The sequence below is a fragment of the Pelobates fuscus genome, chromosome 4 (genome assembly GCF_036172605.1).
Source record: "Pelobates fuscus isolate aPelFus1 chromosome 4, aPelFus1.pri, whole genome shotgun sequence".
Lineage (NCBI taxonomy): Eukaryota > Metazoa > Chordata > Amphibia > Anura > Pelobatidae > Pelobates > Pelobates fuscus.
The window spans coordinates 336864459-338011985 of NC_086320.1; the positions used below are offsets into that span (position 1 = coordinate 336864459).

Consider the following 1147527-nt stretch of genomic DNA (forward strand, 5'->3'; position numbering starts at 1 on the left):
GCAATGTTTTACATTGCAGGGCTATTAGGGACATTGCACCTAGAGCACTTCAATGACATATATCATTTCTATCTCTATTTCATATAATTAATCAAAAATATCCCTTATTCACAGATGACAATGTTTCTTACAGTATCATTCAATGCAAATGTGTGCCTAGGGATACTGAGAAGAATTTGAGTAGGATACCTTGCACTGAGAGAACTGAGAGTAATCAGCTGATAATTGAGGGGAAGATAGGAATAGTTGAGAGGACTATTCTAAGGGCCAAAGAATAAGAGACACAGAGACTTAGAAGATCAATGCCAAGTTACATGGACTACGGGGACAATGTGAAAGAGGACTTAGAGTCCTTTGAACTTTGAATATAGACATTAGCATTGAGGGTAAAGGATCATGTGACTGGGGGTAAGTAACTAGTAGACTAAAACTACAACTAGGGGCATGTGGGAGTCCCCCCATCCTTAAAAATTAGGTTAGAAAAGCAATTTATATTCATCTTCATTAGAAATTTGTGGTGTGGCTAATGAGTGCCATAAGTTGACAGTGATCATTAGTTTTACAGGGTTACATTTGAGCTAACATTGAATTCCTACAGGCTATCTTTTCAAATTTTAGACAAGAGCATGCATGGTCCAGACAGGGCCGGCGCTACCATTAAGGCGGACTAGGCAGCCGCCTAGGGCGCCCCTTGGGAAGGGGCGCCGCCAGGAGCGCCGGCCCCCCTAATGCTGCAGCCGCCCGAGCGCTCTGTAGAGCGCCTCAGGCGGCTGCAGCTTCGCCCGGGCTGGTGCGTCCATGAGGGCGCACCGCCCGGGCGCAGCATGAAGAGAGGAGCTGACAGGAGGGAAGCGCTCAGCGCTCCCTCCTGTCACTCCTTCACTGTAGCGTGGCCGAGCTCTGTACTGTCCGCCGGTACAGGGAGCATTTGTCTCCTGTACCCGGACGGACTAACAGGAAGTGAACACTGAGTGTTCACTTCCTGTTAGTCCGGCCGGGTACAGGAAACAAAAGCTCCCTGTACCCGCGGACAGTACAGAGCCCGGCCACGCTACAACATAGGTAGGGGAGGGTGGGGGGAATGAAGGGAGTGGGGGGGGGAGAAATAAATGGAGAGGGAGGGGGAGGAGAAATAAATGGAGAGGGAGGGAGGGGGAGAAATAAATGTAGAGGGAGGGAGGGAGGGGGGAGAAATAAATGGAGAGGAAGGGAGGGGAGGGCAGGAGAAATAAATGGAGAGGGGGGGAAATAAATGGAGAGGGAGGAGAAATAAATGGAGAGAGGGGGGAGGAGAAATAAATGGAGAGGGGGGAGAAATAAATGGACAGGGAGGGGGGGAATAAATGGACAGGGAGAATAAATGGACGGGGGGGAATAAATGGACAGGGAGGGGGGGGAATAAATGGACAGGGAGGGGGGGAATAAGTGGACAGGGGGGATAAATGGACAGGGAGGGTGGGGGAATAAATTGAAAGGGGGGGGAATAAATTGACAAGGTGGGGGGGAAGTAATTGACAGGGAGTGGAATTGACGGGGTTAGGAGGGGGAATGAGAGTGGGGAGGGGAGAAGAGAGTGACAAGGGAGGGGGAGAAGAGAGGGACACGCAGGGGAGAAGAGAGTGACAAGGGAGGGGGGAGAAGAGAGAGACAAGAGGGGGGAGAAGAGAGGGACAAGGGGGGAGAAGAGAGGGACAAGGGGGGAGAGAAGAGAGTGACGAGGGGGGGAGAGAAGAGAGTGACGAGGGGGGGGAGAGAAGAGAGTGACGAGGGGGGAGAGGGGGAGAAGAGAGTGACAAGGGAGGAGGGAGAGATTGACATCCATCACACACACACACTGCACCCCTTGCACACAGAAAAACACACAATGCATTACACACACAGACACACACACACAAGCAATTCAACCCTTACATACAATGCATCCCTTACACACACAGAAACACACAATGCATTCCTTACACACACTCAATGCACCCCTTACAGACGCACACACTGCATCCCGTACATACACAGAAACACACATTGCAGCCCTTACACATACAAACACAGATTCACACAATGCAGGAACAAACTACTCCTGTGAACAAACTAATTGGTGGAACATGAAGGTGGACCCTGGGGCCCAGACCATGAGCTGTGTAAAGGGCCTTTAAAAAAATGGAGCTGCTTTCCGTTCTCCCAGAACACAAACAGCCTCCAGAGAGCCTGTTCTACACCAGACAAGTGGAGCCAGACTGCAGCTAGAGCCCATCACCATCCTCATCTGATTGTAAGTAGGCATTAATTTACCTCACATTAAAGGGACACTTTAGTCCCCAGAAGCACTGCAGCTTAATGTAGTGGTTCTGGTGTCTATAGCCTGTCCCTGCAGGACTTTTAATGTAAACACGGCGGCACTGCAGCACTTGCGTTAGTTAACATGGGGCATTGTGATGTCATATGGGGGGGGCGGCAAACTTTACTTTTGCCTAGGGCGGCAAAAATCCTTGCACCGGCCCTGGGTCCAGAACCAATCTGAATGAATAGATAAAAATGGGTTTCAGAATTCATAAAGTCAGACAGAAATACTTCCTATTCTACTATCTTTTTAGAGCTTCTACGGCGGAAGCCGTTTGCAGATCTTCCTCTGCGAAGTTGCTGAAGAGAAAATACCAATCCAGAAGTGAGTATGTCAGATTCCTTTATTGAAAAAGGAAAATGTTAGGAGCTTACTGATTTTACATTGGGTATATGCAAAGATTTCTTGGAAAAAAAGGGTTCAAGAAAGGTTGGGAACTACAGTAAATCCAGGCCACCATGGCTGTTTGCTCAAGGGCGTGCAACATTATAAGACATGGGGTTATGCTATAGACATGTATCTAGGACATGTAACAAAAAAAAAAAACATTAAATAGAATTTGAAATAAATATTAGCACTCCCCTTTCTGGAGTTATGAATCTTATACTTGATAGAGTTTTAAGACTGCATTTGATTTGGGGAGATAAAACATATGTATTCTGATGTGCAGAGAAGCTGATTGTAATCCATCTGTTGGAGACAGTGTTCCACGTTCTTTCGTGGAAGAATTCTACAGTAATTACTCTGCTGCAATTTTACATCCTGTCCTGAACTTCAGTTCTGTTGTTCATCAACTAACCAGCTGGATGTGAAACTGAAATACTAAATACTCGTCGTACCTGTACTTGCATGATTATTGAACATAACAATTCAAAGAAAATATAGATAAAGACGCTGACCTACAAATTGGATCAGAGCTGTATTTGTCATCATTATTGTTACATGTACATATTTAGAACATTTGCATCAAAACTGCGTACTCTATTCAGTGCCAAAAGAATACATGGCAAAGCATAGCAGTCGCCCAATAAGTTAATTCACCTATTTCTAAATAGCAATGGAGGGAGAAAAAAAGAAAACTATTATACTATAGAAAATCAGATCTGTAACAAATTAAGCCCCATATGCAGTTTGTCATAATTTATTAGTTATGTTTAGTACACGTTTTTTCCGTGGTAAAGAACATATAAATTGTATGTTTATATGATTGAATGGCAAAAGTAAAATAAATTGAAAGTAAAAATTACCTTCTGGGACTGTGGACCGGAACCCAATAAAGAGTTCTATTTCTCGCCCTTTGCTTGCCCAAAATTAGGCTGAAAGCAAGACACCTCTTAGTAATTTCTACCGACATTGGTGGTCTAGCGTGATTTTGTTTAAGACGATTTCCAGTGCTTCAAATTTTCTGTGACTTTTAACACACTGAGAGTTAACGCCTATTGTCAATCAGAAAATGTGTATTTCAAAAGTCAATCTTTGCTTTTCTAGAAAGACCACCTGCAGTAAAAAAAATAAAAATGACAATTAAACATATGCTCTCTTTTATTCATACATCATAATGTAGATTATGTGAATGGGTGAAAACTGTATGATGGTGTAATGCTTGGGTGGTGAATTCTAAGACTCAAGTACGGCTGATCGTAAGGTTTTAGGACATCCCAATGTAATCACAAATCAATCAATTAAAATGACTATATGATTATCGCACATGGCCATAATGAGGTATATACTTAGGGGTTTCTTCACAATTCACTAGACACATTTCAGGAATTCAACTGGGAGGAAACTCATTAAACCTGAGATCATAGTTTGAAATCAGAGCATCATGGAATCACGAAGAGACATTAGCCACGATAGGCAGCAAAAAGTTTAATCTTAGTCATGAAATACATGGAGTCATGAAAAACAACAAAAGTGGTTGCTTATACATTTTACTCACCTAGATATGACAGTTATTCCAGGACTGAGATCCTAGCTGATGAATTTACAACTGATAATATCAAAGCCTACACTGTTTTGTTTGCTATCGTGATGGGATCTTTCTCCTGTGATGATTTCAACAGATGATGCAAACCCATCCCGAGACTTTTACCTTACAAATATATTGCGGTGGAAGCTGGTGCATATGTCATGGTTTGGAAGGATAGCTACTGTTAACATGCCGGTGCTGCCTGTAATCTTGTACTTCTTTAAAACTCCCCATCACGTGTTTAAACTAATTTTAGCTTCTATACAATGGGTTATAAACAAGGTTGTTGATTATAGGCGACTGAGATAGATATTGAGACACTGCATATATCTACCCAGAGCCAAAGGCTGCCCACCTATCTGAATATTACACAGACCCAAGATTATGTCATTGTATGCTGTTCTTTGTCCTGAAGCAGGTATCTCACTGTCGAGAGTTGGTGGTCTTCTGAAGATGTCTAGCAGAGATCACTTACAGCTCCTTCTTAGCTCCAAAGACGTCATTGCTCCCTAGGACATCTTAGCTTAACACTCTCCCTATGTCTAAGGGGGAGAGTTTGACCTCCACAGAGTATTTACAGTGGTAGAATGGTCACATGTATTCAACCTCTTTCATGGTCTTACTCACTGTATGAACAAGTTACAAGCTAATTAAAAAAATCCCCACCTGTTATTCCACATACTCTCCATCTACCCAAAGCACATGCTGGAGAGAATGTGGTTCTATGGTCACACTACTATACACTATATTCTGGTCCTGCATCATTCTCCAAAAGGTGTGGGAAAAAATCCCACCTCATTCAGTAAGTCATTATTACACAATAATGTATTATCGCTACTACATTACTAACCTACTAACTAACTAACAATAGCTCTCGTTCATAAGGGTTCAAAACTAAAAGTTAATGTGCCACATATCCCTGGCTGTTAAACTGTCCATTGCTTGTTTTTGTAAATCCCCACTCACCATACAACCATCAAAACCCAAGATAATATAAACATACCTTGAGAATCGCTGTCCTTCTTGTCTACATTCTTTTTAAAAGTGGTGGAACACCCCAAACCAACTTACCCATGGGAAAAAAAAAACATTATGGTAGTCGTGAAAATGACAAATCTTAGAATTCTGGAGAAAATACTCATGAACTCTTTGGGGATGGTCACCATCTTATTTTACACACATGTGAATTAAAGCTATTTTATTTGCTGTAGGATGACCCCTTACTTCCACTTAACCACAATTACACTATAGTTCCACCACGTAATATGTATTTTCTTCCCTTTCCTCTATTTTTGTGTATTTCGCACACATTCCCTTTCTTTGTCCCTATTCTTGGGTTTTTTCATAACCATCAACGTCAATGTTTCTTATACATTACATTTGCATATGTTACGCACTTGCCACAACTTGTCTACTACTTATATCGGTAAAAAATAAATGGTAAACATGTAGTTGGGTGCTATTGACAAATGATGTGGCTGAAAAATATAATTACAATACACCTACAGTCGTAATAACAAGCTTATAAAAACTAAAAAATATATATATAAACCGGGCATAACAAACTATATGAGCCATTCTCTTTATAAACCTGTATATATAGAATGTTTTCTATCTACTTTATATTTTGTGATTTAATAAATGTTTTGTTAAACCTGTGAATATCGTTTAACAGTTTGTTTTTGTATCAGGGTGTCACTTCCTAAAATAATAAGTATGGTAGTTAGCTAATCTTCACCTCCTCCACTACCCTTTTAGGTATCAAACATTGCATTAAATCCATATGTACCATGGGAGATTTTATCAATACATATATGCCTCTTAATATTTGCTACTCAGGATTTTTCAGTACTGGATGACAAGGCAAACCATTAACGTGGTGTATCTATGGATAAACTACTCCTTTCAATACAGGTTAAATTAAACAACTTGACCCACTTGCAACTATCATATTTCAAAACACTACTGTTGACCACGGACCCTAGCAATATGAGGGTCTTTGATAAACATAGTACCCATGTTTTTATATTTTTAATATTAAGCTAATTTAACAAATTACATAGTTAATAAGGCTCAGACATTACAGCATAGTTAACGTACTACTCCAAGCACCATAACTACTATTTGCCATAGTGATTTTAGCGTAGAGACCCAGACACTGCACTTTCCCGTTATAAAACTTTTCCATTTTTTTCATAACATTGGCATAAAATAAACCTTTTCTGCAAGATCCAAAGACTATAAAGGGCTCAGCTTTTCTTTTTACAGTTAATGTGCCAAAACCCAATTTGTCAGGCAGGTTTGTCTCGCTGAGAATCATAAGAATTACAGTTCACAACACCATGAAGACAGTTACCCTCTAACCATATGTTCTCCCTAACCCAAATATCTCTAACCCTAACAGTCTGTAACATTAAGTACCCATAACACCAAGACCCACTAACATTACCCCAACTTTTAAACTCAATTCTCCGATCTTAATCCTCCTTCCCACTGTATCTTTTTCTGATGCTGTTAATGATGCTGCAATGATATGATTGTGTCTCCCTATTTAATAGATTGATTTAACTGTGTTTAAAGGACCCCAACTCCCCTTTAACTATATATTTTACCCAGCATACCTATTTTCTAAAACTAGTGGATTTAATAAGTACTATTAGGAGATGATAGTTTGAGAGTAGTGATGCCGCGAACATAGAATTTTCGGATCGCGAACGGCGAACGCGAACTGCCGCAAACGTTTGCGAACCGGCATAGACTTCAATGGGCAGGCAAATTTTAAAACCCACAGGGACTCTTTCTGGCCACAATAGTGATGGGAAAGTTGTTTCAAGGGGACTAACACCTGGACTGTGGCATGCCGGAGGGGGATCCATGGCAAAACTCCCATGGAAAATTACACAGTTGATGCAGAGTCTGGTTTTAATCTATAAAGGGCATAAATCACCTAACATTCCTAAATCACAATGGATAAGGATTGACACCTGACATATGACATATTGACACCTTGACATATGGATTGACACCTTTACATATGGATTGACACCTGTCCTCAGAGACCCTGATACACACTGACACAGAGCAGAATAGGGACTGTTCCCCCTACATAGGGTCACTTGGCAGATATGGATAGACACCTGTCCTCAGGGACCCTGATACACACTGACACAGAGAAGAATAGGGACTTTTCCCCCTACATAGGGTCACTTGGCAGATATGGATTGACACCTGTCCTCAGGGACCCTGGTACACACTGACACAGAGCAGAATAGGGACTGTTCCCCTTACATAGGGTCACTTGGCAGATATGGATTGACACCTGTCCTCAGAGACCCTGGTACACACTGACACAGAGCAGAATAGGGACTGTTCCTCCTACATAGGGTCACCATTTTTAGCCCAAGGCAGCTCATCTCATCAGGCCTTTTTTAGTCGAATGTATCGCCCACTGTCAGTCCCTTTGGGATCCATCCCTCATTCATCTTAATAAAAGTGAGGTAATCTAGACTTTTTTGACCTAAGCGACTTCTCTTCTCAGTAACAATACCTCCTGCTGCACTGAAGGTCCTTTCTGACAGGACACTTGAAGCGGGGCAGGCCAGAAGTTCTATCGCAAATTGGGATAGCTCAGGCCACAGGTCAGGCCTGCACACCCAGTAGTGAAGGGGTTCATCGCTCCTCAGAGTGTCGATATCTGCAGTTAAGGCAAGGTAGTCTGCTACCTGTCGGTCGAGTCGTTCTCTGAGGGTGGATCCCGAAGGGCTGTGGCGATGCGTAGGACTTAAAAAGCTCCGCATGTCCTCCATCAAAATTACGTCTTTAAAGCGTCCTGTCCTTGCCGGCGTGGTCGTGGGAGGATGAGGATTACTTTCACCTCTTCCCCTGTTAGATTCCCGTTGTGCTGTGACATCACCCTTATACGCTGTGTAAAGCATACTTTTTAATTTATTTTGCAAATGCTGCATCCTTTCCGACTTGTTGTAATTTGGTAACATTTCAGCCACTTTCTGCTTATACCGGGGGTCTAGTAGCGTGGACACCCAATACAGGTCGTTCTCCTTCAGCCTTTTTATACGAGGGTCCCTCAACAGGCACGACAGCATGAAAGACCCCATTTGCACAAGGCTGGATGCCGAGCTACTCATTTCCCGTTCCTCCTCCTCAGTGATCTCAATGAAGCTATGTTCTTCCCCCCAGTCACGTACAACACCACGGGTACCAGATAGGTGACAACGAGCACCCTGGGATGCCTGTTGCATTCCTCCTCTGACTCCTCTTCCTCACAATCCTCTTCCAACATTGCCGCAGGTCCAGCAAGCGATGCTGATAAGGCTGTTTCTGGTGGTGATGGTGACCACAACTCTTCCTCTTCCTCTTCACGCTCATCTACGGCCTGATCCAGCACTCTTCGCAGGGCACGCTCCAGGAAGAAAACAAATGGTATGATGTCGCTGATGGTGCCTTCGGTGTGACTGACTAGGTTTGTCACCTCCTCAAAAGGACGCATGAGCCTACAGGCATTGCGCATGAGCGTCCAGTAACGTGGCAAAAAAATTCCCAGCTCCCCAGAGGCTGTCCTAGCACCCCGGTCACACAAATATTCATTAACGGCTTTTTCTTGTTGGAGCAGGCGGTCGAACATTAGGAGTGTTGAATTCCAACGTGTCGGGCTGTCGCAAATCAAGCGTCTCACTGGCATGTTGTTTCGCCGCTGGATATCTGCAAAGTGCACCATGGCCATGTAGGAACGCCTGAAATGGCCACAGACCTTCCTGGCCTGCTTCAGGACGTCCTGTAAGCCTGTGTACTTATGCACAAAGCGTTGTACGATCAGATTACACACATGTGCCATGCACGGCACATGTGTCAACTTGCCCAACTTCAATGCCGCCAACAAATTTGTTCCGTTGTCACAAACCACTTTGCTGATATCCAGTTGCTGTGGAGTCAGTACTTTTCCACCTGTGCGTTCAGGGCGGACAGGAGTGCTTGTCCGGTGTGACTCTCTGCAGTGTCACCAACTCCTCTTCAGAGCCACGCATTGCGCAGTGTAGGTGATATACCTGCCCTGACCATGCTTTGCAGACCAGGTATCAGTTGTCAGATGGACCCTTGCCCCAACACTGTGTGCCAGACATGCCATTACTTACCTTTTGCACAATCGAGTACAGGTTGGTGATTGCCTTTTGTGAAAAGAAATTTCGTCCGGGTACCTTCCACTGCGGTGTCCCAATAGCTACAAATTTTTTGAATGCCTCAGACTCCACCCGCTTGTATGGTAAAAGCTGGCAGGCTAATAGTTCAGACAAGCCAGCTGTCAGACGCTGGGCAAGGGGGTGACTTTCTGACATTGGCTTCTTACGCTCAAACATGTCCTTGACAGACACCTGACTGTGGGCAGATGAGCGAGAACTGCTCAAGGCGAGAGACGGAGTGGCGGATGGTTGAGAGGGGGCAAGGAGGACAGCAGTGGTTGATGTGGCTGAAGATGCTGGACCAGGAGGAGGATGGCGGCTTTGAGTTTGTGTGCTGCTTGTACTCATGTGTTGATCCCATAGGTGTTTGTGATGTGCGATCATGTGCCTACGCAAAGCAGTTGTACCTAGGTGGGTGTTGGACTTCCCACGACTCAGTTTCTTTTGGCACAGGTTGCAAATGGCATCGCTATTGTCAGAGGCAGACACACAAAAAAAATGTCACACTGCTGAGCTCTGTAATGACGGCATTCTGGTGGTGGACACAGCATGCGTTGATTGGGGTGCTGTCGGGCTGACCCCGGGTGCCGATGCATGCTGTCTGACTGTGCCACTGGCTCCTTGCGATGACCTCCCCCTGCTTCCAACTCGTCTCTATCTCCCCATCTGAACTTTCGCCCTGTTCTTCTTCTTGCCGAGCGGGCACCCACGTGACATCCATGGACGCATCGTCATCATCAACCGCTTCACTTGTATCTGACAACTCAGCAAAGGAAGCAGCAGCGGGTACAACATCATCATCATCACACCGTTTGTCCATGTGTGTAATGCTGCCTGACTGAGACATATCCCTGTTATCTACATCCTCTGGCAATAATGGTTGCGCATCACTCATTTATTCAAACGGATGTGTAAATAACTCCTCTGACAGATAAAGTGAAGTGGCTGTGGTGCTAGTGGTGGTGGTGGCGGCAGGCGGGTGAGTGGTATCTTGAGAGGTGCCCGAAGCTAAGCTGGAGAAGGATGGTGCGTCAAGGTTCCGAGCGGAAGCTGTAGAAGATTGGGTGTCCTGTGTTAGCCAGTCAACTATGTCCTCAGAACTTTTCAAGTTCAGGGTACGTGGCTTCTGAAAATTGGGCATTATTCTAGGGCAAAAGGGAATCACAGCACCACGACGGCCCCTGCGGGGTGACCTGCCTCTGCCTGTCATTTTGTTTTGGATTAGTGGTACTATGCGTGCAAGCTACTGTGAGACCAGATATGGCAGTGGCACTGTGCAGTAGCAGAGGTTGGCAGAGTACACGCTGTAGGCCTGACACACCCGCTTGAAGACAACTAACTGCTATTCAATCTACAACAGTGAAAAAAGTTTTTGGGTTTTAAATGCACGCTATTGTGACACCAGATATGAGTGGCAATATGCACTGGAAGAGGTTGGCAGAGTACACGCTGTAGTCCTGACACACCCGCTTGAAGACAAGTAACTGCTATTCAATCTATAACAGTGAAAAAAGTTTTTGGGTTTTAAATGCACGCTATTGTGACACCAGATATGAGTGGCAATGTGCACTGGCAGAGGTTGGCAGAGTACACGCTGTAGGCCTGACACCCGCTTGCAGACAACTAACTGGTATTCAATCTACAACAGTGAAAAACGTTTTTTGGTTTTTAAATGCAATCTATTGCGACACCAGATAAGAGTGGCAATGTGCACTGGCAGAGGTTGGTAGAGTACACGCTGTTGGCCTGACACACAGACGCTTGCAGACAACTAACTGCTATTCAATCTATTACAGTGAAAAAAGTTTTTGGGTTTTAAATGCACGCTATTGTGACACCAGATATGAGTGGCAATGTGCACTGGCAGAGGTTGGCAGAGTACACGCTGTAGGCCTGACACCCGCTTGAAGACAACTAACTGCTATTCAATCTATAACAGTGAAAAAAAATTTGGGGTTTTAAATGCACGCTATTGTGACACCAGATATGAGTGGCAATGTGCACTGGCAGAGTTTGGCAGAGTACACGCTGTAGGCCTGACACCCGCTTGCAGACAACTAACTGCTATTCAATCTATAACAGTGAAAAACGTTTTTTGGTTTTTAAATGCAATCTATTGCGACACCAGATAAGAGTGGCAATGTGCACTGGCAGAGGTTGGCAGAGTACACGCTGTAAACCTGACACACCCACTTGGAGACAAGTAACTGCTATTCAATCTATAACAGTGAAAACAGTTTTTTGGTTTTAAATGCACGCTATTGTGACACCAGATATGAGTGGCAATGTGCACTGGCAGAGGTTGGCAGAGTACACGCTGTAGGCCTGACACACCCGCTTGAAGACAACTAACTGCTATTCAATCTATAACAGCGAAAAAAAAATTTGGGTTTTAAATGCACGCTATTGTGACACCAGATTTGAGTGGCAATGTGTACTGGCAGAGGTTGGTAGAGTACACGCTGTTGGCCTGACACACAGACGCTTGCAGACAACTAACTGCTATTCAATCTATAACAGTGAAAAACATTTTTTTGCTTTTAAATGCACGCTATTGTGACACCAGATATGAGTGGCACTGTGCACTGGCAGAGGTTGGCAGAGTACACGCTGTAGGCCTGACACACAGACGCTTGCAGACAACTAACTGCTATTCAATCTATTACAGTGAAAAAAGTTTTTGGGTTTTAAATGCACGCTATTGTGACACCAGATATGAGTGGCAATGTGCACTGGCAGAGGTTGGCAGAGTACACGCTGTAGGCCTGACACCCGCTTGAAGACAACTAACTTCTATTCAATCTATAACAGTGAAAACAGTTTTTTTGTTTTAAATGCACGCTATTGTGACACCAGATATGAGTGGCAATGTGCACTGGCAGAGGTTGGCAGAGTACACGCTGTAGGCCTGACACCCGCTTGAAGACAACTAACTGCTATTCAATCTATAACAGTGAAAAAAAATGTTTGGTTTTAAATGCACGCTATTGTGACACCAGATATGAGTGGTGGCACTGGGCAAGTGGGCACAGTATCCACTGTGAGCCTGACACAGAAGCTGGCAGGCAGGCAACTGCAATTAGATTACACAGGAAAAAAAAGCAGACTGATGTTCTAGCCCTAAAAAGGGCTTTTTGGGGTGCTGTCCTTACAGCAGAGATCAGATGAGTCCTTCAGGACTGTAGTGGACACTGAATACACTAGCCTAGCTATACATTTCCCTATCAAATGAGCAGCAGCTACACTTTCCCTCCTCTATCTAAGAATGCAGCTTCAGAATGAATCTAAAATGGATGCTGTACAGGAGGTGGGAGGGTCTGGAAGGGAGGGTCTGCTGCTGATTGGCTGGAATGTGTCTGCTGACTGTGAGGCACAGGGTCAAAGTTTACTTAATGATGACGAATAGGGGGCGGATCGAACCGCGCATGTGTTCGCCCGCCGTGGCGAACGCGAACACGCTATGTTCACCCAGAACTATTCGCCAGCGAACAGTTCAGTACATCACTATTCGAGAGTTGTATGTAATGTATTTTATAAATGGAGGTGCACGCTTAGGTCTGGTAACAGACGTGCTAACGTGAAATCTATATTTGCCTTTTGCGCTTAGAAATCCAGGATTCTGCCATCACCTCATGGAAACCTCACCTTGTGCGGTTCAGATTTCACTCAGCAGAAAGTGTTTATTACTTTCCTGCTCACAAAACATCTCTAGATTCTACGCGCTTTGTCCTTTACTCTACCTAGCAGGGCCGCCATCAGGGGGTGACAACCATAACGGTTGTCACGGGCCCGGCGGCCCTGGGGGTCCCGGCCGCCCGGGCCCCACGTGTAGCGCATGCTAATGGGGCCCATCGGGTGCCCCACTCACTTAGGGCCACACGATGGGCCCTGTATATTCAGGGGCCCGGTCAGCGCTGCGGCCGTGCAATAGCGCGACCGGGCCCCTTTAAAAAAATCTCAGCCGCAAAGTACTTCTGGGAGGAAGTGCCCGTCACTTCCTCCCAGCTCCCTCCCCTCCCCTCCCCTCAGCGCCACGCGGGAGGGAAGAAAAACAACCGCTGCTGGAGCCACGCCAACTCCCATCAGCCACAGCCGTCCACCTGCAAAAAAAGGTAAGAGAAATTTGCTGTATTTGTGTATGTCAGTATGTCTGTGTTTATGTCAGTATGTCTGTGTGTATGTCAGTATGTCTGTGTGTATGTCAGAATGTATTTGCGTATGTCAGAATGTCTGTGTGTATGTCAGTATGTCTGTGTGTATGTCAGTATGTCTGTATGTATGTCAGAATGTCTGTGTGTATGTCAGTATGTCTGTATGTATGTCAGTATGTCTGTGTGTATGTCAGTATGTCTGTGTTTATGTCAGTATTTCTGTATGTATGTCAGAATGTCTGTATGTATGTCAGAATGTCTGTGTGTATGTCAGAATGTCTGTGTGTATGTCAGTATGTCTGTGTTTATGTCAGTATGTCTGTGTGTATGTCAGTATGTCTGTATGTATGTCAGTATGTCTGTATGAATGTCAGAATGTCTGTGTGTATGTCAGTATGTCTGTATGTATGTCAATATGTCTGTATGTATGTCAGAATGTCTGTGTGTATGTCAGAATGTCTGTGTGTATGTCAGTATGTCTGTGTTTATGTCAATATGTCTGTGTGTATGTCAGTATGTCTGTATGTATGTCAGAATGTCTATGTGTATGTCAGTATGTCTGTGTTTATGTCAGTATGTCTGTGTGTATGTCAGTATGTCTGTGTGTATGTCAGAATGTATTTGCGTATGTCAGAATGTCTGTGTGTATGTCAGTATGTCTGTGTGTATGTCAGTATGTCTGTATGTATGTCAGAATGTCTGTGTGTATGTCAGTATGTCTGTATGTATGTCAGTATGTCTGTGTGTATGTCAGTATGTCTGTGTTTATGTCAGTATTTCTGTATGTATGTCAGAATGTCTGTATGTATGTCAGAATGTCTGTGTGTATGTCAGAATGTCTGTGTGTATGTCAGTATGTCTGTGTTTATGTCAGTATGTCTGTGTGTATGTCAGTATGTCTGTATGAATGTCAGAATGTCTGTGTGTATGTCAGTATGTCTGTATGTATGTCAGTATGTCTGTATGTATGTCAGAATGTCTGTGTGTATGTCAGTATGTCTGTGTGTATGTCAGTATGTCTGTATGCCTGTATGTATGTCAGTATGTCTGTGTGTATGTCAGAATGTCTGTATGAATGTCAGAATGTCTGTGTGTATGTCAGTATGTCTGTATGTATGTCAGTATGTCTGTATGTATGTCAGAATGTCTGTGTGTATGTCAGTATGTCTGTGTGTATGTCAGTATGTCTGTATGCCTGTATGTATGTCAGTATGTCTGTGTGTATGTCAGAATGTCTGTGTGTATGTCAGTATGTCTGTGTGTATGTCAGAATGTCTGTGTGTATGTCAGTATGTCTGTGTTTATGTCAGTATATCTGTGTGTATGTCAGTATGTCTGTATGTATGTCAGTATGTCTGTATGTATGTCAGTATGTCTGTGTGTATGTCAGAATGTCTGTGTGTATGTCAGAATGTCTGTGTGTATGTCAGTATGTCTGTGTGTATGTCAGTATGTCTGTGTGTATGTCAGAATGTCTGTGTGTATGTCAGAATGTCTGTGTGTATGTCAGTATGTCTGTGTGTATGTCAGAATGTCTGTGTGTATGTCTGTATGTCTGTGTGTATGTCAGTATGTCTGTATGTATGTCAGTATGTCTGTGTGTATGTCAGAATGTCTGTGTGTATGTCAGTATGTCTGTGTGTATGTCAGTATGTCTGTATGTATGTCAGTATGTCTGTGTGTATGTCAGTATGTCTGTGTTTATGTCAGTATGTCTGTGTGTATGTCAGTATGTCTGTATGTATGTCAGTATGTCTGTATGAATGTCAGAATGTCTGTGTGTATGTCAGTATGTCTGTATGTATGTCAGTATGTCTGTATGTATGTCAGAATGTCTGTGTGTATGTCAGAATGTCTGTGTGTATGTCAGTATGTCTGTGTTTATGTCAGTATGTCTGTGTGTATGTCAGTATGTCTGTATGTATGTCAGTATGTCTGTATGAATGTCAGAATGTCTGTGTGTATGTCAGTATGTCTGTATGTATGTCAGAAAGTCTGTATGTATGTCAGAATGTCTGTGTGTATGTCAGTATGTCTGTGTGTATGTCAGTATGTCTGTATGCCTTTATGTATGTCAGTATGTCTGTGTGTATGTCAGAATGTCTGTGTGTATGTCAGAATGTCTGTGTGTATGTCAGTATGTCTGTGTTTATGTCAGTATGTCTGTGTGTATGTCAGTATGTCTGTATGTATGTCAGTATGTCTGTATGAATGTCAGAATGTCTGTGTGTATGTCAGTATGTCTGTATGTATGTCAATATGTCTGTATGTATGTCAGAATGTCTGTGTGTATGTCAGAATGTCTGTGTGTATGTCAGTATGTCTGTGTTTATGTCAGTATGTCTTTGTGTATGTCAGTATGTCTGTATGTATGTCAGTATGTCTGTATGAATGTCAGAATGTCTGTGTGTATGTCAGTATGTCTGTATGTATGTCAGTATGTCTGTATGTATGTCAGAATGTCTGTGTGTATGTCAGTATGTCTGTGTGTATGTCAGTATGTCTGTATGCCTGTATGTATGTCAGTATGTCTGTGTGTATGTCAGAATGTCTGTGTGTATGTCAGTATGTCTGTGTGTATGTCAGAATGTCTGTGTGTATGTCAGTATGTCTGTGTTTATGTCAGTATATCTGTGTGTATGTCAGTATGTCTGTATGTATGTCAGTATGTCTGTATGTATGTCTGTATGTCTGTGTGTATGTCAGTATGTCTGTATGTATGTCAGTATGTCTGTGTGTATGTCAGAATGTCTGTGTGTATGTCAGAATGTCTGTGTGTATGTCAGTATGTCTGTGTGTATGTCAGTATGTCTGTATGTATGTCAGTATGTCTGTGTGTATGTCAGTATGTCTGTGTTTATGTCAGTATGTCTGTGTGTATGTCAGTATGTCTGTATGTATGTCAGTATGTCTGTATGAATGTCAGAATGTCTGTGTGTATGTCAGTATGTCTGTATGTATGTCAGTATGTCTGTATGTATGTCAGAATGTCTGTGTGTATGTCAGAATGTCTGTGTGTATGTCAGTATGTCTGTGTTTATGTCAGTATGTCTGTGTGTATGTCAGTATGTCTGTATGTATGTCAGTATGTCTGTATGAATGTCAGAATGTCTGTGTGTATGTCAGTATGTCTGTATGTATGTCAGAAAGTCTGTATGTATGTCAGAATGTCTGTGTGTATGTCAGTATGTCTGTGTGTATGTCAGTATGTCTGTATGCCTTTATGTATGTCAGTATGTCTGTGTGTATGTCAGAATGTCTGTGTGTATGTCAGAATGTCTGTATGTATGTCAGTATGTCTGTGTGTATGTCAGAATGTCTGTGTGTATGTCAGTATGTCTGTGTGTATGTCAGAATGTCTGTGTGTATGTCAGTATGTCTGTGTTTATGTCAGTATATCTGTGTGTATGTCAGTATGTCTGTATGTATGTCAGTATGTCTGTATGTATGTCTGTATGTCTGTGTGTATGTCAGTATGTCTGTATGTATGTCAGTATGTCTGTCTGTATGTCAGAATGTCTGTGTGTATGTCAGAATGTCTGTGTGTATGTCAGTATGTATGAATGTATGTCTGCGTGTATGTATGTAATGTCGGTGTGTGTATGTATGTGTAAGTTCTCATGCATGTGTGTCTGCATGTATGTTAGTATGTGTCTATCTGTCACTATGTATGCCTGTGTGTCTGTATATGTGTGTATGTCTCAGTATGTGTGTGTCAGTACGTATGCCTATATGCGTATATTTCTGTTTCAGTATGTGTGTCTGTTAGTATGTATCTTTGTGTGTGTCTGTGTCCTTTTGTATCAGTGTGTGTTTTTGTGTCTGTGTGTGTATTCCTGTGGGCGGGATTTGGAGGCGGACCCTGTGGGTGGGATTGAAGGCGGGCCCCAGGGGGCCGAGACCCTGAGCTGAGTTAGGGGCCCCAAAATTTCTGGTGGTGGCCCTGCTACCTAGTCACCATTTGGTTGTCACACATCTCGGTCTATTGTGGTATTTCCTCATGAATGCATGCAGAAAGGGTTAGAATAATAAATGGTCTAATACGGAAAACATAATTCCAATTATACAGCAGTCAGATCTATACAATTTAGTTACAGAACGGGAATATTGCTGAAGGATGCATAATTTGTTTTCAAAGAATGATATCACTGGGAGATCACCTGCTGAGTAAAACAAGGCATCCCTATGGTGGGGACATGAATAATTAATAAGATCCCGAGCATGCCAAATGCTTCATTTGAAACAGGTAAACCCATGTTAGCTGGCACCAGAAAAGGAATGCTTAATACTGATACAAACCTCCTGCCGGAGGCTTCCATTAAACCGTCTGCTCTTAGTGTTTGTAATGAAAACACTCATCCAGCCTAGTTACCATTGATCTTGGTACAAACAAAATCGTCAGGGCCTCTTCCTGGCTGCTCTTAGAACTTTACCTAGTAAATATTCACCTACTTGTCTTACTGGTATCCCAAGAACATTCATTAAAGGATCGTTAAAAAAGGAAGTTATCTATATACGCAGGTGAATGTCCCACTACATATGAACAGAGGACACCAGAAATTTTACAAGGTTAGACCATTAAATTTACTTTGAAAGAGCACATATAGTTTATTTGTTCATACTGCCCATTTGCCAACTAGAATACCAGAATTTAGATCATAAATAAATCCTACATTAGCTTTATTTACACTCACATTCTTTCTTTACACTCGCTTTCCACCCTGCAAAGAAATTAACTCTAGGCTATAGTCAGTTCCAATATCATGTGAAGAAGAAGAAGTACAATGTGCAGGTGCCTGTATGGCTCAAACTGCACAGTGCTGTTCTAAAGCACTGTGACAGAGGAAGAGTTGTAGAAGGCTTTTGAACTTACATGAAGGCATATTTGATGACTGTAAAACGAGTCTGCAAAAGAGCTTTGAAATGCAGGTGCCTAGTTTTAATCAGGCAACTGTATTTACTATATGTAGCCATTACACATCCCTAAAAGGATTATTGATGTTTAGATCTATCAGTTGGTAAAAACATTTGTGAGCTTTCACTTCACTGGAATATTAATTTAACCACACTCTGACATTTATTAATTACCTTTCTGAATTATGGGAAAATCATGAGAGCAATATTTGCAGCTTGTAAAATTAACTTAAGTTATTTGGCCTCATGCTATCACATGATGCAGTGACTTAATGAGTCCGTCGAGATGACTGTCCTCATTTCCAACAATCTCCCACCATGTCTATCGGATGGCAAAAGACATCGTGAGTTGAACATTTCCTTTGTTCGTCTCTATACGCAACCTTACATACATGTAGAAAATAAGGTAAATAATGGTTCATTAGACTATATCACTTTTTTCTGTTGGCTTACGGTCATATGCTGCTTGCACCAGGTACTGCATGTTTGTGGTTTAGAATTTGATACACAAGATTTAAGGATGACTGCTTTGCCATATTGCAATGCATTTCTATTTGAATGGTGGATATTTTACATATAAAGTCCTCTGACCATTAATCTCCTGGTCATTATATGTTAATAGGAAAATAGATTATTAATTTAAAAAATAGCATCAACTTTGCCTTTGCAAGGCCTTAGGTGAGACAAATTTATATGGTCACTCATTGTCCTTGTAGGATCCCAAACTTGCCACCACGGTGCACATATGCTGACTCTTGCACACAGACACATGCAAAGATAAGACCCTATCCAAGACGTTATTAACCATTGCCACCTTTTGCAAAATGGGTGCATATTGGGTGGTGGATGGGTAGGGAGCAAATCCTAGCTTTCTCTTGGTTAGAGGATCCTACAAATGCTTATTCCAACTTATGTATTCAATACTGATTCGCTTAAAGTGAACTCATCATCCACAAATTATGTGGATGAAAAGTTCACATTTAGTTAATTTAGGGTATAATCTATGGCCAGGGCAGCATCATGAAAGTCACACCATTTCCAAAAGATGCATGTGTCACTCTACGCAGGTGCATGTGAAATCTATGAAACGTCACCGCACCATTATGTGAATGGCCAGGCCTAGTAGCAAAGCGTATGAGGGACAAATACATGTACAGTGAAATAACTTTTCATATATGCATTTGTTTATAGAGTACATTTTCTGTTGTATAAAGGGACACAGGCCACCCTGATAATAACAGGTGAACTCTACTTTTTTACACTGTGCTTGCTGATAAAACAATAGATTCTTGCTATAGACTCATTTCGGTATACTGAAGAATGTTAATGTTAATTGTGTACACCGTATGGATTAATGACAAGGAAATGTATGCATATACAATCAAGATCTTTTAATCCCTCCTTCATAATTAACAAGCTCCTAATGATTGCCTTTTCTTTTTAAAAAATACTTTGTAACGAATTACAGCCTTCCAGTAATTCTAAGTTACTTTGTCCAAATCGATTTTTGGGTCTTCTTAACCCTTTAAACCAGTGGAATGAGATAATCAAAGTACTGGCACTCAGAGGATTAATGTAGATTTCTTATTTCGATTATATATCTTGCTAAACTCACGAATTATGGCAACGTTTTCAGTGTCAGTTAGAGTATGATCTAATAATGTAACAATTACAGCACAATCAGACAACATAATACAAAGCATGTTATAACCCAGGCCAATGCAATCATTCAGCGTAAACCTTGCACAACATCTGGAAACGGATCATTATATATGTCATTATGATGAATAGATTCGGGCTCTCCCCAGACAGGTAGAGGAAAGAGGATATTTTTTTACTTTATGTATGCCTTCGATAAGACAAAATTACTGAATGGTTTCATTCTAAAGGGGAGATTGGAGTTTATTATTATGTTATTGACTTCAGCTAATATGATTAAAGTAATAACTTCCATTTTAAAAACAGAATCTTACAAGAATTGCGTAAACCTATTCAGTACGGACCATCCATAATTTGTGTTGCAGTAGAATGTATGAGTGCACAACTAAGACAGTTGCTAATGGCAATAAAAGTGTAAGAACAACAAATTAAAATTAGGTACATTTTCCAAAACATTTTCTTTGTATTTATTCTTTAATTCCGTGCAGAAATATTAGAGAGGTAAAAATAAGAACTGATTATAGAGTATCCCCTGCAACTGAATATTTAGATCGGGAATTCTAGCTACATGTACACATATTTTACAAACAGTGCTGGCCATCTTTTAGCCCCTTAAGGACCGGACTGTTTTTGCGATGTTGTACATTTGCGACCAGGCATCTTTTTACACTTTTGTGGTGTTTGTGTTTAGCTGTAATTTTCCGCTCTCTCATTTACTGTTCCCATACAAATTATATATTGTTTTTTTCAGGACAAAAGGGGCTTTCTTTACATACCATTATTTATATAATCTCATGTAATTAAATTTTTTAAAAAATGAAAAAATATGATGAAAAATTGAAAAAAATACATGTTTTTTGACTTTTATGTGAAAAATCTTTTACTCATCTACAAAAGCGAATGAAAAAAACTGCTAAATAGATTCAAAATTTTGTCCTGAGTTTAAAAATACCCAGTGTTTACATGCTTTTTGCTATTTTTTTGCATGTTATAGGGCTATAAGTACAAGTAGGATATTGCGGTTTCAAAACATACATTTTTAAAATGTATCAATAGTGACATTGTAACACTATTATCTGTCATAAATCGCTGAATAACACCCCACATGTACATATTTTTTTTAAAGTAGACAACCCAGGGTATTCAATATGGGGTATGTCCAGACTTTTTTAGTAGCCACTTAGTCGCAAACACTGGCCAAAGTTAGCGTTCATATTTGTTTGTGTGTGAAAAAAGTAAAAAACTAAATTGAACGCTAATTTTGGCCAGTGTTTGTGACTAAGTGGCTACTAAAAAAGACTGGACATACCCCATTTGCAATACCTTGGGTTGTCTTCTTTCGCAAATGGTATGCCATCATGGGGGTAATTCTCATTCCTGGGCTACCATACGCTCTCAAAGGCAACGTAACCAACCTGGCCATTTTCAATGTAAAAATATTTGACCCATATATTTGACCCTGTAACTTTCAAAAACGCTATAAAACCTGTACATGGGGGGTACTGTTATACTCAGGAGACTTTGCTGAACACAAATATTAGTGTTTCAAAACTGGAAAATGTATCACAACAATTATATCATCAGTAAACGTGCTGTTTGTGTGTGAAAAATGCAAAAAAAGTCACTTTCACTGACAATATCATCGCTGTGATATGTTTTACTGTTTTGAATATTTGTGTTCAGCGAAGTCTCCCGAGTAAAACAGTACCCCCCATGTACAGGTTTTAGGGTGTCGTAGAACGTTACAGGGTAAAATACAGTGCTAGCAAATTAAATTCTCTGGACTTTTGGCCTGGGTTGGCAGGCAGGTCCCTTAAATTGCAATCAATAAAATAACTTAATTATGTAAAAATATTACATAAATACGCACGTAGAATTTAAATATATATGCATATTTATATATTTGAAGTCTACGTGTATATTTATATAATTATTTATGTAATTTTGTATATGGACATATGAATAGTTCGTATTCTTTTTATTTATTTATATATACATAGATATATATACAATTTCATTCTAAGTGTATTTTGATATAAATATATATATATTAATATCAAAATACAGTTAGAATAAAATTTCGTATAGATATATACCGTATATACTCGAGTATAAGCCGAGTTTTTCAGCACATTTTTTGTGCTGAAAAACCCCAACTCGGCTTATACTCGAGTCACTGTCTGTATTATGGCAATTTGCTTTGCCATAATACAGACAGGGGGGCTGTGGGGGCTGCAGAGAGTTTACTTACCTCTCCTGCAGCTCCTGTCAGCTCTCTTCTCCTCCGCGCCGTCCGTTCAGCACCTCGGTCAGCTCCCAGTGTAAGTCTCGCGAGAGCCGGCTCTCGCGAGACTTACAGTGTGAGCTGACAGAAGAGCTGAATGGACGGCGCGGAGGAGAAGAGAGCTGACAGGAGCTGCAGGAGAGGTAAGTAAACTCTCTGCAGCCCCCACAGCCCCCCCACTGAACTACCAATCCCACTGGACCACCAGGGAAGGAGAGCCCCCCTCCCTGCCATGTATCAAGCAGGGAGGGGGGACGAAAAAAAATAAATCGAAATAATAAAATATTAATAAGTAAAAAAAATAATAATATTACAAATAAAATAATAAAAAATAACAATAAAAAATATTAAAATAATAAAATATAATAATAATTAAATAAAATAAAATAATAAAATATTAAAATAATTAAAAATAATAATAATAAAATTGCCCACCGCCCACAAAGGCTCTGCACACATACACACAAACGCTGCACTCATACACACACGCTGCACTCATACACACACGCTGCACTCATACACACACGCTGCACTCATACACAAACGCTGCACTCATACACAAACGCTGCACTCATACACAAACGCTGCACTCATACACAAACGCTGCATTCATACACACACTGCATTCATACACACACTGCACTCATATACACACGCTGCACTCATACACACACACTGCATTCATTATATACACACACTGTAAATAAATATTCAATTAATATAATTTTTTTAGGATCTAATTTTATTTAGAAATTTACCAGTAGCTGCTGCATTTCCCACCCTAGTCTTATACTCGAGTCAATAAGTTTTCCCAGTTTTTTTGGGTAAAATTAGGGGCCTCGGCTTATATTCGGGTCGGCTTATACTCGAGTATATACGGTAATTTTTTTTTTAATTTTTATTATTATTTTACATGTTTAATTTAATTTAAATTACTTATTATTTGTATTTTATAATAATATATATATACAATAGATATAGTTATTATATATATTATATATATACGTGTGTAATTTAATTATAAGTGTATTTTTATATTAATATATGTACATATTAATATAAAAATACACTTAGCATGACATTATATATATGATATATAGACATATATTATATAGGTATAATATATGTCTATATATCATATATATATACACATATATAATAATATTTTTTTTAATTAACATTAACTTTATTTTATTTTTAGGATTTTACAGTTGCAGGGAGACTGCCTGTCAGCACAGACAGTCCCCCTGCAGGCAGACACATGGACACCTATTGTGACATGTGGTCGCCCTGTTGGGCGATCACATGGCCACAGGGGTCCTAATCCGCCATGTGGAGACTATCAGGGCTGCAGGCAGTCTCCCCACAACGGGAGCACCGCCGATCGCCGCAGGGGGAACGACGGCGATCGGGTAAGTACATTTTAAATTTAGGACGGTTCAGGACTGTCGTCGGTCGGCAAGGGAAAAATGCCGATGACGGTCCTGAACCGTCTAGCGTCCTCAAGGGGTTAATATGTGCCCGTAGTTTAAAATAGATTTTTTTTTTTTAAATATCCATCATAGTCCTTGATCTTTTGTGTCGATTTGTTAGCCATAATTATATTCTGCCCAATTGTCAGATCCACAGATGTTATAGAACTACAGCTCCCATGATGCTCTGTCATCCTAAAGTCATTCTAAAGGTATGCAAAGCATCATGAGAGTTGTAGTTCTACCACATCTAGGGATCTACCTATTGGTGGTCGCAGGGGTCACAGCTGCGACAGGGCCCGTCATTCCAGGAACCCAGTCGCCCTGTCGACCCCTTGGACAGCGGTGCCCGCCAGTATTTTGGTGCGGCCCCCAGCACGAGGAAAAAACGCCTGGGCTGCATTGAAGGAGCCCTTCGGGTGGCCCATGCTCTTGGGGCCACCTGATGGCAATGGATTTCCTGGGGCCCAGTCAGCGCTGTGGTGCTTTAAGAGTGCGACCGGGCCCCAGTGATGATGTCAGAGCTGGGAGGAAGCCGTCACTACCTCCCAGCCAACCGAGTGCCGCACGGGAGGAGAGAAGGGAGTCAGAGTGGGAGCTCTGACTCCCATCAGCATGAGGCAGCCACTGGATCCCAGGTAAGTCACTACATCTTTACTACAGTTTGTGTGTGTGTGTGTGATAGAGAATGTCTGTATCAGTATATCTGTGTGTCTGTGTGTGTGTATGTGTGTGTTTCTATGTCTGTATGTATGTGTCTCTGTGTGTATGTGTGTGTCTGTATGTATGTGTGTGTGTTTGTATGTCTATATGTATGTGTCTGTGTGTGTGTCTGTATGTATGTGTGTGTCTACATGTCTGTGTGTATGTGTATGTTTAGTGTCTGTGTGTGTGTGTCTGTATGTATGGGTCTCTGTGTGTATGTGTGTGTGTTTGGATGTATGCAAAATTCTCTCATCAGCTGTTCCCACCTCCTATAACCTCCGATCCAGTACCAGCACTTTATTTAGTCTACCTCAATACAAAAAGAAAGCGACCCGATCCTCCTTCTCCTACAGAGCGCACAATTTAAAATCTTTCACAAGCCTTAAGTCCTTTAAGATATCACTCTCTACTTACCTCAAAACAGAATGCATGTGTCATGGTTGATTATATATTTCCTACCTGTTCTATGTTAAATTTTGTATATATTGTATATTTAATATTGCTTTTGTATTTTATTATACCATAATGTATCAATGCAATGTTCTGTGGACCCAGGACATACTTGAAAACGAGAGAAATCTCAATGTATCTTTCCATGTAAAATATTTTATAAATAAATAAATGTGTCTGTATGTGTGCGTGTATGTGTGTCTGTGTGTGTTTACATATATGTGTGTCTGTGTGTGTGTCTGCGTGTGTATCTGTTTGCATGTGTGGGGGGGGCGGGGATGTATGGGGTGGGGGGTAGATGTTTGGAGGTGGGAATGTATGCGGAGAGGGCTAGAGGGGGGTCCCAGGGCAATTTTTGCACAGGGACCCCGTGGTTTCTAGTTACGCCTCTGTTCTAGAGGTTATATAAATGTATCATTTGCAAATTATTCTAAACAGATTATATAGCAGCAATACATGTAAAACATGTCTGCATGTGACTCAACCTTACCCCTACCCACCACAACCCCTTACACATCTATTGGCCTCTCAGTGCCCAAACTTCCACCACAACCACTTACACGTCTGTAGGGCTCCCAGTGCCAGGATTGCCACCACAACCACTCACACATCTATAGGGCTCCCAGTGCCAGGAATTAGCTTATTGGTCAAGATTCCTGTCATCATTCACGTACTTTTCCCTCCCTCTCTTATTTTGCCACTTTTCAAAAATCTGAAGCACTACGGCTCTTCTGAAATTCGGCACTTCGGCAATTGGGAACTTCCCCAATTCAGTTGGGACCTTCGGAAATTCGGACTTTGGAAATTCGTCACTTCGGACATTCAGAAGCATCAGAATGTCCGAACTGACCGAAATTCGTCCGAATTTACATTCGGAAGAAAACAAATTGCACATGTCTAATAAATATTGCATATTCAATATTTAATATAAGCCCTTTTTTATATTCATAAAACTGTGTATATCCTAAAAAATCATTATCACTAACAGCTTACAATGTAATTTAAAATAAGAGCCAATAACTCTCCCAACATAAATTACTATCTGTAGCTATTTTGTAACTTTTATTTGGCCCATCTGTTCTGCCTATTTGTTATCGCAATTTGCAGGATTGATTCTTCTTTCTTTTTTCCTGCTCAGAACATGTATGTGCCTATAACATGTATTTTTCCAACATCCATGCATATGTTATACCTTGCTCTAGTACATATTGGTTATATCCCTCCCTTAACCTATGGCTCTTTACCTTCGTTTCCAGTCATTTAAATGCTTTTGGAAGCATATAAACAAAGTAATAATTCCTGCCCATTTAGTACCCTACCTTCTGCCTCTTCTCTCTCTCTATATATGTGTGTGTGTGTATATATATATATATATATATATATATATATATATATATATATACAATACACAAGATCCAGTGCACTCACCTATCCACGAAACAGCAACTTCAATGTTGAAAGATTTAATTTGTTTTGTTTTTTTTTAAAACACCTCATACATTGCATAAGCCTGCCACAACGTCAATGTACCCCATCTTTGGCAGGTCCTACACTAACAGCCTAATGTCTGCTCTCATGAGATTAACCCACTTACTTGGGTAAAAATGTTTTTTTTACTATTTTATCAATGGGACACTATTGTCACAAAAACATCTTAATTGATGCAGTTTTGGTGTATAGATCATGACCCTGCAGTCTCACTGTGAATTCACTGCCATTTAAAAGTTAAATCACTTTGTTTATAGAGCCCTAGTTCTGCCTCTCTGCATGTGACTTACACAGCCTTTCTAAACACTTCCTGTAAAGAGTCATCTAATGTTTACATGTCCTTCATTGTAAATGATGTTCAATTTAGAATTTCGTACCTCCTGCTCTGTTAATAGCTTGCTAGAACCTGAGTAGCCTCCTGTATGCAATTAAGGATCAATTTACTGAGCAGGAGATACAAACTTTTAAAGTAAGTTACATCTGATTGAAAATTAAACCGTTTTGTTTTCATTCAGACTGTGTGAGTTACAGCTAAGGGAGGTGTGACTGGGGATGCATAAACAGAAACAGAAACAAAAGTGATTTAACTCCTAAATGGCAGAGAACTGAGCAGTGAGGCTTCACAGGCATGATTTCTAAACCAAAACTGCTTAATTAAGCTAAAGTTGTTTTATCCACTATAGAGTCCCTTTAATAATCAGGACGCCATTATTAGAATTTTCTACGATCAGAGATATTATTTTTAAGGAGAATTTAGACAGGCTGCCCTTTTATGTTATCAAACACCCTGGGTTATCTAAACATGAGGAAAAGTTTTGCAAAACAGGTTGTTTTGTTTTTGAGCATTTTTCCTTTGATTCTACAAATGTCTCTGGTAGAAATACATCTCACTATGTTTTGCTTTACTAATGATTTTTAGCAAATCTGTACATACATTGCACATTGCTGATATTTAATCTGAAACCCAGGCTTTGTGGCAGATAGTAGTTAATCTGTTTTTTTTTAATTCTGATTTCGAAAATAGTCATAAAGCAAATTATTTTATGTCATTGGTAAAAAATAGTATTCAATACTTTGCAAAAAAGTTGGATCTTAGAACTACTGCCCTAATAACTACATAAAAAGTCACAAAATAAGATCAGCTCTCCATAAAATTTGCAGCAAAAGATCTTTGACTTTTCCTCTTAGTAACCAATTTGATATAAATTGCTAATAATCTGTAGTGTTTAGGAGAGAAGGGGCTGTTAGGGACCGAACATATTGGCATGATGAGTGTAACTCACACCTATTCTTCAAGGTGTTCCATTCTATCCATTTACATACATGAAGAACTCATAATTAGTACTCAACAGTCCACCCCACTCTCTACTGTCATGCAACTCTACCACACAGTCACGTGTTGCTCTTATTTCCTATATTGCTCTTTCTCCTTTTATACCAGTCCTAAAGATGCAAACTAGCCATTTTGCCAGCTAGTCACACTGCGCATGCGCCACCCATACATACAATACACACTGCGCATGCGCCTCCCATGCCCTCTGATACCATTACGCGCATGCGCCGCAACCCCATCACCGCGCAGTCATGGCTTAGCTACGTTCTGCGCATGCGCTCCATACGCAGTATGGTTTGTCGGTGCTAAAGCACTGAGAACCATTTCCGCTTCCGGTCACCGTCCATCACTGTGCTGTTGTTCGGGATTAATAAGCTGCCTGTTACCCGTTTACCTGCACTCCGTGTTAGGATGACCTCCGACAAGAAGCCACCGGTAGATCTGGGGCTGCTGGAGGAAGATGACGAGTTTGAGGAGTTCCCAGCTGAGGGTGAGTGTGAGTGGGCACTGTGGCAGCCATGACTCAGGGAATCCATACCGGCAGCATGGGCTGTGCTGGGCTCCTATAGCCTCACACTCCCACAGGGTCATATCTGCCTAGCCACAGGCTGGGCTCCTATAGCCTCACACTCCCACAGGGTCATATCTGCCTAGCCACAGGCTGGGCTCCTATAGCCTCACACTCCCACAGGGTCATATCTGCCTAGCCACAGGCTGGGCTCCTATAGCCTCACACTCCCACAGGGTCATATCTGCCTAGCCACAGACTGGGCTCCTATAGCCTCACACTCCCACAGGGTCATATCTGCCTAGCCACAGGCTGGGCTCCTATAGCCTCCCACTCCCACAGGGTCATATCTGCCTAGCCACAGGCTGGGCTCCTATAGCCTCACACTCCCACAGGGTCATATCTGCCTAGCCACAGACTGGGCTCCTATAGCCTCACACTCCCACAGGGTCATATCTGCCTAGCCACAGGCTGGGCTCCTATAGCCTCACACTCCCACAGGGTCATATCTGCCTAGCCACAGGCTGGGCACCTATAGCTTCACACACAGGCTGGGCACCTATAGCTTCACACACCCACAGGGTCATATCTGCCTAGCCACAGACTGGGCTCCTATAGCCTCACACTCCCACAGGGTCATATCTGCCTAGCCACAGACTGGGCTCCTATAGCCTCACACTCCCACAGGGTCATATCTGCCTAGCCACAGGCTGGGCTCCTATAGCCTCACACTCCCACAGGGTCATATCTGCCTAGCCACAGGCTGGGCTCCTATAGCCTCACACTCCCACAGGGTCATATCTGCCTAGCCACAGGCTGGGCACCTATAGCTTCACACACAGGCTGGGCACCTATAGCTTCACACACCCACAGGGTCATATCTGCCTAGCCACAGACTGGGCTCTCACACTCCAGCTGATCTGGATCAAGACTCACATCATTCTGCACCTACCTACAGGAGTGACTGTGTGTGATGATAGTTTTTGAGTATTGGGTGTTACGGCATGATGTGGGTTGTGGTTCTCCAGGACGTTAAGCCATCACTGTATAGTGTGCTAATAAGCTTGTATAGTGGACCAAGCCCTTTAGCCATCCAGGCAGTTATCTGCTTATTGAGCCTCTGTTATAAGCAGTACGTTACGACCCAATAAATGGACAGTTGTTTTCATCTTCTGATCTTGCTTAAAGGACCACTATAGCGCCAGGAAAACAAACTCATTTTACTGGCCCTCTAGGGTCTTTAGGTCCCCCTCACCCTCAGGGTCCCACTCCTGCCGGGCTCTAGGGGAAGAAAGGGGTTAAACGCGTAAATTTCTTCAGCGCCGGGCTCCCTCGACGCTGGGGACTCTCCTCCCTCTTCCGACATCGTCCATTTAAGGTGCATGCATTCAATCAGTCCATAGGAAAGCATTTCTCAATGCTTTCCTTTGGACGTCAGCGTCTTCTCACTGTGATTTTCACGGAAGCGCCTCTAGCGGCTGTCAATGAGACCGCCACTAGAGACTGGATTAACCGTAACGTAAACACTGCTATGTTTACAGCTGCAGGGTTAACCCTAGATGGACCTGGCACCCAGACCACTTCATTGAGCTGAAGTGGTCTGGGTGCCTATAGTGGTCCTTTAATCTCTAATACTGAGGATTCATTGAAGTTATGATTACAAGAGGCATAATGAGGGTCCATGGTACACCATTTGTCATATATTAGTTTAAAGGGACACTGTTGGCACATTTTAATGGTTTTGAAATGATTAATGACACCAGGCCTCCAATTATGGAATGGCAGGGGAAAGCTATGCTTCCATTGTTCACCATACAAGTTCATTTTAAGATTTGGGACAGTGGTTTCCTGAGAGTGCTCCGCTGATGCAATCAGCTGATCTCTGTCTGCTGCTACTACTGTATGGCATGAAGATGAGCCTAGCTTCACCATACAGTTATAGGCTGCTGGAGCGGAGGATCTATGCTAGATGCTGAATAAACGGTTCCAAGTAATCCGGCACCAGTGCACTCCAAGCAGCATAACCAGAAATTTGTGAAAAAAAAATCCTCCTAATTTTAGTTTTACTCAAATACGCCGTGTAGCCTCCTCCAAATCCCTGAAGTCGGATGCAAAAGATTCTTCCATACAAGCAGGGAAATTCTTGGAGCCCCTGATACAATGTTTAGTGATGGATTGAAATAACCACATCACTTTCATGTATTTACCCTAAAAGACCAGTTTTTAGCTAAATGACAGTTATGTGGTTAGCATGATGAGTGGTTGTTTTTTTGTGAATCTTTTACTCTTAAAAGACAAAATCTATCTTTAATATTTTTTCTAATATGTATTGACATAGATTTGCACACATTTTGTATTGTCATTTATTTGATAACTTGATTGTGCTTCTATTTTTATATTACAGATTGGACTGGTTCAGAAGAGGATGAGGATGCACACATTTGGGAAGATAATTGGGATGACGACAATGTAGAAGATGATTTTTCTAATCAGTTAAGGTACTTTCTTGAAAGAATTTGTCAATGTTTGCCACTTGTATAATTTCTGGTCTGGAATCTCAAACATGTGTGGTGTGAGTACATGTACACCCCAACCTTCTGAGGCACCATTAAGGAGGTGTGCAAAGGTTAGTAAATTACAAAAGAGATGCAGATAACTCTGTCTGTATTATGTGCTAGCTGTTTGTCAAATGACAAACCAAAGCTTGTGGAAAGAAAACTTGGTTTTCATTGTTTCAACATGACAATGTTATTTAGATTTTTGCGCCCCCCTCCTCTTTTTCACTATTTGAAATTGGTCTTTAACATAATTAAATATAACTAAGTTAACTGGACACTATACACATCCAGGCCACTTTATCTCATTGAAGTGGTCTGGGTTCAGCGTCCCTGTCTAACACTGCAATGTAAAATATTGCAGTTTTTGAGAACCTGCAACAGTTACATTGCATGGTTAACTCCACTTCTAGTGGCTTCCTAGTCTTCCTTTTATTCGTTGTATGGTGAGGGAAGGACCTATTAAGTTAGACACTTTAGCTGCTGTTTGAGAGTCATGTTCACAGCATGGTTTGTGGAACATGGTTACTCACTATACTCAGATTGTTATGGATATTGTATCCCAATGGGAATATTGAGGCACAAATATCTGATCCTGAAAAATTCTACAGTTTTGCCATTTGGATTTAATTTGCAAAAATGTAGAGTTTATGGAAAAATCCTGCAAACATCTCATACTTCTCTACAGATAATGATAGGTATTCTAGCCCAGCAACAGCTGAAGGACCAGACTTTAAAACTTTTGTTAACATGATGTCATTAATACTTGAAGCTCATAAAGCTTAGGTAAGAAAGTAAAACATAATAATAAATTAGCACTGCTACCCATAAATGTTAATCTCAGAGTATAACACTGACAAGCTGTTCATATACATACACATATACAAAATAGATTAACCTCTTGCACTCCAACTGAAAAAATATTATTAAATACCTGGTGCCAAGTCACAGAAATACAGAAAAATCTAAATAATACCGGCACTCTAGGTTTTCTTCATCCGATTTATTGTGTGAATCCAAATATGTCAACGCTTCAGCTCCCAGTCTGAGCTTTCATCGGGACACATGTGTGACATGGTCATGGTGCCTGGAGTCTGTATGTGCAGTGTTTTGCCACACATATTTAACACCTTTGCTGCTGGAGGTGTAAATCTACTTTAGGCAGAGTACTTGGGACTTCCTTAGCCAGCCCAAAATAGGTCTGAGCTGGTTAATGTCAATTCTGTGCAAATCTTAATGCATAGAGTTTCATTTATTGGCTGAGACTGGTCAGTTGTTGCATGAATAGCCAAAGGGATTGATATCTGTTTTCGGCATGCATAGGGTTTGTCCCACTGCCAGAAAATGTGACAGGGGTTCTCCTGGCCTCATAATCAGTACAGTGAGATGTAGTGGTTATGAAGTGTTGAGTAACACTCTAATACATATAGCAAAATGTTTTCTTAAAGGAACTATTTAGTGTTAGGAATGCAAAGGTGTATTCCTAACACTAAAGTTTCCCTCTGCACCTGTCACCCCAAATCCATGAAAGGGTTAAAAAAAAATACATTTCAGTAAGTCGCCTAACTCCTCAGTCACGCTCCTACTCCACCAATGTCAGACTACGAGGGGGAAACCTAATGCGCATTAGTCCTTCCCCATTGGAAAGCAGTGTATCCATGCTTTCCTGTGGGGTTTTAAAACCACTGGACATCTTACATGCAGTCTTGGCACTGCAATGTAAACATTATTGTTATAAATTGCAGGACTAAGGAAGACATGGACAATCCACCTAGACCTCTTCAGTGAGATAAATGTGATCTGGGTGCCGATAGTGTCCCTTTCCAAAGTTCCAATCTATGCACTAGTGATGTCCCGAACGGTTCGCTGGCGAATAGTTCCTGGCGAACATAGCATGTTCGCGTTCGCCACTGCGGGCGAACACATGCGATGTTCGGTTCGCCCCCTATTCTTTATAATTGAGTAAACTTTGACCCTGTACCTCACAGTCAGCAGACACATTCCAGCCAATCAGCAGCACAGCCTCCCTAGCAGACCATCCCACCTACTGGACAGCATCCCTTTTAGATTCATTCAGAAGCTGCAACCATTTTTTTTGTGTGTGCATATTAATGTTACAAGCAGATATCCCCCCCCCCCCCAGACACTCTGTGTTACTGCAGATGCTCCCTCCAGACACTCTGTGTTACTGCAGATGCTCCCTCCAGACACTCTGTGTTACTGCAGATGCTCCCTCCAGACACTCTGTGTTACTGCAGATGCTCCCTCCAGACACTCTGTGTTACTGCAGATGCTCCCTCCAGACACTCTGTGTTACTGCAGATGCTCCCTCCAGACACTCTGTGTTACTGCAGATGCTCCCTCCAGACACTCTGTGTTACTGCAGATGCTCCCTCCAGACACTCTGTGTTACTGCAGATGCTCCCTCCAGACACTCTGTGTTACTGCAGATGCTCCCTCCAGACACTCTGTGTTACTGCAGATGCTCCCTCCAGACACTCTGTGTTACTGCAGATGCTCCCTCCAGACACTCTGTGTTACTGCAGATGCTCCCTCCAGACACTCTGTGTTACTGCAGATGCTCCCTCCAGACACTCTGTGTTACTGCAGATGCTCCCTCCAGACACTGACACAGAGCAGAATAGGGACTGTTCCCCCTACATAGGGTCACTTGGCAGATATGGATTGACATAGAATAGGGACCCTGATACACACTAGGAAGGGGGGGGGGGGCACCTACTGTCCTCCCCCAGCCCTGCGCGGTGGGTGGGGGCCATAAAAATAATGAGGGGGGGGACCTACTGTCCCCCCCCCCAGCCCCCACCCCTGAGTGGTGGGTGGGGGCCCTGAATAAAAATCCCCTCTCCCCCCCCCCCCCCCCCCCCCAAAATCAAAGGTGACTAGGGGTCCCCAAGCCCCTAATCACCCAACCCCCCACCCCAAAAGAAGTTACCCCCTACCTACCCCCCTCACCCTAAAAAATAGTGAGGGGGGAATAAAATAACTAACCTCTTTTTTTCTAAAATCTTTTTTCAGTCCCAAAAAATGGCAAATAAAAAGCCATAAGAACCGACGCAATTTAAAAAAAAAAAAAAAACGAGCGCAAAAAAAAAATCCATCTTCACCAAAAAATGACACAGAGCACTCTGGTTAGATTCCAAGCCCACCAATCAGAGTGCTCTGTGTCATTTTACACAGCGTGGGAAAGTTCTTTGGAATTTTCCCACGCTGTGTAAAATGACAAAGAGCACTCTGATTGGCTTAAACCAGCCAATCAGAGTGTTCTTAGCCTAATTGCAGGGCGTGGCAAGGCTTTATAAGCCTTCCCCCGCCCTGCAGAGCTCAGTCTGCGCGGAGCCCTCCATGGGTAAAGATGGATTATTTTTTTTTTATTATTGCGTCGGTTCTTATGGCTTTTTATTTGGCCTTTTTGGGGCTGAAAAAAGAAGACGTCAAATGGTAAGTTGAATTTTTCTTTACAGGTTAGTTATTTTATTCCCCCTTCACTATTTTTTAGGGTGAGGGGGGTAGGTAGGGGGTAACTTTTTTGGGGGACCCCTAGTCGCCTTTGATTGGGAGGGGGGGGGGGAGATTTATTTAGGGCCTGGGGGAGGACAGTAGGTCGTCGTCCCCCAGTGTGTATCAGGGTCCTCGAGGACAGGTGTCAATCTATATCTGCCAAGTGACCCAATGTAGGGGGAACAGTCCCTATTCTGCTCTGTCAGTGTGTATCAGGGATCCTTAGGATAGGTGTCAATCCATATCTGCCAAGTGACCCTATGTAGGGGGAACAGTCCCTATTATGCTCTGTGTCAGTGTGTATCAGGGTCTCTGAGGACAGGTGTCGATCCATATGTTAAGGTGTCAATATGTCATGTGTCAGGTGTCAATCCATATACATTGTGATTTAGGAATGTTAGGTGATTTATGCCCTTTATGGATTAAAACCAGACTCTGCATCAACTATGTAATTTTCCATGGGAGTTTTGCCAGGGATCCCCCTCCGGCATGCCACAGTCCAGGTGTTAGTCCCCTTAAGACAACTTTTCCATCACTATTGTGGCCAGAAAGAGTCCCTGTGGGTTTTAAAATTTGCCTGCCCATTGAAGTCGATGGCGGTTCGCCCGGTTCGCGAACATTTGTGGAAGTTCGCGTTCGCCATTCGCGAACCGCAAATTTTGTGTTCGCGACATCACTACTATGCACCTACACCTGTCGGTGCTATGTGCCTGATCGTATTTATTTTTATGTATAAAATTAGTTTGCTTCATGAGCCCAACTTTTAAAGTATCTCTTGTGTCTCTAAACGCACTGCTGTAATAACTTTAGATTCTGCTACAGTAGAATCTTTAAGGCACCGCTTAAATGGTTACTTCAAGCACCATGACCACTTCAGTGATTTGAACTGATCCTGTTGTATAGAGTCTATATGTGTGAAAGGTTGCACATACCGAATTTAAACCCCATGTTGCCAGAGGTATAATTCCACCTGTGACAGCATCATTGAGGCATCATTAGCAAGCCTGTGACAAGAGTTCCAGGCAGTGGCTGAGTTAACATAAAGAGGGCTCTGATGCAATATTTTGTTTTGTGTCCTCCTTTAGCTAAGTAACAATAAGGTGTTTCCAAAATAATTAATATTTTTATAAGGGTATCACTGACTAATTCATATATTGCTAAGTGTACCCCCACTAAAAGTCTCCAGAGATGTACCATACATTATTATTCAAGTTCTCAACGGTGGCCAAAAAGGAATTCCTCAACTATCTTCCAAGTTCCTCAATACTTTGCCAGTTAGGGACCTATCTTTTTCCCTCCCATGCATGGTTGTATTTGTGAGCAGTGATTGTGTCTTGATATTTTTTTATGTAATGTAGTGTAGAGTTTGTGTGACTGTGGGAGTGTATTTGTATGTACTGTTGCCATTTGAATGCAGTGGTGTTTGTGTGCAGTATTGCCATTCAAATGCAGGTGTGCATATGTGTAAAATGTTTGTGTTTTGTGTTTGCATTTGAATGTAGGGCTGTGTTTGTGTGTAGTGTTTTCAGGGGTGTGTTTGAATGCTTGGATGTATGAAGATATAGACATACAATGCAGCAAACACACACTCTGACACAGGTATACATATATACTGACACACGCATATGTCATAATTTACATACTTTAGGTCGTCACTCCCCCCCCCCCCCCCCCATTTTCCATAACATTTGTATGCGGGATGTGGCCTTTTCACGCTTTGTCTGCTCCATACTCCTCTGCGTGGTACTGTGTAAGCAGTGACGAAGTGACCTTATCTTGTTTCCTCCCAACATTGATGATGTGACAATGGCCTGGTCGCACTGTTAAAGGGCTGCTGAAGCGCCCAAGTGAGCCCTTGATCGGAGACCCCCATCAAGTAAATGACACCTGATGGGTCCTCTAAGTGAGCGGCTCACTGCAGCCTCACCAGCAGCACAGCTGGTGGCTTGGCTAATGTCAATTATGTGCATTTTTTTTCAAGCACCGTGTATCATTCATTGGCTGGGAGACATCAGCTGACACTCTCAGCCAATAAATAGAATAGCTCAGTAGAAGCGTGTCACTGTTGCTAAAAGTAGCCTCGGACCCAGGTAAGAGGACAAACCATTGCTAAACAGTTTGCCCTAATACCTGGGAAACAGGCCAAGATACTGTTGGCATCATAATCAGCCCAGAATAAGAACAGTAATGCTACAGAACCTTTTAGCAAGTCGAGTCACTTCCTAATTTGGTGAGAACTTGTTGAAAAGCTGCCCATCCTGGGCATTTGCAGCAAATGTAGGATCTTTGAACTGAAAGGGATTTTTTTATGTTTTTGAGTGTTGTCTGTTCAATGCAATTAATAAATTAATTAATAGGCAAGCTCTACAAGACAGATAATTTGCTTAATTTATTTTCGTTCTGCCAAACTATTAATGTTTAAATATCTTATTTCTTTGATTCATAAAAAAACAAAAACCTCTCTCTATTGATTGCATAATTTTAAAGGTATAACTACAGATTGAAATTAGATATGCATAGTTTGTTTTGTGTGTGTGTGTGTGTGTGTTTTTTTTTTTTTTTTTCCTCAATCATTTATTTGTAATTTTGTCTTTCAGAGCTGAGCTTGAAAAACACGGATGCAAAATGGAGACCTCGTAGTTCAACATTATATGGGAAATAATTAATAATGCTTCTCGTTGACTTTTTTTTTCTTTTTTAAAAGATTCTGTACATTGATGCTTTTCATCTGTTGTAGCTATAATAAATTCCTTTATTAAAATGACTAATTTTGTGACTCCACACTTGATTGACTTAATGTTGCATCTGTTGCTGTGTACCCATCTTAAATAATTGACCATTCATTCTTTCTTATTATTTATTTATTACTGGTATTTCTAAAGCGCCAACAGATTTCGCAGCACTGTACAATACAGACAAATACAAGAGGTAGAGAGCCCTGCCCTAAAGCTGATATATATAGCCATTGGAGCTCTTTATACAAAGTGCTTAGCTAGATGGCCCGTGCTAAAGGATTCAATGGGGATTACATCTATAATTTAGCGAAAATAAATACCATGATAAGGGGTCAGAATGTCTCAAGCTCTACGATAGTAGCCAGGCTTAGACATTCAGTGATGAAACATGACCACTCGCAAAGGCAGGGCGGCATCTTCCTCAGCCAACCTTGTGCAAAATAGCTTGTGCAATATCTAACTTTTAATTGTGTGGTCATTGGTATGATACACTACTGCTTTCATACAGCTCTGAGGCAGAATTTCCACTTGCCAGAGTTTATACATGTCATTAGATAGTGGGCAAGTGGACTTCTTGAGCCCTGCTACTACCACTAATGTTGTAGGAAGTAGCTAAGATTGCTTCCTGGCCTCCTACAGCTAACAAAGTGTAAAATGTAATGTATCTGCAAAATATACACGGTTTCCCCCAATAAATTTTGTAGTATAAATCCCTTTTCTTCTTTTTAACTGGGGAATCTTAAAATTGAAAGAAAAATCTTCCCATTGGGAACCCTGTTATTGGCTGTGGAATAATTTTGTTTGTTTCTTTTTCTACTCCAGTGTGTAATTAAACGATCAGTCTAAGCACAAGCTGGATCAGTAATCCTCCAGATTCTATACATTGATTAGACAGACCTTCAAACTCACCACTGTCCTGTATTTTGGTCTCTGAGATTAATATCTTCAATTCTCAACACTGGCCAGTCACTGTGTAGATGGTCGTTGCTGTGAAGGTGCCAGACTTCCAGATGTTGCTGAATTATAACTCCCATGGTTATCTGGCCACCTATTGCATTAAAGGAATTCTGGAAGTTATAAGCCATCAATAAATGGGTGGCAAAGTTTGAGATCCCTGGTGTAACTGGAACAGCTTTGCAAAATATACTGTTTGTAACTGTAAGTCCATCTGTAAAGATTTCAGAAACTACATTGTCAATACTTGTATTGATATTCTTGAAAAAAATTGAACTTGTTATAATGGTAGTTGATAGTCTCCAAATTACTTGATGGTGATTGTCAAAACAATCTTCAGTGGCATACATTTGGAGTTGTCACCTGTAGGTGGACTTAGCATTGGACGTCTCTACTGTATGTTCATCAACCTCATATGGGCCTTCCTTGTCAATTTGTGGTATCCTTCAGAATATGTCATAAAAAGGCTCTCTGCCCAGTGTCAATGATCAGGATCATTCTAAACAACTTGAACTATTTTATTCTACCTTGTGGTTATTAATGGAGATTTTTTTTTTTACCTCTACATTGAAACAGAGGACAATGTCCTTTACAGACACTCCCAAAATAGTATACTTATTTTACAGAGAAGTTCTATATTTTGTTAAAGGAATAGCCTAGTTATAAAATGATCCCTTATTCTTTTAAATTTCTTTTATTGACTATGCTTTAAAAATTTGCCGAAAAAGTTACTTTGAGCCAGTGGGTCTACTTTCTGTTCCAATCAGGGGTATCTTATTGTGATGTATAGGGACTGGCCTTTTTCTATAACCCTCTGTTCAGCAGTTCATTGAATAAGTTATGCAATCCCGCAGTTCCAGTTATCACATAGAATGTTTGAAACTATATGCCGTGTCTGGTATCGATTTATAAACGCAGCTCATGCGAACGTGGCACTCCTCACCTTATTTTCCTATACATCCAACTTGCCCTATTGCAAATTATTGATCCACCTATTGTATAGCTCTGTGGTTGGTACTTAATAAATAATAAAAGTCAGCCCTGTTCAATATTCAGTAAGCTGGGCTGTGCTTTGCTGCAGTATGTGCCTGTGCAATCTGCAGCCTGGCTGTCTCCAAAGAGCTTTCCTCTATTATGAGTGCAATGTGTGCACAATATTCAAAAAACTTGTATAAGGCAACCAGGAATTAAGTTTTCCAGCTGTGTTATATGTCAGCGTAATATTTACAAATTACTACCACTTTAAACCACTCTCAGAAATAACAGTGGGCTCAGGGTGCTCTAAGCGCCATGCAATTTGCAGTAATGCAAAGTACTTATGGTGCTTAAACCGACTTTCATTTTCTAAACAAGGTTTGATTATTTTGTTTTAGCACTCGTTCCATTATATAGTGAATATGCCTTTTTCTAAAAGTAATAGCCTTGCTTTCTATAATAAAGGTTTTTGTTTTTTTTCAAGAAAGCAGTGTCATTCCATTCTTAATATACTTTTACATTTCTGTTTGCGTTAATATATAAAACTAAAGACCATAATGTATTACCAATGCATAAAAAAGGCTTTTATTAAATGTCCTGAGGGAGGCGGGCAGGAGATTGTAAAAGGTAAACCCTAAAATGGTGTGTCAGTTTTAAAATAGAAGTATCACAGTTCTGGAAGGAACAGGTTAAAGGGACACTATAGTCACCAGAACTACAACTTATTGAATTTGTTCTGGTGAGTAGAATCATTACCTTCAGGCTTTTTGCTGTAAACACTGTCTTTTCAGAGAAAATGCAGTGTTTACATTACAGCCTAGTGATAACTTCACTGGCTACTCCTTAGATGGCTGTTAGAGGTCCTTCCTGTGTCATGGCTGCCTAAAATGCATCCAAACATTCAGTGTCTCCTCCCTCTGCATGCAGACACTGAACTTTCCTCATAGAGATTCATTGATTCAATTCATCTCTACGAGGAGATGCTGATTGGCCAGAGCTGTGTTTGAATCATGCTGGCTCTGTTCCTGATCTGCCTCTTTGTCAGTCTCAGCAAATCCTATGGGAAGCACTGTTATTGGATCAGGCTACCACTTCTGATGATGTCAGCAGACTGCTTGGTTTTCTGAGTCTAACAGCATGCAGATCTACAGCTTCAGGCTTGAATACAGTAAGATTTTGCTATATTTATGGAGGCATGAGGGGCCCAGGGGGGCTAGATGGTGGTGTTAACACTACAGGGTCAGGAATACATGTTTGTGTTCCTGACCCTTTAGTGATCCTTGAAGTGTTTCAATATTAAATTGACAAGGAGTGCTAATTTTGAGAGCAGGTAAAGTGTGTATGTTATAATATGTTGGAGATGTAATATTGTTCAAGTTGAAGATCATTTGCCTACTATCTTATGCAGGTTGCCAGATTATCTTTAATTGGAATCCCTGTTTACATACTACTATACAAGGTTTTTAGAATGCTCTGTAGTACCCCTGTCATGGCCGCAAGTCTTCAGATTTGTATTGGCAAGCTATCTGAAGTATGCTCGCTGTAATGAAATTCAAAAAACATGATAAAAATTATTTGTTTTCTATTATAAATAAGCTATCAAGGTGAGTTTACTGACCTTCTCTCCTTTGCAGCAACAGTCTCCTTGGTGAGATCCTCAAGATCAATGATATCGGACAATCCAATGCTTTCCCATAGGAAAGCATTGGCAGGCGAGTGTGCATGGTGGCAAAATACAGCTCTGCACCTGATTGAAATAGTGGATTTTTACTCCACTATTTTGTGGAAGCACTTTCAGTGGCTATCGTACTGGCGGTATTTTCAACTGCAGGGTTAAAACGGGAGTCATGGCACACAGACATTTGCAAATAATTACTAAATGCTTTGTGGTTCTGGTATTTATGCATTTATTGGAGACATTATATCATGGTGATTAGCACCTGACAGTGGTGAATTGTGTTATAACGTCGTTAGAATGGGTCTGGTCCTTGTGCTGCATTTTAACTGCAAGGTAGATCCTTCTATAGTACTGACTGATTTACACCTTTCTGTTTTGTTTATTTTTTTTTTTCCCCTCTCAGAAAATTTTTCAGTATCTCAGTTAGAGCCATTGTATCGATGTGTCGGTATATAATGCAAGCAAAATGCGAAAAATACCATCTACCTACTTAAGAAGAGATATTTGGATGTACGCTTTGAGTATTCACAGATTTTGTGGATTGCTTTTAGCTTTTTACAGCACTACAGAAAGAGATTTGCGAAAAGACACAATCTAACTCGAGCTACGTGTGTTGTTTGATAAGATCACAGCAACAATTGTTACTTGGCGTAGCATGCCGGGAAGCTGAGTGCAACCTGGGGAGAAATGGATGGGTTGACATTTTGCAATGAAATTATCTCTGGTGTACCTTTGGACACATACCCATATCTGCACTTCAATTACCCTAGTCTATAACCTCCATTAAAAAAAATGAAGGATGTGAGGAAGCTCTCAATGTGGTCTTTTTGCAGGCCTCGTGCTAAATTCCTGACAGGTTGAGCTAGTACTGCATAAGCTCTGTATTCAACTCTTGTGGTCATGCTCACTGATTGCTCTTTGTGATTCCTGAAGAGCGATCGGTGAAACTGGCTAACGTTAATGAAAGCTGAATTGGTGCCACTGCAGTTTAGCTCAGCAGGATTAAAGTTGGAAAAAAAATATCTAATTTATTTGAGGATTGGTGGGGGGATTCTCGCTGCAAAGAATTAGATGAAAAAGACTCAAGGAAAATAGAAAGAAAGGCTTAGGAACAGAAAAGAACAGTTTGTGTTTGAATTTCTATTGCAAAATTACAGAAAACCATGCCACTGCTCTTTCATTTTCTGTATTTTCAAGTGTTATAATATTTATTTTTCAGTTAAACCTGCTTTTTTCCTTCTAAGGGAGGACGAGTGAAGACTAGTGTTTTTTTTCTACATAAAATAAAAATCTTTTTAATGTTGACTTGAGTAAATTTTATTTATTAACTTATGTGAAAGTGTGGTTTGGAAGCTCCTCCTAATGCATAGCTAAAGGGACAAACCAAGCACCGTAACTACTACAGCATGGTGCAGGGCTTAGCTCATTGGCTGAGAGCAATCAGCTGACACTCTCAGTGCATGAGCTCAGGGGAGCTAACAGAAGATCCATGCAAGGGCTCCCAGCTGTCCTTGAAGGTAACCACCCATGGATCCCAGGTAAGAAGTTTAACAGATAACAAATGGCTTCATTGCTAACATTCACAGACACCCTGCCTCCAAAACCAATACTGCGGGCTGTAGTATTTATGGTGCTCAGAGTGTTTCTTCAAAGGAATACCCCAAGCACCATAACCACTACAGCACATTGTAGTAGTTAAGGGCCAAAGTGACCTTGGGTGCTGTTTGCTTAGTTTTGAGCAGTTTGAAAAAAATATGGCTATCCTAGTCCTTAAAGGAATTTAAAGTAAACTGTAGAGAAGTAGACTCTAGATGTTGTGTACTGCTCCCAAATTGCTCTTACTGACGTTAAGCTGGCAAAGCATCAAGAGAAAGGTAGTCCACAACATCTGGAGTCCTGAAGATTGTCCACCCCTGATATAGAGAAGCCGCTGAATAGCTTCCATAGAGGAAGAAGGAATCAAGCACTCCTTGCCCCTGCATCCAGCAAACTGGACTATGTATTGTATCTTCTGCAAAACAGTGTCCAACAGAATGTGACTTCCTACTGCAGAGCAGTTTCCCTCTGCCTGGCAGTACTACTATTATCTGTGACAAAGTAATTAAATAGAAATTCTATATTCCCACATTATGGGAATGAATGAAGGAAAACGAATGCAAAAATGATGATCAGGCACATGCAAGTATTAAAAATATTTGTTTACATCTGAGCATACATCGAGTCTCCAACTCACCGACAGCTCAGCCCCAACCACCAAAGGTGACCTTAAACTGCTCCTCACAGACTTACACAAGAGGATGGAGGCAGACTGGGCGCTACTCAGAACAGAGATTCAAGCCAACACCATCCGCATACAAGCGACGGAAGAAGGACTCAAGTCCACCCAAGCCACGGTGACCTCCCTGAGCAGCTTGGTAGAACAATTCCAAGCTCAGCAGTTTCACCTATCTCAGAGGGTGACTACCCTAGAGGACCAACAACGCCGCAACAACATAAGGTTCGGGGCATACCGGCAGACACAACGGCAGAGGAACTACCTCATTACACCCGGAGGTTGCTGGCGTCTATCATGTCACCCGCGGTGGCTAAGAAAATCGCCTTAGCAGGCATATTTCACCTCACTAACACAACTAACTCCTCTTCCACTACGCCAAGGTATGTCATTATACGCTGCTCCTCTACCTCAGACAAAGCTCACATCATGGCGGCTTTACGAGGCAAAACGCCCCCTGCAGTTCGAAGGCACACACCTGAACTTTTTCCAAGACCTCTCCAAAACGACCCTGCAGTGGCGCAGATCCTTGGGGTCGTTAACAGCCCACCTTCGGTCCTTGGGGATACCTAGTGGTGAACCATAATGGAGCTACGCATACACTCCACTCAATGGGCAACTTGCAGACATTCCTAGCAGCTTAGGGACTAACCCAACCAAGGGACTTGACTACCCAGACCACAACCAGGACTCTTGCCGACACACCGGTCTCGAGAACTGGGAACTGTGCCAAAATTGGCGACTCAAATGTTGTTTCACTCTTTTATGTTCAGTTACCCGTTTGTCATTATGGTTTTGCACCCACACCGAGAGCACTAGACACAGTACCGCAGACGAAGTCTGACAGATTGAAAACATACACCTCTATGCCAGCTCAAGTGAGATCTACACCACCCTTCCCCCCCGCCCCCTGACACCCGCTTGGTAAGGGGTAAACTACTCAGCAGAGAAAGGGGCCATAAGACAGCCTGACAAAACACACACAACATGGCACCCTAATCGCAGAGAAAGCCTGACCAAACCTGCACTTTCACAACTGTGCGAAACAATCCCACTCACACTGCTACACCACAGCCTGCACAATCATACCCTAATCCGGGTCCCTCGGAACACTGCTCACTCACACGGATACCTAAATTTAGCAAGCTACACCCCAAACAACCTGGAGAGATAAACCCTCGAAAAAACATGCATAAAATGGTGCGGACAAGCTGACTTACACCACACATACTGTTGTTTAACAGCCTTGTATGATTCTGATGTTTAATGCAGACAACTGTTCATGTCAATTCGGCATGCACTGCAAAAATAAAGAATTAAAAATATATATATATTTGGTTACCTATGTCTCCTATCAAACAGATCAGATACTGCTATGCTGCCACCAGCTTTCATTTAAATTAATATTAAAATCACTCTTTTAGGTGTTTGGGAGGCCTTGCTGGCTTCCATTGACTTGGATGAGTGGTCTTAATTCATATTTTAAATCAATGAGATAAGTTCATTGGAGAATCATGCATGTGCTAATATAATGGCTTCCTATGAGAGATTGATGGTCCTGTGATATCATACACACATAGGTTCTTAATCCTGCCAATGGGCAGAGACCATGGGGGAGATTTATCAAAGTGATCTAAATAGTATATTTATGTTTGGTTTTTATTCTTTTACATTTCTCTACAATGTCTGGTTTTATGCCATCTTTCACAGCAAATATTCTTAAGATCATTGTTATTTTTCTTATGATCTATTCATTTTTTATAGTAATTTGATGTACTTATTTACTTTAATCATGGATGTATCATGACAGATACACTTTATGTACAGCTAGTTACAACTTTTATATCCCTAGCCTTTAACAATACATGAGGAAATAAAATGTCATTGATATGGACTTCTCTTCGTTAAAGCTAGGGGTTATTGAACGCTCAGATAGTCCATGGGCTTCGCCGGTAGTCCTCGTACCCAAGAAAGATGGAACCGCCTGGTTCTGTGTGGACTACCGTTGACTGAACGACCGGACTGTAACAGACGCCTACCCGATGCCCCGGGTAGATGAACTCTTACCATAGATCTCTGCAAAGAAAACTGGCAGATTCCCCTGGCCGAGGAGGCTATCCCCAAGTTGGCCTTCATCACCCTGTTTGGCCTATACCAGTTTAATGTTATGCCATTCAAGATGAAGAACGCCCCGGCCACCTTTCAGCACTTGGTGGGTAGGCTCCTTGATGGCTTCCAGGATTTCGCATGTGTGTACCTGGATGACATTGCGATCTACATTGAGTCCTGGGAGGAACACTTAGTTCATGTAGGGACAGTACTGGATCAGATTCAGGCTGCCAGCCTGACTGTGAAGCCAGACAAATGCCACCTTGGTATGGCAGAAGTACAGTATTTGGGACACCAGGTGGGGTGTGGGAAACAGTGACCAGAACTGGCTAAGATTGAAGCGGTCACTAACTGGTCCAAACCCTGCACCAAGACCCAAGTATTGGCCTTCCTGAGGACCACCGGGAATTTTATAAGTTCGTGCCTAACTACAGTGCTATCGCCAAAACCCTGACGGACTTGACAAGGAAAAGTTTACCTAGGCAGGTCCTGTGGTCTCCCACATGTGAAGCTGCGTTTCAGTCCTTAAAGAAAGCATTAATTCATGCCCCTGTCTTGGCTGCCCCAGTCCCTAACAAATGTTTTATTGTCCACACAGACGCTTCCATGTTTTGGATGGGGGCAGTTTTAAGCCAAGTCAGAGAGATAGAGGAGAGCACCCTGTCGCATATCTCAGTAGGAAGTTATTACCCCAGGAAGTGAGCTACGCGGCAGTAGAGCGGGAGTGTCTAGCCTTGATATGGGCCTTGAAGAAACGTACCCCTTACCTATAAGGATGGGAATTTACGCGGATCACTGACTACAACCCGCTGGTGTGGCTTAACCTTGTCGCAGGCGACAATGGCCGATTGTTGCGGTGGAGTTTGACACTTCAGCCCTACAATTTCACCATCCACTGCCGGCCCGGTAAGCAGAATGGCAATGCCGATGGGTTGTTTCAACAAACAGAGCTCAGCCCTTAGCAGAAGTCCAGACATCCTCAAGTTGACCCGAAAAGGTCAAGCCGGGTCTGCCGGAGTGTTCCACATGGGGGGAGCACTGTGACAGACCCTGTCCCTGAATTATTGTTTTATATTCAATGGTCCGGTATATGAACATCACCGAACAGATTGCCCCATTTGGTTTGTATACCGAACAAAGTACCGAACAGGCAGACCACCCAGAACAGTTGTGTGCCGCTCATTGACGTACGCATGAAGTTATCTTCGTTATTTTAATATGTTTTAAACTCCCGAAAGAGACCGACCATTCCGCTTGAATTCACGGAACTATTTTGGGCAGGTACCTCATGTGTGGTCAGTCTAAACTATACCCCGGTGGCGTTTCGACTACGTTCATGAGATCTAAGCGCTTCTCAGATATGTTGGGTGCTTAGATCCATGCTATCCGGGGGATATAGGACTTGAGGGGGTACCTGATTGTTAAGCGTATATTTTGGGGTGTTTTTGTTATGTATGTCCTGGACCTGAGAGTTAATGAAATTATGTGTGTTATTTTACTGTAGTCCCCTCTTAGGTCCAGTGGGGAATGCCCCTGGAATATGTAATGAGAAACCCCTTGCATGGGGACTTGCATATAAGGCCAGTTGTGGCTGCCATGAAAACTGTTCAACTTTACCCTCAACACAGAGCCTCGTCTCGTGATTGTAGGGAACAGCTATACCTGCTTTATTATCGCTTGGATTACTGCTTGGGAATACTACAGCAATACTCGTACTAGGGGGAAAGGACATCTCTGGTGGCGGAAACCCCACTTCTCTTGGGGTAGCTGCTACACTCACTATTGTTGCCAACGGTTTAGACATTAACGGTTTAGACATTAATTAATTAAGGGGACAGCAAATGTACACTGTTATACAGGCTGTACACCTACTACTTTACATTGTAGCAGAATGTTATTTCTTCAGTGTTGTCACATGAAAAGATATAATAAAATATTTACAAAAATGTGAGGTGTATACTCACGTTTGTGAGTTACTGTTTATATAAATGAAATAATATAAAATAAATAATATACATGTATATTAATATAAAACAAAACAAATACATATGGTTTGGAGACTTGGAGCATGACTACCCTCAATCTAATCTTAAATAATATAGGTTATTTTCAATTACCGTATATACTCGAGTATAAGCCGAGTTTTTCAGCACATTTTTTGTGCTGAAAAACCCCAACTCGGCTTATACTTGAGTCAATTGTCTGTATTATGGCAATTTATATTGCCATAATACAGACTGGGGGCTGGCAGCGAGCGCTTACCTCTCTTGCAGCTCCTGTCAGCTCCCTCCTCCTCCACGCCGGTCCGTTCAGCACCTCTGTCAGCTCCCAGTGTAAGTCTCTCGAGAGCCGTGGGTCATAGTGCGGCTCTCGCGAGACTTACAGTGTGAGCTGGCAGAGGTGCTGCACGGACCGGCGCGGAGGAGAAGGGAGCTGACAGGAGCTGCAAGAGAGCTAAGCGCTCTCTGCCCGCCCCCCCCCTACTGAACTGCCAATGCCACTGGACCACCAGGGAGTGAGAGCCCCCCTCCCTGCCATGTATCAAGCAGGGAGGGGGGACGAAAAAAAATAAAATAAAATATTAAAAATAATATAATAATATTAAAAAAATAATAATAATAAAAAAAATTAATATAACAAAAAAAATTATAATAATTAAAAAAAAAATAATAAAATGCCCACCCCCCACCAAGGCTCTGCATCACACTCTGCATCAAACACACTGCACTCATATACACACACTCACACACTGCACTCCAACACACACACACACTGCACTCCAACACACTGCACACACACACTGCATTCATTATATACACACACTGTAAATAAATATTCAAGTAACATAATTTTTTTAGGATCTAATTTTATTTAGAAATTTACCAGTAGCTGCTGCATTTCCCACCCTTGTCTTATACTCGAGTCAATAAGTTTTCCCAGGTTTTTGGGGTAAAATTAAGGGCCTTGGCTTATATTCGGGTCGGCTTATACTCGAGTATATACGGTACTTAAATACAGCCAAGTATTGGAACTTCTACATCTGAGGGTGAGCATCATTTTAAGTTTGGCAAGTGCTGCATTGTGAGGATTGCATATGGTGAAGAGAGAGCGTAAGAGGTTTGGTGCCTCGTGTACAACATTAATTATTATCACCCTTCAATGTATGTTAAATCTACTTCAGAATTATATCCTTTTGTCTGTTTTTGTCTATTTAAATAGTTGATACATGTGTAAGCTCTGCTTCTAATTAAAGGGACCCTATAGGCACCAAGAGCACTTCATGACAATGAATTGGTATTAGTTCCATGTTCCTCTCATTTGAATCCTGCAGCTAAAATGTTTTGCCATTAATGACATTTCTGTTTGTATTATGCTTGCAGCACTGACATTCAGCGTTTCCACACTTTGCATGGAGGTGAACATCCATGCAGTTATTACCCATAATGGCAAGGTATAAAGCTCAGTTTGCCACTAACACTTTGGGAGCCCTAAATTATTATTATTATTGCCATTAATATAGCGCCAACAGATTCTGTAGCGCTTTACAATATTATAAAGAGGGGGGGGGGGGGAGGAGGGAAGGCTAAACTATAAATAGGACAATTACAAGAAAACTTACAGGAACGATAGGTTGAAGAGGACCCTGCTCAAACGAGCTTACAGTCTATAGGAGGTAGGGTATAAAACACATTAGGACAGGAAATAGCAATTAAATAAGGTGGAGTGAAGCAGACGTGGAGGAGAGAGTAGAGTGCTGCCCTATAGGAGAGAGCAAGAGACAGGTATGTGAGGTAGAGGTTACTCTGGGAGGCCATAAGCTTTCCTAAAGAGATGGGTTTTAAGGCACTTCTTAAATGGTTGAAGACTAGGAGAGAGTTTGATGGTTCTTGCCAGTACCTAGATATACATGTCCAGCATGATAATTAGTGGGAGTTACACCATTAGTGGTATCTCTCCTGAACTGAATTAATAGCTGCTCTACCCCTATACCACCCTAATAGTACACCTAACATGCTGACACACTAACCCTATCTCCAATCCTAACACACTAATCCTAACACTGCTGAGTTGCAACATGTTCAGAAGGCACCAAGGGAGGTGGGAAACGCGTCCAGGGATTTCACGCTCTTTTTCAGGGGGAAATCTGGGTGGTCTCTCCCCAGTCTGGCAGTTGCAGGTAAGAGAGCAAATTGATATTTTCCAAACATTTGTTGTTTTTTTCTCTTTTGCTGGGAAATCTGTGTCATCTACAATGTTTTGGTGATATGCCTTTACTACCTTTAGCATATATGAGGGCTGCAGTGACAGCATGATACCATGACTTTTTGATATGCATATTTTTTTTTTATCAATAAATGTGCACTCTTTTCGTATACATCATTTTTCTGTGGATTATTTGGGATTATCTATGTGTGCGGACCTACATGCACCTACTGTGACACATCACACATATATACAGGGGCGTATTAGCCGCGAGGCAAACAAGGCATTTGCCTTGGGCGGCATTTTCCAGGGGGCGGCAAAAAACGCCGCCCCCAAATGCCCAAGGCAAATGTCTTGTTAGCCTTGCGGCTAACAGACATGCTGGGCTGGTTGCTGGTTGCTGGGCGGCCGGCGAGGGAGCTCTTCCCCTGAGCTCTCTGCTCAGCTCCCTCGCGCGCCGCCCGCAGAGTGAGACTGGGAGCCGGAAGATGACGTCATGTTCCGGCTCCCAGTCTCACTCTGCGGGCGGCGCGCGAGGGAGCTGAGCAGAGAGCTCAGGGGAAGAGCTCCCTCGCCGGCCGCCCAGCCTGCCCGCCAGTGCCGTCCTGCAGCCACTGGACCACCAGGGAATAGGAGAACCCCCCCACCCCCAGCATTCCCAAAGGTAGGGAGGCGGGGGGGGGGGGGAGTAAATAAAAAAAAATAAAAAAATGTGTTAATGTGAGTGTGTGTGTGTGTCTCTGACTGTGTGTGTCTGATAGTGTGTGTGTGTGTGTGTGTGTGTGTCTGTTAGTGTGTGTCTGTGACTGTGTGTGTTAGTGTGTCTGTTAGTGTGTGTGTGTCTGTTAGTGTGTGTGTCTGACTGTGTGTCCGACAGTGTGTGTCTGTTAGTGTGTGTGTGTGTGTCTGTTAGTGTGTGTGTGTGTCCAACTGTGTGTGTTTGTTAGTGTGTGTGTCTCACTGTGTGTGTCTGTTAGTGTGTGTGTGTCCGACTGTGTGTGTTTGTTAGTGTGTGTGTGTCAGACTGTGTGTGTTTGTTAGTGTGTGTGTCTCACTGTGTGTGTCTGTTAGTGTGTGTGTGTCCGACTGTGTGTGTTTGTTAGTGTGTGTGTCAGACTGTGTGTGTTTGTTAGTGTGTGTGTCTCACTGTGTGTGTCTGTTAGTGTGTGTGTGTCCGACTGTGTGTGTCTGACTGTGTGTGTTTGTTAGTGTGTGTGTCCGACTGTGTGTGTTTGTTAGTGTGTGTGTTTGTTAGTGTGTGTCTCACTGTGTGTGTCTGTTAGTGTGTGTCCGACTGTGTGTGTTTGTTAGTGTGTGTGTCCGACTGTGTGTGTTTGTTAGTGTGTGTGTGTGTCCGACTGTGTGTGTCTGACTGTGTGTGTCTGTTAGCTAGTGTATGCGTATCTGTCAGTGAATGTGTGTGTATTTAGAAGGCGGGGCAGGGGGGAAGGGTTGGGTGGGGGTGGCGCGCGCGCGGGGGAGGGGGGTGTCTGAGTTTTGTCCTGCCTAGGGCAGCACAAAACCAAGATACACCACTGCATATATATTCCATTAGCTGCATAATGTATATACACTCACAGGTCTTTATGCAAAAAACATATCAAAAAACTTTAATCCGTTATTTAATTATATTACAAACAGTTAAAGGGACACTATAGTCACCTGAACAACTACAGCTTAATGTATTTGTTCAGGTGAGATCTATAGCTCCCTGCAGGCAATCGATTTCACTCAGACGGCCACCAGAGGGACTTCCTATCATGTAGGGCCCTAAAAAGGCCTTGTACACGTCAGACGTATTAAAATACGTCTGACGTGTGCAGGATAGAGAAGGCACTGAGTGCGCGCCTTCTCTCTCCAGCCTAACAGCAGAGGAGAGGGGGCGGGTAAAGACCGCAAACTGAGCTGTCAGTCAGCTCAGCTCGGGGCCACGCATGCGCACAAGGGAGCGATGACGCTTCCAAATGAAAGCGTCTGATTGCTCCCTGCTCGCGCCCGCCTATTTCGTCATTTTGACGGAATAGGGGGCGCGGCTTCACGAGGCTCCCGGCGCTAGAACCAGGTGAGTAAACTACTCTGTCTGGAGAGTCCCTTTAAGAAATTATATTTTTGTTATTTTTTTTTACATACAAACTCGTGAGTGCCCATACTTTTTGCAGTTAATGGAATATATGTTGCTATCTAATACACACATAGAACCACTTTCTACAGTGTGTGTCATGGCATCCTTTATTATATATGCTATCATATATATTATATTTGTGCACAAAATGTTTCTTGCCAATCCTTTGCCCTACCCTCTAGCCTGGACTTCCTTCAGAGCTGGATTTAATTTATACGCCACTCATTGTGTTTAGGGTTTCTTGTATTGGACATGTTTTTATACCTACAAATTAAAAGCAGGAATTGGCAAGGAGTGAGTTTCTGTGCACTCATTTATACGACGAGAAAATTAGGGTGTATTGCCTGGGCTATTTTTCCAGGTGCAATGTGCTAATCCTGACATGTGTAAAATGTAAGGACACGTATGGAACACCGGCTGTGACATGACCCATATCCAGGCCTAGAAAAAAAAAGCACCATTTATTCAATTAGAAGTGTCGTTCTAGAAATAAACCAAGAGCAGCTTAATATCATGTAGTGAATAAACAAAATAAACAGGTTTATATTATTGTTTAGAGGATTGGCGTGAATTTTACTGTCCGGGGCAAAGAAAAAAACGTGAAATTGTTCTATAAATGTAGCATAAATAAATAATGGCACATTTTCTCATATACGCTCAGTGAGTAGAAAAAGAAAACTACAGAAATCACTTATCGTTTTAAATTGGTTTGGGATGGCTCTCCCACAATGCCCCATTTGTCTATATCAATCCTGCAGTTAAAAACTAATTCAGAACTGTTAGGGTTTTTTTTTTTTTTTTTTTGACAGGCACTGCTGTGCCTGCCTCGTAGCCGGTGATATAGCAAAATAACGCATCAGAATTTCACGCTACTAAAACATGTGAAACGACTGAGTTCGACAGTGATCAATTTATATTATTTAGCAAAAAAAAAAAAATCATGTTTAAAGCAATGCTTCTCAAAAGCGTTTTATTTTTTATTTTATTTTTACTGACGGCTATTTGCTAGAGCAGCTGCGGGGGGTTAGGACTTACTCAAGCTGTGTCGCCATCTTCACGGCTGTATTATAAATGAAGCTGCACTATTCATAGTGACAAAACAATGAGGTCAGCTCGTAGAAGGTTTACAGAAAAGAGCTAATCAGTAAATCTGAGATTATTATCAGGGTGCCAGAAGCTAATCTATAAGACTGGTGGCATGTGTCAATTTTGACTTTACTAAAACCGGGCCTACCAAGCTGGGGATTTTATTGTTATTATTATTTATTTATTTATTTATTTTTTTTTAACATGAGAATGCAAAGCAAATAGCACCTGGCATCACTTTAACTCGTACTTAACCTTACCTCCTAGTATTATGAGATCATTAAATTCATTCATTCCTATGGGGCTGAGTTAAGTATTAACCTCTTATATACGTTACACTTTTCATTAAAGGTTGTGGTGGGGGTGAGGGGGCAATAATAGTGTCTCATAGCTTGTAAATGCTGTTCTCATTTGCACAGATTTGTATAAATATGTAGAGGTGAAACCTCTGCATTATCTCAGGGGCAGCACTGCAGAGGGTCTTTATAAGAATATGACATAAAACGGGGCTAGGCTGTTATTTCAGTACAACAAGACTTGTGATCAGCGAAAACACATTCCGGCTTTCTATAACTTTTAGTACATTTCAACAGCACCTCAGTTAAAATGCGCATTTCCAGTATGTTGTTTTTCTGCTTTGTTTGTTTGTGTATGTGAAGATTTTGCAAAGTTTTGTGTTAAGTATTACACACTCCCATTTCCATGTTCTATTATGTGTCCAAGAGACACAAATCCCAGGTGTGTCACTATTTCAAACACTTTGAAAGTACATATGGTGAATTAATGCACTTTAGATTAGGACCCAACACATTAATGTTTTGTGACATTGCGGTATGTTTTGCATGATATTAAACTCACCAGTTAGCTTGGATTTGGTGAGAAAGTCCTATCGCGTTCTTTTCTTGTTCCATGCACCTCTGGCATTGGCTGTCCCGCCCTGCCCCCAACTTGTCCTGCAATGCAGTAACTTTAGAAAGGTGTGAGTTGGATGTGGCCAGGGGCGGGCTGCTCTGACAAATTTTATATGAATTTCGAACAAGAACAATGTATCTTATTTACACAGACTGATTTCTAAACACGTTTATAATAGTTTACAGACACATTACTGTTAGTGTTATTGCTGTGGAGCTCGGTTATACACTCAGACAAACCAACAATATGGAGCTCCTAGAAAAGAGGGACGTTAGAATAGAAAAGAGGGACAGAGGGATTTGGGCCCAAAATATGGACTGTCCCTGGTTGGGATGTATGATATTGAACATCTTAAATAAAATGTGTTTTTTAAAATGTAACTTGTACATTGTTATTTGTACTTTTTGTTGTGATAATGCATCTATACAACATAGCTATAAAAAGTAAAAGCACGTATGGAGTTTGTGTGACTCTGGTTGTGGTGTATTCCAACGGCTGTGGTAAGTGGAGTAACGAAAGTTCATGAAATATGTCTGACTAAACAGTAATGAACTATTTGCAAAGTCATCAACTTACATCATCTCTGCAAATCTCTGGTATATATCCAGATGTTTTTGTATTGTGTTACGCCGTCCCTGATTTTGCATTTTGCTTTTATCGTTTTTAATCCCACATTTACCATCTGTCACTGCAACCGAATTGACGGAACTGAACTACATGAGGCTAATGATACATTTTCTACCTCTTCACTAAAAAAACTAAACAAATATCACATTGGGGATCATGTATATTTGAAGGTATTTGTTATCCATCAAATATTGAAAATTAAAGGAATCTAACATTTCGTCACTGGTTTACTAAACTTGTTAATACATTTTATTTGTACCAGAAGGTGATATCTTATTTTTACTCTTTCTGGAGCATTTCTAAGGCCATCCCTTCAAGCACATTGTAGGATTGTGGTGCAAAGAGTATGTGGGTTTGCTCAACCATTGGCTTCTCCCAGTGCTTTCTGCTTGACTAATGTAGCAGTCTACCTCTGTATTAGCCGTCCAACTTTGCATGACAATGACTGGATGAGAATACTTGAGGTGAGTTGGCCCATGGATCTATTTTTCTGTCTGTCTGCTTGCTTGCCACTCAGTCTGTCTGTAGATTAGTTTGTCCATCTACCTATGAATACATACAATATTTAAATAGGACAGGACCTGATAAAATAAATAGTTTTTAAGATAATACTGTATTTAAAAGAGAGTGGGAAAAGAAGGGAATAGGCTATTTGAAGAAGCCTATGGGGAAGGCCATTTATTCCTTTTTTTTTTTTTTACAATATGAAATGCTATTTCTGGTGTACTTGCGCATAAAGTTGTAGAGCTGTAGCCTCTTTACCAACATTTGGGCTATATCTATTTTTTGCCTTCTTTAGTTGCTTTATCCTGATGTGTATTAGCTTGGTCTAACCATTTTTCCCGAAACCGACAATTTTTATTGGACACCCAAATTTCAGCAGAATGATAATTTTGCTTAAGCAGAATTTTGGTACAAATCCTGATTTGAAAACCGAACCAGACAAACCAAAATGGTGAGAATAATGCAGTATTATGTGTATATTCCGCAGAACACTAATAGAAGCGTTTTACAGTCATTTATCTCACAGATCAAATATGAAAAAGTAAATAATAGAGGAAAAAAATAGGCAGAGCAGTAAAACTATATATTTATATATTATGTATTTCTAAATTTATAATATATAAATATACTTTTTTAGTGGTCCTCCTTTTTCTTTCTATTGCTCACTTCTCATTAATATGTGAATAAAATCAATATTGATATTAATCAATAGTGACTGTCCCCTAGCCATCAATCATCTTTTTTCCCATCAGTAAACGCACATGGTCGGCTTTTGCGTCTTTTGGTTGGTTTATTATTCAGGTACATTTTGGCTCTGAGTTCAGGAATTCGACCAATCACCAAATGGCCTAATTTTTGACAAATTGCAGTTCGGACCGAAGGAAATCTCCAAGTTTAATGTGTGCTGCTCTTGGGGGGAAATATATCTGCGGAATATGGTAAATATACACTTTCCTGTTGGTTTTGTGATCTGCTATGTTCGAGTGCTTTTAGTGAGTATCCTCCATAATAATTTGTGAACCTGAAAAGCGAGTGAACTCTTCTTTTCCTGTAATGATTCTTGTTGCAAAGTTTTACATGACTTACAGGTGAAAGAAAAGGTTGTCAGACTTATTTACTCTCACTAGGCTAGAGTATTCCAAATCCATTATAGCTGAATTGAATCTTGAATACAATCTACTACTTTGGCCTAGATTTTTCAGCTTGCTGGTAAAGTTCAAAGAATTATCTGCTGTAGTGTTATGATGTGAGTAGTACCTTGAACCCATTTCCTGGTAATGGGCAAAACTGTTTTGCTGGGAGCCTGGTCTGCTGTTCTGCAGAGTTCAGAGATTGATTCCAATCCTTTCTGGCCATTCATTGGCTTACAGCTTTAGCAGGACGCTCTCAGGAAATGATTGCAATTCTGTTCACAGAAATATGCACAGAATTGACATTAGCCATCCAGGACATCTAGTTCTGGACTGGCTGATGACACCCCAATAACATTGCCGTAAGTTGAGTTACACCTCCAGCAACAGAAGGGTTAATCTCCGTATGTGCCGCTTTTCATAGTGAAATGTTGTACATACAGAGTTGGGGTACCATAACCACTTAAAATCACTGAAGTGGTCATGGTGCTTGGAGTAACCCTTTAATTCTATATCTGTTACTTTGTTAGCTTCTGTTGACCATTACCATTCATTTTGCTCTTTTAATCTACATTTGTGAATATTCTCGAGTATTAGAATGATAGTGGCTAGATGTTTTTATGGTTCCTTGCTATTCTGGCAGTGCCGTAAATAAGTCCAAGGAGGGCAAAAACATCCTTGCCATAAAAAACCCCAAAGCAATTGGGGGGAAAATAACAAAAACTCTATTTGGATCCTTAAAGAAGCAGTTATTTTAAGAAAGCTGGAAATGAACCCTCACTAGAGAGCCTGGAAAAAAAAGAGTCTAAGTTTCAGCAGAGCTATTGCTTGGGATCTCATCCTGTACATGTGAACAGACAGGGTCCCATCAAGGCCGGTGCGATCCGGCAGGAGGGAAGTGCTCCCTCCTGCCTGTCACTTAGTGTACCCGGCCGAACTGACAGGAAGTGCTCACTGAAAGAGCACTTCCTATCAGTCCTGCAGGGTACAGGAAACTGGAACTACTGTACTGTAGTGCGCTCCGCTCGGTCACGCTACAAGAGAGTTAGGAGGCATGCAAGGGAGGGAGGGGAGCGGGACACTAAGGGGGAGAGAGAGAAACACTAATAGACATGGGAGGGATGGGAAAAGGAACTCTAAGGACCCTCTGGACTGGTGGGGGTTATCCCGGTCTAGGAGACATACCTGCCGAGACGGGGCTTCACTGCACTGTGGCCTAATTGGGCAGGAGGTACACGGAGACCAATCCAAGATGGGGGACACCATGGCCCGCATATGTCCATGCTGGACAGTATCTTTGCGGACTTTTGGGTTAAGTTACACCGCCGACTGCAACCACCTTCCTTGTCGAAGCCACTCTGTTACCCACCTCATGAGCTGCGTCTCAGCACTCTACCCCCTTTAAGCTCCAGGCTGAATGCCTCCACACAGCCACCCACCTGTCAAACATATCCAAAGAGACTCTGCTGGTTCACAGGCACTCCAGCACACACAGCACCCCTGCCTCGCAGCCATGGAAAGCAGTTAACCGACGCCGAACAAGGGAACACACTGCTGCAGAATGCTCCCCCCTCGGCTCTCGACATGACGACAGCACATTACCGCAGCACAGAGCTTACTCTGAGGAATCCCCAACGCACAGCGTCTTAGACCTCTGCCTGGTGTCGACCCTGATGAACTCACACACACAGTACTTGAGGCTCTACAGAATTGGCATCGGCTGAAACTGGGCCTGAAGGGGGGCTGACCCACTGTATGCCTTATAGTCTATGAGGATGGCTCCTATAATCTCTATTCCTGTTTTCTGCCAAGCTACTTGTCTTATTACTCACTCCTCTCTTTTAGTTGAATTTACTCGGTCTCTTTTTCACTAAAGTGCAGCTTGCCTAACACTGTTATTTTTGTGCTAAATTACAGAAATGTGTTGTTTCCTCTATATACCTTATGCGATGGAAATGTCTAATCTTGTGATAACTTATATCTGCGGATGACATTATCCCTGTTGTAACCAAGCACATCCGAAAAGAAAGAATTAAAAAAAAGTATATGTATATTTATATAAGCAACAAGTTTCAGCTGAAGAATTCGTCACCATAAAAACCAATATCACTTCAATCATTGGTGTCTGCAGCAAATGCCCCTACCCCTCCAAAAAAAATAATTTGTATGATTTAAATGATGCCTATGAATGGCAGTGCCTACATGGTTAAGCTCCATGTCTGCAAATATCCCTGCTTGTGTTGATATTAAGTTTCATTGTGTAAAAATAAATTACCACATAACAATAGTTGAATGTAACATTTGTAATTCAGTGTTATGAAAGAAATGGACAGGGGTCTAGTTACCTTTAAAGGGCTACATGTGAGCTAATCTTGGCCTGCCCTTCCCACCACGAAGGTGTGCTACAATGGCTGAATAGTTATCAGTTTGCTAGAGACCAGCAAAGGTAAAGGTACGGGGCCTTGACATAGCTAGGGGGCCGGCAATAATATTATGATGCTTGGTAATCGGTTATAGGTTCAGTTCTTATTAGGCACATGTAAATAATAAACATTTTAGATCAAAGGGGTCATTTTAATTAATCCTTACTTACCTGTTGGTTGTCCTACGCTCACTCCCTCCCTAATTTGGTGGGGGGATTAATTTCTTGACTGCTGTCTAGATGACTGTACCACCCACCCGGTGCCCCCCTTTCCCAATGACACACAGAGACCGTATAAAGTTGGGTAAGGGCATCGGCCACAGCTTTATTTAATTTTTCCATGCCAGCAACATAAATACTGTCAGCTGTTGGGGTGATTGCCCAACAGACAGGTCTATCCCCACAAACCATGAGTCCATGAGCAGCCTGCCTCCGCCATCAGCTCCCAACAGGCTGCGACTCCCCAAGCCTCCTCGGCAACTCCATCAGTTCTGCCTGCGCTGGCCAGGACTCCCGCGTGCTGTGACAAAACAAGAAAAGACAACCAACAACAAGCACCAGAAACAAAACCCACATTCCTTCAATAACCAAATGTCCTAAGGGCGGGAGGGCGGGAAAGTCAGGATCCCTGCACTTCCAAGAGCTGACTGGTAAGTCCCCTCCCCTCACTGTCCTTATAACTGTCTTCCATCTTAGCAACTATGTATCCATATATCCCCCTCCCATCTCCTCTTCCTTTAAGACTCCTTATCCTAGCCGCAGTCATGTCCCCCCTTCCTTGTCAGTCCAGGGAGGTGTCTTGACTGCTGTCTAGATGACTGTACCACCCACCCGGTGCCCCCCTTTCCCAATGACACACAGAGACCGTATAAAGTTGGGTAAGGGCATCGGCCACAGCTTTATTTAATTTTTCCATGCCAGCAACATAAATACTGTCAGCTGTTGGGGTGATTGCCCAACAGACAGGTCTATCCCCACAAACCATGAGTCCATGAGCAGCCTGCCTCCGCCATCAGCTCCCAACAGGCTGCGACTCCCCAAGTCTCCTCGGCAACTCCATCAGTTCTGCCTGCGCTGGCCAGGACTCCCGCCACCGCGATGACAACTTCCCCTCACGCCTCCTGCCGTCATCGCGCCCCCCGCAGACAGCGCAGCCTCAATCCCACTCTGCAAACCCGTGTTCAGGATGTCCAACCCTATCTCATTTAAGTGGACCCCATCCCTCCTCATTAAGTTCTGGTTCTCTCCTTCCAGCTCCACGTGTCGGACGACCACCCCACCTAGCCGCCGGACAAATTTCCCCACTGCAATATTCAGCTTGCGCCGGCTCTTCTCCAAACCGCGCGAGTGCGGCAGCGCGCGCCAGCACGGCCTGAAAACCACCTCCGACCAAACCAAGGTCATGTCCGGAAACAGCGCCATGCACCTCGCCAAGTCGTGCCGAATCGCGTGGAGAAGGTCCACAGTCCTGGATACCCCCAAGTCATTCCCGCCCGCATGGACCACCACCACCACCGGCCCTGACACAAACTTACGGAGCTCCACGAACTCAGGATATACTTGCTGCCATCGGAGGCCCCTAATGCCCTTCCACCTGACTCGGGCCAAGTCCACTGAGAACCCCAAATTTCGTCCGTAGGCCCGGTCTTCAGCTCGCCTAGCTGCCCAGTACACATAGGAATGCCCTAGTATCCACACGTACCGGGGCCGCCCACCTACAACGAGAAGAGGGTTACAGCATATGAGGTCGGACATAAGACTTAAAACGCCCCGACTCCCATCTTCCAATGCGTTGAATGCCCGCAGCCGAGTAACCCAAAACACTTGCCTGGGTAGCTGCCCCAATCCAAAAGGAATGGGCCGAAAACCCTTGACTTTCCATACCACCCGCGGCCAATGCTCTCTTCAGCATTGCCGAGAACTGATAGCGTGTTAGGGGAGACCCATCCGCGTGAGCCAACAAAGGGCCTCCCCGCTCCGGGTGAACCTCCAGAAAATCGTGAAAAGCCCCGACAGGACAGACGACATCCCTCGTGGCCCCTAAACGAACCCAGGCACCCCGGGCCGCCTGGTCCGTCTTAGAGCGCCGCACAAAAATGTCAACGGAGGAAGTAGACCACCGCACATCCGACAATGCCAAAGGCGAGGCCTTCCCCTTGCTCGGGGCTACCAACTCGCCGATGCGAAAGGCTCCAAAAAAGCAGACCGAGAAGGCTACGCGAAACAACTTCGATACATAATCCGAGCCACAGACCCGCGGCAAGACTAAAAGAATCCGCCGCAACATCTCCACCGAAATCGGTGACCGAAAGACCTACCTCTCCTGACCAAGTCATCCAGCAACACAAGAGTCGCCTCCGTACGTCCCGTTTCCGTGGATACATCCCCGTCCCGTGCTGCCGACAGCCACTGTTTCCACACTGCCCGGTATGCCTTCCAGGAAGCCTCCGCCAAGGAGTCCGATACCAAGCCCATCAGGCCTCGAAATCGAGCTTCCATAAGGAGTCCGGACACTGCAGACCGGTCCGCCGCGCCTCCGGCGCTGCCTCGCGAGACCGCTCCCACTGCAAGCGAGACAATGCATCAGCCACCACATTTTGCACACCCGGGACATGTTGCGCCCGCACCCAAACATTAAACTGAAGACTAAGGAGCACGAGGTGACGGAGAAGAGCCAAAACTGGTGGGGACGAGGAGGACGATCGGGCAATCACATGAACCACACTCATGTTGTCTGTGTGAAAGACCACCGTGTGATTTCTCAGCTCCTCACCCCACAGTTCCAGCGCGACCACTATCGGAAACAGTTCCAAAAAGGTCAAATTCCTTCGAAATGGGGAAGACTGCCATTCCTCCGGCCACTACCCCGCGCACCACTGACCCCGAAAATACGCTCCAAAGCCAACGGACCCCGAGGCATCGGTAAAAAGATCCAATGCAGCATTGGTGGTGGCCTCCCTCAACCAGCAAGAGTGCCCGTTGTAACGTCTGAGGAAGGAGCTCCACACTGCCAGATCCGCCCGAAGGCGCCTCGTGATCCGAATGTAATGGAAAGGTTCCCTCACCCCCACCGTGGACAAGGACAATCTACGACAAAATGCCCGACCCATCGGTAACACCCGACATGCAAAAACCAAGTGCCCCAAAAGGCCCTGCATCTGTCGCAACTGAACCTTCTTGGAACCTTTGACCAAGTCCACCAGCCGAAGCAAACCCTCCAACTTCTCTTCCGGAAGCCGGAAAACCATACTCTCGGTATCAATTTCGATACCCAAGAATGAAAGGACCAACACCGGGCCAACCGTTTTTTGTTCGGACACAGGAACTCCGAACTCTGACGCCACCCACCGGAATGCCTGAAGCAACGCTGTACAATCCTGGGAACCCGACGGACCAACAAACAAAAAATCATCCAGGTAATGTGTCAACGAACACAAACCCGCAACTCTGGACGTGACCCACTCCAAAAAAGAAGAAAACAGTTCGAAATGATAACAAGAGATAGCGCAGCCCATGGGCATACACATATCATAATAGAAGCAACCGTTAGCGAAACACCCCAACAAGTGAAAGCAATCCGGATGAACCGGCAACAAACGAAAGGCCGATTCAATGTCCGATTTTGCTAATAACGCCCCACGACCGGCCCGCCGCAGGAGGAGCAATGCCGAGTCGAAGGACGCATAACGTACCCTGCACGCATCCCTGTCGATGTCATCATTGACCGACGCCCCCGAAGGGTAAGAGAGATGGTGAATCAATCGAAAAGCTCCCGGATCCTTTTTGGGTACCAGACCCAGCGGAGACACCCTCAGGTTGTGGAATGGGGGGGAATCAAAGGGGCCGGCCATGCGGCCCCGTTGAATCTCCGCCTCCAACTTTTCCTGTAACAAACCCTCTTTTCCCCGCGTGGACCGAAGATTGTCCGCGAACTGGCCCTCGTCCGACAGCACAAAGGGAATCCAGAAACCCGTTGTGAAACCGTCGAACAAAAGGCTAGCAACGTCCCTCTTAGGATACTGGACGAGCCATGGACGCATCTTTTCCACGCTCACTGGAGTCCTCTCTGCGAGGAACGTCGTCCCTACCAGAGCCCTTGGAGGCAGATGGTCTGCCCTTCTTGAAACAATGGAGAGCCGGGTGGGCTCCCCCACAGGTGGCACACTCGTGCCGGAATCTGCAGGAGCTAAACCACTTACAGTGGCTCTCGTTGAAGAGCCAACAGACTCCCTTCCTCTGACCTGCCGACGTACCCGTGGGGACGCCGGCCGCCCCCGAAAAGGGAGAGGGTCTACACGGGGTCATAAGTAGCAGCCACAGGCTGCCGTCCTGCACCCCAAAACCCATACCCGGGCACGCCGCCATCTTCTGGCGGAATTGCTGGTCGTATTTGAACCAGCATTGCCCTCCATAAACCTTGTAGGCGCCCCAAATTAAGTCCAAATAACCAAATAAAGAGGGGGCCCTCTCAGGGAAACGGCGCACTAGCACGCTGGCAAAGATATTAAATCCTTGCAGCCAATTACCGAACGTACGCGGGATAGCCTTACCCTTTTCTCCCTCCAATTGTTCGCCACGTCGCGGTCTGTCCACGGACTCCTTGTCTGGCGGAACGAGAGAAAGGAGATCCACATACTCACCACGGATAATCTTCTCTTGCACCTCCGCTGGCACATGTAAACCTAGGGGAGCCAGTTCACACCCTGGGAGAAAGGAACCAACCCCAACCCCATGACCCCTCAAACTATCCGCACTACCTGGATCCTGAGCCCCTAGACCAGTACCCCTGGCTTGCCCCTCCACTAACATCCTCAGCAGGCGCAACACCTCGCTATCCTGACCTGAACCCCCTGCAGCACCCCAGGCGCCTGCGCATGCTGACTCACCCAATGAGGGGAGGCGCAGGGGCCGTCCTCCATCGCCTTCTCGCTCCTCCTCAGACTCCTCCTCCTCACCGGAATCCTCCTGGAGCCTCCCAGCTCCCAGAGGGGCTGCAGCCGACACGGCCTCCCGACCGCCGGCATCCTGGCAGTACTGCAACCTTGGGGCTGCCGCCTGATCCGCGGCACCCCATGAACCGGCCGGTCCTGGGGACTCCCATCTCCTTGGGGCTGCTGTCCGGCTCACAGCACCCCTATTGCTGCCTTCTTCCGCCGGCACTTGTGGTCTCCGGGAGCCCGGCATCCTATTTCCGGCGCGGGCACCCACTTCCGGGTTTTGCCCGTCGCCGGCTGCTGTCGTCATATCCGGCGCGCCGGGCCGTGCGCGACCGGCGTCGTGACGTCACTTCCGGCCGCGCCGGAAGAGAAGGTGGAGGGCTCCTGGATCTTCCCGCCGAATCGCCATCTTGGAAATGGCTGCCGGACGCAGCCGCAGCCCTCACCTGGGACCGGATCGCTCGGGGGGACGACACCAGGCTCGGCTCCACGTTCCCAGCCACTCCAGCTCGCCGGCTTCTTCGGCCTTCACGACCTCCTCTCACCGGGCTGGGAGACAGTCGCGACGGCGGCCTTGAACGCCTGGCCCGCCGCCCACCTTCCACTGGTCGTGCCTCTTCACCGGGGACGCCATCCATGCCGGCCAACACCTCTGCTAACGAGCCTGCACCATGTGCAGCTCGGTAAGCCTGCAACAGGGCCACCAACGATTCCTGGGAAACGTCAATCACTCTCGAAATTCAGGAACAGGTAAGTATAAAATTCAGAAGAATAATATCTATATATTTTTTTTTTTTTTAAAGGGGTCAGCAAAGAAAGACAGATGAAAATCTGAAAATCTGAAAGTCAGGATCCCTGCACTTCCAAGAGCTGACTGGTAAGTCCCCTCCCCTCACTGTCCTTATAACTGTCTTCCATCTTAGCAACTATGTATCCATATATCCCCCTCCCATCTCCTCTTCCTTTAAGACTCCTTATCCTAGCCGCAGTCATGTCCCCCCTTCCTTGTCAGTCCAGGGAGGTGTCTTTCTCCCATTTTGTCACGGTGGCAGGGACTGGGAAGGTAAATTGGGGGAGGTAGGCAGAATGGTTCAAGTCAGTACGACTAGTTACCTGGTTGAAATTGGTTTTGGTAGATTGAAACTCGTTGGTGGCTTACAACCTTGGGGTAAAGGACTATCTTGGTATATCCTTACAATGTTAAATAAGTTGGTTGCGGAGGCCTATTGTGGCCGTGTTATGTGTTTATGTCATTATTGTTTTGTTATATTTTATAATTATTGAATGCTATTATATATTGTTTGGGTCATTGTCAGTGGGTATAGTGCTGTTAAGGGGTTGGAAGAATTTACGTGGCAATGTTAATCGTATGTTTGACAATGGCCTTTCTTGCTTTATAAATATTTAATTAAAGATGTGAAATGATTTTCCCAAGTAATATTTGGTGTCCGTGTCTTTATGGGTTATTTCAGGGAGGTTTTTGATATGTGCCAAAAAGGAAGAATATGCCCATGTCATGGTTCTGGAGATGTTATTTGTACAGGGGGGAAATATGCAGTGCCCCATTTTTAAAGTGTTTACATCACTGGCTATTTTATATCCTGAGGGCTGTTCCCCATTGTAAGAAGAGATGTGGAACGTGAAACTTTGTCATGCTTGGCTTTGTTTGTTTTGCTCCGAAATAGGTGACTTCTTCAGTCCACCAAAAAAGATGAAAGCATGCATTTGACACTTGTAGGTTCACATGTTTAACATTTTTCCTATGGGGAAGGTTAAATGTGGTCAAAACAGTGATGCAGCTATCAAACAGGACAATGAAAGAAATATTTGAACTTGCATGAACCCTTCTAGTATGCTTTTTACCTTTTTCTGGAAGACTAACAATACTTGTGTGATCTGTGGTGTTTCAGAGAATATATATTTATTTTTGGTCTCTCTCTCTCTCTCTCTCTCTCTCTCTCTCTCTCTCTCTCTCTATGCAAAAATCAAAAAGGTTATGGTGGGGAATAATTGTGGTTGAAAACCCCTTCCACTTGAAGTCTGTGGATAGTTAATAAAATGTTAAACAAAAATCTGCACACCAGTCAAGCCATCATATATATATATTTTCATAAGCATCATGTGGATATATTTTCTTCATTGGTTTAAACAGTCTCTCACAGTGCACAGTGCAGAGACATTGCACTGACACACATGCAGATACACAAACACACACAGACACACATGCAGATACACAATCACACATGTGCAAATGCACAGATACAAACACTGACACAGTGATAAAGACACACATGCAGATGCACAGACACACAGATACAAATACCGACATCCATACAGATAGGAAATAAAATCACACAAAAAGACACAGATAATAACACTGACACAATAAAAAAGGACTGATACACATGCAGATGCACAGGCACACCGATACAAACACAAACACAAATACAGTTGCACAGACACAAACAGATACACACTGACACATGCAGATACACAGATACAAACACTGACACATAAAGATACACAGATACAAAACCGGACACATAAAGATACAGACACACTGATGCACATAGTGACACATTCTTGTACAGACAGACAGACTCAAACTGTAATGATATTAATGTTATACAGGGTTTGGAGCCCAGCAACCAGTTCTGCCAGAAGTAGCCACTTGTTAACCAGGTGGTTCAGCCCTACTCCTTGAGTGGCAGTCTGGTCTTAAGCAGAGATGAGAGACTGGGACAGAAAGATGGTAACATAGTAAGGTAAGCCGAGGTCAGTGGGTCGGAGAAGCAGCAAAGTCAGATGGTCCAAATTCAGCAACAGAAACAGGAACAAGCTTGATTAGAGAGTCACAGGAGCCACAATAATCTGTCAAAAATACAGCATTGTTTTGAACCTGTAGTAAAATAATTGGTATGACTGCATGAGGACAAGTTTCTGATGAATGCTTCTGCTAAAGTCCATTGATATTATACATTGAACTTAGTAATGCCCAAATTTCTAAGGGATTTGTCTATTTTTAGCTAGAGTGCTACATTGAGTTCATATGGTGATGATGATGCTTGGGTCTTCAGCAGACAGTAATTTTATATCAATGGTACGTGTGCCATCGTATTCCTTAGTTATGAAATCTGCTATTAATTGCAGCTCAATTTGACTTTATCACTTGTATACAGAACAGTTTTTCCAAGCTACAAAATATATTGTATGTTTAAAACGAGGCAGTGAAATTCACAAACAGACTTGCGATAATGTTTTTATGTGAAAGATTGGGAACTCTAAAAATCGTCTACTGGACCAGTGTTATATCCAAGGACAGACAATTTATGGAACTTTACCTGCTAAAGAAGGACTAATGTTCTCATTGTGGTCATCAAGTCATTTAACCTTGAGTGATCTCCCAGCACCTCTAATGGCAAAAGTCTCTAAACTCTACATTTCAGCCATTCCTTGGCCATATTTCCCATTGCCTATAGTTGGCGCAGAATTTGTGGAATTGCATGAAAACAACAGCTACGTAAAATGAATGGATGCCTCTTGCTTTTTGGCTAAAGTGTTAGTACACTTTCACGTTGTATTTAAGACATGTGTTTAGTATCAGTGATGTGATGGAGAGCTGCATCTTAGCAGAATATGATTTTAAAAGACATAATCGAGTAAGTCTACGCTTTGCCTTTAAAATCCAAAACGAGTTACTTTTTTTGATAATATATTGTTCAGCTGTTTGGTATTTGTAGTTTTAAGAGTGTTTGTACCGCTTTTATGTACCCTTTCCTGATAAGCAAGTAGCTGAACCTGCTCGGCCAAGCAAGGTAATTTCCCAGCAGCATTTCAAGGTCCATAATGTAAAATGATCCTTGTTTTTCTTTCATCTACTTTGACCTGTGACCTTTCTTCTGCTCTCCTCAGTAAGGACTCTGCACTTATCAGGACCCAGTTACCATAACATACAAAAGCATTTATTCAATAACATGGTGTATACTAACTTATTATGGTGTTTATTCAGCATTAATTAAAAAATACATAAAACTAAGTTAATTCCTATATTACACAGGTAGGGTTATTCAATTATATTCAGAATTGTGTTACCAGAAATGTCTTTAATAAAATTGGGGGTCTAATCACATATAGGTTAGGGTGTAAATACGTGAAATACTTTTATTAAAAGACCAAACAAAGCTATTTAAGTACTATACATAGGCAGGCATTGGAGGGTCTCATGCTAAAGGATTGTTTATTGAAATGTTGTGGGTTCAGCTTTAAAAGGGCAAATGATACAGGCTATTGGATGGACTTTCCATAAAATGGCTGAGGAGTAGAGATGTCCCGAATAGTTCGCCGGGAAATATTCGCCGGCGAACATAGCTTGTTCGCGGTCGCCGCGGCGGGCGAACATATGCGATGTTCGGTCTGCCCCCTATTCGTCATGTAGGTGGGAGGGTCTGGGAGGGAGGGTCTGCTGCTGATTGGCTGGAATGTGTCTGCTGACTGTGAGGTACAGGGTCAACGTTTACTCAATGATGACGAATAGGGGGCGGACCGAACATCGCATATGTTCGCCCGCCGCGGCGACCGCGAACAAGCTATGTTCGCTGGCGAATAGTTCCCGGCGAACTATTCGGGACATCTCTACTGAGGAGTATGATTTATGGGAAGCTCACTGAAGATCTAAATATATAATGATGTACCACTGTTTGGGGATTCATGCCCTGCTTTAGGTACTTATAATTAGGCATCAGACAGTGTATTGCTGTATTTATCTGCTATAGAGTGCAAGCTCCTATGATCACAGCTATCCTCTCTTTTTCAGCACTTACTTGGAACATGGAACAGCCGTTATACTCATGTTGTTTCCGTTCATTATCCAGTGCTGCAGAACATGTTTTTAAATCATCAATAATCGAGTAATAGTGTGTCTCTCACGCTGAGCCTGTAATACATTTTATGTACTCTATTAAATGTTGAATAAAGTAGAGCTTTATAAAAAAAAAAGGTGACCAAAATATTAATAATGCGGAAATTGATTTATAAAAAGCAAAAAATATATATATGTTATTAAAAAAAACTTCTAGAAAAAACGGGGCTCATTTTGGATTTTAATCCGAATCCATGCATCCTTGATATTCCCAGTATAAAAAATGGTTCTGATACTAAGTCCACTAAATCAGGCTTTGTGATACGTTAACAAATGAATTTAAATATGTGGCGGTCAGTTATTTTTGGCTAAATGTAAAAAAAAACAAACTTTTTTTTCAATTTACTATTTCCTAAAAAAACAACTAAGCACACTCCGCAGATGTTGATGGACTACAACAACCATCATTTTCTGATAGCTACAGGTGTGAGGAGAATCGTGGAAGTTGTAGTTCAACACTAGCTGTGAGATTGGTGTGCACATACTGATCCGATGTGAGACATGTGCAAGTAACCTGAAAGTTTTGTTTTTACAATTTGGAACACATCATATTCTGTATAACAGATACAACGACAATTGTTTTTCGACTTATTTCTGTGACTAATTCTGTGTTGCGTAATGGATGAATCTTCCTAAATTTAAAAAAAAAAAGTGGAGACACATGTTCATGATGCACAGACACACCTGCTGCTTACTGCGCTATCCAAAATTCAGAGTGAAAGCAATTTCACCCCCTCCCAGACCAAAGCTTTGGGGAGAAACAAAAAAAAAATCTTGATCCATCATTTTGAGGACTGAAAAATCCTTTCATCATTATTGCTTGAGTCAGCCCTGGAGGTTAAAGCATCTCTTTCAGTCCTGATTATCACAGATGTTGCCACACATGAGTAAAGCTTCTCGTTCCACCAAGAAATGTATTCAATTTCTGCCTTAAAGATCTGTTTCACTTAAATATATCATTATGTTGGAGATGATTATAAAAAATATTATGAATTTTTTTTTGTCTGTCTCATGCATGTATTGAAGTGACATGTGCATATCCAGCCCAGTGAACAACAAATCTAGTATAAAATAAGGTCACTAAATGCAAGGTGCCTCGGATAGAAAAATTATATTTTCACAGAAAAAAAAAACTATACCTTGAGAAGATTTGTTATACAGTTCACACATAATCATATTCTTTATAGTGCCTTACAAATTAAGTAAAATACATACAAGGTTATTTACTAAAGAGGGTAATTTCAGGAAGAAAGTGAATTCAAAATTCATTTTTAATTCGACGGCCAAAATAGCTGAACGAATTGTTTTAGTTTGTTAGTGTTTTTCCATCCTGTGTTTATTGTGGTTTTGAGAAATATAATTTTAATTATAAACGATGTAAAAAATAAATAAAATAAAATCTCTTGTATTAATGCCAAATCCCTCCTATTTTATTCGGGATAATAATTCATGGGGACACTGTCTACCTGTGAAGTGATGTGTTCATGAAAGTGGTCTCTTTTATAAATGTATTAGTTTGCACTCTTTCTGCTAGGAGAGTGCTCTTACTCGTTTGCTCTGAGACCCCTGATCTCTCAGGTACTGGGCAAAGCTCTAGCGAAGAGACCTTCTCATTGCTGAATTAGAGGTAAGTAATCTCTTTATTTTACAGGAAATAGGGAATCCTGTGATCTAAATACACTTTACAACACAAATGGGCCCTGTACTAACCATGCCTCAAATAAATAAATACAAATAATACTGTGAGCTCATATATAAGAGAGAGAGGTAGTTGCACTTTTCAGTAACCTTCCTTTAACCCCTTAAGGACACATGACGTGTGTGACACGTCATGATTCCCTTTTATTCCAGAAGTTTGGTCCTTAAGGGGTTAAAGTATGTAGAATAAACAGATCCTGGAAACTGTCACCATTTAACACTCTTTGACAGCAGCGGACACTAACCAATGAAAATGACAGGAGCTGTTTCATTGCTTGTATAGAATAAAACACTCTTTTTCCTTGTTGCCATCATAGCAAGTGGCAGAAACACAAACAAATATGCCTCGGTTGTCACTAATTTAACTGCTCGTTTTTTAAGATGTAAAGGTCCTTGTTTTGCATTAGTACTAATTAACAAAAAAAACAAAAAACGCTACTGGTACAGACATGTAAAGTAAGCTCTCAGGTGGATAAATGCAATCAAATGTTCTCTACATAGACGGCAAAGAAGATGGGGTAAAGTTTTTTTTTTCCTAAACAGTTCAACAGTAAGGTTGAACATGCTGGTTTTGCCCAAAGGATGCTGGTCCTGTTAGCCTTTCAGGACACGTGACATGGCAGAAATTTTTTTATATTAACCAGAATTACTTGAATCTGCTACTGAAAAGATAATTAATTTCAGTAATATCGTATTGTCATTGACACGTCTCCCAACTGTCCTGAGTCTGACAGAACAGTCATGATGTTGGGGGCCATGTATCCTACGTAGTCCTCTGTCAGTGGTAGTCCTAGCAGGGTTCCGAATTTCTGCACGCCACGGGCTAGTTAAATTATGTCCCTGGCAAGTAGAAATTTCCCCCGTGGTGGGAATGCTATAGTTTGCAGTGGCAAGTAACTTTTAAGGCTTGGCTTGTAGAAGAGGGCCTTTTTGAAACAAAGTGGCTAGTGATGCAATTTGCAGCCATATAATCTAATATTGGTAAGGAGAAAAGTACAAGCAGGAGAAGAGAGTAAGAATAACATTGAAGAAAAGAGGAATGTTAGAGAGATAATAGGGCTTCATCTTTAAGACCTGTTTTAGGGATTTATTCGCTAATCAGAGAATTTTGTGAATTACAGATTATAAATCACAGTATTTAAACTGGAAAATGTGGGAATTTGTTTTTAATCACCATTTTGGTCTAAGCTTTGGGTTTCCTTCTCCAACTATTTTACATTATTATTGGTTTAGTAAATAAACCCCTAAATAAGGTCTCTATTATTGCAATTCCCTATATAGGACTTTAAGGATTTTCCATCAACCCAAACCAGGATGAATTTTTCTTAAGGCATTAGAAGCAAGATCAACTATTAAAATCATTTAGCTGCTGTAAAACTAAAGTCTAATTTGTCTAGAATTGGAGGTTAATGAGACTTTTATTCCCACAAAGCACTGGCCAATAGTGATGTCCCGAACGGTTCGCTGGCGAATAGTTCCTGGCGAACATAGCGTGTTCGGACCGCCCCAATAGGGGGGGACCTATTGTCCTCCCCCCGGCCCCCACCCCTGAGCGGCGGGTGGGGGCCCTAAATACCAATAGGGGGGGACCTATTGTCCTCTCCCCGGCCCCACCTCTGAGCGGCAAGTGGGGGCCCTAAATACCAATGGGGAGGACCTATTGTCCTCCCCCCGGCCCCCACCCCTGAGCGGCGGATGGGGGCCCTAAATACCAATAGGGGGGGACCTATTGTCCTCCCCCCTGGCCCCCACCCCTGAGCGGTGGGTGGGGGCCCTAAAAATAACAATAAGGGGGGAACCTACTGTTCCCCCCCGGCCCCCACCCCTGAGCGGTGGGTGGGGGCCCTAAAAATAACAATAAGGGGGGGAACTACTGTCCCCCCCAGCCCCCACCCCTGAGCCATGGGTGGGGGCCCTAAAAGTAACAATAAGGGGGGGACCTACTGTCCCCCCCCGGCCCCCACCCCTGAGCGGTGGGTGGGGGCCTTACAAGGGGTTGTTAATAACAATAAGTAGGTACCCCCCCCTCATTATCATTATGGCCCCCACCCGCCGCCCAGGGGTGGGGGCCGGAGAAGGGGAGTACAGTAGGACCCCCTCATTATCTTTATGGCCCCCACCTGCCGCCCAGGGGTGGGGGCCAGGGGGGGAAGAACAGTAGTTCCCCTAGCCTCATTATCATTATGGCCCCCACCCGCCACCCAGGGGTGGGGGCCGGAGAGGGGGGGACAGTAGGTCCCCCCTCATTATCTTTATGGCCCCCACCCGCCGCCCAGGGGTGGGGGCCGGGAGGGGGAGGACAGTAGGTCCCCCCCTCATTATCTTTATGGCCCCCACCCGCCGCCAGGGGGCATGGGGGGGAAGGAGAGTAGGTCTCCCCCCCCCCCTTCAATCACTATTGTGGCCAGAAAGAGTTCCTGTGGGTTTTAAAATTCGCCTGCCTATTGAAGTCTATGGCGGTTCGCCCGGTTCGCGAACATTTGCGGAAGTTCGCGTTCGCGGTTCGCAAACCGAAAATTTTATGTTCGCGACATCACTACTGGCCAAGTCTTATGTAGACATTGGTAAAATATACTATGTGGTATACTGAGCACCCTAGACTTAAGCATGCTAAACTTAAGATAATGCCAGGAACTAATTAAAAGTATTTTGAAATATTGGGCAGACTAGATGGGCCGAAGGGTTCTTATCTGCCGTCACATTCTATGTTTCTATGTGTCTAGTAGCTATACTCCCTTTTCACCCCCATGTTTAACGTCTTCCTCAGATAAAACAAGGATTTATTACATATATCTAAATGTAGGGGATTGAAATTTTATTTGCAAACTTCAAGGAAAAGTGCTGATTTGGAAGCATTTTTCAACTCATCTATAGTCACGGGTTAGTTATTTTAACCTAATTGTGTAGTTAATTTTCGAATTCACTAAAATTCCATGTTTATTGAATAAACTCCGGAGTGATTAACGGTGGGGCAGTGTACGAAGGGAACTCATGCTATGATTATTAACAGGAAATTGTAACTTTGACTCAACTGCTTTTCTCTTTGTAGAATTAGAGCAATCCAAAGGCCGGGTCCTGTACTTGTTTGAAAAACCCAATAAGTCTGATTATACAGAACTTTAATTATAAAGAGAATTGTTCCACACCCTATGAAGCATGAAGATGCATGGACCACCCCATCAATGTATAATATGCTCTGTTTTAGAAGATGATTAAATCTGGGATGGTGGCAGTCGAAATAGTATGTTTACATGAACTTTAGTAACACCTCAAATTCCCACACATATTAATGCAAGCGGATGCTTCTGTTGGCTGAGACATCAATGAGAATACTTTCAGAGACTGCCCTTAATTGGCATAATTTAAAGAAGAAGCGATGTAAATTGTCGATGAGTGTTTTTGTATCATTTCACTAAACAATGAGTTTTACCCCACTCAATATACTTTGCAAAGTGCAATCATAGTAAATTCGGCAATGTGTAACAGAGGTAAAATAGCAGTAGATTAGCTCATGCAGTGATGAAAGTTTTTTTACATTGTTCCTATCCAGTCAATTATTGATAAGTAACCTATTATACGTTAACCCATTCACAGTATCCCATAATGTATACAGGTAATGAATACTATATTTTTTGTTTTCCACACAGTCTATAATGACATGTGATTCATGTCAATATGTCTTTTCTTTTTTAACATATCCTTCCTGTGCAAGCAGACACTAATCCTCTTTAATATTACCCACCCAAAAAACAAGTCATCGGATGTTATGGGGAATGGCAGGCTTCTCAAGTAAGTCCAATGACAATGCATTAATCTATTCGCAAAGACAATGTTTCATCGTAAGATTATATAATACTCTAGAACTTCCGACCAGTAGCCTTTTCATGAACATTTTATGGACTTGTTTCAGTGTTTTATTAGTGACCAAAAAAAAAAAAATACCATGATTTTATATTTATCTTTTTTTGTATTTTCCCTACAAATATTTAGTATAGAAAGCATAATTAGATTGCACTCAAAAATAGAAGTTATCATTCAGAAAATGATATAATTATTTTCTTTCTAAAGAAAGCATGTACACATTTGTTCCTGTTTTGAGTTAATAAAAAATATAATATTGTAATAAATATAAAGATTTAGTTTTTTTTGTTGTTTTTTTTACGTACATGTTTATGTACATTAATCTCATTGGTAAGCCAAGTGCCTCTGGCAAGGTTAGACAACCTTCGGCAGTCCAGATGTTGCGGACTATGTTTCCCTTGATGCTTTGCAGCATTTTGGCTGTGAGAGAATTATGGGAGATGTAGTCCACAAGATCTGGAGTGCTGAATGTTGCCTACCCCATGTCTAAAGTAAACTCAGCGTGGCTTGTTTCTGTTCCATTAGTTGTGGCTTATATGGTTCCTTTCATATCATACAATTTTATAGAATTATCATGTATATTACAGAAACTGAAGTTATTTTGCGCTGGGTGAACTGGCAACCTAGACAATAGGATACAGATTACAGATCAGAAACTAGGTTTTGGGAGTGGACATTCATATATCACCCTAGATATCAAATTAACTCTAAAGAAGAGATCTTTATACTAATGATAAGGCTTTGTTTTTCCTAATTTTACATGACAGCAATCACCACTTAGCATTTACCATTTTGCAGATTGGATCATGATAAAGATGCTTTTTACTGGTCATTGCAATAGTAATTCTGGAACATTAGCAAAGGTTCGCTCAGCAGTTGACTGAATTACCCTTAGAGTTTCCATACACCGTACTTGCTACATTTCACAGGTATTGAGTCACATCTGCACACAGCATGCTTATAGACATACTTTAGTGCTTAAATGGACTTAAACATAGTATAAATATAGTATTCAGTATATATTTCGAACATAAAATATTTTGAGAGTTTGCACTTCTTAACTTGTCTTTTCTTTACATCTGGATGAGACAGGTGTAATTTTTAGTCAGATAGAAATAGGCAGTGATTCTTGTCATCAAACATGGAAACCAGGCGCTACTTAGTGCTTAGCGTCCCCTTGTAATCTCTATAGAAGGTATTGTGTATTTCGGCAATCGCAAATGACCAGTTGTTAATGTTTCATTTTTGTAGGATGGAAACTGACATCTTTCTCAAAAGACAGCAACAGCTTTTTTAACCATTGCTGATTTCACGCTAAATGATTGTAAGACATTCATGAATACAAGACATACATCATGTTGGGATTGATTGTTTACCAATAGTATTTGGTTGTAATATATACATATATGTACCAAATGGCATTGTTAAACACTGTAGTAGAGATTTCTAGCGTTAAAAAACATAACCATTACAGTTTACCAAAGTGATTATGGTGCAAATAATCGTTTGGTCTGTTTCTTTCATTTTTCTTTAAAAAAAAAAAAAATAATAAAAAAAAAAATTGGGGCACTTTAAACAGTTCGCTTTCATGTAATCTGTGTAAATTCCTCCAAATTTGTACTAAGGATGTGAGCACTTCGTCCGGCTCTGACAAATATAGATAGGATACTGCTGTAGCATCATTCAAAACTATTTGACAAGAACCAGAGGGACTGCACCCAATGACTCTATGCAGCTTGACTACAGAGTAAGCCACAGTGGTTATGGTGCTTAGAGCATTATTTTCTAGCATATTCAAGGGACAGTCAAACTCTAAGGCAGGGGTGCCCAAAATGTAGATCCCCAGATGGTTTTAAACTACAGCTTCCATGATTCTTTGTCATTTTAATGCATTCTAAAGGCATGCAAAGCATCATGGGAGTTCTAAAACATCTGGAGATCTACCTTTTTGAGCACCCCTGCCCTAAGGATTGTTATCTATTGGTCAGAGTAGATAACTGCTGAAAAGAAATGTTAAGAAAGAAAGAACATATCAATCAACTCTAGCATTACAGAACCCATTTGCTCTCAGTGCATCAAGATATTTAATTGGAGAAATTGGTACTTTCTTCTCAAGTCAGTGTACACTCATGTGGTACTCCATCTATCCACAGGTCCATGGGGTATGTATGTCCACTGGCAGGTAGAGGTCTTCTTGTTGGCCATCACATGGTCCCTTCATTTTGACAATTCAGTGGCAGCTAAGCTTGGAACACTGATCCTTATTACATAATTTGGAAGAAAATGGCTGCTATATAGCTTTCTCCGTTTTTCTGTGCTAGCTGGTACTAGCACTATATGCCTTAAGGTCTGCCTTAAGCAAAGCATGACAGGTTAATGTGGCTGTTGTTGGATTAGCAAACGAGCATCATACCATAAACAGGGATTAACTCAGTGATTATCCTGAATCACAAAACTTTAATCCAGCCTTATCCGTGGACGGTGACTTAATTCACAGCAAAGTAGGTACTGGGTCGCTGTCTCAGAATTTTACATAGGTTAGTACTAATAATTGGTTAAAAGATATATTTAATCCATTTAGCTTTGAGATGAGCATTGCAATAATGCTTATGGAAACTCTTAAAATCATTTATCAGGTATTAGATAAATACATTGCTTCCAAGTGATCAGAAGAGTTCACAGGGAGACATTTTTGTTTATTATTTATTTCAGTGACAAAGGTGGGCCCACTGCATTGCTTTACAGTCTGATATGCAGTCTTCCCGATCTTGTCTCATAACCTGAACCCATTGCATTCGTAGGCAATTCACAAACACTTACATTTTTTATACAACAATGGCAGTGGACACTTAATGTCTGTATTTATATTTCACAATAACAAAGCTTTTCATTTTAACTTGGATTTTTAAAAAAATCTTAAACTATGCATTTGGGGGTGGATGGGCCTTTGGCCGCACTTTTGCTGGTAGGGAACACCTCTTTTCATACTACATGAAGCCAATGGTGTAATAGGGGCACTGGTGACCTATATAAGCCCCTTTGCAAATGTTTTACATTTCCCCTGTCTCTTAGCTCCCCACGACTTTTGAAGATCAAGCTGTACCAGGACTCTTCGATGGTGGAACCTAAGCAGCACACATTGAACATTGGATAAAGCAGAGCTATGTGTTCTTGGACATTAATCAGCATAAATACTAAACTGAGAATTCAAAGTGAATTTTAAATTTAAGGGCAGAGTAGCAGACTGGAAAGCATAGCTGACTAAGAATTTTATCTTTAAATTTGAACTTCACTTTCAATATCCACGTTAGCAAATAACCTTGCATTGGATAACAAAGTTAAAATAAAAGTGGGAGTCACAGTAAGGTAGTTGTTAGATCATAATCCACTAGTAGAATGAATTTCATTTCCTATGGAAAAAGACAAACAACTTTTTTTGTGTGAAATGTTATGTTATGTTTTTAACAAAATTATCAGAACATGCCTAAGTATGCAAAACAATTAAAAAATAAACCTGTCCTCGTTAAAGCGGTTCAGTAGATTTGTAGTAACAATTAACACACATATTACAATATTTTTTTTACAATCTTTATATAATATATGTATATATATATATATATATATGTTTTTTTTTTATATTTTATTTTTGCAGTGCATGTGGTCACAATCATGCTCACATTACCACAACAGCAATATGAAGCACTTTAAAAGCACACAGTGTCATGACATAAAGAAAAATTTTACAATTTTCTAAAAGTAATTTAGGATATTACAATATTTTTAACTAGCAATCTACATAATTACTAATTTTCCTGCTCCTAGTTAGGGATAAATTATCATGCCTCTTGTTTGAACATACCCTGAACATTTCTTAAAAATTTATACTAAAGAGAAATGTTAAGGAGAGCAATTAAAACAGGACATAACATGAGCTCTCTGTATCTCCAAGAACATTACAGGCTTCCATGGGACATCCCATGACAGCCAAATAAACACAGAAACTCCTTCATGTCCGTATATTCCCAACATAAAGCCAGGAGGACATGTCTAAACTGAAAAAAGTACAACATGGTCTCATGCTCACACAAAAACTTAGATATTAATAAAAAATGATAAATATGAAAATATGACGATGAGCACAAGAACAAGTACTACCAGACCAGTATCACCAGAAGTTTGTCCCGGCAAAGGATCCTTTGTTAGATATATCTGCCAACACAAAAAAACTGAAGGTGCCTGGGAGGGTATAAGCACTAAAATCTAAAATAAATTCAAACAAACAAACAAACAAACTCTTAGATGATACTCATTGTCAAGGAGATCTCTGTTGAACTGGAAAAATTAGTGAGGATACAATAAACACCTTACTGTAAGTAGTTGTATGGGATACAGTTATATGGGATCAGGATAAACGTGACATGACTGTTCCTATCAATGGGGACTCACTCAAATAGTAAAGGACCCATTTATGGGTTTAAGCCAAGTTATGAGCCACTGATATAGAAGATTTGTCATTGAGTATATTGTTACACATTGCTTTGCATGCTAAACTTTGTATTTTATGTGTACCGTAAGCGTAGCAAATATGGATATTTAACATAAAAATACACCACGAATGCTTGATCCCAAGAAAAAAAAAAAATCAGAAATAAAAATATTACCACTGGAAAATAAAATGCAAACTTTTTTATTTATAATTTGCTGTATGTGCTTGGTTATTTATCGATGATTTATTAAAGACAGTTAATGAAGGCAACTTTAAGCCAACAATCAGAAATTAAAAAGTATGTTAAAAAGTATAAAACATTAGAGGTTTCAGTGGAATAAGTACACACAAGATCTCATATTCCTGACCTTATTATTAGTCTTTTAAGTGCCACTTCACCAAAAAAAGGTTTCCCTCCGTTACAAATATCAGAGCGAGGTCGATTAGTGGTAGGTTGCCACATTTGCTATGACATGATGAAGACCATTTTAAGCATTAAATTCCTATATTGCGGTAGCTTTTATTAACTGGAAGGCTAGTCCAGTTGTTCACTATAACGGAACTGAGATGTATAATGAAATAACAATGCATACATTCTTCATAGAAATTTACATTTATACAATGAGAATTATTGTACAATTCATATTATCATTAGATAATTGACCAGATTAAAAACTACCATGCCTTTAATCTGAGTTTACTTGTTAAAATTGAGATAAGTAGTTTAGCAATGATTTAGTATTTTAATAACAGTACATAGGTGCACACTGATGAACAAAAACAAGATCTCTATGTTTTTTTTTTTGTTTTTTTTAAGTTCTTTATTTTGGTGTGCATTTTGCAGATGACATTGTAGCGGTTATGCATACAGGATTTTTCAACATAGGAATAGCATAAAATGCCAGGAGAACATTGCACTTTTTTTTTTAATAAAGTAACAAGCTAAGTTCAGTCGTGTCCTCTATCTAGTTGGCAGGAGGGAACATGGATGATTGCTACAAAATTAATAAAAGGAATGGAACATTTTAGTTATAAAGAAAGGTTAACACATTTAAATCTGTTTTAGTTTAGAAAAGCGTTGTAAAAAGGTGATTTTAAATACACTTTCTCTATCGCTGCGCTAGTTTTGCACTTTTGGACGCACTTCCATGGCTGAGATCATCAATCTTGAAGCGGAATTGTGCCAATTAGCATCTCCTCACAGAGATTCAATGAATCGATGCATCTCTATGGGGAGCATTCAGCATCTCCATGCAGAGCGTGAAGAAGGTGAACGCAGGTGCCATAAACTGTGCATCACTGAGATAGGAAGCACCTCTAGTGGCCATCTGAGTGATTGCCACTAGACGTGTTACTAGGCAGCAATGTAAAGATTGCCTTTTGTCTAAAAAACCCGCAGGAACAGGCTATGGGCACCAGGACCACTACATTAGGCTGTAGTCATTCTTTTGACTATAGTATCCTTTTAAAGTGTGAATTGTAAGTGAAAACTGAAAATATTTTCCAATATAGTTATTTCGACCTAAACTGGAATTTTACTTTGCATTCCTAGCAATTCCCACTTTAGAAAATAACTGTTTATCACTGGTTGTGTTTGTATGCAGACACGTGGCTGACCTCTACCACCAGTGGTCTATAATTCCTATTTTATTCTTGCCTGCTTTACATAAAATAAATTATTCACTAACTATTCATAAAAACAGGATAGCTATCTCAAGTGTAATCTTCTAGAAAATGAAAATATGTCCCAGCACCTGACTTCCTGAGATTCCTTATTGTATAAGAAACATTCAGCTGAGTTCTCCATACCTCCATTCTAATCTACAATGAAACTGATATCCACCAGCAGCGCAAACCCATACTTAGCTACAAGAATCCAACGCACAATGGAAGGGCATATCTGCTATTAGAAATATTTAATGAACTAATAATTATTTGAAAACAACATTTTAAAAGTATGTACATTTTTAAAAAGGATGTAAAAGGATGTAAAAGGACACTATCAAAAGCTCAAGAGCTTTTTGTCTTACACTAAAATACATTGTCTTGCATCTTCCCTGGCATTGTATTTGCGCTGTAAACCATACCTCGGAACAATGTGGAATTATAAATTTGGCCATGTTAATTCTACATTTTTTATATCCAGTTTTCCAGTGATGGTGAAATCCAAATAGAATGTTAAAGATATACCTAGAAGCAGGTTAAGGCAGAGGCATTACCTTTGAAGCTAAACATCTGATCGAAGTTTCAGTCTTCCTGTCTCTCTCCAATGTCCCCTCTGGCAAATCGCTATATCTTTCCACAGCTCAGAAATGAATTGTTGTGCTCGTATCAGATTCAATGGGTGAGACAGCACACATTGTTTGCAGGTTTGTTGTAGTGTTTTTCAAATTTTTTTAATTAAGCATAAGCTTTGATGCCAGTGATCTCTTTCTTTTAGTGCCAATTTGTTAATTTCCAATAGTTTTTCTACATTCTAAATAAAAGTAAAACCATTATCATATAGTTTAAAGCACTAGTATATAAATAAATTAGTGAGGATTAAGACTTAAGTATTGCCCGTTTCTCTTTATTATGAAGATTTTCAAAGGAACACTCTTAAGTACCATAACAACTATAGCCCACGGTAGTGGTTATGGTGTCAGGAGTGCCTTGGCGCCCTGACAGTTTAAGAATGGTTTGATAACTTGCCTCGGGTTTGCCAGGCACTAGTCACCACATACTCTAGAGCCTATAGTGCCTACAAGGAGGTAGCCTTGCAGGGACAGCTCATTGACTGACAAGGTATAATACTCTCTCACCACAGTGCTTACAGTGCCAGGATTAGCTCAAGCAGAGAGCTTCCAGCTCTCTGAGAGAAAGAGTGATGCTCAGTAGACCCCGGGTAAGAAGTCAAACTGTTCTAAAACTTTTTACAACTAACACTGGGGAGACTCCAGTACACTCCAAGCAACATAACCATTACAGTGAGCTGTAGTGATTATGGTAAATGGAGTGTTCATTTAAAACTTATTCTCTGTTGGTAATCACCTTGCGCTAAAAACTTTATATCTCTAACACATATTCTGTTAACTGACTGTATATGGGTGGCATAAGGGGTGTTCTATAAGTCACAGGTATCTTCAGTGATGTCACATGTCTTTATGATGTCATGTGCTAAGCTTATAAAATATCCAACACAACTCAGGTCTCAGGCTAGTCTCTACTTGAGCACACAAACGTACAAACAGACATCAGATTGATTGGAGACTAAATTGAACAGTGAAATATCCACTAAATGTAAACTGCGGAAAAGTGACAAGAAACTTGAATTGTTTTTTCAAAAGTAGATAAGGTAAAAAAAATTATATAAAAGGCGATAATCAGGTGCCAAATGTTATAGTGCTATTATTCTTATAATTATAATATTACCAAATAGTTGTCTTTGGGCATACCGTCTTATTGTACAATAAACATACCCCACGGTGAGGTAACACACAACGAAAAAGCTCACACATTCCATAGGACATATCCCACTCTCAGGGGACAATAGACATCTCTCTTATTCCGCACACCTTTCTTACTTTCTTCTATCCTCCCTTTCTACTTATGTGCATTTGGTTCATTCTACGTTTTCTAATAAAACAAAAAAAGTATTGGATGGCATGTGCTTCTATAAGGGCCTTAAGGCACAATTAATGTAATAACCGACATCTATAATGTATCTGCAAGGACATGCTGTAATATCTTATGCTGCATCTACATGATACTAGATAGTTAGCAATATCAAATCATATCATATGCCGTCAATACAAAAATAAAGAGTTTAAAAAAAAAATTAAAAAAAGTGCAAATGTACAATATTAATAGTGCAAAAACAAGGCATAACATGCAATAATTTATTTGTGAGCAAGCATCCAATTATCAGCATCACAGTAATTCACATTACAATTTCCCAAAAATATGGTACACAAAAACTTTTTTTTTGTATATACTTATCATCATTGCAGCATCAATGAAATCATAAAAAGAGGACATCATTTTCACAATTTTTTATGAAGGGAGGTAGAGTCTAGTTAACAGGCACCTGAGTAACATTAAGGCGTTCTAAACCATTGATCTACTGTCAATAAGTGGAATAATATGCGGTTTGTTAATTGAACCAAGTATTGTGGAGAATTTATAAGAATATTAAATGTTTTTTTGGGGGGAAGACTTGCAATTCTGTTTTCGCATGAGTAATGCTGCTTCAAGATTATTCTATAAGTCAGTGGAAATACTTTTTACAGTAACGCAAGTTGTAATATGCTTTCCAGGCACTCCAACGCTTTGCATGTTTTACACTCATTTTAAATTTTAACAAAGTGACTTCAGCGATTGGCTGAAATATTCACACATTTTCCTGTTCCTGTGAAAGACCACAAAATCATGTGTAACTGTTTATTTTTTTTTTTTCAATTATTAATTAATTTACTTTTTGTATATTTGTTTAATGCATTATGTGCCTCGTTCCTGGCACAAGATCCCTCATGCAAAATAATTAGGATGAGACGTTCAAGAAGCAGGAATAGCTATATTCTATAAAAATAAAACATAGTCATAAATGTTTTTTGTTAAGCTGGTACTGTGTTACATGTAAAAAAAATTACTGCAGATATAATTTTTAAACGTAAAGCCGAAATAATTCCCCGAAATACAGACAAACAAGGCAAATTATGAAGCTGGTATAGTAGATTAAAGTCGCACAACAGTGGGAAACAATACTTCCAATTTAAAATAAAATGTTTCTCATGAGTCACTGTGTTCAAGCGAGAAGATGAATTTAATGAGTGTTTCATAAACTAAACTGCATGGATATTACCTTCTTAGTAGGATTTATTTGAGATTTTTGAGCTTTTTTATTTGAGATTTTTGAGATTTCTATTTGCTTGGCTTTGTTGTACTTTTCTTCAGTACACAAGTGTGTATTTTTTAATCCTTTGTGGCACCTGTCAAACAATTTCAGTTGACAACGCGCTTATAGAGCCCCCTTTATTGGTCCCTCCCTCTCATTTTCTGACTTTAATAGTTCCCCCACTCAAAAACCCTTCCCATGTTACCTCCCTTAGGCATCCATTATTCTTCTACATCAAAACATGCATTTTCGCAACATAAATAGATGACAACAGAGTCACTCATTTGACTGGAGACAATGGCCTTGACAAAGGCACCACAGTGCCAAAATATTGCAAGCTCTGCTCACTTGGATGTTTTTCTGCTGATACATACTGTCACTGAACAGTTGGTGCAGATTTTCTTCAACTTGTATATTTTCCTTACTATCTAGTGTCCTTTTGTTACTCATTTGATATAGATACAGTTATTTATTTTACGGCTAACACTTGATTTAAAGCAGCACTGTCATATTTTTATTTCTTTTTTTTTTAAATGTTTAATTTTTATTGTAAGGTGCATATATGACACATTTACATAAGTACAGCTGTTAGTAGCAGTTGGTAAACATAGAATCACATATAATACTGGCATTGGTCAACAGTTAACGTCTAATCATACATTAATACCGATTGTGTGTCATAGGTTAGAGGGCATACGTTTCGTCATATGTGAGCTGTGCACTCTTTTGAGATTCGAGGCCCTGGGGTGAGGGCCCCAGGGGTGCTCCCTCGTTGGTTGGCTAGAAACAGTGTGGGCATCTGGGGGTCCAGGGGACCTCTTGTATCTTTGGATGTATTACATGTATCACGTTAGCAAGGGGTAGGACTCTATGAGGTTCGGCAGTCTTTTGAACGTGCACAGTGTATTTGCATCCTTACAGGATTTTCTAGCTAGTCTTGGGGTATGTTGACTAGATGTGGTAACAACTAGATTCTAATCGCTTGGTGCTGAACTTAAGATAATTTGGGGGGTTAACGGGGGGAATGAGACTCTAGCACTGCCAGTATCATTTTTGTAGCGCATTGTGCAGGCTAAGTGCTTGTAACCTCTGTTTCAGTTTCAGGTGGGTCCAGGAGGACGTCGACCGGGACTCCTGGCAAGGGAACAAATATGGACTGACTTCTGACGGGCATTTGGGGTAATATGTTCGGGCTGTTTGGCCACTTGGACCAAATGCATTCAAATCTCTCAGGGGAACCGGCTATTCTATGTGAGACTTGTTCGTATTGCTGAGTCCGGTTCAGCTTTTCAATTACTACAGCTATTTCTGTTTTTTTGGTCGATTCCCACAGGGTGGCAATGCAGTTTTTTGCTGCGAGTGTGATGTGGATGGCTAGTGCCGCTTTTTGTTTCGTAAGTGTGTTTGGTAGGAGATGGAGTAGGTAACTCTCCAGTTGTAGTGGTAGGGGTTCACCAATGTTCTTTTCTATCAGCTGTTGGATCTATTACCAGAAGGCGGTAAGCTCCGGGCAGTGCCAGAAAATATGGCTTAGGGTACCTATCTGTTGGCAGCATCGCCATCACATTTGTTGTGCTCCGGGGTATATGTGGACTAGTCTCTGGCGTGTAAGATACCACCTCATCCACAGCTTGCAAGCTGCTTCTACGTGATCTAAGCAGTGTGTGGCTCTCTTCACATGTTGCATTGCAGCTATCCATCTGCCTGGTTCAATGTGGCTCCCAAGTTCCTTTTCCAATTAGACCATATATCCCAGTTTTACAGACTTATTCATCTCTAATAGTCATCTGTAGCTGAGGGAGAGTGGTTTATTAAGAGCATATTTTTTTATTTCTTCTGTTTATTTTTTATGCCCCTTGTATCCCATGAGTGTACCCCGCCTTACTATTTGCCTTTCATTAATATTTACAGAGTTTTTCCCTAAAATGAGAATTTAAGGTGAATTTACAATTTAAGATCAAAATAATAATAATTGGAAACATTCTCTCAGTCAGCTATGCTTTTCATTCAGCTACTTTGACCTTAAATTTGAAATTAACTTGAATTAACTTCATATTCTCACTTTAATAATTAACCCTGCTAATATCTGTTATTTCTTCTGCCGGATCTCAATATCCGGTAGCAGCCATTTTGGTCTCCTCTGCCCATGATGACTGCTGTTTGCCAGTCTGTGGGATTGATTCTACTGATGGATTGTGGATAACTTTGATTGACAACTGAAACAGAACCTTTCTTAGGCTCCACCCATTATCAAGTTTTGTCAACTTGACTTCAATACATAAGGAAAAGTAGAGCACTCAGGAAAAAAAATAGAAATTCAGACATAGGGAGTTATATAGACGCAGCTTAAATAAGTGGGCGGAAAAAAAAAATGCTAGGCCAAAACTGATGCTTCTATAGCTACCTGTAGGAGTGTTGTGCATATATTATAAATAATCTATACAACCCACACAAGAAATTGTTGTAATTGCCTTAAAGAGACTCTCCAGTGCCAGGAAAACAAACCCATTTTACTGGCACTGCAGGGCATCACCCCCTTGCCAATTTTGGCCATTGGCTAAAAATTGGCCATTCTGATGATGTCACCAAGGGAAGGGTTTTAATTCCTTTTAAGGGGGCTAAGGGGGTGGGCAAGTCACCTAATGGTGGGTTTTGCACTATAAGGTCAGGAATACATGGTTGTGTTCCTAACCCTATAGTGATCCTTTAATATGTAATGTGTTGAATAGCAACATTTAGGCTATAATCAGGGGCGTATTATCCGCAAGGCAAACAAGGCATTTACCTTGGGCGGCATTTTCCAGGGGGCGGCAAAAAACGCCGCCCCCAAATGCCCAGGGCAAATGTCTTGTTAGCCTTGCGGCTAACAGACATGCTGGGCTGGTGGCTGGGCGGGCGGGCGGGCGGGCAGGCTGGGTGGCCGGCGAGGGAGCTCTTCCCCTGAGCTCTCTGCTCAGCTCCCTCGCGCGCCGCCCGCAGAGTGAGACTGGGAGCCGGAATATGACATCATATTCCGGCTCCGCCTCCCAGCCTCACTCTGCGGGCAGCGCGCGAGGGAGCTGAGCAGAGAGCTCAGGGGAAGAGCTCCCTCGCCGGCCACCCAGCCTGCCCTCCAGTGCCGCCCTGCAGCCACTGGACCACCAGGGAATGGGAGAACCCCCCACCCCCAGCATTCCCAAAGGTAAGGAGACTGGGGGGGGGAAGTAAATAAATAAAAAAAAGGGTTAATGTGTGTGTGTGTGTGTCTGACTGTGTGTGTCTGATAATGTGTGTGTCTGTTAGTGTGTGTGTGTGTGTGTGTGTGTGTCAGTGTGTGTGTCTGTTAGTGTGTGTGTCTGACTGTGTGTGTCTGTTAGTGTGTGTCTGACTGTGTGTCCGACTGTGTGTGTCTGTTAGTGTGTGTGTGTGTGTGTCTGACTGTGTGTTTGTGTGTGTGTGTGTGTCTGTTAGTGTGTGTGTGTCTGACTGTGTGTGTCTGTTAGTGTGTGTCTGACTGTTTTTCTGACTGTGTGTGTCTGTTAGTGTGTGTGTGTGTGTGTGTCTGACTGTGTGTTTGTGTGTGTCTGTTACTGTGTGTGTTACTGTGTGTGTGTGTGTGTCTGTTAGTGTGTGTCTGACTGTGTGTCTGACTGTGTGTGTCTGTTAGTGTGTGTGTGTGTGTGTGTGTGTGTCTGACTGTGTGTTTGTGTGTGTCTGTTACTGTGTGTGTTAGTGTGTGTGTGTGTGTGTGTCTGACTGTGTGTGTCTGTTAGTGTGTGTCTGACTGTGTGTCCGACAGTGTGTGTCTGTTAGTGTGTGTGTGTCTCACTGTGTGTGTCTGTTAGTGTGTGTCTGACTGTGTGTGTTTGTTAGTGTGTGTGTCCGACTGTGTGTGTTTGTTAGTGTGTGTGTGTGTGTGTGTGTCCGACTGTGTGTGTCTGACTGTGTGTGTCTGTTAGCTAGTGTATGCGTATCTGTCAGTGAATGTGTGTGTATTTAGAAGGCGGGGGAAGGGTTGGGTGGGGGTGGGGGTGGCGCGCGCGCGCGCGCGGGGGGGGGGTGTCTGAGGTTTGTCCTGCCTAGGGCAGCACAAAACCAAGATACACCACTGGCTATAATAACCATGTTTTGACTTTACATGAATGGGATAATGTTTCCAAATCAGAACTGTATATTTAAATCCACATTTGGTAATTTTGGTCTTCAATACACTACAATACTATGTTTAGAAAAAAATCCAAAGAGGCAGATTTCCAGTTAGGAAGAGAGTAGCGACTGTAATAGTAGGGGCATAACCTGAGGCGGACACAGAGAGGCAGACACAATGTTAAAATGAAACTATAGAAAAAGTCCAGTAAAAAGCATCAAGGTAAAATCTTAAATAAATTATTCATGTGACACCCACAAGATGTGTATACCAGAAAGGCCAGGGGACTCATAAAGCGCCCATAAAGCACTTCAGCTTGCTGAATAGAATGCCATTAAAAGACACTTTTATCATTAAATGATGAACCCAGTTAACATAATTTTTGGTTTACAAATGAAAATCCATTGAAAATAAGGCCTCGGTTTACAATTTTTTTTCGCAATAAAAAGCAAGTTTCCCCAGGATGCATGCTGTAGTCTGTGGGTAGCACGTGGCGTCAAATATGGAGGTGTTGGAGTGGTTTTTGCATCGAGTTTTGGAGCCATTCTGGAATTTTTTTGCAGTGGTTTTGGGACTTTTTGGAACTTTTTTGGTGCATTTCTCAAGCGGTGGAAAGGTAGGGTGCTCAGCTCTGTCTTTTGCATGCCTTTTACTGTGTGTTCTGCATTGTGGGTTGGTTTTGGTTTTGACTTTTTTCTGACCTCCAGAACGGATTAATTGGTTTTCAATGCATTCCTATGAGAAAGCGTGTTTCGGTTTACAAATTTTTCGTAATAAGAAACGTCCCGGAGAACGCGTTAAATTCATAAACCGAGGAGCCACTGTATGTGTGTGTGCTCTGCAAAATTCAAGTATACACTAACTAAGACCTGAGCTGTGCTGAGTATTTGCAGGCTTTGTCTATGACATCACAAAGATAATATGACATCACTGAACTTATGCGTGACCAGTAGAAAACCACTGATGTCATCCAGACACATAACATATAACATGTTAAGGAAAGAGGGTTATTTTTTAGAGCAAGGTGATTCATTAGGGAAAATTAACTTTCGATTTTATACTGCACAATCAAACTTTAAGAAAATGCATCTATGAAAAGTGATTGTCCTAGATGTTTTAAGATTTATTTGCTAAACTGTACATTGTAATCATCTGAAAGTAGAATATCAGCATTAAGGCTAAAATATCCAAGTTTTAACTAAACCTGAATTGGACAGTGTTTCCAAATGATCACTTCTGACCTGAATTTGGTAACATGGGTCTTCAACACAGTGTCATGATAAAGCAACGCCAAAAACAACAGACTCGCAGTTAGAAAGAGACTGATTCCTCTCTTGCAACTGTCACTAGTCTAATACTATCCTTACCTTTTGTGTCACTTTACCCCACTCCCTCTAGCATGTAAGCTCATTGAGCAGGGCCCTCAACCCCTCTGTTCCTGTGTGTTCAACTTGTCTGGTTACAACTACATGTTTGTTCGTCCATCCACTGTAAAGTGCAGTGGAATTTGTTGGCGCTATATAAATAGTAACATAATAATAATGAAAGAAATACACATAAAGGCTGACACAATGAAGGTTACGTATAAAAAGAGTTGCACTTACTTTTTTGTCTGGTTTTCTGGCACGTTTCCTATTTGCACCCGTTTATTTCCTCATTTATGCCAAATACTTCTTACTGCACCTCTTTCATAATTTTATTTTTCTCTTCCGTTCTGGTTCTATTTATGGTTCACAAATTTGTTGCTTCCAATGTTTAAAAATGAAGTGCAATAAAGATGGGGACATCTGCCAACACTCTCATCTCCTATGCTACATACTGAGGGCATGTCTCCCAACAGTCCTGCTTTCGGTGGGACAGTCACGATTTTGGGATCCTGTCCCATCGTCCCGCTTCAGTTTCCTGACATCCTGCATCTGGGTACACCAAGGACTGTCTCTGGGCAGTACAGCAGGCACTAGGATCATGCAGGGAAAACTTCAGCAGCTCTCCCTGCATGCAGGGCCAGATTAAGAGCCCAGTGGGCCCGGTGCTGACAATTATGATGGGGCCTAATTACAGAATCTTATCGACCAAAAACACTAAAACAGTCATACCTCTCAAGCGTCATGTATCTGATGGAGATGGTGTTGGAGGGAAACTCAAAGGATGCAGCTATAAGAAAACACATACTCTATGCTAATCTCTTTATCTAATTTCTGGTTTCATCTTTCAAGTAAATCCATACCCCCTAATAGCAGTGTCCAGTGAAGCAGGAAGCAAATGGGAGGGGTAAAAGAGTAGGCCACTGATGCGAATCACGTGACCAGAACTGCCAAAAGGGGCGAACAGGCCCAAAAAGGGGGTATGTCTGTCCAAAGAATTGGAAGGCCAGCCTGGCATCAGTGTCCCTATGTATCAAAGTGTCACTGCACCCATATCGCCTAATCCCCTAGTCTCCCAGTGTCTGTGTCCCCATTTCTCCCAGTGTCCCCATGTCTCAGTGTGTCCCGTGTCACTAGGATACTAGGGGACACTGAGAGACATCCAGACACAGTGAGACATGGGGATACTGAGACATTTGGGGACACTGGGAGACATGGGGACACTGAGACATGCGGACACAGACACTGGGAGACATGGGGACACTGAGACACTAGGTACACTGGTTGGGAGACATAGGGACACTGGGAGACATGCAGGGCCGTCTTTAATATCGATTGGACCCTGGGCAAAGCATTTGCTTGGGCCCCCTGGACCCTGTACCCCTACCCAGGCGTGCAAACACGTTATCACCCTTAACGCAGTGGCTACCTAAAGTAGAGAGGTGCAAGAATATTTTTTGGGCCTCCCTATTGCAAGGATGTTTAAAAGGTAGATCCCCATCTGTCGTGCGACTCCAGCAATGCCTTGACAGCTGGGGCTCTACCATTTACCCATGTTTGCAGGTTTTTATTCAGCCCTAAGCAGTTTTTGTGTGTATCAATGTAAACAGGTTTTTGTATGGAATATGTTTGTATGTGGTGTTGGCGTTTGAATGTAAGCATGCATTTATGTGTAGTGTTGGTTTTTGAATGCAGGGGTGTGTATACATATAATGTTGGTGTTTAACACAGACGTGTATTTGTATGTTGTGCTGAAGCTTGAATGCAGGGGTGTATTTGTGTATAGTGTTAGGGTGTGAATGTTGAGATGTATGCACAAATACAAACACAAACACACACGTAGATATGCACACAACCTGACACACAAATACACAACCTGACACACATACTGAGAACATACAGATACACTGAAACACACAAAGACAACATACAGCTACACACTGACACACATACAGACACACATCCTGACATACACAAATATACAAACACTGACACACATGCAGTTACACAGACACACATATACACACACACACTTCATACAGATACACACATATATATATATATATACACACTGACACACACACAGATATACAGACACATAGACAGACAAACTGACACACAAACATACACTGATAGACATACTTACACAGACACATAAACTGACAGACACACTGACAGACATGCTGACACATTCACCAACACACACACCAACATACTGACACAAAGAGCCATACTGATACAGACATGCACACACTGACATACATATGGACACACAGTGACACATACACTAACAGACATGCTGACACACATATACTGACAGACATACTGACACATTCACAGATACACACACAAAATTTACACAATTAAACCCACCATTCCTACCTTGGAGGGTGGCTTTCCCACTTGTGGCTGAAGGTGCTGGGTGTTGAGGTCTGGCTAGCTCGGCTAAAGACCCCCACCGCTCTGCCTCTTCCCCCTCCCGCGCGCTCCTCTCATTATTGGAGGAAGTGACTGCCACAGGCGTCACTTCCTCCCAGCCGGCTGCCGAAAAGCAAGAGGGCCCGGTCGCGCTCTTAAAGCGCCAGAGCGCAGAACCGGGCCCCTGCTGACAGAAGCCCACCGGGTGGCCCTTAGTGCATGGGCCACCCAGTGGGCCTCCTTAGTGCGCAGCTGCACCGGCGGTGGGAGAAATGCTTGAGGCCAGCGGGGCCCACGGTGCAGCTGCTTCTGGACCCCCAGGAGTAACTGGGCCCGGGGCAGCTGCCCCGTTTGCCCCGCGGTAAAGACGGCCCTGGAGACATGGGGACACTGAGACACTGGCTGGGAGACATGTGGACACTGGAAGACATGCGGACACAGACATTTGGGGACACTGGGAGACATGGGGACACTGGGAGACATGGGGACACAGACATTTGGGGACACTGGGAGACATGGGGACACTGGGAGACATGGGGAAACAGACACTGGGAGACTAAGGGACACTGGGAGACTAGGGGACACTGGGAGCCATGGGGACACTGAGACACTAGGGACACTGGCTGGGAGACATATGGATACTGGGTGTCTACCTATGTCTCACAGTGTCCCCATGTGTCTCAGCGTCCCCATGTGTCTCAGCGTCCCCATGTGTCTCAGTGTCCCCATGTCTCACAGTGTCCCCATGTGTCTCAGCGTCCCCATGTGTCTCAGTGTCCCCATGTCTCACAGTGTCCCCTAGTGTCTCATTGTCCCCATCTGTCTCAGTGTCCCCACGTCTCACAGTGTACCCTAGTGTCTCAGTGTCACATGTGTCCCCTAGTGTCTCAGTGTCCCCATGTCTCCCTGCTGCCTTTCCCCTCATCCCTCATTTCCCTGAGCTGTAGTCTGTCTCTGCAGGCTGGGAACTGCAGTCTGAACTCTCTGTGCGGTGTAGCTGCTCCCCTGTGTATCAGTGAGTAGAGAGAGGCAGGGAGGGATATGCTGTAACTTCCTATCCCTGCCTCTCTCCATACACAGTGACACCTACTGGCTGGTGCTGGTATTGCAGAGTAATCTCCGTTTATACTGAGAAAAATATCTGCATTTGTATTACCGGTATTACTGCAATACCATCATGGCCAGGCAGCCTCAAATATTGCCTGTGCCTTAAAATACTAGTCAGGTGGCAAAACTAAGAGTAGTGTTTAAAAAAAAAATGAAAAAAAAAAATCCTTTTTTTTTTTTATTTTTTTTTATTTTTTAAATGGGCCTATTCCATGGGCCTGGGCCTGGAGCTGAAGCTCCATCAGCTTCTATGTTAATCCGGCCCTGCCTGCATGGTCCTGAAGTCTGTGCGGGCCTGCCATTCAGCCTCGACCTCTTTCCCAGTAGCCCCTTTTACACACATGCCCTCCCTTAAAGGACGTTGGTCATGTAACCAACCCTTCAGTGCCCCGTCAACCCGATCACTGTTCCATACTCATTGTTGGAAGTTATGTGAGGGGCATGTCTCTAGCACTTATATCAACCATCATATGTGCCCTGATAGTGATAGTGCACTTCTGTTTTGTGAAAAGTGCCATTGTTTTCAATTGTATTATAATGTTTCCATATGTAGGTTTAGTTCTGCATTGTCTCAGAATTTTCCATCTGATTGCTTGTCCTCTGCCTGGTTAAACAGTCATTCGTTTAGTCATATCTCCTGCTGTTTTGATGCGGATGATTGTAGACTTAAATTCTGCTCATCCTTTGAAATTGTATGTGCAGATACAAAATGTAATAAAATCCGATTTACAAAAAAATAAAAAAATAAAATGAAGTGCAATACTGCACCATTTTTAAGACAAAGGCTTCCACCACTATCAGAGTTGCTATATTCTGAAACAGTAATCAGCTTTCCTGACTTCCTTTTTAGAAGTCATCTTTTTTTTCCCCTAATAATATTTCTCGTTTAACTTTGTGCATGCAATCATCAGAGGAAAAAAGAAGAGCACAATATCCAAAAGCAGAATATAAAGTGGCAAAAGATGGATTATTTTTCACACATTACAGAAACTGTAGAAATTCAGTTACCAATGAATGGCGGAGTAATAGTTTTATACGTAAAAAAAAATAAAATATATTCACATACATAAAATAGATGCAAACGTGAAAGAAAATTAAAGAATTTTATACAACTTCTAACGTTAGAGAGAAATCATAGGAAAGGTCTAGTAACAAATCATCAATATGAACACATTTTAAAACATCCAAAAGAAAGCACTGGTTGAATTAACCAGGAAATTTTACATTTTTGGCCAAAACAGATATATAGGAAAAATTCTCCTAATTTGTAATTTTGTACTTACTGTTTGGAGAATGATTTTAAATTCCCATGTCACCTTTCCAAAGCCCCACTTTAGGTGAATATTCACTTATAGCAGTTTAATCCCCAATCACACTGAATTCTGTGGTTATGTGCTCTGTAAATATAAAGCATAAACAGGCTAAGAACTGAGCCGTGCTGGATATTTATAGGCTTGATCCATGACATCATACAGATAGCATGACATCACTGAAGATATGTGTGGGTAGACTGATATCATATAGACATAGACAGTTAATATATATTTTTAGAGCGTGAAGATGGTTCACAGGAATAAACTTTCCTCTTTATACTGCACAATCAAATTTTAAGCATATATATATCCATTAAAAGTAACATTTTGGGCTTTGTTCATAACATAATGTATTAGAACAGTTAGGCTAATATAGCCATGCTTTGACTACAGATACATTTTAGAATGCTGCTAAATCAGCACTTTTTAACCTACATTTTGCAATTTGGGTTCAAAAATAGATCATGATGCTTTGTTTGTGAAAAAAAACAAAGATACAGGCTCACAGTTAGGAAGAGAATGTGACATTCTAGCAAGGGCATAATCTGAACCACAGACGCAGACGGGGCGAGATAATATTACAAAAACCTATAGAACAGGTCCACTAACACAGCATCAACGGGAACATATTATACAACATTAAAAAACAATGCATCTCATATCACTCACATGGTGAGTAGCTCATAAAATAAATGGGATGAATTGGGCCTCAATTTAATATCTTTCGATAAGGTTTTCAAATTATTACTATTATTATTATTATTATTATTATTATTGGTATTTTATATAGTGCCAACGTATTCCACAGGGCTTTAAATATTATAAAGGGAATTTTTTTACAATAAATGAGACAATTACAAAATGTTTCAGGAACAATAGGTGGGTGAGGACCATGCTCAAAAAAAACTTACAATCTATGTAGGTGGGGTATAAAAAAATAGGAAGGGCATCTAGGGGGACAGCTACTAAGTGACAAGGTGGAAAAGAAGCAGAACTGGATGGTGAGATGGTACCTACGACTATGTTTTGAATTGACACCTATATTATTATTATTTATATAGCGCCAGCAAATTCCACAGCGCTTTACAATGGGTGGTCTAACGAACATGTAATAGTGACCGGACAAGTTGGACGCACAGGAACAGAGAGGTCGAGGGCCCTGCTCAATGAGCTTACATGCTAGAGGGAGTGTGGTAAAGTGACACAAAAGTAAGCATAGTATTACAGAAGTAGATTGGTAGAATAGTATTCACTGAAGACTTAGTGTGTGTGTGTGTGTTTTTTTTTTTTAAATGACAGTTGCAGTAGAGGAATCAGTTGGGATCTATTTAAATATTAACAGTTTAATTGATACACTTTTGTGAAGAAGTGAGTTTTTAATGATTTTTTTGAAGGAGTGGAGACTGGATGAGAGTCTAACGTAGAAGGGAAGGGAGTTTTACAGTAACAGTGCAGCCTAGATAAGTCTTGAAGGAGACCATGAGAGGTGGGAGTACGAACAGAGGATAGACCTAGGTCTTCAGCAGACCGTAGGGGCCTACACGGGACATACTTGTGTATTAGGGAGTATAGATAGGTGGGAGCAGCATTATGTAGAGATTTAAAAGCAAGAACCAGAATCTTAAATTGAGCTCTATATCTTACAGGAGGTCAATGCAGGGACTGACAGAGGGGTGATGCGTGGGATGTGCAGGCGGACAGGAAGATGAGACTTGCCGCCGCATTCATATGATACAGGACGCCTTGCGGCAACATGCATTACAAATTTTGCAGTACAGTTTCTGGGGAAACCAATTAGAACAGAAATTGCTAGAGCATGAACAATCTCCATAGCAACATCTTGCTTAAGAAATGGGAGGATCCGGGCAATGTTTTTAAGATGGAATCGACAGGATTTGGAATGCGTAAAGGTGAGGCCAAAATCAAAGATAACATCAAGACAGCAAACTTACAAGGGCGGGCTGTTACGGCTACTATCAACTTGCAGAGAAAGTGAAACAGGATAATTAGTATTATGAGGAGGAAAGAGAATAAGCTCAGTTTTAGAGAGATTGAGTTTCAGAAAGCAGGAGGACATCCAATCAGAGATGGAAGAAAGTCAAGCAGTGACAGATTCTAGGACAGTGTGGGAGAGATAAGGGGAGGAGAGATATATCTGGGTGTCATTGGCATACAGGTGGTAGCGGAGTCCAAATGTATTAATATGTTTGCCAAGAGAGGCAGTATAAAGAGAAAATAAAAGGGGACTGAGAGCAGAGCCTTGGGGGACTTCAACCGAGACAGGACAATGGGAGGTAGTGTTAGAAAATGAGACACATTAGGAGAAATAGGAGAGAACCCACGAGAGGACATAGTTACAGAGACCAGGGGATTGAAGAGATTGAAGATGGAGGACACGATACACAGTGTGAAAGGCAGCAGAGAGGTCAAGAAGAATAAGTATAGAGTAATGGCCTTTGAATTCATCTGCAATTACATCATTAGTTACTTTAATCAGTGCGGCCAATCCTTCAATCACTCTGAGTTCTGTGTGTATGTTTGTAAAAGTCAAGTATAAACTGAGCTGTGCTATGTATAGGCTTCCTCTATAACATCATAAAGACAGCGTGACATCATGAAGCTATGTGTGACTAGGGGGGCAGCACAGAAATCACCCAGACACCACCAGGTAACATATAGTTGTTAAAGAGATAGTGAAGCAAAGGGATGCTTTACAAAGATCAAATATTACAATTTTACAATGAAAATGCACAATCACATTTTTCTGCAAATGTATTCGTGAAAAGTAATTGCACCAGACATCTTAGTGTTTATTTAAAAAAAAAAAAAAAAGTGCATTGAAGTGATCTGAAATCCGAATAGCTATTTAGTCTAAAAAAAAAAAAAGTCTGTAAAGGAATGGATTTCTCTGTCACAAGTCACTGATATAATGTGTGTAATGTGTGTAGATCAGAAATGTCATATTTTAGGCCTAAACAGTGATATCTGAAAAATCATCATAATTCTATGTTTCTTACCTCATCTACTGTGGATAAGCATCATATTTCTATGTTGCCTTATCAAAGTTCCTTATTTGGGGAATATTTAATATTTACGATGAATGAATATTTACGATGAATTCTGTGTGTATTCTGTGTGTGCTCTCTAAAAGTCAAATAGAGAACTCGTTAAGCTTGATATTTAAATGCTTGTCCCATGATACCATAAATATTTGGAAACATCACTGAAGATATCTATGGTTTATTGAAACGTATTGTGAAAAGTGATTGCACTAAACATTTTAGGCTTTATTCACAAAACAGTGCATTGTAGTGATCGAATATCTAAATACCAGCAACATTTAGGTTAAAATACCCAAGCTTTGACTTTAAGTGAATTGGAGAATGATTCCGAATGAGAACTTTTTAAATGCATTTTGTAAATTTTGTAGTTTTGGTCATACTATGCTACTTTTAGTGAAAAACCCCCAAGAGACAGATTCACAGTTAGAAAGAGACTCTGACCATCTTGAAAAAGCATTAACTGGAAAAAAAGTGCATTAGAGAAATAAATTGCCACCAATGTATAAATGTGGAGTGATCATTTTATGCAAAAAAATTGTGCTGGTCCACACAAGTACAAACGTGAAAGTAATTGCACCATTTTATTGACATGGTTTCTCTTACCCGGTATCTGGCTTAATTTTGCTTTTTTTTGAACAATTGAATATGTTATTTCAGAAAACCCAGCCTATAAGTTATTTCAGGAAACCAAGCCCCCGTTAGCTTTATTTGTGAAAAACTATGAATTAGGTCACTAGGGCAACATAATCTATGCCTTTGATTCCATTGCCATATATATGGCTTCATAATTTTATTCACAAATGACTTAACCTTTGCTGCACTTGGATGGATGTAAGACACGTCATTTAATTAAAATTAAAATTAAAAATAGAAATATTGCATTGTTGCCCAAAATGCCCATTTAGCAACCGAGTACAGTTTATTGTTTTCTGGGGAGAGGGGGTTGTGGGGTTAAACTATCATATCTAAATGTGTTTGAATTTAAAACCCTCTCTAGAGTATAATTTCTTGAAACTATTTTAAGAGAGACTGGGAGGTAATGGCATTAACGGCTGACTAAATTAGCATTCTACTGGGGTGAGTAAATGAGAACTCGAGGTGGTGGTTTTAAATCCATCAATCTTCTTCAGAATAAAGGAACAGGATGGAGTAGAGGGCCTCTTGTAAAGTGAAGAATTTTAGCAACTGATCATGTTTTTTTTAAATGCAGTACCACGCAGCGAATGTGAGAACGGCCATTGAGTAACTTCACCTCTACACTCGAACTGAGTGACATTAGCATTCTTACACATTATAGACTCAGAACTGTTTCTCTCTGAGAATTCTATCTTCCGCTTGGCCAACTTACCATATTTAATGATCTGTTGATAGCATTTGAAATATTATTGATCATTCACTTCTCTCTATTACAATGAATGGAAGCACACAATACACTCTCTGTGTGCATTTATTGTCTGTCAACACCGTAGAACGTTCACTCTGAACACTTACTGTATAACAGTAGGGAGTATTTATAGAATTGGTTTATTTTATCTTGTTACATGTAACATTTTACATTTAATTACAATTCTTTGGCAGTCTCTATTATACATTAATGCTACAATGTCCAATTATTTTCCATTAAAACAGAACTGTCACATTTAAAAAAAAAAATCCTGACAGTTCTATTTATTAATTCTAGATAAAACGTTTGCAGTAATTGCTTGCTGAAACGACCCACTCAACAGAGGTAAGTAAAAGTCTACTTTTCCTACCATGTAAACCACAGTTGTAGGTTCTGCCGTCTTGAAATATAATGGTTCCATGATTTCTTGTGTACACATTCCTTACTGGACTCAATTCCCGGAGAATGGTGCTAACACACACAGCAGAAGGAGTCAGAGTGAGCATTATTTGCCTAAAATTCCTTCTGCTTCTGTATGTAAAGGCAGATGATAGCATTGTCCACTGGGAGAATTCTAAGCAGAGGGAAATAGAACTCTAGTTACGCCTGCTGTATTCTAGATACTGAAGTGGTCATGGTGTTTGGAGTATCCTTTAATCTCTGAAAATACTGCAGCGTGATTTACTAGTTAGAATTGATAAGGAACCATCTAAAAAAATAAATGATGATTCCTCTTTTATATCTAATTGTTGCGCTGGTCTCTGGGTTTAAATGACTGGAACAAAGAACAGAAAATATTTTAGTTCTAACTTTCTCCTTTTTATTTTCCATTTAAACTCATTTCTGACTCTCGTGGTCCGTGGAACATTATTAGTTCTTGTAATGATGGTATTGCAGAACCCAAACTTCAGGTGCAAAACAATGCATGTGTCTTCTCATGTAATCCTCCCACAAAATTCTGAAAGCCTCGTATGATTGCTACCAATGTTATTTTAAAAGGTCTACTTACAGTTCTCTGAGATTGGATTGGGATAAAGCTTACATTATCTCCCTGAAACTTATTATCAAACAGTCTGGGGAAGTCAGAATTTCCAATAATCAGTCGTTTATCAGATTTCACCTGTTACACCGGGAGAGCTGCATTGAAAGAATTCTTCAAGTCAGTCATATTTTTAATTTGTCTATTTTCAGAAATTCAAGTGAGTTTAAAATTTAATTGAAATTAGTCAAACTTAATTTTTTTTTCCAAGTCAGCAATGCTTCTAGCTCATCCACCTTGGTCTTGAAGGGACAGTATAGTCACAAGAACAACTACAGCTTAATGTAGTTGATCTGGTGAGTATAGTTAATCCCTGCATAATTTTTGCTGTAAACACTGCCTTTTCAGCAAAAAAAGGCAGTGTTTACATACAGCCTAGAAACACCTCTAGTGGCTGCTCCTCAGACAGCCACTAGAGTTGCTACATGGGTCAGTGCTGCACAGTGTACATCACTGACATTCAGCATCTCCACGCTGGACTTTTCCCATAAAAATGCAATGATTCAATGCATCTCTACTAGGAGATGCTGATTGGCCAGGGCGGTGTTTGACTCTGTACTGGCATGACTCCTTAGTATGAGATCATTAAAATTGACGATCTCAGTCAATCCAATGCTTTTCCATGGGATGATGAGATGATCAATTCTGATTATGCCAGACAAGGAGGTGAATCGGTAGTCCAGTGCGGCGCTGGATATAAGGTCATTTTTCTAGTTATTTAAGGGGGCAAGGGCTGCCAGCATGTTTTTTAACACTACAGGGTCAGGAATACACATTTCTGTTCCTGACCCTATAGTGTTACTTTAAATTTGAAATTCATTTTGAATTCCTTGCAATTCTAACTTTAGTGAATAATTCTGACTAAAAGAAACACTATCAGCCCAGACCACTTCATCTCATTAAAGTGGTCTGGGTGCCATGCATGCACATTAGGTTCTCCCAGGTAAGTGTTTAAAGTATTTTTTTTTTTAAATTGTATTGCTGCAGGCAGAAGGGGAGGAGGCAGTGGGGCACTATAGTGTTAGGAATACAGCTTTGTATATAGTGTTCCTTTAAGGATGTGAGAGACCTCAGCGAATGTCCTGCATCACAGAGGCAGTGTTAGACTATAGTAGATGTTATAGAAGTTGATATTTCTTTAAATAGCATAAAATTGGACTTATTCTCAGGCAAACTCTGCCCCCAGTAATAATTCAGTAAATGTCTTTCTAAAACATTGTTTGTCATGTTGAAATGTCAGTCAGATGCGTTTACTATTATAATTGCAATGCACTATTCAAAAGACCTGCTGAGGACTCGTCTCCTGTGATTCTCCCCCCCCCCCCCCCTAATTTGTCTACTTTGTCCTACAGTGTGACATTCCACTGTCAGTCATCAAAAATTCCTGTTTTAGTGACTAAAGGTGACTTAGAGCTTTAAGAATGTTATCTTGGTCTAAATGTTGCAATATGTTTTGTTTTTTTTAATTCTTTGCCATTTATAATTTAGTGAGTAAACTCTACTATGTTTAAAAAATAAGCCCTATGCATTACCCATACAGTTTCTACCCTAAATTATGAATTGGAAACAAACTTGCGAGTTTAAAACCCAAAATGTAAAATTCAGCTATTGTCTGTCCATCTTGCTACACAAAGACTAAAACAGCAGAGTTGGGGAGGGGGGGAAGAAACTCTCCAGCCTCAATGTTACCTCGCCTCACGACAGTTTGTCGTTTGATAAATAGGCTACTCAAAGGTGAAAATGAAAGAATTCCAAAAATAGCCAATGTCTTTATATTGAAAGAGTTCACATACAAATGTCAATGTGCCAAGTTTTAATTTAAAGGAGTCATCACCTCTTTTTTTTTATTTTTATTGGAATGCGTGCTGTATAAACTAACTCTTAATACGGCGCATTAATGTGGCACTGCAACATATTATGTCATTGGAGGTGTTTTTCTCTCTCAATATTACACTAAGGGGTAAACATGTAAAAGTTTCAAAAGCAAACGTTTTCTATATTACCTATTACGACTTCCTACTCTGTAATTGTATTTATTTATTTTATAATGTAAAATTTAAAAAGACCACCTGATGACTAACTTTACACAATAGGTATTAGAGTACTAACTTATTACTCAGCACACGTGACAGTCTCACCCTGTTACTAAAAAAACCCAGGTTTCTGTTCATCATGGTGAGCACTAAAGTGAAGAGAAATATAACTATTACAAAATGGAAATTAAACTATTTCACTTAATATACAGTGACTATGCTGTCCCTTTAAATAGAGGGAGATTATTAAACTTGCATCTTGTAATATTTGTAATATAACCATGCAGGGTGCTGAACTAAACATGTAGTTTGATCACATTATTAAATCTAATTTTGCGTATAATACTATACTTTTTGTGAAATTATTTAACTAGAGAAAAAAAGAAGAATATCGTAACTAGCAAACGTATCTTTTTGCATATTATTTAATGTGATCAAGTCAGTCTTGTCAGTAACTCACAGGAGATTTCTTCCATGGCTTCTGATTGGGTATAATTACCTGTAACGTTTTATTGACTTTGCGTAAGGCTAGTGCTTTCTTTATTTCCATTCATCTTGGCACCTACAGACATACAAACACATTAGGGATGTTGTGATTTCTTGTTCTATGCAGTTTAAATACTATGGGGAATAAATGAAAAAAACAGGAAATTGTAAAGAAATATTAATGCAGCACTTACAGGGTTATTAACTAAAGTGAGGATTTCAAGTGAATTCATAGTGAATTCCAAAATTTAAATGGCACCTATAGTGCCCAAAACAACTTTAGCTCTTTAAAATGAGCATTCCATTCCATTTATACATTGTGCCAGCAGTTTTGCTAGTACATGTATAGATTGGGAGAAAACCTATTGAAAAATCGCCTTTTCTCCCTTACCGATCAAACAATTCCTCTAAAGACACTGAATGACAAAGAATTTATTGATAAAGGAGAGCAGAAGAGAACTTCTACAGGATTATCACTTTAGTAGATAACCCTGATGATATAAACATAACGTAAAGTAAAGGGTCACTTGCAACACCAAAACATCTTTGCATTTTTGCATAAGAAGTGAGATAAATGATTGGATAGACCTCCACCACAACAATGTACCACTTGAGAGATTTGCGTAAAAGGTAAGTTCCATATTCTCAAAAGTGCAAGGAGAGGTCCCCTTGAGGGCAACTTGGACTGTAACTTTGTCTCTGCTTTTTGTAACTGCACCACCAGGTCTCTAGGTACAACATCTGGAGCCCTCGTAGTTTGAGGATACGGCATATACTATCAAATTGGATGTTCTTGGCCTGTCTTGGTGACAGTAAGGCTGCCATCAGTTGCCTCAGAAAATGTGGAAGCTCTGCTGCTCATATGTCCTTTGATATGCCCCTAATCTTAATATTAATATGACGCCTCACATCCCCTCAGTGGCGGATCCAGAGCCTGATCTCGGGAGGGGCACTTGTAGATTATTTAAAAAAAATAATCCTAGCACAATAACCACTACAGCTCAGTGTAGTAGTTATGGTGCCAGTAGTGCCAGGATCCCACCCCGGAGTAAGTAGTCATACCGTTTAAGAACAGTTTGACAACTTACCTGGGGTCTGCTGGGATATAGGGCATAGGAGAAGTGGTGTGTGTTAGGGGTGAAGTGTGTGTGAAAGGTGCAGTGTGTGTGTGAGCGGTGAAGTGAATGTGAGTGCGTAAGGGTGGCAGTGTGTGTGTTAGGGGGCAGTGTGTGTATGGGGGCACTGTATGTCTGTGTGGGGCAGTGTGTGTATGGGGGGGCAGTGTGTGTATGGGGGGCACTGTGTGTATGGGGGGGTCGTGTGTGTGTGTTTGGGGCAATGTGTGTATGGGGGGCAGCAGGGTGTGTAGGGCACTGTGTGTGTATAGGTGTGCAGTGTGTGCGGGGCAGTATGTGTATGGGGCAGTGTTTGTGGGGCAGTGTGTATGGGGACAGTGTTTGTGGGACAGTGTTGTATGGGGACAGTGTTTGTGGGGCAGTGTGTGTATGGAGGCAGTGTTTGTGGGGACAGTGTGTGTATGGGGTCAGTGTGTGTAGTGTTTGTATGTGGGGCAGTGTTTGTGGGTCAGTGTGTGTAAGGGGGAAGTGTGTGTATGGGGCAGTGTTTGTAGGGCAGTGTTTGTGTGTATGGGGCAGTGTTTGTAGGGCAGTGTTTGTGTGTATGGGGCAGTGTTTGTAGGGCAGTGTTTGTGTGTATGGGGGCAGTGTGTGTGTGTATGGGGTCAGTGTGTGTAGTGTGTGTATGGGGTCAGTGTGTGTAGTGTGTGTATGGGGTCAGTGTGTGTAGTGTATGTATGGGGACAGTGTTTATATGGGGACAGTGTGTGTATGGGGACAGTGTGTATATGGGGACAGTGTGTGTATGGGGACAGTGTGTGTAGTGTGTGTATGGGGTCAGTGTGTGTAGTGTGTGTATGGGGTCAGTGTGTGTATGGGGTCAGTGTGTGTAGTGTGTGTATGGGGTCAGTGTGTGTATTCGGTCAGTGTGTGTAGTGTGTGCATGGGGTCAGTGTGTGCATGGGGTCAGTGTGTGTATGGGGTCAGTGTGTGTAGTGTGTGTATGGGGTCAGTGTGTGTATGGGGTCAGTGTATGTTGGGCAGTGTGTATGGGGTCAGTGTGTGTATGGGGGCAGTGTATGTTGGGCAGTGTGTATGGGGGAGGGGAGGAGGGAAGGGAGGCTTTTTAATAAAAAAAAAAAAAAAAATGTATTTAATAAAATATATTATGTCCCCCCTCCCTTCTTACCTTTATTGAGGAGGAGGGGGGACATTTCTGGATCCCTGGTGGTCCCAGTGGGGAATCCCTGGTGGTCCAGTGGTTCCAGTGCACTCTAGCCCGCGCTCCAGGGCTAGAGTTCACTCTCGCGAGATTTGGAGCGTTGCCGTGGTAACCGCGGCAACGCTCCAAATCTCGCGAGAGGAGGACCCGGAGGAGCTGCAGGTAACAGCTCCCGGGTCCTCTCTCCCTCCCCTGCCGGTCGGCTGTCAGCAATGTGCCTGCGGACCGGGGAGGGAGATCACTGATCTCCCTCCCGGTCTGCAGGCACAATGCAGGGCTGGCACTTGGGCATTGTCAGCCCTGCACTAGCCGGCAGGGGAGAATCTCGGGTGGGGCAATTGCCCCGTTGCCCCCCCCCCTGGATCCGCCAATGCATCCCCTAGGGTTGAAGACTGTTGCCTAAATGTTTTCTGTTGCTGCTGCAGGTCTTGAACGGTATTTTCAAGTGAAACAAATTTCTGGATTTAATCATCAGACATGGCCCCCAAAAATCCCAGTTGTCTAAGAAGGCCTGTGAGATTGTTGCAGAGGACAAAAACATATCAACCTGAATATTTTTCTGTAGGTCTACTAACAGCTCCTTCAAGGCTGCCATCATCACTGGCATGGAGTCTGAGCTCCATGGGACCGGATGGCAGGGTAAGTTATCAGGTAGGTCCACGTTCTCCACACCAAAGGACAATTCCTCTGAGGAGTCATCTTGATAAGGGGTCATCTGCGGCCCAGACGTACCGTGTGCATGTCGGAGAACATCTATGATGTTCACTCCCACTCTTGGTATGTCAGACTTCTTCTTCTTAGTCTTCCAACCCATATTGGCTAATATTGCTGCAATACAAAAATCAGGGCTTTAAAATGCTGTAGAATTGTGTACAAAAGCAAATAACTTTGGAGCTCATAGACAGTGCGTCTGTCCGCATTAGTCTCTAGGCTCCGCCCCCGGAATGCATCTGTTTAACTGTAACTAAAGATTCAATATAACTAATATGATACAGGCTTACATCAATGTACTATGCGCATAAGGTTCAATAAAAAAAAAGGGAATTTTCATTTCTTTTAAAAGTAGATATGTGATTATGATTTTTTTTCTTGAAGATAACATTGCACTAATGGATAAAACTAAATTATACTAAAGTATTTTGTAAGTAAATGAATAATACATATCCAATAAATCTTGGATTGCACCACAGTATTTGACTTTTTTGTTCATTATTTATTTCTTAAAATGATAAAGATACCAATATACACAGCCAAATAATTTAAAACAATACTGGAAAAATGCACTTTACAGATGAAATAACAGGTTTTAGATAAATAGAAGAATTGATGCCTGCAGAAAAAAAGAAAAAGGAGATGTAGGGAATGTGCTTTGAATGTAATTTTAAGACAGGAGGTTGTGCCAGCAGATCTTCAACATGCCAATCAGCGAAAGTGGCACACGATGGCTGATGTTCTATTTTGTTGGTATTGAAAGAGAAGGAGCAAGGTGCTTGGCATTAGTCAACATGGGACACATTGAAGACAGGTTGAAAAGTAAAGAATGAGACAGGTGTATTTTCAGCTTGTTAATAACAGAAAGAGATGAGTGTGCCACCGTCGGGGTTCTTTGCAAATTCTGTCTGATCGGATTTATTGTCCCAGCACATCCAACAAATGCTTAATCGGACTGAAATCTGAGGAATTTGGAGGCCAGGACAACGCCGTGAACTGTTTTTCATGTTCCTCAAACCATCCCTGAACAATGTTTGCAGTGTGGCAGAGTGCATTGTCCTGCTGAAAGAGGAACACCATTGACATGAAGGAGTGTACGTGGTCTGCAACAATCTCTAGGTAGGTGGTACATATCAAAGCAACATCCACATGAATGCCAGGACCCAAGGTTTCCAAGCGGAACATAACACTGCCTTTGTGGGCCTACCCTCTTTCCATAGTGCATCCTGCTCCATCTCTTCCCTAGGTAAACTATGCACAAGCACCCGGTCATCCAGTTATTGCTCATGTCCTCATTGAAGGTGCTTTCAGCTGTGGACAACAGTCATCATGGGCACTCTGACCAGTCTGCGCATACGCAGTATCACACACAGCAAACAAGTGATGCACTATGTGTTCTGTCACCTTGCTATCATGGCCAGCATTAAGTTTTTTTCATTAATTTGAGCTACATCTGTGTGATCAGACTAGGCAGGCCTTTATTCTCCATGTGTATCAGTAAGCCTTGGGTGCCCATAACTCTGACATCGGTTTACCAGTTGTCCTTCCTTGCACCACTTTTGGTAGGTACTAACCACTGCGTCCTGGGAACACCCCACAAGACTTGCCATTTTGAAGATGCTCTGACTCAGTCGTCTAGCCATCACTATTTGGCCCTTGCCAAATTCACTCAGATATTTTCGCTTGTCAATTTTTGCTGCTTCCAACAAATGAAATTCATGGACTGACCGTTCACTTGCTGCCTAATACTGTATATCCAACCCATTGGCACAATATGATCAATGTTATTCAATTCACCTGTCTGTGGTTTTAAGGTTGTGGCTGATCAGTGTACTGTATACGCATAGTTGCTTTGCCCTAAGCTGTCATTTTGTTCTAAGTTTATGTGCTATTCATACCGACTTTCAAATAATTGTTGCAGTGTTTTCATCCAGATCTCAGTACGAAGGGATTAAGATCTTGTCTCTCATAATTAGGCACTTGTTCTAATCACTAATGCCCAGGGCTGAATGCTATGACCAGAGACAAGTTTATCTCTGCTAACTGAATAGTGATTTTTGCAATGACGCCAAGATGACGTTGCTGTTCAATGATAAGAGTTAAGGTCCCAGTATTGGTTCACCATCAGCACTACAGTGGACTGTAGTGATTATGTGCCTGGATTTCCTGGTGCTCCCATGTAACTTGTCAAACCATTTTCAAATGGTTTTGCACTAAAATGGGAATCCAGGTGCCCTTTGGCTGGCCTTGATTTGCTAAATTTAAAGCGGAGATTTGCCTTCCCTAATAGATAATAGGACAAAAATCATTGACAGAGAGTGTCAGCTGAACTCAAGCAGATTTAATGGAACTTTGTAAATGTCATAAATCCATTGTAGAGACCCAGGTAAGTGCCAAATCTTTTGAAAATTGACTACTTACCATCCGATGACGCCAGGGCACTTTTGGCAACACAACCACTAGAACGGACTATATTGATTAGGGTTAACAAGGTATAGGGGTTTAGAAAAATACCCCTATTTGTCTCATTAGGGATATTCCTTTTTAAGCTAAAAAAAAGCAAGGTAAATTGTAAGTGTAAGACTCACCTGAGAGGTTTGCTTTGACGTGGCAGGTGAGCTTACACTTTAATGGCCATTGGAGTAATACTAAAAACATCCAGTTATTTAAATGTGCATAGGGATTTGGGATATTGCAAAGGTAATTAAAAAAAATATATATATATATTTTACGTATTGGAACTGATAAATACTATAGTCATTGTTGCCAACTAGGAGTAGTGGGAGTTTAAGCGCAGAGCTTAATTTTGTATGTTTGTATTGATTACTATGCCTGTCATATAATTCAGCCATTAAAATTTTATAATAGGATATTTTTAATTAAATGCCAAGGTTAATAGTTTTGCTCTTATTACTGAAAACACAGCTGTAAATAGTTAAAAGTGCTTTTAAAAATGTGTTAGAACTGGATGCCCTGACACAACAACTTAACATCATATCCTTTTTAACAGCTGCTGCTGAATATTGTAAATAATGCACAATTTAGCTCCACCGTGCTAAAGTCGCCAAAAACATGCTAATATTTCACCTTTTGGTTCCAGATGATAGAACCTATGAGTATTTAATCACTCAAAATGAACCCACTAACTGGACACAACGGATGCTTACTTCATTCCTCTTACAATTACTCACATCTTCCTAACCTGAAAAAAATTGGAGTTTTGAACACAAAATACATTTTCCGATTAACACTTATTTTTGTTGTAGAATTATTTAAAAAATTAATGTCCAGAAGTCATGCCCCATCATTCTAGTGATCGGAAAATGGCCGCCAAAATAAACAACAACTTGCTGCCACCTATAATTCACAAAAACAACAGACAGAAGAAAAGCAAATCATAAACAGTATGTACGACATAAAATAAAAAACACGATTCCCTGACAAACCTATGGTTTGCATTCTTATGCTTACTTTGTTGTGTTCGATAAAATATATGTTTCGACTGTAACCAGTGTTAAATCATAATATTATGAAGCCTGGTGTTAAGTTATTAGGATCCTGAGTCCTGCCGGTGTGATATCACATTTTTCTTTCCAAGTTGACGTCTGCTACTGGCACCAATACTGACAGAGTATGGAATTATTTCTGTTAGGTTTTCAGTTTAAGTAAAAGAACCTCTATGTGGCCATCAGACATATGTTTTTGGAACTCACAAATCGACATTTCTGTCCTGCAGACTGAGTTTGCAATTTTGTTAAATTGCATAAAGTACAAAAACCAGTATGCTTACATTTGATATTCAGAGCAGTTTATTTTACGTCTGATGGCTATGTAATAAAATGTGAAGCAAGAAAATGAAAAATGACTGAAATGTTTTCTTAGAGCTAATGTTTCGAAACACAACATAACTCTCATTTATAACACCTTATATCTACACTTGATCTATCTATCACAAACCCAACAAAGCAGCCCACTCCCTCAATGTACTTTCTTATAGCAGCAGTCTTCTGGAAGAAAATGTCTGCTTTCGGCCATTTTAACACATGAGTACATTAACATTTTTAGCGCAGTCATGTGATAGTCGAATGACAACCAAATACAGGACTACTGCATTCGTTGGTCCCTCAATGCCCTGTTGTGGTTCATTGTCCAACTATACATTAACACAGTTCATTTGCTCCTTGTGCTACCCACTGGTCAATTCTCATTATTCTTGTTTTCTGTATGTCTAAGCTACCTTAGCTCTCCATTCCAATCTTGCTGATAACTTTTATCGGCAGTTTATCTTCTCCCAATAAACCTTATATCTGTACTAATGAATTTCATTGCTCTAAATGGTATCGATTTTGAAAATCAATATTATACTGAACATTGCAATTGTCAAATTTGGTGAGCGAAAGCTATTTATCAAGGACATAAACCTAAAAAAAGTGACCTTGAAAATATTGACAGCAAAAAGCTATCAATAAATGATTTTTTTGGCTATTATAAGCCAACCAATTAGAACGCTCTGACTGAAATCAATATTACACTTAGCAATGAAGGATCGACATATTCCTCGGTAAATGGCCTTGAAAGTATTGACAGTAAAAAGCTATCAAATACATTTTTGGACTTATTAGCCAACCAATCAGAACGCTCTGACTAAAATTGCATAGCTGGAGCAAATCCTTATAAAGCAAGCTCATGATGGGTCAGCATGGCTTTTTTTCTAAAATCACAATGAACATAGTATTTGACGAGAGAGGATAATGGCATGTCTATCCCCCTTTCATATTTAATTAATGCTCCCACATGACTGGCGTGGGTGGGAGCTTGGGGGGTACTCTTGATTCTAATTATAGCCCCTACCCACTGACCACAGATGGAGGCAGGGAGGGTAGTAAGTCCTGTAACAGACTCATTCCCTCTCTGTTCAATTGTCCGTACCTCCCTTGTTCATTTCCTGAATGGATGATGTGTGGTTCCCCTTTTATACCTCCTCGAGCACTGACCATCCCTGGCTGTTAACCGCATACAAGCAATGAACGTAAGTGCTTTCCCTCGGTGGCCCCATTCGTATAATCAAACGCACGTACTCTAGTGAATTGCGGCCATTTTGTCTCCTGAACACAGGCAGTGCTACATGGTCGTTGAACGCGTGGAACTCCTTTAGGCTACGCGGTCTCGCGAACCCGGGGAAAAGCTGTACCTGCCCGTTCCACTTCCCGACCAGCTAGGAGAGCGACGTTTGAGAGATAGGAACTACTGACTAGGAGCCAGTGGGAGCATTTGTTGGTTTTCGCACAGAAACTCCAGAAAGTGGACTGGCCATGGCCCCTTTTCCTCTGAAACTATTTTGGGCTATCACCCCGTGGCCGACTGGTCAGAACTTTACCTGAATGGCGATTCTGTTCTATCAAATGGATCCGAGCACTATTTGGACAACTTAAGTGCTCAGATCCGGGCCTTTCAGGAATATAAGATTTGTGGGGTTCCTGTGGATTCTGACTATGTTTTTGGGGTGTTATATGTATTTCTTATGTGGTTTCCTGTAACTGAGAGATAATTAAGTTACTAGGTTTTGACTCAATTATCTCCCAGACACAGGGACACCTGGGAGGGGTTTGTGTTGGTTTGAATGGAAACTCCATTCTCGGGGTCTGTGCATAAAAGGCTGAGTTTTGCTGTACTCCCAGAACTATGTGTCATCCGGCTACAGGTGAGGAATAGAGCTATTCACTTCACAGTGCCTTGTTCCAAGAGTTCATGCATCACGGATCCAGCGGAGAAAAGTCCTTATCAGGACTAGAGCTTCGCTGCAAGTCCTCCTGCTTAATTTATTGTCCTTCACACTATTCACACTTAATAGATTGGAAAGTGTAATGTGTACAATGTAATGAGTTAATTAATAAGTCAACTGCACAGATCAGGTAAAGTAAGTCCCAGTATATAAATATATCATTCCAATGCCTCCCTCATACTACTTATGCCAGAGTAATTTTGTAGTAACCAACTAACAGTGCTTCTTTAGTTGCACACTGCCATATAAGGCACTCATATAAGGGTGAGACATCATTCAATTTTCGAACTCCCTAGTACTTGAGAGTACCTGCCCTTTCCCACAGAGACCTCAGACCAACTCCACCAGACCGCAGAGCAGACCTGTGCACATGCACAAGCCGGCAGCGTGCACGTGGTCACCAATCAAGACGCTTCTAATTGAGAAGCCACTGATTGGTTATCTCCCTGTGAAGAGACTGCAAGTCTCTAACGGTAGAAAAGGGGCGGGCATTCATGTATTCGTTGGGGGAATATCTACTAATCAGTCATTCTATTTTTTATTTTTTGCCCATTTGGGCTGTGAAGTGTTCCTTTAAATATGGTATAAGAAAAGGGGAGGACATATTTTTTTAAATGTCATTCAGTCCTATTTACTGTTGTTAACATATATTCATATACAAAGCAAGCTTTGCATTTTGGAGTATTTACTTTCAATTATTAGCATTATTATTGTATTTTACTGCTAATTAAACAGAATAATGCCAAATGAAAGGCTCTAAATCCAGTGTACAGGGTCCCATCTATCAATCAATAATAGTTATATGTCTTTATAGAGGGGAACTGTCATATTCCAGGATTTTTACTAGTATGTTTATGTATACCCTCTTTTAACTAATATGCATTTGTGAGATGTGAAACGTAAAATTAAATGTAGCTATCCACACTGCTCTATCCTGGAGCTGAGTGCCTCCATCTTGGCTTGCTGTCAATCATTGTTATAAGCTGTGCAATTTGCACCTGGCAGTCGTCAGAGACATAGAATAGTGTCTCTGTTATTTCTGCTCTGATGCAATGTGTGCTCTCGCTGTGCCTGAACTGAACCGGATTGTGATGTAAATTGCTCGATCTTCAAAATACATTTAAATGAAAACAGAAAATCATTTGTAAAAAAAAAAAAAAAAAAAGGTTAACACAAGGTTTTAGGCGATTTTCAATGTTTTATTCAATTGTGTTCATTCCAGACAACGACAATTCCCCTTTAATGTCAATCAAACCAGTTTATGTAAAGAAAAACATTTCATTAATGATGTATGGCCAATAAGCAATGTTTTTGCAAGATAAGTCTTCCTTATGTGCAAATCGTGTACTGCTAAGGACTGTAAATAAATCTATTAATTTATGAAATATGTGCAGAGTATATTTAATTAATTATTATTATTATTAGTGTTTATATAGCGTCAACTTATTCCACAGCGCTTTACAATATTATGAAAGGAGGGAAATTTAACAATAAATGAGACAATTACAAAATGTTACAGAAACAATAGGTAGATGAGGACCCTGCCCAAATTAACTTACAGTCTAGAGGAGGTGGGGTATAAAAACACAATAGGTAGCAATGGAGGCAGCAACCAAACAAGGTGAGAAAGTATCAGAACTGGAGGTGAGAGTGTAGCGTGGCTCTTTAGGAGAGAGCCAGAGACAGATATGTGATATAAAACTTACTCTGGGATACCATAAGCATTTCTGAACAGATAGATTTTGAGGGATTTGTTAAACGATTGCCATTAAGAATGTTTTAAATAGTATGTGCGTTAATACGTACTCTGTTTCATAGTTTTGAGATTGTATGATTTAATTTGCTGAATTGTTATACAACCATTTAATATTATTAATCAATAAAGAGAGGGAATGTTCTAATAAATCATCCCAGGTTCCAATATATCTAGAAATAATCCCACCACCACCACTACCACTGCTGATGTATTTTATGCGTTATTGATGAAATCTATCAGAGCAAAAAAAATAAAAAACACACAAGCATTTCTGGAGCAAAGTGCTAAATATGGAGCTATCACCATAGAAACTAAATGAATATCTTAAGCATTTAGCACTTTGCATCCAGAATAGCATTTGTTTTGCTCTGGTAAATCTCCCACTCGATCAGCAAAAACGTGAACCTCATTTTATAGTCCTAGTTCCCATATTGAAACATAAAAATGAAAAAAAAAAATCCAAATTAATAATATTCCTAAAAAAAACTCTATTGTATTTATTCGTCCCAATTTTTACTCATTATAACATATTAAAGTTTATGAAAAAATATATTTCAGTATGCTATTGGCAATAAATTATTTTGCTGATATTATATTGATCCCCGGATAGGCAAGGATGTGTCTCTGAAAATAAGCAATAAATGGAAATTGTTCTTTAGCGCCTTCCTAAAAAAAAAAATTCTAGCGTGGAAAGTAAAAGTGAACTGTGACTCCAAGAGGCCTCACTAAATCGAACTGATTACTGGTTGAAATATCTGTTCTGGAAGTAATTACAGACATGGATTGCGCACAGGAGTTGCATCTGAAAGACAGACAATTGCAAGTCAGCGGGGAAGCAGTTGTAAGAATGAGAATGTATAAAAGTCATATGGAAACTGCTAATTAAACTATGATGATGCAGATTTGGGACAATTGAACAGTAACTACCATTTAATTACACGGGCTAAAAATACATATTTAGACCCAAGGGCTCTAAGATTGAAGTTAAGAGCTCACAATCACTTCTTCATTTTACAGAAATGATAGTAGGTACTCAGAATCCGTGCTTTATAGATAGAACTCTTCCCTTTTTTTAAATTCAATAGTTTTCTCCCGTACTCAAGTAAATAATAACAATGCAAACGATTTCAGAGGATATTTTGGAGAAACGTCCGTGAGATTTCTGGTCATCAATTTGTAATTTTGACAAAGCTTAAATAAGCTTTGATATTCAGACATATATAGTTAATACGTATGGATGAGAAGATATGCTTCTGGAAGGTTAAAAAAAATTCTATCCATGTATGATGGTAGTAAAATATCTAAATTAAAAGATTAACTCTCATGAACATCTCTGTGCCTCTTTCAAAATTGGCGCATCTGTGGATGAAATAATTATAGTATAATACAAATTTCTTAGAACTTAAAGGGTCACTCTAAGCAACCAAACCCCTTTAGCGCAATGAAGCAGTTTTGGCATATAAACCATGTCCTTAAAGTTTCACTGCTCAGTTCTCTGCCATTTTAGAGTTAAAAGGGACACTACTCACCAGAACAACTACAGCTTAATGTATTGGTTCTGGTGTCTATAGCCTGTCCCTGTAGGCTTTTCAATGTAAACACTGCCTTTTCAGAGAAAAGTTAATGTTTGCATTGGTGCCTAGTAACCCTTAAACAGCCACTAGAGGTGCTTCCTGGGTCAGTGCTGCACAGTGTACAGCACTGGCGTTCAGCATCTCCACGTTCTGGATAGAGGCGCTGAACGTTCCCAATAGAAATGCATAGATTCAATGCATCTCTCTGAGAAGATGCTGATTGGCGCAGAGCAGCGTTTTGCCGATCACATGACATGCACATAGTGGTCTTTTGGCATATGCCATAAATATACCTGAACTTACCCCCCAGAAAGACACGGATACCAAACTAAAGTGGGTAAATGTCACGGCTATAATAAATTATAAATATAAATAACAAAAGGGGAATTGTCAGACATAAACTTTGAACAAAACCAAGTAAATACACCCAAACCTCCAAAACCACTATACCCACTGACAATGACCCATGACATAAATTAACAGACATAATCAATATAACAGTATTACAAAGGACATGACAAAAAACACAGCCACAACATTTAACTTAATCCAACAGATTTTTAACATTGTAGGGGTATACCGAGATACTCCCAGGTTGAAAGCCACCAATGGACTCCAACCTACCAAATACTAAATTCAACCAAGTGAATATTGGTACTGAACTTCCAAGATTCCAGCTACCAATCCTACCTACCCCCAATATTTTATCCATCGCCCACCGCCGTGACTATATGGGATAAGGAAGTAACAAAAATCTCAAGACCAACTAAAAAGGGAAAGGATGGTGAAACAACAACAAGTAAGTCAGGATTAATTAAAATGGTCCCTAAACTAAAATGTCCGTTATTTAAATAATCCTCTAGGCCCCGCCCACTGACAATTACAAAACCAATAAAAATCCTTTACAGCGATATGCCTGCCTCCTAGCTATGTCAAGGCCCATTCCCTTAGCTGTGTTTGTCCCATGGGCTACAAGATCCTCCCAATACTTTCCATGGAGGCTGAGCTGCATCATCAGAATGCATAGGAATCTTGTTTCACAATGTCAGCAATAATCTATAGTAATATGGAGATACCAACATACACCTGCCATTGCCAAGCTTTCATCCTGTTACTTTGCCAAACTCATAGCAACTTTCTTCTGCAACACTGAGTCCACTGCACTAGATACACCAGAAGCCTGGCCCTTTGCCCCCTTACTTTGTGGTCTCTGGGCGAAGATCACTTAAGAGTTCCTTTTTCTCTTCTGCATCTATTATTGATTCACAGTGCCACAGCCTGCACTCCCTGGACCTTGAGGGAGTTCTTAAAGTGATCGGCACCTAGTATGAGAACAGACCACAAAATTCTGCCACCGGGCCAAGCTGGATCCTGCTCACCTTCCACCGGACCACCAGTGATCAAGCTCCACAGCTCACCTTACACAGGACCACCAGGGATTACACTCCCTCCTGCCAAAAGATAGACAGGAAGGGGGGTGTCAAAAGAAAACATTCCCACAGTAAAACTCAAACACTTCACACACAACATTTAGGCACACTCTGACTCCATTACACACAGTACACTTAGACTCCTTCACACACACACAATACAGCCATCACACAACACTCAACCAGCACAAACAGGCACATTTAGCTCCCCCCACATAGAGTTCTCAGCCTTTTCCACACACACAACTCTCAGCTACTACACACACAAAACTCAGTTTCCCCCACAAACATACAATACTCAGCACACACACACACACAACACCCACAGTACATGATTGAGGGCTACAGGAAGGGGCCACAGTCTGGTATCTAGCCTTGGGGAGCCTTAATCCAGCTCTGGTTTTGAGAGTTGCATTTCTGTGTAAATACTCTTGTTATGATACAGATATTATGCATAGTTATTAAGTATAGCACAGTAGTCCAATACTATTTTCAACTTCCAATCATCAGGTAGACGCTACGTACAGAATGCAGTCCTACACACTAAAAAAATTTTTTTTTCAAAGGCTTTAGCAAAACCCATAGTACATGTCACACAATCAAATAATATGCAGCAACAGCAAGCTATTTTTTAAAAAATTTATTTGGTTTATTGATAGTTACATCAACTATAATACTGCAAAGTAAATATTTTTCATATTGATTTAAAAAATCTCAATAATCCTTAAAAAATATATAGATATTTTTATTTATTTTTTAAATAGTTGTTTTAGCTGCCCTTTGAGATTTATAGTGCATGATTTCTATAAAACTCTCCACTGGGCAGTAATATATAACACACAATTACGTTTTCCTAAATGCTAAAAACCTTAATTATTGTTTTGTTTTCATACATTTCATCGCCTACATAGTAAACTTTGATATATGATATATCATGAACATATTTCAATGAAGGGAAAGCAATGACATTGACAAATGACAGATACTTTCAACACTCCCAGTCTTGACATCAATTCAAAAAGATCTGACCCATTAACTATCGTGTTGACCTGTACAGCAGACTCTTGGCAGGGTAAGGTACAGCAGTGACCTGTAATTTTAAGAAATTATTCCCAGTAAGGAAAACAGGTAGGTTATGTGCTAATCTGAAAAAAAACTTGATGTCCACACTGTCCAGACATGGTTAAGATCAGACATTACTTTGTGCTCACTGTGCAGCTGTTCAAATAAGCTGTTGCCCCAAGGAAATGTATCTACAAATGCATATTTAATGCACTTCCAGTATGTAACGAGGCACAAGCCCAGATGCAAAATCTTAAAAGGATAACAAGTAGATGCCTTGTGATGCACCCTTATAATTTCTGGGGAAAGTGATTGGCTGTGGTAGATGGGGGGAAATATAAAACTTTACAAAGCTGTTTGTTTATATCAAACACATCATCTTGCTCCTGTGATACTTCAGTTCTTTATTTAAAGGTCGTAAAACAAATGGCAGATGTTACCCCTTCTTTAAAGAAATACTCCAAATACATATAGCCACTCTATTGCTTTGTAGTGGTTATGGTACCAGGAGTGCCCTCATTGTTAAAAGTCGAACCATTTTAAAATACCTGAGGTCTTTCAGGCCCTGCTCCCTGCCTTCACTACAACTATTAGAGAGCTAGAAGTTGCTTAGAAACTACCACAAGCTTTCCTGAGCTAAGCATTGCAGCGCAGCTATCTCATTGGTTGTAAGCATCAACTGATCACCAATGAGATAAGCCCTGCACTGCAAAGCTTCGCTCAGACAGACAGCTGTAGAGAGCTGTAGTGGAAGAGGGTAGCAATGCCTAGAGGCCCAGTCTTGACATTCAATTAAAAAAGATTTGACCCACCGACAAGCAGGGCTGGATCATGCTCATGTAATTTACATTTTTTCCCTTCAAACTGTGTCAGTCTGTGTCAGTCCGAAGGGAGTAAAGAGGGAGGAGCTGGTGGCTGGTGCGGCCACAATTAGGCTGCCTGCAGGCGGAGGGAGACCTGTTAGTCTCCCTTCAAAATTTACAGCGATTTTGGCCGCATCGCCCGCACGTAAGCCCTGCCTCCTGAATGGAAACCCCACCTCCCACATGTAAACTCCGCCCACATGCACAATGCTGACCTCGCTGGAAAAAAGGACCACAAAATGGCAAATTCACCTACCAGTGCCAGGTAAGCTTCAGCCATGACAGTAATTGTGTGTGTGTGCCTGCTAGTGAGTGAGCTTGTGTGTGTGTGTACCTGCTAGTGAGTGAGCTTGTGTGCGTGTGTGCCTGCCAGTGAGTAAAGTTGTGTATACCTGCCTGCCTGCTAGTGAGGGAGCTTGTGTGTGTATGTGCCTGCTAGTGAGTGAGCTTGTATGTGTGTGTCAGCTAGTGAGTAAGCTTCTCTGTGTGTGTGCCTGCTAGTGAGTGAACTTGTGTGTGTGTGTGTGTGTGTGTGCCTGCTAGTGAGTGAGCTTGTGTATGTGTGTGTGTGTGCCTGCTAGTGAGTGAGCTTGTGTGTGTTTGCCTCCTAGTGAGTGAGCTTGTGTGTGTGTGTGTGTGCCTGCTAGTGAGTGAGCTTGTGTTTGTGTGCGCCTCTGCTATTGAGTTATTGAGTTAGCGAGTGAACTTGTGTGTGTGCGTGTGTGCCTGCTAGTGAGTGAGCTTGTGTATGTGTGTGTGTGTGCCTGCTAGTGAGTGAGCTTGTGTGTGTGTGCCTGCTAGTGAGTAAGCTTGTGTGTGTGTGCCTGCTAGTGAGTGAGCGTGTGTGTGCCTGCTAGTGAGTGAGTGAGCTTGTGTTTGTGTGTGCCTGCTAGTGAGTGAGCTTGTATGTGTGTGTGGCTGCTAGTGAGTGAGCTTGTATGTGTGTGTCAGTAAGCTTGTCTGTTGGAAGCATATGTGTGTGTCAGTGAGCTTGTCTGTTGGAAGCATGTGTGTGTCAGTGAGCTTGTCTGTGGTAAACGTGTTTGTTGGTGACCTTGTAGTGAACATGTGTAGTGAACATGTGTGTGTCAGTGTGCTTTTATGTAGTGCACATGTGTATATCAGTGAGCTTGTCTGTAGAGAGCATGTTTATGTGTCAGTGTGCTTGTGTGTAGTGAGCATGTGTGTGTCAGTGGGCTTGTCTGTAGTGAGCGTGTGTCAGTAAGCTTGTTTATAGTGAGCATGTGTGCATCAGTGAGCTTGTCTGTATTGTGCATGTGTGTTTTAGTGAGCTTTTCTGTAGGGAGTGTGTGTCAGTGAACTTGTCTGTGGTGAGCATGTGTGTGACAGTGAGCTTGTCTTTACTGAGTTTGTGTGTGTCAGTGAGCTTGTCTGTAGTGAACGTGTGTCAGTAAGCTTGTTTATAGTGAGCATGTGTGCATCAGTGAGCTTGTCTGTATTGTGCATGTGTGTTTTAGTGAGCTTTTCTGTAGGGAGTGTGTGTGTCAGTGAACTTGTCTGTGGTGAGCATGTGTGGGACAGTGAACTTGTCTTTACTGAGTTTGTGTGTGTCAGTGAGCTTGTCTGTAGTGAGCATGTATGTGTGTGTGTCAGTGAACTTGTCTGTATTGAGCATGTGTGTGTCAGTGAGTTTTTTGTATGGAGCATGTTTGAATGAGCTTGTCTGTAGTGAGCATGTGTGTGTCAGTGAACATGTTTGTGTGTGTGACAGTGAGCTTGTCTGTAGTAAGCTTGTCAGTGTCAGAGTTTGTCTGTACTACGTTTGTGTGTGTATATCAATAAGCATGTCTGTGTGTGTCAGTGAGGTTGTCTGTCAATGAACCTATTTGTGTGCATTCATGAGCTTGTGTTTTTATGTCAATGAGCTTATGTATATCAGTGAGATTGTTTGTCTATGAGGTTGTGTATCAATGAGCTTGTGTGTGTCAGTGAGATTGTCTGTGTCTGCATGTGAGTATGCTTAGTGTATAATTAAATGTTTTACTCTGAAAGGGCCAATATTATATATTCATTATGTTTATATATTATTAAGTATATATTGTGTGTTTATATGTTACTCAAACATCTGGGGTGGCAACACATAGCCTTACATATTACATGTGATAATACATGGTACAATGACTTATGGGGCTGGCATAGATTATTTTTCAGGGCCCTGCCGACAAGGGGGCGCACCAGGGCACCATAACCAATATAGTGTGCTGTAGTGGTTATGGTGTCTGAAGTGTTCTTTTAATGGTTTCCTGGAAAACTGATGGAATTAATTTGGAATTCACCATATTGATTATGGAATGGAAGGTTTTTAACTCAACCAGATTAAATTTAAGCAATGGACACACAAAACCAAAATTCTACCATTTTATGAAGTGGTTCAAGAATCTCTTAAAGGGGCACTATAGTCACCATAACAACTACAGGTTAATGTAGTTTTTTGGTGTCCACTCCCTGTCTCTGCAGACATTTTTATGTAAACACTGCCTTTTCATAGAAATTTTAGTATTTATATTACTGCCTAGAAACATCTCTAGTGGCAGTCACTCAGATGGCCACAAGAGCTGTTTCCTGTGACAGTGCTGTACATTTAGCCTCTCCACACAATATTCTTATTTTAAAAATAATATGACATTCTAGCAAAGGAGATCTATCAAGAAGGTGAAAACATATTTATAAAGTTTCTGAAATTCCTGTCCATTCAAAATCAAAGAACAGCAAAGCACAGGTTAGCAAGAAACACAGGCTATATGTTTGTAATGTCAATGAAAGACAAACAGTTGGAGCAATCTCTGTTGCGTGTCTTTGGGACCTGTGGTACAAACCCATGCAATATGCATAGTGTCTGAGAATGATGCAGGAGCACAATCTACCATATGCATGTGTAGTAAATTGCGTGTGACCTTGCCTGCATTGCATAGCCTCTTCTCTTAACCTTTTTTGGGAAACCGGACTTTGATATTGCTGCAGGCTTTAACCTCTATTTGTTGAATAGGCTTTACTATTATGACACCTCTAAAGCTATTTATGGCACATCACCCCAGGCCAAAACCTGAAGTCAACATCCAAAATACTGGAGAGGTCCTCTACCGCCTCAATTTTGATAAATTATGTTTCTGAGATCCTTTGAAGTGCATGACACACATGAGTAGGGACATTCACCTCTTAATGAAATGGTTATCAGATTCTATTCATTGAAGTGAACACATTCTTTCGTGAACTAAAAATTGATTTGAGACAAATTAATAACTGTAAAACGTATACATACGTATACAAACAACAACACTTGTGACTTGCCAATTTTTTTCAAAATCACTATTGTGGCCCTTGTTTTGCACGAAGTTTTTCAGCTAACCTCGGATCATTATTTAGTGGATTGACCCACAAAAATACAGAGACATCATGCTGGCGCAAAAAAGCATGGCATCATTCATCTTGTATACTGCAAGTCTATATCAAGGCATGCAGTACTGTTTGTAAATACCTGCAGAATGGCTTAAACGCAAAACCACTTTGACAAAACATAGACATCTCTGCACCATTACATATTTACTAAATGCAGTAACAGCTTTACAGGCATAAATGCTGTGCTAAATGGGACTAGGTATAGGTTCTCACTAGATGTGCAACACCGGTCATCGTACGTAGCGTAGTGGGACTGAGAATGTGCACCTTTTTTAATTTACCTTTTTTTAATGCCACGGTGCCTCTCTCTATTTTGTGTTGCTAAAAGGGAAATGGATACATGTCTGAGTTCCATGAAGCCAAAGCATAAAGACAGAGATATTCATCTATCGTCCTTCTATTAATTAAGAACAAGTGTGGGGTCTTTTCAATGCTATTATTTAGCCCGGGTAGGTTCACGAAATGGTTTCCATACATCCCTTGACCCTAGAATGTAATGCGAAAGTTAACCCGTAAGGGTGTTTAAAGTGCACCAGTACATGACCATTGATCCTTGGGTGGTGGATGGAGAGGGTGACCATGTATGTTTGATAGGACTTCATGAAGCCCACTACCCCTAGAATAAGAGATCGAGTAGATTCCCATTCCTCTAGTCCTAATAGCTATAGGGTCAGAAGGCCCATCACTAATACCCCTTCTAATATTTATCACTGTATAATCTTGGAATTGTATGGGTATATAAAAGGAAACAGACCCCAAAGGATTTCTCTAGGTATCTGGAGAAATTATATGAATTCAGGACAATTCATTATAATATAACTTCTCAGGAATTTACCAGGAAATTGCAAATTTAAGACCAAAATAGCAAAGTATGATATATAATTGACTTGAAGATTTCTTTTTTTTTTAATTTTATTATTTTGATATTTTGGTCTACAATTGGCAACAGGTAAACTCACACATGTCAAAGGGAAGAAAAAGAAAGAACTCCAATGCCCTGAAGATACTATGCACTGTAGAATTGTATCTGTACTAAAATGTAAAAGCCAAATCTGTCGAAATTGTTTTCTGTATTGTTTAGCTACCTGGGATAAAATGTGTAAACCATTAAGGATAGATAATTGCAGCATTCTCCTGATGTCTTTCAAGAGTCTGCACTCAAACTTTTACTCTAATCTAAATCTTTATTAGTGTCTGGCTTTTTTCCTAATGATAGCTGTCTGTCTTTTCCTCCTGTCTCCAACATACGTGCAACTACAGTCATTGCATCAAAACTCCTCCTCTGCAGGATTCGTAAGAATTACAACAATGTAAATTAACCGGCTTGCTGTTAAATATAAAAAAATATATAGTTTTATATATCATACAAAATACAGCACACAAAACTTCTAAATGATTTTGAAAGCCTATAAAACATTTCAAATCACATGACGTGATTAATGTAAAATAATGAGGATTCAGATAAAATATATGATCATGCATTGCATAAGCCACTGTCAATGTGTCCTATTTATGGGAGATCCTAACCTAATCTTTACCCTTATTAGGTTTACCCGTAACATGGAGCATCCATTTATCTTGTCTCTCTGCAGTCCACGGTTTAAAAGAACTGTGTAATGAGGCATATATGAAAGACAGTGAAAAATCAGCACTTTGGTCAGTAGTGTCAAATAATATATAGAGCAGATCATGTATGCATTCTAAAATGATGCAGGGACCAGTTAATCCAATATACAAAAAAAAAAAGAACCAAAAAGCCCCTGCCTTCAAACTAGCTTTAAAGTCTGTAACTTTTTAGAAACCCTTTAGATGAGTCGAGCTGTGCGTAGTGTATTTGACACGATACACTAAAATATTTTTTTTACATTAGATAAAGGGAACAAATATCAAAATGTAGAACCAAAAGGAGAAGAAGAAAAAAAAAATGGAGAGGGGTTGAATGGAAAGAAGAAATGTGATACTAGGTCTTCACGGAGCCACAAATATTCCGATGACAGCGCTGACCACATGTAATGTTTTACCTCTATTTTAAAAATACTCAACAGAATGGAGAAATATAACCTAGAAGTTCACGGTTTCCATTAAAGGATTTGCTGTTTGTTTCAATTTGTTGATTCTCTACAATCTGACTACGCCTGGCAGCAGTGGCAGCTCATCCATAGATGCTCTTGGGTCAGTGAATCGCCAGTTTTTTATGTTGGTTAAAAAAAAATACTTGCATTAGTTTAGAAACACTTTTTTCACGAGATATAAGCCAAAAAAAAAAAGAAGAAAAAAAGTGTTTATTTAATAGGTTTCAGTTCTGCGGGGCCCCACACCCCTCATTGGTAGCTGTTTTGGAAACTTACATGAAAACATCTAGGCATGTAAAAAAATGGGGCAGGTTTAAAATCTGCCCTGTTTCAGCAGGTTTTGCACATGCCTAGTCTCCTGTAAGAAGGAATTTCAATTGGGTTGCCATTCAGGCAGCAGAGCCAGCTGCCCATCAGTGGGGGCATGCTCTTTAGCCTCTGTGTTTAGGGGTCATCATTGGCTCATAGCACCAGGAGGTGGGGTTACATTGCCCATAGGAGAGAGCAGCAAGAAGCCATCTTGGAAGCAGCACAGAGAGAGCACAGCAGCAGCAGCAGCTCCTGACCCGTGCCAAAAGTGTATAATATTATCATTTTCTCTCCCCCAATAGCCTCAGTGACTGCCTGAAGGCTGATTAAGAGAATTTACTCAAATACATAATTTATATATAAAACCAGGGAAGCCCAAGGGTGACATGAAAAGATGGACATTTCTGACACAGAGCACTGCTGCTTGTCACTAATAGTTTTAATAACTCCTACTGCACATATCCACCATCTTTTTTAAAGTGCTAAGTCACGCTACAGCTGAGAATCGATACATTCTTGCTGTGGCTAATTGAAAAGTTGTGAAGCTTCAATCTGCAGGACTGGGGCTGTGACTCTGAGGACTGATCTGATTCTGATTTAAATATTTTTACAACTGTAATGATTGTTGCTTCTGTTAACCATTTCAGCTACTTCTAGGCTCCATATTGCCACTGCAAATTACTTATATTGCCAGCTGCAAAGGTAATTAGGAGTCTGCCCGTATCCTGCTGCTTTAACCCTGTGTACACTGTGTGCAGAGACCTAATTGGGAGTCAGGAGTAGCTGACATGTTTGGAGTCTATCTGTATGTTGATTATTTAACCATGTTCACACTGTATGCTGAGTAGCTGACATGTTTCATAACAGCAGCAGTATTTAAAAGAAAACTAAAGTCATCATAACAGGGGCACTAGTGAAGATGAGATCATGTAAGAGCTAAGAGAGGGCTAGGAAGATAGACAGAGACATGTACTGCGCAGAGATCTCTGTATTACAGCTCTGTGTAATCCATCACAGAGATCCTGGGTGGAATAGTTATGGGTATCTCGTTATTGTGCCCAGCTCTGTGTGTTATTTCTCTATATTTTACTCAGTTCTGTAGTATACCCAGCTCTATATTTTTGTCCAATTTGAAAATTTTCCATTTACAACTACTCTCGGCACTCTTTCTTTAAGCCAGTATTCTATCCAAGAACACAATCTTTTGTCTAAACCAACTGATTTCAGTTTTGATAGTAACCTTTTGTGTGAAACTTTATCAAATGCTTTAGCAAAATCCAAGTAGACCACATCTACTGGATCACCCTGATCTATATTTCTACTGACATATTCATATAATGGAATTAAGTTAGTTTGGCATGACCTGTCTTTTATTAATTCTATTTATTTTCTGTAACCCCTTAAGACCGCAGGACGTTCTATGCCGTCCCCATTTTAGTGGGTCTACAATCCGCAGGACGGCATAGAACGTCCTGCGATCTTATGTACTTACCCGGTCGCCGGCGATCCCACGCCGGCGATCGCGGTATGGGGGACTTACCTGGGAACCCAGGGAGTCCCCCTCCGTCCTCTTCGGCCGCCCAGAGCCATGTGATCGCGAGGTCCTTGCGAGGACCCAGCGATCACATGGACGGCATAGCCGTCCAAGGCAGTGCCAGCAGGGGGAGTGCCTGTAATGACAGGTACTCCCCCTGCTGTCTGAAAATAAAATAAAATCAGTTAAAACAGTGTAAAAATAAGATTATATATACTTAGATCATATATATATTTATTATATATATGATCTAAGTATATATATACATATACACACATACATATAAATATACATACACTGTCTATGTGTATTTTAATATTAATATATACATAATTATATATATATTAATATCAAAATACACGTACAATGATATTTATTAAATATATATATAATTTTCATTATATATATATATATATATTTATATATAATAAAAAATAAATAAATATATAAATACATTAAAAAATAAAATAAAAAAATAATAAAAAAATAATAAAAAAATAAATGGATAAAAAATATATAAACATGCGTAATTTCGTTCTAACTGTATTTTAAAATTAATATATATATTGATATCAAAATACATGTAGAACAAAATAATATATATATCTATATACATAAGTATATACATATATATCACTATATATATACCTATATATAAATAAAAATAATTAAAAAAAATTATATACATATATATACACACATATATATATATATAATAATTCTACGCATATATTTATGTAATAATTTTACATAATTAGGTCATTTTATTAATTACAATTTACAGGACCTGCCTGACAACCCAGGCCGAAAGTTCAGGGAATTACATTTTCTAGCACTATATTTAACCCTGTAACTTTCCAAGACACCATAAAACCTGTACATGGGGGGTACTGTTTTACTCGGAAGACTTCGCTGAACACAAATATTAGTGTTTCAAAACAGTAAAATATATTACAACGACGATATCGTCAGTGACAGTGACATTTTTTGCATTTTTCACACACAAATGGCACTTACACTGACGATATAATTGTTGTGATACGTTTTACTGTTTTGAAACACTAATATTTGTGTTCAGCGAAGTCTCCTGAGTATAACAGTACCCCTCATGTACAGGTTTTATGGTGTTTTCAAAAGTTACAGAGTCAAATATAAGGTTTGCGTTTCAGTTTTTTCACATTAAAATTCGCCAGGTTGTATGGTAGCCCAGGAATGAAAATTATCCCCATGATGGCATACCATTTGCAATAGTAGACAACCCAGGGTATTGCAAATAGGGTATGTTCAGTTTTTTTAGTAGCCACTTAGTCACAAACACTGGCCAAAATTTGCGTTCAAATTAGTTTTTTGCATTTTCAAATATTAACACTAACTTTGGCCAGTGTTTGTGACCAAGTGGCTACTAAAAAAGACTGGACATACTCCATTTGCAATACCTTAGGTTGTCTACTTTTGCAAATGGTATGCCATCATGGGGGTAATTCTTATTTCTGGGCTACCATATGGACTCAAAGGCAACGTAACCAATCTGGTGAATTTCAATGTGAAAAAAATGAAATATGTAACATGCTATATTTGACCCTGTAACTTCCCAAAACACCATAAAACCTGTACATAGGGGGTACTGTTTTACACGTGAGACATCGCTGAATACAAATATGTGTATTGTATTGCAGTAAAAGCAAACAGTATTTTGACATTCACAGTTAGAATGTCACGTTGAACTAAAAAAATGTAAAAAATTCTTATTTTCTCCCATTTTTTAAATATTTTTTTCATATTAAATTATGTTCCATACCTAAATATTTGATGTTAAACGAAAACCCTGTTTCCCCTGAATAAAATTATATATAATAAGTGTGGGTGCATTTAATATGAAAGAGGTGAATTATGGTTGGACAGACATATAGCGCAAATGCCAGGTTTTGTTTACGTTTTTTTTGGATCACAACTTGTACATTTGGCTGCGGTCTTAAGGGGTTAAAACCATGTTGAGTCCTGCTAATTATATTTTTGTTCAAAATGAATTCTTGAGTATTATCTCTTAACAGCCCTTCAAATAATTTCCCAACCATAGATGTTAAGTTCACAGTTCTGTAATTTATACGTTTAGCGTTTTAACCATTTTTAAATATAGGCATCACATCTGTTTACAGGGAGTGCAGAATTATTAGGCAAATTAGTATTTTGACCACATCATCCTCTTTATGTATGTTGTCTTACTCCAAGCTGTATAGGCTCGAAAGCCTACTACCAATTAAGCATATTAGGTGATGTGCATCTCTGTAATGAGAAGGGGTGTGGTCTAATGACATCAACACCCTATATCAGGTGTGCATAATTATTAGGCAACTTCCTTTCCTTTGGCAAAATGGGCCAAAAGAAGGACTTGACAGGCTCAGAAAAGTCAAAAATAGTGAGATATCTTGCAGAGGGATGCAGCACTCTTAAAATTGCAAAGCTTCTGAAGTGTGATCATCGAACAATCAAGCGTTTCATTCAAAATAGTCAACAGGGTCGCAAGAAGCGTGTGGAGAAACCAAGGCGCAAAATAACTGCCCATGAACTGAGAAAAGTCAAGCGTGCAGCTGCCAAGATGCCACTTGCCACCAGTTTGGCCATATTTCAGAGCTGCAACATCACTGGAGTGCCCAAAAGCCCAAGGTGTGCAATACTCAGAGACATGGCTAAGGTAAGAAAGGCTGAAAGACGACCACCACTGAACAAGACACACAAGCTGAAACGTCAAGACTGGGCCAAGAAATATCTCAAGACTGATTTTTCTAAGGTTTTATGGACTGATTAAATGAGAGTGAGTCTTGATGGGCCAGATGGATGGGCCCGTGGCTGGATTGGTAAAGGGCAGAGAGCTCCAGTCCGACTCAGACGCCAGCAAGGTGGAGGTGGAGTACTGGTTTGGGCTGGTATCATCAAAGATGAGCTTGTGGGGCCTTTTTGGGTTGAGGATGGAGTCAATAAATTAAATAAATCTTGTATTAACCAATCACATATTTGCTGTGATGGTTTTGTAGGAGGGATTTGTAGATCTACAGCCATAGATTATGCTTCCCTAAATTAAGAAGAAAATAATATATTTGAATGTCTGCCTTGTCCTGATCCTCCTTAATTAACTCACTTATTTAATTTTCCAACACTTTCACTCTTAACCTTTTTGGCATTAACATACTTAAAAAACTTTTTGGGGTTAGTCTTCCTCTTTTTGGCTATAAGCTTTTAATTTTTAAGTTTAGCCCATCTAATCATCCTTCTGCAAGCCCTATTGATTATATTTGCTATATGATGCAATCGACCCCTCTAATTGAAATGTTTTTAATGCCTTTTTCTAATCTTTTATATCAGTTTTCTTCAGTTTTTAAAGTTGCAATTGGTTTTGCTCTTTCTGATTCTGGCTTCCACCTATTCCACCTATTCTTTTACTTATTTATTTTTTTCCTAAAGGTTTAATATATCAAGGCACCCCTTTTTTTTACCATAATAACCTATAAAAATAATGTAAAACTTATTTGAACAACAGCACCGATTGCTGCGATCCCTGATCATTTCCATATCTTCCTACGTGTCAATTCCACGTCATCTTCTTGCTGCTTGTGGTCCAATCAAATACTTCTTAAAGAGAAGCATTTATTGACCTCTGGCACGAATCAGATGGGATGGAGGAAGGACTGGCTGGAGAGTGTAGAAGGAGGTTGTACAAGGGGAGGGGACAAAGCGGTGGACTTATTAAAGTTTTTATGAGTAGGGAGGCAGGAGCTCTTTAAAGGCTGGCACTAGAGAGGGAGATGAATTGAGGCACCATTAGGGCTTCTACTTGCAGGCACACTCATAAGCTAAGTACAGCTTTCCCCTGTTAGTGGCATGCAGAGTGTGCTGGCGACAAACTTAATTTTTGAAGAGAATTAAGATTAGGCAGTCTGGAACAGAGTTCTGGACTACCTAAGTCACGTGTGCCGGGGGTTTAACTAGCCCTGTATAGGCAGCATTTCAAGCGGAATTGCGGCACATACAGAATGCTTACCCCATGACCACTTCTAAAAGCAGAGGTGGTCATGGAGTTTAGAGTACCCCTTTAAGTGTCCATCATGGAGAATTGCATGGTATTGAAAGTACCTTTCTTCCCATGCGTTAAATACACATGAATCTCATTTGCGTAAAGCCCCTTTTAAAAATTGTGAAGCGCTATGGAATAAGTTGGTGTTGTATAAATGTCAATAATAATAATAATGTTGATATATCCCCTATACCATTAATAAAGACATGTAGGTATTAACACATGTAATGGCACTTATCTGCTCAATTTCACCCAATATTTTAGCCTGAATAAACTGTTGTTATAGGGTAATTCATAGGGTAAGAGTATGGATGCAGGGAAAATTGTAAAATTAGTTAACCTCGGGCTGCCTGCTGCATATTATAGTAATACTTCTTACTCCAAGATATTCTAAAGCATTCCAAGTCTGCAGATCATTATCTGCTCAATGCATTTGAGACATCTTAAATAGCTTTCTTTGACAACATTTCCTTACTTTTCATCTTTACAGCTCCATTGAAGATTTAATAAACTCCACGGTGATGAATATTATTCCAATTTGGACTGGATTTGTGACGTAATCAATACTAGTATAAATATTCCTAATCACCGGGATCTGTAAACTCTGTTAGACAGCGCTGTAAGAAAAGCTATTGCCCAAGTTAAGAAATATTGCTGGGTTATTAAACGGTACATATTTTAGGACAATAGCCTTCTTAACCCGCAAATGATTGAACACAGTGTAGTAAAATTAACATAAATGGTCACGTCAACTAATCAGTGATTAATTCATATCATAACGAGAAAGAATTAGCCTGCATTAACAAAAGTATTTTTTTTTCTAGGTTCTTCTTGTGCGACGTGAGGAAAATTAATCAAAGTCTCTTCTTTTAAATTTCCATTCTGTTTAAATTACGTTGTTCTGCCCCCTCCTTGGTTGTTCTTTATCTCCAGGCTAATTACATACAGCTTATTCCTTCCATCTTCTTTGGAAGGTATTTAACACGGAGACAGTTTAAAGATCCTACATGGAGACTTTCTCCTGTGAAGGATTGTGTGTGTCGCCAACTGCCCTCACAATCTCTGAAGCCATATCCTGTGTTCTGACTCATCTAGATAGACCTGCTGCACCACTGTTTTAAGTAGAATAGGCTGGACAATCTACTTAAAGTATGACTTGGATAATATTAAAGATTTTTTTTTAAATGTTCTACAAATATCAGAGATAATATTGGTACCTATAATTGTACCTGTCATCCCAATTATTCTTACTATTGGGATTTGAAAAGCTTTAATAGCAGAGCTTTACAATTCTCTCTGTCTCTCCGTCTGTCCGTCGGTCCGTCTATCTTATTGTTAACATTTAAAAGTTGTATTGTAAAAAAATTGAATGTAATATGAAGCACTCAGTATTCACAGTATAATCCTACCAAAGAAAAATATCCATAGAAAAAGGCTTAATACAGGGCTCGAGTCCTGCAGGAACGCGTGGGAACGGCGTTCCTGCACTTTTTTTTAGTGCAGGAACGCCGTTCCCGTTTATGGTCCTGCAGGCACTCAGGGGGCGGTAAAAAATGCCGCCCCCAAATGTCCCCGTGTTCCCCCTGTCATGGGGGGCCCAAGAGGTGGCCTAATGGCCACCTGAAGGACCCCCCCGGCCGGCTCTTGTCTCTCTCTGTCAGCCGCGGCGAGGGAGCTGTGTTCTCTCTGCTCCCTCTCGCCGTGCGCCGTTTGCTGATGCTGGGAGCCTGAATATGACGTAATTTCCGGCTCCCGGCATCAGCAGACAGCCTGCGCGGCGAGAGGGAGCAGAGAGAACACAGCTCCCTTGCCGCGGCTGACAGAGAGAGACAAGAGCCGGCCGCACTGAAGCCCCATTGGACCCCAGGGACAGGTCCACGCCAGCTCTCCAGGTAGGGAGGCTGGGTGGACATTTTTAAATTTAAAAAAAATATACAAATCATTTTTGTGTGTGTGTGTGTCTGTGAGTGTGTGTATGTGTCTGTGAGTGTATGTGTGTGTGTCTGTGAGTGTATGTGTGTGTCTCTGGGAGTGTGTGTGTGTGTATGTCTCTGGGAGTGTGTGTGTGTCTGTGAGTGTATGTGTGTGTGTCTGTGTATGTGTCTGGGAGTGTGTCTGTGTGTGTGTCTGGGAGTGTGTGTGTATGTGTCTGTGAGTGTATGTGTGTATGTCTGTGAGTGTATGTGTGTATGTCTGTGAGTGTGTGTATGTGAGTGTATGTGTGTGTGTCTGGGAGTGTGTGTGTGTATGTGTCTGGGAGTGTGTGTGTGTGTCTGTGAGTGTATGTGTGTGTGTCTGTGTATGTGTCTGTGTGTGTGTCTGGGAGTGTGTGTGTATGTGTCTGTGAGTGTATGTGTGTGTGAGTGTGTGTCTGTGTGTGTGTGTGTCTGTGAGTGGATGTGTGAGTGGATGTGTGTATGTGTGTATGTGTCTGGGAGTGTGTGTGTGTCTGTGAGTGTGTATGTGTCTTTGAGTGTATTTGTGTGTGTCTGTGTATGTGTCTGGGAGTGTGTGGGTGTGTGTGTCTGTGAGTGTGTGTGTGTCTGAGTATGTATGTATGTGTGTGTGTGTGTACGTGTGTGTCTGTGAGTATGTGTGTCTGTCTGTGAGTCTGTGTGTGTGTCTGTGAGTGTGTGTGTGTCTGTGAGTGTATGTGTGCACCTGAGTGTGTGTGTACATGTTTATATATGCATGCAAGTTTTGTTTTTTTCTGGTGGTGGGGTCAGGGTGGAACTCGAGTGAGTTCCCACACTTTATTCCCCAGGACTTGACCCCTGGCTTAATATCTTTTTACATTCCTTTCACCTTTGTCAAATCCATATTATTAATACAATTATATTAAAGCAACACTGCACTCATGCTGTGGTGGTTATAGTGCCAGATTTGCCCTGCTTCCCCCCCCCCCAAAAAAAAAGCTGTTAAACAATTTGGTAACCGTTTGGTAACCGTTAGAAAAAATGGCACAGTATAGACAGCACATTCGGTTTCAAACTAGATTTAAGCTTCAAACCTAGTATATATAGTTTAAAGCTAGTATTTACTAATATATAAAAGTTTGCCCCAATACTACCAAGGATTATGGACCCTGGACTACACAAGGTGGTGTGTACCAGCCGTTAGTCTCTATGGTCTTGGAGGTGTGCCGGGAGTGAACCAAGGAAGACCATAGAGTCTAACTGTCGGTTTTCAAGCACTGTCTTACGGAAGGTATATGTACCATATATACTTGAGTATGTCGAGTTTTTCAGCACATTTTTTGTGCTGAAAAACCCCCACTCGACTTATACGCGAGTCAATGTCTGTATTATGGCACCAGGACCGCCGGGTTCATTACAAGCCCGGCGGTCCATTTGGGTGCTGGCAGCGAGCTGTAATTTACCTTTCCTTCAACTCCGTTCCGGTCAGCTCCCCTGTCAGCTCCACTGTAGATCTCGCGAGAGCCACAGGGTCAGAGCGTTCCCACGGCTTACCGTAGCAACGCTCCGCGCGGCAGTCACACCGCGAGACTTACAGTGGAGGAGAAGGGAGCTGACAGGAGCTGCAGGAAAGGTAAGTTACAGCTCTCTGCCAGCCCCCCTCCTACACAGCCCATCCACTGGACCACCAGAGAATGAGAGCCCCCTCCCTGGCCAGCAAACAAGCAGGGAGGGGGGGACGAAAAAAAATATTAATACAAAATTAAATAATATTAAAATTCAAAAAATAATAATATAAATAAAATAATAATAATAATAATTAAAAATAATAATAGAAATGCCCACCCCCCACCAAGGCTCTGCATCACATACACACACTGCATTTATACACACACACACACTGCATTCATACACACACACACACACACACACACTGCATTCACACACACACACACACACACACACACACTGCATTCACACACACAAACACACACACTGCATTCCCACACACACACACACTGCATTCATACACACAAACACACACACTGCATTCACACACACACACACTGCATTCACACACACACACACACTGCATTCATACACACACACTGCATTCATACACACACACTGCACTCATACACACACACACACACTGCATTCATACACATACACACACACACTGCATTCATACACACACTGCACTCATACACACACACACACACTGCATTCACACACACACACACATACTGCATTCATACTCATACACACACACACACTGCATTCATACACACACACACACACACACACACTGCATTCATACACACACACACACACACACACTGCACTCATACACACACACTGCATTCATACACACACACACACACTGCATTCATACAAACACACTGCATTATATATACACACACACTGCATTCATTATATACACACACTGTAAATAAATATTCAATTTTTTGGGGATCTAATTTTATTTAGAAATTTACCAGTAGCTGCTGCATTTCCCACCCTAGTCTTATACTCGAGTCAATAAGTTTTCCCAGTTTTTTGGGGTAAAATTAGGGGTCTCGACTTATGTTCGGGTCGACTTATACTCGAGTATATACAGTATATAGCTGAAGGACACTATCATATAATAACGGTAGGGATGAGAATTTTTTTTTCTTTATAGGCACTTCATTAAAAAAATCAATTTCCTTTCAAAACTTGTTAAAGCTATTACTATATAAATAAATATTTTAAGATATGGTAAAGCATTCCCATTAGAAGAAAACACATTCAGCACCAATTATCTGCTTTAGATTGTATCACATATGTGCACTAAGTCTAAGTTTATATATACAAACAATAGCTCTAGGCCTTGTGTGGTTACCATGGAAGGCATCGAATGGCTAGCTCTACAATAGATTATAGGACTTTCACAATAAAACCTTAAACACTCTAAACAACAAAAGCACTGCAGCTTAACATACTGGTCTTGGTGCCTAGATGTTGTCCCTGCAGACGGACACTGATTTTGAGAAATAACAATGTTTACAATGTTTACATTTGTCTGTGTGTGTGCCTCTAGTCCAGTGGTAGGCAACCTTTGGCACTCCAGATGTTGTGGACTACATCTCCCATAATGCTCTTACACCCATAATGCTGGAAAATCTTTAGTGGAGATGAAGTCCACAACATCTGGAGTGCCGAAGGTTGCCCGCCCCGCTCTGGTCACTGTCAATCAGACAGCCCCTAGAGGCCCTTCCTAGTGAAGATGGAAAAAAATATATAGTTTGCAGTTTCCCCATAGAGAAGCATTGTAATTCTCATTTTGGTCCGACATGATGATTGCTTGCACTTCTCTGTGAAGAAGCATTTGATGACCCAAGATGATCTTAGCAAGATGTGGAGCGGTGGCCACTGGAAGATTAATATTATTTTAATGTATACGGTGGGAGAGCGGAGACCCAGTAATCAAAATGGAACCAGGGACACACTAATATTTTCAATGCAGATATTCAAACATTCTGTTAGCCAGGACAGATAATTTAAAGGACCACTCTAGGCACCCAGACCACTTCAGCTTAATGAAGTGGTCTGGGTGCCAGGTCCAGCTAGGGTTAACTAATTGTTTTATAAACATAGCAGTTTCAGAGAAACTGCTATGTTTATCAATTAGTTAAGCCTTCCCCTATTTCCTCTAGTGGCTGTCTCACTGACAGCCGCTAGAGGCGCTTGCGTGATTCTCACTGTGAAAATCACAGTGAGAGCACGCAAGCGTCCATAGGAAAGCATTATGAATGCTTTCCTATGTGACCGGCTGAATGCGCGCGCAGCTCTTGCCGCGCGTGCGCATTCAGCCGACGGGGAGGAACGGAGGCGGAGAGGAGGAGGAGAGCTCCCCGCCCAGCGCTGGAAAAAGGTAAGTTTTTACCCCTTTCCCCTTTCCAGAGCCGGGCGGGAGTGGGTCCCTGAGGGTGGGGGCACCCTCAGGGCACTCTAGTGCCAGGAAAATGAGTATGCTTTCCTGGCACTAGAGTGGTCCTTTAATTAATTGCTGACAGAATCGAACTTTATGCCCCATGGGAAGAGGTTTAGGAAATATGCTCAGCTCCCATTTATAATAGTGGATAGAACCTTGACTGGCTGAGCCACTTTCTGTTCTGGTCAGAGATCATTGTGAAGCTTCCGAAGTCTAAGGGTATGCAGCCAACATATGAACGCAGGTGATTATCATTTTGTTTAATATTTTTTTTAGCATCATTTTCTAATACCCTATATAAATAATGCAGAAAAATGGTGGTCCCCCCCAGCCAGCGGTGTCTCTTTAACAATTGCACTGTGTATTACTGCTTACAAAAAATAAAATGCGTTTAGTGTGAACAGTGGTTACTCAAGGTGTTCTTTAAGGGAAAAAGTGGTTATGGAAAATGTACTATAGAACGGCATCTAAATTAATACCAACTTTTAGGGTGTCATTTGTGTCTCTCCTTAAAAAGAAAATGGTCCCCTAAGTATTTTTCAAATATAATTCCTCATAACAGCTGCAGATTTATAAGTTTTAAAGTTTGAAAAAAATTTGTTTAAGAATTATTCTCTTGGCGATCATGGCAGCCTTATGTTTATCCACATCTGGACTTTCTGGCAGATCTGAAGGGTACCTACGCTTGGCAGGGCATGTGGGTCTTTGGAGGCTGTTACGGCAGACAACTTGGAATTGTATAGTGTTTATAAATACACCGTAATGGTTACACTTGTCTGACATACTCTTCTGAATTATGGTTACTTGTGGTTTATAAAGGGAAGTAGTGACCAAACCCTCCTTTTAAAATGTTTAAATGGCTTTAGTTTACTAGGTGTGTGAATTGGACTTGGTGGAGTTGTGTCAAGTTTAGTACTACCGCTCTATCCAATTTATCCCCCGCTCTATCCATTTTTTAATCCTCCTACATCTTTTTCTTGATAAACAGTTTACAGGGAGTTTTTAGTTTTTTTTTTTTACCTAAACCTCAATTTAAATAATTAAACATTTATAAATATACCCTCTTGTGTGCATTTGTGTGTAGTGTTGGCATTTGAATGCAGCTGTACATGTGTTTATAGTGTTGGTGCTTGAATACTGTTGTACATTTGCGTGTAGTGTGAGCGTTTCAATGAAGGAATGTGTTGTGTATGCAGTGTTGGCATTTAAATGTAGGTGTGCATTTGTGTGTAGTGTTGCTGTTTGAATGCAGGGGTGTATTTGTGTAGAGCAGTGGTTCCCAAACCAATCCTCATAGCCCACCAACAGTCCAGGATTTATGTATTTCCCTGTTTTATTCCAATGGAGATACTAACAAAACCTGGACTGTTGGTGGGTCTTGAGGACTGGTTTGGGAAATGCTGGTGTAGAGTGTTGGCATTTAAATGTTGAGATATATGGACATATACACATACACTGCCACACACACATACTGACACAGATACACACATATACACACACTGACACAAACATGCACAAGACATTATTTATATATTTTTAGCCACCCCCCTGCTTCCATAACTTTTCATTGCAAGAAAGTGGCTTTCCTGGGATCTTGACCTGGCTGCCGGCTGAGACTGATGAGAGTCTGGCCTCGGTTCTCTCTTCTCTCCTACCTGTGCCTCTCCCTTGCCGTTTCCACTTGGTGCTCTGTAAGCTTGTGGACCCCGGTGCAGCCTTTGACAGAATACAAAAAGATCCAACGTGTGAATTGTTTGAATAGCAGAGTCAATTCAAAGTGAAATTCACACTCTAACCAATATAGCCAAACTGAAGAAAATTGTTGACTTTTCCTAATTCGACTATTTTGCACCAAAATTTTTGTACATATTAAACTGACTTTGAATTCCTGATAATTTAGACTTTAGTGAACAACCCGGCGATGATATCCTTTTAATAATGATCTCAAGACATCTAACTTGAAGGGTGGGATTCATGGTGTTCGCAATGACCACACAAGGAGAAAATAGATGTTACAAGAAGTTGATGAATATTCCGTTGGAGGCAGAAGAGAGAATTAGTGATGTGATTTAGACACAAAGATAGAGATCAATGAATAAATGTTTAATGGAGTATTGTCTCATCTAGTGTATCAAAATATCTATATCTATTTCTCACTCTATATATATATATATATATATATATATATATATCTCCATATATATCTACTAAGAGTTACAGATGTATAAAATAGCTAATATTCGTAAAACATCCCCATTGCCAATCTAGAGTTTTATTTTTGCCAAGTATTTTTTTTAACTATCCAAATAATCATTCCTTTCATGTTTATTAAATGACACACTGGTGATTTTTATTTTTAGTTTTGTCAATATATTCCAAAACCTACAAGGTATACAAAGAAATGTGTAACAGAAGCTGATATGTGATTCCTGCCAAAAAACAACCACGTTGCATTGAAGCTTAAATATCAAAACCAGAAATGATAGGTTTCAGCTTAACAGATCACATCACATGAATCCTTGCAGTTTGTGTTGCTGTTTTGGGCTGTGTTTAAAGAATATATGTTCTGTTAATATGTGAATACTGCCAATTTTTCCTTATGTAAAGTTTTAACTAAAAATATATTGAGCTACCATGAGCTAACTTACTCAAACTCATGAAATATTTGGTGGACTAAAATATGACACATTAGTAACTTTAGTAAAAAAAATAAATAAATAAAAAACTTTTTTCTCTCTTTCTCCCTCTCCATCATCAACGAGGTTTAGATAAGCTAGGAAATAGGTCTCCTTCATTATTGGGCATGGTTGGTACGGTGATACTCTTTGGAGTGACAACTGTTAATATCAGTGGCTAAAGCAATGGAGATGGAGATGGAGAACATAAGGGTTAGCTAAAAAAGTATCTTTTGAATGTGTGTAGTAGTTATCATTGTAATTTACTTTATATATAATTTAAGATACACAAACTATATAAGATAAGTCATGTCTTGGAAATTTAGGCTTTATAAAGTGATGAACTATATGTTATAATATTGAAGATATGTATAGAGATAAGTGATCTCGTTTGGTTGCCCCCCCCCCCCCCCTTTTTCTTTTTCTGTATACTTTATTATTTAAAAAAAAAAAAAAAAACTGAAGTCACCCTTCACTGTTATATTACATTATAATATTTTTAGGTTAGGGTCAGTGTGTTTAAATGTAGTGTATAGGGTTAATGGCTAGTGTAAGGTACTGTAGAGTTAATGTTAAATGAGCTATAGTGTAGTATAGGGTTTAATGTTTAATGTAATTAAGTATAGTGTGTAAGAATAATGTTTGACGCTTAATATGCAGTGTATTGTGTCGGGGCATGGTAGGCGATTAATGTGTGTTATAGTGCAGGGGTTAAGTGAAGGATGTTAAGGGCAGCTCTGGGACATACACATCTCACTATTGACTGAGATAAATAAGAGTTAAATTCTCAAGTGACTGGTACTCATCCATTAAATGTACTAATCTCTAGCAGGCCAAAAAAGGTATACAATATAGAGCACACTCACTCATTCACTAAACAGTAATGTAATATTTTTTAAACACCTAACCTAGACAAAACAAAGGGGCTTTAGTTACAGTATATGATGCATACGCCTGCCACAATGCCAATATACCCCATTCTTGGCAAGTTATATATATAGAGATGCAAGATTCTAAAACATGTTGTGTATGTGTGTGCGTACATATTTAATTATTTCTTTATTTTAGAGCACAGAATATAATATTGAACACGTTCCTTTTAAAATCAAATATATATATATATATATATATATATATATATATTAATCTAATTCAATCTAGCAGAGTTTTATAAAGGTACACACAATGGGGAAATAAAGAATTCTTTACATTTAATTAGTGAATGTTCATGGTGAAACTTCTAAACTCAGAACAAGTCTGCATTCACGCACGTTTATTAGGTCTCAGCTGAGGGCAACTGTCTTTGACAGCATTAGGATGGATCGGATCACAGGTAAAAAAGATTTTGGTCATTTAGAGATGCCTTGAGCTAAAAAGGGTGGTGTCTCTTCTTTTATCTTTAACCACGAGTAGTACAGCCCTTGTCCTAGTTTATTAAAGAAATTAAACAGACACCCATCTGTGGAATTCCAAGGAATATCACCATCCCTGTAATTTCGCTTGGCTCAGTCATCCTCTATTCTGAAATTTCAAGTGCTGAAAAAGTCTTTAATCCCATTTGTATACCTCCTTGTCAGCACTTCTTTATTACAATGCTTTAAAGGCTCACCGTGTTTTGATTTACAATAAGCACTAAAAAAACGACAGGTGCCTTGTTAATAGCAAGGTTAACTCATCTGAGATAAATTCTTGTACCAAAACAAAAGAAGCTCTCAAGGAGGAAACACAATTAATACAGAAGTTTGCCCAAGATTTATCAAGGGGTAGTTGCCTTTTGTTTTGTTTTTTTGTTGTTGTATTTTATTTAATTTATTTTTTATTTTTTCATTATTATTTTTGTATGAACATATCCCTGAAAGCTTCCCCTCTCCCCTCTTTTTAAATACATTTTTAGTATTTTTAATTATTTTAATTTTTTTTGCTATAGCAGATAGTGCAAAGCGGAGCGGTTTCAGAATAACTCAGTACTTAAAAAGTAATTTGTTACCATTTACAGATTCCCAGTGTTTATACATAAGTAAAATTACAATCCTATTGCTCTTTTTACTTACAGTATTTAACGGCTGCATTAGCTGAATTAGGAAAAGCCATTCGAATCACATAATCGCAGAATATTTTGGTATAATTTGCAGTTTAATGATTACATTATGATAGGCAAGAGAATAGTAATGCAACTTAATTATGCAAAATGCTTATATAATTTGATAAGGAATATGTGCCTCGTTTCTTCTTTGTAATTGGAAGTTGAAAGTGTTCTTAAATATGCAAGTAAGAGATCTGATTAAAGATCTAAGCAGGGTACTGCGGTGTTTAGTTTAGAAGCTGCATTATTAATCACAGCCATCTTGAGTATCTTAATAATTCTCTCATACTCTTGAGAGGAATGAAACTTGTAAACGAATTAGAAGAGTCATTGAATTTATCTAAAAAATAGTCCATTGATGATGTTATTAATTATTCTTACATATATGTGTAGTAAAAGAAAAGGAAACTCTAGGCACCATAATCACTTCATCTTGTTGAAATGGTTATGGTACTGTAAATCAGTGTTTTCAAACAGATTAAAGCTGATAGAGGGTCCGCAGTGACTCATTGTCCATCCCGCACTGGAGGTTTGGCCATACCTACACATACTAGAGATGGCAGGTGTGATAAGCTGGGAGGAGTCAGATGATTGTGTTTGAGGTTAGGGCTCCAAGATTGCATTGTACATTCATTATGGGAGAATGGAATTCTAATATATAATCATCATACATTGCATAAGCCTGCCATAACTCTAATGTGCCCCATTTTTGGTAGGTCCTATTCTAGCAACCTAATGCCTGTTCTTATTAGATTTATCCACTTACTTGGGACCTTTCATTGTAGAGAGCTCCGGAAGGAAGAATTTAGTAAGGTGTCAAAACACACAGTTTGCTGCGTATGGGGCTGCGTAGTCGCAGATCGGCCAGAGTGCCCATGATGACCCTTGCTACCAGCAAAACGCCTTCAATGGGACATGCTTGTTATGATAGATTATGTTTCTTGTTAGGATAGGTGGATGGCTTGGTGCTTGTGTGTTGTTTACCTGGCGAAGAGATTGTACAGAATGCATTATAGGAAGTAGGTAGGGTGGTAGAGGAAGTGTTATGCCCTGGGCAATGTTCTGCTGGGAAACCTTAGATTTGATACGTACAACCTACTTAGAGATTGTTGCAGACCACGTACACCCTTTCAAGGCAATGGTGCTCCCTGATGGCAGCGGCTTGTTTCAGCAGGATAATTCATCCTGCCACACTGCAAAAATTGCTCAGGAATGGTTTGAAGAACACGACAGACAATTTAAGGTGTTGCCTTGGCCTCTAAATTCCCTGGATCTCAATCCGATTGACCATCAGTGGGATGTGCTGGAACAACAAATGCGATCCATGGGAGCCCTAACTCGCAACTTGCCAAACTTAAAGGATCTGCTGCTAATGTCTTGGGGCTAGATAGCACAGGACATGTTCAAAGGTCTCATGCAGTCCATGTTTCAACACATAAGAGCTGCTTTGGCAGCATGAGGGGGGCCTACACGACATTAGGCAGGTGGTTTTAATGTTGTGGCTCTTCAGTATATATATATAATTTAATCTAGTTTTGCTACTTTCTCTAAAACACACAATCAACCTATTAAACTATTATTTCATATGTCAACTAAATAAATACATGGCTACATCCCATTCCTTTCTCTAAACTGCAAGAATATGGCAAGGCAGGCACAATACTAGTGATGTGTTCATATTTTTTTACCTACAGAGTCTGCCTCCTCCTGGTTTGACAAGATAACAAGTCTGCATGCTCAATTAAATCTGCATTTTTTTCTAAAGCACTTCAGACCATTCCAAATTATGCAATCATATTCTGATGCACTTCGCCTGGATTTGAAGTACAGCACTGAGTGCTTGCTAAAACCAACTTTGGAAGCAATACTCTTAACATATAAATAAAAGAGTGCTCCCTGCACTTATAACCTTAACAAAGTCAACAGCAACAACTTCCAAAAAATAAGAAAGCACTTGAAAGTGGTTTCAAAGGTTTCTTTGCTAGCGTAATTAACAAGTATAATTGACATGTACTATGCCAGTTCTTAGCAAACGCTTACATTATTTCAGTTCAGCTTGCATAAAATGAAAACATCATAAATGAGAGATAAATATTCACAGTATTTTATGTTTTCAAATTGCATTATTTTATTATGCTGTACTGGATATTCTTTTAATATTATTTCCCCCTTTTTTTTTTTTAGAGCAACAATATTAAAAATAAAAATATAAAATGATATTGTAAAAAATAGAAAAGACTAAACGACATTGTATAGGAGATGGTGCATTTCCTAATTTATAATCTTTTTTTTTTTTCCTGGACCTATCTCGCTTTAATATGCTGATGTGTAGATCATAAAAAGTGCTGCCTTAGGGAATGTACAGTTCATATCCCACAGGAGTTAAATCAATACACAAGTCATGGCAGGGTCTCAAAGGAATTGCTTATTTAGTTGATTTACCTCCTGAAGCATACAAATGCTATATACTGTATATCAGCGCTTTCTAAGTATTGCATACCAGTGTCCAGGAAAATGCAGCAGATCTGTCAACGCAGATTCTCTCTTATTGCTCTCCTTTGTTACAGTCAGCATTTGTTCCATTGCATTCGGAGTCAATCACCCATTCAGTATGATCAGGGTAACTTTGTTAACTAGCTGTTAGTACATCTACATGCTATACTTAATAATGCTTTCATCCATGAGAGCAACTAGACATTCTATTTACATTAAAGGGACATTGTAGGCACCCAGACCACCTTAGCTAATTGAAGTGGTCTGGGTGCTGTGTCCCTATTGCACTTAGTGATGCAATGTAAAACATTGCAGTTCCAGAGAACTGCAATTTTTACATTGCAGCTCTAAGTCTGCCCACAGTGGGTCCGGTTCCAGAATTAAAACGGATCAGATTTCAGATTTTCCCCATAGGAAAGCATTGTATAATGCTTTCCTATGGGGAGGTCTAATACGCACACGGCCATTGCCACACATGCACATTAGGTCTCCCCTGCTGGTTGACGTTGGCGAGGGAGGAGCTTGGGCTGAGCCTGATCCAGCGCTGAGTGACATCGGCGCTGGATTCAGGTAAGTGGAGAAGGGAGGGAGTGAGGGAGGGGGGGACCTATTAAACCTATAGTGCCAAGAAAACGGTTTGGTTTTCCTGGCACAATAGGATCCCTTTAAGTAAAGACTTAAAAGAACAATATAGTGTTAGGAATATAAAAGTGTACTCCTAATGCCATAGTGCACCCTCACCTGCAGGGAGTTAAAATGGTATTTTACTTACCTTTCCTCCGTCATGCCTGTCTCCGCATAGAAGCTCCACCTCCTTGGCTGAGATCATCGAGATAGAAAAACATTGGGAGACTAGAGCATAGGTGCAGCAAAACTCTCTGAGACCATGTGAGAGAAATAGCAGAGTTTTACTTTGTGATTTCATTACAAACACCTGAAATGGCTGTCTGAGTAACAGCCAGTAGAGGCATTAAAACCCTGCAATGAAAACATTGCATTTCCTGCAGAATGGCAATGTTTCAGCTGCAGGAATAAAATGGGGGGTGAACATGACACCTAGACCACTTCATCTTCTGAACAGAGGAAAATAGGTATGCTTAATGAAAATCTGGTCCAGAGCTCTCAGGATCCCAATCTGGGCCAAAGGTTCACCTTCCAACAGGACAATGGCAGTAAACACACAACCAAAACAGTGCAAGAGCGAGTTATGAACAACTCTGTGAAAGTCTTTGAGTGTCCCAGTCAGAGTCTAGACTTGAACCCACTCGAACATCTCTGGGGAAACCTAAAAATGACTGTCCACCACCAACGATTCCCATCCAACCTGACGGAGGTTTAGAGGATCTATGAAAATAAATGGCAAAAAACTACCCATATATATATATTATATTATTATATTTTTATATATATATATATATATATATTTTTTAACCTGGTTTTGTGCTTTGTATGTTTTTGGGGGTAGTGAATGTAGGTTGATGTGAAAAAAATAATTAAAACAATTGCAGAAAAAGGCTGCAACATAAAAAAAAAAAAAAAAAAGATACACAAATGTACACCACAGCTCCACATCGAGGTGGCTTGTTGGAGTGCTTATAGCCTGAGTAGTCTCTCTACCTGCTCTGCGTTTGTAAGTGGTTAAAATTATTTATATACCACTTGTATATTTAATTAACAGTATCACACTATATGTATTTTTTCCTTTTTTCTCTTTCATATCAACTGAATGGATTCACCATATTGTGAGTGTTTAATATACACAATACACTTTGGGTTAATATGTGATTTGCACAATTGTTAGGAAGTACTTTATTGAAGTATATTGATTACACAGTGAACTTTGACTATAAAGCACTATATTTACATTTTTTTATTTATTGTGGTTGTCACAAACGCCAAACTTTGTTTTAAAGACACAGCGCAACCTTCTTATGACATTTATTTTGAGTGTTTTTTGGGGGCTATTGCACTTTATATGGTGCTGCTAATTACAACTTTTTAAAAGTTGTTATAGGATGCAGTTATGTTTTAGAAATTGTTCACGTGTATTTTGGGTACTTCTATTTATTTTTTTGAAAAGTGAAAAAAAATGGAGGGATCTGAATACTTTCTGAACGCACTGTAATTATATCTTAATTATATTTTTATATGAGTTACATTATACAGCCCGTGCTTGTAACGATATTTCAAGATGGCTTTCTCAAAGAAAATTAATTATCTAAACATTGGCCAATTGAACTGTTTCCTAAGGATGTTTTTCCTAACTGTTCAAAGCACATGCTTAAGAAAATAGTATGTATAACATGATATGCCTTAATTTAATCAAAGAGAACCCATTGCTAACTATAGGTATGTGACTTCCATTTCCACCAATATATTTCATTACACTTAAATGTAATCAAATAACATTAAATAATACTTAGTTAACCCAATATGCAGCTGTGTTGGAAAGATACAAATCATTATGGGGGGAAAAAAATGATTTTGTTTGCTCGTTTGGTCTTTTTCGTTTCTCATTACAGGAACACTATACTAAATGAGAAATACAAATATGTATTCCTGACACTATAGTGCTGGAATGCAGGATTAGGTCCCAGGCCCCCTCTTGAGATTAAAGGTAGTTTTACTCACCTTTTCTCCCACGCCACACTGGTCTTGCAGTGACTGGCCCTGCCTGACTCCACCTCCGTGGCTGAGATCATCAGTCTTGATGATCTCAACCAATCCAATGCTTTCCCTTAGGAAAGCATTGGGAGACTATTGTGCATGTACGACAATCAGCATCTTCACCCACACCTCCTGACCAGGTGTAAACAGGTGTAAACAGGAAGGTGCTATTGATATACTTCTTTCCGCTCACTGTCCCTTACAAGGCATTGCCCCGTCCCCTCTGTCATATTTACTTCATTTAAAAGTTACTCTAAATAATTTTTTTCTATTCTCTTAGCTGCCATCAACTGTTCTGCTGGTGCAATTTCTCAGTTTGTGAACTGATATTGAGACTTTAACATACTAATTCACAATCCAATAAAAATAAACAAAGAGTGTGTCAGCTATCTAGTATGTCCTACGATGATTATCTTAATGAATTTCCACTCTATCAACTATCAGTTCTAGTCTCTCCATTGACTCCTCATCAGTCCCAAAATTAATAACAGTTATACATACAGAGCTTAAACTAACACCACATCCCCTATATTTATGCTTCTCTCTCTGAACACTCCTATCTCTTAATTCTTGATTATACATGTCTTTTCCGGTTACATCTTCTCACTCCCCTATCTAGAAATTCTCCAGGACAGGATTCCTCAATGCTCTACACCTTTTGTCAAATTCTCTCTCACATTCTGCAGCTTTGAAATCTCTCTGAAAACTCACATATTCAAAGAAGTAGGGATGTGCATGGGCAGAAAATTTGGTTTGGTTCGGCACTTTCGAAATTTGGCACTTCGGCACTTCGGTTCGGCACTTACGAAATTCGGGACTTCGGCAATTCGAGACTACGGCAATTCCATAACACTACCCCTAACCCTACCCCATAACCCTAATCCTACCCTTACCCCTAACCCTACCCCTAACCTACCCCTACCCCTAACCCAAACCCTACCTCTATCAATACCTCTACCACTACCTCTACCCCTAACCCTTACCCTACCCCTAACCCTACCCCTACCGCTACCCCTAACCCCAACCACACCCCTAACCCTATCCCTAACCATAACCCTGCCTCTAACCCTAACCCTACCTATAACTCTAACCCTTAACCTACCCCTAACCCTACCTCTAACCCTACCCCTAACCCTAGCCCTACCCCTAACCTTACCTCTACCCCAAACCCTAGGGGTAGGATTAGGGGTAGTTTTAGGGGTAGGGTTAGTGGTAGGGTTAGGGGTAGTTTTAGGGGTAGGGTTAGTGGTAGGGTTAGGGGTAGGGGTAGGGTTAGAGTTATCGGAAGGGTGGGGTAAGGGTTAGGGTTAGGTGTAGGGGAAGGGTTAGGATTAGGGTAGGGTTAGGATTAGGGTTAGAGGAAGGGTGGGGTAAGGGTTAGGGATAGGGTTAGGTGTAGGTGTAGGGGTAGGGTTAGGTGTAGGGGTAGGGTTAGGGCTAGGGTTAGGGGTAGGTCTAGGGTTAGGGTTAGGGTTAGATTCCTGACATCATTCCCTTAATTTTACCTCCCTCTTCTGTGTTGCCACTTTTCAGAAATCCAAAGTACTTCGCACTTCTGAAATCCGACTAAAACAGATTGCACATGTCTACAAAGAAGTTTATCATGGTTACATTATTATTTCCCATGTAGATGCCTATATTATAAAGTCCATCATTTGTCCTCTCAATTTACCTTCACATCCTGCTCTGAATTCTACATCACAATCCAAATGTAATCTTACACCCCCCTCACCTTATGTGTCTCTCCTTCCCATTTCTTGGTAGAGTGTGAGCTTGTAAAACCATGCCCTTTAAACATTTTATTGTATGTAATAATAGTATTTTATTTTTTACTTTACGTAATGTTGAAGTTGTGTATAACGAAAACAAACAGTGTTACATATTTGCTTGTTTTGTTTTCTGTGTCTCTTTAACATTCTGTCTTTGCTATTTCCCACCCAGGCCATCTTTTGTATTCTTTATTTGGAATAATGAATGTTTGCTACAATATATTTCATGGGTTGTGAATAAAGCAAAATATTCTTTTAGACCCATAACAGGGCATATTTCAGATTCATCTAACATTGCAGAAAATAGCTGGTATGTGTGTTAAGCAGATAAAAACACCCCTATTATTTTAATCAACTATAATTATATTGCATTATATTGGGGAATCGCTAACTACAAATCCTTAAAAGTCTCATATCTAAATCATTTAATATATTATTCTTTCATCTTCCGCTGGCTTTTTCACAATACATAGTCACACCTACACAAATATCATGTTTTTTTGCAGATTATACGTCCTTCAAGATGATTACAACTTTGTTTGTAACATAAAAATACTATTTCTGCCTTATTACACAAAAAGAAAGTTGCTCAAAAGGCGGAATGAAATAAACAGATGTAGAGGCATATATTTTCCATTATCTATTAAATCGGAGAAGATTGTATCCCATCATACAAGGGGAAATAAGACGTAGAAATAACAGTCATTATTATAAAGATATGCTCAAGAACAGTGGTTAAAAGGCATAGGAATGATAGATCAGTTGGTTAATGATCCAGTTTTAGAATCGGATTAGAAGTGACAGAAGTGTTACATTCTCTATTCCAAGAAGGGTCTTCTAAACTTTTTACCCTTCCCAAGTAAAGACAGTAAGTACCATTGAGTTGGGTAATAATCATATTTGAAAATAAAATAAAATTTGTTGGGACCTATTCATGATCAAACAAATGTTTTTTATTGGAATAGTTGAGATATAAGGCACTGATAAGCATTTCCCACTTTTTTCTTGAATAACTGAGTATGTTTGTGGGTATCTCATAGGCTGGAAAGTTCCCGGTGTCAATGTTAGAATTCAGAAACCAAACATACACATGTAACAGCATATTTAGTTTAATCTTATGAAGTTTCTATAGAAACATTTTTTTTCAAAACTCTAAGGACGACATTTTTCAAAGCATATATATATTAACATATATATGTATATATCAACTGAGAAGTTTCTATAGAAACATTTTTTTTCAAAACTCTAAGGACGACATTTTTCAAAGCAAAATAGATGCTAAGTGCTAAATGTTCAGAGACAGTTTATTGGTTGTCACTACTTTTATTATTTTTTATTATTAAAGTACTTTTTTATTGGACTGTTTTCTACTGCTGCTGAATTTCAGAGCTATATCCTTGGTGGGGATAAAACCACCCAAGCGCATTGGATTGAGCAAACCATACTTTGCTCTTAAGCATGTGAGTAGGTCTAATTTTTTGTGCTTCTCACCTTATATTACGGTGTACACTATTGTGGTGTTATTTTTGTCTCCATATATATATATATGTATATATCAACTGAGAACTACCATCTACACCTGTATCCTTGAGTGGGGATCCTACCACTTTACATGCTTTCATAGTTACATAGATATATAGTTACAAAGCTGAAAAGAGACTTGCGTCCATCAAGTTCAGCCTTCCTCACATTTGTTTTTTTGCTGTTGATCCAAAAGAAGGCAAAAAAACAACAGTTTGAAGCACTTCCAATTTTGTGACAAACTAGGAAAAAAAATCCTTCTTGACCCCAGAATGGCAGTCAGATTTATCCTTGAATCAAGCAGTTATTACCCTACATTGAAAAATTATACCCTTGAATATTCTGTTTTTGCAAGTATGCATCTAGTAGCTGTTTGAACATCTGTACGGACTCTGATAAAACCACTTCTTCAGGCAGAGAATTCCACACCCGTATTGTTCTTACAGTAAAAAAAAACCTTTTCTTTGCCTTAGACAAAATCTCTTTCTTCCAGTCTAAATGCATGACCTTGTATCCTATGTAAAGTCCGGTTTGTGAATAGATTTCCAAACAATGTTTTCTATTGGCCCTGAATATATTTGTATGTATGTTATCATATCCCCTCTCAGGCGACGTTTTCCTAAGAGGTTTAAATTTGTTAACCTTTCTTCTTAGCTGATATGTTCCATTTCTTTTATTTATTTTGTAGCCCGTCTCTGCACTTTTTCTAGTGCCATAATATCCTTCTTTAGAACAGGTGCCCAAAATTGCACAGCATATTCAATAAGTGGTCTTACCAGTGATTTATAAAGAGGCAAAATTATATTCTCATCCCGAGAATGAATACCCTTTTTCATGCATGACAATACCTTAATGGCCTTAGCCACTGCTGATTGACATTGCATTGTTGCATAATTTGTTGTTTATAACAATTCACAAGTCCTTTTCATGTGTTGTTATACCTAATTTGCTTCCATTAAGGGTATACGTTGCTTGTGCATTCTTTACGCTGAAGTGCATAACTTTGCATTTTTCAACATTAAATTTCATGTCATTTGAGTGCCCAGTCTAAATCCCTCTGCAGCAAAGTAATATCTTGCTCACGTTGTATTACTTTACAGAGTTTTGTATCATCTTTCCTTGGAGCCATATCTACATCTCCATCACATGTGATTGCATATTTTCAATCTACACCTACCCTTGCTCCATAGCTCTACATACTTTACCATATACAATTTTTATTTCTTTTTTTTTAACGAGGATACCTTTCACTGCCACAAGCATACAAAGAATTCAACTCGAACTTGATCCTTAGGCGGGGATTATTCCACCCATGCGCATAAATTGGAGCTGTATTAAAGCTCCTAAAAAGTGTGAGTGTACATTTTTTATTTGATTGACATCATTCCTAGTTTTATATACTACATTATTGTGTTCCTTTGTTTTTTCTTTCTTTATTACATATACTAAACTGAGGATTATCTAGGCGCTGCACCTCCCCCTGTTTTGTATCCAGCTTTTTCCTCTATCTACCTAGTCATGCATGTTGAGATAAGTGGACACCCTCTTGGTTATAAACTGGCCTAACAGGAATAGTGAGAAATTTCATCAGAACCTTTAATGGTATGGAATACAGAACTTTGCCCCAGGTTGTTGTTATGCCTTTTTTCTTTTATGTTGATGACCTATGCACTGAATTCCAGTTGGCTCCAAACATGAGTCTTAAATCTTGGTATTCTCTTGAGAACTCTCAACTTTCCCCCATAAATACCATTACTAACACATTTGATGTATCTGGCTACCAAGGTATAAAAAGTCTACCTAGGTTTTTTTATATGTTCCAAAGCTTCTGCTTTGAGAGAGCACAACTTGTTCCAAAAGAACGTTCATAACGTACATATACACTTTGTAGCACGTTGGTAAGCATTCAACTTACCATTTACAGATTTTTTTTTTTCAAATGTGTGCCATTGTCCTTAACCTGGACTCCTTGTCCACGAAAGACTACAAAACATGTTTATTTGTTGTTTAATTTCCCATTCGTCTCTGATGTGTCAATGTGTAGAGAATGGTTTAAAGTGCATTTATCCATGCAAATTCAGAATGTTGATATTCGGGTCCACTCAGATGAACACCCATTAAAAATACCTTGTGCAAAAAAGAAGCTGAAATAAGAGCAGATTGCCTAAGCAGTGATTGTGTGCTCAGGGCATGTTTTTTATGGGAGGAAAGGGTCTAACAGGGGCAAGGTCAAGCAATCCAAAGGTTATACAGGCAGAAAGGTTAACCAACAGGAAGATAAAAAAACAAGTTTAGCAAGTCAGAAATCAGGTAACAGAAAGCAGACTCTGCAACAAGAATTACAACAAGTTTACCGTATTTTTCAGACCATAAGGCGCACTTAAAATCCTTTAATTTTCTCAAAAATCGACAGTGCGCCTTATAATGCGGTGCGCCTAATGTATGATTGTGCTTTCTGTCCTAGAACCGATTTTATGTGGTACACGGCGCTCAAAAATCTGTCAACATGTTTTAGCACGGCCTTCGTAAGCTACGGACTGGCCCACCAGGATACCGGGAAATTTCCCAGTGGGCCGCATTAAGCTGGGGCCGGGCTGACAGCCCTAATGATTATTATAATAAATCCTCCCCTCGGACGGTGCCAGCCTGTCAGTCTGAGGGGAGGGAGGAGCTGGGGGCTGGTGTGGCTGCCAGCAGCTGCAGGGAGACCTGTCAGTCTCCCTGCACAGTCTCCAATCATTTTGTTTTGTTTCATTTAATGCGTGCGCCTTATAACCCGGTGCGCCTTATGTATGAAAATAAACCCGTTAGCAGTCGATCAATGATATTGCGCCTTATGGTCCGAAAAATACGGGTATGTAATGTAGTTTTTTACTCACTCATTTTTTTTTGTAGTTATATGTGTTAAGTAAACTAAAATTCTGTTCAATTCCTGGCTTACCCATATTCCATTTAAGTGGCCATGTTTAAGTCCTCTTTACTTTACTTCAGAAATCCCCATGAGAAGGTAGAAAACTGATTGTGTTCTGTTTTAGCCATTGAAGTAATGTATGGTCTTTGGTCTTTGATAAGTAATGGTGCTCCCAGCCAAAGAGAACAAAGATATTCTACTGCACTCCAAGAACCAAAACCACTACAGCACACTGCAGTGCCTTGGCACACACTCAATGTAAGAAGTCAAAAACAGAATCAGATGACCTATTAGGCAGTATAGGTTGCCACCTAGTGACCGGGCTCAGACAGGAGCTCAGTGGCACTCAGCCACACTCAGACTGCCCTCCACACACACACACACACATCAGTCAGATTCCTCCACACACAAAATCCTGCCACACACTGTGACACACAACACTCAACGAGCACACACACTGCCCCAAATACTGCTACCAGCTTTCTCCACACGCACAACACTCAGACTTCTCCAAACACAAAATCCTGCCACCACACACACTACACTCAACAAGCACACACATGCACACTCAACCTCCACTCCACATACAGCTCTCTGCTACCTCCACACACAGCACTTAGCTACCAGACACACAAAACTCAAAGAAACAGGGTTCTATGAGGAGGCTCAAATCTGGCAACCTGGCTAAAATCCTGGGCAATCTTTATCTTGCTTTGGTCAAACAGTATCTTACCTGAGGTCCATCCAGCACTGGTCAATTCTGCTCTGGCAGCTAAAACCTCTGTGCTGTGATCTAAGTCTAACAGTGCAGGGCTTAGCTCATTGGCTAAGAGCAATAAGATGACACTTCCAACTAATTAAACAGTGTAGTGCCTAACTGAGGAGAGCAAACAGAAGCAGTGACAGGTGCCAGGGAGACACTAGGTAAGAAGTCAAACCATTAGCATAAGGTTTGACTTCATACATGGGGTGGGCACAAGGGCACGCCTGGATCTATGACCACTACAGCAGACTAAGAGCTATTTATTGCTATGCATACAAAAATAATGTACAAAAATTGTCATATTCCAGTAGTAACAAGCTTTCAAATGTATATATATATATATTTCCTTTAAATCTTTAGAGAGTTTAGATGCACACACAAGTGGCATTAGAATTTTTTTTTTTTAGAAGTTTTTTTTTTCTTTTGTTTCTGCCATGGCAGGCCAGCCTAGGCACGAAGATTTGAGAATATAATTACTGCAAAACTTTTACTAATGGAGCTAAAGACTAAAGACTAGATAGATGACATATATTCTTAGTTTAACATGCTTGTTGTATTAAATATACAAAGAAATTAGGAGAACGGTACTGTCCCTGTATGGTATTAGCAAAAGTCTCAGAGATAGTAAAAGGAAAGGGTCTTTTATTAATAAAGTACTAAACACACGCACTGAAAGTGACACAATCAGTGGTCATCGCTACCTCAGTGCTGGATAACTGAGGCAGAAACAGATGACTAAACCTTAACAATACTAAAGTGAGGAATATATACAGACGGGGAGTGAGGAAAAAACAGGGTATATGTACAAAAGACAAACAACTAGGGCACCAATCACCGAATAACGGTGAAGTGGATAAGTCCCTAAACCGGTAAGCAAGGTGTACTGAGTCGGTAAGTGTAAGCCTGGAGGTAATAGAGTAGCTAATAGTCAGATATTCGTATTATAATGCTCCAAACCTCTAGGTCTGAATGAGAGTAGTACACCTAGTAATATAGAAAGCTCAGATTCTCACTAGAGTAGCTAGTGTATATACAGAGTATCTAAAGTTACTGGTTTAGTCAGTGGCACAGCAGAGCGTCAGGACGGTGATCTGTATAATTTATAATGATCACTGCAGTGTCTGGATAGGTCCTTACGCAGAGGTGCTGTGTGCACAGTATACTGTGTATGGACCAGGAATAACACAGTAGCATTCAATCGTCAGTTAGCCTGTGTCAGTCACACGTTTAAATATCTTAGGTCCTGTGTATGGACCGGGAATAACACAGTAACTAGACGTCAGTTAGCTTGTGTTAGTCAACGTTTTAAATGCCTTGGTCCGGTACACTGTGGACAGGATCCACTAGTAGCCAACAAATAAATGGCATTTACAAAGAGGGGGTAGCGCTGTTACTTATCGTCAGTTAACCATGTAAGTACTAATTTAGGTAACAGAGAGAGTAGACAGAAGTGCGTGCCCCTTGTCAATAGGTTAAAATCATTGCGCAGTATGTTCAAAGCCAGGTAGAGTCACCCTATTCGAGGTGAGGTGTCTCAATAGCACCGTGAAGGAGGCAGTGAGGTCGTGCCCCTTGTATGGCACCCAGTGAGATAGTGAGAGAACCTTGCACTGTGCCTTCAAGGGCACCTATGTCTAAAGAGAAATCTCAAATAACTATCTGTTAGTGGAACAACAAATGCCCTAATCTGTGCCTTCGAGGGCACCTGTCTGTAGTGCTAACGGTGCTAGGCTAAGCGAGAACAAAGTGGCAGTAGGAGTCTTAGACGGCTGTAGTCTATCGAACCAACTCCAATACAGTAGGAAGAAGGAACGTAAGAGTAGTGAAGGTGGCTAGGTATATAGTAGCACACCAAGTGTCAACAGATCACACCAAGTCGGATCAGTGTCAGTACTAAAGCAGAAAATTAAAGTAGTAGATAACATTGATTAAACCTTTTCTTATTAACAGAAATTATATTTTGGAATTTCTTTTGCGTTTTACGATTCTAACTCAGATTTATTACTTTGGAAAGAAGCAGAACATAAATGATAAAAAAAAAAAAAAAAAAGCCTAAACCCTTTAACCCCTTAAGGACCAAACTTCTGGAATAAAATGGAATCATGACATGTCACACACGTCATGTGTCCTTAAGGGGTTAAAAAGCATTTAAATGAAAAAGCATGCCAAATTGAAATGGGGATCTTAAGAACTAAGTTTTTCTTATGACATCAAGTAAAATCTTGGTGAGCCTTTTGCTTTGCATATTACTTAAATGGTCACAGTCACTCAACTTACATCACTGATTGGTAGGATTAAAGTATTTCATCAGGTAGATAAAAATCTGTGTTGTCATTAGTTTGTTTTGAACAAAGATGGAACAACCGGCTTCTCTCAGAAGATTAACTTTTTGTTGTTTTTCCAAACAGTAAGCATGACGTCAAATGTTGTAATACAGAAAATGGTCAGTATCGTGGATTGGAACGGGTTGTGAAATAAGCAGGACAGCTACACATCAGCAATTGTTGGACCCTAGGTTTTTGTGGCCAGTGTATAGAATAATTACAAGTCCAAAAATGTGGTACCCAGTAGTAACATTTGAAAACTTAATTGGGATATCCGAGATCAGACCACACTTCTCTTATGGAAGGTCTTCGAGTGCAACACAAGCTCAATAAGCAAGTTTGCAGAACAATCCGGATGTAAAAAAAAAATCAAGGTTTAGGGGGGCAGGGCCTGACTGCCATGGAGGGAAGACGTGCCTAACTGAAGCTCCTGACTAAGCTGCGAAAAAAAAGCTAAAAAGGCACCTCCAAACCTCATGAAACAGCACACACCGACCTTGAGCGACGACCTGGTACTTAGTCCACACGGTGAACCGGTGATGCGGACCGTGAACGGACAACAGGCAACAGGCTTTACCCGCGGAGGCATGCGGCCGGGAGCGCAATGGCGGGGAGCGGCGGCCGAGTTCCCAGTCTGGAGCGGCCCGAGAGCTGAGCGCCACAAGCGAGTACCCCGCCACTCCCCCCCACCCCCCCATGGACCGGTGGGAGGGATCCCGGTCCACTACTGGGAGTCCTCCCAGCCATGGCAGGCACAAAGAAACCCATCGGAGGGCCAAGAAACTTGCCAAAGATGGCGGCGACCATGCGGTTTGTCAGCAGCCAAGTGGAACAACAAGCCCCTGTGTCCAGCTTGAAGCAAATATTCACAAATTTCTGGCAGAAGCTGGAAGGCAGACTGCAACAGGGAATCCAGCAGCCATCAAACTTAAGCTCCCCACCATGCCATTCACCGCCCGACCCACAACGAAAATCGGCACACCCGAAGAGACCCAAAACGGCAAGAAGGCGGCAGAGAAACAGGCAGGCACCTTACTCAAGCAGGGTAACAAAGAGAAGAACACCGCAGAACCTAAACACCCTAAAGCCAGCAACGCTATCAGGGGAAGAAGCTCTACTTAGGTTGCGGACCATACACAGTGCCCCTTCCAAGCCTAGGAATAAGCAGCAGCAAGAACCCGCAATGAAGGACCCAGCTTGGAGGGCACGCAAACAGCAAAGGCCTCTGAAACCTTCTGCAGCACGGAGGTGGGCACCAACCAAGAGCAAACTGCAGCCCTGCATCGAGCCCAACAAGACAAGGAGAGCCTTGATTCGGGACACTGAAACGCATGGCCCCTTCCTGGTCACTCAAAACCTGGCACACACCGGCAGCAACAGGGACTATGCTATGCTGAAGCGAGGCATAGGGTAAATGGGGGCTATGGAACGGCAGCAACAGAGAGCCCTGCTGACTGTACTTCACCTGCAAACTGACTCTCTTACTAAACTAACACAACCAGCAGTTTACATGTCTCAAGCAACTCACCCACGAACTCACTGCAATGTTTTGCCTGCAGCTAAGTCTGACCCACAAAGTTGGTAACCTAATGCTATTGTATTGTATACCCCTCAGTCTGTGTCTCTCCTCTGACTCGTCTCACCTGTCAGGCTCAACTTGATTGTCTTTTATTATAGCGAGAATCTAAGCAGATATAAATATAGCATAAGCATAAATGTTGGAACCTCACAGAAAAGCAATGCCATGTATTTAAATAAAAAATGTGAGACGAGTATCATATACACAGTAAGCGCTCAGCGGTTCTGTTTGCCGGCGCCATGATCTGACCCTCTTTGTCACCACTCGTATGCCAAAGTACACAGCCGGGCTCCCACCATGTCTCTCATACAGACGCGAAAGTTTAAGCATTCACCACGCTGCAATACCCTGCAGCATCGTAACTATAAACCTATGTATAGATTAGCCTCATAGTAGCACCTCATAAGTTATGTTCAGCCTGTTATTATTGAAAGTGTTAATATCGAAATTGTGCCTGTACCTCAAGCAATGCAAAACTAGCATGTTACATTAGCACTATCAGCGCAACGTTTCCATACTGCATCACTCTAATTGCATTTTACACCTGTAACTTAGCCATAATGTGTGTGGCTGCCTCAAATGTATATTAATCTTACTATAAAATGTGCCGACTCAGCGAAATGAAACACGGCAATTGCTTTAAATGTTCAAACTTTCATGTAACATGTTTCATTGTGGATTATGCAAGTTCCTGCTTATGTTATTGTGACAAGGCAGGACGATCTGTTAAATTGTGCACAATAAAAATAAAGAAAAAAAATAAAAAAAATAAAAAATCAAGGTTTAGATTTAATATTTTTAGATAAACTTAAAACATATTTTTTTCAAAAAATAAAAATATCAAAAATTATATTATATATAAAACAATATATCAACATATTAAAATATTACCATAGCATTAAATAATTTTAAAAGAATATCCAAAAATATGAAATCATTTAAAAAGCTTATCCAAAAATATTAAATTGGGGCGCAAGTTAGAAATTATGCAAAAGTAACTTTATTTCCCAGAAAATAATGTATATGTTAAGTACATGTAAACGTACTGATGGAGCGACACAGGACACTCGTACACAAGTCAAGTCACTTGAACATGAGCCAGAGAATTACTAAGCTATCTGATTTGAATGAGGCAAATTTACATTGTTGAAAGAATATAATAAACCTGCTGCAGTATTTGGGAAATAGTCAGTTGTTAAAAAAGCCAACACTAAAATATTATTATAGGCTGAATAACAATACTTTCATGGCGGTAGTTGTCCATGCAGAACAGATTGAACCATAGGCCAGGAATCCATGTCAATTTTAGATTGAATTGGAATCCAGAGTATTATTAATATATACTAATGAAGCAGGACTACTCTAGTTCAAGACCACCGAGAACTGCTAAGCACAGAATTGTACCAAAGATAAAAGCATCCATTAATGTAAATGTGATAGATATTGCAATTTATAACTAGATTGATTTTTCTGAATCCTACCAAAAAAACAAGCAAAAAAATAAAATTGATTCATTGTGGAGATGCAGCGCCAAAGCACAGCTAAATATATCGGTCATCACTCTATGCACAGATGTCACCGTTGTGGTGTCACCAAATGCTCGGTCTAGATAAGCAGAGTAAACCAATATTTAAATCTGTGTGTGTTCTTTACCTCGACCTGATAGTTACAAAATTAAACCAGTGGTTAGGCTTTATTTAAAATAACTAAAATTTACTACAATGGACCAAAATCATATCATCATATAATAATATCAGCAAAGCTAAAATGTATCTCCTTGATTGGAAACAATTCTTTTCATACATGTGACACCATGTGACCTTGGAGTGTATGCTAAGTCTAAGTCCCATCCAGGTCAATATTACGAAATGAGTTCAAAACATTACAGGGCGGTCTACAAAAGTAATTTGTCATTTTTATTGGGATAAATATTTTGCTCAAATGCATATTTAGAATACACCTAGGAATATTATACATGTGCACGAAATGCATTAGATTTGATTAATTATTTGTTTCTTAGGCCCCCTTCCCTGACCGAGAAATTTAAATTTAAAGTGACACTATAGGCATCCAGACCACCTTCCTATCAATGAAGTGGTTGGGGTATCTTGTCCCCCTTGCATTGTAAACCATTCATTTTCTGGAGGGCTTAAATGCCTTTTGTGGCTATTTCAGTCAGATCTGGTCTTGCACACGCATGTGCACTAACGTTGGATTGGCTGAGATCATCATTCTCCAGTACAACAGGGGCTAAAAGGTATGTAAAACTCACCATTCAAGCACTCACACAGCAAGGGGGGGATCATTAATACACTTAAATAAAAACTATAACATTGGGAAAACATGTTTGTATTCCTAACGCTATTGGGTCCCTTTAACATCTGCAATAAAAGATATGTTTTAAATGAAGTTGGATTAAAATGTTGCTATTGTACAGACTAAAAAGACAAGAACTGAAAAGAAAAACAAAAACAAACATAGAAATCTAAAAGGTTTCTTCGGGCTGATCCAGAAACAGGTCCAAAAATATTTAAGGGGCTAATTCAGTAAGTTGTAAAGATTTACTTCCTAAACCCTATTCCAAAGTTCCAACAGCTACAAGAGAAAAAAAGGACCATAATACAGTAGTTTTAAGATTTAAGAACCAATCATTAGAAAATCCCCAAAAACATGGGTGATGGGCGATGGGCGATGGGCGATGAGCGATGGGCGATAGGATGATGGGCGATGTGCGATGAGATTGAAACGTACGTTTAATGACTAAATAGTTTGAGGCTTAATGACATGCTGGTAGACATTATTTACGTCTAGCACTCGGACCATTTGCACTTCTAGCACCGCCTCCCACCTCAAACTCACACCTTGGCTGAACTATTTTGTTTGTGTGATCACCTGGTGCTAATAGATTTTTTAAAGATATATAGGAACCTGAATGGTGTGTGGCTTGTACACTTTGTTATTTTAGTTGTGGCACCATCATTGTTTTGAGCAGACATGTTCCTTTTTGGTTTTATGTCTTGCTTGTCATTTATGCTCTAAACGTTTGAATTTAATTGTGTTTGTGAAATTCTACATAAACAATAAAAAAAAAAAAGTTTGAGGCTAACAATAAAATATAAGACAGAGACTTTGCTCTTGGGATTGTAATATTAATAATCTTGCTAGTTTATCCCATCCCCCCAGCCCCCTTCCCCATTTTTAGAATGACGTGATTAATAAGAATACAATGATAACCATTGCACTGACTCAGAAGATCCAATGTTGGAGAGTTTAATGACATACAGGTCAGTGTCAGACCAAGCTTGATGACCTATTTTAAAATATATTTTTCCAATAGACTTTGGGCAGCAGTAAATGTTCCTTGTCAACTTGTTTAACACTCTGCATTTAGTAAACTAATGAACTAACTTCTGTGTTTTGGGATTTTACTTCAAGGCAGCAAAACTGTAGAGATGACAAGAGACAGAGTGTTATAGTTAATAAAGCACATTCCACAAGGAATTAAAGATTATCAATGGAATGCCTCTAGGGCCGGTTCTGGGATCTATCCTACGTCATATGTACATTAACAGCAGAAATGTTTTCAATGAAGGCTATCCCTTTTTGCAGACGATACTCCAGTAACAATGCTGACATTTCGGTATGCCTATTCTGCAGAAACCTATAGGCACCCACGAGACAAATTGGAAAGAATAGGGAGAAATATAGTTATGTAATTAGGATGAAAAAAGGAAAACGGTCCATCTTTCCAAGTACCCGTGAGTATTTTTAAAACTCCTACACTATTTCCTTTCAGTGCAGGGTGCCATAATAAAATGCCTTTCTACAAAGGCACAAAAAGGCATTTTAAGCAAATGCAGACTATGCCATGCGCATGCATGCACAACTTTTACAGGAATTTAATCAGAATTGGGAAGGATTCATGGAGGTGAACATTGCAAACCAGAATTTAGCCACTACATGCACCAAACTGGGAAGGAAAAGACTAAAAGTATAGAAATAGCACAATGTATCAACACTGTGCTGAATAGCCCAACATGTTTAAAACGGATGTTTGTGGCTTTGTATTGGTTCATTGGCACGAAAAGGTACTGTGAGTGTTTAAAACAGTAGATTATTGAAGTAGAAGTCTACAGAAATTGTAAATAGAATTTGGTAAAGTTGATAAATCTATCTGTGCTTATTTGCATATTTCAAGTAGCATAGCTGTGGTGTCTATATGTGCTTTTTGTTCAGAATTTCTTCATGATATATAATTAATGTACAGCAGTATACGTGAATTTATTATTTTATTATAACAAGTGATATTTTATAATTAATTACGTTAAACTGAAATTTAAATTAAATTGTTATAGTGTCCGAGGGGTCCTTTTAAAGTCCTATCCTCACATTTTATTATTCATTTAAATATCGTTTATCTAAAGTGCAGGCACAGACTTACCATTTGGGCAAATCAGGCAAAAGGTTAGTGTGGTGTGATGGCCACGTGCCAAGAATAATAGGAGAGGTAAAAAAAATCACCCCAGCCATCCTCTACTGGGCGAGTGCTACTCAAGCACCAGCGCAGAGAGGAGACTCCACAGCCAGCCTGGCTACCCTAAGGCCAGGGTGAGAGCAGGGAGTCAGTGAACACACACTACAGCTCCTCCGCCCCCTATATCCTTCCACACAGATACACTACAGTCATTATCTACACACACTATACTACAAACATCCCTGTCAACAGATACACTACTCTGCAAACAGCACCATTCACAGACACACAACCCATCAAGTAGCCTCCTCCCCACTGGCAACCCCACAAGTAGCCCCCTCCCCACATGCAACTTCACACATTCAAACCTACAAGCGGAATCCTGACACCCTCCAAAAAAAGTAGTCTTCCCCCACATGCAACCCTACAACACAAGTACACAACCTAACAAGTAAATCACCACACATGCAATCTTACAAGCAGCCTACTTACACACACCACAGGTAGTCTACCCCACACATGCAACCTCACAAGCAGTCTCCTCCCCTCCGCACACAACACCACATGTAGTCTACCCCACGCAACATCACAACACCACAAGCAACCTCCATCCACATACGCAGTCTCTAAACACATACAAAACTAGAGGCAATCCTTTCCCACACACACAACAACCTCTCCCAACCTTGTCCTGCTTATTTTGTCCATTTAATCAACTTATGGGGACACCAGAGACAAATCTCCAGCAACACAGAACAAGCATTTCACTATAGTCCCTGGCACTGCGCTAAACAATCACAGGGCAGTTTCCCTATGCTAGAGCTCTTCAGCTGGGCTCTGTACATGGACTGCCCTAAATAGTCATTAAGCAACACAATGCCCCCTCACTGGCCCCCAACCTTCATGTTGAAATGCTTTGCCTTTAAATGCCCAGGCCTAATATAAGGCCAACGAATAATACTATTAAAGTAAACATCATTAATTCAAATGCAGAAATCACTTACACATTTATACATTTAAATGATAACAGAAATTCTACATCTTGATCTTTGCTATTACCCAATCATTCACCTGTTAATAATCTAAAATAAAAAGGTCACTGATCATCTATCAAATCAAATTACACAGCAGCATATTTACAATATCTGGCAATTCAACATTTTATGTTACATTATACATATAACATTATATGTTGTTATATGTTGTAGTAAAAAGAAAATCGAAATCTGTTCTTCAAGTAATGCTATGTTCCTCTCTACAGGGCGGAATCCCTGCTTCCATTGTCCTATAAGCCATGCGATGATACCAAGACACAAATACAATTATCACTACATCAGATTGTTTAAAGAGTGGTCTAGGAACAAACATAGCAGGATACAAAATTCAAGCATAATAATACCTCAAATCACGGATTTATAGAGTATTTGCATTTAATGCTGATGATTGACAAGTCTATTATTTTCGCTACCCCTTCTGTTTCCATCACTACATAATGGAGAGAGTTGTTTCATAAAGCAATATACTGCTAATTATCCATTGTGAACAAGAACCTTAAGCAATTTCCCAGTAAATTGTCTTTTTGCTCTAGATTAATGAACCATACCCTTACATGTTTTTAAACTGGGTATAATTCTACTGACTGCACGAAATGCTAAAACTGCTTTTTATTTGTACGACATTATGTCGTCTCTGTGTTAATGTCTCAATTCATTCAAATCATTTAAATTGTTTTTAGTGAAGTCTTTTTTTATTTGTATTGAACATTTTTGTGAATGAAAGAATTCACTGATTAAATACTATCTAAAAATGAAATACTATCCACCAACTGAAAATGATGAGGTGGGATATGTTTCAACCACATCAAAGCAACAGAATGACACAGACCAATTATATGCCACTGAAAGAGATTAGTAAAATACATTGGATGAAGCTCACAACTTCTCATCACACTATATAATGGTGGAATCCTTAAAAGGACACTATAGGCACCCAGACCACTTCATACAATAAAAACAGGGTGTTGGAAAAAGTGAAAATCTGGTGCTGCTATCACCTATGTGCACCACTCAACACATATACAAATAAAACAAAGTGAAATATAAACAGGTGAGAGCACTCTAAAATATTTAAAAGGTTTTTACCAATACTTCATAGGACTTATTCCTGAAAATGAGATAAAAAGACCATAGGGTAATACAGTAAAACACTAATATTAAAACACCTCTTATTGGTCAAACTCACATTTGTCTGAGTCACTTAAAAGCTGACTCAGACTAAACAGCAGAGAAGAGCATCTGTATTGGTGGATATCTGTTCAGAATTCGGGATACTTCCTTTAGTGCCACACGGAAACCACTCCAAAAGACCCAGGATGCAGGATCGCTTTAAGGTTACTTTATTGCACATAAATAACAAATTCTCTAAAAACAAGATGAGTCCACCAAAAATATCGCCACCTGACGCGTTTCGGCGTTACAGCCTTCTTCAGAAGCGGTGATTCTGCTCTTCTCCATTCCGTTGTTTTTAAATCTAAAGTTTTGGCGCCGTTTTTCCCTCCGGTAAAGTACTTCCGCATTCGTCATTGGTACTCGACAGACCTGTTCGGCGCATTTGTTTGGCATCCTTGCGCCATGACGTCGGGTCGTGATAGTAATCCCAGGGGTTGCCGGCGGCCATCTTTAAAAGTCCGTTTGCAATACTGTTTGCCAGGACTATTCATTCTAAAGTTCTTTTGGCATTAAAATTCAATACTGTGACATATCTTTCCACCAATATTCACATAAACACTAGATTAAATAGGAGACTTCCCTCTATACAAATAAATAAGATAGTTAAATTACACAAATAAAACTCATCTATAATACAAATTCAGCTTATAATGGATATACCCCAATCCTCCTAACAGGGACAAAAAAAGGGGAGGGAGAGGGGGGGGAGGAAAAATTCAGAAAAAAGAGAGACATATTAAATGAAATAACATTAATATATTTAAAAAATTAAAAAATATATTAATTACAAACATTAAATACACGAGTTAATTTCAAAGTCGGCATTTAAGCCATTGGGTATCAGGGTATCTACATTAAAAATCCACCTCATCTCGCTTTTACTGAGGAGTTTTTCTATATCACCTCCTCTCCAGTGGGTTTTAACTCCTTCTATTCCTATAAATTCTATTCCACTGGCATTGCCACCATGGGCTTCCAAAAAATGTTTGGATACACTGTGTTGAAGAAATTTTCGATTAATATTATAAATGTGTTCCCTAATACGGATTTTCAAAGCTCTTGACGTTTTTCCAATATATTGGTATCCGCAGGGACACGTAACCATATATATAATATTTTTGGAATTGCATGTTAAAAATGATTTTATCTTATATTCTTGTTTATTAGTGAATGAGGTGAATTTCATAATGTTCTTATTTTTATTTGTTCTTAAAGTGCACCCTCTACATGACATGCAATAATAAAAACCATTTTCTCTTTTAAAAAACATTGACATTGGGTTATTATTACTATTTTCTTTGTCTAAAAAACTCGTAGTTAAAACCTGTTTAAAGTTTTACTCGTAGTTAAAACCTGTTTAAAGTTTTTACTCGTAGTTAAAACCTGTTTAAAGTTTTTACTCGTAGTTAAAACCTGTTTAAAGCTCATTGAAGTGGTCTGGATGCACTGTCCCTATTGCACTTAATGCTGCAATGTAAAATGTTGAGGGCCTAATGCGCGTGTGGCACTAGCCGCACATGCACATCAGCGCCACCTTGTCGACCGATGTCAGAGGAGGGGGAGCCATTACCCAGCGCCGAGGGACATCAGCGCTGGGATCAGGTATGTAAATAAAGATGTTTTAACCCTTTATTCACCGATGCGGGGGCGGGGGGGAGGAGGCGAGTTAGGGGGAAGGCAGAGAAAGCTATAGTGTTCCTGGCACACAGCTTTGTATTCCTGGCGCTATAATATCCCTTTAAAGGAATACACTTGCATTCCTAACACTTTAATGTCCCTGTCTGTAAGAGGTTTAAGTCCCACTCCTCTTTTGTCATAAATATTAGAGAAAATAACAATTTTACAGGCCTTGTCTACTTCGGTGTCGCTCACCTATCCATCTCCTACGACATCATGAGTATTGGGAGTCTGATGCGAATGGGCGGTGAGTGCCACGTGCATCTCCAAGCCTCCCAGTAGGAAACCATTGAGTCAAAGCCCACCTATGGGGGCTTCCATGTCACATGAATAAGTTTTACTAGGTCAGTGCCGTGGAGGCGTCTTTAGTGGCTGTCAGGAAGACAGCCACTAGAGGTGTGTTTAACTCTGCAATGTAACATTGCAGTATCTAAAAAAAACTACAATGTTTTACATTGTTGGGTTAAAAGGACAGGGACAATCTATTGAAATGACGTGGACTGGGTAACTTGAGTGGTCCTTTAAAGTCATACAGATAAGTACAGCCTACTTTCCACTTTTCATTTACTGTGCAAATGCTCCTGGTCTGTGAGAAACATGTACAAATAATGTTTTGTTTTATATGGGGAACACTAATGCCCTGTTTCCACTGAGCGGTACGGTTCGGGTTGGTACAGTCTGGTACGCTATTTTTAGTGTTTCCATTATACAAGTGGCCCATACAACTGAACCAAACCGCACCATTTCTGGGCTTCTTCATATGTAGGTCCATAGGAATTGGTACGGTATGGTTAGGGTGGAGCTACTGGCATCACACTATACAATCCATTGATTGGCGGACAGGAAAACGTCAATGCTCACGACAAATGACACACTAGGCATTTGGTCTAAACCCAGCATGCCCCCTGGCGGTCCAACTTGTAGTGGAAACGCTCACCTGAATAGGCTGGACCATTCTAACCTAAGATGCAGCAGCGGCACGAAAAGGATCGGAGTTTCATTCATTCAAATGAAATTCCGATAGAAACAAAGTCCCGAAATGCATCCTAACATGAATGAACAAACTGTTCTCATTCTGTTAGGAAGTAATTTGGTAGTTTCGCCGGCGTTCTGTCTAAGTAACAGGACGTTTGGGAAAAGTGAAAGGAAGCATCGCGGGAACACAGAGGATAGGTGAGAGTTGTGGGAAAATTTCTCTGACCACCGGAAATGAAGCACACTTTCTTCCTCGCTGGTCAGAGATGGTCAGGCGTAGGAAACCTCCATAAGATAATTAGTCCCTACTTTGTCTTATGTTTTAAAGAAAACTAGAGCAGACAGGAAGAAATGAAGAACAGATCCTGACAGAGGGAGGGAATAGGAATCGATTAAAGAAAGGTAAGTTCTGCATTACAGTGCCACGTTAACTGTCTGAGATCTTTTTTTTTATTTTTTACTCTTGCAGGTAAGTCATCTCTAGGAAAAGGTTTTTAATTGTACCAGGTTTGATTTCCTGTTGGTAATTGATAAGGCATCTGATTTGATTAGTTAGGTGTTTGCTAATTTTATAACATGACAGGAGGCTTCCTATTTTGCATTAACTCTCTTTACTAAACTCCACAGCAGTAAAGAAAAACGTGAAGAGTAATATTAAATCACTGAGCAGCATAGTATATATAAGGGTCATGCTGCCTGTACACTTCCTCTTTCTTTACTGCTCCATCGCAGACAGGTCAGACTATTTGGCTCCTCCAGAGCCCCCTTTTCCATTCATTGTTATTAGTCTGTTTAGTTTACTTCTACCATTACATATACCTTTAAGTTTATCCATGTATTGTTTTTAATTGTATTCTAGTACATATATTTATATTTCTCTGGGCTGTGGGAAAGGGTTAGCCTTTGGGTTCTTTACTCCCCTTCCCTGCCCCTCTACCGGCCCTGGGGTTCCCTGGGCTCCCCCCTTGGGCTCCCCTCGGGCTTTCCCCAGGTTTTTCTACCTTGGGGCGCCCTCCTGGGCTCCCTCCTCACGACCGGAATCGATCGCGATCATTTTCGTGCCGGCCTGTTCTCGCCCGCGGCCGGCCTCAAATTTAGTACCCGGCTTGCGGCCTACACTCACGGACGCCATTTTGGATCGCGGATACCGCAAGATTCACACGGCCATCTTGTTTTACCGCGTGGATCTCCCTAGAGACTCAGTGCTTGCAGTCTTAGCTGCCTACCACCTGCTTTGTGCTGGATTTAAGCCCTGGTGTGAATATCATCTGCTGTGAGTGACAGGATTACCTACACTGCAAACCTATACTCTGTGGCTGGGTCAGTCAGGTCAGTGCTGCTGCCTGTTTAATATTGTGACCTGCACTTAAGGGTCCCAACCCTGTGCAACAGGGGTGAGCCCCCATAATAAGTACTTTAGTACCACGCTGCTTATTGGGACACTAGCTGTTGCAGTTCTCTCTAACTGGGTGAGCCCCAGTTTTATAAGTTCACCAACTATACCCTGCTGGGGTTTATGCTGGGGGTGTTGTTACCCACCACAAATACCACATCAACTGACCCTACGCCTCTATATTTAAGACCTGGGTGCCCCCATTTATACTGTGCCTATTTGTGACGTATATCAGCCTAACCTTATCATGGAAGACTCCCAGAATGTCCCTGTGGACTTCCAAGCAATGATCAATGCAGCTGTCGCTGCTTCTGTGGAGAAGGCACTCTCCAAGGCACGCACTACAGATGTACCCAAGCCTACCCGCAGGTGACCACGCCACGAGTCGGATTCGGATATGTCCGACTATCAGACCAGGGATGATTCCCGCCCTAAGAAACGCCCCGAGAAAGGCGAAGGTCAGGCACCCAAGCCACTCAAGGGTAAGGCACCTGCCAAATGCAAATCTGCCAAAGCAACTACCCCGGCCCCGCGTCAGGATTACTCTTCGGACGAAGAGCAAGGTCCTTCCCATTCCATGTCAGTGCTAGACGAATGGCAAGCTGACGTTTCTGACTCAGACTACGACGCTTGGGGTTCGGACGAGAAATCTGTCTCCGCTCTCATGCGGGAGACTCTCCTGGGTGCGGCCCAGACAGGGGGTACTGAGGACACTGCAGACGCAGAGCATCCTCTTGATTCGGACACCATTTTAGACCCTTCGGGTCAGGCGATGTTTGATCCCCGCAACATACACCACCCCAGATCGGGAGACTGGTCTCCCCCAGAACACCTCTCCAGGTTCATGCACCTCTGGCTCCGCAAGCCCCTGGAGAAAGAGGTCCGCAACCGGCTCAGATCAGAATGCCCACGCCCTTTCCTGCCGGATAAAGTGGCTCACACTCCCGAGTTTGACAAGGTTATGACAACCTTCATGATGCGCAGTGGGAGAGACCCTCGACGAGGGGTAGAGAAAGGTCTGTTTGGGCTCAGGATAACCTGCTGGACTCCATTGGCCCCCTGGCCCGTATTATGTACCTGGCAGATGACACCCTTGCCAGAGCCGATTCCTTCTCTGCCGAAGACATCAGAGAATGGGCACACGATGTGCGCGAGTGGGCACAACTGTGTTTTTGTTTCATTGGAAACACTAATATTACGCTCTATTCTGAGAGACGGAAAGCAGCGTTATACCGTATTAACGGTAAATTGGCAGAGCTTGGCACAAAGGAAATTGGGCCCCAGGCACAAGGGAAATTGTTTGGTGAACCGTTCCTCAAGTAACTTAACAAACGTGTTCACTTCACTTAATAAGTCGCAGTCCTCTATGCGCAGAGTCTTCCGGAGCAACCCCACCAGAGGAGTATTCGGAAGGGCTGGCCGGCAACGGGGCCGTGCCGCCAGCCGATTCTGGCCTTCAGGCCCCCGCACTTAACCGACTCCATTCTACCAATACGAGATTACAGGCAACAGACTTTCTCCAGAGGCTCGGACAGAGGACGTGGACCCCGTTCCCGCTTTGCTACAGGTAAGCACCCGTATTCCTCCATTGTTACCTTGCACCCGCCCCGCGGGCCGTATTTCCCATTCTTTCCAGAATTGGGCCGCTCTGTCCTCAGACAAGTGGATCCTACAAACGGTACAGGGATATGTCATAGAACTAGTAGGGACCCCCATTCAGACACAACCTCCTCGCCCCATCCACATGTCATCTTCCGACCAATACCTCGTCAACACGGAACTACGCAAACTTCGGGACAAAGGGGCTATCCAGCCGACCCACGACTGGGGAGGTTACTTCAACAATATTTTCCTGGTCCGGAAGAAGATGGGAGAATACCATCCGGTCATCAACCTACGCGGCCTCAACGCGTATGTGGTGTACCGCCACTTCAACATGGAGGGCATCCACCTTCTGCGAGACCTCCTTTGAAGCAACGACTGGTTCACCAGACTCGATCTAAAAGATGCATACCTGTCGGTCCCAGTGCATCCGGACTGCCGAATCCTCCTACATTTCCTCTGGCACGACCGTCCTTGGCAATTCACCTGCCTCCCTTTCGGGCTCAGCTCGGCCCCTTGGTGTTTCACCAAACTCCTGAAACTGGTGGTGGCCCACCTGAGATCCAGGGGCATCCGATGCATCATCTACCTGGACGACCTGCTTCTCTTTTGCTCTGACGAACGCAGACTGCGTCAACACACTCATCTCGCAGTGACACTGCTGGAATCTCTGGGCTTCGTGGTGAACCAACAGAAATCGGAATTTACCCCGTCCCAGATGATACAATTCCTGGGCATCGAGATCGACTCGACAACATGCACTCTGAAGCTTCCAGCCTCAAAGATTTTGTCTATTCGCAAGGAGATTCGCAGAGTACTCCATTGCGACTCCATCCCTCTCCGCAACCTGGCCAGGATCGTAGGACTCCTCTCCGCCTCCATTCAAGCCATATTTCCGGGTCCCCTCCACTACAGAGCCATGCAACGCCTCAAGGCGAGATACCTACGCCACAGACCCACGTACAATCAATCCGTCCCGGTGATGATGGAAGTTCGCGAGGAACTATCATGGTGGCAGGGCCATATTCGGAGATACCCCAGACTTGATACTGGAGTCAGACGCCAGCTTGTGGGGCTGGGGCGCCACCAACGAGACCATCTCCACAGGAGGAACATGGAAAGCACAGGAGCTCTCCATGCACATAAACTGCCTGGAACTCCTGGGAGGGTCTTTCGCTATCGGCAGCCTGGCCCGAGACAGATCCAACTGCTGCATCTTCCTACGCATGGACAATGTCTCCGCAGTCCGGTATATCAATCGCCTGGGGGGCGCACGCTCACGCCTGCTGTAGGACATCACGAGAGACATTTTCGACTATTGCCTACCCCACAACATCGCTCTTCAGGCCGAATACCTACCTGGAGAAGTCAACCTCACGGCCGACTGGTTCTCTCGCCACTGGAGGGACGTCAGCAACTGGAGACTGAACAAGAGGATCCTCAGAGCCCTGGCGACCCACCTGGACCTTTTGCATCCCGCCTGGACCTTTTTGCATCCCGCAACAATCATCAGACCCCGAGTTCTTCAGCTGGCTCCCGGACCCGGAGAGCAAGGCGACAGACGCATTTCTACATCAATGGCCATCAACCGGAGCCTACGCATTTCCCCCATTCGCCATGATTGCGAGAACATTACACCAGATACGGACGCAACAGGTCACACTCGTCCTCATACCGCCCTTGTGGCAGAGCCAACCATGGTTCCCGGACCTCCTGGCCACCTCTTGCAAGGACCCTCTACTCCTGCCATCCTTTCCGGAACTGCTCACGGATAGTCAGCGGACTATCGCAGGCTACTAGTGACCTCTTATGGGATTCTTGGGCCCCAGGAACTAGACGCTGCTACCTTTCAGCTTGGGCCTCCTGGTCTACTTGGTGCGTGGAACGGGACTCCGATCCATTTACAGCACCTATTCCCTTGATTCTCAATTTCCTTTCATCCTTGTTTTCGTCGGGTCGCTCCTACCATTCAGTTAATGTTGTTCGCTCCGCGATTTCGGCAGCCCAACCCCCCCGTCGGGGACCTCCTCGTCTGCCACCTGCTCCGTGGTATGCGGCTCCGCTGCCCTCCGGCCCCCAGGTACTCTCACCTATGGGATGTTGGGCTGGTTCTCCATTTTTTCAGGGATTGGCTCGCTAACGACCGTCTCTGCGTCGTGTCCACCCTTCGCAGATAAGTTTCGGTTACCTCCTCTCTCCGGAACTCGGCGTCGGGCCAACTCCTAGTCTCCTATGTTCGCCCCCACGCACCGGTCTCGGTCACCACCCTGGCCTGATGGATTCGCTGGATCCTCTCGCTCGCCGGTATAGACCCTGCTTTCGGCTCTCACTCCGTTCGCGGGGCGGCGGCTTCCTCAGCCTTCCTAGCGGGTGCGTCCCTGTCAGACATCCTCCGAGCAGCGGATTGGTCTCGGGAATCCACTTTCCGTACCTTTTATTTTCGCACTCCCCCTTCTGCTGGGATATCTCTCCTTCAGCGTTAAAATTGCAAAATAGGAAGCCTCCTGTCATGTTATAAAATTGAAGATTATGCTAGCTTTAGTGTACTAATAATCTTAATTTTTTTTTTTTTTTTTATTCTTTATTTTTCTTGTGCAAGTGATACAAACGAGCTTGATTTGCCACAACAGCAGTCACAAGCGAAAAAGATTCTTTCAGTGTCAAACATGGCAAAAAGATAATATGCACAATTTTATATTATTAGTAAACAAGCATGTCAATCAGCAGTGGCCAAGGCCAGTAAGGTATTGTCATGCATGAAAAAGGGCATTCATTCTCGGGACGAGAATATCATTTTGCCTCTCTATAAATCACTGGTAAGACCACATATTGAATATGCTGTGCAATTTTGGGCACCTGTTCTAAAGAAGGATATCATGGCACTAGAAAAAGTGCAGAGGCGGGCTACAAAATTAATAAAAGGAATGGAACATATCAGCTATGAAGAAAGGTTAACAAATTTAAACCTATTTAGTTTAGAAAAACGTCGCCTGAGAGGGGATATGATAACATTATACAAATATATTCGGGGCCAATACAAACCATTGTGTGGAAATCTATTCACAAACCGGACTTTACATAGGACACGAGGCCATGCGTTTAGACTGTAAGAAAGAAGATTTCGTCTAAGGCAAAGGAAAGGTTTTTTTACTGTAAGAACAATCAGGATGTGGAATTCTCTGCCTGAAGAAGTGGTTTTATCAGAGTCCATACAGATGTTCAAACAGCTACTAGATGCATACTTGCAAAGACAGAATATTCAAGGATATAATCTTTCAATGTAGGGTAATAACTGCTTGATTCAAGGATAAATCTGACTGCCATTCTGGGATCAAGAAGGAATTTTTTGTCCTAGCTTGTTGCAAAATTGTGCTTCAAACTGGGGTTTTTTTTTTTGGTTTTTTTTTGCCTTTTGGATCAACAGCAAAAAACAGGTGTGAGGAAGGCTGAACTTGATGGACGCAAGTCTCTTTTCAGCTATCTAACTATGTAACTATATAATTACTCTGATTAGGTAACAATAATAGATTAAATGACAGTAACTGAAATAGCATACGAGCAGGCCTAGAGGTGAAAGCATTAATTTTCAGGCTTAGAGTTCTAACATTGCATGGGTGAGTAGTCAATATAGTACGTTATCACATTAAATAAGTATTTAAAAATGCATATCTGCATCGATATTTCAGGCACCTTTCCCTGCTCTGTTTATCAGGACAGGTGGGGTATACAATTAGACAGAGCAATGTGCCATGAAACAACAGTTGGTCTGTGTTATTAGCTATGGTCGTGATGCGTCATTACGATTATACGGAGGCTCATGCATACAATTGTTTGCTAAGTAAACAAAAAGCAATACACAACTTATGATACAACGAGGTTAAGTAACAGGCTTATAAATTTATAGCAGGAAAACAGGATTATAGAACGCGTAAGATATATTGCAGGTTGCCACTGTAGGACATTTCCTATATATTGCTAGTTGTCTACCCGGCACATATAAAGGGTGTCACCGGAGATGCTATTAGAGACATAAGAGTTACTTGGTTGCCAACACGATACATATGCGGAGATGTCCTGAGAAAAAGGGGCTCCAAAGCAAGTGAGGAGAAGTGTACATTGGTGTGAGTAAGGTGGCCTCGACCAGAGAGTCCAGTCCCTTACATGGGGCTACGTGTGTGGTCTGGGTGAGTCTGCCTATCCGATGCCCCTACGTGAGGCTGAGTCCAGCGGGTCCGTTGATGGTGCCGTAGGGAACTGCTTCCCGGCTTCCTGAGGATGCCGCTTGCGGGAGGCCCTTGCAGGCGATTGTGTGCAGGCATGGAGCGTCTGTGAAACTGTCCCTGTGATGGGTAAGTGGTTCAGCTGCGGCATAATAGTGGCATCTGCCGGTGCAGACTTAACAGTCCGCCATCTTCTCCTTCTGTCTGGCTGGGCTTTACCGTGCTTGGGTCTGCGTTGGGTTGGTGCTCTCCAGCGGGGCTGCCTGCAACGCTGTACCACAAGAATCCTCTTGGGTGTGCGAGCTTTATGTTGGCTGTGTCCGGTGGCAGTATTGCGTCGTTTGGGCGTTGTTGGGTTGGACCCTTTCTTGTGAGTGTTCATGGTAAAAATGGGGTTTGTCCCGCTTGTCGCCTTGCTCTTGCGCTTCCGACCCTGCAGCACATCGCTGGGTGAAGCTCCGACTTGTGGGGGCATCAGTAGAGCCTCTAATTTCTCCCAGAGTGCCTGGAATATGCGGTCGTACCTGAGCTTCGTTTCCCTCTGGATCATGAGCTCAACATTGGAGCACTGGCTGCCCGCCATTTTGTGGGCTCCGCCCGCCGTCACTGGACTTTGTGAGTTTGTTGCTTGGGCCTTGCGTGGCTGGTTAGTCTCATGTAGTAGGACCGGGATATCCCCCGCCGGTCTAGAGGGGGGGAACGGGGGTTCCGTGCCTGTGTTCCCTTCGTTCTCGGCGGCGGGAGGTCGGCAGGCTCTCCCACGCCTGCCATGCCAGTAGGCCTCACTGGCTCGTGGGGTGTATGTCGGGTCGGTCGTCGCTTGGAAGGTACCATATTGTATGTCCCGGTTTCCCCTCACGCTTGGTGGCCCTAATCTGGCTCTTAGGTGCCGTTTCTGTATAGTTTTCACGCTTTTTCTGGCGTTTGTTGCAGGAGCTGATATGAATTGCTGCCGTTCAGCTCTGCGGCTCGGCCCCGCCCCCTAATAATCTTAATTTTAATAAGGACAGGAGGCGAGTATTTTCCCTCCCTAGTTCTGGAATGCAATATGGGATAGAAACGGCATACACCCCAAAGAAAGGAGAAACCACTAACAAGCAAAACAAAACATCCGTCACCTTGAGATCCACTCCCCCGAGGAGTCAGGGTAGGGAACAAAAGGCAGGGAAAATACTCGCCTCCTGTCCTTATTAAAATTAAGATTATTAGTACACTAAAGCTAGCATAATCTTCAATTGCTATTCATTGCTTGTTAGCAAGCTATTGTTTGTTAAGAAACATAGGCCCATTTATGTGTTAAACATTCCTAGGGGGTGGTGCTTTTAGGAGTTATATAATGGTTGTAGAAATTAACTTGGCTAACCTAGCTTGGTTGCTGCTACTAAGTGCTGTTACAAAGTCTTTGATACTTTCAGTGACATCACACTTTATTGAAGAATACAAACGGTGCAAGGCGAGAGTTGAGGTTGATTGTCAGAGAATTGAGAAATTTCTCAACTCTTAAAATAAAATAAAATGTGATATAATAATAATAATAATAATGATAAAGTATTTAACCAGGAAATGTGATATAATAATAATAACAAAGTATTTAACCAGGTACCAAGTAATTTAACATTCAGAACACTCTGGTTTCCAAGTACATCCTGGGGATGTTACTTTTGCCCAACATCCAGGGGATGTTACTATTACCCAATTTAATGGTACTGTATGCTACTTAAAGTATCAAAGACTTTCAATGGTACAGCACTTTTTGAATGCACATTTAACAGTTTATGGTTTCAGATCTCCAGCCTTCATATTTACCAAATATGATGTATGCATCATGCACTATACTGCAGCAATGATGAATAGCTTCGATGAAATGCTAAATAATTGCAGTAAAACCCGAGCTGCAATCAGCCTTCTTAGATTGCCACATCAACCAGGAAGTGCCTGAGGTATCTCAGCCAATGCCAAGCCTCGCATTAAAACCAAAGAAAAAAGCACTGCAGGCGCAAGATCATCTAGAATTGATTTCTAAGGTATGCACAAAGAAATTAATGTTATAAATGGTGGGATGGTGAGAAGAGAGTAGCAAAAACCAATATATATATATATATATATATATATATATATATATATATAAAACATTTATCCCAATCAAAAAAATACACACAAATATAATGCCTGGGTGTGATACTGCATAAGATATATATCAGAAAAACAACTGTACCACCCACAGGTCTGTTTGTCGTGGTTTCATTCTGATAAACGCCTGAAGTGGCCGAAGCGTTGATCATCTGTAAAGACCATTTTATCTTGTGATTCACCAAATAAAACCACGACAAACAGACCTTTGAGTGCTACAAAATTGTTTCTGATAAATATTTCCTACTAGTTGCAAACTTATGAGCAAGCAAGAACATTCTTTAATGTCTATACCAGGATTGTTATATGTTTTTTATTGCAGTATTGTGCATGCTAACACATTTATGCGTGCATTTTTTGTGGACTTGCTGTTTGAATTAATCAGTACTAAACATACGTAAGCTAAAAAATAGTTAAACAAGCGCAGGAACCAAACCGTAGCTCCTAACCTATGAAACTATCCAGTCCACCGTGTGTTTGTTTCCGTGTTTGAAGTTTTATCCTAAAATTGTCTCTTTTCATCAGGGTTATATTCCCCTGTCATGTGGCAATCATTGCCGAGCTGTCCCTGGGAACACAGCTGTGCAGCAGACGTACAAAATCTCGCTGAACATACTCTTCTCACACACACACATGTAGGACAGGAAATGGACTTCCTAGACACAACAGACAGAATTAAAGCACCAATTGAAAAACAATCAGCAAATTTCGTCTGAAGCAAACCTTAATCTTCCACTGAAAGAAAACAATTCAAAACAAAATGAAAGTGGTAAATAGAATGGCCAAACTATTTCTATGTCTTTAACCAGAACAATAACACATTTGCAATAAATTGTTGAAGTAATCCCATGCAAATCGATATTGGTTTTAACTGTGTGAGTGCAGCAGTGGTGGGGTGAACTATTTGAAGAAACATATTTAACTAGCTTTTGAATGCCATTAAAAATATGATTTGTATATCTAAAAGCATGGGCTATTGCATTGGCAGCTTTTATTTTCAATATATGAACATTAGCAAATGCAAGAGAGAGAGAGAGAGAGAGTGTGTGTGTGTGTGTGTGTGTGTGTGTGTGTGTGTGTGTGTGTGTGTGTGTGTGTGTGTGTGTGTGTGTGTGTGTGTGTGTGTGTGTGTGTGTGTGTGTGTGTGTGAATATATATATATATATTTATTTATTTTGGTCTGGCTCCAATTTGCATTACCCTTATAGTCTATGGCAATTACTTCTATAATATTTAAGCTTTGCACTTTTCACTTCAGGTTATGAGACATCACACTTCAGCCCACTCAAGTTGTTCTTGTATGGCACCTTCAAATAAATTGACCACGTACATTTTTGCAATTTTTTTTTTTGTGCTGAATAACTTTTCGTTTTCTTATTTTTTTTTATTGTTCTTTTGTTGCATTTGACAAGCCTTGTGAAGCATGCTTCTATCCACATCATGAGCTTTGACTTTCGAACACTATTCTCTGCAGACACCGTTTGTGCATGCCTGGCATGTGCTGTAATTGATTTTAACATGGTTTTCCTTGATATATTAATAACTTTGTAGTTTTCAGAATCAGGGAGCCTGGTAACAACTTTGTATTCAGATTCTAACCAGCTAATGCATCCATCCCTTCTCTGCGCCTCTAGAACCTACGGCAGCGACCTGGTACCTTAGTGGAACCCAATATTCCCAATATTCTTCAGTGGTACCTCCCAACCATCACCCAGCCACTAAATAGCTTTCCCAATCTCATACACAAACACTAGACAAGATTGAGTGTAGGCACAAGACAACTGGTTTATTGAACAACTGAAAGGATATTTATACATGACAAGGTGTGAATAAACAAGTACAATAGACAATTACAACAGACCAGTGTTTTCCAAACCAGTCCAGGTTTTGTCAGTATCTCCATTGGAATGAATAAAACAGGGAAATACATAAATCCTGGATTGTTAGTGGGCCATGAGGACTGGTTTTGGAACCACTGGAATAGACATTAGAAAAGACAGTATTAGACACAATGGAAACCAGTTAGAGAGCTGGGCACGTACTTACTCCCAGTGCCAGGGAAGCTTGGCTATGCTGAACAAAATGCTTTGCAGGTCCGTACAAGCACTTCTACACTTCTAGTCAACTAGCCCAATCCTTAGCTAAACGATGAATAAAAATAAAAAGCATTAACTACGCCAAAAATGTATTCAAGTTAAAAGTGTATACAGAAAATGTTATTTGGCAAAACAGCTTAACATGTTTCATGCCCACCGCCGAAACTCCGAGTGCCGCAATCCCCTCCAGCATTCCGTCCGTGAAGCATGTATAAGTATGCGCCCAAATAAACTACCGAATTCGACGTTTGCCAAACCGAACACGCAATCTGGTAGACCGAATTTGTCCCATAAAAATTACGTCAGAGGTCAGAATAGGAAGGTCAAGTACCTTCCACGAATAGTGGTCAATTACAAGTGGAATTGGACCAATCAGAAGTAAGTGATGCCTATTTATACTTACCTCTTCCATTCCTTGTTGCCCTGTTTTTTGGTAGCCCAATAGCGCATTCCTCTTGTGATATCTGGTTAAATTATCTGGCTCTTGTCATAAGTTTATTCCTGTCTTCTGTACTCCTTTGACCTTGGCTTGCTTAATCGTTTTCCCTGTCTTCTCTACTCCTTTTGACCTCGGCTTGTTGCTGACTCTGTGTATTTGTTAACCCGACCATTCTAAGGACCAGTATTTGGAGAGGACTTTTGACATGCCAGGCAGAGTCAGTTATGCAGGTAAATCCTTGATGAGGATTAAACAATAACGTCTGATCCAAAAGGCAACACCGTTTGCCAATGAGGCCATAGACAGCAGACCTTTAAACGAGCCACTTGTCACGCATGAAACACAAGAAATGTGCATGTCTGTGGGTGTCTTGCATAAAGAACAGATTATATAAAAGGTTTTTCTTGTTTTAAGGTTTACCTGGTTGGTAAAGCACAACCCTGTTATCGATTGGGAGAGGTTTGAAATATTATCTTGGGGACAGAAATGTCATATAAACTGTCTAACACATGTACATCCTGTATTCCCTGTATACACTCCTTTTTCTAGTTCCATACCCCTGCAATATGCAGACCTTTTTACCAAACTAGATCTACCAAAGAGGAGCCTGTAATCTTGTCAGGATAAAAAAAGGTGATGAATGGAAGACAGCATTCAACACCCGCAGTGAGCGTTACAAATATTTTGTGATGCCTTTTGGTCTATGTAATGCCCCTGCTGTCTTCCAATATCTAATAAATTATGTTTTGTGTGATATTCTACCTTTGTGTGCTGTTGTGTACTTGGAGGACATCATAATCCATTCCCCTGATCTTCAAACACATCATCAGCATGTTAGGGTGGCATTAACCAGATTGCTCCAAAATGGATTGTACTGTAAGTTGGAAAAATTTATTTTCGATCAAACTACAGTACAATTTTGAGGTTATGTCATCACTGAAATAGGTTCTAGTATGGATCCTACCAAACTAGAAGCTATCATGTCCTGGCCGCTTCCCTAAGGACTTAAGGCCATTCAACAATTCATTGGGTTTTCTAATTATTTTAGGAAATTTATTTAAAAAAATGTCTCTTCTGTAATAAGTCCTATTACTCACATGACTAAAAAAAGGTGCTAATCCATGTGAGTGGAGACCAGAAGCTCTTAAAGCCTTCCAATTTTTGAAAGAAGCATTTTCCAAAGCTCCTGTGTTAATATATCCATTGTTACCTTTTATACTAGAGGTAGATGCTTCTGAATCCAATGTAGAAAGAAACACTCATAAAGATCCCCTGCACCAATGTTGTTTCTTTTCAAAGAAATTATCACACTCTGAAAAGAACTACGATATAGGTAATAGGGAACTTCTAGCTATAGAGTTAGCATTTAAGTAATGGAGACTCTTACTAGTAGGTTCCAAATATTCTATTCTGTTGATAATGGTTCACAGGCTAAACGTTTGTCTTCCAGACAAGAAAGATGGTCCCTGTTTTTGTCACCCTTTCAATACTCGGTTACATACAGACCTGGCTATCATAATGTTAAAGCAGATGCTATCTCAAGACAATTTGAACCACTGGAAATAACACCCACTGAACCTAAGACCATTGTACCCCCTTCCAACATCATTGCAGTCACTCGCCTTACTGTTTCTTCCCTTTTACTAGACCGCATTAATTCGTACCAGAATCAGGTACCTCCCAGTAAACCTGCAGATTTACTATATGTCAAAGAAATGAACAGACAGGAAGTATTGTCTTTATTTCAAGATTCCAAGATAGCCATTCATCCTGGCATACGGAAGGCATTTAAAGGTATAACACAAAAGTTTTGGTGGCCTTCTTCTCTGAAAGAAATAAAGGAGTATGTATAGACATGCAAAGTCTGTACAAAATCTAAATCTGTGTTTCATAAACCAGCTGGTCTTCTTTTGCCCAAGCTGCCATGGACACATCTTTCTATTAATTTTATTGTAGATCTTCCTTCCTCTGAAAGTCATACAGTCATTCTTATGGTCACAGGCAGGTTTTCCAAGATGGCCCACTTTATTCCCTTGAAAAACCTCCCTTCTGCTGCTCACCTGGCCAATATATTTGCTAAGGAAATATTCTGATTACACGGTATACCGGTTGACATAGTCTCTGACAGGGGTCCTCAGTTTATCTTCAAATTATGGAAGGGTTTCTGTGCAGAGGTGGAAGTTACACTTTCCTTCTCTTCAGTCTATCACCCTTCATCTAATGGTGCTGCTGAAAGGGCGAATCAATCTCTGAAAATGTACTTATGCTGCATTGCTAATGAACTCCAAGATAATGCGTCTGGTCTACTACCAAGGGCTGAGTTTGCTAGGAACTCAGTTAGTCATGCCTCTACAGGACTTAGTCCTTTCATGGTGGCTTATGGTGTTCAACCCAGCGTCCTTCCTGACGTGTTTTTAGATAAGGGAATACCCGCTTCGGATGTGCACCTTGCTACTTTAAAAGAGATGTGAGAGCAGGTCCAGCGTGCCTTTTCTCATGCAGCCATGTCCCAGAAACGATTCGTTGATCACTTCAGGGCTGCAGCTTCTAGCTATGTTCTGGGTGATAGGGTTTGGGTATCTACAAGGAATCTACGTCTACATGTTCCTTCAATGAAACTGGCACCCAAATGTATTGGTTTTGCATAGGATCATAGGCGTGCGCAGCCTATTGCATTAGGGTGTGCACCCTCAAGCACAAGCACACGCGGCGTGTATATATATATATATATATATATATATGTATATATATACACATATATACACACACACACAAAGCTGTGTGTGTGCTGTGTGAGGGTGCTGTTAGTGTGATGTGTGTGTGCTGGTAGTGTACTATGTGGGTGAGGGTGTTTGTGTGTGCGTGCTTGTGAGGGTGCTGTGAATGTACTGTGTGTCAGGGTGCTGTTTGTGTGTGTGTGTGTGTGTGTGCACTTGTGAGGGTGCTGTAAATGTACTGTGTGTCAGGGTGCTGTTTGTGTGTGAGGGTACTGGTAGTGTTTTGTGTGTGTGTGTGTTTGTTAGGGTCCTGTTTGTGTTTGTGAGGGTGCTGTGTGTGTGGGTGCTGTATGTGTGTGTGGGTGCTGTATGTGTGTGGGTGCTGTATGTGTGTGGGTGCTGTGTGTCTGTGGGTGCTGTATGTGTGTAGGTGCTGTATGTCTGTGGGTGCTGTGTATGTCTGTGGGTGCTGTGTATGTCTGTGGGTGCTGTGTATGTCTGTGGGTGTGCTGTGTATGTGTGTGGGTGCTGTGTATGTGTGTGGGTGCTGTGTATGTGTGTGGGTGCTGTGTGTGGGTGCTGTGTATGTCTGTGGGTGCTGTGTATGTCTGTGGGTGCTGTGTATGTCTGTGGGTGTGCTGTGTATGTGTGTGTGTGTGTGCTGTGTATGTGTGTGTGTGTGTGTGGGTGATTGTGGGGGGTGGAGGTGGGGGTACATTACTTAATATCCCCCCTCCCTTCTTACTTTATGTGGGGAGGGGGGATTCTTGTTCCTTGTCCCTGGTGGTCCAGTGGAGGTGGGGGCAGATCAGTTACCCCCCCTCCCTTCTTACCTTATGCCTGGGAGGGGGGATCCTGCTGCTCCTGCCATCCATCCCTGGTGGTCCAGAGGAGAGTGAACTCTAGCCCCGCAGGGCTAGAGTTCACTCACGCGAGACCTGAGCGTTGCCGCGGCAACGCTCAGATCTCGCGAGAGGAACCCGGCGGAGCTGCTGGCAATAGCTCCCCGGGTCCTCTCCTGCCTCCCTCACTGCCTGTGAGCTGGTGAGGGGAGGCTGAGAGCAGAGCCGGCGCTCGGATAGCGCCGGCTCTGCATGAGCCGGCAGGGGAGATCCTGAGATCTCCCCTGCCGGTGTCAATGCATAGGCGTGCCGCGGGGATTAGGGTGTGCCCAGTCACACCCCGTGCACACGCCTATGCATAGGATCAATCCTGTCTCCTATTCCTTTGAATTCCCTTCCTCCCTAACACCTTTCATATGTCTTTTCTCAAACCCTTGCTGTGCAATAGGTTCACCAAGCCTATAATTAATCTTGGCCCCATCTGTGCTGCCTCCAGTGAGGAATACGAGGTACATTCTCTTGTTGACTCTAGATTTTCTCATGGTGCCTTGTAGTATCTGGTCCACTGTAAGGGTTATGGTCCTGAGGAAAGCTTCTGGGTCTCTTCTTCTGATGTGCATGAGCCTCGTTTGGTACGTGCTTTTCATGCTTGGTTTCCTCTGAAGCCTCCTGGTGGCCCTTGAGGTGGGGGCTATTTCAGGCTTCCAGCCTGCTTATTTCCCACCAAAGCTCTGAGTGCAGTGATCCCCTCTGGCATTCCATCCGAGCAGTGTGTATAAGTATGCACCCAAATAAACTACCGAATTCCTTGTCCGCTGAACCGAACGCAGAATTTAGTAAACCGAATTCGGCACATGAAAATTATGTCAGAGATCAGATTAGAAAGGTCAAGTACCTTCCACAAATAGTTGTCTTCTCCAAGCAGAATTGGACCAGTCAGAAGTAAGTGATGCCTCTTTATACTTACCTCTCCCATTCCTTGTTTTTGGAAGCTCAATAGCGTGTTCCTCTTGTGATATCTGGTTAAATTATCTGGCTCTTGTCATATATTTATTCCTGTCTTCTGCACTCCTTTGACCTCAGCTTGCTGAATTGTTTTTCCTGTCTTCTCTACTCCTTTTGACTTGTTAATGACTGTAATGTAATCATTAACCCGACCATTCTAAGGACCAGTATACGGATTTTCGTTTAGTGATTCTTTCTGTGTGTTCAGGTTCCAGTATTCCTGACAACTAGGAACAGGTATGAGGGATTAGGCTCCCACAGCATTCTTACAATATCATACATGAACAATAAAAATACATTAGTTTAAGGCAATTTTAAGACATTAAGACATTTTTTTTCAACTGTCCATTTTTTAACTTTCAACTGCACACAATTTGTTTGTCATAATGGCACATCCTCAACACAATAGAGATCCCATTCAAAAAGCAAACAGTGTAATTAAGATGACCTTTTTGCAGAATTCCTATAATTCTGTATTATATTACAATTCATGACTGGGTCACTTACTTAATTTTACAATGGATAAATCATTTGGTAATTGAATGCCATGCACATAATTTGTGTCGATCCATTTACATGTTCTCAACCCCTTATTCGGGTATAATTTAATTGAAAATACTTTTTGTTATTATTATTATTTTTTTTATTATTATTGTATTATCCCCATGCTTCTTCACTGAACCACTCCAGACCTACCATAATTGTAGATGGGGCACAGTAATTTTGGTAGTCATATATACTGATAGCATATAAAACAGAGATGTGAGTTGTGTGTAAGTTAATAAACATGTCCTGGGGATGTGTATTGAGGTTAACAATCTGTTATGTGTTAGTGACATTGGAGTCATTTTGAAGTGCAGGTATTCGTTGATGAAAATGAGTCCCGTGCTGGAGGTGGTATTCGTCCCTGCTGCCACTGATTATGTCTCAGACGGCCCCTGTCACGTTTACATGCTACTGTTCTATGTCATTGCTTCAAAACAGCATGTGGTTCGTCATAAATCCAACAGGCTGTTTGTTGTGGGTTTACGGTCATATGCTTGCCGATGCTATATCACCACATTAAAAATAAGTTGGGGTTCCACATGGTTCTTGTTTCACATACCTGAGCTGCCATTTGGTATGTGATGACAGATGAGAAAAAGTCAAGACTACATCAAGGACATTGGAAAAGTCATGTAGCTCCAGGTGTGGGAGCATGTGTCACTGCATAAATACATATAGGAATTAAAACAACTTAACACTTTCCCTGAGTAGCTGATCTCACTGGCAGAAAATGGATAAAAATAAACATTCCGTATTGGCTGCACACGGTGACATAGTTACAATCAAGGGAGCTTTAAGGCAATTAAGTCCTTTATTTCTATGGACTGTTACTTGCAGGAAACATTTAAAGTTGGCCGAGTATTCTGTCAAAAGTCGATCAGTATTGCCAGTAGGATCAATCCTGTCTCTTATTCCAGTAGAATAGTGTAGATCCCGGAGAAGGTTAGAGATTGTTTCTAAAAATGATGATATGGTATTTGACATGCTCAGCATTCTATAGAACTCCGGCATCATTCATGTACAGTTCAGGGTATTTCTGACAGCGTGCACTGTTTTCATGAATATATATGGATTTCCTGTGTCAACTATGCCACCAATTACTTTACTTGCGGCAGTTCTGAGCCCACGCCACCGTACTATTTTATTCTTTCCAGTACTTGCGTCATTTGGGTGACACTGTGATGCCAGCGTGAGCTTTATTTCGATGTACATGCGTACTGGAGATGCAAGAGTGACATCATTTTAAATCCCATTTGGCTTTACTGTGACCTTTTGTAGTTCCTTCTAAGCCCTATATTGTGTTGCTTGATACTTTCTGATTTTCTGATTTTGACTTGGTTTGCCCTTGCATTCGTGTTTCTAGTCTTCTGGTTTTCTTGGCCAAGCTTGGCTAACTGCATTTGTAAGTTTCTGGTTCCCTTTGTCTGAGGGTTTGTCATTGCCTTTCCTCTCACCTCCACAGAAGTTCTGTACATCACACTCAATGATTTTAAGGCTCAGTGATACTCCTCTATCTTTGTCAATCTTCTAGTATTGATCCTTACATGTGTGTAGAATTTCTAGGAAATCATGAAATTTACTTGTAGGGCGGCTGATAGCTATTATGCTCGGGATATTGGCAATCCATGACAATTTGCTAAAAGGGCCTCTTACTATTATGTTTACAGCAATGGACATCTCTTGGCACTTTAACTGAGATGAGGTGGCACATGAAGGAGGTTCTGGGGCATCCATTTATATTAACACATGCACACTAGTGATGGTATTGGGAAACAATTTGTTTTCGACTGAATTAATTCAATAAAATTATCTTTAGTTATCCAAATTTATGGGTGTTGACTTTCTGAATTGTTTTATATATATATATATTCTATAACAAAGATTTTGTTTCAACTTATGCATACACATTCAGGTTTGCTTTAAAATTGCACTGTGTCTTTTAGGACAACTGATCAGACATAACTTGTTTAAATCGTAGGTGGAGGTAAATAAGGTAAAATGTTATATTCCAATATTAAATTTCTGCTTAGTTTTTCTATTTTTCCTATAATAACATTATAAAATGCCATATATTAGAAATCATTTTCCAATATTCTCACATAACACAATGACATGTCTGTGGGAAAGAAGCATTATATCAATTATTTTTTTTTATCTTTGTTTATCATCAGTTGCCTATTTAACACCGAATTACTTGGTATGGTTAGTCTGCTTCTTTTTTTTTTTTCTCATGACAATTGTGCCATTTAAGTCCAAATGGTCCCTATATTTAACCTTGCTTTGCTATTGAAAGTCAAACTGACATGTGATAGGAATTACTACATTTCCTGTGACCACGACAGCATGATGCAAAGACCCCTTCACGTCTAATTGCATGACTATTTTTAGATTTGCTAGACTAGTATTTTGTTCAGTAATGGACTATGTATTAATTACACATAGATCCATTCTCTCAAGTGACATGACACTAACCCTGGCTTAGCATTAACCTTTTTATAAATGAGGTTCTCTATTTATACAATGAAAGAAAATTACATCTGTGCACGTAAATCCTCTTTGTTAGCAACCATTTATGGAAAAGATCTCTGATGCAGTACGATATATACTTTTTATATTGATGTGTCCTGTGTAACTTGTTTTGGTCATGTGAGTCATTATCTGTGTTATATACAAAAAATTCAAATGTGTTAAAATCTGTAGAATTTATTCTTAAGTTTTAAAATCATACTTTGTCTCTTTTCAATTTCCCAAAGTACTTCATCTCCTGAGCACATTGTCCTTTTGAGTCCCTGTGCCCCATAGGCCTCGATTTAATGTAGTTGGATAAGCTTTTCTAATGATTTAAAAGAAAAAAAAAAGAAAATAACATATCAATAGCTGCCCAGTCACTAGGTTTAACATATTAGAAGACATGGCTCCCTGTTGGAGACAAGTAAGGGGAACAGGGAGGTAAAATACCTCCATTATAGTAATATGGGGCTTTTATTGACAACCATAGGATTTTTTTTTTAGGAAATTATAATTTTTTATTACTTTCTAATGTGGTGGCTGGCTAGTAATAAATAAAATTTTTAATAATTAACCCTTGTGCCATCAAGGTTTTTAAACTGCTAGTGCTGCCAAATAGTTCTTCAAATGATCAATTCACTTGCAAAAAGCTAGTGAATGATAGTGTGCGAATGTGCATTCTGGATGATGCATTCGGTTTATATTCGGTTGCCATTGAGTCGTTGATAAATGCCCAATTCTTATGCTTTATATTGGTTCGTATGGAGATATTACTGATTTTCCAAACACTTGTGAACAAATGACACAAAAACGGTTGGACCGACCAAATCCTGACCACATTTGGCTTTTGTAAATCTATGTATTGCCAATGCAGTCAAAATTTGATTATCTTCACTTGATTTTGTCCATTGTGTATGTGTGGTGCTGCTTGTAGTATTGCATGTGACAGGCTGCCTGTGTGGTTTGTGTGCGTGTATGTGGATTGTCAGTAGTGTTGTGTTTTTGGGGACTATGTGTGTGTCTGTGTGGGGGCTGTTTGTATTATTTGTATGAGGGGGGCTTATTCTTCAGCTCTGTGTATATCTAGCAATGTGGGTGGCTTTCCAGGAGTCCACTGAGGACTGGGCTGGCCTGGTACAGGCCAAGGGCAGGAGCTGTGATAGCTGCTGCAGACTGTTCTACTTCAATTATCGTTCACAATTTAGGAGGAAGTGATCTGAAATCACTTCCTCTAAGTGCTGCAATGCATACGTTGATGATTGTCCCTCACCACCTTTTTGCACTAGCACTAGCAAATATCTGATGATTGTCCCTCACCACCTTTTTCCACTAGCACCTGCAAATATCTGAAGCTTCACTGGGACTCCTGATAGGCCAGAGCCTGTTTGTCTCTGGCAGTCTTGAGTGCCATGCAAAGGCACCTCGACTGCCATGCATGGTACACATGCTTGGGTTGCCGACCCCTGCTATAAAACATTGATTAAACATTTGTTAAATAAAGTTAGTTGTTTGGTTCTGCAGTAAAAAAGAACTACGTATGTCGAAAGTAGCATAAAGAGGCAAGAACCACAACAAACCTATTGCCAATCCTATTCTGTTCCAATATACATAGATAAAAAAGGAGATGTACATTTGTACTGGAGTCCCTTCAGGCTACAAAAGCCAATGCAGACAGTCAGTATTTGTCAGATTTGTCATATGTCTATATCCTATGATGTGTTCCCATCATATAGTCTGATTAACATTATTAGAACTTGAATTGTCACAGGACTGTGTTAATGAAACTATCATACAGAAAATCTGAATTGTTCACTTACCTGGTAATTGACTTAACAACACTAGGGAATAGAAGATTTTAGCGAAAGGTAGCGGAACTGGAAAAATTAGTTATGTTCCAGTTAATCTATTTTGATCTAATATGTAAGTTCCCTAGTGAATTCCCAACAATTGCTAGTTTAGGGAATTACTCTGAGTGTATAAAATCTGACATTATTAAACAATAACTTGGAAGGCCAATGCCCTTCAATACTAAATAAAGTATAAATTGCACATAGATTAACATTAATTATTAATTGATGCAATTCATTTAATTCAATTTCATTTACAGATCATGTATCAACAATCATCTGCCAACTAATTCTGTGAGACAGTCACATTTATTTTTGTGTGTGTGTGTGTGTGTTGTTTTCTTAATATATTACATGTACCATTTGGTATTTTTTATGATATCCAACATTTTTTTAATATTATTAATTATTATGGATTTACTCATAAAAAAAATCAAGTGGTTAGTATAGCAGAATTGGAGATTTCATTTATTTTGGCATGATTTTTACCATCGTGACAATTTCCAGTTAAGTAATTAAACCTGATTATTTATAATATTATTTTTGTGTTACTACATGCCAAAACATTATTTTTACATATTGCCCATAGAATACATGTTTAGAAAATTGCATTAAACATGCTTTACTTTTGCAATACACTGTAATTTGATGTTGACAGAACATTATAAGCACTCAGTGCCCTAAACAACAGCACTCTCCTATTTTATGTAGACACAGAACATACATAATTATTCACTGCCTTTCAGATGTGGACCAGTTTTTAAATATTTGCAGCCATTTTTATTTCCCACACAAGTACAATCCAGATGACGCAATTATTTAAGTAGTTATCCACTAGAAAGCAGCCAGATCTTAAAAAAGAAAGAAATCAAATTATCGGATCCACAATAAGCTCTGGTGCATCTCTTGGTAAAATGTCTTTAAAGCCGAGAGTGCAGCTGCCTCTATAATGGGATTAATTGCATACTGCAGCATGTAACAAAGTACTAGTAACTAGCAAACGAGAAAAGACATTATTGGACACTGTTCAACAGTCTACACCTGCATCTTCTGAATGGTCATTTTCTAACAAGGGATAATTGCAAGGGGAGTATGCAGCAGAGCAAATGGAATAAGCAAGTAATTTAGAGAGAAATTACTACATCTCTCACTAGTGGATGGACAGAGCATCAGACAAAACAGTGGCTTTATCCTTTCACTCTCATTTTCACCTCTTTAGCCTTTTTTTTCTTCATCGTCATTACCAACACAGATTTAGATGTGCCCCTGCAGCTCGGTCCATCTTTTAAATCCTCGCTCCTTTCCGCTTCTGAAATTTTGACCTTTAACTCGTCCTATCCACCGTAACACATGTAATTGCTATTTTATATTTAGACAATTTTTTTAAAATTATTTTATTTCGTTTTGCACACTTTTTATTTCTAATATCCTGGTCTCCATTCTATTTTCTTTCTTTTTTTTTTTTTGTATCTTCTGATTCCATAATCTCTGTTTTATTTCGCAAACTTTTGGCTAAAATAAATTTGGAGAATAGCTGCTTTGGAGAATTTGTTTAGATTTTTTTCTTATGATTTATTTTAATGGTAAATTGACTTTTATGTGATGTTTGTCACCTTATCTACTACTTTATTTCCTATTCCTGTCAATACGTGATGGAGTCTTTTCTTCTACCCCAGCCTATCATGTATATTAAGGGACTCAACACTCTAGAATTCTTCCCACCTAAAAATAACAAAGCATTTGCAATAACTACGCCAGTCTTCTCTTCCTCATTCAAACCATCCCACCTTATTAACATAATCTTTGTTAGAGATGAACAAAACACTCTTGATTTAAATCACTAGCTTATCTGCCAAAACAAGGATAAATATGAGTTTCATTGATTTAGTTTGATGGCTCAGATTCCAAAATACGGCAACTTGCTATTTTATAGAACTTAACCAAATGCATTAACTTAAGTGGATTAAAAGTATAAACTAAAAATGCACTGACAATGTATACTGAGGGTAGTAAGAATAAAAAGGGAGAAATAATTTTATTTTTCTACATTCATTATTTTGCATTCGACCTCTATTTTATGCATTATATCATATATGTATGTGTGTAGATATATAATATTACAAATACATAGTATCATATTGTTTGAAAGGTGAAGAAAGCCTCTTCTGAAAGCAATACATTGGTTAAAAATATTAATAAAGACCAATTTTTGTAATCTCTGATATCTAGCTCATTCATTTACTAACCAATTCAATTGTTTTGTTTTACTGTTGATTTTTTGTTTGTTTGTTGTTGTTTTTTGTTTTGTTAATGGTCTCAATATGATGTTCACATTCTTGCAAATTGTTCTTTAACACTTTCATATTGTTAACCCAATCTCCTACTAGTATAAAGATAACATATTCTCCCATTCTAATTTTGCTGGGGGTTTTTTTTGGTCATTTTGATTTGACAGTCCGGTGCCCAATGGACACTCCTGTCCTCTAAAGCACTTCCGTTTGCTGAAGTGCTTTAAGGTTTATCTGTTTGTCACCTTCTGCTTGACTATCTGCTTGACTATCTGCCTTACAAATTTTGAGCTATTGAAGAGAGTATTTCTCTGTGAGAAGACTTGCTTTCAATGTATTGGTTTTGGTTCTGAAATTCTGGGTATACTCAGGTTGACAAAAAGTTCTAGATACTTGATTGTTTTAGTTATCTTGCAATATTTCAGAAGAGATTTGAATTCTGGAAACAGAAATACTATTTTGACAAAAAAACAACAACAACTAAACATCAAAATGCTAAAAAAATACTATGGTTACGGTAGTTTGCAAAGAGCATAGGCGTGCGCACGGGGTGTGCCGGGTGTGCCTGGGCACACCCTAATCACACCTCCGTGCTGCACTGCCTCTGGGCAGACTGACATGTCGGGTCTTCGGTCTATGACCGAGGACCCGACACAGGAGGGGTCCCGGCGGCTTGCCCACAATGCCGCCGGGTGCGAGGCCCCTCCTGTCCGTCTGCCCTGATCCTCAGTCTGCAGCTCCGCCGGGAGTGAGCTGCAGACTGAGGTGTCTCGCGATCTCCAGCCTGTCAGAGCGTTGCCGCGGCAACGCTCTGACTGGAGATCGCGAGACTCACCATGTGGTCTGCAGCTCACTCCCGGCGGAGCTGCAGACTGAAGAGAGAGGGCACCCACTGGACCACCAGGGCAGGTATTTAACCCCCCCTCTGTCCCCTGTCACTCACTGCCCCCCCACCCTGCCTCTGCCCCATACCCTCCCCAACCCCTGTCCCTAGCCCTCTAACCCCTGTCACTACCCCTCTACCCCCCTAACCCCTGTCACTACCCCTCTAACCCCTGTCACTAACCCCCTAACCCCTGTCACTAACCCCCTAACCGCTGTCACTAACCCCCTTACCCCTGTCACTAACCGCCTAACCCCTGTCACTACCCCCCTAACCCCTGTCACTACCCCCCTAACCCCTGTCACTAACCCCCTAACCCCTGTCACTAACCCCTGTCACTACCCCTCAACCCCTGTCACTACCCCTCTAACCCCTGTCACTACCCCTCTAACCCCTGTCACTACCCCCCTAACCCCTGTCACTACCCCCCTAACCCCTGTCACTACCCCTCTAACCCCTGTCACTACCCCTCTAACCCCTGTCACTACCCCTCTAACCCCTGTCACTACCCCCTAACCCCTGTCACTACCCCCCTAACCCCTGTCACTACCCCTCTAACCCCCTAACCCCTGTCACTACCCCCCTAACCCCTGTCACTACCCCTCAACCCCCCTAACCCCTCTCACTGCCCCTCTACCCCCTAACCCATGTCACTGCCTCTCCACCCCCCAACCCCTGTCACTGCCTCTCCACTCCCCCCCACCCCCTGTCACTACCCCCCTAACCCCTGTCACTACCCCTCTATCCCCTGTCACTACCCCTCTTCCCCTAACACCTGTCACTGCCCCTCTACCTCCCTAACCCATGTCACTGCCTCTCCACCCCCTTAACCCCTGTTACTACCCCTCTATCCCCTGTCACTACCCCTCTACCCCTAACACCTGTCACTGCCCCTCTACCTCCCTAACCCATGTCACTGCCTCTCCACCCCCTTAACCCCTGTTACTGCCCTTCCACTCCCCCACCCCCTGTCACTACCCCTCTATCCCCCTAACCCCTGTCACTACTCCTCTATCCCCCTAACCCGTTACTCCCCCTCTACCCCCTAACCCCTGTCACTAACCGTCTACTCCCACTACCTCCTGTCACTGCCCCTCCACCCCCGTCTTTGCCCCTCCACCCTCCTAACCCCTGTCGCCCACACAGTGCACCCCTCACAATCATACACACTGTACCCCACACACACTGAATCCCTCACAATTACACAAACTGTACCCCTTACAATTACATACACTGTACCCCTCACAATCACACACTGCACCCTTCACAATTATACCACACTGTACTCCTCGCAATCACACACAGTGCACCCCTTACACGCTGCACCGCTCACAATCACACACTGCACCTATGTATATTTGTATATATATATATGTGTGTGTGTGTGTATGTATGTATGTATGTATGTGTGTGTGTATGTGTATATAAAAATACATATACACGCGGCGTGTGTGTTTGTGCTTTAGGGTGCACACCCTAATGCAACAGGCTGCGCACGCCTATGGCAAAGAGATTGACATTTCTGAGAATACAGCTATGCTATGCAGCTTGTCTCTATATGGACACACATGTCTCTATATGGACACACAAAGCCCACATAACGTAAGTTTAATTACACCAAACATTTGCAGAATACAAGGCATTTCACGTAACTAGTGTAGTCTGCAATCAACATTTATAGTGTGAGCAGTGTCCCAAAAGCCCTCACTTTCCTCTCTCCCATCTCCATCAATAGTTGCCCCTGGTAAGGTAGCAACTTACCCAACAGTTGGATATTTTTCCCAGAGAGATTCCAAGACGACAAGGATAAAACTTTTAAAGGAACGCTATAGTGTTTGGAACAAAACTGTATTCCTAACATTGTAGTATCCGTCTGCAGCTCACCCTCATTCCGTGGCAAATTAATAACTTATTTTCACTCAAATGATTTCAGCACCAATGTCCCTCGGCGCTGGATCAGGCTCCTCCACCGACATCATGGTGATTCAAAAACCTAATGCACATGGCTGGTGAGCACCTTGCGTGCACGTGGGGTTTTTCGAGGTGCTGGGTGCCCTCATGCAATGCGTGAGGATTTTCAGCATTGTTTCATGCAGTAAAACTCCATGAAACAACAGGCAGCGCCTCTAGAAACTGCAATAGTTAACATTACAGGGTTGAGGGGAACAAAGGCACAAGCTCCAGTATTTACATATACCGCTTGCACTCAAAATTTCTTACTAAATATAATAAGTGGTGCAGAGAATATCCAAGCATATTATTGCTGTCTTTACTGGGGAGAAATAAATATCAGGCCTTCTTTGGCCAAAGTTCTGGACTTCAGGGATGCCTAATTACTTGAAAATCATGTTTGCTATCTATAAGAAATATGTCTGCTCCAAAGGAATTCCACAGAGATAATCCTAGTTAATGTAACAGAGTTACAAGACACAGTAATACAGGCCAAGGACGGGAAAGTAAAAGGAAACAAAATTAGAAGACAAGTCAAAGGTCAACCACAGGAATCAATCAGAAACTTTTATACTTCATCCAAACAGACAGAATGAGAGAGCTGAGGAGAGGCAGAAGGAAGTTGGTGGATTAAATAGGTAACTACCTGATTGGTCACAGGTGTAATCACAAGGAAACTATACTGAATCTGCATGAGTATATTTGAATCTTGACTTTGTCTAACAAGAGCAAAATGTTACAAAGCCGATGTTTCATTTTTCTGCAAAAGTAACCTACATAATCCCAAGCCTACTGCGATTTGGAAAGACTTGGAATTTACCAAACTCAAGGATGGTTGATGCATTTTAAAAGTTATCTGTAGAGCTTAGAAAGTGTCAATGTTTTCTTTTCTTTTGGGTTCATCATTAAAAACATCAGTCGACGTTACAGCGACACTGTCATGCCGAACGTATCTTTTTCCAATCTCTTCCTCTTCTCTTCCTCTTTCTGAACTTTATTCCTGGTCTAGTTTTCTTTAAAACATAAGACAAAGTAGGGACTAGTTTGTCATATGTATTTTTCCTACGCTTGACTTTCTTTGACTCAAGGAGGAGCTTAAGTCAACTCCATTTCCTGGGTCAAAGAACATTTTCCTCCGTCTTTCAGCCAACTTTACTAATACCAAGAAAACATTACTTAATATTAGTAAATAAGGGAGTTTAAAATCTCCCTCTTACCCCTACTTGAGTAGGTTATATTAAACAGTAAGCAGCCAATTGTTAAAATAGACATCCCCCACCAATCCAAGTTGTAAGCAAAATAAAAAATCCCCCCCCCCCCATTTCAATGAAGGGGGACCTGGCATAAAAATAACTACCCCGCAAGTGACTAGGGGTTTTCAAGCTCCTAGTCCCCCCCACCCCCCTCCCAGTGACTAGTGGTCCCCAAGCTCCTAGTCACTCGCCAATAAATAAAAACCCTACCTACCTGCTCATCCTAATAATAGTGGGGGAGGAGGGGCAATAAACAAAATACCTGAAAAATAAAAAAAGGAATACTTACCATTAGATGTCTTGTTTTTTCAGCTCCAAAAAAGGCAGAATAAAGGTCTATAAAGTCCATTGAACTAAGAAAATAAAAAAAGACCCAATTGCCCAAAAAACACGCATAAACACGCAACCAAGCAGAGGGCTGTGAGTCAAATTGCAATTTATTACTTCGACAGACTATAAGGATTTTTATTCTGCCTTTTTAGGGGCTGAAAAAAAATATTTTTGAAAAAAAAAAGACATTCTTTTGTATCACACAGCCATGTTAGTAGGGATGTGCATTGGCAAAAAAATAGTTTTGGTTCATAAATTTGGGTAAGAAAATAAATTCTACACTTCGGCAATTCGGCACTTTGGAAATTCCGTTCGGTTCGGCACTTTTTCAGTGAAAATTCAGGACTTTGGCAATTCGGACCTTCGGCAATTCGGGACTTTGGCAATTTGGGACTTTGGAATTTGGAACACCTGTAGGGCTCCCTACCCCTAACCCTACCCCCAAGCCTAACCCTACCCCTAACACTAACTCTAACCCTACCCCTGTCATAATTCACGTACTTTTGCCTACCTCCCTTGTTTTGCCACTTTTCAGAAATCCAAAGCACTTAGGCACTTCCGAAATTCGGCACTTCGGCAATTCAGTTCAGTTCGGCACTTCCAAAATACGGCACTACCGAAATTTTCCAATTCGGCACTTCGGACATTCGGTAGCATCCGAACATCCGTATTGCCCGAAATTTGGCCGAATTCACATTCCCATGGTGGGAGCTGGGGGAGCAACAGGTTCACCCCCTTATCACTTAGGGCTAAGTAATGGGGGATAGGGGTACCCCCATTGTTAATTAGGACCAAAACCCACAGCTAATGGGTGGGGGCTGGGAGGGACAATAGGTCTCCCTATCATTTAGAGTCTCCACCCACCGCCAATGGGTGGGGGCTGGAAGGAGACAATACGTTTCCCCCTTATCACTTAGGGCCCCAAGCCACTAATGGGTGGTGACTAGGGGGGAGACATTTCCAATTCGGTTTTCACTAGTTCTTTGTCATTTCTATCGTTCATTCATCTTTCTAACGAATTCCGGACAAAAGCGAATGCCCAAGTGTGGGCAGATGCAGCCCATGTGGTACAGGTCATTGAGGACCTAGAGGTATTTGGGGATGACTAGGGGGACAATAAAATGCAGTGGAGTCGGGATAAATAAAAATAACCAGTTGTGGCTATGATACTGCCACTTTAAAGCTGTTTTTAGGGAAACAACTTTTTAAAAGGGCAAGTACAATCCTGTATTGGTACTGTAGTGATTGGATGTAGAATTACAGTTCTGGTAAATGTCACTCTGCATTCCTTTTAATTGTGATGATTAAAGTATATATATATAGGTTAGCATTATTGTTTTCTTGTTATTTATTTTATTCCTTGCACGCTATAATAAAGAAAAGGTTGCCATCCATTAAGGCACTGAGGTGACTATCTTGTGCCTTACGATAAGGCCCTAAACGTTATGAGTACCCAATTATATACTTCATGTTGCATTAGTTCACATTGAAAGTATGCTGCACATTTTTGTTTTTTGTATGTTTTGCGTATGACGTTTTGTGATTATACAAAAGGAGAGCCAAATATAACTATATACAGTATTCAGTTTTAAAAGCACTGCTCCACTTTGGTTACACAATACAATGCTAATTAAATTAGTTTAGGACAATAAGTCCTTATTAGTTCCTTTATCTGAGGAGAGTATTAAAAAAAAGTAAGTATTTATCTCTGAACAAAGTGCCATCTAGATTTGCCTCCCTCTTTACTATACAATATCAGTAGACAATCCAAGTCACCTAAAAACGTGATTTAAAAAGATTTTAGACAGTTCTAGAGAGGGAAGGATCTTAGGCAGATGATCAAAATGCATCCCTTTGAGGATTCCATCAACAACCAAGAGGACATATCTAGGATACATTTATCCACAAATCCGTGGAAATGGGCAGCAACTGCAAAATGTGGCGTAAAAATCAAAGAGGTATTTCCATACTGGCACAATGGAGATATGCTACTAAAGATTGTATAATATGCCAGATATTTTTATTCTGTTAATTTTGCTGACTATCAATTTTAGTCAGATTTTAGTCAACTAACATTTTTGAGATTTAGTCGACTAAAATAAGACTAAAACTAAAACAATTCAGACGACTAAAATGCAACTAAAACTAAAATGGCTGTTTAGTCAAAAGACTATGACTAAAACTAAATTGAAATTTGCCGCCAAAATTAACACTGTACAGAGGGGCTGTGGAAGGGGCAAAAGAGACAGACCAGGACTTGGGAGAGAGAAACCGAGAGGAGCTGGGAGGACACAAAGAGACACAGAGAGCTTTGGAAGGGGAAACATAGACAGATATAGGCTTTAACTAAACCCATTAGATTTTAGTTGTGTCAACTGGAGATTTAGTCGACTAAAACAAGACTAAAACTAAAACAATTCAGATGACTAAAATAAGACTAAAACTAAAAGAGCTTTCAAGTGAAAATACTTTTGCTAAAACTAAATTGAAATTTGCTGCCAAAATGAGCACTGCAGTGATGGTTCAGTTACAAGTGCCAATGCCTTTCCCGGAGGTTAGAGAAGTTGGAACCCTACCCTGCGACTTCAAGATATACACAATCAAAGCAGAACCTATAATGGCCTTAATGAAGAACGTTCACTTGTTGTTGGATATAATGGACACGTGTATTTCTTTCTCAAATTCCTCACGTTGTCTGTATTAGTCTTTATCCCTAACTTAAATAAGATGATACAATTAAACTGGAACTGGAATAGGTTCACCGTGCCTGCCTTAACTTGTGTAAACTGTTTCGCTTCACAAAGACATAAGATATTTTTATGGACCATTATTATGTTAATAAGGAAGGCAAGTCCACCAGATGATGCTGACTGTTTCGGAGCCTTACAATTCATGCCATAAATGCACTTAGTATCAGTGTGTTTCTCAGAAGAAGGGTGTAATCAATGTGTCAGTGGTGTGTCAGGATGGTTGATGTAAAGAACTTACCTCTCAATTAAACTGAGAAAAAAAATGCCATTTCAAGTTGCAATGTGTGTCATTCCCCGGGAAGTGTGGGCTTGACCATTTGGCCTGTTGATATTTCTCTTATCTGGTCTCAGCTAGGATGGATTCATTTTAAGATAACCTTCCATTTACACAAAGCCTATGCATGCAGACACCCATATAAAAGATCTTTCACACTCCAACCCTGGTTAGATTTCTCTTTGTGTGACCATCGGTGGTTCCATGGTTTATGAATGGGATTTTGATTGCTCTTATTACAGCTTTTGCCTCTGATTTTGCTTGTGTATTCTGATTTTCAGTGATTAGACCTTTAATACTGCTTGTATTCCCTAAATCCTTGAAACCCCCAAACCCTTGAGGATGCATGTTATGTATCCAGGATTGGCTCATTATTTAAAAGAGAACAACTAGGCAAAACGTAATCAACATCTACTTCTGCAAAGGCTGGACTACCAATTACCTGATATTCAAATACTACATCACACAAGCAACAGAGACAGAGGTACTTATCTGCACGTGCCTTAAGTGGCTTAATGTCTATATCAAGGGTTGTTTATTGTAGAATTGTTTATTATGGATGCACCTTATCTCTGTATCATGTTAAGTTTCGAGATTTACTAATTCAGGTCTTACTATTACACTGTTTGAGTGAGTCCATGTGTACTCATTTCCATTCTACAGTTTTCAGGATCCCATGGTAAGTAGCTATTGGCGTATTCTAAAATTGTACTGGTTACCCTTAAAGGGGAGCTGTAGCTTCTCAGGATTTGTAATATTTTGTTTACCCATTCCTTAGATTTAACAAATATCTATTTGTGAAGTGTTAACAATAAAATGACATGTATAAATCCACATATCTTTATCCTAAAACTGGAAGCATCCATCGTACTACCCTGTCAATCATTGTTTTAAGCTCAGTCCTTAGTACCTGGCAGTCAGCATAGAGAAAGCTTAGAGAGTAGAGAAAAAAATTGAACACTGTTTCTATTCTCCTATTCATTTGAGATGTTTGCCCTGATGCCCTGGCTTAGCTTTATCTGGACTGATTTAAATGTAATTTGCTAAAGTTTTTATATAAATATATAAGAAAACAGAGGATCTAATGAAAAAGCACAAGTTATGTGTTTTTCAATGTGTTGTTCAATGGTGTAAATTCTAGAGAAGTTACAAAACCCTAACTCTTTCTTTATACACATTTGTAAAACTCCTGAATCACAGCATCGCAAATTATATATAGAGAGAGAGTCACACTTACTTCCAAGTATCTAACTCTGGTGTAAAGAAACAAGTTATACCAGGGTGGGCAAAGACATTAGCTGAGCAGAAAGCAACTTTGAGGGGATTTAAAACTTAAAGGGACACTATAGTCACCAGAAAAACTGCAGCTTAATGTTGCTGTTCTGGTGAGTATAATCATTAAATGCAGACATTTTCATGCAAACACTGCCTTTTTATGGAAAAGGCAGTGTTTACATTGCCCCTAGGGACACCTCCTCAGATGGCCACTGGAGGTGCTTCCTGGCTCAGTGCTGCACAGTAGGCAGCACTGCCGTTCAGCGTTTTCATGTTCTGCATGGGGACACTGAATTTTCCTCATAGAGATGCATTCATTTTAGCCAAAGCAAAGCATTGGATTAGCATAAAAATCAGCAATTCTGATGATGTCACCAAGGTGGGTGGGCCAGTGTTGGAGAACCCGCGTGTCGCTGGAAAAAAGGTGAGTTTTTCATGCTTTTAAGAGGGGTAAGGGTGGGGGAAAGCCACCTTAATGGTGGGTTTTGCACTATAGGGTCAGGAATACATGTTTGTGTTTCTGACCCTATAGTCTTCCTTTAAGTAGTATCAAAGCCTTAAAGCAAAAAAACAAATCATTATTTTATACTCTCTACTATCTGACTTTTATACTCTCTACTACATCACTCCATTAGCTCCTTATTCTAACTGGTTAGGCAATGCCTAAGTCTGCAAACTGTAATGAACCTGGTATTCATATCTTTAGTGGTTAATACAACATAGAAACATAGAAACATAGAATGTGACGGCAGATAAGAACCATTCGGCCCATCTAGTCTGCCCAATTTTCTAAATACTTTCATTAGCCTCTGGCCTTATCTTATAGTTAGGATAGCCTTATGCCTACCCCACGCATGCTTAAACTCCTTTACTGTGTTAACCTCTACCACTTCAGCTGGAAGGCTATTCCATGCATCCACTACCCTCTCAGTAAAGTAATACTTCCTAATATTATTTTTAAACCTTTGTCCCTCTAATTTAAGACTATGTCCTCTTGTTGTGGTAGTTTTTCTTCTTTTAAATATAGTCTCCTCCTTTACTGTGTTGATTCCCTTTATGTATTAAGATGTTTCTATCATATCCCCCCTGTCTCGTCTTTCCTCCAAGCTATACATGTTAAGATCCTTTAACCTTTCCTGGTAAGTATAGAAACAACAACAATTCGACCTAGTTACAAACGCAGAATTTGTAATTCTATGGGAGAAAACGATTAACCAATTATTTCTTATCTGCTGTCACGATTCAGATTTCTGCAATATTTCCCACTTGGTTGAAAATCAGAATATCTTATGAAGGATTAAATAGTCATTTAGACTGCTTTCTCTAAATAGGCATGCACAAAATAATTGAAAAAATACACTGTTATTTGTCATTTAACACTTGAGAAATATGTCTTTGACTAAATGACTATGACTTCGCCAGTTGTTGTCAGATGTTGAAATGCAAATTATAAATCAGAACATTTGCCAAAAGCCTCATTGTCAAAAAATCTATATTTTAAATATTCCATAAATACAGGGTTCTTCCTCACAATTATTTCTTATTTTTCAGTTTCACGTTGTGTGGTTCTCCCAAGGGTAAATATAAAACCATTTGTGTCCAATTTTCTTTCGCTGCTAAATAAATCTGGCAACTGCTATTACTTACAATGGAAAATTGCCATATCCCAAAAATATTTTAAAACATTTTGCTTTGCACCCATTTGAACATGTTTTAACGAGATGCACTATGAACATGGAAGAGCTGGCAAATGCCCTCAGGACCACTGCCATGGGCAAAGGGATTGTGGGTTGCAGCCTCAAAAGATTCTTCTGAACATTCCAATAATAGGAAGTGTGTTGGGATGTCACCTTGCACATTTATATATGGTACATATACAGGGGTAATAAACAGGATAACTGAGGCATCTTCACAGGCCTAATACATGGGGTGACTGGGCTGTATGCACTGGGGTAATAAGCAGGGAAACTTGATATACATACAGGGGTAACAACAGGGCAACAACTAACTGGGGTATATGTAAAAGGGATAATAAACAGAGTAATGGGGGTATATACACAGTGGTAATAAAACAGGTCATCAGCGTAACTGGGATATACGCAGGGGGATATTAAACATGATAACTGGGGTAAACTCACAGGTCACTTCAGGCCTGTACAGTGAGAGAGGAAACCCTCTCAAGAGTCCCAGCTGTCAGAGTGTTGCTGTCGGTTACCACGGCAATGCTCAGATTCTGCACTTTGCCGGGGCTTGCCAGTCTGGGTACCCATCAGAGAACCAAGCAGGAGAGTGTGCAGTGCCACCAGACCACCAGAGAATGTAATGTACCCCATTGCCGGCGACAGGTAAGAGGCAGGGAGGAGGGGATAATATTAAATAAAGCCCCCCCCAAAATTATTATAAAGTTATCCCCTACAACACAGCCCCTATCTCAGCCCACAAATTCACACACACTGCATTCACTATATATACACACAGAGCATCTACTAAACGCACACTGCATACACTATATACACACTATATAAACTATACACACACACACTGCAATTACTATATATACACACATATCATCTACTAAACACACACTGCATACACTATACACACACTATATAAACTGTACACACACTAAATTGACTATATACAGTGGGGGGGGGGGGAGTGAGGGAGCATTTGATCCCCTGCTGATTTTGAATGTTTGCCCACTGACAAAAATGTTTTCACAAATGGAAGAAACACAAAATAACTGTCAGTCTCCCTCGGTCTAGTGCTCCATGCAAGATCTCACCTCGTGGAGTTTCAATAATCATGAGAATGGTGAGCAATCAGCCAAGAACTACACGGGAGAATCTTGCTAATGATCTCAAGGCAGCTGGGACCACAGTCACCAAGAAAACAATTGGTAGCACACTAAGCCGTGAAGGACTGAAACTGCAGCGCCCGCAAGGTCCCCCTGTTTAAGAAAGTACATGTACAGGCCAGTCTGAAGTTTGCCAATGAACATCTGAATGATACAGAGGAGAACTGGGTGAAAGTGTTGTGGTCAGATGAGACCAAAATCGAGTTCTTTGGCATCCCTATAGCTCCCAAAATCGAGTTCTTTGGCTCCCTATAAATCCAAGAACACCATCCCCACCATCAAACATGGAGGTGGAAACATTATGCTTTGGGGGTGTTTTTCTGCTAAGGGGCAGGACAACTGCACTGCATCAAAGGGACAATGGATGGAGCCACGGACCGTCAAATCTTGGTTGAGAACCTCCTTCCCTCAGCCAGGGCATTGGGTCATGGATGGGTACTCCAGCATGACAATGACCCAAAACACACAGCCAAGGCAACAAAGGAGTGGTTTACGAAGAAGCACAAAAAGGTCCTGGAGTGGCCTAGCCAGTCTCCACACCTTAATCCCATAGAAAATCTGTGGAGGGAGCTGAAGGTTCGAGTTTCCAAACATCAGCCTCAAAACCTTAATGACAAAATCCCTCCCTAGATGTGTGCAAACCTGGTGGCCAACTACAAGAAAGGTGTGACCTCTGTGATTGACAACAAGGGTTTTGCCACCAAGTACTAAGTCGGAGGAGTCAAATACTTATTTCAGTCATTGACCTGCAATTCAATTCATAACTTTTTTGACATGCGTTTTTCAGGATTTTTTTTTATTCTGTATCTAACTGTGAAATTACACCTACCATTAAAATTATAGACTTTTGTAAACGTTCAAAATCAGCAGGGGATCAAATACTTTATTCCCTCACTGTATACACACAGAGCATCTATTACACACACTACATACACTATACACACACTATATAAACTATACACACATGCACGCACACTGCATCCATCACAGACACGTACATACAAACTAGATTATTTATATACACACACACTGCATACATACAAACTACATTCCCTAAACACACACATTACATCCCCAGGTAAAAAGAATGCCAGCTGTTCCCTGACTATGAACAATGCATGTGTTCGGGATAACAATCCATAAATAAAAACATTTTGAAAAATCTGTTTCAAAATGTTTCAAAATGTTATGTTATGTAGCTGTCACTAGAAGATTACCAACATGACTACTTAATCTTGACATTGGCCATAGCAAAACAATGATTTTGTGGCCTAAAATGTTTAATTCACCTTTAATTTACTTTGAATTTCTGACAGTTCACATTTCATCATTATGCAGATTCACCTTCCAAATCAGCTGGAATTGAAAAGAACAAGGGAATAATTAGGAAGTGAGCTACTTACATAGGGATGAGAAACCAGCACTGTATTTAGTGCAAGCAGAGGTGGAACTATCGCGGTCGCAGGGATCGCAGCTTCGACCGGGCCTGTCACTTCAGGGGGCCTGGTGCTCTACGGACCCCTGCGACCGCGGGTCCCGCCAGCTGAGTAATGCGGCCCTGGCCTGCAAGGTGTTACCGCGGGGGACGCATTGAAGGGGCCCATTGGGTGGTCCATTGCTGTTAGGGCCACCAAATGCTATGTAATTCAAGGGGGCCCAGTCAGAGCTTTAACAGCGTGACCGGGCCCCCTCTGATGATGTTAGAGGCTGGGATGAAATGACTGCCCCGGTCACTTCCTTCCAGCAACAACTGGGAGTCGCGCAGGAGGAAGGAGAGGGAGTCAGAGTTGGAACTCTGACTGCCATCAGCCTGAGCCACCACTGGACGCCAGGGAAAGGTATGTGTGTCTGTATGTGAGTGTATGTCTGTCTGTGTGTCTGTATGTGTGTGTGTGTATGTATGTCTGCATGTGTTGCTGTGTGTATGTCTCTGTGTGTGTGTGTGTGTGTGTGTGTGTGTGTTTGTATGCCTGTCTGTGTGTGTATGTCTGTCTGTATGTCTGTGTGTGTCTGTATGTGAGTGTGTGTATGTCTGTCTGTGTGTCTGTATGTGTGTGTATGTATGTCTGTCTTTATGTCTGTGTGTGTCTGTATGTGTGTGTATGTTTGTCTGTGTGTCTGTATGTGAGTGTGTGTGTGTGTGTCTGTCTGTCTGTGTGTGTGTCTGTATGTGTGTGTATGCCTGTCTGTATGTCTTTCTATGTGTCTTGCTGTGTGTGTATGTGTGTGTCTGTATGTCTATCTGTGTGTGTATATCTGTCTGTATGTCTGTATGTCTGTGTATGTCTGTGTGTGTCTGTATGTCTGTCTGTGTGTATGTATGTATGTGTGTGTCTGTATGCGCGTGTGTGTATGCCTGTCTGTGTGTCTCTATATGTCTGTATGTATGTGTCTCTGTGTGTGTATATGTGTGTATGTGTGTGTGTGTGCCTGTATGTGTGTGTGTGTCTACATGTGTATCTGTATGTGTGAGGAGAGGGGGTAACGTTTGGGAGGGGGACGATAGACGTATGGGAGGAGGGTTGACGTACGGGGGGGGGGCAGGGCCATTTTCACACTCGGGCCCTGTGGTTTCTAGTTATGCCTCTGAGTGCAAGCTTGACAAGGCATTTGTCTTGCACAGCACTTTCTAGGGGCAAAAAACGCTGCCCCCCCTGAATGCCCCAGCAGATGACTTCTCAGCCTTTTTGTCATGGGGGCCCACCAGCCAGTCCAGCAGCCAGCCCAACAACCAGTCCAGCAGCCAGTAATTTAAAAAAATAATTTGTGAGTGTGTGAGAAAATGTGTGTCAGTATCAATGTGTCTGTGGGTGGGTGTGTGTGTGTCAGTAAGTGTGTGGGTGTGTCTGTCAGTTTGTGTGTCTGTCAGTGAATGTGTGTGTGTGTGTTTGTGTCTGTCAGTGAGTGTGTGTATGTGTCTGTCAGTAAGTGTGTGTCTGTGTCAGTGAATGTGTGCGTGTGCCTGTCAGTGAATGTGTGTCTGTCAGTTTGTTTGTCTGTCTGTTAGCGAATGTGTGTGTATGTGTGTGTGTGTGTGTGTCTGTCAGTGAGTGTGTGTGTGTGTGTGAGTGAATGTGTGTGTATGTCTGTCAGAGTTTGTAAAATCAGTGAGGATGTTCGTGTATGAGTGTGTCAAATCAGTGAGGGCATGTGTAAGTCACTGTGCATCTGTCAGTGAGTGTATGTCAGTGTATGTGTATCTGAGAGTGTGTGCCTGTTAGTAAGCGGGTGTGTCAGTGTGTGTGTCTGTCAGTGAAAGTGTTTGTTGACCAAACAGTCTGTGTGTCAATTACTGTGTGTCTGTCAGTGCATGCATCAGTGAGGGCGTTTGTCTGTCAATTACAGTGCGTTATGGTCTTAAATAGGAAGAAGTGCGGCCTTGACAGGAAGGGGTGGGGCATATTTAGATTAGGGTTTAGACATGCCTAAGGCAGCACAAAACCAAAATACACCACTGTGTACAATCCCTGCCTTATAGCATCAAAGCCTATGGGATTAAATGGAACAGACTGGGCATTCCTTTGCAACTTATACTGAATAATGGGAAGCTGGAAACTCTGTTTAATTCATTAAAAATAAATAAATAAATAAAAACGTGTGTGTTTTAAAAAACAGTTTTACTTGCTTCCTACGCAGTATACTATATGACATGCAATTTGACACAACTTTGAAAATTGCATCAGACTTTATTCAAACAATATTTGAGCTGCCCACTTTAGTAATTATTTGTGTGATATTAAATGCCATTAATGATTAATTCCGATAGAATCCAATTTATTTCTGGCAGAATATGATGGGAGTCGTATGCAATGGAACGTGATGTTTAATGCAACCTAATAATCTTTCAAAAATTACCTGCACTGCAAGATTAACAGTCAATACTCCAACCAAAGTCAATATTACTTTTAAAATTAAATATAAAATATATTTTTAGGTGAAATAAGTCATTAACATAAAACGAGATAAAATGCAATATATGATCATCATAAAACAAGGATCACCTTAAAAATGATACGTTTAGTTCATGAATGATCCCTCTACACTCTGACTTATAGTATAAATGTGTCAAACTATCAACACTTTCAGTTTGACTTAAATGAAGACATATTGCATGTTTGATATGCGGATTTGCTTTATTGCACTTAATCAGTGCACATGTTAGTCATTAATATTTTCCAGGACTTTATTCATGTGAAAATCTGGAAACATTTGAAAAGAATATTTTTCGTGGGTTTATTTGAATGTACATGTGGAAGTAGCCAGTTCTTTTGGTTTTTGGATGGTGTTCAGAATGTAACATTAGCAGTCTCAAGTTGGCTATGTGCTGAGGTTAGGACCTAGCATTAGCCAGTATTAACAAGAAAACCTTTATTCCTGCATTAAATTCACACCCTAGGGATGAATATTTCCTGGCGAAATGGCAATATCTTTCCAAAAATGCTGTTGCTTTTTTTTTCTACTGTACTTATATTAACTCGTACATTACTAACATAGAGAGAGTGAGTCTCAAAGGAAATCTAGGTTGTTACTGAGGAATACAGTAACCCCCCCCCCCTTCCCCCCACTGACCCCGTCCAAAAAAAAAGTGGCACAAAATAATACTATTACAAAATATTACATGTTATAATTATCCCTAGATTAATTTATCTCCCTAAAATGTGTTATCAAGTTTAATTCTAGTTGTTTACATAACCTCTCGGAGTAAACAGCTGAGCGAGCCCTGCTGGGAATAGAACCTGGGACTTTGGGGTTTGAACACTTATTACTGTTGAAGATTTAATGGACAGATAGCTAATGTTGTAATGACAAGACATTTAGCCATGCTACAACAAAATTACAATAATCCACAGATCTTTCTGATTTACATTGCTTTCTTCAATATCATGTTTGAATAAAACATTTTAATACAATAATTGTTTTTTCTTCTGTGCAGATAATCCATATAGCACTCTAAATGCAAATGGGGAGATCTTTTACCAAGAGTGAGTGCAACCAAATAAAACTCAGGTGGGTGGTGGTAAACATTCTGATTTAATATACATTAAAACTTTATATTATTACTCACACTGTGCTCATTGGTGTGCTTTTCTCAGTCATTTACAGAAAAAACGGTTATGATTAAAATGTATTTGGTAAAGTTAACAGCGTCAGGTTCTTTCCAGGAGGCGACACTTAACTGTTAACAAATGGTAACAGGCAGCTGCTATAAAATGTTAACATCTCCCATAGAGAATAATAGGACACAATAAACCACCCATGTTAAATGGTAATGTTAAATGGTACTGCCAGGTTAAGGGCATTTACTAAGTTGCTGCTTCAGTTCGGTGTAAAGAGGAAAAGAAAAGTCAGCAATTGCAAACTACCAATACATCCTACACAGGGAAAGACATTTTGCAGAATATCAGAACTACCGGTGGTACATCAGTGAGACCACACCAGGGTCCTATAGGGTTCAGAGGCCCTCTCGAGTCCTTCTGCTGTTTGGGGAGAGACAATAGGGCACTGCTGAAATGCCCTCCTAGTCACGTTGACACAGCCGGTAGTTCCTGCCACACTGCACCACAGCCCACGTTGAGGTTTTGAAGATGAAGAGGCAGAGAGGCAGGATGAGGAGCGGTCACAGGGCAGAGTATGTTGTCCGTATGTGCTGTGTGGGGGACTGTCATCTGGTTGGCTGTTACTACGGGTCATAGGTGAGGAGGGTGACTATTTGACAGAGCCAGACAACTGCCAGGTACCAGTATTCTACTGCTCTCTCAGACTCTTATCAGCCACATCTAGGACCTACTGCAACCAGATCCCACTGGACCCCAGGGAAGCCAAAGTCCTGTTCCTAGAAGGTATGGAAATAGGAAGGTGGCTAAAAATATGTAAATAATGACCTGTATATATGTGTGTATCTTTGTGGGCATCAGTGCACGTATTAGCCGCGAGGCAAACAAGGCATTTGCCTTGGGCGGCATTTTCCAGGCGGCGGCAAAAAAAGCCGCCCACAAATGCCCAGGCAAATACCTTGTTAGCCTTGCAGCTAACTAAAAATCTGGTCATTTGGGCGGGTGGCACTGGCGAGGGAGCACGCCTCAGAGTGAGGCCGGGAGCCGGAATATGATGTCAGGGGCTGCTGGGTGGTCTGGCGGGGGGCGGGCGGTGCTGGCGAGGGAGCACTGATTAGTGAGCTCTCTGCTCAGCTTCCAGTGCGACACGCCCGCCCGCCCAGCAGCCCCACTCGACCCCAGGGAAAGGGAGAATCCCCCCCGCATTCCCAAAGGTAAGGAGGCTTAGGGATTGAATTTAAAAAAAAAAAAAAAAAAGTGAGTGTGTTAATATGAGTGAGTGAGTGGGGGGGCGGAGCCAAGCCGTTGAACTGACTGGCCGCATGTGGGAATAGCTCGGCACCAACAAGCCACAAAACCGTGGTAACCGGGCCAAAAACCCTCAAATACGAACCCAAAACAAAACGTCAGCAAGGCAAAGACATAATGGGTCGCAAGACCAAGAAATCTAAGCCAGACAACCCCAGCATGAGCAAAAATATAGGGGACCTCTGGCGTCAGGCCCAGAGAGCAGAAGAAGCCAAAATGGCCGCTACCGTGGACTTCGCCTCCGACATGTCAGAAGACTACTCGGACGAGGCAGCGGAGGAACAAGCGCTACCACTACAGGCCTCTAGGCCGCCACCTGCACCGCCAGACTCGGCCCCAGACACAACGGCGATCCTGAAAGATCTGCTTGCGGGCCTACAACACACACTACAGGCCGACGTGGCCCAAATCCGGCAAGACCTGAGAGGCCTGACAGGCCGTATGGCCACATTGGAACAAAACACCAGCCTAAATGCGAAACACATAGCACAGCTGCAACAAACAGTGGGTGAGCTGACCCAACAACAAGCAAAAATGGAGCAGAGACTCTCGGTGACTGAGGATCACAGGAGAAGCCTAAACCTTAAAGTCGGGGGATCACCGAAAATACTGCAGAAGCAGAAATGCCCCACCTGGTATGCCAACTGCTCCACGCGCTCCTACCACCCAAACAAGCGAAAGCGGTGGAGATCGAAGGGATGTTCCGCATACCTAAACCGGTCAAGGCCCCGGCGGATGCACCGCGAGACCTGATCATCCGGTTCCAGAAGAACAGAGATAAAACCGCAGTCCTCACAGCAGTGCGCAACCACTCTCCATACTCCTTCGAGAGCATGGCGCTGTCCTTCTACGCAGATCTATCGGGGAACACGCTTGCATGGCGCCGCTCTCTCCACCCTTTCACGGCCCTCCTGAGGGCAAACAACATCCCGTATAGATGGAGAGCACCACGCACACTGCAGGTACAATATGGCGATGCCGCACACCCAGTACATGACATACAGGGAGCAAGGGGACTACTGCCGGTGTTGGGACTCTCAGGGGTCTCAATGACTAACGGAGGATCGTGCGCTACCACCCACACCTGGAACCCAGCTACTACCCGTCCATTTGTTCCTCGGGAGCCAGGGGGGGAACCCCAGACGCCGAACACCACCTGAGACAACTCGGAAAGCTGGCAGAGACGCCCTGCCCTTCCCAACCTTTTTCTAACCAGCCGGTTACTATTGCCATGAACTACCTATTCGACAAGTAAACTTCGCAATTGACTTAACCTACCCTTTCCGCCCCTGCCTGCTTTTACCTGAAGAAAACGAAGCAGCCGATGCCAGACACGGAAAATGGGTCTGAAGACTCACATCACACAGCTTCATAGGGCTGTACATATCGACAGGACAGTCCCGACTGGACTGAGTTATAGAATATTACTTTGCTTATTTTAAGTTTCCTCTCACTCTGTTTCCTCTCTAAACGCCCATTATAATACAAAGGGAAACCCCCACTTGGACATCCCACACTAAACGACGCCGACAGGCCAATAAATACACAACCCTTCATACTCCCCCCACACACACACTCAGGAGAACACGAGAGTATAATATATTTACCCACATAACGCCTGAGGCTCACAAGACAGTCCCGAGAGTTTGAGACACGCATACTTTCCTTGGCAGACCACACATGTTCTATGTTTTTTTTTTTTTTAAATAAAGACAAGACAAAGTTCAGCATATATTAGGTAGATACACCTGCGCTCCACCATAGATCAACCTACGTCAAAGCAGGTGCATCTAACACCTATCCACCGACAGCATCCTCCAGACACAATCTAGATATCTTACCACCTTATTGCTGGCATGAATGGCACAAACGTTCATTCCCTGCACATACCCTATTTGTTGAATGTTATGTCTACAAGGCAGGGCTCCTAAATATCCTAACGCTTAACTGAGAATTATATGTCTCTATACTAAAATGTGCATCTATCACACGATGATATTGTTGAAATGATTTTGACTATGTGGACCTGCTCTGTTGTCGTGAAAAGGCTGTCAATTCTGTAAATCCCAGCACAATAAAATACAGAGTGGACAGCTAAATCCTGCAACACTGAGCTAATAAGCCCATATCTGTTAAAGTTGAAACTCCTCTTCAAAATTTAGCCTGTATATATAAACCAAAAATGCACCACTGTTAAATGCCACTGTTTCATTTGTTTACTATACACATATACGCTGTTGTGGCGTGTGTCGTTGCTAATGTACTCACTTGTGCAACAAAAATAAAGAATTAAAAAAAAAAAATATGAGTGAGTGAGTGTGTGTGTCTGTTAGTGTGTGTGTTAGTGTGTGTGTGTGTGTGTGTCTGTTAGTGAGTGTGTGTCTGTTAGTGAGTGAGTGTGTGTGTCTGTTAGTGTGTGTGTGTCTGTTAGTGTGTGTGTGTGTGTCTGTTAGTGTGTGTGTTAGTGTGTGTGTATGTGTGTGTGTCTGTTAGTGAGTTAGTGTGTGTGTCTGTTAGTTAGTGAGTGTGTGTCTGTTAGTGTGTGTGTGTGTGTGTGTGTGTGTGTGTCTGTTAGTGAGTGTGTGTCTATTAGTGTGTGTGTGTGTGTGTTAGTGAGTGAGTGTGTGTGTCTGTTAGTGTGTGTGTCTGTTAGTGAGTGAGTGTGTGTGTCTGTTAGTGAGTGTGAGTGTGTCTGTTAGTGAGTGTGTGTATGTCAGGGAGTGTGTCTGTTAGGGAGTGTGTTACTATGTGTGTGTCTGTTAGTGAGAGTGTATGCGTGTCTGTTAGTGAATGTGTGTGTCTGCTAGTGACTGTATGTGTCTGTTAGTGAGTGTGTATGTCTGTTAGCTAGTGTATGCGTGTCTGTCAGTGAATGTGTGTGTGTGTATTTAGAAGGCGGGGCAGATGGGGAAGGGTGGTGCGCCTGAGTTTTGTCATGCCTAGGGCAGCTGCATCAGTGTCTGTATTGTATATGTGTGTGTCATTATGTTTGTGTGTATATGTGCATTCATCCCAGCAGTCAAACATTAACAATACACACAGTTACACCTGGCATTAAAATGCCACCACTACACCCAAATACACCCCTACATTCAAACACCAGCATTATATATTAATACATCCCAGCATTCAACACAAACGCTATACACACACACATAGCTATATTAAAATGCCAACACTACACGCAAATACATTCTTGACTTCATATGCTAACACATCACACAGACATCTGTATTCAAATGCCACCACTACACACCAATACACTCCTGCATGCAAATGCCAATACTACACTACTATACTCAATAAGTATAATTATAGTCTATCTATAAGATATTACATATCTAGAAACATTATTTTGTTTAATATAACAAAGTGTCTAATCTTCCTTGATTAATTGATTTCCACATCTTGCAGAAACTTACCTTGGTAACATGCCCCCTCAATTCAATTTTAGAAACTGAAAAGTCGATCGTCAGGTCTTGTGAATTGTGTTGCTTAAATAAATAGTAACTTTAATTTCCTTATAAATCCCATGAGTGCTCTCATCTTTGTAATCCCACATTAGCTGGTGATTGACATTCGTGTTGACACACTGTTGGAAACGTCAAGTGCGAGACATCAACACAAGGCACTAAATACACGTACAACAAGGTAAATCAGGTGTTAGGTGTATGAAAACACTAGGGGCAACATATGTTCATAGAAGCAAAGAACACACACATCTAAAATAGCAATGGAAACACATGTTAATCTAAAGGCCAGAGACACGTAATTCTAATAATAAATCTGTCTTCATTAAACTCAGATTAATTCTGTCCTCACCCCTGTGTTCTAACTTATTGCTTCCAGTGAACAAATTATTATTTACCCCCTGATATCAGAAGTGTCATCGAAGGACTTTTTGGAGTACAAAAAATGAGCGTAAACCATTCTGGTGTAGTGTTCCAATAGGCATCATATTTCTTTTGGGCTGTTGCTGTCTTCATATGAAAATGTAAATTATAATGAACTGTTTAAAATAACTAAATTCTAAAAATAATAGTAATAATAATAATTATAATAATAAACAAGTAAATAATAATTCTTACCTATTAACATACATAAGCGTTTATAAAACAATCCTATTCAATTTTGGGTGCTATTTCTGATTTGGTGGGCCCAAATGAACCCGTACAAATTATTTACTGTTCTGGAATTGCCTCATCCCTGGTTTACAAGCTTTAAAAATTATTACCATAAATTAATCCATATATTTTCTGAAATGATTGTCCCTATCTCAGATATCACAAAGACACCAAAGCTAGAATCTGATACCTACTCGCAGGCTTTGGGTGAGAGTTGTTTTTTTTCAAACCTGTCTTGCCCAAATCTAAATTTTCTTGCCCATACACATTGAAAGTGCATGCTTCTGTAGTTTGTAGGGGACTGTTTGTCTGACAGTTTGTCTGCTCTCTGCTAAGGGACTGTTTGTCTGACGTTTGTCTGCTCTCTGCTAAGGGACTGTTTGTCTGACAGTTTGTCTGCTCTCTGCTAAGGGACTGTTTGTCTGACGTTTGTCTGCTCTCTGCTAAGGGACTGTTTGTCTGATGTTTGTCGGCTCTCTGCTAAGGGACTGTTTGTCTGACAGTTTGTTTGCTCTCACAAACCTGCTTCACACCCTTGTTACTTCTTTTTTGATAAACTATATGTGTTTTAAACCAGTTTGGACCTTTTTTATGACTAGCAAGAGATCACATAAAATGAACTTGTCCCAGACCTTTTCTCTAAATAGACATAAAGGTTTGTGAAACCAGAGTCCTGTTTTTGTCTACTTACATGTCTACTTAAAGGCGCTGTCCCACCCTTAGTTATCCTGCCAGATGTACCCTAACTCAGTAAAATTAAGAGCTAGTTACTCCAAAACACACAATACCTGTTTCTGTATTAATGTTTAATGCAATGTTGTTACATCCCTACTACAAAAATACCAAGGAAGATACCCACACCTGGTAATTTCAATGCCATGAAAAGGAGGAATCCAACCCATTGGCTATAATGTTTCGTACCTATAGATCACATAAATCCTACCCTGTTCTCTGAAATAAATTGTCATGCATTGACAGCCCAGAATTATGTCCTTTCTATGCTACTGTAAAGAAAGGCATTCATGCCTGCAACCAATCATCTAGCACATTTATGACCTTCATATTGATGGCACTTAGACACAGAATCCTAATTTTAGTTACTTCCTGGTTAAAGGAACACTCCAAGCATCATAACCTCTATAGTTCCTCAAATCTCTCTCATTGTAGGGAGTAAAACATTTTTTGAACAGTTTGACCTCTTACATAGGGTCCACCAGGTGATGCTCATTACCTCCACTACTAAAATTAGAGAGCAAGAAGTTCCTGAGCAGTGTAGGACTTAGAAAATTGGCTGAGAGTGTCAGGGCACTCAGGACACCATAGCGCACTGTAGTGATTATGGTATGTGAAATGTTCATTAAACGGAGCTGCCTTCATCAAGTATAGCAGCATACTGTTGACTCACTCCCACAATGTACATAGTAGTGAGATCTCCTTCTCATGGTACTCCATGGATAAGATGGGAGCAAGGTGACTGGCTCTCTCTCATGTCAGGGCCCTCTCTGGATGCCTGTATGGCATCATCCATACCCCTCCTAGGTGTCCTCCTTCCTAAAACCAAGCCTAACCATGCCAGGTCTCAATTGATGATGCCAGGTAGTGGTAGGAAGCCCAGGGGAGGGCCTGGAGTGTCTGTGGTGGTGTAGGGTGAAACCGACACCCAAGGAGGTGGCACCATGTTCTCTACTCCATGCTCAGTTGTTAATTGAGCTCCAGTGCTTAAAGTGTGTTAAAGTTTATTAGCCATTCACTGATTTTCCCTGAACTGACGCTTTGATTACCTTCTGAATGTGAACTTATGCGGCCTGAACTAACCTTTTCTTGCTGGACCTTGATTTTGGATTTTCCTATTTGTTTTGACACATGAAATAAATAAATATACTCTTTAACAGCTAACACCCCTTTTTCACCATCTCCTGCTTATTGAGACCTTTGACCCCAAACCGTGACACACCTAGACATTTTAAAAGACTGCTAACCTCTCACTGCATATGTTTGGATATCACACGTCCCATGATGCTCAGTCAACCTTTGAGAAATATTTTCCATAAACATAGGCATTGGCCTTCACTGTTCTACAACGTCATTTGAGGGCAATGGAGATAAGCAACCAAATTCTTCACAATGCGTTACTTACTGAACAAACATTTTCTTTTGTAGAAAAACTGAATCATCAAATTAGATTGTCCACAAGGCTGTACCAGCAAACTTTCCTTCACGTTTCACCAGCATGCATTTTTCATAAACAAACAACTATCTAAGTAAACATAAGTGTAGCTTTTCACCTGCAAAACAGGCATAGAGGGGTCTCCTTCAAAACGTTAACAATTTAAGAAAACTTATTTACATATCCCAATCTTTATTTCTGTCATAACAGTTTATGAAATAATCAACGTTAAAAGTACAGTGACACCGCAAATTAAAACACAATCTAATTACATTGAGCTGCACTTCTTCAATAATATATGTTTTACACAGTGGGAATGATTACAGAGATTATATCTTTTCTTTTTTTTCGGTATCAAAAGTTTGTTTTACCTGGTACGTTAATCTAAAAATAAATGAAAACAGATGAAATAGCAAAACAAAAAATATGGGAAGTATTCTTAGCTTCTCAATGAAACGAGTGTCTGCATCAAACCAAACACACAATAAGCTGGTGTGTGTTTCATATCCAGGGTCTGCACAACATCAGGAGAGTTTAAAAAAATGAGGGATGACACCGGACCCCAGGGCGTACGCTGAGGAGAATTTACTAGAAAGTCTATGCAGAAATGAAATAGTGCCTTGCTTGCACACTATTTGTTAAACTGCAAAAAGCTTTCTAAAATGAAATGTATATTCAAATTGTATTTTTAATTCATAGTTTTATTTTTTAATATTTTTAAAGTGTGTTTTTGTTTTTTTACATAAAAAGACACCATAAAAGGAAAAATGCCTAAAACATTATCCAGACGTTGGCATTTCCGCTGTATCTGAATGTTTGTTAGGCTAAATAAGACATTCCGAAATAAGAATTGTTTAATTTTGTTTTCTTGTACGATGATTAGTGGTTTCTATCCGGTCTTTGTGGAGATGTCGTTTTCCAGGCTGGAGACATTATGAGAAATAAAGTTTTTTGGTTTTTTTTGTAAAGATAAAAATTAGCGTTTTAACTGATACGCATATGTGATAGCAAAAACTGTCATTGTATTACATCGGTAATAATCCCAAGGGACTGCATTATACAGAGATCCTTGCAGAACCCATAGAAGTGCCCTCATTCCTATGACTCCAGAAAAGCGTTTCACATCCTTTGGGTCTGAGAATAAATGAACAAAGAGTTTAAATGTTTCCTTTTAAGTTCTGCTTCTCAGATCCATTATCAGCACATATTTACCATTGTGCAGCATTAGATGTATGCTCTAAATTGGGCGAAAAATGTGATTTTATCTTGAAAAAATCTTAACCAACGTCATCAAAGAGGCAGCGTGCGGCCAACTGAGATTTGCCTGTTGGTATATCTACAAAAGGATATTATCCATTAAAAGACTATTTCATGAATCAAAAGGGTATAACATAAACCTGTTCGATTCTAAGTATGGTAGATATTTAAGATTCACAACATTGTGGTTATTATAGCTTATACAGGTCACTATTGGTGAAACCGGAAAAAAGAGAGAACCCACTCTCTACTTTGCTTTAAAATGGCAGAATTTGAACCAGAGGTTTATGTACACTTGGTCCGATGTGTGATTTACACAGTTAGAAATGTTTTGAGAATTTACTACACATCAACCAATTTTAAGTATTGCAGAGTTTAAGAATTCTGAACTAATAGACAACTTGCTAGAGTTGGGTTGATGATATTACATTGTACCTTGTTCTAAACTTACAGGGTTCACTATAAGTGTTTTTAAAGGACCACTCTAGTGCCAGGAAAACATACTCGTTTTCCTGGCACTAGAGTACCCTGAGGGTGCCCCCACCCTCAGGGACCCCCTCCCGCAGGGCTCTGGAGAGAGGAAGGGGTTAAACGTACCTCTTTTTCCAGCGCCGGGCGGGGAGCTTTCCTCCTCCTCTCCATCTTGATCGCGACGTCATCGGCTGAATGCGCATGCACGGCAGGAGCCGCGCTCGCATTCAGCCGGTCGCATAGGAAAGCATTTACAATGCTTTCCAATGGACGCTTGCGTGCTCTCACTGTGATTTTCACAGTGAGAAGCACGCAAGCGCCTCTAGCGGCTGTCAATGAGACAGCCACTAGAGGATTTGGAGGCTGGATTAACCCTCATTATAAACATAGCAGTTTCTCTGAAACTGCTATGTTTATAAAAAAAAAGGGTTAATCCTAGAGGTACCTGGCACCCAGACCACTTCATTAAGCTGAAGTCGTCTGGGTGCCTAGAGTGGTCCTTTAATCGTTAAATCAGGAACTGTTGTTGGGAATTAACTTTGACCCTTTTTGTATTTGGCCTGACTTTTAAATTCCATTGTAAATTCTCAACAATTTCTTCTTTAGTGAATAATCCTGGCTGTGTTAATTTTTTTGGAAATTCTACAATGTGAGATTTCTAAAACATTTTAAACTTAGGCCATTTAAGATCTTTCATTAAACATATCCCACAGAGTTTTTATGCTCTCCACAACTAAGACATTGATTATAATTATGATAATCCTGCTTTCTCTCATATCAGTAAATGCTATTTAAGTATAGCAGTTTAGTAGCCAAAGTCGGATTAAGGTTGCCCAGAACACTAGACAGATTGCCAGATTGGGGCTCTAGAGCACATGGCTCAGCTCTGTGAATGTTGTGTGTGTGTGGTGGCTCAGTGGTGCATGTGTGTTATTTGTGAAAGTGTGGTGTTGTTGTTGTTGTTGTGTGTGTATTGTCCAACTTTAGTAGGAGCACACATTTCCCTCTGTAGCTTTGTGTACCAAAATCGACATAACACAATGATTTATTCACTAAACTGGGTTACTGGGGGAAACCGGAAAGGGATTGAACTATTTAGGCCGACATTACAGAGAGATTTTTCTAGTCAGCTATTATTGTCTAAAATTTGCAATTTCCTTGTTAATTCACCATATGTCATCATTAAAGAATGGACCCCATAGTAACACGCCAGCCCTATTTCATTTGAAGTTCATCAAACTCATCTTACATTATATTACAAAGTTTAAATCCAACAATTATTTCCAGGAATGCAATCACCTAGTGAATGTTCTATATAATTCTATATGAATTCTATATAACTACAAATATACTACACAAATCATTGTACAAATCAAATATCTACCATTGCCGATGGCCTCTATCTCAAATATTTTTTCATGTAGTTACAGGACCACTATAGTGTGAGGAAAACAAACTAGTTTTCCTGGCACTATATAATCCTTAGGTCCCCCCTCCCGCTGTGCTGAAGCCACTTACCTTTATCCAGCGCCGGCTTCCTCGGCGCTGGTGACCTCTCCAGCGCCGACGTTAGCTCACTGAGTGGAGCCGAATGCGCATGCACGGCCAGAGCCATGCGCGCATTAAAAACGCACATAGGAAAGCATTTTTCAATGCTTTCCTATGGTCGTTCTGCGTGCTCAATGCGATTTTCGCATTGAGTGTCGGGGAAGCGCCTCTAGCGGCTGCCAGGAAGACAGCCACTAGAGGCTGGATTAACACTGCAATATAAACAAAGCAGTTTCTCTGAAACTGGTATGTTTACATCTGAAGGGTAAAACCTGGAGGACCTGGCACCCAGACCACTTCAGTGAGCTGTAGTGGTCTGGGTGCCTATAGTGGTCCTTTAAGTGTACACGCTTTCTGAGTAAGGTTGTCATTTTTTATGAATTGACTATTTTTCATACTGGATCCTCTTTCTTGCGCCCGTTTATTGGCAAGGTTCTATTAAAAGAAATAAGCTTATGTCTGGTAAGTATATTCAGTAAATGAGTAAATATTAGGTATTTAGTGAGGTGTAATAACTTATAGCAGTAGGTTTATTTATTAATTCCTTCTATACACCAAGGTGTAACCACTAAAGTGAGTTTGGCTTTGGCTTTGGAGTCACTCAGTATATCTTAGTTTGCAACCAATTTGCCCAATTTTAGGTGAAATACCGATCACATGGAAAAATCTAGTAAACTATGCACTAAATATAAATCATTTGCAAAATCATTTGGTGTCACCCGTTGTAACAGAATTCCTTTGGCAAAATTCAATGATGACAATTCTATAAAAAATAGATATCGTTCTGTTTTTTAGCATTTAAGTATTGCAAATATTCTATTTAGTAAACATCAACCTGAATCCAGTTTATCTAAGCAAACCACTGGATGCTGCTGAAAAGAAACTGTTCATAGAGCAAGAATCTACCTACATACCATAAAATATACCATGCCAAAATAGTAAATTACCCACATTCACTGGGCTGTGGGCTGTTTGGGTGATCATTTGGTTTCCTGAACACTGATTTAAAATTTAGACGAGTCACAAATCAAATTCAAACGTGCAATGGAAGAGCATGCTTGTTATGATTTGTGATTTTGAATTCTGCCTGTGGAACCAAAAAAGAGATAATCGATGGGAAAAAGATGATAGATGGTTAGGGTACAGACACTAAAAGTTGATTTTATTCACAGATCAAGAAGAAGGGCAGGAAGAAAAAACTATATTTATATGGTATATATTTAAAAAAAAAAAAATATATATATATATATATAGACAGATATATATATATATATATAGAGAGAGAGAGAGAGAGAGAGAGAGAGAGAGAGAGATTCTTACTGTTCCTCCTCTTTATTTATATCAGTACACTGATTGGCCTATTTTTTTTTTGGCTTTTGGTTGTCTGCTTCGTTTGCCTTATCTTTTTTCGTTAATGAAATTCATCTGAGCCAAACGTTTATGTGGCTGAAATTCGGCCATCAAGAATTTTTTTATTTTTTTTTTAAACAAAGTAGTTTGCCGAAAACAGCAAGTTTAATAGGGAGTAAATTGAAAAAGTACTTTGCAGAATGGGTAATAGACACATAGATCAACCATACCTTTAAGGCCCTAAAGGGTATCACAGTTCAAACATTCTAGAATACTTTGGATATACGTAAGGCTATCCCAGAGAACAAATAAGCAAAATCAGTTTCTAATTTCATAATGTAAGAGTTACCTTGCTGCTCCCCCGATCGAGGGGAGTTCTGATCTGGAGGACCGCCATTTTTCCAGCTCCTGTCAGCTCCTCAAGCAACACTGAGGCCCGTCCACTGTGCACACGGCCCTTTTTATGGCTCCCCACATGCACTGGCGTCACCACATTGCGAATGACACATGGAGGCAAAATCACCGCTCTTATGTGCTGGGGGTGTGGTTATAGGAGTTACGGCCCCAGCCTATAAAACATCACAGTTTCTCGTGCACGGTGCACAGTTGTGGTTTCTTGACCCAATAGCACATTTATACCGTTTATAATTACTGTTACCGATCCAACTATCCACTTGACCATTCTGTATTCTGGTATCCCTGACCTCCCTTTGTCTTATTGTCTATTTGATTTCTGGTTTCCCTTGACTCTGGCTAGTTCTGTCTGTCTGTCTGTTTTATGTGAAGTACGGCCCCTGTAAGGCCCGGTAACATGCTTAACTACCAACGTTATACTCTGGGGTATTATACTAGTCCTTGACACATAATGAGGCGAATAGATGCACCAACTAGGTCTAATCTGCCATCACACTTGCTATATTCTTCCAATGCCTCTTAATTTGCCCCAAAGTTAGCATTTCCTATTATTACATTTCATATGATCACCATATCTCTTGAAATGTTACTAGCTGGTAAGATGGGTCAGTAGGTTGACGTACCTGGTGTGAAGATTTGTGTTTACCTGTAGATTACAGATATGAATCACAGCAGTATGATTTGGTGATTGTACTGAAAAGTGTTGTTGTTTTTTTTGGGGGATAATTGTACTGTTATAAACTCACATTAAGAAGAATATGAGCAGAAGTCACGCCTTTCCAAGCAACATATTACAAAACGTTAGCTAATATCTTCACATAATAGCTTCACATCAGCTAGTATCTTGTTCGATTCTACAATTTCCAAAAATATGCAGGAGGCAGGAGCCATGAAAAAAAAAATCTCACAGAAAAAATCAACTGAAAAAACAAAATACTGACTCCAGTTACTTAGTGCTTTTTAATCTTTGTCCTTTCCCAAACTGCTCAAAAAAGGGAATACTTTCATTAATTCCACCAAAAAACACTACAGAAACGTCCTTGATCTCATGTTAGAGCTTGAAAAAAAATGTTAAGCCTTTGACGCTCGTTGATTAATTATCACATCCTGTAATACAGATATTATCCAACCAAAGTATTTTAAAGCAAAGACTTGCATGTGCTTCATCTTTCAGTTGTTACTAAGGGAAGCTTTGTGATCCTTCTGCCTAAGGGGAAATATTCGGTAGGAAGTAACTCATTAGGATCTGTGATCATTTAAAGTCCTCAAAAAAACATGATATTAATTATTAAATAACATTACAACTTGACAGCACTATCCTTGTGTAAGAAAAAGTCAAAGTCTGTTCTTCGTAGAATTTGATGAGTCTTAGTAAAAAAAATGCTTAGGACTCTTATCTTCCACGATTGGGCCTCATTACAATATGACCAGGGCCCTCGTCAACTCCCTTTTATCGTTACCATACATCCGGAAAGAATTAAAAAAAAAAAGACGTTTTATTAGGTAGCACAAATATATCTGTTTGTACATTGAGTTTTTTTTACAAAGTTTTTTTTTTTTTAAATTATCTTCTTATTAGCTTTTTTTTTGCTATTTTTTATGCATTCATAGATATTGACTCTATATTATTACAAGAAAAATGTCCCAGCCTGGCCAAGATTTCTCGGAGTTACACACATGAGTTCTTGAGACATTTTTAAACCACTCAATTTTGCGCTTCACAGTCGATTATCATTCTTCAGAACACTGTAAGGGCATTATTTTTTTCATGATATACAGTCAATGTTATGAAGCTATAGATGTATTTTTTTCAATTTCTTCTAGTCCATCTCGATAAATAGAGCAGTCTAATCATCATTTTATAGTATTCTGTAGAAATACTACTACTGCGTGAATATTGAATTCTAGTGCAAAATGTAAGGATAATTATGGGCCAAAATATAAAAAATAATATTTTGTGAAAATTACAGAAATTAATCATGTAATTAATATTACAATATTAATTATTAATATTATGAATATGAATATGTATATATTAATTATTATAAAACCACACATACAATTTTGTTCAAAGAGACACAAGGGTAAATAATTGTAATAGATTTTTGTCGCTAATGACCAGACATTTGGACGGACAGCTATCTCAGCACAGTTATGGATCAAAAGAAAAAAAAAAGCTCTATATTTATTTATTTATTTTATTTATAAAATATTTTACCAGGATGGATACATTGAGATTTCTCTCATTTTTAAGTATGTCCTGGGTCCACAAATCATTGCATTGTTACATTAGGGTACAATAAAATACAAAAACAATATTAATACTATATTAACTGTTAACTGTTACCATACTTCTGGTCTTAAATAGAAATCAGGTAAATTTACTATATTATGTCATTAAGTCTTATTACAAATTCGGCAAGTTGCAATGAAAACTCATGAGTTAGGATGCATCTTTTTAATCAAAGAAAGTTATTGCGTTATGTGAATAAAAAAATAAATAAAAAAACAAAACGCGATAAAAAAAAAAACCTCTACAAAATGCATTACATTAGAAAACTTTAAGGGCATTCCTCTTTTTTGCACTAAGTGGCCTAAATAATCTGTGGAGTTTAAAATAACTAGAAGGGAGAACAGGATAACTCCCAAGAAATGAACAGCATTTTTCACTTAAGTGGGGATTCTCAGGGATTCAAAGTGAATTTATAATGAATTTAAAATTTTGTAAACAAAGTTGACTTTTAGAAATTTTTATTCTTCAGATACAATTAAAAATTTGAAATTCACATTGAATTCCCAACAATCTACACTTTAACGAATAGATTTGTAAGGATTCAATGTAAATATGTGATCCTGACATTTCTCTTCTCTCTTTCTCTCTTTCTCTCTTTCTTTCGTTCTTTCATTTTTTTCTTTCTTTGTAGTATTTTTGCAAAGCACAAGTCACAGGTGCACATGTGGCAATGGTATGTAAAAATTTGTTTGTTTTTCTATAATTTTTCTCCATTAAATTTCTTGGTCGTGAACTTGCAATAACTTCGACTGCATTGTTTTTTGTTAAAGAAAAGGAAAAAAAAAAAGGATATTTATAAATTAGAGAGGATATTGTCATTTGTGGACTATATATTAAATAATAAATAATTGTTAGCCTACACTGTATTGCAGCAAATTGTGAAACCACCTGCTTAACACAAGCTCCCCTCCCCCCAAATTTTATAATTACAATTCATATGTATCTCTAAAATAGGTATAGCTTACATTAGTTGCAATCTGTTGGCAGATTGAGGGGATCCGATAAACAGATTTTTCCTTCATTCAGGAACCTCAGAACATCTTACAAGTGTTAATTAATTATTTTACAAATTAATGTCACTACTGTGTTTTTGTGAAATATTTAATAATGGGTGAAATGGCTTCTTTTTTTTAGTAAACGTTCATATTAGCTAGAGGTTCTGTTCTTTGGATAAACAGTCTGATTTCTACAGTCTTGCAGCTGGGTCCCAATTTCACCCAAACTCTTCTGCAATTATCCAGTGGAGTTGGTCATGAATCAAAAGGTAGACATAAACACTCACGTCCAGTCCATCAATGGTAATTTGACCTGGAAGAAACGTATTCTGGTTCATGACGTCATGACTGATTTATGAAGAGTCAAGCGTATACTCTAGGAGAAAATCTTGTGGTACTTTGTTAAGTAAAAACAGATCCAACTCTCAAATTTGGTAGCCTGTGATTAAATACTTTTCAAATATCCTGTAACTTTTCCTGTTCCAGAGAAGATCTACATAAAGCTCAGTAGGGGAAATACGATATAAAATTATTTACGATGTCACAAGAAAAGTTGTAAACAATATTCACCATCTTTTGTCTCCGAAAACGTGATCATCACTTTCCTGTGTTGTTCCTTTCTTGGGTATATTTGGGTTAATTAAAAGGGAACAATAATTTTCTATGCTTTTTAATATTATGTTTTATTGATCCTCTATCCTTAGCAAATATGTGTTTGTGACATCTGAAAACTAAAATTAAATGTTGAAATTCACTCTGTGTAATTACCTCTATCCTGGGAATGAGTGCCTCCATTATGACTTGCTTTCAATAATTTTTTAGAATCTCTGCCCTTTTATGGCATTTAACAAAGTAAGGAAAGAATGATAAGCCAAAACAATATTTCTGGTTCGTCTCCAATGGAATGTGTGCCTTGCATGTGCCTGAACTTAGATGGATAGTAATTTATATTGCTAAATGTTTAATATACAGTTTGAAAGAAAATTAAAGATTCCATGAAAAAGGTTTACACTAGTAATAGGGGATTCTTAGTGCTATAATCAATGGTGTAATTGTCAGAGAAGTGACAGCTTTGTTTAGTTTGTGCTGCTATCTTTTATTACATGTCGCTGTTCTGGATCTTTTATTTCAAGCCAGTTAATAAAGACGGAGTAGAATTTATATATGGCATGCAGTTTTAATACCGCAAAGTTGAGTTCTCATTCAGTCAATGATGATTCATGGGTAGCATGGAGATACTTGTCCAATAGTGAATTCATCCTTGTCTTAAGGACAACAAAGCATTCGTTGTCTCGGATTCTGCAAGTTGCCCAAGCAGTCCAATATTTCAGCAAAGATAAAATCTAGAGCTTAGTGAATAATCTCCAGTTAGTGTCTGCTCTCACTGTTACGACAAAGTGATAGTTTTAACCATTGCACCACAAGGGGTGTCTGATCAACCTGGTTTGCTGTATGAACCACTTGCCCACTGATTGCAAATTGTTGGTGATGTCATTCCTTACTATGTTCTGCCATTATTACCTAACTAACCATCTATTCGATTGAGCATATTTTATGTACTTTAACTATTACAGAGCTGAGTTTTCATTCAAACAACAAAGTTTGAATGATAGTTTTAAGTATTTATTGTCCATTTAGCTAATAATATTTTGGGTGACAGAATTTGGTTGGTAAAATTTTTAAATTGTATGCAGCAAATAAATGCTTTACCTACCCCTCCCCTCCAGAGCCTGATTTACAGAATTCCAAGGAGCCCTTGTCTCCCATCCTCCCTCCCCCAAAAAGAAACTGCAGATCAAGTGAGTTCTGAAGAATGTATTAACTGAACGCTGCAGGCATAAAATCAATAAAATCATAAAATCAATATTTAGTGTTTAGTGCATGCGTGAGAGTTCAACTGTGATGTTGGCTGCTTCAGGGGACCCACAAGCTGAAAATGGCAGCACCAGCAAGGGACAGGTTCAAGTAAGTAAATATTACCTTTACCTGCCCTCCCCCCTCAGCCACTGGACCCACATCAACGATGTCACCACCCAGGCCATTGCGGATGTAAACAGAGGTCATGGGCGCTGGATAGCGTTCCACGACTTCAGATATATGCGTTCCAAATAACGAAACAGCCTTATGGCTTGGCAAGCTAGGAATAATCTTAGAATAATAACATGATCAGAAACTTGGTTTCATTTTACAAAAAGCTGAAATAATGAAAAAGCTGTAAAGCTGTAATATGAAAGCAAGTTTCTGATCATGTTATTATTCTAAGATTATTCCTAGCTTGCCAAGCCATAAGGCTGTTTCGTTATTTGGAACGCATATATCTGAAGTCGTGGAACGCTATCCTGCGCCCATGACCTCTGTTTACATCCGCAACTGGAAATACGCGTTTGGAACGCATATTAATGGAACGCAAACGGACCGATATGCATTGAATTTTACCGCAATTTTAAAATTCTACCATGACGATCAGCTGGAAGGAAAGCTCCCTTATTGAAAAGAGAGGAGGGATTGAAGAGGTTTCGGGCGTTTCTATGAGAGAATTCTCCAATCAACACACGGACTGGTTCTATTTAAAGGGACTTTGTTGGGGGTGGGAATTATGCATGCTTTTTTTTTTTATTGCATTACTGCTTATACTGTATTACTATCTCTGAGGAAGTCCACTATATGTGGATGAAACGCGTTAGATTGCAGTAATTTCTATTTACTTTTATCTAATTTTTTACTAAGGCTTTGTACTGCCTCAATAATAATTTTTATACATTTAAATTGGCGTATTCCCACTTCATTGGAAGACAGAAGTCCCCATCCATGGAAGGTGAACGCTTCTCTAGCCCCAGTGTGGGCTTAAAGGCTCATTACTATACACTATTTTGTGAGTGCAATCATTGGGTGTTAAATCCAATTATAATTACTGTACTTCACTATGTGTTATGTATTTTCTTGTTTTTTAGTCATTCAGCTGTATCCCATTTTTGTCTATTCGCATATTTGTACTTGAGGTCCATCTGGGGGAACCTCTTGGGAAGCTGTATCCATTTCATACTACTTTTGTACTTTTGCCAATTTCTACCATTTGGTGGGTTAGGTGCATTTGTATTTTTGCTGTGTTTTTTCTTTTCCATTCTACATAGAATTCTGTGTTGGCATGTTTCATTTGTGGCAAAGAATTCTGGGAAATCCAGTAGCTGGCTGTAATATAAAGAATACATGTTTTTTTTTTTTTAAATGTAGGTATGTTTTGTATACTTCACATTTCTATGTAAAAGTTGAAAAAAAAACAGTGTTTTCCATTCACATCACACACATAAGAGGGGGCAGTTATTTATTTGAAGAGCTCAAACAAGATAAAGGTGTGTGGTTATTTAAATATACAAGGCACTTCTTGCCTAAAAAAAAAAAATATTCGCCTCTCCAAGATTGCTTCTCCCAAGGGCTGGTGCTATGTTGTTGTGCAACTATTTGCAGTAGGTGCTCTGAGCCTTTAAATTTACTCACAGAAGATCGTGTTTCCAACAAGATCGTCTCAGGTGGCAGAACATAGGGGAAGTAGATCATTGGGGTAAAATATAAAGGTAAGTAATTTAATAGCACTGCTACTCTGAGAGTTGGAAATAGAATTATCATGAGTATAAAATAATACACGGGAACATATTTGGTTTTCATTTTGAATGCATTATTGCACATGTTAACTTAATTAGTCATCATTTTTAAATGATTTCTGATAAAATGGCCGTGCAACAACATCATACTAGGCAATACACATGGTTTAAGCATCTATGATAAAAGAAATTATACAATTATAGATTTTTTTCAGGAAAAGTAATATCTGTGACAAAAATGCCTTGAGTGTATGAAGTTTTGTCTAAAAACATTGTTACCTAGCATTAAGAACATTTTTTTTTTAACTATGAATAAAGTTGAACATTTTTGAAAGGAAGTATATATTTTTGTCATTTTTTCTATGAGTTGATAAAGATTAAATGCAGGATTTCTTCAACTTAAGAAATATATTTGAAACGTTTTGTTTAATAGCATGTCCAAGTTAGCATTTGCCCATGTCTAGCAAAAGTTAATTTAAGGATGTATTGTCATCATCAAGAGAGTTTTTGTTTTATTATATACAAATAGAATTCATTTATTTATTTATATAATTGCTGGAGTAGTGCAGTGTACAGGATTAGGGTCAGATTCAATTACATCTGATCCTGGTGTGTACTTGCAATCAATGGAAAATAATTAAAAAAAGGAAAAAGAAAAAAAATAGTTTTTAGTTAGCTATCAGAATGTGCCATTACCTCCAAATTAACAATGGGATGACTTTTTTTGTATACAGGATGACACTCTTTTTCAATATTTCAATTTCCAGACTTCAATTTCCTAGCCAACAAAGATAAGTGGAGGTATCTCTTACTACACAAAAAAGAGAGATATGGGTAAATTATACTGGAAACCTTTAACAAAATGTGTCTCATTCCAATTCCCCGAAGGTTAGAAGAAATATATTCATTCTACTCGTTCCTTTTGTGTGAAATCTTGACACATTCCTGAAAATTTGCCAGAAAGGGCCAGTAGTTGAAAGAATGTGCATGTATACTAAGAAGTTTCTATAAAATAAGTAAAATTCCTATACAGTATCCCAAGTGTTTTTTTGGCAGTTCTGTTTTCAACAAATAAAATAACACTGCAACTTTTATTTTAACTCAAGAATACCGAGTGCATCTTGGACTACTGTACATGTTGAAATAAAAAGTTAAAATCGTTAGTACAAAGACTGTTATGAACGCACATAGGATTATTCTCGGAAGTGTATGTTGTTGGTAATTCAAAGTGAATTAAAAGTAAATTCAAATTTTTTTACCAAAATGGCTGTGCTGAAAACATCTGACTTCCGTATGTTTTTCATATCTGGGCACTTTGGCCTAGAATTTGAAATTAGTTTTGATTTCTCTGCAATTCCCACTTTAATGATTAATGTCTAATGTCCAACAACAAAAAATGAATGAAGTTGGAACCTCATATATAAAAGTGGGGGAAACACAGCTTCACCAAACTACGACTGATTAGAAAATCATTCTTAAATAGCAGCAAATTCTATACAATTTTATTAATAATAACAAAAAAGCAAACAAAGTGCGGTAAGTGCTGTAAACTACCAAGTGAAAAAATAGTTAGAAGAATGAGGAGGAAGGGTCTTTAATAATCAGATCCTAGTAAGCTTGATTATGTATTTTTATCCATCTAAAAGAGCATGCTATGTTGTCCCGTATCCATATGTTGTAACACTGTAGCAGAGTACATTATATATATTTTAAAGAGGGATACATGTAACAAATTAGATAGGGAGCTTAGAAAGATAGATACTATACAAACAGATTATTAAAGGCTAATAATAGGAACTGCATTCTAGTACATATAGATGACAGAAACCAGATCCTTGTAGAGTGTGGGAGTATTGACAAAGTCCCTAGTATCTTTCGGCACAAATTTACAAACACACACTACAATATTGGAATGGAATACCATCAATCACACTTCAATCGCTTATTACGCAAAATATGGGAGAAACTTCCCAATGTATAGTTTTTACATGACAAAATCAGGGACAGGAATGAAAATAGCCTGTAGCAAAAGATAACAAAAACTTGGCCACTATTAAAGCTCATCCCAATATGGTCTAGGTCTAGATATGGTTTAGATCTAAACAATTAGAAGTAGATTAAACCAGGAGAAAACTGGTATAATTAGCTCAGAATAGGTATTGTTCTATCTCACAGCCTCATATAGATTACAAGAGTAATAGGTTAGAAATGTCCAAACGTGACCAAGAGAATTCCTATTTGCACATATCTGTAATTTACCAGACTAAATAATTTAACTATTAGTAACAAAGTACCGCGGTCGCAGGGGTCGCAACTGCAACCGGGCCCGTCACTCAAGGGGGCCCGGCCGCCCTGCGACCGGGTACCCGCCGTCAACTTTTGCAGCCACAGCCCGCACGGAAAACCACCGGGGCCACTCAGGGCCACCCGATGGCGATGGATTGTCAGGGGGCCCAGTCGGTGCTCGGGGCTTTAACAGCGCGACCGGGCCCCCTGTGATTACATCAAACGCTAGGAGGAAGTGACTGCCCATCACTCCTCCCAGCATACACAGAGCCCGCGCGGGAGGAAGCAGAGGGAGTCAGAGTAGGAACTCTGACTCCCATCAAGACGAGCCACCACTGGACCCCAGGGAAAGTCACCCTCCTGCACCTAAAAGGTAGGAAACAGGAGGGTGACTTAAACATTGTGTTTGTTTGTGTGTGTGTGTGTGTGTGTGTCTGTTTGCCTGTATGTATGTGTGTGTGTGTGCCTGTCTGTTTGTATGTATGTATGTGTCTTTGTATGTATGTGTGTGTATGTATGTGTGCCTGTCTGTATGTATGTGTCTTTGTATGTGTGTGTGCCTGTCTGTGTCTGTGTGTGTCGGTCTGTATGTGTCTGTGTGTGTGTGTGTGTGTGTATCTGTATTGTGTGTATGTATGTATGTGTGTCTTGTGTGTGTGTCTCTGTGTGTGTGTGTGTGTGTCCCTATCTGTTTGTATGTATGTGTCTGCCTGTCTGTGTGTGTGTCGGTCTGTATGTGTGCCTGTCTGTTTATATGTATGTGTGTCGTGTGTGTATGTATGTGTGTGTCTCTTTGTATGTATGTGTGTCTGTATGTATGTATGTGTGTGTGTGTCTGTCAGGGGGAGGAACTGGTGGGAAAAGAGGGGAGCCACTGATCAGTTTCACAGCGGGGCCCCATGGATTGTGTGTACGCCAGGATGATCTTATGGTACTTATGGGAAGCAGATTTAAGATCCGGCTTCAATATGCACACACACACCCAAGGGATATCTCCTGGTCGGAGCTGGAAAAAAGCCAGCCAGCTTGAAGGCCCTTTACTATGGTCCACCTCAGAGTTCTGTTCTCAGCAAGTGCCCTTATTGCCCACTCCATGTAAAGGTATCAGCCAATATCCAGAAGGGTATAGCGGAGGCCAAGCTGGGCACACTGGGCACTTGTATGAGGGCCCCACCAAAATAGGGGCCATGTATGCTTACCTACTGTTCAGTATATTATTCCATTTATTCAGAACCTTCAAACCCTCTTTATTAAAACGTTTAGATGGACTAATAACCTCAGTGACAGCTATTTTCTGCAAATAAATTTTGCAAATGTTTGTGTTAAACACTTGAGTAATAATAAATAATTCCTAGTAATTTCGTACTGTGTCATCTGTGTCTGTATGATTTACCAACTGAGTACCACTTTTATGTTGAATTTCTTGGTTTTCAACTTCAAGGCTCATTTTATATTGTCCAGACGTTGTGTTGATTAATCTCTTCTGTACAGCATGTTTTTTAATGTTTAAACACTGTTTTTTTTTTTTTTTTGGAGGTACCAATAAATATACGTTTAATTTTATTGATAATTTACATTTTTATTCCTGAGTGATTGTGTAGGCAGGGCCCCAGTGCACTGGTGTAACACTATTAAAACGGTCCAGAGTAGAGGCAGATTTATTCCTAAATAATTTGCTCCTTTAACTGTATTTTGTTTATATTTTGGTCTTTACGGCAGCACCTCTACTTAGAAATGCATGTTCTGGGGGCCGCAGCCTAGCACTGATGCGGACAAGATGCCATTTCAATCAGCTCCCACAGATTTTCTGTCAAACTTTTGATTCTGGGGTGTTACAAACCCCTAATCGGCAAGCAACAAACTGCCAACAGCCTGCTGAACATTGGACTCACACCTGAAGCTGTTCCTTTTCGATCCGGCAATTAAAAGCAGCAACGAAGCTCTGGGGCCTACCTCACCTCCAAACTCAGAGGTACTATGTAGATCCATTCCCAGTGGATCCCTGTAAGTCCTGTAATTTTAGATTCAGCTCCACTATACTACTAAAATCGCTCCTAATTAGGGTCCATCCAATGAAGTACCTTTGTCAGGTCCACCAAACAGGGAAAATGTGCCTGCCCCTCTAAGTGCCACAGCAGTGACAACTCCTCCCACAAAGCAAGACATACAAAATCTACTTATGGATATACAGAAATTGTTCCAGGCAGACATGGGGATAATGAAAGCAGACATGCAGGGGGTGAAAGACAGGCTGAATGCTACAGAGAAAGACATTATTGACCTACACCAAGGCATGTCCTCAGTCAAAGAGGCAATACAGCAATTACAGTCTACATAGAAACCAGTAGAAGGCAGAGTATCAAACTTAGGGGGATCCATAAAAATGTTGCAGTGGAAGAACTCCCTCACTACATGAAAGGCCTCATAGCCAATATCCTCCTTTACATTCTAAGACCCCTTATGTCTTTGAAGACGGCAACCTTACCTTCTATCATGACCTGCAATGATAGACCCTTCAGTGGAGGAGATCTTTGGGTGATGTTACAAAGCAACTGCATGAAGCAAAATAGACTACCACTGGACTACTCCCCAGTCATTATCAGTGTCCAATGCTGGGACTGTTCACTCAATCACAACCCCTGAGGAGGCTCATGTCTTCTTCACAGCTATAGGTTTACTTGTAACAATTACCCGCCCTGGATGGCTAGACACGAAAACTCTAAGGGACTTGAGCAAACCTTTTGTTCCACGTTCGGGTGACGATTCCGGTTCAGCAACCTGATATGGGTCTCCTGCATGTTTTTTTTCTCCCTTATATGTCTGGTTCAATTTTATGCCTTAAATGTTTTTTCCTACAAACAAGGCTGGGAATTGATATAGGGTCTCCCTATATGACTCTCTTGCTCATGTAAGTGCTAGGTATCTTCATTTAATACCATCAGGTTTTTTTTCTCTTGGGAAAAAAACAAAAATACAAAACACCATCTTATCGAGTCCACAACCCTTCGCCTGTTGCCCCCTTAGTTAGGGGTATTGTCCACATGCTACACCCCTATTATAATCGGGTAGGACTGTTTAATGTAGACAGCCAGTAGAGGTGGAGTTAACCCTCAAAGGTAATTATTGCAGTTTCTTAAAAACTGCAATAATTACCTTTACAGGGTTAAGTGACCGACGACTGTGCAGCTAGACCACTTCAATGAGCTAAGGTGCCTATAGTTTTCTTTTAAAGTACGGTAATATTGATGACAGGTTGCTGTTAAAACCTGTTTTTTTTTTTTTGTTTTGTTTTTTAATTCCTATTACAGTAATACTAGGGAAATATAATCTTTATATACTATATATGATATCCCTTATCTTGCTATATTTCAGAAACTGTAGAAATATTAGCATACATACAGAAATTGCATTTTGTTAACTACATTAGGTTTGGCAGAAATAGATAAAATTTGTAAAATGTCCTGCCTTTTTATATTGTTAAAGATTTGTAGCAACGCAGCTTCAAAATGCCAATATAATATAAAAATAATGTTAGTAACTGCAAATGCATATAATGCATACAGTAATGCAGCTGAACAAAACTATTGTACTATGCGGGGTTTTGAAAGCTGCAATAACACCATACAAATAATACATTTTCAGAAGCGATTGACTTTGAATTATCTTTCTCTCTCTCTTTCCTTATTGTTAGGATGCAGATATAGATTTTTGTAAATCAAATTTGTTTGCTTTGCAAATGCTTCCTGCTGGATTGTGCCTATCCCTCCCCGGCACCCACTACAGCCCCTATTCACTCACCCACCAAGCCCCTATCTCTCCCGTGCACTCACTACAACTACAATCCCCTCTACACCCACTTAATCCCCTATTACCACCTGCACCCTCTACAGCCTCTATTACCACCTGCGATAAGTCAAACAGAGGGGATAAAGGTAGCACCAGAAATTATAAAAACAGAGGTGTGTTTTAATATATATATATATATATTATATCTGAACTTTATTTTGCTTTTTATTTGTTTGTCCTCATATATATATATATATGTTATAACACACCTCTGTCTTTATAATTTCTGGTGCTTCCTTTATCCCCCCTGTTTGACTTAGCCCTGTTGTTTATAAGGCATAGAGGGAGCTTTATGTTTTAAGGTGTGTCACCTACTGTAATTTTTATATATATCTTTTAGTTTGGTGTATTAGCGCTGATACTTTTTTATCGTTTTGTCTGTTACCACCTGCACCTACTATAGCCCTTTTCTCCCTGTACCCACTGCAATGCCTTTCCCCTATAGCTATTACAACCCTTGTACCCACTACAGTCCCTATTCCTCCTCTGCACCCACTACACACCCTTTTACCCACTGCACCCGCTACAGACTCTTTACCAACTACAGACCCTAATATCCCCTGCACTCACTAAAGCCCTTACCCCTTCCTACACCCACTACAGCCTCTATTCCCCCTGGGATCACTACTAATATCACCCCCCAGTTTTGACTGTGATATCTTTTGTGCCTTCACCCCCTGTGTACTGTTCCTAGACTTGCCACTGATGGTAGGAAATAAGTAGTAGTAGTAGAAGCTTGCAAGTTAACATCCCCTTGCAGTCATGTTTAGAAAAAGAATGCATTATGACTATAAATGTGTTTTCACTACACTATGAATAAGAATTCTAGATCAAAAAGTAAGGAATGGTAAACTGAATAGGCTCTATTGTGTCTTGCATTGCATACCACACTATATTTAGTGATTTAAAATTAATACATTTGAAATTGGATTTTACATTGATATGCATTTTGGAAGCAAAACTCACAAGTACCAATCACTCTATGGTCGAAAAGGTATTTACTTTGTGATAATCCTTCCTCTGTCTCTTTTTATATATTTATGAAAAATACATATTGTAAAGTGGTTTAGCTCCCATTATCAAATTGGGACTTTATATTATTGAGAACTCCAGAATCCTCCTCAAATCACATAAGGACAATATAACTTTCCTAAGAAAAATATAACGTATATAACGCAGTTGTGATATTATTTTACGTATGTTGATTTGTTTTTCATGATACTCTTGGTTCTTTTTCTCACACACCTCTTGTATAGAATGGGATCCTCTTATTATAATGTAGTGCTCATGTACTTCATTGCTGTTAATTTTAGTCACTCATTCCATTTCCCCTCTTTGTGGGGTGGTAATTAAAGGGATTCTATAGTGTAAGGAATACAAATCTGTATTCCTAACACTATAGTGCCCTCTGGTCCCCCCACCTTGTCCCATTCCCCATAACCCCCATTGGCACATTCAGGGTTAAAAGAAAACTTTAGTCACTTACCCGAATCCAGTGCCGATGGCTCTCCGCCACCTCCAACGTCATCCGATGGGGGGACCTAATGTGAATGTGCTCTGAGCTCATTAGGCCCTCCACATAGCAAGCATTGCCACAAATCTCTGTTATGAGGATTTCTCTGATACTGGATCTCCTCATGCAGAGCGTGAGGACGTTCAGCATCATTTAACGCAGTCAGATTCCGTTCAATCCAGGAAGTGCGTCTAGTGGCTGATAGACAGGCACTAGAGGTAGACTTAGTATGGCAAAGTAATTATTGCAGTTTCTCAAAAAAACAAGCTACTAACAGGGCAGGAGATAAAAATGAAAAAATTTAACAGAATTTACAATAAAGGAAGTGTAAACATTAGATGACTCTTTACAGGAAGTGTTTAGGAAGGCTGTGTAAGTCGCATGCAGGGAGGTGTGCCTAGGGCTGGATAAACAAAGTGATTTAACTCCTAAATAGCAGAGAATTGAGCAGTGAGACTGCATGATCAATACACCAAAACTGATTTACTAGGCTAACATTGTTTTGGTGACAATAGTGTCTCTCTAAGTGACTTCTGGTTGCAGAAGAATGTCATCTTTTTGACACTAGGAAACAGCACCTTTATTGGTTAATAGTTTAATCACACTTATTATAGTCACCATAAATATTTGCACCGCATGTTGTAACTTTTAACTTCGCAAAAGAAGTATTTTTTTTTTAAAATTACGAAGACTTGTGACTTATGAAGATTATGTGTGTGTGTGTGTGTGCGCTCGACAAACAAATCAGCAATCTTTGAAAATCAAGGTCTTTGCCAAGAACTGAAAACAGAATCTCTATTTTGCTGAAGGAAAGTGTTGCATCTATCTCTGATGCATTGGAGACATTTCCCAAAAGGAAATGGCCAAATGCCCAAATGGGAGTGATCTCAGGTTAAGAAACACAGGCATCTTGAAGGCAACTGAATTTTCAGACCAAGACGACAGCAAACATAGAGCCCTAGGGCAATTTTCCAAGATGTCTACTCTCTGTGTGCCAGCCATCTGTGTTCATTTAAAGTCTGTGCCTGTGTGTTAAGGTGGAAGGGGGGCACTCAACACATGTTCTCGAGTTGCAAGCCATAGTGTGGGCTGTATTGTACAGTAAAACCTTTAGCCTGGACCTTCTCAAACAAGGCATAATAATTTGCTGGTCCCCAAAGACAAGCAATTTTACCAACACCAGCTGCAGGAGGGATGTTCAATGTATTTTTTATTCAAATTGAAAGATGTTACAAAGAAAATTTCAGGAGCGCACTTGTTCACAGAACGAAAAAAAACAAAAAACAATGGTACAATAAAGTTTAAAAAGATAGAGGAGAAAAAAAAATATTTTATTTGCTTCAGTTTCATGTTGTTGACAATTATTTGGCAAAAACTTGGACACTATCAATTTCAATTAAAGGAACAGTAAACTAAATAAAATGGATGGTGGAGTTGTGATTTGTGTCCTGAATTAACCCATATAGTATCACTTTAAAAAAATACACAGAGCACATAAATACAGAGTATAAATGTAAATTAGGAATATTAGTAATAATTCAGTTGTAAATTCTACATAGCACTGACATATCAGAGAATCTTTTTGCTATGTACATTATGTATTTATTTAAGTTATTTATTTTATTATTTAGCACTAGTAATGCAACTATACAACATTGTTATCAAAAAGCATTAGTATGATTATATGCTGAGAGCTGACATCTATTTAACACTGAATTTAATAATGAACCACAGTATTTAAAAGCATTTTCTGAATGTTGCAGTTCTTTAACAGTTTACATATTTTGGTTTCTATTACCATAAAACACTCCAATGAATATCAGAACTGATTCATTGTAAAAAAAATAAAAAAAATGGAGTTTACCAAATATTAGCAATTTAGCGTATTGTGTTTATTTTAGAAAGGGCTCTAACTTCCTTCATATTAGGAAGAAAACAACTCCACATTGTTTGAGGACCTTTTAAATGTAACAATTTGGAAAGTAAAGAGTTTATTTACATCTTAACTAGAGATGTCCCGAATAGTTCGCTGGTGAATAGTTCCTGGCGAACATAGCTTGTTCGCGTTCGCCACGGACGGCGAACATATGCGATGTTCGGTCCGCCCCCTATTCGTCATAATTGAGTACTTTGACCCTGTACCTCACAGTCGGCAGACACATTCCAGCCAATCAGCAGCAGACCCTCCCACCTCCTGGACAGCATCCATTTTAGATTCATTCGGAAGCTGCATTTTTTTTTTTTATTATTTTTTATCTTTTTTATTTTTTTTTTTTTTTTAGACAGAAGTGTGTTATATTTGAGCATGCTAGGCTGAACGTGCGTATATCATGGCTAGTTGCACTGAGGGTATGAGTATATAGCAGTACATTGTTATGAAAGATGGCTGTCATGTTTAGGGTGTAGCTTGCACGTTATCAACTGTGTATTTATATCAGCAGCTCCACCACTAGTTATAAATCAAGTGTGAGTCGCCCCATGAGATGAGACTAGTGAATAACATAATACATGAACGGTTAAGGTAAAGGCATGTAAGGAACTACGACAATAAACTCTTTAGGAGGTGAAATAATGACACGTTTAAACGCTTGCTACTTTACGATTAGTTAATGTGCAGAGAGCAGTTCATGTGATCAAAGGCATGGTGTGGAGGATCGGCTATAGTGTGACATGTTTGGCTGGCTGCTGTTTACTGCTTGTGCTCATCCGATCCCTTCTGGGCGCCAGGTGCAGACCCTGGGAGTCCGTGATACCTGGAATAACAAAGGCAAGCCTCTGGCTGAGTGCCGGGTTTGCGGCTTGAGGTGGTGGAAGCTTGTTTTGTCGGGTGGTCGGATCTGTCCCGGTGGTGCTTCACGTCCGGTGCGGGATTGTGGTGGCTTAAGGTGGAGGCGAGTGCTTGACGTGGGGCAGGCTCTGCATTTCTGTTTGTGCCTCCGGTCCCATCTTCGACGCCTTTTGCGTTGGTGGATTTTAATGGGGACTGCTTCGCTTAGCTGTGGTGGAGCTTGTTGGGGCTGTGGTGGAGCTTGTTGGGGCTGTGGTGGAGCTTGTTGGGGCTTCCTGTTTGTTATTTGCTTCCAAAATTGATTAAAGAGTCTGTCCAGCTTAGACTCAATATCATGCCATGCTTTGCTGGTACCAGGAGGACACGCGGCTGCCGCCATATTAAGAGAGTCGCAGATGAGCATGTCAGCCTTGGCGGCTGTGCTCTGTGCGTCCATTAGCTCCAGACAGCCCTCAGGGGTGGACCGGGATAACCCCCACTGGTCCGAGGGGGGGGTAACGGAGCTCCTGCCGGGAAGTAGCTGCTCTTGGGCATCCCAGGATCGGGAGATCGGCCGCCTCTCCCGCCCGGTGAGCACCAGGCCACACTTGCCATGCGGAGGTAAGTAAGACTCTGTCGAGTTGCTGACCGCTATTAAGCATCTTGGGTCGGTCAGGTAGGAGCAACATTGCTGGGTCATCCCCTTCTGGGGTGAAATTCGCTTGTTGATAGCTGCTTAAAGTGAGATATTGAGGGAGCTCACAAGAAGTGCGTCTTTCCTCCATGACAGCTAGGCCCCGCTCCCCGGAAGCTGCATTCTTAGTGAGAGGAGGGACAGTGTAGCTGCTGCTGATTTAATAGGGAAATCAATAGCTAGGCTAGTGTATTCAGTGTCCACTACAGTCCTGAAGGACTCATCTGATCTCTGCTGTAAGGACAGCACCCCAAAAAGCCCTTTTTAGGGCTAGAACATCAGTCTGCTTTTTTTTTCCCTGTGTAATCTAATTGCAGTTGCCTGCCTGCCAGGGTGTGTGTGTGTGTTGCCTGCTTGCTCACAGTGTATACTGTGCCCACTTGCCCAGTGCCACCACTAATATCTGGTGTCACAATAGCTTGCATTTAAAAAAAAAAAAAAAAACTTTTTTGACTGTAATATAATAGCAGTCAGTTTCCTTCACACTTGTGCGTTTCAGGGCCTGCCAGGGCACAGTGTCACACCAGTGCAACTTATATCTGGTGTAACAGTAGTGTACATTAAAAAAAAAAAAAAACTTTTTTGACTGTGAAATAATAGCAGTCAGTTTCCTTCACACGTGTGCGTTTCAGGGCCTGCCAGGGCACAGTATCACACCAGTGCAACTCATATCTGGTGTAACAGTAGTGTACATTAAAAAAAAAAAATAGAAATTTGACTGTGAAATAATAGCAGTCAGTTTCCTTCACACGTGTGCGTTTCAGGGCCTGCCAGGGCACAGTGTCACACCAGTGCAACTCATATCTGGTGTAACAGTAGTGTACATTTAAAAAAAATAAAAATAATTTTGACTGTAATAGATTGAATAGCAGTTAGTTGTCTGCAAGCGTGTGTGTCAGGCCTACAGCGTCTACTCTGCCAACTTCTGCCAGTGCACAGTGCCACTCATATCTGTTGTCACAGTAGCTTGCACGCATAGTACCACTAATCGAAAAAATAATGACAGGCAGAGGCAGGCCACCCCGCAGGGGCCATCATGGTTGTGGTGCTGTGATTCCTTTTGGCCCTAGAATAATGCCCAGTGTTCAGAGGCCACGTACCCTGAACTCGAAAAGTTCTCAGGACATAGTTGACTGGCAAACACAGGACACCCAATCTTCTACAGCTTCCGCTCGGAACCTTGACGCACCATCCTCCTCCAGCTTAGCTTTGGGCACCTCTCAAGTTACCACTCGCCCGCCTGCAGCCACCACCAACACTAGCACCACAGCCGCTTCACTTCATCTGTCAGAGGAGTTATTTACACATCAGTTGGAAGAAATGAGTGATGTGCAACCTTTAGTGCCAGAGGATGTAGATAACAGGGATATGTCTCAGTCAGGCAGCATTACACACATGGACGTACGGTGTGATGATGATGATGTTGTACCCGTTGCTGCTTCCTTTGCTGAGTTGTCAGATACAAGTGAAGCGGTTGATGATGACAATGCGTCCATGGATGTCACATGGGGGCCCGCTAGAAGAGAAGAAGAACAGGGGGAAAGTTCAGATGGGGAGACAGAGAGGAGGAGGAGACGAGTTGGAAGCAGGGGGAGGTCGTCGCAAGGAGCTAGTGGCACAGTCAGACAGCATGCATCGGCACCCGGGGTCAACCAGACAGCACGCCAATCAACGCATGCTGTTTCCACCACCAGAATGCCGTCATTGCAGAGCTCCGCAGTGTGGCATTTTTTGGTGTGTCTGCCTCTGACAACAGCGATGCCATTTGCAACCTGTGCCAAAAGAAACTGAGTCATGAGAAGTCCAACACCAACCTAGGTACAACTGCTTTGCGAAGGCACATGATCGCACATCACAAACACCTATGGGATCAACACATGAGTACAAGCAGCACACAAACTCAAAGCCGCCATCCTCCTTCTGGTCCAGCATCTTCAGCCACTTCAACCACTACTGTCCTCCTTGCCCCCTCTCAACCATCCGCCACTCCGTCTCTCACCTTGAGCAGTTCCTGCTCATCTGCCCACAGTCAGGTGTCAAGGACATGTTTGAGCATAAGAAGCCAATGTCACAAAGTTACCCCCTTGCCCGGCATCTGACAGCTGGCTTGTCTGAACTCTTAGCCCGCCAGCTTTTACCATACAAGCTCGTGGAGTCTGAGGTGTTCCAAAAATTTTTAGCTATTGGACACCGCAGTGGAAGGTACCCGGACGAAATTTCTTTGCATAAAAGGCAATCCCCAACCTGTACTCGATTGTGCAAAAGGAAGTAATGGCATGTCTGGCACACAGTGTTGGGGCAAGGGTCCATCTGACCACTGATACCTGGTCTGCAAAGCCTTCAATGACATCAGTGAGGACAAGGAACGGGACATGGCTAGCTTGGTATCCAACCTTGTGCAAATGGGGAGTTTGCGGTTGTGCAAATGGACTGTTTGCGGTTGTTTGCGGTGCGTTAAACAGGGAGTTTGGTCTGTCACTGTGAAGCGGGCATAACCCTTACACTACCTGATCAATACAACATCATACTTGATGTATTAAAGCACGTTATTCCAAACAATTTAGGAATGTTAGGTGATTTATGCCCTTAATGGATTAAAACCAGACTCTGCATCAACTATGTAATTTTCCATGGGAGTTTTGCCATGGATCCTCCTCCGGCATGCCACAGTCCAGGTGTTAGTCCCCTTGAAACAACTTTTCCATCACTATTGTGGCCAGAAAGAGTCCCTGTGGGTTTTAAAATTCGCCTGCCTATTGAAGTCTATGGCGGTTCGCCCGTTCGCAAACATTTGCGGAAATTCGCGTTCGCCAATCGCGAACGGAAAATTTTATGTTTGCGACATCTCTAATCTTAACCTGTTTTAAGAATAAAATTCGGTAAATAAAAGCAAAGTTGTCTATTAACTGTCTCCTAATGACGCCAACTTTTGTTTTATTTAATTTTTTATTTTGGAAATGTATGCTGGATTTTTTGTGGATTCTATTATACATTGTGAAGTCCTGCAGGACATGCTTACATCCATAATGATGAAAATAGTAATTGAATTCTGGGTCATATCAGTGGGGATGCTGGGTTTGATGCACAGAACCCAGGTCCATTAAATAAGCTGCAGCAAGAACGTTGGAGTCTAAAAAAAAAAAAATATCTAATTATCCTCTTAAGATAATTCTAGAAAATCAGAAATTTAATGTAGGCAAAAAATAAATAAAAATGAAATAAATAAAATCTATAATAGAAAAAAATGAAATGTGTAATTTCATGGTGCTTAGTGAAACACAAGAATAATCATATATCCTGCTTCAGCTAGATTTAAAGATAATTAAGATTAAGTTCTAAAACATGATTGTAGGTTGCATCGGCCTGACATTAAGAGATAAAACATCCCACAAATTAGCCAGAAAATTGAAGTTGGAAAAACTAATTTATTTTTATAAATTTGCATATATTATACCATTTGGATGTTAATCTACCAGAATTTAGTGTTTACAAAATAAACCCCAAAGTGTGTGTTAGAACCATCCAGGAGTGCATGTCTTTGTTTAATGTTATTCTAAATTGTGGGAAAAAACAAGATCTACAGGCCATCTGTTAAAATGCTGGTGTCTGAATGTATAATAATATGTTCATGTTACACGAGGGGATAAACTCACATATTTACAACACCTGACAAACATCGTTTATGATGTTTTGATATTGACTTGTTTTTGCATTTTCTGATAAAATAGTTCAGGAAGACAAGCATTGAAAAAAATACTTTAAAATCTTTTCACCTGCAATCAGTAGCTTGATATATTAATATGAGCTTGGGGTTCTGTGATTTTTAATTAACAAGCATTGTTATATTGCTGAAATGAAAATTGATTCATTTTATTTGATAAGCTATAATTTGTCCATGGGTATATGACCGAAACATCTGACACTATGTTTCAGAGTTTTTTGATTTATTGATGACACTCTTTTTTATATATAAAACCGATATGCAATGGAGGCTTGCTTTAGTCCAACCCGAATTTGGGCTGATCCGGTGATTGGTCGCATTCCCAATCTCTAAGGCACAATATACCAGAATCACAATGGCCGAACATGTTCATTTTGATTCACGATTTGGAATTGTGACTATTGGACCAAAAAGAAGATGATTGGTGTGAAAAAAATAAGATTTTTCTATTTTTGGGGAAAATGGTTCGGGCCAACCCGAACTTTCTCGCTGTGCATAATTCCAAAATGAAATTTAGTGACATATCATGTTTACATGGCGTAGGACAAAAAGGACTCAATGTATATGTTCACACCACTTTGTAGTTCCCATTTAAGAAATTACAGTTGGTATTGATATTAATGAATTAATGTTTTTTTTTTTCCTTCCATCATTTCATTCTTTCTCTCAAATATCTTTGCCTGTTCTTAACCCAGCAAGTATCTAATAATGGCCAATCAGTTATGGATGTATTTAGCAGATTCCTCTGGATGTAAATAGTTGTTTACACTATTATTTCTTGCATGACATTTTTTATGTTGCTTATTATTGGTTACAGAAAATAAATTGTACTTACCGGTAATTTCTTATACACAGGATATTTTTGATATAAATATGTATTTTTTTTCTGCGTCTTCTTTGGCCCTCATTCTGCAACGTTTTATTTGACTTTTACCAAAGGTGACTTGAACTTGAATAAAATACAGATTAAGGAGCAGCGCACACATAAATATAGACTTACATAATACAAGGCTACTTAAAATCACCTATCTCAGCAAACAAATATGGGGATTCAGTTCCACCATATGGCCGTATTGTGTATTGTATTGTATATATTGTATAAATTGTGTATTTTAACTCCAGCATCAGTGCTGAGCAATGCATGTTCCAGGGGTGCCCCCAATTCCCCTTTTCTCTATTTATGTTTGTAGTCCAGACCAGATTCCTTTTGGGTTGAACGACAGACATGTATTTTATCTAATTTGGCCTTCATTTATTTGTTTTTGATAAGCTTTTCAAATGATCACAAACTTTTAGAAAAACCTTTCAAGTGATGTATTCTACAGAAGTCGCCATTTAAAGGCTATTTTGAAATTTTGTAGATGATTGATTTTTTTGTTTTTTTTAACAGATTATGATTATTTCCCAAGTTTATCCAAAATAATTCAATCAAGGCAATAGATAGATAGACAGATAGAAGGATGGACAAACATGTGATCAGACGGACACGTAGATAGATAGGGAGACAGATAGGTAGATAGACCGTCAGATAGCTAGATTATGTGTATCTTTGTAGTTTGGAGAACCTAACCTTGCCATGAAATGGTTCCTGTTGCACCAGTGCAGTTCTTTTAAATACTCCAAGTTTAAGGATATTTTGTCCCAAATGCAGTCTGGGTGGAAGGAAACACGCAAGCCAATGTAAAATGCTGGAGACAATTCAATAGAGTACAATGCTTGAATTGTGCTAAAAAATAAATAACAGCTCAACATATGGCCATTGTTTTCAATCTATCCTTGGAAAATTTGAAGGTGACGTTACATACTGATATTTTCACAGATTATGGATTCTCATTTCAGTAATAGTTTGCATACCACTCATGAGTCATAGGCACATGCACTTATTCAATAAACCAGGGATTGTCTGAAATTGATGAGGGAATTGTAAATGGTAGACTGTATCAGTTGAATTACTAAAACTCCCACACTTTATCAATATCTCCAGTTTGGCCATTACTGACCTCCAGTTTAAATTTACCATGTTAATTCTCCCTGATTAATTTCTTAGTGAATAAACCCAAATATCTGCTTAGTGTTATTATTACTTTATTGTATATAGCGCCAGCAAATTCCGTAGCGCTGTACAATGGGTGGACTAACAGACACGTAATTGTAACCAGACAAATGGACGCACAGGAACAGAGGGGATGAGGGCCCTGCTCAATGAGCTTACATGTTAAAGGGAGTGGGGTAATGTGACACAAAGGGTATGAGTAGGGGTAATGAAATAGGTTGCTAGAAAAGTATTCACCGAGAACTTAGTTATGAAGACACATTAAAACAAACTCTCACAAACCTTTGCTTTACAACACAAACTTGTGATTAATATTAGGGTTGTTTTTTTAAATTAATTAATTTATTTATTTATTTATTTTTCATAAAATGTAGTGAATGCATTGAATATGCTAGTTTATCCCTTTCAATTCTAAGTGCTTTTATTTGTATTTATTTTTTTTAAATACATGAATTTAAAGCTTGTGTTGCTAGCTAAATGTAGGCTAAAACAGCAATTCTCTTGTATGGATTGCTAACTTAAAGGGTTAGTCCAACCAATTTTTTTACTATCTGCCATTATTCTTCAATTAAACCCCCCTCCTCCCCCCCCCCCCCCCCTTAACTCTAACACTGCACTGTAAGAATAAGCAAAAACGTGCCTGAAATCTTTCCACTCCCCTTCTGATGACATGGGGGCTGTGCGAAGTCCAATTAAATGCATCTCATAAAGAAGCATTTGATTGGACCATTTCACCAACTCAGAGTACATGTACGAGCTCTGAGCGGCTATGGCGAAGAAAGGAAAGAGGATATGGGAAAGGCGGGACAGGGAGAACTTTATTAAAGGAGGGAGGGGAGATGCACACTCTGTATGTCTGTCGCCAGTGCGCTAAAAACAGAAGTAGTCATGGTGGTTGGAGTAACCTTTTAATTTTACATGTATTTATTCATCCTTCACATCAATTTTGGTTGTATAAGTGTGCCGTTAGAGTGTAAACATACTAATTTTGTATTGCATAATGCCAATGTCACCAAAGGAATGTGCCTGCTGATCCCACTGGTTTCCATGGCGATTGCCCACTTTTTAATACTTTAGACTAGGTTTTTAGAACAGAACTGTGAAATATATTCCCCCTATTGTTTTTGTGTGGCAAATGTATAGTTTATCTAACCATTAGACTTGGAGATTTGTTTCGGTAAAAATTTGGACAATTTGTCTGACTGGTCAAATTCTCAAACTCCGAACTAAAATGTACCAAAATCGTGAACCAAATGATCAAAATTCCTAGGGGGGGGGGGGGGGGGATGATTTATACATCATATAATTATAGATTGTAGTATAGTGAAAAATCAATATTTATATTTATTTATTTTTTACTGTCCCTCCTCTTTTAACTTTTAATAGTTACTTTTTCTCACTTGATCTCTGAAACAAATCACAGGAAACTGCTCCTTTGAGTATTATATACATAATATGATATGATTGATATATTTTGCATATATGGGTTGTCCCAACTTTTTTTTTGGGGGGGGGGGGGGAATAATTCAGCAGAACTAAATTTTGGGAGTTTTAGTGATTTTATTGTGGCCAATACTTCCATTAATTGTGACCCACCTTTCTCTGGTCACTATAATACATCCACGAAGTTACATCTGGAAACACTGTGACACAGCATTGGAGGACATTTGGGAGGATGTTATAAGCTGTCTCTTTGTACCTCAAAAAGGTAGAAGAATCCCAGTAAAGAAATTTGCTTCCGAGCAACGTGAAAACCAGCAATGGAGTAAGTAAGGTAAGTCGGGCACCCGAGGGCAAATTGTTTCCATTAGCTTTGTATTGCAGGATGAAAGTTACCAAGGTCATGCATGTTTCTGGGAGTAAGGGAGTTAAAGCACAATACGCAAGCAAAGGCATCGGAAAAAAAACTGATCATTTCAAACTAAATCAGGTCCTTCTCTGAAGAAGACATAATTGATTTTAGATTGTGGTCATCTTGGTTTAACATTATCCATTTTAGATTTCTGTAATACTGCCATAGCAATTTATGCTCTATAACAAAAACAAACAAAATAAAATATTTACTTTATTGAATCCGTGAGAAAAAAAAAATATGTTCTAATTAATTTCTGATCTGAAATACAAACCTGGCTTGCTTTCAGAGATGTCAGAAAATAAAGATGGGTCTTTTATCTCTCTAAAGAGTAACATGACAATCTGTTTGGCAGTATCTGATCTATCAATGCTAAAATATTATTCTATTCAATGTGAAATGGCACGGATAGTCTTTCATCTGTACACTTTTGGAAATCCATCTGTTTAAGAAATTCCTGCCATCTGAAAGTAATTATTGGACTATGTCCGCACTACAAGCGCAATGCCTTTCTACAAAAAGACCATCAGCATTGTTGGCGTTTTGGCTTGTAATTCTTAGTAGACAAAATTACGAGCTACGTAAAAACAAATATAATTCATATTGACACTTTTAGAAGTTGCGGACAGTCAAGCAAAAAAAGATATTCTCAATTACAGAATAATTCTACTTTCACAAAAATGTACAAGAAAGACCGGCAGGGTTATTCTCTAAACACCGGATTTTGTCCGGATGAAAATGGCTGGATTCCGATTGCAATCGCAATTCTCAAATTCTCATTCTGATACTGTGCAGCAATCACTTGGAAGCACTCAGCATTCGGATTTAAATCAGTGCTTCGCATCCGAACCCCATACAAACTGTAGGATTCGAGAAACTTACTAAGCAACAATTGGAACCAAAATCGGAACCGGATGAATGTTCCCTTGTTTTTTGCATCCTAGCAGCACTAACACTCAGAGGATAAATTGTTAAATAACTAGCAGCCTGCCACCACATTAAAAAAGTGAATAAATATATACAGGCCTGTATAATAATGCAGTCAGGAGGTGCATATCTACGAAATGTATAAAACTAGAAAGGCTCCATCCCACCTGTTAACATAAGGTGGGAGACTTGAAATATAACAATGGGGGGAACGGGGTGGACAGATCAGTGTCAACCCCTCTGCCCCCACCAGTGGATACTAATTTTATGCAAGGGAGAGACCTAATATCCCCAGCCCCCACAAATTGGTGGCGGGTTGGGACTCTAATAATAATATTCTGGGGGTGTGGATAACAATATATATAATATATCCTATATATGGTGGGTATGTCCACTGAATAATTTTACAATGGCGAGTGGACATGCTCCCAATAGCAAAAAAAAAAAAGAACATTTTTAAAAATAAATCCATCTTTGCCCAGTGAGAGCTCCATGCCAAATGGGGCTGCAAGGCTGGAAAAGCCTTTATAAAGTTCTCAATAGAGTACTTTGGTTGGTTTGTATGCACTCTGACACATTTCTCTTGAGACTTATTATTATTATTATTATTATTATTATTATTATTATTATTATTAAAGTACCAGTTTTACATTTATGGAACATTTCAGGCTCCTTTTCCTCTAACTCTATTTTACCAACTCACAAGGGAAATTATTTATTATTTGTACGATATCAAACATGAGATAAATCTAATTTGATGTAGTACTATAGACACTTTAGTAATTTAGTTTAAGGATGTAGGTGTGTATGTAATATATATATATATAGTCATATTCCAAAAAAGCCAGCACTCAAGGACTTGTACATATATTCCAATTTAATTCTACAATAAATCCGTAGTAAGTCAACATTTCAGTTTTGTGTCCTGATGAAAGTTCGGATCCTGAACTGAAACATTGACTTACTAAGGCTTTATTGGAGAATTCAATTTGAACATATTTACAAGTCCTTGAGTGCTGGCTTTTTTTTTTAATAGGACTGCTTACTGTGTGTGTAAAATATATACACATATATGTGTGTGTGTGTGTGTGTGTGTGTGTGTGTGTGTGTAAAATAACAGATTAAATTAGTATCTTTGTGATACCTTTTTTACTGGACTAACAGAATGTCAGTTCAATAAAAAGGTATTGCAAGATATTAATTGTATCTGTTATTTTTGTCATATGTATATATATACACACACATTTACAAATTGTTTGTGTTGACTCTATCTGCTATTTAAATAGACACAGCATTCAAGTGCATATATATATACCTAAATAGAGCTAAGCAGAACAATTAGGTTGTCAGCATTTAAATCAAGAAGTCCCGGTGGAAAATGAGGACTGGATGAATCCTATCATGGTAGCTATTGACCTTTCAGACCCCTACACTTTTGTCATTGATGTCTAAGGGCGACGCACTTAGTCTGTCAGGCTAATAGCACGGATAATGAACTAGTCAAGGGGGCAAGTCTAACTATTTTGTTGTTTTCATACTAATTTTAGAAAGTTAAAAATAGATTATTAGACCTATTTGGATTACTCTAAAATTAGTCAAGATATTTTGCCCCGGGCAAAAAAAAAAGACCTTTCTTACCAAGAAAACTGCTCCAATCTTCATCACGATCAGAGCTAACCAAACAGCTCTTCTGGATGCTGATTAGTATTTTGATAAATTGCGCAGCTAAACAATCTGTCAGTTTGATTGAGAACTGGGCAATGACTTTGTTGTTTCATCTATTTGTCAATTGTACCTAGCTGAACTTTATTGCTAATGATAAACATATTATAAACATTGAAATTGAACATGGTGATTATCTCTGCCTCCCCCAAGCACCTGCGAGGCTCGTTTTGCTATATTTTCACATGAGCTCTGATTACAGCGTGTCTTCATACGTGCCTGTCTCGCAAGCCAGAATTATTTGACAACGGTAGTTTATAAAACAAACAAGATACACTCATAACAGTAGTTATCAGGACAAAATAGGTGATATTCTGGGAAAATGTTAGAGAGGCATTCTATTTGTTTCTATGGTGATTGCTCATTATGTAACACTTTGCCCAGAATCTTCTTTTGCCTTGATCCAGTGTAGTAAGCGTATGTAGTAAGCATGGGCACAAAGGGACCACAACCAGGGTAGCCCCTCCGCCCCCCCCCCCAAGAATTTTAACAAAAGATAATTCCATTTGTTAGATCTTTGTTAGATCAGGTTAGACCAACTATTTTTTCATTAGATTAACTCTAAAATATGCCATATTAACAATCTTTGGTAGCCCAGGGCTAACAGTGGGATCATAGATAGATTTATGCAACTGTGCCTAGAGGGGTATCAGCTATACGTCACTGACGAGGCCCAATGAAGGCCGAAACGATTGGTTTGGGGTTGCTGTATCTCTCGTGCAGTTCTGATCTGGACTGCCCGTATGGGTGGGACCAGTCTGATATGCTTCAGATATGTTCTCTCTGTAATGGCACAAGTGATCAAAAATAATTTTGAGACCTGAGTGTAGATTTACCGAAGGTCAAGCTACTGAGTTTCTCTAAGCTATTGTCCATTCTCAGAGTTCTCACGTTCTTTGTTTTTGCTTCTGTGAAAGGAATTGCCATGCCCCTGCAGAACAGTTAGTCCTATCAAACTTTGTGGGATTCTAATTGCATGGTCAAGGCAACCATTTGCTAAACAGCTTAAATCCTGGAATGTGACTCAAATCCCTTTTATCCAGTTGGCTTAGCCTGATGAAAACAAACTCTGTATAGCAAGAGAGAAACATAACACATGGACATTACACATATGTATAGAAAGTGCTACATAATAATGTTTATTAAAAAATATTAATCCCTTAAGGACAGAGGCAATTGTCCAAGTTGTAAACCAAAACAAAACCTGGAAATTGAGCTAAAAGTCTGTTCAGCCTCAATTTACCAAATTCCTTTTCATATTAAGTGCACCCACACTTATTATATATAATTTTGTTCAGGAAAAATAGGGCTTTCATTTCACATCAAATATGGAAAACAATTTAATATAAATAAAATTAAAAAAAAATCAGAAATTAGGAATTGTTCTTAGTTTCCAAGTTCTGCATGGCATTGTAACTGTGAATGATATAACACTGTTGGCTTTTACTAACAAAAAGCACACATATTTTTATGTTGTGATGTCTCACAAGTAGAATGATGCCACGGAAAGATATAGGGTCAAATAAAGAGCTTGCCCCTTTTAGTTTTACTCATTGAAATTTGCCAGGTTGGTTTGCTGGGCCCATGTTAGCAGGAATGATAATTACCCCCATCATGGCAAAAGTAGACAACCCATATTATTCAAAATGGGGTATGTCCAGTCTTTTTTAGTATCCACTTAGTCACAAATCCTAGCCAAAGTTCGTGTTCATAATAGTTATTTTTTTGCATTTTTCACAAAAAAAAAACGCCCTATCACTGATGATATCACATCATATGTTTTACTGACCTGAAACACTCCTTTGTGTTCAGCAATGTCTCACAAGTACAACAGTACCCCCCATGTACAGGTTTTATGGGGTTTTGGAAAGACACAAGGTAAGAAATAGGGCTTGCAAATCATATTCTATGAAATATACACACACACACACGTATAAAGAAATAATTTATCACATGATAAAAGTCATGATCACATGACTCGGATCAGCGGGATTGGCTGCAGGGAGACTGCAGGGAGAGTGGAGGGTAAGTACTTGGCCTGTGGGGGAGGGCCTAATTGTTAGAGTGTTCTATGCCGACCTAACAGCATTAAAGCTCTCCTTTTGTAGATGGCATAGCACGCCCTAATGTCTGGAAAGTGTTGTAGCATTTAGTGAGAAATACACAAATACAAGGCATATAGTTCACTATACAAATAGTCTAAAGTAGTTAAAGGAACATGATAGTGTTAGGAATACAAACATATATTTTTAACACAATAGTGTTGGACATGGGCTGAGGGCCTGAGGCTTTTGGGGGACCACCTATGGTGCAGTAAAGTAATGGTTCAGCTGGGGAGTTCAACAAGCTCTCCAGCCAGCCTCCAAACAATAAGGGGCAAGCATGGCCTTCTATGGGCCCCTGTTGCTATAGCCCGTTTTTCCTTTGCTTGGCTGCGCTACAGTAGCTGGCTGCAAAGGCAACCTCTGCACTGCACACTGAGGGACAGCACAGGCAGTGCGCCTGTCTCCAGGGCAGCATGCAGCATGAAGCTTGTGCCTGAAATAAATCGGCAGAGGTTCCAGGAGGAGAGCATCTGCCGGGGAAATGAATGCAGCCGCAAAACTGTAACGCTGATTAGGACCGCTCTATGCGGCTTTTTATGTAGGAAGTGACATAATGAGACAAAGTGCAGCGATCACTGCTACAAGCAGGGCCGGCGCGTCCTATAGGCGACTTAGGCAGTCGCCAAGGGTGCAAGATTCAAGTGACCCAGCAGGAGGGAAGCGCACATCGCTCCCTCCTGCCAGTCATCCAGTGTAGCATGGTAGGGAGGCGAGGACCGCAGTAAAGAAGCATCTGATTCCTGTACTCGGCCCAACTGAAAGGAAATGCTCTCTCAGTGAGCACTTCCTGTCAGTCTGGCCGGGTACAGGAAACAGAAGCTCCTGTACTGTGGTCCGAGCTGCCTGGCCACGCTACAAAGAGGTAGGAGGCACAACAGGGAAGAGAGGGGAGAAGGCACTAAGGGACACTGGGAGGAGAGGCCACTAAGGGACAAATGGGGGTTGGAGGAGAGACCACTGAGGGGGTGGAGGAGAGACCACTAAGGGACATATGGGGGTGAGAAGAGACCAGTAAGGGACAGATGGGGGGGGAGACCACTAAGGGAAAGATGGGGGAGGGGGAGAACTCTAAGGGACAGGGGGCAGGGGCGAGCACAAAGGGACAAGAGGGGAGATCACTAAGGGACAGGGGGCAGTGGAGAGCACAAAGGGACAAGAGAGGAGATCACTAAGGGACAGGAGGGCAAAGGAGAACACTAAGGGACAGGGGGCAGGGGAGAGCACTAAGGTGCAGGGGAGATCACTAAGGGACAGATGGGGAGGGGAGATCATTAAGGGATGGGAGAACACTAAGGGAGATGAGGGGAGAGCACTAAGGGACAGGAGTGAAAGGGACAACACTAAGCAAGAGGAGGGGAGGGGAGAACACTAAGGTACAGTAGGGGAGGGGAGAGTTCTAAGGGACAGGAGGGGAGACCTCTAAGGGACAGGTGGAGAAGTGGAGATGAAACCACTAAGGGACGGGGGAGGTGAAAGAGATCATTAAAGGACGGGGAGTGTAAGACACACAGAGAGACTGAGGAAGGGGTGAAAGAGAAGCACAGAAGGGCTGGTAGGGGAGACAGAGATACACAGGGAGGCACAATAGAGACACACATAGTCGCTTGTAAGGGAGACCCACAGAGGGGCCTGGGGGGAAAAGAGACACACCAAGAAGCTGGGAAGACACAAAGGGGCTTGGGGGAGTAAGACATGCAAAGGGGTTGGGAGGATGTAGGAGACATACAAAGTGGGGGTAAGAGACACACAAGGAGCTTGCAAGAGATACACTGAAGGGGGGTGTAAGACACAAAACTTAAAGAAAAAATATTTTTAAAAAAGTATATTAACAAAATACCGTATATACTCGAGTATAAGCCGACCCGAATATAAGCCGAGGCCCCTAATTTTACCCCAAAAAACTGGGAAAACTTATTGACTCGAGTATAAGACTAGGGTGAGAAATGCAGCAGCTACTGGTAAATTTCTAAATAAAATTAGATCCTAAAAAAAATATATTAATTGAATATTTATTTACAGTGTGTGTATAATGAATGCAGTGTGTGTGTATGAATGCAGTGTGTGTGTATGAATGCAGTGTGAGTGTATGAGTGCAGCGTGTGTATGAATGCAGTGTGTGTATGAGTGCAGTGTGTGTATGAGTGCAGTGTGTGTATGAATGCAGTGTGTGTGTATAAATGCAGTGTGTGTATGAGTGCAGTGTGTGTATGAGTGCAGTGTGTGTATGAATGCAGTGTGTGTATGAGTGCAGTGTGAGTGTATGAGTGCAGTGTGAGTGTATGAGTGCAGTGTGAGTGTATGAGTGCAGCGTGTGGGTATGAGTGCAGCGTGTGGGTATGAGTGCAGTGTGTGTGTATGAGTGCAGTGTGTGTGTATGAATGCAGTGTGAGTGTATGAATGTGTCATGCCTTAACTATAATATCCCCTTACTTCCTGGTTCCACGGAGCTTAGCCACACCCCTTCATGACCCGGTCTCCCTATTTAATCTGACCGCACCAGCTGATCGAGGCTGGATTAATGAACTACGTTCTGTACTCACGAACCGGCTGCAACTTAGTTGTGAAAACCTGCTGTTACCGGACCGGAATAGAAGACTTCAAGTTCCCTTCGCCTCTCCTCATCCACGGCTAAAGCTGAACTCTATCCATGCAGGATAATCTGCCTCTGAGGAATCTCGGGAACCAGTGTTCTATAAGCCGGAAGCTAAGTAAAACTTCTCTGATAAACGTTGCATCTAAAGCTGTTATTTCCTGTCTCCAAAGTCCTTCGTTAAAGCCAACCGTTACAGCTAACTTCAACACATACTTGTCTCAGTTAGCTGCATCTATCTTTCTTCAGTTAAAGTCTATGGAACAGCTATTGTAACTTCTTATCATCTAATTAATTAATACTACTAAAGGACTCTTGCTGCTTCAGTTCCGTTTACTCCTTAAAGCTACAGTGCATATAACTGTGGACTTCATTTATCGTTTAATACTTAATGCTACAGTACCTGTATATTGGAATTAAAGTCAATACCAATTACTCCTAATAAATATTCGAACTATAAGAAATCTGCAGTTGTGTTCCTTCATATGAAATGTTTAAACGTGACAGAATGCAGTGTGAGTGTATGAATGCAGTGTGTGTGTATGAATGCAGTGTGTGTGTATGAATGCAGTGTGTGTATGAGTGCAGTGTGAGTGTATGAATGCAGTGTGAGTGTATGAATGCAGCGTGAGTGTATGAGTGCAGCGTGTGTATGAGTGCAGCGTGTGTATGAGTGCAGCGTGTGGGTATGAGTGCAGCGTGTGTATGAATGCAGTGTGTGTGTATGAGTGCAGTGTGTGTGTATGAGTGGTGTGTGTGTGTGTGTGTTGCAGAGCCTTGGTGGGGGGTGGGAATTTTTTATTTTTTTTATTATTATTTTAATTATTTTTTATTATTATTTATTATTATTTGTATTTATTTAATTTAATTATTATTATTTTTGTATTCTTATTTATTATTTAATTATTATTATTTTTTTATTATTACTAATTTTTTTTTTCGGCCCCCCTCCCTGCTTGATATATGGCAGGGAGGGGGGCTCTCCTTCCCTGGTGGTCCAGTGGCATTGGCAGTTCAGTGGGGGGAAGGGGGGCTGGCAGAGCTGTAACTTACCTTTCCTGCAGCTCCTGTCAGCTCTCTCCTCCTCCGCGCGGTCTGTGCAGCTCCCTCTGTCAGCTCCCAGTGTAAGTCTTGCGAGAGCCGCGGCTCTCGTGAGATTTACACTGGGAGCTGACCGAGGTGCTGAAAGGACGGCGCGGAGGAGAGAGAGCTGACAGGATCTGCAAGACAGGTAAGTTACAGCTCTGCCAGCCCCCACAGCCCCTGTCTGTATTATGGCAATGCAAATTGCCATAATACAGACTATTGACTCGAGTATAAGCCGAGTTGGGGTTTTTTAGCACAAAAAATGTGCTAAAAAACTCGGCTTATACTCGAGTATATACGGTAAATATAATACTATAAATAAAGAGCTGCTCCCTTCTCAGCCGCTATCCTACCCCACAAACCCTCTCTTTCCCACTACACACATACACAATGCATCCTTACACATACACAGAAACACACAATGCATCCCTACACACGCATAATGCATCCCTACACATGCATTCCTACTCACACACAGACACACCGAAACATACAATGCATCCTACATTCACACAGAAACACACCATGCTTCCCTTACATACACAGAAACACACAATGCATCTATTACACACACACACACACACACACAATGCATCCCTTACACACACACAAGCATACCTTTAAACACACACACACACAATGCAGCCCTTGCACATATACACAGAAGCACACAATGCATTCCTTACAAACACACACACACACACACTGCTTATCTGAATGCATCTCTTACACACACACTCAATGCACCCCTTACAGACACACATACTGTATTACATTACATATACAGAAATACACCTTCCTTACACATACAAACACAGATTCTCACAAAGCATCCCTTACACACACACACACAATGCATGCCTTACACACAAACACACACAGCACACACAGCATCCCCTATACACACACACACTACATCGCTTACAAAAACTGGTATCCCTATACACTACATACCATAAGAACACACACACATTACATCCTCTATAATAACAAATAACACATCCCCTACACACATACACTCCACTCCCTGTGAGTGAACTCATTGGTGGACCCACTGGCGTACATACCACGGTTGCAGGGGTCGCAGCTGCAACCGGGCCCGTCACTCCAGGGGGCTCGGCCGCCCTGCGGAACCCCTGCAGACCTCTGCGACCGGGTACCCGCCACCATGTTTTGCGGCCCCGGCCAGGATTGGTAAGGGGGGGCACAGATCGGAGGTGGGGCCCACAGATCAGTTTCGCACCGGGGCCCCATGGATTGTGTGTATGCCACTGGGCACTGGTTGGACCTTGTAGGCATAAGGATTATCGGCGGGCCTTGTAGGCATAGTCACGGTCAGACCCTGGGGCCCAGACCTTGAGGTGTGTAAGGTGCTCAAAAAAAATGGAGCTGCTTCCTGTTAGTTGATTTTTGTAAGCACTGCCTCCAGAGAGCCTGTTTTAACACCAGACCAGTGAAGCCAGACTACAGCCTGAGCCCACCATCATCCTCTTGTCCTCATCTGGTGGTAAGTAGGCTATCCAGTATATTATTAGTGGCACTAACCTCTAATTTACCTCACATTAAAGGGACACTGTAGTCACCAGAACCACTACAGCTTAATGTACTGGTTCTAGTGTCTGTAGCCTGTCCCTGCAGGGTTTTTTTAATGTAAACACACTGCCTTTTTTAGAAAAAGGACACTGTGTGCAGCACTGGCGTTGGCTCATATGGCAGATCATATGGGTGGGGCATTGTGATGTCACATGGTGGGCAGAACATATCGGGGGGCGGTAAAAAAAATTTTTGTCTAGGTCGGCAAAAATCCTTCCACCGGCCCTGGCTACAAGCAATATGTCCTAATATGTTCCCAAACAGTACAAAGAAGGTAAGGAGGAAGCCTCTTTATTAATACTTAATGGCAGCGATAGGGCTGGAGGAGAGAAAGGAAAAGTTAAGGTCTAAGCGGTGTGAGAAAAGAACAGGCTAAATATATTGGGGAGGGTAAAGGTAGATTATGTACTTTCTATTGGGGTAAAGGAGATGGATGGAGTACTATTTATGGGGGAAAATTGGGTATTATATATAGGGGAGGATGGACTACAATTATGGAGGGAGAGGAGGACGAGAAGCTATTAACTTTGAGGGACTATTAGTTACATAGGGCAGAGATTAGGTTACTATCTATATGTAGCATAGGAGGAGAATGGACTACTATCTATTGAAGCTTGTAATAGGCTACAGACAATGTGAGGTACAAGTGCAGCACTTTATTCAAACAGACAGATCCACTCCATTCAAAACAACCCTGCATTCACACACACCTACTCCCTTGAATTCAAGCACATTCACTATCCGGTCATATAATCGCTTGCACTGACCGTCCACACACATGATCCTACATTCATACTCGTATGCCCCTATGTTCACGCACACTGACACCACACATGCAAACCTGCGTTAAAACACACAAACTACATGCAAACATGGTCCTGCATTTACACACACATACATACTCTATACACAAATATGCCCCTGCATATTATCATGGACATACTTGAATGAATGAAAAAAAACCTGTGGTGGTTTATAACTTTTAACACATGGTTAGTACCTTAAGACACATAATCTTGAGCCCTGAAAACCTCATACAAACACATCACCACAGTTCACAAATACCCTCTTACACATACTGTACATACTGCCCTGCTATAAAAACACACAGAAAATATAAAATAACTAATTTAAAAAAAAAAAAACATGTACTTAAACATACTCTAATTCCACACATCTTGACACTACACCTTAATACTTTTTACATATATTCACTTACACGACGGCTCACAGTGACTATGCACAAAGAAACATGCATTCACTTTACATGCACATACAATCATACGGTACATGTACACCAGCCTAGACTATCCTTTTTATTTCACCTAAACATATCAAAACAAAGGGTCACTTATCACACTTGTAATATGAATATAATAACCCATCAACCGAGTTTAACCATAATCAGTTTAACCCTCCTCAGACTAAAAAAAGTCTGAAGAGAAAGCCATGCAAGGAGAAATGATGGATTAATAAGACACACCATGATAATCGGTTAGCTTGTATCATTACCTGCAAGATCCCACCTATGCCACCTACACATAATGTGTATGAGAAAGCATATTAACCTGCTTACAGCTGCAATTACAAAAAAAATGCTCAATTAAAGACATACAAAGAAAGAATGTGTGAGTAAAAAAACATGATGAAAATTCCACCCAGACTTAAATATGGAGTCATTACATGACGCGGTTCAAAAAGACATGGTCAATTTTGATTTTTTTTCATGAGACTGGCAGTCATGAAGATTAAGTATCACAATGCCAGCAATTGAATAGTGAAAGTTATAAAATCATGTAAACTTCACTGATGTTACTACTTATCTCCAGCTAAGATAATATAGCATGCCAAGTCCCATATGCCTTCTCACCCACTCCAGTGCAACTCTTCGAACAAACTGGACCCTTTGGAACTCTGCAAGAGCTTCTGTGGCTCAAAGTACATTAGCTGCAGTCTGGCAGCCAGTGAGGAGGAAAGGAGGGCTCTTTGGCAGTAATTCCAACCCATTCATTGTGGAAGTGCCAAGATTTGGGCATTTTCTAATTTTATTCCATTGGAAATACTGTCAAAATCTGTGTCTTAAAGATCGGGTTGGAAACCATTGTTCTAGGGAAAACTACAGAGGAGCTTTTAGGTAGATATTTACCCAGGTAACTGTATTTTGTATATATGTCATACACATATTATTTTAAAATGCTTATATCATTTCAGGGAATCTGCATTTCTTAAAATACCTATAGGAAGGTATTAGGCCATTTTTGTGTATCTATTTTTGTCACTTGTACTGTTTATGAGAAGAATTGCATTTATGCGACTAAGCTAATATTCCAGACCATTAATATCTCTGAACAGTGAGCTGGCAAATTAAATGCGCCAGTTAATAATCCAATCTTTCATATAAATGTACACTATTTTAAAATAACTAATACCAGGATTTTTATTTGTTTTATTATGTATTTGTATATCATTATTTACTAATATATAGCCAACAGGTAAGAACAGGATGTCACTCAATTCCTTAGGCTTTACCTAAATATATTAACAATATTTTTAATTGGTGAAAACACTTACAAAAAATTGTGTGCTTTATTGTAAAAAAGGTTTATTACACCATATAGGTTTCATGGTATTTAATATTTTCTTATGTTTTTAATAGGTCCTAGGGTTGACATAATTTGTCAGTATTCGATTAATGTGGCTTTTGGAGCCAGTAGGGTAATGGTAATACTCCCACAATGGAAGGAGCGAATTAGGTTCTGTCTTCAGGAATATTTCTTACCAAGAGGGCCAGTGCAAGGATTTCTGACACCCTAGACCAAGATCTATTTTGTCACTTCCTTCAACAATTAAAGGGACACATCAAGCACTATCATAATTAACTTGTGTTCTTTGCATAGGTTACAGTGCAATGAGGTCCCATCTTTGTCTACCTCAGCTTAGATGATTACAGCTGAAGCAATTTGTATAAATCACTGAAATGATCAACTTAACTGCTTGTATAGAGTCAAAGACATAAACACAAACACACACAAACACACACACACAAAAACCCTCATATTGGTCTTATCCTAAAGTAATAGAAGCTGCGTTACTACAGACTACTGGATCATGTATCTTACATGGATATAGAATATGTGTTACACAAATCAAAGCATGTATACATATTATGGACAAAGGAATTAACATATATGCATACATACACGCACTCCAGATCCCTAAAGCATCAACTTTATGTGTGAAGAGTGTGTGCTCTTTTTTCATTGTGCAAAAAGTACAGATTTCATTAGAAATGGCCATTTTTATAAATAACCCTTGTTGCACCCTCTAAATGTCAGACAACCAGTCCTGTTACTTCTTGCTTGTTTAGCTTAGTGGAGCTAAACTCAAGAGACAGCTATTGTCCAGAACACCTGCCTTGCAAAGACCTCTCATTGAGCTGCATTGGGAAGTCTGTAATTGGACAGCCACAGAAAGTCTGGGCTGAGTTAGAAGGGAAAATGAAAGGGTTGTAAAGGCTGCAGAACAGAGATCGGATCTGCAGCTTTTGCAAGCAGTTTTAAATATACCTCCAGTGAAAAAATACATAATTAAATACACATGTTTTCACATGCATGCATGTGAACACAACACAAACGCAAAGAATTCAACAAATATACACAGGGAGAGGGTGAAAGCCTTCTGATCTGACTGTCTGTAGTCTGATAGCCTCCAGCCTACTCCTGCACACTGTCAGTAACCCTGTTAGGGAGGCAGTGTGCAGAAACGTTTCACCGAGCACCCGAAGCTGCTCTGCATGGCCGCCGTTCTGGATGCTGGTCTGTGCTCTGACTCTTATACCACCTCATTCATTCTGTTTACTGCTGAATTCACCAAGCAGCAGGAAACAGCAGTGAGAGAGGCCCCTGCGGTGCAAGTTGGGATGGGGCAGTGCATCGGATCTTCACTGGCAGCAGACATTGCTGAGAGGGATCTTCTCTTCCCACACACACAGCCTTGAATTGCGCACCCCAGAGGCTGGTGCCCTAGGCAAGAGACTGTCTTGCTTTATGGTAACATCGACCTGATTACCAAATCTCTGCCAGATCTCTGCCCCCTCTCCTGTCGAATCCCAACATCAATCAATGGGTAATATAATCTGCACATGTGCTATTCTAGGAGTTTTATCTCACATGAAACATCTGATGTCAAGATGGACTATATGGAAGAATAGCAGAGAAAAAAGGATGGTGTGGAAGAGGTACAATAGTCTAGAGAATAATGTTCAGTATTGTCAGAACAGTCACCAGTGTACTAAGCATGTTTGAGAACGTGAACAGTAAATAATATGTGTATGCAATTACTCAAATAGAGATATAAAGTGCACTTTCGAAAGTGTGGGCCAAAGCCCTTTTGTTGTAGAGCTTCACAGATACCTCTAGAGTGTCTACAGATAGAAGGAGGACTAAGGTCTCAGGTAGATTAGCTCTGTGAATAATGTTCGGGGTCCTTATGGTGTTAAACTGAGCCTGCTGACCTGACCTATCACTCGCTCTTTCTTCTCAAATCCTTCTTAATATATAAAACCCAAACATTAAAAACAAGTTGATCTGATCTGGCAATCAGTGTCTTAGATAATGATATACAGTTATAGATTCCCATGCAAGAGGACTAAAAGAAGATTCCCATTCTGGACATCATCATGTTGGAGAGATTTTATCTGATTGGCTCAGAACTAACCTTAATTTATTGGTGACTCAAGGTTATTAAGCTATACTGTACCTGGCCCAGAGCAAACACCAAGGATCCATGCTTGTTCGTTGATGGTGAAAGCCCCCTTGCCAACTTACATGTGAGGTTTCACAGTCTTACTACTAGTTAGTGTGAACAAAGAGAATACTTTCTTTCCTTGGACATCCTGTGGATAAGATAGATAGATGCCATCTTAACAACCTTTGCACTCTTGCTGTACTTCTTTATAAGTTACCTTAGACACACAACCTCTGATTTTTTTTGTATGAAATGATTATTCTGTAAACCATTTACACATATAGGTAATGCATAAATATGATAAGACTGAAAAAATTTAATTATGAAAAAAAATACAATTAAAAAAGACTTAATGCCACTTACAGATTTTGGCATATGTCTCCTGGACCATTATTAAATATGCCTTCTCTTCACCCTGCACTGTGTATCCTGTGGCTCTATACTTTTGGATTTATATTGGGGGCCTAGCGGATCTCCCCCACAGAGCTCCAATGCATCTAGATCCTAGTGGGCAGTACTGGGTAGCTTCATTTTTATTAGGTTGTGGATGAATCATTTTGGCCTCGATCAAACCTAAAATGAGTGGCAGACTTTGCACCTTTTTATCTATTTTATCTCACGCAGTGCACTTGCGCAAGATTGACGCAGTTAGTGATGCAAGAGCCTGGTCAGAATTAAACTCCTGTCACCTTAAGACCATGGTTTCAGAGCCCTTAAGCACGTCATTTTGGTGGTTTGGCTTTTCTGCTTCTGATCCGACTTATTTTGACTCTGTATTATGGTTTATGATTTCCCTTGACCCGGCTACATTCTTGACCCTGAGTTTTGATCACTCCTAGCATTATTTTGCTAATTTTTCTGCAATTGTTTCAAACATTACATTACATGTTTACGCTATAATCGTCTTTTGTAATGTAGGTAAACATAATGGTTTAAAATTAATCCAGTTAAAAAGTGTCTGTAATTAATATTTTTAGTATGTAAGCGAAGGAGCCGGTCATTCAATCGACCCAAAATAGCATATTTATTGGAGCAACATCTGAAACGTTTAATCTCAGAAAGAGATTTAATCGAGCCTAACAAACAAAATTCAATGTTCTTAGCGACCACCTGATATTCTGGTGAACATGTACTCAGAACCTTGTAAATACATATCATACAAATGTATTTTTTATACTACATATAGCCTTTGTGGTTTTTTTTTAAAGCACTGGGGTGTTTTGATGCCAAGGTATAGCAGAAATAATTCCAGCTATTTTATGTTTTCTGTAAACACAGGCTGTAAAGCCCGACTGCAGGGACATAATATAAATAAAAAAAATTACAATCAGACCGCAAACACTACATAAAAATAAAACAGAGAAATGTCAAACAAATGTGCATTTCTTTAAGCATTCCATGTGGATTTAGTACTTTGCCGGCATTAACCCCTTGGGCGTTAGTGGGGAAAATACAGGAGATGCCCTCCCCGGCATTCAAAGGGTTATGAAAGAGTTTTATTTTGATTATTGCTGCCAATTATCCTAAGCCCTAGTATAACCGAGGTACAGGAGATTAGACATGGCTTTCATGTCTTCCCAAAGTCTCATAACAGTAACTATGTTTAAAGAGATCAATGGAAATTGCCGATGACCCTCAAACTATTCAAACATAATTTGCTCGTCCTGTAGTCCTGAAGAGTTTGAAGCTGAAAGTCCAGGATCTTAGCATTACTGTCTTCAATATTCTCCTGCTTCAAATGTATCTGTCTGGAGATCAAAGAGAACTCTTTGTCTGTATTGTCAGAAAGACTGACAAGTAAGCAATGTGTAATTCCATAGATGAACCTTCAATACGAAAATAATAATAGCTCTTCTCCTGTTGGATCGGTGAAATCAAAGTAATAGTTTGAAACAACTTAATTTCATCCTTTAGGGAAAAGACCTGCTTCAACCTACCGTAACTTAAGAGGATTTGCTTTCATAATTGCATCCTGTTTAACCATTTAATGTTTCTTTTTTGAGTGCTCTTCCAATTCTTTTTTGTTAATTTATAAAAATATGTAAATAAGACAATAAAAAAAAACACAAATGGATAACGAGTTATATATAATTTTTTTTTTATAATTAATCGTTATTTGGTCACTATGCAGCACCTCTAAAGTAGTAGAGCTACAATATAGTCATATTCGTTTTAGCTTACTTCCCCCCAATCCTTATGCATGCTTAATAAATTCTCACTTAAATGGTAACCTTCATATTTGTCCACTTTTTCCACTCTCTTGATAATTCTCTGCATGACTCATAGGGGCTATAGTCATCCCTTATCTATCACTGTACAGGAGCCTATATGTATCAGAAGGTACGGTGCAGGATAATTGGAAAGAGGAAGTGTTCAGGCTGTAGCTTCCTGTAGTACCATATATACTACAAATGCCTAGTTTCTGTCACTGCACTTAATATATACGGGTATTAAATCATGTCAAAATGCTTATATACTGCTTACAAAATCTCCGATATTGTCTCTGACACCCTGTCCGAAAGATTGCAAGGCAGGTGTTACTGTACTTACATATCTTACATATAAAAAAAAAATGCCTCCCATCTTAAAAAATAATTGTAGCTTAAAATTCAATATTTAGGGATTTTCAGGGATACTGAAAAAGAAAATATGAAATGTAAGTATAAAAAATATAAAAAAGTAACTGTACATGCTGATATTTTGATGCCTCATATAAAAGGTAATTTAACCATGTTGTATATTTGAAATTTACAGCAATTTTGAGTGAAGTTGATAATATATAGCACTAGAACTAGATGAAACTTTATTATTTGCCACTTCATGCTTTGCAAAAGTGAAATCTTCTCCTTAATCTGTTTGTTCATTGTGCTAGCGAAATTGCTAGCCAACGTATAGCTTTTGTGATTAACTGCCATTAAAATTACGTGCCCTCCACTCCCCCAACACATCAGCTAGAGTATTGGAGAAACTCTATGCCAATGTCCAGGCCTGGCTTTGATCAGACAGGCTGAGCCAGGTGCTGAGAAGTGTTTCTATGCTTCTCAACAAGGACAACTCCGGAGAGGCGAGCAATGTGCATAGAAAGTAAGTAAAAAAAAAAAAGACATCTTATTCGTATATTGTAAAAGGAACTAGGCAGGATTAACTTAACTTAAAATACGCACTACCGATTTGTTTTAAAATGTAATGCAGGTAGGTCAAAATTGGGCCTTTATGGTGGTTATGGAACAACCATCACTGAGTTCAGTTCGATACACTGTGAACTCTTGTTCTAAAGTAGGAATTACAACTGCTACCTTTTCTTGTTTGACCAAATATTTAAAGGTTCCGCTAGTAAGGACACATGAAGAAACCTAAGGCTGTGTAGATTGAGGGATCCAGCCATACTTGGGCCAAAAGGCTAAAAATGACGACAGTCACAAGACATTAATCAAAACCTTTCTGCAGAACCTGAGGTTCTTTGTAAATATATTATTAGTAATAAGATTTATACAAATAAAAAATACGTTTTGCACTTTTACAAAAGGATTTTGTGTATGTTTACATACTCTTAAACTATCAAGACAGATTATCAATGGTGCTGCAAGAAGGGTGCAAATCCACTATTTAACAAGCTACTCAGTGGGCACACAACTCATAATAAAAAGATCACAAGAGAAAACTCAAGAAAAACAAGTTGATAGCAAGTACCCCCAATGTTATAGTTTGGGGGAGGGTTAACACAAGTAACTTTGAATGTACATGGTCCCCTGTAACATGGAACTTCAAGTTTTGCTGCTATGTCCTGCTTCCAAAGACATGTCTCTGATTATGTATGATAGATGTTATTGGAAATCTAACATATCATTGATATACAAGGTCATCGTGACCATTGGTGGAAAACTGCTCTGAATTACATTTTCTATAAGTCCTATTCATAGACCCTGCCCCCTCAGGTCTCTAGCCCCTGCCAGCCCCCTCCCCACCACCCATTACCCCCACTGGTCATAATGTGTCTGTTCTATAGAAACTAAACTGGTCCTTACTGTCAATGTTCTAAAATGGGACAAGGTAACACCATTTCCCCCTATTTCTAAGATTACCTTAACCTATAGTAAGCATCCAACAATCCATAATACTTCCATCAAGAACTATAATACTAATCTATATAATAAATACTATATCCCCCATTCTCTGACTATAGTCCCATGAATCAGTATATTTTATTAGAGGATTGTTTGGGAAATGTTGGCGAAATTTGATGACCAATTTTTGAGCTATTCGGGGATTCTCTGGCATTCGGGGTTGATGAAATTAATTTTTATTACCTACAGCTAATTGTTCATTCTGTCCCATTCAGAGGTAACTGTGCACAATTCCCAGTAGAGTGACTTTAGTATATATCCTCAGCATTTCTACTATCAACATATTGTGATGTTTTTTCCCCCAAAGGTTTTGTATGTTGATTATCCTCTGTGTTTGATACAAAGGATGTTATTTATATTTAGCAGAAATAGTGAATATGATTATAGGCAGTTAAGCTCAAAACACATTATTGTCAGTGTTATTCATCCATTATAATTTTTTTTTATTCGTCCATTGTATCTGCTTTTTAAACAATGGAATAAAATATTGCATTTTTATACACTTTTATGGTGGACCCCTTACTGTGAACCAGGATTTATTTTAAGTGTAGCAGGATTTTACAGTTTCACAATATCAGATTAATTCCATAGGAGGACTCCTAAACATACCATGCACAGGATAATTCTGTTTCTTTAGTTCCAAGTCATTCTGTTAATGTTTATGTTCGTTTTTTTTTGTTTTGTTTTTTTCAATATTGAATTCATAGTATAATATTTGGGGCTTGTAAAACAAATTATTTACAGCAGCTAGTTCATACTGTCCTTTATTATGTAGACACCTTAATGAACTATAAATTTATTAAAACTCTAGAGTGCTAAAAAGAGCTGAAAAGAGCTGAAAAGAGATTACAGTCTTAGAATGATAGAGAGGTGTATTAAAGCAAACCATGAGCTATCACATGCCACGTGGTATAAATTGAAGAAAACCTGTCAGCGATTTAGATATTTTTCATTTTCTTTCAAGAAGTTTATATGACTTATTCTAAGCTGATTTTATTGTTTAATTATGTATATTAATTTTAACTGATAAATCTGTTTGTAACGGACCGTTTCACTTACAAGAGGATAAAACCCAGTTTAGGCGATAATCCCCCTTTTCTAGAGACAGGCACAGCTACTGCAGAACACCAAACTCCCGAGCTGGATACGAAATAACACTCCGAACTGGAACAGCTGAACAAGAAAAGCATACAATCGGCTTACACTCTTGGCAGTCAGCTTACAATCCAATCCCCCCCAAGAACGAGACGACACTTCATTTTGAGGGTTAAGCAGGAACACAAGACTGGGGCACCCAGTCTGGCTTTTATTACCAACAAGTACATACAGGACACTCCCAGGGGGAGGATGAAATTAACCAATCACATAGATGTACCTCCCACACATTTCCTCCCCTTAGATTAACACTTAACACAATTATACTGTACACCTTTTTCCCCAATTCCTGGATGTACCCCAAATACATATGCTACACCTCCAACACAGGTATCCCCTGATAGCCCTTATTCAGGGGGACAACATATGCAAGAATCAGCCCATTCGGATAAATGGTTCAGGAGTTATGGAACTTTAAAGTATTGACCGACCGCATGGGTAAAGTATCCGAAATCAGTTCCATGCATTTTGGCCATGCGGTCGGTCACAAACAAGGGAATGAAAACAGACGAATTGCCTGTGTTATAGAGCCTGGAGAGGGTTTGAATGAATTCCCTTGTTTGTGGGGTTCTTTCTACCGAACGCGGGGTCATTCGGTAGTTTCCATACGAATTTCTGGAAGTATGGAGGTCTCAGCGGTGTTTGCCTAGTCAAGTGTCCGATTTCAGTTCCAGACACTCGACGGCAAAACACCGCTGTTCGGTAGTTAAAGATGGCCGCCGCCACGTGTTGGTTTCCTGAATGGCGGCCACCCAGAGGACAAAGACCACACTGCACTGATTGCCAATTACCCATTTGCAACATTGTTGCAAACGGTAATTGGAGGCACACTTAGTCCTGGGTGGTCTGGTTGTTCGGTAGTTTCCTCAATACAAGGAATGGAGGGATTCTACCGAACAATCAGATGAAGGCTGCATATATATATAACCCAGGTTAACTGCCTACATAAATACATATACAATATACAGGCAGTACAATAGGATAGGCTTCACAGTCTTAAAGGGACAGTAGTCCCAAAATGTCCATTGCTGATTTTAAAGGGCCAGTAGCAGCAATATAAATTAGTACATGCCCAAATATAGTCTTTAGAGTGCAATATGTCCAGGGGCCATAGTCCGCGGGCAGGAGGCTAGCAGCCAGGCTTCTCCAGCCCACAGTGGCGAAGTTGGTTTCGCCACAATTCTCCCCTTTACCAATTAGACTAACAGGGTATCTGACCTCCTGCCGGTCAGTGCCCTGGTTAGTCCAGCAACCCACCCACAGAACAGAAGTAGTAGAGCAGCCCACCCATAATAAACAGTTACCACACCTGGGTGAGGGAGAATTTTGTCCAAGTTCAGGTGCCTCCCCACGGCTGGGTGAGAGACTGATAGGCTGCCTTGGTGGGTTGCTGAGGGGGCAGAGACCAGCGGTACTCTGTCCTGTTGCCAGCACTACCACGGGAGTAGTCTGGTGGGAGCCTGGCTGCTGGAGACCGACTGTCTCCCCTTTAGATATATCGCTCTGTGGCTGGGGGACAGGACCGACCGTCCCTATCCCTTGTGCTGTAAGTGCAGAGACTACGGTCCCATCTGCACAGATGTGGGGCTTAACATCTCCCCTTGGTGGGTTAGGCTGCCGCTGGAGAGAGGGTGTAACAAGCTCCTCTCTCTGGACGGTAAACTGCCGCTGGGGAGGGGGGTTAGCAGGCTCCTCTCCCTGCCACTCTCTCTGCTGGTGGAAAGGGGGACCAGCTGTCTCCCCTTTCATTCTCTTGTCCGGCTGCTGGGGTGCGAGACTGACTGTCTCTGCTTCCTGCAGGACACACTGCCGCTGGGGAGGATGGACGACACCATCAGCTCCCTGGGACACACACTGCCGCTGGGGAGGGAGGACGCTGCTCTCCTCTCCCTTCGCTTCACACTGCCGTCTTGGCATCTCACTTTGCTGCTGGGGGGCAGGAACAACAACCTCTGCCCCCTGTAACTCAGCCTGCCGCTGGGGAGGAAGGACTGCACCTTCGGCTCCCTTGGACACACACGGCTGCTGGGGAGGATGGACGACACCATCAACTCCCTGGGGCACACATTGCCGCTGGGGAGGGAGGACGCTGCTCTCCTCTCCCTTCCCTTCACACTGCCTTCTTGGCATATCACTTTGCTGCTGGGGGGCAGGAACAACAACCTCTGCCCCCTGTAACTCAGCCTGCCGCTGGGGAGGAAGGACTGCACCTTCGGCTCCTTTGGACACACACGGCTGCTGGGGAGGATGGACGACACCATCAGCTCCCTGGGGCACACATTGCCGCTGGGGAGGGAGGACGCTGCTCTCCTCTCCCTTCACTTCACACTGCCTTCTTGGCATCTCACTTTGCTGCTGGGGGGCAGGAACAACAACCTCTGCCCCCTGTAACTCAGCCTGCCGCTGGGGAGGAAGGACTGCACCTTCGGCTCCCTTGGACACACACGGCTGCTGGGGAGGATGGACGACACCATCAGCTCCCTGGGCCACACATTGCCGCTGGGGAGGGAGGTCTGCAAACCCCCTGGCCCGCTCTGATTCCCACGGCAAGTACTCTCGCACTGCTTGCTTCACACGCTGCACTCTATATTCTGAGGGGTTGGGTCCGCATAAAGCCAGTATCTTGGTGACCTCTCTGTCATACGCCTCTTGAGTGTAGCTGGGTGCCATGCTTGCTCTGCTGCAGTTGGTTCCTTGTAGATAGGGGCGCTGTACGGGTACTGGCGTTGCCCTCACTTTTTAATCCAGGAATGGTGTTGTCTGTAGCTGTCCCTCTGGTTGTAGGAACGATCCCGCCGCTTGCCACCAATTGTAACGGACCGTTTCACTTACAAGAGGATAAAACCCAGTTTAGGCGATAATCCCCCTTTTCTAGAGACAGGCACAGCTACTGCAGAACACCAAACTCCCGAGCTGGATACGAAATAACACTCCGAACTGGAACAGCTGAACAAGAAAAGCATACAATCGGCTTACACTCTTGGCAGTCAGCTTACAATCCAATCCCCCCCAAGAACGAGACGACACTTCATTTTGAGGGTTAAGCAGGAACACAAGACTGGGGCACCCAGTCTGGCTTTTATTACCAACAAGTACATACAGGACACTCCCAGGGGGAGGATGAAATTAACCAATCACATAGATGTACCTCCCACACATTTCCTCCCCTTAGATTAACACTTAACACAATTATACTGTACACCTTTTTCCCCAATTCCTGGATGTACCCCAAATACATATGCTACACCTCCAACACAGGTATCCCCTGATAGCCCTTATTCAGGGGGACAACATATGCAAGAATCAGCCCATTCGGATAAATGGTTCAGGAGTTATGGAACTTTAAAGTATTGACCGACCGCATGGGTAAAGTATCCGAAATCAGTTCCATGCATTTTGGCCATGCGGTCGGTCACAAACAAGGGAATGAAAACAGACGAATTGCCTGTGTTATAGAGCCTGGAGAGGGTTTGAATGAATTCCCTTGTTTGTGGGGTTCTTTCTACCGAACGCGGGGTCATTCGGTAGTTTCCATACGAATTTCTGGAAGTATGGAGGTCTCAGCGGTGTTTGCCTAGTCAAGTGTCCGATTTCAGTTCCAGACACTCGACGGCAAAACACCGCTGTTCGGTAGTTAAAGATGGCCGCCGCCACGTGTTGGTTTCCTGAATGGCGGCCACCCAGAGGACAAAGACCACACTGCACTGATTGCCAATTACCCATTTGCAACATTGTTGCAAACGGTAATTGGAGGCACACTTAGTCCTGGGTGGTCTGGTTGTTCGGTAGTTTCCTCAATACAAGGAATGGAGGGATTCTACCGAACAATCAGATGAAGGCTGCATATATATATAACCCAGGTTAACTGCCTACATAAATACATATACAATATACAGGCAGTACAATAGGATAGGCTTCACAGTCTTAAAGGGACAGTAGTCCCAAAATGTCCATTGCTGATTTTAAAGGGCCAGTAGCAGCAATATAAATTAGTACATGCCCAAATATAGTCTTTAGAGTGCAATATGTCCAGGGGCCATAGTCCGCGGGCAGGAGGCTAGCAGCCAGGCTTCTCCAGCCCACAGTGGCGAAGTTGGTTTCGCCACAATTCTCCCCTTTACCAATTAGACTAACAGGGTATCTGACCTCCTGCCGGTCAGTGCCCTGGTTAGTCCAGCAACCCACCCACAGAACAGAAGTAGTAGAGCAGCCCACCCATAATAAACAGTTACCACACCTGGGTGAGGGAGAATTTTGTCCAAGTTCAGGTGCCTCCCCACGGCTGGGTGAGAGACTGATAGGCTGCCTTGGTGGGTTGCTGAGGGGGCAGAGACCAGCGGTACTCTGTCCTGTTGCCAGCACTACCACGGGAGTAGTCTGGTGGGAGCCTGGCTGCTAGAGACCGACTGTCTCCCCTTTAGATATATCGCTCTGTGGCTGGGGGACAGGACCGACCGTCCCTATCCCTTGTGCTGTAAGTGCAGAGACTACGGTCCCATCTGCACAGATGTGGGGCTTAACATCTCCCCTTGGTGGGTTAGGCTGCCGCTGGAGAGAGGGTGTAACAAGCTCCTCTCTCTGGACGGTAAACTGCCGCTGGGGAGGGGGGTTAGCAGGCTCCTCTCCCTGCCACTCTCTCTGCTGGTGGAAAGGGGGACCAGCTGTCTCCCCTTTCATTCTCTTGTCCGGCTGCTGGGGTGCGAGACTGACTGTCTCTGCTTCCTGCAGGACACACTGCCGCTGGGGAGGATGGACGACACCATCAGCTCCCTGGGACACACACTGCCGCTGGGGAGGGAGGACGCTGCTCTCCTCTCCCTTCGCTTCACACTGCCGTCTTGGCATCTCACTTTGCTGCTGGGGGGCAGGAACAACAACCTCTGCCCCCTGTAACTCAGCCTGCCGCTGGGGAGGAAGGACTGCACCTTCGGCTCCCTTGGACACACACGGCTGCTGGGGAGGATGGACGACACCATCAACTCCCTGGGGCACACATTGCCGCTGGGGAGGGAGGACGCTGCTCTCCTCTCCCTTCCCTTCACACTGCCTTCTTGGCATATCACTTTGCTGCTGGGGGGCAGGAACAACAACCTCTGCCCCCTGTAACTCAGCCTGCCGCTGGGGAGGAAGGACTGCACCTTCGGCTCCTTTGGACACACACGGCTGCTGGGGAGGATGGACGACACCATCAGCTCCCTGGGGCACACATTGCCGCTGGGGAGGGAGGACGCTGCTCTCCTCTCCCTTCACTTCACACTGCCTTCTTGGCATCTCACTTTGCTGCTGGGGGGCAGGAACAACAACCTCTGCCCCCTGTAACTCAGCCTGCCGCTGGGGAGGAAGGACTGCACCTTCGGCTCCCTTGGACACACACGGCTGCTGGGGAGGATGGACGACACCATCAGCTCCCTGGGCCACACATTGCCGCTGGGGAGGGAGGTCTGCAAACCCCCTGGCCCGCTCTGATTCCCACGGCAAGTACTCTCGCACTGCTTGCTTCACACGCTGCACTCTATATTCTGAGGGGTTGGGTCCGCATAAAGCCAGTATCTTGGTGACCTCTCTGTCATACGCCTCTTGAGTGTAGCTGGGTGCCATGCTTGCTCTGCTGCAGTTGGTTCCTTGTAGATAGGGGCGCTGTACGGGTACTGGCGTTGCCCTCACTTTTTAATCCAGGAATGGTGTTGTCTGTAGCTGTCCCTCTGGTTGTAGGAACGATCCCGCCGCTTGCCACCAATTGTAACGGACCGTTTCACTTACAAGAGGATAAAACCCAGTTTAGGCGATAATCCCCCTTTTCTAGAGACAGGCACAGCTACTGCAGAACACCAAACTCCCGAGCTGGATACGAAATAACACTCCGAACTGGAACAGCTGAACAAGAAAAGCATACAATCGGCTTACACTCTTGGCAGTCAGCTTACAATCCAATCCCCCCCAAGAACGAGACGACACTTCATTTTGAGGGTTAAGCAGGAACACAAGACTGGGGCACCCAGTCTGGCTTTTATTACCAACAAGTACATACAGGACACTCCCAGGGGGAGGATGAAATTAACCAATCACATAGATGTACCTCCCACACATTTCCTCCCCTTAGATTAACACTTAACACAATTATACTGTACACCTTTTTCCCCAATTCCTGGATGTACCCCAAATACATATGCTACACCTCCAACACAGGTATCCCCTGATAGCCCTTATTCAGGGGGACAACATATGCAAGAATCAGCCCATTCGGATAAATGGTTCAGGAGTTATGGAACTTTAAAGTATTGACCGACCGCATGGGTAAAGTATCCGAAATCAGTTCCATGCATTTTGGCCATGCGGTCGGTCACAAACAAGGGAATGAAAACAGACGAATTGCCTGTGTTATAGAGCCTGGAGAGGGTTTGAATGAATTCCCTTGTTTGTGGGGTTCTTTCTACCGAACGCGGGGTCATTCGGTAGTTTCCATACGAATTTCTGGAAGTATGGAGGTCTCAGCGGTGTTTGCCTAGTCAAGTGTCCGATTTCAGTTCCAGACACTCGACGGCAAAACACCGCTGTTCGGTAGTTAAAGATGGCCGCCGCCACGTGTTGGTTTCCTGAATGGCGGCCACCCAGAGGACAAAGACCACACTGCACTGATTGCCAATTACCCATTTGCAACATTGTTGCAAACGGTAATTGGAGGCACACTTAGTCCTGGGTGGTCTGGTTGTTCGGTAGTTTCCTCAATACAAGGAATGGAGGGATTCTACCGAACAATCAGATGAAGGCTGCATATATATATAACCCAGGTTAACTGCCTACATAAATACATATACAATATACAGGCAGTACAATAGGATAGGCTTCACAGTCTTAAAGGGACAGTAGTCCCAAAATGTCCATTGCTGATTTTAAAGGGCCAGTAGCAGCAATATAAATTAGTACATGCCCAAATATAGTCTTTAGAGTGCAATATGTCCAGGGGCCATAGTCCGCGGGCAGGAGGCTAGCAGCCAGGCTTCTCCAGCCCACAGTGGCGAAGTTGGTTTCGCCACAATTCTCCCCTTTACCAATTAGACTAACAGGGTATCTGACCTCCTGCCGGTCAGTGCCCTGGTTAGTCCAGCAACCCACCCACAGAACAGAAGTAGTAGAGCAGCCCACCCATAATAAACAGTTACCACACCTGGGTGAGGGAGAATTTTGTCCAAGTTCAGGTGCCTCCCCACGGCTGGGTGAGAGACTGATAGGCTGCCTTGGTGGGTTGCTGAGGGGGCAGAGACCAGCGGTACTCTGTCCTGTTGCCAGCACTACCACGGGAGTAGTCTGGTGGGAGCCTGGCTGCTGGAGACCGACTGTCTCCCCTTTAGATATATCGCTCTGTGGCTGGGGGACAGGACCGACCGTCCCTATCCCTTGTGCTGTAAGTGCAGAGACTACGGTCCCATCTGCACAGATGTGGGGCTTAACATCTCCCCTTGGTGGGTTAGGCTGCCGCTGGAGAGAGGGTGTAACAAGCTCCTCTCTCTGGACGGTAAACTGCCGCTGGGGAGGGGGGTTAGCAGGCTCCTCTCCCTGCCACTCTCTCTGCTGGTGGAAAGGGGGACCAGCTGTCTCCCCTTTCATTCTCTTGTCCGGCTGCTGGGGTGCGAGACTGACTGTCTCTGCTTCCTGCAGGACACACTGCCGCTGGGGAGGATGGACGACACCATCAGCTCCCTGGGACACACACTGCCGCTGGGGAGGGAGGACGCTGCTCTCCTCTCCCTTCGCTTCACACTGCCGTCTTGGCATCTCACTTTGCTGCTGGGGGGCAGGAACAACAACCTCTGCCCCCTGTAACTCAGCCTGCCGCTGGGGAGGAAGGACTGCACCTTCGGCTCCCTTGGACACACACGGCTGCTGGGGAGGATGGACGACACCATCAACTCCCTGGGGCACACATTGCCGCTGGGGAGGGAGGACGCTGCTCTCCTCTCCCTTCCCTTCACACTGCCTTCTTGGCATATCACTTTGCTGCTGGGGGGCAGGAACAACAACCTCTGCCCCCTGTAACTCAGCCTGCCGCTGGGGAGGAAGGACTGCACCTTCGGCTCCTTTGGACACACACGGCTGCTGGGGAGGATGGACGACACCATCAGCTCCCTGGGGCACACATTGCCGCTGGGGAGGGAGGACGCTGCTCTCCTCTCCCTTCACTTCACACTGCCTTCTTGGCATCTCACTTTGCTGCTGGGGGGCAGGAACAACAACCTCTGCCCCCTGTAACTCAGCCTGCCGCTGGGGAGGAAGGACTGCACCTTCGGCTCCCTTGGACACACACGGCTGCTGGGGAGGATGGACGACACCATCAGCTCCCTGGGCCACACATTGCCGCTGGGGAGGGAGGTCTGCAAACCCCCTGGCCCGCTCTGATTCCCACGGCAAGTACTCTCGCACTGCTTGCTTCACACGCTGCACTCTATATTCTGAGGGGTTGGGTCCGCATAAAGCCAGTATCTTGGTGACCTCTCTGTCATACGCCTCTTGAGTGTAGCTGGGTGCCATGCTTGCTCTGCTGCAGTTGGTTCCTTGTAGATAGGGGCGCTGTACGGGTACTGGCGTTGCCCTCACTTTTTAATCCAGGAATGGTGTTGTCTGTAGCTGTCCCTCTGGTTGTAGGAACGATCCCGCCGCTTGCCACCAATTGTAACGGACCGTTTCACTTACAAGAGGATAAAACCCAGTTTAGGCGATAATCCCCCTTTTCTAGAGACAGGCACAGCTACTGCAGAACACCAAACTCCCGAGCTGGATACGAAATAACACTCCGAACTGGAACAGCTGAACAAGAAAAGCATACAATCGGCTTACACTCTTGGCAGTCAGCTTACAATCCAATCCCCCCCAAGAACGAGACGACACTTCATTTTGAGGGTTAAGCAGGAACACAAGACTGGGGCACCCAGTCTGGCTTTTATTACCAACAAGTACATACAGGACACTCCCAGGGGGAGGATGAAATTAACCAATCACATAGATGTACCTCCCACACATTTCCTCCCCTTAGATTAACACTTAACACAATTATACTGTACACCTTTTTCCCCAATTCCTGGATGTACCCCAAATACATATGCTACACCTCCAACACAGGTATCCCCTGATAGCCCTTATTCAGGGGGACAACATATGCAAGAATCAGCCCATTCGGATAAATGGTTCAGGAGTTATGGAACTTTAAAGTATTGACCGACCGCATGGGTAAAGTATCCGAAATCAGTTCCATGCATTTTGGCCATGCGGTCGGTCACAAACAAGGGAATGAAAACAGACGAATTGCCTGTGTTATAGAGCCTGGAGAGGGTTTGAATGAATTCCCTTGTTTGTGGGGTTCTTTCTACCGAACGCGGGGTCATTCGGTAGTTTCCATACGAATTTCTGGAAGTATGGAGGTCTCAGCGGTGTTTGCCTAGTCAAGTGTCCGATTTCAGTTCCAGACACTCGACGGCAAAACACCGCTGTTCGGTAGTTAAAGATGGCCGCCGCCACGTGTTGGTTTCCTGAATGGCGGCCACCCAGAGGACAAAGACCACACTGCACTGATTGCCAATTACCCATTTGCAACATTGTTGCAAACGGTAATTGGAGGCACACTTAGTCCTGGGTGGTCTGGTTGTTCGGTAGTTTCCTCAATACAAGGAATGGAGGGATTCTACCGAACAATCAGATGAAGGCTGCATATATATATAACCCAGGTTAACTGCCTACATAAATACATATACAATATACAGGCAGTACAATAGGATAGGCTTCACAGTCTTAAAGGGACAGTAGTCCCAAAATGTCCATTGCTGATTTTAAAGGGCCAGTAGCAGCAATATAAATTAGTACATGCCCAAATATAGTCTTTAGAGTGCAATATGTCCAGGGGCCATAGTCCGCGGGCAGGAGGCTAGCAGCCAGGCTTCTCCAGCCCACAGTGGCGAAGTTGGTTTCGCCACACTGTTCTAACACTTTCCCCTTCTCCCCTGCCTGAGTGATTTTAAGTGATCTTGGGATGTAATTAGCCATTATCCTACGCAAGATCACTCCCAGCAGAGCTCAGCTAGGCAGAAAGTGTCTATACTTCTCCTCCTAGATGAGTGGCTTGTATTACATATTGCTGATCTATCAGTGCATATCTTTCTATCTGTTTGGATTCCTTAATTCTCTATTACTTTGCCATAAACCATGAACTTTGACAAAGACCCAATTTTGGGTCGAAACGTCGCAGTGTTCTTTTAGGTCTAATAAATATGCCTGAAGCTATTGGAGTGCCATGACCTCTTTTCTATTATCTCCATTTCTGTTTGTTGGGATTGTGCTGGCCCATTGTCTGGTTTAGCACCCTTAGCCTATGTGGATTGAGTAGGGTTCGTATTTGGCATATTGCAAAAAAAAACTCAGGACCACTATACCAATGATAGGCAACCTTTGGCACTGCAAATGTTGTAAACTACATCCCCCTTGATGCTTTGCCAGTATTACGGCTAACAGAGTATCATGGGAGATGCAGTCCACAACATCTGAAGTGCCGAAGGTTGCCTACCGTGCAGTACACTATTTATCAGTCAGCTTTATACCCACTTATTGTCAGCAAGGAGTCTCTTTAAAGATGTATAGTTTAAGGATTCATTTTTAAAGGAGTAGAATCCAAAAACCAGGGGAGATAAGACTCATGTAGAATTTGCATTCATCACTAAGTATAATACACACGCCAAGAAAATAGAAAAAATTCTTAAAAAACACTGGGCTATTCTAAAAAGGGATGAAGTCTTGGGTAATATTATCTAGAAAAAAGGAAAAGTACCAGCGCTAATATGTGAAAATAGAAAATATATAATAAACCAATATGTGAAGAATTCCCACTTAGATTCAGCTGCTATCTCAACCCGATCTTATCTTTTTATGGAAATTGTCGTAAAACCAGAATATGGGTGAAGCGCTATATGAGTGGGTAACCAAAGTGAATATCTAGTGATGGAGACCAAAAGTACAGAAATGATACCTTAGTATCTAAATTCACACTTAATTATTTATGGATTTCCTTAGTGTGTAAATTCACAAAAATTTCTTTAAGGGTTTGCTAGGAGTATAAACAGAAAAACCCAAACATAGTGCAAACTGTAATACAGAAATGAGTAAAATAGGAAGTTGTAGAGTTCCCACTAACACTTTCAGGAGCTATAGGGATATAGCTCAATATAAGCGTTTTCAGAGTCCGTAAAGGCGACTCTTATCCCTTCTTTCAATATCTTCCTCTCTTGATTTCTGGAATGTATAAGGGAAATACGTCTGTTGCAATAACGTAAGTATATTATTTAGTGAAGAGTAAAGAAAATAGGGTACTTACAAACCCAGAGCCTTCCACATCGGCTCTGATCAAATCGCATATGTGGATAAAGGACCACACTCCTTCTTTGCAAATAGCAGGAAAATGCCAATAGTGTATTTAAAAATATATATAAACTTTATTATACTATATATAATACGAATATAAATATAAAACTATATATCAATACAATAAAATAAAATACACTATTTAGGCATAAAAAAGTCCAGTGTTCCAAAAGTCTTTTCTGCTCACAATGTTCCCAGAACGCGTTTCGCCTTGATGGCTTCCTCAGCTGGATGTGAAAAAAGTCTTTCTGTTTCTCCTTGCACTGGTTCCTGCTATTTGTACCCCTTTCAGGGGTAAATTGGTTAATTTTTGGCTCTTATTTTCGCGGGCTATCACCATGCCAACGGTGACGCCCTGCGTGTCAAGCCTCTTTTGTTCTTTATTTCTGGGTATTACTTCGATTCGTCACTTCCGGTTTTGCGGATATAAGCCGACACGTCATATCCGTGCGTTCCAGCTTGCGTTCCAGCTTGCGATTGGTGGTTAAACTTCCCCATCGCATAAGCGAACTGGCATGGACATAGAGGAAAAACGGGGGGGAGACAGGATCATTCTCTGTACCAAAAACTCCACGTATAGTTCTTATGTTTACACAAGTATTCTGGACTTAGATAATTACTCCATAGATAGTATCTACAATTTCTGGTAAATCCTTGTATATAAAGTGTGATAAATAATAAAACACTGTTTATAACTACCATAAGACATTATTTATTCATTCAAGTATGATTAAGTCTTCTCCCGTACAGTTGCTTATATGAAGAGAACAAAATGCATATAAAAAAACCTTCATTGTGCTTATTTATAGGGATATAATTATTTTACTCTCTCCCATGCACTAACTTATATGGCATAAGGAAGTATATGCATATGATAAAAAATACATAAAAAATACAAAATATATATATAAAACCTTCATTGTACATGCAGACAATAGAAAAGGTGTACCCATAATCACATAAAATGATAAAAAGTGAGTAGTGTAAAATGAGATAAATATAAACCAATTTAGTAATAAAAGAGGATAAAATGGATAGAAGAGAGGTAAAATAAAGAAAGAAATTGATCTTATTTTAAAAAATGGCACATTTCAAAATCTGCATTGAGTCCATTAGGTATCAAAGTGTCTAATTTAAAAATCCATTCCATTTTGCATTTGCTAATTTTTACATCAAAGTTCCCTCCTCTCCAATCTTTTTCCACTTTTTTATACCTAAAAACATAGTGTCTTTGGTTTCACAATTGTGGTAATTTTTATAATGTAAGGAAACACTATGTTTCTCAAAGCCCTTCATAATATTACGTGCATGCTCCTCTATTCTTGTATGGAGTTGTCTTGTAGTTTTCCCTATGTATTTTAAACCACACGGACATATTATTAAATAAATTAAGTTTTTAGAATAACATGTAAGGAAATCTTTGATTTAGTACTCTGTACCCTCTTTATCCGTATACTTTTTAATATGTCTTTTCCTGTTGGTGGTTCTCTTGCACGCCAAACATTGACCACAACCATAGAATCCTTTGTCTGTATTGAAAGGGTTAACTTTTTTCTTTTCTTTAATAAAGCTAGTCGTAAGTGTAGTGCGGAGGTTGTTAAGCCCCCTATGTATAAAATTAGGTTTCTCTGGGAGAAGGGTCTTAGCTACTGGGTCCTGTAAAAGGATAGGCCAACATTTAGAAATTATTTTCCTCACTTTGTAATTTTCCATGCTAAAATTACATATAAAAGGGATTACTTTAAAGTCTTTCTCTTTTTTCTCTTTGTATTTTAAAAGACTGTTTCTTTCCATTTCTTTAACTTCTTTTCTGGCTTTTTCTAATTTGTGTTCCTCATAACCTTTCTCTATGAAATCTTGTTTGATTTTATCTGATTGTTTTTCAAAAACAGTGACGTCTGTACAATTACGGCGTATCCTAAGGAATTGGCCTCTGGGGGCGTTCTCCAACCATGGGGAGAAGTGGCAGCTTTCTCTTTCAATATAACTATTGGCCTCTACTGGCTTGAAATAATTTTTCCTTTGTATTGTATTTCCTTCTATATATATAAGTAAATCTAAGAAAACCACTTCTATTTTACTCCAGTTACTAGTCAGTTTAATCCCCCATGAGTTTGTGTTTAGATGGTTTAGAAATTCCTTCAAGTCTTCCTCTTCTCCCTCCCAAATAAAGAAGATGTCATCTATATAGCGCCCATAGGTGACTAAGTTTTTCCCCCAGCTATGTGGGCCATAGATGTAAGAATTTACCCAGTGGGCCATAAATAAATTTGCCTAGCTGGGGGCAAACTTAGTCCCCATGGCCGTCCCATTTACTTGGAGGTAGAATTCTTCATCGTACCAAAAATAATTATTCCTAAGAATTAGTTCTATAGCCTCCAAAATATACTCTGTTTTCGTGCTAGTAAAATTGGAAAAATTATTTAAAAAATATTTCGCTGCATTGCATCCATAATCATGCGGAATATTACTATACAGGGCTGAAACGTCACTAGTGACTAAAAAACGATTAAGATTCCAAGTACAATTCTTTAAAAGATTTAAGACCATTATTGTATCCTTAATATATGAGGTAGTGTTTTTAACCAATGATTGTAAATGGATATCTACATAGTGTGAAAGTCTACTGGATATCGAGTCTATACCAGCTACTATCGGTCTCCCTGGGGGCTTCTCTGTATCTTTATGGACCTTAGGAAGAAAATCAAAAACGGGTATTTTAGGATATTTAATGTTTAAAAAATTATATTCTTTATCGTTCAATATTTCCAGATCCAAACCTTTATTTAGAAAATGTAAAAACACTTTATTCATATCATTTCCAGGGTTAAAATTACGTTTTTTATATGTCTGTTCATCCATTAAAATCCTTTCTGCCTCTTTGCAGTAAAACTCTTTAGACATTACAACTATCCTCCCCCCCCCCTCCCTTTGTCAGCTGGTTTAATGACTATGCTAGTATCTGTTTTCAGATCTTTAAGTGCTTTCTTTTCTTGTATTGATAGATTATGATTGAAATTACCTTTCTTTTCTAGTTTTTTGATTTCAGTCATTACCATCGTCTCAAAGGTTATCATTTTTTCTGAGATCATTTGTTTTGGATAGAATGAAGATTTTTCTTTTAATTTGGTATGTTTTAGTTCTTCCTCTTGATTTAGTTGAAGTTCTATGGGATTTTTTGCAAAATATTTCTTTAAGCAAAGGTTTCTTTTAAATTTATTAAGGTCTATGTAAAAATCAAATTGATTTAGGGGTTTATTGGGAGCGCATTTTAGGCCTTTAGTTAATACTTTTTTGTGATGTTCAGTTAAATCTTTTTGGCTTAAATTATAGATCCCTTTCATAGATATTATACTCTCTGTATTCTCTCCCGTCTTTCTTTTTTTAACATGTTTTCCTCCTCTTGTTCCTCTATACTCAAATTTCTTTGTCTTTTGTGAGGTGTCATAATGTCTAAAATTTCTTCTCTTTTGTGTCTCTCCTTTCCTCTGCTCCTCCAAAAATCCTGATCTTCAAACTGGTCCAGCACTTGGAACCTATTCCTAATTTCTAATGGTTCATCATTTTTGCGGTATGTGGGTCTATGATATGTGGGTCTTTCTTTTGTTTCTGTTCTATAGTTTTTTTCTTATTGGTCGTTCCTCTCTATGGTAGGTGGATCTATGTGTGGTGTTTTCTGTTCTATAATTGATTCTTTCTTTGGATCTATCCTTTTCATATATAGGTTTCCTTTCATATCTTTCTCTCTCCCAATTGTTCCTATATCTGTCCTTATTGGGTGGGAATTTAGCTCTAGTTTTAAAATTGTCCCAATTCCTCTGGGGGTGTTGTTCATAGTTATTTCTATATCTATAATTGTACGGTTTATGGTTCTCATATCTTGAGTGCATCTTTTCTCTTAGATTGTCTTTATTTCTTTATGGGGTTTTTCTCCAATTGGGTGGCTCCTCTGGGTCCTCTCTACTCTCTGAATTATTTTCTTGGTGTTTATATTTTGAGAAGGTTCTAACCTGTTTATTTTTGTAATCTTTGGTGTCTCTTAAATATTTAATTTTCTTCACCTCTATCACCTCTTTTTCTAGGTTATCTAAATTGTCTTTTATCTCTAGGGTGGTACAATCAAACTCTTCCTGATTTAGACTATTAAGAATTTCATTTTGACCTTTATTGATTTCTAAGTCTAATACCTTTAGGTTCTCTTTTCTTCTTTTTATTATGAGGTTCATGGTTGTTATGGAGAAATTTTCCAACATGGAATTCCACTCTTCCATAAAATCCATGGCCTCTTTATCAAAAGTTGGTAATTTAAAATATCTTAAGCCTCTTGGGGTGATGCCTTCTTTTAAATACTTTTCTAGTGTGGCTATCTCCCATTTTATCTTAAGTTTTTTTGTAGCAATCTTTCCAAATGCTCCCCACCCTTATTTTGTCCCATTCTTTTTGTACTATTGTTGGATTGTTGGTCTGTCCAATTCGCTATTTCTGTCTCCATATCCATATATGTATTGTTTCTTTTATCGAATAATGACATATTTAAACCTTAAGCAGCTGGGTAATATTATACCTGAAAAAACGAGGATTATCTATAGAAAAGCAGATAATCTTAAGAATAAACTAGCACCTAGCCTCTTACCTATACAGATTAAGAATTCTAATAACAATAGTAATTTTTTACTTTCCCCAGGATTCCATAAATGCGGGGCCTGCTCTACATGTACATACCAAAAAAGAAAAACCATATCCTTCACAGGTACATATACTAATAAGACGTACACTATTAAAACATTTATACATTGTACATCCACATATGTAATTTATTTATTGCAGTGTGGATGCGGAGCACAGTATATAGGCAGAACCATCAGGCCATTACATACTAGATGCCGAGAACACTTTAATAATATTAGAACTAATAAAGCGGAACATAGTGTTCCTAAACACTGCAACATATGTACACTTTTTAATTGGTCTACTTTTATTGTTATAGGTATAGATTCCATTTATAGGCATTGGCGAGGAGGCAACAAAATGCATGAGTTGGTTAAAAAAGAGGCACAATGGATATATAATCTAAAAACTTTAAAGACTGGTCTAAATCAAGACATTGATCTAACAGGACTCCTTTGAATTTCTTTCACTGTCTATATAGATGGTTTCTGGGTACCACTTGTTATTGTTTCTGGTTTTTTTATTTCTGCTGGTTTGGGTTCTTTGGATTATCCTTTTGAGTAACATATGTACATATATATTTTGTACTAATTTGATTTTTCTTTTTTGTAGATTTTGAACCAGTTCTATGTTCTATGTATATAGATATTGGTTGTGTCATGCTCTATATTTTGGGGTTTTCATGATTGCATTGTACATATATGTGGACTCACATGATACCTAATGTAAATCTTTGGTAAATATATTTATATTCATTTTTATTCTTTACCCAATGTTATATTTTTTATATATTATTATATTTTTTATATATTTTTTCAGATTTATTTATTTTCTATTAATTTGTTTTTATTATTATTTTTATTTATTTTTATTTTTATTTTCCTATTTATTTATATTCTAATATTTTTATTTTTATTTTTATTTTTTATTATTTTGTTATTCATTTTTATTTTATTTAATTTTTTCATATATTTTGTTCATTTTCTTTTTTCTTTTTACTTTAATGAATAATATTTTCGTTTTTTTGGGTCTTTTGTGAGTCCATATGTATATATGTATATAGCCTCTTTTGTATATATGTTTCCTTGAAGAATGTGTGTGGATTTAAGATGAGAGTGGGTTATATGTTTTTCGTACCCACTCTCACCTTGTTCCACGTATAGGTTCCTGCATTGGATGAATGTCCCGTTGTTGGACATCGTAGTTAATATCGCACAACAGTTCCGGCATGCGTTCCATGCTGGAACGCGGAAGTTATAGACGCGGCTGCACGTCAAATGACGCTACTATGGATTTGACCAATGAGATACGACTGACGCCGAACCCCGGAAGTGCAAAACACTGATTGTTTGATGAGCAACACCGATATCTGAGGATACATAAAGAAGTAGTTTTTGGACTGCACTCATATCCCTGAGGAAGTCAGCATTGACGAAACACGTTGGATTTAGAATTCTAAAGACTTTTTGTTCTTATTTTATGATTGTATTTGTTATTTTAATTTTTACACTTAGTGGTTTGCGACCAGCTGTTGTTCCATCTTCTGCACAGATGCATTTATCATCTTGTTCCACTTGCCAGTGGAATGTGCTTGCTGATTGCTACCTGAATGTAAGTGCAATCAGTGCAATAAATTTGTTTTACATTTTAACAGTACTACTCTATGTATATATTTTTTATCCTTTTGAGGATTTCCACTTGAAGAGTTTCCTGTTCCTACATACAGATACCCCTAAGGGGAGATGAGTGCAGACCATCAGTACTTCTTGTAAGTTCTCTACCTCGTGGGTGCTGTTTTCACTTGTCATTACATACTTCACTATATATTATTTATTATCTTTTTGATTTGTTCAAGATCTTGTCCTGTTATACAGGTTGTAATCTTGTTTGCACTTGTTATACTGTATGTGCTATCCCACCTTTTAGCTCCTATAGCCTTTTGTAGCTATAGCAGCCAATCTGTTGTTTCTGAATCCATAAGTGGCACAAGGGGTGTAACAGGTGTGGCCAGGCAAGCCCTGATGATGAGACATTTTGTCCTGCACGCCTGCCCATTTCGTTCTTTGGTTACCCATTATCTTGTTTCAAATAAAAAAAAAATGAACAGTCACTATTTCTTTAAAAAGTCTTGATTATCATTGAGCATAAAGTTGAAATTTTTCTTTCATTCTTTCCACTTGTAATATGTAGCTGGTAAATTCGAAATAAGCCATTCTGTATTAAGTTGCTCTGTGAATGAAATCAAAAGCTCTCTGTGAATGAGTAATAGTAACCTTAAAAAATAAAACAGGTGCACACCCTAATGAACTATGCTGTGCACGCTTTCGTTCATAGAATATTTCCCTAGTAGTGTCATAAACTTGTTTTCTTCCATTCTGTTTTCTGGCTAGAATTATACAGCAGGTAATGACCTCAAAACACAGCTCAACGATCAGTGCAAACATGCAGCTCAGCATTTTACATTGAAATGGAATTTGGAAGGAAGGAATGGAAGGAAAAAACAGACAGGCTACATATTTCTCAAATTTTGAGACTGCAGAGGCATGATTTATACACTAAAACGGCTTCATTACGCCAAAGTTGTTTTGGTGCCTACAGTGTCCCTGTAACTATTTACATATTGTACCCCTAATGGTGCAAAGAATTTTTATGTGCAATTACCCCTACCTTTGGGCTAATCTACCACCTAATGCCTGGCCCTCGGATGCCAATATGATAATTCATTCATTTTTTTTCACTCCTGCATCATCCATATGTATATTTTTCTATCCTGTTTTGGGCAACAATGTAATGCTGTAAGTACAGGGTAACTTATCTGCCTATCATTGCCATTCAAGGCTGAATGCATTGGGATGGATAATCTGAGGGGAAGCATTAGTATAAAGGTGGCTGATGGGTGTTGTGTTCTAAGTTTTTCAAACTATACCGCAATATAATAAAAAAAACAAGGAGTCAGCAACCAGAAAACACTTTGCACCATAACCACTTTACTAAACTGAAGCAATTATGGTGATTAGCATGTCTCTTCAATTTTTCCTGACCACTGTTAATGGGTTAAGTAAATACAGACTGCATGTAAAGCTTTGATAACATCTACACTGCAGGCAGTACATGCAACATTCACCATTTATAAATGTACAAATAAAAAGTAGGAGCCGTGTAATATGAAAAGACTGGCTCATTTTGCACTCTCACTGGAGCTGAATGGAGCAAATTATTGGAACTGCTAAAACCGAACCTATAGGATGCTCAATGTAAGATGAAACAGATGTGCAAATAACCAGAACTAATTTTTACAAATGCATATTCAAGTTCAGATCCAGATAAGTTCAAAACTTAAAAAAGCAACATTATTTCTGTGTAAAAACAGGGGTATTTAGGAATATGCCATTGTAACGTGAATAAATATTTAGGTGATCCTCGCTCTGTCTGTTAGGTACATACCCCATTGATCTGTGTTTTTAGTGGCGTATTAGTGGACAATTCCATTTTAAACCAATGCCCTTGACCTGTAGCAGAGAACGTAGGATGGGAGATGGGAGGAACGTGGTTTGTGCTTCCAATATAAGCCACTAGGGGGAGGGATGCAGAATCCAAGAACCCCAGAATCTCAGTCTCAACTGCACCCCAGCCATCTATAATGGTAAAGCAATGCAACCTCTGGCACTATAGCAGCTATAGTCTGTTTGGTTTACTGAGCATCCTGGCAGTAATACATACCCAAGTCACTGTAATCCATTTGAAGGTATAGTCTTTGAAGTTATGATAGAATTTTCCCTGACATTTAAATGACAGACAGACAGACAGACATATAGATAGAGAGAGAGAGAGATAGAGAAAGATAGATAGATAGATAGATAGATATATAGATAGATAGAGAGATAGATACCACACACAATTAAATAATTTAGCTTCACACTAGGAGCAGACTAGCCCGTTGGGCACTCGGTCATAGACTGAGGACCGGTCACCGGGAGTGGGCCTGGTGGCTTGCCTAGTGTGCTGCAGGGTGCAGGATCCCTCCGCACAGACTGCCCAGCAATGACATGAAGATAGCTGTTGCCGCCAGAACAGTGACCATTTTTTACATAGGCACGCAAGTTAGATCTGCACATGATGGTGGGCACCTTTAGGCATTTAGATATGCATGCAGCTGTCCCCAGAGAAAGCACGAGGAGGATGCCACACAGGGGCTTAGTGGAGGGAAGGAAGAGTGGAGTACCTGCCTTCTCAGCTTCCCCACCACTAGACACTAGGGACTGTGACCATTGTGGCCTTCCTTCCTACCACCCAGTGCTCATCACAGTAAGCAGGGGCGGCTTTGTATGTGCCTGTTATTGTATATGGTTGTTTGTATGTGATTTTTTACTTTGTGTATGTGAATGTTACTGAGTGTGACTGTGTATGTGACTTTTACTGTGTGTTAGTGTATGTGGCTTTTACTGTGTGTATATGTGACTGACTTCATATGACTGGATGTGTATATGACTGTGTGTCTACGTATGCATGTGACTGTGTGTGTCATTATTTGATTATGTTTATTTCTTGAATTATTAGTGGCATTTATTAAGCGCCAACACCTTCCGCACCATTCAGTGTCTGGTGCACCTAGAGGTATTAATTACTGCATACAAGAAGGAGCAGTCAATGGAAGTGATAACCGCCTGTTCAATGGGTAGAGAACAAGATCTTACCCTAATGAATCGTGGTGATATGCCCTGCTTCCAGCAAATAAGGGACAGACGATGTAGTGGGACAACAATGGATCCAAAGGACAAATTATAACATGTTCCTGTTACAATCTCAAATTGAATGGGGAGTCTGTGAGTTGTCAGTCCATACCTGCTTCACACTAGCTTTAACCAGGGCCGGTGCAAGGATTTTTGCCGCCCTAGGCAAAAGTAAAGTTTGCCCCCCCCCACCCCCGTGACATCACAATGCCCCACCCATATGACCTGCCATGTTAACTAACGCTAGTGCTGCAGTACTGCAGTGCCGCCGTGTTTACATTAAAAGGCCTGCAGGGACAGGCTATAGACACCAGAACCACTACATTAAGCTGCAGTGGTTCTGGGGACTATAGTGTTTCTTTAATGTGAGGTAAATTAGAGATTAGTGCCATGAATAATATACTAGATTGCCTACTTACAACCAGATGAGGATGATGATGGGCTCTAGCTGCAGTCTGGCTCCACTGGTCTGATGTAGAACAGGATCTCTGGAGGCTGTTTGTAACTGTGGTCACAAAAATCAATGTTCTGGGAGAACGGGAAGCAGCTCCATTTTTTTGGGGCCCTTTACACAGCACAAGGTCTGGGTCCCAGGGTCCACCTTCATGTTCCACCAATGAGTTTGTTCACAGGGGGTGGAGTGTGTTGTGGATGTCCTCATTTGTGTGTAAGGAATGCATTGTGTGTGTTCTCTGTGTGTAAGGGATGCATTGTGTGTAAGGGTTGCATTGTGTGTGTAATGCATTGTGTGTTTTTCTGTGTGCAAGGGGTTCATTGTCTTTGTGTGTAAGGGGTGCATTGTGTGTGATTTTGTGTGTGTGTGTGTGTATGTGTGTGTGTGATGGATGTCAATCTCTCCCCCCTCCCTTGTCACTCTCTTCTATCCCCCTCCCTTGTTACTCTCATTCCCCCTCCCCTGTCACTCCCCCTTCCCTCCCCTGTCACTCCTCCCTCCCTGTCAATTTCTCTCTCCCTGTCAATTCCCCTCCCTGTCAAAGTCTTCCCCCCCTCCCTGTCAATTTCTTTCTCCCCCCTGTTAGTTCCCCCCCGTTAGTTTCTTTCCCCCACCTCCCTGTTAGTTTCTTTCCCCCACCTCCCTGTTAGTTTCTTTCCCCCCACCTCCCTGTTAGTTTCTCCCCCCGTTAGTTTCTTCCCCCACGTTAGTTTCTTTCCCCTCTCCCTGTTAGTTTCTTTCTCCCACCTCCCTGTTAGTTTCTTTCTCCCACCTCCCTGTTAGTTTCTTTCTCCCCCTCCCTCCCTCCCCCTGTCAGTTTCTTTCTTCCCCCTCCCTCCCTCCCTGTTTCTTTCTTTCCCCTCCCTCCCTGTTTCTTTCTTCTCCCTCCCTCCCTCCCTGTTTCTTTCTTTCCCCTCCCTCCCTGTTTCTTTCTTAACCCTCCCTGTTTCTTTCTTTCCCCTCCCTCTCTGTTTCTTTCTTCCCCCTCCCTCCCTGTTTCTTTCTTCCCCCTCCCTCCCTCCCTGTTTCTTTCTTCCCCCTCCCTCCCTCCCTGTTTCTTTCTTCCCCCTCCCTCCCTCCCTGTTTCTTTCTTCCCCCTCCCTCCCTGTTTCTTTCTCCCCCCTCCCTCCCTCCCTCCCTCCCTGTTTCTTTCTTCCTCCCCCCTCCCTTACCTCTGTTGTAGCGTGGCCGAGCTCTGTATGGTCCGGCCGGGTACAGGGAGCTTTTGTTTCCTGTACCCGGCCGGACTAACAGGAAGTGCACACTCAGTGTTCACTTCCTGTTAGTCCGGCAGGGTACAGGAGACAGATGCTCCCTGTACCCGGCCGGACCATACAGGGCTCGGCCATGCTACAGTGAGCGAGTGACAGGAGGGAGCGCTGAGCGCTTCCCTCCTGTCCGCCCCTCTCCTCTGGCTGCGCCTCATGCCCTCATGGACGCACCAGCTCGGGCAAAGCTGCAGCCGCCTGAGGCTCTCTGCAGAGCGCTCGGGCGGCTGCAGCATGAGGGGGCTGGCGCTGGCCTTACAGGTAGCGCCGGCCCTGGCTTTAACGCCCATAAAAAAATAGATTTTAGTAAAATAATGGGTGTTTAGTTATTATCATTCTTTGCATAAGCTTGCCACAACCATCAATGTACCTGTTTCTGAAGGTCCAAGTCTATCCTAACTTGATGACAGCTGTTATGTAATGAACCTACTTGTATGGGACATTAATTTTCCTGGGCTATCTGCAGTGTAATTTTATTAGTATCTTATAATATAATGTGCCAGGGAAGGGTGCAAAACAGGGGATTTTGGTCAATACTCAGATACAATGCAGAGAAAAGAAAGGCTGCACTCAAGCTGAGCTGTGGGGACTGATGTTTGACCGATGACTGATGTATGACTGATATATATATATATATATATATATATATATGTTTCACTGAAAGCAGAAAGATATGTGATGCATTGTCCCATAAATAGATACATTGGAATGAAGAAAACCTATATGGGAAGGACACGTATCATATTGCGCAGTCACTTGCGTGATTAATAAGCTAAGACGTGTATCTTGATTCCAGACTGAGTCATCACTACTCCAGAGCTGAATGGAATATTCCTCAGGATACTTTTGCATCAAAATAATGTAGTAAGATGTGCTAGATATTCCATAATGATGACTCATGAAGGAGTTAAAACTAAAGACTCCACCCAAATTCATCTTTGGGATGTACACCCGTCATCAAAAACGAGGTCGTTACCAAGCATTAACTGCTGACACGCAGACTTGAAAGGAGTTAGGTTTCATTGTTGTCAATGCATAATCAGTAAACAAAATTCACTTATTGCAAACATTGGTTTATTTGGGTAACTGTAGCAACATATGGTGGTAATGCAACATTCTATGAGGTAATATTACAATATATAGGACAAATGTATATCGGCTAAATGTATATGGGCTATATGGGACATGTTGCAATACGGAATGGTACGTTGCTAAATATTTGCTTTTGGACAGAAGTAGTTTTTATGAGATGATTGTGACATATCTGAAAGCATGAGTCTCATAGAAAAAACTGTTGCAAAAGAAACACATAAACAATATCGAGTTTGTAAATGTAAAATACTGTTTTCCGATTTTTGGTGCCATTCATATGATCTGTTTCATTTTTTTAGACTTACATATGTATCTTTTTCATTAAAATGTGCTTTAAAAATAGATTATGGCAGGATTTTGTTTTTGCAGATTCTTTGGATGTGTGTTTGTTAATGTGCCTTCACTGTAGCCAGAGATTGTGATGCCTGATTTGTGTCTTTCAAAGGGACGCCTTTCATCTGACCATCATCTGAACCATCAACATTATAAATATTCTAATATATCAATGTAAATATCAACATACATTATTTTGTGTGTACACTGTGTGTGTGTGTATGCAGTGTGTGTTTTCATGTATGCATTATTTTATAATATAGCTACATATTTACATAACTGAAAAGAGACGTGTCCATCAAGTTCTCACATCTGTTTTTGTTGTTGATCCAAAAGAAGACAAAAAACCCAGTCTGAAGCTCTTCCAATTTTGCAACAAACTAGGAAAAAATATCATTTTGACCCCAGAATGGCAGTCAGATATCTCCTTGGATATTACTAATTAAAATATATCACATTGGACACCAATAATTAAAATGTTATTCATGTATATTACATTTTTGCAAGTATTCCTTAAGTTGTTGTTTGACAAATCTGTACTGACTCTGATAAAATCACCTCTTCAGGCAGAGAATTCCACATCCTAATTGTTCTTCCTGTAAAAAAAACTATCCTTTGCCTTTAGACTATACAGGGAGTGCAGAATTATTAGGCAAGTTGTATTTTTGAGGATTAATTTTATTATTGAACAACAACCATGTTCTCAATGAACCCAAAAAACTCATTAATATCAAAGCTGAATATTTTTGGAAGTAGTTTTTAGTTTGTTTTTAGTTATAGCTATTTTAGGGGGATATCTGTGTGTGCAGGTGACTATTACTGTGCATAATTATTAGGCAACTTAACAAAAAACAAATATATACCCATTTCAATTATTTATTTTTACCAGTGAAACCAATATAACATCTCAACATTCACAAATATACATTTCTGACATTCAAAAACATAACAAAAACAAATCAGTGACCAATATAGCCACCTTTCTTTGCAAGGACACTCAAAAGCCTGCCATCCATGGATTATGTCAGTGTTTTGATCTGTTCACCATCAACATTGCGTGCAGCAGCAACCACAGCCTCCCAGACACTGTTCAGAGAGGTGTACTGTTTTCCCTCCTTGTAAATCTCACATTTGATGATGGACCACAGGTTCTCAATGGGGTTCAGATCAGGTGAACAAGGAGGCCATGTCATTAGATTTACTTCTTTTATACCCTTTCTTGCCAGCCACGCTGTGGAGTACTTGGACGCATGTGATGGAGCATTGTCCTGCATGAAAATCATGTTTTTCTTGAAGGATGCAGACTTCTTCCTGTACTACTGCTTGAAGAAGGTGTCTTCCAGAAACTGGGAGTTGAGCTTGACTCCATCCTCAATCCGAAAAGGCCCCACAAGCTCATCTTTGATGATACCAGCCCAAACCAGTACTCCACCTCCACCTTGCTGGCGTCTGAGTCGGACTGGAGCACTCTGCCCTTTACCAATCCATCCATCTGGCCCATCAAGACTCACTCTCATTTCATCAGTCCATAAAACCTTAGAAAAATCAGTCTTGAGATATTTCTTGGCCCAGTCTTGACGTTTCAGCTTGTGTGTCTTGTTCAGTGGTGGTCGTCTTTCAGCCTTTCTTACCTTGGCCATGTCTCTGAGTATTGCACACCTTGTGCTTTCGGGCACTCCAGTGATGTTGCAGCTCTGAAATATGGCCAAACTGGTGGCAAGTGGCATCTTGGCAGCTGCACGCTTGACTTTTCTCAGTTCATGGGCAGTTATTTTGCGCCTTGGTTTCTCCACACGCTTCTTGCGACCCTGTTGACTATTTTGAATGAAACGCTTGATTGTTCGATGATCACGCTTCAGAAGCTTTGCAATTTTAAGAGTGCTGCATCCCTCTGCAAGATATCTCACTATTTTTAACTTTTCTGAGCCTGTCAAGTCCTTCTTTTGACCCATTTTGCCAAAGGAAAGGAGGTTGCCTAATAATTATGCACACCTGATATAGGGTGTTGATGTCATTAGACCACACCCCTTCTCATTACAGAGATGCACATCACCTAATATGCTTAATTGGTAGTAGGCTTTCGAGCCTATACAGCTTGGAGTAAGACAACATGCATAAAGAGGATGATGTGGTCAAAATACTCATTTGCCTAATAATTCTGCACGCAGTGTAATGCTGTCTTATCCTCTCTGAGGCCATTGGTTTTCCCAAACTAAAGCGATTTAAATTTGCTAAGCTTAGAGCAAAGAATACCAGAATTCTGTGGACAAAAGTTCAGGGGAACTCAGAAGCTCGCCCTTTGTTAAATCTCCGTTACGGTCTCAAAATAGTTTTTGCTCACTTGTGCCATTACAGAGAGAACATATTCCAAGGCATGGTGTCCATTAGACACTATATTGATGTCTATACAAAGTGCCAGTGCAGTTTTATATCAGGAGAATATCCATACTCTTAAAGTGCCCATAAAATATTTTAAAGTGACTACGTTATGAACATTAAAGTAAATATGTGAAATAACAATAACTTTGACCGCGTGCGTTCAGATGACTCGGTCAATGTATTTCACATTTTTTTAATTTATTGGGCAATTAAATCAAAACAAATTCAACATTTCAGTCCATTATCAGGGGTTTTATCAAGATCATAGTAACGGGCTGAAGCATTGACCTGTGTTTAGAATTATCAATAAACAAAAAGAATTCCGAAGAATTCCGAAGACATATACTGAGTCCTCAGAGTGTGTGCTATCAAGGTTTCCGTGCACTGGCTGTGGTTTGGCACCTAAACAATAAGACTAGGGAGAGGACCTTTTTTTTACATAGTTTTGAGTATTCGCGAAATAATAAACAGTTCTGATCGTACATTGAAGGAATATTGCTATAGTATACCTGCACAGGATTAACAATCAGTCTCGTGAATCTAAATTGCACTTATGTGTATTGCTGATGTATATTCAGAACATGTAAATATTTATAAAGGGTAAGTAAGAAACTTCCCGTAGTAATAACAAATTATTTCAACTCAATTTACTAGAGCTTAACCCCTTAAGGACTAAACTTCAAGAATAAAAGGGAATCACGACATGTTACACATGTCATGTGTAATTAAGGGGTTAACATGATGAAAATTCAAGTTGCATCAAAGTTATGCCAACATTTACTAACTGGCGTAACTTTGCCTCAACGCCAAATGGTGAAAGTTTTCGTTTGTAGCAAGTAACACCGTAGGAAAGCATATAAATGACAAAAGTTTAATATTTACTGTTACTATTTACTAAATGGAGTTGCAGTTTAATAGAAAACAAAACAGAAGATCTGTTGCTACTTTTATCATTGAGTCTATTTTTCCCATCCAGATTTCATTGAAGTTATCTGGCCCGCAGTGTCCCTGTCATTTGAATCCTGCAATCTAAAACATTGTGGATTTATAGAAGCTGACATGTTTACATTACAGTGCTACGACTGTCTCTAGTGGCTGTCTACCAGACAGCTACTGGTAGGAGATTCCTGGCCTTTTCACTGAGTTTAACTCCATGAAACGACCATAGACGTCCTCACACTTTGTATTTATGGTCTTGAAAAACCACATAGGAAATGACTGAATCAATTTTTTTTCTATGGGGAAGATATCTAATAGCAGATTTTATGTTAGAGGTGTCTTACTTGGCTTCCAGCCCAATTCTGTAGGGTTGCATATTTAGTGACTGCCGTCCATTAGTTTTTTGTTTCTTTTGAGGAAAGTCTAAGGCGCTCCTGGTCCCCCTGGCGCATGCCAATTAAGTTCCCCCCCATTGCTGACGACAGAGGAGGTGGAAACAACTCGGCGCTGAAAAGTGGTAAGCGTTAAAACAGTAATCTTTTTGTATTCCTGAGGCTATGGTGTTCCATTAAAAGTCAAGATGTTTGATGGCTGCATGGCTTATGATGCTCACATAGATGTTAAAGCAGTTCTGTCACCATAAATAAACTTTATCTAATCTGCATCTATTTAGCTACCTGGTCTGAATTTATTTTTTATTTTATTTCCTGAGCAATCTAGTTTTCATAAAATGCATGAGAAAGAGTAGAGACTAATTATGTACAGCAGTCGCCTTGACAACATTTGATAATGGGCAGAGCGAGCTGTAGTGCTTGTAGCAACATTCTGTTTCAGGTGCCAATCAAATTTACTCACAACTCATCAGTAAATGAATCCAACAGACATCACGGGCAAAGAAGAGCAAATCTAACCCAGGTATTGAGACCCAACACAAGGTAAAAAGACAATAAATATAAATAGACGCAAGTAACAAGGGGGTGTAGAACCATAAATATACAGAGGGCAAACGGAATAAAAATATGACAGAACCACTTTAAGCTAGGTTGGCATTATGAGATATGCTGCCCACAAACTTCTGCAGTGCAAAGGCTAGTCATTATTTGTGCCCTGTGTGAGAGTCTGTTAGGGTATCAGAATTTGTAAGTGTCTGTAAGAGCGTGTCTGAGTGCTTGTGTAAATGTCTGTGAGAGTCTTGTAACAATGTTTGAGTATATCACAGAGAATAAAAAGAGAACTTAAAAAGTGTCTAAGTATATCTTCGAGTGGTGTCATTCATGCAGATATTATTAAGTAACATTTAATATTAACATTTTTATTCATCAATATTTTGTATTTATTATAAATGTTAAAGGAATCCTCTAAAGATCATAACTGTTACAGGAGTCCCCCGTGGTGACCAAGTGGTAAACTGTTAAACTATTTAAGAGCCAGTGGGCCTTTCAAACTAGTGCATGGTCATGTGACAGGTGACAATTTGAGTTTCACAGTCACACTGCATAATGATTTTTTTTTTCCTTATGTAACTTTATTTTACAAAGTGAAACATTGAACTAGATCAAGGATATCAAGGATTAATATTGCAATTTAAATTACAAACTGTGTAGATTACAATGTCACCTTTGTGCGTACAATTAATCTGTGCTTCTCCAAAATGGATGCCTGCTGTGGGCAGGGTGGCTGCTCGTGCATAAAACACGCAGCGGCACACTATGAAAAGTGAGATGCAATGCATCACTTGGAGGCGGAATATTCAAATATCCTGTGCCATTAGCTCTATAGTGATAAAGGCTAAGGAGGTAAAATAAAAAATAAAAAAATGGAATACATATAATTGTTAAGTACAAAGTATCAATGTACTTTTTTTTGTTTATGACAGGTACCCTTTAATTGTACCAACATCAAACTAGTGGCATACCTCTTTGGTTAGTACTTGTGTTACAGGAGCTCTGATAACCGTTCAGACCTCAGGATGAAAGGTTTGTTTCCTGGCAGAGTCAACTCAGTCTTTTATCATTTCCGTAAAATGCATATCTTAAGACTGAGTCATAAAACCATCTATACCCCATGACACACTTGAAAGCTATAAAAATATAAATGGATTCTTCCTTTTTAAATAAATTCATATTGATAACTCAGTAGATGCCTTGATATCACTTTTTGGGGTAAAGGATGAAGAATTTTCTCTCCCGGATAATATTTGACTATAATAACTTTATACATAATAGTTTATAGATTACATTTTCTATACTAACTTCTATTCTTGTTTTCACGCACTTCTGCTCGATTAGTTCTTGACATCTGTGATTGTAAATTATAGTTTTAAAGTTTATTGCAAAATTAAACAACTTCGTTATGTCATTACACAAACATACATATGTAAATGTATCAATGCCTTAAAGGCTTCACATAAAATATAATGGATTAAACTGACTATTCTCTGTTCATATTTAAAAAAAATATATTTAGTATTTTAAAGAAAAATATTAGGTGCACAGAAATGAAGAACAGAACTTCAGCCAATTTATGAGAACCACTGCTCAAAGCGACCATAGCTTTTGTTTGCCTGGCTAAGCAAGCAATAATATATATATATATTTTTTTTTATCTTTTACCCTTTGCATGCCAGAAAAATGGGATGCACTGCAAATTGCTTTGCAGGGTGCAGGACACAGCACGGTTTGGCAGTCAATGGGGTTAAAATGTGATCCTCAAGACTGAATTTAGAAAATGAAGGCTCAAATCTGTAAATTAAATAGTGGATTACAAACATGTTTATGACCTTTAACATTCATTAAAATGTATTGGAAGAACAGTAAATCTTTGGGAGAATGTCAGACTGAGCTCTTTTGCTCCTAATTTTAAAAGCCGTGTTTGAAAGATCTAAAGACCAAAAAAATCTTGTGAATGTCCCTTTAACAAGAGTTTCTAGTTCCTTTTGTGCAGTAAAACGGTGTTTATGACTACTTGAGCTGTGTTCGAAAGAAAAGGATGTATATGTAAAGGAAGATTATGTAAAATCGACACATTGTAAAACCTAAAATGCCTTCGTAATTAACATTTAACCCTTCAAGTTGCCACTCCAATTTAGTAAAGTGTCTAGAAGCCAACTCATCACTATCATCTATAAACCTAGGATATAAAAAGATTATAGAAAGGGCTCACCCTTTTTGTGGCTACTTGTGGTTATCACAGCTCTGGAGACTTTGTACAGGAAGTACAGCAATATATACTGTATGTATATCATCTAATTTAGACCCCAATTTTAGGGAATACCCTTCCACAAGCAGATTCAGAACATGTAAAAAGATAGAATTAGAACATTAAAAAGTGGAAGAATAATAAGACTCTCAATAAAAAATATATAGGGAAACATCAAGCACCATAACAACTTATTGTCAGGTGAACCATAGAACCTAAAATCTAGAGTCCTTACTTTAGAGCAGTGATGGCTACCGTTGACACCATAAATTGTTTCTGGACTACATTTCCCATGATGCTCAGCTAGCTTTCAGAGTCTAAAAGCTAGCTGAGCATCATGGGAAATGTAGTGCAGAAACAATTTATGGTGTCAAGGTTAGCCATCACTGCTCTAGAGTCTACGATGATTGAGATTAATGATTATAACACCTCCAGGAAGGTCAGACAAGAATAATGGGGGCAGACCAAGGTCAGCATACCAAAGACAGACAGAATGATATAACAGACCCAAGGTCAGGAGCAGATGGAGAGCAAACAAGTTAAAGAGAAAAGCCAAGTCAGGAGAATGGAGAACAGTAAAACTTTAAAAATAAATTCTACAGTGAGACCCCACTAAACATACCACGATTGGGCACTGTGAGATGGAAGGGTTGTGTATTTGTAGCCCTTTCCCAAGGTGTCTGAGAAAACCCAGGGAAAACTGATTTGGATACTGTGCGATAGGTGCCACATTAGTGGTTCAGCAGGAATAACACATGCTTCAATAAATGATGCACAGGTGTTATATCCGGTGTCAGACCATCTAGAGGGGCAACTGTTCAAAGTCCTAACACTTACGTATTTTACACAGATTATGGTCCAAGGCATCCCCCTGTCTCTCTGCATAAATTGTATGGTCACTTAACATAGTTGCTTGTACCTGTGAACACCTCTACGCAGTCAAATTAAAAGTTAAAAGTGCAAGGCTTTTTCACCTCCAAGGAGCCTGTCTTATTGCATTTTCATTCTTCCACCTTTTTCCTGATGTGAGTTACCATGTTTTAGAGTAGACTTTCCGCAAGCCCAGTGGGAGAGCACTGAGAGATGGTTATGACTGACAATGTAAAGTTTGAAAGTTGGATAGTATTATTTTTGCTTTTTTTTAGAGGAATACCTAAAAAGAAATAAATATACACTGGTGAAACAAAAAATGTTTTTTTTTTTTAAATTTAGATGTTTGTCTTAAAAGTAAGTCATTCTAGAAAATCAAGTGTTTTATAACGTTCTCTCACCGGTGATTTGATTTCATTTAAACGACTATTTAAACTTTTAGAGCCCTCGAGCCACCATTCATCCATGTTTAGTAATCATTACATTAATCAAATGAAGAGTCACCTCTCCAAAAACAACTGCACAATTTAATTTGCTCATGTCATCAGTTTCGACATTTTAACCCATTCAACCTAAGAAGAGCTTTAAATATGAAACATTCCTACAACCATAACATATTGTGAATCCTATCATTCTATTTAAATCACTACACAGAATGGATTACCCGGATTGCCACAAATGGGCTTAAAGGGGAACCATCACTTCTTTGGAATTTACACCATTAAATAAAACATTGAAAACTACCTCTAACTTGAGTTAACCTTTTATTCACGTGATGCTCTGTTTTGATTTTGCAGAGTTATTCAATATAGTGAGAATTCAAGGTGAATTTCAAAGTTAAGGTCAACGTAGCCAAACTAGAAGCATAGTAGAATGCTTCCAGTATGTATATTTTAACCTTAAATTTGACATTTACTTTTAATTCTTACTTTAGTAAATAACCCTTATGGTATATTAAACTTTAACAATTGCCACCATAATCCAGTTCAATAATGAGACAGCCAAGGCAAATATTGAATTGGAGTGGGAGATACAGAAACATGACTGGTGAACGATATAACCATCCCAACAGACTGCTCCCCCAAAACAAAACTCTGGACACAAACGTAAGTGGATAGGGCAGGGGCTTTATTGATAACAAGCCAAAATTTAATTTAACCCTGTCAGTTGTTGAGAGATTACTCTACAGACAGCTTTGCAAAGCCTTTCCCAGGAGTCGAAGCAGCTTGAACTCGCAGACTGCAGTCTCCCCAAGCCAACTTGGCATTGCACTCCTTATTGTGATTGCGCATGTCAGGCTGAGAAAACATAAAAGAGCTGAGAAAACATAAAAGAGACACCAAACAAACAGCCTACCTTATCTTGGGCGGGAGGGGGCAGGAAAGTAAGTCAGGGTCTCTCATCTGCTCCTGCCAGCTGGTAAGTTCCCACCCTCCATCTAGCCTTAAAATCCTTCCCAAACTTGCAATATTGTATCCTACATAATTCCAGCCCACAATATATGGGCATCAGTCATGCTCCCCCTTTCCCTAGGTGTCCAGGGCACCGAGACAACCTCTAGGGACTCCTGTTCCTTTTCTCAGCTTTCCCTTGGAGCACTCTGCTGTTGGTGCAATGTTTGTTCAGGTTCAGGACTTTCCCTCTCCTACCTTGTGGTGCTTGTTTAGTTTGTCACCTCATTGTGCACTGGGTGCCTCGCCCCGCATGTTAGCTGGGGCTATCCTCTCCTGTGGTTTTCCAGAAGCATTTGGTGTTTCAGGGCCTACTCGGCTGGCACTTCTTGGGATACCCTGCGCACTGCTTCTGGCAGAGTTGCAAAGGTCTCTCGAGACTTGCGTTGGTGATCCTGCCGTCGTATATTTGCATGTCTCCCACCTGTCTTGTGCTCTCTACCCTCCTAGCATTTCTGTCCTATGTCCTGCTGCAGCCTATCACCTGGTCTGGGACCCCCTGCTGTTTTTAGCTCCCCTGCTGTTTTTTTTTTTTTTTTTTGTTCCCTTAGGTTTTTCCTTCTAGTTCTGGGTTTCTGTACTTCACTATGAGCAAGCCACAAATTACTGTTCCCCTGTTGTCCTCTAAAGAAGCCATAAACCATCAGCCCCCTGATGATGCCTTGTCTGCCTCACTGTCCCCTCCTAATATTGGTGAACCGGTTGGCCATCCTGGGGAGGGACAGTTGCTGGCATTACAAAACTCTGTTACGGGTCCCATTATGGCAGCCATGGGTTCTATGTTTTTGGCCCTGTCGCAGGTGATCTCTCAGGCACTTTTTCTCTCTTATCCTGGAGGCACAGAGGTACCCAGGCCAGCACCATGCTCTTCCCAAAAAGATGTATCTATTCTGTGGAAGCTCCTAAGAAGACAGTGACTAAATCCTGACACATATCCCCTTGTGCCTCCAGAACATGAGTGCATGTATACATCGTGCAAAAGAGCCTTTCCGCACAAGGCAGAATGGGCGCAGCAATGGAAATGTGCTAGAGCATAATTAGAGAGTCACTCTGACTCAGATATCGGGTCTAGAGAAGAGGCGTGATCAAGTGTAACAGCGATTCCACAACCAGCTCTTATGCAGCCAGTTCTGGGTCAGAGATGCTTTTTGTGACCCCGAGCAAGCTTTGGGGGAATCACCCTGCAGATGCAGGGAATGCTCTCCTGGAATTGCTTCCACCTGGTTGAACTTCATCATCCTATGTCGCTGGAGTAGCTCCCTGTGCATCGTGTTGACCATTACTTAGAGACATGGTTGAGATGTTTCCTTTGAGGTGGCCTGAAATAAGCTCAGGGCTGAGTGCTACATCCTGTAATTTCAAATAGGGTCTGTGATACCTCTGTAGTGGATCCAAGTTTTTGTCCAAGATGGGGTTGTGCCAAGATAAACATCTGGACACATTTGGGCGACTGGTCAAACTGTTTGACATGGCAAAGTATGACAGAGCTGAAAATAGGATGGTTGACTCGGGGGATCTTTGGGTAGCCATGCATCCTGTATATATAAGTGGGAGAGCTTGCACTGACTTACTTCCCAGGTTTGAATTTAAATATCCTGCAAAGCCTTACCCCATGGACTTGCAATATGCTCCACTAAGCATCCCTCTCACTCAAAATAGCACCTGCTCGTCATCAAGAGATGCCTCTCACCCCTCAAGACTCCATCTCACAAATCAGATTTACAACCTGGAAATAATGTGCCCAGGACTCACTCCATAACCAAATACTCCATATATCCAGAAGTGACCGTGCAAGACTGAGTCTGTAAAGATGTGTCTAACTCTAAGTATGACCTCAAGGAGATTATAAATGCTATCAGTGTACTATCATAAATGACTTTGGCAAGACTTTCTTCAATTCAGTTTCACTATACAGGATACATTACTGTGTACACACTTTAATATTTGGTACAAATTGAACTAAGTCATATTAATATATATTAATATTTCAACATATTTTTAATATAAACATTCAGGACTTAATATTTTTAAATATTAGAAGAAGGGAACTGCTAGGTAGGAGCTCCTTCCTTGTAATAAACTAAATGAACGAACAAGAGAATGAATTGCAGGATGAACTAGAAAGACTACAATTTCTGGGGAAATTGTGTGAAGTGTTCTTGCCTCCACCAGTAGTCTACAACTGGAGTGGGCGGAGTTACTGGGTGGAGTGGATTGAGTAAATGTTGTGTGGTTGGAGTGGCTGGAGTAACTGTGGAAAGGTTGGACTGGGCAGAGTAACTTTATAGAGTGGGCAGAGTAACTGTGTGGAGTGTTTGGAGTGAGTAAAATAACTATTTGGAGTGGCTCGAAATATATTTATTAAATGTGATAGTGCTCACTATTGTGTTATCAAAACTGTAGGAATGAGAGCAGGTTAGATAATGTGTTTCATCTGGCAGCTTCTGTGTTCCGGAACACTCTGCTGGCTGCTAACACACCTGGGTTCCTATGGCAACTCACTCTAGGGCAGAGAAGAGCGGTTAAAAACAAACTGCTCCAAATTGCTCACTTCACTGGCGGTTGCCATCTTCAAACGGTCGTATTTTTAAAAACTATAAATCCTACAGTGAAGAGCTTTATATTGTGAGAATCACAAGACCCAAACCTACATTTTGATGCATAGTATGTCTCTGAAATATTAAAAATGAAGGCACAGTCGCAGTTTAGAAATTGCCCTTCAAGTTTGAGCTGGCTAGAGTGGAGTTTCAATGAATGTCAATGGACGACGTGAGTTGCAAACAAATGGTCATATTGTGAAAACTATCAGGACTATGGCTTAGCCGTGGACATTTTTAGTGGCAGCAGGGATAGCTGAACGTTTTCATATAAGAAAGGTATATGTGTAGGTGGGCTAGAAAATGAGGGAGTGGTGGCAGTTTAGAAATCATGTCCTGATTTTTCAGCTCACACTCTAGCTTTTGTCAGCTCCACTCTAGGTTTAATCATTCCTCCATTCATTCCTAAGTGATCAATTTCGCCACAAAAACGACAATATTTTGTGAACCATTCGGCGAAACGTTCCACAAAGTAATCGCACACCGATCGGGAACAATCCGCATGTTTCGGTATATTACTGTCTATGTAGTGTAAAAACTGTGGGAGGAGTTAGGGTGGTAAATTTGGCTATAATAATAATAATATACATGTGAGATAATAGTAAGTGGTCTTGCCATGCAAGAACACTTAAATATTGTCCAACAAGCAATTTGGTCTTCATTACATTCATTGTAATTTCTATTTGCTCATTCGTCTTTCGGATGAATGGAAGAATAGCAGAAATTCGGATTAAAACGTATTTCAATGCCTAAGTCTAGAAGAAAGGTTAAATTTAAATCTGTTTATTTTAGAAAAATGACACCTCAGAATGCATATGATAACATTATACAAATATATTCAGGGCCAATACAAACCATTGTCTGGAAATCTATTGCTAAGCAGGACTATACATAAGGCAGAAAGTCATTTATTTAGACTGGAAGAAAGGAGATTTAGTCTAAAGAAAAAGGAAAGTTTTTTTCTTTTACAATAAGAACAATAAGGATGTGGAGTTCTCTACCTGAAGATGTGGTTTTATCAGAGTATGTACAGATGTTTAAACAGCAACTGGATGTATACTTACTAAGACATAATATGTAGGAATATAATTTTTAATATGTGTGGTAGCAGTTTCTTGACCCAAGGAGATATCTGACTTCCATTCTGGAGTCAAGAAGGAATTTTATCATAGTTTGTTACTAAATTGGAAAGTGCTTCAAACTATTTTTTTTTTCTTTTGGGTCAACAGCAAAAACAGATGTGAGAAGGCTGAACTTGATGGACGCATGTCTCTTTTTCTAGCCTATGTAGCTACATATGAAAAGTGTATCATAAAATATTAAATCAAGGCCATAGTCCAATATCTAAGTTACAGTAATTACAATAATAATCTCTTCCTCTGAATTATCATATATGTAGACAAATAAATGAATCTATTTATTTATTTTCAATTTAGCCTGTGTACTATATGCCCGTATGATAGATCATAGGTTATTGCATAGGCTGACTGTATAGGACTCATCCTTATGACGTTAGAATATACTTGAAAAACAGAGACATTGCAAACTATTCTGCCATTATTATTATTAACAGTGACAATATTAATATAATAATAATTTATTGGATTTATGAAAAGCAATTATTAAGGAAGAAATATCTTGTTTAATCAAGCACAAATATCTGATTAATGTCAGTTTTGGATGAAAAGTTTATCCACTATCATGTTACTTTGTTGTATCTAGAAAATATGCAATGTTTTATTAATAAACTATATACTGGCAAGCACTACATATATTTAAATTGTTTTACTTAATACTTGTTCTCTGGCAAAAGACATGATCTAAACTTAATGATGTCATCACTTGCAAAGGGCTCCCACGCTCCCCGTGGTCCATTCTTCTGCAATGAAATCACTATTCTGGTCTTAGGAGCATTTCAAGTAACTCAACAAGTGAAAAATAATTGCTGAGAGATATTACTACACAAGATTTCATTCTCTTCTGAAAAATGAAGTGTAGATCTATAAATATGTCAAATGGACAGCCAACAAGCTAGCATATTCCGTGTCACCAAGGCACGGCTCAATGGCGGGTGCCAAGTGGACCAAAATAAGTGCCAAGTTTCACAAGTTGTAACCCATTGCCTCATAACTAATTGTAAGCTGATATTAAGCAAAGAAAATACACTTCTATATTTAACCCAGGATTGTTGTAATCAAGTAGGTGTTAGTAAAATATTGCCAACATGATATTATTTTATGCAAATGTATTTGTCTGGCTCTTAGTGGAATATTAATGAGCCCATGTGGCCACCCCATGAAACTAATGAGGCAGCTGTGGGCACCCCATGAAATCCAGGTAAGTTGCAAACAATTCCTAAATGGTCTGATTACTTAGTCTGGGAGGATGCCAGGTCACTCAACACTTTAGGCACTACAGTGAGCTGTAGTAGTTGTGGTGCTTGGGGTGTTACTTTAATGTTTCAATATTCTAGCAAGGTTAACATAAAAAAACTGATTTTTAACGGGCTTTTCTATTCCATTACTGGTTAAAATTAAGGACAGCTTACAGATGATGTAAATAGGTGAAATATGTGTAATTAAATGAACACTATAGGGTCAGGAACACAAAGATGTATTCCTGTCCCTATAGTGTTAAAAACACCATCTAGCACTCCTGGCCCCCCCTTGCCCTCTAAATATAGTAAAATCTTACTTTTATTGCAGTCTGCTGCTGCTGCTGGCTCTGCCCCTGATCTGCCTGCTTGGCTGACATCATCAGAAGTGTCGTGCAGGGTTTGGGGGGTTAGGGGCGGTAATTGGGGGATAGAGGCTGCAATGTGGGAGACTGGGGCTATTATATGGGGATAGAGGCTATAATGGAAGAAAGCCAAACTAAATAAAGATTTTCCTTATCCCTGGTGGTCCCGTGGAAGATACACTATGTAACTTCCTGGTGGTCCCATATATCCTCTCTCGCAAGCTCCAGTGTTCAGCGCATTGCCATGGTAATCCACAGCAATTCTTTACACACCACAGCTCACGGGAGCAATGCTGGTCTGGGCCTGGGTGCCAGGGCCTAGTGCTCACCGGATTTAATGATGTCAGCCGAGCATGCTTGGTGTCCATCATTCAAACTTGTATACTGCTGCTGGCCCAAGCATTTGGTCAGTCCTCTCCTGGTTTTGACCTTCAATCTAAAAATTAATTTTAAATTCACTTTGAATTTTCACTTTAGTGAATAATCCTGTCAGTTGTTTTATTGGAAAGAAAATAATGCTGGCAGTTTTCATAACAAATATTTAGACGATACAAAAACGAATAAGCTAACACTGGAGCCATGAATTACAGGTGAAATTAGTAAGGCATATCAACTTTGATCTATTTTAAGAACAAAAGAATCCTTTTTACTTCAGGCGGTATACCTAACCTGTTACTCACGGAGAGCAATCTTATTGAAGTATGTTGCAAGCATGGGATGGCTGCTCACATGTCAATGGATTCATCAACAATGTAATTAATTTGTACAAGTCTGAAGGTATCGTCCGGTTCTTAGGGCGCTTCAGCCCCATTAGTAACATAGTTAAAAAAAAAATACTCGTAGTATATACAGTTCCACTTAGTGGATGCTATTGGAAGTGTGATGACAAATACTTTTGTATTTTGTCTACAATGTTTAACTAAAAGATTGTGTATTTGTATATTATATATATATTCAGCGTGAATGTAAAAATTGTATAAATATAGGGTTTTTAGAATTTTTTGGGAGCATTTTGTAAGCAAAGATAGACTTTCCTTCATCTGAAACACATGGGTTTTATTCTCAAAATTGCATAATGAAGTGAATTTATAACTAACTTGCTTTAGGGCAAAAAAAAAGTGGTTTTTTTCTTGGTAATTTTCATCTAACTCTGAATTTATTAAACTGTAAGTAGCCAAGAAAGATAAAATCTCAAATTCACCTAAATTCTTTTATGTGTCTATCTGCAAGTTGCCACAACTAAATTTGCAGATATAAGAGCATTACAATGATTTTTTCCCCCATTTTGGGTTGGGTAATAAAATGGCATTTCAGAATTAGTACGCATATAAAATTCAACGCAGAATCTTAAAACATGTACAACTCAAATAGTATTATCATTATTTTTCAATTGTTCTGACCTGTTATTCAGCATGATCAATATTAACACTTTTAGCTACACCACCAAAATTATCTCATTTATTAATAGCAAAATAGAATTATCTACAGTGCTGCACAAAAGATTTAGGCTGGCGTTAAAAAAAATGATATAAAGCAAGAATGTTTTAAGAAAAATAGAAATGTTAATACTAACTGATTTTTATCATGTATAAAATGCAAAGTGAGTGAACAGAAGAAAAATAGAAATAAAATAAAACATTTTATGTGACCACACTTTGCCTTCAAAATAGCATCTGCTCGTCTTCAGACACTTGCACCAAGTCAGGCATACAGTCAGGTGCATGATTAAACAATTATCCCAAACAGGTGCTAATGAACACAATTTAATATGCAGGATGAAACACAACCATTCCATATAATAGAAACAGCTGTGTAGGAGAAATAAAACGGGGTGAGCAACAGACAAACTCTGCTAACAAAGTGAGGTTGCCAAAGGCAATTTAAAGGGACACTACAATCACCAGAACAACTACAGCTTAATGTAGTTGTTCTGGTGCTTATTAACTGACCCTGCAAGCTTTTTAATGTATTCACTGCCTTTTCAGAAAAAAAAAAGCAGTGTTTACATAGGTGCCAAGGAACGCCTCTAGTGGCAGTCACTCTAGTGTCAGCACTGACGCTCAGTGTCTCAACGCTCTGCATGGAGACACTGAACGATCCCCATAGAGATGCATTGATTCAAATCATCTCTATGATGAGATGCTGAATGGCGCAGTGTGGCGTTTTGCCGAGCATGAGCAATAGCCTCCCAATGCTTTTCTATGGAAAAGCATTGGATTGGCTGAGATCTTGAGATTTGATGATCTCAGTCATGGAGGCGGAGCATGTTCAGGGTCAGCCACGAAGAGACCTTCTTTTTGGGGTTAAAGGGGTTGAGGACCTAAATGGGTATTTTACACCTATAGTGTCAGAAATACATGTCTGTATATCGGGCACTATAGTGTAACTTTAATGACAAACTCCTTACTCCAAAGCAAGACTGAGCACAGCAATAAGAAAAAAGGTAGTTATCCCACATCAGCAAGGTCTCCCGGAGGCAGAATTATCAAAGCATTCAGAAGTCTCCAGACATGCTGTACAAATTCTTCTTTAAAAGCAGAAAGAATCAGGCAACATTGACAACCATTGATGCAGTTGTCAACCAAGGAAACATAGTGCAGCAGATGCTTTCTTATACAAAAAGAAGGAAAAAAAGAAAAAAGAAAAAGAAGCGAAATAGCAGCAACTCTGATATAGACAACACACAAACCTATCACTTGCACAAAATAATATAAAAACATATTTAATGGGTTTGAGCTTGAAGAAAAAATATCATTGCTAAAAAAATGATTAAACAAATCCAACTAATATAAAACTGTTCTTTCAGTGTATCTTTATTCGAAGTATAATGCAAAATACAATTACTCATAGAAATCTCTAGTGAATTTATAAGCACCCTAATTTGCCAATAACTGTGCTCCTTCTTTCATGTGTAAATCCATCCTGTGGTTTATATAAATATGGTCCACTTAGTATGCATGGATAATAAAAATGGAACTAATAATCAGTCTTTGGTTTTAAAGAATTCCTCATCTTCTCAATAGACTGAGCATCCCAATATCTCAAACCTTAAAAGGAAGAGGGAAAAATAACGCAAAAAAGCGTGTATCGAATGTTATCCACTAACAATTCTTAGTAGCAAATTTGATTCTTACATTGTTTAAAACAACGACCTGTAGCAATAGACCCCTCTGTATGTTAATCCACTGGTACCTGGGGCTCATGGTGTCCTCGTGTTCACTCACTTTGCATTTTGTTAATTGATTTTTAAAAATCTATTAGCATTCTTGCTTACAGTTTTACACCTGCCTTACAATTTTGCACAGTCGTATGTATTGACCCCAGAGACGGCCAAACATCTCCTCTTTGTGATTCTAGTTCCTGCCTTGAAATTTTGCACAGTCGTATGTATTGACCCCAGAGACGGCCAAACATCTCCTCTTTGTGATTCTAGTTCCTGCCTTGAAATTTTGCACAGTCGTATGTATTGACCCCAGAGACGGCCAAACATCTCCTCTTTGTGATTCTAGTTCCTGCCTTAAAATTTTGCACAGTCGGATGTATTGACCCCAGAGACGGCCAAACATCTCCTCTTTGTGATTCTAGTTCCTGCCTTAAAATTTTGCACAGTCGTATGTATTGACCCCAGAGACGGCCAAACATCTCCTCTTTGTGATTCTAGTTCTTCTTTATAAGTACAAGAACATTGACAGACAGAGTTAATAGTGGATAGACAGCCCAATAGGATGTCAGGGACATTGATGGCTGGTCCAACTAAATCAAGATGTTTACTGTTGGTCAAATGTAACAGAGGAATAGTCAGTTCATGCAGACTTGTGGTTGGTATTAGAAGACAAAGCATACTAGGTAGTTGTTTGAGATGCCATTTTATTTATTTTCTTTTTCTAAACAACAGTTATGAATAACTTTTATATGTATTAGTCAAGATGTCTGTGTTTTATAGCAGATAGTAAGCAACCACTACCATTTTCTATTCTTTGGAATTTCCTGGTCATTGACCATAAATTGAATTCCTGGTGTGTTCTGATTGGCTGGTTCATGTTCACAACCAGTCAGGATACATTATCTACCAGAATTCCTGTTTTCAAGGAAATGCAGGGTGCCTTCTAAAATGCATAAAGATCAACTTCCACCCCTAGCTCCTTGAATGTGTCTTAGTATGTTATTCTATAAAAACATTACCGAACCTTTAACTTTTGGAGATAAATATTTGGATTGGTTTGTCATTGCAACGGTAACCAATAAATATTAAAACATGTACAGTATATTTTTATTTACACGGTATAATCCAGGATATGGGATACACTGTAATATTGTGTGATTGTTAATACAGAATCCCGTATCTTCAAATATACAATTTGTTATGTCCATCCTATCTAATTTCCAATTGAAATAAGCCTGCTTGAGGAGATAATTAATAGTTTTTATCATATGGTTATTAAACATGCTAATGTATCAATTCTGTAACCTTTAAACCTTCGGATTTCTGTAATACAGACTTATTGCAAAGAGCGTAATAATTGTTAGATCTTGCATTTTGCCGAAACACCCATTAATGCCCTCTGGTATGAGACTATAATTGTGATTGTGCCAATATATTTTAATAATTCTTCATAAACCATATTTATTCCGCTCATCTATAGAAAGGCAAGTAATATTACACAGAGAAAATGAGTTTATAAGTACCTCAATAATCTTTAACCTCTGTACCTAGCCTGTACTTACAGGTTTGAAAGCGACAATAATTTATTTTCCAGTGATAGAGTAGCAAGTTGAATTTTAATGAGTAAAATTTGCTCTTTGATTCAATATCGAGGAAAGTAAACTTTGACCATATGACTACTTTATTCTCATTATACGTACACAAATTAGAGCTATGTTTTACTGGATGTAGCATAATTGTTTTTATATAGAATACAGTGGTGGTTCCCAAATGAATACCTCGAAATGAGTGCAATGGCTCAGGTTTACTTAATATTCTTATCGGAAATCGTTTATGAACTTTTAGGGACAAATGACTTGGCTTGCAATGAGGTTTCAGAGGTTAAGGAAGTTTTTAGTGTTTTTTTTTTTTAGTGTTTTTGCCAATGATATACGGCAGGTTGCTTCCACATTGTCATTCTCTGAAGTTCTGCCTGTGCATAACACTCAGAATGACAGGCGGATGCGTATTAGGGACTTTAACTTGTGGCTTGGTGAATGGTGTCGGGAGCAAGGATTTGGCTTTATTGCTCATGGTAGCTCTGTTTGGAATGGAAATAAACTGTACAAAAAAGATGGTTTGCATCTTTCTCAAAAGGGAACAAATGTTCTCAGTGAGCAGTTCAGAGGTTTTGCTAGGATGTATTTAAACTAGGAGGGGGGGGCAAAAGGGTGATAAAACATCAATCCAATTGTCCCCCAAAACAAGGACAGAAGGTGCCTGTAGCAAGTGTGTTAAAAAATGCTAAGCTTAGAGTCATGTCTACAAATGCTCGCAGTTTAGGGAATAAGATCCATGAACTTGTGGCAATAATGGCAACTGATAGTGTAGATTTAGTCGCTGTTACTGAGACATGGTATAATGAGAAAAATGACTGGGACATAGCAATACCAGGGTACTCTTTATATAGAAAAGACAGGGAAGGCAAGAAAGGGGGAGGGGTGGCCCTGTATGTAAAGAATAGCATAAAATCTAGCCTAATAAAGGTTAGTGAGGCGAACATAGAGTCAGTTTGGGTTACGTTAGAATTTGGTAATCACACAGTAACTTGTGTAGGTGTGATTTATAGGCCCCCAGGACAAATTGAAGAGTTAGATAATCTACTAGTTGAAGAAATAGCTAAAATGACAATGAAGGGGGAAGTTATCATCATGGGTGACTTTAATCTTCCTGATGTAAATTGGAAAACAAAAATAGCTACTTGTGCCAGGAGCACACATATTCTAAACTCCCTACTGGGATTGTCTCTAAAACAAGTCGTTGAGGAGCCAACTCGTAAAGAGGCCATACTAGATTTAGTGTTAACAAATGGAGATTTGGTATCAGATATTACTGTAGGTGAAAGTTTAGGATCCAGTGATCATCAGTCAGTGTGGTTTAATATAAGAACAGTGACTGAGTCACACCACACAAAAACAAAAGTTTTAGACTTTAGAAAAACAGACTTTTCCAAAATTAGAATATGTGTAAAGGAGTCATTATCAGACTGGAGCAATTTAAATGGAGTCCAAAAGAAATGGGATTATTTAAAAGTTGCACTACTGAAGGCAACAGAAAATTGCATTAGGCTTGTCAGTAAAAGCAAAAAATTCAAGAAACCACTGTGGTACTCCACAGATGTAGCCAAAATAGTAAAAAACAAAAAGTTAGCCTTTAGTAATTATAAAAAAACCCAGAGTGAGGAAGACAGAATGACCTATAAGATTAGGCAGAAAGAGGCTAAGCAAGTTATAAGAGCTTCCAAATCACACACAGAAGAGAAAATAGCACAGTCAGTAAAAAAGGGGGACAAAACCTTTTTTAGATACATAAATGAGAAAAGAAAAGTAAAACAAGGATTAGTTAGATTAAAAACAAAAGAAGGAAGGTATGTAGATGAGGATAAAGGTCTAGCTGACTGCCTCAATGAATATTTTTTGTTCGGTATTTACAGATGAAAATGAAGGAAAGGGACCTCAGTTAAGAAAAAGGATAAATGAGTCATTTATTACACGTGAGTTTACAGAGGAAGAGGTTCTATTTCATCTGTCAAAAGTAAAGACAAATAAGTCAATGGGACCTGATGGAATACACCCAAAGCTATTAAAAGAGCTTAGTGGTGTACTAGCAAAACCATTAACAGATTTATTTAACCAATCATTGATAACAGGAGTAGTCCCAGAAGATTGGAAGTTAGCGAATGTTGTGCCCATTCACAAGAAAGGTAATAGGGAGGAGTCGGGCAACTATAGGCCAGTAAGCCTAACTTCAGTAGTGGGGAAAGTGATGGAAACCATGTTAAAGGATAGGATTGTTGAACATCTAAAAACACATGGATTTCAAGATCAGAGACAACATGGGTTTACTTCAGGGAGATCATGCCAAACTAATCTTATTGATTTTTTTGATTGGGTAACTAAAATTATAGATCAGGGTGGTGCAGTAGACATTGCTTACCTCGATTTCAGTAAGGCTTTTGACACTGTTGCACATAGAAGGCTTATCAACAAACTACAATCTTTGAGTTTGGATTCCAATATTGTTGAATGGGTAAGGCAGTGGCTGAGTGACAGGCAACAGAGGGTTGTAGTCAATGGAGTATATTCGAAGCTTGGGCTTGTCACCAGTGGGGTACCTCAGGGATCTGTACTTGGACCCATTCTCTTTAATATTTTTATTAGTGATATTGCAGAAGGTCTTGATGGTAAGGTGTGTCTTTTTGCGGATGATACTAAGATATGTAACAGGGTTGATGTTCCAGGAGGGATAAGCCAAATGGAAAATGATTTAGGTAAACTAGAAAAATGGTCAGAGTTGTGGCAACTGACATTTAATGTGGATAAGTGCAAGATAATGCATCTTGGACGTAAAAACCCAAGGGCAGAGTACAGAATATTTGATAGAGTCCTAACCTCAACATCTGAGGAAAGGGATTTAGGGGTGATTATTTCTGATGACTTAAAGGTAGGCAGACAATGTAATAGAGCAGCAGGAAATGCTAGCAGAATGCTTGGTTGTATAGGGAGAGGTATTAGCAGTAGAAAGAGGGAAGTGCTCATGCCATTGTACAGAACACTGGTGAGACCTCACTTGGAGTACTGTACACAGTACTGGAGACCCTATCTTCAGAAGGATATTGATACCTTAGAGAGAGTTCAAAGAAGGGCTACTAAACTGGTTCATGGATTGCAGGATAAAACTTACCAGGAAAGGTTAAAGGATCTTAACATGTATAGCATGGAGGAAAGACGAGACAGGGGGGATATGATAGAAACATTTAAATACATAAAGGGAATCAACACAGTAAAGGAGGAGACTATATTTAAAAGAAGAAAAACTACCACAACAAGAGGACATAGTCTTAAATTAGAGGGACAAAGGTTTAAAAATAATATCAGGAAGTATTACTTTACTGAGAGGGTAGTGGATGCATGGAATAGCCTTCCAGCTGAAGTGGTAGAGGTTAACACAGTAAAGGAGTTTAAGCATGCGTGGGATAGGCATAAGGCTATCCTAACTATAAGATAAGGCCAGGGACTAATGAAAGTATTTAGAAAACTGGGCAGACTAGATGGGCCGAATGGTTCTTATCTGCCGTCACATTCTATGTTTCTATGTCTATGTTTCTATGTAACTTTAGAAGGTTTGGAATAGCTGGAAAAGGGGATTAAATGACAGCAATTACCTCAAAAATTATTTTCAAATAATAATCATTTCATCAAGTATTTGAAAGTAAATAGATTTTTTAAAAATTAAGTATATGTAAAAAAAAAATGAGACAAACTCATAACTACCTTTAGAAAATGACAGGATCCTTCATCCATAGTGGCAATAGTGGTGAGACTACTACACTAATATACTTTCTTATAATTCTTGATGAAAATATTATAAAGTAAAAATATTTTTGAAGTGACAGTTGTCCTTCAAGACAGGAGTTGCCAAATATTGGACCATGGATGTTTAAAACTGCATCTTCCTAAACCTCCCCAAATCTAAGGAAGTGGCTGTAAAAAGTCAATGAGATTTGTAGATCTTGTAGACCTTTACTTTAACCACCAGAGGAGATGAAGAATGACAATTTAACAGACAGGTAGGTTGACCAAAAATGGAGTACGGATAAAGAGATTGTTGTATGATCATCCTTTGCAAAAAAGAACACGTTACTTGAATCAACTCACATACTGTATGATTGGGGATTTTCAAACCCCTCAAAGATGTCTCATTTTGAAAATTAATGCAGTGATTTATATATTTTGGATGTATACCACTTCTTAAAAAGGAAGATAAAATAAGAATCTGTAAGTAACTAAATTTTATTTTAACTTGAAACTTTAATTTTTTCTTTTATGACACAAAATAATTCCTACAAAACAAATGTTGATTACCAGTCAGAGCACACTCTGTCTACTTGGTAGATTCCACTGTATAAAGAGTCAATTTCTGACCGCCTCTTCTTCATCGTGACATAGCCAACAATCACTTTACACTAAGTTCAGGAAAATTGGAAGCTCACATAGCATTTTCAAATCTTAAATTCAACAAATTTTGGTCTTAGAACAAAATAAAAAGCTGACTGTAATTTTATCCAGTAGAATCATTTACTTTCTCAAATATACACAAAAAGCAGGGTTACATCAATCTATAAAATAAAATAAAAAAATACACAATAGTGTAATACGGCATTTCTAAATCAATGGATGTAATATTTTATAAATCACAAAGTAAATTGAAATAGTTCAACACAATGAACCAAAGTGATTTCCCCAAATTCAAGTGAAAATACAACTTATAATGACTTCTCCAGTATCAAAATTATTCAACCTCCTGAATAGAATCCCTCACAACAGCACACATATTCAACTCATGTATTGTCTCAAGCACACCTAATGCAACTAATCAAGGACTTCATGGATTGCAGGATCCTGGCTCATTGACTGCAGGATAAAACTTAGCAGGAAAGGATAAATGATCTTAACATGTATAGCTTGGAGGAAAGACAAGACAGAGGGGATAGGATAGAAACATTTAAATACATAAAGGGAATCAACACAGTAAAGGAGGAGACTATATTTAAAAGAAGAAAAACTACCACAACAAGAGGACATAGTCTTAAATTAGAGGGACAAAGGTTTAAAAATAATATCAGGAAATATTACTTTACTGATAGGCTAGTAGATGCATGGAATAGCCTTCCAGCTGAAGTGGTAGAGGTTAACACAGTAAAGGAGTTATGGCATTCGTGGGATAGGCATAAGGCTATCCTAACTATAAGATAAGGCCAGAGACTAATGAAAGTATTTAGAAAATTGGGCAGACTAGATGGGCCGAATGGTTCTTATCTGCCGTCACATTCTATGTTTCTATGTTTCTATGTTTCAGTTGGAACACTTGAAATACCTGAACTGGCTGGGGATTTGTTTAATGTCACGTTTGACTGCATGTTAGAAATATGGCTAAGTCAAAAGAATGGAACACAAAGTTAAGAGAAGAGATCATCACCCTTCACAAATAAGGAACAGGAAGGGTGATGATTTATTCTCTTAAGAAAAGAGGGCTCAGTAGAGCTAATGGAAGCTCCTACTAGGAACTTTGGCTCTCCTGGAGGCTACAGAGAGGCAGGGAGAAGTGCATTGAAGACCAGAGTTAAGAAGTCAAACCATTCTAAAATGGTTTGTGTGACGGTCTGTCAAGATATCACCGCCATGAACACCATTTTCCCATAATAGTCATACGCCAATAATCCATAGGTTACAATATCGCATAAAAACCCACACATGAGCCAAAGCTTAATGCTGGAATAAGACTGGTTTAATGGAAAACAGGCGTCAAATTTATAGTCAGGGAACTCCTCCTCTAAGCCAAGGAGATAATTGAGTCAGAGAATGTTCTAAACTCTATCTCCAGGTACAGAAAAAGTTAAAACACCCCAAAATGCATGGGAACCTCACAAAAGTCACATCCCTATGTAGCCTGGATATGGGCAAACAATATGTCCAAAAATCACCCAGATCCGTTTGGTAGTTTGTGATCTGCACTGCAGGGAAGTTTTGACCGGTCACGAGGTCAAAGCCCAGAAATAGTCCCATGAAAAGTGTGTCAAGAGCCTGTCTCCATTCGTGTGGTTTTGCACAAAAACCACATAAGATAAAGTCAAGCTGGTTCATGGAGAATGCTCCTTGTGTTCGGTATTCTGGAACTCCAGAACGCCGTTCATCTAGGTGAATGGAAACGAGAACATAGAGTAGCTCCATATAGACCGGTGTTCATGAGAGTGCCTGGCCGAAATGAGTTCCAGGCACTCGACGACCAGGTCCCGCTGGCAGCATTCGGGAGACAAGATGGCGGCCATCCATTGTACCAACCACGTGTATTCAAATGCATGAAATGGTGGCCACCCAGTGGAGCATTCGATTAATAATTCGCTCTGTGGTTTTCATACAAGATACATAACATTCCATGTTCTAATTGGTCTCTGGGGTGGTCTCGGTTCAGGAACCGAACAAAATAACATACAAACTGGAACAGGATGACAAAACGATTGTAAGTAGCCGAACAGTGATGGGGGCATTCCTTCACAGTTTGCTTACTTCCAATGCAGGTGACAGTGCTACAGCGTGCTATCGTGGTTATGGTGGTTGAAATGTTTCTTTAAGTAGCGTTGTTGACTCCCTGATTTTGCTATATTTAGAAGATTGGGGAACAGTAGGCCCCAATCGAGCACTTACCTCCTTTACTCCTTTACCTTCCTATAATAATTTCATAAAATGTTGCAACATATTAAACACACAATAGGGTATTTGAAAAATGTACATTTATTATTTGTAAAATGTCAACAAATTCCGTAACAAGACAAATTTGTAGCAAGACAGGATGGATGCACAGGAACAGATGGTAATAAGGGCCCTGCTCAAACAAGCTTACATTCATGAGGGAGCAAGGTAAAGTGACACAAGGGGTAAGGGTAGGATATATTTGTACAGGAATTTGTACGGGAAAAATTGTTTGTTAGAATAGTTTACAATGAAGGGTTAGTTTTTTGGGGGGAGCTGTGGGATGATAGTGTGGAGGGAAAGATAGTAACAGTTTAATTGCTATGCATTTTGAAGAGGTGCGGTTTCAATTTTTTTTTTTTTTTGAAGGAATGGGGATTGGGAAGAGCAGGAAATTCCATATCATTATTTAGTCCTAGAGACGTCTTGAAGGTGAGCATCAGAGTTGCAAGTACAAACAGAGGATAATCGCAGAAGATAAGTGCAGAGTGTAGGGGCATGGACAAGGCATACTTCTACATTAGGGAAAATAGGTTGCAGCAGCATTATGTACATATTTGTAATTAAGCACCAGAATTTTAAATTAAGAGAAGGTGTGGACAGACATGAGAGGAAAGTGACATGCACCAGGGCCTTAGCTGCATCTGGTGTTAAATAGTGGCGGAGATAAAAGTGTCAGGATTTGGCAATTGAATGGACACGAGAGGTGAAGGAGAGGTTGGAGTCAAAGAGAACATCTGCAGTGAGCCTGTGACATAGAGCTGAGGGTAGTGCCATTAACCTGGGGGGAGACATACATGGAAGTAGCAACAAGTTAAGTTTAAGGATGTGAGCAAGCATCCAGTTAGAAACACCAGAGAGACATTCAGAGACACAAATCAAAAGATACGAACAGAGGTCAGGAGAAGATAGATAGATTTGCATGTAATGCACATAGAAATGATTTTTGAAGTCAAAGTAGCTGATTAGTTTACCAAGGGAGGCAGGGTAGGTCAACAAGGATAGGGGTCCAAGGACAGAAGCTTGGGAAACACAAACAGAGAGAAGGCGCCAGAGAAAGTAACAATGAAAGAGTGCTGGGAGAGGTAGGAAGAGAACCAGGAGAGAGCAGAGTCTCATAGATTACGGAGGATGAGAAGAAGTTGTTGATGATCAACAGTGTCGAAAGCAGCAGAAAGGGCAAGGAGAGTTAAAAGAAAGTAGTGACCACTGGATTTTCCAGCATTTAAATCATTGGAAACTTTGGTAAGGGCCGTATTGACAGAGTGACGAGCGCGGAATCCAGACTAAAGTGGGTCACGCAAAAATTCAAGGAAATCGGTAAATCTTGCATACACAACTCTCTCAAGGATCTTGGATGCAAACTGTAGTAGTGAGATAGGGCAGTAATTGGATGGAGAGTTAGTTAGTTACCCCCTGCCTCTAGCATGTAAGCTCAAGCAGGGCCCTAATGTGTGTCCAACTTGTCTGGTTACAACTACATGTTTGTTCGTCCACCCATTGTAAAGCGCTGCGGAATTTGTTGGTGCTATATAAATAATAACATAATAATAATAGGGTTAAGGTTGGGCTTTTTTAGAATCAGGTTTATGATTGCATGCTTCAAAGGTGAAGGAAATATGCCACAAATATGACACGAAACAATATATTATTTAGAATTTTCTGTCTCTAAAATAATAAATACTCCCTGTTTTCCTAGTTGTATCATTAATGACAAAACAAAGACTATATTTTAAACATTAATGCTATATTATTTAAACATTAATGGTGTAGCATTTAGCCTCAGAATGGAACAGAGATATAACTCCTGAACAATTTTGCTAGATGGTTTTCCTATTTTCTTTATTGATCAAAGTATGCCTTGTGACAACGTATTTAACAATAATGACATGTCCTACAAAAACATGTTGAAACCTGAATGCTTTTTGTGCTACAAAATAGATTGAGTAGGTTTATACATGACAAGGTATACGAGTTGAAATGTGACATTACGTGGCAAAGAGAATAGGTCATCAAATATTTGTTTTGGCAATTTGTAGTATGGAAAAGAACCACAGTGCAAGCATAGCAGGGCTTTTCTCTGTCACAGGGTGTCCTGTGTGTCACTGACAGTAACTTTGAAGGACATATTAGTTGGACGTAAAAAAAAAAAGTAGCATAGACGTTCAATATTATCACAGCTAGGTTGAAATATTGTCAAGTGGAAAACAGAAAGGCTCAATATTAACTTATGATTCTTGTTCTTCACTGTGACTGACGGATACTCTTGGCTAGAAAACAACCAGGGACACTTTCAATGCTCATATATTTTAATTTTCTCAAAAAGGCACATATTTTTGAAAGATCATGTATCACTCGGTTTTGAATATATTGTAAAATTATTTAATGCACAGTTATATATTGAGCGTGAATGGGGAAGATTCTCAAAGCTGAATTCAAAATAAAGGGGTCTCTTTAAAAAGCTGAATTTGTTTTAGAAAATGTAAAGGAACACTAAAGGGTCAGGAACACAAACATGTATTCCTGACCCTATAGTGTTAAAACAACAATCTAGCCCCCCTGGCCCTCCCCTTGCCTCCCTAAATATAGTAAAATGTTATCTTTATTCCAGTCTGCTGCTGCTGGTTCTGCCCCTGATCTGCCAGATTGCCTGACATCATCAGAATGGGCGTTCTGAGCCAATCACAATGCTTTCCCATTGGATTGGCTGAGACTGTCAAGGAGGCAGATCAGGGGCAGAGCCAACACAAGCCAAACACCACTCTGGCCAATCAGCATCTCCTCATAGAAATAAATTGAATCAATACATCTCTTTGAGGAAAGTTCTGTGTCTCCATGCAGAGGGTGGAGACACTGAATGGCAGCACTGTGCCAGGGAGAACCTCCAGTAGCCATCTGAGGAGTTGCCAGTGGAGTTGTCCCTGAAGGGAATGATTATACTAACAAGAATAAGCTGTAGTTGTTCGGTGACAATAGTGTCCCTTTAACAATTCAAGTTCATTCAGCTCAACTCATTTAAACTGAAATTATAAAACTCTGATGTTCATTGTATCCTCTATTGACCAAACTGAAACTAGTGACACTCTAAGCAGCAACATCACTACATTTTAATGCACAAATATTGTCCCTTTATTTGGAAATGTAAAACATTGATATGTCAGAGAAACAGCATGTTTAGATTTGTTTTCATTTGATTGCTGAGCGTAGTGATTGCCCAATGCTTCCCTGCTGCAAAGGCAGGAGTAGAATTGGGGGAGAGGGGTTTAGGCTTGGGGTTTCACTATAGGGTTTTTGGAAGTAGTTTTTGATTGGTTAGTGGGTTTAGGGTTTGCTTGCTTAATTCCGTGATATGTAACAATGGGATTGGATAGGTTATGTATCATGGGTCTGCAATTCTGTTGTTTGTGGTTAGTTGAATTAGCAAATGTACATAGAGATTTGGCTGATTTCAACAGCTCAGAGATTGAAAGCTGAATTGTAGTGCAAGCACGACCGAAACAACCAAATGTTCTATTCGTGAGCAGCCTAATGCGTTATGAAAATATGTACAAGCAAATGCCATTCGGCTACATATGACTCTTAAATTATAGAAATACGCACTAAGTTGGTTTTTCTTTTGGGCTGGCTAATGACACCCCACTGACACTGCCGGAGGTGAAATTACAAACGGGCTAAACTCAGTGTATGCAGCGTTTCATAGGTAAATGCTGCACATACAAATGCCAGGCACCATAACCACTTTAAATCACTGCTGCATAATGTAACCCTTTGATTTTTTTTCTTTACTGTTACACAGCACTACATCATTTGTTGGTGCTCTAATAAGCACTTATAACAGAAATATCAGTGGTAACAGCATAGTGGTTACAACTAGAAGTATCTCTGATGCAAACTGAGCAAGAATTAACATTTCTAACAGTTATACTGAGATATTTTTTAAAGATTTTATTTCCCATTTAATCTGTCCCGAGAAATGCGAAAGAAAAGTTTTTCACACATTGTTGGGATATTCACAGTTTAATTAATTCACTCTATTGTCTGAGACAACTTAACTGTTTGTCAATGTATCTGTCAGATGCAAGCCATTATTATATGAAATTAAGTGTGCGTGCATCGCTGCAATCTGACATTTCTTCATCTATTTTTATAAGGTCACAATTATTTACTTAACTATTGACAAGTTATAAGAGCTGATTATTTTATAACTTTTATAATATCTCATCTCACTAAAGAGATGTGTCATGAGAAGAATGGTTGCAAGATTTGAATGCATCCTTTAATCAAAGCACTAAATTCACTAAATAAATAAGGAGCCATGCCTTGCTATTAATTAAACCAAATATAACAGTTATAATAATTCTTAAATATTTTAGGACTATTGGTCTGAAAATAAACCCTTGCTTATGGCAGTATGAGCCAGTGGTGTATTTTGGATTTGTGCTACCCTAGGCATGACTAAATTCGGGCACCCCCAAAATCTAAATTTGACCCCCCAATTCGTGTCGAGGCCACTTTTATGACTGACACATGCCCTCATTGATACATGCACTGATATACACTCACTGACAAATACAGTCATTGGCACACACATACAGTCATTAGCACACACTGTTTAACCAACACACACTTTCACTGACAAACACACACTGACACACCCAGTCACTGACAGACACACACTCTCAGATACACATAAAATGACATACACACACTCATTCTCACTGAAAGACACACACACTTTCACTCACTCACAGACACACACTGACAGCTACACTCACTCACAGTAAGGTGGACAGCCCCAGAACACAAGTCAAGCAAGGCATTTGTCTGGGAGCTTGGGGTGGCATTTTTTTGGCGCCCCCACCTGAAAGTGCCTCCCTAGGCAAATGCCTTGTTTACCTTGTGGTAAATACATCCCTGGTATGAGTGAATGATTGCAAGTGGTGGTATAATAAATCTGCGTTATTTATTTTTATGTTAGATTATGCCCTACCCCATATTAAAAACTAAAATTCCAGAGAGTAACTAAATGTACCAGTAATCCAAAAGAGTGTGTGTAAATGTTTCAATATAACAAGAAACAAATAGAATAATAACATATGCATATATGCCCTCCCCACCCCCCCCCCCCCCCCCAAAAAAAAAACAACCTCAAAACAAAATAGGAATAAAGGTGGCATTAATTGTTTTTACTTCACAGTCACATATTTGAGTGAAAAATGTAACTCCAATGGATTCCTGGTATTTGTGATTATTGAAGCCACAATAAGGGCTACTGTACTCTCACTGGTTTTGTGAGACATGCTTGGCCAATTAAGGCAAAGTCAGATGGCACCATGCATTGTATCTCGTTTAATTCTAGAAGTTAGAGGACAGGCTTTTAACAATGTTAATCAAAGTTCCAAATGCCATAAGGTCTAATTCACACTTGTAACTGTGTGCATGTTTTATACAAATTCTAATATTTTAATGTCTCATTTTCTAGAAGTGTCTAGAAGTCTAGAAGTCTGTGTTATCCAGCGCTCACTCATTGTTTTGTCATTTTCTAGAAGTGTCTAGAGTTCAATCGGTTCAAATACTGTAAAGTTTTTAAATTCAATGTAATTGCTATTTCAATTGTTTCATCTCTAGCCCTTGGAAATGAACATTCTTAAAGTAGCTCTATCACCTAAAACTTTACTTTTTCCTATAGTTTCCGCTTCTCTTCCTTTTTCCCAATCTGTTCTTATTATCTTAATATTTGATCTATTTCTATGGATCTATGGACCTTGCCCTGAATTGCTGCAGCAAATTGGCATTAGGGAAGTATCGGGTAGCTCATCCACTTAGGAAAAACCTGAATAAGCATGCAGATGTGATAAGGGGCTCGGTCAGATTCTGCGGCCTTCATCAGCACAGCCAGACCCCGTTAATGTCAGTAGCCAGTGACTACCTGTCACTTTTTCCAGGCTTACGGACCACGTAGGCGGCTAGGACAGAAGAGGCACAGAGAGGAAAGAAATGAGTCCACTGCAGACAGAGAGCCTGGACAGGTTCAGACTCACATCAGCCTCAGCCAGCCCAGTAAGTTACTCTCTTGCACCCAAAAGTTATGGAAGCAAGTAAATTGAGACTTGTGTAAGTGTTTCTGTTTGCAGGTATATGTGTGTGCTGATGTTGATGGAATGAATCAATATCTGTACTTTTAGCATGCCTGAATTGGGCCCATACCATTTCCCCACTGGCAGTGTTAGCAGACAACGATCAAAGTTTTTTTTTTTTTTAAACTCCCGGCAACACAAAGGGTAGTTATGTGGTGGCAGGGTGAATGTGACATAGTGACTGTGACAATGTGAGAGTGGCAGGGTGAATGTGACAAGGACTGTGAAAATGTGGGAGTGGCATGGTGAATGTAACAAGGTGATTGTGACAATGTGAGAGTGGCATGGTGAATGTAACAAGGTGATTGTGACAATGTGAGAGTGGCAGGGTGAATGTAACAAGGTGACTGTGACAATGTGAGAGAGGCATGGTGCATGTGACAATGTTATAGTGGCATGGTGAATGCGACAAGGTGACTGTGACAATGTGAGAGTGGCAGGGTGAATGTGGCAAGGTGAATGTGACAATGTGAGAGTGGCAGGGTGAATGTGACAAGGTGAATGTGACACTTTTAGACTGGCGGGGTGACTGTGACAATGTGAGAGTGGCAGGGTGAATGTGACACTTTTAGACTGGCGGGGTGACTGTGACAATGTGAGAGTGGCATGGTGAATGTGACCAGGTGACTGTGACAATGTAAGAGTGGCAAGGTGAATGTGACAAGGTGAATGTGACACTTTTAGAGTGGCAGCGTGACTGTGACAATGTTTGAGTGGCATGGTGAATGTGACAAGGTGACTGTGACAATGTAAGAGTGGTAGGGTGAATGTGACAAGGTGAATGTGACAATGTGAGAGTGACAGGGTGAATGTGACAAGGTGATTGTGACAATGTGAGAGTGGCAGGGTGAATGTGACAAGGTGAATGTGACACTTTTAGAGTGGCAGCGTGACTGTGACAATGTGAAAGTGGCAGGGTGAATGTGACACTTTTAGACTGGCGGGGTGACTGTGACAATGTGAGAGTGGCATGGTGAATGTGACAAGGTGACAGTGACAATGTAAGAGTGGCAGGGTGAATGTGACAAGGTGAATGTGAGACTTTTAGAGTGGCAGCGTGACTGTGACAATGTGAGAGTGGCATGGCGAATGTGACAAGGTGACTGTGACAATGTAAGAGTGGTAGGGTGAATGTGACAAGGTGAATGTGACAATTTGAGAGTGACAGGGTGAATGTGACAAGGTGATTGTGACAATGTGAGAGTGGCAGAGTGAATGTGACAAGGTGAATGTGACACTTTTAGAGTGGCAGCGTGACTGTGACAATGTGAGAGTGGCATGGTGAATGTGACAAGGTGACTGTGACAATGTGAGAGTGACAGGGTGAATGTGGTAAGGTGATTGTGACAATGTGAGAGTGGCAGGGTGAATGTGACAAGGTGACTGTGACAATGTGAGAGTGGCAGGGTGAATGTGACAAGGTGAATGTGACAATGTGAGAGTGGCAGGGTGAATGTGACAAGGTGAATGTGACACTTTTAGACTGGCGGGGTGACTGTGACAATGTGAGAGTGGCAGGGTGAATGTGACAAGGTGAATGTGACACTTTTAGAGTGGCAGCGTGACTGTGACAATGTGAGAGTGGCATGGTGAATGTGACAAGGTGACTGTGACAATGTGAGAGTGACAGGGTGAATGTGACAAGGTGAATGTGACTGTGGCATGTGAATGTGACAAGGTGACTGTGACAATGTGAGAGTGGCAGGGTGAATGTGACAAGGTAAATGTGACAATGTGGGAGTGGCATGGTGAATGTGACAAGGTGACTGTGACAATGTGGGAGTGGCAGTGTGAATGTGACAATGTGGGAGTGGCATGGTGAATGTGACAAGGTGACTGGACAATGTGGGAGTGGCAGGGTGAATGTGACAATGTGGGAGTGGCATGTGAATGTGACAAGGTGACTGTGACAATGTGGGAGTGGCATGTGAATGTGACAAGGTTACTGTGACAATGTGAGAGTGGAAGGGTAAATGTGACAATGTGGGAGTGGCATGTGAATGTGACAAGGTGACTGTGACAATGTGGGAGTGGCAGGGTGAATGTGACAAGGTGACTGTGACAATGTGACAGTGGCAGGGTGAATGTGACAAGGTGAATGTGACACTTTTAGAGTGGCAGCGTGACTGTGACAATGTGAGAGTGGCATGGTGAATGTGACAAGGTGACTGTGACAATGTAAGAGTGTTAGGGTGAATGTGACATGGTGACTGTGACAATGTGAGAGTGACAGGGTGAATGTGACAAGGTGAATGTGACTGTGGGAGTGGCATGTGAATGTGACAAGGTGACTGTGACAATGTGAGAGTGGCAGGGTGAATGTGACAAGGTAAATGTGACAATGTGGGAGTGGCATGGTGAATGTGACATGGTGACTGTGACAATGTGGGAGTGGCAGGGTGAATGTGACAATTTGGGAGTGGCATGGTGAATGTGACAAGGTGACTGTGACAATGTGGGAGTGGCATGTGAATGTGACAAGGTTACTGTGACAATGTGAGAGTGGAAGGGTAAATGTGACAATGTGGGAGTGGCATGTGAATGTGACAAGGTGACTGTGACAATGTGGGAGTGGCAGGGTGAATGTGACAAGGTGACTGTGACAATGTGACAGTGGCAGGGTGAATGTGACAAGGTGAATGTGACACTTTTAGAGTGGCAACGTGACTGTGACAATGTGAGAGTGGCATGGTGAATGTGACAAGGTGACTGTGACAATGTAAGAGTGGTAGGGTGAATGTGACAAGGTGACTGTGACAATGTGAGGGTGACAGGGTGAATGTGACAAGGTGAATGTGACTGTGGGAGTGGCATGTGAATGTGACAAGGTGACTGTGACAATGTGCGAGTGGCATGGTTAATGTGACAAGGTGACTGTGACAATGTAAGAGTGTTAGGGTGAATGTGACATGGTGACTGTGACAATGTGAGAGTGACAGGGTGAATGTGACAAGGTGAATGTGACTGTGGGAGTGGCATGTGAATGTGACAAGGTGACTGTGACAATGTGAGAGTGGCAGGGTGAATGTGACAAGGTAAATGTGACAATGTGGGAGTGGCATGGTTAATGTGACAAGGTGACTGTGACAATGTGGGAGTGGCAGGGTGAATGTGACAATGTGGGAGTGGCATGATGAATGTGACAAGGTGACTGGACAATGTGGGAGTGGCAGGGTGAATGTGACAATGTGGGAGTGGCATGTGAATGTGACAAGGTGACTGTGACAATGTGGGAGTGGCATGTGAATGTGACAAGGTTACTGTGACAATGTGAGAGTGGAAGGGTAAATGTGACAATGTGAGAGTGGCATGTGAATGTGACAAGGTGACTGTGACAATGTGGGAGTGGCAGGGTGAATGTGACAAGGTGAATGTGACACTTTTAGAGTGGCGGGTGACGGTGACAATGTGAGAGTGGCATGGTGAATGTGACAAGGTGAATGTGACTATGTGAGAGTGGCAGGGTGAATGTGAGGTAAGGAGTGTGAGAGATAAAAATTAAGTAATATAGAAGTAAAGCTTAAAAAATTGACAAATTAAGTAAAATAAATAGAAGAGAAATACATTATAGATATTCCCATTATGATATGATCCTAAAACACAAAGGAGTGCAAAAGGGACGAAAATAATGTTAGGCAGATTTAAGCTAAGCTAAGGAAAAAGTCTCTATTTTAGATTTTAGCTATTGAAATTAAAGGGACACCAGCTCAATGAAGTGGTCTGGGTGCCAGGTCCCTCAGGTTTTACCCCTTCAGATGCAAACATTACACAGGTTACTGTGACAATGTGAGAGTGGAAGGGTAAATGTGACAATGTGGGAGTGGCATGGGAATGTGACAAGGTGACTGTGACAATGTGGGAGTGGCAGGGTGAATGTGACGCGGTGACTGTTACAATGTGACAGTGGCAGGGTGAATGTGACAAGGTGAATGTGACACTTTTAGAGTGGCAGCGTGACTGTGACAATGTGAGAGTGGCATGGTGAATGTGACAAGGTGACTGTGACAATGTAAGAGTGGTAGGGTGAATGTGACAAGGTGACTGTGACAATGTGAGAGTGACAGGGTGAATGTGACAAGGTGATGTGACTGTGGGAGTGGCATGTGAATGTGACAAGGTGACTGTGACAATGTGGCATGTCCCTCAGGTTTTACCCCTTCAGATGCAAACATTACACAGGTTACTGTGACAATGTGAGAGTGGAAGGGTAAATGTGACAATGTGGGAGTGGCATGTGAATGTGACAAGGTGACTGTGACAATGTGGGAGTGGCATGGTGAATGTAACAAGGTGACTGGACAATGTGGGAGTGGCAGGGTGAATGTGACAATGTGGGAGTGGCATGTGAATGTGACAAGGTGACTGTGACAATGTGGGAGTGGCATGTGAATGTGACAAGGTTACTGTGACAATGTGAGAGTGGAAGGGTAAATGTAACAATGTGGGAGTGGCATGTGAATGTGACAAGGTGACTGTTGACAATGTGGGAGTGGCAGGGTGAATGTGACAAGGTGAATGTGACACTTTTAGAGTGGCGGGGTGACGGTGACAATGTGAGAGTGGCATGGTGAATGTGACAAGGTGAATGTGACTATGTGAGAGTGGCAGGGTGAATGTGAGGTAAGGAGTGTGAGAGATAAAAATTAAGTAATATAGAAGTAAAGCTTAAAAAATTGACAAATTAAGTAAAATAAATAGAAGAGAAATACATTATAGATATTCCCATTATGATATGATCCTAAAACACAAAGGAGTGCAAAAGGGATGAAAATAATGTTAGGCAGATTTAAGCTAAGCTAAGGAAAAAGTCTCTATTTTAGATTTTAGCTATTAAAATTAAAGGGACACTTCAGCTCAATGAAGTGGTCTGGGTGCCAGGTCCCTCAGGTTTTACCCCTTCAGATGCAAACATAGCAGGTTCAGAGAAAACTGCTATGTTTACATTTGGGAATAATCAAGCCTCTAGTGGCTGTCTTCCGGACAGCCACTAGAGGCGCATCTGCTTGAGTGCGCGCGGCACTTACCGCGTGTGTGCATTCGGCTCTGCTGACGTCGGCAGTTATACTACATTATTATTATTTTTTATATTTTTCTTTCTTTTGAAATATAATTCACACATAGGTAAATTAGATTACATTTTAATTAGATGAATTAGGAAGAAAAAAAAACGCCTGCAGACTATACAGGGAAAGGTATTTATTTACTATTGATAGTCTTTTTTACAATCTAAATAATATGTACGTGGGTAAAATTTGATACAATAGTTAGTTTTGAACATTGAACAAAATCACAAGTACAAAAAAAATGAAAGGCTTATTATTATCAGTTTGGCAAAACAGATACCAGCTTCAAGTAATCTGTTATTTCACAGAGCTCAATATTATATAATTACACAGTATTTAACAAAAACACCAATCAATACACAATGACATTGGCATTTTATTAAGTAGTCAAAAGAAATGTTACTGCGATGTTTGTCATTACAAATCATGCTATTTTCTTACTTAGTAGGAGTCCTAACAGCATGCTTTAAATTTACAGCTAAAACAGCAACAATTTTCCAAAGGCAGGTTTGGATTTGGGATGAAAAAAATAAAACACAATAAAAGAAATATCGTGAAGCATCATGCATGTGATTGGGGCAAAATTTAAAGGGGAATTGTCACATCTCAGGGTTTTTAATGTTGTGTTTTTCTATCTCCTATATTTAACTAAATGTGTTTGTGAGATGTAAAACGTAAAATTAAATACCGTATATACTCGAGTATAAGCCGACCCGAATATAAGCCGAGGCCCCTAATTTTACCCCCAAAAAACTGGGAAAACGTATTGACTCGAGTATAAGACTAGGGTGGGAAATGCAGCAGCTACTGGTAAATTTCTAAATAAAATTAGATCCTAAAAAAATTATATTAATTGAATATTTATTTACAGTGTGTGTATATAATGAATGCAGTGTGTGTGTATGAATGCAGTGTGTGTGAATGAGTGCAGTGTGTGTATGAATGCAATGTGTGTATGAATGCAATGTGTGTATGAGTGCAGTGTGTGTGTATGAGTGCAGTGCGTGTGTAAGTGCAGTGTGTGTATGAATGCAGTGTGTGTGTATGAGTGCAGTGTGTGTATGAGTGCAGTGTGTGTATGAACGCAGTGTGTGTGTGAGTGCAGTGTGTGTGTGAGTGCAGTGTGTGTGTGAGTGCAGTGTGTGTGTCTGAGTGCAGTGTGTGTGTATGAGTGCAGTGTGTGTGTATGAGTGCAGTGTGTGTATGAATGCAATGTGTGTAAGTGCAGTGTGTGTATGAGTGCAGTGTGTGTGTGTGAGTGCAGTGTGTGTGTGTCTGAGAGCAGTGTGTGTATATGAATGAAGTGTGAGTGTGTGTGATGCAGTGTATGTTTGAGTATGTGTTGGTGGGGGGTGGGCATTTTGATTATTGTTATTTTATTAATTATTATTTTAATCATTTTTTTGTTCTATTATTATTTATTTTATTAATTATTATTTAAAAAATTTTTGTTATATTGTTATTTTTTTAAAATTATTATTATTTTTTATATTTTATTATTATATTTATTTTTTTCGTCCCCCCTCCCTGCTTGATCCATGGCAGAAAGGGGGGCTCTCCTTCCCTGGTGGTCCAGTGGCATTGGCAGTTCAGTGGGGGGGAGGGGGCTGCAGAGCTGTTACCTCTCCTGCAGCTCCTGTCAGCTCCCTCCTCCTCCGCGCCGGTCCGGTCAGCTCCCCTGTCAGCTCACACTGTAAGTCTCGCGAGAGCCGCACTATGACCCCGCGGCTCTAGCGAGACTTACACTGGGAGCTGACAGAGGTGCTGAACGGACTGGCGCGGAGGAGAAGGGAGCTGACAGGAGCTGCAGGAGAGGTAAGTAAACGCTCTGCAGCCCCCACAGCCCCCAGTCTGTATTATGGCAATGTAAGTTGCCATAATACAGACAGTGACTCGAGTATAAGCCGAGTTGGGGTTTTTCAGCACAAAAATGTGCTGAAAAACTCGGCTTATACTCGAGTATATACGGTAGTAGATATCACCACAGCTGTATATAGGTCTATAGCTCTATATAGGTCTGTCTATAGGTTTATAGCTGTACATAGGTCTACCTGGATGGCTGTCCACTTCCTTAACCCCTTAAGGACACATGACATGTCATGATTCCCTTTTATTCCAGAAGTTTGGTCCTTACGGAGTTAAACTTAACTTGTCCAAAACAAAACTTCTGGTCTTTCCTCCCTCAAGTGTTACTACTACAGTTTCTGTCTCCCTCCAAGTTAATAAGTTAACGGTGCTACCATCAGCCCCACCACGCAGGCTCGCTGCCTAGGTGTTCTCTTTGACTCCAACCTCTACTTCACGCCTCATGTTCAGTCTATCGCCAAATCCTATCGTTTCCATCTCCAAAACATTGCACGCATCCGCCCCTACTCAACGCCAGATGCGGCTAAGGTACTGGTCCATGCCACTGTCCTCTCCCGCCTTGACTACTGCAATCCACTTCTCAGTGGTCCCACGTGCTCCCAACTTGCGTTGTTACAGTCTATAATGAAAGCAGCGGCGAGGCTCATCTTCCTATCCGCCCGTACCTCCCATGCTACCCCCTTCTGTCAGTCCCTAAATTGGCTTCACGTAAGATTTAGTTCTCAATTTAAAATTCTGGTTCTTGCTTTCAAATCTCTACATAATACTGCTCCCACCTATCTATCCTCCCTAATACACAAGTATGTCTTATCTAGGCCCCTACACTCTGCCAAAGACTTACGTCTATCTTCTGTTCGTACTCCCACCTCTGATGCTTGCCTTCAAGACTTCTCTAGGGTGCACCGTTACTCCCTTCCCTGTTAGACGCCCATCCAGTCTCCACTCCTTAAAAAAAACATTAAAAACTCACTTCTTCAAAGTGTATCAATTAATCTGTTAATAACTCCCAACTGATTCCTCTCCTGCAACTTTTATTACTTCTCTAATACTATCCTTACCTTTTGTGTCACCATACCCCACTCCCTCTAGCATGTAAAGTCACTGAGCAGGGCCCTTAGCCCCTCTGTTCCTGTGCGTCCAACTTGTCTGGTTACAATTACATGTTTGTTAGTAGACATATGCAATTCGTTTCGTTCCAAATGTACATTCGTCCAAATTTCATGCCATTCGGATGTTTACGAATGTCCGAAGTGCCGAGGTTCCGAAGCGCTGAAGTTCCAAAGTGACGAAGTTCGGTAGTTCAGAAGTTGTAGCGGTACTTACCTTATCCGGGGGCCGGCCGCGGTCCTCTCTTCAAGCCGCGCGCGGTCCTGCGGCTGCACGAGCCGCGCGCGGCCCATCCGACTCTCCTAACAGGAAGACGGGCAGTGACCGCGAGATGCGGTCACGTGTCCCGCCTGCAGCTAAGAGCGCGCCGCGAGTCTCGGGCGCGCTCTTAAAGAGACAGTGGGAGCCTAAATTGCAAAAAGGCTCCCATTGGCTCCTGTCATGCCAATCAACCCATACACTTACCTGTTGGGGGTGTGGAAGTGACAGGAGCCAATCACATTAGTTTGAAGGCTACTTATACTCACCCTTTTCCCTTAGTTCCTTGCCCTATCGTGGTTTCTGCTACAGTTCCCTTTAGTGCTTGTTGTGTTCAGTTGTGTTTCTCCGTATTTGACCTTGGCTTTGTATTCTGACTTCGTTTTCGCTTTATCCTTGTCTGTACTGTTTGCCGGCTTGCTGATTCCTGTGTACCGGACCCCGGCTAGTTTTCGTTTACGCTGTCTCTTTGTGCCCTTGACCTCGGATCGTTCCTAACTCTGTCTTCTCCTATTACATCGAGTCCGGCCACTCTAAGGTCCGGTAGACGTATCTCTCCTCTGTGCTGTCTTCTGTTTGGCTGGATCCTGCGTGTAGGGGTATATACTCGTTACATTACGATAGGGCCATGGACCCCGCAGATTTAGCTCAACAGATGGCGTCCCATGAGGCTAGATTTGTAGAGCAGGATCACCATATGGATCAGATAGCTCAGGCTCTCCAGACGCTCTTAGCTAGAACCATTCCAGCAACCACACCTAACCCTCCTACACCCCTGTTTCCTGAAGTATCGACTGTGCCTAATGCTACGGCCCATTTAACGCCTCCTCCTAGGTATGGAGGGGATTCTAAGACATGCAGAGGGTTCATTAACCAAATAGAGTTTCATTTTGAGATGTATCCACGTTCATTTCCCACAGAGAGGTCTAAAGTTGGGTTCTTTATGCACCAACTTACCGACAAAGCACTTGAATGGGCAAACCCTATTTGGGAGGCTAATGGACCTATGGTGCATGACTTTCACAGTTTCCTTACAGCTTTTCGCAGAACTTTTGATACTATGAAAAGGTCTAAAAATGCCGTGAGAGCATTAATGAGGGTTAAACAGGGTTCTAGGTCTCTGGCTGATTATGCTATACAGTTTTGTACCCTTGCCTCACAGGTCGATTGGACCAACAATGGGTTAACTACTGCCTTCATGGAAGGCTTATCAGACTCTATATTGGATGAGGTAGCAGCTAAGGAGCTTCCTGTTGCCTTAGAAGACCTTATTGACTACCTCATCGATATAGATAATAGGATTCGTGACAGGCTCTATACCAAGAACAGGAATAGACGTTTTGTTACACCTATTCACCCCAGAGTTAATACACCGGAGAGTGTAAAAGTATCTGAAGAGGAACCCATGCAATTAGGGGTTGCCAAACTCTCTGATAATGAAAAATTACATAGGAGAAGGGAGAGACTCTGCTTATATTGTGGTAGGAGAGACCATATGGTAAAGGAGTGTCCTTTGCTCCCGGAAAACTCCCGCACCTAAGACCTTATAGGGGACTGGCCTTGGGTGTGATTTCTAAGTCTCCTACATTGCCTCCTAACCGACTGCTTCTCCCTGTTTCTTTACATATGGGAGAGAGTTGTATAGTTGAAAATATATACGCCCTGGTTGACTCTGGGGCAGCTGAGAATTTTATAGACTCTGGTTTTGTAAAGAAAAACAACATTCCCATCAGGGAGAAGGAGATACCCTTGGCCATTGAGGCCATAGATGGTAGACCATTGATATCTCCAGTTGTTACTCACGAGACTGCACCGCTACACATGTACACAGGGGTTCTACACTATGAAACCATTCGGTTCCAGGTCATCACCTCTCCCTCTTCACAGTTGGTGTTAGGGTATCCATGGTTACGTGCCCACAATCCCAATTTTGACTGGGAGACAGGGCAGATAAAATCATGGAGTGAAGCCTGCCATGAGTCATGTACTATTGAAGTCACGCCTGTGAATTCTATTAATGTTCCTACCACTCCTCCTTTGTCTACGGCTATACCCTCTCAGTATTTATCTTTAAAGACTGTCTTTGATAAAAGAGAGGCTGACAAATTACCGCCTCACAGACCCTACGATTGTGCTATTGACTTGTTGCCTGGCACTATACCTCCCAAGGGCAGGGTGTACCCCCTATCGGTTCAAGAAAACCGTGTCATGGAGGAGTACATTAAAGAATCATTAGACAAGGGATTTATTAGGAGATCCTCTTCTCCGGCTGGATCGGGGTTCTTCTTTGTATCAAAGAAAGAAGGTGATTTAAGACCTTGCATTGATTATAGAGGTCTTAATAAAATCACCATCAAAAATGCTTACCCCATACCATTAATAACAGAATTGTTTGACAGGCTCAAACATGCTACGGTATTCACCAAATTAGATCTTAGAGGAGCATACAATTTGATACGTATAAAAAAGGACCACGAATGGAAGACAGCCTTTAACACTAGGTCAGGTCATTATGAGTATACCGTCATGCCATTTGGGCTTTGCAATGCCCCAGCAGTATTCCAAGAATTTATTAATGATGTCTTAAGGGACTTTATTCACTCATTTGTTATTGTGTACTTGGATGACATTTTAATATATTCTACAGACTTACACACTCATCACAGACATGTTACGACAGTTCTGAAGACCCTTCTTGCTAATGGTCTTTATTGCAAACTAGAAAAATGTCTATTCGACCAATCCGAGGTCCAGTTTTTAGGGTGTTTGATTTCCGCTAAGGGTTTTCGGATGGATCCCCAGAAGCTCGCTGCGGTCATAGAATGGCCTCTGCCGCAAGGTCTGAAAGCCATCCAGCGTTTTCTGGGTTTCTCTAATTATTATAGACGTTTTATCAAAGGTTTTTCGTCTATCGTAGCACCTATTACTCGTATGACTAAAAAGGATGGCAATACACGTGCCTGGTCTACCGAGGCACTTCAGGCTTTTGACTTTCTTAAGACTACGTTCGCCTCTGCACCTATTTTACAGCATCCTGTCCCCTCGTTGCCATATATACTTGAGGTTGATGCTTCCGATATAGGGGTAGGTGCTGTCTTATCCCAAAGAGAGTCTCCTGACAAGCCATTGCATCCTTGTGGCTTCTTTTCTAAACAAATGTCCAAAGCAGAAAGGAATTATGATGTGGGTAATCGCGAACTCCTTGCTATCATTTTAGCACTCAAAGAATGGAGACATTTGTTAGAGGGCACTAAGGATCCTATCCTCATATTTACGGATCATAAGAACCTATCCTACCTTAGCGAAGCTAAAAGATTGTCTTCAAGGCAGGCTAGGTGGTCACTGTTCTTGTCTCATTTTAATTATATAATCACCTATAGGCCAGGTGATCGGAACACTAAAGCGGACGCTCTGTCCAGACAATTCGAGACTATTGACAAACAGGAGATTGATGTCACTCCTGTCATTCCCCCAGACAGGATAATAGCAACTACTATATTGTCTATTTCCTCGTCCCTCTTGCAGGCCATACAAGCGAAACAAAGCATGGCACCTAGCGAGAGGCCTAATGATAAATTGTTCGTTGACGTTCCCGAGAGACGGGATATTCTGTCACTGTATCACGATACTAAGACTGCTGGACATCCTGGTATTTCCAAAACGGTGTCAGCCGTTTCTCGGTATTTCTGGTGGGATACCTTACGTAAGGATGTTACTGACTATATAGGTGCTTGTACTACTTGTGCATGTATGAAATCCTCTCGTAGAGTTCCTTGTGGGCTGTTGCATCCGTTACCCGTTCCCGAGAGACCTTGGTCTAATCTATCAATGGATTTTATTGTTGAATTACCCCCTTCGAATGGTAACACAGTCATCCTAATGATAGTAGATCGGTTTTCCAAAATGGCTCACTTTGTGTCTCTTCGCAAGTCGCCCACTTCCAAGGAACTGGCTCTTATCTTCGCTAGAGAAGTGTTTCGATTACATGGTATTCCCTTATCTATTGTATCCGATAGGGGTAGCCAATTTATTTCCAGGTTCTGGAAAGCCTTTTGTTCGGAGATGGGTATTTCTCTCTCATTTTCTTCTGCTTACCATCCCCAGTCTAATGGAGCTGCTGAACGTGCCAACCAGTCTCTGGAGCAGTACCTCCGTCGTTTTGTGTCTCACCATCAGGACAATTGGTCTGACCTGCTTCCTTGGGCTGAATTTGCTCGGAATAACGCCACTCATGATTCTTCCGGCAAAAGCCCTTTTTACGTTGTCTATGGCCAGCATCCCGTGGTTCTTCCGGCTGCATTCTCCTCACAGGGCATGCCAGTTCTGGATGAGCATTTGGCTGGTTTGCGTAATACTTGGGAGCAGGTTCAGCGTTCTTTGGTGGACTCTGCTGCCCGCCAGAAGGCTCAGGCTGACAAGCATCGCAGAGCGGCTCCTTCCTATGTTGTGGGGGACAGGGTTTTGCTTTCCACACGGAATATTCGCCTCCGGGTGCCTTCTATGAAATTGGCTCCCCGCTTCATTGGTCCTTATCGCATTATACATAAGGTTAATCCCGTTTCTTATGCCTTGGGTCTGCCTAAGAATCTGCGTATACCTAATGTATTTCACACCTCGTTGTTGAAGCCTTACGTACGCAACCGCTATACCCGGCATACTCCCCCTCCCCCTCCTGTCTCTGTGGAGGGTCATGAGGAGTTCGAAGTGTCTGCTGTTATTGACTCTCGTTTCCTTAGGGGTCGGCTTCAGTACTTGGTACATTGGAAGGGTTACGGGCCTGAGGAGCACAGTTGGATTTCTGCGGATGCTGTTCATGCTCCCCGCCTTGTACGTTCTTTCCATTCGCGTTTTCCTGCCAGGCCTGGTCCTGCCCGCCCGGAGGGCGTGTCCTCAGGGGGGGGGTACTGTAGCGGTACTTACCTTATCCGGGGGCCGGCCGCGGTCCTCTCTTCAAGCCGCGCGCGGTCCTGCGGCTGCACGAGCCGCGCGCGGCCCATCCGACTCTCCTAACAGGAAGACGGGCAGTGACCGCGAGATGCGGTCACGTGTCCCGCCTGCAGCTAAGAGCGCGCCGCAAGTCTCGGGCGCGCTCTTAAAGAGACAGTGGGAGCCTAAATTGCAAAAAGGCTCCCATTGGCTCCTGTCATGCCAATCAACCCATACACTTACCTGTTGGGTGTGTGGAAGTGACAGGAGCCAATCACATTAGTTTGAAGGCTACTTATACTCACCCTTTTCCCTTAGTTCCTTGCCCTATCGTGGTTTCTGCTACAGTTCCCTTTAGTGCTTGTTGTGTTCAGTTGTGTTTCTCCGTATTTGACCTTGGCTTTGTATTCTGACTTCGTTTTCGCTTTATCCTTGTCTGTACTGTTTGCCGGCTTGCTGATTCCTGTGTACCAGACCCCGGCTAGTTTTCGTTGACGCTGTCTCTTTGTGCCCTTGACCTCGGATCGTTCCTAACTCTGTCTTCTCCTATTACATCGAGTCCGGCCACTCTAAGGTCCGGTAGATGTATCTCTCCTCTGTGCTGTCTTCTGTTTGGCTGGATCCTGCGTGTAGGGGTATATACTCGTTACAGAAGTGCCGAAGCTCCGAAGCGCTGAAGTGCCGAAGTGATTCAGATTTCTGAAAAGTGGCAAAACAAGAGAGAGGGAGGGAAAATTACGTGAATGATGACAGGAATCTTGACCAATAACCTAATTCCTTTTGTGCAATGTAATGCTTGCTTGCCCAATCCAGTTTCACTATTCCCTGTCCAATGAAATTAGCAAATTTTTGTGATTGATGTTAGAGGACAGCCAATTAATAGTGATTTTGTCACTGACACTTGGCCAATGAAGGCACACAGAGTAATTGAGGTAAGATAGTATACCAATCAGGCTGTCAGGATGTTGGCTTGCATTCATGTGACCAGACTAGTTGTGACTGAAAGAGATAAATTACATTAGATTTATTTTACTTTAATTGCAAGCATTCATTCATACGATAACAAATGTCATTGTGTACAATAACTCAAATTTCCATTTGAACACCTGAGAGAAACAAACACACATTGTAATGCACCTATGAAAAAATATTGGTTGATTTCACACCTGCTACTGATTAGCCTCAGTAATGCACTTGGCTGGGCCAAGGCGGCAATTTTTGGTTTCTAGTTAGCCACGTTATATTGGCCTATTGAGTTTGTCAAGATTAAAGGAACTCTCAAAACACCATGACCACCGTGGCATGGTTATGATGCCAGCAGTGCCCTGTTGCCCCCCATTGTGAGCAGGCAATGCAATTAAGAATGGTTTGACACCTTTACTGGGTCTGCCGAGCGCTGTTCCCTGCAGCTTATAGAGAGCTGGAAGCTCTTGCTTAGGAGCTTCAGTTGGCTCTCCTGAGCATTAGATTATCTCTCTCGGTCAATGAGCTAAGCCCTGCAATGTCAGACAGATAGTATCTGCCTCTCTGTATGCTGTAGTGGAAGCAGGCAGTGACATTTGGGAGACACCAATTAAAAAGCCAAAGCATTCTAAAACAATTTAACTTCATACATTGGGGGAGGAAGGGTGTCAGTGTACTCCAGGCACCATAACCACTGTAGTGTTCTGGATTTTGGTTCTGACTATCAGTTCTCTTTAAGGTTGAGACATTGAGTCAACCAAGAAGCACCTGATACAACACCTCCTAGATAAGATTACAAATACAAACATATCTTTAGTATACTGACTTGGCCCAAACTCACTTGAACTTGGCACCTAATTTTAATCTTAATGTTACCTCATACTCTATGGAATGCAAGGCGAAAATTCAATTACACAATAAGTACGTACATAAGGTTCTGAACATGGTGAACATTCAAATCAGAACAACTCAGACATGCTGTGTTGTGTGATGGTCATTGAATAGTGCATAACATATATCAATGTCAGTTTTATCAGGACCAGTTTAAAGTAACACTGTTAAGAAAACTCATTCTAAGAGACCATAACTATAGTGCTTCAAATTTGAGGTAAATTCCGCTGTACTAGTGACAACTTGGAAAATACTGACCCCATCCGCATCTTTCACAACATAAGATTGAAATGTTGTTGAATCACTACATAGATACGAAATAAACCTATTTTTAAAAACACTTTTAAAAGTAATTTCTACTTGTATGATTTGGGCTCTGGAGGTGGATATCTCTCCTTTATCCTCCTAAGTTATAGTGTGTTTTTACCATTTGTCAGGTCTTCATTTACCTTGACCCGCCTCCTGCACTGCCGGCCAACCACCAAATCATTGGAGCTGCAATGGCAAGTTGAAACCCAGGGCAGACAGTCGCTGGCACCTCTTGGAATCCATGATCCTCTCTGGCATTCCCCCAGGTCTGTAGAAGTGTCCAGCAGCATCCCAGCCCACACATGACTGGCACAGCCATGTCCATTTCTCAGATTGGTTGCATGGAAATGATTTGTGGCATTAACCGTTTGGAAGCATTGCCCAGTTTAGGAGCAGTACAGGGGGGTTGTACCCTGTTAGGAACCAACATTTAATAGACTATAACAGACTGAGCAGGTTGCTTAGTCGTTCTTTGCTCTAAATATAGTTTTCTACTGAGTTGCTACATTCTTTTATAAAATTTTAGATTGTTGCTTCTCTGGACTCTGATCCCTGGCCTAACCTGACCCTGATATTGGATTGCCCCTCGTGTACATTGCTTGGACTGTTGATTCTCTGAACTCTTACCCTTAGCATGACCTGACCCTACTTCTAGAATTGCCCTGCTATTGGTTCTGGTGTCTGTATCCTGGGCTCCTGTCTCCCAAACCAGACACATATTACCAATGCTACTTGACTATATTACATATCATGTCAAGTGGTTGACATCTGTAAAGTGTACAACAAGAGGAAGAACCTCAAGCAAGCATTGCCAGTCCCAAAAAAATATGTTGAGGTTATAGTAATTTTTTATAGTCTGGAGGCCAGTTTATCTTGACATGGTGGAGGAATAATTAACATGTTAAAACTAACCATTAACAGATAGTGGAATGTCACACTTTACGGTTTCAAACGAAGAATGGGTTTTGCTTTGACTCCACAAGCCTCAAGTGTAACACAATAAAACGGTTTTATTGTGCAGATCTCAATGTTCCACCATACCAGGTTAACGTAAATACACTCGACATGCTTCACAGTCCTAATAAAATTCTCACCCACTTCATAAAAATCAATTAGAGATGTACAACTCTATTAACTACCAGTAAAAATGTCATACAGTCCATTAATTGTTATCCTGTAAAAGTAGCCAACAGTAGTAATACTACATGTTTTACAGCTTACCCCGCTAAACATGTAGATTTAGCAGGACATGTATTTTTCATGAATACAGTAATTTGATTAACTGTCCCCTCATTTTTTTTTTAAGATATATAACTATTTTAGAATGTTTGTAATTGAAGAGAAAATTTTAAATGATTTATTTAATTGGATCTGAAGATGTGAGGTTTAAAAAAAAAAAAAAAAAAGTTGCATGCTGTATCGTAAAGTAACGTAGTTCTTAAGTATACCCATGAGCTTGGATATGATAGACTACCAATAATAGGCTTACTTTTATTAATCAAATTACTTGATGTGAAATACAAAAACTCTCCAAATGTTCAAATAAATATATATTATATTACCATACAAAGTTAATCTTTACGGCATAGTCTCAAAGTTGTAAATAAAGCAGCACATACACCGATCTTTGTTGACATTCTTTTTAAATGTACTTTATAGATAATAATTTAACAAATATGTTTTTCAGAAATTTTTGTTCAAGTACATCCATTAAACATAAGAAAAAAAAAAGAAATACATATATATATTAACAATAAACTTTAATCACATAAAAATATATGACCTTGACAACGAGCGGTCGCACTAGCCTGCAGCCCTGGGTTTCTCACGAAGAACGAAGCAGATTATACTAAGAACCCACGTTCTTACCCGGACTAGGGGACCCCCCCTAGAAGCCCTGATCCAAATGAGATGAAAAAAAAAATCGAAGCCGGACAAACCTACCTACGGGCTGACAATAGGAGACATATGGAAGCAAGCGCATTGCGTTCCTGGGCCCAAGATGGCAATGCTATCAGGCAGCTGCTCCAACTTCTCAGAGGAGTTCTCAGAAAAAGCAGAAGAGGAGTTCTCACCTACTCTGGCTCCAGCGCTGAAGGCCCCACTGGGTCCAGATGCCTTCCCGGTGACAACCGTGGTCCTAAGGGCCCTCCTTGCGGACCTGCAGAGGAATATCTTAGCAGATGTTACAGCGATCCGCAGTGATCTGCAGGGCCTAACGAGCCACATAGGAGCACTTGAAATCACCTCTCAATTCAGCACGCAGCAAATAGCCACACTCCAGTGGGAGGTGCAGGAATTGAGGCAGCAGACCCAGTCTTATGATCACCACTTTGTGGTCAAGAGGACACCTGACAGCAAAACAACCTCAAAGTCAGAGGAGTTTTGGAGGAGGTCCAAGAGGCTAAATTACCAAACTGTGTAAGATGCTTGTTAACAGCCCTACTCATTCCCAGACAGGTCAAGGCCATTACACCGGACAGAATCTTTCGGATCCCCAAACCTGCCAAGGCGCCGGTGGAGGACCCCAGAGACCTAATCATTACCTTCCAAAATGGGAGAGACAAAGCGGCAGTCCTCACAGCCTTGAGGGAGAACTTGCCCTTTTGAGAATATGTCACTGACTTTCCATGCTGATCTCTCAAGCAGCACATTGGCCTGGCGAAGATCGATGAAACCGCTTACCTCCCTGCTCCGTCAGCACGGAATCAGCTACCGATGGCGTCTGTCCCGTACACTATTTATTCAGAAGGAGAACAACACACGGACCATACAAGACCTCCCGGGTACAGCGGTACTACTGCAAGACCTGGGCCTTCCCCCAGACTCGCTAATCCGGCTTGAGAACCATACAGCACCCCAAGCGGCTCATCACTGGGATCTGGCACTTCTGTTACCAGCTGAACCGGAACTCACATAGCCCCTAGGGCACTGTTTTAACTGTTTCCTAGTTCAATAGCCTAAGTTAGCATACTTTTTGTTTATGGTATGTTGTTACACCAACGACCTCCCTGATCATAAGGACTCAGGCCCTCCTAGTAGACCAGGAGCTGACCGTTCGCCTTAACGACCACCCTAACTCCTCCACCCCTTTCTTCTGGCCCACTAGTTCCCGTTATTGCCGCTACCTATTGTCAACACTCAGACTAACGTTACATGCCTAAATTTAACTTACCCTGTACTTGGTTTACTTGCCAAGACCATAAAATGCATACTACCCACCATCCAGAGGTAGCGGTACCCTTTCAGGAGGGTATAGGCCGACTGATTAACTCTCCCGCACGCACAGGACACAGGGGCCACCCCCAGGCACACTAATGATGCGACAACAGATATAATTTTATGTGCTATTACTTTAACTTCTTTTATCACACTACATTGTGACTACCTTTCAGTTGCTCCAATGATACTTGAAGCACCAATAGCATACCCACTAATTTAGCTCTGTGTCTCTACGCCGTATATAATAATAACTGAATGCCCAGACTGGCACAGGACGGCACAAATTGCTGACACTACAGTGCGATACTCTTGTCAAATTTCCCAAAAACAAAATATTGTGCGGTTATCTCAAAGCCATAATATTGTTCCACCATGTTAATCCTGTGCTTGTCCATGCTGTCGTGGCAGATCAAACTCATTTGTTTAACTATGCACAAAGAAAAATAAAGAATTTAAAAAAAAAATATATATATATATATACATACATATGATTAAAAGTAATCTGTGTGTATGTAAAGTAAATAATACTTTTTCATTCACAAAACCAGATTAAAAAGAGATGTAAAATTCCTAGTGTTGTGTAGAATTGTTGTAATGGAAGTCAAATATTTCCAAACTGTGTACACAGAACAGCAAACATGTATTCTGTACAAACCCAGCTAGCACTGGTTCACTCAGGAGAAGAAAATATATTTTTGTCTCTTTATAAATCAATGCTTCAATATGCAGTGTAATGCAGTGCGCAAAATGTTATTTTTTTTATATTCCTTGGATCAGGGATACTCACCAGACAATTCACCCTGTCACTTATTCACTTTTACTCAGAGTGGTAATATGACACAGGCTATTATAACTGTGCCTTTTTGTATATATTCACCTAAGTAGCAAATGACAAATAACACCCTGCTACTTTTCTTCGCAGTCTTCGCTTTGCAATTTCACATATTTCTGTCACTTTTACCATTTTCTCATTTTCTCTTAACCTTTTTCTACTATTTCACTATTGACATGGTCATAGCTACCTCCGCTCCATTAACAAACTGGCAGAATGCCGGTGAGGGAGATCTTTGTTCTTCCCACCTTCCCGAAAAAGGCAAGCAGCAGGACCGGCTCTCCACGGGCCGGACCAAATGATTTTGCGGGCCTTATTCGGCTGTAAATCAGCATTGGATATATCCAGTGTACAGCCAAATCAGTGTCTCCTTTTCAGAAACAACGGTTTACCTATATGTCTTGGTTTGGAAAACAAAAAAGTCTTAATTGCATTTATTTCTATTAACACTGATTTTTCTCTTGTCTGTTTTAATTTAGATAATTGTAAAATATACCACCAAACACTCTTGGACACTCCAGGAACAATAAAATCAAATTCTTCCAACTGCTCTAAAACATTATAGATGGAGTTTTGCTTCCTCTTGGCCGTACAGGCACTTCTGTATCATGGAATTCTAATAGAAACGAGCCCATTCACTCAACCATTCACTCAACCATAAATGGTGTGATAGGAAAATTAATTAAAGCCGTAGCTTCTATTGCCTTGTACAGAGTTTTTATTACACATATTCAAAGGCTTTTCTGCAAAATTAGTTTTTGCATTCTTTAAATGCATTATCTATAAAATGCAAAAGAAAAATGGGCATCTGAGGGGGTAAACTCTCCCAGTGATCATGGCACTGAAATATAGTACCTGAGTGTCTTATTATTAGGCATATATATCTATCTAATTCTATCTCTATATCTATCTATCTATCTATCTAGCTATCCTTTCACATAGCTGGTAGCTATTTTTCATTTTGCTAAAACTATTTTGCAAGTTTTTATTTAGCAATGATACACTATAACGGATGATATAAAAGCAATATGCAGATGCCCTTTTATATATATATATATGTGTATAATTTCATTTATTTCAATAGAAAGGCATCACCCCACGTCTTTTAACATACCCTGATAATTAATCATGTGCACGGAACGCTTATAAAATAAACAATTCTGTTACACATGGCCAGTGATTATATTTCTGTCAGGGTACGGTATAAAGAGCTGTACACGGCTTACTCATGCATGTGGTGCTTATGAGCTGTGAATCATTTCCACCCATGTAAGAAACATAATACCCTTCATGGGAGACACAGCTTCTCTCTAATCTATATCCACAGGGGTCCGTAGAGGGAGGCATACAGCATGTCTTCCTCCCCTCTAAATTACCATTCAGCTGTCATGACCCCATGCATTGCTTTCTGTCACCAGATTTCAAAGTGACAAGAAGGCTTGTCCTGGACCCTTCCTCTGTATTTTATCTGAGATGATGCTTTTTGGCAAAATCCCTATGACATTTTCACCGAAACAAGACACACTGTCAACATGCTGGTTATCCAGAATGTTATTTAAAGGAAACTTTATTTTTTTAAGTATGAATAAGTGTGTTTTAGTCTCAGTTTAACCAATATATATATATACTGTGCATAAGGGCTTTCCAACGCCTCGCATGATAAAATCCATACGCCATCTTAGCAGCAAAGAACTGGCTGAAGAGTAAATGTGTCAAGTGGACTTTTACTAGAGCGGGCTGTTTTACATGTGGCCCGGAAGCCACCCCTAAATAGTATGCAAACCCATCAACTGATATTTCGCTAAAGCAGTGATCAAGTTTATTGCATTTGTGATGTGGGAGCATAGTGTTAAAGGCCCTAGAGTAAAGCTGCAAGCAACGCTATCTCCTAAGTTTCTAACCACTAAACTGTTGTTAATTACTTAAAAGGTTAATTGTCTGGCTAGAAAGCATCAGCAGTATATTTGTTTATAACATTTTGTCGTGTTGTGTGCATTGTTTGCTAATCTTTATAAGTTTACATGTGTAAATGCCTGTTGTTCAGTCGTAGCCCTTAATAGCAAGTTTGAGCTAACACTCGTCCAAAATTACACATACATACATATATATATATATATATATATATCAGGGGATTAGGCAAATCACTTTAAATTTTTTAATAGACATCATTATGTCATCAGATTCAATTCAATATGCTGTTTGCAGACCAGAGAATATGGTTTTGTTGTGTTCATATTTGTTGCACTAGCAGGGGCGGGCTGGGCCGGGGGGCAAGGAGGCAATTGCCCCCCGGGCCGCCCTCAATTCTTTTAAGACCGACCGCTGCAGGGCCGGCCTTTTAAATGCTGCAGCCGCCTGTAAGGGGAGTAAGAAGGAGGGGAGATAAGAAGAAGAAGGGGGAGTAAGAAAAAGAGTGGGGCGTAAGAAGAAGAGTGGGACGTAAGAAGAAGAGTGGGGCGTAAGAAGAAGGGGGGGGAGTATGAAGAAGGGGGGGAGTATGAAGAAGAAGAGGGGAGTATGAAGAAGAAGAGGGGAGTATGAAGAAGAAGAGGGGGTAAGAAGAAGAAGGGGGTAAGAAGAAGAAAAAGGGGGGCGTAAGAAGGAGAAGGGGGGCGTAAGAAGAAGAAGGGGGGTAAGAAGAAAAAGGGGGGGTAAGAAGAAAAAGAGGGATAAGAAGAAAGAGGGGGGTAAGAAGAAGAGGGGGTTAAGAAGAACAGGTGGGGGAGTAAGAAGAACAGGTGGGGGAGTAAGAAGAACAAGGGGGGAAGTAAGAAGAACACGAGGTGTGAGGAGAACACATGTAGGGGGGGGATGAGAAGAGCAAAGGGAGGGTGGGTGAGTCTGAGAAGAGAGGAGAGACCACTAAGGGGCAGGGGAGAGCTCTAAGGGACAGAAGGGACAGCTCTATGGTACAGGGGCAAGACAGGGAGCTCTTTCACACTACGCGCACACACACACAATGCATCCCTATACATACACAGAAACACACAATGCATCCCTATACATACACAGAAACACACAATGCATCCCTATACATACACAGAAACACACAATGCATCCATTACACACACACACACACAATGCATCCATTACACACACACACACACACACAATGCATCCATTACACACACACACACACACACAATGCATCCATTACACACACACACACACACACACACAATGCATCCATTACACACAAAGACAATGCATCCTTTGCACACATACACAGAAACACACAATGCATCCCTATACATACACAGAAACACACAATGCATCCCTATACATACACAGAAACACACAATGCATCCCTATCCATACACAGAAACACAACATGCTTCCCTTACACACAGAGAAACACACAATGCATCCATTACACACACATACAATGCAACCCTTACACACAAAGACAATGCCTCCTTTGCACACATACACAGAAACACACAATGCAAACCCTTACACACACGCAAACACACACTGCTTTTCTTACATACACACAGAAACACAATGCATCTCTTACACTCAATGCACACACATACAGACACACACCTTGCATCCCTTATGCATACAAAAACAGATTCACACAATGCATTCCTTACACACAACCAGAAACACACAATACATCCCTTATACACAAATACACACTGCTTCCACTACACACAAACACACTGCATCACCTGCACAAACTGGTATCCCTATACACTACATACCATAAGCACACATATTAGATCCTCTACAACAACACATAACACATCCCCTACACACTCCACTCCCTGTGAGCAAACTCATGGGTGGAACATGTAGGTGGACTTATGAGTGGGCCTTATGGGCATACTCACCATCAGGCCCTGGGGCCCAGACCTTGAGCTGTGTAAGGGGCCCCCAAAAATGGAGCTGCTTCCAATTCTCCCAGAACATTGTATTTTGTGACCAAAGTTACAAGCAGCCTCCAGAGATCCTGTTCTACATCAGACCAGTGGAGCCAAACTGCAGCCCATCATCATCCTCATCTAGTTGTAAGTAGGCAATCTAGTATATTATTAGTGACACTAATCTATCATTTACCTCACATTAAAGGGACACTATAGCTTAATGAAGTGGTTCTGGTGTCTATAGCCGGTCCCTGCAGGCTTTTTAATGTAAACACACACTGTGTGCAGCACTGGCGTTAGTTCATATGGCAGATCATATGGGTGGGGCATTGTGATGTCACATGGGGGGGGCTGGCAAATTTTTCTTTTGTCTAGGGCGGCAAAAATCCTTGCACCTGCTCTGATCCTGGGCAGGTGCACCAGTCTACTGGTGACCCACAGGAGGGGAGTGCACTGATTGCACTGCCCAGACCCATCTTTACCGCAGTGCAAGTGCCCTCTGCCCCTAATTTACAGTGGCTCACACTCACAACAATCAGTGCCTGTAGCCCTTTGCAGAGACGGGAACAAAGATGTTCTGCGGCAGCTGGCTGTCCTGCAAGCATTACATTAAACAGCTGTTCCCCATGCAGCCACAGGTGGCGCTGTGCTGGGAGAATGTGATTACTCCACTTCCTCCCAGCCTACAGAGCAGCGCATGGGAGAGAGAGGAGGAGGTATGATTTAATCTTACAATAAATCCTCTAAGCAAATCTTTATAAATTTGGGGGGGGTCAGCTCTGTTTCCACAGTTTATTGGTGTTTACTCTGATGTCCGTATTAATATTGAGGGCTGTCTAAGTGGTTACATCAGTGTGTGTTGGCAGGGCCAGCCGTTGGGGTGTGCACGCTGTGCGGTCACGCAGGGTGCCATGACAACAAAGGCACCCGGCGGCCAACACAGCTCACAAGTTGGGTACACCAGCATATTTAATTTAAACGATTCGCTGGTTGTCCACTGGTGCGCACCAGCAGTAGGTGCAGTCAGATTATATCCTCTCCCTCGTGGTTCCGGCGCTCAGTTAGTGAGTCGGAGCACAGGCTCAGAGATTCTCAGCCTGTGCTCTGACAACATTGAAAGTCAGAGCCGTGAAGGAGCGGGTATGGCAAAGAGCTACTGATTAGCATAACATCAATATCCGTTATAAAACCAGGAAAAGGTGGGCATGAATGGTGAACTGATTTGGTGGCGCAATGGGCCACTTGACTGATTTTGCCCCCCAGGCCTAAGGCTGCCAGCCCTCCCCTGTGCACTAGACCAGGGGTGTCCAAAAAGAAGATCCCCATATATTTTAAAACTACAGCTTCCATGATGCTTTGTCATTCTAAAGCATTCTAGAGGCATGCAAAGTATCATGGGTGTAAGTGTCCGCTAGTAAATTTAAATCGTTGTTCCGCACTGATGTCACTGGAGTCGTTGCGACCTGAACTTGTAAAGACAAGTAGTCTCTTCCTTCCACTAGATCCGACAGCAAAAGCTCTCTGTGACACAGTGCTTAGATGTCAAGCAAGATACCAGTACCTAATGTGAAGGCGGTCGATACCAATATTTTCTAAGTCTCAAATTGCACCCCTTGGCAAGCTGAGCGAGGTACGCTGTAAAAGTAAATGTTATAGGGATTAATTCAGTGGTAGTCAACCTTTTTTTACCTACCGCCCACTAATGCATCTTTTTGGTTGAAAAAATTTCCTTACCGCCCACCAGTTTTCGCGCAAATGCGGAATATTTTTTAGAAAGGAGGGTGTTTTAAAAAAAATAAATGTACGTACATTTATCTTTTTATTTCTACTTAATGCAGGTTTATAAGGTTTTTAACTTTATAAAGTTTAATGAGAAAACAATAAAGTAAATTGGAATTACCTTTACTAGTGATTAATGAGATCCTTGAGGTTGATGCTGCGAGACTAAATATTTGATATCTGGTTCGATTTTCGTAAGGAACAAACGAAGGTCTCTTTCAGTGATATTCAGACGACTTCTCTGTTTGCGCATAATATGATTTCTCATTTGTGCGTCAGCTCATCTCCTCTCCCTCCTCAATTCCCCTCCCCACCTTTTTTTTTCCCTTTTTTAAATTTTTTAACATTCCTTGTAGCAATGCCCAGTAGGAAGGCTGAGCTAGGTAGCCCACTTACTATATAGTCCACTATAACAGACAGACACACGTACAAGACACACATACAAGACACACATACAAGACACACATACAGACACACATACAGACACACATACAGACACACATACAGACACACACGACACATACACACATACACACACACATACAGACACACATACACAAATACAGACACATACATACACACACACGACACATACGACACATACATACACACACGACACACATACAGACACACATACAGACACACATACACAAATACAGACACATAGATACACACACACACGACACATACATACACACACACGACACATACATACACACACACACACGACACATACAGACACACACACGACACACATACATACATACACACGACACATACAGGAACACAGACAGACACACATACACACAAGACACATACATACAGACACACACACACACACAAGACACACATACCAACAGACAGTCACACATACATACACACACAAGACACACACACACACACACAAGACATACATACAAAGACACACACACACACATTATATTTAAGTCACCCTCCTGTTTCCTACCTTTTAGATTCAGGAGGGTGACTTTCCCTGGGGTCCAGTGGTGGCTCAGGTGGATGGGAGTCAGAGTTCCCACTCTGACTCCCTGGTCTTCCTCCCGCGCGGCTCTCAGGGTTAGCTGGGAGGAGTAACGTGCAGTCACTTCCTCCCAGCTCTGCGATGTCATTACAGGGGGCCCGGTCGCGCTGTTAAAGCGCCCAGCGCTGACCGGACCCCCTCACAATCCACATCCATCGGGTGGCCCTGACAGCATGGGCCACCCGATGGACCCCTCCATATGCGGCCCCGGCGGTTTGCCGCGCGGGCCGGGGCCGCAAATTGTCACGGGGGTACCCAGTCGCAGGGGTACCGCCGGCTCGCACCCGCCCGCCCGGTCGTCAGGTCGTCAAAACCTGGAAATCCCTACCGCCCACCTGAAATCCTAAAACGCCCACTAGTGGGCGGTAGGGACCAGGTTGACGACCCATGGATTAATTGCATTCATGCCATTAACTTTAAGATATGTTGTATATTATTCAATGTTTCTATATGAAGCACTGTAGTTCAGAACTCTGTACAGATGAGTTGTATTCCCTTGAGATGATTTGACGCAATTTTGCTGTGTATATGCAGGTAACTGAACTTCACTTTAGAACTCAGTTTACAACCTTTTCGGTGAAACTCTGTAAGCAAATGTATTTTGTATTCCATGTCCATATTACAGTTTTCACGGTGCTAAAGATATTGACGTGGTGGTCTTCAGAGCATTCCTGCACACTTCTATGCAATGAATAAAATATTGCACCCATCAGACGCTCTCTTCTCCCTTCTTTATTGATGCCAAAGGGCTGCTACAGTGAAAACTCATCGCTGCATCTCAGCCATCACCTACAGCGAAAACTCGATGCTGCATGCCTGCCATCACCTGTGGCGTCTTCATCAAACTGTGCATAAGGGCTTTCCAATGCCTCGCACGATAAAATCCATACGCCATCTTAGCAGCAAAGAACTGGCTGAAGAGTAAATGTGTCAAGTGGACTTTTACTAGAGCGGGCTGTTTTATATGTGGCCCGGAAGCCACCCCTAAATAGTATGCAAACCCATCAACTGATATTTCGCTAAAGCAGTGATCAAGTTTATTGCATTTGTGATGTGGGAGCATAGTGTTAAAGGCCCTAGAGTAAAGCTGCAAGCAACGCTATCTCCTAAGTTTCTAACCACTAAACTGTTGTTAATTACTTAAAAGGTAAATTGTCTGGCTAGAAAGCATCAGCAGTATATTTGTTTATAACATTTTGTCGTGTTGTGTGCATTGTTTGCTAATCTTTATAAGTTTACATGTGTAAATGCCTGTTGTTCAGTCGTAGCCCTTAATAGCAAGTTTGAGCTAACGTTCATCCAAAATTGAGTTTTAGACACATACACTTGAAAAGCAAAGGCACACTAGAACAAAATGTTGTCACCTGCTGAAGAGACAGAAAAACCAACAGAGACACAACAGGTGCGGTCCAGCTCCAGAGAGCAAAGCTTAACAGAAAACAACCAAGAAATGCACGAAGAAACAGCTAAGAAAAATGAAAAGGCATTTAACAAGGCCTATGACTCTTGAAGGAGCTAGCAAAGAAAACTAGGACACAGTTAAAGATTTTTTGCTCAACTGAAGACCTTACCACAAGACTGAAGGAGATCAAAGTCAAAGAAGCGTTAGTGTACCAACAATATGAACCAATTCGCAACAATCATTCCACTACTCCAGATATTGTTAAGAGTGTAGTCAACGTCATCCGACTTGTTTGCACATACAGAGAAACACAGAGCCTGTTAAAACACCGAACAATGAATCAGTAGCCACGGGAAATGAGGGAAACAATAACATTCCCAAAGTTATGTCCCATACATTGACAAGACATACTTCTTCCACATCTTGTATTGTTCCCGTTCTGTTGTCAGCCGTGGCAGAGCCCCAGAGAGATTACTTACTCGACATGCAGAGTGATTCAACCTTTATTTTGGCAGACCTAGTATCTCAGCTAAATGTGAGCACCCAGCCGCTACCACTAAAGCTCAGCACAATGACAGCTGTTGACACCATCATATTAAGACAAATTGCTCATGGTCTGCAAGTGCGTGGCTTTAACTCTAAAGCTTAAGGCCAACTCTGTCAAGCCTACACAAGAGATTTCATCCCAGTAGATAAGCCTCACATTCCCACTAAGGAGACTGCACTCCAGTGGTCACACCTCAAACACTTGGAAAACAAGCTACAGACACATCAAGTCTGTAAAGTTGGACTGCTGATCGGTTACGACTGCCCATCAGCACTGACTCCCTTGGAGGTCATTAGTGGCTCTGAAAATAAACCCTTCACTCAAAGAACCGTGCTCGAGCATTATAGGATCAGCAAACCCACATCTTGATAGACAGTGGAGCCAGAGCTTTGTGCACAGAGTTGCAGTAAAAGAAATGCCAATGCCCCCGGTCACTGATGTATTAAAGGCTTTAGAAATGGACTTCATTAAGAAGAAATTATGAGGACAAGTACGTTTCTCAAGATGACGTTCGCTTTGTGCAGCTTCTCTCTGAAACCATAACGAAAAGGAAATATGGACACTATGAAATGCAGTTACCCTTCAAAGATAACAGTCAACCGGTACTACCAAACAATGAGAGGCTGGCCATTATTCGACTCCAACATCTAAAAAAAAAAAAAAAGGTTGAAGGCCAACAAACAGTACCATAAGCACTACAAACAATCAGAAAAGGTGGTGCAGAACCAGCCCCTTCATTGTCGGAGGGAGAAACAGTGTGGTACATCTCACATCATGGGGTTTATCACCCCAAGAAGCCAGACACGTTAAGAGTCGTCTTTGATTGTTCAACAAGGTTCCAAGGCATCTCCCTAAACGACACTTTAGGTCTAAATTCACTAGTGGGAGTTCTCTGTCGCTTTAGGAAGGAAGCAGTTGCCGTGATATGCGACATTGAAAAGATGTTCCATCAGAAATGCGCAACTATTTAAGGTTCCTTTTGTGGGAGAGCAGTCAGTTGGAAACAGAACCCAAGGAGAACAGAATGGCAGTTCAACTTTTCGGTGCCAGCTCCTCTACAGGATGGGCCAACTTCGGCCTTAAGTATCTTGCACGACAACACAAAGCAGATTATCCCTCAGCATCAGCATTCATCAAAAATAACTTTTCTGTCAACGACAGCCTAACTAGTGTTTCAACAGTGAGGCTACAGATCTGGTCATCGAAGCGCAAGAACTATGCAAGAATGCTGGCCTACGTCTGCATAAGTTCAACTCTAACAAAAAAGAAGTCCCGTCTTCTGTAGCTCCGTCAGAAAGACGCAACACCGAAAGGACAAGTGCTCGGCATTTAGTGGTCAATTGAAAATGACACTTTCAGTTTCATAAAAGATCAACCCTCAACTCATCGTGGTGTCCTTTCAGTGGTGTCCTCTCTCAATGACCCTCTAGGCTTCATAGCTCCCTTCATATTGAGTGGCAAGTGCATTCTCCAAGAGCTTTGCCGCAGCTTAGGCCCACGGCGGGAGGCCTGGAAGAGTAGTCTGCAAGCCTTGAAGGAAATTAAGATAAACTAAAAAGTCCCTTTAGTTTGGAGGATTTGTACTGAGGTTACCAGATATGTGATTCAGGTTTTTTCCAGGAGAGTTGCAATTAGTAGGATGGTTAGTAAAGTCCTGCCAGGTTAGAGCCAAAGCAAATAAGGAATAATAGAAAACAAAGTCCAGTTTGAATTAAAGCATGATGTTTGGATAAATCAGGATGTCTCAAAGAATATCTGAGTTGAGCAGGTAATTCAGGAATCAGTTTAAGCCAGGAACAGATGTCTTTGTCAGTATCAGACTTTCAACAAGCTTCAGTAAGAGCCAAGGGCAGAACACAACTTCTCTCAATGTAAAGGCCATGTGATGAGTTGGGTGTAGCCTTTTGTAGCAGATTTGGAAGATCATATAAGGCAGGTGAGAGTGACTGAGGATTGACTAGTGGCTACCAGGGGTGAGAAATAGGTATTGCAGTAATAAAATAAAACAATATCATGGTTGTCAGTATAGGATCGTGCTGCGTCCAACACACTGCCAGAGGGATTCAACACAGCCGCAGGTGGTGAGCAAGGTCTGAAAGTCGAGGGAAAAAGCGATGCTGTCGCAAGTGGCGCGCAAGACCCAGTTACCCTCCCCCCCCGACGATCGCCAGGGGGGCGGGAAGCCCAAGGGTTTCAGAGGAAAACGAGCATGAAGGTCTCGAGCAAAGCGGGGAGCGTTCAGGTCAGAGGCGGATACCCAGGAATGCTCCTCTGGGACGTACCGTTTCCAATGGTACTGCAAGTTGCCACGATAGAGACGGGAGTCAAGGAGGGACTGCACTTCATACTCCTCGCCAGAGACAGCACGAACTGGACAAGGACGTCTAAAAAGTTTTGTGTATCTATTGAACAAGAGGGGTTTGAGAAGGGACGTATGGAAGGTATTGGGAATGCGCAGGGACGGGGGCAACTCCAAGGAGTAAGAGACCGGATTGACCATAAGTAAAACTGTATAGGGACCAATGAACTTGGGCGCCAGCTTCATGGGGGGACACGGAGGTGCAAGTGTTTCGTGGACAGCCAAACCCTACCACCGGGCACATAGCAGAGGGCTGCAGCCCTATGGCGATCAGCGGACCTCTTCTGGGACTCAGCAGCTGGCGACAGAGCCATATGGACCTGATCCCACATCTCCCTTAGAGTGGCGAGGTGGTCATCCAAAGCGGGTATTCCCTTGTCGCAAAACATACAGGGAAGAATGTTGGGTTGCACACTATAAGCCACCTGGAAAGGGCTTAAGCCAGTAGAAGCATGAGAGACTGTGTTCCTGGCAAACTCTGCCCACGGGAGGAGGCGGGAACAATTGTCCTGGTGCTCATTAGTAAAGCAGCGCAACTATAGTTCGAGGGATTGGTTCACCCTTTCAGCAGCAACGTTTGACTGTGGGTGATAGGATGAGGAAAAGGACAAGGATATACCCATTTCAGCACAGAAGCCCCTCCTAAACCTACAGACAAATTGAGGACCCCTGTCAGAGACTACGTCTACTGGTATACAGTGTAGTCTGAATACTTATTTTGCGAAGACTCCCGCCAACCGAATAGCAGAAGGGAGTTTTTTCCATGGAACAAAATTAGCCATTTTGGACAATCTGTCAGTCACCATTAGTATGACTGTGTGACCTTCCCGCATAAAATCAATGGACAGGTGTGTCCAAGGCATCCTGGGTACAGAGAGGGGCATGAGAAGACAAGGTGGTTTGCTTGAAGGGGACATGCTTGTACATAATCCTTTACGTCCTGCCTAGCAGAAAGCCACTAGAACTGTCTTGTTATGCTTTCATATGTTTTGTTGATACTTGGGTGACCCGCTGTTTTTGACTTGTGAAATAAATAACCTTTCTTCTGTTTCGACTCTTCACATACAATAAACCTGATGGTGTTTCGGGTGGTGTGTCGTTTTGATATTGTTTAACCTTATCAAGAAAAAGGGAGGAAACCACAAGGTGGGTAGTGGCAATAATGTTGGCAGGAGGTACAATGGATTCAGGGGGAGAAGGAGCTGTTTCTAGCAGCTCAAGTTGCCTAGAAATAGCGTCTGCCTTGACATTAGGATACCCAGGTCTATACATTATAGAGTACTGGAAGCGAAATAGGAACAAGGACCACCTGGCTTGGCGAGAGGATAAACATCTAGCCTCAGCAATGTAAGAAAGGTTCTTGTGGTCTGTAATAACTAAGATGGGTTGTTTGAAACCCTCCAGGAGGTGTCTCCACTCATTGGAAGCCCAGACTATCGCTAGCAATTTACTGTTCCCAACATCATAGTTTCTCTCTGAGTCTGATAACTTTTTAGAGAAATAACAGCATGAGTGAAGAGGGTCATTGTGGGTTTTTCTCTGGGAAAGGATTGCTCCTACTCCTGCATCCACTTCAACAATAAAAGGTAGAGATGGGTCAGTTTGGTGCAAAACAGGAGCTGTCGTGAATGCCTCCTTTAGCATTTTGAAAGCTCCAAGAGCCTCGGGACCCCAATTAGGAGGATTAGGCCTTTCTTGGTCATCTTAGTAATGGGGGAAAAACTCCCTATGAACTTTCTGTAAGAATTGGCAAAGCCCACAAACCTTTGTTGTGCCTTGAGTCCTTGTGGAAGTGGCCAGGATTGAATAGCTTCTAATTTATTGGGGTCCATGCTAAAATCCTTTTCTGAAATAATGTACCCTAAGAACTGCACAGAGGTCTGATCGAAGAGGCATTTTTCAAGCTTGCAATAAAGACCGTTTTCTAGCAGTCTCTTTAGTACTGACCTAACATGTTTATGGTGGGTTTCAAGGTCTGGGGAATATATGAGTATGTCGACCAAGTACATTACTGCACATAGGTGCAGAAGGTCATGGAGGACATCATTAATAAAGTCTTGAAATACCGCGGGGGCTTTACAGAGGCCAAAGGGCATCACCAGGTATTCATAGTGTTCGCTACGGGTATTGAACAAGGTTTTCCACTCATCCTGTTCTCTTATTCTGATCAGGTTGTAAGCCCCCCTAAGATCCAACTTTGTAAAGTACTTGGAAATCTTCACACGGTCAAAGAGTTCCGTAATGAGTGGAATGGGGTACGCGTTGCATACCGTGATCCTATTGAGACCTCTTTAATTGATACAGGGTCTCAGATTGCCCTCATTCTTAGAAACAAAGAAGAAACCAGCACCTGCCAGGGATGAGGATCTCCTGATAAAACCTTTCTTTACGGATTCCTCAATATACTCCTCCAGAATCTTGTTCTCAAGCTCAGAGAGGAGATATACCCTACCTTTCAGTGGCATGGTTCCTGGTAACAAATCAATTGCACAATCATTCGGCCGGTGAGAAGGGAGTTTCTCAGACTCTCTTTTCTCAAATACCTGTGCCAGGTTGGTATACTGTGGAGTCACCGAAGTAGACAGAGGAGGGGCTGAGGGCAGGTTCAAAGTACACATCGGGTGTATAGGCTCAAGACAAGTTGTGTGGCAATAATCACTCCACGATACTATATCCAGGTTTATCCAGTTAATATTGGATTGTGTTTCACCAACCAAGGGAAACCAAGGACTGTAGGACAGGAAGGAGAACACAGTATCTGGAAAGTGATGTGTTCCTTATGTAGAACCCCTATGGACATGTGCAATGTCTGGGTTTCGTGGGTAATCTTGGGTATCGTTAATGGTCTACCATCGAGGGCCTCAACGGCCAAGGGTGTAGTTATTTGGATCAGAGTCAGGGCAGAGGTCTCAGCGAAGGATTGGTCCAGAAGATTACCTGCTGCACCTGAATCGATCAATGCCAAGGTCGTGATGGTTTTACCATTAACGAACAAAACAACATTTATAAGTGGTAGGGTGGAATTATCATTGTGGGATAATGTCAAAACACCCAAGGCCGGACGTCCACCACACCAACCAAACTCTATATTATCATTGATAACACCACTATAACCTAATTCCAATCATGCATAGTGCCTTTGGGTCACATTTGACTCTCTTTTGCCTCACACCCAAATGTATTCAGTCCCTTACTGGATCTACTGCTACATAAAGAACTTTGAATATGTTTATTGTGCACAAAAGTCATCACAAATTTCTATTCCACTCTCTAATTATCACCTCCTGATACAACCTTGTTCTTATTAAAACCCTTTCTTATCCACCTTCCCGAGCTAGTCTATATAAAATTCTAACATTTATTTAAAGGGTCACTCCAGGCCCCAACACAGCTCTTACAAACAAACCCCTCCTTATCTGGCCCTCCACCCCCATTATAAAATATTACCTTCTTGCTGGTTATTGTAGGACAGTACATATTAACACAGCCCAGGAACAAACGGCAGTGATTGCAGACAGAATTGAAACACACAAAAAGGCATAATTACAGCAAGAGGATTGCCAAGAAGACATATAGTAAATATATTACTGCATCTGTTAACCTGTCTATCATATTTTTCCACACTATGGCCAAACTTACCATGAGAGGCCCCAGGGTGAGAAATATGTGGGGTCTAAAACATGCAAACATAAACTTTTTTTTTTTACAATCTTTATTTTCAAGTAAATCAGGTACAGGTAAAATAGAAAAACAAAGACAATAATAATAAACAAGGTTACATATGAAGTGGCACCACAAGCATGTATCCCTAAATTTCTGCTTGAGGTAAAACATCTCAATCCACATAGCTGGCTTTCATTGTTATTACCATTTATGTAAAACCAACCACATAGGATGGCCAAAAACAATACTGTACCACCCAATCCCCACTGCTTTGCCCAATCAACCTGTAGTAGTCAGGGTGTGGAGACTTAAGTCATAGAGATAAATAGAGCATTATGCAGATGAAGAAAGATGTAAAGAAAGAAAGACAATCTGGAAAGGAAAAGCAGGGGGAATAGTGGGAAAAGGGGAAAGGAAGCAAAGGAGAAAGGTTTGGAAGAGGCTAACAACAAGTACCCCAGACTATAAATGCATGCTAGGAGAGACCCACATGTGCAAAGATCTAGTTTGGGTCAAGCTCGTACCTGGAAAGAGCAATCAAGAGCACCATAGTTCAAGATATTTCTCTGACCGACCTCTGAGGGCCACACTTTGCTCTTCTATTTGATGTATCTCTTCCACTGATCTAGCCAATTTGGGAAAAAAGGGACTTGTTGCCACATGGGACCAGAGATCTAACGTCCGTTAACAAGGGACGCAAAAACAAAGGTTGGAAGCTTGGTACGACTTAAACGCATTTCAGCCAGATGATACTCCACCCCTTCATTTGATACCTTCATCTGATATTAGATTGAGATGCTTTTTGACAGTGGCTTCACCCAAAAGCAAAAGTGGAAAATGTAATGGTACAAAATTGCCAAATACCATATGTGGCAAGTATAGGTAAGTATACTTAAAAACTATACTCAAAGGATAGCAGATTTTGGATAGTTTTAAGCCTCTACTTAGCCCCTGAAGGTAAGGCAGCACACAGACATTCCTTCCCCATAATGACTTTAATGGGCTGAAGTTGTTGGAGAGTTTCTTTATAACATTCTTCTAAATATATATCTGTGAATGCTGCACAGCATGGCACTAAGAAAGTTCTAGGCAAGCTTCAATAATGTGCATCACTTTGGCTGCACATATAGAAATGACCGTGCCTGCATTGTCTATGTAGTACAGATAATTTCCCCTTGAACCTGCATCTTAATCCAGGAAGTGTTCAAATATTTTGGCCCAATCTACCTTAGTTGATGGACCTTTTCCATGCATTAGCATCTCCTTCCTGTATTAATTCTGTACCTGTGCACTGGAAGCATGTTTTGTTCCAGGGCCTCTCTGGCAGATGTGCCATGCAAGGGTGAGCAACTCCCTGCACCTGAATTTCATATCTGCTAAATAAAGAGCACTGAGATCTATAAAAAAGGCTGCCTAAAGTGAATCCCAGTGTATGTTTAATGTAATTTTTGAGGGGGTACATATGACATAAGTTACATAGTATTATAGTTGAGTCTTCTACGTGCTCCTGCTGTGGTCAGAGCTGTCTTTAAAATGGGACAAAAGAGGCAGCTGCTCAAGGCCCAGGCAAAGCCTATGTTCCCTACAGAATACTCTTCTCCCAATTGTTGCCCAGCAAGCCAACAGGTTCTATAGTTGTACACAGTTGTGTTACACAGTACACAGGGAATCGACATGCAATACTCTGCTCTAAATCTTGCCAGTCCTTTGAAGGTTGAACTTGGAACTTCACATTCAACCGAGAGGAGGAGTCGATTTATGCAGGAGACTGTCTATGTCACTGCTTCTCTAAACCCCTCGTCAGTTCTTTACTAAATAAAAAAGTGTGTAAAAGTACTGTATCAATGCTGTGCATTTAAAAGAGCTACACAAACTGAATCTTATCAGGGAAATATTTTACAAGCAGCAGTGAAGTTATGTAATCTAACATTGTTAGAACAGAGTAACTATATGAACACATTTACATTCAGAAAGCTAACGAAAAGTACAGTTTGTCCTCTTTATCTATATTTGGAGATGGATATGGAAAATGCAAACGTAAACCAGAAGGGATTTTGGTTCAGATAGAGGAGTTGCTTATAATACAATTGGGGATTTCATTATCCTTACCCAAAAATCCAGACACACGACAAAATAAAATCACCTAAAGTTACAGCAACATATGTGCTTCTCTAGGGTACGATCACAGCAGTCTTATGGTTAGAGAATGTTTTATTATTTTTTCAAATCGTGTTTTATCTGGTATTATTGTATTAATTAGTTAAATGTTGTTTTCTATATGTTTCGTTATATCACTTTTTTGTTAAGGCCTGCAAACCCATGTATCTTTTTTTTTTTTTTTTTTAATTTTTAATTAAAACTCCTATTAAAGATTAGTTAGCTGCCTGTGTTTTGTCTTCTGTAATAAAACAGATTTTTAAATGTTTATATTTCTTTATGAACCAGTTGCATGATTTAACTTTCTACATAAATGACCACTAACCTTTTGTTTCCTAACAACTGCACATACTGATGTTAAATTTTCCACTACGTGCATGCCCAGGGCTGATACATTTCCACCACAATTAAAATTCCACGTCTACCTTTCCTAGCTCTTTCTTGGAACCATTAAGTCTCCTTGTAAATGTATTTAAAAAATAATACTATATAGAAACTGTACACTATACTTGAAGCCACTTTTAAAAAAAAAAAAATCTTTATTTATGTTCATCATCCGGAGGATACAGCGTTAATAATCATACATCATCACAAACTATGTATTTCTTTACAGATTACGAGTACATTGGCAGGTTATACAGAACTTAACAGTATTCGTGTTATGGCCAATCTCTTATATCAGTGGTTCCCAAACTTTTTAGGTTCAATGAGCCCTTAATATTTCAGTATTTTTCCAAGACACCCCAAGTCCAAATTTCTAGGTTGTATAGCGCTGCGGCATTTACTTGCACTATAGTGTAATGTACAGTGTTGGTGTTTGAAGGGATGCTTGTATACATTTATTGTATTTTAATACAGGGGTGTGTTTGTATGTAATGTTTGCGTTTGGTTGCAGGGGTGTGTAATGTTCACATTTAAATGTGGATGTGCATTTGTGTGAAGTATTTGTGTTTGAGTTAAGGGGTGTGTTTGTATATATATATATTTTTGAGTTTGAATGCAGGGGTGTGTTTGTATGTAATATTTGTGTTAGATTGCAGGAGTGTGGTTGTATGTTGTGCTGGTGTAGCACAACATGCACTACCACATACATACATACATATTTACACAGATATTCATGCACATTAACACACAGATGCATATAAATACACCGACACATACACACAAATTCATATAGACACTGACACATACACACATATGGATACACACCGACATACACACATGCACCCTGACACACACAAACATTGATAGATGCGCACACCATGACCCAGATACACACACTGACATAAAAAACACACCCTGACACAAAGAGGCATATACACAGATGTGTGTGCACACACAGACACAGAAGCACACTGACATACATATATACACACACAGATGCACACCCTGACACACACACACACTCACAAACACCCTGACACACGCACACACACACACTCCCACACATACAAACACTCATACACACACACATACACACACCCATACACATACTCACACACATACAAACACACTCATACTCACACTAATATACACACTTACACATACACTCACACACACACTCATACATACAAACACTGACACACAAGTGATTTTTTATATCTCCAGCCACCCTCCTGTTAGCTCACCTCGTGTGTCCAGGAGGGAGGCTTGCAGTCCTGGTCCTGCTGGACTCCCCTCATGCTGTGGCTGCCTCCTTTCTCTCCCCCGCCGTCTCTCTGCATGACTGTCATGGAGTAACACTTCCAGGTTCGGCACTCAGCGGTGAGGAGCCGGACCCCGCCCCCCTCTGACACAGCTCTGACGGTATTTAGGGAGACTGGGCCAGAGAGAGGGGGCTTGGTGATTGATTGTGTGAGCTAACGTGTGAGCTGCCTCCGCGAGACCCCGGGCTCCACAGGCTCAGCTACTGGGAGTTACTTCCACCAGACTTACCTCTCCACAAGCTCAGACAAGCCGTTCCAGCCTTTGGGCAAATGCAAGGATTGCTGCATGCCATAAAGGATTACTGGAGAACGGATACTTTGCTACTTTACAAGTGGACCATATCTCTGAACTATTGGAGGACTACCCATATTAACTTTAAGTATATCTTTCAGCTATTTGTCTGCAATATCATTTATTAATGAACTAATGCTTGCTTACTCAAATCTTCATTGCTACAAGTTACTAATCTCGTGAAGGACAATTCCCATCATGCTTATTCACTATGAACTGTTCTTGCTTTGCAAATATCCTCAGCTACTTGATTATTGTTCCTATTGAAGATTATTCTCATGAACTAATGTTACTTAATGCATCTCTGAAGAAATACTTAATAATGAACTTTGTGTTGTTGATTACTTGCACTTCTTCTTATTGGATTATTGCCTAAATGCAATTCATTTAAGTTTAACACTTATTAAAACTTCGGTTGAATCAAGTTACCAGTGATTCTCTCCTTTCTTAAAGCTACAGTATTGAGGATTCTCCATTTCTTCACTATTGTAATTAGGGAAATTACAAGCTGCAGTTGAGTTCCAATCCAAATCACCCCTAGTAGCGTAACAATGACGCCGGCCGGCCGACACTACAGGGGCCCGGTTGCTGTCTTAAAGGACTGTGGCACTCGACCGGGTCCCTGTTGAGCAGTAATGTTTCCCCTGGTGCTATAATCGTCAGCACATTGCGGCGTCTTGGGAACCGCTGTCTTATATCCCAAACATGAACAGAAAGAGATAAAGAAAATCAGGGGGAGGAGTCATCGTGAGGGGATAAGGAGGGTAGATGGGCACTGGTCCAACTGACACTCTAACCCTTAGGGGAAGTCGCCCAGGGCCCTAAGTCTTCAGTCGCATTGCCCTTCCAACGAGTTGCCAACAGGTTCCCGGGCCCCACCCCGGCGGTCCCCCAGACGCCCCCGTGCTGAGGCTCCTTTATGGGCATAAATGCCGTGACCTCGGACCCGGGGGTCCCAGAGAGATAGTGCAGTCAGCCAGGGTGCAAGGAGAGATCTGCCAAAAAGCGGGGAGAGGGCGATCCTCTGGCCCATTCTAGGCTCCCACCAGGGTCATAGGGAAGATGTGCCACAACTGAAATGGGGAGTTCACACTTTATCTTTATAGGATTGCCAATGTTCCCAAACCTTGTGGAATGAAGGAAGGGAGTTGTGCAGTGTCGCTGTTAATTGGTCCATTAAGTGGTTTGCCTCTATTTTAACCCTCACCTTACCAAGAGATGGGGGGGTTGGTTTCAGCCAGTGTGCTGCCAGGACTCGCCTTGCCGTAAGTGTTATTTTATTGCATGGTTTTGTCTCTCGGTGCATCAAGCCCTCGAGGGGTTTGGATAGCAAAAAGCAACCAGGGGTCCAGATCGAACGGCCTGCAGACAATCTCTCTCAGTAGTGAGCCAATCTCCCCCCAGAACTGTGCCAGGGAGGGGTAGAACCACCCCATATGAGGGTATGTCCCCCTCATCCCACACATCCTCCAACAATCGTCAGAGGGATGTACGCCCATCTTGAGCAGCTGTACCGGGGTGGTGTGCCACCAGAAGAGGATCTTCATACATCTGTTCTTGTAAGGTCACACGCACCGAGACCTTTGCTGCGGCTTCCCACATATCCTCCCACTCATCCACGTCGATCTCTCCACCCAGGTTTCTCTCCCACTGTTCTATATATCGTAATAGGCCCCACGTTTCTGAATTAGAGCAGATCTCTGTGTATGTGTGTGTAAATAGGCCCTTCCTATGCTACCATGATGGCAGAAAGTCTCGAAGAGAGTAGGCTGAGTCCCCCTCGTCCCCGTGACCTCCGCCTGCTGGGCGTAGTCTTTGATTTGTAAATATTGGAAGTAGTCATGATTATTCAGTCGGGCCCATTGCTTCAGTGTGTCATACATCACTAGTTTGTCCCTGTTCCATAAGTGGAAGTACCTTTGTAGTCCTGCATCCTCTAAGTTCCCAAATCCCTGGGGAGTCATTCCCGGGGGAAGTCTCTTTTACGTAATAACAGAGTCAATGGAGAGGGGTCAGAGCTGTATAAGACCATACTTATATCTAATCTTGCTCCAGACTGTCAGGGAGGTGAGTATACCCGGGTATTCGGTTCTCAGTAGTCCTCGTTGAGGCTTAGCAAGCCACATATAAAACATTGGAAGATCTGAGCCCATAAGCTGCGATTCAAAATCAACCCAATGTCTTTCCCCTGGAGCGATGTGCCACATCACCATCTGTGCTAGCTGTGCCGCATAATAATACATTAGGAGATTGGGCAGGCCTAGTCCGCCGCTCGTCTTAGGTCTGTATAACATATTTCTTAATAGTCTTTGTCTTTTGCTGTTCCAGATGAAAGCGTCTATGTGTTTCTGCATTGTGTCTGACTTGGAAAGTGGTATGGGAGAGCCTGGAAGAGGAAGAGGAGCCGGGGAAGGACATTCATTTTTATGCTATAAATGTCTCCTATCCATGAGATCGGTCTGGACCCCCAGAACTCTAGGTCCCTCTTAATTGTTTGAAACAAGGACTGATAGTTGGCTGTGTATAGGGCTTGCTACCTTTGGTACCTGAGTGAGTCTGTGAGGCGTAGCTGCATTGTGGAGCTGACTGACTCCTTGTTGGCGGCTGACAGTTGCATCGGCAAGGCGCTAGGCTTGGCCAGGTTGACCTTAAAGCCAGATATCTGTCCGTATTCCCTGATCAGTCTAACCAGTGGAAGCAAAGACACCAGCGGCATATGCCGCTACCTTAAATTCTTCCACTCCAACCCTAACCCCCTTCCCCTCAGAGGCTTCTCCTATCCGCTGCAGAATTGGTTCCAGTGAAATGGCAAACAATAGGGGGAGATTGGGGGCAACCCTGTCTGGTTCCATTACTTATGGGAAAGGTGTAGCACTACCCATGCCTGCAGAATCCTGCAAAGGACACCCACAGCGCTCACGAACGAGGCCGGGAAACCCCAGTGCTTCAGAAGCATAAATAGATATGGCCATTCTACCCTGTCGAACATCTTCTCCGCGTCCAATGATAGGAGCAGAGAAGGCGTCTGAGATCTGTCCATGTGCCACACCAAATCCACCACCCGTTTTGTATTTTCATACAATTGGTGTTCTGGTATAAAACAGACCTAATCTGGGTGGATCAACGTTTGTAATATGGATTTGAGCTTTGTAGCCAATGCCTTAGCAAGGATCTTAGCGTTCGCGAGTGAGATTGGTCTGTAACTACCCACCTCCATAGGGTCCTTCCCCTCCTTTGGTAGCATCACCATATTAGCCAGCATCATCTCCTGGGACAACGGCTCACCCCCTCATGGCATTGAATAGAGAAACCAATCTTGGCACTAAAACCTCACTGAATGTCTTATAGTATGCCCCAGATAGGCTGTCCGGTCCCGGGGCCTTCTGTTTTGGGATGGCCGCTATTGCGTTCGATATCTTTTCTGGGGTAAATTTCATCCGAGTATCCATTTTTCATGTTCCAGAAGAGCAGGCAGCTTTACTGACTGAAGGAATTGCTGTAGTTTCCCATTGTAGTCAGCATCCTCTGCTGTGTGGTTCGGGGAGTGGTTGTATAAGGACCTGTAAAAGCACATGAAGAGGTTCTCTATTTCATTCGGTGAGGTGACTACCCTCTTCTCAGGGTGTCTTAGAGCCATAATAGGTCTCAAACGGTTCCATGCCCTAAGCATTCTGGCTAGAAAGGTGTCCATGCGGTTAGCGTTTTCAAAATAAAATCTACGAGACCAGGTCATATCTCGGACTACTCCATCTAGAAGGGCCCTTTTTAGCTCAGTCCGAATCCCTCTCAACGCCTCTAGAGACTGAAGGTCCGGGCAGATTTATGGCATTCCTCTGCCCTCCAGAGCGCCTTTCTACAGGTCGCTAATCTTTTGCGTTTTGAGTCTTTTTTTGTGTGTAGCTATTTTGATTATTTTAATAACCGCCTTATGGGCAGACCATAACGTGGCCGTGCACGCCTCTGGGGTGTCATTTAGGAGGAAGTATTTCCTCAGCGCGGTGTTCAGTTCTGACACCACCTCCCTGTCTTTCAGTAGCGAAGTGTTTGATCGCCACGTCCAGCGAGTTGGGGTCAGGAAGCCTACAGGGAGAGGTGGATATCCACATGGTCTGACCAAGAGATGGACCGGATGTCCACTGCCTGAACCACCGGGATTGTTTTGCATGAGACCAGGTAAAGGTGAGTGCGGGAATATGTCCTGTGTGGGGCCGAGTAAAATGTGTAGTTACCTTCCCCTGGGTGATGCACCCTCCATGTATCTACTAATTCACAGTCGTCCATGAATCTCTGTAGGAGTTTATCATTTGTCACCATCCCATGGCCGCGCCTGGTCCCAGGTTTCGAGCTTCTGTCAGCAGCTGGGAGCAGCATTACAATCCCTAACTAGCACCAAGAACCCTGAGCTAAGAGGCCTTACTAGGTCGCCAAGGACTCTCCAGAATTGTTGGTCAGCTGCATTTGGGGCGTATATGTTAACTAAGTGAATTGTTTGTGTACCTATAGTGCCAGTAAGGCACAGGTACCTTCCATCTCCGTCCAAGCTGGACCCCGTTACTTGCAGACTAAATTTTTTATGCATAAGAATTTCTACAAAAAAGAACAAGCAAAAAGGCGCTAAAATTCAGAATGCAATGAAAAAATATATAGTCAGCTCTTTAATAAAAATATTTTCTTTTTTAGTTCAAATGGAAAATTTCTGCTAAAACGTCATGCATGCTACAGTACTCATATATTGGCCTTACATTTATAATTCTCTTTGTGGGTAGCTAAGAAAGATTTTTAGTATATGTGTATATATATATTTAGCATTTCTACATTTCAATTATATACATATGCATATGCAGAGAAATCCATACCTTCTAAACCAAGAGACTGAATTTGTAGAACAGTGGAGGAGGGGAACGAGAACCCAGATGGATATAGGAAAGAGGGTGGAAACCAGGGGACTGAACTTAGGGGGACCAGAGGACATAGGTAGGGAAGGTGTGCAGAACCAAATTAACAGAGGAGACCAGAATTAGTTCAAGTCACTATGTTAAAAAGATAATAAATAATAAAACTACAATGATATGTAAAAGTTAGAAACCAGTAGAATATTGTTAAGCTTGTGCTATCGATTGAGCCACATATGGATAATACGTAATAATATATGCGCTTACTATCCTATGTCTGGTGGGTTTGAGATGGTCAGCGTAGAGATGCTTTGTTGTTGAAAGCAAAATGATAAAACACAATACTGTGCATCAAAGGTGCTCCATTCATTGCCACACTTATGTTTTAATCCACACAGCTGCTTTCTAAGGACTCTCCTTCACTGTCACACTACACTCACATGGTGTCCCTACTAACATACTAGAAGCAGTGCATCCTGATGTTCTGGTCTTTTGTTGAGACCTGGTTTGCTATACTACATTCCTGATTTTTCCAGTCCTGACTCAGAATTTAACTTAACATTCCAGCAAAAAACAGCTCACAATAGAATTAACATTGCTTTCAAAATTCATTAATACAAATACAAAAACACAAGTCCTGCGCTCAAACTCCCATCACTCCTGGGCGGCAGCAACTACCATGGCACACATCAGCCCCAATATATACAGTTAAAACCAAAGAAAAAAAAGTTACCTGCGCTCTTTCCAAATCCCTATGCAAATTTAAACAAATTGAGTTTTTTTAGTTTCTCCAATTCATTGATACTCACAAGGGGAATGAAAGCTGTCGAATGAAAGAAAAAAATTTTATGAATGTGTATGATACCATATTAAATAGTAACTATAATGGAGTTAAAAATAACTTTAAAATTAACAGAAAGATACATAAACAAACAAAAAAATATATAAATGGTGGCGTGCAAAAATATATTTTTATAAAGTCCTTAAACGGACATTCCAAAATCTCTCACTAAACACTTGCTCAACACTGCTAAATTTATGATTCCTACAGTCTGGCATCAGAGGACTCCCCCGACGCACCATCAGTGGATAACAAAGGTGGATGAGAAAAGAATAACGGAAGCCTAGATGGTCTTTATACAAATCAGAACTGAAAAATTCAACACAACATGACTCCCATAAATCGACTTAATATCAAAGCTAAAAGACCCAAACTGGATATCTAACAATAACTAAAAGGGCACTAATAACGAACTCTCCCCATGGCCTTTTTTTCTCACCCTCCTTCCCCTCACCAGCCATCCCTCGACCCGATCCTCCTATTCCACCCTCCCCCCCCAAAAAAACTAAAAAGTACACATTGTAAAGTATCTGATATGCAAAAATACAGAACACACTATGCAAAAGCTTCACCAGACCAGTCAGCATAATCAGAGAGGTAAAAACACAAGCTGCCAAAATGTGTCTTGATTTATTCAATATACTTGTCTACCCTATCGTGGATTGATATACAATGTCTTTTACCCCCATCAGATTCTTGTCCTGTATCAGTTTGACTATCCCGCTATCTCTCAATCTATTTCCCTGTCTTGCTTGTAACAGAGAAAAAAAGATTGTCAAACACTCCACTGCCAAAATAAAAAATATCTCAACGAGGAATGTTCACTGTCTCCATGCAGAGCATGGAGATGCTGAACATCAGTTCTGCACACTTTGCAGCTCTGAACTAGGAAGCATCTCTAGTGGCCATCTGAATGACTGCCACTACAGGTGTCCATAGGCAACAAAGTAAACACTGCATTTTCTTTGAAAAGGCAGTGTTTGCATTAAAAAGCTTGCAGGGACAATCAGTAGACACCAGAACAATTACATTAAGCTGTAGCTGTTCTGGTGATTATAGTGTCCCTTTAAGTGCGTTAAGATCTTACCACTCCCTGTAGTAAGAACTTCAATATAGAAATAATTTCATATACTTCATTCTTTAGGTTTTTAGTTGAAGATGTGACCCACTAAAGGAACACTATGGGAACCATAACAACTTAGTGAAAATAAAGTTGTTATGGTGCCAGGAGGGCCCTGATGTTGGCTTAACTGTTGTGGTCAAGCAGTTTGTAAAGGTCTCCTCTCCAGTGCCGGATCCCTCTGCTCCCTTCAACATCCGCTTATTTAAAAGTTTGAAAACAGAAGCCTAGTACTTCTGTTGTCAGCTGACGTTCTCAGCCAATCAGTGGATCCGCATTCATAAAAGTTGCTTGAGAGAAATACGGAAGTACCTCAATCCGTAGTGTTTCCGAACAGTTGAACCCCTAAAAATTAGCCAAAGCAAGGGTCCATGTGGTACCATTACAACTTAATTTTGATGAAGTTGTTATGGTGCCCGGAGTGTTCCTTGAACTATTATTCCAATGAAAAATATACGGGTGCGGAATAAAACATCATGCCAAAATGACTCAACTTAGGGATACTAAATTTTGTAATGGGTAAAAAGACACTTATTAAGGAAATTGAGACATCCTTTGAACCCTAACACTGGGCAAGGAACCTCTATTTCACTGCTGCCAGCAATAACATCAAAGAGCAACCAGAAAATAAAAATAAACAAATTTATTGTAATTAACATCAAAAGCAGAACATACGAACAAGAGATGCTCATGATAACTTATAAAATCAAAACTTCCATAACCAATGGGATGTAGTTAGTGTCAATCGTGTTTCACAGCACGTAAAATATAAAAAAAAAAATAGTGTAAACTATACAAATATAATAAAAAATACATAACACCAGTGAATTAAAACATTTAGGTTTAATAGTGAGATTGTGCTTGCGTTGTTGCAAGATTTAGGGCTTGGCTAGAGCCGATACTCTTTTATTTAATTGTTTGTAATTCCAGTATTTTTTTACTGCACTAGTTAGCAATATATAGTTTTAACAGTGCAACTGTTGCATTGCTTAGCCATTTACCATCTATTCTGACACTTGGCCTGTATATTTAAACAATATATTTTTGCTTGTGAACCTGTCTTGGCAGACTTTGGTTTTTCCTGCCTGTTCTGTAGTGTGTGCAGAGAAACAGGTTAGAGCATCATTAGGTTCCACAGATGCTAGAAACGAGTCAGGTCAGATGTAGATCTATGATGACAGCTAACACGAAATATTTTTTTTTACTAAACTAATTCACTGCACGTTTGTTTTGTTTAGTGCTGTGGTTGTTATGGTGCTTTTGTTGTGAATTTTACATTTATATATAGGCTGCGTTTTGGGCCATTACAAACTACTCTATACCAGTGCTCTCCTGGACTGAAGGCCACTGACGAGCAGACTTTAACATATGATGTAGTTGTTATGGTGCTCTGAGTGTAACTTTAAGGTTTGCAAACTATCCGGAATGTCATATGGTCTACAATAGATTGAGTTGTACATTTTAGGGACCACTGTATTATACAATAAATTAAAATGCCTAGTTTGTAACTTTTGTTATAAAAATAATAATAATAGTTTTGTTGCACCAGCATATCAGGTTTAGTCAGTTCTGTTACATTGTTACTGCTTCTGTGATCTACCGTCACACACAGCCTCCAGGGATGAGCTAAACCCTAATAACTGCAAGCACCCACTCCCCTTTGAATTACTGGACAACAAGGCAAGCAAATATGGGTATACTAAAACAAAAAAAATATATATAAAAACCTTTGAATGGGTTAATCTACTAAACCAGGAATTATGGATAATGGACCATGGGATAAAGCAGGAGTAGGCAACCTTCAGCACTCCAGCTGTTGTGGACTACATCTCCCATGATGCTTTGCCAGCACTGTGTCAGGAAGAGCATTATAGGAGATGTAGTCCACATGCTGAAGGTCACCTACCCCTGCATATAAACAAACACTCTGTTTAGGCATGTGGCAGTCTCCCTGGCACAGAGCGGCGGGCGGTATTGGCACAGGACAGCGGGTGACAGGCAGGGACGGTGACATGAGCGGCTTGCTGGACAGCGCACGCATCATACACATGTCCCCTCTACAGGGCAGAAGGACGCGGCGGTCACGTGACAGGCACGGGTAGGCCGGCCTCGCGGCAGCCAATCGGAAGCCGGCGTGCGCCTGATCCGAACACAGCGCTGGGACGTTCCAGGGCAACGTTCTATGGGAAGTGTGTGTGAGTTCCGCACAGCATGGCTGCCAAGGTATGTGTGCAGTGTATGGGGACATGGGGATCAGTGGCTGTAACTGGCTGGGCTGCAGGAAACATCACATTAGGCTCACATCACAGCCCCTCAGCAGCAGAGCTGTCACTGTATCTATTAGGAAGGGAAAGCACTGGGAGAGAGACACTGTTTAGTTTTGACCTAGGGCCTGCCCTTGTCGTGGGTCATTTGCATCTCTAGGGATTTCAGGATAGAGACAGCCTGAGGAGACACTGAGTGCCTTGTGGGCATCTCCAGTCTGTGACCAGTAAGGTTGGTCTTATTCTGTGCCCACCCTCAGTTTAGTCCCATACCCCTGACTCCCATAGATCATACTTGACTCACAGCAATCCACCTTAAAATAAATAAATAAAACTTTATCTTTTTATATAGAAAAGATGGGGTTGCTAAATGTATATTACCAAGGACGAATACTGGGTCATGTATTGAGGCTGCTGCTGTTCTACTTACAATGCCAAAGTGATGCCCCGGAGTATGGAGAATTCATATGCTGCATTCTTCATGCTATGACTTGTTATACATTCCACAGGGCAACACTGTCAGTTGCTGCCCATCAGTTTGCATAAGTGCTGTGTCCAGTAAAAGCTGGGGGATCTGGCAACCCTTAAAGTAGCTGCACCTGTTTCAGCACCAGTTACTGACTACCTTAATCAAAGCACTAAGTCCAGCTGTATAGTGCAGTCCCAAATGTTTGGATTTGCCATGAGACTTTGTTTATATGATGTGTCCCAATCTCTGTACTCGGCCCCATTTGTACTAAGTTTATGGTTTCTGTCTTTGACATTAAGCAGTTAAGCTGCTGGAGTGACCCTGCTTCCCCTCAGTCTGTCAGAGCAACTGATTTGCATTTACCTGATCAGCTGTCTGAATGACAGTCCTCTTCTTTGTAATCATGATTATGTTGTATCAGGATAATAAGGAATTGTCTTAAATTATCGGAATGAAACAAATCCCTGAAGGGTTCTGTTTTGTGTTCGTTGCATAATTACAGTGAAGGTTAAATGAGTGTTGTGTAATTTAATTTCACTGTCTGGGTTTCCAGCCCTGCTGTTTGTCATTTAGCAGGCTAGTTACCTGATTTTTCATACTTAAGTGAGGAGTCATGCCAGTATGTGTGTGTGTGTAAATGTTTTTTTATGTGTGCTCGTCCCTTAATGAAGCAATGTACCGTCAAGGAGCGGAAGATCACAGTAATACCCTTTCCCTTTAATCCAGGGAAATACAGCTCCCTTAAAACTTTTCCACCTGGAACCTGGCAACAATCCAGAGTTATATTTTCACAGTGGCTGCAAGGCTACTTACCTGGCTATGCCTGTCTTATGTAATAGTAGTATATGAGTCTTTAGGTATTCAGTAAGTCGAATTTTTAACCCCCCAAAAAGTACTATTTTCTTAGGGAATAGAGTCATTTGTTTGAACTAGATTATTAAAATGATTGCCAGAGGAGCAGGGGACTTATGCTAGTAAATATTAAAGTTGTATAGTTACTTTGTTGTATATTACAAAGTAGCAGTCACAACCATCAAGTGTTAAATCGTGGTTACTCATTCGGTATTGCATAAATTCTTGTGGTTAGGTAACAATTCAAAGTCAATAGAAGGGCATTTTAAAAAATTTTTCCTCTAATTTACATCTCATATCAATAGAATTATGGTTGATATATTGCATCAAAATAGACTAAATAAGATGGTTCTAGATTGTTATATTGTTTATACTCCAGCTGCTACAAATGGGACGATTTTAAAGGAAAACTCTACTACCCAAATAAAAGAATAACCCTGTTTAGTAGATGTACCCTCGTTCTTATTTGGGGTATATATAATAGCAGTTTACAAAAGCTGCAGATATCTTGTCTGTAGCCTTTGCAAGCTTTCCCCTTCTAACCCTGCCCAGACTTCCTGTGGCTGTCCAATCACATACTTCCCAATATAGCTCAGTGAGAAGTCTTTACAACGCAGTACTTGCTGCCTCTTCAGTTTAGTTCCACTGAGCCAAACAACCAGCAAGTAACATAATTAAATGTATATAATTGTAAAATGATTTTGCCTGCCTTTGTCCTGCACTGAGGCTCCCATGATGCTGCTTACCTCTCCGTCTCCTAGAATGGTTTCCATCTTCTCTATCCTTGGTCCAATTTAATGCTCCTCTTAGAATTGGGGACCTGATGTGCAATGTGTGTTTCTAAGCTTCCCCATAGGAAAGCATTGAACCAGTAGGACAGCCACTAGAGATGGATTTAATCTTGGAGTTTCTAAAACGACTGCAGTATTTTACATTGCAGGGTCCACTGTAACTGCACCAGAACCACTCCATTGAGATGAAGTGGCCTTGGTGACTTTAGTGGTCCTTTTAAGACTGCAGATGTGAGGTGAATACAGAGAATTACTCATTGTAGGAAGTATGGTACCACCTACCACATGCACATGGGCATCATATGTTGTGTATTGCAGAATAATGCATGAATGATTTGAACTACAAATCAAGTCTTGAGGCATTCTAACCTCCTGACACAATGCGCCCCCCTCTCCCCCAAAACAAAAAACAGTTTCGTAGAGCCGGCTTTCAGCTCCTCAAAAATAAAATATGGAGGGTCCTATATCTGTTCCTTTTTTATACTCTTTACTCTTTTTTTTTTTTTTTTTTTGGTATGTTTTTTTCTGATATGTATAGTGTTAATTTTTGAGACTTTATTTGACAAAAAATGCTTAAATATTAAATCTTTTGTTGACCATAAAAGAAAAAGTGTATAATAGTATTGTTTAATTTTAATGTAATAATTTTCAGTTTTGATGGAGAGCAAACACACCCTGTTAATAATATTATTATTTATAAAGCGCCAACAAATTCTGCAGAACTGTTCAATGTGTGGACTAACAGACAAGACCAGTCGGACACATAGTAACAGAGGTTGTTGTGGACCCTGTTCAGACGAGCTTATATTCTAGAGCTATGGACATTTTAATATATTCTCCACTGGCACTTGTGCCTGTCGAGCTGTGATGCATGGCAGTGACAGCTTTTTTTATTGTGTTATTACCTACAAATGATCATGTTTACTTAAGAATGTTGAGCGTTTGCCCAGATCGGTAAATGACTAAACAGGATAAAATGAAATGAAGGTCGTTTAAGGTCCCTACAGTTTTGGGTGACTTCCTTTCCTAAGAGAAATCTGAGCCTATGGCTGGCAAAGAATCCTCAGAGTAAGTCTCATAGTAACTGAAGGGCTATAGCTTGGTTACTAACTTTTTTTTTTCTCTCCTGCATACCATGTATCACCTTCCTTATCGCTGATAGTTTAATCATCGTTAGTCAAGTGACAGATCCTCCATTTAAAAAAACTAATTGCACACCCAGGTTGCTTTTGTGAGCAAAAAGGAAACCCCTTTTATTTTCATTTTCTTTTTTACTCCACACGTGGCAGGCTTAAAATTGAAGTTTGTCTGTGAATATATTTTATCCAGTATACAATCCGTTCCTGCCCCCCTTACATCTATGAGATGTAAATTAGAATTTTTTTTTTTTTTAAAATGCCCCTCTATTAACTTTGAATTGTTACCTGACCACAAGAATTTATGCAATACCAAATGAGGAGTAACCACGAATTAACACTTGATGGTTGTGACTGCTACTTTGTAATATACAACAAAGTGGTGGTCCAGTTTCTTTGTGCAGACTGCCAGATGGTTTCACATTGTAGAGGGGATAGTACTCACTATCTTCTGGTTTCCAGGAGGTCCTCTCTGTCTTGCGAACCTGATATTTTGCGTGGAGCATTGCCATGGTAACCCATGGCAGCGCTTTTACGGCCAGGGGCTCGAGAGAGTTGGAGAGGACCTGCCGGAAACCAGAAGATAGAGTGTGCTGGGTCCCAGCCGCCCCTCCACAATGTGAATGGCATCAATGGCATGCTATCTCTCTACAAGCCAGTATCCACATTTAAAAAAAAATAATTAAATACTTTTAAACTACTCAACTAAATTAGAATTTATACTTGGTAGCCCCTATATTTAATCCTAGGGTGCGTAGGGACAATGTTTTGTACCAGAGGGTCCTCCGCATGGTTAAACCAATATTTATTATAAACTTCCCAGAATAATATAAAAATCGAGCGAACTCCTTCTCACTCTTCTCTATTTGGTTATAATCCCTGTTTATTTTTTACATCCCTGTTTTACTTTTTAGAAGATTTTTCCTTTTTTTTTTATATATATAAATGGTCTTTTTAGTCTGCGATTGGCATAATGTTTTTTCTCTAAATTCGTTCATACGTTTCCCTGCCTGCTCTACATATACAGCTATCTCTTGGTCCTCATTAATTGTCCTATGGGGATATTGTTTAACTATGGACCACAGTGACCACTACCATAAAGAATCAAGATATTTAAAATCTGCTCCAACACAGTTTGACTGCTTATATTGGTGGGGGAATGCCAGGGCACCCCTGGCGCATAACAGACTACCGTGTGGTTAAAGTACTGTGAGAGTTCTTTTTAAATAAGTCATGGTAGCCACACAAGGTAAAATATTAACTCCAGTACTCATAGAGAAGAATGTACATTGCTATATAGTTGTAAATGCAGTTACTGGGTAACTGGAGAAAAGCGTATTATAATAGGCCATTGGTGTTTATTATTTTAATTAGAGGTATCTGTTGGTGTCAACAAAGAATGTTGTAAGGGAGTATGCATTCTGATCACAATCTCCCTTAGGTAATAGGGATGACAGGAGAAACCAGAAAAGAACAGTGTCCTTGAAAATAATGTTATTTGCACAGCAAAACAGAATACAGTGGAGTCCCCTCGCCCCATCTTTCTATTCAGCCTTAAACTGTTTATAATGTTAAGCAGAGTTCCCCAGCAACATCCCCTCTGTGCTGCTTGGGCTAATAAGTAACATTCACCTGAGCAGTAATGGGCATCTGTCGCTTTCCGGAATTGATTGGTATGGCTAGAAGGAAATGTGTAAACTCTATTTTAGCCATACCTCCAGTAAGGAGGCAGTGGCGTAACCGGAGTTCTGGTCGCCTGGGGCAGAACAAAATTTTGCACACCGTATACCCTGTCCGTGTGGTTGGAAGGCAGACTATAAAGACTGTAGTATTTGTTGACATAGTGCGTTACAATTTTCATGCATGAACACCATGCAATAGAAAAAAAAAATATCTGGTGATGAATTTAAGCATATTTTGTCTGTTTGTTTGTATTTGTGTTTAGTGTTGGCATTTTAATGCAGTTGTTTGTACTGCTATTTTTAAGCAGTGGTGTAATTGTGTTTAATGTTTGCATGTACAGGTGATGTTTAGTACCTGGGTGCACATACATTGCCCTGCACATACACACTGAAACACACACAGATACGTACACCATCTCACTGATTTTGAAACACACTCATTGACAGGCACAAACTCACAAATTAATTTTTTTATTTTTTTTATTCTTTATTTTTGTAGTGCATCAGATACTAATAAGCTTACTGCCACAACAGCAACAATAAGCACAATCATGTAGAAGCATAGCACATGTGTGACAATCCATTAAACTGCACAAAATTCTAAGGTAGGAAGCGGTGCAACAAACATGGAATAAGGTGATAGCAGATAAAGAGTTTAACTAAGAGAATACTGTATAACCTGCTAGAATAATTCACATATTGTGAAACCACTGGAATTAGATCTCTCTGTATGTTGCTGCACCATTCGACAAATAGAGTAAGTAAAAAAGACATGTAGCAAAATTGCATCTGTTCTCGAAGCATAAGCTCAGAATACAGCCGATAGACCTGAGGCCAGAGTCAGCCTACCCCCGTAGGCAGGACAGTTGAGGGATGCGCATGAAGGTTCTCTTTAAATTGTCTCAAAGTGGTTCCAATAGTGTGAGCTCCACCAGATCCAGGCCCGATCATGAGCTTGCTGCGAAGGTTCTTGGACTCGGAGGCCCATTCTTCTCCGGGTATAGCGCAAGGCTCTAAGGATAGGCTGCCGCATTCAGTGGTTGTTCTTCTGCGCTCTTAAATGCTACGATGATGGCTTTATCTCCTTCTGAGATTAAGTGAAGAGAAAGTAGAGAGAAATTGTCAGGTTGCTAAATACGAACGGGGGGGTAACCCCCATTAGAGAATAAAACAAAAAGAAGAAATATACTAGTAATCCAAGTAGGAGGGAGAGAGACACATAGAAATTATGTCATATGAACCTCCCCAACTGGAGCTAGAACAAAAAAAGCAACCCTATGAAATACATGTTCACAGTAATAAAATGTAACTTTTAATAGAAAGATTAAAATAATGTAAAAAAAAATAAATCAGTAAAAAAACTAAAGGCTGAGATGTAAAAGTCCATCTACGTTAATATAGATGGACTTAGTTGCCCTTATCTGGTGGCAACATCCGTGGGTGTAGTAGAGGGTAAATAGTAGAAAAACCCTACTGCAGGTTATATCTTAAATACCATATAGTAAACCCTCCAACTCCCAACTCTCTAAGCCACCTCTGAGGCAATCGAGTCTGAACTCACAGCGGTAGAAAAAATGTCGGCGGCTGAATAGCTCAGCCGGCTATCTAATATAACATTTAAAGATTATCTAAGCTAGGTAGTTTTACTGGAGGCATTCAATCTAATAAATAATGTCTGTCCCCTGTCAAATCTCCACTTCCCACTAGCTACTAAGTAAGCGTCCCGACGCGCGGGAAGAGCAGAGTTTCAGCGAAGGAAAAAAAAAAAGGAATTCCTAGAACTCTATTAAACTATATCTGAGGACCGGAAGGAAATGATTTGGAGTATGGAAGTAGGGGGAATTTTAATGTTCTGTACTTGTTGGCCGTAGGCAAAACTAACCCAACCATGATTCTGCTATAGTTAGTCAGGAAATAGCACTTTCTAATTTTATTGGAAACAAAAGGAGATCTGGTGTTAAGATATTTGCATAAACCAAAAGTTAACCAAATCTAGTCGGGTGCATGATACAAAGCACTGTACGCTGCTGTCAGATGTGATAATCTTCACCTTGCAAGCACAGTGCCTGCAAGGGGAAGGTAGCTCTCCACTGTCTGTAGGTGCTTCCTCTACCCTTCCTTCGTTTATGAAGTGGGAGAAATCCTTCCTCTGTCCTCCTCACACCCTCCCATCACTGGCCCGAAGCGCACATGCTCTCTGAGCTGGCTAATTGGTCCAAACACAGACTTTTCTACTTTGTGCAGCCTCTGCAATGTCAGAGGAGGAGCAGAAATCGGCGCCGGGAGCTTTGGCTGGCGCTGGATTTTTGGGTGAGTAATCCCATTTTCCATAGTGCCCAGTAGGGTATTTTACAGAGAAAAGGACCCTCCCCCTTTAAAGGGTTGGTGTAACTCTTTAAGACTGTAGTGGTGAATGGTTTTACAGTAATTCTTAGTGATGGGGTGATATCTAAAGTTTGTAATTATAATGTAGGGTGTTCTATCTTAGCTATAAGATAAGGCCAGGGACTAATGAAATTATTTAGAAAATTGGGCAGACTAGATGGGCAGAATGGTTCTCATCTGCCGTCACATTCTATGTTCTTATGTGTTAGGAAGAAGACTTTATTTTAAGGACATCACTGGTACATGTATGATTAGTGGAGTCAGCAGCAGCTATTCTATGTTTTTATTAAAATGGCTGCAGGTGCTGCTTGAGAATGTTATCCAACTAATCTTATTATTATTATTATTGGTATTATTATTATTGGTATTTATATAGCGCCAGCTTATTCCGCAGCGCTACAATAAAAGGGGAGTTTACCAAATGAGACAATAACAAAAGGTTACATGAACAATAGGTAGTTGGGGACCCTGCTCAAACAAGCTTACTTTCTAGAGGAGGTGGGGTATAAAAACACAATAGGAAGGGTATTGAGAGAGACAGCAAATAGACATGGTGGGAAAGTAGCAGAACTGGAGTGGGGTGTGGCCCTATAATAGAGAGCAAGAGGAAGGTTTGAGAGATGGAAGTTACTCTTGGAGGCCATAAGCAATCCAGAAAAGATGGGTTTTGAGGGACTTTTTAAAGGATTGAAGACTAGGGGAGAGTCTGACAGGGGTAGGCAGGCTGTTCCAAAGGAAAGGAGCTGCCCATGAGAAGTCTTGCAGGTGTGAATTTGCAGTAAGGGTGCAAGCAGCAGACAGGAGAAGGTCGCCAGTAGAGCGGAGAGGCCGAGAGGGGGCATACTTATGATTCAGTGAAGAAATGTAAGTGGGGCTAGAGTTGGTTAGAGCTTTATAGGTAATGGTTAGTATTTTACATTGACAAATGTAGGGGAAAGAAAGCCAGTGTAAGGAGGGGTAAGGTGTGAGAGGAGCGACAGGAGAGAAATATCAGCCTGGCAGCAGCATTCACCACAGATTTTAGGGGGGCAGTACGGCTTCTGGGGAGATCAATTAGGAGAGAATTACAGTAATTGATGCGAGAGATTACTAGACCGTGAACAAGCTCCTTGGCAGCATCTTGCGTAAGAAAGGGGCATATGCGGGCAATGTTTTTAAGTTGTGGAGAGCAAAAATAAGTCGCAAGAGTGCACTGAGGACGGACAGCAGCTGAAATAGCCTGCCCTCCGGTGGGTCCCCGCTCAGAACTCAAGCTGGTTTTAGCTCATCTTGTGCCATTACAGAGAGAACATCTCTGAAGCATATCAGACTGGTCCCACCCATACGGGCAGTCCAGATCCAAAATGCCAGCAAGTTCCCTCTGCACGAGAGATACAGCAACCCCAGATGATCGTTTCAACCTTGTTAGGCATCATCAGTGATGCATAGCTGATAGCTCTCTAGGCACCGTGAGCAAGGGGTCCACGTCTGGATTACCCTTTAAAATTGTGTGTATAAGAATTCATAAATTTTATATAATTTTTGTGTGTGTTATTTCTTGCTTCTGCAGCACTCTACAGCCTTGTAAATGTTTTACTACGCTTATTTTTCTTTTTTCACTTAATCAAGATACCAGACCAGTCTCTTTCTCTGTTTTAAAAATAAAAAAATTAAAAAAAAATTATGATATTGTAATGAGATTTTTTTATTTTATTTTTTATATTGAACTTATTTTTTTGTATTTTGAAGAACAAGGCCTCTCTCTCTTCATCCTGTTATTGAATTATGGGAAATTTCATAGTCCTGTTTTAAGTGAGAAAAATGTTGATCCCAGGTATCCCTTCAGAGTATCCATATTTTTCCTTCTTTTCACCTCAAGATTCTAGCACAGAGTGAAAACCAATTACTATAAATATTTCTACTTAAGAATATTTTCCAGATCTGTATCTCTTCCAGATTTCATAAAAAGAAAAGCAATGATTCTGTGGCTTTCCGTCCATTAGCTTTAGGAAAAATGAAATACTCGCACCCCCTACTTGCAAAAACTATAACTGCCTCCGGATATCACACTGACCCAGGCTTAAAGCTTCCAGCTTCTTCCAGCTGTCAAGGTCACTTGAATTTAAAGTGCTGTGTCTCGGTTTTCTCTTTTCCCATTCCCTACCCCTTATGTAATTGAATCTCTATATGTCTGGGGTAAAATAGTTCTACAAAGGGATTACAGTACAAACCTCTTTCCAATATTTTCATGCTTTCCATTTACCAGATTACTACATGGCGGTATAGGCTAATCAGCTGCCTTAAAAAATGTTTGTTCAGTGTGGGAGTAATGTCCTTGTTACGGAACTCATTCTTCTTTTAGTTTGTTGAATACAGTCAACTATGTAACTTATTCTTGGTTTAGATTATGCATACAGTATAGCAACATAAACGATAGTTTGAAGTTAACGTATTTTTATATTCTTAGTGTTATGTAGGTCACAATGCTTGTTATAAAAAAAAAGAGGTAGCAACTTGCAGAGGGTTCGACAGTACCCCACTACATAACTGAGTTTTAAGCTTGCTTGCCAATGTCAACGCCAACCTCTTCATAAAACGGTAATGTAAATAAAATAAACTTCTCCTGGCTTCTGTCAAATGGGTTTGTTAATAATAATAATAATAATAATAATAATTAATAAAAAGAGTAAAAAAAGCAACAACCCTTAAAAGTAAAGTTATTGTAAATGTGGCATTTAATCAATCCCTTCAAGGAACACTGTAGGTAGCTTAACAACGTCATCTTATTGAAGTTGTTATAGTGCCTTCAGGTCCTGTCCTAACCCCCAAAACCCAGTATTGAACTAATTAGAAGGCCTGGACCGGCGGCTTCCAGCCCTCTGCATATGAGAGCCGGGAATCTTTCTTCCTGGCTCTCATTCAGTGACCTGATGCTCATACGTGCAGTGCAATAACGTTCATCATTGAGTATAATTATTCTCTTCGGAGGAATTATATGCACATTGAGGCAAGAGCCTCTTATGTGCCTACACTCCCAAATGCTCCTCTGTGAGAAGTTTTGGCTTGGCCTATCATCCTGGAGATATAACCGATTGTTCAGGAGAAATAGGGCTTTCATTTCACGTCAAATATTCACATATGAAACATAATTTAATATGGATAAAATAAAAATTCAGCAAAATTAAGAAAAGTTTTCAAAGTTCTGCATAGCATTTTAACTGTAAATGTCACAATAAAATATACATATGTGTATGCTGTGTTGTCCAATGAGTACAGCGGTATCCCACACGTCGGTGTTTTGGAAAGTTAAAAGGTCGAATAAAGAGCTTGCAGAATCAATATGACTAGGACAAAAACGCCAAAACATGCATAAGGTATACAAACCTGCAAGAGCAAATATTAGAGAACCAAGAAAGAGAGAGGAAAAGCAGCAATGAGAGAACACATTTATCTAATTAATAGAGATGCAAAGCTCTGATATTCCTTCCAAGGGAGCAATACCCAATAATGTGCACGAAATCTACTCAGAATGCTGCAATAATTCTTCCATATGATGTACAAAGTAATTATTTTCTCAATAAAATCCCAAGTTTTAGTTTGGGTTTAATATATTTACTTTTAAAATTCCTAGGTGTCACATTCGTGGAGTTAATTCAAGGTTTAAATTTTGTTACTTTTCTTTTGTAGGTACTATTACCCAAGAGAGCTGATCCAGCTGAACTGAAAACTATATTTTATAAGGTAAGTTGTATGTTATTTTACACTAAAAGGCTTATTCATTATTGGCTAAGCAGGAAATTGTGGAGTATCTACAATTTTTCGGGGTCAAGATAAACTATTTAGAAAAGTTAAAGGAACACTACAGGATCAAGTACACAAACATGTATTCCTGACCCTCTAGTGTGAAAACCACCATATAGCTCCCTTTGCCATCCCTCACCCCTCTAATCATAGTAAAATATTGTCTTTATTCCAGTCTGCTGGTGCTGGTTCTGCCCCGATCTGCATCCTTGGCTGACATCATCAGAAGTGTTGTTCTGAGACAATCGCAATGCTTTCCCATAAGAAAGAACTTGATTGGCTGAGATTGCCACGGGGCAGAGCCAAATACCGACCTGGCTAATCAGCATCATCTCATAGAGCTACACTGAATAAATACATCTCTATGAGGAAAGTTCAGTGTATCTATGCAGATGGTGGGGACACTGAATATCAGTGCTGCACACTGTGCAACACTGCCTCAGGAAGCACCTCTAGTAGTTGATGAGTGGACAATGGAGGTGTCCCTAGCTGTAATGTAAAAACTGCCTTTTTTCTAAAAAGTCAGTGTTTACTGCAAAAAACCTGAAGGGACTGATTATACTCACCAGAACAAATACTTTAACCCATGCATGTTTCCCCTTCATTTATTCACCATTCCAGTTGAATTAATCATTTTTTTTAATTCTTTATTTATGGAGGCATAAAAGAATATGCAAGTATAAACAAAGTAACAGTGAGGCAAATGTTCTATAGATTTCTGTTTTGTCTTTTTATTTTATTTTTTTGTCTGGTGCGTCTCGTGTCCATGTTAACCTTATTTTTGTGAATATATGTTCCTATTATTAAAGTGTTGGTATGCTTTCAACAGTATGCAAGTGTCGAAAAAAATGGAGACCACTTCATGTCACCTCTGGACTTTGTCAGAAGTTACTTGAACATTAGTGGAGATGGGGAGCCCAATCCCAAAACAGTGCAGCTCTTGGCTGGCGTGGTGGATCAAACAAAAGATGGGTAAGAACATATTGTAGGGTTTTTTTTTTTGTTTGTTTGTTTTTTTATAAATTCAGCTTCATCTGATTAATGTTGGATTGTGCTGTGTAGGGACAAATATTAGAGAGTTGCAGATCGTTATACTTACAATTGATAGGCAGCTCTTGTTTTTGTTTTAAATATGTTTATTGTTGTCATGTCATAAGCTTGGTTAATAGGCATTCTTTAGCAATACAGTAAGGTATTTAAAAAGGGAAAAAAAGAAACTTTTATGGGCCTACGCAGAGGCCAAATCAGTCAGTATAAAGCAAAAGTTAATTTCTGCAGTGAGGAAGCTTAGTAGGGCATTACATTTTCCAATTATGGCATATTCCGTTTGTAAAGTACAAGATCAGCGGTTGAACGGTAAGGAGTATTACCAACTCGTGTGTGTATCTTATGGATGTAGCCTGTTCGGTTAGTGGCGTGTGTCGCGTGGTGACAGTGGCGCGTATGTGGAACCAAATTGAAGTAATGTGCAGGCATTAGTGTCGGGTATGTATAAAGCGTCTGCTGATGAATGTAAGATGTTTGTGCCAGTCATAGCATATGCGTTGAAACTGCGGTGTAACAGTAGATAATACTGTAGCCATTGCGTGCGCGTTAATAGTCCACCCATGCAATGCGTTCACTTTTGCATTAGCTTACGCAGATGTAAGTGTTCATCACGCTAACTGAGATTTCCCACTGTCATGCCAGGTGAGAATCGCGTGTGGTTGCCTGCGCAAGGGTGTATAAGTCTGAGTCGTCAAGCAGTAGCAGGTTTAGGTGTGCATGGGTTTCGCAAGGTTTAGCGTATCTTTGATAGTAGGTAAGCTTAGTAATGCAGTGGGCAGGCAATATGGTCGGGTATATATAGCTGCGCTTACTCAAAGCGCCCTTTGGTGCGTGGAAGGTGTATGTAACAGTAAAAGCATTTGTGTCTAAGTTAAGGCGTAGTAATATACAGTGCGGTAATCAGGCAATTAGGTAGGTAGTATTAAATAACCCTGACAGTCTATACGCTGCTACATTGATTTAAGAGAGTAGTTATTCATTACACTGACGGAGGTTTCTTGCTCTCACACAGATATGATTGGTCCTTAGGGGAACGATAGTGCCCATGGTTAAGTCTTATTGGTGCGGTGTCACCTACAGCACATTAGTTTTTAGGCTGAGGTATGGTTACGAGTACAGTCATCTTATAGCGTATCAGTCTGGTGTACGCAATTTCTAAATGCGCAGTATAGGAATAAGAACAGGTAGAGAGTAAACATTATTAACAATATGTCGTCCTGTGTGAAAAACTGAGGGAGGCCTCACATGTCTCTGCTGCAGTGCAGTCCTCAGGTTGCCGAGCCTTTGTCTGTCCTCCCCACGCTGGCCCCAGTTCACCGGACGGGTGCTCCGCGGCACCGTGGGCACTCAGGAGCAGTGATTGTCTACTGGACCCCACCACAAAGTCCGCGGCTCTCTTGCCCCCTGCACCTCCTAAGCGCCATGTTGTTCCCCCTGGAGCGAGCATTCCCAAGTCTCTCCCAGTGCCTTCCTCACGCTTAAGGCTGGTACTCCGCCCCCACGACCACCGGTCTGCCGGCAGGGCAGTGCACTCCTGCCTTACAGGGCTCGCGGAAGTGGGGACATGATTCTCCAGGGACCCCCCATACCCAGAGACTGGGGCACTCACTGCTCTAGCCAGCCTGTGGGCCGCGCGGAGTGTCCGTCTAGTGTCCAGCATCATCTGGGCCTGCACGAGCCGTCCATGTCAGTCCCCTGTGCTTAATTCCGCTGTGGCCCTCAGGGTGTGATATGTTATGCTGAAATGTCTCTATATAGGTGCAGGTGATTTTCCTTGTATCGGTTTTAGAGCTATCTCGACAAAACTGTCTGCGGGCTGTTTCTCAAGAAGTAAGCTGTCCCTGCTAGTTCACGGTCTGCGTGCCTCCCCGCGATAACTCCTTTTCCTCCGCTTCAGAGTCAACTCCTGCTCGCTTGCTGTTCCTCATACAGCTTTTTGCCAGTATAGTCACCGCCGGCCGAGGGGGGGGGGGGGGGGGGAGGGGGGGGCAGGGCCGTGTCCCAGGCTGGAGGCAAGCCCACATCAGGCGGCTTTTTCCCCCGTTCAGATGTCTCGGGGCTGTGCCTTTCTGTGGCATTGTGCCGCGTGTGCTGGCTGAGGGTGGTCGGATGTTCTGCCGCGTGTAGGCCTGGCCTGGCATGGCCTCTCTGGCTCACCCTGTTTGCGGTATGTTGTTTTGTCGGCATCAGAAGATAGCTGGGGTCGTTCCCATTCCTCTACTGTCACGATACCCGCCGTTTGGGTGTTCCAGATCGGTATTTTGGGCTTTTTTGCTCTGATTAGTGCTGGAGCCCATGTAGATGGCGTCTGGTCAGCCCGGCCCCGCCCTGATAGGCAGCTCTTGTATACATTTTAGAACTTTAAGAAACCGTCAAATTCACTCCCTGGCCAGCACCAGTCCTCCCTCTGAGGCACGGCAGGGCTAAAAGAATAAAAAAAAATCATCAAAAAACCCTTTCTGCCCAGCGCCCAAACAGCATGTCCCGGGCGTCGGGGAATTTAATTTCCACATCCCTGCATTAGGAGGTTGAGCAGACTATGTCATGGTAACATTTCTATTAGTAAAAATACTACTCAGACTGTTAAAATCCTTTCGTCTGCCACTGTCTCATGACGGTTTTGTGGAACTCTGGCACTTTTTGTTTAAGAAATGACGTGGAGGTTATTTACCTGTCACAGGTAGAAAAACAAATATGATTCACTCTCTATTTTATAAAGGTCCATAAAGTGCAAAACATTACAAGAAATCTCCACATAAAATTCCAGTTACCACTATCAATGTTGTTTACAACATCTAGTGACAGGAACTGGATTGAATCCTCTGGGTATGGTCTATGTAGAACAAACTGAGCATCCGGGCCTCTCCACCGGAAACAAACCCCACTTTATCAGAATGCATGGATTTGAAATTAAATACTACTACTTTGTTACTAGTTTTATTGTTGGCAATGTAATACAAAATAAATGTATATTTTGATGGCAAATTCATATTAAAATGGTGTGAGCAAGGAGGACAATGGCAAAAAAGTACAAAATTATTGGTTGCAAGAGTTAAGAATTTGGGTGAAAGGGTAAGGTTAGAAGTCAAGGACTATGCAATATGGCCGGTATAAAAGATTAAAACTTTCTGGATTAGGATGATATGGCAAAAGTTTCTGGGCACAGGACAGTGAGAAATAACTGGCCCCAAATCCAAATCTCTTGGTCAATAACATGCTCTTGATGGTAGAAACAATGACATTACAGACTATGGTAAATTTGCAATAACACAAAACTAAAATTCAGCGCTGGAGCAAGATAATAATTATCCACAAGCAGCTCAAACACCAATACGGAGTCTCTCCTTTTCCGATCAGAAAACTGGATAAAAGCAAGGGGGGTTGGTGCAGGGCTTCAGTAATCCTTGATAAGGTATATGTGGAGAGAACCAGAGAAGAAATAATAGTGTAGTATTTTAAAACTGTAGTAGTGATAGGTAAGATAAAAGATGTGCACTCTGGAGCTTCACTACAGCTCCAGTGTATATTCTTCGAATTATAGGTGTAGTAGGGGGTATCCTCATAACAAAGAAGTATGTAGAGCTTTGAAACAAGGATAAGTAAAAACTATAAAATGTACACTCACGTATAATGGAGCTGTAAACCTGGCTCCTCTGATAGCGCTTGAAGTGGTACGATCCCCACTCAAGGATACAGGTGTAAATATAAATCCTTCTGTACGTGTATATGTGGAAATAAACAAACAGAACCACAATAGTGTACACCGTAAAAAGGAGTGTAAAAATAAATAAGTTAAACCTATTCTTATGCTGAAGAGCAAATTCCAGTTTGTTTAATCCAACGCACTTGGGTGGTATGATCCCTACCAGGGATATAGCTCCAAACAATCCAACAGCAGCAAAGTTAGGTCCAATAAAAAAAAAAAAAAGTACTTTAATATTAAAAAATAATAAAAGTAATACAGTATATATAATATAAAATAGTGATAAAAAAGTTATAAACCATACACTTAACGCGTTTCTCCTTGGATAGGCTTTATCAAAATTAAACCCTTTTATCTTGCCTTTCACAACTACATTTTTAAAATACGACACTATTATTTCTTATCTGGTTCTCTCCAGATATACCTAGTCAAGGATTACTGAACCCCCTGTTTTTATGGTAAATTTGTATTCATGTGAGCATACCACACAGTGATGTCCTTGTGTATTCTTTATTGCCTGCCAAAGAGACTGAGTACCTCCCTATTGAACCCCCCACAGTGATCACTTTAAATACCATATACCTTCCAGAGATCGACCCTTGACTTACATTTAGCTCATTTCTTGCAAGAAAGGAAGCCTATTGAACCTCTTCCTTACCTTGCCTTACAGATAGAGTACCACCTGATATGTTTAACTATATTCCTGCCAGAATCACCAGAGTTCACAAATGTAGAGCTTTTATTCTCATAACTTAATTATCCTGAACTTTTAAATTAGTCCACACAACTTGAATCCTCTGTATTCACAAAAATAAATAATTTACCAATGTTTATAGGTAGTTGGAGTTAAACGTTCTTAATGCCGGCACTGTTAATTGCCCCCGAACACGTTCTTCTGTTGCCCAACAACGCTGTGCTTTGTAACTTGCACTGATACATTAATGGTCAAATTCTATAATCGATTCTTACATTTACCTACTTTGAAAGTCAGAATATTGTAGCATTCTGACATTTCACTGTTTAATTGTTTGTGTGGAATGATTTTTAACAAAGCTGACTTTTCAATAACCTATTGGAAAACCATAGTTAGAGGAGACATGACTTTTTTTTTTTTTTTGCTTGGTGTTTTTAAAAGATTTGTATCCTTAATATAAAGCACTGTTTACATTGAGGGGGTCAACAATTACAACTGCAGTGCACACATTTGAAGAAAATATAATCCTCTGCTTTTACTGCAGTATATTTAGAATCTATTCACAGGAATCTGAAATACGCATGTGTACAATATCCCAATAAATCTTAAAGCCGTGGCAGTCCACATTCGTAGGCTGAGACCATCAGCTGGCCGCTCTCAGCCAATGACTAACCTTGATTTATTCTCTGTAAACCAGTACATCTAAATAAGAATCCCGATATAAAAAGCTACAGGTAAAAGTAAAATATTTAACAATTGGCTTTTCTGTTACTACAAACGAAGATTAATGATGCTTTATAAATAATACAAATTATTACGAATGGGAGCAGGAGGGCTTTTAACCAGTTTTATCTGGGGAAAACACAATTTTAGTGAAACATTCTGAGAGTAGTAGTACAAGTAGGCCATAGATGTTCATATTTTTCCCTTCCCTATAGTTCATTTTTATTATCGTAGCTCAAATTTCCTACCTATCTCAGTAGTGTATTGGCATACCATAATTATCGGAATTACTTTACAGATTAGATTCTAGAGCATGCCTTTGAAAATCTTCATATAATATAGGAGCCAGACAAAATGTATCATACACATGTTACATACAGTCACATGGATCTGATAGCAGTCTGGAGATGGAGAAATAAACAAGTGTGTATGTATGCATGTCCGTAGGAATTATTTTGATCTCTCCTCACTGACACGGAGACGGTTTTAATGTCGTCAGGGCAACCTGGGTTTATCAAGGTCTTATATTGGAAAAAATATAATCACTAATGAAATCGGGACTAAATTTCCCGGGGCATAATAGAAGTTAGAAATGATGGTTGGTCTACACAACAAAGTGTGTGTGTGTGTGTGTGTCTATATTCCGTATGAAGGAGGAGCAAGCTAATACACTGTTTTTTTTTGTTTTTATTTATTTATTTATTTTTTACTCATTTCATCAATAGGGATAAAGCAGGAGCTGAGATATAATGTAGAATTTTGTTCGGTTAAAGTGTATCCATAAAACTGGTGCATAGCCTTTCAGGCACTACTTTCTGACAGGTAACTTGCGGGACCATTTTCTGTAGAGTATAATATTCTTTTTGCAAGTAAGCCAACCTTTCTACTCCCATATAATTCTCCAGTACATTAAAATATCTTAATTTGGCCACTGTAAACACGTGCATTCATCTAGCACATCTTGTAAAAGAAATGTATCGATTTACTCCTTTTAATACGGATATCACCCCGCCTGGTTAGTTGGGATTTTTACTTTTAAATGACGGCAGATTTGATTAAGCAATCATCAAAAGCATTTCACATGAACCTTTTAGATTTTCATTATAGTTGCTGGAGTATCATATGACTGGAGTACGCCAACATTTGCTAGAATTCCTTATTTGTTCCATAATATTTCTAATTTAATCATCTTTTTTTCGAATTGCTAAGCTGTTACATATAGATATAATCTTTCTGTCTCCAGAATAGTTTCAGCTATATGAATTTCTCTTGGTGTAGTACCTGCGTGTAAATACTCAATTCATAAGAATGAGGCTGTTTTGAAGTATAGTAGAATAAAAGTGTTGTGGTTATTGTTAGCATAGCAGAGCAGTTATGTCCTTTCTCCCTCCTAATTCCACAAGGCTGATTTGTATGCATTTTCTTAAAGTGGTTGTTCAAAATCAAGTATTCAAAGTCCATTGATAGTTTGGGATCTAGGAATTTGCCTCTTCTGTTCATGTGGAGGCACTGGTAAAACCTAGACTGTTGCTGTGCTCCAAAGACTGGCTTGGAAACTATATTGGAGTAGTGTCAATTTTGTCTGTTAATGATTCGGATGCCTTTGGATTCAACCCTTGGGTGCAAAAGAAGTGAATATTTAATTGTAAAGTGTCGGTATGTTTACAATGGTCATGTTTTTGTTTTGTGTATTTATTTATTTTTTCTCTTTATTTTTTTCATTTAAATTTTCTTTACTGTGTTTTTTCTTTGTTGTCCATCTTGCTTACCATCAGCATTTTTTATTTATTCTGTTGCTTCTGGGTCCACGCTGTATTATAGACCAGTGAGCACCATAAACCGCTTACTCATAATGCAGTTGTTATGGTGCAAGGAGGTCCCTGGCGCCAGCTTGTCTTCAGGGGTAAAACTGTTAATAAATGTTTTGAATCCAATGCCTGTTAGCTATGGCCTTCTGCTTACATTTTTTTTTTTTTATTATTATTTTTTGTCCGAGGCTTATATCCGGAAGTAACTGGGGTGGATTTTATCTCAGTCATTGTTGAAGTTGACTTGATTTAAACATAAAAACGAGGGTTCCTATAGTGTTGGGAATACTGCTGTGTTTTCAATGGGGTTAAGGTCTTTTTCAGAACTTTGTTTATTTTATAACCTTTTTTTGTGTGGAAAAATGCATGTTAGATCAATGAACTTGGATTATTGGAATTACTGGGTTAATCCAACACTTTTAAATAGATTTTTAAAATTGAAATTAATTACGCTATAGTGAGCATTATTAGTTTAAGGTGCCCCCTTCCGATCGCGAAATAGTTTTTGTTCACGTTTTCAGGAATAGTAAGGGGATGGAATTTTGGCGCCTGTGTTTTCGTATGTGTGGCAGCTTGGTCTTCCCTAACCAGAGTCTCTTCTTTCTGGTGGTATAGTTGGTATGCAGAACAGGGTGTGGGGAGAAGGCGCCTGTAGAATTGTTCTCAGAGCCAGTGATATATAAAATGAACAGAAATCTTAATATAGTGTAGTATATTAAAACAAAACCTGATGGAGTATAGAAAACAGAAATGCACTTACAATATTCTGGAGCTTATGTTCAGCTCCAGATTGATACGCATGGACGTGAAAAAGCCTGTTATAGGTGAAACGTGTTAGTGTTATCATTTTTATACTTTTTTATTGTCTCCAAATAAAGCCTATTGTTTTATACTACCATGGAGATTCCAGACCTATCTTTGAAAATATATATATTTTTTTTATCCTGAAGTTTCTTACAGGAACATCCTTGGTGGGGATTATACCACCCAAGCCTTATAGGATTGAGCAATACCTGTATTTGCTTTCTGTTTGTGAGTATATTTTATCCTTATTAAAATTAAATAAATAAATAAAAAAAAAGCGCAATATAAAATTAAATCGTCTGTATGACACCAAATATTACAATATTTTATTCTGTTCATTACATCAGAGAGCACTATAGTCTGTTTTTATCTTCCCCTTTTATACTGAGGACAGTATAAAACTGACTGCCGACCAGTGGTACAACAATTCATAGCCTGGGAACAATACTTATCAAGAAGAACCAGGATCTACTATTATGTCCACAGATTGGGATTGTTCCGTCCATGCGTATCAATCTGGAGCTGAACATAAGCTCCAGAATATTGTAAGTGCATTTCTGTTTTCTATACTCCACCAGTTTTTTTTTTTTAATATACTACACTTTAAGTTTTTTTTCTGTTAATTTTATATATCACTGGATCTGAGAACAATTCTACAGGCGCGGTCTCCCCGCACCCTTTTCTGCATACCAACTTTGTTCACGTTTTATTTACCTAAGACACATGAGACTCCATTTGCAGGCTCTTGTGTGCAGTGCGTGCTGACGACCGACATAAAATATGCATACAATTGACATTAGGTATCCCAAAACAGAGTATTGGGGGGCAATGTCACTTGTGCTGGGGGTGCAACTAACCCCTGGCTCAAAAGTGCAAATTGTGCAGTTTTTCAACAGCCAGGTTATTTCCGCATTGCCCAATTTGGAAATTAGAAGTGGTTATGGTTGTTGGAGTAACCCTTTAATTTTCCAAAAATGTAAATATGTAGCATGAGGCTACAGATCCAATAATTAATCCATATTTTAGATAGATTTTTTTTTCTCAAGAGCATTTTATTACAATAAATCAGAATCAAATACAGAATTTGTATATTTTTTTTGTATATATTTTTTGTATTCTTATTTTTAGCCACCGTAATACTGTACTATACATTTGTTCTTTTTCCAAAGGTATTTATTATGCGCTTTTTATTCTCATTTCAACTGTCTGTCTGCGAGTGCCAACATTTCCCACAGTTTATTATTCAGTTGGCCTGTTTAGATTTATGGTGAACACCATCATTAATGGACGAACACTGTCTTTATTGTCTTCTTGCTTTTTCAGCAAATAAACTTCCATCCCTAGTAGATCTGCAATAATTAAAAAAAAAAAAAAAAAAAAAATATATATATATATATATATTTTATTTTTTTTATTTTTGCAGTAGAGTGGTTTTAACCACTCTTGGGGTTTCTGGCTAATTTTGTTAACAGCGGGCACCATCACTGAGAGTCTTGTATTGCTGTCAGGGGGTAATCATACCCTCTTCATTGTTACAATCAACTTTGCGCTGATTATGGTGTCAGTAGATTTTACAGTCCACTACATTCTGACTGGTTTTGCACTTGGGATTCCATGTATATTCATGCTCATTTCCATTTTTAAATAAAGCGGCTTCTAGGAAATGTCTTTAAGTCTGGCCACATCTGTTGAAGGATGTACATTGGCATCATTTTAATTATCTCTATCTTTAAAATACATATTGTCATTTTATATTCTGCTGCCCTAGGCATAGTTTGAGGATTTATTAACTGAAATAATACCTACAAAGATAAAGGGGCTTTAGTCACTAAACAAAGCTGAAACGCTACATCCTTGAACTTGCTGTTTGTATAATAACAGAATAAGAAAATATCAACACTTCTGGGTTTTTGGAGTTATCGTTTTTGTAGAATCACAATCCTGCTTTGTTTAACCTTTTCTGCAATGGCTACCGGTAGTTCATTAACACGTGGTATTGAGATGGTCCATATTTGTTGATCTTGTAGGGTGGGTTATACGACCAAATATATTTTAGTTTGTTTGATACCCGAGCAGCTTGGGCCATTGTGCCACTGCAGTGGTTATGGTGCCACGAATCCCGGTTTGTCACTTGCCTGTGGTCCATCAGGTACATCTTCTCAGATCTAGCTTAGGCGAAACTTCAACAGTGGCCCCTTAAGGACCAAGCTTCAGTTTGCTTGTTTTGTATTTAAAGAACCAAGCCAATTTTTGCTGTGTCTGTGTGCCTGTCTGTGTGTGTAATTTCCATCTTTCTCATTTATTGCACATATTTTATATATCGTTTTTGAGTTTTTTAAAGGACAAACTGCTTTATTTGATGTGATGTACACATATATAAATATTTGTTTGTTAAATTTAAAAGGAAAAAAAATACATTTTGACAGTTTTGGCAATGATCCATAATTAGTGCAGCTTTAGAAAATTAAAAATAAATGTATTTGTCTTTATTTACAGAGTATATCATATGTCTATATAATGTTTATTTTTAGTACTTACAGCTCACAATATGCAAGTGAGAAAATACAATTTTAATGTAACAAGTTTAGAATGTGGTATGTTTATCTTTGCAAGCTTAATGGGCATCACAGAAAACAAAATTGCCACACAAAAGTAGATTTTTATATAAAATAGACATCAAAGGATGTTTACCTAAGGGTGTTTTGACACTTTTTACATAGCCATTTACCTGCCAATCACCGTTTAAAAATGTATGTAATTTTTTTTTTTAATGTGGATTTTATAAACCTTATGTATGCTAATCCTGTGCAAAACCTTAAAGTGAACCTGTCACAGGTTCTTAAACTTAGGCTAAATCCTTCCTACTACTTTGACTATATCCTGTGTCACAGAGATGCATAATTCATTCAATGTGTGAGATTTCACTCGCCATACCTCCGGTCCAGCCCTGCCATTTCCTTGTTTTCGTGGATGTTACTCCTCATTTTACATCCACCTCATGTCCGCCCTCGCTCCTCCTTCTTGGGAACGTTTCCCTTAAGAGGAAACTATAGGGCCAGGTTTTCCTGGCACTATAGCTTCCCCCTCAGTCAAACACTCACTGGTAGACCGCCACTAGAGGAGGACTTAACCCTGCAAGGTAATTATTGCAGTTTATAAAAAATGTAATAATTACAGGCTCAGGGTTAAGGGTGATGGGAGTTTGCACATAGGCCACTACAATGAACTGAAGTGGCCTGGGTGCCTACAGTGTCCCTTTAACAGGGCAAACTTTCTATGTGATGCCGACACACTGGCTTCCTTGCCAGCATGCTGGCGACTGAACATAGTGATACCAGTCACTTGATTCCTGTGTGGCTTCACAGGATAGTGGCAAAGGTATATACTGGGGGGTTCTGTTTTACTCAGATGATGTAGCTGAACACCGTTTAAATGGTGTCTGTCATGCCAGGTACAAAGCATGAAATTCTATCTATGCATTGTGACAGCAGATTTGCTGGCAAATGTAAAGTTTGGAAGAAAAACCTATTTAAAAATAGATCTTTTTACCACTCTATGCCGATAGTTATACTGACAAGGAGACCACCCACAGGTTCTGCTCTCCCAAGCATGCGGCTTGGCTCTAAGGAAACTCCCCAGCTGATACTACCGCTGGTTCCCATGGACATAGAGTGAGCTTTTAAGGTGCTTATGGTGACCCCTTCAAAAGTTCAAAGTTGCCCTAGCATTAATCCCTTCATGGCATGTTCTTTGCATTTTTGGGCATCTTAGCAGCACCAATTAAACGACTCTGCAAATGCTATTTATAAAAGTGTACCCTAGACTTATGGCCTAATACTTTTTCACCTGCAACAAAAAAATCCAATCTTCTGACTACGCCCAAACAAATTAATTGTCACGTAAAACACGGAAGGCAGGTGAAAAGGCTTTGTGCACAAGTCTAGTGTAATCCCAATGCAGAGTTATCTTTACCATTATGTCTTATTAATACAATACATGAATGGTCCCTGAACAAGGCATTGTTGCAGCCGCCAGACACATTTTAATTATAAATGTTTCCAGTGCTAGTTCCTGTACCATGACAGGTTCAGGCTATAACCCATGCAGAGAAAGGCCTGGTCAGTGTACGTGCAATAGCTTGTTTTTTATTACCCATGTAGACCATGCAAAGCCTCTTGTCCTGTGGGAAAGGTAATTATATTTGGTTGTAAAATGTCACTTCAGTATCTCAAATATCTCAAGAATGTGACTAGATTGAGATTTTTAACACAATATGTGGCTTTTTCTTCGTTTCCTTTTATTTTTTTGTGCTTTTTTTTGGTCAAATGCTTGTTATTTAGGGTGTAGGCTGAAAGTGAGGGAAAGAGTAAAGGAGGCTCCTGTAATATGAGACGGCAGGGAGGAAGTGACAGAATGTTACTTCCTCCCTGCTTCAGAGAAAGCCGCGTGGGAGGAATGTAAGGAGGAGGAGGAGGCTAGTGGCAGCAATTGTACAGGCAGCATGGAGGCAGAGCATAGGCTGGAGTGAGATGCTGCTGTATACTCTATCCCATCATTCTCAGCCAGGACCAGAACCCAAAGCAAACCACCCTCCTGGACACACAGGTAAACTAACAGGAGGATGGCTGCCAATATATAAAGTGTGTGTATATCTGTGCCAGTGTGGGTATCTTTGTGTCAAGCTGTTAATACATGTTTTGTGGCTGTGTGTGGGGGGATGCGGAGAGAGGGGTGGCACTGTAGTCTCAGTAGCCACCTCCCTGAAATGCATTTTTGCATGTTGGGATGGCTTGTAGAGGTCCCTTTTGTCTGTCAGAATAAACTTCATTACTTTGTCAGCCTAATTATAGCTCTTTGTCCGCCACGAGACTCTGTAAAGTAGCCAATGCTATTGCCCCCTATCTCTGGCTTAACTTTCTCCAGAAACTCCCTTCTTGATAGTGTTGACAGCATATGGGCATCTCATTATTGCGACATAGTATTAAATGCAAATTTGAATTGTTGTCCTGCCAGGCAAAAGCTGAATCCCAACATCCGCTCCTTGCAAATCCATTTTTATTTTACTTGTCTCTTGCCTTGAGGAGAGAGCCTTAATTGACTTTGGGGGCCCACATATTTCTGAATAGAATACAGAATACATTGTTACTACTATACATGGTTGTCAAGGCGCCTGTAAAACCTGTGAAAATGGCAGCAGGCTGAATCTTACTATTCCATTGTTTCCCTTACTCTGTAACCTACCCAGATAATAAGAGCTTAGTACTGTCATTATACTTTCCTTTACATTGATTGCAGAGTGGAAACCTCCCCACAACACTCGGCGCAAAGCAGGATGGAAATGTTACCATTGTGTGTTTGTCAGAGAATTAAGTATTGCCCCCCATCAATCAGAAATCTTAAAAGCTAGCCCACCAACTACCGCCGTTTCCATGTGTTATGGATCAGAATAACGGGTAAAAGAAGGCACAATACTCTGGTGTTTTGGAATGGAAGTCTTATTTATTGTGAAAAAGGCAACTGTGGACACTCGGGCCTGTCCCCCAGGTACCTACCATTATAATGTACTAGGGGTTGTCCATGCCTGTTTTTATGTAGCTCCCTAATCCAGAAATGGACTTGAGGTTTTATCTACGCATCCAACATATAGTAACCATCAAACTCCCATTCTCACAATAAAACAAATGTTTCCCATCCTAGCTTGGTCCTCAGTCTCACACTGTATAGCAGAGAAGCCAGTAGGTTCTAATCATTCATTAGCTCGTGTTGGGATAATTAAGAGGGGGAAAAAAAAAAGCCTACATCTGGGTGTTTTGACACATAACAGACTTCTTATAAAGTCCCTTAAAATATATAGTTTAATTCATGTATCTGTTAATTTACTAAAATAAAATCTTTTAATATGATCCTCAATTTTATAATTTTATATCAGCCGTGAGAACTGCATATTTTATTTATATATTTTATATATTTATATATTTTTTCTTATTTCTTCATTTGAGCATTGTATGTCTTTTGTTATCCCTTGTTGCGTATATTTAAAAATTTAGAGAGACCCTTATTGGGCTCTTTTGGAGAGAGGATTAAGATAATGTATTCCTGACCTGTCTAGCGTGCTATGCTGGAACACCTGTTTATGCAGATGAAAAAGCTTCATTTTAAGTAGTATGTTGAAGTTCATATTTAAATTTTATTTAATGACACCTAATGATGTGCAATCAAAGGTTAGGCTAATCCAGAAAGAAAATACGTTGCCACGGAAACTGCCCTCATGCAGCCCTGGGCTCAGAACACTGGGCTCTGTATAGCTCACATTATTTCAGCTCCTTTAAACCTAAGAACTGCGCATGTAATTGACTGTGTAAAATTGCTGCTCAGTTACTTTATTGTGTGGGTCATAATTTAAGTAAATGAATACGTCACTGTTATTAGGGAGTAAATCTGTTGTGATTTGCTTGCAGCCAGGCCTATTTACGGAGCAGAGATACAATAAGAAGAAAATAGCTGGTTTAATTAACTTGTAAAAATTGGGTTAATTTAAATGCAGCTGCAGCAGCAGATCCCCAGTTGTCCCTTTTTAGTGATCTGATTAAAACCTCCCATTAATATACACCATTTTATTTAATATAGCTCTCTGGGCCTTTGAGTTCTTCAGATTGTATTTTTTTTCTGGTTGTTCTCTTATTGCAATGGTTCTTACTGTTTTATATAGCTAGGGTACAGAAATACCCACATTTTTCATGTTGTGTGTTTTTTTTTTTTAATTAATCTAAAATACTATAATTATGCTTGTGACTTTTTTAATTTATTTGACCGCTGCTCGCACCCGTACAGCCAACTCGCGCTTGCAGGACTTCTCACGGGCGGCTCCTCTCCTATGGAATAACTTGCCTACTGCCATCAGACTCTCCCCTAGTCTTCAATCATTTAAGAAGGGCCTTAAAACCCATCTCTTCAGGAAAGCGTATGGCCTCCCAGAGTAATCTCTCCCTTACATACCTGTCTCTTGCTCTCTCCTATGGGACAGTGCTTTGCTCTCTCCTCCAGCTCTGCTTCACTCCTACTTGATATTTCCTATCCTAATGTTTCTAATACCCCACCTCCTATAGACTGTAAGCTCATTTGAGCAGGGTCCTCTTCGGCCTATTGTTCTTGTAAGTTGTCTTGTAATTGTCCTATTTATTGTTACATCCCCCCTCTCTAAATATTGTAAAGCGCTACGGAATCTGTTGGCGCTATATAAATGGCAATAATAATAATAATAATTTGTCCGTTTTTGAGGTAATGGTTGGTTACAGTTTTATTTAGAGTCTTGAACATAAGTTACAGATCACAGCTTTAGAAATAGAATTTGTTTTCAGTATCCTAGCTGCTTCAAGAATATCACTTTTGCTGTACCACAGGGCATGCGTGTTGTACTGCACTATACTGATTTATGTAAATGCACGTTTGCAACAAAGTGCTCAGCATAGGACTGTTACTTCTTTGCCAATGGCTGTGACTTCCTTGCTTGCCCTCTTTGCTCTCCTGGTGGAGAGGTGAGGCCTAGCTGCCGAAGGAGGACACCGCATGGTGGAGGAGATCCTCTTACTTTCTGTAAAATTAGGCCTTAAAAGCAAGCTCTTCTGTTATGTTTTGGCAGTCTACAGTCTTTATTTAACTGCTCAACAGTCAGATATTGTTTAAACTGACCTTTCGACTCATTCGGGTGTTACCTGCGACAGACTTCTCTGAGGCCTGCTGGATGGCTCGGGCCAGGGTAAAGTGGCCGATCACTCGTGGTGTTTCCACAATTGACTGGGCCCAGCCTTCTTCTGAGCCAGTGGAGGTGATCTCTGGCTACACTGACCAGCTGAGCGACTCATGACTCATCTACAGGATGTTTGCCACTACTACTGCACAGTACTTAAAATTGGCTGTCATGCCTGATTGTGCTGAACAAGTCATACCAAAGGCAATGCTTGCTGTTGGAGGGCAAAATGGCGCTGGAGAAAAGGCTGACTTTATTCAGGCAGCGGGCACTTAAGGTCGTTCGACCCCTGCAAAACATCTACACCAGGAAGGTCCAGAAGAGGCATCGGGAAAACCAACTGTTACTTTGTTTAGAAGATTTATACTATGCTCTATAATTGGGACATCTTGAAACGACAGGTGCGCTTTGACTAGGGAACATGGTGCTTCTGTCTGCAAGCAGACCTGGAGGCTGGTTGGCACTTTCCTGCAACTTCTGTAAGGTGACAAGGAGACAATGCGCTTACCAGCTATCAACCTCCCAGGTACCCAGCTATCCTTCGAAAGGGAGTAAGATAGACCTTCAGGACACTTCATCTGCACACAGTTTGTTTTTGGTGTTGAGGTTTTTTTTTTGTAACCTGGTTTTATCTTAATTTTTTTTTTTTTTTTTCTCTCTTTGCCATTTTAACCGAGGATTTATTGAGCCTGTGAGAAAATATTAGATTGTCTGATCTCTAAATGGTGTTATGCTCTATTACAGCGGTTCCCAACCCGTGGTACACGTACAGCAAGGGGTACAATTCCGTGCCCCTGGGGGTATGCGAAAAAATTTGGGTAATGGAGGCGGTGCTGGCCGCCACATGGGTTAAGAACCACTAACTGAGCCTACTGTGTGGCTCATGCACTTTGGGCCACCCGATACACATGTGCCTTCAGGGGTCCAGTCGCATGCAGTGACCCCTGTGTTCCTGCAGCAAGAGCTGGGAGGAAGTAACAATTTGCAACTATTTCCTCCCAACTTGCACACAGAGAATGCTGCGCAGGAGGCGGGGCAGGCAGAGGGACCGTGAGAGCAGCAGGACCCCATCTCCCACCAGACCCAGCCAGCCAGCCAAAAGGTAGGCTATTAGTGTTTTTGTGTATCTGTATGCGTGCGTGCGTGCGTGTGTGTGTGTACCTGTATGTCTGTGTCACTGTATGTGTCAATTTGTCTGTGTGTCAGTGTATTTTTCTGTCAGTGTCTGTATCTGTATGTGTCAGTGTATCTGTATGTGTTTATGCGTCCGTGTCTGTGCGTGTATCTGTGTGTGTATCTCAGGGCTTGACAAATCCCAAGCGCCAGGTAGCCATGGCGACTAGGAATTTTGTCCTGGCGCCTGGAATATGTCAGCCCAGTGTGGAAAGGGAGCATGCAGGTGGCAGAACATGGGGAAGCGGAGGCAGCCGACCGACCGACCGTGGGGGTGCGGAGGAAAAGCAGAGGTGGCCGGCCACCCATGGGAGAGCAGAGGCTGGTCTTGAGGCAGAGCAGAGATGGACCGGCGGCCGCTGTTTGGAATAGACCCAGGGGGCAAGGGAGGGAGCTGCCATCTCCCTGCTTTACTACATCGCACGCTCTACAGGGATGCCGGTAGCCGGAATATGACGTCATTCCGGCCCAAGCATACTAAACTAAACAGGGAGCAGAGCAGGGAGATGACAGCAGCCCCACTGGGCCCCAGGGAAAGCCTATACACTCCAGCTCTCCAAAAGGTAGGGAGGCTGGGTGGGTTTTAATTTAAAATAATTTTAAAATTTTCACGTCTGAATGTGTGAGTGTATCTGTGTGTATGTCTGCGAGCTTGTGTGTGTGTGTGTGTGTGTGTGTGTGGCGGTCTGTGAATCTGTGTGTTTGTTTCTTAGTGAGTGTCTGGTTAGGTGACCGGTTCCCCTCTGATTACAAAGGAAAGGTGATTTTACTTACCTGTTTTCCTACACCGCGATGGTCTCGCTGTGGCTGAATCCTCCTCCATGGCTGAGATAACCAATCTTGATGATCTCCGCCAAGCAATGCTTTCCAATAGGAAAGCATTCGGAGGCTATTGTGCATGCATTAATCTGCATCTCCTCAAAGAGATGCATTGAAGCAATGCATCACTATGGGGAACATTGAGCGCCTCTATGCAGAGCGTGGTTTGAGTGACGGCCACTAGAGGTGTTACTAAGCAGCAATGTAAACACTGGCAGCGTTTACATTGAAAAGCCTGAAGGGACAAGCTATAGACACCAGAACCACTATATTAAGTTGCAGTGGTTCTGGTGACTATAGTGTCTCTTTAAGAATTTTATTTTTGTTGCTAAAAATGAAGCTTTTTTAGTTAAAAAAAAAACCAAACAAAAAAAAAACACTTGCTCCTAACATTTTAGCTGGCTCCTAGATTACGAGCAAATTTGTTAAACCCTGGTGTATTTGCATGTGTGTCAGTGTAGCTGTGTATCAGTGTGTATCTGTATTTGTGTCAGGGTATGTATTTGTGTGTTAGGGTGTGTAGCTGTGTCAGGATTAGGGATCGAACGATTATCGGTTCAGCCAATATTCCGGATTTAGACAAATATCGATATGTGCCACTATTGATACCGATATTGCCGATAATGTGAAAGGTGGCGGTGGCCCAGCACACACAGGGCAGGCGCTTCCATAAGGTGGCACAGGCGACCGCCTTAGGGCTCACCGGCTATGGGGGCGCAACAAACGAGTGACCGGCAGGAGGGAAGTGCAGAGAGCTCGCTCCCACTAGTCATTCTGTGTAGAGTGGTCGAGGGGAGGAGAGTGGACCACGGTACAGGAACTTCAGTTTCCTGTACCCGGCCGGACTGACAGGACTCTCAGTGAGCACTTCCTGTCAGTCTGGCCGGGTACAGGAAACTGAAGCTTCTGAACCGTGGTCCATTCTGCTTGGCCACGCTACAATAGAGGTAATGAGGCACACCAGGGAATGGAGAGAATCACTAAGGGGGAGGGGACACACTAAAGGACAGAGAGGGAGAGAAACACTAAGGGGGAGGACCACTGAGGGACAGGGAAGGGAGGTGAGGGGAGAGGAACACTAAGAGTCAGGGTGGGGAGAGATGCATGAAGGGGAGGGGAGAGGTATACTAAGGGACAGTGAAGGGAGAGGTACACACAGCGACAGGGAGGGTAGGTAAGGGGAGAGGAACACTAAATATTCTTGAAAACATCTGACTGGCATGTATATTTTGTGCATGTACCACTTAATAAAAAAAAAGGGATTTGCAAAAAAAATAAAAAATAAATAAACATGTTCAGTTAACAGTAGATTTATGTAGAAGTTGTTTTCTTTTTTCAAAACGGTAAATGTACAGAATATCTGTATCAGTAAGTTATCGGCTATCGGCCTGAAAGTTCTTGGTATCTGCTCTCAAAAATCAATATCGGTCGATCCCAAGTGAGGATATGTATCTGTGTTTGTGTGTCAATGTGTGTATCTGTGTGTGTGTGTGTGTGTGTGTGTGTGTCAGGTTATGTATTGGTGTGTCTATCTGTGTGTCAATGTGTCTGTATGTATATGGATGTGTCTGTATGTTTGTCAGCGTGTATGTGTCTGTATATCGGCATGTGTGTCAGGGTATGTATATGTATTTGTGTCAGGGTATGTGTCTGTGTATGTGTGTCACTGTATCTGTGTGTCAGTGTCCGTATACGTATGTCAGTGTATGCATCTGTGTGTCGTGTGTTGGTGTTTGTATCTGTGTATATGCATGTGTGTCAGGGTGTGTGTGTGTGTGTGTGTGTGTGTGTGTGTATCTGTATTAGGGATCGACCGTTTATCGGTCTGGACGATATTTTTGTATTTTTGGCAATATCGGTATCTGCCAATAGAGATACCGACATTGCTGATAATACATACCAGGACCGCCGGGCCCACGACAAGCCCGGTGGTATATATGAAAAAAACACAAACACATTTTATGTTTAAAATGTATTTTTAATTAAAAATGCCTCCCCTTCTCCCCATTTTACACAAATTACATACATGCAGAAACACACACACACAGCAAGCATTATATACAAATACACTGCATTCACTATACACATACTACACAAACACACACACTCTGCATTCAATATATATATATATATATATATATATATATATATATATATATATATATATATATATATATATATACACACACACACACTGCATTCATTATATATACACACACACACTGCATTCATTATATATACACACACTACACTGCATTCATTATATATACACACACTACACTGCATTCACTTTACGCACACTACACACGCTCTGCATTCACTATATATACACACTACACAAATACACACTGCATCCACTACACAAACACAGCTCCCCTGTCTAAACACACTGCATGTATATTTACTACATGTGGCATGTATATTTTGTGCATTTACCTTTAGAAATAGTTTATTTTTTTCAAAATGGTAAATGTACAGAATATCGGTAAGTTATCGGCCTGAAGGTTCACCGATTATCGGTATTTGCTTTTTAAAAAATCAATGTTGGTTGATTCCTAGTCTGTATTTGCATGTGTGTCAGTGATTTATTTTGTCTGTATCTGTATATTTGTGTATCTTTGTTTCTGTGTGTCTGTGCATCTGTATGTAAGTGAGTGTGTGTGTCTGTATCTTTATGTATGTCAGTGTTTGTTTCTGTGTGACAGTTTGTGTGTCTGGGGCGGAGGAGAAGCACGGAGGTTCTGGGGCGGAGGAAAAGCACGGAGGTTCTGGGGCGGAGGAGAAGCACGGGGAGATTAGACCTTGAAAAATGTATAAATTTGAAATAAATGCAACTATATTAATTACAACATTTTGCTAATGTGAGGGGTACAATTTATGGAAAGGGCTGCCAAGGGGTACTCGAGTAAAAAAAGGTTGGGAACCACTGCTCTATTAGATAATATAAGTTCTTTATAGCCATATTTTGCTCATGCATTAATACTAGTTCTGCTATCAGTTAATCGACAAACTTAGTAATACTTAAAAAACCAGAACTATGTGACATGTAATGAGAATCACGCTTGCTAGCAATGCTGATATATCATGGTACAATTTTATTTTTTGTCTGTATTTTGCGATCATTTCAATAAAACAAGGATTGACAAATTAGGATTATTCTTATTGACCTGTGCTTTTAAACTTTTTTGAATCTACAAAGTTTTTTATTTTTTACATATCTAGATACCCAGCCTGTAATTAATATTGTTATTATTTTTAATTAAAAAAAAAAAGCTTTGTTGATGCTCTGCCGTGTGAAAACATCGCAGTTAATGTAGTACCTCATGATACGTTTGGGCAAGTACAGGTCAGATAATTTTAGATCACTTTAAATGAGCATATATTCAAGCACTCAACTCGTTCCATCCATTATAGTGTTATATATAGCATTTTATGCACAGTGAAATACTATGCATTTGAGCATGATGTTGCAGAATTAGAATTATTTAGCTTACTGAGAGCTCTTTATGCTACTCTTAGAGCTTCAAGTTCTAACAATGATGCTACCATCTATATATAGTGTTATGGAAAATGTAACTGCCCATTTTTCCCCTTTTTATATAAATCTTTTAGTCCTTTTACAGACATTTGAAGTTGACCGTAACCTGAGCATCCTACTGAATGTGCTGCTCTGAATGACATTATTTCATTCTTTTCATACATTAATTCTTGAATATCCTACATGAGGAGCAATATATTTGAAATATAGTTGTTATAAAGCTGATTTTACAAGAATGGGAGTCATGAATATTTTTATTCCATAAATAATGAACTTGACTTACCATAATGTTTTAATCACATTTTTAATTTGCATCTTCAACTAAACACACCCTATATTTTATGCTAAAAGGGGAAAAAAAAGTATATATATTTATATTGCTTTCATTTTCAAACGTACCATATCCATTTAGGTGCACCATTTTAATTAGTATCTTTGATCTGGAAAGGAATGTGTGAATGAAATACTGTCTCTTTAATGGTTAGTCCATGCACCATGACCACTTCAGTGTTTTGAAGTGGCCGTGGTGCTTTGAGTCTTTACGTGCAACGAGAACTACAGTTGTTACTGGAGATTTAATTGCACCTTCAGTAGTATCATTAGCAAGCACTGGTTAATGTTAATTCTGTGCGCATGTTTTTAGACTGGCATAGGCACTCATAGCATGCTGGTGATTGATATTTGTCATTATTTCATGTTAGCTATACATCATGCGTGTAGTCATGTGGTCATTAGTTTTCTGTAGAGGGCTTTTAATAATTTACTTTATTTTAAGGAGAGAACTCTTACAGACACGAGTGCTTACAATTACATAATTCAGGAAAACATTCTAGAACCAAACATGATGAAAAATGCTATACCAGGTGCATTTTTACTATCCAAATTAAAATAAAATAAAACCATTTTAGGCTGTACATATCAATTCCCTAAATCCCACCTGAGCAAAGATTTAAAAGTATATGCTCAATGTTCCTACAGAAAACTACAGGGAGCGCCATTATTGGCTGAGAATTTTTAAGCCCCTTCTTGGTATAGTGAGAACACTCTACAGAAGATGCAAATCCAAAATATTTACAGCAAACATAGGATCTTCAAACACTATATGTTCTATATTTCTGGTGTATAGAATACCCTCATGGATTTGTGCAGTAAACACTCTGATAAACATCAGATTACAATATCACGATACATATCCTGCAGTTGCTAATGCGTTTGATTAGGATTAGTAATTTCTTGGAGATATATTTAGGATATGATAGCTAAGTTGCCCCTTGGCTATTATATCCTAAATATGATAGATAAGGGGCACTTTGGTAAAATAGAGGATACCGGATCACTGGAAATTCAGTAAATTTTACACTTCAAAACACATTTTTTTTCCTCCTTTGATGAAATCATTGTGCTTCATTCGACTTTAGAATCCACGTCCCCATTTGTCATTCTATCTGTCTTTTTTTTTTTTTTGACATGGCCAATTTAACTGAAATACAATTTTCATGAGCACAATGATTTTTGAGATGGCAAGCCTATCCTTTCAGGCTGAATGTGTATCCCATACTTATGTCCAATGTACAGTAGCTTTACTATACCTTTTTAATGTTAATGGATTTATCTTTCACCTACCCCACCAGTCTCAATTTTGACTATTTCTGCATGCCATCCATCAGTCGGAGTTTCAGCGTGCACACCTTAAGCCTGCTGACTCCCCTCAAATGTGATATTTATGCAGCTGAGCACCCCATGACCATAAGACCCCACATGGAAGGGAATGTAGGACTCCTTACTATTTATAAAAGGACTCCAGCTGTATGAATTCTGTACAACACTTGAAAAATAAGTTGGGATAAAACGTCACTAGTATTAGTTTTCATAAATAAACCCCTATTGACATATCCTACATACTTTCTCGTACATTCTGGGGAATGAGATACTCTCTAATTACACCTCGCAATAAAAATCAATTATTCTAGTCTCCAGACTTTTATAGGCTTGTGCGGTCTTTTTTGTTGCGTCTGTTTTTGTGGGTGCTGTTGTCTCTGAAATCTCACAATTTCCTATGTTACATTATTGCTTTAGTTAAAGTAAAGATCCAGACACTAACAGTACACGGTAGTGGTTATGGTGCTTTGAGAGCAATGGCACTCCCTATTGTAAATGGTCAAAATGTTTTAGAATGGATTGACTTGTCACCTGGGTTTTCCCCGAACCACTCCATGCCTCTTCTCACATGGCCAGAAGAACCAGCAGCTGTTTGAAGTTTGATTTCAATGTAGAAATTCACACCTCTCTGTCCTCCAAATGGGTGCAATCTAACCTCCCTTTTAGTCATTGTTATAAGCTCTGGCCTTTGTACCTGGCAGTCAACATAAAGAATGCATACTGATAAAAGTAGGAATAAAACCATATTTTATTTCTTCCCTTCGTTTGCAATGTTTGCCCTGGCTTTGCTCAGAGATGGATTATGATTGTCCAGGGCCCTGGGCAGGATGCGGGTTGTGGGCCTCTCCTAGAGCCCTTGGTTCAATTCTGTTCTGTTCTGTGAATGGATGTAGGGTCTTGATTTGTGTGTCAGGGAAGCTTACAGTTATTCACTAAATTGAGAATTAAAAAAGGGGGGGGGGGTGTGGTTTGGAAGAATTTTATAACTCCGCTATGTTAGATTCGGATTCTTTTCCCTTAAATTTCAAATTCTATTTGAATTTAATTTGAATTCTAACTTACGGTAAGTAAATAATCTCGTTAATATTATTCTCCTGTTTTGAGATAAAAATCCAGTTGAAAGCCAATAGATTTTTTTGTTCTTTTATAATTTGTCACTTATATGGACAGTATTTTGCTTAATCAGTCTCACGTTTCATATGTTTATAATGTTTACTACAGTTTTCTTCTTTTTTTTTTTTTTTTTTTTATGTTTATTTTTTATTATAATCTTTCCGGTTGTGTCTTTAATGTTTCATCCCCTCCCATTTTACTTTAATTTATTTTATTAAGAACAGGTTAGTATAATGTCTGTTTTAAACTGTTTGATTTTTTTCCCCCTTATATATCTTCTTTTTTTTTTTTTCAGGCTTATCTCATTCCAGGAATTTGTAGCTTTTGAGTCTGTCCTGTGCGCCCCTGATGCTTTATTCATGGTGGCCTTTCAGCTCTTTGACAAAACTGGGAAAGGAGAAGTTACGTTTGGTAAGTTCGCACATGTAGACCCTAGAACTTTGATATTACTGACCATCAAGTACCTTGCGCTGACTGGAGGCAGTTTGATCTGGGGCTGAGCACATACAATACATGGTGATCTATAACACTTTTTAAAGACCGGTCCTTTTTTTTTTTTTTTTTTATAAACAGGAGACAACACTTTTTTCTGTTTCTAAATCCTGCATCTATAATTTGATATATATCAATTGTATGTGAAATAGTTGTTCACAATCTGAAACAATTTAGTATGTTTGTTTGACAATTGAAAAATAATGGCATATCAGATGACTTTGGTAATTGGGTCCAGTCTTTTACTTCTCTCTCTTCAGTTTTTTTTTTTGTTTTTTTGTTTGTTTGTTTTTAATACATTTTATTTTACCCCTTGGGGCTTCCATATTAACTCACATTGTAATTTTTTTTTTTTTGGTCTTGACCTCTAAATCTGTAGAATTGTTTAACATCTGTACCTAAATTATTTTCACAGAATTAGTCGAGTGACTCATTGTTAAAATTGAATAAAACACAAAATGTAAAAAAAATAAAAAAAGCCCACGAAGCAACATAATAAAACTTATTGCGTACTCTTTTTTTTTTTTTTTTTTTTTTTTTTTTTTTTTTCGCATTGTGAAAGGGATTTCTGTTTTTAGCTAGTTTTCTGGTACTTGTGTGTTCTGGCCTGTACAGACTCCGTAAAATATAATCTGGGTCAGAACCCAAGATTGGACCCCCCTCACCCCCCATGCTAAGACTTATCTGTGGTTTGAGGGACTGGTAAGTGCTTTTATAGATCTAATGTCCCATATATAAAACCAATACAAACATTTTAAGCAATTTGTATCCTTCATACAAATTTAGTTAATGTGTTATGTAGTTCTGTTAAAAAAAAAAAAAAAAACACTCCAGTAAATTACTACCTGGGTTGCATCAGTCATCATTGGCAATAAAAGCATGATTTATTTTTATTTATTTATTTATTTGTAGAGGTATGAATTGAAATGACTTGCTTTGGTAGATGCGTTATGCACTTTTTTACATAGGGTTTCTTTGATAAATGATTGTGACCTGTGTGAAAATAACAAATTGCATGACAGATTAGCATTGTTAGACATGAATATTTGTTATGGAAAAGTGTCTTAAAGGCTTTATTGTACTTGTTACCATGGCAGCAGTCATTGAAAGCTAAGCAGCTATATCACGCCCTTTCCATCAACTTCCAACACCTGCCTTGAGTGCGAATGTATAGTTTACCTTACTTGTTTTGTTAAATACAGGAGAAGTAACTTTGTATATGTTTTTTTCTTTAATGACTGAGCTCTTCCCCCACCTCCCTTCCCTACAACCCCCTCTTTTTTCAAGCTTGTTTTAATTGTTTTAATTGTGGCAGCAGTTAAATAATCTTTCTGAAATGTCAGTAGAAGGCGCATACTAACGTATAAAATAAATATATTTTCTGTTTAGATTACTGTCCCTCTCCAGTTTTATAAGTAAATACAGTATCTTACAAAAGTGAGTACACCTCGCTTAATATTTTATTTTATCTTTTCATGTGACAACACTGAAGAAATGACACTCTGCTACAATGTAACATAGTAAGTGTACAGCCTGTATAACAGTGTAAATTTGCTGTACTATTAAAATAACTCCACACACAGCCATTAATCTCTAAAACGTTGACAACAAAAGTGAGTACACCCCTAAGTGGAAATGTCCAAATTGGGCCCAATTAGCCATTTTCCCTCCCTGGTGTCATGTTACCGGTTAGTGTTACAAGGTCTCAGGTGTGAATGGGGAGTAGGTGTGTTAAATTTGGTGTTATCGCTCTCACACTCTCTCAAACTGGTCACTGGAAGTTCAACATGGCACCTCATGGCAAAGAACTCTCTGAGGATCTGAAAACAAGAATTGCTGCTCTGCATAAAGATGGCCTAGGTTATAAGAAGATTGCTAAGACCCTGAAACTGAGCTGCAGCACGTTGGGCAAGACCATACAGCGGTTTCACAGGACAGGTTCCACTCAGAACAGGCCGCGCCATGGTCGACCAAAGAAGTTGAGTGTATGTGCTCAGTGTCATATCCAGAGGTTGTCTCTGGGAAATAGACGTATGAGTGCTGCCAGCATTGCTGGAGAGGTTAAAGGGGTGGAGGTGAGCCTGTCAGTACTCAGACCATATGCCGCACACTGCATCAAATTGGTCTGCATGGCTGTTGTCTCAGAAGGAAGCCTCTTCTAAAGATGATGCACAAGAAAGCCCGCAAGCAGTTTGCTGAAGACAAGCAGACTAAGGACATGGATTATTGGAACCATGTCCTGTGGTCAGAAGAGACCAAGATAAACTTATTTTGTTCAGATTGTGTCAAGCGTGTGTGGTGTCAACCAGGTGAGGTGTATAAAGACAAGTATGACTTGCCTACAGTCAAGCATGGGGGTGAGAGTGTCATGGTCTGGGCCTGCATGAGTGCTGCCAGCACTGGGGAGCTACAGTTAATTGAGGGAACCATGGATGCCAACATGTACTGTGACATACTGAAGCAGAGCATGAGCCCCTCCCTTCAGAGACTGGGCCGCAGGGCAGTATTCCAACATGATAATGACCCCAAACACACCTCCAAAATTACCACTGCCTTGCTAAATAAACTTAAGGTAAAGGTGATGGACTGGCCAAGCATGTCTCCAGACCTAAACCCTATTGAGCATCTGTGGGGCATCTTCAAACGGAAGGTGGGGGAGCGCAAGGTCTCTAACATCCACCAGCTCCCTAATGTCATCATGGAGGACTCCAGTGGCAACCTGTGAAGCTCTGGTGAACTCCCTGCTCATGGGGGTTAAGGCAGTGCTGGAAAATAATGGTGGCCACACAGAATAGTGATACTTTGGGCCCAATTTGGACATTTCCACTTAGGGGTGTACTGACTTTTGTTGCCAACGATTTAGACATTAATGGCTGTGTGTGGAGTTATTTTGAGGGGGGACAGCAAATTCACACTGTTATACAGTCTGTGCACTTACTACTTTACATTGTAGCAGAGTGTCAATTCTTCAGTGTTGACACATGAAAAGATATAATAAAATATGTACAAAAATGTGAGGGGAGTACTCACTTTTGTGAGGTACTGTATATAATTTATTTTTTAAAGGATTTGAAAACTTGCCTGTAATCTGTTGTTGGGGCAGTATCCTTGCAAGGACGGCTCCATCGTCTGTAATATGATCATGACTGCTGGTCCCTGTTAAGCCATATGCTTCTCATAGAAAAACATTGTGTACAAGGTGCATATGCAGCAATTGTAATAATTCAGATTTATTGTTACAGTACTTTCAAAATACTATTTTGGGCCTATTATACTCATTAATTGACTGTGGATTTTGTAATGTATAATGGGACACACCAGTGTGTATTTAACACCCTTTCTAAGCATAATGCGTTGAGAGAGTTGCTCTCCCCAAAACATGGCTTTTATTTTTTGCTCATTTCATGTTTTTTTTTTTTTTGTGGCCTTATTGTTTGCCTTTGCCAGTTAAATGATTTATATTTAGTGATGAAAAAATATATTTTCCCTACTGTGTGTACCCACTGTAGTCAGCTGACACTCTCAGCCATTGAATGTTGACTACACCAGTTTCATGGCTCTACACAAGCAAGAAGCTTGCTACTTGGGACACTGGGGAGGTTCGGACCCTGGGGAGGACCACATTACTAAACGTTTGCCCCAATACCTGGGAATTGGACCAGGGTACTCCTGGTATCATAACCGCTACAGCCAGCATTTCACTTTCTGTTCATTATTGCTTGGCGTTTAGTGAATAAAACCACTATGTCTCTTCCTTTAAAATAAAGAAACTTGGCTTAATATAGCAGTTTTTAATCTACACACATAAATCTGGTTTTAGCACATATATTTTAAAAAAATAAAAATAAATCAATTCCGGCAGAGAATGCTGGGAAACTTGCCAATGTATGTGACCATTTCCATGATGTGGATACCCTCTTTTGACCGCTAACCGTTTAGGATAAGCTTATTTATTATTGACATCCTTTGGGCTGAGAGCATCTCCTGGCTGCCCTCAATGAATGGCACAGTGAACGTTTGCACAGAATTGACGTTAATTATTGGCTGACTGATGACACCTAAATGACGTAGGTGATGTAGTTACACCTCCAATAACAAAGGGGGGCTATGTTCCATATGTGCAGAGTTTCATGGCGAAATGCTCTACATACAGACACCAGGTACTATAACCACTTAAAATCAATGAACAGCCTGTAAAAGTGGGCAGGTCCGCCATGTCAGCCTGGCGTGCATGAAGCAAACTGCTCGGCCCCACTCGGTGCTACCTAACCCCAAGCTCTGTATAAGCAATACATATTATAAAGGAAGGTAGGACGCCCAATTTAGGATTTTCCTAGAATTAGAGGACTGTCGGGAGGTATGATGTTTTGTAATCCATTTAAGCCTTTCCTCTAGTCTTGATACTCGCTGGGGTGGTTTTGCTTTTGTTGTTTTTTGTTTGTTTGTTTGTTTGTTTGTCTTGCTTTTTTTATGGTAAGAGCATCATAGTGCCACACAGCAAAATATTTCCATAGTCGATATAAGACATTAATAAAAAAAAAAAAGTACCTTCTTTCCTGTTTTTACCCATCATATATTAGTGGGGCATGATGAACCAGTGAATGCGCTGCTCAGGACACCTCCGGCATGTGTAGGGTTAAACAGTGTAATTATTTCTATTTTGTTCTGAGCTGTACGATCACTGAGAACTTTGTGTAGGAAACCTTTCGTGAAATTGTTCCTTCTGTACGTGTATAATTCAATCCAGTCAGTGTCAAACCGTGGAGAGATGTGTCAGTTTGAGTCTAAGAACACTAGGGCAATTTGGTTAACGGTATACAAAAGTGATCTTCCCACACAAAATTGAATATAACCTTGACAATTGTTTCTTAAGTACAGTGTTCATGTAAATAAGACACACTAATTGCCATTACTTTTCCAGAACAACTTTTAAATGCATTTTTTTTTTTTTTTTTTTTTTTATATTTCAACTTGAAAAAAATGCTTTTTTGTTTAGTATCACCAGGCATGTCATTTTGGGATATATGTATAAATAAATACAATATATATCTATATGCTTTTTCGCACCCAGGGAGATACTGTATAAGAATACCTGCTTTTGAAGTATCCAAAATAACCACAAAGAGAAATAAATTTTTTAGAATTCTTAAAGGGACACTATAGGCACCAGAACCACTACAGCTTAATGTAGTGGTTATGGTGTCTATAGTCTGACCCTGACAGTTTTTTAATGTAAATGCTGCCTTTTCAGAGAAATGGCAGTGTTTACATTGATGACTAGTAACCTCTCTAGTGGCAGTCATTCTGACCACCACTAGAGGTGCTTCCTAGTCCAGTGCTGCACAGTGTGCATCACTGGCATTCAGCTTCTAAACATTCTGCATGGAGACGCTGAATGTTCCGCAATTCATCTCTATGAGGAGATTGATGCTGATTGGCGCGGTGTGTCATTTTGCAGCGCATGAACAATGGCATGCCTGTGCTTTCCCATGGGAAAACATTAGATTTTCTGAGATCGTAAAGATTGACGATCTTCGTTATGGAAACAGGGCCAGGTGGGGCCAGCTGCAGCGACACCAGCGCGGAGCTGGAGAAAAGTTTGTGTAAAATCACCTTTTCAGCGCGATTGGAGGAGGGCTGGTAATCTAAACAACATTCCTGACACTAAAGTGTTCTTTTAAGTGTGTATTGTAGCAGAAATAATGTGGGTCACATTGGGGTGCCAAATAAAATGCACCATTTGCTTTTGTTTTAGTTTTTAATTTGTTGTGGGGGGGGGGGGGGGGGGGGTTTAAGACGCTGATGGGCGGCACATGAGTAGTGCTGTCCAGATGTATATACACTGGCAATTGATATGATGCTGAGGGTTCTTGGTACACCTTAAATGTTTCTGTGTAGGGAAACCTAGCATGTAAATGCAGTGCCGACCAATAAGGCTGAACAAGAATCGGAGAATTATTTATATGTCTGCTTATATGTACTTTAAATTCTGCTTTCCAGATGATGTGAAACAGGTTTTTGGTCAAACCACTATTCACCAGCACATTCCATTTAATTGGGACTGTGAATTTATACAACTACACTTTGGAAAGGACCGTAAGCGACTTCTACCTTATGCTGAATTTACTCAGTTTCTGTTGGTAAGTGTCCCAAATTAAAGGAAAACATTGTTTATTATTATTTAGATTACATAGTTACATAGCTGAAAAGAGACTTGCGTCCATCAAGTTCAGTCTTCCTCACATATTTTGTTGCTGTTGATCCAAAAGAAGGCAAAAAAACAGTCTGAAGCGCTTCTAATTTTGCAACAATGTAGGAAAAAATTCCTTCTTGACCCCAAAATGGCAGTCAGATATCTCCTTGGATCAAGCAGTTATTACCCCACTAACTAGAAATGATATCCCTGTATGTTATGTTTTTGTAAGTATTTATCCAATTTATGTTTAAACATCTGTATGGACTCTGATAAAACCACCTCTTCAGGCAGAGAATTCCACATCCTTACAGTTCTTACTGTAAAAAAAACTTTTCTTTACTTTAGACTAAATCTCCTTTCTTCCAGCCTAAATGCGTGTCCTATGAATAGATTAAATGAGTACATGTCCTACATAGCCACAGCGTATTATTTTTGTGTATATCCTATAAGTAAACCCATCCTTTTGCCAAGGAAGAGTTAAATATGTCTGCTCCTGTAGAGCTAGGGTAAACCAGGAGATACACTGAAAAGAGTATATATTAAATGTAATATTTAGTTGCCACTATAATATTAATTATCATATTGCTTCCTCCATTAAAGAGCACTAGAAGTACTATAACCACTACAGATCATTGTAGTGTTTATGGTGTACAGCAGTGGTTTTAAACCATTCCTCCATGCATAGCTACCAGTCCAGGGTTTAGGGATTACCCATTTGTCTAAGGTGTTTTTAGAACTTAAAAAACAAAAACACCTTGACACAACTGGGTTATCCCTAAACCCTGGACTGGTAGGTGTACCTTGAGGACTGGTTTGAAAACCACTGGGGGGGAAACATCCTTTCAGTTTGTGTCAAGCAAGTTGTTGCTTGATTGACGTGGCATTGGCCTGTTCTTTCTTGGAAAGGCGTGATAGGCTGAGGGCAGGTTTGATGGACTAATTCATATCCTCATTGGCTGAGCCACACTAGACGGACTAGATAGTGGCCCAGGCACATAACCTTGGGGCCCAGTGCTCAGATCTTCTTTGTAACACTACAATATATATATATATATATATATATATATATATATATATATATATATATATATACCGTATATACTCGAGTATAAGCCGACCCGAATATAAGCCGAGGCCCCTAATTTTACCCCAAAAAACTGGGAAAACTTATTGACTCGAGTATAAGACTAGGGTGGGAAATGCAGCAGCTGCTGGTAAATTTCTAAATAAAATTAGATCCTTAAAAAATTATATTAATTGAATATTTATTTACAGTGTGTGTATATAATGAATGCAGTGTGTGTGTGTATATAATGAATGCAGTGTGTGTGTGTATGAGAATGCAGTGTGTGTGTGTGTGTGTAATGCAGAGTGTGATGCAGAGCCTCGGTGGGGGGTTGGGCATTATTATTTTTTAATTATTTTAATATTTTTTTTTTGTTTCATTACATTTTTTTATTATTATTTTTTTATTTTATTATTATTTTTTATTTTATTATTTTTATTTTTTTTATTATTAATATATATAAATTTTTTCGTCCCCCCTCCCTGCTTGCTAGCTGGCCAGGGAGGGGGGCTCTCCTTCCCTGGTGGTCCAGTGGATGGGCACTGTGTAGGAGGGGGCTGTGGGGGCTGCAGAGATGTTACTTACCTCTCCTGCAGCTCCTGTCAGCTCCCTCCTCCTCCGCCGGTCCGTTCAGCACCTCGGTCAGCTCCCAGTGTAAATCGGCTCTCGCGAGATTTACACTGTGAGCTGACAGAAGAGCTGAACGGACCGGCAGAGGAGGAGAGAGCTGACAGGAGCTGCAGGAGAGGTAAGTAACATCTCTGCAGCCCCCACAGCCCCCAGTCTGTATTATGGCAATACAAATTGCCATAATACAGACAATTGACTCGAGTATAAGCCGAGTTGGGGTTTTTCAGCACAAAAAATGTGCTGAAAAACTCTGCTTATACTCGAGTATATATGGTATATATATATATGAGTATATATGGTGTATATATATATATGAGTATATATGGTATATATATATATATATATATATATATATATATATATATATATAGTGGTTATAGTGCCGTAGAGCGCTCCTTAACCCCTTAAGGACACATGACATGTGTGACATGTCATGATTCCCTTTTATTCCAGAAGTTTGGTCCTTAAGGGGTTAAAGGACCACTATAGGCACCCAGATCACTTCAGCTTAATGAAGTGGTCTGGGTGCCAGGTCCAGCTAGGATTAACCCTTTTCTCTATAAACATAGCAGTTTCAGAGAAACCGCTATGTTTATAATAGGGTTAATCCAGCCTCTAGTCGCGGGCTCATTGACAGCCGCTAGAGGCGCTTCCGCGCTTCTCACTGTGATTTTCACCGTGAGAAGACGCCTGCGTCCATAGGAAAGCATTGTGAATGCTTTCCTATGAGATTGGCTGAAAGCGCACGCGGCTCTTGCCGCACATGCGCATTCAGCCGAGGAGGAGGAGAGTCCCCCGCCCGGCGCTGGAGAAAGAGGTAAGTTTAACCCCTTCCTCCCCCTAAAGCGTGGGGGCACCCTCAGGGCACTATAGTGCCAGGAAAACGAGTATGTTTTCCTGGCACTATAGTGGTCCTTTAACATGTATAGTTTTATTCACTAAACGACAAATAATGTAAATTGAAATATTCAGACTTAAATGGCCACACTGTGACTATAGCTGATGTTTTTTTTTTTTTCAGAATTTGTCCAAATTTAGGTTTCCGTTCCAATTCACTGTTTATGGAAAAACTCCACTACCAGAACAAAGAAATACTAAATATATGTTGAGAACTCTGCTGTGTTCATTGTACAAATAATGTAGTGTTTTTTTTTTAATTTGGCTACAGTTTGTCTTGTATCACCGCTTTCTGCCAAGTCCAATACATTACTTCTTGGTGTTAGGACTTCATTCTGGAGATTCCCTGATTCCTTGTTGTTTCCAGGTTATACATGCTGATCTGTTACAGTGACTTGGTAGTGTTTTAAGTTTTTATGTTGTGAGCATGAGTTATACTTCTGTTACAGTGTCTAGACCCTGAACCCTAGGCAGCCGGAGTCAGTGTACGTGAGGAATCACTTCTGTAAAATCCCATTCTTTTAATGTTCCTCTTAACTTGGACCAGATGGGTCCCTGATGTACTTTTATGTTCTGCTTTGTAACGGACTTCTATCAAGTATAATGTTTGGAAATAGCCTATGAGCAGAGCTTGGAATGAAGGTCATAATTAACATGCTCGCACTCAGTGGGCTGTGGGACGTTACCGGTGCTTTAAGTAGGGAGCTGCTACATCCTTTATCTGACATTATGAAAGATGCACTCTGCTCTGCCAGATGAACAAAAAAACTAAAATAAAATAAAAAATAATAGCAAGGTCTATAAATCTGTGTACTACGTGGGCTACATATAAAAATGCCTCTGTCTTAAAAATGATTCACCATGGGGCCAACTTCATCACATATCAATCGTCTCCAAGTATTTCATCTATAAATAAAACTCTCAAAAATTACATGTTTTTATTAATCTTTCAATGTTTAGTTTGTATAAAAATAAAAATAAAAATAAATCAATCTCTAATTTTGGCTATCCAAGGTTGCTTTCAGCATTAAGCTCCCATCTAGATGTATTGGTATGTGTATGGTTAATATTTTTGCCCAGCGTCATAGTAATGCATGATATTTCATGGCTTTGCAGCTGCAGCCCTCTCTTGTTCCCACAGGGGAATTGCCGTGCTCCAGATATATTCTGGAAAATTGGTGTCGCTCACAGTTTAATACACAAATGTCAGCAAATACCTGGTTCTTTCAGCCGGCAGGCTTATTCTGGGTCCAGTCTTTGGGCCTACTTTCGGCATATCCATATAGCAAGACTGAATTTTTGAATTAGTTTTTTTTTGTGCCTTTTCGAATAAAATAAAAAATGACAATTAAGCAATGGAGGAAAATGGAACGACTATACCTGCACTACTGTTTTATTTATATTTATCTGTCTATACATTATGTGATTTCGTACGGAATCTGATTACACGTCAAGGAATATATGTCCTCTCATAAAATTGTATTTGTTTTTGAGGCAAATTGCTCTTATTTATGGAGAACTGATTGCTATTAGCCTGCCATGTTATACTCTACAACACCAATTTGTATGTCTTTTTTCCAGAAAAATATGTGAAGGAAAACTGTGATCATTTTGAATTATTTAAAATTTAAACAAACAAAAAAAATGCTGCATGCCTATACTTCATAAAATGAATCTTTTTCAGTGGATATTCTGGCTTTTGATACATGGGGGCAGCCATTTTTAAATCTTTGTTTAGAAGCATTGCTCATCCAATCAAGAACCATGCAGTTAACAAAGTAGTACTCCTTCACAAATCCACGTGTCACGCCCAAATGATGAACATCTCAAAATGCTCTCCGAGGAGCAGTTCAAACTGAGCAAAGTTACTTGGCTTTTTTGACCAAAGAGGATTTAAATAATGCCCTCACCAGAAAGAAAGTCAATACCATCAGGATTTGCACTGAAAAAAAGTTATTTACTGACATACAAATGTACATAGATGTGAATTACAAAGGAAGGCATACAGAGACTATAATATATGTAATCTTTTATTTTAAATAATACGAATTCTATTTTAGTTTTAAGGCAGTTTTTGATAATTACCACAAATTTATTCAATGCCAAAAATATTACCCTCGCAATTTGTTCCTTTGTTTGTTTTACAGGAAATACAACTGGAACACGCGAGGCAAGCATTCGTACAGCGCGACACTGATCACACTGGCACAATCAATGCAATGGACTTCAGAGATATCATGATCACAATCCGACCACACGTCTTAACCCCGTTTGTAGAGCAGTGTTTGGTAGCTGTAAGTTTTGTGGTTTTCTTTTGCATACCTACCACGTGCGCTGCCGAAATTATAACAAAAGTTATTGATCCAGGTGCACACACAGACATCAATTTAAGGGTTATCTTTGCTATTTATAATATTGGTTATGTATCATGTCAAATGCCTTGTATCTTATAGATGTGCCATGCTCGCGGAGCAGGTTTATAGCTTATAAATGCATTTCTAAATAAACTCACAGTACGGCATTAACCCCTTAAGGACACATGACGTGCCTGACATGTCATGATTCCATTTTATTCCAGAAGTTTGGTCCTTAACCCCTTAAGGACACATGACATGTGTGGCATGTCATGATTCCCTTTTATTCCAGAAGTTTGGTCCTTAAGGGGTTAAGGGGTTAAAGACACAGGAAGGTTCCCAATCCGCCATCACTGAATAACTAGAGACTTCAGGACAGACTGATTTTACATAAAGTATAACTAATTGAATATTAATTCATAGTTAATGCACGTCTACGTGACGTGTATTATTTTGCAGGATACAGCAATTGTAATCTGAATTGAATACAAAGCAGCAGCAGCAGTGTGAAAAAAAACAAACCCACAAAAAAAAAACGACCTACAAAAATAATAAAAAAAAACATGTGTTTCCTTTAAGAACATCCAAGCTTTAAACAAGCAAGTTAATTAGTAAAATTGGTTTGAGTGCGACTGTGTTTCATCAGTTTCCACCACCAGAGTAGTTTCAGATTTTACAAATATTCTTGAAATTATTTTCATTGTAATTCTTAATCATATAATTAAGTAACTTCAACAATTACGTTTCCTCTGACTGTGCAATTGCTATAATCATCCCTCTGTTAAAAGCTGGGACAAAGGAGAGAGCGCTTCAGCGTAACAGAGAGAAGTTAAACATATAGTTATGTAAAAGTGCTTTGCAAATCTGACACATTTGTCTGGTTTTTGCCTTTAATAGGGAGTGGAATGTTGACATCATTTATGTAATTTATTTTTAAATCAATATTACTCGCCTTTTCAAATCTGTACGTGTTTTTTTTTTTTTGTCTTTTTAATGGCAGAATGCATTGGTGTTCATAGTTATTGTAGTTCACTTTTTCTTAGTGGAATTGTTTATGAAAACATGGAAATACAGTCTGCCGTCTGTAATTTAGTAAATCCACTTTGCCCTACTACATGATAACTGGCTCCCAACCTGACTTGAGCTGATATTACACCTTTTGCTCATTTTGCTTCCATCTGATGTGTTTTAACTTTTCCCAGCATTAGGGACTTGCTATACTCGGCAAGGTTTTATGTAAAGGTAGCATGTTGGTGAATTATTTTGAAATCGCCTCCTCTTTCAATTTTGTTTTTAAAAGTGTCTTTTTTATTTTTTTTTTTTTATCCCTTTTCCTTTTCTTTTCTTTTCCCCTTTTCCTTTTCTTTTCTTTTCAAACATACATGGTTTAATGAATGTTTGTAAGAAAAGAAAAATGAATCAAAACTACAGAAAAATTCAGGACTGGATTAGAAACCGAATCACTCAATGATGTAATCCTTGCACATTAATATATATTCATAGAACGTTCACAATCCCATGTATAAGTACAGGGTGTAAGTGAAAGGTTAGGTCTGGTGGCTTATCCACATAATAATCTTTATTGACATTTACATCAAAATATGCAAATTACAATAAATACAGAAGCAAATATACTTAAGTCAAACCATTAACACCCTTCTCCGTACCAGCTCACATACGGAAAAGTTTATTTTTTTATTTTTTTATATTTTCTTTATCAATACATATGACGCCTCCCTAAAATTGGGGGTGGCTAATGACACCCAACTGGCACTGGCGGAGGTAGAATGAATTACACTTCCAGCAGCATTCTCTGCACTATTTTATCTCTTGTTCTCTAGTAGATTTCTTAATTTCTTGGACTTGGACACAAAACCTACAGGGTCCTGAAAAGTTTCACTCATTACATTCCATAAGTATACATATAAAACATTTTTAAGGTTGTTACATTGAAATGTCGGCACTTTAATTGCGCTCTCGATGTGCTGGTGTAATCCTGCATGTGTGTTTGCTTAGGTAGCAGTGTTCCCTGGTTATGGTTAGCCTCAGATGCTCACGGGGAGAGAGACTTTGATGGAGTTTATTAGCAAGTCAAATTTATATTGTTCTTGACAGCTCACATTGTCGTCTTCATAAATTTCTTCGTAGCTGTCCATTGTGTTGTTGTCTCTCTTTATTTTTAGTTGTTATCATTGCTTAATTTAATCCTATAATATATATATTTTTTTCTTCTTTCCACTAAATGTCTTTCCAAACTTTTATTTTAGGCTGCAGGAGGTACCATTTCTCATCAAGTCAGCTTTTCCTATTTCAATGGATTTAATTCCCTCCTTAACAATATGGAGCTGATTAGGAAGATATACAGTACCTTGGCTGGCAGTAGAAAAGATGTAGAAGTCACTAAAGGTAATGTAAAGGGTTTTCATTATGTCTTTTCTGAAATACTACATTAATTTATAAAAAGATCAAAAAAATTCCCCCTTAAAGAAAGTTTTTTTTGTATCACATAAAATGAAATATTACATGTTCTATCGTCTCCATTCATTAATTTGTAATGTATACATAGCAGTATATACCTATTTTTTTATGCATTATCTGGATTACCAATGATCGGTGTGGCAGCCATCTTACATTCTCTTGGGTTGGAAGCTCTGCTTCCTGCTAAACCGCATCTAGTGTGCGTTCACAAATCCTGACTTCCTGCCCAAATGCAAGACATCTCCGAAATGCACTCTAAGTGCGTTTCATATTCTGCTTTTGAGGTACAATATTTAAATATTAAAGGCTCTCTGTCATGAGTAACATAACAGAGTTTTAATCTGCAAATACCTTCAACTGTACCTTGTGGTATTCAGATAGAAAGTGTATAGATTTGTAGATATGCAATATTCTCCCAACATTTAAATTCTAGGCTGGCTGTAGTAGTTGCCTCTCATGTCTGCGCCTCACCTAGAATCCTCTTTGAAATGGAAATTTGTTTGCATTGAGGACAGATCAGAGAGGATACAGAGTGAGACCGTGGTTTGCATGCATCTCTTTGGTCTCTCAGCACTGTAACTGGATGTCTGCAAATCTACACAATTGCTAAACTTTAGAATCAAAGGGTTTTGCCAACCATTAAAATCACTACAGCCTGCTCTAGCCATTATGATGCTAAGAGTACCATGGCGACGTTCATCGGTAATTACCTGGGTGACGTGGTGAAGGGTGTCTGGACTTTGGTGACATGAATGAGGCTTCTGCAGATGCCAATACGGTCTCCATTCATTGGCTGAGAGCATCACCTGACTGCTTTCAGCCAATGAATGCAACTCTGTGCTTGGATATATGTACACAATTGACATTGGCCTGCCAAGAACTATTGTTCCAGGCTGGCTAATGATGCTGCTGGAGGTGGAGTACACCTCTACTACCAAAGGGGTTAAATTCCATAAGTGCAGCATTTCGTCGTGAAACATTGTAGATACAGACTTCAGGTACCATGACCGCTTCAAATCACTGAAGTAGTCATGGTGCTTGTAGTAGTATCCCTTTAACACAATAGGCAGAGATTTATCAAGGCAAAAACAGGTGCTATTCCAGAGCAAAGTGCTAAATAAGGTACAATCACAATGGAAACCAATAGAATGTCTTGGCATAGAACCTGTTTTGCCATGATAATACTCACCTTCTGTATATAATCTCCAAATTAAACAAGACTCCCTTTTCACTCATTATCCATTTACCCCAGTTTAGTGTTCATCTCCCGTTTGAAGTACTTCTACTATGTTAGAAGTTCTGTTGTCAGGTCTGAGGTTAAAGAGGGGGAAAAAATAGAACTTGTGAATCCAAAGGCTTGGTGAAGAGCGAGTGTATGTATTGTGCTTGCGGGTCTCCTTACAAATTGGCAGCGTTAGCATGTCCTTCAAGGCCAGCTCAGAAATTCTGTTTACTTTTCTTGGCAGTTCAGTAAGTTGGTCTACAAGCTTGGAACATGATGTTATCGCTTCTTTCTAGACCTCATTTACGGTTTCCCCATTTTTGGGGTCTTCGCATCAAAGAGTTGTTCATGGAGGGAAGCACTCTCTTGTAACCACAGCCATATCATTGCCTCCTCCTGGAGCGCTCGCACCATGCTAAATAAGCTTTTAATTAGTGCTGACGCAAGCTCCATTGGGATATACGATTGGCAGAATCTTTAAACTAGGTTTTATGGAGACATAGTGTTGTAAAAGTCCTTTTCTTATATATGACACTGAAGTATCTCACTACGTATCAGACACTTGTATTTTATTACCATTATTTTGAGTAACTTATCATTATGTGACCTTTATTTTCTTTCTACTATTTTATTGGATAAAGCTTGCTGGTGTCAACTCCTAGAGAATGGCTAGTTTTTGTTGTTTTAGATTAAAATGGTGTTATATCTTTGTGTATTTTTGTGGGTTACATAGTTACATAGTTACATAGTTAGATAGCTGAAAAGAGACTTGCGTCCATCAAGTTCAGCCTTCCTCACACCTGTTTTTTGCTGTTGAACCAAAAGAGGAAAAAAAAAAAAAAAAAAAAAAAAAACCCAGTTTGAAGCACAATTTTGCAACAAGCTAGGACAAAAAATTCCTTATTGACCCCAGAATGGCAGTCAGATTTATCCTTGAATCAAGCAGTTATTACCCTACATTGAAAGATTATATCCTTGAATATTCTGTCTTTGCAAGTATGCATCTAGTAGCTGTTTGAACATCTGTATGGACTCTGATAAAACCACTTCTTCAGGCAGAGAATTCCACATCCTGATTGTTCTTACAGTAAAAAAACCTTTCCTTTGCCTTAGACGAAATCTTCTTTCTTCCAGTCTAAACGCATGGCCTCGTGTCCTATGTAAAGTCCGGTTTGTGAATAGATTTCCACACAATGGTTTGTATTGGCCCCGAATATATTTGTATAATGTTATCATATCCCCTCTCAGGCGACGTTTTTCTAAACTAAATAGGTTTAAATTTGTTAACCTTTCTTCATAGCTGATATGTTCCATTCCTTTTATTAATTTTGTAGCCCGCCTCTGCACTTTTTCTAGTGCCATGATATCCTTCTTTAGAACAGGTGCCCAAAATTGCACAGCATATTCAATATGTGGTCTTACCAGTGATTTATAGAGAGGCAAAATGATATTCTCGTCCCGAGAATGAATGCCCTTTTTCATGCATGACAATACCTTACTGGCCTTGGCCACTGCTGATTGACATTGCACATTGTTGCATAGTTTGTTGTCTATAACAATTCCCAAGTCCTTTTCGTGTGTTGTTATCCCTAATTCGCTTCCATTAAGGGTATACGTTGCTTGTGTATTCTTTACGCCGAAGTGCGTTGGTTTTCCCTCCTTACGACAAAAACCCTCCAAGTAAAATATATAAAATTTCCCCAATTTAAACGTAGATACCATAGATTGTATTCTCATGCACAGACCTATTTTGGTAAAATTAACCTCTTCGGGATGCTTCTTATTATAATCGACCAGTCAGTTGGGGTATTCAGGCTCCTAAAATATCACTGCAATTTAAAACCGTAACCTTCTACAGTTAATAAAGAATTATGCAAATATTAACCTTACTGAGCATGTTCTGATGAGCTTCAGATTTTAATTTTACTTTTTTTTATTCCACTTCAGGGAACTCTATGTTCACTCCACACACTAAGCACTGAACTGTCACATTTGTGACTGTGTACCTAAATGCTGGTTTCAATCAAAAAGCAATGGAGTTTTCCTTTTGCTTCCATTAGCTTCTCAAAGCTAACGGAAGTGGCCAGCACGTTGTGATAGCGCGGCCTGCCTTCCCTACTTCTCAAGGAGTGTTAAAACTCAAAGGAAATCCGGGGAATTCCAGGTGAACTTAGTCTCTGCTTCCGCCCAGAGGCTTCTCAATTCGAAGCATCTGATTGGGATATTCCCCGTCTGTCCCGGGAGAGAGTAAAGGGCTTGCACAGGCTGCAGACAAGAGATCTGCAGCGTTTGCAAACTGTTTTTAGATATACCCTCAATGAAAACCGTGCATAAATACATGCAAACATGTTTTTAATCGGGGTACATCTACTAAATAGTGATTTGAAAAAAATAATAAATTTTGGCAATAGAGTGTTCCTTTAACATACACACCCACACCTTTTGAAGTGATGCTTGCCAGTTAATTTTCTGTCTCTGTTTTTCTTTTTCAGAGGAGTTTGTGTTGGCTGCGCAGAGATTTGGTCAAGTTACACCCATGGAAGTTGACATACTGTTCCAATTAGCAGATTTATATGAGCCAAGGGGGTATGTAAACGGTTTTATTTAGCTATATTTGTTTTTTTTATTCTGATTAGAAGTCATGGCCTTCCTTACTCCTCCTCCCAATGCAATGCGTGTGTTGTATTTATCATTAAAATAATTGTCGTTTTGCATCTGCAGGCGAATGACTTTTGCGGATATTGAAAGAATTGCTCCCCTGGAAGAGGGAGCTTTGCCTTATAATTTGGCAGAGGCTCAAAGACAGGTATTGAAAATGTGTTATGTTGTGTTTGTGCTCTGCAGTTGTAATGTAAAAATACTGCAGTTTATTTTTAAAATGGCAATTATTATTTTTTCTACTTCTCATTTTTTTGCACCTGCAATATAAATCCTATAGTGCCACTTTTTGTTGAGTATGCTATTAATCTGTACAGTGTACTAGCAAATGTATAGATATTTTCAAGCAGAACCGTCATGTGAGGTTTTTGTACAACTGGATTGCTAGCAAAAAGTTAAGTGTTGGTTGCAAATTTATATTTTAAGGGAGATCTAAAGGCACCCAGACAACTTTTATAATTTTTTTTATTTTAACTTTTATTTTTTTCTTAAACTCATTTTTTAATGTTTTATTGTTATAGGAGGACTAACATCAGACCAACGTTTAGATAAAATGAATAGCCATATATATAAAAAACTTCATGCTAAAAGAAACAAGTCAAAGTGTCATCATAACATTTATTTATTTATTTATTTATTTTTAAATGTATTTACTTGTGCTCTAATTAATTAATAAAAAAAATTCAAGTTGAGCATTTATCATTTTATCTGTTATTTCTTTCCCACATTAGAGGTGTTTTTTTTTTTTTTTTCAGATTTCTTTACAAATGCATTTGGTTTGAAATTCTGTTTGTAAAATGAAAAAACACTGACGTTGGATTTAAATCTAACTGAGGTTCCAAGTACAAAGGGTTCTAGTGCCTCTGTTTAAGCCTCTCCACTGAAATGTGGAACAAGACTGGACGAGCTGCACTTTTTTGGCCAGATGTCAATATTTCCCAGAGTCATTTATGTAAAAATCCTATATGTATACAATGCAATTTTAGTTTTAATGCTCAGGGAAGGTTGCATTTGATAGCCGAAACACTGCCACCAGTAGTTTTTCTTCGTATTTTTGTATATTTCAGATTTGAATCTTATTTGGATTTTCATTGGCTGAACACATTATTTGCAGCAAATGGGTTGGCTGTCCCACTGCTGTTATCATTTACCAGTTTCTCTAGAAAATTGCAGAACTTTTCATAGGAATAAAGTCACAACAGGCAGATTTTAGAATTTGTGCATGCATACAGGTAATGTGTCACTGTATGCTGTTCCAATATACTACTAAACCTTTAAACAGTGGTACGTGGGTGTTCAGAGAGAAATCATGAAGCCTGCAATGCCACGGTAAATGATGCACAAACCTAGTGTGTTTTTTTTAATTTTAAGTGTGGGATAACTTTTGATCAGGTATCTGTACAGAAGGCTGCTGGCTCAAGGGAGGCAGCGGAACACAGAAGCCATGGTGTTGCCAGGTGCGTCCAAAATCAGCACCATGCTTGGATGTTAAAATGTAGTGGTAGAACTGTGCTCTTTCTGTGCCGTTTAATAACTGCTCCTTTGCTTTGCACAGTTTTGGCATCGGGTGTCTCAATTGTGAAAACGTTTGTTTGGTTTTTGCCTGCTGGGGATCTTACACCGCATTCTAGATTCCAAGTTAGTTCACATGTGAGGTGGTGTGTTGATCACATGCATGCTGCAGAATGGGATTCGATAAGCCCATTTATAAGGCTTATTTCACACCTCTTAGCTGAGCCACACTGTGTATTTGATAAATCCGCATATCATGTTTCTTTTGAGCTTGTGGTGATCTATCAAGAAGATGGAATATTTGCCAAATTGGCTAGGAATGTATTGGTGAAAGTACAAGTTTTTATTATGATTAAAGGTTTTATTGATCTGTACAGGGTTATTTACGAAAGTGAGAATGCAATGTGAAATCAAATTGAATTTCAGATTTAAAGCAGCACTGTCACTTTGCATAATTTGCTAAGACCCATGACAGTGGCATCGCTGCTGGGGGTCCAGTGGCTGGGTTGGGGCAGGCTAAGTTAAGTTTAACTTACCCTCGGGGGAATCGCCATCCTCTTCTGCCAGGAATGTACGTCACTGCTGTACAGCATTGAGGTCTACGGATCCTGCGAGAGTGCAGGATCATCCATAGATAGATGGATCCAGTTCCCTGCAGCCATCACTCATGATGGCTGGGGCATTGACACTTCTTGACAGTGGTAATTCTGTATCAACAATTGTCAGGCGTAGGAAAAGTACTGAGACAGAAAGTAGTGCATACTTTGTCTCAGTGTATCGTCTATAGAAAATAAATATTGATCCAGGCACTCAAGGATAAAAGCCAAAATAACAGCTTTATTTAGAGCTGAACAGCAACGTTTCGACCCAGCAGGGTCTTTGTGCTGGGTCGAAACGTTGCTGCTGTTTTAATTGAAATAAAGCTGACACTTTGGCTTTTATCCTTAAATGCCTGGATCAATATTTATTTTCTATATCTGGAAGTGGGACCTGGCCAACATCTGGTCCTGAGCCCCCACTAGAAGCCTGGAGAGTGCGGTGTCCATTATCTTTTTACATTGATGCACTTCAGTATATCTTATGACATTTAATTTCAGTGAAATTCCAACACAGTCAGTATGAGTATTCCATAAAGAAAGTGGGGTGACAGTGCCGCTTAAAGGCCAGAATAGCTGAACTTAAAGCATGGCTGACAGATCATTTTTCCAGTTTGGCCATTTTAACCTTAAACATGAAATTCACTTTGAATTCTCACTTTAGTGAATAATCCGGTAAAGTGTCTTATCACCTGATTGGTTGCTATAGAGTCCATACAAAATAATCCGTAACCAATGGTGCCAAAGTTCATGTCTGCTCCTTCATTAGAGATCCCATGCCATTCTGAACTTCTAACTTCTAACTTCTATCTGCCATAGCCAGCACATGCTGGTGCTGTGTCAAAGGGTGCCCCCCGATGTTGCAGAACTACAACTCCCATGATGCTTTACACGCCTTTAGAATGCCTTTGGAATGACACAGCATAATGGAAGCTGTAGTCTTAGAACATCTGAGAATCTACCTTTTGGCCACCCCTGCTTTACAAACTTGGGTGTGCAGGCAGCCCCAGTCACACCTCCCCTGACTGTGAGGCACACAGGCAACATAAAATAAATGGTTACGTTTTACAGTCGACACAGTGAGTTCAATTTAGATAGTTTTATATCCTGCTCTGTTAATTGAACTTTAATCACACAGGAGGCTCCTGCACGCTTTTACTGTAGGAGATAATAAATTCTGAGTTAAACAGACCGTGTAGTAAAGGAAGTTTAAACATTAGGTTTCTCTTTACAGGAAATGTAAATCGTCTCCATAGACTATATAGGTCACATGCAGGGGAGGTGTGGCTAGCGATGTGTAAAAACAATGATTTTAAACTCCTAAATGGCAGAAAATTAAGCAGTTAGACTGCTGGGTCATGATCTACACACCAAAACTGCTTCATTATCCTAAAATTGTTTTTTGTGCTTTCATTGTCCTTTTAAAATCCTCTATATTGAAGAATATGACAAGTGAGCTACAAGTCAGAAATTGACCGTATGATACAATGCTGGTAAAAATGTGACAGGAAGAATTACAAAAGGTAGCTTAGATAAGTGGAAGCAAATCATTACAAACATGCAAAATAGCTGAATGCATTATGCATTTATTAAAGGACCACTATAGTGCCCTGAGGGTGGCCCCACCCTCAGGGTCCCCCTCCCGCCGGGCTCTAGGGTGAGGAAGGGATAAAACTTACCTCTTTCTCCAGCGGGGGACTCTCCTCCTCCTCGGCTGAATGCGCATGCGCGGCAAGAGCTGCGCGTGCATTCAGCCAGTCCATAGGAAAGCATTCTCAATGCTTTCCTATGGACGCTGGCGTCTTTTCACTGTGAAAATCACAGTGAGAAGCGCGGAAGCCACTAGAGGCTGGATTAACCCTTTTATAAACATAGCAGTTTCTCTGAAAATGCTATGTTTATAGAAAAAAGGGTTACACCTTGCTGGACCTGGCACCCAGACCACTTCATTAAGCTGAAGTGGTCTGGGTGCCTATAGTGGTCCTTTTAACCCCTTAAGGACCAAACTTCTGGAATAAAAGGAAATCATGACATGTCACACATGTCATGTGTCCTTAAGGGGTTAAGTAATGTTTAAGACCCACTTTTAATGCTGAAACGTAAACTTGGGTTACTAGGGATATCTTATAGACAAAGAGATGTATATAATGAAATTAAATCCATTATCTGCCAAAAGATAAAAAAAATATTCTGGCCTTCTTCTTGGTCTTGTCCAGTAGTGCTGCTGCTTTTCGCTACGCTATTGGTATGTCTTAACCTGCTGGCTGGCCACACGTCAAATTTAGACTTTTGAATTTTTACTTTTTTTTTTTTTTTTTGGCCTGCATTTGTGTGTTTTGTTTTAAGAAATATAATTTGTAAAAAGGAATATTTTTTTATTTTATTTTAAAATAGAGATTAAGGTAAATTCTGGTTAAATATATTTTAAGAATGACGGATTTATTTGCCATCGATATGTTTGAAAAGACAGGAAGACCTCTTCTATTGCATGTTTGTGTTTGTGTTTGTTTTGTTTTTTTGTTCAGTAAACAGTTTTAAATCAAATAGTGGAACAATCAAACAATTTGTTTAATACAAGTTTTTTTTAAGGAAAAAGTGCATGTATAACCTTACTTGAGGGAAGCTTTTCATATGTAATTTCCTTCAGACGAACCAGTGTATACATAAATGGTTTTCTACTGCACCGCATCAAGTTTCCTTTTCATTCAAACCTGTTTGGGTGTTTGTTTAACCGAAAATGAAAGTTTAGTTTGTTTTTTTTTCCCTCTGTGTACTTTGCTAGTGGTTTGGTTTGTCCAGGCCACTGTTGTCCATCTGACTGCCTGTTAGCTGTTTCAAGCTTTTTAATATTACACCCAGCTGGCCTGAAAAAGAAGCAATATATTTTAATAAATTTTTATAATCGCATCCAGTGCATCCCTGCCAGTGCTTGTAGATCATTATTGGCTGCCAATAGCGCTGTACTGTATTGTTAACTACATTCCCATGATGCTTTGAAATTTAAGTCGTTTTGGGAGCTTACACACGTAACAAACAAATGTGCCCACCTACTCCTGTGATCTCTAAAGTCCCAAAATGCAATTTACACTTTTCTAAGTAGTGTTGTAATGTAGCCATCTTTAGTCATGCTCAGCATCATTGGAATGGTAGTTCACAAATATCTGGGGAACTATAGTGTTCCTAAGAATCGTTTTGTCTTCTAAATTAATAGCTGGACAACACTGGTACTTGTAGCCTTTTGTTCGTGTTTATATCTGTATATGGCAGATTGGTTAGAACATGCCTGCCTCCTTACTCCTCTAAGTTTCGCTTTGCAGTTTTCGCCAATTTGTTCGGGAAAGATTTCGCATATGGCTGCTAAATACCGCTTGCTTGTAAAACTTTTGATAATTTGATGTTATTTTTTTTAAATATGGATTTATTTATTTTTATTTATTTTTTTCCTCCCCTCTCTCTCCATGTCAAGCATCAAGGCACAGGTGAAGTGTCTCGGACGGTTCTTATGCAAGTGGCTGAGTCGGCTTACAGATTTGGTCTTGGTTCAATCGCAGGAGGTTAGTCATGGTTGAATGTAACCATTTTATCTTCATTATCACTCACTCCACCCCTTTGGAGTTTAGATGCACAATGCTCTGCCTGTCTGTCCTAGCAAGAGTTTCTTTCCACGGGTCATTGACATTGCTGGTATTATATGCATGATCCATTGTGTTTCGTGGCCTCGAGAGGGTTAGGGTTTGTACCAATAACTTGCTTAGCTCAAAACAAGTTTATAATGTTATTAAAGGGACAAAAACTTACTGATCTCTTTTAATCAAATTTTTGACAAGCCTTTAATGTAACCTCATTAAGTTTATGAAAAGTAACCAAATGGAACGTGCAGTTAAGATGATTGTATTTGTGCACTTTTTTTTTCTTACTTTTTTTTAATAAAAAATGTTCTCCGTCTCCTCCCAAAAGCTGTTGGCGCTACTGCTGTCTATCCGATTGATTTGGTGAAAACGCGGATGCAGAATCAGAGATCGACAGGATCGTTTGTAGGAGAACTGATGTACAAGAACAGTTTTGATTGTTTTAAGAAGGTGCTGCGATATGAAGGCTTCTTTGGACTTTACAGAGGTCAGTTAAAGATGTATGGGATACATTGTGGAATACATTTGTAAAAGGACACCGCAGGCTGTTTACCCCCAAAATATAAAGTAATAGAAACAAAAACAAAAAAAACACCTTTGAGTTCTTTCGTTTTTGTTGCAAGTTGGGTTTGCAACATTTGCATTGACTTCTCATCACACCAGAAAGTGCCTGAAACATACCTGCCAATACGGGCTCTTTTCCAAGTTCACTGCAAAACAAGTTTTATACACTATGTGTTCTTTAGTCTGTCATATTACCTCATTCGAGGTTTTTAAGTGAATGCCACAATGATGCCATAAAAGTAAATGCGGCTGAAAGGAATGGATAGGGGAGGATGGTATGTAAGGCCAAGCTAATTTCTAGCTAAAATAAAATTTGAAAGTAGGCAAGCTATTGATATTACATGTCTCTTGCAAGTTGCTGAAATGCCCCAACTCCCAAAATATGTCCAGAGGAAAAGAGGCAGCTGCCGGTCAACTTTTGGGAGTTCCTATACGAATATAAATGAAGGCTCCCCCTGGCTAGTAGTGAACGAATGTTCTCCCTGTTCGGAAGTGTCTTTTTTCACCAAAAAGCGCTCTCCTGACTTATGTGGGAACGGGGCAGGCAACGGTATGATTTTCCCGGGGTTTGCAAGGCAAAGCATCCGAAAAACAGTTCCTGCGTTCGTGAGACAAAATGGCACTTGAGCTAAGTGTTTCTTTTGAAGTTAACGAGCCAGGGGGGTGGTCGGTGTTCGGTCAAATGAAAATACCGAACCATGGGGAAACTTATTGTGTTCGGGTAACTGGTAAAATGAACTAGGGAAGCTCTTCAATAAAGTTAAAGTCCACACCATAGTTTGTTACAATGGTTCCACAGTATGTCAGTGAGGATAAAGCATTGCCTACAACAGTACATTAACGCATTACAGGATTTCAAAACTGTCCTTTGTCTTTGTTTTGCACACCTCTGAGAATCTGATATCAGCTTTCAAACATTTCATTGGTTTTCACACCTCATATTGACTCTTTGTCCCAACATTCATTGAATTCTCTTTAAAGAATTGCTATAGACACCTAGACTGCCTAACATCAAGAAAGTGGTCTGGTTTCAGTGGCCATGCGGTTTTAGTACTGCAATGTAAAACATTGCTGTTTAGCAGATACGTTAATAGCAGATAGTATTTTATTGAAGGGTTGTCTTCCAGACAGCCGCTAGAGGCGCTTCGGTTCTGACAGCAGATTCAGACTTGGTTCTCGCATGTCACCTCCTCTGATGCGTCTCATAGAGAGCATTCAATTTGAGGCGCAGAGCATGGGTGTGAATGTGCTTATCATCCCCAATACTTCTTTATGAAAAGCATTAGATTGGAGAGAAAACGTTGCCATGCTTACTGACGAAGAAGGAAGCAGAACTGGATGCTGCAGTGGCGCATGTCTCTGCACTGGAAAGAAGGTAAGTACAATATATTTATCTTCAATGTTTCCACAGAACAGGGAGTGGACAGAGGCCACTTTAAAAACAGGGAACATTTATTCCTGAAAAACAAAACAAATCATGCTTTCTGGACTTCATGTTCCTTTAAATGTAACTTAATGCGAACATGCATCTTTCATAATCCCCTCCATCTTCCACTTCGATGTGGGCCAAAATACATTGTGGGAACCTAGTATACACCCCTCTTTAATCAACTGTCCTGGGTCGTATATTCCAACCTCAGGAGAGGACTTTTAGAGACGTTCTAAAGCAAATATTTAGGTTTAACATTTTATCCAGCTGCAGTTGGACTTAATTTTTTTTTGGTCACCAGAATAGCATCTAAGCCTGGGTTCTGTGTCTAGGATTCCCAAGTATTTCATAGACAACATTACTTCAGGTCTGGAGAGTCAGGTGGGTTAATGGATGGAGCTATTAATGAAACTCCAGAACTAAATGGAACATAAACACAAAATGTCAAGTGAACTCTCTTTTATTTAAAACTGATTCACTTTATAACGTTTCTGAAGTCCCTCCCCATTTCAATAATAGAAAACAGAAATGTGTGTAAAAATTGTTTAAATACAAAACACAAAATGAAAAAAAATACTTATAAATGAAAATTAATGAAAATTTAATTTAGATCTCGTAACCCAATAAATCCAGGAAAGTACAGATTTAAACGTGTAAAAAGGAAATGACATGAAACAAGATGGTTTTATGTTATGTATTTAGCTGATTCATGTTCCCTAAACCTACCCACACCCCCTAACGTCTCAAGTTTTCTTAATCTGGACTCCTTGCCAAAGTGTCTGGATTATGAAAATCATGGGATTTCCTTTGCTAAATATTTCAGTTTCTTGTTTCCTGAGTGAAAATGAAAACAGCTCTGTGAAGTTTGCCAGTGTTCCTATAATCTCCCTGCCTCTTTTCATATTAGTTGTCATTACAGTGGCCAGTTTATAAGCTTTGCAACATTTCAGGAGAAGAGGGGAGGGAGTGAATTCACTATAAACCTTTTAACACCGCCAAATAATTTTAAAGTGCAGTTTGCACAGGCCTACATGAACATTTTGTTCGGACTGTAACGCATTGTATAATATCCACAACGTTATAAGCCAGCCCATCTTAAGCATTTTGAGTCCGCTTGTTTTATCAGCAAAAAGGTCAGCCATGTAAACATGCTTTGTGTGTGGCTCCCATTCCCAGCATTAAAGGGATTAACACCCCATGCACATTGAGCATTATAGAGAAGCACACACACACACACTGCTATTCCAGTCTAGGCAAAGCCCTGTGGAATTATTGCAGGACCAATACTTGCTCTCCTGTGTTTCTAGGGCATCCAGTAGTTGGATAACCTGGATGGCGAAGTTTGGTTTGTCTAAAGTCCTGCTATTACTTTGTATAACCTTAGCACTTTTAGACTCAAAATGATCTGTATGAGAGATTATTGTATTTTGATCAGGAAAGGTGTGGGTTTTTCCCCCCATGTGGCAATGAAAATTAGAAATTTGTTCTAGCTTAGGACATTCGAATAACACATTTTGCATCGCTAGCGAGTATATGACCTGCCACTTAATACATTTTGAATAAAACAAATTCTTAATTTTGGATCAAAAAGTAGGAATCGATATTTTCTCACTGACATTATTGAAGTAGGGAACAAATTGGTGGAATCTCTTAATGCCAACAATGGAGTCTACATTTGATGACGCCATTTTAAAATTGCAGGCGGTGTGTAAAAAGCAGCATATCCACCATAAATAGTGTTGTGATAGAACTCAGAACCCATTTAGCATTGGCAAAATAAACAGGCTTGCACAATTAATTAAAGGATCACTATAGGGTCAGGAACACAAACATGTATTCCTGACCCTATACTGTTAACACCACCATCTAGCCCCCTGGGCCCCTTATGCCTCCAGAAATATAGTAAAAATCTTACTGTATTCAAGCCTGAAGCTGTAAATCTGCATGCTGTTAGACTCAGAAAAACATGCAGTCTGTTGACATGTGGTTGCCTAATCCAATCACAGTGCTTCCCCATAGGATTGGCTGAGACTGACAAAGAGGCAGATTAGGGGCAGAGCCAGCATGATTCAAACACAGCCCTGGCCAATCAGCATCTCCTCATAGAGATGAATTTAATCAATGAATCTCTATGAGGAAAGTTCAGTGTCTGCATGCAGAGGGAGGAGATAGTGAATCACAGGATGCTGTGCTCTGCTGACAGCAGATCTGGGTGGATGGAGGCATATTATGCCTCCATCAACTCCAAAGTCCCTCTGGTTCACTCTGAGTGACTGCAACTGGAGGTGTTCCTAGCTTTCAATGTAAACACTGTATTTTCTCAGAAAATACAGTGTTTACATGAGAGAGGCTGCAGGGAGCCATAGTTCTCACCTGAACAACCTCATTAAGCTGAAGTTGTTCAGGTGACTGTAGTGTCCCTTTTAACAGTACTACACGTGTATCCAGGGTGTTTAAATGCAGGAAAATAAACATTACCTGAACAATTTCTGCATGTGCTGCACAAACACACCAGAGTCAATTGTGTTGGTAGACAAATATGTGTTTTTACTACCAGGTTCTTAGTGGTAGATCTATCCGGCACTGCCCACCACAATGAGAAGTCCTTTATCCAGAATGTACAAAACATGTAACAATTCCACTTTAAAGAAGATCTGAACACTGCTGAGGTTTACAATACTCCTCCCATCCTTTATTCTTTCAGTGGGAAACGCCACCTAAAACTCACGCTCAGTGGCTCAGAATCGTAATAAGACTTTATTGACCCCCTGCTAGGCGTCGAATCTGTAGTTTAAATATAATCCAGAGACACCGCAGCTAGAACTTTAGCAGCTGAGTTATCTCATCAGCTATGTTAGCGATTTTGCTACTTGCATAATGGGCATTTAATAGTCGCCAGTTGGATATCCCAGTTTTCATCTGTTACAGCTGGAAAGCCTACGCACATAAGATACAGTGTGATGTTTTCCGAAACATACAAGAGATCATAGATTTGGGTCCTCCTTTCAAGTGTACAGTCTAGGTCAGGGGTGGGGAACCTTCGGCTCTCCAGATGTTTTGGACTACACCTCCCATGATGCTTTGCCAGCATTATGTGTGTAAGAGCATTATGGGGGATGTAGTCCACAACATCTGGAGAGCCAAAGGTTGCCTATCCCTGGTCTAGGTAGACCTATTAAAATGTTTTTTTTGTTTTGTGGGGAATAAAATGACAGGCAGAGAAAGGCATTGCTTGTCATTGAATCGGTGACATTCAGCCATGTGATGTAGCCTGCAGAAGGATTAAACAATAAGCATGGTGCCTGCTTTATTTCGATTAGTCAGTCATCCAGAATGTGGTTTTGGAGTCTGGTTAGTGTCTACGGAAAAGGCAGGTTTAGATGCCTTTAACTCATGCTAATTGCTTAGTGTCATGGTGCAGGTGATGTCAGCCTCTGTATTTTGTCCTCTTAAAGGAAAAATTCCTCCTGCCATCTATTTGGGTGTTTTTTTTTTTTTTTAAATAAGTAAGATGCATGTATTTGGTTTAAAACTAAAAATAAATAAATTTGAGGCCCCTTTGCTAGCATGATCCGCCTTTAGCTTTTAGGAACAGATGAATATGTACCCCTTGTCTCGCAGCTTATTTATGTATACTCACCCTTCAGCTGCACCTAACTTGTTGAAGTCCTGTCTATTATCACAAAAAGTGCACAGTCTCAGACATGTATATCTTCATTTTGTCTTTATGCTTATTGTGAATATTTCTAGAATTCATTATTTTGGTATAAATCTGATTTTTCTAAAAATAGTGCCCATGTTTATAATATTGCACATATTTGGTAAGTTGTGGGAAAACAAATAAGAATATAATGTTTTGATGTGGACAACCTACAACTGATCAAGACCTGGGTACAGGTCGAAACGTTGCGATGTCCATTAAACCTGCCTAACTTATCACAGCGAGTGCCTGAGATTTTTTTTTTCTTTGGAACCTACAACTGGACATGTAACACATAAACCCTTAGGTAGGCCAACCTGTGATCACAGAAATCAAACCCTTGGTGATACATTATATGTATAACACAAATTGTGTGATCAAAACATATTGTTGCAGAAATCTACAATAAATATGTGCTTAACAATTTCCGTAAATACTAGAGTATAAGCAGAGTTTTTCAGCACATTTTTTATACTCGAGTCAGGGTATGTAACAGCTTGCGGCTACCCCCCCCAATGCTCAGCCCATACCACTGGACCACCAGGGATTATCCCCCCTCCCTGGCCAGGTAACAAGCAGGGAGGGGGGGGACAAAAAAAAAGTTAAACAATTAAATATTTAATAAATAAAAATATTAAAATAATATTATAAATAATAGTAATTTAATAATATAAATACTAAAATAAAAATGCCCTCCCCCCACCCAGTTTACACACACACTCTGCATTCATTATATACATACACACACACACACTCTGCATTATATATACACACACTTCATTCACACAAATTCTGCATTCATTATATACACACTACACACACACACAAACACACACACTCTGCATTCATTATATATATATATATACACACACACACACACACACACACACACACACACACACACACACACACACACACACACACACACTTTGCATTCATTATATATATATATACACACACACTCTGCATTCATTATATATATATATATATATATATATATATATATATATAATATATATATATAATATACACACACACACATTCTGCATTCATTATATACACACACTGTAAATAAATATTCAATTAATATAATTTTATTGGGATCTAATTTTATTTAGAAATGTACCAGTAGCTGCTGCATTTCCCACCCTAGGCTTATACTAGAGTCCACTTCCCAGGTTTTTGGGGTAAAATTAGGTGCCTCTGCTTATATTTGGGTCGGCTTACACTCGAGTATATACAGTATATTGTGGGATGCACCAGTTGTCTGTTTATGTTGGAAACACACATCCATATTGGTTAGACTGATTGAAGAACTCACTTCACATTCATCTCACAGATATTGTTCTAAAATACAGGGTTATACACTAAATTTTGAATTGTTGGGAATTCAAACTGAATTTAAAATGTTAGCTCAATGTAGCCAAATGTATTTGAATTTTTACCTTGAATTTGAATTTGACTTTGAATTAAACTAGCTAGTTTGAGGTGTTCCAATGCTTTTAGGGTTGTGTTGGTTTTTGTTTTGTTTTTTTAACTTACGTAAGTGTGAATTGCCAGGAATTCAGAGACCAACGCTATTTTAAAAACAAATCCAAAATTGATATACATTTAATTAAATGAAGATAGAATATAAGCTGGTTTGTGCAGGTCCCTCAACACCTTCTGTTCTTGCGCGCCACTTGTCTTGTTGCAAATACTTGTCTGTTAGTCCACTTATTGTACAGCGCTGCCGAATTTGCCGGCACATTAAACAATAACCGCTCCAGATTATTATTTATAAAGTAGGATTCCTGTGTGACGGTGTTGGTAACTACCACTATTTTGCCGGGCAAGTGTGACAGAGCAGAAGATGTACACTTCTAGATGCATGAATCGCAGTTCCCTCGTTTCTTTCCATTGCCGTTAAAGGAACACTGTATAAAATTTCATTTTTTTTTTTTTTTTTAGGTCTGTTACCTCAGTTGCTTGGAGTAGCTCCGGAAAAAGCTATTAAATTAACTGTAAGTACATTTTTACTTTACTAAACAAGCATGTTTTCTGAAGAATATTGAGTAATGATAAATGAATGATCAAAATCTATTCTGTCTTCACTGTGAGAATTATTATTTTTTAATTATCTGGCTATTACTTCATGCAGTTGTAGTGCTTTATAAAACTACTTTTGTTAAGAAGGTTGGAGGTCTGAGAATCTATTCCAAAGCGATAGATGTAATGTTATAAAAAGGCTTATTTTGAGCCTTTTCTCGTTTCTTTTGGCTCAATGTCTTACTCCATCCAGGAGTTGTGATTGTCTCACATTTCTAAAAGGTTTTTTTTGGGGGGGGTTAGTTCTAATAAGGGCAGGAACACTTCCTGTTATCTTTAACATCTTCCTGTAAATCCCTTTAAAAGAAGATTACGAACAGGTTAATATTTTCAGCAAAGCAAACTGTAGCAGTTCTATATACTACTTGAACATTTGAGGATTTCCACTATGGAGGCTGCCATTTCAGAATTGCCTTTTTAATATTTGTTATTGATAACAAGGTCTAGGTTCTAGCTTCCCATTGATCAGTCAAGGAGAAAATCTCCTTTGAACTCTGACATCAACAACTAAGAGCAAAGGAGACTGTTATATAATCAGAAAGTTAATAATATTTTAATTTAAGCAACTTAATCACCTGAAATGTTTACTACAATCGTGTGTGTGTGTGTGCGCGCGCGCGCGTGCATACATATAGATGTATGTATGTGTGTATTTGTTTATACACTGTTGATCATAGTAAACATTTTGGGTTATTAATTTGTTGGGGGAAATGGAATGTTCGCAAACTAAAGGTTAGATGGAAATTCTACCTGTACAGCAGGTGTAAATTAGCAGTTAAATAGCCATAGTAATTGCAGTGTGTGACCCAATTATCGTAAAAACCAACAGACACTTTGCTTTAGTCTAGATCTTAGTGCAGTTAAATAGTGACCTTTCTAAAATTATTAAAAGCTTAGACTGCAACTGATCTGCGTGGTGCAAACATTGATTATTCTTTAACAAATTGCCAACTTTGGATGACTGGACTGTATTTCATTTTCTTCCTAAAACAATAGTTGCACGTCAGATCCTGTAAAAAAATGAAAAAAAAATAATGCAAAATGTTATATTTAACACATTTTATCTATGTTTCTTAGGTGAATGATTTTGTAAGAGATAAATTTAGAACTAAAGACGGTAGTGTTCCATTACTGGCTGAAATCATGGCAGGTGGCTGTGTAAGTAATTTCAATCTATATAACATGTAACCTTGTAATACAACTTCCAGTTTGTGCATTCTATTATATTCTATTGCGCATTTAAAAATACCTTGTAATAATTAGATATTCCATATCAAACAAAATAAGTGCCCGATGTCCCAAGAACAAATAGTTCATAGGCGGAGACAGAGAGGAATGGCCAGACTGATTAAAGGTTGACATTCTTAATGTAAAAAAAACAAAAACTTAATTCCAAAGTCTGTGTTACAGCACCGGATCACTCTGCCCTCTGTCCTTCCTCTATCTGAATTTCTAGATAACAGAAGGCTCGGGCAGCATTGGGCAGGGGCACCACTGAGCATCATCTGACCACTCTAAGCCACTTTGGTAAGATGTTGCTTTTGGTATTGTGTAAAGAAACCAGTTCTCTCCGCTTTCTTTACACTTTATATATGCTGTAAGATTAAAAGCATAACTAGAAATAAAAGCTATAGATTTAAAGAAGTTTGCCTTGCATATAGCATCATAGTTAAACAAGTACAGATTCAATGATTGGGACTCTTGTCCTACGCTATGCCTAATTGTCACATTGGATACATAGGGTATATCTACCAAATCATCTCTTTAAAACACGTTTTCAAACCTTTTAAAGATGAGTACTTCTAAGAGTTTTGCACAACCCAAAGTTATTCTAACTTTATCTCTGAATTTTGTTAGATTCCCCACATTCCTCCTCTCCAACGACACTGTTTCAAAAGACACCTAGATCTAGAATCTGTTCTTTCTGCATTTAACATGATGTTAGAAAATATCTTGGAGACTGGATTAGTGATCATTTATTATTTAAGAGTATGATTTATGAAGGTTGTGGAATAATCTTTGATGTTTTCTCCCATCCATGAATAATATGTTTCCTTTTATGCAATCAAATGCACCGCTGGTTTGATTATGTATTTTTTATGTACCGGTTATTATTATTTTTTTTATTTTTTTTAAACAAATTCATTCTCCAGTAGGGCTAGCTTCCATATTTCCACTGTAATTCCAAAAATATAAAAAGATTGTGTACTGAAAGCTGATAGTGTGATGCTGAAACTACAAACTCCATTACTCATAAAATATACCTGCAGAGGTCAGACAACCTCTTGTTGAAAGATCAGTGCACTCTATACTGAAAGAAAGAATCTATTAAGTGTTTTTTTTCCCTCTGATCAGTCATGTTTAACCCACTGACCACCCATTTCCCGGTTTCTGCTTTTGCAGGGGTTGAAATCGTGTTCATGTTTCATTAAGTGAAAGTAAAGCCTTTTTTATTTGAGGCTCTCTTTAAAAGTAGCAGGCAGAGCTGGCCACCATTGTCATGCGCGATTGAGAAATTTGGACAATCTGTAATTCTAAGGAGATGTCATGTGCAGATTTGGCTGCTGTTTGCCTTCTTTGTTTGATCACTGACCTCTCGCTGAATTCCAGGTAGTGTCCCTTGTTCTGTAACCCTGTGAGAATTCCTGGAAGAAGACGACACAGGGGAAAAAAAACAGTCTTTCATTACTGTGCCTATTTATTTGGGGACATTAAAGCAAAAATGTAATAAAGGCTTTGTGTTTTCACATAAGGCACCTTGATTGTCCCTCCTTTCAGACTTTCCACAAAGACCTACTTGTAATAGCATATTTTGTTCCCAAACAAGCAGAGGGTTAATATTTTATTTATATATATATATATATATATATATATATATATATATATATATATATATATATATATATATATATATATATATATATATATATATATATATATAGGATAGCACATTTTATTTAAAACAGACTTTTTAATGCATGCAAAAAGTTATAAAAAGAAAACAGAATCACAAAATTCCAGCATCAGATATCCCGATATTTTGCATAAACAGAACTGGTATCGCCAATGGTGGTGGCAGCACATTCCCCTTCTACCACCTTTTTATTGGAGAAGCAATTGGGTCAGACCCGTTCTTCAAAGGATATGATGACCTATGCCTATACGATTTTTTTAATAAGATGTGTGATAACTGCAAGTTTAGCGTCTAGCATCTTCATAGCACTGAATGTACAGAAAAGCATCCATCATAGGTCTGGCACAGTGGCAGTAAATCTAATTAAATGTACAGGGCATACCAGAGTGGACACATTTTATCCATTAGTATATATATATACACACGTAGAAAAACATTTAGATTGTAAACGTGTTTGAGCAGGGTCTCCATCCCGCTTGTTTCTGCAAGTCAAATTTACCTTGTTGAATTTACTTGTATGCCTCATCCATCCATGGCACAGGACTGCAGAATATTCTGGCACTTTGCAAATAATAATGCAGAATTGCGGCTCAACAAACAACTATGGCTGACAAGTTAAAATAAGGTAAACCAGCCTATCCCTGAGCTGATAAAATTGCCAATGCATATTTAGATTAGCATATAGTGTTACCTGGAGAATGCGTTCTCACTAGTGTGCACGCTAGAAGTTGTTGGAAGGATCATAAAGTATCACTTGGAGGCAGGGTGACATGTTTGTAGTGCCTTTTGTATAACAATAAAGATGACAAAACTACAAAGACAAAAAAAATATATTAAAGCCACTTTTCATTAATGCGTTTCCTAGCACTTTAGCTAGCATCATTTTTGTGCATTCTCCCTAGCATGAAACCGTAAGATTGATCACAAGTGATGCTCTTTAAATTCCTCTTTTAGGATTTGAAGTGGAGCAGTATATACATAGAAGCATATAGGGAAAATGTATTTGACAACATGATTTGCAGTTGTGTGTGTAAAAGCAGTGAAGGCTTTGTTGCAGTAATCGATGAGCAATGAATGCATGAAAAAGAGCTCTGTTGCATCTAAAATGTCATGTGGTTTTGTTTTGTTTTTTTATTTTATTTATTTTTTTAAGATGAAAGTAGCAAGGTTTGTATATGGACTATATTGACTGAATGAGAGAACTTTATCAAAAAGGAGGGCTGATAGTCAATGGCCGCATTGGTTGCCAATTTTGGTTGACTTCTGAGAGCAGAAACTGTGAAGAAGAGGCTTAAAGAGAGACTTAAAAAAAATTAATTGATATAGCTGGTTAAAAGAGAAAGGAAGCAAAAAGATAGGATAGGGGTTAGAAAGACTATTTGGGTCAAGAGCACAGCTTCAGAATTTGACTGGAGAAGATACTTCAAGAGGTTTAACCCCTTAAGGACACATGACATGTCTGACACGTCACAATTCCCTTTTATTACAGAAGTTTGGTCCTTAAGGGGTTAAAGGAACACTATAGTGTTTTGAATACAAATCTTTCTTATTGGGATTTAAAAGATTCTGGATGTCTTTATGCAAAGCGTGGGGACATCCAGCGTTGTTTCACAGAGTTACACTGCGTGAGAATGCAGGAAGCGCTTCTAGTGGGTACACCGATTAAAAACGTATTCCCCCCCCACCCATAAAATTCATTGATAGACCCAGTCATATAAGCAGCTTCACTCTGCCTTTCACTCAAGCATCTCTGGCATTGACGCCTATGTCCCTGGAGATTTTCCTTGCTTGATAATTACCGGGAGTAAGCACGCATGACTAATTTTGTGCACTTTTCTATTGTTCAGCTTTCTGTTTTGTAAATTCGATTCCTCTTTAAAAATGTAGATCCATCAGCTTTATGACCTTAGTTCAGCAAACTGCACTTTTTTCCCCTCCCTCCCTTTTATATCTCTCTCTCTCTCCTTCTCTCTGTCTCTGACCTATCATTGCATTAAATGACAGCAGAGAATGTGTCAGGTCTTTGTCGAAAATAAAGAAGAGGGGGAAAAAATGAGCTGCATTAGTAGGTCATCCTTGAGAAGGGAGATCAGAGGTTTGAACTGAGAGGAGAGAGATATAATCATTAGGATCTAAATTATATTTCATTTTATAGACGTGTAACTTAGAAGGCCACAACTTTGCTTTCGATTTATTGAGGGGAAAAAAAGCTATATTTTTGTTTTTTTACATTACAATATTATACAGTAGGATAATTTTCATTATTTTTTCAGCTGGCCATAAATGGTTGGTTTTTAAAGTGGATCTGTCATCTTCCACAATTCGTATAGACAGCCAGGTCTTCTTCAGGTAGGGCATAACATTGAATCCATTCATTGTAGGTTATCTGCCAGTCTCCCTGACATAGATATTATTAGACTGTTTAATGTACATTTCCATTCTGTTGGACTCTGCTACATGCACTTCTATCTGCTTCTACTATGATGAGCAAAGAATTCACAATCCTTTCTATAAAGATTGTTTAAAGGAACAATGTCTTAAAAAATGTATATATCTATAAATGTAATCTCTTAATATAATCTTTGTTTTAATATATCATCTCAAAATATCACCAACATAAAATGCTGCAGGCAGAACGAATACATGATTTCCTTGTATACAGTGGCTGTACCCATGGAATGTTCTTAATAATGCAGAATATATGGCTACTATTATTGGAAGATTGTATAATGGAAGAATCAGACAAATAATTGGCTCATCTGCTTAAGAACATCAGGCTGGCAAATACATTTTTGTTGGATATATCTGAGGAAGTAATAAAGATGTCTGCTCGTAATATGGAATTGCCATCAGTAGCCAGAAGGGCTTAATGGCTCAGATCTTGGGTGGCACATACGGCATCTGAATCCGCCTTGTGCAAATTCTCTTTGAAAGAAGTAAGCTGTTTGGTACTGCTTTAGAAGAGCTCATATAACAAATGTCTGAAACCAAGAAGGCTTTTTATTAGGACAGGACCTATAAATGAAATAGAAAATTCCAATATCTAAATCAAAGATCCTTTCAATATAATGACCAATCTCTCAACTTTCGTAGACAGAACAGAGGGCTGTGAGGTTCAGTGACAAGCAGACTAACATGCAAAATGAGAGAACATTTTTTTGACACCAGAAAAGTGTGAGGAACAGTGCAATTGTTCAGTCATGCATGGTAGCATACAGCACAAAATCCATGGGTAAGCACAATGAGACTGATACAGATCAACCTTTAGGGGAAAATCCACTCCAAAGTTCTTTTGTTTTTCCTACCCATCTCGGTTAATAACAGATGCTTTAAAAAGCGTTCTCAAGAAGGTTCAAATGGTGTACTCAATACTTGGTCCCAAAAACAATATCCTGTGCTGGATCCGAAAAGGCGGAAGATATGAATACAGTATCAAAGATTTCAATTGGAGACCATTTTTTCTGTAACCCACATGTTACAAAAAGGGGACTATATGGTGACTTTTGATTTAAAAGATGCCTATCTACATTTACTAATGGTGGTATGTTCAAGGAGGTATTTCAAATTTGCAATCAAGTCAAGGAGGAAGATTTTACATTTCTAATTAAAGGCCCTTCTTTTCGGCCTGGTTTCAGCACCAAGGTTTTTATAGTTGATCAACTGGGAGAAATATCAGCTTTCTCCTACTACAAAGACTTTGTTTCTGGGTCTTTTAGTGGATTCCAAGCCCCTCTCACTTTATTTGCCTTAACAGAAAATCAAGAGAAGCAAGAAAGCTAATTTTCTTCCTCAAAAAGAGGAAACCTGTAATATCAGATAAGCATTGTGCGTGTGGCATATTCTCACTTCCTCCATTCTAGCAGTTCATTGGGCAAACATGTGGATGAGGCCTCTCAATGGGAAATCTTGAGGATCTGGTCAGGAAAAGAAGACTTGAGATACATAATACAGCCTGTCAACCAAGGTTTTGAACTAAGTGGTGGAGAGACTCAAAGATCCTGTCCCTAGGCTTCGCCTTCTGAAAAAGGGTGTAGCTCATGATCACAACAGATGCCTCACAGTTTAGCTGGGGCGCACATCTGAAAACAGATCTATGGCAAGGCATTTGGTCTACAAAGGGGCAGGTCAGTCCTCCAATTAGAGAGATAAAAGTTGTCCTAAACACGCTTTCAGTATTCGAGTCATGGATTATGCGAAGACCCGTCAGGATACAGTTAAACAACATCACAACGGTTACATAACAAGACAAGGAGGAACAAAAGTTTAACTCTCCTTATCTTCTATGTTCACAGACCATGGCCTGGAAAGATCATGATCCGATCAGATCATGGCAGAAGAAAAATTGGAATTCATAACTGTAATGCATATCAGGAGTATGGATAACACCATAGCTGACAATTTGAGCAGATTTGAGCAGAGCTCAGTGGACACAATCAGAATGGTCCTGACATCCCATGGTATTCGCTGGCCTACCAAAAATATAGCTTACAGCAACAAGGACAGGAAGGTTCCAATTTTTTTACAAACAAGATTGCCATACGTTTTTGGACAATCTCTGGGTAAGGTGGAACCTCAAGATGGCTTATGTGTTTCATCTCCTTGCTCTGATATCTTTTTTTATTTTTGCAGATATTGGCCAAACCACAGTTGGTTTTCGGAATTGAAATAGATGACTCTGGCATCCTCGGATCAACTTCTAGAAAACGAAAAACTTGACTACTGCAAGGCTAATACTTAAAGACGAAGGAGTGCAGGAACACATGATGGATTTACTCCTTAGTTGCGCTAGGAGATCTACGTCCAAGATTTAGCTGAGAATATGGGAAAATAAAATTCTCATCTGGTGTAGGGATCATGACTGCCAGTATATCACTCCTTCTATTCAAGCCATTCTTCATTTCCTGCAAGATAGCTTCCCCACTGGGCTTAGTGTTTTGACGCTGAAAGTTCAAGTTTCGAAATAATTTTATTTCGTAACTACTCGAGTCATTTTCACAACTTGGGACTTATAATTGGTGCTCAAAGCTCTCTGTGAATCTCCCTTTGAACATTTGGAAGTGGTTTTATATAAGCTGTAGTCTTTTAAGACTGCCTTTCTAGTGGCGATTACATCTGCCAGGAGGGTAGGAGAGATTCAAGCACTTTCTTCTTCTGAAAAAGTTGCCATCTTTCATCAATACAAAATGGTTCTTCACCTAAACCATAATGTCTTCCTAAAGTTCCACTAAAGGCCAATATTAACCAGTCCATCAGCCTTCCTTTATTTTGCCAGTCTCCATTGTACCCTAAAGAAGAGAAATTGCACCTTCTAGACATCAAAAGAGCTCTAGAAACTTTCCTTCACTGTTAATCTACCTTCAGGTCTTCTGATCACCTATTTGTGAATTTTCACGGAACATATCAAGGCAAGCCTACTATTGCCAGATGGTTGACTGATCCAGTTAAGTTGGCATATAAGATCAGTGGCCTTATGTTAACTCTTCCAGTGAAAGTGTACTTCACTAGAGCTATGGCCACATCATGAGTGGAAAAGGCTGCAGCATCTCAGAAAGATATTTGCAAAGCATCAACTTGGTCCTCATTTAATAACGTTATAGGATAGACCTATTTTCCTCCTCAGAAGCTGCTTCGAGCTGTTGTCTTGTGTTCACCCACCCTTTTTCAGGATCTTGCTATATCCCATGGGTACGGTCACTATATACTAGGAAAAACATACATTTTACTTACCATTAAATATTTTTTCCTTAATATAGTGGCAGTACATATTCCCTCCATGTTTTTTATTGTTTGTTTGTTTGTTTTGTTTTAATTGAAGTGATATTTTTTTGCCTCTGTCTATTTTCATGTTATGACTGAGGTTGCTCTATAGGTAGTGGCATTTTAAGGTATGAGTGGAAGGGGTTAACTGTTTTGCATTTATTACAGGGTTACTTGTCCAGCATAAGGAAGTACATCACATGGCTACTACCATGACTCTTGCAAAATAGTTATTTGACCCAATACTGACAATCCAACTGAAGGTGTATAAAGATGGCTGCCAAAAATGGAGAGTGGGAAAGATCAGAAAGTGACTTTAAAAAAACTAAAAATTCACAATACATTAAACTACACATTAAAATAACAATGAAATGGTATATTCTAACATTAAGATTATATTAAGATGTTTAAACATGTTGATGACAGTGTTCCTTTAAATCGGACACCAAATTGGCTATTGCAGTGTATATTTGAGATTAAATTAGTTAAGTGTTTAAAAAAATGTGATATTTGCTTATTCTTAAATTCACTTTCACCTTTGCATGTGTGGTGAATAATTATTATTTTTCTTAAGGGGTTGCTGTAAAAAGATCAAAAAGGCCATGTTTTCCACCAGAACTGCACTTCTTCTGATTTGATAGAGTGCACAATAACGAGAAATCGCCATAGAAACTAGTAGAAGGTATCTCTGCATTTGGAACTTTCCTCGGATAAATATGCTTCAAATTATGAAACGTGTGTTTGTGTGTCTCTAAAATGTTCAATTTTACTGACGCAAAATAGAAGTTTAGTTCTGAGGTCTGAGTAAAAGTGCAGGAGAGCACAGCAGCTTCCATTTCACATAACCATTAAGCATCTCAGAACTGTTCTCCAGATTGATGTTGACGCATAATTATTCTTTGCACTTTAGCCTCTCTTTTACCATGAAAGGCTCTCTTCTTAAAGGACTGACTTCACTACAATTATATTACATGCAGTATGTATAAAGAATGCTTTTTGGGCTCTATTTACTAAATAGTGTATTGTGATTTAAATTGAAGAGCTGGGAAAAATTCACCAGCCATTTTTCAGTGCCGTCGTTTTAAAATCTGTATATTCTAGTTCACTACATTTTACAGTTTAGTGAATAAAACACTTGCTAATGGTTTGTACTGTTTTTTTGCTTATTCGTCTGTATATTTAACAAATGTGTAGAATTGAATTGTGTAGTCATTTGTATTCACAGTGACTGTTTATCGAAGGACACATTTTACATTACAATAAATAAAATGTTCCCTGTTACAGTATATTAGTAAGTAGGGTGTAACGGAGCTCCCTGTACCCCGACTGGGTACCTCCATCTATCACTGCTTCCTAGTACTTGCGAGTACCATAATCACTGCACTGGAACACCATAATCACCTTAGACCCAATGAACCCCCGCAGCTTGGTTGGGGTCTCGCCGTCCTCCACCCACCCTGGGCCCAAGACCAGGATCCAGCTTCCAGTGGGTTGACCTCTCCTAGTCCAGAGATCGTAGCAGGAACAGGGGACAAACCGCAGCACTCTTGCCCTCAGTCGCTGTGGCTTGACTGGGGTCCTGGAACCGCCACCCTCTTCCTGGAGCCGAATGGAGAATTAGCTCTGACACCCCCAGGCACTGGACGACACTCAGTCCTGGGAGCTCTGGAACCGAATAGGGATTTAGCTCTAGTCCTTACAAGGGCTTTCCCTGTTGAATCTCCTGCAAACTGGAACAGCAGACACAGGAGTAAATCTTCTTTCCCTCCAATAACAGGACGACACACAGTTTTGGAGTGTAAGCTGGAATAGGATTTTAATGGAGGCACACTGGCCTTTTATGCAAGTTTCCCAACAAGGGTAACACCCAGGTGGATTGTTGGGCACAGAGACACAAAGTGCATAAACCAATAAAAACAGTCATACAGAGAGATACTCCCATACACAAACAATAGAATCCCTCCTCTGTGCTTGGGAGATAATTGAATCAGGAACTGTACTAATCTAACCTAATTCTCTCCAAGCACAGAAAAAACAGTTTTATAAAACCCCAAAAAGTACCTTAAAAACACACAAAACCCCATAAATGTCACATCCCCTAATAGCTCTGATCTGGGTGAACAACATATCCAAAAATCACCCAGATTGGTTCAGGGGTTCAGGAATTTCCCGGAAGTCATAATGTTGACCGACTGCAAGCATGGCCCCATGCCCAAAGCGGTTCCAGGGAAATCCGTGCTCGGTTAAGTGCAGTAGTCTTTTACAGGTTTCCCTGCAGGGCCCATAGTCTGTGGGCAGGAGGCTGACAGGCAGGCTCCTCCAGGAGCTTGTGGTAAACTCACTTGGAGAGGGAAGTTTGTCACATAGGGATAGACATATTATCGGTTCAGCCGATTTATTAAAGCCGATATTTGGAATATTTCCGATAATCGGTACAGGTCTTGTAATTTAACAATATTCGCGATAGCTTGCTTACCTCTCCAAGTCACTACACAACGACTTCTGCATTCGGAAACTACAGCTGCCAGCCAGTTATTAATGTTGTTCTCATTTATATAGCTTCAATATATTCTTTACATAGATTATAACTGTAAAGATACATACCCTTGCATGGTGCCACTCACCTTGTGCCCCTGCCTCCCCTGGTGAGCAACACAGCAGTTACACATTCTCAGATCCTTGGAGGCTGCATGTTTCTGACTTTTCTCTATTTAACCCCTTAAGGACACATGACGGAAATATTCCGTCATGATTCCTTTTTATTTCTGAAATTGTGTCCTTAAGGGGTCAATATAATCTTAGCCTAGATCAGTGATATTCAACCTAAACTTGTTGGGATGTCTGGTTTTTGTTAAGCTTGGACACATCAATAAATGTTTCAATTTGATTTGAAGTCCTCTCGTCCTTTCCATCAGTCACACAAACTGTTATTGTTTAATTCTTTTTTTTTTTTTTGTGCAGAGGCATAGAAACATGGAACTGATATGTAATAAAGGAACAATTTAGGTCTGTGGGCCCACTTTGATCACATGGGAATTTACTTACCTTTTCTCCCACACTACGCCGGCTCTGCTTCCATGGCATAGAGCCCTAGATCATCAATCTTAATGTTCCCAGCCAATCCAATGCTTTTCCATGTACGACAAAGCACCACTTTGCACCAATCAATTAATTGAACATTTAACGTCTTCATGCAGAGCGTGAATACGCTGAATGTAGCTGCATTACTGGACTAGGAAGCACCTCTAGTGGCCGTCTGCGTTACGGTCACCAGAACCACTGCATTAAGCTGTAGTGGTTTAAAGGGAACCCGTTACTACCCAGTAGTATTTGCAAATTAAAATGTATCTCGGCTCTATCAATCGTTGTGAGCTCTCTCTTTTCCACCTGGCATTCAGTTCAAAGAAATCATGCAGAGAAGACAAAAATAAATGATTTTTATATTTTTTCTTCCTCATCTGCGTTATGTGCCCTGCGACTAGACTGAACTAGATGGTGATGTAATTTGCTAAATCTTTATTGTAAGTTAAAATGAAAATGAAGCATCATACAAAAAAGATTAACTCAAGTTATAGGTGTTTTTTTTACACCACAGGCTAATGCTGTTTATTTTGACAAAATGAATAATGACGATAAACCTTAAAATACATCTGCATTGTCCCTTCCTCCTTGCACTTTTTTTCCCTTTCTTTCTATGAAAGATTCCATTTAATTGCTGCTGACCTGAGTGGGCATCACAGCTGAATGTGCCTGTGTATTATAAAGTGTAGATAATTACCATAGAAAGATTCACAACATGTACTGGAGATAGGATTTCTTTCTGTCTTTTATATATCCTGTTATTGGTTGGTAGCCATACAAAAGCAAACAAAATGAGTCTGCCCACATATTGTGATGGAGGAATGAAATATTAATCTCCCACAGATTTCACCGTGCTCCTCCTGTCATTATTCCTGAACCACACACAAAGTAGGCCGACCTGCATTATGCAAAGCAAAAACGGTGTTGATTTTATAACTAAATATATTTAAAGTGACACTGTAGGCACCTTAGCAACTTCATCTTATTGAAGTCGTTATAGGGCCTGTAGTCCTACCCCCAAAACATTAGGAGACTTGGAAGCGCAGTTTCAAGCCACGCCACACCTCCAAGTCCTCTGTGTATGCAAGCTGAGAATCTTGCATTCCTATTCTCATGCCCGAACATACCATGACTTCGCGGTGCCGTCACGGTCGGCCATAGATAATCATTGTATTTAATGATTCTCTATGGAGGAATTGTAGATGCGCCAATGTTCCCCAAAGCTTCTCTATGAGGAGCATTTAATTGGACCGTCATCCTGGAGGCATTCCTTTCAAAATGACGCCTCCCAAGAAGGAGGTCGCAGCAGCCACTGGAGAAAAGGTGAGTAATTTTGTTTGGTGTGTTTTGTTTTTGTTTTAGTACCGATGATGGGGAGGGAAACTATAAGTGGCACCAGGAATGTAGCAATAGGAATACAGATATGTATTCATAAAGCTACAGTGTCCCTTTAACATGCAGTCTGTGTTCTTGCATCTCCTCACCCAGTAGTACGTTCGTGGTTCACAGAAGTTCTCAGATAAGAATGGGGTGAGAAGGCCCTTTTTGCCCCACGTATTAAAGTGCATCAGGATTGTCCACTTCGGGTAGTATAGAATATGTATCTACACATTGTGCTGCATCAAATTAAGATATTAGACCATATCTTTAGGAAATCTTATAGCCTCCCAGATTAACCTCTACCTCACACACCTGTCTCTTGCTCTCTCCTAAAGAGCAGGCCACCTTATTTGACTGCAAATTCCTGTCCTATTGTGTTTTACACCCCACCTCCTATAGAATGTAAGCTCATTTGAGCAGGGTCCTCTCCAACCTATCGTTCCTGTAAGTTTTTTGTGATTGTCCTATTTATCCCCCTCTCATAACATTGTAAAGCGCTACGGAATCTGTTGGCGCTATATAAATAGCATTAATAATAATTAAATAACGAACGGGTTTTGTTTTGTTTGAGGCAGCATGTACTCTCTAAGCACTCACATTTTTGCATGTTTCATCCCACAATGGGCAAGCATGCATTGTTAATAAAGCCATGTATCCTAAAGTTGTATAATGACTGTTTTTTTTTTTTTTATATATTTTTTAGATTGTTACTGAGACAATATATAGATAAAATGGCATGCTTTGTGATATCCATGTATCAGATGACTGACGATCTTTGTATATTTTTTTTTTTGGTTTTTTTTTCTTCCTTTCAATAATTTACAATAGCACTTTAAATAATACAGATTCTGACAGGTTTTTCTTTAAAAGGACACTATAGTCACCTGAACAACTTCAGCTTAATGAAGCAGTTTTGGTGTATAGAACATGCCCCTGCAGCCTCACTGCTCAATCCTCTGCCATTTAGGAGTTAAATCCCTTTGTTTATGAACCCTAGTCACACCTCCCTGCATGTGACTTGCACAGCCTTCCATAAACACTTCCTGTATAGAGAGGCTTTCTTTATTGCAAGTTCTGTTTAATTAAGATTTTCTTATCCCCTGCTATGTTAATAGCTTGCTAGACCCTTCCAAGAGCCTCCTTTATGTGATTAAAGTTCAATTTAGAGATTGAGATACAATTATTTAAGGTAAATTACATCTGTTTGAAAGTGAAACCAGTTTATTTTTCATGCAGGCTCTGTCAATCATAGCCAGGGGAGGTGTGGCTAGGGCTGCATAAACAGAAACAAAGTGATTTAACTCCTAAATGACAGTGAATTGAGCAGTGAAATTGCAGGGGAATGATCTATACACTAAAACTGCTTTATTTAGCTAAAGTAATTTAGGTGACTATAGTGTTCCTTTAAGTAAAGGGTTACATTAAAGAAAAACTAAAGTCACCCAGACTTTATTTCAGTGAAGTGGACTTGGTGCAGTGGCTCTGTAGTTTTAGCACTGCAACGAAAAAATTTCCATTTTGTAAAACTGCTGTGTTTACATTACAGGGTTAAACACACCTCTAGTCGCTGTTTCCAGACAACTACTAGAGGTGCTGCCTTTGCAACCACAGAGTTTCAGTTGATCATGTGACATTAGGTGTCCATCCATGGGTCATGTAATGTACGAACATCATCAAATGCAGCTCATAGGAAAGCATTGGATTCAATGCTTCCCTAGGAGAAGCATTTGCATGAACTACACATGTAAATCTTGTCCCACAATGCTTTTCTTTGAGGATAGTTGGATTGTACTTGGAAGCCATTTTGTTGGCGGTTACATTGAGTGCGCTTCGGCGCTGGAAAAGGGGGAAGTTAACTTTTTTTTAATTATTATTATTTATGTCTTAATATGCACTAGGATACTATAGCGATAGGAATGCATCTCAAAACTGCATTTTGGGATTATTTTAGTCTTTCATATTTAAAACGGTCTCCATAAAACAAGGGTGAGAGAGATACCCTGAAGATTTTTCTCACACATTACAAATTACTACACAAGGTTATGTTACATGTAATTTTTATTATAAGTAGTATTAAAATAAAAATGATACTTTTAATGATCTTGTTTTAACATAGATACATTTTTTCTCAAGCTTAGGCTTTACAGTGTTATGGCAAAATAAAGAGAACAGGTTTGTTTTTCTTCTCTTACAACAACAGTCTATTTAATTTTTTTCCTATTTAAAATCTTGCCAATTTATTGGGAATAAGCGTAACTTCCTCTCTCTGTATTTATTGAAATTTAGTGTATAAATAGGAGTGCCTACCACACTTTACTTTATTTTCCCGTGCTCTTTAACCCCTTAAGGACACATGACATGTGTGTCATGTCATGATTCCCTTTTATTCCAGAAGTTTGGTCCTTAAGGGGTTAAAGTGGTGTCATGGGGTCTTATTTACAAGATGGGTGCATGCACCCTCACGTTTCAAATGGTAAAAATGGCGTCAAAGGGGTGTGGCTCGACATGTGACAGAGGGCATGTCTCTGAGAATGTTTTATGAAATTTACCATCTCCTAATAATTGTCTGTGTAACTGAAAATTAAATTTAACCCCTTAAGGACCAAACTTCTGGAATAAAAGGGAGTCATGACATGTCACACATGTCATGTGTCCTTAAGGGGTTAAAACAGTCCCAAAGTATGTGATTACTTTCTAAACGCATATATTTCCTTGGATTTGTGTGCTTCGGCACTCTGTTATTTAATAATTATACATCAATATCTTGGAGTTAATAGAAAAAAGGGGTACTTGTGAGATATTTAGGCACTTGCTGGTTTGGTTACTAATCGATTAACACAACATATAGACTTGAGTGCTAGAGTGATTAAAGGGACATTGCAGAACTCTAAAGCTTGCTGAAGTGCTTTGTGTAAAGAGTGTGCTCTCTTGCTTTTCATTTTACAAAAAGTGCAGATTTCAATAGAGATTGACACAATTTTATAAACTAACCTAGTTGTGCCCCCTTCACTTTCGAGCAGACAACAGGTATTGTTACTTCCTGGTTTGTTTAGCTCAGTGGAGCTAAACTCAAGAGGCAGCAATAGCTCCGAGCACCTGCCTTGCAAAGACTTCTCATTGAGCTGCATTGGGAAGTCTGTGATTGGACAGCCACAGAGTCTGGGCGGGCCTAGAAGGGGATGGTTTGTAATTGCTTCTAATAAGACCTCTGCAGGAGTTTTTTTTAGCTATACCCCCAATGAAAAAAATGCATAATTAAATGCATGCATGTTTTCATTGGGAGTAAATCTACTAAACAGGGATTGTGTTATTTTTTTGTATATTTATTTTGTATTTGGGCAGTAGTGTCTCCTTTAAAATGCCTTATTGTACACAATTAAGGCCATTGGGACGAAACGTCATATTTTATTGTGTTCACTGCTTAAATAAATTGGTCTTAGAACCTGTGTATTTTGTTTTAGATTCCACCTATTGAGAGGTTACAAACCTCTACTATGCAGTTATGGGAGGTGCATTAGTGCCACAATATGAAGTAACATCTGTCTTATTGCTATGTTACAGAAGAATTTAATTTTATATTTTGACCACTAGTTGTGGATGTCTGGTTTCCTCCAAACTTGTTAAATTCTCCCCCCCATACACACACTCAATATTCAGGGGAACCCAAGGCTTGTTCTCCTGAAAGAACCTTTTATGAGGCATCCACTTAAATTTCTGTGGTAACGGCACAAAACTGGTTACATACAACAGATACAAGCTAGACACACACACTGTTGCAACACATCTGACAGGTTTGTAACATAATTGCTTCTTGTGTCAATCAAGTGAGTTTTTGTTTTTATGCCGCTTGGCTGAACTTCTAAGCACTTGTACCATACGTTATGAAGATAAAACATTGCATAGTTTTTCGACATGGCAATACTGGTCAAAACTTGTGAAATTCGTTAATCTGGCTAATCTGTTAGTAACAGTTAAAACATTGTGCAAATGAAGCGTTTCACCACTACCCCCATATCCTGTCTGATTTTCTCTTTATTTCCACCCCAACTCTTTTTTCTTTCCCTACCACCCTTTTTCCCCCCTTACAAGGACTGAGACTTTACAGATTTATTTATTTTTTTCCTGATCATCATATTAGAATTAGAACTGTTAACGTGTCTGTCTTTGTTTTAATTGTTATGTGTATGGAAAGTGTTTTCAAAGATAAAGTATAGCTTGTTAGCACAGCAATAGAAATATCAACATGGGGGTTAGTTAACTGAATAGAGAACTGTGAGACTTGAAAATGGGAGTCACACATTTTCAGGCCAGATTTTTGTATTTTATTTATTTTATGTGTTTTTTACTATTTTAAATGTGTTTTTATTCATTTTTATTTTTTCTATACTTTCAACTGTGAAGTGTGCCAAATAGTAAACCAACTATTAATGTCAAAGGTTGGTTTGAAGAGGAGTTAGAGATTATATCTAGCCTATAGCTAGCTCATAAAAAAATTACCCAAAGTTCTTTGTACTGTTTGTTTGTTTTTTTGTGAACAGGTAGATGCAGAGTGTTTTTTTGTAAGTAATGTTCTTTTACTGTGGTCATTCCTGGCAATGGCATTCTGGGTACTTGTAATGCTGCCTGATTAGACATTACATGTCCTATTGTCTGACTGAGCATCCTGTGATTTGTAATCCTTAGCAGCAGTAGTGTCACATTCTGGTCCCTAGATGTAAAATCATGTGCAATTAAAGGTTTATTTAGCCATTGACTCTTACTGTTGTTGTACATGTAGCAAGATATAGTAGTTGATATTGTTGTGTCATTTACCACTTAAGCAAATTGTACTTGAAGTGTTCTTCTGATTATTTGCTAATTATAATTAAAATGTGACACAAGGGAATTCCCCTGACAATGAGCAGTCTCCTGGCGGCCAGTAATGCCTTTAATTAAAACTGCTTTTTGTGTGCAAGACTTCCTCAACCCCAGAGCAAATACAAATGTGTTCACTAAAGAAAGCAAGGCCACTGATAAGGGAATAACAAACTTGAGGCCAAAGTTATTGAACTGGACAAATTCTCCAATCCTGCTATTTTTCCTAAATGGCATATCCTACTGCATGATGCCTAGGGGTGTGTGTGTGTGTGTGTGTGTGTGTGTGTGTGTGTATATATATAACTTTTTTTTCTCCATATGAAGTGAATTAAAAACCTAATTGCAAAATCTATTGGATTTATTCATAAAAACACCAGCTATTATTATGAGTAGTATAAAAAAAAAGTGTCAAACATTTAGGCCTAAGTAGCAGATTTAGAAAACATCCTGAATTTTGCAGTTCTGCCCTTAGAGAAGACCGGTTTTTCAACATCCTTATATTGTAACAAACAATCTGGCATTAAGAATCCCTATCAAAATATACACCAATCCTATGCACGTTCATTATAATAGTGAAATCATCTTGTTTGTTTATTTAGTCATAGGTTAACACTTTTGATTCCTGTAAGAATGGTAATAATTTCGGTTCAGTGACTTATTATAAGTGAGTCAAAATGTTAATGCAATTTTTTTTCCTCTCCTTTCCTCTTAATTATTGCCTCCTTTAGAAATTTGGTAAATGCGATTGTTCACAGAGGAGACATTTTGTCTAGTTTGGACTTGGATAAATACTTATTATCGCCTGCACTATTAGACTGTATTGTATTACAGGATGTATTTGCCATTATCTCTGTAATTTTCAGTCTTGTCCCTTAAATATTGGGTTTATAAAATACTGTGAAGTATAAAAATGGGATGTTTTGCTGGTGGCAAAAAGTAAGGTCTAACAAAATATCAGAAAGTGTAATGCATTTTCTTTTTACAACATGCACCCAATTTATTATATATATAAAAACTTAAAATCACTGTAATCAAATGTAGTAAAATTGAATACAAATATTTGAGCCTTTTCTGTTCTTTGTCACTTTTTTCAGTTCTATTAGAAAAATACTTGCTTATGTTAAAGTTTAGAAAAAAAATATTCGGTGCAGTAAGCAAAACACACTTTTTAAAGCAAATATATATTTACGTTTGAGGCAAGTACTCTGTTGTGTATCAGTAATTTTGATGGATTGAAAGAAACATTTATTTTAGAGTGTAGAAAAGAATTTGTATTGGACCCAGGTGATTTTTTTGGTATTTTTTTATTTTTTTTTAATTACGATACCAGGAAAGTGTAACTTTCAGTGACAAAATACGTCATCGCCCAGCATATCATAGTATCTGGGTCCTATCCTTTTGTGAAAAATGCAAAGCCCTTAATTTGTGTCTTCATGCAAATATACAGTAAAAACCAATACATTGCTTTCTATGACCACTTGCACATCTTTACTGTATATTCGGTGGGAGTTACATTCATGGGTGGCGTTTTCTACTTTTAGCTGTCTTTAACTCTGCTCATCATTTTCTTTGCTGGGGAGCCAGAACACACTGCTTCCCCAACTCGCAGATTAATTGCTTTTGGAGAATGGCTGCATAAATGTTGACGACATAAAAAAACTTCCACTACTTTCTAGCAATCTGCTTTGAACATCTGATTGGTCCTGCTGTAGAAACTATAAATATACATTTTATGCAGGCAAATAACTTTGATTTTTCCGCTTTTATGTGTCTTATTCTCTGCACATCCTCCTGGTATTGTCTCATGATGGTTAAAAAAAATAAAAAAAAAATCCTCGGGCTAGGTTATTTCAATAACAAGGTTACTTTGAATTCACAATACTCACAAAATCCACTAACTGGGTGATTGCTAAAAATGTACTTATGTAAAGCGAAAGTTGTTTGAAATCCTTTTAATGCGTTTAAATTTTTTTTTTTTTTTAATCTAAATTTGGTATTTTTATGTGTTCATATTGCCGCACATTTGTCTGTAACAAAGTGCTTATATGCAATCTCTTTTCAACCGTTCCAGGCTGGAGGTTCTCAGGTGATATTCACTAACCCTCTAGAGATCGTGAAGATTCGCTTACAGGTGGCGGGAGAGATCACCACAGGCCCTCGCGTTAGTGCCCTGACTGTACTGAGGGATCTTGGATTTTTTGGCCTTTATAAGGTATTGTTTTTCTTATTAGAAAGCCTGTCCAGGATGTAGATTATTTATTTACTGGTATTTATAAAGCGACCACATATTCCGCAGCACTGTACAATTAGGGGAGAACGTACAATATACACAGACAAATACAAAAGGTAGAGAGGACCCTGCTGAGCTCTAGCCATTGAAACTCTTTTATACAATGTGCTAGATAGCCCATGAGCTTACAATCTAAAGGGTATAATAGGGATTTGGGACAGGGGTAATTTGGATGTGATGGCTAAAAGAAGTTCACAGAACGTTGCAGCTATTGGTAAAATATAAAGAGAACAAGGAGGTAATTAAATGAGACTCTCAAACAGCTGGAGGAGCATGCTATATATTTAGGAGGATGTATGAAAAGAGTGCTTTGAAAGAGTTATATATGCTGTAGATGCAGACACTAAGTTGAATTTGCCGCTGGAACGGTGTATGTTTGCCGACTCACACCAGCATACACAGACTATGTACAGCTGGTCCGGCTGGAGACATTTCTGAAATTGTTTTGCAGTTGAGTAAATGCTAAGTTGCTATAGGTTTTACTTTGTTTTTACAAAGTAATAAAAATTGCTTTACTATTGTTTAAATATCTGGAAAATTCTAATTTGAGAATGTGCTGATACTTATTTTTAGCTTTCTCTCTGTTTATCATTTCATGTAAAAATCTGATGTAAATTTGCTTGTCTATCACTTTCTCTGTGTCTCACCTTGCCTAAAATGAGGACAGTTCGTTCTAGCATCTAAATATACACTGCTCAAAAAAATAAAGGGAACACAAAAATAATATATCCTAGATCTGAATGAATTAAATATTCTTCTGAAATACTTTGTTCTTTACATAGTTGAATGTGCTGACCACAAAATCACACAAACATTCAAAAATGGAAATCAAATTTTTCTACCCATGGAGGTCTGGATTTGGAGTCACACTCAAAATTAAAGTGGAAAAACACACTACAGGCTAATCCAACTTTGATGTAATGTCCTTAAAACAAGTCAAAATGAGGCTCAGTAGTGTGTGTGGCCTCCACGTGCCTGTATGACCTCCCTACAACGCCTGTGCATGCTCCTGATGAGGTGGCGGATGGTCTCCATAGGGATCTCCTCCCAGACCTGGACTAGACTATCTGCCAACTCCTGGGCAGTCTATGGTGACGTTGGTAGATGGAGCGAGACATGATGTCCTAGATGTGCTCATTTGGATTCAGGTCTGGGGAACGGGCGGGCCAGTCCATAGCATCAATGCCTTCGTCTTGCAGGAACTGCTGACACACTCCAGCCACATGAGGTCTAGCATTGTCTTGCGTTAGGGGGAACCCAGGGCCAACCGCACCAGCATATGGTCTCACAAGGGGTCTGGCGATCTCATCTCGGTACCTAATGGCAGTCAGGCTACCTCTGGTGAGCACATGGAGGGCTGTGCGGCCCCCCAAATAAATGCCACCCCACACCATTACTGATCCACTGCAAAACCGGTCATGCTTGAGGATGTTGCAGGCAGCAGAACGTTCTCCACGGCGTCTCCAGACTCGTCTGGCACATGTGCTCAGTGTGAACCTGCTTTCATCTGTGAAGAGCACAGGGCACAGTGGCGAATTTGCCAATCTTGTTGTTCTCTGGCAAATGCCAAACGTCCTGCACGGTGTTGGGCTGTAAGCACAACCCCCACCTGTAGATGTCGGGCCCTCATACCACCCTCATGGAGTCTATCTGACCGTTTGAGCAGATACATGCACATATGTGGCCTGCTGGAGGTCATTTTGCAGGGCTCTGGCAGTGCTCCTCCTGTTCCTCCTTGCACAAAGGCGGAGGTAGCGGTCCTGCTGCTGGGTTGTAGTCCTCCTACGGCCTCCTCCACGTCTCCTGATGTACTGGCCTGTCTCCTGGTAACGCCTCCATACTCTGGACACTATGCTGACAGACACAGCAAACCTTCTTGACACAGCTCGCATTGATGTGCCATCCTGGATGAGCTGCACTACCTGAGCCACTTGTGTGGGTTGTAGACTCCGTCTCATGCTACCACTAGAGTGAAAGCACCGCCAGCATTCAAAAGTGACCAAAACATCAGCCGGGAAGCATAGGAACTGATAAGTGGTCTGTGGTCACCACCTGCAGAACCACTCCTTTATTGGGGGGTGTCTTGCTAATTGCCTATAATTTCCACCTGTTGTCTATCCCATTTGCACAACAGCATGTGAAACTGTCACTCAGTGTTGCTTCCTAAGTGGACAGTTTGATTTCACAGAAGTGTGATTGACTTGGAGTTACATTGTGTTGTTTAAGTGTTCCCTTTATTTTTTTTTGAGCAGTGTATTACAAACAAAGAAAAAGACACAATTCACCAAGCTTATAAGAAAAATCAACCTTTTGTAGTACACAAATACATTATCATTTTGAATTATTTATTCTTATAAGTTTGACTTGCTTCTTTTTCTCTTTTTTTTTTTTTTTTGTTTATTGAACCTAGTACAGTGGAACTTCGGAACTCGAACTTAATCCGTTCCAGAAGGCTGTTTGAGTTCTGATTTCTTCGAGAACCGAATCCACCTTTCCCATAAGGATTAATGTTAATGTGATTAATCCGTTCCAGACCCCCAAAATTACAGCATTTTAACACACATTTTACATTTTAATAATGCCCTACATGCATAAAATCATATAGGAAAAAAAAAGGACAATGTACAGTAAATGAAAATGTAACTTCACTTTACCTGTAATGATGAGCGTTGATGGCGTAAGTGGAAAGGAGAAGATATTGAATGGGGATAAGTAACTGTTCTTCTGGCATTTAAAATGTGTCTAAAGTGTGTCTAATGGAACATGTTTGTAGCATGATTTGTTCAGATAGTGAGGATCATTCGCGTACCAAGATATTTTTTTTTTTTTTTACATAAAACATTTTTTGACTTGTGAATATTTCGATAAAGGGACTGTTAGAGTTCCAAGGTTCCACTGTAACTTCTATTGTACACTGCATTTGAGATGCAACTTTTGCATCTAGAGCTCTTTTATGAACATACTTTTAACATGTAATTGACTTGCTCTACATCCCTTGGAGAGACCAATTGGACTGTGGGGTTGTTAGGAGAAATATAACAAACCTGTTACAATATTTGCATAGATAATGCTTATTCCTTAAATGGCATATGCATCATCATAGGGAATTAAAGTCCAGTGTGAGGTTTAAGTTAGAAGCTACAAGGGGCCGTCAAACCGTTCTTATTGCTCCCGCTATGGTGAGATATAAATCTGGGTTGATATTTTCAAAGTGTTATAGTATAAATTATCTGCTGCATTGCTGAGCTAAAGATCTTCACTGAACATTGGTATATTAGGGCACCCAAGACTATAAATTGCAGACCCTGTAAATAGGGTAAGGGTACATATGTAGGAAGAAAACTAGAATATAATGCAGCTGCACACCAATGATCCTTAAACATATGTTTCTTTATTTTAGTCACATAAAAAAATGTAAATTAATGTAATTAAAAAAAATAATTATTGACCAAAACAGCCATATGTATACTGTATGTGAATAGAGTAAGGAGCACAACCATAAATCTTTATATATATATATATATATATATATATATATATATATATATATATATATATATATATATATATATATATATATATATATATATATATATATAATATATGAAAAAATCTTTATTAAATGGGTATATACTATAGGAATGTCTCTTTACATTTTATCAACAAAGATACAAAGTCATACTATTGTAAAACATATACCAGAAAAAAATTCTGGACATATATAAATGCGTGATATGTAAATGAAAGAAATATCATGCAAGCAGACCACTGTAATACTAGTATAATCAAAACCCAAACATATAAAAAAAATGCAAAAAACCATACCAAGTACAGTGAGAAGCAGGGACAGAGTCAATCAAAAAACCCCAGGGGGTTTCACTGTACTTGGTATGGTTTTTTGCATTTTTTTTATATGTTTGGGTTTTGATTATACTAGTATTACAGTGGTCTGCTTGCATGATATTTCTTTCATTTACATATCACGCATTGCGCGTTTATATATGTCCAGAATTTTTTTCTGGTATATGTTTTACAATAGTATGACTTTGTATCTTTGTTGATAAAATGTAAAGAGACATTCCTATAGTATATACCCATTTAATAAAGATTTATGGTTGTGCTCCTTACTCTATTCACATTATGTATTCTTGGTTCTTCAGGGGATAGAGCCTTATGTGGGTGAGCACCCAGTATTTACTTATTTTAGCCTTCTCCTGGGGCTATTTTGTCGTTTAGTCGAGTGTGCCCACCTTGTCTCATTTGCATTATATGTATACTGTATGTCATGCTAAAGAGATTGTATATTTTGTTTGATGTGTCTAAAATAATGAAACCTATTCTTACGGATTATTAGTGTGCAGCTGTAGTATTACACGTTTCGGTGCACTATCGTCATACTATTGGCACTAGTTTTACATGCGCATATGGTGAAAAAAAACGCACTAATAGTAAGCGGATAAAGTAAAATTGTGTACAATTGTGCCCCACGTAATACACACAAAATGCAGCACTGCTTATTTACAGTTTAAACACTTGCAAAGGCTTTATATTTATAACCGATCTGACCAGTCCCTAAATCATAAGATTCCGAAGTACAGTATGGCCCTCTTGTGTTTCAAAGCTGGATTTTTTTTTATCTCCAAGGATTTAACTAACTTTCAAATTGTTTGTGTTTGTAGAATGTTCTTTTGAACTATGAAAAGTTCATAAATCAGTATTGACCTTTTTATTGTGAAACTTGATAAACAAGGTAACCTTGATCTGCAAAACATATTTTTGCATAGTGTCTATATAATTTCTCCCTCTGGCTGTCAAACACCCAGGCCATAATTTCTATAGTATTGAATCAGTACTAATGATCTCAGCTAATCCAATGTATTGGGAAGCATGTGCGCAAAATCTCCTCAATACATCTATATGTGTAGCACTCTGCATCTCCATGAACCGTAAGAAGATGTTGAACGTTGTTGCAATCTTTGTAGGGCCTCAACCAGGAAGTCCCTCTGGTGGCTGGTTGAGTGACAACCACTAGAGATGGACTTAGACTGCAATAAAAAACACTGCATTTTCTCAGAAAAAGACAGGCTCTTTGCCCCAGAAACACTGCATTTAGCTCTAGTGGTTTTGCTGCCTGTAGTGACCCTTTAAAAATGCATTAAAATATTTCAATAAAGCCACACTGAGAAATGATTGGAGATCTGTCTTCAGTGCTAGTCTATGAAAAGCTTCTGATTGGACAACACACATCACTAACCAGTAAATACTGGGCAAAAGAGAGGGTAGATCTTTATTAACTGTGAAGGCTCGTTCTACAGCAAATGGTAAGATTTTAGGAAATACTTGTGGAAAGATTAGATTTTTCTTTTTTTTTTGTTAGGTGATTAATTATATGCATTAAAAAAATCACTTATTTAAAGATACACTATAAGCACTAAAGCCACTTTAGCTTAATGAAGTAGTTTTGGTGTATAGATTATTACCTTTGCAGTCTCTTTGCTCAGTTCTCTGCCATTTAGGAGTTAATTAACGTTGTTTATGCTGTCGTAGCCACACTTCTCCTGGCTGACACTCACACTGCCTTCCACCACATATCATCCTGAAAAAGAGACTAAAATTATCAGGTTCCCATATTGCACGGTCTCTAATTTATAAAAAAAAAACTATTCTCCTCCTCTATTAGTAGCCTACAGGAGCATCATGTGTATGATTACAGTTCAATTAACAGAGCAGTAAATACAAACTTCTAAAGTAAACACACTGTCCTGTAAGAGCTAAATTGAAAATGTAACTTTTTTTTTTATTATTTGGCTGCATGAGTCACAGCCAGGGGAGGCGTTGCTAGGGATGAATGGACAGAAACAAAAAGGGATTTAACTCCTAAATGGCTGAGAATTGAAAAGTGAGACTGCAAGTTAATGATCTATTTACATAACTAACGTTGTTTTGGTGCTTAAGGTATTCCATTAATGGCCCTATAGTTGAACATCATAAGGCATTTCTATTTCCACAGTATAATTTCTGAGTATTTCATAAAGTTTACAATCATTATGAAATATTCTTATTGACAAAATTTGCGTGTCTATGCGGAACATTTAGCGCCTCCATGCAGAGCGTGGAGACGCAGAACGTAGGTGCTGCACGCTGTGCATCACAGGACTAGGAAGCACCTCTTGTGGCCGTCTGTGTGACTGCCACTATAGGTGTTTGTAGGCATCAATGTAAACACTGTCTTTTTGTTTACATCGAAAAGCCTGCAGGGACATGCTATATAGACCCCAAAACCACTACATTAAGCTGTAGTGGTTTTTGTGACTAGTTTCCCTTTAAGAATTGTATTTTTGTTTTTAAAGTTAGATGAAAAATCAATAAAAACTGACTCCTAACTTTTTTTACCTGGCTACTAGACTCCAATCAAATTTATTAAGCTCTGGAATACTTCGTTATATTAAAGGAAGAACATTTTATAGTGAGATGTTGTTTTGCCTTTTCTTTTATTCTAGTAAAGAAAATGAATTGTCAATGGACACTGCTGACGTTTAAACTTCATTTCTCATGATGCTCGGGCAGAGTGCTGTCAAAGGTTAGCCATCACTGCGATAGGTAAACCACCTGGTGACCGCAGTTTGATGATCAACGACAATCAGGGGCACTAAGCGTGAAATGATACCCTGTGAATTGTCCTGCTTTACTCGTGTCAAAATTGAAAGTTTGCCATTAGTGATATTATCTCCGTACTGTCCTTGCTGTCTGCGGTACTACCTGACCTGCTGTTGAGAACATTGCTCTTAAGAGCTTGTCTTCTAATATTTGTTCTCTTTTTCCGGTAAAGAGCCATTCACTTGGTACTATAGTTATTATTAAATTGAGAACTGTATCAGAGGTACTAACTTTGTTCTGGATATAGTTGGAAGATTTGGAAAAAAAGCAGGTGCTATACTTTATTTTATATATTATGCTATTTAACCCAATGAGTGTGATACTTTCTGGGTTAGGAGGGTTTTCTTAGGGCATTGTCTGGAGCCATGCTTTGAATAGTTGTTGGAGAATTGTCCTAACTCACTTTGTCACTAGTTAGTAGGGTTAGTCATTGATTTAGTGGGTAAACCCTGTAGTGTTCTATCTACTTCAGAAGATATCGATTTTTAGAGGATAGTAGAAAAAAATGCAAATGTTTAATTATTTTGTTCTAAATGGATTTTTTTTTTTATTGTAAAGTGCATAATGAAATCCGTTATACAGCAGATTGAGGTAATAAACTGACATTTCCCTACACAGAGGCATAGTGAGTCAACGGGAATCATTATCATTATAAGCAACCTTCGAGAGACCCACGATGACATAAATAGTTATTGGTTAAGTGCAAGAGTGTATGACTGTATCTGATAAGATCCTGTAGCATAGTTAACCGATCCAAGATGCCTAAACCTACATGTATCCAGATGACCGCATGATCGCATATCCGTAAATAAAATAAAATAAGACTCTGTGAAAGGTGATGCATGCTTGAGTCTTGTGACAAACATTTACAAGGAATAAGCAAGCAGCGGTAAGTAGGTTATGGGCACAAGATCATGTATGAGTGTGGCAGTGTAAGGCCGGGTCGAGTGCTACCAATAACTAGGACAACAATGAGCAGAACTTGCTAGATTTCCCGGCGTCTAATATGTCTGGAGTTGTGGTGCTTCAACCTCACAGATCTTCGAGCCTATAAAACGCTAATAAGAGTAAAGTCCCTGTATCCATTGATCTCCCCACTAAGTGGGTAGGCCCACAGGAGCTCTGACTTCTAGAAATCCCCCCTGGGTATATGGACCTTGGGTTGGAGATATTTCTGTATGGACGGAAGAAGCGATGGTCTTAGCAATGTTGGTTGCATATTCCCAGGTCCCTTAAACCTGCAAAGGTAATTATTGCTGTTTTTAATAAACTGCAATAATTACCTTTGAGAGTTAACGCCGCCTCTAGTGGATGTCTACATGCTTTTCTATGGGGGAAGTCCTAATGTGACGCATGTTTATTAGGTTTTCCCTGCCAGCAAGGGAGGAGGCACAGGCAGAGCGCTGTACTCGGGTATGTGGTAGAAGGGGTTTTTAATGTACCACAGTGTAGGGGGGGAGGGGTATGTGACAGAGGAGGGCACTATAGGGAGCTTATGGATCTAGTGCCAGGAAAACAACTTTGTGTCATGAAATCTCCATATGCAGTATGATGAATAACTTTGAATTGGTTAAAGGGATACTATAGGCATGAAAACCACTTTGAGTTAATGAAGCAGCTTAATTGTATAGAGATCATATCCCTGCTGTCTCACTACTCAATTCTCTGCCATTTTTGTTTCTGCTTATGCAGCCCTAGCCACACCGCCCATGACTGTGACTTATGCAGCCTCCAAGGAAAGAATAGTTTCATTTTCAGTCTAAAGTGTGTTTGCTTTAGAAGTTTAGAATCTCCTGCTCTGTAAATTGTAACTTTAGTGACACATGGGGTGCTTCTGCATGCTCTAGCACGCTATTAACAGAAATAAAACATACTAAACTAAAATTGCTTCATTAAGCTACAGTTGTATTGGTCCCTATAGTATCCCTTTAAGGAGCTGTAAATAATACCTGCTCTCCAGTGATGACTGGACATAATACCCACCCCTGTTCCCTTCTCTTAACTGGTGTCCCTGTTGGAAACACCTCTAACTTAGAGCAACCCTCCCTAGCTTTCCTTGTGAGCATGTCCGCGTCATAATGGAGCACAATCTGTCACTCCATTTTTAGATTACTGCAGAATGCACAAGGCTTGCTCTCCAGAGGAATAATTACAGCAACTACAGAGCATATTCTATAGTTGCTGTGGTGTAGATAAAGTTCTCCTATTATTATTTTTTTCCCGTGCCTTCAGCTAGTGCTCTATGCTGAAAAAAATAAAATAAATAAAGTTGTAGGGCCTTATAGTCATATTACTTTATTATAAAATCTTTGTTAAAAATAAATCACTCAGTGTAGCCAGTTCAGGGCCTGGAAGTGCTAATTGCACATCGCAAATATTGATTTTTAGTGAACTGAATTACTAAATGAAGATATTTTTATTATTATTTATTTATAAATGGTTTTCAAATTGGCTAATTTTGTCAGAATTTTTAAATTTGGTTGCAATTCACTACCAACTGTAGCAACCAAAAAAAAAACCTGGAATTTGGGGGAAATTATCCTATTAATGGTAGTTCAAATCTTTCCTGATTGGGAAATCTTTAATCAATCTCTTGAGTTTATGATGTGCATCATATAGGACTCTTCCCTTCACTAACCATCCAGTATATTGGCCGCCGAACGGCCTCTCATCCCACCTATTTGTGATAATAAAAAAAATTCCCTTATTAGTGTTTTTTGCTGTATGTGATTGATAAGTATGTCGTTAGTTACTGCTGCTGGGCATACAGCCCACAGGTAGGAACAGGTTAATAAGGTCAGGTAGCAGGGGAGGGAATATGGACTCAAATTAACGGATCAAGAAGTGACTTGCTACCTTTTGTTTACAGCCATAGGATCCAAATAACAATCACAAATGCCAAAAAATTTCTAAACATGTAAGCTAGGAAAAAAAATAAATAAGTGAGGGTTTGGGAGCACGTACAGGTGCCAGAAGCATTAAATAACCGTACCAGACAAGGTGCACCTCTGTCTTCTGTAGTTTAAGGTCTCTTCCCCCCCGTCTGGCATTTTTCCCCTTACACAAGACAATGTGTATTCACTGCAGGAGACGAGGTTAAGCCTACGTCTCCCAGACCTGCTGGCTCCTTGTGCCCAACCCGACACAGAGGTGCCTTTGTGAGCATAATTACTCTCCTCTTGTTGTAGAAATGGTTGTTTAGAACCTTCCTTGCAGGTTGGGCTGGAATTAGCAAGCATTAGCATGCTAAAGAAAATGCTGTATCCTTGTGGACATGCTGGCCCCATGTTCCACGACAAGTGGAGATTCTTTGCATAAATGATATGGTAGAGAAATCTCAGATTTTCGCCTTTCAGGTATCTCTTGTGTTTCCCACCATCTCCAGAACAGCAGGAGTTAATCTGTGTACAATAACGAGCCTATTAAACTCCCACAATTGTAAATGATTGCTTTTTGTTCTCAAATTAACAAGCAACACTCCAAGAACCATGTCCAAATAGTTATTATTCTAGTTTTGTATTTGTTTTTATTTGTTGTTGTCGTTATTCTCTTATTATTTTATTTTCTCATTTTCAGTATTAACATATTAACCAAAAGTAGTACGGTAGTTGCTTTTAAAATATAATCATTTGTTTCTATTTCTTCTTTTTTTTTTAGTTTGGTTTCTGTTTTTGGTTTTCAGTAAATGTTGATAAATATAAATGCGTATCTAAATGTGGCGGAAATTAATTTGTGTGTGTGTGTGTTTTATGTACGCCGCCCTGTAAAAGTGAATCAGAATACAGTAGATGCCACAGCAATGGATGTTGGCGAATCCATCGGATCATGCTAAAATACTGAAAGATTGTCGAGTGCTGAGTTGAGTGTGCTGTCCCTGGGGTAGATTTCGTATGAAACTGTCCCCTGCCAGGAGTTCACTTAACATCAGCTGTCAGATCTCTCTCTTCCCCACCCAAGCAATCTTCCAGGGATGATCCTAAAAAAAATGAAAGGGAAAAGATTATAAGCCTTTTTGACTTTCGGCAAGCTGTCCACATTAGAAAGGTGTGAGAGTTAAAAATAAATGCTTCCTATGCTGTTTAAGATACCGCAGCCAATCTCCTTAAGCCCTTCTAATGGTCCTGGGCATGTTGCGGACAATTAACTTGAAGATAAATGAGTACTGCTCTTTAACATGCTTCCTCTGAATCTAACCAGGACGATGAAGGAAATCTTAGACGGCTGCCTTACTGAACACCAGCCAAAGCATAATGACTCCAAAACTGATCCGTGTACATGTAATTTTACTCAGTTCTACTCACAGCAAGAATATCACCCAGTACTGTGTAAGCTTAAGTTCTGGACTATAGATTCTAGTTTACAGGCCCACTGCTAGTACAGCTCTAACTGTAATATCTAAAGGTAGTAAAGATAGTAATGCTATACCCCAAAAACTATTTGCAAAAAATAATAAATATAAATAATATATATATTTATTGTCACCACATTAATGAGACTTAAATACTTGCAGATTTTGCCCTTCCAAATGACTTCCCTTGTTACCCCCCCCCCCCCTCATTAGGATTGCATAGTATTGCTTTAACATTTTGGGCTGGGTTCACTTGTCTTGTTCTTTTCCAGTGGTTACTTTGGAAATGTTTACTAGCTACGTGAAAGCATCGAATAAAACATTGCAAATCACCTATAACTCGTACTAACCTTTTTTTTCATGATAAGCTCCATTTTCTTTTAAATTGTTTCAGCAAATGATATCCTAACACCATTCAGACAAAGCCAAGCAAAGGCAAACATTGCAAACGAGGAGGAGAGACAGGAACGTTCTCTCCTACTGTCGGTGTGCTTTTTCTATGACTGCCAAGTGTAAAGGACAGAGATTATAACCATGATTAACAGTGCCTAGCTATGATGGAGGTGCCTAGATACAGGATGAAAAGTGTGGATTGGTACAAATTTGCTTTAATTTTCACACCTCCCAAATACAATTTGGATAAATATAGAATTAGCAAATAATGAAAATTCTGGGAAGTGACAGTTTACCTTTAAAATGGCTTGTTGTGATTTCTCTTTGTATCTATGTTGGGATTAAATTAACACATTTGTATCTTAGTGACCCTATAATTAAAAAAAACAAAAAAAAACGAACAAACAAAAAACCATATTGTTAATAAGGTACAGATAGCTAACCAATCTGCAATTATTTTAAAATTAATGTGTTTTTTTTGTTGTGTTTTTTTATGTGGCATGCTTACACATCTGTACCCCCACCATTCATGGTTATAGTTAAGAATGGACATAATGGCAATTTAAATGTATTTGTAAATACCCACGCTGAATAATTTTGGGCCTGGTTATTTGTTTCTTATATATGGGTGACCCAGTGGGTACGAATTACCCTGCAATAAGAGTAAGAAAAAGACACTGCTGGACAAATCAGTAAAACAATTCTCAATAACTGTTACTTTTATTCTTTTATTTATATATATATATATAACATATTTTGTTTGTTTTAATTCACTGGATGATGAGGGGTCTAATTGTTCCTGTCCAACTTGCCTCTGTCAAATACTGACCCTATCCTCACCATCTACCTATGGGTGATGATAGTAGTGAAGGAGGTAGTGCTTGTGGTAGGTTTTGACAGCATAGCTGAATGAAACACAGCACCAGAGGACCTGCCATAGTACCTTCTTGTTCTGCTTCTTCCCTCAGCACAGTACATTGCCCTCAACCGTTTGCCTTGTGGCTGCTGAAGATGCGGGTAGATCTGCATAATTGGCAGTGGACGTTGTTTCAACACTAGCCTGAACACTAGCTTTTGGTTGATTACAGCTTTCAAAAATGTTAATGGGTGTGGTACTAGAGGTGATGGTAACAATGACAGTGGTTGACCTCCCTGTCCCAATGGTAGCAGGTGCAGCTGAAGTTAGAACGGTCTCTGTTGGACGAGGCAATTCAAAAGCAGTTAGAGATGGACTTTGAAAAGGTGGAGAAGACAGTATAACACTTGAACTAGTTGTGGTAGAAGGTGCCACTACGGCATTGGAATCGTCAGCAGAAGTTATTGAGGAACTGGTGGCCTTTTTCGTAGGCCTTACTGACACTGTTGCTACAACTTCAGATTATTTTGCTATTGTAGATTTCAAATCTCCAATTGTAGCCGAAAAGGGTCTGAGAAAAAAAACAATGGCCCACTGGGTGGTGAATGGGACATAAGGCACTCAAATTCTAAAGTGTTACATTTTGGCATCAGATTAAAGTGGGGGAACTATAATAAATTAGATGAGTGAATACAGTATTCCTTTAATGCGCTTACATACATTATAATCACACTCCAAGCAGTATCTGGTACCTTGCTCCCACGCAAGTTTCCACATTTTTCATAATTTTTATAATGTCACTTTACCCATGTATGTTCCATAGTTATTCATATTTCCCCATATTTTCTGCCTATTATTTCCTCATGTTGCCCATGTCCCCATATATTCAGTTAGGTAAGTATTATTCAGTGCCAAGTGAGACACTGGATGCCATGTGCCAGAGATGATTGTGCTGTGATTTTTAGGCATTGCCCTACTACAATGTGTATTTATGTTGAGTTTTCTCATTACTCCAGTGAAGGTTTTCTGATTTAGTGAATGACGCCTCTTTTTTAATTGTTCTTTATTCACGTGTTAAATACAGGGTGCAAAGGCGTGCTTTCTCCGTGACATCCCCTTTTCGGCTATATACTTTCCCTGTTATGCCCATTTGAAGAGTTCTTTTGCAAACGAAGATGGCAGAGTCAGTCCTGGGTATCTCCTCTTGGCTGGTGCTATAGCTGGTAAGTAATTAGACAGGACTATATAAATGATATGTTTTTATGTTTGTGAAAAATATTCCTGGGCTGATGTGTTACTTTGTTATACTTGAACTAAAGGTCTATAGAATCTTCCATTTCTGAATGAATGTTTTTCGTTGATGTGTCTTTATTTCCTGCAGAAACCAACATATTTTAGAAATAAAAAATTATTTATGGATTTTTGTTTTTTTTTCCCCAAAGATTTTTATTTTGCGTTGAACACTGCATTTTATTATTTGGTTGTTATTATTATAATTGTTATTATCTGGTTTCTTGTGTGCTGAACTGTGGTCACTTTATAATAATAACTCTCCATATGTGAATACACTCAGTCCTTGGACCATACAGTGCTGTATATAAGCACATTGCAACTAAAAACTAGTTGGGAAAATAATTATTTTACTGCAAAAAGCATATTGTAATTTTAATGTGTAACACATTGCTGGTATGTCCTCTTGTTCTTCTTATTAGAACATAGGTTTGATGTTCTTAGGGTGGTTTAATTGCACCTCTGCTGCTTTCATTATTCTTTCTCTTATCCCAGACATTAATTGCTATAATTGGGTTCATATTAGGACAAACTGGGCTCCTGGGGCTCATAGCACTATATACATGGAAATGTATACATAAAGAGAATAACAGTTTGTTACCACACATACAATGTTAAACTCACTGCCTCCAATATACTTACATGATGTAGTGTAACAGAAGGACAGTCTTGCCATAAAGTGATTTTAAAAAAAATATGTAATTATTGTTCTATGGCAAGCAACTTATTACAAGAAACTAACAGGGTTATTCAGTAAAGTAAGAATTACAAGTGCTTTCAAAGAGAATTTTACATTTAAGGTCAAAATAGCCGAACTGGATAAATGCTCTAAGTCAGCTATGCATTCAGTTTAGCTACTCTGGACTTAAATTTTAAATTCACTCTGAATTCTCCCTTTAGCAAATATCCCTTTTAGTATATACATTTCTATCAACTGTAGCTAGTGGTTTCATATTGTTTTGTGTTTTACAATTTTATTTGTACTTTTGGATGTTTATGTTTTATTTTTTTATTTAATATAATACACTGAATGGGTATTGCACTTTTTTTGTTGTTGTTACAATTTTTATTGTAGTATCATAGGATTACGTATATGCTAGTATAAATGAGCTGGCAGTAATGCTTAATTCACTTAGAAAATCAGTGGCTTAGTGTGTATATTTTTTAAATATAACCATAACCCCTAAAGGCTTGGTCAAGACCTAGTTAATGTCAATTTGGACATAAATAGTAATATAAAATAAATTTAAAAAGCATTTTAACCAAAGAGTAAAAACAAACTGTGTGTAATCAAGTGGCTTTAAATAAGCCGTAGAGTCCTCCCAAACTAGGTAATTGTTGTAGCTGGTGGCTGCATAGAAGTAGGCCGTTTTCCTTTCACGGTAGAATAGCTGGATATTCTCCACATTCTAGCGCGTCTTGCTAAGACTGCAACCACTTAGTGAAGAGGCCGTAGTGGCCATGAAAATCCCAAAGCTGCGAAAAGGCATTTGCCCCCGAGATATCAGGGACCTGGGGTTATTTGCCGCCATGGCGGACATTTGACCTGTGCTCTGTCCCAAATGGTAGACAATGTTATCTCTAAATGAATTGGTAATGGGTCTAAGCGTTTGCCTCCAGGCAATAGTAGATCATGAGAAGACCCCATAAAAGGAAAGGACACATCCCTTAAATTCATGTGTTGGAGAAGCCTGCAGCATTGTCTGCCTCTGCACGAAACCTCACCAATAAATCTGGAGGAACATCCACTGGTGTTTTGGGGAACCTGGCCACTCAAAACTAAATTTCCACATCCAAGGCCTTGGCTTTCAGGAGGTCTGTCCAAAGCCTCCTAGGTAAATAATGCATTTCTCTTAGGGGGACAGTTTGTGGTTGGCCTCTTATTTGAATATTCCGGGACTGGTTTTGGTCTTCCATATGAGCCAGTTTTGTCTCCTAAAGGTGTTGCTGCTGTTGTAATTGAGCTAGATTTATCAAGGTGGCCTAAACTACTAGAGGGAGATTTATCAAGGTGGCCTAAACTACTCAAAGTGGAGCAATTACCATGGAAACCATTGGAACTAGCAAACGCCATACAATTGGTCATTCCAGCCCTCTAACATTTGCAGCAACCGAGTTAAATTCTGTCATTTGTCATTTAACGTCCATGAGTGCGTTGAACAAAGCCATTAAATGCAGCTTATAGGAAAGCATTGATTTCAGTGCTTTTGTAGGAAGGATATGAGGATCATTGGATTGGACGATCGCCTAGGAAATGATGCCTACACGATGTCACCGGAGGTCCAGTAAGACCGAGAGTCTCTGCGTTGGAAGAAAGGTAAGTAAAACTTTTTTTTAATACATTTTTATTGCTCACCTTGGAGGGAATGCACAAATTAATTAGGGACTAGGACGCTACAGGGTTAGGAATACAGGTTTGTAACTTCTTGTGACTTTTATATTTTGCAGCATTATTTCTGGTCTTGTGTGGTCAAAGCTAATTCTAGAGAGTTGGTGTGAGCAAGGGGATGCAAATCAGAAAAAAAATAAATACAACTTTGCTTTATTCTTTAAGTTACAATATTAAATTATATAGAGACTCCTTTTGTCCAAATGAAATGTTTTCAAGAAACAAATGGGTGGCTATCAAATTCCTGCATGTTTTGATTTGATATTATTGGAACAAATCAAAATATGCTTTTGACATTGCATGCTTCTCTTAGCATGATTGTGAGTACAGCTCAACTGCAGAGCTCAGGATAGGGGCTTTATCATAACACAAATCTTAACCAACTTTCAACAGTGTGAAGTTGAATGTAATCACAACCCAACCCTATTTGGGGCTTTAATTCATCACTCCTCATGATTCTTTTGATTCTATAAGATCATGTTGTTGTTTTCTGTTTTTTTCTTGTTTCTGAAACAGTGGCTTCAGAACAGGATCTTGCCCACACTTCTTTTGCTAATACAATTCAAGATAACTGTCCGCTTCCTCCAAGCAGTATCTGACTCATCCACTTCCCATCTCATCCACACTCATACATCAAATAAATGGTTTAAGAATTTTCTGAGATCTGCATATTTATAAAAACTAGGGCCGTCTAAGTGCCATAAACACTACTTGGCTAGAGGGCTGGTTAGCTGGGGGCACCATTCCCTGGTTCGCTCAGAGTTTTTTTTACTACGTTTTGAAAAAGACTATTGTGAGTTGAAATGGATCCTTTCGCTTACAATAAAGTCTGCGTTGGAGGTTACCCTGTGTGCCCAGATCCTTCTCTCCCTTCTGTTGCAAACTGTTTTGAAATGGTTTGACAGAGTTTCCCCACAGCCCAGCCCCTCACTGTTCCTATCGCTAATGTTAAAGGTACATTTCTGCATTACCAAGATCTGTACCCGACAAACGTGAATAAAATAAGATTGCTAATGTAAAGCGGGCATTCTGCAGTAGCAATGTGCGGAGAAATTAGATTGTAGTTATGGTTACAGTTCTCCTTTAATCACTATGTAAGCAAGTGAATCTAATTTTAATAATTCACAAACTTGGCAAGGTGTATGGAAACACTAGTGTAACTTGCACAGTAGGGGTCGCTTGTGCTGAATGATAATGTGTCCCAGTGTAGTTGCTATGGCAGTGAAATGGAACATGCAACTAGAGGCCCTATTATCTGTCACGTGATGTGGAAACCCCACAGAATTTTGCATATGCGCAAGGCATCACATGATGCTCCTCTATGAGGAACATTGGATTGAACCATCACTGGAGGACGCAGTGATGGGGAAGGTTAGCACAAGGGAGCCTAATTATATTTTTATTTGAAGTAAATCTTAATTAAAGGGACACCATAGTCACTGGAGGAAGGAGGGGGACACATTTAGTGTTAGAAATACATATTTGTATTCCTAATACTATAGAATCCCTTTAAGATTTTTTTTTTTTTTTTTTGCTGGAGGGTGACTTTAGAACATTTGTATTCCTAACGCTGTAGAGTTCCTTTAAAAGCTACTTTTTACTGACAAACATGGAAACAAGCCCTCTGATGATATGTTATAGTTCTTATAGTGACTTTAATCTTTAGTCTTGAAACTGTAAGTCTCCTTCAGACCAGTAATTTATCTAAACACTACACAAGAGACATCACATTAACTTACTACTAAGAAAGAAGGTCAACTTTAAAAAAAGTTAAATTTTTGTTTTATGTGTTTTTTATTTTATTTTTTTCTAAATCATTTTATCAGCCTACATTTCTGTAGGAAATGCACGTTTTAATGTATTTTTCATTATTTTCTTAGTTTTGCATTTTACTTTTTTTTTCTTGAAGAATTGTTATTAACTATGTTGAAGAATTAAACAATATGAACATTCGATGTCTCTAAGCAGAGGCATTATTATATATTTTTATTTTATATTGTTGTTGTTTTTTTTAAAGAAACTTTAACTTGATGCACGTCCAAAATGCATTTGATCTCAACTTCATCTGCAGGCATTCAAGAACTTTTTTTTTTTTTCCCCTCTCTGCTATTATTTAATCAGATACGACTGACTTTTTTAGACTTGTCTGTTTCCAACCTGTTTTATTGGAACAAAACAAGCCTTTAACATGGAAGCCTGTGTGCAGACTTGAAATGTAAGCATACATTTACAAGCCAAATGATTTCAGAGATTCAGTAGTTTTCTTTCAAGCCACTGATGTGATTGGAGACTGAGATAACGCTCTTTTGAAGTTTAGTCACAGAGGCTGCTTTTATGGATTCAGTTCTGTTGAGTCTACACATCTACATTGCTGCAAATCTACATTTGGGTGCACGATCACTGAACACATCTATAGATATGAAACAATACATTCAAATTTGGGAAAAAGGAACTTTTCCCATTTCCCTTCTACTGTAATGCAATATGTCCCTTCAATGTCAACCTACTTGACATAAGATTGTCATCTGCACTTCAAGGCTTTCAAAAACCTAGTTTTGTAAAAAGTGCCATTAAGGACAACCTGCTTATACCCAGACTAGAGAGGCTGAAATATGAAACTATAAAACACAGAAATCTCTGTAACAAAGATCGGTATAATAGGCACACTTTGAACGCATGGATTAACCCTTTTAATACATTATGATCCATCATCCTTTTAGCCCCCAAAAATAGAAAGCGGTAATTATTAACCTTTTTTTGTTTACCAACGTATTCTTCAATTTTATTATTACATCTGTGATCCATTCTTCAGCTGTTCTGTAATATGTAATAGAAGTTCATCCTCATTCCAGAGTAACCAATTTATAGCGATCAGTAACCTGGGTCAGATCAATTAGGTCTCTTTTTTTTCAACCATTGTGTAACCACTGAAATGGCATCCCCACTTGGAGAAACACTGTTTTAAAAGAATTAGAACATTGAAGTGTCTCCAGAATATATATAAATGTAATATGTTGCCGAAGAATATTATATATATTCTGGAGACTATAAGATTCTGACATTTACCCCACCATAGATCCGTGACATTCTCTGCGCTAGTGAACTTGTCTGTGCTTGGGGGAATTTCCCCAAACATAGACCTGTTCTCTTGCGCATACTCGCTAGCGCATCCTCACTTACCGACCAATTTGTTTTACGGTCGGGTTGTAAGAATAGAGCCCGGTTGGTAAGTGAGGACAAGTCTGTTTTCTATTTGGACCTGTGCTTCTTGCAGAAGGAATGGATGGAAGTGGAACAGAATGGTGCAAGGTCACTTTGCAACAGTTCTTTGAACGATCCTTATACTTGGTATCTTAGCCTTCAAATCATGAAAAATGTTGGCGAGAAGATCTAAGGTTATGTGTCACACCATATAGATGTAGAAAGATCAGAAGGGAAACTTACTCCTATATCTGAGAAAAAGATTTAAAATCACCTGTAACAGGGGTTGAACCCCATCACACACAAATTTTATTTCTTTAAATTTACATTAAAGATTAAACAAATATCATCCAGTCCAGGAGAGTTCAGTATTGAGGTCTATGAAGGATCCCGCGAGACTGGTGGATCCTCCATAGAAAGAGCAAATTTTCCTCCAGCCGGCTAGGTGAAATTACATGGCTTGACGGTGGTAGCGCCGCTCAATGTCAAGCAGTGTCAGACTTAGGGCACATTCTGAGACAAAGTAGTTCATACTTTGTCTCAGTATATCTTTTTTGACTGGGTTGGAATTTCAGTAAAAATATTTCCTTTTTGTGAAATACTCAATTGGAAAATGGCGGTGACACTGCCACTTTAATGCTGACTGCCCGATGCACAGGACAGAGCTTATGACAGGCTTAAGATATAGGCGCCAAGCTACAGGATAAAATGTGGATTTCTGTATTTAATCTTATTTTTCATATGTCACACGTATATCTACTTTCAGTTTAATTTGAAAGTAGTTCGATGTGCTGAGGTATTCCCATACGCTGGAGGATCATATGCTTGAAAGTCAGTGTGATCTAGTAGCTTTACTGCTCTTGCCAAATGCTTTCTATTGGAAATTTTGAAATACATTTTCCGTTCTTCTCCCTTACAATTATTATTACTATCATTATTCAGCTTCTTCCTTGTAATTCTCAGCAAGCTACATCAATGTAGCAAATGCTTATATTTTATTGCATTGCATAATGTGATTTATAATTGGAGGTGCACTCCAGCCTGTGCTATGTATTGCTAACGCTATAGTGCCCTGTTCGCCGTTAAGGTCCCCCGACCTGTAGGGAGGGGAAAAAAAGGTATTTTACTTAATTTTCTCCCTCTAAGTGCCTGTCCTGGCCGAAGAAGCTCTTTAGCTGAGATCATCGAGATAGAACATAGCAATGTTTTCAATTGCAGGGTTTAAATGTGGTGGGGGAGGCATGACACCTAGGCCACTTTATTGAGATGAAGTAGTCTGGGTGCCTATAGCAGGGCTTGACAAATTTGTTTGTAATCTAGGAGCCAGCTAAAAAAGTTAGGAGCCAGTCCTTTTCAACAAGAAAAATGCAATTCTTAAAGGGACACTATAGTCGCCAGAACCACTACAGCTTGATGTAGTTGTTCAGGTGTCTATAGCTGGCCCTACAGCATTTTTTTTTTAGCGAAAAGGCAGTGTTTACATTGCTGCTTAGTAACATCTCTAATGACAGTCACTCAGACGGCCACTAGAGAGTCCTGGGTAACTGCTGCACCCACGTTCAGCGTCTCCAAGCTCTGCATGGAGGTGCTGAATGTTCCTCATAGATATTCATTAATTCATCCATGGTGGTGGGACCAGTTGCGACAAAACTGGAACGGCTTGGAAAAAAAGGTGAGTAAAACACCTTCCTCATGCGATCAGAGGGGGCAGGTACCTAAACGCGCAAAAACACTCTGACAGGTTCGCACACACATTTTGACAGGCTCACACACGCACACAAACACACACTCTGGCAGGCTTCAACACACACTCATGCTTACAGGCTTGCACGCACGCACACACACACACTCACTCTGGCAGGCTTGAACACACACTCATGCTGACAGGGTTGCACGCACACTCACTCTGACAACAGGCTTGCACGCACAATCTCTGACAACAGGCTCGCACACACATACGCATATATACACTCCCTCTGACCGGCTCACACTCACTTATTCACTCTGACAGGCTTACATACGCACACACTCACTCTGACAGCCTTACACACTCACGTTTGTTTTAATTGAAACCCACTCAGCCTCCCTACCTTTGCGTGCGAGGGAACAGTAATCTTATTGCCGCTCTTCTCTGCTCCTTCGTGCTCTGTAGTGGTGCCGGGGCAGGAATGAGGCCATTTCCCCTCCATCCTGCCTCGGGGCGACCTGCAGCCTGCTTGCGTTCCAGGGCGGGCTGATCCAATATTCCCCTGCGGCGGCAGGCCACCTTCAAAGCTCCCTAACTGGCAAATCCCAATCCCAGGGCGAAATTTCTAGTCGCCATGGCAACTTGTCGAGCCCTGGCCTATGGTGTCCCTTTAACCCCTTAAGGACACATGACGTGTGTGACACGTCATGATTCCCTTTTATTCCAGAAGTTTGGTCATTAAGGGGTTAAGCTGTGGTGGTTCTGTTGCTTAATGTCCCTTTAAATCATAAAATGCACTTTCAACACATGCTCTTATTTTATTGTTTAGATATTCTACGCTAGCAGTAATAATGCTTTTACTGACCTCATGCAGACACAAGGTATTCGCCGTAGTAGTAAGTCTTTTATTTACTAAAGCAGTGAATTCTTGGTAATTGAAGACTTTGAAACATTTTGGGCTAAAATGGGAATATTTCTTTTTTTTTCAGCTATTTTTCGTACTTTCTTATAATATTCTAAATTTACAATTTGAGTTCAGTATTAAGCGTATAACCCCTCTGACGTTTTGACTCTTTTTAAGTGCTAATCCACCCAGAAATATAGAAGAGACCTTTTTTGTTCCTATATTTTAACACTATTGGCGTGGCAGGAACACTAAAATCTAGTTGTTTATTCTAATCAGTGGTTAATGCTCGAAGACGTGCTTGTCTACTCTTGTAAGTTTATTTTGGGTTGTAGTTAGATATTTTTCATAAAACTTGACAGGATAATTTTGTGGACATAATAGTTTGAAGTGGACCATATTTGAAACCACATTTTACAAACACACTCTTTTTTTTATTTCGCGGTGGGATTACATGATATTACATGCGTGCTGTATCACTGTATAGCTATTTTCCCTAGTCGTCTTTGAGATGAATTGACTACAAGAAGCCAGGCCATTCTGGTTTGGCCAATTGCTCATGAACTTAATAAACTGCAACAAAAAAGGAGGGGGGAAATTGAATATTTTTGTTGTAGGCAGTTGGGTTTGGATCAAACACAGGGTAAAAAAAAAAAAAGACATTTGTCTCAAACCATTATAGTTTAGTTGCAAATATATTTACCCTCAGCCGTTCAGCTGTTGTGGAAATTGAACTCTTGTCATGATTTTCCATTTTTTTCCCGAAACTGTAGTAACAAAGCTGTAGCCATGTCGAAGCCAGCCAGATGAAGTGCCAAAAGTTGTTTCCATGTCTAGTGACAATTCGGTGCTTGGTACCTCTGTTCTACTGTAACTAGACAGTAAATTCTAACATTAGATGTATCATATTTTTTGTTGCCATTTAATCTACTTATTTCAGCTATTTACAGTTGGAGAAATCTGGGAATTTACAGAGAGGTTTTCGTTTTTAATTATCATAATTGTCAGTGTTAAAGACCTCTATCTAGAATACGTATTATTTTCCCCTTATGAATGCACCAGATATAGGTGATGTTTTTTGATACTGGTTGTTGGGGCGACTCTTCAGGTACCTGTTTTCTTGGCAGCAAGGAGCCTGGGTAATTGGTGTTTGATTGTTAATGATGCACATTTCAAAAGAGGGCACGACTTCCAGCATGACTCGGAATGTGGGTGGAAGACAGCCATGGTGGGGACTGTGGGTGGAAGGCAGCCGTGGCGGGGACTTTGTTTGTGGAAGGCAGCCGTGGCGGGGACTGTGGGTGGAAGGCAGCCGTGGCGGGGACTTTGTTTGTGGAAGGCAGCCGTGGCGGGGACTTTGTTTGTGGAAGGCAGCCGTGGTGGGGTGTGTGTAGATAGCCAGGAAGCACAGCAACATTTTCTGGGAGTTGTAGTTCACTTACCAGCTTTAATATGTATGAGGCAAATAAAGTTAAAGCTCCTGCTTTGAGCAGAACTGTGGCAGTGCAGAGTCTGCCTCCCTCCTACAATTTTTTCCCTTACAACGCTGGGTTAAACATGTCCACCAGTTTTAGATTCCGTAGCCCAGAATATAAGGCTGCTGATTGGCCGAGGTACTATAGAGTATTGGCACAGCTCAAGTCTGAGAATGTGATGTGTGGAGATTTGTGTAAAAGAAAACCATTACAAATTAGTATTTTTTTTTTTTCAGTATTCAAATGTTAATTAAAAGTTGTATTTCAAATTGTAAACAAAGTGTATGATATATTGTATTTAAAAAGAATAGCTAGGTTCCAACCTAGAATGCCCCTTTAAATTCCTACCCAGCTTACATATTGATAAATGTGGAATAAAAAGAAAAACTGCCCTGCACTCCTGCGTCTGTGTTGTATTTATATTGCCATAGAGTGCGTTTATCTTCCATTTTTCTCTATAAAGTTAATCTTGCCCGACACCATAAAATGCCTTGAGTCTACACCCTTTTATTATTATTACCTGGAACAATTTAAAACATCGGAACTTCGGGATACAGAAAACTTACAGCATGTGCAAAATGAGATCCAATAATTTAGGATAAAGAAATAGGAAGAGACACTGTTTAGAATTCAGAATCACTTGGAATATGTTTTTTTTTTTTTTTTTTTTTTTGTCTTTTGGTTTTTTTTTGTGTTATTTCACAACCAGTTTGCAAAATGTAGGGACTAAGTAGATCATTTGAAGTGCATGGACGATTTATGACGTTTCCTGTAAAAATGTTTTATTTCCTTATAACTGAGTGCCCACTGCATTCTACGTAATTATAGAGAAATGATGCACAGATTGAATTTAGGAATAGAATGATTTTTGTTTTTACAGTTAAATGGTGTGTGTTTGTGTAAATTTGCAAACAATCACACATGCATTACTTCCTACTAATAGAGAGAACGAGGGAAACAAGAGCTTGTTTTGCCATTGTAAGCTGGAACGTTTGCTCGGTTTCTCTGAGAATGTTAAAAAGCTGCAGAGCGAATGCATTGGTAGAGATGAAAGCTTTCCTGAAACCTTAGCTCTGTTTGCTTTGCTGATTTTGCACAGCCCTTCTTCTTTACATGGACGCTGGATTTCAGAGGGTTATTTGAGGTGGTGGCAGCCGATTCTGCCTGCGCGCGACTGTGGGTAAGTGGTGGCGGCAGTGGTAGTGAGGTCGAAGAGTATGCTTTTCAGCTCCTTGTGTGTTCTTTGCCAGGAGCCACAAAGAGGCGTGAAAAAGCAGAGGCAGAGTATCTTTCACCTCCAAAAATCTGAATTTAATCATCAGGCATGTTTGCGATTTTCAAAGCACAATGTGGTCTCCATCCTTCCATCCCACATTTAAAGTAGCTACTACTGGAAAAGGCGTTCACACTTATAAAGTTCTACACTTGTGCTCTTCTAATCTGTTTTTTTCCCCATCGTATAAACGATTTTGCTTTTTTTTTTATTTAGTAATATAGTGCAAGTTCACTAATTTCAACCAGTCATTAATTTTAGTTTTGTACGTTTTTTTTTTCTTTTCTAGTCTGCTATGTAGAACACTTACTAGTGGCAGTGTTCCATTTATGTCCTGATCGCAGAGCAGGCGGTCAGCTGTAGTGGTTGATACCCCTTATAATGTTGCAGTAAACTTGTTTATAGAAGTGGATATGAAAAACCATAGCACATAGTCATACATTTGGAGGTTTGGGATGAAAGTGGAATGGATGATGGCACATGTTTCACCATGAGATAATTTCCTGTGTGGAGCTGCTCATATTTTATAGACCTCTGAATCCTTCAATATATATATAGTTGTTTTTTTTTCTTTTCCCGATTACATGTTTAGTTGCCATATATCTGTAAATTAAACAACATATTATATATATATATATATATTTTTTTTTTTGTGTGTGTGTGTTCTTCATTAAAATAGACAGACAGGCATCATGTGTAATGTATTATAATATAATAAGTGAAAAACAACGTATAACACAAAGTGGCGCACTGTTCAGTATGGAGTTTTTTACCCTCTTACAAAAAACAGTACAAATGAGGTCAAAGCAGCAACACATAAAAGATAAGAACAGTGAGAACAATATATGGCAGATGGTAATGATCCCAAATATAAAAAGTATTCGGGTATTCAATACTCACATGGAATAGAGACAAAAAAGGTTAATGTGCAGTTGTATTTCCAGGTAGTACCTAACCTTTCTTCTGACCGGACACTTCACACTCCGAGAGAACACAGGAATACCATTAAATGGCAGTATGTCTAACAGATGTGATGCTGGATGTAAATAGAAATGGAAGCTCACCTTGTTTAAAGCCTTACGGGTCCATGGCTCTAAGGTCACGCACTTTGTGTCAATTTCTGGAGTGCCACCACTCTCACTTTTTTTTTTTTTTTTTTTTTTATCAAAGATCCTTTTTATAATAAAGTGCTGGCAATAGCGCTAAAATATAAAATTTATTGTACCACAAAAAATATATAAAAACAATAAAAGTGCAATATATAAAATGTCTAGCTTATGAAAACCTCCAAAACGCGTTTCGAGATAACTGCTTCTTCAGTCATTATGTGTAATGTAGTCTGCAGCAACTCTTGTGACCATCTATAATTGCTGCTTTTGCCTCATGGGAAATATAATCAAACCGAGCTGGAGAGCCAAAGCTTGGCGATCGTTGGTCTAGTCCTTGAAGCCATGCCCTATATACATTGTATCCTTTTTTCCCTTGTCTCCTAATGGGTTTCCTTAACCCTGACCTTGAAGGGGTTGTAATGATATTCATAACTTAATTCATCTAGAGGTATTTTCACAAACTTGAATATAAGATACGGTTAGTTTCATAAAGATATCTGATACATATGCCTAGAGGTTGCTGTTGAATTTCCCAGAAAATCAGTTGCAAATACAGTGTCATTCACTTAAGAGAGATCACAGTTTTTACTTGGTGATTTTTAAATTATCAATGGGATTTGTTACATGGAAGCTTAAATAACAATACAGGTGTAAAATTGGGTATAGATGTTCAGCCGTGATACTGCAGTGTAATTATTGTAAAAAAAATAAATAATAATCTCCTCTTACAAAATATTGTGCTTTATTCTATTAACCCTGCTTAAGCATTGTAGGTCCCAGGATACCACATGCTGTCTTTAATCGTTAAAAGTCTGTGCTTAAGTATAAAAATTATTGTATATCGGAGGTTTTAGTTCTATATGTTTGCCAATATATTTAAAGGGACACTCCAATCATCAGAACAAGCTCCTCTCACTGTGTAGGTTGTGATACAAGGTGATTAGTCTTCTTTTCCTTTTCACAGTTGCTTATAAATCCAGCAATTTTGCAGGCATTTTGGCTGTGCCAATGTTTGCCATTTTATCCCGATGTCAGAAGAGGAGGATATAATTTAATTTATGGTGTGTGCATGCTGTTTAACTGTTTGAGAGGCTCTGTGCTGTAGCCCAGCTGTGGCATGGCTACTATATACTTATTCCACAGTTTCTATCACAAACACTGGTGGAGGCTGAACTACATGTACTTAAACCTCTGCTGGAAACAACTTTACAAAATAAGATCACACCATTAAAACCAGGAGTATGCAACCTTCAGCACTGCAGATGTTGTGGACTTAATCTCCCCTGATGCTTTGCCATCATTATAGCTGTAAGCATTATGGGAGATGTAGTCCACAACAGCTGGAGTGCCCAAGGTGTAACCTACCCCTGATTTAGACCAACATGTAACATGCAGGGCCTCTTTTAGATCTCGATAGGAGCTCACAGTTTTTTCCACGTTACTATTTGTATCTTTCCTTTAAGAATATGCTAAGCTATTGGAAGTACCGTAACCTTATTATATACACTGGCAATATCATAAAACCAAAACCTCCAACAGTACTGTGCTTATACACTTCACGCCACGTTCTCTCGATTGATGAACCATATGGAATTTTGTTATATTTGTGCTTGCTAAGCATCATAGTTTATATAAATGTGTATATATGTTTATACAGCAGTAGTTTTAACCTCTGGGTTCTGGACCCTAAGCTATTTTCTAGGCTACTTTCAATGGGTCTCGTTTTGTTGAAACAGTCGCTTTATAGTCATTAAGTACTAAGTAACTGCAAAAAAAAATTAATTGTTTGAAATAGACAAACAATGTGTGCACATAAAGAGTACATTTTAAAATTTTCCAAGAATATTTAAAATTGTGTATCACCAGTAAAAAAAAAAGAGATTTGGTTAGGGCCAAACCATGTTGCATCAATAATTATTCTCAAAGTACCCCCAATGTTAGGCACCTCTCCTCTAATTTTAGCAAGGAGATACAGTGTGACCAAGTCACAGGGTTTATTACTTGACATATGTAAGCTTTTATAGACACTATATCAAACCCACTTTAGGTGAATGGAGCAGTTTGGGTGCATAGATTATGCCCCTTCAGTCTCACTGCTCAATTCTCTGCCATTTAAGAGTTAAATTGCTTTAACGCTTTTAAGGAAGTTTAAACAGTCGATCTCATTTACAGGAATTGTTTGGGGAGGCTGTAAAAGTCACATAAAGGGAGGTGTGATAAAGTGATTTAACTGCTATAGTGTCCCCTAAAGTAGCGTTTAGAGCTGCAAAGTCAAGGCTGTGTGCTTTTACAGTTCTGATGTTTATATTTACACGTATGCAGTTTGCATGTTTGTGCTCTGATTATTGTTTGATATCTTGTACCTTAGGTATGCCAGCTGCTTCTCTGGTAACACCCGCTGATGTCATCAAAACTAGACTGCAGGTAGCGGCTCGAGCTGGCCAGACAACTTATTCGGGTGTTATTGATTGCTTTAGAAAAATATTACAAGAGGAAGGACACCGAGCTCTCTGGAAAGGAGCTGGAGGTAACTAATTATTAAATTATTGAATTTTGTTTTTAATTTTCTGTCTCTGCACTAGAAGAAGGAAAAATAACTAATATTTATTCGTTTTTTTTCTCCCCGCAAAGCTCGTGTGTTCAGATCGTCTCCGCAATTTGGTGTGACACTTTTAACTTACGAGTTGCTACAGAGATGGTTTTATGTTGACTTTGGTGGAGTGTAAGTATTTTTTTAACTTCTTGGGTTTTTTTTTTCTAGTAGGCCTTTTGTGATTACTTGTCAAATTTTCTGTAACCAGGGAGACCACAAACTTTGTTTAGATCCAGAGATCACATTTCTCAAAGTTACTGCTATAATAACAAATATTTTTAAATTCAGCTCTAATATACAAGAAAGTGTGTTTAACATTAAAGCGGGTAATAAACCAGTACTGTTAAGTCGAGTTGTTGCCAAAATATTGGATAGGCCTGCCTACCCAGATTAAAAATACTGTAATTTGTACAGATTTAGACACAACAGAAATTAGTACCTTCTTAGATATAGTCCATTTTATGTTGCCGTGCTTATTATACCTATACTTCAGTCAGTTGTGGACATTAGAGACATGTTATTACATTTTCCATTATGTTTGCTTGCCCAACATTTTAGTTTTTTGTTTTTATTTATGTATTTACTTAATTTTTTTTCAATTTTGTCTTCACCATACATCCAGTTGCTTGTTGGTAGGTGTCTAATTGCATAGGTTCTAGCCTGTCTTAAGAAATAGGCATCTCTAAGAGGAGAGTGAGATCCTTCCCCCACAGACCGGTTCATTTTTCGGAGTAGATTTTTGCCATCCTTTCTAGTTTACTGAATTTATTTTTTAAATTTATTAATTAAACTACTGGCATAGTTGTACAGTAGCCACATACTTGTGCTACTCTTGAGCTATGAGAAAGGTTTACTTATCATATAGGTATATCTGTATTGTTTATCTATTCAATTCCTCTTTGAAAAGGGAAATGTTGTAACTAAGGTAAGGTGGACCAGGTTATGTAATATGGTAAAAAAAAAAAAAAGGAAAAACAACAAGGTTTTATTAGAACACGGAGAAATGACAGCTCAAATAGACTGCTGTTCGGGAAGGCCCCAGTCATGTCTCATACAGATCTTAGGGACAACAAGCCTGCTGACATTTTGAATCTGAACTGCCCTTGTGTGTTGGATTAGTACGATATTTGACTAAGGTTCACTTATGAAATGCATCTGTATATATTTAAAGTACATGGTAACTTTTAAAAAATATACATAATGGTGCCCATAGAGATTTTCTGTGGTTCCATTGTTTGTAACTCAGTTGTTACTCAACTGGTGCATTGTATGTTTTGAGATTTCAGTGAGAAAACTCCTGACCATGTAACAGTTGTGCAATTGTATTGTTTTCTTTACACAATGTGATTATTTGTATTACATATTGTGAGGTGTTCTTTAAAATAGTTCTACTTGTTTGTCCACAAAAATCTGTTGAATGATTAGGATATGCTGGAGTAATATTTCATTATTATAGTGTTTTTATTATGGTTTGCATACACTCTTATAACTCAGTACTCAAAAAAATGTGTTGCAGGAAACCCTCTGGCTCAGAACCTGTTCCAAAGTCTCGAATCAGTCTACCTGCTCCAAATCCTGATCATGTTGGTGGATATAAACTAGCAGTTGCCACGTTTGCTGGAATTGAAAGTAAATTTGGACTCTACCTTCCACGATTTCAACCATCGCCAGCTACCTCAAAACCTACGGTTTCCGCTAAGGCTTGAGAAGACCTCAACCACCCATTGAAAGACCATCTAGACGCATCATGATATGTTACAATATTTTCAGGCTTATACCTTTCTCTAGCCTTTCAACTTTTATCCAATGATCTGTACCATGAGAGATTTTAGGGCTTTAATATTTTATATGTGTAATTATGTTTAGTTTGTGCTTCCTAATTATTCATAGCTCTGCATTGGCTCTGGACCCCTGAATGTATTAATTAATGTTCTAATCATGTTCAGTAAGCCAAAAATGTCAATATTAATAGGTCAAATGCCTTTCTCGTTAAATGTAGTTTTCTTTCAAGTCAGAAAGAGAAAAGCAATGTATCCACAATCTAGTCCCTTCAACAGGCTGTTAGTTAACTGTGTACGTTTGCCCAAGAGGACCTGAGATATTGCTTTCCAAGTGAGAAACCAGGAATGACCACCTCTATTTTTTTCACTAAAAACCTATCTGGTTGCTCAAACTGGTATGGCATTTAGACACCTTGAGGTTATTTGAGATTGCAAAGTGAATATAGCCAAACTAAAATTAAAGCTGACTTTGAGATATGTTCCAGTTTTGCTATTGTGGTTTAAAAAGTACAATTCACAATGGATTCTCCACAGTTTACAATTTTGTAAATAACACTGGTCTGCATCTTAGGAGGTGCAAAACAGGCAGACTTAGAACCTTAGTGTAACGTATACATTTGGTTATAGAGAGTGTTCACCCAGTTCTGTTCCTCAGCAGGACTAAACTCTTGAAATCTTTGGAGTTAGAACTCAAAGTCAAAAGCAACTTGACCCTAACTACCCAAATATGTTGCTAAGAACCTGGCGTTTTACAGATTGGCATTCTCTTGCATTTAAACAACTACAGAACACCACTCCCATCAAGGACTTGATAGGAATCATTCTTGGGAGTTGGCACGACAGAGGCCACCGTCCCCTGTTATTAGTTATGATTATTTGGCAGTAGTTTGAGGTGTGTGCGTTTTATATCAAAGATGTTCCCAAAATGTCAAAAGGATAATAAATAATTATATATAATGTTCCCCTCCTTAAAACACGGTCTCGTGTTACTAATCAGAATGTATGTTCACACTGATCTGTGTGCACTCTCTGGGTGGGATAAAATCAAAGGTTCTGCAAAAACCAAACCTCTTAAAGGGACACTTGTCACTTTAACCAATTTAGCTCATTTAATTGGTTATTGCCTGGAATAATCTGGCATTGTCCTTTCATTCAGTGATAAACTATATTTGGTCAGTTTAACCCTAAATAAGGATACCTGGTAACCCACTTATTGAGGCGTGGCTAAGGAAGAGATTATACTACAAAGCACTTCCTTGTTGTTCATATAATAGCTGTGATAGGCTAAAAGCAACCAGCGGACACACTCTCAACCAAGCACAGCTGCCCAGGCTATTACTTACTCATTAGCCCAAGCAGCACAGAGGAGAAAAAAAAATCTACAATGCTGAATGAAAGGCTGGCTCCAGGGGACTCCAGACACTATAACCAGTTTAGTTTGAATTCAGTAATGCAGATACAGAGTCCCTTTAAGTTAAATAACAAAAGCAACCATGTTTTATAAACTTACGCACAATGACTTTATGTGAACTATATCTTATATATTTTATGTCCAAAATGTTTTTGTTAACAGAGACACTGAATCGCCACAGTCCATTGGCGGAATGTTTGTAATCCCATTGTTTCCTGTAAATTCTGTGTGTAGTGACGGCTAGACTCCACTGCATGCCGAGAACCACCTTTTAATCTGTATGTTGTACAGGAAAATGTTTAACAAACGTGTAGATTAGAAGATAGGCTTGCCTGAAGCTTGTTTAGGTATCCACCCACCTCTAAATCCACGATGGGGCATCCCACAATGCCTAGTACACGGCTGTGTGCGAAGCATAGTGTAACGTCACTTTTCGGATTACCGGAGATAATGGTTGATGCCATCTTTTCATTGATCATTGAACTTGTTAATTGATGCATTTGCTAGGTATTTTTTTCTGTGACAATGTATTGATAATTTATTTTAATCTATAAAATGACACTGTGTGGACAGCCAACTAATGCTCAGGGAATATCAGCATCCATTTTATGAGCACAGTTGTTTGCATAGTATTATTTTGTATTGCCAGATCTCATGACTCGCAGTGAGCTACTATGTTTTAATAGCAAAAGGAGATAATTGATGTACTATGAAATCTGTTCAAACCTTTCAATTGCTGCTTAAATGAATAAATAGGAATCCACATACTGTATGTATAGCTGCCTTACCTAGTGTTTGTCATTTAACTGATTTGTTTCCAGAATACATCTAGTTCTCTTCTCACATTAAGCCTTTAAGTACGCTGTACGGATGTCAAGCAATGTCAAGAAGAAGACTGTTTGGGTTGTTTTGTTTTTTTCTTCTTCAGAAAAAAACAACAACAACAAACTGCTCTTTAAACCTGTCAAAAGTGGTGATTGAGTATTTTTTTCTTTTTTTTTTTTTTTTTTAATTCTTGTTAGTGCAATACAGTCTACTTGGAGACTTTGTGATGTGGGTCTAATAAATAGATTTTTGAACTTAGGACAATACTAATGTTTACTGGTTTTATTTAAGTGAGCATTATTTTATGTATAGGCTTACATTTTGTGTAGAAACCCTCCTTCCTCCATTGCCGTACTTCAAAAGGACCATGGCACAAATGCAACTTTAATGCATTTTGATAGATTTTGGCCTCTTTAATATGCTGCATTTTTGCATGCTCAAAACAGTTTTTTCTACAAAATGTTCTTAAAATGTTTTGCATAATGCTGCACTATAAGCCTGTTTTCAGCCATGCCCCCTCATAACAGACGTCCTTATGAAAGATATGCACATAGTCTCAGCCCCACCAGCACTGAGAGAGAGGCTTTTACTTCAGATAGCTAGAGAAATTATTAAGAGAGTGATTTCCTTACTATACGTCACCCTGAGTGTCCACCCCCACTAATGCAGGTTTCTAGGTAGTTCAGTTCACGCAGTGCTATCGGTGGTTGAGCTGTGTACATTTATTTGATAAGGAAGTATTTTCTGGAGTGAGGGGGTGTGGCTAAAGAGGCAGGTTTATGGTGCAGCATTCTGTAAAAAAAAAAATGTTTATGCAAAAACTATAGAGTTGTGCATGCAAAAAATACAGCATATTAATGAGGCCAAAGTCTATTAAAAGAACACTCCCAACCCTAAAGCACTTTACCTTGCTGTGAAGAGTGTGTCCTATTTTTGTTTATTTTAGAAAAAAAAGTGCAGATTTCTATAAAAAAAAGACACTTTCATAAATTATACTAGTTACACCTCCTTGGCTTTTAACCCCTTAAGGACCAAACTTCTGGAATAAAAGGGAATCATGACATGTTACACTGAATATAAGATGCAGTAATGCCCAGAGCGCCTGACTTACAAAGACTTCTCATTGAACTTCATTGGGAAGTCTGTGATTGGACAGACACACAAAGTCTGGGCGGGGTTAGAAGGGGAGAGTTGGCAAAGGCGGCAGACAAAAGATCTGCAGGTTTTGCAAGCTGTTTTTAGATACAAGTCCAAAATAAATTGTATAATTAAATGCATGCATGTTTTTATTTGGCACATATCTACTAAACAGTTACTTTTTGCAGTGGAGTGTCCCATTAAATGCATTAAAGTTGAATTGGTGCCCAGGGTGCTCGATTATGGATTGGTATCCCAATTTGTTCTAGTCTTCTTTCTCTCCAGTAAAGCTGTAGGTGTTTGGACACATGGCATGAGTGTAGTATATTCATTGGTAGATCTACATGTTAAACTACAAGTCTCATACTAGAGTCTACAAATCCTTTCGACTTTAACAGTTGCATGCACTAGATAAGTGGATTAATCACCGTTGCACACCTCCATTCTAGGTTGCAATGTTTACCCTGTTTGTTAAAGCTAGTTTTTAGATATTTTAAATAAAGCACCAAAAAATGAAATTGAATTTGCATACATCTCTCTAACTCTTCAATAAATTTTTTCCATATATTTACATTTAAAAAATGAAACTCTATTTAAATTCTATAAAAAAAAAAAATGTCTTGTGTAATGAAATAAGGTTTGAAATAAGGTTTAGGACTTTGGGGACCATTTTAAATACTAATGGCCTTTATTTTTTTTCACCTTGCCTTAAAATATCGCATACTTTCCATATGAAATAAAGTAGAAAATGTTAAATGTTAATAAGGCGTGAAAACAGTAAAATCCATATTTCTTTTCTTTATTTGCTAAGAACAAAAAAATGGCTTCAGAACTGCTAGTCCACGAGACATTAATCTTGAATGATTAGTCACATATAAAATCATTTTTGGCTGCATTAAAGCTTAGCTTTGTAACAAGCTCAGGATATTCCTCTGCTGAAATCCTTGAATGCAATTTTTTAACTATGCATAAAGGCAATATACATTACCCTAAGAAGGAAACTTCATATCTGTAAGGTATTTTTCTATAATGTTTTATGGGTCTCCTTGGTGTAATTCTTGGAGAGCAGTCTATTTTTAAATGATTTAATGTAACTTTACTTGTAGCCATCTGTGCCCAAATTTCCATTTTCATGGAATCTTGCTCCAATACTGCATTGTAATATTAAAATTCCTTATACGTGGTTCTATGTACATCTTACACAATAAGACTGTTTAAAGGCTTCCCTTCCGTTTTTCCATCCGATCAGATATAAGGTAACATTGGTTTATATTCATTTTTGACAACAGTTTGAATCATTCCAAGTAAAGACGTTCCACTATGTAGCACCCCCAATATATTGGGGTCTGTGATGAACAAAACGCTAAACGTTGGCACTACGGATCCTGCAGAGTATATTTCTCATGAGGTTCAGTCGGCCAAAAAGCTGGCCGAGCTTCACAGGAAATCCGATCCACACGAACGAGTGCTGCCGAGTGAAATGATCACCGATGCTGCTATAGATCATTCACTCACAATGTTGGTAACCATGTGAAACACCACATCTAAAGACACTGGCTTAGTCCAATTTATAGAAAGAAACCACATCTGCACGTAATCATATCTTGCTTCTTCTGGATATAGTAAGACTTTGCCAAATATATTTTATTTGTTCCTTTAGTGTTTTAAACACTGTGCTGGGCCACTGAGCTCATGCAAATGACTGGTATATGCACAATCTAGATACTTCCTGATAAGATGGTAGCACATTTTGTGTGAAGTTGATAACCATTTAGATGTACATTCTAACCTACATGAAACCCTAATTCCACAATTTTAATTTTTTACAATTTTTTTGTGGTAAATTTCTGTTTATTAGCAGTGCATTTCACATATATTAATAAATATCATTGAAAACAAGCTGGTACACTCCGGTACCATAGACTTTAAATGGATACACCGGTCAAGATACGCAGATCTGTAGGTCCGAACAGACATGCAGGTCTGAAGTAGAGCATCTTCTAGCCATTTCAATTACACGGAGTGTGATGTCATCTTGAAATCGAACCTCATACACCAATTAGAGCAAAACTGTATTATTGCAAAAAGGTTCTTGAAAATTCGAAGTGGGGGAACATTGTTTTCAGCGCTAATATATCATATGGTCAAAAAGAATAAGAAAGGAAAGAGCGAGTCCTTGAACGTACAAGCCGCTCCTCCGACCCTAGGCCACTATGGACCCACGGATGGATTAGTGAAGGAAGAAGGTAGGAGAGGGGAAAACAAAGGGGGGAGATCTAAACCTTATAAGACAAGGTGAAAGAATAAAAAGGGTGTTCGGCATAGGGTAACCAGTCAGAGCTCAATGAGGGTGACTGTATTAAGTTGGAACACATGCAACTGATTCCAAGGTTCAGGGCTGAAGATCAGTGTATTTTTTTTGAAGGTATGTGTGGGGCTCAGGACAGTGTGTTTGTGTTTCCCATCTGCTTCCCCTTTTTGGCTGTCCATAAGTTCCCCAAGTTATTGTAAGAGGGTCTGGAAATTGTCTGTTGACAAGATTGACTGAGTCCAGATGATCATATATGTCTGGGATCTACCCTTTGGTGTGCAGGGTGAGTTCTTCTCACACTGCACAGACTTCTCCTGGAACAAAAGTCAGTGGAGGAAGTATCTCTTGCCTTCCAAATAGAGGTACCAGGCTCCTAGCCACATTGAGAATCCTGAAAGAGTTTTTTGTTTTTTTTTTTAATTATAAACAGAGGAGCGGAGTGTAGTGTAGGAGGAGTGATGCTGGTTTCAGAGTAGAGTATGTCATCAGTTAATATATGTATGATCTTGGATAGCCGACCAGTAAGGTCAGATTAGAGGCCAATCCCACCAGATATTAAGGGATGAGCCTACCACATATTTGCCTCTCCAGCACCTGTCACCTATGGAGGAATCAAGAGCATGTAGTAGCTGGTGAGTCTTGTACCAGAAGGTCATTAATTTACAGGCCATTTTTTGTGACCCGTTGGAAACTGAGCACTGAAGTGTTAAATTGCACATTTTCAACCGTTAATTAGGTGCAAATGTTTCACCTAGGGCCACTTCCCATTTCCCATGAAGCTTGGAGGTGGTGACCTATTCATTGTAGGAGGAGCGTGCCATATAGGATCATGAGGCCTCTTCTCAGAACTAAATCTTTTTGGTGGATGCAAATTCAGTATCGAAAGCAATGCTTTAAGTTTGCTGGGTTAGTAATCTGCAGAGTCTCTCAGGGTCGGACTGTCCCCCATCCATCATATGTCTGAGATGGAAGAGTATATCACCCGGTAGCCTCCAAAATATCCCTGCCTACAAACTCTGAGAAAATGCCAGCTAGTCAACCACAGCGTACAGCGGCGAGGGAAAGGTGGCAAGGCCAAGCATAGGTGCCATACATGTGTCGTAGCATTGCAGAGCCACGAGTCAAGTGATCTGAAGTAGGTCCAGCCACAGGAGAATGCTCACTGGTCTACCAACCAATTCTATCCTAATTGTTTTCCAAAGCTTGGAGGCCTCCTGTTTGGACCATTCCACGATTTTGTAGGATATGGGAAGCCTGAAAATATTGTTTAAAATCTGTTAAGGCCAGACCTCCCCTGTTTTTCAGCAGCATGAGTGTTTAGTGTCTTATCCTGACTTTAAATTTACTCCATATGAACCTCCAAGTCAGAGAATAAATAAAGGTGAAAAATGCCTCGGGTATAGCTATGGGCAATGTCTGGAACAGAGAGAGAACTCGAGGTACGAGATTCATCTTTATAACCCCCACCATGCCAAACCAAGAGAGTCATAGCCTAGACCAGTCGTCCAGGTCCTTGCGCATTGTTGTCAATACTGGATGGAAGTACGCTTGATAGAGGCATGTGGGATCTCTAGTGACCCAAAACCCTAGTTACCTCACGGAGGACTTCTTCCATTGGAAGGAGAAGCTCTATTTAATCTCCTCTGACCATGACCTTGCAATGGAGACATTCTGTATTCTTTACTTTTTGTAATTTATTTTGATGTTTGGCAATGAGCCATACGTTGGAAATTCCGTCATGATGGGCAGTAGGGATAACTGGATTTGTCACAAAAAACAGCAGGTCGTCCATGTATGTCACAACAAAGTGCGAGGTCTGCCTTACCTGCAGCCCCTGGATAGCATGGTTGTGCCTGATCGTGTTTAGGAAGGGCTTGAGGACAAGCACAAAGAGCAGGGTAATCTTACAATTTTCTCCTAAACCTGACTAAGGATATTTGGTCATGCTAATTCAATTAAATCAAAAACATATAAGAGAACTCCTCATTAAAATAGCAACCCCCCAAAATGGTTTTAATAATTAACAACCTCTTTAAAGAGAATGCTAGCATAATCTATTGATGGTATTTTATGTTTTCAGGAAACAAAAATGTTTTTTAAAGGGCTCCTCCAAGCACCATGACAACATCCGCGATCTGAAGTGGTCATAGTGACTGGAGTGAAATGCTGCAAATACCGAGTTTTGTCCATTTGTTGCCAGAGGTGTCCACCTCTAGCAGTGTCATGGGGCATCATCAGTGAGTTATGTGCAATGAGGGTCAGGTTTGCAGAAACAAGGGGACGGTAAGTGGGAAAAGTGCAGTTGAACAGTGCAGGCTAGCCACTCAAATTAGGGGATAACTCCCAAATCCCAAAAATTCAAAAATAGTATAGTTACAAACAAATACCAGGGCGCCACTATCGCAAATGTAATTACCATTCAGATCGCTGAATTTGGCATGTAATAGGAACATAAGAGAAAATATACATGGTGAAGTTTTTAATGACAAAAGTGCTGCAATTTTTATCGCTGATGCACTTTGTTCCATAAGATTTTCAAGTTCTAAACGGAAAAGTGTCTCGCGGCACACATTATCAATAAAGTTTTTTGCGGTACAAGCTGAAAGTGCACGCGTGTACAGTGGGAAATGTGACGATGTTCGTTGTCATTTTTCCCTTGTTCTGCGCATATTTTCTCTTATGTTTCTATTACATGCCAAATTCAACGATCTGAATGGTAATTACATCTGCACATTTGTGAAAGTGGCGTTCTCAATGTGTTTGTAACTATACTATTTTTGGATCAGGTTTGCAGAAGCTGGATGTCTACAGAGTAGACCAAATGAAGAGCAGGACCAGGTAGAGGGCAAACTGTTGTAAATTGAGCCTGCTGTTGTGGTTATGAGTTAAGTAGCACTTTAAGTTTGTTTTGTATGTTCTGTTTGGCCATTTGGAGCTAAAACAAATATGCAATCTGGGTGGCTGCCCAAATCCCACAATTACTTGTGTACACCTTTTGTATATTGTGTGCTTGCATTTCTTTTTTTTATATATATTTTATTTCTTGCACCTTTTTACTCTGTTTTATTGTTGTCATTACAGTTGTAATAGTGTATATGCACACGTTATGTATATCTAGAGGAGACCACATCATTAACCCCTTAATGGCACAACTTCTGGAATAAAAGGGAATCATGACGGAATATATCCGTCGTCTGTCCTTAAGGGGTTAACGCCTTAAGGACACAACTGGAATAAAAGGGAATCATGATGGAATTTTCCAAAAGTTTAGCCATGTAGCTTGAATATTTTGCCAGTGCATTGCTTGATTTGCACTTACTAGAACATTTCAATTATACATCTATTTGTAGACAGAGAAGACAAGTAGATCGATTTTTTTTATTTTTTTTTATTTTATTTGTGAATGAGAGATTTTTTTAAGAGATTGGCATGGCATCATAAACACAAAAATCTGCCCGCCTAAAGCAACATTAAAAAAAAGAGACACACACACTTTGGTATATAAGACAGTGCTGTATATGTTTAAAGGTATAAAATAAAATAAGCCGTCATAGAAATGTATTTTGTCTTTCTGCTAAATTGAAAATGTGAATTCCTTCTTTACCCCTGCTCTTCGAGCAAGTCTTAGACTGGCAATCAGGGCACACAGGTTGACTTGAGTACACGTGGTTCATCCAAAAATTGTTGTTGTGACCAATGTTCCCCATTTAATCATTCTTTTCTGACATCAGTCTTATCCAAAGAAAATGTAATCAAGGATGGTAAGATCAACTACCCTATGATTGTACTTCTATTTTTTTATTGTTTTTTAATCTTGTATTCTTTTGACCATAACAAATACACAGAATGCTATTCAATTTTCTATAAATTAAATATCACTAAATAAGATTTTGATATTGGTTAATGTGAGATTCTGAGTGTCTACATCTGAAATTGTAGATCCATTCAGATTTAGATATTAAGGTTGCATATGTAAAACAACATATCAAAAAATGTGTGCAAAAGTTATAGAACTTGGCGGTTTATTTTATTGTTCTAAAAAAACACACAAATTGTGCAGAAGGCATGTAATGCATAGATGAGGGAAACTGAAGAACACGAACATGCTGTGTTGGCTTGTGACTGGTCAGCCAAATTATAGCAAGAATTCGAATTGTGGTCGATGACCACAGAACTGCACAGATGCAAATATATAGATGGTGCCCGCGTCTAATATGAAATAAATAAATTGTGACACTTTAATGGTAAAATTATGCCAACAAAATATTTTTGGGATTCTCATATTATCTTCACCAAATGAATTCAAATATTAAAGACAAAGTTAATGTAAAACTTTATCTTCTTTTAAAATTATTTCGATTACACTCCAGAGCGCAACTCCGACCAACAGGAACCACGAGGCCAAGCCAAGATGACTGACAGCACTGTGGCCCACATGGAGCAACAGACAGCTAGCCACTGGGCAGCAGCCTTTCAGGCGAAATTTGACGCCGTATGCAGGCAATTCTGCACCCTGTCGTGCCCAGCTGTGTTACCCGGACACACCGTCTACACCGCAGAGGCAGGGGAAAGTCGGGATTGAGGAACAACGAAGATTTAACTCACCACCGGGTCCCCCACCAGCATTCCTCATACAAGACAACACAAGCAGGCAACACCGAGGGGATCCCTATGCAGCACCGCAGAGATCATCAAGGGGCAAAGGTATCGTCAAGGGGCGAGGTATGCAACCACCTGTCCCGCTTCCATACCCCTGCAGCCTGTTACACTGGCCCCGACACGGGACACTACACCTGACACCCATTACACCAACTCGGGATTGTGACCTTACCCTGAGGGGCATAGGCTGAGGAGAACAGCAGACTTCGGAAGGTGGACTTTTCAAAGGCACATGACCCTCCCGTAAAGTGCCTCATCTGTCTAAAATAAAAACCACCAAGTTTAATTCGTTAAAGGGACACTATAGTCACCAGAACAACTACAGCTTAGTGTAGTTGTTCTGGTGGGTATAATCATTGCCTTCAGGTATTTTCAGAGAAAAGGCAGTGTTTACATTGCCCCTAGGGACACCTCCAAGTGGCCACTCCTTAGATGGCCACTGGAGGTGCTTCCTGGCTCAGAGCTGCACAGTAAGCAGTAAGCAGCTCTGCCGTTCAGCATCCCCACGTTCTGTATGGAGACGCTGAATTTTCCTCAGAGATGCATTGATTCAATGCATCGCTATGAGGAGATCCTGATTGGCCAAAACAGCATTTGGATTTTAGCCAATCTAATGCTTGGTTAAAAATCGCCCATTTTGATGATGTCACATGAGCTGTTATAGGAGGGCTAAGGGGGGGCAAGCCACCTAAATTGTGGGTTTAGCTCTATAGGGTCAGGAATACATGTTTGTGTAACGATCCCTATAGTGATCATTTAAAGTTGACTCGCTTCCCTCTAACTCATGCCGGGATTAACTAGGGTCTTGCTCCTCACCTGTTGCCTTTGTTTTAAATGCACTACCACAGTCTCTTATCCTTTTATGTTTACCTCTCCTATATTGCACATTACGGCTTGCCACAGCCTGCGCGCACATGAGGGACCCGCATGATGTAGCAATGGCCATCTCAGTTAGCATGGTTAATCGCTCATGTTATCGCGTGCCTACATGTTTAACTAATCTTGCATAACTGCTGAGCTGACATACAATTGAATTGCTTGCCTAGCTTACTTAGCTTACTTGAGAGAGGCCTGCCATATAACTCCTAATTAGATGTACCAGAGTTGCCTGCTACTCATGTTTAGCTAAACGCCCTAGCCCAGGGGGTAGGCAACCTTCGGCTCTACAGATGTTTTGGACTACATCTCCCATAATGCTTTTACAGCCATATTGCTGGCAAAGCATCAAGGGAGATGTAGTCCACAACATCTGTAGAGCCGAAGGTTGCCTACCCCTGCCCTAGCCTGATCTTTAATACTAAGTGCAGTATATAGCAAAGTCCCTGCTTACTATTTAGCCCACTCTGTTTAGGCTATGCTCAGACTTTACTCTAACTTGTGTTTAAGCCTGTCCAGAGAATATAAAATGTGTACGTTTATAGCCTGTTACCTAGCTGGTAATATGCACTAAAACTAAAAAGAGATGTCTCTCTTGTTCGGAGTAATGAATGACAAATGCGGTATGTTGACACTGATGCCAAGCTGAATTGCTCTGATTAACCATTTGTTTCTTCTGTAAAACGCGATCATCTCAATAAAAAAAAGATTGACCAAAAGAAAATGTATTCCTATTGACCAATTTTTACTAAAAAAAAATAAAAAAAGTTTATTATCCAGCAAAACCACAAAAATAATCCCCCCACCCACACATAAACAAGCATTGTAATAAAATACAAGGGATCAGACAACCACGGCCCTAACCTTTTAAGTGCAATCATGTTTTTGTTATATGTGCTTCGTATTTAAAGTGCAATAAGATGCTTAAAAAAACATTTGTTCTCACACCAATCCTGAAGTACTTGAACTGTTATGTTTGGAAATGCCAATCCTTATATCGCCTTATATGTAAGCCGGCTTAAAACCAGGTTAGTGAGACCATTATTCTGCTCCAGCTGTTGCAATAAAATTCAGAGATGTCATTTTGTCGCTGGTCATATGTGAAAAGTTGAACAGCTCGTGGGTCTTAGAGGAATGACATTCTAGGGCAGGGTTAGGCAGCCTTCAGCACTGCAGATGTTGTTGACTACATCTCCCACAATGTTCTTAGCCATTCTTTAGGCAAAGCATCACAGGAGATGTAGTTCAGAACATCTGGAATGCTGAAGGTTGTCTACCCCCACTCTCGTGTATACATCTATATCTATAGATATAAAGATTAATATGGAACAATGGTTTCTGGAGAGTTTTATGTAGCATGTGGACATTTAGATTCTGAAATGCTTCATTCCACTAACATACAGCAGCAAAGATAAATACTTGGAATTCAAAGGCTTCCTACTAAGAAAACCCAGAAGGTTCACACAATAGAGATATAAGAAAAATACAGAAAAACTCAGCCAGGTTGAATACTGTTTTAACGAAGAGTTGCGAAGGAAAGCAGGACTGTCACTTTCGAAAGTCACGGAAAATGATGCCACTTATACATTCAGCTGCAGATAAATACTGTGTTTAAAAAGCTTTTGCAATCAGGTTGATAGATCAACAGCCTCTTCTTCGCCATCTCCTCTGTTAGCACGGATCTCAATCAAAGTGCGTGCCAAGCGACTCCATTCATCATTGTGTGGAACAGCGAACTAAAGCAAAAAAAGAGAACAACTTGTGTACAATGGAAATAAATGCTTGATATAACAAACCACAACACCCCTCTCCGCATACATAAACATTCTGACATAGAACACTCTACAATCACTGGACCACAGACATGGCTACAATTATATCTCCAATTGGCTGCAAACTATTTTGTCCACTAAAACTGTTTATTTTGGCCGATTTATGTTTGATCCCTAATGTGGTACAATGCTGGCGATCTAATCTGAATCATATACAAACTTGTCCAATCATCTCTATGGATCTCCATAATCTCCAATGAAAGTAAGTGGAATGCTGGTGAGAAATAAGAATTTATTATTATTTTTTTTTTAAACAAATATGTTAGCAGTGGAAGAATACTTTTTTTTTCTTTTTTTCTAGGCATCCAAGAATAGATGAATCAACTTACCATAAACTATTATGGTCTCGCTAAATCATTAAAGAAACAACAACCCAGTCCTTTCACAAATCAGGAGTGAAAATGAATGGCAATGAATGATATTGAGAATCTCTCTTTCTACAGGGTGGAGAATGCCATCATCAAGAGGTGTATTTTGGAACTGAACTAAAGTGAGTTGGTGTTAGTTGGTGTGTTACTTCAGCATGTGCAACTATTACTGTGGTAATGATGGTTTTAAAGAGACCTGAGTGTGTCCTCACCTAGTAGGTCATTGAAGAGATACAATGTGTTCTTGATGACACTTTTAGATTGTATGTGTAGGGATACCAGGATGTACACTATTCAGCCACAACATTAAACCACCTGCTTAATATCACGTAGATCCCCCTTGTGGACTCCACAACACCACTGAACGTGTCCTGCGGTATCTGGCAAAGATATATTAGTAGCAGATCCTTTAAGTTCTATAGGGGGGGCATCCATGGATCGGATTTGTTGTTTAAGCACATTCCACGTATTCCCAAAAGGTCTGATATCTGGATAATTTGGAGGCTAAGGTAACACCTTAAACTCTGTCATGTTCCTCAAACCATTCCTGAACAACCTTTGCAGTGTGGCAGGGTGCATAATCCTGCTGAAAAAGGGGCCACGTCATCAGAGAATACTCTTGGCATGAAGACGCGCATGTGGCCTGCCTTCTTCCCATAGTGGATCCTGCTGTCATCTCTTCCCCATGTCTCTTCCCCATCACTATCTGGCCCTTGTCAAAGTCACTCAGATAATTTCGCTTGCCCGTTTTTCCTACATCCAACACATGAAACTGACTGTTCACTTGCTGCCCAATATATCCCAATCCTTGACAGTTGCCATTGGATAGATATGATCAATGTTATTCACCAGTCAGTTGTTTTAATGTTGTGGCTGATCACTGTATGTGCCTTAGAACTATTGCTGATGATGGTGAGTTATAAAGTGGTCGATTGAGAAAGAGACCCATTGAGATGTCTGGCTATGGGAATATTCATTTTAAATCAGGCTTGGCTTCCACCATATGTTTAATACTTCTGATTTAAGCAAGTTGCCAAAATATATTAAATATATGGAAAGATTAATTCAAGCTTTACATGCAGTGAACTCATCCTAAATGTCTGTAGTGTGTCAAACTCTATTCCAGCCACTTTTGTGCCCACGAGACACAGAGTTTGTTTCGAGTAGGGCAGGATTTGTCCTTGTTAATTCCTGCTCCCTTGAGAGACATTAGTCACAGGGAAGGCACATCTCCATAAAAATCAAAAGATGACAGATTCTGCTAAACCCAGGCAAGGAAGAGACAGGAAATGTATATTTATAGTGCAGGGAGTGGTAGATATCATCCACGCCAGTAATTGCAGGCCTTACCCATGTAATTATGGAACATTTGGCATTGCTAGTTCACCACTGGCTAACTTTATCGTCCTGCTCTAAATAATTTTATTAATACGTTGCCTTGGTGACTGATCTCGCGTAATATATGTATCTGCATGTACGAATAGAAACACATAACTTTTATGAAGTTTTAATTTTGGGGAAAATCTTTCCCGTATCTGAATGGCTGTTTAAGGAAGAGCCGTCAAACTCGGCTGGCAGAGAATTGTAGGAGTTAAAGGCAATAACAGCTAATGGGCCACTGTTTGACACAGCCACTTTCCATAGTGGGAGATTGTAGCTTCTTTCCTTCTAAAACACCTTTTTTTGCAGAAAAGATTGTCTAATTTAAAGTGCACCTGAAGAAAAGAAAAAAATATATATAGAAACTTGGAAAAGATAGCACTCAAAGGGACTTGGAAGCATAGAAAAAAATAAGACAACTTTTATACAATAGATGCTTGTTAAAAAAAAAATCTACTTTTCAGTTTACACTCAAACTTTCTTCTATCCCTTTGAGTGCTATCTTTTCCAAGTTTTTCTATAATTTTGCAGACCAGCATCAGGCCTGATATAACTTATAATCTGGAGTGCATGTAAATGGACTTTTTATTTATAAAGATAGATAAATAATATATAAATAAAAAGTCAATTTACCTGCACTGCAGATTGTATGTTATATCAGTTCCGGTACTGGTCTGCAAAATTATAGAAAAACTATAGGTGTCCCCCCATTTCTCTAGGTATCCCATAACTTCGTATTTGTAATTAATCTGCCCCTACTCACTATACCGCAATTAGGGGCATGTCTACTAAACAGTGAGCAGCCAGTGGCTGCTCACTGTTGTAAAAAAGACTCCCTCACACCTATAACAATTAACCGGGGGGACATAGTCCTAAGATAAAACGGGGATAATGAGATATAGGTGTCCCCCCTGTTTTATCTTAGGACTCATGGGTGGGGGCTGGGGGGGGGAGACACAAGTCTCCCATTTAGTTTAGTGGCCCCCCACTCGCGGTGCATGAGTGGAGGCTCGGGGCAGGACACTATGTCCCCCCGGTTAATTGTTATAGGTGTGAGGGGGTCATTTTAACAACAGTGAGCAGCCACTAGCTGCTCACTGTTTAGTATACATGCCCCTACTGGCGGCATAGTGAGTAGGGGCAGATTAATTACTAATCCGAAGAATTTTTTTGGTCTTTCTGCCTTTTGGTAGATAGCTCCCTAATACTGTGGGAATTAGGAAGCTATTAACTAAGCGGCTGCAAGATGCAGCCACGGCACGAATAGGATCAGAGTTTTATTCATTCGAATGAAATGCCGATACAAAAAGAAACTACCGAATGCCATTCTAACACGAATTAACAAACTGTTCATTCTCTTAGGACAGAATTCGGTAGTTTTGCCGGTGTCCTATCTATATGACAGGACGCTGGGGAATAGTGAAAGGAAGCATTGCGAGATCTGGTGAGAATTGTGAGAAAATTCCTTTGACCACGAGAAGTGGGTCAAAGCTGGTCAAGCGTAGGAAACCTCCATAATACAAAGTCATCCCTACGTTGACTTATGTTTTAAAGAAAACTAGAGCAGACATGAAGAAATGAAGAACAGATACTGAGAGAGGGATAGTAGAGGAAGCGATTGAGGAAAGGTAAGTTCGGTATGACAGTGCCACTTTAAGTAAAAAGGCTCTGAAAACCTTATACCTCCCTCCTCCACTCATTCTGACTGTTAGATTGTAGCTATAAAGCTTCTTTAAACTTGCTGACTGTGTGGGAGGAAAAAGAGGGGCTACTAATTTTAGTCCATTTGCAGAAAACTAGTATAATACATGTACGAAAATGGTAGAGGTTGCGTCAATACCAGAACTCACTCATTTTGTCCAAAAGTAAATTCCTGAAATACAATTTTACATTCTATAGTTTAGAAAGCGTTGCCATACTTGGAGTGTTTTTAGAACTTAGACACTTCATTTATTCAAAGGTTGGTTTGAGATTGGTCCCACGTCCAAAATCAAATTGAACAAATAAATCAAAACACACATTTATAAAAATAAAATAAAAAATAACGCATAAAATGTTGAATATGCGAACATATAGGCGGGAAATATATCCTTTATTGTTGTCTGATATGTTCCTCAAATTAATTGGAAATATTAAACTGTTCTGTGATATGCCACATTTCCTAGGATCCCCTTGAAACAATCAAGTTGGATTATGTACCGTATAATGTGAAATTTTATTTCAGGAATATATTTTTGAACGGAATTAGTGCACTCATGCTATGGATACGATCTCCATGTTTTTCGTATACTGGTGTCTTTAATTGGGTAAGTGTTAAGCCATTGTGTCCTAGCAGCACTCATTAGGCCCATACATTCAGCTTTGGATTTTGGTAATTGAGTTTAGAACATTTTTTTTTTTCTTCTTAACCTTTTGCAGATATACAGAGAAATAGAATTAAGCACTGTCAAAAATTTTTTTTCTATGGGGATAAAATACAATACAGAACCGTAAATAAATAACTGAGGTTTTATGACCTACATTTTCTTTTATTGATTTATTTTATTTTGGATGGAAGAGGTTAATACCCGTTTATTCCAGTGTATAAAATACAACTGTAGGAAAAGTACCCGTTGCTGCTAAAATAGTTTTGTCTATATCTGTTGCCTTTCATTCTGTTGTTGTTATTATTATTACCAATTATATAGCGCTGACATATTCAACAGCGCTTTACAATTATAGAATGGGGATATCTGAATATAACAGACAACAGATGAAGAAGGCCCTACCCAAATGAGCTTACAATCGATGAGGAAGGGGTACAGAAACACAAGAGGAAGAACAATATGTCAGAGGTAGGATGGATTGATGGACAAATCAGCTTGTAAAAGTTGTGTGTGGAAGAACCGAACAGCGAAAGGAGAGTGAGTGAGCTGGAAACTAGGGAACTGAGGAGAGCAATTGTAATGAGAGAAGCATCACCCAGGAAGATAGTATGCTATCCTAGAGGTGTGTATTCCCAATGACTTCAGTGTAAGTGTCAGGAGTGCCCTAATGTCCTCTCAAACGAAGTAGTCCGTTTAAGAATGGGTTGACAACTTAACTGGGGTCAACCAGGCGTTTGTCACATTCTCCTCTATGGGCTGGAAGCTACATGCACTGAGCAAGTCGCCTGGTGGTACAAGGCTTAGCAAACTGTCTGAGAGAGATTGGATGAAAGTCTCATCCAATGACCGGCCAACTTGGCAAGACTAAATTCAGGTAAGGTAATGGAAGCTCCTTGAACAAGCTTCCTGGCTCTGAAGGATGAAACCAACAGGGCCTAGCGGAATTCTGGTAAGTTGTCAAACCACTTTTAGGGGATCCGTGCTCTCCAGTAAGTGTTTAAGCTTAGTGGTTTAGGAAAGTATGACAGACAGAGAAAGTGAATGAAAAGAAGAGAGACAGTGAGAAGGAATAAATAGAAGTCAAATAGAGAGAGTATGAAAGAAGGGCATGAGGGAAGGAATGTTTTGAAGAGGTTTTACTAGAGTGCTGATCTACCTCCTTTTTTTTTTTAATATCATTCACCTCATACACTGATCAGTTACAAAATTAAAACCAGTGGACTAATCATGTAGGTCCCCCTTGAGCTGCAATATCATTTTTGATGTGTTGAGACATAGAAACATAGAAAGTATGACAGACAGCGAAAGTTACTATACAAGACCTCTCAGCATGTCCAGCAGCAAATCCTTTCAGTCCTGCAAGCTGCGAGGTGGAGCTTCCAAGAATCGGATTTGTTCTTCCAGCACATCCTACAGATGTTCAATCAGATTGAGATCTGGGGAATTTGGAGGCAAGTGTAACACCTTGAACTCTTTGTCATGTCCCTCAAACCATTCCTGAACATTTTTTGCAGTGTGGCAGGGCGCGTTATTGTGCTGAAAGAGGCTATTGCACTAGGAAACACTGTTGCCATGAAGGGGTGTACATGGTTTGCAACCATCTGTAGGTAGGTGGTATGTGTCAAAGTAACATCCACATGAATGCCAGAACCCAAGGTTTCCCAGCAGAACAATGCCAAGAACACAACACTGGCTCCATCGACCTGCCATCTTCCCAAAGTGCATCGTACTGCCATATGTTCCCCAGGTAAATGACGCACATGCACCCAGCCATCCATCTGATCTAAAAGAAAATGTGATTCATCAGACCAGGCATCTTTCTTACATTACTTCATGGTCCAGTTCTGACACTCACGTCCTCATTGAATACACTTTCGGTGGTGGACAGGGGTCATCATGGGCAATCTGACCATTCTGTGGCTACTCAGCAAACTGCAATACACTGTATGTTCTGAACCTTTCTCTCATGGCAACCATTAATTTTTTTTTTTTTGGGGGGGGGGGTTTTACCAATTTTAGCTACAGTAGTTCTCTTGTGTGATCAGACCAGATGGACCAGCCTTGGGCACCCCTGACACCAAATCACCAGTTGTCCTTCCTTGCACTACTTTTGGTAGGTGCTAACCACTTCACACCGGGCACACCCCAAAAGACTTGCCGTTTTGGAGATGCTCTGACCTAGTTGTCTAGCCATCACTATTTGGCCCTTGTCTAAGTTTTTGCATGCCCAGTTTTTGCATGCCCAGTTTTCCTGCTTCCAGCATGTGATATTCAAGAACTGTTACCTTGCTGTCTATTATATCCCACCCATTTACAGGTACCATTGTAATGATACAATCAATGTTATTCATCTAACCTGTCGGTGGTTTTAATCTTGTGGCTGATTAGTGTACACCTTCTTAAAGGACTATTCCAGTTCATCTCTGGTCTCCCATCCAGGAGTAGTGAGCCGACACATGTGAATGCCATGCAGGCATTCTCACCAATTTATCGTGCAAGAGAGTTACCAAAGCTTTTCCATTCATTTAACATAAGGAATGAACTAATAAGAAACTAACAATTTTCTTTCTATGGATAAATCTGATCCTTAGAGACGTGCACAACAGTTCTCCGGATGTCAGCAGATTCTAACAAACCCTCGAGTTTGCCTTGAAGCTAAGCATTTTGTTTACAGTGTTGCATCTAATGTTAATTGTTGTTTAAGTAGGTATTTATTATCGCCTGCCTCATGTGTGCTGAAATGATATAAATCAGTTCACAAGTTTGTTAAACGAAGGTATTAAGCGACATTAAATCCCTCTTTTTAGTGTACCAATTCCTCAGTGCACTGTGGAAACACAGCTGTGGATTCGTATGATTTAAAATTGAATGGAATTACCAACCATAAAAACAAACATTTAAGAGTAATTAAGAATTCCCTAGCAATGTAAAATGGTATTAGTTGTGACATTTACACAGCATAAAAAAAGTGTAACAGTGCCTGAATAGGAGCAACATACAAGGTTCCTGCCAAATTTAGATGGATAAATAGCAAAACATATTTAGCTGGATTTAAATGGAAAGTATTAGAATGCGGAAGAAGATGAAAACAAAACAGAATGTATCACATTCACAATGTTTGGTAGCAAGCATTCCCACCAAGCAGTATGGTAGACTTTTTATTCTGCAGCTCCCATCACAATCAGCCAATAAAATGATAGATCAGTTGTCTAAAGCAGAGGGAAACCTACTTGTTGTGCAGCTAGGTAAACAACAATACAACAGCTTAGAACAGAAAAGTATCTCTACTAAAAGCACAGTAAAGCAAAGATTTTTAGGAGTCAACAACAAATCTAGACTTCAGGAAGAAAGTGAAAGCAGTATGGGAAATCGACGGTGACTTAAAACAACTTTATAGGAAACAGGGTACAATATATAAAAACGTCTTTAGCTTACACTAAGATCACATGAGCTCACGTTTAAAATAATAACCTCATAAAATAGGGTATAAAATATTCGATATAGTGTAGAATTCAAAGTAAAGTTAAAATGTTAAAGTCAAAACTTATGTAAAAATTGCTTAACCAAAAGATACAGCTTACAGGAAAATCAAATTATTTTAAAGCCGATGAGAAATGATCACTGCCAAATACTTTTCTAAAGGGACACTATAGTCAACAAAATAACTTTAGCTTAATGAAGCAGTTTTGGTGTATGGATCATGCCCTTGCAGTGTCAATGCTCAATCCTTTGCAATTTAGGATTTAAATCACTTTGTTTGTGACTTACACAGCCTGCCTAAACACTTCCTGTAAATAGTCATCTAATGTTTGCACTTCCTTTATTGAAAATTATTTTTCATTTAGAATGTATTATCTCCTGCTCTGTTAATAGCTGGCTAGACCCTGCAGGAACCTCCTGTGTGCAAAGCAAGAAATAAAAACTTCTACAGCAAGTTAAAGTATGATTGAAAGTGTAACCATTTTTTTAATGCAAGCTGTGTCAGTCACAGCCAGGGGAGGTGTGACTAGTGCTGCACAAGAGAAACAAAAGTGATTTAGCTCCTAAATGGCAGAGAATTGAGCAGTGAAACCTTAGAGGCATGATCTATACACAAAAACTGCTTCATTAAGCTAAAGTTGTTGTTGTGACTATAGTGTCTCTTTAAAGCCACAGTCGAGATATGTGTGAATATGTAAGTTAACCGCAAAAGAAAAAAATGATCAGGCTCCATTTTACGCAGACTCCTAAATCACTGCGAATATAAGACAACCCCTCAGAGCGGTCAGTCAGCCAAATGGAAATGTATGTTCAGAGCCCCCTGTGTATATTTTCTTCAAGGTGTGTGCAGCACAAGTGCACAACGCATGCAAACCTGGTCTGATATCTCTCAGAGACATGACTCTGCCTGTAAATTAAGCTGTGTATAAACTGATAGCAGAATGTGCAATAGTCTAGTTGACTTTCAGTAGAATGCATTAGAACTCCAAATAATTGCTTTACAATAAGAGGGCAGTCGATATTTATTCTGAAGAGAATACATGCTTTCAAAATGCATGATTCACTTTCAAGCTCTCATATCTTATATGGTTATTCTCTAAACTCCAAGTCTTAGTAAAATAAAGAAAGACTGGAAGCAGCATAAGAACAACATTGCACTGTAGCTATTATGGCGCCAGGATTATGGGTACTCTAAGTAGTCAATCTGTTTTATAATGATTTGATTTATTACCTGAGGGGCTACTCCAGGGGCTATACCCTGCCTCGGCAGACAGAAGCTCACTGTCTTAGCTAAGCCCGGTGCAGAAACATTAGCATGAGAAGTGAAGAAGCCACAGTAATTGGCTGAGAGTGTAGGCTGGGAGCACCAGCTTACAATCACTGACACCTTCTTTTTTTTTTCCAATAACAAGTTTTTATTGTTTTTTTTACAAGAACAATAATGCACAGCAGTGACAAGCGGATATGAGAGAGAGGTATTGAACACATAGTCTTATTACAATACAGCAATCACTGTTTGACTAACATTAGTAATGAGAATAAAATTAATTAATTAAAACATAATGTTGATTAGTATCGAAGGGAGGTTGGAGTGACCATCGACAATGGCAACTGCATTACGCTTTGAAAATAAATAGGTGTATTGCATATGTGACGAATTACACTTCGCCACTGGCTTTTGGAGAGGCTTGATTGCCAGCCTCTTGCCCCAGGACTATGGCCCATGCCTAAAACTTTGTCCCAAGACCGTGAAAAGGCTTGTTTGTGCCTTTTCCCTATGTGGTTCGATAAATGGGGTTTACCGACCAAACTGTCAAACAGCCGGACCACCCACAAGTGGAGTGTGCTGCTTGTTTACCCCCAGAAGCTGTGGTTAACCGCACCTAATTGACGAACGGCTGGGTTGTCGCTGTTCGTATAGCCGTACACGTGGCGGCGGCCATCTTGTTTAGCCGAACGGGGTCAACGGTGTTTTGCCATCGAGTTCATGGAACTAAAATCGGTCACTCGATGGCACGAACACCGCTGGGACTTCCACTTCCATCCAATTTTGTCAAAATGCACACGAACACAGCGCCGTTCGGTAGAAGTAACTATAACTTAGTGCACGAATGGCTCAGTTTGACGATTCAAACTGTATTTCAGCTATTGGACATAGACCGATCGCACAGCCTAAATCTGTGGCACTATTTTGGGCATGAAAGCCATGCCCATGGTCAAAAGAGACTCCCATAAAACTTTTGAACTTTTGATTTTTGGATATGTTGTTCACCCAGATCAGGGCTATCCAGGGATGTAGGACTTATGGGGATATGTTGGAGTTTTGGGGTGTTTCTGCACTTTGGGTAAAAATTGGTATTTTCTGCCTGTGGATAATTGAGTTAGTTCATTATCCACCTTAATTATATCACAGGCAGAGGGGAGGGATTGCTGACTGTATATGGGAGTGTTACAGTGATAATTATGGTTCCCATTGGTTTATGTTCCTTGTGTCCCTGTTTTCCATCAGGTCCAGGGGGTGTGCCTCTGACCTGATAAACTGTATGAAAATGCAAGCTGATCAATAAACCTTCAGACCTTTTTACCCTCAACTCGCAGCCTCGTCTCGTGTTGTAGGGTACTGCTATATCACACTGGGGATTGCTATACTCTGTATACTCCCCTGGATACTAATCACTAGCTCTTCTAAGAGATGTTCCTGCTTCGCTCTCTGAAGGAAGAGATGTTCAGCTACTGGAGCCTGGAACCTTGTCGTAGGTCCAGGGTGGGTACGAGATGGCGAAACCCTATTAAGCTGTGGCGGTTCGTGGGGTCTGCAGTGCTTATGGTGTCTGGTGTGGTGCTGATGATCCTTGGTAAGCACTAGGAGCATCCGTTGACGGTCCAACCCCCCAGCTAGCCTGGGGCAACAGTCACAGCATATAACTCTCCGTTAAGCGTAGCAACATGGTTACATTAGAAAGAATCCTCCCATTCAACAATTATTATTTAAATAAATTAATAAATTAGCAGTATTTTGTTTGTTACACATTTCCCTCAAACCTCAATATATCCAGCTATGTACATATGCTGTGAGGATCACTGCCACCTCCAACTGCTCACACTAATAGTTCCATACTACAGAGTCCATTCATTTCAATTTGAAGGAACCATTTAAACTGGCCATAAATGGCTTTGTCGCAGGTCACAGGCAAGTCCAGTTGCATTTACCTATTTGTCTGTGGACAAGTCTTCATGTTATCCATTGACCACAATTCGTTCAATCCAGTTTCAGCCCTGACAGTCCTTCCAGCTCTCATCTTCCATTTGTCTACCCTAAACTAACTCAATTTTCTCTTTCTCTCTCTTCTGAAATTTCAGTAACTTCCTTCAAGCAGGCTATTATCACTCCCATCTCAAGGGTCTAAGTCACATGTATATTCTCCCCCTCACTACCTCCGTGACTTGGAGTTCCTCAAAGTTCTCTACTGGAACCCCAGCAGCTTTTATTTTAATAAAATAAATGCCACATCTTTAGGGATTCCACATCTTTGACCACAATAAATCCAGGTATGCTTTTGGTTTTTATACATCCTCAACATGTCATGCAGGCTCATTATTCAATCTGCACCAAAGCTTCAGAGGTGACATCATGGGGAAGACATGATCTCAGTCTATCCAACTCTGGTATGAAAGACTGGGCACTAGGATGAAGATGTCATTGCCCAGCAACCTCAGACGCTGTCAAGGGGGACATGACAAATCATTCTGCATGCACAGTTAAGTTGATTGATAAACTTACTCCTTCCCGAATGCCTTCTATCTGAACCATGATATAAAATTATCCTTATTTTATGAAATACAAAATAGTAAGCCAAGGCATATTTTTTATTATTATGTAAACGTGGATTTAAAATAAGAAAAATGGAACACTGAATAAATCACTAAGATGGAGGACCATGGATGTGGTCAACCAATTATAGCATTACATTCTGAGGTGCACATGATACATGTAAGCATATATACATGTGACTTTGATATGTGACATCCTATCATTGTAGAATATTTGTTGAATATCATTACTACAATATTTGTGAACTTAATTTCCCAAGATGCACAGGAAGTCTAAACACACTTTTGATGTACAAATGATCATCTAAATAATTATCCCATTTCAGGCTGTATATTTAGACTAGATACATTTGTATCAGCATTCTGATATTCAGCCGTAACATTTAAACTTGTTACACGTTGTCTGAAATCTAACACATTTCTCTGCCTCCATCTATTGCTGTCTGTGAAATTTCTCCGACACGTGGGGGGCGATGACAGATTTATTTGCAGTTGTATTTACCCGTCTCAAATGTAGTGCTATGCAAATTTTCCAGGGTAAAATGTTAGGTAACTTGTAATATGCAACTCTTAAACTTTGACAAAACATTCACTGTACTCAGTCACTATGCTAAAATAACACAATATCAAAGCAAGCCAAGAATGTGCTAAATATGTGACATTTGGTTTTCATGTTCATAACCCAAAATCTCAATCACAAGCCAAAACAAATAAACTAACAACCCTGAATACTGGATTTTTATTGGAGATTTTAATAGCAGTTAATCATAGTGATCCCTTCCCTCCCTCACGACAGCTTCATTTGCTATATTTAGAGAGCATTGCCTGGGATATACCGGCCTGGCTGATGTTGAGGGCTTGAAGTGACACTTACATGGTGGCAGTGAAATTTACAAAGATTACCCAATGCTCCATACTGAACAAAGAAATTCTGGGGCAGAACGGGACATTTGAAGCAATCACCAGTCTAATTTTCAAATGATTATTTAAAATTTAACCCATAGCACAAAAAAAGTATTCCCCTTTTTTTATTTATTTATTTATTTATTTTATTGTTACAGATTAGACATTATGCTAGAAAATCTGATATGATTTAAAAAAAAAAAAAAAAACTCACACAGAGACTTGGCTTCTCAGATTGTTTTCTAGACTATAAATACATTTTAAAAAATCACAAATGCAACAAAATCAAATTACAATGGGGAAAACTAAACGCATGAATGTAAGACGGGGACATTGACTGTTTATTTAGACCATGGGTTGTCAACCTGGTCCCTACCGCCCACTAGTGGGCGTTTCAGGATTCCAGGTGGGCGGTAGGGATTTTGGCGGCTAAACACTCTTTTTGAGAGGATTTCTCCTTTTTAGAGTGGGCGGGCGCGAGCGGCTTGGGGGCACAAGATTTCAGTGACCAGCAGGAGGGAAACGCTCCCTCCTGCCAGGCCACCTTCTGGACCCACCGGCGCGGCAGAGTTCTAATCCGAGGAGGCGAGGGAGCTCTAACCTCTCTGCTCCCTCGCGCAATGTTTGCTGGCATCAGTAGACAGCCCGTGAGGGAGCAGAGCAGAGAGGTTAGAGCTCCCTCGCCACCTTGGATTAGAACTCTGTGGCCCGCCGAACTGAAGCCCCACTGGACCCCGGGGACAGATCCACACCAGCTCTCTGTATGTATGTGTGTTTGTCTGTGAGTGTGTGTGTGTGTGTGTGTGTCTGTAAGTGTATGTGTGAGTGTGTGTGTGTGTGTCTGTACGTATATGTGTGTATGTTTGTCTGTGTGTATGTGTTTCTCTGTGAGTGTGTGTGTGTCTGTAAGTGTATGTGTGAGTGTGTTTATGTGTTTGTCTGTGAGCAGAGTACTTGTAGAATAGAAGAAAGAAGGAGCAGAGTATTTGTAGAATAGGAGAAAGAAGGAGCAGAGTACTTGTAAAAAGGAAGAAGAAGGAGCAGAGTACTTGTAAAAAAGGAGAAAGAAGGAAAAGGAGAGAATTGTTGTTGGCTAATAATAGTAAGTGGGCTACCTAGCTTAGCCTTCCTACTGGGCATTGCTATAAGGAAGGTTAAAAAATAGAAAATAAAGGTGGGGAGGGGGATTGTGGAGAGGAGGGGAGCCGATGCACAGATGAGAAATCATACTATGAGCAAACAGAGAAATCGTCTGAATATCACTAAAAGAGGAGACCTTCGTTAGTTCCTTACGAAATCGAACCAGATATAAAATATTTAGTCTCGCAGCATCAGCCTCAAGGATCTCATTAATCACTAGTAAAGGTAATTTCAATTTACTTTGTTTTCTCATTAAACTTTATAAAGTTAAACACATTATAAACATGCATAAAGTAGAAATAAAAATATAAATGTACGTACATTTATTTATTTTTTAAACACCCTCCTTTATAAAAAAATATTCTGCACTTGCGCGAAAACTGGTGGGCGGTAAGGAAATGTTTCTATCAAGAAAGATGCATTAGTGGGCGGTAGGTAGAAAAAGGTTGACTACCAATTTAGACTATTATCATTGTGCCTCCGCAATTATCCTACAGCCCATAGAATGCCTCTCTGTGTACTGGCTTTTCTGGCTGGAAATTTTGAGATGAATGTGCAGTGAGATCTTGGTTAACATTTGCTCACATTTTGTTCTCTGAGAAAGACTTAAAAATGACTGTATTTCAAAATGACTTATTAAAAAAAAACAAAATATTAACCGCATCTGGATAAGCTGCCTTACATGTGTTTTATGAAATGTTTAGTAGGAATAATAGGCAGTATTTAAAGAGTGGAAAGGGGTTTTGGGAAAGAGAAAAAAAATAATAGATTAGACCTTCCCAGCTTACTTACCGATAGATGTTACCAGCTCTGTAGAATTTGTTCCGTTTGTGTAATGGTTCTAGAAATGTTTAGTAAGTACAGGGTTTGGAGTTTATTATGGATGAGCACTCCAACATACTGTATATCAGTTATGACATGCCTTGTTTTGGATTTAGTGAGTTGTATTTCACAATCGGTTTTATGTGTCAATATGGTTTAAAGTACAGCTGGCAAGTATTAGGATTAAATATATATAATAAACAATTCAACAAACAAATATGTAACAAATTATTAAAGGCCTAATTAGTAAATAGAAAGAAAGCCTAGACAAAATAGACTAAGACACCTGGACATGCTGCTCTCACCCAGCAGCCCACGATCCACAGGTCTAAGTCAAGGCCCTTGATAGAGATCATGTTGGAGGGGTATGTATAGAGGTTGTGAACCTAGTTTAGAAAACGTTAGTCAAAGAAACTAAATTCAGGACTCTAAATAGAGGGGGCCAGCATTTTTGATCAAAATCTTTGAAAGCATATACACACTAAAATCAGTGCAGGAGTGTAATCTAATTTTTGTCTAGAGTCCGCAACAACTGCTACTGTGACCCTAACATTTTAAGTAGATTTCATATCACAAAGCCCAGTTGCCAATGGTGTAGGGTCTTTGGGAGAAAAGACTGAAGACATTTGGATATGATTTTTGTAAGTAACTTTAGGTGAGTATTCAGTGACGAGAAAAACTTGTGAAAAACAAGTAGAACATTATGATCAATACAGGAGGACCACAGTCCAACATCAATGGAATTTGAATTAGCCATGTATTGGTGATGGCGAGATCCTTTCATACCATACAGGCTTCCAGGGATAAGTCACACAAACTTTGATGGTGAATATTCATTTTAGCTGTGTACTCGACAGTAAATTTAATTCTGTTATCAATGAGTAGTTTGAAAATGGGTGTGCATTTTCTGTGATGGGATGTGATTGTTGCTAAGTAGTGCATAAAGAACATACATGTAAAAAAGTATCTTTGCCTGCTATATTGAGGAGTGTTGTAGGCCTCAGATGGTCTCTGAAGGAGGGCAAACTAAAGTGTCATGGTGCTGCAGTGCTCCCTGCATGGTCCAGAAGGCTGAGGATGACCAGGGAACCTGTTAATGGACAGGTATGCCCAGAAAATGCATTGCCTGTGTTACTGATGACAACCTTTCAAGGGGCCCGCTCACATTATAATTCCGCAAGTCTAATTGTTAGGAGGTATGGGAAACTGGCACCTGCAGGACATTTGAACTCTGCTCGCTTATTAGGACCTCCACGTCCTTTCTATGGCCCTCTTATTTAAAAAAATAAAAAAATAAAAATAAATTATAATTTCATTCCCTGTACTTTTTGCAGAACAGCCAAATATCAATTATGTGCAAAATTAACATCTGTCATCAGCTCGCACTGCATTCTGGCAACACACATTCTTTGATTCCCTATCTGCTTCAGTGCAGCCCTTCTGCCTCCTTATCCCCACCACCCGTTTAATATGTTTTTAGGTTCCCTCCCCATCTCCTTCCCACTCCCCGCCTCCTTGCGCTCTGAGCTGGTTAAACACTCCAATCAAAGGCATGCCTATGTTTAATACATTATCAAAGTACATTAAGAACTGTGACACAGCTGAAAATGCAAGTACCCATTTAACACATTTCTTTGTATTTCAGAATTGTCATAATAATCAAATTAACATTATAAACATCTGTATATGGATGGAGTTGGTTGTTTTGATTGTTAGGATGTAACAAAAATTAAACGTCTTTCAAGTTTGTTTTGTAACGAAACAGACGAATAGGTCACACGTAAAAAGTAATTTTTTCAGATTTCACAATAATAAGATAAAATGCTGCATATTTTAAGGTCTTTCTTCTTTTATTTGATAATTTATGAGCTGTAGGGACAAGTCTTGAAATGCTGCCCAACTAAGCTACCTTGCTCTTTGACTCTGATGATGAATAATAAATAATTATAAATCCACGTTTGCAGACAAAGAATGAAGATATATATCCTTGGGGTTTAGCTCTCGCTGTCTTTTTCCTAAATTGACATCGGCATGCTGGTTTTAGGACTTGGAAGTAAAGATCACAGCTGGAAGAGGAAGTTATGAGCTGTACACGTTAATGTAAGCTGCTCATTAGCTACTGGATTTAAACATTTCATTCTGAGAATCAATTTAATCTTTAGACAGAAAGTTACATATAAAACCAATCTGCCTATATGCCCGGACCATAAGATGTAAATTCTGCAACATTCAGTTGTGGCATCCAACGTTAATAAGCAATATATAAACACCCTTTCAATCAAAGAATTTAAAGTAAGGCAGATTACTATGGAACCGAAAAAATATGTAGAACATATGGGTTTGATGTTGTAAACACTGTAAGATGTCTTTGCATCCACAGCATTTGAATTAATATTATAATGAAAAACACAAGTATTTAGAATGATAATGGTCATACTCTGCTTGCTCAGAGCTCCGTCCCCCTCCATCCCCCCCTATGGAGGCAAGCAGAGTTAAAAGACTGTACCAGTCTAGTAATAATCAGGAATGGTTAATAGCCTTCATAAAAAATAGTAATTAAATTTACAGAATTCAAAAGAATGCATTTTTCCATGGAAATGTTTTTTTTGGTTTTTTGTTTTTTTTTGGAGCCACTTCAGATTTTTTTTTAAGACTAAACAAATTGATCACGAAGTTCCTGTTTCCTAAAGTGAGTGATGTACATTGTGTAATGTTTAGACCTCCGTATTTTCCATACATCATAATACATAGCAAAGTAGTGCTGGACTAAGGCTAACATTTTATGTGTATGTGGATACATTCTGCTTACTTAGAGAATCTTCTGCTTATTTAAATAATTTTTCAAAAGAACACGCATGATCGTGCCTACTAAAATTTGTCACAGAATTGAGCTTGCACTAACTAACGGGCTTTTCTGGTAGTGTCCACGGACCAGACACAGAAGAATTTGAGCTTTTAAATCTCCATCATAAGTAGGGAGGTGGGGAGTGCACAACCAGTGGACCCCAGGAAAGAAGTTAAACTGTTCTATAAAACTTTGAATACTTGCAATGTGGCGGCAATAAGGCAATCCTGGCACACAACTACAGCAGCACCCTGTAGTAGTTATGGTGCTTGGAGTGTTCCTTTAAGAGTGATTCAGCATTCTTGAATTCTGCATATGCACTACACATATTTTGGATGCATGACGGTGACCTGTGAGGTCACATGAGAGAGGAAGGATACATGACGGTGACCTGTGTAACAAAAATAATGTCATTGAGTCCTGGCATCTTTATAAAAAAAACTTGAGAATGATGGTCAGGTTTGGAAGTTTCTGCAGGATCGCATGATATATACATACATACGGTCAAGGGAAAAAGAAAGTACACCGTCTTCGAATTCCTTAGCAGTTTTTAAATTAAGGTAAATACAACCTCAGATGAACAACAACACATGACATATTATACCGTTTTTTTTATTTATTTAACAAAAATAAAGCCAAAACGGAGAAGCCATGTGTGAAAAACTAAGTACAACCTTACTGCTTCCATAGGAATAAGAAGGCTAACAAGCAGACAGGTGCTGCTAATCAATTGCCCTTCATCAAAAACTCATCAAAAACGTGACCACCTCTATAAAAGCCAAAGTTCTAGCAGTTTGCTGGTCTGGAGCATTCAGGTGTGTGTAAACGTAATGCCAAGGAGGAAAGCAATTGTTGCTGCCCATCAAACTGGGAAGGCTTATAAAACTATTTCCAAACAATTTAAAGTCTATCATTCTGCAGTGAGAAAACATTCAAGACAGTTGCCAATCTTCCCAGGAGTGGACGTCCTAGAAATTTCACCCCAAGGTCAGACCATGCAACTCTCAGAGAAATTGCAATGAACCCAAGAGTTACATCTCAGAGTCTACGGGCCTCAGAATGTTAAATGCAATCAAAGATAGTTCTCAACAGAACTAGACAATGAATGTGTACAAAGGAACTCTGCCACAACATATCATCAAGGATACTTTGTAAAGAAGAAATAACATTTTGGAGCTGATAACTAAATATATTCAATTTATTAAAAACTGTGTTAAATTCCCAACTGTGTGAAATCAAAAATGATTAAATTTGAAGAAATAGTGCCATTGTGTAAGGCCAGTTCATGACAGTACAATTAAAAAATGACAGAACATGTGAGTTTACAGAGGAAGAGGTTCTATTTCAGGTTCTATTGACAGTTCAATTTCTATTTCAACTGTCAAAAGTAAAGACAAATAAGTCAATGGGACCTGATGGAATACACCCAAGGTTACTAAAAGAGCTTAGTGATGTACTAGCAAAACCATTAACAGATTTATTTAACCAATCATTGTTAACAGGAGTAGTCCCAGAATATTGGAAGTTAGCAAATGTTGTGCCTATTCACAAGAAATGTAGTAGGGAGGAGTCGGGCAACTATAGGCCAGTAAGCCTTACTTCAGTAGTAGGGAAAGTAATGGAAACCATGTTAAAGGATAGGATTGTTGAACATCTAAAAACACATGGATTTTAAGATCAGAGACAACATGGGTTTACTTCATGGAGATCATGCCAAACTAATCGTATTGATTTTTTTGATTGGGTAACTAAAATTATAGATCAGGGTGGTGCAGTAGACATTACTTACCTAGATTTCAGTAAGGCTTTTTACACTGTTGCACATAGAAGGCTTATCGATAAATTGCAATCTTTAAGTTTGGATTCCAATATTGTTGAATGGGTACGGCAGTGGCTGAGTGACAGGCAACAGAGGGTTGTATTCAATGGAGTATATCCGAAGCTTGGGCTTGTCACCAGTGGGGTACCTCAGGGATCTGTACTTGGACCCATTCTCTTTAATATTTTTATTAGTGATATTAAAAAGGTCTTGATGGTAAGGTATGTCTTTTTGCTGATGATACTAAGGTATGTTACAGGGTTGATGTTCCAGGAGGGATAAGCCAAATGGCAAATGATTTAGGTAAACTAGAAAAATGGTCAGAGTTGTGGCAACTGACATTTAATGTGGATAAGTGCAAGATAATGCATCTTGGACGAAAAAACCCAAGGGCAGAGTACAGAATATATGATAGAGTCCTAACCTCTGAGGAAAGGGATTTACAGGTGATTATTTCTGATGACTTAAAGGTAGGCAGGCAATGTAATAGAGCAGCAGGAAATGCTAGCAGAATGCTTGGTTGTATAGGGAGAGGTATTAGCAGTAGAAAGAGGGAAGTGCTCATGTCATTGTACAGAACACTGGTGAGACCTCACTTGGAGTATTGTACGCAGTACTGGAGACCGTATCTGCAGAAGGATATTGATACCTTAGATAGAGTTCAGAGAAGGGCTACTAAACCGGTTCATGGATTACAGGATAAAACTTACCAGGAAAGGTTAAAGGATCTTAACATGTATAGCTTGGAGGAAAGAAGAGACAGGAGGGATATGATTGAAACATTTTAAATACATAAAGGGAATCAACACAGTAAAGGAGGAGACTATATTTAAAAGAAGAAAAACTACCGCAACAAGAGGACATAGTCTTAAATTAGAGGAATTGGTAGAGGTTAACACAGTAAGGGAGTTTAAGCATGCGTGGGATAGGCATAAGGCTATCCTTACTATAAAATAAGGCCAGGGACTAATGAAAGAATTTAGAAAATTGACTAGATGGGCCGAATGGTTCTTATCTGCCGTCACATTCTATGTTAATATGTTTCTAAGTATGGTTTGTTTGGAAGGGTTGCCAAGAGAAAGAGACTCTTCTCTCTAAAAAGAACATGGCAGCCTGGCTTAGGTTTGCAAAGTTGCATCTGAACAAATCACAAGACTTCTTGAACAATATCCTTTGGACAAAAAAGACCAAAGTGGAGATGTTTGGCCATAATGCACAGCGCCACGTTTTATGAAAACACACACAGGATATTAGCACACCTTATACCAACTGTCAAGCACGTAGGAGGAGGGATGATAATTTGGGCTTGTATTGCAGTCATAGAACTTGGGAACCTTGCAGTCATTGAGTTGATCATGAACTCCTCTTTATACCAAAGTATTCTAAAGTTAAATGTGAGGCTATCTGTCCCGACAGCTAAAGCTTGGCCGAAATTGGCTCATGCAACAGGACAAGGATTCTAAGGATTCAAGGTGTTTCAATGGCCCAGTCAAAGAACAGACCTTAACTTGATTGAAATGCTGTGGCAGGACCTTAAGAGGGTTGTGCATAAACAATCACCAGCAAACCTCAATGTTGCAATGGCTAGAATTTCTCTACAACAATTTAAGATACCGATAAAGTCATATAGAAAACAATTACCTTAAGTTATTGCTGCTAAAGATGGTTCTACAATCTATAGAATCATAAGGTGTACTTAGTTTTTCACACATGGCTTCTCCATTTTCGCTTTATTTTTGTTAAAGAAATCATGACACGTGTATTATGTCATGTTGTTCGTCTTGGGTTGTATTTACCTAATTTTAAAACCTGCTAAGGAACAGATGATTGTTATTATGTCCTGATGTGTAAAACCATAGCATTCAAATAGGGTGTACTTTTTTTGGATGTTAAATGGCCAGTCTGTTAGTTTAAGTGTGTTCAGGCTCTGTACTGTTGAATATGATACACAAATGTGAATCATGGAGTCTAAATCTCAGTGCAGTACAGGGATATACATGTCGTGGGATCTACAATCCCCGGTTGAAGTCACCATTTGAAGTTGTTGCCATTAGTTCCCTCTCTTATAATGATATGCTGGAGGAATGGCATAACTTCACCATGATGTATTTGATTGAGGGGTGAGCTAATAGCTGCAAACTAAAGTGTTTTAGGGTACTGAATGTCCCTTTAAAGTTTTCTATAATCTACAATATATATAGAATGTTGTCACTCCACAAAATTCCAACAGTGGATGAATTCAGTAAGTAGGTCATCTTTATAATATGAATATCATAAGGCAGGCCAATGTAGTGCATGGATGTCAGAATATAACTCACTTGCTATTTCCTAAACTAGAGCATTCCTGTTGAGAGCCCCTCAGAAGTTCTCAGAAGTCTAAATAAACCTTTCAATCCCAATAACATACCTGACAACTTCCTTTTCCATGCAAGTGGGACACACGTGGGTGGTTGTAAAAGAGGACAGGCCAGTGATGCAAATCTAGTCACTGACACAGCCCAAAGAAGCAGACCTGCACAGAACCCTAAAATCTGGACTGGCCTGCCTAAATAGCAACGATTGGGATGCATGAAATACAGAGAAAGACAATACTTTTTCGGTATCTCTACTTCTTGATGGATTAATCATCACAAAAGTACACCGCACACAGAGAAAAAGGAAAAAAACATAAAATGTCCTACGGGAGTGGATACTTTGCCCTAAAACCTGCACTCATCTAAAGTGAATTACTGTACATTTACAAACATGACAGTAATGTTTTATGGCAGCGGACAACACAAATTGTTTTAACATTCTATTTCTATTTACATTAACAACCTACCAGAAATTACTTTTGTTATTACTGCAACATCACAAATCGAAAAGGTATTTGCCAGATGTATTTCCAACACCAAAAAGCAGACAAATGTCACTTAGCACAACAAAATCCTCACAGAAAATTGTGGTTCTTATGCTTTATTGCATTCTGTTTAGACAAATCGGTACTTAAAGTCTGGAAGGGATTTTAAATATATATATATAAATATATATCTTTTTTTTTTTTCCCACTTTTTACTTTATGAGAAATGCAATAATGGCATATGTGTTACTTTCTTTTTATATGTGTTTTACAAATATAGAAATACAGAAATATGAACAGTTACTTACAATATAAAAAATCTGAATTATCAAACTTAAAATCCTTTTTTTTGCATAATTTAGATGTTTTAAAAACAAATTTACAATATTTATGTTAGTGCTTTTTTTCTGGAACTAAATTACTACAAAAAAAATGAAATTTACAAAAGTACAGATTCCCAAGAGTACTCAATAAAGTATAATAATTACGTACTCTGTGTTCCATAAAGAATATATAGAAGAAAAAAACAAGTGTACTATGTATAAACTAAAGTTTGGTAACATGTTTAAAGTATTTATATATATTTATTCCTTTTTTGCCTGTAGTATGACCAGAATTCTAAATCTTGAGTATAAAAGTAAAAATATCTTCAACCTATTATCTAACTGTAATGTGTTGCAATGTTTGGAAATATACTAAACAATAGAGTAAATTAAGTCACGCACTGACTGGAATAAATCTAGAACGAAAGCCCCTATCTTAATTGAATTAACTATTATTATTATTATTATTATTATTATTAATTATTATTACATTGATTTGACAAATAACAATAAAATACCAGCCAAATAATAGTCAGGGATTTCAATTGGGATTGTGAAAGTAGTAAACCACTTGAAATCAATGTAACATACAATAGAGTCACTTCAAAAATAGGTTATTAAAAAAAAATGTTAGACGTAGAACATTAATTTTTTAATCACCTAGATAGGGAATGTTGCGAATGTGCCGCTTTTAATATTAGATCTAAATTAAAATTAAATGGGACTTTGGATTCTAACAAGTAACTGTGTATCCACAGTTCACAAATCCATTTATTTTAAAGTTCATAAACTTTACTGATATGGAGGTTGATATCTAGGGGGTAGACACGGGACTCATTGACATGAAATAAAAAAAAAAAATTAACAAAAAAATACCCGAAGCCAATCGTCAGGAGATTATAATGACAGCATGGCAATCAAAGAGCATTATCAACAGAACCAGACAAGGAATTGTTGCAAGGGAACTCTGTCACAACATTTCATCAAAGATTATTTGTAAAGAAGAACTAATATTTATGAGCTAATAACTAAATATACATTAAAAACTATGCAAAATTCCCAAGAATGCTAAAGTTAAAAATAATTCATTTTGAAGAAATGGGGCCATGGCTTAAAGCCAGTTTAAAATAGGGTTGGTGAAAATCCCGACAACAGGGTTGGTGATAATAGTGATAAATGTGTGATGCCAATGTGAGCTACACTACATATTGATACAGTGACTTTGGAGTGAGTTGTGTTAATCACTGTGTTACTTGTGGTAACATGACACTACATTGTTGTGGTATTTAGTACTTTGAAATTTGTGGAGATATCTCTACAAGGATTGCACTTACTTACTTATATTTTTATTAGTGGGTAGTCAACACATTGTTAAACACAGATCTGCCCACACCAGTCAAGCCACAAGACTTGCTTTTCCCACGGAAATCTCAAATTTGCAGTGATGTTACTATCGCAAGGGATTCTGGTTGGGTATATGAAAATTAGTTCGACAAAAAATCACCTTTTTGCCTAGGTATGTTTAACCCCCTTAACGACCGAGGACGGTTCAGGACCGTCATCGGCATTTTTCCATTGCCGACCGGTGACGGTCCTGAACCGTCCTAACGGTCTTATGTACTTACCCGATCGCCGTCGTTCCCCCGGCGGCGATCGACGGTGCTCCCGGAGTGGGGAGACTGCCTGCAGCCCAGACAGTCTCCCCGCGGTGGATTAGGACCCCTGTGGCCATGTGATCACTCAACAGAACAGTCACATGGTCACAATAGGTGTCCATGTGTCTGCCTGCGGGGGGACTGCCTGTGCTGACAGGCAGTCTCCCTGCTAGTGTAAAATCATAAAAAAAAGTAAGTTAATGTTAATAAAAAAAAAATTATATATGTGTATATATATATATATATATATATATATAATATATGTCTATATACCATATATATAATGTCATACTAAGTGTATTTTTATATTAATATGTACATATATTAATATAAAAATACACTTAAAATTAAATTACACACGTATATATGTATATATAATAACTATATATATTGTATATATATATTATTATAAAATACAAATAATAAGTAGATTAAATTAAATTAAAAAAATTAAAAATAATAATACAAATTAAAAGAAAATGATATATCTATATGAAATTTTATTCTAACTGTATATTAGAATATATATATATTTATATCAAAATAAACTTAGAATTAAATTGTATACATATCTATGTATATATAAATAAATAAAAATAATACGAAATATACGTATGTCCATATACAAAATTACATAAATAATTATATAAATATACACGTAGACATCAAATATATAAATTTGCATATATATTTAAATTCTACATGCGTATTTATGTAATATTTTTATATAATTAAGTAATTTTATTAATTGCAATTTGAGGGACCTGCCAGCCAACCCAGGCCGAAAGTCCAGAGAATTTAATTTGCTAGCACTGTATTTTACCCTGTAACTTTCTATGACACCCGAAAACCTGTACATGGGGGGTACCGTTTTACTCAGGAGACTTCGCTGAACACAAATAATAGTGATTCAAAACAGTAAAACATATCACAGCGATGATATTGTCAGTGAAAGTGACTTTTTTCGCATTTTTCACACACAAACAGCATTTTTCCTGATAATATAATTGTTGTGATACGTTTTCCTGTTTTGAAACACTAATATTTGTGTTCAGCAAAGTCTCCCGAGTATAACAGTACCCCCCATGTACAGATTTTATAGCGTTTTTGAAAGTTACAGGGTCAAATATATGGGTCAAATATTTTTACATTGAAAATGGCCAGGTTGGTTACGTTGCATTTGAGAGCGTATGGTAGCCCAGGAATGAGAATTACCCCCATGATGGCATACCATTTACAAAAGAAGACAACCCAAGGTATTGCAAATGGGGTATGTGCAGTCTTTTTTAGTAGCCACTTAGTCACAAACACTGGCCAAAATTAGCATTCAATTTAGTTTTTTATTTTTTTCACACACAAACAAATATGAACGCTAACTTTGGCCAGTGTTTGCGACTAGGTGGCTACTAAAAAAAACTGGACATACCCCATATTGAATACCCTGGGTTGTCTACTTTAAATCAAATATGTACATGTGGGGTGTTATTCAGAGACGTATGACAGATAATAGTGTTACAATGTCACTATTGATAAATTTGAAAAAATGTATGTTTTGAAACCGCAATATCCTACTTGTACCTATAGCCCTATAACTTGCCAAAAAAAGCAAAAAAGCATGTAAACATTGGGTATTTTAAAATTACAATTTTTAATCTATTTAGCAGTTTTTTTATTCGCTTTTGTAGATGAGTAAAAGATCTTTCAAGTAAAAGTCAAAAAACATGTTTTTTTTCAATTTTTCATCATATTTTTCTTTTTTTTTAAATTAAATTACATGAGATTATATAAATAATGGTATATAAAGAAAGCCTTTTTTGTTCTGAAAAAAATATATATAAATTTGTATAGGAACAGTAAATGAGAGCGCGGAAAATTACAGCTAAACACAAACACCACAAAAGTGTAAAAAGAGGCCTGGTCGCAAATGTACAACATCACAAAAACAGTCCAGTCCTTAAGGGGTTAATATAACATAAGTGAGTTTACAGAAACACCCCAAGCAGCATAAGCTCTTCTGCCTGCTTTTGGGATTAGGGTGCCAAGATGGCCCAGGTGCAGTCCCACCATGAAATGTGAGTGCATTTTTTTTATATTAGAACATAAGCCACATCTTTGTTTACCTGCATACTACATCTGTTCTGGAATCTGTTCTGTCTGCATATTATAAATGACAGACTATCCTCCATCGGACCAAGACACTATGCACCATTTCCAAAGGCGTGGATCACTTCGCCCGTGCGCTTTTAAGTAGAGCTTACTGGAAGCTCGATATACTGTGAGTGCATTTCTTCTTTTTTCCTTTTCTACATACCACCAATTCACTACACTATATAGTCTCACTTCCTATGTTCGTTTCAGAACAACGCATTGTTCATAATTGGCCTACTCCAAGGTGCTGTTCCCTCCACCTGTATACAATAAAAATGATACGTTTAGGGATGTTAGCATTCTGTATATCCTATATAGTAAACTAACTGAATAGTCACCAATTGTTTCACGAGAATAACGTGTGGCCCATTTTTACTGTGGAAATATCCATTGTCCATATCATATAATATGTGTTTCATTTAACCCATTTATTAGGATTGTATGTAATCATTTTCATGTGTGTTTTACTGCCAAATGTGTTGTATATATTGATTTTATGTTACCCATGCTACCATACAGCACGAACAAGTAACCCAATAAGGTTTGAAATATTCCTCTCACTTTACTCTGTTCATCTAAATTAAATTTAGTTTATACATAGCAAATGTTTTTGCTAGAACACACCAGAATATAATTATTTCAATTTATTGGGCACTCCTGTGAATTCTTTCTTCTCTTCTAATGAAGATGTACATATTTTAAGTGACGATTTGTTCGTGCTATCAGATATTTCAGTTTAATTACTTTTCCATGTGCCATATGGTTGTGATTTCATTTTAGGCAAATTCACTCACACAATAACCTGATTATTTTTGAAAGTATGTTACACCTCTGCTTTTTCCTTTTTCTCACATTTTACACCTCAGCTGAAAGGGACACAGCAAATTGAGGCCAAAAGTTTCAAAAATGTAATTTTTTTTTTTAAATATAATGATTTCTACAGCTACAAAGAATTTATACTTCCCCTCAATTTGTGTCACCCAAAGAAATTGTAGAATACATGACATATGGAATTATTCGCAACACACTGCTGGTTTCTGCCAAAATATAAGATCTGCCACTTTGAGATCATTTCTGCCATGGCTTAAATAAGATTGAACCTGACGGTATAGAGAAGTGATATTCTGGCACTTGTATCCCATGAAACTGTGACAATAAAAGAGAGAAAAAGGCAACTGCCTCTCAGAAATGACTACTTAGCTTGGGCAAGTTAACCCCAAGCTAACATGCTGTCAAATTTAAGCTTTGATCACGGAAATAGTAAGGTGTAATGTGATATACTTATTGATTCTTTTCAGTCATGCTCAACAATATAGTTTTTTTTTTTAAATGTTTTGCAGTTCTTTTGTCTCAGCTGTCAAAGAAACAGATGGAAAATGGACATCGTTAAACATTTAAACAGGTTATCTATTTTTATACTGTGGCGTGTAATTAATTATGTGTGTGTAGTTTTAAATAAGTTGCATGTTTAGTTTGTGGCTTTCTTGCTCGACTCAATATTATCTGTATGCATATCTTATTAGCGGCTAAAGTTTTTTTGTCAAACATAGAAACATAGAATGTGACGGCAGATAAGAACCATTCGGCCCATCTAGTCTGCCCAATTTTCTAAATACTCTCATTAGTCCCTGGCCTTATCTTAAATCTAGGAAAGCCTATGCCATGCATGCTTAAACTCCTTTACTGTGTTAACCTCTACCACTTCATCTGGAAGGCTATTCCATGCATCCACTACCCTCTCAGTAAAGTAATACTTCCTGATATTATTTTTAAACCTTTGCCCCTCTAATTTAAGACTATGTCCTCTTGTTGTGGTAGTTTTTCTTCTTTTAAATATAGTCTCCTCCTTTACTGTGTTGATTCCCTTTATGTATTTAAACGTTTTTATCATACCCCCCCTGTCTCGTCTTTCCTCCAAGCTATACATGTTAAGATCCTTTAACCTTTCCTGGTAAGTTTTATCCTGCAATCCATGAACCAGTTTAGTAGTCCTTCTCTGAACTCTCTCTAAAGTCAATGGCAGCAATAACTGATAAAGACTTAACTTTGGAGAAATTTGAATTAAGAGTACATATTCTAGTTCTACCCCATTAACCTGAACTAGAATATTCCAGAAAGCACTTTAATCTCACACTTATATTTTTCAAATTCTGCACAGCTGAAGCCTAGTAATGTTTTTTACTCAGGGCATTGTCACCAATTAGTCAACTTAGCCATTGCACAATCGATTACCTGTTCCAAATGGCAACACGCTCTTTCTGAAGTACCAAAAACCATCTATTATCAACTGCAAAGTTCAGAATATGTTATCTGCTATTTTTACAAACTTTTTTTATCCTGGTTGCGCTTAGCACAACAGAACTGTTAACAGCAATAAACATTCTAACTGGATTTGGTTAACCACTAATTGATTCAGAAAATTTCCCATTTTGTTTAATGCTACAGTTATTTGAAGTTGAAATAAAAACTAACTTGAATTAATGTAAGACAGAAGAATGCGTTGTTTCTAGAGTCCGAGGCAGCAGCTCGTCCTTAGATATCAATGCATTCAACCCCATAAAATGTCGGAACCCGTTCTTAAAAAGTTCAAAGAATCAATACGAGTCATTGTTAGTAATTGAAGATGCAATGTTCCCATACAGCATTATTGTAACAGTGAGTCACACACATCTAACCAAACTCCCATTAAAGGGCAGTAGACATCGATGACCCTTGCACATTGCAGGGATTACACGGAAATCGGTTAACAAGAGGACGTAGACTAATTCTTACAAAAGGGGTTATTCAAGAAAAACGTAGATAAGGAAAATGGTTCTTGTATTATGCAGACCTATTTAACAATTCTGTACAGTGATAACTCTAACTGTTCGTGAGATCTAAAAATAACAGTACACATCTATACATCTGTTTCTGTATAATAAGCAGTCTTTAATCTATGATCTCTATGTAGTAAGGACTGAAAAATACAGAGAGCTTGTTTATCGTTTAAATATAAAAAAAAAGTCTTGAAAAAAGTCCATGGGGGATTGAAACGCCGACCTTAATGTGTGCCACTTTTACACAATAAAAGAATATTGGTTGCACAAAATACGAAGTTCTCTAAATGCACTTTTCGGGGAAAAGTACACTTTGGCATAAAGTCTGCACAGAGGCAAGTACAAGACGGGATATATATAAATATATACACAGACAAACTAACTCTCCCATGTGTTGGGGATGCTGTAGGGTTCTGAATGTTCTGTATATTCTATATTTTTATAGCTTACTTTCTAGGTTTTAGCCATAGTTTTATTGCTGATTTTTATTAATTTTCTCTACTTCATATCCAGGAAGGTGATGGGGAGCACGGGACACCGTTATTTTCGAAGCCCTTCACCCCTCATAAGAGTACGGATATTAGTTAGTTCAATTATTAATTTTGCTTGCTTTTACTCAAAACTGATATATGTGTATAGTGTATACATGCACACAGAGTTACCCAGTAAATAAGTAATGCCAGGAACTCAAAGTGAATTTCAAATTTAAGGAAAAAATAGTTGAACAGGAAAAAAATTCTTCTAGTTTTGCTAATTTGACCTTAAATTTGAAGTTCACTTTGAATTCACAAAAATGTTCACTTTAGTACATAGATGTACATATATGTGAAGATAGCAAAAATACCTGATATTTTCTAAAACATATAGGTTCCCATAATGACATTATTGTATTAGTTGAATATTATATTGTGTTAAGATCTCACACAAATGATGGAACAGTAGTCGTCATCCATCAGCCATACTTCATCCAACACTAGTAGCTGGTGGCTGATATTTGCAATGGGAACAGAGTACTTCACTATTTTAATGCAAAAACAAATTACCAAAAATACTAAAGTGTACCTCATTGTATTCTTAGTACAGCTGTCCCTACTACACCAGGATGAGATGCACCAATCAGAATTCCAGTCTGTGGGGCCTACTCTTATCCCGGAATTCCTGTATAGCAGTAAGTAGTATCCTGAAATTCCCCACTCACAATTTCAGTCACAACACAAGATAATTGGAAGTGCTCAATAAACAAATAAGAGCTATACTATGGCTGCTATCGGTTTATACACAACTCAATTCACTGTCTTGTGAATCAGGCTGTCCTCTCATCACCTATGTCCTCCACCATGGCTGTATATGGAACGTATGAAAACTTCACTTCTGTATACCGTGTACTTAAAAAAAAAGGCAATTTGAATTCAATCAATTATACACCATCTAAGTGTTTCATCAAGGGGTCCAAACCACTAACCACTAATGAACTCGGACAGAGTGAAACTCCCCCAATCAAAGAAGCCCTCCGAGTTAAAATGGTTCAAAAGAGAATAAAAGCTCCTTTACGTAAGACTTTCCGTAAAACCAGTCAAGTGCATTTTATAAATCTAATTTGAAATTTCACTGTGGCATGAAACTAAAGAACATAGAGTTCAGCTAGTAGACATCACTATCTAAAAAGTGATTATTATCGTCAAAAAGCACCATAACATTTAATTGTATCCCATAATATGACAGCAGCAAAGCTTTTATAATAATAGAAAAATAATTTTAGTAATTTCTTCATTGCATTAATAGAAGTTTTAGTTTTTCCGGTTTCCTTAAGGTCCCCCTTTAAACTTTAGAATGTAACATAGATAATGTGCTTGTCCATCTGACCACCAGTAATAAATCATTCCATTATTCTTCATAGTGTCACTCTACCAAAATATTTCTATACACGTTCAAGAAACACACGTGTTGCTATTCATTTTTTATCAATCACTTAAAAGGAATAATTTGGATGTGTAGTTTACAGAGTCCACAAGGGTTGAATTATAGAACTGGAATACTTATCAAATCAAAAAAAGCAGCTCCCACTAAGGTGGTAAATACATCCCCTTGACTAACCCACTCTGGTTTTTATATTGTTTTAACAAAAGTGAAGAAAGAAAAAAGTGTTAAATATTGGAGAATGCTCAAGAAAAATAAAGAAAAGAAATAAAATAAAACAAAGCAAAAGTCATAGAGATACAGGCAGAGGTATTCAATGAAAATAAATTCTATAGATCATTGAAGCATGCCACTAAGGAACCATACCCATAGGAGAGAAGAAAGAAGAAAACATGTGAGGGCAAAAGGGGGACAATGGGGATAGGAAGATGAAAAGATTCACAACTAAAGACTGCCTGGTAGAGATCAGGGGTATTCAATGACGAAATCAGGACACTCTCAATACTGAATCCAGGAAATCCATACAGATATGTAGGAATCCTGACTATACGCCATGTGTGAGCTCAGGCTTTCTGCTACCTGAACTAATTCTAATGCATACACTGCGTTTTCATATAGTATTTACAATAGGGTGTACAACAGGGAAAGGGGTCTACATCACATCACCAACTGTTAATAAGATGATCCATGGAGGATAGAGCAGTGATGGGTGAATCTGGGCATTTTTTCTTTTACAACAATTTAATAAAGATTTCCTAGTGTAATTCATCTGAGAATGGTTTCCTCTAGCAAATGTGAAACCTGTAGAAACATGAAGTTGATGTCAATTCTGTGTTAGATGAGAAGTAATATTCCTTACCTATGTAAACTCATATTTTCAAAAGGGGAAGTTACAGACCACAAGACAAGCAATTTGAGTGGAAGACTTTATCTACAAGAGTAATAATTGTGGGAACAAATTTATTTTCGCTAGACTTATTTGGTATAATCAAGACTTGTCTTTACCCTTTTGTCTCACTTCCTCAGTTCCAACTCTCTCCTTGACCCTCTTCAATGACTTCCGCCCCCTCCACTCTACTGACACTGCTCTTATTAAAGTTACTAACAACCTAACCGCAGCTAAATCCAAAGGCCACTACTCCATACTAATTCTTCTTGACCTCTATGCTGCCTTTGACACCATTGATCATGCTCTACTTCTTCAAACTCTTCAATCACTCGGTCTCTGTGACTCTGTCCTCTCATGGTTTTCCTCTTATCTCTCCCAACGCTCATTCAGTTTCTCCTTTTCCAATGATACCTCCTCCCTTTGTCCTTTCTCAGTTGGAGTCCTCCAAGGCTCTGACCTTGGTCCCCTTCTATTTTCTCTTTATACTGCCTCTCTTGGTAAACGTATTACCTCATTTGGATTCCACTACCCCCTGTACGCTGATGACACCCAGCTCCTCCCTGGACCTCTCCCCTGCCGTCCTTCAATGTGTCACTGCTTTCCTTTCTTCATATCTGACTGGATGTCCTCCCGCTTTATTAAACTAAATCTCTCTAAAACTGAGCTCCTTGTCTTTCCTCCTCCTAATACTGATCCTCCTCTTTCACTCTTTCTTCAAGTTAGTGGTATCCACATCAGTAAATCCTTGCAAGCGCGCTGTCTGGGTGTCATACTTGATTCTGGCCTCACCTTTGAGCCTCACATCCAGCATATTACCAAGTCTTGTAGATTCCAACTGAAAAACATAGCCCGCACCCGCCCCTTTCTTACGCAAAATGCTACTAAGGAGCTTGTCCATGCTCTTGTAATTCCCCGCATGGATTATTGTAACCCTCTCCTAATTGGTCGTCCAAAAAAACGCGTTGCCCCGCTATAGTCTGTAATGAATGCTGCCGGCAGACTGATTTTCCCCTCAAGTCGGTCCTCTCACACCTCACCCCTCTGTCAGTCCTTACATTGGCTTCATGTATCCTATAGGAGTCAATTCAAAGTACTAATCCATACCTATAAAGAATTGACCAATTCTAGCCCCTATCTATCTCTTCACATATCCATAGGTATAGCCCTTCTCGGTCTCTCCGCTCTGCACGTGACCCTCTCCTGTCTGCTGCTCGCACGTGCACGGCCAACTCACGCTTGCAGGACTTCTCGTGTGCAGCTCCCTTCCTATGGAATAGTTTGCCTACCGCCATCAGACTCTCCTCTAGTCTTCAATCATTTAAGAAGTGCCTTAAAACCCATCTCTTTAGGAGACCTTATGGCCTTCTAGAGTAACCTCTACCTCACACACCTGTCTCTTGCTCTCTCCTAAAGGGCAGCACTCTACTCTCTCCTCCAGCTCTGCTTCACTCCCACCTTATTTGATTGCAATTTGCTGTCCTATTGTGTTTTACACCCCACCTCCTATAAACTGTAAGCTCGTTTGAGCAGGGTCCTCTTCAACCTATCGTTCCTGTAAGATTTCTTGTAATTGTCCTATTTATAGTTAAATCCCCCTTCTTATAATATTGTAAAGTGCTACGGAATCTGTTGGCGCTATATAAATCACAATAATAATAATAATAATAATATTAATAATAATAATGGGTTTTGCATTGATTACTTTTTAAAATTTTATTTCTTTATCTTTATTGACGATTTTGTTTTCCATATACATATACATACATTTATTATGGAATATAATGGTGCGGTATTCCAACATAAATACACATTACACCTCATTCATTCCTCATTCATTCTTCTATTCAATAACAATATAATACGATTTGATCATTTAATCTATATCGTGCTGATATTCAGAGAGAAAAAATAATATTCAAGTTGTTCGGGTAGAGAGAAGAGTTTGTTATATATGCCATTTTAGGAAAGGTATCACCTTTACTATCTAATTGTTTTGTTTTATGCGCAGGGTATTTATTTACAATTAATTTATAGGATCTCATCCCACATTATCAATACTTTTTTATGTATTGATATCTTATTTGATTTTCAAAAGAAACCTTCCTCCATCTGTAGTTGGAATCTTATCTGATCTATTTATTTCTGGCCAGATCAGTGTCATTGGGTTTTGCCAGTTTCTGGCTCATGTAAGTTTGATTGCCATAAAAATATGAATAAATATGAAATATTAATAATTCATGTTTTTTGTTAATAATTGCTATTTGGAAAGTCCAAAAAGAATAAAAATGCCTGGGGTAATAGTATTACTTGTTTTAATCCCTTTTTTAAAATCTCTTCTAGTTCTGCGCATTTCCACCACATATTATATAGTTTACCTATTTCTTTTTAAGTAACATCTCCCGCATTTATCTGAGTAACTGTTTTTAAAAATTTTTTTAATTCTATATGGAGTAATATACCATCGGTGAGCGATTTAAAAAAAAAAAAATAATAATAAAAAATAATAATAATAAATGGCTTATATTAACATAATTGTACCATTCTTGATTTGGAAAGCCGAATTGAATTTGATTATCTGTAAATGATTGAATTTCTCCTAAGGGAGCAATTTGAGTTATATTTTGGATATTATATTCTATCCATTATGATAAGTCTATTCAATCAATATACAATCTAATAACTTCCATAGGTGCTGAGGGGATTAATTCATTACAAATACCCAGTTTCTGTTTAAATAACTTAAGAGTTGTAATAGAATTATGCCATTTTAAAAAGTGAGTAAACATGGTACAATCATGTAATTAAATTTTTTTTTCGTAGAGAAATACATTTATCAATAAACATATATTTTGCTAACCACAAATAATCTACATTTTTATTTTTCAGGCTTATTATTTTGGTTTTCTTCCATTCTATAGAATCTATACAACTTGTAGGTTTTTTTTTATTATTTATTTTATTTTTATTTTGGTTTTTCAGAAAAATGTCTTCATATGGTTACATTTCACATTATACATGTATAAGCATGAGACATTATGGAAAATGAAAAGAAAATTGAATAGAAGATATTGAATAAAGAAAAAGTAATATTAACATGAACAACTTGTGCAATTGAAGAGCAGGTAGTTTACAAGGCATTTACAGATATTTATATACTCTTTGAGTTCTAAGTGTTACATTTGCGTTCTGCTACATTTCATACTGTTCAGACTAAGTCTCAGGGTGCCAAATTGTGAGTCGGGGGCGGGGAGATGTAATTCTATTATATTGGGAAGATTTGTTCCACATTTATTCATTCTTTTAGTAAGTGCTTTGTATGAAACCCTTGGTTGTTTTATTCCCCCAAATAAATTTCATAAACATTTTTGAATTGATGGAGTGTTGAGCGAGGTACTCTTATAGGTATAGATCGTAACATGTAGATTAGTTTTGGTATTACGTATGCTGAGACCGTATTCATACGTCCCATCCAGGAGATTTCTAATCCTTTCCAACTTTCTTTAAAAATTGATAAAAGTTTCTTATAATTCTCTTCTACAGTTTTATCTATATTTGATATGATTATAATTCCAAGATAATCTATCTTGTCGTTATAAAATTTCCATTTAAACTTTTCTTTTAAATAACTTACATTTTCAAAGTTGATATTAAAAGTTAATGTTTGTGTTTTATTCATATTTAATGTATAGCCAGAATAGTTGCCAAAATTTAAAATGAATTTTAATAAGTTTGTAATTGAATCTATTGGATTAGAGAGAGTTAAAATAACATCATCCGTAGATAGAGCGATTTTATGATGTTCTGAATGGATCTGCAGCCCTTCGATTTTATCATTTTGTCTATTTGCCGCTGCTAAAGCCTTGTCTGGTGCCATTCCGGATATCGAACAAATCAGATACCATACCAGGACATATGACTCTAGCTTGTGGGTTTGTATTTAATGACACTGTACTCTCCTTAAAAAAGCCTGTCGGGGGCGGGGCCTGACAGCCAAGATGGCTGGTAGCACATCCTAAGAGCTCCAGCAACAACTGGCACAAACGAGCTAAAATCGTGCAACATACTCACACAAGCGGCACAGAGTGACTGGGAACAGACTCAGAGCAACATGCCGAACAAAGGTACCAGTCCAGCACCGGTGCACTGCCGACAAATCGCTACCGGCCATGCGGCCTACACCAGAGCAAAGCCTGAGGTCCGGAGGAGGCGGCCGCTCTTCCGACACGGGACGAGCTCATAAGTGAGAGCCCACTACCGCCCTGCTACCCCCCCCCCCCTCCGGTGGGGGACATCCCGGTCCTCGCTGGGGACGACCATCCCCATACTACCGCCTGAACGAGCGACAAAATCTCCAGCCAAACGGGATAAACAAGGCCTAGCCAAGATGCAGCCTCGGACTAAACGAACACCTCCTAAGCCACCCACGCACACATCGGAGTTCGTTAGCCGGCTATGCACCTACTTCTGGGCGAAGTTTAAAGCCTGAAGACAAATCTACAAGCTAGCGCTGAGGGAGGTGATGGCGTGGATCAGCCCGGCTACCCGGCGTCTCCTGCAGGGGAACCCACCCTGTAACTCCCGAGCGGCAACCCGTCGGAAGCAAAGCCAAAGCTCATCATGGCGGGAACTAGCGCCGGGGCCCTCAGATAACAGCACTCACGACTACAAGCCCCAGAGGAGGGCCTGCCGGCACACCCGACCAACCTCCCATCAAGCGACTCCACCAACCTTCAATCAACAAAGTGCAGCCCCGCGAGGGGATGCACACAAAGCCTGCTGTGTTGCTGGCCAGGACACAGCAAAAATATCTGCAGGTGGACGAAACCAGCGGATGACCCTTTTGCAGCCCACCGGGGAGGAGACCCCGATGGGGCGCAAGCCCTGCCACACAGGCAAAGTCACTAGGAAAGGCATCGGCTGAGACTAACCGGATTGACACGCTCAGAGGCCCACGGCCTGAGAATACTCGGGGAGCGGGGATCGTTACCTCACTCAGCTGCAGAAATAAACCATTTCCGTTGCCACCTTACCATGGACTGTGGACTATGGATAATGCCATGCTAACACAAAGACAAGCACAGAACGTCATGTGCACGGACTCAGCAAGAGACGGCATCTCACTGGTTACCGTAAGACATCTTAGCCCCATGCTGCAGCCACCATGCTTGTCTAGACTGTCTCTATCACAAACCGGTCACACATAGACTAAGCATCTTATCATACCTTACCGACACTAGCATAGTTAATCTAAAACTGTTAAGTGTTTATTACCCTCACTTGTCTTGGTCACCTCTATTCGATAGCATGCTAGTCACAGCGTAGAAAAGCTAGAATAATGAATGCATGTCTGATAGTCTTGTACCTGCTTCACTGTGCCTCAAGCCTGTTTTTTTGTTTGCTTGTTTTTTTTTGAAAATCGCGCTGCGGCATAATATTAGAGATGCAGACCAGAAACAAGGGACCTGCAATGTCACTCTTCCGTGCCATGATATGTCAAATAATGTGACTATAATGTGACTCACAAATAATGTGACTCAAGGAAATCTTTGTCTATATGCACACCGGCATCCACTCAGAACGAAGGTTTAGACCGAAATGTTTTGTTTTAGTTTAGGCTTGTTGCCCATCTACGCTAACTATTTCTCAACTGTAATAACCTATAAACGACTAGCAAGCAAATGCAAAGACAATACTTACCTTGTCTAGTATCATGCCTTGAACCATTACGTGTATCACAAATGCTTAGTTTAGCTCTGTTTTGTTTATGCCTGTTTAGTCTAACCTCATTAACCTGTGCAGGTTCACAGCACGCCAAAGAGTTGATATAGAAAGCAATGTGTTCAAATAGCCAGCAGCACTTGTTCATTGGCAAACGAGGATACTATAACCACTATTAAGCCGTTTATCCTCGACTCAATTTTGTAAAGCAATGTTTTATAAAGCGATGTTTTAACGTGACCTTTATCCCTACCTTTTCCCAAACCACGCTATTATTCGGTGAGCAAAGCGACTGTTTCCTCTAGGTGGTTAGGAAGTACACAATGTACACCTGTTTGTTTTCCCTCTCTCACAAAAAAAAAGTGCAATGTCTTTGATGCCATGTAAACAGATGTAAATGACAATCGATCTGCACCAGCTATTGTGGCGGTGCAAGTCACATGTTTCATATCTGCACGAACAAAATAAAGAATTTTAAAAAAAAAGTCCAAAGCCGAGAAATTTCCAGTTAGCCCTGTTGAATGCTTTCACTGTGTCAAACGCTATAAAAACTGATTGCATTTTTTGTATTTTTAGATGATCCATTACATTTAAGATTATGCGAGTATTATCAGCAATATCCTTACCTGACACAAAACCTGTTTGATCTTTAGGAATGATTTCTGGGATTACCGTTTTTAATCTTTCTGACAATATTTTTGAAAATATTTTTATGTTGAGATTTATCAGAGAAATGGGTCTATAACTCGACAGGGTATCACGGTCCTCTCCAGGCTTGGGGATTGGGAGACCATTGGCCTAAAGCAATTCCTTTGGGATGCTTTTACAATTCGAAAATCCAATATATAATCGTGAGGAAACTATATTGTCAAATGTTTTTAAAAAGATCATGGAGGCCCAGGTGCTTTGGCGTTTTTAAGCCATTTTATTGTATTTTGAATCTCAAACATAGAAATAGGTTTATTTAGTTGTTCTAACATATTTGGTTTGCTTTTTGGTAATTTGCATTTTTTTAAAGAAACTCTTTGATTGTATTTTCACTTATTACTTCCTCATTTACATTTCCTAAATTATATAATGAATAGTAATAAGATCTGAATGCCTCCCCAATCTGTTTGGGAGACAATAGTATTTTATCTCCTATTTTTTTTTTACATATTCAATTGCTTTTCTTTTTAAATTTTAATTTGTTGGAGAGAAGTTTATCAATCCTGTTACTGTTCAAATACCAATTTTGTCAGAGGAACTTTAAGTTTCTATCTATATTTTCTTGAAGTTTGATTTTAATTCAATTTTGAATTTGTATTATATTTTCAAGAGTATTTGGTTAGGATTTTCTTTATTTATTTTCTCTTGTTTAGTTAATGATATGTAAAGATTTGATAAAGGTTCTCCGCCTTTCTTTTATAAAATAAAGTTTTATAAATAATCCTTGGATAAAACATTTGAATGATCCCCAAACATAAAAAATTGAGGTCTCTCCATTATCGTTAATTTCAACAAACCCTTCAGCTTGCTTTTTCAGTTTATCTATATCCTGTCCAGGAGAGCACAATGATTATTTCAGTCTCCATGTTGTTTAAGGGGAATGTTCTCTCTTGTTCTCGATTCTTAAAAACATAGGTGCATGATCAGACCATGTTATTGATCCGATCCTTGAGGAAGAACATTTATATTACGTTTGTTGTTTAGAAACAAATAGATCTATTCTTGAGTATGAACAGTGTACCTTTGAAAAAAAAAAAAAGTTAAATCTCGTTCTTGGAGGTGTAGTTCTCTCCAGATGTCATATAGAGAGTTTTTGAAAATAAAATATCCTGAAGTAGATTTTCAGCGTGTTTTGATTCAGAATCAGTTTTTAAATTTAACCTAACATCAGGAACGCAGTTGAAATCACCACCTAGAATTAAAGTACCTTGAGTTAGTTGAACCATTCTGTTCATTAGTTTTTCAAGAAATTTTCTAGGAGACTGATTAGGGCAATATATGTTTACTAATATCATTAGTAATGAAAATATCATTATTTTGCAAATCAGAATAACATATCTACCATTATCATCCCTTTCCTCAAGGATCAGCTCAAATTTTACTTTCTAAGAAATTATAATAGCTACCCCTCGCTATTTTTACCTTCAGAGATATTGGCTTGATAGATATGTGGATAATATGATAATTTCCATAATTTCTTGGTTGTATCATTCCATTGAGTCTCCTGGACATATACTACATCTATTTGATTTTGGCACAAAGTATGCTACAATTGGCCTCTTTTATATGGCTTGTTCATTCTCTGAGCATTTATTGAGATAAAATTGTCATTTATTCTTATTTTACTGTTTAGAACCTCTCGTCCCTGCCCTACTTATTCATATCTTTGTACCAATTCTCTCTGAAAATTTTAATTGCAAAAAACGTAAAATATCCTCTAACATAAAAAATATTCATTCAACTTTCATACTTTGAAAAAACACCATGTGCTAATAGGTCATTTATGATCTGACCTGTTACCAATTTAGGTCACACTAAAGGTGTACCAGCTTTCAACAAAAACATTTCCTTTAGTTATTTTCGTTTCAAGTTCTGTTTCTAATTCTTATATTCTTCTCCTCCTTTTGCTTTGGAGAAAAGAGAATAAAAAAAAAGAAAAAACTTTCTCTCCTTTCTCCTCTCTCCCATCCCTATCCTCAACCAACTCGATATTCTTCCTTCTATATATAAATTCCTTTGTTCATTTCAAAGTAACTATTACAATCCTCTTTTTGGTATAAAAGAGGTAAATATGTGAAACTTAGATTGTGCAAAAACCTTTTTATCTTCTTTCTAGTGTGTTATCTTTTTTCAAAAGTGCTTATTTACATTAGATTAAGATCTTCACCTTTATCATATACATCAATCCATTTTATAATATATATCAAACAATTTTCAATCGATCATTTCTTTTCTTTTCCCCACTTTCAATCTTCTTATTCAAATTTCCCAATAATATCTTACTAATTTCTTATCCCCTAAATTTCCATTTACTTGTGTATTTACTTTCACTTGTTTTAAGTGCCTTATTAAATACATATTCAATTGTGATATAATTAAAAAAATAGCTTATTATTAGTTACTACAATCTTAAGTTTACTTCTCTTAATTTCTTAAAATTCTTAACTTTAAATATAAAGTGTATTGAGTATTATTTTATCCTTTAATTTGAACTCAAGCTTCTCTAACTTATTAATAGTATTCATAAATTTAATTAGTACAAACGAGATAAGGGTTTTCATTAAATTCCATTTAAAAGAGGGGAAGTGAGAGAGAGGAGGAAATCAGTGTATTGGATTTCATACATTCCCAACTATACTTCATATAAGTAAATTTTAAAACTTTGGATTTTTATATGTTTTTTTATAATTTTTAAATAAAATTTCCAATAAGTCTCTTCTTTTCCCCTTCTTTTGTTCCCTATCACCTCTTTCTCCTCCCTCAATGGTCTGTGATCTATTCCACATTAAACTTCTATATTAAGACCATGAAAGGAAAGGGAGAGATTCCATCTGATCAGTTGTTTCTTGGCTTGTAGAGGATCAAGGAAATTATGTACTCTTTCTTCATGTTTTATTATTAGTCTGGTTGGGAATTCCCATTGATAACTTATCTTCTTTTGTCTTAGAATCGATGTTATGTTATGTCATTAAATTGCCTTCTTGCTGCTAGGGTAGTTGCTGAGATATTTGAGAAAAAAATGTATGTCTCTATATTTTTCATGTTTCATTATTGTGTCTGTCATGTGATAATTTGCAAATCTCACTATAGTATCTCTTGGAGCTGATAAGTCTTTCGGCTTCGTTAATCTGTGATATCTCTCTAGGGGATGTGTCCCATAAGAGGATACATTTGTTATTGTAGAAAAAAGATCTATTCAATACGTTTTTAGTTGTTGATTTGTGACACTTTCAGGAATCCCTCTTATTTTCAGATTTTTCCTCCGAGATCTGTCTTCCAAATCTGATATCTTTAATTCCAAAGCTTGAATTTTAGATTTAAGTTGAAGATTCTCAGTTTGAATTTCCATGAAGTTATTTTGAAATTTCGTAAAAAGATCCGCTTGTTGTGCTAATTTCTGAGTTACAGAAGATACTTCATTTTTTTAATTCCAAGGTATTAGAATCTAAAGCATGTTTTATTTTTGTATATAGATTGTCCATCATTAGTAATAGAGAGTCATGGGAAAGAGGTGGATTGAGCATTTGCTCGTCCTCATGTGGTATTTCATCAGAGTAACCTGTTTGATCTTTGTTAGGTTCTAATGATTTCCTTTTACTTTTTTTTTTAGATGTTTCATGTGTTTTAGGAGAACAGAATATGTTAATAAATTTGTTTTTATCAGGGATATGGATTTTTTTCTTTTTTAGGAGCTATTTGTAATTTTCTCTTCTTTTTATTACATTTTTCTTCTTTTATTTATTAATTATTTATATATATATATATATATCTTTTTTTAAATTATATTTTCTTCTTTTCCCTTCTTTTCTTTTGTTTCCTCTCCTTCTTTTTTTCTTCCTTCTTTTTTATTATTTTCTTTCTTTCCTTTCTCCTCCTCTCTCCCTTCCTCTCTTTCTCCTCTTTTTTCCTCCTTCTCTTTTTCTTTCTCTTTCTTCCTTCTTTCTACTGTCCACCCCTTCACCTCTTTTCCTTTCCATTAATCTTCTTTCTTTTTATGATAGAATATTACTTACACAAATACATGCACTTAGAAAAATTGCATTTTAAACAGAAAAAAATTATATTTTAAAATCTCCTTACTTTTCTCCCCTTTCCCCCTCTCCCCTTCCTTTATCCTTCTTCTTACCTCCTCCCTTTCCCAAAATCTTAACGCTCCAAAGGAGCTACTCACAGTTCTTGTGTACTTTTCTATGAGGTAATTATATCAGAGCCACCATTCACACTCGCCTGCTTTCCTCAGGCTATGTTCCCTTCGGCATTTACTGCATTCGTAGCAAACGGTAACTCTCTGATTTGTGGCACTTACTTATTTTCGCGTCTACCACAGTGCTTCCCTTCCTCTTGGCAAGAATGCTTCTCCTCGCATTATCCACCAAGACTTACTTTCTCGTAAAGAATCACTTCTGACTGCATGGAAGTACCCCATCGGAGACAATCAGCAGAGCTGCAATGGGTATTTGTGGGTTCTTGAGTATTTGTAGTTCTGGAGGGAAGGAGGTATGTGGGTTAAGAAGAATAGATTTTGGCAGAGACGGGGGCAGGGAGGGAAAATCCGTAGCTTGCTCAAAGCTGGTCAGAGTTGAAAAAAGGATAGCCGCCATCGAAAGCTGGGCTCGATCACAGAATGTGCGCACACGCGCACCATACTTCATCACGCTCCCTCACGGCTACCACATTGATTACTTTTGTAGTTCCCCATAAAGCCTACAGGGTATAGGGAGAAGGCTAAGCTACACAATTATTTTCCATCAATGAATTGAAAACAAGAACTGGAAAGATGTTTTTATAATGCTGTTATATCATCCGTTTTGAAAAAATTGGACTGTATAATATAGTTCAACTGGCAATGGTAAGAAAAAATACACTGATCAGCCAAAACTTTGAAATCACTGACAGGTTAAGTGAATAGTATTGAATATATCTTCACAATGGCACCTGTCAAGGGGTGGTATGTATTAGGCAGCAAGTGAACAATTAGTTCTTGAATTTCATGTGTTGGAATCAGGAAAAATGGGCAAGGGAAAAAATCTCCAAAATAGCAAGTCTTGTGGGGTGTTCCCACTTCCCATTGATGCACATGGGAAGTGAAGGCCAGCCAGTCTGGTCTGATCACACAGAAGAGCTACTGTAGCTCAAATTGCTGAAAAAAAACTAATGCTGGTCATGATAGAAAGCTGTCAGAACACACAATACATCACATTTTGCTGTGCATGTGGCTGTGTAGCCGCAGACCACTCAGGGTGATCTATGACTCTTGTCCACCTCCAAACGTGCCTTCAATGAGGACCTGAGCATCAGAACTGGACCATGGAGCAATTGAAGGAGGTTGCCTGGTTTGGCGAATCACGTTTTATTTTAGATCAGGTGTGGGTGCATTGTTCACCTAGGGAAAAGATGGCAGCAGGATGCACTATGGGAACATGGTAGGTCGGCAGAGGCAGTGTAATGCTCTGAGCAATGTTCTGCTGGGAAGCCTTGGGTCCTGGCATTCATATGGATGTTACTTTGACACTTACAACCTACCTAGAGTTTGTTACAGACCTCGTATACCCCTTCATGACAATAATGTTCCCTGATGACAGTGGTCTCTTTTGCCACACTGCAAAATTAGTTCAGGAATGTATTTGAGGAAAATGACAAAGAGTTTAAGGTGTTGTCTTGGTCTCCAAATATCCTCAAATCTCAATCAGATTGACAATCTGTAAGATGTGCTGAAACAACAAATCCTATCCATCGAGGTCCTACCTCGCAACTCACTTGACTTAATGGATCAGCTGCTAACGTCTTGGTGCCAGATAGCACAGGACACATTCAGAGGTCTAGTGAAGTCCATGCCTTGGTGCATCAGAGCTTTTTTGGCAGCACAGGGAGGGAGATCTACATGATATTAATCAAGTGGTTTTAATGTTACGCCTGATCAGTGTACTCTAAAAAAATATATATAATTTTCACAAACAAAAATTACAATGTGTAACTATGTAGTTTATGCAGACGTCTAATTATACTGGCAGCTGTGATCATAGCAATCAAGGTACCAATAGGAAAATATACATTACAGGTTGTTAAATGCTCTTTGTCATTATAACTGTCTGCCTGCTTTCTATAGTAAATAAACCATTCAGCTGTTTACTCATGACATATTTTTGCATAAATCGGTAGAAAGGTGCTAGCAAACAAGAGTTACCAAACTCTTAATGCACAATGTTCGAGTGTCCTTTTTCTTGAAGAGAATGTCACAACGTGAATACTGTGTTGTGATGACTCCAGCTCTCCCAAGCCTATCATTCCCACCCATTGTTGGACAAATTAGCATGATATCTGTAGAAGAGTAAATTCTGTACTATCAATGCCACTGCCGATGGGCCAAAGGCAAGAGAGAGTATAGGCACATACTGCAGACTTTTTATTAAAAGTAAAACAACATGACACCATAACTGCAGATGGACCAGATGGTGGGTATTGGTCAGTTTGGAAGAAAATAGGGGGACAGAGTCCTTAGACTCGTAGCACCATAAGCACTACAATCAGCTGTGGCGGTTATGGTTCTTAGAGTGTTCCATTGAAGGTTTAAAGTTTAAAGTAAAAGTATCCCTTATCTGGAACTAGTAGTTCTTCATTTCCTCACAGGTATAGAAATACATCTGATGCTTTGATGGGAAGCGTTTTGTTTGGTTTTATTCACTTACTTTTGATGCACTTTGGAATTATTATTATAAAGGATAATGTGACTTATTTGTCAGGCGTTTTATATGCCGTTAATAGTCCTCTCATTTAGAATTTATAAGAACAAACTCCCCTTGACGACCGACGACCGGGGGGGGGGGGGAGACTGGGACGTCCGATACAGCTTCAGATATATGGAACGCAGAGCCATGACAGTTACGTCACGTGAAACGCACGCGAAGCACGTCATCGACGTATATGTAGTACGTCACCAATGCGGAAGTGCACGAAGAAATGGTCCGATTATCGGTAAAGGAGCTACACCTGAGGCGAACTGCCAGCAACAAATAGGAAGCAGTGAAAGAGGATACACCCACCATCCCACCAATGAACTGTAAGGGAAAGCCCTAGTTATAGAGGACTTGGGTAGAGCGTTCTCTATTGCCTTTTGGTTAATGATATGCTTATTGTTGATTTTATGTAATAGTGGGCCCTGAGGAAGTTCTTGAACAAAGAACGAAACGCGTAGGACCTGTGGACTTTTTAAATTGTTGTTTTATGTTTTGTGTACCTCCATACTTTTTTGTATGAAATAAATACCGCTTTTTGGGAGTATCCGTTTTGGCTGGAGTTTTAAACCATCTTACTAGCCCAGGTACCCGTCAGTGATCATCCAAGGAGGGATATTGACCCCCCATCTACATCGTGGGGAGGCACCTATAAAACGCTCCGATCTCCTGGAATTTGAGTGTAATATAACACTTAACTATAAAATTGTTTTTTGACATATTGCGCTATGTTTTATCCTTTATTGTAGGTACATGAGCAGAATCCCTAAATATTCCTATCTTCTACATATCTATATTGTATGGTTATCAACTGGGAGATAGCCTTGGGAGGCTGTTTACCTAGAAGCTAAGTTTGCTTTTTATTATTCGTTTTGCACTAATCACTGTAACACAGGTGTTTTGTGTATACTCGTTTGAGATATTCATTTCCTCACCCCTGCTGAAGTGTTAACTAGAGTGAAAAATACAGAAATAAGTCAAGAAACACACTTTAATCTCCACTTTATTCCACCATGACTAAAAACTCCCATTCGGCAAAGAAATGAGAATATGAACATACCTTCAATACTGCAGCATGTGTACACACATCACTGCATGGGTTCACTTAATTTCTATGCCTTGCCCTGTGGATTAGATTTTGAAGAATAAATAGTGCAACCAATCGATAAAGGTTAGCTAGCCTAAATCTCAAAAGTGAGAGTTCCACTTTGAAAGGGAGCTGTCACTTCTCTGGAATTTACATCATTGAATAAAAACATCGAAAATCACCTATAATTTATTTTAACCTTTTTCACGAGATGTCTTGTTTTCTTTTAAATTCATATTATAATTTTTTTCCGCAAATTACACCATAATCCAGTTCAAACAAGCCAAAGCCAGAGCAAACATTGAAAATGATGAGGATAAACAGAAACATTACTACATTTCTCCTCTTTTCTCTATGATTACTCTATGCTGACTGTCAGCTGCAAAGAACAGAATTTCCAAAACAATGATTGACAGGGGACTAAGATGGAGGCACCCAGTTGCAGGGTATAGAAGTGTCCCTTTCTACATTTAATTTTATTTTTCATACCAAATAAATACATATTTGTTAAATATAGGGGTAAACAAACATAATATTAAACAATCTTGGTAAACGTCAGCGTCCCTTAAAGAAAGCGTTTATTGCACATTGTTTTGTAGGATTTTCTGGTATGATAATATCCTGGAGGTGAGAAAACTCTTATGGGTGGACTGATTTAGTTTTTTGGGGCGTTTTTTTTCCTCTTATTTTTCTTTTGTTTAATTATCTGTTTCTGTTATGTTTTGCTACGATGTATTCATTCAAGTATGTTTAATTGATTTTTGTTCATTTTTGTTTTTGTAAAAATTGAAAACCCTTCAATATTTTTTTATTTTTTTAAAATAAATATTGTAAAAAAAAAAAAATAAGTTAGCAAACTCTGGCCTACCTTAATTGTGCAACACACATACGGGAGAAAGAACATTTACAGTGATTCTGTTCAGAACTGAGTGGAATGTTGTTTAAGTGAATACAAAAAATGGTGGGGGCCCAGTGAACAGCCTCAACACTTACCTCACAGTGAAGTGAAGCAATATATAATATATGGGTTACTTTTCTGAATCACATTTTTATTTTTATCTCTATGATAAAACACTTTCAGTGTTGGATTTTCTAGCCTTATCCGAGTATTTGTATGATTAGCAATATATTTTGATATCTAAAAAGTTGGAGATGGTTTATATTATAACAAAGTAGAGATTTTTGCAGTAGGAAACCATTAAATAAACGTAAATGTAATCGTAACTGAATCTTTCATTTCATATCCTAAGGGTACAATATCTATAGAATGAGTAATACATTTGTATCCCATTTAGTTTAAGGATGTTTTTCAATGACACTACAAAATTTTTGAAAAGCATTTAGCATTGTTTTTACATTATTAGAAATTACTATAATGAAAGATTGTCAGCAGCCCCTGACACGTATAGATGACTGAGTTTTTTATTGTGTTCTTTAGGATTGTCCGAAGTCCCCTGTTCCACCCCAATTACATCTGATATTATTTTGCAAACCTGTCGAATGTCTCTTCTAATATTTATGAAGCCTAAAGAATGTTTTTTTAGGGACTCTGTAACGATGCTGTGTGCTCAACATGCTCTAGGAAAAGCAAAGTTTAGCTATGACGACGTATAACTGTTGAAATTAAAAGGTTACTCTAACCACCATGACCACGTCAGTGATTTTAAGTTTCATGGTGGTAGGAGTCAGTATATGCAGTCTACTGAGATATTTTTAATTGAGTGCCGAGGGTGTTACTCCCCCAGCACACATGACACTAACAGCCCAGAACTCTGTTCCGGCTTCCAATGACAATTCTGTTGGTATTTTGTGTCTGTCGACCACACGCACAGGGCACTGCCGACAGACTTGATGAACGTCTCCCTTGCAGGCAGAGCACAAGGGAGAAGATTCCCACCCTCATATCTTCCTCCGTTTCCCTTAGTATATATACCGGTACTTTTATTTATTTTTTTCAAACCTTCCCTCCCATGCGATCTGAGCTGAAGGAATTGATCAATCAGAAAAGCCCCCTCCTCCTCCAAAGGGTTGGAGTAACCCTTTAAAGGACCACTATAGGCACCCAGACCACTTCAGCTTAATGAAGTGGTCTGGGTGCCAGGTCCAGCTAGGATTAACCCTTTCTTCTATAAACATAGCAGTTTCAGAGAAACTGCTATGTTTACTTTAGGGTTAATGCAGCCTCTAGTGGCATTGAGAATGCTTTCCTATGGACTGGCTGAATGCGCGCACGGTTCATGCCGCGCATGCGCATTCAGCCGATGGCGACAAGAAGGAGGAGGAGGGGAGGAGGAGAGTCCCCCACCCGGAGCTGGAAAAATAGGTTAATTTAACCCCTTCCACCCCATAGAGCCTGGCGGGAGGGGGGCCCTGAGGGTGGGGGGGGGGACCTAGAGACCCTATAGAGCCAAGAAAACAAGTATGTTTTCCTGGCACTATAGTGGTCCTTTAACATTTCAAATAACAATTCCAATTGGAATCTCTAATTATTTTCCTTAATTAATGTTATAAAGGTAAATGAACACATGAGCTTAGTCTATTATGAGAACTTTCTATATTAACATATGTGGCAATTTAACTAGAAGAGCAAACATAATAACAGGGAACAGATGATATCTCGGTTTATCCCAAAAACAAACAACTGAAAGTGATGCAATATGCCAGCTGAACATTTCTAGGAAATGTTTTAAGCCTTTTAAAAGGTTCACTATAGTAAGAACCACCTCAAATAGCAAACAGGACAAGACTAACATATTTATTTGATGGAAACAAAAATATGTAACATGAATATAAGTTGTAATTGTGGTAGCCTAAGCAGGGCCAGAGCAAGGATTTTTGCCGCCCTAGGCAAACAAAAAATTGCCGCCTTCCCCCATCACAATGCCCCACCCATATGATCTGCCATATGAGCCAACGTCAGTGCTGCACACAGTGTCTTTTATCTGAAAAGGCAGTGTGCTTACATTAAAAATCCTGCAGGGACAGACTATAGACACCAGAACCACTACATTGAACTGTAGTGGTTCTGGTGACTGTAGTGTCCCTTTAATGTGAGGTAAATTAGAGATTAGTGCCACTAATAATATCCTAGATTGCCTACATACCACCAGATGAGGACAAGAGGATGATGATGGGCTCAGGCTGCAGTCTGGCTCCACTGGTCTGGTGTTAAAACAGGCTCTCTGGAGGCAGTGCTAACAAAAACAACGAACAGGAAGCAGCTCCGTTTTTTATGGCCCCTTACACAGATCATAGATCCCCCAGGGCCTGACCGTGAGTATGCCTACAAGGCCTGCCCATAAGCCTGATACCTACAAGGCCCATCCATAAATTCGCTCACAGGAAGTGGAGTGTATGTGTGTAGGGGATGTGTTATTGTAGAGGATGTAATGTGTGTGTTCTTTTGTAATGTAATGTAGAGGGATACCAGTTTGTGTAAGGGATGGAGTGGTGTGTACAGGGGATGCAGTTTGTGTTTGTGTGTAAGGAATGCATTGTGTATGTGTAAGGGATGCATTGTGTGAATCTCTGTTTGTATGTGTAAGGGATGCAAGGTTTCTGTGTATGTAATGTAATGAAGTGTGTGTGCGCCTGTAAGGGGTGCATTCAGTGTGTGTTAGAGATGCATTAAGAGAAGCAGTGTGTGTGCGTGTGTAAGGGATGTATTGTGTGATTTTTTTGTATGTGTGCAAGGGCTACATTGTGGGGGTGTGTGTTTGTGAGGTATGCATTGACGCACGCTACGCATGTGACGCACGCTACGCACGTTTGTCACGCAGTGACGTAGAGACGCAAAAGGGGCGGAGCACCCGGGAAGCTCAGAGAACCCTCACTGACGCCCAGGATCACTAAAGCGGTCTGCTTTCACCGGAACATCCGTGGAGGAAAGAGGAAAAGCCGGCTGCCAGCTAACATCATACCTGGGCTCAGGCAATCATAAAGCGTGTGTGAGTAGCAGCTGGGACTGCATAAAACTCACTTACTTTTATCTTGTAAGAGGCTTACAATTCATTCATTTATTCGTTGTCTATTTGTGTATCTCTATTTGTATAGTATGTTTTAAGTGTTTTATTGGAGATTGAATTATATCAATTCTCTTCAGTGCTAGGAGTGTTTTATGTCTAGTTAATAAAATTGTATAATCATTTGAAACTGTGCTTCACTATTATATGCACTTTATTTTTTCCATATATTCATCTGAGCTGAAACCATTTAAAGGACCATATGGGAATGTGGATCTGACTTTGCGCTCCACCTTTATAAGTATTTTCATTGTGTAATTGTAATGGATGCAGTGTGTGTTTCTGGTTGGGTAAAGAAGGCATGGTATGTTTCTGTGTGAGTGTACAATGCATTGTATGTTACAGTGTGTCTGTGTGTGAGTAGGGATGCATTCTGTGCATGTGTGTTTCTGTGTATGTGTAAGGATGCATTGTGTATGTGTGTAGTGTGAAAGAGAGGGTTTGTGTGGTAGGATAGGGTATGAGAGTGGAGCAGCTATTTTTACTATAATATTTATTTTGTTAATATATTTTTTTTGGTATATTTTTTCTTTAAGTTTTGTGTCTTACAACCCACTTTAGCCCTTGTGTGTCTCTCTTCCTCCCCCCCCCTCCTTTGTAGGTTTCCTACGTGCTCCCATCCCCTTTGCATGTCTTACTCCCCCAAACCCCTTTGTGTCTTACTCAGCTCCTTGGTATGTCTCTTTTCCCCCCCAGGCCCTTATGTGTGTCTCCCTCACAAACGACTCTGTGTGTCTCTGTCTCCCCTACCAGCCCTTCTGTGATTCTCTTTCATCCCTTCCTCAGCCACTCTTTGTGTCTTACATTCCCCCATCCCTTAATGATTTCTTCCACTTCCCCCGCCCCTTAGTGGTCTGAACTCCACTTCTCCCCCTCCCCTCCTGTCACTTAGTGTTTTCCCCTCCTGTCCCTTAATGTTGTCCCCATTCCTCTGTCCCTTAGTGCTCTCCCCTCCCCTCCTGCCCCTTAGTGCTCTCCTATCCCCTCATGACCCTTAGTGCTCTCCTATCCCTTAGTGATCTCACCTGTCCCCCGTCCCTTAGTGCTCTCCAATGCCCTCCTATCCCTTAGCGATCTCCCCTCCCCTCCTGTTCCTTAGTGCCCTCCCCTGCCCCCTGTCCCTTAGTGCTCTCCCTTGCCCCCCCTTCCCATAGCGCTTTCCTTTGCCCCCCCTTCCCATAGTGCTCTCCCTACCCTTAGAGTTCTCCCCATCTTCCCCTTAGTGGTCTCTCCTCCTCCCCCACCTTTCCCTTAGTGGCCTCTCCTCCCCCCATCTTTCCCTTAGTGGTCTCCCCTCCCCCCCATTGTTTCCTTAGTGGTCTCTCCTCCCCCCCCCACCTTTTCCGTTAGTTTTCTCTCCTCCCCCCCATCTTTCCCTTAGTGGCATCTCCTCCCCCACCCCCAGTGTCCCTTAGTGGTCTCTCCTCTGTCCCCCACCACCACAGCCTCGGCCCCCTACTACAGCCTTGAACTCCCCTACTACACATCCCTCCAACTACAGCCTCTATCCCTCCACATGCATCCTTTATCCCCTACTACAGACCCTAACTGTGTATCTATATCTCTGCAAGTGTCTGTATGACTGTATGATTGTGTTTGTATAACATTTTACTTGTATGTATAGATTATATGACTGTGTGCCTGCATGACTGTGTTTGTTTGATTGTGTGCCTGTATATCTTTGTGACTGCGTGCCTGAATAATTATGTCTATCTGCCAGTATAGTTGTGTGTGTTGCTATATTTCTATGTCTATATGACATGGTAGAAAAAAGCTGAGGGGAGAGAGACACAGAAAAGGGGGTAAGCAAGAGACACACAAAGGGGCTTGGGGAAAGAAAGAGTCACACAAAGGGGCAGGGGTAAGAAAGCGACTCACAAGGGGCCTGGGGGAAGTAAGAGATACACAAAAGGGTGTAAGACACCCTAAAGGGGGTAAGAAATTCAAAAGGAGGGTTACGAGACACAGGTGAAAACACATTTTGGGGGGAGGGGTGGAAAAATACATCTTCGCCTGTGTAGCCAAAAATCCTTGCACCAGCCCTGACTGCACATTAGTTTAGGGTCTGCACAAGTCGTATAATGGACTCTAGACACATTTAGGATGGGCAGTAGGAAAATATGTTTATTTTCTTCTTAACCATACATATTCATATTGTACATACACCAAGAAAATGTTAGTTATCTTCCCCATCCTTTACATATGTCATCATCATATGTTTGGCCAGTGACAGGTAACCTCTGACACTTAGTCTGCAAAAGATTGCAAACGCTATCGTCATGCACAGCCCGTCTTAGTGACAAGTCCTTTTTTTTTGGCAAGCAATACATATTTTTATTAACATAGTGGAGCTGTTAAAGTTCATAGATCACCTCATGAAATGAAAGTGAATTCATGTGTTACAGCACCAGAGAATATATTCTTACTCCCTCAGGGCCGATAAGAATGATGTTGTTCTCTATTAAATATTAAGAAAAGCAGGGAGCGTGACATTAAAGCATATATAAGCATTCATTCTTCTGGAGATTACGCCATTCAATAAATGCTTATGTTTTGGGTTATGAACATATTATCCATATTGTGGTAATGGCCAATTAGTGCAACATGTCTCTAAACTGTGGGGCTAAGTCCCCAGCTATGAACTCCCAGGATGCAGCACTCAACTCTTGCACTGCCTTGAGAATAGAGATTTAATATGGCTGCCATGAATCACCAGTTAAAAAGTTTTGGTTTTAAAACGAGCATGGTGTCAATTGCTATTTAATGCGAAAATTACACAGAGCTGTGCCATGAAATTCACTAAATCACAAAGTTACTAACTTTAGTGTGTGGCTTTAATTGCAGTTATCATTTAGGGTACATTCTGTTGCATTCAAACCTCCACTAAATGTTGATAATATTTCTCATAAGATACATTAGTACATAAATTGGAGACAGTTCTCTATGTAAAAAATAACTGTTTTATCAACAAAGCCCAATTATAAAAAGCTTTAAAAGCCGACAAGGCCTTGTGTTTTAAAAGTGGATAGGGAGCAGGGCTGGCTATAGTCTCCATGTATATGCAAAAGGTTGGTGCATGTGATTAGATGGGTGAATATAACTAGTTGTAGTATTTGATTGGATGCATGAATGTGACTAGTTTGGGGTATTCCATTGGATGAGTGAGTGTAGCTTGTTTGGGGTATAATTGCATGGTTAATGTGCCTAGTTTGAGATATAACTGGATGGTAACTGTGACATGGTGGAGTTGTGTGTGTGGATGGGCCTGTTTGTGGTGTAGTATGTGTGTGCATGTAAATAGGAGTGTAATAAAAAAAACTTAGAGCGGACTTACATAAAGAAATAAGTATTGCAGCTTTCCCCACCACCAGATAGCAGTCCGCCCATTACCTCAGTCGGCTAGACCGCAGGCCAGCCCACTACCCTAGCCAGCCAGGACGCTGGCCTTGTGGGAAATCCAGTCCTGCCAAGGTGAGCTCCCTTATGTACAATCTTGAATGCATAACTCCTCTAGTGTTTTGATCTCTACAGTAGGAGTCATTCTGTGTGTGTTTAACATATAAAATGGGAATATTTGCTAAGTAGAAAGAGTTAGTCAATAATTATGCTATATGGAGCATGAGGGGGCAGCTGCTCCACCTCAAAAACTCTCCGTCATATATTTAATTTTCTTTTTTTTAATGCTCTCTAAGCTTTTACTTCAGCTATTTTGGAATTTTAACATTCACTTGGAATTCACTTCAATTCCAATTCTCTTTTTTTTTGACAATTCTTACTTTAGTAAATAATCCTGTCAGCTGATTTTTTTCAGTAAAGTCAGAAATGTGACGAGCCATAAAAAAAAAAAAATAGGAAGGCTCATTTTTTTTAGGCTTGTACTTGAACTTTGGCCAACCTGGAGTTGAGTTAATAGATGACTTGGTAGTTTAATGCTAACTAATATCTAGCAGGGCAAAATTAGAGCTATTTTGGGACACAGCACTGAAACTGGAATAATCACCATCAAAATCAATGGAATTGCCTCACATAGATCTATAAATGTTAAATGTGGCCTATGCTGCAACATTCCTAGACCATTAGACTGTCATGTCACACATGGTTTATGATGCCACTTTTTACTAGTGGTCAGACTGACTTAACCAATAATATTTCTACTAATGGGAGACATTTGGTTTTTGAGATACTGAACATACCTTTGTAAGGTTAAAGGGACACTATAGTCAACATAACAACTTTAGCTTAATGAAGCAGTTTTTGTGTATAAATCATGCCTCTGAAGTTTCTCTGCTCAATTCTCTGCCATTTAGGAGTTAAATCACGTTTTTGTTCTGTCCTTGGAGCCCCAGCCCTTTCCTTGCAGCTGTGACTGACATAGCCTTCATGAAAACAAAATGGTTTCATTTTCAATCAAGTGTAACTTACTTTAAAGGTTTTTATCTCCTGCTCTGTAAATTGAAGGTTAATCACACACAGGAGGGTCTAGCAAGTTATTAACAGAGCAGGAGATAAGAAATGAAAAAATATTTGCAATAAAGGAAGTGTAAACATTAGATGATTCTTTACAGGAAGTGTTTATGAAGGCTGTGTAAGTCGCATGCAGGAAGGTGTGACTATGGCTGCCTAAAGAGCAGCAGTGAGCAGTGAGACTACAGGGGCATTATCTATACACCAAAAATGTTTCATTAAGTTAAAATTGTTTTGGTGAGTATAGTGTCCCTTTAAGGTCAAGGACAAATTAGTACTAATTTTGGACATTATAAGTAGATTTAGCTAATCAATCTATTCACAAACCAAGGGCTAATTAATTAATAAAAACCATATATAAATCCAGTGCCAGTGTAGTCATAAAACATTATTGTCTTAAAACTTAGTCTTAACTAGTAGTTTAGTCACTAAACAAGATGTTAAGCTTGATAGACTGATACTGTAAGGGTAATAAGAAAAAGTTCCTTGGAGTGAACCAAGAACCTATATCTTCATTAAACTCTCATGTTTTGGCAATCACAATGTCGATGAACAGTTATAAATATTTTTATAGGACTATATGAGAATTCAGCAGCTAAATTAATTTTAAAACACTTCCCTAACAATGAGCCAAAATAAGACTATAAATCCCTCACCTGACATGATGACATGACATGTACGTGTGACTTTAACTAACAACTCCTTGTTAATCAATGAAACCAAATAAAGGACAAATAAGCAGTGTAGCTAAAATATAACACTGCAGACGTGAACACTTCAAAGAAATAATGGCTCCCACTGCAATGCTGCTAAGGTGCCAATTTTTATTGGCGTTAAACTTGTAATATTGACTTATTGAGGTCAATATCATAAAATTAATAATGAAATCATAGTTTAGGCCACCTGTTAAAATGCTACTGTTTCTGACTAAGTCAGTTCCCCGCAGAAAAATATTCTATGAATTTTGAATTTTAATTGCTTTGATAACAGTCACGTGACAGTTTACGAAAGTCAGAACCATTATCGATTAGTCAACAATGATGGTGTATAATATGGTCATTGCCATTTCTTGGAAGAAGACAGAATGGATCATCATAAAAAGAGAAGTGTTATTGCCAGAGGGTCATTTCCTAGTGGACGGTAATATCTGGGATTGACCAAGATGCCAAGCTATGATGAGTATGCATGATGTCCCTGGAAGTGTTTTCAAATGACTTAAAGGTAAGATGAGGCAGTTCTTGGGATATTCATAACAGAAGCCAGTTGTCGTTAGCTGAAATAAAATTACTTGAAATGGTATCTTGCCTTTTAGGCATTAGAAACCTCTGTGAATGATCCATAACTTAGGTAATTCTGTTGATGGTGGCAGAAATTAATTCTGTCACACCTCACAACTCCAGCAGACTATCAAACCAATATATTACATGCACTACATGACTGGGATCATCCACACAGGGATCTGTGAGTTTTACGTGAAAACTAAAAGTCATTCATATGTACTTGCCATAGGCCAAAAGTTGGCAGCCCACCCTTGATGATATTTGGGGTAACAAGTTTTGCAGACCTCTCATGTGTTCAACTCATATCCACAATATTCTATCTACTTAACACCTAAATGTACTGCATTGACTTGGGAAATGTCTCCACATCAACTTTAGTCACAGCTTGTATATTTTAGCCACAGTGTTCTCCCCTTTGGGTGTCAGTATGGTTCTGCAGAGCTTCAGATGGTGAATTCAAAGACCACGGTGACAGACATACAGGACACACACACGGCTATAATGATTCTGTAATAGTGATTTGTAAAGTAAACATTGTTATAGTGATATACTGACAGCCTCTAAATAAGTCTCAGGTAAGCAAACAATTGGAGATCAGCTTCTTAAATATGATGTTGACATGTATCGCTAACCCACTATTTGTTTGATCTTTTTAGTAACGATTTTTATGGGAGGAAGTTACTTTAAAAAGGTATCAGTTTAGAGAGAAATGCACATATCAGTAGTTTACTAAAAGTCGATTTTGTGCATTTTCCTGTGTAAAACAGGTTGAAAAATCAGCACACACGTGTTGAATAAAGGAGGACATGTCTCAGACCATATCGCAACAGGTTATCACACTAACAGTTTATTCACTACAGTGTATATCTCAGAAATTCAAAGATAATTGAAAGCGAATTTCAATTTTGGACCAAAGAACTGGAAATGGAGCTGATTTGGAGAGATTATTTTTTCGAATTCACTATTGTGGCCTTTTATTGGAAATGTTAAATTCCAGTTCACATTTTAGTGACTAAAGACTTGTCTAGTGAGTTTGTTAATTAGGCTAAATTGTATTGTTAAATAGAGTTAATTTGTATTGTATTTGTTTTGGTGATACAATGTCTCCTATTCCAATTTAATTTCCAGTCCTATTCCACAAAAACAACCAGTGCACACATTGTACACACAATTCTTATATTCTGTATTCCAAAATAAAATTGCATAAACCAGGGTAATGTAAGCTTGTTTGAGCAGGGTCCTCTTCAACCTATTGTTCCTTTAAGTGTTTCTAATTGTCTTATTTATTAAATCTCCCCCTCTTGTAAGATTGTAAAGTGCTACGGAATTTGTTGGCGCTATGTAAATACCAATAATAATAATAATTTGATTCGTTCTGAATTTTGTGAGTTGTATTGCATGTACAATATTGGACATTTTATTTTGTGCTTATTATAGGGATTCCCACTTTAAGATAAATATCTACAAGAGAAAGGGATTTGGTAATTATTTATACATAACTGTTAATTGTGTGTTTTCTCTTTAATCCACGGATTTTGAAAGTAAAGTTGTATAGTTTGTAGGGTGCTTAAATGGAACTATAGGGTAAAAATAACTCCCACATTTTATGTATTAAAACAATTTATAAAATAGATGAAAAAAATTATAAATAAACAAAAAAGGTACATAAGCTTAAAGTTCCCATTTGAATCACATTCCACACCAAGAGATGCAATCAGGATAATCTCATTGTGGTCATTGGGGTCTTTTCTTGTGCCATAAACCCATGTCCAACTGTGATTTATAGGATAAATATTTATCCCCAAAAAACTGTCTCTCTTATCACATAGGATGATTGGAAGTGCTTTAAAAACTGATAGGAGACACACAGCACGTCGGTTCTCAGTTTACACATAGCACAAACTCAATCCAAGTTGAGTGTGTGGTATGTGAAAAGTTAGAGATATGAACAAAAACAGGTCAGAATTCTCATTCTGGGCTGTCTGAGTCATAGTTCTGAGGATCATGCTTGAAGCTGTACAAATATTTGCAAATCGTGTGGTTCTAAGTCCTGTGCACCATCACCTTAGCAATAATGCAAAGTTGTGATAGTGCTTAAGTGACTCTTTTTGATCAATGTGATCATTGGAAATCAAAGTGCAAAATTTAAAGGGACTCTCCAGTGCCAGGAAAACATTTCTGTTTTCCTGCAGTGCCCCTCTCCCTCCCTCCCACCCCCCCACCCCATGTTGCTGAAGGGGTTAAAACCCTTTCAGGGACTTACCAGAATCCGATTTCCCTCGGCGCTGGGTCAGGCTCTGCCCACGCTCCTCCCCCTTGCGCACATTAGTCCTCCCCATAGGAAAGCATTATTCAAGTTTAAAAAACTGCATTCATTACACTTGTAGGGTTAAGGGTGATGGGAGTTGGCACCCAGACCATGCCAATGGGCAGAAGTGCTCTGGGTGCCTGGAGTGTCCCTTTAACCCCCTTAAGGACCAAACTTCTGGAATAAAAGGGAATCATGACATGTCACACATGTCATGTGTCCTTAAGGGTTTAAGTCGAAACAGATCAGATAGAAAAAAATCTCCAACTGTGCTACAGAGTGGATAATTTTTCTTGAATTTTGCAATTTAGTTTTCAATTCACCACAGTTAACTGTTTAATGAACGCAGTCCACAGGTTACTTAATAAAACAAAAATTGTGACAAATAATTAAAATTGTGACTTTCACATTCCATGCCACAAAAGGGGAACTAAAAATAATAGCGGAACTGAGGAATTTTTGCTGTTTGACTTTTTCCACCTTATATGTGTAATTGCCTGGTGAATTTCTGACAAAGTGCAGAATAATTAATTGCCCTGATAGTGGTTCATAAGCAGAAATAGAAATGAGTATGGTCTATAGCGCTTCATTTTGATTTCCTCTTACAGAACCAAAATTTGTCCATTTTTATTTTTTTGTTTGTGGCCTTTTTAACAGATACAAATGAGCTTTCTATGTGATAAAGGGAGCCATGCAGAGAAAGAGACAGAGAGCAGGATTGATAAATACAGGCACAACTGTAGTTTAAGTGAAAACTAAAGATGAATTAAAAGTGAATTTCTAATTCAAGGTCAAAATAGTCAAAATGGGGAAAAAAATCCTGAGTCATCTATGCTTTCATTTCAACTACTCTGGTCTGTTTGAAATTCACTCTGAATCCACTCGGAATTATCACTTGAGTGAATAACCCTATAAGAGTTCAAGGCACAACAGGTAATTACACTTGTGCATCAGAATTTAAGAGGTTAACTGAAAACGTTTTACCATCATTTATCAAACATTGTGTATTATGACAAAACTCGTGCCATGCCAAAACCTAATTTTCATTGCCACGAACATGGTATCGTTTAAAAAGTCTACAGCATGTTTCAGGGTTGGAGGACCTATGTATACATGTGGTGGTCCCAATGTTCCCTTATGAAATGGGCAAGGTGCACATTTTTGTCCTTAATTCTTCCCACCCCACTTAAAATTTTATTTTTACTATAGTGAGAATTCAAAGTGAATTTCAAAATGTAGGCCGAAATAGCAGCATTAAAACAAAAATTCCAAGTCAGGTGTTTTTCGGATTGGCTCTTTGGCCTTAAATTTGAAATTCACTTTTATCACTTTAGGATATAACCCCGTATGGGTTAATAGATTCAGTGAAGTCCAACGGATTCCCTGGCTCCTTCCTCCATTGCTTGAGACTTTGTGATGGAAGAGTAATTATAGCTATAAAGGCTCAGTTAAGACCACGTATGCTCTGCGTTTCCATGACAATCTACTCTGGTACAGAAAATCCTTACGCTTTTGCATTAGCAAGCTTCTATAGCAACCGAGATGTACACCCCATAATTGCACAAATCATTAAGGTCCAGATTGTGATGCTGCATGGATTGTCACTGCGTTTAAAATAAACAAATGCATAAATGTGGTCTTATTAAGAAAACTAGATGTTTTTTTGCCATTAATTTAAAAAAATACAAAAAAGCTCAGAAATGTCCTATAAACTCAAACTCAACTACTATGAAGACAAATAAATATGCAGCTCACTTTTGAAATAAAATATATCTAATAACTGTACAGCTGCCAAGTAACTATTCCCCTGTTTGTCTACAACCTATGAGCAGCGTTTTATTCTATGAGATCAATTCATGATACAATTTTATCTCACAATTCAGACTGTAATAACGAAAAGTTTAAAAAATGTAAAACCACATTTCGACTGAAAGAATAGCTGAGAAAATGCTGTGTTCTGAAACAGAAACCAAATGGTATCAATCTAACAATTGTGTAGTTAAAACGACAAATTGTAATTTGATACGTGATAAATTTAACTGTCGAGTGTGGGAATGTTTAAATGATGTAATAATAACAGGACATAATCATACTCCAAAAAATATATGTAGGGTTAATGCACACAGAGAAGTGAATGGGGTTATAAAACCATTCATACCTCTCCAACATCATAAATCCATATTCGACCTTCTGAATCACCAACTGCCACCTCTCGGCCGCTCTGTGCCCAGCGAACCCGATTCAGTGCCGAAGCTCCTTCAATGTTGGTACTTGCAGTGGGAACCTTTTGCGCAAAGTAAACAAACCAAAAGAGATATTACACAAACAGCAGCTGTAGCCCAGAACGTCTTCTTTTTTTTTTTAAGGTAGCTTGTTCAAATTAACTCAGTTCTTCAAAATACTGGATATCATCTCAGATAAGTTCACCACCCCCTGGAGATAGCTCCTTACAACATAGATGGCTTTTGAGATGGAAAAACAAGGATTTATTGTTCTATAATCACATTCCCCACTGGGCTGAAGGAGAAAGACTTTTTTATTTTCAAGAAAGAAACAAACATATATTTTCTGTAGTTAAAGGGCAAACGCATAGATGGCATGAACATTTTTTCCATATTATGCTCTGAAAATATGCAACAAAAACCACAACAACCAGGGATCGGCTGTATTCTTATATATTCATCATGGTAAGGATTTGCAGATAACATTCCCATACAATTAAAGCCCTTTATAGTTACAGTTGACCGACAGTACATGGCAGAGTCATATATCATCTCTATCCTATAATTGGTAGTTTGTGTAGACCAATCGGTGAACAAGCAACATTGGTTGTCTCTGGATATTACAAGTTGAAGACAGTCTGGAGACATTCACGTTTTTTCCACCGTCAAGTGGATATGTCTGCAGTGATAATCAGGATATAAAAAATGCATACTTCAGGGTTTGAGTAAGTATAATATAGTCTAGACAACCGTCTATAGTGATTAATTTGCCCAGTGCAACTCTGATGTATGTATTCTTTATAGGGATCCATAATAAACAAGGGTGTGTTGTATTAAAACAACAACGTTTAATTAAACAAAACCCACAAAACACATTTCTAATTTGTTTGCAGTTTTCACAATGTAGAATCATCCCATGATAAGCTTAATAATAATTTTCCTATCTCTGTGATTTCTAATTAATCCCAAAACACACATTAGAGTTTTTGTTACGATGTAATATGCTAAAACACAACATGGTTAATTCACTAGCAGTGGAACAGTGGGAACTGACATAAAAAATGCAAACTTAGGCCAAAACAGTCCATTTAAAAAATAGCCAAGTTTGAGATTTTTTTTTTACCCCCTGTTATGTTAATTTGGCCTATAAATTGCAAGTCCCTAGTTCATTCTCAACATTCCGCAATTCAGCCAACAGATCTCAAAGTGTTAATGCAAACAACAGGGTCTTATTCATTAAATAGCAAGTTGTAGCTAATCAAAAACAGAATTTCATTATTTTGGCCAGAACAGGTGATTTGTAAAAATTATCCAAGTGAGCTACAGTCAGTGCTTTTAGCTATTTTAGCATGAATTTTGCAATTTGCTTCTCAATTCACGATCATAACACAGCATAACATTTAGCATTAACACTTGAAATACAATGGTTAAGCAAAGTAGAGAGTAATATTGTGAGTGCTGTCAGTCTACATAAAGTAATAGGAGGGGCACACATTGATTTTAAAATTAATTGAATGGTTTTCTTTTTACAAAACTGCACATTCTTTTAGCGCACACAAATATTTCTAGGAGTTGTGAGTGCGGACAGCCAAAAATGTATTACCCACATTCCTTCCTCTATTTCTAACGATTTTACCTTGCTTAACTAGAAATCATTGAGAACTAACAAAATAATTTGATAGATTTAGGGTAATAGATGAATCCCAAAAATTCAGGCCTTCCCCACTTCAGAAATTATTCATACTTGCCAGCAACTGTAGTATAATAATGTGCAGTTTCAGGATTTACAGACTAAGTAAATTGTATCAAAATGAAAAAAAAAAAAATAGTTAATTTCAATTTACTACAATTTTAGAAAATAAATCATTTTCGCTTGTTAATCCTCTACAATTGCCCATTTAGTGAATAAACCCCACATATTTGCATTAGCTTATTCTTTCGTTATCCGATTGTCACAATGCCTGATTAAAGTGATTTTCTAAACACAGTAGCTACAAATCGCTCTATGCACAGTGTTTGCAAATGCTATAAAGAAAAAAAATGGCAAACAATGTTTCTAGACTGGTTTAAAAATAAAACGAGGTTAAATATTTTCCCGCTAAAAAGCAAACCAAAGAAACGGGCCTTTGTGTATGATTTAATAAAAGTTAAAACCATGCCAGAGGTAGCTGGACAGGATAGGCTGAGCGAATTTCTCTCATGATGCCAGCTAAACAGAGGGTTTTTTTGTGTGTGTGATACATTAATATCTCAGAGCTTGCAATTTCCCTTTGTCACAGTTCCCTTAGCAAAGTCTGTGAAACTGAACTTCTGTCCCTCGCGTCAAAAGAACCAGCATGCTTAGCCATCACGCCTTTCGTTGCTACAGTCTTCCAATCTCCCAGGTACCCTAGACTTCACAATGTTAAACTACTGTACTGACACAGTCCTTTAACAACTGTCTGTGGTAGCAATTGGCAGGGATGACACTGCTATTTGATTTAATACATATACTATAGTAGTGCACTGTATTCATCTCGTTGCAGAGCTTCTCCATTTTACCACGCAGGGCTCTCATAACATGTTATTTAATGTCACATATGGTGTGGGACCTGCTGATAGGACATCTATGTAAATTCCATTTACTTAGCTGCTCCACCAGTTACTTGTCCGGCTGGAAAGGATATGCTCAGATATGACCACAATCAATCTCTACAGATAATATATTTATATCTTTAACAGGCGCCATTCTGTTCTGGTTGTCTATGTGTATATATATATATATATATGTATTTATTATATAATTTTACCAACTATTGTACTGGAGGTGTATTTCTTTTTTTTTTTTTATAATTCTTTATTTTTGTTGTGCAGGTGAGTACATAGGATAGTCATACGCCACAACAGCGTGCATTTATATTTGAACATAGGTGAAACAGTGGCATAGAGAATTTGCACATATTTTGTTTTGAAGAGCATATTGATAAGCTAGGCAGTTATGTCTGAACTATAATAAACAGTTTGCTAAGTAACTCGCTTGTTTAAGTGGTAAACAGTAGAGGGTCGGACAGCTAATTCTGTCTCATAACTAAAAGGTAACTTCGCTGATATATCTATAAATCAATGCTTTTTATTTTTCTATTTGGTGCTCGCTTAGACTAGCTGAAACATAAGGCTAAGCTTAGTCTGGCCATAGCATATATGTTAAACGTGAGGTGGCAGACAGATCAGAGAATGCATATAATTAGGCAAAACATTAGAGAATAAAGCAAGAACAACATATTACTAGCCCCCCAAGCCTGCCCGTCTCCATTGCCTGATTAGTTACAGGGCAGTTGATAATTACATGGCATTGTCACCCCTGCTGCTGTAGTAATAGTAAGTGCAGTTGATCTGGACGTGAAATAAAAGTCTCTAGTGCCAAAACAAGTACTCGGTAGGTGTTTGAGTCAGAGGTGATAGTCAGGCACCATGCTAGAGACCAAGTCCCATTCTCCCCCTCGTCCGGCGCCATGCACGGGCAGAGCAAGGTTTCCGAGTTTGTGGACTCTTCGTTAGTCTGGCAGGGTACCTTGGTTCCATGGGTGTTGCAGCTGGAGCCCCTCTGGATTTGCCCGGACTAGCCCTCCTCGCTTGTTGTGAACCTGAGCTGCGATGTAGCTGCGAGGACTGCATGGAATGTTTCCATGCTGTACCCGGCATATCTCGCCGGACTTGCTTTGCGGGCTGTCGTCGAGGTGGATGGCGTGATGGTGCATCGCTTTCCGTTGCCGCCATCTTGTAAGGTAGGCCTTGGGGGTCTCGTGCTGCCTCTTCTCCTCTCTCTTGAGCTTTCCAGGGGGGGGGCAGGCCGGGATGACCCCCCCGGCCCACAGGGGGGGGAAACGGGACCGGCAAGCCCCTCAAAAAGCCGGTGTGTGGCAGTTGGGGAGGGAGGCAGGGAGGCGGCCGTCCACCCCGCTCTCCTCCCGAGTAGGCCGCAGCTCCCGAAGCCCTGTGCCCCCTTCAGGGGACCCAAAGCTCCCGATCTCGGGGTCCACCGCCTCTTCCACCACCGTGTGGATATCTTGTGGGCTCATGTCGAGTACCAGGGCTGAGAGGTTGGCTTAACAGGCCAGATTTCTGCGGAGCCTGTCCTGCATGCGACCGGTCAGCATGGCGGTCCGGCCCCGCCCCTGGAGGTGTATTTCTAATGAATTCCCCTTATAGACACATTAGGGTTCGTTTACTACAGTGAGAATTAAACATTAATTTTAATATTAAGGTCCTATTAGTTGAACTGGGAAAAAAAATATCTCCAAATCAGCTGGGCTCTCAATTTGGCTACTTTGGCTTTAAATTTAAAATTCACTTTGAATTCTCACTTTAGTGAATCACTTTTGTTCATGTGTCCTGTGTGCTCAGCGATTTCTCTACTATGTTATATATCCCACTTATCTTACGATTTCTCTACTATGTTATATATCCCACTTATCTTACGATTTCTCTACTATGTTATATATCCCACTTATCTTACATTGTTAATTTGGAAAGAAATACAAAAATTACATATAAAAGGAAGTCACATAACTAATTTTTAAAAAATGCTCGCTATTTAAGTTTCCATAAAGTATAGGAGATATATACGCAAAGTACAAATTAATTATACGTTAAATGCGGATGAAATATCCTATAGATAGGATTTTGTTGAAATGTCTACGGATAAATCTTGCTGAAGCATTAGCAGTAATAGTTACATTTATTTAATGGAACATGCTTGTGCAATAATTCCCAATGAAATTTTGGAAATATTAAATGATTAGATTATATCATGAAGCTAATCGGACAACGCACCATCTTAACAAATCCATGGGTAAGTCACAAAAGTTAAAGCTGAAATACAGCAACTGAGTTTTAAATTTGTTTAGTATAGATATATGTATTATATGAAAAGTTATTAAAATAAATTGTTGTTTAATACAATGATCAGGGTAGGTTTCATTTCTAAATTAATAAGTACATGAATTAATGTGTAGTCAGTTGTGGAATTATATAGTTACACACATTTACAAATGTTAATTAAAATCATTATTATGAGATATTTATATTTTTAAATGCATTTTTTTTTAATGTTAGTAAGTGTAATAATAATGCTTTTCGAAGTTAATATTTTTGCAGCCATATAAAATAATGGTTTTCTCTTGCGTTTGAAGTAGACATACTGTACCTACTGCAAAATTTTTCAGAGAGGAAAAAAAATATGTACAAAATACCCATTTGCTAGAATACTACTCTTAGTTTAATACTCAACTATTTCCCCCCAAAAAAGCATTTTTGAAGTCAGTCGCCATTCTCTATATCCTCCAGCTGTAAGCTAGCTAATTAAAAAGGCTGCACTATTTCCTGCTCTAAACACTTCAAACGAGCCTGTGATGCGGTCTCATTTAGGGCATGGTTGCAATCCAGCATTTTACCTGGGCTTGTCATAATTCCAAGTAAATCAAAGTTACGAAACATCTCAAGTAGTCCATCTTTAATGGCAACATTCTTAACATCCAAATAATTGAGTCTCAAATAACTGAGTTTTATGTTTGAAAACAGTATATTCTATGTATCATAATAATATATTTTTTGAGCTAAAATACCAGAAGGGAAGATAGTACTAGGCACTAAATGTAAGACTTTTTAAAGTTATTATTTTTTAATTCAGAGAATTTATTCGGCTCCTCGTAACTAAATGGCAATACTGCAACGCTAGGTGAATTTTTATAACCCTTTATATTTCTTATGTATTTTGTTTCTTAGAAATGAAATGGTATTTTTTTTTTTATTAGTAACCAATTAGAACAAAATTGATTTATGTTATTTATTACAATAATATATGGAAAATTCATGTGGACAAGCGCCTTATCTTTTATAGGCCATAGAAAATGTTTAATATTTAGATTTATTGCTTGTTCATTGCAATTTGAAATGAGATTGTACAAATACTGATAAACTTGTGAATCTAAAACAAACTTATACTCTGCACACACACACACACACACACACAAATGTAATGAGCAGTGAGAATAAATTATTATGGATTGACTGGGAAGTTTTAAACTGAGATATCCTCATTTTTTTTTTATTATTATTTTTTAGAAATGAATTTAGAATAATATTGTACATCTGGTACAATTCCATTTACTCAATGCTATTAAAAAGATGTTCAGCCCAATTTCTCCATAAAGGATATTTTATATGGTGTGGACGGGATCATGTCATTTATTTCCCCATTCAAACATCCAAAGCATAGCCCACAATTTCCTTTAATAAATATTTTATTTCAATGAATAGTTTAACCCATTACATTTATTCCAATGTGTGTGTCATTTAGCTATAAAAATAAAAATTATATTAAAACATAACTACTCTAAACACTGTCACACCCCTAAAGAGGTTGTCTTATCAGATTATATATATATATATATATATATATATATATATATATATATATATATACACACCGGTATATATATTTTTTATTTTAAAAAGGCTTGGATGCTTTTATTGTGTGCAAAAACAGAATATCAAAGGATTTTATTAACATTTATGTGAACAGGTTGTTGATCCAAGAAGAAATCTGATTATAAAGTCAAAAAGGATTTTTCCCTTTTTTGTGGCATAATTGGAAATGGCTACAATTGTTTTTTGGATTTTTATTTTTTTTGCCTGCTTTTGGATCAACAGCATAAAAGAATGGATTTCAAGGTTGAACTTGATGGACTTTAGTGTTTTTTCAACCCAGACAACCATGTAACTACTACGTAATAAATTAATAATTCACATAAATAAAGTAAATTTAATAATATAAAATATTAGGCTAACCAGTATTAATTCTAAAAAGTGTACATCTCTATATGTTGTACATGATGTGTAATGTAAATGTATTACCACCTGTAAAATGTTCAGTATGTCAGGTGCAAGAATGTTATAACCAACAAATTAAACAATTCAACGATAACTCTATCTTAGGGACTTTCCCCTCAAAACACAAGAACTATGAGAACTTGCATAATGCATAGTATTACAATAATACAATTTGAGTCACATTCTACCATCACCCCATTTCTAATAAACCACACCACATAATAGCAATAATAACAATAACAACAACAACAAGAAACTCCACCACAACCACCTCAAAGAGTAAAGAGCCCTCAGCCCCCAGGGCACTGAATTGGGTAACTTTGAGCTTTAACCCTTCACTTGCCAGGCTGGGAGTCCCATCATCCATTTCAAACAATGCACCCAGCAGTACACCTGTCACTGCAAGGGTTAAACTGCAATTCCTGGAAAAGGGTGAAGAAGTTAGACCATGACACAATCCCAATTGTTCATTGTTTGTTTGTTTTTTCGTTTTTTTTTTTTTTACAGCTTGCATGCAAAGGGTTAACCCCCAGGGCTCACCTCTGTGTCATTATTGAGGTTCCAGAGGTCCAGTCGCCCCATCCCGTCCACACAGGCAAACAGTGCTGGATGCACTGGCGACCACATGACGTCGTAGACATAGTCTGCATTATCTTCAAAGGAGCAGAGCGGCTTGTTGTGCTGGGGAGCAGAGAGAACATGAAGACTGAGCGGCGCTAGTGCTGCCCCGGGCTGTCTGAGGGGCTAATTAAAAACCTTGCACATTTACACAGGACAGTGCCATAAAACAGCAAGCATGGGAGCCCTGGGAAGGTGTAGTGTTAATGTCAGGAGCACTGTCCAAGGCTGACAATTATTAATAGGGAGGAAGACACAATGGGGGAGGATTCACTTTTTGGGGGATTTTTTTTTTTTTTTTTTTTAAATCCTTTTCCATATTGTTGTTTGTGTACCCTATTGCACTCATAAATGTAGGAGGTAGTTAGGGTGCCCATTAGGTGGGATTAGTGAACATTGCAAGTTCCTACCACAAATGAACCCAGTTGGAACTGATAAAGGATACATAAGGATACTTTGATGATAGGGTTCTGTAAGTGCTTTGCTGAAGTCTTGGAGCGCCATCTAGTGGATATACATAGGAAAGGCGTGCTACAGCTGCCCTGCTGATTTGCAGGATAATAAAGTCCTCTATGCTCATCAATACTTTGGCCATGTATGTGAATATTGCTCTGTGTCAGTTTTAAGCAGAAACAGAATTAGCTCTTGGTAAGTGCAATTTGTCAGGGCATTAGATTGTCATCATAGGCATGCACAGCACATTTCATGGAGGTTGGCATATTCTGTTTTTCACTCAAATAAAAACATTTATTGAAAAATATAAAGCAGGTCACTTACATTCATCACGCAAACTAAAACATATCCGATTTTTCTTTTACAATTTATTCATTGCAAGTGAAACATGTATACTTACAATACAAACATTAAGAAAAGAAACACAAATTTGATCTAGTATGGAACCTCATTTAACCAGAATGTGAGACAGTGTGGACAAATGAGACCTACATAAGGGTGTGCCGGGCACACCTTGTACACCTCTTTTACAGACCTATATTTCTTCATATAACACTAAAACCGAATCAAATCAGGCATCATGTGAAAACACAGGATATGAAAAAGATCCTTATATGTGTGCGTATCCTTAATTTCATATATAATGCTAAAAAAGGAAATTATCCATATCGATTTTAAAAGGGGCATTCTACACACCATAAGCACTTTAAATCAATGTAACGGTGCAAATAGTTTTCAGAGCCATCTCCACAGCCAGTGCCATATTTTGCAGTACTGTGACAAAAACTGGGCCTCTCTCTGCACATAAAGTCAAGGCCCCCTGCTGTAGCTCGGCTAATAAGGAATGGAACTTTTGTATTAGCAATTCAGCTTTGCATTAGAGGAAAGAGAATTACATTTCAGATTTCACAGTCTCACAAGATGTGATCCTCAGCCCAATTTATTAACATAGATACTTGGTAAACAGCCTATCACTATCAGGACTTGGCATACAGACACCTATAGATGACACAGGGATGTAGTATAGAAGCCTCTAAAGTTCATGATATCAAAATATTCGCAGCGTATTGTTGGGCTATATATGAGTATTTTCTATGATAAAGTACTCCTGTATTTTTCTACCAGGGCCTGTCATCAAGATAATAGATCCGCTTGGTATAATTAAAATATACTAGAATAGATAGACAGCACTTTGTTCATATTCCGTGTTGATTTTTAGATTCTTAATGAAAAATAAATCGTAAAACGTAAATGGTTACTCCAATCACCATGACCACAACAGCCTGTAGTAGTGGTTATAATGTCAGAAGTAGCCTGGCCAAGTTCCACAATATTGGGGCAAACCATTTAGCAAAGGTTTGCCCCCTTACCTGGGTACCCGCCAGGTTCTGATGTTTCCTGGTCTTCCAGTGACACAATGTCAGCTTCTATAGAGCTACAGAAGATGGAATCTGCAACCATCTCTATTAATTGGCTGAGAGCATCAGCTGACCACTCTCAGCCAATGACTGACATCCTCAGCCCCTCCTTGTGAGGAGGTAAAATGCACTTTTACTTACCTTTTCAATATCAATAAACATTATAATCAGCTGTTAAAGTGTTTGTACATTTTGAATATGAGATTGTAATTTCTCAAAAAAGTACAATTGGTTTTTAACGTCTTTTTACTGTATTTTCACCCGTAAATTTTTCAGAAATGTGGCAAGCATAGTGTACAAATTAAAGAGTTACTCCAACCACAAAAAAGTGTTCACAGGTTAAGCCTGTAATTATGCTTGTTTATATTACCATAAAATTGCGCATACACACTAGCCACTGCCAAGCTCATGCGAAAGTATGTTTTTAACACGCTGTTGTGGCGTTTGCCAATGCTATGTACCACCCTGCACAACAAAAAATAAAGAATTAAAAAAAAAAAAAAAAAGTGTTCACTCTTTATGTGTAGCATGTCAAACTGAAACACATACAGCACCATGACCACTTCAAATCACTTAAAGGGGCACTATAGTCACCAATACAACGTAGAGTTTAAGAGTTAAATCACTTTGTTTATGCAGCCCTAGTCACACCATTCTGCATGTGACTTGCACAGCCTTCTTAAACACTTCCTGTAAAGAGTCATCTAAAGTTTACACTTCCTTTATTGCACAGTCTGTTTCATTTTGAAATTCACTGTTAATAGCTTGTTCCTAAATGGCAGAGAATTGAGCAATGCAACTGCAGGGGCATGATCTATACACAAAAACTGTTTCTTTAAGCTAAAGCTGTTTTAGTGACTAAAGTGTACCTTTAAGTGGTCATGGTGCTTAGAGTGACCTAAATGATATGTTTTTGCTCTTTAAAGTGACACTAAAGCATGTTAATCTTAACAGGAGCACTTTAAGGTTTTGCTAAAGAAAAATGCAATGGTAACTTTGCAACTGAGAGTTGCTCCTTAATATATAAATATATTTTTGTTAGAATGTAGTGCCACAACGAATGCGCAGAGTGCTGCATTACACGCTGTGAGATCTGGTTTGAAGATACAAAATCTCTACAGGTTCTAGATCAAATGAAATACAGTTTAAAATCAAATACTAAAAATGCTTTGGTGATGAACACGTTACATGAAAGGATCAGAAGTCAGGACAAGGAAATACATGCAGAAAATGACAGAGGATCTGTGGTGGAGTCAACATTCGGAATTAGGACAGGCTGATTCAGACAGGAGGCTTAACCCTTCGAGTAAATAACTGCTTTAACACACACTGCTGGTACAGACACAAACACAAAATATTTATATATAAATCACTAATGTATACCTTTGTGTTATTTGGAGACACGATATAGCATAACTATAAAAATATTTGAGTTAATTTTATTCGTTTTTAATACATCTCTTATACATTAGTTATTCCTGAAAATAATTAAGTTAATCAATAAATTAGCAATGATGTATATGTCCGATCTGGCTATAATAGGTAGCCTGATCGGCACTGCATGTCTTGTGGTCCCACTAGATGTGGGGTTTATGCCAAATACCAAACGACAACACCATCTACTCAATATCTAGTGGTGTCACAATATGTGCTATTTACAATAACTACATTAATTTATTTTTTTGGTCAGAAGGGTTTCATATTCTGAGTCTGTGACAAAGTTATACCAGCTATTAAATAGCGTTTTGGTGTAAACCTTTTCATGACATCCTAACAAATGATGTTGGTCTATAGTATAAGGACCTGACAGTACATAAATCAGGCAATAAGAAACACATAAACGTACACAGAAGATTTAATACTTTAAGTTGTAATAACATGTGAGACATATAAAGATATACATATGCGTGGGCAAACGATGTGCCAGGTTTTTTGGGGTCACCTTGGTTTAGCTAACTCTCAAATAAAATATACAAATCATGAACATTTAGCATTATATTGTATAAATCTGCTGCTAGAGGAAATATTTATTTTGTGCCCAGTTTTCTTGCTTATTTTTTTTTTTTTAAACTTAAGATCAGTTAAGTAATTGTAGTTTTAGGAATAAATATAAATGCTGAAAAAAAAGAATTGATGCATACATCCACACTGTTCTATTACATCTCTATACAGGAACTGATTGCTGTCAATCATTGTTCTAAGCCGTTTGTATCTGTTAGTCAGCACAGAGAGAGCTTGTAGAGAAGGAGAGAAACAGAAACACACACTTCTTCAATGCAATGAAAATTATGCACAACTTGTGTTAAGAAAAAGTGGTGTGCAATAGGAACCTAGAGGGGTTAACCCTATAAGGCAATAATGAAAAAAACTGAAGTGTCTATTGGGCTATGAAAGACCCAAAAGGCACAATGAGGTCCCTTTAAATAATCAAAAGAAATAATTAAAATATCACAGTGTGTTCTATACAATTATAAATACAGGGACCATGCATAAGAAAATAGAAAGAACCAATAAAAAAAAAGCCATACATATCCTATAGACTGTAAGCTCGTTTGAGCAGGGTCCTCTTCAACCTTTCGTTCCTGTAAGTTTTCTTGTAATTGTCCTATTTATAGTTAAATCCCCCCTTTCCTAATATTGTAAAGCGCTACGGAATCTGTTGGCGCTATATAAATGGCAATAATAATAATAATACACATACATAGATATGTCCTTACATATTGTCTACCAGATTAGGGTTCATTCTGGATTGTCATAGCAAGGGCTCTATGATATATTGGACATTCACTAGCAGGGTGTGTATCTAGGCACTTTGTTTCAAGAGGGCTGATAATTATTTAAATTATTTAAATGCTATATCTGTCTAAAAAGTGAACAGCCTGTTATTTTTTCCCAGCAAGGATTTAAGCCATTCTGAATCAGTTCTCTTTTTCACTTAAAGGCACCATAGAGCCTTTCCTCCAGTGTTTGCTCATTGTATATCTACTCTGATTCACTTAAGTGATTCCCTACTTACCCTCCCTCATTACCCACAAAGCTTTATTGGCTTTTTAAATTTTATTTCAATTTTATTTTGCATAGTCCCTGTATTTATAATTGTATTCAAGAAACTGTGATTTTTTTAAAATTATTACTTTTGATTATTTAAAGGGACCTCATTGTGCCTTTTGGGTCTTTCATAGCCCGATAGACACTTTTTAAAAAAAAATTCACAACTTGTGTTAAACCTTTTTTTTTTTTTTTTTTTTTAATATGATGTGCAGGTTAACACAAGTTGTGCATAATTTTCAAAGTTTTTTTTCAACAGTATAATTTCCTGAAAAGTTACAATTCCCCTATAATACTCTGTAAAATAAAATAAAATATATATATTTCCTATTTGTTTTACCTTCCGTGTTTTAATGTATAACGCCTTTAAGATAAACATTTTAAGGGTGGTCTGCAGTTATTTGTTAAACCAAAACTCACACCAGAAAATCGCAAATTCAGCCTTCGACTCAGAATCCAGGAAATCCAATATAAATAATAAAGAAAACATCCAAAATGCAGATGAAGAATAAAATCTACATACGATTAGATAGCTTTAGCAGTGACATAGTTTCGGGAATAGCTGGGCTGGCACATGTTATTTTAGCCCCTTTAGTAAGAGGTTCTGTGGGTAGCAGGAAATACTAAATTCAGAGAAGGACAATATTTTTTATGGTCTCCAAATTATTTTCTGCAAGGATTAGAACCCGAAGTAAAAAAAAAGCAACAAAAACGAGAGTGTTAAACAAGAAATCCGTATTCTTTACATAAAGAAAGTGCTTTTTGTATTTGCCATAAATATGCACATTATTGAAGATTAACAGGTCGTGAGAATTTTCACCATCTCAGCTATATAAAAGTTTCACTTGGAGACTTAGTTCATCTAAGTGATTTTTTTGCAATAAATTTTATAAGCTGTTTACTAGAGACAAAAGCATTTTGAAAAGGTTTATATCTGTAATTTATTATGTACCATTTCACCTGGAGCTGGAAAAATAAACATTCAATTTAACACAGATTTTTATTTATTTATTTTATTTTATTATATATATATATATTTTTTTTTTTTTCGACTTTGGTAAAAAGGTCAATGCAACACATTTAATTGGAAGCTTGAAAATACCTTTTAACTCTTTTAAAGGGAAAGTATCCTTAATATATTGCAGTTTTGTTTTTTTTCTGACATTTTAATACTGTGCGCAGTTCTGTAGTATTTAATAAAAGTGTTTTGTCTCTAATTATTGCTTTATACAAAAGGTATTTCTTTCATTAAACAGCAATGTAAACATTTAACTGTTATAAACCTCTAGGAAAACCAGAAAAGTTATCATCTAGGGAACTAACTAAAACTGATTTGATCCAAACACAGCCATGTGTGCCAACTACGGACTCGTTAACAACCTTGTCCGTAAATAGCAGTTGCAAGCTATCAACAACAGCCGGTATTTAGTAGCAGCTGCCATTTATGGATAGGTTCCTAACTTTGCTGCTTTTTTATTCAGACTGACTGCAAATACCGTCTGATTGCAAGGATTCCGACCACTTGATTAGCTACTTACTGGTAAAGCACAGAAACATGCGCTGCTGAAGTTGCCACCATAACAACCACACCTTGCCAGTAAAAAAAGACTCACCTTGAACATGCGCACTTCATTCTGCCATCGGTCTTAGCAGAATATAGCTACAGGGTATACAATGTATTAAAATGTGATTTTGTGCTATGCCACATATATATGTAAGGAACTTTTGAAATAATTTTATGCTCAATTAAATTAAGCATGCACTTTACTTATATAAACTCTGGCAGCGAGTTATAAAAAAAAAATTAAAAAAAATAAACTCAGTTTCATTTACTTTTTTCTCTTTGCTATGGTTTGATATGCTATGATATTATGCTTTATGGGTTCTACATGATGCCCTATAACTCACATGTACAGCCATGTCCCCTCATATAAGAAAATCATCCTTATCAAATGTATGCACAAAACTCAACCCTTAACAACACAGAATGAGCTGCTTTTAATTCACAACCTGGTGGCTGCAGACAGTCCGAGAAACTACAAACAGGCAGTGAAATCCTTCCTATATGTCTCCCTGGGTGTCCTCTCCTTATAATGCTGGTTGCTGTGTTGCTCAGATCATTTATTATTATTATTATTATTATTATTTATATATCGCCAACAGATTCCGTAGCGCTTTACAATATTATGAGAGGGGGGATTTAACTATAAATAGGAAAATTACAAGAAAACTTACAGGTTGAAGAGGGCCCTGCTCAAACGAGCTTACAGTCAATAGGACAGGAAATAGCAATCAAATACGGTGGGAGTGAAGCAGAGCTGGAGGAGAGAGTAGAGTGCTGCCCTTTAGGAGAGAGCAAGAGACCGGTATGTGAGGTAGAGGTTACTCTGGGAGGCCATAAGCTTTCCTAAAGAGATGGGTTTTAAGGCATTTCTTAAACGACTGAAGACTAGGGGAGAGTCTGATGGCGGTAGGCAAGTTATTCCATAGGAAGGGAGCCGCCCGCGAGAAGTCCTGCAAGTGTGAGTTGGCCATACGGGTGTGAACAGCGGACAGGAGAAGGTCACATACACAGTGGAGAGACTGAGAAGGAGCATGAAGAGATATAAGAGGGCCTAGAATTGTTCAGTGCTTTCTAGGTATGGGTTAGTACTTTGAATTGACTCCTATTGGATACAGTAAGCTAATGTAAGGACTGAGAGATGGGTGAGGTGTGAGAGGACCGACTAGAGAGGAAAATCAGTCTGGCGGCAGCATTCATTAGGAGAGGGTTACAATAAACCATGAAGACCAATTAGGAGAGGGTTACAATAATCCATGCAGGAAATTACTAGAGCACCTTGCTTAAGAAAGAGGCAGATGCGGGCTATGTCTTTAAGATGGAATCTACAGGATTTGTCAACATACTGGATGTGAGCCTCAAAGGTAAGGACAGAATCAAGTATGATGCCAAGACAGCGTGCTTGCAAGAATGGACTTATGTGGAAACCACTAAATTGAAGGAAGAGCGAAAGAGGAGGATCAGTATTAGGAGAAGGAAAGACAAGGAGCTCAGTTTTAGAGAGATTGAGTTTCAGTACTGTTCAGTGCTCAGCAGTGGCTGAGATGTGTACATACATTTGATAAGGAAGTATTTTTTTCTGGGGTGAGGGGTGTGGCTAAGTAGGCAGGCTTATGCAACATTCTGTAAACGTTTTTGCAAAAACTATTGAGATTTGAGCATGCAAATAATGAGGCAAAATAAACATAGATGCATTAAAGTTTAACTTGTGCTTGGAGTGTCCATTTAAAAATGGCAGTCCCATAGAGTAAGTGTAAGTCAGGAGATGCTCTAAAAAGATATATTTAACTATATTTATGCATTTAAAATAAATCACTATGAAGCTACATCATATATAATATTCTATAAAATAGGATGCCACAAAGGACTTTAATTAATTTAAATAAATTGCTTTTATAAGGGCAGTTAGGGGAACTAGCAATGCAGATTACCTCTAGATGAAGCTCTATTGAACCTGAGACCTATATGAATGAACTAGGCAATGCTTTATTTGGTCACTTTAAATAACTTTGTAATAATTTGTGAGTGACTGTACCATTCACTTTAAGATTAACATCTGGAGATGTGACATAAAACATGCAGTATTTACCTTTTTTTTTCAACAACAAAAAAGCATACAATTAGTTTGAATCGTGTAATATTCATTTGAGTAACATAGACACAATAAAGATTTAATTATCACGTCAAATAACATAATTTGAAGATTGAATATTATTTTTTTAAATTTTTTTTTCGAACGTAAATACACGATACAAGTTGCAACTTGTAAATAGAGAAACATTCCTAAAATGAATAACCAGTCTCATTATGTGAGATACCTTCAAGATAAAAGCAGATTCTTTCATGCAAATACGCAACAAAGTATGGTAAAAGAAGCACGTCACAATAACTGACTATTATATTTTCAAAAGTATAAGTACTTGTGCAAACTATTACTTTTTCCATTACAACTGTAGCAATACTATTTCAAATAATCTGCAATTTACAAGAAAAAAAAAGAAGAAAAAAAACTGATGCAAGGATCAAATAGCATAAAAAGAAAAAAAAACACATTATTATAATACTTTAGTAAACGTAAAACTGTCATATTTTTTTTCCACTACTGTTAAACAAAAGATTATAAGTTATGGCTTCATTGTGTATTATTTTAAACGCATAGCTTAATACCTTAATAACCTCTTTTACAGCATTTACTAACTGACACTTGTTCCATGAGGCACTCATCTCTAAAGAGACACTTTGGGCACAAGCTCAACTTTAATGCATTTGATAGGCTTTGTCCTCATTAAAATGCTGTATTTTGTGCATACTCAAATCTTCATAGTTTTTGCACACAAAAAAAAAATGCAGGCTGCAGCACAATAAGCCGGCCTTCTTAACCACGCCCCCTCACTGTGGAAAAAAATACTTCCTTATCAAATGTATGTACACAGCTCAGCTACTGACAGCAGAGTGATCTGAACTAAATAGCAAACTGCATTAGGAGGAGAGGACACCCAGGGAGATATCTATTACGGATATCACTACCTTTTTATAGTTTCTCTGACTCTCTGCAGTCAGGCTGTGAATTAAAAGCAGCTCACTCTATGTTGTTAGTAGCTTCTGATTTTAGAACTGAATGTTTTAAACACGTCACTGCCCACTAAGGCCAACACATAAATAAAGTTGCAGAACTAAGGAACAAACCGAGTTAGTAATGTCTGATTGCAGAATCTATTTCAACGTCAGGCTACCATTAGGATGATGATTCCCAGATGTTCTCTAGCAGAATTATTGCATTGCTCTCTTGGCTCAGTTCCCTCCAAAAAAAAGAAATATAAACATTATGGCAAGGAAGTCATGGGCACCACTGGGCAGAGAATTTTGCTTAACCAACATCTCTCTAGTGCAGGGGTGCCCAAAAGGAAGATCCCCAGATGTTCTAAAACTACAACTCTCTTGATGCTTTGCATGCCTTTAGAATGCCTTTACAATGATAGAGCGTCATGGAAGCTGTAGATTTAAAACATCAGGGATCTACCTTTTGGGTACCCCTGGTCTAGTGGTTCAGGTATTATATAAACACTGGTGAAGACACTTTCTACCCAACATAGATTTATTTTTTTATTTGAGCCCAGCAATTGTGAAATGACCAAACATTATACTTTTAATAGCTGCATAAATCACCTATTTTCATATAAAATATATGAGGATTCGGGTATTACTGAAAAAATACCCAGTAACAACCCTTCCCTGTCCAATTCGATATCTCCCAACTTTAAAATGATCCATAGGACCTCCATTCTTAAGAGAAGGTTATGAAATTAACTCCTCCACCCATAAGAGTCTATTTGTGTCATCTGATCCACAGACTTACACTGACAACTCCGCAGAGGAACGTTTGCCAGTGCAACGCACCAGGGCCGGGCGACAGTTCCTGAGCTGACCAGGGGTTTAAGAGAACAACAGTCCCATCTTGTGATATCCAGACATATCTTATTTGTCAAACATACACAATTAAGCCCTGTGCTCAAACTCCCACTATTCCTGGGCAGCAGCAATGACTATAGTACACTTCCGCCCCAATACATATACAATAAAAACCAAAGAAAAGAGTTACTTGCGCACTATCCTAATTACCTATGCATGTTTAAATAACTGGAGCTTTTTTATTACCACTCCAATGGCATTTAAAGTGTAAGCTCATCTGCCACGTCAAGACTATTAAGTGAGCTTATTTATCCTGTTTATAAAGGTGGTGTGCATTGTGCACGTTGGTCATCTTATCATTCTCTGTCTTGTAGTGATCAGGTTTTTTACATTTGACCAATTGTAGCAGTGTCCCAGAACAGAGAGGGAGGACAGGAGAGGACTATGTAGACAAAGGCAACTTTAATGGGATATTGAAGGAGAATGAGCCAGACATAGGACCATAAGTGACTCTGAGAGATAAGGATTTCAGGAATAGACAGGGATAAAAGATAAAGAAAAAGAAAGTCATATAGGGAGTTTGAGAGATAGAAATACAGGGATTGCGAGTTTGGCAGGGTTATTTACTAAACTGAGATTTCAAACTGAATTCAACAAGACTTTCATATTTAAGGCCAGGGTAACCAAACTGAATGCATAGCTAGCTTACAGAACATTTCCAGTTTGGCTACTTTGATCTTAAATTTGAAATTCACTTTGAAATCACTTAAAATTCTCGCTTTGGTAATTAACCCTGAAAGTTAAAAGTGACTGAGAGAGATGAAGATGGGGAACAAAAAGACAGAAACCGAGAATCGCGGGAAAAAGCTTAGGACAGCTACAAGTGGGGAAAAAAGGCTATGAAACACAGAAGTATGGGAGGGACGGAATTAGTTTCTCTGTTTCTTTTCTAATACTTGTTAGAAAATGTCAATTTACCTTTTAACTTTAACTTTACTAGAGTCATATTTATTACTACCCACCTGCTACATCACCTGAACTGTTCCCAATTTCCCAACTGCTCCCAAGCATGATAACTCTGCTAGATCCTTTGGGGGAAAGTCAAAGAGACTAAGTCACCCTGATCTCTTTACAGGTTCTTAAGGAAACTATAATGCCAGGAAAACAAACTCGGTTTCCTGGCACTATAGCTTCACCCTTTGTCAAGGCCCCTCTGTGGTGCAGGAGGGGTAAAAACCCCTTCCGTCAGTAACCTGAGTCCAGCGGCGATGTCCCTTGCTCAGCCCGTCCACGCTCCTTCCCTACCGATGGAGACCTAATGCGCATGCGCTTCAATGGCCCATAGGAAAGTATTATTCAATGTTTAATGGGGATTACGGCAACACTGGAAGTCCTCATGCATAGCGTGAGGATGTCCAGCATCGTTAAGGCGACCAAAAGTCGCCTATCCACCCTGTAGTCCTGCTAGTGGCTGTCTGGTAGACAGCCACTAGTGGAGGAGTTAACCCTGCAATGTAAATATTGCAGTTTATAAAAAGTGCAATAATTACCACTCTAAGGTTAAGAGTGATGGGAGTTTGCACCCAGACCACTTCAATGAGCTGAAGTGGTCTGGGTGCCTACAGTGTCCCTTTAACATAGACCATAAACCTAACTCAGCAGCTTCACATCAAGTCCACTTGGTTCACTTTGAAACCATGTTAAAGTTATCACTGGGGTTAAAACAAATGGTTTCAAAATTTTAGGGCCTTTATATCTTAAAAGTTTGAACTCATTTTAATGATTAAACCACTTTCTGATGTTATCTCATGTATTCAGGTCATCAATGTGTGTGATCTGTTACAAATCTTGTACTTTAGTTTGTTGTTATAATTATATTTTGCAATGACGTGTTGGATTTGATTGTGTTTCTAAAACACACTGAGGTGTTGGGTGTTATTTATTATGGGCAATCGTAAATTTCAAAAGAAATATTAGTAACCTGTTCAGTGCTGGTTGAAACAAGAGTTGAAGCAATTTTACTTTTGTACAAAACAATAAAAGATTATAAAAATATAGGTGTGTTCTGTAAACTACTGATATGCTAAAATATACAGTTTTTTTCTTTGACTAATCTCTTGCACAATTCATGTGTGCTACTTTTCACTTTTTCAAATCAGGTACCCCTCGCCTTTTATTATAGATTGTGTTTTTCTATTTCACCCTTTCTTGTGAGATAGTACCGGTATGTTTCTATTTTGCCTCTACTCCTAGATCCTGTATGTTCCCCATCACCCATTCTAGATCCATTATGTTCTCCGTCATCCTTTCTTCATAGATTCTATGTTTACACCTTCTACCTATTCTATAAAAAAAAAAGTGTTTTCTATGTGTACCCCTGCAGGGTACTAATACTATTGCCAGCTCAAAGCTTAAATGGCCTATATTAGGTTTCGAACTCTCCACCATTTCGAACTGATTGACACCATCCATACTTTCAATCTGATTGATTATTACGTTAGGAGTTGTTATTTATTTCCTAGTAAATTGATAGTTTCAATGAATTCTAGAAATGTCAGTCTGTGTTTTGATCTCTTGGTTTTTCAATTCACGTCATTCTATAAGCATAGCGCCAGCCAGGGCCGGAGCAAGGATTTTTGCCGCCCTAGGGATCCCCTAGGAACACCTAAGGGATCAACACATGAGTACAAGCAGCACACAAACTCAAAGCCACCATCCTCCTCCTGGTCCAGCATCTTCAGCCACATCAACCCCTGCTGTCCTCCTTGCCCCCTCTCAACCATCCACCACTCCGTCTCTTGCCTTGAGCAGTTCCTGCTCATCTGCCCACAGTCAGGTGTCTGTCAAGGACATGTTTGAGCGTAAGAAGCCAATGTCACAAAGTAACCCCCTTGCCCGGCATCTGACAGCTGGCTTGTCTGAACTCTTAGCCCGCCAGCTTTTACCATACAAGCTGGTGGAGTCTGAGGCGTTCCAAAAATTTGTAGCTATTTGGACACCGCAGTGGAAGGTACCCGGACGAAATTTCTTTGCACAAAAGGCAATCCCCAACCTGTACTCGATTGTGCAAAAGGAAGTAATGGCATGTCTGGCACACAGTGTTGGGGCAAGGGTCCAACCGACCACTGATATCTGGTCTGCAAAGCATGGTCAGGGCAGGTATATCACCTACACTGCGCATTGGGTAAATCTGCTGACGGCTGCCAAGCATGGAATGCGTGGCTCTGCAGAGGAGTTGGTGACACCGCCACGACTTGCAGGCAGGCCTGCTGCCACCTCCTCTACTCCTCCTACTCCATCCTCTTCCATAACCTCCTCGGCTGAGTCCTCTTCTGCTGCTGCGTCTTGCTCCACATCAACGGCACCCCCCCAGCCCCCCAGGTACTATTCCACATCCCGGATACGGCAGTGTCACGCCGTCTTGGGGTTGACTTGCCTGAAAGCAGAGAGTCACACCGGACCAGCACTCCTGTCTGCCCTGAACGCACAGGTGGATCAGTGGCTGACTCCGCACCAACTGGAGATCGGCAAAGTGGTTTGTGACAACGGAAGAAATTTGTCGGCGGCATTGAATTTGGGCAAGTTGACACATGTGCCGTGCATGGCACATGTGTGTAATCTGATCGTACAACGCTTTGTGCATAAGTACCCAGGCTTACAGGACGTCCTGAAGCAGGCCAGGAAGATGTGTAGCCATTTCAGGCATTCCTACACGGCCATGGCGCACTTTTCAGATATCCAGCGGCGAAACAACATGCCAGTGAGGCGCTTGATTTGCGACAGCCCGACACGTTGGAATTCAACACTCCTAATGTTCGACCGCCTGCTCCAACAAGAAAAAGCCGTTAATGACTATTTGTATGACCGGGGTGCTAGGACAGCCTCTGCGGAGCTGGGAATTTTTTTGCCACGTTACTGGACGCTCATGTGCAATGCCTGTAGGCTCATGCGTCCTTTTGAGGAGGTGACAAACCTAGTCAGTCGCACCGAAGGCACCATCAGCGACATCATAACATTTGTTTTCTTCCTGGAGCGTGCCCTGCGAAGAGTGCTGGATCAGGCTGTAGATGAGCGTGAAGAGAAAGAGGAAGAGTTGTGGTCACCATCACCACCAGAAACAGCCTTATCAGCATCGCTTGCTGGACCTGCGGCAACGCTGGAAGAGGATTGTGAGGAAGAGGAGTCAGAGGAGGAATGTGGCTTTGAGGAGGAGGAGGAAGACCAACCACAACAGGCATCCCAGGGTGCTCATTGTCACCTATCTGGTACCCGTGGTGTTGCACGTGGCTGGGGGGAAGAACATACCTTCAGTGAGATCACTGAGGACGAGGAACGGAAATGAGTAGCTCGGCATCCAACCTTGTGCAAATGGGGTCTTTCATGCTGTCGTGCCTGTTGAGGGACCCTCATATAAAAAGGCTGAAGGAGAACGACCTGTAATGGGTGTCCACGCTACTAGACCCCCGGTATAAGCAGAAAGTGCCCGAAATGTTACCGAATTACCGCAAGTCGGAAAGGATGCAGCAGTTCCAAAATAAATTAAAAAGTATGCTTTACACAGCGTATAAGGGTGATGTCACAGCACAACGGGAATCTAACAGGGGAAGAGGTGAAAGTAATCCTCCTCCTCCCACGACCATGCTGGCAAGGACAGGACGCTTTACAGACGTGTTGTTGATGGAGGACATGCGGAGCTTTTTAAGTCCTACGCATCGCCACAGCCCTTCGGGGTCCACCCTCAGAGAACGACTCGACCGACAGGTAGCAGACTACCTCGCCTTAACTGCAGATATCGACACTCTGAGGAGCGATGAACCCCTTGACTACTTGGTGTGCAGGCTTGACCTGTGGTCTGAGCTATCCCAATTTGCGATAGAACTTCTGGCCTGCCCCGCTTCAAGTGTCCTGTCAGAAAGGACCTTCAGTGCAGCAGGAGGTATTGTCACTGAGAAGAGAAGTCGCCTAGGTCAAAAAAGTCTAGATTACCTCACCTTTATTTAGATGAATGAGGGATGGATCCCGAAGGGACTGACATTGGGCGATACATTCGACTAAAAAAGGCCTGATGAGGGGGACGTAACAGGGATTAAACTGATAAGAATAGTACTACTTAACACACCACTCCTATCTGGTGGCACATTAGATTGCACGTGCATTGCCCCAAATGTGAAGTAGGAGGACCGACCAAGCATCTTTTTCCATCTCCCGGTTCCTAAAATCGATGCCATATACACGTCCCCTGATAGGGGACATAACAGGGATTAAACTGATAGGAATAGTACTACTTAACACACCTTATAATAACGCAGAGAGAGGCAATGCAGAGAGAGGAGTCTGAAGAAGAGGAGTCAGAGGAGGAAGGTGGCTTTGAGGAGGTGGAAGACCAAACACAGCAGGCGTCCCAGGGGGCTTGCTGTTACCTTTCGGGGACCCTTGGTGTTGTACGTGGCTGGGTGGAGGAAGAGACCTTCAATTACATCAGTGAGGACAAGGAATGGGACATGGCTAGCTTGGTATCCAACCTTGTGCAAATGGGGAGTTTGCGGATGTGCAAATGGACTGTTTGCGGTTGTTTGCGGTGCGTTAAACGGGGAGTTTGGTCTGTCACTGTGAAGCGGGCGTAACCCTTACACTACCTGATCGATACAACATCATACAAACAATTTAGGAATGTTAGGTGATTTATGCCCTTTATGGATTAAAACCAGACTCTGCATCAACTATGTAATTTTCCATGGGAGTTTTGCCATGGATCCCCCTCCGGCATGCCACAGTCCAGGTGTTAGTCCCCTTGAAACAACTTTTCCATCACTATTGTGGCCAGAAAGAGTCCCTGTGGGTTTTAAAATTCGCCTGCCTATTGAAGCCTATGGCGGTTCGCCCGTTCGCGAACATTTGCGGAAATTCGCGTTCGCCGTTTGCGAACGGAAAATTTTATGTTCACGACATCTCTAGTGATGAGCTCTGGCTGCAGTCTGGCTCCACTGGTCTGGTGTAGAACAGGATCTCTGGAGGCTGTTTGCAACTGTGGTCACAAAATTCAATGTTCTGGGAGAACGGCAAGCAGCTCCATTTTTTTGGGGCCCCTTACACAGCTCAAGGTCTGGGCCCCAGGGCCTGATGGATAGCATGCCCATAAGGCCCACCCATAAGTCCACCTACATGTTCCACCCATGAGTTCACTCACAGGGAGTGGAGTGTGTAGGGGATGTTTTATGTGTCACTGTAGAGGATGTAATGTGTGTGCTTATGGGATGTAGTGTATAGGGATACCAGTTTGTGTAGGTGATGCAGTGTGTTTGTGTGTAGTGGAAGCAGTGTGTTTTTGTGTAAGGGATAGAAAGCAGTGTGTGTTTGAGTATAAGGAATGTATTGTATGTTTCTTGTTTTGTGTAAGGGATGCATTGTGTGAATCTGTGTTTGTATGCATAAGGGATGCAAAGTGTGTTTCTGTGTATGTAAGGGATGCAGTGTGTGTGTGTGTGTGTGTGTGTGTGTGTGTAAGAGATGCATTGTGTTTCTGTGTGTGTGTAAGAGAAGCAGTGTGTTTCTGTGTGTGTTTGTAAGAGAAGCAGTGTGTGTAAGGGATGCATTGTGTGTTTCTGTGTATATGTGCAAAGGATGCATTGTCTTCACGTGTAAGGGTTGCATTGTGTGTGTGTGTGTGTGTAATGGATGCATTGTGTGTTTCTCTGTGTGTAAGGGAAGCATGTTGTGTTTCTGTGTGTATAGGGATGCATTGTGTGTGTGTGTGTGTGTGTGTGTGTGTGTGTGTGCGTTAGTCCTGCCCTGTCCTGTCCTGCCCCCTGTCCTATAGAGCTCTCCCTTCCATCCCTTAGAGATCTCCCCTGCCCCTTAGTGCCCCTCTCGTCTCCCCCTTATTGGTCTCTGCTCTCCTCTGCCCCCCCTTTCCATTAGTGGTCTCTTCTCTCCCCTCACCCTCCCCTAGTGGTGTATCCTCCACCCCCCCTCCCTTAGCGGTCTCTCCTCACCCCCCTCCCCTAGTGGTCTCTCCACCATCCCTCCCTCCTTTAGTGGTCTCTCCCTCCCCCACGTTCTCCTCAAACCCCCTCCCTGTGTTCTCATCTCCCCCCCGTGTTCTCCTCTTATTCCCCCCTCCCTGTGTTCTTCACTTCTTCCCCCCTCCCTGTGTTCTCCTCTTCTTCTCCCGCCGTCCCTGTAATCTCTTCTTCTCCCACCTGTAATCTTCTCTCCTTCTCCCCCTCTCCCTGTAATCTTCTCCCCTCCCCCCCCCGTAATTTTCTTTTCTTCTCCCCCCTGTAATTTTCTTTTCTTCTCCCCCATTCCCTCCCTGTAATCTCTTCTCACCCCCCTCCCGGTAATCTTCTTTTCTTCTCCCCCTCCCTGTAATCTTCTCTTCTTCTCCCCCCCCCGTAATCTTCTCTTCTTCTCCCCCCTCCCTCCAATCTTATCCCACCCTCCCTCCCTGTAATTTTCTTAACTCCCTCCCTGTAATCTTCCCCCCCCCTCCCTCTCTGTAATTTTCTTCACTCCCCCCTCCCTGTAAGTTACAAACTTTTTAGGTTACCCCTTTTTAATAATGCATAATGTGTTGTATAACTTAAATTTTTTTCTTTTTTGGTACTGCGTTAACCATACTTCTAACATTATAGGGCTTGAGTGATTTTACAGATTGAGGCTCGGGTTAGGGTTAGACTGTGAATTTAAAAGAACAGTATAAGCACCATCACCACTACAGATTGCTGTAGTGATTTTGTGCCATGAAGGCCACGGTGCCCCCATTGAAGGTAGTCCAACCACCCTGCCCCTCCTCCTACGCATCCTAAGAAGCTCCTAACTAGTGTCTGCATCAGTTGTTTTCTCTGATACAATGAGATAATCCCTGCAATGCCAGTCACAGCTTCTTGCTTTCCACCGGATGTAGTGAAGATCAGAAGTGGTACCCAGGAGACCCCAGGCAATAAGTTAAACCTTTCTTACAATGGAGGGGAGAGGAGTGTGGTGGGGGGTACTAAGGCATGCCAGGCACCATAACCACTACAGAGCACTGTAAAGGTTATGATGCTTTTAATGTTCCTTTAAAGGATTCCTCGCATTAGCTTTAAGGTTTAGTTTCAGTGTATTAAAGACAGTAAATAAATGGAAATAGAGTTGAAGATACAGCAAAATTATGCCAAAAATAGGATGAGGTTTAGAGAAACATATGAGTGAATTAAATATTAGAATTAGGATCAGGAAAGTCAAATGATTGAGTTTACTGTTAAGACTAGATTTAGTATATCAGAGAGGTTTACTGTCCCTTTTTTTTTTTTGGCAAAAACTCTCCTTAAGGTAATATGTCTGCTTTCACAGTAGCATTTTCCTAGTCACTGCCGTTATCCTCTCACCGATTCTGTGGATCCGCAACATAAAACACCTTACATATATTACGCACTTCTTTGGGCAGAGATGTCACAAAATACAATGTTTCGGCCTAGCTGGCTTTAATCATGTATACATGACGTGCTGCATTAAAAAAAACTGGGGACAGCTCTAGCCTAGACTGTCCCATTAATGACTAGTGTCCCACATGGTTACTTATTTGTGATCTTACAACAAAAATATAACTTTTACTGCGATGCTCCTCATCATAATGGGCCAATAGAGGTTATAAAGACCAATGTTTGTGGATAAGGTCAGTAAGATGCTATGGCCATTTCAACTCCTGACTAATCCTACAGTGTCTGCTTTGGATGCTTTAGTGAAATATGTTACATCTCTCAATCATCCTCCTCAAACACTGAATGAATTTGCTGCAGATGGCTATGATGGAAAAGCTATTCGTAAATCCCCTGGGGTCTCGTGTCAGTCTTCCTGGCAGCATACATCTCCGCTGTAAGAGTTATATTGTTGTCATGTGTGCCCATACCCCTTATAGGGGAACCTTTACTGCTACAATCTGAACATCTTTATTTGTTCAGGTTATGTCATAAATTGACTTTTCAGTCTAGAAAGCTCTGAGAAATTTACATGTCGGATTCCATTACAGCATGTCTAATATCATGTTCATTCCACTTTTCATGTAAATAAAACATCTAGTTATGATATATTTAGATATTCCAGAAATGTTCCAAACTTTTGCAAGAGAGTGAACACCTACACATGTTTTATATAATAAAGCATGATATCTCCCTTTTATATCAATGGCCACATACTAATTGTCCGTAATTAATCAGTTTTGCGTATCTGAGCGATGCACAACCATGCATTACCCCATATGAACTAAAAAGGTTTTGCAATAAACTATAATTACAAAAATCTGTATGTTGAGCTGTTAATGTTTTGCCAGCAACAAACCGGCTTATTTGTGCTGACTTTACTTCCCATTCCAGATATAAAACAGGCTTATAAATGTTAGCTCATTTTGCCCTAAACAAGGATGTAAAGCCCAAGACCTCAATATACACTGAACTTTCAAAGAATTTCTCAGTGATGTTTAACTATTAACTATGTAATATTGGTATCCAAATATGTTTTTCTAGGAGGAAGCCAAAGCCAACAACCCACTTATTGTTCAGTTCCATAGCACCTCCCATGAGCCAGCATTTCCCCAATCTCCCTTGTTTTCCAAAATGTTACCCTTGTTTTTATTTCCCATTGTTATTTAACCCTTTCCTCTAATTCTCTGAAGCAACTCCAACCTGAAGAAGATTAAGATCCAACAGTGCCCTAGACAGATTACCGGTTTTGCACCCCCCCCCCCCCCCCCCCCCCCATTCTTCACTTAGTTCTGAGGCCCCTTTCAAACCCTGGTACTTAGGCAGCTGCCTAGGGTTGCCTTATGGTTAATCCTGCTCTGACTCCAACCTTGTTCCTTAATCTATATTCACCTACTTCAATCCCAATGTAGATGGCGCCAGGGAAATAAAAGCAACAGATGATGAATGTGTATTTGTGGATGACATGAGTGGTCTGAGAAAAACCTGATATTGGGATTCCAATGCATTGTTTTGGAAAAAACGCTTACCAGGCCCTGAAGGAACATCATAGAGAACAAGTGCTCACAGGAGATTGATATATGAGAATGTATTCAATCGTCCAGACCAGAAAACAAACAGGGAGTCTAGCCAAAACAACATGTCCAACGCATTTCACCTTCAGCATTTTTTTCGTAAGCTGTTAATTCTCCCCCGATATATAAAATATATAAAACAAAGCTTATCATTTCTGGGACATTCCTCAGAACTTTATCTTGTCAATATTGGGCTTCTTTGTCATATCCTGGAACTCTACTTTCAGTCAACCACGGTGAGGACTATGAAGGGACACAAAGGTAGAGGTCAGTGCTGTCCATCCACTAACTCAACATGTACTCTAGAAGAAATTAAAGAGTAGTTCCCCATACCTTCATATGTCCCCGAGCCCATGATATAATTATGTGCGGGGAAAAGTGCTCCCCTGTGTCCTGTTATCATTATGCTATTATTATTATCATTATTATGCAAAAAATTATAGTGGGATTAGTTATCTCAAGAACACAGTCCTCAACTCTCCTTTACTTCATTTTCACAATGAAAAAACTGTGTTTTATTTTTTTTACATATTTTTTTTTTTTTGTATTATTTGCAATGGTATTCAGAACGATCCAGGCAAATTATTAGAAAAATATCATAATGCTGGCACTATTTAATTATTTTTTATTTTGATTATAAACTTGGATCGCGGATGCATAGTGTTCATTTATTTGGGGAAACTGAATGTGTTGAGAAATACAGCAATGTGAAACGTTTTATATAAGCAAAGAACACTGCCTACTGAAAACACCCATCACATCTTGTTTTGTTTTTCTTCCCTCTTTCCTCCCACACTTACCATTAACCACACTAACTGCCAAAATCAGCCCATTGTAGCAACTCCTTGCACAGAGAGCAATGTGGGCTGATGAAATAATGGGGTTAGTACCTGGCTTCAAATTAAAAGAAATGATCCAAGGATGCTGTGAGTTAAAAGGGGAGAATGCAAACATTGGAACTCACGGAAGTTTCCTTTAAATTCACATTCTAAACTATATAAGGAGGTAATTTCAAGCCAAGCTATGATGTTTTGGAATATTAAACATATGGTGGATATTTGTGGTATCATTTATTAAAGGGGAACTGTCCCTCCAATGTTTTTTTAATATTATGTTGATAATAAATATGTATTTGTTGGGAGTGAAAAATGAAATTAAATATAAAAATCCACACCTGGGCACCTCTATCTTAAACGGACACTATAGTCACCAAAACAACTTTACCTTAATGAAACAGTTTTTGTGTACAGATCATGCTCCTTCAGTCTCACTGTTCAATTATCTGCCATTTTCAATTATTTACAAGTTAAATCACTTTTGTTTCTGTTTATGCAGCCTTAGCCACACCTCACCTGTAACTGGCACAGCCTGCATGGACAAACTTTCAATCCGGTGTAACTTACTTAAAGGTTTTTATCTCCTGCTCTGTAAATTGAGCTTTGATTACATACAGGAGGCTCATGCAGGGATTAGCAAGCTATTATCAGAGCAGGAAATAAAAAAAAAATTCTAAACAAAAAAAGAATTTGCAATAAAGGAAGTGTAAACATTAGATGACTTTACATGAAGTATTTAGGAAGTCTCTGTAAGTCGCATGCACAGAGGTGTGGCTAGGGCTGCAATAACAAAGTGATTTAACCTCTGAATGGCAGAGAATTGATCAGTGAGACTACAGGAGAATGATGTATATACCAAAACTGCTTCATTAAGCTAAAGTTGTTTTGTTGACAATAGTGTCCCTTTAACTCCTTGTCAAACTCTGTCCTTTGCACCTGGCAGTCAGCATGGATAAAATATACAGAAAAGAAGAGAAATAAAACAATGATTCTGTTTCTCCTCTTCATTGCAATGTTTGCCCTGGCTTTGCCTTGTCTGAGCGGAATTACAATGTACTTTGCAGAAGCTTTAATACAAATTATAAAGAAGTAATCATTGTTCTTGGAGTGGCCCTTTAAATAATACCCAGATTACTTATTTGGCGCATACACTGCACTGGTACTTATTCTGTCAGTAATAATTTTATGCTGCTTTGCAGACACAGATCCTGTTGCATCAGCATACATTTACAGCCTAGGTCCTTTTACGCAATATACCCCAAATATTTCAGCGGTAATATGGGCCAAACATCTATATGCGCTATTAAATCGCTGCAGTATATTTCCTAAAATAACCTTGTGAATGAAATACTTACTTACACATTAATTGTGTAGCTGTTGCTATTGAGACTATTAAACATAGATTGTGTATTTAAGGTTCTGCATCAAGCTGCTGTTATGTTTTTCTTTATTTTTGTTACAAACTGACAAAGTAAAAAAACTAAAAAACTTTTTTTTAAAGAAACAGTCTGCATAACTTGTGTGTGTAAACATGTGGGCTCCATTGTAGGTGTTTGGGTGAGCTTAAAAGAAGACGCAGTCTGGAGATACCATAGTGATTACATTTTTGTGGTTTCTTTCAAAGGCAAAATATTCTTCATGGGTGAGCTTCACAAAAATAAATACAAGTAAAAAAAAAAAAAAAAAGAAGACTGACACTGACGGTCATTGAAGAATGTAGTTTAAGGGGGGGGGGGGGTGCAAGAGGACACCAACATCTTAACACCAAGCCGCAGGATAAAAAAAAAAAAAAGCTCAGAGAGAAGGAATGAAAACGGCTTGTTCATTTGGAGAGGCGTCACAAAGTCAGCTAGCAGTTCTTCGAGGATCTGAAAAATGATCTACCCTGTTATCAAAACAGAATTAGACAACGTCACCGCAAAAGTCTGTAATCAGTAACACAGACTAAAGCAGACTGCAGCACATGACCTGATATTCTTCTATATTTTTCTGATTTGTACCTAATAGCTATGTGCTTACATTCACAATGTCAAGTACACACAGGATAGGTAGAATTCCTTCCTTTTTTGTGTCTGCTATTCTGTAAATTAAATATAATCTACCAGGCTATACAGCATACCGACGGTTCATTTTGACATTGGAGATGCATTGCACTACTCTCTGCTATGTTGCTGAAAGGGTTACACTGTACTTTGGTGCAGGTGCTTAGTCATAGGCTGACTAGTATAGTAGTACTTTTGGGATCCATAACTCTAGAAATGATATGCATAGGCCCGACGTACATACGCCAAAAAAATGAGCTTTTATAACTTGCCAAAACAAAACAACATAACTCCTTCCATTGAATATATAATAGTGCTGGGTTCTATATGTCTTGTGATGGATCATTTACGATTAGGTAGAAAACATGTTTTTTCTGTTTATGAGATAAGCTGCCCATGAAATATATGTTTGCCACAATAACAGAAACAAGTCTACCTCTTAATTTTTTATTCTTTTTATTTTTATTTTTTTTTGCTTACTGATGTAATAGATTCTATATGTTTTACTTTGTAAAAACAATGTCTGATTACATTGGTTTCCTTTTTAAATGAACGTTATCTTGCCCCTGTGCATGCTGATCCCTGTTTGTTATATTTTACCTGTTTAACCTCCGTTGTCTCTCTAGTTAAGCACACTACATGCCTGTACATACTTTTTGTTGTGTATAATCTACAGGTTGACAGAGTTGACAAAGGGTGCGTCTTTAGTCAAGCTCTGTGTCCATTTTCAACTTTGTCTCTAACTTCCCTCTTTCCAGCGTTGTGTCACTCCCACCAATGTCATGTCATTAATTGTCTGTGTTGACTCCCACGCAATCATGATGTACTAGGCATTCGCGTAATGTCACCTGCATGCCCTAATAATGGCAGAGGCAGAGATTTCCAGCAATCTCCATATTCACAATGCTAAAACGGCGACACAGTAATAGAAGACCCAATAGGACTGGCACAACTGAAAATTAGTAAGTAGCGTTGGTCCTAGGCAACGAAGGGGGGGGGGGGGGGGGAGGCTAGAGGCAGAGATACATAGGCTGGGAACGTGGGGCGATTTGGTGACAGAGCTGATTTAAGGAGTATGTTGGAGTAAGTCTCAAGATATATATGTACATTTAAACCATCTTCATAAAAAAAAAAAAATAACCTTACAAGCTCAGCCCATGCCGTACAGAGTACATTGCTCAGCATGGCATGCCAGGTGTAGCAGGGGGACACCAGAGCCTTGCCCATGTAGTTGGCTATTATCTACAGGATAGTGTGGCAGAGAGGGATGATATCCTGCACGGTATGGAGCTGGGGTATACATTGCTGCCTGCCTGCCGCGTTGGGTAATCCACGAGACTCTGCTTAACATAAACCATCTGCCTCTCTTTCCTAGGCATGGATTCCTGTCCTTTCCTTTACTCACTCCTCATACTGTACGCAGTACCCAGTGGCACTAAAACTACTTTAGGCTGTTACTTAGTTCAGCATGTTTTATCCCTCTTTAAGTCTGTTAGCACTTTAAAGCATGCTATTAATTTTGTTGTATCTTATCTTGACTAACTTATCAGTTGAAATCTGCGGGTTTAACTGCTACTCATACTCACCTAATTTCTGACATATATAGCAAGTACATGTTTACTAATCATAAAAACTTGTGTGACCGTACTCCATGTCATGATATGTAAGCTTCATGTTGCCTGAGATTGCTATTGTGGCATGTCAGGCCTGACTGTAATTTTAGTGCACAACAAAAATAAACAATTAAACAAATTAAATTAATAAATAAATAAAATAAAGGAAGCATAGCAGGGATTAGGAATGGATGTTAAAGGCTGACATGAATTAAAGCAGGGGTATATAATGGATGTAAATTGTAGAGAGACAGGTAAGCAGGGGTTTAGAATGGATCGGAAAGGTGTCAAGAAAGTAAAGTAGATATCTCAAATGGATGTAACTTGCAGAGACGGATAAAAGCGGTGATCTAGAATGCTGGTAGAAGGTTAAGAAAAAAGAATTCAAAGATCTAGAATGGATGCAAAAGTTAAAAGGAAGAAAAGCAGAGAACTAGATTTGATGTATCAGGTAAAGAGAAAGAAAAGCAGGGATCTAGAATGGATATCGATGGCAGAAATGAAAGTTAATGGAACATGAATGAATGTTAAAAGTAAAAAAGAAAAGTAGGAAGGTAGAAATGAAAGGATAGACTGAAGGTAAAACTGAAGTTAAAGGAACACTATCGTGTTAGGAATGCAATGTTTTAAAGTTAAAGGAACACTGTTGTGTTAGTAATAATGTCCCTCTGCCCTGCGGCTCCCCGAGGTCCAATCCCTCAGTCATATAAAGGGTTAAAAATCCTTTAAACACTCACCTGATTCGACGTCTCCTCTGCCGACGTCAGCGCAACCCAGAAACCTAATGTTAAAGGATCACTATAGGGTCAGGAACACAAACATGTATTCCTGACCCTATAGTGTTAACACCACCATCTAGCCCCCCTGGGCCCCTCATGCCTCCATAAATATAGCAAAATCTTACTGTATTCAAGCCAGAAGCTGTAACTCTGCATGCTGTTTGCCTCAAAAAAACAAGCAGTCTGCTGACATCATCAGAAGTGGTGGCCTGATCCAATCACAGTGCTTCCCCATAGGATTGGCTGAGACTGACAAAGAGACAGATCAAGGGCAGAGCCAGCATGATTCAAATACAGCCCTGGCCATTCAGCATTTCCTCATAGAGATGATTTGAATCAATGAGTCTCTATGAGAAAAGTTCAGTGTCTGCATGAAGAGGGAGGAGACACTGAATGTTTGGAAGCATTTTAGGAAGGATCTCTAACAGCCATCTAAGGAGTGGCCAGTGAAGTTATCACTAGGCTGTAATGTAAAAACTGCATTTTCTCTGAAAAGACCGTGTTTACAGCAAAAAGCCTGAAGGTAATGATTCTACTCACCAGAACAAATTCAATAAGCTGTAGTTGTTCTGGTGACTATAGTGTCCCTTTAACGCACTAGGCCTTTACCCATGGAAATGCATTGACTCAATGCATTCCTATGGGGTATTTCAACATGCTGTCCACAGTCGTTTCACAGAGTCAAATTGAGAAACTGGAGGAAGCTCTTCTAGTGGCTGTCTGGTAGACAGCCACTAGAGGCAGTCTTAACACTGCATTGTAAACATAGCAGTTTCTCTAAAACGGCAATGCTTTACATTGCAGGGGTCAGGGAACAATATACTGCACCGAGACCAAACAAAGTGGTCTTAGTGCCTATTGTGTGCCTTTAATAAGAAAGACGCAAAGTAAAGGTGATCAAGAGGCAAGGCGGCAAAGAGTAAAGTAGGAAGATCACAGGATGGAATGAATGTGAGAGGGAAAAAGTCACAAGAAAATAAAGAAATTACAAAGAAGAAAAATAGAGAAATATATATGGTAAATGTAAGGAACACTTTTACAGGGAAATAAAACATTTCGGATACAGTCCCTGAGAGAATGAGTCACAGAAAGTGTCAGCGCAGTCACGTCCTTTCTGGCCTTAGAACGTGGGCTCACAGTGAGTACATTACTTTATGTTTAAAGTCCCAACAGCTAACAGAAATAAAGTGGTATCCGGTGTAGTCAGACTCCTACGCTGCCTTGCCTTTGGGTCTTTTAGTCTGCAGTGGAAATAACAGGGGGGGGGGGAATCACAGCACTCAACAGCTATTTATTTCTAAGTAGTAACATCCTCCTCAGGATGTGCAGGCTTGCAGCGTGACAGCAGCAGCTGTATGCGATGGTACCACTGGCTGCACGTATGCAACTTTAGCGCCACTCAGTGGTCATAACGAATCCCTTCATGGATCAACATCACCTTGAGCATTGTGCCTTTCATACTTTAATTTGAATAATTCGTTTTGCAGTTCACTTTTTAATTGCATCTATCATATATAAGTTCCACTCTGAACTATGTGCAAAGTAAACAATATTAAAGTGGCACTGTCACTCCTCTCTGAAAAACGAGTATAGCATCTTTATAAAATACTCTATTAGACTGTGTTGGATTTCACTGAAATTCCAACCCAGTCAAGAGATATATTGAGACAAAGTAAGGACTACTTTGCCTCTGTACATCTCCTCTGCATGACACTTCTTGACACTGGTTGTAGCTACCGCCGTCTAGAAGTGTCAGTCACCTACCTGTCACCAGTGATGTCTGTAGGGAATTAGCTCTGTCTATGGAGGAACCTGTGGTTTTGCGAGATCCTCCATATACTTCAATACTGTACTCTCACAGGGAGCATGTGTGAGAATAAAGCAGTGACGTCAGCTCCTGGTGTTGAAGAGGACATGCTTAGAAAAGATGGCCGTGCCCGCGAGGTACAAGTTTAGGTAATTAGAGTGCACTTTTACATGCACCCAGGTTACCGGATCCCGAGCAGCGATATCACTGCAAATTCTGCAAAGTCCCCAGACGGTTACAGGGTCAAGTTGAGTATTAACAGTTTATTTACAAATAACTAATATGCTGCACTATGTAATGATATAGAGCAGGGATAGGCAACACTACAGATGTTGTGGACTACATCCCCCATAATGCTCTTACACCCATAATGCTGGCAAAGCATCATGGAAGGTGCATCAAGGTGCATCATGGAAGGTGCTGAGGTTACCTATGTCTGATTTAGAGTATGTGCTGGTAATATGCAAAGTGTTAACTATTTACCTGCCACAGCAAAGAGTTTATATCTTTATTGCAATTTATTCCGAGGGCAGTTCCTCCCTCTGATCCTAGTTTTTCTCTTCTTCCCACTGCTTATTTTATTATAATTATTTCATTATCAGCGTATACGTCTGGTATCTGATTTAAAAGTGTGAATGTGTCAAATAGTAGCAGTAGTAGTAATAGCAGTAACAAGTTTAATCTACACATCTAATAACACAGGTATCAAAAGGGGAATTCAGGGGGGGGCGGGGCCGGACCGCCGAGCGGGAAAGACGCAAGTCAGAGCAGCTGCGGTTAACACACTAAAGAATACTCTTTAAAACCATGTCTTACTACCCACAACCGGACCAACTGCAAAGACACCCAACGCTGAGGGTCTGCTGGACCCGGGGAGAGGCTGGCTCGTCGAGCTTCAGTCCCCCCGGGGAAAAAACTAAGCTGCCACAACTGGGGCCTTCTCTGGCGGTGAGTGGGCCGGACAGCCGCTGCCCCACTATCCTGCACCACAGCAGAGAACTGATTCAGAATGGCTTAAATCCTTGCTGGGAAAAAAAAAACAGGCTGTTCACTTTTTAGACAGATATAGCATTTAAATAATTTAAATAATTATCAGCCCTCTTGCAACAAAGTGCCTAGATACACACCCTGCTAGTGAATGTCCAATATATCATAGAGCCCTTGCTATGACAATCCAGAATGAACCCTAATCTGGTAGACAATATGTAAGGACATATCTACAGTGGCGTACACATGACCCATGGGGCCCCGGTGCGAAAATTGATCCGTGGGCCCCCCCCCTCGCGCTTACTCTGCGCGGGCCGGGGCAGCAACACATGGCGGCGGGCACCTGGTCGCAGGGGTTGCGACCGCGGTATGTACGCCACTGCATGCAGATGCACACACACTTAAAGGACCACTACAGACACCCAGATCACATCAGCTCAATGAAGTGGTCTGGGTGTCAGGTCCCTCTAGTTTTAACCCTGCAGCTGAAAGCATAGCAGTTTCAGAGAAACTGTTATGTTTCACTGAGGGTTAATCCAGCCTCTAGTGGCTGTCTCACTGACAGCCGCTAGAGGCGCTTCCGCCATTTTAAGACACTGAACGTCCATAGGAAAGCATTGAGTAATGCTTTCCTATGGGCGGTTTGAATGCGTGCGCGGCTCTTGCCGTGCATGCACATTCGGAGCTGAGAGGCGGAGGGATCCCCAGCGCCATGGGAGTCCGGCGCTGGAGAAAGGTAAGTGCTGAAGACACACACACACACACTCTCACGAACAAATGCATACACACTAGCTAACAGACACACACATTTACTGACAAAGACACACTCAGCGGCAGACATACATACACACTCACTTACAAAACATACACTCTCACTGGCAAACACACACTCACTAACAGACATCAAACAGACTCACTAACACACACACACTCAGTAACAGACACACACAGTAACACACTCACTGACACTCACTAGCAGACACACACTCTAACACAAACACCAACACTCACACTAACACACACACACACACTAACGCTCACACACTAACACACACACACGCTCACACACACACTAACACACACACACTAACACTCACTCACACACACACACTAACACACACACACACACTAACACACACACTAACACTAACACACACACACACTAACACACACACACTAACACTCACACTCACACACACTAACACTCACACACTAACACACACACACTAACACACACACACTCACACACACACACACACACTTACACTTACACATGTTTTTTTTTTATTTAATCCCCCCAGCCTCCTTACCTTTTGGAGTGCTGAGGGGATTCCCTGGGGTCCAGTGGTGCTGCTGGGCTCCTGGGGGGGCCGGTCACCCGGCGGGCTGGCTGGTCCTGCGGGCGCGCGAGGGAGCACTCTCCCCTGAGTGCTTCCTCTTCAGCTCCCTCGCGCGCCGCGTACTGATACCGGCGCCGGAAGATGACATCATCTTCCGGCTCCGGTATCAGTGCGGTGCGCGAGGGAGCTGAAGAGGAAGCACTCAGGGGAGAGTGCTCCCTCGCGCACCAGCCGGCCGCCGGGTGTAAGCAGGGCCAGCCTCGGGGGGCCCGGAGGTGGCCGGCTCCTGGGCCCCCCAGGAGAAGAGGCTGGCCCAGAGCGTACATACCGGGTCGCAGGGGCGGCCGGGCCCCCTGGTGGGCCGGGCCCGGTCGCAGCCGCGACCCCTGCGACCCTGGTATGTACGCCACTGCATATCTATGTATGTGTATTATTATTATTATTATTGCCATTTATATAGCGCCAACAGATTCCGTAGTGCTTTACAATATTAGGAGAGGGGGGATTTAGCTATAAATAGGACAATTACAAGAAAACTTACAGGAACGAAAGGTTGAAGAGGACCCTGCTCAAACAAGCTTACAGTCTATAGGATATGTATGGCTTTTTTTTTTTATTGGTTCTTTCTATTTTCTTATGCATGGTACCTGTATTTATAATTGTATAGAACAAACTCTGATATTTTAATTATTTCTTTTGATTATTTAAAGGGACCTCATTGTGCCTTTTGGGTCTTTCACAGCCCAATAGACACTTCAGTTTTTTTCATTATTGCCTTATAGGGTTAACCCCTCTAGGTTCCTATTACACACCACTTTTTCTTAACACAAGTTGTGCATAATTTTCATTGCATTGAAGAAGTGTGTGTTTCTGTTTCTCTCCTTCTCTACAAGCTCTCTCTGTGCTGACTGACAGATACAAACGGCTTAGAACAATGACTGACAGCAATCAGTTCCTGTATAGAGATGTAATAGAACAGTGTGGATGTATGCATCAATTCTTTTCAGCATTTATATTTATTCCTAAAACTACAATTACTTAACTGATCTTAAGTTTAAAAAAAACTAGCAAGAAAACTGGGCACAAAATAAATATTTCCTCTAGCAGCAGATTTATACAATATAATGCTAAATGTTCATGATTTGTATATTTTATTTTGGGGGGAGTGGGAAGGGGGTGTATGGTAACAATTTTATTTGATATATGCCAAAAAGACGACTATGCGCATGTCAAGTGTTTGCAGATATATTATCAAAGGAGCATTGCACATGCAACTAATCTGCAGGGACTGTCAAAGGTAAAGTCTGTTGGCAACTAGGAGAATCTCAACAACTTCTAATGCTATTAAATGCCTTTGTTTTCATGTGACGTTGGTAGAAGGGACCTAGTCCCTTAAACAGTGACTAGGGCACTATAGCGTTAGGAATACATATGTGTATCTTATAAAGCAGGAGTTCTGGGATTTGTGGTCTGTTATCAGCTTTCTACTTGTGAAAGTTCTTGTTGAACTGAACTACAACTTTTTTTTTTCCCGAGAGATTTATACATAGAAATTAACCATAGATTCCGGGATATATAGCTAAACAGAACCGATAACATGCTGTGACAATGTGTTCAATGTTTTAATGTTTGAATTTTTTTTTTATACATTCATAAACTGATGCTTTACCAGATTATGGGAGACATGTCCATATGAATGAGACACAGTAATACCTCATGCAGGTGCATGTTGCCATGGCAACTTTCTCATTCATAAAGCAGCTTTTAGTACCATGAGTTATAGGAAAGTGAATGGGTAGGACCTTATGCTTGACATCTACAGACCCCATAAAAGAGAAAACTGCACTAATATTATTTTGTTTGTTTTCTTTATAAAGAACTATTTATTTTTACTCTTTTCAAGTAATAAGATGCAGATTGACTATTAGTACTTTTTATTTATTCTGTAAAATAATCAAGATTGTGTTTTATTTTGTTTTTTGAAAGAGTAATTATTTTTTTTTACACGTTAAAGGGACACTTTAGGCACCCAGACCACTTCAGCTCATTGAAGTGGTCTGGGTACAGTGTCCCTATTGCACTTAGTGCATGAGGACATGCCGCGTCAGATTTTTTTCCCATAGGAAAGCACTGATTGCGTGCATGGTATTTGCACATTAGCATCCACTTGTCGCGAGACAGAGAAGGAGGCGGAGCCATGACCCAGCGCTAGGGTAAGGTAAGTAAATAAAGGGTTTTTAAACTTTATTTGCTGCGGTGGGAGCTGGAGGGGGTACAAAGTCGAGAGGAGGCAGAGGGGCTTTAGTTCCATGAACACAGCTTTGTATTCCTGGCACTATAGTACCCCTTTAACACAAATGTCTACTTAGTCAATTTAAAAGCAACTGTGTCATTTTTAGTTAGTTTTGCAGATGGATTAAAATGTATATATAAGTTTGTGAGTGTTAGAAATTACTTTTTCACATAGAATAGGGTCAATCTTCCTTTGATATGTTAATATTTGTTTATTACTGTAACAGAAAACCACTTTTCAAGCTTAAATATTTTGATTTAAAATGTGCAATATCCTTGTCAATTATCCACAATATCTAGTTAGTGAACAAAAATGTCACAGTGTGCTGAAGATTTATTTATTTATTAATATGAATTAAGATGAATCCAAACAACAGGATATTTCAATATTACCATTATCCATTCCCACCCACAAGGGATGTCCAGAGCCCAAATGACATGCAGGCCTACTCTGTGAGATACAGGAATCTCAAATGCATACATTCAAATAATGTGTATTATGAAATCGGGTCAGAGAGTAGCCGGGACTATTGAACTATGCCAGTGATAACATGTACATCACTAGCAATACCCAACGGGTAATACCATGTCAACAGGGTATGTCAGCTCTGCCCGAATGTACAGGTTGACTGAAAGCTTTGTCTACCCAGCACCACTCAGGCAGCTCAAGGCTTGACAAAAGCCTTGCTTTAGAAGGACTAAAGACCTAATGGCCTGACAGCATTTTGCATTGTGCGAGCATGTCTCTGTGATGCACTTCTGCTATGCTAATGGAGATATCAGGGACTTAACCCAGGATAGTAGGACAGAAGCCTGATTTCTGTATGGTCCCACCACACTAGATAGTTGGAAAGAATATAAATGGTTGTTCCACAGCTGGACCATACTTCAGAATTAGGAAGACCGTAGTTTGCAAATAAAGCCTAACAGGGTGTAAGAGAACACAGTAAACAGATACTAACTTACATTCGAAACAGGCTTTGGCTCAATTGTTCCAGTACAGAGCAATCCTGTACCATCTACATTTCAGACTGATCCCAACCATAAGGCTAATCAAGTACAAACATGTTGTGCAACTCCACTTTGCACAAGAGTCACAGCAACCCCAAGCGATAGTTCCAACCTCTTCCTCAGTGAAGAGCATCTGAACTTCCATACGGCACAGTGAAGGCAGTCCTAGGTGCCTGAGACACTGTTACATGCCAGAGGGGAGTTAATTTAGGTCCTGTTGAGTGTCTAGGGAGCTTGCCAATTTCTCTTCCATAAAGTCTGTCCTTTACCCTTGCATATAGATGGCTACCCCATAAAGGTCTGCACAAACCATGTTATATTCTGATAAAAAGAATCCTCCACTAAAATAAAAAAAAAATTCACATATAAATACATTTATGGATATGACTAGACTCACACTGCAAGAGGACTCTGGTTAAGTAAAGCATAGTCTGTCTTTTCCAATTCCAGTTCTGATGGAACTAGTCTGTCACGGTTTTAGAACATTTTGTAGTCTACTAGGGCAGGAATGACCCTCCAGATAAAAATCTTAGGTGGATGTCCCACGTTGTTCCTGCATTGCAGACTTCAAAGTTTCATTTCAAGAATACGTGTAGCATTTTATACCAGTGCAGTTAAGGAATTTGTATTTGAAGCTGTAAGTTTTAAAATAACTCGAGATAGGCATCAAAACATTTTCAACATTAAAGTGGAAGAATACAAACAACTGGATGCATCCTTTTATGCCTATAGTTTTGAATAGTTGTATTTTTGCTAGTACTTCTGACATCGCAAATTCAAGACGAAAATTCCAAACCATGCATAAAACACACATGGCAAAAAAAAATTTAATAAAACAAAATACAAACATAAATAAATAAAAAATACCCCATCGGTTTTCAGAGAATTTATATGCAAACACACAAAAACGTTATAATTTTTTTTAACCTTTTCAGTACCAAAACGACTAATTTCTCAGGTATTCAAGGGTTAATTTTTATATTTTTGGGCGGTTGGTATGGAGCCAGACCTCTGGCTCCAGGGGTAAAGTGCAAAACCTCCAAAATCCTGTCTGAACAGGCCGCTCCACCCTCCTCCCTTATGTGAGTTTGGCTGCTTTCCCAAGAGCACGCAATAAAGTAAATTCATTCACTGGATACAGTTCAGAATCCTTACAAGACAAACAGAACATTTACATGAAAACCAGGAGGTTATTTATTACCCTTTGTTATCACAAATAAACTAAAATTGGTTTGTAGCCAATGATTAGTTGTTTCTATTATTGCAACTAATCATATACGTGTTCTCTCAGTTCAGGCCAAAACATGGGTAATAATTCTCGTAGATGGGAATAAAAATGATCTGCAAGCTTTCTACACTGAAATAATATGCAAGGTGAGAGAGCTGCACGGAAATGAGAACTCTAGCTTAAAAAAAAAATGGGGGAAAAAACCCTGGAATTGTATGCTTTAAATTGTGCAGGTGTAGTTATAATGGTGAATTTTATTTTATCTTTAGAGGGAATAGAAGGAGACATCGATCAGCTCCATCATTAAGAGCTCACTTTTGGCACGGTTGTGAAATACGTTTCCCATGGTGTTCAACAAATCAAATGGCTGACTGTGCATCATGTGGACTATCGGAACATCTTAGGTAAGCCATGACTTAATTGCATCAAAGTTCTATGGCTTAACCCCTTCACTACCAAACTCTTGACCAACAACTTTTTATGATAAATATGTTGTATATATTTTAGTAAATACACAATGAATGGCTAGCACATTTAATAATGCGAAAAAAATGCCACAGTCTTAATGTAGTGGTTCTGGTGACCTATCCCTGCAGGCTTTTCAATGTCAATGCTGCCTTTTCAGAGAAAAGGCAGGGTATACATTGGTGCCAAGTAACGCCTCTAGTGGCAATAATTCAGATGGCCACTAGAGGGACTCCCTAGTGCAGGCATAGGCAACCTTTGGCACTCCAGATGTTTTGGACTACGCTTCCCATGATGCTTTGCCAGCAATATGGGTGTAAGAGCATTATGGGGGATGTAGTCCACAACATCTGGAGTGCCGAAGGTTGCCTATCCCTGCCCTAGTGCTTCCAGTGCAGCACACCAGCACTATAGTGTATATAAACTATACACTATAGTGTTTATATTCCTGACACTACAGTGTTCCTTTAAATATTATATATATATATATATATATATATATATATATAACATTTATATTTACCAATTTTTTTTACCCCTTTTATCATTACCAAAATATTACAAAACTGCAAATACATTGACTAAGCACACAGTTGACCTGCCAGCTGAGTGTATATTTCAAGGTATATGTGTCCAAACACCAGCATAAAATATAGAGTGCATGTATGCCATTGCTGAAGGTGAACATGCCATCTAAAATGAGGAAACTGCTCACACCTTTATGATAATATCTCCATCTCATGACATTTTGCTAACTGCAATTGCAGACTGCATTATTTCAATGTTTTATATCTTTTATGCAGTTCTAGCACGCACCAAAATGAATTCACAAAACAGTTTCAGGACACTCAAATGTGATTTGTTTGGAATCAATGGTGAATTCGAATGACATTTTGGTCTAAAATGTAAAATTCGCTTTGTGATTCCGTCGCATTGCTGACAATTAATATTTTAGTGAATAAACACTCCACATGTTTTTGCTAACTTCTAAAGATCAACATGTACTGCATTGCATTTAGTAAAAAAACCAAAACATTATTTTATGGGATTTTATCTTGGGTATAAATGTAATGCAAACCAGGGCTCAAAGGTCCCACTCACCCACTAGTCATTGCAAGTGAAAATTAAGGCCTTGGATCATCCAAGTTTGCAATGTTAAGTAAGTCTAAGATCTTTCAAGTAGTGTGGGACTTGACATTTTGAGCCCTATGTATACACATACATAGAGCTAGGATGAAGTTGGCATTGTTTGCATATACTATGACCCTCTTGCATTCTAGAGGCTTCCCAACTGTCCTGATTTTTACAGGATAGTCCCTGTTGTAGTGTACTGTCTCTCAGTCTCCACCCAGTTCCCTGTTGTTCCCAGATGTGCAGGATAGACACACAGGGCCGGTGCGTCCATAAGGCGGCACAGGCCTTAGGGCGCACCGGCTCTGGGGGCGCAAAATTCCAGTGACCGGCAGGAGGGAAGTGGCAACTTCAGCCGCACGCCGCGCAGCAGCCTCACTGGACCACCAATGAAAGACCCACGCCAGCACTCCAGGTAGGGAGGCTGGGTGGGAAATTTAAATTTAATTTAGATAATTAATTACTGTGTGTGTATGTGTGTGTGCATGTGAGTGTGAGTGTGTGTCTGTCAGTGTGTGTGTGTTCGAGTATGTGTCTGTGAGTTTGTGTGTGTCTGTCAGTGTGTGTGTGTGTGAGTGAGTGTGTGTGTCTGTCAGTGAGTGTGTGTGTGTCTGTCAGTGAGTGTGTGTGTGTCTGTCAGTGTGTGTGTGTGTGTCTGTCAGTGTGTGTGTGTGTGTGTCAGTGTGTGTGTGCATGTGAGTATGTGTGTCTGTCAGTGTGTGTGTGTTCGAGTGTGTCTTTCTGTAAGCCTGTCTGTATGTATGTATCTGTATGACGGTATGCCTCTGTATGTATGTATGTGTCTGTATGTCTTGTACGTATGTTTCTGTATGTCTCTGTATGCATGTATGTAACTGGATGGATGTTTGTCTGTGAATGTCTGTATATATGTCTCTGTATGCATGTATGTAACTGTATGCCTTTATGTCTCTGTATGTACGTACGTGTGTGTGTCTCTGTATGCCTGTATGTCTTTGTATGCATGTTTCTGTATGTATGTATGTGTCTGTATGACGGTATGCCTCTGTATGTGTCTGTATGACGGTATGCCTCTGTATGTATGTATGTGTCTGCATGCCTGTATGTCTCTGTATGTATGTTTCTTTATGCCTGTATGTCTGTATGTATGTGCCTGAATGTCTTTGTATGTATGTTTCTGTATGCCTGTCTGTATGTATGTGTCTGTATGACGGTATGCCTCTGTATGTGTCTGTATGACGGTATGCCTCTGTATGTATGTATGTGTCTGCATGCCTGTATGTCTCTGTATGTATGTTTCTTTATGCCTGTATGTCTGTATGTATGTGCCTGAATGTCTTTGTATGTATGTTTCTGTATGCCTGTCTGTATGTATGTGTCTGTATGACGGTATGCCTCTGTATGCATGTATGTCTTTATATGCCTGCGTGTCTCTGTATGCATGTATATCTCTACTTGTATGTCTCTAACTGTATGTGTCTGTATGTCTCTGTATGATTATTTCTGTCTTTGTATGACAGTGTACCTGTATGACTTTGACTGTGTGACTGAAAAATGATGCCTGTGGCTTGGGAGGAAAGACACACAGGTGAAGATGCATTTTTTTTTTTTTTTTTAATGAGGGTTGGGGGCGCCAAAATGCATCTTCGCCTGTGTAACTAAAAATCCTAGCACCGGCCCTGTAGACACACTTGCGTTTTCTTGCAGACAGCATGCAGAGGGTGCATATTTGAAATTTCAGCGCTTAGTAGATAATCCCCCTATTAATAAAGAGGGTCTTAAAATAAGAAACAGTGAAAAAAATATCTGTAACACTGTAAACCATATAAAACTATGAATGAATATGGAATAAGATGACAAACAAACAAAAATAAAAATTATGAACTCAAGTGGAAAAAATCCAACTGATAAAAATCCAGAATCAAAAGTGGAAAAATACCACTGCAAAAATCCAAAGTACGGTAAAAAGGAAGATGTAAGTCCTGCACCAAAATCCTAATGTATAATGGAAAGTAGGGGTCCAGATATGCGAAGATACCTTAGATAAAAGGGAAACAGAAACGGTATATAGTGTAAAACCGTAACACAATTTATTCAAGTATAAAATCCCCCCCTACATAAATACTCTTACACGAGAAAAAGAGATACTCATCATGTAGCAGACTGCTTCTCTGCCCAGTAGTTAGTTCGAATTAAGCTGTGAATCCTCATTCGAACTAACTACTGGGCAGAGAAGCAGTCTGCTACATGATGAGTATCTCTTTTTCTCGTGTAAGAGTATTTATGTAGGGGGGGATTTTATACTTGAATAAATTGTGTTACGGTTTTACACTATATACCGTTTCTGTTTCCCTTTTATCTAAGGTATCTTCGCATATCTGGACCCCTACTTTCCATTATACATTAGGATTTTGGTGCATGACTTACATCTTCCTTTTTACCGTACTTTGGATTTTTGCAGTGGTATTTTTCCACTTTTGATTCTGGATTTTTATCAGTTGGATTTTTTCCACTTGAGTTCATAATTTTTATTTTTGTTTGTTTGTCATCTTATTCCATATTCATTCATAGTTTTATATGGTTTACAGTGTTACAGATATTTTTTTCACTGTTTCTTATTTTAAGACCCTCTTTATTAATAGGGGGATTATCTACTAAGCGCTGAAATTTCAAATATGCATGTCTTTTAGAAATTGGGAATTTCTTTTGTTTTAGCAGCTTATCCATCAATATTGGTATTTATTTATATACTGTCTAGACTTCTTTTGGCTGTTATAGCCATTTATCTAGTACTAGCGCTCTCTGTTTCTTGTCTTTAGCATGCAGAGGGTGCTTGAGCAGCTCTCTCTGCATGGTACTGCATGTTGCAGGTCAACAGGGAGGGAGTCTGTCAGCCAGACAAGCTTGATGTGAGACTACATGCAATTTCAGTGTGCAGGCCAGCCATTTTTCTAGGAGGGCAGGTCGGTGGCTTCACCCATTGTAGGCCTTTGCCGATGAAGTACTGGCAATGCCTCCAAAGACACAACCACCCGCTTCCTAAATCCATAGTTCCCAAAAAACTCCCACACAGTTATTCAATAAAGTGAAAGTATTTGTGAATTCAAAGTTTATTTAAAATACAAGTCCGAAATACTGTAAGTGGAAAAAATATCCAACTCCAAGCTATATTTCCATTTGGCTATTTAGTCCGAAAAAGTTTGAAATTTAATTTGAATTCACTTTCAATTTCCATCAGCTCACAGTACAGGCAATAACCCTGTTAGTGGGTGTTGGAGAGAGCTATGTGTCTAGCTTAACCCTCTCAGTGACAGAGTTGTGACCAATTCACTGCACACGTTGCTTTGATTTAAAGGGTGCATATGGTTAGCAGAGCCTGACAGTCTCTTAACATGTTTTCTTTGGTTATATTACTGCAATACCGAAGTGTAGGTTAATGTAGAAAGTGATTTGTATAATACGATACCTTACAGATATTTTATTGTGCTTTTTTTGAAGTTTCAGGCTTATCCATGCGGCTGTCAGACGGCAGAAAGTTCATTCAGTAAAATTGGACTACTATATGTTCTTGTCTGTGTTATATGCTGCCTAGAGAGGGAACCCTGCAGGGTCTCTTACTGCAAACCATATGCAGGACGTTTTCTAACAATGTGAAATGCCAGTTTTTCTATCACTGATATTCGAAACATCTGATGTAGATTACTGCAACCGCAAATACAAGAAAAAAGTATTAAAACAGTGCTCTCACTAAAACACCAGAAGAAATACGCAATCATCCTGGAGCGTGATATAAGCTAGATGTTGACAATAATAATCTAAATATTGTACCATGAAGGATGCACAGAGATTTCCTCTTGTTTTTCAGTACATTCTACAGATATCGTTCGTACATAGCTCAGTGGTGATCATGGGCCTCAGAAGGTTGAAAAGGTTGTTCCAGTTTTAAAGAGCACTCGTCACTCGAGGTCTGGACCTGTACAACAATTGGTGTATTTTCCAAATGAGCTATATCCCTGATTATAAAATGACTAACCTAGGTAGTAAACTAATATACTACTAATGATGTACACATGGGCAACTCCATATATCGTGACCACTTCAGGGTTTTAAAAGGGTCCTGGTGCAAGGACCCTCTCAGTATGTAATGCCACACGCGATTATGTACCTCCACCTCCTTTAATATCCAGCCCACAACAAGAATTCCGGGCTAAATACATTTTAATTATGTGCATTTTCTTTGCACAGTTTTATTCATTAGCCGATGCTCTCAGCCAATGAATAGCAGGATTGGAATTAACGTTATGCAACTCTGCAGAAGACAGATGCTGATAAGCGGGCAGGAGAGAAGACCTGTAGGTGCGAAATGCGTTAGATATTTGGTGTGACCTTTCCTCACGTTTGTTACTTTTTGTTATGTGCTGATTAAACCTTGGACTTTGAGCGTTCGCTGTGGCGTTATTTCTTTTTTTTATTTTTGTATCTACGCCTGTCTTGGATCTGAGTGTCTCCATCTTGGTTCCCTGTCTATTATTGTTAAAAGCTTTGCTCTCAGCCTTTGTGCCTGTCAGTCAGCATAGAAGGAGCTTAGGGGAAGGAAGAGAAAAACAAACAATGTTTCTGTGTCTCCTTTTCCCATGTAATGCCAATGGTGGAATTTCCAGAGAAGTGATGTAACCTTTTTAATTCAATCAAACTTTGCTTTGTCTCTGGTCCGATACATTTTTAAAATTGGATCTTGGTGTTTTCTCTGTCGCTGATCGAGTACATGTATTTCAGCTGCTGATTCTGCTTTCACATGGAAGTGCTGAAATTGCTCTGTGTAATTCATCAGATTGTTCTCCCTCACCAATCAATGCTAAAGAGACATCTAACTCCACTCCACTCGTTTTCCAGTTTCATTTTTCGATACCAAGAGGGGGAATGTTTCCAGTTTGGCAGCTGAGAGAATACATGTATCTTCCTGTTTACCCATTTAGTTGATTTCCCTTATTGTTATAACCATGATACATGAATATCACATAAATCCATATTTTTCCACGACTCTCAGTCTAGCTATAAACTCATTCATTATGTCTGGACCAGAACGCAGTGAATCTAATATTGTAAAACTCAGGCCCACCCCACGAAACACCTTCATAACTCTCATAATTGCTGTCTACATATCACCGCACTTTCAGTTCATACATACTGCCTGATGTCTGTCGAAAACATTAACCTATCTGCTTAGGAAATTTGTTTCAATTGTTAATTTAATACTGTCTACAGGGTATGAAATATTGTTATGCAATTATTTTAAACTTACAAAACAAGGAATTGTATCAACAAACTAACTTTTAATCCTAACACAGTGGGTGCTTGACGATTTAATATATATTTATATTTGAAACGGTTAGTGAGATCCTCTCCAAATGGAAAGCTGGGTTTATACTGTATATATGGGTCTGAAAATAGGAATAACTTCTGTGTCACATTTGCACAATGATTTCATTTGTTATGCTTGCCAGATTTAACAGGACATTTTTCAATAGTAAACTGCTCCGCTCCTAATCACCCACTCATTCCCTTTCTGCCAGCAGTAGCTGGACTGCCTATTAAGACACTGATTGGCCATTTAAAAAAAAAAAATTATGACATAGTCATCTCTGTTAAAACCTTTTTTTAAAACCAATATATGCCTAAATTTTAATTCATATTTCTAGATACACTTTTGCAATTATTTCATTCAAAATATTAAAAGATAAAAATATATATATATATCACATATAAAAAAAATATATCAATACATAAAATATAAAGATCACAAGTTTAATAAATTAAAAGTTCATTAAAAAAAAATAATAAATAATTTTAAAAGCTTATCCAAAAATACGACATTAAGGCTAAAAAAAGCTGGTCTCTCTTAAACTAAAAATGTTAATAAGAGACTTATTAAGTGCATTAATGATGGCGTCATAGAAGGTAGAGCGACGTCACAATGGGGTTAATCAGCACCTTGTGATCTCTGGTGACACATAATAAGATAGGGAATCCTTCTGCTGTATTCTGTCCCTATCCTTGTTAGTAGAAAGTCCAAGGTGGGCTTTTCTTTATATATTTGTATTCTTTATTTATTTTAACCTGATGCCTTCTCTTTTTAAATTTTTTCAAGCTTGTCTGTAAAAAGGAAACAAAATTACAGAGGCACTCTAAGCACTCTAAGCATTGCAGCTCAGTGTACTCTCAAAAAGTCTATGAATGCCGTCTCCTGTTTAGTTTTTCAAACTATTTAGGAGTGGTTTGGGAGAAAGACACCACCTTCTCAAAAAGTTTTACAAAAAAAGATTCACTGCACCCACAGACTATGTGCGCTAAGAATACACTGAAATTAAAGGACCACTATAGTGCCAGGAAAACAAACTCATTTTCCTGGCACCAGAGTGCCCTGAGGGTGCCCCCACCCTCAGGGTCCCACTCCCGCCACTCCCACAGTGAGAAGCGCGGAAGCGCCTCTAGCGGCTGTCAATGAGACAGCCACTAGAGGCTGGATTAACCCATTTGTAAACATAGCAGTTTCTCTGAAACTGCTATGTTTACAGCAGGCAGGGTTAATCCTAGATGGACCTGTCACCCAGACCACTTCATTAAGCTGAAGTGGTCTGGGTGCCTATAGTGGTCCTTTAAGCATTTATAGTGCTTAGAGTGCCTATTTAAATTGAAAACTTGTTTCAGAATGTCTCGCATCAGGTTCAGTTTGGTGATCAATGAGAGCACTAGAGGTAGGATATCATTACAACCTGCACTTTTATTGAAGACGAGATATGCTATCCCCATCTAAAGCTTTGCCTGAACTAAAATCAATATAATAGAATAATTCTGGGAATTCCAGCTGAATGCTTGCCAGAATAACTGATCCAAACATTTGAGGGAGTCATAGAAGGGCTGGCAAGGGAGACAATTGCCCTTGGGCAACTAGCATACCGAGATCTTGGGTTGCTGCCTCACACAATTCTTTTGTAGATTAAAATAGAAGAAGGTGCATAGGAATGTCGGTTGGCACAGTTCTGAAAGCGTGAGGCAGCAGGCAGGAATTCTGTGCTGCCTTTTCTAGCCCATCACTGTGTGGGCTTGTGCCCTGCAATTTCAGTGCTCTCCAGGACTAGACTGGCTCAATGAGACAAACTGCAGTATATGATAGACCTGTGCATTCAGGCAATTCGGCCATTCGAGTGAATAATACATAAACTAAGTGCAAATCAAACTAAATTAACGGAAGTCGCAAGAAATAAAAAGATTTTAAAAATTAATGATTTAATGAAAATGTGTCCATGCAATTCATTCGTTCATCATTCTTTTCATTACAAATATGGAGCCACTGACTCCTTCTGTGTAATTAGATAATTGAAAAGGAAACTGTCCTGACTTACCTGTCCCTCCACTCCCCCGCTGCGGCCTCATTAAAAAGGTGGGTGACCAGGGCCGCCATCAGAAATTGTGGGGCCCCTAACACAGCTCAAGGTCTGGGGCCCCTTGTGCCCGCCTCCAAGCCCCACCTCCAAATCCCGCCCACAGGAATACACACACACACACACACAAAAGAACACAGACACACACACAGAAAGATACACACATTCTAACAGACACAAATACTGAAACAGACATACACACATATAGACACATACACAGATACAGATGCACACACAAACACACTGACGTACATACATACTCACATACTGACACACACACATACATACATACTGACAAACAGACATACATACAAACTGACATACATGCATACATGCACATAAATACATACTGACATACATACATACTGGCATACATACACATACATACTGATATACATACATACAGACATACACACACACAGATAGATATATACATACACAGATACATACAGACACACTGACATACACACAGACATACATGCATACTGACAGATATATACATACACACACAGAGACATACATACAGACATATATACATACTGACAAACACACACACATACAGATAGATAGACATATACACACATACATACAGACATACTGAAATACACACACAGAGACATACATGCATACATACTGACACAAACACAGATATACATACACAGACATACATACATACTGACAAACACAAAGACAGACATATACATACTGACATACACACACACAGACATACATACTGACATACACACAGCCATACATACAGACAGACATACATACTGACATACACACAGACAGACATATACATACTGACATACACACACATACATACATACATACATACTGATATACACACACAGACATACATACTGTCATCACACAGACATACATACAGACAAAGATACACACAGACATACACACAGACAGACATACACAGACAGACATACATACTGACATACACACAGACATACACACAGACATACATACACAGACAGACATGCATACTGACATACACACAGACATACATACTGACATACACACACACACAGACATACATACACAGACAGACATACATACTGACACACACACAGACATACATACATACAGACATACATACAGACATACTGACACACAGACAGACAGACAGACATACATACTGACATACACACAGACATACATACTGACATACTGACATACACACACAGACATACATAGACAGACATACATACTGACACACAGACATACATACTGACATACACACACAGACATACATACACAGACAGACATACATACATACATACTGACACACACACAGATAGACATACATACTGACATACATACATACATACATACTGACACACACATAGCTATACATACAAGCATACTGACATACACACAGACAGACATACATACTGACATACACACATACATACATACATACACAGACAGACATACATACTGACATACATACACACACACAGACATACATACGGACACACACACAGACAGACATACATATGGACACACACACAGACATACATACTGACATACACACACAGACATACATACTGACACACACACAGACATACATACAGACATACTGACACATACACAGACATACATACATACATACATACATATTGACATACACACAGACATACATACTGACATACACACAGACATACATACATCCATACTGACACACACAGCCATACATACATACTGACATACACACACAGACATACATACACAGACAGACATACATACTGACACACACACAGACATATATACTGACATACACACACAGACAGACATACATACTGACACACACACAGACATACATACAGACATACTGACACACACAGACATACATACTGACATACACACAGACATACACACAGACATACATACACAGACAGACATGCATACTGACATACACACAGACATACATACTGACATACACACACACACACAGACATACATACACAGACAGACATACATACTGACACACACACACAGACATACATACAGACATACATACAGACATACTGACACACAGACAGAAAGACAGACATACATACATACTGACATACACACAGACATACATACTGACATACTGACATACATACACAGACATACATAGACAGACATACATACTGACACACAGACATACATACTGACATACACACACAGACATACATACACAGACAGACATACATACATACATACTGACACACACACAGACAGACATACATACTGACATACATACATACATACATACTGACACACACATAGCTATACATACAAGCATACTGACATACACACAGACAGACATACATACTGACATACACACATACATACATACACAGACAGACATACATACTGACATACATACACACACACAGACATACATACGGACACACACACAGACAGACATACATATGGACACACACACAGACATACATACTGACATACACACACAGACATACATACTGACACACACACAGACATACATACAGACATACTGACACATACACAGACATACATACATACATACATACATACATATTGACATACACACAGACATACATACTGACATACACACAGACATACATACATCCATACTGACACACACAGCCATACATACATACTGACATACACACACAGACATACATACACAGACAGACATACATACTGACACACACACAGACATATATACTGACATACACACACAGACAGACATACATACTGACACACACACAGACATACATACTGACATACACACAGACATACATACTTGCAGACATACATACATACACACCTCATTTATCAGCCACCCTCCTCTTACCTTTAAGTTCGAGGAGGGTGGCTGGGGATGATGGGAGCGGATGCCTCTGCCCTCTGGTGTCCTCTCCTCCGCTCTCCCTCTGCTCTGCCTCTCCCCCCGCGCGGAGTAAGCTGGGAGGAAGTGACCGGCCGTCACTTCCTCCCAGCAGCCCTTGCGGTGTAGCCGCAATTTTTTTTTTAAAGGGGCCCAGTCGCGCAATTACCCGGCCACAGCGCTGAGGACCCCGGAAGATATAGGGCCCATCGGGTGGCCCTAAATGCTTGGGCCACCTGATGGGCCCCGGTGCAGATGCACCTGCGGCAGTTTCGCCGCTCCACGTGGGGCCTGGGCGGCCGGGCCCACCAGGGCCGCCGGGCCCGTGACAACCATTATGGTTGTCACCCAATGATGGCGGCCCTGTAGGTGTCACAACTCTGCACATGCTTCTCCTGTGCTCATTGTTGCTTTGTCCTGGTTGGGGACACTTCCATGATGCCAACATGCTGGCTTCATTGCCAGAGTGCTGGCATCTGAACGGAGTGCTGTCATGTCATTCCACCTCAAACGCCCTGGCTGGTGAAGTTACCATAGTGAACCACAGCACATTTGTTGTGGTTGCGATGGGCGGAATGCTGAGGGATGTCCTGTGGAAGGTCTCCTCTGCTCTCCCTGGCCCTCAATTCCTCGCCATTGTGCACCTGGAATTCTCTGTGTAATACAGTGCAGGTCAGAGTGAAAAAAACTGCAGTGATATAGTATGTCACAGCTATAAAAACCTTCTTCTGACAAAGCCATGTATAATTTGCCTACGTGATTAGAACCATCTACACATAGATTGCAGGTTTTGTGCACAAATAAAGCCATTCATTTAATTTAATACTTAATAATTAATTTGTACTTGCCATCCCAGCCAAAAGTTGCTTGCCCTACCAAGAAGGAATTGTACAGAACAAATTCTACAGGGAGTGATCAGAACATGCTTCTTGGCATGTTACAATATTACAATGAGTCACATGCTGCATTTTAATGTCATCATAGAAGGATACACTAAAACATAAAAGGCTACACTAAAACCATTAAGTAGGCATTCATTCAATAGCTCAGTGAGTGGACTTGTACTTGTGGTGGGCAAATCCCTATGATAATGCTCAAAGCAACTCTACTCCTCATTATTTTACCTATATTTTCTACAATCCCTCAGTTCCAAGTTGGAGAAAAATGCAATGTAAAATACTTATGAAAATCACCTGCTGTCAGGATCGGGACAGGGATCCAACACGCAGAGTACAAACAGTAGCCAGATACGTATACCGGACCTTAGAATGGCCGGACTAACGTAAGTAGTACCGTATAGAATGGTCAAAGACAAGCCGAGGTCGAGGGTAACAGAAGACAGGTAAGCGAGAGACAAGCCGAATCAAGGGTAACAGAGATAAGCAGAGTAAGGTAAACAAGCCGGGTCAAAACCAAAAGGGATAATAGAATACACGAGCACTGAGTGACTAGAACAAGCTAGAACCACGACAGGGCAATGAGCTAATGAAGGAAGCTCTGTTAAATACCCTGTTCAGAGCAGTAACCACACCTCCGAGACGTCCTGATTGGTCCTGCAGCAATTGACTGACAGGTCGATCCGGGGGAGTGTCCTGATGATGACTTCCTGCCTAGATGGTGTAAAAGGCAGTCACTCCCTCGCGGCCGGCCTTGCATGACCGGATAGACCGCGGGGAAGGGAGTCATCAGACCGTCTGAATGGTGGAACAGCTAAGTCTCTACCTCTTTTGGAGGTAGAGACCACAGGTACCCTGACAGTACCCCCCCTCTCAGATACGCCCACCGGGCGGAATGAACCGGGACGAGATGGGAAGAGAGAGTGATACGCCCTGCGGAGACGGGGAGCATGAACATCCTCCTGAGGTACCCAACTCCTCTCCTCAGGACCATATCCCTTCCAATCAACCAGGTATTGTACTCTCCCCCGGGAGATTCGAGAATCAATAATAGAGTTGACCTCATACTCCTCCTGACCCTCCACCTGAACGGAGCGAGGAGGGGCTATTGTGGAGGAAAATCTGTTACATATGAGTGGTTTCAGCAATGAAACATGAAACGAGTTCGGAATGCGTAAGGTATTAGGAAGAGCTAAACGATACGCAACCGGATTGATACGGGTCAGCACCCTGTAGGGTCCAATATACCGAGGAGCGAACTTCATGGAGGGCACTTTTAAACGGATGTTCCTCGTGCTCAGCCATACCCTATCACCTGGAACAAAGACCGGGGCCGCCCTTCTACGTTTATCAGCGTGTTTCTTGACCAACATAGAGTTGTGCACAAGGATTTGTCGAGTTTGATCCCACAACTTCCTCAAATTGGCAACATGAACATCAACCGACGGCACCCCCTGGGAAGGAGAATCCGAAGGAAGAATAGACGGATGAAAACCATAATTCATGAAGAAGGGGCTTGAATGAGTAGAATCGCAAACGAGATTGTTGTGTGCAAACTCTGCCCAAGGAATCAAACCGACCCAATCATCCTGGTGTTCAGAAACAAAGCATCGTAAATATTGTTCAATTTTCTGGTTGGTACGTTCAGCAGCTCCGTTAGACTGAGGATGATAGGCAGAAGAAAAGTTTAATTTAATACCAAGTTGAGAGCAGAAGGACCTCCAAAAGCGGGAAACAAATTGGGAGCCTCTGTCCGATACAATTTGAGAGGGTATCCCATGTAGGCGAAAAATCTCCTTGGCGAATATCTCTGCCAATTCGGGAGAAGACGGAAGTTTAGGCAGGGGAATGAAGTGTGCCATCCTAGTAAACCTGTCAACCACGGTGAGGATAACAGTCTGTCTTTTAGAGATAGGTAGATCGACAATAAAGTCCATGGCCAAACAGGACCATGGTTTCTCTGGAACCTCCAAGGGTTGCAGGAGTCCACATGGAAGCGTATGGGGTTGTTTGGTTTTAGTACAAACTTCACATGCAGCGATGAACTCCTCAACATCCCTCCGTAAGGTAGACCACCAGAAGTCCTTAGAGATCAAGGCGTAAGTTTTGCGAATACCAGGATGTCCCGCCATCTTGCTATTATGTAAACACTGTAAAAGTTCCAGTTGAAAAGCAGGAGGAACGAAATGACGACCCGCAGGGGTCTGTTTAGGTGCGAGATGTTGCAACTTAATGATCTCGGCCAGTAATGGAGAATGAATCCTGAGATTCGTATTAGCAATGATATTGCACTTCGGAACTATAGAAGAAAGAACTGGTTCAGGTACAGTAGAAGGTTCATATTGGCGAGATAATGCATCGGCTTTAGAGTTTTTAGAACCAGGTCTGTAAGTCAGTACATAATTGAAGTGAGTCAGGAATAAGGACCAACGAGCTTGTCTAGAGGATAAGCGCTTAGCCTCCCCAATATATGACAAGTTTTTGTGGTCTGTCAAAATCGTAATAGGGTGTAGGGTCCCCTCCAACAAATGTCTCCACTCCTTTAAGGCTTTAATGACTGCTAACAGTTCCCTGTCCCCGATGTCATATCTGCTCTCAGCCCCAGAAAGTTTCCTGGAAAAAAAACCACACGGGTGTAATGGTTTATCTACCGCTAATCTTTGTGACAGAACCGCACCTACTCCTGTCTCAGAGGCATCGACCTCGAGTAGAAACGGCAAAGTCGTATCAGGATGGACTAATATTGGAGCAGAAGCAAAAAGTTCTTTGAGCCTCTTGAAAGCAGCGAGAGCTTCAGGAGACCACGTCTTAGTTTCTGCCCCCTGTTTGGTCATATTGGTAATGGGCGCAATAATAGACGAGTAACCCTTAATGAAGCGCCTATAATAATTGGAGAAACCAATAAACCTCTGAATAGCCTTAAGTCCCTTAGGTAATGGCCAATCTAAAATAGACTGGAGTTTGTCAGGGTCCATCTTAAAACCTTCCCCAGAAATCACGTAACCAAGAAAATCTATCTGAGACTGATCAAAGCTGCATTTTTCCAATTTACAGTATAGACCATGTTGCAGAAGTTTCTGTAATACTGCTCTGACCTGTCTATGGTGAGTTTCAATCTCCCTAGAGTGTATCAGTATGTCGTCTAGGTAGACAATGACACAATCATGTTGAAACTCCCTAAGTACCTCATTAATCAGATCCTGAAATACTGCAGGAGCATTGCAAAGTCCAAACGGCATAACTGTGTATTCATAGTGACCGTACCGAGTATTGAACGCCGTCATCCACTCGTGTCCCTGCTGGACTCTCACAAAATTATATGCCCCTCTGAGATCTAACTTGGTGAAGATTTTGGAGCCCTTAAGACGATCAAATAACTCGGTAATAAGTGGAATAGGATAGGCATTTCTGACAGTTATTTTATTCAAGCCTCGGTAATCGATACAAGGTCTCAGCGTGCCATCCTTTTTCTTAACGAAAAAGAACCCAGCCCCGGCCGGGGAAGAAGACCTCCTAATGAATCCCTTTTCTAAGTTCTCCCGAATATACTCCTCTAGAACCAAGTTTTCCTGAACAGACAAAGGATATACATGGCCCCTCGGAGGCATAGTCCCAGGTAGGAGCTTAATTTTACAATCAAATGGCCTGTGTGGCGGCAAAGAATCGGCATTCTTCTTGTCAAATACTGCCTTTAAGTCTAAGTAAAGGTCTGGTATCTGTCTTTCTGTGGACTGAATAGGAGTCTCAGGTATGTTAACATTAGCTAATGGAGAAACCTTGCATAAACACCTCTCCTGGCAACCCTGGCCCCACGAGAGTATCTCCCCTAACTCCCAATCGATAATAGGGTTATGTTTCTTCAACCATGGGTACCCCAGAACTATGGGAACGGAAGGGGATGAAATGAGCAAAAGAGATAAGTTCTCCACGTGTAGGATACCAACATTTAAACTAATGGGTATGGTTTCACGAAAGATAACAGGGTCTAGTAGTGGCCAAGGGTGTCTCCCTTAGCTGGGATGGGAAATTGTTCTTAATAGCAAAGGCTTGGTCGATAAAATTCTCAGCAGCACCGGAATCTATCAATGTCATAGCCCTTACTACTTCCTTCTCCCAAGTTAAGGAAACTGGTAGCAGAAGCCTGTGATCTTTATAATTAGGAGTAGAGGACACAATAGAAACACCCAAGGCTTGTCCTCTAGAGAGACTTAGGTGCGAGCGTTTCCCGGACGGTTAGGACAGTTCGAGAGTAAATGACCCTTGGCTCCACAATACATACACAAACCCTCTCTTCTCCTGTACTGTCTTTCCTCCTCAGAGAGGCGGGTATAACCTATCTGCATAGGTTCAGGAAGCAAAGATACCGTGGAGTCAGGATTTGGAAAAGCGGGGGCTAACCTAAAAGAAGGTCTCCGGTTCCTCTCTCGAGTGTTCTGTCTCTCTCTTAAACGTTCATCTATACGAGAGATGAACGAAATTAAATCTTCTAAATTCTCAGGGAGTTCTCTGGTAGCAACCTCATCAAGGATTACTTCAGATAGGCCATTCAAAAATACATCCATATACGCCTGCTCATTCCACTTGACTTCTGACGCCAGAGACCTGAACTCTAGTGCATAATCCACCAGTGTTCGGTTCTCCTGTCTCAGGCGCAACAGTAATCTGGCTGCATTAACCTTTCTACCTGGAGGATCAAATGTTCTTCTAAAAGCAGCTACAAATGCGTTATAGTTATACACTAATGGGTTCTCGTTCTCCCATAGTGGGTTGGCCCATCTCAGAGCTTTCTCAATAAGTAGGGTGATAATAAATCCTACCTTTGCCCTATCTGTAGGATAAGAGCGGGGTTGCAATTCAAAGTGGATACTAATTTGGTTTAAAAAACCACAACACTTCTCAGGAGCCCCACCATAGCGTACTGGGGGGGTAATGCGAGAAGAAGCACCCACTGTGGCTACCTCTAGACCTAAACTGACAGGAGAAACAGGGGTATTACGTATCTCCTCTGGTGGGTTATTGGCATGAGATAATAGAGCCTGTAGCGCAAGCGCCATCTGATCCATTCTGTGATCCATGGCTTCAAACCTAGGATCAGGAGAAGCCAGCTGACTGTTTGTACTTGCAGGATCCATTGGCCCTGTCGTAATGTCAGGATCGGGACAGGGATCCAACACGCAGAGTACAAACAGTAGCCAGATACGTATACCGGACCTTAGAATGGCCGGACTAACGTAAGTAGTACCGTATAGAATGGTCAAAGACAAGCCGAGGTCGAGGGTAACAGAAGACAGGTAAGCGAGAGACAAGCCGAATCAAGGGTAACAGAGATAAGCAGAGTAAGGTAAACAAGCCGGGTCAAAACCAAAAGGGATAATAGAATACACGAGCACTGAGTGACTAGAACAAGCTAGAACCACGACAGGGCAATGAGCTAATGAAGGAAGCTCTGTTAAATACCCTGTTCAGAGCAGTAACCACACCTCCGAGACGTCCTGATTGGTCCTGCAGCAATTGACTGACAGGTCGATCCGGGGGAGTGTCCTGATGATGACTTCCTGCCTAGATGGTGTAAAAGGCAGTCACTCCCTCGCGGCCGGCCTTGCATGACCGGATAGACCGCGGGGAAGGGAGTCATCAGACCGTCTGAATGGTGGAACAGCTAAGTCTCTACCTCTTTTGGAGGTAGAGACCACAGGTACCCTGACACCTGCACACATAACATATTATGAATAAACATACCCATTTTTAACAGGAAACAGTACAAATATGTTGAACATTTTACCACAAAGATCTTTCACCCATCTCTGATTATGAAAGTAATCTAATGTTGGTCATTTACTACATTGCTTTGTATTTGTTTTATTTTTTTTATACTTTTTTTTATTTTGACACTGCTTTTTTTTCCCCATTTTCTTTGTTTTCTTTTAAGACACAGCTCAGAAAGTAAAAACTCAGCCCAGGCTAGTAGAAATTCACCACAGGTGAGTCTATCGTTTACTCTCTAGGCGAGTAACTTTTTGGTCTGTCCTGCATCACAGATATTAGAATATTGAGCTCTGTCTTATATATCCAATATTATACAATATTTTTCGGAATTTGTGTAGTATGTCCATCAATGGGTCCAAAGATGATTCTGGGTCTTCAAGAGATAAAATCACATCATCAGCCAGCGAATAGGCGTACGTTATGAATACCATCGCCTTTTTAAATTCCCTTAATTTCAGTCGTCCTGCGTATGGTCTCAGTAAGGGGTTCCATAGCTTAAATGAACAATAATGGTGACAATAGACATCCCTGTTTGGTACCATAAGACAACAGGAATGTATCAGAAACAAAGCCTGATGCATTATACTTCTGCCGATGGTCTGCAGTACAGTGTGAAAAAATGCATAAATAAAAGAGGAAGGCAAGTTCATCCTGACCATCACCACTCTCAGATAGCCCCAACGTAGTCTATCAAACGCCTTCTCAGCATCCAAAGATAAGAGGAGAAAAGGTGGCCGATCAATTTCAATTCGGTGAATCAGATTAATGAACATATAAAGCCAATCTGTTCGATAATATTTTAGCATATCATTTAGTAACGTTATTCATTAATGAGATATGGTGAAAATTAGACCATTTGTCTGGTGACTTTCCCGGCTTTGGCAAAGTGACTATTCTGACTTTTAAGGCCTCTTCTGGTTCTAAATTTTCTACAGGGATTTGTGCCAATTGAATTTTATCCAAAAACATTTTTATATCATCTGATAAAGGTTGCCTAATAGTGGTATCATTTTACAAATTATAGAGATTTATAATAGTCTGCAAAAATGTTACTAAATTTAGTAGGGTGGGTCATTTTATTTTTCTGATCGTCATATAAAAATGCAATTCTTGATTGCTGAGTTGTTAGCCTGAGTTTACCTGCCAAAACTTTATGTTCCAATTGAATAACATTATTTTGTTTTTGATATTAGCAATCATAGTCGAAACTAACGCTGAGTGATCAAATGTATTAGCCCGATTGAGATTATAAAGCCCTTTTTCTAATATTTTTTAATTCTTGCATTTAGTTTTTTTGAAGAAACTTGCCCTCTACAGCACATGGCCTCTCAGAAAAAAGAGGAAAGGCAGCATTTACATTGCTGCCTAGTAACACCTCTAGTGGCTGTCACTCAGATGGACTCTAGAGGCGCTTTCTATGTCATTACTACATGATGTTTAGCATCTCCACGCACTACGTGGAGGCGCTGAACGTTCCTCATAGAGATGCATTGGTTCAATGCATCTCAATGAGGAGATGCTGATGGGAGGCTTCATGCACCATAGCAATTACATCTGAATTAAGTTGTTATGGTGCCAGAAGGTTCTTAGCACTGGCTTACGTTTTGGGTTAAAGTGTTCATGAAAAGTTTAACCCCAACATTTTCTTTCCAGCGCCGGCTAGCTCTACCCCTGTCCTTCTGCTACTGTGAGATTCGTCAAACACTGATTGACTGAGAGCGACAGCCAGAAAAATAAGTAGCCAATGGAAAATCTGTGTGAGCTGAGCTGCAGGTGTGACTCCTCCCTGCAGCCAATCACTGTCCACTCTTAACTGCATAATATATCCAAGACTTGCCAAGGTGGAAAAGGTGGAAGATTAGGTGTGGGGTGTAGTCATATCAGCAACTCAGCTCGCATTAATCGTACACTATTTTAGTACTAAAGAGATTACTAAAAATATACTAGTGCTAAAGAGATTTTAATGTAGAGAAAAATACAGCCAATACAAGGCCAATCAAACTTAATTTACTTAAATTGTTATGGTGCCTGCATTATACCTGGATTGTCCTTTTAAAGAAACATTAATATTCTATTTCTCAATACTTGAAGCTTTTTGTTGGTTTTGCCGCTGTTTGCACTCAGGATGTGCAAAAAGCATTTTGTCTTCTAGTTAATGTATCTTTATACCAACAAGAACAAATAATCTTGATAAGCTGGTAATTGCCCATTGGGCTCTGAAAATTGAAATATTGTAAGAAAATACATTTAAAATTACATTTTTGTAGGGCAAAGTGAAACAGTTTATTTCAATCTTTAGTTGTGCACAAACAGATCAATTAGATTTATTTTAATAAAGACATTTTGCTTTTTTTTTGCCATACAAATTTCAGACTAACTTGTTAGACGGTTCTGTAATTGACAAAAGAAATATTGATTGAAAATACATTTTAGAACTTCTCCCACACTGCTAAAAAAAAAGTCGGTGGATAATTGTGCTTCCCTGCTATTTAAGTATACATTCTTCTTCAATAACCATTGATCATTTCACCCTGTCTTTACTTGGTAAAATATCCTATGGCACAGTGTGCTAAATGCAAGGTAATATTGAATTTATCTTTCTTTTGAGCAATGGAAATATACACCTAATTCTTTGGTTAGCAACGCCGCTTTCTAACCAGTTTACACCTAAAATTGATTACATTTTCTACCATACTTTGAATGGCTCATGATCTTATCGTTAATGTATTCTAAAATAAACATAAAATGCACAAATTATGACCCATAACTGATGTAAAATAAACTGTCAAAGGCGATGTGAGTGTATGAGTGAATTGTATTCCTTGCACTATAGAGCCCGCTGATATTCTCCTCCCTAGCGCCCCCCAGGCTCATATAAGGTTAAAAAAATCCTTTGTGTACTCACCCGATTCAAGCGCCAATCTCCCTTGCGCTGGGTCTAGGCTCCGCCTCCTCTGACGTCATCCAAAGAGGGGTTGGCGAGAGATGCTACTGCGCAAGTGCCGCAAGGGCATTAGGCCTACCCCATAGGATAGCATTGCTGCTATGCATTCCGGGATTTTACTAACGCTGGATGTCCTCATGCAGAGCGTGAGGATGTCCAGCGTCAGTTAGGCGAACAAAAGTCGGTTACCGATCAGGAAGTTCCTCTAGTGGCTGTCTGATTGATAGACACTAGAGACAGTCTTAGTCCTGTAATGGTGTTATTGCAGTTTCTCAAAAACCGCAATGTTTTACATTGCAGGACTAAGTGGGATTGGGACACTGCACCCAAATCACTTCAATGAGAAGAGGTGGTCTGTGTGCCTATAATATCCCCTTAACCAGGGCTCTGGTATAAGAAGACTGTTACTTCAGATCTGAAACCCAAATTATTACATTTTTGATGAAATAATAAGTTCATTTTGCAAATAAATAGCTGGACCAGGTGAAGGAAGACATATAAAACACCCATAAAAGGAGCGTATTAAATATAATTGTTATTTTTGGATAAAAAAAAAAACCAACATTACCAACATGTAAAATATTAAGGAAACATAAAATGATCAATACCATTTGAAACAACCCTGTGAAACAACACTATTTTAAAGGGACACTGTAGTCACCAGCTTATTGTATTTGTTCTGGTGAGCATAATAATTCCCTTTTGGTTTTTTTGCAGTAAACACTGTCTTTTCAGTGAAAATGCATTGTTTACATTACAGCCAAGGGATACCTCCACTGGCCACTCCTCAGATGGCTGCTAGAGGTGCTTCCTGGGGCAGTGCTTCACAGTGTGCAGCACTGACATTAAGTGTCTCCACTCTATGCATGGAGACACTGAACTTTCCTCATAGAGATGCATTGATTCAATGGAAATCTGTGATTGGACAGCCACAGAAAGTATGGGCGGAGATAGAAGGGGAAGGCTTGCAAAGGCTGCAAACAAGAGATCTGCGGCTTTTGCAAGCTAGTTTTAATTATATCACAATGAAAAACTGCATAATTAAATGCATGCATGTTTTTCATTTTGGGTATCTACTAAACAGTTTTTTTTTTTTTTGTTTTTTTTAATTTGGGCAGGGAAGCGTCCCTTAAGAGATTTTGCAAATCACAATCCGAATTGTTTCTGTTTGTCTTCCTCTACTTACTATGTCCCTGATTTACTACTTTTCAATAAGCTTTTCAACCGAATTTAATATTCTTTTGATCAACTTTAAAAAAAAAAATTTAAAATATGTATAAAATTTACAGCAATATATTCAAAAAAATATCAAAATATTAAAATATTTTCCAAAGTGTCAAATCGTTTTAAACATTTGTCCAAAAATAATAAACCAAAGTCTATGTTCCTTTCTGCTTATCTGCATATAGCTTCTGATTATCTCCACCTCGATGAAGATATTTCATACACGTTGAAGGGAGGTCTCTGTGCTGACTGGCGGCTGCAAATGCTTTCTTGTTTTTATGATGGAAAAGGGCAGAGCTTATTATTATTATTATTATTTTATGACTTATATAGCGCCATCAGATTCCGTAGCGCTGTACAATGGGATAACAGTGATTGAGAGACACCAATAAAGGTAAATACAATAAAGTGGAATTCTAGCATTTTTTTTCAGACCTTACAGACATTTTTTTACCTATAGGAGACAGAATACCAGTTCCCTTTTAATGTTTTATCTAGTGGAAACATTACCTTTTAATATAAACAAACCACGTAAACCATTTTGAAAGTGCATCTCTCCCATGATAATATTTTATGTAAGAAACACAATCTTACTGTAATGAAATTTCTCTTTCTTTTTAACATGTACCTCACTTTCAAATTTAATATTTTTTGACTGTATTTGAAATGCCAAGTTTGAAGAACGCTCATTCAATAATATCATGTTGCAATATGTACTTAACATGATCTGCTCAAGCATGACTTCACATAGCGACCCATAGACATAAAGGCTGGAGTCCAGTAATACTCTGAAAAAATGCAGTTATATAAATAATATTCATATATACGCTATGCATTGTTTGAACCTGTGAAAAGTGAACCCTGTTTATAAAAAACAAACAAAATAAAAAACAAAACACAAGCAGAGTATTATTATGCGTTTGATTTTCTGGGTGACATCCAAAGTATACATAGACGAAGGACTCTGTGAAAACAGAGCATTTGACAATCTGAAGGATGCCGAATGACTGAATGCCATGTGTATATTGTTATTGTTTACAGACAGAAATTGCTCACCTTTGTCGTCCACAGTTTGACCGTCCAGTCAAAGGAGGACGTGAGGAACAGGTGAGAAAAGTCAATGGGACCCACAGCATTGTGACAGTTGATTCCTGTGACAGGTCCCTGATGACCTTCAAAGACTTCATGAATTCCAGCTTTGCTGTGCGAACATGAGAAACATTTTATATATTAGCCACAATCTAATATGTCATTTTATAGCTTCTGTGTTCAGGTATACATTTACCCAAACAGAGGAATAAAACACTATTTTTCAGGACGAACTCCTATTTCTAGATATATATAGATTCTATATATATATACCTATTTTATGTAGTATTTCACTACATGTAACTTTTCTTGGGACTATAAAATTTTTAGTGCCACTCAAACCTGAATGCATATGATTCCCTCATTACTCAATGTTTCCCGATGCGTGAACAGACTAAACATATTGTATTTGCAGGTGTAGCTGTTTTATCCAATAAACTAACCCTTTGTTGTAAACTAGTCTAGTAACCTACTTTTTTCACATACATGAAATACATCCTACTGTTACATCTTGTGCCACTTTAGCCACTTTCGCTATAATGTAAGCTTGGTTGAGCAGGGCCCTCAATACCCTCTGTTCCTGTGCGTCCAGCTCGTCTTGCAATTACATGTCTCTTATTTCATCTACTGTACAGCGGAATTTGTTGATTCTTTATAAATAATAACAAGGAAAGTTGATTCTGGGACACAATATTTGCTAGCATTGCACACACACACACACACACACATACATACATACACACACACACACACACTATAGTTTTTTGGAAATGTTGGGACCTTTATCTACAGCTGCCTAAAGAGTTAGTATTCTATCAACAGCTGGGAAACTACCTTTCATTCATCCCAAGCTTTAGGTGTATGGTAATACCTGCCATGCCGACATGCTGTATACACGGTGCCCTCTTCACTTCCTACTACAAAATTGTTGACATCTCCTGTAGGAAAAGCCATCCCGGTAACTGCTACAGGTTTAGATTTGTTGTAGACAAGTTCCATACTTTCCTAGAACAAGCCACAAACAACCAGATTACAACATTGTTTATAGAGTATTTGTAGACAGGTCCTAATTGTTAAAGATGAACAACTGTAGCCTCACAGTATACGCCTAAATAAATATCCTTACGATCGACAAAAACCTATCTTAAGGTCAAATCATTGCCCAGTCAGACCTGAAAAACTGCAGATGTGGGCTACAAAATTAATAGGGGTAATGGAAAACTTTAGTTTAGCAGAAAGGCTGACACATTTAAATCTGTTCAGTTTAGGAAAAAAAAGGTGCCTCCAAGGGTATAAGATAACATTATACAAATATATTTGGGTCCAATAGAAACCATTTTCTGGAAATCTATACATAAATAGGACTATACATAGGACAACAATTATTTAGATCATGGGTCGTCAACCTGGTCCCTACCGCCCACTAGTGGGCGTTTTAGGATTTCAGGTGGGCGGTAGGGATTTCCAGGTTTTGACGACCTGACGACCGGGCGGACGGGCGGGCGGGCGGGTGCGAGCCGGCGGTACCCCTGCGACTGGGTACCGCCGTGACAATTTGCGACCCCGGTCCGCGCGGCAAACTGCCGGGGCCGCATATGGAGAGGTCCATCGGGCGGCCCATGCTGTCAGGGCCACCCGATGGATGTGGATTGTGAGGGGGCCCGGTCAGCGCTGGGCGCTTTAACAGCGCGACCGGGCCCCCTGTGATGACATCGCAGAGCTGGGAGGAAGTGACTGCACGTCACTCCTCCCAGCTAACCCTGAGAGCCGCGCGGGAGGAAGACCAGGGAGTCAGAGTGGGAACTCTGACTCCCATCCACCTGAGCCACCACTGGACCCCAGGGAAAGTCACCCTCCTGAATCTAAAAGGTAGGAAACAGGAGGGTGACTTAAATATAATGTGTGTGTGTGTCTTGTGTGTGTGTATGTATGTGTGACTGTCTGTTGGTATGTGTCTTGTGTGTGTCTGTATGTATGTGTCTTGTGTGTATGTGTGTCTGTCTGTGTTCCTGTATGTGTCGTGTGTGTCTTGTGTATATGTGTGTGTGTGTGTGTCGTATGTATGTATGTATGTGTGTGTGTGTGTCGTGTGTATGTATGTATGTGTGTGTGTGTGTGTGTGTGTCGTGTGTGTGTCTGTATGTGGTGTGTGTCTGTATGTGTGTGTGTCTGTATGTGTCGTGTGTGTGTGTATGTATGTGTCGTGTGTGTGTATGTATGTGTCGTGTGTGTGTATCTATGTGTCTGTATTTGTGTGTGTGTCTGTATGTGTGTCTGTATGTGTGTCTGTATGTGTGTGTATGTATGTGTGTCTGTGTGTGTATGTATGAGTGTCGTGTGTGTGTGTATGTATGTGTGTCGTGTGTGTGTATGTATGTGTCATGTGTGTGTATGTATGTGTCGTGTGTGTGTGTATGTATGTGTATGTGTGTCTGTATGTGTGCCTGTATGTGTGTCGTGTGTGTGTATGTATGTGTCGTGTGTGTGTGTATGTATGTGTCGTGTGTCTGTATGTGTGTCTGTATGTGTGTCTGTATGTGTGTCTGTACGTGTGTCTGTACGTGTGTCTTGTACGTGTGTCTTGTACGTGTGTCTTGTACGTGTGTCTGTCTGTTATAGTGGACTATATAGTAAGTGGGCTACCTAGCTCAGCCTTCCTACTGGGCATTGCTACAAGGAAGGTTAAAAAATAGAAAAAAGGGGAAAAAAAAGGTGGGGAGGGGAATTGAGGAGGGAGAGGAGATGAGCTGACGCACAAATGAGAAATCATATTATGCGCAAACAGAGAAGTCGTCTGAATATCACTGAAAGAGACCTTCGTTTGTTCCTTACGAAAATCGAACCAGATATCAAATATTTAGTCTCGCAGCATCAACCTCAAGGATCTCATTAATCACTAGTAAAGGTAATTTCAATTTACTTTATTGTTTTCTCATTAAACTTTATAAAGTTATAAACCTGCATTAAGTAGAAATAAAAAGATAAATGTACGTACATTTATTTTTTGTAAAACACACCTTTCTAAAAATATTCCGCATTTGCGCGAAAACTGGTGGGCTGTAAGGAAATTTTTTCAACCAAAAAGATGCATTAGTGGGCGGTAGGTAAAAAAAGGTTGACTACCACTGATTTAGATGAAAGAAAGGAAATTTGGTTTAGGGCAAAGGAAAGGGTTCTTTACAGTAAGAACAATAAAATGTGGAATTATGTGCCTGGCGAGGTGGTTTCATTAGAGTTTGCATACATTTTTGAACAGCAACTGGGTGATTTTTTGCAAAAGCTTAATTATTTAGGATATAATACTTATCATGTGGGTTAACAGCTTCTTGATCTAAGGACAGATCTGACTGCCATTCGGGGGACAGGAATTATTTATTTGCTAGCTTCTTGCAAAATTATAAATAGTTTCAAACTGTTTTTTTTTGCCTGCTTTTGGATAATTGTTTTTGATGGACTGAGGACTTATTAGTGTTTGCTACATGTGTGCATTATATTTACTTTGCATTTCTTACACAGTCCTCAATTTAGTTGGTTGGATAAGCTTTCCAAATGGTTTGATAATTTTGGATACAGTTTTAAGATGATTTAAAAATATATATATATATATTAAAATATCAACACATATATCATATAGAAACAACTTATCAAAAACTATGAAAATATTACAAAATCCAAAAATATTACAGAAATTTGAAAGCTTATCCAACAATATGAAATTGAGGCCATAGTTCCATAATCCAGGAAGCTCAATATGGATAACTAATATGTGTGTATTCATGATTTTGTAAAAGGTTTTCAGGAAGGTGATAAATTAAAAACTATGGCGGTATAACAAGTGTTATGGAGATGAATTAAGCCAGTGGAGGTTTGCAGTAAGGGGTTGATGTGAGCAGCTAAAATCATGTGGAAGAAGACATGAGCAGCAGCATTTTTAATTTGATAACGTTGGATAAAAGACTATTATTTGCCTTCAAATGGTTAAACTGGCACTTTAAGGACTAAAACAACTTAATCTTAGTGAAGTGGTTTGGGTGTATAGGATGTGCCCAGTTCTCTGCCATTTAGGAGTTAAATTACTTTGTTTATGTCGTCCTATCCACACCGCCCCTGGCTGAGACTCACATAGCCTCTACACTTACATAAAAAAAGACTACATATTTTAGCTTCCCTAATTTCAAAGTATGTTTAATTTAGATTAAAGAAAAAATTTTTATTTCCTACTCTGTCAATAGCCTACCAGAGATACAACAACCTTCCGTGTGTGATTTAAGGTCAATTAACAGAGCAGGAAATACGAACTTCTAAAGTAAATACACTGTGTTGTAAGACCTTTTTGAAGATGAAACCCCTTTTTAATGGGAATGTGAATCAGAGCCAGGGGACATATGGCTAGGGCTGCATAAACAGAAACAAAGTGATCTAACATATATATATATATATATATATATATATATATATATATATATGATAATATATATGATAATTGAGCATTGAGACAACAGTGGCATGATCTACACACCAAAACTGCCTCACTATTCTAAAGTTGTTTTGGTGCTTAGAGTGTCCATTAAACCCAACGTTTGTCACAAACAAAGTTTGGAATTTGATCTGCTCCCAAATGTGTCCCACGCCGATTGAAAACCACAGATTCTTTACCCAATTAATTCCATTTGTGATTACATGACAGTAACACATTGTTCTAGACTTCCAATAGTTTAGTGTTAAGTGGAATAAAGTCTGGCATGTATAAAATACACATCTTAACTGCAGAGCTGGATGAAAATATTTTCCTTTAGTGTTTTTCATCTTGTTTTATTACCCTCTTTCCTGTTTATAATGCTTTAGAAGTACTACTAGATAATATTATAGTTACCGTATTTATCGGCGTATAACACACACTTTTTCTCCCTGAAAATAGGGGGCAAATGATGTGTGCGTGCTATACGCCGATATACCGTATTTTTCGCTCCATAAGATGCACTTTTTTCCCCCTCAAAAGTGAGGGGAAATGTCTGTGCGTCTTATGGAGCGAATGTGAAGGTTTACTTACCTGTCTTGAAGCGTGGGCCGGTGTTCAGCGCGCACCGCAGTACTGGAACTTCAATTTCAGGTTCCGGTTTCCGGCGGGACTGAAAGGAAGTGCGCACTCAGTTCCTGTACCGCGGTGCGCACTGTGAAGCCGGCCCACGCTTCAAGACAGGTAAGCAATTATGGGACAAGGGGAGGGAAAGTGCACTATGGGACAAGGGGAGGGGGGGACACTATGGGAGGGGGGGGAGAACAATATGGGATGGGGGGAACACTATGGGAGGGGGTGGAGAATACTATGGGAGGGGGGAGAATACTATGGAAAGGGGGGGGAACACTATGGGATGAGGGGGGGGGAACACTATGGGATGAGGGGGGGGACACTATGGGAGGGGGGGGGGAGAATACTATGGGAGGGGGGGAAATTTCCTGAAATTTCCTTCTTAAAATGAGGTGCGTGGGTATCTAGTAGCAAGATCACATTTACAGATAACAGCTGATAGTGAGGTGATTAGTCCACCTAAACATTGGAATAAAGAGAGTTTAAAGGTCCTTAATAATTATCCCAGAATAATATACTAACACATTGGCAAGCCTATTGAGTTTCAATTTATTTAATTTTGTTCTTAATTTACTGTATGTATTCTTGCTTTTATATTTAAGTGTGAGTGTGTATTTTATTTTTCTGGTTCTGTCATTATTTACACATGATAACAAAGAAACTAATTTCACCTGCCTCTTTATCTTTATTTCCTTAAAGGGAAACTATAGTGCCAGGAAAATAAACTCGTTTTCCTGGCACTATAGTTTCCCCTTCTGTCAAGGCCCACCCCCGTGGACGTTAATAACGTCCGCCGGCAGGGGAGACCTAACGCGCATGAGTGGCAATGGCCGTGCTCGCATTATTCAATGCTTTCCTATGGGGATTCATTATTCAATGCTTTCCTATGGGGATTCCGGTGACGCTTGAGGTCCTCATGCATAGCGTGAAGATGTCCAGCGTCGTTCAGATGACCAAAAGTCAGCTAAGAACCCAGAAGTCCCTCTTGTGGCTGTCCTTAACCCTGCAAGGTAATTATTGCAGTTTATAAAAACTGTAATAATTACATGCTCAGGATTAAGGGTGATGGGAGTTGCCACCCAGACCACTTTATTGGGCTGAAGTGATCTGGATGCCTACAGTGTCCCTTTAAATATTCCTTGCACATGTGTTTTGGGGGGTATAGGCTTTAGGATCTGAATATTTTCAATGGAATTGTCCTCTACCTCTTTACCAACACTACAACCCATCTACCAGCTGCATGCATGCCTAGGCAATTTCCTTGAGCCAATCCACCAATGTTTGCTCTGTGTTTATTGGTTTAGTAAAGCTCAGTGTAACGAGTTGTCACTACAATGTTAATGATATTTTATATAATTGTGATGATAAATATATCACTGGATATCTTTCTATTTTACATTATATGCTAGGATATGTTATAGCTCGCTTTATGTTGGTATAGTAAGATATTTTTTAGCAATTTTATTTCTTTTACACTTTTTATATATAGCTTTTGCCATGATACCGCATTAATGTATACATTTTGGTGCCATAAGTAAATATTGGTCTCTGTGCTCTACACAGCCATGAATATGTTTGAAGCCATGAATATGATTTTGGTAATTGCCATTCATTTTAGCGAGTTATAGATTCGGCCCATTATTGCATAAAACAAAATGCTTTTCATGAAGTCAAACCCACCTGCGGAGCTGAGAGCATGTCCAAATTCCAGGAGCACAGTTTTCCATCCGTTGAAACAGTAATGAGATTGTGAGCATTTTGGGTTCCCACTACATTAACACAGTAGATTGGGTGCTGAAAACATAAAGATAGCCGTGTAAAACCCATACAGTGCATTCAATTTTGGACAACACCATGGAGTTTGTATTATGATACAATGGAAACATTTTAGACATCAAGGCTATACTTTATTTATAAAATTGTTAGGACATTTTCTTATTCACTAGGAATGCGCCATTGTGATCTAATCACTGTTTAGAGTCCATTTAAACAACATATCAGTAAATTTAGATAATATATATGTATATATATCTACATGTATGTAGCACATACATTCAGACAGACCAATGTGATCATTTTTGAGTTATACATTCAGCACTTCTCCCAGGATTCAGAGTTAAAAAGTAACAATCCTAGCCCAAAAATGTAGAGAGAAAACTGCAACACTGTATAGATATATTCCAAAAAAGTCATTTAAAATTTAGTTGGGTTCACTTATTGAGGTGGGATAAGGGTTGTTTTGAAGTATATCCATAAGGACAATATTGCAGAGTTTACGTATTGTTTTAGACAGACACAGATCAAAATGACAGCCAGTTTAACAAACAAAACAAACCCTGGAACAATAATTCACACGCTTGTTATGATAAACTTTATCTTTCACAGGGAAAGTAGACTAATTTTGGGTTATTCGACACTGGCTTTTGCAATGTTGTTAATTATTTGTGTTTCCTTTTAGCAATAAAATAAAAAACACAATGCAAACTATGTCCCAGAGAAATGTACATATTGCACAGATCTGTATTCATTCAACGTGTAAGCAAAGTATTTACAAGCAATTGTGTGTCTGATATGTTTATTACCATTATGATGTGCCAGTAAGAGGAGGTCATTTTAGTACTTGCTCCATTGTACATGACGGAAGGACATTTGCATCATGTTATGCTCTTAAAGATTTGAAATATTGTTTTGTGACACAATAGGAAAATGTTGTTGTTGTGCTATTATGCAATCCATGTTACTGTCTAACAGTTAATGGAACCTGTCAAACAGACAGCTTACAGACAGGTATATACATTCCATCTATACATTGTACCAGCAAAGCCATCATCAAATGTATAGATTAAAAGATAGATATCCAGAGTGATAATGGCACTTGGTGCTGTCCAGATGTAAAACTCAGGATGGTTAATGTATTAATAAAACAATATCATTATTAAACTCTCTGTCTCTTGTCTTTTATATGTACAATTTAAGAAGTGAAAATAAAATTATAATTTCTATGTTTGTTTTTCTCACTTTTTCTATGGCTTTAGGTGTATTACTATGTTTGCGTATATAATTGTTACTGTTACATTTGGTATACTATTGATAAAGCCCCACACCGGGGTGAAACATGGTTTGTGTAATCACAGCATCTAACTCAGTGGTTCGTGTGAGGAAGATGCAGTAAGGATTTTACCAATATAACTGGTGTTATGCTTTTATTATCTTTAGAAAACGTGAGGGTCTGTATTTTTCTTGAATATATATTCATGTTTGTATTTACATTCTACTGTGTGTTTTTCTTGCTTTCTACTCCCTCCCCTCTTCTATTTTTTTTCTATTTTGTATACACTAGAATTGGGGACAAAATAGAAATTGGAATTAACTGGATAATGTTGGATATCTAAACACTATATCTTTCTCCCTTCTGGTGTAGTAAAATTTTAAAGTTGACATTCATTGAACTTTTATTTGTATTTTTGTTAACTGCAGAGTGTAGTCCCTAGTGGCTGTACATCTTATGATTTGTAGCTTGGTAAAGAGGTGATCTCTGTGAAGTACTGCTGATTTGTTGTTACAGATTTAATCCCTTTTTTTCCCTGTAACTTTATAAGGTGCTACAAACAATTGTATTTTACATTTGTCACTGTGTGTTGTATGTGAGTGTGTCTCCTTTTGTTTGTACCCAAGTGTGTTTCCTTTTCTGTTTACCAGTATGTTGTCTACATGCGTGTTAGTGTCTGCCTATGTGTGTGTTCAAATGCATCTGCGTGCTGTAGTGTTTTTAAGAATGTTTGAAAGTGTTCCTCTGTTTTTTAAGGTTTGTCTAAGTATGTATGCTATGGTGTATCAATGTGTGTTGCTTGTGTGGGTCTTTGTACCAAAGTGTTCTATGTAGTGTGCTAGTGTGCCTTTTTCCAGTGTTCATGTATGTGTACTAGTGTGCATGTGTATGATACAGTATGTCTAGTATGGTTGTGTTGCTGCTTAGGTTGGTCTATGTGGTTGTATATTGATAATTTTATATGTCTGGATCTAATTAGATATGTGTAAGGGGTCAGTTATGTGGGGTTAGTTAAGGGGTCCCAAAGCAATTCTCTTGCCCAAGACCCTAGAAATTGTAAGGGTGGCTTATGTATGTTTGTTTGTTCAAAATCCACTCTCTAACATTAGAGAGTCCTTAATTTACCAGAACTCCTGGTGTTAAATCAATTTCAATCTATCAATATCCACATCCAAATATAACTACCTATATTTACAAGTAAGTCTAGCTGCCTGATTGATTAAACTCAGGCAGATTGTGTTGTGGAAGCTGTAGAAAACAGTAGACATATGTATAAAAGATACTTTACTGACTAAGAAAATATTATTATTATTATTATTATTATTATAAGTATCTTGGTACCTGATGGATCATGCAGGTAGACTGGACCTGATCTAAAAAAATTGCAAAGCTTGCATTCTAAAACGACTTAGTCGGCCAATAAAGAGATTACCTTTACACTACGTGTACTTGAAATCCCCTGTCTCACAATAAATCCCAAGCTGATTACTTCCATTCTGAGTCCTCCCTGAGAATTTTGGGGTACTTGGTGTTTGCATGATTCTATTGAATTTATTGAGACTATGTAGTTCTCAATGACCATTGAACTTGGCAGACTACATTGCTGAATAATGCACTAAGCAAGTTAAAAACAAGGCAATGTACTCTACCTATTTCAGCTTTTAGGACGGGGGTAATATTTTGTTGTAATGATATTCCTACAGCAGAAATATGAGATCAAAGTAACAGATGTGGCAGTTGTTAGCATTCTTTATAATTGCATCTTACAGTGTGAGCTGCTGCAGAAAGTGGTGTCCGCTGAACCGGAGTTCTCCTGTGACTGCGATTGTCCCACAAGACTATTTGCCCAGAGTATGTTCCACCAATGACGAGGTTTGGATGGAACCGAGCAAAACAGACAGACATCACCGAGGACTGGAAAGATATGGAGGGAAACAAAACATTATTTATTTAGAGATTGCACCACAGATTGCATATCGTTTATGATATGAGTAGCACATATTCCATGGCATTGGTAGGGAAGGGCTAAGTAACAAAGGACACAATTTAATATGTTTGGATAAGCTTTGTTCAATGAGTTAATATTTTTGGATACACTTTTAAAATTATTTATTATTATTATGTAAAATCTGTTTTTGATAATTTTTGATTTTTTATTATCTTGATGTATTTTTTATACAAAAGATATATTTTTTGATATTTTGATTAATTTTTTAAAATAATTTTAAAAGTGTATCCAAAAATATTGAATCATGAAATAGCTTATCCAAAAATATTAAATCGAGGCCAAAATTAGTCTGGATACAAAAACTTTGCATAATCATCGTCATCATTACTTACTTGCAATTATCTCATCATTCATGCATTTCTTATTGTCCTCTTCATTGAATTACCATTTGATATGCATGATAAACATTATTTGAGCCTACAACCTGGAGAGTTTTAGGATTACTACAGCAGGTACATTAACCTACTGAGCTCATCCAAAGTGCAAGAGAACAAGTGCAAGAAGGTGCATATTACTGATATTATTATTATTTTATTATTTATATAGCGGCATCAAATTCCGTAGCGCTGTACAATGGGTGGACTAACATACATGTAATTGTAACCAGACAACTGGACGTACAGGAACAGAGGGGTGGAGGGCCCTGCTCCATGAGCTTACATTCTAGATGGAGTGGGGTATAGTGACACAGATGGTAAAAGTAGGGGTACGAAGTAGGTTGTTAGAAAAGCATTAATTGAGGGCTTGGTAGGTAATTTTTGATAGTTGCAGTAGAGGAGTCATGGACGGTGGGGGATGAAAACCTGCCAACAGTTTAACTGATATGCTTTCTTGAAGAAGTGAGTTTTCAATGATTTTTTTAATTAGTGGAGACTGGGTGAAATTCTTACAGAGAAGGGAAGGGAGTTCCACAGAGGAGGTGCAGCCCTGGAAAAGTCTTGGAGGTGAGCGTTAGAGGTGGGAGTACGGACAGAGGATATACGTAGGTGGGACATGCTTGTGTATTAGAGAGGATAGGTAGGTTGGAGCAGCATTATGTAGGGACTTGTAAGCAAGCACCAGAATTTTAAATTGAGCCCTATATCTAACTGGAAGCCAGTGCAGGTAGGCGTGAGAGGTGCGGGCGGACAGGAACTTGATATATGAAGTCAATTTTAAACAAGTTGAATCATATGTTTAGAAAAATAGTACAGGACAGAGGGATACAGATCCCTAATAATTGCACTGGACCTGGTATACTTGAGAGGTAAATAACATGGCCACTTACTTAGAAAGTAAAAAAAATACACATTACACAGATAATGCTGGCATCATTTACTAAATTACAAAGTGTGAGAGCATGAAAGCTTAGTATATATTTTGAAAACTAAACAGAAAACCATGCAATTTACTGATACACAAAGACCACAGTTATTATTTTATATACAAAGACATCTTAATTATTTAAGCCAGTAAAAACATATGTGACTTAGTATGTTCATCATGTGTCTGGCAATAAAGCACCCCCTCCTCTTTAGCAGACTGAAAAACACACTCATATTTTGAAAACAAATCTAAGATACTTGGAATAGTTTTTGCAAAGTAATACTCTGTGAACGCAGAGAATGATTTTCTGGTCTAGAGAATAAAAAGTTTCAGCGGCAATGTTATGTAGCTCATGTGTCCCAATCAGGGTTCTGGCAGCTGGCCTGATTTAAAATGTAGCTGTAATTGGATCCATGGGCTGGATTTAATAAGGGTGAACGAGGAAACAGAAGCATTAATAACGCCATAAACTAAAGCCAACAGGCACGCCTAGAAATATACTGTCATCTACAAATATGGAGATAACATTGATGCTGCATAAGGCAACCCTTTGGCGATTAGACTCAACAGAGAGAGACTGATAAAGATGGAATCTTTATGAAATGCTCATAAGAGCTGTGTTGAAATTTCGCTGAAATTCCAACCCAGTCCAAACACATATATATTTATAAAATATTTTACCAGGAAAGATACATTGAGATTTCTCTCATTTTTAAGTATGTCCTGGGTCCACAAAACATTGCATTGATACAATAGGGTTAAATAAAATACAAAAACAAAATTAATAAACAATATATACAAAATCTAACATAGAATAGGTAGGAAATATATAATCAACCATGGCACGTGCATTCTGTTTTGAGGTATGTAGAGAGAATGGCGGATCTCCCTTTTGACAAATGCCCAGCGGCTTACTAGTGGACTCTGTCTGAAGAATTCCGCAGTATCGCAGGTTCTTCCATAGATATCAATGCTGTACTCTCATGCATGCGAGAGAGTACAACACTGACTTTGGCACATGGCAGATCAAGCACCAAGAGCTGAAGAGGACAGGTTCTGGCAAGTAAAAACTACCTTCCCCTGCACCAATGGAAAATATGCAAAGTCCTCAAAAGGTGACAGAGGCTTTAAACATAATCTGTATTACTAAAAACAGCTTTCACACTATGCATCATACAACGTACCATATGAGTCTACCTTTGTACCTTGTATGCATTGTATGATAGACAGACAGACAGAAAAAGAGGATATGTATTGCATTGTATGCATTGTATGATAGACAGACAGACAGAAAAAGAGGATATGTATTGCATTGTATGCATTGTATGATAGACAGACAGACAGAAAAAGAGGATATGTATTGCATTGTATGCATTGTATGATAGACAGACAGACAGAAAAAGAGGATATGTATTGCATTGTATGCATTGTATGATAGACAGACAGACAGAAAAAGAGGATATGTATTGCATTGTATGCATTGTATGATAGACAGACAGACAGAAAAAGAGGATATGTATTGCATTGTATGCATTGTATGATAGACAGACAGACAGAAAAAGAGGATATGTATTGCATTGTATGCATTGTATGATAGACAGACAGACAGAAAAAGAGGATATGTGGAGAGATAGAAACAACTTGTCTTTATATTGTTATCACACTTCATTTTGTGAATGGATTGGGTTAATATAATTATCAGAATGTTTAGGATTACAATTATTCAGGTTTGTTTCTTTAATGCTTACATTTAACAAGTGACCAAGTTCCTTTTTATCTAAGATCAAAATTAATAGAAATGTATGCAGTATGTTTCATATGTAGTATAAAACTTGTCATTTCAAAAATAAGACATAACAGATGTTATCACAAGGCGCAGAATAGTTTTACTATTTTAAAAAGCAGGAGTTATCTTCCAAGTAACCTTTATATATTATATAATGCATAGGTGTCACTAATACTTACTTAAAGGGACACTATAGTCACCTTTACAACTTTAGCTTAATGAAGCAGTTTTGGTGTATAGAACATGCCCCTGCAGCCTCACTGCTCAATCATCTGCCATTTAGGAGTTAAATCCCTTTGTTTATGAACCCTAGTCACACCTCCCTGCATGTGACTTGCACAGCCTTCCATAAACACTTCCTGTATTTAGGCTTTCTTTATTGCAAGTTCTGTTTAATTAAGATTTTCTTATCCCCTGCTATGTTAATAGCTTGCTAGACCCTGCAAGAGCCTCCTGTATGTGATTAAAGTTCAATTTAGAGATTGAGATACAATTATTTAAGGTAAATTACATCTGTTTGAAAGTGAAACCAGTTTTTTTTTTCATGCAGGCTCTGTCAATCATGGGAGGTGTGGCTAGGGCTGCATAAACAGAAACAAAGTGATTTAACTCCTAAATGACAGTGAATTGAGCAGTGAAATTGCAGGGGAATGATCTATACACTAAAACTGCTTTATTTAGCTAAAGTTATTTAGGTGACTATAGTGTTCCTTTAATGCAATATGGGGTGATGCATGTGTGCAAAGTAGAAGCCAGGTCAAACAGAATTATTTAGTCAGCCTTTTAAGATTTTACATTTAAAATATGGATCTGTCATATAGGAAGTTTACATATAGAAAATGTATTCTACAAAGAATGCTTTACTAACATAATTTCGGCATTGATATTTGAATGTAGTTATCATGTAATAAAACTGTCCAAATACTAATCATTTTACTGAATGGGAGGGAAAAAATATATGCATTTTTTTCCATTGATGGTGACCAAAGTTCTGATTTACAAAGTGTCACACAATGAAAACAAGTAAAGACAGATTTGTATGACAAAGTGACAAAGTATATTGTTTACCCATAAATGACACCTATAGAGTTCTGGAGTTCCATATGTTGCCACTTAGTGGAGAGAACCAATATACTCATCTCAAAAGCTAAATGCATTCTATTATTCTTACATACATTATCTATACTGTTCCATTCATAGAAAAGTCTGCACGTGTATTTTTTGGGTTCCAGAGCCAAGGCAACATTTTCAGGAACATTTCCCAGGATGGAAATTTCTCGTCTAGATTCTTCAATGAGCCCAATCTGGAAAATTCATACAGGCTTATTTAATGAAGTAAGAATTTTAAGTGAATTCAAAGTGAATTTGAAATTTAAAAATGTAAAAAATTGTCAAAGTGGAAAAAATTTTTTTAGTCAGCTATGCTTTCAGTTTGGCTACTTTGGCTTTAAATATTAAATTCACTTTGAATTCTCAATTTAGCAAATAACCCTGTAAGAAAACTCATTTAGCCAAAACAATACACCTAGCTAACATAATAATGAATCTGTTGAAATAGAAACATATTCTAGATGATATATTGTTTTGTGAAAAGTATGTTATAAATTACGGTGTTTTTGATTTTATTTTTTTAAAGAGAGGATAAATATTTTGTCAACTGAAACAAATAGCATTATATAATATCTATATTGTTTATTGTCTAATTTTCTCTTTGTTAAATTTTGATCTGCCTAATCATTCTTGCTACATGCTTTAAAAGTGTACTGCTATATACAGATCGTCTGGCTTAGGAATTAAGGCAAATCAGAATCAGGAAATAATTCCACTTTACATAAGTGCGGTGAAAATGCATAAATAAAAATAAACTAATGCTAGCACCAACCCTATATGTTTTCAAAATTTCTGCTCCATTAGCCATTAACCCCTTAACTGTGGTTTCGGGCTTTCTTATATCACTGGGATTTCTCTTATTCTGTATATATCTTATATATTATTTCTTTGTGTTTTAAAACAAACATGGTTTTAGTTGCATACCTTACACGTGTAAATAACAGATGAATCAATATGAATAAAATATTAAAAAAGAGGTAAATGGAAAAAGTTATATTTTTTAACATCTTAACCCTTCCACTACTGAGCACTTTTTGATTGAATAAATATTAGCATTACATTTATTTAAAGCAAGAGATACATAGTTAGCATATAAACATATAATAAAACCACTTTTTCTCACATCTAGTAGGTATGACAAAAACAGATAAACAAATATGGTCAAACAGCTTGTTTATATGGATTTGTAAGCACCATAATAGCATTAGTAGCTTAGTAAAAGTGGTAACAGAATGTAAAAATCATGTCAACATTGGAACATGACGGTACATACAGTAAATACAGTTAAATCATATATATCTAAAATAAAGGTCTTTTAAAAACATACATAACAATCGTTAACACTGTCTATAATACTAATGTAATGCTAACAGTGAACTGGTAGTGTCCATTCACTCCTCCCCCTTCCTGACTGAAGGGATGATATCACCCATTAACACTTCCTTTACTGTTTTAAAGCTGAGGGTTTCAGCACACTTGCAGTCATTATATCTGTAACTAGTGATTTCTGGCAGATACATTTGTTGCTCCACAGGTTGTTAATCAGAACTAGAATATAAATGTGGGTGAGGGAAGTTTTACCAACTAAACTTCATTCTGCAAAGTATATGAAAGTAAAAATGCATATACTCATTTCTAGTAGTGAAGTGGTTAAGGACCTGGCATGTCACGATATTGGGATCTAAACCCTGGTTTTTATGATGATAAAATAATTTCTTCAGAACTATTATAGATTATAATTAGAAACATGTCTATTTAAGACTTGTAACTTGTGCACTCTTGTCATTTTGGACCAGTATAACTTTAACTATATTAGCTAGCGGTAATATGATTTTTTTCAGTTTTCAACACAGTTAATGCATTTTTGTGGTAAGCTTCTATTACTACATTAAACACTCAAGTTTGTATTCTGCTACATCCCCAATATGTATCAGTACTCAACAGAATACAACATTATAGCTTGCCCTCCAGTTAGATCACACTCAGGAATCATATCATTTTAGCTCAGTTGTGCCATTGTATATCCATCTGATTCCATCCACAAGGGACCACCCACAACAAAAATGCCCAGCATGTCTCCTCTGCAAGAGAGGTGTATTACATGCATTTCATATGAATAATGTGAATGATGCTAAATTTGCTCTTCTATACTAATTGTACTTGAGTGGAAACATAACCATCACCATTTTTGAGATTTGTGTTTCTTTTGTTATTCTAACATTCTTACTTTTGCAATAAGTTGCATTTAGTAACCCTGCTACTATTGGCTTTATAATGCCTACTACATATATTTTAATGATATCAAAATTAACAATTATAACATCATTTCACAAACTATGATTTTGTAACCGGTACTTGACAAGGTCATACAAAAATCCCCAGCGTTTAAGAGGTTAAACAAGAGGTATTCATCTGAGAAGAAAGGAAGCAATGTGGACTTCTCTGGTTTCGGGCCTTCTAGAATCTTGCGGGTTTCTGGGAATGTTCCGCAAACCACATTAAAGTGTTATCATCAAGCTGAGCCACATGGCTGCTTTCAAGCCGAATGTTGGATTGCTTCACTTATAACTTCAAACCAACAAGCTCTTGATATGTTGCCACAAATTACATTTATTTTATTGAAAAAGTACTGAGCGCTGTTTTTACTTAATGTTTTTTTTCTGTTTATAAGTATATATCGTTTTGTGAATACATTTGCAAATATTAATCTTACATCATATGGCATAGTATTAACTTCACAGCCCCCCAAAAAAGGTAAAATATAGCGTGTTAAGAAATATCAGAACAAATTCAGAAAATTGCATTAATTTAACATGGTATATTATCTAAGTTAGTTTTACCAATGATATCTAAAAATATATATGTGTAGTTCTAAACCACCTCCCTTTTCTTATTTAAATATTATGAAACATTGGAAACTGTTTAAATGCATTTAAATGTGCTGCACAGTGATAAGGTTCTTTAAAGTACATTTTTAGACTTTATATCCAATATCAGCTGTGCTCACTACAACTAGAAGTGGTTAGTTTAAAATGACCAATGCTGTCCTCTTCAAAAGAAATCTTTATAACAGGATTATTCAGTAAAATGTAAATTGTCATGAATTGAAAGTAAAATTCGAAATATTTGGCTTAAAGGGGAACTGTAACTTTTCTACAATTTACACCATTGAATAAAAAATTGAAAATCACCTAAAACGTGTGTTAGTCTTTTTGAGATGAGATGTTCCACCCCCTTTAAAATTAGTTTGATAGATTTAGCAAATTGCACAATAAGATAGTTTAGACAAGGCAAAGCCAGGGTAAGTACTGCAAATGAAGAGGAGAAATGGAAACATTGTTTAATTTCTCCTCTTATCTGTATGCTTTCTCCATGCTGAGTACCAAGTGAAGAGGGTAGTTTATAACAAATACCGACATAGATCTAAGATGCAGGATATAGCTGTGATCACAGAGATATGGCTAATTCTGGATGACTTAAAGAAGTAGCTGTACGGAGGTTCCAGAAGGCATGCAATGTCCCCAATGCCTATTATTCTCAGGCAGCTGCAGGACCTCTATTACAAGTGGCACTTGCCACAGTCTTGGTGATCGTTAACCTGCTATTACTAGACAGTTTTACTCCTGGGCATGTCCAATAAGATCATCAAGAGGCTATCACAGCCACAGGGTCGCTGTGACAGCCTGTCACAGTGTCAAATAGCCAGGGCCGGCGCCACCGTTAGGCGAACTAGGCGTTCGCCAAGGGCCCCGGCCTGCTGGGGCGCCCACCGGGATATTTCCTGGTGGGCTCCCCCTGTCTTGGGCCGCATCGCTGGGGGTCGCCCCCCCCCCTCAGCGCTGGGCTGCTCCTCCAGGTGCCTGAAGGTGGGGGCCCCCAGAGGAGCCCTATCTCAGTATGGCACAGCAGGCACCTTCTTACCTTGATGACAGGTGCCTGCTCTGCTATCATATGCCGGTGACTGGAGGAGAGAGGATGGAGCAGGCAGGCAGTGAGGGAGGTTCTTCTTGCAGCCTCTCACTCCTCCCTCGCGCACCCTCTGTGATGCCAGGAGCCGGAATATGACATCATTCCGGCCCCTGGCATACTAAACAGGGGGCGGGAGGAGTGAGGAGCTGCTCTATACTGGACCCCAGGGAGGTGAGTGTTTGAGTGTTTGTCAGTGAGTGAGTGTTTGTGAGTGTGTGTGGCTGTCAGTGAGTGAGTGTCTGTGTGAGTGTATGTCTGTCAGTGAGTTTCTGTCAGTGAGTGTCTGTGTGTGTGTCAGTGAGTGAGTATATGTCTGTCAGTGAATGTGTGTCTGTTTGTCTGTCATTGAGTGAGTGTATGTCTGTCAGTGAGTGTGAGTGAGTGTATGTCTGTGAGTGTATATGTGTGTGTGTGCCAGTGTCAGGATCGGGACAGGGATCCAACACGCAGAGTACAAAGAGTAGCAGATACGTATACCGGACCTTAGAATGGCCGGACTTAACGTAATACTACGTATAGAATGGTCAGGGACAAGCCGAGGTCGAGGGAACGAGAAGACAGGTAAGCGAGAGACAAGCCGGGTCAAGGATAACAGAGAAGACAGGTAAGTAATAACAAAGCCGGGTCAGAACCAAAAGACAGGAGAATACAAGAGCACTGTGACTAGGCTGGCTAGAACCACGACAGGGCAATGAGCAAATGCTGAGAGCTCCCTTAAATACCCTGGTTCTAGAGACTAATCACGCCTCCGCCGAGACCTGATTCGTGTCCGGGATTTGACTGACAGGTCGGGCTAGAATAGCGTCATGACGTCGACTATTGAGCGTCACGTTACAAAAAGGCATAGTTCTCTCGCGGCCGGCGTTTACATGCGCGAGGGGACCGCGAGGAACGGGAGAATCATGCCGTCTGGATGGAAAAACGTCTAAGTCTCTACCCGTCTCAGGGGTAGAGACTACAGGTACCCTGACAGCCAGTGAGTGAATGTCTGTCAGTGAGTTTCTGTGTGTGTGTGTGTGTCAATGAGTGAGTGTATGTGTGTCAGCGTATGTGTGTCTGTCAGTGAGTGTCTGTCAGTGAGTGAGTGACATGAAGGGGCGGCAAAATGGATCTTTGCCTAGGGCTGCAAAAATCCTTGCACCGGCCCTGCATATGGCATGACTGACAGCTGCTGCCAGGCTACTGCAATACAAGCTGGAATCAGCTGTCAAATGGCTACTGCTTAACAACCTCCAAATAAGACAGTCCAGCAGTAGTCATTGATTGGCTGACCAATCACCGTGGGAGCCAATCACAGGAGTGATTTGCCTTAAAGGCAAATTATATCTGTTATTGGCTCCCAGGGTAATCTGCTAAACTGCATAGTTAGTGTCAGCGCTAGGGTTACATTTATGGTTAAGGGAGGGTCAGAAAATGATCAGTCTGGTGACACAGTTTGGCATAATGTGTACATCACATTTAAATCCTTACACAAAGTTTCATTTTTTATATATATTGGTTTTAGCGCACCTACCCATTATGTTTTGGTTTTACAGATAGTGTCACCATCAAATAGTCAGAGAAACAAGTGAAGAGGCATGTCAAAAGAAGGGCACATTCCTAATTTGACCCTATTAAGGTTCAAAGATATAGCAAAGATATACGAGATACAAGAGATAAATGTGAGATATTGCTGTGCTCAGAGGTAGTAGCAGAATATAAATCAGGGGTAATATACAGTAGTGGGACATACATGTTCTGAGAAATTAACCCTGACAATTACGCATTTGGGAATACCCCAGTGGGTTTACTCCCTACAAATAGATATACTTTTGGATTCTGCAACTGCTATTCACGTATCTGCATGTCTAATTTGGCTAAGGTCTTAAACCTGCAATTCATTTCTTGTCATATTTGTCCTGTAGTGTCCAAAGGCTAATTGGAATACTACATGTATAAGGGTTTTCACAATTGTGACTTGTAAAGGAATCTATTTTGAGTTATTTTTCTTTAGTTGCATTAGTTCTGTAGAAGTTGTTTGGGCAACAGTTTGAAAATATTACTTTTTTTTTCCCATTTCTTCCAATTTATTAGCATTTTATTCATAATTAATATTGTGTTAAGGATACTAAGGTATCAGAAGAAAGCCCTACCTGTCCTTTAAAATCCAGTACATATTATGTATGAGTTCACTTAAAGGGAAAGTGTAAAATTAGTGTGGAACAAACAGAGTTGTGACGAAAGCACCTTCATCACTGGTACTTGGAAGGGCCTGCTTGCCAGCCTCTTGCCCCAGGATTATAGGCTCTGCAAAAACACATGTTAAAAAAGTGACTTCCATGGAAAAACCAAACCACTGAACCGATCTGGGTGATGTTTGGATATGTTGGTCACCCGGATCAGGGCTATCCGAGGATGTGACTCTTGTGGGGTTTCCATGGATCTTGGGGGTACTTTTGGGGTGTTTGTAAATTGTGTGTTTTTCTGTACCGGGAGATAATTGAGTTTGTACAGTTTCTGACTCAATTATCTCTCAGAGTGTATTGCTTGTCTGGGCCTCTTCCCCTCCCTCTTTTTCCTGTTCTATTGTTTCCCCAGCAGGGCGTTGTCCCAGGGACACTGCCAGACCAGTTTAATCTAGCTGCTCTGTCCCTCCTCAATCTCCCATCAGCCCTTGCAATTGGCTGACCCCACTCTTCCTTGTACTATAGTGCTCTATGTAACCTATTGTATGTAAATGAGGCTGTTGGGGGTTTAAATGTATGTATAAATTGTGAGTGCTTGCTTGCATTAAACAGACTTGTTCCAACCTTCATGAAGTCTTGGCTCATGTTTGGGGGATTGGCGAACCACACTCTGGGGATTGTTATAATCACTATACTCCCCAGAGTATAATCACTAGCTCTTCTAAGAGCTGTTCCTGTTCCTGTTCCTGCTCTCTGGATTACAAGAGAGGTCTACCTACTGGAAGCTGTACTCTGGTCTTCGGTCCAGAGTGGGTGTAAGACGGCGAGACCCCAACCAAGCTGCGGCGGTTTGTGGGGTCTGCGGTGGTTATGGTGTCTAGTGGAGTGCTAGGTGCCTTCGGAAAGCACTAGGAGCATCCGTCAATGGAAGGTACCCAGTCGGGGTGCCAGGCGTTGTGTTACAAGAGCAAAAATGCCCCAAAAAAGGCCATTACTGACATCAACAGAGGGTATCCATTGAAGCTAAGGTTAGGGATAGGGTAGGATTAGGTTTATGGACAGGTAAAGTTTAATGCTGGGTTAGAGATTAATTGAAGTGGACTGATACATTATATTGTGTTTTTGTATTTTGTTTGTGTATGCAATTTAATTAAATACTACTGAATCAAGACCAATTTTATGCAAGAATATTACTTAACATGACACTATAATGACCAAACATTTTTCGCTTGATGAAGCAATTTTGGTGTATAGATCATGCCCCTACAGTATCACTGCTTTTTCTCCCCACACCCTCATTCCTTTCCTGAAACTGTAATCAAAACAAAACACTAAACCCTCAATGAACACTATCCTAACAACCTTCTTTTCTACCCTACCTTTATCTCTTGTGTCACTATACCACACTACCTCTAACATGTAAACTCATTGAACAGGGCCCTCAATCCCCTCTGCTCCTGTGTGTCCAACTTGTCTGGTTACAAATACTCGTCTGTTAGTCCACCCATTGTACAGTGCTACGGAACTTGTTGCTACTTTAGCCTTCAGGTCTGCCAACCGGACAAATATATTTTCTTTTAAGTTATCATCTTTAGCTGGTGTAGCAGCTTATCTACGCTAAGTGTGGTGCCCTTGAAGGCGCAGATTTGCTCTCTAAGCTAGGTGCCTGTACCAGGCACTCAGGATATTTAACTCTCAACTAGCTACTTGTAGCTTGACTCTACAGCTGACTGATCATTTAATGCCTAACCTTGACCGGGTTACTATACCCTTGTTATACTGTAGGATATTTAACACTCCATTAGCTACTTGTAGCTTTAATCTGCAGTTGACTGATCATTCGATGCCTAAACTCGACCGGGTTACTATACCCTTGTTATCCTGAAGTACGCTACCCAGATTTACTGTCCGGTCTGACCTCCAGACCGTTTATATAAGGCATTCACCCCTCGGCTACCTTAGCCTTCAGGTCTGTATACCGGACAAATATATTTTTGTTAGAGTTATTATCTTTAACTAGTGTAGTAGCTTATCCTCTCTTATTTAGATGCCCTTGAAGGCACAGCTTTGCTCTCTAAGCTAGGTGCCTGCACCAGGCACTCAGAATATGTAATTATCCACTAGCTATTCTGGTTAATTATCTCTCTGGGTTTTATTGGCATTTATTCTTATTGTTATCTTTACTTATTATTGTCTCTTCTAAATATATGTCAGTGGCGCTCTCCCACACATTGGGCTTAAGTATCTTGCACAACAACTGTATATTTTCAGTGATCTCCATACAGTGATATACGATTCAGATACCTACAGGTTCCCTGTAGTTTACTGGTAACATCGATACTTTGTCTCAACGAGATTACCACAGTGGAGTTATAGCAACATTGTATCCGGAATTTATATAAGTTGTTAGCACTAACTTCTGTGGAGAGACCATTTCAGTCTCCCCACTGCCAAACTTAGACAATCACCCAGAGACATTGCCAGCTGACATATCCTGTGTATATTTTTCCCCACCGTTACCCTTTGTTTACCCCTCCTCCCTCCCCCCCCCCCTCCCTTTGGGGTTCACTTAACTTTACGTGAATTAACTAGAGCTAGCCCATTTTTTCTAGCTTTTTAACATTAAAAGTTATATTTTAACTTTAACATTGGCCATCGGACAGAATATCTCTCTCCTGTTTTGAACTTGTGCCTTAACTTGTCACCATGTTTTCACCAATTTATGTCAATGTTTGTGGTGAGGGGGGAAAAAATAGCATTTTTACATACATGTTGCATTTTTGTGGAGTATTTCTTACACTTGATATGTACCACTGTCATAAAATCCCCCAAATTATCCTCAGTTACAATATGCCCAATATCTGACCTAGACACTATTTTGTGAAGTTACAGTGCTGTAAGGGACGTGACAAGTTCAGGTTTTTAAGTGTGAATTTTCATGGAGGATTTTGATATGTCCGTGTTCCACTTTGGAGCACTTGAGCACGCTACACATTCTAGCTACACCTTAAAGCATACCATTTCTTAAAGAAGACATCCCAGGGTATTTCAAAAGGCATATTTTGAACCTTAGAGTGGGATAATCTTTCCACTAGCTTGTACCAAGTATAGTGGTAATAAGATTTTTTTCTGCCTTTTTGACACACAAAGTGAGTTTGCACAGTATATTTTTCAAATTTCATGTGTGCTATGACTGTATAATACTTCATATGTTGCTCAGCTATGTCGTCTGAGTACAACAATACCGCCGTATGTACCTTTGCCAGGTATATGTGGATGATGAAGGGGCACATTTGAGACGCAGCCATTCAGTTTTTTTTTCTAACTTTGACGTTTTACGCTGTGTCCATGTTTAATTTCGGAGTAGTTTAACTGGTTGGTTTTTCAAACTTCCCCACAAACACGTACTATTTATTAAAGAAAACACCCCAGAATAATTCAAAAGGCATATTTTGAACCTTAGCATGGGATCATTTTTTCACTAGTTTGTAGTTGTAATGAGCATTTTAAAATGTATTTTTTGTACTTTTTATATATTTTTTAACTTTTTAAAACTTTTTTTATACTTTTTTGTTTACATATTAATTTTTTTTACTTTTTTTTTACATTTTAAAACAGTATAAAACTGTAAGCAGTGATCAACTGGCAGGGAAGGGATTAATTTTTATTATAACTGGGTAAGGGGGGTGTTTTTTTTTACCGTTTTTAAACATTATTAAAAAACTTTTTAAAACCTTTGTAACACTTTTTAAAGCTTTTTTTTATTACTTTTTTTTACATAAACCCCTAGCTAGTCTAACACCAAATTCCCCAATTCCCCAATAACTTCCACCCGCCCAAGCTAGTTAAATTTATAATTTGAAAATATTTAAATCCATTATTAAAATAAATGTAACCCTTGAGGGATAAAAAAAAAATCAGATCACAGTAAAATGTAGTCCCTGCCAATTAATCGCTGTAGTCAGTGATCAATTGGCAGGGAAGGGGTTCACTTTATTAAAGCAGGGGAAAGGGGGTGGGATTTAACTTTTACTTTAGTTTTTTACACAGTGAGAAGATCAGCAGCACTGATCCGTCTCCCTGCACTTCACACTGACCACGGAAGCACAGGGAGGCGGATCAGGAGTCCCTGCAGCACATGTGCTCGCTCTGACAGCCTGTCAGAGGGATCACAGCTGCAGGGACAGCGCGATCTGGTGCTAACGGTCTGCCTCGAATACCAAGGCAGACCAGAAGAGCGTTAACCACATGATGGCCTAGGCTATAAGAAGATTGCCAAGAACCTGAAACTGAGCTGCAGCATGGTGGGCAAGACCATACAGCGGTTTCACAGGACGGCTTCCACTCAGAACAGGCCTCGCCATGGTCGACCAAAGAAGTTGAGTGCACGTGCTGAGCGTCATATCCAGAGGTTGTCTTTGGGAAATAGACGTATGACTGCTGCCAGCATTGCTGCAGAGGTTTAAGGGGTGGGGGATCAGCCTGTCAGTGCTCAGACCATACGCTGCACACTACATCAAATTTGTCTGCATGGCTGTCGTCCTAGAAGGAAGCCTCTTCTAAAGATGATGCACAAGAAAGCCAGCAAACAGTTTGCTAAAGACAAGCAGACTAAGGACATTGATTACTGGAACTATGTCCAGTGGTCCGATGAGACCAAGATAAACTTATTTGGTTCAGATGGTGTTAAGCGTGTGTGGCGGCAACCAGGTAAAGAGTACAAAGACTAGTGTGTCTTGCCTACAGTCAAGCATGGTGGTGGGAGTGTCATGGTCTGGGCCTGCATGAGTGCTGATGACATTGGGCTGCTACAGTTCATTGAGGGAACCAGGAATGACAACTTGTACTGAGACATACTGAAGCAGAGCATGATCCCCTCCCTTCGGAGACTGGACCACAGGGCAGTATACCAACATAATAACGATCCCAAACACACCTCCAAGACGACCACTGCCTTGCTAAAGAAGCTGAAGGTTAAGGTGATGGACTGCCCAAGCATGTCTCCAGACCTAAACCATATTGAGCATCTGTGGGGCATCCTCAAACGGAAGGTGGGGGAGTGCAAGATCTCTAACATCCACCATCTCTGTGATGTCTTCATGGAGGAGTGGAAGAGGACTCCAGTGGCAACCTGTGAAGCTCTGGTGAACTCCATGCCCATGAGGGTTAACGCAGTGCTGAAAATTAATGGTGGCCACACAAAATATGGACACTTTGTACCCAATTTGGACATTTCCACTTAGGGGTGTACTCACTTTTGTTGCCAATGGTTTAGAAATTAATGGCTGTGTGTGGAGTTATTTTGAGGGGACAGCAAATTTACACTGTTATACAGGCTGTACACTTACTACTTTACATTATAGCAGAGTGCCATTTCTTCAGTGTTGTCACATGAAAATATATATATATATTATATATATATATATATATATATATATATATATATAGATAGATAGATAGATAGATAGATAGATATAGATATATATAAATGAAAAATGTAGAACAAAACTTTCACTTGTTAGTTTTACATTTAATTTATTCTATTTTAATACAAATGTCACTGTTTCTCTTTAATTACACAGTTAGTTACTTTTAACATTATCTCTGTTATTTCTTTGCATTTCTTACTATTTCATCTTAATTGGAAAGAAAATCTTCAGGATAATGTTTTAAATACAAAACACAAACCGAAAAAAAAAAGTTTATTATTTCCATTAACATCCACCGTTCTAGCTCAGCCTCATATCAAGTATCGTATCTCATGATTTTCTTTCCTCTCCATTCATTATTTGAGTTTCTCTTCTTTGCTGTTTTGAATTTTAAAAATCAAGTGAAATATGTAGGCACAGACACATAACACAGGAATGAACTAAGAGCTGTACAGAATAGAGGTCTATGTAACATGAGCTTCACCATATGGTCCCATAATGAATCCTCGCCCATCGGGACCACCCTTCTGTTATGTATAGTTCGGGATAATGTAACATGAATACCATTTCATTGGTGTCTGCTCTATCCCAGCTGGGATTTCCAAATTAAAGATCTCTACTTAATGTAATATGAAGATTTGCGTTTGCGTCAGGGAGACAACAGAATTAATTTTAACGCATCTTTAATGTATTATAACAAAAGTCGGAATTCCCTATTGTTGAAATGGAGGTAACGGGGTTTAATTTATCAATCAAATCCTACAGATAAAGCACTACTTATAGTAATGTTTAGTTACTGAATATCTGATCTCTATTTTAAACATACAACATGGGCTTAAGGGAAGAATAACTCCAAGGTATGTTTTCGCTAAAGATAGATAGATTCAGTGAATATTATAAGCCTTTTGGTACCTGCTAAAACTTCCAGGACTTCAAAAGTACAATTACCAGGTTTACAAGCTTTAAGTTTTAAATTTTTTCATCCTAAAGCAATTCCCTCTTATTGAAGACGATTATACAGGTGCATGCAAAAAGCATTATTTCCTATGTTTTCCTTAAAAAAAAAAGTAATGTTCTGACAAATGAGCTTTGTATTTTGAGTATATCTAATTGGATTATATTTTTAGTGAAAATAACTGGTGATATATCAATTGTCAAAACAGAGTCAGGGGACAGCTTTCCAAAATCCCTTTTACATATATTTGTACCAGTCCAATTTTTATTACTGTTTTGATTACCCATTACCCATTTGATCACATTTTCGACATTCCTATAATAAATTATCTAATTTTCTATCCTCATATGTCTGAAAACTACATTTCCCAATCTCTAAGTTTCCCCATATCTACATATATTGTGCCCACTCCCCGTTCAGCAATGCCTCCACGTAGGGAATTAATTCGCCTCCCAAACGGGGACCACCCAGATACCTCATTTAGAATGTTAGTTTAGAACCCTCACACTTCGCAACATAAGTGTCATACCGCACACCACAAGGGAAGCAATTAATGAGCGATCCCCTGGCAGCTGCCATTCGGACAGATGAATGCCAGCCAGGGGGAGCGTTCATGGATTGTTTCCCGACTCGCTCGTATCCTGAACGAGGACCCCTCCAGTGCCCCATTAGAACATTCACACCAATGAATCAGAACGTTTTCACTTGCAAGTGTGAAAACGCAAGGGAAGTAATTAATGAATTCTCCCCTGGGTGGCCGCCATTTCATATAGATGAAAGCTGTCCAGGGGGAGCATTCGTGTCCCGAAAGAAGACGCTTCCCTTGCAGGATTTCACACAGGGACCTCGCGAGCAGAGACCGGTCGAGGGAGGTACCACTGTGAGGGTCCCTGAGATTGGTGTGGGCACTGCTGGGGCACTGGCAAGTTGGGCAGGCTTTTCAGTGCCTGCAGGGACAAAGAGATCATCTCTTTTTCCACGGGCGGGCTTTCTGTGCCTGTGAGACAAAGGGATGGGCCCTTGTTCCCGCACCTAGTCTCCCAGGCACAGAGGCTCCTGGGAAGAAGACACCCTTCCGGCGGGTGTGGGAAATCCTATACCTTTAGTGGCGGGAGTTGGGGAAAAATGGAACAGAGTCCTTTTCCGCACTGGGGACCCAGGGAGGGGGAGGATACTGGAAGGGGACACTAGATGTTGGTATGATACACCCCTTGCATGGGGTATGTATAAAAGCCATGTGTGGCCAATAAAGTGGTTATTGTACCTCCAGGACTGTGTGTCATCCAGTTACTGGGGGAAGATGGGTCTCTTTGTAGTTTAAATGGTTCCTGATCGGCTGAAGGAAGGGAATCAGCGGAGATAACCGGTCGGGTTACCCGTGGTCCGCTATAGGGAACACAATGGTATTGCATACTGCAAGAAATCTTAAATACTTCAATACTATGATAGTAATGATGAATGTAGGTAAGATTCTAAGCTCGTTTGAGCAGGGCCTTCTTCAACTCTTGTCTCTGTTACATTTCGTATGTAAATTACTTGTTGACAAATTTTCACATTTTATAATTGTAAAGCGATGCGATATATGTTGGCGCTATATAAATGTTAATAACATTAAGAAGAAAAAGAAAGGGAATAAATTCTCTGGAAGAATCTTTCAGGCTAACATATATCTACAAGCCAAAAATGTGTAAGAAATGCTTATAGAACAGAAACCACTATTAATGCACAGGGTTCCAAACAAATTGACTTGGAGAAATGTAACATAACAGATACAAATTTATACAGAGGTGCTGTGTTCTCCTGAGCTTATAGTCTAGTACAATGATTCCCAACCAGAAGTCATTTCACCCCCGCAGTCATCGGCCCTTGCACTTCGGCGCCTGTATTCAGTCAGTACGATAGTGGAGAGTCAATGTGATATGGCTTACTCCCATTACATGGGCTCACTACATAGGAGTGCAAGGAGAGCGAGAACATGGAGTGCAAGAAAATGTTTACACCAGCTAATCACCAGCAATTATTTTATTGTAAAAAAAGAAAATAATAAACTTTTTTTTGAAAATTAAACTGCAATAAAAGGTGGAATAATTGATATGGGGACAGAAGTTGGGGAAAAGAGAGGTGAACAGAGCAACAGAGGGAATTAAAACAAAAGAGAAAAAATAATTGGAAGGAGGGTAGCAATGGGAGGGTAATGGCGGCAATCAGCTGGACAGCTGAGGAAGGAGTGAGAGGGACATGGAGTAATCCGTTGGAGAGCAGGATGAACACTCAGAGGAAGATGGATATTCCAATGGAGAACAGAGAAACAGCATAATCGTTGGGATAGAAAGAGAGCAGTAACAGGGAGAAGTAAGAATGGGATGTCAGGCCTTGCAGCGAGATAGAGGACAAAGAATTGTGTAAAAGCCAGAACAATGAGAGGCAGAAAGTAAATTGGTGCAATTGAAGGCAGAAAGAAGAATAGTGACCGGGATGATCTATAACAGAAAGTGCAATGAGAAGTGAAAAAAGAGAGGATCTATGTTAGTGAAAATCAAAAATATTGGGATAACAGAAGGTGCAATGAGAAAGAGACATAAGGACTGTGTAATGGGCTGAGCAAGTGATAGAGGAAGAAGAATGGGCTAAGAAGCAAAAGGAAAGAGGAGAAACAGAAATTAAAAAAAAAGCATTAAGAGAGTAGAGGTAGCAATAAGAAGGAAAGGAGCAAAAAAAAGAGGAGGTAAGAAAATGGGAAGGTGGAAGGCGCATGAAGAGAAGGTAGAGACTAGAGAGGAAGAGAAGTGGGGAAAGTCCTAACAAAAAACGAAAAGATCTGGGGAAATGGGGAGAGATAACTGAAGAGACGTATAGAGAGTATTAGTAAAATAGTGAAATCAGCAGGCGAGAATGGAACACAGCAGTGGAAGAGGGTGTAGACAAACAATAGGAATGGGTAGAACGCATTTTACCCACTTACAGTGAGGCCGTCACACCATTACTCCTCTAACCTTGTATTCCAAGTAATTATTATTATTATTATTATCGCCATTTATAGAGCGCCAACAGATTCCGTAGCGCTTTACAATATTATGAGAGGGGGGATGTAACTATAAATAAGACAATTACAAGAAAACTTACAAGAATGATAGGTTGAAGAGGACCCTGCTCAAACGAGCTTCCAGTCTATAGGAGGTGGGGTATAAGACATGTTAGGACAGGAAATAATCAAATAAGGTGGGAGTGGAGCAGAGCTGGAGGAGAGTGTTGCCCTTTAGGAGAGAGCAAGAGACAGGTATGTGAGGTAGAGGTTACTCTGGGAGGCCATAAGCTTCCCTAAAGAGATGGGTTTTAAGGCACTTCTTAAAAGATGCAAGACTAGGGAAGAGCTTGGTGGTTGTAGGCAGGCTATTCCATAGGGAGCCACCCACGAGAAGTCCTGCAAGTGCGAGTTTGCCATACAGGTGTGAGCAGCGGACAGGAGAAGGTCACGGGCAGAGCGGAGGGAACGAGGAGGGGCATACCTATGGATCTGTGAAGAGATATAAGAGGGGCTAGAATTGTTCAGTGCCTTAAATGTATGGGTTAGCACTTGACTCCTATAGGATACAGGGAGCCAATGTACGGCTTTTGGGGAGAGGGTTACAGTAAACCATGCGGGAAATTACTAGAGCATGGACAAGCTCCTTGGTAGCATCTTGTGTAAGAAAGGGGCGGATGCGGGTTATGTTTTTAAGTTGGAACCTACAGGATTTGGCAACAAACTGGATGTAGAACAACTCTTTCAATCTTCTAATGTAGCCTCTTCTCTGAAAGATCTTCTTTGAGATGCGCATCATCACACTTGTAAAGTCTTCAGACTAATAGAAGAAAAGGTGATTCCAGTTTTTCCGTTATTCCTTTAGTTAATGTTACTCCATATTCTGCAGCACTAATTACGTCCTAAAGTCTCATCTCGCATGTATTCTCATCTCGCTTGTATTCCAGCAGGTTATGTGCCTTGGTTCCATTCTATGTTCTAGTCCCTCACAGCTTTACCCACTCAAGGTCAACCATATGTTGTCAACAAGCATCAAGTTATATGTGTATGCCATTAAATCAGCACTGTTGCTGTCATCCCCCCACCTCAAAGTAAGATGTTGGCATTACGAAATAAAGGCAGCTACATTTATAGGTAAAGATGGGGCACACATATATCTGACATACATGTGTGAATTCATATATTTATTGTGAAAGCTTAATGGAGCATAAACCTTGAGATCCGGTAAGTGCAAAGTACAATACTTAATTTCACTGTCACAATTTATACAAACTTAACAAATTCTGACACACACAAAAAATGAATATAATTTCTAAAAACAAGATCAAATAAAATAAGTAGTTGAACTTTGGCATTTCCACTTGCACGGATATAAAAACATAGTTTGCTGAGTACCCCTGGTTCTTTATTACTGATGAAAACTTGGGAAAACATGTATTTATATTATATAATTAAGAGACTACCAGTACAATAATCAAAAGGTTTCTTTTACAGGAAAAAAAAGGAATCAACATTTTTTAAAGTGTCTATTTGTACAATAGAGTGAAATAGTGCAAACTGATAATACACTGTTTTTTTTTTTGACAGAATTAATTGTGTGCAGCTAGAGAAATCACAGTTCAAAACACACACACAAAAAAAGAAATCTGGAGCTGAAATACATCTTTTTTATAAAACGAGACATGGGCACATGGTCCAAACATAAAGAAAAACATGATTTCATCAGCATAAAATATGTCTACCCCGGCTGAAAGGCAAACATTAGCTGTCCAAGACATTCTACATCTTGCTTAAATTTAACATGTTTAACTTTTAGATTAATAACTGAAATTATAGATTTAAATGAAGAAGCAGATGTTAAATATTGCCAAAAGCTTGAGAATATCTGCTATTTCAGATTTTTTTTTTTATTCTAACCACGATAAAATAGACTACAATTTTCCAATTTATCGCTACAGTATTTCCCTTTACAGAAATTACTGAATGTAAATGGCGTAAAATAAAATCCTGATTCAAACGACATCTAGGTCTTAAAATACTAAATGAATGGTGATTTCAAATATTTTTAAAGGTACAATTAAAATCAGATTCGGGTCTTTCATTGTCTTTTCCTGACTCATATAGTTAATAAATTCTATATGTCTATCTTAAATGAATGAACATCATAGATTGATATTTTTACTATAAATTATCCTCCTGTTTCCAATGAGCCTTTTAATGTGTCAGCAGTTTTCATATGCATGAAAAGTTTTATAATATATGTAAAATCACAAACCATGTAAGAAATAATTTCTGATAACTTTAAAAAGGTAGTACATCTCAGATTTTCTTTTAAAGACTGTTTACTAATTTTTTTCAAGTATAATGACAAAAACATTACCTTAACATGTATGCTTCAAATATTATTATTTTTTCTTCTAATTTTCAGTTTCTTGGTTTTCTTATTACTTGCTTCATTAATGCCATTAAATATTAAAATGTGACTTTTTGGGGGCAGAGCTTGCCTGCTGGTCGGATCAGATGTGTTTTGTCTCAGCTCCTGCATCTGACTCTAAACACCGGGGCTAGTTGAGGGCCACACGTTAATTCAGATCCGAAACGACCCTCACCCTGCTAAGCTGCCGACGGTGTACACTGGGATACCTCACATGAGCCCTTTCAACATTGAATCACCCAGACTGAGGCATGTGGCCTACCTGAGCTTGAGCTGGAGTGATACGGCCGCTCTCCCAGTTCACCAACTGATGCATTGCTGTCCCCCACCCCCTCCCTCTGGACCGGCAGAGGTTATCCCGGTCCCACTGGCGACCACCAATACCCACTGATGCCTTCCAGCACCCGCACTGACAGAGGTCCTGGACAGGGCTGGTTACCCTAAGATGGCGGACACGCTACCACCTCATGAACAGCAACCTACCATGCTCATGCAGAGCGCATGTGAGTTAATACTGCAGCGTCTGGCTGGGACTTTTAAAAAATACTGGGCCAAGTTAGCAGCTCACCTTGAATTGTCAAAGGCTCCAGTTAAAAGTAGGAGAGTGGAGAAAGGAGAGACAAGAGAAGAGCAGGCCCCCCCTGGGCGCTCATTCCATAACTGCGTTGCAGTCTCCTAAACTGGGCCTACCCGGTCTGAAGGTCGACAGGGATTTACTCCCAGTGCATCGTCCACCGACGCAGAAGTTCCATTGCTGCAGGCAGCGACAGTCCATCGGGATCCACCGATGTCCCCTGCAAGGGAAGAACTCGGCCTCCTATTTGACCACCCAAGTTCGTAGTCCAAGGATGCAGGCCTTCATAGCGGCCTGGGGCAGTGGGGAGGTCTGGCTCAGACTCTGCCTCAGGTTGCTGCTCATCCCCTGCAGCCCACCACCAAGCCAGGGCATCGGCTGACTCGGGACTTTACACCTCAAACCCTTGGATAGCCAGTAGCCTGAATTACATGCTAGCTTACTTTCCTACCCACGGCATGCCTGCCTACACCTCCATCACTCCACATGTTTAGGCTCACAGCGATCATCACTATTTCTTTATTTGATTATCTCCAGTGTATATTTGATGTATCACCGCTTATCTGTTTTCTTTTATGTGGGATGTTATGGGAAGCAGCTTCTTATATTACACACAAGCCATATGCTAGCTGCTATGCCACTGCTGAGGTACCTCCCCCCGAGCATGTAAGCAGTCTTAGCACACAGCAGCATTTCCACGGGACCAACGGGGCAACAAACAACGTTATAAAGAAGCACATGCTACCATACTCATCTTAGGGAGCAGATGCCCGCCTACACTATTCCAACGGGCATTTATCTTATCTTCTCTTACACTTACTCTTAAGCATTTCGTGCTGCCAGTTAGCCCACTATTGTTAAGCATAACGTGCTAACCATACATGTTTTATCTTTTCTACTCTCTCTTTGAACCATATGCATGTCTATCTATTCTCGACTACCAAATTACTCACTACTAAGACATGTCAATTACTTTAAGCCTGTTCATATAACAAAAAAAATGCAAGTATTCATGCCACTGTTTCGCCTGTATATGCCTGTGCACGCTGTTGTGGAGTTTGTTGATGATCTGTACCCACGTGCACAAAAAAAAATTAAAGTGACTTGTTTTAAATAACTCACTTTAAAATATGCTTAAAATGTTGGCAGGCATTTGTATTCTAAATAATGTTATGTATGAAATTCTGTTCGATCACCAAAATGAATATATAAGCAAAAAAAGCAAATCTCACTCTCTCAGGGTGTGTATGGAGGGAAACATATATAATTGCCTGAATTTGACAGACAGTATAATTTCCTTGAGCAAGTTTTTTACTGTTACTGTTTAAGACTGGGTTACCATTGTTGAGTTTGTGAATACTCAGGAGAACGTCACTGTCTGACTATACCTTGCTGACAGTCATTGCTGATTTGCTGTGGAACAAACCGACGGTGTCAGCCTTTGCCTTTAACCTGATCTATACTTTCTTTGCAAGGCACGACAGAGAGACAAGAATTGTGGGAGAATTTCCATTGACAAACGAAGTGGAGCTCGTCTCTTAGCTCCACATTTTGTCAAGATCGCAAAGCATAGGAAAAATATGTAAGACAAACTAGTCCTAACTTGGTGTTGGGTTTTACAGAGAAATAAATAAGAAATTAAGAAAAGAAGAATAGATTCTGAAAGAGGAAGAGAATAGGAAACAATTGGAGAAAGGTAAGTCTGCAGTGACAGAACCAACTAAAATAAAATTCTTAATGGTAACATTCTAAGGATGGATCCATCTCCAGAACACCTGGTAGAAATGAAGCCATAAATATCTTTCTCAAACGTAGCCATTTATAGTGCACTTTTAATTATACCAATCTTTAAAGCTTTGAATGATAGAAGGAGAAGGGGAGTAATGCATTTAAATTCAAAGGATCAAAAAACCATTACCCAACTCTCGCTCTTTCTTCGGGTATTTAATACATGACATACAAGCAATAGGCAGGGTGTGTAAGCCACTAAAAATAATTCCAAGGGAGGAAGGAAGCAGTATTTTGTGGTATGTAGGAGACGTGGGTTTTTTGTTTTAACCAACGTTTTCCATGGTCTTATGCGCCGTATAAAAATAGAAGGAAAATTAACCCACGAGTAAAGCTGTGTCACGGTTCCGGAAGCATATTTCGAAATCAGCATTTTGAGGATAATGACAGAATGAATGATAACAGTGGAATCATTTATCTTGTTTTTATATCCTCGTCATGAGACATTTTTCTAAAGCAGAAATGTGTAGAAGAGAACGTAGCTTATAATATTTGGAAACGTCATTCTGGAGAAATCTATATTTTTTATTTTGGAAAAAACCCAAAAAGCATTCTGGCGACATCATAATAAACCACAAGACCCTAATTAATGCTTCAGTTTTATGTATTTATTACATTGCATAGCTTGTTTTCAATTAGGTTAAGGGGAATGTTTAATGTTCCTTCTATGTATGGCAGTGCTGGGAAACAAACTATGAATATTACTCTTTTCTTTTACACAAGATCAGTATTTTACAAGCATTGTAAGAGTTAAAGGACTGCTCCACAACGTTTAGTAGATATACCTACAACGAATACATGCATGCATATTTTTATGTATGTATTCTTTGGGGGTATAGTCTAGAACAGCTTGCAAAAGCTGCAGTTCTTATGACTGCAGCCTTTGTAAGCCCCCCCCCCCCCCCTTTTTTCACAGGACGTTACTTTCAGTCACTTCACTGAGAATTGTCCAATCAGAGGCTTCTCATAGTGAAGCCTCTTTTTTTTTTTAAGTTTTCTTTATTTCATGGTGTCTCACCTCCTCCCAGTCCCATCATGTGTCTCACTCCCCCTTCCCCACCATGTGTCTCAGCTCCTCCTCCTCTTCCCCCTGTGTGTCTCAGTCCCCCTTCCTCTTTCTCCATGTGCCTTATCCCTCCCCCCTCCATGTGTCTTATCCCTGCTCCCCTCCCCTCCGTGTGTCTCAGTTCCCCCCTTACCTCCTCTTTCCTCTATGTGCCTCATCCCTGCTCCCCTCCATGTGTCCATGTCTCCCTCCCCTCTATGTGTCTCTCCTCTCCCCCTCTTATGCGTCTCTCCTCTCCCCCTCTTATGCCTGCCGACCTTGCAGTGTGCCAATTCGGGGTAGTGGATCTTCCACTACCCGGACTGGAAAACTACAAGGTCGGTAGGCACAGGGGGGGGGGGTGGGGGATGGAGGGGAGAGGGTACTGTGTCACATGGAGGTGAGACAGTGACACATGGAGGGGAGAGGGGACTGTTTCACATGGAGGGGAAGGAAGACAGTGACACATGGAGGGGGGAGGGGACTGTGTCACATGAAGGTGAGACAGTGACACATGGAGGGGAGAGGGGACTGTTTCACATGGAGGAGAAGGGAGACAGTAACACATGGAGGGGAGAGGGGACTGTTTCACATGGAGGGGAAGGGAGACAGTGACACATGGAGGGGGGAGGGGACTGTGTCACATGGAGGTGAGACAGTGACACATGGAGGGGAGAGGGGGCTGTTTCACATGGAGGGGAAGGGAGACAGTGACACATGAAGGGGGAGGGGACTGTGTCACATGGAGGTGAGACAGTGACACATGGAGGGGAGAGGGGGCTGTTTCACATGGAGGGGAAGGGAGACAGTGACACATGGAGGGGGAGGGGACTGTGTCACATGGAGGTGAGACAGTGACACATGGAGGGGAGAGGGGGCTGTTTCACATGAAGGGGAAGGGAGACAGTGACACATTGAGGGGAGGCAGAACAGTGGCACATGGAGGGGAGTGGGAAAGTGATACATGGAGGGGAGGGAGGAATGAAACACATGAAGGGGACAGAAGGGAGGCATAGACACTGCAAGAACTGACCGACAGGAGAGGAGCACCTTATCTCCTGCCAATCACCTGGCGATAGCCCACCTTTCTCCTACAGAAGTTCTTGCGGTTAATATTGGAAGGCAGGCGCATTATATTAGGACACATCTGCTATTTGCTCAGTGGAGCTTACGGAAGTAGGAAGTTAATTTCCCCAGCTGTTTGACAGCTGTGGAGGCGCTTCTATTTTGAATGATAAAAGGGCTAATTTCACAATAAATTTAGAACTTTTATAAATGGCGATTTTAAAGGGATACTCTACAGCCATATAGCAATTCAGCAAGCTGAATTCCTCTTTAGGTGTAGAGTGCTCCTTTAACCCCTTAAGGACACATGACATGTGTGACATGTCATGATTCCCTTTTATTCCAGAAGTTTGGTCCTTAAGGGGTTAAAGTTAGCTGGGAAAGGAATGTGTTTTGTATATTGTCTGTATTTGGGCCACATAGAAGGTGACTGCTGTCTTTCTATTATATTAGTTTGTCTTATCGTACACAATGTTTAGTTGGGCAAGTATTGTTGGGTGTTTAGTCATTATTAAGGGATATACGAGCAATGCATTTGTTGAGCTTTACTCATGTATATCCTGTATTGACTTCAAACTTTTGTGGTACTCTATACTTAACATGACTGGAACAAACTGTCTGGACAACCCTTTCTTCCAACATCCTTTATTACGCTACCTTGCATTTCTCATTCCTAGTCTATCTGGAAACTGGGCCCTACATCCTACAAATTTAGCCCTGCTTTCGTAATAACTTTTTATTTTCCAGGTAATCAATGCTTTTATTGTCTTTTTCAAATAGCCAAGTCTTCCTGTGTTTTTTATTTATCAGACATTACCTATTTTTTTGTCTGCATTCCCTCCACTATCATGAGAGCCAAGAATATTGGCACACTGCCCCCTGGAGAGAGACCTGGGTAAGTACATATGGCTGCCAGAAAGCAGAATTCTTTATAAGAACTCAGGAGAACGTCACTGTCTGACTATACCTTGCTGACAGTCACAGGGTTAGGAGCACACAGGAACACTTTCACGGGGTCTGGCAGAACACCTTAAAGTGAACCTGTCATATCTGGATTAATTAAACATGCAACAGATAAACTATATATTTAAAGGTAGACACCAGCATTGAAAATAAATATATTTATTTTTAACATTTAAGTGTTTCTTTTTTATTATTTTATTTTTTTAATTCTTTATTTTTGTAGTGCACATAGATATAACAACGCATATGTGGTGCCCCAACAGCAATCCAAATACGCTTCAACGATAATTATTACAATGGGGTACATGTTAACTTTTGCACAATTTATAATAATAATAGGTGAGGTCGGCTCTAGTGCGAGTAGCTAGTGTGCAGTTCGACTACGTGAAAACAAACGAAAATTTAAATCAAAGTAAAGTCCTGCATATGGATTGAGCAAATAGCAGATCCCTGAAACTTGTACAAAATTGCACCTGGTCTGGTGTTGAGTACTATGGGAATAAACTGGAGTAGTTTCTTGCGTGTATAATCGCTGGGTACGACCACCATTTTATAGTGTGGAAAAGGCAAAATGGCCGCAAGCCACACGGTCATGTTAACGTACAATGCATTAGGCTAGGGTCTGTTAGTATGTCGGGTGTAAGCATAGGTTTGTGCAGTTCACTTTAAGAGATTTAACATATAAACAAGTAACAACTGATAACATTTGGCCTCAGGTTATGGCTATAGAGAGAGCTTTTAAGTGCCCCCTGTCTTGCTAGCTGGGCAAGATGTAAGTAAGTGTTGTGCTATGCTAGGAAAAAGCAAAAAGTAGCAGTATCTATCTGGATACGAGAAACATGCAAGACATGTATGCCTCTGGGTTATACTATACTGAACTTGTAGCAAACATAGTGAGTAGGGTACATGGTTATTAAGCTCATAGGGGACTCATGGCATGTGTAAGCACACAGTATACAATACTCGCTCAGCCAACTCCGGTGGTCGGCAAGCTGATGGTGTACACCGATAGTTCATAGAGGCTAACTGTCCCATTCTCAGGGTCGGGCTGTTTGGAGTGTAGAGCTGTCATGCGGTAAAAGAGACTCGGCCAATAGGCAGCCGTTCTGTGCTCTTGTATGGTGCCTCTCTGGTCCCCGGACTGTGAGGGAGCCTCCACCGGACGACTGGATATGTTTTGATGAAGCTCCTGCTTCTGGTAAGATCCTTGCTGTTTGTGTCGGGTCGCCCCAGGGATGGTAGGTGCTTGGTGCAGGTTTTCAGCTTGCGTCCATAAGTGTGGGGACGTGTTTCGATGTTCGGAGGCGTCGAATGCTGCTGAGCGGTGAGTGGGTCGGGTATGTGTGGCAATCTCATGCCTCCATGTGTGAGGGCTAGTTTTGGAGCCTGGGAGGCTATTCTCTGCTCTCCCCCATTCCGATCTCTCACCTCGTTTTCGTCTGAGGGCAGCTCTGGGGGCTCGGGTCGGGCATCCACTCAGGAGGCGCTGGGTGGCAGGGCGAAACCATGCCACTGCCTCTTTTCTCGCTTGCTTGAAGAGCCATCTCCTGTTGCGGAGCCCAGACCATAGGCTGGTACAGAGCCGTTCAAAAAAGTCCAGCGTGTGAACAGGTGGTTTGGCAGGGGAGCTTTTCGTTGCGGGTTGCGCCTGAGGCGCCATCTTGTTGTGGCCGTGACAGTCCCGTTTGCCAGCAAGTGTTGTCGCTTGTTCGCGTCTTGTTGTGGGGGTAATCGCCCCCAGCGAGGACCGGGATATCCCCCGCCGGTCCAGAGGGGGGGGGTAGCTGGGCATCTTGCAATTCTCGCTTACGAGCGGATCCCTTGCTGGGCGATCGGCCGCCTCCCCCAGGTTTCGGGCTCCGCTGCAGTGTAGGCCGCATGGCCGGTTCTTGTGCTCGTGTAACTTTGTGATGTATGACCGGTACCGTTGTGTTCCTCGTGTGGTTCTCTATTGTATTCTGGGCACCTTGGGCTGTTGGCATGATTGGGTTTGCCAGGATTATCGTTTTTTGTGCCCTCCAGTGCAAGAGCTCTTAGAGAGCACGTCCGGCCATTTTGGCTGTCAGGCCCCGCCCCCGTTTCTTTTTTATTTTAGAATCATAGCCCCCATTTTTCTAATTTAAAACATTAAGTAAAGTAAACTCAACTCTAATCCATTGCCGAGGCCATTTCCTTGTCTGATCCGCCCCCAGGAGATCTTTAGTACTGATGATCTCTGGGCCTATCCAATGCTTCTCATAGAGAAACACTGGAGACCTATGGCGTGTGGCGTAAAAACAGCAATCTATATTGACCTGAAATATCTAGTTTCTGTAGTGAAATGCATAGGGAAGAGATCACAGTGATAAGGCCATTCTACCCCTAACAACAACTGACGTGGAAGGGTAATACTGCAGTACAGTGTATATCTAGCTATATTCTGCATTATCAGCCTTTTACTTGCTCCGAGTTTATGTGGAGCCTTTTGGAATGTGAGATCTTTGGTGTAGTTCAGTTTCTATAAATGTAAAATAATGAAATTATCGTGAATTGTTTATGTTCTTCAGGTCTTGTACATGTGATCACAGTAACATTCTAATTCCTTCTCAAGATGAATTTACTATTGTTGTTTGCTAGTGTGTTAAACACCTTTCTCTATGAATAATTATATTAACAAATCTATACTTCAAATTCATATGTTTGTTTTTTTGTGTTAATTAATATGTTAATTCATTGTTCTGGTTATATATCTGACATAACCATAAAGCAGAATAGTTTCATTTTTAATTTATATTAACGGACTGCCTAAGATACACAGAGCACTTCATCTCAATGGTGGCACGCGTGTCATAGGTTTGCTATCGCTGTCCAAGTGGGCATTGCTATTTAGTTTCCACCCTTTCTAAAAAAATACCTAATAGATGAAATCCTGACAGGCCAAAGTTCCCCGCAAGTTTTCCACACCTAATCAACGTCAATGCCTTTTTGGCAAGGTCAAATTAAATGCTTCTCGTAGATGGGACTGTTTCACCAGCTCAAAGCATGTGTGCTGATGACAGATTAATTTCTTGCACAGAATTAACATTAAGCAGCTGGTGTTACGAGCTGCCTAAGTCATGTGTGTCAAGAGTGCAAATAGCCTCTTATATCTGGATGCGCAACATTTCAAGCAGAAACACTGCACATACAGATTCCTGCAACCATGATCACCATGATCACTTCTAAAAGCAGAATTGGTCAAGGTGGTTGGCGTAACCCTTCAAATACACCTCTAGAGACGATTCCTCCTCCTGGAATCAAGTGCTTCTGATAGCAGCATTTGATGGGAGGAGTGTGGAATATGGCCATATATGTCTAATTCCATTCCGTTTTTTTTCTGTGAAAAACAGTGGATTGGAGGAGATAGCAGGTGATGTCAGCCTGGGTGCTGGGTGCAACATCTTGATTCCCAGGACTACCAATTTAGAAAGAACATCATGCATTGTCTTCTTCAAGCCCGGGTAAAGTTAATTAAAAATACTAACTCCTAGTCCAATCAATGTGAGTCCAATATGATTAAATATATACATTTATCTACATTTATCTTTCCTTACTTTACCTATACACATTGTGTGTCTCCTTGGTGAGTTAAGGCTCTCTACAGAAGAATACAAATAAATCTCAGTTTATGTTTGTCCCCTCCAATGTGAAGAATCACTAAGATTTTCTCTAAATATGGTAAGCTTGTTTTTTGTATTCCCATCTATACTAACTTGCAGAAAAACTACCGTCCCCCATAGGCTGTATTCTTTTCTTGTTTTAAATATTGTTTATTAGGAGTGAGAAGCAAATACCGATTATTTTATGTTAGACATACAGAGTGTTATGGTTAAAAGAAACTGGAGTCAGTGGATTGAAGTAATAATTCAGGTTGGCATCTCTTTGGCTGAAGAAAAAATATTCACCACCAAAGCAAAAACAAACAAAAAACAACAGAAACCTTGATGTCTAAACCATTGGCAACAAAAGTGAGTACAGCCCTAAGTGGAAATGTCCAAATTAGGCCCAATTAGCCATTTTTCCACCCCAGTGTCATGTGACTCGGTAGTGTTACAAGGTCTCAGTTGTGAATGGGGAGCAGGTGTGTTAAATTTGGTGTTATCGCTCTCTCACACTCTCTCATACTGGTCACTGGAAGTTCAACATGGCACCTCATGGCAAAGAACTTTCTGAGGATCTGACAAAAAGAATTGTTGCTCTACATAAAGATGGCCTAGGCTATAAGAAGATTGCCAAGACCTTGCAATTGAGCTGCAGCTCGTTGGGCAAGACCATACAGCGGTTTCACATGACAGGTTCCACTCAGAACAGGTCTCGCCAAAGTCGACCAAATAAGTTGAGTGCACGTGCTTAGCATCATATCCAGAGGTTGTCTTTGGGAAATAGACGTATGAGTGCTGCCAGCATTGCTGCAGACGTTGAAGGGGTGGGGGCGGACAGTGCTCAGACCATAAGCGCACACAGCATCAAATTGGTCTGCATGGCATTCGTCCCAGAAGGAAACCTCTTCTAAAGATGATGCACAAGAAAGCCCGCAGACAGTTTTCTGAAGACAAGCAGACAAATGACATGGATTACTGGAACCATGTCCTGTAGTCCAATGAGACCAAGATTAACTTATTTGGTTCAGATGGTGTCAAGCGTGTGTGGTGGCAACCAGGTGAGGAGTAGAAACACAAGTGTGTCTTGCCTACAGTCAACCATGGTGGGGAAAGTGTCTTGGTCTTGGCCTGCATGAGTGGTGCTGGCACTGGGGAGCTACAGTTCATTGAGGGAATCATGAATGCCAACATGTACTGTGACATACTGAAGCAGAGCATGATCCCCTCCCTTCGGAGACTGGGCAGCAGGGCAGTATTCCAACATGATAACGACCTCAAACACACCTCCAAGACGACCATTGCCTTGCTAAAGAAGCTGAAGTTAAATGTGATGGACTGGCCAAGCATTTCTCCAGACCTTAACCCTATGGAGCATCTGTGAGGCATCCTCAAACAGAAGGTGGGGGAGCGCAAGGTCTCTAACATCCACCAGCTCAATGATGTCATCATGGAGGAGTGGAAGAGGACTCCAGTGGCAATCTGTGAAGCTCTGGTGAACTCCATGCCCATGAGTGTTAAGGCAGTGCTGGAAAATAATGGTGGCCACACAAAATATTGACGCTTTGGGCCCAATTTGGACATTTCCACTTAGCGATGTACTAACTTTTGTTGCCAACGGTTTAGACATTAATGGTTGTGTGTTGAGTTATTTTGAGGGGACAGCAAATGTATACTGTTATACAGGCTGTACACCTACTACTTTACATTGTAGCAGAGTGTAATTTCTTCAGTGTTGTCACATGAAAAGATTTACTAAAATATTTACAAAAATGTGAGGGGTGTACTCCCTTTTGTGAGATACTGCGTGTGTGTATATATATATATATATATATATATATATATATACATATATATATTTATATATATATATATATATATATATATATATATATATAATTTGGATGGGGGTCTATTAGTGAATTAAGAAAAGTAGCTCAGTGGCCTATTCCTCTCATGTAATATAATTAATATTACGCTAACACCTTAACTAGGCCAGTAAGCAATAACACGGTAAGTGTACAGCTTGTTGTGAGTAGTTGACTAAAGATTTTTAAAATGCCTGTTCAAACCTTATTATAGGGACCTAAATCTAGCTCCAGACCCAAGAGTTAAGAACCAATGGTTTAAAGGACCACTATAGGCACCCAGACCACTTCAGCTTAATGAAGTGGCCTGGGTGCCAGGTCCATCTAGGTTTAACCCTTTTTGCTGTAAACATAGCAGTTTCAGAGAAACTGCTATGTTTACTTATGGGTTAATCCAGCCTCTAGTGGCTGTCTCATTGACAGCCGCTAGAGGCGCTTCTGCGCTTCTCACAGTGTGATTTTCACAGTGAGAAGATGCCAGCGTCCGTAGGAAAGCATTGAGAATGCTTTCCTATGGACTGGCTGAATGCATGAGTATTCAGCTGATGACGGCGAAAAGGAGGATGAGAGTTCCCTGCGCCGAGGGAGCCCGGCGGGGGAAAAAGGTAAGGGATTAACCCCTTCCACCCCCTAGAGCCTGCGGGAGGGGGACCCAGAGGGTGGGGGGGACCTAGAGATGCTATAGTGCCAGGAAAACGAGTATGTTTTCCTGGCACTATAGTGGTTCTTTAAGGGACAGGCTGAAACCCTCAACCTCTAGTCAGCAGAATACAAGGCATGCAACAATAGCATGGCCAGCATACAAAAAAAAAAAAATAGGATTGCTGATATACATAAAACTGCATTATCCCAAAGGCCTTAAATTCGCCATGTGGTTTAGGGTCATAAATAATTATAGATGACTCCCATCTCCTATTTCAGTCATACAATGGATCAAGATGATGGGATATGTGTATATGATAGTGTGCGTGCAATAGTGTAGACTGTGCAAGGTCTGTGCTAATCATAAATGAGAGACTGGAACATTTCTTTTATAATGCCGACAGCTCATTCCCCTTCTTCTAGTGGATTTCAGATGAACGCATTAAATTAATAGAAATATTAATGTAAGAATTTGCCTTTGATGTGGATATTGGATGATATTATTGAAACCAGGCACGCTTTAATATATAGATATAAGGTCAAGTAGCAATCAAACCAATACAATACTCTGTCTGTGTGACTGGAGATGAAAAGAACAAATATGACTTTATTTTACAAACTTTACCTATTTTAGAAGCACTCTAGTATGGATGCCAACAGATAATTATCCCTGAAAATTAGCTAAATTAACTCTGTTTGTTCTTCTAACTATTGTCCAATAGATCATCATGCATATTCTTTGTTGAGCGGCTTTTTATATACAATCAGATTCAAGCCTGGTAGCCCCTTTGGTTGCAGTTTGTGCAGATCATAAACACTATATCTCTCTTATTAAAAGTGGTTAGTACCTACCAAAAGTGGTGCAAGAACAACTGGTGAACCGGCATCTGAGTCATGGACTTATTGATGCATGTTTGGAGCGAAGGCTTACCCATCTGGTCCAATCACATAGAACAGCTACTGTAACTCAAATTGCTGAAAAAATGCTGGCCTTGATAGAAAGGTGTCAGAACACACAGTGCATTGACGTTTGCTGCGTATGGGGCTGCGTAGCCAGATATCGGTCAGAGTGCCCATGATTACCCGTGTCCACCGCAGAAATTGCCGGGGACGTCAGTTTTAGAAATAAATCATGGAGCAATGGAATAAGGCTGCCTGGTTTGATGGATCCCCTTTTCTTTTATATCAAGTAAATGGTTGAGTGGGTGTGTGTCTTTTACACGGGGAAGAGATGGCAGCAGGATGTACTATGGGAAGAAGGCAGGCCAACAGAGGCAGTGGCATGCTCTGGGCAATGTTCTGCTGGGAAACCTTGGCTCCTGCCATTCATGTGCATATAACTTTGACATGTACTATCTACCTAGAGATTGTTGCAGTCCACAAACACCCCTTCATGGCAATGGTGTTCCCTGAAGGCAGTGGCTTCTTTCAGCAGGATAATGCACCCTGCCACACTGCAGAAATTGTTCTGGAATGGTTTAGGAACATGAAAAAGAGTTCAATATGTTGCCTTGACCTTCAAAGTTCCCAAATCTCAATCTAATTGAGCATCTGTGAGATGTACTGGAACAGCAAATACAATGCATGGAAGACGAACCTCACAACTTGCAGGACTTAAAGGATCTGCTAATGTCTTGGTGCCAGATACCACAAGACTCATTCAGTGCTCTTGTGGACTCCATGTATTGATGAATTAGACCTTGGCAGCACAAGGGGACCACATATTAGGCAGATGGTTTTAATGTTGTGGCTGATCAGTGTAAGTCATAATTCAATGTTTCTAACTAAAGATGCACTGGAGAAACTGTACACATATTAAATAAATATATATATATATATACATTTATATGTGTGTGTGTGTGTATATATATATATATATATATATATATATATATATATATATATATATATATATAGTGAAAAATAGTAAACAAAGGCTTGCACTCACGGTCTTCTGTAAAAGTATAATTTCTTTATTCCATTTCCATTAGACTTTTTGTCTGAATTAAGGGACAATATTAAACCCATGGATTCTAGGTCGCAATATATTTAAATACCATTAAGGAAGAAAAAGTAGTTTCATGGTAGAGAGTAATTATGACAAGAGTTAGTAGCATTAATGTTTTTAAAGTATTCATCCGTTTTGCTCCCATTCCTGAATGCAATATTATATTGTTACACCTAGTTGCCAGGGAACCGGTATGTATGCTGTGTAATCCTGGCAACAAACGGTGAGAGAAACACGCTACTTCCTGGTCGTGGCTAAGGACGTCATCAAGCCGCACCAGAACTCGATGTGTTCGCACATGCGCAGAAACGGCAGACGGACGCCGAGAAAGTAGCGGTACAGGTGGTGAGTGATTTTATAATTATTTAATTAGTTAGTTTAGCTATATAAGAGCATTAGTTAGTCTATGTATCATTGTTGTTTTGTTGATCCTAATGAAAGCCACGGACGAGGGCTGAAACGTCGATTTTTTAATGGAAATGGAATAAAGAAATTGTACTTTTACAGAAGACCGTGAGTGCAAGCCTTTGTTTACTATTTTTCACTGCATATTTTGGCTGTGGCTGAATGCACCAGGCACTTATTTGATAAGAAAGTGTGTGTGCAAGCAATAAAAGCGAAATTTATATATATATATATATATATATATATATATATCTAAAGAAAAGAAATTATGTTTTAACTCATATCCCAGAAAAACACTCTCATTGGCCATAGTCTCCAGTGAGAAGAGACATAATATTGATGAAAACTAAATTTTCATTAAACATTAATTTTCAAAGATGTTGACATTTATTTTAAAGGGATACTATAGTGCCAGGAATACAACGGCTCATGCCCCCCCACCGGGTGAAAAAAAGGGTTAAAAGCCCTTTATTTACTCACCTTTTACTGGCCCCGCCCCCTCCAATGGCCCACATGAGCAGGTGCTAATGCCCATGATTGGCAAATGCACATTGAATCAATTCTTTACTATGGTGAGGACGCCCAGCTTCAGATACTAGACCAAAGGTCCATTACGATTCAGGAAGCCCTCTAGTGGCTGTCTGGTAGACAGCCACTGTGGGTGGACTTAGTATTGTGATTGCAGTTTCTCTGGAACTGCAATGTTTTACATTGCAGCATTATGTGCAAAAGGGACACTGCACCCAAACTACTACATTTAGCTGAAGTGGCCTGGGTGCCTACAGTGTCCCATTAAGTGTTTGCATTTACAAAAAAAAATTCTTTATATTAAGTGTGTGCATTTCCAAAAACATTTTTCTTTATATAACATCCTAGCTAGCACTATTAAAGTGATATTTTATCATAAACATGAATATATAGAATCATAACACAATGAATGGAAACTATACATACATAAGTGGGCAGATAGAGGCTTGGAAAAACTTGTCCTGGTACCACATGGCGCAACCCATGGTATTTATCTACGATTTGATATAAGGTATGCTGATTCCTAATAAAAATTCCAAAATTGGGTAACTCATTTGATTTGAACAAAATTGATATTTTCACATTTGTGTGTAAACCAAACTGTCCTACCTGGCAGTGGAATATGTATTCTGGAGTGGTTTTCTTGAACTTCATGTTCCATACTAGTGTGACTCCATCAGGTTCATGCGGTGCATCTTCATTATTATTGTAGGAAGCCACCATCAGCTCTGGATACTGAAATAATAGTTACAATAATGACTATTATAAAAGATAATGAAAATGAAATAAGTTAAACATATATACAGGGAGTGCAGAATTATTAGGCAAGTTGTATTTTTGAGGATTAATTTTATTATTGAACAACAACCATGTTCTCAATGAACCCAAAAAACTCATTAATATCAAAGCTGAATATTTTTGGAAGTAGTTTTTAGTATGTTTTTAGTTATAGCTATTTTAGGGGGATATCTGTGTGTGCAGGTGACTATTACTGTGCATAATTATTAGGCAACTTAACAAAAAACAAATATATACCCATTTCAATTATTTATTTTTACCAGTGAAACCAATATAACATCTCAACATTCACAAATATACATTTCTGACATTCAAAAACATAACAAAAACAAATCAGTGACCAATATAGCCACCTTTCTTTGCAAGGACACTCAAAAGCCTGCCATCCATGGATTCTGTCAGTGTTTTGATCTGTTCACCATCAACATTGCGTGCAGAAGCAACCACAGCCTCCCAGACACTGTTCAGAGAGGTGTACTGTTTTCCCTCCTTGTAAATCTCACATTTGATGATGGACCACAGGTTCTCAATGGGGTTCAGATCAGGTGAACAAGGAGGCCATGTCATTAAATTTTCTTCTTTTATACCCTTTCTTGCCAGCCACGCTGTGGAGTACTTGGACGTGTGTGATGGAGCATTGTCCTGCATGAAAATCATGTTTTTCTTGAAGGATGCAGACTTCTTCCTGTACCACTGCTTGAAGAAGGTGTCTTCCAGAAACTGGGAGTTGAGCTTGACTCCATCCTCAACCCGAAAAGGCCCCACAATTTTGATGATACCAGCCCAAACCAGTACTCCACCTCCACCTTGCTGGCGTCTGAGTCGGACTGGAGCTCTCTGCCCTTTACCAATCCATCCATCTGGCCCATCAAGACTCACTCTCACTTCATCAGTCCATAAAACCTTAGAAAAATCAGTCTTGAGATATTTCTTGGCCCAGTCTTGACGTTTCAGCTTGTGTGTCTTGTTCAGTGGTGGTCGTCTTTCAGCCTTTCTTACCTTGGCCATGTCTCTGAGTATTGCACACCTTGTGCTTTTGGGCACTCCAATGATGTTGCAGCTCTGAAATATGGCCAAACTGGTGGCAAGTGGCATCTTGGCAGCTGCACGCTTGACTTTTCTCAGTTCATGGGCAGTTATTTTGCGCCTTGGTTTCTCCACACGCTTCTTGCGACCCTGTTGACTATTTTGAATGAAACGCTTGATTGTTCGATGATCACGCTTCAGAAGCTTTGCAATTTTAAGAGTGCTGCATCCCTCTGCAAGATATCTCACTATTTTTGACTTTTCTGAGCCTGTCAAGTCCTTCTTTTGACCCATTTTGCCAAAGGAAAGGAAGTTGCCTAATAATTATGCACACCTGATATAGGGTGTTGATGTCATTAGACCACACCCCTTCTCATTACAGAGATGCACATCACCTAATATGCTTAATTGGTAGTAGGCTTTCGAGCCTATACAGCTTGGAGTAAGACAACATGCATAAAGAGGATGATGTGGTCAAAATACTCATTTGCCTAATAATTCTGCACTCCCTGTATATATATTATCCATCAACCAAGAATTAAATATGGCACTTAGCAGTTTCAAAACTGGTGTTCAGTTTACAAGTCACATAGGTAAAACTGTGTACACACTGGAAACATTGAGCACTTATCTCATTACAGTTTGGCCTTTTGTGCAACTTTACACATATATGGTGGTTACTGCACCAGCTTACAGCTCCCTTTCTATCCATCCTGCCTAATCTGTAATTCCCAACAACACAGTTGTCATCATGATGTACAGCAAAAGGAAGCACTTCAGGGAGTTAAAGAGATACTATAGTCACTAAAACAACTTTAGCTTACTGAAGCAGTTTTCGTGTGTAGATAATGCCCCTGCTGTCTCACTGCTCAGTTATCTTTCATTTAGGGGTTAAATCACTTTGTATATGCAGCCTTAGGCACTCCTACCTGCATATGACTTACACAGCCTTCCCATATACTTCCTGTAAAGGAAGATCTAATATTTACAAAAACTGTGTATGGGTGGGTGGTGAAATAATATCAAACTAGTGTAGGCAAGCCACTGTCATGAGGTCACTCCAAAACCTCTATACAAACAACCACAAAATCCTGATTATTAAATCAGAAAAAACAGGGCGCCACAATCACAAAGTTAAATTCAATCTGGAGATACCCATGGATAGGATGCACATTTTTGTGTGTGCTATTGCTTATTTTACCTAGATTTATTACTAATAAAGTGGATATTTTTCTTACATCTATTTGTCCCTCCTATTCATGGGAATCTCTAGATTGAATTTATCTTTGTGATTGTGTCGCCCTGTTTTTTCTGATTTATTAATCAGGATTTTGTGGTTAGATCTAATATTTACACTTCATTTATTGCACAGTCTGTTTAATTTAGAATTTCTGATCTCCTGCACTGATAATAGCTTGCTAGACACTGCAGCAACCTCCGGTATGTAATTAAAATTCGATTTATAGAGAAGGAGATAAAAAGTTCTAAAGTAAGTTACATCTGACTGGAAATTAAATCCTATATAATAGCTTTTAAAAAAAGAAATCATACAACTAAACTACACATCCCAGAAACCACTGTTTTGTGTAGAACTTAAACTTTATATAGTAAACTATGAAGAGAACTAATAATTAGAATAAGACAGCAGGCTGACTAACCCAATTTACGCGGAGTGTATCCTGAGATTAATCCTTAGTGTCCTAAACTTGGGGACACCAAGGAACTGACCTCAGCCAGCACAGCACAAGCACATTATTAGGTGGGCTTCCATTGTGCTGATTGGACTGGGACCATGCAGAGAGCTCTTCAGCAGCACTGTCACAGGCCTCCCATCTGTCCCAGTTTAGGAGGGACAATTCCAATTCTCCTTTCTTGACCTGCCATCCTGACATAGACACCCCAGGACACTGTTCCCAACAAGCATAGTGCAAAAGCATCATTAGACATGCTTGCATTAATTTTAGAGCACTAGAACCTGCAGATAATCCTGAAACAGTACATGCTGCATGGTCTGCACTCAGTGGGCTGGCTGTGGATGATAGACAGGCTTACCTCTGTGGCGGAGCCAGTGAAGCGATTGCACTATTGACCCACCCCATTACCTGCCTGCCACCAATGACCCGCTTCTCTGGACTCAGCAATGGGATGGTATGCTATCTACATGGTCTGTCCTGAGTAAGGCTACCCAGCAGCCCCGTCCTCTTAATAGGTGTGACCAACCTATTATGAGCCTGCTCTAGGCCTGCTCACCCACTATCCTACTTGAATACCTTCCAAAGTTGGGCGGCAAGAGAGAGGCTCTTGGCTGTCCAAGTTACTTCCTGGTAACGTAATGTGTGGGATTTGAAAAAAAAATAGATTTTTAAAAGTGAGTATCTTTTTTATTTCTTCATCATTTTGGATTCTGGACATAAGAGTTAGGTACAGTAATGAAAAATATGCTAATGCTAATATTGGTACTGCTACAACGTGTATTGTAAAAAAAAACCTTTGATTTTCTGCAAATTTAGTTTGATAAAATCTCGCCTATAGTTACTACGGCAACAGTCTGGGCGCTCTGCCAGTTCTTGCATGGACACTGACATTGCCACGTGAACATCCAGTTTTATACCTGCACAGACAAGTAACACGGATAGAAAACTAGTAATTTGAAATGATGGCAAGGTAAGAAAAGTAAATTCCCACCCGAGAGAAATTGAATGCATTTATGCTACGTGAGACCTGCATTATCTTTCAGACTGTGCTGGCACTAAAGTGTCAGTTAAAGGGTTAATATAAATGGAATGTATGTGAGCTTGGCACTCCGCACGCTCCTTCCTGACACTTTAAAGCATTTTCATTATGAAAGCTGTGAGCTGTGTCACTGAAAAACGAGCCCGGTATTTGCTGAAATTAAAGTAAATGCATTGGACATTTTATTAACCTGTTGAATGCTGAAGGCATGAACAAAATATCCCACCATTTCTCATCCTTCTAGCCAATAATAGCTAACCTCAGCACTGCACATATTTCTGACCTGCACTTCCCATGATGCTCGGCCCAGTCTGGTGAGAAGTGTGGTTCAGAGAATACTGGCATACTCAGCTTAGCCATCACAACCTTTGACACTCAAATGGTTAATGTCATTTCCATTGCGAAGGCCATTGGCATCAGTTTATTTGGGGTTTTCTGTTACCTGAATAGACCAGTCAAGGCAAGTGACCACACGATGTTTGGACCAATGCTCATCATAAAATTGCCGATTAAATGACAGGTTGGCGCCAGCTTGAATGTCCCTTAAAACATTAGAGACAGACTTGTTATACATGAAGAAATATCAACAAACAAACTCTTTTTATTATTGTCAAAATTACAAAAATGTAAAATAATTTAAAGTAGCTATTTTAACTTTAAAAATCTCCGTATACCCTACATCTAGAAACTCTAAGCACCAAAATAACTTTAGCAGGCATTTAACAAAGCAGAACATAAGAAATTCTAAAATAAACACACTGCACAATAAGGGACACTAAAAAATGTAGACTTATTTTTCAGGAAGTGTGTAGGAAAACCGTATGAGCAGCAGCGGAACTCCTGGGCCCATGCACTTAGGGCCACTTAGTTGGCATGTGTCATCAGTGGCCCGGTCAGGTTGTTAAAGCACTGCAGTGCAAGACCAGGCCTCTTTAATGATGGCAGTGCTCTTCGAAATAAAATCACTATTTGATTTGACTATATGATTTAAACAGAGGTACGAGGTGTCACTGAAGGAGAATTCAAGCCAACAAAGAACTGCACCAAGAGGTGACCAAGCTACAATAATCACATGCCCACCTTCACACTCAGGAACAGGAGTTGACTCTTAAGGAACAAGGTATTTCAGACACGTTAATGGCTGAGGAGCTCCAGCATTTTTTATGAGACTAGTTGTCTGCATCTTACCACCAAAGCATGCCAAAATGCTGTCCTTTAAGGCTGGATATAGAAAAAATAAGTTGACTATGGCACTTACATCTGCCCCCAGGAATGTCATCGTTTGTTGTCAATTTATGCTGGACAAACGATGTTTGCCCTTCAAGGGAAAACTCAACTTACCTTCACCAACTATCTTTTTTAAATGACCTCATCTGCTCCATTTTAAAATAGAGGAAATCAATGAGCCCCGGTACTTTGTAGTTATGGACCGCTGTACTGCCATATTGCTGGTCTGCTCCAACACCACTGACTGTCCAAAATAATAGGCCATGTTACAGAGAAATGCTGATTGGCACAGTGTGCCGATTTTCTGTGCATGCGCATAAGCCTCCTAATGCTTTCCTATGAGGAAACAATGGAGTGACTGAGATCATCAAGGTTGATGATCTCAGCCGAGGAGGCGGGGAGGCCATGGTGAGACTGGAGGCTTGGGAGAAGTAAAGATAAGTAAAAAATGTTTAGTTCTGGAAGGGTGGAGAGGCGATAATCCAAATAGGTAGGGTAACACTATAGCATTAGGAATACGTTTGCATGTCTAACGCTATAGTGTTCTTTCAAGCGACTTGAGGCAAGTCTCTGTTTTTGGGACCTCACCAGTTTCTCAAGCTTTATTCGCCAAATTCCAGGATCCTCCTCCATCTTTATCAAACTTTTTGGACCTAATCCTCTCTCCAGCCCCTTCCTCCCCTCCCCCCCCATTAAATATCCAAGTAATTTACTTTAGTATAGGTTAGAATTATGTTGTATTCTCATTATCTACTTCTAGTGTGTATTATTTGAATACTATTCTACCAATCTATTTCCCTAATACTTCCCTTACCTTTGTGTCACCATAACCCACTCCCTCTAGCATGTAAGCTCATTGAGCAGGGCCCTTAACCCATCTGTTTCTGTATGTAAAACTTGTCTGATTACGTTTGTTAGTCCACCCATTGTAAAGCTCTACGTAATTTGTTGGCGCTATATAAATATAATAAGCATAATAATATGAGTGTAATAAAAATGAGCAAGTACAAATTATACCTATTAATACAACGTTTTAATTACAGCAGAATATAATGTTATTTTAATGTTTTTAATTTCACAAGTAAAGGAAAGTCCAGAAGCCATTGCTGAAAGTAAATATACAATCTGACAATTGAGAACAGCTTTGTGCAGACTGATGCAGACATGAATAACTTTTATAACCACACTAGAACTTCAAAGGCCATCTTCACAGGCAATAATCTACACCATAAATCTTTCATTTAAAAACAATATTTTTCTTTAACATCACAACAATGCATTACTCGCTATAAAATAAGGCTGTCCAATTACCCCACTGCATATGATTTCAAGTAAAATGTATTCGTATTGCTGCCTGTCTAGTGTCAACCATTTTTCAATCACAATGCAGCCGGCATAACTCAGTGATTATAATAATCTCTGCAAGAAGCTATTGACTTTTTATGTATGTTTGTACTTGGCATGTGCTAGCTAGGCTGGAGCACTTATTCTAGATTTATTATATTAAGATTTCTCGAAAGACTGCGTACAAGGCAGATTATTTTCAAAACTATTTTCTTTCTGTTTGTTTTTGGTTTTTTTACAAATTGTTTTGGTAGGGTGGTAATCAATTATTAAAGTTGTCGTGCATAAAATTTTCACTTTCTTTTCTAAATGTATATTAAAGGAACACTATCATTATTGTTTTATATTACAGCATTTTCTTCACATTTTAATATTTGTATTACATTTTTATTTATTTTAATGTTTGAAGATGGCTGTCAACAAAAGGAAGTATATACATAAATGCATAAATAAGAAACAGATGGTACATTGTAAGTGTGAATTTTTACATTTAATTTTATTTTTCTAACCTCACATGGATCATGGGTAGAGAGTAGAAGGTAAATGGAGGGAAGTCAGAGAGGGCCACGGGGGTCAAATGAGACACAAAAGGGGATTGGGGGGGGGGGAATAAAATGATACACAAAGAGGTCCTGGAGAAAATAAGACACTAAGGGGCCGGGGGGTCACATGAGACACAAAGAGGGGCTGGTGGGAAATAAGATGAGACACAAAGAGGGGCTGGGGGAAGAGACATACAGTGGGGCTTGGGGGAGAAAGAGACACACACAGCGGTTGGAGTAGAAAGAAAAAGACAAAAGGGCTGGGGCTAAGTGACACAAAGGAGGCTGGGGGAAAGAGACATTGATAGGCTGGGGAAGGGTAAAACAAGACATACAAAAGTGCTAGTAGGAAGTAAGAGATACACAAAGGGGTTGTAAGAGATACACAAAGGGATTGTAAGAGACACACAAGAGGGGTGTTAGAAGCACAAAGGGGGAAAATGGGGAATAACATACACTTTAGAGTGAAAGACAATCAAAAGAGGGGATAAGAAACACAAAATGGGGAAAGAAATGTAAAAGTGGGGTTAAAAGAATCACAGGTGAAGATGCACATGGAGGGGTGAATGCATCTTCGTATGTCGCCACCTTTACCTGTAACTCAGTTCTTCTGCTTCAGCAAGAGTCTATGTCAAAGAGTTGACAAGTGAGAGAAAGACCTCTTATTAAATAGGTTTTTCTTCAAATAAATACATTCATTACAAGCCCAAAAACGTACACTCCTGGTTATAACCAATAAAGCCCGGTGCAGGTTTGGCAAGAATTGTACAAAAAAAAAAACGGCGAAAAAACACACTCCAGTGACTTAATATTAGAAAATATAAAACTTAGTTTTTATTTACATCATCCAATAAAATGTCGACGTTTCAGCTCCCAAGTGTAAGCTTTCATCAGCACAACAAATGTTAATGTGTGTATTAATAATTAGAGATGTTCCGAACAGTTCGCCGGGAACTATTCACCGGCGAACATAGCTTGTTCGCGGTCGCCGCGGCGGGCGAACATATGCGATTTTCGGTCCGCCCCCTATTCGTCATGGAGGTGGGAGGGTCTGGGAGGGAGGGTCTGCTGCTGATTGGCTGGAATGTGTCTGCTGACTGTGAGGTACAGGGTCAAAGTTTACTCAATGATGACGAATAGGGGGCGGACCGAACATCGCATATGTTCGCCCGCCGCGGCGACCGCGAACAAGCTATGTTCGCTGGCGAATAGTTCCCGGCGAACTGTTCGGGACATCTCTATTAATAATAAATATAATTATGCCTATAATAGTTATACATATATTAATAAGAATGTTTCTATGCATAACACACACCGACATTTTCTTAATATATCACATATATGTAATGAGCACATGTTTGCCCAGTCTTGTTACTGGGTTCACACTCCAGCACAGTAATATATTGAACGTGAACTCATAGGACTTCAAAATAAACCAGATAACAGCTGTGCATTCACCATTTCAATCCCATTACCAAACTTTCCTTAATATGTCCAGGTAATTGGACCGAAACATTGATTACAGGGAGTGCAGAATTATTAGGCAAATGAGTATTTTGACCACATCATCCTCTTTATGCATGTTGTCTTACTCCAAGCTGTATAGGCTCGAAAGCCTACTACCAATTAAGCATATTAGGTGATGTGCATCTCTGTAATGAGAAGGGATGTGGTCTAATGACATCAACACCCTATATCAGGTGTGCATAATTATTAGGCAACTTCCTTTCCTTTGGCAAAATGGGTCAAAAGAAGGACTTGACAGGCTCAGAAAAGTCAAAAATAGTGAGATATCTTGCAGAGGGATGCAGCACTCTTAAAATTGCAAAGCTTCTGAAGCGTGATCATCGAACAATCAAGCGTTTCATTCAAAATAGTCAACAGGGTCGCAAGAAGCGTGTGGAAAAACCAAGGCGCAAAATAACTGCCCATGAACTGAGAAAAGTCAAGCGTGCAGCTGCCAAGATGCCACTTGCCACCAGTTTGGCCATATTTCAGAGCTGCAACATCACTGGAGTGCCCAAAAGCACAAGGTGTGCAATACTCAGAGACATGGCCAAGGTAAGAAAGGCTGAAAGACGACCACCACTGAACAAGACACACAAGCTGAAACGTTAAGACTGGGCCAAGAAATATCTCAAGACTGATTTTTCTAAGGTTTTATGGACTGATGAAATGAGAGTGAGTCTTGATGGGCCAGATGGATGGGCCCGTGGCTGGATTGGTAAAGGCCAGAGAGCTCCAGTCCGACTCAGACGCCAGCAAGGTGGAGGTGGAGTACTGGTTTGGGCTGGTATCATCAAAGATGAGCTTGTGGGGCCTTTTCGGGTTGAGGATGGAGTCAAGCTCAACTCCCAGTTTCTGGAAGACACCTTCTTCAAGCAGTGGTACAGGAAGAAGTCTGCATCCTTCAAGAAAAACATGATTTTCATGCAGGACAATGCTCCATCACACGCGTCCAAGTACTCCACAGCGTGGCTGGCAAGAAAGGGTATAAAAGAAGAAAATCTAATGACATGGCCTCCTTGTTCACCTGATCTGAACCCCATTGAGAACCTGTGGTCCATCATCAAATGTGAGATTTACAAGAAGGGAAAACAGTACACCTCTCTGAACAGTGTCTGGGAGGCTGTGGTTGCTTCTGCACGCAATGTTGATGGTGAACAGATCAAAACACTGACAGAATCCATGGATGGCAGGCTTTTGAATGTCCTTGCAAAGAAAGGTGGCTATATTGGTCACTGATTTGTTTTTGTTTTGTTCTTGAATGTCAGAAATGTATATTTGTGAATGTTGAGATGTTATATTGGTTTCACTGGTAAAAATAAATAATTGAAATGGGTATATATTTGTTTTTTGTTAAGTTGCCTAATAATTATGCACAGTAATAGTCACCTGCACACACAGATATCCCCCTAAAATAGCTAAAACTAAAAACAAACTAAAAACTACTTCCAAAAATATTCAGCTTTGATATTAATGAGTTTTTTGGGTTCATTGAGAACATGGTTGTTGTTCAATAATAAAATTAATCCTCAAAAATACAACTTGCCTAATAATTCTGCACTCCCTGTATATGCAAATGCGGTCTGCTTAAAATAAATCTGCACTTTTGTTTATTTTAAAGCCTATAAGTGCTTTCTTTCACGTTGGAGTAACAGTTTTAAATTTTAAGTTATCTTTTCCGCCTCTATATCTGCACACTCTGCTGGCGCGACGCATAACTGGGCTGGTATAGGATTTTTTTCTAGGGCTGCTTTTAGTTCCCAAACTGGGCCTGATTAAAAAGCTCTTTTTTAAGAAAAAAAACTTTGGTTACTGTCACATGATGTCACATGTCCTATGTCACTGGACTGAGATCTCAAGTGACTCTCAAAAAATCATTGCCAGAATACTTCCTACATGTCTCCCTTCTGAACCTATTTAGAACAAAACCAACTCTTTCAATGTGAATGAATCTATGTGTACATTACATACCTCCCAAAATTTCAGATGGACAAAGAAGGACACTTTAATTTTAGGGGTGTGAGTGGGGTGTGGCTAGGGGCGAGGCTGTTCTTAGAAATTTTCGCTAACTTATTAATAACAATTTATGCAACTAAAATGTAATTTAGAACAAGAACAGAGTATCTTATTTACAGAGACTGATTTCTAAACACATTTATTGTTGATAAAGACACATTACTGTATTATTACTGTGAAGCACAGTTGTACACTCAGTCACACCAACAATATGGAGCTCCTTGAAAAGAGGGACACTAGGATGGAAAAGACGGGCCAAGGGATTTGGGTCCAAAATAGAGACTGTTAATCCTAAACAGGGACACTTGTGACGTATGTGCTTATGGCTATAGTGCCAATATTATTAACAATGCCATTACAAAGTATTTACTTGGTGGCCCCTTTAAGGATTAACCTGCACTAATTTACATCATTTAAAGGCGTGCAGCTTACTCTCAGATGTAGACATAAATTGTGAATTCAGATTCAGGTACCATAACATTTAGCATTGGGGACATGGATGTTGGACGGGGGTAGAACACAAGGAAGAAATGCTGAAGGGCGTAACTGCCTGGAAAAGGAGCCTTTAAAAAGTGAGTGATTCAAAAACGTATAAAACTGTCTTGCACAGCCTCAATACCCTGAATTTACTTTACGCAGTGTGTGTGTGCATCTCATGTAGTTCTCACATGGCAAATCTAGGCAGAGCAGAACAGGGATGGCAGGACTGTTGCCACAAACTGGGACTGTTCTGCCAAATGCAGGACTGTTGGGAGGCATGAAATATGTATAAAAATCTAATCTGTAATATTGTGGCAACAATTTCAAAGTCTAACTTTTTTTTAATTTTTTTTTACCTGTAAACCTATATTACTGTTATGCATTCTACTGCATCAGGATTATGCCGTTCAAAACTATTGCTTATCTGTTTAGTTTATAAAACCTTACATACAATATACAGATGATCAGAATCAAACAATTATAATGATACAGTTTTTATTTTATACAAACACAATCTATCGATTATACAAACTACGGTGCAATTCTAATTCTCTTTAGAATTTCCAATATTTTAATTAATCATAGCAAGAACAAAAAAACGATTTGAACATTTTGCAAAATATAAGAATTATTTGCATTGCATGACTCGGGGTACAAAGTGCAACAGATCATAGGTAGAAATATTGTCTTCCTAAAATATTGAAAGCCAAACATATTTAATTGGGCAATTAAAAAAATGCCAGACATGATCTACTCTTTCAGTTTTCTCTTGTGTAAAAGTGTCCTCCCGTTTGTTTGTCTCATAGCTTCTAATTCATTTCTTCAATGGAATTCTTCTGATTAAACACCTGTGAATTTTAATATTCACTAAAGAAAATATATTGAGATTGAGAAATACATGCAGACTTTTAACACATATTGTACACATTATTGGCAGTCTTACAAATAGATTTAACATAGCTTTGTAGAGACACTACTAGATCATTCACGCCAGCCATGCTAATGAGATTGACATATATCACACACAAGAACAGCCGGGAGTAATGAGATATTATGGTCATAGAAACTAAACACCAAAAACTGAGCCTTAGTAACTGGAAATGATGTAGGCATTGTCCATAAAATGTATTTAATATAATGAAATTATCCGAATTAATGTTACCAAAATACTATATAACAAGAACCACCGTAATTATTTTATACAAACACAGAAATGAATTTTCACAGTTCTATTAGAATATAGAATATAATTTCATATCCGATTCACAATTTCATATCGATAAAAGAACAGCTTGTTAAATCTATAGGTTTTAAAACAATCAAACCCTTTAACAAATTTAGAATATTTTTCATTTTGTGATAATTCATAATACCCTCTGCAAATACCTTCAACACGCTGAGAAGGTACATTAATAACCAGTTTAAAAAACAAAACAAAAAAAACAATACTCTCCAAATAATACAACATAAGTTTGCAGATACCTGCAAAAAACACTGATGGTTTGTTTTGTATATATGTTTATTTTATCATTTATGTTTTTTACATTTGGGCAAGCCAATGACTAACAAATGCATATAATGCAGATTTAATAAAAATAAAATAATTACTTGATATCTGGTTTCAAGTAGGCTGCAAGAGCTTTCGTTAAAGGGTTACTCCAATTGTCATAACCTTCACTGTCCGCTAAAGTGGTTATGATGGCAGGAGTACTTTGGCCTGGTTGCCTGGCAAACCGTTTAGCAATGGTTTGCCCCTTACCAGGGTCTGATGCTCCCATTGCGGTGACGTGCTTCCGGCTTCTGCAAAGCCGCAGAATCCATTCATTTTGCTCTGTGCAATGAACGTTGCGCATAATTGACATTAGCCAGCACGGAATTCTAGTTTCTGATGACACCCCAATGAAGCTGCTGCTGGTGAAGTTACACCTCTGGCAGCAGAGGGGTTTAAATCCATATGTCAAGCATTCCATAGCGAAACGCTACACATACAAACTCCAGGCACCATGACCACTTCAAATCACTAAAGTGGTCATGGTGCTTGAAGAAGCCCTTTAATCATGAGAATTTGGCTTGCCCGACCATTCACATGACCCTTTCTTATATTTCACAATAAGAAGACAATATAAATAAAACCAGATATCAGTACAACTCTAAAGCCGCCAACGTCTAGGCCTGTGACTCCTGACATTTAAGGCCAGAGTAATTGAACTAAAAATATGACTGACGTTTTTTCTCTGATAATTCACCATACTGTTGGGAGCTGGTTGGTGACCTGGCGTCTGACATAAAGAGCAGTGCATCGATGGTTCAGAGAAACAGGATGATTTTCAAATGCCAGCCTACTTATAATTCCAAATGGGCACCAATCTGGGTAAAAGTCGCAGTAACTATCCACTCTCTGATTAAAAATTAGTTTGTACAGATACATCGAATTGCGGGATACGCATTTATGCAGGGCAACTATCTTCTTTCTAAAAAAAAGTATTTTGTTGAGCTGAAGAATAACATTCAGTTGAATATTTGTGCCCTGCTTGAATATTTTTCCTAACCGAGTCAGCTTTCAATTCATCTCGTTCACTGTTCAGTCAATTTATCTCCTACGTAGATGTTTTCAAAAAAAAATTCATAGGTACATAAACACACATCCACATATATACACAAAGAAAAGCACTAAAATATTCCTGAATACACTTTTCACACAAGTGAGAACAGAGAGCACAATGTAATACTTTTATTTTGCCTTAAAACTGTTGCACATTAAATAGCTTTTATTTTTTAAAATTTCCATCATACTATTTTAGGAATCACCTTCTAAACAAATTCTTCCTTGCCTGTAACGTAACATTGATTTGGTTATTTGTAAAGAGACCTTTGCTTACAAAATCTGTTCCCTTTTCTGTTTATAACTTTTTCATTAGTTACGACAGAGCCAGCAACCAAGACGTACATTAGATTTATTTTATACCTGCAACAATATGATAGTTTGTCATTTAAACATTGTATAAACATCGTGATCTGGCCAACAATATTTTTGGACACAAACGGCCCTTAAAATTACCCGAGAGCATATATATATTTTTTTCCCCTTGGCATATGCTTTATAAACTCTGTAGAATTAATTTGTCAAAAGATGTGTTGATCATTATTTACTTATTACTGCAATAAGAAACTGCTGTGTTCAGGGTTCATTAATCTGCACTGAACGAATTCACAAATATTTTACAGAAATTGGGAAATTATCACGCACAACGCATAAAATCACTGTTTGCCATTTATTGAAAAAGAAATAAAAAATCGCTTCATATATAAATATAATTAAAAAAAATAAAACATATAGTCAGGACACAAAAACATAAATATATGTTTTGGGTGAGTATGCTATAAGTTATAATTAGAACAGATAGCCTTGTGCCATCCCACCCAGAGTAAGAGTACGACATTGTAAGTTAGAACGTTTGTAAGTTAGGTTACAAAAATAGGTATCACACTACTGCTAGATGCCTAGCACAATAAATATTTGGGGGGATTATACAGTACAAGTAGATTTCTAATGGCAAATTTGAATGTTTCATAATGAACAACAGGGGATCTACGTTTATGGCAGCAATTAATGACTCCACATCTGAGTATACTTCTATAAATCAGCCCTTTATGAATGCTGGGTAGGAACTGCGATATTTATACTATCTAGAGCAGTCCATCTATCAGTGTGTCTGCGCATGCGTTTCTCTGTGTGTTCAGTATTAGTGTGGCATTTTCTGCGTGTGCAATTGCAGTATCTGATTGTGTCCAGTGCCAGTGTACGAGTAATTGTCAATGTTATAGGGACACTATAGGCACCCAGAACACTTAATCTTGTTGAAGTGGTCTGGGTGCACTGTCCACTGTCCCATTAATCCTTTAAGGGAAAACATTGCTTTTTTAGAGATACTGTGTTTTCACTGCAATGTTAAGACTGCCTGTAGTTGCTGTCTCCCAGACAGCCACTAGAGGCGCCTCCTGCATTTACATGGAGTTTTACTCTGCGAAAAGACGCTAGACGTCCTCAATGAATGCATGAGGACACCTAGCATCGTCTAAATACCAATAGGAAAGCACAGATTTAATGCTTTCTTATGGGAAAGGACTAATGTGCGTGCGGCACTCATTAGGTTCCACCTTGCAATGATGTCGGAGGTGGAATAAGGTTAGTGTTTAAAGGGCATGGGATAGAGGGACACTATAGTGTGTCCTTAAAGTGACCATGTTCTTGTTTGATTCTTGGAGATGTTTTTTTTCATCAGAATAAATGGCTTGTTTTAGGCAATTGCTAGTAATTTCACACACCAGTAAAGATTACTGTGTCCTACACTCCCTCGTGCCTCTATCCCTCACACTCTTATGTCTCTGTTCCACACTCCCTTGCTACTCTGTCCAACACTCCATTGTTACTCTGACTAACACTCTACCTTGTTATTCTCTCCAAACCCCCTTGTTTCTCATGTCCCATGCTCCCTTTCTCCTTTGTCATTTGCATGCTTTAGACAAAAATATCAACGCTGGAAACATAGTGGAGTGTTAGATTTTTTTTTCTTTCTGAAATTAACTTTTTTTATATAGCATCTACTAATATTACATTTATTGATTAACCCTGTATAGGTCAAGAGCATCAACAATATCATTTTCACAGCTGCTGGCTAGCTTGACTCTCTTAACAATTTGGAAGGATTTAAGAAAATAAAAAAATAAAAACATTTATTTGTTTGTAACATGCTAGGTAACTAAGTTAGTAGTTTTCTAGGAGCGATGGCAGTTAAATTAATTTAGCAAAAGAACAGAAATTTATTTTAAATACAAAACAATATATATATATATATATATATATATATAAAACAATATATAACAATATATATGCAAAATTGTGCTTCAAACTGGGGTTTTTTTTTTTTGTTTGTTTTTTTTCCTTTTGGATCAACAGCAAAAAACAGGTGTGAGGAAGGCTGAACTTGATGGACGCAAGTCTCTTTTCAGCTATCTAACTATGTAACTATATAACAGATTAGACAATATATATATATAAATAAAATATATATAACAGATTAGACAATATATATATATATAATCAATATATACATGACAGATTAGACAATATATATAGAAACAATATATATATATATATATAACAGATTAGACTGACCCTTCTTTATCTTCTAAGTCTCCTCCACTGTAGTCAAAGAATATATTTGAGTCTTCAGCCAAAGCTCGTTCAATCACACGAATGGTGCGGTCAAAAAATATAAGGAATTCCTCTGAATGGATAGCCTGTTGCTTTTCTTCTTCAGTCAGTTCTCTTGGCGGTGCTTTGAGACAAGAACATAAAAACTGACATAAATGCATTTTATTTAACATGCTTTATATAACATGTCATTCTACCTGATAATTATGGATGCCAAGTTAAAAACTGCATACCACACTAAAGTGTTTAAACTTTTTTTTTTTTATGAGATTTCACTTATCTCATTTATTACTAGAGGACTGGCGGGCAAAGTAGTTCAATACATTGCTCATCACACTTGCAGATAGGCTCAGTGAAAATAGAAAACGAGAATTAAAATTCATATATTTTTTTTGTAGTTATTTTTTATGTTTACGCATATACATGGAATTACGTGGAATTGAAAACATTTAAATCTGCCTTCAAGGGCTAAAAATTATGTGCGCTACAGTGCACAAAATGCAAAATGTAGATTCTCCCCTAAATTGAATATTGGGGATGCTGTGAACTGTAATTGGAATAAAAATTAAACTGTCTTTGCTTCACTAAGAATTGTATACGTTTACAGTCCAAATCTAGAAGGCAGATGTACCTTAGCTTTAATTTTTCACTTATTATTATACATTCCTGTTATTAGTTTCACCTTGCTGTTTTTATGAATGTTAGATTTAAAACTACTGTATATATGTTGCAAATATTGCAGTTCATGATGTGGGACCCCTACTGCCTCTGATTGCCTCTATTGCCCTCAATCTCTCTCTTGCTACATCCTGGGTTCTCATAAACCTCACTGTACATTTAATTTAATGTTTTCTGGAATCATTTTAGCTACAAATAGCAGCCATTTTTCCTAGCATCATATAAGCTCTGCATTTACACTCAAAAATCTATATACTTAATAGGCTGAGTCCTGTTTATAAAACAGTCGGCAAGTCTTATTTTTTTTTTTTACTGATTTACAAACATAACTATTTTTTCATATATGGTGGTTTTAGTAAATTCTATTTAAATTCTATTTAAAAAAAAAAAAATCAAGTTTAATCCACCTAGCCTCCGTACCTTTGGGAGTGCTGGAGTGGATTCTTCCCTGTTGCCCAGTGGGGCTAGCTGTAGCTCGGCGGGTGGTCAGGCAGGCGGGCGCAGAGTGGAGGCGGGCGGCGAGGGAACTCAGGAGAGAGTGATCCCTCGCCGCCCGTCTCCAACATAAGATAGATGCCAGTCTTGGGGGGGGCCCAAAGGTGCCCAGCCGACCAGCTCCTGAGCCCCCAGGATAAGAGGCTGGCAAGGCATCTGCCAGGGCGTTTGGGGGAGGCTTTTTTTGCCTCCACCTGAAAGTGCCGCCCAAGGCAAATGCATTGTCAGCCTCACAGTAGATACACATAGGAAAACATTGGATTTGTAGAGCTTGTCATGGAGGCAGATCAGGGGCAAAGCAAGCACAAGCCAAACACAGCCCTGACCAATCAGCTTCTCCTCATAGAGATACATTGAATCAATGCATCTCTATGAGGAATGTTCAGTGTCTCCATGCAGAGGGAGGAGACTCTGAATGGCAGTACTGCCTACTGTGCAGCACTGCCACAGTAAGCACCTCTAGTAGCCATGTGAGGAGTGGCCAGTGGAGGTATCCCTAGCAATTATTATTAAAGGACCACTCTAGGCACCCAGACCACTTCAGCTTAATGAAGTGGTCTGGGTGCCAGGTCCAGCTAGGGTTAACAGAGAAACTGCTATGTTTATAAATTAGTTAAGCCTTCCCCTTTTTCCTCTAGTGGCTGTCTCACTGACGGCCGCTAGAGGCGCTTGCGTGATTCTCACTGTGAAAATCACAGTGAGAGCACGCAAGCGTCCATAGGAAAGCATTATGAATGCTTTCCTATGTGACCGGCTGAATGCGCGCGCAGCTCTTGCCGCGCGTGCGCATTCAGCCGACAGGGAGGAACGGAGGCGGAGAGGAGGAGGAAAGCTCCCCGCCCGGCGCTGGAAAAAGGTAAGTTTTTACCCCTTTCCCCTTTCCAGAGCCGGGCGGGAGGGGGTCCCTGAGGGTGGGGTACCCTCAGGGCACTCTAGTGCCAGGAAAACGAGTATGCTTTCCTGGCACTAGAGTGGTCCTTTAACAATCAATACTACTAGGTGGGCCTGACGAGTGGTGCCTACCCCATCTTTTACCACAGACAATACCTGGTCTCTTGGTTCCATAATCTAGGCCCAGTGCATTATGCTACTCTGTGCTACAGCACTAAAAGGGTTAACTGGAAATGTGTCTTGTAGTTGCAATGATAATTTATTTTTAAGTGCACTTTTTTTATTTATTTTTTTTCAAGGTAGTAAACGCTATGTGGTGATCGGAATTAGTTAATGTTTTTATTTTTAAAAATCGGTCATTTGCACAGATATATGTAATTATTTATTTACAATTACGTGTATGTAGCTGTTACAAGGAACACTAGGAAGTTATGAGTTAACTGAAAGGGTGATTTTATCAAAGTACTGAAACCTTTTCACAAACGGTATATTTTTTAATGATGCTATTTGCTCTGTGCAGCTCAAACTACAGGGCTACAATATTATAGGCAGAAAATAGAAAAAGAAGAAATCTGGGCACACTGCATAGCTCCCGTACTGTACAAAAAACCTAGTTAGAGCCAAGCAACTCTCCCTGAATTTAGGCACTATGGGGGCAATCTATGTACATTATGTGGCCGCCAGTATGCTTCTTTTTTTGTGGTGTTACAATCAGCACACAAAGTAACGTATATTATGGTAAGTAAATGTAGTAAAAAATAACAGTGACATACCATAATTGATTATATAATCCTTTAGCCTTGACAATTACCCACTCACTACAAAGGCTTAAACCCCAAGGAATTCACCTTATATTTACCTTCTTTTGAGTCTTGCTTGTCATTGTTTTTTTCAAACTCAGAATCGTGGTCTATTTTCATGTCCACCGTTTCCTCATCTTCTTCTTCCTCTGCATAACAAAGGGTTATATAAAGTATATTTATAAAATATAATTAAAAGCAGCACATGAACAATACAATAAAGAAAATGCAGCCAGGAAACAGCTCACCAATGTACGTCAATATTTACATTCAAAGAAATGGGGTATTCTTTTTTTTTTTGTTTTGTTTGTTTGTTTTGCAATAATCAGAGGCTTTCATAGAAGTGCAATCTTCCAGTTCAACACAGGCAATAATGCTTGGAAAAACGTTTTCAAAGAAAAACCAAGAAGAGCTGTTAAATATGTTGTACAGATTATTGACCATCTTTCTTTTATGCGTTTGCCTTCTTCACAATCAATATAGAGGAAATATAATTAACTCCAGCAATTACATTGCTGAATCTGTTTTATTCATTTTAGGTACAGTGTGTATTTCAATGTAAAAAAAACTACACTGAACAAACTTTTTTCATTCAAACACCAAATTGAATAAGAATTATATTTACCAAACTGATTAAAGGTAGAGTTGGCTGAACAAATATACAGAGATAAATAGTAAATAAGCACACGGTGACTCCCACAGCCTAGAGAAACAGTCATAATACATTGACTTTCATTATTGTTATTATTTATAAAGTGCCAACAAATACTGTAGCGCTGTACAATGGGTGGACAAACAAACAAGAAGCTGCAACTCGACAACTAGGATGTACAAAAACAGAATGTGCTGAGGGCAGGGCTGGTGCAAGGATTTTTGCCGCCCTAGGCAAAAAACAATTTGCCGCCCCCCATATGTCCTGTCCACCATGTGACATCACAATGCCCCGCCCATATGCTCTGCCATATGGGCCAACGCCAGTCTTCACAAAGTGTCTTTTATCTGAAAAGTGTGTTTACATTAAAAAGCCTACAGGCACGGGCTACATACACCAGAACCACTACATTAAGCTGTAGTGCTTCTGGTGACTATAGTATCCATTTAATGTGAGATTAGTGCCACTAATAATATATTGGATTGCCTACTTACCAACAGATGAGGACAAGAGGCTGATGATGAGCTCGGTCTTGCTCCACAGGTCTGGTGTAGAAGAGGCTCTCTGGAGACTGTTTGTAACAGTGCTCACAACAATTAACGAACATGAAGCAGCTCTATTTTTTGGGGCCCCTTACACAGCTCAAGGTCTGGGCCCCCAGTGCTTGACCGTGAGTATGCCTACAATGCCCACCCATAAATCCACCTACATGGCCCACCCCTGAGTTCTCTCACAGGGAGTGGAGTGTATGTGTGTAGGGGATGTGTTATTGTAGAGGATGTAATGTATGTGTGTTCTTATAGAATGTAGTGTATAGCGATACCAATTTGTGTAAGGGATGTAGTGTGTGTATAGTGGATGCATTGTATGTTTCTGTGTGTGTGTGTGTGTGTGTGTGTAAGGGATGCAAGGTGTGTTTCTGTGTATGTAATTGAATGCAGTGGTTGTCTGTAAGGGGTGCATTGAGTGTGTAAGAGATGCATTTTGTTTCAGTGTGTAAGAGAATGAGTGTTTGTTTGTGTGGCTCCCTCGCCAAATCCCTTAGTGGACTTCCCCCCCTCCTCCTCCAGTGGTCCTTACCCACCCCTCCCCCAGTGGTCCTTACTCCTCCCTCTGTGGTCCTTACTTCCCCCTCCCCCAGTGGTCCTTATCCCCCTCCCCCAGTGGTCCTTATCCCCCCCCAGTGGTCCATACCCCCCCCCAGTGATCCTTATCCCCCCCTCCTCCCCCAGTGGTCCTTACTCCCCCTTCCCTCTGTGGTCCTTATCCTCCCCGCACCCCCAGTGGTCCTTTCCCCCGCCCTCCCCCAGTGGTCCTTTCCCCCCCTCTCCCCCAGTGGTCCTTATTCCCCCCATCCCCTCTCCTCCCCCAGTGGTCCTTATCCCCCCCCCATCCCCTCCCCTCCCCCAGTGGTCCTTATCCCCCTCATCCCCTCCCCTCCCCCAGTGGTCCTTATTCCCCCATCCCCCCCCCAGTGGTCCTCATCCCCCCTCCCCCAGTGGTCCTTAACCCCCCTCCCCCAGTGGTCCTTATCCCCCCCCCAGTGATCCTTATCCCCCCAGTGATCCTTATTTCCCCCCCAGTGGTCCTTATTCCCCCCCCCCCTCCTCCCCCAGTGGTCCTTACTCCCCCCTTCCTCTGTGGTCCTTATCCTCCCCCACCCCCAGTGGTCCTTTCCCCCCCCCCCCCCAGTGGTCCTTATTCCCTCCCATCCCCTCCCCTCCCCCCAGTGGTCCTTATCCCCCCCATCCCCTCCTATCGTGGTCCTTATCCCCCCATCCCCTCCCCCCCAGTGGTCCTTATCCTCCCCCCACCCCCAGTGGTCCTTATTCAGTTATGGTGCCTACATTGTCCCTTTAAGTCAGTTAATAAAGAAAAACACATGTTGAGACTACTTTACTCCCGGAATTGTTCGAAAAAAAATATATTTGCTTAAAGATAAAATCTGAAGGTTAGTCACAGAATCTGTCTTGTTTCCCTTTAGTAACAACCACTTCTTCATCTTGTCACCCTACATATATGAAAGCTGCTGAGTTTTTGGGTACTCACCATATCAGCTCTGTAGCCAAGCAATGTTTTGGTTTTATTAGAAAATTAGTGGGTTTTAGTTACATGTTACGTAAATATGTAGCCTTTTAAAAGTGATTCTGGTCTGAAAACCTCTTTCAAAACAACAACTTTGATCTTTAGAACAAATGTGTCTTAATCTTGTTAACCCCTTAAGGACCAAACTTCTGGAATAAAAGGGAATCATGACATGTCACACATGTCATGTGTCCTTAAGGGGTTAAAGGAACCAAGAAGGTGTGCTTAAGTTAGTTTTGCAAATTGTGTAAAGACACGTACAATTCTAAAAGGCAGCTATTTTTCAGTCACTCATCTCGAACACACTTACTATTAACATTATATTAGTTAGCAATACCTAAATTATTTGTGAAAAATAGGGGAAAAAAACACACAAAACTTTACAAATTACAATTTTTTCAACATATTTTAAAATATTTGTTCCTATTTTCAAAATAAATATTGGGTTAGATTTATTAGCGTATCACATGGACTTTGTTCTGGTGGCACTGCACATTTACCCCAAAATCTTAAATACTAGCATTCGTAGGGCAGGCTGACTATCACTATATCAATGAAAGACAGATTGTTAGCAATAACAGACTGAACTGCAGAATAACGATTGCAGGATTTATAAAAAAATGTTGGGAGTCCCTCGGAATCTGAGATTAATTAGGTGATAGTAAATGCCCCTTCCTCCCTGTAGGTGAGAGGAGGGGTGGGTAAAAGGAATAATAAACTGGCCAGGTGCCTGGCAAATGGCTCCAAACTTTTTATTCACTTTAAATCAATTATTACAAACAGCACAATCTGGTACTTTGGTACGGATGTGGTACAAGAGTTCCAACATGATTAGAAAGTGATGTTTGAGCACCACCGTTGGTCTGGGACTGTCTATATTTAGTAAATAGACATTTTGCTCCTAACTCTTCTTGAAAGTATAGACCGTCAACTCTTAAACGATTACAATATATTTTTAGATAGCCAATTAAGTTATAATTACAATTATCTTCTTGTTGATAAAGATAAAGTCAGGTCACTAAGATTAAAGGAACACAATAGGGTCAGGAACACAAACATGTATTCCTGACCCTATAGTGCTGAACCCACCATTTAGTTGGCTTGCCCCCCCTTAGCAGCCCCTATAAAAGTTTACAACTCACCTTATTTCCAACGCCGCGCGGGTCCGCCCCCTTTGTGACATCATCAAAATGGCAGATTTTTAGCCAATCCAATGCTTTCTCATAGGGAAATGCATCTCTATGAGGAAAATTCAGCGTCTCCATGCAGAGCGGGGGGACGCTGAATGTCAGGAGTGCTTTTTCGGCAGCACTGACCCAGGAAGCACCTCCTGGGCCATCTAAGGAGGGGCCACTTGGAGGTGTCCCTAGAGGCAATGTAAACACTGCCTTTTTTCTGAAAAGGCAGTGTTTGCATGAAAAAAGCCTGAAGGGAACTATTATACTCACCAGCACAACTACATTAAGCTGTAGTTGTTTTGGTGACTATAGTGTCCCTTTAAGATATTTTCTTTTCATTTTATTAGATGAACGGTCGATTCTGATTTGACTCACCTACAGCTTCAAACATTCCTTGCTATTCAGAATATATATTGACTTATTCAGGGGACTTAAAGGCGTATCGGATAGACAATTTAATGATATAGGAAATATTTTTAAATGTAATAAATTTAAACCGATATATCTTTACACTTCGATTCACAGACTGCACATCCGTTTATTGTCTCATGAATTTCATAGTACGATCACTTTTGCTTTACAAAAAGCGCAATAGAACTCGTATCTTCCGGCTGCACGCATAATTTCACGGAGGTTAAAAGGGAGCAAACATCAAAGAGCTTGAAGATGAGTGATTGTGCTCCACAAAGCAACGTAGGCCTTCTCATGACCCAAACCCCATGATTGCAATTTCTCAGCAACTCAGATGTAAAATACTGGACATGAAAAAAAGATAAAAAGAAAAAAATTAATAATAAAATAAACAAAAAAGAGAAATATATGTATTAACTGTACAGATAAAAAAGAGAAAGAGAGATCACTGAAATCATCTCTAATTATTATTATTATTATTATTATTACTATTTTGTCATTTGACTAATGTATTTGTAAGATTTTTCAAGTCCTTGAAAAGAGGTCAGCTTAATTCGTTTAAACATCGAGACTCATCAGCACCAGGCGGCAAGCTGGGAAGAAGAGTGTTGTATTCCATGATGTATTTAAAAGCAATATCAATTTATTTTTTATATATGATGGTATGTCCCTCCGATGGGGTCCTGGCTGTGATTCATATGTATTCCATCAAATACTACATCGCTGTTAGAGTGTGAAATATGAGAGTTTTAATTTAGGGAAACACTGCATGGGTTTACCTTTTTAACAGAGGATAGCAAAGGTGAAAGAATTATTTTTTTACTCAAAATGCATTTTTCACATTATTTACGTTCAATAATTTCTGCATTTTCCAGGGAATGTTAAACCAATTTGCCACAACATATAGAAATCAGACAGCTTATTATTGGCATGTTGCTATTTGCCTTTGATTTCATACAATAAAATGAACGTGTATATAGATTGGGAAGATACGGTTTAGTAATAATTGTGTCAACATGTCTGGGATTTGCAGGTAAACCTCTCCCCATTTCCCAGTTTAGTGAACAACTGCACAAAATATGAAAAGCATTGGTTAACTGAAAAATGTTTTACGGGAAAGATCCATTATAAAACAGAAATGCTGAGAGTCATAAGAAGGTCAGAGGGTAATTATAGGGAAGAAGAATGCGAGTGGAATAGATAGATATAGATTGACGGGAATGGTGACGTAGGCAATTCTAGAAAAGCTTGATGGTTGTGAGTGCTACAAAATGAAGTACAAATAACTTTTTTATGGAAACAGTTGTAAGAAATTGTGACTTAGGAAATTATATATATATGGTTATGTACACAGCTATTATATGGTTATTGGCTGTAATGGGGTAGTTTGAGAGTTGGAGTAGGGCCTAGTTTCTCAACATGTGGTACGCAGACACCAGGGAGTGCGAGCATGCCATGAGCCAGGGCAGGATTACTCACAAGGCTACCAACACCATGGTCTTGGTGCGGTAGACAGGAGATGGGCAGCACGGCTGGTGGGGTGATCAAAGATCCTACAGGGTCAGGTCTCGAATACAGAGGCCATAATTGGTCTCTCTCACCTGCACTATATTAGAGAATTGGTACGGGCAACCGCAGCATTTCTCTGCTACATTTCCCAGCACTGGCCAAATGGAACTTTCTGCACCCACTGACATACTGACACACATACAGATACATAAACACACAGACACAGAGATACAAACACTGACACACATACATACACACACTGACACACATACAGATACACAAACACAGACACAGAGATACAGACACTGACACACATTCAGACACGCAGATACACAGACACGCAGATACAAACACTGACACACTTGCAGATACACAGATACTATTACTGACACATACAGACACACATACTGATACACAAACACACAGACAGAGAGATACAAATACTGACACACATACAGACACACACTGACACACATACAGATACACAAATACACAGACACAGAGATACAAACACTGACACACATTCAGACACACACTGACACACATACAGATACACAGACACAGAGATACAGACACTGACACACATTCAGACACGCAGATACACAGACACGCAGATACAAACACTGACACACTTGCAGATACACAGATACTATTACTGACACATACAGACACACATATTGATACACATGCAGATACACAGACACACAGATACATACACTGACACACATACAAATAGAAAAACATACAGATACACAGACACAGATATACAAACACTGATACACATGCAGATACATATACTGACACACATGCAGATACATAGAGACACACATACAGATACACAGATATACTGACACACAAATAAATATACAAACACACAGATGCACACATGCAGATACACAAACAGATAAAAACACTGACACACAGACAGATACACAGACACACATGCTGGTCGACATTTACAAAATGTTAGCAATTTTAGCCAGCCTTCTCTTTCCTACCTTTTGAGTACAAGGGATGGCTTCTGCTGGCCAAGGCTGTGGGGAAATAGAATCTGGTTCTGCTGTTTGCGCACCCCTCCTTACAGACTCTGCCTTCAATTCTCCTACTACGTGGCTTGGTGTCTACAGCTGGGAGAAAGTGACAGGCTCTCACTTCCTTCCACCAGTCCCTGCAGCTATGAAGGAGTGCATTCGCCCTGTGAGAGTGCCGCAGCACATGACCAGGACCCTGATGACATGTCCACCAGGTGGCCCAAAGTGCATAGGCCACACAAAGTGACCCCTCGGTGTGCAGGCCCTGGTGCAGCAATAGTTCCAGGCAGCACTCACACTATGCATAAACACACACACAGAAATATATGTATAGTGTGTTTGCTGCCCGGAACTATTGCTGCACCAGGGCCCGCACACCGAGGACCTGCATACATGCGCTACACATGTGCACACATTCACATCATATGTGTGTGTAATTTTTATCCTTACAACAATACGTAGTGTATGGCCGGTTGTTTTGCCTCCTAAATAAAAATATGTAAATGTTTACTACAACCAAAACAAACAAGCATTTTAAGAAATTGCAAGTTTTGGTTAGAGTAAAACAAAAAATGCTACAACATTCCCTTTTCCAGCACAGAAGCCATGCTCCTCCTTTAGTCAGATCCTTCCCCACTGACGTCGATCTCCTTAGCTGTCGGGGCGAGAGATGTAGGGGGAGAGCAGGCTGAAAGGATGCAAGGGGCCCGCAATGGGGGGTGAACCCCACGATTAGATGCCTGTCGACAATATGTTATGTGTGATGATGTCAAATGTCCAACATGCACAGAATTGATATTAGCCAGCCCAGAACTCTTGTTCCACGCTGGCTACTGACACCCCAATGACGCTGTTGGCGGTGGAGTGACACCTCTCCCAGGAGAGGAGTTAAACACTATGTGCAGTGTACAATGACCACTTCAAATCACAGAAGTGGTCATGGTGCTTGGAGTATCCCCTTTTGTGCTTTGATTATCCCTGCAACATCAGTCATATACACTGAACATACACCACCTAGAATAAGCTTACAGTTAACGAGAAAAACATATTGTGTAAAAATGTTTTTATTTTGCCCTCCAAAATGCTTGTAACCACAATGACAATTTCAAAGTTATCCACCCCTTGTTCAACTTTACCAGTTATTATAGCATTTATAAAAAAATAAAAAAATAAACAATTTCAGAAGCCACATATCATAATTCACATTTTATTTAGAGATTCTCCAGACTATTCCATCATAGACTCCATAGGAAACAAAAGAGCAAGTGTGGATTTCCTTGTGCAATGGAATTGAATTAAATGAGACCATGTCTGTATGAACACATTCTCTGCCAAACATGTTGAACTAAGGTGTTTGTGCCTGTGTAAAATTAAGCCACAAGTAAGGCTCTCAATTTTGACAGCAGATTTATAATAGGAAAATACCAGCAGGATCGAAGCAGCTAGAATTCCAAGACTCTGCCTGTTTTCATCAAGCTTGTCTTGATTTACTGCTTTGGACAAGTTGTAGAAAAAGGGCAAACAACAGTAGTAATCCTATCATCTTTAGTACACCCGTCTCCTTTCCATCGCCAAGGCTTCCTCATGCTGCTAACATGAATTCAAATCATCTGTTTTCAGAGTTTAAGAGACTGACTGACAGATACTTACAGGTTTCTCCTAGAGTGGATATTATTCTAGATACATATCCATTATTAATATAATCCTTGGGCATTTAATCCCTGCAGAAAAATGGGTTTGACTGAGCAACATTTCATCTGTTTGGAGCCCCACTTTGAAATGAGAAAAAAAAAATAACTGATACCAGGTGTCTGAAATATCAATTTTATGATGCCAGTAACTATATTTAATTACTCCTGAAGAAAAGACTGAAAAAAATTACTTTTTTAAAAATAAAAAATCTTAGAAGTCTTCCATTTATTTTCAATGTCAAGGGCCTGAATATATGTATATGAAAAAACAAGGGGTTGGTTTCGCTCACCGGAACATGCTTAAGGGGTTAAATGGGGTGCTGCTGGGGGCCAATACATACAGTAAAAAATGAAAATCCAGCGCACTCCCTTATCTACTAAACAGCTACTTTGGTGCTGACCGATTTTGTAAGTTTTATTAAAAACACATTTTTTTACTGTATGTATTGGCCCCCAGCAGCACCCCATTTAAGCATGTTCCGGTGAGTGCAACCAACCCCTTGTTTTTTCATATATATATATATGTATATACAGGAGTCTAGCCAGCTCCTTGGTTCTGCACCCCTCCCTGTCACAGGTGCCTCATCCCAGGGCCCTATTTAACCTTGTACTGCAGAGAACTCATGTATGTACGTAGTGGGGAATCGCGATGCAGCCTAGAACAAAATCTAACCCCATTAAACCCCCCAATAACGACAGACCACTTAGTATGGATGAAACAGGCCACAGCATTTATTATCACAACTAAATTACTGCATAACACATCCATAACTTTATTTATTAAATCTCTTCTTTTCTGTAACCAAAACATTAGACATAAATAAGCATAAATGAACATATATACATATATAACTCCACCCATAGTGTTATACAGTGACCCAACCGTCCTTGCCAATAAAAACATGGAGTGGTTCCTAATCACCACTCCCTCTCACCTCCCCCCTCGTCATAAAAAATCCTTCCAATGCCTGCCATCAGCCGACCTTATCCACGCTCGATGGGCACGAGACCTCAGGCAACCTAAAGTTAAACCTTTAGAGCAGGGGAGGTTTGAGACCTTAAAAAACTTGTTCATCTCATTCCATCTACTTAAACGTAACCTCAAACTCAATTGGCAAGGACATACCCCCGGCTAGCTGCGACAAAATATAGTATAGGGTGGGCGGGAGGGAAGCTGTTTGCTGGCCCGAATCCCAAGTGGCACTGAGGTAAGACCTCCCCCACACTGTCTTACACAGAACATAATCACACCCACAGACTCTTCCCAACCAATCCCATGCATCTATCCCCACACTCCTACATGTGCCCTTGTCCGCTTAGCTGCGCTATCTCCCCAGGGCCTTGTATGTACGTAGTGGGGAATCGCGATGCAGCCTAGAACAAAATCTAACCCCATTAAACCCCCCAATAACGACAGACCACTTAGTATGGATGAAACAGGCCACAGCATTTATTATCACAACTAAATTACTGCATAACACATCCATAACTTTATTTATTAAATCTCTTCTTTTCTGTAACCAAAACATTAGACATAAATAAGCATAAATTAACATATATACATATATAACTCCACCCATAGTGTTATACAGTGACCCAACCGTCCTTGCCAATAAAAACATGGAGTGGTTCCTAATCACCACTCCCTCTCACCTCCCCCCTCGTCATAAAAAATCCTTCCAATGCCTGCCATCAGCCGACCTTATCCACGCTCGATGGGCACGAGACCTCAGGCAACCTAAAGTTAAACCTTTAGAGCAGGGGAGGTTTGAGACCTTAAAAAACTTGTTCATCTCATTCCATCTACTTAAACGTAACCTCAAACTCAATTGGCAAGGACATACCCCCGCCACAACCCCGCTGTTTTACGCCTAAAATCAGCGGGGGACCCCACCACAACCAGCCATGGCCTGTTCCACCACTTCACGCAGCGCTAGAGTAACAGAGGTCAAGTCCGACCTCCAGCAAGCGCACCCTTCCCTCGAGATAACTAAACCACATTTAGCCAAACACAAAAGGCGAACTGGAAGTGTTTATGTTTTATATATTCATTTCATCAGTTATGTGGATAGTCTTTTAGTTATGGCCACGACAAACCCAGAAACCCATCCAGTCTGATGACAGACGGCAGCGCCCCCAGGGCACTCACAGTGCGGAGTGCACTGCCAACAGGAAAGGGCGATAGGCGCAGCCCAGCCCGTGAGAACCTCTCGGAAGAAACATAATGCGAACATGTCCAGGCCGACGAGCACCCAAGTCCTAAAACACCACCGACCCATGTCATTCCACCCCAGGATGACAAAACCCCTGGTACCCCATGAGGCTGGGCAGCTGACCCCGTATGAGGAGGAGCCACACCCCCTCCACGTACCCGGAGCCAGACCACCGAACCTCCGCCCCAGAAGACGGAAGATCCATCCACTCGTCCCTGCCTCCTTTCCCAAATTACCCATGAAAACCCCGCCCTCCCCAGTCCGGGGGGGGGGGACCGTAAACGCGGCAAAAATCCAAGCAGAGACCAACAGGGCGACCCAAGGAACCCACCACCCTGAGCACCACCATTCGAGCCCTCTGAACCATCGGCGCAGGCACGCCCAGCCTGGCGGTGTCCGTAGCCGCCCCCAACCAAAATAAATGAATTCTCCACCATCCTTATCCAGGAAGTCGAGCCCCCAAGAGGAACACCCCAACTAAATGGACGCGGGGGTGAAAAACCCCATCACCGAGATCCAAACCGGGGAGGAGGCTGAACAATCCCAGGGACGGAACAGTACTCCCAACGAAAACAGGCAAATGACGGAACCCTGCACCGCCCCCGATCGGAACGGTACACTACAGACCATCCTGGAAACCCATAACAGCACGGTAGGAGCCCAACCACTTACCCCGTGCATCCCCCTACCCCAGGAGGATGCAGAAAGTCAACCCCGCAACAACCAAGAATTGCACAGATCCCATCGATGAAACAGCCAACCATAAACCAACTTACGCTTCCCAACGACAACAGCCATCGAGCTGCGAAACCTGAAGGAAGTCCGTCCCAACGCTTACTCAACTCCACCAAAACACCCTCCCACTTGCCGACGACCGTAACATGAACGGGAAGCCGAGCCCCGCTAATCGCAGAAATCGCCCCCAACGCCCGCAATAGCGGAACCAAACATGTAGATGAGCAGTCCAATCCCGGAACCCAAAAGGAAACGTACCCATCCGTCCCGAACACTCCAACCTTACTGGAGCGGGCCCCACGCCGCCCCAGAGATCGCCCACAGACCAGCTTCAGCAGACCGTTGGACCAAGGGACCACCCCTCCCCTGCCTTAAGAAAAATCGACCCGTGACACCTCCACCCGAAGTACGCTCTATAAAGCATCGGCCATCCTATCGGCAATAACCAGACAAAACCCTGACCAGCCGCCCCTAGACACAAACAGCACCGAACCAGAGTACCAGAGCACCACCGGGGTATAGGGTACTGTCACATGTGAAAGACAGCCAGCATCACCCCACGATGGTCCCCAAGGAAAACCCACCCACCTGTTCGTGAGCTGGGTACCACATGCCTACCATGCCACCAGAAAGGGGGGACCTCCAAGAACACCAGCGTCCGCCAGAGCCAGCGTATTGGGCAAGAGGCAGCACACCCCCGAGAGCCCAAATGGCCCAAAACCCCAAAACCTGGTGCGGCGGCAAAACAGTTGGAAGCCAGCGGAAAAGGACACAGGGGGCCAGATTGCACAGGCCAGCATTAGAGGAGGCCCAGCAGGAACCCCATACAGTCCCAAGGGCAACGCCCAGCGTACCCAGGAGAGCCCACGGGTAGCGCAGCCGAAACCCACAACGCCCCTCCAAACCACCGACGCCTCCTGCCTGATGCCCCAAACCGCAGCCAGGGGCACCGGCGTTCCCCTTACAGGAATTGATCCCACTATCCAGGAGACAAGAGCACACATCCCGACCCACGGATAAGGCCTTGGCCACGGAACTCAGAAACTCCAAAACACTATCCCAAGAAAAAAACACTGCAACAGCAGAGTGCGTACATGCGACACTGACAGCCCCACACATAGGTGACATCGGGAGCAACTTACGTGGAGGCACATAGCCACCTAATCCTGACCGGCAGAAACACAGCCCAGAACCAACAACTCGACGGGCGTACCGGCAGCAGCCGGAAGACCGATTCCACCGCCGCCTTCGTCAGCAAGGCCCCAAGGCCACGCAGCCCCACCCACGCAGACCGTTGCGCCGAGCCACCAACTCAAACCCAGCCCCCGGAAGGAAGCGACAGACGAGTAAATAAGGAATCAGGCGATATCAACCCCGCTCCTCCACGGGTACCACATCCCAAAGAGGGGGACCCGCAAAGCGAACTCCAGGGGCACCTGTAATGATTGGAAAGTAGGCTAATCGAGCGTTCTTTGGGAAACTGGACCCACACCACCCGAAGGAGCTCTCACATGGACTGAGGGTCCAGCACCGAGAGCACCCACGTCCCCAACCCGACAGATCGCAGAGAGGACGAAAAATGCACCGTTCTGAGGCACCAGGCGAGTCCTAAGTAAAACTAGCGGCCGAAGCCCATCCGGCCCCAGGCCAAGAAGGTTTGCACCGCCAACTAAAGTGCAAAACGTACCTCCACCAACCCAGCTCCTCCCAGGGACGATACGCGTCCCGAAGGTGTCCTGACCGCAGAACCACGCAGCGCATCCCCGGGGAGCCGTCTCCCCGACCATGCTATCCAGAACACCGGGTACATTCGAATATGTGCCAGGGGGCGTAACCGACCACAGCATGCTTCCCACGACCCTCCCGGAGCCCCTAATGTCCCTCTTAGTCAAGGGACCCCCCGTGGCAGGAGGGAACATCCCTGCAATAAAAGCCCCTCCCCCCCATCTGCTCCCTAGCATTGCGCGCAAGCCAAGCGGGCCATATAAGCTCAGCAACACCCAGATTCATGCGAACCCGGGACGCTGCAGGAAAGCGCACTGAAACATATGATGCATACTGAAAATTAAGGGGGAGGGGGAAGCGGCGTCCATGCACCTAAGTACTTGTATTCTATGTCAGTGGTTTTCTTCCGTTTTTGTTCTTTTTTTTTTTTTTTTTTATTGTCGTTTTGCATTTCCTTTTTCTTTTTTTTTTATAGTTGTTTTTTTTTTTTTTTTTTTTTTTAATGTTAACGTTTAATCTTCTTGTATATGTCATAGTATGCACTTTTCTTTTTTATTATTTTATTTATTTATTTATTTTTTTTAATTTATGCCGTTTTGCAATATACAGTGTATTTTTTTTTTTTTTTTTTTGTGTGTGTGTGCAAGAGGACCAGACTGAAGAAAGGAAGGAACAACGTATGTACGCAAAGCGCGGAAAGGAGGGGGGAAGTGTACTCACCAGTCGCAGCCTGGCGATCCAAGCCCGGCACTGCGCTCACAGAAGGCTAAGGCGAAGAATCAGCAGTCCCAGCATCCACAGAAGACATCGGCTGTGATCCAAGCGCCACCTGCTGGACGGTCCATGAACAGCAGCAGTATCCTGAGAAGAAGCAGCAGAGAAGATGAGAGCCCACGCCCCAGAGGAGATGGCCGAGGTAAGTGACCTACACAGGGGTGGTGGGGTGGTGGTGGTGGTGGGGGGGCAGGCTAGGAAGAGGGGGGGGCAGGATAGGAAGAGGGGGGGAACAAAGGGGAGGCAGACAGGGAGGGACAGGGGGGGGATAGAGCAGGAAGGGGGAAACAGGAGGGGAAAGGGAGGAAATCAGAGCAGGGGGGGGGACCACCAGAGAGAGAGGGGAAGAGGACACCGGGCAAGAGGAGGGGGGACCAGCCAAGGCAAGCTGGGCCCCCAACAGAACGGACAGAGCCAACAGGGGAAAGGGGGACACAGGTGAGACAGCCCTGGGAGCCTTCCTCACTGGCAGAGGAGGCTCCCGACGGGCAAGGGGACCCCCCCTGGACTCCCAACGGCGGTACCAATGTACCCCGCGCGGCCCGCAAGGGCCTACTCACCACCACACCTCCCCGCGGGCCGCGGGGGGACCTGGACCGTCGCCGGGCGGCCGTCTGCCACCCGGATGGCTGTATCCGCCGCCCACCGCCCCAGGACCGCAATCCAGCACAGGCGGCCGGGGCAGATGGTGTGGAGGGAGACCAGCGTGTAGGCCGCGCGGCAGCCGCACCAGGAGGCCGCGCGGCGGTAGCAGGCCGCATCCCCGGCCTTGTAGTAACAGGCCGCGCGGCCTGCTGCTTCCGCCGTACTAGGCAGTACTTCCGCGGTACTAGGCCGCATCCCCGGCCTGGGAGTACCAGGCCGTGCGGGAATGGAGGCGGCTGGCCGCGCGGCAGTAGCAGGCCTCGTGCAGAAGGCCGTGCCACGCGCGCGGCCGCAGAAGGCCGCAAATCACAGGCACTGGAGGTAGGCCGCGTGTCTGGAGCCCCCAGACACGCGGTCCTGGCGTTGCCACGGGCCCGGGCTCTCAGTCCTCAACCGGGCCCGAGGAGTGGGATCAGGGAAGAGCCTGGCAGGCGGGTGGGAACGCCTGCCAGTGCTGGTGCGGCCCCCAGGGGCAGGGACCGCACGGGAGGCAGCAGGGGAGACCGCAGTGGGTGCTCCAGGGGGAGGTAGGCCGCGGGGGGGGGCCCACACTGGTAGCCATACCTTCAGTAATGCCTGCCAATTGCTCCCACAGGTGCCGGCCACCATCCACGCTGCAGCAGCCCTGAGGGAAGCCAGAAGCCTCAACCATCAGGCTGTGTAAATCTGCAGGCCCAGGCAAACAGGAGCAGGAGACATGAAGCTGTTTGCTGGCCCGAATCCCAAGTGGCACTGAGGTAAGACCTCCCCCACACTGTCTTACACAGAACATAATCACACCCACAGACTCTTCCCAACCAATCCCATGCATCTATCCCCACACTCCTACATGTGCCCTTGTCCGCTTAGCTGCGCTATCTCCCCAGGGCCTAGATGGAAGTATTTCCCCAAGTAAGTAGCTCATTTAGCAGACAGAGTAGGACCTGCCAAAGATGGGGAACATTGGCGTTGTGGCAGGCTTATGCAATGTATGATCATATAATGTAACTAAATCCCCATTATTTTCTGCCTAGAATAGATGTTTTTAATAAAATGTACAAAATCGGTCAGCACCAAAGTAGCTGTTTAGTAGATAGTGAGTGCGCTGGACTTTCATTTTTTATTGGCCCTGAATATATGAGCATGTTCTAAATGTTAACATACCTTAACCATACACCATTATATTTGACAAATTATATTTATAATGTTTAGGTTTGCTCTCTCATAGTTTTTGGGATGCTTTGTTGGGAACTGTGAAAGAGCAGAAAGGTCCACATATACTTGTGTTACACCACTGATAAAGAGGTCATGAAGTTAGCACAGGGTGGAAGGGGAAGGATTGGGCAAACACAACACAAGAAAATGGAGGACAATATTTTGAGCTATGGAACATTGGGAAGCAGGAAACAATCAAGTTGTGAATAAAAGTCAAGGTAGGTGGCTTGAAAGTCTTTAAAGAAAGGGGTTGATAGGTATTATACATTGTTGAATCTGCCCCCGCCCTACCCTCCCCACTATCATTACTTCACACGGAAATCTCCTTCCTATTCCATGTGTATTGGGTAGAAACCTCATTAAATAAAAGTATCTTACTGAAACAAATTCTCCCTCACTTGGCAAACATATATCAATTCATTCAAATGTGCATCGGTGTTCTACAAAGGACTGGAAACAAGTCAGATTAGGCCGAGGTATTAAGAAAAGTATGAGCAGAAAAGAAGAAAGGAAAAGGAAGAAAAAAGAGGGGGAGGTGCAAGGGCAATAAGGAAGGAGGAAGGTGTGGGAAGGAGGGAGTATGGAGATCTTGCAAGAAGGGTTGAACATATGGTACAGTTCATGCGTTTGGGGCACTTCTCGAATTATGTGCTATGCGCCCCACATCTCCCTCTGAACGGACAGCATCACCCTCACAGGTGCATATGTAGAACAAGCCCTCCCAGTTTCTTCATATCAGACAAAACGGCCCTTCAGCACAGCGGTGCTCTCTTCATGTTTATTTATCTTCTTGACCCTCTCAAGCCAGGCCTGAAAGGATGGGGTATAAGATCTGCACCAAAATGTTGTAATTAGGGAGCGAGCAGCAGTCAGAAGGAGTTCAGACAGCGTATTTTTGTATTTAGATAGTGAAAGTTTGGTGTAACTGAAGACCAGGTCTGCAAGGTGGAAGTGCACACCTTCATCTGCCACCGCCATCACTGCATCATGTACATTTTTACAGTAGGAGACCAATGTGGGGCATTCCCAGAAGATGTGTATGAGCGATGCCCCAGGAATGGGGAAGAATGGGTGAAGGAATGGGGAGGCTTTACATTTGTTTAAATTCTCTTCATGTCCTTTTATCTTTATTAACCACTCAAAAATGTAACAGGTAAGAGGAACAGGAGAGACCATATCTCCAGGGTTAGCAGGGGGTTGTCACGGGTGGTGGTCCGGAGACCGGCACCCCTGTTTGCCTGATGATGATGATGGTTGGAGTCACAGCATGGAAATGGACTGTCAGGGCCTGGTGCAGGATAACCACATGCCCCCCAGTGTTGAGCACCAGTGTTTGTGCGGCCACATACCAGGGCCCTGATGCAGCTTCTGTGGATCCCAGGTGCTAGATGATAATATGCAGACCTCCCAGGATCTGGATAGGGAGGCTCTGCATCAGATATGTATCCAGTACTAGAAACAAGGTAAGACTAGAAGAGGCACCACACAAGATAGGACAAGACTAGAAGAACCCAGAACTGTAGCAGAACAGAAAGCAGAACCCAGAACATGTACACAATACATAAGGGAAACATGAACAGGACATGGACAGGGCAGGATAGGACAGAACTGTACATGAACTGGGAATACAAGACAAAATAAAACAAGACAAGAGATACAAGGCAAAACAAGAGGATACATAACTAAGTACTATATATGTAATAAACATTGGAGATTTAGACATACATAAATGGCCAAGATGTATGCAACCCACCACTGCGCCAAAGTACTCCAATTACGGTGGGTCCTAACTGCCTACATATGCATGACTAAAATAAAAATAAATAAAACACATGCAGTAATTACCTGCAACGAAAGGAGCAGAGTAAATTAGACCACTGCCTGCATGAACACTGAAACAAAAGAATTAATGGCAAAGGAACGGGTGTGGCAACAAAAAAACTAATATTAAAAGGAATCCAGGAGACTGGGAATTCCAAGAACGGAATAAAGGAATGAACCCAGAAAACCCAGTATAAAGAAAACCAGACATAGAATAGAAAAACAGAAAAAACTAAACAAAATTGTAAAAAGAGTACTGGGTACCAGAAGCCATGGCCAGTAAAGATTTGCAACAGGAACAGAACATGACAGGGGTCAAGTTGACTCCCATTTCTTTGTCCGAGGTTACCTCCACCAACAAAATTAATTACCCATGTCACAGCAAGGGTGCATAATTTATAATTGCAATATGGAATATTGTCCTTAATATAACTTGTGTAGTGTGACAAATGGCAGAGAGGAATTGCTCTTTTGATCAAAAGGGGCTTCTGCAAGGTGTGAAAGGGAATGCCCTTTTTGATCTATCAAAGGCCTGCAAGGTGAGACATTTTACACTTGAGCTGCATGTATGTCTAGTTTCAATGTAAACTAACTGACTTTGACCATATGGCTTGAAACTATCAATGGATAGTTCAATCCTTTGATATGGTAATGGTATTAGTTTCATGAAGACCAGTATGTTCTAGTATCATATCCAAGAGAAACATTAAAAACTTACCATCAGATTAATAATAATGCCTCATTTTTTTATTATATTTAGAATGGGACAAGCACAGCCTTTTAATCAAGTCTAAACACCGCTTATACAACTTAAACCGGGTGGTAGGGGTCGTGATGTCTGCTATATTAGGTCACACATAAGTTATGTGATTTATCCCTGGAATAAGAAAATGGTAACAAATTCAAAGAGGCAATTATTATTTCTGTAGCAAGTACAGTAGAGGAGATAAAACCAAAAGTTTATATTTGGCTTGTTGTTTTCTGGAACCCAAAGGGATTGGCTACTTATTGTGTCTATAGGTACGCCTTATCTCCGCCTCTGGGAAGGCTGGTAACTTGAGATGAATCTAAAGTGTATATAACAAGTCATATTGAAAGGTCTTGGTGTACTTGCTTGGGGCCAAGATCTAATTTTGAGTGAGTAACCATCATCCTTCCTTGCCAGAGAACCCTGGGCAGAAGTTTTACTTTGAAAACCTAAGTGAGTAATTAGGACTTCTGTATTTTATCCTTTTTGTTTTTATCTGTTGTTGGTGAAAATAATTTGTTTATCATATATTTTTATATGCACTGTGACTATTTTCTGCTCATAATAAACATTCATTTATTAAGTTCTGCCTTTGTCTGGTTAAGTCTCACGTTACCTGAAGAGAATAATAGTATTTTTGCAATTCCTTAAATATTGTGATAAGTAATATTTGGTGGGTTTTATTATTGATTTACATGGGGGACCAAGGCACCCCATTTATAAATTGTCTTGGTGTCTTGGTGGTGGCAGCGTTAAAATAGTAATAGTTATATTGTTATGTTTAAGTGTGGGTGGTGTATTAAGTAAGTAAGGGGGATTTTGTCATTATTTCCGGTCTAGTGCAGACAAATAGTGAACTTTAACCCTTTCACCGCCACAACTACGTCACGCGCACTCTTGGAGTAGTGTGCGTTGGTGACAACCGACATATATTTGAACATTGATCATTATGGCTTTTTTTTTATAATAAAGTCTGCATTTAAAATAAAAATGAAATATCTAGGAAAAGTCAGAGAAATTATCACATTGAAATTTAAAAACTTTTAGCAGAGATTTTATGTCTTAGAATAGCATGGAGTCCTATATTATAAAACAACTTGTGGCTGTCTAACTCTAATGCCGCAAGAACTGCGTGAAGTTATTTTCAGTAAAGTACAATGGTTAATGAATAGTTTTGTAGTTCTAGCACTCAAGCATTAGTAGCTCTCTTGAAATACATTATAAGATTTTCAAACATTACAAAAATTATTCAAATAGCAAATACAAAATTATTCTACAGCTTTATTATTCAAATTACACAAGGAAACATTTCATAATTGTTTTTCATTTTAATCTTGTTTCTCAGCATGAGCTGATTTACATGCTGGCAACGGGAGATTACCTCCATCGTGTATTTATTGACTTCTTTTACATTCAGATTTTTTTTTTTAATATAATCTAATTTTTTTTCTTAAAAGCTCTGCATATTCTTTATATTTAAATGCAGGTGATGTTGTTTCTGTATTCCAATTATTTTCTTCTTTTATTTTGTTCCTTGCCATACTACGCATTGATTTAAATAGGTTTTTATTTTCTGAGGCAGCTATTGAACGGTATAAACAATGTCGCTGTAGCCTGTATAATGTGAAATTGCCAGGGTAGTTGAGAACCAGAGTGTGGCAAGAACAAATGTGGAACATGACTGCATTTTAATGTGAATTCATTGTTGAATACGCAACGTAAGATTATGAATCACAGCCTTTGCTATCAAGCTATCAAGTAACTACAGCTCCTGTAGTACCGCATTGTAAGAGAAACCACATATGAGTAATAAAGTATTTTTTTAAAGAAAACCTAAGGGGTCAAATTATGTTGTGAAAGGAGTAAACGGAAAATACAACTTGGGGCTGATCGCTTCTGGTTGATTTTGGAACATCAAAAACCTAAACTGGGCATCTAGAAACAACATACACGTAACAGAATGGACAGCATATTATTTCTGTTCATTTTGTAGCAGTATGTCTAATTATGTATAATTGTGTCTGTAAACCCGCCTGTGATTAAGTACTATGTTTGTAAAACACTCTGAATACAAGTACAATATAAGAACTACGTATTATTATTATTATTGTTGTTGTTATTGTCTATACACAGTCAAGCCATAACTACGTTGTGCTATACGAGGTCTGTCCGTAAAGTATGCATCCATGAAATGTGAAAAATAGAGACATTTATTGAAGAAAGATACAAGAAACATTTTACATAGGACAATGACGCCTCAGTCCTCTTCAAAGTAGGCACCTTTGGACCTCACACAGTTCTCCCAGCATCTCTTCCACCATTCATAGCACTCTGCAAAATCCTTTTTGGAACCGCCATCAGCTATTTTGTCATATTTATCTGAATCTCATAGACAGTCTGAAATCTTTTCCATTTCAAACGTGATTTTAATTTTGGGAAAAGCCAGAAGTTGCAGAGTGCCAAACTTTTCAATAGATTCTCGACCATCTTTGAAGTGTTTGTGCCACACTTTTATTTGCGCTGCACTCATTGCATCGTCTCTGAAAGCCTTCTGAATTATCCAAAATTTGATGCAGATTCGTTGCTCTTCCAAGCTCACTCATTTTAAATGAGTCGGCCACACAGTACACATGCTCAATCAATGGCATCTAGCTCCTCCATTGACTAGTACAGTAAGGTCTTCATTGTTCAAGCATGTGCATTCCAGTCTATGCTCCTTGGCTGCCAGGTTACATCAATGTCGCGCAAACCGGTCTCATTATATTATCAAATCAATGGCTGGACTTTTTGCAAGCAGATATATTTACAATAATTTTGACATTATTCGTTCAACAAAAATGTAATCATAAAATGAATATACCTTTAGATAAAAAAGTAATAAGTTATAGCAGTGGTTCCCAAACCAGTCCTCACACCCCCTCCTACCAGTCCAGGATTTAGAAAGTGCCCACTTGTGACTACAGTGTTTTTTTGTTTTCTAAAAACACCTTAGACACACCTGGGTAATCCCTAAATCCTGGACTGGTATGAGGGCGTGAGGACTGGTTTGGGAACCACTGTTCTAGGGTATATTTATTATAATTGTATTAACGTCTTATTACAGAGCTGCTTTAAGGCGTTAGTAGTACTATGTAAAGCTTATGGTTGTGATAGAACCAGAGTCCAACTCTAGATTAAAATATTCTGGGAACTTGTGCCTCTCTTGCTTTTGACAACACCGCTACACACATAAAGGCATATTATGTACTGGATTTTCTTCTGTCTTCATTAAATTTACACAAATAGGGCTGACATTTAGAAGTGAGATATCCTCCATAGACAACAGACAGTATTTCAGAGATATTAGCATTCCTAAAATACTAAATATCATTGTCATCAAGTTTCAGTTAAATAAAAAAAACTAATAAAACAAATGTCCTGTTTTATGAATACATTGATATAACAGGCATTGTCTATGTTGGAAAAAGTACTTACACCCTTAGATTTAGAAACTGAGTGCAATGACCACAACTTTTGATCAAACCCACAAAAGGTATTTTAGCTAATTTCTCTTTACAGAAACAGCTTATCATTATTGTTATTATTATTATTATTATTATTATTATTATTGGGCTATATTATTTGAACTGCTTGCGTCAGGTCATGGTGCAAAATTTCATCAAAATTACGAAAAGAACGTTGACTGAACCAATTAAAAATTCAACATTTCTTTTGCTTCACCCATTTGGTCGTAGATTAACAGCGTTATTCATTAAAGTGAAAAATTCTCCCTTTAGAATTGTTGTCATGTTGTATGATTTCCATTTGCTTTAATAAAAAGATCAACTTTCCTTTTTAGAGATTATTGGTACAAAATGGAATTATACCCACCATGAATTCTTCCAATGCCAGTCTAGATCATTTGCTTGGTCATTGGAAAATTCCAAAAAGGTAATGTTTGGAATCCTTGGTATGCTTAAAAATGTCAAGTTCTACTCTACTAGCCAGGCCTAAAGTTTACTTGCCAATGCAAGCCTCGAGAGCACATGGCACACTAACCAGTGAAATGATACATATACAGACTCCAAACACCTTGACCACATCAAAACACTAAAGTGGTGCTTGGCGTAACCTTTTAAGAAACTTCCAGCTACTATTTAATTTTAAAAAAATCACCCTTTTCACAAAATAACCCCAAAACAGTCCCTTCAAGTGAATGGTTCCTTTCACATTCTGTTGGTCATAGGATAAGAATGACTTAGCAGCACAGTAACCTACTTGGCCAGTTTATATGACTATAGTTTACTTTTTGCAGTATCATGCTTGCAGATCCAGGGAAAGGTTGGCCAAAAGGTATATCTTTTCAACCTTAGATCCTTTGCTTAACAGGAAATTTAGTCGTGCGAAAGAAGGTATTCCACTTTCCTCTATGACCTACAAGGTATAGTAAACCTTCTCTTGGAGTGAATCCAGTTTGACAACAACTTCTGGAATCAATGTTTCCAGTGTGTGCTTTTTAATAAACTCTGTTTGTACGCTACTCGTCTCATCATAGATTGATGGAAGCCAAAGTTGTTAGTAACGATTTGCTAATGCTTTCCAAACTGAATTGGGTGAGCTAGTGGAATTAACCAAATTCAGCACATTAAATAATACAATTTGACAGACATAACATCGTAGTTTTTCCATCAATGATACAAATCTTGGCAAACAGAAGTCCACCGAGCTAGGATTTCAAGATTTTATGTTTAAAAAAACATGGTTAGGAAACCGGTTTTGAAGCAACGCAGCAGGCAAGACGTGTGTGTGTGGAGCTCCTGCTCAAAAACGCACAAAACTGTCTGAAACGCCACAAAATTAAGGCACAAAGCCCTATAAATCGAGGAACAACTGGAGCTGAACCCCCCCCCCACAGAGAGATGGGGCGAAAAAGCAAGAAGCTCGCCCGCACGGAGGGCTCTTACCAGCCTGATATCAGGCGATCCTTTGATAGACCGCAGCACCCTCCGCAGCCTAAGATGGCGCCGGACAGGCCTAGCAGCGCCAGTGAGGCAGAGACGTCCAGCGCAGATGAAGACCCCCAAACCGTGAGACCGGCCACCGCAGTGTACAGGCAAGGGGACTCCGACTCAGATGACTCGCCCTCCACGAAGGGAGACATCAAAAGATTGTTATTAGACCTCCGGGAGGTGTGGAAATCTGACCTCGCCGGGGTACAAGCAGAGGTGGCAAACATCACCACGCGTCTAGGGGCAGTGGAAACACGAGAAACCCACAGAGACTCGGCCCTTACAGAGACCACAAAAAGGGTGGAGGCCTTGTCACAGCAACTCCAGAGCCTCACCCGCACTGTCACATCGCTCGAAACACGCCATCGGAAGAGAAATGTTCGTATCAGAGGAGCCCCTGAAGAGGTAGGCCCTGAAGCCCTTCTACGGTACGCTAATAAAGTTGCAGAGACTATGGGAGCTAAATGGGAGGGTGAGGCACGGCCGATAACTGCTGCTTTCAGGGTCAGAAAAGCCCCAACAGCCCCAGCAGATGCCCCCAGAGACATCATTGCCATTACTAGAGACGTCTCTGTTAAGGCGGCGCTCATGGCCCACTCCCGAAAATCACCCACCACTGCCGTGGATAATCACAGTGTTAGAGTTTTTGACGATCTCCCCTTCACAACCCTGATGGAAAGGCGTAAACTTATACCCATCACGAGTCAGCTAAGGGAGAGCGGCATCCGCTACCGTTGGGGGGAAGCAGGTACGCTGATTGTACCCTACAAGGACACTGTACTAACGCTGTCACCAGAGGAAGACACCACAAAATTCCTGAAAGACTTACAGCAACTGAAGGCATCGCCTCTAACCCAGGGAAATAAAAGGCCCAAGGACACAGCCGGCGTGGAGGAAGAACAGGAAGGAGGCTTCAGGGCCGAGGCAAAACGGGGTAAATCCCGCCAGCAACACCCCGCACCGCACTGAGGGAGAGAGGCAGTATTAGCTTCCTACCCCTTCCCCAGGGGACGGAGAGCAGCGTAGAGCTGAATATATCTACACCGACCTCACTGCAGCGAGACCGCACCTTGCAATCAACGGACAGATTTTACCCGCAAAATGAGCCTTCAAGATTATGTCACGGGACATGTATAGCAGAGAGACGCTTTCCAGGCCCTTCTCCATTGATGCCACTGTTTGTCTTTTTTGGACTTATGATTTAAAGCTTCGTTGCTAATACTGTGATTTCGCTTCACATACTTGCATGTCTTAGTTCAATACTGTGAGTAGCGGGAACTGAATAGCTATCTACTCTATGCCATGAGTCGGTAAGCGAGGCATTCAGAGGGTTAAATAGACTTTAGGGTCACAGCCCATAGTTTGACACACCGAGGCTCTCATCTACCTACCAGCGGGCTTCCCGATAGGTCGCGACCTGACTCTAGACAGAAGTCATGACATACACGACTGCCCCACACCAGGACAGAGGGCCCTCACACGCGTAGAACATGGGGACGGAGCCGGGAAGGGGCCATGACTAAACGGATAGCCCGTTACCCACCGCACGAGAGACCCAAGCGCCTAAAATAAATCACTACAGGACACAGCGTCCCCTAGCAGTGGCACTGTATGGCCTTCATGTAATATAGATAACAACAAAAAGAATAACTCCAACTGGCTCCAGGGCAAACACGAGCCATATACGACTTTAATGTACAAAAATGTTTATTCTCAAAGTATGTTATTTCACTGTTATCTTTCACATCACGAAACCATACCTCCCAGGTCATATGTACAGCACACCACAGTTATATAGCAGATTAGGGGGCTCAGGGTTTATACATATCCGGTGTGGACTCGCGATAAGCTGTTCCGGTGGTGTCTATGCAGCTGGTACTTGCTGTGTGCTGATGACGGGGCTATATGTTAATCCACCCGCATCCGAAAACAAGGAATTTCAATTAAAAACGTTACAGAAGGGGGGCAAACTAGACAGGCCAGAAGCACAAGAGAAGTCTCATGTTCAGAGACCATGCTGAAACTCTGATACAAAAAACAGACAAATGAGTAACTAATGAATCTGCTCACAGGTACCCTTACAGGTTACCTACTGTTAGCATATGGCCAGCAAAGAATAACTCACCTAACTCCTTGGCAGTTAGCTTCTGCCTAATCAAGTTACTATGTTCTAGCGTACATACTCATAGGGTCAGACTAGACCGCATACGCCTCACACAAATTGTACAGATGCCCTGGAACTCAAGCGGAGATGGAACTCCCAGCACTCTAAGCTATGTACAAAACAAATTGATTTTTAAGCCCAGGCACCACTTATCTATTTCAGTTAATTCATTCAATTAATTCCTCAGGCACTTTGAAAGCGATTACAATGCCTACAACTTTGACACATAGGCCTGGGAAAATACCCTACTGCACCAAACTCTGTTGTTCATTGTTTGCATGTTACTGATAATCTAAAAACTGTGCAAAGTAAATGTTATGCCATGTTATCACTTGTTGACAATGGTCTGCCAACGCTATTGTGGCGTGACAGACATACCTGTTTCTTAATGCACAAACAAAAATAAAGAATTTAAAAAAAAAAAAAAAAAAAAAAACATGGTTAGTTGAATACAAAAAACTTAGTGAAGAAACAAAAACAGTAACAGGTCACTCACTAACTTCCATGATTGAGCATCTGACAGTATCCTGTAGGACTAGACTGTGCACTTTGCAGTAGAAAAACCTTACCAAAAAAATGAAATATGAACAACTATAAGCAACTATGAGCCAATTCCTATTGAAATTCAGCAATCAAAAGAGACTGCTGTACATGCAACGATGAACCCCTAATACTAATATTTTGCTGGTTCACAAAAAAATTCCAGTGATGGATAAACTTTGCTATTTCAGAATTTATAGAATACCTATGATTAGATATATATTTTATATTATTATTATGATTCCACAGGGCTCTACCATGGGCACACTAACAGACAAGTATTGATGGCCCTGCTCTAACGAGTTTACATTCTAAAGGAAGTGGGATAAAGTGACACAAGAGGTAAGGGTAGAATATAGTAAATGTATGGGGAAAGTATGGGCAAGAATAGTTTTCAATGAAGGTTTAGTTTTGGGGGTTTTTGTGGATGACATTTCCAGGTGAGCAAGCAAGGTGGGTTACCAGGGTGCAGGGTAAGTAGTTTAATTGATGTGTTTTCCTGAGAAAGTGAGTTTTTAATAAAATGTTTGAAGGAATGTAGAGTGCCAGAGGTGCAGATCTTCGGCAAAGTGTGCAGGGACATGGATGGGACATACTTGTGTATTAAGGAGGATAGAAAGGTAGGATCAGTGTTATGTAGAGATTTGCAAGCAAGGGGTAGAATAGACATTAGATATCTCTTCTCTGATCACAGATATCTTCTCAGTGAAGTGAGTTGTAAAATATGCAGTGGTCAAGTTAGTAGGAAGAGGAACAGCAAAAGGCAAAGAAAGTAGGTCAACACAATGAAGATTTCGGCTAGAATGATGTATCGAGGGTGGTATAATTTGGGTACGGGGTATGCAGATGTTAACGGTCAGCAGATGGTCAGATAGACGAAATGGGGCATTGGAGAGATTGGTACAGAGTTGGGTGAAGATGAGATCCAGAGTGTTTCCAGCTGCATGAGTTGCTAAGTTAGACGACTGCATGAGGCCGAAAGGAGGAGGTTACAGAGAGCAGTCGAGAGGAGTCAGAGCAGTTAGAGCCATTGATTAGGATATAAAAGACCCTGAGTATAAAGGAGTGCTAAAGGAGATAAAGTGGGGTAGCCAGGAAGAAAAGTATTTAATGAACAGGCTAGGATGACCGGGGGGGGGGCAATAAATGATACGCTCAATGATGTGCTCAATACACACATAGCGACATGTAACTGCTACGACTTGAAAAGACTATAAACAGAGCTAAATATATATCAGTGGATTCCATGAATTGTCTGCAATCGGTGTATTCAGGAAATACATTCATCAGATCTGATGTATGGACCTATGACTGGGAACTACATCTCTCTTTAAACCCCTGCTTGATAGGAGATTGTACGATCAGATCAAACCCATAGACCATAACAATAAGATCCTGATTGTTGAGAGACAGGGACAACCTCTGCTATGACTATTTTTGTAAAACGAATGTCCCCATGACAAGGAACTGGACATACCATGATGGGGTGCAGCATGGACACAGACGCTGCCTTCTTTTTATATTTATATATGAATTTAAATATCTTCATCTACCATTTACTTAAGAAGAATGGCTATAAGCAAAAGCAACGTTTCTTATTTTCCAAAATATTCCTCTGCGTACAGTGTTTGCATTATAAAAAATTATTTGTATCTATTATATACTGACTTGAGCATTCTAGAACACTTATGTTGTTATAGCAATTTGAAACATGACTGTTTCACACACTCAGGTACAAATAATTCTTCTCAACACGTTATATGTTCGAAGGAATCTAAGAACTAACAATGTATGCTTGGTTTCTTGAATATGTTTTTTTCTGCCAGTATCTTGATGGAAACAAGCAGGAAGAGAAAAAATCAGCTATATAATGTATGAAAAGACTAGCAAAATAAAAGCAGTTTTCTAGATTATCTTCTTCTCAAGAAGAGATGCATTTTGAAACCTCTGGTAATTACAAGGTGTCACTCTGCTATTAAGGTATGAGGCTTGATAGAAAAGCACAGGTGACAAATATTGGCATTTGAAGAATAGGGGATAGCAAACGGAAAAGAGTTCCATATTAAACTTAATAGCTTGTTTACTAAATGGGAAATATGGTGTATTCACTCTCATATACTAAACTTTGATCCAAAATATTTGAGTCAACATCTTGTATTCTCTGGTAAACTTGGTAGTAGCTCCAGGCATTTTCTGGGTTTTGAAGGGCCAGCAGCATGGAGAACCTTTTTACAATAAAAACTTTGCTTTATCATGAGTACTGCCCCTCCCTTGTGTTGATATAAATCTCATATCCAGTCACTTTCCCAAATAGACCATTTGTGTTACATATTTTGTGTTTGCATATGTTTTGCCAGATTGCTAGTTTATATACTATCAAGAATTTCCATCACAGATCAGAAAGGATGGCTGCCATTTACAGTGTCTTTGCAGCGGTGCAGAGGGGCAACATGGGGTCTTAGCAGAAAAATATGATATTCTGTCAGGTGAAAACCCCCATACTGCACTCTCATACATCAGCCAGAGTAAATCAGAAGCTGACGGTCAGGCTGAAGAAAATGACAGCACCAAAAAGAGGTACAGATAAGTATATCTACCTTCCACCTCTCCACCCAAGTCCCACCAATGCAGAAGACAAGTTACCCTCAAGCGACAGTTCTGCTTGAAACAGTTGACAGTGGATCCCTTATCATGGTTTCATATTTTAGTCCAAAAACCTTTGACCCAGGAAAAATTCTTATACAGCCTGAAACTTCTCTACATACTTAATTCTGAATATTGCCAGATGTTAAAACATGTGTAAACTAATTATATTACAGGTATCCCCATACAATCTTTTTGTTGATAATTAATTTATATATTTTCATTTTAAAGGCACAGCCTGGCATGACATAGATTATTTTATTGGAATGATGCTCGGCATGCACGAATATGCAAAGGAATTGGAAAGAAGGGGCCTAAGGTGGCACATTCTCACTTCGTGTGACTACCCTGAAGAGCTGTAGAGTTAAAATAGGTCGATACTCATACAACACACCTCCTGATTCTATAATGTTTAGCAGTATGAGTGAAAGTGAAGCGTTTTTCCACCTTAAATGCAACAGATACACTTTAACAATCTTAATTTAAAAGCCTTCTTTTACACAACCAGAGCAGCGACGTAAATTGTCTCACTTTCTAAAAAGTGATAGCTTTCCTTAAAAAAACATCAGTTTGAAACCCTAGAGGATAACAGATTCCTTTGTAATTCTTATGAATGACATTGTTCATTTTCATTTTACTGGCCTGTGAAGAAGAAATGAAATACAATTCAACAGCATGACATGTATCTTGACCTCCGTCTGGTGGAGAGCGTAGTGCCGTGTCCAAGGCATGAAACAGCTTACAGAAAGTTAGCCTATGAAGTGTAGCTTTTTAGTTCATCACCACAACAGAGAGAAAAATCTGCTGTGTAGGAGGAATAACCTCCCACTTGAAAAGTGATGGAAACGCTGTTGTCACAAACACATTTTAGCTTTTCAATGCACAAAAACACGCTGAGCATGGATAGCAAATAGGGAGAGAACGCATTGTACTGCATTAAACACGTATATAAAAATCTCTGTTTATGAACATAAAGAATTATAAATACATAGAGCACTGCATGCAGGAACTGCACAAATATGCTCTAAAGTTTTAGTTCTTTGTAGACGATAACTTTTATATTAGATTCTATAAAAAAAAAACGGACAGCTTTCTCATTATGGGTGTTCTGTAAAACACACATTACTGGTAAGAAAATGGGTGGCAATAAATGAAACTGAGAATCTGCATATAGTATAGCTGGAGTGAAAATCTCAGGGACCTCAAAAGAATTGATGCTCATTGCTCCCCATCAAGTCTTGTCTCCTGTAGCCAAGTATCCTTCTACCCACAGCTACCATGCACTCCTGCAGCAAAGTGCTTCTTCCTCCACAGTCAATGATACCCACTACATTCCGGGCCAGATCTGTAATTTTCATCTAGGTGGTCGTTTAAGGAAATTAGGTGGGCATTAGTATTAAATGATGTGGCCAGTGCCCTCTGTAGTCCTTGATACTTGATGGCAGAGCTATAGGAACAGTTACAGAAGGTATAAAGCTCAGTGCTGTCACGGCTCCTCCATAGTCTTAGTGTGAGGTTGGACAGGAAGTGGAAGAGTTCACTTCCTATCTGTACACTAACAGCAAATAGCTTGCAAGAGGCACAGGGACAGCTAGGGCCGCTATCAGAAATTTTGGGGCCCCTGACACAGCTCAAGGTCTGGGCCCCCGGTGCCACCCCTTGAGTCCGCCCGCAGGACCCATCCTGAGTCTGCCCACATGGATGTAGTGTGAGTGTGTACTGAATGGTGTGTGAATAGTGTATGTAGAATGTGTGTGTGTGTTGGATCCAGAGTGTATAGTGGATGCAGACGGTATGTTTATGTAATAGTTGCAGTGTTTGTGTGTATTAGATGCAGTGTGTGTAGTGGATGCAGAGTGTGTGTAGTGGATTCATAGTGTGTGTTTGTGTAGTGAATGCAGTATGCGTTTGTGTAGTGGATGTACTGTGTGCATAGTGAATGCAGAGTGTGTGTTTGTGTAGTGGATGTAGTGTGTGTGCAGTGGATATAGTGTGTGAATAGTGAATTCAGAGTTTGTGTTTGTGTAGTGGGTTAGTGTGTGTATATGTTGTATAAAACAGTTGCTGCATTCTATGGAAACAAAAAAGCATTTTTGTTTTTTTCTCTTTTACATGTATTTTAATAAATTAATTCTCCCTCCCTGTTTCTTACCTGTCCAGGGAGGGGGGGGGGGAGATTACATTCCATGGTGGTCTAGTGACATTATGTTGGTTGCCAGGCCCTGTATACTGCAGAGGGGGCCCAGATAGCACCATCTTCATTTTACTAACTCTGTAACCCATGGCCACGCTCTGAAGGTTGAGGGGCTTGCGTATGAGTTAAAGTGAAGAGCCACACGAGAATTCAAACCGCCCATAGGAAAGCATTAATGCTTTCCTATGGACGTCCAGCGTCTTCTCACTGTGATTTTCACACTGAGAATCGCGGATGTGCCTCTAGCGGCTGTCAGGTAGACAGCCACTAGAGGCTGGATTAACTCTAGTGTAAACATAGCAGTTTCTCTGAAACTGCTATGTTTACAGCTGCAGGGTTAAACTAGGGGGACCTGGCACCCAGACCACCATTGAGCTGAAGTGGTCTGGGTGCCTATATGAGTTAAAGTGAAGATGGCGCTGCCTGGTTCCCCTCTGCAGTATACAGGTAGCCGGAGGTTGGCAGGTGCAGGTATATATAGCGATATTGAGACTTTGGCACCTATGACCCTGAGGCTGGTTCACTGGTTATCCTTCCTTGCACCACTTTAGGTAGGTACTAAGCGCTGCATTCCGGATCAGCCAACAAGGCTTGCTGTTTTGGAGATGTTCTAACCCAGTCATCAAGACATCACTATTTGGGCCTTGTCAAAGTCACTCAGATCTTTTAAAGATCTTGTTTTCCTGCCATTATAGGTTTATTAGGTCCCCCCCCCCCCCCCTCAGGGTCCCCCTCCCACTGGGCTAAAGGGGTTAAAACCCTTCAACCACTTACCTTAATCCAGCTCCAGGCTCCCTCTGTGCTGGTGACCTCTCCTCCTCCTGCCGATGTCAGATCCAAATGCGCATGCACGAATCTGACACCGCGCGGGCATTCAAACCGCCCATAGGAAAGCATTACTCAATGCTTTCCTATGGACGTCCAGCGTCTTCTCACTGTGATTTTCACACTGAGAATCGCGGAAGGGCCTCTAGCGGCTGTCTGGTAGACAGGTAGGCTGGATTAACCCTAGTGTAAACATAGCAGTTTCTCTGAAACTGATATGTTTACAGCTGCAGGGTTAAAACTAGGGGGACCTGGCACCCAGACCACCATTGAGCTGAAGTGGTCTGGGTGTCTATAGTGGTCCTTTAACTTGCCCATTTTTCCTGCTACCAAGACTTGAAAGTGAAGCACTGCTTGTTCACTTGCTGCCTAATATATCCAACTTTTTGACAGGTGTAATTGTAACAATATAATCAATATTATTCACTTCACCTGACAATAGGTTTAATGTTGTGGCTGATCAGTGTAGAACTCTGACATTAACCTCTCTCAAACCTGAAACCCTCATTTACACTAACCACTTCTCACATTATTTTTAACTCATATACACTGCAGCATACACTCACTATATTCACAGATTCCTACAGAATACATTATAAGCAGAAAGAAGCACACACGTACATTACATGCATATGCAGTTATCAAAAACGTATTCATGTTTTTTAGATAGTTTTATGTATATTTTTCATTTTAATAAATTAATCAAACTGACTTCATCTGCCATTTATTTTTTTGGGTGGGGAAAGACGGGAACTGGAGACAAGCAAACAGCAAGACTGTTATAGTGGTGGACTATACCCGGAAGTAGTGGAGGAAATATTGTTTAGAGTTGATGGTATTTTATATTTCCCCTCTCCACTTCCATCCACATGTTATTTCAGCCGCCTGCTGCTATCAAGAATGCGGTGTTCGAGGGGTTGGAGGCTGATTTTGAATGCAGCTTTTGTAGGTCTCCACACCCTATAACTTTATCCTGCCTATTCACAACAACTGGCCAATGGGCATGCAGCTATTTACTGTCTCTCAAAGAGTTTTATTTGAAATCCATCAACGTGGGCTGTAAGATAGGGCAAATTATGACACGGGGCATAATATGAAAGAGGTGAATTATGGTTAAACAGACATCTAGTGCAAATTCCGGGTTTTGTTTACGTTTTGATCAGAACGTGTACAATTGGCTCCGTCCTTAAGGGGTTAAAAAAAAAAAAAAACATGAATAAATAGAAAACAAATGTGCAACATGTTCTGAATATGCTGTTCATCCTGTTGACTCTAACAATAATAATAAATTAAACTGAAATAAAGACAAACGCGTTCACATCTGTAATCTGAGAATACATCCATTAACATTTAAATTAACATCCAAACTTCCTCCTCACTAATTCAAAAGCAGGAAACAAACATTGAAAGTATCAGTCATACGGTAAATAAACTCATTTCAACAATTAATCAATAGCAGGAAATTGGCATTGAAATAGGTATGTAGAGTAAGTTATGACAACGAGGAAATAAATAATGAAATAATCATAATGTAAGGAGAAAATAATGTTCTAGAATCAAATAATAACATTACTGGTTGTGTGGCTGCCTGAATACATTATGTATGAAACCAGGGCCAATGCTGGATACTGGTATAAAAATATTATGTAATGACTGTGTATTGCGTTGCACTCACATTTAGAAAGCCCGAACACCAATTTTGAACCAATTTTAGTCCATCAGTCATGACTCTTTAACATTCACAATGGAATAATGCCTTCTTACATGTGGTGGTAATTTGGACAAGCAAATGACAACTCACATCCCCAGACACACATGCAATCCTTTTCCTATTGTAACTGCTCTGTAAGAATAGTGTATTGCACAATGGGTTATTTAACTCCAGCCGCTTGAAATCAGACCCCTACATATCCTCTCTGGAAACTGATTATCCCGAAATCCACTTCTCCTTTTGTCCATGGTCCATCTGCTTGCATACTAGACTGAGTGCAACTTTGCAATCATGCAGGCGTGAGATACACAAAAAAACATGCTTGATGTGTTTATTACACCATATGAAACCACTGTACTTGGAAAATGTGTTATATAGAAAATAGAGTTGATACAAAAGTATATTTGACATACAATCCAAGGTCTGATGCCTGATTTTGGCTATGTTGAATTTGATTCATTTTAAGAAGATAATACTAAAATGATCTAACAGTTAATTGCTAGACTATATACAGATGATGTTTTATTGTTGTTCTGTTGCAGACTTGGAATGAAAAGAATGCATGTTGCACACTATCGATGAAATGGCCATGGCTGTTTATAGGAGCAGTCAGCAGTGATTGTCACAGGTTAGAGTTGTTTACCCTAGCCAGTGCCTGCAAAATTGGACTCTCTAACTAGGAAGCTCTGGGAGGAACATGTTGTTTTTTTTAACAAACAAAAAAATGAATTCTGGAAATGTTGGCAACTCCTGTTTGCTGAGTCTTTTAGTAAGAAGCTGGGGTATCATGTGTAACATACCATACTTAGAATGTTTTATATATTATAGAGCTGGAGGGTGCAAATCCCATAATAACTAGGTGGGAACAGGTACTATGGTGCATCCAATTACCTCAACTCGTAGACCGTGCCGCCAGGACTAATATCTGAGTTGGGAGGGTGTGAGGGGGAAGGGTGGGGGAACCCTGGAGCTAGCACTCAGTATGTTCTAGATCAGTTTTCTATACATTTGCTCCCTAGCAATTTGCATGGCTTTGAGGCCCAGGACACAGGGTGGGTACAGAAGACAGAAAACCTAGCTGGCAAAAGCTCAGTCCTTAACCAGCAAATGAGACATTTTACCTGGATCTTCAAGGCAGCTCTGAGCTGCACCTCCGAATTTTCTTGAGAAATATTGGTCCTACCATTATTTTCATTCTCATGTTATAACTAATGCAGATGTTTACTGACTGGAGGATTTGTCCACTACTGAGTTTATATTCCATGCTTCCATTTATTTTTTGCTTGTGAGTGAAACCATGTATGCGTACCATCACAATATTACACTATGCCATTTTCTTTCTTTTAGGTTTACTATATCACAATTTTTTCTGGATTTTGTATCACTATAATCTGACGCCAGAAAACAGGAACGTGGGTTTATCAAATGGACAATTTTCTAAACAAAACTAGGTTATAAGGGTGGCATCATTTTCAAAAAACAGCTGTGCTCAAAACCTCTCACCACTAAAGTTTGCTTCCTTCACAAGAAGAATGTATTTATAACTTGTTTTTCATGGTGATAAATAAAATAAATGTGGGGGAAAAAAGGAATTTAAAAAATCACGTGCCATTGGCATCTTTCATAAACTGCTGGAAAAGTGTCATTTGGTGCATGAATTCTATATCTATATACAGCACTGCGGTTAAATTCCAAAAAGGTTGTAAAACATTTAGTTGTGTTTGCTGGCATATCGGAGCCCTTTGTTCGAAAACAGACAGAGAATGATTTGTAATTTCCTCAGCAAACATGGCAAGGTTTAAAAAATATTCCCAAACAATCCAGTGTTTCTAAGCAGTCACCTCATAATGTAACACTTCAATCCAGTGAAAGAACCATCTTCATTGTCAGCTGATGTTCAAAGCAGGGGTGTCAGACTGTAATAGTATAAATTGGAAAATTGCCCCACCCAGCATTAGAAAAAGACAGACGTTGGCATTGTTCACCTATCCTGGAAGCTGCCATATTAAACACCTAGAATTTGCCTGTTTAATGTTTCTTTTTGAGATCTAAAATATATATATATACAGTTAGATCCATAAATATTTGGACACTGACACATGTTTTATTTCGTCTGTTTGCCAAAATAAATGCAAGTTACATTTACATTGTGAATATGGGCTTAAAGTGCAGTCTCTTAGTTTTAATTTGAGGGTATTTACACCCAAATTGGAGGGTTTAGGAATTACAGCTCTTTAATATACAGCCCCCTCTTTTTTGTGGGACCATTGACTCACGGACCATGGACAGGTGTAGGGTATTCCTTCGTTATTTCTTCTAAAAGGTCTAGAGTTAATTCCAGGTGTGACGTTCACATTTGGAAGATGTTGCTGTGAACCCATAACATTAAAGCATGTGCACATCAAAGAACGTGCACTCAACTTCTTTGGTCGACCATGGCGCGGCCTGTTCTGAGTGGAACCTGTCCTGTGAAACTGCTGTATGGTTTTTCCCACCATGCTGCAGCTCAGTTTCAGCGTCTTGGCAATCTTCTTATAGCCTAGGCCATCTTTATGTAGAGCAACAAAATTTTTTTCAGATCATCAGAGAGTTCTTTGCCATGAGGTGCCAGGTTGAACTTTCAGTGACCAGTATGAGAGAGTGTGAGAGCGATAACCCCAAATTTAACACACCTACTCCCCATTCGCACCTGAGACTTTGTAACACTAAAGAGTCACATGACACCGGGGAGGGAAATTGACTCAATGGGCCCAATTTGGACATTTCAACTTAGGGACTTGTACGACAGATAGGGATCTACATTTTGGCCAACCTTGTACTAGAAGGCAGTCCAAAAAAAAATTCTTGCCCCTGCGGACCCTCAGCAATTTGTCAGTGTATGTGTGTGTATCAGTATGTCTGTCAGTGTATGTGTTTGTGTGTCAGTATGTCTGTCAGTGTTTGTGTGTGTCTGTGTCAGTATATGTGTCTGTGTGTCAGTATGTCTGTTAGTAACACACATATTGCATGCCAGGAAGTGGGGAGGCAGAATCCAGGGGGCCCAAGCAAATATTTGCCCAGGGTCCAACCATTATTAAAGATGGCCCTGCACAGTGGGCCAAAATTCAGAGTAGGGTTTGAAGAGTCAATCATTTTTTTTTTTTTTTTTTTTTAGACATTCTTTATTTATGAGAGATTTTTCAAGTAAGGAGGGGGTACAGAAAAAAGGAAAAGGGAGGGGGGGCGGGGGAAACAAACATCAAATTGCAAAGAATGACATACATCGGCTCAGTATATCGAGCCCAGCATGAATACATAATCAAGAATAATGTTTCACCAATGACATTGTCACAATCAATTTACAGCGTGTCCGCCTAAGCGGGTTGTGGTTGGCGTTGTGGGGCACCTTCCTCGGGTGTAGAATGTATTACAGGCGCGTCTATAGCTGTCAGGTGAGTCAAAGGTTGGGCATAGGAGGGGGTGGCTAGGTCTGGGAACTAATCTCCGTCATAGGGATATGGGTCGGGTAGCAGGCGAGGGTATCAGGCGTCTCCTGGGGGGCCGGGAATACGGGGTCAGGCCCGTCCCCGTGCAGTATAGGACGTCCAGGGGTACCATTGGAGGGCGCACTTGTCCGAGCGCTCCCGCAGGGACGCAGTTAGCATTTCCATCCCACGGATCTCCTCAACCTTGTCGACCCATTGCTTGTAAGTGGGTGCCGCCTGGCTTTTCCAAAGCAGCGGGATAAGGCTTTTCGCAGCAGAGAGCAGGTGTATTGTGAGGGATTTTTTGTACTGTTGAATGGGCATGGATGTGTGGTGGAGGAGCATTGCCAATGGCAAGAATGGGAGGTCTGTGTCCGTGATTTCCTTAATTTTGTCGTGTATCATGTGCCAGTATGGAGCTATGCGTGGGCAAGACCACCAGATATGAAGGGTGGTGCCCAGGGTGGAGTGGCATCTCCAGCAGTCGCCAGAGATTGTACCATGCATGTGTCTGAGCACTTCTGGGGTTCTATACCATCGTGTGAGTAATTTGTAGCTCATCTCCTGGTATTTGGAGCTAATGGAGCATTTGTGGGTTAGGAGAAAGACTTTGCCCCACTCCTGGGCAATCAAGCGCACGTCCGTCTCCCGCTCCCACCTGTCCGTGAACCCCAGTGTGCCCTCATTGTCCGGTGTCAGTAGGCGTACGTAGAGGTGGGATACAGCGTGATCAAGGTGTTTTCTGTCAGTGCACAATTGTTCGAAGTCGGTCAGTTGTCTGTGAATGTGGTCTTTGCCTTGAATGTTTGTGTAGTATGTCTTCACCTGGTGATAGTGGAACGCGTCTATCAGGGTCGGTTGCTGGGTTGATATGACATCGGGTAACGGTTTAAGGGCTCTGTCTGCGATCCACTGATGCAGGTAGAGCCAGTCCGTCTGGTGAAAATTGCGCATTGCCGCGGGGGTGAGACCGTCCGCGAGAGACGGGTTATGTGTGATCGGGGTCAGTGGGTTAGGTGATGTGGTGAGCCTGTGCGTGAAGCGTAGTGAACACCATACCCTAAGGGTGGCGTCTATGAGGGGATTTTGGAGTCGGAGCTCAGAATACGTTAGGGAGCCAAGCCAGAGTCTAGCAGGGATCGCACCGCGGGATTGCTGTACCTCCATGGACACCCATCTCCTGGCACCCGTGTTTGCGTGCCAGTCCACCACCCTTTGTAGATGTGTGGCCTGGTAGTATCGTTGCACGGAAGGTAGTCCGGCCCCCCCTGCTGACTTTGGGCGTTCCAGGGTGGCTCTGCGAATGCGGGAAGCGGAGCGGTTCCATACAAAGCTACGGATGTCTCTGGCCAGTGTACGGAAGAACGATTGCGGGATCGCGACAGGTAATGTCGTGAAAAGATATAGTAGTCTGGGGAGGACATTCATTTTCAGGGCTTGTATGCGGCCGAACCAGGTGAGATACATTGGGGACCAACGTAGAAGGTCCTTTTGTATAATTGCGAGTAGGGGGGGAAAGTTCATCGGGTAGAGTTGTGCGAGATCTCTCGGTAGCCAAGTGCCCAGGTACCGTAGTCTATCTGGTCGCCAAGAGAAGGCGAACTCTGAGCTCAACCGATCAACCAGCTCGGTGTTATCGAGTAGAGGCAAGGCCTCTGACTTGGACATATTCAATTTCAAGTTGGAGACTCGATGAAAATCGCGGAACACTTTGAGGAGGTTAGGGATGGAAATTAAGGGTTGTTCCAGGAAGAACAACATGTCATCAGCATAGGCGGCAAGTTTGTGTTCCTCTGCTTCCAGAGTCACCCCCGTAATACCCCCGTCCCGTCTGACCGCCTCCAGGAAAGGTTCTAGAGAGAGGGCAAACAGGAGGGGGGACAGGGGACAACCTTGCCGTGTGCCATTGCTGATGGGGAAAGGTTTTGTTAATGCACCATTGACGCGAATGCGCGCTGTCGGGGTTGTGTACAAAGCCGCCACCCAGTTGCGCAGCTGCGGGCCAAATCTGAAGTGGTGGAGGGTGGACGCGAGGTATGACCAATCTACCCGGTCGAACGCCTTTTCGGCATCCGTCGATAACAGGACAACCTCGCGTTTCTTGGATTTAGCGATATGGATGATGTTAAGGGCCCGGATCGTGTCGTCACGGGCTTCCCTGCCCGGGATAAACCCGACCTGGTCTGGGTGAATCAGATCCGGGAGGAGCGGGGAGATCCGCAGTGCTAGCGCTTTAGCAAAGAGCTTAAGGTCCGAGTTTAGGAGCGAGATCGGGCGGTAACTCGAGCAATTCGATGGGTCTTTGCCTTCCTTGGGGATTATTGTGATGGTGGCGGCTAGTGTGTCCGTCGGGAACTGCCCTCCTTCGCGAATCGAGTTCAGACCTGAGAGAAGTTTAGGCAAGAGTGTGTCACTAAAAGTGCGAAGGTATGAGACCGGTAATCCGTCCGGGCCCGGTGCTTTGTGAGGTTTCATGCACTTTAGAGCACCTCTAAGTTCGTCAAGTGTCAGGGGTAGTTCTAGGTCCTCCGATTGTTCCTGGGTGAGCGTTTTGGCTATGTGCTGGGAGAGGTAATCGGTGATTTGTCGTTGGTGTGTCTGAGATGTTTGTCCGTGAGCGGTCTGCGTCTGGTTGTATAAGTCAGCGTAGTAGGTCTGAAAGGCTTCAAGAATGCCTCCTGGGAGTCGCGTGCTACGTTGGCCGGGCGTGTTTATTTTATGAATGTGTTGCGTCCGTCTTTTTGTCTGGAGCATCCGTGCTAAAAGTCGACCACTCTTGTTAGAGTGTTCATAAAAGTATCTGGCCGACTTCGACAGTGTGTGCAGCAGTCCCTGCGAAAGGTGATCCCTAAGTTCCCTCCTAGCTTCAGTCAGTTGTAGGTAGGTGTCGTCGTCCAATGTCTGTTTGTGCATGTTCTCCAAGTCAGTAACCCTGGTGGTGAGATTGGTGAAGTGCTTGAGTCTATCTCTCTTACGCTGAGTGCAAATGGCGATGTAGTGGCCCCTCACAACACATTTGTGTGCCTCCCAGACCGTCAGGGGTGGCGTGTCCGGGTTGTCGTTAGTGTCGAAGTATTGTGTGAGCGTCTGATGTGTGGATGCGCGGGTGACCGGGTCAGTCAGCAAGGATACGTTCAGTTTCCATTGCCTATCCTTTGGTTTGTAAAGTGGGGAGCTCGTGCAGACTGTAACCGGGGCGTGGTCCGAGTGGGTCATGATTCCAATGTGCGCGTCGCGTAGGAGGGAGAGGTATTCCTGGGGCATGAAAATGTAATCAATACGGCTATAATGGCGGTGGACGTGTGAGAAGTGTGTGTAGTCTCTGTCATCGGGGTGTGCGGTTCTCCAGCAGTCAACTAGTCCTAAGTTAGTAAGAGCCCTAGTAGCCGTCCGCAAGCAGTGCGGCGGGTGCGTGCATGTTCCTCGTGACGTGTCCAGGAGTGGGTCAAGTGGCATGTTCAGGTCACCTGCTACCAGAAGAAGCCCCTCCCTGAACTTGTTCAGTCTGTTTAGGGTGCGGGAAAGAAAGGTGTGCTGGCCGTGGTTAGGAGAGTATAAGCATGCGAATGTGTACGTGTGGTCAGCTATCGTACCCTTGATAAAGATGTACCTGCCTCCCGGATCTCTCTGGGTCTCTACGTGGCAGAAGGGTGTGTTGTGTGCGAACAGTATTGCTACGCCTGCTCTCTTAGAATCAGGGTGGTTGGCATAGTAAGCCAGGGGGAAACGTTTGTTTTCCAGTTTGGGAGCATTTGGACCCCGGAAGTGCGTCTCCTGCAGGAACGCCACGGACACCCTCTCCGCCCAAAGACGGCGGAGCAGGTGCGAACGTTTCTCCGGCTGGTTGAGGCCCCCTGTGTTGTTGGACCAGTATTTAAGCAGGGCCGGGCCGAATCCCGCTCCGGCCCCCGCACGGCGGACGCCTGGGGGATGGGGGTTCGCCATTCAGTAAGGGGGGGGAGAGGGGGGGAGGGAGAGTCAATGCAACGTGTGAACCTTGACCGGTTGACAGCGTTCGGGAGACTGTGGGTCTGGAAAGTCTCGTAGAACTACGGTCTTATTTACAAAGAAGTTCAGTTGCGTGAGGTGCGGGGAAGGCCACCCACGAAGTCTGTGTCACGTGAGGGGATGTAATCGGCACCCATGTCCCTCGGCTCTCGATCCGTCGCGGGAGATGGCTGTCTAGATCCTTACGTGTCCGGGGGAGGGGGAGGGGGGAGAAGAAGGGGGGGTGTCAAGTCCGTCGGTAACGTAGGGGCATCTGACAGCACCGTGGGTTTACGTCCCTTTCCAGTAGGCGGGCGGGGGGGGAAGGCAGAGTGGGGGTGGGGGGGGAGGGGGCGAGCCCCCAGGGCAGGCCTGTGGGGAGTGGGAGTCAGAGCCGTTTGTCATTCAAAGATACGGTTAATACAGCACAGTGTAATACAATACATTGCAGAACAACACATGTGAACAGAACGTTATATTCTCAGCATCGGCTTTGTAGCCCAGGTCATCAGCAAAACCATAACAGAATTCGGGATATCACAAACATTTTTCTACACAAATATAACAAGCACAGGGCATGGGTCTCTTGGGTGTGCGTATGGTACTAGTATTACAAAGAATAACTATATGGGTGTTGGCCTTCAGTACCTATAATAGACGGTGTGCCTTGCATCCCACAAGGGCCCTGCTGCGCGTGCCTGAGGCATAGCGGAAACCTGGGAATGGGGCGCGACACGTGTGTACGGGGCGCTCGGGTGGGGTGTGGCAGTAAGGGGGTCGCCACGTGCGGCACCAAGCAATGTAGCATGTAACCGGGGAATAAGCGAGAGCAGCGCAGTACCAGCCACAGTAGCGTATAATGCCGCTGGCGGCACGTTTGGTATAATTTAGGCGTATCGGCTATATATAAAGGGCACATGAATGGTGGTAGTGTACCCATTACGCAAGGGAGACCAGCACCCGTCACCCCAGCCCATGTGCTAGCTATCCTGTTATACAGGGTGTGGTCGTGCGGTAGCGCAGCAGGGGGTGACGGCATAGTAGGCGTATTCAAAAACAACGTATGCCATGGAAAACGCAATGGCACCTATGCCAACATTGAAATACACGTTATTAATTAAACACATTCGAAATAAAGCATCACAAACAGTTAGGCATACAAGAACAACAAACCAATTATCGAAGCCTCTCGGGGGAACACGTGATTGGGGGCAAAGGAAGTGGTCAACAATATAAGTATAATATAACATGACCTACATCGGGCAGTGTGGTGCAACACCTACTTCAGCCGCTTAATCCTCGCTAGGTGGGCGGCAGGTGCTAGGGCATTAAGTGCCGCGGGCGGTACACCACGGCATCTCTAAGACGGGAAGCAAAGGGGCGGGTCAACATGTGGAATACAGTGCAATGCATTACAAGATATATGAACCAGTGAGGTGGCACGATAATTATCGTTAGCTACGGGGTATGCGCCAGGGGTGTCGACTTGAAACAAGTTAAGCATGTTGTGGGAAAACAAAGTTGAAAACAATGGATATAGGCAAGAAGCATTATACGTGGGGAGTCGTACCCCAATACCCTGCCCCCTGAGTGTGCCAACCTGCTAGGCCCGGGTATGACTAAGAGCCAGCACTACATGAGGTTGGGCAGCCCAAACCCGCCTCCCAAACAGTCCAACGCATCACAGCCCACCCGGTACGGTCCGTGACCCCCAAAAAACCCTCCCACCCAAAGTGCAACTCTAAGTCTTAAGCCCTGCGATGAGCCAGCGATAATGTCCCACTAACCTGTGGTCAACTTCACAGTGTCCACCTCGTACAGGATGAGGTCGGCAATCATCGAAGTCAGAGGGACAGGTGTGGTACCTTTATAAGGGCCAGGTAGCATAGGGTGAGGTCCATGGTTCCAGGCAAGGATGGTCAGTAGTGGCGTCACCGGGTGTTATTCTTCTGGGCCGACAGGGCCTCCTCGTCGTTGCGGAAGGGGGGCAACACGGTCGCCCGACAGGTTCTCGGACGCTGGGTGGGGTCCAGTCGGACGTGCAGGCGGATACTCAAGAATCCAGTTAGGAACGTGGACATGTGGCAATCCAGCGGACTGGAGGAATCTGGTGACATCGTTGGGCCAGCGCAGCGTGTGCCAACGGTTCTCGATCTTGGCTTGTAGGCTGAATGGGAAGCCCCATTTGTAGGGAATCCGCTTCTCCGTTAGCATGGTCGTGAGCGGTTTCAGCGCTCTGCGGGCATCTAGCGTGAGAGGCGACAGGTCTTGGAATAGCATGACCTGGGAGTCCATATATGTGAGCGTGCGTCGGGCCCTGGCCGCTCTCATTATGGCGTCCTTGAGTTGGAACGATGTGAGGCAGCAAATCAGGTCCCTGGGCTGGCCATCTCTTCTAGGGCCTCGGAGCGCTCTATGTGCGCGTTCCATGGATATATCAGGGGGTGCGTCGTCTCCTAGCAGGTACAAGAAAAGGCCTGTCAGCAGTTCCCGTGGGGACTCATTGTCGGCTTCAGGGAGGCCCCGTACTCGTATGTTGTTGCGGCGGCCCCTGTTGTCTAGGTCCTCGACCTGTCTGCGCATCTCAAGGAGTATGTTCCCCTGCCTCGCTGTAGCTAGGTCTGTGGCCTGCTGGTATTGCACAGTTTGGAGGCGAGTCTCTTCCAGGTCGTCCACCCTCTGCTCCAGGGCCGTCAGGTCCCTGCGCACCGCAGCTACCTCTTCCCGGATGACGGTACGCAGCTCCGCGACCAGGGCCGTCTTGTCACTTCGTGTGAGCATGTTGGCCGATATAGCCGCTATGTCCAGCGACATTTGAGACAGCGCGGCTGCGCCGGGTGTGTCACTCGCGGAGCCCGCTAAGCTGCTGGTGCTCGGGGAGGTGGGCGCCATCTTGTCCGTGCCGCGTGTGTCTCTGAGGTGCTGAGGTGTGGACAGAAATTCGTCCATCGGACCGGGTCTAAGGGTGGTGTGGGGTGTAGAAGGAGGTCTCGGGGTCGTCATCCGTTTAGTTCTCCCCATGTGGACCGCAAAATTCGCTCAGGGTCTGGGTTTAGGCGGATCGGGGCCCGGGAGCTAGTGCAGCGTGCGACTTACTCCATGTGCAGTCAAGCCACGCCCCCCATCATTTTTTTTATTAATTAAACCATTTCAATTATATTACATACAATGAATGCTTCATATATGGAGATTTGTTTGACTAGGTACAGAAAATGACATCTTTTAAATGAGCTCCATTTGCCACTTCACATATTTCCTTCCCGTTATGGATTGGATCAGGATGGTTTGGCTTATTAGGATAAATTCTGGAATTTCCAGATATCTTTTATTAACATTTATTTAAACTAAGTTAGCACTTTCAACACATGGTGCTGCTCTCTGCTGGTAGCTGAGTGGCCTTACTGATGACACTCAGTTACCTAGATGCCGCATCCCACTAGCCATACAATTTCCAAGGTCCATTTATTTATGCTCAAGAAACGGCAACAACATCTACTAAACGAGTTACAGAGATAAAATTTCTCGCATTCCTGTGAAGTAGATCAGAAGTTTTTTTTTTTCTGCTAGTCCTACTTACTAGCTTTTACATCGAAATGCAGCCTATCAGAAAAAGGCTTGATCGCTAAACTGGGATTTGTGGAGAATTGACAAGGGAATTGCACATTTTCCATTCTCCAAACCCCCAGTTTAGTGAATAAACCCAAACATTTTATACTATGAAGGTGGCTGCTAGCTCTTCTTCCTGAGCTAAATATAAGAAGACTGTTGCACTCACAGTAAGCTGGAGCTACAAGGTTTCCCGATGTATATATAACAGAGCAGCGTGTGTGGCTCCATATTTCAGGCACTGGACATTTATTGTGTAGCTTGCCTATTTTTGTATGTGGCGTTCAGGTTGGTGTATTTCATTCCCCAAAATAAAAATAATACCTCAGTAGTGCTTCACGAACTTCTAAATTTACCAATATCCAAGCATAATGCTGTCATTACCAGCGAGAGGAATTCACAGCTTGAAGGTAAGCACATAGTGTTAGCTGACTCCCTTTAATGGAAGCATGCACCGGAGCCATGTCAACAGCCTTAACCACATACACCTTTACAGAAACAAATTTCTCAGTGGGTGGCAGGCAGTCCATCATTTCTCAAATCAAACACTTCACAGTTTATGTAGCAGCTATAAATATACATGTTCTGGTGATACTAAAATTCAGTGCAAAATCAAGGCAGTCAGTCGTACAGAAAAGGTTAAGGGTCACCTCTACAGCCAAAGTAAAATTCCCTCCAAATTGCAGCAGTTTCCCCCCAAAAAATGAATAGCTCATAAAAACTGATTAACTATATTTTTTTCTATTCTGTATTTATAGAACAATTGTTTGATTTAACATTTTACTTTTTACTTTTTTCAGTAGTTGAATACATCTTTGTATTGAATTGTTTTTTACTTTTTTTTTCCATGTATCATGTTTATAAAAGGAACACTCCAGGCACCATAACAATTTCATCAAACTGAAGTTGCTACAGTGCCATGAGGTCCCTGGCACTGACTCCCCTTCACTTTCACTTTCCGAGAATGGTTTAACCCCAAAGAATGTGTTCCAGCGCTGAAACTCCTTGCATCTCTGTCTTTCTGTTTTCTAAAAATCTTTAAACCAGAAGGCTCTTACAGATTCGGCAGTGGCACTGGTGATTGGCTGAAAGCAGTCAGCTGACGCTCTCATCCAATCAGTGACTCCCCATTCATAAAACTTTGTTAAGAAGAAATGTACCAAATAGGCAGTTAAATGTATATATTTTGGTTTTTATTGTGTTTAAAAGAGGAATGGGATGTGGACGTGGCACCGAGGTGGTGTAGTGGTTTCACACCAGGCAGGTAAACATGGAATGCGTTAGAGAAGCGCATGCTAGGGGAAAGGTCAAACGGATAAGCTACAGTGTTAACCCTTCAAAGTTTACAGAATGGCCCAACGTAGCAGGGTGCCAATTTTTGCAAGGGGACACGGAGCCATAGATTGCGGGAAGATACCCAGACCCTCTCACCGACCTGATAGGTAGGTGTGGGTAGGCGTCATTAGTCAGCCTTGAGCTTATAATTTTGCATCTAAAGAAGTCCTGAACCTGCACCCAAGTGAAACAGAGTTCCTAGAGATGTTCCTCCAATTCCAGAATACCCTGTGGCATGACCGTATCAGGGAACATGGATGGTTGAAACTTATAGTTCACCAAGAATAGGAATAGCTGGGAAGAGGCATTAATAGCACTATTTTGGGAAAACTCAACCCAGGGTAGCGGATCTGACCAGTTATTTTGGTGTTCCCAAATATAGCAACGCAGAAACTGTTCCAAGGCTTGGTTAGCTCATACCGCTGCACCATTGGATTGTGGATGGTAGGCCGAGGAGAAGGAAAGCTGAATTTCCATTTGTGTACAGAAAGCTCACCAAAATCTGGACACAAACTGGCTACCATATTCCGAGATGATTACTTTGGGTAACCCATGTAAGCTAAAGACCTCCCGAGCAAAAATTGAGGTGAGCTCTTGAAAACGCAGTAATTTTTTTCAAGGGAATGCAATGCGACATCTTAGAGAATCAGTCAACAACCATGAGAATCACCATATTGCCACGGGAGACCAGAAGATCCACAATAAAATCCATGGACAAGTGTGTCCAGGGTCGTTCACCATTATGTATAGTTTGCAGGAGACCCACTGAAAGGTGTCATAGTGTCTAATTTTAAGTGCACAAAGGACAGGCAGCTACAAAAGCGGTGACATCTGAACTAGGCCACTAAAAGTTTGGAGAGATGGACCATATTAACTGTTTTTTGCCTGGATGCCTGGTTACTTTGGAGTTGTGATACATAACTTAATACTTTAGTGCAGAGGTAAACTAGTACTAAGCAAGGCCAATAGGTTTATCTGGAGGAGCAATAATCTCCCTGCCTAGGGGTGAGATTAAATTAGTATGAATAGTGGCTAGTATTCGGTCTGGAGGAATCACAGGAGTAGGAGTTATCTCCTCCTTGGATAGAGAGAAGAACTGTTGGGATAAGGCATCAGCCCAAATGTTATTTAGTAATGGACAAATACGAAATCACATAAATAAATCTTGATAGAAAGAGAACCCATCTAGCTTGCCATGGGGATAGTTTTTTAGCCTCGGAAAGGTATGTAAGATTCTTGAGGTCCATGAGAATGAGAATTGGCACTGAATTACACTCAAGGAGGTGCCTCCATTCTTTGAGAGCTAAAATTATAGCTAGGAGATCTCTATCACCAATCTGGAAATTTCATTCCTCCTGGTTCAATTTCTTTGAGAAGTACCCTCATGGATGCAGGGAGCTCTCGGTGGTAGGATGTTGAGAAAGGAGTGCCTACTCCTGTCTCAGCTGTATCGACTCCAAGGATGAATGGTAAGGCATGGTTAGGTTGTGCAAGTATTGGAGCAGCAGCAAAGGCAGCTTTGAGAGATTCAAAGGCAGTAATTGCTTCTTGGGACCAATGGTATGGATTGCCATCTCTCCTGATCATGTCCATGGTAATTTAGATCCCTTCAGACTGGTAACTAGATTTGCTAAATAATGCTTGTTGGCTGACTGTTGTTTTGCTGTCCTTCTTTATGGAAGGTCAAATAACACCAAGTACTCTTACATACACTTTGGGCAACTCCTATTCCAAATAGCTTCTCTTTTAAGTGTTGGCGGCACTATCACTCCATTTAATTATGATAACTTGTATATTTTTGCTTTGCCATTAGGCATGTGATATATAAAAAGGATGAATTATAACGCAAGTGTAATTTAAACATAATGTGGCCATGTTGCACCGTCTTGTATGCCATGGTATATGCGAGGCAGATTTAGTACTTTTGTAACATTAAAGTTGCTTATCCCAGTCCCCCCTTACCAGTAACCCCCACCAACAGAACACACCAATTGCGGCTTAAAATGTGGTGAGTTTCAAGTGGAAAAATGTCAAGCAGTAAGTAAAATAAGACCACCAAGTGTATTTCTGTCCTAACCTAAAACATTTTTCCTCTGTACATGGAAAGGGCTACTGTGTAATACCATACACCACAGAAATGACTCAAAGCTGCTACTGCTTTTCAGTTTGATTGTATACAATGAAAAACACTCGTGTGCTAATATTGGCCAGATGCAGTGAAATTAATTTCAGAAACTCATTTAAAAAAAAGAAATAAATAAAAAAAAAAGATAGATAGAAATATATATTATATATATAGATGCATTCGGGGTAAATATATATTTTTCAAAGCTATCTCTAATGCTGTTTATACATATACACTCAGCATACACTAACCCTCTGATACATCATCCAAATGAGAATACTCACTTTCGCCTTCATACATATACATACACACTGTATACACACACACACACACACACAAGTCATCAGATAGGTGTAAAATGAGTTTACATTTTTTTATGTATACATCTAGTATATCTATGAGACACTTTTTTTTAAACTGTATGCATTGTTGATACAAACATTTGAATAAATGTTTTGGTTCCTCACTTTTCAAGACGTCAATCAATACATACAAGATCCAGTGCACTCACCCATCCACTAAACAGCAACTTCAAAACGTACAGATATTGTTCGTGTTTTTAATCATTTTTTATTTATTTTTTTTAACCCCTTAAGGACACATGACATGTGTGACATGTCATGATTCCCTTTTATTCCAGAAGTTTGGTCCTTAAGGGGTTAAACACCTAATCTACCCAGAAATAATGAAATGTCAAGGTGAGTGCACCCACCCGGTTTCAATCAATATATGTCATCTATTTAACAGCTAATGGACCATGCATGGGTTTGGATCTTTATGAGTCAACAAGTCTATTTGCAGACAGATATCTGATCACACATCTTTCATAGTCTCTTCAGAATAGAGGCTACGCTTCATTCATTATTAAAATCTATTGGAAAGGACTGAAATAAAAGAAAGATCTAAATAAAATAGGTGAATGTTAAATAAATATGCAACATTTGCAAAAGAAAATACAATAAATATAAATACAATAGTATCACAAGTATTACCCCAAGGAGATAAATTCCATGTTTGTTATGTTAAATTGTTTTTAAAACACAATTTGTCAAGGGAAAAAAATCACAATTCAGCAGACCACTATTAATCATGACATTCCAACCAAATGTGTGGTTTCTACTCAATTCATTCAGTGAATGTGACAATTCAGTATTGATAGGAAAAGGAAGCAAATCAGATTCTCAGGAGGTGATGTCAAAATGTTTTTAGGTTAAAAATTTAAATAATATTGTTGTAATAGTTAACTAACGTTATATTAGGAGTTCTTATCGGTTCTCTTTGTTAATCACTAGGATTCTTTTTTAGACGGAAGTGCATGTCTGAATCTTGGGGTTAACTGTGGGAATAAGGGCTGGCCAAAGGCAAGATGGAGACCATAGAGCAAAGTTTCATTGTTTTCGAGTATAATTAACCACTTATGACATGTTTTTTTTCCTTCACCCATCATTTTATGAGATATACCATTTTTCTGACAACTTGTAAATAAACTGCAATCAATTTAAACAAAGGAAAGATTCTTACCAGTGAATGTACCCTAAATTATTGTAAATCACCAGGATCTGCTGTTTATGGAGTGATGTCTGAAGAGACCAGGAAATTGCTGATATCTTGCAGTCAATCCTAGTGCTTCTTGAAACGTTCTCTAGAAACGTTTATTTTTCATAAACCCCCAAACTGCAGAAATGTATTTGATGAATCATGGTTTTATGAAATATAGGTCATGTCAAACTAGCTTAATTGCATTATATTAAGAAGTAAGCAGAAATACAGATAAGGGTGTTGCAAAGGATGTGATCTATTTGGATTTTGACAAGGTGCTCGATACTGTTCTACACAAAATGCTAGTGTTCATTGGGGCAGAGCATGGCAGACCCATGCCAGTAAGCAGGTGATATGTTAGCTAAATATAGCCGACTGTTTGAGAATTTCTGGGCAAAGATAAGCCAACGATCAGCAATGCTCCTACCTGATGCTCACCAGCTAACGGGTGACAAATGTCCTCGGGGCCCCACGCCAGATGATACAACAAACGCCCATGTCACTCCTCAGCAGATGTGCCTTCCTAGGTGGGGAGTTAACCGGAGAGGACACCCCATTCACCACCTACATCTTTGGAGGGCTTTTTGTCAACCTTAGACACAGCAACCCACAGGGAAAGACTCCTTGGACTATGCTCAATTCCGGGACAGTGGAGCTAGGGTGATGGCTCTGACACGGGCCCGTGGCTGGTATGGCGTGGTTCCAGGGCACTATTGAGATCACAGCATTCAGTTACACATACCTAGAAGGGGCATGGAATGACTCAACTATATTAAGAGGCTGCCCTTTAATCAGGCCTTGTGTTTATGTTGCTTTTTAATGTTTGTACAATATGCCTTAGTATTTAGTTTTTTGCACTTTTATGCTTGCCTTCTACTGCCACCACCTATGAATCCTCCCAGGGTATATATTACTAGTCTAATTCCTATTCACAAATATCTATGTATAACTCATTCCTGTCACTGTATTCTTTTAGTAATTGGATGACCTACTGTGTGACAGCCTGCAATCTGTACCGTTGATTCCTTATAAGTATATTAAGCTGCTGTGTTTTATTTCTATCTGCATATATCTGGATGTATATGTTTTTTTTCTTTTTTTAGTTTATTTCAATATAACCTATTTCTCTCACATCTAGAAGGATGTATTTGTAAATAAGCCTAATCTGTGCACACCATATATATTTGTTGGGGCTAACCTGACCAGCTAAGAGTTATTCTCTTTAATCTCCATGGTTAGACAAGCTCCTTAGCTTACTAATTCAAGCACCTTAGCATGTGTGTATATATATATATATAGTGTTTCTTCAGTATTGTAATCTTTGTTACGACTAGAGGCTTTGCATTTACCAGAGATCTAGACATAGCTGCCTAGTTTGTTTTATATATATATATATATATATATATGTATATATATATATACCGTATATACTTGAGTATAAGCCGACCCGAATATAAGCCGAGGCCCCTAATTTTACCCCAAAAAACTGGGAAAACTTATTGACTCGAGTATAAGACTAGGGTGGGAAATGCAGCAGCTGCTGGTAAATTTCTAAATAAAATTAGATCCTTAAAAAATTATATTAATTGAATATTTATTTACAGTGTGTGTATATAATGAATGCAGTGTGTGTATGAGAATGCAGTGTGTGTGTATGAGAATGCAGTGTGTGTGTATGAGAATGCAGTGTGTGTGTATGAATGCAGTGTGTGTGTATGAGAATGCAGTGTGTGTGTATGAGAATGCAGTGTGTGTATGAGAATGCAGTGTGTATGAGTGCAGTGTGTGTATGAGTGCAGTGTGTATATGAATGCAGTGTGTGTATATGAATGCATTGTGCGTGTATGAGAATGCTGTGTGTATGAGTGCAGTGTGTGTGTATGAGAATGCTGTGTATGAGTGCAGTGTGTGTGTATGAATGCAGTGTGTGTGTATGAATGCAGTGTGTGTGTGTATGAGTGCAGTGTGTGTGTATGAATGCAGTGTGTGTGTATGAGTGCAGTGTGTGTGTATGAATGCAGTGTGTGTATGTGTGTGTGTAATGCAGAGTGTGATGCAGAGCCTTGGTGGGGGGTGGTCATTTTTATTTTTTATTATTTTAATATTTTTTTTGTTTCATTAAATTTTTTTATTATTATTATTTTTTTATTTTATTATAATTTTTTATTTAATTATTATTTTTATTTTATTATTTTTATTTTTTTTATTATTATTGCTATATATAAATTTTTTCGTCCCCCCTCCCTGCTTGCTAGCTGGCCAGGGAGGGGGGCTCTCCTTCCCTGGTGGTCCAGTGGATGGGCACTGTGTAGGAGGGGGCTGTGGGGGCTGCAGAGAGATGTTACTTACCTTTCCTGCAGCTCCTGTCAGCTCTCTCCTCCTCCGCCGGTCCGTTCAGCACCTCACACATCTCTCTGCAGCCCCCACAGCCCCTGTCTGTATTATGGCAATGCAAATTGCCATAATACAGACAATTGACTCGAGTATAAGCCGAGTTGGGGTTTTTCAGCACAAAAAATGTGCTGAAAAACTCGGCTTATACTCGAGTATATACGGTATATATATATTTTAAATGAGACTGACTTGAATAGGAGTTTATGTCATTGTGACTCCCTGATATGTGTACACTTGTTATGACTCTTTTTCTATTTTTTCTGCTATGTGATTCTCGATGCCTCTATAAAATATAGATTGACAAAAAAAAAAAACGTTAGTGTTCTAACTAAAAGGAATTGGTCTAGATGAAAATACTTGCTCTTGGGTAGAGCATTGGCTTAAAGACAAGAGAATAGAGAGTTGTCATTATAGGTACATTTTCAAGCTGAACAAAAGTGGTAAGTGGTGTCCCTCAGGGTTTTATTCTGGGACGGCTTCTATTTAACATATTATAAATAATTAAGTCATATGTCAGTGTTTGCAAATGACACAAAACTTGATAAGTAATATTCTGCTTACATTGTATTACTTTAACTGCAGAAAGATTTAAATAGATTAGGGGGCTTGGCATTCAAATGCCAGATGAAATTTAATGTAGCTAAATGCGAATTTATGCACTTCAGTATGAAGAATGCATAAGTAACGTACACCCAAAATGGTAGTGAGTTGGCTGAAAAAACATGAGAGGATTTGGGAATAGCAATAGACATCAAACTAGGCAACAATATCCAATGCCAATCAGTAGTTGCTAAGGCCAGTAAGGTAAGGTAATTTTTGCTTCAATAATATCATTTTGCTTCTGTACAAATCAATGGTTAGACTGCATCTTGAATAAGCTGTACAATTTTGTTCACCTGTTTTAAAGAAGAATATCATGGCACTAGAAAAGGTGTAGAGGGGGGCTACAATAATAATAGGGAGAATAAAAGATTTTAGCTATGAAGAAATGCTAGCAACATATACATTTGTTTAATTGAGAAAAACAACCCTTCAGAGGGGTTATGATAACATACAAATGTATTTGGGGGTAAATACAAACTATTGTCTAAAAAGCTATTAATTGTCTAAATAGGTGATTTAGACTAAGGCAAAGGAAAATTATGTTTACAGTAAGAACAATAAAAATGTTGAATTATCTGCCTGAAAAAGTTTTATCGGAGATTGTACAGATTTTGAAACAGTTTATACCTCCAAAAAGAAAGAACCACTATGGGGACCAGGTTTGCTCCCAGTACGCTAATCTATTTATATCCTATTAGGGGGAGACCGCTCTGCCGGGTTGAGAGCAAAGTCTGAAAGATTTTTTTTAATGATCTAAATCAAAGCCACAACAAGATCAATCTGTAAACTACTTTAATTTTTATGGATTTAACAGTTTATGTGACAAATGGAACTTTAAAAACCTGTACATTCTTTATCAAGTAGATTGTAATATATATATTGGAAGAGACAGCTTCCACCTACCACAATGTTTAGATAATATTCCTAGCGAACAAGTTCTCCAGATCAGAAGAACTGTACAGAAGAGGAAAAATACAATGAGCAATCCTTCAAAGTCCAGGAGGCCTTTGATGAAAAATGATATAATAAAAAACTGCAAACAATAAGGTAAGATGTAGCAATAATGGAAAACAGGAAAACAGATTGAACACCTAAAAGCCTGCTGCTCATAATCCAATATAATGGTCAGAACAAACAAGTAAGACTAATCATAAATACATAGGGTATCTTCACATTTTCACATTTTCAAATAAAACATAAAAGTAATCCAGATGGGCTTGTGTTTTTAAGAGTAAACAAAAGTACATGTACCTATAAGAGGTGGAGATTTAGAGAAGTTAGTAGGCAGCAAAGAAATTAGATTCATCTATAATTTTAAAACTTTGCATCCACGTGGACTTTATTTGGACTTTCAGATCTGTCATTTCCTGCAGTAAAGTTGTTTTTTACACAATCAAAGTATCATTTATGGTTTTATGTTTTTTCTATTTAAATTTTTTAATGCTTATTTTTACTTGTATTGTTGTTTTTTTATTGCAATTATGTATTTTGTATTCTTTTAACTATTTCTAACGGACAGTTTTTTATTTTGTTCTAGATTCATAAGAAGTATTGTTTTAATTTATATATATATATATATATATATATATATATATATATATATATATATATATATATACCTAGTTAATATTTTCCTGTTATCATATAATAGGCCTTTCAAACTGAATGGACACCAAAATCCAAATAATTGATAATATAAGGCGAGCACTTTATTGACCTTAAAAACTGAGACCAGATTGAGACTTGGAATGCAAGTCGCGATTGCTGACTGGAGAGGATATCAGACTCCGAATTGAAAACTGCTTTAAATTGAAAACTTGGACATTGTCTTTAATGACTGAAGAAGCTAGTTTTTACTGGCTCACTGCGTTTCAGACATATCTACATTGCTATTATATATAGTATACCTTATTTTATTTCATTCATCCATTATAACGTTTTTACATCTCACTTTTGTTGTGAGTTTTGTCCTGGGAAGGAGCCTTGCTTTCATACTCCTATCCTGGTAATTGGACATTATACCATCTATGCTGAAAAGCATTTCTTCATGGGAAGAAATACAACTCCCATCACTGATATCTGGGTTATTGGCATCCATAACATCACTTTTGCAAAAGTCTAAACACCACCTAAAAGAGTGTTGGAGGCACATTAAATTAGCCTAACTCCATTAAATATAAACACAGTACTTTCAGCCTGAGAACAATCAGGCAAAAAATACAGAGAGGGTTACAGGGGTACAAACAGGGCTTAACCCTAGACTATACAGAAGATACAAAAAATTAGGAAATGAGGGAGAAGCATTCCTAAACAGAAAGCAAATTCGATCAAGACCAGTACCCCCAATAGAGCACTTAATATAAACCTTGTATAAAGACTATCTCAGACAAGGTACAAAAAAATAATACAGTTGTAATGGTAGTAGAATATTAAAAAATAAACACGAAGTGTCTAAAATACACCAGACTGTTTAACCAATCAATGGGGAAGAATACTGAGGAATCTACTCCAGCTTAATTGAACACACACTGAGTTATGATATAAATTGATACTTTGCAAGTAAATCACTCAAAGTAGCAGAGTGGCTAAAAAATAGCAACATAGGTGGCAAAAGTATCAACTTATCATATGTAAAAGAATAGCTGAAATATATCCAGATTAATCCAGATAAATAGAATCATACAAGAACCTGTAGATCTCCTATATAACCAATTTCTATATGATAAATCAAAGTCCTATTACCTAATAAACTCACTCAGACTAAAATGGCCCTATAAGTATCACAATCGATGAGTAAATCGAAAGGACAGAGAGAAGTAGGTAAATGAAATTAAAGTAAGAAGTAATATAAGGGTTCGTATTGCTCCATATAGAATATATGGAACAGAAAGCAGAGATTCAGCCGGAAAAAAAGAGAATCCCTGCCTAAATGTAGCGTATTAAGTAATAACAGGCTACATGGAAACAGTCTGCAAAACGTGAAAAAAACACACCCACAGCCCAACGCGCGTTTCGGCGATAATAATCGCCTTTCTCAAGGGCACAAGTAAACAAGGATGATCCACTTACCCCCTCTCCTTATGTAGCTCTGCCGCCAAAAATCCACTTTCAATTAGTGGGGTGGGTCACTGTTTCAACCGCCAATGCGGTTCAGCGGTGGGAGGTCCCAAAGATCGGCACTCAGCCAGATCACAGAAGAGGTTGCGCATGCGTGTAAATATATCACCGAGCATGCGCGCAACACCCTTCAACCCGACAGTATGGCTACATCCTCAGTTTGTTCTACCAGGCGCACCTTAGGGGGAGATTGTTGTACTGTATAACACTTCAAGTTTCAAACGTAATAAACTCCAAATGTCATAGATTTTTAATACAGTATACAAAATCAATTGACACTGTAGGAGTAGTGTAAGTAGTCAGAAGTGAAAAAATAGCAAATAACCTGGGGAGAAGAATGGAGAGGGGACGAAAGGGACATATATTAGAAAGGTAATAAAGTAATAAAGTAATAAACAGGCAGGTAAGATTAAAGTTACATCAATCAAAAAAACAACAAACAAACAGACCAAGAAGGACAAAATAAAATAAAATAAATTAAAGGGTCACACTAATCCCGATGGTCTTACAAGATCCAAAGACCCATTGGTGATGGCTACTATAGTGTTATTTAAATATATAAACCTCCTAAAGGGCAAAAAGCCATAATTATGTATTAAATTAAATTAAGCAGGGTAAATTGAATTAGATGAAAGGGGCAAAAGAAAACCCCTCGTTAAGACCAAGAGGTTGTGATGTTTTAAGCCTAAAAATCCATCTAGACTCCCTCTGTCTTAGTAGTCGATCATAATCTCCACGCCTCGGATGTCTCTTGACCCACTCCAAGCCACAAAACCTCAAATTACTGGGATCACATGGTGTTCCTTAAGGTGTCTTGAGATGGGTGTCTCAAGGCGATTTTTAGGAGATCTTACGTGCTCCATAATCCTTTCTTTAAAAGCTCTAAATTTCTTGCCTACGTATTTGTCTCCGCAGGAACAAGATAATAAGTATACCAAGCCTTTTGTGTTGCAATTGAAAAAGTTTTTAATTTTTATTGAGCCCTGGCCTGTGCTGTCACTCACTATTTTAGATACTTTAGAGATATATTTACAGGCCACGCACCAGCCACAGCCATAGGAGCCAAATGGTGGACTGCCCAACCAAGTATCTTTCAACTGTGGTTTTATGGACAGATGGCTGGGCACTAGCAGGTCGCGAATATTGCGCCCTCTTCTAGCAGTGATATTGATGCGTGGACCTAAAGCCTTCAAAAGAATCGGACAAAATCTATCGAGGCACTTCCTCACTTCAGACCATCCCGTATCATATGTAGCAATCATACGAATATTGCACCTGTTCTTTGGCTCTCTGTTAGTAGGATGGTCACAGAGAAGTTAATTCTTTCATTTTCGAGAGCTCTCTTATATGCCTTTTCAAGGCAGCGGTTTGGGTAGCCTTTCTCCTTAAAGTAAGTTCTAAGTTGACTGGCTTTTACTTTAAAGTCAGCAACATCGCTGCAGTTTCTACGGAGACGAAGGTATTGGCCAACCGGAATCCCCTCCTTGAGGGGCCTTGGATGGCAACTTCTCCAGTGCAGGAGGTTTCCTAAAAAGAGTAGAGTGGAGTGTCCCATCCTCATTAATAGAGATAGTGATGTCCAAGAAATTGATTGAGCGCCCACCATATTCAGAAGTAAATCTGAGATTCTCAGTGTTCTGATTTAGACATCCCATAATATTTCAGTTTGCAATTCACAAATCAGTCACATAGTATAAGACATGGCTCTTAGTCCAGATTCACAGATTTGGGAAATGCTAAATCTTGTACTCCTCCTATAAGGAAGGCCCATTTTACCACTCCACCTTGTATGATTTGTAAAAAGTCAGAAGAACTTGACTTAACAGTTGAATCCTTTTTGGTGTTGACCTCCCTCATGACCAGAATACGTTGACATATTGCAATAGTAATAATATTTTGTCCAAATTCTAAAGTTCTACATTATACAAGTATTCACTGTGGTCAAACACTTCAGTTTACAAGGTAATCTGATTTATACAGAGTTATTGAAATTATCCACTACTGAATATAATTCATGAAAATTGTCCTCTTGAGAATGTTCTTGACCTACATTAAACCTATGTCAATAAACAAATTTGTCCATCTATCAAACACATGAAGATTATGCCTGCAAACCACTGCTAGATCACAGATGCACATTCTGAGACATCCAGAAGTTCCGCACCTCTTGGCATCATTGAAAGGATAACATCACAGCCAAACAATAACGATAGAAGGTAAAAAGAACAGAATTTGTTGATTTATTTATTTCTTAAGAGACTGAATCTAACATATCTCAGCATGCTAACGTGCTAAAATCTGCCAGAGAACAACTAATTTTAACTGAGTGTACAACTAATTGCTGTCAGGAGTTACAAACTGTGTGTTTTTATACTTTTCCCAGAGATTTTTACAATTACTCTTATACATTTCATATTTCAAAATATTTCAAACACTGCATAACTTAAACACACAATATAGAAATAGCTGGGAGGTTAACATATTTTGAGCATTGCTAATCAGGTTTAAGAGATTCCTGTTTAAAAAACACTGGTAAAACATCATATTTTGATATATACACATTAAGAAGCAAATCAGATCACCAAAAGTCAATGAATGTGCTTCTTTTCACAATATATACAGTATTTAGTGCATTCAATCTTCCCAGATCACACACTAATTTAGGCTTAAATACCATGTAAAATAGGTAAGTATACTAATATATTAAGCTTTATTTAAAAAAAAAATCTTACAAAAAAAAAAAGAGAAATGTTTGCATGCTTGGAACAATAGAGATGTCCCGAATAGTTCGCTGGCGAATAGTTCCTGGCGAACATAGCTTGTTCGCGTTCGCCACAGATGGCGAACATATGCGATTTTCGGTCTGCCCCCTATTCGTCATCATTGAGTAAACTTTGACTCTGTACCTCACAGTCAGCAGACACATTCCAGCCAATCAGCAGCAGACCCTCCCTCCCAGACCCTCCCACCTCCTGGACAGCATCCATTTTAGATTCATTTGGAAGCTGCATTCTTTTTTTTCATTTTTCATTTCATTTCATTTTTTTTTTATTTTTTTTAGACAGAAGTGTGTTATATTTGAGCATGCTAGGCTGAACATGCGTATATTATGGCTAGTTGCACTGAGGGTATGAGTATATAGCAGTACATTGTTGTGAAAGATGGCTCTCATGTTTAGGGTGTAGCTTGCACGTTATCAACTGTGTATTTATATCAGCAGCTCCACCACTAGTTATAAATCAAGTGTGAGTCGCCCCATGAGATGAGACTAGTGAATAACATAATACATGAACAGTTAAGGTAAAGGAATGTAAGGAACTACGACAATAAACTCTTTAGGAGGTGAAATAATGACATGTTTAAACGCTTGCTACTTTACGATTAGTTCTGATTAGTTAAGCATGTCGGGTCGGTCAGGTAGGAGGTCAGGTAGGAGCAACATTGCTGGGTCATCCCCTTCTGGGGTGAAATTTGCTTGTTGATAGCTGCTTAAAGTGAGATATTGAGGGAGCTCACACGAAGTGCGTCTTTCCTCCATGACAGCTAGGCCCCGCCCCCCGGAAGCTGCATTCTTAGTGAGAGGAGGGACAGTGTAGCTGCAACTGATTTAATAGGGAAATCAATAGCTAGGCTAGTGTATTCAGTGTCCACTACAGTCCTGAAGGACTCATCTGATCTCTGCTGTAAGGACAGCACCCCAAAAAGCCCTTTTTAGAGCTAGAACATCAGTCTGCTTTTTTTCTGTGTAATCTAATTGCAGTTGCCTGCCTGCCAGCGTGTGTGTCAGGCTCACAGCGTATACTGTGCCCACTTGCCCAGTGCCACCACTCATATTTGGTGTCACAATAGCTTGCATTTAAAAAAAACCAAAAAAAAATAACTTTTTTGACTGTAATATAATAGCAGTCAGTTTCCTGCACACGTGTGCGTTTCAGGGCCTGCCAGGGCACAGTGTCACACCAGTGCAACTCATATCTGGTGTAACAGTAGTGTACATTTAAAAAAACAAAACACTTTTTTGACTGTGAAATAATAGCAGTCAGTTTCCCTCACGCGTGTGCATTTCAGGGCCTGCCAGGGCACAGTGTCACACCAGTGCAACTCATATCTGGTGTAACAGTAGTGTACATTAAAAAAAAAAACTAGAAAGTTGACTGTGAAATAATAGCAGGCAGTTTCCTTCACACGTGTGCGTTTCAGGGCCTGCCAGGGCACAGTGTCACACCAGTGCAACTCATATTTGGTGTAACAGTAGTGTACATTTAAAAAAAAATATACAATTTTGACTGTAATAGATTGAATAGCAGTTAGTTGTCTGCAAGCGTGTGTGTCAGGCCTACAGCGTCTACTCTGCCAACTTCTGCCAGTGCACAGTGCCACTCATATCTGTTGTCACAGTAGCTTGCACGCATAGTACCACTAATCGTGAAAAAAATGACAGGCAGAGGCAGGCCACCCCGCAGGGGCCGTCGTGGTCGTGGTGCTGTGATTCCCTTTGGCCCTAGAATAATGCCCAGTGTTCAGAGGCCACGTACCCTGAACTCGAAAAGTTCTGAGGACATAGTTGACTGGCTAACACAGGACACCCAATCTTCTACAGCTTCCACTCGGAACCTTGACACACCATCCTCCTCCAGCTTAACTTCGGGCACCTCTCAAGTTACCACTCGCCCGCCTGCCGCCACCACCAACACTAGCACCACAGCCGCTTCACTTGATTTGTCAGAGGAGTTATTTACACATCAGTTGGAAGAAATGAGTGATGCGCAACCATTATTGCCAGAGGATGTAGATAACAGGGATATGTCTCAGTCATTCAGCATTACACACATGGACGTACGGTGTGATGATGATGATGTTGTCATCAGTGAGGACAAGGAACGGGACATGGCTAGCTTGGTATCCAACCTTGTGCAAATGGGGAGTTTGCGGTTGTGCAAATTAACTGTTCAGAAGGTCTTGATGGTAAGGTGTGTCTTTTTGCGGATGATACTAAGATATGTAACAGGGTTGATGTTCCAGGAGGGATAAGTCAAATGGCAAATGATTTAGGTAAACTAGATTTAGGTAAACTAGAAAAATGGTCAGAGTTGTGGCAACTGACATTTAATGTGGATAAGTGCAAGATAATGCATCTTGGACGTAAAAACCCAAGGGCAGAGTACAGAATATTTGATAGAGTCCTAACCTCAACATCTGAGGAAAGGGATTTAGGGGTGATTATTTCTGAGGACTTAAAGGTAGGCAGACAATGTAATAGAGCAACAGGAAATGCTAGCAGAATGCTTGGTTGTATAGGGAGAGGTATTAGCAGTAGAAAGAGGGAAGTGCTCATGCCATTGTACAGAACACTGGTGAGACCTCACTTGGAGTACTGTACGCAGTACTGGAGACCATATCTTCAGAAGGATATTGATACCTTAGAGAGAGTTCAAAGAAGGGCTACTAAACTGATTCATGGATTGCAGGATAAAACTTACCAGGAAAGGTTAAAGGATCTTAACATGTATAGCTTGGTGGAAAGACGAGACAGGGGGGATATGATAGAAACATTTAAATACATAACGGGAATCAACACAGTAAAGGAGGAGACTATATTTAAAAGAAGAAAAACTACCACAACCAGAGGACATAGTCTAAAATTAGAAGGACAAAGGTTTAAAAATAATATCAGGAAGTATTACTTTACTGAGAGGGTAGTGGATGCATGGAATAGCCTTCCAGCTGAAGTGGTAGAGGTTAACACAGTAAAGGAGTTTAAGCATGTGTGGGATAGGCATAAGGCTATCCTAACTATAAGATAATGCCAGGGACTAATGAAAGTATTTAGAAAACTGGGCAGACTAGATGGGCCGAATGGTTCTTATCTGCCGTCACATTCTATGTTTCTATGTTTCTAAAGGTGTCTCAGAGGGGGTATAATAACTCATTACAAATATATACACTGTCACTTCAAACAGTTCTCCAGAAACCTGTTCATTAGCATGGCTGTACATAAGATGACAGGACCTCCCAATAGTCCAATACAAATATTTACAGGGTCACTTACTACAAACAACCATGTGGAAACTTGTTCATTAACATGACGGTACCTAAGACAACAGAACATCCATCGAGACGTTGAAGAAAGGAAAAGAGATCTCATCTGTAGCAGGGGGATGGATTATATGCAATAAGAACGATAAATAGCTGGTGTTATCTGCCAAAATAAGTTATTTTATCAGACTTTGTAGAGATATAAAAACTATCTAGATGCTTTTATAGGGACTAAAATGAATGTAAAAGATAATATAAGTGGTAATGGCAATGCTGATCTATGAATAAACCTGACTGCCATTTTAGATCAACTGAAGCAAGATTGTGTGGAAGGTTGATGGACCTGAGATCTATCAACTGAAGCAAGGTTGAGGTTGTGTGGAAGGTTGAACTTGATGGACCTGAGACTTTATTTAAACCTATGTTGCCATGAGTAAGAAGAATTCTGTCAGAGTGCAGGCTAGCATTAATTATTATCTAATTCCTTCACCAAATGTCTCTTGATATAGTTGATACAAACTAAACGTTTCCATTCATGTATTAAAATCGAATCATTAACATTGAATATTCCTATCACTATAGTATCTCTCTGCACTGGCAGTGCACCCAGAAACCCCACAAGGGTTTAAAGCCCTTTTTCACTTACATGATTCCAGTGCCGATGTTCCTCAGTGCTGGATCGGACATCACAGCAATTCGGTAACCTAATGCTCATGCTATGAGGTTTTTCAAGACGCTGGACATCCTCATGCAAAGCGTGAGGATGTCCCGCGTCATTTCATGGAGTACAACTCTGCGAAATACCAGGAGAAGCGACTCTAGTGATAGACAGCCACTAGAGGAGGAGTTAGCCATGCAATAAAATTATTGCAGTTTCTCAGAAAGTGCAATAATTAATATTGCAAGGTAAAGGGGACAGGGGCAGTGCACGTAGACCACTTCAATGATAGGATATGGTCTGGGTGCCTACAGTGTCCCATTAAATTTGAAATTCACTTTGTATTTTTACTTTAGTAGATACCCTGTCAGTCCCTGTTACTTTAGCAATATGCTGGGGTGAAGAGTGGTGGAGAGAGAAGATACTGCCTCTGTCTCCCCATGTCCTCTCTCAGAAGACCAGTATCAGGAGGGCTCAGACGTAGGAGCAGAAATGTGTTTGTTTTCACACTTGTGCTTATGGCTAGTTTTTGTCAGGACAGTGGACTTGCAATATTTTACATGTGTACATTATACAATGTAACAGACCGTCTTGCACACAAGAGGTTAAAAACCGTTTAGGCAATATTCCCCTTTCAGATGCCCAGTCAGCTACTGCAATCACCAATCTCCCGAACTGCAAACTACACGAATCCTCCAACTCCTGAACAGGAAACACACGAACACTGGAGACAGCCGAACAGGAAAAGCATACAATCAGCTTAAACTCCTGGCAATCAGCATACAATCCAATGCCCCCAATAACGAGATGACACTTTGTTTTGAGGGTCAAGCAGAACTGATTTACTGGGGCTACCTGCCCGGCTTTTATGCAGGTCTCCCACCTGGTGGACACTCCCCTAGGGGACCAGATGGAAGACTGGGAAACATATTGGACATTGACCAATCACAAGCGTACAATCCCACAATGCATCACAATCCCTCCTCTCTGTCCTGGAAATAATTGGGAGTAATCAAATTATCTCCCAGGACAGAGGCAAAACTCAATTGAGCACATGTTAGTAAAAGGACACAAAAATACCCAATGTTGCAAATAATGAATAAAACACATACATTCTACATATCCCCAGATAGCTTAGATCTGAGCGCACATTATTACCGAATGGCGCTCAGATCACATACATACAGTTCAATCGCCATGGAGCCAAAGTCTTTCCCATAATCTTTCGTTACACGAATAGGCTCCATGGCATGGCTATCTGGGGTGATGCTGTTCATACGGTTAAACTACCGAATGGACAGGCATTCGATTATACTACCGAATGCAGAGGTAAGAAGGTGTTCGCGCAAATAAGTTTCCAGTTCCATAGTTTGGGCGCTGAACACCGCTGGCCGTTCGGGAGTTAAAATGGCCGCTGCCACGTGTTCGTCAAACGAACAAAGGCCACCCAGCGTTCGTCAATTAAGCTGCGGTTAACCGCAGCATCTGGGTGGCCAATTGACGGCACACTCCAGTTCCCAGGTGGTCGATCGTTCGGTACTTTGTTCGGCACGAATAAGCCTTTCTGCAGGGAAAATAAAAGGTTTTAAATGCCGGGCCATAGTCTAAAGGGAGCAGGCGAGCAACCAGGCTCCTCCAGTGCACAGTGGCGAGGTTGGTTCCGCCACATACAATATGCACTGCTATTTTACTAGAAATTATAAACCACAATGAATAAAAAAAACCATGCCTGCAATAAAGTAGAGGGACTAAATTAACTTTGGCTTGGATCTCACAAATCACAAGCCATAGTGAGATGTTTTATATTAATTACTTATAACAATTTCCTTCAAAGCCTCTTATTTTGGTCTCCTGGGATATTGTAAATTATTATATTATATGTAAGAAGAGGGGAGAACATTCAGATTTTAACAGAGCTCCTGAGAACTACCAACTTTTCATATAATGTGCTTGTCACAGGCCTTTATTGAACTCCATATTGCTAATACGCATTTCTGTTAGATTTGATGTTATCACACAGTAGATATTGGGTGTACAAACAGGTAACAAACTTTTTGTTTAACGCATTGGCAACATAAAAAAAAACAAAAAACACCCTAAAGGCTGTGTGTATATATATATATATATACATATATATGTATATATATATATATATATATATATATATATATATAAAATTATATATATATAAAACATTAAATGAGATTTAAATATCACTTTAGTAGAGATAAGTCTGGCAAATTAGATTTTTTTTAGATCACACTGGCCAAGAAGCAATTTCTAGTCGATATTTCACTTATATCTGTAGTTTGAGATACTGTTATTATTTACTATTTACCAAGTGTTTAAAGGTGCAGTGTATCTATTAATTAATTCATACATAGACCCCGGGAGCACCTCTACTTTCATTTTAATATTGTTAGACTTTTTTTGTAACAATCTCATGTTTGTCTTGTGTTTTTCACATAACCCCCTCATTAGCATGTCAAAGAAATCTCTGTGGCAGATATTGTATTCTTTACCAATCCAGTTAAGTGCTGTCACGTCCACCGTGATTGCAAAGTGATGTGTATTTCGAAATATGTCAATCTCAGACATTTCAGTGTAAAAGTTACGTGTGCATAAGGTGGTTATTACAGATTCTGCCATTATAATTTGCTCAAATAAATAGGGTGTCTCTAAATGGACAGACATTATCTTGTCAAATCTATGAGGTTATATAACCTATATACCAATCTCAGATGACATTTTACCAGAGCTTCAACTTATAATGTCATGTCTAAGAGTTCTATTAGAACTTCACTCACTCTTCAATAGCAGTTCTTCATTGCTGACGCAGGTGGAAGCTTTTAAATGCTCGTAGTGTTCTTCTATGTTTATCAAAGCAGTTTGGAGTTCATTCTTGTTTCTGGATAGACTGCGAGTACGTGAATGTTGTCTAAATAAAATGGCCTGCCTATGTTTGGGTCTAGGTCTACACAATTACTGTCGTGTTTCATGACCTCTCATGACCAGTTTTGATGGCTCAGTATCAGGGTCAATGACACCCATTAATATGGATTCTCTTAGACTTGCAATTATTTTGTTATTACCAAAGCTACAATCTCTGTACAATATAGAGTTATATTTAACTACAAGATTATTGTGTTCATACAGACGAGTCATCTTGAGTTGTGGTCATCGAAAAAGCATTTATACTTGTATTATGAGATCACTAGCGCTTCGATGACTTCTTTGTGTTTTAACTTTTTTTGATGACTCCTTTAAAGCACGTGTATGTGATTTGTTTGCTTTTCATCTTTTACTAGGAAAAGTCATTTTATGATTACTTACTCTTAATACAGATTGCGACACAAGTTCCAAATCTTCTGGAATGTTTTTATCTTTTTATACGGTTAGTTTAGAATGATCGTTGTTATATATCATTGCTATATTTTAAGCAGCATGTATGCCATAACGTCATAAAGCATTTAGAGTAAGGTACAGTTCCACACAATAGGTTAGTGTTCAAACTAAAAGAAATTGGTCTGAATGAAAACACTTGTTCTTGGGTAGCACATTTGCTTATAGGCATCAAAACAACTTTAGCTTAATGAAGCAGTTTTTGTGTATAGATCCTGCCCCTATAGTGGCACTGCTCAATTCTCTGCCACTTAAGACATAAATCATTTTTGTTTCTGTTTATGTAGCCCTAGTCACATCACAGCCCTGACTCACATAGCCTCCATGCAGGGCCGCCATCAGGGGGTGACAACCGTAACGGTTGTCACGGGCCCGGCGGCCCTGGGGGGCCCGGCAGCCCGGGCCCCACGTGTGGAGCCCATCGGGTGGCCCACACACTTAGGGCCAGCCGATGAGCCCCCTCCTTCAGGGGCCCAGTCAGCGCTGTGGCCGTGGTATAGCGCGACCGGGCCCCTTTAAAAAAAAAAAAAAAGCAGCCGCAAGTGCTGCAGGGAGGAAGTAGTCACTTCCTCCCAGCACACTCCGCGCGGGAGGAGCGCGCGCGCAAGTGAAGAAGGAGTCACGCTGACTCCCATCATCCCCAGCCACCCTCCTGCAAAGGTAAGAGACAGGAGGGTGGCTAGAAAATGAGCACTGTGTATGTCTGTATGTATGTCTATGTATGTGTCTGTCTGTAAGTCTGTGTATGTATGTATGTCTGTATACATGTATGTGTCTGTCTGTGTATGTCTATGTATGTATGTATGCATGTATGTGTATGTATGTCTATGTATGTGTCTGTCTGTGTCTGTATGTGTGTCTGTATGTCTGTGTATGTATGTATGTGTCTGACTGTCTGTATGTATATGTATGTATGTCTATGTATGTATGTCTGTATGTGTATGTCTATGTATGTATGTCTGTATGTGTATGTCTATGTATGTGTATGTCTGTATGTATGTCTGTGGATGTATGTCTGTATACATGTATGTGTATGTATGTATGTATGTATATGTATGTGTGCCTGTATGTATGTATGTCTGTGGATGTATGTATGCATGTGTCTGTATGTATATGTATGTATGTATGTATGTATGTATGTATGTGTCTGTCTGTATGTATATGTATGTATGTCTATGTATGTGTATGTCTATGTATGTGTCTGTATGTATGTATATATGTCTGTCTGTCTGTGTATGTATATGTATGTATGTCTGTGTATGTATGTATTCATGTCTGTCTGTATGCATGTATGTATGTCTATGTATGTGTCTGTCTGTAAGTCTGTGTGTGTATGCATGTCTGTATGTATGTATACATGTATGTGCCTGTCTGTATGTGTCTGTATGCCTGTGTGTCTGTATGTATGTATGTGTATGTATGTCTGTATGTCTATGTATGTCTGTATGTCAGTATGTCTATGTCTGTATGCATGTGTGTATGTCTGTATGCATGCATGTATGTATGTGTATGTATGTCTGTCTGTATGTGTGTGTATGCCTGACTGTCTGTATGTATGTCTATGTATGTCTGTCTGGATGCATGCATGCATGTATGTATGTCTATGTATGTCTGACTGGATGCATGCATGCATGTATGTATGTCTATGTCTGTCTGTCTGACTGCATGCATGTATGCCTATGTATGTATGTCTGTCTGTGTGTTTATGTATATGTGTGTGTATGTATGTCTGTATGTCAGTATGAATGTATGTCTGCATATCATTATGAAAGTATGTCTGTATGCATGTATGTCAGTCAGTAGGTCTGTATGTATTCATGTATGTCAGTCTGTATGTGTGAATTTATGTCTGTATGTCATTATGAATGTATGTGTGTATGGATGTCAGTGTCTGTATGTCTGTATGTATGAATGTGTGTATGTATGTATGTATGTCGGTGTCTGTATGTATGTATGTGTCTTTATGTCTTCATGCATGTGTGTCTGTATGTATGTTAGTATGTGTCTGTCTTTTACTATGTATGCCTGTGTGTATGTCTCAGTATGTGTGTGTCAGTATGTATGCCTGTATGTCTGTTTCCGTATGTGTGTCTGTTAGTATGTATCTGTGTCCTTTTGTATCAGTGTGTGTGTTTGTGTCTGTGTATGTATTCCTGTGGGCGGTATTTGGAGGTGGACCCAGTGGGCGGTATTTGGAGGCGGGCCCCTGGGGGCCCAGACCCTGAGCTGAGTTAGGGGCCCCAAAATTTCTGGTGGCGGCCCTGCCTCCATGAAAAACATTTTTTGTTTCAATCCGATGTTAACTTACTGTTAACAGAGCAGGGGATTTGTAATTCTATATGAAACAGACTGTGAAATCATGGGTGTTCACATACATTTTGTCCAGGGGGAGGATAATTTTTTTTTTTTTTTTTGTAATTCTTTATTTTGGCTTTTCATGAAATAACAGTCGTATGTCAACAATGCCACAACAGCAATTGCAAAACAGTTTAAAAACACATAGTCGTTCACTGTTGTACAGCATTTAGATTAAGCGAAACAATTTTTAAATTAGTAATACAGGCTAGGTAACTACTACTGTCATAATAGGTTGCCTTGTCAATTAGTAACTGTAGCTTAAGAGTTATATTTAAGTTGACTTCGCTTTAATATCTAAACATTTCCTGACTTTGCTATGGAAAACTAAAACGTGTGTACAATCGCTTATATAGAGTCAGTTGCTTAGCTAGGGCGCTTATATAAGTAGGGAGGAACAACCAGATAATGGCAGCGCTTCACAGGCATTAAGTGTGGCCTTATCACAAGATGGCTTCTAGGCTATGACACTACTCGTTCTAGGTTACTAAGATGGCTAGCACACATTACCCTCACTCTCCTCCTGGAAATATACGCTGTACAGTGTCTATTATTCATTTTAGTTGAGGGGGAGATGAGAAAGTGGGATAAAATGCAGGGGGTATGGTGCACTTAACCGTGCATGGATTGTTTCGGGCGTAGTCTACTGAGTTTGCAGGTCCAACGCTTGTCGTGGAGTCCAAGAACAGGCTTAGCGTAAACGAGTGAGTTCATTTAAGCATGTCATAAAGCATGTTTGACAGGTGTGTGTCGCAGGGTTATCCCAAAATAAGGCTGGTGCCACAGGTATCTGAGTTCCTTGTCTGGGGTGTCAGCCCACTCCGGTACTTGATAAGTGCCTCTAGTGCCCCAGTGATGTAGTGGCATCTTCCTGTGCTGCTTTGTTGGCTTGTGACGGTGATTACGGTGGCTTAGGTCTGGGCTGGTAGGGAAGATTATTTCTGGCAGGGTAACTAGGTGTTTCAGTCCCTCTGGCCTTTCTCAGGCAATTCTAGGTTCTGTGGGCCCCTGTGGGGTTGCTTTACAGGGTTTGTTCCCGCTCTGTGTTCACCCGATTTCTCCCTGCTTGATGCCCTTGGACTGTACCTTTGCCTCGTGTAGTCCGCCTGCATGGCGCTGGGGTAGGCTGCCTTGGTGGTCTGATGGTGCTGAGTGAGCGCACATGGCTGGTGTGTGGCGGCCATCTTAGGGACGTTGCCTGGTAAATATTTCACTCCAGGGCGGTTGTTTTAGGCCCAGCTTGGTGTGACTTGGCGCCCTTGCAGACCGGGATAACCCCCCGGTCCAGAGGGGGGGGGGAAGCGAGACGCCGGCCGGAGACCCGGGAGAGCGTCCGTTTCATCTCGGCTCAAGCTCCAGCTAGCTCCGGGTCCTTGTCGGTGTGCCGTCGGTGCCGGGTGAGGTCTTGAGCGGTATCACCGCCTTCCCCAATGGCTGGGGGTCAGTGGAGCCCCCAATGTAGTTTGGTGCCTGCGGTGCACTGACGATTAGCCACGTTGTTCGGGTCCCGGAGCGGGAGCTCAGACGGAACACGTCTGATCCCGTCGGTGGTCAGGCTCCGCCCCCCCGAGGGTAATTTTAATGACATCCACGCTCTGCCTCTTTTTGACATTGTCATGAAAGACAGGGTCATAGTCATTATCACATAAAGTGCATGTACTGACACATATGTAGATACACAGACACGAAGATACAGATACACTGCTGCAGATTCACAGAGACACAGATACAAACAGACACACAGAGACACAGATACAAACAGATACACAGGCACACAGAAGTAAACACTGATCCACATGCAGACACACAACCACACAGAAGCAAACACTGGCACACATCTAGATACACAGAAGCAAACACTGACACACACACCTATATACACAGATACACACACTGACACACATGCAGATACACAGACACACAGATAGAAACACTGATACACATGCAGATACACAGACACATGGAAGCATTACTAACACACATCTTGATGCAGACACTCAGAAGCAAACACTGACATACATCTAGATACACAGACACACACTGACACATGCAGAAACACAGACACAGAGATTCTGTGCATATTTTATGTCTGTTGTCAGTGTCACTGTTGTCTGTTGACAACAGAAGTAGAAATCTTCTCCCTAGAAGGCAGAACACCTGCAAAGGGAAGATTGCTTCCCTCACCCCCCTAAACACCCACGGCATGCTCCTTCTGTGTCCCTCAGTATTTTTATTTTCAAACCCCCTGAAAAGTGCCAGCAAATTCCATAGTGCTGTACAATGGGTGGACTAACAAACACATAATAGTAACCAAACAAGTTGGACATACAGGAACAGAGAAGGTGAGGGTCCTGCTCAATGAGCTTATTATATGACCCTACACTACGGAAACCTTGTTCGTGACCCACTTACAGAATTGAGGTGTTTGGAGGAACCTCCATCACTGCAGATTGGGAGATGGAGCCTCAGAATTCTTACTGTTTTCCCCTTTGGGTTAGGATATACAGCTTATTGTGCTATCATTCTCTTTACTATAATTCCTAGATGGTTTTTAACATCTTTCCTATGAACATAAATGGGCTTAACTTACCTCACAAGCATAAACTTGCTTTGCTGGAAGTGCAAAAACAACCCACAATGCCCACATAGTATTTTGTCAGAACATGAAATTTTAAATGGGGACCCTGTTGTAACTCTTTATTATTTCAACTTGACTTTCACTCATATTATAAGTCAAAGAGAAGGTGAGTCTACATTTTAATTGGCAGAAATATTTATTTTTTTAGTGCGTAGAGGTGGTCACAAAGATAGTCATTATGTAATACTCAAATGCTATATTAATAATGCTCCTTATATGTTAATGAATATTTACACTGATCAGTCACAACATTAAAACCACTGACAGATGAAGAAAATAGCACTGATTACATCATTACAATGGCAGCTGTTAAAGAGTGCGATATATGAGGCAGCCAATGGACAGTCAGTACTTGAATTTCATGTGTCGGAAGCAGTAAAAAGGAGCAAGATCTGAGTGACTTTGACAAGAGCCAAATAATGATGGCTAAATGACTTCAGAATATCTCCAAAACAGCAAGCTTTGTGGGGTGTTCCCAGTATATAATGTCTAGTACCTACCAAAAGTGGCACAAGGAAGGACAACCAGTAAACAGGTGTCAGGGTCATGGGCGCCCAAGGCTCATTGATGTCTGTGGGGAGTAAAGGCTAGCCCATCTGGTCCGGTCACACATACGAGCTACTGTAGCAGAAATTGCTGGGAAACAAAATGGTGGCCATGATAGAAAGATGCCAGAACACACAGTGCATTTCAGTTTTCTACGTATGGGACTGCATAGCCACAGGAAGGTTAGAGTGCCTATGATGGCCCCTGTCCACAAAGTACCTGTAATGGGGACGTGAGCACCAGAACTGGTCCATGGAACAATGGAAGAAGGTTGCCTGGTCTGATGAATATTACATAGTTACATAGTTACATAGCTGAAAAGAGACTTGCGTCCATCAAGTTCAGCCTTCCTCACAATTTTGTAACAAGCTAGGAAAAAAATTCCTTCTTGACCCCAGAATGGCAGTCAGATTTATCCTTGGATCAAGCAGTTATTACCCTAAATTGAAAGATTACATCCTTGAATATTCTGTTTTTGCAAGTATGCATCTAGTAGCTGTTTGAACATCTGTATGGACTCTGATAAAACCACTTCTTCAGGCAGAGAATTCCACATCCTGATTGTTCTTACAGTAAAAAAAACTTTCCTTTGCCTTAGACGAAATCTTCTTTCTTCCAGTCTAAACGCATGGCCTCGAGTCCTATGTAAAGTCCGGTTTGTGAATAGATTTTCACACAAGATTGTTATCTTTTAGATCAGGTGGATGGCAGGATGCATGTGTGTCATTTATCTGTAGAACAGATGACAGCAGGATGCACTTTGGGAAGAAGGTAGGCCTGTGGAGGCAATGTTATGTTCTGTGCAATGTTCTGCTGGGAAGCTTTGGGTCCTGGCATTCATGTATATGTTACTTTTACATGTACCACCTATCTAGTTATTGCGGCCTCCACGTTTCCCATATCTCAATCTGATTGAGCATCTGTGGGATGTGCTGAAACAACAAATCCAATCCATGATGGCCCCACATTGCAACTTGCCGGACTTAAAGAATCTTCTGCTAATGTACCAGATACCACAGGACACATTCAGAGGTCTTATGGAGTCCATGCCTTGAAACATCAGAGCTGTTTTGGCAGCATGAGTGAGACCTATGCAATATTAGGCAGGTGGTTTTAATGTTGTGCATGATCAATGTATCAATGGTACTCATAAAGCTCAATTGCGTTTGAATGAATATTTACTGGATGACCAGTCCATTGGCTCCTCTATTATAGCCAACCTACCTCATACTTTTTTATTATGAATGCCCCTGAATCTTACATAGAAGAAATTTGCCAATATACTCTCCTTAATTTTGATAAGCTTAGAGTCATGTCTACAAATGCTCGCAGTTTAGGGAATAAGATCCATGAACTTGTGGCAATAATGGCAACTGATAATGTAGATTTAGTCACTGTTACTGAGACATGGTATAATGAGAAAAATGACTGGGACATAGCAATACCAGGGTACTCTTTATATAGAAAAGAAAGGGAAGGTAGGAAAGGGGAGGGGTGGCCCTGTATGTGAAGGACAGCATAAAATCTAGCCTAATAAAAGTTAGTGAGGCTAACATAGAGTCCATTTGGGTTACGTTAGAATTTGGTAATCACACAGTAACTCATGTAGAGGTGATTTATAGGCCCCCAGGACAAATTGAAGAGTTAGATAATCTACTAGTTGAGGAAATAGCTAAAATGACAATGAAGGGGGAAGTTATCATCATGGGTGACTTTAATCTTCCTGATGTGAATTGGAAAACAAAAAGAGCTGATTGTGCCAGGAGCACACATATTCTAAACTCCCTACTGGGATTGTCTCTAAAACAAGTCGTTGAGGAGCCAACTCGTAAAGAGGCCTCTAGATCTAGTATAGATTTAGTGTTAACAAATGGAGATTTGGTATCTGATATTACTGTAGGTGAAAGTTTAGGATCCAGTGATCATCAGTCAGTGTGGTTTAATATAAGAACAGTGACTGAGTCACACCACACAAAAACAAAAGTTTTAGACTTTAGAAAAACAGACGTTTCTAAAATTAGAATATGTGTAAAGGAGTCATTATCAGACTGGAGCAATTTAAATGGAGTCCAAGAGAAATGGGATTATTTAAAAGTTGCACTACTGAAGGCAACAGAAAATTGCATTAGGCTTGTCAGTAAAATCAAAAAATTCAAGAAACCACTGTGGTACTCCGCAGATGTGGCCAAAATAGTAAAAAACTAAAAGTTAGCATTTAGTAATTATAAAAAAAACAAGAGTGAGGAAGACAGAATGATCTATAAGATTAGGCAGAAAGAGGCTAAGCAAGTTATAAGAGCTTGCAAATCACACACAGAAGAGAAAATAGCAGAGCTTAGTGGTGTACTAGCAAAACCATTAACAGATTTATTTAACCAATCATTTATAACAGGAGTAGTCCCAGAAGATTGGAAGTTGGCGAATGTTGTACCCATTCACAAGAAAGGTAATAGGGAGGAGTCGGGCAACTATAGGCCAGTAAGCCTTACTTTAGTAGTGGGGAAAGTGATGGAAACCATGTTAAAGGATAGGATTGTTGAACATCTAAAAACACATGGATTTCAAGATCAGAGACAACATGGGTTTACTTCAGGGAGATCATGCCAAACTAATCTTATTGATTTTTTTTGATTGGGTAACTAAAATTATAGATCAGGGTGGTGCAGTAGACATTGCTTACCTAGATTTCAGTAAGGCTTTTGACACTGTTGCACATAGAAGGCTTATCAATAAACTGCAATCTTTAAGTTTGTATTCCAATATTGTTGAATGGGTAAGGCAGTGGCTGAGTGACAGGCAACAGAGGGTTGTAGTCAATGGAGTATATTCGAAGCTTGGGCTTGTCACCAGTGGGGTACCTCAGGGATCTGTACTTGGACCCATTCTCTTTAATATTTTTATTAGTGATATTGCAGAAGGTCTTGATGGTAAGGTATGTCTTTTTGCTGATGATACTAAGATATGTAACAGGGTTGATGTTCCAGGAGGGATAAGCCAAATGGCTAATGATTTAGGTAAACTAGAAAAATGGTCAGAGTTGTGGCAACTGACATTTAATGTGGATAAGTGCAAGATAATGCATCTTGGACGTAAAAACCCAAGGGCAGAGTACGGAATATTTGCTAGAGTCCTAACCTCAACATCTGAGGAAAGGGATTTAAGGGTGATTATCTGTGATGACTTAAAGGTAGGCAGACAATGTAATAGAGCAGCAGGAAATGCTATCAGAATGCTTGGTTGTATAGGGAGAGGTATTAGCAGTAGAAAGAGGGAAGTGCTCATGCCATTGTACAGAACACTGGTGAGACCTCACTTGGAGTATTGTACACAGTACTGGAGACCGTATCTTCAGAAGGATATTGATACCTTAGAGAGAGTTCAGAGAAGGGCTACTAAACTGGTTCATGGATTGCAGGATAAAACTTACCAGGAAAGGTTAAAGGATCTTAACATGTATAGCTTGGAGGAAAGACGAGACGGGGGGATATGATAGAAACATTTAAATACATAAAGGGAATCAACACAGTAAAGGAGGAGACTATATTTAAAAGAAGAAAAACTACCACAACAAGAGGACATAGTCTTAAATTAGAGGGACAAAGGTTTAAAAATAATATCCGGAAGTATTACTTTACTGAGAGGGTAGTGGATGCATGGAATAGCCTTCCAGCTTAAGTGGTAGAGGTTAACATAGTAAAGGAGTTTAAGCATGCGTGGGATAGGCATAAGGCTATCCTAACTATAAGATAAGGCCAGGGACTAATAAAAGTATTTAGAAAATTGGGCAGACTAGATGGGCCGAATGGTTCTTATCTGCCGTCACATTCTATGTTTCTATGTTTCTATGACTAGGATTATATACAATGACCAGTTAGAATTTACTTGGTCTCACCAGGGGTCACAAATCTAGTAAAATGATTAAAATTCTAGACTTCAACAGGCTCAATTTGAACTGGTCTTACATAACATAGCTGAAAAGAGACTTGGGTCCACCAAGTTCAGCCTTCCTCACATTTGTTTTTTGCTGTTTTGCTGTTGAATTGGAAGGCACTTCCAATTTGCAAAAAACTAGGGAAAAAATTCCTTCTTTACCCCAGAATGGCAGTTAGATTAATCCTTGGATCAATAAGCTATTACCCTACATTGAAAAACGATATCCTTGAATATTCTGTTTTTGCAAGTATGCATCTAGTTGCTGTTTGAACATCTGTATGGACTCTGATAAAACCACTTCTTCGGGCAGAGAATTCCACATCATTATTGTTCTTACAGTAAAAAAAAACTTTTCTTTGCCTTAGACAAAATCTTCTTTCTTCCAGTATAAACGCATGACCTTGTGTCCTATGTAAAGTCTGGTTTGTGAATAGATTTCCACACAATGGTTTGTATAAGCCCCAGTTGTTTATTGATGGCATCATGGCCTTATACAACACACTGACAGTGCATATTTCCAATGCCGAGTTCCTCTCTATCGTCTTTAAGATCACAAATGCCATGTGGCATGGCTGCCTATTGTCACCCCTACTATTTATCCTCGCTTTAGAACCCCTAGTGCGGGGATAGGCAACCTTCGGCACTCCAGATATTGCGGACTACATCTCCCATAATTCTCTTATACCCATAATGCTGGCAAACCATCATGAGAGGTGTAGTCCAAAACATCTGGAGTCCCGAAGGTTGCCTATGCCTGCTCTAGTGTATAAGAGTCAACAACATCCAGGCATTATAGGAATTTCTATCAATGGTGCAGGTGATAGTATTATTACGCTTGTCAACACTTGTTAAAGGTAGGCAGACAATGTAATAGAGCAGCAGGAAATGCTATCAGAATGCTTGGTTGTATAGGGAGAGGTATTAGCAGTAGAAAGAGGGAAGTGCTCATGCCATTGTACAGAACACTGGTGAGACCTCACTTGGAGTATTGTACACAGTACTGGAGACCGTATCTTCAGAAGGATATTGATACCTTAGAGAGAGTTCAGAGAAGGGCTACTAAACTGGTTCATGGATTGCAGGATAAAACTTACCAGGAAAGGTTAAAGGATCTTAACATGTATAGCTTGGAGGAAAGACGAGACGGGGGGATATGATAGAAACATTTAAATACATAAAGGGAATCAACACAGTAAAGGAGGAGACTATATTTAAAAGAAGAAAAACTACCACAACAAGAGGACATAGTCTTAAATTAGAGGGACAAAGGTTTAAAAATAATATCCGGAAGTATTACTTTACTGAGAGGGTAGTGGATGCATGGAATAGCCTTCCAGCTTAAGTGGTAGAGGTTAACATAGTAAAGGAGTTTAAGCATGCGTGGGATAGGCATAAGGCTATCCTAACTATAAGATAAGGCCAGGGACTAATAAAAGTATTTAGAAAATTGGGCAGACTAGATGGGCCGAATGGTTCTTATCTGCCGTCACATTCTATGTTTCTATGTTTCTATGACTAGGATTATATACAATGACCAGTTAGAATTTACTTGGTCTCACCAGGGGTCACAAATCTAGTAAAATGATTAAAATTCTAGACTTCAACAGGCTCAATTTGAACTGGTCTTACATAAGAAGTGTTTTGTCCAAGTTTGGTCCCAGTTACATAGTTACATAGCTGAAAAGAGACTTGGGTCCACCAAGTTCAGCCTTCCTCACATTTGTTTTTTGCTGTTTTGCTGTTGAATTGGAAGGCACTTCCAATTTGCAAAAAACTAGGGAAAAAATTCCTTCTTTACCCCAGAATGGCAGTTAGATTAATCCTTGGATCAATAAGCTATTACCCTACATTGAAAAACGATATCCTTGAATATTCTGTTTTTGCAAGTATGCATCTAGTTGCTGTTTGAACATCTGTATGGACTCTGATAAAACCACTTCTTCGGGCAGAGAATTCCACATCATTATTGTTCTTACAGTAAAAAAAAACTTTTCTTTGCCTTAGACAAAATCTTCTTTCTTCCAGTATAAACGCATGACCTTGTGTCCTATGTAAAGTCTGGTTTGTGAATAGATTTCCACACAATGGTTTGTATAAGCCCCAGTTGTTTATTGATGGCATCATGGCCTTATACAACACACTGACAGTGCATATTTCCAATGCCGAGTTCCTCTCTATCGTCTTTAAGATCACAAATGCCATGTGGCATGGCTGCCTATTGTCACCCCTACTATTTATCCTCGCTTTAGAACCCCTAGTGCGGGGATAGGCAACCTTCGGCACTCCAGATATTGCGGACTACATCTCCCATAATTCTCTTATACCCATAATGCTGGCAAACCATCATGAGAGGTGTAGTCCAAAACATCTGGAGTCCCGAAGGTTGCCTATGCCTGCTCTAGTGTATAAGAGTCAACAACATCCAGGCATTATAGGAATTTCTATCAATGGTGCAGGTGATAGTATTATTACGCTTGTCAACACCACTACTTCTTTACCAAATGTGTTGTCCCTGCTGGCGGAATATGGCAAAGTACCATATAATGGCCATGATTTTATATATTTTGGATACATTTTTCAAATGATTCAATATTTTTGGATACATTTTTCAAATGATTTCAAATTTAAAAAAAACAACAATATTGTAATATTTTATTTTATTTTAATATATTGATATACATCTGTTCAAAAGTTTTTTAAAAAAATATTAAATCATTTAAAAAACTTAGCGAAAAATATTAACTCAGGACCTATAAGCTCAATCAATAAAAAAAAAAATGCAAGCCCTCACAATACAACAGCCTAATCCTAACAGCACACAGGAAATGCCTTCTAAGAGGAGCTGGGTGCTAATATCAATCATAGGTGGATGACGGGACTAAAGAAGAAATATGAGCGTGAGTACTTTGCAAATAACTGTTCAAATTCCACTCGCCTGAAATACCCCTTTTCCCTTATCCTAAATTGAACCCCTTCCCAAAACTGAAACAAAATCTTTCCTTCGTCCCACACTCTAAGCCTAAACCCGAAATAAAATCATTTACCTTAATAGTAGGTTTAGCTCCTCTTAAACACTAAATACACCATGTATTCCAATGCTAAACTTAACCCAACTATAACTCTAAACTGAATAATTCGAAATACCACAACTATAACCCCACTCAAGCTTTTAAACGACTTAACACAAAAAAAACCTCTGTAATCTAAACTGACATTAACCCTCATGCAATCTTAACCCACCTTTAGCCTAACCACTTATTACATTATCTATAACCCTACATAAACCCACTACACTCACATATTCCAACACAATACATTAGAAGTAGACATATACTCACATATAGATATATGCAGTTATCAAATACCAATATATGATTTTTAGAAATGTTTATGCCTGCAATGTCCAGTTAATTAATAAAATAAAATAATTTATCTTCTATCTATTTATTTGGGGGGGAAGCAGGGGGGGCAGCTGAAAAGGAAGGAGCCTGGTCGCGCTGTTAAAGGGCCACAGCGCCCGACCGGGCCCCTGCTGGTGCAAGCCCACTGGGTGGCCCTAGGTGCATGGGCCACCCGGTGGGACTCCTTACAGGGCGGGGCCCGCCTAAAGTGGCCAGGAAACATTTTTTTTTTAGGGCAGCGGGGCCCACGGGACAGCTGCCTTGGACCCCCCGGGAGTAATTGGGCCCGGGGCAGCTGCCCCGTTTGCCCCGTGTTAAAGACGGCCCTGCTGAATTATATATATGAGAACCTATCTATTGATTTTATCACTTAGAGATTAGCGTTTGGTGAAGTAGGGCAACTATGGCTTTCCTTCTCAACAATTTAGGGACTGTGGTGTAATCCTATGACTTGGCAAATTTGACGGTTGCATTTTTTTCTTTATTAAGTCTATAGCTGTAGCATATTCTGTCAAATGGGGATATTGTCATTCCCTTTGCTTTGCCAGTTACTCTCTCAGTTATTAGTTTCCCTTCCGCTAGACAAGTTTTTAGTGATGTGACATGTATCATTGTATCTCTTTTTTATTTGTACTTTCACTTTCATGACTTTGTGTGATATTACATAGACATATACTTGAAGTCAGTGTACAATACTGAAAACTCAGTAAACAAACATATCAAAGAAAAAAAATCACAGCTGATTCCATGGCCTTACAACACTAACTCGTAACATAACCCATAACCCAAACAAGGAAATCTCGTTTTCAATCCAAAAAAACTGCTTTAGAGGTTATTCACTTCATTTCATCTCATGTAAAGAGCTCTAATTGAGAAAGGTTCTATTCCAAAACATTGAGAACATTGAGAATGTATGATGACATCAGCCCAGTTCATGCAGGTGATTTAAATTCCCGACATGTCAATGTGCTTGCTGCATGTTGCATATCATGCTTATAATTTAAATAGAATCAATTGTAGATTTTTTTCCTGCATAATTCTAGGGTATTTGAGTATTAAGCCTTAACAATAGTTGTGCATTGGTCTTTCTATTGTTATTTATCGATTTTTGGCGCATATGACTTATCAATAGTATCATATCGGACTATGTATGGAATCCAGTCAACACTATCATTTATATATCGTTCCATATTTTTACTTTAATTGGTATACAGAGCAATCCTTAGAAACAATGTAAAAATTGTGCTTTTAGTAATTTACTACAAAATGTCAGTTTCATTAAAAAAACTAAACAAAGGATTTGTAGGCTAAATGTGAAGATTGTAACCTATAAAATACCCAATATGCCTCCAGAAAAATGTTTTACTCACAGGGCAAGTGGAAAGAAAGGTGATGAGTTTCTGCTTAAAATCAAAACTAAAGCAAGGCTGCCAAACACTGCGAGAGCAGAGACTGTGTTTTCAGATTATGACATTGGGTCATGCAGTAACTGGCAAGGTCAATTGGAAAATTGGAAGTATAACATTCATTTGGATCTTCATGAATGGCTTGTTTTAGAGAGAAAACCTTGTGCAAAAGGAAAATGATGATAATGAAGCTCTAGAGCTACATCCACACACAGCAGCTCAGATTTCTAAGTAGAGCTACACGTGAATTGTTTTGCAAATACTAGGGGTTAACTATCTAAATATTGCATGAATTTCCTTACTAATACAGATTGCTTCAAGGCACAGTTTTGATTGCACTTGGCTTTAAGTCAAGGTCTGCTATCGGGGACAATGATCAGTCACAGGTTAACAGATGTGGACTAGCAACAAATGAATCCTGCACTCTCAAATATCATGGTTGGGGACCCAATCATGTTTTTTTTCTTATCCTTAGGATCAGTGAAGTAAATCATGATTTGATTCAATGCATAGGACTTTTTAAATTCTTACGGAAATAAGGCCACAGTACTTCCTGTGCAACTTCCTGTGACATCACAAGTTTACTACTTATACACAACAGCAATGAAAGAAGGCTATGCTGTATGTGCAGACAACACAATTACTGGTTTTAGTCCCATTTTACCTACACTTGGAAAAAAGAAAATTGTGGTACCTGGGTCACTAACCCACCAACATTCCAAGGCATAGTGCTGTGGACCATAATGCAAGGGTCGTCCACTTGAGCATGCCGAAGCTGAAAGACTAGTTGCTATTATGCAAATAATGAATAGCTAAGCTAAAGTGTTAGAAGAAGGCATCACAGCAAGGTGTGAATTTGTTTTGATTATCCGTCAGTGGGATTGGAAAGTAGAACGACCACAAATAAATATTCATCCTAAATTCCATGCTTTTTTCCATTGGCCTCCTTGACCAATCTAGCTCAGATTATGTCTCTGGCAGAAACCGTGATTTTATGTGAAAATATGGTAAATTTTAAGTGCAATTTATCCTTCCTTTACCCAGTCTTTCCACAATGACCTCCACCTATAGAATAATTGCCATATGTCATATATGCTTCCAAATGTGTGATATTTATACCTGTCTCCCAACCTGTTTTTGATGGTTTAGATTTAAGTTGATAAAAGTGGGAAAGTTAACCATGATTCCCTACCAATGCTAATCTACAAAATGTCCTCAGCCCTCAGAAAATGTCTGCCTTTTGATAATCAGACATTTCCCCCAGCATTTCAGACGTTGTTTGCTATCTCCCATAGCATCTCCCACACACACTAGATGAAATGGGCCATCTTCATAATCTATAACATTTTATTGGGCCCTTTCCATGTACACTTTGAAAAAGTTGATATATCACATTTCTCAGTACGAAAAGTTTGCAAAGGTGGATGATACACTCAGGGCAATAAACAATCTCATTTAAAAAAATGGATATTTAGATATTTGTTCTATTACACATTTATTGGTTTTGTTTAGATATTGGCTCTAGAGAATGTGGTCAGCTAGCTAACGTTTTATTATGAGCATTTGTATAAGACCAGCATATTCCACAGCACTTTACAATTATAGAAAGAGGATGTTTAGAGGTACAAAAGGCACAACTCGAACAAGCTATGAGGATTTGAGGTAGTAAGATAAAAACACAATCAAATGGATGCTATAAGAACCAAAACTATTTTGGCTTAATGAAGCAATTTGGGTGTATAGGTCATGCCCAATTATCTGACATTTAGGAACCTCATCACTTTTATGCAGCCCTAGCCATACCTCCCCTGGCTGTATACTACACAGCCTCCATGAAAATTATTTTCATTTTTATAGCACTGTTTGTTTACTTTAGAATTTATCTCCAAATATGTAAATTGACCTTTAATCTCACACAGCATGCAAATTACAAATTGAACACACTGTGCAATAAGGAAAGCTAAAAAATGGCAGTTCTTTTTCAGGAAGTGTGTAGAGAGGCTGTGTTATTCACAGCCAGGAGAGGTGTGGCTAGGGCTGCATAAACAAAGTGATTTAAAGGCAACGTAAAGTCCCACAAATAATAATAGTTATTTTTGGACTATAGTTTTCTTATAGCATTGTCGGTACTGTCCACCCACTTTCTGCAGTAATATATAAGTCTAATACAGATTATGCACCTCTTTCCCGCTACCAGGACTCCTCAGCTGCAGCCTATAGCTCATCCTTCGCTGATGTCAGCCACGATTCTCTATGAGACGCAATGGAGCTAAGCATGCTTGGCAAAGCACCATTTTCACTTGGTTCTGTAGAATAAAGCCATGTTGTGGCTGTCTGGAAGACAGTCACTAGAGATGTATTTAACCCTGCAATGTAACCATTGCTGTTTCTACTAAACTGCAGTGTTTTACATTACAGGGTTAAAATGACAGGAACACTGCACCCAGACCACGTCATTGAGATTAAGTGGTCTTGATACCTCTAGTGGACCTTTAACTCCTAAATGGCAGAGATTTGAGCAGTGACACTTCAGGGGCATGGTCTATACAACAATATAGCTTCATTAAGTTGTTTTAGCGCTTAGAGTCCCTTGAATACTGAAGGGAGGATTAGCCCCAGTGGGCCAAGGCACTACAATCAAATCAATGAGTTGAAGCGGTTATAGTGCCTAAAGCATCCCTTTATTACCGCTTGTGGCTACATTTTAAGATATTCCTAAAGACTTTCAATTTAGTTAATGTTTATTTCACATTTTTATTGTACGACTTAAACTAACGGTAATTTGAAGAAATATGCTGCAAATGTTTACATAGATCTCACTGAAAATATTTTACAACAGGTAATATTAGTTACTTTTGCCCAAGTGAGAACTAAAACCATGATATTAATTTAAAAAAAATGTTTTGTACCTTGCTGGCACGGATAGAAATGAAGGATAGATATTGGAGTATGTACTTTGACTATTCAAAACACAATTTATTTTTAACATCCACAACGTTATCACAGATTACCGTTCTGTTTTATAGTACAGCTTATCATGTCATTATAAATCAGAACATTATAGCTTCTTAGCAGTACTCACTAGTAGTTAATATTGCTCAGACATGAATTTATCAGACCAGAGGGAGAAAATAAATCCACTCTAGCTGTGCAAGTATTAATCCACAATGAATCCACAACATACATTAATCCATGCTGAACTCCCTAACTGGCCTACAAGGCTATATATTAACTTGGACATATATGTTTTTTAAACAGGGACCAATTTTTCCTTCTGCAAATACATGGAATGAAACGTTATAGGAATAATCCTCCAGTGCCATCTAATGGCTGCCTATATGTATTGCACCATCGGCTCTCCAGCTGTTGTTAAAATACTTAACGGGCATTATAATTTTTTTTATTACTGATTACATTTTACTTAGGAACAAATCATTCCTAAAAAGTTGACTATCGTGAAGAAATCTTTCAAATTTAAGCGCTGTAATAGATAATCAGAGCAAATAAAACCAGAGTAGCAAAGCAGCCATAATAGCAATTTAACAAATTCTAGTTCTCAAAATAACTTTTTTTTTAAAACATAAGAGAGTCTATTATTGAAGCAAACACATGGTGTGAATAAAACCTTAAATATGCAAAAAAAAAATGATTCAATTGTCTAAGACTAATACTGTAGGACCCCCATTTATGAAATATACAGTAATGTGATACGATCGTTATTGCATGAATGCTTTTCCAAGCACAAATTCAGCAGGAAAGAAAAAATCACTCATAACTCCAACAGGGTAATTCGGTTGAGTTAGAATTGAAAGGGAACTTTAAATTTAGGTCAGAATAGTCAGATATGCTCTCAGTTTGGCTAATATGGCCTTACATTTGAAATTCACTTTGAATTAACTTAAAATTCTCAGTTTATTAAATATTCATGCAAGTGTCCAACCATCCTGTTTTGCATAGTTACATTTTAATCTAGGTTGAAAAACAGCTCAAGTCCCTCAAGTTTAACATTTTACTCATCTATCTACTACGGCTTTTAATGCAATTAGAGGCCTAAAAAACTAATCAACCCAATTCCCAATTGTCCCACAAAAAGGATTCCAAAATAACAAACAGTTAACCTTCTAATATTATCTATTATAGCCATGAACGTTTGTTTTTATCCCAAAAAAGATATTCAGACCTTTTCCAGTATCCAGAATCTCATAAAATAACCTCTTTAAGATTAGAATTTCCCATATTTATCAATCTTAATATACAGAGACAGACTTTCTGCTGTAGGCAAAATCTCCTTTCTTGAATTCTCAATGTACAACTTTTTGTGTTATGTACAGCCCTGTTCAGGAACAGGTTAGGAGGAAACTACTTTCACTCACCCTGTATATATTTGCATAGTGTTGTCATATTCCTTTGGGTTTCAAGTCATTCACCATTATGAAATCTTTCATTGTTTTTCTCAATTCAATTACATTTAATCAACCTTTTATTGAAGAATGGGTTGATGCAAATACAAGGAGGTAAATAAAATCATATATACACAAGTATACGGAATACAGAATATTTACATTTAAGAGCATAATTCAAATAAAATGCTAAATTTCAAAATGCATACAACTACTATCACAATATGTATACCACCCATATTGGATGGAAAGTGGTACAAGCACTTAACATACGTAAAAAAAAAATAATCAGTGACTAAGAATGCGCCCAACATTATAATGTAATAATCATCAAATATATTTAAACAAAAGTCAAATTTAATGAATGTGAATAAAAATAACATTTAGAGCAAAAGTTCCAGATTGTGGGTAAAAGAATGAACTTTAGAATGGAGATAATACACAAGAGAAAAGCGATGGAGAAAATGGAAGAGGTCACACAAGGATTGTTCCCACATGCTGACACCTCCGGGGAAGAGAGTAAATCCAGTCAATAGAACCAACAGTCAGTTTAAGCCTCGTTGGCTACTATAGAATCAGACATTACATTTTCCATTTGCCGCATCTTCTCTACTGTCTGAATTCAGCCAAGCATCGAGGGAATGAAATCATTCTTCTGAAGGGAATAACAACTGTAGATGCATTAAGAAGGCAAAGACGTATAGTTTTTTTTTTTTAATAAAACTTAAAGAGCAACTAATTGGTGCAGTAGGGATGACCAAGGTTCAAATATTGGGGGCTAATCATCCAGTCTCTGAATAATCTTGTACACCCACCTCCAGCATATATTGTTAATTTATTGTCTTTTGCAACATCTTGAGGGTTTGGTACCATCATGTTATCATTTTATATGAAAGTCCCTGAATTCTAGCCAACATTGAACATTTATGCCTAAGTACAATTATTCGGAACCATGCTGTGTAGTTAACCTCCTACTCTGTTTCCAATTTGTCTATACATGGAGAGATGCCATACTTTAAACTGTGTCGAAGATCTAGCTAAACAGTGTTGTTTGTGGTGAGGCAGGAGATCATGGGATATCTGATGGTTCCAGAAGGATGTGATTCCTATTAGGAGACTGGGATTGTATTATCATTTTGGGGGACTATAATGAAATGTTTGGCTCTAGGGTCTATCTAAGGACTATCTGGAAAGGTTTGCTGTATAGGAAGTTTTGCAACAGCTGTAAAGTCTACATTATCCCAAACTGAGAGAAATGGGTTAGGTTAAGAAAATACTGAGGTCTGACAGATTGTTAATATTGATATTAGCAAAGGGTCAAGTTTTGCCCAGCCTCTTCCCTTGCAGATCACACCATTATATGCAGCCCTAAAATATTTTCCTCTAGGCTCACCCGGAGTTTGTCCTGTGTCCCGTACTGCAGGCCACTACCCTAAATAGGGACAATATACAGGCAGCCACTATCCACATGTATTGAAACAATTTGAAAGTTGGCTGATCCCAGACCCTGTGTACATAGAGATGGATTGACTGATCATTGCACAGTGTGTACTTAATGGTTCTCTATGAGAAGCATTTGACTGGACAAAAGTAATCTGGACTGATGACGTCACAGTGGGAGGATCGAGCTGCAGCAAGGAGTCTGCCATAGCTCTTGGAATAAACTCAAGCTTTATGACATTTTTTTTTCTTTTTCAGGAAACCAATGAGGTGCAATAATGAACATATCTAAGTAAAAAAATAATAATAATTTATTGGAGTGTTCTTTCACTATATTTTTCTACAATTAACTACAAATAGGAAATTAGCTGATATATCATTGGAATTATATGTCACTCAAATTACTGAATTAATCTACATAAACAAAAAGGCACGGCATATCCTATTTATTAGGCACTGTTTAAGAAAATGAACACTATTGAGTTCCTAAACAATACTACATAATTTGCTCTGTTTATTATAAGAATGCCACTGTGACAAGCAAAGCATTCTAGGAGTTTCTACCTTACTCGTTCTTAATGGGTTAATGTACGTGTATTTCAATATACATATATGTATTTTGTCATCTTCTTACAAAATGATACTAGTCATGAATACGCTTTCAGTCCTGGCTTTTTTTTTTATAGATGTGAAGCCTGGTGAAGGGTTGAATTGGAAAGATGTCTTCAAAGCTTGTGTGTAATTATCTCTATAAAAGAACTTTCATCCAGTCTTTTAAAAGGTATCTCAGGCTACAAGAGGTTTATACTTTCCCATCTCCCTACAGCTATTACAGCAAATCACCGGCAGACGTTCTGGCCATTGATGTGTGGAATAGTTATTGATACTCTGCACTAATTTAATGGTTATTCAGAAACTAACACAGCACTCAATACTTTGTGCAGTGATGTAAATTACAATAATTGTGCTCTTAGGTATAAAATACTGTGATACGTTTCAGATCCAGAAATGCCAGGATTAGTGGTCTGCAGATGTTGAATTGCACACAACCTCTACCATATTATATGGAATCCTTCACTGGTCCTTCATCCTATGCTATACAATATGTTCCGAATTATTCTCATGTCTTAGACATGACAGAGAGGGGTCTTTATTTGGGTTTCCATATTGCAATAATAATAATAATAACAATAAAGCAATAAGATATTCCTGAATTGCTATGGGGATCTCCTTATTCTGTTAAAACCACTCACTGAGGATAAGAGAGCACTAATCAGAGGTTTGAAAACGTAACATACTCCTTTCCGGGAATAAAACAAAACAGAAGATCAGACCAGGGAAGCATGTTTTATACTGAAGAATGGCTCCTGGTAGGGGATAAAGGGGCATGTATTTAATTATATGTCATATAAAACTCACTTCCCTCCTCCGTTAGATGCTCACCCAGTCTCCACTCCTTCAAAAAATCATTAAAAACCCACTTCTTCATAAAAGCGTATCAATTAAACTGTTAATAGCTCCTGACTGAGTCCTCTCTTTCAACTGTCATAAGTCTAATCATATCCTTACCTTTTTGTGTCACTTTATCCCACTCCCCAGGGGCGTATTAGCCGCGAGGCAAACAAGGCATTTGCCTTGGGCGGCATTTTCCAGGGGGCGGCAAAAAAATCCGCCCCCAAATGCCCAAGGCAAACGTCATATTCCGGCTCCCAGCCTCACTCTGAGGCGCGCGAGGGAGCTGAGCAGACAGCTCAGAGGAAGTGCTCCCTCGCCAGCCGCCCGCCAGTGCCGCTTGCCCAGCAGCCACTGGACCACCAGAGAGGAAGAGACACCCCTCACCCCCCCCAGCATTCCCAAAGGTAAGGAGGCGGGGGGGGTCTAAATAAATGTTTTAAAACGTGTTAATGTGGGTGAGTGTGTGTGTGTGTTAGTGTGTGTGTCTGTTAGTGTGTGTGTCTGTTAGTGTGTGTCTGTTAGTGTGTGTCTGTGTCTGTTAGTGTGTGTCTGTTAGTGTGTTTGTCTGTTAGTGTGTGTCTGTGTCTGTTAGTGTGTATCTGTTAGTGTGTGTGCGTGTGTGTGTGTCTGTTAGTGTGTGTCTGTGTCTGTTAGTGTGTTTGTCTGTTAGTGTGTGTCTGTGTCTGTTAGTTTGTCTGTTAGTGTGTGTCTGTTAGTGTGTGTGTCTGTTAGTGTGTGTGTCTGTTAGTGTGTGTGTCTGTTAGTGTGTGTGTCTGTTCGTGTGTTTCTGTTAGTGTGTTTCTGTTAGTGTGTGTGTCTGTTAGTGTGTTTCTGTTAGTGTGTTTGCCTGTGAGTGTGTGTGTCTGTTAGTGAGTGTGTGTGTCTGACTGTGTGTGTCTGTTAGTGTGTGTGTCTGACTGTGTGTGTCTGTTAGTGTGTGTTTTTGCCTGTGAGTGTGTGTGTCTGCTAGTTTGTGTCTGCTAGTGAGTGAGTGTGTGTCTGTTAGTATGTGTCTGTTAGTGAGTGTGTTTGTCTGTTACTGAGTGTGAGTGTGTCTGTTAGTGTGTGTGTGTGTTTCTGTTAGCGAGTGTGTGTTTCTGTTATCTAGTGTATGCGTATCTGTCAGTGAATGTGTGTGTGTGTGTGTGTGTGTGTATTTAGAATGCGGGGCAGGGGGAAAGGTTGGGTGGGGGTGATGCCTGAGTTTTGTCCTGCCTAGGGCAGCACAAAACCAGGATACACCACTGCCACTCCCTCTAGCATGTAAGCTCATTGAGCAGGGCTCTCAACCCCTCTGTTCCTGTGTGTCCAACTTGTCTGGTTACAACTACATGTCTGTTCGTCCACCCATTGTAAAGCGCTACGGAATTTGTTGGCGCTATATAAATAATAACATAATAATAATAATAATAATAATAATAATAAAATATTTAGCAACTGACTCTTAAAGAAAATCCCGGCAAAAACATTTCATTCTAATAAACCCACCAGTGTACTGATTTGAAAGGGGTAGCTTTAATTTAGTATGCTTGTGTGGTAGGCATATGGAATATAGACTGAAGAGCCATCTATGGCTGTCCTATGTATGAACATCAAGGTGAAAATTAAGTGTGAGATTTAATAAAACCTTGGAATGTTGAATGGTTGAATGAACCCACCAGTATCTGAGTTCATTCTTGTTCGCTGGTCTAAAGTGAACACACAACCAAGATAAGAATTGGTGGTAACCTATAACGTTTAACACAACAGGATGGAATGGTCAGCATTAGAGCAAGGGACAACAGGTAAGTACTGATACAACAGCTTCTAAACCAAATCAATATGTTGTTTAGCATTATGATAAATTACATATGTATTGTCATGAGTTAAAGTGAACCTGTAATGAAAACGTGAACTTACCTGAAATCATTCATATATACATTGAATACATCATATATCACAAAGATACATGGTGCATTCAATGTAAAATATATTCATTTTCTCCCCTTTCCACCGTTCCAGTGCTGCTTCGTGGGTGTTACTCTTCGTGTAAAACCAACCTCCTAACCATCCTTCGCCACACCTGCGCTCCTCCCGCAGTCTTCTTTGACTCGCCCTGCTTGGAACTCATCCTGAAACAGGGCAAATCTCAGTGATGTTGCCACGCTGGCTTCGTTGCTAGCATGCTGATGTTCTAAAGGAGTGACATCACGTCAATCTGTTTCTATACTCCCTTTGGTTGCTAATGGTGGAGAGCATAAGGACCTTCTTGGAGGTCTTCTCTCCGTTATCTTATGCACAATCTAGTTACAGTATGTGTATGAGAGAGTGTATGTTTGGCATAAACCTTTTCCAGCAGAGGGTTAAATGGAAACCTTCAACTGTATCCTCTCATATTTTTGCTACCTCCACATGATTGGAGATAAGGTATATATCATTACATTTTTGTTTTTAATGATTTACTCTGCACCGTGAAAAACACAGGATGGTTTGGGCTTGATCCTATAACAAACAACCTTCAAAGCCTAAATGTCCCTTTAAACTTTATTTTTCATTGTTCCTTTGAAGTTTAAACAAAAGAGGTTTCACCATTTAGGTGAATGTATATTGTACATTACAAGTTACAGTAGGATTTGTAGCACAAATGCAGCTCTAAGGCAAATGATTTGTGTTTATAATGGTAAATGTAGCTTGGGCATAAACATAAAGGGGAACTAAAGTCACCAGAACCAGCTTAATGTAGTGGTTCTGGTGTCTATAGCATGTCCCTGCAGGCTTTTTAATAAAAACGCTGCCCTTTCAGAAAAAAAACAGTGTTTACATTGATGCCTAGTAACACCTCTAGTGGCACTTGCTCAGACGTCTACTACAGATGCTTCCTATCTCAGTGCCGCACAGTGTGCAGCACCTATGCTCAGCATCCCCACGCTCTGCATGGAGATGCTGAATGCTCCCATAGAGATGCATTTATTCAATGCATCTCTTTGAGGCATTGCACATGAGGCAAAATGCGCAGCGCTGCATTTTGCTGCGCATGTCCAATAGACTCCCAATGGGAGAGCATTGGATTGGCTGAGATCATCAAGATTTATTATCTCGACCATAGAGGCGAGCCAGCTGCAGCAAGACTAACGCAGTGAGTAAGAAAGGTTGAGTAAAATCACTTTTTAACTCTACTGAAGGGGGGCCAGACATAAAAACAGTTAGTTTAACACCGTAGTGTTGGGAAAACATGTTTGTATTCCTGATACTATAGTGTTCCTTTACTATCTATCCTGCCTGCTACTAAAGTAAAAAATATGTACTATTTTACGAAATTAATATTTGTTGTCACCTGTTTTGCTACATTTGAATAATTTAAGGAATTAGCATTCTTAATATAACAATAATAAATTAATTAAAAACTACCCTTGAAGGTTTTACGTGTTTTACTTAATTTATTATTTTGGGGTTCGACAGCAAATGCTTTTACTGCAACATTTCTTTTACATAGTGTTGTAACACATAAGTACTCAATTCTATCCTATAGCAACATAGGTCTTGCTTAAAATACAGATAGTAAATGCTAAACACACACATATACAGTATGTGTGAATGAATAAGTACTAAAAACATGATCTGCGTACTTGAGATCCCTTCTTTAAACAGATGCTCCGGATAATAGCTAAGACAAAACAAAACAAAACAAAAAAGATCAAAAATGTAAAACAGCAGTAAGAGGGATATAAAATATTTCTGTGTGCAATCCTTAGGGGACATCTGGATGAAAGCCTCGGAAAACAAAAAAAAAGCAAACAGCTCAAGTGGGATATAATCTATGGAGACTGAGATTTGGATTTCAAAGTTATGTTTATAGCAGGGGATAACTTTAAGGAAGCTGAAATAGATCAGGTACTTAGAAAGATTAAGTGATTTAAAATAATTCCATTGAAAGCTATATGGCAGAATGTTACAGACCACATTATTTAAGTTCAATACCACTTCAGTTGTCTAAGCAGATAGAAGTACACATTTATTGGCTCTATTCACAAAACACAGAGAAGGACAACATACATTAAAAATATTCTTAACCTACTTTAGCAACCTCTGCTTTTCATTCACAAATACACTGAAACTGAAACCAGTAATTAGGGTGGGTGGATTGATGATAATTGTTGTTAAGTGTGGGACAGCCGTGATTCTTCATTTGGGAATATCGAGTCCGCTAAAGGACCCAGGCGTTTTGCCATAACCAATGTCTAGCATAGTTAGACACATTATAACAAGATTCTCAACTAACTGTGCTTCAGGAGGCTAGAATATGGAGTTTATTCAGTAAAGAGAGAGTTCTGGCAACTTTGTAATTCTTGCACTATAGTTTCCATTTAACGATTTAAGAAATATGAGACAACGGCACAATATGATGACACTAAATGTCTTACCTTTATAGCAAACATATTAATGGCCACTATAAATGTAACTTTGGTACATTATTTTTACTAATTAGACTGTATAGAAACCTAGAGCAGAATTATTCACTTTTCTCTTAGAACATTTCATTATTTTACAGTGTTTTACCTCTGTGATTTGAGAGTTTTGGTATCTGCTCGACATTTTTATTTTTTTTAAAGCCATGTGTAAAATCCTATCACGTTTAATTTTTTTCACACTATAGGCGAGTGCAGCAGATTTCATTAGGGTGTGCACCCAGAAGTTCTTTCTCCCTGTTATATTTTAATTTTATATACAGTGCATTTGTTTTTAAATGAACATTCCAAACACCATAAACACTACCCATCGGTGGTTATATTGTCAGGTCTGCCCTGTTTTCTTCCCTTTAACAACCTAACTGGGTCCAACTGGCCACAAGCACCTGCAGCCCCTTCTATTAAGGCATCCAGCCTGTTCTGCAGTAGGAGAATGGGTGCGGCGCAAGTGCCTAGGAGACCCATGACAATTGTCAGATTATTCTAAAAGTTACACTGGAAGAGTAGTGGGCTGCACAGGTTATGGTGCATAGTGGGTTCCTTTAAATACTCAATCACAATGTACTGATACACACAGTGATCCATACAAACATACTAACATACACAGTGAACCATACACACACAGTGACCTATACAAACATACTGGCACACACAGTAACCCATACAAACATACTAACATACACTGACACACAATGACCAGTGAAAACACATTGCACACAGAGACCCATACAAACACAGTGATACACACAAATGCCATGAAACACACATTGAACTATACAAACACACTGACACACATATCGATTTCACTTTCACTAGGAAAGCTTATGGCCTCCAAGACTAACCCTTACCTCACATACCTGTCTCTTGCCCTCTCCTAAAGGGCAGCCCACCTTATTTGATTGTAAATTCCTGTCCTAATGTGTTTTACACCCCACCTCCTATAGAATGTAAGCTCGTTTGAGCAGGGTCCTCTTCAACCTAGTGTTCCTGTAAGTTTATTTGTAATTGTCCTATTAATAGTTAAATTCCCCTCTCATAATATTGTAAAGCGCTACGGAATCTGTTGGCGCTATATAAATGGCAATAATAAATAATAAATAAAAATAAACTTTCAGAAGTGGTAGTTCTTATTTTAAAAAGTATCTTGAAAGAACACTCCTTTTGCCTACCTTTCTGTCGGAAAACATATTGTAACATCTCTTGAGTTCTGTAGCTTTTACATAGCTGCAAAACACTGTACATTTCTAAAATAACTCATGGAATATTTATGTAAAATTATACACACTACGCGCTGGATTTTATAACAGTAACAGATCACTGTAATGGAACAGTCGTTACCGTAGACTTTAGCAAGATAATTGCTATTCACTTGCCTGAGTTAGATATCTCTCTGATCATAGGTCCATTTCTCTTCTATTTTCAACTATTACTTACTTCAAGAGCAACAGCACCAATGGTGTACATAACCAATGCAATCCCATATGCACTGCTAATTGTGTACTCAGTACAGTCACAAATACTCAATCATCAGTCCTATCATTTTTTTTTTCACAATTTGCTACCGGTATTACAGACGATTAAAGCAGGAAGATGAAAGTCAATCTGATGAAAACCAGGAGCTGTCAACTTTGGATTTACCAAAAATATCCTGCTAAGGCTATCACAGGCTATAACAAAGTGACTATAGCATGTTATTATAAAAACCAGAATGAAAAGAACCACCAACATTATATATTAATTTCAATATTTTATCTATTAACATTTTGTTATATAAACGGACACATGCACACTAGTATCTTTTACTGTAGAAATGTAATTATTACCAAAAAGAGAGAAATGTAGACGATAAAATAAATATTAAAACAATATATAAAATGTAAATTTAATAAATGTAATATTTACATTTTGCACGACTTTATAAAGAACGTTAGGCATATCATTTACCAATTCACATGTATTGCATAAACTATAAACTGTAGAAAGATAATTATTACCAAAAAGAGAGAAATGTAGGCGATAAAATAAATATTTTCAAAAAATATAAAATGTATATTTAATAAATAAAATTTTTATATTTTAGACAAATTTATAAAGAACGTTAGGCATATCAATTAGCAATTCACATGTATTGTCTAAACTATAAACCCTGTTAAATGGTGTCCATAAAGTTTAATACTTACCAGGTTATTAATCAAGAGGTAAAATTTACCAAGAAACATGTCTAAGTAGGAAACGGCTATATGTTTGTGGGAAATATAGCCAGCTACATTTAGAAAACTCTGCAGACTAAAAATCCCTATTCTCGCGTAAAATATATTGCATTAAAAACCCTGCCATATTTTTACCCACATGAAATATTAGAATAAACAACTGCCAGAGAGACAGCAATAACATGCGCGTTAACACCAGCGCACTAATACGTTTGGTAATATTGTTAGAGAGGCCTGATGAAAGAAGCTAAAGACATGTCATAAATTCTGACGAACATATGGCTGTTTCAGCCAGCTGCTTTTTTCTGTATAACATCATGCTAACGAGAAGTGATTCTAACTAGAAGCTGAAACAAGAATTGCAAATGGGCCTTTGAGATCTACATCATCACAATGAAACACATACAACTCTTTACAAAAATTAATCTTAAAATTCCTATATTTTACCATTAAATTGATGGAGTTTTCCACGAAAAGGGTGCCTTTTTTTCCCCATAACATCTGAACAGCACTTACTAAATCTTGCACGTTTTCTATTTTCGTGTGTGTGTGTGTGTGTATGTATGTGTGTGTGTGTGTGTAAAGTGGTAAAAATTGTATTTTACTGAAGAACAATCACAAAATGTAATACTCATTGGAAATGCAGGGATAATAAATATTCATGGATTTATAGAAAGTATAGAAAGCTATGCTGCAGGTTTAATGAAACTGTAGATAAATGTAAAAATATGTATTTTTTATTATTTTTTTAATTACTAATAAAGGTACTGTTTATTGGTATTGGATCAGCTTTTCATATGATTTCATATTCTTGGATACATTTTTTAACTGGATTGATATTTAGATTTTTTTTTTCTAAATGACACATTTCTTATTTTAATATTTTGAAAAATATATTTTGCAAGTTTGTCCAAAACTATGCAATCATTTGTAAAGCTTATCCAAAAATATTAAATCGAAGCCAGTGAGTTAATATGAAAAGATGATTATTTTATTTAAAAAAAGCTCAATGATTTATACCATTTGTGAACATATATTTGAATGTATTATTAAATTCCTATACATATTACATGATCTGGCTGTTAAGTCAATAAAAAGACTATGTTTTAAAATCACATTTTGCATAACATCACACAGTGCAATAAAAACTGTATGCACTGCGTGACTGATACTGGATATGGGATCCATAATCTCAGAGCAATGAGGAAATCAAGTTCCAGCCAGCCTGAGACTAGTGGGAGTTGAACTACTGGGCAGTAATTTACAGTTGTTAACGTAAATTCCCCCTCTCTTACACTAATACTATGTTATGATAGAAGCTACGGAGAGTGAAGCCCATCTCTGTCTACGAAGCTCTTGGCAGTGGCAGTAGTGGGCGTGATTATTTTTTTTTTATTATTATCGCCATTTATATAGTGCCAACAGATTCTGTAGCGCTTTACAATATTATGAGAGGGGGGATTTAACTATACATAGGACAATTACAAGAAAATTGATGGCAAGAATCCCAAGGTAAGTAGCCAACCCATTTTGAATGGGTTACAACTATAATATTTAAATTTTGTGCAACTTTACATATTACTTTTTGTCAGAATACTTTGTCACAGTAACAGTCTAGGCCAGTGATGGCGAACCTTTTTGAGGCCGAGTGCCCAAACCGCAATACATGCCAACTTTTTTTTTCCTTAAAGTGCCAACACGGCAATTAAACCTCGTACTGTTGTCCGAACTAATTAACAACTTTTGTTTTAAAAGAACACAACAACAGAGAGTTCAATAATCCAAATTTTAAATAATGATATAAATAGATAAAATTAAGCTTATATTAGTATCTCCAACAAATGCAATACATACACACAGAGACTGCTGAATACATACACACAGTCTGCTGAATACATACACACAGTCTGCTGAATATACACACACAGACTGCTGAATACATAGACTGCTGAATACACACACAGTCTGCTGAATACACACACACAGACTGCTGAATACACACACACAGTCTGCTGAATACACACACACAGTCTGCTGAATACACACACACAGTCTGCTGAATACACACACACAGTCTGCTGAATACACACACACACAGACTGCTGAATACACACACACACACACACAGACTGCTGAATACACACACACAGACTGCTGAATACACACACAGACTGCTGAATACACACACAGACTGCTGAGTACACACACAGACTGCTGAGTACACAAACACACAGTCTGCTGAGTACACAAACACACAGTCTGCTGAGTACACAAACACACAGTCTGCTGAGTACACAAACACACAGTCTGCTGAGTACACACACACAGACTGCTGAGTACACACACAGACTGCTGAGTACACACACACAGACTGCTGAGTATACACACCGAGACTGCTGAGTACACACACACAGACTGCTGAGTACACACACACAGACTGCTGAATACACACACACAGACTGCTGAATACACACACACAGACTGCTGAATACACACACACACACAGACTGCTGAATACACACACACACAGACTGCTGAATACACACACACACAGACTGCTGAATACACACACACAGACTGCTGAATACACACACATACTGCATTGAGGGGTGTAGTGTATGTGTTTGTGTGAGGGGTGCTGTGTGTGTGTGTGAGGGTTCCTGTGTGTGTGTGTGATGGTTGCGCTGTGTGTGTGATGGTTGCGCTGTGTGTGTGATGGTTGCGCTGTGTGTGTGTGATGGTTGCGCTGTGTGTGTGTGATGGTTGCGCTGTGTGTGTGATGGTTGTGCTGTGTGTGTGATGGTTGCGCTGTGTGTGTGTGATGGTGGCGCTGTGTGTGATGGTTGCGGTGTGTGTGTGTGATAGTTGCGCTGTGTGTGTGTGATGGTTGCGCTGTGTGTGTGTGATGGTTGCGCTGTGTGTGTGTGATGGTTGCACTGTGTGTGTGTGTGAGGATTGCTGTGTGTGTGTGAGGGTTGCTGTGTGTGTGTATGAGTGGTGGTGTGTGTGTGTGAGGGGTGGTGTGTGTGTGTGTGTGTGAGGGGTGCTGTGTGTGAGACAGGGGTGCTGTGCTGTGAGGGGGTAGGGGTGCTGGGCAGGGGTAGGGGTGCTGGGCAGGGGTAAGGGTGCTGTGCTGTGGGGAGTAGGGGTGCTGTGTGTGTTGTGGGGGTGCTATGTGGGGGGTAGGGGTGCTGTGTATGGGGGGTACGGGTGGGGAGCGATGCTGAGTGTAGGGGAGGGAAGCTGGGTGTGGGGGAGGGGTGGGAAGCTGGGTGTGGGGAGGGGTGGGAAACTGGGTGTGGGGGAGGGGAGGGATGCTGGGTGTGGGGAGGGATGCTGGGTGTGGGGGTGGGGAGGGATGCTGGGTGTGGGGGTGGGGAGGGATGCTGGGGGATAGGGGTGCTGGGGAGGGGTGCTGTGGGGGGTAGGGGTGTGGGGGGTAGGGCTACTGTGGGGGGTAGGGCTACTGCGTGTGGGGGTAGGGCTACTGCGTGTGGGGGTAGGGCTACTGCGTGTGGGGGGTAGGGCTAATGAGTGGGGTAGGGCTACTGCGTGTGGGGGGTAGGTGTACTGCGTGTGGGGGGTAGGGCTACTGCGTGTGGGGGGTAGGGCTACTGCGTGTGGGGGGTAGGGCTACTGCGCGTGGGGGGTAGGGCTACTGCGTGTGGGGGGTAGGGCTACTGCGTGTGGGGGGTAGGGCTACTGCGTGTGGGGGTAGGGGTACTGCGTGTGGGGGGTAGGGATACTGCGTGTGGGGGGTAGGGGTACTGCGTGTGGGGGTAGGGCAACTGCGTGTGGGGGGTAGGGCTACTGCGTGTGGGGGGTAGGGGTACTGCGTGTGGGGGCTAGGGGTACTGCGTGTGGGGGTAGGGGTACTGCGTGTGGGGGGTAGGGGTACTGCATGTGGGGGGTAGGGGTACTGCGTGTGGGGGGTAGGGGTACTGCGTGTGGGGGGTAGGGGTACTGTAGGGGGTAGGGCTACTGTGTGGGGTAGGGGTACTGCGTGTGGGGGGTAGGGGTACTGCGTATGGGGGGTAGGGGTACTGCGTATGGGGGGGTAGGGGTACTGCATGTGGGGGGTAGGGGTACTGCGTGTGGGGGGTAGGGGTACTGCGTGTGGGGGGTAGGGGTACTGCATGTGGCGGGGTAGGGGTGCTGGTTGGGGTGCTGTGGGGGGGTTGGGGTACTGTGTGTGGGATAGGGGGAAAGGTGTTTTAATAAAATTAAAAAAGTATTGTAAAACAGTATCCCCCTCCCTCCTTCTTACCTTTAATGAAGGAAGGGGGGGGGGCACAGCCATCCCTGGTGGTCCGGTGGTGGCAAGCAGTGCTTCTGTGTCGGGAGGCAGGGGTAGGGATCTGTGTAGCAGCTCCCTTGTCCTTCCGCGCGATGCTGTGTGGAGCGTTGCCGAGCGTTACCATGGCAACGCTCCACAGAGCATCGCGCGGGAGGACAGGGGAGCTGCTACACAGATCCCTACCCCTGCCTCCCAACCCCGAAGCAGAGTAGTCGCCTGCCGTTTCGGGAAGGCAGGTGCCTACTCTGCATTGATGGTGAACCTATGGTCGCGTGCCCACAGAAAGGGCACGGCGTGCCACCTGTGGCACGCGTGCCATAGGTTCGCCATCACTGGTCTAGGCAATACAATGCAAGCCATGTAATAAGAACACAACAAGAATACTAAAGAATTGGCAGTTCTTGGAACAATACACTCAAATAAGTCTAGAAGATCGTATATCTAATTTTCTCTAGACTAATTTCATCTATTTGATGCCTGTTCCATCACTTATAATACAATATTGGTTATAACTGTTTTTGGAAACATTTTAAACCCTAACTTACTACAGGTTCATAAACGGAGTAAGAATATATCATGGCAACTTTTCGAGTACAGCAAAATTACAAGCCACTAATAAGATGGATAGAACAAGTTCCACCATTAGCAAACTATGAACATGTTTGTAGAGCGTGTTAAAAAACCCTTCCCCGGAGGCGGGGCCTGACCGCGGAGCAACGAGGACGCTTGCCTCAACAGCTCCGGCTGAAGGGACCAAAATAAGCGACATTAATCGGGAAAAAACGGCAAAAAGCAAAATACAAAGGTCACCCGGAGAAAGGGTACATCGGGGAGCACACACAGATACCTGTCAAGCGACACTGTGAGACACACACCTGACACCCTGCAACGGCCTCCTAACATGGCTCACGCGGGAGGGACGGCCGCTCTCCTGCCGCCAAAAACAACAGGACATTCGACCGGGAGCCCTCGTTCCCCCCCCTATGGCCCGGTGGGGGTTATCCCAGGCCGTCCCCACTTGAACACTTGGTCAGGCTATCCTCAAGAGGAACTGCCGCGAGGTCCGGGGAAAGCCTCTAAGGCCAACAAAATGGCGGACGCCTCATGCACCACAGCCACATGCGACGCCTATAGAGAAACGGAGCTCCGACTAAATCATATCTTCGGCTCATTCTGGGAAAAACTGGAAGCACTTTTGAGGCCCCCGGCACCGGTGACACAGCCCAAAAGCACAATACAGGGCCGGACACGAGAGATCGAGGAGAGGGGCATGGAGGTCCCCCTGGACTCAACTCCCAAGACGGGCAGGCAACAGAGAGGGGCCGCCCCGAAAGCCATAACACGGAGGCATACTGGAGGCAAATACAGCCTGGGGATACCCACCGAAAACAAGGGGACGCCTGCCGGCATCCATCAAAGGCCACATCGCCTACTAGCAATAATACAACAAAGGCCCTGGAGAGGCACAGCTCACAGCGACCGTTTGAGAAAGCCGAATAAGGCAGCAGCCCTGGAGCACTCGCAGCGGATCCACAGCCGCCCACAAGCACCCGGGCGGCAGGGTCACGTATCACAATGCCACTCACAGGCACAAAGAAGCCACAAGGGACCTGCTTTGGCCTGCAGACCGGGAAATGGGCCCAGCCAAAACCACACACTACCACCCCTGGCTCCGACCTCCACAACTCCACAAGAAGGCGGGCCTGACGGCGGAGACACCATGGGGCACTCGGATGCAGCACAGCCTCACACTCTTACCAACGGGGCAAATCTACAGGACTTACCGAAGGTGCTAAGGAGAACCCCAGAGAAATCTCCTACCTGCCGATCCAACGCAGGATGGGTCAGCCTGCTGTATATTACATGGCCACGGAACTCTGTGCACCAGCAGGCGGGCATTGGCTAAGCTATCCCCACTGCGATGACCCCAAGGCCACCCACTATATCCAAGGGACTTGGCATGTAACTATGCAGCAATGAACGTTATCTTACCTATACCCACTTGTTATTTCTTATTGTTTATATGTTGCAGTTACACAACTTTCCTTTGTCCGTATTTAGGAGAACCAGGTCCTCCTTATCCAAAAAGATATTCAATATGAGTACACTAGCTAAGATTAAGCAACTTATATACTTATAGCAAATTTGGCTTTGCGCCATGATTATAAGCAGCTGCATAGCGGATAGGCCCTAAGTGTAATATATGCTCCTGTACCCACACATATGGCTAGAGCACCATAAGATCAGCTAGGTATGTGCCCTACACTGTACCTCAGCAAACGTCTGATCCGGCTTAATATTTACTTACTCACACAAGATCAGCCCAGACTTCTGCCAATGTTATACTTTAGATGTTTTAGTTTTGCGCAATGTTTTTATGCTACTGCTTAGTACATAGGCCCCGAGCGATACATAAGCACCAACACCCACAACTACTGCCGAAATACAATACTGTATACAGCACATAAAAGCGTAAACCAACATGCAACCTAGCTACTTACACACCTTTGCTCACACATGTGTTGAACAGTACACCGCTTAAGATTGTCTTCCCTGTTCACTAAATTACAAAAACGTACTAAGTTAACTTATGCCATGTAAATGTTTTACTATGTTATACATGAATGCGTCTGTTACGACTGATATGGCTGCACAGACACAGATGATCACGTTTCGTTCTACATCTTGCTTTGCCTCACACGAACCAACAACTTGTTGACAACGTAACCGTTTAGCTAAGCATGATGCTCATCATATAATAAAAAATTTGCAATTTCTCTGCCACTGCATCACACTGCATGTAACCTTGCAATACGCTACTGTGGCGTCTGTTAATTATCTGTAACCACCTGCACAACCAAAATAAAGAATTTAAAAAAAAAAAAACCCTTTCCCTTTTCATTATCTTCGCTTTCCATTTCCTTTTTATAATTGTTTTTTGATCGAATATTTTTTTTAAAATTGTTCAATAAAAAGACTTTGCAAAGAATACTGAACTTGCTACATTAACCAGGTATTCAATTTCAATCAGATGTTGCCAATTTAAATGTTTTTACCTCCTGCTCTGTAAGTTGAAGTTTAATCACACACAGGAGTCTCCTGCAGCATCAGCGAGTTATAAGTAAGAGATAAGAAATTCTACATGAAATTCAGAATTTGCAATAAAGGAAGTGTAAACATTAGATGTCGCTTTACAGGAAGTGTTTAGGAAGGCTGTGTAAGTCACATGCAGGGAGGTATGACTAGTGCTGCATAAACAAAGGGATTTAACTCCTACATGGCAGAGAATCGAGCAGTGGGACTTCAGGGGCACATTCTATACACCAAAACTGCTCCATTAAGCTAAAGGTATTTTGGTGGTTATTTTCCAAACTAGACAATGCATTGAAACGGAAATCTGCAGGAACGCCTTCATTTAAAAAAAAATGTATCTCAAAAAGCAGATTCTATATTGCTGGAGAAAGTCTCATTCTGCATCTGCTTTCCTCAAAAAAAAATGTATGCTACGCTCCTACAGTTTTGCCCTTTTCTCCGCAAAAGAAAACTACTTCAATACCTTCATAACTATGCTCTCACTATAATCCAAATGCTTCTTTCACCCGGTTAACTCTCTTCTTCACCCTGTTGTTGCTCCTCATCCTACTACCGTATAAACTCGAGTATAAGCCGAGTTTTTCAGCACATTTTTTGTGCTGAAAAACTCCAACTCGGCTTATACTCGAGTCAATTGTCTGTATTATGGCAATTTGCATTGCCATAATACAGACTGGGGGCTGTGGGGGCTGCAGAGCGTTTACTTACCTCTCCTGCAGCTCCTGTCAGCTCCCTCCGCCTCCGCACCGGTCCGTTCAGCACCTCTGCCAGCTCCCAGTGTAAGTCTCGCGAGAGCCACGAGGTCATAGTGCGGCCGCGAGAATTACACTGGGACTTACACTGGGAGCTGCACGGACCGGCGCGGAGGAGGGAGCGTACAGGAGCTGCAGGAGAGGTAAGTAACAGCTCTGCCAGCCCCCTCCTACACAGTGCCCATCCACTGGACCAACAGGGAGTGAGAGCCCCCTCCCTGCCATGTATCAAGCAGGGAGGGGGGACGAAATTTTTTTTATTAATACAATAAAATAAAAAATAATAATAAAAATAATTAAATTAAATAAAAAATAATAATAAAAATAATTAAATAAAATAAAAAATAATTTTTAAAAAAATAATAATACAATTGCCCACCCCCCACCAAGGCTCTGCAACACACACACACACTGCACTCATACACACACACTGCACTCATACACACACTGCATTCATACACACACGCTGCACTCATACACACACGCTGCACTCATACACACACGCTGCACTCATACACACACACTGCACTCATACACACACTGCACTCATACACACACACTGCACTCATACACACACGCTGCACTCATACACACACGCACTGCATTCATTATATACACACACTGTAAATAAATATTGAATTAATATAATTTTTTTAGGATCTAATTTTATTTAGAAATTTACCAGTAGCTGCTGAATTTCCCACCCTAGTTTTATACTCGAGTCAATAAGTTTTCCCATTTTTTGGGGGGTAAAATTAGGGGCCTCGGCTTATATTCGGGTCGGCTTATTCTCGAGTATATACGGTAACTTGACTGCTACAAACTTTGCAACTCACTTCACTGAGATTTCCATGATCAGAAAAGATCTCTAATCTCTCTCCTACCCCTGCCAATACTCCCCCCAACCCTGCACATCACTGTATTTTTTGCTCAGTCACACCCACTACACCAGAGCAGAGTTTTCTGCTCTGCTTCGGTCCTCCAGCCCCACCACTTGTTCCCACTATCTCATTCCCTCGCATCTCTGTCTCCTTATCTTGCTCTGTCCCTCACTAAAATATTCACTCTCTCTATCTCCCCAGATATATTTCCTTCACCCTTTAAGCACGTAACCATCACCCCACTCTGAAAATGCAAAACCTTGACCCTAACTCCCCATCCAACTCCCGCCCTATTTAGCTACTACCGTTTGCCTTCAAAATCCTTCAGAGAGGTGTGTATGCTAGATTAACAGACTTCCTTAAATCCAACTCTCTCCTCGACCCACTTCAGTTTAGCTTACATGCTTGTCACTCTTCCCTGATCAAAAGTATTCAATTATTGCATTGCTGCTATATCCAGTGGTAGCTACTCCACATTTTCCTTGACCTTTCGGCTGCTTTAGACACTGTTGATCATTAACAACTTCTTCTCCTCCTCCGTAACCTCGGTCTATGAAACTCTGCTCTTTCTTGGTTCTCTTTCTACTTCTCCCTAATTCTTTTAGGGTTTTTTTTTCTGGTTCTTCCTCTTCTCCACAACGCATCTCTGTCGGTGTTTCCCAAGTGTGGGTCTTTGGTCTCCTACTGTTCTCAATCTTTACTATTTAGCTTACAATATAATTTTTAAGCGGAGGACACGCAAATCTATCTGTTCTCTTGCTGTCCCTCTTGACTCGTGTCTCTGCATGACTCTCTGCTATTTCCATCTGGATGGCTGCTCATTTTCTTAAACTTAACCTGTTCAAAATAGAGTTTCTCGTCTTTCCTCCATCAAGTGTTGCTTGTTTGTCTGTCTCCAAGTCAAGATTACTACCATTAGCCCTTCCTGACAGCCTCGCTGCCTAGATGTTTGACTCCAATCTCTCCTTCACCCCTCAAGTCTAGTCACTTGCCAAATCCAGCCAATTCTTCATAGTGCGCATCCGTCCCTATCTAATGCCAGATACGGACGGTGCTTGTCCATGCCACTATTATCTCTTGCCTTGACTACTGCAATCTGCTTCTCAATGTTTTCGTGCCTACCCCCTCTGTCAGTCCTTACACTGGCTTCCTTTAAGATTTATGGCTCAACTTCTGGCACTTGCTTACAAATCTCTACATAACGCTGCTCTTATCTACCTATCCTTACTGATACACAAGTATGCCCTGTCTAGGGCCCTATGCTCTGTCGAAGATCTACATCTATTCTTTGTTCATAGTCGCACCTCTGACACCCATCTTTAATGGTTCTCTAGGGCTGTGCTGTTCCTATAGAACTTCCTTCCCTGCTCTGTTAGACTCTTACACTGTCTCAGTTTCTTCAGTTCAGTTCAGTTCAGTTCACTAAAAACGTATTTCTCTAGGAAAGCATACCAAATAAACTGTTAATACCTCCCCCCCTCACAGCACCTTGGTAACCCACCCTGGTTCTCTCCTGCAACTGGGTCATCCAAAAACTAACCCTTTACTATAAACTTTTTCCAGTACATGCAATACATCCTACCCTTACCTCTTGTGCCACTTTATCCTCTAGAATGTAAGCTAGTTTGAGCAGGTCCCTCAAAACCGTCTATTCCTGTGCGTCCAACTCGTCTTGTTGCAAATACATATCTGTTAGTCCACCTATTGTACAGCGCTATGGAATTTGTTGGCGCTTTATAAATAATAATAATAATAATAATAATAATAATAATAATACTTAGAGAATGTATATTTAGTCCATCAAAATCATTTAATGTCAAGGTATAGGAATATTTGGTTCCATTGCTACCTTTCGATAGGGCAAAACATTTCATCAGGAGAATTCTCTGTTGTAAACGACAGGGGGGAAGAGAGAGAGTGATTTTTTCTTTTTCTTTTCACATTTACGAGTAGAAACTGTTCCTAATTATACTGACAGAGAAAAAATTAAAAAAAACAATGTTACCTCCCTACTCAATATTTTGTTGTCCCTGTGTTAAATAGGAAGGATACCTACATACTTGCTAAGAGTTAGATGTAGGGTGGGGTTCAGGGATAGAATGAGCATAGAATGGGTTAGGGATAGGGTAAGGATATAGATCAGGGTTAGACTTACAAGGTGTTTTATTAAAGTCTTAATGACCCCACACTGAAAGGGGATAGACTGCCCAGTCGCATATGTGACCACTTGAGTTGAAATATTCCATTTGGTGTTCACTCTTTTCAACAATATTCAGAATTTACAATTCAGGCCGGACTGAACAGCTGAAATAGGCTGTGGAAAGGGGGGCCTAATAATAATATTCAATTGTGAGAACCTAATTTTTCCCCCTGACGCCCACCCATTGGCAGGAGGTAGGCACCCTAACATTAATGTTCAGTTTTGGAGGACCTAGTGTCCTCCTCTATTAGCAATAAAACTAACACCTGTTGTTTTGGGGGTTTTTAAAGTATGTTTGAAATCAGACATCTTGCTTCTTATAATTTTCTTCCGTCACAAAAATTGTGAAAAACAATCCATCTTTTGCCTGGGGAAGGCCTGACGCAGGAGAAAAATTCCAAATTTTCACACACTATGTAATATCAATAAGAGCACTCTGACAGCCAAGTCTCAAGAAATGTGAGCCTTGGATGTGAAAAGCCCTCCTCCCCCCAGATGGGGACACATGCCTTTTCTACTGCTGCCTCTTCGCTAGATTTAAACATTTATTAAAAATACCTCTACCTGCTGCATTTTAGGTGGGGGTAAAGGGAGATTTTCAACCTTCCTCATAGTAATATGTGGGTCTTATTGGTTTAGAAAAGTACAGAAGGAACTGCGTGTTAGAGGCGCTTAAGTGTGTGAAATGTATCAAATAAAGAATTGCTTCAACATTCTTGTGGGGATCCCTCTCACCCACCTTAAATATGAAAACCAAAAAAAAGGAAGAAAGGCCACAAGGCAATTCACCTATAGGAGTGGAGCATATAGTGATAACTTGGACACCTACCCTCTACAAGGGTCGTCTGGTCCTATCTTTACAATTTTATCACATCAATTTCGGCATATACATAAAAAGGGGGAGAGAAAACATAAAAAGAGAAATCTGTGTGGTTGATCTTTTCCGTGAAGTGGTTAAGTAAATTGCCAACTCACATGTTACAGAGCCTAGGGTAGGATAGGCTCAAATCTCTTCCGCTTTAGTGCCGTCTGGTGGCACTTTCCCCTTTAAGAATATCGGTAGTTTTTCTCAACATAGGGAGACAGAAGAATAGTACAATAGAAAATAATCTGGTGTAGTATTTCTTAAATAGAGGTGAGTATGTTATAGCTTTAAATGAGTGCTCACCTTATTCAGATTGACACTTTTGAAGTGACACTTGGAATTGCGGCCAAGTGACACAGTGTGTGGGGGAGATGGCCTCTCTCTTGCATTACAGCAAACCAGCCTGTTTGGGTTTCTGCATTCTCCCCCCTTTGGACTAGAGGGATTATGCCTTTCCAACCTGGAGAAACCCTGTACTCACCTTCCTGTGGATATTGTATCAGATAAGACAGCCTACACATAAGCAAATTATTATTATCTATGCCAGTTTAGCTTCTGACTTTTATTGTGTGTTTATCGCTACTATCATCTCAATAAACAAAAAATAAATACAACTAATACAAGGGTCTACATTATGACCTATTTATTAGTTCATGTTATGTTAGATTATAAATGTAAAAGAGGTGAGGGCTGCGCCTAGGGCGAATAACAATAGTCTATAACAATAAGAACCAGACCAAATGGTCTAAATGAAGATACAACAAACAAGTAGGCCTATATTGATAATAGAACAGTGCAGGATAAAAAGTCCCAATAAGACAACAGAATAAAGTAGAAGGGTAATCCTTTAGGAGTTGATCCGTCCGGATAATAAAATATTAATATAAAAGTCATATAAAAAGTCTCAATAATATATCAGGATAAGGTAGGGGTGCAATCCTCAGGAGTTGATCCGTCCGGGTGGTTAAAATATTTGTATATGTGGAGAGACAAAGGGGAACGACAAAACAGCCGATAGTGTGATATAGCCAGGATCCAGTGATAAAATGAGTAAAATAAAGATAATAAACTCACATTTGAGAGAGCTCTAACCAGCTCTGGGGTGAAGGGCGTGTAGCGGTATGATCCCCGCTAAAGGATATAGTAGAGAGGTGCGTCCGTCAATCCGGTCTGATTTTTCAGTGCTCTGGGATATATATAAAAAACAGCAATAGTGCTCTCAATATATAAAGGAAGAGTAGTAAAATATGTCAAATGTACTTACAAGTATAGAGCAGAAGGTACTGCTCTATTAACACAGCGTGGGTGGAATAATCCCAACCTCGGATTGCTTGAGTACAGGATACAGTAAAATAAAATAAAAATGCCAGGGAAAATAAAAAAGTGCATATAAAATACAATAAAAAGAGAATTGGTCCAGGAAAGTAGTAACCAAAAAACTTTTATTGTTTAAAATACACAATTAAAACCATTAACGCGTTTCACCTTATGAGGCTTTATCAAAATGGTATATACCATTTTATCTTGTTTTAATAAGGGTCTTGAGGGATTCCCTTTTTTGGGTTGCTGCCCTTCAGGTTGTTATCTAGCGCTGACTCTTTCCCCCTGTTCTTATCTTAGATTATAGACCGTGTATTCTGCTGTATTTTCTCTCCTGGTAATTTGTGCATTGAATTTCCCATTAGAGTGTAGTCTATTTTTTTATACATTTTTCCTTTTATTGAGTCTATCTGAATAAATTACATTCAGAAAATCATTTGAAACCTTGTGACAGTATATATGCCGTAAAGTAGTAGGAGACTGCAGTTTTGTGCCAAGTATGAGTGAACAAAATATTTCAAGTGTGATTATTGTTAATGTTCAGTTTCTAGGGTGGAATTGTGTCTCTAAAATCCCCAAACTCTGAGACGGTGTATTACCACATGTACCATGTGTAAACCATTAAATTAATCTTCCCAAATGATTTGGCTCTTTTCCAAAAGTTGAAGATGATTCCGTAAATGTTGGAATGTTGAATGAAGGTTGTGTAGTCAATTTAAAAAAGGAACTATCACATCTGAGACTTTAATGTTAATGTCGACCATTGGTAATAAACAAGAAAAAGAGTGAAAAGCAAATGTTCAAAATGAAATACAGAAAGTACGAGTAAGACTTTTTAAGGAAAGTGTCAGATTGTAAAACACTTTGACCAAATTGTGCTCCAGAAGTAGTAGCCACATCAAGCCGATATAGAGCACAGCAACCACACTAAGAAGCTGCTCTGCAAATAGCAACTACAAAAAAGATGCAACTACCCAACAAAATGAATGGATTTGAGTGGAATGTGCCTTAGGTCCCACAGGAACCAGTATCTTGTGGGATATGTAGGCCTTTGATATAGCACCGATGGTCCATCTACTCAGCATAGAAGTAGTGTCTGCCAGACCCTTTCTAATCCCCAAAAGATATGATGAAAAGGTGTGACAATTGCCTCGGGGACTGAAACATCTGAATTCACATGTAGACATCTGGCTAATATCAACTGAATTCCATGTGGATTCTTCTTCTGATGGAACAATACGAAATAAGAATCACTATTTGGTTTACATGACTACCACTAGTTTCTTATACTTTGTAACTGGTTGTAACTTTTTATATTTGTTTTTTGGTCATAATCTCAATAATATGACTGCTGCTTTACTTTATATGCTTGGCTTATATTATGGTTAATGAATTCTTATTGACAATACAATTCTGAACCACCATTGAGGGATAGGGCAGAGTATGATCGAATCCTCAAAAAAAATATGGAAATGTATCTGTAGAAAAAGTTCTAATTTCAGAAATCAAGTCAGAAACATCCTCCAATGGCTTAAAAAAAATAAAATCATTAAAGCTTTAAAAAAAAAATGTAGGCACGAGAGCATCGAACAAATACATTTCAACAGTTTTAGGCAGAAACTATCCTCCAGTCTATTCTGTAAAAAGTTCATTAAAAAGGTACTCTGTTGCAAAATGACTCAGATATAACAGAATGGAGAAAAATACTTTTTACTGCACTGCAGTAAGGTGTTAAATTAACCGGCCTGAGGCATCAAGAATAACCCTTTAAGTTTTAGGTAAAGTGCCTGAGGATTCAGGTGGAGTATCGGGCCTTGAGACAGAAACTCTGGGACTACTAGGACATCCCAAGTGCTAAGCTAAGCAAAGTCCTCTTTGGAGGAGAGCATGGAAAACTACAGATAAGACCATAGCAGTGTTTATTGCAGTCACTAAGCAGGAATCCTTGAGAAGACACCAGTACAGGAGATCTAAAAGAGACGTGTAACTCCTCCAGGAGATCAAACGAAAACAAAAACCTTAGGAGAGCCACAAAACAAAAAGGGTTTAAAATAAGATGAAAAATGTCCAGTCTCTGCCATTTGGTGATATTGACTGGGGATCTGCCTTTTTATACTTGTACTGTAGGGTGAGGAGAAAGGAGCTACCCACTGTCAATGCTGCCATCAACAACTGGGAAATAATTTTGCTCAAATTTATATTGTTCATAAAGTACATTCTATTTCTCACATTTTTACTCATATTCAAAACTGACCAGAAACCAATCAGATGGTAAACACATAATGCTTTAAGATAGAAGTAAAAATGAATAAAAAAAGGAAAAAAAAAAATATATATATATATATACACAACAAATTATATATATATATATATATATTTTTTTTTTATTATTTGTTGTGTATATATATATATTTTTTTTTCCTTTTTTTATTCATTGTATATATATATATATAAAACAAATAAAAGCTAGGAAGTTAATGGAATGCAGAAAAATGCATGTTGAAAATCCGAGGACATCTTGTTTTAATCTTCTTGTTTTCCAACATATCATCCAAGTAAAAGTTTTATTTAAATAATTTATTCAAAGCATTAAACTCTTTCCCATCATACCAGTAACTGTCAATTAAAGTAAGTTCAATCTGAAGAGTAAGAATTTACTGTGTCATTTTGTTTCTCAAGTGCTGGCGATGGCACAGAATTTTAAATAACAGCATTTTGTTACAAGGCAAATTCTGCTGAATATAACAAAATATAGCGTAAGGAACATCATCCCTCGTCATTTTTTATTATAATTTAATTATAACACAAGGCCATGGTGTTAATCAATTAAGATTTCAAGTCATTGATCGAATACCTCCCCTCAGAAGAGGTGGTGATAGACAAAAACTCCTTATGCAGAGGGAGACTAAGTGGATTAGTATCCTGGAGACATTGTCACCCTTAGGACTAAATGAAGACTATGACTTGAAACACTTTTTGTGAACCATAACGCTATGTTGTATATGGGCTTATGTATACCTTGTACTCTCTACAGTGCTCCCGTTAGACCAATTATGGTCCGATCCTCTTTTCCGGCAACATCTTGACCTGTATAGGTCCGCAACCTGGTTGGACTTCTCCAGGGTCCCTCACAATAAGAATCCCAAGACACGGGGGTGACACTGCACGTCTGTAACCCTTGACATCCTGCTACAGTCATTACGCATGACGTTCTACCACAGGATAACGTCATGACGTCAACCCGGAAGTAAATGGGCTTTTACCGCCGGAATCGGCATATAATGAGCGGTCTCCAGCATCTAGACACGGGCCATTGAAGGGACAACATTTCCCGAGCGCGCAGCCCGAGGATTGCTCAGCTGCCAACAGCATACCCACCTGCAAATTATTCAGCCGCCAGGAGTAGATTCAGCCGTTCACCAACGTTATCGTCCACACTCCAGTGCTATGGCATGAATGGAGTAGACAGCTTTCGTCCCTAGGAACAAGTTTAACCATCGGAGCAATTATAAAGCTCATCTGAACTCCTTACTGCAACTCTCTAAGTGGTGAGATCCAACCAAACTTATACTGGATACGTATATAATATATTGACAAAGGACTGTTTTTTCTTGTTGTTTTTTTTCTTATATTTTTTTCATATTATTTTTTCTTATTTTTTTACTTTTATTTTTTACCCTTTTTTGTTCTTCTTTTTTCATATTTTTCTTTTGTTTTTTGTATATACAGGGAGTGCAGAATTATTAGGCAAATGAGTATTTTGACCACATCATCCTCTTTATGCATGTTGTCTTACTCCAAGCTGTATAGGATCGAATGCCCATGAACTGAGAAAAGTCAAGCGTGCAGCTGCCAAGATGCCACTTGCCACCAGTTTGGCCATATTTCAGAGCTGCAACATCACTGGAGTGCCCAAAAGCACAAGGTGTGCAATACTCAGAGACATGGCCAAGGTAAGAAAGGCTGAAAGACGACCACCACTGAACAAGACACACAAGCTGAAACGTCAAGACTGGGCCAAGAAATATCTCAAGACTGATTTTTCTAAGGTTTTATGGACTGATGAAATGAGAGTGAGTCTTGATGGGCCAGATGGATGGGCCCGTGGCTGGATTGGTAAAGGGCAGAGAGCTCCAGTCCGACTCAGACGCCAGCAAGGTGGAGGTGGAGTACTGGTTTGGGCTGGTATCATCAAAGATGAGCTTGTGGGGCCTTTTCGGGTTGAGGATGGAGTCAAGCTCAACTCCCAGTCCTACTGCCAGTTTCTGGAAGACACCTTCTTCAAGCAGTGGTACAGGAAGAAGTCTGCATCCTTCAAGAAAAACATGATTTTCATGCAGGACAATGCTCCATCACACGCGTCCAAGTACTCCACAGCGTGGCTGGCAAGAAAGGGTATAAAAGAAGAAAATCTAATGACATGGCCTCCTTGTTCACCTGATCTGAACCCCATTGAGAACCTGTGGTCCATCATCAAATGTGAGATTTACAAGGAGGGAAAACAGTACACCTCTCTGAACAGTGTCTGGGAGGCTGTGGTTGCTGCTGCACGCAATGTTGATGGTGAACAGATCAAAACACTGACAGAATCCATGGATGGCAGGCTTTTGAGTGTCCTTGCAAAGAAAGGTGGCTATATTGGTCACTGATTTGTTTTTGTTATGTTTTTGAATGTCAGAAATGTATATTTGTGAATGTTGAGATGTTATATTGGTTTCACTGGTAAAAATAAATAATTGAAATAGGTATATATTTGTTTTTTGTTAAGTTGCCTAATAATTATGCACAGTAATAGTCACCTGCACACACAGATATCCCCCTAAAATAGCTATAACTAAAAACAAACTAAAACTACTTCCAAAAATATTCAGCTTTGATATTAATGAGTTTTTTGCGTTCATTAAGAACATGGTTGTTGTTCAATAATAAAATGAATCCTCAAAAATACAACTTGCCTAATAATTCTGCACTCCCTGTATACTATTTTTTCAAGGCATGGATCCATCAGTATACAGGACATTATAGAGTGCTATGCATAGCCTAGGTTGTGTGGACAGATTTTTGTATTATAAATGAATTCTTTTTCAACTGATTAGTTATGTTTTCTTATGAAATGTTATGGATTGAAGGAGATTATCAGACTTCTAGGATGTATATAGTTTGTAGATATATGAAATTCAGACATTAAGTGTACAATTTATTAAATTTCACCTTTTTTGCATACTGAATAGCTATTCATTCATTAATTCTTTAGACAGATTACTTCATTTGAGTGCGGTATTTAATTTTTGTTGTATATATATTGTTGAGGTTTGATATAAGGGGAATACCTCTTAATACCGGCACCATCCAGTCATTGAGTGCAAACACTACCTATAATTTTGTAATTTAATTATAAGTTACCACATATTTATTAATTTAAGGCAGATTAACTGTAGTCTGTCCTATATACCGTATTTATTCGAGTATAACGCGCACACGTGTATAACGCGCACCCCTAATTTTCGCTTAAAAATCGGTATAAAATTTTATACCGATTTTTAATCTAAAATTAGGGTGCTTGTTATACTCGAATAAATATTCGAGTGGGTGCTCGATAATACCGACCGCCGGGCTCATTACAAGCCCGGCGGTCCTGGGGGGGTGTGCAGCAAGTATTTACTCACCTCCATGCAGCTCCTCCAGCTTCCCAGTGTACATCTCGCGAGACCCGCGGCCAGCTCTGACGACGTCAGAGCGTCAGAGCTGGCCGCGGGTCTCGCGAGATGTACACTGGGAAGCTGGAGGAGCTGCACGGAGGTGAGTAAATGCTTGCTGCCCACCCCCCAGGACCGCCGGGCTTGTAATGAGCCCGGCGGTCCTGGAAGGTATATTTATTCGAGTATAACGCGCACCCTTAATTTTAAATTAAAAATCGGTTTAAAAAAATGCGCGTTATACTCGAATAAATACGGTATGTATGCTATCCTGCACCCAGTACCCATCAGGGCCTGAGGAATTAAATACTGTAAGGCAAGGGTGCCCAAAAAATAGATCCCCTTGATGCTTTGTGTGTCTTTAGAATGACAAAGCATCATAGAAGCTGTGGTTTTAAAACATCTGGGAATCTACCTTTCGGGAACCCCTGTTGAAAGGGCTCTACTCTCCAATGCAAGCTCTTTTGATCCTCTGCTAGACACTAAGGTCAAAGGGGGGTATAAAATAAATTATTCTTGGGGCCTGATTACAACTGTCCACTCCATGGTGTCGGGTAATGTAATAGTGATAAAGCTCCTTTTATTTATTTAATTCAATTATTTAGAACATGTATTTTATTAGTTGCTTAATTATAATTTAGCATTTTGTTTCTCATTATAAAATGTTATATTTTAGATTGATAATTCACAATAAAAGCCAAGCTAAGCTAGAGAAAGTTCCAAAAATAATAAAAAAAACTCCCTTAGAGCTAAAAATGATCAGAAATGTGGCTAAATTAATTCATAGAAGTTGAAAAATAAAAAGAGTTTTATCTAATCAATGAATGTATTATGGCCTAGGCTTATGTCAACAGTGATAAAGAGGACTAGGTGTGAGTTTACAGGTTAAAACGGACAGGGACATTAGCATTCAGTTCTACTATTATTACATATTGTGATATCAATTTTTATAAAACCATTTATTTATGAGTGCTAGAAACGGTAAGAAAAAAAACACATTAAGTTGGTACAGGATATCTATCCTCTTTTTGACTTGTTATATTTACTGAAATATCTTTCCAGACAAATATCGTGAATTCATCTGCCAACGCGTTTGGCTCACAGATAGAGCTTAGTTTCAACATCAGGAGACAAAAAGATTTTTAAAAATGTACTTTCTTGCTTCTTAATGCCTATCAACACTCAAGCCAAAAACATTGCCAATATAAACATATGTTAACACCAATCTGTGCCAGACTTTTATTTATCCCACAATTCACTGATTAACTCTATACAGCAGCATTCTCAGACACACTGGTGTACATTGATGCTTACAATATTATCTTACATACGTGTGTTTTATGTCCATGTATCTACATATATTTACAATAGGAATATTGGAGCAAAGTACAAAATGTTGGTGACCTCCATTTCTTTAAAAAAAAAAAAAAAGCCAAAAATAAACCAGTTGATTTTGCACGTGTTTTTAAGTGTGTGTAATCTGTAAGCTAATAACTATATTAAACAAAAAAATAAAGAATATGAATAAAAGCATTAGGCTGGTAATAGCAGTGAGAGAAAAGAGAACCCCCATTACTGTACCTAACAATATGAAATGTTCATCGAGATATGGGTGTAATAGTGGGTATCTGGGTGAAATAAACTGATTTCTAAATAGGTAAATGATATAACTTGCCACACGTCTCATTTTAAAATTGCACTGTCATTTTATAATTGGGATTCCATTTTTTAACAAAATTCAACATACTTTATTAAGTAATGATATACAGAAAATCAGAACACTAAAGAGGGTAAAACATAACTAACACTGTAAGTACAGAGTATACAGCCACAAGCAGAATACCAAACAGGATATATTTAATTGTAAGTATTTTTTTTATAGTCAGGTAAAAGACGTAATGTAATGTTAATCCAAGCAAACTGTAAGCAAACTTCACCGATTTACAATTTTAGAAAAAATTGTACATAGTCAATTGCCAAAATAACATATAAGCCAACTTGTCCTTAGTTAACTATTAGATGTTAGTTAACCTTACTGATTATGCAAGTGTGTTCTCATCTTAGTTTGCTACAGAGGGCCATGGTAGGGACAGAGTCTTTACGCAAACTTAAAACACACAGCAAAATTAAGGGAAAACAGGCACTTACAAAAGCAAAATCCAGTGCAGCAAAACACCCCAAAAGTGTATTGTCACTCTTACACTTAATAAACGTTATACAGACCACATAAATGAGGTGAAAGCACACACAATGATTATGATTGTCTCCTGTAGTTTAAAAACCTATTTGACATAAGAAAGAAAGAAATAGCATAATGCAGTGACAGTGTATGTACAAAAATAGATCAGGGGGTGTTGGAAAAACTCACAATCTTTAGAGCCATAAAAGTTGTCTCTAAACTGTGCAGGGGTCAAACAGAAACCTTGCTAAGCAAACTGCCAGCTCATGCTCTATGAGATGTCAAAGTATTTTTTAAAGCTTGACAACAGGTCCGGGATATAAAAACACCAGTTGTTCAAAGCCAAAAGGTCAGATCTCCAATGAAAAATGTTCAACTCTTCTCCAATAGTGAACCACTTTTGGACATGTCCAACATATGTCTGTTCTCCAAACATACTCAGGCATGTATCACAGGGAGATTTACCGATTCAGAATAGTTTCACAAGCGTTGCATATCATTTAAGCAATGGCTTATAAGTTTGTTTTTGGAGAATTTACACAAAAGTAACTTTAGTGGCAGCTACCCAATATCTACCTATACTGCCTTGTCATGAACGTCTCTGAGGCCAGACTCCTAATGCTGCATACACGTGAGGGCCCCCAAGTCCCAGCTGTTGCGGTAGTCATCAGAGAAAGGTAATTGATCAACCTTTTTTGTATAGTTCCCTACTCACAAAGCTGTTCAAAGGTGTCAGGGTACCTGGAGTCTCTACCTTTGAGAGAGGTAGAGACTTAGAAGGTTATCCGTCCGGACGCCATGTCTCCTCGGTCTCCCGCGGTTCACTCGGTCTTGCTAACGCCGGCCGCGAGGGAGTCACTTCCTTTTATAACAGAAGGACCGGAGGTAGACGTCATGACGCTAACCCGAAACATCCTGCCACTCAAATCTCGGGAGACGAATCAGGACTCGCCGGAGGCGTGTCCCCTCTCCCTAGCCAGGATACTTAACGGTGGTTCTCTCATTCACTCATTGCCCTGTCGTGGTTCTAGTCCGCCTAGTCACACAGTGCTTTATTATTCACTTGTCTTTTGGTTCTGACCCGGCTTTGTTGTTTACTCTCCTGCCTTTCTGTTATCCTTGACCCGGCTTGTCTCTCGCTTACCTGTCCTCTGTTATCCTCGACCTCGGCTTGTCTCTGACCATTCTATTGTAGTTATACGTTAGTCCGGCCATTCTAAGGACCGGTATACGTATCAGCTACTCTTTGTACTCTGCGTGTTGGATCCCTGACCCGATCCTGACATTACGACAGGGCCATGGATCCTGCAGGTACAAATTGTCAGCTTGGTTCTCCTGATCCTAGGTTTGACGCCATGGATCATAGGATGGATCAGATGGCTCTGGCACTACAGGCGCTGCTGTCTCGCCCTATTAATCCACCTGAGGAGAGGCGTAACACTTCTGCTTCTTCTGTGGGTTCAGGGTTAGAGGTAGCTACTGTAGGTGCTTCTTCCCGAGTTACCCCACCTGTACGTTATGCTGGTTCCCCTGAGAGGTGTCGTGGCTTTTTGAACCAGATCAGTATTCATTTCGAGCTACAGCCCCGTTCATACCCTACTGATAGGGCAAAGGTGGGATTTATTATTACCTTACTCATTGAGAAAGCTCTGAGATGGGCGAATCCGTTGTGGGAGAATGATAATCCATTAGTCTATAACTATAATTCCTTTGTAGCTGCTTTTAAAAGAACTTTTGACCCTCCTGGCAGGAAGGCCAATGCAGCCAGATTACTGTTGCGCCTTAGACAAGACAACCAAACACTTGTGGATTATGCACTAGAGTTCAGGTCTTTGGCGGCAGAGGTAAAATGGAATGAACAGGCCTATATAGACGTATTCTTAAATGGATTATCTGATGTAATACTTGATGAGGTAGCTACAAGAGAACTTCCCGAGAATCTGGAGGACTTAATTTCCTTTATCTCTCGTATTGACGAACGCCTAAGGGAGAGACAGAATACTCGAGATAGAACCGCTAAATCTTTCTCTAGACTAGTACCATCATTTCAAGTTGCTGAAACCAAAGATCCACAGGTTTCAGAACCTATGCAGTTAGGCCTTACTCGTCTCTCAGAGGAGGAGAGACAGTACAGGAGAAGAGAGGGACTGTGTATGTATTGTGGGTTCAGAGGTCATGTACGTTTGAGCTGTCCCAGCCGTCCGGGAAACGCTCGCACCTAAGTTTCTCTAGAGGACAGACCTTGGGTGTTTCGATTTTGTCCTCTACTCATAACTACAAAGAACATAGACTCCTATTACCGGTCTCTTTAACTTGGGAGAAGGGAACTTTAGAAACTATGGCATTGATAGACTCCGGCGCTGCTGAGAGTTTTATCGACCAAAAGTTTCTCACCAAACACACTATCCCATCCCAGTTAAGGAAGACACCCTTGGCTGTTGAAGCCATTGATGGTAGACCTTTAGTTGAGCCTGTGATTTCCCGGGAGACCACACCTCTTTACTTAACTATTGGTATTCTACACAAGGAGGAAATATCCCTACTACTCATTTCATCCCCTTCTGTTCCCATAGTCCTGGGATACTCCTGGCTTAAGAAACATAACCCCGTTATAGATTGGAGATCAGGGGAAATAGTTTCTTGGGGCCAGAATTGTCAAGAGAGTTGTTTAAAGAAAGTGTCACCTCTTTGTAGTGTCAACCCACTTAATAACGCTACTGACTCTACCAAAGTACAGATACCGTCCTTGTATCAAGATTTAAAGGCAGTATTTGACAAAAGAAAGGCTGATACCTTACCACCACATAGGCCTTTTGATTGCAAAATTAATTTACTTTCTGGTACCATGCCCCCCAGGGGTCATGTATATCCTTTGTCCACGAATGAAAACTTAGTTCTAGAAGAGTATATTCGTGAAAACCTAGACAAGGGGTTCATTAGAAGATCCTCCTCTCCTGCTGGGGCTGGATTCTTTTTTGTTAAAAAGAAGGATGGTTCTTTAAGACCTTGCATTGACTACCGAGGTCTTAACAAGATAACCATCAGAAATGTTTATCCGATTCCCTTGATCACCGAGCTTTTTGACCGATTAAAAAGTTCTAAAATTTTCACTAAGTTAGACCTTAGAGGTGCTTATAATTTGGTGAGAATCCACGACGGTGACGAGTGGAAAACTGCATTCAATACTCGATATGGGCACTATGAGTATACTGTAATGCCTTTTGGTCTCTGCAATGCTCCGGCAGTATTTCAGGACCTTATTAATGAGGTTCTTAGGGAGTTTCAAGATGACTGTGTAATTGTATACCTTGATGATATTCTTATACATTCCAGGGATATTGAGACTCACCACAGGCAAGTCAGGAGGGTTTTACACAAACTTCTTCAGCATGGCTTGTACTGCAAACTAGAGAAATGCAGCTTTGACCAATCCCAAACTACGTTTCTTGGTTATGTGATTTCTGGGGAAGGGTTTGAAATGGATCCGGAGAAGCTCCAATCCATATTAGACTGGCCTTTACCTCAGGGTCTCAAGGCTATCCAGAGATTCATTGGTTTCTCTAATTACTACAGACGTTTCATTAAGGGATACTCCTCTATCATTGCTCCCATCACTAACATGACCAAACAAGGGGCTGAGACTAAGAATTGGTCTACTGAAGCTCTTCGGGCTTTTGAGACACTCAAAGAGCTGTTTGCTTCCGCACCAATTTTAGTTCACCCTGATACTACTCTACCTTTCCTACTCGAAGTAGACGCTTCTGAGACAGGTATAGGTGCTGTTCTGTCCCAAAGGTTGGGTGTAGATAAACCATTACATCCTTGTGGATACTTTTCCAAAAAATTGTCCGGTACTGAAAGCAGATATGACATTGGTGACAGGGAACTACTAGCGGTTATAATGGCCTTGAAGGAGTGGAGACATTTATTGGAGGGTACTTTGCATCCTGTTACTATTTTGACGGATCATAAAAACTTATCCTATATTGGGGAGGCTAAACGACTATCATCTAGACAGGTTCGTTGGTCCATATTTCTCACTCACTTCAACTACGTACTCACATATAGGCCAGGTTCTAAGAATTCTAAAGCCGACGCCTTATCTCGCCAATATGAACCTGCTGCCGTATCTGAGCCGGTTTTGTCCTCTATAGTACCCAAGTGTAACATTATCGCTAACACTACTCTCAAAGTTCATTCCCCGCTACTTGATCAGATAAGGAACTTGCAGCATCTGGCACCTAGACTGACTCCGGTTTCCAGACTTTTCGTTCCTCCTGAACTTCAATTGGAGCTCTTACAGTGTCTTCACGAGAGTAAGGTGGCTGGTAATCCGGGTGTCCGCAAGACGTATTCTTTGATCTCCAAGGATTTCTGGTGGCCGTCGTTACGGAAGGATATTAAGGATTTTATCGGGGTTTGTGTGGTCTGTACTAAAACCAAACTACTGCATACGCTTCCTTGTGGCCTTCTACAACCGCTGGAAATTCCTGACAAACCTTGGTCCTGTGTGGCAATGGACTTTATTGTGGATCTGCCGGTTTCTAAAAAACACACTGTTATCCTCACCGTAGTCGATAGGTTTACCAAGATGGCACATTTCGTACCTTTGCCTAAACTCCCGACTTCTCCTGAATTGGCGGAGGTCTTTGCTAAAGAGATTTTTCGTTTGCATGGGATTCCTTCTGAGATCACTTCTGATAGAGGCTCCCAATTTGTTTCACGTTTTTGGAGGTCGTTCTGTTCTCAATTAGGCATCAAATTGAATTTTTCGTCCGCCTATCATCCTCAGTCTAACGGAGCTGCTGAACGAACTAACCAGAAGATTGAGCAATACTTACGTTGTTTTGTTTCCGAACACCAGGACGATTGGGTCGGTTTGATTCCTTGGGCAGAGTTTGCGCACAACAATCTTGTTTGTGACTCCACGCATTCAAGTCCCTTCTTCATGAACTATGGCTTTCATCCATCCATTCTTCCCCCGGTTTCTCCTTCCCAAGGAGTGCCGTCGGTTGATGTCCATGTGGCCAATTTGAGGAAGTTGTGGGATCAGACTCGACAGATTCTTCTACACAATTCTGTACTGGTAAAGAAACATGCTGACAAACGTAGAAGGGCGGCTCCGAATTTTGTTCCAGGCGATAGAGTGTGGTTGAGCACTAGGAATATTCGTCTTAAAGTTCCTTCCATGAAATTCGCTCCTCGTTATATTGGTCCCTACAGGATCTTGACTCGAATTAACCCAGTGGCATATCGTCTAGCTCTTCCAGCTACTTTACGCATCCCGAACTCCTTTCACGTGTCATTGTTGAAACCTCTAATCTGTAACAGATTCTCCTCCACAATCGCCCCTCCGCGCCCTGTTCAGGTGGAGGGTCAGGAGGAATATGAGGTTAACTCCATTATTGATTCTCGTGTCTCCCGGGGACGAGTACAATATTTAGTTGACTGGAAGGGATATGGTCCTGAGGAGAGGAGTTGGGTACCACAAGAGGATGTTCATGCTCCTCGTCTTCGCAGGGCATTTCACTCCCGCTTTCCATCTCGCCCCGGCTCCTTCCGCCCGGTGGGCGTATCTGAGGGGGGGGGTACTGTCAGGGTACCTGGAGTCTCTACCTTTGAGAGAGGTAGAGACTTAGAAGGTTATCCGTCCGGACGCCATGTCTCCTCGGTCTCCCGCGGTTCACTCGGTCTTGCTAACGCCGGCCGCGAGGGAGTCACTTCCTTTTATAACAGAAGGACCGGAGGTAGACGTCATGACGCTAACCCGAAACATCCTGCCACTCAAATCTCGGGAGACGAATCAGGACTCGCCGGAGGCGTGTCCCCTCTCCCTAGCCAGGATACTTAACGGTGGTTCTCTCATTCACTCATTGCCCTGTCGTGGTTCTAGTCCGCCTAGTCACACAGTGCTTTATTATTCACTTGTCTTTTGGTTCTGACCCGGCTTTGTTGTTTACTCTCCTGCCTTTCTGTTATCCTTGACCCGGCTTGTCTCTCGCTTACCTGTCCTCTGTTATCCTCGACCTCGGCTTGTCTCTGACCATTCTATTGTAGTTATACGTTAGTCCGGCCATTCTAAGGACCGGTATACGTATCAGCTACTCTTTGTACTCTGCGTGTTGGATCCCTGACCCGATCCTGACAAAAGGTAGTCAATGGTGTATTGGCCAGCAGCCAGTTCATCAAAACTAATTAAACCATTCCCCTTAAAGATGCTTTAATCTCTGAATAACTGTCTTCTGTTCTTAAATTCTTCAGCACTTAGGCCTAATGGAAAGTCCTTATAACATGACAATGACAACATTTGGCATAGTAAAGCGGCCAGGGAGTATTTAGGACTTGTTAAATTCCATATTCTTAGAGAGTTTACTGAAGAACGACATCTGGAGTGAAGAAACCTTTCCTTCTTAGCCAACCATATATTGAACTGCGGCAAATCTGAGCCCACCATCCTGGATTTTAAGTCTAACGATCTTGTTCCCTCGGTGGTCAAATCTACCAAATAATGGGTCACAGCTATCTGCCTATACTTCCATTTAATTATCTAAATTTCCTGTTTGAAAACTGGAGTTATTCTAGGTCAGGCTTCATAGAACATTGCCCCACTTTTACCACACTGCCCATATCGGCTCCACTGTACTTTAGAAGTGTTGTCCTTAGTCTTCATTATATTTCCAGGAAATAGAGTATAAAAAAAAATAAACGAAACAAAATTAAACATAAAAAAAAAATTGCTCTTGTTTAATAGTGAAGAAATCTAGTAACATTCGGATGAAAATAGGAAACCAATTACACATACAGTCTAAAAAGAGAATACAAATTTAACAAAAAAAATGCAGAGCTTAATTAAAAATGGAAACATGTTGAACCTTTAAACTTTAAAACCTACTACAAGAGGTAGTCGCCAGAGCAATGAAACTCTGTCTGAATCACGATGCTGCCGTACATCTGTGGTTCACTGACTGTAATTACAGCTTTAATATTGTTAACGTGGCAAACAAGTCCCATTGCATGCGAGAGCAAACATATGCCCACTTGACTGCAGCTCCATTTAATGACATTTCAGGCTCCAGCAAGCAAACTGACCTTGGCTGAGTACAAAAAAGGCAGTTAAATTGGGCTTGTACTCCTGCCAAGGAGACCTCTGTCCAACCCAATGGACAGCAGACAATTGCTTCAGAATATCATTTAGAGCTGAAACTGATATTTATCTAGTGAATGAAATCAGTGAGTGTTGTGTCAGCGTTATGCTTGTCCCAGATCCTGTAGCCCCTTTTGGTTTGGCTCACGATGGTCTGGACATCTCACAGCCAAGCTGACGTGGCTCTTTCAAAGCTGAAGAGCAGCAATTTTTAAACTCGTTCTGACTTTACTGTATATCAGTTTACAGTATTAACTTTTTTTGTTCAGCTTTCTGCCAGGGGGATAAAATTAACATGTTTGTTTCCACTTCCAGAACTACGTTTTCATTTCGTAATTACTGTTTTTGTTCGAATGACAGTGGGCTTTGTAAATTCTTTTAACATGAGAACATTAATGTTTTCTATGGTACTATAAATAAATTTATATATAATATATACACACATATAACAATGTTATTACATTTTCAAGTGTCATTATTTTTTATTTCATATATTATCGTCCTATTGTTTTTTATTTAAACACATTTATATCAAATGTGACTGTAAATTATTCTTCAATAAAAACATAATTTTAATTTTTTTTTTTAATTTTTGCTTCTATTGCTTCTATTTTGTGAATATTTATCAGGTTGGTTTAGTGGAAGTAGCTTGTGATTTCCTATCATTAATATCACTGTCAGAGAAAAATAAAATTGCCCAATGATGAAATTAGCAGAACTTGAGCTGTTCATGAGCCAATAAAACGTTTATCCATAGAATTCCATAGGAAATGAAAAATACATAAATATTTAATGCATAGTGCTAGATCTAGCCACCAGTAAAAGCTAAAAATGTCCTCCACATAGTCCAAGAAAACCCACTATTGACCACAAAATGCCCATTGTTTAAACCCTTAAGGACCAAACTTCTGGAATAAAAGGGAATCATGACATGTCACACGTCATGTGTCTTTAAGGGGTTAAAGCTTAAAGCTTAATTTCGCATGTGAAGGCTCTCGAGCTAAAACTGATTTGTCAATTTCTTTGCTGCAACAGAAGGTTGCAAAAAACACATTTAAAAAAAAAAAATTCAGATTTAGATGCATATTCCCAAAATGCCACCAGATTGTAAGCATCATGACTGTATAACAATGGTATACAGTAAATACAGTTACAAGTCTAAAACCAGGCACCTGTACTAAGAATATGACCATCACCACCCAGCTGCACTGCCACCATAGTGATTCTGATGGTTTTACAGCAAGGAGATCTAGGGGGTGCACAAAACAGATAATTCATTCTCATTTTTCAACAGCAGCGCTGCTTTCCTGCACAAATTTGCAGTCACTGAATCAATCAGAAAAGAGAAGGAATGAATGAATAATGTCTACATCATAATCCAACATGAACTCCTTCATTTCTTACTTGTTCTCGTGACATGCCACAAAATGCCAAATAGAACGTAACAGTAGAGAAGAAGAGTCTCCAGTAGTAATTGATATAGCAGCCTTGAATCCAGTCCAACCACACCAAAGATGTGAATGGACTTTTTTTTTATAAAATTGTGTGTAACACAAGAATAAGCCGGGAAGGTGGTTGGGATAGATTGGCATTGTGGGTAAATAAGATAGAGGGTGGTATAGATTGACACTGTGAGGAAATAAGTTGGATAGCGGGTGGGGGCAATGTGTATATCACCCACTTTCTACCTCATTTCACACATTTCCAATCCATTCCACCCTCCATCTTATCCCTCAATTGGAAAATGTATAATTAAATGCATGCAAGTTTTCATTTAGGGTATAGCTACTAAACAGTGTTTTCTATTTATTTATTATTTTTTATTTGGGCAGTGCAGTGCCCCTTTAATTTAAATCTTTTATTATAGAGAATGAATTCAAATGTGTTATTGTAAGATATTATATGGCTAGGTTTGCCTTCTCCCTGTATGAAATACAAGTGTCCTGCTGTCTTATTGCATTAACTATAATCAAAGACCTTTTAATGAGACATGTTTTATGATTAAGAGTTAAAACAATAACCCAAAATACCTACAGTAGGTTCAGGGGAGGGCTGGCAGCCTTAGGCCTGGGGGGTAAAACCAGTCAAGTGGCCCATTGCGCCACCAAATCAGTTCACCATCCATGCCCACCTTTTCCTGGTTTTATAACGGATATTGATGTTATGCTAATCAGTAGCTCTTTGCCATACCCGCTCCTTCATGGCTCTGACTTTCAATGTTGTCAGAGCACAGGATGAAAATCTCTGAGCCTGTGCTCTGACTCACTAACTGAGCGCCGGAACCACGAGGGAGAGGATATGATCTGACTGCACCTACTGCTGGTGCGCACCAGTGGACCACCAGAGAATCGTTTAAATTAAATATGCTGGTGTACCCAACTTGTGAGCTGTGTTGACCGCCGGGTGCCTCTGTTGTCATGGCACCCTGCGTGACCGCACAGCTTGCCCACCCCAACGGCTGGCCCTGCTGACACACACTGACGTTACTACTTAGACATCCCTCAATATTAATACAGAGATGAGAGTAAACACCAATAAACTGTGGAAACAGAGCTGATCCCCCCAAATTTATAAAGGTTTGCTTAGAGGATTTATTCAAGATTAAATCATGCCTCCTCCTCTCTCTCCCCCATGCGCTGCTCTGTAGGCTGGGAGGAAGTGAAGAGTAATCACAGTCTCCCAGCACAACGCCACCTGTGGCTGCATGGGGAACAGCTGTTTAATGCAATGCTTGCAGGACGGCTAGCTGCCGCAGAACCTCTTTGTTTCCGTCTCTGCAAAGGGCTCCAGGCACTGCTCGTTGTGAGTGTGAGCCACTGTAAATTAGGGGCAGAGGGCACTTGCACTGCGGTCAAGACGGGTCTGGGCAGAAGGAGAGTGCAGTGCAATCAGCGCACTCCCCTCCTGTGGGTCACCAGTACACTGGTGCACCTGCCCAGGATCAGAGCCGGTGCAAGGATTTTTGCCGCCCTAGACAAAATATAAATTTGCCGCCCCCCCCCATGTGTCATCACAATGCCCCACCCATATGATCTGCCATATGAACTAAAGCCAGTGCTGCACACAGTGTGTGTTTACATTAAAAGCCTGCAGGGACCAGCTATAGACACCAGAACCACTTCATTAAGCTATAGTGTCCCTTTAATGTGAGGTAAATTATAGATTAGTGTCACTAATAATATACTAGATTGCCTACTTACAATTAGATGAGCATGATGATGGGCTGCAGTTTGGCTCCACTGGTCTGGTGTAGAACAGGATCTCTGGAGGCTGTTTGCAACTGTGGTCACAAAATTCAATGTTCTGGGAGAATTGGAAGCAGCTCCATTTTTTGGGGGCCTCTTACACAGCTTAAGGTCTGGGCCCCAGTGCCTGATGGTGAGTATGCCCATAAGGCCCACTCATAAGTCCACTTATATGTTCCACCCACCCATGAGTTCGCTCACAGGGAGTGGAGTGTGTAGGGGATGTGTTATGTGTTATTGTAGAGGATCTAATATGTGTGCTTATGGTATGTAGTGTATAGGGATACCAGTTTGTGCAGGTGATGCAGTGTGTTTGTGTGTAGTGGAAGCAGTGTGTATTTGTGTATAAGGGATGTATTATGTGTTTCTGGTTGTGTGTAAGGGATGCATTGTGTGAATCTGTGTTTGTATGCATAAGGGATGCAAGGTGTGTGTTTGTATGTTTGTGCATTGAGTGTAAGAGATGCATTGTGTTTCTGTGTGTATGTAAGAAAAACAGTGTGTGTGTTTGCATGTGTGTGTAAGGGTTTGCATTGTATGTTTCTGTGTATGTGTGCAAATGATGCATTGTCTTTGTGTGTAAGGGTTGCATTGTGTGTGTGTGTAATGGATGCATTGTGTGTTTCTCTGTGTGTAAGGGAAGCATGTTGTGTTTCTGTGTATGTATAGGGATGCATTGTGTGTGTGTGCGTAGTGTGAAAGAGCTCCCTGTCTTGCCCCCTGTCCTATAGAGCTGTCCCTTCTGTCCCTTAGAGCTCTCCCCTGCCCCTTAGTGGTCTCATCTCCCCCACCCTCCCCTAGTGGTCTCTTCTCACACGCACCCACCCTCCCTGTGCTCTTCTCATCCCCCCCTCCACCCTCCCTGTGCTCTTCTCATCCCCCCCTCCACCCTCCCTGTGTTCTTCTCACTCCTCCCTCTGTGTGTTCTCCTCACCCCCCCTGTGTTCTTCTTACCCCTCTCCTCCCTGTGTTCTTCTTACTTCCCCCCTTGTTCTTCTTACCCCCTTCTTCTTATTACTCCCCCCTTCTTCTTACTCCCCCCTTCTTCTTCTTCTTACTCCCCCCTTCTTCTTCTTAACCCTCCTACTTCTTCTTACTCCCCCTTCTTCTTCTTATCCCTTCTTCTTCTTATCCCTTCTTCTTCTTAACCCCTTCTTCTTCTTACCCCCTTCTTCTTCTTACCCCCTTCGTCTTCTTACCCCCTTCTTCTTCTTACCCCCCTTATTCTTCTTACTCCCCCCTCTTCTTCTTACTCCCCCTTCTTCTTCTTACCCCCTCTTCTTCTTACCCCCCTTCTTCTAATTACTTCCCACTCTTGTTCTTCTTACTCCCCACTCTTTTTCTTACTCCCCCCTTCTTCTTCTTACCCCCCTCTTTTTCTTATCTCCCCTCCTTCTTACTTCCCCCTTCTTCTTCTTACCCCCTCTTCTTCTTACCCCCCTTCTTCTAATTACTTCCCACTCTTCTTCTTCTTACTCCCCCCTCTTTTTCTTACTCCCTCCTCTTCTTCTTCTTACTCCCCCCTCTTTTTCTTATCTCCCCTCTTCTTCCCCCCTTTTTCTTTTCTCCCCTCCTTCTTATACTCCCACCTCCCCTCTTTTTACTCCCCCCTCCTCTTACTCCGCCCCTCCCCTTACTCCCCCCTCTCCTCTTACTCCCCCCCTCTTATTATCCCCCCTCCCCTCTTCTTACTCCCCCCTTCTTCTTACTCTCCCCCCTCGCCTCTTCTTACTCCCCCCTTCTTCTTACTCTCCCCCCTCGCCTCTTCTTACTCCCCCCCTCTTCTTACTCCCCCCTCCCCTCTTCTTACTCCCCCCTCCCCTCTTACTCCCCCCTCTTCTTACTCCCCGCTCCCCTCTTCCTACTCCCCCTCCCCTCTTCTTACTCTCCCCCCTCCCTTCTTCTTACTCCCCCCTCTTCTTACTCCCCCCTCCCCTCTTCTTACTCCCCCCCCTCCCCTCTTCTTACTCCCCCCTCTTCTTACTCTCCCCCCCTCCCCTCTTCTTACTCTCCCCCCTCCCCTCCCCTCTTCTTACTCTCCCCCCTCGCCTCTTCTTACTCCCCCCCTCTTCTTACTCCCCCCTCCCCTCTTACTCCCCCCTCTTCTTACTCCCCGCTCCCCTCTTCCTACTCCCCCTCCCCTCTTCTTACTCTCCCCCCTCCCCTCTTCTTACTCTCCCCCTCCCCTCCTCTTACTCTCCCCCCTCCTCTTACTCCCCCCTCCCCTTCTCTTACTCCCCCTCCCCTCTTCTTACTCTCCCCCCTCTTCTTACTCTCCCCCCTCCCCTCTTCTTATTCCCCCCTCCCCTCTTCTTACTCCCCCCTCTTCTGACTCCCCCCTCCCCTCTTCTTATTCCCCCCTCCCCTCTTCTTACTCCCCCCCTCCCCCCTTCTTACTCCCCCCCTCTTCTTACTCTCCCCCCTCTTCTTACTCTCCCCCCCTCCCCTCCCCTCTTCTTACTCTCCCCCCTCCCCTCCCCTCTTCTTACTCCCCCTCCACTCTTCTTACTCTCCCCCTCCCCTCTTCTTACTCCCCCCTCCCCTCTTCTTACTCCCCTCTCCCCTCTTCTTACTCCCCCCTCCCCTCTTCTTACTCCCCCCCACTCCCCTCTTCTTACTTCCACCCCCCCTCCCCTCTTCTTACTTCCACCCCCCCTCCCCTCTTCTTACTTCCACCCCCCTCCCCTCTTCTTACTTCCACCCCCCCTCCCCTCTTCTTACTTCCACCCCCCCTCCCCTCTTCTTACTTCCACCCCCCCTCCCCTCTTCTTACTTCCACCCCCCCCTCTTCTTACTTCCACCCCCCCTCCCCTCTTCTTACTTCCCCCCCTCCCTCCCCTCTTCTTACTTCCCCCCTCCCTCCCTTCTTCTTACTTCCCCCCTCCATCCCTTCTTCTTACTTCCCCCCTCCCTCCCCTCTTCTTACTTCCCCCCTCCCCCCCCTTCTTACTTCCCCCCTCCCCTCTTCTTCTTACCTACTCCCCTGTAGCGTGGCCGAGCTGCTCTCCGGTCCCGGCCGGAGTGATGGGAAAGTGCACGCTCAGTGTGCACTTCCTGTCAGTCCGGCCGGTTACAGGAAACAGAAACTCCGCGCGGAACAGGAGTTTCTGTTTCCTGTAACCAGCCGGACTGAAAGGAAGGTGCACACTGAGCGTGTACTTTCCCATCACTCCGGCCGGGAACCGGAGAGCAGCTCGGCCACGCTACAGGGGAGGGGAGAATCTGTTCTGCAGCCGCCTGAGCGCTCTTTACAGAGCGCTCAGGCAGCTGCAGCATTTAAAGGGCCGGCCCGCCGCGGCCGGTCTTAATGGGATTTAGGGCGGCCTGGGGGGCAATTGCCTCCCTGCCCCCCGGCCCAGCCCGCCCCTGAGTAGGTTCAAACTGATATTTAAAACCAGGCTTCCCCAAACTCCGGCCCTCCAGATGTTGCTGAACTACAACTGCCATGATTCTGTGAATACAATAGATAGGCTGCGAACCACGGGAGTTGTAGATCAGCAACAACTGGAGGGACGGAGTTTGGGGAAGCCTGTTTAGCCCCTTAAGGACACATGACATGTGTGACATGTCATGATTCCCTTTTATTCCAAAAGTTTGGTCCTTAAGGGGTTAAAACCCTAAGCAGTCTACATGCAAGATTTTAATTAAAGGACCACTCTAGTGGCAGGAAAACATACTCGTTTTCCTGGCACTAGAGTGCCCTGAGGGTGCCCCCACCCTCAGGGTCCCCCTCCCGCCCGGCTCTGGAAAGGGGAAAAGGGTTAAAACTTACCTTTTTCCAGCGCTGGGCGGGGAGCTCTCCTCCTCCTCTCCGCCTCCTCTCCGCCCCGTCGGCTGAATGCGCATGCGCAGCAAGAGCTGCGCGCGCATTCAGCCGGTCGCATAGGAAAGCATTTACATGCTTTCCTATGGACGCTTGCGTGCTCTCACTGTGATTTTCACAGTGAGAATCACGCAAGCGCCTCTAGCGGCTGTCAGTGAGACAGCCACTAGAGGATTAGGGGGGAGGCTTAACCAATTTATAAACATAGCAGTTTCTCTGAAACTGCTATGTTTATAAAAAAAAAAATGGGTTAACCCTAGAGGGACCTGGCACCCAGACCACTTCATTAAGCTGAAGTGGTCTGGGTGCCTAGAGTGGTCCTTTAACATAATGGTGGAGATGTATCAACGTGTCACCAACATTTTCACGTCTTATTTTCTGACAATTTGTCATTTTTCATCTGTTTCTAACTGTAATTTTCAAATACCTTTTTCAAATATCCTTTTTTTTCCCACTTACACAATGGATTTATTAATCTTTCTGCCACTTTTTGCAATAGAAAAGTGTTCTGTTTCTCTTCTCCTTTTTCCACCCCTCTAAATATGGTGGTCTTCTGAAATGGGCATTTCAGTGAAAACGTATGTCATTTACAATGAAGAAAAACCATCACTTCTTAGATGACTTTTAGAACACTTTAATTAATTAATTAATTAATTAATTAATTTATTAAATATTTTATTTTAATAAATACAATCATAATAATGACAGAATGTAACCATCACTTTAACTGTCAGAACACTTTGATAAATATCCTCCAATACTGTTACATGATGGACAACTGGTATATTTTGCATATATGGGATTCAGTAAATAGAAACCAGTATACATAACATAACTTACTTCAGAATAGCTAAAGGCAATGTCCAATCAAAGCACCGTGAGGGATTTCTCTGCAAATAAATTAGTTGCTTTGGCCGGAAATTCCAAACGTGATTTTAATTCTGATCAGACTTCAGGAAGTGCTATGCATAAAAGTGCAATCAATTATTTTGACAAGACATTTAAATCACATGGCTAGCAGCTGCTTACAACGTATGGTTAAGTCAGTATGCTTAAGGAGTTTGTTGGTCTGGTGGTCATTCAGAAACATTGCAAATTGATGTCAACTCTCAGAGAAAGTGGAAAAGTGCATCTATATACTGGCTGTGAAACAATACATGCTAAATGGCATAAACATTTAAGGAAATACAATTAATTTAGTATGAAAAATGTAAAAAATCAGCAGCTCAGGAAATAGATGAAAGTATCCCTGGTAAGCTCATAGAGTTCATTGCATAAACACTAAATTGTTGTAAATTTTTTTTTATATATATATAATTCTTTATTTTTGTTGTGCAGGGTGGTACAAGGACGTTTACAAGGACGTTTGCAATGTCCCAACATCATAAAGAAGTACATAAGCGTGAGATACGGCACAATATAGGCATGGCATTTAAAATATCTGCACTTTTTTGAGAAAAACATTTAAATTAAAGTAGAGTTTATTTTTTTTATTTTAAATTAAAGTAGAGTTAACACTTGTGAGTCAGATCTTAAGTTATAAAAGAAGGTCGGTTAGGTAACTGACTATACAACATGCTGACGAGTAAGGCCACAAAGCTGTGTAAATATGGATCTTATACATCAAACCTCAACATTGGTTGCAAGTGAAGGGGCACAGTAAATGCAAATTAAAAACTAGCTGCTCGGGAAAGAAAGAAACAGCAATAATACATTTAAGTAAATAGCCTGGATGTTTTCACAGACTGGAAGAAAGCAGTCTTCTCAGCCTATGCCCGTGATGGTCATACTGCGCGCAGGCAGATACAGCAGGGAATTATTGCGTCCTGTGTTGCCACGCCGTGCAGCATTACAACAGCCCCGGGTGTTATCAGGACCCAGTTTCCTAATCCTTAAAGCCTCTCTCACCGACCCTGGAAGAGGGCTTGGAAGTTCCGGGCGATGGTGTCATGTCCCAGAACGTGGCCGACGGGCAGTTGCGTGGACCCTCTGGATTCCCCACCAAATAGGGAGGCATCAAACTGGAGTTCCATCTTGAGGTTATGCCATGGTTGCCGGCATGGTTGCCGGCATGGTTGCCGGCTTTCGCCGCTCCTCCCAGCTTCTCCAATACCACTGGCACACTATGTAGAATCTTTGCAGGAATTCTGCTTCCCAGCTTCGGAGTTGTAGGTAAGCTTTTGTGGTGTTGCCGTCGGCCATTTTGGGTAGGCCGCGTGTAGTCATCATGGTGGTGGTATTCCTTGGCAGTGCAGTTTAAAAAGAAACCAGATATGCCGATTTGGCTTGGGGAGCCACAGTCTGCTGAGGGCTGATAGCAGTAGGTAGACTGCGTTCGGACTCATGGAGCATCGGGGAAGAACTGCCTGCTGGGTAAGCACCCCAATAGCAGGCAGGATGATCTTAATGTTAATGCTGGTTTGCTAATAAGTTAAATCACTAATAAGTTAATTGCCGTTATCCATATAATTATGTTTGCAGTGTTATTTGTGCAACGGTATTAAAAGGTTCTGGGGTCAGAAGTCATGAGAGTTTTTTCCCTGTTTATTGAATAACCTCCAATGTTTTCTTATTCATACTGTACATCATTTTTAAGGTCCATGTTATAAGTAGCTGTTTCTGAAATTCATTCTTGGCCCAATAAGCATATAAAAATAACTTCCAAATAATGTAATATTTGCTTTAGAGCATGTCCAAGAAAACTTGGATGTGTTGTGCAGCTTATCCTGAACATCAATAAGAGTAACAGTTTACGCAGCTGCGATCTAGCCCCAAGATACACAAAGTCCTACTCTGCTGCATCCCTTACAATATACTTCTGGTGTTGCGGGGAGGGAACAGACACATCTGGAAACAGGGCCCATTTTGTGTTTCCTTGCAGTCCTATCATAACTTTACCTAAGTGGTCCAGGGTGTGTCAACATTCTTCACTCACACTGCGACTGAAGGAAGCAGCAAGAGATTAAACTGATGTGATATATCTACCAGTTATCTTCTCTTGGGTCCTGAAGGTATTGCTAAATATCTCACACTAGCTCTAAACTTAATCTATACTAAAAATGGGAGGAGAGGTCAATGTTAAGAAGGAGAAAAGAAAAAAGTGGCAGACACCATGGGAGATCCAGCACAAGCAAAATCCTACACCAGGCGGTTTAAAGGGACATTCCACTGCCCATATAGAACAAATAAGCCAATTTCACTGTTTAGTAGATACACCCCAAATGAAAACATCCATGCATTTAATTATGCATTTTTTTCATTGGGGTAGAACTAAAAGCATCTTTAAAAATTCTGCAAATCTCTTATCTGTAGCATTTGCAAAACCTCCCCCTCTAACTTCGCCCAGACTTTCTCTGGCTGTCCATTCACAGACTTCCCAATGTAGCTCAATGAGAAGTCTTTGCCAGACAGGTTCTCTGGTCAACTGCTGCCTCTTGAATTAACTCCACTGAACTAAACAAACCAGTAACAGGACCAGTTGTCTGACAGCCAGGGGTGCAACAAGGTTCATTTATAAAAGTGCACATTTCTATTGAAATCTTCACTTCTTGTAGAATTAAAAATGATGACACACCCTTCACACATAAGCAAGCTAAAGTGCTTCAGGGATCTGGACTGTCAATTTAAACTTGCTTAACGTCAAACCCCAGATTCTCTGTCCATCTATTGCATTCAAAGAATTCTCTGAGATGTAGACTAGCAATATTTGGATGAACAGTGTTTGAGATCCCTGTCCTAACAAAATACTCATGGATTAACAAGCGCATGCCTCCCAATTGTCCCATTTTCACCTTAGTTCCCTGCTGTCCCATTTTTGGGGACACAAGGGAACTGACCCCAACAATTATAGCATGTGCGCATAACAAATTATATCCAGGGCATTAGGATCTTGCAGGGAGCACTGTAACTTAGTAGATTAGTGCTCCCTGCATGTCCTGCCCTCAGTGGGTTGTCCTGAGTGGTGGACTCATGGTGCATTCACGGCAGGCTGATCTACCGTTAACTCTGACAGACCTTCCCCATTTTCAGGCAGACATGTCCCTTTAGAGGCAGAGCTAATAACACAATCACATCACTGACCCACCCCTTTTATCTCCTTCTCACCGGCATCCTGATTCTCCGGACACCTGAGTTGGGAGGCATGCAAGCTGACTTTATAGTATTTTAAATCTCTCATTTTATGCATCACATTTATGTTTGCTATACTTCAACTATTTGTGTTATATCCATCCATAAAAGTTGACCATACCTGTTGCATAAACTGAGTATGTCACCAAGGCAATTTATATAAGTATAATTATTTCAAGTTCTGTGATTGACAGAATGATTTTCACCTGTCCACATTCATTAGAAAGTTCCCAGTGTCTTCTGATTCTAGCAATTCTTGGGGTGTCCGTTAGTGCAATTTGATACCTGGGTAACAGAAAGGTTAACGTGTTTTCTTTTCTCCTTTTACTGGTTTCAACTTTAAGAAAATGGAAAGTGCCACCATTAACGTAATACCATAATTAACTTAATCCATAAACCCTCTGTTTAAGGAAAATACTGTTTTTAACAGCTGGCTGACATCCCCCAGATAAAGACCTTGTAGTTAGGTCTTATTCTATAAGTAAATAATTTCGATTTTCATTTTTATATTGGTTAAATAAATTAGATTTCAGGACCAGGTTTTCCTATTTGTATATTATGTTTACACAATATTTTGTAGGTTGCACACGGTGTTTGTCCAGCATTATTGCAATATATTGCATAAAATAAGGTAATATGCAGCATGTATCCTTATAAGGTTATCATAATTTTTTTGTGTGTGTTCTGAGCAAACCATCATTAAATTCCCCATTCCTACCTACCTCATGCCATTGGTTGCTGGACATGGAGCTTCTGCTCTGAGACACCCACTTACCTTTGCTTACTTCCTGTCTAAACTACACTAACAATTCATTCACCTGGCTGCAAAATCTCTAATCAGACTGAAGGGTTATTTTTATGAACCCCCACTTACTAAGCCTTAATAGGGTACACTTGGGGTGGGCAGTAGCCAGAACGTCAAGAGCCATCTACAATGCTAGTTTCCTGGAGGTGAGTCTGCCATTTTAATAAAAGCCTATATACATCCACAGAACCGCAGTCATAAAAGCCTGCCATCCACAGATGCCCACCCAGTGCCATATACTCTCCCCATCATATACCCAGCACCAAATACCCTTCCTTGTAACATGTCCATGACCAGATACTCTCTGTTGTCACATAGCTAGAGCCATATTGCATCTTTCCGTTACATACCCATTATTAGATACCCATATAGTAATCACCAGATACCTTCTCTAGTCACATACCCAGTGCCACATACTATCTCTCTGTAATCGAGAACCATATACCCTCTACCTGTCAAATACCCACTGCAAGATACCCTTCCACTGTCACATATTCATCACCGTATCCCTTCCTCAAATTAGATCACCAATAACCACTCCTGTTATGTACCAAATCATATACTCTTTTGTGTCACACACAGTGCTATACCCCCTATCCACCACCAGATACCCACTGTGAACTTGTCACATGCCCTTTGTCAAATACCCTCCTTCATCACACATCCATCAACCAGTTAATAACTCTTACATTGCCATATACCTTTCGCCAGATATACAACCCTGGCATATACCACGTATCCGCTGTCATATACCCCCCACCATATACTGCCTCTGTCAATGACATACTAGTCTTGTTACATAGTTCCTCTTTGTTATGGAACAATACATTTCAATTCGATCACATGTGATTGATCTATCTCTAAATACACCAAGGTGTTCGGGAAACTCAATCCACCATGGTCTTAAAACCCCTTGCAGGTAGTGAAGATCTCAATAGACATAATTGATGTGCATTGTCTGTAAGCATTAACAAACAAAAGGAAAACATATATATATACACGTGTGTGTGTGTGTGTGTGTGTGTGTGTGTGTGTGTGTGTGTGTGTGTGTGTGTGTGTGTGTGTGTTAAAAAAGTAATGTTACATTTATTTTGTGTTTAAACTAAATACTAAAAAACTAACAGGGATATTTGCTAAAGTGAGGATTCTTAGTGAATTCCAAATTCCAAGTCAGAGTAGCTGACTTAGAAAATGTTTTCCAATTCAGATATATTGACTTTAAATTTGAAATTTACTCTGAATTCACCTAGAATTCTCATTTTAGAGAATAACCCTGTTATTCTATAGGTGTATATAAAAACGATGCTGCCTATGATTTAAATACCAAATACCAACAGGGTTACTGGATTTTCCAAAAGATGACAATAAGTAGCATAGCGATATAGATAAGTGATACATGTTTTGTAGTCCACAGAAGCCAACTACATGTGCTTTTACAAACTGGGAGAAAAGTGTTAATTTCAAGACTCCTTTATGTTTGAAGAGGAATTTACAGATCCTAGGGCATTTCTGTGGTTGATTTGCACTGAATATTTTCCACCCAATTTACATACAGGGATAAAAAGAAGTATCTGTGATGAATGTCATACAGGTGGTATCAAAAAGATACACAGTGCCAGCTGTATAAACACATTTGAATTTCATATCTTTTATAAAACGGTCAGTGTGTGATAGATCAGATATTTCCATTTTCCCGTAACTGTCACTGTAACGTTACTTAACTAAAAGAAATCAAGACAAATTAAAAGCATTTTATGGAAATCGAATGGAAATGTGCAGCCATTAGATTTGCCAAATTTCAAGGGGATTCAATTTTGTTTGCTTGAGTGGTGACACTATAAGACATTTGATGTTTAAGAAAAATTAAGTAATTTTCTTTCCACGTTTAATGCATTTTAATGTAAATATAAAGCATGCTTCAAATTTTCTTTTCATACTGCATGCAAAAAAGCTCTATAGTTCGTTTTATCTTTTGGGCAGAACTGACAAGGAAAAGACACCTATTAGGCCAAATATATAAGCTCCAAGTTTAGCGAACAAATAGAATATACTTACTGTCTCCATAAAACAGCTCTACGAAGCGCTTACGTTATTTTGTTTTTATTATTTACTGGGACAAATGAAGCATAACACTTGCAATTTTCAATAAAGAAGACAATATTTTCATAGTTCCCTTTATTTAAAAAATAATTTTACTCTATGCTTTATGATCCTTCTGTTTTAAACCCTTTACTATTGAGTTTTTGAAAATAATTAATGTAATAATAATTATTTAAAAAAAAAAAATTAATTAATTCAAAATATGGGATTCATAGCTAACTGGTCGAACACATCAGATTTATGTATAACTTAGTAGTGAGATACCTAAAAAAATGATGCTATAATCCCTTGTATTGCAATACTTTTACAAGTTATAAAAATAGCATAAAAGGGGCAAAATAAATGTCTGCAACATTAAATAGACTTGATACTGCGATATGAATAAAATTGGTGAAATAGTCTTGTCAGTTGTTACGAATTCAGAATCCCAACCGTTACAGTAGACATCAAGGCTACCTCTAAAGAATTAGGATCTTTCGAAACTGTTAAACAGTATGAAACCTCTGGCTTCTACACTGAAAATCTACCACTCAGCTTGACACATTAAAGTATAATTGGCATCTTTTGTAATGAGGAGCACATCTTTATAACAGTCTGAAAATTCATTTGCAGCTGGGCCACAGACAGATAAAATGACAACTAGGCTCATACAGACAGTGGTGTACTAAGGCAAGGGGGGAGGGGGGGGGCAGTTCGCCCCCGGGTGCCACCAGGTAGGGGGTGCCATGATCCTGTTCTGGGTGCTGGAGGGACATGTGTGAGCTATGCCCCGTGGCAGCTTGGGTGCCGGGCGGCCTGCACAGCTCACACACGCAGAGACCAGCAATTACCAGCTGAACTGGCCAAACGGAAGGATAGTGGGGGTGGAGCTAAGAAACATCGGAGGCAGAGTCAAACCAGCAGCAGGGGCGGAGCTTAACACAGCCCTTACCCGCTGCTGTTACTGCTGCACATGGAGGTGCATCAAGAAGGAATCCCTGCTTCTCCAACTAACAGAACTTCAGTGAATCCACTCCTCCAGCCCACTGTCTGTAAGTAAGAGAGTGTGTGTGTGTGTGACTGTCTGCCTGCCTGTAACTGTGAGTGTGTGACTGTCTGCCTGCCTGCCTGTAACTGTGTGTGTGTGACTGTCTACCTGCCTGTAACTGTGTGTGTGTGTGTGTGTGTCTGTGTCTGTGTGTGTACGACTGACTGTGGCTATGTGTGTGTGTTTGTGGCTGTCTGTCTGCCTGTAACTGTGTGTGTGTGTGACTGTCTGCCTGCCTGTAACTGTGTGTGTGTGTGTCTGTGTGTGTACGACTGACTGTGGCTATGTGTGTGTGTGTGTGTTGCTGTCTGTCTGCCTGTAACTGTGTGTGTGTGTGACTGTCTGCCTGCCTGTAACTGTGTGTTTGTGTGTAACTGTCTGCCTGTAACTGTGTGTGTGAGACTGTCTGCCTGCAGCTGTGTGTGTGTGAGTGTGACTGTCTGCCTGTAACCGTGTGTGCATGACTACATGTGACTGTGTACCTGTCTGCCTGTGACTGTGTGTGACTGTCTGCCTGTGATTGTGTGATGCTGCCTGTAACTATGTGTGTGTGACTGTAACTGTGTGTGTGTGTGACTGCCTGTGACTGTGTGTATGACTGTCTGGCTACGACTGTGCGTGACTACCTGCAACTGACGGTGTGTATAACTGTCTGCCTATAACTGTGTGTGTGACTGTCTGCATGTGACTGTGTGATGTTGCCTGTAACCGTGTGCGTGTGACTGTAACTATGTGTGTGTGACTGTCGACCTGTGACCGTTTGTGTATGTGACTGTATAAGTGACTGTCTGCCTGTAACTGTGTGTGTGACTATCTGTCTGTAACTGGTTGTGGGGTGCAGAGGTTTGTAGGAGAGGGGCAGGACAGGGGTTTTGTAGAAGGAACTGACAGGGGTTTGTACAAAGTTTACAAATTTGTGCAATAAATAAAAAAAAATTACAAAAATAAAACATGTAAAAAAAAATGTCATGGGGGGTTTGGTTTGCTCTAAATACGTCCCTGCATACAGATCTACATCCCACTTGCCATGTTTCACTTAAGTCGTCTATTTTGACTCCCATTTCCATAACCTAACAGTATGTTATGTTATGTACTTCACAAATAAATGAAATACTAATGCTGGCCAGTCTTTTCACCTAAATTCTAAATACAATCTGCTCAGCTCGGCCATTTTAAAACAATGAGTTTGTATTAAAACACAGCTTTTAATGTCATGCATGAGTTGGACTTAGAATAAGTCAATTATAATAAACTATGGACTGCACAGTCTTGTCCTTCTAAGACTAACAAGCATTGTGTGGTTCTAAGCATGTGACCGACATTTAAAGCATTATTCAAGTTGGAAAACCTTTGACACTAATACAAAGTGGAACTGTAATCTCTCTGGAAATTAAACAAATTGAATAAAACACTGAAAATCATGTTTAACGTGTGTTATCTTTCTTCTAATTATGCCCCTTTTTATTTTAAATGTATATTAAAGATATAACAATGTATTAACTACCCACTTACTTCAGGTGGAAGGGGGTTTTCGTCCCCTCTTCCTGAGTTGTGTTTCAAAGCTGTTGTAAACAGCAGACATACTCCAAGGAATCCATATACGAAGTGGAATAAAATTGGCAAAAATGTTGTTCTTTTTTTTATTCATTTGCATACGCCCACCCAGAATCCTTTGCAGTAGTGAGAGCACTGTTAAAGTGATATTTCTGTGGGAAAAGCAAGTCTTATGGCTTGACTGGTATGTGCATATTTCTGTTTAACAATGTATTCACTTCCCAGGTGGAAGGGGGTTTCATCCACACTTTTTTTTCCCCACCACAACTGTGTTGGTATGTGCTATTAAAGATTTAAGAAATTTAGCAAATGAATTCATAATCTAATTAAGACAAGGCTAAACCAGGGTACACATTGGAAATGAGGGAGATAAATAAAAATATTTTCATTTCTTTTTTTTCTCTGTATGCTTTCTCGATTCTGACTGTTAGGTGAAAAAGTCAGAGCTTACAACAATGATTGTGAGGGAGATGAGATCGAGGCGTTTCAATAGTCCATCATTTAAAGTAGCATAAGCTGACACAGTTAAGGAATTCAATATTGTTTGGGATTTTACATTACGATAACCTGCAAGAAGAAATTGTGTGAAATAAGACTGAACGGGTTATGATCACCCATCACAATTTAGGATTCTGAGTTTCTGTAGCATATAGAGCTTTGCATATTTTTTGTAAGATCTCTGCTGCCATCTACAGGAGTTTTGCATAATCACATTAGAAAAGATTTAGAATTGTTTTTAACTTTAGTCTGTTTTTTTTATTCGCTTTAAGCACCATAAAAATGTGTATCATTGCAGAGGTTATGGTGTTGAGAGTACAAGGTTGATAGCTACAGTGTTGTTGTTTTTTTGTTGGTTTTTAATAAATCACTCCATTAGAGCCCCCTTTCACTGGGTATCTCAACCACATATTAAACAATTAGGTTCTTAAACATATTAAACAACCCAAGATATCTGGTGATCATTTAATCTGGTGTTTACCAGAAGCTATGGATGAGACTTAAATTCCAACTCATGGTATGGTATGGTATCCTTCTCTAGGGTGGAACCCCAATTTGCAATGAGGTCCTCCTACAGGCCATTGCTTCTATGAGTTGCACTAACACCTGTCAACTAAAATAAATGCCAAATTAAAACATTGTTACCAGTTCCTGCATCTTGCTGAAGGACATCATTCCCGCTGTATGTTTACACAAGCTTAATAAAATAGAAAGTTTACCTATATCATGAGCATCTTTATACATCTCAAGAACACAAGTATTGCAGATAGGACCAGCCTTAACTAAGTGACCCCTGTTATTTAGCACTATATGACACTGCTTAGGTCATTTATAGATTCATTAAATCTATATTAGATCATCTGTGTCAAGCGCATACCCTTTAAGCAGATCAAATGGACAAAGAGGGGCACTTTATTTTATTATTATTATTATTATTATTTATATAGCACCAGCAAATTCAGTAGCACTGTACAATGGGTGGACTAATAGACACGTAATTGTAACCAGACAAATGGATGCACAGGAACAGAGGGGTTGAGAGCCCTGCTCAATGAGCTTACATGCTAGAGGGAATGGGGTATAGTGACACAAAGGGTATAAGTAGGGGTAATGAAATATGTTGCTAGAAAAGTAATCACTAAGAACTTAGGTTATTTTTGACAGGAGAGGAGTCACGGGGGGAAGGGAGATGAAAACTCTCTAACAGTTTGGATGACATGCTTTCCTGAAGAAGTGTGTTTTCAAAGATTTTTTGAAGGAGTGGAGACTGAGTGAAAGTCTAACAGAGAAGGGAAGGGAGTTCCACGGAAAAGGTGCAGCCCTGGAGAAGTCTTGGAGGCGAGCATCACATTTTAGGTGTGTGAGTAGAGGTGTGGCCAAGGGCGGGCTGTTTTGAGAAATTTTAGGTGACTTAATGCATGCAACCCACATTTTGCAATTCAGATTGTAATTCTTTACAATTTGGTGTTTAGTGAACAAACCCTATGTATTTGTATATATTGTCTATAAAGCAGACACAATTGTGATGCAGACAGCCAACCGTTGGATCCATTCCGCCTTTAATGAGTTTGCAGAGAAAAGAAGTCTTCCCGAAGACATCCCAAGAGGGAATATTGTCACTATCCTAAAACAATCCTCAAGATGTTAAAAACTATAGACCTATTTCCCTCTTGAATGAAGATCTAAAATTGTACACAGGTATCATGACACATAGACTCACATCAGTTATATCTAAGCTTATACATATAGATCAGGTAGGCTTCATACCAGGGCGATCATCATCAAGTCATATACGAACGTTGTTAAATACTTTTTTGATCGATAAGCGAAAGAAGGTCCCAATGCTGCCCTGTTATTAGATGCTGTGAAAGCCTTTGACAGGGTCAGTTGGGAATTCCTTTCAAATACTTTAAAAGCCTTTGGTTTTTCAGGAAGGATCTGTGAAACCATAATGGCTCTCTACACCAATCACACAGGGAAAGTAATAGGCCAGGATATATCTTCTAACAAATTCATATTAAAAAAACAGTACGAGACAAGGCTGTCCGCTCTCCCCTCTTCTCTACGTCATGACTATTGAAGTACTCGCACTAGAGATAAGGAATAATAAAAAAATTAAAGGCTTAAAAGATAATGTGGAAATTAAAGTAAAGCTCTATGCAGACGACGTACTTATAGTGCTGGAAGACCCAATAAACTAAATCAATGAATTAATGGACGTGATACAAAATTATAGTCGATTCTCGAATAACAAATTAAACACCTCTAAAAAAAACTGCTCTCTCATATTTTTTAACATCACAGATGAAAGCCAGGATCATGGAAAGATTTGATTTCCTTTGGGCAAAAGAATATTTTTTTTTATCTGGGTTTGAAAATATCAACAAACCCACAAAACTAGATGGAGATTAATCTCCTCCCCCTGATAAAATAAATTAATGTTAAATTAAACTTTTGGAGAAATAAAGAAATATCATGGTGGGGCAAGATTAATATTATAAAAGCACCAGGGATGTCCAACAAAAAATGGTCGGTAACGACCGCGGACGTACCTGGTACGTCATTTATTAAATCGCCATTTATCTGATTGCTGGCGATCGGGATCCTGGGGTCTGCCTGGGAGCTCAGGCAGACCCCCACTGCCCGATCCGGCCCTCCCGGGTCATGTGATTGCGGGGTTTATGTTTATAAAGTACATAAAAAGTACTTATATATATGTATGACCTACATGCACATAAACACACATACACCATTATTAAAAGTGTATTTTAATATTATATATATATATATATATATATATATATATTAATATTAAAGTACCCTTAGAATGATGTTAATTATATATATATATATATAGATATATCTATATAGATATAGATATATATATATATATATATATAGAGAGAGAGAGAGAGATATATAAACTGATTTTTCTTTTTTTTTTTAACTAAAATTTAATTACATTTGTAAAAAATTATAAAGCGGTTTAAATTTGTTCTACCTGTATTATGATATTAATATATATATATATAAATATATATATATATATTTCAATCAAAATACATTTAGAATGACGCTATAAGTACAAATATCCCCATAATGACCGTGGACGTACTAGGTATGTCCAACAAAAAAACGGTTCTTAAGCAAATAGGAGCCCTGGACTTACTTGGACTGCCGATCCGCAGCGATCACGGTCGGTGGGGACTGCCAGAGACCCCAGCAGTCCCACTGCAGCAGCTCCGGCTACGCCGGCCCTCCAGGGCCATGTGATCACCATGATCACATGGTCACAATAGGAGTCTATGGAGCTGTCAGCAGGGGGACTGTTTAAGCTGTCAAGCAGTCCCCTAGGCAGCTAAAAAGTAAAAAAAAAAAAAAATAACGAAATATATTATACATTAAAGCATTATATTATTAATTAAAGCATTATATTATATATTATACATATATAATGCATATATATGATTTCATTATATTATATATTATACATATATAATGCAAATATATGATTTCATTATATTATATATTATACATATATAATGCATATATATGATTTTCATTATATGATTTCATTATAATCATATATATGATTTGCATATATAATGCATATATATGATTTCATTATAATACACATATATCTCAAAATACACTTATAATGAAATCACATATATGCATTATATATGTATCATATATTATAAAATGCTTTAATTATAATATATTATACATATATAGGAAATAAAAGTGTGTGCGTATATATATATCTATACACACACACGTATTATATACACACGTATTATGTGTGTGTGTGTATATATATATATAAAATGTAAATTTTAAGAAAAAAACATTTTAGTTATTTATATAAGTATATAGAAAAATAAAGCAAGAGATGAACTCTCAGGACTTTTTAGGTGAATAAAGAAGGATTTATTCCAATAAGTGATACATCAAAAAAATGACCGACGTTTCGACCCGTTCGGGTCTTCCTCAAGATCCATCAACTTCTTTTGGAGAAAGGGTGAGTGCCAAGATATCTACTCTGTTTATATATATATATATATATATATATATATATATATATATATATATATAATACATTGCTAAACACAAATACACACACCAGTCAAGCCATAAGACTTGCTTTAACAACAGAAATTTTACTTTAATAGTGTTCTCACAAATGAGCTCACCAAAGAACCACGTTTTTGCTGCATAATTCCACTTTATACATGGATTCCTTGGAGAATATGTCTGCAGTATACAACAGCTTTGAAACACAACTAAGGAAGAGTTACACACACATTCTATATAGATATTTAACTATTAACGACATAATTATTGGATTTTATTAATTATAATTTGAGGGACCTGCCTGATAACCTAGTTATCAGGCAGACAGTCCAGAGAATTTGGTTGGCAAGTCCTATATTGACCCTGTAACTTTCCAAAACACCATAAAACCTGTACATGGGGGGTATTGTTATACTCGGGAGACTTCGCTGAACACAAATATGAGTGTTTAAAACAGTAAAACTTATCACAACGATGTTATCACCAGTAAAAATGCAGTTTTTGTTTTAAAAAAATGCAAAAAAAAATAATAAAAAGTTTACATTTAGCCAGCGTTTGTGGCTAAGTGGCTACGACTGGACATACCCCATTTTGAATACTTTTTCAAATGGTATGTCATGGTGGGGTTAATTTTAATTTCTGGGCTGCCATACCGTCTCAAAGGCAACATAGCCAATCTGGCAAATAGCAATTTACAAAAGGCAGAAATTGTCAACTCTTATGTTTGACCCTGTAACTTTCGAAATCACCATAAAACCTGTACTTGAGGGGCACTGTTGTACCCGCGAGACATTACTCTACACAAATATGAGTGTTTTAGAGCAGTAAAATGTACTATACTGATAATATCATCAGTGAAATGGCAGTTTATGTGTGAAAGATGCAAAAAAAACTAATATAAATGCACATTTTTGGCCAGGGCTTGTGACTAAGTGTCTACTAAAAAAGACTGGATATACCCCATTTTTAATAATGCGGGTTGTCTACTTTTACAATTGGTATGCCATGATGGGGTTCATTTTCATTCCTAGGCTGCTATACGGTCTCAAAGGCAACATAGGCCCAGCAAACCAATCTGGCAAATTTAAATATGCAAACATGGAAAAGGAGAAAGCCTTGATACCGGAGAAACTGACGGAAGCCAAGCACAGAGAGATGGACACAGGTTTCTTCAGGAAGGAAGAGATTCTTTATTCGATTCACCGACCGGGGCTCAGAGGGACTTATGTCACCAAAATACAACAAGATCTGAGCCCAGAACTGACTGTGTAAATGCATGATATAGACATATAGCTCCTCCTATAGTTAACTCTACCCCCATATACTCTTTACACAATCAGCTGAACAAAGCCTAACTTCCCTTACTTATTAGACCACATGGCTCACCCAGAACAATGGAGGAGGGGGGAAGTGTTTTCAGTTTCTGCATTCCTGCATTTGCTCAATACGGTGTTGATTGTATCTTAGCTACGTGAAACTAACTAACTGATACACCATTTACACATATGCCACATGGCAATCTTGTCCTAGTAAATTTATTTTTACTGAGATTCCACCACATTCCCCCCTTTGATGCTTCTGATATTTCACAATTCCAGATGCATCACTTAACCATAGTTTGCTTACACCTCAGGTTGCCATGAATCAGAACAGACCTCGTAAGCATCTTAGCATCCTTACAAATTCCTTCAGCACTCCTCATTCTGAATATATTCTCTCTGGGCTAAGGGTTCATACTTGCAAACAGCCATTACATGCGCAGCTGGTTTCCTTTCTGTCGTGCTCTCTATGACACTCTGTATGGACCTAATTACCAATGGAACCAAACATGGTAGAAAGAGACACACTATAATCAACATGACTCCTCCTACCAATGTCTTGATCCCTCCAAGCTGCTCGTACCTACTTCCAAACCAACTACTAGAATTGTACCCGTTCCAGGCTTAAGTCGGTACATGCGTCAGTTTAGCCATGTGGCTTGTGAGATCAGCCACTGCCTGCCCTTCATCATCTATGTGCAGACAACAGTTGCTGAGATTGAACTTTCCACATACACCTCCTTCTATTTGCACTGGAAGTGAATGGAGGACTTTATCAACAGCCCAACTGGTTTACCTGGTAAGAAGGCTATGTGCTTTACAGAGGAATCCATAATTGCCTAATGGTAGAATGAGGCTTGAATCCCTGTATTAGAATACAATAACACTTCATGGGCATACAGTTTGGCTGTTAACCAGTTCCCTCACATATTACATCCCTCCTATTGGCAATGAAGCGCGCTAAGGTAGCCAGTGCCACTCATTATCTTCCCAGCTACCTACATTCAAGGATGCTAGCTTCTTTTTATGATTCACATCATAAACTTTAACTCTCAAGGTCTCTGCTGTTTCAATTGGCAACAAGAAGAAGGATGGTTTGAGCATACCTAATACACATGCCCCTTCCCAGTCCTGTGGTAACTCCGAATATACTTTCTTACCACAGATCCAGTACAAATTTGCTGGGGCTCTCCAGGTAGATGTGATGGATAGGTCAAACCACACATCCTTTAAATTGGCGTATCTAGCAAACGGGTTAGATGGTTCTGAGACATTTGAAGCCGACCACCAAGTTGTATTCTTCGTATCATCATCATCATAAGCTTTTTGCCCTAGACAAGTTAATTCTCCTACAGAAGTATTATACATCATTCCTTTCCTCGCTATGTAAACATAACCTATGATGGAGGTCTTTAATCTCCACTCAGATTTACCTCTAACACTCATATGATAATCGGCTTGTGTAGATATTAATTGGTCAACTGCCTCAGAACCGGACATTACCTCCTTTGCTTCCCAAGGCCATTGGTCTCCCATGTTAGTACCTCCACACACATAGCAGTTGGTAACATTAAGACTACCGGCAATACTTTCGGCTAAATCTATGAACAGGTTTTTAGCATTATGGGGGATCTTATTATCTATACTCATCTCTTCATAAAAAGAATGGTATACTTGATGAGTTTGGGAGGTTACCGTATCGGTCTCTATCCCTATAAATAATATTGTCCCAGGATCTAAACCCGTCCCATATATTTGGAACCCAAATAAGTTACCGAACCTATCTATGAATCGTTCAGGATTATTTATGAGTATATGGACTGGGTTACATTCCCTAGACTTACAATATGGCTTTGTAGGCAACTTAGTAACAATCATATCCTTATCTACTGTCGGTCCCCAAGTTGCCCACCCCACACAAGACCAATATGGGCAAAAGTTATATTCCCTATCTGGGCATCTCGGATTTACATACTTGTTTTTACTACTGGGACAAATATATTTATCATTAGACCCATACGTTCTCTCCCACTTAAGATCCCCACATACATTCCACGGCTTTTTACCACTTGATATTGCTTTACATGCATCAAATAGCAGAACACCCGAAGAATGTACGGTTTCTAACTCAGTTTTATTTATTAGGGTCCCCTGAGGATCTCCATTCCTGAGGGTCAACCAAATTGTACGGGGTTGATACTCTGGACTGAAGCACTTAGGTTCTCCTACTCCTAAATGGCACACACTATATTCTATATTTAAGTATCTACATCTTGATACATCTCCGTTACATTCATATTGTGAATGCCAAATTAGGGTCTGGGAAATATGGTTACCTGTTCTTGTAGTCTTAATGCATACCTCACAGCTAGGAGTGTCGGTACCTCTACCTTCCTGAATATAAAAAGACACAAAAATACATATTATCAAAAACACTTCTTTCGACGTCTTCATCCTCAGTCTTCGTCCGTGCGATGGCACCTCAGCTTCCAGGATGTAAGGGCTGCAGGGAATGGAGTTCTGCTCGTCTTCACAGGGGTCCCTTCGAGACTTTCCTGGCTTTTAATAACACATTGGTGAGCGGACAGGCATTATTATGGCCGTCAAAAACACTCACTTGTAGATCTTTGTTGATGTTCCCTTTTAACAATATTATCTTCGCAAAAAAAAACACTTTTAATCCAACTCGGTCACACGCTTCAACTGGATCTTGCAAGGATTCTCTGGATCTATGGTAGCTTGTCAGGAATCTGCCGCTGTTTTTTTTTTTTTTACCCTAGAGTGATGAATCCACGGAGTCACTTCTACAACCTTTACAACTGTTGGGGTAGATAAAAGAACAACATAGGGACCTCTCCACTTGGAACCTAATGGAACAGTGTTCCATTTTTTTATCCACACTTGATCCCCTAGATGGCAAGAATGAACAGGTGGATAAATATTCACAGGTAATCTATCTTGTACCCATTTCTGTACCTCCTCCATAGTTTTACCCAACTCTACAACCTGCTGCCGGGTAATTCCTTCTCCCAACTGACTCAAATCCCCCGTTAAGTTACCAAGTATGGAAGGTGGATGCCCATACATAATTTTTCAGCAGTACCCCAGAAACAAAAGAAAGCATCTTTGAGGTCTAGGAAGGTATAGTAGGTTGCCCCACCTGGTATTAATGCAAGCAGATTATAGGGGATGCGTACCACTGGGTGTATATTGACTACTGCATTATTAACTGCGTTTAGATCTTGTACAGGATGATACTCATCTGATCCCGGCTTCTGAACAGGTAATAATGGAGTGTTCCAAGGGGAGGTACAGAATTTTAGGATGTCATACTTTGCACACTTATCCACATAGGTTTGTATATTTTCCTTAGCCCTCTATAATATATGGTACTAACTGAGGCTAACAGGATATGCTCCAAGCTTTGATTCAATGTGTATTGGTGGAATATTGCGAGCAAGTCCTGGAGGATTATTCTCTGTCCATATTCTTGAAATGTCAAATAAGGATTCATCACTCTTAGGGTCTGTATTTGTTATTATAGAGTAGAAGTGCCATTCTTCTTCCTTTTGCACCGATACTGATATTATGCCTGGTGATCTATTAAACTTCAGAGACATTGATCCGTTGGGTTTAAAAGTTATCTGGGCTTGAAGCTTTAATAATAGATCTCGTCCTAGAAGCTAAACTGGACACTCCAGCATATATAGGAACTGGTGCTTAACCAAATGGCCTCCTAGAATACAAGTATGACTCCTGAGAATTGGTCTAGCAGCGCTTTTCCCAGTAGCTCCTATCATAATTATAGTCTTCCTGAAGGAGGAGCAACTAGGTTAGTTACCACAGAGTACTCAGCACCAGTGTCAATCATGAACGAGCTCCTCTTTCCCTCTATTGATACATCGACCATAGGCTGCACTCGGCTAAAGGGGGATGGAGCCCAGTCGGTATCAATAGTCTTCCATGACAGTGTCAGCCAGACCGACAAAATCTCTATCTTCTCTATCCCTTAATCTCTGGGTAGGGGAATAGTATCTACTTCCCTGAACACCTCCTCTGTTACTACTGTCATTCCCTCCAAGACTTTCTCTATAGCCACCTCTGTAACCATCTCGTAACCTTCTCTCTTGTCTTATCTATAACTTGCTTTATATTCCCTCTGTGGGCAGTCACTTTTCCAATATCCTTCCTCTCTACAATACGCACAGTGATTCCTACTTCCTCCCTTACTCAGGCTATTCTCAACTCCTCTATTCACCTCCCTTCCCTGTCTCTCTACACTTATGATAGCTACAGCTAGCATATCTGCCTTCATCCTCATTTTACGTTCTTCCTCCTGCTTTGTTTCAATCTCCCTGTTCATATACACCTGAACTGTGATATGGACATTCCTACAAATCCCTTTAACTTTAGCAATTTTCTTTTGATATCACCTTGGGTCTGGCTGACAAATGCTGAGTTGTTCATTCGAGAGTTCTCAGGGGCCTCTGGATTAAAAGGAGTATATAAACTATATGACTCCAGCAATCTCTCATAGAAAGCATTAGGTTACTCGTCTGCTTTCGTAAAGGAATTATGGGTCTTCCAATTAAACAGATCAGTCATGGTGAACGGGACATAAACAAATACAGGGTCTGCCAACTGTAATTGACCATTAATATCAATGTGTGGTGGACCAGGGGTAAGCTGCAGTGGCATTTGTAAATGTCAAAGTTGGAGGGCACCGGTCATTTGTCAGGTTAGGGTGGGACTTAGATAGGGTTGTTTAGTCATAGGTTCCGGTCGGGGAGTGGTGAGGTAGGTGGAAATGGATAAATTAATTTTACTGGTCAGTAACTTGGTTAACAAAATGTTTCGGACAGGGCTAGGAGGAGCCTGACCAGTAACCAAAAATGGTAAAAGTGTATTCCAGCGTCCTATACCATTGACCATTTCATCCAGTTGTATTTCAAAACTAATTTACTGTTACTAAAGGCACACAAGGCTCAGTAATTATAGTGTTATGTCAGTGGTTATGGTGTTTTCAGTGATTATGGTATTATCAGTGGTTATGGTGTTTTCAGTGGTTATGGTATTATCAGTGGTTATGGTATTATCAGTGGTTATGGTGTTTTCAGTGGTTATGGTATTATCAGTGGTTATGGTGTTTTCAGTGGTTATGGTATTATCAGTGGTTATGGTATTATCAGTGGTTATGGTGTTTTCAGTGGTTATGGTATTATCAGTGGTTATGGTATTATCAGTGGTTATGGTGTTTCCAGTAGTTATGGTGTTTTCAGTAGTTATGGTGTTTTCAGTGGTTATGGTATTATCAGTGGTTATGGTATTATCAGTGGTTATGGTATTATCAGTGGTTATGGTGTTTTCAGTGGTTATGGTATTATCAGTGGTTATGGTATTATCAGTGGTTATGGTGTTTTCAGTGGATTCAGTTACTGTTATTAAGAATTCTCCTCACAATTTTGACTGCTAATAATAAAACTGAATACAAAGAACCAGTTGGGGGGGTAGGTAGGCACAGAAAAAGGAGGGGACAGGCATCTGAGAGCCAGAGACAATTAGAGCACAGGGGGACATACCAGCTGCACCAGTTTTTGCTAAAGAATTTAGTTGAGGGATGGTCAGATGGGTCAGATTCCATTGGGGATGGACAGACCAGTTTTGATAACCATCTAGTAACACAAACTGTGTTAACAGTCAAAAACTGGTCATTCTCTACTACATAAGGTAGTCCCCAAAATCACACACATTATATCCCTTTTTAAAGTTATTTAGCATACATTCTAAGGGATCAACAATCTTTAAATCGGCGCTGCCATACTTAGCAACGGAGCGTCTAATTCAAAGAAACACAACAAACACACCTACAACAGTCACATTTGTTTCCCTGGCAACAGCACCATGTGGCACAGTTACTAGGTCAAACTCATACAACAAAACATACAGGGAATTCCCGTACACACACAGCTGTTACACCAGTCACTAAGTAACTAATACTGTGCCCTTTGGCGAAACTATACAGTCACCCACGCTATAATTCTCTATATATGAATTGCCCGTCTATAACACACCCCAGTAACATCGTCTTTTACAAATAGCGGTTACAGTACGGTTAGCATAAGTCAAAGCACAATTTAAGGTCACAATACAATTATTAGTGGTTATGGTGTTAAACATGCATTAGACGACAATGATTAGTACTTATATACAGTGTCAGTAAATATACAGGGTTATGGTACCGTGCACTATGATACAGCAACACACTATTAACACTCTCGCTAGACGGCTGAGCTCGCGCTATCTAACAAGATATACACTTTACTAAACAATCTTTAACACATTTACAATCCCAACTAAACTATTGGCCAGTACCTTGAATGGACTACCTAAAACTATATACACCCGTTTTGGTTAGCCACACTGCCCAAGCACCACATATAGCGAACTAGAGGACCGAATTTACACAGACGCCTCTTAGTCTATTACTCTATCAAAAATCTAGTGGGTTCCAAATTTACACGCCTTCCCACTTAGCCAAGATAGGTTGAGAGCTAGCGAACCGAATTTACACAGACGCCGCTTAGTCTCCCGGTCCCTCCGACCTAGCGAACGTAATATACACCCTAGAACGCTAGTCTAGACAAGACACCGGTGTCCGGCTAGGGCTATTTACACCAGAACCCCGCCTGACTAACCAAATCAAACGGTCTTACTAAAGAGCGTTCGATTGAGCGGTGCGCCTTCGCTCCTTCCCTCCGACAGAGGGGGCAGATTCCATACACAGATTTAAACCCCTTTTGGGCCTACCGCACAATCGGTATACCCCTAGTGGGTCTGCCGTCTAAAACAGCAGTTGTCTTACCTCCTCGTTCCTGAACCTGGGTTCACACTCATCGACGGGGACACCCCAGCACTTACTACGTAGAGGCCGATGATCTCCTGGACAAAAGACCAGTGGCGCCGAGACGAAGGGAGGTCCACGCAGAAGTTCAGGGGTGCAGCCGTAGAGAACGTGGGCAAAGATAGACCGTCTCACGCCTCTGCTTCTCAGCTACCGTTGAACGATGAGCTTCCCGGCCCAATGCACCAAATGATACCGGAGAAACTGACGGAAGCCAAGCACAGAGAGATGGACACAGGTTTCTTCAGGAAGGAAGAGATTCTTTATTCGATTCACCGACCGGGGCTCAGAGGGACTTATGTCACCAAAATACAACAAGATCTGAGCCCAGAACTGACTGTGTAAATGCATGATATAGACATATAGCTCCTCCTATAGTTAACTCTACCCCCATATACTCTTTACACAATCAGCTGAACAAAGCCTAACTTCCCTTACTTATTAGACCACATGGCTCACCCAGAACAATGGAGGAGGGGGGAAGTGTTTTCAGTTTCTGCATTCCTGCATTTGCTCAATACGGTGTTGATTGTATCTTAGCTACGTGAAACTAACTAACTGATACACCATTTACACATATGCCACATGGCAATCTTGTCCTAGTAAATTTATTTTTACTGAGATTCCACCACAGCCTTACATTTGACCCCTGTAAGTTTGCACAAAAAACATAAAACCTGTACATTGGGAGCACAGTTGAACTCAGGAGATGTTGCTGAACATATATTGGGGTGTTCTTTGTCAGTAACACATAACAGGAACTGAGAATCAATGCCTAAGGTACAATGTGAGAGAAAAAGAACACAAAAAATGACTACACAAAAGTTTGACAAAGACTGGTGGTACCACCATTTGAAACACCCTAGGGTGTCTACTTTTCAAAAAATATGGTTTGATGGGGGTAAATTACATTGGCCAGCTTCAAAAATGTCCCAAATAGGACATGGGTGCATGATGGCCAGCTGTGAAAATTCCAAGTTGGGAAACTGGAATGCGCACCCTCCAAATAAGGTCTTTTAGCCCCCAGGGAACCCGACACACCTATACATGGGGGTTATCACTGTACTCAGGAGATGTTGCTGAATACATATTGGGGTGTTCTTTGGCAGTAACCCTTAAAGTTCTCAGTACATGTATTCTTAAATTGCTATGTGTGTCAAAAAAATCACCTATTATTTTATTTAATTTTAAATTTGGCATAGATTGGTGGTAAAATGGTTGCATTAAAAGAGCATGAAAAAGGTCAAAATACCCCAAGTTTAATACCTTAGGTTGTCTTCTTTTAAAAAATATATATACATGTGAAGGGTTATTCAGGGATTCCTGACAGATATCAGTGTTGCAATGTAACTTGCGTTAATTTTGAAAAAAAAAAAAAAAGGCTTGGAAATAGCAAAGTGCTACTTGTACTTATTGCCCTATAACTTGCAAAAAAAAGCTAAGAACATGTTAACATTGGGTATTTCTAAACTCAGGAAAAAATGTAGAAACTAGTTAGCATGGGTGTTTCTTGGCGGTTGTGGATGCATAACAGATTTTGGGGATCAAAGTTAGAAAAAGCGTGTTTTTGTTTTTCCATCATATTTGATAAATATTCTTTAGTAAATGATATGATATGATGAAAATAATGGTATCTTTGGAAAGACCATTTAATGGCGAGAAGAACGGTATATAATATGTGTGGGTACAGTAAATAAGTAAGAGGAAACGTACAGCTAAACACAAACAACGCAGAAATGTAATAACAGCCATGTAAGAATATTGAAAGCTGTTTGGTCAGTAAGAGGTTAAAGGTCAGATCATATATAATTAAAAAATACAAGATTTCCTAACGAACAAGAACATTTTAAATATTTTGAACAAATCATTAACACTAAGGATACTAAAAAACTAATTTCAAAATCCAATTTTTTATTAAATAAAATAGAAAAGAAATCCTATCTGCCAGCATTACCGAAAGATTCTGGAGCAGAGATTTGGGTATCCAAATGTTTCATAAGGATTGGTGTAACTCAATTCAAACTCTAAATACAAATCTTCATTGTTTAAACCTAAATGAGCTACACTTGATGAGTCTAAACAATTTTTTTTTTTATCCCTCGATCAAGAGAGAATTCGCTATTAATTATTTATGTACATGTACATACAATTGGTGGAACACTTTAGGCGGATCTGTAGGAGAATCTCCAGTCGTGGGAATCTCCGGGCAAACACCAAAGATCAACAGAATACGAAATAGAGGAAGAAGAAATAGGGAACAAGGGAAAAAGAGGGAAGAAGTAAATATGGACGGCATCTTTAACCTCTCAGAACATGTATTTAACGAGGAGGAAATAAAAGTTCTGAAAAAAGGGTTCAAATTTGCCCCTAGTTGCGACTTAAATAAATTTGATTTTTTTGTTGATCTAAATAAATTTATGAGACAACTAAGTTTGAAAACGTTTTTTTTCGGGAAGGAAGAAAACACAGTAGAGAGTAAAGATACTGAATATATTCATACAGAATTAAAAGATAAATCAAAATTCTACCCCAAACACATGATCTCGGACGAAATGAGAACATTCGAGACCATGGTTATGAAGGACATCAATAAAATTAAGAAACTAAATAGATACCAACAGAATATGACTGTAAAAGAAAAAAAGATTCTAAAGAACATCCAAGACAATAAAGAGCTAATTATAAAACCAGCGGATAAGGGGGGTGGTCTGGTAGTCCTCTCCGAGACTTTGTATGTACAGGAATCGGAGAGAATCCTATCCGACACCACAACTTATCAAAAATTAACCTCAAATCCAATTAATGAAATTAAAGAACAATTTGCAAACTTCATACAGAAGGGTCTCGATAAGGGAATTTTAACTGAGAAAGAAGGCAAATACCTTTCTGTCCCGCACCCCAAAACCCCAGTTTTCTACTATCTCCCGAAAGTCCACAAGAACCCCCTACACCCCCCAGGTCGCCCAATAATATCTGGAATTGATTCTATTTCATCTAAAATCTCAGAATACATCGATACCCTGTTACAGCCCCTAGTGAGTCACACTACAGCACATTTAAAAGACACGATTCACGTCCTACAGCTCTTGAACACGATCCAATGGAAAGACCAATACCATCTAGTCACAAGTGACGTCACATCTTTATATAGTATTATTCCTCACGAGATAGGTCTTAAAGCAGTCAGGCATTTTTTAATCAAATCCCAATTTAAAGATGACCAAATAGAATACATTTTAGAAGGAATTTTATTGATCCTGACCCATAACTATTTTTGGTTCCAGGACACTTTTTATTTACAGATCAGAGGCACGGCGATGGGCACCAAATTCGCACCCAGTTACGCAAACCTCTTTATGGCGTACTGGGAGGAAGAATATATCTTTTCGAAACATTCATGGGTGGCGAATTTGGTGTCCTATCGCCGATATATAGATGATATCCTCTTGATCTGGAATGGTTCCATTGAAGTTTTAGAACAATTTTTACTCTTTCTTAATGATAACGAATGGGGAATTATCTTAACCACGATCCACAGTTCAACAAGTATTAATTTTTTAGATCTTCAGATTTTTATAGAAGATAATTCAATTAAGACCAGAAACTTTTTTAAACCTGTTGATGCCAATGGATATATTGATCAGAATAGTTGTCACCACAAACCATGGCTAACTAATGCACCGAAAGGTCAATTCCTAAGAATAAAACGGAATTGTACCGAGGATACAGACTTTGTAAATCAAGCAGGAAAGATAAAAAGCCAATTTATGGAGAAGGGATACGATGACTCACTTCTGACCACAGCGATAGAGGAGGTGAAAAAAATCCCGAGGGAACAACTATTAACCTACAAATCAAAGAAAAATAAAGAAAAAACATCACAGAATGCTCGGTTTATATGCAATTTTAATGGTAACAGCAAAAAAGTGAAAAGAACCATCAGGAAGTATTGGCACGTCCTACAAGACGACCCAATACTTAAGAAAGTGTTACCTACGAAACCTCAGATTACTTATAGGGGGGCCACAAATTTGAAGAGAACCATAGTACACAGTAGTAAGGAACCCCATGCACCCAAGCACTTTATGAACCAAACAAAAGGTTTTTTTGGATGCGGGTCCTGCCTAGCATGCAGAACCACAAAGAGCGTAAAAAGGCATATAACAGAAGTTAAAGAATTCACGAACATCACCTTTTCCATTAAGGATCAATTAACTTGTTATTCAAAAGGGGTTATATACCTCTTGAAGTGCCCGTGCAATTTGATATACATAGGAAGGACCATCAGATGCGTTAATGTGAGAGTTTCAGAACACATTAGGAACATTAAAAAGGGATTAGAAACTCACAGCGTCTCGAACCACTTCAAGACACATCATAACCAAAACCCAGAAAACCTCTTTTTCTGTCCCCTCAAATTAGTGAAAAAAGATTGGAGAGGTGGGGACTATATTAATAAACTAGGGAAGGAAGAAATGAAGTTTATTTTCAATTTTAACACTTTAATACCACATGGTCTTAATTCGGATTTTGAATTGTGTCATTTTTTTAAAAATAGTATAAATTTTAGATTTTATTTATATTTTATTCATATTTTCCCATATGAGATGATTATAATGTGAACATATGTTATTGTATAAATTTATCAATGATTGGGGTATATTTTATGAATATCAATTAGATATGGTTTTTGAATATAGAGGCAGTTATTAAGAACAGCCATTTATAAGAATATATGCCCTTCACTGTTATTTTCCGTTTGAAACTTAATAGTACTATATGTATTGGATACCATCTAAATAGAGATTATGTACTGGAACGCACAGTTGATACGTCGTGCGTTCCAGGGACGCAAGGGTCGCGAAAATTAAGACGTCACTTTGTGCGACCCGGAAGTGGAGCGCACGACGTACAAGTTGGAACGCATGTTGCGTTCCACGTGCGCACAACGCCGGAACCCGGAAGTAAGGAGAAGAAAACCCGGAAATGAACGCCGGTAAAAAGACCTATAAAGTGAAGAGGATTCATCAGAACACCACACCACCGACTGAGGAAGCCCCCATAGGGGCGAAACGCGTATCGGCACTGGTACAGAAGCTACCAAAGGTACCATTTGGACTTCTATATGACCCATTGGACTTTTTAAAAAACTGTTTTCTTTTTTGGGGACTTTCACCATTGGGTCTGATCTGGTTCCCAGACAGTACCCATATAGAGATATCCCACAGACATTATTTTACCAGCATCAGCACTTATATGTAGGTGCATGCTTTTACAAATAAAGAATTGTTCGTTTACAAGACGTCTGTTCTCATCTATCACCTGCACCAAATACATCAGGAAAGGGGATTGAGGACGTCCTGAAAGAGTCCTCCTGCGCTATTCATGAGAGCCTTATGATTATATTTGGCTCCATGTTTGTGAGTATTTACTCTTGATTCTTAACTATTTTTATTTTTCCTTTACAATATTACTCTATGTGATATTTCTCCTACAGATCCGCCTAAAGTGTTCCACCAATTGTATGTATTTGTATTTTGATATTTAGAGTGGTATAAGGGGTTCCCACTCAGGTGGTTTATAGCACTGGTTGCTAACACTTTTTTTCCCACATATTGTGTATTGTTTCCTTTCGTCATTTATTTATGTACATGTATGTAATGTTTATGAAATGTCCAATTATATGTAACCTATGCATACTAAAATCAAGTGTATATAATGTAATGTAATAAATTAAATGTAATAATAGCTGAATCGTACAATTTAAATTAAGCTTCTATTTAAAATATTATTACATTTGTATGAAAAAATTCACTGTCTTTGTATTTAAACTTGTAACAAAATTTTGTAATAAAAATCATTATAAACCCACCCCCCCCCCCCCCAAAAAAAAACACCAAACGTTGGGTCCATTGACTAAGAACTCGAAGAGCAGTCCAATCTCCCCAAACTGCCAATGGCAGAGTATTTAGATGCATATATAATTATGCAAATTAGCCTGGCCAGTATTTTTTTTTCCCAAGCGAGGTGCCAACCCTAAATTCAGAACAAAAACAAAATATCTCATTTACATATCACCTAAGATTTTTTAAGCCGCTGCCCTACTGCTAACAATGTTACCAAAGATGTAACTTTCTAAATGATCTATTTTTTTTTTTTATAAGTATCCACTTACTTTGAAGACTCCCACGCTTAGTCTAATCCCCCCGGTGCTGGTGTTTCAATTCCTGAGATCCATCAAATAGAAAATATAAAGTATGTACACCGCACTCAGGCAGATGCTTAAAGAAATAAGGTAAGCATTCCTTGCTGTGCCAGTTTAATAGGAATAGTGTAGACGCCACAAATATCTACCAGAGTATAATGCAAAGATAACAAAACATGTTCATAGAGTGTCTACGTAGACGTGAAACGCATTCAGGATCTCTCTAGGATCTTGGTTGGGTTTTTTTTTTGTTTTTTTTTTATAGGCATCAGATGGTCACGCAGGATCCAATAGGTAGTCATAATACATTAAATATAAAAAGGTAATAGAAGATACATAGCATTATAGGCAATTATTACATATACATCAGACCATAGTATTGTAGCTGCTTTTTCTGTACCAACATTTATCTATACCCCAATCCACCTTACCCATAACGCAACAAAGAAATAAACATCAGAATAATTACATAAAAGGGGGGGGGGGGGGTTATTCCTCCATCTCTATCCCATGCAAAGATATTTTAAGTCTTGGAAATGTTGATTTCTACTCTGGCGGATTTATGTTGTGTCTGTATTATTTCTATTAAACTGACAGAGCAAGGATGCTTCCTTTATTTCTTAAAGCATGAGACAGAGGGATTTGGACCCTAATTAGGGACTGTCCCTCCCAAACAGGGACACTTGGTAGGCATGGTCAAGGATTCTAAACTTGTTTAGACTTTAATGCCTTTCATTATTTTCTTTAACCCTTAGTGACCAAGGCTTTTCTAAAAATATGTGCAGTTGTGACAAAAGCTTATTTTTTCCACCATAATTTAACACTTTCTGTTTAAGTACACCCATATATATTGTATATACTTTTACATTTATAGTTTGTATAAGGAGATATAGGACTTTCTTCTAATACCTTATATAAATATCTAACGCATCATTATCATCATTGCTTTTAAAAATCACAGTTTTCCTACTTTATAGAAATGTCACTATTTTGTACCAAAACTACATTGAGAAATCAGTATTTACGAATGTTATGCGACATATGTATTACAAACTTATACCCCTTCCCCCACAAAACAAAATCTTCAAAATAAAGAATTTTAAAAATCAGTTTTCTTGTAATAACGGGGCCAATACAAACCATTGTGTGGAAATCTATTCACAAACCGGACTTTACATAGGACACGAGGCCATGCGTTTAGACTAGAAGAAAGAAGATTTCATCTACGGCAAAGGAAAGGTTTTTTTACTGTAAGAACAATCAGGATGTGGAATTCTCTGCCTGAAGAAGTGGTTTTATCAGAGTCCATACAGATGTTCAAACAGCTACTAGATGCATACTTGCAAAGACAGAATATTCAAGGATATAATCTTTCAATGTAGGGTAATATGTGCTTGATTCAAGGATAAATCTGACTGCCATTCTGGGGTCAAGAAGGATTTTTTTGTCCTAGCTTGTTGCAAAATTGTGCTTCAAAGTGGGTTTTTTTTTTTTTTGCCTTTTGGATCAACAGCAAAAAACAGGTGTGAGGAAGGCTGAACTTGATGGACGCAAGTCTCTTTTCAGCTATGTAACTATGTAACTATGTAACTTGCAACTCAAATAAAATAACTCAAAATAGTTTCACTTATTAGTCCTGATCATTAAATGTCTCACATGTGTATGATATAAATTAATTTTGGGAAAACTAATACAAATGCTGCAAGACGTGAATTATGATTTTAAAGCCAACCTTTTTCAAAATCTGGTATTCTGAGACTAGAACTTTGAAGTGGTCTCAGAATACAAAAACACTACACAAAAGTACATATTTGCAGAAAGCAGACCCCCTTTGGCAGTGATGGCGAACCTATGGCACGCCGGGCCCTCTCTGTGGGCACGCGGCCATAGGTTCACCATCAATGCAGAGTAGGCACCTGCCTGCCCGAAACGGCAGGCACCTACTCTGCTTCCGGGTCGGGAGGCAGGGGGAGGGATCTGTGATGCAGCTTCCCTGTCATCCCGCGCGATGCTGTGTGGAGCGTTGCCGAGCGTTACCATGGCAACGCTCCACACAGCATCGCGCGGGACGACAGGGGAGCTGATTCACAGATCCCTCCCCCTGCAGTGCTTACCACCACCGGACCACCAGGGATGGCTGTGCCGCCCCCCCCCCCACTTCATTAAAGGTAAGAAGGAGGGGGGGATACTGACACACAGCACCCGCACCCCTATCCCCCCCAGCAGTACCCCTACCACCCCCAGCAGTACCCCTTCCCCCCCACAGCAGTACAACTACTCCCCCACAGCAGTACCCCTACCACCCCCAGCAGTACCCCTTCCCCCCCACAGCAGTACCCCTACCCCCCACAACAGCACCCCTACCCCCCCAGCACCCCTACCACCCCCAGCAGTACCCCTTCCCCCCAGCAGTACCCCTACCCCCCAGCAGTACCACTACCCCCCAGCAGTACCCCTTCCCCCCACAGCAGTACCCCTACCCCCCACAACAGTACCCCTACCCCCCAGCACCCCTATCCCCCCAGCAGTAACCCTACACCCCAGAAGTACCCCTACCCCCCCCAGCAGTACCCCTACCTCCGCCAGCACCCCTATCCCCCCAGCAGTACCCCTACTCCCCCCCCAGCAGTACCCCTACCCCCCCCAGCAGTACCCTTACCCCCCCAGCAGTACCCCTACCTCTGCCAGCACCCCTATCCCCCCAGAAGTACCCCTACTCCCCCCAGCAGTACCCCTACCACCCCCAGCAGTACCCCTACTCCCCCCAGCGGCACCCCTACCACCCCCAGCAGTACCCCTACCCCCCCCAGCAGTACCCCTACCACCCCAAGCAGTACCCCTACCCCCCCAGCAGTACCCCTTCCCCCCCAGCAGCACCCCTTCCCCCCAGCAGTACCCTTACTCCCCCACAGCAGTACCCCTACTCCCCCACAGCAGTACCCCTACTCCCCCACAGCAGTACCCCTACCCCCCTGCAGTATCCCTACCCCCCCAGCAGTACCCCTACCCCCCCACACACAGTACCCCTACCCCCCACAGAACCCCTACCCCCCACAGCAGTACCCCTACCCCCCACAGCAGTACCCCTACCCCCCCACACAGTACCCCTACCCCCCGCAGTACCCCTACCACCCCCAGCAGTTCCCCTACCCCCCCAGCAGTACCCCTACCCCCCACAGCAGTACCCCTACTCCCCACAGCAGTACCCCTGCCCCCCACAACAGTACCCCTACCACCCCTAGCAGTACCCCTACCACCCCTAGCAGTACCCCTACCCCCCACAACAGTACCCCTACCACCCCTAGCAGTACCCCTACCCCCCTTAACAGTACCCCTACCCCCCAGCAGTACCCCCCACACACAGCACGTCTACCCCCCCACACAGTACCCCTACTCCCCCACACACAGCACCCCTACCCCCCCACACAGTACCCCTACCCCCCACAGCACCCCTACCCCCCACAGCACCCTTACCCCCGCCCAGCACCCCTACCCCCCACACAGCACCCCTCTCACACACACATTACCCCTCATACACACACACATACAGCACCCCTCTCACACACACACACACACACACACAGCACCCCCCCACACACAGCACCCCCCCACACACAGCACCCCCCCCCACACACACACCACCCACACACACACAGCACCCACACACACACACAGCACCCCCCCACACACACCGCACCCCCCCCCCCCACACACAGCACCCCCCCACACACACAGCACCCCCCACACACACACAGCACCCCCCACACACTTACACAGCACCCCTCATACACACACACACACAACACCCCCACACACACACAGCAACCCCACACACACATGCACCCCCCCACACACACGCAATTTCCGTGTTGGCACTTTAAGGAAAAAAAAGTTGGCATGTATTGCGGTTTGGGCACTCTGGCTTAAAAAGGTTCGCCATCACTGCCCTATGGTATTTAACGAAGATCATTTTGACACTTTTCATTGAACTATTTTGTCACCAACCTATTTCAGATTTGATTATTGTATGTATTTCTCATTTTCACTGGGAATTTTAGGCTGCTTGTTTCCCACTTATCTAAAGAACCCATATTTGTATTCTGCTACTGCCGCCGTTTAAAGCACAACCCCGCATATATAAATTTACCAGATTTCCACATTTTTGCTTACTTTCTAGAGATGATATTTGGTTAGAACGTGAAACCCTGGTGTTATTTCTAAGCTAACTCTAACCCTAGATAACTCTAACACTCGAGCTGACAAAAGGGAGACACAGGTATTAAGTAATAAATAAATCTCTCCCTAGTTAACACAGAGATCTAGCCCTGCAGGTACTTTAAAAGGCACAATGTTCCATGCTGTCCTCGAAGGTTAAATCCCTGAATAGCATGACAGCATGGGACATAATGTTTTCATTATCCCGTTAAACACACGCATAAAGTGCTTTAAATGACACTTGATGACAAGTGAAAGATGGGTATTTTTTAGGATATCACAAATATCCCGAATCACCACTAGAGGGCTGTATAAGCTCAGTAAAGAATAGAATGCTAATGATATTTAAAGAAACATCAATGATCTTTATTGAAGTTTTATATTACTAGATTTGCCCATTATTTCACTAGGCTTATCATGCTTTCTAATCCCATATGTATGTACTTTGCAGTACACTGTCCTTCAGGGTACTGCTGGCGCATATACGTTAAAGAATTACATGTCCTTTCAAGAATTTCATAATTATATCATATTTATAAAATAGATGATATAACACATACACGACTATTCCTTCAGTTATTTAATGGCCACTATAATGGTCAGTTGTATGGAAACCTACTAAACGAGCAAAACACATTCAGTAGCTTCTCCGTACATGATGTGATGGCACCTGGAATCAATAAAAACGGAGGTAGATTATTTTCAGGTTAGTATACCTTTTAATCCATACAATTGCTGGAGGTTTTATCTACATGTGTACAGATTGCATGTATATCTACTTGAAGCTGACCTTTATAGTAATTCCAGCAGAGAGTTAGCACAAGCCTTATTTTAATGAGATCCATTGGTATGCACAATACCTGCACAGTATTGCTACATTTTAAACAAAATCAAAACTAAAGTTAATTACTCAATACCATTACATATTATTTAATTTGCAAAAACAGCAGAAATTATATAAGAAAAAAATTAGATGAAATACACTCAACCAACACAATCTAAATATTTCCTGTATCACTGGGGGTGACCAAGTCTCCTGTATTACTCCTGGACAATCACGCCTGTTACGTACATTATGGGTACTGTGAAATTGCAAGTTGTGTTTAGTGTATTCAGGCAAAACAATTATTATTTATAAAGCGCCAAGAAATTCCGCAGCGCTGTACAATAAGTGGACTAACAGACATGTATTTGCAACAAGACGAATAGGATGCACAGAAACAGAGGGTGTTCAGGGCTCAAACAAGCTTACACAGAGTGACAAGATATAATTTTGTCATGAACGCACACTATTCCAAGCATGTGCGCGACTTTGTTCTGGAAGTGAAAGGTTTAAAACACAGGGCGAAACACGTATTGTATTTTATCTTATTTGTATTTTATATTTTAATGATTTATTTAATTTTTTCTTGTAATAAATGTAATATATAAAGCTAGCAACTGTTTCCCACTTTTACTTTATATCCTGGGATAAAGAGGGCATTTCCACACTACGGTAATTTGATTACAAACTTTGGAGCCAGTTTACTATGGGCCCCGAATGAAGGCAAGCTGACAGCTTTTGGTTTTCTATATGTGTTCTGCACCATTAAGGCATACTGCTCCAATTCTGTCTCGTTTCTCAATTTGTTATATATATCCACTGCGGGGGAAATGTCACGGGAACTGTACCCCAAAATGCAGGAATTGTGGAAATACACAGATTATATACAAAACCGGGTCAGGATACCAAAAATTATGAGTAAAATACGAAGCATGGTCAAGATACCAGAAATAACAAGTCAAATACGAAGCCGGGTCAGGATACCAGAAATCAAAAGTCAAATACGAAGCCGGGTCAGGATACCAGAAATCAAAAGTCAAATACGAAGCCGGGTCAGGATACCAGAAATAACAAGTCAAATACGAAGCCGGGTCAGGATACCAGAAATCAAAAGTCAAATACGAAGCCGGGTCAGGATACCAGAAATAACAAGTCAAATACGAAGCCGGGGTCAGGAAACCAGAAATAACAAGTCAAATACGAAGCCGGTCAGGATACCAGAAATAACAAGTCAAAAACGAAGCTGTGTCAGGATACCAGAAATCCCAAGTCAAATATGAAGCCAGTCAGGATACCAGAAATCCCAAGTCAAATATGAAGCCCAGTCAGAATACCAGAAATCACAAGTCAAATACAAAGCAGGGTCAGAATACCAGAAATCACAAGTCAAATACTAAGCCGGTCAGGATACCAGAAATAACAAGTCAAATACGAAGCCGGGGTCAGGAAACCAGAAATAACAAGTCAAATACGAAGCCGGTCAGGATACCAGAAATAACAAGTCAAAAACGAAGCTGTGTCAGGATACCAGAAATCCCAAGTCAAATATGAAGCCAGTCAGGATACCAGAAATCCCAAGTCAAATATGAAGCCCGGTCAGAATACCAGAAATCACAAGTCAAATACAAAGCAGGGTCAGAATACCAGAAATCACAAGTCAAATACTAAGCCGGTCAGGATACCAGAAATAACAAGTCAAATACGAAGCCGGTCAGGACACCAGAAAGAATAAGTCAAATACAAAGCCGGGTCAGGATACCAGAAATCACAAGTCGAAAACTAAGCTGTGTCAGGATACCAGAAATCCCAAGTCAAATATGAAGCCCGATCAGAATACCAGAAATCACAAGTCAAATACAAAGCCGGGTCAGGATACCAGAAATCCCAAGTCAAATATGAAGCCAGTCAGGATACCAGAAATCCCAAGTCAAATATGAAGCCCGGTCAGAATACCAGAAATCACAAGTCAAATACTAAGCCGGTCAGGATACCAGAAATAACAAGTCAAATACGAAGCCGGTCAGGACACCAGAAAGAATAAGTCAAATACAAAGCCGGGTCAGGATACCAGAAATCACAAGTCGAAAACTAAGCTGTGTCAGGATACCAGAAATCCCAAGTCAAATATGAAGCCCGATCAGAATACCAGAAATCACAAGTCAAATACAAAGCCGGGTCAGGATACCAGAAATCACAAGTCAAATACGAAGCCGGGTCAGGATACCAGAAATAACAAGTAAAATACAAAGCCGGGTCAGGATACCAGATATCACAAGTCAAAAACAAAGTCAAGGTCAATCACAAGGGAATCTCTAATAGCACTAAACAAGGAAACCACAATAGAGCAAAGAACAGGGGCCAAAGCAAGCCTTAAACAGGCTTACCTGTATTTTGATTGGTCCACGTCATCATTGCGACTTAAAACAGATTAGGTCGCAATGATGACGTGGCCACTTAAACAGTGGGTGTGACGTCACACCTAAACTTTATTTAAGGATGCGCCTTCAAAGCGGGCAGCATTCGAAGGTCTGAGTTGTGGCTGGACGAAGCTGAACGTAGGGTAGCGATTCGCCAGCGCCTGAAAGGTAAGTATGATATATTTATTTAGGTGTCATGTGGAGTGGTCGGACCAGGAGGCAGAAGGAGGGCTGCGCAGCTCGAAGGAGGTGAGTAAACGCTACATGAATATTCAGAGTCCTGCATCAAGGAAGTTGGTATTGTCACCCTAAAGGCACATAGGCTGCAAATTTAGAGCCTGTCCATTTAAAGGCTCTATGAAATGTGAGTGTATTACCTGTCTACATAGTACCACTTTTTTAATTTATACTGTATCACACTACAATCATTTTTTTATTTGTTTCCACATATTGTGAAACCTACCTCATATTCGCAAGTGGTAAGTCATTATATATTGTTTTGCGCTTTCACTCGTAATTCATTGTTTTTCTGGTGGAGCACATCACTTTGTGCACTTTTCTGTTTGATTTGTGGGTTTTTTGGGGAGTACCCTCAGAGTGTATAAAGCTGCTGATCACATTCAAAAACAAATCACTTTAGTGTCCATTAGTTACATAGCTGAAAAGAGACTTGCATCAATCAAGTTCAGCCTTCCTCACACATGTTTTTGCTGTTGATCCAAAAGAAGGCAAAAAACCTAGTCTGTAGCACTTCCAATTTTGCAACAAACTAGGAAATAATTACTTCTTGACCCCAAAATAGCAGTCAGATGTCTTCTTGGATCAAGCAGCTATTACCCCACTAATTAGAAATTATATCCCTGTATGTTGTTTTTGCAAGTATTTATCCAATTTCATTCTAAACATCTGTATGGACTCTGATAAAACCACCTCTTCAGGCAGAGAATTCCATATCCTTATTACACTTACTGTAAAAAAAACTTTTCTTTGCCTTAGATGAAATCTCCTTTCTTCCAGCCTAAATGTGTGACCTTGTGTCCTATGTATAGCCCTTTTATGAATAGATTTCCAGATAATGGTTTGTACTGGCCCCGAATATATTTGTATAATGTTATCATATCCCCTCTGAGGCGCCGTTTTTCGAAACAAAAGAGATTTACATTTTTTAACCTTTCTTCCTAACTAAAATGCTCCATTCCTTTTATCAATTTTGTAGCTCGTCTCTGCACTTTTTCTAGTGCAATGATATCCTTCTTTAGAACAGGTGCCCAAAATTGCACAGCATATTCAAGGTGTGGTCTTACCAGCGATTTATAAAGAGGCAAAAAGATATTTTCGACACGAGAATTTATGCCCCTATTTATATATGACAAAACCTTACTGTCACGTTCACATAGAGTAAGATGGAGCTCAACTGCAGATTTCAGTTTAAATAGATGTGAATGTGATATATTGAGGAAAATAAAGAGATGACAGTTCACTTGAGAATTCACTGATACTGTGTCTTTAATATTTTGATTGAAGAAAACATAGGTACTGTATCTTTAAATACTTCAGTATTGGTGAGTGGATTCTTAGACTATCTTATGCAATTGAATTGCAGCAATAATTCAATGAAGGGAAGGTAATGGAGATTAACTTGCAGAGATTTGTTTTAGCTTAATTGGTAGAAAACATATCAGCTGGATACTGAAGGGTTAATGAATAGGAATTACTCCTATAACGATAGGAGAACGTGTGAGCAGGCTAAAGCTTGTGTGCTCAGAAGTCAGTGGAAAAGTTCGTATAACACAAGTAAAGTAACTTAGCTTCCAGAGGCTTTAAGTTGGTCCCAGAGTCCCCTCCGGGGAGGTTCCGTTGGAGAGAGGTCGAGAGGAGTCAAAGTACTATCCGTGATCGAGGGAAGGAGAAGGAGGTCAGTCGAGTACAAGTCCGGTTCGGTACACAGGAAAATTGTAGAGAAGAGTGGCAGCCGGTTTAATTCCGCGGTACGCTGTTCATTAATCCAGCGTCTGTTGTCTGGCGCGGTCGCATTATGTAGCGTAATGAGACCGCGTCAGAGAGGGGGTGTGGTTACAGTCCGTCAACCGGCCATGACACTTACTGGCCTTAGCAACTGCAGATTGACATTGCATATTCCTGCCTAATTTGTTGTCTATAACAGTTCCCAAATCCTTCTCGTGTGTAGTTATCCCTAATTCACTGCCATTTAGGGTGTAAATTGCTTGTGCATTCTTGACCCCGAAGTGCAAAACTTTGCATTTCTCAACGTTAAATTTCATCTGCCATTTTAGTGCCCAATCCCCCAATCTATCCAAATCCCTCTGCTGCAAAGCAATATCCTGTTCACATTTTATTACTTTACAAAGTTTTGTGTCATCTGCAAACACTGAAACATAACTTGCAATGCCCATTTCAAGATCATTTATAAATATATTAAAAAGAAGTGGTCCCAAAACAGAACCCTGAGGTCCAGCCTGAAAATTTACCATTAATGACAACTCGTTGTACTCTATCCTTCAGCCAATTATCTACCCAAGAACAAGAATAATCATGTAGATTATTTTTATAGGTTTTAGAATTCACAATTTGTCTGCACTAGACCATAAATAATAAGAAAAATCCCTCCTAACACCATCCACAATTAATTATAATATTAATAATATCATAATGCTGCCAACACCAAGACAATTATAAATTTAGTGGTCCCCCAAGCAGATTAGACAACCCACAAAATATGATTTTGCACAATATCTATGCATTTTACGATTACCAATAAATTGGTCTAATCAGGTAACATGAGCCTTTACCAGAAAAAGGCAGAATATAATAAAGGAATATTTATTATGAACAAAACAATAATTATAGTGCATACAAAAATTAGATGACAAATTATTTACACCAACAACAGTTAAAAATTACTCACATAGATTTTAAAGTAATAGTATTTTGTGCCCGAATGGGCTCTGGCAACGAAAGGCAACAAATTTTATATTGGCCCCTAGTAAGCATTCAATCTCCTAAAATAATTTTATACTAATATAACATTAGATTGGTACAGTTGAATTGGAATTATAGACCTACAATACTTGGATGTGCATTTTGGCCACCACTGTTGTACTATGTGCTTCCATAAAGAAAGGTGAGTTTTAATTGTCTTTCATACTTGAGGCGTAGAAGACCCTATAAGTGCAGAGAAGTATAGTATACCCTAGATGTTAAGCACCAGATATCAAATAACTAATAGCAGTAGGGGGCTAGAAATTTCAATTGTCCTGTTAAGTCTGGGACAGTTGTAGGTATCTGGTCATCTGGGTTCTATCGACCATATTTAAGAAAGTGTTTTAAGAAAATTGAGTAACTATGTACCTTTGCTTATCCTATCAAATTGACATATTGACATATTGGAATTAGTTAAAACTTTACAATTAGTTTAATAGCCACAGGTCAAATTAAAATTAAAGGAACACTATACTGACGACAAAGCTGTATTTCTAACACTATAGTGTCCCTTTGCCACCCCTCCTTCGCACCTACCCAACCCCCCGGCAAGTAAAGAGTTGAAAAGTTAAACTCTTTGTTAATGCAGAGAGACCCTCTAGTGGCTGTCTGGTATACAGCCACTAGATGCAGTCTTAACACAGCAATGTAAACATTGCAGTTTCTCTCAAACCTCAATGTTTTACATTGCACGGTTCAGGGGACAGGGACACGACACCCAGGCCAAAATGAGATGAATCTCGACACAAAAGTCATAGATGTCTTTGGAGATGGTCTTACTTGCGCATACAGTACACGTGGATGACAGATGGATGTTGTGACTCCTTGGCAATATTACAATATGTTAGCTGTGGTGACACAATTGATCTATCAGCATCTATGGAATGTTCATTTATAAAACTTGTTACATACCTCTGTATTTTCAGAACAGTTGGAGTATCTGTATACCAAGGTTTCTTAATGCAGTGAGACATTTAAGTTCTAAGCACACAAACAGTCTTAACTAAAATTTAACTTTAATGTAAGTATAAAGGGTTACTCTACGCATCATAATCTATGCAGTCCGCTGTAGAAGTTATGTTGCCAGGAGTACCCTAGCTCCATTTCTTGGTGATGAGGCAAACTGTTTTGGCTAAATGTTGTCCTGGTGCTGAGGGTCCTCTATTGGCGGTGACATACATTCGGCTCTGCAGAAGTCGGATTCCGAATCTTCCAGTCATTAATTTGTTGAGAGCGTCAGCTGACCGCTCTCAGCCAAACAATTAAATTGTCTGCATACAACTAGTCATGTAATCGAGAGTTCAGAGCTAACAAATAAAGCCCCAAATGACGCTGCCAGAAGTTGAGTTGCTCCTCCAGCAGCAAAGGGGTTAAGCTCCGTATGTCATTGTGAAACGCTGCACATAAAGACTCCAGGATTCATAGCTACTTCAAATCACTTAAGTGGACATGGTGCATGGAGTTATTGTTTAAATTTATTTGAACACTTATTTATGCTTCAATGGCTGAGTTTAAAAGAAAATGTAAAGTCTCTCACTTAAAATAAATATAATAGCAAACATATCTGGTATTTTTTTTTTCTGTTTATTTTTTCTCGTTCACATACGTTTAGGCATGCCACACGCGTACCCAGTTCTGCCTCAACCAGGAAAGTTTACAAATATTAAAATATATCAGCATTTTAATCAGAATTTAATCAGGGCAGCCACATAATATACATTCTTTCACCCGCTATTACAGTTTTAATCCCTAGTTTATCAAAGCTGAGGATTCATACTCGTTACCCACAAGTCATTGGGAGCAAGCATACTGCTTAATTTGACTTTTCATGTTTCCTTTTGAGACAAGGAAACGAATAAATTGCACAATTCTTGTAAATACCATTCATTTTTTTTATTAGGCACCATTAATGATCTTGAATCTCATCAGTTAAAAGACAATCTTGCATTACTGGCCACGTGTGAATTGCAGACACCAATCATTATTCAGAAATGTTTTCTAAAATTATACAATAAAGTGTGTACATTTAAAAAAGCCAGAGAAAGTGTAGTGTATTATATATGTTTATAATTCTGTTAGTTATTAATTTACAGTGGTGGTATTAAAGCTATAAGCATATAAAGCAATAACTACAAAAGTGGTAAAGATACAAAATGTCTGCAGGCAAAATTGACCTAACAAATGCAATTTAATTTTACAATATTCAAAGGATATGCTCCAACTACAGCACATTTATGATATCATCCTTCGTGTATATTTATCAAAAAGGCCCAAATAACATGTTAGTTTTACCATCTTCTAATCAACAAGAATATTGATTAAATATAAATATCCCAGTGAGTTCATCAGAATTATTTATGACTGAATATGAGATCTGTTTTAGAACGTACATATGTAATATCTACACAATCTATCAACAAATTCATCTATATCACACATCACTACCCCGCACAAGAATACATTTCAGAATCTCTTATAATGAGCAACAGATCAGTAGTCTTTCTGACAGATTCATCTGTGCTAATGAAGACTAACAGGCCCTGTGGTTCTTGGTGCTCAATGTGAATTCAGATTGTTGTACCTCTATCCCTCCCTTAACTGCAGGATTTAACATATTTTGTATTCTGCATAACCATGCTCTATAAAATCAGTATAGTTATGGCAAAATGGTCCAGCATATTGAAGTAATACATTGTATATGGCAAAATCATAAACCCCACACTAATGACTATCACTATGGTCCATGATCACCAGGCATAGGCAACCTTCGGCACTCCAGATGTTGTGGACTACATCCTCCATAATGCTCTTACACCCATAATGCTGGTAAAGCATCATGGGAGGTTTAGTCCAAAACATCTGGAGTGCTGAAGGTTGCCTATGCCTGATCTACGCCATGGTTAGCCAACCAGATGTTGTGAAGTACATCTACCATAATGCTCTTACAGCCATGATGCTGGCAAAGCTTCAGAGGAGAGCTAGACCACATCATCTGGAGTGCCAAATATTGCCTACCTCTGATCTACACTGATAGTGTCCAATCCACTCTTCAATTAGCACTAACAGCCCAGGATTTGGCAAATCTCAGTTCTGTTCCTTTGGGAATACTGACAACAACTTAAGGTATCGCATGCTTTGGGATGCCTGGGTTGGGAACAACAGCACAACACCAAATCGGACGTCCTAAAACTACATTCAACTGAGAATATAATCAAATCCAACTGCAAGAGGCAAAAAGCGAAATCCTTTAATTAATCCATAATTTCTACTCAATAAAGACAGAGGAATACATACAGTGATATTAATCTCTATGGTTAGTAGTAACACATAAGACAAAGGAAGACAATTTAACGTCACCTTCAGCCTGATGGGTTGTCACTGGGGTTTGTGTCTCCTTTGAGTATGACACTACTTCTCGGGGTAAAAAGTCCACCTGGGTGATTTTCGAAACTCCAAGTTTAGTAAGCCTTCTTCTAGAAAATAAAAAAAAAACAATGATTGTTCCCCTTCTCTTTAAGTAAGAACAAGAAACTGATTGTGTGAAAATGAAAAAATGCTCTTGCAAAATAACAGGCATGTTGCTGCAGTAGAACGTAAGACCAAAGGAAGTCCTCACTAAACCTTAATTTACCAAACATTCACTTTGATGCAAAGTGTTTAGTGACAAATGTGACAGCACTAAATCTATGAATCTCCTCCACACTGCACTTGGATCCTGGTGACTTCAATATTATATAAATATGGGCTGTGGCATATTACTGAGATTTGTAAGAAATTTTCTGTTAAGCCCTTGTGGGATCTAGTGAAAACCTGAGTCAGTTTGTAAATCAATGGAGATTAAATTCAGGTGATAGCTGGCTGTTTTGCAAAATGTATCTTATGAGTTGTCTACAAAATGGGCTTAACCATAAACTAGGTTATGGCCATAGCCATACTTTCTATTCAACCTACTTACGTTTGTCTTTCTAGCCAAACAGAAGAAATAACGAGAGGCAAAACATACCAAAACACATTGCTCTAATACAGCAAAATGATTACTTACTAAGAGGAAGAAATCAAAGTTAATTTCAAATTTAAGGTCAAAGTAGTTGAACCGTATACATTCTCTAAGTCAGCTAGGCTCTCAGCTTTATTTATTAATTTTAATTTATTTTATTTAGGGTCATTTCTGAATATATGTTACAAGACCCTTCTCATTCATTTTTAAAAGGTAAATAATGTGCAATCATTGTGGGCGCTTTAGCACTTTTTGGTTGGGTTGTCTACTATTTTTGTTAAGTGTACAAGGTGACATAATAATTTTGGTTGTTTTAGGTTGCACTGGATTTTTGTTAAACGAGTGCCACATATCCTTTTAAAAGTTTTGTAATATGCTCTCAGCTTGGCTACTTTGGCCTAAATTATTTTTTCACTATGAAACTCTCACTTTGTTAAATAACCTTGCTACTTTTCAATGTTCTGTAACGTATATGAATCTAATATGACAAAAGAAACATACCCAAGTTCAGACTCTGAATGAAGCTGCAGCACCGATGGATCAGTGTCCCATTGTAGAGTCCTTTGTACGTGTATAGAGAGGAAAAATGAAAATAAACATATTTACTACACATTTACATTTTCAGCACTGCTAAGCACATATTTAATGACACATGCCATATCTACATTTTATTACATGAATATCTGTCATGCAGGTATGGATGCTGGAGAATGTTTGATGAGATGAATGTATGAAAGAAAACATTTGCAGAGCTTCCAGAGGTGGCTACCAACAGACGTAGAGCAAAGTGCTCCAGCCAAAGTGATAAAAAAAAAATAAAAAATAAAAAATAAAAAAACGAAACCACTTGGGACGCAAAAGTCATGAACTAGACTATCAAATAAGTTCTTGTGGTAAGGCTGAGAACTTTGCACCATTCAAGATAATAAAAACAGCATGAAAAGTACATGAGGGCTTTGCTATCAAATTGTAAGTAAATTCCATACAACATCTGCATGTTTAAATTGGGCTTACAGCCATAACATTGTGTGACGAGAGTTGGGAAGCATGACATCCAGATATTTCTGCCCATAGGGCTAAGAAATAAAGTAAACATGGACGTATTATACAAACATAGGCCTGATTTTAAAAAATTGGATACGCTTTTCAAATGATCGAATATTTTTGGATATCTTTTGAAAATGATTTAATATTTAGAAAAATACTTTTAAACTGGCCGGGGTGTAAACCTAATATATCTACTGCACACCAATACATTTAAAAAAAAGTAATCCTTTATTATAATCACTCTGACTACGTTTATTTTATCTTTTTTTGTGATTATAACAAAGGATTACTTTCTTTTACTTAATACAGTGTTTGGTAGGTTTATCATTTCCTTTTATTTCTTTCAATGATTTTCTGCATATGAAGGCTTTTGTTTTGTGAATGTTCCATCGATAATCTAGGGGTTTATTCACTTAACTCCAAATTGTAGTGAATTGAAATTCAAATGGCAACATTAAAGGAACAATCCATTGACATTTTTTTTATTTATTTAAACTATTTAATAGGCACAATGAAAACATGCATATATTTTTTCCCGAATGTCTTCTTTGGGGGTAAGTAGCCAAGCAGTCTGCCACTTTTAATAACAGTAAAATAAACCCATGGAGGTGTTTCTGCTCCCAATTATTTCTAATTAAGTCCTCAGTTTCTTAGTCTTTCCAAATGATTCAATATGGTAAGAAAAGCTTCCCAAATGATTTATCTACAAATATTCCTATAGACATTAAAGGGACACTATAGTCACCTGAACAACTTTAGCTTAATGAAGCAGTTTTGGTGTATAGAACATGCCCCTGCAGCCTCACTGCTCAATCCTCTGCCATTTAGGAGTTAAATCCCTTTGTTTATGAACCCTAGTCACACCTCCCTGCATGTGACTTGCACAGCCTTCCATAAACACTTCCTGTAAAGAGAGCCCTATTTAGGCTTTCTTTATTGCAAGTTCTGTTTAATTAAGATGTTCTTATCCCCTGCTATGTGAATAGCTTGCTAGACCCTGCAAGAGCCTCCTGTATGTGATTAAAGTTCAATTTAGAGATTGAGATAAAATTATTTAAGGTAAATTACATCTGTTTGAAAGTGAAACCAGTTTTTTTTTTTTTTATGCAGGCTCTGTCAATCATAGCCAGGGGAGGTGTGGCTAGGGCTGCATAAACAGAAACAAAGTGATTTAACTCCTAAATGACAGTGAATTGAGCAGTGAAATTGCAGGGGAATGATCTATACACTAAAACTGCTTTATTTAGCTAAAGTAATTTAGGTGACTATAGTGTTCCTTTAATTGAGACTTCTGTAGATAAGTCATTTGGAAGGTTTTTCTAACCGTATTGAATCGTTTGAAAGACTTATTAAATTAAGGTCTTAATATCCTCATTTTTATAAACTTTCAAAAAAAATGACGGACTCCAGACACATAAAGAACTTCAGCAAGTGGGAACGCTTTGTGTGCCTGGAGTGTTCCTCTAAGGCAAAAATAGCTGATCAGAAAAAATTATCCAACTTAGCTATAGTCATCGCTTGACTATCTTATCCTGCATTTTGATTTCAACAATTTACAACAAGGACTTCAGTAAATAACCTGCAGGTATGTGAAAGGGAGTCAGAAATGCAGGGCTAAAACACTCTGCATTTAGTTGGCCAACTCTACTATCAGACCAACCCTTTCTCTGACTAATGGATGTTATGGGTTGATCTAAAGCTCTAAGCCAGGAATAGGCAACCTTCGGCCTCCAGATGTTGTGGACTACATCTCCCATAATACTCTTACAGCCATATTGCTGGCAAAGCATCAAGGGAGATGAAGTCCACAACATCTGGAATGCCGAAGGTTGTTCTAAGTTCTAAGCTCTTTCTTCCAGAATATACATCTCATCTTCAAACATCCTCATAAACAAATTTGCATTTGCCTACGAAAACACACACAACCGCATTCTTACCCAAGCACGACACTCTGTAAATTCCTGAGAATATGAAATAGAAAGGATATTTTAATTATAATTCAATTTTAAAGTGAAGTCAATTCATTTCAGGTGCTGTAAGCCATTTTATGGCATGGATATATACAATATGCCACTACAAATGTACTACTACCTAAAATAAATCTACTTTAATTAAGGCATCATACAATTGCTCTCATCATATGCAGTGCAAAAGCAGACCTGTCACCTGTTCGTAATAAAGGTTTTTTGTTTTATTAAAAACTATTCACTATATACGGTATGTTTGAAGACAATTGGCATGGCCCTATTAAATAAGATGAGCTGACGGGATGTATGAATGTATAATTATGGTGATACAACATGTGATGTATTAATGCAATGTCATGTTAGATGGGCAGCATGTGATACAATTCTAATGGTAGCAGGGGTGATCTGCATGTAACTGTCCGGCTGTTTTGGGATTTTTTTCCAACTGTGGAACGGAAAATGATTGATTTTCACTGTAAAGTACTAATGCATTTCCTGAAATTAAACTAAAGAAAGCTAGAATGTTTACTTTTTTTTTTTCTTGGTTCCACTTTTATAAAGATTATCATTAACAAAAATCTAATATAAAAATAGCACATAACTAACGGTTGCTTAAAACACAAGGTATGTGTTAATTTATATAACTGACTTAAGTTTTAACGTAAAATTCGTCATTAAATAGCAAGCCACAGGTGGGCAGTTTGTGAGTATTAATTTTAAATTAGGCTGTCCAATAAATATCCAAGGGACTAGCTAGATGGAACATTAAGCATTTTATATATACACATATGAAGGGTTACATGGCCTGCCTCACAACATTTCAGATAGACAAAGGGGGACTTTAATCTTAGGGGTATGAGTGGGGATGCGGCCAGGGCTGTTCTGAGAAATTTCAGGTGACTTACTAATAACAACATATGCAACTAACATGTAACTTAGAACAAGAACAATGTATCTTATTTGCACAGGTGACTTATAAACATGAGTTACAATGAGTTATGGTTGGGCTCTCATTATTGGTCTAAGTAGGGTTGTGGTACCATTACAATGAGTTATGGTTGGGCTCTCATTATTGGTCTAGGTAGGGATGTGTTACCATTACGATGAGTTATGGTTGGGTTGGGCTATCATTATTGGTCTAAGTAGGGTTGTGGTACCATAACAATGAGTTATAGTTGGGCTATCATTATTGGTCTAAGTAGGGTTGTGGTACCATTACGATGAGTTATGGTTGGGTTGAGCTATCATTATTGGTCTAAGTAGGCTTGTGGTACCATTACGATGAGTTATGGTTGGGTTGGGCTATCATTATTGGTCTAAGTAGGGTTGTGGTACCATTACAATGAGTTATAGTTGGGCTCTAATTATTGGTCTAAGTAGCCATGTGTTACCATTACGATGAGTTATGGTTGGGTTGGGCTATCATTATTGGTCTAAGTAGGGTTGTGGTACCATAACAATGAGTTATAGTTGGGCTATCATTATTGGTCTAAGTAGGGTTGTGTTACCATTACGATGAGTTATGGTTGGGTTGGGCTATCATTATTGGTCTAAGTAGGGTTGTGGTACCATTACGATGAGTTATGGTTGGGTTGAGCTATCATTATTGGTCTAAGTAGGCTTGTGGTACCATTACGATGAGTTATGGTTGGGTTGGGCTATCATTATTGGTCTAAGTAGGCTTGTGGTACCATTACGATGAGTTATGGTTGGGCAATCATTATTGATCTAAGTAGGGTTGTGGTACCATTACGATGAGTTATGGTTGGGTTGGGCTGTCATTATTGGTCTAAGTAGGGTTTCTCTACCATTACGATGATTTATGGTTGGGCTATCATTATTGGTCTAAGTAGGGTTGTGGTATGTAGCGGATGGCACTGGGCTGTCCTACAAATTTCGTGTGAATAACTGTATTCGTATAACCTGCCAGTTTTATATGTGTTTAAAAGAAATGTATTTATCCGATTGTTCGGTAGAATCAGTAAACTAAGGGAATGAAACTACCGAACAATCAGACCTCCCCTGTGTGAAGTGTGCCCTCAATTACCCGTGGCAACAATGTTGCGAGCAGCTAATTAACAAGCTATGCAGTAGGTCCTTTGTCTCGGGGTGGCCGCCATTCGGAAAACGAACACGTTGTGGCGGCCATTTTACAAACACCCGAACAGCAGTGCTTTGCCGTCGAGTGTCTGGAACCCAAATCTGACACTCGACTAGGCGAACACTGCTGAGACCTTCACAAGCCCGGTCCGTTCGGTTCCAAACTACTGAACGGCCCCTCGTTCGGTAGACAGAAACAACCGAACGAGGGGATTCATGTGAATCCTACCTAATCCCTGTAACCTTAGCCGTTCGTGTAAAGTGTTCCCTTATACGGTGACCGACCGCAGGGCCCCATCGCATGGAACCCAATTCAGCTGTTGTATCCAGCACGGTCGGTCTTTTTAGTACCTCCATAAATTTCCCGAACCCCTGGTACGATCCGGGTGATTTTTGGATATGTTGCTCACCCAGATCAGGACCACCAGGGGATGTGACTTTTAAAGGGGTACCCCTAGGTTTAGGGGTACATCCAGGAACTGGGGGAATTTGGGTACAGTATAAGGGGATTGTGATGCAAGCTGAGGGGAGGAGATGTGTGGGAGGTTACTAATACCAGATTGGGTACTGTACTAATTGTTGGAAACCCCTCCCTTGCATGGGAGCATGCTTTATAAGGTACTGGGGAATAAAGATTGTCAGTTCTGCTCCTGAAACTGTGTGTCGTCCAGTTATTGGGATTGCTGCTGGGATACTGCTGTATTACTTTACCTGCTGGAAACCTTGCTTGTGGATTTACAATTGCCTTGTTCCTGAGTCTCACTTGGATTATAAGCGGAGATAACTTGGAGAATATTGTACCTCCGCTACATGGTACCATTACGATGAGTTACAGTTGGGCTATCATTATTGGTCTAAGTAGGGTTGTGTTACCATTACGATGAGTTATGGTTGGGTTGGGCTATCATTATTGGTCTAAGTAGGGTTGTGGTACCATTACGATGAGTTATGGTTGGGTTGAGCTATCATTATTGGTTTAAGTAGGCTTGTGGTACCATTACGATGAGTTATGGTTGGGCTATCATTATTGATCTAAGTAGGGTTGTGGTACCATTACGATGAGCTATGGTTGGGTTGGGCTATCATTATTGGTCTAATTAGGCTTGTGGTACCATTACGATGAGTTATGGTTGGGCTATCATTATTGATCTAAGTAGGGTTGTGGTACCATTACGATGAGTTATGGTTGGGTTGGGCTATCATTATTGGTCTAAGTAGGGTTGTGGTACCATTACGATGAGTTATGGTTGGGTTGAGCTATCATTATTGGTCTAAGTAGGGTTGTGGTACCATTACAATCAGTTAGGGTTAGGGGGGCTTAGAGGTATGGTAGGGTTGGGGTATCATTAAAGGTCTAAGAAGGATTTTTGGTACCATTACGATGAGTTAGGGTTAGGGGGGCTTAGAGTTATGGGTGCATCTACCCTGTTCTACATCAGGAGTATTAACTAAATTAAGTGAATTAAAGAAATGTTTTCTGTTTTTAATTTTAAAAAGATATAACACTCTGGTAAGTTTGCAAGAAGAAAAGATTTATGACTGTAAGAAAGAAATAAAGAACACTTTTTTTTATTCTGAGATATCCCTGCCCATTTTCTTTATATTTTTTACTGCTAAATTTGAGAACCAGCAACCTAAACTGGTTGTTTTGCTTACATGATTGCTCTGTCTATGAATGTACAAAACAGACAACAGTTTAAAAAAAACACAAGTCTTTAGTGTGAAAACTATTAATACATCATGTATTATCTTTTTCCAAAGTGATGGTCTGGTAGATGCCACTCCTTTCGATTATTTAAGAGGCAATCTACGCCTCATGACCAGATATGCCAACCATATTTTTTTATCTAGAAGGACATACACATGGCAGTGATATGAATTGGCTTACCGTCCCATTATTGTGCCGTCAACCGAGTCTTGGCTTCCTGCTTCGCTGGGTGTGCTCAATGATTTCGAGGAGGGAGACATAGGGGTTGGGACTAAATAATGAGAATAAAAGGTATCCCATGTTATAATTGGCTGCACTGAGGAACAGCAGCGTCAGACAAATTAAAATCAGTGAAAAGGTACCAAAGCGGGGGCGAAATGGGTAGGAAAAAGGAATTAAAATAATGTAAACAAAAATGATATTAGTGAGTGTGGAAAATAACAAAGAAAAAGAAAATGAAAAGAACAGTGTTTAGTACTTCATTTTACATTGATTTTATTGAAAATTGTAAACCCAATCAAAAACGAGTAACAATCAATATATTTGATGGATCACATTACAAAACAACTCTTTTATTCCCAAATCTGGTATCAGTTAGAGCCAGAAGTGGATTTAGATCTGTGGTGCTCTGCGGTGACCCAATTACAAGTGATCCCACTTTAATATTTTATTTGAAGAAGAAGGAACATGTCTATTGTTTTGCATTTCTATGTGTATAAATCAAAGTTTTATTTTTTAATATATCTGCTTTTAGTAACAACTGTAGCTCAAAACCCAGAGCACCGATGTCTGCCTGCCTGTCTGTCTATCAATCTATCTATCAATGGCCTTGTTTTTTTTTCTTTAAGCTTTTAAAATTATTTCATTTTTTTAGATACATTTTTTTTTATTATTTTTTCAAAATGTTAAAATGTCAATATACCATAGATAAAAAAAAACAAAGTCTCAAAAATATGGAAATATTAAAACATTTTTCAAGATATTAAATAATTTTAAATGTTTATTCAGAATAGCAATATTAGTCCGGTATTTTGTTTTAGTCAATTCAATGGTATTATTTTTAAATAAGAGTGAAAAAAATAGAGATTTTGAGATTTTGAGATTTTAGCAGGTTCTACAGTTGGTGCATTATCCATCTGAGCCATCTCAGCTGGCCCTCAAGATGCATAGGACTTGTCAGTAGAGTTCTAACACAATAGAAGGAGCTTATAAAAGAGCAATTTCAGGTGTATCTTCCTCTCTCTGCCTCTCTATTTCTCTCTCCTTAAGTTTTAATAAAAAATGCAAGTTATGCAGAACTGCGAGTTATCCTGATACTTCTGGTACAGAATAAGGTGACACCATTACATTAGAACATCAACGTAGATCTTCATGTTAGAAAGCAGTGACCCTAAACACTGGCGCTAATAAGATTATTATTTTGGGGGAGAGGTTTTGGAAAAGTTACTACAGTGTGTAAATTGTATCAAAACCTCAATACTCGTGAAGACTAATATGGATATTTAAGATTATTTTCTTTCTGGAATTGTACCAAAGGATTTGAGAGAAAAAAATTGTGTAACATATACAACTACAGACTACTAATTACTAACTTCTACTCCTATCGGATGGTATTCCATCTTACTGTACATTAAGTCATGTGGAGAAGGGGGTTACTTTATTTATTTTTATATATTTTTATATATTTTTATATTTCTCCAATGGGTGAAAGCAAGTGCTTACTTTTGTTTTGCAACAATGTACTGCAAAATTAAACCAAGCTTGGGTTTACATATTGTTGGTGGGGAAAGGAAGAACAGTACCTTACTAAAAAGATGTATAGGTCTGCAAGATCTTCGAGCATTGTATAATACACACATGTCTGCACTAACATGATGCTCAGATGTCCTGTGATGTATTATTTATTTAAGAAGCCCATAAAGAAGAAACAATTAGTTGAGCTCATTGCTAACATGTAATATAAACTTGACAGAACATCTGCAATTTTCTATAGTTACTAATAGTAGATATTATCAACACTATAAAGCTGATAGCGTTAGAGATTACCTAGAGGGGGCTCTGGTGATATGCCAATACTTTGCAGTAAAGCTTCTGTCTCTCTTCTCTTTCGGTCTAGATCAGTATCTTCGTGGATCGGTTCTGTCTTTTGCTGCATTTCCGCCTGTTTAAGTCAAATTAGAAATTAACCTACAACCTTCTACCATTCATAGAAAAAGTAATGGAAAAATGATTCTTCATCGTTTACTAATGAAGTTATGCAGCTTTCACGGAACAAGTTTAAAGGTTTCATATAGCTCTTAATGGATTGGATTTTCGTCACTATAGTTCACGTAGAAAGAATATCGCTTAACTGGTTTATTTTAAGGGCTATTTTCGAGTAGCTAGCCGCTGAAGTACACAGAAGGAACTAAAAATAAAAAAATGCAAATCGGGGGCGGGGCCGGGCCGCCAAGCCGAGCGGTCGCAGGGAAGAACAGCTCCTGCACAATAAGCCCCAAATACGCTATAATCTACAATTTATAAAGCAACCAGCGACCAACAACCCTGACCCGCAACGTATGCGGGCTACCGGAGCCGGGGAGAGGCTCACTCTTGTAGTTCCAGTCCCCCCGAGGTGGGATCCCTGCAGTACCCAGCGGGACCCGACCTGGCGGTGAGCGAGGCGGGCGGCCGCCGCTTCACTATCCCGCCCGAAGGAGCCGAACATACCAGTGGTTCATCGGCTGGCCCGGTCCTGTTCCCCCCCCACCGGACCGGGGGGGTGATCCCGGTCCATGTCCCACAACCACACTCGGGGACTTACTCGACCACCAAGCAGGCCTGAGACCCGCGGTCAAGATGGCGGCGGCCACATGTGTGGAGACGGAACCGCAGACCCCGGGGCAGAATGCAGACAGGTCCTGGCATGGAGCACAAGGCTGCCGACATATGGTGACCCACAACATACAGCAGCCCCTAAATCCGGTGACATACCGAAACCAAGACCCTGCACAACGCTCTACTCCCGTGGACGGAGCTACCCGTGGGACCGCACGCCCTTCTTCTGAGCTGGGCGCTCACCGAGAGGAACTCCTCTACAGCCTGCCATATTCCCGGGGAAAAGACCGCGACCCGGCGGACCCCGGGGCCCACGATCCTGCTGATGGGATCAATGGCGACAGGGCACGAGCGCCTGCTAAGGCCTAAGGCCGAAGGCCGGTGACCCATGGCAGTGGTACTGCCACAATGCCGGGAAATCTTCAGACCAAGCAACTGAGACACAACAGCATACCCGGGGGGAGCTGCAGGAGAGCACTACGAGTATCACCGGACACACTGGCCGCCACCAACCGGACTTCCCACTCGATTACCCGTGTCATGGGCCGCATACCCCGGATACCGCCGACAGGTACATGTCTGTGGACTACTTCGGACTGCCTGACTGCCTGGCCACATTCAACTCAGGTTTCAGCAGGTGGAACCTGTACACACCAGAGCACGGCAAGCAAACTCCTCTGGGCAGCATACAGCAACAGGCGGGACATTTTTCACCTAAGTATTTGAAGTGCACACTGCTTACTGCCTAAACTGCTTAATATATGTCTCCTCAAGGTGTCCAGTCATTCACGACCATCCTTTAGCCAGTACTGAACAGCTGTATTTTCATGTTGTTTATTGTCTATTGTCTATTGTCATTGATTAGGCCCATAGGCCACATGCATCCCACTGTTAAATATCATCGTATGTTAACATGACTATAGGCTACTCGAGCTGCCACCTTGAAGGCGAACCAACCTGTTAATCTGCCGCTGATAATCATTTACGCATTCGACCCCAGCCTGGCTGACATAGGCTGCAGTTGAACGACATACCATGACCTAGCTACTCGAGACACTAAATTACAAATTATACTCTGTACACTGTATTGTCCAGCCTGACATCTGTTGGTATTACCAAACAGTATAGCTGCCCTAATATCGCTGATATAGTCTGCGCCGCTGCTAGCTTGGCCTGCGTGGTTCAGCCTTAACTTAACCTACCTACCTAAAGATGCCCCACATGATAATTTCTAATGGAAAGCCCTTACTCACGGTATCGCATTCTACTCTAGCTTGTTTAAAACTCGTTTCCACTAAGCGACTCATAAAATATAAAATCAAGGCATAACACTCCGGGAAAATGTACCTAACTATGTTTTCAATGTTATATATGTACTACCTATGCATTTCCCTCTCTTTATTTTGTATCCCTCATATATGCCTTAATAAAAGAAAGATTTACAAAAAAAAAATGCAAATCACTCACCCCAGTCGCTTATACATACAAATTATTTTTCTGGAAGCAAAGTAAACAGAGGACTTATGTTGTTATGCTGTGGACTGTAACTTCCATGATCCTCAGCCAGATGAGGCAAGTGGAAATAAAGCACTCTAACATCCATAGAAAATATTTAACATGGAGTGCAGAAAAGGCAGAATGATAATATAGGACCATACAGGAGGTACAGGGGTATGGTCTAACATACAAGGGTATTCATTAAAAACATGGACAAAATCCAGTGGAAATGCCCAAATTCTGAATTCAGTACAATTCTTATATTTTCTCAAGCCTAATACAGTAGGAATTCAGTCTCCCTGAGTGAATATACACCAATCACCCAGGTGCACTCAGTGTTCGAATGCTATACTTTTCTAAAAGCACCAATTTGAATCTGAACAGGGACCGAATGTATCCAGCAGGATTGATATTCGCAAATTATCGTTCACCTGCGTTCATGCAAGCTAACGCTAATTTGAAGTACTATTTCCCTGCTGGCAACGCTAGCACCCAACAGGCGAATCGTTATGTACCAAGCTAGTAGACATGCCCCCACATGTGAAAGGGAGTTTTTAACCCCTTAAGGACCAAACTTCTGGAATAAAAGGGAATCATGACATGTCACACATGTCCTGTGTCCTTAAGGGGTTAAACCCTACTTACAGTAATATGGGGGAAAGATTGACCGCCATAGGTTATTTATTTATTTACTTTTTAATATGGTGATTGACTAGTCAGCACTGGCCAGGGGCCACATATGCAGCACTGAGGGTTATTTAATCCATTTGCCTGCTAGCTGACAACACTATATTGTCTTGCAAAAAGGTACATTTGTTTCCAAGGCAGTTTAGGGAATGGGGAGTCACTGATTGGCATAGAACGTCAGCTAACCGATTTCAGCCAATGTGAAAATTCAGAAGTCAGAAGCCGTCTGCAGGGGAGTGAAGACCAGCGCTGGAGGTAACTTAGGGGTTAAAACATTCGAGAACATTTTAACCCATTGAGGTAAGACTGCCTCCAGGGGCCTCCTGGAACCATAACAACTTAATTTAGATGAGGTTGTTTTGGTGCCTAGAGTGTCCCTTTAATGAGCATATCTCCTCCAGTCTGATTAAATCAGTTTTAACAACTCTTCTTAGGAAGTGGTTTAAGAAGCACCAATAATAGTAAATGCTAAGAGTGTCTAGTACATAACCACTAAATGTGATAACCACACCAAATAGCTGTCAGTAAAATAACACCTCACCTCTTTCTTCTTCCTTTCTTCCTCCTTGCGTTTCTTTTCCTCTCTAATTTGCGCCAAACGTTGTTTTTTGCGCTCAAGTTCAGCTTTTAGATCACTTTTGTCAGACATTGTCGTTTCCTACACACAAACAAAAAGGAAGAAAGTACTGAGTTGTTTATTTTGAATAGACCGCACACAGAATTTTACGGCTTCATTCTGAATCAGCATATATTAGCCGTACTCAAGCAGAACCAGCTATCACATTACATGATGGATTGTACACGCGTTAGAAGATTATTGCAGTTTTGCCTCTGATATTTGTTCAATTTTGCATGAAATGTAAATGCCCCCAAAGCTTACAAGTGTGTTCTTGAAACAGGTTTCGTGGTCGAACATGTTTGGTATTTTTCGGGCATTTTCATATGAAGAAATAAAGAAAATATATAAAAAGAAATGAAACTGAGTACAACGCATTACATTATATCAAGGACTACATTTCCATAGGAGTACACAGTAGGGCGTATTCGCTAAACAGTGAAGTGTAGCAAATTGAAGACTGAATTACAAAATGTAGGCCACAATAGCTAACTAGAGAATTTCTTAAGTGGTCTGGGTGCCATGTCCCTGTTTTAACTTTGCAAGTAAAAGCATTGCCGTTCTGCTTGAAAGCATTGATTTGAGCTTCCATGTCTAGCTTCCAGGAAGACAGACAGTACGGGGTTAAAACTAAAGGACCACTGCGCCCAGAACACATCATTGAAATGAAGTGGTCTGGGTGACTTCAGTGGTTGGTTAACTGGCAACTATGCACCTCCATGTTAGCTTCCTGTCAATCACTGGTATAAGTACTGTCCTTTGCACAGAGAAAGAAAACAGACAAGAGATGAAACAATGTTTCTATTCTCCTCTTAGAAACATAGAAACATAGAATGTGACGGCAGATAAGAACCATTCGGCCCATCTAGTCTGCCCAATATTTTTAAATACTTTTAATTAGTCCCTGGTCTTATCTTATAGTTAGGATAGCCTTATGCCTATCCCACGCATGCTTAAACTCCCTCACTGTGTTAACCTCTACCACTTCAGCTGGAAGGCTATTCCATGCATCCACTACCCTCTACTCTTCATTTGCAATGTTTGTATTTGCACTGTCTTTGTCTTGCATTATAATGTAACATAATAAATCTTCAATATAAATGTTATTTAAAAAAAAAAAAAAACAGTGTAAAAAATTGTTAACGCCAGTTGTACTGGTGATTTTCAATGTTTTCAACATTGGTGTATAGTTTAGAGAAGTGCCAATTCCCCTTTAAATTGTATCTTTAAAAAATGCAGAATATTATTAATTAATTTTTCCCAAAATAAGCAGCAAAACATAAATTAGTGATATTTTGTATTCATTTTGAGTTCATTACACAGAAATGTATTTTGGGATCTATTTTTAAAACAATGATTGCAGATCTTGAAAACAAAAGCATAGTTAATGTACCTCCCAAAACATCTGTAAACAAACATTTATACAAAATAGTGCAATCATGAAAGATGTGCATAGATTTTGTTTTTGTAAATTAAAGAAAAAACAAAAATAATATAGTTTGCATAGCTTTTATTACAAGACTCTACTGATGAGGCCCAGATTGGCCAGCAGGCAAAAGTTTCACTTTGAGTGGCCCCTGCAGGGCCAACGGTTCCCCGAAAGTTTCCTCTGTGGCCGGTGAGGACATCAAAGATCTCACCAGCCAGCCAATAATTATGACTAAGGTTCAGCCAGTGTATCACCAGCATGCTTTGCACATTCAACCACCAGGGAATTAATGTAGAATGTAGAGTTTCATTGTTTTTGCATTATTTAAACTTTAGCTTTTTTTTGCCCCTTAAGTCACTCTCACGCCTCTTATTGCCCCATATCCCCCTAAAACACACTGCAGCTCCATTTATCACTCTCATACCCTGCAGCCCCATGTCCCCCTCCTAAACCCCCTGCTGCCCAATGTTCCCCTCGCACCCACTGCAGCACAATGTCCCCAAGCTGCCCCATGTCCCCCTCACAGCCACTGCAGCTCCATGTCCTCCTTGAACCCTTTGCTGCCTCAAGTGCCCCCTGCTGTCCCATGACCCTCTCACAACCCCTACAGCCCCATACCCCTTGCTGCTCCAAGTCCCCCTCACATTACCTACAGCCCTATTTCCCCCCCTTTTTTCCCCATATAGCCTCATGTCCCCCTCACAATCCCCACAGCCCCATTTCCCCCCCTTACAACTCATATAGCCCCATGTCCCCCTCAAATCCCCACAGCCCCATGTCCTCATCTCATCCCCTATCTCATCCCCATGTCCTCATCTCATCAGCCTTAGGTCCTCCTTCCACACTACACTGTCCTATGTCCTCATCCCAATCCGTGCAGCCTTATGTTTCTCTCACACCCCCTGCTGACCTTGTCCCGCATTTGTCCTCTGGTATTCCACTTGAGGAAGCATCCATGTTGCATTAGTAATGACACAACAAGCCCGGTCTCTGACCCCACCCATCCTACAGAGCTGATGCCGTTAAACTCCTAGGCCAAACTTTTGTCCCAGTCTGACTGTGCTTATAACCATAAAAAATGTGTTTTTGTGTGTGTGTGTGTGTCAGCTGATTGTTCTTGGCCAAAGAGTTAAGTCCTGCACCGATGGCGAACCCCAGTGGCGAGACAGACATTCTGGTAGCAAGGAAGCAATGAGTGGCACCCAGTGTACCCCAGGGAACGCAAGAGTACTCTAAGCACCATAACCACGATAGTGCTTTGTAGTGGTTATGGTGCTAGGACCATAACCACTACAGGAGTGTGTTAGGGCATACATACTTAAGTGGAGATGTTTTTTTTGGCTGGGCCAAGGGCAAAAAAGGAATAACAAATTTCACAGCAAGCTTAAAGGGACACTATAGTGACCTGAACAACTTTGGCTTAATGAAGCAGTGTTGGTGTATAGAACATGCCCCTGCAGCCTCACTGCTCAATCCTCTGCCATTTAGGAGTTAAATCCCTTTGTTTCTGAACCCTAGTCACACCTCCCTGTATGTGACTTGCACAGCCTTCCATAAACACTTCCTGTAAAGAGAGCCCTATTTAGGCTTTCTTTATTGCAAGTTCTGTCTAATTAAGATTTTCTTATCCCCTGCTATGTTAATAGCTTGCTAGACCCTGCAAGAGCCTCCTGTATGTGATTAAAGTTCAATTTAGAGATTGAGATACAATTATTTAAGGTAAATTACATCTGTTTGAAAGTGAAACCATTTTTTTTTTCATGCAGGTTCTGTCAATCATAGCCAGGGGAGGTGTGGCTAGGGCTGCATAAACAGAAACAAAGTGATTTAACTCCTAAAGGACAGTGAATTGAGCAGTGAGATTGCAGGGGAATGATCTATACACTAAAACTGCTTTATTTAGCTAAAGTAATTTAGGTGACTATAGTGTTCCTTTAACTTTGCTAAATCAATGCTCAGCTGTCTGAAGCACTGCTGACCTAGACACTAACATTAAACGGTAGTTGCCTCTTTTAAACAGTATCCAAAACAAACTATCTTGAAATGAACTAAGTCTGGATTACATATTTTTTAAGTTGCTGGAAATTAAATCCTTATTGTCATAAGCGTAGTTCATCTTTCTATCATCTTCAGTGCCATAATCTTATTTTGAGACTTTAAAGGACATGCATTCTGTCATTCACTACTTCAAATGCTGTCTGCACTATAAAAACACTGCATTGTGCCTTGAGTCTCTACCTGTCATTACAGAGACAGCAATTATTTATTGTGTTTGCTTTTATCTCATAAAGTTATTTAATGCCATTTGTCAAGCAGTGCATAAAACGTACTCAGAACAGACAAATAATGAAACAAGCAGGGAAACTGAAAACAGAACTTTCTACAATGAAAAGGAAGGAAAATTTGGGGGAGCCTGACTCTCAATATGACTGTGTTTGCTAGCAGCTCCTGCTTTATTGAGCTTTCAAACTGATTAAACTACCTAAGTTATAACTCTATGCGGTCCCAGGCATGCAGCAGACTACTATCCTACCTCAGACTTTATTCACAGCCCTGCAAAGCACTGCTCTGGAGCGGTAAATTCACTGTCCGGCCCTGCGGCCTACTGAGGCTGCAGACTCCACATCTGTGAGAGGAGGCCGATCTCCTACCTGGGACTGTGCAGCTCCCCCCCCCCCCCCCCCCCCCCCACTCTGGACCGATGGGTGATATCCCGGTTCCCGCTGGGGTAGCTTACTTCTGACAAAAACTGACCCGACAAACCAATTTCGAGACCACATGGTGATTCCAAGATGGCCGCTAAGCTGAAGCATCCATTTCACCCAGTGATTTCTTTTCTATTCTTTCTATTCTTTTCTATTCACTCTATTGTTATATATCCACATGTCCAGAATTTATGATAGGCCTATATGGTTTGTTTCTCCCAAGCTTAGACATGTTTGTCTAGCTTGTTTATATATATAAAAATATCTAAAAATGTGCAGTATTACGAATATGCCACTCAAATGTCAAACTATGTCTTCTGAAAGGCTTGCTACAGCTGTTGTGGTATGGCGAACCAGTTTGTATTTTAATGCACAACAAAAATAAAGAATTTTTTTTTTTTTTTTTTTTAAAGGAAACTTTATAATAATTAATATGAAGTAGAGAACTGGATATGAATGAAACGGCACATTAAGCTGAGTATTCACTAAAACACATTAAAATTACTGGTTAAAATTTGACGCTTACAATATTAATTAAGGAGTGTGAGACGATGCAGAATTTGAAGGGGATCTTGATCCTCAGAGGCAGGACTGCAGAACTTGGCTCAACTGTTCATAAAAACTAGCCTACAATAGTTTTAAAGTAAGGCACACATATATGTTTATGAAGGAGCTTAGCACACAACCATTTGGGTAAGCAGTGATTTTATCAGCTCAGTGTATATATTATCATGATTATACACTTAAATTTGAAATTCACTTTGAATTTACACTTTAGCAAATAGCTCATACGTGTAAATAAAGTCAAAAAGCTATTGAACTCCTAGTTGATTTATAACTTTATAGCCCTTGACTATCGTAGGTTTAAGAATGTTTTTATAACTATACAGTATGTGTCCCTTATTATATTATTATATGTTTTGTGAGTGCTCTCCAGGATGTATTTGAAAACTAGAGAAATATCAACAGATGTATTCTGATAAAATATTTTATACATTAAAAAATGTTGCATGAACCTGACTTTTAGGCACATGTTTTATCGGTGACAATTTGCCCTTAAAAACTCTGTGACGGTATGTATTGTGTCCAATTGTGATTTGTTTCAGACTGAACTGCAATTCTGCTGTATTTGGGCTGATCGGGTGTTCAGTCGAATTCCCGAATTCCGAGCCTAAACATACCTGAATTACAGACTAACTGAACTGCACAATGCTGGACATGTTTGGGGGGGGGGGGGGGAGTGGGGGAGGTTGTACAATATTCACTATTCCAACTGAGGTGCCCAAGTTATAAATGATGGGGGAAAAAGATGTTTGGTGGACAGTCACTAAATGCTGATTTTATTCATAGATCAAGTAGCAGGAGAAAAAAAACCTGCATTTATACATTATATAATTAATATACAATAGATAAATATAGATATTTTTTTCCTGCTCTTCCTGTTTTTTCCTCTATTATTCCTCTTTCTCACTTGATCTGTGATCAATATGGCAGGAAAATGTTCCTATCAGTGTACTGCAAAAATATACATGTATATATTATGTATATTATGTATATATTCTTCCTCACACTGGCTCATTTTCTCCCCTTTTTGGTTTGTTCTTCTGACTGTTCCTGAAATAACATTCGGCCGAGCCGAACGGATATCCAACCAAAATTCGGGTGTTCCAAAAACTATTCTAGCCTCGGAAAAAATTATTCTGCAAAATCGAAATTTCTCGCTGTGCACAAGTCTATTCCACAGAGCCTTGGTAATGCCAAATCTTACATGTCCAATTTGTGTCTATAATACCAGATCAATATGATAATATAGACCGTTACTGGTTCTTAACAGGTTAATGACCTCTTCTACTGGAATCCTATGTAATCCATCAGCATGTCCAAAACATCTTTTATTACTCCTACACTAAAAAAATGTCCTCTCTACAGTTTCTATAGTTACCCAAAAGCTCTCTACATGTTACCATCATCCTGTGTTATAGCTGCTATTATGATGTCCTTCACGTAAAGAGCATCTCCTCCCCATTCTATTCTATTCTATTAGTTTATTTTTATAGAAGACTATATCCGCTTCTAACCATGATCTTCATTATATTTTATGGCTTCTTAAAGGAACACAATTGCGTTAGGAACATAAAAGTGTAATCCTTATGGTACAATGTCCCTCTGCCCTAAAGTGATCAAGTGATCGTTTGCTCCCCCCCATTCCCGTGTTGAAAGCGTTAAATAATCCTTTTAACACTTGCCTCTTTCCTCCTCTAACGTCGGCAATCGGGAATACCTAATGTGTATGCACGGCAAGCGACGTGTGCGCGTCAGGCCTTACCCATAGGAAAGCATTAAATCAATGCTTTTCTATAGGGTTTAGGAGACACTGGACATGCAATGCGTGAGAACGCTGAGCATTGTTTCACGGAGTCAAACTTCATGAAATTCCAGGAAGCGCCTCTAGCGGTGTTCTGGTAGACACCCACTAGAGGCACTCTTAACTCTTTAATGTAAATATTGCAGTGTTAAGGGGATCGGAAAATTGCACAAAAACCACTTCAATAAGATGATGTGGTCTAGGTGCCTATAATGTCCCTTTAATCCAAAATACTAATAATTATGGAGTCTAATATATCTACCAACCCTTATTAAAAACCTAGCTATAAACCTGTGAGGATTTTCTGTAATGATACGTTGATAATGGTGCTTGTGGACTTTTTGGGAAAATAATCCATGTGGGTTATGATCAAACTAATCCTAAAAACATCTCATCAATATCCCAAACTTCTCATGTCTATCTAGACCACAAGTAGTGAATATGTATAACGCAATCACATTTTCCTGGCCCCCAGTTATTTTTCATAATGTAACTAAAACTAATTTCAAGTATAACAGACAGGGGTTCCAGCACTCCAATTCTGCTGGGTTTCCCTTGTTTGAGCTCTGTTTGAAATATTCCATGGGCGTATGAAGGTCACTTGCCGCAGAAATCCAGGAGTAGAAATTTACAGATTTTATATAACATAAATGCATTTTATGAAAAACATTTTCTAATCATATTTTTTCCTACCTGGAGTTTTTCAGCGACAGGTGGCTCTGCAGTAGTAGACCTAGTCTGTAATACAGCACTAGACTCTGTCACCTCCTCTTTCAGTCGCCGACCCTTTGGTGGCGCAAATCGACCTAGCTTCTCTTGTGACTTTGTAGCTTTCTCTTGGCTGCCACCCACAGCAGCCACCGCACTGTCTGGCTTCTTCAGATCTTTTTTCTCTTTGAGAACTCTCCTTTTCGGGGGCATCACAAGAATCTTGCGTTTTACCAAGAAAAAAAGAAAAAAAAAGGCTAGCCAAACGGAAAATACAAAGTATTTTAATTTTAAGAGCTTTTGCGATAACAACTGCAGTAGGCTACTATTGAAGAATGAATTGTATAATTTCACACAATAAATACAAAATGTTATCCATTACTTATTAAAAGGCTAAAAATAAATGTCATATTAATTTTACATTAAATATAGAGTTAGTGAATCTCACAGTTTTAAAAATTTAATCTAAATGCATACTTTTTTTTTAATTTCTATTTTGTGTGTCAAACCACAAGCATATGTGATATATACAGCAATGGCAGTAACAATATTGGCCGCCTTAAGAACGGTCAAAAAGAGGGGAAAACACAACACAGAGGGAGAAAAAAAGCCTTCAATCAATTGGGGTTTGTGAGTGCACCTTTACAGATTTTAGTATTACTCTGTGTACGGCAATATTACCCTATGTTTTCTCTTTTTTGCATTGTAGTTACCTGTTTTCTGGTATTGTGTATTCTCTATTGTTGAGGACCCGGAGGAATACTATTCTACATGCAAAAAGTAAAAAAAAAAATTACATTTACAATGTTGGTAGCGAGCTCTTGGTCAAGCAAGATACAGCATTATATGCACCTGTAAAGTTATGGAGGGACTATAGTTTTAAGGGTTCCATGACTCGGAAGGGCACGTATGATGGGGCGACTGAGACAAATAGTGGTGAAGTAGGTTGAGACATGATAGACCTTCATCTGTTAAAGAATTAACAATAATGGGCAATAAACTGATTTGCATACTATCTGGTATATCAGGAAGAAAAATCTGGTATTGTGACTGAATAAGTGAGGACTACACACAAAATGTGTAAGGATGCATTTGTAATTTGTGAGTAATCTGCACTTCATTGTACATAATTGCACTTAAAATCTATTAGCTGCGGGGGGGCGGGGCCGGACCGCCGAGCTGGACGGTCGCAGGCTACAGAGGCTCCTGCTACACAGCTTAAACTACGCTGAAAAAAAATATATTTTCTTTGAAAAACTAACCGTAAACCACACAGCCCGAAGCAGCGGATCTGCTGGTGCCAGGGTGAGGCTGGCCTCTCCGGCTACAGTCCCCTGAAGGAGGAAACTCTGTCCCGACTGAGGCTTCTCCGGCGGTGAGCGGGGCGGACGGCCGCCGCACCGCTATCCTGCCACACAGCACCCTGACCGGGGCTCAGGCTCGAGCGGACCCGGCCCTGTCCCCCCCCCTATGGACCGGGGGGGTGATCCCGGTCCTCGCACGAGGGCATGACAACTGAAACACCAAGGCGCCGCCGGCACACTCGAGGGCCTCACAGCACCACGCAAGATGGCGGCTGACACGCGCCCCGCAGTAAGCAGATGGGTGCACATAACTGTAGAGCACTGAACACACAACATCACGACCTGACTCGGGCCAGAGAGGCCAGAGGAGTTGAAGGCTCCGCCACACCGATGCCCCTCAAACGAGCTCCAACAAGCGACAGTAACCTTCCACGAGATAGGCGGGCAACAATGGAGGCCTACCAGACCCAAAGCGGCGGATACACCAGTACGCACCACACTCACAACTCTGCCGCTAAGCGAAGAGGGCAGCATAGGGAGGCGATGGACTCAACACTGCTCCTGGAGAACATCCTTACCTCGGTCCCCAACAGAGACTAACTTAAGAGCCACATCTGGAGAGACAATGCTAGCACCTAAGCCTAAAAGGACGTTTGCACCAACTCAAGCCGACAAGCTGGGGCAGGCCACGCAGCGACGGACCCACCAAGACGGCGGCACCTGAAACATTTACGAACTGTTGATCTATCTAGGTGACAGTATGCTATACATGTTGATCGATGTCTGGCCTGAGCACACTTAAGTTTGTACACTGAGCCACAGACCACAGCTTGTATCTCTCCCAATGCAACCCATAACTAAGCTAGCATAAAGGGCACACTAAAAATGCAGGGTTTACCAACCCACTTTCACTCCTGTCTAGCTAACAAAGGAAAATCTCCAATCCAATGTGTAAACTATGTGTATACCCACTGTAGCGGGCGCAATCCCAGATAAGAGACACCATCACATAAAATAGCACATGCTCTGGCTACCTCTTACAGCACTACACTAGGAATTGAGTTGCTTAGGGCAATAGTGATATTTACTAGCTATTGGGACACTGCTGTTAATCTTTATTTAACTTGATATATCAAACAATGTTTATATGTCCACATTGCCCAGCAGACCTTTACATGTGTCCTTAAGACTCACTAGCAAGGTTTAACAGCTTGCACTAAGCAAGCGTAACTTAATGTAAGAGACAACAGCTAGACGTCGCCTGTATTACTCACCTTATATGTGATGTTTTTATGTTTCACAAGCGTGTTTGTTATGCAGACAGGTGGAAACTTACTGGCTTATATACCTATATATTTTATATGGTAAGCCTAAGTTTGAGTTCCCCTTAGCTACGCGTTTACTTTTTACTTAATCTTCCTATTGATTGTTATAACATGCCCAGACTTATATGCCGCCTACGATCTAATATACCGATATGTCAGTTCATGTCTCAACTAATGGGCCTTATCTTTTCATGTCTTTCATTATTTCTTCCTATAAGCGAGGATATGCAATAGAAATGTTCACCATAATCTACTTATCAGAAGCGAAGATGTAACTCAATATAATTAATGCGAAGAAACTACGTATGACTAGCCTGTTTTACTAATATAAAAATGTGTATGTTCCAACTAAATGCTACATAACGTTTAACAAATCTGTATGTACAAAATGCTGGATTCTGCTGTTGTGGCATTACTGACAAGCGGTTTTTCTTCATGCACAATAAAAATAAAGAATTAAAAAAAAAAAAAAAAAAAAAAAAATCTATTAGCTGCCTATTAATTTAAGTTAAGAAAACAAACCAAATTATTTTGTCAGAATTTCATTTACATTTTCTTAATAATTCTACCATTTTTTGTGATGGGCTTTTTTTCTGGAATCTAAACTCCGTTATAATGTTAACAATCTATGAGAATTTAAATATTCAATTTTCTGTCGTATACGTCATTTTTTAACTGTTAGATAACATCAGTCAGCAATCTAGTGTCATAGTAGAGATGGAAAACACTGTTCTGACTACAATATTTTTTGCAATGTGTGGGATTAGAGTGCAACTAGCCAGTCACAGCAGATCGTAATATTTTTTATCAAGCAGGTGCCTTTTTACCTACCAAGACTGACCCTTCTAACCCCTGGGCCCTCAGTACCTGCCCAAAACAATATGATTACAGAAAATCAGTGGTTTGATTTTTATTTATGGACGCTCACCCAGCTACACAGAAAGACAGATAAACAAAGATATAGACACCAAACATATTTTCTAAATCAGCTCCGTACATACTTGCTAATGTATTTCATAGACTGATCGCTCTCACAAACATTATACCAACCTCATCACTGACTATACTGATCTCACAGATACCCAGAAACATCCAACATCCAGCGCCAAAATACAATAGCAAGTAGCTTTTTGGCATTAACCGTGTCTGACACGCACATTCTTTCCTCCTGTCGAAACAATGAAACATCTAAACCACCCCTGAAACAGGGCCGAGTGGTCTGCCGTCTGCATGAAATGTATATCTGAAGTTACAGAATCGTGTAATTTAACAGTATAATATTATTAGAAATAATTAGTATGTAAATTGGCCCTTTCTTTCATATTAGACATACAATTAGTGCATGCAGTGTGCTGAAAAGAAGTATAGTGTATCTACAGACACTGGAAGAGAAGTCAAGAATTGGAAACATTTTAAATAGGGGTTACAGTGACAGATATAACCAGTTCCACGTTTAGGTAAACTGTAACTAAGAACAATCAGGGATGATCATAAGGCCTCAATTTTATTACAATAACAGTCATAGGTGATAAATATTACATGCTAATTTGATTATTCAATTTTTTATTTTATTTTTGTGGTTTATTAAAGGTGATATCCCTATTAAACCATGGGAAATTTATGAAAATGCCTATTGGTTCTTACATATAAGACAACCTATACGGACCAGCATTGAACCACCATGTGCAGTTTTCATGAAAGACTAGTACTAATTATGCAAATTAGGGTTAACTCAATTTGGATTAAATAATGTGACAAGAGGACACAGAGCAGCTAACAGACAGGTGGCTTAAAGGGACACTGTAGACACTACAACCATTTGATCTCTGAAATGGTTTATAGTGCCTAGACTCCCCTGGCATTGTACCTCAATTCCTTGTTCTAACTTTTTTGGGCAGTTAAACACTAAATATGTATCCCTGGCCACCTGTAGTCCGTCCCCAACTGGAGGTGTGGCTAAAACAGAGATTACACACTTCCGTCTAGACATACCCTTTACACCGGGAACTGGAGCTCTGATAGGCTACAAGCAGTCAGCTGACACTCTCATCCAATTCCAGCTGTACATTGTACTGCTCAGGCTAATTTATCTGCATTAGCCAAAGCAGCACAGACAGAATGGACTGCTGGCTACTCTCGTTTAGCATTAAAACATTAAAACATTAAAAAGTGTTTAATGCTGAAAAGGATGAAATCAAAATATCTACATATATGACAATATATGACAATTAAAATGAATTAACATTGTATGGATCATGTTGACATGGGATACCATTTCAAGCACAGACATCAATGCCACACATGAAATGGAAGCAGCAAGTGTGGTAGAAAAAAATGTCACATTTAAATTAATACTCATATTTCAGTAAAAGAGATGTCATGAAGCTGCACACGCATAGAATAAATGCCCACTTATGCTATTTAAACAGCCACTTACGATAAACAAAACAAGAAAATGCATAGCATAACTGAATCTGGAACTGCATGGTATGGGATGAACCTTGGTAAACCATGAAAAAACTGATCTCAATATTATTTAAAATGAATTATTTTTGCCTTTGTAACAACAGCATATAAGCAAACACGATATTACAATCCCTTACCACGAGGGATATCCTCTACTGCAAGGGATTCATGTCAATTCCATGCAGAGAACTGTCGCGATTAGGCTAAAGTACACTCAAACAAAAACCTTAGATGTTCTTGTTTTCAACCTTCAATTTCACCTCACTTTTCGGTATGACATCCTTTAGGATTTAACAAACCACAAGTCAAGACAAAGAACACAAACAATACAATGCAGAACGCACAAACAAATATTTTTTTTATTGTAAATATCTAAATTTTCATACATATATTGCGGCTTTTCCTTTGATCTTTCCAGTGTGCCATGCTAAATGCCAGGAGCTGTCAGTATAAAGTCTGTAATGTGACATAAATAATCTAGGATTTATTACCTTCTGAGATAATCTGCATTAATATTCTTACAGTAATTACTTTCACCCTTCATTTTTAAGGCCTGTCTTCAAGAGATATGATTAAAGGCTTAAAAAGAAGTAGAATCATTCCAATGATATATGTTAGTGCCTCCGACATCTGTGAGCTGATGGGAGACTGAATACTGAATAGAAACCATTAGTTCTATCTGTTGGTGTCAGGAATGGACTACGTCCGGCAAGCAGATTATAGACCTTAACCTAAATACGGAGAAGAACGGAAAGTTTAAAATGGAAGCGATAAATACAACCAATTAGAGAGTCTGAACACAGAAAGACTTTGGGAATTCAAGAGATATAAAGACACAGTCAAAATATAGAAGTGGCCTGGGAATCCTGAGATACAGAGAATTATTCAAACAGTTTCTCCGGTTGAGAAGTACCTGAGACCAGGAATAACAAATGAAGCCAAGTCAGACGTCAAAAAAGCACTATAACTCACAAGATACATGTTACAAGGTGAATCCACACTAACGAACAAAGATAACAAGGAAGACAATTTTTACAGGGGAAGATTGCCATATGTAACAGCATCAGATGAGCGGTGCTAAAATGTGCAGGCACATATGCGCCAGAATGATGCACATAAATGTCTTATGATCTCTTGCCAGTTTGACCTGCTTAAGAATTCCTGCTGCCTGACCTGTTTAAAAACCCCTGCTATCCTGATCTCGTTTTTGCCTTATCTGTACTGTGACTCTATTTCTATCCAGCTTCCTGCTGCATTGTAACTCCTCCCACCAAACCTTAGCTGTTTGATAACTTACCTAGAGTACTCCAGGTGCTAGCCACAGCCTCCAAGAGAGCTGAGAGCTTCTGCAAGGAGCGTTCATGAGCTCCCCTGTTAAGATCTCTAGTGCTGCATTTTAGTTACAAAGAAAGGTTAAAAAATTTAGTTACGAAGAAAGGTTAAAAATTTCAATTTAGGGGGCGTGGCTTGGCTGCCGATGGAATAGGAAGCAGGAGACTAGAGCTCCTAGGCCCCAACCCGATAAAACCCGATAAAACGCAGCAAATTCGGCAGATTATATGGGGAAACCCAAACGAGGGGCCACCCCCAGACCTCCGCACACACCCGGGGTCCAAACGCCGGGCCCGATGGATGAATATCTCTCTACCCCGCTCACCCTAGGGGGACCACGCGACCAAGGCAAGATGGCGCCCTCGTCACCGGGATCCAGCAGTCCGTCAGACTCCACAAGGGGCTCCCCGAGGGGGGATGCTCTCTCCCAACTGTCCGCAGACCTCGCAGCCATATCGGCAAACATGCTTACACGCAAAGATAAAGCAGACCTCGTAGCGGAGCTCTGCTCCGCGATCAGGGAGGAAATCACGGCAGTTCGGAGGGATCTTGCGGCCTTGGAGACAAGGGTGGACGCCCTGGAGGAACACCGCTTGCACACAACCAATCACTCGCAGGCGGCCGATCTAGCAGCGTCGAGGCAAGGTAACATGCTCCTAGACCTCAGGCGACAAACGGAAGACCTCGATAATCGAGGGCGACGAAATAACATCCGTGTGCGCGGCCTACCGGAATCCGAGGGGGAGACACCCCAAGAGCTCCTGACGGGCCTGTTCTCCCATATCCTAGGGGGAGATGCTCCAGCGGACTTCGGCCTGGAAAGAGCCCACAGAGCACTGAGGGCCCCACGCAGAGATGGCTTGCCCAGAGACCTAATCTGCTGCCTGCAGTCCTTCCAACTGAAAGAAACCATTATGAGGGCTGCCAGATCGCAACGCACCATCAGATATAGGGAGGCTCAAATATCCCTATACCAGGACTTATCTACACTCACACTGGACGCCCGAAGAGCCCTGAAATCAGTAACCAGCCTCCTGCGGGAGAAGAGGATCCCATATAAATGGGGGTTCCCATTTAGCCTGCAGGCTAGAGTGGAAGGGCAATGGCACATTATGAGATGGCCTAATGACACTCCCCGATTTCTACGGGCCGTTGGCCTACCACCCATGACAATCCCAAATTGGATTTTGGACTGCCCACCGGCCCATCCCACCGGTCCCACCATCCCGGCGGAGAATCTATTTGACGACAACACAGGCCCGCGCCCGAGACGAGGCGGTCCTATAGTTCCTGAGGAATAGACGGGAGACCACTCTGCACCGACCCCGGGCTACTACTGCTCCCCCGGACGCCGGATCCCTGCACCTTAAGCGGAGAAGAACTTGCCAAACACCTGTCCCACCGCCGAAAAGGCCCAGTTGCACCCCGTGAGGCAGGCCCCAACCGAACTGGTATGTACTACAAACCCACTCCACCCCCGCTATTCATGCACAGGCCCGGGATATATGCCCATTTGGGAGGGGAGAGGGTATATGAAGATGGGGGTTCATGGCGGTACCGGGACGGAGACTACCCCCCCCAGAAGTAGCTACTATGAGGGGGAATCAGCATAGGTTGGGGTGGATGGGCCCACGGAGGGGGCTGGGGATTTCACCCGGGGTAATAGGTTGACACCAAGGCAGAGGGACACTACTTCCTGAATCCAAAAGATCTGATGAGACTGGAGCTTTTCAAAGAACCAGCCAGATCCTGAACTCTCCCATACGGACCTAACATAAGACACTCAGGGCTTGCGGCCATTATACCATTTACAAGGCAGCCCACGGGTACTAGGCCTTAGGGCGTGCGGCCCACGTGAGCCTCAACAGCTGGAAAGGTCCGTAGCAAAAAGTTAGTTGATTATGGGCCACCCCGCCACAAAAGCATGGACGATACGCACTAAACTGGCCTGGACTAGAACAGATATGCCAATTTGAGCCCAAGAAATCCTGTGATCATATAACCCAGTTAGGCACTGACCCATAGGGGGGGGGACCATGAGGGACTAGAGGGCCCACGAGACAGGAAGCTAAGAGAAAGTAGGGCAGGGAGGCGCACCCATCGCACCCCCGGGACCTTAGGGGCCCCCCGCCACTAACACAGTTATTGGCAGGCTCGGGGTCCGGATGAGGGGTCCGGCGGCCGCGCCATTTAGACAGCCTGAGAAAGGGGTCACATAAGGTGCATAGAAATGTCAATGTTTATTGTTTGCTACTTCATGGGTTCCTTGTCTCAGTTAATGGTTGCTCCTGACAGGTCATGGCATGACCGGACAGATGTGGCCCTATGTAGTAATCGACTAGACTGGAAAGCTAAGCTACCCCAACCGACGAGCCCATAATCCTAACCCTGACAGAGGACACCCAAGCAAATAGTTGGACCAATGGGACCCCGACGGCCGGAGAGCCGAGACAACAACAGTGAGACAGAGGGCGACAGGTGGCCCCTCCAAAGCTTGATCCCCAGAAGACCCCAACTAGACAGACGATAATGAAAGCAGACAGTCACCCCCAGCGGGTTGGGGGACCTGGGAGACAGTCACGGACAAACTTCAGACAACCGTGTGACTGACACCGTTGGCTGCCCTCCCGTTGGCTGCCCTCCCCGCACCTCACGCAACTGACCAGAATTGTACATACCGGTCGGAATTCGGCGGGGCTACTGGTTGGCTCCCGCCGAAGATCGCCTCTGACCGAGGTTCGACGTTGCACCCACCCGACCTAATCAACCCCCAAACTCCCCCTCCCCCTTGTTGAACGATCCCTTAACCCCCCTCACCCCAGACCCATCCCGTTACTCCAGCTGCACGCACGGGGTTCCCGTGGGGGGCCCCCGGCCCGCGAGACCATGTCAGACATTCGCCCAGCACAATTGAAAATATGGTCAAACAATACCCGAGGCTTAAACGTCCCGGAGAAGCGCTCCCAATTACTTCGCCACCTGTGGACTGAGAGAGTGTCGGTAGCGTTCCTACAGGAGACGCACTTCATGAGCCGAGCCCAACCCAAACTCGAGAACAACAGATTCCCCCAGGGGGTTTTATGCTAACCACCCAGACGCAAAAAAAACGGGGGTCGCGATACTAATTGCACACACGGTCCCATACCAACACAGGGAAACACTCGCAGACCCGAATGGGAGGTACATATTCATCAAGGGCACTATCGCAGATCACACATACACATTGGCATGCGTTTATAGTCCAAACCGAACACAACACACATTCCTAGCCAAGACATTAGCTAAACTGGACCGCTTTAGAGAGGGCCTCCTAATACTAGCAGGGGACCTGAACCTTCCCCTGAACCCCCACCAAGACACCTCGAGAGATACCAGTGCCATACCATCACACTGCCTACAAGCAGCTAGGAGATCCCTGCACAAGGCGGGGCTGGTTGACAGCTGGAGGACGGCCCACCCAGATGATAAGGACTATACCTGACTATACCTGTTACTCGGCTGTACACAAGTTGTACAGCCGCATAGATTATATCTTCATTTCACAGGAACACCTGTCGCTCCTCCGGGAAGCGCACATAGGGATAGCCTGCCAGTCAGATCATGCCCCAGCAACGATGCAAATCAGCTCCCCCCTTTTTAAACCAGCGGAACGCCAGTGGAAACTCAACGAGTCCATCCTGGCGGACCTGGTGACCCGCACCGAGGCACACCAGACCATCACCCAGTACTTTGAACTTAACGAGACCCCCGACATGCCCCCGCTGACACTGTGGGAAGCACATAAATGTGTGGTCCGGGGGCACTTTATATCCAAATGCACCCACCGCAAGAAGGAAAAGACACGCCGCATCACAGACCTGACAAGACGAATCGCGGACCTAGAATGCACCCACAAACAGACGTTGGACGACGCCACCTATCTCCAGTTGACAGAGAACCGAAGGGAGCTCAGGGACCTCCTCGCACAGGAACACCTACACATACTGCGGAAATCATCCAGGTTCTTCTACGAATACTCCAATAAGAGCGGAAGACTCTTGGCACAAATGCTCCGAGCCAAGAGGAGGGCCCAACATATTCACAAGCTCCAGACACGGGCGGGCACCCACACCAGCATGCCCAAAGGGATCATGGAAGCCATCAGATCCTACTATACAGACCTTTACAACCTAAAACCGCCCTCACAGGACGCCCCGAGTCGAACCCAACTCCAAAATATCACAGACTACTTATCGAAACACATCACCCGCAAGATAACTCCAGAAATCGCAGAAGACCTGGACAGCCCCTTGACACTGGAGGAGTTGACCCTGGCATTAAAGCGCTCAAAGACGCATCGGGCACAGGGCCCGGACGGTCTCCCGCTCACGTACCTGCGGACGTTCCAGGACACACTCCTACCGAGGCTCCTCGCGGGCCTTAACTCCATATGGGATGGCGGGTACTTTCCCACGGACTCCCTGGCGGCGACAGTCACAGTCATTCCCAAAGAGGGCAAGGACCCCACCATCTGTGCTAACTACAGGCCTATTTCGCTATTGAATGCCGACCTGAAATTATTCACCAAGGCCCTGTCCTTGAGGCTGGCACGAATAATGCCTGACCTGGTCCACCCGGACCAAGTGGGTTTCATCCCGGGAAGAGAAGCCAGGGATGACACTATACGGGCTCTTAATGTTATCCACGTCGGCAGGAAGTCCAACTGAGAGACGGTACTCATATCAACAGACGCCGAAAAGGCGTTTGATCGGGTGGACTGGAGGTTTATGGCCGAAACGCTGCGGCATATGGGCTTCGGACCACACATGCGCTCATGGGTCTCAGCGCTCTATACCACTCCGACTGCGAGGATCAGAATCAATGGAGTCCTGACAAAGGCCTTCCCTATAAGTAACGGCACTCGACAGGGATGCCCCCTGTCCCCTCTCCTGTTTGCCCTCACCCTGGAACCGTTCTTGGGGGCGATCAGACGGGACGGGGGTATTACGGGGGTTCGAGTGGGCGGAGAGGAACATCGGGTGGCAGCATACGCCGACGATATGCTCTTCTTTCTAGAACAGCCACTGATATCCGTCCCCAACCTACTGCAGGCATTTGAGACCTACGGACGACTATCCAACCTGAAGCTAAACATTGACAAGTCCGAAGCCATGTCAATATCACGAAATGAGGACCTCGAAGCCCAACTCAGCTCCCAATTCACATTCTCTTGGTGCTCATCCAAACTCCGCTACCTGGGCACCTGGCTGCCGAAAGACCTATCACAGCTATACCCGTTGAACTTCCTCCCCATCCTGGCGTCCATACAACAAGACCTGGCGCGTTGGACAGGTCAATACATATCGTGGTTCGGCCGCATTAATGCGGTTAAGATGAATATCTTGCCTAGGCTGCTCTACTTGTTCGCAACCCTGCCCACGAGGATCCCAGGAGCCTTTTTCCGGTCGGCGGAGACGGCCATCCGAAAATTCGTGTGGAACCAGAGACCGACCCGTATCCGCAAGACCACCTTAGAACGCCCCAAAGCCGCCGGGGGGGTGGGATTGCCGTCCCTCCTTGCCTACTATCAGGCAACCCACCTACACAGAATAGTAGATTGGCACGCCCACCCTAGCCCCAGAAGGTGGGTACAGATGGAGACGAAACAGTACCCAGGCACCATCCCGTCCAGACTCTGGCTGGGAAGACTATCCTTCGCAGAATTGCAGACGGGCAACCCCATCATTGATGCCACACTCAAGACTTGGTGCAATCTGAGATACGCCCACCAACTGACGACCTCCCCAAACCCCCTCACCCCTATCACCTACAACCCCGACCTAGCAGGGGGCCTCCCCCCCGCAACCTTCAAAAACCTCCAAAGGTCAAACTGGATCTATATGCGACAATGGAGCGCGGGTAATGAACTCCGCCCGCTGATGGACCTGATGGATGACCGGCCTCCCACACAACTGGACGCGTATCACTACCACCAGGTGAAGACGTATTACACACTACTACCTGGTAGAGCCCATCTTCACAGGCAACTCACTGAATTTGAACACATGTGCACAAACAGGAAACACATTGAGCATGGGATCTCCCAGATGTACAGTATACTTCAGGAGTCGGAGGACAAGGGTAGACCAGCTTATGTAAACAAGTGGGAGGCGGAGACTGAGACCCAACTTACGGACCAGGAGTGGGGGAAAATATTCCTACTCACGCATAAATGCTCCATAAGTTCAAAGTTCCAGGAAACTAATTATAAAGTATTGACTCGATGGTACCAAACACCGGACGACCTCAGACGCATGCGAGTCACCGACACAGGGGAATGCTGGAGATGCGGCACTGAACTGGGTACCCACATGCACATATGGTGGGCATGCCGGCACATCAAGCCATACTGGCAGATGATCCACTCAAAGATCAAGGAGATCACAGGTTCGAACATTCCCCTACAACCCCTACAGATGCTCCTACACCACACACCCACACCGGTACGCACATACAAAAATTCCCTCACCATACATTTACTTACAGCAGCGAAAGCCCTTATACCACTACATTGGAAACGCACAACGGTTCCCACATTCCAGCAATGGGTAGATAAAGTCGAAACCATCTATGACATGGAAATCATGACCGCCTCCCTGCAGGGGCGCTCCGACAAGTGTGCCCTTAGTTGGTTCCCCTGGAAATTATATCTGTCAAAAAGGACGACATAAACCGCCTTTAGATAGCACACAAGGGTGAGACGCCCGAGCTGTAGCCACCTGCGGTTCACGAGTCGACCGCTGTAAGAAAGGGCTGTTGGCATGGTCGCGCGGGCCTGGGGGTCCCTGGCCGGACATCCCGCTCCCCGTTCCCCTTGCCTACCCATCCTGATTCCCGAATACACCCCCCAAAAAAACTTGATCCCGTAATGGTCTCGAGACACATACCTATGATGAACCAGCAAGGCCCACTCACACAGGTCAAAGACACAGAAATAGGAATTACCAACATACCCACCACCTGAAACAGACCACAACTGATACGGACCCAGACACACCCAGACGAAATAAACCAGAGGAGACAGTACACACAGACAAATACGTAAAACACACACACACTGAAGACCACACGCTCACTCACTATCAGGGTCCTTGGAGGCTCATATGCCCTTGCTGAGAGGCTCCTCTGAACGATGTGGGAAACCCCACTTACACGGAGTCGGACCTATATAGAACTGTAGAGACATCCCTACCTACCCTGACCGATACCCCACCCTACGACAGCACCCACTAGCCATTGAGACCGACGGGACTACAACCCACCCACTGTAAGCCCCGACATACGGAGCTTCTCTACCACGTCCCACCGTTCTACATATATGGATAGGAATCTGTCTTGCAAACCCCAGACCTCAATACCGCTTTCTTAAATTACCCACAGTTTTAACCTACCCTGTTGGATTTACTTATTTAGTTATATAAAAATTGGACAGAATGGTAACACGATATACGCCTGGAACTAGACACCGATAGAACTCAGCCATTATGTACAAACTTTGTTATAACCGGACATATTGTTGCAAATCTTGAGATACGGCTTTTGCATAAGCCTAAATATTGTCTATACTCAAAATGCTTGTATTAATCGACTCTGCCATTCGAAAAATAAAGAATTAAAAAAAAATAAATTTCAATTTATTTAAAAAATTATAATAAAATACTTGCAAAAACATAACACACAGGGATATATTTCCTAATTAGTGGGGTAATAGCTGCTTGATCCAATGAGACATCTGACTGCTATTTTGGGGTCAATAAGGAATTTTTTCCTAGTTTGTTGCAAAATTGGAAGAGCTTCAGACTGGGTTTTTTGCCTTCTTTTGGATCAACAACAAAAACATATGTGAGGAAGGCTGAACTTGATGGACGCTAGTCTCTTTTCAGCTATGTAACTATGTAACTATCAGCTCACTGGCTGTGAGTGTCAGCTGACTGCTCTCAATCCTTACACCACCGACTCTATTGGAATAGGTTAATGGCGTACCTACCATGGCAGCTGCGACCCTTGCAACTCTGGGCTGCTGGCAGGGGCCCGCGGTTGCCAGGCACATGGAGGGGCTGAAGGAAACAGAATGGGACATATGTGGAAACTGGGGGGGGAGAAGGGAATGAGACACATGGAGGGGCTGTAGGGAGGGAATGGGACAGATGGAGGGATTGTGGAGGAGGAGGATATGGGACACATGGAGGGGCTTTGGGGGGAAATGAAACACATGTATGGGTAGGGGCTAATGAGACACATGGAGGGGCTGGGGGTAAGGGTATGAGGCATATGGAGAGGCTGGGAGGAGAATAAGACACATGGAGGGGGGCATGAGCATGCACTCTGACATAGTGACTGCTGGGAATGTGAGGAGCAATTATTATGGTCTGCACCTAAGGGTGCAGACCACACATTCCCCCACTGGACTACTATGGAGATTTAACCCCTGCTGGAACACCAGGGAGTTTTAACCCATGCTAGTCTACCAGAGATCACAGCCCCTCCTTGCAGAAAGCTATGTTGCTGAAGAACAAAACACACAAACACATTACACACATAATGTGAAGTTTAATGAATAACCCTGTAATTGTCCAGGGCAGGAGCCTCAATACGAGTTTATTTTACGTGTCACCCCTGATAAGTGATGGGTAAAACTGAAAATTCATAGTGGTTTTCTTGGACTTTGGACCCAATTGAAGAATTCAATAAATCAGATTGCAGGTGTTGCTTTATAAAACCAGGAGAAAAATTAATACTCCTATCACACAAGTGCTAAACTGTAAATCTGTCAGCCAAGTAAAAATGCAAACTTCCAAACAGACACAAATCAAGAGGGCCAGTCCTACTATGGAACCTGCATATCTCTTTTACAAGTTGTATCTTTGGTTCCATGTTCTGGGGTTACCAGACAAATGCATTATGATTGCATTGAAAACAGACTGACATACCAGCTTTGCACTCACAGACAATATATGCACACTAATCATCTCTACACAATCTCATATGCAATCTAAGTGCTCTAACAAAGGCATAAACAATTTAAGCAGATATATACCATCTATGTTCTCGAACATGCAATAAATAACTCTCATATCTATTACCATAAGTTTATCATTCCTGTTAGTGTTCTCTCATCTATTCATTTGATTTAAAAATCCATTAAAGAATCACTATCTTCACTCTAAAGACTATATCTACTTCTGTTCCTTGCATGGTTTACGGCATTATTCTTTATTCCTTTGTACGAAAGCCCATAGAGGCCATGTATTTTAGCATTTTTCTGACTTGTTATCTCAAGAAAACAACTTATTACAACTTGTTACAGGTTTTTTTTTATTGCGATAACAAGTCAGAAAAATATTAAAAATAAATGGCCACTCTGGGCTTTCGTACCTGTAGCATTTCATTATATTGCAAACTTTACTACAGCGTTATACCCAACCCCTGACTCTGATGTCACAGTGGAATTGTATTAGTTTAAGATCATGTACAAAGTTTGTGTGCCTGCAGTACTGTTCCTAAATGGTTTTTACACTTTATCTTAACATACCTCCCAACTGTCCTTATTTAAGAGGGACAGTTCCTGATTTGGGTCCAAATCCCCCTGTCCCTTTTTTCTATCAAAATGTCGTATTTTTCAGAAAGTCCATATTGCTGACTTACTGTGTCTGAGTGTATAACAGAGCTCCACAGCAATAATACTCATAGTAATGTTTCTTTAAATCACAATAAATGTCTTTAGAAATCACTCTGTGTAAAAAAGATACATTGTTCTTGTTGTAAATTACATTTATATTGCATAAATTGTTAGTAGTAAGCCAACTAATATTTCTCGGAACAACGACCAGACCCTACTCACACCCCTAAAATTAAAGTTACCTTCTTTGTCCATTTGAAATGTTGGGAGATATGATCTTAATCTTCTATCACAAAGCTTGCAAAGAGGTCATGTACATGTGTGCTCTCCTCTGCTGTGCCCTATCCAGCCTTAGAAATAAAAATATATGAAAACTACAGACTGTGATTGGTGGAGAAATCACTGCCATTTCCTGGTCTCTGCAGGCCCCTGGATTTGCCACAAACTAGGGCATTCAGAGGAGGTCATATTTGTATTACATATTTGTTAATTTAACTTTTTAATGCATCTATGTTACTGTGCTTCAATAAGTTTATTAGTTTAGTTAACACTAAAATCTTATTGAAGCTTAAGTGAAACATGGTTAAAATCTGATATTTTATGGTGGTGTATAACCCGTATATCCCAAATTGATTCTTAGAAAAATTGGAATCAATCACAACTGTTTGCTGAAAGACTGCATTTGAACCCACAATGCCATACATGCAATTAATCAAGGACTGCATCATTTTTTTTTCAGAATTCCAACTTACATTCATGCAGGTCCCCTTAGCAATGACACTGTTTCAAAACACAGCTATGTATGCCAATATAAAAGTTATGATTTAAATTGAAAAACAAAGGACAGCTATTTCATATTATAATAGTGGTGAAATAAAAATAGGGTAACAATTTTCCATTTGTTAGCTCACGCATGATCTATGGATGTCGCTATCTTTAAATTGTCTTGAACGTTCATGATATGTGGAGGTTGCCACCTTTAAATCGTCTTTGGTCGAAACACTCTTCCAACCAATGACCGTGCAATGTAACTGAGAGTTAGCCCACTTTCACAATCTTGAAGTTCAAGTGCCAAGCATCTCAAAGATGTATTCTGAGATGGGCTCAGCCATTCATATGATACTCGGTCTTGGCAGTGCTTCCAGCCAAAGAGGACTTAAAATGGCTGCACCCGTAGAGCATGGATAAGCTAAACGATGTACAGAACACAGGTATTTATTTACCTTTATGTATGCTTTACAATAATACACACCAATGTTATAATCCATGGAATCTTTTCATATAATAATCTTTTCCTATAATAAAAAAATGATGAAATTTTTCATTTGAATGAACTGCTGTCCTTTACCTATCCCCAGGCAAACCTTACAAAATTCTTACCTTAGACATAGACGCTTTGAAAGCCTATCAGGGTTATCCACTAAAATAGAATTGTCAGATATTGAAAATGTATTTCCGATTAAAGCTAAATTAACTGAACTGGAAAAACAGGTGACAAATTTGCTGTTTTGGTGGTTTTGTTTTAGTGAAAACCCCTCTCTTAATACTTTTTAATACTTACAATTTAATAACCCTGAAAAATGTAGTGAATTAAAAACGTAATTGTAAATTTTAGGCTTAAAGGACCACTATAGTGCCAGGAAAACATACTCGTTTTCCTGGCACTATAGTGCTCTGAGGGTGCCCACACCCTCAGGGTCCCCCTCCCGCCGGACTCTGGGGTGAGGAAGGGGTTAAACTTACCTCTTTCTCCAGCGCCTGGCAGGGAGCTCTCCTCCTCCTCTCCTCCTCTTCGGCTGAATCCGCATGCGCGGCAGGAGTCGCACGCGCATTCAGCCAGTCCATAGGAAAGCATTCTCAATGCTTTGCTATGGACGCTGGCGTCTTCTCACTGTGAAAATCACAGTGAGAAGCGCGGAAGCGCCTCTAGTGGCTGTCAATGAGACAGCCACTAGAGGCTGGATTAACCTAATATAAACATAGCAGTTAAATTATCTTGCTACATTTGTAGTAGAACACTATAAAATATTTACTTACTCATTCACTCAGTTTTGATCTAAACATCTGTAACAGAACGATGAACATTATATATTAACCCTTTGACTCACGCTGGTTCTAAACTATTAAGGGGACACTATAGTCACCAAAACGACTTTAGCTTAATAAAGCAGTTTTGGTGTATAGAACATGCCCCTGCAGCATCACTGCTCAATTCTCTGCCATTTAGGAGTAAAATCATTTTGTTTATGAACCCTAGTCACACCTCCATGCATGTGACTTGCACAGCCTTCCTAAACACAGCCTTCTCTGAAACTGCTATGTTTATAGAAGAAAGGGTTAACCCTAGCTGGACCAGGCACCCAGACCACTTCATTAAGCTGAAGTGGTCTGGGTGCCTATACTGGTCCTTTAAAAAGTCAAGCTGTACACCAGAGGCTAAAGCCAACACTGCCTCGAAGAATGCCTGCCTCCAAACCCCATCGCGGCACAACTACAAGGTATCCCAGAGGGAACCTTGCCTAGAAGCGTGCGCCATGTTTTATTGGAGTACTCCAGCTCCACAGAGCCAGCCACGCACATCGGGCGTTTCAAGAGGCTGAATTCTAGGGGCAGACAGTGGACGGATCCCTGATGGAAAGAGGCAAGATCGCATCTATGTTTGGAGCTAGTGGAGTGCCCCTTCACAGCTTAATGGACCCTACCATCCCTGTGACGGCAGCCTTTCAACTACAGGCATCGGCTGAGTAGATAGACAGCTGTGATTGCATTTGTCACTGAATAGGTTTTACTATCTGTTAAGCAATAAGTCTAAGGGTCAGGGGCTAATTTCTACTCCTATTACTAACCATCTTACTAAGCTCCCGGTGGCAATATTGTTTTTCACACATGCTATGTTTGCATAAAGTACCTCTCTATCTTCCTATCTACCTTGCATGTTTATTATTATTCATACTTAAAAAACACTTTTCTTGGTTGAAGTACTCTACCAATAGAAAAGCTAATTTTATCAAATAGTTAGATAAGCATACCTAGCCTGTCTCTGATGAATTTTGTTTATTAACCTTGTTTTTAAAAAAAAATGTGCAAAGTTCTTGATGCCACACTAATGTACTCATATGTTTAACACTGTGTTTGCACCAGCTATTGTGGCTGCACAAATCTGCCTGTTTACCAAGCTGTGATTATAGCTAAATCTGAGATTTTTTTTTAAAATCTGCACTTTTTAACTAAATTCTGCAATTTGGTTTTCACGTTGCCACAGGTTTCTATTAAGTGAATAAAACCCTACTTTGGTATTTCCCAAATTTGCCTATTATGCAATGTAAATATGCAAATATACCCTTATATCTAAAATCAGCTGTGTTAACACATATAAAGTAATTTAATTACATTTGGTTAAATTAGATAGAAGGATACACTTTAAGGATTCCGCTAATTACTAAAGCCTAGCTTTGAATCACAATCTATATACCATCATATTAAAGGTCTGGCATTCAATAATGAATGCTATCTTAATTCATTAACTTTCTTTTTTATATATTTTTGCAGGGAATTAGATTCAGCTGAAATTGTACGGTTAAATATTAGTATCTTTTCTCAAACTAGGCCCAGGGATCCGGGGACCCTTTGCCGGGGGGATCTGGTGTGTCTCTCCCCTTCAGTACTCCATTCCTTCCTCTCCACTTTGCCCCCTTCATTGATTAGAGTTAACTCAGTACTTTACTCCCATTACATTTCAAAGGTCTTTAATGCTGGAGGAATGGGGGGTGGGCGAGTACATGACGAATGCAAAACTACACTTAGGGTAACTGCAAGTCCCTCCAACTAGAGCTGTGATTACTGAATATTGGATTTTGCGAGACCATTACATTTCCTCAATCAGGACCTGCGAGTCCAGCAGTGTACCTTCCATGACTACGCTAAATATACATTTCGTAATTCCAATAAACATATATTCACCCCAAAAAATAATAGTATTTAATACCTATGGTACACAGTTAAATTATCTTGCTACATTTGTAGTAGAACACTATAAAATATTTACTTACTCATTCACTCAGTATTGATCTAAACATCTGTAACAGAATGATGAACATTATATATTAACCCTTTGACTCACGCTGGTTCTAAACTATTAACCCCTTAAGGACACATGACATGTGTGACATGTCATGATTCCCTTTTATTCCAGAAGTTTGGTCTTTAAGGGGTTAAAGGGACACTATAGTCAACAAAACGACTTTAGCTTAATGAAGCAGTTTTGGTGTATAGAACATGCCCCTGCAGCCTCACTGCTCAATGCTCTGCCATTTAGGAGTAAAATCATTTTGTTTATGAACCCTAGTCACACCTCCATGCATGTGACTTGCACAGCCTTCCTAAACACTTCCTATAAGAGTCATCTAATGTTTATCCTTTCTTTATTACAAGTTCTGTATAATTTAGTTTTTCTTATCCCCTGCTATGTTAATAGCTCGCTAGACCCTGCAAGAGCCTCCTGTATGTGATCAAAGTTAAATTTACAGAGCAAGAGATAAACTGTTTAAGGTAAATTACATCTGATTGAAAGTGACAACAGTTATTTTTTCATGCAGGCTCTGTCAATCATAGCCAGGGGAGGTGTGACAAGGGCTGCATAAACAGAAACAAATTGATTTAACGCCTAAATGGCAGTGAATTGAGCAGTAAAACAACTTCATTAAGCTAAAGTTGTTTAGGTGACTATAGTGTTTATTTAAGATTATTAAAGATAATATTCAGTGAGAATATCATCAGTCAGTGAATATTGACATGTCTTCAGCAAAGCGTCTATTTTTTTTGCAGAATTTACAGACATGTTGTAACATATTTAGCATGTAATATCTAGCATACAGCCATGCTTACAAAAATGCTACGAAAAAAATACATACATTTATAGATCGAGATAATTCACTAAACTGGCAATTCTGGAAAACCAAGACAAGAACTGTGAAACAGACAGATTGTAAAATGTCTGCAGCTTGTTAATTTTTCCAAATAAACAAATCTGGTTTAAACTTTATAATTATTTTCTCAATTTTGCCTACGTTTCCCAGTTCAATAAATAAGCCTAACACATGTGGATGTGAGCCTTAATAAACTGGTAAAATACAAGTAAAGCGATGCTCTTTTTTAAAATAGTGAATATCCCTCTTTATGACATCCTTAACGCATAGAACAGGGATAGGCAACCTTCGGCTCTCCAAATGTTGTGGACTACATCCCCCATAATGCTCTTACACACATAATGCTGGCAAAGCATCATGGGAGGTGTAGTCCAAAACATCTGGAGAGCCGAAGGTTCCCCACCCCTGGCATAGAAGAAGCATTCTGCATTTCTCGCTAAATGGGTGTGTCTCTGTTCTAGTAAACCAGGAGTAGCAATCTTTGGCCCTCCAGATGCTGTGGACTACATCTCCCATAATGCTATTAGAGTCATAATACTGGCAAAGAAATTGATTGTCAAAAAAATAATAATAATACTGGCAAATCATCGGGGGAGATGTAGTCCACAACATTTGGACTGCGGAAGGTTGCCTACCCCTGGACTAAACTTTGGCACTCCAGCTGTTACAGATTTATTTCCCATGATTCTCAGCCAGCCTTTCAGCAGACTGAGTATTTAAGGAAAACATGATGTGATACAATTTGTGGGCCAAAGCTTAGCAACAATTGCCTAACATAATAGGACCCTAGTTACCAAGTAATAAATCTATCTACCATTTATATCTATCCATATCAATAAACAAGAAACCCATCAATATAACTAGAGGCTTCTACACAAAAAGTGTCTAAATATATTGTCATGGGGATTTAGGTACAAACAGCCAATCAGCAAAACTGTTCAAAAACTTAAATGACTTCAAACTAATACAATGCATCACATTAAGATATCCAGGGCCGTCTTTAACATTAAATGGACCCTGGGCAAGCATTTGCTTGGGCCCCCTGGATCCTGCCTCCCCCCACACTTGCACCCTCAGGGCATGTAATCATGCCCTCCACCCCAACAGTGGTAGAACGAATGTAGAGAGGACTCTGGTGCAAGAAAGTTTTTGGGCCTCCGCTCTAGGGCAAGAGTGGAGAAAAGAATTCCCACAATGCAATGCCAGCTGGGGATCTACAATTTGGACATTCTAGCAGAGCTGTCTTTGAGAGCAGTGTTTGTGCATTTGAATGTGAGCATGTTTTTGTATAGAGTATGTGTGTGCATGTAGGGTGTAGTATTGGTGTTTGATTGAAGAGGTGTATTTTTATATACTTTTGAGTTTGAATTCAGGGGTGGCTTTGCATGTAATGTTTGTGTTTGCATGTTGTGTTTGATCGCTGGGATGTAAGCACATGCATTCTATACATTCACAGACATACATACACATTAGCACGCAGATACACACAAACAGACTGATACCTGAACACACCTAGACACATGCACATACTGACACAAACACACTGGCGTTTACACACACTAGCGCATACACTAGGATACACACAGATACGGTCACATACATACACACACACTCAGATACACACACAGATATAAAAACACTGGCACACCCACATACAGAGATACACACATTCAGATACAAACAGACAGGTACACATACACAGAGGTACACATGCAGGGGTGTATTTGTGTGCAGTGTTGGCGTAGGAATGCTGGTATGTATGCATTGCCACACACACTTACACAAACACTGAGATACATGCAGACACAGGAACACAGATAGCCATGCAGTGGTGTATTTGAGTGCAATGTTAGCGTTGGAATGTAGTAGTGTTTTTGTGTGCAGTATTGGCACTGGAATGATGGGATGTATGACTTGCCGTATGCATAGATACACACACTGACACACATATAAACACACACAAGTACACATATACATACACAGGTTTACATACACATACACACTGACACACAGGTACACATGCACTGACACAAACACAGCCAGATACACACACACAGTCAGATACACACACTGACACGCACACAGCCTGATACACACACTGACAAAAACAAAGCCAGATATACACAAACAGACAGATACACACACTGACACGCACACAGCCTGATACACACACTGACAAAAACAAAGCCAGATATACACAAACAGACAGATACACACACTGACACGCACACAGCCAGATACACAAATACAGTCAGATACATACACTGACACACACAGCCAGATTGACACACAGCCAGATACACACATACAGTCAGATACATACACTGACACACACAGCCAGATAGACACACTGACAAAAACATAGCCAGGTACACACTCATAGTCAGATACATACACAGCCAGATACAGACACACACACACTTACAAAAATACAGCCAGATACACACACTGACCCAGACCCAGGTACTATCAGTTTACACCCTCCTTTCTCCTTACCTTTACAGAAGGGTAGCTTCCCTGGGGTCCAGTTGGAGCTGGATGGCTGAGGTTGATGGTAGTCTGAGGAACCTGCAATCTCAGTCCCTCTCCTTTTCTTCCTACATTTGTGCCTCCTCCACCCCAGCGGCACTCTGTTACTTTTGAGGAAGTGGTCTGACATCACTTCCTCCCAGCAAGCAGGAAGACAGGGCCAGGCATGGAGCACACTTAAAGAGCCAGGGGCCCCTGATTACATCACCTGTTGCAGCCCACCGGAAAATTTCTTAGGATCCCAGTGGGCTGTCAGGTCCTGGTTGCAGGCAGGAGGCCCCCCAGGAAGCTGCTTTGGGCCCCCCAGGAGTAATTGGGCCCGGGGCAGCTGCCCCTTTTGCCCCTTGTTAAAGACGGCCCTGAAGATATCAAATAACAAAGGACGGCTGAGGGCAAAAAAAAAACCATAAACGTTTTGCAGTGATCTCTGAAACTGGAGATACTTGCAAGTCACATCCACCCAAAATAATTCTGACACCACTTGCATCTAATGCCACCCCCCATACTTATTATGCCACCTGCCTATTAGTGTGAGAATGGTGGCCCAGTGTAACTGCATCCAAAGATCAGATAATCACCTTAAAAGGTTGTTTTATGGTAAAAAGCAAACCGTGAGTGATAAAACAAACAATGCTGTTACTGTAACAAACTGCATGGCAGTGCAGCTGCAGGCTGGAGACAGAACATTCTACAGATGCAAGTCATGGAGAGGTTTACCTTCCTCCTCTGCTGTAGGGAGCTCCTAAGGATGGATTGGGTGGGGTGAGAAGGCTGATACAAGCGAGAGATGAGCCTTGTGTCCCTGGTACAGCAGGAAGGATGCTGCTAACACTGACTACTGCATGATGCTGCTTGAGAATGCGCTGTCTCATGCTGGCCCTGGAACTGGCTCATTAGCATCACACCATATAAGCCATCCCTCTCCCCTCCTCTTGCCTCTGGTCGGGAGGGGAGCTTCCTGCACAGAACCATGACAGCACCTCTCCTGTACTGACACCTCTAATTGCTATATATAATTCATAACTAATGCAGCCAGGGCTCGTGTAATTATTATCATTACAATTCATGGATTTCAGGGACTATAGAAGATTCTAAAATGAAAAAAAAGCTCATAAAATGCCTGAATTTTTATAGAAAAAGTTTATGTTTCATAAATGTTTATACTATTCAGAATGCTACAGAATATTTTTGGAATACTATCAGTAATAACCTGAACTATGATTTTGGCCAAATAAATACATTTAAAAAAAACTATCTGGTGAAGAGAGATGATTTAAAGCATGAGGTACCAAAAAGATTCCCAGATATTGTAGAACTACAATTCCCATGATGCATTACATGTCTTTAGAATGACGAAGCATCATGGAAGGGCACCCCTGATTTAAAGGATCAGAATATGCCCTGTTTCCTGGCCCTGTATTGTTAAAGCCAATGTGTCCCCAGTCCTCTGGCCTTGTGTTGTGTGCTGAGTGGCTATGGTGTCTTGAAGTGCCCCGACAACCCCCCCCCCCTGTAAGTAGTCAAACCGTTTTAGCTGCTCCCTGCCTACTTCCTCTTCCTCCTCTGCTTTGAAGATTCCATTAGCTCACCTGAGCTAGAAGCTGCAGTGTAGGGCAAGTTCTCAGCCAATGGCCTGTGCCGCTAGGCTTAGCTAAGACAAAGAGGTACTGGCTCAAAGAGGTACTGGCTCTCTAAAACAGTTTGACTAATTGTAACTTAAATATTCCTTTAAAGTGTGAGGACAGGGCCGGACTGGCCCACCGGGATACCGGGAAAGTTCCTGGTTGGCCGCGGCATCTGTGGGCTGTGCTGAGCATGTATGTGCCACCGGGTAGCCGGTCCGGTGGCACACACTCTGAGGGGGCCGGCCGGCGGGCGCATTCCACGCTGGAGCCGCTGGGGCGGGTGGCAGCCTCGTCGGTCCGGCGGCACTCCTGTCAGGCTGTCTGTCACTAATGCTGACTCGCTGAGGACTGAAGGAGGAGGGAGGAGCATGTCTCTCTACCATGCTCCCTCGCGGTTGAACACACATAGGGGCTTGAATAAAAATGTTTTTTTTTAAAAACCCTTTACATAAAATGTGCATAATGTAATTTACTTACCTGAACTTATAGATACTTTGCGTGGATTTCATCTGAATTTTATTTATGTATAAGGTATTGAAAGTAATTGTGTATTTGTATTAAACATACATGAAAACAACATAGCCACTGGACCACCAGGGTTTCAGCTCACCCTCCACTGAACCACCAGGGATCCTGCTCACCCTCCACTAGACCACCAGGGAAAGTAAGTAAATATAGGAGGGACATGCACGTAAAACTCAGACACACATAGATTCCCCTACACACACAAATCAGCTACCAAACACAACACTCAACCTGCAAACACTGACACACGCGTCGTCCTCCCCTCCCCGTACAGCTCACAGCCTCCTCCACAAACACACTAAACTCATCTGCTAAACTTACTCTCACAAAAACTTACTCTCAATCAACACACTGCTCACAGAAACAGAGCCCAGGGCTCTAGGAGGAGCTCCAATCTGGCAATCTGCGTAGTGCCCTGGGCAACCTTAATACGGCTCTGAAAAACAGTATATATTTTGTATGGATAACTGGTAAACTGGTAACCTGGCTAGTGCCCTGTGGGATTTACATTTTTCTCTGATTAAAGCGGCACTGTCATGCCGAACTTACCTTTCCTCAATCTCTTCCTCTTCTCCCCCTCTCTCAGGATCTGTTATTCTTTTCTTCCTGTCTTCTTTAGTTTTCTTTAAAACCATAAGACAAAGTAGGGACTCTTTGTCTTATGGGATTCCTCCGCTTGACCAGCTCTGACCAGCGGAGGAGCAAAGTGTGCTTCATTTCCGCTGGTCAGAGCAATTTTCCCATGATCCCTAGCTTTCCTCCCAGTTCCCACAATACTTCCTGTCAGTATTGCCGAAAGTCCTGTCACTTAGACAGAACGCCGGCAAAACTGCCGAATTGCATCCTAACAGAATGAGCACCGTTTCTCCATTGGTGTTAGGATGCAATTCGGTACTTTGTTCGGATCGGAATTTCATTCAAATGAATGAAACTCCGATCCTATTCATTGCTGTGGCTGCATCTTGCAGCCGCTTAGTAGATAACTCCCTAATTCCCACGGTATCAGGGAGCTATCTACTAAAAGGCTGAAAGACCTAAATTGGTCTTTCAGCCAAATTTACTAACACCAAGTAAAAATGACTTGGTATTAGTAAATAATATGCCCCTACTCGCTATACCGCGAGTAGGGGCATGTCTAGTAAGCAGTGAGCAGCCTGTGGCTGCTCACTGTAGAAAAAAAATAAAAAAAATATTGCCCCCCACCCCTAAATGACGGGTGGGGGCCGTAAAGTAAAATAAGGGAGGGAGACCTATTGTCCCCCCCCCCGGCCCCCACCCCTGAGCGGTGGGTGGGGGCCATAAAGATAATGAGGGGGGGGGACCTACTGTCCTCCCCCCCGGCCCCCACCCCTGGGCGGCGGGTGGGGGCCATAATAGTAGTAGGGGGGGGACCTACTGTCCCCCCCCCCCGGCCCCCACCCCTGGCCGGCGGGTGGGGGCCATAATAGTAATAAAGGGGGGGGGGGACCTACTGTCCTCCCCCCCGGCCCCCACCCCTGGGCGGCGGGTGGGGGCCATAATAGTAATAAGGGGGGGGGGACCTACTGTCCTCCCCCCCGGCCCCCACCCCTGGGCGGCGGATGGGGGCCATAATAGTAGTAGGGGGGGGGGGACCTACTGTCCTCCCCCCCGGCCCCCACCCCTGGCCGGCGGGTGGGGGCCATCATAGTAATAAAGGGGGGGGGGGACCTACTGTCCTCCCCCCCGGCCCCCACCCCTGGGCGGCGGGTGGGGGCCATAATAGTAGTAGGGGGGGGACCTACTGTCCCCCCCCCCCGGCCCCCACCCCTGGCCGGCGGGTGGGGGCCATAATAGTAATAAAGGGGGGGGGGGACCTACTGTCCTCCCCCCCGGCCCCCACCCCTGGCCGGCGGGTGGGGGCCATCATAGTAATAAAGGGGGGGGGGGACCTACTGTCCTCCCCCCCGGCCCCCACCCCTGGGCGGCGGGTGGGGGCCATAATAGTAGTAGGGGGGGGACCTACTGTCCCCCCCCCCGGCCCCCACCCCTGGCCGGCGGGTGGGGGCCATAATAGTAATAAAGGGGGGGGGGGACCTACTGTCCTCCCCCCCGGCCCCCACCCCTGGGCGGCGGGTGGGGGCCATAATAGTAATAAGGGGGGGGGGACCTACTGTCCTCCCCCCCGGCCCCCACCCCTGGGCGGCGGATGGGGGCCATAATAGTAGTAGGGGGGGGGGGACCTACTGTCCTCCCCCCCGGCCCCCACCCCTGGCCGGCGGGTGGGGGCCATCATAGTAATAAAGGGGGGGGGGGACCTACTGTCCTCCCCCCCGGCCCCCACCCCTGGGCGGCGGGTGGGGGCCATAATAGTAATAAGGGGGGGGGGGGGACCTACTGTCCTCCACCCCCCGGCCCCCACCCCTGGGCGGCGGGTGGGGGCCATAATAGTAATAGGGGGGGACCTACTGTCCTCCCCCCCCGGCCCCCACCCCTGGGCGGCGGGTGGGGGCCATAATAGTAATAAGGGGGGGGGACCTACTGTCCTCCAGCCCCCGGCCCCCACCCCTGGGCGGCGGGTGGGGGCCCTAATGGAAAAAAGGGGGGGGGGACCTACTGTCCTCCCCCCCGGCCCCCACCCCTGGGCGGCGGGTGGGGGCCATAATAGTAATAAGGGGGGGGGGATCTACTGTCCTCCCCCCCCCGGCCCCCACCCCTGGGCGGCGGGTGGGGGCCATAACGATAATGGGGGGGGGACCTACTGTCCTCCCCCCCGCCCCCACCCCTGGGCGGCGGGTGGGGGCACTAAGTAAATTCCCCCCCCCCCCCCCATCAAGGTGACTAGGGGTGCCCAAGCCCCTAGTCACCCACCCCCCACCCAAATAAAAAATGCCCCTACCTACCCCCCTCACCCTAAAAAATAGTGAGGGGGGAATAAAATTGCTAACCTGTAAAGTAAAATTAAACTTACCATTCGACGTCTTCTTTTTTCTAACATCTTCATTTTTCAGCCCCAAAAAAGGCCAAATAAAAAACCATCATAGCCGTCGAACTAAAAATAAAATAAAAAACCCGAGCGCAAAAAAAAAAACCCGACGAAAAGAAAAAACCCGAGCGCACAAAAAAATAATCCATCTTCACCCATGGAGGGCTCCGCGCAGACTGAGCTCCGCAGGGCGGGGCAAGGCTTATAAAGCCTTGCCCCGCCCTGCAATTAGCCTAAGAACACTCTGATTGGTGGGTTTAAGCCAATCAGAGTGCTCTTTGTCATTTTACAAGCGTGGGAAAGTTCTTTGGAATTTTCCCACGCTTGTAAAATGACACAGAGCACTGTGATTGGATGGCTTGAAAGCCATCCAATCACAGTGCTCTGTGTCATTTTACAAGCGTGGGAAAGTTCTTTGGAACTTTCCCACGCTTGTAAAATGACACAGAGCACTGTGATTGGATGGATTTAAAGCCATCCAATCACAGTGCTCTGTGTCATTTTACAAGCGTGGGAAAATTCCAAAGAACTTTCCCACGCTTGTAAAATGACACAGAGCACTGTGATTGGATGGCTTGAAATCCATCCAATCACAGTGCTCTGTGTCATTTTACAAGCGTGGGAAAATTCCAAAGAACTTTCCCACGCTTGTAAAATGACACAGAGCACTGTGATTGGATGGATTTAAAGCCATCCAATCACAGTGCTCTGTGTCATTTTACAAGCGTGGGAAAATTCCAAAGAACTTTCCCACGCTTGTAAAATGACACAGAGCACTGTGATTGGATGGCTTGAAATCCATCCAATCACAGTGCTCTGTGTCATTTTACAAGCGTGGGAAAATTCCAAAGAACTTTCCCACGCTTGTAAAATGACACAGAGCACTGTGATTGGATGGATTTCAAGCCATCCAATCACAGTGCTCTGTGACACTTTACAAGCGTGGGAAAATTCCAAAGAACTTTCCCACGCTTGTAAAATGACAAAGAGCACTCTGATTGGCTTAAACCCACCAATCAGAGTGTTCTTAGGCTAATTGCAGGGCGGGGCAAGGCTTTATAAGCCTTGCCCCGCCCTGCGGAGCTCAGTCTGCGCGGAGCCCTCCATGGGTGAAGATGGATTATTTTTGTGTGCGCTCGGGTTTTTTCTTTTTCGTCGGGTTTTTTTTTTGCGCACGGGTTTTTTATTTTATTTTTAGTTCGACGGCTATGATGGTTTTTTATTTGGCCTTTTTTGGGGCTGAAAAATGAAGATTTTAGAAAAAAGAAGACGTCGAATGGTAAGTTTAATTTTACTTTACAGGTTAGCAATTTTATTCCCCCCTCACTATTTTTTAGGGTGAGGGGGGTAGGAAGGGGCATTTTTTATTTGGGTGGGGGGTGGGTGACTAGGGGCTTGGGCACCCCTAGTCACCTTGATGGGGGGGGGGGGGGAATTTACTTAGTGCCCCCACCCGCCGCCCAGGGGTGGGGGCGGGGGGAGGACAGTAGGTCCCCCCCCATTATCGTTATGGCCCCCACCCGCCGCCCAGGGGTGGGGGCCGGGGGGGGGGAAGGACAGTAGACCCCCCCCCCCCCCTTATTACTATTATGGCCCCCACCCGCCGCCCAGGGGTGGGGGCCGGGGGGAGGACAGTAGGTCCCCCCCCCCCTTTTTTCCATTAGGGCCCCCACCCGCCGCCCAGGGGTGGGGGCCGGGGGCTGGAGGACAGTAGGTCCCCCCCCTTATTACTATTATGGCCCCCACCCGCCGCCCAGGGGTGGGGGCCGGGGGCTGGAGGACAGTAGGTCCCCCCCCCTTATTACTATTATGGCCCCCACCCGCCGCCCAGGGGTAGGGGCCGGGGGGTGGAGGACAGTAGGTCCCCCACCCCCCTATTACTATTATGGCCCCCACCCGCCGCCCAGGGGTGGGGGCCGGGGGGTGGAGGACAGTAGGTCCCCCCCCCTTATTACTATTATGGCCCCCACCCGCCGCCCAGGGGTGGGGGCCTGAGGGGAGGACAGTAGGTCCCCCCTCATTCCCATTATGGCCCCCACCCGCCGTCCAGGGGTGGGGGCCGGCGGGGGAGGACAGTAGGCCCCCCGTCCCCCCCTTATTACCCTTTTTTTTTTTTTTTTACAGTGAGCAGCCACAGGCTGCTCACTGTTTAGTGGACATGCCCCTACTCGCGATATAGCGAGTAGGGGCATTGGGGAGATTTTAATCTCCCTTGTGCTATTATGGGGGTCATATTGACCCCCATAGAGTGAGGGGGGGACCTGGGGGGCTTATGAAGTGGTGGGGAGCTCTGCTCCCTGCCGCTTCTATAGTTACATATTACAAGGAGGGAGCTGCACGCCGGTAGCTCCCTCCTTGTAATAAACTGAACGAACAAACTAACACGGATACACAGTGTTAGTTTGTTCGTCTGATTTTTTCTATTCATTCATTCGTCTGTCTGATGAATGAATGAATAGGTGAAATTCCCGTTCGCATGTCCAGGTGTTTCACTGGGCATGTGCGGGAATCTCACAGTCTGTGTAGTGTGGGTAGATGACGTGTCCCATAGGGACTTCACCTACCCACACAAAGATGGCGGCGCCCTGAATAAAGATCGGGCAGAAAATAAAGAATAAAAAATAGGTAATGTGGGGGGCATAGGGGCATTTGGGGGTGACTAGGGGGTCGATTGGATGTAGTTGAGGCGGGAGGGGGGTTAAAAAAAAAACGGAATTCGGCATGACAGTGCCGCTTTAAGAAACACTAGAGTTAGTGCTGCAACAACTAAACACAATAGCCTGGGGTCAGTGAATGACTATAGTGGTTATTACAGAAATCACGCCAAATTATGCATAGTAACGGAAATGCCAATATAAATGTGTACTTTCTAGATCAAAGATTGACATTGTGTCATCAAAGACCAGGCAGGGTGCCCTGCAGAAGTTGCAGCAAGTTTAGCAGAAAATATGCTTTTTATTATACATGATTCAATGACATATGTAAGTTTATGGCCATAACAGCTTCCTGAAATGGTTTAGCCAGTAGAACTGCAGGTTACTTAGCTCATACATTGCTACATTGTTTCTATTTAATCCAAACACAAATCGGTCATATATCACAAAAAATGAAACACGCAAACTCAGCACAAAACAAGAAAAATAAGAAATAACTGGGGGCTAATAACTCACAGAAACACATAGTATTAAGTGAGCTATATTTCTGTTGCCTGGCAAAGTATTTAAATCAGTTAACAATTGTAGTGCCATATGCATGGCATGTGTATATGCATGGCACTACTAGAGAATATGACAACCACACGTGTGCTAAAACACACAGCAAAATTAAGGGAAAATAGGGGCTTATAAAAGCACAATCCAGTGCAGCAAAACACCCCAAAAGTGTATTGTCACTCTTACACTTAAAGCGGCACTGTCATGGCCAAATCCGTTTTTTTTTTTAAACCCCCTTCCGACTCCACTACATCTAAATGTCCCCCTAGTCACCCTCAAATGTCCCTAAGCCCCCCATGGTACCTATTTTTTTTATCTGCATTTCATACCCAGACCTAGTTCCTACATGCCGCCATCTTTCTGTGGGTAGATGAAGACCCTGTGGGACACATCATCTGCCCACACTAGATAGCGCTGTGAAATTCCCGCACATGCCTAGTTAAACACTTGGACATTCGCTATTGTCCGAAATTCAGACAGGAATTTCGTGTATTCATTAATTCGTCAGAATGAATCGAAATTTCAGAGGAACAAATTTTAGACGAGCAAACAAACACCGAATATAGGTGTTCGTTTGTTCGCTCGTTCAGTTTATTACAAGGAGGGAGCTACCGGCTCGCAGCTCCCTCCTTGTAATATGCAAAAATAGAAGCGGCAGGGAGCTGTGCTCTCCGCCACTTCCTAAGCCCCCCATGTACTCCCTCACTCTATGGAGGTCACTATGACCCCCATAATAGCATAAGGGAGATTGAAATCTCCCGAATGCCCTTCCTCGCTATGCCGCTATGCCTTATAAAGCCTTCCAACACCCTGCAATTTGACTCAGAGCGGTCTGATTTGTGAACCAATAAGAGTGCTCTGATAGGTAAATAGTGAGCAATAACCGATTGGTCACCTGTAAGGCTCACTATTCACCTGGCTTAAACCAACCAATCAGAGTGCTCTGAGTTACATCGCAGAGTGTAGGAAGGCTTTATAAGATTTCCTCGCCGTGCTGGCCCCCACCTGCTGCTCATGGGTGGGGGCCAGCGGGAGGACAATATTTCCCCCCCATTGTCTTTTAGGGCCCCCACCCGCCCCTCATGGGTGGGAGCTGGGGGGGGAAATGGGTCCGCCCCAATTGTCATTTAGGGCCCCCCACCCACCACTCATGGGTGGGAGCTGTGGGGACCCTATGTCCCTTGTTTAATTGGTGCACAGGTTTGATCTCGGGGGGTACACTATGTCCCCTCTGCTAGTTAATAGTTGCCCCACCATGCGGCCATTCATGAGAAGGGTTTTTTGTTTTGTTTTTTTACAAAAGTGAGCAGCCACTCACTGTTTACTAGACATGCCCCTACTTGCGGCATAGCGAGTAGGGGCAGATTAATTACTAATACTAAGTAATCTTTAATTAGTATTAGTAAGTTGGCTGAAAGACCAACCTTCGTTTGGAGAGAAGAGGAAGCGATTAGGGAAAGATACGTTCGGCATTACAGTGCTGCTTTAATAAACGTTATACAGACCACATAAATGAGGTGAAAGCGCACACAATGATTATGATTGGCTCCTGTAGTTTAAAAACTTATATGACAAAAAAAAAAAAGAAATATCATAGTGCAGTATGTATGTACAAAAATAGATTGAGCAGGGGAGCGGGGGGGGGGGGGGTTGGGAAAACTCACAATCTTTAGAGCCAATAAGTTGGCTCTAAACTGTGGAGGCGTCAAACAGAAACTCATAGTTACACCTTGCTTCTGGTAAATTGAGGTCCCAAAGGTAGCTGGGTGGTAGCAGCATAAATTATCAGAAACCAAAATAAAAAAGTTAGAATAAAATGTATTAATATATACTTTAAAACAAATTAGAATAACGCATAATATTGCAGCACAACATGTATCAACTGTTAAACAGTCTTCCTCAGGTGCATATGTTCATTAAAAAACAAGTATGTTATATATACCCTTCCTATTATCCAAAATTGGGAACGCACCCAAATTAAATTGATGTTGGGATCCCTTGGGAGAGCTGGAGTGGATTCTCTGAGGTCCAGTATGGATCCTGTCCCTGGGGCCCAGTGGAGATCCTGTTACTGGGGTCCAATGTAGGGTTGCTCTGATTTTCTTGCTCTTTTCCCTCACTTTTCCCGCGCCATTTAGTGATGCCAAGGCCGGAGTGATGGAATTCTCCTGGCATCACCACAGGGTAAGTGAGTAAGCATCTACAATGCACACAGCTACAATTCAAAAATAAATAGGAGAGGGGGCAAAATATTTTTTTATTTTTTTATTATAATAATGCAGTTAAGGAAAAATAAGCACCCATCACACACATCACAGCATGCTTGCTGTTTTCATGTTTAATTGCAGTGTTGGTACTTTGAGATAAATAAGATTGTTTCCAGTTGTAGTTTGGCCACTCAGGCATAAAGGATGATAGACCTACATGAATACATAAATGATTAATTATAATAAATGAAATATAATTCATACAAAACTAATTCAGCTACATAACAATATATGAATATAATGTGTCCCAGTTTTGAGAATACTCCTATTAATATGAATTTTGTCTATTTTTGGCCTATACAGGATCTTCTATTAAAAGGAGGATGTTACATTTCTAGAATTCTTCAAAGTTTGGTGTGTAACTTGTGGCAGCTACTGAAATCAAAACCACCGTCCAAAAGTCTATATTTTTATTTTAAATAGTTTTTATTGCGTTCGTAAGAAAAATTAGCAGACTGTTAACAGTGCATTTTCACGAGAGGCTACGCAAAGCCCATTGATGTAATCAGAAAACAAATAATTTTACCACATGACAGGAGGCTTTATATTTGCATATCTTTCTTTACTGAAAACTCCAGCAGCATAGAAACATAACAACCAATCAGAAAAAAGTTATGATGCCCATAAAAGGCCCTGTCTATGACATCACTTCCTCTTTCTTTGCTGCTCCAGCCTACAACAGGTCAGATTATTTTTACCTCTCTAGTATATTCATATAATTTTTACTCTATTCTCACTTTCTACTAACTATTTATCCCTCTAATGCACCTGGCTATCTATACCTGTCTCCCTATCTCCCCACATTCAGTGTATCTCCTACAATCACTATATGTTATCTGACTCTCAATATCTGTTTCTGGTCTGGCGGTCCGCGGGCGTCACGGCTGTCTGTGCCGCGCTCCCCGCGCGGACCTGCCCTGCTGACACTCAGGGGACTGTGTGGGGACGGGTGGAGGGTGGCCGGGGCGGTTATTGCGTCTTTTTTCGCCACATTTTTTCTCACTCGCAGCTGCGAGCGAGTAATCTCAGCCACACGCGGCCGGGGGCTATCTTGGATCTCGCGGCTCGCGAGACCCACGACGGCCGCCTTCCCTGCTCGCACGGCGGTTCGGGAATCACCCGATCACCGCGCCCTGCATCTGGATTAACCCCTTCAGGGGTCCCCCTCTCTGGGCACATTCATTTATTGATACAATTATTATTTTTTATTCTCATGGATATATCTCTCATGGTGCCTTACACTGGATGATTATATGTTGAGCATGCACACAATCTATGTATTATTGTGAAGCCATACAATATCACAGTTGTTATACAAAACATATACTGTACCTATAACAAGATCAACTATATCACTGTACCCTAGAAAGGGCATATTGTGTTACTGTACCCTACGAAGGGCATATTATATTATATTATTGTACCCTACAGAGGATCATATTATATTACTGTACCTAACGGTGCAAATTTATGTGGGTGTCCTCTGGGTATTTTTTATTTTTTTTATAATTCTTTATTTTTGTTGTGCAGGGTGGTACATAGCATTGGCAAACGCCACAACAGCGTATTAAAAACATTCTTTCACATGAGCTTGGCTGTGGCTAGTGTGTATGCACAATTTTATGGTATTATAAACAAGCTTAATTACAGGCTTAACCTAGGCGAAGTGTGACTGCGTGACAGAGTAGTTTGTGTGCCTCTGGGTATTTTTTCATGGCACACCACCTGGGGTGACCCCCCAGATATGCATGCAAGGTCACTAACAGACCATTACCTTTGATGTGGGTGTCCGCTGGGTTACCACGGCACGCCACCCGGGGTGAACCCCGATCATATGCACGGAGGCCTACGCCTCAACTTTACAACTGATTACTACAGACATATATGGATGTTACATTAAAGCAACAGTACCATGCCGGATACGATTTGACGGCAGGATCACTAAGGAAACTGAGTGTATTGCGGTGCACCCTTCACAGGGATACATATATGTATATTTACTGTGCCTAGTGTACATATTGAACGTGGGTGTCCTCTGGGTAATTTTTCATGGCACACCACCTGGGGTGACCCCCAGAAATGCATGCAATGCTTGTAAGGTGCCAATAATTATAATATGGGTGTCCTCTGGGTTACCATGGCACACCACCTGGGCTGAACCCAGCCGAATAGACATGGGTCCTGCGGCTGCAGACCTTATGGAGACAGGCCCCACGCGCCTATATAATAAGCCTGTATAGTTAAAAACCGTGCATACAGCTCTGGCGTACATTTGTGGTGAACCCGGCTAGCCAGACCAACACCACTACCAGTCAGTCACGACTGCACCGCGGCCAGATTTAACTATTAGAGGTGACCCTCTACACTTGGCACGAGTATTCATACTCTAAGACAAACTAAAGCAGGCAATTCAAACCGTTTTACCTGGGTTATCCCCAGTTCTATGAGGAGTCTAGCACCCCTACGTGCTGACCCTCACACACTACTCCCACTGACTATCACTATATCATGGTGGACACTCTCAACCTTCCCAAGATTTCTAGGCAATGATAAACGCCGCAGTAGCGGCCTCAGTGGAGAAGGTTCTGTTATGAACTCTGCCCCACATCGCTTGATGGAGACCTCAGGCCCACAAGCCTTCAAGTCAAAATGGCAAGGGAAGGGCTCCAGCCCCCCTGCCACTAAGGTCAAGGGCAAGACGCCCATCGAACAGACCAAATAGGCGGAGCACCGTAAAATCCAAACCCCATTCGCCACAATCTTCCGACAAAGAAGACTATTACCCACCACGTACTTTGGACATGGTAGATGAGAGACACGAAGACAGCTCACCGTCTGAGGAAGTGGAACGGCAAGACCTAGCCCACACTTCCTCGAAGTACATTAGGGAAACCTTACTCTGTGACGGCGGCTGAGGCAGAGATAGCAGTAGTGGCACTAAACCAGAGTAGCCGAAGACGGAACGTTCCTGGACGAACACTATTGGCTGCGCAACCCTCTGGGGATTGAAGTATGCGCACGCCTCAAGACCGAATACCCCAGACCACTGCTACCAGACAAAGTGGCAGTTGCGCCCGAGCTCAACAACACTGTGGTAGTCTTCATTGCACGCTCGGGACGAAACCCCACAATGGTGGGGAGTAAGGCCTGAGGTCAACACGCGATAAAGTACTTAATTTACCAGGCCTGATCGCAAGATGCTCTATTTTGCGAATCTGGCACTCAACCAGGGTACACAACTCAACCCTACCACCTCCAGAAAATGGGCTCAATGCTCGATATGCCTCCTGGGCAACGCAAATGACGCACCATGCACCGACAGACGCAAATCTGTACTGGTCCGCATCGACAACACACTATTGGACTTAGGAACGACAAGAATTCGGCCCAAAAGCACAAGGCCTACTATTCAACGTAGTGTTCATTGCAGTACTCAAGAAACACGTGAATTTATTCACCACACTAAATTAAACCCAGACCTCACTAAAACAAGTCTTCCACACCCCTGCGGGGAAAGGTGTTTTTGGGAGTACTGGTCGGTAGCGGAACCGAGCCACCAGCCGCTTCTGGGCGGCAGGTTCCAGATCGTATACACAGTCCTTCCATCTACTACTCAAAGGACCCCATCCGCTTCATCTACTAGTGAGTCAACCTACATAACTAACTGTTTCCAATTTTATGACCGGCAACCTGTCTCTGTTTTACAGAATTGGGAGACGACTACCAAAGTCACCTGGGTTCTCCAGACAGTACAAGGCTATGTCATAGAGTTTTTATCACAGCCGTTCAGGTCACCCCTTCACCTCCATCACACACGCTGGTGGAACAGGAACACCTCGTGGACAAGGAAATCCGCACCCTCTTCAAGAAGGGCGCAATTCAACATGCACCGGAAGGGAATGCTTCCTCAGCAAATTTTTCCTGGTCAAGAAGAAGCCATGAGACTACATCAATAGAACTCCTACGTGGTATACAAACGCATCAAGATGGAGGAAATTTGTCTTCTACAAGACCTCCTAAGCGATAACAACTGGTTTACACATCTGGACCTCAAGGACGCACGCTTGTCAGTACCCGTTGCCCTGGACTGCCGAAGTTTCCTCCGATTCCAATGGTGAGGACAAAGATCGCTTCTCCATCTGAATCGGGCCAGTTCCTTGGTTTCGACATCGGCTTGGAGAACTACGTTCCGTGTCGGTCTACGGCAAAGAGCACCTCTATAAGGATAGCTGTCGGACACGCTCTAAGGTTGGATGCGATTCCTCTCAGGATACTCGCCGGATTGTGGGATTCCTCTCCTCCTCTCCTCCTCCATACAAGCGATATTCACTGGCCCACTACACTACAGGGCCATGCAACGACTGATGGCGAGATACGTACGCACCGGTCACTCATACGACCACTGGATCCCAGCAGAAGTGAGGATGGAATTTCGATGGTGATTACTTCACATACAAACTTGGATTGGCAAAACTTTGACTCTTTGACTCTTCCTTCGAATACGAGGCGATGGATGAACCCCTACAAACGTGAACCAGCCGTTCTTCACAATAGCAAGGGTGCTTCGATACACACGCACCCACAAGATATCGCTCCTGCTCATGACACCCCTCGGGCAGGACCAACGTGGTTTCCCGGATCGCCTGGAGATGTCTCGCGAAGACCCTCTACTATTCCCTACCTTCCCTCTACTTCCGACGGGACCTCGAGGGGAAACCCACTCCCTTGTGTTCGTTGGTATATCAGATGCTTAATGCTTATTGTATGCGGACAAGTTATCACGCCAGAGACCTTTCACCTTTTTCTTTTTCTTGCAGCGTGAACATCTTCTTATCGAGACAAAGATTCACCTTTCATACCTCTGCATCGCAGAACTACTGGAGTTGGAAATTTAATATGTTGTTGAACTGTTGACGTAATATGATTATGTCGCTTGTTGTTATTTATTGTTTTGCTTCAAAGAAAGAGGAAGTGATGTCATAGACAGGGCTTTTTATGGGCATCATAACTTTTTTCTGATTGGTTGTTATGTTTCTATGCTGCTGGAGTTTTCAATAAAGAAAGATATGCAAATATTTGCCTCCTGTCATTACTAAAATTAAGATTATTAGTACACTAAAGCTAATATAATCTTCAATTATATATTAATAAGGAGTAAGCGTATTATAACTGCTTCCAATAACCATATATCAAGTCAGGTTGGTCGTGCATTCTAATGCGGGAAATTGAGTAAGTATGTTTGTTGTATCGGGGTGATATGTGGTCTGAGTGAGCGTTAGTTAGAATGTGCATGCATCGTTAGGTTACTTGTGCATAATTGGTAGGATCGGAATGCATGTAAGAACGCTTATGTATCACAAGACTATAATATGGCAGAACGTATGTGGTGAGTGTTATGGGGCTTTTTGATGTAGGCGTTTAAGTGGGCGTGTTGGTCTCAACCTAGTGGTGGTAAGCTCTACTGGGTGATAACTGAGAGATGTACACCAATAGAGAAGATGTGTGGAGGTGGTAATTGCTTCATACTGGTAATAACGTTCACACAATGCAGAAGAAGATTGAATGGTAGCGCTGCACAACATTTGTGCCCTCTGGTAAGGCAGTGGTCCCTCTCGCCCAGTCTTTCCCTGTTTCTCATCTTGGTCTACCTGTCATCCCTATGTGAGGCGCTTATTGTCTGCGAGGGTACTTGGGTAGTCCTGCTGGGCTTCTGTGTGGGTGTAAAATATATATTTTTGTACATTCCAGACACTCCAGGACAAGTCAAGCATGTCAAACTTGCAGCGAGTGGGGCGCATGCGGCCTACAATGAATATATTTGCGGCCCATCTGCCCTGGTGCCTCTTTGTGCTATGGCTGCGACCAGCCGCAAGACAGGAACGATATTTCCTGTCTGATTCCTGTCTTCCCTACAACGGCCACAAGAGTACAGAGTGGCTGTCTGTCTGCAGAGCTGGCCAGTCACTCCCCTTTTCCTCCTGCTGGCAGTGCCAAAGGAGAGTCTGGCCTGCTTGAGCAGAGAAGAGCAGGGCTGGAACTGGAGGATGGGCGGCTCATCTTAAGGTAGGGGAAGAGAGGCTTGGGAAACCTTCTTGTGTAGGGAGTTAAATTGGGGGGGAGGGCAGTGTGTATTAATTTGAGGGAGGGTGGGGGTGGTGTATTAATTGGGGGGAGGGAGAGGCCAGTGTATTAGAGTTGTGGGAGGGAGGGCAGTGTATACAATTAGAGTGGTGAGAGGAGGGGAAGTGTAAAGGGCAGTGCATTAGATTGGGTGGAGGGGCAGTGTATTAGAGTAGAGCAGTGTATTGGATTTGGGGGCAGTGTATTTGAAAGGGGGGAGGGATGTTCATTGCAGTACAGTGCGGAATGCTCATAAGGCGGTTCTGAGAGGCCATTTCTTCAAGAGGGCAAGTTTCTTAAAAAAGATTAATTCCAATATTTTAAAAACATTAGAAAGGGAACTTTATAATCTCAATCAGGCTAATAAATTCAGTTCCTCAGAATCAGTTTCGACTATAATTGCTAATATCAAAAACAAAATTAACATTATTCAATTGGAGCATACGGCTTTGGCATTGAGACGCTTAAAACAAACTGTGGCAAAACCGACCTCGCCACGTGTCCTTGGAGGGTGGGTTGCTGGACTAACCAGGGCACTGACCGGCAGGAGGTCAGATACCCTGTTAGTCTGGGGGGTAAAGGGGAGAAGTGTGGCAAAACCGACCTCGCCACGTGTCCTTGAAGGGGGCTGCTTGCCCGCCTCTTGCCTTTGGACTATGGACCAGACTTTATGTGAATGTGTTAACCCAGATAGCTATGCCATGGAGCCCATTCGTGTAGTTAAAGACTTCGGCTCCATGGCAAGTGAACTGTGTGAGTAGGATCTGCGCGCTATTCGGTAGTTTTGTGCACTCAGATCCCAGCTATCTGGGGATATGTGAAATGTCTGTGTGTTATGTGTAAAAGGTGAATTTATGTATTTTTTTTTTTTTTGTCAATCTTTCTTTTATTAGAGGCAAATAAGATGGGATACATAAGAGAAATTGGGGGAAACGTGCAAATGAATTACATTATAGGATCGGTACAGCAAGATTAAATGACATTTCCTGAATTACGGTGCCTCAATTTTTGAATTTTTTGTCGTTAAAACAGTAGTTAGAAAATACAGGCTAAGGATCATAAGATCCGGTAATTAACATGCTAAAATATTAGAGGTCCTACAGGTGATTTCACGTGTGTAGACAATAAGCTTACAGTTTAAAGAAACAGGGGTTAAACATTAGATTAAATGTTATAAAAAGTACATTAATGCTTATAATGTGATTTGCAGGTCTTGTGGTACACTTAATAGCAATGAATAAGAATGACATGCTTTGCTCACAGGATATGGACTGAGGCTTAAGTCACAAAATAAAAGTATAGACTATTGGTACAGTAGCTTGTTAATTAAGTAAACGCTAAATATGACATGCTGTTTAGTCATGTCTAGAGTGAATGAGCATATAATGCTTAGCTAGCCTAGGAGAAGATCTAGACAAGTAAGAAAGGTATAAACATATAACAATTGCTTTATCGTCTTCACATATAAATCTCGTGAGTTTGCTCTAGTGCATTGCTTGGCCAGTCACGTGGTCTAAAGAATAGTGCAGGAGTGGCGTGGGGTGGCGTGTGATCGCTGCAATGGGTACCAGGGTACCGTATAGGCCATTGTGGTCTGTGTCGCTGTATTGCATGGTACTTGCTAGGATGGTTGTACCGCTAAACATAGCGCTATGGAAGTGCTAGGCGCATGCGTATGTCGTGCAGGGTGGGTGTTCAAGTGTAGCATGAGATATCATAGAAATATATAAAACACAACACCTAAAACTGCATTGCTAACATTTGCAATTAAAACGAGTACTACGCTAACAGGATTAATGATCAAAACTTTAGGTATCGCGGACTCATGCATAGTAAAGGTGGTCTGAACACATCCAAGTAGTTAACAAGTTAAGAGTACTATCTATGGTATGAGGTAACAATTATAACCACAGGCTGGATCGATACTGGTAAAGTTTACTTAAGGTTTGTCACAGATCAGTCCGTGTACCAGGCAGCAGGGGAGGCGCGAGGGAGTCAGAGTTCTTCAGCCAATACCCCTTACCAGCCATCGAGGACAGGTCATCTTATGGTCGGGTGAGGCCAGTGCCATCGGGGCTGCCGATGGTGCTGCAAAGCGCTGGTCCCATGCGTCCCAGGGATGTAGTCTGTGAGGCTGATCAGTGCTTTGAGGGTTACCTCTGTGCTGAGTTGGTGTTGATTGCTTTGCTGGGTGGGAGATTGGACGGGTGGGTCGCCGGGTCCTGCCTCCGCTGTTGCCCCCCAACTTGTTGAGGCTGCTGCAGTAGTTGGCTCTGGCGGTGTGTCGTGGGATCCTCAGCGGTACCGTCGCTTGGGTCTTCGTGATGTGCTTGTGGTATCGGCGTAGGTTGCTCTGTGTGCTGGGAGTTGGATCTGGTGAGTCGCTTGCTTGCAGCGGTTGTTTCGCCGGTCCGGGCTGTTTCCGTTGTGTGTGTGGGGATGCGCCCGGTGGGCCTTCCGCCGTTTTCCGTCGCTGAGCCCGCTTGTGTCTGCATTGTCGGGCGGCCATTTTGGGACCTCGTGGTGCCTGTCTGTAATAGCTCCTTCGTGCAGCAGGTCGCATCCACGAGGTCACCATTCTCTCTGCTTGCCGGTGTGTGACACCCCTTTTCTGCAGGGCATATCTGAAGCTTGTGCAGAGGTGGTCGAAGGTCTCCAGTGGTGACCTGGGTGGCTGGGTGTGTGTGCTCCGCTTGCCCCGTTTGCGCCGAGCCGCCATTAAGGGTTTACCCTGTGGGGCAGTGTCCCCGGTTTGGCTCGTGGCTAGGTCGCCTGCTTGCTCCCAGTGTGGACCGGGATATCCCCCGCCGGTCCAAAGGGGGGGGGGTAGGTTACAGAGATGTCGCTGGGTGGCTTTTGCGTCGGAGAGAGCGGCCGCCTCTCCCCGGTTTCGGCCTCAGTAGGCCGCGTTCGTTTCACCGCTTTCCCGGCCTCTACGGACCCCGGAGTGGTGTCGCTGGGTTCAGGGGGGCACCCCCAGCGTGGGTGGCGCACCCCCGAGTGGCTTTGGGTGAGGTGATCGCCGCTTTGGCCCCGGATCGTGCCCGCTCGGCCGGAGCCCATGTTAGTTGCGTCCACCCGGCTCAGCGGTCAAGCTCCGAATTTATGTATTTTAAAGTGTTTTACTGTCTTTGTATCCCCATGTGCTCAATGGAGTCTGTCTCTGTGCTGGGAGGTAATTGGATTACTTCTCCAGCACAGAGAAGGAAGCTGGAAAGCTAGGGGTTTTAAAAGATACTTTACTAACTTTTGAACCCCTGGTCTGATACATGCCATTTTTTAATATGTTGTTCCCCTGAATGGATTGATTGTGGATATGTAATTTTGTGTGAATGTGATGTATGGTTTTGAAGTTATAAATATTGTGTAAAAAGTATATTTTAAACTGTATGAATAATGGGATTATGTGTCACACTAAGGGAAGGGGATGTGTGGGAGGTAACATCTATGTCATTGGTTATTTTATGCCTCCTCCTGGGTGTGGCCTGTAAGTGTACAATTGTAATAAAAGCCAGGCTGGATGTGCCAGTCCAGAGTTCCTGTTTTACCCTCAAAGTGAAGTGTCGTCTCATTATTGGGGGAAGGATTTATTGCATGCTGTTCCAGTTGACTGCTAGGAGTGTAAGCCTATTCGTATGGTTCGTATTCAACGGTCTACAGCATTCCTATGCTTGAGAAGATTCATATGCTGCATCGGTTCGGTGATTGTGGTGTCTGCCAGAGTGCTTGGAGTCCTCAGGAAGCGCTAGGAGCATCCTTTAACGGAGGTACCCAGTCGGGGTACCAGGCGATCCGTTACACAAACATTTTATTCTAAAGGCAATAATGCCTCTTCCCTGCTGGCAGCTAAACTCAGGCAAACAAACCAGCAATCAAGAATTAAATTTTTATATGACCATCAGTAAAAAATAAAATTACCCACCTAACTAAAATGAGTAACATGTTTGCAGAATATTACAAATCCCTCTATAAATTGGAAAATGATACCGCTATTACCCAACCTTTGTCAGATAATATAAAATGTTTTGGGATAAAATTAAATTGACACAAATCCCTGTAGAAAATGTAGAACTTTTATCCAAGAATATCTCATGTGATGAAATTTTAGAAGCCATTAGAAAAAACCCTAGTGGTAAAGTACCTGGACCAGATGGCTTTACTTTGCAATATTATAAAACATTCTCTGAAATACTTTTGTGCCATTTGACAAAACTATTTTGCTATGATTGGCATGCAGAAGAGGCTTAAAAGTCAGAATAATCACTTTGCCAAAGGCGGGAAAGTCACCAGACAAATGTTCTAATTGTCACCCAATCTTATTAATGAATAATGATACTAAATTATATGTTCAAATATTATCAAACCAATTGGCTTTATGTGTGCCCTTGCTTGTTAACAATGACAAGGTGGGATTTGTTATGGGCAGACAAGCACCAGATGGCACCAGAACATTCATTAACCTGATTCACCAAATTAAAATTGATCAGACGCCTTCCCTCCTTCTACCTTTGGATGCTGAGAAGGCGTTTGATAGAATATACTGGGGCTATCTGAGAGAATGGATGGTTAGGATGAACTTGCCTTCCTCTTTTATTGATGCGCTTTTCGCACTGTACTGCAGACCATCGGCAGAAGTATATGCATCAGGCTTGGTTTCTGATACATTTCTTTTGTCTAATGGTACCAGACAGGGGTGTCCATTGTCACCATTATTGTTGATTTTAGCTATGGTGTTCGTAAGGTGGGCCTATTCGCTAATGATGTGATTTTATCTCTTGGAGACCCAGAATCATCTTTGGGCCCATTGATGGACATTTTACTCAATTTCGGAAAAATATCGTATTATAAAATAAATTCTCATAAAACTATAATTTCATATTCCAAGGCCTGTGTTGGAAACCTTGATGGAGGGATATCAGTTTGATTGGAGAAAGTCATTTCTTTCTTATTTTTTTTTTAATTCTTTATTTTTAGAGTGCATGAAAATATAACAAGTTATCTTGTCATGCCCCAACAGCAGTAACAAGTTCATGGGAAAACATTAGTTAACAGTTGGTCAGCATGTGAAGAAAACAGCAAAATGTTTAAAGAGCAAGATTTTGCAGAGTATGTGTTCCTATCTTAAATGATCTATGCATAGTAAACTTGTCTGACGGGAGCGAACCCAGATGTGCAGAATATATCGAGTGAGCTCGCCCTGCCACTATAGCATTGACTAGATTATAACAAGGCATATGTTAACAGTTGGTCTGCATGTAAAAAAGAGAGAAAAAAAATTAATAAATAAAAAGACAGAGAAAACAGTCCGATTTTTATAGAGCAACATATCAGGATTTGCGCTCTTTACGATACAATACAAACAAGCTAAATCTGTGCGTGTAGGTATATATGTCAATATAGCAGACGGTACTGTAGGTAAACAAGCTGTAAAGAGTGCTGTTAGGGCGCCCCTAGGTGCAGTGTCAGTAAGAAAGATGTACTGCTATGATGTTGTGCAAAGCATGGAGAGTTTGCAGCGAAGAAGGTAATGCGTAGCAAAAGCATGTTACTCAAGTTTGCTACTCTGGGTGTTAGGAAGGGAACGTGTTCAGGCGTCAGTCGCAGAGGCTGAGTTAAAGTGGAGGCATGCAAGGAGCATATAAGCAAGCATATTCATGTCGGGAGTCCACCAGGTTAAACCGGTCTGCAATGCTGAAAGACAGTCCGGGGCTTCTTGTCCATTCATTCGATGCCCAGTCTGTGAGGAGGTCTTGGTCGCTCTGCAGTGGGTATGTGTCATCAGGGCCGGCCTTAGGCATTTAGACGCCCTGTGCGAAAAATCTTCACAGCGCCCCCCCCTCCCCCCGGTCATCTATGTATGCTGTAATGTTTGTGTTGTCTGTGATAGTAGGTATGATGACTGTGTGTGATATGTATGCTATGTGTGATATTTGTAATGGGTGTATTAACAGTGTGTGATATGCGTGTATTGGTTGTATGTGACACACACACACACACAGTCAGACGGCCATACACACACACAGGAAGACATCCACACACACAGGCAGACAGTCATACACACACACACACAGAGAGTCAGACGGCCATACACACACACAGGAAGACATCCACACACACACACACAGGCAGACAGTCATACACACAGACACACACACACAGAGTCAGACGGCCATACACACACACAGGAAGACATCCACACACACACACACAGGCAGACAGTCATACACACACACACAGACACACAAAGGCAGACAGTCTCACACACACAGACACACACAGGCAGACAGTCAGTCATACACACAGACACACACAGAGGCAGACAGTAATACACACAGACACACACAGTCATACACACAGACACACACAGAGGCAGACAGTCATACACACAGACAAACACGCAGACAGCCATACACACAGAGGCAGACAGCCATACACACAGAGGCAGTCATACACACAGAAGCAGTCATACACACAGACACACACACAGAGGCAGACAGTAATACACACAGACACACAGTGGCAGACAGTCATATACACACACACACACACACACACACACAGGCAGACAGTCTCACACACACAGACACACACAGGCAGACAGTCAGTCATACACACAGACACAGACAGTAATACACACAGACACAGACAGAGGCAGACAGTAATACACACAGACACACACAGTCATACACACAGACACACACAGAGGCAGACAGTCATACACACACACACACACAGACACACACAGGCAGACAGTCATACACACACACACACAGGCAGACAGTCATACACACACAGACAGTAATACACACAGACAGAGAGTCACACTCACCTGACAATCCCACAGTTACCTGTGGAGTTCATTGCGGAGGCAGTGCAGCTCCTGGTGACTGTTTGGTGGGGAAGCAGGGACTCCTTCCTGCTTCCCCTGCAGCAGTTTTCTGGCGCTTTTAGCTCCGCCCCCGCCGCACGGTAAGCTCCGCCCCGCTGCAAATTTAAAAAAAAAAAAAAAAATTATTTTTTTTTTAAATCCCAGCCGGCTGTGCGGCCGCACGGCGCCCCCTGCTACATGGCGCCCTGTGCGGCCGCACAGCTCGCACACCCCTAAGGCCGGCCCTGTGTCATGCAGGTGTGTACATTTCTTTCTTACTTAGGAATTAATTTGACCAAGAACCTGTCAAACATGCATTCATTTAACCTCGTCAAGTTGAAGCCAGAACCTAAATAAGAGTTAGTAAGATGGTCTGGACTTGAGTTATCCTTATTGGGGAGGAAAGCTTCTATCAAAATGAATACTCTCCCTATAGTGTTATATTTTATAAGATCTATATGCTTAAGTGTTCCCTTGTCTTTTTTTAAGAAGATACATTCGAAACGTCTTGGATTTATCTGGAGGAACAGAATGTGCAGAGTTAAGTTAGTTGTTCTCCAGAACTTGAAGGGTTGGGGAGGCCTGGGGGATGTCTGATTTAAAAAAAAAAATACCATTATGCAGCCACTGCAGCAGCAGCTATTAAATTAAATGTAAAACATAAACCACGATGGTTATAGATGGAAACAGAAAAATTATACCCATACTCTATTAAATAATTAATTTGGCTCCCTATTTCTAAAGAACTAAATTATCTGCAATGTTGCCATCAACGAAAATCTCATTAAAAGCTTGGGATGTATTGTTTAAAAGTTTAAAACCCAATTTGTCTTGGTCAAGAGCTATGCCACTTTCTATCCTAAATCATTAGTATCCACAAATAGATTTGACTGATTGGCGCTCAAAATTCATAAACAATATTGATAGTTTTTTCAACAATGATTCGCTAATGACCTTTGAATTTTTTTTTTATTAAATATGATTTGGACGATAGTTGGGCCCCCCGGTACACCGCAATTACTGAGATCCTACAAGAGCAATTTGGCATCCCCAATCTTGACCACAAATTTTAAAATTAAAAATTGTGAACCTTGAAATTTTTTTGTTTATTTCACCGAAATCAAAAATATATGATCTCCTTATTTTTTTTCAGTTCAAGATCCAAAACCAGATTATATTCTAGCCTAGGAAAAAGATTTGGGTCTGCAATGGGACCTGGAAGAATGGCTTGCATTCACATCACAGTGTTCCAACCATATAGAAAATCACTACAAAATGATATACCAGTGGCACCTGGCCCCTTCAAGACTTCATAAAATAAACATAAAATATCCAGAAAGGTGTTGGAGGGGTTGTGGAGGCCTTGGTACTCTTTCACATATATGGTGGCACTGTGCAAAATTGCAACCGTTCTGGCAGAGAATACATTGGCGTTGCAGCAACCCTCACTGAATTTTCAGTTTCATTGGGACGCCTGGGAAAAGGATATAAGTAAAGAGTTTCTCCTGTAGACAATTCCACACACCCTGTTACATATTGATATACAATATATTTAGACATACAGTTGGTTATATTACTATCTGTATTATATTTTGCCAGGAACAAAGCCACTATTTTATTTTTATTTGTTTATTTATGTATTAACAGCATTTTCAATTTATTTCACACCAATATAGTAGATTGAATTATTCCATTACATTTCCATCCAAGTCTGTTCTTAAATGGATGGCCATTAAGTACGATTATCTAGAAAGTTAATATAGTCTTGGAATAAATTGCTTATCCAAAATACTGCCTTCAAAAAAGTATATATTACACAGCGTATAACATATATAACACATACAATATAATTATATAAGGACATCTATGGAGAGCAGAGAGAGTGGACAGCTCCAATAACGCTTCTTTAATAATGTTAGATCATCTAAGAACCATTTCAGGGATAATACTGTTGGTATTTTACCTAGTAAATATAGCTATGCCAGGGTTTTATTTATTTGGAGAAGCCAATCTATTCTTTATAATAATCAAACCAATTTTCCCATATCTTGTTCTAGGTATCAATATTGTTATCTTTAAAAAAAACATAATTTTCCATTAATCCTTGATATTGGATTTGGGCTTTGATCTCTATTAAGGAGGGAGGTTCATTATGTCTCCAATTCCTAGCAATACAAAGTTTAACAGCCATTTAAACATGGATGGTTAAATATAAAGATGGTTTAGCCATTTTTGGCATATCTAGGTGAAATAAGAATATTTCTGGGGACAAAGTGCTATTTAATTTTAAATCAGAGATAAGTTTAGATACTCCCAGCTTAAGAATGTCCAAGCCAGTGCAGTCCCACCAAATATGTTTAAGTAAACCAGGTTCACTATTGCATCTCCAACATACGTTGGAGGATATTGTTTGAAATTTGCATAATTTAGTGGGAACCATATACCATCTGTGAATAAGTTTAAGGAACGTTTCCTGTATATTTATACAATGAATCGATTTCCTTATTAATTCAAATGAGTTTAACCAGTCGTGCCAGGAAAAAGATTTATCGAGGTCGAGTTCCCACTTAATAACAGTATTCAATTTCACTTCTTGATTAAGTGTATCCAAGACCCTTCTAGTTCTTGAAGTTTTATTATTGACCTCCTCAAAGAGGATCTTATCAAAGGGTGAGTCCCTGATTATAGATGTTTTATGAAGGAAATCGAATATTCTTAGGTAATTAAAATTGTAATTATTTGATAAACCTAGTCTTTCTTGTAGGCACGAAAATCTACAAATCCCAGAAATACCGTATAAATCTTGAATTTTTACCAAGTTCCCAACTGACCAACCAGACAAATTAAGGTCTTGGATAAAAAACTAAAGACTTCCAAAAGAGCATTTATAGAAATTTGATTTTGGGGAAAAAAATATTTCTTTATCGGCTCTATAGATTGAAAAATATGAGAAATAATTAAATTGTCGATATGCAAGTTTTTGAATAATATCTTATCCACAATTTTATTATTATACATTTGGATAGTACCCTTCCCCTTATTTTTTATTTTATTTTTTGTTACTTTTTGAACCTTATTTTTTAAATATGTGTTTTTAAAATACTGTTCAATAAAAATAGTTTGAAACAATGGTGGGAGGGGGCAGTGTATTAGATTGGGTCTGCATGGAGGCGCTGAACGCTCCAGATGGAGATACTGATTGGCCACGGAGCGTTTTGCCACACATGAACAATAGTCTCCGAGCGCTTTTGAAAGCTGATGGGATACACCCAAAGTTATTAAAAGAGCTTAATGGTGTACTAGCAAAACCATTTATGGATTTATTTAACCAATCATTGTTAACAGTAGTAGTCCCAGAAGATTGGAAATTAGTGAATGTTGTACCCATTGTCAAGAAAGGTAGTTAGGAGGAGTCGGGCAACTATAGGCCAGTAAGCCTTACTTCATTAGTAGGGAAAGTGATGGAAACCATGTTAAAGGATAGGATTGTTGAACATCTAAAATCACATGATGGTAAGGTATGTCTTTTTGCTGATGATACTAGGATATGTAACCAGTGGTGTATCCTGGTTTTGTGCTGCCCTAGGCAGGACAAAACTCAGGCGCCCCCCTCCCACCCGCCCGCGCCACCCCCACCCAACCCTTCCCCCGCCCCGCCTTCTAAATACACACACACACATTCACTGACAGGTACGCATACACTAGCTAACAGAAACACACACACACTAACAGACACACACTAACAGACATACACAGACACACTAACAGACATACACACACACTAACAGAGATACACAGACACACTAACAGACATACACACACACACTAACAGACATACACACACACACTAACAGACACACACTAACAGACATACACTAACAGACATACACACACACACTAACAGACATACACACACACACACACACACTAACATACACACACTAACAGACATACACTAACAGACACACACTAGCACACACACACTAACAGACATACAAACACTAGCAGACATACACACACACACACTAACAGACACACACTAACAGACACACACACACATACACACACTAACAGACACACACACACATACACACACTAACAGACATACACACACACACTAACACACACACACACTAACAGACATACACACACACACACACACACACACTCACTTTTTTTTATTTACCCCCCCCCCCCCAGCCTCCTTACCTTTGGGAATCCTGGGGGACGGGGGGGGTCCCTCTCTCCCTGGGGGTCCAGTGGCTGCTGGGCAGGCGGCGCTGGTGGGCGGCTGGCGAGGGAGCACTTCCTCTGAGCTGTCCTCCAGTGCCGCCCAGCAGGTCGCCCGCCCAGATGGCTTGGCAGTTAGCCGCAAGGCTAAAAAGGCATTTGCCCTGGGCATTTGGGGACGGCGTTTTTTGCCGCCCCCTGGAAAATGCCGCCCAAGGCAAATGCCTTGTTAGCCTCGCGGCTAAAACATCCCTGTATGTAACAGGGTTGATATTACAGGAGGGATAAGCCAAATAGCAAATGATTTTGGTAAATTAGAAAAATGGTTAGAGCTGTGGCAACTGACATTTAATGTGGATAAGTGCAGACGATGTAATAGAGTAGCAGGAAATGTTAGCAGAATGCCTTTAAGAGCTTTTCTGGAAAACTCCCACCCTACCTGAACACAATGCTTTCCCAGGTAATAGTAATTAAAAGGTGTAAAAAAGTATATTTATTCTCTTTTTACACCTTTTAATTACTATACAGAGAGCACTATATACTTTATTTTTCCTCCCTGGGTCGAATAATACCAACTTGGACGTTGAATCTGAGCCAGATACTCGCCAATCAATATTACTCTGCATATCCTTGAGTGGGGATTATTCCACTTCACGTGCGTTAAATCAGAGCTAGGTTCTAGCTCTGAAAAGTGTGAGTAAGACTACTTTTATTTTATTTTATTTACCATTTTATTCATCTATATACTGTGCCATTGGAGTTCCTCTTGTTTTTTTCTCCACATATTACTTCACTGGATTTCAAGGACACCTTTGTGAAGACACACCCCATTTTACGCCTCCGGATCCCTGTTCTTATACATGGCATCTACCATTATGGACTTATGATAAGTGTTTTGGACTATTGCCAATTATCAATTTATATTTTATTTAATATTTAATATTAAATTGTATTATTTTATATTATCTATTATATACACTCTTATATGTTTTACTGTATATTTTAGGCGCAACCTTTTTTTGTTCTATTTTGCATCATTTCATACGTATATATATACATATATTAATTCTACATATATATTTATGTAATATTTTTACATAATTAGGTATCTTAATTAATTACAATTAGCGGGACCTGCCTGACAACCCATGCCGAAAGTAAAGGGAATTTAATTTGCTAGCACTATATTTAACCCTATAACTTTCCAAGACACCATAAAACCTGTACACTGTTCTACTCAGGAGACTTTGCTGAACACAAATATTAGTGTTTCAAAACAGTAAAATGTATTACAACGATGATATCGCCAGTAAAAGTGACGTTTTTTGCATTTTTCACGCACAAACAGCACTTACACGGACGATATTATTGCTGCAATACTTTTTACTGTTTTGAAACACAAATATTTGTGTTCAGGGAAGTCTCCCTAGTACAACAGTACCCCTCATGTACAGGTTTTATGGTGTTTTCAAAAGTTACAGCGTCAAATATAAGGCTTGTGTTTCATTTTTTTCACATTAAAATTCGCTAGATTGGTTACGTTCAGGGCCGGCGCATCCATAAGGCGGCACAGACGGCCGCCTTGGGGCGCACCGGCTCCGGGGGCGCAAGATTTCAGTGACTGGCAGGAGGGAAGCTCTCCCTCCTGCCGGCCACCTTCTCGACCCCGGACGTCATATTCCGGCTCCCGCGGCATAACTAGACAGCGCGCGAAGGAGCAGAGCAGAGAGGTTAGAGCTCCCTCGCCGCGCCTGATCACAGCACTGCCGCACGCCGCCCAGCAGCCCCACTGGACCTCAGGGAATGATTCCTCATCCACACCAGCTCTCCAGGTAGGCCGCAGAGTGAGGCTGGGAGGCGGAGCCGGAATATGACGTCATATCCCGGCTCCCAGCCTCACTCTGCGGCTGGCGAGGGAGCTGAGCAGACAGCTCAGGGGAAGTGCTCCCTCGCCGGACGGCCGGACGGCCGGACGGCCGGACGGCCGCCCGCCAGGCAGTGCCGCCCGATCGCCCAGCAGCCACTGGACCACCAGGGAGGAAGAGACACCCCCCCCCTCCCCAGCATTCCCAAAGGTAAGGAGGCTGGGGGGGGGGGGGGAGTGTTAAATTAAAAAAAGTGTTAAAAATAAATTACAAAAAAATGTGTTAAAAATAAATTTTAAAAAAATGTGTTAAAATTTTTTTAAAAAAATGTGTTAAAAATAAATTTAAAAAAAATATGTTAAAAATAAATTTTACAAAAATGTGTTAAAAATAAATTTTACAAAAATGTGTTAATGTGGGTGGGTGGGTGAGTGTGTGTGTGTCTGTTAGTGTGTGTGTCAGTGTGTGTGTCAGTGTGTGTGTCAGTGTGTGTGTCAGTGTGTGTGTCTGTTAATGTTTGTGTCTGTTAGTGTGTGTGTGTGTGTCTGTTAGTGTTTGTGTCTGTTAGTGTTTGTGTCTGTTAGTGTTTGTATCTGTTAGTGTGTGTGTCTGTTAGCGTGTGTCTGTGTCTGTTAGTGTGTGTGTCTGTGTGTGTCTGACTGTTTGTGTCTGACTGTGTGTGTGTGTCTGTTAGTGTGTGTTTGCCTGTGAGTGTGTGTGTATGTTAGTGAGTGTGTGTGTCTGCTAGTTTGTGTCTGCTAGTGAGTGAGTGTGTGTCTGTTAGTGTGTGTCTGTTAGTGAGTGTGTTTGCCTGTTACTGAGTGTGAGTGTCTGTTAGTGTGTGTGTGTTTCTGTTAGCGAGTGTGTGTTTCTGTTAGCTAGTGTATGCGTATCTGTCAGTGAATGTGTGTGTGTGTATTTAGAATGCGGGGCGGGTGAGGGGGGGCGCCTGAGTTTTGTCCTGCCTAGGGCAGCACAAAACCAGGATACACCACTGCCTATGGTAGCCCAAGAATGAAAATTACCCCTATGATGGCATACCATTTGCAATAGTAGACAACCCAAGTTATTGCAAACGAGGTATGCCCAGTCTTTTTTAGTAGCCACTTAGTCACAAACACTGGCCAAAATTGGCGTTTTTTTGCATTTTTCACACACAAACAAATACTAACGCTAACTTTGGCCAGTGTTTGTGACCAAATGGCTACTAAAAAAGACTAGACATACCCCATTTGCAATACCTTGGGTTGTCTACTATTGCAAATGGTATGCCATTATGGGTGTATATTTTATTCCTGGGCTACTATACAGTCCCAAAGGCAACATAACCAATCTGGCGAATTTCAATTTCAAATGTAACGTGCTATATTTGACCCTGTAACTTCCCAAAACACCATAAAACCTGTACATAGGGGGTACTGTTTTACATGTGAGCCTTTGATGAATACAAATTTGTGTATTTTATTGCAGTAAAAGCAAACAGTATTATGACATTGACAGTTAAAATGTCATGTAGAACTAAAAAAATAACAACATTTCTTATTTTCTCCCATTGTTTTCATATTAAATTATGTTTCATAGCTAAATATTTGATATTAAATGAAAGCCCTGTTTCCCCTGAATAAAAATATATATAATAAGGGGGGGTGCATTTAATATGAGAGGTGTGAATTACAGTTGGAAAGACATGTAGCGCAAATGCCAGGTTTTGTTTACATTTTGTTTTGTTCACAACGTGTACATTTGGCTCAGTCCTTAAGGGGTTAAAGTCCTTCAAGAGATCCCTCTCCGCATACCTCAAAACAAAATGCACCTGTCATGGTTGATTATATATTTCCTACCTGTTCTATGTTACATTTTGTATATATTGTATATTAATATTGTTTTTGTATTTTATTGTACCCTACTGTATCAATGCAATGATTTGTGGACCCAGGACATACTTGAAAACGAGATAAATCTCAATGTATCTTTCCTGGTAAAATATTTTATAAATAATTAAATAAATTAGCAGTAGAAAGAGGGAAGTTCTCATGCCATTGTACAGAACACTGGTGAGATCTCACTTGGAGTATTGTACGCAGTACTGGAGACCGTATCTCCAGAAGGATATTGATACTTTGGAAAAAGTCCATAGAAGGGCTACTAAACTAGTTCATGTATTGCAGGATACAACTTACCAAGAAAGGCTAAAGGATCTTAACATGTATAGCTTGGAGGAAACACGAGACAGGGGGGATATGATAGAAACATCTTAATACATAAAGGGAATCAACACAGTAAAGGAGGAGACTATATTTAAAAGAAGAAAAACTACCACAACAAGAGGACATAGTCTTAAATTAGAAGGGCAAAGGTTTTAAAAAAAAAATATCAGGAAGTACCGTATATACTCGAGTATAAGCCGACCCGAATATAAGCCGAGGCCCCTAATTTTATCCCAAAAAACTGGGAAAACTTATTGACTCGAGTATAAGACTAGGGTGGGAAATGCAGCAGCTACTGGTAAATTTCTAAATAAAATTAGATCCTAAAAAAAATATATTAATTGAATATTTATTTACAGTGTGTGTATAATGAATGCAGTGTGTGCATATGTGTGTGTGTATGAGTGCAGTGTGTGTGTATGAGTGCAGTGTGTGTGTGCATGAATGCAGTGTGTGTGTATGAATGCAGTGTGTGAATGCAGTGTGTGCAGGGCCGGTGCAAGGATATTTGCCGCCGTAGGCAAAACATTTTTTGCCGCCCCCTCCCCCCCCCCATATGTCCTGACTTCCCCTCCTCCTCCCTCAGTGGTCCTTACCTCCCCACCCCCGTGTTCCTTCACCCCCCCCCAGTGGTCCTGACTCACCCCTCCCCTAGTGGTCCTTACCCTCCCCTCCCCTAGTGGTCCTTACTTCCCCCTCCCCTCCCATAATGGTCCTTATCCCACCCCCTCCCTCTCATAGTGGTCCTTATCCCCCCCCCATCCCTCCCATAGTGGTCCATATACCCCCCCCCTCCCTCCCATAGTGGTCCTTATACCCCCCCTCCCTCCCATAGTGGTCCTTATACCCCCCCTCCCTCCCATAGTGGTCCTTATACCCCCCTCCCTCCCATAGTGGTCCTTATCCCCCCTCCCTCCCATAGTGGTCCTTATCCCCCCCCTCCCTCCCATAGCGGTCCTTATACCCCCCTCCCTCCCATAGTGGTCCTTAACCCACCCCCTCCCTCCCATAGTGGTCCTTATACCCCCCCCCCCCATAGTGGTCCTTAACCCACCCCCTCCCTCCCATAGTGGTCCTTATACCCCCCCTCCCTCCCATAGTGGTCCTTATACCCCCCTCCCTCCCATAGTGGTCCTCTTATACCCCCCTCCCTCCCATAGTGGTCCTTAACCCACCCCCTCCCTCCCATAGTGGTCCTTATACCCCCCCCCTCCCATAGTGGTCCTTATACCCCCCCCCCCTCCTATAGTGGTCCTTATACCCCTTTTATTATTATTATTATTTTTTTTTTATTATTATTTATTTTATTTATATATATTTTTTTTGTCCCCCCTCCCTGCTTGATATATGGCAGGGAGGGGGGCTCTCCTTCCCTGGTGGTCCAGTGGCAGTTCAGTGGGGGGGAGAGGGGGGCTGGCAGAGCTGTACTTACCTGTTCTGCAGCTCCTGTCAGCTCTCTCCTCCTCTGCGCCGTCCGTTCTGCTCTTCTGTCAGCTCACAGTGTAAATCTCGGGAGAGCCGCGGCTCTCGCGAGACTTACACTGGGAGCTGACCGAGGTGCTGAACGGACGGCGCGGAGGAGGAGAGAGCTGACAGGAGCTGCAGAACAGGTAAGTACAGCTCTGCCAGCCCCCCTCTCCCCCAGTCTGTATTATGGCAATGCAAATTGCCATAATACAGACCTTGACTCGAGTATAAGCCGAGTTGGGGTTTTTCAGCCCAAAAAATGGGCTGAAAAACTCGGCTTATACTCGAGTATATACGGTATTATTTTACAGAGACACATGGAATAGCCTTCCAACTGAGGAGGTAGAGGTTAAAACAGTGAGCAAGTTTAAGCATGCGTGGGATAGGACTAAGGCTATCCTAGACTGCAGGACCATCAGGAGAAATTGGCCAAGATATGAAGACATACTGCGATTTATGCACTTTGGTGACAATACGAAGTGCCCCCCAAAAGGTCATCCGCAGTATGATCTTCTATATAAAATACACCTCTAATTGCCCACTTTAACGAAAAATGTTCCACTATTTATACACCCCAAAAACTTATTTCTATTGACGAATCCCTCATGAAGTATAAGGGAAGACTGGGGTTTAACCCCTTAAGGACCAAACTTTTGGAATAAAAGGGAATCAGGACATGTCACACATGTCATGTGTCCTTAAGGGGTTAAACAGTACATCCCATCCAAAAGATCCTGATATGGGATAAAATTTTATAAATTGCGTGAAAGCGGCAGTGGCTATGTGTACACCTTCCGTGTATACGAAGGAAGGTATAGCCACCTTGATGCCCCAGGTTGCCCAGATATAGTAGGGATAAGTGGGAAAATTGTCTGGGACCTAATCATGCCTTTACTAAACAAGGGACATCACTTGTATAATATTGATAATTTATACAATAGTATTCCACTTCTAAAAATGATGTACTGCTTTGAGACGGTGGCACTATCCGTAAGAGTCGCACAGGTTTCCCAAAAGCTCTAGCAGAAAAAAAATAAAAAGGGGGGAAACAGCAGCTCTCTGCCAGGATGAACTGCTGGCACTAAAGTACCGCGATAAAAGGAAGTGTTCATCCTAACCACCATCCATGGTGAACGCACTCACAAGGTCGCAGTTCGTGGCAGAGAGGAAATTAAACGGGTGTCAGTCTGCATAAACATTACAATCGCATATGAGGGGAGTTTACCTGTCCAATCAACTAATGCAGCCGCATTTGATCATGCGAAAGACCAGGGCATGGCAGTGGCGGATCCAGAGGGGGGGGGAATATAGTGAGGCCGAGGCTCTCCCCTACCGGCCCATGCAGGGCTAGCGCTATCCAAGCACCAGTCCTGCTGTTTGCCTTCACGGACCGGAGGGGTGTTCAGTGATCTCCCTCCCCGGGCCCACAGGCACATTGCTGGACGGCCGGCAGGGGAGGGAGAGAGAGGACCCGGGGGAACTCTAGCCCGCAGCTCCGCCGGGTTCTCCTCTCGCGAGCACGGAGCATTGCCGCGGTTACCATGGCAATGCTCCAATCTCGCGGTAGTGAACTCTAGCCTGAGCTGCAGGCTAGAGTTCACTCCCCCACTAGAACTAGAAGAAAGCAATGTATCCCCCTTCCTTAACGCCTTTAGGATGGAGTCAATAGTGCACGTTCTGATCAAAACAAAACGTAAACAAAAACTGGAATTTGCGCTACATGTCTGTTCAACCGTAATTCACCGCTGTCACATTAAGTGCACCCACACTTATTATAGATCATTTTGTTCAGGAGAAACAGGGCTTTAATTTATCAATAACTATTCATATATGGAACATAATTTATTATGAATAAAATTAAAAAAAAATTGAGAAAATAAGATTTTTGTTTAAATTTGTATTTCCGTCTGCCATTTTAGCTGTGAATGTCATAATACGGTTTTACTGCAAAAAAATGCACATATTTGGAGTCAGCGATGTCTCACGAGTACAACAGTACCCCGCATTAACAGGTTTTATGGTGTTCTGGAAAGTTACAGGGTCAAATATAGAACTTGCCAGATTAGTAATGTTACCTTTGAGACGGTGTGGTAGCCCAGGAAAGAGAATTACCCCCATAATGGCATACCATTTGAAAAAGTAGACAAGCCAAGGTATTGAAAGTGGGGTATGTTTAGTCTTTTTTAGTAGCCACTTAGTCACTTAGCCACTTAGTTCATTTGTAAAAAATGCAAAAAACTTAATTTTTACTTAAAATATCATCGTTGTAATACAATTTACCAGTTTGAAACACTAATATTTGAGTTCAGCGAAGTCTCCCGAGTAAAACAGTACCCCCTATGTACAGGTTTTATGGTGTCTTGGAGAGTTACAGGGTCAAATATAGTGCTTGCAAATTAAATTCTCTGCACTTTCTCCCTGTGTTGTCAGGCATGTCAATCAAATTTTAATTAATCAAATCACATAATTATGTTAAAAGATTACTTAAATATACATATAGAATTTTAATATATATACATATATATTTATTTAAATTCTACGTGAAGGGGGGGCGGGGCCGGACCGCCATGCTGACCGGTCGCATGCAGGAGAGGCTCCAGAGAAATCTGGCCTCTTAGGCAAATCCTGCAGCTCTGAAGCCCGCAAAGAGCCCAACAACCACGCACACGATGGTGGGAAAGGTGGCAGACCCCGAGATCGGGAGTTTTGGGACCCTAAAGGGTCGAATAAAGCTTCGGGGACTGCGGCCTACTCAAGAGGGGAGTGGGGTGGACGGCCGCTGCCCTGTCTCTTCCCGCGGCAACACACGCCGACTATCTGAGACGCCTGCCGGTCCCGTTTCCCCCCCCCTGTGGGCCAGGGGGGTTATCCCGGTCCCCACTGCGGAGAGCTCCGGAGGAGTGGAAGCTGAGAGGCATAAAACGTACCTTCCAAGATGGCGGCAGCGTGGAGCCCAACACCAAGGCCCCTATCTTATGCAGCCCAGGGGAGAGAAGTTGCGCTGCTCACCAACCCGCATGACCGTAAAGCTGATAGGGAGAGCTCAGCAAGGTAAAAGCCATAGGCTTAAACAGCACAGACAGCCACTAAGCATCCCGGAATGCCTCACAACCGTGAAGGAGACGCTCTCAAATTAAAAGAAAAAGAAACCCAGTAATACCTGCCAAGAACCGTGGGACTACACTACTTAGACCTGCTTTGTAAACTTTAACCGGACTTTTTGTTTCCAGCGACGTCCTTAAGGCACTCTATATCAACACAGAGGCACACATAAGAGTCATGCAGCGTTTGGGATACCACCTACAGCACCTGAGCGAGGCATCTCTAACATCCCCGGCAGCCATCTTTGGTCTTCGTTCCTGCTCTCACCTAACCACCTCTCCAACAGGGACTTACATAGACATATGTACTTGTTCAGCAGTTAGCCCGACTCCAGTGGTCTTTTTTATAATATCTGTCTGCCTAGCATGTAACCTAACGTTAAATAATTAACCTGCCCCAATCGAATACTGCCTTGCATGTAATTTACCATATGTTCTCTAAGCAATTCCTGTGTGGGTTACCCAAACTAGCAGGAAACGTTACTTTTTTATGTTTTTAGTTTTCTTTACTACTGCTCCAACACAGTTATTAGCATCATGGTGACACTCGCAGGCGCTGCGCCTTTAAATAACTGACCAACATGCTTCCAGTGCATCCGAGTATCCTGTTACCCCTTCTCCGACAGCCGTTAGCACTGTGTCGCAGCCTGACATGTCCACTGTTTTTTTCTGCTATAAATATAAAAAAGTGCAATTTCTTCGCCTGCCATACAAATGTTTTATATTACATGATAATACACTGCTTATTAACGCTGTTGTGGCAATGTATGCTCAATTGTAATCCCTTGCACATAAAAATAAAGAATTTAAAAAAAAATTCTACGTGTATACTAATGTAATCTTTTATGTAATTATATGTATTTATCTATATGTATATATATTTGCGGTTATTTGTATTTTATATATATATATATATATATATATATATATATATATATATAATGTCATTCTAAGTGTATTTTGTTACCTATATATATATATATTATTATTTTTTTATACTTTATTTTATTTTTCCAGTTTTTCCACATAACAAATACATACATTCCCACTATAATAATGATTCATCCATGGGCATGCTTAAAAACAATGTTGACAAAAGCAATATTACAACTACCTTCCCAAATTAATTAAGCATATCCAAATATCTCATCCATTGTGTACATTACCATTGTGGTATATTAAAACCATATCACATTCATACTAAACACTCATACCTTCCAGATAATCCATTCCCGTGTTGTCCTTTCTACCTATTCCTAGGAAGTAATAGTTTTACTGGTATTCATCTGGAAGCAGACATACTGCGGGGGACCCAGGCACTCCATATTCATGTATCATCATTATTGGCAGTGAAGTTATCAACAATTATTTCCCATTTGCTGGATTTCTTGAAACCGACCGAATTGTCTAGCATTATTCCCGTTTCCATCCTACATTGGTAAATTGCTTGTTTTTTTATTTCCCTCCACTCTAATGTTTTATTACTCTTCCAGTGTCTGGCCAAAACCATCTTGACAGCCATTAAAATATGAATTATCATCATACATTTCTCAGTTGGCATAGTGGGCCACTCCAGATGTAACAAAAAACTTTGTGGTGTGAAGGGTATATATAGCTGACACACATTATAGATCTGCCTGTATACAGTCTGCCATGTGTTTTTTAAATTTCTGCAGTGCCACCAGATATGGAGATAGTCTCCTATCTCTTCTCCACATCTCCAACAGACGGGGTTCTGATCTCCATATATTTTGGCTAATTTACCTGGGACCATATACCATCTGTTTAAGAGTTTATAGAAATTTTCTACTATATTTAAGCAATGAATCGATTTGTTTACTTTAACTGTCGCGTTTATCAAATCTTGCTCAGAGATTATAATTTGTAGATCTTTTTCCCACTTATACTTCGATCTCCAGAGGGGTGACTTCTGGGAGATCTTTAACCCCTTAAGGACAAATGACATGTGTGACATGTCGTGATTCCCTTTTATTCCAGAAGTTTGGTCCTTAAGGGGTTAAAAACTCATAGCATCTGGAAATATGGCCTTTAAGTCTATATGTTTCAATAATCTTCTTAAGAGTACTTATATTTTTGGTAAGTTGGATATCCAAAAATTTTGTCAAGTAAGACTTAATTCTCAGGTAGGTAAATATCTCCCTATTATCAATCCCATACTCTAACTGTAATTGATTGAATGTCTTAATTTTCTCTGTGTCTATAATCTGTTGAATATACAGAATACCCTTATGCATCCAACCATTAATATTGATATCGTCTATATTGTCATTAATCACCTCTATGGGTATAAAGGGAAATAGTCTATATTCTATTTTATAATTTTTCTTAATTTTATACCAATATCTCCATAAGCTGTCAATCACTGTCGAGCTTTCTGGGTGAACTAAGTTATTTTTATTTTCTTTACTCCTTGTTGTCCAGAACAAAGCGGGGAGGCTGTTTATCTCTACCATTGCTTGCTCTATTTGATACCATGCTTGATCTTTTTGGTCTGTGCTTAACGTGTTTACAGTATGTGCCAGCATACTTGCATTATGATACTCTATGATACTTGGGGCGGCAAGGCCCCCATCCTTTCTTTTCTTAGATAGTACTTGTAGACTTATTCTCGGTTTCTTACCCTTCCAAATAAATTTGGAAAAAGCTGACTGTATCATTTTTAACCACGGGTTTGGGACTTGTATAGGAATCATTCTAAAAGATAATTCCATTTGGGCAAAATATATGAACGAATGGTATTTATACGGCCTGTCCAGGAGATCTCTCTACCTACCCATTCTTTTAAAGTCTTATTCGTATTTTTTATGAGAGGAAGAAAATTGACCTCAATGATTTGCTTTATATCTCTTGGTATTTTAATGCCAAGGAACGAGATGTATTCCCTGGCCCAAACAAAATCATAAGACTTTTTAATAAAATCTCTTTCTTCCCTAGATAAGTTAGTTGTCATTATTGTGGTCTTGTTGGTATTTATTTTATAATTTGAAAATTTGCTATAGTGGCTCAATATTCTCATCACTTCCGGCAGTGATGATCTTGGATTCTGCAGCGTAAGTATAACATCATCCGCATATAAATTAATCTTATGTTCAGAATTATTAAACCGAAAACCCATTACTTTCTCATTTTGCCTTATGGTCTCCGCCAGAGACTCGATGGTTAAAACATAAAGCGTCGGGGAGAGAGGGCATCCTTGCCTGGTGCCGTTCCTAATATTAAACCACTCTGCTTCTATCCCTGGGCCTACAGTCCTGGCCGAGGGAGCGGTGTATAACGCCATAATGGCGTCGTAGACTGCTCCGACTAAGCCAAACGACTTCAAAGCATTACCCAGAAAGTCCCATCTGACCCTGTCAAACGCTTTTTCAGCATCCAGTGACAGGGTCAGAAGGGAAGCCTTTTTCCTGATTGCAACATCATGTACGTCCAATATTCTTCTAAGACCTGCCGAAGCTACTCTACCCTTGATAAATCTGGTCTGGTCTTGATGTATTAAGGCAGGAATATAAGTTTTTAGCCGGTCTGCTATAATCGAAGCATAGATCTTTACATCTCCGTTGAGAAGAGATATTGGACGATAATTCGCCAATTTTGCTGGGTCTTTGCCCGGCTTCAAGATTGGAACAATGTGCGCCTGAAGCATCTCCCTTGGGAAGACCGCGTTTTCCACTATTTTATTAAATATCCTGGCTAGACGTGTCGAAAGGGTGTCTCTGTATATCTTATAAAATTTGTTTGAATAACCGTCTGGGCCAGGAGCTTTATTTATCTGTAACTTATTTATGGCTACTTTAACTTCTTCTGACGTTATTGGTTTATTAATCTCGCTCAGTTGTTCTCCTGTTAATTTGGGCATTTTTTTATTTTTGCAAAATTCTGCAGAAGAAGTTTGGTGTCCTGCAGTGTCTAAATTATATAGTCGGCTGTAATACTCATTGAAAGCTGCCCCAATTTTTTTCGGACATAATAACGTTTCCTTTTCAGTTACGATTTTATGAATCCTCCTCATTTGTTTTTTGTTTTTCAATTTGTTAGTAAGCAGCCTATCTGCCCTATTGCCTTTGTAATACCAGTTAATCTTTAGGGATTGTAGATTACTCTTTTTCTCTTCTAGTAAAAGGTCATTTATACGATCTTGTATTAATAACATTTTTTTGCTTTTCTCCTGGGTTGGTGAGAGTTTATTTTCGTTAGATAAATTATAATAATCTACATAAAGAGCCTTCAGGGATTGACCCTTCTTTTTTTTTATCATTAGTACCCAACTTAATTAAATAGCCTCTGATGACGCATTTATATGCGTTCCAGACCACTGGGAGTGAAACCCCAGCCTCGTTTTCCTCGAAAAACCTATCTGTCATGTCCCCAATATATTCTCTATTTTCTTTAGTCGAAAGAATATTGTCATTTAGTCTCCAATTGGTCCTATTTGCCCTATAATTGCCTATATCTAACTCCAAAATTATGGCGTTATGGTCCGACCATGTAACTTCGTCTATAAAAACTTTTTTAGTACTGTTAGTAAGGCCAACAGAGCCCAAGAATAAATCGATTCTTGAGTATGAGAAAAATGTTCTGGACAAACATGTAAAGTCCCTCTCCAGTGGGTGGAACACGCGCCATATATCCAGAAAGCCATATTTCTTAAGTATCCTATGAAATTGTGCTGCCTGTGAAGTTGCTACTTTATTTAACCCGGCGAGATTTAAAGTTTTCCTATCCAGATTTGCGTCCACTATACGGTTAAAGTCACCCGATATAAGTAAATTACCCTGTTTTATCCTTTCGACTTTATCAAAAAGATCGTAAAAGTACTTGTTTGAGGGGTTATTTGGCGCATAGACATTTACCAACGTATATAATTCTGTTTGAATTTTAATTAACATTATGATAAATCTGGCTTCCTCGTCTATTTCTTGGTAAATTATTTTAGCCTCTAAGTCTTCACTTATCATAATGGCTACCCCTCTTTTCCTCTGTTGCTCTAAGGAGGCCGTTACTACTGTTGAGAAACTTTGAGGAATAAATCTCAACTTATCATCAGGATCGCTCGCTTACTAGGGGAATTCAGACCTTGAGTGTTAATCGATATTATTTTAACCATTAATTTTTGTTAAGCTCTTTTCGAGGTTATAATAACTCCATTTGCCCTCCTCTATGTCCTCATTGCACCTGATATTGAATTCCTTTCTATTCTGGAAATGGGCCCCCGCCCCCGCTACACCAACCTCAACAATCACACCGCATCCTCTCATATGCCATAGGCAATCAGTCAAACAACCCAGAGTATTAACCTCTGAGTGTGGATCCATCAGGAGAAAATCTCCTGAATAGGATCTAGTCCTCATCTCGGATTATCCAAGATAAGGAAAAAAAGAGCTGAGCTAGGAGCATCCCTTAAACATACAAAACAAACTTCCTTAGCCTCCCCCATTCTATGCATTAATTACAAGACTTTAACAGTTTAATCTCCCCTGTTATGGGGAGTTCTATCCAGCTATATCCTCTCCACGCTATTTGGGGTTCCCTCCCTTTTTTTTTATTTTTCTTTTTTTTCCCCATCTGCCCCCCTTGGACGGTTTATGGGACATTTCTAACTAATTAATGTGTATATTCTTCCCCAGTGCAAATATTTTCTTCCGTATTCTCAAAATACCATTGTGTACCAGCATATTGGCTTCAATTTACCTCTTGCTGAATAATTATAACTATCCTTAATTGTGTTATCTTATATACCTCCAAATATTTGTGTTATCTTGACTTACTATAATCCTTAATCTATTAATTATATATATGGCACATACCTATGTCTCCAAAGTGATGCCAATCTTGACTTGTAAACCTCAAAATATTTTGTGTTCTAGTGACTTATTATAGACCTTTATCACACTGATTTTATATCGTGTCGCATACCTTTTTTAACCCATTACCTCAATATATTATTTTACAGTGACTCATTATAACCCTTTAGGACACCAATTGTGTCACTTATATCACTTATATCGCTTATATCACTTAACACATAGCTATATCCCCAAAGTGATGCCAATGTGATTCTCAAACTCCTTGGTTATAACTAAATAAAATCCTTGATTATAACTTACTGGTTCCTAACTTCCCTTCTATTACCCCATATTATCCAGCCAATTTGTGACCTTATCCAAGGAGTCAAATGTATGCACAGTCCCATCCTTAGAGATTATTAGTTTAGTTGGGAAACCCCAGCGGTATTTTAAATTTTTTCCCCTCAAACGCAGGGTAGCTGGCAGGAATTGTTTCCTCGCACTTCTTGTCTGAAAAGACAAATCCGGGAAAACTTTTATATCATTAAATTTTCCATGTTCTCTATCTGTTTGTCTTGCTGCTTTTAAGATTTTTTCTCTAAAAGAGTAAGAGTGGCACGCTATAATTGTATCTCTTGGGAGATCATCTGGCAGTGTTCTTGGTTTATATAGGCGGTGAATTCTTTCCAAAAAATCCACTTTATCATCAATGTTGATTTTGAGAGCCTTAAAAAATTCCGCAAGAAAATTTGCCAAGTTTTCTTGAGAAATAGATTCAGGAATATTTCTTATTCTTAAGTTATTTCTTCTTTCTCTGTCTTCCATGCTTGTTGATCTCTCCTCCAGGACTTTAATCCTCATTTGTTGTTTCTCAATGATCTCATTTTGCTTCTGAAGGAGGAATTCCCAGTTTTCTAATTTCTGTTCATTCATTCTCACTTTTTGCCCAATCATCATTATTTCTTGCTTTAAATTGGCAAAACTCCCCTGCATTTCTAATTTTATCTGTTCTAGTTGTTGGTTTAGGCACTGTTTTAAATATGCTTGGGTGATCATTGGATCCTCTGGGTTTTCTTGTATTTCCTGTGGTGCTGTATCATTTAATTCTCCTGTGTTTTTACTTAAAGCCATTTTGCTTGGCGTTAAAGTCTGAGAGGTTTCCAAAATACTTTTATCTGCTGGAGCATTAAAAAAGTTTGAAAGTCTCTTTTCTTGTTTTTCTTTCTTTTCCCGATCTTTTTTTGGGAGAGACTTCAAATCTTGTCTCTGGTCCGATGTTTTCCTTGTTGTCATTGTGGTTTATTTAACCTTTATTTAACCTTTATTATGCCTCTATTTTTAGAGCTCTTTTTAAGAGTTCTCTCTTTTTTTTTTTTTTTCCACTTTTTTCCTCGAGCACTGTTAACCAGAGAGCTGCTTAGCAGAGGAGCCGAGAGGCAGAGAGGTGCAAAGGTCCAGAGGGCTTTGAATTTCTCTTTTTTTCGGCTGTCGCTTTAAAAGATGGTATATGTAAAGCACACAGCAGGGGTTCAGCTTCCCCCCTTCTCTTTTTTTTTTTTTGCAGGAATAACCAATAGACACAGACCTTTCCCCTTTTTTTTGAGATCCTTTTCTTATTTATTTCCTTAATAATAGCTTGCCCCCCCTCCCCCGCTTTTAGGGGTGTCTTAACTGTAACAGTCAGTGCAAATGTAAGTCCAAAGTCAGATAATGAGTAACCTCACTCAAAATATATAACTTAACAGTGACAATGATGGTAGCCACTAGCCCCTAGCGCTTTGTTTCCCAGCACTATGCAAATTCCTCAGGTTCAAATTCAAGTTCGTTTATGGTATCCTATGGCTTTTAGGTTAATTGCACCAAGTGACTCTAGTGCCCTCCTCTGCTCTGCTTCATACAAATTTCTCCCTCTACCGAATTGTTTTGCCACTCAATTTTCAAAGCGGAGCACAGTGTGTAAACTGACCTTCTGTGGGTTCCAATGCGCGTGTGAGCCGTCTGCCCCAGTCTGCCCAAGCTTACTGTAGCTTACTTGCTTACTTGCTGTGCCTCGACAGACGAGGGATAATCTTTTTTTAAAACCTGGTTGTTCTGCCAAGAAAGTGGTCCTCTTCCGTGCTGCCGCCCTCCTTCTCCTCTAGTCACCCTCTTAGAGACCTGCTCTGACAGCTCATCGTGTTTTCCGGCATGTATCCGGCATCGTCCACCTCTCTCCCCACTCGCGTCACGTTACGTGCCCCTGCGCATCACGTCATCACTCCCTCCCAATGACCTATATGACCTATATATATATATTAATAACAGAATACAGTTAGAATGAAATTACATATGGCTATATAACTTATATTAAATTTTGTTTCAATATTTGATTTATTTATTTATTATTTTAATTATACGTATATATATATAATATATATATGTAGATCTATTATATATATAATATATATATACACATTATATATATGTAACGTCATTCTAAGTGTATTTTAATACTAATATATTTACTTATATTAGTATTAAAATACACTTTGTATGATGTTACATATATATAATATGTATATATATTATATATATAATATATATACATAAATTATGTTTATAAAAATACTTTTCATTTTTTTTTTTTTTTTGTCAATCTGTTTTTATTGAAGGCATATAAGATGGGGTACATAAGAGAAAGCGGGGGAAATGTACGGGTGGTTTACAATACATGGTTGATACATCGTTCAGCAAGAGTACGTTTCCTTTCCGGAATAACGATGCCTCATTTTTTAAAGTTTAAACTGTAGTATGAAAATACAAGCTATGGATCATAAGATCCGGTATGTAACATGCTAAATTAACAGTGTATTAACTATTCTTAATGTACCAACAGTAAAATACAGCGTAGGTTAAACTATGAGTCAGCTGGTATGCATTTGCTAGTCGTAAGGCGAATATAGGTAATCCAGGTATCATGCTAACTGAACTTAAACTACGTGTTGTAATACTAGCTGATAGCAAGCAGTTATAATGTGTGAACACATTTAATGCGCTTGTAGTTGCTATTTAGGTGAGGGGTCAATCATGTCATTGGCATTATAAACTTGCAGCAAATCAGGTTGAACATTTATAGTAAAGTAACGAGAGGCTGTCCCTGCGATATAGTGATGAACCCTATTCATATCCATGCACGCATACTCACACCAGTTAGTACTTGCACTTTTTAAATTATAGGTTAATTCACATGGATTAATACAATGGCGAACAGGCTAAATATATCTAACTTTAAATCATTCGTCAAAGCATAAATTCTTATATTGGGTTGTCTAATGAGGCTATACGATGGACAAAAACAAACAAGAGTCTTTTAAAGCAAGGGTGAGTCCGCTGGGTAATGGAGGGTTAAGCGGTACAGGTGGTTTTAGTCCCCAATGTAGACAGTTTGCACTGTGTTCTTTGTTCAGCCGACGCCAGTCAGGCCAAGTCCTAATGCCCCTTCAGAGTGTCTCTGGGTCCCCATTCGGGGTAGGTAGGTGGGTTGATGGGGTTGGTTGGTCGTACCTTGGTGCTGCTGCTGGGTTGCCCCCGATATAATGGTTGTGTGATACGGCCTCATATTTCCAGGGCCCCTGGACGCGGCGTCTCCATGCCAGGTCTCAGCTCCGGTGGTACCTATGGGGGTGTGCAGCCGCACGCGCCCCTGTGTCGCAGCGATGGCGGTCGGGAGCTGGGTCGTGTTGCGCCGGCCATTATTGTTCCAGTCTGGTGGGTATCTTTGTAGTGTGGCTTGCGTGGTTGTCCCGGCTTTGTGTGTTTGGAAATGGGAGCGTGCGTGCGAGAGACCTGGCGCTCTGTCTCTCTTTAAGGCTTGCTGGAACCTGTATAGCCGAACTGCCGCTCTGGAGGCTCGTGGTGTGCGCCTGTAGTGACTGCGGCGAGCCGCCGGTCGGATCCAAGAGGCTACTATCGTTTCTGCCCTGTAGTAGGTTATGCCTCTGCTATGTAACATGTCCCAAAGCCTTGTGCAGCGCCAGTCAAGGTTACTTAGTTGGGGAGAGGGTAGCTTGGGTGGTGCGACCCTCTGTTGGGGCCTGTGCTTGGCAGCCATTTTGGTAGGGCCTTGGTAGACTGCTGCCTCTGTGTGCCGTGGGGTTCGCTTGTCGTCTGTCCGCTTAGGTAGAGGCTGCCAGCAGGGACCGGGATATCCCCCATCGGTCCATAGGGGGGGGGGGTAGGTTGCAGTTATGCCGCTTGTGGGCTCCGTCGCCGAGGAGATCGGCCGACTCTCCCCGGCTCCAGCCCCAGTAGGCCGCGGCCTCATCTCCGTACTCCCGGCACCGGCGGGCCCCGGTGTAGTGGCTACCGGATCGGCGGTGCATCCCCGGCATGGGTGGTGCACCCTTATGGGTCGTTGTGCCATATTGCTGCTTCTTTTCCCGTTGTTGGGCCCGTCCGGCAGGAGCTCGTGGCAGATGCGTCCGATCGGCTTGGCGTCCAGGCTCCGCCCCACTTTTCATTTATTTTTAAACATGTTTAATTTTTTTTTTTTACACTACCTACCAGCAGGGGGACTGTCTGATATTTTAGACAGTCCCCCTGCTGGCAGATCCATAGCCAGCTATAGGGGGCCATGTGATCACTCTTTGAGAGCGATCACATGGCCCCCGGAGGCCTCATTTGCCGTGGGAGGTCTGCCTGGGCTGTCAGGCAGCCCTCCAGAAGAGGATCGCGGCGGAGGTGAGTACCGCCGAGGTCCTGGGGGCTGCAGCCGTTACGGTGTTCCATGCCGCCGCAACGGCTTTAAAGCCCATTTAAAGCGCGACGGCATGGAACGCCGTAACGGTGTTAAGGGGTTAAGAAAGGTAAGAAGGGAGGGGGGACATTATCTATATTTATTTAGTTATTATTTAATAATTTTAAATAAAAATATCTTTAATTTGCCCCCCTATCCCCTCACACAAACTATAACCCCCTACACACTGTACCACACACAAATATACAGCCCCTACTTACACACACAGCCCACCCTTACACACACAGTTCTCCCCTTACACACACAGCCCCCTTTACATACACAGCCCCCCCTTACAAACACAGCCCTCCCCTTACACACACAGCCCCCCTTACACACTCAGCCCCCCTTACACACACAGCCCTCCCCTTACACACACACAGCCCCCCCTTACACACACTGCCCCCCCTTACACACACTGTCCCCTTACACACACTGCCCCCCCATAAACACTGCCACCCATAAACACACTGCCCCAATAAACACACATAGCCCCCAATACACACACTGCCCCCTTATACACACAGCCCCCTTACATACATAGCCCCAATACACACACTGCCCCCCCATACACACACAGCACTCCTCACACAAAAACACACTGTGCCACTCACACACAAACACACTGCTCCCAATACACACACTGCACCCTTTATACACAAACACACTGCTCCCAATATACAAATTGCTACCCCATACACACACTGCACCCCTCTCACACACAAACTACCCCTCCATACACATACTGCGACCCTCACACACACTGCCCCCCTCACACACATACACACTGCAGCCCCTATCCCGGCAGACCCTGGGTAAGTTATCAAACTTTTTTTAAACGGTTTGACTACTTACTCTGGGATCGAGCCACAGCAACTCCTGGCACCAAAACCACTACAGAGAGCTGTAGGGGTTATTGTGCCTGGATTGTTTCTTAAAATGATCCCTCCGAGATTAGCTTCTGGATCCGCCACTGGGGCATGGTACAAAAAAGTGGGCATATGTATAATGCAGACGGCAATCCACAATGCCTTTGTTATTTTTAACCCCTTAAGGACACAACTTCAGAAATAAAAGGGAATCACGATGGAAGGCTAATGCTGGGGGCGTGGCTTGGCATAAACTTTCCCTCCGCCCGGGTCTCGACTCACCAGCACAAACCTACCCGCTATCCTGCCGACATGGGGAGATCAAACAGGGCCCCACAGACCGGGAAGACCCCAGAGCCCAAAAAGGGACAGCTCATCTCGTCCCTGCGCCAGTTCCTGGTGACCCCCGCGGACCTCACGACACAGCCACATGGCGCCGACGGATCAATGGTGTCGGAAGATTCCGCGCCTTCATCGCCGGCATCCGACCTGCACACGGGAGGCTCCGGAAAGACCCCCGTGGTTGGACCTCCTGAGAGCTCTGCCCACAAAGGAAGACCTCCGCTCGGCCACCTCAGAACTGGGAGCTACAATAAGGCAGGACATCCAGGCACTCAGGGCTGACATGCAGGGCCTGACTGACCGCGTGAGCCACATGGAGGCAGCCTGTGACAGCCTGTGACAGCCTGAGAGAAGCCCAGAACACACTAGCTGAGGCTGCAGAAACCTCCTCAGAACAGGTACGTGGCATGTCCCTACATATTGAGGACTTGGACAACAGGGGGCGCCGCAATAACTTAAGGCTGAATGACCTCCCTGAAACTGAGGACTCCCCCAGCAGCTACAAGAAAGCCTTCTGGAAATAATCAATGGGATCCTGGGCCGTGACCACCAGGCACCTATAGAATTTGTAAGAGCTCATAGAGCCCTCCGTTCTAAGGGCACGCAAGATAGCCCACCCAGGGATGTCATTTGCTGCCTGGCGAATTTTGCCTTAAAGGAGACTGTCCTTAAACAAGCACGAGGCCTGCAAACGCTCACCTACCGGAACCAAGACCTGCAACTCTTTCCAGATTTATCGCCGGCTACTCTGACCTACCAACGCGCTCTGAAACCACTCACAAGCGTACTGGTTGTCCAACAGATCCGGTACAGATGGCAGATGCCCACGGGACTGCTCGTCCACATACCGAGAGGTCCATTCCTGGTCCACACACACAGCGACTACATAGCACTGGGCACAGAGCTCCAACTGCCCGCCATCAGCATGAGATGGCCTGACCCATTGGACATATATACCACCGCAAGAAACCCCTATCCGAGACCGGCGCTGCCGCAACGCACTTGATGGGGATGCCAGGAGGCCACTAGGCCTACAGGTACCGCACGCTAGAGGGCATGACTTTTCCCCCTTCCCCCCCAACACTGTGCCCAGCCCTGGCCACCTCACACCAGTCTGGCCCTCTCTAGGGCACAAACAGTCCCGCTACAGGACTTGGACACTGTCCCCAGGTACAACTTTGCCAACCTACAGATTGTACACCCCACATTGGCACTCTGTCCATCCGCCCGTCAGAACAGCACCTCTTGCCAGGCTGCGCAAACAGTTGCCGAGCCATACTCCACCTACAGCCAGGCCGCACAGAAGCGTCACCATGGACATAAGGGCCCCGTCTACCCCGATGGGGTTGGGTGGGTTGGGGTATGTGGCCCAAGGGACTGTGGTACCTAGTAGTGTTCGCAAGTGTTGGCAATGGCCCGCTGGGAGCGCCTACTGCGCCGTGTCTCTGTGGCACACGCGCCTGCACATGCTGAAATTGCCCACTGCATTGTATTTAATTTGCATATGTGCCAGCGCATGCTAAAATTATTTACGGCATTGTATATCACACGCATACCCGCACGCACAGGTTACAACTACCCTCTACGCTGCAAACCACTGTTTATGCGCCCGCACATACTAAAACTGCCCACTGCAGAGCATATAACATGGCATAGGCGCCCACACATGCTAAAATTGTCTACTGCATTGTATTGACCGCTGTATACGTGCCTGCGCATGCTCAAATTGCTTCTTGGTTGGTATATAACCCCGTATACACGCCCGCGCATTCTCAAATTGTCCATTGCATTGTATATAACATGGTATGTCTTTCTTAGGAGCTATTATCTGGTCCCTTTATTTATAGAGCTTCCTTTTGGACCTGCTCCTTTATTATCTTTAATTGCTTTATTTCTGTAAAATATGGGGTATATGACTGCTTATGCTAGACTTGTCTACTGCACTGCAAGGACCACTGTATATATATGCCTGTGCAGGCTAACATTGCTTCTTGGTTCATATATCACCCTGTGTACACACCCGTGCATGCTACAATTACCATGGCACTGGGTATAACACGGTATATGCTCCTGCACATGCTAAACCTGTCTACTATTTATACCACAGGTTATGCACTTGCGCAAGTTCAAAATGTCTATTGGTTCGTATGCAACACTGGAGAGGTGCCAGAATATGCTACACTGGGGTACAGCTTTGTATATAATACAGCCCAGAGACGAGCTGACCCCAGAGCAACACAACCCGCCACCACACATATGGGGGAACCCAAAAGGGGGTCCATTAACCGGGATGCACTCAGGGGGGATACAGGCTTGCCATACCGCTCTCAGGGATGGAGGAACGACATATGAGCTGTAGAAAGGGGGTTAAGCCCTGGGTCGGCTCGTACACCCTCCCTTCAGACTAGACAATGTCAGGACCAGGGGGCGAGTTCCCGCAGACACACAACAGTATCACCAAGAGGTCATAGTTCCGGCTGGAACCCGACCATACCCTGAGAGACTCGCCCTGGGGACGCGACAGAAGTATATCACAGGTTTGAGTTACTGTACTGTACTGTACTGTACTGTACTGTTAGTGTTTGTTGTGATCCTCAGCCGCCACTGTTGGCTGGTTGACAAGGCGGCTTCCTCTCCCCCTGAGGTCGGTGTCTTCTGTATAGGGGGGGTCATACCCCACTCCGGTTTCCGGGCCGGGTGATTTCCACCCCACTGACACCGGTGCCTCTGCTCCATTACAGGGGCGGCCCCCTCCGTGCACCGCCGCACAGGGATACCCACTACCCCGCTCCGCCCTGCCTGCCCCAGACCGGGCTCTACCTACCTGGGCCCTCACCCGCCCCCACAGACCGGGGCAACTTAGACACTCGTGGGACTTGACAATATGGCTACATCCGCACCCATATACGCACCGGCCCCACTCAACTTCCTATCCTTAAACGCTAAGGGCTTAAACTCCCCCGAAAAGAGGTCACACGCACTACTCCTCTGTCAGAAAACTAGAGCCCATGTGGTCTATCTCCAAGAAACCCACTTTAAAATCAACTCTGCTCCGAAACTCTGTAACCACATATACACCCAAGGCTTCTACAGCAATAAACCGGACAGGAAATCTAAGGGGACAGCAATACTCCTACACAAATCCATACCCTTCGTAGCTGACTTTACCATGACAGATAACTTGGGAAGATATGTATTTGTTAGGGGTAAAATCCTGGATGTAACCTATACCTTTGCCAACATCTACGCATCGAACACGCGACAGGACAAATTCCTTCGGGGCACACTCCGGGCCCTCCACAACTTCACAACAGGCTGTCTGGTCCTGGGAGGGGACTTCAACATCGCCTTACACCCGACAATGGACGCATCCAGGGGCTACTCATCGACACCCCCCCCCCCCCCCACTCTGCTCAAAATTCGTAAACTTCTCCACCAGTACAGGCTCACAGATTGCTGGAGGGCGACACACCAGGGATTACACCTTTTATTCGACACCGAATGACTGTTACACACGCATCGGCTACTTCTTACTTCCATATTACTTCTTCCTTCCATATTACTACCCCCCCCCCCACGCCCCTCGGGCAGACCCTAACTTGGGAGCGACACGCATGAACGCATACCTCACTAAATACACCAAAACCAAACTCTCCTCAGACGCAGCGGAGGCCCTGGAGGCGCCCCTGACGGAGGGGGAACTGGCCCTGGCCATCAAATCCTCAAAGACAGGCAAAAGCCTGGGCCCAGATGGCCTCCCCCTCAAATACTACAAAACCTTCCTGACCACATTGTCCCCCCAATATATCTCGGCCTTCAACTCCATAACAGAGGGAAATACCATCCCCCAGCAAACACTGGTGGCCAACATTGTCCTGTTGCCAAAGGAGGGGGGAGATACCGAACGGTGTACGGGCTACCGACCGATATCGCTACTTAACTGCAACTTACGCCTGTTCGCTAAAATACTAGCTACAAGGTTGAATCCACACATACCAGACTTAATCTCTCCTGACCAAGTGGGATTCGTCCCCCACAGGGAAGCCAGGGACAATACGGTCCAGGCCCTCTCCCTGATCCACCACGCGCAGCGCACCTCGGAGAGCCTTCTCCTCCTCTCTATGGATGCGGAGAAGGCCTTCGATAGGGTGGCGTGGGACTATCTATTCTCGGTATTCTTGGAACATATCTGCCTGGGGTCCCATATGCGCCAGTGGATAGAATCTCTTTACTCATCCCCCACGGCCAGGATGTGCATAAATGGGGTCTATACAGGCTGCCCACTGTCGCCATTTTTATTCATCTTGGCCCTGGAGCCCTTCCTACAAGCAGTAAGGGACAACCCAGATATCTCGGGGGTGACGGTGGAGGCAGACCACCACAAAATCGCAGCATATGCGGATGATATGCTATTTTTCATCACTAACCCAGAAACCTCTCTCCCAAACCTCAAGGCGGAGTTTAAGACATACGGCCAAATCGCCAACCTCAAGATCAATTATGCTAAATCCTCTATCCTCAACATTGGCTACCCCCGGAGGAGGGCAGACCAAATCCAACGAAACTTCCCCTTCCAATGGCGGGACACCTCTATTAAATACCTGGGTGTGAGGCTCACGGCCGACCTGTCAAAACTATATCATATGAATTTCACCCCACTGCTGGGAACCATACGGAAGAATCTGACAGAATGGGCCACACTTCACTTCTCCTGGCTTGGCAGGGTTGCCATTGCCAAAATGAACATTCTCCCATGGGTACTTTACCTATTCCAGACACTACCAATCCCACTCCCTACCACCCTCTTCTCAGCACTCCGCACCCTCCTCATTAAATTTATCTGGAAGGGCACTAAACCCAGGCTCAAGTACACACAACTCACACTCCCCAAAACAGCAGGAGGCCTGGCCGTTCCTGACCTCAAACTGTATTACCAAGCATGCCACATGCAACGGGCCCTGGGATGGGCAAAAGAGGGGATTAGCAAACCTTGGAAGGCCATCGAAACACACCACGCAGGCAGGCCTCTTTCAGCCCTTCTGTGGCTGGACCTCTCGACTGGTAGGCAGTTAGTCTACCAACAACCCTTCATCACCGCCACTCTAACCATATGGCACTCACAAGCGAGGAAACTACGCCTCTCCTCCTTCCCATCCCCACTACTACCTCTGGTGTACAACCAGGACTTTGAACCGGGGGTAAGACCAGGGAACCTCCACTGCGTCCTCCCACAAAACATACCCAGACTCCGAGACATGGCTGCCAACGGGAAAATCATGCCCCTAAAGACGCTCACGGGCACACCCACCCACCCCTTCATGACGACATTTAGATACACACAAATTGAGAACTACATCACCGCCATACCACAACACCCCGACGTATATAGGGATCTTACGCCATTCGAAAGGTTGTGCCAGGACCCGGAGCCCATGCCCCATAGCATTTCCTACCTCTACTCTATGCTACAACGACAACAGGGACACACCCCACCCCCCTTCATGTCCAAATGGGAGACCACCGTAGGAGAAACACTCACCGAGATCTGCGACCTAGTGCACCATTGCGCAATCGCTAGCAAAACTCACACAATGGTACCTGACACCAGAACGCTTACAGAGAATGCACTTAGACTGGACGGCCTCTGCTGGAGGTGCAAGAGAGGGGTAGGATCCTTCCTCCACATATGGTGGGAATGCCCACTCATAGTACCATTCTGGGAGAAAATAGCTGCCATAGTGGCCCTGTTCACGGACAATGTCCCACCCTTCCAGCCCGCCCCGTACCTCCTGCACCACACGAAAACCCCCACACCATGATACAAACGCTCCCTGACCATCCAAATTCTTAATGTCGCAAAACACCTAATACCTTTGTACTGGAAAAAAGACAACGCTTTCCCTGTGGTTTACTAGAATGGAGGAGTTACGAGTTACAGAGGAAATCTGGTATTCAGCCCAAGACCGAACGCAGACATACTTAGACACATGGACACCCTGACTGGCACGGGTGGGTATGGAGGCATTTCGGACTGTGCATTTGACCATGGGGGGAGGAACTGACAATCCCCAGGAGGAGACACTAGGAGACTAACGGGACAATCCACACCTGGCTCAAAACACAGTACCTCACTCCCATAACCCTACCCCCCCCCTCCACCCCCTGTCAGGTCCGGGTGGAGCGCGGGTTCGGGGGATCCAGGGAGCGGCGCGGAGGCCGACCCCGCAGGGGCATGCTGGGAGGGCTACGACACCTGTCAGGGTGCGACCACTCGGAGTACACAAAACGGCCTGCGGCCTCGCGGGTGCAGGGGGTGGAAGTGCGCCAGTTTTGTGAGCTACAAAGTTTATTAGTTTAGAAGGAAATGCAGGATACCCCTTAGGTTATTCCCATCAACACCATATATAACGCTGGGCAGAGCCGAATCATACCAAAGTAGGGGGTCAACACCCCACTATACCGCCATTCAGGACCCTAGACACGAGGTCACTAGGGGGCTGCGTGTCCTGACGGGACCTTACACATTGGGTGGCCCACATGTCTCACTACTGCCTAGTGGCTACAGGGTAGGCACGGGGGAATAGACTCAAACCTGTGGGGCATACAAAACTACCCAACGTAGAAATGGTACACATCAAACATAACAGAGTACCATTCATAACTATGTACTACCGGACCTGCGAGTCCACAATATACATGCCATTTACTCAAGGAAGCGACCTGCGAGTCGCCAAGACATGTCTGACATACCATGCTTTACGATGTATAAGCTTATACAAATGACCAAAGGGACCTGCGAGTCCATGTTCTTTTTTCCATGTTGAAAACAACCAAAAAAAAACAAAAACAACAAAAACAAAATGTTCAATAAAAACATATTTGTGGTCGGTTAATATCGTATAGTGAAGTACCTTGTGATTGGAATTAAGTCGGTGTGGTGTGCCGGAACCGACGTAGAGGGTAGGCCTGAAAAAGAGGGCCCCCTGAATGAATTGTATAAGAGGGAGAGGTGGGTGGGGTGAACAGTGTGTGTACGGCAGGTAGGAAGGGGGGGAGTAGCGTTTATATGGAACGCTTAACTCCTCCCACATATACAGGCCTTACGGCCTTAAACTTACGAAAAAAAAAAAAAAGGCTAATGCTGGCCTGAAATGCATGTTTCTTTCATTTCATTTTCATTTCATGGGCTGCTTGAGTGCCACAGAGTTGGACCATCAGGGGTGCCAAGCAGAAGAATGGAGGCAGGTCACTTCTGCTTCAGGATTCGATCAACCCTCAAAAAGAAAAACCCCCAGAAAAGGTGCAGGGTGTTTTACGTAAGAGCTGAGACCAGTTACTACTGCCCTGATTGTCCCTCTCAGCCTGCCTATGTATTAGCAACTGTTTTAATATTTTCCACTCCCAGGCTGAATAAGTAGACTGGTTTTGGGGTGTGATTTTAGTCATGTGGGGGTATCAATATGTACATAGTTTATATGTTTTTAGTTATTGTAAGTTAGAGATGCTGAGGAAGTTCAGGCCAAGGAGGCTTCTAAAATTCTGACCGCTGACTGACTTGTGGTCTTTTGATAGCCCAATAGCGCATTTACTCTGTCTGATTGTTTGGTTACTGAATCTTGGCTTTGTCTCCCGTTTATCCTGTCTTCCTTGATCTTGGCTTGTCCTATCGTTGTTCCATTTCTCTTTACTCCTTTGACCTCGTCTTGTAACTTGACTATTCTCTGCTTGTATAGCCCGGCCATTCTAAGGACCGTATTACAAATTTCTCTCTCTGTGTTCTCTCTCTTTGTGGTCTGTCTGTGTGTGTTTTGGTTCCGGAATCCGTGACAGCGTTGCCTGTGACACAGGGTACTACCCCCTGATATGTTTACGACAAATATTCCCCCTTTCACAGCAAATAGTAAGCACTTGTTCATAATTTGAATTGATTAGCTGCTTATATTTAAAAATAGATGTGGCCTCTGAGAGGTAATTTGTAATTATGAGCTGCTAAAATGAGACATAGGCCCAGCCTATGAAATTGGTGTGTCTCATATGTGCCCCTTCAACATCCACATATCCGTGAAAAAGGTACACATAGGGGTATTGTTGTACTAAGACGACATAGCTGAGCAACATATTAGCTGCTATACTGCCGTAGCACACATAAGGTTTGCATAATGTACAGTGACATCTTCAAGTGTGTGTCAAGAAGCCAGAAAAAATTGCTACTAGACTTGGTACAAACTAGCAAAAAAATGATCCTACACTAACGTTTAAAATATGCCTTTTGAAATAACATGGGGTGTCTACTTTTACAAATGGTAGGATTTTGTGGTATACCAGTCAAACTGTTATAATGCCCCAAATTGAAACATGGGCCCATCAAATCCGTCTCTCAAAATTCTACTGTAAGTACTGAAATGGACAGGTCTCCTATATGGCACTGTAGCTTTACGAAATAGTGCCATAGACATTCATTGGGGGTACCGTTGTACTCGGCAGATGTAGCTGAAAACAAAATAAAATTTTATACAGGAATAGCACACACCAACTTTACAAAATACATATGAGAAGATCTTTATTATAAGTTGGTGTGTCAAAACTCCAATATTTAGCAGAGATTGGCGGTGAAATGGCTACGTAAAAAATATCCTTCGGTAAATAGCCTGTGATGTCTACTTTATATAAATATATACTTTTTTCTGGTAATTTTGCTTTGTTTTATGGCTAATAAGCTTACAAAACAAACATACCAAATTCTAAAATCGCTTTACATTAAAAGTTTATTTTACTCCTTGTGTTTTGTGGCCTGTAACTACCAAAAAAACTTTAAATCCTAGGTACATTTTATATTTTGTAAATCAGAACTAAATGAATTTATTTTAATTACTTTCCTTAACCTGCACTAATTATGCACACATTATTATTTCAAAAACTGTAAAAATAAAAACAATATTTTTCCTTTTTATTTGTACATCAAATTAAAGCCCTTTTCCTCCTTTAAAAAAACGGTATATAATATGTGTTGGTGCAATAAATAAGTAAAATGCAAATTGCAGTTGAACGCAAACAGCAAAAAATGCATAAATTGCTTTTGAAGCTGTGTCCTTACAGGGTAAAATAAATTCACTCTTTTGTTTACTTTGAAGCCCTACGAGCATGAGGACGTTGAGTGTCCGTTAAGGGACTTTTTTATACTGAATTTTTCGAAATAAACCTACTTTTCTATGAAAACTGAAGTTTTTGTTTTTTTCTGCCCACATAAACTTTAACCTTGATTATTTGGCCCGTGTTAGCCTTTAAAGGTGGACATGCTGAGGGGGCGGGGCCTGACTGCAATGGAGGGAAGACGTGCCTCACTAGAGCTCCATCCAAAAACTAGAGAAATGGCTAAAAAGGCACTCTTTGACTCACCACACGAGACCCCAAACGACTTATCACCTCCAAGTCCACACGGTGAACCGGTAAAGCGGCCCATGAGCGGCCGATGGGCGGCAGATCACACCCGCGAAGGCATGCAGCCCGGTATGTGCCGGGGGGGGAGAGGCGGCCGACCTCCCAACCTGGAGCCATCCGGAGGCTAAAAGCCAGAAACGGACACCCCGCAACCCCCCCCCCCTTGGACCGGTGGGGGTGATCCCGGTTCACCCTGGTGGGTCCCCCCTGGCATAGAACCAACGCCGGAGAGAATGGTCGGGGAGGAGAGAAGCCCACTTAAAATGGCGGAGATCATGCGGCCTCCAAGCAACCACAAGACCCAACTCGTCCCCGAGTCCAACCTGGACCGCATATTCATGGACTTCTGGCACAAATTCAAGCAACTACTACAACAAAGCGACACTCGCCCGCCCAGCCCAAGCCACTCACCTAAAAGCCCTCAGCAGCAGAAAGCTGCACTGGCGGGACATAGCACTAAACGGCGGCGGATTGATAGGCAAGCACCTCAGCACAAATCTAGCTCAGGCCCAACCCGGGCACCTGCAGCCACAGGGACGACCCCACGAGAGCACCGGGATACCAACCGTCCCTACCCACTCCCGACCACTTACCGCACCCAGCAGAAAATCCACGGGTACCCACAGCAGGGAACAGCACAGCCCCAAAGCGAGACCATCAGGAATGGCAAACACCCCACGTGGGCTTCAAGAAGGGTCTGGCGAGACAGAGCAGACAAGGTACCCCACACACGCCAGGAGGCCACCGGGACTCACTCCCCAAGCAACACACAGAGAACCAGCATGGGTAGCGGGACTTTATTTGTAATGGGCTTGCGCTTCCCGACCCGAGCGGCACACACGCCGAAAATGCTACATACCTCTGTGCAAACACCCACATAGAACACCCGCACGCTGCCTCCCTGGGAAGCCTAGAAGCAATCTCCATCGACCGAAGGGGTCCACGGACTCGCTCCCTGCCCAGCACCAACCTTGCCACCCACAGGGATCGGATGAACGGAGAAAAGGGCCCCCAGAACATGAAAGGCTTGACCACACACTGACAGACACTATTTACCTGTGGCAACACTACCCGAGCGACCCGTGATACATGATTAAGGCTTAATTTAAGTGCTATGTTTTTCTCTTTTTTTCACGTTTCCCTAACCATTCTCTTTAGAAATCTGTATCTGACGCAAACTTACATAGCCTGTAATCCATCATACTTAAGCCATGTTAAATTCTAGCTCTGTGTTAATAGTGAGCATGTTACGTTAACCCCTTTCAGCTAGTCTAGCCTGTGTTTAACGGCTTGCAGTTTGTCAGCCCACTTTGATGAAGTATAAATGGTAACCCCTCTTAGATAAGCAATGTCATGTACCTCAGCATACTCTTAAGCGTAATTAACTTTATCACATGCATGTCTAGCGTGAACCTGCCTGTGTCTGCTGTCGTGGCTACATGGGCCAAAATCTTTTCCACCAAAAATAAAGAATTAAAAAAAAAAAAAAAAAATTGGACATGCTTGCTCCAGGAGATTTACCACATTCCATTTGTCAATCTGATTTTTATTAAGGCATATAGTATGGGGTACAAAAGAGAAGACGGAGGAGACGTTAAAGCGAGTTACATTATAGGGTTGGTACAACAATACAGAAAGTTAACGTACATTTCCAGATTATCAATGCCTAATTTTTTATTTTTTTTTTATGTAACGTAGTTAAGCTCTAATTTGAAAATACAAGCTAAGGATCGTAGGATCCAGATTAGTATCTCGCTAGGTCATGCTAGGCGGGCGACAGGTTACACATGTATAACAAGGAAAAAAAAACAAAACATTAGTTACCCATGCTAATTTAGAGGATTAAATCAAGGACATATGGTCAGTGCTTAGTGTGCTAAGTCAAAGCAAAAGGAAGACAGCATTTGTCGCTTTAACATTTGTCGTTTTAACTTTTGTCGCTCTAACATTTGTCGCTCTAACATTTGTCGCTCTAACATTTGTCGCTCTAACATTTGTCGCTCTAACATTTGTCGCTCTAACATTTGTCGCACTAACATTTGTCGCTCTAACATTTGTCGCTCTAACATTTGTCGTTTTTACATTTGTCGTTTTTACATTTGTCGCTTTTACATTTGTCGCTGTGTCCGTAGTCGCTTTAACATGTGTTGCTGTAACATGTGTCGCTGTAACCCGTGTAGCTTTGACATTTGTCGCTCTAACTTTTGTCGCTCTAACTTTTGTCGCTCTAACTTTTGTCGCTCTAACATTTGTCGCTCTAACATTTGTCACTCTAACATTTGTCACTCTGGCATTTGTCACTCTAACGTTTGTCACTCTAATAGTTGTCGCTCTAACATTTGTCGCTTTGTCGCTCTATCTTTTGTCGCTTTAATATTCGTTGCATTAACGTCAAACTTTTTAGTAGTATCAGAGCTTAAAATAAAATAATAATAACAACATAAAGTCATACGAGTAGGCAAAATGGGAGGCCTCTGCACAAGTGGGAGTCCAGTAAGGAGAGTCCATGGGGGTCATTCAGGCTAGAGCCCTGCGGCTAACAGCTAAGAGTCGTGATGGTGGGGCCGCCAGTTAGTGGGGTCTGTTCAGCCAATACCTCTGCTGGGCACGGTGGGGAAGTTGGCACCGTCGTGATGAATGAGCCACCGGGGTACGGCATGTTGCGAGTTGGCGTCGGCCGTCGGCCGGCCCCAGGTTGTTATGAAGGCCTTCACCAGTTTCCCACTGACACGGTTACTCAGAGAGGCCGGGTCGTCCCTTCGTCGGGCGCCATGCTGGGCTCGGGTGTTCTGCCGCCGCCTGCGGCGGGCGAGCCTCCGGCGGTGTGGTTGGTGTCCTGGAGTTGGACTCCATGCGGTCTTCAGCCTGGGAAGGCGTTGTAGACGGCCTATGGTAGAGGCTTCTGGTATGTGAGTGAGTAGTCGGGCGGTTTGTCGCAGTGTGACAGTACCTCGCCCCCGCTGTTGCAGGTGATGCTTTGGGCCTGGAGGTGAGACTTTGGGCCTGACTGGGACACTGCTGGCTGGGTGAGGCCTATAGGTTAGAGTTTGAGGAACCTTTGGCTTGTGGGGTCGCGGTTGGCCCTTCTCGCCGTCCGCCTTAGCCTGGCGTGTGTCATGCCACTGCCATGTATGAGGTCTGTGAGTGAGAGGTTGCTCGCTGAGTCGCCGTGAATCAGGCCGTTGGTGGTGTGAGGCCTCGGCCCTTAGGTGGGTCTGGGCTGGACGGGACATTAGTACCTCCAGTTTGCGCCAAAAGCTTTGGAAAATTCTGTCCAATCTCGCCTCATATCCCAGCTCGCTCCGTGCCTCCTCAGGCTTCCACGTGGCCGGCGTTCCCCCATCTGTCTTGCTGCCGGTCTGGGCTCCCATATACGGATTGGGTGTAGTCCCATGCTGTGTGCGGTGGACCGGGATATCCCCCCCGGCCCTGTGGGGGGGGGACGGGACTTTGTGAGGACCCGTTAGTAGGGGAGGAGAGGGACGGGAGATCGGCCGATTCTCCCGCCCGCAGCCCCCGCTAGGCCGCAGCTGTTCCGCCCGGTTTTTTCCTGTCAGCTTCTCGGCTTTCCGCTTCGGGACTTTCCAGCCGACGTCTGCGGCAGATGGGTACCCGTTTGGAGCATGATGTGAGCGGCAGGAGTCCCAGCAAATCGCTCGACATCGTAGGTTAGTAGGGAGCTCCTGCATGCTGCGACCGTCCGCCATGCCGGTCAAGCCCCGCCCCCACCACATTCCATTTGAATGCAACCATTTAATGTCAAATTGTCTTATATTATTTTAAAATGTTGCTGTTATCTCACACACGTGCAAAACTTTCATTTTTGCAGTGTATCGTGAAAGTCAAGTGTGGTACTGCAGTAAAAAAATTTTTTTTTAAATCCACCCCCATAGTGCCCCCCAGTGGACTACCAGTGATTATACACTCCTCCTGCTAAAAGGTAAGCTGAAGGGGAAAAAAATGAGAAACAAAATGTAGATATATGTGTGGGGAGGCCTCCCTCAGTCACTTAATCTCCTTCCCAGCACACACAACACTATCAGCCACCACACGCAGTCTACCCTCCCCACACACAGGCACATTCAGCCTACTCCACACACAACACTCAGCCAAAACACAGTCACACTTTAAAGCCAGAGTAGCCGACCTGAAAGCATAGCTGACAGAGAATTTTTCCAGTTCGGCTATTTTGACCTTAAATTTAAAATTCACTTTGAATTATCTATTTAGTGAATAATCCTGTAAATCCTGTAAATGTCAGAATTTTGGTCAAACCCAAAATTGTTTCCTAATAAAAAAATATATGAAGAATAGAACCAAACATTATTTCCTTCCACATATCTCATATATATCTTTCTTCTACCTTTAACCCCTTAAAACCAGAGGGCGTACTATTACGGCGTATTCTAAGCGACTCTAAACGTTTTTTTTTTACTTACCCGGTCGCCCCCTGTGGCAGATCCGTCCTCCTGCAGCCCCCGGCCATGTGAGAGTGAGGGAGCCCCCCGCGGCAGATCCGTCCTCCTGCAGCCCCCCCCCCCGGCCATGTGAGAGTGAGGTCCTTGCGAGGACCTCACAATCACATGGCCGGGTTAGCTGCCTGCTGCATTGACAGCAGGGGGATTGCCTGTAGCAGGTAGTCCCCCTGCTGGCTGGAAATAAAATAAATTAAATTAAAATAAGTGTAAAAAAAATAATAATATACTTAGATCATATATATATATTATGTTCAGTGATCTCCCTCCCCGGCCCACAGGCACATTGCTGGATGGCCGGCAGGGGAGGGAGAGAGAGAACCCAGGGGAACTCTAGATCGCAGCTTAGATCATATATATATGATCTAAGTATATATATATATATATATACACATATACACACACACACATACACTGTCTAGGTGTATTTTACTGTTAATATATATATATAATTTTATATATATATATATATATATATTAATATCAAATTACACGTAGACTGATACTGATTAAATATATATATAATTATTGTTATATATATATTTTTATATAATGTAAAAAAAATATGTAATTACGTTAAAAAATAAAATAAAATAAATAATTAAAAATAAATAATTAAAAAATATATAGATGTGTGTTATTTTGTTCTAACTGTATTGTGATATTAATATATATATATATATATATATATATCAAAATACACATAGAACGAAATAATATATATGTATCTATATACATAAATATATACGTATATATCACTATATATATACCTATATATAAATAAAAATATTAAAAAAAATTATATATACATATATATACACTTACGTATATATATACATATATTAATTCTACATATATATTTATGTAATATTTTTACATAATTAGGTATCTTAATTAATTACAATTAGCAGGACCTGCCTGACAACCCATGCCAAAAGTATAGGGAATTTAATTTGCTAGCACTATATTTAACCCTATAACTTTCCAAGACACCATAAAACCTGTACATGGGGGGTACTGTTTTACTCGGGAGACTTTGCTGAACACAAATATTAGTGTTTCAAAACAGTAAAATTTATTACAATAATGATATCGCCAGTAAAAGTGAAGTTTTTTGCATTTTTCACGCACAAACAGCACTTACACGGACGATATTATTGCTGTGATACTTTTTACTGTTTTGAAACACAAATATTTGTGTTCAGTGAAGCCTCCCGAGTACAAAAGTACCCCTCATGTACAGGTTTTATGGTGTTTTAAAAAGTTACAGCGTCAAATATAAGGCTTGTTTTTCATTTTTTTCACATTAAAATTCGCCAGATTGGTTACGTTGCCTTTGAGACCCTATAGTAGCCCAAGAATGAAAATTACCCCTATGATGGCATACCATTTGCAATAGTAGACAACCCAAGGTATTGCAGATGGGGTATGTCCAGTCTTTTTTAGTAGTCACAAACACTGGCCACAATTGGCGTTTTTTGCATTTTTCACACACAAACAAATACTAACGCTAACTTTGGCCAGTGTTTGTGACCAAATGGCTACTAAAAAAGACTGGACATACCCCATTTGCAATACCTTGGGTTGTCTACAATTGCAAATGGTATGCCATTATGGGTGTAAATTTAATTCCTGGGCTACTATACAGTCTCAAAGGCAACGTAACGAATCTGTCAAATTTAAATGTTAAATGTAACGTGCTATATTTGACCGTGTAACTTCCCAAAACATCATAAAACCTGTACATAGGGGGTACTGTTTTACACGTGAGACTTTGCTGAATACAAATATGTGTATTTTATTACAGTAAAAGCAAACAGTATTATGACATTGACAGTTAAAATGTCATGTAGAACTAAAAAAAAAAACAATTTCTTATTCTCTCCCATTGTTTTCATATTAAATTATGTTTCATGGGGGGGCGGGGCCTGACAGCCAAGATGGCCGGACGTGTTTGCTAGCAGCTCCTGCACATCTGAACTCAATCCAAACGAATCCTACTTAAATCGATTATAAAACAGAGAGGAGCAGACAGTACTGTACCCCACAGTACTACCGCAACAATTGTGCACCCGAGGGTGTCCCTATTTCTGCCTAAGCAACTTGGAAACACGCTGTCCGAACATGCGGCCTAGCGGGAATGGCGGCCAGATACCTGGGGGAGTCGGCCGATCCCCCAGGAAAGAACCGGCAGCGACCGCAAGCAAGTCTGCAGCCCTGCAACCCCCCCCCCCTTTGGACCGGTGGGGGATATCCCGGTCCCCCTGGGCTAGCCCCATGGACTCACCAAGCGACCAAGCAAACCTCACATCAACCCGACCGGTAAGGCCTAAGATGGCGGACGAGTTCTCCTCATGGAAACCAGGGCTGCCCGGGCCGGAACCGGTCCAACTAGACCCACCAAACCACACGCAACGACGCATAGACAAAGCGTTCCAACAACTCTGGCGACGACTAGAGGAGTGGATGGCTGCGCAACAGGCCCAATCCCAGGAGAAGGCACGCAAGGCCGCGACCAGCAAAAGGCCTACACCTCCTCAGGGCACACCGACTCCACGAGTCATTACAAACAACGTCTTTAACCTGACAACACGGAATCCCACTCGGAATGGGAAGAAAAAAAATCATCGCCGACGGAGAACCCGCACCCACATAAGGCGACTACGCAAAACGAGACATACAACACCCCACTTACCTGCATACACGAGCGGGAGTAGAGGAGCCAAGCACCAGACCCAAAGGCCTGAGGTGACTTACAACACGCGAATGAGACCAAGCCGACACCAGCGGAAAAACGCACCATCTACTAGCCCACCACAAAAACGCACACATGGATCATGCTGTGGAATCCAGATGGAGGGTCATCATTTGGAGCTGACAAGCCGGAGAGCAGGCAGAGATGCCGGGTCGAGCTCCACAACGGATCATTTACCAAAGCACACTAAAGGCATCGGCTGACAGATTGCAGCAGCCCTGGATCCAGCTACTAGCCTACTTACAGCTCGGGACTTGGATGTAACAAACGAACCTTTTCACTCTATTTGCCCAGTCCACCTAAGCTGTTTAATATTTGTTTTGCCCTTTGATTTAACCGTTACTTATGTTTTTAACCCACATGCGACAGATAATACCCTGAATAAGCCTGTGCCTTTAAATCCACACGCAGTATAGTCTGCCAGCCGGTCCGGGCTAAAGTGAACGATCTCCTTCGTACCAAAGCAATGTTTTATACCTATATAGTCTAGCATGTTTTATGATAAGGCACTGATGTTGAACATAGCGCTTCATATATTATCAGAAATCTCTTTATATAAGCCTGTTTTAGGAACCTGATTTAGACGCCTGTTACATAGGCCTGTTTCCTCTCAGCATGAACCTACTTGCATAGCTTTGCTAATAAGATTGCATATGTCTTGCCTGTACCCTTAATCACGCCTCTGCATACTCTATCCTGACAAGTGCACATAGGCTACCTTAACACTATTTGCAGTAGGATACTGTTAACTGTTAACTACTATAACATGCTTAAGCAACCATAATGATACGCAAATATTCATGCCTAGATTAACTCCAAGAGAAGACCTATAGACAAGCAAAATGTACAATAAATGTGAGTCTAACATGCAAGCGTGGTACACTACACTCGACTTACCCTTAACCCTTTATATGTCAGTTTTAACGCCTATAAGCGGAACTTAGGTCAGCTTGGTTACACATATTGTTTAATGCTCAACTTGTTCATATCCTGATTTTCATAAAAAAGTGCAAAGTTTTCTCATGCCATACCTGTGTTATAAAATGTCTATGTATCTGCTTGCACCAGCTGTCGTGGCAGTGCAAACATATCTGTAATCTTTATGCACAAATAAAATAAAGAATTAAAAAAGAAAAAAAAATTATGTTTCATAGCTAAATATTTGATATTAAATGAAAGCCCTGTTTCCCCTGAATAAAATGATATATAATAAGGGGGGGGGGGGGGGTGCATTTAATATGAAAGAGGTGAATTACGGTTGGACAGACATATAGCGCAAATGCCAGGTTTTGTTTACGTTTTGTTTTGTTCACAACGTGTACATTTGGCTCAGTCCTTAACCCCTTAACCCCTTAACACCGCAGCCAAATGTACAAGTTGTAAACGAAACAAAATGTAAACAAAACCTGGCATTTGCGCTATATGTCTGTCAAACCGTAATTCACCTCTTTCATATTAAATGCACCCCCCTTATTATATATCATTTTATTCAGGGGAAACAGGGCTTTCATTTAATATCAAATATTTAGCTATGAAACATAATTTAATATGAAAAAAATGGGAGAAAATAAGATTTTTTTTTATTTTTTTCGTTCTACATGACATTTTAACTGTCAATGTCATAATACTGTTTGCTTTTACTGCAATAAAATACACATATTTGTATTCAGCAAAGTCTCACGTGTAAAACAGTACCCCCTATGTACAGGTTTTATGGTGTTTTGGGAAGTTACAGGGTCAAATATAGCATGTTACATTTGAAATTGAAATTCGCCAGATTGGTTACGTTGCCTTTGAGACTGTATAGTAGCCCAGGAAATAAATTTACACCCATAATGGCATGCCATTTGCAATAGTAGACGACCCAAGGTATTGCAAATAAGCGATGTCCAGTCTTTTTTAGTAGCCATTTGGTCACAAACACTGGCGTTCGTATTTGTTTGTGTGTGAAAAATGCAAAAAACGCCAATTTTGGCCAGTGTTTGTGACTAAGTGGTTACTAAAAAAGACTGGACATACCCCATTTGCAATACCTTTGGTTGTCTACTATTGCAAATGGTATGCCATCATAGGGGTAATTTTCATTATTGGGCTACCATAGGGTCATAAAGGCAACGTAAGCAATCTGGCGAATTTTAATGTGAAAAAAATTAAACACAAGCCTTATATTTGACGCTGTAATTTTTGAAAACACCATAAAACCTGTACATGAGGGGTACTGTTGTACTCAGGAGACTTCGCTGAACACAAATATTTGTGTTTCAAAACAGTAAAAAGTATTGCAGCAATAATATCGTCCCTGTAAGTGCTGTTTGTGCGTGAAAAATGCAAAAAACGTCACTTTTACTGGCGATATCATGGCTGTAATACATTTTACTGTTTTGAAACACTAATATTTGTGTTCAGCGAAGTCTCCCGAGTAAAACAGTACCCCCCATGTACAGGTTTTATGGTGTCTTGGAAAGTTATAGGGTTAAATATAGTGCTAGCAAATTAAATTCCCTATACTTTTGGCATGGGTGGTCAGGCAGGTCCCGCTAATTGTAATTAATTAGGATAGCTAATTATGTAAAATTATTACATAAATATATGTATAGAATTAATATATGTATATATATATACATATGTGTATATATACGTATATATATATATATTTTTTTTAATATTTTTATTTATATATAGGTATATATATAGTGATATATACGTATATATTTATGTATATAGATATATATATTATTTCGTTCTACGTGTATTTTGATATAAATATATATATATTAATATCACAATACAGTTAGAACGAAATAAAACACATCTATATATTTTTTAATATTTTATTTTTAATTATTTTTTTTATTTTATTTTTTTACGTATTTACATATTTATTTTTTTTATATTATTTATAAATATATATATAACAATAATTATATATATATTTAATCAGTATCAGTCTACGTGTAATTTGATATTAATATATATATACAATTATATATATATTAATATTAAAATACACCTAGACGGTGTATGTGTGTGTATGTATATGTGTATATATATACTTAGATCATATATATATAATATTTGTGGTCGGGGAAGAAGGCCGTATACTGCAACTTACATCTATAAACATATTAGAATATACTAAGTCGGTTGAGGTGTGCCGAAACCGACGTACGGGTTGGCCTGTAAATAAAGAGGGCTAACCATATAATAGCTTCCTTTTGTGGAGAGGTGGGTGGGGCAACCGGAAGTGACCAAGCGTTGTCAGCAAGGTATGAAGGTGAGTAGTGGATTTAAATAGGCCGGCTGCAACCCCTCCCACAACTCCAGGCTCCGCCTTCTCATTTGTGGTCGGGGAAGAAGGCCGTATACTGCAACTTACATCTATAAACATATTAGAATATACTAAGTCGGTTGAGGTGTGCCGAAACCGACGTACGGGTTGGCCTGTAAATAAAGAGGGCAAAAAGAGAATTTATATTCCACACTTTATTACGTATGCACATATAACATTAACAACGGATTCATCATTTAGCCAATTGTGTGAACGCAAGCCTCAATTCTTTCTCTGGTTGTGGTATGTAACGATGGTATGCCGAAGATTTCCACCGTCCAAGCCTTTTAATAATGTGAACTGGTATGTTTTGGCTGGAGGCGGATGTGGCTGCTCCGATACGAAATGAGTGGCCCGTATAGGCTGCGGGATCGAACCCGATTCTTGTGAATAGTAATCTAACGTATTTGACGAACTTTGAGGTAGTCAATGGTTGACCGTGTATGGTGAGGAGAGGAGCTTGTTTAGGCTGGTCCACTCTATCTGCCATGTATAAATTGAACAAGTGTACGGGGCACCACTGATTGCCGGTTGGGTAGAACTGAATGTCAAGAGGTGGCCCTACTTGATTGGTTTTTGACTGTTTTAACGACAAGGTGTAGTGATCACCTATTTTATTTAGGTGTGATATCCGCAGCATTTTTCCCTTGTTATTGATATTATTAAGTGTGAGTTCGTTAGGACGCATAAACCCATAAAAGGCCAAGTATATGGCTGTTTTAAGTGTGTTGTTGGTTTGACTGTCGAAGGGTTTGGTGTCTAACATGTCTGATAAGGCCCTGAATTTTTCTGCGTCAATTGGTAACCGTGTAGTGGGTTTAGGGCTGTCTAGGCGTTGTATGCCTTTTAGCATGTTTTTTATGGGATGTGCGGACAGGAAGTTTTTTATACCAGGATATGTGTTACTTACATAATGCTGTATTCCTGTTAAATAAAGTTTTATGGTGTTGTGTGCCAGTTTCAAATTAAGATGGCAAAAAGAGGTGAATGCCACTAAGGTACTTAAACAGTAATGATTCGTGATACCATATTCGGAAATGAACTTATGCAGTAAGATTAAGGCACGGTTGTATGTGCGTCTGGTGTTTGGGGATAGTGAGGCTTGTATTAGTATTTTCCCATGTTCCATGATTGTTTTTAGTCCAGGATGAGGTCTCTGAACTGCGGTGCCTTGCTTGGCCAAACCTCCGCTGTTGGGTGTAGTTGTCTGAAGACCTGCAATTTTGAACGGGATAGTGCGTCAGCTGCTGTATTTTGGTGACCTGGTATGTGTATGCAAGTCAGGAAAAAATTGTGTGTGGCTGCCAACCATGTAAGTCTCCTGACCAGGCTCATGATGATCAGTGATGAAGACCTGCCTTTGTTCAGAATCTCGCAAGCCGCTGTATTGTCGGAGTAACATTTGACAGCTTTACCACCCCATAAGTAGCCCCAGACTTTTGCTGCTGCCACTATGGGGTAGATTTCAAAAAGTGCCGAAGTTTTAGTAAATGCGGGTAAGCCTATTGCTTCGCTAGGCCAAGCATCCCTTAACCATCTATTCTCGAAGATGGCTGCGAACCCTGTTTGACCTGCGGCATCTGTCCATAACACTGGGGACTCTAATGTTAGAGGTGGGATGAACAAATTCCTCCCATTCCAGTCTGACAGGAAATGGTGCCACATGGTCAGATCTGCCCTAGCCTGACTGTCCAGTGTAACCCTGCTGTCATCGTTGGGTAAATCGGGTAATAACCTGAGGAGACGTGATATGAAGGCTCGTCCCTGTGGTATTATTCTCATGGCGAAGTTCAGAGAACCCAGGAGTGACTGAAGATCCTTCCTCGATGTTGTGCCGTTATCGAGAAATGACCCGATCTCTACCCGGATTCTCTGAACCTTGTCTGCTGGCAGGCTGGCTTGCATGGCTGCTGAATCTAAATCAACACCTAGGAAGGTTAACTTGGTGGTGGGACCCACGGTCTTGTTCTCGGCCACGGGTACGCCTAATGTCTTGAATAATGCCACCGTCTTGTTAATGCTGTGTGGTATCGTGTCTTGTTTCTCTACTGTAAGGAAGTCGTCCAGATAGTGTATCACCACTGGACAACAGCAGATATTCAGCAGTAGCCAACACAGTGTCTCTGCAAAAACGTCAAATAATTTGGGGCTACTTTTAGCCCCAAATGTCAGTCGGTTAGCGAAATAGTATAATCCCTTCCACCAAACTCCATGCAAATGCCATAGAGAGGGGTGCAGAGGGAGCAGTTTAAATGCATTAGAAATGTCAGTTTTACTTAGCCACGCTGCCCTTCCTGCTCCCAGAATGGCCTGTATCGCATTATCGACTGTGGCGTACTGTAATGAAAACTCGGATGAAGGTATGAGTGAGTTTAGGCTTGGTGTGGTGCTTGAATGAGGTGCTGACAAATCAATAATCAAACGTGCTTTATTGTTGTATTTGCCCCGTGCCACGCCTATTGGGCTGGTTCTCCAACAAGTGAATGGTGGCCTCGTGAATGGCCCTAACATGAAACCATTCCCTACTTCGGTTTTCAACAGTTCGTCTACTGTTGTTGGATCTGTAGTGGCAGATTGTAAGTTCCGGCATTCGATAGTGCCTGAAGGCAGTGCTACCAACCCTGTGTGAAACCCTTCTGTGAAACCCGTGATTAGAAATTGTACCAAGTCCCTGGATGGATGTGAACTAAGGTAAAATGCCAGTGTATCTACATTAACCTCCGTCAGTCATTTCTTAGGGAATAAACGGTTGGGGCACATCGTTTTAGCGTGAGCTCTGTGGCAGATGGTGCAGACATGTAATAACCTGCAAGCGCTGAAGCTGCATCCACCAGCATTAAAGTTATTACATATCTGCGCCTTTCCTAGGAAAACTATTGGCCTACCTAATTTATCCTTGAATGTCCTTTGGTCCGTACTATTGGTACCTGGAGCTGCAAAGCTGGTAGTAGGAAGACTTGGTTCGTTCGGGCACAAATTGGTGGAATGGGAACTGGATGCACAAATTGCACAAGACGGTGGGACGAGCCCAGCAAAATGACGGCAAAAAAGTTCCGTATCTAAATGCCTCCAGTCTGTCCTTATGTTGAACTGTACCAAAGCTGCCGCTGCTTTAGCCGAAAAGGACTTGTGGTACTCAAAGAAGGTATGGCCACCGTACTTGTGTCCCAGATCCACCAATTTGTGTAGATACAAGTCCAGTTCTTCCCTACGATGTGGAAAACTGGTGCATACCACATCTCTATAAATCCCGAAAGCTAGGACAAACTCCGGTATGGTTAATTTTTTACTTAGTCTGGGGTCTCTTGCTTTCATTACCACTGACAGATCACCATAATTAAAGGTCTTATTCTCTATCACATCTTGGGATGCTATAAGAAGGGAAATAAGGTTGACATCTTTCCCTTCTAAAATGTCTTTCCTAATGTTAGGAGGTACCAAGTGTGCTGGAGTGATGACATGAGTGGTAGGATTTTGTGCAACTTGTGCCCCTGCCACATTACCCTGTGCCGCTATGTGTTCAACCTCTGGCGTGAGATTGATGTCTGGTGCCAAGATAACTGGTTCGGGTGCTTCCAGCCTGTCCATTCTCTGGCTGATATTACTAATTGGCGCTAGGATCGAAGTCATGGTGACTTGTAGTCCAGCTAAAGTTTCACTCATATTATCCTGTGAGCTGGATCCTGGTTGAGGGGCCTCTGGGGTTGTCATCATGATCCTATACAGTTCAGCTTTCCTTGCCGTGGCCGGGTATGGTACACCCCTACGTCTTAGTTCCGCCGCAATTTTCGGAATAGTCCATGACCTCAATGAACATGGACTATCTGAGTTCTCGGCTGCTGCTGGGGCCATCAAAGGGGTGGGTGGCCTAACAGGCGTGCTGGGAGGGGAGACGTCTTCTGCTATGTCAGATGCGTGAGACATCCTATATAAATGACACAAGTGTTTGAAGCGACTTGTCAGTAACTAGTAGTAGCTACTGACGCTGTTAACGTAATGTTACTTGCCGATGGGACGATTGGCCTGTTATTTAGCGTTTGTCGTATGTATGTGCCACCGAAGCGTTGTGGCAGGAAGGTGGGCCTCGTACGTCGTATTACGTGATTTGTGAGTGACTTGTGGGGCCCTCTCTGTACTTTGGGTTGAGTACCGTGGAATCTATCTAAGTGCTATGGCTAACGAAATTACCACCGTATTGAGTGTAATTTAGACGTTAATCGTCGTGAGGTTTATAAAATTATCAGTACATTATCTATACCCAACTATCGTGTTAGATTCTATATCGAGTGGTAGGTATAATATTTGACTAATACGTACCTGATGCGTTGATGTTTAGGTTACGGCTGTCCTTGTATATGCCTAGTTTGCTTGGCCTATGATGAAAATATTCAACGTAAAACACCCGTTTAAGCATACCCCTTCCCCTTATTGAAATAACCTGTAAATACCCGCTTATTACCTGTCTCGCACCTAAGCGTTTGGTCCTATTTATTACACCTATTCTGGCCCAGGTGTAATATGTACTACGATTCTGCCGACTCGTAATAACCAGCGTTGGTCTTGAAGATTCTGTAACGTATGAGGGTAATTTGTAACGCAGCGTCCCTTATAGGTTTGGCATAATTATCTTGAATATCTGATGTGTAAACTTTAGGACAGTAATCCACTATTAATGTCACCAGAGTTATATTCCGTGAACGTACCGTATTTATCAGATTTCCTTAATACTGAGTCGCTCCCGTGTAGTAACTGTTAGCAACCCGCCTGAAAGGACATGATATTATCTAGTTTAAATTATTATTCCCGTTGTAATCGTATGTTGATGTATCCGTGCATTTATCACAATTATTACCATATGTCCCGTATTATATTTTAGTCATAATGAAAGGTTTATGCATGGTGACATAATAACATATAAATCTATTTTATGTGACATATTACTAAACTTCATTTAACCTTAACCTAGTTTAACATACCGTCATTTACTTTATTATTTACGTGGTGACTGGTGTGACATAAAAGGATTATGCATGGTGACCTAATAAAATATATCCATTTATATGACATACTTTAAACTTCCTTAACCTTAACCCAGTTTAAATACAAATTACATTATAAAGTTGGTTTTTTTATTTTTTTTTTTCATGTTATAACGCTGCCTGCCGCTAGATGGCAGTATTGAACCGTATTGACATTGCTGAATGAATTTGTGCGGTAGCCTGATTTATAACCCGTATGATTTGGTACCGTACTGTTGCTTGGGTCAGACAGTAATTGTACCCGCCGTATTGTAAGCATTTTTATTAACGTAATTATGCCCGTACTCACGATTTACCGGCCAGTTAACCCCGGAAGTGTCGTTCACCCGGAAGTGTGACCCGTCTTTCCGGCAGTCGAGATGCCGACACCGCTCTGTTTACCCGCCGAAAAAGTTACTCCCGCCGAGTACCTGCTACCGCCGTTCAGTGTGAGTGGGACTCGCCGTCTGGACCGGAACCGGAAGTGACCAAGCGTTGTCAGCAAGGTATGAAGGTGAGTAGTGGCTTTAAATAGGCCGGCTGCAACCCCTCCCACAACTCCAGGCTCCGCCTTCTCATATATATATGATCTAAGTATAAAAATTTTTTTTTACACTTATTTAACATTATTTTATTTAATTTTCAGCCAGCAGGGGGACCAACTGTCATTACAGTTGGTCCCCCTGCTGGCAATGCCTGAGCCAGCTATACCGGCCATGTGATTGTGAGGTCCTCGCAAGGACCTCACTCTCACATGACCGGGAGGGACCGGAGGAGGCAGATCTGCCTCGGGGGGGCTCCCTGGGAGTCCCCCCAACCGCGATCGCCGGCGTGGGACCACCGGCGACCGGGTAAGTAAAAAAAAAACGGTGGGCGTATATTTACGTCCTGCGGCGTTTAGAGCCGCTTTTAAAAGGACGTAAATATACGTCCGCCGGACTTAAGGGGTTAAGGACCTGACTATTTTTGCGATGTTGTACATTTGCGACCAGGCATCTTTTTACACTTTTGTGGTGTTTGTGTTTAGCTGTAATTTTCCGCTCTCTCATTTACTGTTCCCATACAAATTATATATTGTTTTTTTCAGGACAAAAGGGGCTTTCTTTACATACCATTATTTATATAATCTCATGTAATTTAATTTTTAAAAAATGAAAAAATATGATGAAAAATTGAAAAAATACATGTTTTTTGACTTTTATGTGAAAAATCTTTTACTCATCTACAAAAGCGAATGAAAAAAACTGCTAAATAGATTCAAAATTTTGTCCTGAGTTTAAAAATACCCAGTGTTTACATGCTTTTTGCTACTTTTTTGCATGTTATAGGGCTATAAGTACAAGTAGGATATTGCGGTTTCAAAACATACATTTTTAAAATGTATCAATAGTGACATTGTAACATTATTATCTGTCATAAATCGCTGAATAACACCCCACATGTACATATTTTTTTTAAAGTAGACAACCCAGGGTATTCAATATGGGGTATGTCCAGACTTTTTTAGTAGCCACTTAGTCGCAAACACTGGCCAAAGTTAGCGTTCATATTTGTTTGTGTGTGAAAAAAGTAAAAAACTAAATTGAACGCTAATTTTGGCCAGTGTTTGTGACTAAGTGGTTACTAAAAAAGACTGGACATACCCCATTTGCAATACCTTGGGTTGTCTTCTTTTGCAAATGGTATGCCATCATGGGGGTAATTCTCATTCCTGGGCTACCATACGCTCTCAAAGGCAACGTAACCAACCTGGCCATTTTCAATGTAAAAATATTTGACCCATATATTTGACCCTGTAACTTTCAAAAACGCTATAAAACCTGTACATGGGGGATACTATTGTACTCGTGAGACATTGCTGATTACAAATATGAAAAAAATGAAAAACAAGCCTTATATTTGACGCTGTAACTTTTTAAAACACCATAAAACCTGTACATGAGGGGTACTTTTATACTCGGGAGACTTTGCTGAACACAAATATTAGTGTTTCAAAACTGGAAAATGTATCACAACAATTATATCATCAGTAAAAGTGCTGTTTGTGTGTGAAAAATGCAAAAAAAGTCACTTTCACTGACAATATCATCGCTGTGATATGTTTTACTGTTTTGAATCACTAATATTTGTGTTCAGCAAAGTCTCCTGAGTAAAACAGTACCCCCCATGTACAGGTTTTAGGGTGTCGTAGAACGTTACAGGGTAAAATACAGTGACAGCAAATTAAATTCTCTGGACTTTCGGCTTGGGTTGGCAGGCAGGTCCCTTAAATTGCAATCAATAAAATAACTTAATTATGTAAAAATATTACAGAAATACGCACGTAGAATTTAAATATATATGCATATTTATATATTTGAAGTCTACGTGTATATTTATATAATTATTTATGTCATTTTGTATATGGACATATGAATAGTTCGTATTCTTTTTATTTATTTATATATACATAGATATATATACAATTTAATTCTAAGTGTATTTTGATATAAATATATATATATTAATATCAAAATACAGTTAGAATAAAATTTCGTATAGATATATAATTTTTTTTTTAAATTTTTATTATTATTTTTACATGTTTAATTTAATTTAAATTACTTTTTATTTGTATTTTATAATAATATATATATACAATATATATAGTTATTATATATATTATATATATACACGTGTGTAATTTAATTATAAGTGTATTTTTATATTAATATATGTACATATTAATATAAAAATACACTTAGTATGACATTATATATATGATATATAGACATATATTATATAGGTATAATATATGTCTATATATCATATATATATACACATATATAATAATCTTTTTTTTTTTTTAACTATAACTTAAATTTTTTTTTTTTATTTTACACATGCAGGGAGACTGCCTGTCAGCACAGACAGTCCCCCTGCAGGCAGATACTTGGACACCTATTGTGACCATGTGGTCGCCCTGTTGGGCGATCACATGGCCACAGGGGTCCTAATCCGCCATGGGGAGACTGTCTGGGCTGCAGGCAGTCTCCCCACACCGGGAGCACCGCCGATCACCGCCGGGGGAACGACGGCGATCGGGTAAGTACCTCTTAAATTTAGGACGGTTCAGGACCGTCGTCGGTCGGCAAGGGAAAAATGCCGATGACGGTCCTGAACCGTCGTGCGTCGTTAAGGGGTTAACCCCTTCAGGACGGAGTCAATAGTGCACGTTCTGATCAAAACAAAACGTAAACAAAAACTGGAATTTGCGCTATATGTCTGTTCACCCGTAGTTCCCCTCTTTCATATTATATGCACCCACACTTATTATATAACATTTTGTTCAGGAGAAACAGGGCTTTAATGTATCAATAACTATTCATATATGGAACATAATTCATTATGAATAAAATGTAAAAAAAATGTGAGAAAATAAGATTTTTTTTTACATTTGTATTTCCGTCTGACATTTTAGCTGTGAATGTCATAATACTGTTAGCTTTTACTTCACATATTTGTAATCAGCAATGTCTCACGAGTACAATAGTATCCCCCATTAACAGGTTTTATAGTGTTTTGGAAAGTTACAGGGTCAAATATAGAACGTTCCATTTTCAAATTGAAATTTTCCAGATTGGTAATGTTACCTTTGAGACGGTGTGGTAGCCCAGAAATGAGAATTACCCCCCATAATGGCATACCATTTGAAAAAAGTAGACAACCAAAGGTATTGAAAGTGGGGTATGTTTAGTCTTTTTTAGTAGTCACTTAGTCACAAACACTGGCCAAAGTTAGCATTCATATTTGTTTTTGTGTTAAAAAAGCAAAAAACGAATATTTGGCCAGTGTTTGTGACTAAGTGGCTACTAAGAAAGACTGGACATACCCCACTTGCAATACCTTGGGTTGTCTACTTTTGCAAATGGTATGCCATCATGGGAGTAATTCTCATTCCTGGGCTACCATACGCTCTCAAAGGCAACATAACCAATCTGGCAAATTTCAATGTCAAAAAAATGAAATGCAAGCCTTATATGTGACTCTCTAACTTTCCAAAACACCATGAAACCTGTACATGGGGGGTACTGTTATTCTCGGGAGACTTCACTAAACACAAATATTAGTGTTTTAAAACAGTAAAACATATTACAACAATAATATAGTCCATAAAAGTGCCGTTCGTTTGTAAAAAATGCAAAAAACTTCACTTTTACTTAAAATATCATCATTGTAATACAATTTACCAATTTGAAACACTAATATTTGAGTTCAGCGAAGTCTCCCGAGTAAAACAGTACCCCCCATGTACAGGTTTTATGTTGTCTTGGAGAGTTACAGGGTCAAATATAGTGCTTGCGAATTAAATTTTCTGCACTTTCTCCCTGTGTTGTCAGGTATGTCAATCAAATTTTAATTAATCAAATAACCTAATTATGTTAAAAGATTACTTAAATATACACGTAGAATTTTAATATATATGCATTTATAGGTATTTAAATTCTACGTGTATACTAATGTAATCTTTTATGTAATTATATGTATTTATCTATATATATATATATTTGCGGTTATTTGCATTTTATATATAGATAGATATATATAGAATGTCATTCTAAGTGTATTTTGTTACCAATATATATATATATATTAATAACAAAATACAGTTAGAATGAAATTACATATGTATATATAATTTATATGAAATTTTGTTTCACTTTTTTATTTTTTTATTATATTATTTTAATTATTTATTATTGTAATTATACGTATTTATATATATAATATATGTGTATATATCTATTATATATATATAATATATGTATATTATATATATGTAAGTCATTCTAAGTGTATTTTAATACTAATATATGTACTTATATTAGTATTAAAATACACTATGTATGACGTTAAATATATATAATATACATATATATTATATATATAATATATATACATATATTATATATATATATATATATATATATATATATATATAAATATATTTATTTTATTTTTAAACATGTTTAATATATATTTTTTTACAGATCCCACCAGCAGGGGGACTGTCTAAAATATCACCCTGCTGGTGCGATCTGTAAAAAAAAAATATTAAACATGTTTAAAAATAAAATAAATATATTTATATATATATAATATATGTATATATATTATATATATAATATATATGTATATTATATATATTTAACATCATACATAGTATATTTTAATACTAATATAAGTACATATATTAGTATTAAAATACACTTAGAATCCACAGCCAGCTATAGGGGGCCATGTGATCGCATGGCCCCCAGGGGCCTGATTTGCCGTGGGGGGGCTGCCTGGGCTGTGAGGCAGTCCTCCCGAAGCGGAGCGTCGGTAAGGTAAGTATACCGGGCGCTCCAGGGCTCAAAGCCGTTACGGCGTTCTATGCCGTCGCAACGGCTTTAACCCCTTAAGGACCAAACTTCTGGAATAAAAGGGAATCATGACATGTCACACATGTCATGTGTCCTTAAGGGGTTAAAGCCACTTAAAGCACGACGGCATAGAACGTCGTAACGGCGTTAAGGGGTTAAGGGGTTGAATACGATCCTTTAAAACTGTTCATGCGCTACAATTTCCTTTGGTCGGCTGAGACTTTTTTAAGTTGAATTCAATCCAATATCAGCATTTTCCAGGGGCTACACTAGTAAACAGCATTTTATATATGTGTTTCAGACAAGAAATGGTTCTGATCATGTTTTACCCTCCTGAAAACAAGACTCCCAATTAACCCTTTCAAAATGCATTTAAAGGGTTAAATCATGTAACAGGATATTGCTGGAACAAATGCATAGGGTGACCTGCATAAAAACAAGCACAGAATCACTCAACTCCGATGTCATATTAACAAACTTCACAAAAAGTTTATTTGATATAATATTAAACATTACACTACTATTATTATTATTATTTTATTATTTATATAGCGCCATCAGATTCCGTAACGCTGTACAATGAGTGGACTAACAGACATGAAATTGTAACCAGACAACTGGACGTACAGGGACAGAGAGGTGGAGGGCCCTGCACTATGAGCTTACATTCTAGAGGGAGTGGGGTATAGTGACACAAAGGGTAAAAGTAGGGGTACAAGGTAGGTTGTTAGAAAAGTATTCACTGAGGGCTTAGTAGGTCATTTTGACAGTTGCAAACAGTGTTTGCATTTAAAGAGGACTAGTTGCTTGTGCAGTTCCAATAGGCAAGTTGTTCTGCTTGGTGAGGTGTGTTTTGGAAAAGGAATTTGGAAAAAACTTGGATTACAGAGTACACTTATATGTCGAGTGACACTGTTCTCAGAACACAATGTTCCTTTTTTTATGGCACAGGTTGTACTTTCAGATAAACTTCTTCCTCAACAAAGAAATCTGGCAGTAGGTTCAAAATATAATCTGCTGATTTACGCCACAAGATGCCTCATGTTAATAAATATTTAATCTGGGTTTCAAGCACTAAGTATTAGTGGTAAATGTGGATGTAGACAGTAGCCAACGTGGGCAGAGATACAAATAGCAGGAATGATCCAGAACCCGTTTGTCTATCTCGCGAAAGGCTCAACAATCTGTACCTTGTTACATTATAACTGTGCACGTTCTAACTCAGTCACCTGGAAAATTCTGACCTTATGTTTTTATTGTTCTCATGGTTGTTTTTAAGATAAGGATGTACAAGTCTGATGTTTTTCTCTCCTACTTCAAGTGCTGTCGTGTCTGATATCGACCCTGAAGGGGAGTGTGGGAAAATGGTTACTGTTGATTCTGAAAAGTTGAATAAACAACTGAGAAAAAAATACATTCCCAGCGTTATTTGATAAATAGGTACTTGAAATCTGATACACAGTCAAACTGTTATGTTTTTGAATAAACAAAAAATAATCTTCTCCTAAATTTGTTTACACTTGTTGGCTGTCTAGTGGTGTATTTTGTGACTTTTTAAGTTATTAGAACCTTTTTGACAAAAAATTGGATTTTCCACAGCACCTGCAATAAATATGATTGGGTTACCAGTGCTCTCTTAGTCTATCAATGCAGGTTGAGCAAAATTAAGATTAATAATGTGGTCATGTAAAGGCCCTAGATAATTGAGATAGTGAGACCTTAGGCAGAGCTCCAATATGTGACCCAATATTCATTTCTTGGTTTGAAGGACAGACTACTCTAAAAATAAAACATTTAATCACACAATTTGCAAGTCCACATCTGAGGTAAAGCTTTTTTTCCAAGTTTTAAAACGAAGCACAGGTAACCTAGAACAGGAGGGAGGACAAACAGAAAATGCATAAAACAAACCTAACATGGACTTATTAATGAATTTTGATTTAGTAGTTGGCACTGGCAAAAGCCCACTGATGGAGCCAATATTTACACCTAAATGAGATTTACTAGCTGGTGTAACTAAGCAGTGCTGCCATTAAAAATCTAGCTACGGGGGGGGGTGGACGTGTGTTCTATGAGCTCCGAGCCAGATCGAGAAATTTCAGCCTTTTTGTCTTACCTGTGGTGCCTTTATTGCTGCAAGACAAAGAAATCCTGACCAGAAAAGCCCCAACTCGAACGTGACATAAGACATCTATTCCACCAGTCACATGGCGCTGTCAGGCCTACTGTGGCCTCCTACATGGGGGTTGCTCAGACTTGTTGGATGAGTTATCAGCACAAGCTAAGGATGAGTTGCCATCTGCTCAGTCTCACTGTCAGTGGATTGCTCGATGGTAACCACGGCTGTATTTAAAATAAAAGATGTAGGTGTGCAAATAATCCCTTTAAAAAGTGTCAGTGCAGGAAACGTGACAACGTATCTGGAATTCCCAGAGATAGACACTTAAAATCTATTAGTGACACAAAAAAGTTCTGCCAATGTCACACTGTGAAAGAGTATGTAATGAAACAAAATTGTATCAAAAATCTACAATACATAAACATAAACACAGACCTAGTGCAATATAGCCAGAACACAGTACAGAAATGTGGTGCTCACAAGAATTACACACACAATTGTGGAATGGTTATAGTACCACTCTGGACTCTCATGCTCAGGATCAGACCCTAGAGACCGTTGGATCCTAACACAGGTTTTCAGATGAACTCACCACCAGTCGAAAGCTTCAAATTACAGGCTTTATTATTCACAAATTCACTAGTGTTAAAAAATAATATTCAAATCTCACTGCACTCGGAGCACTTACAGTAAATCAACGTCCTGGTTACAATACGAGCATCCTCTCTGTATCCTTACGTTGTTTTCCGTCCCTCCACATGTGCAGGGACTTTGGCATGTAGCTACGTGTTTCGCCCTGCCTCTTCGGGCTTTCTCAAGCTTTGTGTATTTAAGACCCTGCTAGATAATCTACAGAAAACAATACCGGCTGATGTTGCAGCTCTACAGACGGAACTCACAGGCCTCACAGGATGGCTCAAGGCAGTGGACATACTCCATGGCTCACATTGCTGGAGCAATCAGCCCAGGGCGTGCAACACATTCCGGTTGTGCATGAGTGCTGCTTCCCCACCCTTGAAGATGCATGCCCCAAAAAAACCTTAAGATCCAGGGCATCACAGAGAAAATTGAGACTGAGGAACTACTGAGGAAAGCTCATTACTGAGACACCTGTGGGTGCAAGGAAAGGGGTTTGGTCAATATTATTTTATATGTAGAACACAGGACAGGTCTTGGAAGAAAAAAGTAAAGATCTTTTCAAGCACAGTAGTCAACTTGCAAATCTTTGAGATGCTCATTTTGCATACAACTTAAAACAGCCTCAAAGGAAAATAATAATGAACGGCGGTGTAAATTCTAGACAGCTGAAGAATCAACAATATGAGGGACAAAAAATCACACACAAGTGCACAAGCAGACATCACACTAACAATCACACAAACGTATAAAGGCACACAAATATACACATATAGACTCAGTCATATAAAGAAGATGCACAGACCCACAAATACAGACACACATTTATCAAGAAACACAAAAGCACACATATAGACACAGCAGAAACACTCACATATACAGACAAACACAGCCACATACCTCCTAACTGTGCCAGTTATGGTAGGACCATCCTGATTTAATTTGGATCGGATTTGTTGTCCCAGCACATCACACAGATGCTCAATTTAATTGAGATCTGGGGAATTTGGAGGCCAAGGCAACTCATTCAACTCTTTAACATGCTCCTCAAACCACTCCTGAACAGTTTTTGCAGTCTGACAGGGTGCATTGTCCTGCTGAAACATAGCACTGCCATCAGGAAACACCGTTGCCATGAAGTAGTGTACGTGGTCTGCAACAATCTCTTGGTAGAAAGTACATGTCAAAGTAACATCTACATGAATGCCAGAACACAAGGTTTTACAGCAGAACATTGCCCAGAACATAACACTGCTTCCAACGGCCTGTCTTCCTACCATAGTGCATCCTGCTGCCATCTGTTCCTCAAGTAAATGACGCACTCGGCCATCCACTCGATCTAAAAGAAAACTTGATCCACCAGTCCAGACAACCTTTCATTGCTCCATGGTTCAGTTCTGATGCTCACATTCCCATTGAAGGATGGATGAATCGCAATTAATTTGAACCTGAACGCACAATTCTACATTCCAAATTTACGCACCTCGCTCTCCAGATAACTAGAGCATCTCTCTTTACACCGCTCTCCAACTGTTGTGGATTTGATAGTATTTGATATATTTCCATATAGAAGGTAACTATAGAAACTGAAATCGATCTCTGCAGAAATAAATGCTTTAACAGTTGATGGACTTTTGTTTGGCCTTTCTTGGTGACGAAGAAGGAAGACAGAAAAAAACAAGATGTGAAATAGAATATTATTTTTACAGTTTTTAAAAAACTATGGGGGAGAGGTTAGGGGCTTAGGGTACTCCTAGACGCTTAAAGGTGTGCTAGGGGTCCAGGAAACACCCCTTTAGCTTTATGAGCCTAGAAGACTTGGCGTCTCCAGGACTCCTTAGTAAGGAAGGAACAAGGACCCTAGAGACTGGGCCACTTCACAGGTGCTTGTATATGGATACAGGGGCCCGGGCATCTCCAGTATATGGCCCCAGAAGACTGGACATCTCCATGCCCTTCCATCAGGATATATTGTACAGGAGACTAATAACTTTGACGTAGGTAAATCTGTATACTATTTATTGGAGGTTCAATACTTTTCATAGCACGTATTTCACTGCTTATCAAGTTCTTCTGTGATATAAGTATATCACAGAAAAAATCCATTCCGCAATACAACTAACACTATATAACTGTAATGCAGCCATTTCTCTTGGCTCAATGTTACCTCGCTATGAGGAATAGTCATACTACAACATAACATACAAATCTAAATTCATTTTGATGCATGAATATTAATGTTTTGAGCCAGAACCTTGAAATCTAATAGTTTGACACTGTCAGGTGAAAGGGAAATTGTCACAGACTTACCTTACATTAGTCACTCCATTCCTATCATCCCTGGCCAGCACTAGCAGCGTCGGCTATGTAGTTACCATAGCACTGTGGTTGTTCTGCATGCAGAGCTGTAGGACCACCTCAATTCTTCGTCATAGAATATATGCTGCAAAAATGATTGACAGGTGGGATAAGAATCTATTTTTAAATAGCTATTTCTCCCAATCGATACATTTGCTAGCAAAACTGCTAGCATAATGTTGATATTAAATTATTCTGTTGGCCATGACAGGTTCCCTTTAAGTCAAGCCGGTGAAACCTATTTCTTTTTACTTGTTGTGCACAACACTGTGGAATTTGCTATATCAATTAGCAATGATTACGCAGATATTAAACGTGTGTTTTCCAAAACATATTGACATTCACATGTAATTCTATGCTCACCCAGGAGGTGGCTTCATATACTGAATTCATGCATCATCTACCGTATTAATATACAGCACATTGTGGCTTCATGAACTCTCACCTACTTGGCTTCCCCTTGCTAACCATGCTGTGCAGGCTGGTGATCATCAAGATCAAGTGTGTGTCAGAACTTCCTTTTAGAATGCTAGAGCAACTGTAGTTAGTTCTTAACTGAAGCGGAACACTACGAATTGGGGCAAAGGGCGCATTTAGTTAAATTATATGTAAGCCTATATAAGGCATATATATAGCCCTGGGCAACTCAGCAAAAAGTTTACCACTGTTGAAACAAAATATGTATTTTATTTACAGATAATAAACACACATATATCACCGACGATTTTTAAAACATTCAATGTATTTTAGTGAGATTAAAATCTACCACTTAAAAGCGCACTGCGTTGCGGTGTACTGAGCAGCTGGGGTTGAATCGTCATTCTACATGGCCTTGAACTTGCATGACCTCTCAGGAGCACCCACAGTGCTGTTGGTGTCTTAAAGGGTCTGGCTGATTGCTGCTGCTCAGAACTAGCAAACATTCTGTAACCTTAATATCAAAGGCAAAGTGAATAAAAGTGGGAAGTGTATTCAATGATAGCAAAACTGTACTAAACTATAGCAGTGATGAAAACGTGTGAAAAAATAAAAGCGATATTTACTGATTCTTCGTATTTTTCATATTTACATATTAAGCTTCAAAAATCAAAATAGCAAATATTATTGGGCTACCGTTAAAAATAGTGAACAAAAATACGTATAAGGAAAATATTCAGTACTAGAAACACTTGCATCACTATCCTTCTGGTCTTCTGTTGCTAAAGTGGAAGTTCTCATTCTATTTATATGTCAATTTTCTTCCTGTTTCAACTTAATGTATTGACTGAGAATGTTAGCTTATGCTCTCCGCCAATCCACACTGTCCAACTATTGATAAAATTGATATTGCATATTATTACAGTGAAAATTTAACTTCCACAGCACCAGTACAATGAGAGAGGTTGCGAGCCGTGTGCGCCTGGGTATCCTTTGCTTTGTGTCAAATTGCTTCAATATGGTTTGGAACAGAACAATATTGTAGTGGTTATAGTACTTTGTGTGTCTACTTACTAATGCACTATAGGAAATTAGTACTTGGGATCTTTCCCGTCTTATTCATCTCACCAAAATTTCTGGGGTTTCTAATAACCCATGCCCCTATCCCTTGCATCCATAGATCTGTGAAAATAGCCAATGTGTGTATGCACTGCTTGATCCTTTTTTCGGTAATTTTATGAAGCACGTGTTTAAATGTGGCTTACTGAGCTATATTTCCTCACTGTCTTCCTGTTTTTCAGTATTCTATTAATGGAACCTGTTTAATAACACCATACTGTATGCATTTTATGTTAGCTACGCTCTACACTTGTTACTTGAGATTGCTTATCATAGGAAGATAGATTTAGGTTACGCATATGATGTTTATTCTTGCATATTACTTTGTAAATGTTTTGGGCAATATCCAGATATGTTACATAGTTTAGCCTTTCTCACATCTGATTTTGCTGTTGATCCATGTGATCTGACTAAGATCATTTGTGGCTTGGATGGAATATTTTAAACAATTCTTACAAATGAAGAACAAGTGGATATTCTTTGCAGGTATTGGAACAAAATAAACACTGTACTGAAATGTAAACAAAAACTGCTACCTTTAAAGGAACAGTATAATCACCTAAATTACTATAGCTAAATAAAGCAGTTTTAGTGTATAGATCATTCCCCTGCAATTTCACTGCTCAATTCACTGTCATTTAGGAGTTACATCACTTTGTTTCTGTTTATGCAGCGCTAGCCACACCTCCCCTGGCTATGATTGACAGAGCCTGCATGAAAACAAAAACTGGTTTCACTTTCAAACAGATATAATTTACCTTATATAATTGTATCTCAATATCTAAATGGAACTGTAATCACATACCGGAGGCTCGTGCAGGGTCTATCAAGCTATTAACATAGCAGGGTATAAGAAAATCTTAATTAAAGCGGCACTGTCATGCCGAATTCCGTTTTTTTTTTAACCCCCCTCCTGCCTCCACTACATCCAATCGACCCCCTAGTCACCCCCAAATGCCCCTAAGCCCCCCACATTACCTATTTTTTATTCTTTATTTTCTGCCCCGATCTATATTCAGGGCGCCGCCATCTTTGTGTGGGTAGGTGAAGTCCCTGTGGGACACGTCATCTGCCCACACTAGACAGACTGAGATTCCCGCACATGCCCAGTGAAACATCTGGACATGCGAACGGGAATTTCATCTATTCATTCATTCATTCATCAGACAGACGAATGAATGAATGAATAGAAAAAATCAGATGAACAAACTAACACTGAGTATCAGTGTTCGTTTGTTTGTTCGGTTTATTACAAGGAGGGAGCTACCGGCGTGCAGCTCCCTCCTTGCAATATGTAAAGACAGAAGCGGCAGGGAGCTGTGCTCCCCACCACTTCATTAGCCCCCCAGGTCCTCCCCTCACTCTATGGGGGTCAATATGACCCCCATAATAGCATAAGGGAGATTCAAATCTCCCCAATGCCCCTACTCGCTATACCGCGAGTAGGGGCATGTCCACTAAACAGTGAGCAGCCTGTGGCTGCTCACTGTAAAAAAAAAAAGGGTAATAAGGGGGGTGGGGGGGGGCACCTACTGTCCTCCCCCACTGGCCCCCACCCCTGGGCGGTGGGTGGGGGCCATAATGGGAATGAGGGGGGGGAACCTACTGTCCTCCCCCCACGGCCCCCACCCCCGGGCGGCGGGTGGGGGCCATAATAGTAGTAGGGGGGGGGGACCTACTGTCCTCCCCCCCGGCCCCCACCCCTGGGTGGCGGGTGGGGGCCATCATGGTAATAAGGGGGGGGACCGACCGTCCTTCCCCCGGCCCCCACCCCTGGGCGGCGGGTGGGGGCCATAATAGTAATAAGGGGGGGGCGGGACGCCCTACTGTCCTCCCCTCCCCCAGCGGCGGGTGGGGGCCATAACGATAATGGGGGGGGACCTACTGTCCTCCCCCCGCCCCCACCCCTGGGCGGCGGGTGGGGGCACTAAGTAAATTCCCCCGCTCCTCATCAAGGTGACTAGGGGTCCCCAAGCCCCTAGTCACCCACCCCCCACCCAAATAAAAATGCCCCTACCTACCCCCCTCACCCTAGAAAATAGTGAGGGGGGAATAAAATTGCTAACCTGTAAAGTAAAATTAAACTTACCATTCGACGTCTTCTTTTTTCTAAAATCTTCATTTTTCAGCCCCAAAAAATGCCAAATAAAAAACCATCATAGCCATCGAACTAAAATTAAAATGAAAAACCCGAGCGCAAAAAAAAACCAGACGAAAAAGAAAAAACCCGAGCGCACAAAAAAATAATCCATCTTCACCCATGGAGGGCTCCGCGCAGACTGAGCTCCGCAGGGCGGGGGAAGGCTTATAAAGCCTTGCCCCGCCCTGCAATTAGGCTAAGAACACTCTGATTGGTGGGTTTAAGCCAATCAGAGTGCTCTTTGTCATTTTACAAGCGTGGGAAAGTTCTTTGGAATTTTCCCACGCTTGTAAAATGACACAGAGCACTGTGATTGGATGGCTTGAAATCCATCCAATCACAGTGCTCTGTGTCATTTTACAAGCGTGGGAAAGTTCTTTGGAATTTTCCCACGCTTGTAAAATGACACAGAGCACTGTGATTGGATGGATTTCAAGCCATCCAATCACAGTGCTCTGTGTCATTTTACAAGTGTGGGAAAGTTCTTTGGAATTTTCCCACGCTTGTAAAATGACACAGAGCACTGTGATTGGATGGATTTCAAGCCATCCAATCACACTGCTCTGTGTCATTTTACAAGCGTTGGAAAGTTCTTTGGAATTTTCCCACGCTTGTAAAATGACACAGAGCACTGTGATTGGATGGCTTGAAATCCATCCAATCACAGTGCTCTGTGTCATTTTACAAGCGTGGGAAAATTCCAAAGAACTTTCCCACGCTTGTAAAATGACACAGAGCACTGTGATTGGGTGGCTTGAAATCCATCCAATCACAGTGCTCTGTGTCATTTTACAAGCGTGGGAAAGTTCTTTGGAATTTTCCCACGCTTGTAAAATGACACAGAGCAGTGTGATTGGATGGCTTGAAATCCATCCAATCACAGTGCTCTGTGTCATTTTACAAGCGTGGGAAAATTCCAAAGAACTTTCCCACGCTTGTAAAATGACACAGAGCACTGTGATTGAATGGCTTGAAATCCACCCAATCACAGTGCTCTGTGTCATTTTACAAGCGTGGGAAAATTCCAAAGAACTTTCCCACGCTTGTAAAATGACAAAGAGCACTCTGATTGGCTTAAACCCACCAATCAGAGTGTTCTTAGCCTAATTGCGGAGCTCAGTCTGCGCGGAGCCCTCCATGGGTGAAGATGGATTATTTTTTTTGCGCTCAGGTTTTTTCTTTTTCGTCAGGTTTTTTTTTCTGCGCTCGGGTTTTTTATTTTATTTTTAGTTCGACGGCTATGATGGTTTTTTATTTGCCCTTTTTTGGGGCTGAAAAATGAAGATTTTAGAAAAAAGAAGACGTCGAATGGTAAGTTTAATTTTACTTTACAGGTTAGCAATTTTATTCCCCCCTCACTATTTTTTAGGGTGAGGGGGGTAGGTAGGGGCATTTTTATTTGGGTGGGGGGTGGGTGACTAGGGGCTTGGGCACCCCTAGTCACCTTGATGGGGAGGGGGGGAATTTACTTAGTGCCCCCACCCGCCGCCCAGGGGTGGGGGCGGGGGGGAGGAGAGTAGATCCCCCCCCTTATTACTATTATGGCCCCCACCTGCCGCCCAGGGGTGGGGGCCGGGGGGAGGACAGTAGGTCCCCCCCCATTATCGTTATGGCCCCCACCCGCCGCCCAGGGGTGGGGGCCGTGGGGGAGGACAGTAGGTCCCCCCCTCTTACCATTATGGCCCCCACCCGCCGCCCAGGGGTGGGGGCCGGGGGGTGGAGGACAGTAGGTCCCCCCCCTATTACCATTATGGCCCCCACCCGCCGCCCAGGGGTGGGGGCCGGAGGGTGGAGGACAGTAGGTCCCCCCGCCTTATTACTATTATGGCCCCCACCCGCCGCCCAGGGGTGGGGGCCGAGGGGTCTAGGACAGTAGGTCCCCCCCCCTTATTACTATTATGGCCCCCACCCGCCGCCCAGGGGTGGGGGCCGGGGGGAGGACAGTAGGTCCCCCCCCCTTATTACTATTATGGCCCCCACCCGCCGCCCAGGGGTGGGGGCCGGGGGGTGGAGGACAGTCGTTCCCCCCCCTTATTACTATTATGGCCCCCACCCGTCACCCAGGGGTGGGGGCCGGGGGGGAGGACAGTAGGTCCCCCCCCTCATTATCTTTATGGCCCCCACCCACCGCTCAGGGGTGGGGGCCGGGGGGGGACAATAGGTCTCCCTCCCTTATTTTACTTTACGGCCCCCACCCGTCGTTTAGGCTGCTCACTGCCTACTAGACATGCCCCTACTCGCGGTATAGCGAGTAGGGGCATATTATTTACTAATACCAAGTCATTTTTACTTAGTGTTAGTAAATTTGGCTGAAAGACCAATTCAGGTCTTTCAGCCTTTTAGTAGATAGCTCCCTGATACCGTGGGAATTAGGGAGTTATCTACTAAGCGGCTGCAAGATGCAGCCACAGCAATGAATAGGATCGGAGTTTCATTCATTAGAATGAAATTCCGATCCGAACAAAGTACCGAATTGCATCCTAAAACCAATGGAGAAACTCTTCTCATTCTGTTAGGATGCAATTCGGCAGTTTTGCCGGCGTTCTGTCTAAGTGACAGGACGTTAGGCAATACTGACAGGAAGCATTGTGGGAACAGGGAGGAAAGCTAGGGATCATGGGAAAATTGCTCTGACCAGCGGAAATGAAGCACACTTTGCTCCTCCGCTGGTCAGAGCTCGTCAAGCGGAGGAATCCTCCATAAGACAAAGAGTCCCTACTTTGTCTTATGATTTTAAAGAAAACTAAAGAAGACAGGAAGAAAAGAATAACAGATCCCGAGAGAGGGGGAGAAGAGGAAGAGATTGAGGAAAGGTAAGTTCGGCATGACAGTGCCGCTTTAAACAGAACTTGCAATAAAGAAAGCCTAAATAGGGCTCTCTTTACAGGAAGTGTTTATGGAAGGCTGTGCAAGTCACATGCAGGGAGGTGTGACTAGGGTTCATAAACAAAGGGATTTAACTCCTAAATGGCAGAGGATTGAGCAGTGAGACTGCAGGGGCATGTTCTATACACCAAAACTGCTTCATTAAGCTAAAGTTGTTCAGGTGACTATAGTGTCCCTTTAATACAAAAGTGGTGCTCTCCTGAAACATTTTCACAATGTTTGCCTTCTGACCTTGCACAGCATCATTTACTACTGTAACCTATATTGTCATTGCCTTCCTCTAAATGTATTTCAGAATGATAAAATCTTTATGAAATACTCACATTGACTGTGTTGGAATTTCACAAAATGTTCAATGCAATCAAAAGATATTATACGGGTGGGGGGGCATAACTTGGGAGATGAAGATGGAATCACTCTCCAATTAGGGTTTCGAGGCTGACATTTGGAAACTCAAACCTTCAGCTCCCTCCACAGATTTTCTCTGGGATTAAAGGGACACTATATACACCAGAACAACTACAGCTTATTGAATTTGTTCTGGTGAGTAGAATCATTACCTTCAGGCTTTTTGCTGTAAACACTGTCTTTTCAGAGAAAATGCAGTGTTTACATTACAGCCTAGTGATAACATCTCTGGCCACTCCTCAGATGGCTGTTAGAGATCCTTTATGGGTCATGGCTGCCTAAAATGCATCCAAACATTCAGTAGTTCATAATTGTTTTTAGCATTTTAATACACAAACAAATATAAATGCTAACTTTGGGCAGTGTTTGTGACTAAGTGGCTACAGAAAAAGACTGGACATACCCCATTTTGAATAACCTGGGTTGTCTACTTTAAAAAAAAATATGTACATGTGAGGTGTGATTCAGAGATTCATGACAGATAACAGTGTTACAATGTCACTATTGATACATTTTAAAAATATATATTTGGAAACAGTAATGTCCTACTTGTACTTATAGCCCTATAACGTGCAAAAAAAAAGCTAAGAACATGTTAACCTAGGACAAAATTTAGAAACTATTTAGCACAGGTGTTTTTTGTCGGTTGTAGATGCGTAACAGATTTTGGGGGTCAAAGTTAGAAAAAGTGTGTTTTCTTACATTTTTTCACCATACTTTATATTTTTTATAGTAAATTATATGATATGATGAAAATAATGGTATCTTTAGAAAGACCATTTAATGGCGAGAAAAACTGCAAATAATATGTGTGGGTACAGTAAAGTCTCACAATAGTAAAGTAGTACTGTGATTGCATTTCCATTGTTTTTATGTTATATATTTCGTATTAAATAAATACTACACTATATGTGTAGTTTTTTCAAAAATGTTTTCTCTCTGTTTGACTTATGTGTTATTATACTGAACTTTAAGTTGTTATACTGAACCATAAGGTAACTATATACCTGCCTAAATTCATTAGCACTTTTTAGGTGGCTTAAGTCACTATTGATATGTGAACGCTGTTGTTTTTTTGTTCACATTGCACTTTGAATTGGAAGAGGCAATTCAATCTACAGACATGTCCTGTTTTGAGGAGGCTTGTAACTAGGGAAATGGGCTGGCAAAATGTAAATGTTATATTGGGCCATCAATGGCCTCCTGTGGTGCCTTTGATTAGCAACCCAGCATGGGGCAATCTAATTGAAGCAAGTGATCCAGGGTGGAGAAAAATTTAGTTTTTGGATCACTGTAAAGGAATTATTTTTTTTACAATTTAGCAATAACCCAAGAATCACCCAATGAAAGCATTTGTGCATTTATTGTTGCATTTTTCTAGTTGGAGGTATATTAAAACTAAAAATTGCCCTTTTTGCTTCTCTCTGTGTTTCTTATAAATGTATGTACTGACCTTTAATTCATAACAAAATTAAAAATAAAGAATTTTGAAAAAAAACTACAAATTGCAAAAGCTCAGACCTGCAAATCATCCTCTTATTCCCCAGCACAGACTTTTAGTTGTGAAGTCTCTGATTTTGAGCATGCACGAGCAGTCGCTCACAGCTATCAGCTCAAGGCCTCGAGGCTGCCAACCAGGGAGGGTGTAGCCAGGGTGTCCACGCAGGGCCAAAGTTGGCTCTGTGGACATGTACAAACGCAAGCTGATAGGAAGATTTTTAAAAGGTTTTTGCTAAATTGTAAAAAAAATAATTCCTTTACAGTGATCCAAAAACTAACTTTTTCTCCACCCTGGATCACTTGCTTCAATTAGATTGCCCCATGCTGGGTTGCTAATCAAAGGCACCACAGGAGGCCATTGATGGCCCAATCTAACATTTACATTTTGCCAGCCCATTTCCCTAGTGACAAGCCTCCTCAAAACAGGACATGTCTGTAGATTGAATTGCCTCTTCTAATTCAAAGTGCAATGTGAACAAAAAAACAACGGCGTTCACATATCAATAGTGACTTAAGCCACCTAAAAAGTGCTAATGAATTTAGGCAGGTATATAGTTACCTTATGGTTCAGTATAACAACTTATAGTTCAGTATAATAACACGTAAGTCAAACAGAGAGAAAACATTTTTGAAAAAACTACACATATAGTGTAGTATTTATTTAATACGAAATATATAACATAAAAACAATGGAAGTGGAGTCTGCTTGTTGGCTTGAGGGGGGTACTGGGATTTAGTATATGGGGGGGAGCTGGGATTTAGTAGAGGGGGGTGCTGTTTTTTTTTTTATACTGTACTTTTCAAAATAAACGTACGTTTCTATGAAAATTTAAAGTTGTTTTTTTTTTGCGGCCCACATAAACTTAAACCTTGTTTATGTGGCCCATGCTAGACTTTGAGTTTGACATGATTGATCTAAGGTGTTCTTTGTAAGGATAAGCTCCTGTGATTTCCACCGTTGAAAACCAGAAGAGTGACCACCCAAGAGGACCATAGATGTGAATAAGACATCATATGTGAATGGACACTATATAAACTTTGGTTATGACAACTGAGTAACTTCTCAGTCCTGGCGCTACCATAAGTTGTCAAAGGTAACCGATTTAGCGTGCACCAGTTGGAGTGATTATGGGTGAAAGACAGGAGAGGGGGGTTGGTAGCTGACCACCACCAAGACTTAGAGAACCTCTCTGGGTGTCTTAGGTTACTTGAACAAATTACACAAAACCCAACCCAATTTTGTCAGATAAAATACTGTAAGAACTTTCATCCACAACCATCTGTACTGATATAGTGTATCGCACATACATATGATAGTTACTGCATCAGCACAGTACATCAGATTCTCACTAAACACGTGAGCTTACCATCAAGCAGCCACTAAGAGTTATTAAAAGGACACTAGAATTTGCAATAAAGGAAGTATAAACATTAGATCTCACTTTACAGGAAGTGTTTAGGAACACTGTGTAAGTCACATGCAGGGAGGTATGACTAGGGCTGCATAAACAAAGTGATTTAACTCCTAAATGGCAGAGATTTGAGCAGCGAGAGTAAAGGGGCATGATTTATACACCAAAAATCCTCTATTAAGCTACAGTTGTTTGGTGATTCTAGTGTCCTTTTAATAACTCCACTCACATTGCCGCTGCCAGCATGTAACTCCGGAGTCCGGCCTCTGGTATACCCCAAATGGCGCCGTCCGCACCCTGTGCCAAATCTGATCCTCCCGCTACTTCTTGAAACCCTGTGAAGGTGAATCACGTCGATGTCATGTCGGAATGTGATGTGGCGTTGTGTGCCTCCATGTGACTTGCCGCTCGGGCCGGAGTCGCAACACATGGAGTGACGGGCCCGGTCGCAGATGCAACCCCTGCGACCGCGGTATGAACGCCACTGTGCTATACTTATCTATTGCTCAGCAGAAATACTCTCTATACACATGAAAGCCAACAATATATTTGAAACAGTCTTGTCTCAATTTGAAGGAACGTGTCTGAACATGTATTGTATTGTTTAACCATAAGTCAAGACATTGTTCATCCATAAATATTCATTAAAGCTTGTTTTACATTTAAACAAACCATGTTTGAGAAACTGATCCAGCTCCAGTTCAACCTGCTTTTACAGATTGATTAAAAAAACAAGTTAACACTAACTGTTACATGAAATATGGATCAGTACCTGATCCTGTGAGACTATCACGGTAAAATCTCAGGAACAAGATCAAAGGCCCCTGCATATGGGTGAGGATTATTTACAATTAGTCTCTTGAAATTCTGATCAAAACACAGTGACAAAAAAAGTATATGGACCATTCAGAAATGACTGTATAAATGATTTTAAGTTAGAGTCATCAATAATAAAGTAATAAAGTGCAAGCTCAACCTTCAAAAGTTCTTTGTGCAAATATTTCTAAAAAAAAAGTGACAATCATAAGGTGCAATTTCAGTACTCAAAAAAAAACGTTTTCTTTTTTTTTAACACGAAAAATAAAAAAAAATGTATATATCACTTCACAAATTATTTGAATTACTATAAAATCAAGGGCATTCAAAAAATAAACCAACATTAAAATTATTTGTATTTTGTGCAATGTAAAGTACTTATATTGCACTATAGAAACCTCGAAGACATACGAAAAAATGTCAAGTGATGCCTGGGAGAAATGGAAGCAATGCCTCCAGGGCAATCCAAACATGAGAACTGCTTTGCAGTATGGTTCTGGTAATGCAATACCCTGACATACTTAAAAAGAATATAATAAAACTAACATACGAATTAAGCTATAATAAAATGGAATTTAAGCATTCCTGCTGTATGATTAAACTCTTTATAGTTATAATTGCACAACTCCGACTGCTGTGTCCATATTATCATATCCATTGAGTGGGCAACTGTTAAAAGAACCAATGTCAATGTTACAACTTGCCTAGATAAAGATGTCTAAGATAACACTGCCCGAGACTGAATTGTAAAGCTTGCCCATTATAGAGTGAAGCATAGAGTCTGATGATTTTTTCATATGCCATGTGTTATACACCCTATGCTACATGCCTACCTAACATGCAACACACGGGACTCTTGGTTATGAGCCCATGCTATAAACCCATGCTAAAACTTGCGAACCTGTAATAACTGGTAATGACAGCTAGATTCCAATGCACTGAATATAAGGCTCTCCACACGACTCATAGCTTGGTTGCTTCATCTAAGTGTTGCTTCTAAGTGTGTGTGGTTGGAGATATTCTGGAGAGTGTTGCTTCTAAGTGTGTGTGGTTGGAGATATTCTGGAGATAAACTGGAGGTAATCTGAGTTATTCAGGAGGATAAATAAAAAGCTAAAATTCGTTTGATTTAAATTATTTACCTCATTGGAATGGCAGACTTAGTTCAGTGTAATAGTTGCTATGCATTTGTTTCACGTTCCACTTTTTGGAGGTTTGGTTGTTGTCTAATCTGTAGACAGTTCTCTATTTTGCGGCAGGAGATTGTATTTTTGAAGTCTGAGATTTGTAAATTATCTGGTAAACAACCTCAGGCTAGAACTGCTGCAAAGCCACTGCCGCAGAGACATAATATGAATGGCAGATGGATTACTGTAGGATCTGGTAGACTTAGAGTTGTGGATAAAAGGCATATTGCACAGTCTGTTGCTCTACATAATTCATTTACTGCTCTTTCAGAGTGTAATGGTGTCATGGAGACAGGCACTGAGGCTAGTGGTGTTGTGCAGAGAGGCACTGAGGCTAGTGGTGTTGTGCAGAGGGGCACTGAGGCTAGTGTTGTTGTGCAGAGAGGCAATGAGGCTAGTGTTGTTGTGCAGAGAAGCACTGAGGGTAGAGGTATTGTGCAGAGAGGCACTGAGGGTAGTGGTGTTGTGCAGAGAGGCACTGAGGCTAGTGTTGTTGTGCAGAGAGGCAATGAGGCTAGTGTTGTTGTGCAGAGAAGCACTGAGGGTAGAGGTATTGTGCAGATGTGCAGAGAGGCACTGAGGGTAGAGGTGTTGTGCAGAGAGGCACTGAGGCTAGTGGTGTTGTGCAGAGAGGCACTGAATCTAGTGTTGTTGTGCAGAGAGGCACTGAGGCTAGTGGTGTTGTGCAGAAAGGCACTGAGGCTAGTGGTGTTGTGCAGAGAGGCACTGAGGCTAGTGGTGTTGTGCAGAGAGGCAGTGAGGCTAGTGGTGTTGTGCAGAGAGGCACTGAGGCTAGTGGTGTTGTGCAGAGAGGCTTGAAGACTATGGTGAGGCCTAATAGAAAGCAGTTGTTGTTGGGGGATTCCATCATAAGAGGTGTGGAGATGGACAATGGTGGTCTTGTGAGGTGTCTTTCCGGAGCTACTGCTCACAGAGACAGGAGACGTATCTGTAATATTGAAACAAACAAGAAAAATAGTGGTAAACCGCGCCCAAACAGTACAAGTAATAATAAAAATGTATACATACAAAATGTCCTATAACAAGGAATGTATGGAACCTTCAATAAAAAATACAAAATAATAATAGTGCAGTATATCAGGCAAGTAAAAGTAGTTAAAACTTATAAAAGACTAACTCACACTTTGCAGAGCTACTCAGAGCTCTGCCGTATAGCGCCTAGACGGTACAATCCCCGTCTCGGGATGTCAAGTGATGGTGCAGTGCGCGGTCCAATCCTCCACAGTAGTATATGGAAAAAAATAGAGATAGGATCCAATAGTATAGCATGTATTGCAAACAGTGTTGATAAAAAAGGAAAAGTATCCTACTTACAGATTTTAGAGCAAATATCTTGCTCTGGTATGTACAGCATACGGTGGTATAATCCCCACCAACGGATATATATCAGGATTCAGGAAAATCAGGAACAGCAAATAAAATAGTAAAAACTATAGCTTTATTTGAATATAAAATATGACAAATATATATAAAATCAACTACTTAACGCGTTTCGCCCAGTCTAGGGCTTCTTCAGAAGTATCAAGTCCAAGTTTGGGTAAAATCCGCTTATATAGGTGTTCCTGATTGATGAAATTAAGTCCTGATGTGGTTTTGCTTCCTACTTCCGGGTCGCGCACGTCGCCCGGAAGTGACGTCATCGTATCATTCCGTGGCATGCTGGGACATGTAGTCTCCCGTCGTTTGTGTTGTATGCAACACAGGAAGTGATGTTGGTATAGCTCCTAGTGCCTTATGGGGCATGTAGTTCGTAATGTCCTCTTTCCCATAGATATAATTTCGTCACCCGGAAGTGACGTATCGCAATGCACAGTAGCATGGGATTTGTAGTTCGGCAAAATGCCGATATAGAATACGAAGTATACGGAAGGGAAAGAATAATAAATAAATAAATGAGCATAATAGTGTCTCAAAAAACACCTTGGTTTATATTAAAAAGATAAACAAAGATAATTATGAATATAAAACATGGGCAAATATGCACATACATAAAGGGTAGACATAATTATAGTAAAAGAGACAGCAGGGGCATTTATCAACAAGAGGGGCAATTATGTTTTACATAAAGTAAAAATATGAACAAATAGTATAGGTATATATAAAAAATATATACAAATATAAATATAAAAATGATGGACATGCATAAAGTGAACCATGCATAAAAAATCTTAAAGTGGTACTTAAGAGGTGGTGTAAAAAAATATTTTTATTTTTAAAATAATTCTAAAATAAAAAATTCTAAAATAAAAAATAAAATAAAATAAAAATGCAGAGATAATATAAATAATAATCCAATATACGTACTATAAAAAGTTAAAAAGGTCGAACTCTGCATTTAAACCTTTTGGGTGGAGTGTGTCTAGAAAATAGACCCACTCCATTTCTTTCTTGCCCAATTTATTGATTATATCACCACCTCTCCAGTCTTTAGACAATTTTGAAATACCCATAAATTTTAGGTGACGTGGATCATTGCCATGTAGCTCAAAGTGTGAGGATACCAAGTGGGTTTTTAGCCCTTTTTCTATGTTGCGGCAATGCTCTCCAATTCTGATTTTTAATGGTCTTATGGTTCTACCTATATATTGTAGTCCGCAAGGACACTCTAGTAGGTATATGACGTTTTTACTCATGCATGTAATTGTGTCCTTGATATTATAACTTTTATCTGTGTTATTTGATTTAAAATTATAGATACATCGGTTAGTTTTACTAGTTTTTCTGCATGCTACACAACAGTTACATCTAAAAAATCAATTTTTGTGTTTCATAAAATTATTTATTGCTTCAGACTTTTTCTGTTTTGTGTAATTCTGTGTGAGATGCATTCTCAGGTTTGGGGCTCCTCTAAATATAATTTTTGGACGATCTGGGATAATTTTTCCTAATATGGGGTCTTCCTTCAAGAGGTGCCAATTATTCCGAATTAGTTTTTTTATTTGTTTATTCTTATTATTATAGTCAAGGACAATGGGCAATATGAAATCCGTTCCGTTATTTTTAATGTTTTTTAGACCATTGTTTTGGGTTAGGAGATCTTTTCTATCTAGACTTGTAATATTTTCCAGAGTTTTTTCAATTTTCTCTTCATCATAGCCTTTTTCAATAAATTTATTCCTCATCATATTCGCCTGGGTTTTATAAGTTTCAACATCTGAGCAATTTCTTTTTAATCTAAGGAATTGGCTTTTAGGAATACTATCAAGCCAACTCCTATAGTGGCAACTGTCCCTTCCAATAAAATTATTAACATGAACCGGTTTAAAATGAGTTTTTGTGTTAATTTTCGTATCATGGATAAAAATATCCAAATCCAGAAAAGTTACATTTGTCTTACTAAAATCCGCTTTTAAAACTATACCATCATCATTTGTGTTTAAAAAGTCTAAAAATAGTTTGGCCGTAGAGATAGGGCCCTTCCAAATAAAAAGGAGATCGTCAATATAACTAAAATAGGCGACCAGGTTCTCCACCCAGCCATGCCCGCTCCATACCATTCTCTCTTCCCATTCCGTCATGAAGAGATTGGCATAGCTGGGCGCGAACCTGGTCCCCATTGCTGTACCATTCTTTTGTAAGTAAAACGAATCTTTAAACCAAAAATAATTGTTGTTTAGAATTATTTTTGGTTTAAAGATTCATTTTACTTACAAAAGAATGGTACAGCAATGGGGACCAGGTTCGCGCCCAGCTATGCCAATCTCTTCATGACGGAATGGGAAGAGAGAATGGTATGGAGCGGGCATGGCTGGGTGGAGAACCTGGTCGCCTATTTTCGTTATATTGACGATCTCCTTTTTATTTGGAAGGGCCCTATCTCTACGGCCAAACTATTTTTAGACTTTTTAAACACAAATGATGATGGTATAGTTTTAAAAGCGGATTTTAGTAAGACAAATGTAACTTTTCTGGATTTGGATATTTTTATCCATGATACGAAAATTAACACAAAAACTCATTTTAAACCGGTTCATGTTAATAATTTTATTGGAAGGGACAGTTGCCACTATAGGAGTTGGCTTGATAGTATTCCTAAAAGCCAATTCCTTAGATTAAAAAGAAATTGCTCAGATGTTGAAACTTATAAAACCCAGGCGAATATGATGAGGAATAAATTTATTGAAAAAGGCTATGATGAAGAGAAAATTGAAAAAACTCTGGAAAATATTACAAGTCTAGATAGAAAAGATCTCCTAACCCAAAACAATGGTCTAAAAAACATTAAAAATAATGGGACGGATTTCATATTGCCCATTGTCCTTGACTATAATAATAAGAATAAACAAATAAAAAAACTAATTCGGAATAATTGGCACCTCTTGAAGGAAGACCCCATATTAGGAAAAATTATCCCAGATCGTCCAAAAATTATATTTAGAGGAGCCCCAAACCTGAGAATGCATCTCACACAGAATTACACAAAACAGAAAAAGTCTGAAGCAATAAATAATTTTATGAAACACAAAAATTGATTTTTTAGATGTAACTGTTGTGTAGCATGCAGAAAAACTAGTAAAACTAACCGATGTATCTATAATTTTAAATCAAATAACACAGATAAAAGTTATAATATCAAGGACACAATTACATGCATGAGTAAAAACGTCATATACCTACTAGAGTGTCCTTGCGGACTACAATATATAGGTAGAACCATAAGACCATTAAAAATCAGAATTGGAGAGCATTTCCGCAACATAGAAAAAGGGCTAAAAACCCACTTGGTATCCTCACACTTTGAGCTACATGGCAATGATCCACGTCACCTAAAATTTATGGGTATTTCAAAATTGTCTAAAGACTGGAGAGGTGGTGATATAATCAATAAATTGGGCAAGAAAGAAATGGAGTGGGTCTATTTTCTAGACACACTCCACCCAAAAGGTTTAAATGCAGAGTTCGACCTTTTTAACTTTTTATAGTACGTATATTGGATTATTATTTATATTATCTCTGCATTTTTATTTTATTTTATTTTTTATTTTAGAATTTTTTATTTTAGAATTATTTTAAAAATAAAAATATTTTTTTACACCACCTCTTAAGTACCACTTTAAGATTTTTTATGCATGGTTCACTTTATGCATGTCCATCATTTTTATATTTATATTTGTATATATTTTTTATATATACCTATACTATTTGTTCATATTTTTACTTTATGTAAAACATAATTGCCCCTCTTGTTGATAAATGCCCCTGCTGTCTCTTTTACTATAATTATGTCTACCCTTTATGTATGTGCATATTTGCCCATGTTTTATATTCATAATTATCTTTGTTTATCTTTTTAATATAAACCAAGGTGTTTTTTGAGACACTATTATGCTCATTTATTTATTTATTATTCTTTCCCTTCCGTATACTTCGTATTCTATATCGGCATTTTGCCGAACTACAAATCCCATGCTACTGTGCATTGCGATACGTCACTTCCGGGTGACGAAATTATATCTATGGGAAAGAGGACATTACGAACTACATGCCCCATAAGGCACTAGGAGCTATACCAACATCACTTCCTGTGTTGCATACAACACAAACGACGGGAGACTACATGTCCCAGCATGCCACGGAATGATACGATGACGTCACTTCCGGGCGACGTGCGCGACCCGGAAGTAGGAAGCAAAACCACATCAGGACTTAATTTCATCAATCAGGAACACCTATATAAGCGGATTTTACCCAAACTTGGACTTGATACTTCTGAAGAAGCCCTAGACTGGGCGAAACGCGTTAAGTAGTTGATTTTATATATATTTGTCATATTTTATATTCAAATAAAGCTATAGTTTTTACTATTTTATTTGCTGTTCCTGATTTTCCTGAATCCTGATATATATCCGTTGGTGGGGATTATACCACCGTATGCTGTACATACCAGAGCAAGATATTTGCTCTAAAATCTGTAAGTAGGATACTTTTCCTTTTTTATCAACACTGTTTGCAATACATGCTATACTATTGGATCCTATCTCTATTTTTTTCCATATACTACTGTGGAGGATTGGACCGCGCACTGCACCATCACTTGACATCCCGAGACGGGGATTGTACCGTCTAGGCGCTATACGGCAGAGCTCTGAGTAGCTCTGCAAAGTGTGAGTTAGTCTTTTATAAGTTTTAACTACTTTTACTTGCCTGATATACTGCACTATTATTATTTTGTATTTTTTATTGAAGGTTCCATACATTCCTTGTTATAGGACATTTTGTATGTATACATTTTTATTATTACTTGTACTGTTTGGGCGCGGTTTACCACTATTTTTCTTGTTTGTTTCACTATTCTGAGTAGGCGTTGGGAATTCCTGCTCGGTTCACTGCTGCCCACCTTTAGTTTATTTAGTGAGCGCCTATTCCTCTTGTTTTGTATCTGTAATATTGTTAAGCAAGCAAAGCAGGAAGGGGAATTGGATGTACTTGTCCATTTAGGGACAAATGACTTGGCTTGCAATGAGGTTTCAGAGGTTAAGGAAGTTTTTAGTGTTTTTGCCAATGATATATGGCAGGTTGATTCCACACTGTCATTCTCTGAAGTTCTGCCTGTGCATAACACTCAGAATGACAGGCGGATGCGTATTAGGGACTTTAACTTGTGGCTTGGTGAATGGTGTCGGGAGCAAGGATTTGGCTTTATTTCTCATGGTAACTCTGTTTGGAATGGAAATAAACTGTACAAAAAAGATGGTTTGCATCTTTCTCAAAAGGGAACAAATGTTCTCAGTGAGCAGTTCAGAGGTTTTGCTAGGATGTATTTAAACTAGGAGGGGGGGGGCAAAAGGGTGATAAAACATCAATCCAATTGTCCCCCAAAACAAGGACAGAAGGTACCTGTAGCAAGTGTGTTGAAAAATGATAAGCTTAGAGTCATGTCTACAAATGCTCGCAGACTCAGTTTAGGGAATAAGATCCATGAACTTGTGGCAATAATGGCAACTGATAGTGTAGATTTAGTCGCTGTTACTGAGACATGGTATAATGAGAAAAATGACTGGGACATAGCAATACCAGGGTACTCTTTATATAGAAAAGACAGGGAAGGCAAGAAAGGGGGAGGGGTGGCCCTGTATGTGAAGGATAGCATAAAATCTAGCCTAATAAAAGTAGTGAGGTAAACATAGAGTCCGTTTGGGTTACGTTAGAATTTGGTAATCACACAGAAACTCGTGTAGGTGTGATTTATAGGCCCCCAGGACAAATTGAAGAGTTAGATAATATACTAGTTGAAAAAATAGCTAAAATGACAATGAAGGGGGAAGTTATCATCATGGGTGACTTTAATCTTCCTGATGTGAATTGGAAAACAAAAATAGCTGCTTGTGCCAGGAGCACACATATTCTAAACTCCCTACTGGGATTGTCTCTAAAACAAGTCGTTGAGGAGCCAACCCGTAAAGAGGCCATACTAGATTTAGTGTTAACAAATTGAGATTTGGTATCAGATATTACTGTAGGTGAAATTTTATTGAGTCACACCAAACAAAAACAAAAGTTTTAGACTTTAGAAAAACAGACTTTTCTAAAATTAGAATATGTGTAAAGGAGTCATTATCAGACTGGAGCAATTTAAATGGAGTCCAAGAGAAATGGGATTATTTGAAAGTTGCACTACTGAAGGCAACAGAAAATTGCATTAGGCTTGTCAGTAAAAGCAAAAAATTCAAGAAACCACTGTGGTACTCCGCAGATGTGGCCAAAATAGTAAAAAACAAAAAGTTAGCATTTAGTAATTATAAGAAAACCCAGAGTGAGGAAGACAGAATGACCTATAAGAGTAGGCAGAAAGAGGCTAAGCAAGTTATAAGAGCTTCCACATCACACACAGAAGAGAAAATAGCACAGTCAGTAAAAAAGGGGGACAAAACTTTTTTTAGATGCATAAATGAGAAAAGAAAAGTAAAACAAGGATTAGTTAGATTAAAAACAAAAGAAGGAAGGTATGTAGAAGAGGATAAAGGTCTAGCTGACTGCTGCAATTAATATTTTTGTTCGGTATTTACAGATGAAAATGAAGGAGAGGGACCTCAGTTAAGAAAAAGGATAAATGAGTCATTTATTACACGTGAGTTTACAGACGAATAGGTTCTATTTCAACTGTCAAAAGTAAATACAAATAAGTCAATGGGACCTGATGGAATACACCCAAAGCTATTAAAAGAGCTTAGTGGTGTACTAGCAAAACCATTAACAGATTTATTTAACCAATCATTGTTAACAGGAGTAGTCCCAGACAGGGGCGTATTAGCCGCGAGGCAAACAAGGCATTTGCCTTGGGCGGCATTTTCCAGGGGGCGGCAAAAAAAGCCGCCCCCAAACGCCCAGGGCAAATGCCTTGTTAGCCTTGCGGCTAACTGACATGCCGTCTGGGCGGGCGGGCGGTCTGCTGGGCAGTGCTGGCGGGCGGGCGGCCGGCGAGGGAGCACTTCCTCTGAGCTGTCTGCTCAGCTCCCTCGTGTATGTCTGTTAGTGTGTGTGTGTGTGTATGTATGTCTTTTAGTGTGTGTCTGTGAATGTCTGTTAGTGTGTCTGTGTATGTCTGTTACTGTGTCTGTGTATGTCTGTTAGTGTGTGTGTGTGTGTGTGAATGTCTGTTAGTGTGTCTGTGTATGTCTGTTATTGTGTCTGTGTATGTCTGTTAGTGTGTGTGTGTGAATGTCTGTTAGTGTGTCTGTGTATGTCTGTTAGTGTGTGTGTATGTCTGTTAGTGTGTGTGTGTATGTCTGTTAGTGTGTGTCTGTTAGTGTGTGTGTGTATGTATGTCTGTTAGTGTGTATGTCTGTTAGTGTGTGCGTATGTATGTCTGTTTGTGTGTGTGTATGTATGTCTGTTAGTGTGTGTCTGTTATTGCGTGTGTGTGTCTGTTAGTGTGAGTGTGTGTGTATCTGCTAGTGAGTGTGTGTCTGTTAGTGAGTGTGAGTGTGTCTGTAAGTGTGTGTGTGTTTCTGTTAGCGAGTGTGTGTTTCTGTTAGCTAGTGTATGCGTATCTGTAAGTGAATGTGTGTGTGTGTGTATTTAGAAGGCGGGGCGGGGGAAGGGTGGGGGTGGTGCGGGCGGGGGGAAGGGTTGGATGGGGGTGGCACGGGCGGGAGGGGGGCGCCTGAGTTTTGTCCTGCCTAGGGCAGCACAAAACCAGGATACACCACTGGTCCCAGAAGATTGGAAGTTAGCGAATGTTGTGCCCATTTACAAGAAAGGTAATAGGGAGGAGTCGGGCAACTATAGGCCAGTAAGCCTTACTTCAGTAGTGGGGAAAGTGATGGAAACCATGTTAAAGGATAGGATTGTTGAACATCTAAAAACACATGGATTTCAAGATCAGAGACAACATGGGCTTACTTCAGGGAGATCATGCCAAACTAATCTTATTGATTTTTTTGATTGGGTAACTAAAATTATAGATCAGGGTGGTGCAGTAGACATTGCTTACCTAGATTTCAGTAAGGCTTTTGACACTGTTGCACATAGAAGGCTTATCAATAAACTTCAATCTTTGAGTTTGGATTCCAATATTGTTGAATGGGTAAGGCAGTGGCTGAGTGACAGGCAACAGAGGGTTGTAGTCAATGGAGTATTTTCGAAGCTTGGGCTTGTCACCAGTGGGGTACCTCAGGGATCTGTACTTGGACCCATTCTCTTTAATATTTTTATTAGTGATATTGCAGAAGGTCTTGATGGTAAGGTGTGTCTTTTTGCGGATGATACTAAGATATGTAACAGGGTTGATGTTCCAGGAGGGATAAGCCAAATGGCAAATGAATTAGGTAAACTAGAAAAATGGTCAGAGTTGTGGCAACTGACATTTAATGTGGATAAGTGCAAGATAATGCATCTTGGACGTAAAAACCCAAGGGCAGAGTACAGAATATTTGATAGAGTCCTAACCTCAACATCTGAGGAAAGGGATTTAGGGGTGATTATTTCTGATGATTTAAAGGTAGGCAGACAATGTAATAGAGCAGCAGGAAATGCTAGCAGAATGCTTGGTTGTATAGGGAGAGGTATTAGCAGTAGAAAGAGGGAAGTGCTCATGCCACAGAACACTGGTGAGACCTCACTTGGAGTACTGTACACAGTATATCTTCAGAAGGATATTGATACCTTAGAGAGAGTTCAAAGAAGGGCTACTGAACTGGTTCATGGATTGCAGGATAAAATTTACCAGGAAAGGTTAAAGGATCTTAACATGTATCGCTTGGAGGAAAGACGAGACAGGGGGGATATGATAGAAACATTTAAATACATAAAGGGAATCAACACAGTAAAGGAGGAGACTATATTTAAAAGAAGAAAAACTACCACAACAAGAGGACATAGTCTTAAATTAGAGGGACAAAGGTTTAAAAATAATATCAGGAAGTATTACTTTACTGAGAGGGTAGTGGATGCATGGAATAGCCTTCCAGCTGAAGTGGTAGAGGTTAACACAGTAAAGGAGTTTAAGCATGCGTCGGATAGGCATAAGGCTATCCTAACTATAAGATAAGGCCAGGGACTAATGAAAGTATTTAGAAAACAGGGCAGACTAGATGGGCCGAATGGTTCTTATCTGCCGTCACATTCTATGTTTCTATGTTTCTATGTTTCATCCAAGACGGAGTAAAATCCAATGTGACTTTCATACAAATCAAGCCTGCACCTAAACCTAGTATCTGTAGAGAATACTCTCACTGCTTATTGCATATGGCAATTCTCATGGATCTACCCCTACACTTTCCCACCCTATCCCCCTTCTGTTCCCCCTCAGTTCGCAAGTTTATTGTTACCCATGTCATTTCTCTCTTCTCACAACAAAAAAGCGGTACACGGCACAGAAGTACAGAGCCTTTTAGAGGACAGATCCTTTTAAATAGGATGATAAAGTTTAATGGATTACTATTGTTTGACCAAGGTCAGCTTATGCATAATGATTGTATTGCTAAATCACGTCTCTGTATGACTGCTTCACCCAATGTCTCATTTACCTGGTTATGTAATCAGGGCCGGCGCGTCCATAAGGCGGCACAGGCGGCCGCCTTAGGGCGCACCGGCTCTGGGGGCGCAAGATTTCCATGACCGGCAGGAGGGAAGCTCTCCCTCCTGCCAGGCCACCATCTCGACCCCCGGCGCGGCTGTGCTGTGATCAGACGGCGAGGGAGCTCTAATCTCACCGCTCTGCTCCCTCGCGCGCTGTCATCTTCCGGCTCCCGCGGTATCAGCAGACAGCGCGCGAGGGAGCAGAGCGGTGAGATTAGAGCTCCCTCGCCATCTGATCACAGCACAGCCGCACGCTGCCCAGCAGCCACACTGGACCCAAGGGAATGACTCCTCATCCACACCAGCTCTCCAGGTAGGGAGGCTGGGTGGAAAATGTTTATTAAAATAATTAGTGAGTGTCTGTGTGAGTGAGTGTCTGTGAGTGAGTGTCTGTGAGTGAGTTTCTGTGAGTGAGTGTCTGTGAGTGAGTGTGAGTGTCTGTGAGTGTGAGTGTGTGTGTGTCAGTGAGTGACTGTGTGTGAATGTCTGTGAGTGAGTGTGAGTGTCTGTGAGTGTGAGTGTCTGTGAGTGAGTTTGTGTGTGAGTGTCTGTGAGTGAGTGTGTGTGTGAGTGTCTGTGTGTCAGTGAGTGACTGTGTGTGAATGTATGTAAGTGAGTGTCTGTGAGTGAGTGTCTGTGTGAGTGTCTGTGAGTGAGTGAGTGTGAGTGTCTGTGAGTGAGTTTGTGTGTGAGTGTCTGTGAGTGAGTGTGTGTGTGAGTGTCTGTGTGTCAGTGAGTGACTGTGTGTGAATGTATGTAAGTGAGTGTCTGTGAGTGAGTGTCTGTGTGAGTGTCTGTGAGTGAGTGAGTGTGTGTGTGAGTGTCTGTGTGTCTGTGAGTGAGTGTCTGTGTGAGTGTCTGTGTGTCAGTGAGTGACTGTGTGTGAGTGTCTGTGAGTGAGTGTGTGTGTGTGAGTGTCTGTGAGTGAGTGTGTGTGAGTGAGTGTCTGTGAGTGAGTGTCTGTGAGTGAGTGAGTGAGTGTGTGTGTGTGTGTGTGTGTGTGAGTCTGTGAGTGAGTGTGTGTGTGAGTGTCTGTGTGTCAGTGAGTGACTGTGTGTGAATGTCTGTGAGTGTGAGTGTCTGTGAGTGAGTGTGTGTGTGAGTGTCTGTGTGTCAGTGAGTGACTGTGTGTGAATGTATGTAAGTGAGTGTCTGTGAGTGAGTGTCTGTGTGAGTGTCTGTGAGTGAGTAAGTGTGTGTGTGAGTGTCTGTGTGTCTGTGAGTGAGTGTCTGTGTGTCAGTGAGTGACTGTGTGTGAGTGTCTGTGAGTGTGTGTGTGTGTGAGTGTCTGTGAGTGAGTGTGTGTGTGAGTGTCTGTGAGTGTGTGTGTGAGTGTCTGTGTGTCAGTGAGTGACTGTGTGTGAGTGTATGTGTGTCTGTGAGTGAGTGTGTATGTGTGTATCTGTGTGAGTGAGTGTATGTGAGTGTATGTGTGTCTGTGAGTGACTGTATGTGTGTCTGAGTGACTGTCAGTGTGTGCGTGAGTGTATGTGTGTCTGTGAGTGAGTGTGTGTGTGTCTGTGAGTGATTATATGAGTGTGTGTGTGTCTGTGAGTGATTGTATGAGTATTGCATGTGAGTGTATGAGTGTGTCAGTGTATGTGTGTGTCTGTCAGTGTGTGTGAGTGTCTGTCAAATCAGTGAGAGTATCTTTGTCATTGAGTCTGTGTCTGACTATCAGTGTGTCTGTCATTGAGTGTCAATCAGTGTGTGTGTGTCAATGAATGAGTGTGTGTCAGATCAGTGAGTCTGTGTGTTTGTCATTGAGTGTGTGTGACTGTCAGAAGAACACTAAGGGATAGGGAAGAGAGGGGACCAATAATGGACGGGGAGAGGGGCTGGTTAAGAGGCACATAGGTGAAGATGTTATTTGGGGGGGGGGGAGGGTGGAAAAATACATCTTCGCCTATGTATCCAAAAATCCTTGCACCGGCCCTGTATGTAATATGTACCTGACAACCGCAAATAAAATGTTTGACAAAAAGCAAAATGTAAAAAAATTAAAACTCACAAATGAGGAGCCAGGAGTATGGCTCAGTGATGTCACCTTGGAGTCCTTTTGTAGGGGGACTCCTTTCCCTTCCTTGAGTGTTCACTCTCTAGTAATGGGATGGTTTTATGTAAGAAATCCACAGATAGTGCAATATGCATGGACACAGATGCAAAGTATTTTAAACAAAATATCGCACTCATGTTTGGTGGAGCCTTTTTCTGTAGGCTTTATTTGCTGAACAAGTGTCTCATTTGTGGGTGATACTACCTCTTGGCATCACCAGAGAGATCCTTAGTATGGAGGATATTTCCTGTTTTATTCAGGTTATATGTATTAAAAGTCAATAAATACACAACTTTGGTTTGGCAAACAATATCTAAAACAAAATTAAAAACAATTTGATAAAAAGTATAAATTTCAAATATTGTCTTTACCCTTTGGGCTTCCTCAGTCAGACAGTCAGAATATATAATTCATGTAGTCACAGCATAGGTTGAAAAAGGTGTGTGAAACCCTAGGCTAATGACTTCAAAAAAGCTAATTAGACTTGGAAATTGGCAAACCTGGTGTCCAATTAATTAAATAAGATTGTTTCACGGGGTTACATAGTTACATAGTTACATAGCTGAAAAGAGACTTGCGTGCATCAAGTTCAGCCTTCCTCACAACTGTCTGGAAATGGTAAATCCCACAAACTGAGGTTCTAAATTTACTTATTATCAGGCCATAGAGTGGCCGGACTTAAGGTAAGAAAGACAAAGACAAAGTCAGTAATAGCCAAGGTCAGGATAATAGATATACGGATAAACAAAATAACAAGCTGGGTCAGAATTAGAGGAAACAAACAGAGCAGGGTCAGGTTACCAGAAATACACAGTCAAACTTATTATCAGCACTAAGCGTGTATCAAGGTAGAAACCATGATAGGGCACTGAATAAGGGCCCAAATTAGCATTATATAGGCTTACATATATTCTGATTGGTCCACGTCATCTCTGTGACTCCAAACTAATTGATGATTGGGTCAACTGGATGATGTGGTCAATTTAAGGGCGGGTGTGACGTCACAACATTTAAACTAATAAAAAAACGTGCCTTTAAAGTGGGCAGCACCTGGAAATCTGCAGGGAATCAGCAGCAAGTGGCCGTCTAGCCTAGAAGACTCAAAGAGCACATTAAACAATTCTCAGTGAGGTGGAGAATCCTAGCGTAACAGCTAAGGACTTAAAGAAATAATCAGAATTGGTTAATAGCTGTTCATGAGTGTACTGCAGAGAAAAGTGTTGAACAAGCATAGATGAAAGCCGAAGAAAGACACTGCTTTGCAAAAAAAAGGTTTCAGAGTGCCTGAAGTTTGCCACCTTGACACTCCACACTTCTACTGGGAAAATGTGTTGTGTACTGATTAAATTAAGGTTGAATTGTTTGGGAAGAACACGAAGCACTATATAAAGTGTAAAAAGGGCACTGTAGACCATCATGAAAACATCATCCCACCGGTTAATTATGATGTAGGGAGCGCCCTGATTTGGGGCTGCTTTTCTGGCTTGGGGCCTGGACCACTTGCCATCTTAAAGTGAATTATGAAATCCCACATTTATCAAGTTATCCTAGAGGATAATATCAGGGTAGCTGTGCACTAGCCAGACCTTAACCCGATAGAGATGCTGTGGAATGGCCTCAGGAAACCTGTTCACACCAGACATTATAAGAATATGGCTGAACTGGTGCAATTATGCAAGGAAGAGTGGTCCGAAATTCCTCCAGAACACGTGAAGGTCTAATCCGCAAATGGAAGACGAATCTGCATTCTTCTGAATATTAGTTTTTCCGTCGCACAGTTAAAGACTACATTCTATCAAGGATGTTACCCAATGTGCAACAACTCAGACATTCATCTGTTGACCCTTGAAAGAAGCTTTAAACAGAGAACGATCCATTCTCATCCCCTAAGCCTTTTAGAACTGACTTTTGAAGAGAATGAGTACCTTAGGGCATGGAAAAAGTGAGTTGTCGATAATATCCACCCTTTCAATTTTAGTATGCCTTAGTGTTAACATCTTAACATTAAGTAACAAGAACCAAGAGACTATTTACTTAGCCGGCTCAAAGCAGACTGTAAGCAATGGTTATTAGAGAATAGCACAGGAATGATACAGATTAATCGACAGAGCTTATAAAATCCCCTGTTTGCACAGACAAATTGCGCTTTTGTGGTTTCTTATTGATCCCCATAGCAATTGTATATCCTGTCTGATTATCTTGTCTTTTGACACAGCGTGGCATATCACTCTTGTGTACCTCTACATCTCTTTTAATCTCCAGCTTGTTCCTGGATCAGTAATAGGCCACTATTCTTTAGCTTGCCTTTGTGGATAGCATTGGTTCAAACTCTGCCATTCGTTATAACTAACAAATGCTTTTTAGACATTGAGATATGTGAATATAATTCTAAAAATCCTGTGAATTGGCTGTTCCCCTTTAATTGAGAAGCATTTGGCAGAACTGTAAGGTTAGCAGGAAATTCTGTTTAAACATGTGACACTTATTAAAAAAGTTATGCTGAAATGTAGCTTTCACTAAAAAAAAAAATCCACATCCGAGTGCTCTGCGTAGAAGCTGATGCTAGTTATATTTTATCTGCATTTGACCCTGAAAACAGTTTCACGACTGCACTGCCCTACTTCTTGTCCTGCACCTCTAAACGACAAAGGGATAGCAAAAGCAGCTATATTGATTCAGTAAACTTACATAACATCTTTGCAATGGTCTTTGTAAAATATTGCCCTTATTTTTCTGAGCTTTGAGCTCTTGTGTGAATCTTAGATGGCTTTCTAAACTATAATCTCTGTACTTTGAAATGAAATGTGGCTGTAAATCTGGAAGGAAAAAACTGTTGTATTTTCCTGGAATTGTAAATAAAATTTTAAGTACCAACCTCGTCATTGCTCTTTGAACACTAGTGATAGCACTGATTGTATGTAGTACTAATCACCGTTGGAAATAATCAAGGAGCATAACAAAACCATACAATAAAATTGTATTATTGATAACGTCATATTATCAGATAATAATTATGGTTTAAGTTGATGTTTTTTGACTTTCAGCAGGTCATCAGAAAGAAAGAATCCTTCTTGGCATAGATTTATCCCCACGTCAAAAGCTTGCTTTAATACTGTTTGTGATCAGGGCCGGATTAACATAGGGGCTGATGGAGCTGCAGCTCCAGGCCCAGGCCCATGGAATAGGCCCATTTAAAAAAAAAAAATGTTTTTTTTTACTTTATTTTTTATTTTTTTTACACACTACTCTTAGGTTTTCCTCCTGACTGGTATTCTAAGGCACAGCCTGTATTTGAGGCTGCCTGGCCGTGCTGGTATTGCAGTATTACCGGCAATACAAATGCAAATATGTTTCTCAGTATAAACTGAGATTACTCTGCAATACCAGCAATACCAGTAGGTGTCACTGTGTATGGAGAAAGGCAGGGATAGGAAGTTACAGCATATTCATCCATGCCTCACTCTACTCACTGATCCACAGGGGAGCAGCTACACAGCACAGTCAGAGAGTTCAGACAACAGCTCCCAGCCTGCAGAGACAGACTACAGCTCAAGGAAGTGAGGGATGAGGGGAAAGGCATCAGGGAGACATGGGGACACTGAGACACTAGGGGACACTGGGAGACGTGGGGACACTGAGACACATGGGGACACTGAGACACTAGGGGACACTGTGAGACATGGGGACATAGACACATGGGGACGCTGTGAGACATAGGTAGACACATTGGGACACATGTCTCCCAGTGTTCCCATGCCTCCCAGCCAGTGTCCCTAGTGTCTCAGTGTCCCCATGCCTCCCAGCCAGTATCCCCATGCCTCCCAGCCAGTATCCCCATGCCTCCCAGCTAGTATCCCCATGCCTCCCAGCCAGTGTCCCCATGGCTCCCAGTGTCTCCATATGTCTGTGTCCACATGTCTCCCAGCCAGTGTCTGTGTCCCCATGTCTCCCAGTCAGTATCCCCATGCCTCCCAGCCAGTATCCCCATGCCTCCCAGCTAGTATCCCAATGCCTCCCAGCCAGTGTCCCCATGGCTCCCAGTGTCCCCATATGTCTGTGTCCACATGTCTCCCAGCCAGTGTCTGTGTCCCCATGTCTCCCAGTGTCCCTATGTCTCCCAGCCAGTGTCCCTAGTGTCTCAGAGTCCCCATGTCTCCCAGTGTCTGTGTCCCCATATCTCTGTGTCCCTAGTGTCTGAGACCCCATTTCTCACAGTGTCCCCAAATGTCTGTGTCCCCATGTCTCCATGTCTCTCAGTGTCCCCATGTCTGTATCCACAAGTGCCCCCATGTCTCCCAGTGTCCCCAAGTGTCTCAGTGCCCCCATGTCTCCAAGTGTCCCTGTGTCTCTGTGTCCCCATGTATCCTAGTGACACGGGACACACTGAGACATGGGGACACTAGGAGAAATGGGGACACAGACACTGGGAGACTAGGGGACTGGGTGACATGGGGACACTGACACTGTGATGCATAGGGACACTGATGCCAGGCTGGCCTTCTAATTTTTTGGACAGACATACCCCCTTTTTGGGCATGTTCGCCCCTTCTGGCAGTTCTGGTCATGTGATTTACATCAGTGGCCTACTCTTTTACCCCGCCCATTGGCTTCCTGCTTCACTGGACACTGCTGTTGGTATGGATTTACTTGAAAGATGAAAGCATAAATTAGATAAAGAGATTAGCCATGGGTATGTGTTTTCTTATAGCTGCATCCTTTGAGTTTCCCTCCAACATCAACTCCATCAGATACATGACTCTTGGGAGGGATGGTTGTTTTAGTGTTTTTCGTCGATAAGATTCTGTAATTAAGCCCCATAATAATTGTCAGCACCAGGCCCACTGGGCTCTTAATCCGGCCCTGTTTGTGATAATCCTAATAATGTAATTGGAAGTAATGAAGTGAGGTAAGTATGACAAAGGCTCATGTTCACAGACTATTAAGGTTTTCATGAGGCTAAACCCAGGCTTATGGGCATTTGGGCATCTGCTTAGAGAGGGTTATGCACATGATTGGTTTTCATGAAATACTTTTTTTGCCTTTATATGTATAAATATATATATATTTTTACTATTTATCTATGTAGCTGTCTGAACTGTTACGTTTTCATTAAATTAAATATAGAACATGAATCTTTTTTTCCTGTATGAGCATAACAATTTTCTTAAAGGGACACTCTAAGCACCAAAACCACTACATTTTTATGTAGTGGTTTTGCTGCAAAGATCTAGTTCCCGCAGTCAGACAAATATAAATATTTCCGTTTGTGAGAGAAGCGGCAAGGTTTATATTTCTCAGTCAAACTCTTAAACTCTTAAAAGTCTTCCGATTAAGCATCACCAAACACTTTAAATGATTGCTGATAGAGTGTGGCAATTGTCATGGATGCTTTGTAAGTCACCATTGCAGTGGATTGGGCCAGGAGAGGAGTAGCAGCTGCCCAACAGAGATTGCCAGCATGGATAAAAGGACATTTAAAAAAGTGTTTGCTATTTTATTTTAAAGATGGGGCCCATAGTCTAAGAGTTAAGGAACATTAAATATATTCATTTTTAATGTTATGGTGTTCCTTTAAGCAAGTATAGTCAGACTCTCTCCCTCTAAGATTATTTTCCCAGTTATTTTGACACCATGCATACTGAGCTATTGAGGATCACATTGGACTATTTGAATGTTACTTTATATTTAGCTTCATAAAATGACCGTGGGCATTTTGATTCTTTATCGGGCCGCTTGACAAACAACAAGTTTGCTGAGTTCTCTCCTACGCATGAGGTCTTAGAGTTGCCTTTCATTCCCAGAAGGTAATAGTCACAGATACATTAATGTTGTGTGACTAACCAACACAGCAGATAACGATTACTGAATTAAATGCTCACATTTAGAAGATCCAATTAATATAGAATTATCAATATGCAAACTTGAAATGTGCTATCTAGAATAAGTCCACTTCTGGTTTATTTTTGGTCTCGGTACAAAAAGGTACTTTCATTATTGGGACACATTTTTTGATGGTTTCAGTGTTTTTGTTTGATTTTTTTTCATTATTATTCATGTGTCTCTTTCAAAATAATGTTGTCAACATTGTGTGCTTGTGTTAACTGCACAGTGTGAGACAAACTGTGCATAGCAAAGACTCACATCACACCTCCATCTAATATGCACACTTTTGGTACACTCTACGCACCACACTCACTACATCTCATTCACCACTTAATTCACCACTTCATAGTTCAGTGTTAAAGGGATTCTATAGTCCCAGGAAAACAAAGCCGTTTTCCTGACACTATAGGTTCCTACAGTGCCCCAATCCATCGCCCCCCCTCCTCCCCCTCATCGCTGATGGGGTAAAAACCCTTTCAGTCACATACCTGAATCCAGCGCCGATGACCCTCGGCGCTGGGTCAAGCTCTGCCCACGCTCCTCTCCCACCGATGTCAGCCAGCGGGGGAAGCCTAATGCACATGCTTTGTTTCAAGCAGTTTGTAGCTGTCTAACCCTGAGAGGTAATTATTGCAGTTTCTCAGAAACTGCAATAATTACCAATGTAGGGTTAAGGGACATGGGACATTGCACCCAGACCACTTCAATGAACTGAAGTGGTCTGGGTGCCTATAGTGTCCCTTTAAACTGTTTTCAAACTTTTAACACTGAATTATGGAATGAAGGACCCCAGCCCCTCTCTGCTACTAAAGTGATATGGCTAAGGCAGAATGTAACTCCACTTTAGCCATAGCTCCAGTGATGGATGGGTTGCGGGCACCTGGGGACCCTCATTCTGTCATAAACTTCTCAAAAACAGTTTAAGACTGGACCAAGGGGCAGCACCAGTGGACTATAGGCACCATAACAACTTTAATGAGATGAAGTGGCTATTTTGCCTATAATGTTCCTTTAATTAAAGCATCCTCTATTAGCAATATGGCAATGACCATGTCTTTTAGGCAAACGTGACAAATATATAATAGCAATATATCATATGTACGATTGGCAAAAACAAAAAGCTGATCCCCTCTGCATTTTCACTTGTACATTATCTGCCCGAATCTGTTCTACTTTTGACTGCAGTGGTATAAGTTTGGTGCTAAGTCCCTATTTTTGTCAAATCAATAAAAAAAAATTGACTGATTGACAAAAGGATTGCTTGACAAAATGAGGAACGACGGCACCCATAGTCACCGCTCAATTAGCGCTATCGGTTACGACACTTAACGAGCGACCCATTAATAGTGGACTTTTAATTCAGAGTAGAATTCTCTCAAGTTTTACTTCTTAGAAATGTCCCTGTCGATTCCATCAGAGTGGATCTGCCGTAATACGTAAACAGCTTAACACTGCTTAATATTAAATAGCTGCACAGTTTGTCCTTTGTTAAAATGTGCTTTTCTACAAACTGCTTCGATGTAATCATGAATAGGAAAGTGGCAAACAGCACAATGATTATTACGTAACTAAGTGGCATTTGTAGGACAGCCATACTCTTCATTGCTGGCATCTTTCCGATCGCAGAAGCCAGGCACAGAGCAACATAGCTCAGCTGGGATTATAATAGCATTCTGTGTTTTGTCAGAGTCACGTTGGCTTGGTGGAGGGAATATCTTTACACGCTGTACTTTTCTCATTGTGTCTTTTCATAAACAGCAACGCTCAGTAACCTTTCCCCTACTTGGCAGCACTGCCTAACTGTCTGTACTTAGAGGCAGGAATCAACGCCTTGTAAGATCAACTACTATGTGAACGAGAGAAAAACAGAACAGGCAGCTGTGCAGATCATTTTAGCAAAAACAAAGCTACAGTACGTAGGGTATACCAAGCACAGAATAAACTCTGTATTAAATCTGACACAACATATAGAATTAAAAGCGCGCAAAATAATCGTACTTTAGAATTTTCGAAAATGGTACAGTTCATAGATTTGAATTGGAAAACAGCTATAATGTTTAGATTAGTCATTTTTAATATTTTAATATTAGAGAATTCCATCAAGAAATAGCAAATAAAGTGAAAATGTCACCATGATTTTGCTGGTAATAAAGAGTACGTAGATGCTTTAATGCTCAATAAATTATGTGTCTCAAAGCAAATGTGGAAGAAAGTGCTAAATTTGTTCAGTTGTTTTTAACCCCTTCATGATTGAGGCTTTGCTGAGATTCTGCACATTTATCGTGAGACATTTTTGGCCCTTTTGCTACGTGTTTGTCCAACTGCAATTCATGGCTGTCTCTTTAATGTGTACCTGTCATAATGCAAGTGTTAAAAAATAATTGCACTCTGGGCACCATAACAACTTTGTTTGATTGAAGTGGTTATGGTCCCTGGAGGACTCTGGCACTATACCCCTGCGTTAAACTATTTTCAGTCCATTTGACACTGAGCAAAGGTTGAAGAGAGAAAAGAAAAGAAAACAACTACCATAAAGTGTCTCAACATTTTGGTAAATATAGTCACAATTGAATGAGCATAAAAAATAACTTTTAATGCATATATTAAAATGTAAAATTAGAAAAGATAAAGAAAAAGAGCACAAGACTACACAATAATATGTCTTATAAACTAGTTGGGGTATTAAACCTCAAATAGAACCCATAGCAAGAGAAGTGTTGCTTCAAAGAAATACTTATTGGTGTAAAGTTAAACAACTTGCTATGAACAATGTAACTGAATTCTGAATTCACAGTGGGTGTGGGTATCAGGGGACACTATATCACTATGTATCCCTGTTCATTTTATTTCATAGACCCCATCCATGGCTATGTGTGGGAGCAGCAGGCCCCCCGTTTATTTTAATGGTCCCAACTCGCAAGGCACGGAGGACACTGCCTCCCCAGTTAATAAGTTTTCATTTTCAACCATGGGGACAACAGGGACCTGTGCCTGGTCCCCCTTTATTGGACTAGGTAATGGGCAGAAAAATACTAAATACTAAAAAAAAAATACTTTCATTAGTCCCTGGCCTTATCTTATAGTTAGGATAGCCATATGTCTATCCCACCGTGCTTAAAATCCTTTACTGTGTTAACCTCTACCACTTCAGCTGGAAGGCTATTCCATGCATCCACTACCCTCTCAGTAAAGTAATACTTCCTGATATTTTAAACCTTTGCCCCTCTAATTTAATCTATCTCCTTTTGTTGTGGTAGTTTGTCAAATACAGTCTCATGGATGTCTGGGGGGATGGATTTAGAAGCATGGAGGGGTGGCAGGGGTAATGATACACATGTAAGGCTGGAGGGGGTGGTTAGTAAAAAGAGTAAAAAGACACACAGAGAGGCTGGGGAGAAAAAAAAGACAGGGAGTGGTCTGGGGAGAAAGAGACAGAGGGGCTGGGAAAGGGGAACAGGAGACACACAGAGGGGCTGAAGAAGAGGAGAATGAGACACACAGAGGAACTGTGGGGAAAGAGACACACAGATGTGCTGGGGCATGGGAAAGATACTCACAGAAGGGCTGGGGAAGTGGAGAATGAGACACACAGAGGAGCTTTGGGGAAAGAGACACACAGAGGTGCTGTGGCCTGGGAAAGAGACTAACAGAAGGCTGGGGAAGGGGAGAAAGAGACAAAGAGGCTGGGTCCAAGAGACACATGAAAGGGGCTTGGGGGGAAAGACACAAACAAAATGCATCTTCACTGCTCTCCCTGTAATTTAGAGTCGACCGGTGAGAGAAAGACTTCATATTAAAGGGACACTATAGTCACCAGAACTTCTACAGTTTAATATAGTGGTTCTGGTGTCTGTAATCTGTCCCTGTATGCTGAGCACTGTAAATGCTACCCTTTCAGAGATAAGGCAGTGTTCACATTGCTGCTTAGGAACATCTCTAGTGACAGTCACTCAGACGGCCACTCGAGCTGCTTCTTAGTCCAGTGCTGCACAGTGTGCAGCACCTATGTTGAGCATCTCCACGTTCTGCATGAAGGCGCTGAACGCTCCCCATAGAGATGCCTTTATGAGGAGATGCTGATTGGTGCGATGAAGTACAGCGTTTTGCCACACATGCGCAATAGCCTTCCAATGCTTTCCTATGGGAATTAAATTGGCGTTGTCTGAGATCATCCAGTTGTCAGCCAAAGTGAAGCGCACACTCTTGTTACTTCACAATAAGCAAGATAACGTCATTTTTTTATTGCTCTGCAATAACATACATTCACAATTTCAGTCCAATTATGAAAATTTCCTTAATATGTCAAGGTAGTTGGACTGAAACGTTGATTATATGCAAATGCTGATCAAGAACATGAAAATCATGGATGAGCAGGTGACCACGACAACCTGCTTGCTCCTTCTCTTCCCCCACTGCTAACACAAAGACTGGAAAACACCAACTGGAAAACACCAACATGCCCCTCAACCCCTCAACTACTACAAACAATACAGCTCTATTATGTGTATGAACGATTATCGATGAGATACCCAGCGCAATCCAAACCTTTTGTAAGCGCGCGGGGTCGCTGTGTGGAATACTATGAAGCCTAACTAGCGGAGAACATGCCGCGAGGAGGGAGCCTCCCCTGTAGAGAGACAGGGAACCGGCGAGGATGAACTAGGTGACTCAAACACATAGGTGCATAAACAAGGGATATAACTGCAGACCCTAGCGACAGACACACCTTTCAAATAACTGACCATAGATGGACACACAGAAGATTGTGGTAAAGTTAGTTCTTCCCATGCCCCTCCCGATTTCTTTTCTGTAACCCCTTCCCTCCCTTTTTTGTTTTGTTTTTCCTCGTTCCCCATCACAGGATGCATGCTTGGGTTATTCATATGAAATTATTGTGGATCTTGGATTGGTCAAACGTGGGTACCTCTTTCAGGTATCTCTGAGGTGATTGTTAGTGTAAGTCTCAGTAAATGCTCAGGTGGTAAAATCGACCATTCCCACTCATGTTATTGTACCATTACACATAAGATGTTTATACCTGTCTATTACATTTCAGTATGCATACCTGTGATACAGTTCTTTCTATGTGAAAATTCAATGAAAACTTTATGACAAAAAAAAATTTTTAAGCCGGTTTGTCTGAATCAAATTCCTTTTAATTCACACCAAAAAAAATCGATTCATCATCTGGAATTTACCTCTGAAGTCTTATTCATCTCTCTTATGCGTCGGCCTAGTGCATTATGTGACAATAATGTTAACATGAGATTCTGGAGACTTTATCATTTTATGAAAATTATGAAAATTATTTCATATTTAAAATTTATCAAGGTTAAAGTTTAATCGTCAAAATTAGGTAAAAATGCAAGAATTTGGACTGCATAGGCAATTCACAGATTTACTCAATCTAAATGTGGTCAGGATTCAGTTGGTCTCACCACCATGGAGTATGGCGGACACAGATAAATTGAATGCATCCAGCAAGATTTTGCTTTTGTTGCAAGTGAATGATAATTTGAAGCACTAGTTAGCAGACAGCAGGCGAAAAGTTTAAAAAAAACAAACAAAAAAAAACACCTTAATGGCACTTAGGTTTATTAAGTACCAGTGCCTGGTAGCAAGCTGTCGCATAAGAAAAACTAATCAAATTAAGTAAAGAAAAATGGACAATAATAGAGGTATTGTGCAGCAGATGGGGGCATGTCTCCTAAATGTTAAAAAGAGCAACTGGGCAACCATTGCTGCCCAGTCGCTAGAAATGGCCCCATCCCATGGGTGTGGGTAAGAAGGAGGGGCTTCCCCTTTGTTATGCTATATATATTTTATAATTATTGAATTTATTTATTTGTGGTACTTTTTTCATGTGGCGGTTGGCTATCAAGCACTTTCCAGATTGAATTAATTTAGCCCGTTTTTCAGCCATCTGGCAGTGTTCGGTATGGCTGAAATTTGGACACAATTTAGGCCGTTCAGTACCTGATTTACACAATTTCGGACACTGTAGAATTCCATCAACATTGTCCGGATTTTGCATTCCAAAATGCCCCGTATGCAGCTAGATGGTTATTTAATTTACACTGTGTATCTGTTATATTACATGAGACTTTTCTAGGGTTAGAACTATTTTTATTTAGAGAAGCACCAGCACATAAATGTCCAGGTCTGCATTTGATTAGTGGGAGTTACACTCCCAGCCAGCCATTAATTCCTTTGCCTTCCTGATAATACTATGCTGAGAAATGAGTTGTTTCTATCTCCTCAGCTCCACTACCAACATACATTTCCTGAACAGAATTATTAAAACGGTGGCAGTTTCAAATTGCAGCGGCTATTCAACAATAACTCCCACTACTCCCTACTACTCAGTATTACCTTAGGGCTGCTCTGATATTAAGGGCTGCTGGTGTCCCACTACAGCTTGCTGGCTACCTAGCTCTGTAGATTTCCAGCAGTGACAGACACTTCTGTAGTATGGAAAAAAATCATAGCTGACATTTACCCTACTTTACCCTTATCAAATATTTTAACTGGCAGACTCCTTATACCAAACTGTGATAAACTAAATATGTCACACCCTGCTGCTTCTGACATTCCTGCCTTGAGACCTTGAGGGAAGCCTGGGACGATGTTTTTATTTTGAGCAGCAGCAGGGCCCTAGTTTTAAATGTAATAGAGTAAAAGGCAGTTGGCTGCATGACATGTATTTCATATTTTTCTATAGTGGATGAAAGTGGGGTTGGGTTTGTAGAGTTGTTTACAAGTTTGTACCATCCAATCAGATTTTGACTAAAGATAGTTGTTGCTCTGATTGGCTCACAGGAAGGTGTGATGGGCCTCTTCTCTGCTACTTGTTTACCATGTGTGTCAGGACAGCTGGAAATTGGATCGCTATGTACCATTCCTGGAAATGTTTCAGAGTTAGAAAGACAAGTGTTGACGAGGAAGCAGCGTTACCCACTGTACTAGTATTCTAAAGCCACAACCATTCATGACTTCAGACCCTGCGTTCTAAACACGTCTAGAAGTAGCCATGACATCAAACCCCTCAGTTCTAAACACTTCTAGAAATTCTTAGAATGTCCATGCGTTAAATGTTTATTAATGGATACAATTACATATATGCACTAACCCTTTAATGGCTCAGGGGGATTCAGCTGCCTTTAATCAAATGTAACTATTTAACCATGAAAGTACACAAACATTGTAAAAAAAACTGCATAAAAAAAAACAACTTGCAAAATGTGCTCTTGATGAATTGTGAAAAGAATAATACTGTATTTTTAATTTGTTCTTGGGGGGGGGACGACAAGGGTTATTCACATGAATTCATATTCATATGAATAGAAAACGCAAACAAATGCTAAAATAGGCGAGCTATGACTAGAGCTGAGTTAACCACTTAAAACGGCACTCTCACCGTCTGAGGACTTTGGCGAATTCGCAAAAAAACCCTGACGGTGATATCGCCACTAAGGTGAAATTAGGTGAAATTTACTTACCTGAACCTGTCCCGTGTGGGCCAGCCATCTTGCAACAGCTGCTCCTTTTCAGCGCAAGATGCCCACGTCAATGCCGTACTCTTGCGAAAATAAATTTCTTGCACTTGATCACTCTCCAAGCGAGTCCTGGCATTGCTGCCAATGTGACGTTTGCTGGGGGTACAACTTGCCCAGAGCACATAAATAAAAATATCTCTGTATGTGCAGGGCTTCAAGCTGAAACAGTGCACATCCAACTTCCTACCACCATGACCACTTCAAAAAGCAGAAGTGGTCATTTTGGTTGGGGTAACCCAAGTGCCCCTAAAGTGAGAAAATTGTACCTGCCTCAGTGTTTTAAGAAATTTTAATTAATGTGCATATAAGTCAAAAGAAGTACAGGATAGCAAGAAAAAGTTGATTATGAACCATCAACTCACACTGATGTCACTCACGTACTCAGGATACAGTCGTTCTGGGATACACACAGTGGTGTATTTTGGATTTGTGCTGCCCTAGGCATGACGAAACTCGGGCATCCCCCCAATCTAAATTTGCCCCGCTGCTACCTGTTTAAGACAACATGCAGTTTGACTGACAGACACACATTGACACACCCACTCACTCACAGGCACACAGTGACACACGCACACATTCACTCACAGACACACTGACAGACACACACTCACTCAAAGACACACTGACAGACACACATACATTTACTCACAGACACACAATCCCTCACAGACACACTGACAGACACACACATTCACTCACAGACACACTGACAAACACACATACATTCACTGAGAGACACACCCTGACAGACACACACACATTCATTAAAAGACACACACTGACAGACACCCTGATACTGGCACACTCACACACATAGTCTCACACACTTACAAATTATATAGATATTTTACATTTTAATTTAAATCCACCCAGCCTCACTACCTTTAGGATAGCTGGGGTGGATTCTTCCCTGGGGTTCAGTGGGGCTAGCTGCTGTTGGCCTGGCTGGGTTGGCTGGACGGCAGGCAGGCGCACAGTGGAGGCAGCGAGGGAGCGGTAATTCTCCTGCTCAGCTCCCTCGCGCGCTGCATAGTGATGCCGAGAGTGACATCTTATCGCTCCCCGCCAACCCGCAATGTGAGCAGCTGCCCACCTCAGAGGGCCCTGAGGTGGCAAGCCAGGCAGCTCTTGGGTCCCACATGAAAGAGGCTAACAGGGCATCTGCCAGGGCACCTGAAAGTGCTGCCCAAGTCAAGTGCCTTTTTAGCCTCGTGGTAAATACACCACTGCCGTAGAAAAAAAATCCCAAATATAACTAAAAATTACAGATATCTTGATTCTCCATTAGTTAACAGAATATTTTTTTTGTGTAACTCCTTAATATGGCTACAGCCAAGTTCTGGTAACTGCGTACGCAATTTGTGCCGATGCAACCAGTTACTTTTAATATTAAAAAAGAACCCCCCCCCCCCATGACTATGCTTGCAACGGCTATTGTGGCCCTGCACGTTTGCTGTTACTCCGAGGACAAATAAAATAAAGAATTCAAAAGAAAAAAAAGACCCCCAACTACTGTCCTAGAGTACTATTTTCATACAGAGAGTTATAACACTTACGCTGGCCAAAACTGAACACAAATGAATGGCCTATATAGTAACAGACAGATAATGTGAAAATCCCAGTGATGACAACTGTTGTAATGTTGCAATGTGATTAATCAATGCGGAAGTAATTGACTAGACTAGATACTTGTTTATACACAGCAAACATTGTTATCATTGAAAACAATTATTGCTTTATTTTTAATGAGATAATAGCTGTTAGTTTTTGTTTTTCAACTCTAGTTTATTAGAATGTTGGGAGTTTCTGACAGACTTATTTAGTTGATTTTATCCTTAGTTCCTAAGTTTAGCAAAAGCTCCCCCCAGGGTGACATGCTCACTTGAATTAGTGTAGTTAACTAGCCAGATTTTTTTTATTTTTTTTTTACATTAATAGCACAACCAATAGCTAATGTTTGTTTAGCTATCTGATTGTGCACAAATGTCAAAAGTGGAAGTTCCTATTTTTTTTTTCTTTGTTTTTGTGTGCATAGAGTACATGCAAAATTGAGTGACACATCAGCATGAACAGTCAACACATCGTTGTAAAACTTGAGTCAGCCATACGGCACTAGTGGGTAATGCACATTTTCAATTTATGACATGAAGGAACTTGTGCTTAAACATGTAATGTAAGTAACAATTAAATCTGAGTGGGCTGACTAACATGTCTACAGCTAGAGATTTAACAAAACAAAAATGTTATGTGAGGATATGCGCGTATCCGCAGCTCAGTGCTTGTATTGTATATGATTTTTCCCATAAACAATTAGGTGTACTATGCTCTAACGTGATAAGTTGGTAGCCTAACCGGAGTTTGCGTGGAAGACTACAAAGACTCCATTGCGCTATACATCTTATATAGCGTTTTTGTCTGTCAGTAGGTAGCCTCGTGCTCGCAAGGCCCTTGTGTAAGTCGTGGGAATGTCCGGTTTGCATTTGCTTAGGTGTATGGGGGGAACAGGAAAGTTGTGCTTGGTGTTGGGCCTGATGTTGCAAGTTCGTTTGGTCTAGGTGTATTCGGCTATCGCGGTCAAAGGTCCCAGCTAGTACTGCTGGTTAGCCAGCGACCTTAGGGTATTAATGCCCAGGTCGTTAGGGGAGAGAGGGTGCGTCGGGACTCTGCGGGTACTTCATCTGGGAGGGACGTCAAAAGGAGGTCTTATGAACCCCTTGTTAGGGCTAGCCGTTGTGCTGCAGTTGTGTGCTCCTAAATTGTCCTCATGTGTTGAGGAGGTGGTGAGGGAGAGGGGGGAGGAGGTGGGGAGGGGGATAATCGGCTGGCTGCGGGGTAGGTCTGGGCCTAGGCCTATGCCTGCAGGGCCTTGGCTTGGTCTGATGCTAAATAGCTTAACATAATATATATGAAAGTGTAACTAAAAGTATAAATAAAAATAAAAAACAAGATAGGTAAAATTAAAAAATAAATATTAAAAGATAAAAATAAATAAATAAATGAATAAAGTCACAACGTTCAATCCATAATCTGAAGGGTGATTATATATGCCAGGGGGAGCGTCCCGGTGGATATTCTGTGGAGTATAGTCCCGGTTCAAGTCGTGGCTGCTGCATTGGGTCCCGCGGGAGGCCATCGTGGCACGAACTCTGGGGTGCTGGCTGTGTCTCTTCCGAAGGAGTCTTTGGGCCCTGTTGATTTCTGTGATGGATTATGTGAGTTCAGGGGGAGGTCTAGCTTTCCTAGAGCCCTCGTGGCCTCTTGCAAATCGTGGATGACCTTTGAGGTGTCTCCTTTGGTGTTGTGTAAGGTGCGGCCTGGTCCCCTGCGGTATTTGAGTTGGTGTAGTCGCAGGAGGGTTGTGAATTATCGCAGGGACCTTCTCCATGCTAGTGTCCCGCTCGAGAGGTCGGAGTAGAATGACAGGGCCATCTCATCAAAGGAGTATGTTGGCTGACCTCTGGTGGCTTCCAAGACTGCAGCTCTGTCTTTCAGGTTTTGAAATCCATGGTCACCGGTGTGGGAGTTGTCACGGGAGGCCGGGGCTGTGCCCGGGTTGGCGGTGGCAACGTCAAGGCCAGTGTCATGTTCCCTTCTACTTCATCGGATGACCCATCAGAAAAAAACAAACCGCCTCCATGGAGGGACGCCATCTTGGCACTGGCAGCGTCGTGGGCTTGCCGCCAGAGCTCCCCGATATTCATGCCAAGCTTGTGCTTATCCACCTTCTGTTTTTTTGTTTTCCGATCCATGGGGCCCTGTTGAGTCTCGCGGTACCCCCTGGGGTGGAAGTAGCTTGTGTCCAAGCGTTGAGAGTGGTAGTTTGTCGAGGTAAAGGTCAGGAGCTCTGCGGCCATGCGACCGTCCGCTTCAGTAGTTAAACTCCGACCCTCAGAAGTTTATTTTATTTAATTTTCTTTTATTATTAGCATGTGAAAATGTTAGTAGTTTTAAAGAAAAAAGCCACACACATACTCTACAGCTCTTATCCCTGCTGCACATATACACTACAGCCCCCCTCCCCGCGCACACACTCATTAAAGCCTTACAGACTTAATTTCCTCCCAAACATACACTACAGCTCTCACTTAAGCAAACCCTATAGTATCTATCCTCCAAACACAACCTACAGACCCTATGCGCCCTAATGCATCGTGCAACTCCTACCTCCTTAAAACCCACACTAAAATCCCCTATACTGTAATAAAAACATCATACAGCCCCAAACTGAACCTACTCACAAACCCACCCTACTGTCCATACACTCCTAAACACACACACTACAGCCCACATTCACATGCACACACATATTACACTGCAAACAGCCTGATACAAATGCACAACCACACAACAGCCACAATCCCAACACCCGCACACAAACAGCATCTCTCCCACACGCAACCCTACAAGGAGCCCCCCCACATACACACAAGCGGTATCCCTACACACACAACCTCACTAGAAGGGTCCTCATAAACCAGCAACACTGCAAGTAGCCTACCCACAAACATACAGCCATCAAAGCCACAATTATAATCCCTACACAGTATCCCACAAGAAGCATTCCCAGAAAAAAAGCAACACTACAAGTATCCTACCTTCACACACGCAACACCCCCAAGCAGCCACCCACACACGCACACACACACGCAACCCCTCAAGCAGCATCCCCACAAACATACAACCCCACGCCCATATTTTTTCAAATCAGTTTTTACTTTTTTTATTTTTCTATAAATTTGTTCTTCTCCCCTTTGGGCCCTTACTTTGGTCCTGAAACAGTGGGTTTGGTTTTTTTTTTTGGTTTTTTTTATAGAGGTGTGAGCGATATCTAGTGAAGTTATAACAGATGTAAGCTCGTTCAAGCAGGGTCCTCATCAACCTATTGTTCCTGTAACATTTTATAATCGTCTCATTTACTGTTATATCTCCTCCTTTTTATAATATTTTTTACAGCGCTGCCTATAAATACCAATATTAATAATAATAATACCGTAATAATAATAATAATATAGTAATAATAATAAAAATACCATAATAATAATAATAATATAGTAATAATAATAATAATACCGTAATAATAATAATAATATAGTAATAATAATAAAAATACCATAATAATAATAATAATATAGTAATAATAATAATAATACCGTAATAATAATAATAATACCGTAATAATAATACCGTAATAATAATAATACCGTAATAATAATGCCGTAATAATAATAATAATACAATAATAATAATAATAAGTGCCTACAGCCCCTAAACATTTTATGGAACTGAATAACCCTTTTTTTTTTGTAAGGGCTGTATAATAATCACCTGTAATCTTTAATACAGTCTTACCAAGTACATTTAAAGCAATAGAAACATTACTTCCTATTGGGGGGGTGAATCCTTTATTAGTGTCAGAATACAGACTAACAACCATAACTACTGCAATGCCCCCATGCATTCCCAATACACTGGCTGGGGAGGGGGATGGGTCTATAGGATCCCTGTGTACGTGACAATGCTGAGGTAAACACGCTGCTCAGAACTGGCTGGGACAGGTTCGGCTGCCAATGGGTTAACGAATGACCCAATCGGCAGGGGAGCCGCCAATAACATGCCTGGCAACATCCCGCAGGCCCCGCCCACCTCCTCGCGACCCCCCCCCCCCTACACCTCGCACTTGTTTATTCCTTCTCTCGGAGACCGCGCGCAGCTGATTGGCTGAAGAAGTTTTGTGTCTCCGCCTTCCTGCAGTGATGGGCGGGGCCTCGGTTTCCTGGCCCTGGAATAAGAGAGAGAGAGAGTGCAAGGTTTGGGGTAAACAGATGAGAGAAGGAGTTGAGAGAGGCTGGGGCCCGCAGGCTACATATAGAGACACACACACACACACACAGGGCAAGGCTCTCACTGGAGGAAGCAGGGAGATTGCATCATATCCACAGCCAAGCAGCATTGGGAGCTGGAATCTCACATCAGCTGGTCCATTCAAACAGAGCTCCATCCACAGCCTGACAGAGCTCCATCCACAGCCTGTGAGAACAGAGCTCCATCCACAGCCTGAGAGCTCCATCCACAGCCTGACATTGACTGCATCACCGGGCAAGAGGTGAGTCCTGCTCAGACCCTGTATTTACAGAGAATCCTTCTGGAATCATGAGAATACTGAGAGAATCCTTATACCGAGACCATCCTGCTGTTTATAGTATAGAGAAAGAGACCGTGTGTGTATGTATGTGTGTGTGTGTATGTATATATGTGTGTGTGTGTGTGTGTGTGTGTGTGTATATATAAATAAATATATATATATATATATATATATATATATATATATATATATATATATATATATATATATATATATATATATATATATATATATATATATATATATATATATATATATATATAGAGAGAGAGAGAGACCATCCTGCTGTTTATAGTATAGAGAGACGTGTGTGTGGCCATCCTGCTGGGAAGCTCTTTATATATAGACCATCAAGTCTTTATTTTTTTTTTATATTTATTTATATAGTGCCAGCAAATTCCGTAGAGCTGTTTAATGGCTAGAGAGAGACCATCCAGCTGTTTATAGAGATAATCTGGGGTTTGGATTTGTTTACGTTGAGATATATATTCTCTATCTCTCACCCAGCTTGCACTAGGTTTTGCAGAGAGAGTCCTAGTATCCAGCTGTGACCATGCAATTCACTGACTCTCCTAAAATACAGAATGTCTTACTGAGAACCATCATTATTATGCTGATCTACTGCCTATTGTATTATGCTGATCTAATGCCTATTGTATTTAGAATGTTGATTCTGCTGTGAATACGTTGTGTCGGCAGAGCTGGGTCAAGGTGCTCATCTTGTAAATGACATTGGAACATTGCTCTGCAGTCATACAGAGGGCATTGTCATATGGTGCAGGATATGTACATAACGCAATATTAATGGGATAGTACAAAATACTTTTATTAAAAAAATAAATACATGTTTTTTTTTATGCTGATTTAATTCAGCATGTGTTAGTCATCTTCACTGCTCTCTTGTTTGTTTGTTTGTTTGACTTGGCACTTAAAAACTGCTCCAGTAAGCAAGAAAATACTGTTTCCATGCAGTCTGCTAAAGCAAAAATCCATTTTACTTGAGTTTGTGTGTGTGTGTGTGTGTGTGTGATTTCTTATTTGTTTTGTATTCTGATTTAATGGGATGTCCACAGCAGCTCTGTAGTTGGTGACTGGTTAATACCTGTTGTAAACCCTATGATCCACTCTGCAGTTAAATGTGTATATATATATATTTTTTTACAATATTAGTTATGGGAACTTCACATTGTGTTTTCCCAGAATGTTACACAGGGGGGTGTATATTTCCTATCCTTTAACATACATGTTGATGCTTATTTTGAACAGGAAAGGCTTCCTTTCTCCGTGCTAAGATGAAGTTCGCCCGCTTTCTGCTCAAAAATGCTGCCTTGGCCAATGCACCCAAGCAGATCGAGAGATTCAGCAGGTTCTCTCCTTCACCTCTATCTATGAAGCAGTTTATTGACTTTGGTAAGATGTTTGTCTTGTTCAGGTACAGTTAATATTGATGTTTTTCTTTCTGCAAACTCGAATCAGGATCTCCTAACAACATCAGAGCTGTTTTTCAGTATGGAGTTGGTCATGTTGGTATTGCATGACATTTTACAATCCTTCTATTGCCATTTGTGATCATATTCAGAGCTCATGTAAAAATGGCAGCCAATCCAAATCTGTAGTTTTACCTTGATGTTTATTAAATGAGAGATAGATAGATAGATAGATAGATATAGCATCCAAGTGAATATTGACAAAATTCCTTAAATTCTTTTTTTAAATTTTCCTATCCAACATTTGTTACGGGCTCTGTTTATTTCAGTTGGTTCACAATGCCTAACTGAACACCAATCGAGACTCATTTTATTTAGTAAATGTTTTGTATATTTATATTTTGTTACCCATAAGTAGCTACCTAAACTGACCCTTGGCACATCAACATTATATCAAAACAAAACTGAGCTAGAAAATAATCATTTATACTGTACAGATCTCTGTGATTTAAAATAATTAAATAAGTATTTTAGTATGTTTCATGTTCAAGTGATTTCTTACCATGTCAGATTTTTCATATTGTCTCTTTAAAAGTAGTTTATTATTTTTTTTTTTGCTTTGTTTGCTGTTTCAGCAATTCTGTCAATATTCCACTATTTCCAACTATATTACTGTCGCTTCTAGTATCGAATGAGGTCAACTGGAAATGTTACCACTAGGTTCCTATGTGGAACAGGAAATTGGACATGGGTTGAAAATGTTAAAAATGCTGGCAAGCAGTTTGGAAAGTCAGCAACTTTAAGGGCTTGCAACATAATTAATGAGTTCTCAGATATGAAGTGATGTAGCCACATGATTGCCATAAGATGGCCAAAGTGCGCCCTTTTGCCACTGGTATACTGCTGTAAGAATGTGGACTCTGCAAATCCTCAGGGGATTGTTTACTAAGTAGTTAACTGAAAAGGCCCAAAGGATATATGTTAAATAACTTGCTTTAAGACCAAAGTAGCTGAACTGACAGTTTGACTTGGCCTAAAATGTGAAATTCTCAATTTACTATATATTCTATGTATTTTATAGGTTGAAGTGCTTCTGTATGAGGCCAGTTAGGTAAATATTGGGTTTATAGGGAGTGTATCTGCAATTGTAAATTCATGACATTCAATCCTTGTGCACTTTGACCCAGACTCGTTCTTAGAAATTGTTTTTACATTTGTTTATTGTGATCTAATGTTCGAATATTTCTAAACCTCTGTAATATTTTTGCAAGTTTTTAGGGAACAAATTTTCTGCAAAACAGATGTGGTTCTAGCAGCTGTTGCAATTCCTAACTTTGTCCTCGGCCAAGCCTTCTAGGAAAAGACCAGTATTTTTAGCTAGGGAAGACTTGCGTGTTTCATTCGTTTATTTATTTTTTTGGATTTTTTTTTTTCCATTTACACGAATACAAAGTGAATTAAAAACTCTATCCTAAATAGTGGAACAAGGAGTATTCTCCTGGGCTGCTATATTTTCAGTACAGCTCTTTTAGACTAAAACGGGAAATGTACTCTTTTTTTTTTTTTTTTTCCCCCAACCATTCACACTTGAGTGAGTAACTTTTTTCTTTTTTTTTTTTTTTTTTTTTTTTTAAAGTCCCTTTAAGGTGAGGTTTCAACTCTTTTTTAATAGTATTAGTTCGTCTACATTGCAGTCATTTTCATAACGTCACCAGTGTTCTCCTGGTTTGACCTCTGGTATGTGAAAGGGCAGCTGCCAAAAATGCATTTGGACTGGCACCAGGCAAGCCAGAACTTTATTTATATTGCAGTAATGATGGGCATTAACTCTGGAAAGATATTTTTAATACATCAGGCAAAGCTGTGATGCTTCAGTTAACTAATTGTGAGCAATTACTTGCCCCAGATTCATATTAATTGCCTTCCCTGACCAATAGGGCTCCGACTGACTTTAAAATATCTGAGTAAAGCCTCACAGAGGGCTCCTGATCTAGAGCATATAGACATGAAATGCATACTACTATTTTTAAACACTTTGATTTCTTACCTGACTCTACTGCAAACGTCAGACCCAAAGGTTCCTTAGCAGAAACCTCTGTTGGCTCTTCTGAGCGAAACGCTTGACTTATTGGCGGAGAGTAATCAAGCTGTTGTGGTTATGGTGGCTGTAGTGTTCATTTTATTAACTCTTTGAATTTAATGTTGGTGAACTTCCTCAAATGATCAGAACATTAGAGTAAAGGTGCCGTCTGATACAAAGTGCATTATGTAATGAACTTTAAATGATGATTCCTACCAGTAAACATGTCCAGGAATCTGAGTTTATGCAACTATTCATGGTTCAATAGTGCAGAGACTGACCTGTAATGTTATCATATTTCACAGTTCAGGGACCCAGCGAGTTAGATATGTTTTTCGTGAATACATGAACCTGTAAGTCAAAGGTCCCCCCACCCACCAATACAGTCTTTCCCTATTGGTTTTCAGTGGATACGCCCCGTACACAAGTTCGATAATTGCAGCATGATAAGAGCCTTATGGAGATCATTGTATCAGGTCTAAATGTCTGTTGCTGATAGATAATATGCCAGTCAGAAAAAAAAAGTTGTTGGTACCGTTTACTGTGTAACGATAACAAAGATTTTGGACCAGCTTGTAACTATATATAGTTTAGGCGTATTGCAAGCATTATTATACATTACTCATCGATCACTGATTGGGAGGATCACCATATGAAGAAATCAAAAATCTCCCGTTTATACTAGTGCCAACACCCACAGGTTAAGCCCATTCTAATGACCTGTTCTATGTTGCTTGAGAGTGCAGTTTCATCTTTATTAGACTGTCAGTAAGTTTGGGAGTATAACTCGATCGGGCTTATTTACTAAAGTTTGCATTTTCATATTTTAGGCTAAAATAACATGGCTGAAAAGATGGGTTACATGGAGACCGTTTCTAAGCTAATTCTTTCTTTGCACACGTTCTGCCAACTTGGTTTTAGTGAATAAAATGCTATATGTAACCATTTAGTATTAATAACCTTGAATGGACCAGTTGCATACAGTCCTTAAAGACCAATTGCAAAGCTTGTGGTTGGTCACTAAAGAAACAACAACAACAACAACTTTTAGTTGTTATGACTTCCTTTAATCTGCAGCAAACCTGAACTAAAGGTACGAGTTTGAAGATAAGCCCACTCTAACAGGCAACAATAAAAGTATACTTTTAGTGTTAGAGAAAATCCAGTGATGTCTGCTTCTCTTCCAAGCAGGCATCTAAAATATATTTGAACTTGTTGCTCCATAACACATTCTACCTATAACTGTCAATTCCGATTTTATATATATATATATATATATATATATATATATATATATATATATATATATATATATATATATATATTATTTTTTTTCTGCAAACCATTCTACTTTTTTGCCTTTCTGCAAGAATGCTTTCCTAATGTAACACACCCCGCATAATCAATTATTCTCTTTGGTCAAACATTTTTTTGGGGATTTTCTATGTGTCTCAGGGTAATTAACTTTTAAAATACAATTAATCAGGTGCAGAGGTTTTTGGCGTACTTCCTGTAGCTCTCATAACATGCAGCAAATTCGGGTCTACCTAATTGTTACTGGGGTTATGTTCTGGCAGCCAAAGATGACCCAGGAGTGCTCAACAGTCTTGGCAAAAACCCCAGCACTCTACTTTTATTTAGTTAAATCTATTTAAAATGAAAAAAAAAAAAAATTAACTTCTTTAATTAAATTTTTTATTTATTTATATAGGCTCTGCTAATGGATGCGAAAAAACATCATTTGCGTTTCTGCGCCAAGAACTACCTGTGAGACTGGCAAATATAATGCGAGAAATCTACATCCTTCCAGACCCATTGCTGCACACCCCCTCAGTACAACTTGTGCAAAGCTGGTAACTATCAGAAGTAATCCACCTTAAAGGGACACTATAGTCATCACAAAACTTGTTTAATGAAGCTTCATGTCTCGAAAGTTTTACTGCTCAATTATCTGTCGTTTAGGAGTTTCAATTTTGTTTGTTTATGCAACCCTAGCCACACCTCCCGTGGCTGTGACTGACAGTCTACATTAAAAATGTTTTTCAATCAGGTGCTAACTTTCTTTAGAAATTTTTCTCATGCTCTTTAAATTGACCTTTTAATCACAGACAGGAGGCTCCTGCTAGGTCTTGCAAGCTATTAACTGTGCAGGTGATAAATCCTACATTTACCAGACTGCAAGAAAGGAAGTCTAAACATTAGATGACTTTCTTTAAGAAGGTGCTTAGGAAGGCTGTGCAAGTCTCATGCAGGGAGGAGTAACTATGGTTGCATAAACAAAGTAATTTAACTCCTGAATAGCCGAGAGTTGAGCAGTGAGACTGCAAAGGCATAATCTATACACCAAAACTGCTTCATTAAGCTAAAGTTGTTTTGGTGAATATGGAGTCCGTTTAATCAAATAACTCAAAGTGCTAAACTGTGCCTATCAGATAAAAGTTGTGCTTGACATAAAATGATTTACAGTAACTGCAGAAATGAATTGTTGCTTATGCAAACTGGTTACAAAACTAATAACGTATTGGGGATGACTGTTTCCATACCTACTGTAAAAATTTTAAGTCTATATTGAATGGTAAATCCATGCCTCTTTTGTACAAGAGTAAGTTATGACAGCTAATGAATTCAGACTCATGGTTAATTCTAATTGCGGGGTTGGAGAGAAGGGCAATAACGGGGAAAATTACAACAAACCAGTATCTGTCCTCCCATGTTCCATATAACCATATACATGTATATCCATATAAAGCAAATCTTTACAGTGCAGCTACAATATCAGTCTACTAGGGCTTTGTGACCAGAAAATGGTTAAATGTCAAAATTAAGGGATATTGGGTGTTCATCCTGAACAATGAATTTAGCAGTAGTATACATGATTTTGTAGCAGCTCTCTCAAAATGTAAAGCATGCTGATACAAAGTATATTTATATTCCCCCTGTTACTCTTACATGTTTTCTATTTAATCTCACAGTATACAGAACATTTATTTGGATACCTGTGTTGCACTCTGTAGCAAATGTGCAGTGCTTGTCCATGGAACTGAATGCTCATCCATGCACTATTAATCCATTTTAAAGCCATTGATCAGTGTACTTCCTATGTGTAAGCCAGGTGTGCCCAAAATGAAGATCCCCAGATGTTCTAAAACTACAGCTTCTATGATGCTTTGTCATTCTAAAGGCACGCAAAGCATCATGGGAGTTTTAGTTCTAAAACATCTGGTTATGTACCTTTTTGGGTCACACTTAGTCTAAGCAGTTGGCATTGATATCTGTAGAAGGTATGCTGAATGCTTGATGTTCTATAAGTTGTCATTTCAGAATATTCTTTTGGTTTGTTTTTTTCGATTTCCATCTGTTAACCAAGCTTTGTATTTGTTTATTACCCCCCTCCTCTTTAGGTACATACAGAGTTTGATGGAACTAATAGAATTTGTTGAAAAAAATCCCGAGGACCAACGAGTTTTGTCTGAGTAAGCACTACTTCGTTTTGTTGACTGTTTAAGATGCAAAATAAAGGTTTACTGCAGCAGCTTGATGCTGAAATGTAAACACAGTGATTTCACTGTTGCTTCTTTTCAATTGAGTGTAATTCAACCGCATGACTTCCACCAATTCCGCTAGCACACAATGCTTGCTTATCCAACATGTTTGGCAATCCTGTCTTAATTGAGCAAGTTTGTTCGGGGAGTGGTTTGCAGGCATTTCCTCAGTCACACAAGGTAGAATGAGCCATTTGTAATCTAAGTCATAACAGGAGCTTTTACATAATTTTCCCAGTGCTTTCCTCTTTGCCAGGAAACTTATGTAATGGAGATGGCAAGCGTATTATGTCTAAGCTTAAGTGTAATAATAATGGCTGATGGCAACTATATAGGGACTTGTATACAAAGTAATGACTTGCAAGACTTATATTAAATTGGGGAAAACCTCCAACTAAATAGATTAACGTTTCCTATATTGGCCTTTAGTTTTGATTAAACTATTAGCCTTCTATAACTGTTGCCATACAACTCTGATACAAAGCCAATCATCATATTTTTGCATGGATTTCTGGGTGTAATACAGAATTCTCTGTAATCTATTTGTTCATTGGTTTCCTCGCCAGTTTCACAGAAACGCTTGTGACCATTCGAAATAGACATAATAATGTGGTCCCTACAATGGCACAGGGTGTGATAGAATACAAGGAGGCATTTGGGGTGGATCCTGTCACCAATCAAAATGTCCAGTACTTCCTCGATCGCTTCTACATGAGCCGTATTTCCATCAGGATGCTTATTAACCAGCACAGTAAGAATTTGACTTTTATTTTGTTTGGCAGATCATTAAACCTTTCATGAAACCATCACGGAATGTTCTACTGGCATGTTCATCTTGCCTGATCAATAGTTTGCCTTAATTGCAGAAGGTTTTGATGCATCGAATGGCCTAGAAACAGTTGAACGTAAACATCCTTGTGTAGATTTTATAACCGCTTTAAATTGACTCTCACTAGTTTAACCCCTTAAGGACACATGACATGTGTGACATGCATGATTCCCTTGTATTCCAAAAGTTTGGTCCTTAAGGGGTTAAAAAAGTATTCACAACAAGCTTGAACTATTCTGAATTTTAGCATTAATTTAAACTTCTCACAGTTCAGTCTTGAATTATTTTTTTGTGTGAAATTGCATATACAGTTGTAAACCCAGCACAACTATTTCTAAAAAACGTCAACCAGCCGCCCATCTATGATGGAGGGCATCTGACTGATGGCGTGCCTTTCTTGGCTAATTAAGTGTTAAATGTCTTAAAAATATCTCTATAAATGTAATGAGACCCACAGAGCTTTAGTATGAGTATGTTTGTGAGGATTTTTATTTAAGTAATTAAAATAGAACTTTCTGCCTACGTGTGTGCATTGTCTATATTAAATCCTAATCCGATAAATTGGCACTACTAAAAAGGGACGGCTAATTGCCTGGGAGTTTCCTTGCACGAACTTGAGTCAGTGAGTGATGTATATAGACTTAAAGGGTTACTACAGGCTCCATGACCACTTCAGTGATTTGAAGTGGTCATGGTGTCTGGAGAGTGTACATCTAGCGTTTTGCTTTGAAACACTGCACATACAGAAATTAACACCTTTGCTGCTGGAGATGTAGCTCCACCTGTGGCCGTCTCATTGAATGTAATCAGCCATCCCAGGGGAAAAAAGCTTTCCAGGCTGGCTGATATCAAGCCAGTGCAAAATTGGCATCTGACGCCAGCGTGCTCGTGCCAGACCGCCAAAGGTGACATGCTCCTACCCCTTCATGCTGACTCTGACTTTGTGTGGTGTGTTTGTTTTTTTTTTTTTTGTTTTTTTTTAAAGTGGTTGTACAAACCTTACATATTGTGAAATGGCAATGTGGTCGCTGCCCCTATGGTAATCATTGTAAACCTTTGGGGTACTGTCCTATTTATTTTTCTTAACTTACTATTTACATCTTGTACTTTGTGGAAGGGTTTGCCCTAGAATTGGCAAGCCATAAGGCTTGCTTTTCCCACAGAAACAACAAATCTACATTGATGTTTCTAACATCACTGCAGGTTTGTGATTTCTGTGGGAAATGCAAACCTTATGGCTTGACTGGTGCACAGATTTTTGTTTAACATTGTATTAACTATCCACAGACTTTAGCTGGAAGGGGTTTTCACAATTCTCTCCCCCCCCCCCCCCCTCCCACCATATCCTTTTAACTTTTTTTTATTTTTTATTTATTTATATATTTAAACCGTTATAGGAACAAATTAGATTATTAAATGTTGAATTTTTAATGATATTTCACCTTCATTCTAGCACTTCTATTTGATGGTGGAACAAATCCAGCCCATCCTAAACACATTGGAAGCATTGATCCAAACTGTGATGTGGTTGAAGTTGTACATGGTAAGTGTCTGATTTTGTTGGGTGGGTGTGCGCGCCATCTTGGGCGCTTCTAGTTGCAAGTCTCTGGTATAGATGTCACTAGATAAAGATCTATAGATAATGGAAAAATTGGAGGGATCACATTTTATTGCACTAACTTGTCTTTTCTGTGCTAGTCACTCTTTGTCTTCAATGTCCCCGTTTGGGATGCTGTCTGCCTTGACCACATTTAGAAGGTGGTTCTATTTTTAATTTGTTACTGTACTGAGTAGGCTAACGTTGGCATTTGTCTGACATTTTGCATTAACGTTGGTCAGTAATTGAGTCTTCTGTTCTGCATATCTGAAGTGTTATACATTTGAAACCTTCACTGGATGAGTGGGTGCTAAAACAGCATACACATACAGTACTGCCTGGCTAATTCAGCTTGGTTTATTCCCTAAATGCTGAAAAAGAACTTAGTAACTTTATTTAAAAATGTTTATTTTTTTTTGTTTTTTCATTATAACTCTTCACATTTCAGATGCGTTTGAAAATTCGAAGATGCTTTGTGATCAGTATTATTTAGCATGTCCTGAATTAGAAATAAAGCAGACAAATGGTAAGTCAAATGATCTACTGACCTAATTTGTAGATACAAATATTTAATAAAAGTAAAATCTTCCTCCACCCTTCTCCCCCTCTTCCTTTGTACTATGTATGCTGTGAATTCAGTTCATAAACTTAAATACTTTTTTTTTTTATTTATTTTTTTTATTTATTTTCAATTACAGTAAAGGCACCTGGACAGGCCATAAATATAGTCTACGTTCCATCCCACTTGTACCATATGCTGTTTGAACTCTTTAAGGTATGCCGATGACCTATATGAAATGTAATTTACATTAGTTATTGTAACACTACAACTGAATATTATTTTCATCTATAATGATCCAACCAAATGTTTTGGTGTACCAATGTTTCGCCATCACTTTTTTTTTTTGTGTGTGTGTATGTATGTATATGTATATGTATATATGTATATGTATATGTATATATGTATATATGTATATGTGTATATATGTGTGTGTGTGTGTATATATATATATATATATATATATATATATATATATATATATATATATATATATATATATATATATATATATATGAAATTTAAAAAAACTGCTTTCATGGAACATCATGCTAACTAGTGTGATTGGTTCACTTTAAATAAGAACTACCGCCAAGTTTTGTTGTCTTGTCATCTAGTCTGTTGTAGCTGCACCAATGTCACAAGCTGAACTTTCGTGAGGTGATCTCTAAAACATCTAAAGCAGTTACATATCCAGTATCATCCCATTGGTAGCATAAAAGCTAAATTTAGAATTGAATATTTAAATTGTTATTTTTGGCTTTCCAGTGCTGTCTGATAAAAGGCATGCTGGAACAGAAACTGAACTTTCTTTTACTTTTTTTTTTAATCTTTATATTTGTATTGAAAGCCAACTGAATATTGTAGTAATTGGATTTTGTAATATATAGTTTATTTAAGTGATGTGTATAAATACTCTTGTGCTGGAAAAAAAATAATAAAACCCCCCATAATTCTGTACTCTTAAACTGTGCTAATATTTGCTGCTTGTTCTTTGTAGAATGCCATGCGGGCAACAGTTGAGTACCACGAGGATAGTCCTTCCCTGCCGCCAGTTAAAGTGAATGTTGTTCTAGGAAAAGAAGACCTAACAATTAAGGTAACGGTCTGGAAGAGTTAAACCCTTGTGCTCTGCAAACACATCTGCTCGCCGCCTCCTCTGTGTTTGTGGAAACTTAACTTGTGCTTATCAAGGCAGTTAAACAGAACGATCAGAGTATCGGCAGACAACTGTAATTTGCAGGGCGAAGTGCAAGTTTAAAAATAAAAACATGGCTTCTCAGCAGCCTGCCAGTTTGCTTTCATCTTGCTTTGTGTGTCAAATCATTTTAAGTAGACTTGCAATGCACATGCAGTGCTTCACATTAATGAGATTGGTTTTATATATAAATACATCTTAACAAGATGGCACTCATCATTAACTCTATGGATGCATTGCTCACAGTTCTAGTAAATGTTTTTCAAGGAATTTGATAGACACATTTTGCGGAGTAATAGTTTACAATTCCTAAAGAACAGATGGTTAGGCAAAACAATGAAATTGAGGCATTAAACACAGAATCATAGCGAAAACAAATCCATATGCTTTTTTTGGGGGGGGGGTGATTTCTTAACCAATGAAAATATTGGTGATCTTTCTTCCGTTATCTTTTAATGCATTGGATACCAAAACCAATCCATATAACTAACTTTATACTAGCAGCCATTACAGTCTGGATCAATTTGGGTGCATGTGAATGAAAAGTAAAATTCAATGCATTTAGGAGGCTACTTTATAAATTTGTATGATGCCTATAGAATTAAAGAGAGGCTGTCACTTCTGGAATTTGCATTACTGACTATAACAATACAAATCACTAGAACATTTAATTTTTTATTTAAGATTTAGCAAATGACATAGGTGAACGTTCAGGCTCCATTCAGACTGTGAATGAAGGGTTGTCCCCGCATCAAGATCTGTAGTTAACTGTGCAGAGTTAGATTGTTAATCCTAAAATGTAAAGTCTTTATTTGTTCCTTTTATTTCCTATATTTATTTATCATTGTGGTTTTTTTATTTTTTTTATTTACTTGTTTTCTGGACTAGAGTTGAAGACAACTTGCACTTTTGCTATTTTGACAATGCTGCATGTAGATATCATATCAAAACATTATAACTTTTTTTTTTTTTTTTTTTTTTTTTTTTTTAGATATCTGATAATGGAGGGGGTGTCCCTTTACGGAAAATAGAACGCCTCTTTAGCTACATGTATTCCACTGCACCCAGACCAATGATGGACAATTCTCGTAATGCTCCACTGGTAAGAATATGATGTCGGTTGTGGGGTTTTTTGTTTTGGTTTTTTTTTGTCTTCCCCCCCCCCCCCCCCTTATTATGAGACTGTTTAGTATTTAAAAAATAAAATAAAATATATATATTTCATTCCAAACCAATCTACAGCACCTGAATCAAAAATTATTCACTTGCTATTTGCAATTGAATGCTAAATTTGAAGAACTATTTGCCCACGGACAGCGCTAGCAGCCAGCAAACAAATAGTTTAAAAAATCCTTGGCAGTGTTGACCGCTAATTATGTGGCGGCTAGTCAGTACTTGCTAGATGGCCATGACATGGGGGGGGGGGGGGGGATATTTTTTCATAAAAATCCTGTGAGGGTCAAGAAGACTACATATTACTACAATGAAGGTATATTACCTCCATCTGGCAGTTGGGAGCATGTCTACTAAACACTAAAACAAGCAATTGGGCAACCATTGTTGCAGAGTTGCTATAAAAGTCCCTATCCCATATGGATGGGGCTTCAGAAATAACAGGGGTGTCGTAATGCCTCACCCAATGACATCAGGTGGGGGGAGGGGGATACTATAAATTTTGACGGGTGAGGAGGGGGGCTAGTGTCACCTCCCCTGCCACACCCATGACATGGGTTAGGGGCCTAAAAAATAGAATACATAAGCCGCTACAGAATAAACCAATGCGGTTCAGAGTATTTTTAACTATTACTCTACCCCTTTAGCTTCTCATAGGGCAAATCGTTCAAGTTATCATTCACTTGCAAATAGCAAGTGAAAGTTTGCGATACCAGCACTGTAGATTGGGGTGTTTTGAGGAAATAACTGTTTTTCCAAACCAATGTTACAGAATTGGGTCAAACGACCGAATTGTGAGCACATTTCACATTTAGTAAATATAATTGCCAATGTGGTCGATGACTGACGTTACTGGCTCTGTTCAGGGAGTGAAGCAGGAGCCTAACTGTCGGATTCTACTGCAGTCTGACCGGAAATGTATGAATATGGCAGAGGGGTTTAGTATTCTGTGAAAGTAGGGGCCAGATTTTCATTTTTTTTTTTTTTTAAATGAAGTAAATAAAATGTCATTACATGTGTTCAATGATTCTTAAAATTTAAATATAAATACAATTCTGGTGACTGTCTTTTTTAAGGTCTCTGTTACTAGACTCATACTTCGCACCGTTATGTGGTACTCTTAACCCCTGTGAGGTAGGGCACTTAAAAATTATTAACTTAAGAATTATCAGGATAATGTATAGGTAGATTTGGTCTGTTAAAGGGATCCTATAGTGCCAGGAAAACAAAGCTGTTTTCCTGGCACTATAGGACTAATAGGCACCCCCCTCCCCCTTCCTGCAGGGCAGAAGGGGTTAAAACCCCCTTGAATCCAGCGCCCATGCCTCTTGGCGCTGGGTTAGGCCCCTTCCCCACTGACATCAGTCAGCGGGGGAGACCTAATGCGCATGCGCAGCAATGGCCGCGCGCATTTTACCTCCCCATAGAAAAGCCCTGTTCAATGCATTCCTATGGGGAAAATCTGATGCTGGAGGCCCTCCTTCAGAGTATGATGAAGTCCAGTGTCGGATAACGGACCAGAGGTCCGTTTCAATTCTGGAAGTGCCCTCGGTGGCTATCTGGTAGACAGCCACTAAGAGCAGACTTAGAGCTGCAATGTAAACATAGCAGTACTAAGTGCAATAGAGACACAGCACCCAGACCACTCAAATTTGCTGAAGTGGTCAGGGTGCCTACAGTGTGCCTTTAACTTTATTATTTTTCTTCATTAACATAAAACCAAACTTTGTATATGTTAACATGGTTATCATTTTATTTTAAGGCCGGCTTTGGGTATGGTTTGCCCATCTCCAGACTATATGCTAAATACTTCCAAGGAGACTTAGTGCTGCATTCTATGGAAGGTTATGGAACAGATGCTGTTATTTACTTAAAGGTACTTTTAATTTATTTTTTTTTATTATAATATTTATTGTTAAAACATTGCTTGCCAGCAGTCTGTGATTTTAGTTTGTCACTTAATCTTTAACATAGTTTGGGAATTTGTAGAATGTGAAAACATGTGCCAGAGGCTACACAAATGGTAGTTCATACGTGCTCGCCTGAGCATCACATGACTGGACATTTTCTTTGCAGGAGCTCATCTATCAGACCTTGAACATAAACATGTCTTTCATTTGACAGGTTGGCTATTAACACAATCCACCAGCTTGGGGGAAAACTTTTATTTATTTATTTTTTAGGAAGTTGGTGGAAAACTTTTTTACTTTGTTTTCGTTCTTCTCTTCTATGACTTGCTTTAACACTTTGGGTGGTGGTGTCTAACTATGACCCCCCCCTCTCCCAACTGTCCCAAGTTCCCGGCAAGTCCCATACCTGCCATTGAAGCCTTGATTAAAAACAATAAGTTGTCATGAAAAATGCGTCTGTCATTTGAGTGCTGGAATAACTTAAAAAGATGGTCTCTAAACTCAGCCATCCCATATTTTAGTGAATAAACATAGTTTCTATGTTCATGACTCTGTTATTCTAGAATATAAATAAATAAAAAAAAAACAAAAAATGTTTTGTTTTTTTTTTTCTTTGCACATTCTGGCAATATGTTTAAAGTGGCAGTTTCTAACATTTTCTCTCCTTTTACCTTGCAGGCGATGTCCTCAGAATCTATAGAAAGATTGCCAGTCTTCAACAAGTCTGCTTGGAAACACTATAAGATCTGCACAGAGGCAGACGACTGGTGCATTCCAAGCAGCGAACCAAAGAACCTTGCAAGGTAGAATGTCTGAAGCTGTGGCCAGGAAACTGGAACGGGGATCAAGCACGAATTGCCCAGGACCACTCCTTACGCGTGTTGTTTTCAGGAAGAAATAGGCAAACTGAACTGTGGTAGGGCTGGCCAGAGATGCAAGAAGGAGAGCAATTTTCACCACCAGAAGATTCAAACTATTTAGCTAGTAGCAATATACTTTTGCTAATCTTCAATTTTTAACTGTGGATTCCTCATTATCTAAGGAATTATTCAAAACGATGTGTGCTGGTGTTTTCTCATGATCACAATGGCAATATAGTTCCTTTGGACAAAAGATCACTGTAAATCTAGAATTCATTGATGTGATCTTAACATGTATTGACCACATACAGTGTACTTTTATTTCAGTATTTTTTTATTTTTATTATATAGATTTCTTTACCCATAAACACATGGGTAACACCCATCTCGAACCACTGAGAAAATGACGCATATTGATGATAAACATGTTTACTCCTGAAGCAGAGTTTATGATTATGTATTCTTGGCTAATCCAAAGCTATATCACACTGCCAAGCCTATAGGGTTAGTAGAGGATAAATATTGTATTTAAAGGAGAGAAAAAAAATTGAACATACTGTGAAGTCAATTCAGTGGAGATTCTCAAACGGTCATGTTTTATCTGTGTACTGTGGCCTACTGCATAGGAATGCACTGTTCAGTGCTGTAAGATTGGATCTATTTATGCTAGATCGAAAGGATGCCTGCATGGCGTAACAAGTGGGAATTCAGGATATTAAGAAACCCCGACTGAAGAATTGAATCCAGTCTGGGTTTGCATGACAGAATTGTACTGTATGTAAGTGAAGCTGATGATCTAAGCATCATTTCATTTATAATATCTGTATGTACAGTATCTGATATTCTTTGTTACATACCATGTACCAAGAGATCTACTCACCAAGAATGTACTGAAATCTTCTTGTTGTAAAAAGAGGGGGGGGGGGGGGGATAGAATATTATGGGGTTGTCCAATTTAGTCAGTCTTACAATATTGCTAACCAGTTCTCAACACCCAACACTTCACTTTTTAGCAAGTGGATCCGATGTGATATCGACGTTAAAATATTACAGCTACATTGTGGGTCCATTTATATTCTAACTTTAGTTTTGGGCAAGGTAGTATATTTGGTTGTATATCAATTTTTTTTTATTTTTTTTTTTATTTTTTTTTTTTTTCGCCATTGCTTAAATATAGTAGTTTCGCCCGGATAAACTTTTCTGTAAAAAAAAAAAAAAAAAAAACAGGCTGAACTATACTTGACCAAGCCATATGTGCATTGCTTTGATATCACACTGCTGTGATGTAGTTGTTCATAACTTCCTGCACATTGTAAATGTCCCCTAGAACACCAGTCAAATATAGTAACTTGTTCTACCATGTGGCAGAATCAAGGCAGTGCCATATAATTTATTCAGTAGACTGAAGAAGGGAAGAACTTTCATTTACATGTAACATTTTTATTTTTTTGGCTTTTAATTCCTTCTCCCCTAAAGTTGCAATAATGTTTTTTTTGTTCTTTTCAGACAAACTATTGTCACTTATTTAAAATGTTTTTAGCCCATCTTTTTATTGTCATCTGCCTCCACCTTGCATTAACAAACATCATTTTATTTTAGACCATGTTGTGTTGGAAGACATTTTTTTTGTTTTGTAATGTTTGTATGTGTGTGTGTATTCTGTTTTCATAAAAAAAATTTAAAAGACGTGGTCTGTTGGATTTATTTATGTAGTAAAGTATTACTGTAATTTTTAAAAAAAAAAAAAAACTAACACTGGTTGACATGGATAAAGGATCAGCAGCTGATAGATTCATGAATGCACAGTGAGGTAGATTTGTAGAACATACATTTTTAGGGTTTGAGAAACCTTTTTAGTGCAAATGTATGTATTTGAAAATCAAGAAAGAAGTGCAAGCGCTTAGTAGATACAACCCTAGAATACATTTTGCTCAGGGGTAGCCACTATTAATAAATATAAAGGCAAATGGTCCTATGTACATTTAGCAAGTATTCCGGTATAGAATTCTGGGATATTATAAGGGCAGGTTAAAGGATCACTATAGTTTTTCCTGACACTATATAACCCTTAGATCCCCCTCCCGCTGGGCTGAAGGGGTTATAACTACTTACTTAATCCAGCACCGGGCTCCCTCGGTGCTGGTGACCACTCCTCCACCGCCAACGTCTGCTCCCGAGTGGAGCGGAATGCGCAGCAAGAGCCGCACATGCATTCAAAACAGTCCATAGGAAAGCATTTCTCACTGCTTTCCTATGTACGTTCTGCACGCTGAATGCGATTTTTCGCATTCAGCGTTGCAGAACCGCCTCTAGCGGGTGTCAGGAAGACAACAACTCTGAAACTGCTATGTTAACATCTGAAGGGTTGAAACCTGGGGGACCTGGCACCCAGACCACTTAATTTAACTAACAGTATTTCAAATATCAAAGTCCAGGGCACCTTGTATCTGGATTAAGTCAAGGATGGATCCACTTTCCCTTAAAAGATACAAAAGGGCAATATAGTGCAACACTGTATTTATTTAAAACAAAGGAACCCCCTCCCCTCTTTCCCCAATTGGAACTCTTACATCAAATTATAGTGGTACTTTTCTCAAAGCCATATAAAAAGCATGAGTATACAACGTAAAGTCTGTGTTACCGCTCGGAGCAGATCTGTAATCCGGATCGAAGGATACGTGATCTCCGCCTTGAGATGTGTGAGCTGGATGCCCCTGTTTCCTCGTTGCTCCAAAGATAAAAGCAGTTCCTGCATCAATGCTGTTCTCTGGCTTTGTCAAGATATGTGCCCGCCGTACTGAAACATTCTTAAATCCCGACTAGCTGCCAATTTCTTTCTTTTTTTTTTTAATTCTTTATTTTTGTAGTGCCAAGATGGGTAACAAGCATATGACAATTAGTGCTATACATAAAATATAAGTTAAGGTTAACTTTAGGGTATCAACATATGTCAGCGATAAGGCACCTTTTATGGTAATATGTTGCATTGGTGGAAAACGGTACATTGCGCAGTAATGTCGAAGCGTGTCGTGATATTAGTGTGGTTGCAGTCTATTACTGCCCTTCACATAAGGAAGGCCAGCTAGGACGTGAGGAACATGCTAGGGCTATCACTGTGTATGCATTTGTACTTTTGCCACTGATAGCCGGCCGCAGGGTGGGTTACCGGGAGGGACATTTTAGTCAGTGAGACTGCCAAATTTTGGCTCGGTGAATGAGCAAGGAATGGAAGGGAGAACTTAGTGGCAGGTGGGTAACCGAAAGTTTTGGTTCCCAGGAACCCCAATGCGGGTGGTTAATGGACATAACGGTGTCCTGTCAGCTTGTATGGGCTGTGTTGTGCACATAAACAGTGGAAGTGGATTGAGCCTGGTGGGGAGTTAAGTAAGCTCCATATCCCCAGAGCCTTTGGGGGGGGGGGGGATGCATTGCAGGAGCGCTTGCTGGTTATAGCGCTTTGCACAAAGGCATGAACTACCCTCGTAGGGCCGCTAGTCCCGTGGGACTTATCTACGGTTAGGTGAGTCGGAGCGTAAAAGGAAAAAACATAAACAAAACCAGTTGCATGAGTGTAACAATGCATAACTGTAGGCTGCGTGTCAGCAAAAAGAGAGTCTGTCCATGAGGCGCCTCATCCTGGGGCCTTCGAGTTGGCGGGCGTAAAGACCGCCACGTTGTCGACATCCCACACGTGTGTTGAGCCGTTCTGACTGGTGGTGGTAGTAGCAGTCAGTCCCAGGGAGTGCAGAAAGGTATTGGTGTCGGACAATGAGGTGAGTCTGTGTTTCTTGCCACTTCTCTCTACCACAAGTGCCCGTGGGGTCCCCCACCGGTACGGAAGTCCTGCTGTACGCAGTTGAGTCGTCACCTCCTTCAATGTGGCGCTCCACTGCAGTGTAGATCTGCTGAGGTCCTGGAAAAAGCACAGTGCGTGCTGTTCAAAGAGGAATGGTGATTGGCCTTTAGTTTGCGCCATGAATATGTCCTTGTCGGTTCGTGTTCGAAAGCAAACAATGACATCCCTTGACCCCGAGGGTTTGGTTGTGAGGCTACCCGGGAGGCGGTATATCCCGTCAAGCTGCATACCTTTAGCCTGCTTGGGTGTCAGTGTAGTGGAGAGTAATCTCCTGACGTACTGTGGGAGCTCTCCGGCATTGAGGGCGTTTGGGATCCCTCTAATTTTGAGGTTGCGCTGTCTTGACGCAACTTCCAGCTGTCCCACCTTCGCTGTCAGTTCTGCACATGCGAGGGTTACTCCCTGCAATTGGGATGCAGTGATGTCTTGTTTAACCCCGAGGCCGCAGACATTTTCCTCTGTGGATTGTATCCTGCCTGCTAGAGTGCTGAGGTCCGTTTTCAGGACCGCCATTTCAGAGGCTATGTACGTTTTGAGTTCCGCCACCATCGCGGCTATGTCGGTTTTAGTAGCCAGTTGCGGGTCAGATTGCCTCTGGGGGGCAACTCTGCCACTTCGGGTGTGCAGCTGAGTCTCCTCCAGTTCAGGATCTTCCTCCTCGGAGGCCGATGTGGAGCCGTGAGGTGTTTCTGCCCTGCGGTCCGCCATTTTAGGCCTGGGTGTCTGGGTGAGTAAAAAGCTAATATCTCGGGTGTTGTGCTCACCCGAGCCCCGAGATTTGCGGGAGTGTTTGCCCATGTTCTCCTGCTTCGGGTAATGTTTTGGGAGCGTATACCCGTTATTCCGATCGGGGTAATGTGGGTTTTCAGTTGTTTTCGGCGTCGGAGCTCAGGGTGCATGCGACCGCTCCGTTAGCTAGCTAGCTCCGCCCCCAGCTGCCAATTTCTTAAAGAGCTTATGTCTATTTGAATTCCATTCGTTTGGGTATATTTCAAGATCAGCAGTTAGTCTTCTTTGCATATATTCCCAGTGGAGATGGATAATTATTCCAGATTGTCTTGCTTATTGTAGTAGGAATTTCTTTGCCAGTGCAGTGAACTTCCTTTTGGCTCTTGGATAAGTCTAATGATTTATATTATTAGAATATAAAAATTCTATAAAGAGGTCACCGAGACCAACACATCCACCATGGCATACATAATGAAGAACTTACACTTTACATTATCAATGTCCATTCCATCCAGCCTGAATGCCAATGATTAGCGAGAGTGCTACCTTAGCCATGAGCTGTAGTAATTATGTTGCTCACCGTGCCGTTTTAATATCTGCAATCATAATATAGATCCATAATCCAAACCGTGGGTATCATATGTAACAGAGGCTGAGGCACAAACACATCATGAAAATTCCATGTGCATCAACATCAAATCTCTCAACCTGCAGATGTAGAAAACCAAAATACCGGTTCTCCATTAACTTTAACACCTTAAGGACCAAACCTCTGAAATAAAAGGGAATCATGACATGTCACACATGTCATGTGTCCTTAAGGGGTTAAATCCCTTAATAGTATTGTCTGCAAGGGACCTAAAATCTACACAAAGAATTGAATGGCAGGTATTGCTGATATTTTTATAGAGGTCTTGCTAACTCCAACTGATGGAAATGCTCATCACCCAATCACCAGGTAAGTCCCAACGCCTCTTCTTTGTGGACTGAATCTTAGCTATCCAGTTTGTTTCTACTTGCTTTAACTAGTGACTAAAAAAAATATATATAAGATGAGATCTAAATTCTAGTGACATTTATTTCCTACTAAGCATGTCTTAAAGGGTCTATAACCTGTTCCTGCAGGCTTTTCAGAGAAAACATTGGTACCTCGTAAAACATCTAGAGGTGCTTCCAATGTATCTATGTTCAGCATCTCCATGCTCTGTATGGAGACTCTGAACGCTCCCCATAGAGATGCATTGATTCAATGTATCTCTGAGGAGATGCTGAGTGTCGCAGAATGGCATTATGTCATACATGCTCAACAGCCTCCAAAACGTTTCCTATGATCAGTGTGACAAGGGAACAAAGTTGAGTTAAATAACTTTTTTTTACTGCAATCTGAAGAGGACTGACTCGACACCTAAACAGCCACTCCAGGATTATAGTGATAGGAATACATGTTTATATTCCTGAATTGATAGTGTTCCATTAAATGTCCTGTTTTGGTGTCTTTTTAACACTGTCTAACCCACTGAATGATGGCTTCTGCTCATTTAAATGTACAATTACACAAAAAAGATTAATTCTATGCAAAAGAAATTCCAGATTTTCTTCAAAAGTCCCTGGGGAATAGATCCATTCTCCAGGACTGATATAAAGATTTGCAGGAACTGGAAAGTCATAGTCCAAGTTTCAAATAACACAGCAAGCACAACACTTTAACCTGAGGAAGACACAAGAGAGTGATGAAACGCGTTGTGCTTGCTGTTTTATGCGGTTTTATTTGAAACTTGCACTATGGCATCCCAGCTACCTTTAATGTAAGGTTTTTATTTATTTCTAATGATACAAATTGAAAGAATGTGATGGAAAAACCATTCACTCTTGGTGGATGGGATTCAATCACATTGCAAAAAATACCTCCTAGGGTAAACGTAATAAAATTATGGTAACACACTTTATTGTAAGGGAAAAAATATATATAATAAAATAGGTATAAAACCTACCCAAACACACATACCCCAGAGGTGTATATATAAATAGTGGTAACGTGAAAACAAAACAAGAGCCTATTTTAAAGCCTGGAGAGAGTGCTCCAAGATCTCGTGAACACAAGTATATACATACACTGGGGGTCCGTTAGAGTAAATCGTATGGAGCCTCAAAAGAGGTTTAAAAATAGGACCACAGGGACCCTCAATGTATGGACAAATCAAGAGAGAAAGGGAGCAAAATATGGACTGGTCCACCTAGGACTAGTATGTTAAATCGTATAGCGCTATTAATAGCAACGTTATCGGTAGCTGGGATAGTAGGTGCCTGGCAGTAGTTATAACGCCAATGCAATAATGGAACTTAGCTGTGGTCACTATTAAGGGTGTCCCACAGGAGTTCTAAAGTAACTCCCTGTATAGGAGTGAAGACACAAATGAATACAAAAGGGTACTAAATCCTGTACATAAAGCAATCCCTGCTGTTGTACCTTGCTAAAGAAAAGAAAATGTATCTCTCTTGACAATGTAGAGTAGAGGAAGTATCCAATAGTATTCGAACTCCGTCAGTCATGAGATACAGTGTTGGGCAAAGGCAGCAGCAAAAAGCATTCTATGTTTCTATGTTGCTATGTTAAAAGGCTCGACGCGCGTTGCAACATTTCCATACGCCTTTGTCAAGAGCTCTTGACAAAGGCGACACTTCATTGAGATGAGGTGTTCTGGTTGCCCAAAGTGGTCCTTTAATGAACATTGAATGAGCTATGTTGAATTTTTTTATTTTTTTAAATTGTTGTTCTGTGAATAGTTTTTCTTTATTGTCTGTAGCAGCGCTTGCTGGTTATAGCGCTTTGCACAAAGGCATGAACTACCCTCGTAGGGCCGCTAGTCCCGTGGGACTTATCTACGGTTAGGTGAGTCGGAGCGTAAAAGGAAAAAACATAAACAAAACCAGTTGCATGAGTGTAACAATGCATAACTGTAGGCTGCGTGTCAGCAAAAAGAGTCTGTCCATGAGGCGCCTCATCCTGGGGCCTTCGAGTTGGCGGGCGTAAAGACCGCCACGTTGTCGACATCCCACACGTGTGTTGAGCCGTTCTGACTGGTGGTGGTAGTAGCAGTCAGTCCCAGGGAGTGCAGAAAGGTATTGGTGTCGGACAATGAGGTGAGTCTGTGTTTCTTGCCACTTCTCTCTACCACAAGTGCCCGTGGGGTCCCCCACCGGTACGGAAGTCCTGCTGTACGCAGTTGAGTCGTCACCTCCTTCAATGTGGCGCTCCACTGCAGTGTAGATCTGCTGAGGTCCTGGAAAAAGCACAGTGCGTGCTGTTCAAAGAGGAATGGTGATTGGCCTTTAGTTTGCGCCATGAATATGTCCTTGTCGGTTCGTGTTCGAAAGCAAACAATGACATCCCTTGACCCCGAGGGTTTGGTTGTGAGGCTACCCGGGAGGCGGTATATCCCGTCAAGCTGCATACCTTTAGCCTGCTTGGGTGTCAGTGTAGTGGAGAGTAATCTCCTGACGTACTGTGGGAGCTCTCCGGCATTGAGGGCGTTTGGGATCCCTCTAATTTTGAGGTTGCGCTGTCTTGCCGCATCTTCCAGCTGTCCCACCTTCGCTGTCAGTTCTGCACATGCGAGGGTTACTCCCTGCAATTGGGATGCAGTGATGTCTTGTTTAACCCCGAGGCCGCAGACATTTTCCTCTGTGGATTGTATCCTGCCTGCTAGAGTGCTGAGGTCCGTTTTCAGGACCGCCATTTCAGAGGCTATGTACGTTTTGAGTTCCGCCACCATCGCGGCTATGTCGGTTTTAGTAGCCAGTTGCGGGTCGGATTGCCTCTGGGGGGCAACTCTGCCACTTCGGGTGTGCAGCTGAGTCTCCTCCAGTTCAGGATCTTCCTCCTCGGAGGCCGATGTGGAGCCGTGAGGTGTTTCTGCCCTGCGGTCCGCCATTTTAGGCCTGGGTGTCTGGGTGAGTAAAAAGCTAATATCTCGGGTGTTGTGCTCACCCGAGCCCCGAGATTTGCGGGAGTGTTTGCCCATGTTCTCCTGCTTCGGGTAATGTTTTGGGAGCGTATACCCGTTATTCCGATCGGGGTAATGTGGGTTTTCAGTTGTTTTCGGCGTCGGAGCTCAGGGTGCATGCGACCGCTCCGTTAGCTAGCTAGCTCCGCCCCCAGCTGCCAATTTCTTAAAGAGCTTATGTCTATTTGAATTCCATTCGTTTGAATTCCAATTCGTTTGAATTCCATTCTTTGCATATATTCCCAGTGGAGATGGATAATTATTCCAGATTGTCTTGCTTATTGTAGTAGGAATTTCTTTGCCAGTGCAGTGAACTTCCTTTTGGCTCTTGGATAAGTCTAATGATTTATATTATTAGAATATAAAAATTCTATAAAGAGGTCACCGAGACCAACACATCCACCATGGCATACATAATGAAGAACTTACACTTTACATTATCAATGTCCATTCCATCCAGCCTGAATGCCAATGATTAGCGAGAGTGCTACCTTAGCCATGAGCTGTAGTAATTATGTTGCTCACCGTGCCGTTTTAATATCTACAATCATAATATAGATCCATAATCCAAACCGTGGGTATCATATGTAACAGAGGCTGAGGCACAAACACATCATGAAAATTCCATGTGCATCAACATCAAATCTCTCAACCTGCAGATGTAGAAAACCAAAATACCGGTTCTCCATTAACTTTAACACCTTAAGGACCAAACCTCTGAAATAAAAGGGAATCATGACATGTCACACATGTCATGTGTCCTTAAGGGGTTAAATCCCTTAATAGTATTGTCTGCAAGGGACCTAAAATCTACACAAAGAATTGAATGGCAGGTATTGCTGATATTTTTATAGAGGTCTTGCTAACTCCAACTGATGGAAATGCTCATCACCCAATCACCAGGTAAGTCCCAACGCCTCTTCTTTGTGGACGGAATCTTAGCTATCCAGTTTGTTTCTACTTGCTTTAACTAGTGACTAAAAAAAAATATATAAGATGAGATCTAAATTCTAGTGACATTTATTTCCTAATAGTGTGCAAAAAGTGGAGCGCTACTTAATTTCCTAAGGAGGAGGGTATATATAATAGGAAACCTGACAACCTATTGAGTAAATGATATACAAATAAGTGAAAAGTATACCCTTTGCCTCTAGAAAAATACACAAATAAAACGTCAATAAAATTACTCATGTAATAAATGCAACAGACTAAATAATAAAGTCCAATAATAGTCTGTGCAAGTCCCTTTGTTCCCGATGTTTTCTTTTATGGTGTTACTCCATGATCAAATAAATATGAAAATGCAAAGAAAAAAAGGGGTGAATTAGTGATATACCATTTCACTACAAAAAGGGAATCCTTTGTACAAATAAGAATATTAATAAATTGACTTTATTAGAATCTTAGCTGGAAGCTAAGTATCAATGTAAAAAACTTCACATAAATTAAAATTGGAATTAAAACAAACTCCAGATATCTTTAAATGAATAATAGTAAGGCTTCGTTACGGTATGCCTACTAGTTAGTACAGAAAGTGCTGGGTGCAGACCTTATGCTGTTCTCGGCGTCCCGAAATCAGCAGTTCAGATGTTAGTTTGCTGGTAACAGTGAAGGTGAATGCTCCCCAGGCGCTGGCTTTCTGTGATGTGAGTTGTGTCCCTCCATTTATTTCCTACTAAGCATGTCTTAAAGGGTCTATAACCTGTTCCTGCAGGCTTTTCAGAGAAAACATTGGTACCTCGTAAAACATCTAGAGGTGCTTCCAATGTATCTATGTTCAGCATCTCCATGCTCTGTATGGAGACTCTGAACGCTCCCCATAGAGATGCATTGATTCAATGTATCTCTGAGGAGATGCTGAGTGTCGCAGCATGGCATTATGTCATACATGCTCAACAGCCTCCAAAACGTTTCCTATGATCAGTGTGACAAGGGAACAAAGTTGAGTTAAATAACTTTTTACTGCAATCTGAAGAGGACTGACTCGACACCTAAACAGCCACTCCAGGATTATAGTGATAGGAATACATGTTTATATTCCTAAATTTATAGTGTTCCATTAAATGTCCTGTTTTGGTGTCTTTTTAACACTGTCTAACCCACTGAATGATGGCTTCTGCTCATTTAAATGTACAATTACACAAAAAAGATTAATTCTATGCAAAAGAAATTCCAGATTTTCTTCAAAAGTCCCTGGGGAATAGATCCATTCTCCAGGACTGATATAAAGATTTGCAGGAACTGGAAAGTCATAGTCCAAGTTTCAAATAACACAGCAAGCACAACACTTTAACCTGAGGAAGACACAAGAGAGTGATGAAACACGTTGTGCTTGCTGTTTTATGCGGTTTTATTTGAAACTTGCACTATGGCATCCCAGCTACCTTTAATGTAAGGTTTTTATTTATTTCTAATGATACAAATTGAAAGAATGTGATGGAAAAACCATTCACTCTTGGTGGATGGGATTCAATCACATTGCAAAAAATACCTCCTAGGGTAAACGTAATAAAATTATGGTAACACCCTTTATTGTAAGGGAAAAAATATATATAATAAAATAGGTATAAAACCTACCCAAACACACATACCCCAGAGGTGTATATATAAATAGTGATAACAAAACAAGAGCCTATTTTAAAGCCTGGAGAGAGTGCTCCAAGATCTCGTGAACACAAGTATATACATACACTGGGGGTCCGTTAGAGTAAATCGTATGGAGCCTCAAAAGAGGTTTAAAAATAGGACCACAGGGACCCTCAATGTATGGACAAATCAAGAGAGAAAGGGAGCAAAATATGGACTGGTCCACCTAGGACTAGTATGTTAAATCGTATAGCGCTATTAATAGCAACGTTATCGGTAGCTGGGATAGTAGGTGCCTGGCAGTAGTTATAACACAAATGCAATAATGGAACTTAGCTGTGGTCACTATTAAGGGTGTCCCACAGGAGTTCTAAAGTAACTCCCTGTATAGGAGTGAAGACACAAATGAATACAAAAGGGTACTAAATCCTGTACATAAAGCAATCCCTGCTGTTGCACCTTGCTAAAGAAAAGAAAATGTATCTCTCTTGACAATGTAGAGTAGAGGAAGTATCCAATAGTATTCGAACTCCGTCAGTCATGAGATACAGTGTTGGGCAAAGGCAGCAGCAAAAAGGAGACAAATGCTAAAAAGGTATAAGCCACCCTTCCGAGGTCCGTAGCCGGAGAGAGAAGGGGCAGTACCCTAATACACCCTAAACTCACCCATAGGCAGGCTAAAAATAACTAACTGCTATTTCAAGGCAGCCTAGCGATATCCCTATAAACTACCAGAGATGCTACAGCGCATAGTAGGAAAATAGATAGGTATCAGTCATAACCAGGAAGAAAAAGAAATTAAGAGTAGCTTAGTTAAAGTAAATGCACCGGCAAAAGACCCACTTGGACCCATTCTCTTTAATATTTTTATTAGTGATATTGCAGAAGGTCTTGATGGTAAGGTATGTCTTTTTGCTGATGATACTAAGATATGTAACAGGGTTGATGTTCCAGGAGGGATAAGCCAAATGGCAAATGATTTAGGTAAACTAGAAAAATGGTCAGAGTTGTGGCAACTGACATTTAATGTGGATAAGTGCAAGAGAATGCATCTTGGACGTAAAAACCCAAGGGCAGAGTACAGAATATTTGATAGACTCCTTACCTCAACATCTGAGGAAAGGGATTTAGGGGTGATTATTTCTGATGACTTAAAGGTAGGCAGACAATGTAATAGAGCAGCAGGAAATGCTAGCAGAATGCTTGGTTGTATAGGGAGAGGTATTAGCAGTAGAAAGAGGGAAGTGCTCATGCCATTGTACAGAACACTGGTGAGACCTCACTTGGAGTATTGTACGCAGTACTGGAGACCGTATCTTCAGAAGGATATTGATACCTTAGAGAGAGTTCATAGAAGGGCTACTAAACTGGTTCATGGATTACAGGATAAAACTTACCAGGAAAGGTTAAAGGATCTTAACATGTATTCCTTGGAGGAAAGACGAGACAGGGGGGATATGATAGAAACATTTAAATACATAAAAGGAGGGGGCGGAGCCTGGCTGTGGAGCTGCACAGACGTGCACAGCACGAGCTCCCATCTACAATCCTGTTTTGCCTGAAAAACCCTGGCCCCTGAGCGACAAACCCGACTAAAAACGCAACACCCAAGCAGGGGACACAGGGGAGAACAAAATAAGACCACTCTTGCACCGTTACCACGCTGGGAACTTGTGCAGCACGGATGGGGCCTACCGCAACGACCACAAGCCTGATCAGGAGTAGGGGCGCGGGTGAAACGGCCGATCACCCGCCCCAGGGCTCCCTAAAAGCAGATTTCCAATCTGCGGAGGTCCATCCACGAACCTTCCTCCCTCCCCCCCTGCCGGTGGGGGTCATCCCGGCACCAGCAACAGGGCCACCACTGACATTCATGTCCCAGAGACCGCATGCATCGGGGGTTACCACCTCCAAAATGGCGGCCGCCGCAAACCAGCCAGCAAACATGGGAACAGGAGGAGTGCTGATAATGGACACCATGGCTAAGCTGGACGAGATCCTTAATGCCTTTTGGGCCAGGATAGCAGAAAGAGCGCTGGCCAAAGCTGCAGCCAAACAGACTATCCCAGCATTCACACACTTGGCACCCTTGGTCCCCAGGGGCGGACGCGGAATGAACGCCGCCAGAGGCTCCCCAAAGCGGAACCAACGAAGGAACCGGCGGAGCAAGCACCGACGCAGGGCCTGCCCCACGACAAACACCCGTAACAAAGCCAAGCCGCAACAACCCCGTAGCAGAACGGAGGCTCCCTACCCAGCAGGTCAGCGCAGATTGCCTGACAAACTACAGCTGCACCATCACAACTCGGTCACCAAGTACCTCACTACGGCTATGCCTCATACGCCTCAGGAGACAGTGGCTCTCGGGGACTGCATCTCGCAACCAAAAGGGATGTCTCGTTCCTGCCGGACTTTCACCTCACATCATGCCTTGTACCATAAGTACTGCTTACTGAATGTTTATTATTATTTAATCAGCGATAGTCGCTCTTAATATGATGGTACATCTCCTCTCGAGGAGTTTTTTGTCATAGAGCTTCACTGCTAATCTCTGTAACCACCCATGCACTCTCTAATTAGTCAGTCATAGACAGAGGGACACCTCGAATTTAAATCTAAACCTGTACAAATCAGCGGTGGGCCTGATAACCTATTCCTGCAGTTAACGATGTGTAACCAATATTTAAACGTAAAAGCTGTCTTACTAATTAATGTAACGCAATACATGTCTAAGCTCCAGTGCAACTAGCTTTATTATTAACTTGTTTAACCTAGCATGCTAAACTGCTAATCACCAATGTTTACTGACCTGTTAACCTCATGTTGATTTAAAAAAAAAAATATGTGCTGTCTTGACAACAACTACGACTTGAAATATTATGCAAATTGCCTGCGGATGCTGTCGTGGCTATGCACGCTTGATGTAAAATTTTTGCACATGAAAAATAAAGAATTATAAATACATAAAAGGAATCAACACAGTAAAGGAGGAGACCATATTTAAAAGAAGAAAAACTACCACAACGAGAGGACATAGTCTTAAATTAGAGGGACAAAGGTTTAAAAATAATATCAGGAAGTATTACTTTACTGAGAGGGTAGTGGATGCATGGAATAGCCTTCCAGCTGAAGTGGTAGAGGTTAACACAGTAAAGGAGTTTAAACATGCGTGGGATAGGCATAAGGCTATCCTAACTATAAGATAATGCCATGGACTAATGAAAGTATTTAGAAAATTGGGCAGACTAGATGGGCCGAATGGTTCTTATCTGCCGTCACATTCTATGTTTCTATGTTTCTATGTTAAAAGGCTCGACGCGCGTTGCAACATTTCCATACGCCTTTGTCAAGAGCTCTTGACAAAGGCGACACTTCATTGAGATGAGGTGTTCTGGTTGCCCAAAGTGGTCCTTTAATAAACATTGAATGAGCTAATTGTTGTTCTGTGAATAGTTTTTCTTTATTGTCTGTAAGAGCAGGGGACCTTTTTTGTTTTTCTTCCTGGTTAAGACTGATACCTATCTATTTTCCTACTATGCGCTGTAGCATCTCTGGTAGTTTAGGGATATCGCTAGGCTGCCTTGAAGTAGCAGTTATTTTTAGCCTGCCTATGGGCTAGACAGTGAGTCCAGGGTGTATTAGGGTACTGCCCCTTCTCTCTCCGGCTACGGACCTCGGAAGGGTGGCTTATACCTTTTTAGCATTTGTCTCCTTTTTGCTGCTGCCTTTGCCCAACACTGTATCTCATGACTGACGGAGTTCGAATACTATTGGATACTTCTTCTACTCTACATTGTCAAGAGAGATACATTTTCTTTTCTTTAGCAAGGTGCAACAGCAGGGATTGCTTTATGTACAGGATTTAGTACCCTTTTGTATTCATTTGTGTCTTCACTCCTATACAGGGAGTTACTTTAGAACTCCTGTGGGACACCCTTAATAGTGACCACAGCTAAGTTCCATTATTGCATTGGCGTTATAACTACTGCCAGGCACCTACTATCCCAGCTACCGATACCTTTGCTTTTAATAGCGCTATACGATTTAACATACTAGTCCTAGGTGGACCAGTCCATATTTTGCTCCCTTTCTCTCTTGATTTGTCCATACACTGAGGGTCCCTGTGGTCCTATTTTTAAACCTCTTTTGAGGCTCCATACGATTTACTCTAACGGACCCCCAGTGTATGTATATACTTGTGTTCACAAGATCTAGGAGCACTCTCTCTTTTTTTTTAAATAGGCTCTTGTTTTAGTTTTCACGTTACCACTATTTATATATACACCTCTGGGGTATGTGTGTTTGGGTAGGTTTTATACCTATTTTATTATATATATATTTTTCCTTACAATAAAGGTTGTTACCATAATTTTATTACGTTTACCCTAGGAGGTATTTTTGCAATGTGATTGAATCCCATCCACCAAGAGTGAATGGTTTTTCCATCACATTCTTTCAATTTGTATCATTCGATTTATCTTGGGGTTAAGCCCCTTATACCTCCTGTAACCTTTTCTGGGGTTCTAGCGTTGGCTTGCCCAACACCACTACTCCTATCCCTCATTTATTCTTTTATTTATTTCTAATAAATGTTATCTACTTTTATCCTAACTGGTTCTGCCTTTCCTGTCCTTTATCATTGAGGATCAAGCTACCACTAAACCCTGTTTAAAGCTGCAACATCACACCAAAGCTGAATTAAATGGACCAGTTATAAAAACAGGCTCAGAGATATGTGAGTGTGATAACTACAAGATGTATTAGATCATATTACCACTTTATGACCAAATTGTACTGTCCTATGAAAGAGTTTGTCTGTCCATGCAGTGACATCTTCCACAGATTATTGGGTATATTTATATAAAAAGTTGTAAGTAATTAATCTGCACATAATTGAAATGTGATAAAGGGTATGGATGTAAAATACACACCATACTGATAAAATTGTATGTGCTGTTCACTATTTTTTACTTTTTGTGTTTCATGGAATAGGTGGAAATTAACATGATTAATTCCACTGTTTAACCAGCTGCACTGAGATCCTTTCAAGCACCAGATATTGCACGTCTGCTTTGCATGGTTTTTTTTTTTTCTAGCATATTTACACTACTGAGAGGGTTCTTCTCTAGAATTTTCATAATACATGTTTGTACAGAATGCTCAAAGGCAAATATTGTCAAACATAACCATGGTAGTGCAATAAAAAATTATCGATAGAAATATATAAAAGAATGGAGAAACAAATCCACTAATCTTGAGCTTAACTAACGTTAGCTGCTGTACCAGATGTGCACCTACCTCGTGCTGCTTACTGTCCAAAAATGCAATATGTATTCGGGCAGCGCTGTGGTGGTAACCACTGACAAATACGGCAGTATTCTAAAAATAAGATAAAAGCTATCTTAGAAAAGTAAGAAAACACTCACAAAATTACAGTATCACAATGGAAAACTGCTCTGAATCCCAATATAGATATAGAGCCCCCTCCCCCCAATCAAATTAAATTAGGGATTTACTTAACAGTTTTTAAGCGCCAATAAGCACTCAATGCAGTCGCCCACTCCGCCTCTGGTGATGTTACATTATCCTGTTCTCGTCCAACCCAATGCTTCTCTAAGAGAAGCATTGGGGACAGGTAAATGTGCCGCTTGCACCACACTTGTCTTCTCAAATGCTTCTCACAGAGAAACATTGAATTAAATGCTCCCCTATGATCAGCATGTGATGACATTCAACATTTAATGTCACATAACAAAATCAAAGTGGTCCATACCAGCTGAAGCACCCTGTAGTGCATGTCAGGAACACAGCCCCTATGGGTGTGTTTAGCACTGCACTGCAATGAAAACATTGCCACATCTACAATAATGTGTTGCATTGTAGGACTAAAAGAATTGGGCCACTTCACTGAAGACACTTCATTGAGATGAAGTGTTCTGGTTGCCCAAAGTGGTCCTTTAATAAACATCGAATGAGCTACGTTGAATTTTTTTTTTAAATTGTTCTTCTGTGAATAGTTTTTCTTTATTTTCTGTAAGAGCAGGGGGACCTTTCATTTTACTTTATTTAGAAATGTTCTGTTGACACTAATTGACTATCTGCACAGGAGCTTAATTTAGGGGGGATTCTACATGTATTTTGAGTTGAACCCAGAAGGTCTAAGTGTCTAAGGCATTCTACTTAGATTATCAGATCGTCAATATACCGAACATACAGAAACATGCACTGAATACTGAGTTATGTATCGAATGCATATGGAGGACCCTGCAACGGTCAGCGTAAGGCGACAGCCCCTTGTAAAAGTCAAAGTTCGAACGTATTTACAAGACGTAAAAGAGAACAAAGTGAGGTCTTGAATTGATATGAACGTGAATGAAATGTATGTTGAATACCTGAAACCCAAATTCATAGGCAACCTATTTTTAATCATACTGTATCTAACCAGTTAACTGCCTCGACCTGACTGGTATTTGCAATGATAGGCCTATACATGTTACTGATAACCAAACTACGTTGTGTACCTAATATAGTTCATCACGTGATATTCTAATAAAGTATTATTGTAACAGAAGGAACTTACCAATACCTAATAGTACCAGCCACATAACTGTAAACAGATTTAATTTACCGGCTGCACAGATTTACGTCCAAGTTAAATAAATCTGCTCAATATAATTATACAACAAGGTGGTTTCCAATACTAGACACAGTTCTAATACTAAGCAGTTGCCTCCCTTCTAAAAGCCTGTTTTGTGGTACATATATATATATATATATATATATACACATTTATGTATATATGCGATTTGATAATTTGGTGTATATCCCCTTAAGGACCAAACTTCTGGAATAAAAGGGAATCATGACATGTCACACATGTCATGTGTCCTTAAGGGGATGTAGCAGTTGCTGGTACCTTATGTGCCATTTAAAAGTTCTGCTGTGATGCGAGGTATAGTCCAAGATCTAATAGAAGTAGGACTAGCCATGTCCCTAGTGTGACGTTGTATCAGGCCTAGAAGGAGTGCTGGGCAGGGACATGACTCTCCACCTTCCTGTCGTCGAGATATGTTAAACAGCATGAAGTAGTTGTGTATACCCTTACAATATACTGGCTTACTAGCTATGCCAAGTGGAAAATCCATTACACAAGGTTGGTGAAGGGTGCAGCTTCAGAGGCTCTATCTATGCGTTGGTGCGAGGGGATTTCGTGACCACCGAATGTTGTGGCGGGATGTCGGCCTCTCTGTGACTTTTAAAGCATAAGATAGAATAGGAGTGACAGGTGAGGCCCTCTCTATGCCACCATGCGAGGTGACTAACTATGATTTGGGCGCAAGACCTCCGGGTATGAGGATGGGTGTTGGCCTCGCGGGACCACTAACATAGGCATAGAGGCCAGAGAAAGTATAAGCTATCGGACTACTGGTGACCTGTCAGCCAATAATGAAACTAACTAAGGGAGGCATGGGAAGGTATCCAATAAGTACGTGTCATTTGACACATCTGAGAATGAGTAGTCAGAAACGCGGTATGACACAGAAGGTGGATTGGTGCAGACCCACAGGGGTAACGAGATATTGTAGTAATTGTGGTATATGTACAAGTAGATATCCTGGTCTGCTTAACAGGATATGCAGCGAAGTAACATACAACCATAAGTAGGAGGTTGTGCAGTAAATCGTAGATACCTAGCACCTAAAGATATGATGATGTAATGTACATGAGTGAGATGTAAGGCCAGCTCCTGGTTCCAACTGAATAATCTATAAAAGGTACCTAATGAATGTAGTATAAGGGGTATGATGAGCAATGTTGCCCTTAAATGCTGAGTACTCCGAAAACTGTAATAACCATGTTATCAGTAATGCCCTTGATACGAATATCCTATAACCCATGACCCATATTGAAAAAGAAATGGATACAAGTGAAAGCAGCAGTCCTAATAATGAACCTAAAGATATAATGAATTATGTGAGAAGTATGTGCGTGGCCCTGCCCAGCCAGGGCATCCTCGAGAGTAGAACAACAAACTTAAGATAAAACAGTAGTGCTGTTAAGGGACATAAACGTGGTAATATAGTCAAGAGAGTATACTATACACTTGAGTAGAATTGAAGCAAGCAGTGAAGGAAGCAACCATAACTGGTGAATTAGGATAAAGATCATAAACTTAGTTAAAGGGACACTATAGTCACCTGAACAACTTTAGCTTAATGAAGCAGTTTTGGTGTATAGAACATGCCCCTGCATCCTCACTGCTCAATCCTCTGCCATTTAGGAGTTTAATCCCTTTGTTTATGAACCCTAGTCACACCTTCCTGCATGTGACTTGCACAGCCTTCCATAAACACTTCCTGTAAAGGGAGCCCTTTTTAGGCTTTCTATATTGCAAGTTCTGTTTAATTAAGATTTTCTTATCCCCTGCTATGTTAATAGCTTGCTAGACCCTGCAAGAGTCTCCTGTATGTGATTAAAGTTCAATTTAGAGATTGAGATACAATTATTTAAGGTAAATTACATCTGTTTTAAAGTGAAACCAGTTTTTTTTTCATGCAGGCTCTGTCAATCATAGCCAGGGGAGGTGTGGCTAGGGCTGCATTAACAGCAACAAAGTGATTTAACTCCTAAATGACAGTGAATTGAGCAGTGAAATTGCAGGGCAATGATATATACACTAAACTGCTTTATTTAGCTAAAGTAATTTAGGTGACTATACTGTTCCTTTAAATAATTATACACCAAGGCTTTAATTAACCCCTTAACGACCGCTGACGTTTCAGGACCGTCAGCGGTAAAACGTGCGTTTGGACCGCTGACGGTCCTGAACCGTCATAACGGTTTTGGGCTACTTACCTGATCGCCGTCGGTCCCACGGCGGCGATCAGTGCTCCACCCGGTCCAGGGGGGTTGCCTGTCTGCCCAGGCAGTCCCCCTTCGGCAGATCAGGACCCCACGGCCATGTGATCACTCGATCACATGACCGCAATAGGTGTCCATGTGTCTGCCTGCAGGGGGACTGTCTGTGCTGACAGGCAGTCTCCCTGCAAGTGAAAAATCCAAAATAAAGTGTAAAAAAAAAATCTGTGTAAAAAAAAAAAATAATATGTGTATATATATGCTATATATACATGTATTATATCTATATATACCTATATATAATATATGTATATATATCATATATATAATGTCACACTAAGTGTATTTTTATATTTATATATACGTATATAATTATAAAAATACACTTATATTTAAATTACACACGAATATATACAATATATATAATAACTATATATATGGTATATATATATTATTATAAAATACAAATAATATGTTAATAAAAATAAATAACAAAAAATAAAAATAATTTTTAATAATTAAAAAAAAATTATATATATATATTCAGTTTTATTCTAACAGTATTTTGATATTGATATATATATATTTATATCAAAATATACTTAGAATGTAATGATATATATATCTATGTATAAATAAATAAATAAAAATAATACGAAATATACATATGTCCACATACATAATTACATAAATAATTTCATAAATATACACGTAGACGTCAAATATATAAATATGTATATATATTAAAATTCTACGTGCATATTTATGTAATATTTTTACCTAATTAAGTAATTTTAATGATTGCAATTTGAGGGACCTGCCTGCCAACCCAGGCCAAAAGTCCAGATAATTTAATTTGCTAGCACTGTGTTTAACCCTGTAACTTTCTATGACACCCTAAATCCTGTACATGGGGGTACTGTTTTACTCGGGAGACTTCGCTGAACACAAATATTAGTGTTTCAAAACAGTAAAACATATCACAGCGATGATATTGTCAGTGAAAGTGAAGTTTTTTGCATTTTTCACACACAAACAGCTCTTTCACTGAGGATATTATTGCTGTGATATATTTTACTGTTCTGATACACTAATATTTGTGTTCAGCGAAGTCTCCTGAGTATAACAGTACCCCACATGTAGAGGTTTTATAGTGTTTGTGAAAGTTACAGGGTCAAATATAAGGCTTGATTTTACTTTTTTTTTTATTGAAATTTGTCAGATTGGTTAGGTTGCCTTTGAGAGCGTATGGTAGCCAAGGAATGAGAATTAGCCCCATGATGGCATACCATTTGCGAAAGAAGACAACCCAAGGTATTGCAAATGGGGTATGTTCAGCTTTTTTTAGTAGCCACTTAGTCACAAACACCGGCCAAAGTTAGCGTTTTTTGCATTTTTAACACACAAACAAATATAAATGCTAACTTTGGCCAGTGTTTGTGACTAGGTGGCTACTAAAAAAAACTGGACATACCCCATTTTGAATACCCTGGGTTGTCTACTTTAAAAAATATGTACATGTTAGGTGTGTTTCGGGGATTTATGACAGATAACGGTGTAACAATGTCACTATTGATACATTTAAAATATATATATATTGAAACAGCAATTTCCTACTTGTATTTATAGGCCTATAACTTGCAAAAAAAAGCAATAAAGCATGTAAACACTGGGTGTTTTTAAACTCGGGACAAAATTTTGAATCTATTTAGCAGTTTTTTTCATTAGCTTTTGTAGATAAGTAAAAGATTTTTCAAGTAAAAGTCCAAAAACATGTTTTTTTTTTTATTTTTCACCATATTTTATTATTTTTTTTAAATACAATATATGACATAATATATATACTGGTATGTAAAGAAAGCCCTTCTTGTCGTGAAAAAAACAGTATATAACTTGTATGGGAACCGTAAATGAGAGAGCGGAAAATTACAGCTAAACACAAACACCACAAAAGTGTTAAAACTGCTCTGGTCCTTAACGTACAAACATCGCAAAAACAGGCCGGTCCTGAAGGGGTTAAGGTAACTTGCCATACAGAACCAGTGATAACAGCTAATCCCCAGTTAAGTGTCAAAGACCCGGTCTACCTTGAATGTAGAAACAGATACAAGAAATTGTAGTCATACGTTAGAAATGGAATAGTAGTAGCATAGGTGCAGGTTATACAGTGTTGATGTTGGACATAGGTTAATGAATCGAGCCTTAGTGACATGAGTATAGGAATGCACCGGGTGAGCATTTAGAGGCTTAGTTGGGTGAAAACCAAATAGTGTTTATTTAAGCGAACCAGTTTATCATCAGCATCTACTGACAAAGCATGAAAAAGATGAACACGCAATGCGTTTGCTTAACCTAAATGAAATAATATCTTCAACAAAACATAAGACTAACTTAAAATATCGACATGTGCAATATGGATACTGACCAATATAGGCCGATATTTAACACTCAGTATTAACCGAACAAAGAATTTATAAACATTCCGTAAGATTACGTGTAGAAAATAAACATTAAGGACTAGACCATGGTTCGTCAACCTGGTCCCTACCGCCCACTAGTGGGCGTTTCAGGATTCCAGGTGGGCGGTAGGGATTTCCAGGTTGATCGGGCGGGCGGGTGTGAGCCGGCGGTACCCGTGCGACTGGGTACCGCCGTGACCATTTGCGGCTCCGGCCCGCCCGGTAAACCGCCGGGGCCGCCTTCCAAAGTGTCCATCGGGTGGCCCATGCTGTCAGGGCCACCCGATGGATGCGGATTGTAAGGGGGCCCGGTCAGCGCTGGGCGCTTTAACAGCGCGACCGGGCCCCCTGTGATGACATCAGAGCTGGGAGGAAGTGATTCCCCGGTCACTCCTCCCAGCTAAAACTGAGAGCCGCGCGGGAGGAACACCAGGGAGTCAGAGTGGGAACTCTGACTCCCATCCACCTGAGCCACCACTGGACCCCAGGGAAAGTCACCCTCCTGCACCTTAAAGGTAGGAAACAGGAGGGTGACTTAAATATAATGTGTGTGTTTGTTTGTGTGTGTCTTTGTAGGTATGTCTTGTGTGTGTGTGTGTGTGTCTGTCTGTCTGTGTCTTTGTATGTATGTCTTGTGTATATGTGTGTGTGTCTGTCTGTATGTATGTATGTGTGTCTTGTCTTTGTATGTATGTGTCATTGTATGTGTGTCTATGTATGTCTGCATCTGTGTGTGTCTGTTTGTATGTGTGTCTGTCTGTGTCTGTATGTATGTCTTGTGTGTATGTGTCTGTCTGTATATATATGTGTGTGTGTGTCTTTGTATGTATGTGTCATTGTATGTGTGTGTGTCTATGTATGTCTTATGTGTGTGTCTGCATGTGTGTGTGCATGTCTGTTTGTATGTATGTGTCTTGTGTGTGTGTGCCTGTCTGTGTCTTTGTGTGTGTATGTATGTGTGTCTGTCTGTGTCTTTGTGTGTGTATGTATGTGTGTCTGTCTGTGTCTGTATGTATGTCTTGTGTGTGTGTCTGTCTGTATATATATGTGTGTGTGTCTTGTCTTTGTATGTATGTGTCATTGTATGTGTGTGTGTCTATGTATGTCTTATGTGTGTGTCTGCATGTGTGTGTGCATGTCTGTTTGTATGTATGTGTCTTGTGTGTGTGTGCCTGTCTGTGTCTTTGTGTGTGTATGTATGTGTGTCTGTATGTATGTCTTGTGTGTGTGTGTCGTATGTGTGTCTTGTCTTTGTATGTATGTGTCATTGTATGTGTGTGTGTCTATGTATGTCTTGTATGTGTGCCTGTCTGTTTGTATGTATATGTCTTGTGTGTGTGTGTCTGTATGTGTGTCTTGTGTGTGTGTGTGTGTCTGTGTGTGTCTTTGTGTGTGTGTCTTGTATGTGTGCCTGTCTGTTATAGTGGACTATAGTAAGTGGGCTACCTAGCTCAGCCTTCCTACTGGGCATTGCTATAAGGATGGTTAAAAAATAGAAAAAAGGGGAAAAAAAGGTGGGGAGGGGAATTGAGGAGGGAGAGGAGATGAGCTGACGCACAAATGAGAAATCATATTATGCGCAAACAGAGAAGTTGTCTGAATATCACTGAAAGAGACCTTCGTTTGTTCCTTACGAAAATCGAGCCAGATATCAAATATTTAGTCTCGCAGCATCAACCTCAAGGATCTCATTAATCACTAGTAAAGGTAATTTCAATTTACTTTATTGTTTTCTCATTAAACGTTATAAAGTTAAAAACCTTATAAACCTGCATTAAGTAGAAATAAAAAGATAAATGTACGTACATTTATTTTTTAAAAAAACACCCTCCTTTCTTAAAAATATTCCGCATTTGCGCGAAAACTGGTGGGCGGTAAGAAAATTTTTTCAACCAAAAAGATGCATTAGTGGGCGGTAGGTAGAAAAAGGTTGACTACCACTGGACTAGACAAACTAATGAGGGCCATATGTGGGCCGGAATAACTGTAACCACTTAACCAAACGCACAGTGAATTGTGAATAGTAGCAGTGATGGAGCTCCAATGCAGAGCGCTCTGTGGATCTGAAACAAATATAATCCATGTTTTACCGCATCTGATCGCTATGATATGAATATAATATATACACTTATAAAGCTACCTATTTGCTTCTGGAGAGCAAAACTTCAGATTTGTGACGGAAGATCCATGGCCTTAATGTAACTTAAGTTAGTAGATAGATAAACTCCCTATGGTTTGAACAAAAGGAATTGGTAATTAAACTGAATAACACAATTGAGTCCCCTACAAAGAGAAACATGCGTAACGTCAGAATATACTGATAAGGCGGGAAAAAAAAATTAACAAGCAAGCGCTTGTTTGACCTGAATTAATCACTTTAAAATATGAAACTTCAAATATAGCCCCGTGCAATATCAAAATTGACCCCTAGAGGTCGTCATTAAAGATGCAGTAATTACCCGACTTCAATTAAACTCCTGTGCAATATCAAAACTGACCACTAGAGGCCGACATTTAAAACATACAGTATTTAACTGAAACAGTGAAGTAAAACAATTAGTATGAAATCGTGTGAAACCTACTGCTAAATAGGGCGTTCGGTTGTAAATATACGAACGGCCCTTGTGGTGGGCTAACTTTCGTATATAACCAAACGTTCCGAGATTAACGAAAACTGCACGAAATAATAGTTTGAGAAAAACAACAACTTGGTGTTCGTACGTTTGAGTCGAACAAGTGCGTTTGTGTGCATGCTCCCAAAAGCCCGCTAAACCTAAGTGGGATACTAACAGGCTGGAAATAGCCAAAAGACCGTACTATAGCCTCATCGTTTGCATAGCCGCGAGAAAATAGAAAAACGAACAGATGTATGTGAAAAGAGAGTGAAGCGTAGAGCCGACCCAGGATGACGCTGAGCACCCCGAGACTGAGGCGCGACAGGCGGCTCAACTCACGTTTTTTACGATTCAGTCAACGAAGTGACTGGTGCAGGTACGGGAGTCCTGTCGAGGCTCTTGAGAGTTGGAAGAGCGCAAAACGGACGACAAGGGGCTGCAGGACGAGGTAAGTGTTCCCATGAGTTGAAGGTAAGTAAAATTACGATTTGCACAGACCAAAAGTCACAGTATGCAAATCGCCAGACTGAACGATAATGGGGAGCAGTCTGGGAAGGGAAATCAACCTCCTCCATAACTACAGGTCCAGCCTTCCATATATATATAAACGTGCAATATTATTTTCTTATGAATGCACATTGAAAAGAAAACTCAACGAAAACTTTAGCCAAAGATGCACTATATCTGTATTGTTGCCTAGGTGACGAGAATACCTTTAATTAAGACCTATAATAATATACAAAACACTCTGCTTCAACAATAGAAATTTAAAATGCTCTCAAGAGACAAATGTTTAAGCATCTTAAAAGTTGTTATGGTGATAAAGGATTTGGAAAAGGAACCATTCTATTATTTATTTATTTTTTTATCTTAAGTAGGTCATTTAACTAATATCTTAGTACAAAGTAGAAATGCACAAACTTGTTTATCTTGTTTTTTTTCCGCTATAGTAATGGAAAAAGACGTCACGATAGTTTGAGTCATACTAAGATCCAGAAAAACCCAGATGTTAAGGCGGGATAGCTGGCACTAGAAGAAACAAGGTTGTGTCTGGTCTCAGGAGAAATGGATTTTATTTAAAAGGGAAACAAACACAATATTAATTACAAATACACTATATTTACATAAGTAAACCTGTAGGTATTTTATTGGAAATATTTCATGAAATAATTATTTACTTTGTACATTTAATGAGTTTTGTACACATTTTCAAGAACATTTCCAGCATATCATTACATGTAGATTTACATAGAGAAAGCATGGAGCATCTTGTATACAGTACGTGTACCTTTCGCAGATGCGTTTATGCAGACTTAGTTCCAGTGAGGCTGGTGAAAGTTCTTGTATAAGGATTCCGAGCAAATACCGCAGAAGGTTTTTGATTGTAAGTCTTTAACAAATGGTGCGATGAGAGTCCTACCGCTGCAGCATATAAAGCATTGGATTTCTTCATAGCGCCCATGAGCGATATGGACTGACGGAGCCAATACAGTCTACGTGTGTTCGTAATAATGTAGGACATTGTAATTTGGTCAAGAACCTGTTTTATATGTGTATATGTATATAGCTGAAACAGTCACTGTAAATGTATCTATTGAAGGGTTAAACGAATGGCTGAGTAACTTATTGATATGTTACTTGACCGCTAGGCCTCAGATAGTATTAGAGAAAGTAGAATATGCCCTGGGTAAATAGTATTTACAACTAACCCTTTACACTAGCAACTAGGCTACCTGCCAGTAGGTGGAATGTCACATTTATTTGTAAAGAAAGGACAATTCTAATAACAAATATAATCTGATATAAGTAAGGGCGCCGGTGTGTAAGCAAGTAGGTCGAGAGCAGAGAGGATTCCATTGCAGTATCTCTCTTGCTAAATTCTAAACATTATTACCAGATGAAGACTAATCCCATCATTATTACTATTTGCATACAGACGTTTGTTATACCTCACATTGAAGTTCCTGACGCAATGAAATGTTATTTGTTCTGTTGAAATATTGTGTCGGAAGTTGGTTACTGCTTGTACACGCACGCATTCACACACACACTAATTATTTTCGAATATTATTAATAATCCTGTTTGGTTGGATCTAATTCACAAAATGAGGCTTGCCAGGCACGCACTGTTAGAGGCAATACCAGAAATGTACCTAGGTTGCACGGGACCTGGGGAACAAAAGTATTTTGGCGCCTCCACCCCAAACTTTTGAAGTTATATTTTGTGTCTCGCTTTGCAGAACTTAAGACCCTTTGTTAGGATACGTACATCCACAAACACACACACGCAAATACACACACACACACACACGCAAACTCACACACACAAACGCACTTTCATATTACAGAGACACATATTGTTATACATATACAAGGCTCATACAAACACATGTTTATAGGTACACACATAGATATATATATATATATATATATATTCACACACTGAGACTCAAACACATTCATATAGGACGGACTGGGGCCACGACTCCAGTCGGCACTTTAACAGGGGCGGCATTTTGACGCTCTGGCTGTTAGGAGCCCGTGCCGCCTCTGCTGCATATATATATATGCAGCAAAGGTGGCTCTCTAATAATTAAAGCAGCCTGACTTGTCGGGTCCTGGGTCTGTGACCGAGGGCCCGAAACCAGGAGGGGCCCCGGCAGCTTGCCAGCTGCAGACAGGAGTGCGATCCCACTGGATAACTAGGGAAATGGAATGTCAATGTAGGGAGGCTTGTCACAGCCTCCCCACAACCTACCCACCCTGCACCCCCACAGCCCCTCCCACATCCTGTCCCCCACAAACTGCCCCCATCCCTTACATCTTGCCCCCAAATCTGTCCCCCACACAGCCTGCTCCCCCCACACCCTGCCCCATCCCTTACAGCCTACCCCCCCACAGCCTGCTCCCCCACACCATGTCCCTCACACCATGCCCCCCAAGGCCTGCACTCCCACACCATGCTACCCCACAGAGCCTGCTCCCCCACACCCTGTCCCCTGCAGTCTGCTCCCTACACCTTGTCGCATACCCCACACCCTGCACTCCCACACCATGTCCTCACAGGCTGCCCCTCCCTCATAGCTTGCTCCCTTACACCCTGCCCCCCCACATCTTGTCCCCCACAACCTGTTCCCCCACACAATGTCCCTTACACCCTGCCCCCCACAGCCTGCTCCCCCATACCCTGCCCCATTTCCCACAGCCTGTCCTCCACAGTCTGAACCCCCACACCATGTCCCCCCCAGTCTGCTCCCCCTGACAGCCTTCTCCCCCAAGGCCTGTCCCCCACACCATTTCCTTCACACCTTGCTCCCCCACAGCCTCCCCACACCCTGCATGCCCACACTGTCACCCCCACAGCCTGCCCCCCACACTTTCTCCCATACAGCCTGCCCCCCACAGCCATCCTGCCCCCTGCCCCCTCATACTTTCTCCTTCCTATACACTGCTCCCTCACACTGTCACCTTACTACACACTGCCCCCCCCCTATACTGTAACCTTCCTACACAATGTCCCCTATGCTGTCACCATCCTACACTGCCCCCCTCCCAGCACTCAGGTATCTAAAACTGCTCACCCTCCAGCACTTATCCAACACTACATGCACTACACAGACACAACATCCACTATGCAGACACTACATCCACACACAGACACAGACACTACATCCACTACACAGACACTGCAAACACTAGACACCTTGCATCCACCACACATACTGCATGCACTACACACACTGCATACACTACACAAACACAGACACTGCATCCACTTCCACACACAGATAATGTAGTCCACACACACTGCATACAATACACACTACATCCATGACACTAAAACAGACTGCATCCATGACACACATACACTGCATTTACTACACACACAATGCTTACAACACACACACTGTATCCACTACACAAACAGACATTGCATTCATTACACACACTGCATAGCATAATAGATGTTGATGTGCTTTTGATGCGGGGGGAGAGGTTGGGGGCAGCATTTCATCCTTGGATCCAGGCAGCACAATGTCTTGGGCCGGCCCAGTCATATACACACACAAACAGGGGCGGACTGACAGGTCGGGCAGATCGGTCATGGACCGAGGGCCCGAGGCAGTCAGGGGCCCGGCAGCACAATCATGCTCTGGCTGAGGAGAGATCTCCTCAGCCAGAAAACATGATTTCTCCGTTATTCTAGTGATATGCTGCAGGACCACTGCAGCATATCACTCTGTAGTTAACCCCCTCCCCCCTCACCCGTTTCACCTCTCTCAGGGAGACCTGGCAGTGAGTATTCAGTTCTTGCAGCCAGGTCTCCAGCCTTGCGGTGCTGTGTGTGAGGAGGAAGAGGCGGGGCCAGGAAGTGACATCACGTCCTGCCCTGCCTGAAGAGCACTGGACGATAAGGAGCTGGAGCAGCCTGGCATACAGCACAGGTAAGCTTCTTATAATTTTAATTCACCCCCCCTGTCTCCCTGTACCCACATCAGCCCCCCCCCCAGTACCCAAATCAGCCCCCCTGTACCCAAATCAGCCCCCCCAGTACCCAAATCAGCCCCTCCCAGTACCCAAATCAGCCCCCCCAGTACCCAAATCAGCCCCCCCTGTACCCAAATCAGCCCCCCCTGTACCCAAATCAGCCCCCCCTGTACCCAAATCAGCCCCTCCAGTACCAAATCAGCCCCTCCCAGTACCCAAATCAGCCCCCCCAGTACCCAAATCAGCCCCCCTGTACCCAAATCAGCCCCCCCAGTACCCAAATCAGCCCCCCCAGTACCCAAAATCAGCCCCGCCAGTACCCACCTAAGCCCCCCCAGTACCCAAATCAGCCCCCCCAGTACCCACATCAGTCCCCCTGTACCCACATCAGCCCCCCCAGTACCCACCTCAGCCCCCCCAGTACCCACCTCAGCCCCCCCAGTACCCACCTCAGCCCCCTGTACCCACCTCAGCCCCCAGTACCCACCTCAGCCCCCAGTACCCACCTCTGCTCCCACCTCAGCCCCCTGTACCCACCTCAGCCCCCCCAGTACCCACATCACCCCCCACGTACCCACATCAGCCCCCCAGTACCCAAATCAGCCCCCCAGTACCCAAATCAGCCCCCCCTACCAACATCAGCCCCCCCTACCAACATCAGCCCCCCCAGTACCCACCTCAGCACCCCTTTGCCCACCTCTGCTCCCACCTCAGCCCCCCTGTACCCACCTCAGCCCCCCTGTACCCACCTCAGCCCCCCTGTACCCACCTCAGCCCCCCTGTACCCACCTCTGCTCCCACCTCAGCCCACCAGTATCCACCTCTGCTCCCACCTCAGCCCCCCTGCACCCACCTCAGCCCCCCTGCACCCACCTCAGCCCCCCGGTACCCACACAAGCCCCCCGGTACCCACACAAGCCCCCCGGTACCCACCTCTGCACCCACCTCAGCCCCCCAGTACCCACCTCAGCCCCAGTACCCACATCAACCCCCCAGTACCCACATCAGCACCCCTCTACCCACCTCAGCACCCCTTTACCCACCTTAGCCTCCAGTACCCACGTCTGCTCCCACCTCAGTCCCCCTGTACCCACCTCAGCCCCCCTCTACCCACCTCTGCCCCCCTCTACCCACCTCTGCCCCCCTCTACCCACCTCAGCACCGCTGTACCCACCTCAGCACCGCTGTACCCACCTCAGCACCGCTGTACCCACCTTAGCCCCCAGTACCCACCTCTGCACCCACCTCAGCCCCCAGTACCCACATCATCCCCCCAGTACCCACCTCTGCTCCCACCTCAGCCCCCCTGTACCCACCTCAGCCCCCAGTACCCACCTCTGCCCCCCTGTACCCACCTCTGCTTCCACCTTAGCCCCCCTGTACCCACCTCAGCCCCCAATATCCACCTCTGCTCCCACCTCAGCCCCCCAGTACCCACCTCGGCCCCCCTGTACCCACTTCGGCTACCACCTAAGCCCCCCTGTACCCACCTCTGCTCCCACCTCAGGGCCCACATCAGCCCCCTGTACCCACTTCTGCCCCCCTGTACCCACCTCAGTGCCCACATCAGCCCCCCTGTACCCACCTCAGCCCCAGTACCCACCTCAGCTCCCCAGTACCCACCTCAGCCCCTAGTACCCACATCAGCCCCCCTGTACTCACATCAGCCCCCCTGTACCAACCTCTGCTCCCACCTCAGCCCCCCTGTACCCACCTCAGCCCCCAGTACCCACCTCAGCCCCCTGTACCCATCTCTGCTCCCACCTCTACCCCTCATTACCCACCCCAACCTCCTTTACCCACCTCAGCCCCCAGTACCCACTTCTGCTCCCACCTCAGCCCCCAGTACCCTCCTCTGCTCCCACCTCAGGCCCCCAGTACCCATCTCTGCTCCCACCTCTACCCCTCATTACCCACCTCAACCTCCTTTACCCACCTTAGCCCCCAGTACAATTGAAGATACGGAGGGGGAGACATCTCCCCTTGCACCCACCTCAGCCCCCTTTCTCCCTGTACCCACCTCGGCCCCCCTGTACTAACCACAGCTCCACCTGCACCCACCTCAGCCCCCCTGTACTAACCACAGCTCCCCCTGCACTTGCCTCAGTTCCCGTGCACCTACCTCAGCCACCATTCCTCCTTGCACTTACCCCAGGATCTACCTATCCCTGTACCCACCTAATCCCCTATGCACCAACCACAGCCCCTATGCCACCTCCACCTACCATAGCTCCTATGCCTTCCAGTACCCACCACAGCCACTATGTCCCTCCCTGTGCCCACTACAGCCTCTATGTCCCATCCTGTGCCCACAACAGCTCCTTGTCTATCCGCACCCACCACAGCTCCTTCTGCACACACCACATCTCCCCCTGCACCCACCTCAGCTCTCCCTTTACCCACCTTAGCCTCCTGTGTCCCTACACCAACCACAGCTTCCCCTGCACCCACCTCAGCCCCGTCTGCATCCACCACAGCTGCTCCTGCACCCACCTCACCCCCCCTGCACTCACCTCAGCCACCATTCCTCCCAACACTCACCCCAGGATCTACCTATCCATGTTTCCACCCAAGCCCCTATGCTCCCACCACATCCCTTATGCCACCTCCAACTACCATAGCTCCTATCCCTTTCAGTACCCACCACAGCCCCTATGTCCCTTCCTGAGCTCACCACAACATCTATGTCCCACCTCATACTCTGTCCAGCCCCACCCCCACTTCAGTCCCCGTGCCTCCCTGAGCCCACCTCAGTCCCCGCGCCTCACAGTGCCCACCACAGCCCCTGTGCCTCCCTGCACCTATTTCAGCATTTATCCCCCTACACACACACTACAGCCACTATCCAACTTATACACAGTAGAACCTCTATTATACAAACACGCACACACACTACAGCCCCAGTAACCACGAGATGCCTACTACAGATTCTATCCCACACACACTGCAACACAGCCAGCCCTCTCTACTCACATAATGCACTGCAAATAGCCCCATTCACACATGCAAAAACCCACAAGGAGCCTTACTGTATAGACACACCACAAGCAGCATACAAAATGACACATACACACACATACAAAATGACATGCAGCCTCCCTTCACATACACATCACAAACAGCATACCCACCATTGCAATACTGCACACAGCCTTCACACACACAACTTTTACAATCTCTTATAAAGCGCCAACATATTCTGCAGCACTGTACAATAGGTAAAACAAAAGAAAGGATTAATCTAACACAACACTTTGACATACAGGAACACATCACTAACCACATCCCCACACACGCAACCCCACAAGTAGACTCCAAACACATGTGGCTTGTTTTAAGGTTGTACATGTGGGGGATGCTGCTTGTGATGTCCAAAGCAAAATTAGTGGAAGTGTGTAATTAAATTTGCTTTATTTTAATTGCTGGGGAGGCACGCCAGCAAGGGTTACTCCATCTAAAAACAGTGTTTATTAAAACACTGGTTTTGGTTGGATTAACCCCTTAAAAGTAAATCTGGCCTTTTTGGGGGGCACTCGGGGATGTGGGAGTCAGGGATGTGTGGCTCTCACACATCCATTCTGTGTGCTGGGCAGCCTACACATAAATATGTGTAAAAGCACCAGAAAGAAGGGGTAGAAGAATAGCAGGGAACCAGAAAACCTTGTACCAGGACCAGGAGGGCGGGCCCTTGATCACCCACTGCCCGAGGGCCCTGTGAGGTGTCAGTCCGCCCCTGCACACAAATGCACACAGACTCACATACACAGTCCCATACAGACACACATTCATATACACACAATCAGTCTCTCTCACAAACGCATTTAATTTTTATTTATTTATATTTTTCTATACAGTACAGCAAGCTTCCTTTTGCTCATCTTGAAAGGGAGCTGTAGTAGAGCTTCATCCCTGAGGTCCAGTGGTTTATTGTCGAGATTCCTCTGTGATGATTGCTCAGCTCCAAGTAGCTCTGTACTGATGCCAGGACTGGGGTCATCACATTCTGGCCCAAAGCCTCAGCAAAAGGTGCATAAGGAAGTTGGTCAAACTGCACAGAGAAATCTCAGGAACACTCTGCTGCCATTGACAAAACAGTGGCAGAGTAGGTGCCTGCAGTTTCCTGCTCTAGTAAAAAGAGGGGGTTCTATTCACTACTCGGCTGCCTGACCCCATTCCACCCCCCAGTTATCATGCCAGTGAAGAATACCTTCATGTGTGCCCACATGATGGTTAAGCCCACTTCAGACAGTGCTTGAGTCTCCAAAATCCTCACTCCCTGAAGCCATGCTCTCGCAAACCACGATCCACATCCATTACAATAACATAAAAGGAGGTGGTAATCCCATCTATATTTTACATACTATGTATACTGCCCATGCAATGAATATTCTCATTTCACTCCCCACACCCTTTGTATCTACTAATGGACTACAATGCCCCCTGAATTGATATCACTCCTGCCCATCCCTAGTACAAACCCCCTGCTCCCCAATACAGTTCACCTAATGTATCCCCCATTGCATGTGTCGTCAATGCATTCTCTTGAATTTCCCATTCTCCCAGAAAATCATCCAATATGGTCCTGTCCCCAGTCCCATATTACCCAACTGATGTGCCTCAAGCCAATTTCACCGTTAATTTTTACCCTGACCCATGAATTTCCTACTATAAGCTGTTTTTACCATGACACCTAACCACTATGGCTCTCTTACCATGACCTTCATGTTCCCTTCTTTTCACACGTCTGTCATGTCCTTCCCTACCCCATTGTTCTTACACTCTACTCTCATTTCCCCATGTGACTGTCCCGCCCATTTCCAGGCTGTCTGTCTCCCTGCCTTTCCCTATTATTTGTTTTTCTCTTCATGCCACACCGATCTTGTGGATCTCTTCATTAACCCGCCATGGCGTCTTCTGACACTATCTTGTATAACCTTTTATCTATCCCAATATCCTTTCATATCCTTTGGGTCCATGCTACTCTAATTACTTGGGTTTGCCATGTTCTTGATCTCTTCAGCCACGTCTCTTTACTGTGCTGTTCCAGAGCAGTTACATGTTTCTGTAAAGTAGGGGGGGATTTTTGTTTGTTTGTTTACATTACCCCCCCTAGCCAGAGAGGAGGAGTAGCAGAATGTCACCCTGATCCTCCTCTAAGCAGGGGAGGGCTGGCAGCCTTAGGCCTGGGGGGCAAAACCAGTCAAGTGGCCCATTGCACCACCAAATCAGTTCACCATCCATGCCCACCTTTTCCTGGTTTTATAACGGATATTGATGGTATACTAATCAGTAGCTCTTTGCCATACCCGCTCCTTCACGGCTCTGACTTTCAATGTTGTCAGAGCACAGGCTGAGAATCTCTGAGCTGTGCTCTGACTCACTAACTGAGCGCCGAAACCACGAGGGAGAGGATATGATCTGACTGCACCTACTGCTGGTGCGCACCAGTGGACCACCAGCGAATCGTTAAAATGAAATATGCAGGTGTACCCAACTTGTGAGCTGTGTTGGCCGCCGGGCGCCTCTGTTGTCATGGCACCCTGCGTGACCGCACAGCTTGCACACCCCAACGGCTGGCCCTGCTGACACACACTGACGTTACTACTTAGACATCCCTCAATATTAATACAGACATCAGAGTAAACACCAATAAACTGTGGAAACAGAGCTGATCCCCCCAAAATTTATAAAGGTTTGCTTAGAGGATTTATTGTAAGATTAAATCATGCCTCCTCCTCTCTCTCTCCCATGTGCTGCTCTGTAGGCTGGGAGGAAGGGAAGAGTAATCACATTCTCCCAGCACAGCGCCACCTGTGGCTGCATGGGGAACAGCTGTTTAATGTAATGCTTGCAGGACGGCCAGCTGCCGCAGAACCTCTTTGTTCCCATCTCTGCAAAGGGCTCCAGGCACTGCTTGTTGTGAGTGTGAGCCACTGTAAATTAGGGGCAGAGGGCAGAGGGCACTTGCACTGCGGTAAAGACGGGTCTGGGCAGGAGGAGAGTGCAGTGCAATCAGTGCACTCCCCTCCCGTGGGTCACCAGTAGACTGGTGCACATGCCCAGGATCCGAGCCGGTGCAAGGATTTTTGCCGCCCTAGACAAAATATAAATTTGCCACCCCCCATGTAACATCACAATGCCCCACCCGTATGATCTGGCATATGAACTAACGCCAGTGCTGCACACAGTGTGTGTTACATTAAAAAGCCTGCAGGGACCAGCTATAGACACCAGAACCACTTCATTAAGCTATAGTGTCCCTTTAATGTGAGTTAAATTATAGATTAGTGTCACTAATAATATACTAGATTGCCTACTTACAACCAGATGAGGATGATGATGGGCTGAAGTTTGGCTCCTCTGGTCTGGTGTAGAACAGGATCTCTGGAGGCTGTTTGCAACTGTGGTCACAAAATTCAATGTTCTGGGAGAATTGGAAGCAGCTCCATTTTTTTGGGGCCCCTTACACAGCTCAAGGTCTGGGCCCCAGGGCCTGACGGTGAATATGCCCATAAGGCCCACTCATAAGTCCACTTATATGTTCCCCCCACCCATGAGTTCGCTCACAGGGAGTGGAGTGTGTAGGGGATGTGTTATGTGTTATGTGTTATGTAGTTATTATGTATTATGTGTTATGTGTTATTGTAGAGGATCTAATATGTGTGTTTATGGTATGTAGTGTATAGGGATACCAGTTTGTGCAGGTGATGCAGTGTGTTTGTGTGTAGTGGAAGCAGTGTGTATTTGTGTATAAGGGATGTATTATGTGTTTCTGGTTGTGTGTAAGGGGTGCATTGTGTGAATCTGTGTTTGTATGCAAGGTGTGTGTCTGTATGTGTGTGCATTGAGTGTAAGAGATGCATTGTGTTTCTGTGTGTATGTAAGAAAAGCAGTGTGTGTGTTTGCATGTGTGTGTAAGGGTTTGCATTGTATGTTTCTGTGTGTGTGTGTAATGGATGCATTGTGTGTTTCTGTGTATGTATAGGGATGCATTGTGTGTGTGCGCGTAGTGTGAAAGAGCTCCCTGTCTTGCCCCCTGTCCTATAGAGCTGTCCCTTCTGTCCCTTAGAGCTCTCCCCTGCCCCTTAGTGGTCTCTCCTCTCCCCCACCCTCCCTTAGCGGTCTCTTCTCACACTCACCCACCCTCCTGTGCTCTTCTCATACCCCCCTCCACCCTCCCTGTGTTCTTCTCACTCCTCCCTCTGTGTTCTCCTCACCCCCTGTGTTCTTCTTACCCCCCTCCTCCCTGTGTTCTTCTTACTTCCCCCCCTTGTTCTTCTTACTCCCCCCTTGTTCTTCTTATTACCCCCCTTCTTCTTACCCCCTTCTTCTTATTGCTCTTCCCCTTCTTCTTACTCCCGCATTCTTCTTACCCCCCTCTTCTTCTTACTCCCCCCTTCTTCTTAACCCTCCTACTTCTTCTTACTCCACCTTCTTCTTCTTACCCCCTCTTCTTCTTCTTACCCCCTTCTTCTTCTTACCCCCTTCTTCTTCTTACACCCCCCTCTTCTTCTTACTTCCCCCTTCTTCTTACTACCCCTTCTTCTTCTTACTACCCCCTCTTCTTCTTACTTCCCCCTCTCCTTCTTCTTACCCCCCTCTTCTTCTTACCCCTTCTTCTTCTTACCCCCTTCTTCTTCTTACTCCGCACTCTTCTTCTTCGTACTCTCCACTCTTTTTCTTACTCCCCCTTCTTCTTCTTACCCCCTTCTTTTTCTTATCTCCCCTCCTTTTTCTTATCTCCCCTCCTTCTTATTCCCCCTCTCCCTCTTCTTATTCCCCCTCTCCCTCTTCTTACTCCCCCTCCCCCTCTTCTTCCCCCCTCTTTTTTTTTATCTCCCCTCCTTTTTACTCTCCCCCCCTCTTCTTACTCCCCCTCCCCTCTTACTCCCCCCTCCCCTTTTCTTACTTTCCCCCTCCCCTCTTATTACTCCCCCCTCCCCTCTTACTCCCCCCTCCCCTCTTCTTACTCCCCTCTCCCCTCTTACTCCCCCCTCCCCTCTTCTTCCCCCCTCCCCTCTTCTTCCCCCTTCTTTTTCTTATCTCACCTCCTTTTTACTCTCCCCCCTCTTCTTACTCCCCCCTCCCCTTTTCTTACTTTCCCCCTCCCCTCTTCTTACTCCCCCCTCTTCTTATTCCCCCTCACCCTCTTCTTACTTCCCCTCCCCCTCTTCTTCCCCCCTCTTGTTCTTATCTCCCCTCCTTTTTACTCTCCCCCCCTCTTCTTATTCCCCCCTCCCCTCTTCTTATTCCCCCTCCCCTCTTCTTACTCCCCTCTCCCCTCTTACTCCCCCCTCCCCTCTTCTTACTCCCCCCTCTTCTTATTCCCCCTCCCCTCTTCTTATTTCCCTCCTCCCCTCTTCTTATTCCCCTCCTCCCCTCTTCTTACTCCCCATTCCTCTTCTTACTCCTTCCCTCTTCTTATTCCCCCCTCCCCTCTTCTTATTCCCCCCTCCCCTCTTCTTATTCCCCCCTCCCCTCTTCTTATTCCCCTCCTCCCCTCTTCTTACTCCCCTCATCCCTCTTCTTACTCCCCCCCTCTTCTTACTCCTGCCCCCTTCTTCTTACCCCCTGTAGCATGGCCGAGCTCCTCTCCGGTCCACGGTTCCCGGCCGGAGTGATAGGAAGGTGCACGGTCAGTGTGCACTTCCTGTCAGTCCGGCCGGTTACAGGAAACAGAAACTCCGCGTGGAACAGGAGTTTCTGTTTCCTGTAACCAGCCGGACTGACAGGAAGTGCACACTGTGTGTGTGCACCTTCCTATCAGTACGGCCGGGAACCGCGGACCGGAGAGCAGCTCGGCCACGCTACAGGGGAGGGGAGAAGCAACTGCAGCCGTCTGAGCGCTCTTTACAGAGCGCTCAGGCGGCTGCAGCATTAGGACCGGCCCGCCGCGGCCGGTCTTAAAATAATTTAGGGCGGCCTGGGGGGCAATTGCCTCCCTGCCCCCCGGCCCAGCCCGCCCCTGCCTCTAAGTGTCACCTAGGACCACTGGACTGTTCTGGATTCCATAAGGGGAGACTTTAAGGCATGCTGGCACTGGCTATGATTGACAGTGCCTGCATGAAAAAAAAAAACTGGTTTCACTTTCAAACAGATGTAATTTACCTTAAATAATTGTATCTCAATCTCTAAATTGAACTTTAATCACATACAGGAGGCTATTGCAGGGTCTAGCAAGCTATTAACATAGCAGGGGATAGGAAAATCTTAATTAAACAGAACTTGCAATAAAGAAAGCCTTAATAGGGCTCTCTTTACAGTAAGTGTTTATGGAAGGCCGTGCAAGTCACATGCAGGGAGGTGTGACTAGGGTTCATAAACAAAGGGATTTAACTCCTAAATGGCAGAGGATTGAGCAGTGAGGCTGCAGGGGCATGTTCTATACACCACAACTGCTTCATTAAGCTAAAGTTGTTCAGGTGAATATAGTGTCCCTTTAACCCCCTAAGGACACATGACATGTGTGACATGTCATGATTCCCTTTTATTCCAGAAGTTTGGTCATAAAGGGGTTAAGAATATATTTTACCATTTCACTAAAACTCTGGGTTAACTTTTCTTGATTTGCCCATTGATCTTTACTTCATCTAAATGTGTTTACACCTAAAGAAGCTGTAGTTTCAGTATTTGTGTTAAGACCTTTATTATCGATTCTAGAAAGATTTTTTAAGAATAAATGGCCCTACTCTGAGAATATGATCTCCTGTATGCTATATGCATGGCACTGAATATAGACAATTTACACCCTGGTAAATTTAGGTTAGTCAGCAAAGTCAATTTCTGTAAATCACCTTCAATATAGTATTACTATCAATAACCTACCAACACGCTACTATTCCAAGTTAAAGCGGCACTGTCATGCCGAATCCCGTTTTTTTTTTAACCCCCCTCCCGCCTCCACTACATCCAATCGACCCCCTAGTCACCCCCAAATGCCCCTAAGCCCCCCACATTACCTCTTTTTAATTCTTTATCTTCTGCCCCGATCTATATTCAGGGCGCCGCCATCTTTGTGTGGGTAGGTGAAGTCCCTGTGGGACACGTCATCTACCCACACTACACAGACTGTGAGATTCCCGCACATGCCCAGTGAAACACCTGGACATGCGAACGGGAATTTCATCTATTCATTCATTCATCAGACAGACGAATGAATGAATAGAAAAAATCAGATGAACAAACTAACACTGAGTATCAGTGTTAGTTTGTTCGTTCAGTTTATTACAAGGAGGGAGCTACCGGCGTGCAGCTCCCTCCTTGTAATATGTAACTATAGAAGCGGCAGGGAGCAGTGCTCCCCACCACTTCATAAGCCCCCCAGGTCCCCTCCTCACTCTATGGGGGTCAATATGACCCCCATAATAGGACAAGGGAGATTAAAATCTCCCCAATACCCCTACTCGCTATACCGCGAGTAGGAGCATGTCCACTAAACAGTGAGCAGCCTGTGGCTGCTCACTGTAAAAAAAAAAAAAAAAATGGTAATAAGGGGGGGACCTACTGTCCCCCCCCCCCGGCCCCCACCCCTGCGCGGTGGGTGGGGGCCCTAATAAAACAATAAGGGGGGGGGACCTTCTGTCCTCCCCCCCGGCCCCCACCCCTGAGCGGTGGGTGGGGGCCCTAATAAAAACAATAAGGGGGGGGACCTATTGTCCTCCCCCCCTGGCCCCCACCCCTGCGCGGTGGGTGGGGGCCCTAATAAAACAATAAGAGGGGGGACCTATTGTCCTCCCCCCCTGGCCCCCACCCCTGCGCGGTGGGTGGGGGCCCTAATAAAACAATAAGGGGGGGGACCTACTGTCCTCCCCCCCGGCCCCCACCCCTGAGCGGTGGGTGGGGGCCCTAATAAAACAATAAGGGGGGGGACCTACTGTCCTCCCCCCCGGCCCCCACCCCTGAGCGGTGGGTGGGGGCCCTAATAAAACAATAAGGGGGGGGGGACCTACTGTCCTCCCCCCCTGGCCCCCACCCCTGCGCGGTGGGTGGGGGCCCTAATAAAACAATAAGGGGGGGGACCTACTGTCCTCCCCCCCTGGCCCCCACCCTTGCGCGGTGGGTGGGGGCCCTAAATGACCCCCCCCCCATCAAGGTGACTAGGGGTCCCAAGCCCCTAGTCACCCCCCACCCAAAACATTCTATCCCCTACCTACCCCCCTCACCCTAAAAATAGTGAGGGGGGAATAAAATAACTAACCTGTAAAAAAAAAAAAATTAAACTTACCATTTGACGTCTTCTTTTTTCTAAATTCTTCTTACTTCAGCCCCCCAAAAGGCCAAATAAAAATCCATAAACCCGTCGCACTTTAAAAAAAAAACAAAAAAAAAAACGAGCGCAAACAAAAATTAATCCATCTTCACCCATGGAGGGCTCCGCGCAGACTGAGCTCTGCAGGGCGGGGGAAGGCTTATAAAGCCTTGCCCCGCCCTGCAATTAGGCTTAGAACCCAATGATTGGTTGGTTTAAGCCAATCAGAGTGCTCTGTGTCATTTTACACAGCATGGGAAAATTCAAAAGAACTTTCCCACGCTGTGTAAAATGACAGATCACTGTGATTGGATGGTTTTCAAGCCATCCAATCACAGTGCTCTGTGTCATTTTACAAGCGTGGGAAAATTCCAAAGAACTTTCCCACGCTTGTAAAATGACACAGAGCACTGTGATTGGATGGTTTGAAAACCATCCAATCACAGTGATCTGTCATTTTACACAGCGTGGGAAAGTTCTTTTGAATTTTCCCACGCTGTGTAAAATGACACAGAGCACTCTGATTGGCTTAAACCAACCAATCATTGTGTTCTAAGCCTAATTGCAGGGCGGGGCAAGGCTTTATAAGCCTTGACCCGCCCTGCGGAGCTCAGTACGCGGCGTGCCCTCCATGGGTGAAGATGGATTAATTTTTGTTTGCGCTCGTTTTTTTTTTTTTTAAAGTGCGACGGGTTTATGGATTTTTATTTGGCCTTTTGGGGGGCTGAAGTAAGAAGAATTTAGAAAAAAGAAGACGTCAAATGGTAAGTTTAATTTTTTTTTTTTTACAGGTTAGTTATTTTATTCCCCCCTCACTATTTTTAGGGTGAGGGGGGTAGGTAGGGGATAGAATGTTTTGGGTGGGGGGTGACTAGGGGCTTGGGACCCCTAGTCACCTTGATGGGGGGGGGGGTTCATTTAGGGCCCCCACCCACCGCGCAGGGGTGGGGGCTAGGGGGGGAGGACAGTAGGTCCCCCCCTTATTGTTTTATTAGGGCCCCCACCCACCGCTCAGGGGTGGGGGCCGGGGGGGAGGACAGTAGGTCCCCCCCCTTATTGTTTTATTAGGGCCCCCACCCACCGCTCAGGGGTGGGGGCCGGGGGGGAGGACAGTAGGTCCCCCCCTTATTGTTTTATTAGGGCCCCCACCCACCGCTCAGGGGTGGGGGCCGGGGGGGAGGACAGTAGGTCCCCCCCCTTATTGTTTTATTAGGGCCCCCACCCACCGCTCAGGGGTGGGGGCCGGGGGGGAGGACAGTAGGTCCCCCCCCCCTTATTGTTTTATTAGGGCCCCCACCCACCGCGCAGGGGTGGGGGCTAGGGGGGGAGGACAGTAGGTCCCCCCCCTTATTGTTTTATTAGGGCCCCCACCCACCGCTCAGGGGTGGGGGCCGGGGGGGAGGACAGTAGGTCCCCCCCCCCTTATTGTTTTATTAGGGCCCCCACCCACCGCGCAGGGGTGGGGGCTAGGGGGGGAGGACAGTAGGTCCCCCCCCTTATTGTTTTATTAGGGCCCCCACCCACCGCTCAGGGGTGGGGGCCGGGGGGGAGGACAGTAGGTCCCCCCCCCTTATTGTTTTTATTAGGGCCCCCACCCACCGCGCAGGGGTGGGGGCCAGGGGGGGAGGACAATAGGTCCCCCCCCCCTTATTGTTTTATTAGGGCCCCCACCCACCGCTCAGGGGTGGGGGCCGGGGGGGAGGACAGTAGGTCCCCCCCCCTTATTGTTTTATTAGGGCCCCCACCCACCGCGCAGGGGTGGGGGCCGGGGGGGGGAGGACAGTAGGTCCCCCCCTTATTGTTTTATTAGGGCCCCCACCCACCGCGCAGGGGTGGGGGCGGGGGGGGGGACAGTAGGTTCCCCCCCCCCCCCAATCTTTAACCCCCGCGCAGGGGAGGGGGGGTGTTTCTTGGTTTTTTTTTTTTGTTTTTTGTTTTTTACAGTGAGCAGCCACAGGCTGCTCACTGCTTACTAGACATGCCCCTACTCGCGGTATAGCGAGTAGGGGCATATTATTTACTAATACTAAGTAATTTTTACTTAGTATTAGTAAAGTTGGCTGAAAGACCAATTCAGGTCTTTCAGCCTTTTAGTAGATAGCTCCCTGATACCGTGGGAATTAGGGAGTTATCTACTAAGCGGCTGCAAGATGTAGCCGCGGCAATGAATAGGATCGGAGTTTCATTCATTAGAATGAAATTCCGATACAAACAAAGTACCGAATTGCATCCTAACACCAATGGAGAATTCTGTTAGGATGCAATTTGGCAGTTTTGCCGGCGTTCTGTCTAAGTGACAGGACGTTTGGCAATACTGACAGGAAGCATTGTGGGAACAGGGAGGAAAGCTAGGGATCATGGGAAAATTGCTCTGACCAGCGGAAATGAAGCACACTTTGCTCCTCCGCTGGTCAGAGCTGGTCAAGCGGAGGAATCCCATAAGACAAAGAGTCCCTACTTTGTCTTATGGTTTTAAAGAAAACTAAAGGAGACAGGAAGAAAAGAAGAACAGATCCTGAGAGAGGGGTAGAAGAGGAAGAGATTGAGGAAAGGTAAGTTCGGCATGACAGTGCCGCTTTAAGGGAGAAGATGCCGCCTTCTGTTTATGTTAATTGCATTTCATTATTGCGGAAACTTAATGAATTTGACAGTCATAACACAGGCAGTCATCCTGTTTAAAACACATTTCATTCTGATTATTGCGTAAACGTAAACACCAAACTTAGAAATATGTCCATGCCGACATGGAAAGCAGATGGCTAGAATCTCCCACAATACTCTACCTTTCACAGATGTTTATCTTCAAAAGGATCTGCTAAAACCGTTAGGCAGACATATTCAAATAATAGAAAAGTATGCTATATGTATATATATATATTATCATAAAATACAGAGATTTCTGTGCTACTTATTACGTGACCTTAAAACGTGTTTTTTTTTATCCAATTTGAGCAGACTCCATTTGTCAGAACACACCGTCTTCTTCGGTGATTTCTAAGCAATCTAGCTTGGCCTATTAATCCTGTCTTTTGGTTATTTAGCCAACTATAGTTAGCTTTTTCCACCCATTAGCTCTCTGGCCTGATAAACAGAACATAGGAACTGGTCAAGCAGAGCTCTAATAGAAAGGTCAACAACTTTGTGCTTCCTGAACATGCTGTTGCCATTTCTATTTAATCTGTGCACATTCATAATGCTAATTATGATAATACCATGGAAAACCTAATGACTGGAACAGCTGTGATAACCCTCTAATGCATTTGTACTACTATGTATTTTTGACAATTACATTTGCCCTACTGGAAAAAATATTCCATTCGCACTCATGTTTGTTTTTAGGGACAGGTGACTGATTTCTTGACCTTTTTAGTGTCAGGAGAGAGCACAAAATATTTCAGAAATTGTCAATAATGATTTAGTACAACTCTGGCCCAGTACCTTATATTTTTTTAGTAGAAACAGATATATATTAACTTTCAAACAATGAGATATGTAGTAGTAATACATGAACTTATCTAATGGCCTGAAAACATTCACAAAAATTTAATTATAGGAGACTGTTTTATTTATTTATTTTTTAAATATAAAAAATATATATATTATCTTTAGGTGTATTACATACATATAAGTGAATAACTATTTCTAATGGTCTCCATGCTAGCTATTGTTCTTCGGGGGCGGCCATATTTAAGTCCTCTTGATTGGAGGCACCATATATCTGTCAACACTGTATGATTTAAGTGGCTGACACTAGATAGAGAAAATCTGCAAGATTCTGGTCGCTTTCCCATCTGGATTGCACTGTTTCTGGTGAACCATAAAAATAAAAACTTCTGGTAGGTATGTATTTAATATAAGCATCACTTTGTTAAAATCAGAAGCAAATATGTAGATTAAAAAGAAAACTTACTTGTGTGACGGAACACCGTCACTGTTTACCATGCCCGCATGTGCCCACTCGCCTGCCTGCTTATTGTTTTCTGGTCAGGGCTTAATTTAATTTAATTTAATATGGTATTGTTTGTGGGGTCCCCTTGTTCGCAAATCATGCTTAGGCTTGGTTGGAAGAGTGTGCTTGTCCCATTCTAGCTATGATAAAACTGAGGCTTGCGTATTAGTCTGTGGATAGGTATTAGCGCCTCTTTTAGATGTGATATTGGGACACAGTTTTTTTTGTTCTTGCGAGCCGGTGATCATTGGCATATCAAAGGACTCCCTATCTAAGAGGCAACCAAGACACATGGCAGATGTGAGAGTTGGTTTGTACAGAAAACAGACTTCCAGGCCACTTGTGTGTGACTTCTCACACCTTGCAGAGTAGCTCTGTTGGGATCCCAGCTTCAAAGAGGAACTAGTGTTGTAAGCTCTGACCTTCCATATTATCAATGAACCCCTTTTGAAATTGAAAATTAACTTTTGAGGTGTTTTACAATTGTATGCTTTTCTGTACCTGGGAGATTATTGATTTTGTACTGTTTCTGACTAAATTATCTCCCAGGCACAGGGTAGGAGTTTGTGTGTAATTGTATGGAGACCCACTGCTAGGGGTCTGTGTATAACTTGGGTGTATCATGTCCAATTAAAATATATTCCAGTTGTACTCCCAGAACTATGTGTGGTCTAGCTACTGGGAGGGGAAGGGCCTAATCCCTTCTCCAGCTTGTTCCAGCATGGAGGATTCAGCAGGGAAAGTCCTTGTAAGGACTAGAGCTCCCAGGACCGTATGTCGTCCAGTCCCTGGGAGTGGATAGAGCTAGTCCCCTAGCCTGCTCCAGGATGGAGAGATTCAAGCCACGGCGACTGGGGCAGCAGCGCTGAGGTTTTTTTCCCTTCTCCAGCTAGGAAGCGGTCCTTGGCGGAGATACCCAGTCGGGGTACAGGGAGCTCCGTTACAACTTGTATAGTCAATTTGCTTCTACCAGCCAAATCCCATGAATGGTTGGTGTGCATGCCTAGATTTTCTCAAGTAAACATATATTGCACTCTGCTCTTCCTAAAAAGGGACAGTGATGTTTAGATCTGGTGATCTGGATATGCAAGAATTTTGACTGCATCCTGGTTTCAAAATTTGGAGAAGCAGACAAAATGGTATCTAAAAGCAGACTTTATTTAGAAATAAGGAACAGCAACGATATGGCTCAGTTATTGCGCCTTTATTAAATCTTGATAAAGGCTCAATACCTGCATTGCTGCACCTTGTTTCTAAATAAAGTCTGCTTTTGGATACCATTTTGTGTGCCCAGGCTCTTCCTCCAAAATTAGTCTGCTGGGATCTCGCCTTCCCTTTCTGGTAGCACCAGAGTGTGAGTGATCCTTTTACGTTTATGCGTGTGTTCTCCCCTGGACTTGCTGTATTTTGGTGTATATTATTTACTCCATGCATATTATCATCCTGGCACATGTAATGAGAGAACAGAGTTTTAACCACATGGGGGTATTAGTCCTGTAAAATTGCCTCCGATTTCATGGACACCATTCAACCATGCTGAGGATCCGATCTAATGACTCCAACAAAATGTCTGTATGTACAATTATAAACTCCCCACATAGTTTTACTTTTTGTAATAAAACAACATTTACTGGAGACATCCACATGACAGGGTTAAAGATGACCCCCAGATCAAATCACTTTTTTCTTTTGCTCAGAGCTCTATGTTTGGGGCTCTTTACACAATGTGACAGAAGCTCCCATGCCACTGACTATTGGAGAGGCTTGAAGGACAGCTTCATGCCCACAGATTATGGGTCTGGTCCCAGGAGCACAATTAAAGGGGCTTTTGTTACTACGAGGAGGGGTATTTTGATCTCGGACACTTACTGTGCTTCCCAGCTGGATTTGAGGACCTTTGGAGATCACCTAGACTCGTTTTACACTTTTACACATCGAGCATTGGACAGAGTGCTGCCAGGGAGGAATAGTTGTACTATACATTGCATTGTATGGAAGACCCCCTGCAGGGAGAGTCAACATTGCAGTTTATGAATAGCTGTGTGCTATGCAATAAATATAATTCTACCCCCTATATTCAGACTTGTCTAATGTGTGGGGGAAAAGTTAGTCTCTGCTTTACAAGAGAGATGGTCTCCTGAGCTATTATTAAAGGGACACTATAGTCACCAGAACAACTACAGCTTATTGAATTTGTTCTGGTGAGTAGAATCATTACCTTCAGGCTTTTTGCTGTAAACACTGTCTTTTCAGAGAAAATGCAGTGTTTACATTACAGCCTAGTGATAACTTCACTGGCCACTTCTCGGATGGCTGTTAGAGATCCTTCCTGGGTCATGGCTGCCTAAAATGCATCCAAACATTCAGTATCTCCTCCCTCTGCATGCAGACACTGAACTTTCCTCATAGAGATTCATTAATTCAATTAATCTCTATGAGGAGATGCTGATTGGCCAGGGCTGTGTTTGAATTGTGCTGGCTCTCCCCCTGATCTGCCTCTTTGTCAGTCTCAGCCAATCCTATGGGGAAGCATTGTGATTGGATCAGGCTACCACTTCTGCTAATGTCAGCAGGCAGTGGGCAGGTCTAAAGAAAACAGGGACAAAGTAAACAGTGCAGACTTGAATACAAGTTAGATTTTACTATAATAAGGGAGGCATGGGGGGACCAGGGTGGCTAGATGGTGGTGTTAACCCTATAGGATCAGGAATACATGTTTGTGTTCCTGACCCTATAGTGCTCCTTTAAAGCAGCATGATCCGGTGGAAGAGGTCCCAAGAGACCCCACTCAAGTTTCGGCGACTGGGCTTGAAGTGTTCCAGAGTTCCCCTGGTAGCAGCGAGAAAGCTGCACTGGGGAGGTACTCAGTCAGAGTACAGGAGCTCCATCACACATCACAATATGCATTTTTGTGAAATGATAGGCTCAGTTATGTGACCCTCCACCTCAAAACAAATGGGCTTTCAAAGACCTTTAACTGAATGGGCTTTCAAAGACCTTTAACCTCCCATCAGAGGTTAAATGAAATTTTAATGTTACCAAAATATTACTCATTTATTTAATAAATGGGTTGCTGTCTGGTAGATTGGTAGAATAAACCATCACTTTTATAAGCTATTCCTAAATTATTGGAGTACATCAAAGAGTCATGTTTGACTAGCATATCACTTATGACTAAGTGCCTCATATCATCACAATGATGATGTTTGGAGTGCATCAATAAATTTTGAAGCAATCTGACCTTCTGCTTTGAATTATTATGAATTGCTCTTGCATACACATAGTTCCTCTTTTTCTTGTTTTTACACTTATGAATGATACAGTCCGCTATAGACTAGTGTCAAGTCTCAAGCACCATGACATTAGTAACAGTGTGAGCAGCACATTTCATTACAACATACATGTGGGAATTTATTTTATAAAATAAGGAGAATAATAAATGAAAACAGCCACTAAGCGAGTCAGCTCTATTCATGAAAAAAAACCAAAATACTAAAACATAGTTAAACTATTTTTATATGTAAAAAACTGAATGCATATAATACAAACCTCAAAAATAAAGCGATAACATTTCTTACATGGGGCATGGCCTGACCGCACAACTAAGTAGACGTGAATTCCAGCGGCTCTTGCATCTTAAATCCGCTAAAAGCGGATAATCAAAGTATCTAGCCCACACAGTGAAAGTGAACAACTCGGTGTCCATGGAGATACCATTTAAGCTGTTATTCCTGCAGAAATCGCCTGATTACGAAATGCGGCCTACTGTTTACATTACGTTCTTACAATACCCAGCATGGCCAACAAAGTCTTTGGAATCTTCATTTTGTGCCTGCGGAAATCGGTATAACATAACAAAATCGGAAATCAAAAAGGCTATAAGACTATTACAAAGAAATATTAAAAAAAATACAAAAACAAACAAACAAGCACTCACTACAAGAATCCAGCTTCTCAGTCGAAAAAGATTATGTTACGGGCTATACAGACAAGTTTTTCGGTCATAAGTGTTTACGTTCTAGACTCTAGACAACACTTTTCTTGCGCTCATTGGGAGCTTTAGTCAAACTAATATCAGGCAGATTTTTCTTTGCTTGTATTAATATACTTTTGATAACATGATGGACACTGAATATGATTTGTTGCTAAAGTAAAGAATAACACAACTCAAAGACATAAAGGGATGCCTAGCAACGATTTCTAGTGCTCGAATCCAGGAGGTACGGCAGCCCCCTCACAATTAATAATAAGATACCGTGGCTAGGTGACAAGAGACACCTGACGTATGGTATGTGTATGATACATAAATAAGGTCACTTAAAGGAACACCGTAGGCACTGTATCTGCTTCATCTCATTAAACTGTTATAGTGTCTGGAGTCCCCTTGTACCATCATTTCTTTCAGCATTAAACAGTTTTTAATGTTTTAATGCTAAACAAGAGCCCCCGGCAGTCCATCCCTCTGTGCTGCTTTGGCTAATAAGGAAGTATTAGCCTGAGCAGCAATGGGCAGCTGTGATTGGCTGAAAGTGTCAGCTGACTGCTTTTAGCCTGTCAGAGCGCCAACTAAGGTATGAATGGGTATGACAACAAGGAAGTGTGTAATCTCTGCCTTAGCTACACATACAGAAGGAAAGAAAAAATATTTAGATACTACTTTGCTGGCAGGACGATAACACAGAACCAGCTGCTTACACCATATTTTCCTGACTCCAGTTCAGCACGAATAGTTTTTACCAATTGTGAGTGCAATTTTTAATTATGTGTACAATAAATATATTTTAATACAGTAAGCACTATGGATCTTGAACTCTGTTTCTTCCAGAACGGAGCGATCTTCATTTAACTACAGGTCACTTACTATGATCTGTTAGTCATTATATTTTAACCTTCAAGAAAAGTACATTATTATTATTTATCACATTGCTGCCCCTGCAAGAACATTATAATATTGTACTATAGAAATCCAGCTAACCCAGTATACAAACCCCAGTTTGATCATAACTGGAAATAACTGAAATAGCTAACAAAGTAACTGATTGTTGGGAACTTTTATTTGACTGATACAATTGTATCTATTCAGAGACTTTTTTTTATATTGGACTAAAGCAAAATCTGAGTTAAATACAGTGACATGTTTTAACCATTGAATGTAAGCTATATGATATCTCTTTAGCATTGCACCAAACAATATTTAAAATTTAAAGGTGTATACCACTCCCGAATCTATATTAAATTGTTTCTATTATCTAAATATTTTTTCTTACTTTACTGCACTAATAGAATTTTTAGTGGAGTCCCTTTTTATTTTTCAGTTGAGGGTTCACCTTTAGCTGTATTATATACTCTAAAATCGAGGTCTATTTTAGATCTTATTTTTTGACACATACTGAAGGGGCTGGACTGTGGATGGAAAGGGACTCTTATTTTGTGGCATACTACAATAATGAATGGAGGGACAATGCCAGGGCACTCCAGGCACTATAACCAATTCAAAGAGATGAAATGGTTATAGTGACTACAGTGTCCCTTTAACGTTGTAACTTCTCGCATTCCTGCCTAAATAGAAGTTTACATAATGTGTCGTGTGTCACCTATCCACAGTATATCATCAGAGGTTTTCTTTATCTTTGAACAGGAAACAATTCATAATTATATCACAGTGCCTTGCATAAGCATTCACCCTTCTTGGACATTTCCAGAATGGATTTTTTTATACAATATACCTAACAATCTGAAGGTGCAATTACGTTTTATCTCTACAAATAAAGTCTACCAAAAGATTATAGGTAGCGTTGGTTGACTACATATTACTCTAGTTTTTATGAATCCCTTTAATAAGCTCGTATAAACCCAACTGCCCATACAAGTGACATAATTAGTTGAATTGAGGCTGCCTGTCTTCAAGATACAAAATAAATGTAATTTTTCTGCAAGGACTGGAAGTTTGTTGGAGAGCAGGTCCATACAAACAGCAAAGACCAAGGGAGTTATCAAAATAAATCAAATATACAATTCTGCAGACTCATCGCTCAAGTTTGAGTTACTTTGAATGTCCACTTGAGCACCATTAAAAGCATTATTAAAATACTGAAATAAAATATTGCCCAACTGTGGCTATCTACATATGATTGTCTACTGAAACTCAGTGACAATGTAAGGATTGCATCAGTCAGAGAATCCAATGGCATGACCATTGAAGAAACTGTCTATGGGACAACTATAGCCATATGCTCCACAAATGTAGACTTTACGAATGTATGGTTAGAAGAAAGCCATTAATGAAACTCTGGTCAAATCCCATTTGTGGTCTACTCAAAGACCTATAACTATAACATGTAACAAGGCACAATACACGCTCAGGGTTATTTTACAAAAGGGAGAATTTGAGGTGAATTCAAAGTGAATCTCAAATTTAAGGTCAAACTAGCCAAACTGTAAATTTTCTCTAAGTCAGCTATGCTTGTAGTTCATCTGGCCTTAAATTTGCAACTCACTTTGAATTCTCACTTTGGTAAATAACCTTGTAGATGTGCAACTAAACCAATACTGCTTATCCACCAGGAGAAATTGATCCCCACAATGGCACATGGTGGTAGGAGCATCAGTTTGTGAAGATGCTTTTAATTGGTATGGACTGGGAAACAAGTCAGGATTTAGCGCAAAATGGATGGAGCTAAATAGATGCCAATTGTACAAGAAAACCACCTTCGGGTGGTGGGGCCTGACACTCGACCAGGACAGACCAGGACAGACGCATGGTGCGACCGATCCTCAACTTGAACTGTAACTTGTTTGCTTTTGGCCCTGTTCCTACCCCTTTGGACCGGTGGGGGATATCCCAGTCCCAACCCGAGTTTTTGTCACCTAGCCACGCTCTACAGTTTTCTGACCAGCCAGAGAGTTGAGGCCTAAAATCCAAAATGGCCTCCCTGCCAGGGCTTGCTATTAAGAGCACCTCCCTGGAGTCACCAACACGTGTGGAACCGCTACTCGTGGCATTCGACGGCACCTGTGCCCTGTTCTTGGCAAACATCTGTAAAGGTGTTTATTATTGGAGTGTTTTAAAACAATGATCCTGAATATTTTAGGACGGCAAATTATAGCCCAGATAGATCTCATTCTGCACAAGAGCCTGTGAAAAGACTTCAGAATTGCTGTTCACCAATGGACCTCACCAACCTGACAGAACATGAACATTTTTTGATAACTAAGAAAGGTCACAAAGTACATGAGTACATACATGATACAAATATGCAAAGCAAGTTGAATCTTAATCTAAAAGTTGCACATTTGTAACTGCAGTAAGTGCTACAGAGTGCTGACTTGGGGCCATAGATACTTACCTAACCTGCAAAGTGTTGGGTATGTTACAGAAAATTAATGGTGAACCGGTATACTTTATAATAAGCCCTAAGCTATGAAAAAAACATTGTTATGTAATTTGTAGATTTTATTGATCATCATGTTACCTCTATTACCTGTAGAATTTTTTTTTACGTTTTACATGTAGAAATCTCTATGGTGACATTTTGCTGTGTTTTCACATTAACGCACATTAACCCCTTAAGGACACAGCTTCAGAAGCTTGCCTTACCCTTAAGGACACAAGCCATTTTTTCATTTTTTGCTGTTTGTGTTCAAACGCAATTTGCATATCTGTCATTTATTGCACCAACACATATACCGTTTTTTAGAGGGCAAACGGGACTTTAATTTGATGTCACATATACATAGATACATTAATTATAAAAAAAAATACATACGTTTTTTTCACAATTTTGACAATAATAGTGTGTGCATAATATGTCCAGCTTAGAAAAAGTAATTAAAAATAAATTCATTTGTGTGTCTTGATTTATAGAGTACATCATATGTATAGAATTTCAGCTTATTTTGAAGGTTACAGGTCACAAAATACAAGGACTAAAATAAAATGTCAATTTGCAAAAATTTTAGAAGTTGGTATGTTTGTCTTGTAGGTTTAGTAGCCATCACAGAAAAAGAAATTGCCACACAAAAGTATATAGTCATATAAAGTAGACATCGCAGGCTATTTGCCTAAGGTTAGTTTGATATTTTTTAAGTAGCCATTACATCTCTGCTAAATATTGGAGTAAAATTGTGTTTTTTCTTTATTTTGGCATGTACACATATAACAAGGTTTTTGTAATGTGTATTTCGTAAAGCTGGTGTGTGCTATTCCTGCACAGAACCCCATATTGTGTTTAGCTACATCTGCTGAGTATAATGATACCCCCATTGTATGCCTTTGGCACTATTCTGTAAACCTACAATGCCATATAAGAGACAAGGCTATTTCAGTTTCTATATTTAGAATTTTTGTAGATGGATTTGACGGGCCTATGTCTCATTTTAGGGTATTATAGCAGTGTGACTGTTCAAATAACCCCACAAAGGGCTTTCATTTGATAAAGCAGACACCCCAGGGTATTTTATATGGTGTATATTGTGCTTTAACTTGTCACCATTTTTTCCAACAATTTAGTAAAACAATATGACCAATGTATGCAACATGAAATGATACCGCACTCTATATTAAGTAATACTGTAGAGCAAATTCTTGCAAATCTAAATTTATTAGATATGTAGAGATAGTAGAATATCTCAAAAATATTATTAATTGAAAAGCGTATCTACAATCTCACCATGAACACCTAGACAGTAATAAATATATTAAACAATACACAATAAGCTCCCAATTTAATCCGAAAATGACAATAAAGCAACGTGCACAAAGGCACTAAATGATAGAGACCCCTCTATCTGCTATACAAAATATACACAAGAGTCCATCAACAATGTTGAGAAAATGTGTGTAAAAAATTTAATATATCCCAAAAATATGAAAAAAAGGAGAAAAAAAGAGAAAAAAATAAACATATTTACAGTCCAGATATGTGTACACTGATGGTTGTATATAAATGTTGCTCCAATGTTTAATGGTTAGATCTCACCAATACTTGAAGTCAGAGGATTCTCTTTATCACGTTCTGATTGAATCCCTAGCTAAGGGATTATCTCCGGTCTGTAGCAGAATGAAGGAACGTCCAGTGAGTCCTCCTATGTCCAGTGCGTCCTCTTATGTCTTCCTATGTTTGCTGGATGCGGTAGAGGGTCTCTGTTTGTCATCGGTGGGGTGCTGAACGGGCTGCGCGCTCGGAATCCAATGATCCCTTCGATGGCCCTGTCGGGAGTGAGTGTGAGGTGCTTTTTATGTCCATATGGCGCGCCCGTCCTTTCTCGCGGGTCGCGCTGATATGACGTCACACGTTGATCGGCATGAATGTGCTCCGTGAGACGGAGCTTTTAGAATAACTTTATCGACATATGTACATATTTACAAACTCCCAATCCTATTAACAAATGCCAAGAAAAGACTCTAAACATATTAAAAAATAAAACCTAAAACCAAGGTGCTAGTGTGTAATATATTTATAATGATAAATGGTTAATTATTGAAAGGGAAAATATTGTTATGCAAATCATATATTATCTCTCTATTGCAGTTAGATGATATGGCCGTTGTCTACTCCATACCATTTTTAAAGAGACATAGTCCCTTTATTGAATCCTCTATTACATTATTATAACTGCATGAATTCACTATTTTAGAAGATATTCGTGACCCAGAAAGATTTTTTAAAAAAGCAGTTTACGTATACCATCGAATTGTTACTGGAACTCTTATGCCATGCAAGCGAAAGGTTAATTTATTGCTGATAATATTATGTCAAAAGTATCCAAGAATATATACCAAACAGCTTAATGTGAGGGAATATCTACCTCTTGGGGCAAAACATCTAAACAAAGACATATACGAGAACAATTAATGTAAACTGCTATTAAATTGTTAAAACGAATATTTACATCTCCCTATTCCCATGACAACAATTAGTCCTTGGTAGTGTGTCTATAACGAACTGCAACATTGTAGCAGCTTCTCAGAGATAAACTCACTGCCCCTTTATAAAGCAGGAGACGTACTCACCAGTGGTGTACCCCATGAAATATATCTGTGGTTATTCTGAGTGTGGACCCCGTGGTTACTATTCGGGTTGCGGACCAGCGTTGGTCAATTTTGTCAGAGCCAAAAGAGGAGATAGGGAGCCAGGCGGACCAGTCATGGTCGAATTCTGATATTGAAAATATAAAATCATGATATTATTATGATTACTCAAAGCTGTATAAAGAGCATATAAAGTTAAACAATAAGAACCTTCATTATAAGAAATGTTTCAAATCATAATCCTCATTTAAGCCTTGTGGATGTAATGTTTCCAGAATATTAATCCACTTGGTCTCCTTACATAAAAGTGCCTTCTGTCTATCACCACCCCTGCGTAGGGGCTTGACAGTATCGATCACTTGAAAACGTAGTTGGTTAACGCTGTGACCGTGTTGAATAAAATGTCTAGGCACTGGTTTAACATCTGTTCCCTTTTGTATAGTGGCTCTGATATCGCTCTTATGTTCTCCGATACGTTCTTTAATCGGTCTTGTAGTTTCTCCAACATAGGGACTGCCATGGGCTCGAATGTAGCCCCTACCTATGCGAATATGTATATGAATAGACTGGAGGAACTGTATATTTACACCACTCAACTGTTTAAGAATTGTATCACATGGAAGAGATTCATAGACGATGTCTTTGTCTGTTGGGGCGGGACAAAGACACAATTGGACACATTTTTTAACACTTTGAATATGTTAGACCCCAATATCAAGTTTACAATAACTTGTGACATAGAGTCTGTACCATTCCTAGATATCCGTGTCCATTTACTTGACAACAAGTTATACACTAACATCTACACAAAACCAACGGATAGGAATAATCTCCTTGAATATTCAAGCTATCATCCCCAACATCTAAAAGATGGCCTACCATATAGCCAACTCCTAAGAGTTAGGAGAATAATTTTGCAAGACAGCCAAGTAGAACCGGGGCTAGACTTGATCTGTAAAAAGTTTATGGATAGAGGCTATCCATCAGATATAGTCAACAAACATAAGGAAAGGGTTCAACTTATGGATAGAAGTATCACACTTAACCCCACTAGAACCACAAAGAAAATTGAGAGAATACCCTTCATATCTCCATACACCCCCTATAGTAAGGACATTAAAAGCATTATCCTTAAACATTGGAATATTTTTGAAGGAGATATCAATCTTCCAACTGAGTTTACAAATCCCCCACTGTTCTCCTATCGTAGGGCACAGAACTTGAAAGATAAATTAGTGCATTCAGATATTGGGAGTAGTAAAAAACAACGGAGATTTTTCTCTGAACCTAAAAAAAGGTACTTTCCCATGCCTGAATTGCAGACATTGTAATAGCATCATAAGGGGTGAATACTTTGCCCACCCTCTATCGGGGAAACAATATAAAATCTTGGATTATTTCACATGTAACTCAGATTATGTGGTGTACATACTGAAATGTCCCTGTGGTTTTCTTTATGTTGGAGAAACCACAAGACCGATTAAAGAACGTATCGGAGAACATAAGAGAGATATCAGAGCCGCTATACAAAAGGGAACAGATGTTCAACCAGTGCCTAGACATTTTATTCAACACGGTCACAGCGTTAACCAACTACGTTTTCAAGTGATCGATACTGTCAAGCCCCTACGCAGGGGTGGTGATAGACAGAAGGCACTTTTATGTAAGGAGACCAAGTGGATTAATATTCTGGAAACATTACATCCACAAGGCTTAAATGAGGATTATGATTTGAAACATTTCTTATAATGAAGGTTCTTATTGTTTAACTTTATATGCTCTTTATACAGCTTTGAGTAATCATAATAATATCATGATTTTATATTTTCAATATCAGAATTCGACCATGACTGGTCCGCCTGGCTCCCTATCTCCTCTTTTGGCTCTGACAAAATTGACCAACGCTGGTCCGCAACCCGAATAGTAACCACGGGGTCCACACTCAGAATAACCACAGATATATTTCATGGGGTACACCACTGGTGAGTACGTCTCCTGCTTTATAAAGGGGCAGTGAGTTTATCTCTGAGAAGCTGCTACAATGTTGCAGTTCGTTATAGACACACTACCAAGGACTAATTGTTGTCATGGGAATAGGGAGATGTAAATATTCGTTTTAACAATTTAATAGCAGTTTACATTAATTGTTCTCGTATATGTCTTTGTTTAGATGTTTTGCCCCAAGAGGTAGATATTCCCTCACATTAAGCTGTTTGGTATATATTCTTGGATACTTTTGACATAATATTATCAGCAATAAATTAACCTTTCGCTTGCATGGCATAAGAGTCCCAGTAACAATTCGATGGTATACATAAACTGCTTTTTTTAAAAATCTTTCTGGGTCACGAATATCTTCTAAAATAGGGAATTCATGCAGTTATAATAATGTAATAGAGGATTCAATAAAGGGACTATGTCTCTTTAAAAATGGTATGGAGTAGACAACGGCCATATCATCTAACTGCAATAGAGAGATAATATATGATTTGCATAACAATATTTTCCCTTTCAATAATTAACCATTTATCATTATAAATATATTACACACTAGCACCTTGGTTTTAGGTTTTATTTTTTAATATGTTTAGAGTCTTTTCTTGGCATTTGTTAATAGGATTGGGAGTTTGTAAATATGTACATATGTCGATAAAGTTATTCTAAAAGCTCCGTCTCACGGAGCACATTCATGCCGATCAACGTGTGACGTCATATCAGCGCGACCCGCGAGAAAGGGCGGGCGCGCCATATGGACATAAAAAGCACCTCACACTCACTCCCGACAGGGCCATCGAAGGGATCATTGGATTCCGAGCGCGCAGCCCGTTCAGCACCCCACCGATGACAAACAGAGACCCTCTACCGCATCCAGCAAACATAGGAAGACATAAGAGGACGCACTGGACATAGGAGGACTCACTGGACGTTCCTTCATTCTGCTACAGACCGGAGATAATCCCTTAGCTAGGGATTCAATCAGAACGTGATAAAGAGAATCCTCTGACTTCAAGTATTGGTGAGATCTAACCATTAAACATTGGAGCAACATTTATATACAACCATCAGTGTACACATATCTGGACTGTAAATATTTTTCTTTTTTCTTTTATATTTTTTCATATTTTTGGGATATTTTTTTTCCTTTTTTTCTCCTTTTTTCATATTTTTGGGATATATTCCATTTTTTACACACATTTTCTCAACATTGTTGATGGACTCTTGTGTATATTTTGTATAGCAGATAGAGGGTTCTCTATCATTTAGTGCCTTTGTGCACGTTGCTTTATTGTCATTTTCGGATTAAATTGGGAGCTTATTGTGTATTGTTTAATATATTTATTACTGTCTAGGTGTTCATGGTGAGATTGTAGATACGCTTTTCCATTAATAATATTTTTGAGATATTTATATTTGCAAGAATTTGCTCTACAGTATTACTTAATATAGAGTGCGGTATCATTTCATATTGTATATATTATCTTGAGGTACCAGGAGTGGGTTACCCAGATATCCAGCACCTATCAGATGGAAGAGTGCCTGTACACTTCTCTATGTTGAATATGACCAATGTATGACCTAGAAACTATTTTGTGAAGTTACAGTGCTGTAAAAGAGACATGACAATTTTTCTCCATTTTTGATTCACAAAGTGAGTTTGCACAGTATATTTTGCAACCCTTATGCGTGCTACGACTGTATAATACTTCATATGTTTCTCAGCTATGTAGTCTGAGTACAGCAATACCCCCATATGTACCTTTGCCCGGTATATGTGGACATTGAAGGGGCACATTTGAGACAGTCATTCCAGTTTTTGTCAAACTTTGAATTTTTACGCTGTCCCATGTCCCATTTTAGATTATTTTAGCAGGCTATATAATCCAAGTACCCCATAAAGGCATATCGTTTATTAAAGAAAACATCCAAGGGGATTTCAAAAGGCATATTTTAAACCTTAGCGTGGGATCATTTTTTCTCTGGTTTGTTTCAGGTGTAGTGTTAATGAGCATTTTTAAATGTATTTTTTTTTTTACTTTTTTAAACTTTTTTTAACTTTTTTAACTTTTGAAAACTCGTTTTTAGACTTTTTTTTGCTTATTACATTTTTTAAACTTTCATAAATCTTTTTTACACATTTAACAAGCAATATGCAGCACTAACAGTAAATTCCCCAATTTCCTATAACTCCCACCCACCCCAGCTAGCAAAATATATAATTTTATAACATTTAAATTAATGAAATAAATTAAACCACTGAGGGTTAAAAAACAAAAAAGTTAACCCTAAGGGGTTTAAAAAATAAATTAAAAAATCGGTATAATTCTGTGATCTCTATTTTGATCTATATAGGTAGTGATCAGCTGGCAGGGGACTGTATATCTATAGAGATTGGCTAGAAATGTGAAAAAGAGACACTATGGTGAAGTGTAATCTTAGCCTTAGTGGCTTACCTCCAGATATCCCAGTGAAATATATACGAACTCACTAAGCTCCTACTTGGCAGCTGACTAGAGACTTTAATTAACTGTATGTGGTCAAGTCTAGTCGCTCTGAGCTTGTGAGGTCGGTCACTGGGAGACTGGTCACTACAAAAATGCCTGATTGTTGGAGAAAGCTGTGTGAGTAGTGATGGCGTAATAAGGGCTTATTGCCTATAAATGCACATCAAATACCACAATGTTCAACAATATCCAAAGACCGGCTTATTAGAACAGATAGCTACATTGGAGATTAAGTTAATATAATAAAGGTATCTGTAAAGAGTGTGTAGTGCACCTTTAAATAATGGTGCATGTACTAATCCACTAAACAGTTGTAACCTCTAGATAATGTGCAGCTGGCAATGAAAATTTCTGTCCCAAACTTAGCAATGTCAGAGTATTTCTAGACAGAGCAATAGTGACCAGTGAGGAGGCCCAAAAGTAAAAAAAAAAGGAAAAGTTAAAGTGACTCTATGTGCAGAACCATACTTAGGATGTTGGTTGCCTGCACATAGTGATAGATAGCCCTAGTGAGAAAGGAAAGGGAGAGCTTAGAGCCCGACGCGCGTTTCGGTGCTTTCTATGATGCACCTTCGTCAGGGGCTCGGGGTTAAATTTTATTAGGACTAGGTAAAGGGGGGTGGGATTTTGTTTACTTTTTTTAAACGTTATTAAAACATTTTTTTTTACTTTGTAAAACTTTAAAACTTTTTTTAACGTTAACCCCTAGCTAGCCTAACACCAAATTCCCCAATTCCCCAATAACTTTTATATATTTAAATTAATTAATAGGGGTTAAAAAAAAAAATCAGATCACAGTAAAATGTAGCCCCTGCCAATTGATCACTGTAGTCAGTGATCAATTGGCAGGAAAGAGGTTAATTTTTAGTTAAAATGGGTAAAAGGGGGTGGGGGGATTTTAAAATTTTTTTATTTTTTTTACACAGGGAGAAGATCACTGCTGATCCGTCTCCCTGCACTTCACACAGAATGTGGAAGAGCAGGGAGGAGGATCGTGAATCGCAGGGGCAGCGCGATCGTGTGCTCCTGGTCTGCCTCTAATACAGAGGCAGACCGGAGGAGCGTTATCACCGCAATCGTGTCGATCTGGGGTTAACTTTAGCGCATGACGGACCAGCCCGTCATCCGGCATTAACTGCTTCTCCGGCAGTACGGACCGGGTCCATCATCCGGCGGTAAGGGGTTAAACATGTTTGAAATAATCACAAATAACCACTTTAACAAAATTATTATGAATAGTTTCATAAATTTTTTATTTTCGTCTTACATCCCAGATGAATTAGCAACAGGTGCTACTGTCCAAGTGTGAATAAACTCACTGAGAATGCTCTGCACGGGGGACAGAAGGAGGGACAGAGCTTTTGTTTGTTAGTAGATAAAATCTCTAGGCTATTATTTTATCCAGCAGACCGTGCTATAAAATGGCAATGCCTAGTATGCCTGACAGCTTGTCTGTGCTGTGCTCACAGCTTGCAAGTCCTACTTTCATATATTCCTATAATTACTACTGTTCTATGCTGACATGCTACGATGACATTGCTATTTGTTTGTATCTGCTGTACACAACAACAGCTTCTTCAATTAACTGCTTAGACATCCTAAGTTTTACTGATGCCTGTAATTTAGCTTCAGAAAATCTATGCATTTTGCGATAGCATGACACAATTATAATGTTGACTATTTAGTGATTTTGTATTTTATTTCAATAAAATTGCAATGGATAAAATATTTCAATGATGACTTGATTTGGTGATACTGAGATTACTAAATGCCTCTTTTAAGGCCATAATAATAATAACAAAGTATTAAACCAGGGAAGGTACATTCAGATTACTCTGGTTTCCAAGTACGTCCTGGGGATATTACTTTTGCCCAACATCCAGGGGATGTTACTATTACCCAATTTAATGGTACTCATTTTATCTACCGGAAGAATAAAATAAGCTGCGTCAACCCTGCCGGGAGTTGAACCTGTGACCCCCAAGGGTTGAACAGATTATATTGATGATGCATTAGCTATTAATAGATACTATCAGAAGGTACACAACCACTTCCTTTCTTTTATAACAGAGTACTCAAATATACTGGTCTAAAGTTTAATTATACATCTCTCTATATATAATCTATCTATCTGTCTGTCTATATCTGTCTAACCAATGTGAGGGTCATGGGCAACCAATTCATTCATAACTCATTAACATGGGGAGGATGACAGAATACACAGTGCATCACAGTTTGCTGCAGACCGGTCAAACTAACCATGATGGCCCCTGTCCACTACCGAAAGAGCCTTCAATGAAAACATGAGCATCAGAACTGGACCATAGAGCAATGAAAATATTCCTGGTCTGATAAATCACGTTTTCTTTTTGATCAGGTAGATGGCCAGGTGCATGTGTGTTGTTTACCTGGGAAAGAGATGGCAACATGATGCACTATGGGAAGAAGGCCAGTCGGCAAAGGCAGAGTTATGCTCTTGGCAATCTTCTGAAACCTTGGGTCTTGGCATTCATGTGCATATTACTTTGACACATAGCACCTAGAGATTTTTGCAGACCACGTAAACCCCTCCATGCCAATGGTGTTCCCTCTTTCAGCAGGATAATGCACCCTTCCACACTCCAAAAATTGTTCGGGAATGATTTGAGGACAATGACAAAGAATTCAAGCTGTTGCCTTGGCCAGATCTCAACTCTGATTGAGCATCTGTAGGATGTGCTAGAACAGCAAATCTGATCCATGGAGGCCCCACCTCACAACTTGCCAGACTTGAAGGATCTGCTGGTAATGTCCTGGTGCCAGATACCACAGGACATGTCTGAGATCTTGTGGAGTCCATGCCTTGTCAGCAGGAGGAGGCCTACACAATATTAGGCACATGGTCTTAATGTTGTGACTGATGAGTGTATATAGTAATATAAAACTTTGTGTATTTTTACTTGTAGTTCTGATTTGACTTTCATCATGTTGGTCCAAAAAAAATCATAATGACCTCTTTTTTGATCTTGATATTTTTTCTCAATAAGATATTTGTCCTGGCAGAGTTTCTGCAGCACATCAGCCCATCTCATCTAAAGATTAACTAAAGATACATTATTTGTTCTACTTAATAACATTTAGGTTTTGTAAATCTACTGTAAATGACCTGGATGTGCAGTTCATGGTGAAAGATTAGATTTCTATTTGTTAAAAGATCAATCAATAACCTTATATTAGCGAAATCCCCTACCAAGCCAAGTCAATGAGTTCAAATGTTCTTCCTGACGGTTACAATATTAAATAATGGTTATTGTTTAATAGCTTCGTACAAAATTGTTGTTGCTTGTAACACTGCATGTCAGTGACTCCAAACTCTTGAGTTGGAACCCAAAAACTGGGTCACCCTATACCAGGCGTAGGAAAGCTTTTAGTAGTACTGTGCCAAAACAAGATCTTGAAGTCCTTTGGCGTGTGTATGCTGCCGTATTTTGCTTGTGTTATTTATGGGTGCTGCAGTTGCTTTGTAGCATTGTATTTGTGTGTATGTGGGCTGTTATAGTGTATATGTTACTGAGAAGTTTGTGGTATTTTGTAAGATTCCTATGAATGTTAGCAGTGTGTGTTGGCTGGTTGTGGAATTGTGTGTGTGGATGATGTGTTACATTGTGTCTGTGTGGTGGTGTGTGTGTATGTGTGAGGCTGTATGTAGTATTGTATCTGAGAGGCTGCTTGTGGTGTTGGGTGCGTGTATGTGGATTGTCAGTATGCGTGTATATGGATTGTGCTTTATTTTTATGAGGGGTGCTTATTCTACAGCTCTGTACATATCTAGCAGTGTAGGTGGCTTCCCTTGTTCCAGTGAGGCTGGCCAGGTACAGATCAAGGTCAGAAGCTGTGATAAGTGATGTGGCCTGCTCTACTTCAGTCCGGATTCCTCTTCACAAGTGCTGCCAGGGCCGGTGCAAGGATTTTTGGGTACACAGACTAAGATGATTTTGGCACCCCCCCCCTCCCACCCACCCAAAAGCATCTTCATCTGTGTGCCTCTCAACCCACCTTTTGTTTCCCACTCTCCCCTCCATGTCCCTTAGTTTTCCTCTCTCCTCCCCTCCATGTCCGTTAGTGTTCCTTGTCTCCACCCCCCTTACCTGTCTCTTAGTGTCCCTCCATTCCCCTTAATGTTCAACTCCCTTCTCTTTTAGTGGTCGCCCTCTACCCCAGTGTTCATTTTCCCTTCCTTCCCCTGTGCCTTAGCACTACCCCTTAATGTTCCTCTCTCTCCCCCCCCCTACTGTTCCTCTCCCCTTCCTCTTTTTTTGGTGTACTTTCCCCCGCATAGTGTTATTTCCCTCCTCCCCCACAGTGTTCTTTCCCCATCCCATAGTGTTCTTCCACCATCCCCATAGTGTTCTTTTCCCCCGTCCCTTGTAGAGTTATACCCCCTCCCTTGTCCCATAGTGTTCCCCCTCCCCGTCCAATAATGTTCCCCCTCCCCGTCCCATAGTGTTCTTTCCCACTGTTCCATAGTGATCTTTCCCCCACCCCATAGTGTTCTTCCCCCCCCCCTGTCCTATAATGTTCTTTCCTGTTCTCCCACCTCCCCTGTCCCATAGTGTTCTTCCACCCCCCTCCACTGTCCCATAAGGTTCTTCCACCCCCTCCACTGTCCCATAGTGTTCTTCAACCCCCTCTCCCCTGTCCCATAGTGTTCTTCCACCCCCCCCTGTCCCATAGTGATCCTTACCACCCCCTTCCCTGTCCCAAAGTGTTCCTTAACATCCCCCTCCCCTGTTGCATAGTGCTCATTACCACCTCCTCCTCTGTCCCATAGTGTTCCTTATAACCCCCTCCCCTGTCACATAGTGTTCATTCCCCCCTCCCCTGTCACACAGTGTTCATTCCCCCCTCCCCTGTTCCATAGTGCTCTTTCCCCCCCCTGTCCCATAGTGTTCTTTCCCCCATCCCCTGTCCCATAGTGTTCTTCACCCCTCCCCTGTCCCATAGTGTTCTTCACCCCTCCCCTGTCCCATAGTGCTCTTCCAGCCCCCTCCCCTGTCCCATAGTGTTCTTCACCCCTCCCCTGTCCCATAGTGCTCTTCCACCCCCCTCCCCTGTCCCATAGTGTTCTCCCCCTTCCTCAGTCCCATAGTGTTCTTTTCCCCCCTCCCCTGTCCCATAGTGTTCCTTACCACCACCCCTCCCCATAGTGTTCTTCTGCCCCCCTCCCCGTCCCATAGTGTTTGTCCACCCCCCGTCCCATAGTGTTCCTTACCAACCCTCCACCCCATCTCTTAGTGCCCCTCTCTCTCCCCCCCGGTCCCCGGTAAGTCTTCTACCATTACTGTAGAGTGGCCGTGTGGAGCAGACCGGTACAGGAACTTCTGTTTCCTGTACACGGCCGGACTGACAGGAAGTGCTCTCTCGGCTGGGTACAGGAAACAGAAGTTCCTGTACCGCGGTGCGCACTGCTCCGCTCGGCTACGCTACACAGAGTGACTAATAAAAATAAAGCCAAAATGGAGAAGCCATGTGTGGAAAACTAATTACACCTAATGATTCAATAGATTGTAGAACCACCTTTAACAGCAATAACTGGAAGTATGTAACACAGGAGCTCATTGCATTAAGATTATGTTTTTTCGTTACTATAGAGACCAGGATTGCCGTACGCAGGATCACTTTGGGGGAAGTGCTTGGGTGTGTACTACACTGGAAGATTATGAAAGTTTATTTGATCGAAAAGGACATCCCATCTTTGTATGTGTTTGTTAAGACTTGTTTGTCAAGATTTGAATGGGTTCTTTCACCGTTCATTTGACCTGCATTAAAAAAACATTAAAACAAGAGAGTGTTAAAAGTGTATTAAGATTCAGTGCTGCTATACACACACACAAACTTTTAAGGTGAAATGGCGCTAGGCAATATGCACATAAAATCCCAGTGCGTCTAAAAACCAAACCCGTGTTTTAGTCACCTAAAAACACTTACATATGAAATTTTAGACAAAAGAAAAGGGGTTTCTGCGCACACTTTGGATGTTTGGATATTTGATGTACTCTGCAAAATAAACAGCTTACATAGGGCAATATATAAAATCCCAATATTTCTTAGAGCAAATAAATAGAAGCACTCACACTTTAGAGAGCCATATCAGTCGGCTCTCTACTTTAAAGGCACATCAGATGATCTTTGTAAAGTGATTTGTGCAGGTAGGTCCCACCAGAAACGGACAGCAAATCTCGTCTGGATACAATCAGGAACCAGGAAAAGTTGGTAATCAAGTATTTTATTAACAATTAAAACAATAAATAAGCACAACGCGTTTCGACCACTCTCTTGGTCTTCCTCAGGTGCAATGCTGTTACATCAACAGTTTCTACTTTTATGTTACATATCTAATTAAAAATATTACGAACATATGTGTATACAATAAAATTCCCACCCTCCATGCCCATATAAGGAGATTCCGGTGCTTGTTCCCATCCAATATGGCGTTATGTCCTGCTTCAGTCCATGAGAATTGACCTTCTCATCATGGCCGTGCGTTTCACAAGCTCGTATCCGCTCACGTGATTATCAGTCTTACTGCCGATACGTCACATCCGCCGGCTCATGCCGATACGTCACTTCCGTTTTCGGGTATTTTCGTTCTTCCGTATTCCAATACAGTGTATTCACAATTACATGTGACAAACGTCATTTCCGTGTGGGCAAAAAACGTACAAGGGTAAGGGAATGTACAACATAAAGAAAATATTTCAATAAAAGTCCAAAGTCCAGTACAAAGTATCAGTTTAGCTCAATAGGAGGTGGGAGAAAAAGAGATAAAGGAATCAAGGTGTTATTATATGTATTAAAAATAAAATATACATAATATATAAGAGATATATAATCTAAAAAATCTTTAAAAAATACTTCTTACTAAAACAGGCAACAGTTTTATAAAATCGGACCTATGTCAAAATCTAAATTCAAACCTCTTGGGTATAAAGTTTGCATATCAAAAATCCAAGAGCTTTCTTTTCTGCTAAGATTTAAAGCAACATTTCCCCCTCTCCAATTTGTTAAAACTTTTTGAATGGCCATAAATTCTAGATCTTTTGGATTTGATTGATGGGCTTCTAAAAAATGTTTCGACACGCTGTGGTTGGGAAAACCTTTTTTTATATTTCTAATATGTTCGTTTATACGAATTTTTAATAATCTGGAGGTTTTCCCTACATATTGTAAACCACAGGGACATTGTAATAAATAAATAACATTTTTGGATTCACAGGAGATGAAGGAACGTACAGGATATTGCTTTTTGGTTATGTTTGATAAAAACGTCTCTTTTTTTCTTTTGCTGATTTTAGTATTTTTATAGGCGTTGCAGTTTCCACAATGGAAAAAAACTTTTTGTTTTTTGGACCAGTCCTCTATAAATGTTTGTTTTTCTTCACTATTGATAAAACTAGATGTTAAAATTTGCTTTAAATTCCTGGCACCTCTGAAGATGAATTTTGGTTTCTCTCCTAAAAATTCCTTAATATCGTGCTCTTGATTAAGAATGTGCCAGTTTTTGCCAATAGTCTTTTTTAAAAAACCAATGTTGCTGGAATAATTAAATATGAAGGGAATTTGATTTGATTTTACCACCTCTTTCTTTTCTTTATATTTCAACAAGTCAGTCCTATCAACAGTATCTATACTTCTAAGGCTTCTCTCAAGTATCTCTTCCTTATAACCCTTTTGCAGGAATTGTTTTTTTAAAAATTGAGATTGTTCATTAAAATCCTTTTGTTCCGTACAGTTGCGTTTCAGGCGTAAAAATTGTCCTTTTGGTATGTTCTGTAGCCAGGGGTCATAATGGCAACTTTTAATATCAATAAAACTGTTAATATCAACCTGTTTAAAAAAAGTTTTAGTTTTAACTTGGTTGTTCAGAATAAAAATATTAAGGTCTAAAAAGTCTATAGAAGTCGAACTAATATTCTTAGTCAGTCTAATCCCCCAATTGTTTAGATTGAGGTAGTCAAAAAAAATAGTAAAATCCCTCTCTGTGCCCTTCCATATCATAAAAACATCATCTATATATCTCTTGTAGAGGACCAAGTTTGCCCCAAATTCATGTCCCTGGTATACAAACGTATTCTCCCAGAAGGACATGAATAAATTGGCGTAACTTGGGGCAAACTTGGTCCCCATAGCTGTGCCACGTGTTTGAAGAAAAAAATCATTTTGAAACCAGAAGTAATTGTTGGTTAAAATCATAAATATCCCCTGAGTTAAAAAAGCAATTTGTGTTTCTGAGAATTCTTTAGATTCTCTAAGATAAAATTCTACCGCTTCCAGTCCTTTTTGATGCTCAATGATCGTATATAAGCTTGTCACGTCACATGTGACTAAAAAATATTCCTCTTTCCACTCAAAATCGTTTAAAATACCCAAAAGACTCATAGAGTCCTTTAAATAAGCTGGACAAGATTTAACCAATGGTTGCAAAAAATAATCTATGTATTGGGATAGTTGGGTTAGAACCGAGTCTATCCCTGAAACTATGGGTCTTCCAGGTGGGTTTTCCAGACTTTTGTGAATTTTAGGTAGAACATAGATTACCGGGATTCGTGGGTGTTCTACTTTCAGGAAAGAATATTCGTTTTTATTTAGCACATTGTTATCAATTCCTTCTTGGAGAAATTTATCAAATTTGGCTATTATCTCCATAGTAGGGTTTTTATTCAATTTCCTGTACGTATTTACATCGTTCAATTGTCTTATAATTTCGTTTAAGTACATATCCTTATTCATAATAACCACACCTCCGCCTTTATCGGCCGGTTTTATCACAATAGAGTTATTTTGTTTTAGATCTTTAATTAGCGGTTAAATTCTGGTTATATTTGTTCAGGGGTTTTATCTTGTACAAATCCTCCAAACATGCTTTTTCAAACACCCTCATACTCTGTGTTTTTAAAAATTGGGGATAAAAAGTGGATTTTTTCTTAAAGTCCGTGTGTTTTGTTATAGACTCTTCTCTATTGCATACTTCCACTACTTCTTCTTTTTGATTAAAAAATTTCTTAAGACATAACTTTCTGGTAAAACGATTAATATCAATAAAAGCTTCGAATTTGTTTATTGGGCAGCTCGGTGCATACTTAAAACCCTTACTTAAAATTTTTGTTTGTGTCGGGGATAAATTAACATTAGATAAATTAAAAACCTTTATCTCATTAATGTCTTTTTCTTTCTCTGACTTATCTCTCCCTCCTCTATTTCCTCTTCTAGTATTCTTTGCCTTTTTGGTGTTTTGAGGGTTTCTCTTCCCCTCCACCCCTGATCTAAAAAAATGTCTTCATTGTGATCGTCTCTTAATTTTTCGAATCTGTTTCTAGTTGGAATACGAAACGATTTTTCTTCCTCTGTTATAAAATTTCTATTCCCTCGTTGCTCACGTCTTGGTTTTGGGTCGTATTTAGGTGAAAATCTTTCAAATGTTTTAGGTCTGGTAGGTCTGAACATTTGGGGACTTTTTGGTCCTCTCTGTACTACACTCGAATATGTTCTTTCAGTACTAACTGGGGTTTTACTTTTCTGTTGGTCATACTGATTATATGGTTTAGAATAATTGTTTTGGTGGACTTGGGTTTTATAATTTCTCTTTTCATATCTCAGGTTATTTGAAGGAATTCTGGGGCGCTTTTGATCTCTTTTATTATTGCTTTTAGGAATTTTCCTCACCCTATTGTTTGCATAATCTTCTGTGTCTCTTTTAAATTTTTTCTTTTTATTCAAGATTATAGAGTTTTCTAATTTTTCAAGATTTATTTTTATCCTTTCGGACAGCATGTCAAAGTCTCTAGTGCCAACAAAAGGTTCTAGTTTGGCACGTAGTTTATTGATGTTTTCATCAATTTCTTTGAGATCTTCTTTTCTTTGTGTTATGATTATATTTATCATTGTTACCGAAAAGGATTCCAGAGCAGATGTCCAAATATTCATACATTTGGTATTCTCTAGATCAAAAGTGGGGAATTTGGTAAACCTCAGCCCCCTAGGGGTTATTTTATCCTTAAGATATTTTTCAAGCGTAAACACTTCCCATTTTACTTTAATTTCTCTGCTTAACAGTTTCTCTAATTGGTCAGTCATAAAATCTAAATTATCACTTAAAATCACTTCTTCTTCCACATGTGGTTCTTCACACATAAATTTTTTTATTGCGGACTTAAACCAGTGATTTCTAGATTCGAAAAGTGACATATTGCAATAAGCAGCCTTTTACACCAGGTGACCAGAAAATATACACACACACAAACTTTTAAGGTGAAATGGCGCTAGGCAATATGCACATAAAATCCCAGTGCGTCTAAAAACCAAACCCGTGTTTTAGTCACCTAAAAACACTTACATATGAAATTTTAGACAAAAGAAAAGGGGTTTCTGCGCACACTTTGGATGTTTGGATATTTGATGTACTCTGCAAAATAAACAGCTTACATAGGGCAATATATAAAATCCCAATATTTCTTAGAGCAAATAAATAGAAGCACTCACACTTTAGAGAGCCATATCAGTCGGCTCTCTACTTTAAAGGCACATCAGATGATCTTTGTAAAGTGATTTGTGCAGGTAGGTCCCACCAGAAACGGACAGCAAATCTCGTCTGGATACAATCAGGAACCAGGAAAAGTTGGTAATCAAGTATTTTATTAACAATTAAAACAATAAATAAGCACAACGCGTTTCGACCACTCTCTTGGTCTTCCTCAGGTGCAATGCTGTTACATCAACAGTTTCTACTTTTATGTTACATATCTAATTAAAAATATTACGAACATATGTGTATACAATAAAATTCCCACCCTCCATGCCCATATAAGGAGATTCCGGTGCTTGTTCCCATCCAATATGGCGTTATGTCCTGCTTCAGTCCATGAGAATTGACCTTCTCATCATGGCCGTGCGTTTCACAAGCTCGTATCCGCTCACGTGATTATCAGTCTTACTGCCGATACGTCACATCCGCCGGCTCATGCCGATACGTCACTTCCGTTTTTGGGTATTTTCGTTCTTCCGTATTCCAATACAGTGTATTCACAATTACATGTGACAAACGTCATTTCCGTGTGGGCAAAAAACGTACAAGGGTAAGGGAATGTACAACATAAAGAAAATATTTCAATAAAAGTCCAAAGTCCAGTACAAAGTATCAGTTTAGCTCAATAGGAGGTGGGAGAAAAAGAGATAAAGGAATCAAGGTGTTATTATATGTATTAAAAATAAAATATACATAATATATAAGAGATATATAATCTAAAAAATCTTTAAAAAATACTTCTTACTAAAACAGGCAACAGTTTTATAAAATCGGACCTATGTCAAAATCTAAATTCAAACCTCTTGGGTATAAAGTTTGCATATCAAAAATCCAAGAGCTTTCTTTTCTGCTAAGATTTAAAGCAACATTTCCCCCTCTCCAATTTGTTAAATTTTTTTGAATGGCCATAAATTCTAGATCTTTTGGATTTGATTGATGGGCTTCTAAAAAATGTTTCGACACGCTGTGGTTGGGAAAACCTTTTTTTATATTTCTAATATGTTCGTTTATACCCTCAAAACACCAAAAAGGCAAAGAATACTAGAAGAGGAAATAGAGGAGGGAGAGATAAGTCAGAGAAAGAAAAAGACATTAATGAGATAAAGGTTTTTAATTTATCTAATGTTAATTTATCCCCGACACAAACAAAAATTTTAAGTAAGGGTTTTAAGTATGCACCGAGCTGCCCAATAAACAAATTCGAAGCTTTTATTGATATTAATCGTTTTACCAGAAAGTTATGTCTTAAGAAATTTTTTAATCAAAAAGAAGAAGTAGTGGAAGTATGCAATAGAGAAGAGTCTATAACAAAACACACGGACTTTAAGAAAAAATCCACTTTTTATCCCCAATTTTTAAAAACACAGAGTATGAGGGTGTTTGAAAAAGCATGTTTGGAGGATTTGTACAAGATAAAACCCCTGAACAAATATAACCAGAATTTAACCGCTAATTAAAGATCTAAAACAAAATAACTCTATTGTGATAAAACCGGCCGATAAAGGCGGAGGTGTGGTTATTATGAATAAGGATATGTACTTAAACGAAATTATAAGACAATTGAACAATGTAAATACGTACAGGAAATTGAATAAAAACCCTACTATGGAGATAATAGCCAAATTTGATAAATTTCTCCAAGAAGGAATTGATAACAATGTGCTAAATAAAAACGAATATTCTTTCCTGAAAGTAGAACACCCACGAATCCCGGTAATCTATGTTCTACCTAAAATTCACAAAAGTCTGGAAAACCCACCTGGAAGACCCATAGTTTCAGGGATAGACTCGGTTCTAACCCAACTATCCCAATACATAGATTATTTTTTGCAACCATTGGTTAAATCTTGTCCAGCTTATTTAAAGGACTCTATGAGTCTTTTGGGTATTTTAAACGATTTTGAGTGGAAAGAGGAATATTTTTTAGTCACATGTGACGTGACAAGCTTATATACGATCATTGAGCATCAAAAAGGACTGGAAGCGGTAGAATTTTATCTTAGAGAATCTAAAGAATTCTCAGAAACACAAATTGCTTTTTTAACTCAGGGGATATTTATGATTTTAACCAACAATTACTTCTGGTTTCAAAATGATTTTTTTCTTCAAACACGTGGCACAGCTATGGGGACCAAGTTTGCCCCAAGTTACGCCAATTTATTCATGTCCTTCTGGGAGAATACGTTTGTATACCAGGGACATGAATTTGGGGCAAACTTGGTCCTCTACAAGAGATATATAGATGATGTTTTTATGATATGGAAGGGCACAGAGAGGGATTTTACTATTTTTTTTGACTACCTCAATCTAAACAATTGGGGGATTAGACTGACTAAGAATATTAGTTCGACTTCTATAGACTTTTTAGACCTTAATATTTTTATTCTGAACAACCAAGTTAAAACTAAAACTTTTTTTAAACAGGTTGATATTAACAGTTTTATTGATATTAAAAGTTGCCATTATGACCCCTGGCTACAGAACATACCAAAAGGACAATTTTTACGCCTGAAACGCAACTGTACGGAACAAAAGGATTTTAATGAACAATCTCAATTTTTAAAAAAACAATTCCTGCAAAAGGGTTATAAGGAAGAGATACTTGAGAGAAGCCTTAGAAGTATAGATACTGTTGATAGGACTGACTTGTTGAAATATAAAGAAAAGAAAGAGGTGGTAAAATCAAATCAAATTCCCTTCATATTTAATTATTCCAGCAACATTGGTTTTTTAAAAAAGACTATTGGCAAAAACTGGCACATTCTTAATCAAGAGCACGATATTAAGGAATTTTTAGGAGAGAAACCAAAATTCATCTTCAGAGGTGCCAGGAATTTAAAGCAAATTTTAACATCTAGTTTTATCAATAGTGAAGAAAAACAAACATTTATAGAGGACTGGTCCAAAAAACAAAAAGGTTTTTTCCATTGTGGAAACTGCAACGCCTATAAAAATACTAAAATCAGCAAAAGAAAAAAAGAGACGTTTTATCAAACATAACCAAAAAGCAATATCCTGTACGTTCCTTCATCTCCTGTGAATCCAAAAATGTTATTTATTTATTACAATGTCCCTGTGGTTTACAATATGTAGGGAAAACCTCCAGATTATTAAAAATTCGTATAAACGAACATATTAGAAATATAAAAAAAGGTTTTCCCAACCACAGCGTGTCGAAACATTTTTTAGAAGCCCATCAATCAAATCCAAAAGATCTAGAATTTATGGCCATTCAAAAAGTTTTAACAAATTGGAGAGGGGGAAATGTTGCTTTAAATCTTAGCAGAAAAGAAAGCTCTTGGATTTTTGATATGCAAACTTTATACCCAAGAGGTTTGAATTTAGATTTTGACATAGGTCCGATTTTATAAAACTGTTGCCTGTTTTAGTAAGAAGTATTTTTTAAAGATTTTTTAGATTATATATCTCTTATATATTATGTATATTTTATTTTTAATACATATAATAACACCTTGATTCCTTTATCTCTTTTTCTCCCACCTCCTATTGAGCTAAACTGATACTTTGTACTGGACTTTGGACTTTTATTGAAATATTTTCTTTATGTTGTACATTCCCTTACCCTTGTACGTTTTTTGCCCACACGGAAATGACGTTTGTCATATGTAATTGTGAATACACTGTATTGGAATACGGAAGAACGAAAATACCCGAAAACGGAAGTGACGTATCGGCATGAGCCGGCGGATGTGACGTATCGGCAGTAAGACTGATAATCACGTGAGCGGATACGAGCTTGTGAAACGCACGGCCATGATGAGAAGGTCAATTCTCATGGACTGAAGCAGGACATAACGCCATATTGGATGGGAACAAGCACCGGAATCTCCTTATATGGGCATGGAGGGTGGGAATTTTATTGTATACACATATGTTCGTAATATTTTTAATTAGATATGTAACATAAAAGTAGAAACTGTTGATGTAACAGCATTGCACCTGAGGAAGACCAAGAGAGTGGTCGAAACGCGTTGTGCTTATTTATTGTTTTAATTGTTAATAAAATACTTGATTACCAACTTTTCCTGGTTCCTGATTGTATCCAGACGAGATTTGCTGTCCGTTTCTGGTGGGACCTACCTGCACAAATCACTTTACAAAGATCATCTGATGTGCCTTTAAAGTAGAGAGCCGACTGATATGGCTCTCTAAAGTGTGAGTGCTTCTATTTATTTGCTCTAAGAAATATTGGGATTTTATATATTGCCCTATGTAAGCTGTTTATTTTGCAGAGTACATCAAATATCCAAACATCCAAAGTGTGCGCAGAAACCCCTTTTCTTTTGTCTAAAATTTCAGTGCTGCTATAGTATGGAGACCTTTTATTGCTAAATTTGTTTTATTGGTTTTTATTGCCTTGTTTGCTGCCTCATTATCTGCTGTAAGGGATCTTACGTTGGTCCACTGGTAGTGGAGATTACTGTATATACTCGAGTATAAGTCGAGTTTTTCAGAAAAAATTTTCTGCTGAAAAACCCCCACTCGTCTTATACTCGAGTCAATGTCTGTATTATGGTAACTTACATTGCCATAATACAGACCAGGACTGCCGGGCTCATTACAAGGCAGTCCTGTTGGGGGCCGGCAGAGAGCTGTTACTTACCTTCACAGCAGCTCCTGTCAGCTCCCTTCTCTCTCCTCCGGTCCGGTCAGATCCCCTGTCAGCTGCACTCCAAGTCTTGCGAGAGCCGCGAGAGACTGCGAGACTTACAGTGGGAGCTGACCGGACCGGCGCGGAGGAGAAGGGAGCTGACAGGAGCTGCTGTGAAGGTAAGTAAGAGCTCTCTGCCAGCCCCCTCCTAAACAGCCCATCCACTGGACCACCAGGGAATGAGAGCCCCCCTCCCTGGCCAGCTAAAAAGCAGGGAGGGGGGGACAAAAAAAATAAAATATAATAATAATAATATTATTAGAATAAAAAAAAATTACATAATTAAAATAAAATAAATTAATAATAAAATAAAAAACTAATACTTACATTTTTTTTAAATATTAAAATAAAAATAATAAAAATGCCCTCCCCCACCCAGTTCACACACACACTCATACACACACACACACTCATACAAACACTCAAACACACTCATACAAACACACACACACTCTGCATTCACACAAACACACACTCTGCATTATAAACACACACACACACACTCATACGAATACACACACTCTGCATTATATACACACACACACACTCTCTCTGCATTCACACAAACACACACTGCATTATATACACACAGAGTGTGCGTATATAATGCAGAGTGTATGTTTGTATGAGTGTGTGTGTATGTAATGCAGAGTGTGTGTGTAATGCAGAGTGTGTGTTTGTATGAGTGTGTGTGTATATAATGCAGTGTGTGTGTTTGTATGAGTGTGTGTATATAATTATAAAAATCACAGAATTTCATAGCCCAAGTTTTACCCTCGACTTATCCACGAGGCATAGCATATTTCACAATTGTTAGTCACAAAACTGCACGCGACTTATACATGAGATTGACTTATACACGAGTATATACGTACTTTTTTTATTACAACCTGTTCCAAATTATTATGCAAATTTTGTTTAAGTGTCACAAAGATTAAATCTTTTGTTTTTCAGTTTAACGCATGGATGGCATTGTGTCTCAGGGCTCTTTTGATCACTGAAAACAATCTCGGACACCTGTGATAATTAGATTGCCAGGTGAGCCCAATTTAAGGAAAACTACTAAAGGAGGGTGTTCCACATTATTAAGCAGAGCACCATTTTAATGCAATATGGGGAAGAAAAAGGATCTCTCTGCTGCCTCCTTGGACGAGGTATGAAAACATATTTCATGAAAACTTAACCGTGATCATCGCACTATTAAGAGATTTGTGGCTGATTCAGAGCACAGACGGGTTTGTGCAGATAAAGGCACATTGAGGAAGATTTCTGCCAGATCCATGCATCGGATCAAGAGAGCAGCTGCTAAAATACCATTACATAGCAGCAAACAGATATTTGAAGCTGCTGGTGCCTGTAGAGTCCCATGGACATCAAGGTGTAGAGTCCTCCAGAATCTTGCAACTGTGCATAAACTTTCTATTCGGCCACCACTAACCAATGCTCACAAGCAGAAACGGCTGCATTGGGCAGAAAAATACATGAAGACTCATTTTCAAACAGTCCTGTTCACTGATGAGTGCCGTGCAACCCTGGATGGTCCAGATGGATGGAGTAGTGAATGTTTGGTGGACGGCCACCCTGTTCCAACAAGGCTGCGACGTCAGCAAGGCGGTGGTGGAATCATATTTTGGGCCGGAATCATGAGAAGAGAACTGGTCTGCCCCTTTAGGGTCCCCGAAGGTGTAAAGATGACCTCTGCAAAGTATGTGGAGTTTCTGACTGACCACTTTCTTCCCTGGTACAGAAGGAAGAACTATGCTTTCCGTAATAAAATCATGTTCATGCATGACAATGCACCATCTCATGCTGCAAAGAATACATCTGCATCAATGGCTGCTATGGGGATAACAGGAGAGAAAGTCATGGTGTGGCCTCCATCCTCCCCTGACCTCAATCCTATTGAGAACCTTTGGAGCATCCTCAAGCAACAGATCTATGAGGGTGGGAGGCAATTACATCCAATTAGCAGCTCTGGGAGGCTATTCTGACATCTTGCAAACAAATTCAAGCAGAAACTGTCCAAAAACTCACAAGTTCAATGGATGCAAGACTTGTAAACTGCTATAAATGTAACGTGACCTGTTAAAATGTTTAAAAAGTTAAAATGTTGTTATAAATTTGATTGAAATAGCTTTTGATTTCAGTAAATATGCTGCAAACACAACAAATGGCAATTTTCAGTTCTTTACAACCTATAAAGTGTTTTGAAACTTACTATGCGTAATAATTTGTAACAGTGCATTGTAAGTTTTTTATGTTTAAAAAAAATACTGTTAACATTTGAATTGTACTCTTCATAGTTAAGAACATGAGAATTATGCTGACTGTTATTTACATCAATTATTTAGGTAAATGAGAAAAATATAATTTGCATAATAATTTGGAACAGGGTGTATATTTCCTGTAAGTGCATATACTTATTAAATATTGTGTTACATATAGTAGTGCACTATTTGTGGTCTCTTTTCTTTTAGATCTTACCAGACTTTGGATTTACACCTTAAGATATCTATCTGGAAGACATCCATGTTTGGAGTTACCCCTATTTAGGGGAGAAGGGCCTATATTTCCAATCTCATGCTCTCTTCCCCCACCTCTCTGTTCCTATTGCCATACTTATTACACTATTTTTGTATTTTCTCTCCTAGATTATTTTTGCAGCCTTTTCAGGTTGTATATTATTAGTTTTATTCACCTTTTTGGGTGTAATTTGTATTCATTCAGAGTTCTCCTTGTACACATTTGTATATTATTCTATTTATTTATCTTGTTTTGGGTGTTTGGTGAGACACTTCTTACGGGGCTCTATATATGTTTATGTAAGTAATATATATATATATATATATGATCCTGATGAAAGTTTGGATTACAAATTGCCCAATTAAGCAGGTCAGATGGGGTAATCGAGACACATTCCACTTGCCAAGGTGGCACTTCTACTAAAATTGGTGTGATATAGGAAGGATGGATATATTGTGGACTACAGGGCAGACAAAGTGATTGGTCAAGCATTCCACACAAAAAATAAAACATAAAAAGTGTATTAAAATTCAGTTTTTATAGTGGCTATACCTCATTTGGCACTTCACTGCAAAATGTAACACATTTTCCTTCGATCAACCTATCCATATGTCTGTATCTATTTAAACTGTCTGTCTCTACTCATCATTATGGAATGGATCATACTTCTATTGCATACTTTGTTCTCTGGGATTTTATGTCATAATAATACTGTGTTTACTACTCTGTGTTATTATAAGGGGCAATGGACAGAGCAACGCAGCAAATATAACCAGCGCTCAGATCTGCCGGTGTGGGGTGAGATGTATTTTCCACTGACTTGATATGAGCATTAAAATAAACTAAGGGCAAGTGAAAACCAAACACAATATGCATAGATCTAAAACCAGCTACATTCACATGCAGAGTGCAGCCCTTGTTTGCAACAGAGCAGATGTGTTCTGAAACTGTTCTAATGAATATTCTAAGATAAGAGCACTCCCTAGTGGCAGTTTTAGAAAATACAACATTGAAATTAAGTGAACTCTAACATTAAAAATAAATGTTAAAGTAGAGGTTTTAGCCATATTAGTCCAGTGATACAGATGTAAAATAACAGATGAAATTAGTATCTTGTGATACATTTTTTGGACTAACAGAATTTTGGAATGACAAGATTTTGGGAGAAAAAAGTACAGCTCATTAGTGTCTTATACGTAACCTCTGTATCACAACTCAACTTTGAATTCTATGTGTCATTTTTGCTCAGATATGCTTCAGACTTGAGAAAATTAGGTTCTGTTAGTCCAATAAAAAAGGTATTACACGATTTGAATTTCATCTGTTAACGTACGCTAAAAATAAATGTAATAATCAGGGGCGGACTGACACCTCACAGGGCCCTCGGGCAGTGGGTGATCAAGGGCCCGCCCTCCTGGTCCTGGTACAAGGTTTTCTGGTTCCCTGCTATTCTTCTACCCCTTCTTTCTGGTGCTTTTACACATATTTATGTGTAGGCTGCCCAGCACACAGAATGGATGTGTGAGAGCCACACATCCCTGACTCCCACATCCCCGAGTGCCCCCCAAAAAGGCCAGATTTACTTTTAAGGGGTTAATCCAACCAAAACCAGTGTTTTAATAAACACTGTTTTTAGATGGAGTAACCCTTGCTGGCGTGCCTCCCCAGCAATTAAAATAAAGCAAATTTAATTACACACTTCCACTAATTTTGCTTTGGACATCACAAGCAGCATCCCCCACATGTACAACCTTAAAACAAGCCACATGTGTTTGGAGTCTACTTGTGGGGTTGCGTGTGTGGGGATGTGGTTAGTGATGTGTTCCTGTATGTCAAAGTGTTGTGTTAGATTAATCCTTTCTTTTGTTTTACCTATTGTACAGTGCTGCAGAATATGTTGGCGCTTTATAAGAGATTGTAAAAGTTGTGTGTGTGAAGGCTGTGTGCAGTATTGCAATGGTGGGTATGCTGTTTGTGATGTGTATGTGAAGGGAGGCTGCATGTCATTTTGTATGTGTGTGTATGTGTCATTTTGTATGCTGCTTGTGGTGTGTCTATACAGTAAGGCTCCTTGTGGGTTTTTGCATGTGTGAATGGGGCTATTTGCAGTGCATTATGTGAGTAGAGAGGGCTGGCTGTGTTGCAGTGTGTGTGGGATAGAATCTGTAGTAGGCATCTCGTGGTTACTGGGGCTGTAGTGTGTGTGCGTGTTTGTATAATAGAGGTTCTACTGTGTATAAGTTGGATAGTGGCTGTAGTGTGTGTGTAGGGGGATAAATGCTGAAATAGGTGCAGGGAGGCACAGGGGCTGTGGTGGGCACTGTGAGGCGCGGGGACTGAGGTGGGCTCAGGGAGGCACGGGGACTGAAGTGGGGGTGGGGCTGGACAGAGTATGAGGTGGGACATAGATGTTGTGGTGAGCTCAGGAAGGGACATAGGGGCTGTGGTGGGTACTGAAAGGGATAGGAGCTATGGTAGTTGGAGGTGGCATAAGGGATGTGGTGGGAGCATAGGGGCTTGGGTGGAAACATGGATAGGTAGATCCTGGGGTGAGTGTTGGGAGGAATGGTGGCTGAGGTGAGTGCAGGGGGGGTGAGGTGGGTGCAGGAGCAGCTGTGGTGGATGCAGACGGGGCTGAGGTGGGTGCAGGGGAAGCTGTGGTTGGTGTAGGGACACAGGAGGCTAAGGTGGGTAAAGGGAGAGCTGAGGTGGGTGCAGGGGGAGATGTGGTGTGTGCAGAAGGAGCTGTGGTGGGTGCGGATAGACAAGGAGCTGTTGTGGGCACAGGATGGGACATAGAGGCTGTAGTGGGCACAGGGAGGGACATAGTGGCTGTGGTGGGTACTGGAAGGCATAGGAGCTATGGTAGGTGGAGGTGGCATAGGGGCTGTGGTTGGTGCATAGGGGATTAGGTGGGTACAGGGATAGGTAGATCCTGGGGTAAGTGCAAGGAGGAATGGTGGCTGAGGTAGGTGCACGGGAACTGAGGCAAGTGCAGGGGGAGCTGTGGTTAGTACAGGGGGGCTGAGGTGGGTGCAGGTGGAGCTGTGGTTAGTACAGGGGGGCCGAGGTGGGTACAGGGAGAAAGGGGGCTGAGGTGGGTGCAAGGGGAGATGTCTCCCCCTCCGTATCTTCAATTGTACTGGGGGCTAAGGTGGGTAAAGGAGGTTGAGGTGGGTAATGAGGGGTAGAGGTGGGAGCAGAGATGGGTACTGGGGGCCTGAGGTGGGAGCAGAGGAGGGTACTGGGGGCTGAGGTGGGAGCAGAAGTGGGTACTGGGGGCTGAGGTGGGTAAAGGAGGTTGGGGTGGGTAATGAGGGGTAGAGGTGGGAGCAGAGATGGGTACAGGGGGCTGAGGTGGGTACTGGGGGCTGAGGTGGGTACAGGGGGGCTGAGGTGGGAGCAGAGGTTGGTACAGGGGGGCTGATGTGAGTACAGGGGGGCTGATGTGGGTACTAGGGGCTGAGGTGGGTACTGGGGAGCTGATGTGGGTACTGGGGCTGAGGTGGGTACAGGGGGGCTGATGTGGGCACTGAGGTGGGTACAGGGGGGCAGAAGTGGGTACAGGGGGCTGATGTGGGCCCTGAGGTGGGAGCAGAGGTGGGTACAGGGGGGCTTAGGTGGTAGCCGAAGTGGGTACAGGGGGGCCGAGGTGGGTACTGGGGGGCTGAGGTGGGAGCAGAGGTGGATATTGGGGGCTGAGGTGGGTACAGGGGGGCTAAGGTGGAAGCAGAGGTGGGTACAGGGGGGCAGAGGTGGGTACTGGGGGCTGAGGTGGGTACAGGGGGGCTGAGGTGGGAGCAGAGGTGGGTACTGGGGGGATGATGTGGGTACTGGGGGCTGAGGTGGGTGCAGAGGTGGGTACTGGGGGCTAAGGTGGGTACAGCGGTGCTGAGGTGGGTACAGCGGTGCTGAGGTGGGTACAGCGGTGCTGAGGTGGGTAGAGGGGGGCAGAGGTGGGTAGAGGGGGGCAGAGGTGGGTAGAGGGGGGCTGAGGTGGGTACAGGGGGACTGAGGTGGGAGCAGACGTGGGTACTGGAGGCTAAGGTGGGTAAAGGGGTGCTGAGGTGGGTAGAGGGGTGCTGATGTGGGTACTGGGGGGTTGATGTGGGTACTGGGGCTGAGGTGGGTACTGGGGGGCTGAGGTGGGTGCAGAGGTGGGTACCGGGGGGCTTGTGTGGGTACCGGGGGGCTTGTGTGGGTACCGGGGGGCTGAGGTGGGTGCAGGGGGGCTGAGGTGGGTGCAGGGGGGCTGAGGTGGGAGCAGAGGTGGATACTGGTGGGCTGAGGTGGGAGCAGAGGTGGGTACAGGGGGGCTGAGGTGGGTACAGGGGGGCTGAGGTGGGTACAGGGGGGCTGAGGTGGGAGCAGAGGTGGGCAAAGGGGTGCTGAGGTGGGTACTGGGGGGGCTGATGTTGGTAGGGGGGGCTGATGTTGGTAGGGGGGGCTGATTTGGGTACTGGGGGGCTGATTTGGGTACTGGGGGGCTGATGTGGGTACGTGGGGGGTGATGTGGGTACTGGGGGGGCTGAGGTGGGTACAGGGGGCTGAGGTGGGAGCAGAGGTGGGTACTGGGGGCTGAGGTGGGTACTGGGGGCTGAGGTGGGTACAGGGGGCTGAGGTGGGTACTGGGGGGGCTGAGGTGGGTACTGGGGGGGCTGAGGTGGGTACTGGGGGGGCTGATGTGGGTACAGGGGGACTGATGTGGGTACTGGGGGGGCTGATTTGGGTACTGGGGGGGCTTAGGTGGGTACTGGCGGGGCTGATTTTGGGTACTGGGGGGGCTGATTTGGGTACTGGGGGGGCTGATTTGGGTACAGGGGGGCTGATTTGGGTACTGGGGGGGCTGATTTGGGTACTGGGAGGGGCTGATTTGGTACTGGAGGGGCTGATTTGGGTACAGGGGGGGCTGATTTGGGTACAGGGGGGGCTGATTTGGGTACAGGGGGGGCTGATTTGGGTACTGGGGGGGCTGATTTGGGTACTGGGAGGGGCTGATTTGGGTACTGGGGGGGCTGATTTGGGTACAGGGGGGCTGATTTGGGTACTGGGGGGGGGGCTGATGTGGGTACAGGGAGACAGGGGGGGTGAATTAAAATTATAAGAAGCTTACCTGTGCTGTATGCCAGGCTGCTCCAGCTCCTTATCGTCCAGTGCTCTTCAGGCAGGGCAGGACGTGATGTCACTTCCTGGCCCCGCCTCTTCCTCCTCACACACAGCACCGCAAGGCTGGAGACCTGGCTGCAAGAACTGAATACTCACTGCCAGGTCTCCCTGAGAGAGGTGAAACGGGTGAGGGGGGAGGGGGTTAACTACAGAGTGATATGCTGCAGTGGTCCTGCAGCATATCACTAGAATAACGGAGAAATCATGTTTTCTGGCTGAGGAGATCTCTCCTCAGCCAGAGCATGATTGTGCTGCCGGGCCCCTGACTGCCTCGGGCCCTCGGTCCATGACCGATCTGCCCGACCTGTCAGTCCGCCCCTGGTAATAATTGGTTGCAAAACAAATTCAACTTATTTTTCTTTAAAGAGCTACAACATGCTATCCTCTGTGTTTTCAAAGATTTTCTGAAGAAGTGGAGACTGGGTGAAAGTCTAACGGAGAAGGAAAGGGAGTTCCACAGAAAAGGTGCAGCCCTAGAGAAGTCTTGGAGGCGAGCATCAGATGTGGGAGTATGGACAGAAGATAGACGTAGGTCTTCAGCATAGCGCAGGGGCCTCGACGGGACATACTTGTGTATTAGGGAGGATAGGTAGGTTGGAGCAGCATTATGTAGGGACTTGTAAGCAAGCACCAGATTCTTAAATTAAGCCCTGTATCTAACTGGAAGTCAAAGTAGGGACTGACAGAGGGTGGAGGCATGGGAGGAAAATGAGCCTTGCTGCCGCATTTATTATAGATTGCAGCGGTACAATCTGGGAATATGTAAGACCACTGAGAAGGGGATTGCAGTAGTCAAGGCAAGAAAGAGCAACGGCATGGACCAGCACCTTAGCCGCATCTGGTGTTAAATAGGGGCGGATGCGAGCTATGTTTTCGAGATAAAAGCAGCAAGATTTGACGATCAACTGGACATGAGGTGTGAAGGAGAGGTCGGAGGTCTATGAGTGCAGTCTCTTGGTTGCGGTCTTTAAAGTATTCTTTGCATTGTTCCATTGTACTTTCAGGGCAAAACAGCACATTTCTACAATTACTGCAGAGAGTCACACTGCTTTTGCCAAATTCCTTTGTAAAACCTTTGTAGTTCCCATCAGACACTGTAATCGTGTCATTGGTGGGAATCAGAAGGTGTTTGATAAGGGTCCCTGATTTAGCCCCATTTGTGATGTTGCAGATATGAGACAGCACTTAAATAGAGGGTATCCAGGGCAAGCCCGTCATGACGGAATTTCTACTCAATAATGGCTATTAGAAGAGTAGAAATTTTAAGTCCTATAAAATCTTGCAAATATTTCCCACTTGATGGCTCCAAAACCAATGCTTCACAATGGGCTTCACACGGACCTTAGAACAGGAACGCCGAGTTTTCACTTTGGTGTGCTCGTATTGGCCTGAAGTATTTCTCTAGTTTAGTCCTGCTTTTTTTTCCTGGTTCCTGCTTTGCATTAAGTCTGGCCACTCTAAGATTCAGTTATACACCTATTTTGTCTTCCATTGTTTGCCTTGTCAGGATTGCTGGCTATTCATTTGATAAGGGTCCTCTGACCGATCGTGACACCTGCACATGCATTTGGAGCCTTCTCAGCAAAATCCAGACATTGTTCCATAATGTGAATAATGTCTGTATTTTGTAGCCTGAATGGCTCTGTGCTGCAGTGAATGGTTTTGGCCCATACAGTACGTGGCCATTGGTATCTTAGTGAATAATCCTTTTAGTATTTATTGGTACTAATTGTCTATTTACAATGGCTTTCTCAAGCAAGTTTTCGAACCAAGCTCACACTTGTTGCTAGAACATTCAAACCACAAAATACCTAAACCACCCTTTTTTACACAATATCTACTGCTCCTTATAGTTTGGGTGGAGCATATAAGTGAAGCACACCTATTTTTCAGAATTTGTTTTGGAATTTGGTGACATCAGCATTGTATTCAACTTTGAACAAACATGGGGAACCATAATCCTTGAACAAATATCTACAGAAAATATAAAGCCGCTAGTTCAAGGTACATGAACTATGCGGACGCAAAGCACCATGCTTTAGATTTCTATCTAACTTCTAGCAAAGCAAATAATGCAAAAGGCAGCACTTACAGGAAAAGCAGCACATGCAGAGGAGAAATAGCTCCATCTTCCATTTTGTATGTTGGCTAAAGAGACGTTTTGGCCTCTAATAGCTCAAAGTATCAGTAGATTTTAACATACAGGGTAATTCAATGAGGTGATTACTAGAAATGCAAAGTAAATTTCAAAATGTAAATACATGCTGGCTGTTCCACTTACCTTACTCATGGGCCCAGGTGGCACCTCAGTTTTTCCATTTGTATTGCAATAGTATATTCAACTGTGCCCATTGTTATCTCTCCCCTCCTTTCGAGCCATATTCTTAGTACTGGGTTAAATATCTATTGTGTCTTCAAAATCGTATACCAAGCTTCGTGACTTTTTAGACCTAAGTACATGATTTGTGGCTCCAGGGCTGCCATCAGAAATTTTGGGGCCCCTAACACAGTTTAAGGTCTGGGCCCCATGGGACTGCCCCCAAATCCGTCCACAGGGCCCATCCTGAGTCCCCCACAAGGATACAGTGTGCAGGGCCGGACTGGCCCACCGGGATACCGGGAAATTTCCCGGTGGGCCGTCGGCACCTGGGGCCGGGGAGACATGTGGGTGTCCTGCGGCCACATGGAGAGCTTGGATGGCGGCCGCAGGGGAAGCTCTTCTTGCGGCCGCAGGGGAAGCTCTTCTGGCGGCTGCTGGGGGAGCAGGCTGTTCTGTCTCTGCTTCCCCGTCATATTCCGGCCCCGGTCTCATTAAGCTGCGCGCGAGGGAGGGGGAGCAGAGACAGAACAGCCTGCTCCCCCAGCGGCCACCAGAAGAGCCTCCCCTCGGCCGCAAGAAGAGCTTCAGGAAGGCTGGCTGGGCTGGAAGGTGAGCACACGGGGGGGTACAAAGGGCACAGGAGGGGAGGGGGCTAAGAGGTCACAGGAAGGGGAGAGGGGCCAAAAGATGAGCACAAAATGGGCTAAAGAGGGTGCAAGTCAGAAGGGGGGCTAAAGAGGGTACGGGAGGGGGCTAAAGATGGCACAGGAAGGGAGGTGGCTAAAGAGGGCACGGGAGGGGGCTAAAGAGGGCACAGGAAGGGAGGGTGCTACATAAGGGCACAGGAGGGGAAGGGGCTAAAAAGCACACTGGAGGACAGGGGTCAAAAGAGGGCACAGAAGGGGAGGGGCACCTATCAGTCTGCCCACCCACCCACACAGGTAGCAACAAGTATGTATGTCAGTGGGAGTGTGTCTGTCTGTGTCATGCTGTGTGTGTGTGTCTGCCTGTGTCATGCTGTGTGTGTGTCTGTGTCATGCTGTGTGTGTGTGTGTGTGTGTGTGTGTCTGTGTCGTGTGTGTGTCAGTCGTAGTGTCTGTGTGTGTTTGTAAAAATAGTGTTTTACTCACCTTTTTTTTTTTTCCAATGTCATGCTGGTCTCTGCCTCTATGACTGAGATCATCAAGCTTGATGATCTCAGCCAATCCGCACTGACACAGGAAGCGCCTCTAGTGACCGTCTGAGTGTCTGTCACTAGAGGTGTCACTAGGAAGCAATGTAAACACTGCCTTTTCTCTGAAAAGTCAGTGTTTACATTCAAAAGCCTGCAGGGACAGGCTATAGACACCGGAACCACTACATTAAGCTGTGTGTGTGCGCCTGCTAGTGAGCTTGCTTGCTTGCATGTGTGTGTGTGTCTGCTAGTGAGTGAGCTTGTGTTTTTATGTCAATGAGCTTATGTATATTCGTGAAATTGTTTGTCTATGAGGCTGTGTATCAATGAGCTTGTGTGTGTCAGTGAGATTGTCTGTGTCTTCATGTGAGTATGCTTACTGTATAATTAAATGTTTTACTCTGAAAGGACCAATATATTATATTATAAAAAGCAATATATATATATATATATATATATATATATATAAGTGTATATATATATATATATATATAATTACTCAATCATCTGGGGTGGCAAGACATAGCCTTACATATTACATGCGACAATATATGGCGCAATGACTTATGGGGCTGCTTTGTATCCCCAGTCCGGCCCTGACAGTGTGTGTGTAGTGCATACAGCGTGTGTGTAGTGGATGCAGAGAGTGTGTGTAGTGGATGCGGTGTGTGTGTGTAAAGTGGATGTAGTGTGTATAGTGAATGCAGAGCGTGTTTTTGTTTAGTGAATGGAGATTGTATGTTTGTGTAATGGATGCAGTGTGTGTAGTGGATGTAGTGTTTGTGTGTTGTAGATGCAGTGTGTGTGTCACGGCTAGATAGAAGAACCCAACACTCACAGACCCTAATCTGCTGGAGAGATAATTACCACGTACAAGCCAAAGTCAGGAACACAGAGAGCGGAGAGATGAATAAACAAGCCAGGGTCTGTAACAAGGAATCCAAGTACAATAAAAGCGCACTCTTTGGTAATCAGGAACCACAACAGGGCAACTTTCTACAGAAAGCCCTAGCTTTATATAGCCAGGGCACTAACACTATTGATCATCATCACTTTGGAGCGCCTAAAGACCCTGTTCATTCGTGGCGATCGATTTGGCACTTAGAGTTGCGTAGTTATGACGTTGGTGCGACTTTATACAAAGAGACCCACATGCATAGCGTGCAGCTTCTGACCAACTGCTCCATCGGGAAGCTCCTGAACAGGTAAGCATGACATTGTGTAGTGAATGCAGAGTGTGTGTAGTGGATGTAGTGTGGTTAGTGAATGCAGAGTGTGTATTTGTGTAGTGGATGTAGTGTGTGTATAAGGAATGCAGATTGTATTTACGTAGTTAATAGTGTGTGTGTAGTGACACACAGATGCACACATTCACACACGCATACAAACACTATACACAGATACACACATTGATAGATAGATAGATATACTGAAAAATCCTTGCACTCTAGCTGTACTTATTCCTATAATGCCGCGTTCCAAAGCCAGGACTCCATAGACACAAATCCAAACTTTAGGCTACGCTCACGGTCTTCAATAAAAGGTTTTTCATTGTATTTTATGAAGACCATGAGTGCAGCCTAAATTTTGGATTTGTATGTATAAATGCACACCCTAACACACAGATGCACACACACGTATACACACTGATAAACCCGACTAGGCCCCTGTTTAGCAATAAAGAAATAATACCTATCAAGTGTCCCTAAGTACATGTGCCGCCTGATGGGCCCCCTAAGCGTGCAGGCCCTACCACTGAGTCTGGACCCCCCAGGATCAGGCCCATGACTACTGTCATAGTTGTCACCATGCCCTGTGTGGAGCCAAACAGGAATCTAGGACCCCCGAGGACCAGGCCCATGACTACCGTCTTGGTTGTCACCCCTTGATGGCAGCCCTGTGTGGCGCCAAACAGGAATCTATGACAATCTATGACAATGGAGTCATTATCAAACAAAAAATAAAGTGCACTGTGCCTTAAAAATCATGCCATTAAATTTGTATGCAAAATTGTGTTTAGCAGCAAACAAAAGTGCTTATTCAATATTGTGCAAATAACACATGGACTAGTGCAATATTCTCAAGGTGTAATTTCCATTCACATATATGTGCTAAAATGTTTAACGTGCTTATTGTGTCAATACACTATAAAAAATATTATACTTGCAACATATAAAGATATGTACATATAAAGATCAACATGAAAAAGAGAAACATAAACATATAGTGTAATATTGCAAGGACACCAGATATAAGAAGAACCCGATATGTATGTAGCACTCACAAACATAGATCAGGTAAGAAACTGTTCAGGCTTTATGCGCTTTGAGTATATAACCGGCTATTTCTGCAAACATATGCTGGACATCCGAGTTCCAACAATCTTTATTCATTAAAATCACATAGGTACATCTGAAGACTTTCCCTCTCACCAATCCCACGAATGAACCCGCATAAAAGTCCTCGGTATCCAGAAGTGCCGGCAATTGGTATTACCGAGAATGTTGGTCTTCTCTTTTGCACTCCTAAATTGTTCCTATGACTTAGACTGGCTAGGTACCTGCGTATGTTTTATTCTTACCTTTTTACAAAAAAAATAAATTGTGCATGTATACTATGTGCCAAAACGTTAGTACAAATGGTATGATTTCAAACGTTTGATTTGCATGTTATACCCTGCTGCACACAAAAATAAAGAATAATAAAAAAAAAACTTGGAATTTTACTAATTTGGATGTTTCAGATTCAATTTTTATTATTATTATTTTATTATTAACTTTAGTAAATAACCCTGTAAGAGTATGAGGTAAACATTTGGAGGTTTGGAGGAAGGAAGAGACAGAGAGAGCAGATATACAAACTGTCATGAGTTGACAACAGTGAGAACGAAGTGCTGAGTGCGTGATCTAGATACAGTATGAGCATGGATGGTAGACACAATGGATTTACTTTGCAAGAGTGTAACTCACAGTGTTGCCTGGGAAACCTCAATAATAATAATAATGAACTCTTATAAATTAAAAATACTTTATTAATACATTTAAAAAAGGTATAATATATATATATATATATATATATATATATATATATATATATATAAAGCAATTGGAAATAAGAGTAAAGATTCTTCCAGTGCCACACTTAATGCGTTTCACCCACCTGGGCTTTCTCATTGGAAAACCTCAAAATCACAGGTCACGGCATCTGCACGGACCTACTCAATGGACACCCCGAAGCCCACAATTACACTTTGGTACTCTGATTGCATGCAGAGCAGATACAACGTTTTATTTCTGCTCCCAGGCCAGAAAGTACTTGGACATTCTATAGCACCCATAGAATGAAATCACCGTTCCTCACACCTATCTTGCTTTTTGGCTTTCTTGTTACTGAATTTGTTTAATAACTACCTGAACACTGGCTTGTAACCTGAACTTTAATACTCCACAACAGCCCAACCTTCAATCTGGTTCTGACTATCCTAGTTCGAGGTGACACATAGACACATTTTGATGAGAGGTAGAACGTAGATATTCTATCATGAACATCTCCCTCCTGGATGCTGCCATTTTACGCTTCATCTCCTGGCCCAACAATGTATAAAACTGGGGATCTCTGAAAGATCCCAAACAACCACTGGATCCTTTGTAGAAGATCTCATGCATGTGAAGTGAGGAGCCATTATGGGAAAATGCCAAGATATAGAGGTAAATACTGATTTCAATCTACTCCCTGATACATTTTTAAAGTCTTTGCACTAACTTAGACCTCGATTTAATAAGATTTCCAAATGATTGTGGAAAACATGCCTATGTCACAAGCTCCTGGAGGAGCCTGCTGGCTAGCCTGCTGCCCAAGGACTATGGGCCATGTATCCGACCCCTTAAAATACTTGGTTCGTGTGTTTATCCCTTTTCAGTTCGGGAACCGAACAAATGCACGAATTGCAGACCACCTCTGGGCTTGTTAACTACTATTAACCTCTCCTGACACCTCCATCATCGTTTCACACTTTGTATCCTAAGTGTTCGGCTGGGTGGCCACCGTTCGTATGTACGATCATGTGGGAACTGAGTTGGTGGCCATCTTGGTGCACGAACGCAGGCAGTGGTGTTCGGATGTCGAGTGTATGGAACGAAAATCGGACAGACAAACTTGCGAACACCGCTGAACTTAGACGACCGCCTGCTTCTTTTCTACACGTAAGGAGAGTGCTGTTCGGTAGGATTGTTCGCATGAACTAGGTGAACAATCGCCAACTAGGAGCAAAGGATCGATTTGTTGTTTCATTTGGTTTTGGACTCCCGAAAGTGACCGACCACTACCACTTTTCTTTCAGAACAATTTTGGGTAGAAGCCACGTATGTGGTCGGTCAAAACTTTACCCCGGTGGCGATTCGGCTGGGTTCGTGGGTGCTTTTTGGATATGTTGGGTGCTCAGTTCCAGGCTATCCAGGGATATAAGACTTGTGGGGGTCCCTTGTAATATTGTGTGTGCTTTGGGTATTTAATATTTTGAACATTCTACCTCTGTGCCAAGGAGATAATTAGTTTAAGCAAAGTACACTCAATTATCTCCCAAACACAAAGGGGAGGAGTCTGTATTGAATTGTATGGAGACGCCCTGCTTGGGGTCTGTGTATACATTGCCTGTACCATGCCCCATTAATCTCAGTTCACTCCCAGCACTAAGTCTCGGCTAATGTCTGTGGGGGAAGGCTATACTCACTCCAGAGCTCTTATTACTTGGCAGCTATAATCCCTACACAGCTGTACTCTCTGGAGGAGAGCTTTGATTACTGGAAGCTGGATCCAGGACCCCGTTCCAGGGTGGGGAGCAACGGTGAGACCCCAGCCAAGCTGCGGCGGCTGGGGGCTGAAGTGCTGATGGTGTCCCAGCGATAGCTAGTTAGCGTGTTTGGTGGAGGTACCCAGTCAGGGTACGAGGCGGTCCACCACAATGATATATCTACCAAAAATCCCAGACACTTTAATGGTGACTAAAAATCCCATGTTTGGAAAGTTTTTTCTAACAATATTCATTAATTTGGAAAGTTTATTAATCGAGGTCATAGTGCAAAGACCCTACTGTGTCTTTTTTATATTTTCTGATTGTGTCGGAGTAAAATGCTACGTCTACATAAAATATTTAGAGTGCCACTTTTATTCTGCAGTAAACCGTTAATTATTTTAAATTATTTTGGTTTTATATGTAAATTCATTTTATTTTAATAAATTAGTATTTTAACAGTGCAATAGGTTCCCATGGGAACACATTGTATATAAAAATTAAATCCAAGTTTGTATTCTGTATTTTATGCAATGTTCTGTTTGCTAAAGGCAGTGTTTGCTCAAGTCTAAATAAGTTTTTGGCTGCCAAGGGAAAAAGTTTCAGTGAATGCAAAATAATTAGAATCAGCAACCAGAGCAGAGTACCAGGTTTTAGTGGCAAAAATGTATCTTACTTGTGTACATCATATGGAGACCTTGAAAATAAAACATTCCCACAAAACGCAGCAGACATTCAGAGGATATTTTTTACTGAGTTCTGGCCTTGTTGCCAAATTACAAACTTGTATAATAAAATCCACTAGTGATATTTAGCTAAATATTGGCACCATGACCTCTTCAGCAAGGGGGAGTGACAACACAGTTTTCTGGTTGAAGCAAGCCTTTAATGTGTTTCGTAAATTGTATGCTAATTTATGTATTGACCCAACAAGAAATTGAATGAAGCAATATGATTGGCTGGCATTGCTCAGCCAATCATATTGGGTCTTCGCTGAAGACACAGGGTGTGTAAATGCCCTGAATTGATCCTTTAATTCAGCCATCTTTTTTAATAATGTTGCCTAATGTTTCTTAAAGGGACAGTCCACTGTGCAAATACAAAAATATTTGCAATAACTGTTTAGTAGATATATCCGCAATGAAAACATTCAATCATTTAATAATACATTTTTTCACTGGGGGAATACCTAAAAACAGCTTGCAGTAGCTGCAAATATTTTGCCTGCAGCATACCTCCCCCCCCCCCACCCCCCCTCTTCTAACCCAGCCCAGACTTTCTGTAGCTGTCCAATATTTATGATATGTTTCTGTAGCTGTCCAATATTTATGATATGTTTCTGTAGCTGACCAATATTTATGATATGCTTAAAAAACATGATGTAACAGGACCGGTGGTGTGACTGACAGCCAGGGTTGCGTAACAAGGTAAATGCATGAACGTACCAATTTCTATTGAAATCTGGACATTTTGTAAAATGGAAAAAAAACAGGACATGCTCTTTAAATGTAAGGAATTTCAGCAGACTAAAGTGCTCTAGGGGTCTGGAGGGTCCCTTTAAGACACCTTTGGAACGGTATATTTACTTAAGTAAGGGTTATTTACAATCTACATGTTAATTCAGGTGTTTTGAGAGCAAATTCCGTTTTTGAAACATTTGAAAATTGGTTCATTTTTATGTTAATTTGCATTATAGTACATTTAATAAATGTTACCCAATTTTCTGTTTTTGAGATGGATTGCTAGAGTTGTATTGGTACTATGTATCATTTGAATGTGGCACGTTGTCAATATTACTCTATATATTGTGTGCCGTATTTATAACACAGACATTTGTAAGTTATATCACAAAAGCAAAGGTTTTCATCAGCAAATACTGCTCCTCATACATCTCATTTGCTATTAATATTAGTGGAGTATGTACCAAGAGCTAACAAATTCTATAGTGAGGAAGGGCAGTATTTAGAAGTTATATTGCTCCGAAACTTCAAAACCGCTCCATACGAATCTTTCAATACATAGCTACAGGCTTTTACACGGTATAAACAATTCTTGAAATATAAAGCTACATCATCCCGGCTTTAACAGAGGTCTTAAAGGGACACTATAGTCACCAAAACAACTTTAGCTTAAAGCGGCACTGTCATGCCGAATCCCGTTTTTTTTTTAACCCCCCTCCCGCCTCCACTACATCCAATTGACCCCCTAGTCACCCCCAAATGCCCCTAAGCCCCCCAGATTACCTATTTTTAAATCTGTATCTTCTGCCCCGATCTTTATTCAGGGCGCCGCCATCTTTGTGTGGGTAGGTGAAGTCCCTGTGGGACACGTCATCTACCCACACTAGACAGACTGTGAGATTCCCGCACATGCCCAGTGAAACAACTGGACATGCGAACGGGAATTTCACCTATTCATTCATTCATCAGACAGACGAATGAATGAATAGAAAAAATCAGACGAACAAACTAACACTGAGTATCACTGAGTATCAGTGTTCGTTTGTTCGATCAGTTTATTACAAGGAGGGAGCTACCGACGTGCAGCTCCCTCCTTGTAATATGTAAAGACAGAAGCGGTGGGGAGCTGTGCTCCCCACCACTTCATAAGCCCCCCAGGTCCCCCTCTCACTCTATGGGGGTCAATATGACCCCCATAATAGCACAAGGGAGATTAAAATCTCCCCAATGCCCCTACTCGCTATACCGCGAGTAGGGGCATGTCCACTAAACAGTGAGCAGCCTGTGGCTGCTCACTGTAAAAACATAAATGGTAATAAGGGGGGGGACCTACTGTCCTCCCCCCTGGCCCCCACCCCTGCGCGGTGGGTGGGGGCACTAATAAAATAATAAGGGGGGGGACCTACTGTCCTCCCCCCCGGCCCCCACCCCTGCGCGGTGGGTGGGGGCCCTAATAAAACAATAAGGGGGGGGACCTACTGTCCTCCCCCCGGCCCCCACTCCTGCGTGGTGGGTGGGGGCCCTAATAAAACAATAAGGGGGGGGGACCTACTGTCCTCCCCCCCCCGGCCCCCACCCCTGCGCGGTGGGTGGGGGCCCTAATAAAACAATAAGGGGGGGGACCTACTGTCCTCCCCCCCGGCCCCCACCCCTGCGCGGTGGGTGGGGGCCCTAATAAAATAATAAGGGGGGGGGACCTACAGTCCTCCCCCCCGGCCCCCACCCCTGCGCGGTGGGTGGGGGCCCTAATAAAATAATAAGGGGGGGGACCTACTGTCCTCCCCCCCCTGGCCCCCACCCCTGCGCGGTGGGTGGGGGCCCTAATAAAATAATAAGGGGGGGGGGACCTACTGTCCTCCCCCCTGGCCCCCACCCCTGAGCGCTGGGTGGGGGCCCTAAATAAAGATAGGGGGGGGACCTACTGTCCTCCCCCCTGGCCCCCACCCCTGCGCGGTGGGTGGGGGCCCTAATAAAATAATAAGGGGGGGGGACCTACAGTCCTCCCCCCCGGCCCCCACCCCTGCGCGGTGGGTGGGGGCCCTAATAAAATAATAAGGGGGGGGACCTACTGTCCTCCCCCCCCTGGCCCCCACCCCTGCGCGGTGGGTGGGGGCCCTAATAAAATAATAAGGGGGGGGGGACCTACTGTCCTCCCCCCTGGCCCCCACCCCTGAGCGCTGGGTGGGGGCCCTAAATAAAGATAGGGGGGGGGACCTACTGTCCTCCCCCCTGGCCCCCACCCCTGCGCGGTGGGTGGGGGCCCTAATAAAATAATAAGGGGGGGGGACCTACTGTCCTCCCCCCCTGGCCCCCACCCCTGCGCTGTGGGTGGGGGCCCTAATAAAATAATAAGGGGGGGACCTACTGTCCTCCCCCCCTGGCCCCCACCCCTGAGCGGTGGGTGGGGGCCCTAAATGAACCCCCCCCCCCCATCAAGGTGACTAGGGGTCCCAAGCCCCTAGTCACCCCCCCCACCCAAAACATTCTATCCCCTACCTACCCCCCCTCACCCTAAAAATAGTGAGGGGGGAATAAAATAACTAACCTGTAAAAAAAAAAAATTAAACTTACCATTTGACGTCTTCTTTTTTCTAAATTCTTCTTTCTTCAGCCCCCAAAAAAGCCAAATAAAAATCCATCATACCCGTCGCACTTTAAAAAAAAAAAAAAAAAAACGAGCGCAAAAAAAAAATTAATCCATGTTCACCCATGGAGGGCACGCCGCGTACTGAGCTCCGCAGGGCGGGTCAAGGCTTATATAGCCTTGCCCCGCCCTGCAATTAGGCTTAGAACACACTGATTGGTTGGTTTAAGCCAATCAGAGTGCTCTGTGTCATTTTACAAGCGTGGGAAAATTCCAAAGAACTTTCCCACGCTTGTAAAATGACACAGAGCACTGTGATAGGATGGTTTTCAAGCCATCCAATCACAGTGCTCTGTGTAATTTTACAAGCTTGGGAAAGTTCTTTGGAATTTTCCCACTCTTGTAAAATGACACAGAGCACTGTGATTGGATGGCTTGAAATCCATCCTATCACAGTGCTCTGTGTCATTTTACAAGCGTGGGAAAGTTCTTTGGAATTTTCCCACGCTTGTAAAATGACACAGAGCACTGTGATTGGATGGCTTGAAAACCATCCAATCACAGTGATCTGTCATTTTACACAGCGTGGGAAAGTTCTTTTGAATTTTCCCACGCTTGTAAAATGACACAGAGCACTCTGATTGGCTTAAACCAACCAATCAGTGTGTTCTAAGCCTAATTGCAGGGCGGGGCAAGGCTATGTAAGCCTTGATCCGCCCTGCGGAGCTCAGTACGCGGCGTGCCCTCCATGGGTGAACATGGATTAATTTTTTTTTGCGTTAGGTTTTTTTTTTTTTTTTTAAAGTGCGACGGGTATGATGGATTTTTATTTGCCTTTTTTGGGGGCTGAAGAAAGAAGAATTTAGAAAAAAGAAGACGTCAAATGGTAAGTTTAATTTTTTTTTTTTTACAGGTTAGTTATTTTATTCCCCCCTCACTATTTTTAGGGTGAGGGGGGTAGGTAGGGGATATAATGTTTTGGGTGGGGGGGGGTGACTAGGGGCTTGGGACCCCTAGTCACCTTGATGGGGGGGGGGGTTCATTTAGGGCCCCCACCCACCGCTCAGGGGTGGGGGCCAGGGGGGGGAGGACAGTAGGTCCCCCCCTTATTATTTTATTAGGGCCCCCACCCACCGCGCAGGGGTGGGGGCCAGGGGGGGAGGACAGTAGGTCCCCCCCCTATTATTTTATTAGGGCCCCCACCCACAGCGCAGGGGTGGGGGCCGGGGGGGAGGACAGTAGGTCCCCCCCCTTATTATTTTACTAGGGCCCCCACCCACCGCGCAAGGGTGGGGGCCAGGGGGGGAGGACAGTAGGTCCCCCCCCCTTATTATTTTATTAGGGCCCCCACCCACAGCGCAGGGGTGGGGGCCAGGGGGGGAGGACAGTAGGTCCCCCCCCTTATTATTTTATTAGGGCCCCCACCCACCGCGCAGGGGTGGGGGCCAGGGGGGGAGGACAGTAGGTCCCCCCCCCTATTATTTTATTAGGGCCCCCACCCACAGCGCAGGGGTGGGGGCCAGGGGGGGAGGACAGTAGGTCCCCCCCCCTTATTATTTTACTAGGGCCCCCACCCACCGCGCAGGGGTGGGGGCCAGGGGGGAGGACAGTAGGTCCCCCCCCCCTTATTATTTTATTAGGGCCCCCACCCACCGCGCAGGGGTGGGGGCCAGGGGGGGAGGACAGTAGGTCCCCCCCCTTATTATTTTATTAGGGCCCCCACCCACAGCGCAGGGGTGGGGGCCAGGGGGGGAGGACAGTAGGTCCCCCCCCCTTATTATTTTATTAGGGCCCCCACCCACAGCGCAGGGGTGGGGGCCAGGGGGGGAGGACAGTAGGTCCCCCCCCTTATTATTTTATTAGGGCCCCCACCCACAGCGCAGGGGTGGGGGCCAGGGGGGGAGGACAGTAGGTCCACCCCCCTTATTATTTTATTAGGGCCCCCACCCACAGCGCAGGGGTGGGGGCCAGGGGGGGAGGACAGTAGGTCCCCCCCCCTTATTATTTTATTAGGGCCCCCACCCACAGCGCAGGGGTGGGGGCCAGGGGGGGAGGACAGTAGGTCCCCCCCTTATTATTTTATTAGGGCCCCCACCCACCGCGCAGGGGTGGGGGCCAGGGGGGAGGACAGGAGGTCCCCCCCCATCTTTAACCCCCGCGCAGGGGGGGGGGGTTATTAGGTGTTTTTTTGTTTGTTTTTTACAGTGAGCAGCCACAGGCTGCTCACTGCTTACTAGACATGCCCCTACTCGCGGTATAGCGAGTAGGGGCATATTATTTACTAATACTAAGTAATCTTTACTTAGTATTAGTACATTTGGCTTCAAGACCAATTCAGGTCTTTCAGCCTTTTAGTAGATAGCTCCCTGATACCGTGGGAATTAGGGAGTTATCTACTAAGCGGCTGCAAGATGCAGCCACAGCAATGAATAGGATCGGAGTTTCATTCATTAGAATGAAATTCCGATACGAACAAAGTACCGAATTGCATCCTAACACCAATGGAGAAACTGTTCTCATTCTGTTAGGATGCAATTCGGCAGTTTTGCCGGCGTTCTGTCTAAGTGACAGGACGTTTGGCAATACTGACAGGAAGTATTGTGGGAACTGGGAGGAAAGCTAGGGATCATGGGAAAATTGCTCTGACCAGCGGAAATGAAGCACACTTTGCTCCTCCGCTGGTCAGAGCTGGTCAAGCGGAGGAATCCTCCATAAGGCAAAGAGTCCCTACTTTGTCTTATGATTTTAAAGAAAACTAAAGAAGAATGGAAGAAAAGAATAACAGATCCTGAGAGAGGGGGAGAAGAGGAAGAGATTGAGGAAAGGTAAGTTCGTCATGACAGTGCCGCTTTAATTAAGCAGGTTTGGTGTATAGATCATGCCCCTGCAGCCTCACTGCTCAATTCTCTGAATTTAGGAGTTAAATCACTCTGTTTATGAACCCTAGTCACACCTCCCTGCATGTGACTTGCACAGCCTTCCTAAACACTTCCTGTAAAGAGTCATCTAATGTTTATCCTTCCTTTATTGCAAGTTCTGTTTAATTTAGATTTTCATATCCCCTGCTATGTTAATAGCTTGCTAGACCCTGCAAGAGCCTCTTGTATGTGATTTAAGTTCAATTTACAGAGAAACAGATACAATTATTTAAGGTGAATTATATCTGATTGAAAGTGAAACCAGTTTTTTTTTCATGCAGGCTCTGTCAATCATAGCCAGGGGAGGTGTGACAAGGGCAGTATAAACAGAAACAAAGTGATTTAACTCCTAAATGGCAGTGAATTGAGCAGTAAAACCTGAGAGACATGTTCTATACACTAAAACTGCCTTATTAAGCTAATGAAGCCCATGGAACAACGCAGTAGGAGGAGTGGGCCTTGACAGAGCCAGGAAGTGGGCAGGTGCTAGTGTTTGGGGGTTGGATTAGTTTAATGGAGCTTGGGGGCGGAGACAGGGAGTATAAAGAGCAGCCATTTTAGAATAGGGGCCATTTTAACCAGAGCCTTTCTTACCTGTAAATTGTGTCAGGTCGGCGAGGTTCTTTTTCTTTGTCGTTTCTGCAGGATTATGGCGTCGCTAGATGAGATCCTGGATGGTGTTCGGGCAGCGGTGAAGGACAGAGGACTGGATTGGCTTCATCAGCAGTTGGGGACTGTCGGGCCTGCTCCTGCGGTACCGGCCCGTCGACCGGCAAGGAGGACGAGACCACCTCAGCGTTTGAGCCCGGGCGCTGGGCCTGCAGCGCGGCGGAGGAGGAGCCCTTCAGCGGGAAGTGGGGTGACCGATGGTCCGGGTGAGCCCCGGTCAACAGAGCCAGGCAGGCGCACGGCTCGCTCCGGTGGGCGCGGCAGCGGCCTGGCGAGGACGGCCGCACAGCGCATGGTGACGGATGGATCTAAGCCACGCGGTTCCGCGGCTGGCAGGAGGAACGGTCCGGGCGGATCTCGGAAGACGGCCGGGACGGAGGCCAGGCCGGCTGGGAGTCATGTGAGCGGCGGCACGAAGCGGACACGTCCCGGTGAGTCAGCCACTAGTGCGAATGCTGGAGGGCAGGGGTGTGATGGTGATGGCGGATGTATGACGGCCCCTCAAGCTGTGGGGGGAGGCCAGGACAGCAGTGTGAGGGCAGGGACGTCTCAGGCTGAGGCAGGTCAGGGAGACAGATGCAGGGACAAGGGGACCTCACAAGAAGCGAGTGGGTCTGGGCACACGGCAGGCTGCCAGGATAGCGAAGATGAATCAGACATGGGGCAGACGGCCGAGGAGAGGCCAGGCTCGGCACTGACAGTTGAGGGACAGGGTGCTCAAACTGTTAAGCTGGTTAGGGATGTCAGCGGTAGGCGGGAGGGCCCATCTGGCCGCTCCCAGGGTCAGCTTCATGACAGGGAGGCCTCAGGGAGCGAGTGGAGAGCAGAACGACGCTTCTCTGGCGTCAGGCGCAGCGTTTCGAAGAGCAGAGCAAGGAGTTCAGGGAGCAGGGAAAGATCACCTGCGCGGAGCGGGTGCAGCTTAGCAGGCTCATGTTGCAGGAGGCGTGATTCCAGGGATAGCATAAGGAGGAGTCAGCGGAGAAGATCGGGTTCGCCGGGAGAGAGGCTCAGTGATCGGTGGAGGGGATCATCTCGTGAGGGCAGTCGCCCTGCGAGACGCAGCGTTGCTGAGGAGGATTGGGAGGAACGTAGGGAGGAAAGGCGGGTGAGGAAGGTTCAGGACAGACTACCCAGATTTCCTTCTCCCTACAGGTCTCGGAGCAATACCCCTACGGTCTCGAGGCGAGTCCAGGCGGATGGGAGT

The 1147527-nt window shown here is 40.8% G+C and overlaps 4 protein-coding genes and 1 long non-coding RNA gene across 9 annotated transcripts; 4 read left to right on the forward strand and 1 right to left on the reverse strand.

Moving 5' to 3' along the window:
- The first annotated feature begins 28259 nt into the window (after positions 1-28259).
- SEM1 (SEM1 26S proteasome subunit) lies at positions 28260-37304 on the forward strand. The gene is made up of 3 exons (XM_063450756.1): positions 28260-28448; positions 30871-30964; positions 37138-37304. Exons 1-3 carry the CDS (start codon positions 28370-28372, stop codon positions 37178-37180), a joined length of 216 nt encoding a protein of 71 aa, XP_063306826.1. The 5' UTR covers positions 28260-28369; the 3' UTR covers positions 37181-37304.
- Positions 37305-365779: 328475 nt separating this feature from the next.
- SLC25A13 (solute carrier family 25 member 13) lies at positions 365780-486094 on the forward strand. Its single transcript, XM_063452429.1, has 18 exons — positions 365780-365882; positions 376905-376958; positions 377848-377990; positions 402142-402257; positions 408339-408478; positions 413275-413421; positions 415749-415887; positions 419674-419767; positions 419903-419987; positions 425414-425501; positions 425905-426063; positions 433220-433272; positions 434435-434515; positions 453418-453558; positions 466975-467113; positions 481587-481745; positions 481850-481940; positions 483328-486094. Exons 1-18 carry the CDS (start codon positions 365871-365873, stop codon positions 483515-483517), a joined length of 2031 nt encoding a protein of 676 aa, XP_063308499.1. The 5' UTR covers positions 365780-365870; the 3' UTR covers positions 483518-486094.
- Positions 486095-496311: 10217 nt separating this feature from the next.
- On the reverse strand, positions 496312-905554 carry DYNC1I1 (dynein cytoplasmic 1 intermediate chain 1). Of its 4 annotated transcripts, XM_063452430.1 has the most exons (20): positions 905388-905554; positions 881845-881898; positions 881117-881353; positions 873850-873966; positions 870354-870468; positions 868488-868578; positions 864470-864493; positions 861987-862046; positions 860846-860961; positions 689015-689104; positions 686053-686215; positions 674204-674303; positions 669814-669939; positions 632286-632432; positions 629150-629263; positions 623252-623385; positions 622348-622492; positions 564135-564275; positions 556661-556786; positions 496312-496547 (listed from the first exon to the last, which is right to left on the reverse strand). In XM_063452430.1, the coding sequence occupies exons 3-20, from the start codon at positions 881342-881344 to the stop codon at positions 496440-496442; spliced, it is 2145 nt and encodes a 714-aa protein (XP_063308500.1). In that variant the 5' UTR covers positions 881345-881353; positions 881845-881898; positions 905388-905554; the 3' UTR covers positions 496312-496439. The 4 variants fall into 4 exon arrangements, with proteins under 4 accessions (XP_063308500.1, XP_063308501.1, XP_063308502.1 ...); XM_063452431.1 differs by lacking the exon at positions 881845-881898; XM_063452432.1 differs by lacking the exon at positions 864470-864493.
- Positions 541508-564189, forward strand: LOC134609063 (uncharacterized). 2 transcript variants are annotated; one of them, XR_010090784.1, is made up of 3 exons: positions 541508-541667; positions 559004-559108; positions 564102-564189. It is a non-coding gene; the product is annotated as an uncharacterized LOC134609063 (long non-coding RNA). The 2 variants fall into 2 exon arrangements; XR_010090783.1 differs by lacking the exon at positions 541508-541667 and adding an exon at positions 557264-557449.
- A 127195-nt stretch (positions 905555-1032749) lies between the features above and the next one.
- PDK4 (pyruvate dehydrogenase kinase 4) lies at positions 1032750-1049074 on the forward strand. Its single transcript, XM_063452439.1, has 12 exons — positions 1032750-1032945; positions 1034251-1034394; positions 1038203-1038344; positions 1039893-1039964; positions 1040600-1040784; positions 1042316-1042405; positions 1042908-1042985; positions 1043158-1043234; positions 1044019-1044117; positions 1045208-1045318; positions 1047152-1047265; positions 1047978-1049074. The coding sequence occupies exons 2-12, from the start codon at positions 1034277-1034279 to the stop codon at positions 1048104-1048106; spliced, it is 1215 nt and encodes a 404-aa protein (XP_063308509.1). The 5' UTR covers positions 1032750-1032945; positions 1034251-1034276; the 3' UTR covers positions 1048107-1049074.
- The last annotated feature ends 98453 nt before the right edge of the window (positions 1049075-1147527 follow it).

Coding starts and splice junctions, on each gene's coding strand:
- SEM1 (XM_063450756.1), top strand. CDS start 28,370: ATGACCTCCGACAAGAAGCCACCGGTAGATCTGGGGCTGCTGGAGGAA. Junction 28,449..30,870: donor TGAGGAGTTCCCAGCTGAGG/GTGAGTGTGAGT, acceptor TTTATATTACAG/ATTGGACTGGTTCAGAAGAG. Junction 30,965..37,137: donor GATTTTTCTAATCAGTTAAG/GTACTTTCTTGA, acceptor TTTGTCTTTCAG/AGCTGAGCTTGAAAAACACG.
- SLC25A13 (XM_063452429.1), top strand. Junction 402,258..408,338: donor GAAAGGAGAAGTTACGTTTG/GTAAGTTCGCAC, acceptor TCTGCTTTCCAG/ATGATGTGAAACAGGTTTTT. Junction 481,941..483,327: donor TATGTTGACTTTGGTGGAGT/GTAAGTATTTTT, acceptor AATGTGTTGCAG/GAAACCCTCTGGCTCAGAAC.
- DYNC1I1 (XM_063452431.1), bottom strand. CDS start 881,344: ATGCCCCCGAAAAGGAGAGTTCTCAAAGAGAAAAAAGATCTGAAGAAG. Junction 860,962..861,986: donor CATTCAGAGTCTGAACTTGG/GTATGTTTCTTT, acceptor TTTATTTTCTAG/AAGAAGGCTTACTAAACTTG. Junction 674,304..686,052: donor GACTTAGAAGATAAAGAAGG/GTCAGTCTAATC, acceptor TAATGTTTTAAG/GGACATTCAAGCTGGCGCCA.
- PDK4 (XM_063452439.1), top strand. CDS start 1,034,277: ATGAAGTTCGCCCGCTTTCTGCTCAAAAATGCTGCCTTGGCCAATGCA. Junction 1,042,986..1,043,157: donor AGAAATAAAGCAGACAAATG/GTAAGTCAAATG, acceptor TTTCAATTACAG/TAAAGGCACCTGGACAGGCC. Junction 1,045,319..1,047,151: donor ATTCTCGTAATGCTCCACTG/GTAAGAATATGA, acceptor TTTTATTTTAAG/GCCGGCTTTGGGTATGGTTT.